Source organism: Nannobrachium achirus (assembly GCF_963921795.1).
Source record: "Nannobrachium achirus genome assembly, chromosome: 10".
Taxonomy (NCBI): domain Eukaryota; kingdom Metazoa; phylum Chordata; class Actinopteri; order Myctophiformes; family Myctophidae; genus Nannobrachium; species Nannobrachium achirus.
Genome location: NC_137819.1, coordinates 59,980,357 through 60,957,856, shown reverse-complemented (window position 1 = coordinate 60,957,856; position 977,500 = coordinate 59,980,357). Strand labels below are relative to the sequence as shown.

General features: G+C 42.8%; 10 protein-coding genes and 1 pseudogene across 12 annotated transcripts in view; 3 read left to right on the top strand and 8 right to left on the bottom strand.

The window, feature by feature from the left end:
- Window positions 1–1,790: 1,790 nt before the first annotated feature.
- On the bottom strand, window positions 1,791–6,776 carry nrm (nurim; the record flags this gene model as incomplete). Its single annotated transcript, XM_080735636.1, has 4 exons — window positions 1,791–2,105; window positions 3,826–4,002; window positions 4,919–5,112; window positions 6,626–6,776. The coding sequence occupies 4 exons, from the start codon at window positions 6,774–6,776 to the stop codon at window positions 1,791–1,793; spliced, it is 837 nt and encodes a 278-aa protein (XP_080591762.1).
- A 19,982-nt stretch (window positions 6,777–26,758) lies between these two features.
- cdcp1b (CUB domain containing protein 1b) lies at window positions 26,759–45,220 on the top strand (the record flags this gene model as incomplete). Its single annotated transcript, XM_080735635.1, has 12 exons — window positions 26,759–26,780; window positions 31,711–31,935; window positions 32,491–32,841; window positions 33,228–33,440; window positions 36,063–36,278; window positions 36,789–37,145; window positions 37,955–38,314; window positions 38,812–39,009; window positions 39,659–40,027; window positions 40,959–41,318; window positions 43,036–43,120; window positions 44,704–45,220. 12 exons carry the CDS (start codon window positions 26,759–26,761, stop codon window positions 45,218–45,220), a joined length of 3,273 nt encoding a protein of 1,090 aa, XP_080591761.1.
- Window positions 45,221–47,368: 2,148 nt separating this feature from the next.
- On the bottom strand, window positions 47,369–50,630 carry LOC308292764 (tetranectin-like; the record flags this gene model as incomplete). Its single annotated transcript, XM_080735180.1, has 3 exons — window positions 50,528–50,630; window positions 49,851–49,949; window positions 47,369–47,775 (listed from the first exon to the last, which is right to left on the bottom strand). Exons 1-3 carry the CDS (start codon window positions 50,613–50,615, stop codon window positions 47,369–47,371), a joined length of 594 nt encoding a protein of 197 aa, XP_080591306.1. The 5' UTR covers window positions 50,616–50,630.
- A 2,672-nt stretch (window positions 50,631–53,302) lies between these two features.
- exosc7 (exosome component 7) lies at window positions 53,303–62,469 on the bottom strand. 2 transcript variants are annotated; one of them, XM_080735056.1, is made up of 8 exons: window positions 62,355–62,469; window positions 62,043–62,144; window positions 58,800–58,894; window positions 56,700–56,865; window positions 55,938–56,008; window positions 55,675–55,798; window positions 54,233–54,388; window positions 53,303–53,426 (listed from the first exon to the last, which is right to left on the bottom strand). In XM_080735056.1, the coding sequence occupies exons 1-8, from the start codon at window positions 62,409–62,411 to the stop codon at window positions 53,322–53,324; spliced, it is 876 nt and encodes a 291-aa protein (XP_080591182.1). In that variant the 5' UTR covers window positions 62,412–62,469; the 3' UTR covers window positions 53,303–53,321. The 2 variants fall into 2 exon arrangements, with proteins under 2 accessions (XP_080591182.1, XP_080591183.1); XM_080735057.1 differs by having other exon boundaries at window positions 55,680–55,798.
- Window positions 62,470–64,010: 1,541 nt separating this feature from the next.
- zdhhc3b (zDHHC palmitoyltransferase 3b) lies at window positions 64,011–83,621 on the top strand. Its single transcript, XM_080734817.1, has 7 exons — window positions 64,011–64,376; window positions 69,050–69,381; window positions 71,295–71,419; window positions 73,058–73,154; window positions 74,026–74,107; window positions 75,904–76,034; window positions 80,267–83,621. The coding sequence occupies exons 2-7, from the start codon at window positions 69,079–69,081 to the stop codon at window positions 80,423–80,425; spliced, it is 897 nt and encodes a 298-aa protein (XP_080590943.1). The 5' UTR covers window positions 64,011–64,376; window positions 69,050–69,078; the 3' UTR covers window positions 80,426–83,621.
- Window positions 83,622–87,231: 3,610 nt separating this feature from the next.
- Window positions 87,232–92,760, bottom strand: tmem42b (transmembrane protein 42b). The gene is made up of 3 exons (XM_080735733.1): window positions 92,487–92,760; window positions 90,681–90,827; window positions 87,232–89,167 (listed from the first exon to the last, which is right to left on the bottom strand). Exons 1-3 carry the CDS (start codon window positions 92,691–92,693, stop codon window positions 89,021–89,023), a joined length of 501 nt encoding a protein of 166 aa, XP_080591859.1. The 5' UTR covers window positions 92,694–92,760; the 3' UTR covers window positions 87,232–89,020.
- Window positions 92,761–164,349: 71,589 nt separating this feature from the next.
- On the top strand, window positions 164,350–442,683 carry osbpl10a (oxysterol binding protein-like 10a; the record flags this gene model as incomplete). Its single annotated transcript, XM_080735634.1, has 13 exons — window positions 164,350–164,678; window positions 230,010–230,185; window positions 248,765–248,844; window positions 258,986–259,048; window positions 284,972–285,199; window positions 318,736–318,979; window positions 328,905–329,041; window positions 377,812–377,961; window positions 378,999–379,527; window positions 432,344–432,530; window positions 433,681–433,863; window positions 434,020–434,173; window positions 442,392–442,683. The coding sequence occupies 13 exons, from the start codon at window positions 164,350–164,352 to the stop codon at window positions 442,434–442,436; spliced, it is 2,505 nt and encodes an 834-aa protein (XP_080591760.1). The 3' UTR covers window positions 442,437–442,683.
- Window positions 305,474–306,521, bottom strand: LOC308292329 (beta-1,3-galactosyltransferase 2-like; annotated as a pseudogene). The gene has a single exon. The product of its transcript is annotated as a beta-1,3-galactosyltransferase 2-like (transcript).
- A 14,616-nt stretch (window positions 442,684–457,299) lies between the features above and the next one.
- LOC308292482 (dolichyl-diphosphooligosaccharide--protein glycosyltransferase subunit STT3B-like) lies at window positions 457,300–714,497 on the bottom strand. The gene is given in 17 exon segments (XM_080734821.1): window positions 457,300–458,092; window positions 459,735–459,941; window positions 469,813–469,926; window positions 472,451–472,624; window positions 478,765–478,936; window positions 483,677–483,864; window positions 491,467–491,678; window positions 498,817–498,971; window positions 501,907–501,955; window positions 511,693–511,839; window positions 518,619–518,639; window positions 518,642–518,716; window positions 523,016–523,115; window positions 551,374–551,439; window positions 583,582–583,869; window positions 608,809–608,917; window positions 713,935–714,497. Coding segments are annotated over 17 exon segments (2,439 nt in total). The 5' UTR covers window positions 714,219–714,497; the 3' UTR covers window positions 457,300–458,014.
- Window positions 714,498–803,654: 89,157 nt separating this feature from the next.
- LOC308292678 (TGF-beta receptor type-2-like) lies at window positions 803,655–863,339 on the bottom strand. Its single transcript, XM_080735080.1, has 9 exons — window positions 863,214–863,339; window positions 851,116–851,266; window positions 846,513–846,703; window positions 839,001–839,293; window positions 836,457–836,723; window positions 835,625–835,876; window positions 829,103–829,244; window positions 807,139–807,263; window positions 803,655–804,367 (listed from the first exon to the last, which is right to left on the bottom strand). Exons 1-9 carry the CDS (start codon window positions 863,284–863,286, stop codon window positions 804,170–804,172), a joined length of 1,692 nt encoding a protein of 563 aa, XP_080591206.1. The 5' UTR covers window positions 863,287–863,339; the 3' UTR covers window positions 803,655–804,169.
- A 75,196-nt stretch (window positions 863,340–938,535) lies between these two features.
- Window positions 938,536–977,500, bottom strand: part of LOC308293196 (RNA-binding motif, single-stranded-interacting protein 3-like) — a 527,253-nt gene continuing 488,288 nt past the window's right edge. Inside the window, exons 12-14 of the mRNA XM_080735633.1 lie at window positions 946,119–946,205; window positions 939,494–939,609; window positions 938,536–938,640 (exon numbers count right to left, since the gene is read on the bottom strand). Coding sequence (XP_080591759.1) covers window positions 938,637–938,640; window positions 939,494–939,609; window positions 946,119–946,205 — 207 coding nt within the window. The 3' untranslated portion in view covers window positions 938,536–938,636. The remainder of the gene's footprint in view (window positions 938,641–939,493; window positions 939,610–946,118; window positions 946,206–977,500) is intronic.

Genomic DNA, 977,500 nt, shown 5'->3' with positions numbered 1-977,500 from the left:
AATTTACTAAACTGCTTACTAAAATGAGCAGCCAAGTCTGTCTTGAACTATTGAGTGTTATTATTCAAATACTAGTTGACTAACCGTATCAATCCTACAGTATATACGTTCTCTCTCTTCAGAACCAATCTGTGATTAGTGTAGCTGTGTCTAAAATACTTTAAAAAGTAACACAAGAGTGAAAGCAAAACACCAATATCAATACTATACTCTTCTGACAAGCTTAGATTATGTGTAGACAGTTGGCACAAAACGTTAAATATAAAAGCAATACGCTATAAAAAATATACTCTGTGCTTGAAAAAAAAATACCTTCTTTATTAAATAATACCTCAAATAGCCTATGGGTACAGTGAAAGTACAATGACGCAAATTCTATTAAAAAAATCTAAAGGCAAAAATCCTTAGAAGTTAAAAAAGAAAAGTCAAGTCAAAATCAAGTTGCACATATTTCAGTTCCAGTGTGGTCATTCTCCATTCAGGGCCTCCTGCTCAGTTGGTTTAAAGCTGCAATCTGTAACTATTTTAATTAATACAAATGTATTGAGCACTTTGTTTGTGAAATCTTAATGGGGGCTAAATAAAGCCTCGATCAGAGTCGGCTCCGCCCCGCGGTGTAGTCTTTTTGAGTCATGAAACTACAACTTTACGTCATTCCTCGCGGTGAAGAGCTTTCCACTGCGAGTCCCGACCACATCTCTCTGTTTTTACTTTCAGACAGATAGGCTCTTCACCCCGTTCACTGATTGGTCAATCTAGACCAGTCAGTCACGCTGAATAGGACTCCACCGTGACTGACTATGATGGCCTTCACTTATTTTCTGACTTTTCTGAATTTGCGGTGGATAGCTCTTCACCGCAGACTCTGATCGAGGCTTCAGTCGCTCTGCCCGAACCCATGTAAACCCAGAAACATGACAGTCAGGGATTGGTCTCTACGATCGTGCGTGAGCTACGAAGGGCTAAAATCGCTTTGGGAAACCCGGCCACTATAACTAGTACATCTGCAGTGGTTGGGGGTGGCCTGCAGTCCCTACTCTTCCACTGAGAAATGTAGAGTAGACCTTGGTCCTGGGTAAGAGTGAGGTCACTTACTGGTTGACAAGTAGCCCTGCCTGAAGGCCATTAGTCATTAGTCTGCCCTGGTCAGTCTGTCATGGGTGAACAGTAAATGTCTCCCACATGGGAAGACATAAAGTTATGGATTGCAGCTTTAATGTGAATTCAACTAAGCAGAATGGGTGTGACTAGTTGGTTCATACAGTAGTAGACTCTCAGGCACTGATCAGCGATTTTGCTCCACTGACATACAGTTTCTCTATGAGTTAATGGGGAATTCCAGGCTAAAACAAAAAAAAGGCTAAACCCCCCTTTATTTGCCTTTTATCAGGATTCTTCCTTCCTGGTTTGGTGGATTCTGGTTTGCAGTAATCCATGAGCAGACGGCTGTGTTTACTTTCCAGACTTACGCTTCTAGAATACCTTTAGTTACGTACCTACCTTACGTTACGTACTGTAGATACGTAAGTTACGCTAAAAGCATAGTAACCGGAATTCGCCTAAGCTCTCTGGAAAGTTAACAGAGCCGTCTTCTTTTCGCTGTGAGGAGGGGTCGGGACGACTCGGGAGATCTCTGAAGAGGGGCGACAATAACAGAAATCCACCAAGCCAGGTAGGAAGAATCATGATAAAAGACAAATAAAGGGATGTTTTAGCCTGGAATTGCCCTTTAAGCCTTAAAGGGTGAAAGGAAGCCAACTCCACTCCTGGACAGGCAGATTCAATTCATTTCACTTGTGTTTGTGATTGTGATTAACATGGTCAGCGGTGACGCTGCTCGCATGTGGCTGCGTGCAGAGCTGCAGCTTCCTGATAATCCTGGAGCTCATGTAGGCCAGGTCTTGCTTGTCTAGAGAGTGGGCCAAGGCCAGGTAGGTGGACAGACTCCCTGCCAGCAGAAGCCTGTCCAAAGACAGGGCAGGCAGCAGCCATAGGATCACACCCAGCTCCAGACAGACAGGGTGACGGAGGTGAGAGAAGAGACGCTGGACCTGGGCTGATTTGAGCAACAAGGGGTCCCCCAGACCCAGGCAATCATAATACACCTGAGAGAGGGAGGTAGAGGTTGAGAACAAGAGAAGAGAGCGAGTTTGAAAACTTGACCAATGACAAAAAAAACTCTCAAACCTACTGGGAGAAAATAGAACAATGTGCGAACACAGCAGCAAGATTTGTGAACTGTTGTGATAAAAGAAGGCTAGAGACTGGAACACAACCACCCTAAAGGCCCATTCCCACTGGGCCAGATAACAGATTAAAAAATCTCTTTCTCCAGATATTTTTCCATTCAAAGTGGATGGTAGATACAGATAAAAAAAGTATTTGCCACAGATAAAAGTATCTGTGGCAAATATCTGTGGTAGCTATTTTTTGTATCTGTATCTACCATCCACTTTGAATGGAAAAATATCTGAGGAAAGAGATTTTTTTATCTGTTATCTGGCCCAGTGGGAATGGGCATTTAGGACTACAAACCATTGACTGACTAGACCTACAGTATGAAACAGCTGCTACCCTTAAACACATTTTAAATATGAGTATTTCTTTTTCTTATACAATTTAAATTGTATTGAGAAAAAACAATGCTGCTATTTGTTCGAAAAGCTTTATACCCTGTATATATTTAATGACACAATGTGACATACCGGTAGCTCTGTTTACACAATGCAGTACCCCCTTCAACTGTATATATGTTCCCCATTTTCAACTGTTTTTATTTGGCTTCTCATGACAATAAAGCTTCTTTGAATTGAATTGAATTGAATTGAATTGAATTGAATTGAATTGAGAGGCAAGAAATGGAGAGAGGGAGAGAGAGTCGGTTACGTAATCAGTGTTTACTTAAAAAATGTACTGTAGCTATAAGCTATTCGTTACTCTTCGTAAAACAATAACTAGCTTCAATAAAAGTTCTCTTTCTAAATAAGTTAGACATGTTATAACATAGAGTGACATTTGACAGTGTAAACGCTATACATGGATGGAGATTTCACTCTTGGATGTGATGGACAAACTGCACTGTGCTATTTTTGCCAAAATGTAGTGTTTGATTTTTTCCTGGATAAAGTTTACTTAAGTAAGGAATGTATTCCTTCAACAGTACACTTGAAATACGTTTAGTCTTTTATTCACATCCACACCTCAGTTCAATTTGAATCCTCTGTTAAAACAGTGCTAGTATGTTATTTTAACTGAACATGTGAAGGTGGATAGAAATGACATATTTCACCCGTAACTGCATAGAAAGCATTTGTCACTTGAAGATAAAACCTGACCTCTAGTGGACAAAATGTAAAAGCCACTTTGTCCTTTTAATGAATCATCCTTTTGTGAACTGTTGTGATAAAAGAAGGCTAGACAATGGAATACAACCACCTTAAGGACTACAAACCATTGAGAGGCATCTAGACCTACTGATACAGTATAAACAGAGCTGCTACCTTTAAACACGTTTTAAATTTGAGCCTTTTTTTTTCTTTTCCTTCAATTTTATTGTATAGAGAAAAAAGAAATGCAGATATCTGTTCCAAAAAGCTTCATACCCTGCCTGTATATACATAACGACAACATGTGACATAGCTCTGTTTACACAATGCTGTACCCCTTCCAACTGTATATATATATGTTCCCCATTTTCAACTGTTTTTATTATGTTTTGAAACTTGCTTTGGCAATGTAAACGTATGTTTTCTCATGCCAATAAAGCTCCTTTGAATTGTGAATCATTACTAAATTGCAGAGGTTTACAGACAGAGGACAGCCTACCTGCTTGATGCCCAGTAGTTCAGCATAGTCAAAGATCATAAGGATGCTACAGATGATGGCCCAGCAGACGAAATGCAGTGTGAAGCAGAGCAGAGGAAACCAGATGCTCCAGGGAGTGTGGCGCACCGACCACAGACATGGGGCGCCAGTCACAGGCTGCCAGTACCGCATTAGAACCTTATGAAAAGACGACAACCCAGATTCTACATATAAAGTTTGCACGATATAAACAACAGTTCATTCAGTGTGATTGGACTGCATGGTCTTTTTTTGATCTGTGAATTTCATTTACAATAAATAACACTCAAAAATCAATGGCTCCACAGATCACGTTCAACCCAGATTCGACTCAAACAAAGGGTCAAATTCATTCTCCTGCTATACCATTAAAATAAGGAACACCCTACCGAAGGCATTAAAGGAGTGTAAATCCCTTACTTCCTTTAAAACCGCTCTGAAAAGCTACTTACAGGTGGCTACTACTCGTAACTGGTAACAGTAAAATTATAGCCTAACCTTACCTCCCCCTGACCTATCTATTTGTAGGCTATATTATGTGTTTTTATGACTGTTTTTTTCTTCTTCTAATTTTCCCTGAATATTTCTGTTTTATCTGTCTGTCATTATATTTTAAATGAATTAAAAAGGATCTCAATTTAAACTAGAAATACTGTTCCTACGAAACATGTATGGGCACAAAGATCTACCCTTTGGCTGCACCTCATTGGCTAAGGGCCCGCCTTTTTTTGTTTTGAGGAGAACTTGACTGATATATAAAGAAATAATGAAGATAACATACGTGTGTTCGCTTTCAGCGAGCCCACAATAAGTCTAGTGCTTACTTGAGCTTATACTTTTAGTTGACCTTTTACCAGTGAACTGTACTGTCACGAAACTGTACCCTTTTCTATGCAAACTTTTTATAAATTCTTCAATCAATATTCAATCAAATGGCCAAGCTGTATTCAGTGTAACTCTGCATTCCTGTCATTGTGTGTGTGTGTGTGTGTGTGTGTGTGTGTGTGTGTGTGTGTGTGTGTGTGTGTCTGTGTGTGTGCGTGCGTGCGTGCGTGCGGGCATGCGTGTGTTATACCTGTAGTGCCAGTGCAGTAGTGCAGCAGTATGCAGACCTGTTCAGAGGCCCCAGGACAGACTGACACGCCTGCTTGACCGGCGGCCAGGCCAGCACACTGTGCTGTGCAGTGAAGACCACCAGTAGAACCAAGTCCACACACACACAGCTGAGAACAGAGCTGTCCCGCAGGGCTACGGACCATGGTATGGAGTCTTACCATAGAAAAGATCAAATAAATTGGGATCAGTTAGAATCGTTTTATTTCGTTGTTATTTATTATTTTATTATTATATCAGGTTTAGCTACTTTTATTTTACTCACATGAGAACCTGTCTTGCAGGCATGCAATGACATATTCCACAATCACATGACAGTATAAAGACATACTCATCATACAAAAGCCTAAGTTATAGTAAGACGCCTAAGGGGGGGCGAGGTCGCGCAGTGTGGTTGCCCTAACAGGACATCATCTGGGGATCAGATGTAGAGGTTAGCTCCATATATGGAGATCTAGGTGATGATCCAGTCATCTCCATCAGAGAATCAGATGTAGAGAACAGGGATCTCCATATAAGGGCATAAAGGGGAGAAGGATGTAATTAATCTATGTCTAGGCAACGATACTGGTTAAACTGACATAATATGTCCATATATGGGCATTCACAGATATGGGCTTAATATTGAATGGCATAAAATTCCTAAGACAAAAATGTGATAACAATAAATTTACCCCCATTCGTTCCGGATGGGGACCTGTTTCGAAACGGGTCCCCATCCGGAATCAATGGGGTTAAATTTACTCAAATCAAATTTTTGTCTTAGGAATGTGACAAAAACCAAAAAATATTATTGAACTCTACTCTCCATGGCATGAGTAATCAATAGAAAAAAAGTCATTTTGGGGGTGAACTATTCCTTTAACAGGACATCATCTGGGAATCAGATGTAAAGGTCAGCTCCATATATGGAGATCTAGGTGATTATTCAATCGTCTCCACGTATGGATATCCAGGGTTTGATCTTTGATGAGGTGATGTCACAACAATGTGATATCATCTCACAATGTCAACAATGTGACAACAGCTATAGACTAGACTATAGACACTAAATGCAGTGATTTACATCAGCTTCTTTGTGATAACTGTATGCTTTTCTGTTGAAGTCAGTCCAATGGTTTGTCATGAAAACAAACTGGAATCAGTTGAAAGCCAAATAGCAGAAAATTGCTTATTTACCAGCTTATTTACCAGTTTACAGCTTATTTACAATGTTCACATATTAGCCCAGAAGATGGATATGAGGGTCCAAGTTGTTCAAACGAAAAATAAAGGAAAATTAGCGCCCAACGTGGGGCTCGAACCCACGACCCTGAGATTAAGAGTCTCATGCTCTACCGACTGAGCTAGCCGGGCGGTGGACTCAACGAACACGTTGGAGTATTTTATTCTCGCGAGACGACGTTAAACTTTCCCTTTTTCGCTCAGAGTAACTTTTACTTGTTCGTTTAAGATTACATTTTTCGACCGCAAATTAGTTTTTAGTTAGGACTATTCGTACAGCAGGAACACATTTCATGCAGTTAGCGTCAAGGTGTAAAAGAGGAGTTATGTTCTGCGCATCACTTCACAGGATTTATTTACTAGTGATTATGAAACCCTATTAGTGATCTTTTTTTCATTGATACTTTTAACACGGTCGCCTGCAAATAACGTGACGATGGCTTACCTTGACAGAGTGTAGTCTCTCCTGTGATGTTGTGGTAAATGGCTCGAAACGAAACGAAACGTATGAAATCAGCGCCGGTGATGAACACGAATGCGAAGTTTAGCAAAGCCAAGATGCAGAGAGCCGAGCCACGTACCGTGACTGACGCCATTTCACAGCTAATTAATCTCTTCATTTGACAAGTTGCTAAGGGGTTTCTTCCGGGACAGGAATTGAGTCACAGTACAGAATATTAACACACGGTAGCGCTGTTAGCCGATACTGGATATTCAAAGCCTAGTAGATCTTGGGTTCGAATCGCACAAAAGACGTTACTATTCACCTTTTAAAATCGTGTTCCTTTTAACTGTAATGCCTTTCTCTTATCATTTTAGATTGTTGTAATTTATTTCCTTTAATTAACTGTTATATGAAAGGGACCAACTATGAGCCTCCCCCTCCCCCACACTGTTTACATAATCTATATTTCCTTTTTTTAATGTCTTGCATATTATTGTATATAATAAATACATTTTAATGAATAATAATTTATCTTGAAGCTGGATTACAAGGTGCTAAATATGACTTGTCATTTTTCTTGTGATTATTATTCGGTTATACATGTATGAGTCCTGCAATATGCAAATGTGTTAGCAGTGAACTTTTCTTTTATTGTAGATGGGAATTGCATAACATTTTATAAAAGTAATCTCTTCAATTATTATTTGTTTCCTTTTCTTTTTACATTTCAGTTACAATACAAGCAAATAAGAAAGGGATCCCTCTCTTGTCCTTAAGTGAGGTTCACCATAGTATCATAACATTGCACATGGTAACATCTATTGAAGGACACCACTCGAATGGACTCAGTTGAACCCTAAACAAACAAACAAACAAACAAACAAACAAACACACAAACAAAACCATATTAGTGGTGTCATAATAGGCTACTGAGGAAAGCCATTTTGTCAAAATAAATGTTTATAGCCTACTTTATGACAAACACTCAAGTTTCCCACAGATATTCTAGAATTCTATTATTGTTTACCAGTTAAAAGAAGTGTATATATAGGCCTACTAAACGTATTGGCTGTGTGTAGTGTTGGTAAACTAAGAATGTAAGCTTATTGATAGTTGCACTGCAATTACATATAGGCTAGTTGAATTTCAGAAAATGTACAATAATGAATACTATCAAAAATGATGCAATGATTATAAATACTTCAGGTTTCTATTTACAGCATTCACTACGGCTCACCTCACAGGGCACAATGGGCATGCCGCATGCTGTACACCTGGGAGCCTGCAGCCTGAAACCAACAAGGAGTGTGATGTCAAGGATGACTTGGTAACAATGAGCTCATTCTGGGTGTGACTGTTTCAGGGGTGTGAGACAGCACTGCCCCCAGGACTATGGTTTCGTGATGAGTCATCACTTTTCTGGGGTCAGCTCAGTTTTATGGGGTCCGTTTTTAGCCAGAGGAATGTTTTTCGTTCAAAACAAATGCTTGCAATGGATCCAGAAAACCCCCTAGTTAAACCCCTCAAATGCTACTTAAAGAAAGTTTTTTGGATGACCATAAGGATCATAAAAAACCTTGAACCATTTACTATTGCAATTTATTTTGGGTCAATTGACTGGCCTAGTGGTGTCATATAAAGTCAGTCAACGGAGGCTACCTGTTGTAGTCCTTCAGACAGTAGACCTTGCCATCGCTGCCTACAGTGAATGGTAACCCCTCCAGGTTCTCTCTACAGATGACACAGCAGAAGCAGGCTGGGTGGTAGGACTTTCCACGAGCCTGTAGGACCTGTCGAGGGGGGAGAAATCGCATAAATCTGTTGCTGGTTTGCCAAGTTACTATTTTGAGGTAAAAGCTAGAACACGAAAGACCATGTTTTCATGTTGAACGCCTTAGCTTTTGTATGATGAGTGTATCTTTATACTGTCATGTGATTGCGGAATATGTTATTGCATGCCTGCAAGACAGGTCCCAACCCCAAAGCTGTGATGTGACAATAAAGATGATTCTGATTCTGTATTAGACTTAGTGAAAGTCTCAAGTCAAGTCAATAACCTTGACTGTTATCCTGTGCCATCTGGTACCAACATACTGTTAATATTTTGTCTACAGAATAATAGTTAAATCCCCCCTTTATAATGCAGAAAATGGTGATCCCCATGTTCACAACTCTTTCAAAAAACGCTGATGACTCTGCTTTAAGGCTCAAGCCCGGTATTGCTCTATTTTGACTGTAACCAAAATGGATTTGTAAATCTGTGAATTAAAGAGATTGATTCGCTTCCCTCACACTCAAGAGGTGCCATTTATAGGCCGGGAGCTACCCCCAGCCAGGTGAATGTTCTCTGCTTACTTTTTTTCTCTATTATTTCCTGTTAGCATATACCTTGGGCCATCACAAGTTCATACTGAACACCCCCAACTCGGGGCCGTTTGGTCTCAGGGGCCCCAAATCCCATTTTTCGGTACATCAATTATGCAAATGTATATAATAATTCACTACAATTACATAAATTGTCACACATGTATGAAATTTGGCATGGAGTACGCTGACACATAGGGGTAAGTAGAAAAATAGGATTTTGGTGCTTGCTACCATTGTATTTTAAAATATCACCCACAACATCCCCAGAAACACCAAAAAAGTGCTGTCCGCTTGACAACTCCTCATCAAATAGGATTATTTTCAAGCACTTTATGGTGAATATAACTACCTCTCCTCTATATAGAAAACTTCCCACATTCATAAGCTACAATTTGAGCCCAAGATGATCTTTGTATCTTGAACATTACTGTTTCTGTAGCCAAAATAAGACACCATACCTCAAATCGGAGAAAATTGGATTTTCAGTCAATATAGCTTTACAGAAGTCTAGAATCTAACAATGGGTTCACAAATACTGCTATTTGAAGTTATAAACATGAGAAATGAATACTGGCAGGAAGACCACTACCTCCAGGGACCCCCGGAGCTCCAGGGACCCCCAAGGACCCCCTGGCGCCGCCGCCAAAAAGTGCAAAAATGACCACCCCAACAGGGCTGCTCACGGGGAATTCCCGAGGACCACTGACTCCTTGTGCTCCAGAACGGATGCAAAAGTGGTCGCAACCCCTAGTGGAGGACCACCGCCACTGCAGCGCACATACATTTCTGTAACTCGGGCTAGGAGCGACCGGGAGAGGCTGGGCCCGTACCACCTAGCGGCGGACCCCCGACACTGTAGCCCGCTAAAAAGGCCGTAACATACTGTATGCCCTGACTGTCACTAGGGAGTCTTACTGGTATTCAAAAATAAGTTTTATGTTTGCACAAAATAGCTTGTTGCAATACAATAATAATACAGGAATACCAAATATATGTGAAACAAAATGTAACAACAGACCAAGTATTACACGGTAAATATAGAAAATGGGAGAAACGACATATAAAGTCAATGACAAGGGGCAGCAGAGTCCTTGTTTTCCTCTTTTTTCATCATTTGACATATAAAGAAAAAACTAATAGCAAAAAGAGTGGTTATGTCATGCCTAATTTTACATCTTTAATTCACCCATCCAGTACTGCACCAGAGCAGGGAGAGGAGAGGCTAGAAAGGGAGGGGAGGGAGGGGTCGGTTTGACAAGTAAGGGTGCCTGTGAGGTCAAAACAGCGGTGTGGTTGGTCTCAGGACGTTGTGTAAACACAATCCAATAAAAAAATACTAACTTTGAAGCTGAAGAAATAACCGCACTAGTATAAAGTCTATCTACTCTGTTAGTTATGAGAGGGCCTGCGAAATCTAGCAACAGGGGCAGCCGAAATCTAGCAACAGGGGCACCTATGAAAAAAATGGACTCATCATTCATCATAGGCATCCGTCCGTCCGTGATGACGATGGATTGCGCCTGAGGGGTCAGTTCTTCTGGCAGCGGCGACTGTGACTATACAGCCCCACCCTGGAGTGACAGTCTCGCATGCAGTTTGCGCAGACAAATGGAGAGGGGTCTGGTACAGGATTGGGGGCTGCTTCACGCAGTTTCCTCTTCTGTCTCTTCACCTGCAGCAAGGAGATGTGTTTCTCCTCAGCACGGCGAGTTCCTGTTGCGATGGTCTGCCTCCAAACGCCACGGTCTTTAGCAGCTTCCTCCCAGTTGTTGTGATCAATGCTTGCCTGCTTCATGTCACGTTTACAGACGTCCTTGAAGCGCAAGCGTGGGCGACCAAGTGGTCTGGAACCTGTTGACAGCTCGCCGTACAGAACAGCTCTGGGGAGCCGGCTGAAGTCCATCCTGTGGACGTGACCAAGCCACCTTAGGCGACGCTGACTCAGCATAGTGAACATGCTGGTGGATTGAGCGCGTTCCAGAACTTCCGTGTTTGGAATTTTATCCTGCCAAGAGATCCCCAGGATGCGGCGTAGGCAACGCAGGTGGAAGCTGTTTAGCTGTTTCTCATGCCTGGTGTAGGTGGTCCAGGCCTCGCTGCCATACAGCAAGGTGCTGACGACACAAGCTTGATAGACCTGGAGCTTTGTGCGCATAGAGAGGTGGTTGTTTGTCCATACTCTTTGTGACAGCTTGGCCATCACTACGGCGGCTCTTGCAAGACGGGTGTTCAGTTCCTTGTCGAGTGACAGGTCGCTAGAGATTGTGGATCCGAGGTATGTGAAGGTGTTGACACAATCCAGAGTCTGATTGTCGATGGAGATGGAAAATGGAGTTTCAACATCTTGGACCATGACATTGGTCTTCTTTATGCTGATGCTGAGACCAAACTCCTTACAGGCACTGGAGCCCAGATTCCGTGTGCGATGCTAGTGCTGCATCATCAGCAAAAAGCATTTCTCTCACGAGGACACTGGTCACCTTCGTCTTAGCACGCAAACGTGCTAAGACGAAGGGGTAAGATAAAAGGCAGATTTAACCCTATATGTGTTTTGGTCTGGATGACTCCTTTAATAATCATCATATTCATCTCCCTCATCATCATCATCATCATCGTCATTCCTATTTGTATGAATTTCTTCAAGGTCATCCTCGTATGTCCCCTCTTCAGACAATACATCAATGAGGGATTTAGGGATGACGTCACCTTCAGTTCAAAGTCAAACCACAGAGGCTCTAGTTTACCATTTTCTGGTCAGGAGGTGATGGAATTTCTGGGTTGTTCTCATGAGCCCTCTTCCAGATGCATGTCTGGAGGTTTACTCTTTTGGTGTGCTGAAAGAGCACCCTCTTGCATGGCGGAAATGAAATGAGATGAGGTCAATGGAGAGACCTGTTCAAAGCTCGAGGCTTGAGCCACACATTTTATTCACCATAATCTTGCTTGCTTCATCCACATGCTTTACCCGAGGACCAAAGCCATAGAGGCGACAGGTGAACTCTTCAACACCAGTTATCACAAGCTCATCAAGCTCCTAAGAATTCCCCACTGCAGCAAGGATCGCCATGAACTTTGAATGCTGATTCAGAAGCTTGATGGGACGCACCTCTCATTTGCCTTTGAATCCAGAGGTGCAGTCAGCACCAGTGAAGCCATGCAAGTTCAGCAGGGCTGAAATATGTTCTTGTGAAAATTCTTCAGCCAGCTGGTTGTTAATCAGCTTATCTCCCATGTCAAATATGATGTATACAGTGAAATATTTGGCATAATAGAGGAGAATGAGGAAAATGTCCTCCTCATTGAAAGTGTCCTTATCAGAATGTGATAAGGACACTGGCATATGAGGCATTGTGTTTTGGATATGATTGAAGTAGATGATCACCCTCACATCAGTTTCTTCCATCCATCCATCCATCCATCCATCCATCCATCTTCAACCGCTTATCCGGAATCGGGTCGCGGGGGTAACAGTTCCAACTGAGACCTCCAGATTTCCTTATCCTGAGCAACTTCCTCCACTCCCTCAGGGAGTATACCGAGGCGTTCCCAAGCCAGTTTGGAGATATAATCCCTCCATCTGGTCTTTGGTCTGCTACGGGGTCTCCTCCCAGTGGGACGTGCATCGAGGACCTTCCTAGGAAGGCGCTCGGGAGGCATCCGTACTAGATGCCCGAACCACCTAAGCTGACTCCTTTCCAAGTGTAGGAGCAGCGGTTCTACTCCAAGTCTCTCTCGGGTGACTGAACTTCTCACCCTATCTCTAAGGGAGATACCAGCCACCCGTCTGAGGAAACCCATTTCGGCCGCTTGCACCCGCGACCTTATACTTCCGGTCATGACCCACACTTCATGACCATAGGTGAGAGTAGGAACGAAGATTGCTCGGTAGACAGAGAGCTTTGCCTTCCGGCTCAACTCTTTTTTCTTCACCGCAGTGCGATTTAGCGACTGCAAAACCGCTCCTGCTGCTTCGATTCTCCGGCTGATCTCCTTCTCCGTCTTCCCCTTTCTCTCATTCGTGAACACAGTAGAAGTGTTTTTGAAATGTCTCCTGATAGACCTTCTATCCCGTAGGCTTGACCATACTCAATGAAGATGATGGACCTTCTAAATATCTCTAGAACACATAGAATGTATATAGATCTAGAACACATACAGTATAATCAAAAATATAGTTCTAGAACACAGAATTCATAGATCTAGAACACATAATCAAAAACATAAGATCTAGAAAACAGAACTAGACAGAAATTCCACAACACACACATACACAGTGTGGTTCAGCGCTTCTTAAATAATTTACAGTACAGTACAGTAAGGTACAGTACGGTACAGTATTGTAAGGTACGGTACAGTACACAGTACAGGGTATAGCTGCTCAGATTCACCTCTCCACTTCGAAATGAGTTTTCTTTATATGTCAGATGATGAAAAAAGAGGAAAACAAGGACTCTGCTGCCCTTTCTCATTGACTTTATTTGTCGTTTCTCCCATTTTCTATATTTACTGTGTAATACTTGGTCTGGTGTTACATTTTGTTTCACATGTATTTGCTATACTGTATTACTATATTATTATTGTATTGCAACAAGCTATTCTGTGCATATCAAACTTAAAACATATTTTTGAATACCATTTCAAAACATTTACTTCCCTGCTAGTATTCATTTCTCATGTTTATAACTTCAAATAGCAGTATTTGTGAACCCATTATTAGATTCTAGGCTTCTGTAAAGCTACTGACTGAAAATCCAATTTTCTCCAATTTGAGGTACGGTGTCTTATTTTGGCTACAGAAACAGTAATGTTCAAGATACAAAGATCATCTTGGGCTCAAATTGTAGCTTATGAATGTGTGAAGTTTTCTATATAGAGGAAAGATAGTTATATTCACCATAAAGTGCTTGAAAATAATCCTATTTGATGAGGAGTTGTCAAGCGGACAGCACTTTTTTGGTGTTTCTGGGGATGTTGTGGGTGATGTTTAAAAATACAATGGTAGCAAGCACCAAAATCCTATTTTTCTACTTACCCCTATGTGTCAGCGTACTCCATGCCAAATTTCATACATGTGTGACAATTTATGTAATTCTAGTGAATTATTATATACATTTACATAATTGATGTACCAAAAAATGGGTTTTGGGGCCCCTGAGACCAAACGGCCCCGAGTTGGGGGTGTTCAGTATGAACTTGTGATGGCCCAAGGTATATGCTAACAGGAAATAATAGTGAAAAAAAGTAAGCAGAGAACATTCACCTGGCTGGGGGTAGCTCCCGGCCTATTAGGTGCTGTTGTTGAACCAAATATTTACACGCTCAGTTGGTACCACAGAACATGAGTAAAATGTCGGTGAGAGAATTTATACCTGAACATGAGCATGCATGCTTATCTAAAATGAATTCTCATTCTCTGTGGGACGTGAACGCAATATAATAGTCACACACATAAACGATGCGCTCATCTGTACTTACCATGTCGTTAACTAAATGTCCACAGGCGTTGCACATTTCTGGTGGATGAACACCTGAGTACTAAATGACAGGAGATGGAGAAGAACACATTCCCCAAATGATAACTGAGGAAATAGTCTTCGTTTACATATTTGTTGTTGAACAGAATAAGAAACAATGCTACAGTTTCACATCAGTTTATAGGCTATAGGAGCAATACTTACTAAAAAGTCATCCTCACAAAAGATCTTTCCTGACATGAAGTAAAAAGGCTTTCCACTCAGCTTTTTACCTACAAATGAAACAATTGTAATTTGATAAAATCACCATTAGGCTACTGCTTCACATTCAGAATGAAATGCTAGGTTAGTCATAGTGTCAGCATGTGCTTACAGTGAGCCATTGTAAGCATTAGTGAGGTTCCTGTTCAGATATTGTCCTTGGCGTGTGAAGCATAGTGTGAAGTGATCGGTAGCTGGCGACACAAAATAAGTAGTAAGGCAACAATAATTTTTAAAATAAGATAAAAAATACTCACGACAAATGCTGCAGGTGAAACAGGTGTCATGGAAAAGCTTCCCCATGGCTTGACATGCTCTCCCAACACCGTGCACTGCTTTGCAGCAATTTACACAGTTTCCTGAAAATCAAAAGCAAAAAAACAATGCAGAACACCAAGCTATTGACCTGAACTCACACTCTGTGAATCATGCTTCCGGAGTCTCTTGTCCTCAGTGCCAGAGTTATTCATAACATAAATTAGTATAGTCAGTGAAACCTAACACTCCATCCATTCACAAATGCACACTGTACACACTGCCAATAAAATTTGTGGCACACATCTTTGATGGAACATTGGCCTTAAAGAACAACGGGACAGGACATAAGTTAAATAAATATCCACACTTTGCAAGCCATTCCATTTAAATTCACAAAACTGAACTGGGAATTAGTTAGTTTGAATATACACATATATACCCTTACCAAAGTAGAGATCAGAGCTAGCATATGTGTCCATCTCGTAACACTGCTTCAACCAGTTGCCTGTGTCTGGCTGCTGAAGCCTCTGTGACGTCTGGGACTGGGGCGTCTAATTTTACGTGTGGTGCAGACAACTGTAAGAGGAGCTGGGATCTCAGTTTATGGGTGTTGCATTCGGTGCTTGTGGTCTCTGCAGACGGCAGCCAGCCTTTAGCCCCTGGCCCGTCCGAGGTGACAGCCTGAGTGAGTGATGACAGATGAGGACAACTGTTATCTGCAAATCGCTAGGTCAGGGGTCTTCAGCGGTTTCAGGCCAAGGACCCCTTAGTCGAAAGAGAGATGAAGCAGGGACCCCCAGGCCAGAATCCATATAGTGTCATCGTTTGACAGCACAATCATCAGTGTATTTTGGATTCATGTCAATTTGTGTTATCATAATGTAACCACTTGTAACCTCAATACTTAATAAACTTGACCTTTCACTCTATACTTAGTGTGCTCTTTTCCCCCTCTACACCAAACCACTTTGCCAAAAATAGCCGATCTGCAATCTCACAACGCCTCGCAGCGTGAGGCGTTGTGAGCTTGTAGATCTGCTATTTTTGGCTAAAGTTCTCTGAATATGGACGTTAGGGTTCAAGGGGTTAATATAAAAAAGGAGAAAAAAGGTTTATCACACAAAGATTTTAAGGTCCCCTGTAGTAACTCTGAGGACCCCCTAAGGGTCCCGGACCCCCTGTTGAAGACCCCTGCGCTGGTTGGGGCATTAGACAAGTTCTGTCTGTGTTCTGTTGTTGCTATTATTGAACTTAAGTTTTTGTGTGAATGAACATGAGCGCCAATTTTACACTCGCAGTTAACACTTTGTTGTGTGTGCTGTGAGTCAAAACAAGTTCATGTTATGTCCACTCTTAAACATAATAAAGATGAGCCCAGGGCCAGACTTAGGGGCTGCAGTGGCTCGGGGGTAGAGTTGCCGGGGAAATCTTGCTCTTTTAGTTCAATCCCGGGCTCCCCCAGAGTTAGTGTCGAAGAGTCCTTGAGTAAAGTCTCTGAACCCCTAGTTGCTCCCGGTGAGCAGGTTGGTTGCCTTGCCTGGTTTCCTCTACCATCGGTGTATGCGTGTCTGTGTGTGAATGGGTGAATGTAATGCACAATCTAAAGCGCCTTGGATAAAGGCATTATAAATGCACCATTTACCAATGTGCACAGTACCCTTGTGTAACCAGTTTAGTGGCCTTAGATTGGGAGCTAGAGGGTTCAATCCCCGGCCGATTCACAGATGATACAAATGGTACCCAATGCTACACTGCTTGGCTTCAGCAGTAAGGATTGGACTGGGGCCCCTGTGACATACTGTGTCATGTCCATGGGGTGTACTTGTACATCAAGTGTAAGGGTGGCCCAACTCACATTAACCGCCAGTGTTTAAACTGGCACCTTTGTCATTACCTTGTTACTGAATTTGCCAATAAATAATTGTAAATACACCTTTTTGGTTTGTTGTATATTATTAAGTATTATCATTAGCAGATTGTATAATTATAAGTTTCCGACAACGCCACCTCGTTTAAAGAGGAAAATAAGTGCACAAAAGGCACAACCTTTAGGGACACACAAGTTCGTTTACGGAACACCAGAGCAATATAAATCATGAGGAGAGAATGACCAGGACGACAGTTTAGAAAAGTATAACAATCTTTATTACTAGGTTACAGCGGCCTCTATCACGCCAAAAACACAATAATAAAATAAAAGGGAACCCTAAAATCCTACGGCGCCAACTAACTAAAAACTAAAAATAAGAGCACTGTCAACAATAAAACGTTAATTCAAACCCCCCTTCTTTCTCTTATCGTAACGTTCTTGGTGACAATTAAAGTGCACTTAGTTTATGGTACCGGCTCGTTAAGGCCTCAAATCGTAATAGTATAATAATTACGATAATTAATTATAATGCAAGGAGCGCAGATTTAAGGACGAATAAATGTTATATAACTAAGCAGATATGAAATAATAGGCAGAGTATCGTTTCAGCAGGTGGGAATAGTGACTTCTACAGCAGGTGGGATGGCACACACAGCGGCACACAGCTCATCTTTGGTCATCTACGTCTTTAGTCCACCGTTCTGTGAATACAAAGAATACGCCAGTATCCTTGTCGTGACGACTATACAGCTCAACTCTAGGCCAGTGACTTTAGTGACAGTGGTGTACAGGATTGGATACTCACACGCAGGCAGGCTTGTGACCTGCCGCTGCGAATAGTTCACACGACACCACAGTAGTCACAACGACCCCTCTCGTTAGCCGGGTAGCCGGTTCGGCTCGTCAGGACCCTCTCGCTCGTCTCTGGATGGCCGGACCCTGCCTGGTACCGCTGACACCCGGATCACCGTCTGGAATCCGCTGGGTTTGTAAGGTAAAGCGCTACTCGGTCCTAGCACTTTAGTTCAATAAGGTTCAGTTCAGTTACTGCCTGGCTCGGCCTGTGCCTGTCTCTCTGCTCATCACAGCCGGCCACCTGAGTCACTTCCCTCAGCCTGCTCCACACACACGTCTGCGCCCCTTGCTTGTCAACCTAGACTGAGCCTGGCGTTCCTCTTAAAGGGCCGCCTCCCACTCTGCCAGCCGCCCATTGGCTGGTCATGACGTCAGTCCCCCATACATTGGCCAGCACCGGCGTCTAGTTATCCTATCAGTTCGCAGTCAGACTCACACATGGAAAGAGAGGAGGTTGTTAGAGGGAGACAGCAATATAGCATTATCACAACGAAACATATTAGAGAAATTATACAAAACATGCTCAAACAAAAGGAAATAATTGTAAAAACAAACAATTATTAAAGAAAATAAAAAATAAAAAGGATAACGCTACTTCCACCCCCTCACACTCCCCCCTACTAAATCATTAGCAGTCCCTGCGACCAACTCAACCAGGGCTGTAGCGTACGGGCGGCTGCCCAAAATTAGCCCGCCCTGAACGTCGTTGAGCTACGGGGAAAAAACCATAACACTGCTGCCACACCGGCCCCACGACTGGCTGCTGGGGTGTCGGTTCGGGACACTGGGGCACCTCTGGAGGCGCTACGCAGACTTTCAAGGCATTACGGTGCACCGTTCGATCTCGCCCACCCTTTTCTGGTCGAATCCTATAAACTAGCCCAGCTTCGCCCACTGTTTCTAGTACAACAAAGGGTTCTGGGTCCCACCAAGAAGCCAACTTCCCGTGCCCCTGTCTGTTCCGATTTCTCACCCACACTCGCTCTCCGGATACCAACGGTGGGATACCCGCCCTCTTGTCATACATGCGCTTGCGCTGTTCTGCCATCCTTTCCATCCTTTGCCCTGCGGTGCGATACGCATCATTCAACCGCCGTTGGTGATGCTGAACCCAGTCCCCCACCCCAAATCTGTCCTGCCTAGGCTGTACTCCCAGTTCCACGTCTACAGGGCGCCGCAGATGGCGGCCAAACATTAGAAACGCCGGGGCATAGCCAGTGGCGCTGTGAGGAGTGTTATTATACGCATGAATCAACTCAGGCAGATGCTCAGGCCATCGGCCATGCTTATCAGTGTCCAACGAGCGTAGTAAATTAAGTACCGTTTGATTACAGCGTTCCACGCCACCATTTCCGGCTGGATAATACGGCGTAGTACGGCTCTTAGTAATACCATAATTATTACATAACTGTTGCATGAGCGCAGACTCGAAGTTAGCGCCTCTGTCCGAATGAAAACGGGCGGGGCAACCGTACGGCTGTATAATATGGGTCCATAACACCCGAACAGTGGTCTGAGCAGTTTGATCACGTGTGGGTATGGCCCAGCTATATTTAGTAAATAGATCTGTGGCTACAAGGATATTTTGACAGGTGTCGGCAGGTCGACCCAGGGTAAGGAAATCAATAGCCACCACTTCTAAGGGGTACGAGACTTCGAAAGGTTGTAAAGGGGCTCTAGGCTCGACCCTAGTTTTTTGTAAGCTACAGTTTACACAGCCCTCATGGAAACGACGTACCTCCCCCTCCATGCCTTGCCAGTAGAAACGCCGCCGGAGCTGCACCAGCGTCCGGTCCACCCCCGCATGTGCCGCAGCCACATGCATCTCTCTCCACACCTCCTTCCTCCTGGAACCTGGACAGACAACTTGTAAATATTCTTCCTGGGTGTAAGGGTCAGTCACATTACGGTACAATATCCCCCCCTCCACCCGCAGTTTCGTCCATTGGCGCAACAGCTGGGCCGCCTCTTTCGTCCAGCTCCTCTTCTCTGTCAACGTAGGGTGGATGCCCCTCTCCACACACCGCGTCACCACCTGGATAGCCTCATCATCCTTCTGTGCTCGCAGCCACTCAGCACCAGCCCAGCCAGCATTTCCTGCTGCGGGCGTTAGTTCCACCGTCGCGACCGCCCCGGTGTCTACAGGAAATCTAGATAGGGCGTCAGCATTAGCATTGTTCTTGCCTGGCCGGTACTTAATCTCAAACGTAAAAGAAGCCAATTGGGCCGCCCAGCGTTGTTCGATAGCGCCCAAGCGAGCTGTCTGGAGGTGCGCCACCGGGTTATTATCGGTAAATACAGTGAACCGCGCCCCAGCCAAATAATCTTTAAATTTCTCGGTTACAGCCCATTTAAGGGCCAATAACTCTAATTTAAAGGAACTATAATTAGCATCATTTTGTTCTGTTGGGTGCAAACTACGACTCGCATACGCGATAACTCGTTCCTTCCCATCTTGGATTTGGGCTAGCACTGCACCCAACCCCCGGTTGCTCGCATCCGTATATACCACAAAAGGTTCCTCATAGTCAGCATAGGCCAACACCGGAGCTTGGGTGAGGGCACCTTTTAGCGCATCGAAAGCAGCTTGACATTCTGCCGTCCATATAATCGGTTTCTGTGAGGACTTGTTATCAACGGGGACCCCAATTAAGAGATTATTCAGTGGACGGGCTATAGCAGCGAATGATTCTACAAAACGGCGGTAATAGCCTGCAAGACCCAGAAATGCACGAACCTCCCGCACCGTGGTTGGAATTGGCCACCCTCGCACCGCCACTAACTTGTCTGGGTCGGGGCGCACTCCCTCCCGGTCCACCACATGCCCCAAGAACTGCACTTCACGTTGTAACAGTTTACATTTATCAAGGCGCAGTTTCAGTCCGTGCTTCCATAGTCGCTGGAACACCCGATCCAGCTGCTGTAGATGAGAACAGAAGTCAGGGGAGTAGATAATAATATCGTCCAAATAAACTAATAAAGACTCAGCTACTTGTCCACTTAAACAGTGCTGCATGAGTCTCTGGAACGTAGCAGGCGCATTACACAGCCCGAAGGGCATTCGTTTGAATTCAAACAGACCCAGTGGGGTCGTAAAGGCAGTCTTTTCTTGATCACGTGGATCCATGCCTACTTGCCAATACCCACTGGCCAAATCAAGAGTCGAGAACCACTGTGCTTTAGTCAAACTGGTCAATGTTTCTTCAATACGAGGTAAAGGGAACGCGTCTTTATGGGTAACTGCATTCAACTTACGGTAGTCCACGCAGAACCTCCAGCTGCCGTCCTTCTTCTTAACCAGCACAATCGGTGCGGCCCACGGACTACAGCTCTCCGCGATGACTCCTTTCGCCAACATGTCACCTAACAAGGCCTTCATTTCTTTGTACATGGAGGGCGGCAGTGGCCTGTGTCGCTCACGAATGGGTGCGGCGCCCGCTGTGTGGATTTGGTGTTGCACGGCGTCCGTCCGCCCGAAATCTTCATCGTGTACAGCAAACACCTTTTCCCATCTCAGCAACATGGACTGCAGTCCCTCTTTCTCTCCCTCGGGCAGGTCAGTGCGATCAGCCAGCCCACCGAGTTCTTGGGATAGGGTGCGCACGGGTCCGTCTTCCGCAGCGCTCACCAGGGCAACATCCACCAGGCCATCAGCGGACATGGACAGGCTCAGATCTTGACTTCCCCGAACATCAGCATCATGCACAGGGTACAGTTTCCCCAACTTCTGATAGCGCCTCACCGTCAGGCTATAAGGAAAGGGGTTACAGAGACGAATAGGGACCCGCCCGCCCCGTACCGTAACCAAGGCGCGCGCCAACCCCAATTCCTTCATGTCTGGTAGCGCCTCGACCAGAGCCTCAAAGTCAGTTCCTCCCGGTCCCCGACGTGTGCGTCCCCATACAACCATTTCACTGCGGGCGGGGACCCGAATCCTTTGGCGACTGACGGGCCACACATAACCCAAAGACCCGTCATCATTAGTCACAGCCTCAACTCTTTTACAGGCAGCGAATGCGTCTCGCCACAACGCGTTCGCTTGACGCGGGGGAAACGCAACCCTCCCAGGCCATTTAAACAGTGTACGCCAGCATGCACTCACTACGTTCATGCCAATAATCAAGGGCTGCGTACAGTGTTCATCTTTAACAATTACGACCCCTCGCCCCGGGACTTGCACTCCCTCTAGCTCCAAATCAAATACCGCATAACTAGTGTACGGTATGTCAAGGCCATTTGCTGTTCTTAATTTAAACACAAGTGGCCCTGCACCTAAATCAGTTTGAGAGAAGTGTTCTTCAAATAAGCTCTGTTGCATTAAAGTGACTTGGGACCCCGTATCAAGCAACCCTTTTAAGTGAACGCCTCCCATCTTTACTTTAATCATGGGGCATTGCCCGATAAATGCATCATTGGCCCGAGTATGTGTCACAGATAAGGGGACTCCTGTTGCCTGGACCTCGGCAACAGGACGATTTAGTTTTAACGACGGCTGATTAGTAGTGCACCATCTAGCTATATGTCCTGACCGTTTGCATTGACGGCATATGGGCCTCCCCTCCCCATCCCATTCATATCTCTGAGGTGGCGCGTACCGGCGCGCAGGTGGCACATAGGACGCCTCAGACGGCGGTGGTTGGGGACGCACAGCAGGAGCGGCAGCCTGGATGAGCGGTCGGAGTTCACTCATCAACTCTTTCGTCATACCGTGCAACTGCGTCTTGACATCCTCCATTATTTCTCGCTTCAGCTCATCTCTCCACGCAGAGGTCTGTGGTGGCACAGGGACAGTTACGGGGTTAATAGCATGACAAGCGATTTCAGTAGCTGGCGTACCTCCATGTTCCGTGTCCAACGTCAAGGCCTCCTGTCGCAGCGCGGCGAAGTCTTCGTCAGGGTGGCGTCGAGCATATATTCTCAGTGCTTGACCAAGTGGGCCCTCAGTTAACCCCATAAGAAACTGGTCTTTCAAGACGGCCTCGGAGGGGGCTGTAGTCGCATCATAACGCCGCAACCCACAAAATAATTCTCTAAGTCTCAGAATAAAGGCACTGACACTCTCTCCAGGGCGCTGTGCGCAACTATAAAATTGTGAGCGTACCTTTGCAACAGGGATTGTTTCCTTGTACACGTTATCTAGATGAGCAAAGATTTTGGCCACAGTATCTCGATCCCCCTCATCCAACACATTAACTTGCCGTCTAGCTTCATCAGTCAAGGTTTGTAATAGAATGGCAACCTTTTTAGCCTCATTAACATCTTGCGTCCCCAATAGCCCTTTAATCTGTACTTTCCATTCCCTGTACTTAAGTTCACCCTCTGTACCTCCAAACGTGGGCAGCCACGGGGCGCCCGGATACACCGGCATCATCATCATATTAACAAGTTCACAATTACACACTTATTCACTCTCTCCTCTATATTGCTCTGTGTCCGATCCTGCCGCTACAAACGCCAATTTATGTAAGGGTGGCCCAACTCACATTAACCTTTGTCATTACCTTGTTACTGAATTTGCCAATAAATAATTGTAAATACACCTTTTTGGTTTGTTGTATATTATTAAGTATTATCATTAGCAGATTGTATAATTATAAGTTTCCGACAACGCCACCTCGTTTAAAGAGGAAAATAAGTGCACAAAAGGCACAACCTTTAGGGACACACAAGTTCGTTTACGGAACACCAGAGCAATATAAATCATGAGGAGAGAATGACCAGGACGACAGTTTAGAAAAGTATAACAATCTTTATTACTAGGTTACAGCGGCCTCTATCACGCCAAAAACACAATAATAAAATAAAAGGGAACCCTAAAATCCTACGGCGCCAACTAACTAAAAACTAAAAATAAGAGCACTGTCAACAATAAAACGTTAATTCAAACCCCCCTTCTTTCTCTTATCGTAACGTTCTTGGTGACAATTAAAGTGCACTTAGTTTATGGTACCGGCTCGTTAAGGCCTCAAATCGTAATAGTATAATAATTACGATAATTAATTATAATGCAAGGAGCGCAGATTTAAGGACGAATAAATGTTATATAACTAAGCAGATATGAAATAATAGGCAGAGTATCGTTTCAGCAGGTGGGAATAGTGACTTCTACAGCAGGTGGGATGGCACACACAGCGGCACACAGCTCATCTTTGGTCATCTACGTCTTTAGTCCACCGTTCTGTGAATACAAAGAATACGCCAGTATCCTTGTCGTGACGACTATACAGCTCAACTCTAGGCCAGTGACTTTAGTGACAGTGGTGTACAGGATTGGATACTCACACGCAGGCAGGCTTGTGACCTGCCGCTGCGAATAGTTCACACGACACCACAGTAGTCACAACGACCCCTCTCGTTAGCCGGGTAGCCGGTTCGGCTCGTCAGGACCCTCTCGCTCGTCTCTGGATGGCCGGACCCTGCCTGGTACCGCTGACACCCGGATCACCGTCTGGAATCCGCTGGGTTTGTAAGGTAAAGCGCTACTCGGTCCTAGCACTTTAGTTCAATAAGGTTCAGTTCAGTTACTGCCTGGCTCGGCCTGTGCCTGTCTCTCTGCTCATCACAGCCGGCCACCTGAGTCACTTCCCTCAGCCTGCTCCACACACACGTCTGCGCCCCTTGCTTGTCAACCTAGACTGAGCCTGGCGTTCCTCTTAAAGGGCCGCCTCCCACTCTGCCAGCCGCCCATTGGCTGGTCATGACGTCAGTCCCCCATACATTGGCCAGCACCGGCGTCTAGTTATCCTATCAGTTCGCAGTCAGACTCACACATGGAAAGAGAGGAGGTTGTTAGAGGGAGACAGCAATATAGCATTATCACAACGAAACATATTAGAGAAATTATACAAAACATGCTCAAACAAAAGGAAATAATTGTAAAAACAAACAATTATTAAAGAAAATAAAAAATAAAAAGGATAACGCTACTTCCACCCCCTCACACTAGCACCCTCATGCTACAGAAACAAGAATCCTGGAACCATTGGTTCCCAAGGCTACTTAATCCCTTACTTAAGTGTGGGCCCGTGTGTAAAACACCGGAGGCAACTCTGAGAAATAGTAAAAGATAGGTATCTATTTGAAATACTAGTGGTGGCAATTGAGAAAAGCATTACAAGACAATTGTTGAAAATGGCTGCGCACAGAAAGTACAAGGGAAATTGTAAGAAATGGCGATATTGTATGTGCAAGGAAATGTATGGACCAGAGGGAACAATAAGGACTTCCAAACAGATTTGGAACTGTGCACTGTATGGATAATCAAAGCAATTACATGTAAACACATTTTTTGTAATGCCAATTCCCAAATAATTGTTTTGAAAAAAGAAATACATAAACAACCATCTTTGCCCCTGTGTTGAAAAAGAATGGAAATCAAACCATTAGAGCAGGGGTCCCTACCTCAAGTTTGAGAACCACTGCATTAGGCCTTGGTAGAGCCTTCTGTAGACTGAAATGTAATAAAGACCGAGACAGTATAAATATAATAGTAAGTATGTGATTGAACAATGACAGTATTCTGAGAAAACAATCCAAAATGAAGAAAGCTGTTCTGACTTCTGAGTCAATGGATATCATCATGGAAGATTGGACTATATTTATGCTCATAAATAGTGTGTTGCTGCCCCCATGTGGTCTGAGTTATGTCCTACTGAGTATATCCAGATGAACAAAGCAATAATATAGGGAATTTATTGCAAGTAGCTTTATGGGCAATCCTGACAGTTGCTCTGGTACAATCATTGGATAGGTTACTTAAAATGTTCACAAACATATCTCAAAGAAAATGGGCAAAAATCTATTTTTATTGTATAGGTTATAACTTATTATAGTTTTGATACAGCTATATGTTTTGAAACATCATATTATTCTTGTGTGGGGGAAACACGATTAAAGGCCCATTCCCCCTGGGCCAGATAACAGATAAAAAAATATCTTTCTCCAGATAAAAAAAAATATCTTTCTCCATTCAAGTGGATGGTAAGATACAGATAAAAAAATATCTGTCACAGATATTTTTATCTGTTATCTGGCCCAGTGGGAACGGGCCTTGTCTGATATTATCCTCTGTTAAACTGGTTTCACCAAAAACGTTGTCAATATGTGAGCGGGTGTGTGCGCGCGAGCGCGCAATGTGTGCGTGGGCGAGCAGCATGTGCATGCGTACATGACCACACAAGTATGAGGAGTGCATGAGGACTCCGTGCGGCCCCCGGCTGTTTCATTCTGGAATGCTGGCGTCATGAGGCGTGTGTAGGCAGGAGCATGCCGCTGTAATACTGACAATATTAACCCCAACACTCCAACTGAAGTGACAACAAACTTCATGCAAAAAAAGGAAAAAAAAAGAAAGATAAGAAAAAGAAGGAAAAAAAAGAACCACTTAACTGACAGGTTTTACAGAACTGAAAACACACAGCCCCAAATCAACAATTGTCAAGTTTGCACTCATCTTTGAAGTCAAAGCTATCTTGCCTATATCACATTGGAGCATTGTGTAGCTCATTCCTTTAACATATTTACTAATTAACAGCTGCCCTATATTAGTTATGCAGGCTCCAATCCACTCCCTTCCTCTTTTTGCGGACACAGCATGATGCAGTGCCAACTATCCTTGGCATGTGACAATGTTTATAAATAGGGCAGCCATCCAGAGAGTGCCAACAAAAGGATTTCTGCTCATGTTAGCTGTGTAATCCCCCCTGGTATCTTGGGTCGGCGGCGACCACAGAAGACAGCAGCATAACAAGCCTAACCGTCCATTGACTGTCAGGTTTCAACAGGTAAACTTACCTGACAGAGCCACGCCCTCTGGGAGCCACGCCCTCCGCTCTGCCGTGCAGCCCTGAGCTCACCGCTCACATCAGGAAGTTGCAGGACTGCTGTCAACGTCGTGAGCTTTCAAACGCGTGGATATTATTATGTTTTAATGGAAATGTGCATTTGATAGCAGACATAGGCCTTATATCATATCAAAAAGAGCCTTTCTTTTAATCTAGCAAAATGAGGTTCTCTGTGATTTGCGTTTCTACACTCCTGGGAACCATGATGTTACTCTTCAACTTCTCAGGTGAGAATAATAATATTCTCTAAATAATATGAGAGGAGGGTTGGTTTTATAGTCCTTGTAAACGCATCCTTTGCTTTAGTCCTATAAGTCTATAGGCTATAGGTTTACATGGCTGGTCTATTTATTACATTCAAGTCTGTTTATGAACAGTAATGATTAGTAACAATGTGTAACAATCAGTTTAGGCTTAGGCTAAAAAACAGCATGGCTGTCAAAAGTCCTTTTTTTTCCCTTCTTTTTTTCTTTTCCCTCATCACAACCAAAACCAGAGTCTAAAAGACTTGTTTGGCAATGTAGGCCTACAGTAGCCTAGTAGGCTACTCAGCTGTTATAATTTGAGTTGACAGTGATGAAATGAATGGCTTTTGAACTCTTTTTACTCAAGGATAATTTCATGGCGCTTTTGCCTTTGAGGCATTATTGTCAGTTTGTCACCCCCCACTATACCCCATCAATGATTGACCACCAATCTGCTGAGCTATGGCTTCTTACCAACTAAACTGAAAGCAGATTTATGATAGAATATGGCGCATAAAGGCCCCATACACATAAACTCAATAGACGTTTTTCTGGATAACTCATATTGGGTCTATTTTATTTATTCTGTATTCCTTGGAACGTTAATTACTTGAAGGAATACTTTTATTTAGTCAACTCTACTTCACCACAGCTACTTTTCACAGTCTGGCACTCTGTGACACACCCATTGTTTACAGTACTTCCCTTGAGAACTGCATTTATGGTATAGGGAGGGAGGCTTTTCTCCATTTCATGCAAATCTGCTACTGCTGTGTGACATTTCCAACTTTCAAGTCATCGCATTTCTGGTGATTTCAACTGCTGCTGGTCCAAATATGCTGCATACTGCAGTGTTTCCTGTTAAAAGATAAACAAATAATAATACTTTGACTATTACGGGACATTTTTTCCATTTAAATGGAAATTGTTGTCATAATTCTGTTCTATAAAGGGGATGTTTAGTTCTATCTGGAATCTTATGTTGCATGACTTCCTCCTTGGGTTGAATGATAGTGGAATTTTTTGACATTGCAAATATACATTTCTTTGCTATATTGACAAAAAGTACACAAAAGGAGTGGGGACCATGTTATTGGGGAAAAAAGTAGCAGAAGCATAATTTCACCAGATGTTTATAGCTCCATATGGAAAGAATGTATCACAAGCAATGATTAGGGTGATTTTAGAGGGGAGCATAAGGCAGTTATTTAGGCCTAGTAATCTGGAAGTAATATGGTTCTCTCAACCTCTGTGAAGACCACCACTTAGCAAGAAGTCATTATGTTTTTGATCAGATTAAACATTGCTTTGTCAGTTTTTGTTTTCTATCAAGAAGCAAAAGTGTTTCAGTACAATGCGACTGACTGCTATTGCACAATGCACATGTACATTTTGATTATGTCATTGGCCTGAATCTGAAACAATATGCTTATATTGTGCAGCCCTATACTTATCTAGTGCAGTGGTTGTCAAACCTTTCAGGCCACGACTCCCAAATAATCATATTTTAACTGGGGACCCCCTCACCCTGACGAGCACTATAGAGTTGAGGCACTACATTTTGTATAACCCGGTTCTATTGTGAAAATGGCAGATCTACATGCTCACAACGCCTGTGAGCATGTCTGCTATTTTCACAAATTCTGCCTCTGACAATTTGGCCAATGTTTAATTTGTCAATTTAGAGGTAATAAAAAGTCCTTAAATTGTCTTTAGAAATGTGCAGATACCCTCTATACACTCAACGGCTGAGAACCACTGATCCAGTGGATACTATAGCTACTGAACCGGACATAATGCAGAGGAACTCAGCATTTCGACATTAAAACGTTTCTTTCTAACCCCAAACGTACACAAAACAAACATAATATGGGAGTATAAACAACCCTCAACAGCAGTGGTTCCCTATGGAGACACAGCAAGCTTGTTTTGTTCCCTATGTATGGACAGTATGGAGAAACAAAGACTCTCCTCAAATGATTGGCGTAGGAATGTGACAAAAACTAAATCATATCCATCATGAATTCAAGTCTCCGTGGGGTGAGTAATCGATAGAAAGAAAGTCATTTTGGGGGTGAACTATCCCTTTAAAGTGGTTATGTTTGATGCTAATGCTATATTAAATAATTTAGCTGGGGACCCCTGATGGTCCCCGGCCCCCACATTGAGAACCACTGCTATAAACAAAACAACAAAACTGCCCAAAAAGGTCATATAAATCAAGCCTTTAAACCCCTGGTCCTTAGGGACCTTTGTGGTGTCTGCAGGTTTTGAATATAATTAATTCATTACAGGTGTCCTATGTCCAATTAGTCTTAATATACAGCTAGAAGTACACACCAGGAAAATGGAATCAACTTACTGTAAGGATAGAAAACCAGAGGTCACTGACAATCAGGGGTGGAAGGAAGTAAGGAACCTCTTCTGTAAAACCTGCAGTAGTAAGTAGTCGTAACGTTTGCTAATAGCCCACTGCTTTATCATCACAACATAAAGAGTCAGCTGAAGATGTTTTCTTTTTTTTTTTTTTTAAGATTTTTGTTTTTTGGGCTTTTTCTGCTTTTATTTGGATAGGATAGTAGACTGACAGGAAATTGGGAGAGAGATGGGGAATGACATGCGGCAAAGGTCGTCCGGATCGGGAATCGAACCGGCGACGCCAGCAGGCATCATAGCCTAGTATGTGGTATGCGCCTTGACCACCAGGCCAGCGGGCGCCCTGGAAGATGTTTTTTTTAGGGCAGAAACACCTGTGCTATTAATTTCTCCTTGTGCTGCTGAAGGAATAAAGGAGTTGGAGCCTCTGTGCTAGTTTTGTGAGGGCGTTATTCTAATGTTTGTGAAACATGTGTTTGGTTGAACACACCAAAAGCGGTGTAGTCCTCATGATGATAATAGAAATACTGAGTGTGTGCATCAATTAACCTCTGTGAGGACCTAAACAGAACCAAAAGTAAACTTTGTCCCCAGCACCACTATTACCATAGATATATACAGTATCTAATACACATACAATTACAGGAAAGTACCAATAATTGTTTCAACCAAGGTTGTAAAAGGGTTCAGCTACACATGTACCTAATGTACAGGGAACACTCGGAAGTTGGAACATGTCTCAAGAGTCACTGAGGACTGTGAGGAGAGTCAAATTTCACAGAGACGGCAGATATTCATGTTTGAAAAACAGGACAGAGCGCTTGTTCACCTCAACCCCCCCCCCCCCCCCAATCCGATGACTCAGGACACATTCAGCGAGTCCTCTCTGGTCCACTGGCACTGGCACAGTGCTGCAGTATAAAGTGGTCACAGAGACAGGTGTGCCTGGAACCATTCTGTTTGCTTAAGCGTTGACATCGAACCAGGTTCATAGGTGCATGCCTTTTGTGATTAGGTGTGTATCCATGGTGCTCTGTTGATAGCTTAACACTGTAAGTGACACTTGGACACTGCTCTGCTTTGTGTGTGTGTGTGTGTGTGTGTGTGTGTGTGTGTGTGTGTGTGTGTGTGTGTGTGTGTGTGTGTGTGTGTGTGTGTGTGTGTGTGTGTGTGTGTGTGTGTGTGTGTGTGTGTGTGTGTGTGTGTGTGTACTGATGTCCGTGTGTGTGTGTGTGTGTGTGTGTACTGATGTCAGGCCACCTGACACCGTTTCCCCCTCTGTTGATTTGAATGTCAAGCGAACCTGAACTATCTCTGGAGCCACACCACCATTCACTGATCCACACAATGTGATTGATACAGCGTGGCCCTGCAGGAAGTCTAGCTGTCTTCAGTCTTCCTTGAACTGTCTTGTCTGTCTGTGTGTCCGCGGTGCTAATCTCCCAAACCGCTGGACCCATCAGCGTCACATTTCTTGTGCAGACTGCCAGTAGACCACACGTTTTTAGGCAAATGAAATATTTAAAAAAAAGAAAAAAGGGAGGCACGGTGGCGCAGTGGTTAGCACTTCGCCTCACAGCTAGAAGGTCCTGGGTTCGATTCCCGCCGGGGGACGCTGTGGGCACAGGGCGGCGTGTTCCTCCCTTCGCGTCATCAGCGCCCACACCCTAGGTGGGGTTGGCAATAGGGCCTTTCTGTGTGGAGTTTGCATGTTCTCCCCGTGTCTCCTAGGGTTGATACCCTCACAAAAACATGCACGTAATCCTGGTCTCAATAATGCCTCCCCCTGGCCAGCCGGGGCGCCTGATGGAGGGGAAAGGAACTGGTTGGAATAACGTGTTCGTTCCACGCGCTACGTCCAAACCAGGGAAATATCCACTGTCAGGTGAAAAGAAGCAACTTGGACTCCTCATGCATAGAAGGAAACATGAGGTCAGTCCGTTGTCTCCCCAGGCGTGGCAGAGGGAGAGCAGAGCCCAGGATTACATAGGCAATCGTCACTGGGTGAAAAAATAGGTTACAAAATTGTGGGATAGATATGTCATTGATGGCTTGCATCATAGATGACTGACATCACACAGGCTGATGGAGTCTGAGATGGAGTAGCTCTCTTTGTCTTTTTCAATGCATACATATTTCTAATAGCAGTACATGTTCACAATATGTAACTGTTGGTTTTGTCTATTATAAATGTGTGTAATGGTAACAATAACATAATGGAATAGAATACTACTTCATTGTCCAATCCGTTTGGAGATTTGTTGAATTACCGACTGACAAGTATACAATATTTTAAAGCTGCGTAAAGCTTTGTCTGCTGACAGAGAAAATAACTTTAATAGCCAGTGTACTTCATATACTGTAAGTTTATTGTCAACAAGTAGTGTCCTACCCAAGTCTAAATGTCTCGGTGGAAGAGTAGGGAGATTGTATTAGGATAATCATACTACAGAATTGTTCAAATAATATTTTATTCCTAAGAATGAAGTCCTGGATTGTCGCTTTAACCTTCATCTTTTTTCTGCTGTTTCTTCAGAATGTCTACAGGAGACGGTGAAACTTAAGAAAGGCTTTGTGATGACTGTATCCACCACCCTGCCTGCTGACCCGTGCACTGTGTGCGCTCTCAGCGGGGTCAATAACACCCAGTCGTCTTGTGATTCCACTCTGACCGTGGAAGCTGAAGAAGAGGTCACCTTGGTCTTCAACTGCTCCCAGCCTCTTGAGGAGGCTTATGCTATCAAGGTTATTAGCAGTATAGGTGAGTTTCTCCATCCTAGAGCCATTGCACCGTTGTTTGTAATCTTCCATTAATTCAGTCCGCTTTACACACTCAATTACTAGGGCCCATGGTGGAGGGGCCTTAATTATTTTATTCTTTAGCTATTGAAAAATAGCAGATATACGTGAAAATGTGTGCAAATCTTTGAATATATGTATTTTTTAAGCGAACATTTGTAATTCAAATTTTGTCCCTGGAACAAAATATTTTTAGATGGGGGATTTTGAGATGGGACTTGCACAAATCTTCACGATTTTTCGAAAACGTACAAAATAATACGTAATAATGCGTTCCCAGTCTAAATGGGTTAAACCCCCTTCCCCTATGCAGAACATTCATGGGGGGCCCGCAGTGAATCCTTGTACCCAGTGCCCAGAATTTGTCATTGTATTGCATCATGAATGTAATCAAAGGCTAAAGTTTCCCCAGACTAGAACATCCAGGTTGTTCTACTGATTAAATCTTTAGCACTCAAACTGTAAAACCAGCTTGGACACTTTCTTCTCTTAACCTCTCGTTTGTTTACATATTCAGAATGCACCACAGACTCCTGCAGCCCTACCACAGCAGAAGTTGACCCTGCCATCCTCACGGAATTCTCGCGAACCTTCACCTGGAACCTAAAAGCACCTGAAAAAACTGTCTTGGGCGTGGACATCCTCGGGGTTGGGATCAAAGAAACCAAAGACCCAAATTCGTGTCCAGATGGTTTTCGGTACTCGGTGACCCAAGGCAAACGGAGCGGCGGCGACTGGACTCAGGCCTACTGTAGAGACGGTTCTGTGACCCATTTAGACCTGCCCAGTCAAGTTGCTGTGTCTCTACGAGTTAAACCGAAGATAGAACCACCTCCTGTTGTATTCACCGTGTCTGCCAAGCCTTTGAGTAAGGACCGGATTATCGTCGTTGTCGGGTGGAAACCTTGTACTGTATGTCCAAAACCGTTTGTTTTGTATTTGTCATTTAAAAAATGTACTAAACTAGTGAAAACAGCCGATCTGCAAGCACACAACGCCTCGCACCGCGAGGCGTTATGTGCTTGTAGATATGCTGTTTTCACTACTTTTGTGTGACGGCCTTGTATGATGAAGCAGGGCTTTACTTTGCGAGAAAAAAAAAACGTACAAATTTGAAACTTGGAGATAAGAGGTTTCTGCCTGACAGTGACATTATGTTTTTTTTTCTTTCTAACAAAATGTTGTTTTTATTGTTAAATGGAGAAAGAGTGCATACTGTATACTCACCCTCTCCCCCCTCCTGTCGTTCAAAAGGTCAACCAGTGGTTATGACCCCCGACACGGGGACCACTGTGATCATCACCGGTGAGGCCGATGGACCAAACTGTGACGTGTGCTTGAATGAGGGTTCCAACCCCAAGTGCAGCTCCACAGAACTGAAGATCTCCAATCCCCAAGAGTCCTCACTGGAGTTCAGCTGCCCTCAACCTCAAGAATCATTCAGTGTTCAAATCCAGAAAAAGATAGGTGAGCAGGAGAGCAAAATGTATGTGTTTTAATATGTATTCAAATAAAGCGGAAAGAGGCTGGATATGGGAAACTAAATTAGAAGTTTATAATCAATATTGCACATATTGTAGACAGTGCATGTATTGACTGACTGTGACTGTATATCTCTGCTGTCGGGCCGAAACCTCATAAATCCAAAATGTTAATTTTCGGGAAAATGAGCTCAAGTGGAGTTAGGAGGTTTTGACCGAAGGGCTTTTTACTACTTTCCATTGGTTCAATATTATTTTAACCAACACACAGACCTAAAGGGTGTTCAATAGCACATATTTATGAAAAAAAGAGAGGGCCAATCGGCTGGAGTTAGCTGGTTTGGCAGAAAGTGTGGAGTTAGGAGGTTTTGTCCCAAGCACTTTTTACTACTTTCCATTGGTTAACCAGATGTTCAATAGCCCTGATTTATGCCCAAAAAAATCTAAAACCTCAAAAATGTAGTTAAGAGTTTTCGGCCAGACAGTGACACATTATTTCTAAAAGAATACAGAATTACCTTTTTGTACACTTTTCAATTGTTGTTTGATCAGCTGCTAAACGCCCTGAAATGTGGAATGCATGAATGATTATTTCTCATTTTAAACACACAGAATGCACCAAGACCTCCTGCAGTCCAGCATCAGGAGACGTTCAGTCAGGTCTCCTGGTAGATTTCCCCAGAAGCTTCACATGGGAAGTCAGTTTACCAGAGAAGACCGTGCTGTCTTTGGACTTCCCTGGCGATGGATTAAAGGAAACTACTGGGCCAGAGACATGTGAAGATGGTTACAAGTACACTGTGAGGAGCACTAATAGTGAAGGAGAGGTCCAAACTAATTACTATTGCAGGAAGGGAACCTTTTCTCATCTGGATCTGCTTGGCAAGACAACGGTGACCATGCAAGTCCCCCAGGGTGAAGAACCAGTCTCTTCTGCATTCACTGTAAAAGCAATGCCCAAACGTAAGTCCTGCTAAGCTTATTTATACATCATCACTCAAAGTGAATAAAATGACACAATTGACAATAACTGAAAATATATTTAGCAAATAACCCTAAACCTTTTATAAAACCTATTAATTATTAACAATAGTTATATATAATTATATGTCTTATATAATAATAACAAGACAGGGTTTAATAACGGTGTGATTTCATGTAGATCCCAGACTTGTTGTTGCCAAGCCTGTAATGTCGGTCATCTCTATATTGTATGGCTCCATATTTTGGCAAGGTTACAGCCCTATCTGAGCCCAATTGACTTAAAGTTACACATTTCAAACAATATGAAACATAACATGTGGAAAAGAAATTCCATGGTGGTACTTCCTTGGCCTACATTTGGCGGTGATGAGTCCAGTGGTTTGTGAGATTAGCTCTGGGTAACCAGAGTAGACCGATGATCCAATGTTTGGTGGTAATGATTTGACTTCTTGTATGTCAAAGATGTGTAAGCCTCACTGGTGACTGAAGGAGATTAAACACCTACTGACCTGAAGTGTATTCCTGGAGGCCAGATACAGTACAATGCCTACAGTACAATGCCTACATGACTAATAACTATATGAACGTTGAAAACGAGGTTATGAGACATTGCTCAGTCACACAGGTAGAAGATTGTTGTTAATAAAAACAAAGACGGAGTCTAATAAGGCATGGCTCTCTATGTGGCCTGTCAAAGACGTCAGGCATCTACATCTATGACATATCTATGATGTATGACACCTTTTGGGCAAGGTTTGAGCCCTGTCCACCCCCCATCAACTTCCATTATAAAATTCAAGTTAAATATTTAAAAAGGCTTGATGCCAGGAAATGTGGTGCTTATGGGTCAGTCCAGTGGTGGTTTGCGATATTAGCCCTGGACAGAAATACTCACAGACCATTTCTAGACTCTGGGATAGCCTGCCCATCCCCATCAGATCTGGGGTTTTAACTCTCTAATTCATTGTTCAAGTAAGTGGATATGGTTTCTTATGTATGTCATATTTAATCTGGGGCCCATTGTAGACGATTACCTTTATACTATTATGTAATATCGGTCCCATCCTAATTTACAGTACACTTTAAGACAGAATAAGACATAATAAAGACATAATAAGAAATAATGTGTTGGTAATTAGAACTAATATGTTTTATTATACAGAAACAAAGACAGAATAGCAGAAAGAGCGGATACATTCTCTGGCATCGTCACCTGCCGCGGAACTGCCAATATAGGACCGGCAGTAGGACCGGCAGTAGGACCGACAGCCGCCGCACTGACCGGCATGTCCCGTCGCGGTAAACTGCCGGTCCGTGCGATGGTGGCTGCTGCGGCAGTTACCAGCGATGCCGGTCCTACCTACAGTTCCGTGGCTGCCGGTCCTATCGCCGGCGATGCAGCACGACTGACGGTCGACCTGACGGTGCCAGAGAATGTATTCGCTCTTTCTGCTATTCTGTCTTTGTTTCTGTCTAATAAAACATATTAGTTCTAATTACCAACACATTGTTTCTTATTATGGCTTTATTATGTCTTATTCTGTCTTAAAGTGTACTGTAAATTAGGATGGGACCGTAATATCCTGGATTCCTGATCTAATCTCGTCCCTCTGTCTCCCTTCAGAGGGCAGAAGGATGGCTGTGATGCCTGACCCTGACACCAGAGTCACCATCGTTAGGCAGGGCAAGGAGCCACCTTGTGAAGTTTGTGTTGGTGAAGAACCCCAGCAGACGTGCAGCCAGACGTATGCACAACTGCAGGACGCTCGAAACACCTCGGTAGAGTTTGACTGTCCTCGACCACAGGACTTCTTCAGCGTATCGATCATCCGAGACATTGGTAAGAGGCTTTTAAAAACAACTGGAACATTTATTTCTGTTCAGTTTCCCCCGTAGGCCGTAGCTAGTTATATTCTTACTCTTCTACAATGTTCTTGACTTAATTAAAAGTTGGAATCTTTTATAGTACTGTACATAAAATGCAATATATCGTTGTTGTCGGGTGGAAACCTTGTACGTCCAAAACCGCTTGTTTTGTATTTATCATTTAAAAAAATATTTAAAATAGCAAAAACAGCCGATCTACAAGCACAGTGTGCTTGTAGATCTCCTGTTTTCACTACTTTTGTGCGACGGCCTTGTATGATGAACGAGCTTTACTTTACGAAAAAATGTACAAATTTAAAACTTGGAGATACAAGGTTTCTGCCCGACAGTGACGATATATATTCCCTATTAGAAAAAAAAATCATAGTTAATTATTGTGCTGTAGTGTTTTTGTTGGTGTATTCTTTTTTTCTTCTTTTCAAACAGTGAAATGACTCGGTTGCTTTGTCTCCCGTACATCTAGACTGCGCAGAGATCGCCTGCAGTGGCAACATTGTTCAGGCTGAGTCCTCCCTGTTCCCCGACTTCAACAGAACCTTCACCTGGGATCTGAAAGTGGTCTCTAATCGGGCCTTCCAAATGGAGTTCCCAGAGCCGGGAATGAAACAGATCCCCAATGGGGAGACGTGCACAGATGAGCACACCTACACCATCATCACCTACCTACGCAGTGGACCAGCTACCATCGGAACCTTTTGTCGAGGCGGCACCATCAGTACCATCCAGGTTCGCTACAAGGGCCGCATGTCTTTGCAGGTGCCGTGGGACCGTAAACTAGACCCCCTGGACTTCAAGCTGACAGTCGGGCCTGAGACCAACAGTAAGTGTTGTTGTATACCAGGTATCACCAGCTCCAGGTCCTCTACAGCAGGGGTTTTCAAAGTTTTTTAACTCAAGGCACCCCTCTAAATAACTTTCATCCACAGCACCCATGAATTACACTGTTAATTTTTAGAATCTTACATTATATAATCGACGTGAATATGCATATCTTTCCACCTGAGATACAGTAGGCTATGTCACAGACAAATATCCATTTCCATCAGAACTGACTGAAAATAACTTTATACTTGATATTTAACCACTTGAACCCATGCAGCATCCCTATTCTGGGGGGAAAGTTCACCAAAAATAGCTGATTGTGATGTGTTGGGAGCTTGTAGATCAGCTATTTTTGGTGAAGAGAGTTGGCTGTAGATGGAAAAAGAGCTCATCAAGTAGAGTGCAAATGGTCTGTTTTACAAAGTATAGTGAAGTGATATTGATGTATAGTGATATTGATTAATTCCAAATATTATTAGATTATTCTGCGGCACCCCTGGACTGGCATCACAGCACCCCAGGGTGCCCCGGCACCCACTTTGAAAACCCCTGCTCTACAGTCTATACAATGAGAGAATGGCATTTGATCGACATGTTAATAGATTATAGTTACTGTTCACGAAGAACTCCCTGGGGGAATGAAATCGTAGTCCCACTGGGATTCCCCCACAGTGTGGGGAGAGAGTTGGTTCAGAACACAAAGGATGTGTTGCTGGTATGACTCACATGGTTAGTATGCAGCCATTCTGTGGACTATCAAATTATTCAGATGTCTGTATGTTTCTGTCTCTGTCCCTCTCTTACCAGTGTTGGCCATAGTTAAAGTGGATCTCCCACGGGGCGCATCAGATACGGACTTCATCACAACCAACTACCCCAAAGACTTCCCTGACAATCAACAAATGAGGTGGGACTTCATAGTGCCCGGCATGCACAACTACACCGTGCGCTTCCTGGAGCACACAGAACCAGAATGCCTCAGTAAGGAAGTGAAGGTGGAGTACGAGAAGCAGGACAAGAAGGTGACGGAGCTGACCCTGACGAGCCCTCAGCCAGAGCACAAGCAGGGCAACTTTGACATGTCTCTGTGGAACTGTGAGACCAACCGCACACTGCAGGGTCTTACCCTGAAGTTCAGAGTGTCTGGCATGAGGAGTGGACATCCAGGTGATTTCATGTTCTTTGGTGTTTCAGTGTTGTTCAGTAGGACTGGATTGTTGATGGAGACTTCTTTTTTCCATATAGGTTTTGGTTGTGACATTCTGATACTGCTTCTAAAAGTATGCTTTTTTCATGGCTTACCATGCTGTGCAAACAAAAGTCATTTTAACATTCCATTTGCCTTTTCTAAAGCAAATCAGGTTGCGCTGAACTGATTGGCTTAATAAAATTATCAGATTTGTAAAACATTAAGAGAATCAAAATGCCAGGTTAGTTATTTTATTTTAGTATGACCTGCATGTGTATGTATGTAAGGATATACTGTAGTTCGCATTACATCATAAGCAGTACTGCTTATAGCCAGATGCTGGATTTCTTTTTCTTTCTGGTTGTATAACACAGAAGACATTCAGTCAGGGTGCCTTACACAGCAGTCAATCTGCATGCATTTCTGATATTCTGATGTTTAGTTTATTAAAGTTGTGTTGGTGTTTTCTGTCCAGTTCTATGTACAGTAGATCTGACCAACAGGGACGGCCTGTCCCTCCAGCTGGAGAAGGTGGGTTCAGATCCCTACTGTGAGATGAGCATCGATTCTGTCGTTAAAAAGAACATTGTTGTGGCGCCGGGCACTAAAGCCAAACTCTCCTTCCTCGACTGTCCAAATGAAGATCTACGTCTCACTGCCAGTAAAACTATTGGTAAGATTGATTTTTACTATTCTACTAAATCAAAGAGAACAATTAAATATAAAAGGAATTACAGCTAGAACAAGAGTGCCCTATCAGTGAAAGGAGCTTTGAGATCTGTGTCGAACACATCAATTGTGTAAACCGATGTACTGTATATCTCAGAGTAACATCAATATTACTTTCCCAATGTCCCCATGGAATTGTATCTGTGTGTTGCAATATATCCAATTCTATCTTCTTAGCGAGAGCGACAATAGAAGTTCCAAATTGCCATCATTAACCTTATTGACCCTTGATATCCCTCGTTGTCGTTTTATTTACTACCAATATATCGCCGTTGTCGGGTGGAAACCTCATATCTCCAAGTTTCAAATGTGTACCTTCTTTCGCAAAGTAAAGCCCTGCTTCATCATACAAGGCTGTCGCACAAAAGTAGTGAAAACTGCAGATCTACAAGCACACAACGCCTCGCACCGCGAGGCGTTGTGTGCGTGTAGATCTGCTGTTTTCACTAGTTTAAATCATTTTTAAAACGATAAATGCAAAACGAACGGTTTTGGACATACAAGGTTTTCACCCGACAACGACAATATAGTACCGTTGACATTTTGCTCAGTAGTATTGAGTAAGGAAACTGCCACTGTCATGTCATCCACAGGCTGTCAGAGTCTGGAGTCCTGCTCTGTGAGTGGCACGCTCCTCACCGTGCCCGCGCTGGTCTCCTGTCTGCCCATGCCCCTCCACAGCTTCACGTGGCACCTGAACATCCCGGAGCACGGCACGGTGGACCTGCTGCCCCCCACAGGCGACCTCAGACAGTCCCTGCCCGGACAGGAGTGCAACGGCAGCGTGTCCCTGCGCGTGGCCGAGGCCGACGGATCGTCCATCGGCCATTTCTGCCCCAACAAGGGAATCATCAAGAAGATCCAGGTGCACGCCAACATCTCCGTCACCGCCACGGCCCAGGACTTCAGCCAGACCAGAGACCAGGCCTTTCTTAACGTCTCCTTCAGCAAGGAAATCAGAGGTTTGAACAGTTAGTTATTGTGACCCTCACAGCTTGTCCGTAGACGTCCGTCCGGCCGTCCGTGTACACTTTTTTACGGTCTATGGGTTTGCCGCTCTGACATCACTATGATGTCAGGGGAACCACTCAAACAGAATGGGTTTGCCGCTCTGACATCACGCTCTGGCTTCACTGTGATGTCACACCAACATAATCCCTTTATGCCCATATAAATATGGAGTTCCCTGATGTCATCAATATTAAGCCCATATCTAACAGGACTTCATATGGGAATGCCCATATATGGAGGCCACGTCGGCCACATACCACACTACCAACGGAATCCATATATGGCCAAGACAGATGACAGCCCCTATCTGTGGTTCTACAGACAGGGATCTCCATGTATGGGCATAAAAAGATGTCAGATTCAATAGACATCATAGGACTTTCACTTAACGAATAACTGAGTAAGCATGTTTGGGCTCTCACAGCATATCTCCATACAGTATACAGTTTATGGATCTCCATATATGGGTACCAGGGGTCTCCATATATGGGTAAATGGTCTTATATATATCACTGGCCAGATGGCCAAGACATGACCTCGCCCTTTAGGGCAGGGTCGCTTGTCACCCTGAGGCATTTTAATACTCTGTTTTATCTTAAAGAAGATGAGATGACAAAAAAAAATCCCCAAAAGGAAATGTGGGCATATTCAATAATTTAAAATTGTGGAACAAAGTGGAATACAATAAACATGATCATCTTAGTCCTCTTTTACAGTTATTAGTCTAGTCATTAGTCATTATTGTAAATATTGTAATATCCATACTGTAGTCAGGGCTTATAAATTGTCACATGGGGGCGCTGACGGACAGAAGGACGCGGAGGAGGCTTCTGGCAGCGACAAGTTTGCTACAACATAACCTCGTTGCTCTGCTTTTTTCAGAGAGCATCATTTACACCGTGAACCCCAGGATGTCTTCTCCAAGCCTGCTGGCCACCCCCAACTGGCCCGGTGGCATGAAGCCGTTCTCCACCGTGTCCTGGATCGTCCACCTGCAGAGCCAGTACTCTGCGGAGCTGCAGTTTGTCAACGTCAGCCAGCCAAAGTGTGGTCAGAGGCACACGGGCATCAAGGTCCAAACCATGGGCTCCAAGGAGGAGATGCTGAGCCGCAGGGAGGACGAGAAGCTGACAGACGACAAGCTGCCGGTTCCGGAAAGCTTCTATCTCAACATGTCCAACTGTATGCCAGATGAGGGCCACTTTGGAGTCGTCACCAAAGTCACCCTGCAGAAGAGGAACAGTAAGAACATGTTGTATTTTTTTTTTTACCATGCGTTGTTGTAAGACAGAGTTCCCCAATTCGTTTTCCCCAAGGGCAGAATTATGTCTAGGGTACCAAGCCGAGGGCCACAACATTGCAGGGGGCGACGGTGGCGTTCCCACTATTCCAGCGACAGTTTTCGTCGTTGTCGGGTGAAAGTCTTGTATGTTCAAAACTGTTCGTTTTGAATTTATCATTTTAAAAAATGATTTAAACTAGTGAAAACAGCCGATCTACAAGCACACAACGCCTCGCACCGCGAGGCGTTGTGTGCTTGTAGATCGGCTGTTTTCACTACTTTTGTGCGACGGCCTTGTATGATTTGCAAAAGAACATACAAATTTGGAGATACGAGATTTCCACCCGACAATGACGATATACTAGTGTTGTTGCTGCTCTTACTGGGGTTGGTGTGGGCCAGACAGTAGCGGCCCGTGGGCCGCCTATTGGGGAACCCTGTTGTAAGATGTATATACCGTAATATACTTGCGGCGGACCCCTTGCCACTGCAGCCCACTAAAAAGGCCGTAACTCAGCCCCTGAGTGACCGGGAGAGACGGGGCCGGCACCCAGGGGGTCCCCGGGTGACCTGACGGTCGCTTATTATCTCTCGATTAGGGAGTCTTACTGGTATTCTTTTCACCATGCATTGTTGTAAGATGTATATACCGTAATATACTTATTTGTACAACAGACAGTGAAGATGGCAGATCTACAAGCTCACAGCGTCACATGTGAGCTTGTTTTTTGCTGTGTTAGAATAATATAATAATGATTTAAACTAGTGAAAACAGCCGATCTACAAGCACACAACGCCTCGCACCGCGAGGCGTTGTGTGCTTGTAGATCTGCTGTTTTCACTACTTTTGTGCGACGGCCTTGTATGATTTGCAAAAGAACATACAAATTTGGAGATACGAGATTTCCACCCGACAATGACGATATACTAGTGTTGTTGCTGCTCTTACTGGGGTTGGTGTGGGCCAGACAGTAGCGGCCCGTGGGCCGCCTATTGGGGAACCCTGTTGTAAGATGTATATACCGTAATATACTTGCGGCGGACCCCTTGCCACTGCAGCCCACTAAAAAGGCCGTAACTCAGCCCCTGAGTGACCGGGAGAGACGGGGCCGGCACCCAGGGGGTCCCCGGGTGACCTGACGGTCGCTTATTATCTCTCGATTAGGGAGTCTTACTGGTATTCTTTTCACCATGCATTGTTGTAAGATGTATATACCGTAATATACTTATTTGTACAACAGACAGTGAAGATGGCAGATCTACAAGCTCACAGCGTCACATGTGAGCTTGTTTTTTGCTGTGTTAGAATAATATAAAAAAAATGCCAGGGGTAATGAGGTTAACATACGTTTAAAATAAATTGTTAAATTGTGATATCAGACAAGTCTACATTTCCCAAATGGAAATGCATGTATTCAATTCGGTCTGACTATGACCTTTTCCTTGCAGTGAAATGCTCTTTGAAATGTTCAGGGGACTCATACCTCTGCTCAATATAATAACGTTTGTTTTTCTAATTGAAATGTGTGAAAGGGGATACCAGAAGAGAAAGGAAGAAACAACATTTGAACTTTAACCCTACCATTAGATGTCTTTAACTACTGCATTTCCTGTACAGCTACTCACAAGATTGCTAATGTTTGTGATTTTTCCTTTTTTCTTCTTACAATTCTACAGCCATCCTAGCGGCGTCCTTGGGCATCGTAGGAGGGATCCTCCTCCTTCTGTTAATCATACTGATTGCCGTGTGCATTGTGACAAAGTGAGTACGACCCTCTTTTAACAGACCTCTTTCATTGTACATCTGGCACAAGTATTGAGGCAGTGTTATCATTGTGGTGGGTGGCATGCTGGCTCAGTGGGTAACAATGTTGTCTCACATCAAGATGGTCTTCCTGGCTTTGAACATGACTGGGACCTTTCTACAGTATATGAAGTGGAGATGGGACAAAGAAATCGCAATTAACGATATTATCGCGATAATCAAAATCCATTATCCTGGGGCGGAACATTTGCCAAAAAATAGCAGATCTACAAGCTCACAACGCGTCGCAACGGCTATTTTTTGGCAAAGACATTTGATAGAGAGTGAGAAAAAGACTGTATCAAATACCTATATTATAAGTACCTTTTACCAATTCTATGGATCATGTTGCATCATAAATTATGATGCAAAATGCTGAAATACTAAAATATCTCAAAACACAGATTGAACACAAGAAATAACTCAAGAAAGATTGTGTTGATCGTGTCCCAAACAACAATAAAATAAGATCTGGTTGTCCCAGAGGTGGTACCGGATATGCAGCTCGGCAAATAAAAAGTGAATTGATCCCAGTGCATGACGGAGGACGATATCACGATAAATTAAATCTCCACGATACGATTATCTTGAGTGTTTTTTATCACGATAAACGATAATATTGTGTATGGTCCCATCCCTAATATGGAGATTGCATTTTCTCCCTGTGTACACATGGGACACCTGTCAGTGCTTTTGAGCAAGGCACTGACTGGTCTTAGAGCTGGAGCTGGTCCCCGGGCACTGGTTGAACACTGCTCCTTATAGTTAGGATGAATTCCATGTATGTGTTAGTAAATTCATTAACTCATATAGTGCCAATCCCGAGAAGACTCGTGAAAAATACTCGAGTATCACATGGTGCCAATCCCGAGTATTCTCGTGAAAAGTAATATATTACTGTAACGGCGGATACATTACCGAGAACAATGGCCGGAGGTCCGGAGACGAAATCCGTCGCTGATTTCGCATCATCACGGCTCCACGAGCACAAAATAGTCCCATCCATAACATTGAGGTGGACGGGGGATCTCATCTTTAATGTCCATTATCTCAAAACTACACTTTAGAAGCTAGGATGGAGGCAGATGCTCGCTTATGTTACACATGTATAAAAGCTCCCGGTCCGCCATTACACAACTCCACGTGGACAACGATCGGTTCCGGCGCAGGACCCGATGACGTCAGACCGGAAGTGTTTGCGCTGTGGACTTCTGGCCTTCAAAATAAGATAACGGGGGTGATGCCAACCTGAGACTGGCATCGTGGACTTTATAATCCGTTAATTTCATGGGCACTAAATGAGTTAAGGTAAAGTAAGCTATATTGGCAGCTGTTTGTTGTGGTGCAAAGACTGTATCTGCGGTCTTTGCACCACCAAAACCAAGCAAATCCTACTATCTAAAAATGTTTTACTTTATAAAAACAAATTGATTCCAATCTGGATAGGCCAACAATGTGATTTGGGCTGCCAGTCTGAACTCTGGTGTTGTATGATGATTGCTCACTCAATTAACTGCTCTGTTATTTAATCTTCTGAACAGGAAAAAGAAGAGCGGGAAAATGAAATCAGAGGCTTCTATCTACATGGGCAAGGGCAACATCTTCCGCCCAGGCGACAGGCACTTCTCCAAAACCCGCTCAGACAACGAGTCCCACACCTATGCCTCCATCGACGAGACCATGGTGTATGGACATCTGCTGCGGGACTCCAGCAGCAGCATGTCGGACCACTTCAAAGGGATCCAGACTGATTCGTACCAGACCTTCACTGGACCCGTCGACGCAGAACTCCCCACCATAAGAGAACCAGAACCGAGGGACAAACTGGAGACCGACTATTTCCTGGACCCCGCGGACTCTTTCATCCCGTCCCGACCGCGCACCCCCATCCCCCTTGACCGCCAGGACAGCATGGGCTTCCACGACCGCAGGATGGTGGACAACGAGCTGTACACGTTCAAGAACACAGGGGACATCAACACCATTCGCCTCTCTGCAGCAGACCTAGAGCCAGAGCTAGAACCAATGGCTGACACAATAATAGAGGATTCCGTATAGCAGTGTTTCTCAAACTTTCAAATTTCAAGGTCTCTCCTTAACTCTGACTGTGTACAAATGGAACCAAATGAACCCGTTAGGGTTCATTTGGTTCCATTTGTACACTGTCAGAGTTACAGACTTGTATGGGTCAATTTAGAGCTCCCTAAAGGAACCAACAGAGTCCCTGGAATCCACTTTTAGAACCAATGCCGTATAGCACGGTTATGCCGTGACCGTGTGACCAACAGACTGCTGTTACAGACTACTTGTGACAACTCTTGGGCTTCCCAAGCTCTCACTGTGATGGAGGAATGTGACAGAACACTGCATTAACCACGTGAACCCTATCGTCTCTATTCTGGAGTGAACACTCAAAGAAAATAGCCGATCTACAAGCTCAAAATATGACGCAAAGCATTTTGAGCTTTGGTGTAGAGAGGGGTGGAAAAGGAAGGGACCAAGAATAGAACCCTGGGGGATCCTGGTCAACTAAGTTATCAGGGTTTAAGTGGTTTATTACACTCAGGGAAACTGGGAAATGGTCACTTACTGAACCTGGAGTGACTCAATCACTTCAAAATAAATCTGTGTTTCCTCATCTAATGTTTTATTATGGCTCTACAGAAGTGCATTACCTAAAATTCATGCTTCCAATGAAACTGAAAAAGGAGCACATTCCCCCCCAAGACAGTTTCACTCTCATTTTCCTGCATGTACTTGATGTGCTTCTATGGTTTCCAAATTAGGGGCACACGTGTTATTATGTTATTGTAATTGTTACTTGAAACCTGTTGAAAGTGACTCTTATCATTCTCTCAACATTGCCATAGAGACGTTGAATGTTTTTATTTGAATCTTGCTCGTAAGTACAAGCAAGCCACTGATTCTAGGGGCTGCTGGGGCATTTAAAGAAATGCATTTTAGGACCTTTCCTCAATGTATGTGTTAACTTTTAGTGTTTTTAAATAGTTTTGTTTTTGTGTAAATAACCTTTCTTCTTTTTTCTATTATTCCTTTTCTACAATAAATTCTGTCAAATTTGGTTGACACTTATAGCTTAGTATTTGACAAAACTGTCATCTCACACTGGCCTATGACCTGTTGTGTTTACTCTAAACTACAGTGACCTTTATGAATTATGGACGGTGAGCGTGACATCAACCACAGGAACTTAAGCCACGGAAAACAGTGAGGGTGTGGAGAGGCCTCCAGTGTTTACCGTGGAACAGTTTTATTGGAAACGGCCAAGGCAGAAGCCAAGTTGACAGAATAACATCATACTTCCAGTAAAAGACTTAATTATTTTGGATGTGTTTTTCTAGTGTAAACTATTCTTCTTTGAGTTTTAAGTGTCCCAGAATAGTTACACAAGTAACGTTTTTGCAGTACAGTGGTTTACAAAACGACAAAACCTAAAAATACTGTTTCCATGGTTTATTGACTGTATTTTTCAGGCTAGACTACATGTCAAAATAAAAGCTGTCAAGGATTGCAGTCTGAAATCTTTGGTTTAACTTTGCACCAATTTGGCAAGGCATTGCAGAAGAGAGGATTGTCATGGCAAAGACATGATTTAAACCAGTATTTCTTAAAATGTGGTTCATGACCCAAAAAAAACTATTTTATGAAGGGTCCTCCCCATGGAGAAAAATACATCGCCCATCTCTTTAATATTAGTGTAAGGTGCCAGCACCAAAAGTGAGTTTAATGTGATTTCAAAAATAAGAAACGACCAATATCATTATCATCACTCTTTCTATTTACAATTCACAGAGGTCAGTGATGCTACTGCAAGTGGCCTCTGTCCCCGCCCGTTTGTTTGAATTGTTTTTCAAAACGTATGTTCTAGTCAGGCTTTTCTGCAACCACAAAGAATGTACCAGACACGTTACAACTACTGAACTACTTGATGTTCACATCAGGCCGGTGTTTTGTGGCCTCGCATTCTATACAATTTCATTTTGATGCATCACTAGATGTGGGACGACATGTACTTGCTTTCCTTGTTGTTGATTTTGGTTTTTAAAAGATATACGACATTAATGCGACTGATAATGTGCAATGGATTTGGATTAGGTCCCAATGCAAAACCAGCTTCACTGGTTTAAACCCCCTTATTTCAGGTTAGCAGTGAAAGCATTCGACTATGGTTAAGATGTTTGCTGTTCAGACGATGTTGAACTGGCAGACGGAAACCTTCTCCTCATGACAGTTCTCATCAAGCCACTTCCCGCCTGCGGCCGCCGAGAGCGAGACACAGTTCTGGGACGTGCCCCCGTCGGGCTGAGGGGCCCGGCGGTTGGACGTGTCCCAGTTCCTGTACACGACGTCCAGCCCAGACTGGTCCACCCAGGTGCCCTCAGTCGCCATGTCGTTGACGCCCAGCCACACCTGCTCGTCTGGACCGATGCTCTGGCGGAGGTAGTCGCGGAGCTGGTCGTTCTCGTCGGTGGATGTCGGCGTGCCGAGGACCCCGCCCAGGGCGTTGCAGTCGTCGCTAGCTGTGTGATAGCGCTTCTTCACGGGTGTAGACAGGTAACATTTGTTCAGGATCTTTATGCCCTTCAGACACACTGCGGAATGGATACAAGATTAGATTTGGTTTTTCCTACACTACATCTTTTTGGAGATACTAGAATCTTTCTCTGTTACGTTATCTCTGAGGACTCTGACCTAGGAGGTCCTCAGAGTTACTACAGGGGGGCCTCCAAATCTTTGTGTGATAGAAACCTTTTTTTTCTCCTTTTTTATATTAACCACTTGAACCCATAATCTGAGAACTTTAGCCAAAAATAGCAGATCTACAAGCTCACAACGCCTCGCAGTGCGAGGCGTTGTGAGCTTGTAGATCATCTATTTTCGGCAAAGAGGTTTGATGTAGAGGGGAAAAAGAGCAGACTAAGTCCAGAGTGAAAGGTCAAGTTAATAATGTATTGACGGTTCACGTGGTGAAATATCTGAAAACACAAACTGACAAGAATCCAAAAAAACACTGATGATTGTGCTGTCAAACAATGAAACTGTATGGAATCTATGAAAAAAGGTTGTGGGGGTCCCTGCTTCATCTCTCTCAACTAAGGGGTCCTTGGCCTGAAAACGTTGAAGACCCCTGTTATAAATAATAATTGATATGAGTTTTTCTGGATTCAACATATGACCATGATGTCCCAAATGACTTTGATCAACGTAACCTGCTAACCACATATGGTTTACGTTCACACAGATATTATTTGTGGATTTGGAGAGCAACTGTGTGTCATTTTGTGTTCTGGACAAAGGGTCAGACAAGAGCTTTCCATGTGTTCTCCAGACCAATACAGAAGCATCAAAGACTTCATATCTAAAACATCTGGCTTCATTTATCTATAACACAAAGAGGCCAATTTCAATCTCAGACTGACATTTGACTTGTTTATAAATATTGCCATCAATGTTGTAGCAGGATAAAGAAATACATTTAATATATCTTAGCCTAGTGGGCTACAATATAAGAGGTAATCAAATAATATGGATACAGTATAGTATGTAACATTTAATACACTACACAAATCTACTGTTTTTGGCAATCAGATTTGTTATAGCTTTTAACTGAGTAGTTCACCCGCAAAATTACTTTTTTCCCCTATTGATTACTCACACCACGGAGACTTGAGTTGTTGAAAAAATGTACCCCCATTGATTCCGGATGGGGCCCCATCCGGAATCAATGGGGGTACATTTACTATAATCACGCTCAAGTGACTGGCCTCAACTTCAGGTTCCATCGATTCACTCTGAACTACAGTAGGTAAATCAGCTTTCTGTTTTGATGCCCCCGTCTCATGGAACACTCTACAACTCACGCTAAAAATGAATGCTCCAATATCCTATGGACAATTTAATAACATGCTCTTAGACCTCCCTACCTCAGTGTGCAATTGTTTTTAACTTACTAAATGTCTATGATGTCTATGATGTTTTTGTTTTTTATATATTTGTATGCTAATTGTTGATCTTTTTGTATGTAATCTCGTCAGCATTGCAAATGAGGGTGAACCTCAATGCTCTTTTCGAGAATAAATAAAGGTTTCAATCAATCAATCAATCAATCAATCAATCAATTGTTTGTCTTAGGAATGCAACAAATAGAAAAATATATTATTGAACTCAAATCTCCATGGTGTGAGTAATCAATAGAAGAAAGGTCATTTTGGGGGTGAACTACTCCTTTAACAACTTAAACCCTGGCTGGCTCTGTATCTTTTATTTTGTACTTATTTCTTCTCCAAAATAGCTGATCTACAAGCTCAGAACACGTAACAACTGCAACGCATTGTGAGCTTGCAGAACAGCAAGTTTTTGCCAAAGTTCTCCCGAGAATATAGACGCTGGGATTCAAGCGGTTTAAAGGATCACTTTACACCATTTTGAACATTATCTTATGGTTAGTAATCACTCATTGTGCTCATTAGATGGCACAATTTCTGTCTCTGCATCTAAATTATTTAACAGTTGAGTTCAGACACCTCTCTACCAATGATATCATTGATGGGGATTTCAAGCTCATCTACATACAGCCTTTCTCTTCTTGGAAAGTTAGCATGCTGAAATGGAAGCCATTTCTTAAAAACATTTTCTGAGGTTTGAAACTACCAAACATGCCTAGTACCTGTCTGTAAGGCCTGTTGTTCTTTCAGCACATTAAGCTCCTGGACGATGTCATTTATTTGTTGCTGTAGACCCTCGATGGCAACATCCTTGGTTGGATCTACCTCAAACACACAGGACAGGGGGATAAAATAAACACGTGGGTTAAAACATGATAAAACAGCATTAAAACGTAAGAGACAGACGGGTGGATTGAAACACAGAAGAGAGACAGGAGAGAGTGGGGTGGAAATACTATATCTCTGCTGTCGGGCCGAAACCTCCTAACTCCAAAATGTTCATTTTCGGGGAAATGAGCTCAAGTGGAGTTAGGAGGTTTTGACCGAAGGGCTTTTTACTACTTTTCATTGGTTCAATATTATTTTATTTTAACCAACACACAGACATAAAGGGTGTTCAATAGCACATATTTATGAAAAAACACTCGGATTTATGCCAAACAAATCTAAAACCTCAAAAATGGAGTTAAGAGGTTTTGGCCAGACGGTGACGAATTGGTGCATGCTCTTTTGTGTCAGAGAAAAAATAAAATGTACTGTCCAAATAAATGTGTCTCGTTGACTACTGAGAGGGGTAGTGGCAATGTAATACAATATCAGCTGTATGTGGTTATTTTACTGCAGAAAAAGCTACATTTAATTAAAGCAATACCAATGTGTTTGTTATCATGTCACCCACCTTTCTTCTTCTTTGGCGGTGCCTGTTGAAATGCACTGTTCACCAGAAGGAGTACTCCCAGCAAAACACAAGTTCCTTTGAACTCCATGGTCTCAACTGTTGAGTGAGGCTCGAGCATGGAACCTGGCAATTTATCTGCTTCTGTCTGTCTCTCCTCCTTCACACCCTCCCTTCCCACAACAGGGGGAAAATGCTGCAATCCAGAAGGACCGCTTGCAGGTTAAACAGTCAAGCCTCAGGAGTACTTAAATTTGGTGTGTGTGTGTGTGTGTGTGTCAGTCAGTGTCATCTGGCTCAAGGCTCTAATATATGGTGTGTACAGAAAGTGTTAACAAGAGGCAGGGAAAGCAGGTGGAGACTGGTTGTAGTGAGACAGCATGAATTTCCCTTTGACATTTACATCATCTCCCCCTTAATAAAGTGTGTTAGGCCTATGTCTTAGTGTTGACAGAATATGAAAATACACATGTATGTCGTTTTAATGTCTTTAAAAAAAAATATATATACCGGTATATATATATATTTTGTTGGTACAACTTTTAAAACATTTGATGGGAGTTTGGAAGCCCAGAGACTTTCTGTGACTTAAGCCAATCTGTTTACCTCAGTAGATTTTACAATATTTTGAGTATATAATGTTATCGTTAGTCAAATTGTGTATGAATCTTTGATTACACATCTTAAAACGTTCCAGACAGGAACTTCCAGTTTCCTTACAGTTTGGTTGATGTCAATTATTGTCCTTAGAAACTGATAGAAAACTAACTTAAACCCAGTTTGACAGTACCAATTATAATGATCCATCTAAATTCTCTACTTCGTTATACAATGTACAACAGTATATTCAGTAAGGCTTACAGTAGGTGGTTAACCCATTCAGGCCAGGTACACATTTTAGTGTATGGGAGGGGCTTACAGTACATGTACAGTATGTTGCAACATATTTGTTTTTGTAGGCTAAATTCTGATCTAGGCCTAACTATACTGTAGGTTAGGCCTAAATGGGTTTGTGATTGTAGACCAGTGGTTCTCATCTTTTCAGGCTGTAACCCCCCAAAATAATCAGATTCAATCTGGGGACCTCCCATCCTGATAAGCACTTGGGATTGCAGGAGTTGAGGCATGACATTTAGTTTGAATTCCACAGAAAGATGTTGTGAAAATAGGAGATCACAACCTCCCTTGTGTTTGACCAGTTAATTTGTTGACATTTTTCATTTCGTATACTTATTTCCCCCAGGTATCAAAACTTAAATTGTCACTTTACTTTCATCTGTGGACCCACAAAAATCATGTGGGGACCCCCCTGGGGGTCCCAGCCCACAGGTAGAGAACAACTGATGGTAGAGTGTCACAAGCTTTGAGAAGAAAAGCAGTTTGTTCTGGACGCGGCTCCACCCAGACAGTGCACAGGCCTCAGGGTTCTGAAGGAGTGGACACGCCTCGGGGTTCTGAAGGAGTGGACATGGTCCAGAGTCACATCTGCTCCCTCCGTCAGCCTTCAACCGTACAACACTGTTCTGCCGACACGTGGCACACACACACAGTGGCCAGATGAATGCTTCTGCAATACTAAAGAAATGTTTCTTTTTTTTACACTGTATATGAAGACCTGGTCGGATGACTTATATAGAGTATTACGATTTTTCAGAGCTTTAACTTGTGATGCTGTGACCCTGAAAAAGCTGTATTTTGTGAATGCGATTGCAAACACTCCGCCTTCTTCTAAAACTAAAGAAATGTTTGAATTTCATCAAGAGTATGTTTTAGTAGAAATTCAGTCCAGTTCAAGTAACACAACATGAACATGTGGCCTAGGATGTCCTTCTTGTTCATTAGTGTGGTTGGCAAACAGCCTATAGTACTTAGATAATATTTATTTTGCCACGCTATTCCTCCCAGTTTTGGTGGCACGCACTTGGGCCATATGTAAAATCGACCGGCGTCATCAGGAATCGATTCCTTGCATTTTGCTAAGAGATACGTTACATCATTTAATTTATATATTATTACGTTATTTGTGAATTAATTTCTCCATTGACTTTAACCACACTAACATAATCGCTTTTATGTCCATATATGGAGTTCCCTGATGTCATCAATATTAAGCCCATATCTAACAGGACTTCATTTGGGAATGCCCATATATGGAGGCCACATACCACCCACACTAACAGAATCCATATATGGCCAAGACAGATGACTGCCCATATCTCCATTTATGGGCATAAAAGGAATTATATGTATGATGTCACACATAGACATCATAGGACTTTCACATAACGAATAACTGAGTAAGCATGTTTGGGCTCTCACAACATACAGTAGCTCCATATACAGTACATGGATCTCCATATATGGGTACCAGGGGTCTCCATATATGGATAACTGGTCTGATATACATCACTGGCCAGTTGGCAAAGACATGGTTTGTCGCCCTGAGGCGTCTTACTAGTTTATTAGTGAATTACATTTCCCCATTGACTTGAATGGGGAAAATTGAAATGGTAAGACGAAATTCATTTGAAAGTCATGGCAACCACACTTGCAATTTCCAATTGCATCTTTCTCGTTACATTGTACACATTGAGTAAATTAACAGAGGATTCTACTGTATGAAGCAATAACAGATCGGCATTGAACTCGTCTGTTATTTGTGGCATACAACTGCATATGAACAGATCAAAGAATACATTCAGTCTACTGTAGTATCTGCAAAGACAAACAGACTGTATTATACAAATAAAAAAAGGTTTTATTAGAAAAGTAGTCATGTACAAACTGATGGTTGACATCAAGCCAGAAAGCCCACTTTCTGCCTCTTCTTCCCCAGACTCTCTTCCTTCTCCAGCAGAGACATGAGAGGGGCATGGAGGGCCTTGCCCACCCGTTTACCTGCCTGGACAAGACAGATAAGACAGACCTTTATTAATCCAGGTGGAAATGCACTTATCAAAGCAGCACCGCTGTAAGGAAGAAACTTAACTAGTGGTAATGGCAGAGAACAAGTACAGAATATGTAATAACACTGGTGAAAAACTAAAATAGGATAACAAAATAAAAGCTTTGATAAAGATGACTCTGGCCCTCTGTGCATGGGCAGGTCAGATGTTCATAGAGTATAGGCCACCAATAAGTAGAAATAGAGCCATAGCTTTTGTGTGCATTCTATCACCTAAATACTGTATGTACATTCTATCATCAGTAAAATGGAATAGTAGTTACCATAACCTGGGATTAAACCACGCCAATAATCTCCTTTACAATATAATTGTAGAGTCAAACCATTATCTAAACCAGTAGTTGTCCAAGTGGGGTCTAGCTACCTGAGGGTTACTTGGGGACTGCACATAAGTCCGACATCTCATTAATCTGACGGTAGTTAGGGTTAGGTTTAGGCATAGTTTTACTGAGGTTGGGGTTAAGGTTAGGCTTAGTTAACGTCTGACTGATGGGGGTTCCAATTAGACCCTTACACGTCTGTAACTCTGCGTGTTCAAAAGGAACCACATACCGTACATGCTTGGTTCCATTTGTACACTCAAGAGTTATGTGTGTCCGTGAAATTAGAACGTTTGAGAACCACTGACCAGAATATACACAGTTGATAGCAGAACCAGCAGGCAATGTCTGAAGGTGAACGTCCACAGCTTCATGCTATGCTAATAAGTGAGCAGAGTGGCTGACAGATGGTAGGAGACTCACCTCTGTCATCTCAAAGATGCTCTCTGGGTCCAGGCTGCCTCCTCCCACCTTCCTCACACAGGTCACCAAACCCTTGTGTGTGACTGAGATGAGCAGGCTGGCCACCGAGCAGGCCTTCTCCTGCAGCGTAGCGTCCACCACATGGCGATGACCCACCTGACCGCACGCACGCACACACACACACACACACACACACACACACACACACACACACACACACACACACACACACACACACACACACACACACACACACACACACACACACACACACAACACACACAACACACACAACACACACACACACACACACACACACACCTATAATGACTCAAAATTGGGACAGCAGGCTGAAACTGGTTGAAGGACCATAGTGGTGTTTTTTTTTTCTTTATAATTTTTATCCCACGATTTTGCAACCCATTTTCACCCAGTGCCAATTGCCTATGTAATCCTGGGCTCTGTTCTCCCTCTGCCGCGCCTGGGGAGACAACGGACTGACCTCATGCCTCCTTCAATGCATGAGTAGTCCAAGTTGTTTCTTTTCACCTGACAGGGGGGATTTCCCCGGGATGGACGTAGCGTGTGGAAGGAACACGTTATTCCAACCAGTTCCTTTCCCCTCCATCAAGCGGCCCGGCTGGCCAGGGGGAGGCATTATTGAGACCAGGATTATTGCATGTTTTTGTGAGGGTATCAACCCTAGGAGACACAGGGAGAACATGCAAACTCCACACAGAAAGGCCCTATCGCCGACCCCACCTAGGGTGTGGGCGCTGATGACGCGGAGGGAGAAACACGCCCCCAGCACCACAGCGTCCCCCGGCGGGAATCGAACACAGGACCTTTTAGCTGTGATGCGAAGCACTAACCACTGTGCCACCGTGCCCCGTGACCATAGTGGTGTTAATGCATGTTTGGCCCATCAACCTCAATTCATGTCTACTTTTACTGTACTGCTGACTATTTGCCAAAGAAAGCACACCAAAGTTTTGTTGAGTTTTTCCTACCGTCCAAGAAAATATTGATCTCCGTTCATTACAGTACAATATGCACAGGAACTTGCTGAGACTTAATTCGGCACAGTGAACATTTTCTTGGCGTCAAAGTTACGTCATCGTTGCATTTTAATACAGTTGAAAGCACAGATTGATTTGATTGTATAAGTCTAGCCAAGATAGTTTAAGAACACAATTCAAATGCCTACAACTTAGAAGGGCTATCAACTCAAAGTTATATTTTAAAGAAAATTGGAAAATGGAAGATTATTTATATTCAAAATTGTAAAAACTACAATGGTATGCTTTGAAAAATCATTGGCAGTAATGTAAACATAACTTACTTAATGATCTCACGGCAGAACAATGATTCATGGACAAAGATAATGATACGTTTCCCTTTCATGCCATAACTGTAACTGAGCGAGTGTGGACACTGCTTACCTTACACAAGGTCACTATGCAGGGAACATTCTGTACATTCAGCCTCATGCAGTCATAAGGGTCGTCTGATAACTCGATGTCCTTTCCTCCTTCTTCATCTTCTGATATGTGCACTTTGGGAATTCTGTTGTTTGGCAACAGGGGAAAAAATTACAGTGTTTCAGGTTGTAGTTTTCCCCTACTGAATCAAAGATGTACAAACATGTACTGTGTGTTGGACGAGAGCTTGATCATAGAATAATGCTGCATACTAGACTACTTACTTGGTGTTAAAGAGAGCTGCTTTAATAGCTATTGAGATGGCATCATACAGGTTTCCATCACATTGCAGCAGCTGCGGAAACAAACAAAATAAGAGATGTCACAAGCACGACTCCTCCACTTGTTCATATTCATTTTAATATTCACTTGTTCTCAACAGAACCAAAAACATACAGTATGCAGCTTCATGCATGTAACAAACTGACCAAACCACTTCTACTATGTTCTAATCTACTTTTTTTCTATAGAGCTGTAATAGGATGGAACACATTGCCTAATTCCATAACTAATACAAACACAAAGTTCACCTTTAAGAGAAAGTTAAAAGAACATCTAATTCAAAGAAGCCTTATACTCCGAGGCAAAACGTTTAATGTGAGCTTGTAGATCGGCTTTTTTCGGCAAAGAGGTTTCGTGTTGAGGGGAAAAAGAGCAGACTAAGAGAGGTTTTGTGTTGAGGGGAAAAAGAGCAGACTAAGTACAGAGTGATAGGTCAAGTTTATTAAGTATTGACGGTTCAAGTGGTTAAATATCTGAAAACACAAATTTACATGAACCCAAAATACACTGATGATTGTGCTGTCAAACGATGAAACTACGGTATATGGAATGTATGAACAGATTGTGGGGGTCCCTGCTTCATCTCTCACTCAACTAAGGGGTCCTTGGCCTGAAAATGTTGAAAACCCCTGTTATAGAAGAACCCTGTTATAAGCAACTTGTACAGATGGACAGGAATGGCAGTTGAAAACAGTGGTGCTCACCAACACATCGACATAGAGCACCCAGCAGTGTTCCCCAGCACTGATGCAGAGGCTCTGCAGGTCCAAACCGCGTTTGTTGTTGAAGACTTTGTAGAGAGTGTTGCTCAGTTCTGTCCCGAGCTCATCGCCCCCCCGACCCTCAAACTCTGGAGTGGCATTGGCTGAACTGCCAAGGGCCAGAATGGGGAAGTAACAGATATATATACAGACAGTCAATTATTAGTTATATTTAATGACAGATTAACCACTCAGTCCCCATTTCATACTTTGTTATGAAGGTTAAAGAAATAGCCAATGTAGAGCTCACAACACAACATGCACAGACAATAGACTTGACACATTGTGAGCTATTTTATTATTATCATTATAAATTTTTCTATAATGACATGCCCAAAAGACGGATGTTAGGTTGAACATTGTTACAGATAAAGTATACAATGAATTGTAATGCATTTGTATAAGCATCATTTTCTTTGGGGATAAACACTGCCTCCTGGTGGTCATGTTATGCTATTTCTTCAAAATAGATAAGATAGATAGATAGATAGATACCTTTATTATCCCAAGGGGGAAAATGTGTTGCCCAGAGGCAGCACAGCAGTATAAGGTTATTTACACAGTTACAGAGAAGTATGAAAAAGATAAAACAAATTTACTTTCTATACTACTTTTCATGAACAGGCCAAATAAAACAGTCATACATGTTTCTGCAAAGACAGTCTGTGCAAATAAAGTTTTATTAGAAAAGGAGACAAACTGATGGTTGTCCCTGTATCTTATTACCAAATTATTCAATGACTGGGCTGGAGCCAATCTCTATTCATTTTATCATTTAATGACTTGCAGTACTTGTTTCAACTTCTGCTGTTCTCAACGGCATTCTGTGAGAACCTTATGACATACAGTATAGCACTGCTTGTGGCTCCAGGCACTATTGTTGCCTTCAGCTTCTGTTGTTACTTTCAAGAACACCAATATAAAAAGTCATTTATGGCTGAACCAACAGGTAATAATAGGATAGGTGGGTACCAAGGAAGAATGAGCAACTCTGTGTTAAATTGGCATTTGGGGAATGTTTTTAAAGGATAACTTTGTTTTTGTTTTTTTTACAACAAGGGCTCATGTATTGAGATTGTATTAGAGAAAAGACAAGGTGAGTAAAAAAAAAGATATATACAGTATATATATCCTGGTTTCTATCATTTTAGCCATTTTAATCAGTGGGCAGGGGCATGCTCGACTCACTAATACTGTTGTTTACCCCCCGCTTCCCATTCCCAAGATGATCTTTCATTAGTCTTGCGTAGCCAGACAACTATTCCACAACCCCCGAATGCTATATAGAGTCTGGAACGGCAGCTCCCGAACGGTGAGTATGGGAAGTAGCCAGTGCTGCACTGAACTGTGGTCCCATTGGAAACATAACAGAAACACAATAGCTCAGACAAAGTCATTCGAGGTGCCTATTATTGTTATGGGTGTATAGTTTAAGAAAACGTTTGAAAACAACATGGAAGTAACACCAATAACACCAGAGAAAGACGAAATAATGCCCCAAAAAATAAAGAAAGGAGACATAGCGCTTCCAGTAGGACATGTTATTGCTACTGCACCAAGGGAGCGGTTGCATCACATCCGCTTTATCTCGCACTCATCATGTCTATTCCGGTTTGCCAGACTGTATACCGGGAGCATTTGGCCAAATCGCGGAGGCAACAGTCTGGCCACGCGAGACTAATCTTTCATGGGTAGATGTGACTTATAGTGTTACTGTAATAAATAATAATAAAGACATGGCCGGCTTATTTTGTCTAAAAAGACATTAAGCTACATGTCCCCGCCCACTGAAATCAAAATCAGTAATTGAAAACATTTTAATACTCATCTTTTCTTTTCTCTAATTACAATCTAAAACATGAACCTAAGATGTCCTTTAAGTAAAGTAAAGTATACATGATTAGAACATGCTTAATAAACATTTGACAATTAAGGTCTAATATTTCTACAATTGCTACAAATTATAGCCAGTTGTACACATTGAGGTGCCCAGATGTCCCTAAAGTGCCCACCTGCTATCCTGTATCCAACCACAATACTTACCAGTCAACAAAAAACTCCAGATATCCTTCATCTGGAACTAGAGGTCTTGGTTTCCCAATCTCAGCCTTGACTCCAACTAGAACTGCAGAATCACCCTGAAAAACACATGAACCATAGAACTTGGTAATTGTTATTGGAGGTTTGAGATGGGTACGTCTGGTCTTACATGAGCTTTAACTTAGCCACAAGCAGCTCTTTGATTCTATTTTTAATATCTGGAATCTAGAGTTGCAATACCAACCCTTGACAGCCCATACTGTACATCCAAACGTAAACTGGCCATGATTGCCATGATGTGGCCCCACTTCCCAATTTGCCTTGCTCTGCTCCAAGCTTCTATCAGCCAGATCTGTGTTCAAATACACCTTAAATCCAATTAAGCACTCTGTTAAGATCTGGACACCGCTCAGCTCCTTCTCACTTACTGACTGTCTTCTCCATTTCTATCCCCATAGCAAGACACTCTAGTTTCAGATCTTCAATTATAGATGAGACATTTAACATTTGAACCAGAAAGGGGCGGCTGTGGCTCAGGACTAGAGGTAGCAGGCACGTGCACACAGACATCAAAAGGGGCTTGAGCCCCTGCCCTTTTATCCATCTGTAAAAAGTGCCCTCTCCAGACCATGAATGCTGTTTTTACTATGGTGAAAGAAACACAAATGCCCCTCTTTCCATGCCATACCTGAAGGCAGCATTCAAGAGAATTGCCTTGTCCAAACGCTCCCGAACTTGAATGCAGCGTCTTATGTTGAAAGAATTGTCCTCTCTGTGTAGAAATCAAGCATCGGAAATAGCCGACATCCAAGCTCACAACGCGTCGTGAGCTTGGAGGTCAGCTATTTTCGATATTTCCACCAAAAGTGCCCCTTTAGAAATTTCAGCCCCAGCCTCTCTAACATTCTCTGCATGTCCCTGAGAGGTAGAGCAGGTTGACCAATGATCCCTGGGTTCAAATTCCGGCTCCTCCCGTCAACATGTGGAAGTGTCCTTGGGCAAGACACTGACCCTGGAAGTGTCCTTGGGCAAGAAGACACTGACCCTGAAGTGTCCTTGGGCAAGACACTGACCCTGAAGTGTCCTTGGGCAAGACACTGACCCTGGAAGTGTCCTTGGGCAAGAAGACACTGACCCTGAAGTGTCCTTGGGCAAGACACTGACCCTGGAAGTGTCCTTGGGCAAGAAGACACTGACCCTGAAGTGTCCTTGGGCAAGACACTGACCCTGGAAGTGTCCTTGGGCAAGAAGACACTGACCCTGAAGTGTCCTTGGGCAAGACACTGACCCTGAAGTGTCCTTGGGCAAGACACTGACCCTGGAAGTGTCCTTGGGCAAGAAGACACTGACCCTGAAGTGTCCTTGGGCAAGACACTGACCCTGAAGTGTCCTTGGGCAAGACACTGACCCTGGAAGTGTCCTTGGGCAAGAAGACACTGACCCTGAAGTGTCCTTGGGCAAGACACTGACCCTGAAGTGTCCTTGGGCAAGAAGACACTGACCCTGAAGTGTCCTTGGGCAAGACACTGACCCTGAAGTGTCCTTGGGCAAGACACTGACCCTGAAGTGTCCTTGGGCAAGACACTGACCCTGAAGTGTCCTTGGGCAAGACACTGACCCTGAAGTGTCCTTGGGCAAGACACTGACCCTGAAGTGTCCTTGGGCAAGAAGACACTGACCCTGAAGTGTCCTTGGGCAAGACACTGACCCTGAAGTGTCCTTGGGCAAGACACTGACCCTGAAGTGTCCTTGGGCAAGACACTGACCCTGAAGTGTCCTTGGGCAAGACACTGACCCTGAAGTGTCCTTGGGCAAGACCCTGACCCTGGAAGTGTCCTTGGGCAAGACACTGACCCTGAAGTGTCCTTGGGCAAGACACTGACCCTGAAGTGTCCTTGGGCAAGACACTGACCCTGAAGTGTCCTTGGGCAAGACCCTGACCCTGCATTGCCTCCAATGGTGTCAGCTCGCCAGTTGCCACCACTGGTGTGGTGTGTGTGAAGTGAGGACGCTGGCGTTGGCTGTCCGCCGCTTCACTTCCCAATGTATGAATGAATGGACCTTTGTAAAGAGCTTTGAGTTGGCAACTTGCTTAGAACAGCGGCAGCGCTATAAAAATGCAATACATTATAATTATTAATCATTATTATTAGAAAGGGGATCACCTCAATCTACGGTCTGAAATACCATAGATGTTTGCAGCTTCGTAATTTTGTAACATCATTCATTATGAATTCTCCATCACAACCACCTGATTCTCTTCTAGATTCCATTTTAGAATTCAATTCAACCCATACTTTAAAGGGGTGATTGGGTCGGTTTATTCTTTATTAAACTCATTTAACACAGATCTCTCATGAACATCTGGAGGAAGCCTTGGATCTTCAATTTGTCAAGTTCCAAGTTTTACGTACTACTGCAATGTTGTGAGTTTAATGTTGTTTAATACAATCAGATAGGACTTATCTGTTTGGATGAATGGGCTGTCAAGTTACGGTTGGGACTTGAGGAACTACTGTATAGATTCCAGATATTAAACAGGATCTATGGTCAGGGACGTGCTGGGCCCCTGATTCAGCCCGGGAAAAAGAGTTGGAGAGGCCCTCATTGCGTGCTATAGAGAGAGATCTCTCTCTATAGGGCTGCTGCTACTCAAAGATTTGCCATATCAGATCATGACAAGTGACAAGCCAGTGGGCCAATTACTGTACATGAGTTATATTTCGTCGTTGTCGGGTGGAAACCTGTCCAAAACCGTTTGTTTTGTATTTATCATTTTAAAAATGATTTAAACTAGTGAAAACAGCCGATCTACTGTGCTTGTAGATCTGCTGTTTTCACAACTTTTGTGTGACGGCCTTGTATGATGAAGCTGGGCTTTGCTTTGCGAAAAAATGTACAAATTTGAAACTTGGAGATACAAGGTTTCTGCCCGACAGTGACGATTTACTTTGTTGGTCGCCCAGCCCCCAAAATGGAATGAAGGCCGACATTTTATTTTTATTTTTTTCCTAATGGCCGGCCTAGACCGGCCGGGAATGAACCGGCCATTCGGGAGTTGTCCCGCTTTTCCCAATGGCCAGCACGTCCCTGTCTATGGTGCTTGGGGCTAAGCTTAACTGTCAAATACATGTTTTGTTAATTGACATACATGTCATCTCTCAAGACAGATTCATGTTCAAGAGAGCATACACAGAAACATGTCTTGTCATGCTGGCGTTAAGACAGATCACACATCAACATTACCAGGGTAATTTTGGCAGATCCGTCTGTGTTGGTTACCACGTCCGTTTCAATCTCCATGTGTCTGTAGTCTTCACAGCTCCGTCCGTCCACTCGCAGGCCATCCTGGTGTTAATTAATAACATGAATATTACAATGATGGGAGACAAAATGCACCAAAGAATGGATGGGAAATGCTGGTGTGAAGACAGTTGAGGTACAGATAGCTAGCATTAGTGCCACTGCCTGCCATAACACATCCATATACTGTACAAGAGTGACACACTGTCAAATGGACAACAGAATATCTGTGTAGTGACTGTTTGAGATACTTACTCGTATACCATGCAGAATATACACTTTCTCGGCTTCGCTAACTTGTACAGTTGCCATTATATGAAAACACTAAAAACACTAGCAGCATGTGTGGAACACAGCGTCATCAACCGGCGACAAAGGCAGCCTATCCATAATCACGCCTGGTTTGCGCACGCGTTGGTTGAAAACAGTCAGCCAAAGTAATTTGTATTTTTCTGCTAATTATAAGTAATTATAGACGTTTTGAGTGAGAAAAACAAATAACTATTGTCGTGCATTATTATAACAAACTATATTTTGTAATTGTACTGGAAAGCTTTATAAAATTAGCAATTACAAATACAACTTTTCGTTTACACAAGGTTTCTGACAACTAAACACTTAAAACAATATAGAATCAATATTCTCCGGCATTCTACATTACAGAAATAAATGAATACACGCACTCCATCCCATCACCAGGGAGCCTGAGGGACGGATATCATATTCGCGCCGTTGATAGGCGGGTTGGTTGTTTAGCAACGGTTGTCATCGTAACGGCTCATAGCAGCACAACGTGAACGTCCCTCCTGGCTATGGGATGCTATCGGGCGGGTGGGGGGGGGGGCATGGGGGGGGGGGGCATGGGAGGGCAGAAAAAAAAGAGCACTAGAGATGGGATTTATGGCTCTTTCAAGTGAGCCGGATCTCTGGGATCCGTTCCTTTCAAAGAGCCGTTCAAAAAGACTCATTTTAGTTATTTTTTAGTTATTTAGTTACTTTGTAGATTTTGATTATAATTACAAATCAATTCAACCCTGTGTTGGCCGTATAGGCCATATAGTCCGCTTGCCAGCCCATTGAGCCCCATTGTGAACCCGGACATATTGAGTACAGTAAGGTTTTATGTTAGAAATGTTGAGTATGGGTCCCCAGCATATAAAAACCACCGGATGCTAACTTGTATATGTTGAGCAATTTTCATAATCAGCCACTAAAGTTGGTGTCCCATTAACTTTACATTACAGGAAAAATAAGCAAAAAAATAATCTGCTTTAAGTAGCATATGAGGGGTCTAACTAGGGGTATTTCATGATTCTGAATCCATTGCAAGCGTTTTGCACGAAAATCATTCCTTGGCGAAATATCGGCCTTGGTTTAGTGATTAAAAGTGCCGAATCATCACTTTTCACATGTTTCTGGGGTCCGTTTTAGCCCAAGGAATGTTTTTCATGCAAAACGGATGCTTGCAATGGATTCAGAATCATGAAATACCCCTAGTTAGACCCCTCATATGCTACTTAAAGCAGATTATTTTTTTGCTTATTTTTCCTAACCCTAACCCTAAACCTAACCCTGCTTCGGAATAGCGGTGTTTCGGAATGGCGGACTGTTGCCGAGCAGGTTGGTACTTTATCAGACTAAGAACATTTTGATTCCAATACTTTTGTACTTTTTACTCAAGTACATTTTAATTCCATACTTCTACTTGTAGCAGAGTATTTCTACATCTTAAGATTTTTTGTACTTTTCCTTCCCACCACTGTTCATTAGAAAGGAACGGCTCCCTCCCTACTGCGAACCGTCCGAATCCCATCGTTCATTTCAAAGAGCCGTTCAAAAGACTCGATTCGTTCGCGAACGTCCCGCCTCTAGACTGTAGGAACTTCCTGGTCGGCGGCGGCGCTCCTTCTGTTGTGCAGCAGACAGACAGTTTAGACACAAAATACGCACGCAGAGAGAGAGAGAGAACTGCTTTCTAGTGAACTAATAAACAGTGAGATAGCTAGTTCGTTTTTGAAGCTGTCTTCGTTGACATTCCCCTACGAATGGGTGAAGAACCCTGCCCTAGTCGAGGAGGGGAGAAAAAAACCCAGGAAGAAATGAACTCGTCGTGTGTGTCCCGTGTGTGTGTGAGTGACTGAGGTGAGGGGTGTACTGCAGAAATTGGTGACCTCCTCCTCCTGGTTGTGATTTTTCATATGTATGTATGCTGCTCGAGACATTTTTATTGAGGACTCCTCTCCACAAACTTCTGTCGACAGGCCTGGAGAGTACGAGGTAGGATGTTTTGGAAATTAGTAATTTATTACTACTCGTGGAGTTGCTGTAAAAAGGCTGTATTTATGAATGGATAACAACAACAACAACACCCAACCCCTAGGAACTGGAGAGATTCACTTCCCGGGTGTCCTAATGTTAAAGGTGCTAGAAGAGCTTTATGCCTTGATAGTGACTGACATGATGAGTCAGTGATATGACATACAAGCTGATGGCCAGTTACCGTAATTTACTGTATGCCTTAATTCGTATTGAAGGAAGTGGGGAACTATCGCAACACGTTCTCAGATATGGCAAATCAACCACTATGGTGCCCTACATTGATGACATACATTGGTGTCGTTTTGGTTGCCTTGTAGCTTATATTCGTTGCTAATGCATAAAATGCAAGTATGGTTAAGCTGACTGTGCACTGAAAGTCAAAGAACATGATCAGTGTGTGAGTAAGCGAGCCCACCTGTTGTTCCTCTCACTAGAGGTCAAATCCATACTTTCTTTCTATATATCCCCATGCCCCACAGGTGCTTGTCCTCTCAATCTATAGATATTTCTATAGATATTGAATATTCAACTGTTTGGACTGGAGTTACTGGTCAGTGCCAGTGGCCACTGTGACCTGTGTAATGCTTGTAACTGTAACTGTTCATTGACATTATTTTCTGTTACAAAACTACTTCAGTCGATTCATATATCATTGGCAGTTATTCATCTACATTATATATGTTTAATGTTTTACATTACCAAGGAGTGAAGGGCTGTGTTGTAAAGTGTTTGCTGTTAAGAGAATTTGAAGTCAATAGGTCCCATTCAGATTAAAAATAAAAAGCTTCTATTCGCCAAGGGAGTGTTCTATACAAGACAAGTCATTCTTTAGTCTGCCAGACTGCCACAAAAGACCATTGATTTAATTGACCCACTGCCATGTATGAACTCTAGTCTGTAGGCAATGTAATTTCTAGTCACAGGTTTTTATGTTGTCAAGTCATAATAAAGATAATAATTTGTTTAGTTAGGGTTGGGGGGAGGGGGTGTTCAGAACAGCCTCATGGATGTGCTATGACAGGCCACTTCAAATATTAGTTTATTAACAAAATGCAAGGTACAGTGATTGCAGCCATTTTATTCTTAATAATAATAATAATTCATCCCATAACTAGTATCTGGTGAATTTACACACATTTGTACACTCTATGATCGTGTCATATGGCGAAAATAGCAGATTTAGAAGGCAAACCCACAATGCATCACATTGGGAAGTGTTGTCGTGAGCTTGTCGAAGATCTACCGCGATATCCTTTAAGAAATGTGGAAAAGGTTTGCCCTATAATGACAAGCCCAAAATAGGGATGCATGTTGAAAGCGGTTCTCTTCTCTGTTCTCTTGTCACATGTTATTGAGCGGTGGTCACAACGCTCCTATACGTGGCCGTGTGTGTGGGTCTGTCTGTCTGTCTGTTTGTCTGTTTGTCTGTCTGTCTGTCTGTCTGTCTGTCTGTCTGTCTGTCTGTCTCCGGGTATGTAGCCTGCAGTAACCTTTTCTGACCACACAGGGGCGCTGTTGTTCAGGATAGGCCAGGCATAGGCCAGGCACACTCACACACAAACACACACAGGGGGCACACACACACACACACACACACACACACACACACACACACACACACACACACACACACACACACACACACACACACACACAGGGGGCACACACACACACACACACACACACACACACACACACACACACACACACACACACACACACACCACCGCTCAGTTCACACGAGTGTGATTTATTTTACAGTTGTTTGCCAAGTAACCACAGAACCACAACAGCATTCATCATGACACACTGACACACTAGGTTCTGTCCAACATTCAATGGCATTTTTATTTTTATTTTTTTCTGCCTTTTATTGATAGGTAGGTATACAGTAGGTTGACAGGAAATGGGGAGAGAGATTGGGGGGATGACATGCAAAAGTCGTCGGGATCGGGACTCGAACCCGCGTCACGCTGTCTGGCCGGATTACCAGCCTAGGTGCCTGGACCACTACCCTGTGGACCAGGCCAGGGACATGATATTTTGCAGAACATTCCAATTAATATAGCCTCAATTTGTAAAATGTGACTGTCACCTGCTTCTTCAAATTCCTTTTGCATTAATAGGAGTTCACTGTCCATAATAGTCCTAGACATGTGGCAATGTTGTGAATGTGATCTCTCATCACAGGAGTGGCAACTAAGAATCCCATAATCACTCAAAACCTGTGCTGATGAGTTAACTAAATAAACATCCCCTCTGAAGCAGGTTTGGCCTGAAGTGGCCTGCTTCAATCTGAATCAGACATAATCTAATTTGGATGTTGTCACATCCATGGGAAGTGCATCTGTTGTAGTTCTATGACCTGTGTTGGGCTCAGCTAAATGGCACTAAATCAAATGTAGAGCTCAATGGGAGCGTGTTGATATTGTGACATAGCATCTTTTCGACAGTCCGTTCTTTCGACGTGAGTGAATGTTAACCTGGTGAAAAGCTAACCTGCTGACGTGGGTGAATGTTAACCTAGATAGATACCTTTATTATCCCAAGGGGGAAAATCAGTTACCCAGAGCACAGCAGTATAATGTTATTTACAAAGTTACAGAGAAGTATGAAAAAGATAAAAGAAAAAACAAGAACAGAGTACAGTAAATACAGTAAGAGCAAGGTACATCAAAAAAGGGAACGAAAAATATATATAAATATATAACCTCTATGCCAAAACCTAACCCTAACCTCAGTAACCGTGACGCGGGTGAGTAGCTAACCTGCCGATGCTGGTTCTCGAAAGAATGACCCATCGAAAGCGCGAGATTTCCCCGAGCTCAATTAGTAGACAACTTATTGACCCCACGTCAGTAGCATCTGGTTTAGGACAGTTGCTGGGCACATTCCCATTCCAGTGTTTTGCACCTTGGTGAAATTATGCAGTGAGCATTGTTTAACCCACTGAGAGCATGCTGTATTAGCCAGAGAGCAGATGGCAGTGCTGAAAGTGATATCCACAAACAGTTAATATGTCCTATAACCACGGCTGCAGTCTGAATCGTGACAGCATGCTGGGCAGAGGTGACCTCAGGGCTGCCACAGCAAAACTGTAGGTCACACATTTTCAGTTTAGTTGAGGTTAAAGTTACATTGATGAGCCTGTCACAATTATTACATAATTGTCTAATTGCAAATTATCGTTTCCATGTTGACATTTTCATATATTCAAACATTTTCAAAAATAGTGGAAATAGCAGATCTACGAGCTTGTAGATCGACTATTTCCACGGTGAGCTTGTAGATCTGCTATTTCCACTATGTTCCTTTTTAAGTATAAAGTTGTCAAATATGTCAGTAATTTCTTTGTATATTTAGGTTATGTGTCATATCTACCATGTGCGACTTCAAAGCCACGAGCCAAACAGAAATGTAATTATCAATGACAAAAACGCAATTAAATCGTTAATCACAATTATTTGAGTGGCAATTAATCGTCATGTCAAATGTCATAATCGTGACAGCCCTAATGATGATGATAATCATCATCTTTGTACCCTGTTAAGCAAAGATCCACCCACTGGATGGAGAAGAAGAGAATGAGTCAATAAGGGAGGGTGGTGCTCTGGTTTAGTGTTTTTTGCGTGGGCTGTGCAGGAGGATAAAATGATCCGGGTTGGTTTTAAGAGGCCAGACAGACTCTGTGCTTGGTTTCACAATGTGTCCTGGTGGCATACAGTAGCTTACTGTAGAATCGGAAAAAACGTAGGAAGAGATGAAGGTAAAATGTGTTCTAATTTCAGTGCCAACCTCCCACTTCATCTGTGGAATGAAAGGGAGCCTCGTGGTCTGTTTGGCTATGAAGGACTGGTCTAGTACTACGGCCAAAGTTGTATTCTCTCACTGCCTGCTTCCATGAATACTAGCAGGGAATGTATGTATATGTTTGGGCAACTAAACCCCAATTCTGTGTTGCTTTTACCACTGCACAAATTAATTTTCAAAAGGAAAAGTTGAACCTTTTGGATAAGAGATGTTTTGAGGTAACCTTTGGAGTTTTGGGGTTATGGTGTCTTTGTGTGCAACTGCAAATTCTCAAAGAGAGGCCAGATAGATACTGTTCTCAAATACAGCTAAAAAAGTTGCCAGCAGTAATGATGAAGAAAAAGGTTTCAGGGCCGCGTGATTGGAAAGGACACCCGGGCTCCAGGGAAACCCCGCCCACCGAAGCTTTTGATTGGCTGAAGCGGAGCTAGGGAGCGCTCAATTGTAGTCGCTTGGACAGGGCGTTTATCGTGGGCTTGCATAAATATAACGATTGCATTCACCACGGCTTCGTAACTCGCGCGGCGCTCCGCCGGCCGCGCGGCCCTGGCCCGCTCTTCGCGGCCACTCGCGCCTGTGGCGCTCGGGGGCGAAGAGCAGGACCAAGGTCCGCTGGCCTTCGCGCCGCTTGCAGTGTCGTGGACAATCGAGCGGCTCCGTCTGGAGCCCGGGTGTCATTTCCAATCACGCTTCAGGGCCACAGAGATCCTTCCACCAGATTGACAATGCTTGACATTAGCTCAAAAACTAAGTTTAGCAAGGGAAAGTTAATTTATTACTTCTCATTTACAAGCCATACTCTACTCTCTCCCCTCCCTCAGCATGTGGATGGAGACACCAAGGCTCTAGGATGAATAGCCCCGCACAGCGCACCAGGGACATCGAGCGGCAGGCTGGCTACCTGAAGCCAGAGCACTGTGCCCCTCCCCCGCTCCGCACAGGACCAGAGACCATGTGGTTCATCCGTGACGGCTGTGGCATCGTGTGTGGCGTCATCACCTGGATGCTGGTCTTCTACGCCGAGTTTGTGGTGGTCTTCGTCATGCTGTTCCCCGCCAAGAATGTGCTGTACAGCCTGTTCAACGGGACGCTCTTCAGCGGCCTGGCCTACCTCGCCCTGGCCTCGCACGCCAAAGCCATGTGCACAGACCCGGTCAGTCCAGTGTTTGCTCGACGGTTACAGCAGCACTGACAATTCTCTTTGTTTATAGGGCCGCCACGATTATGACATTTTACATGACGATTAATTGTCACTCAAGTAATTGCGATTATCGATTTAATTGTGTTTTTGTCGTTGACAATTACATTTCTGTTTGGCTTGTAGGCTTTGATGTTGCACATGGCAAATATGATGCATAACCTAACTATACAAAGAACAACTTTGACAACTTTATACTTCAAAAAGAACATTGATAGTGGAAATAGCCGATCTACAATGCGACACGTTGTGAACTTGTAGATCTACTATTTCCACTCTTTTTTTTTTAAATGTTAGAAAATGTATGTGACCTGTTAAACATGGAAACGATTATGTCAAAATAGTTGTGATTATTTCAAATAACTGCGATTAGACGATTATGTAATAATTGTGACAGGCCTAGTTGTTTAATTGGCTTCCTCAGTGTTCACCTCAAAACATCTTTATGTAAGGGTTTGAACTTACTTTTACATGTATTTGCTTGCTCTTCCTCTATAATGAAGCTTCCTAAAAGTTCTTGCCTATCATCATGGAGACTGGGGTTGGAATGCTCCATAGTGCACATGCATCTGGCTTGGCTGGATGGATAGGGCTCTGTCGCTACACCAGGGTCCCTGTTCAGCCAGGTGTTTCATGCTCCCTGTGAAACTCCTCACTGTCAGCTGGAAAAAAGCAGCTGGCGTATCTTAGGGAACGTGGATGTCTACATCCTCCCTGAGACCAAACAGTAGGGGTCAGCAGTGACAGGAACCACATGGGAGATTGGGAGTTAGGAAATGACTGACTTGAGAGAAGATGTAAGCAATTTACCCCGAGTGAGAGGACATTATCAGAGCATAATGTCCGACCCCGAGTGGTAAATAGCTTTTCTACCACTTTTTCCCTTATACATGAAAGAAAACACATAGTTGTAACTTGCAAGGATCTTAAGTTACAATCATTATTGCCTATAAAACTTCCGCGAGACAGCAGATAGTTCCACCAACAACATCTTCTACTCACCAACAGATGGCGCCAACTCCATACTAATCCATGCGTCTAGCTTACAGCTAAGCTAACGTCAGTTAGAAGTACCGTTCCGGCCGTAAATAGAGGCTGTTCGCTTCCAGAAAGGCATAGGTTCAGAGAAAAGGGGCTTTAAAGTTGGCGGAAAATCGGCGACTATAGCATGCACGTTAGTGAACATAGGACCGTTGCCACGGTCATTTGTTGGTTGGGGGAAAGGTGTTCCGACTACCTCCTGAAGTCCCCGGATGTACACTGAGGCTCATTGATCTCGGACAAGTCCTCACACAACTTTGCGGCAGTAGTTCTCTCATAACCTCTGGAATTTAGCCAATCAGAATCCAGTATTTGAACACGTGACTCGAAAAAGTGGTAGAAAATATTAATGAAGCTTAGTTCCTAGCCAGGAGATTGTTTGCCCAGATGAATATGGGGTTGCAGTCCAAACATGTTGGTATAGCCATGTTAGAATAAAGGTTTTTTTTCTCTCTCATGAATGATGATGCATTTTGCATCATATGATGCAGCATGATGCATCATATGATGCAAAATGCATCATCTTTCATGCTGAAATACTAAAATATCTCAAAACACAGATTGAACACAAAAAATAACTCAGGATATGTGTTGACAACAATAAAATAAGATCTGGTTGTCCCAGAAGTGAACTGGGCCTTTAAGTGCACAGATCCTTCATTTATTTTTTCAGTTTTTCCAGTGTTGATGATGATGATCCAGAAGCACTAACAATTTAGCAACATGTAACTACTTTTAACTCTCACTTTTCTGTTCCGAGAGATTGCTTATTTGTCGTGTGTGTCACAGGCATCAGCAGTGATTAAAAGTGTCTTTCTCTGTCGCAGGGAGCGGTACCCAAAGGCAACGCTACCAAAGAGTTCATCGAAAGCCTCCAGCTCAAGCCTGGCCAGGTTGTCTACAAATGTCCCAAGTGCTGCAGCATCAAGCCTGACAGAGCCCACCACTGCAGGTGTGTGTGTGTGTGTGTGTGTGTGTGTGTGTGTGTGTGTGTGTGTGTGTGTGTGTGTGTGTGTGTGTGTGTGTGTGTGTGTGTGTGTGTGTGTGTGTGTGTGTGTGTGTGTGTGTGTGTGTGTGTGTGTCTATCCGTCCCGTACGTACTTCCATCTTTGTGAGTCCCAGATCATCACAAAGAAGTCGAAAAGAGACGAAAGGGGGAGGAGGAGAGCTGTGTAATTTGTCCTGGTCTTCAATATTACAGTTTTGGGTTTATGGAATATATGTAGTCAATGGAAATCTCTCTCTCTCTCTCTCTCTCTCTGTGTGTGTGTGTGTGTGTGTGTGCGCGCGCGCGCGTTTGGAGAGCAAGTGACAGAATAAGGATTGCCAGAATTCACAATTGCACACGCTGCAAAATGACTTGACTGTGTGGGTTTATTTATAGGGGTAGAACACTCGACTGCAGTCTCTCCTCTCCTCTCCTGCTTGTTTTTTCAGTTACAGTTGCATTATCAGTTCCCTGTGGACTTTGTAGCGTCATAAGGAACTCCCCCTGAGGCAGATCAGCGGGGTTTCTGGGAGATACAGACTGCAGAGATGAAAAGAGCAAAACCATTTCAGGAGTTATTGTTTAGAAAAGCCAGTGACTTTTAGCGAAGGCAGTTTAAATGAAATACGGTCAAATGTAGTGAATAGCATTAGCCTTGTCCTTGTGCTTGTGGGAAAAGTTAGATTATGCAATCTGTTCCACACAGTAACATTCTTAGTGTTAATTTAACTCTTAAGACAAATGTAACCTGGTTCTATTTGTACGCAATTAAAATTAATACATAAACACTGCGGATTGTTACACAGTATGTCATGTCATCAACATGGATCTGTCCCATTTAGCGCCACCATCAGGCCGATTTTTACATGCGACCTGACGGTCCCTTATCTCCCGATTAGGGAGTCTTACTGGTTTAGATTTGTAAACACACACCAGTATGTGACAAAACACTGGCTACTGGCCATGCTGGGAGATTTGGCCTTTGAAACGGTTATAAGATGTCATACTGATATGAATTCCCATTTCTAAAACAGCATGTTTGTCTACGTTTTATTTTTAGTGGTGATACAGCGTTTGACCCATCAGACATGGTAGCCAGAGATAGACGATAGGTGATTGGAAGGGTCTAGTAATATATATGTCACAGTACAGGTACTGGTAGATGGTTGTAATATATATGTCACAGTACAGGTACTGGTAGATGGTGCATGATAAATTATGAATCCTCAAGGTTTACCTTTGGTGTCAGCTGTCTCATCTCATCCAACACACACACAAACGCCTGTCCTTCCTGCCACAGTGTATGGGAGGACTGTTCCAATCTCCAGTGTCCATCACTGTCAACAGACTGGCTGAATTGCAGCACCAAAGGTGGATTGAGTGACGTGTGTGCGTGCGTGCTTGTTTGTGTGTGTCTGTACACGTGTATATAAGTATATGAATGCACACGGACACATACACGTGTGTGTACCGCAAATTACGCGTTATTGATTGAACGTCACACAGTTATAGCTCTACTTTGATGTCATCTTGTGTGTGTGTGTGTGTGTGTGTGTGTGTGTGTGTGTGTGCGTGTGCACGTGCGTGCGTGAACCCCCACAGTGTGTGTAAGCGATGCATCAAAAAGATGGACCATCACTGTCCTTGGGTCAACAACTGTGTGGGAGAAAACAACCAGAAGTTCTTTGTTCTTTTCACAGTGAGTGTTTGAGCTTCACAGAACATACCGCTGACTGCTCATTAGAATGATCATAGAATGTCTCACATATGTAATGCTTGTATAGGCATCTCTTGCGGTCAAGATTTCAACGCATCAAATTTAAATTATATATTTATATATTGATATACTTTATTTTTTGTCATTTTTGTTAGTATGAAGTGAACACACTGTACAGAGCAGCTTGGGTAGTACAGCACAATATTGTAATGTAAAACAGCTTAGATCAGTGGTTCTCAAGCATTTTCATTTCAAGGACCCCCGAATTGACACTTATTATCCAGCAGACCCCCATTTAAAAAGATATGCCAGGGACCCTCATAAGAGAAGATCTTTACGGCTCTAGCAGTGATTCCCAACCATTCTAATTCAAGGACCTCCAGTTTGACATGCATTAGGATTAGGCTATAGGACCCCAGCATTTCTAACTCGAAGACCCAACTTTATATTGTAAAATCAATGTAACTCCGAGAGTGTACAAATGGAACCAAATGGACCTGTTAGGGTGTATTAAAGGAATACTGCACCCCCCCCAAAAATATAATTTGTGTCGCATTTCTGAGCCAATAATCCAATATGTGATATAAAAATAAAAATAAAATCTCATTGAATCCAAGGCTTCATGTGGTGACTAATTGGGTGAAGTATTCCTTTAATATGTCACGGGCCACTCTGTCTAAAAGTCCTCAGAGAAGAAAAAAAAGGGTAGGTTCCCCAGAATAAGAAGACATTAGACAAATTTAAAATGATTTATAGCATCGTAATGAATATGAATGTATTTCAGAGTAAGCTAATCTGTTAATTTCAGGAGCACTAAATGAGTTAATACCAAATGTTCTGTGTTTCCTTTCAGATGTACATTGCACTAATATCTCTCCATGCTCTAATCATGGTGGCATTCCATTTTGTTTTCTGCTTAGAGGAAGACTGGTCCAGTAAGTCCTATTGCACCCCATGTCCTTTACACTTTAGATCAGTGGTTCTCAACCTTTTCAGGCCGTGACCCCCAAAATAATCATATTTTAACTGGGGACCCGCACACACACACACACACACACACACACACACACACACACACACACACACACCACCACCCTGACGAGCACTAAGAGTTGAGGCATTACATTTTGAATAACACGGTTCTATTGTGAAAATAGCAGATCTACATGCTCACAACAGTTGTGAGCATGTAGATCTGCTATTTTAATTTCTCCCTCAAATTTTTGTCAATTTGGCCAATGTTTAATGTGTCATTTTAGAGGTATTAAAAAGTCTTTAAATTGTCACTTTAGAAATGTGTAGGTACCTTTCTATACACTTGACTTTATGTTGGTTTGTTTACTGTTGAGTGAGAAAACAGTGTTGCACATTAAGTTAATCATCTGGGGACCCCCCCACAATAATTTGGGGACCCCCCCCCCAGGGGTCCCAACCCACAGGTTGAGGACCACTGCTTTAGATGCTACTTCACAAAGTGATTCTAGAACACTGATTAAATGATCAACTCCAGCATTCTCCACCAATGAATTGGTCACAAATGTCCTGTGATGTTTTGTGCTGTTGCCTCTTTGTATATATTAGACTATAGCATAGATGACAATCTGTATATCTATATATGGGAAACCAGTGCAGTCTCCAGCATGGACCTCATTTTGCCGGTTAAATACTTACTTTAGTACACAAGTCCTGTTTTATCAGCGATGTTATCTAGTTATTAAAAAAAATCAATTCTTATCTCCATCTTACAATGCGATAAAGCCTGGAAAGAACTGCCTCCAAAATTGTCTAGCCGGAAGGACTGGAAGTACAAGGCTACATGTCCAGCCTACCAGAACTCCCTCCATGTACAGTACTTGCTATAAACTTCCGGTTAGACATTTTTGGCAGTAGTTCTTGTCCAGTCTATTCTACTTCTACATCTGCTTTCATTTAGTTCTTCACCTTAAAGGAGGACTTTGCCACTTTTCAACCCATCTTCATATAATATGTCCTCACTAATGTTCATAATAAAATAGCACAATTTTTTTTCTACTCGGTCCAAGTCTCTTAGGAGAGCTGTGGGAAGTTAAGAAATCCATATAGTCTTATAAGATTTGTTTTTGGGCTTTTTATGCCTTTATTGATAGGACAGTAGACTGACAGGAAATGGGGAGAGAGATGGGGATTGACATGCGGCAAAGGTCGTCCGGATCGGGAATCGAACCGGCGACGCCAGCAGGCATCATAGCCTAGTATGTGGTATGCGCCTTGACCACCAGGCCAGCGGGCACCCCGGAAATCCATATAGTCTTGTGACATCATTTCCCCCCCCCCCCAAAAAAAATCTATATTTTTGAAGAAAAAAAATATTTAGATTTTTATTATCACGAGAACAATGGCTTCCACTTTAACATTGCAACTTTTCAGGAATAGAAAGCCTGCATTTTCTATTAGTTTGGATTCCCAATCGATGATGTCACAAGACAATGGGTTTCTGACCTGCCCACAACCCTCCTCTGAGGGAAAAGAAAAGCAATTTTTTAGTGAGGACCAATTATATGAAGATAGGTTGAAAAGTGGTGAAGTCCTCCTTTAATAGCTAAGAAGGCAGGGAGAGGGAGAACATGGAAGGGAAACGATTTTGGAATAGTGAAATCTTGAATTGCAAAATAAAACTCACTATTTTCACCACCTCCTTTTGCTCACCACATGTGACCTGATCAAACCTCTTCTCCCCCTCCTCCAACCTCAGAGTGCAGTAACTTCTCCCCTCCTGCCACAGTCATCCTCCTCATCCTCTTGTGCTTTGAGGCCCTCCTCTTCCTCATCTTCACGGCTGTCATGTTTGGTACCCAGGTCCATTCCATCTGCACCGATGAGACGGTAAGTAGATAAATAGATAGATAGATAGATAGATAGATAGATACCTTTATTATCCCACAGGGGGAATTCAGTTGCCCAGAGGCAGCACAGCAGTTAAGGTTACAAATTACAGAGAAGTAAGAAAAAGAAAAAGAGTACTGTAGTATACAGTCCAAAGAGCAAGCCCAAAAAAAGATAAATAAAACATGAAGTGTCGAAAGCTATTGCAAAAAGAGAAGAATACATAAAGCTATACTCAAGCATAACTTAGCAAACAGTGCCAAACAAAAGAGTGCACATAACAGTCACTGCTAGTCAATGCAGTCATGCATTGACTAGACACTAGACACAGTGATGGACCGCACCCCACCGTTCCCATTAGTTGCTGTAGTTTGTTTGGTTTCAGATGTTGTTCTGACCTGAGGACAACAGGATGTTGTAAATAAAGGGCTATACTATGGTTAGACTGAATTACAAAAGGGTAAATGATGATTATTTTTAAACGAATGCTTAATTCTCCCAATAGTTTGAATAATATCCTGACATTGCAGAATGACTGGATTTGAATCTCACAAAATAGCATTTTTTTCCTCTTTAGTCTCACGTCATCTTAACTCATTCCCTGCCAGGCCCGATAGTCCCGAGATTATTCCAATGTCTTTCCCCGCCAGGCCCGATCGATGACCCCCAAAAATGGAGTAGGCATGATAGCAATCGCAAAATTGCATGTTTAACCCCCATAGCAACCCCATCTTTCAAGCATGGCAGCCATTTTGGCAGCCATCTTTGTTAAACATAGTGGCTGTTATCTCATGAATGCCTGAACGGATTTCCATTCGGATTTTTTTGTTTGAAAGCTGTGAGCAATGTGGACACACGTGGTGCATTATCTAGGCATGGGTGTGCATGATCCGTGCACACCCAATTACATGGAAGTCTATGGAGACGAATGGCAGGTGGGAGTACGGAGGTATGTTAAAATGGCGGTCAATGTGTTAATAGGGTTTCAAATGCTTTCTCCTCCTATTGAAGGCATGTTTTGCAATGCTGAATGCAGCTCATTTATACTGTACGTGTTTTAGAGAGCCTGTCCCTTTATCCACTTTGCATTTCACCTCACACTCATTTGACTCATTGTTGATTGGGTAAATTATTAAAAGTCAGGCTGAGATAACATGTGATGATTGTACGTTGCCAACTTGCCAGCGAATAGGCACAGCGTTTACACAATTTGACATTGATAGAATACCTTTGCCTTTCCATGGTAAGGTTATGTACACACTGGTGAGAGATGATGCAGGCCAAAGTACAAACATACAGTAACAACCAGATTCGCCTGATGCTTGACTCTCGCATCTCGTCTAAAACGTGTGACCACTTCTGTAAGCAAGGGTCAGAACATTCAGTTTCACTCAGCTTGGAATTTTTACCTCTCTTATATTATTTGACAATTTGGCCAATGTTTGACCAGTTTTTATAGTATAGTGTTTGATGCAGTGCAGTTTTTTTCTTTTCTTTTTTTTCTTTTCTTCTTAAATCAGTGTTTCCCAACCACTGTGCCGCGGACCTTTGGTGTGCCCTTTGAGATGCTTTGGTGTTCCCTTTTTGACAGTTCATAGACAAGATTGTGTGCACATCTCAAGCCTATATTCAGGCCAGGTGCTGGACATCAAGGTATCAGATAATGGAAGGAGAAGAACGCCCGCACACTGTTTATATTCTCCAAAAAACGTACTTTTATTATAGGCAACTGCAACGTTTCGACTTCACGTCTTCATCAGGCAAAAGTTGTAGTAACAGACAAAGAACCCCTTATATACATGACCACTTTTTGACAGTGAAATCACAATTTAAGGACTTTTAAAACCTTTTTAACTTTTTCTCTGCCATTTTAAACATAGCTGTAGTAAGCAGCTGCCAAATTGTCCTTACCTTTTAACGTGGGCATCTGTGCGCGACTCATCTAGTAGACGTGTAGACTCGGTGACAAGCTTTCGAATACAAAAAACCCCATTGAAAAAGACATATCCGTTGCCAGCCAGTCAGCCAGTGTTTACATGAAAAAGCATTGAAAAAAGCCAACTGTGCGCTATGGTAACACGTGGACACGTTCGCGCACAAAACGCACGATATGTGCGGGGATCATAATCCAGGCGTGTAGAGACTGGATCAAAGTTTCCAAACGCAAAAATCCGATTGAAAAACGAGCGTTCCATCGCCCAGTAGCTTCCACTTCTGTTACACAGTAAACCAATGGAGGCGGGACTATGGCCCAGGCTCAGACTGGATACGGAAAGCTGGATCCGGTCCAGACCGGAAATGACCGGATACAGTTAGGGGGGCGGGCCTAAAGAGCCAGAATCAGCGAAAATCTGCGCTAATACTTTTAATCCTTTCATAATGATTAAAGCTAATTAAACTTTGCGGGCTCTACGGGCATGGCAGCGCGGTACAGCGGGAAATCTACGGTCTCTACGGGGATCGCGAGGTATGAGTTAATACCTCAAGACCATTACTGCGTCAAAAGTGATCAACAAACTATATAAAAACTGGTAAAACATTGGCCAAATTGTAAAATAATATAAGAAAGGGGCAAACATTTAGATAATAGCCACACACACCATACATCTAGGTGTGCTCTGGGATCTTTTGGCTATGACAAGTGTGCCCTGGCAGAAAAAAAGGTTAGGAAACACTGCCTTAAATTAGGGCATTAACGACTTGTGATTTATTTCAAGTCGACTCGACTCAGTAAAAAGTTGAGTTGAAGTCGACTTTATCGTTTGATGACGTCATCACATCACACACGACCCCCCAACTATTTTGGGGGGTTCATGATGATTAACTTAATGTGAAACATTGTTTTCTCACTCAACAGTAAACAAACCAACATAAAGTTTAAGTTTATTGGCTTTTTATTGTTTTAATATGTAATAGCCCTAGTTGTCAAATAAAGGCTTTTTAATGCGTTCCTTGGCTCCGAGTGTGCGAGAAGAACTTCCCGATGGGACCCCATGCTGATTTGATCCTATATTAACTTCTAGCACCTCAAACACGACAAGACTGGAGATACTACACATGCTAAACTCTGAAGCACTCGGCTCATCTTGTTTCATTAAAGTTTAAGTGTATAGAGGATATCTGCACATTTCTAAAGTGCCAATTTAAGGACTTTTTAATACCTCTAAAATGACAAATTAAACATTGGCCAAATTGTCAAATATATAGAGGCAGGAATTGTGAAAATAGTCGATCTACTGTACATGCTCACAACGCCTCGTGTTGTGAGCATGTAGATCGGCTATTTTCACAATAGAACCATGTTATACCAAATTTAATGTGGCACTGTACTATTGGATCATTCCGTTCTTGACAATAAGCAATCCTACTGTTTGAATGCTGTACAGACGCACACATGGAGCAAAAATAATAGAAAGAAATACGAAGATTTTTTTTTTAAACTCGACTTTCTCTGGTGGGAGTCGACTTGTGTAATGAAGTCGACTCAGTCGACTTGTGTAACTAGCCCTTACCCGTTCAAGGATATGAGCTCCGAAATGATGTGCAGTGTGTGGGTTATGGGATGTGTGCACTGCACACAGTCTATGAGGGATGGAAAGTAACTTTAACTGGTGCTTGCATGATAATATGTAGGAGCATCAATGTAAGAAATACCCGTTTCGTTTAATGGCTACAGAGATACTGTGTTCCCCCCCCCCCCCCCCCCGCCCACCCGCCTGCACACACACACACCTGTCTGCCTGCCTAGCCTACACACACACACACACACACACACACACACACACACACACACACACACACACACACACACACACACAGCTGGTTAAACATGTTGCCTCATGCTAGATGCAGAATAGATATGCCTCATGCTAGATGCAGAATAGATAGTAGATACACCATAAAAATGCTAATATACAGCATATGATTTGTGAAAGTGACAAACGGGCTTCACAGTTATGTCAGGTGTGTTCATATGCTAATGGTGATGCGATTTCAGATCAATTGCTCCAGCCACTGAGGAGAAACGCTGTTTCAGACAGACAGACACTCAGACATTCGGAAAATTATATGTTAGATGAAGTCGACTTTTTCGTTAATGCACTAGGAAACACTGCCTTAAATTGTCACTTCACTGTCATCTGGGGACCCCCCCCCCCCAAAAAAAAAAATCATTTGAGAACCACTGTGCTACAGAACAGAGACCTCATCACACACGTGTGTTTGATCCACAGGGCATTGAGCAGCTGAAAAAGGAAGAGAGACGATGGGCCAAGAGGTCCAAATGGATGAACATGAAGGTGGTGTTTGGACATCCTTTCACTATACACTGGCTCAGTCCTTTCAGTAACGCAGACCACGGCAAGAGAGACGTCTATCAGTACATCGTCTGAGAACACACAGCCGGTGCTCAGACTCTAGCCAGCCTGCACTGATGGGGACGGGACATGAATGGGTCATCAGAACAATGGATCCACGGACCTCCACCCCTGCACCCCAACCTCTTAACCACTTAAAAGTTCAAAAATATCAAACTATAGCAGACACAAGCCACATGACATGTTACAGCTTGTAAATTAGCAATCTTTGCTATTTTTGAATTTATTTTTGAAAATCGGATTTTTCCCCCTCTTTTTCCTTTCATCTTTAATGACATGGACAACATAGTCGACCACTTCTATTGTTTTTCTTTCTCATTTATGGATCATATAAAGGTTTCAGGATATTTGATCACGTTGTCACACCCTGGATTTTTAAACATGTATTTATTTGTATTTGTTTCTGTTTGCTTGGTGAGTCACCTGTGGAAAGTACAGCTGCTTTCCTCCCAAGTACGTTGAAGGAATGTACTTCCTCCTGACAAAACATAATGTCCGACAAAACAGTCATCACCAAAGACACACCTGGTGTTCAATAGTGGATGTTTACATGAAATACTTCATGATTATGTGTTAAAAAGACCACAAACTGGATTTTTCTTCAGATGGAGAAGAACTTCTAAGTTGGATAAATGTCCTGCCTCCGAGCCTAAATAAGGCATGCACGAGGTGAATACTTCTTAAAGCAATTCTCTTCAGACATGGAAAATATACGATAGTGTTTTTCTTTCTTTTTTATTTTTTTGATTCTCTTCCAGCAAACATTGCTGTGATCCCGTTACTTCTTCATTTGCTGTATTTGTATCATTGTAACTGTCTTTTGCTGAATGCTGCTGATGAATTGCCTTAGCACATTGCATTGTAGCGTTCCATAGTTACTATACAGTATGTCTTAATGTAAGTATAGACTTGATAGAATACAGACCTGGGTCAAACAGTACTTGCTAATACCTTGCTGATACCTTTTTTATATTTTGTAATCTTGTCATTTCGTGGCCCGGGTTTGTGAGTTTTACTGCACAGGACAACACATGTCACAACACAGTGTCAGGAAGACAATCAAAGGAAAGTATCTGGAAATCCGTTTTTTATTGTTTTCTGTGTTTGACAGTGTCCCTGATGTACTAAAGCCCACTGATACTGAAGGTGTTAAAAAGGGTTATTTTCAGGAGCTCTTTGACTTTGACCCAGTTCCTCTACAGAGCCAATAGTCAGAGCAGAGCTGTAGCTGCACTGTTGGAACGACTTCAAAGTCAAAATGTTGGACTCGATGGCATAGAGGACTGTTTCTGTCTGCCTTTGTCCAGCCTTGTCAAGATGTCAAACTGGAAAACGGGTAGTAGATCTGAAAACGGGGTATTTGGAAGTGCCTGGGGAAACCAGCTCATTGTTCCCAGTACCGTACAGTTCACAGTGGTTGAGATGTGTGTAAGCCATTTCCACTGAGTTGAGCGCGGGAACGCTTGTTTTGGTTCACTCAACGTTCGGAGTATGTGCAGCCCGTGGAGGCCATGGGCTGCTTAGTAAGCTGTAGAAGTGGACGGAATAGGTTACCACGTGAACCAAAAAGGAGTGCACCACCTCTGTTGCGTCACAGCGGGAGGGGTGGGGCTTTGAACTCGACTCCCAGTGGAAGTTGTGTACACGCTGTTCAGGTTGAAAGCTAGAATAACAGCAATACACACATGCTTCCCAAATGCACCAAGCCATGGATAATTCTCCCACACTGAATTGGATTTATTCACAGATGATCCGTTTACTCGAGGTGTTTGAGTCTCACACAGAACCTCATGGGACAAACGTGTCCTAATTTAGACCAGTATAAAATGTTTAGTGAAGCCTGAAGAGCCACAGCAGAAGTGTTCAATGTTATGTAAATGCTACTGCTGTGGACGATGCTTGACTATCCAGCGTTGAGAAAAAGCACAGTGTCTCCTTCAGCTATATTGATGCCTTGAGTGTATTTTTCTTGTATTTTAAGGAATGATTTGGCACAGGTGGAATATCAACCCATAAAGATGCCTTTATCCTAATGTGTTCACTAGCCTTACCGTAGACACAAGATCATAGTTTGGATTGTAAATGCAAAGACTACTAATGTTGCCAAATGAACCACTTAACCCCTATATACTTACATTAGTTGACCAGAGTTCCCCAGGGGTCCATACTAGGTCCCCTCCTTTTTTCCCTGTACACTGACTAAATATCTTTGCCGAAAACAGCCGATTTACAAGCTCTCAGAGTGTTGTGACACGATTGTGTTGTGACTTGTAGATCGGCTATTTTTGCTAAACATTCATCCCAGAATAGGACCGGTAGGGTTCATGTGGTTATGGACCTAGTAAAAGGAGAGATGTATGAACTCGGTCACCACTGTGCATGTGTGGAGTCACGCAAACCAGAGCGGTATTTTATTATATTTCAAGTCAATGGGAAATCGAAGATAACTTATGCTTAATCAATGAGAAAGTAAAAACTATTTTATGTTTTTTATACAAATGATGGTTGTGATTCTAGTTCCACATACACCAGCTTGTCTTCTTGTTTCTTGTACATTTTTTAGGTCAAGCATGAAGACTATCTGTAATTTTTGGAACACATGGTATTGATTTTGTGATGTTGAATATTGTTATGGTTTGTTTATGAAGGGAATGAAATAAATCAGAAATATAGCCGCAAACAGCACCGAGCAGGGTCCAAGAAGCTCTTAATTATCTTTACAATAAATAATACATCACCAGTCATTCTTCCACCAAGCGTCATATTTGAATACTTTAAATCTTAAAGCACTTAAGAAACAAAATTAAACTTTGTGATGTTATTAGTTATTACTTTTTACTTCACGTTTCAGCTAATGTATTTATAGTCTGATTTATACTTCATAAGATGGTGTCCCACACTGAAAATGGCAGATCTATAAGCAAACTTGTAGATCTACTATTTTCAGCGTGGGACAGCATACAACAAAGTGAATCAGGCATGGACAAGGGAAGGATTGGTCTAATGCAGGGGTCTTCAACGTTTTCAGGCCAAGGACCCCTTAGTTGAGAGAGAGATGAAGCAGGGACCCCCACAACCTGTCCATAGATTCCATATAGTTTCATTGTTTGACAGCACAATCATCAGTGTATTTTTGGATTCATGTCAATGTGTTTTCAGATATTTAACCACTTGAACCGTCAATACTTAATAAACTTGACCTTTTACTCTGTACTTAGTCTGCTCTTTTTCACCTCTACACCAAGGCTCTTTGCCGAAAATAGCCGATCTACAAGCTCACAACGCCTCGCTGTGAGCTTGTAGATCTGCTATTTTTGGCTAAAGTTCTCAGAATATGGACACTAGGGTTCAAGTGGTTAATATAAAAAAAGGAGAAAAAAAATGTTTCTATCACTCAAAGATTTGGAGGACCCCCTGTAGTAACTCTGGGGACCCCCTAGGGGTCCCGGACCCCCTGTTGAAGACCCCTGGTCTAATGGCTTACAGTGAGTGGGTAGAGGATGGAAGCCAGCTCAAGGCGAACATCACGCCAGCGCCATTAATTATATGAAGTACTACTCTCATTATCACAGCGTAGGCTACCAGGCCAGAGTGGGGTTCCCAGCATGTGCTTCACACCCTGGAACGCAGCCAATTGTCTTTGTTGAGCCACCCAACCAAGTCAGATGCTGTGTGGAGGTGGGAAGGAACTTTACCCCTGTGCCACCCAAGTGCCCCAAGGCTCTTGTCTTATCGGTGAAAGCCGCTTCCAATGAGTGGCTTTGTGTGTCCCATGTCCATATATGGTCATTTCAGTCCAGAATAAACAGGTTTTTTCAAATACAAAATGTGTGTCCCATGTCCATATATGGTCATTTCAGTCCAGAATAAACAGGTTTTTTCAAATACAAAATGTGTGTGTCCCATGTCCATATATGGTCATTTCAGTCCAGAATAAACAGGTTTTTTCAAAAACAAAATGTGTGTCCCATGTCCATATATGGTCATTTCAGTACAGAATGAACAGATTTTTTCAAAAACAAAATGTCTGTCACCTCATGTCCATATATGGTCATTTCAGTCCAGAATGAACAGGTTTTATCTGTCCCGTACGTCCAGAATATGTGTGTAGTGTCCGTCCCGGTCTGATGATTGGATACTTTGAGGATTGGTCAAGCTTCACATGACAATTCGGCCCTCCAGATAAAATCATTCATTCAGAATATAAAGAATGTACAGATCATAGAGTTCTAGAACACATAGAATAACAGTTCACCGCTTCACTTCGAACCGAGGTTTGATTTTTAAGAGTGCAAATACACACGCTCTATGGAATGTATTATTTTAAACACATATCTAAATAATATTACAAAAATGGAACATGTTTGTAAAATCTACATTCCTTACTGTAACTTTTAATAATTGTGTCTGTTCCCCTGTGCCTGTAAGGAAATGATGATCACAGCTGAGACATTTTGACAAGAAAATAATAATCACAATCGTCAGATGAGAGGTTTTATTTAATCATTATTTAACATTGCGTTTTATCTTGCATTACATTTTACAGTATGTGTCCTTAAAACCTTTTCTATGAATATAAACTATTTACACTTTTACAAATCCTCTTTCTCACATCAAAGTGGTCTTTTATCAAACATAGTATCTGACCTATATCTAACTCCCTTGGGGGACGTTGTACTTAGTCTGGCATTGGTTTTACTGCCACTAGTCAAGAATTTGAAGTTCACATTGATGAATTATATAACAGAACATCAGTAAAATGTCCTGGGAGAGAAGACAACTAATTTGTACTCAGTTATGGGTGTGAGGACCTATACAACCCAAGCAAAAATACCTAATTATTCTTATGATTCTTAATTCTTATTAATCTGCAAATAAAACAACTCTAGGATACTTAAGAGTGAACTAAGATATATAGTTACGTTTTAAGGACGCTTAGTGCAGTTTTGTGAATTAAACTGTAATTCTCTGAAGTTACATTAGGTCATAGTGTATTAATGAAACTAGCTCTCCTTTATATTGCAGTAATTGCACTGCTGCACATTAACTTAGTTAAAGTTTGAGCACCCTGTAAAGCTACCAACAAGCAGTATTAAGTCACTTATGCCTTATCATTTGCCATCTGTACTTTATATCTAGCATTGTAATATTGTTAAAGTTACTTGTGGACCCAAGAAGGAATATGTCAGAAACTGGAAATAACTAACAGGGATCAGAAAAACACAACAAATAGTAGTTACCAATACCCTATTACTTTATAACACATTTATAAGTGTCTAATGTTATTGTGTGCGAGTTCACAGGAAGATGGTTTGTCCTCATGTCAAACTGACACATTAGCATGAGAAATGTAGGCAGAGATGGGCAGTATATGAAATACATGTATTTGAAATATGTATTTGAAATCCTTTTTTTGTATTATGAAATAGGTATTTCAAACACTTTTTTGGCTTTCAAAATACAAAAAAAGTATTTCAAATAGTATTTCAAAATACAGAAAAGTATTTAAAATACGTATTTCAAATACATATATTTCAAATACTGACCATCTCTGAATGTAGGCACCAAAAGTTAAGAGACACCACTACTGACTGACTGACGGATGGATAGTGATGTACAAGAACATAATCAAACACATCTGACCATTTCGACTTCTGCAAGTACACCGTCAAAGAGTTTCAGAAAGCGACTGCGTGTCAAAGATCAGAGCGTTAGACCTGCAGTTGTAGCCCCACACATTAAACCTGGGGTCCCTATTTTGGGGATGTCATAATAGGCACAAATTCTCAAAAATAGGCAAGTCCTCTATGCTTCATTTACAGTGTTGCTTGAGAAAGAAATGCCGATATACAAGCTAACATGTGAGCATGTTGTGAGCTTGTAGGTCACCCTTTTTCACCAAGTGACACCACTGCACGACGGGAGTATAACATAGGGCTTAAGAGGACATGCCATTTTCAACATGTTTTGTCCAGTTGGTGACAAAACAAATTTGTGTGACACAACATTATGCATGAATGGTTAATTCATAAACATATATTGTGTTGAAAAAGCTATAGAGTCAAACACCACTCAGTCATCCTGTAATATGGTGGATAACTGTATAATCACATTTGTCACTGTAATCACATTTAACAGGGATGTATATAATATAAATCACATCATAGAAACCCTACGGTCTACAGGAGTTTGATTCCATAGTGTGCGCGTTGTCGCTGTTGGACTAACAGGTCGTTGCTGCACACAAGCTACAGATATAATAGCTACCATTGCTGGCTTGCATGCATATTGTGATGTTGATATGTATCATTACAACAGCAAAATGTCACATTCCATAACATGTATTGCCATTATCAATAACGCCCCAGTTAAGCACAATATCACAGTGTTATGGGATATGGGATATGATGGAAGTACAATGTTGTGCCATTAATGGGATCTGAGGACGAGGAGGGAAGTATTTAGTGCAGCCGGATGTCTCGGCAACCCCACGAGATGAGGGCAAGATGCACAGAGGATGTTCATTTACACCACGATCTTCCTCACAAACTGGGGGTGGGTGTGACTGTGAATGCAAATGTTGTGGGCATGCCTATCACGGGGCCAGGTGGTTTTGCCCTGACGCTTGAGTCCAAGTTTAGCCACACAAATTATGTCAAAGTCGTCACCCTTTGGATCAAATGAAGCAGCTGATGGGATGGTGTAATAGAGTGTTTCTCAAACTTTCACATTTCAAGGTCTCCCCTTAACTCTGGCAGTGTACAAATGGAACCAAATGGACCCGTTAGGGTCCATTTGGTTCCATTTGTACACTGTCCGAGTTACAGACTTGTATGGGTCAATATAGACCCCCCCTAAAGGAATCCACAGAGTCCCTGGAATCCACTTTGAGAACCACTGGTGTAGTAGATGCTTTGGTGTGATTTATTTGGGATCAGGCCTTGGTAGGGAACATGCATCCACCTGTCATGAGACAGAAGCTCTTCTAAGTCATGTCAGCCTCAGCCAGTATTTTTTCATCAAGGATGAGGATTCAGCCCTACACTGCTATGATCCATTACTCGGTACAATGTGAGTGCACCGCATTATGTTATTTGTAATAGTTAAAGGAGTAGTTCACCCCCAAAATGACTTTTTTTCTATTGATTACTCATGCCATGGAGAGTAGAGTTCAATAATATTTTTAGTTTTTTGTCACATTCCTAAGACATAAATGTGATAACAATACATTTACCCCCATTCATTTCGGATGGTGACCTGTTTCGAAACGGGTCACCATCTGGAATCAATGGGGGTAAATTTACTCAAATTAAATTTTTGTCTAAGGAATGTGACAAAAACCAAAAAATATTATTGAACTCTACTCTCCATGGCATGAGTAATCAATAGAAAAAAAGTCATTTTGGGGGTGAACTACTCCTTTAACTGTTAAGTCACCTGTGGGCATGCACATAATGCAGTGTTTGTGCACAATGTTTACAGTGAATGTGAGGGACTTTTCCGTTGGAAATGCAAGAGTCAAAATAAAGCTTTGGTGAACTGACAGCTGCAATGCATATTTTGTAGGCTTATTTAGGGTTAAATCATGCACATTGCAGAGATGCCATATTCTTAACCTGCTTGTTTAGAAATCACAACTGGCTACAATTTGACTCTAGTTCAACTTAGACTGTCTTTACACCAAGACACTCATTTGCTCATAAAATTCTGCTGGTTCTTTGTCCCCCAACTTTTTGCTTAATGTATTGCGTCTGTTTCTCTCTGTAGTTATTTCTTTCTTTCTCCCTCCTTATCATTCTTTGACTTGACCATTTCATCATATTTCTTACATCATTCTTTCTGTTTGCATTGTTGAGGAACAGTTGACTGCTACTGGTTGACTGTATTGCTGTGTGCATTTCATAAAAAAAAAAGTCTTGAACCTGAACTCTTTTCACTTCCTGTTTCGTCATCATTGCTTTTTCCTACTTCCGGCTTCCCTTCCTTTGTATCGTTCTCCCTCTCACTTTCTCGGTCTCTCTCTCATTTCTCTCTCTAGACAGATGAGTTGTGCTGAAGCAGACTGACTAAGTTCAAAAATACAATTCCCCAAAAAGATTTTGATTCTGAGATCATCTTTGCATTTCCATTTTGTCCTTTTTAAACATTCTTTTTATTTTCTCCCTGATTTAGCCACTGCCGTTTCCCTCCCTCACACTGAAGTCCAGCCAACTCCTACTGTTGGTCCGGGGCGCCTGTAGACATCCTCCTCCTGTAACACACATGGAGTCACCAGACAATTCTTTTTCATGGGGAAAGCATAAGGTGTATGAAGGGTCCCATTACCTTCCACCTCCCTCCCAGTCCCTGCCAACAGGCGCCCGGACCAACCAGTAGGAGTCACTGGTGCAGCAACAAGCACACAAACCCCACCCGTGAAAATTGCGTTTGCAAGCCAAGCCAGAAATCAAACCTGTTTGTCTGCAGTGGTGAGTGTTTTACCCCTACACCACCCAGATGTCCCATCTGAACCCATCAGCCCCATTGATCCCAGAGGCCCCGTTTGAACCCAGATAATCTGTTTCCCCCCCAAAAAACACAAAGATGATTTCAGATGCTTTCGGAAATCCATCACTCCTCCTTCTTCATCACGGCAGTTTGTTGTCCGTCCTGCGGCGAGGACCTCTGCAGGACCAGCAGCCCGGAGAAGGTCAGGGAGATCCCCACCCACCACAGTGTGATCTGGGGCTCCCCGAAGATCAACTGGCCCAGGAACGCCTGAGGGAACACATTTTATACAATTATACAAACATCATCACACAGATGGGAACATAGTTACTGTATAACACATCACCCGAAGACATCCTCCAACACTGTATCTCTAGGGCTGTCACGATTATGACATTTTACATGACGATTAATTGTCACTCAAATAATTGCGATTAACGATTTAATTGTTTTTTTGACGTTGACAATAACATTTCTGTTTGGCTTTTAGGCTTAGAAGTTGCACATGGTAGATATGACACATAACCTAAATATACAAAGAAATTACTGACAACTTTATACTTAAAAAAGAACATTCATAGTGGAAATAGCCGATCTACAAGCTCACAACGTGTCGCGATGCGACGCGTTGTGAGCTTGTAGATCTGCTATTTCCACTATTTTTGACTTCTAAAACAATATATGAACATTTTTCAGCATGGAAATGATTATGACGATTATGAGAAATAATCACGATTAGGTCAAATAATTGCGATTAGACGATTATGTAATAATTGTGACAGCCCTAACTGTCTCCCTCTCAGCTTCCCTGCTGTCTGTATCTTCTCTTCTACCCTGTATCTATTGTCTGTCTCTCCTACACTGTCTTGCAGTGTTCTACTGTCTGTCTCCATCACACTGTCTCCCTCTCAGCTTTCCTACAGCGTGTCTTTGCTACAATGTTTCTCTCTCAGCTTCCCCACTGTCTGTCTCTCCAGCGCTGTCTTCCATTCAGCTTTCCTGCTGTCTGTCTCTCCTACGCAGTGTTGCTCTTCCTACAATGGTCACCCATTGAAAGGTTGAACTGATTTAAAAATCCTCTGAATAGAGCACTACACGGGCTGGCCTCAATTTACCTTTGCGAATGACTGCATCACCTTGACAATGTGAGATCTCTCAGGTCTTCTGAACGAGGCCTACTGGCTGTCCTGAAAACTAGGCTAAATGCTAAGGGTGACCGTGTCTTTGCAGTGGTACAGTGTAGCTCCCACTCTCTCACAGTCATATAAAACGCAGAGTCAGTGTCAGTGTATTGTTTTGACAAGTTGTTAAAAACCCAGTTGTTTTGCCATCTGTGCAGTATTTAATGTTTTTATATTGTATTATGTTGTTTTGTTTGAAGGAGTAGTTCACCCCCAAAATGACTTTTTTTCTATTGATTACTCATGCCATGGAGACTTGAGCTCAATCATATATTTAGTTTTTTGTTGCATTCCATCCGGAATGTACTATAATCCGGTAAATGTACTATAATCACATTTTTGTCTAAGGAATGCGACAAATTCAAAACATAATTTATCGAACTCAAGTCTCCATGGCGTGAGTAATCAATAGAAAAAAGGTCATTTTGGGGGTGAACTACTCCTTTAAACTCTTTATTCTTTAGCATAACTATTTATGCACTGTTTAACTTGTGTCTTCCTGTCTACCACTGTTTAACACATTCTTATAAATAAAGTTGACTAAACCTACTACTTACTCTCCTCTGACTAAATAACAAACAGACAGGGAGGTGTTTACTTACGGAGGAGACGAAGTTGGAGGCGGTGGTGGTCACAGTGGCTCGGGTGGAGGAAGAGGAGTACCTGAGAGCTTTGGCGAGGAAGGTCCACATCACAGCGTTGCAGGTGAAGAGCAGGCCGCCACACAGCAGCCTCAGCGGGATGTGGAGCTGGAAAAGAACAGGGACGCAGTCAGGCCTGCAGCCGTGTCGCACCAAATTCTGTAGCAGATATACAAGCTCACACGTGGCACCAAGTGCCGCGCTGCGAGCTTGTAGATCTGCTATTTTTGAATTTAAAAAAAAAATGGGTGCAAGTCTTTGAATATTTCAAATCCTTCTAAGGTTTCTTTATTTTGACACATTTTCACGACTTTTCAAAAATAGCAGATCTACAAGCTCGCAATGCTGCTATTTTTCAATAGCCAAAATATAAAATAATTAAGGCCCCTCCACCTTGGGTCCTAGTAACTCACTCCCACTCCCCCCCCCCCCCCCCCCCCCCCTTGTGACGCCCCTGGTCGTGACATTTTACTTGATGTCGCACGAATAATTGCGATTAATTAATTTCATTGTGTTTTTCAAATTTAACATTGCGACATAAAATATATAATTTCTGTTTGGCTTTTAGGCTTTGTAAACAAACGTTGCACAGGGCAGATATAACAAATAACTTAAATAGCCTTTACAAAGAAACGACTGATCTGCTATTCCCCCTATTTGTGTTTGAACATTTTTTTCAACAATGATTATGAAGATTGTACAAAATAATTGTGATTATTCCAAATAATTGTGATTAGATGATTATATAACAATATAATTATATAGGGATGCAAGCACTCATGATAATTGATTAGTCACTGCCTGGTCCCCCAAGGCACGATCACAACCAGCTATCGATATATCTTCAACTGTCTTGTCATAAGAATCAACACAGTAAGAGTGTGTGTCATTAATAAAATCTTCAAGATGGCTTTCTAGAAATAATGAATTTGTTGCAGAATGAAAGTGTTTCGTGGGTGTCTAGGGGTGCGTTGCTTTGATTTACTTTGCCATCCTTAAATCAATATAGTTTTGAAATAATCACAAACATAATGAACAGGCTATAGCTGTATTCCTGTCATAGGCTACATTTCATTAATATCATGAAGTGATCATTTGAGATTCTTGTTTTGTTCATGCAGATAAAGGATGAGTTACTGTACAATTAAGCACATGCAAGGCATTCTTACTTTAAAGATGACAATAGCAATAGGCTATGTGCCTACTGCCTATACTGTAGATAGGCTAGCCTAAGAGGTGCATGGTCAATGTGTTCAAATAGACGTGGAGGTACATGCATTGTATTCTAAAATCCGACCACAACACAAACGGCGTCCACAGCACGTGTCGTGCTTGAAGGTCATTCAAGAAATCAGACCTAGCCTATTAAACACAAAACTGGCCTTGAGCCATATTTCTATTTTTGTCTAATAATAATAATGCACATGATTTTAGGCTATTATTCACACCAACACATCCTCACTAATACAAGTCGTGATGCAATCATTATAGGCTACTATACAGTAGCAGGCTATGTGACTTCGTTGCGTCCGTGATGCTACTGTTGGGGTGCTGATGCTGAGAGCTGGAATCAGGAGGGAGGAGAGATGCGCCTTTGCTGAAAGAAGCCCCACAGTAACTTGTGAGGAGGAATGGCTCCACTGCCGCGGAGGGTGCACTTTACACTGACAGTCTGACACACGCAGTACATTATTCAAAAGCCACTCGAATCCCTGGGCGTTTTCTTAAATAATTCAGAGCCCCCGTTTAACTGCGGCGATGCCTCACCCAGTCACACGCCGTGGTCTCGCCCGCCTGTCTGAATTTCCGCTGCTCTCCCCACGTCCGGAGCCCGGTCTCGCAAACCCCCTTCAGGTAGTCCGCTCCGAGGGACAGCTTGGCCGAAGACGACGCCACGGCGCCCAGGAAGCCCGCCAGCAGGGCATAGAAGACGCCGGGGAGCATGTTGACAGTGAACCGAGGCACTTTGTTCATCCTAATCCATCATCATCACATCTCTGCTAACAGCCCTGTCTGTGTGTCACCCAACACGTTCTGTTCTGCTGCGATGCGATTCCTACCAACAACCGTCCGGTGGCAGTCACACCAGTGACACCACCACCACCAATCAAAACCACGCTCTGCTGGACAGCCTCAAAGTGTGCAGTGGTTGGACAGGGTATTTCCCCACTGAGCATTATGGGACATGTAGTTCTATTAATATTGAGGCGCTTATCCACAAGTCTGTCTGCAGTTTGGAAACAGTTTCTTTCCAGATTGGATATAGAAATAACAATGGAAAAACTAAAAGTACGAACAGATGGTTACTCACGTATACTTTACTTTGAGTCTCAAGTCAGTCACAATAGGCCACTTTGGTAGATAACCTTTACTTGACTTGTATTTGAGGTGAGGCCTTAAATAATCTAGGGCAGTCTTGGGTCCCGGAGACTCCTAGGGGGTCCTCAGAGTTACTACAGGGGGTCCTCCAAATCTTTGAGTGATAGAAACTTTTCATCTTTAACCACTTGAACCCTCGTGTTCATATTCTGAGAACGTTTGCTCATTTTGCTGCGAGGCATTGTGAGCTTGTAGATCTGCTATTTTCGACAGAGGTTTGGTGTAAAAAGAGCAGGGGAAAAAGAGCAGACTAAGTACAGAGTGAGAGGTCAAGTTTATTAAGTAGTGACGATTCAAGTGGTTAAATATCTGAGAACACAAATGACATGAATCCAAAATACACTGATGATTGTGCTGTCAAATAATGAAACTATATGGAATCTATGAACAGGTTGTGGGGGTCCCTGCTTCATCTCTCTCTCAACTAAGGGGTCCTTGGCCTGAAAACGTTGAAGACCCCTGATTCAGGGGAATGGAGAAAAGCAGACTTTTGTGATGAAAACATAACAGAAGATTAGCCTACTGCTTTTTCGGTCCCTTGAACTCCATCCTTAGCTTTGTTAATGCCAGATGGAGTGGACGATCAATGCTAATGTAATGTCCTTGATGGAACCAAGTGGCGGAGCAGTCGACTGTACTGCATCAAGTGCATTGTGTGACTGCCTGGACTGAATCAGACCTCTGGAAACCCAATGACTGGATCTGTCTGGCTTCAGATTGAATATTGATGCACTATAAGGCTCATTTCACCAACACATACACACACACACACACACACACACACACACACGCACGCACGCACGCACGCACGCACGCACGCACGCACACACACACACACACACACACACACACACACACACACACACACTCCTGCACACACACACACTCTCTCTCTCTCTCTCTCTCTCTCTCTCTCTCTCTCTCTCGCATCACTGCTTTATCTCTGTGAAGGGTGCACTGAAACTGAAAACCAGACTATTATTATTCTCATTTAGAGGAGTGGCTAGATGGTGACATAAAACTATGAGCATTGGATGCACTAAAACCGATGAGTCATGGAAGAGATTTTCTGTGGATGGAAGCAGATCTCAATCTTTTCGTCAGACTTATTAATTAACCACATGAAGACATATTCTTGGAATGTCATAACTCATAATAGAGCTTGTAGATTGATTATTTCACAGAAGAGATTTAGAGAGGGAAAAATGAGAGGTGGTTAAATAAGCACCTGGTGACTGGTGAGAGATGAGGAGGAGAGGAATATCTAAATCCAGTTTTAGTCCAATCATTATAATATTCTTATTTAAAGGTTTCTGTCCTAAATAAGACGAATGCCACATCAAACATCGACTGACAGAATTCAGTAAGTACGTAACCTTTTGTAAGATGTTTGTGGAACAACGAAAAGTATACTTTTTTTACATTGAGTGATGGTGGATTAATAGCATTTAGGGAATGAACCTTCTATTTCTCCACAAGGCTGTATACTGCAGCTGGCAAACCCACACACGTCCCCAAGAGAGTGTGACCCCATGTATGTGTTGTGAAAGAAATCTGGGAATTTTCAATTCCAATAATATTTACATGTCATGCTATAAAATAAGTTCAAACTCAACCAGTGATACTGTGAATTAATATTGCACCAACAAAAACAAAGTAAGGAATAGGCATATGATTTTTGTGGAGCAGTGAGGACGGAACCTTTGTTTTAGCCCAGTTTCTCTAGGGTCCCCATATAATCAAGTACCACTTCTGCTCTCCTCAGATTCTGGAAAAAGTCATGTCGAGTAAAGTCTTTTCATTATTCTCAGTACAATGTAAACAAACTATGGACCTACCTCATTACAACAGTCTTTATAAATGGTACATTCATTTTCGCTAATGTTATTGTGTAGCTGAGTGTTTAAAGTGACGTTTTACAGTGAAGAAATGTTTGAATGAAGTGAAACTGTCAATGGCTGTAGCTGTCCCAGCAGTGGGCCACACTGTGGGTGTCTAGGTAAATATGTTATTTTATTATTGTTTCTGCTGGAAATATGTGAAGGATGAATTTATGTTAATTCGGGTGACATTTTGTGTATTTTTGTGGGGCATATATTGTGTTGAGGCCATCTGGTGTTTGGTTCAGGTTGGTGCCATGGTATAGGCATGGATGGTCACATGATGCCAATCAGGGCTAGTATATGAGGTGCACCTGGACAAGAACAGATGCACACAGTTGTGTTGTGAGAGCAGCTCTGTCTCAGTGAGAAGAGTCTCTTAATAATACAAAGAAAGACAGAGCCAAGGGTCTCTAAAAGGATAAGGTGAGAAAGAAGAAAGTAACTTAACTAAATATTCAGTGCAGAAGGCCACACAGTATGTCACTTTGATTGTTTGTTCTGTATCTTGTTGTTGGTTCACTGTTTTGTAAAGTTAATGTTTTTCATACATCTAATTGTATGCCTTTTATTGATAACTGGGGGTTTGCATTGTTTTGTCTGATAAGTAGCCTAATATGTTTGTAAATTCATTATGGTATTTTTATATATTTGTTCCTTGACAGTTTTTCACGTTGTCTACACATGGTGCAAAAATAAAAGCCATTGTGGGATATCAGTTTGGAGCACAAGTTATTCTGCCTGGAGAAAATGGTTTAGGAGCAGTCAGTTCCTAAGCCATATTTTGGGTGACAAACACAGGTTTTTTGATTGGAGTAGATCATTAGTTTCCTAGTGCCCACATGGTTTTGGTGCCCATTTTTCCCTAGTGCCCAGATGGTATTGGTGCCCAGTTTTCATTAGTGCCCAGATGGTATTGGCGCCCAGTTTTCCTTAGTGCCCAGATGGTTTTGGTGCCCAGTTTTCATTAGTGCCCATATGGTATTGGTGCCCAGTTTTCATTTAGTGCCCAGGTGGTTTTGGTGCCCACCTTACCTGTTACCATTTACAGTCCATTGCATTGCCACAGCTGTTTGTCAATATTGCTGAAGCGCAATAATGTGCACCAACGTAAGGCTTTCCAAATGAGGAAGAGTCTCATGATGTTTGATTTGATGAAATAGAAATTCCATGGGAAGTCTTATTCATAAGAAAGCATTTTGAAGCAACCAGTGAAGGCTTAGTTCCCACACAACAGTCTGCTCATGATTATTGATTTGATTATAAATATATTAAATATATTTTTCATAAAGAATGTTGGAATGTTGCTTACCTCATGTTAAACTTAATCCTGCGTGTCTGTGTTTTCTACAGTACCTGTACTACCTGCTGCTGCTGAAGCTTTGCCTTGTGAAGATGCATGCAGATGAAGAAAGTAGGAAGGTAACCTTTCATCTTTTAGCAGTCATTTCATTAAAGTGAACATTCAAATAAACTATTTAAGTCCTTGTGGCTGTAGCTCTTATTAATCTCACATCCTAACTCCTAACAGACCAGCAGGGAGAGCCAGCAATGCAATGCTGCTAAGCTGTACTGCGCCATCCATGGGCCTAAAATGGACCTACACCATGAACTGAAGGTAAATGCAATGGGATGTCGATAAAACTATCAAATAATTCAACACTTTATTTGTTAGTATGACAAGTATGTCTGTATTCAACTGAGTAAACAACCATGTACATTTTGTTATCTTTATGTTGAAGGACTCTCAGTTGTGTGTGTGTGTGTGTGTGTGTGTGTGTGTGTGTGTGTGTGTGTGTGTGTGTGTGTGTGTGTGTGTGTGTGTGTGTGTGTGTGTGTGTGTGTGTGTGTGTGTGTGTGTGTGTGTGTGTGTGTGTGTGTGTGTGTGTGTGTGTACAAGGCTGTGAGCCAACCAAGCAGTTGGGGACCACCTCAGTTTCGAGGCCACATTACAGATGACCCTTAAGACGAAGGAGGACTTACAGGTGTGGCTGAAGTCGTTGCCGGACACATGGAGAGTGGCTGTAGTCAGACCTACACAAGACCATCTTGAAAGAGAGTCTTGTGATTTTGAATGCGTCGACATTCTTGATAGTGATTTAATTTCCCACTTGGTTCAATACGTTAAGTTAATATTTATGACTGATAACTCCTCATGACCCAGGGATCCTTTTGATTACTTCACATTTCAACCACATTTGCATGGATGTTATCACCTAGGCTCATGATAAAGCAACAATTTGGAGAATAATTTCATATTCAAAATGCACTTGTATTATTTATTCTTCTGTAGAATACTGATGCCAGCACAAGACCAGGAAAGTCACCATTATGCGGCGCACTGTGGATGGGTGACTGAGCAGGTCTAACACACAAACCCCACTTAAATTCCAATATACTTTAATGTCTGTAAATCACTGGGGTCAGAGTTCATCCACTGCTGTACATAACAAACTGTATGCCTTATTTTCACTGCAGGAGTGCTGATCCCCCCCCCCCCATTGGCAGAAGCTGACCAAGCTGTTTGAGGCTGGTCACTCACCATCCTCGGCGCTAGACTTGCTGAAGTATGACCTGCAGTATGGAGACAACTATTTCTACAAGTCAGCAGACCGCTCCATCTGCCCTAAGCTGAAGTTCAGCTACAGGTACTTATAATGACAATGAGTGGAATAAAGTAGGTCTACAACGTGTTGCTTGTAAATTGTCTATTTCCTCTATTTTTGAGTGGTGCTAACCGCTCCTACATCTGTCTTTGTCTGTTTGTATGTACAGCTTTGTCTCAAAGTTAGAATATTGTGGAAAAGTTCATTTTCTAGAATCTACATACACTGCGCATGCAGTGAAATAAACCCCTTTTTGTTTTGTCATTATTCTGATGTTTATGGCACATAATGAAAAAAATATTACAGTATTACAAAGACCATTCAAAACACTTTGAGAAATGTCAATCAGAGTTGATTGAAGTCCAGTGTGAAAGTTCCTCAATCAGTGATGATTTGGGATGCTATGACATCTACTTGCCTGCTTCCAGACCATAGACCCCGCCCACTCTCAGAGTGGACTCTTTCTTTGGTCTGGAGCTTAGTACTGGAATCGGTTTTTATTTTCGGCTGTCCAATGAGCGCGGGGGGTGGGGGCGGGTTTAACGAATAACCAATCCGCGCCGCAGCTTGTTTTTCAAGCAACGTCGATCATCAGAGCGTCATCATTACAAGACGAGGTGCTCACGTGGGTGCTCACAAGGAGACCAGAGATTACTACAACAACAACAACAATGGCGACCTCCGCACTGACCGCAGATATAGATGCTGCTATCGACACTGTACTAAGTAGTTTAAAAGTAAAAATAACTTTGAAACCGGAACAAAGATCTGCTTTGAAGGCATTTATTCAAAAGAGAGACGTATTTTGCGTTCTTCCCACTGGATTTAGGCGGATCCGCTGATATGCAGTGATTGGTTGGAGGGAATTCAAAGTACCTCCCCCCCTCCCTTCCAGAAATCGGCCACAATAGACCACAGCTTCAGACTAAAGCGCAAGCTGAGTCTGAAATCAGGCTAGACATCTACTGCTTCCAATGCCTTTTTTACACAATTCATATTTTGAGACAAAGCTGTATGAACGTACTGTTATGTCCCACACTTGGCTCATTGGCCAAGCTTCGCAGTGTGCTTAATGAATTTAACTTTTTTTTGGTACCCAAAGTGAGAATATAGTTCATCTGATGACTAGAACACTATAGAAAATGTAGAATTAACTTTTTCTTTTTAAAGTGAAGTCACAATTTAAGGACTTAAGATAGGCCTACCTCAAGAAGGAAAAGACCATTACAGTAAACTATACTATAAGAACCTGTTAAAACAGCCAAAATATAAAATAATATAAGAGGAACATTTTGAAAATAGACGATCTACAAGCTCACAAGTTGTCACAGCGCTCAAACATTTTATTGGGGACCCATACAGCTGAGGCAACGGTAGCAAGGGCTGTTTGGTCACACAGCACTGCTTTACAGACAGTTTCTCAAATTAATTGAATAATTGTTTATAAATTCCTCCTCATCACTTTATTAAAGAAACACATTATTTGATAACTTAAAGGAGCTATAGTCAACTTTTTCTTGAAAAACGGATGCTAAAATAAAAATAATGTTTCGAAAATATTTTATAAAAAAATAAGCTTCATATATGTGTTTCAATTAAAAAATGACCACAAAAAGCGGAAAAATAATGATAAAATAATCATTTTGGTCCTTTGTTTACATTTACAGGGCCCGTAAATGTAAACAAAGGGCCAAAATGATTATTTTATCATTATTTTTCCGCTTTTTGTGGTCATTTTTTAATTGAAACACATATATGAAGCTTATTTTTTTATAAAATATTTTCGAAACATTATTTTTATTTTAGCATCCGTTTTTCAAGAAAAAGTTGACTATAGCTCCTTTAACATCGTGCCCCTACAGTCGCCACTATGGCGTTTTACTGGTTAATTAATATATTAACCGAAATGGTACCCAATGAACATAGAAAATGTAGGTAAAATGACATTAAATTAGCATGTTCAGAAGCATAGATGCTCCAACAATGTGTGACACTGAAGGCATGAAGGCCCCAAATGAACCCCTGAATTTGCCTTGATTACCAAGTATACAGTATAACACAACTTGTTATTTGGATGAACCTAAGGATCATCAAAGACCCTGAATGATTACTATTGCCTTTTATGGGGTCAAACAACAGATTGACTGAACTATAAGCTATGACAGATGACAAATATGGATAAATGAAAGAAAAAAAAGAAAAATTTTCACCCTTGGCAACAGGTCTTCATAACCGATGAGGAGCAGAGAGACTGAGGCCTTCCCAGAAGCCACGCTTCTTCTCTGCAGGTTCCATGTGATTCAAGCTGTGTGGAGGTGTCTGTGGAACAAGGAGCATGGCATCCACTTGGCTGACATGAAGACACTCCATGGTTAAGAATAAAGTTTGCCAGAGAGGCAAGTGGAGCACAGCACTTCTATGGACAGGTCTCGGAGAATCTTTTATTACTTTGAGGCTCCCGTAAGGCTTCTTCTTGCTTGTTTGCTGTGGGGCAAAAAGAGGTTAACAAGTTGAATGTTGAACATGACTGCAAAGGTGAAAGAAAAAAAAGGTTGTGTAACAAGAAGATTCCTACTCACCATCATTTCATATGGATAATGCAGTACGGGGGCTGCATTATCCCCCCCCAAAAAAAAAAAAAAAAAATCCAGAACTTCCCATCTGAATTATTGTTATGCCAGGGACCACAGGAAGAGATATTTAATTTTTTATTTTATTTTTTACTTTAAGATTTAGTTTTGGAAATGGACAAATCTACACTTATGGGCGTCACTGCCACTGGCATCTTTTCTAATTAGTCCACATGCAGCAAACTGCCTATACATTTGGGGGTCTTTTACATGAAACTATTAGAACCACTGAAATAGAACTGGGTACGACAAATGTTTGCAAACAGAAAGAAGAATTCTGGTACCTTTCAAAGCTTTATTTAATTAATCCAAATGAAATGAAATTGAACTGACAACTCAGAAAGGGTATGCATTAAAGTATGCATTAAAGTTAACTACTTAATGATAAACCAAACATCCTGAAAATGCACACACTGGTCCTTGAGCAGTGACACCAGGGAACTGGAGAATTCTGAGAAATAGGACAAAAGTACTGCATCAAAATAGACTTGAATACCAAAAGTAAAAGTACCCCACTATGCAGAATGACCCATTTCACACATTTCAAATGTAAAAAATGTGTACAAATCCTTTGAAAATGGCAGATCAACGTTGCCATGTTCTTTTTATTTATTTGATTATTTTGTATTTCTATTTCTAATGGTGAGATTAACTTTAAACTCCACTGTTTTTCTAAGTCTCACCTGCACAACCCAATATTATAGAAATATTGTTATATTATTGAAGTATGTACATTTCTGTTAGAAATAAGAAAATCATTTACAGCTTGGGCCTCAAAACCCTCTATTCATCAGAATAGAGGGTTAAAAAGTTGCAACCAGGTGAAACTGGGGGAAGGGTTATTGGTTCATTTGTTTAAAAAGACTAGATTGTTCCAGGCAAACATTTTTTATTTTATTGAAATAAATCATCAAATATGAAGATTTCATCTCCAGCGCCAGATCTGAAAAACAGAGATGAGATGGTGTTGGAGTATAATTTACAGACTGTAGAACAAAACAACAACACATTGAGAGCAAGTAGATAAGCTATTTTATTTTCACTGCACAATCTGCTTCAATAGAAGACATGCAGGGCAGGCTTCTATGGAATCCAAATGACTGAAATCAGTGGTGGTGACTGAACTTTAATCCATGCATCAGAATGATGGGGGCCAGGGTTGATTGTCTCCTGAACGAGGACATTGTCTTCATCTGTAGGGCAGAATAGAGGGTTAAAAAGTTGCAAACCAGGTGAAACTGGGGGAAAAACTGGAAAATGTACTTTTCTGTTATAAGAAAATTACTTTACTTAGCCAAAGTGGGGGGGCAGCCCCAGGCACCGCTGCAGGCGGAGGGGCAGGCAGTGGTTCAATCGCACCTGGTGGTGGTGGCAGCATTGTTGTTCAAGAAAATTACTTGCAGAGGGATTTAGGGGGACGGGACGTAACGACCGTCCTTCTTGGCCCTCACTGGCAGCTGTCCCACCTGAAGACGTGGTGGTGGTGGCAGCATTGTTGTTCAAGAAAATTACTTACAGAGGGATTTAGGGGGACGGGACGTAACTACCATCCTTCTTGACCCTAACTGGCAGGCGTCCCACCTGCAGACGTGGTCCGCGTGGGGGTGGAACTGCTGGTGCCGCCTGAAACAAACACCTAGGAGAGGGTTAAAGTGTTGAAAAAAATAACTTCTGATTGCTTAGTAAAGGCCTGTCTCCACCTTCGGAGAGTTGCGACTTTCCACCGTGCAGATTTTTGGTGTAGTTTATTTTATTTATTTATTATTTTTAATCAATAATCGAAAAAGGAAGAAAATAGCCGATCTACAAGCTCACACCGCAGCGTAAATTGACACGTGAGCTTGTAGATCGGTTATTGTTCAAGAAAATTACTTACAGGGGGGGGGGGGGGGGGGGGAGCTTATTTTTTTTATAAAATATTTTCGAAACATTTTTATTTTAGCATCCGTTTTTCAAGAAAAAGTTGACTATAGCTCCTTTTAAGTGCTGGAGAGATTGAGAGACCCAGTTCATAAACAAACACTACACTAGTCTATAGGAATTATTTCTAACAAAAAACTTTGTTTTAATCCAAGTAAAAGATCACTTACAGCATCTTTAACTAAACAAATGGAAAAAAACTTAAATTATGCACAAATTATGTGAGCTTGTAGATTGGCTATTGTTGTTCAAGAACATTACTTACTTCAAGCCTGCACGTATCTGCCATCAGGCATGGCTCGCACCGGCAAAAAGTCACGATTCTTCAAAATAGCTCACCTAAAACTGTGCGGAGGAAGTGAATCTCCTTGCCCTTATAGGAGATAACCATGGTGACTTTGGCACAGTAGGACACAGCTCCATGGATCAGGTACCTGGGGCTCTGGATGGGAGAGTTGATGTTGTCACCCATGACAGACCAGGGCGTCCTTCACGTCGGTCTCTAGAAGATATTTTCATCAAATGGTTAAAACAGTAGTGTTAAGACTGCACCCACACCAAAGTACCTAATCTGTTGGCAAATGTTGAAAACTTTAGTTATTAGTTCGCAGTTATACAGTTATACATATACATACAAGCAATACTAACCCTAACCCTCACTGTTGTGCAAATAATTCAGTTATCCCACACCCTCGAGTGTAATATTGCAATTATACAACTGTTGTCCTTAAAAAACATGTCAACTTAATTTCATTGTAATTAAGATATTCGATAGGAATTTGTAATGTTTTAATGCCACATTTAGCTACTCTGTCGATATGGCATGTTGTGTTCAGCAGCAGAGAGCTGCTCCACAGTTAAGGGATGTCTCTGCATCAGGTCCCTTAACTGACGCTCCTGGAGCCACAAACCCACAGAAATGTAATGCCTCAACTCTGTCAGGGAATTCATTTATTTATTATTAAAGTGTTAAGACAGGTGTGTGTATGTATTGGCCTTCGGGGTGTGTTACCACTGCAGCGTGGGCGTGGTCCAAGCTCTCCTCCCTCCTCCCTTCGGCGGTGGGCGACGACAGCGGAGAGGAAGTCGTCATTGTCCCCTCTGCTTGTCCCCTCAGCTTGTAGATCTACATTTAAGAAAGTCTTTGAATATTTTTGACCCGATTCTATAAATGTCTTCCAAATCCTTCTAAAATCGGTGATTCTCAATATATCAAGTCATAGATTAGTTAGTGTGGTTGCTATAGGCAACACACTATTGTATTCGGTCCGCAATGTTTTTGCCAGTAAAGTGAACCAGTGTTTTGTAACCTTTTTTGAGTAATATTTTTGTTGGTCATAGTTTTAGTGGATGAAATGAACATGGTCGTGCTGTTCGTACCTCCAGGCTGATATAGTGGTCCAGGGACCTGCAGTGGCTCAGCTCGGCCTCCTGGCCCCCTTTATCGTCGCAGAGTGTGCAGAAGCAACACCCTGCAACCTGGTACTCCAAGCCTGCAAAAGGGGGTTGCAAGCGACCACAGACACATTAAAAAGAGGCATCAGGGTTGTTTCTTTAATGTCCTGAACATGGACTTGGAACTCGTGGAATCATCTGTAGGGCAGAATAGAGGATTAAAAAGGTGAAGTGGGATACATTTCTGTTCTATTAAGAAAATTACTTTTCTTACGGCGGCTCAAAAAGAGTTCACCCTTATGGGTGTGCCTGGCGGGGCTGGGATATCTCCAACAGGGGGAGGCACTCCCCCGCTTGGGAGGGGTTAGTTTATTTACTGGATGTCCAGTTGCATGTTCCTCAGTGGGGATCCGTGGGGGCCTGTTCTCCACACTGCTGTCAGCATCAGATGTTAATGACCTGCTGCTATCGTTGTGGGCTTCCTCAGTGCCCAGGGCACTGAAGATCCCCAGCGCAGAGAGCTGCTCCACAGTTGGGATGTCCCTGCATCAGGTCCCTTAACTTACGCTCCTGGAGCCACAAACAAACAAACCCTCAGAAACATTATTAGTGATTAATGTTATTTTAGTCAACTGCCAGTTCCAACTCAAATTTTCTTTCCCTCCTCCAGAATTGGCAATAGTACTGGGACAGTCTTAACCCGGGTACACATTTTAGTGAATGGGAGGGGCTTACAGTACATGTACAGTATGTAGCAACATATTTGTTTTTGTAGGCTAATTTCTGATTTAGGCCTTACTATAGGTTAGGCCTAAATTGTTTTTAAGGGCATTGTGAAAATCGCCATCGATGCTTGATGATGCATGTTTCATGCATCATCATTGAGTCATTCTCATTGGTATAATATCAGCTGGGAGCCAGCTTATTGACTTTTATTTTATGCCTATTTGTGTTTTTTATGTTTTATTTTAATGTTTTTTATTTCTGATTTCCTCTCTGGTTTGTTGTGATTCTTGTACCTTATTGTTGTCTCTAGGACACTTTCTGTAAAGCACTTTGGTCTGAAGACTTTATTAGAAGTTTCAGGGTTTCAAGGTCAACTCTGTTGTTTTTAAACGTGCTCAATAAATAAAGTTGTATTGGATTGACTCCGCATTGGCTCCCTTGCGGTCGCAATCAAAGGGAGTCTGAAACTAGCCTTTCGTGAATCTCATTCCTGGATACGCTATGGTATGAAATGTATGTAAGATCTAGGGCTACTGTGAATGATTGGTTGCATTTAGATTAAAATATTGTACAAACTCAGAAAATGGTAGCAAATGTGATGACAAAAGCTTCTAAATGTGTTAAGTTTGCTGAATTTGTTTGGAAAATGATATATTGTAAAGGGGGAAACTTAAGTAAAATGTTTTTAGTTTGTTTGTTGTTTGACTGATGACTGATTGATCCACCTGTGGATGTGCATGTATTCATTGACAATTTGGGTGTGTTCAATAAAAAGCCTCTCTGCTGACTGAGTGAGGGCAGCTTGGATGAGCTGTGTGAAAAGAGGTCACGTTTCAGACTGTATCGTTTTATTCCCCCGCTGTTCGGTGCTCAGCCTCAGCACCAAAACAACTGATCTACCAAAGCTGCTGGAAAATCACAGAAAGCTCCTACATGCATAAATTATGAATGGGGGAGCCGCTTCAACTCTGAGCACGTTGAGGACGCATGCTAGCCGTCAAATATTACTGGTCGTGAGAGACTACTGTAAATTAAAACGTGTTTATTTGGAGTGGCGATATTTAAATTTAAATAGGCCTACTGTTTCATTTGTGCATTTCATCAGTTCTTTAAAGCACGGCACGCACACGCGCACCAATTGCTTTCAGGCTTGTGGTTACTGTATGTTTTGTAATAATAAATGCACGCACAAACGCACCTTTGCATGCCTTCGCTCAGTTAGGTAAGGTAAGGCAGCAGATTAAAAGCAGCAACTGGAAATGCTGTCTGACGTCTGGTCTGATTATAGCCTACATAACATTTTCAAACGTTTACCGTTATGTGGTCAGTGCGCACATTACTCTTAGGTCACGGAGGCTCGCAGGGTCCGAGTTGCCGTGCGTGTGTGTGTGTGTGTGTGGGGGGGGGGGGTGGGGGGGGGGCTAGTAGGTCTACTTACATCAAAAGACGCTGTTCAGCACAGAAAAAAACAAGAGCGGGATTTGACCTGGCTTTTATATCTGACTGATTAATGACAACATGGGATACAGCTGACTACTAGTTAGGAGATCCGGCTAGGATAGGCTGAGTATTGATTAACCCTTTGACAATCAGCTGATCTTGACTCTGTTCAGCTGTTTTTTCCCCCCCAGACTGGAGGTGGTGAGTAACATTGGCGCCCCCCAGTGGACAGTTTTGTCTCTAACCTTTTAGCCTCTGTCTACAACACCTCAGATTTCAGGCACAATACAGCTACTTGGTGTTTGCAGAAGTATGCAGATGATTCTGCTATTATGGCATGTGTCAGTGGAGGTTAAACTATGCAGTACAGAGGACTGGTTAATTGCTTTGTTCAGTGGTGCAACCAGAATCCTTTGAGGGAGTGGATGATGAAGGGCTTTAGCCTACTTCCCGAGGAGGCTCAGCTCCACAGGGAAGCTGACAGACAGAACCCTCGCTAAAAACCCCAGGACAACGATCCACTCGTCCTAGACTCTCTTGGCTTGAATAGGCTTATCAAGAATGCTGATTCTGTCCTCCTCAGTACCAGAGTTGGGTAACACTGATTTTAATCAACTATTTAAAATAACTCCAAACACTTCATCAGAAAGTGGTAACATTACACTTTGGGAGTGAAAATCAACTCTGGGAAAACACTGACGTGATCAACTCTTTCAAATAACTCCAATTTAATTAAATATGAAAGGTGTTAAAATTACACTTCATTTATAATCACATGCCAAAACACAGTTTTCAAAATCCGAATGAAGCATTCTACTTCAAACCAATGATTCTTCCTTAGTATTATTGACCCTCTGTCTTTGGAAAATGGCAAGGATAAAGCTCAGACTAATTTTTTTTCATAAAGGTTGTTAAAAGTAGCATCTCTAGAAATGGTATCTATTACAGGCATTGTGACAACATACTATACTGTAGTGTAGTAGTGACTACATTACATAAGATGTACCTTTGTTTTCATTAAAGATGTAACACAAAGGGTTCCTTTATAAATACTCCACCCACCCACATACATCATGACAGCATCTTGCCTGCTCTTTATGGCAGTCTGCTCCCCAGACTGGTGAGCAGAGACAGTGATCCAGAATCCATCATGGTGCTGACAGTTGACAAGTTCTAGCTTAGCCTCTGGCATGGAGCACATGCATCTTAGCAGGCACTGGGTGAGATATCAAGCATACTGCACATGGCCAGCACGGAAGAAGTACTTAACCATGTGCGTCATCATGAGAGAAAAGGTGGCAACCTATTGACAAGGTGTCTCCCTGCACATTCAAACCGGTGGATGGGAAGTATACAGTAGGAAGAATTAAGTTGTCTACACAAAGTCAGCCAGTCGGATGCACAGTGTCTAGCCAGGTAGGCTGCTGCTGTATCTGCTCAAAAGGTCTTCATGGTCTAGTAGTTGATAGAAACCACTTCAGAGTGCTGCTGATACACTCAAGACTATTACCACTGAGCTTGTCTGTCAGCCCTCAGCCCTCCATATGCAAACACATGCATTTCCAGTGCTGAGCTTAGCAACAGTATTGTAATGCAGCTGTCAATCGTGAGGTGAATACTCTATGTGTCAAACAGTGACCATAGCTGCTGCCTGCTTGGACACCTGGATAAGGAGTGATAAGGTGTGAGAGAGACAGACATGACCTTGGCAATTGAATATATAACATTAGAAATAGATTCTACACGTGACCCCCCAATCAATCACTTGATCATTGCAATACAATGGATTTGGCAATAAATAATTAACTGATGGTAATTTCACTGATTTAGCCACATTCCTTGAACCCTAAAACCTTGGGTTAGATAACCAATACTACCTTTCTATTATAGTCTCCGGCCTTTGGCCGTTCGGCGTGGTGGAGACAATAACACACAGTCAGTAGGCCTACTTCTGTATAGAAATGGTGTTCATCAGCCTATACTTCAACCTCAGTGCAAACATGAACATGTGTGCCCTGCCCTGCATGGCATTTCATGGCCAGTAGATGTCACTGATGTTCTGCAGATAAACAGAGTCTCATATCAGTGCTGATCTAGCCTCGGAAACCCAGACTTTTATTTTGGCGATAGAGTGCTGATCTGATTGATTTGTTTTCAGCACGTGACTTCAGTCTCCATGCTCAAAACCTACGTGATTTCTTAGCGGAAACACCGATTTTACTTAACAGCCAGTGGTCTGGTCTGGTCTGGTCTGTTCTGTGTACATGAAAGCCAAGCTAGATATAAAGCTTTTTACTGATTAGCTGCTTGGTCTACCTATGTTATCTTGTCTAGATTGATACTTCTATGCATTTGATGTGTTGATGTATTACCTTGCTTATTGTAAGTCTCTTTGGAAAGAACAAATCAATAATATATAACATGTATAGCCTAATATCTATAGTATTCAGGCCTGTCAGAAAGCTATTTCCTCATTACTGTGTGGATCCTACATCCATAATTATGTTCCACTGTAGTCACTCTGAAACAGTCCTTAAAAAAGAGTGGTCATTGTCATATTGATCTGTCCTATTGACCTGTTGCTTTTCAAAAGTGTCTCCTGGAAGACAAATGTCGCATTCCAAAGGATTAATTAGTCATTATATTCTCATTTAGATGGAGCAGCCTGAGGGGCCTGTAATGAGCCTGAGCAGCTTTGACTAACAAAGGTGTCAAGTCAGAGTAGGCTACTAGTCCTCCATCTCATGTTCATTGAAAGATAATGGAGACTACTGGAGTCTACTGTAGCTATTTGTTGTCTGCGTCAACCAGTTCTGTCATTCCTCCTTGTTATTAGTTCCCTACACGGACTCTGGGATCATTTGTGAAGACACTTCTCAAAGTTAGCTCATCAAACATATAATTTTCGGAATGTCTGAGTGAGTGTCTGAGTGTCTTGTCACAGCGTTTCTCCTCAGTGGCTGGAGCAATTGATCTGCAATCGCATCACCATAAGCATATGAACACACCTGACATAACTGTGAAGCCCGTTTGTCACTTTCACAAATCATATGCTGTATATTAGCATTTTTTATGGTGTACCTATATCTATTCTGCATCTAGCTTGAGGCATATCTATTCTGCATCTAGCATGAGGCAACATGTTTAACCAGCTCTGTGTGTGTGTGTGTGTGTGTGTGTGTGTGTGTGTGTGTGTGTCCTGTAGGTTCACACTCTATAACATCCGTAAAATCAGACCGTTCCTCACCCAGGAGGCAGCGCAGCTCCTCATTCAGACATCTGTCATATCAAAACTCGACTATTGTAACTCTCTCCTCACTGGTCTCCCGGCATGTGCACTCAAACCTCTCCAACTGATCCAAAATGCCGCGGCACGACTGGTCTTCAACCAGCCTAAGTTCTCACATGTCTCTCCCCTTCTCCGCAGCCTCCACTGGCTCCCGGTTGCGGCCCGCATGGAATACAAAACACTGATGCTGACCTTCAAAGCAGCCAAAGGTATGGCTCCTCCATACCTCCAAAAGCTGATCAACCCCTACACCCCCACTCGTTCACTTAGATCAGCCAACACAGGGATGCTGACCGAACCCTCGCTAAAAACTCCAGGGCAAAAATCCACTCGTCCGAGACAGTTTGCCCTCTTGGCTCCCAAGTTGTGGAATAAACTCCCTGTCGCACTTAGAACAACGGACTCACTCGCTACCTTTCGCCGTGGACTGAAGACTCACCTTTTCAGACTCCACCTAAACCCTTAGCACTACAGTAAAATCAATGACCATACATGAAGCTAGTTAACATTGTTTGTTAGGTTTCTTTAGAACTTGATTATATTGTGTTTTTCTCTAGATAGATATCCATTTACATTGTTATATTGCTGTTAATGTACTGACCTATTATCTTGTTTATTATTGCGATGTTGTATCTGCTTATTGTAAGTCGCTTTGGATTAAAAGCGTCTGCTAAATGCCTAAACTGTAAACTGTAAACTGTAAACTGTGTGTGTGTGTGTGTGTGCAGGCGGGCGGGGGGGGGGGGGGGGGTCGGTTGTCTGGCCCTGTTACAGATTTTGTCCAAAAATCATGCAGATCGGTACACAGTATCTCTGTAGCCATTAAACGAAACGGGTATTTCTTACATTGATGCTCCTACATATTATCATGCAAGCACCAGTTAAAGTTACTTTCCATCCCTCATATACTGTGTGCACAGTGCACATCCCATAACCCACCCACTGCACATCATTTCGGAGCTCATATCTTTGAACGGGTAAGGGCTAGTTAGTATAAATACAGCAGCGGCTCAAGAGGTGTAGCTTGGAAATCTGAAGGTTCCAACTTCGATATCATGGCTCTTCCTGGCTTGGCATTGAAGTGTCCTTGAGCAAAACGCTTGACTCCTAAATGCTTCTTGTTTTTCTATATCACTACGATATATATATTGTTACAGAACTATGGTTTGTGTGCTAGCCTACAAAGGATGATAGCCATTTAGTTACTGTGTCTCTCTTGGAACACCATTCACAGCTTTTTAATTACAGACCGAGGCTCAAAACACAGCGCAATATCAGGATTATATTTTTGTCATTAGGGTCACATAGATGGTATTCCCAGATGAAGACAGCCCCCATCTGCTCTCATTAGTACTTGTACTCACTGGTCTTCAGAAGGGGTGTTGCACCAAATTCTGGGCCCTGGGTACAAGTATTCACTGAAGTAATACTGAGTATTCATGTGAAGGACCCCCAAAATGATATGTATTTGGCCACGGACCCCCATCTCAAAATATTTAGTTCCAGGGACCCCCGAGAAGAAAAATTGTTGTTAGAAATGTTCGCTTAAAAATACATATATTCAAAGATTTGCACACATTTTCATGACTTCAAAAATAGCAGATCTACAAGCTCGCAGCGCACCACTCGGTGCCACGTTGTGAGCTTGTAGATCTGCTATTTTTCAATAGCTAAAGTATACAATAATTACGGCCACTCCACCTTGGGCCCTAGTAACTCAGGGTTGGATCAATGGAACCTACGTAAGTAGCCTATACTTTAAGTTCCTATACTGTATATCGGTATCACAATGAAAAGCAAAAATCCATGTGATCCATGTGTTGTACCAACTTTCTGTTTTGGCCATATATGGAGTGTGACTGACTGACCGACGCACAGGAGCTGCAGGTTTTCATAGTAAATCTAAATGATGATCCAGTCGTCTCCATGTATGGCTATCCAGGGTTTGATGAGGTCAGTGTCGTGATCTTCATATATGGAGATCCAGGTGATGATAGTCAGCGCCATATACTCTATACACACACACACACACACACACACACACACACACACACACACACACACACACACACACACACACAACATATAATTATATGGTAAGGTATGGTCTGGCAGCATAATGGTATGGTACGGTATAGCATGGCATATGGTATAGTATGGTATGTGGCGTATGGTATTAGCATGGCGTATGGCATGGTATATGTAACATGGCAACTGGCAAGTATGTAACATGGCATTTTTTTTACGTATGATATGGTTTGGTATGGTATTGGCATGTGGTATAGCATGGTATATGTAGCATGGCATATGGTATAGTATATAGCATGGCATGTGGCATGGTATGGTATGTAACATGGCATATTGTATAGTGTGGTATGGAGCATGGCATGTGGTATGGTATGTAACATGGCACTTGGTATAGTATGGTATGTCGACTCGTATAGCATGGTATATGGTATATACATATGTCAAATCAAATGTAGCATGGCATGTGGTATAGTATGGTATGTCGACTCGTATAGCATGGCATTTGGTATAGTATGGTATGTCATATGTAGCATGGCATTTGGTATAGTATGGTATGTCATATGTAGCATGTGGTATGGTATGGTATGGTATAGTATGTAGCATGGCATGTGGGGTAGAAAATGATAAATAGTTTTATCAATTAATTGGGTGCACACCATAGAGTTATAATAAGAATAGAGAGGGCAACTGATATCCCCGCCCGTCCACTTGCATTGAGTTGCTCACCCAGCGCATGAAGCGTACTTCCGCGTTTGAAACGCCTCTGAAACGTGACGTAGTGGGGCGACTATTTGGCTTCTGAGCCAATCGCGACGGTCGGGGAGCGAGAAACGGGGAGGCGGGTGTAGCGGGGGGCTATCTGCCTCAACTGAACTAACTGTTTGAATAGTAGCCCCAACTGCAGTACCTCAAACGGCCACCATGTACTTTTTGCTTCAAAGCGCCCCCAGGGTTCTGGGGGCTTGGTGCACACTCAGGCCCACGGCCTGCCAGTGGGCTTGGGTCCACAGGTTGGGAATCTCAGGTGCTGTAGTGCGTGCAGGAGTAGGGCACGAGTGAACATGATAATATTCAATATTCAGTCATTTACACACATTCTGACATGTTTAAAGAATCCCTCTTTGTCTTGCTCACCGTTGCACTTCATCCCTCTTTTCTTCATCTTTCTCTTTGTTTGTCTTACACTTTTTCTATCATTTTGTTTTGATTGATTGAAGAATTTATTAGAAGTTTGCAATAGAAAAAAGTACAGTTTCATGACAGTACAAATCACTGGTACAAGGTCAACTAAAAGGAGATCCTAGAAAGCCGAGGCTTATTTCCACAGGAACCACACTTTAAGTATCTCATATAACATTGAAAGACAGACGGATAGAACATAGTACTTTATCTAGGATAATATCAGTTTCAAAAGCACAACATCAAATACAAAGGCAGAAAAAGGGGGGGGGGGCATGGGGGCTTAGTCTATTTACAAGTCACGGGTAGCAGCTGTCTGAAGGTGACTTTTCATACCAATTTTGAAGGAGGCTAGGGATTTGCTCTCCTTTAAGGCTTGTGGAAGGGCGTTCCACATGTTGATGGTATAGCTGGAGAACGAGTTAGAGCCTTGTTTAGTGTTAAATCTACGTTGATGATGATTAGTGGAGCTGCCTCTGGTGTTGTGATCGTGAACATCCTTGACCTTAAGAAGTAGTTTGTCAGGTACATGTCATGGGTATCTTGGAGGTGTAGTGAATCTTGTACACCAGGCCCATTGCAAGATGCTGTCTTCTAGACACACACACACACACACACACACACACACACACACACACACACACACACACACACACACACACACACACACACACACACACACACACACACAGGCTGACCTTGTCAGGATGATGGGTCAATAACCCTGTTCAGTCCATTAGGTACTTATTGGTTTGTGTGTTGTGCATAATGCAGTTTGTGCGAACATCCTGCAGCTTTGGCAGAGAAAGCCTCACCAGATGCCATATCTTCTCTGGGCAAAACATTCTGCAACAATTTTCCCTAATTTGACCTTTAAGTTGAGTTGTACTGACTGACAGAGCAAAACTTATATGGAGCCATTTTGTTTGCAGACGAGTGCATACTAAGCAGATCAAAATGTTCTAAAAACAAAACACCCCAGGTAATCTCTGTTCATGTTGCTAAGAACTATTAGATCAAGTCTATCTGATCCAGCTGTTCTCTTTAAATGCAGCATCAGGTCAACCGGTCTGTCTGTCCTCTGAAACCGGCATTTACTAATATGAAAGAAGAGAGTCAGGGTGAAATATTATAATTTAATGTAATTGATATTTAAGTCTCCCTAATCAGGACATAAGTGACCGTCAGGTGGCTTATCTCTGTCTGCAAAAAGCAACCTCATGGTGGCGCTAGAAGAGGGGCATGTGAGAAATCAGGGGCGGAGGTTATTATAATCATAGGTCTATATTATTTATCTATGAACACGTCCAGCATAAACCCTGATAGTAAATGAAGTACAAAAGCTATTCTCTTGTTTTTTAGTATGGTAATGTATTTTATCCTTGGGTAACACTTTCAATGTACTGTACTGTAGCCCATGTCCACAATGCATTATACACATACCTGTAATCATGCGCGCAGGGGGTAGGGGGGGACGGGGGGGGATTAACACCTCCACTTTTTTTGGGTGGGGGGGATATCCCCTCCAGTGTTCAGGTCCAAGAAAAAGCCGCAAATATGATCGATTATACTGTACACATTGGCGGCCTTAACTATGTTTCATTGGTTTCAATTGAAACGGGCCTCGGCCGTCAGGGGGGCCTCCGACTGCCCGTCAGTCTAAGTCCAAATGATGGTCAATGCAAATGATCGTCCATCGAAAACCCCCTCTCACATTTGGGCCCCCTTTAACGTGCTAGTTCTGCCTATGTCCTGTTGCCAGGGGGGACTCCGACTGCCGGTAAATCTCAGTCCAAATAAATGACGCTCAATGCGAATGACCCTCCATCGGAAGCCCCCCTCAATGGGCCCCCCTCTATCACGCTGTCGCTGTGCCTGTGACGCTGCAGTGCACACCGATCGGCTTGACTTTGTAATACGAGCTAGGCGCGCGGTTTAGTTGTTGGATGGACTATCAAAACAAGTTGTTATTAGTTAGACTTAGAATACATCACAGAGCCTTTCAAACGAGAGGGCACTTGTGAGTAAAGTTGGCAAGATTGTTCAACCACTAATTAACAACAATGCACGCTCATTTTAAGATGGCAACAACAAACATGGGCGTAACACTGGTCTGTCTGTCGCATCCTATGGTCGTATCCAGTCAGATGAAACACGGTGTTAATCATGTCATGTGGACAGCTGGACACGTTAAAACGTTACCTTGAATGGAATATATATCTGAGGAGCAATTATGTTGTCAACGTCCCCAAAAGGCTGTCCTGTCCTATTAAACCAGACGCTGGGACAGCATCCACTGCTTGTATCCACAATATAACTTGTGAGTATCCTAATTTATTACTTAACATGTCACGCCAATGCGCAAATGGTAATGTGGGTACAGTAATTAATGTACAGTATTTGTGCAAGTTGGCCCTACAATTGTGGATAGCCTATGCATTATGTTCAAACAGTTCAATCCAAAACATAATGCTTATGGTTGTGTTAGGCTGCTTTTATATGGACCTGGTTGTCATTAATGCATACAGATATCTATGAAAGGTCTTTTTATTAGATGTCTGGTAGATTTTAATCGTGCCATGTCACGCTGACCGGCAGTTTAAAATACTAGTGTGATCTCTGGTAATAGGCCTACAGTATATTTTTAGGGGAAAAAAAATATATACTGTGTATAAAAATAAAGTGCTGCAGCTGTTGGCCTGTTACTCCTTCAATAAAAAGATCTAATATAGACTTAATGAATTCATGTGTATTTCATTTTAAAAATGCCTTGAAATCTGCGTAAAACAACTGTGTAATTCAGCTCAAGTGGAGGGGATATGTCCCCCCCTCCTCGGGGCAAAAGTGGGGGGGATATCACCAAAAGTGGGGGGGATACCCCAAAATTTTTCGCGCGCGCGCGCACATACCTCCCAGATATGTCCCCTTCACTTTTAAAATGCCTCCTGCGCCCCTGCCTGTAATGCATTATAGTCTGGTTATAACACTGCAATTACGGTCATCTGTGACCCACAACCCTGTGCATCTAATGACTGACACCAAGACAAGTGTTAAAGGCCTGCCCTAGACTTACCTGAACATCGCTGTTCACAGTACATGTTCAGAGATGGAGATAGGAACAAAACTATTTTTTTTTTAAATCAATAGGAAATCAGTGTAAGGAGGCAATAATGTGATATAAAGCTGTCTTCTTTGAGTTCCAGTTCCAGATCAGTTTCACACTAAAGAGATTTTTTACTAATAGTCTAAATGGAAAGTATGAATGAATGAAGTAAGAGGAAAGTAATAACTATTGACCGTAACTATTAGACCTACCTATAGAACTTCCTCCTGCTTGAATATAACAGATTTTTGGCCGAGGGCTCTACCATGTAACCACGAGGCCTATTTTATCATGTCATCAACATGCATCTGTCCCATCTAGCGCCACCATCAGGCCGATTTTTGCAAAGCAAATTTTTGGACACAGATTTTGCCCTAAAATCACGCAAAGCAGTACACAGTATCTCTAAAGTCATGTCATCAACATGGATCTGTCCCATTTCCCATATTCCCTCCTGATTGCCTACGATTGCCTTCTAAAGTTTGTGTATGCCTGACGACCTGACGGTCGCTTATCTCCCAATTAGGGAGTCTTACTGGTTATACTGTGTGTGATGTCATCTAGCTGGAACTGCTTCCTCATTCACAACTGCAGCTGAATCGCCAAGCTGTTCCCTCAACTCTGTCTGTCTCAAGCAGCTTTTTGAAGCATGACGTTTCTTCTTCTCTTTCTGTTGTGCTCCTGATTGGGTCTGCTCGTAGAATCTATATTACACCAGGCGAGCAGCGGGTGGGAGGATCTTGTCATAACCCACTCCTTGGATGGCTCATCATCCCCAGGGGCGTCACAAGGGGGGGAAAAGTGGGACTGAGTTACTAGGGCCCAAGGTGGAGGGGCCTTAATTATTTTATACTTTAGCTATTGAGAAATAGCAGATATACAAGCTCACAGCGCTATATAATATAATTGTAGTGGACTAAAAGTATCTACAATATTTTCCTCTGAGATGTAGTGGGGTAGAAGAAAAAGTATTGACAATTGTAAATAATGAAGAAAGGAAAAATACATCAACATTTTACTTAAAGGAGTATTTCACCCCCAAAATGACTTTTTTTCTTCTATTGATTAGCCACGCGATGGAGACTTGAGTTCTATGTATATATATATATATATATATATATATATATAGGCCTATATCTTTGTATTTGTCGCATTCCTTAGACAAAATATTGATTATGGTAAATTTACCCCCATTGATTCCGGATGGAATGGGGGTACATTTATTGTAATCAAATTATTGTCTTAGGAATGCGACAAAACAACTAAAAATGTTATTGAACTCAAGTCTCCATGGGGTGAGTAATCAATAGAAAAGAAGTCATTTTGAGGGTGAACTACTCCTTTAACTCATTCTGTGCCTATCCCGAACATGTTCGGGATATGTTCAATCCAAAACAATTTTTTTTTTATTAATTGACTTACCCTGAGCTGCTTGTAGAGTCGTGGGTGGTCCTGGCTCGTCCTACGCTAGCCAGCTAGCCATTTTACATGGTCCGACGATATATTCCATTAAAAATGGTTTAAAATACATTTTTGAGACCCCCAATGTTCACCGAATGTTCAGCGCCGCTTCCGGAACGTAGTCCAGTGTGCCTATCCCGAACATGTTCGGGATTTTTAATGAAATGAATAAAATGATCCGAGGCCTTCTGAAGCCTGAGCCTAAATTTAAAATCCAGTGGTCCAAATCCTGGGGAAGCCATGCCGGCCGTGATCCGCGAACGTAGCCGCGAATCGCCGCCGAATCCAATGAAAAACCACATCTTTGGAGGCCCATATCTCTGGATTGTGTTTTTAGGGATGTGGCGTGAGGTTTATTTACGGCGAAATCGCCGAAAAATGATCTTTAAAATGACAAAATGGGAATAGCTATTCTGTTAGCATTATCATCCGGGACCTTTCCATGACGTGCACAAACGTGAGCACGCGTGTCACTGCAACGTGAGTCCCCGGATGCTAATGCGCTCGCCTATGGGAGAAAGCCTGGCATTCTTTGGCGCCATCTAGGGGCTGGCACTGGTAGGGTTAAGTACAGTACTTAGTTATTTTCTACCACTCCTTTCAAGACACCCTGTGATTAAGTGAGAGACAGATTTGTTTTGACAGGTTATTCTGAGGAACAACTCCGCAGACCACGCCTTCCTGACAGTTATTGATACATGCTACATTATGGAAATTGTGGATGTCAGACTCAGTAATAAGATAGATCAAGAAAGACTTGCAGACCAAGAGGCTGTTTCTTTTGAAGCTATATCTTTGTTTGTTTACTTCGAGCCTTAGCCTCACAGCCAATTACCTTTGAATGACAGCCAATCGGAACCCAAAATGCAAACTCTTCTGAGACAGAAACTTGTTTTTCTCACATTCCCACGCATTTTTGTTGCACTTGTTTTCCCAGACTTGTGGCATGAATGTGACACTAAAACAAAAGGATGCAGTGCCGCAATTGCACAAGCTACCCTTGTCAGCTGTAAAAGATAAAATATTATTTTGAATGGACTAAGATCATGGAATTCAAAGATCTTTTAACGTGTGTTTAATTTGATTGCACGAGGACCTCATACACATGTAAATTACTCGGGTGTAATTATTTCCCAGACATATCTTGTTTTTGAGCGGTGGTCACAACGCTCCTATACGTGGCCGTGTGTGTGGGTCTCCGTCCGTCCGTCCGTGTCTGTCTGTATGTAGCCTAAACTTCGGCGCGTAACTAGTGCCGCACCATTTACGCCACTCACGCAATATATACATCAAAATGTGCGGCTCGGCCGGGAATGGTGTGCTATTACCTTTCGTTCCGATCCGCCTTACCATGCCGACGTAATCGGCAAAAAACGACGCTTAATTGTCCCCATTGACTTATAATGGGACAATGCAAGAAATCACTTTCAAGTATTTTTCTCTTGTAAACCATAGGAGCTACAGTTTCAAACCTCGGAGAGGAGATTCATAATGATTTTAAGAATGAATCGAAAAATAATTACATCACTTGGCCTCATGGTGGCGCTATAACGGCCCACTTTGCGTTTTGCCCCGTAACTCTTGAACCGTAGATCGGAAAATTTAAATTATTTTTTCCCTGGATTCCTTGGGTCAAGACGCATCTCCCCATATAGGCCACGCCCATTTGCGCCAGGATAGATTTTCCGCCATCTTGAATTTTCTCCAAAACACACTTTTTGCTCCTTTTCCTACATATTTTCTTCAAATGTCACAAAAATCGGTACACATGATCTATGAGGTGGGTAAACCACTGCTCAGTTCACACGGGTGTGATTTTTCTTTACCTTTTGCATTAACAAAATCAGCAGATTTGTTTATTTCCAACCACCTATTAATTCATTTCCGCTACTGAGATTTCAGGTCATAGAATAGCGGATTTGTACCTCTCTACAGGCTCCGTTCTTCATCACCAACCTTGACAGACAGATAAAAATGTTCTTTCTTTTTCTTTTTTTCAAGGCCCTGCAGACTGAGGTGTGATCCCAGCAATATTTCCACGAGAATCTCAGGGTAGCTGAACGATTACATAATCTCCTTCTTGTCTGTCATTGGTCAATGTTTACAGTAGAAAACTAAAACTGGTCAATGTTTAAACAGGCTGTAAGAAATGGTTTGTGATGGCAGAAGAGGGATGCTGCTTCAGGCAATGGTACAACGATCCGTTTGAATAGTCTAACAGACTCAAAGCAGCAATGGTATGGATTGGTGCAAACGTTTGTGGCTGGCATGTTTTACAAGGTTAACTCATACCCTGCCAAAAAATATGTTTCTATGATAAAAACGTCTTTAAAACGTCTTTTTCACTATGGACCTCCCTGCCAGACGTCTTCTGAACGTCTTTTTTAAAAAAATAATTAAAAAAAAAAAAAAAAAAATTGAAAAAAGATTTTTTGAAATTTTTTTTTTTGGACCTCCAACAGTGTACTAGGCATGATCGCGAAATTGCATGTTTAACCCCCATACCAACCCCATCTTTCAAACATGGCAGCCATGTTTGTTTACATTTGAAGAAAACATAAGGGCCCCTTTCTCCTGAATGCCTGAACGGATTTCCAAGCGGATTTTTTTGTTTGAAAGCTGTGAAAAGCATGCACATGCATAGTGCATGATCTGTGCACGAATGTGTGCACCAGCGTGCACACTATTTTTTTAACCCTTTGTTGGCGTACCGGCAATATAAGAGGTCATCCCACTTTAAATATGGCACCGACTGAGTTAATGGCAAAACACAGCTTTTTCTGTGCTTGCTGTTAGAACTATGTACTGTATGTGCCTACACCTGCTTCTGTTGTTTTGGTAGTGCAATCACAAGACGGAGCTACTGGAAGCAGACTGGGTGATAAAAAGAGGAATAAAGTGTGGCCCCGTGTGCCCTAGCTTCCCAAGGAATAGAATTTTCTCTTGATCATTTATTTTATTCACTTATGTATTCTGTAAATACAGTATATATCATTGCATATTGTTTTGTTTGTGTTGGCCTAATCTCAGCACCGCTGAAAAAGATTAAGGTTTTTAAATTAAGGTTGAAATGAAATGAAATTGTGGTTGTGTCATAATACAGTAGGTGAATATTTGGCAAAACATATTGGGAACATTCTGTGAAAATAGCCGATCTACAAGCTCACAACATTTCACAACGCGGTCACAATCATGGTTAAGGTCTGATTGTCAGACAAGGTCTGACATGCATGGTCTAACAAAAATTAGCTCAAGAACCAATATTTCATAAAACCTGTTGGGAAACGAGAATACAAAACACTGATGCTGACCTTCAAAGCAGCCAAAGGTATGGCTCCTCCATACCTCCAAAACCTGATCAACCCCTACACCCCCACCCGTTCACTTAGATCAGCCAACACAGGGATGCTGACAGAACCCTCGCTAAAAGCCCCGGGACAAAAATCCACTCGTCCAAGACAGTTTGCCCTCCTGGCCCCCAAGCTGTGGAATAAACTCCCTGTCGCACTTAGAACAACGGACTCACTTGCTAGCTTTCTCCGTGGACTGAAGACTCACCTTTTCAGACTCCACCTAAACCCATAGCACCACTGAAACACTCAATGACCATACATGAAGCTAGTTAGCATTTGTTTTTAGGTTTTTTAGAATCATTTTCTTTACTGATTATATTGTTTTTTTATATTGATATTTATATGCATTTGCTATTTTGTTGATGATGTTCTGACATGTTATCTTGTTTATTATAGTGATGTATTATCTGCTTATTGTAAGTCGCTTTGGATTAAAAGTGTCTGCTAAATGCCTAAACTGTAAACTGAAACGCTCAAGATCAGTAGGCTACCTTTTGGGTGGAAAAGGTTCAAAGGTCAAGGTCACAATTGAGACATGTGATACAAAATACATTTGTGATTGGGCCTTCAAAATGGACGTTCATTCTAAAGGCCACAGAGTAAAATCCTCTAAGGTTTTTGCTGTCCCACAGGGAGAAATTTGAATGTTCTCTCAAATGCAGCTGACCGTAGCAAGAATTTAAGCCAACCATTGAGTCTCTCACACCTGCTCATATTTTCCTGCTCTCTCGTAATAATGTGCCTCAAAAGATAAGAAGCAGGAATATTTGCTGCTGAGATTCATCCCTATGGATTCATCAAGGTATTGTGGCTCTGCACACACAATATCGGCATCCTGATTCCTGATAATGTTAAAGTTTGAAGATGGAAAAGTGGACCTACTGTCGAATAGAGCCCAGGGGGACCCCAGACAACTAAGTAAATAGGATTTAAGTGTTTTATTTTCTCGTTTTTTTTATATACCATATCTTTGTTCTGAATGACCTGATTAACATTGTCTGTGTGTGTGTGTGTGTGTGTGTGTGTGTGTGTGTGTGTGTGTGTGTGTGTGTGTGTGTGTGTGTGTGTGTGTGTGTGTTTGTGTGTGTGTGTGTGTGTGTGTACATTGCTGATAATTCTGTCCTGTCCTCTCTCTAGGCCGCCCTCGCATTTCCAGTCATCACCAGTTCTTTCCGCGCCCCTACATCTTTCTTTAGTCCGTCCACGTGCGTCGTAGGCAGGTGTGGGAAGCCTTTGTGATCGATATCCATGTGTTGGCTCCCACAGTACAGCGTGTTGGCTGGGAGCCAACCCGGTGTCTGTGGCAGTGATTGACCAGCCTCATTCTCCTGTCAGCTATCTTCTCACTCGCCCTTGGTAACCCCCCATATGTGGTGGACAGTAAAGAAGAACATTTACTTGAGTACTGTAGTTTTTAAGTATCTGTATACTTTACTTGAGTATGCTATGCTTAAAAATTCCACTCCACAAATTGACTCAAGTGTCTGGGGTTGACTACAGTGGCGTCAGTTCAGAAAAAGGTAAGGTATGGCTTCACGCGTGTGCAAGACACCAGTCATGTTGCCATACTTTAGCAACAGGCATGTCTATGGTTTCTTGGGCTGGATATGGCAGTCTGGAACAGTTGTTCAAGTGCGGCTAAACTTGGCATAATATAGTAAACGCGCCACAATTAACCATTGCACCTGTGCAGCTGACCTGCGGAACCTGGGAATATACTATTCTGCCAAGATGGGGAGAATAGAAGTGTGGAGAATATAATTATAATACCTTGTTAAATTTTGCATTTGTAGTTATTTTAATGTAATTTAACAACATAACCACCACAGATAGACAACGAGACATTCATGGATTTATATTTTAACTTGTATTCTCCCCCCTGGACCTAGGGTATGGCAGCTGCATACCCCTGCCATACCCAATTGACGCCCCTGGTTGACTACTTTATCCACAACTGCCCTCATACAGATGCTTGTTGGTAACATGTTCATACTGGTTGATTTTTTAGTACTGCATGTAACATCCTGGTCTAGCACTTCTGCTGGGCAGGTTTCAGGGTGCAGCATTCACAACCATTTAGCAGGACTTCAGAAGGACTCTAAAATCGCGGAGAAGCTAAGCTTCATATGTCGTGGTGGGAGGTTGGAATTTCCACACACTGGCCGGCCTATTTAGGAAGGCCTTTGTACTCGACAGAAGAGTTGATGGTGAATGTTCATCAGAATAATGGATGTCGGGGTTCAAGGGGTTAAACCTAGAGCAGTCATCCAATCAGGATCATCACTAACCCTATCCCTATCCCTAGCCCTCAGGTCAAGTTCCATGGTATTAGTAGTTATTAACCCTATCCCTATCCCTATCCCTAGCCCTCAGGTCAAGTTCCATGGTATTAGTAGTTATTAACCCTATCCCTAGCCCTAGCCCTAGCCCTCAGGTCCAGTTCCATGGTATTAGTAGTTATTAACCCTATCCCTAGCCCTCAGGTCCAGTTCCATGGTATTAGTAGTTATTAACCCTATCCCTAGCCCTATCCCTAGCCCTCAGGTCCAATTCCATGGTATTAGTAGTTATTAACCCTACCCCTAGCCCTATCCCTAGCCCTCAGGTCCAGTTCCATGGTATTAGTCGTTATTATCCCTATCCCTAGCCCTCAGGTCCAGTTCCATGGTAGTAATAGTTATTAGCCCTAGCCCTATCCCTAGCCCTAACCCTAGCCCTCAGGTCCAGTTCCATGGTATTAGTAGTTATTATCCCTAGCCCTAGCCCTATCCCTAGCCCTCAGGTCCAGTTCCATGGTATTAATAGTTATTAGCCCTAGCCCTATCCCTAGCCCTAGCCCTATCCCTAGCCCTCAGGTCCAGTTCCATGGTATTAGTAGTTATTATCCCTATCCCTAGCCCTATCCCTAGCCCTCAGGTCCAGTTCCATGGTATTAGTAGTTATTAACCCTAGCCCTATCCCTAGCCCTCAGGTCCAGTTCCATGGTATTAGTAGTTATTAACCCTAACCCTAACCCTAACCCTAACCCTAGCCCTATCCCTAACCCTAGCCCTCAGGTCCAGTTCCATGGTATTAGTAGTTATTAACCCTATCCCTAGCCCTCAGGTCCAGTTCCATGGTATTAGTAGTTATTAACCCTATCCCTAGCCCTATCCCTAGCCCTCAGGTCCAATTCCATGGTATTAGTAGTTATTAACCCTACCCCTAGCCCTATCCCTAGCCCTCAGGTCCAGTTCCATGGTATTAGTCGTTATTATCCCTATCCCTAGCCCTCAGGTCCAGTTCCATGGTAGTAATAGTTATTAGCCCTAGCCCTATCCCTAGCCCTAACCCTAGCCCTCAGGTCCAGTTCCATGGTATTAGTAGTTATTATCCCTAGCCCTAGCCCTATCCCTAGCCCTCAGGTCCAGTTCCATGGTATTAATAGTTATTAGCCCTAGCCCTATCCCTAGCCCTAGCCCTATCCCTAGCCCTCAGGTCCAGTTCCATGGTATTAGTAGTTATTATCCCTATCCCTAGCCCTATCCCTAGCCCTCAGGTCCAGTTCCATGGTATTAGTAGTTATTAACCCTAGCCCTATCCCTAGCCCTCAGGTCCAGTTCCATGGTATTAGTAGTTATTAACCCTAACCCTAACCCTAACCCTAACCCTAGCCCTATCCCTAACCCTAGCCCTCAGGTCCAGTTCCGTGGTATTAGTAGTTATTAACCCTAGCCCTATCCCTAGCCCTATCCCTAGCCCTAGCCCTATCCCTATCCCTAGCCCTCAGGTCCAGTTCCATGGTATTAGTAGTTATTAACCCTATCCCTAGCCCTATCCCTAGCCCTCAGGTCCAGTTCCATGGTATTAGTACTTATTATCCCTAGCCCTATCCCTAGCCCTCAGGTCCAGTTCCATGGTATTAGTAGTTATTAGCCCTAGCCCTATCCCTAGCCCTAGCCCTCAGGTCCAGTTCCATGGTATTCGTAGTTATTATCCATATCCCTAGCCCTAGCCCTCAGGTCCAGTTCCATGGTATTAGTAGTTATTAACCCTATCCCTAGCCCTAGCCCTCAGGTCCAGTTCCATGGTATTAGTAGTTATTAACCCTAGCCCTATCCCTAGCCCTCAGGTCCAGTTCCATGGTATTAGTAGTTATTAACCCTATCCCTAGCCCTAGCCCTCAGGTCCAGTTCCATGGTATTAGTAGTTACTAACCAGGGGCGTTGGAAGTGGGGTGGTGAGGGAGCTGCAAAAAAAAAGAAAGAAAAAGAAAACGTTTATCATGTATTCATTGATTTTTTCTGTAGTGCTAAGGGTTTAGGTGGAGTCTGAAAAGGTGAGTCTTCAGTCCACGGCGAAAGCTAGCGAGTGAGTCCATTGTTCTAAGTGCGACAGGGAGTTTATTCCCTGTTATAATACAATATAAATGTATTATAAGTTTATTCCCTGTTATAATACAATATAAATTTGTATTACAACTATTAATTATAATACACTATAATGGATTATAACTGTGATTATAATACCCTATAAAGTATTAATGTATTACTATGATAACTATAATACACTTTAATAGATTATAATAGTGGTTATAACACAATATAATCTATTATCATGCATTACAACTATATTAGTCAGTGAGTGATCAGTCATTATGAAGTGTTTGGCCATGTTTGGCCTAGCTCAGACCTACTCTAGAGTGGATACTTTTTAGTACCCTGTTTAGTACCACTTTCACTCCACTCTACCCAGGTCCTTAGTGGAAAACCTGACACAAGTGGGCGGTGTGGTGTGGAGTGGTGTGGAGTTGGGCCAGTGGAAAATGGGCTTAGTGAGCAGAATGGCCGTGGATAGGCCTATTTAGGAAGGCCTTTGTACTCAACAGAAGAGTTGATGGTGAATGTTCATCAGAATAATGGATGTCGGGGTTCAAGGGGTTAAACCTAGAGCGGTCATCCAATCAGGAACATCACTAACCCTATCCCTATCCCTAGCCCTCAGGTCAAGTTCCATGGTATTAGTAGTTATTAACCCTATCCCTAGCCCTAGCCCTAGCCCTCAGGTCAAGTTCCATATTAGTAGTTATTAACCCTATCCCTAGCCCTATCCCTAGCCCTCAGGTCCAGTTCCATGGTATTAGTAGTTATTAACCCTATCCCTAGCCCTCAGGTCCAGTTCCATGGTATTAGTAGTTATTATCCCTATCCCTAGCCCTAGCCCTCAGGTCCAGTTCCATGGTATTAGTAGTTATTAACCCTATCCCTAGCCCTCAGGTCCAGTTCCATGGTATTAGTAGTTATTAACCCTATCCCTAGCCCTAGCCCTAGCCCTCAGGTCCAGTTCCATGGTATTAGTAGTTATTAACCCTATCCCTAGCCCTCAGGTCCAGTTCCATGGTATTAGTAGTTATTAACCCTATCCCTAGCCCTAGCCCTAGCCCTCAGGTCCAGTTCCATGGTATTAGTCGTTATTATCCCTATCCCTAGCCCTATCCCTAGCCCTCAGGTCCAGTTCCATGGTATTAGTCGTTATTATCCCTATCCCTAGCCCTCAGGTCCAGTTGCATGGTATTAGTAGTTATTAACCATATCCCTAGCCCTAGCCCTCAGGTCCAGTTCCATGGTATTAGTAGTTATTAACCCTATCCTTAGCCCTAGCCCTCAGGTCCAGTTCCATGGTATTAGTAGTTATTAACCCTATCCCTAGCCCTAGCCCTCAGGTCCAGTTCCATGGTATTAGTAGTTATTAACCCTATCCCTAGCCCTAGCCCTCAGGTCCAGTTCCATGGTATTAGTAGTTATTAACCCTATCCCTAGCCCTAGCCCTCAGGTCCAGTTCCATGGTATTAGTAGTTATTAACCCTATCCCTAGCCCTAGCCCTCAGGTCCAGTTCCATGGTATTAGTAGTTATTAACCCTATCCCTAGCCCTAGCCCTCAGGTCCAGTTCCATGGTATTAGTAGTTATTAACCCTATCCCTAGCCCTAGCCCTCAGGTCCAGTTCCATGGTATTAGTAGTTATTAACCCTAGCCCTATCCCTATCCTTATCCCTATCCCTAGCCCTATCCCTAGCCCTATCCCTAGCCCTCAGGTCCAGTTCCATGGTATTAGTAGTTATTAACCCTAGCCCTAACCCTAGCCCTCAGGTCCAGTTCCATGGTATTAGTAGTTATTAACCCTAGCCCTATCCCTATCCCTAGCCCTATCCCTAGCCCTCAGGTCCAGTTCCATGGTATTAGTAGTTATTAACCCTAGCCCTATCCCTAGCCCTAGCCCTATCCCTATCCCTAGCCCTATCCCTAGCCCTCAGGTCCAGTTCCATGGTATTAGTAGTTATTAACCCTATCCCTAGCCCTAGCCCTAGCCCTATCTCTAGCCCTATCCCTAGCCCTCAGGTCCAGTTCCATGGTATTAGTAGTTATTAACCCTATCCCTAGCCCTAGCCCTCAGGTCCAGTTCCATGGTATTAGTAGTTATTAACCCTATCCTTAGCCCTAGCCCTCAGGTCCAGTTCCATGGTATTAGTAGTTATTAACCCTATCCCTAGCCCTAGCCCTCAGGTCCAGTTCCATGGTATTAGTAGTTATTAACCCTAGCCCTATCCCTAGCCCTCAGGTCCAGTTCCATGGTATTAGTAGTTATTAACCCTATCCCTATCCCTAGCCCTCAGGTCCAGTTCCATGGTATTAGTAGTTACTAACCAGGGGCGTTGGAAGTGGGGTGGTGAGGGAGCTGCAAAAAAAAAGAAAGAAAAAGAAAACGTTTATCATGTATTCATTGATTTTTTCTGTAGTGCTAAGGGTTTAGGTGGAGTCTGAAAAGGTGAGTCTTCAGTCCACGGCGAAAGCTAGCGAGTGAGTCCATTGTTCTAAGTGCGACAGGGAGTTTATTCCCTTTTATAATACAATATAAATGTATTATAAGTTTATTCCCTGTTATAATACAATATAAATTTGTATTACAACTATTAATTATAATACACTATAATGGATTATAACTGTGATTATAATACCCTATAAAGTATTAATGTATTACTATGATAACTATAATACACTTTAATAGATTATAATAGTGGTTATAACACAATATAATCTATTATCATGCATTACAACTATATTAGTCAGTGAGTGATCAGTCATTATGAAGTGTTTGGCCATGTTTGGCCTAGCTCAGACCTACTCTAGAGTGGATACTTTTTAGTACCCTGTTTAGTACCACTTTCACTCCACTCTACCCAGGTCCTTAGTGGAAAACCTGACACAAGTGGGCGGTGTGGTGTGGAGTGGTGTGGAGTTGGGCCAGTGGAAAATGGGCTTAGTGAGCAGAATGGCCGTGGATAGGCCTATTTAGGAAGGCCTTTGTACTCAACAGAAGAGTTGATGGTGAATGTTCATCAGAATAATGGATGTCGGGGTTCAAGGGGTTAAACCTAGAGCGGTCATCCAATCAGGAACATCACTAACCCTATCCCTATCCCTAGCCCTCAGGTCAAGTTCCATGGTATTAGTAGTTATTAACCCTATCCCTAGCCCTAGCCCTAGCCCTCAGGTCAAGTTCCATATTAGTAGTTATTAACCCTATCCCTAGCCCTATCCCTAGCCCTCAGGTCCAGTTCCATGGTATTAGTAGTTATTAACCCTATCCCTAGCCCTATCCCTAGCCCTCAGGTCCAGTTCCATGGTATTAGTAGTTATTATCCCTATCCCTAGCCCTAGCCCTCAGGTCCAGTTCCATGGTATTAGTAGTTATTAACCCTATCCCTAGCCCTCAGGTCCAGTTCCATGGTATTAGTAGTTATTAACCCTATCCCTAGCCCTAGCCCTCAGGTCCAGTTCCATGGTATTAGTAGTTATTAACCCTAGCCCTATCCCTATCCCTAACCCTATCCCTAGCCCTATCCCTAGCCCTATCCCTAGCCCTCAGGTCCAGTTCCATGGTATTAGTAGTTATTAACCCTAGCCCTATCCCTAGCCCTCAGGTCCAGTTCCATGGTATTAGTAGTTATTAACCCTAGCCCTATCCCTAGCCCTAGCCCTATCCCTAGCCCTATCCCTAGCCCTCAGGTCCAGTTCCATGGTATTAGTAGTTATTAACCCTAGCCCTATCCCTATCCCTATCCCTAGCCCTAGCCCTATCCCTAGCCCTATCCCTAGCCCTCAGGTCCAGTTCCATGGTATTAGTAGTTATTAACCCTATCCCTAGCCCTAGCCCTAGCCCTAACTCTAGCCCTATCCCTAGCCCTCAGGTCCATTTCCATGGTATTAGTAGTTATTAACCCTATCCCTAGCCCTAGCCCTCAGGTCCAGTTCCATGGTATTAGTAGTTATTAACCCTATCCTTAGCCCTAGCCCTCAGGTCCAGTTCCATGGTATTAGTAGTTATTAACCCTATCCCTAGCCCTAGCCCTCAGGTCCAGTTCCATGGTATTAGTAGTTATTAACCCTAGCCCTATCCCTAGCCCTCAGGTCCAGTTCCATGGTATTAGTAGTTATTAACCCTATCCCTAGCCCTAGCCCTCAGGTCCAGTTCCATGGTATTAGTAGTTACTAACCAGGGGCGTTGGAAGTGGGGTGGTGAGGGAGCTGCAAAAAAAAAGAAAGAAAAAGAAAACGTTTATCATGTATTCATTGATTTTTTCTGTAGTGCTAAGGGTTTAGGTGGAGTCTGAAAAGGTGAGTCTTCAGTCCACGGCGAAAGCTAGCGAGTGAGTCCATTGTTCTAAGTGCGACAGGGAGTTTATTCCCTGTTATAATACAATATAAATGTATTATAAGTTTATTCCCTGTTATAATACAATATAAATTTGTATTACAACTATTAATTATAATACACTATAATGGATTATAACTGTGATTATAATACCCTATAAAGTATTAATGTATTACTATGATAACTATAATACACTTTAATAGATTATAATAGTGGTTATAACACAATATAATCTATTATCATGCATTACAACTATATTAGTCAGTGAGTGATCAGTCATTATGAAGTGTTTGGCCATGTTTGGCCTAGCTCAGACCTACTCTAGAGTGGATACTTTTTAGTACCCTGTTTAGTACCACTTTCACTCCACTCTACCCAGGTCCTTAGTGGAAAACCTGACACAAGTGGGCGGTGTGGTGTTAGGAAGGCCTTTGTACTCAACAGAAGAGTTGATGGTGAATGTTCATCAGAATAATGGATGTCGGGGTTCAAGGGGTTAAACCTAGAGCGGTCATCCAATCAGGAACATCACTATCCCTATCCCTAGCCCTCAGGTCAAGTTCCATGGTATTAGTAGTTATTAACCCTATCCCTAGCCCTAGCCCTAGCCCTCAGGTCAAGTTCCATATTAGTAGTTATTAACCCTATCCCTAGCCCTATCCCTAGCCCTCAGGTCCAGTTCCATGGTATTAGTAGTTATTAACCCTATCCCTAGCCCTATCCCTAGCCCTCAGGTCCAGTTCCATGGTATTAGTAGTTATTATCCCTATCCCTAGCCCTAGCCCTCAGGTCCAGTTCCATGGTATTAGTAGTTATTAACCCTATCCCTAGCCCTCAGGTCCAGTTCCATGGTATTAGTAGTTATTAACCCTATCCCTAGCCCTAGCCCTAGCCCTCAGGTCCAGTTCCATGGTATTAGTAGTTATTAACCCTATCCCTAGCCCTAGCCCTCAGGTCCAGTTCCATGGTATTAGTAGTTATTAACCCTATCCCTAGCCCTAGCCCTCAGGTCCAGTTCCATGGTATTAGTAGTTATTAACCCTATCCCTAGCCCTAGCCCTCAGGTCCAGTTCCATGGTATTAGTAGTTATTAACCCTATCCCTAGCCCTAGCCCTCAGGTCCAGTTCCATGGTATTAGTAGTTATTAACCCTAGCCCTATCCCTATCCCTATCCCTATCCCTAGCCCTATCCCTAGCCCTCAGGTCCAGTTCCATGGTATTAGTAGTTATTAACCCTAGCCCTATCCCTAGCCCTCAGGTCCAGTTCCATGGTATTAGTAGTTATTAACCCTAGCCCTATCCCTAGCCCTAGCCCTATCCCTAGCCCTAACCCTAGCCCTCAGGTCCAGTTCCATGGTATTAGTAGTTATTAACCCTAGCCCTATCCCTAGCCCTATCCCTAGCCCTATCCCTAGCCCTCAGGTCCAGTTCCATGGTATTAGTAGTTATTAGCCCTAGCCTTATCCCTAGCCCTATCCCTAGCCCTAGCCCTATCCCTAGCCCTCAGGTCCAGTTCCATGGTATTAGTAGTTATTAACCCTATCCCTAGCCCTAGCCCTATCCCTAACCCTATCTCTATCCCTAGCCCTCAGGTCCAGTTCCATGGTATTAGTCGTTATTATCCCTATCCCTAGCCCTATCCCTAGCCCTCAGGTCCAGTTCCATGGTATTAGTAGTTATTATCCCTAGCCCTATCCCTAGCCCTCAGGTCCAGTTCCATGGTATTAGTAGTTATTATCCCTAGCCCTATCCCTAGCCCTCAGGTCCAGTTCCATGGTATTAGTAGTTATTAGCCCTAGCCCTAACCCTAGCCCTAGCCCTAGCCCTATCCCTAGCCCTCAGGTCCAGTTCCATGGTATTAGTAGTTATTAGCCCTAGCCCTATCCCTAGCCCTCAGGTCCAGTTCCATGGTATTAGTAGTTATTATCCCTATCCCTAGCCCTATCCCTAGCCCTATCCCTAGCCCTAGCCCTAGCCCTAGCCCTATCCCTAGCCCTCAGGTCCAGTTCCATGGTATTAGTAGTTATTAACCCTATCCCTAGCCCTATCCCTAGCCCTAACCCTAACCCTATCCCTATCCCTAGCCCTCAGGTCCAGTTCCATGGTATTAGTCGTTATTATCCCTATCCCTAGCCCTATCCCTAGCCCTCAGGTCCAGTTCCATGGTATTAGTAGTTATTATCGCTACCCCTAGCCCTAGCCCTCAGGTCCAGTTCCATGGTATTAGTAGTTATTAACCCTATCCCTAGCCCTAGCCCTCAGGTCCAGTTCCATGGTATTAGTAGTTATTAACCCTATCCCTAGCCCTAGCCCTCAGGTCCAGTTCCATGGTATTAGTAGTTATTAATCCTAGCCCTATCCCTATCCCTATCCCTAGCCCTATCCCTAGCCCTATCCCTAGCCCTATCCCTAGCCCTCAGGTCCAGTTCCATGGTATTAGTAGTTATTAACCCTAGCCCTAACCCTAGCCCTCAGGTCCAGTTCCATGGTATTAGTAGTTATTAACCCTAGCTCTAACCCTAGCCCTAGCCCTATCCCTAGCCCTATCCCTAGCCCTCAGGTCCAGTTCCATGGTATTAGTAGTTATTAACCCTAGCCCTATCCCTAGCCCTATCCCTAGCCCTAGCCCTAGCCCTATCCCTAGCCCTATCCCTAGCCCTCAGGTCCAGTTCCATGGTATTAGTAGTTATTAACCCTATCCCTAGCCCTAGCCCTAGCCCTATCTCTAGCCCTATCCCTAGCCCTCAGGTCCAGTTCCATGGTATTAGTAGTTATTAACCCTATCCCTAGCCCTAGCCCTCAGGTCCAGTTCCATGGTATTAGTAGTTATTAACCCTATCCTTAGCCCTAGCCCTCAGGTCCAGTTCCATGGTATTAGTAGTTATTAACCCTATCCCTAGCCCTAGCCCTCAGGTCCAGTTCCATGGTATTAGTAGTTATTAACCCTAGCCCTATCCCTAGCCCTCAGGTCCAGTTCCATGGTATTAGTAGTTATTAACCCTATCCCTAGCCCTAGCCCTCAGGTCCAGTTCCATGGTATTAGTAGTTACTAACCAGGGGCGTTGGAAGTGGGGTGGTGAGGGAGCTGCAAAAAAAAAGAAAGAAAAAGAAAACGTTTATCATGTATTCATTGATTTTTTCTGTAGTGCTAAGGGTTTAGGTGGAGTCTGAAAAGGTGAGTCTTCAGTCCACGGCGAAAGCTAGCGAGTGAGTCCATTGTTCTAAGTGCGACAGGGAGTTTATTCCCTTTTATAATACAATATAAATGTATTATAAGTTTATTCCCTGTTATAATACAATATAAATTTGTATTACAACTATTAATTATAATACACTATAATGGATTATAACTGTGATTATAATACCCTATAAAGTATTAATGTATTACTATGATAACTATAATACACTTTAATAGATTATAATAGTGGTTATAACACAATATAATCTATTATCATGCATTACAACTATATTAGTCAGTGAGTGATCAGTCATTATGAAGTGTTTGGCCATGTTTGGCCTAGCTCAGACCTACTCTAGAGTGGATACTTTTTAGTACCCTGTTTAGTACCACTTTCACTCCACTCTACCCAGGTCCTTAGTGGAAAACCTGACACAAGTGGGCGGTGTGGTGTGGAGTGGTGTGGAGTTGGGCCAGTGGAAAATGGGCTTAGTGAGCAGAATGGCCGTGGATAGGCCTATTTAGGAAGGCCTTTGTACTCAACAGAAGAGTTGATGGTGAATGTTCATCAGAATAATGGATGTCGGGGTTCAAGGGGTTAAACCTAGAGCGGTCATCCAATCAGGAACATCACTAACCCTATCCCTATCCCTAGCCCTCAGGTCAAGTTCCATGGTATTAGTAGTTATTAACCCTATCCCTAGCCCTAGCCCTAGCCCTCAGGTCAAGTTCCATATTAGTAGTTATTAACCCTATCCCTATCCCTATCCCTAGCCCTAGCCCTCAGGTCCAGTTCCATGGTATTAGTAGTTATTAACCCTATCCCTAGCCCTATCCCTAGCCCTCAGGTCCAGTTCCATGGTATTAGTAGTTATTATCCCTATCCCTAGCCCTAGCCCTCAGGTCCAGTTCCATGGTATTAGTAGTTATTAACCCTATCCCTAGCCCTCAGGTCCAGTTCCATGGTATTAGTAGTTATTAACCCTATCCCTAGCCCTAGCCCTCAGGTCCAGTTCCATGGTATTAGTAGTTATTAACCCTAGCCCTATCCCTATCCCTAGCCCTATCCCTAGCCCTATCCCTAGCCCTCAGGTCCAGTTCCATGGTATTAGTAGTTATTAACCCTAGCCCTATCCCTAGCCCTCAGGTCCAGTTCCATGGTATTAGTAGTTATTAACCCTAGCCCTATCCCTAGCCCTAGCCCTATCCCTAGCCCTATCCCTAGCCCTCAGGTCCAGTTCCATGGTATTAGTAGTTATTAACCCTAGCCCTATCCCTATCCCTATCCCTAGCCCTAGCCCTATCCCTAGCCCTATCCCTAGCCCTCAGGTCCAGTTCCATGGTATTAGTAGTTATTAACCCTATCCCTAGCCCTAGCCCTAGCCCTATCTCTAGCCCTATCCCTAGCCCTCAGGTCCAGTTCCATGGTATTAGTAGTTATTAACCCTATCCCTAGCCCTAGCCCTCAGGTCCAGTTCCATGGTATTAGTAGTTATTAACCCTATCCTTAGCCCTAGCCCTCAGGTCCAGTTCCATGGTATTAGTAGTTATTAACCCTATCCCTAGCCCTAGCCCTCAGGTCCAGTTCCATGGTATTAGTAGTTATTAACCCTAGCCCTATCCCTAGCCCTCAGGTCCAGTTCCATGGTATTAGTAGTTATTAACCCTATCCCTAGCCCTAGCCCTCAGGTCCAGTTCCATGGTATTAGTAGTTACTAACCAGGGGCGTTGGAAGTGGGGTGGTGAGGGAGCTGCAAAAAAAAAGAAAGAAAAAGAAAACGTTTATCATGTATTCATTGATTTTTTCTGTAGTGCTAAGGGTTTAGGTGGAGTCTGAAAAGGTGAGTCTTCAGTCCACGGCGAAAGCTAGCGAGTGAGTCCATTGTTCTAAGTGCGACAGGGAGTTTATTCCCTGTTATAATACAATATAAATGTATTATAAGTTTATTCCCTGTTATAATACAATATAAATTTGTATTACAACTATTAATTATAATACACTATAATGGATTATAACTGTGATTATAATACCCTATAAAGTATTAATGTATTACTATGATAACTATAATACACTTTAATAGATTATAATAGTGGTTATAACACAATATAATCTATTATCATGCATTACAACTATATTAGTCAGTGAGTGATCAGTCATTATGAAGTGTTTGGCCATGTTTGGCCTAGCTCAGACCTACTCTAGAGTGGATACTTTTTAGTACCCTGTTTAGTACCACTTTCACTCCACTCTACCCAGGTCCTTAGTGGAAAACCTGACACAAATGGGCGGTGTGGTGTGGAGTGGTGTGGAGTTGGGCCAGTGGAAAATGGGCTTAGTGAGCAGAATGGCCGTGGATAGGCCTATTTAGGAAGGCCTTTGTACTCAACAGAAGAGTTGATGGTGAATGTTCATCAGAATAATGGATGTCGGGGTTCAAGGGGTTAAACCTAGAGCGGTCATCCAATCAGGAACATCACTAACCCTATCCCTATCCCTAGCCCTCAGGTCAAGTTCCATGGTATTAGTAGTTATTAACCCTATCCCTAGCCCTAGCCCTAGCCCTCAGGTCAAGTTCCATATTAGTAGTTATTAACCCTATCCCTAGCCCTATCCCTAGCCCTCAGGTCCAGTTCCATGGTATTAGTAGTTATTAACCCTATCCCTAGCCCTCAGGTCCAGTTCCATGGTATTAGTAGTTATTATCCCTATCCCTAGCCCTAGCCCTCAGGTCCAGTTCCATGGTATTAGTAGTTATTAACCCTATCCCTAGCCCTCAGGTCCAGTTCCATGGTATTAGTAGTTATTAACCCTATCCCTAGCCCTAGCCCTAGCCCTCAGGTCCAGTTCCATGGTATTAGTCGTTATTATCCCTATCCCTAGCCCTATCCCTAGCCCTCAGGTCCAGTTCCATGGTATTAGTCGTTATTATCCCTATCCCTAGCCCTCAGGTCCAGTTCCATGGTATTAGTAGTTATTAACCATATCCCTAGCCCTAGCCCTCAGGTCCAGTTCCATGGTATTAGTAGTTATTAACCCTATCCTTAGCCCTAGCCCTCAGGTCCAGTTCCATGGTATTAGTAGTTATTAACCCTATCCCTAGCCCTAGCCCTCAGGTCCAGTTCCATGGTATTAGTAGTTATTAACCCTATCCCTAGCCCTAGCCCTCAGGTCCAGTTCCATGGTATTAGTAGTTATTAACCCTATCCCTAGCCCTAGCCCTCAGGTCCAGTTCCATGGTATTAGTAGTTATTAACCCTATCCCTAGCCCTAGCCCTCAGGTCCAGTTCCATGGTATTAGTAGTTATTAACCCTATCCCTAGCCCTAGCCCTCAGGTCCAGTTCCATGGTATTAGTAGTTATTAACCCTATCCCTAGCCCTAGCCCTCAGGTCCAGTTCCATGGTATTAGTAGTTATTAACCCTATCCCTAGCCCTAGCCCTCAGGTCCAGTTCCATGGTATTAGTAGTTATTAACCCTAGCCCTATCCCTATCCCTATCCCTATCCCTAGCCCTATCCCTAGCCCTATCCCTAGCCCTCAGGTCCAGTTCCATGGTATTAGTAGTTATTAACCCTAGCCCTAACCCTAGCCCTCAGGTCCAGTTCCATGGTATTAGTAGTTATTAACCCTAGCCCTATCCCTAGCCCTAGCCCTATCCCTAGCCCTATCCCTAGCCCTCAGGTCCAGTTCCATGGTATTAGTAGTTATTAACCCTAGCCCTATCCCTAGACCTATCCCTAGCCCTATCCCTAGCCCTCAGGTCCAGTTCCATGGTATTAGTAGTTATTAGCCCTAGCCTTATCCCTAGCCCTATCCCTAGCCCTAGCCCTATCCCTAGCCCTCAGGTCCAGTTCCATGGTATTAGTAGTTATTAACCCTATCCCTAGCCCTAGCCCTATCCCTAACCCTATCTCTATCCCTAGCCCTCAGGTCCAGTTCCATGGTATTAGTCGTTATTATCCCTATCCCTAGCCCTATCCCTAGCCCTCAGGTCCAGTTCCATGGTATTAGTAGTTATTATCCCTAGCCCTATCCCTAGCCCTCAGGTCCAGTTCCATGGTATTAGTAGTTATTATCCCTAGCCCTATCCCTAGCCCTCTGGTCCAGTTCCGTGGTATTAGTAGTTATTAGCCCTAGCCCTAACCCTAGCCCTAGCCCTATCCCTAGCCCTCAGGTCCAGTTCCATGGTATTAGTAGTTATTAGCCCTAGCCCTATCCCTAGCCCTCAGGTCCAGTTCCATGGTATTAGTAGTTATTATCCCTATCCCTAGCCCTATCCCTAGCCCTATCCCTAGCCCTAGCCCTAGCCCTATCCCTAGCCCTCAGGTCCAGTTCCATGGTATTAGTAGTTATTAACCCTATCCCTAGCCCTATCCCTAGCCCTAACCCTAACCCTATCCCTATCCCTAGCCCTCAGGTCCAGTTCCATGGTATTAGTCGTTATTATCCCTATCCCTAGCCCTATCCCTAGCCCTCAGGTCCAGTTCTATGGTATTAGTAGTTATTATCCCTATCCCTAGCCCTAGCCCTCAGGTCCAGTTCCATGGTATTAGTAGTTATTAACCCTATCCCTAGCCCTAGCCCTCAGGTCCAGTTCCATGGTATTAGTAGTTATTAACCCTATCCCTAGCCCTAGCCCTCAGGTCCAGTTCCATGGTATTAGTAGTTATTAACCCTAGCCCTATCCCTATCCCTATCCCTATCCCTAGCCCTATCCCTAGCCCTATCCCTAGCCCTCAGGTCCAGTTCCATGGTATTAGTAGTTATTATCCCTATCCCTAGCCCTAGCCCTCAGGTCCAGTTCCATGGTATTAGTAGTTATTAACCCTATCCCTAGCCCTAGCCCTCAGGTCCAGTTCCATGGTATTAGTAGTTATTAACCCTATCCCTAGCCCTAGCCCTCAGGTCCAGTTCCATGGTATTAGTAGTTATTAACCCTAGCCCTATCCCTATCCCTATCCCTATCCCTAGCCCTATCCCTAGCCCTATCCCTAGCCCTCAGGTCCAGTTCCATGGTATTAGTAGTTATTAACCCTAGCCCTAACCCTAGCCCTCAGGTCCAGTTCCATGGTATTAGTAGTTATTAACCCTAGCCCTATCCCTAGCCCTAGCCCTATCCCTAGCCCTATCCCTAGCCCTCAGGTCCAGTTCCATGGTATTAGTAGTTATTAACCCTAGCCCTATCCCTATCCCTATCCCTATCCCTAGCCCTAGCCCTATCCCTAGCCCTATCCCTAGCCCTCAGGTCCAGTTCCATGGTATTAGTAGTTATTAACCCTATCCCTAGCCCTAGCCCTAGCCCTATCTCTAGCCCTATCCCTAGCCCTCAGGTCCAGTTCCATGGTATTAGTAGTTATTAACCCTATCCCTAGCCCTAGCCCTCAGGTCCAGTTCCATGGTATTAGTAGTTATTAACCCTATCCTTAGCCCTAGCCCTCAGGTCCAGTTCCATGGTATTAGTAGTTATTAACCCTATCCCTAGCCCTAGCCCTCAGGTCCAGTTCCATGGTATTAGTAGTTATTAACCCTAGCCCTATCCCTAGCCCTCAGGTCCAGTTCCATGGTATTAGTAGTTATTAACCCTATCCCTAGCCCTAGCCCTCAGGTCCAGTTCCATGGTATTAGTAGTTACTAACCAGGGGCGTTGGAAGTGGGGTGGTGAGGGAGCTGCAAAAAAAAGAAAGAAAAAGAAAACGTTTATCATGTATTCATTGATTTTTTCTGTAGTGCTAAGGGTTTAGGTGGAGTCTGAAAAGGTGAGTCTTCAGTCCACGGCGAAAGCTAGCGAGTGAGTCCATTGTTCTAAGTGCGACAGGGAGTTTATTCCCTGTTATAATACAATATAAATGTATTATAAGTTTATTCCCTGTTATAATACAATATAAATTTGTATTACAACTATTAATTATAATACACTATAATGGATTATAACTGTGATTATAATACCCTATAAAGTATTAATGTATTACTATGATAACTATAATACACTTTAATAGATTATAATAGTGGTTATAACACAATATAATCTATTATCATGCATTACAACTATATTAGTCAGTGAGTGATCAGTCATTATGAAGTGTTTGGCCATGTTTGGCCTAGCTCAGACCTACTCTAGAGTGGATACTTTTTAGTACCCTGTTTAGTACCACTTTCACTCCACTCTACCCAGGTCCTTAGTGGAAAACCTGACACAAGTGGGCGGTGTGGTGTGGAGTGGTGTGGAGTTGGGCCAGTGGAAAATGGGCTTAGTGAGCAGAATGGCCGTGGATAGGCCTATTTAGGAAGGCCTTTGTACTCAACAGAAGAGTTGATGGTGAATGTTCATCAGAATAATGGATGTCGGGGTTCAAGGGGTTAAACCTAGAGCGGTCATCCAATCAGGAACATCACTAACCCTATCCCTATCCCTAGCCCTCAGGTCAAGTTCCATGGTATTAGTAGTTATTAACCCTATCCCTAGCCCTAGCCCTAGCCCTCAGGTCCAGTTCCATGGTATTAGTCGTTATTAACCCTATCCCTAGCCCTCAGGTCCAGTTCCATGGTATTAGTAGTTATTAACCCTATCCCTAGCCCTAGCCCTAGCCCTCAGGTCCAGTTCCATGGTATTAGTCGTTATTATCCCTATCCCTAGCCCTATCCCTAGCCCTCAGGTCCAGTTCCATGGTATTAGTCGTTATTATCCCTATCCCTAGCCCTCAGGTCCAGTTCCATGGTATTAGTAGTTATTAACCATATCCCTAGCCCTAGCCCTCAGGTCCAGTTCCATGGTATTAGTAGTTATTAACCCTATCCTTAGCCCTAGCCCTCAGGTCCAGTTCCATGGTATTAGTAGTTATTAACCCTATCCCTAGCCCTAGCCCTCAGGTCCAGTTCCATGGTATTAGTAGTTATTAACCCTATCCCTAGCCCTAGCCCTCAGGTCCAGTTCCATGGTATTAGTAGTTATTAACCCTATCCCTAGCCCTAGCCCTCAGGTCCAGTTCCATGGTATTAGTAGTTATTAACCCTATCCCTAGCCCTAGCCCTCAGGTCCAGTTCCATGGTATTAGTAGTTATTAACCCTATCCTTAGCCCTAGCCCTCAGGTCCAGTTCCATGGTATTAGTAGTTATTAACCCTATCCCTAGCCCTAGCCCTCAGGTCCAGTTCCATGGTATTAGTAGTTATTAACCCTATCCCTAGCCCTAGCCCTCAGGTCCAGTTCCATGGTATTAGTAGTTATTAACCCTAGCCCTATCCCTAGCCCTCAGGTCCAGTTCCATGGTATTAGTAGTTATTAACCCTATCCCTAGCCCTAGCCCTCAGGTCCAGTTCCATGGTATTAGTAGTTACTAACCAGGGGCGTTGGAAGTGGGGTGGTGAGGGAGCTGCAAAAAAAAAGAAAGAAAAAGAAAACGTTTATCATGTATTCATTGATTTTTTCTGTAGTGCTAAGGGTTTAGGTGGAGTCTGAAAAGGTGAGTCTTCAGTCCACGGCGAAAGCTAGCGAGTGAGTCCATTGTTCTAAGTGCGACAGGGAGTTTATTCCCTGTTATAATACAATATAAATGTATTATAAGTTTATTCCCTGTTATAATACAATATAAATTTGTATTACAACTATTAATTATAATACACTATAATGGATTATAACTGTGATTATAATACCCTATAAAGTATTAATGTATTACTATGATAACTATAATACACTTTAATAGATTATAATAGTGGTTATAACACAATATAATCTATTATCATGCATTACAACTATATTAGTCAGTGAGTGATCAGTCATTATGAAGTGTTTGGCCATGTTTGGCCTAGCTCAGACCTACTCTAGAGTGGATACTTTTTAGTACCCTGTTTAGTACCACTTTCACTCCACTCTACCCAGGTCCTTAGTGGAAAACCTGACACAAGTGGGCGGTGTGGTGTGGAGTGGTGTGGAGTTGGGCCAGTGGAAAATGGGCTTAGTGAGCAGAATGGCCGTGGATAGGCCTATTTAGGAAGGCCTTTGTACTCAACAGAAGAGTTGATGGTGAATGTTCATCAGAATAATGGATGTCGGGGTTCAAGGGGTTAAACCTAGAGCGGTCATCCAATCAGGAACATCACTAACCCTATCCCTATCCCTAGCCCTCAGGTCAAGTTCCATGGTATTAGTAGTTATTAACCCTATCCCTAGCCCTAGCCCTAGCCCTCAGGTCAAGTTCCATATTAGTAGTTATTAACCCTATCCCTAGCCCTATCCCTAGCCCTCAGGTCCAGTTCCATGGTATTAGTAGTTATTAACCCTATCCCTAGCCCTCAGGTCCAGTTCCATGGTATTAGTAGTTATTATCCCTATCCCTAGCCCTAGCCCTCAGGTCCAGTTCCATGGTATTAGTAGTTATTAACCCTATCCCTAGCCCTCAGGTCCAGTTCCATGGTATTAGTAGTTATTAACCCTATCCCTAGCCCTAGCCCTAGCCCTCAGGTCCAGTTCCATGGTATTAGTCGTTATTATCCCTATCCCTAGCCCTATCCCTAGCCCTCAGGTCCAGTTCCATGGTATTAGTCGTTATTATCCCTATCCCTAGCCCTCAGGTCCAGTTCCATGGTATTAGTAGTTATTAACCATATCCCTAGCCCTAGCCCTCAGGTCCAGTTCCATGGTATTAGTAGTTATTAACCCTATCCTTAGCCCTAGCCCTCAGGTCCAGTTCCATGGTATTAGTAGTTATTAACCCTATCCCTAGCCCTAGCCCTCAGGTCCAGTTCCATGGTATTAGTAGTTATTAACCCTATCCCTAGCCCTAGCCCTCAGGTCCAGTTCCATGGTATTAGTAGTTATTAACCCTATCCCTAGCCCTAGCCCTCAGGTCCAGTTCCATGGTATTAGTAGTTATTAACCCTATCCCTAGCCCTAGCCCTCAGGTCCAGTTCCATGGTATTAGTAGTTATTAACCCTATCCCTAGCCCTAGCCCTCAGGTCCAGTTCCATGGTATTAGTAGTTATTAACCCTATCCCTAGCCCTAGCCCTCAGGTCCAGTTCCATGGTATTAGTAGTTATTAACCCTATCCCTAGCCCTAGCCCTCAGGTCCAGTTCCATGGTATTAGTAGTTATTAACCCTAGCCCTATCCCTATCCCTATCCCTAGCCCTATCCCTAGCCCTATCCCTAGCCCTCAGGTCCAGTTCCATGGTATTAGTAGTTATTAACCCTAGCCCTAACCCTAGCCCTCAGGTCCAGTTCCATGGTATTAGTAGTTATTAACCCTAGCCCTATCCCTAGCCCTAGCCCTATCCCTAGCCCTATCCCTAGCCCTCAGGTCCAGTTCCATGGTATTAGTAGTTATTAACCCTAGCCCTATCCCTAGACCTATCCCTAGCCCTATCCCTAGCCCTCAGGTCCAGTTCCATGGTATTAGTAGTTATTAGCCCTAGCCTTATCCCTAGCCCTATCCCTAGCCCTAGCCCTATCCCTAGCCCTCAGGTCCAGTTCCATGGTATTAGTAGTTATTAACCCTATCCCTAGCCCTAGCCCTATCCCTAACCCTATCTCTATCCCTAGCCCTCAGGTCCAGTTCCATGGTATTAGTCGTTATTATCCCTATCCCTAGCCCTATCCCTAGCCCTCAGGTCCAGTTCCATGGTATTAGTAGTTATTATCCCTAGCCCTATCCCTAGCCCTCAGGTCCAGTTCCATGGTATTAGTAGTTATTATCCCTAGCCCTATCCCTAGCCCTCTGGTCCAGTTCCGTGGTATTAGTAGTTATTAGCCCTAGCCCTAACCCTAGCCCTAGCCCTATCCCTAGCCCTCAGGTCCAGTTCCATGGTATTAGTAGTTATTAGCCCTAGCCCTATCCCTAGCCCTCAGGTCCAGTTCCATGGTATTAGTAGTTATTATCCCTATCCCTAGCCCTATCCCTAGCCCTATCCCTAGCCCTAGCCCTAGCCCTATCCCTAGCCCTCAGGTCCAGTTCCATGGTATTAGTAGTTATTAACCCTATCCCTAGCCCTATCCCTAGCCCTAACCCTAACCCTATCCCTATCCCTAGCCCTCAGGTCCAGTTCCATGGTATTAGTCGTTATTATCCCTATCCCTAGCCCTATCCCTAGCCCTCAGGTCCAGTTCTATGGTATTAGTAGTTATTATCCCTATCCCTAGCCCTAGCCCTCAGGTCCAGTTCCATGGTATTAGTAGTTATTAACCCTATCCCTAGCCCTAGCCCTCAGGTCCAGTTCCATGGTATTAGTAGTTATTAACCCTATCCCTAGCCCTAGCCCTCAGGTCCAGTTCCATGGTATTAGTAGTTATTAACCCTAGCCCTATCCCTATCCCTATCCCTATCCCTAGCCCTATCCCTAGCCCTATCCCTAGCCCTCAGGTCCAGTTCCATGGTATTAGTAGTTATTATCCCTATCCCTAGCCCTAGCCCTCAGGTCCAGTTCCATGGTATTAGTAGTTATTAACCCTATCCCTAGCCCTAGCCCTCAGGTCTAGTTCCATGGTATTAGTAGTTATTAACCCTATCCCTAGCCCTAGCCCTCAGGTCCAGTTCCATGGTATTAGTAGTTATTAACCCTATCCCTATCCCTATCCCTATCCCTATCCCTAGCCCTATCCCTAGCCCTATCCCTAGCCCTCAGGTCCAGTTCCATGGTATTAGTAGTTATTAACCCTAGCCCTAACCCTAGCCCTCAGGTCCAGTTCCATGGTATTAGTAGTTATTAACCCTAGCCCTATCCCTAGCCCTAGCCCTATCCCTAGCCCTATCCCTAGCCCTCAGGTCCAGTTCCATGGTATTAGTAGTTATTAACCCTAGCCCTATCCCTATCCCTATCCCTAGCCCTAGCCCTATCCCTAGCCCTATCCCTAGCCCTCAGGTCCAGTTCCATGGTATTAGTAGTTATTAACCCTATCCCTAGCCCTAGCCCTAGCCCTATCTCTAGCCCTATCCCTAGCCCTCAGGTCCAGTTCCATGGTATTAGTAGTTATTAACCCTATCCCTAGCCCTAGCCCTCAGGTCCAGTTCCATGGTATTAGTAGTTATTAACCCTATCCTTAGCCCTAGCCCTCAGGTCCAGTTCCATGGTATTAGTAGTTATTAACCCTATCCCTAGCCCTAGCCCTCAGGTCCAGTTCCATGGTATTAGTAGTTATTAACCCTAGCCCTATCCCTAGCCCTCAGGTCCAGTTCCATGGTATTAGTAGTTATTAACCCTATCCCTAGCCCTAGCCCTCAGGTCCAGTTCCATGGTATTAGTAGTTACTAACCAGGGGCGTTGGAAGTGGGGTGGTGAGGGAGCTGCAAAAAAAAGAAAGAAAAAGAAAACGTTTATCATGTATTCATTGATTTTTTCTGTAGTGCTAAGGGTTTAGGTGGAGTCTGAAAAGGTGAGTCTTCAGTCCACGGCGAAAGCTAGCGAGTGAGTCCATTGTTCTAAGTGCGACAGGGAGTTTATTCCCTGTTATAATACAATATAAATGTATTATAAGTTTATTCCCTGTTATAATACAATATAAATTTGTATTACAACTATTAATTATAATACACTATAATGGATTATAACTGTGATTATAATACCCTATAAAGTATTAATGTATTACTATGATAACTATAATACACTTTAATAGATTATAATAGTGGTTATAACACAATATAATCTATTATCATGCATTACAACTATATTAGTCAGTGAGTGATCAGTCATTATGAAGTGTTTGGCCATGTTTGGCCTAGCTCAGACCTACTCTAGAGTGGATACTTTTTAGTACCCTGTTTAGTACCACTTTCACTCCACTCTACCCAGGTCCTTAGTGGAAAACCTGACACAAGTGGGCGGTGTGGTGTGGAGTGGTGTGGAGTTGGGCCAGTGGAAAATGGGCTTAGTGAGCAGAATGGCCGTGGATAGGCCTATTTAGGAAGGCCTTTGTACTCAACAGAAGAGTTGATGGTGAATGTTCATCAGAATAATGGATGTCGGGGTTCAAGGGGTTAAACCTAGAGCGGTCATCCAATCAGGAACATCACTAACCCTATCCCTATCCCTAGCCCTCAGGTCAAGTTCCATGGTATTAGTAGTTATTAACCCTATCCCTAGCCCTAGCCCTAGCCCTCAGGTCCAGTTCCATGGTATTAGTCGTTATTAACCCTATCCCTAGCCCTCAGGTCCAGTTCCATGGTATTAGTAGTTATTAACCCTATCCCTAGCCCTAGCCCTAGCCCTCAGGTCCAGTTCCATGGTATTAGTCGTTATTATCCCTATCCCTAGCCCTATCCCTAGCCCTCAGGTCCAGTTCCATGGTATTAGTCGTTATTATCCCTATCCCTAGCCCTCAGGTCCAGTTCCATGGTATTAGTAGTTATTAACCATATCCCTAGCCCTAGCCCTCAGGTCCAGTTCCATGGTATTAGTAGTTATTAACCCTATCCTTAGCCCTAGCCCTCAGGTCCAGTTCCATGGTATTAGTAGTTATTAACCCTATCCCTAGCCCTAGCCCTCAGGTCCAGTTCCATGGTATTAGTAGTTATTAACCCTATCCCTAGCCCTAGCCCTCAGGTCCAGTTCCATGGTATTAGTAGTTATTAACCCTATCCCTAGCCCTAGCCCTCAGGTCCAGTTCCATGGTATTAGTAGTTATTAACCCTATCCCTAGCCCTAGCCCTCAGGTCCAGTTCCATGGTATTAGTAGTTATTAACCCTATCCCTAGCCCTAGCCCTCAGGTCCAGTTCCATGGTATTAGTAGTTATTAACCCTATCCCTAGCCCTAGCCCTCAGGTCCAGTTCCATGGTATTAGTAGTTATTAACCCTATCCCTAGCCCTAGCCCTCAGGTCCAGTTCCATGGTATTAGTAGTTATTAACCCTAGCCCTATCCCTATCCCTATCCCTATCCCTAGCCCTATCCCTAGCCCTATCCCTAGCCCTCAGGTCCAGTTCCATGGTATTAGTAGTTATTAACCCTAGCCCTAACCCTAGCCCTCAGGTCCAGTTCCATGGTATTAGTAGTTATTAACCCTAGCCCTATCCCTAGCCCTAGCCCTATCCCTAGCCCTATCCCTAGCCCTCAGGTCCAGTTCCATGGTATTAGTAGTTATTAACCCTAGCCCTATCCCTAGACCTATCCCTAGCCCTATCCCTAGCCCTCAGGTCCAGTTCCATGGTATTAGTAGTTATTAGCCCTAGCCTTATCCCTAGCCCTATCCCTAGCCCTAGCCCTATCCCTAGCCCTCAGGTCCAGTTCCATGGTATTAGTAGTTATTAACCCTATCCCTAGCCCTAGCCCTATCCCTAACCCTATCTCTATCCCTAGCCCTCAGGTCCAGTTCCATGGTATTAGTCGTTATTATCCCTATCCCTAGCCCTATCCCTAGCCCTCAGGTCCAGTTCCATGGTATTAGTAGTTATTATCCCTAGCCCTATCCCTAGCCCTCAGGTCCAGTTCCATGGTATTAGTAGTTATTATCCCTAGCCCTATCCCTAGCCCTCAGGTCCAGTTCCGTGGTATTAGTAGTTATTAGCCCTAGCCCTAACCCTAGCCCTAGCCCTATCCCTAGCCCTCAGGTCCAGTTCCATGGTATTAGTAGTTATTAGCCCTAGCCCTATCCCTAGCCCTCAGGTCCAGTTCCATGGTATTAGTAGTTATTATCCCTATCCCTAGCCCTATCCCTAGCCCTATCCCTAGCCCTATCCCTAGCCCTATCCCTAGCCCTCAGGTCCAGTTCCATGGTATTAGTAGTTATTAACCCTAGCCCTAACCCTAGCCCTCAGGTCCAGTTCCATGGTATTAGTAGTTATTAACCCTAGCCCTATCCCTAGCCCTAGCCCTATCCCTAGCCCTATCCCTAGCCCTCAGGTCCAGTTCCATGGTATTAGTAGTTATTAACCCTAGCCCTATCCCTAGACCTATCCCTAGCCCTATCCCTAGCCCTCAGGTCCAGTTCCATGGTATTAGTAGTTATTAGCCCTAGCCTTATCCCTAGCCCTATCCCTAGCCCTAGCCCTATCCCTAGCCCTCAGGTCCAGTTCCATGGTATTAGTAGTTATTAACCCTATCCCTAGCCCTAGCCCTATCCCTAACCCTATCTCTATCCCTAGCCCTCAGGTCCAGTTCCATGGTATTAGTCGTTATTATCCCTATCCCTAGCCCTATCCCTAGCCCTCAGGTCCAGTTCCATGGTATTAGTAGTTATTATCCCTAGCCCTATCCCTAGCCCTCAGGTCCAGTTCCATGGTATTAGTAGTTATTATCCCTAGCCCTATCCCTAGCCCTCAGGTCCAGTTCCGTGGTATTAGTAGTTATTAGCCCTAGCCCTAACCCTAGCCCTAGCCCTATCCCTAGCCCTCAGGTCCAGTTCCATGGTATTAGTAGTTATTAGCCCTAGCCCTATCCCTAGCCCTCAGGTCCAGTTCCATGGTATTAGTAGTTATTATCCCTATCCCTAGCCCTATCCCTAGCCCTATCCCTAGCCCTAGCCCTAGCCCTATCCCTAGCCCTCAGGTCCAGTTCCATGGTATTAGTAGTTATTAACCCTATCCCTAGCCCTATCCCTAGCCCTAACCCTAACCCTATCCCTATCCCTAGCCCTCAGGTCCAGTTCCATGGTATTAGTCGTTATTATCCCTATCCCTAGCCCTATCCCTAGCCCTCAGGTCCAGTTCTATGGTATTAGTAGTTATTATCCCTATCCCTAGCCCTAGCCCTCAGGTCCAGTTCCATGGTATTAGTAGTTATTAACCCTATCCCTAGCCCTAGCCCTCAGGTCCAGTTCCATGGTATTAGTAGTTATTAACCCTATCCCTAGCCCTAGCCCTCAGGTCCAGTTCCATGGTATTAGTAGTTATTAACCCTAGCCCTATCCCTATCCCTATCCCTATCCCTATCCCTAGCCCTATCCCTAGCCCTATCCCTAGCCCTATCCCTAGCCCTCAGGTCCAGTTCCATGGTATTAGTAGTTATTATCCCTATCCCTAGCCCTAGCCCTCAGGTCCAGTTCCATGGTATTAGTAGTTATTAACCCTATCCCTAGCCCTAGCCCTCAGGTCCAGTTCCATGGTATTAGTAGTTATTAACCCTATCCCTAGCCCTAGCCCTCAGGTCCAGTTCCATGGTATTAGTAGTTATTAACCCTAGCCCTATCCCTATCCCTATCCCTATCCCTAGCCCTATCCCTAGCCCTATCCCTAGCCCTCAGGTCCAGTTCCATGGTATTAGTAGTTATTAACCCTAGCCCTAACCCTAGCCCTCAGGTCCAGTTCCATGGTATTAGTAGTTATTAACCCTAGCCCTATCCCTAGCCCTAGCCCTATCCCTAGCCCTATCCCTAGCCCTCAGGTCCAGTTCCATGGTATTAGTAGTTATTAACCCTAGCCCTATCCCTATCCCTATCCCTAGCCCTAGCCCTATCCCTAGCCCTATCCCTAGCCCTCAGGTCCAGTTCCATGGTATTAGTAGTTATTAACCCTATCCCTAGCCCTAGCCCTAGCCCTATCTCTAGCCCTATCCCTAGCCCTCAGGTCCAGTTCCATGGTATTAGTAGTTATTAACCCTATCCCTAGCCCTAGCCCTCAGGTCCAGTTCCATGGTATTAGTAGTTATTAACCCTATCCTTAGCCCTAGCCCTCAGGTCCAGTTCCATGGTATTAGTAGTTATTAACCCTATCCCTAGCCCTAGCCCTCAGGTCCAGTTCCATGGTATTAGTAGTTATTAACCCTAGCCCTATCCCTAGCCCTCAGGTCCAGTTCCATGGTATTAGTAGTTATTAACCCTATCCCTAGCCCTAGCCCTCAGGTCCAGTTCCATGGTATTAGTAGTTACTAACCAGGGGCGTTGGAAGTGGGGTGGTGAGGGAGCTGCAAAAAAAAGAAAGAAAAAGAAAACGTTTATCATGTATTCATTGATTTTTTCTGTAGTGCTAAGGGTTTAGGTGGAGTCTGAAAAGGTGAGTCTTCAGTCCACGGCGAAAGCTAGCGAGTGAGTCCATTGTTCTAAGTGCGACAGGGAGTTTATTCCCTGTTATAATACAATATAAATGTATTATAAGTTTATTCCCTGTTATAATACAATATAAATTTGTATTACAACTATTAATTATAATACACTATAATGGATTATAACTGTGATTATAATACCCTATAAAGTATTAATGTATTACTATGATAACTATAATACACTTTAATAGATTATAATAGTGGTTATAACACAATATAATCTATTATCATGCATTACAACTATATTAGTCAGTGAGTGATCAGTCATTATGAAGTGTTTGGCCATGTTTGGCCTAGCTCAGACCTACTCTAGAGTGGATACTTTTTAGTACCCTGTTTAGTACCACTTTCACTCCACTCTACCCAGGTCCTTAGTGGAAAACCTGACACAAGTGGGCGGTGTGGTGTGGAGTGGTGTGGAGTTGGGCCAGTGGAAAATGGGCTTAGTGAGCAGAATGGCCGTGGATAGGCCTATTTAGGAAGGCCTTTGTACTCAACAGAAGAGTTGATGGTGAATGTTCATCAGAATAATGGATGTCGGGGTTCAAGGGGTTAAACCTAGAGCGGTCATCCAATCAGGAACATCACTAACCCTATCCCTATCCCTAGCCCTCAGGTCAAGTTCCATGGTATTAGTAGTTATTAACCCTATCCCTAGCCCTAGCCCTAGCCCTCAGGTCAAGTTCCATATTAGTAGTTATTAACCCTATCCCTAGCCCTATCCCTAGCCCTCAGGTCCAGTTCCATGGTATTAGTAGTTATTAACCCTATCCCTAGCCCTATCCCTAGCCCTCAGGTCCAGTTCCATGGTATTAGTAGTTATTATCCCTATCCCTAGCCCTAGCCCTCAGGTCCAGTTCCATGGTATTAGTAGTTATTAACCCTATCCCTAGCCCTCAGGTCCAGTTCCATGGTATTAGTAGTTATTAACCCTATCCCTAGCCCTAGCCCTAGCCCTCAGGTCCAGTTCCATGGTATTAGTCGTTATTATCCCTATCCCTAGCCCTATCCCTAGCCCTCAGGTCCAGTTCCATGGTATTAGTCGTTATTATCCCTATCCCTAGCCCTCAGGTCCAGTTCCATGGTATTAGTAGTTATTAACCCTATCCCTAGCCCTAGCCCTCAGGTCCAGTTCCATGGTATTAGTAGTTATTAACCCTATCCCTAGCCCTAGCCCTCAGGTCCAGTTCCATGGTATTAGTAGTTATTAACCCTAGCCCTATCCCTATCCCTATCCCTAGCCCTATCCCTAGCCCTATCCCTAGCCCTCAGGTCCAGTTCCATGGTATTAGTAGTTATTAACCCTAGCCCTATCCCTAGCCCTCAGGTCCAGTTCCATGGTATTAGTAGTTATTAACCCTAGCCCTATCCCTAGCCCTAGCCCTATCCCTAGCCCTATCCCTAGCCCTCAGGTCCAGTTCCATGGTATTAGTAGTTATTAACCCTAGCCCTATCCCTAGCCCTATCCCTAGCCCTATCCCTAGCCCTCAGGTCCAGTTCCATGGTATTAGTAGTTATTAGCCCTAGCCTTATCCCTAGCCCTATCCCTAGCCCTAGCCCTATCCCTATCTCTATCCCTAGCCCTCAGGTCCAGTTCCATGGTATTAGTAGTTATTAACCCTATCCCTAGCCCTAGCCCTATCCCTAACCCTATCTCTATCCCTAGCCCTCAGGTCCAGTTCCATGGTATTAGTCGTTATTATCCCTATCCCTAGCCCTATCCCTAGCCCTCAGGTCCAGTTCCATGGTATTAGTAGTTATTATCCCTAGCCCTATCCCTAGCCCTCAGGTCCAGTTCCATGGTATTAGTAGTTATTATCCCTAGCCCTATCCCTAGCCCTCAGGTCCAGTTCCATGGTCTTAGTAGTTATTAGCCCTAGCCCTAACCCTAGCCCTAGCCCTAGCCCTATCCCTAGCCCTCAGGTCCAGTTCCATGGTATTAGTAGTTATTAGCCCTAGCCCTATCCCTAGCCCTCAGGTCCAGTTCCATGGTATTAGTAGTTATTATCCCTATCCCTAGCCCTATCCCTAGCCCTATCCCTAGCCCTAGCCCTAGCCCTATCCCTAGCCCTCAGGTCCAGTTCCATGGTATTAGTAGTTATTAACCCTATCCCTAGCCCTATCCCTAGCCCTAACCCTAACCCTATCCCTATCCCTAGCCCTCAGGTCCAGTTCCATGGTATTAGTCGTTATTATCCCTATCCCTAGCCCTATCCCTAGCCCTCAGGTCCAGTTCCATGGTATTAGTAGTTATTATCCCTATCCCTAGCCCTAGCCCTCAGGTCCAGTTCCATGGTATTAGTAGTTATTAACCCTATCCCTAGCCCTAGCCCTCAGGTCCAGTTCCATGGTATTAGTAGTTATTAACCCTATCCCTAGCCCTAGCCCTCAGGTCCAGTTCCATGGTATTAGTAGTTATTAACCCTAGCCCTATCCCTATCCCTATCCATATCCCTAGCCCTATCCCTATCCCTAGCCCTCAGGTCCAGTTCCATGGTATTAGTAGTTATTAACCCTATCCCTAGCCCTAGCCCTATCCCTAACCCTATCTCTATCCCTAGCCCTCAGGTCCAGTTCCATGGTATTAGTCGTTATTATCCCTATCCCTAGCCCTATCCCTAGCCCTCAGGTCCAGTTCCATGGTATTAGTAGTTATTATCCCTAGCCCTATCCCTAGCCCTCAGGTCCAGTTCCATGGTATTAGTAGTTATTATCCCTAGCCCTATCCCTAGCCCTCAGGTCCAGTTCCATGGTATTAGTAGTTATTAGCCCTAGCCCTAACCCTAGCCCTAGCCCTATCCCTAGCCCTCAGGTCCAGTTCCATGGTATTAGTAGTTATTAGCCCTAGCCCTATCCCTAGCCCTATCCCTAACCCTAACCCTAGCCCTATCCCTAGCCCTAACCCTAACCCTAACCCTATCCCTATCCCTAGCCCTCAGGACCAGTTCCATGGTATTAGTCGTTATTATCCCTATCCCTAGCCCTATCCCTAGCCCTCAGGTCCAGATCCATGGTATTAGTAGTTATTAACCCTATCCCTAGCCCTATCCCTAGCCCTATCCCTCAGGTCCAATTCCATGGTATTAATAGTTATTAGCCCTAGCCCTATCCCTAGCCCTAGCCCTATCCCTAGCCCTCAGGTCCAGTTCCATGGTATTAGTAGTTATTATCCCTAGCCCTAGCCCTATCCCTAGCCCTCAGGTCCAGTTCCATGGTATTAGTAGTTATTAACCCTAGCCCTATCCCTAGCCCTCAGGTCCAGTTCCATGGTATTAGTAGTTATTAACCCTATCCCTAGCCCTATCCCTAGCCCTATCCCTAACCCTAACCCTATCCCTAGCCCTCAGGTCCAGTTCCATGGTATTAGTCGTTATTATCCCTATCCCTAGCCTATCCCTAGCACTCAGGTCCAGTTCCATGGTATTAGTAGTTATTATCCCTATCCCTAGCCCTATCCCTAGCCCTCAGGTCCAGATCCATGGTATTAGTGGTTATTAACCCTATCCCTAGCCCTAGCCCTATCCATAGCCCTATCCCTCAGGTCCAGTTCCATGGTATTAATAGTTATTAGCCCTAGCCTATCCCTATCCCTATCCCTAGCCCTCAGGTCCAGTTCCATGGTATTAGTTGTTATTATCCCTAGCCCTAGCCCTATATCCCTAGCCCTCAGGTCCAGTTCCATGGTAGTAGTTATTAACCCTATCCCTATCCCTAGCCCTCAGGTCCAGTTCCATGGTATTAGTAGTTATTAACCCTATCCCTAGCCCTAGCCCTCAGGTCCAGTTCCATGGTATTAGTAGTTATTATCCCTATCCCTAGCCCTAGCCCTCAGGTCCAGTTCCATGGTATTAGTAGTTATTAACCCTATATCCCTATCCCTAGCCCTCAGGTCCAGTTCCATGGTATTAGTAGTTATTAACCCTATCCCTAGCCCTAGCCCTCAGGTCCAGTTCCATGGTATTAGTAGTTATTAACCCTAGCCCTAGCCCTCGGGTCCAGTTCCATGGTATTAGTAGTTATTAACCCTATCCCTAGCCCTAGCGCTCAGGTCCAGTTCCATGGTATTAGTAGTTATTAACCCTATATCCCTATCCCTAGCCCTCAGGTCCAGTTCCATGGTATTAGTAGTTATTAACCCTATCCCTAGCCCTAGCCCTCAGGTCCAGTTCCATGGTATTAGTAGTTATTAACCCTATCCCTAGCCCTAGCCCTCAGGTCCAGTTCCATGGTATTAGTAGTTATTAACCCTAGCCCTATCCCTAGCCCTCAGGTCCAGTTCCATGGTATTAGTAGTTATTAACCCTATCCCTAGCCCTAGCCCTCAGGACCAGTTCCATGGTATTAGTAGTTACTAACCAGGGGCGTTGGAAGTGGGGTGGTGAGGGAGCTGCAAAAAAAAAGAAAGAAAAAGAAAACGTTTATCATGTATTCATTGATTTTTTCTGTAGTGCTAAGGGTTTAGGTGGAGTCTGAAAAGGTGAGTCTTCAGTCCACGGCGAAAGCTAGCGAGTGAGTCCATTGTTCTAAGTGCGACAGGGAGTTTATTCCCTGTTATAATACAATATAAATGTATTATAAGTTTATTCCCTGTTATAATACAATATAAATTTGTATTACAACTCCAGTTCCATGGCATTAGTAGTTATTATCCCTATCCCTAGCCCTATCCCTAGCCCTCAGGTCCAGATCCATGGTATTAGTAGTTATTAACCCTATCCCTAGCCCTAGCCCTATCCCTAGCCCTCAGGTCCAGTTCCATGGTATTAGTAGTTATTATCCCTAGCCCTAGCCCTATCCCTAGCCCTCAGGTCCAGTTCCATGGTATTAGTAGTTATTAACCCTAGCCCTATCCCTAGCCCTCAGGTCCAGTTCCATGGTATTAGTAGTTATTAACCCTATCCCTAGCCCTATCCCTAGCCCTATCCCTAACCCTATCCCTATCCCTAGCCCTCAGGTCCAGTTCCATGGTATTAGTCGTTATTATCCCTATCCCTAGCCTATCCCTAGCACTCAGGTCCAGTTCCATGGTATTAGTAGTTATTATCCCTATCCCTAGCCCTATCCCTAGCCCTCAGGTCCAGATCCATGGTATTAGTGGTTATTAACCCTATCCCTAGCCCTAGCCCTATCCATAGCCCTATCCCTCAGGTCCAGTTCCATGGTATTAATAGTTATTAGCCCTAGCCTATCCCCCCTACCCCTAACCCTAGCCCTATCCCTAGCCCTCAGGTCCAGTTCCATGGTATTAGTTGTTATTATCCCTAGCCCTAGCCCTATATCCCTAGCCCTCAGGTCCAGTTCCATGGTAGTAGTTATTAACCCTATCCCTATCCCTAGCCCTCAGGTCCAGTTCCATGGTATTAGTAGTTATTAACCCTATCCCTAGCCCTAGCCCTCAGGTCCAGTTCCATGGTATTAGTAGTTATTATCCCTATCCCTATCCCTAGCCCTCAGGTCCAGTTCCATGGTATTAGTAGTTATTAACCCTATCCCTAGCCCTAGCCCTCAGGTCCAGTTCCATGGTATTAGTAGTTATTATCCCTATCCCTAGCCCTAGCCCTCAGGTCCAGTTCCATGGTATTAGTAGTTATTAACCCTATCCCTAGCCCTAGCCCTCAGGTCCAGTTCCATGGTATTAGTAGTTATTAACCCTAGCCCTAGCCCTCGGGTCCAGTTCCATGGTATTAGTAGTTATTAACCCTATCCCTAGCCCTAGCCCTCAGGTCCAGTTCCATGGTATTAGTAGTTATTAACCCTATATCCCTATCCCTAGCCCTCAGGTCCAGTTCCATGGTATTAGTAGTTATTAACCCTATCCCTAGCCCTAGCCCTCAGGTCCAGTTCCATGGTATTAGTAGTTATTAACCCTATCCCTAGCCCTAGCCCTCAGGTCCAGTTCCATGGTATTAGTAGTTATTAACCCTAGCCCTATCCCTAGCCCTCAGGTCCAGTTCCATGGTATTAGTAGTTATTAACCCTATCCCTAGCCCTAGCCCTCAGGACCAGTTCCATGGTATTAGTAGTTACTAACCAGGGGCGTTGGAAGTGGGGTGGTGAGGGAGCTGCAAAAAAAAAGAAAGAAAAAGAAAACGTTTATCATGTATTCATTGATTTTTTCTGTAGTGCTAAGGGTTTAGGTGGAGTCTGAAAAGGTGAGTCTTCAGTCCACGGCGAAAGCTAGCGAGTGAGTCCATTGTTCTAAGTGCGACAGGGAGTTTATTCCCTGTTATAATACAATATAAATGTATTATAAGTTTATTCCCTGTTATAATACAATATAAATTTGTATTACAACTCCAGTTCCATGGCATTAGTAGTTATTATCCCTATCCCTAGCCCTATCCCTAGCCCTCAGGTCCAGATCCATGGTATTAGTAGTTATTAACCCTATCCCTAGCCCTAGCCCTATCCCTAGCCCTCAGGCCCAGTTCCATGGTATTAGTAGTTATTATCCCTAGCCCTAGCCCTATCCCTAGCCCTCAGGTCCAGTTCCATGGTATTAGTAGTTATTAACCCTAGCCCTATCCCTAGCCCTCAGGTCCAGTTCCATGGTATTAGTAGTTATTAACCCTATCCCTAGCCCTATCCCTAGCCCTATCCCTAACCCTATCCCTATCCCTAGCCCTCAGGTCCAGTTCCATGGTATTAGTCGTTATTATCCCTATCCCTAGCCTATCCCTAGCACTCAGGTCCAGTTCCATGGTATTAGTAGTTATTATCCCTATCCCTAGCCCTATCCCTAGCCCTCAGGTCCAGATCCATGGTATTAGTGGTTATTAACCCTATCCCTAGCCCTAGCCCTATCCATAGCCCTATCCCTCAGGTCCAGTTCCATGGTATTAATAGTTATTAGCCCTAGCCTATCCCCCCTACCCCTAACCCTAGCCCTATCCCTAGCCCTCAGGTCCAGTTCCATGGTATTAGTTGTTATTATCCCTAGCCCTAGCCCTATATCCCTAGCCCTCAGGTCCAGTTCCATGGTAGTAGTTATTAACCCTATCCCTATCCCTAGCCCTCAGGTCCAGTTCCATGGTATTAGTAGTTATTAACCCTATCCCTAGCCCTAGCCCTCAGGTCCAGTTCCATGGTATTAGTAGTTATTATCCCTATCCCTAGCCCTAGCCCTCAGGTCCAGTTCCATGGTATTAGTAGTTATTAACCCTATCCCTAGCCCTAGCCCTCAGGTCCAGTTCCATGGTATTAGTAGTTATTAACCCTAGCCCTAGCCCTCGGGTCCAGTTCCATGGTATTAGTAGTTATTAACCCTATCCCTAGCCCTAGCCCTCAGGTCCAGTTCCATGGTATTAGTAGTTATTAACCCTATATCCCTATCCCTAGCCCTCAGGTCCAGTTCCATGGTATTAGTAGTTATTAACCCTATCCCTAGCCCTAGCCCTCAGGTCCAGTTCCATGGTATTAGTAGTTATTAACCCTAGCCCTATCCCTAGCCCTCAGGTCCAGTTCCATGGTATTAGTAGTTATTAACCCTATCCCTAGCCCTAGCCCTCAGGTCCAGTTCCATGGTATTAGTAGTTACTAACCAGGGGCGTTGGAAGTGGGGTGGTGAGGGAGCTGCAAAAAAATAAAGAAAAAGAAAACGTTTATCATGTATTCATTGATTTTTTCTGTAGTGCTAAGGGTTTAGGTGGAGTCTGAAAAGGTGAGTCCTCAGTCCACGGCGAAAGCTAACGAGTGAGTCCGTTGTTCTAAGTGCGACAGGGAGTTTATTCCCTGTTATAATACAATATAAATGTATTATAAGTTTATTCCCTGTTATAATACAATATAAATTTGTATTACAACTCCAGTTCCATGGTATTAGTAGTTATTAGCCTATCCCTAGCCCTATCCCTAGCCCTCAGGTCCAGATCCATGGTATTAGTAGTTATTAACCCTATCCCTAGCCCTAGCCCTATCCCTAGCCCTATCCCTCAGGTCCAGTTCCATGGTATTAATAGTTATTAGCCCTAGCCTATCCCTATCCCTAACCCTATCCCTAGCCCTCAGGTCCAGTTCCATGGTATTAGTTGTTATTATCCCTAGCCCTAGCCCTATATCCCTAGCCCTCAGGTCCAGTTCCATGGTAGTAGTTATTAACCCTATCCCTATCCCTAGCCCTCAGGTCCAGTTCCATGGTATTAGTAGTTATTAACCCTAGCCCTATATCCCTAGCCCTATCCCTAGCCCTATCCCTAGCCCTATCCCTAGCCCTCAGGTCCACTTCCATGGTATTAGTAGTTATTATCCCTATCCCTAGCCCTAGCCCTCAGGTCCAGTTCCATGGTATTAGTAGTTATTAACCCTATCCCTAGCCCTAGCCCTCAGGTCCAGTTCCATGGTATTAGTAGTTATTAACCCTAGCCCTAGCCCTCGGGTCCAGTTCCATGGTATTAGTAGTTATTAACCCTATCCCTAGCCCTAGCCCTCAGGTCCAGTTCCATGGTATTAGTAGTTATTAACCCTATATCCCTATCCCTAGCCCTCAGGTCCAGTTCCATGGTATTAGTAGTTATTAACCCTATCCCTAGCCCTAGCCCTCAGGTCCAGTTCCATGGTATTAGTAGTTATTAACCCTATCCCTAGCCCTCAGGTCCAGTTCCATGGTATTAGTAGTTATTAACCCTAGCCCTATCCCTAGCCCTCAGGTCCAGTTCCATGGTATTAGTAGTTATTAACCCTATCCCTAGCCCTAGCCCTCAGGTCCAGTTCCATGGTATTAGTAGTTACTAACCAGGGGCGTTGGAAGTGGGGTGGTGAGGGAGCTGCAAAAAAATAAAGAAAAAGAAAACGTTTATCATGTATTCATTGATTTTTTCTGTAGTGCTAAGGGTTTAGGTGGAGTCTGAAAAGGTGAGTCCTCAGTCCACGGCGAAAGCTAACGAGTGAGTCCGTTGTTCTAAGTGCGACAGGGAGTTTATTCCCTGTTATAATACAATATAAATGTATTATAAGTGTATTCCCTGTTATAATACAATATAAATTTGTATTACAACTATTAATTATAATACACTATAATGGATTATAACTGTGATTATAATACCCTATAAAGTATTAGTGTATTACTATGATAACTATAATACACTTTAATAGATTATAATAGTGGTTATAACACAATATAATCTATTATCATGTATTACAACTATATTAGTCAGTGAGTGATCAGTCATTATGAAGTGTTTGGCCATGTTTGGCCTAGCTCAGACCTACTCTAGAGTGGATAGTGACTTTTTAGTACCCTGTTTAGTACCACTTTCACTCCACTCTACCCAGGTCCTTAGTGGAAAACCTGACACAAGTGGGCGGTGTGGTGTGGAGTGGTGTGGAGTTGGGCCAGTGGAAAATGGGCTTAGTGAGCAGAATGGCCGTGGTGGCCATGCCATTCAGAGCCCTTTTTTGATTGATTGAAGAATTGATTGAAGAATTTATTAGAAGTTTGCAATAGAAAAAAGTACAGTTTCATGACGGTACAAATCACTGGTACAAGGTCAACTAAAAGGAGATCCTAGAAAGCCGAGGCTTATTTCCACAGGAACCACACTTTAAGTATCTCATATAACATTGAAAGACAGACGGATAGAACATAGTACTTTATCTAGGATAATATCAGTTTCAAAAGCATAACATCAAATACAAAAGGCAGAATACAAAGAAAAAGGGGGGGGGAGCATGGGGGCTTAGTCTATTTACAAGTCACGGGTAGCTGCTGTCTGGAGGTGACTTTTCATACCAATTTTGAAGGAGGCTAGGGATTTGCTCTCCTTTAGGGCTTGTGGAAGGGCGTTCCACATGTTGATGGTATAGCAGGAGAACGAGTTAGCGCCTTGTTTAGTGTTAAATCTACGCTGATGATGATTAGTGGAGCTGCCTCTGGTGTTATGATCGTGAACATCCTTGACCTTTAAGAAGTAGTTTGTCAGGTACATGGGAATCTTGGAGGTGTAGTGTATCTTGTACACCAGGCCCATTGCAAGATGCTGTACTCTGTCAGCTACTTTGAGCCACCCCACGCTTTCGTGGTGGTGCTCGGTAAGGTGGGTCAGAGGAGGGAGACCAAGCACGACCCCTCAGACCTCCATGCCTCCATTGTCGTTTGCGGTCCCCATCTTGGCTCTTATACCCTTAAAAAAGCAACCGCAGGAAACATCAGCATATCCAAACCTTTCTGTTGAAGAGTGTTTCAGTGAGTTATTTATTCGTGTGGAGAAAGACGTTACATCTGTAACCAGTGTGGCAAGAGTTTCACTGTGTTAGGTGATCTGAAGAGACACCAGCATATCCATACCAGAGAATGAGTTGCTTGAGGTTTTTTCTTTTTTTTTAATAAAGTATGGCCATATTTTAACATGTGCATACATCATCAACATAAACCAATTATTATACTTAATCGTGGAAACGTTATCCATGATTAAGTATAAGCAAGATTTATTTGAGAAGTGCCAGAAAGATTCTCTGGTATCCTTGGAGTCGTTAGAGAAGAAATACAACTTGGAGCTCAGCAGAGACTGAAAGGTTCTGAGGCTAGTCTGAGCTGAGTACACAAATCAAAATTGAAGAAGACAACCCACTCTAGAGCAATGGGCTCATTTCCCCCAAAGACTCATTATAATGAATGTAATCATGTATATTGTATATTGTGTAGTCTAAAGATGTCTTAAGTATATAAGAATTTCTAGCACAAAGATTGTGAAGTAATATATTTATGTACACAAGGAAATGTACACATCCCTTCTCAGATGGACTTTCGATTCAGCTCAAGCCCAAGCAGTAATATAAATGGTAAGACAGAATTAATGACTCACATCATGGCAACCACACTTGTAAATTAATTCTGTCCTTGTTCCTTTTATGCCCATATAAAGAGATCTCTGATGTCATTAATATCTGGGAATACCCATATGGACATATTATGTCAGTCTCATGATAACAGTGTCGCGATGAGTCACACCTGCAAATTAAATCTGTCCTTGTCCCTTTCATGCCCATATTTGGAGATCCCTGATGTCATCAATATTAAGCCCATATCTGGGAATGCCCACATATGGACATATTGTGACAGTCTCTGTTGTTTCAGAGTGCCAATGGGAAATGTCAGTTTTATGTCAAATATAATGGATAACAAAGTTTTCTTCGTCTTTATTCACATCATGTGCCTACCTTTAATTGTATTCTTTTTGGGGAAGTCTGGTGAAAATGAAGACTCAGAGAGTCTGATCATTTATTTATTACTTGCGCTTGCAGAGCGCACAAGTACTGCGTTCGGTGTCTCTGTGTGTTTACACCATCCAATAAGAAAACACTTGAAAAAACACAGGGTGATGTCAACAAGTGCAACCTGATATAAAAAGACATAAGTTGGCACCTCGACAGAGTGCCAACGTGCCCACACACGTACGTACATACAGACACTCAAACAGAGCACTGAACAGCACCGATCGCAGTGCTTGTGCGCTCTGCTGGCGCACAAGTAGGCCATATATGGCCACGTGACGTCACGAGTGCAAGTTGGCACCTCATCAGACCAGAGTGCAGTCTAGTTTGTTGATTGTTGGAAATAGCCTTATTTGAACACGTGCGACTCAGCTGATTAGCCTGGTGCAGCTTGATGGTGCAGTTTTAGTAGAGGAGCCTATCAATTTTTTTAATTTTGGAATGATAATTGTTGGAGACATGTATATCTTCATTCTTGGGGTTCTCACAATGCAAAAAAAACATGTCTTCAATTTTTCTTTTTGGGTTTAGCATGTGTAATTAGCATAATTAGCCAATTAATTGCCAAAAACAGTAAATAGCAATAACTTTGCTTCTGGGTAACTTATAAAGGTGACCTAAGAGTCTAAGTCCATGTGTGTGAGGTCCAGAAACTCATCTGTTACCATTGTGAAGTCATACAACCTTTCCTAATTAGCATAATTAGCATACATTATGCAAAAACAAGGTGAAAATAAGCAAATTGCTGCATTTCTTTGTTTTAGTCAACTTTAAAAGCTTCTCACAGACTCTAAGATGTATGTTTACAAGTCCAGGAATTATTATTATCCTATACATGAATCATGCAACCTTTTGTCTGAGTAATAATTATGTAATAATCACACCGAAACCAGAAATAACTATATTTCTTTATATATCCCTCATATAAAATAAAGAACAATATGGGAAATGGTCACAGAATTATCAGATTGTTTATACTAATATGTACAGAAAGTTCTGTAAACACATTTAAATAGAAGGGTCTCCATCTTCGTCGTCGTCATCGTCAATCCCCAACAGTTGTGCCTTGCTTACATTACAACACACCTCTTCATCTTCCCCACACATGCACATCTCGGAGCAGTTCAAATTTTGAGATCGACAAGAACAATGTGACATGCACTGGGATTTCTTGCAGCCACATTTGATCAGTTGAGTAATGGTGGCTGGAGCTGGGGGATCCCGTGTTGTGACTGGCACCAGATGATCTCCCTCAGCCTCCCATCCATATTCAGTTGCTGGTGGCATCTGTGGGTTAGGTACGTGGTCCTGATACCATACCATTGCCTGGTAATGGGCACGGGCAATGGCTTGATGTAATGCTCTTTGTGTAGGTGGCAGCTTCTCTGCGTATAATTGTTTCTTTGTGAATAACCTCCACCTGAGTTCACCAACATCCACAAGATTTGTACCGGGCTCGTACAGCTGGCAAACAAATGCTTCAATCTTTTTTTCTGTGTCAGAACTGATCTTTTTTGAAGTACTTAGAGTAGCAAATGCAGATACCACCTCCACAGGACACCGGTTTAGGGCTTGCCAACAGGTTAACTTTCCCTTTCCAGCAAAATGGCCTGTCTGGTCAGCTCCAGTGAAGGCATGGAACCCTGGTAAGACTGAAGTCCTTGTTTCACCCAGTGCCTGCACTACTGGCTCCAGTGAGATGATACGTTTTTTGTTTCCCACACCGGTGATGAAATAGGTGTCCTTGCACAGCTGATTGTACCGTCGGATTGCAAGAACAAAGACATCAGTGTCCGGGGACTCAATGTAGAGCTGTGTTTCCCCTCTTCGGACAGCATCCAGGCTGTGCAGGATTATCCTTGTGTCAGCCTCTTCCTGTGAGCTGTGGAGATGTTTTACATCGATATAGTTTGAGTGGACATCTTGCCTTGACGTGATTATGAAAACGTTGGGTTTCACCTGGAAGTGTTGGAGGGCTTTCTTAGCAGACAGTCAGCTCATCTTTGGTGTGGATACCTGACAAGAACTGTTTTTCAGACACCTTCCCTATCGGTGTGTTGTCTTCCACATGATAAGTGGTAGGGGGCTTGCCACCCTGGCGTCGCATACGCGTGGCCTCCTTCAGTGAAGATGCAATATAGCGGTCAAATACTACATGGGTCTCACTATGTTCTTTGGTCTTCCTGTCCAGTATGGCTATGAAGTGGTCAGCCCACTGGGAACATATCTTGATCCATGATGGCTTGCCCATTGCCTCTACCAATGCCATTCCATCTATGACACTTACACTCTTAGATGGCAGGGGACAACGGTCAGTGGCAGCACTCTGTGGTTGCTGATCAACACCAATGTCACCAGTCCTCTTCTCATTCTGCAGCTCCTTGAGAATGGTCATGAGCTTGCTCTTGTCTGTGTAGGGCCGAAGCTCACCAGTCACTGTGGAGAGAGCATGTGGTTTGGCAGTGAACTCGTGCTGGCCAATGGCTTCTTTGAGGTTGATCTCTGACCGTGATTGAGCAACAATCAGCATTCGAGCAAACAATGACCTGTCATCCTTCAATTCCACCACCTGGTCAGCGAGCTTGTGTTTCACAACTTTTCCTGCACTCTTCCACATCTTCAGTTGAACCTTTTTCATTCTGGCCCAGACACTGACTTCATTTTTGGCCCAGACACTTACTTCACTATGTTGCTTTCACAAAAGCAACATAGTTCTGCTGGCCAATTTCGTCTTGGCTGCATACATCTTTCTCCACGTGGGGTGGCATCACAACTTTTGTGATGATATTGGGTAGGTCTTTGCCATCATATGTTAGAGGATTCAAAGATGACTTGATCACATGCTTCAATCGAAGTACATTCTTTTCCTGCCTTGTCCAGACAGCAATGGACAAGTCATGGTTTTCCTTTTGTTTCCTTTTGTTTGTGTGCCAGCCATCTGGCATGCTTCTTCAGCAAGTCTACTCAGCTCTGGTGCGACCAGAGAACAACCTTTCCCTAGCACTAGCATTCTGAGTAATGCCCACAAAGCCTCCAGTGACCTTCATGATGCGATTGTGATGTGTCCAAGCAGCATCATTCAGGTGTTTTCAATAACTATGATTAGCTTTATCAGCTGTGATCCCTCACAGCTGAAGCACAGTTGCTTGACTAATTATGACAAGAATTAATCTATGGATATCCTAACAGAAAAAGAAACAGGTAATTTCCTACTTTCAGACTAATTAATAAATCATGTATGCAGATTATACTAATGACAAAAGGTTGCATTTACTTACATCAGGATAGGAATTTCTGGACTTGTAAACATACTCAATTAGTCAATAAGAGTCTCAGATTATCTCTCCAAAGTCAGCTAAACTAGACCTTACCCGTTCGAAGATATGTGCTCCAAAATATGTCAAACGCACCCGGTGAAAGTGTGTGTGAGAGAGAGAGAGAGAGAGAGAGAGAGAGAAACATTCCTAACTGTGAGAGAAAGGGGTGTGTGTGTGTGGGGCTACAGATCCCATGGCCTGGAGGAACGGACCGTAACCCTGGCAACAGACAGCAGAGTTCAACAGAAGTGGTTAAGAAAACGCTCAAAAACTGCTTTAATTTGGGAGAAATGAAATTCGGGCTCCGTCAGTGTTGGTATAATGCTAATGGCCAATACCATGTGAACTTTGGGATCAGTTGCTGAAGCGAGTGAATAGATAAACGTAGATAAGCGTGAGCGTTAGAGCGTTAGAGCGTTAGAGCGTTAGAGCGTGAGTTTGCTCCTTTATTAGTAGGATGTGAAAAATGAAACGATTTCCTGATTTTCAACTCGTTTTTGCATAATTTAAGCTGATTATGCTAATTATGAAAGGTTGTATGACTTCACAATGGTAACATATGGATTTCTGGACCTCACAAACATGGACGTAGACTCTTAGATCACCTTTATAAGCAAACAGCACCTTTATTTTTGCCTAGAAGCAAAGTTATTGCCATTTCCCGTTTTTGGCAATTAATTGGCTAATTATGCTAATTACACATGCTAAACCCAAAAAGAAAAATTGAAGACATGTTTTTTTGGCATTGTGAGAACCCCAAGAATGAAGATATACATGTCTCCAACAATTATCATTCCAAAATTACAACCAGCAGAATCACTTGATTGGCTCCCCCACTATTTGGGGGATTTTTTATTTTTATTTTTTGGTGGTGACGTGTAGGCCTAATAATAATAAATAATGATACATATTTTGTATTCTAATATCAGGGGGACGGGCATAAGAGCCGAGTGGGAGTGCCTGAGCTGTGTGTGTGTGTGTGTGTGTGTGTGTGTGTGTGTGTGTGTGTGTGTGTGTGTGTGTGTGTACAGGGGCGTCACACCAAATTCTGGGCCCTGGGTACAAGGATTCACTGCGGGCCCCCCATGAATGTTAACTATTGAGAAATAGCAGATATACAAGCTCACAGCGCGGCACCGAGTGCCGCGCTGCGAGCTTGTAGATCTGCTATTTTTGAAAAATCGTGAAAATGTGTGCCAAGAAACTTATGTTTTCATGTCAGTGATGCTCAAACCTTTTCATGTGAAGGACCCCCCATCTCAAAATATTTAGTTCCAGGGACCCCCCCAGAAGCAAAATTTGAGTTACAAATGTTCACTTAAAAAATACATATATATTCAAAGATTTTTCAAAAATAGCAGACTTTACAAAAATAGCAGATCTACAAGCTCGCAGCGCGGCACTCGGTGCCGCGCTGTGAGCTTGTCGATCTGCTATTTTTCAATAGCTAAAGTTACTAGGGCCGCTCCACCTTGGGCCCTGGTAAACTCAGTCCCACTTTCCTACCAGTTGTGACGCCCCTGTGTGTGCAGAGCAGCACAGTACAGTGCTGTGCTGCTCTGCTCTCCTCTCAGGGAAAAACGCTGAAATGACACGACCGCAGTAACGGTGGGGAAGGAAGAAGTCCTTGACAGACACACGGGGGGAATACAGTATGCCAGCGCCGTCACGCATTGAGAGACGCTCCTCAGACCACTGTAGGAACATGGATTCTACATATTTTATGCTCCTGATTTAGGTCAGCCAGCGGACGCACAAACTCGCACGCCACGCACACACACAGAGCACAGACACACGCACACACCGCCCTGTTTACCACTTATGCGCTTGTGAAAAATCTTCGTGCCTGGCTGCTCCATCCACGCCTGCCTGTCCCGTCTCCAGAATGGACAACAAGGCGCTCTGCAGTCCGCATATTCCCGACAGGGGGACCGCCAACAACAACATCAACCCCGTCTCCGGGTCCTTGTCATCGGGGGAGAGGGACCGAGACCGGGACCGGGGGAACAATCCCGCCTGGAAGGTCGGCAGCAGCAGCGGCCGGACCCCCGGCTCTCACAGTCCCGGTTCGGCTTCCCTCGGCGGAGGAGTAGTGGCAGGGAGCCGGGGGACGGCGTTGGGGAACAGCATGAATCTGCAGCAAGCGCACAACAAGCGTCAGCTGGAAGGAGTGCTGAGCAAATACACCAATCTGATCCAAGGCTGGCAGAACAGGTAAGCACTGTACACTGAACGAGCCGAGAAAACGACCACCACGTACACACAGAGAGTACATCATATAGGTCTGACTATACCGGTCACATGAAAGATCAGAGATGAGATGCATGCGTCGAGGTTTGTTATTTGCCTCGTCCCCGTTGCACTTCTGACCACGTCACTGACTTGTGTGTGAGAGGAGAGGGCAATCCATAGGCTGCTTAGGCTGCTTGCTGCACGACTTAATATTGTGGGCCCTTTCTAGTACACATCATCCTCCAGTGTTTAAATGGCATTGGGATAGATATGTGTTATGTTATTCTGACTGGTACGCCTGAAGCTTTTGCAGTGCACAGTGCACTAATAGGCTACTGCATTATCCTATTTTTTCTTTTCTTTTCTTTTTTAAACTTAATTTTTATTCACAGTTTGTCACATGTACAAAAGATTCACAGGGTCAACAGACACTGTTACAACAGTTTAAGTATCACACTTCAGTCAATGTCAAATGTTCGTGGACTCGTGGTGTCATTTCGTTGGGTTCCATATTCAGTCCATTTCTCAAAGGAACAGTTCTTCGTGTAGGGCAGGCTATCCTGAGTTTGTGTGTAAATCTCTCCATCACATATATTTTGCATTTTCTTCTTGTTGAAATTATCTTATTTTGCTCCAAGTTGTGGAAACGTGTCTATTGTATAGAAGTAGTTGACTACAGGACAGTTCCATCTTCTGCATACATTATAGCTGTGCTTTGTTGTGCAGCTGTGGACCATGCATCATTTATACATTTCCTGTTATATATAATTAAGTTAAGTTATGTTGCACAACCTTTGGATGCATTCCAATACAGAGCAGTGGGGGGTCTTGAAGAATGCAGATGACAGCACTGTCTCAGTCTGCCTGTTGGTTTTGGGCCATCTGTGAAACATCTGGGCAATCTAGTCTAGTTTACAAAACTGTTTATTGAGTTTTGGAGTCCTCATTGTTGCCATTTCCTGCCAGCCACCAAATGTAGACACAAATGATACAAACTTGTGTGTATCTTTGGAGGACCAATGTACAGTATAAGCAAACAGCACGTTGACAACACATACACAACATAGCTCGTTGACCACAAATATTCACATGCACACACACATGCATGCAGTGTTGTAATCATGGCACTACTGCTGCAGTGAAGCAGGCAGTTTGCTGGAGTAGACTGTACTGTCAGGTGGCCACGTGTGTGTGTGTGTGTGTGTGTGTGTGTGTGTGTGTGTGTGTGTGTGTGTGTGTGTGTGTGTGTGTGTGTGTGTGTGTGTGTGTGTGTGTGTGTGTGTGTGTGTGTGTGTGTGTGTGTGTGTGTGTGTGTGTGTGTGTGTGTGTGTGTGTGGGTGGGTGGGTGGGTGGGTGGGTGTGTGTGAGTGATTGACAACAAGACCTGCTGGCCTCCTGTAGTCTTCTGTGTGCTGTCTCACCTCCATATAACACTGCATACTTAATTATGTGAATTATGTTCAATATGTAGGCTATACATACAGTAATTGGATCATAATTAATAGGTTTGGATTGTTGCCATAGAAGCAGCAGCCATGATTTATTTATTTACTTAATTTGAAACCCACTGCTGGTAGAATGGGCATGTAAGAAAGAAAAGCTTGAATTATCTTTTTTTTGTACTTGCCCAAAATAGAAGATCTACAAGCTCACAATGCATTGTGTTGCAATGGATTCTGAGCTTTTACTTAGATGTGCTGTTTTCGCTAAATGGTAGGCTAGGTTTCATGTGGTTAAAGAGGCCCGTGCAACAAAGCCAATCTGGACTTAATAAATGCTATATTTATTTGCAATTGTCTTGGGATGTAGACTATTAGGACTCATAAGGAGCAAAACAATCATGGAGATGACTCCGCATCCAGTCTAGTATGACAGCAAGGTCGTTCTTAAAACAAGTGAATATACAAAATGATTCCACAGTGTCACATGTTGTGTTAACTACTGTTATCTGTCAGCCTGAGCAGTTATCAACAGGTATAAATAAAATATCAATTTGTTATTATTGTTTTGATGGAAGCAGTCCTGTTTTCAATCCCAAAGTGCTTATTTGTGACAGTCTGGCTTTTCTGTTCATTGACTGAGGCGAGTGCGATTGGCTCATATCCAGAATAAACAGATAGTCTAGTTCAGTCGTTCTCAAAGAGGGTTCCGGGGACCACCTGATGTCCTCGGGCTTGGGGTCCACGGTGTTCCCAGCTAAATGATTGATAGTTTGGAGTGGACCAAATGGACCTTACTTGTCTGTAGTTCTGAGAGTGTAGAGAGTCATGAGGGTTAACCCTAATGCAGTGGTTCTCAACCTGTGGGTCGGGACCCCCGGGGGGGTCCCCAAATTATTTTGGGGGGTCCCCAGGGGATTAACTTGCAACATTGTTTTCTCTCAACTAGAGATGGACCGATTGCAAATTCTTGGTCGATACCGATCCACCGGTTTTATGAAGGTCTGACCTGCCAAAACCGATTTTTCCGATAGCGATTTCTTTAGCTAAGAACTAGAAAATAGGGTTGCTCCAATACCCTTTTATTCAGGCCAAGTAGGCCTACAAGACATACTTCAATTTGAGTACCAATAAGCTAGAAGAACACTAATGCCAAATCAATCACAATAGTACAATATCCAAAATCACAGACAATATCCAGTCTAATATGACCGTCTCGACTAGGCAGGAGGAAAGCAGGTGACGCATGCTTTTTTTCCCCTTCTTTTTTGAGACGACATTGACACAGGATTATGGAATATATCCTTACATTGCAAAGGTAATCAGCACCATCTGTATTCTGTAGGCTGCCACTAAGTAGACTGGCTGCTACTTGCTAATGTTTACTTTAGTCACAGGACCAGAGCATCATGCTGTGCAGTGCCATAGACACAATTGGCATAAAACCAGTATTTATGTCAGTGACCTGTCGATTCGGCCGGTTTGATATCATACCTGCCGATTTTTGATATTGGCCGATTCCGATTTCCATCCCTACTCTCAACAGTAAACAAACCAACAAAGTTTAAGTGTGTTCTAAAGTGACAATTTAAGTACTATTTTAATACCTCTAAAATGACAAATTAAACATTGGCCAAATTGTCACGATCTACCACGAGGCGTTGTGAGCCATGTAGATACGCTATTTTCACAAGCATGTAGATCTGCTATTTTCATAATAGAACCATGTTATACAAAATGTTATGCCTCAACTCTTAATGCTCGTCAGGGTGGGGGGGTCCCCAGTTCAAATATGATTATTTTGGTGGTTGCGGCCTGAAAAGGTTGAGAACCACAGGCCTAATGCATACAGTAGTAAACCTGGGACCTGGGAATTAAAAAGGTTTGAGAACCACTGGTCTAGTTAAAGACAACACTCCACTCACTGTAACATTTCTTGTCTGTATAGGAGTCAGGACAAGGCAAATACTGTACAGTATATTATAAGCTTCTTTCTTTGAAATGAAAAGCCTTTTGTAATCAACTTTATATCATGGGCTTCTGGGTTGAATGAAATCTGATAAAATCTGAACAGTTTACACCAGGGGTCTTCAACATTTTCAGGCCAAGGACCCCTTAGTTGAGAGAGTGATGAAGCAGGGACCCCCACAACCTCTTCATAGATTCCATATAGTTTCATCGTTTGACAGCATCAGTGTATTTTTGGAATCATGTCAATTTGTGTTTTCAAATGGGTATTTAACCACTTGAACTGTCAATACTTAAAAACTTGACCACTAAAGGTCTTTGCACACTGCTGCGTTTTTCGGGACGAATATCAGAGTGAATTTCGGAGCGCGTGAATAAAAAATCACACTCGTGTGAACTGAGCGGTGGTGTGTGTGTGTGTGTGTGTGTGTGTGTGTGTGTGTGTGTGTGTGTGTGTGTGTGTGTGTGTGTGTGTGTGTGTGTGTGTGTGTGTGTGTGTGTGTGTGTGTGTGTGTGTGTGCAACAGCGCCCCTCCCTTAACATGTGTGGTCAGAAAAGGTTACTGCAGGCTACAGACAGACAGACACGGAGACACGGAGACAGACAGACAGACAGACCCACACACACACACACGGCCACGTATAGGAGCGTTGTGACCACCGCTCAAAAATCAACCTCACCTTATGTCAATCACGTTTGCACACTGCCGCCCGCTTCGTATTTATTTTCGGACCAGGGTAGATTTTTCCCGATTTTTGCAGCTGTCGCACAGAGTCCCTTGCTCTCTCTCTCTTTCCTCTCTCTCTCCCTGGCCTACGGCTTTCGGATTTCCAAAACACAACGAAAACACGCAGTGCAGTGTGCAACCACCTATAGTCTGCTCTTTTTCCCCTCTACACCAAACCTCTTTGCCGATCTAGATCTAGAAGAATTTGAGTACAGTTACAGTATGCATCGTATTGATGTAATCCTATCCAATCATAAGGAACGTATTAATAATTAATGATGAGATTCTATTATGTTTATGTTTACTAACCTTTAACATGGTCCTGGCTGGGATGTACATGACCTGTATAGCCTACCCCAGAAATATTATATTAAATGTAATTGAATTGAAGCCATTTATTGCTGTTGATTCATGTACACAATATTACACAACATGTGATCTTAGTTGTGCATAGTTGCACATTGTGTCTCGCACCAAAAATAGTGGATCTGCAATATCACAACGTATAGTGCTGTGACACGTTCTGAGCTTGTCGATCTACTATTATTGTACAGTTGTCACTCAGGTGTTTTATAATTAATAGACTAAATCTTCCATTCTGTCCTCAACTTTATTGTCACATCTAGGCCTGCCACAATTAGATTCTATTACATAATCCCCTAATCGCAATTATTTGAGATAATCGCAATTGTTTTGCATAATTGTCATAATTGTGTCAAAAATAGTGGAAATAGCAGATCTACAAGCTCACTAGGCGTCACAATGCATGGTGAGCTTGTAGACTGGCTATTTCCACCATTCGTTTTTTGTATTTTATAAAGTTGTTAAATATGTATAAACAGGTTTTTTTTATCAAGACAAAGGTTAAGGTAATTCAAACTCTATGACCATCTGACTTGAATTTAGTTTATAATTATTATTATTGCTGCTACAATGTCTGAGGAGTTAGAACAAATCATTTAAATCATACATAGTATTTATCAGTAAAGGAACCTTAAAGCTATACTGTGTAAGTTGCTCAACTTGTGGTCAGTAGCTCTATAGCAAACCTCGGTCGCGTCCGCGTCTTTCGGCCGTTTTTCGGTTTTCACACCCCCGCGTCTGCCTCCACCTCGCCGAGATCTATCTTTTGAGGGGTCCCTGGTTGCTGTGCGTTCAGCCATTCCGGAGATACACTCCTTCACCCATGCTTACCGTGCACCCGAGTATAGAAACACACGGGAGACTACAAATATGGCAGCCCTAGCGACCCCACTCCAAGATGCGCTGTGATTGGCCGGCAGTGTATAACCCTCGCTGTGATTGGCCGGTAGTATGATGACGTCATTTTGCCGCGAAAACCCGCCCCTGTCACTGCTAAGAAGAAAACATATAAAGAGAAGGCTTCAGAAGCTGAAAATAATGGAGTGGGGGTTCTAAAACTTTAGCGATTTAACAGTTAGGACCATTTTAAGATTTGTTTTACAAAAAAAGTTACATGGTATAACTTTAATCTTAGTTGGACCTAGTTGTGTTAAAGATGGGGTGCCATGATTCCCCTCCCTTTACAACATAATCATCAGGTATTATGATTTTTGAGGAAGATTCTTTCAAAAAAGTGTACAGAAAGTGTTAAAATTATGTTTTTTACAGTATGTGGCCTCACCCATCTACTCATTAAGTATGCCTGGTTGTCAGGTGGGTGGTGACCCAGATGAAGTTAGCCACACCCACAGTGTTGTTGAATGGTAAAAAGGGGAGGGGATGATATTGTGATGTCATTATATCATATATTTCGAATGGGCCTTTTGAGACACACACACACACACACACACACACACACACACACACACACACACACACACACACACACACACACACACACACACATACATACAGTAATCAGAAATAGATAACTATTGGAAAGAGTTTGAATCAGCAGTTGATGAGATGATGTTGGTGTGATTATATGACCTATCAATCTCATTCTACTCCTGTGTGTGTGTGTGTGTGTGTGTGTGTGTGTGTGTGTGTGTGTGTGTGTGTGTGTGTGTGTGTGTGTGTGTGTGTGTGTGTGTGTGTGTGTGTGTGTGTGTGTGTGTGTTCACCTTTTTTAGGGTGAAGTTTGTTTTAGTGGATGGGGAAAAACAATAAGTAGCAGAAAAGGAAAAAGAAAGTGTGTGAAATATTACTTTTGGAAGAATACAATACAGTATATTCGTTTGTCATTTACATTTTTCATCATAATATTATCTGGTCCCCTAAAGTTCCTATCGCGTTCCCACAAGATCAGAAGTCGTGGGAACAAGATATTATTGGGGGCGAAAGTCAACATTTTCTTATTTTTTTCAAATTTTAAAATAGTTTACTCGAGTCCCGAGAACGTGATAATATTATAAAAGAATATATTAAAGAAATAATATTAGTTAACTACCTATAACTTATTTTTTCACCCACTTTTTAGCCCTGCACCCTTAAGAAAAAACAAACAAACAATACGTGTCCTTTTAGGGGCTCCATATGCGTGTGTGTGTGTGTGTGTGTGTGTGTGTGTGTGTGTGTGTGTGTGTGTGTGTGTGTGTGTGTGTGTGTGTGTGTGTGTGTGTGTGTGTGTGTGTGTGTGTGTGTGTGTGTGTGTGGGGGGGGGTTCTATGATCATGATGTGCAGCCGACCTGTGCTAATTTTGTGGGTGGTGTGTGGGTGGTCATGTGCCAAATTGGAGGGATGTTCTCTTAATGTAGATATCATGCGTGGTTGCACGTTTATCTTCTGAACACACACAGTCACATACAGTGTGCATACACACATGTTGCTCACAGCACCTGCACATATGAATGCCCACCTGCTTAGTGTTTAGGAACCCAGAAAACGTGAACTTTATAGCCAGTTTAGGGATGAATAGGTTGCCTCTACATTAGGCCTATACTAGTCTCGCGTGGCCAGACTGTTGCCTCCGCGATTTGGTCAAATGCTCCCAGCATACAGTCTGGCAGACGGAAATAGAAACGGTGAGTGTGAGATAAAGCGGATGTGACGCAACCGCTCCCTTGGTGCAGTAGCAATAACATGTCCTACTGGAAGCGTTATGTCTCCTTTCAACATTTCTGGGGGCTTTATTTTGTCTTTCTCTGGTGTTATTGGTGTCACCTTCATGATGTTTTCAAACGTTTTCTAAAACTATACACTCATAACAATAATAGGCAGCTCGAATGACTTTGTCTGAGCTATTGTGTTTCTGTTATGTTTCCAATGGGACTACAGTTCAGTGCAGCAGTGGCTACTTCCGATACTCGCCGTTCGGGAGCTGCTCTTCCAGACTCTATATAGCATTCGGAGATTGTGGAATAGTTGTCTGGCTACGCGAGACTAGGCCTATACTGTACCACCTTGGCTCTCATACCTCACAATCAATGGACTATTATGCACACGCGCGCACAAACGCAGTGCAGTGCAGTACAGTTCAGTACAGTACTTCAGTAAATGTTAGTAGTTTCCACTACTGCACACACCTTGACAACTCTGAAATATCCCCATGGCATCACATTCACGATATTTGATAAATGCTTGTGCCCTATTGAAAAAGTGCTTTTACGTCCTTGTGCCAAACAAGAGATCAATTCCGGGCTACTCCAGAGTTGGTGTCGAAGAGTCTTTGAGCAAGACTCTGAACCCCTAGTAGCTCCTGGTGCCTTGCATGGTTTCCTCCGCCATCGGTGTATGAATGTGTGTGTGAATGGGTGAATGTAATGCACAATCTCTGTAAAGTGCCTTGGATAAAGGCGCTATATAAATATATAAATGTGCCATTTACTGCAATGAATGTCTGTATTAACAATTCAACAGGATTGTTTTACAAGGCTCCCTCACTGTATCACGATACATATGATTTTTGAAAAGGCATATATGGTGGAGACATTGTATCGTCACAACGATATTTATCACCATATCGCCCACCCCTAGGTTTGGTCATGGTCAGCTCGGCTCAAAGTTTTTACATTTTGCTGTAGTCAATCTAGAGCAGCAGGTTTCTGCGCTGTGGCTCACATATTGTTTCCAAGGTGATGGCACACGCCGATTTAGCCCAGTTGTTAAGGCAGTGATGGATAAATAACTTTCCCCCATTGCATTCAGTCAACAAGATTATTCTCAAATTGTGAGAAGATGGATGCATTGTGTCTTCAGCTTTCCCTTTAAATGCTGTGATCTGGTACTCAAACACAAGCTAAAAGTACTATACTCTAGTTTCATCTCATTAATATGACTGTGATTTGTTCATTTTTAGGGGCATGACAGCCGCCTGTACTAACTCTTAACCCTCACACTCAACACACGCCTCAGGAATAGAGGGTATGCGGATGCACTCGGCAAATCGAGTTGCAAAGTGAGTTTAACCCTGCAAGACACAAATGAATTTCTACTGGCCAAAAAAAAAATAAAAAAAATAATCAGATGGTGTTGTAGGAGTCCTAATCACAGGAAAATGTAATGTTAAAAAATTAATAATGTTTTTGTAAGATGTTATAGCCATAAATCATAAATCATAAATCATGCTCTATTTGCATTTTGGGGATATTTTTCACAATAATAAAACATGTACATGTTCTAGACATTCTAATGATCACGAAAAAAATATTACAGGCATTTTACTTATGTTTCAGTGAGGAATAGCTTCAGTTAAAAAGTGAGATGTTGTTCGTCCAGACGCTGGAATTTCAACTTCTCTGGGAGGTGTGAATGTCAGCCTATGTGGGGGGTATTTATATGCAAATATCGTGGCCAATGGCATTGTAATACTAAACAATAGGATTTAATGGTGATGTTAATGTGAAAAAATAACAGGAAAACTAATTATAACATTTTTTAAAAAATGATTTAAAAAATGTTAAAAGTAACGCTGGGCCTTGCAGGGTTAACGTCATTTAATTCAATCAGAAATAGTTTAGACTTTTCTGTTTGGATGTATGGGTGGCCAAGCCCAGAAAGTAGGGGTTTTTTTGCCACTCAGTAGGCTTTCCCGCATAACCTCCGGGTATGATGATGATGCCACACGCTCTATACACCTGCCAATTGTGAAGTCAATCAGATGAGCTGGTCTCGAGTCATGCTCACCCGTTTGAAGCGGGACAGTTCTGCAGAACCGCAGAACTCATTCTATCAATGTCCTATGTGACACTGCACTTCATTGGCTGCTCAGCAATATACCCTCCAACTGTGAAGTCGATCGGATAAACATTTTCTTTAAATATATTTGCTCTGGAGAGACAAAACACATATACAGATATAGATTTGTGGAATTTATCCACCTGTTTCCGTAAGACTTTAGTGTAGCTAGGGCTGTCACAATTATTACATAATCGTCTAATCGCGATTATTTTTCATAATCGTCATAGTCGTGAATGTTGAAAATGTTTCATATATTTTTTTTAAAAGTAAAAAAATAGTGGAAATAGCAGATCTACAAGCTCACAACGTGTCGCATCGCGGCGCGTTGTGAGCTTGTAGATCGGCTATTTCCACTATCAAAGTTACTTTTTAAGTAGTAAGTTGTCAAATATGTCAGCTTTGTATATTTAGGTTATGTGTCATATCTACCATGTACAACTTCAAAGCCTAAAAGCCAAACAGAAATGTAATTATCAACGACAAAAACACAATTAAATCGTTAATCGCCAATTATTTGAGTGACAATTAATCGTGACAGCCCTAACTGTAGCATTATCTGCGGGACACTTCCGGTTTAACATCAGACATACAAGCTCACTTCGCATCGCAGATGCAACCGTTGTGAGCTTGTAGATCACACTCGGCTGCGACGCCGGAAATGCCGCTCGCCTTCTGCGCAACGCACGATGGGATGTTGGAAAGTTGTGGATAGTTTTTAAGGTTCATTCCCACCGGACGCGATAATGGTATGTCGGCGTTCACATCAATTAGCCTTTTTATAATGAACCCATTTAGGCCTAGAATTATTGAATGCTTTAACCAGTGAAAAATAGCAGATATACAAGCTCACTCACAAAAGCCCAGAGCTATGAAATATGAAACATGCACTTTAGAGCCTATTTGAGGATTAATGGGTTGCCTCTACATTATACCCCACACTTAATGACTAGTACCTTCATTAGTACACACACACACACACACACACACACACACACACACACACACACACACACACACACACACACACACACACACACACACACACACACACACACACACACACACACACAAAGTCTCCCCTTGGCATCACATGCACCTTATTATCGGAGTGATGAATGCTTGTGCACTATTGAAAAAAGTGCTGTGCTACCCTGTGCCAAACAACAGGTCGCTGAATCTACATAGACATTAAGAGGTTGAAACAGGATTGGAAACAGCATTCGGTACCAGTGTACACTACAGTACCTGCAGATTACTTCGGTGTTAATCGTTATCAGAGAGAGGAAGAGAGAGGACAAAAGAGTAGAGATGTTACCGATCAATCGGCAATGGATCGGATCGGGCCGATCAAAGCGTGATCGGCGATAATCGGTGGTTTAGATCAAAAGGTAAAATCACCGATCCGATCCGTTCGGTGCATCCGATCAACCAGCCGTTCAGTATGCCCACTTGAGGCCATTTTGGGGTATTGATTTCCACAGTGCTGAAGGAATAATTAGTTACTGCTATGATAATAAATACATAGTAATGCTGGTAAATAACTATAAGGCAAATATATAAATGAATTCACGAGTGAATTAATTAATTAAAGTTAAAACATTAACATTTAGAAAATATAAATAATATATAAATAATAACTTGATCGGATCGGTGATTGATCGGTATCGGGTGATCAAACTTTTGTGATCGGTGCTCGGTGATCGGTTCCAAAAAACCTGATCGGACCATCCCTACAAAAGAGCATTGGTGTCTTTGGGTATGGCTGATAGAAATTAAGGGAATGGGGAGAGATACCATTGTCTATGGCAGGGGTGGGCAACCTTGATGATGGAGAGGGCCATTATATTTTCACACTCACTCCAGAGGGCCACAATGCATATACAGGCAAAGATAGCCGATCTACAAGCTCAAAACGCGTCGCAGTGCGACGCGTTTTGAGCTTGTAGATCGGCTATCTTTTTTTTTTATCCCACAATTTTGCAACCCATTTTCACCCAGTGCCAATTGCCTATGTGATCCTTGGCTCTGCTCTCCCTCTGCCGCGCCTGGGGAGACAACGGACTGACCTCATGCTTCCTTCAATGCATGAGTAGTCCAAGTTGTTTCTTTTCACCTGACGGGGTCGGGATTTCCCCGGGATGGACGTGGAAGGAACACGTTATTCCAACCAGTTCCTTTCCTCTCCATCAAGCGCCCCGGCTGGCCAGGGGGAGGCATTATTGCTATTTTTGGAGCTGTGTGAAACACAGGCTCCCTATACGTGGCTGTGTGGGTCTGTGTGTGTGTGTGTGTGTGTGTCTGTCTGTCTGTCTGTGTGTGTGTCTGTGTGTATGTAGCCTGACTTCGGCGCGTAACTAGTGCCGCACCATTTACGCCACTCACGCAATATATACATCAAAATGTGCGGCTCGGCCGGGAATGGTATTCTATTACCTTTCGTTCCAATCCGCCTTACCATGCCGACGTAATCGGCAAAAAACGACGCTTAATTGTCCCCATTGACTTATAATGGGACAATGCAAGAAATCACTTTCAAGTATTTTTCTCTCGTAAACCATAGGAGCTACAGTTTCAAACCTCGGAGAGGAGATTCATAATGATTTTAAGAATGAATCGAAATATAATTACATCACTCGGCCTCATGGTGGCGCTATAACGGCCCACTTTACGTTTTGCCCCGTAACTCTTGAACCGTGGATCGGAAAATTAAAATTCTTTTTTCCCTGGATTCCTTGGGTCAAGACGCATCTCCCCATATAGGCCACGCCCATTTGCGCCAGGATAGATTTTCCGCCATCTTGAATTTACTCCAAAACACACTTTTTGCTCCTTTTCCTACATATTTTCTTCAAATGTCACAAAAATCGGTACACATGATCTACACACACACACACACACACACACACACACACACACACACACACACACACACAGCTCCACTTCACACGGGTGTGATTTTTTAATTGGAATCCTGAATTATGTTTAGCTTTTTTTTCCATTGAAATCCTGAAAAGTTATTTTTTTTTTTTTAAATTTCAAATGCATTTGTTCTTCTTCTGTTAACTTTATAAGCTTAAGTACAAATACAAGTACTAGTCATTAAGCTACTAATATAGACTGAAGTAATTAAAGCGGGGCATGTTTGCATGGTTGGAATTATAACAGCTGAAATCAATAACATATCAGTACTCCGAAATTAACCTGCGGCCCGCATTAAGTGAAGGCGGCCCCCGGGCCGCCAGTTGCCCATGTATGGTCTATGGCAAACATGTTACCCATCAGTCCAAAGGGATATCCCTATGGACTGGGGGAGATATTAGACTTTTGATGCCATCAGGCTGAGGCAATGACACACGCACCACCATAATACTCCAAGTCCCACAATGCACTGCTAGTGCATTGGAGCGTATCGAGGGCCTGTGACCGCAAGCCTGCATTTAAATAAACATTGAACCAGTCCGGCCCTCGACTTGTACCATTTAAAAAAAAAAAAATGGCCCCCTGTGCATTTGAGTTTGACATCCCTGGTCTATGGGTATAGCAGAGATAGAGAGCGACAGAAAGACAATTTTGTCATATGAGAGAGAGAGAGAGAGAGAGAGAGAGAGAGAGAGAGAGAGAGAGAGAGAGAGAGAGAGAGAGAGAGAGGCCATTGGTGTCTGGAATTGACAGGGAGAGTATTTACATATACCGTATTATTTGAAGCATTTGCTGAGAGAGATTCCATTGGGTATGCCTGAGAAAGAGACCGTTGTCTTTTAGTATGGTAGAGAGAGAGAGAGAGAGAGACTGAGGTTTTGTCATGGTCAGCTCAGCTTGGCTCAAAGTTGACATTTTTGCTGTAGTCAAACTAGAGCAGCAGGTTTCTGTACTGTGGCTCACAGGTTGTTTTCAAGGTGACGACAGAGACATATTTAGCCTAGTTTTTTAAGGCAGCGATGGGGAAAGTATGTTTTTCCATTGCATTTCAGTCAACAACATTCTTTTCAAATTGCGAGACAAAATGTGTTGTGTGTGTATTTTATAGATGGCTACGTATCACATCGATAGGGCTGTCACGATTTTGACATTTTACATGACGATACATTTTCACTCAAATAATTGTGATTAACGATTTAATTGTGTTTTTGTCATTGACAATTACCTTTCTGTTTGGCTTGTAGGCTTTGAAGTTGATAGTGGAAATAGCAAATCTACAAGCTCACAACGCATCGCATACTTTAAATAATATATATGAAAAATGTTCAACATGGAAACGATTATGACGATTATGAAAAAGAATCGCGATTACGGCAAATAATTGCGATTAGACGATTATGTCATAATTGTGACAGCCCTACACATCAACCTATCTCAGTACTAATCATACTTGCCTTTGAGGTACATTTGTAAAATCGGCATAAACCTATGTACTATGTTCATATTAGACAGACTTGGGAGAGTGCTGAAATTCCCGAACACTCCGATTACCTGTTGGTTTTATCTCCTAATTCTTTCTGGCCTCTGCTGTATTTATGGTGGGAGTCTGGAAGAGGATGGTCTTTTCCACTCACGATGATTCTATATTTAAGTCTCTCTCTATATTTAAGTCTCTCGAAGCAGCCTGCCAGCCAGGGAGTGAGTATTTTATGAAGGATGAATAATTTCTTTGCAGATGTGCTTGGGTGGAAAGGAGGAGCTGGTGCTGTCTGCTCTATTGATCAAAGCCTGTGTCTGGGTCATGCACAGCTGTGTGGGTGTCTGATTTGGCAGAGTATGGATCTATGGGATCCCTGGAGCTCTGCTTTTCTTCAAAAACAACATACTCCACTCATGAATCATGATGATTGCTTTTTCCTAACCATTACACATGGCTTTATTTCGTCCTAAGTTAACATACCTGATCGCAATTATTGGAGATAATAGTAATTATTTTGCATAATCGTTTCGATGTTCAAACATAGTGGAATAGCTGATTTACAATCTCACAACAATCGTGAAGCGACACAACCTAGGCCTGGAATTTCTTCATTTTAGGGGCAAGGCCACTTGGCCTTTGGTGTTGTCCATTTTTTGAGGGCACAAAGGCCAAATGCCAGGGCAAGAAGGCCAGCAAATAAAACAAGATTTTAGTCGTTTGAAAGAATTTGTTGAATTTAAGAGTTAGGGATGATAACCTACTGTAATCTGCAGTGAAATAGATAAATGATGGTATTTACAATCTGATCCATGTTCCGCCCTGCACCAATCAAAGTCACTGGATTGGTTTAAAGATGGGGACTCGGGGGTGTTAAGATTTCAGAATCTCAACAAAAGACACTGGTATGACATACACAAACTTTAGAAGGCAATGGTAGCCAATCAGGAGGGAATATGGGAAATGGGACAGATCCATGTTGATGACATCACTTTAGAGATACTGTGTTCCGCTTTGCGTGATTTTAGGGCAAAATCTCTAGGAGCAGTGTCCAAAAATGTGTTTTGCAAGAATCTGCCTTGTGGTGGCGCTAGAAGAGGGCCATGTGAGAAATGAGGTGGAGGTTTGGCATGGATAGGGGCAACGGTGGCAGAGATATGAGCAGGGCAAAAGTGTGAAGAAAGACACTGGTGTCTACTGTCTACATATTGACAAGAAAGAGAAAGGAGAAAGTGCTTCAGTCAGCTCGGGCATTCAGGCCACTGTGGTCTCAGGTCATGCCATTGGTTTGAGAGCACAAGGCCAAACTGAGGGGCAACGGCGGCCATGGCCTTTATGTAACTGTGTATATATATTTATTTTTAAATTTTGATAGTATACATATACATTATGTATATATATTATTGCAGTGTTGATTTCGTCAACAAAATAAAAACTAGACTAAAACGTTAGGGAGGGACTAGTGGAGAAGAGAGTCATTTTATGTTTGGTTGCTCTCAGGTGTTGCGTGCTGAAAATAGACGATACAAGCTCACAACGCGTTAAATTATGATTAAAACTAAATTAAATTTTTTTCAAAAGACTGACTAAAACTAAATCAAAATTTGCTGTCAAAAACAACACTGTATTATTGTCATTATATTATTTATTATTTTTTTGTTATTTGTTATTGTTTCAGTTATTTGTCATATCTGTCCTGTGTAACGGCAAAAAAATGTCAGCACTGGTGATCGGGGCAGCCCTATTGTCAAGAAGACTTGTTGTTCGATTTGAAAGATCAGTAACATGCATTCGCGGCTCGCGCTGAGCAATACATGCAAGTTGAACGTCATTGTGGGCTCGCCTATAAGGCGAGCACACTTTAGATATTGTCATTATTGTGGGCTCGCCAGTACCTGGCGAGCACACTTTAGATATTGTCATTATTTATTTATTGTGGGCTCGCCAGTACCTGGCGAGCACACTTTAGATATTGTCATTATTTATTTATTTATTTATCTAGTAAGTAGACGGGATCTTCGGTTCCTTTCTACTCCTACATACTTAGTGAGAAAATGAAAATAAAAACATCAATGTGTTCAGCTTACAGTGGCGACGTGTGCTATTACTTTATACAGCAATCGGCCAAATGGTGGCGCTGTAGGAAGCCTTCGAAAGTGCGAACTTTGAACAGGTATAGCTCATGCTGTGTTATACATACAGCCATGAAACCTGTATACACTTATGCGTCTCCTCATGCCGAACAACTTTTACCCTCTAACTTTTGACCTCTGACCTTTAGGTCTCCCACAATTCGGAATTATATGAAAAACAGTAAAAATCTATCTCCTCCTGGGATTTTCGCGTCAAGTGCACAAAACTTTTTTCACATGAACTTTGGACCAATACGGTCAGATTGATCAACCAGATTTTTTTTAAAGTGAAATATAATTTTTTAATAATTTAATCAATATTGCGGTTTTATGCAAATTATTCTTTGGCCTCTAAATCATACATGCAAAGTTACACGTTCATGGCATTTGGCAAAGATGTGGAGGGTTAGTCAAAGTATCACTGAAACCAATTTTATTCCAATCGGCCAAAGGGGGGCGCTATACGAAGCGTTTGAAAATTCAAACTTCAAACGGGCATAAGTCATGACTCGTTTCGTTTGAAGACATGCAACTTGTTACACGCGTGCTTTGACTCAAGCGGAAGACATCTGTGTCGTTGTTAAGTAAGCTCCGCCCTTCAATTTTCCGCCATTTTGAGCAGTTTGTAAAACGCGTAAACCCGCTTTTATTCTGGAATTTTCGCGTCACGTGCACAAAACTTTTTTTACGTGAACTTTGGACCGATATCTAAAGATCTGTCAGATCGGATTTCTTTAACATTGAAACATGCTTTTTTAAATAATTCAAACAATATTGCATTTTTATGCAAATTATTCTTCTGCCTCTAAAACATACATGCAAAGTCACATTTTCATGACAAAATAGTGTAGAGGGTTAGTTCAAATATCACTGAAACCAATCTTACCCCAAATGGCCAAAGGGGGGCGCTATATAATTTTGAGCAGTTTGTAAAACGCTTAAACCCGTTTTTATTCTAGGATTTTTTTTGCAATTTGCATGAAACATTCTACACGCAATCTAAGGACCTTTATCTAACATGCCTATGAAGTGCACACAAAAAAATTATAAAATAATAATAATAAATATAGCTGCAAGCAGCGATAAAGTGGCCAAAGCCAAAAACACCTCAAATCATGAACACAGCCTGGGATGTGCGTGAAATCTTGCAAGCACATTCCCAATAGGTCAAGGAACAGATACCAACCTTCTCACATTGGCCTGTTATAGCGCCACCAGCGGGTCAACTTTTGCACAACACATTTTTGGAACAAAATGGACCAATCTTTGACGTCAGTAACGTCAAAGAGAGCACTGCCTGCGATCTTGTCATTTTGTGCTTTTATAGCCATTGTTTTCTGGCTTGAAGCGAGCCCACAATTGTTTCGAAGGAACAATATTTTTCTAGTTTATTTATCTAGTAAGTAGACGGGATTTTCGGTTCCTTTCTACTCCTACATACTTAGTGAGAAAATGAAAATAAAAACATCAATGTGTTCAGCTTACTGTGGCGACGCGTGCTGTTACTTTTTACAGCAATCGGCCAAATGGTGGCGCTGTAGGAAGCCTTCGAAAGTGCGAACTTTGAACAGGTAGAGCTCATGCTGTGTTATACATACAGCCATGAAACCTGTATACACTTATGCGTCTCCTCATGCCGAACAACTTTTACCCTCTAACTTTTGACCTCTGACCTTTAGGTCTCCCACAATTCGGAATTATATGAAAAACAGTAAAAATCTATCTCCTCCTGGGATTTTCGCGTCAAGTGCACAAAACTTTTTTCACATGAACTTTGGACCAATACGGTCAGATTGATCAACCAGATTTTTTTTAAAGTGAAATATAATTTTTTAATAATTCCATCAATATTGCGGTTTTATGCAAATTATTCTTCGGCCTCTAAATCATACATGCAAAGTTACACGTTCATGGCATTTGGCAAAGATGTGGAGGGTTAGTCAAAGTATCACTGAAACCAATTTTATTCCAATCGGCCAAAGGGGGGCGCTATACGAAGCGTTTGAAAATTCAAACTTCAAACGGGCATAAGTCATGACTCGTTTTGTTTGAAGACATGCAACTTGTTACACGCGTGCTTTTACTCGAGCGGAAGACATCTGTGTCGTTGTTAAGTAAGCTCCGCCCTTCGATTTTCCGCCATATTGAGCAGTTTGTAAAACGCGTAAATCTGCTTTTATTCTGGAATTTTCGCTCCACGTGCACAAAACTTTTTTTACGTGAACTTTGGACCGATATCTAAAGATCTGTCAGATCGGATTTCTTTAAAATTGAAACATGCTTTTTTAAATAAATTCAATGAATATTGCAGTTTTATGCAAATTATTCTTCTGCCTCTAAATCATACATGCAAAGTAACATGTTCATGGCATTTGGCAAAGATGTAGAGTGTTAGTCCAAATATCACTAAAACCAATCTTACCCCAATTGGCCAAAGGGGGGCGCTATATCATTTTGAGCAGTTTGTGAAACGCTTAAACCCGTTAGGATTTTTTTTTTGCAATTTGCATGAAACATTCTACACACAATCTAAGGACCTTTATCTAATATGCCTATGAAGTGCACACACACAAAAAAATTATAATAATGAATATAGCTGCAAGCAGCGATAAAGTGTCCAAAGCCAAAAACACCTCAAATCATGAACACAGCCTGCAATGTGCGTGAAATCTTGCAAGCACATTCCCAATAGGTCAAGGAACAGATACCACCCTTCTTACATTGGCCTGTTATAGCGCCACCAGCGGGTCAACTTTTGCACAACACATTTTTGGAACAAAATGGACCAATCGTTGACGTCAGTAACGTCAAAGAGAGCACTGCCTGCGATCTTGACATTTTGTGCTTTTATAGCCATTGTTTTCCGGCTTGAAGCGAGCCCACAATTGTTTCGAAGGAACAATATTTTTCTAGTTTATCTATCAGTCAGTCAGTCAGTCAGTCAGACAGTAGACGGGAACTTCGGTTCCTTTCTACTCCTACATACTTAGTGAGAAAATGAAAATAAAAACATCAATGTGTTCAGTTTACAGTGGCGAAGTGCGCTATTATTTTTTATAGCAATCGGCCAAATGGTGGCGCTGTAGGAAGCCTTCGAAAGTGCGATCTTTGAACAGGTATAGCTCATGCTGTGTTATACGTACAGCCATGAAACCTGTATACACTTATGCGTCTCCTCATGCCGAACAACTTTTACCCTCTAACTTTTGACCTCTGACCTTTAGGTCTCCCACAATTCGGAATTATATGAAAAACAGTAAAAATCTATCTCCTCCTGGGATTTTCGCGATACGCGCATGAAACTTTTTTCACATGAACTTTGGACCAATACGGTCAGATTGATCAACCAGATTTTTTTTAAAGTGAAACATAATTTTTTAATAATTCAATTAATATTGCGGTTTTAAGCAAATTATTCTTCTGCCTCTAAATCATACATGCAAAGTTACACGTTCATGGCATTTGGCAAAGATGTAGAGGGTTAGTCAAAGTATCACTGAAACCAATTTTATTCCAATCGGCCAAAGGGGGGCGCTATACGAAGCGTCTGAAAATTCAAACTTCAAACGGGCATAAGTCATGACTCGTTTCGTTTGAAGACATGCAACTTGTTACACGCGTGCTTTGACTCAAGCGGAAGACATCTGTGTCGTTGTTAAGTAAGCTCCGCCCTTCAATTATCCGCCATTTTGAGCAGTTTGTAAAACGCGTAAACCCGCTTTTATTCTGGAATTTTCGCATCACGTGCACAAAACTTTTTTTACGTGAACTTTGGACCGATATCTAAAGATCTGTCAGATCGGATTTATTTAACATTGAAACATGCTTTTTTAAATAATTCAAACAATATTGCATTTTTATGCAAATTATTCTTCTGCCTCTAAAACATACATGCAAAGTCACATTTTCATGACAAAATAGTGTAGAGGGTTAGTTCAAATATCACTGAAACCAATCTTACCCCAAATGGCCAAAGGGGGGCACTATATAATTTTGAGCAGTTTGTAAAACGCTTAAACCCGTTTTTATTCTAGGATTTTTTTTGCAATTTGCATGAAACATTCTACACGCAATCTAAGGACCTTTATCTAACATGCCTATGAAGTGCACACAAAAAGATTATAAAATAATAATAATAAATATAGCTGCAAGCAGCGATAAAGTGGCCAAAGCCAAAAACACCTCAAATCATGAACACAGCCTGGGATGTGCGTGAAATCTTGCAAGCACATTCCCAATAGGTCAAGGAACAGATACCAACCTTCTCACATTGGCCTGTTATAGCGCCACCAGCGGGTCAACTTTTGCACAACACATTTTTGGAACAAAATGGACCAATCTTTGACGTCAGTAACGTCAAAGAGAGCACTGCCTGCGATCTTGACATTTTGTGCTTTTATAGCCATTGTTTTCCGGCTTGAAGCGAGCCCACAATTGTTTCGAAGGAACAATATTTTTCTAGTTGTGGGCTCGCCTATAAGGCGAGCACACTTTAGATATTGTCATTATTTATCTATCAGTCAGTCAGTCAGTCAGTCAGACAGTAGACGGGAACTTCGGTTCCTTTCTACTCCTACATACTTAGTGAGAAAATGAAAATAAAAAAATCAATGTGTTCAGTTTACAGTGGCGAAGTGCGCTATTATTTTTTATAGCAATCGGCCAAATGGTGGCGCTGCAGGAAGCCTTCGAAAGTGCGATCTTTGAACAGGTATAGCTCATGCTCTGTTATACGTACAGCCATGAAACCTGTATACACTTATGCGTCTCCTCATGCCGAACAACTTTTACCCTCTAACTTTTGACCTCTGACCTTTAGGTCTCCCACAATTCAGAATTATATGAAAAACAGTAAAAATCTATCTCCTCCTGGGATTTTCGCGATACGCGCATGAAACTTTTTTCACATGAACTTTGGACCAATACGGTCAGATTGATCAACCAGATTTTTTTTAAAGTGAAATATAATTTTTTAATAATTCCATCAATATTGCGGTTTTATGCAAATTATTCTTCGGCCTCTAAATCATACATGCAAAGTTACACGTTCATGGCATTTGGCAAAGATGTGGAGGGTTAGTCAAAGTATCACTGAAACCAATTTTATTCCAATCGGCCAAAGGGGGGCGCTATACGAAGCGTCTGAAAATTCAAACTTCAAACGGGCATAAGTCATGACTCGTTTCGTTTGAAGACATGCAACTTGTTACACGCGTGCTTTGACTCAAGCGGAAGACATCTGTGTCGTTGTTAAGTAAGCTCCGCCCTTCAATTTTCCGCCATTTTGAGCAGTTTGTAAAACGCGTAAACCCGCTTTTATTCTGGAATTTTCGCGTCACGTGCACAAAACTTTTTTTACGTGAACTTTGGACCGATATCTAAAGATCTGTCAGATCGGATTTCTTTAACATTGAAACATGCTTTTTTAAATAATTCAAACAATATTGCATTTTTATGCAAATTATTCTTCTGCCTCTAAAACATACATGCAAAGTCACATTTTCATGACAAAATAGTGTAGAGGGTTAGTTCAAATATCACTGAAACCAATCTTACCCCAAATGGCCAAAGGGGGGCGCTATATAATTTTGAGCAGTTTGTAAAACGCTTAAACCCTTTTTTATTCTAGGATTTTTTTTGCAATTTGCATGAAACATTCTACACGCAATCTAAGGACCTTTATCTAACATGCCTATGAAGTGCACACAAAAGAATTATAAAATAATAATAATAAATATAGCTGCAAGCAGCGATAAAGTGTCCAAAGCCAAAAACACCTCAAATCATGAACACAGCCTGGGATGTGCGTGAAATCTTGCAAGCACATTCCCAATAGGTCAAGGAACAGATACCAACCTTCTCACATTGGCCTGTTATAGCGCCACCAGCGGGTCAACTTTTGCACAACACATTTTTGGAACAAAATGGACCAATCTTTGACGTCAGTAACGTCAAAGAGAGCACTGCCTGCGATCTTGACATTTTGTGCTTTTATAGCCATTGTTTTCTGGCTTGAAGCGAGCCCACAATTGTTTCGAAGGAACAATATTTTTCTAGTTGTGGGCTCGCCAGTACCTGGCGAGCACACTTTAGATATTGTCATTATTTATCTATCAACCAGAGCATATCAAGTTCTCCTCAATACTTTGTCCGCTTTCAACTCCTACATACTTAGTGAGAAAATGAAAATAAAAACATCAATGTGTTCAGTTTACAGTGGCGAAGTGTGCTATCATTTTCTATAGCAATCGGCCAAATGGTGGCGCTGTAGGAAGCCTTCGAAAGTGCGATCTTTGAACAGGTATAGCTCATGCTGTGTTTTAGGTACAGCCATGAAACCTGTATACACGTATGCGTCTCCTCATGCCGAACAACTTTTACCCTCTAACTTTTGACCTCTGACCTTTAGGTCTCCCACAATTCGGAATAATATGAAAAACAGTAAAAATCTATCTCCTCCTGGGTTTTTTTTGTTACGCGCACGAAACTTTTTTCACATGAACTTTGGACCAATACGGTGAGATTGATCAACCAGATTTTTTTTAAAGTGAAATATAATTTTTTAATAATTCAATCAATATTGCGGTTTTATGCAAATTATTCTTCGGCCTCTAAATCATACATGCAAAGCTACACTTTCATGGCATTTGGCAAAGATGTGGAGGGTTAGTCAAAGTATCACTGAAACCAATTTTATTCCAATCGGCCAAAGGGGGGCGCTATACGAAGCGTCTGAAAATTCAAACTTCAAACGGCCATAAGTCATGACTCGTTTCGTTTGAAGACATGCAACTTGTTACACGCGTGCTTTGACTCAAGCGGAAGACATCTGTGTCGTTGTTAAGTAAGCTCCGCCCTTCAATTTTCCGCCATTTTGAGCAGTTTGTAAAACGTGTAAACCCGCTTTTATTCTGGAATTTTCGCGTCACGTGCACAAAACTTTTTTTACGTGAACTTTGGACCGATATCTAAAGATCTGTCAGATCGGATTTCTTTAACATTGAAACATGCTTTTTTAAATAATTCAAACAATATTGCATTTTTATGCAAATTATTCTTCTGCCTCTAAAACATACATGCAAAGTCACATTTTCATGACAAAATAGTGTAGAGGGTTAGTTCAAATATCACTGAAACCAATCTTACCCCAAATGGCCAAAGGGGGGCGCTATATCATTTTGAGCAGTTTGTAAAACGCTTAAACCCGTTTTTATTCTAGGATTTTTTTTGCAATTTGCATGAAACATTCTACACGCAATCTAAGGACCTTTATCTAACATGCCTATGAAGTGCACACAAAAAAATTATAAAATAATAATAATAAATATAGCTGCAAGCAGCGATAAAGTGTCCAAAGCCAAAAACACCTCAAATCATGAACACAGCCTGGGATGTGCGTGAAATCTTGCAAGCACATTCCCAATAGGTCAAGGAACAGATACCAACCTTCTCACATTGGCCTGTTATAGCGCCACCAGCGGGTCAACTTTTGCACAACACATTTTTGGAACAAAATGGACAAACTTTGATGTCAGTAACGTCAAAGAGAGCACTGCCTGCGATCTTGACATTTTGTGCTTTTATAGCCATTGTTTTCTGGCTTGAAGCGAGCCCACAATTGTTTCGAAGGAACAATATTTTTCTAGTGACAATATCTAACCGTCATATCAAGTTCTCCTCAAAACTTCGGTTCCTTTCTACTCCTACATACTTAGACAGAAAATGAAAATAAAAACATCAATGTGTTCAGCTTACAGTGGCGAAGTGTGCTATTATTTTTTACAGCAATCGGCCAAATGGTGGCGCTGTAGGAAGCCTTCGAAAGTGCGAACTTTGAACAGATAGAGCTCATGCTGTGTTATACATACAGCCATGAAACCTGTATACACTTATGCGTCTCCTCATGCCGAACAACTTTTACCCTCTAACTTTTGACCTCTGACCTTTAGGTCTCCCACAATTCGGAATTATATGAAAAACAGTAAAAATCTATCTCCTCCTGGGATTTTCGCGTCAAGTGCACAAAACTTTTTTCACATGAACTTTGGACCAATACGGTCAGATTGATCAACCAGATTTTTTTTAAAGTGAAACATGATTTTTTAATAATTCAATTAATATTGCGGTTTTATGCAAATTATTCTTCTGCCTCTAAATCATACATGCAAAGTTACACGTTCATGGCATTTGGCAAAGATGTAGAGGGTTAGTCAAAGTATCACTGAAACCAATTTTATTCCAATCGGCCAAAGGGGGGCGCTATACGAAGCGTCTGAAAATTCAAACTTCAAACGGGCATAAGTCATGACTCGTTTCGTTTGAAGACATGCAACTTGTTACACGCGTGCTTTGACTCAAGCGGAAGACATCTGTGTCGTTGTTAAGTAAGCTCCGCCCTTCAATTCTCCGCCATTTTGAGCAGTTTGTAAAACGCGTAAACCCGCTTTTATTCTGGAATTTTCGCATCACGTGCACAAATTGTTTTTTACGTGAACTTTGGACCGATATCTAAAGATCTGTCAGATCGGATTTCTTTAACATTGAAACATGCTTTTTTAAATAATTCAAACAATATTGCATTTTTATGCAAATTATTCTTCTGCCTCTAAAACATACATGCAAAGTCACATTTTCATGACAAAATAGTGTAGAGGGTTAGTTCAAATATCACTGAAACCAATCTTACCCCAAATGGCCAAAGGGGGGCACTATATAATTTTGAGCAGTTTGTAAAACGCTTAAACCCGTTTTTATTCTAGGATTTTTTTGCAATTTGCATGCAATCTAAGGACCTTTATCTAACATGCCTATGAAGTGCACACAAAAAAATTATAAAATAATAATAATAAATATAGCTGCAAGCAGCGATAAAGTGTCCAAAGCCAAAAACACCTCAAATCATGAACACAGCCTGGGATGTGCGTGAAATCTTGCAAGCACATTCCCAATAGGTCAAGGAACAGATACCAACCTTCTCACATTGGCCTGTTATAGCGCCACCAGCGGGTCAACTTTTGCACAACACATTTTTGGAACAAAATGGACCAATCTTTGACGTCAGTAACGTCAAAGAGAGCACTGCCTGCGATCTTGACATTTTGTGCTTTTATAGCCATTGTTTTCCGGCTTGAAGCGAGCCCACAATTGTTTCGAAGGAACAATATTTTTCTAGTGACAATATCTAACCGTCATATCAAGTTCTCCTCAAAACTTCGGTTCCTTTCTACTCCTACATACTTAGACAGAAAATGAAAATAAAAACATCAATGTGTTCAGCTTACAGTGGCGAAGTGTGCTATTATTTTTTACAGCAATCGGCCAAATGGTGGCGCTGTAGGAAGCCTTCGAAAGTGCGAACTTTGAACAGATAGAGCTCATGCTCTGTTATACGTACAGTCATGAAACCTGTATACACCTATGCGTCTCCTCATGCCGAACAACTTTTACGCTCTGACTTTTGACCTCTGACCTTTAGATCCCCCAGAATTTTGAATTATATAAAAAACAGTAAAAATCTATCTCCTCCTGGGATTTTTGCGTTACGCGCACAAAACTTTTTTCACATGAACTTTGGACCAATACGGTCAGATTGATCAACCAGATTTTTTTTAAAGTGAAATATAATTTTTTAATAATTTAATCAATATTGCGGTTTTATGCAAATTATTCTTTGGCCTCTAAATCATACATGCAAAGTTACACGTTCATGGCATTTGGCAAAGATGTGGAGGGTTAGTCAAAGTATCACTGAAACCAATTTTATTCCAATCGGCCAAAGGGGGGCGCTATACGAAGCGTTTGAAAATTCAAACTTCAAACGGGCATAAGTCATGACTCGTTTCGTTTGAAGACATGCAACTTGTTACACGCGTGCTTTGACTCGAGCGGAAGACATCTGTGTCGTTGTTAAGTAAGCTCCGCCCTTTGATTTTCCGCCATTTTGAGCAGTTTGTAAAACGCGTAAACCCGCTTTTATTCTGGAATTTTCGCTCCACGTGCACAAAACTTTTTTTACGTGAACTTTGGACCGATATCTAAAGATCTGTCAGATCGGATTTCTTTAAAATCGAAACATGCTTTTTTAAATAAATTCAATGAATATTGCAGTTTTATGCAAATTATTCTTCTGCCTCTAAATCATACATGCAAAGTAACATGTTCATGGCATTTGGCAAAGATGTAGAGTGTTAGTCCAAATATCACTAAAACCAATCTTACCCCAATTGGCCAAAGGGGGGCGCTATATCATTTTGAGCAGTTTGTGAAACGCTTAAACCCGTTAGGATTTTTTTTTGCAATTTGCATGAAACATTCTACACACAATCTAAGGACCTTTATCTAATATGCCTATGAAGTGCACACACACAAAAATAATAATAATAATGAATATAGCTGCAAGCAGCGATAAAGTGGCCAAAGCCAAAAACACCTCAAATCATGAACACAGCCTGCAATGTGCGTGAAATCTTGCAAGCACATTCCCAATAGGTCAAGGAACAGATACCACCCTTCTTACATTGGCCTGTTATAGCGTCAACTTTTGCACAACACATTTTTGGAACAAAATGGACCAATCTTTGAAGTCAGCAACGTCAAAGAAAGCACTGCCTGCGATCTTGACATTTTGTACTTTTATAGCCATTGTTTTCTGGCTTGAAGCGAGCCCACTATTGTTTCGAAGGAACAATATTTTTCTAGTGTCATTATTTATCTATCAGTCAGACAGTAGACGGGAATTTCGGTTCCTTTCTACTCCTACATACTTAGTGAGAAAATGAAAATAAAAACATCAATGTGTTCAGCCTACAGTGGCGACGTGTGCTATTATTTTATACAGCAATCGGCCAAATGGTGGCGCTGTAGGAAGCCTTCGAAAGTGCGATCTTTGAACAGGTATAGCTCATGCTGTGTTATACATACAGCCATGAAACCTGTATACACTTATGCGTCTCCTCATGCCGAACAACTTTTACCCTCTAACTTTTGACCTCTGACCTTTAGGTCTCCCACAATTCGGAATTATATGAAAAACAGTAAAAATCTATCTCCTCCTGGGATTTTCGCGTCAAGTGCACAAAACTTTTTTCACATGAACTTTGGACCAATACGGTCAGATTGATCAACCAGATTTTTTTTAAAGTGAAATATAATTTTTTAATAATTCAATCAATATTGCGGTTTTATGCAAATTATTCTTCGGCCTCTAAATCATACATGCAAAGTCACACATTCATGGCATTTGGCAAAGATGTGGAGGGTTAGTCAAAGTATCACTGAAACCAATTTTATTCCAATCGGCCAAAGGGGGGCGCTATACAAAGCGTTTGAAAATTCAAACTTCAAACGGGCATAAGTCATGACTCGTTTCGTTTGAAGACATGCAACTTGTTACACGCGTGCTTTGACTCAAGCGGAAGACATCTGTGTCATTTTTAAGTAAGCTCCGCCCTTCGATTTTCCGCCATTTTGAGCAGTTTGTAAAACGCGTAAACCCGCTTTTATTCTGGAATTTTCGCGTCACGTGCACAAAACTTTTTTTACGTGAACTTTGGACCAATATCTAAAGATCTGTAAGATCGGATTTCTTTAACATTGAAACATGCTTTTTTAAATAATTCAAACAATATTGCATTTTTATGCAAATTATTCTTCTGCCTCTAAAACATACATGCAAAGTCACATTTTCATGACAAAATAGTGTAGAGGCTTAGTTCAAATATCACTGAAACCAATCTTACCCCAAATGGCCAAAGGGGGGCGCTATATAATTTTGAGCAGTTTGTAAAACGCTTAAACCCGTTTTTATTCTAGGTTTTTTTTTGCAATTTGCATGAAACATTCTACACGCAATCTAAGGACCTTTATCTAACATGCCTATGAAGTACACACAAAAAAATTATAAAATAATAATAATAAATATAGCTGCAAGCAGCGATAAAGTGTCCAAAGCCAAAAACACCTCAAATCATGAACACAGCCTGGGATGTGCGTGAAATCTTGCAAGCACATTCCCAATAGGTCAAGGAACAGATACCAACCTTCTCACATTGGCCTGTTATAGCGCCACCAGCGGGTCAACTTTTGCACAACACATTTTTGGAACAAAATGGACCAATCTTTGACGTCAGTAACGTCAAAGAGAGCACTGCCTGCGATCTTGACATTTTGTGCTTTTATAGCCATTGTTTTCTGGCTTGAAGCGAGCCCACAATTGTTTCGAAGGAACAATATTTTTCTAGTTGTGGGCTCGCCTATAAGGCGAGCACACTTTAGATATTGTCATTATTTCTATACTATACTATACTAGAAAATGTGCAATTTGGGAAATTGCGAGTGTGGTTGCCGCCCCGCCCCGGCGCGAGCGGCGGGTGACGCGCCTCCCCGAGAACGTTTGTGTTTCGTTTTGAGAGGGTCGTCCACCCTGAAAAACGCGTTTTGGACCGAAACGGTTACGTTTTGCATGGTTGTGGCACCCCCTATGGGTCGAAGTGGAAATGTTTTTGGGGATTCGTTCAGTATACCACCCGGCACTTGTGGTTAAAATTTGGTGTTGACTGGATGTTTTGTTTGTGATTTATGGCTATTTTGTGAAAAACGGGCCCCACCCGCTAACTTTGGAACCCTGTTACGGACAAACGGTACGGACTATCAACATATCGCTTGACTTTGTTTATCGCATGGGTCCAGAGATCATGTGTACCGATTTTTGTGACATTTGGAGAAAATATGTAGGAAAAGGAGCAAAAAGTGTGTTTTGAAGAAAATTCAAAATGGCGGAAAATCTATCCTGACGCAAATGGGCGTGGCCTATATGGGGAGATGCGTCATGACCCAAGGAATCCAGGGAAAAAATAATTTTAATTTTCCGACCTACGGTTCAAGAGTTATAGGGCAAAACGTAAAGTGGGGTGTTATAGCGCCACCATGTGGCCGAATGATGTAATTATTTTTTAATTAATTCTTAAAATTATTATGAACCTCCTCTCCAAGTTTTGAAACTGTAGCCCCAATGGTTTGTGAGAGAAAAATAATTGAATGTGAGTTTTTGTGATTCCCATTATAAGTCAATGGGGAAAATTAATTCACTAATAAATTAATATCAATTAAACGATACAACTTTTCTCTTATCGCAATAATAGCACACGATTCCCGATGAAGCCGGTCGATTTGACATATGGCGCGAGTGTGTGGCGCAAAAACTGTGGGCCGTGAAACGCGCCGAAATAAAAGTTTATCTAGAAGAATAAAGTTTCCCTAGAACTATAGTGTGTTGCCCTGTAAGGGCAACCACACTAACTAGTCATATCAAGTTCTCCTCAAAACTTCGGTTCCTTTCTACTCCTACATACTTAGTGAGAAAATGAAAATAAAAACATCAATGTGTTCAGCTTACAGTGGCGAAGTGTGCTATTATTTTTTACAGCAATCGGCCAAATGGTGGCGCTGTAGGAAGCCTTCGAAAGTGCGATCTTTGAACAGGTATAGCTCATGCTGTGTTATACGTACAGCCATGAAACCTGTATACACTTATGCGTCTCCTCATGCCGAACAACTTTTACCCTCTAACTTTTGACCTCTGACCTTTAGGTCTCCCACAATTTGGAATTATACGAAAAACAGTAAAAATCTATCTCCTCCTGGGATTTTTGCATAACGCGCACGAAACTTTTTTCACATGAACTTTGGACCAATACGGTCAAACTAGTCTCGGCGGATTTCTTTTAAAGTGAAATATAATTTTTTAATAATTCAATCAATATTGCTGTTTTATGCAAATTATTCTTCAACCTCTAAATCATACATGCAAAGTTACACGTTCATGGCATTTGGCAAAGATGTGGAGGGTTAGTCAAAGTATCACTGAAACCAATTTTATTCCAATCGGCCAAAGGGGGGCGCTATACGAAGCGTTTGAAAATCCAAACTTCAAACGGGCATAAGTCATGACTCGTTTTGTTTGAAGACATGCAACTTGTTACACGCGTGCTTTGACTCAAGCGGAAGACATCTGTGTCGTTGTTAAGTAAGCTCCGCCCTTCAATTTTCCGCCATTTTGAGCAGTTTGTAAAACGCGTAAACCCGCTATTATTCTGGAATTTTCGCGTCACGTGCACAAAACCTTTTTTACGTGAACTTTGGACCGATATCTAAAGATCTGTCAGATCGGATTTCTTTAACATTGAAACATGCTTTTTTAAATAATTCAAACAATATTGCATTTTTATGCAAATTATTCTTCTGCCTCTAAATCATACATGCAAAGTCACATTTTCATGACAAAATAGTGTAGAGGGTTAGTTCAAATATCACTTACCCCAAATGGCCAAAGGGGGGCGGCGCGCTATATAATTTTGAGCAGTTTGTAAAACGCTTAAACCCGTTTTTATTCTAGGATTTTTTTTGCAATTTGCATGAAACATTCTACACGCAATCTAAGGACCTTTATCTAACATGCCTATGAAGTGCACACAAAAAAATTATAAAATAATAATAATAAATATAGCTGCAAGCAGCGATAAAGTGTCCATAGCCAAAAACACCTCAAATCATGAAAACAGCCTGGGATGTGCGTGAAATCTTGCAAGCACATTCCCAATAGGTCAAGGAACAGATACCAACCTTCTCACATTGGCCTGTTAACACCTTCTAAGCCTGGCCGCACTCCCTCGGACTTCCTACTGGGTCCCCTCAGCCAATCGTCTATTCCCGTCTATTGCCGTAATTTATGAAATTAATCATAATTTTTTGAAAAATACAGTCGCAGGTCGTGCTCTGTCTCTTTAAGAGACGTTGTGCAATCGGATCACGTGATCCGATTGATGACGTCATCGGCTGGCTCTGCCACTGGCTCCACGAGCGGCCATTACGTTCCCCTTCACTGTGTGTGCTGCAGCCTGGTTTAGCCCATCCCCTCGTGTTTTTCGACCAGACGACAGGCGAAATGGAGGCTTCGGAATGAGTGGAATACATGGAATTAGATCGATGTGCGTGCGACGAGGACGTAATGTACTTTCGAACGCTGTTTTTTCTCGTGGATTACCCCATCTCGCTCCATGCAAATGAACGGCAGAAATACAGCCAGCAGCAGCTTCTAAGTAAGTGGCCGCCCAAACACGTAGTGTGTGCACGTCCTGATGGCTTGCACTGAACGACCCGCGCGCGTTGTTTATCATTTGGTGTGTTTGTTTTTTAAAATATGTTTATAAATAAAACGCTGATTGCACGGCAGTACCGGGGTTCAGGGGGTTCTGCCGCGGCTTAGAAGGTGTTAAAGCGCCACCAGCGGGTCAACTTTTGCACAACACATTTTTGGAACAAAATGGACCAATCTTTGACGCCAGTAACGTCAAAGAGAGCACTGCCTGCGATCTTGACATTTTGTGCTTTTATAGCCATTGTTTTCTGGCTTGAAGCGAGCCCACAATTGTTTCGAAGGAACAATATTTTTCTAGTTGTGGGCTCGCCTATAAGGCGAGCACACTTTAGATGTTGTCATTATTTATCTATCAGTCATATCATACTGTAGACGGGAACTTCGGTTCCTTTCTACTCCTACATACTTAGTGAGAAAATGAAAATAAAAACATCAATGTGTTCAGTTTACAGTGGCGAAGTGTGCTATTATTTTTTATAGCAATCGGCCAAATGGTGGCGCTGTAGGAGGCCTTCGAAAGTGCGATCTTTGAACAGGTATAGCTCATGCTGTGTTATACATACAGCCATGAAACCTGTATACACTTATGCGTCTCCTCATGCCGAACAACTTTTACCCTCTAACTTTTGACCTCTGACCTTTAGGTCTCCCACAATTCGGAATTATATGAAAAACAGTAAAAATCTATCTCCTCCTGGGATTTTCGCGTTACGCGCACGAAACTTTTTTCACATGAACTTTGGACCAATACGGTCAGATTGATCAACCAGATTTTTTTTAAAGTGAAATATAATTTTTTAATAATTCAATAAATATTGCAGTTTTATGCAAATTATTCTTCGGCCTCTAAATCATACATGCAAAGTTACACGTTCATGGCATTTGGCAAAGATGTGGAGGGTTAGTCAAAGTATCACTGAAACCAATTTTATTCCAATCGGCCAAAGGGGGGCGCTATACGAAGCGTCTGAAAATTCAAACTTCAAACGGGCATAAGTCATGACTCGTTTCGTTTGAAGACATGCAACTTGTTACACGCGTGCTTTGACTCAAGCGGAAGACATCTGTGTCGTTGTTAAGTAAGCTCCGCCCTTCAATTTTCCGCCATATTGAGCAGTTTGTAAAACACGTAAACCCGCTTTTATTCTGGAATTTTCGCTCCACGTGCACAAAACTTTTTTTACATGAACTTTGGACCGATATCTAAAGATCTGTCAGATCGGATTTCTTTAAAATTGAAACATGCTTTTTTAAATAAATTCAATGAATATTGCAGTTTTATGCAAATTATTCTTCTGCCTCTAAATCATACATGCAAAGTAACATGTTCATGGCATTTGGCAAAGATGTAGAGTGTTAGTCCAAATATCACTAAAACCAATCTTACCCCAATTGGCCAAAGGGGGGCGCTATATCATTTTGAGCAGTTTGTGAAACGCTTAAACCCGTTAGGATTTTTTTTTTGCAATTTGCATGAAACATTCTACACACAATCTAAGGACCTTTATCTAATATGCCTATGAAGTGCACACACACACAAAAAAAAAAAATAATGAATATAGCTGCAAGCAGCGATAAAGTGGCCAAAGCCAAAAACACCCCAAATCATGAACACAGCCTGCAATGTGCGTGAAATCTTGCAAGCACATTCCCAATAGGTCAAGGAACAGATACCACCCTTCTTACATTGGCCTGTTATAGCGCCACCAGCGGGTCAACTTTTGCACAACACATTTTTGGAACAAAATGGACCAATCTTTGACGTCAGTAACGTCAAAGAGAGCACTGCCTGCGATCTTGACATTTTGTACTTTTATAGCCATTGTTTTCTGGCTTGAAGCGAGCCCACAATTGTTTCGAAGGAACAATATTTTTCTAGTGACAATATCTAACCGTCATATCAAGTTCTCCTCAAAACTTCGGTTCCTTTCTACTCCTACATACTTAGACAGAAAAAGAAAATAAAAACATAAATGTGTTCAGCTTACGTTGGCGAAGTGTGCTATTATTTTTTACAGCAATCGGCCAAATGGTGGCGCTGTAGGAAGCCTTCGAAAGTGCGAACTTTGAACAGATAGAGCTCATGCTCTGTTATACGTACAGTCATGAAACCTGTATACACGTATGCGTCTCCTCATGCCGAACAACTTTTACGCTCTGACTTTTGACCTCTGACCTTTAGGTCTCCCACAATTTGGAATTATATGAAAAACAGTAAAAATCTATCTCCTCCTGGGATTTTCGCGTCAAGTGCACAAAACTTTTTTCACATGAACTTTGGACCAATACGGTCAAACTAGTCTCGGCGGATTTCTTTTAAAGTGAAATATATTTTTTTAATAATTCAATCAATATTGCGGTTTTATGCAAATTATTCTTCGGCCTCTAAATCATACATGCAAAGTTACACGTTCATGGCATTTGGCAAAGATGTGGAGGGTTAGTCAAAGTATCACTGAAACCAATTTTATTCCAATCGGCCAAAGGGGGGCGCTATACGAAGCGTTTGAAAATCCAAACTTCAAACGGGCATAAGTCATGACTCGTTTCGTTTGAAGACATGCAACTTGTTACATGCGTGCTTTGACTCAAGCGGAAGACATCTGTGTCGTTGTTAAGTAAGCTCCGCCCTTCGATTTTCCGCCATATTGAGCAGTTTGTAAAACGCGTAAACCCGCTTTTATTCTGGAATTTTCGCTCCACGTGCACAAAACCTTTTTTACGTGAACTTTGGACCGATATCTAAAGATCTGTCAGATCGGATTTCTTTAAAATTGAAACATGCTTTTTTAAATAAATTCAATGAATATTGCAGTTTTATGCAAATTATTCTTCTGCCTCTAAATCATACATGCAAAGTAACATGTTCATGGCATTTGGCAAAGATGTAGAGTGTTAGTCCAAATATCACTAAAACCAATCTTACCCCAATTGGCCAAAGGGGGGCGCTATATCATTTTGAGCAGTTTGTGAAACGCTTAAACCCGTTAGGATTTTTTTTTTGCAATTTGCATGAAACATTCTACACACAATCTAAGGACCTTTATCTAATATGCCTATGAAGTGCACACACACAAAAAAATTATAATAATGAATATAGCTGCAAGCAGCGATAAAGTGGCCAAAGCCAAAAACACCTCAAATCATGAACACAGCCTGCAATGTGCGTGAAATCTTGCAAGCACATTCCCAATAGGTCAAGGAACAGATACCACCCTTCTTACATTGGCCTGTTATAGCGCCACCAGCAGGTCAACTTTTGCACAACACATTTTTGGAACAAAATGGACCAATCGTTGACGTCAGTAACGTCAAAGAGAGCACTGCCTGCGATCTTGACATTTTGTACTTTTATAGCCATTGTTTTCTGGCTTGAAGCGAGCCCACAATTGTTTCGAAGGAACAATATTTTTCTAGTTGTGGGCTCGCCTATAAGGCGAGCACACTTTAGATATTGTCAATATTTATTTATCTATCAGGCAGGCAGGCAGGCAATCAGTAGACGGGATCTTCGGTTCCTTTCTACTCCTACATACTTAGTGAGAAAATGAAAATAAAAACATCAATGTGTTCAGCTTACTGTGGCGCAGTGTGCTATTACTTTTTACAGCAATCGGCCAAATGGTGGCGCTGTAGGAAGCCTTCGAAAGTGCGAACTTTGAACAGGTATAGCTCATGCTGTGTTTTAGGTACAGCCATGAAACCTGTATACACGTATGCGTCTCCTCATGCCGAACAACTTTTACCCTCTAACTTTTGACCTCTGACCTTTAGGTCTCCCACAATTTGGAATAATATGAAAAACAGTAAAAATCTATCTCCTCCTGGGTTTTTTTCGTTACGCGCACGAAACCTTTTTCACATGAACTTTGGACCAATACGGTCAGATTTATCTCGGCGGATTTCTTTTAAAGTGAAATATCATTTTTTAATAATTCAATAGATATTGCGGTTTTATGCAAATTATTCTTCTGCCTCTAAATCATACATGCAAAGTTACACGTTCATGGCATTTGGCAAAGATGTGGAGGGTTAGTCAAAGTATCACTGAAACCAATTTTATTCCAATCGGCCAAAGGGGGGTGCTATACGAAGCGTTTGAAAATTCAAACTTCAAACGGGCATAAGTCATGACTCGTTTCGTTTGAAGACATGCAACTTGTTACACGTGTGCTTTGACTCGAGCGGAAGACATCTGTGTCGTTGTTAAGTAAGCTCCGGCCTTCGGTTTTCCGTCATTTTGAGCAGTTTGTAAAACGTGTAAACCCGCTTTTATTCTGGAATTTTCGCTCCACGTGCACAAAACTTTTTTTACGTGAACTTTGGACCGATATCTAAAGATCTGTCAGATCGGATTTCTTTAAAATTGAAACATGCCTTTTTAAATATATTCAATGAATGTTGCAGTTTTATGCAAATTATTCTTCTGCCTCTAAATCATACATGCAAAGTAACATGTTCATGGCATTTGGCAAAGATGTAGAGTGTTAGTCCAAATATCACTAAAACCAATCTTACCCCAATTGGCCAAAGGGGGGCGCTATATCATTTTGAGCAGTTTGTGAAACGCTCAAAATAGGATTTTTTCTTTTTTTGCAATTTGCATGAAACATTCTACACACAATCTAAGGACCTTTATCTAATATGCCTATGAAGTGCACACACACAAAAAAATAAAAATAAATAATGAATATAGCTGCAAGCAGCGATAAAGTGGCCAAAGCCAAAAACACCTCAAATCATGAACACAGCCTGCAATGTGCGTGAAATCTTGCAAGCACATTCCCAATAGGTCAAGGAACAGATACCACCCTTCTCACATTGGCCTGTTATAGCGCCACCAGCGGGTCAACTTTTGCACAACACATTTTTGGTCCAAAATGGACCGATCTTTGACGTCAGTAACGTCAAAGAGAGCACTGCCTGCGATCTTGACATTTTGTACATTTATAGCCATTGTTTTCCGGCTTGAAGCGAGCCCACAATTGTTTCGAAGGAACAATATTTTCTAGTGACAATATCTAACCGTCATATCAAGTTCTCCTCAAAACTTCGGTTCCTTTCTACTCCTACATACTTAGTGAGAAAATGAAAATAAAAACATCAATGTGTTCAGCTTACTGTGGCGACGTGTGCTATTACTTTTTACAGCAATCGGCCAAATGGTGGCGCTGTAGGAAGCCTTCGAAAGTGCGAACTTTGAACAGGTATAGCTCATGCTCTGTTATACGTACAGCCATGAAACCTGTATACACGTATGCGTCTCCTCATGCCGAACAATTTTTACGCTCTGACTTTTGACCTCTGATCTTTAGATCCCTCAGAATTTGGAATTATATGAAAAACAGTAAAAATCTATCTCCTCCTGGGATCTTTGCGATACGCGCATGAAACTTTTTTCACATGAACTTTGGACCAATACGGTCAAACTAGTCTCGGCGGATTTCTTTTAAAGTGAAATATATTTTATTAATAATTCAATCAATGTTGCGGTTTTATGCAAATTATTCTTCGGCCTCTAAAACATACATGCAAAGTTACACGTTCATGGCATTTGGCAAAGATGTGGAGGGTTAGTCAAAGTATCACTGAAACCAATTTTATTCCAATCGGCCAAAGGGGGGCGCTATACGAAGCGTTTGAAAATTCAAACTTCAAACGGGCATAAGTCATGACTCGTTTCGTTTGAAGACATGCAACTTGTTACACGCGTGCTTTGACTCGAGCGGAAGACATCTGTGTTGTTGTTAAGTAAGCTCCGCCCCCCGATTTTCCGCCATATTGAGCAGTTTGTAAAACGCGTAAACCCGCTTTTATTCTGGAATTTTCACTCCACGTGCACAAAACTTTTTTTACGTGAACTTTGGACCGATATCTAAAGATCTGTCAGATCGGATTTCTTTAAAATTGAAACATGCTTTTTAAAATAAATTCAATGAATATTGCAGTTTTATGCAAATTATTCTTCTGCCTCTAAATCATACATGCAAAGTAACATGTTCATGGCATTTGGCAAAGATGTAGAGTGTTAGTCCAAATATCACTAAAACCAATCTTACCCCAATTGGCCAAAGGGGGGCGCTATATCATTTTGAGCAGTTTGTGAAACGCTTAAACCCGTTAGGATTTATTTTTGCAATTTGCATGAAACATTCTACACACAATCTAAGGACCTTTATCTAATATGCCTATGAAGTGCACACACACAAAAAAAATAATAATAATGAATATAGCTGCAAGCAGCGATAAAGTGGCCAAAGCCAAAAACACCTCAAATCATGAACACAGCCTGCAATGTGCGTGAAATCTTGCAAGCACATTCCCAATAGGTCAAGGAGCAGATACCACCCTTCTTACATTGGCCTGTTATAGCGCCACCAGCGGGTCAACTTTTGCACAACACATTTTTGGAACAAAATGGACCAATCTTTGACGTCAGTAACGTCAAAGAGAGCACTGCCTGCGATCTTGACATTTTGTACTTTTATAGCCATTGTTTTCTGGCTTGAAGCGAGCCCACAATTGTTTCGAAGGAACAATATTTTTCTAGTGACAATATCTAACCGTCATATCAAGTTCTCCTCAAAACTTCGGTTCCTTTCTACTCCTACATACTTAGACAGAAAATGAAAATAAAAACATCAATGTGTTCAGCTTACAGTGGCGAAGTGTGCTATTATTTTTTACAGCAATCGGCCAAATGGTGGCGCTGTAGGAAGCCTTCGAAAGTGCGAACTTTGAACAGGTATAGCTCATGCTCTGATATACGTGCAGCCATGAAACCTGTATACACGTATGCGTCTCCTCATGCCGAACAACTTTTACGCTCTGACTTTTGACATTTGACCTTTAGATCTCCCACAATTTGGAATTATATGAAAAACAGTAAAAATCTATCTCCTCCTGGGATTTTCGCGTTACGCTCACAAAACTTTTTTCACATGAACTTTGGACCAATACGGTCAAACTAGTCTCGGCGGATTTCTTTTAAAGTGAAATATTTTTTTTTTAATAATTCAATCCATATTGCGGTTTTATGCAAATTATTCTTCGGCCTCTAAATCATACATGCAAAGTTACACATTCATGGCATTTGGCAAAGATGTAGAGGGTTAGTCAAAGTATCACTGAAACCAATTTTATTCCAATCGGCCAAAGGGGGGCGCTATACAAAGCGTTTGAAAATTCAAACTTTAAACGGGCATAAGTCATGCCTCGTTTCGTTTGAAGACATGCAACTTGCTTACACGCGTGCTTTGACTCAAGCAGAAGAGATCTGTGTCTTTTTTAAGTAAGCTCCGCCCTTCGATTTTCCGCCATATTGAGCAGTTTGTAAAACGCTTAAACCCGCTTTTAATCTGGAATTTTCGCGTCACGTCCACAAAACCTTTTTTTACATGAACTTTGGACCAATATCTAAAGATCTGTCAGATCGGATTTAAAAGAAAAATTGAAACATGCTTTTTTAATAATTCAATGAATATTGCAGTTTTATGCAAATTATTCTTCTGCCTCTAAATCATACATGCAAAGTAACATGTTCATGGCATTTGGCAAAGATGTAGAGTGTTAGTCAAAGTATCACTGAAACCAATTTTATTCTAATCTGCCAAAGGGGGGCGCTATACAAAGCGTTTGAAAATTCAAACTTCAAACGGGCATAAGTCATGACTCGTTTCGTTTGAAGACATGCAACTTGTTACACGCGTGCTTTGACTCGAGCGGAAGACATCTGTGTCGTTGTTAAGTAAGCTCCGCCCTTTGATTTTCCGCCATTTTGAGCAGTTTGTAAAACGCGTAAACCCGCTTTTATTCTGGAATTTTCGCTCCACGTGCACAAAACTTTTTTTACGTGAACTTTGGACCGATATCTAAAGATCTGTCAGATCGGATTTCTTTAAAATTGAAACATGCTTTTTTAAATAAATTCAATGAATATTGCAGTTTTATGCAAATTATTCTTCTGCCTCTAAATCATACATGCAAAGTAACATGTTCATGGCATTTGGCAAAGATGTAGAGTGTTAGTCCAAATATCACTAAAACCAATCTTACCCCAATTGGCCAAAGGGGGGCGCTATATCATTTTGAGCAGTTTGTGAAACGCTTAAACCCGTTAGGATTTTTTTTTTTGCAATTTGCATGAAACATTCTACACACAATCTAAGGACCTTTATCTAATATGCCTATGAAGTGCACACACACAAAAAAAATAATAATAATGAATATAGCTGCAAGCAGCGATAAAGTGGCCAAAGCCAAAAACACCTCAAAATATTGAACAAAGCCTGCAATGTGCGTGAAATCTTGCAAGCACATTCCCAATAGGTCAAGGAACAGATACCACCCTTCTCACATTGGCCTGTTATAGCGCCACCAGCGGGTCAACTTTTGCACAACACATTTTTGGAACAAAATGGACCAATCTTTGAAGTCAGTAACGTCAAAGAGAGCACTGCCTGCGATCTTGACATTTTGTACTTTTATAGCCATTGTTTTCTGGCTTGAAGCGAGCCCACAATTGTTTCGAAGGAACAATATTTTTCTAGTGTCATTATTTATTTATTTATTTATCTAGTAAGTAGACGGGATTTTCGGTTCCTTTCTACTCCTACATACTTAGTGAGAAAATGAAAATAAAAATATCAATGTGTTCAGCTTACAGTGGGGAAGTGTGCTATTACTTTTTACAGCAATCGGCCAAATGGTGGCGCTGTAGGAAGCCTTCGAAAGTACGATCTTTGAACAGGTATAGCTCATGCTGTGTTATACATACAGCCATGAAACCTGTATACACGTATGCGTCTCCTCATGCCGAACAACTTTTACCCTCTAACTTTTGACCTCTGACCTTTAGGTCTCCCACAATTCGGAATAATATGAAAAACAGTAAAAATCTATCTCCTCCTGGGTTTTTTTTGTTACGCGCACGAAACTTTTTTCACATGAACTTTGGACCAATACGGTGAGATTGATCAACCAGATTTTTTTTAAAGTGAAATATAATTTTTTAATAATTCAATCAATATTGCAGTTTTATGCAAATTATTCTTCGGCCTCTAAATCATACATGCAAAGTTACACGTTCATGGCATTTGGCAAAGATGTAGAGGGTTAGTCAAGGTATCACTGAAACCAATTTTATTCCAATCGGCCAAAGGGGGGCGCTATACGAAGCGTCTGAAAATTCAAACTTCAAACGGGCATAAGTCATGACTCGTTTCGTTTGAAGACATGCAACTTGTTACACGCGTGCTTTGACTCAAGCGGAAGACATCTGTGTCGTTGTTAAGTAAGCTCCGCCCTTCGATTTTCCGCCACTTTGAGCAGTTTGTAAAACGCGTAAACCCGCTTTTATTCTGGAATTTTCGCGTCACGTGCACAAAACTTTTTTTACGTGAACTTTGGACCGATATCTAAAGATCTGTCAGATCGGATTTCTTTAACATTGAAACATGCTTTTTTAAATAATTCAAACAATATTGCATTTTTATGCAAATTATTCTTCTGCCTCTAAAACATACAAGCAAAGTCACATTTTCATGACAAAATAGTGTAGAGGGTTAGTTCAAATATCACTGAAACCAATCTTACCCCAAATGGCCAAAGGGGGGCGCTATATAATTTTGAGCAGTTTGTAAAACGCTTAAACCCGTTTTTATTGTAGGATTTTTTTTGCAATTTGCATGAAACATTCTACACGCAATCTAAGGACCTTTATCTAACATGCCTATGAAGTGCACACAAAAAAATTATAAAATAATAATAATAAATATAGCTGCAAGCAGCGATAAAGTGTCCAAAGCCAAAAACACCTCAAATCATGAACACAGCCTGGGATGTGCGTGAAATCTTGCAAGCACATTCCCAATAGGTCAAGGAACAGATACCAACCTTCTCACATTGGCCTGTTATAGCGCCACCAGCGGGTCAACTTTTGCACAACACATTTTTGGAACAAAATGGACCAATCTTTGACGTCAGTAACGTCAAAGAGAGCACTGCCTGCGATCTTGACATTTTGTACTTTTATAGCCATTGTTTTCTGGCTTGAAGCGAGCCCACAATTGTTTCGAAGGAACAATATTTTTCTAGTTGTGGGCTCGCCAGTACCTGGCGAGCACACTTTAGATATTGTCATTATTTATTTATTTATTTATCTAGTAAGTAGACGGGATTTTCGGTTCCTTTCTACTCCTACATACTTAGTGAGAAAATGAAAATAAAAACATCAATGTGTTCAGCTTACAGTGGCGACGTGTGCTATTACTTTTTACAGCAATCGGCCAAATGGTGGCGCTGTAGGAAGCCTTCGAAAGTGCGAACTTTGAACAGGTATAGCTCATGCTGTGTTATACATACAGCCATGAAACCTGTATACACTTATGCGTCTCCTCATGCCGAACAACTTTTACCCTCTAACTTTTGACCTCTGACCTTTAGGTCTCCCACAATTCGGAATTATATGAAAAACAGTAAAAATCTATCTCCTCCTGGGATTTTCGCGTCAAGTGCACAAAACTTTTTTCACATGAACTTTGGACCAATACGGTCAGATTGATCAACCAGATTTTTTTTAAAGTGAAATATAATTTTTTAATAATTCAATCAATATTGCGGTTTTATGCAAATTATTCTTCGGCCTCTAAATCATACATGCAAAGTTACACGTTCATGGCATTTGGCAAAGATGTGGAGGGTTAGTCAAAGTATCACTGAAACCAATTTTATTCCAATCGGCCAAAGGGGGGCGCTATACGAAGCGTCTGAAAATTCAAACTTCAAACGGGCATAAGTCATGACTCGTTTCGTTTGAAGACATGCAACTTGTTACACGCGTGCTTTGACTCAAGCGGAAGACATCTGTGTCGTTGTTAAGTAAGCTCCGCCCTTTGATTTTCCGCCATTTTGAGCAGTTTGTAAAACGCGTAAACTCGCTTTTATTCTGGAATTTTCGCGTCACGTGCACAAAACTTTTTTTATGTGAACTTTGGACCGATATCTAAAGATCTGTCAGATCGGATTTCTTTAACATTGAAACATGCTTTTTTAAATAATTCAAACAATATTGCATTTTTATGCAAATGATTCTTCTGCCTCTAAAACATACATGCAAAGTCACATTTTCATGACAAAATAGTGTAGAGGGTTAGTTCAAATATCACTGAAACCAATCTTACCCCAAATGGCCAAAGGGGGGCGCTATATAATTTTGAGCAGTTTGTAAAACGCTTAAACCCGTTTTTATTCTAGGATTTTTTTTGCAATTTGCATGAAACATTCTACACGCAATCTAAGGACCTTTATCTAACATGCCTATGAAGTGCACACAAATAAATTATAAAATAATAATAATAAATATAGCTGCAAGCAGCGATAAAGTGTCCAAAGCCAAAAACACCTCAAATCATGAACACAGCCTGGGATGTGCGTGAAATCTTGCAAGCACATTCCCAATAGGTCAAGGAACAGATACCAACCTTCTCACATTGGCCTGTTATAGCGCCACCAGCGGGTCAACTTTTGCACAACACATTTTTGGAACAAAATGGACCAATCTTTGACGTCAGTAACGTCAAAGAGAGCACTGCCTGCGATCTTGACATTTTGTGCTTTTATAGCCATTGTTTTCTGGCTTGAAGCGAGCCCACAATTGTTTCGAAGGAACAATATTTTTCTAGTGACAATATCTAACCGTCATATCAAGTTCTCCTCAAAACTTCGGTTCCTTTCTACTCCTACATACTTAGTGAGAAAATGAAAATAAAAACATCAATGTGTTCAGCTTACAGTGGCGAAGTGTGCTATTATTTTTTACAACAATCGGCCAAATGGTGGCGCTATAGGAAGCCTTCGAAAGTGCGATCTTTGAACAGGTATAGCTCATGCTGTGTTATACGTACAGCCATGAAACCTGTATACACGTATGCGTCTCCTCATGCCGAACAACCTTTACACTCTAACTTTTGACCTCTGACCTTTAGGTCTCCCACAATTTGGAATTATATGAAAAACAGTAAAAATCTATCTCCTCCTGGGATTTTTGCATAACGCGCACGAAACTTTTTTCACATGAACTTTGGACCAATACGGTCAAACTAGTCTCGGCGGATTTCTTTTAAAGTGAAATATAATTTTTTAATAATTCAATCAATATTGCGGTTTTATGCAAATTATTCTTCGGCCTCTAAATCATACATGCAAAGTTACACGTTCATGGCATTTGGCAAAGATGTGGAGGGTTAGTCAAAGTATCACTGAAACCAATTTTATTCCAATCGGCCAAAGGGGGGCGCTATACGAAGCGTTTGAAAATCCAAACTTCAAACGGTCATAAGTCATGACTCGTTTCGTTTGAAGACATGCAACTTGTTACACGCGTGCTTTGACTCAAGCGGAAGACATCTGTGTCGTTGTTAAGTAAGCTCCGCCCTTCAATTTTCCGCCATTTTGAGCAGTTTGTAAAACGCGTAAACCCGCTATTATTCTGGAATTTTCGCGTCACGTGCACAAAACCTTTTTTACGTGAACTTTGGACCGATATCTAAAGATCTGTCAGATCGGATTTCTTTAACATTGAAACATGCTTTTTTAAATAATTCAAACAATATTGCATTTTTATGCAAATTATTCTTCTGCCTCTAAATCATACATGCAAAGTCACATTTTCATGACAAAATAGTGTAGAGGGTTAGTTCAAATATCACTTACCCCAAATGGCCAAAGGGGGGCGCTATATAATTTTGAGCAGTTTGTAAAACGCTTAAACCCGTTTTTATTCTAGGATTTTTTTTGCAATTTGCATGAAACATTCTACACGCAATCTAAGGACCTTTATCTAACATGCCTATGAAGTGCACACAAAAAAAATATAAAATAATAATAATAAATATAGCTGCAAGCAGCGATAAAGTGTCCAAAGCCAAAAACACCTCAAATCATGAACACAGCCTGGGATGTGCGTGAAATCTTGCAAGCACATTCCCAATAGGTCAAGGAACAGATACCAACCTTCTCACATTGGCCTGTTATAGCGCCACCAGCGGGTCAACTTTTGCACAACACATTTTTGGAACAAAATGGACCAATCTTTGACGTCAGTAACGTCAAAGAGAGCACTGCCTGCGATCTTGACATTTTGTGCTTTTATAGCCATTGTTTTCTGGCTTGAAGCGAGCCCACAATTGTTTCGAAGGAACAATATTTTTCTAGTTTGGTTTGTGCTTGTACGTTTTCAAGCAGTAAATGGCAGTCTCGTCACAAACCTTACCTCATACTGCATAACAGTACGCTAAAATATGTTTCTGAAAACATTTGAGGGTGACATAATCTTCATTCATATGTGAGCAGCACTGACCAGTCTGACAGTTGGATCTGAGTTTTGAGCCTGGTGTGTTGCGCACAGACCTGCAACCAGGGGCGTCAATTGGGTATGGCAGGGGTATGCAGCTGCCATACCCTGCGTCCAGGGGGGGAAATAAAAGTTACTTTTAAATATAAATCCATGAATGTCTCTTTGTCTATCTGCGCTGGTTATTATGTTGTTAAATTACAGTAAAATAACAACAAATGCAAAATTTTACATAATGGTCACTTTAACAAGGTATTATAATTATATTCTCCACATTTGTATTCTCCCCAGCTTGACAAAATGTTATATTACCAGGTTCCGCAGGTCAGCTGCACAGGTGCAATGCATTATTGTTAATTGTGGCACGTTTACTAACATGCTAAGTTTAGCTGCACTTGAACAACCATTCCAGGCTGCCATATCCAAAAAAAACGTCGTTTTTTTTTCAGACATTGTGAAAATAGCCGATCTACATGCTCACAACGCCTCGCAGCCAATTGAACCATGTTATCCAAAATGTAATGCCTATTTTCCATGAGGACTCCCATCTTTGCCATACCCTAGCTTTTGCTGAACTGACGCCACTGCCTGCAACCTGTCAGTCATGGTCATCATATCAAACCTGCCCACTAGGGATGGGACGATATGAACATTTCATATCACGATTATTCTGACCAAAACATTTGCGATTTACGATATTATCGCCATAATCAAAATATCCCCAACATTCATTATCCTGGGGTGGAACATTTGCCAAAAAATATCATATTTACAAGCTTGCAACGTGTTGTGAGCATGTAGATAGATATTTTGGCAAAGAGATTTGAGAGTGAGGAAAAGACTATCAAGTACGTTATTTCAAGGTCTAATTATAGAGGGTTTAAATGGTACCAGTCAGATATGCAGCTCGGCAAATAAAAGGTGAATTTATCCCAGTGCATGACGGAGGATAATTTCATGATAAATTTAAATCCCCACAATACGATTATTGTGAGTTTCTTTTTTTTTATTACGATAAACGATAATAACTATTATCGTCTCATCCCTAACCTGCCCCATATTATTTTTTATTTATTTTTTAATTTCTTTTGTCATGCTGGCTTCCCTATTTTTGGGCATATCATTACAGGCAACAATTTTAAATAAATAGAAAAATAGCCCAAATAGTTTGTAGATCGCTACAAACCATGTAGGGCTTTATAATTATAAACAAGTAAAATAATTTTTAAATTTATCCTAAAACTAACTGGGAGCCACTGAGGTGATATTAAAACAGGAGTAATATGTTCCCATAGCTGTATTCCAATCCGAAGGGTTCGCACTTTGAAGTGCGCATTTGAAGGGCTATGACGTCACTGGGCCGCGCCTAGTGCTGTCCCGTTTAGTAGACCGCGTTAACCTAGGGTAACCTACCCTTGGAATGTGCACTACATTCTCCACGTTTTGAAGCGTACAGCCGATGGTCACTTCAAGCACTTCGTTGGATAGCAGCGTCCCACAATGCAACGCGACTCCACGATTCAACCCGGATCAAAACAAAAACAACAGTGTCTGCTGTCCATCGCATTAAACTTTTATCCACAAAAGAGCTGTCTAACTTCTGTTTGGTGCCACAGAGTTTAATTGTAAGGTGTTTTCGGTATAGTATTTAGGTGTATAAACTTCATAATTAATCATGACTATTTAAAATATAGGCAACGGCGTTGTCAGAGGGTTCTGAGAACCGCCGTGTCTCGTCTCGGGGCGGGCAGCTCTACGCATCGAATCCCTCTGAAGGCAACCTGTTCTCGGCTCCACGGCTCTGCTCCCCTCCCTTGGAATTGGTGGTGGAACATGACTGACATATGATTTGTTGTTGTGTCTTAATTAACAGGCAATCCATCAAATTGTTTTCTTAATATGATTAGACATGAAAGAAACTGCCTCTGGCTCTGTATAATGCTTGATTGAATGTTTTCAAGTAACACTAACATGACGAACTAGTCATTGTATAGCCTACTAAGTTTTATAGTTTATACCATTCATTGCATATTCTATTGAGCATACCGTTATTAATTCAGATTGTCCAGTGTATTGTATATGTGCGTTATGTTATTTCCAATTAAATAAACAATCTAACTACCACTGAGTTCCCGTGGCAAAGAACTTCGAGCACCAGGTTTGGTATTTGAGTGTTGTTTAACATTATTATAACTATTATACTAACTAACTATTATAACAGCGTGTGAACGTGTCCACTAATAAACGAGGAACCAATTCAGAATATAATCAAACATCAGAATGAACTGAAAATAGAAATGGATAGAGAGTAGGCCTACTAGGCTATGGCAACATCAAATCGGGAATATAGAGTATTTCCCTTAATTACAGATGTTATGAATAGGCTACGTGAAACAGTAGGCTAATAGCATATTGACAATTTGTGATTTTGTCCTAAATTCGCATTATAGGCTATAAATAAATAAACGTTAACGATGGGGGAACAATTATTTTTGCTTTATTCTCCACTGCTCTGTAATATACAAAACAGAGGCTCAGAACTGTAATAGCTAAATGACATTTAGTGGAAATGTTTTATTCTCTCACCAATGCACCACAAACGTAGGCTTACTGTATATGCTGTGGCAGCTGAAAGCAATGGATTTAGATTGGTCATCCGCGATGTTGCGGGTGATCATCAACCTGCTATAATGCAACGGTATGAAACATAAAAGAACAGCATAGTTATGTCATGTGCTAAAGGGCTTGGCTAGAATGTCAATAGAATCTATAAACCTTCCATGTCGGGAAACAGAACGCAGTTTCTGCTTGGTTATAGGCCTATACACTTCAGAATGAGAAAATACTGTATTGGGGTCCATTTGATAGGTCTATTCGCCTATCCTAGTGTAATATCTGTGGGTTAGAACTCGGCATTCAGTCTTCACTCTAATAACTAAATAAAGCTTCAGATCTTTGTCATATTTCCTTAAAAAGAATTACATTATGCGTTGAAGCAATTTGAATGTTTGCTTTATGATTTACTATGAATTATGCCTGACCATGACATGAAATGTTGCGTTTTTATTTTGGGGCTTGTATTGCTTAATTGCTGCTATTAATGATGATGATCAGATTACGGTGATGTGATTCCCTGAGTCTGTTCACAGAGAGGCAGGGAAAACACACTTTCAACCACAAACATATCACACAATAGCTAAGCCTTATACGAATCATTTAAACGAATGTCGGGCTTTTCATATTTCTCTCTGTCAAATAAATGACCTGAAATGATGTTAATTCCGAAGCCGCTTTTACATTAAGCATATGAATATCATGATACATGTTACAGTTACAATGTGAATTGTAATAGAGCGTGTTAATAAACTGTTATTTTATTTAATGATCTTGTGCTTCAGAACAATCTCATCATACAGTTATGTGACTGTCAGACCTTTAATTATGACAAAACCAAAAACAGAAGTTTCTTTAATATCTAATCAACAGAAAACTATTTGAAACGGGTTGTCTGAAAGTTGTAGCCACAATAAATCATATCACTATCATGTATAGGTCTATAGCCAGTGTTTCCCAAACTTTTTAGCCTGTACGTGACCCAAAAAAGAAATTAGTTTGCCCTGGATCCAAACTAGTGAAAACAGCAGATCCACAAGCTCACAACGCGTCGCTTTGCACCGCGTTGTGAGCTTGTAGAGCAGGTAAGCAACAGGACATGCAACGCTCATCCCAAGCCGAAAATCGAATGCCTTGGACGGATGACATGACTCTCACTGCCCGCCTCGGTTCGAGTGATGCTGGTTCTCAATTATCCTCGAACGTCAAAATAGCTGTGAATTATTAGGTGAATTATGACCCCCCCAAAAAATTAAAAATATCCTAAATTGTCTTAAAAGTTAATTCCGCCTCACAAAAAAATCAGTTTGGGCGTTTAAGAAGGTAAAATACGTAGTTTAAAAGCACCGCGGAGGAAAAAATGGCTGAGGAATGATTTTTGCAACCGGAAGTTCTCGGATATGCACTTGGTAGCGCTGTCCCATTCCACAGGCACTGTGGAGTGCACTTCACAGGACAAGCCCTACACATGGCACGGCCCAGTGACGTCATAGCCCTTCAAATGCGCACTTCAAAGTGCGAACCCTTCGGATTGGAATACAGCTCATGTCTTGGTTTTAGTTAAAACCCTAGCTGCCGTCATTTTGGACTAGTTGTAATGTGATTGGCCCAGTGTGGGCCAGGTCAGCTGGGTGGCCAGACATACAGTATCTGCCTAGAGCAAATACAAAAAAAAGATGACCTAGCAGATTTGTCTAGTTTCCAGGCTACGCTTGGCCCTGTGCATTTCAAATGCACCAATCCAGGGACGTGCTGGGCCCCTGATTCAGCCTGGGAAAAAGAGTTGGAGAGGCTCTCATTGCGCGCTATAGAGAGAGATCTCTCTCTATCTCGCCGTTGTTTGGTGGAAACCTTGTATGTCCAAAACCGTTTGTTTTGTATTTATCATTTTAAAAATGATTTAAACTAGTGAAAACAGCCGATCTACAAGCACAAGCACACAACGCCTCGCACCGCGAGGCGTTGTGTGCTTGTAGATCTGCTGTTTTCACTACTTTTGTGCGACGGCCTTGTATGATGAAGCAGGGCTTTGCTTTGCAAAAAATCGTACACATTTGAAACTTGGAGATACGAGGTTTCTGCCCGACAGTGACGATTTACTTTGTTGGCCGCCCAGCCCCCAAAATGGAACAATTTGGCCGGCCGTTCGCGAGTTGTCCCGCTTTTCCCAATGGCCAGCACGTCCCTGCACCAATCCCATTTAGCTAAACCGTCCAAGGTTACAAAGCACGTTCAATCTAATCCATATTACCTGCCAGTCACTGTTGTGATTCAGTTAGGTGGTGATCTTATTGCCTTCATCTTTGCTCCTGGCAGATCAGCGTCACATGACACAATCCCAGAGAGAGGAATTGTGCTGACAAAGGTTTTCCTGCAGCAGGGTCAATGTTAAAACCATTAGGAAATGGCAGTGTATCTGTTGCTGTGGATAATAACACCGCGCTAAGCACATTCAACAGAACTGTTATTACCGAGGTGATTTATGTTGTTGATGGTGGAAAGAAATGGGTCTTCATAGTAAAAATGTTTGTTAAAGTGGATAATACCCGAGTGGTTAAATGAGGGAGGACTGTGTTGAACAGTGGTGGAAAAAGTACTCAAATTCTTTACTTAAAGGAGATAATAGTCAACTTTTTCTTGAAAAACGGATGCTAAAATAAAAATGTTTCGAAAATATTTTATAAAAAAACAAGCTTCATATACATGTGTTTCTATTCAAAAAAATACCACAAAAAGCGTAAAATAATGATAAAATAATCATTTTGGCCATTGTCAGACCGACACTTTGTTTACATTCTAGTCTATAGACTAGGATGTAAACAAAGTGTCGGCCCTACAATGAAAAAGTTGACTATAGCTCCTTTAAGTAAAGTATCAATATTGCTACATAGATGTACTCTGTTACAAGTAAAAGTCAAAATGTACTTGAATTCAAAATGTACTTGAATAAAAGTATGAAAGTATTGGCATCAAAAAGTACTTAAAGTACCAAAAGTAAAAGTACTAAATGTTTGAAAATAGCAGATCTACAAGCTCACAACGCGTCGCATCGCGTTGTGGGCTTGTAGATCGGCTATTTTCAAATAGCCTAGGTATAAAATAGGGAAATAATGATTTAATGTATGTTTTACAATATAATCATTTATATCTGCAAAGTAGCTAGTAACTAACGTTTTCGAATAATTGTAGTGGAGTAAAAGTATAATATTTGCCCCTGAGATGTAGTGGAGTAGAGGTAAAAGTAACGAAAACTGGGGAAATACTCAAGTAAAGTACAAATACCTCAAAACTGTACTTAAAGGAGTAGCTCACCACTTTTCAACCTGTCTTCATATAATAGGTCCTCACTAATGTTCATGATAAAATATCAATTTTTTTTCTACTCAGTCCAAGTCTCCTAGGAGAGCTGTGGGAAGTTCAGAATCCATCGTCTTGTGACATCTACATTTTCCAAAAAAAAATAATTTATCAATATTTTTGAAAAAAATATTTAGATTTTTATTATCGTGAGAACAATGGCTTCCACTTTAAAATTGCAACTTTTCAGGAATAGAAAGCCTGCAATTTCTATAAGCTGGATTGGCAATCGATGATGTCACAAGACGATGGGTTTCTGACCTGCCCACAGCCCTCCTCTGAAAAAAAAAAAAAAAAAAAAAAAAAAAAGCTATTTTTGAGTGAGGACTAATTATATGAACATAGGTTGAAAAGTGGTGGAGTGCCCCTTTAAGTACTGTACTTAAGTAAATGTACTTAGTTAATTTACACCACTGGTGTTGAACAGTCAGAAACTGTGACCTAATGTTGCTACACAGTTTAAGGAAGCATTATGGTGTCATGGAAATTCCAACTATTAACCCACTTTCAACTTGGCATCCTTATTTTGCACAAACACAAACATTACACAGCAAAATATGATTAGGAAATATTAGTATACCACACTAGGCTATTCGTCTCAAAGCAATAATTTCCCTCACAATGGTACTGTAAGTTATACCTCAGTTTTCTGGAGAATGTTGAGGTTAATGCATCTTAATTTCATTTGAATGTCCACTGAAAGACTACAGACGCACACCACTGGGGAGACAATAAAGCAATGTGTGCTGTTTAAGCTAATTGACATCGTAATGGCAATGTCACGCAATTAGATTTGACATGATAATGATATAGTACTTTATTGTCAGTTCATACTGAAATGTGTCTTGCGACACAGCAGCCATGTACGCGAAACATATATACAAACATTTGACACAAGGGAACAGAAACAAGACAGGTTTACATACATAAGGATAATACAGACAAGAGCAATGTCCACTGCTAAGCCTACCTATGGCCAAACTCCTGATTAAGCCTTAAAGTCGACTGATGGACAAAGGACCTTTTTAGTCTGACCTTATTGTATTCTGGAACCCCGTATCTCCTTCTTGAAGGCAGCTACCTATATTCTCTATGCAACACATGGCTTCTATTAGAGGTAATATTTCTTGCCAACCTTAGAATGCTGTTATCATACGTAGTCGTATATAGCCTCTGAAGTGGTTGTCCAACTATCTTTGAACAAATGTTCAGTTGTTGCAGCAGTTGTGACTTTAGGCTGCAGACAGGCATCCATACCAAGTGGCACTACAGTACTGAAGAACACTCACAATGACAGAAGTGAAAAACATAATCTGTCTATGTTTAGCACCTGTATAGCACCACCATCTGTCTACTAGCACCAAATGATCTTAAACGGCGAAGGAAGTAGATTCTTTGCTTTGTTTTTTAGACATGTTGGCCTAGAAAATTATTATTTGCATTGTGTGGATGTAAATGTTACTGTTTGCAAATTAATTGAATGGTTATTCTATCCGTGTTTGTAACGGTCCATTAGATGACGAGCAGAGTGCCTAATTCATCTGTTGAGGACTTGCAGATGTTTTATGTTTGGTGCACGGCAGCGTCGTATTATCATTGTGGTTTGATTTGATATTGGTTACTTACTCGTGCGTTGAAAGTTATACGTTGTTAAGCTGCTTGGTAGCTTGACTTGACAGAAACAAGAATCTGTGTGTGTGTGTGTGTGTGTGTGTGTGTGTGTGTGTGTGTGTGTGTGTGTGTGTGTGTGTGTGTGTGTGTGTGTGTGTGTGTGTGTGTGTGTGTGTGTGTGTGTGTGTGTGTGTGTGTGTGTGTGTGTGTGTGTGTGTCAGCGGGGAGAGGGAGAGAGAGAGGTAAGGGGGGAAAGAGTTATTGTAGTGAGAGAGAGAGAGAGAGAAGCGATAAGGACTGACTCAGGCACAAAGTTCCCTGACACTAGCCAACATGAATCACCCACCGTTGTAATGGAGGATAGGATCAATTACCCTCTCTCTCTCTCTCTCTCTCTCTCTCTCTCTCTCTCTCTCTCTCTCCCTCTCTTTCTCTCAACCCCCCCTCTCTCAAGGGAAATCCTGAGGGTTCATGGGAAAATGTCAGATGTGAATGACCGACTTCCTTGTTTGTCCTCTCACCTCTTACTTGGGTGTAGTGGAATCCTAGCTACAATTGCACAGATGGACATGCACGCACATACTGTACACGCACACACACACCAGACACAAATCGGCATAGTTGTTGACTCGCCCTAGCCTAGTGTGTTTCCTCTGTTGAACCTACCTAGACCTATTAGTGCAGTGTTTCTCAAACTTTCAAATTTCAATGTTTCCCCTTGGTTCCATTTGTACACTGTCAGAGTTACAAACTTGTATGGGTCAATTTAGCCCCCCCCAAAAGGAACCCACAGAGTCCCTGGAATCCACTTTGAGAACCACTGCTATAGTGGATATCGGCCTGTTAGAATGGACATTGGAATGTTTTATATGTTGGATATGTTTACTACCTGCACAAGAAGCATTTCTTTCTGCCTTCCGTAGTGCCATCTATCCGTTGCTAATTTTTAATCATGCACCTTCTGAATCCTGGACTTTGTAAACTTGATTTGACACTTTTTTCCTATTATTGTCTCCACCAGGCCGAAAGGCATGACTGTGAACAGCTAATCTCCGTCACCGTTGCCACGATGGCAGTGAAACTGTGCACGCACACACCCTGGTTGCCAGAGCAGAACCTCTGCCCCGAATTTTTCACATGGACTTGTTATATAGTGCCACCAGATTTGTGCAAAACCCATTTTTGGACGGTACTCCTACAGATTTTGTTCAAAAATCACACAAATCGGTACACAGTATCTCTGATAGTCATTAAACGAAACAGGTCTTCCAGATTTTTCATATTCCATCCTGATTGGCTAAGATTGGCTTCAAAGGTTTGCAGGACTGCTCCGTTTTGAACAAAATGCCTCAAATCATGAACACAGAATATGATTTCCATGAAATGTTGCACACACATTCCCACTAGGCAGAGGAAGAAATGACACTTGAACATTTTCAAATCAGCCTCATGTTGGCGCCATAACAGGCTGATTAGTGTTTTTATCTATAACTCCACAGATCAGAGTAAAACTTTGTATGTGCACTCCCTAGCGGCAAGGGAAAAACCTTTACCCTTTATTTTTCAAATCTGCCTTTTATAGCACCAACAGGAGGCTGGCTTATGTAAAACACATTTCTTTCTATTACTCCTTCAGATTTTATCCAAATGTCATGCAACTCGGTACACAATATGATCTATATTGTCATCATGTGATCAAGACGGATATCATTGCTTTTTCGTATTCCATCCTGATTGGCTAAGATTGGTTTCCAAAGTTTGCAGGATTGGTGCGTTTTGAACAAAATGTCTCAAATCATGTACGTAGCGTGCTATTTCTGTATAGGTTTTGCACACACATTCCCACTAGGTCGAGGAAAAAATTTCACCCCTTTCACATTGGCCTGTTATAGCACCACCAGTAGGTCGACATTTGTAAAACATCTTTTTTTGGAAAGAATGCCTCAAATCATGAATGCGGAGTCCTTGCTGTGAAAAGCCAAAGAAGACATGGCACCCTTTTCACTTTGGCCTCTTATAGCACCACCAGGAGACCACAATAACCTACCTGACCTGGTGGAGACCTGTACTCGAAAGAGCACTTTTTCTATTTTTTGTTCCTTTCTTCTCTGTTCTCTCTTTCCCTATTCTTCTAAGTCGTTCTATAACTCCAATGTGCGTCCAGTGTGCACACACACAATAAATACAAACTAAAATAAATTGAAATATAAAATCCAACCACACCTGTGACAATAAAATTGATTCTGATTCTGGACTATTTTTACAAAATATATACAAAAATTATGTAAAAGGTAGCACATCTCTTCAGGTTAAGGAGGACAAAATGCTCACATTTCCCTTATTATTTGTTTCAGAACATGCATGCATTTCAGCACAGAGCTGGAAATGTGAGAATTTGTCCTCCTTTACCTGAATTTTGAGATGTGAGCCTCCTTTTTCATATTTTGTTTAATATGACGACTGGATTTGGGGTTTAGAAAAAGGTACGCTCCTCTGAGCACAGGTCTCTCTGCCTGGCTGGGCTGCCAATCCAGGCTTAGCCTCTGTCAGTCATCGGATGCAGCCATCAGGACACAAGGAAACAATGGACAATAAGGGGTTAACGCCACAAAATAGAAACTCTTTCAACTTTTTTTTTCATAAATATTTTAGTAATAACATATCAAAAGTCCTAAAAAATCCCAGTGGTGCGATATACTAGTAAGACGCCTCAGGGCGACATGCGACCTCGCCCCTAAAGGCCAGTAGGCCCAATAGCCAGAATACTGAGCAATATGTTTGCCAAGTGTGACATTATTTGGAGCGTGCGGTGTGAGACCCGGGCAACGCTGACTCCACACTCCATGGGTGTCTGCCCCGATTAGGGTAGCTGGATGTTGTTTTTATACAAGAAATAGGGCCTGCAATTAAAGTCAAACAGTATGGTTTGACTCTTAATAACATTTGTGCCGAAAAGTCCTTGCAAAGTTCTTGCAATATTTGTGGTGCCCCCTATCGGTGGAAGTGAAATAATTTTGTCTCTGTGTTGTTTTCGTAGCTGGACTATAGACGAGTTTCTGGTCCACGTTACACTGATAAAACTAGATGCGTGCGCACTGCGCAGGGTCCGTACCAAAATTAGCCAATGAAACCAGCGCTCCCCAAAACAACAGGTTTGGGGATTGGACGGAATTGATTACATGATACAGTCAGCTGTGCATTTAGTCTCAATGTTTGTAAACAAGAAACACGTCTATACTGCAACGCCCCTATGCTGCTGGACTCACTGATGGGACTCTCAAACATCTGCAGCTAATCCAAAACGCTGCTGCCAGGCTTGTGACAGGCACAGAGTTAAGAGAGCACATCTCACTGGTCCTTGTCTCTCTCCATTGGCACCCAGTGAAGCGTAGAGTGACATTTTAAGAAGATTCTTCTGTTTTTGTTCAAAGCAAACGGTCTAGCACCTGCCTAGTGCCTACATTGTGCAACTAGACCCATCTCCCAGCTCAAGGTAACTAAGATCTGACAGTCAGTTCTCTCAGTTGTATTGAAGGACTCCACGCCAGTCTAACACAAGGACGCGAAGGTCTAGAAAATTTCCCTTTAAGCATCAAATCTGCCTCCACCTTAGGGACTTTTAAAGGCATGCTAACGACCCCCCCTTTTCACTGTAGTGTGTAGACTACAGTACACTTTGGAGCAGGGGTCTTCAATGTTTTCAGGCCAGGGACCCCCAAACCGATGGGGAGATTGACCCCCTACCTCGTAGGGTGGTTTTATGTATAACATTGTGTTTCATGTGGATAAACATACCATGTTATTGTGCATTCAATACTATGCTATTAAAATAATAGATTAATATATTCATGCTTTTATTTTAAACATGCATGTACAAGTGACCGTACCACTGCCATTTATAAACGTACTTTATTAACTGAGAACCAATATCAATCTATCACTTACCTAGTGTCAATTGCACAATAATCATGTATACAAGCTTTTCAAAAAAGAAATTTACCAACAATTTCGGGGACCCCATGAAGTATCTCCGCGGACCCCCTAGGGGTCGCGGACCCCCTGTTGAAGACCCCTGCTGTAGAGGACTCCCAGGTCCATTGCTGTTTGTGTTATGTGGGTTGGGTGTGTTTGGTTTGTTATACAGTTTCTACTCCCTCCTGTTGTGACTGACTGACAGTGTGACAGATTTTCTTGTCCTAGTTTAGTCTTCTTGTTTTCTCCTATGTTTTCTCTTTCCTCAGACCTGTTGTCAGGGTAAACGGGATGGGGGTGCACTATAATAAATTGGGTCAGATCAGATCACTTCATGATTTTCGGCATTAAATGCAAAACGGACCCTGCCCACAAATGTCGAAAAATGGTGAAGCGACCTGTTATAGCACCACCATAAGGCTGATTGGAAGAATTGGGGGTGGCGGTTCTTCCTTGGCCTACTGGGAGTATGCATGCAAAGCTTCACTGCAATCGGAACACTGCGTCTATGATTTGTGGCACTCCCCCACACACACACACACACACACACACACACACACACACACACACACACACACACACACACACACACACACACACACACACACACACACACACACACACACACACAGTAGCTAATCGGAATGGAATCTGAACAATTTGACACACTTCTTGATCACATGACTCCAGATATTATTGTGTATTGTGTGGGGGGTGGAGGTTCTTCCTTGGCCGACTGAGAGTGTGTAGAGAGTTTCACGCTGATCGGGCCAGTGTTGCCTGGAGATAAGCTGTTCACAGACAGAAAAACAGACAAACCAAACAGACGTATAGAGCGAAAAACTATTCTCCGGTTCTGGCGGTGACAAAAAATTGATTAAACACATAACGCACAGGGTTTAAGAACCAGTAAGACTAATCGGGAGATAAGCGATCGTCAGGTCACATGTATACTCAAAAGCCCCTTTTCCACTGGCCCAACACCACACCACTCCACACCACACCGCCCACTTGTGCCAGGTTTTCCGACTACAAGGACCTGGGTAGAGTGGTGTGAAAGTGGTACTAATCGTGGTACTAAAAAGTATCCAATCTAGAGTAGGTCTGAGCTAGGCCAAACAGGGCCAAACACTTCATAATGACTGATCACTCACTGACTTCTCATTTTAGACCACCAGGATATAGTTGTAATACATGATAATAGATTATAGTGTGTTATATAACCACTATTATAATTAGGGATGGTCCGATCAGGTTTTTTGGAACCGATCACCGAGCACCGATCACAAAAGTTTGATCACCCGATCCCGATCAATCACCGATCCGATCAAGTTATTATTTATATTTTCTAAATGTTAATGTTTTAACTTTATTTCATTCATTCACTCATGAATTCATTTATATATTTGCCTTATAGTTATTTACCAGCATTACTATGTATTTATTATCATAGCAGTAACTAATTATTCCTTCAGCACTGTGGAAATCAATACCCCAAAATGGCCTCAAGTGGGCATACTGAACGGCTGGTTGATCAGATGCACCGATCCGATCCGATCGGTGAATTTACCTTTTGATCTAAACCACCGATTATCGCCGATCATGCTTTGATCGGCCCGATCCGATCCATTGCCGATTGATCGGTAACATCTCTAATTATAATCTATTATCGTGTATTATAATTATCATAGTAATACACTAATACTTTATAGTGTATTATAATCACAGTTATAATCCATTATAGTGTATTATAATTTAGGATAGTTGTATATTTGTTTCTTACCGATAGGGGTGCTTTTGTGTAATGGAAAATGTAGATATTTTTATGTGGTGCGGTGTAGTGTGGTGTGGTGTGGTGCTAAAGCTGCAGTCGAAAAGGGGCCTAAGTGGCAGTGGTTCCTGGGGGGATGTGAGTTGCAAATGTATTGCTTAGGCAGGGCCAGAGAATGTGGGGTTTAGCTGTAAGGGCGTTGTGTTCAAAAATTGGCCTGATGGTGGCGCTAAATGGGACAGATCCATGTTGGAATAAAGTACCTAAACCCAAAGGAAATTAAGGCATAGAGTTATAATAAGAACTAGCCTACAGCCCCTTGGTGTGAAGCAGACAGACGCTTGTTGACACCCATTTGTGATGTAAATCGCATCACAGGACAAAGCCGCCTACAGGCCAAAATTTGGGGAAATATTTTAAACATTTGGGGATTATGAGAAGTAGAGACACATTTGAAGGTGATAAAGTTGATGTTGGGCAAGGTACATGCGTTATTGATTTTTGTATTATGTTTTTTAGACAATTGAACAACTGTTGAACGTGGAGTTACAGATGGAAACACACACAAACACACAAACACACAAACACACGGGGCGATTCTAATTAAGGTTGTGGGATAGAGAGGATACCAGAATCCCCGCCCGTCCACTTGCATTGAGTTGCTCACCCAGCGCATGAAGCGTACTTCCGCGTTTGAAACGCCTCTGAAACGTGACGTAGTGGGGCTTCTATTTGGCTTCTGAGCCAATCGCGACGGTCGGGGCGTGGTCTGGGAGCGAGAAACGGGGAGGCGGGGATAGCGGGGGGCTATCTGCCTCAAGTGTTCCTGTAGACACATACAAGCCATCTTGCGTCATAGTTTGTGTTCATGGACGCGCTGGGGCTCTAATTCATGAACGAGCATTTCCGGTATGAACGCGCGTCAATACAAAGAAGCCTAGATGCGCGTTCATGAGGTTCATGAATAGAAGCCCCAACTGCAGTACCTCAAACGGCCACCATGTCCATTTTGCTGCAAAGCTCCCCCTCGGTCCTGGGGGCTTGACTTAAGGTCTTGTTTGGCCCTCTGCTCTTGAACCGCCTGGGATTTGCATGTTGTATGATCTATTAGATGTTAAAGTGCACTAACACACTATCAGTAGCACCAGTATTAAAAATAATAGTAATAGTATTATTGAATTGCAACCTCCTTTTCCAACATATGATACCTGGTAGATTTCTGTGTCGAACTGCAAAGTCTGGGGCTGGTTGAAGTTAACTATTGTTACTAGGCATCGCTCTTAGTCTTTTGATTTTAATTATTTTAAAATGTTGAACATTTTGCAAAAATGTTCAATATTTTTTCAAAAATAGCAAAAAATGTGTAGATCTACAAGCTTACCACAAATTACAATACAATGTGTTCTGAGCTTGTATATCAGCTATTTTCGCTAACTTGGAAGGCTTAAAGATATAATTCATAACTCATGTCCTACCTTGGATTCGAACCCCGGTCTCCCTGCGCGAGCCCAAACACTGCTGACATAAAACAGAAAGCCTGTTTGAGGTTGGTCAAAATAACATCTTATTCACTAAAAAATTATGGATAGGCGCTTTACTTTATGCCAAGGGTCTTCAACGGGGGGTCCGGGACCCCTAGGGGGTCCTCAGAGTTACTACAGGGGGTCCTCCAAATCTTCGTGTGATGTTTTATATGCATGCACTTGAACCCTAGTGTCCATGTCCTGAGAACTTTAGCCAAAAATAGCACATCTACAAGCTCACAACGCCTCGCGCTGCGAGGCGTTGTGAGCTTGTAGATCGTCTATTTTCGGTTCAAGTGGTTAAAGGAGCTATAGTCAACTTTTTCATTGTAGGGCCGACACTTTGTTTACATCCTAGTCTATAGACTAGAATGTAAACAAAGTGTCGGTCTGACAATGGCCAAAATGATTATTTTATCATTATTTTACGCTTTTTGTGGTCATTTTTGAATAGAAACACATATATGAAGCTTATTTTTTCATAACATATTTTCGAAACATTTTTATTTTAGCATCCGTTTTTCAAGAAAAAGTTGACTATAGTTCCTTTAAATATCTAAAAACACAAATTGACATGAATCCAAAACACACTGATGATTGTGCTGTCAAACGGTGCAACTATATGGAATCTATGAAGAGGTTGTGGGGGTCCCTGCTTCATCTCTTTCTCAACTAAGGGGTCCTTGGCCTGAGAACGTTGAAGACCCCTGCTTTATGCATTAATACCATGTATTTTTATGGGAGGATTGAGGCTGTTGTAATCACTGAAACACTGGCCTCCAGTAGAGAGTTCTAAGGATGGACCTTTGCTGGTGGCTGAGGTGGAATTATTGAGCCATGTGTAACCACAGACTGGGTCAATACTGAAGCCTCTCTCATCACACATGGAAAGAGAGCATTGATCTTTAAATCCCAAGAAAAAAATAAAATGTAGGAGGAGAGAAAAACATAGGCAAGTCCAGAATCATATGCTGTCAGTGTAGGTACCAACACCATCCATAACAAAGGTACAGTAACGGAACCATATTGGATACTTTAGAGCAGGGCTCTTCAATGTTTTTTCAGGCCACGCCCAAGGCCTAACACCACCTCATATAGGGTATGTTCGGAAATGCGCACTCAACGCACTGGTGTGCCATGTTATCGTACGTTTATTCGGTGCCCTTGGTGCGCTGTCCTTCGGAAATCCAGTGCTCAGTGCACCGGGTGTGCTGAGTGCGCGCACTGAACGACTACTCAGAAGATGGGGTTTTACGGTGTGGTGCGTCAGTGCGGTGTTTTGATTGGTTGGTTTTTCATGGCCGTGTCTCGAGCGCATCTGAGCTGTGAACAATGGAGGAAATTACCGCAAAATGCAGCATTTGCTGCTTTTATTGGTCGTTTTGACTTGTTTGGGCTTGATAGTTTGACACGCATCAATGTGTAAACTAACAGCAGGTAGGCCATGTTATGAATCTCTTTTCAATAGCAACGTTACGTTAGCAACTGCTGCTTTTCCGAAAGTTTACCTTCAGAGTGAAAAAGCGCACAGCTGCCTCTTAGCTGGCCGTTCATAAATAAGCCACACTGAACACACTCTACAACGTCACGCCCACTTCACTCACTACACTGGGCACACACACGGTGTGCATTTCCGAACGCACCCATAGTATACAGTATTGTATAACATTGTGTTGCATATGTGTTTCATAGAAAATGCAATAGAAGTGTTGCATAGAAAAGACCGGAGGGCAATTATATCGTGTGCGGAAAAGACGGAAGAGCGTTATTACTGAATGTGTGCGCTGTGCGAACATTGCCTTTTTTATTCGCGTATAGTTGCACCACCTAATGAAGACCTGTGCTTTACATTAGACTCTGCAATGTGCACGCAGGGGTGTCGCACCACATTCTGGGCCCTGGGTACAAGTATTCACTGCGGGCCCCCCCATGAATGTTGACTGGAAAGCATTATTATAGTAAGGGGATTTTATAAGATAAGATATTTGACCAATCTGCAAAGTAAATCGTTACCAAGAAATTTCTTCACCAATGTGTTTCTAAAGGTGTGTAATAATATGTACTAAAAGGTTGAAATTCAACTCCCGGGGGAAACCTCTTAAAAAAACTGATTTGTATTTGTGTCCCATTAATTTACTATACAGGAAAAAAATACAAAAAATAAATCTGCTTTAAGTAACATGTGAGAGGTCTAACTAGGGGTTTTTCATGATGCTGAATCCATTGCAAGCATTTTTTTTGCACGAAAAACATTCCTTGGGCTAAAATCGGACCCAAATCGGATGGTTTAGTGATGAATCATCACTTTTCACCTTTTGTGGGGGCCATTTGTAGCCCACGGAATGTTTTTCGTGCAAAACAAATGCTTGCAATGGATTCAGCATCATGAAAAACCACTAGTTAGACCCCTCACATGTTACTTAACACTTTGTAAGCCACGGGGAGCCCCTTAATGTTAAAACCGTAGTATATCGCACATCCCAGCAAGGAGTCTCAGCCACGCCGTACTTTCCCGGACTTTGTCATTAAAACCGGAATAAATGATTTTGATCCGAAAATCGGCGATCGTCTAACCTTCCCTAGTCACCGCTCGTCCATCGGTGGCTCGTGGCTGCTCTGACATGAAACAGAAGTGACTCTCATGGCCTCTCCTTCCTTCCTCCCACCCACTTGTTGTTTGGACGTTAGCACTAGCAGAGCTGGAGTGCTAGGTGCTAGGCTATCCAAAGTGGACACATCGACTGTTCAGTCGCGTCTGGCGTATGCCCAAGGCTGTCCCTGTTCCGGTCTGGTTCCGGTCTCCCCCAAGCCCCCTGTGATTGGCTGAACCGGACGTAGGGAGCGCTCGGTTGTAGACACTTGGACCGCGCGAGGTGCACAAAAACCCAATTATCATTGCGTTTATCGTGCGCTTGCCCAGGCCTTACGGCCTGGGCATAAATATAACGATTGCATTCACCACGGCTTCGTAACTCGCGCGGCGCTCCGCCGGCCGCGCGGCCCTGGCCCGCTCTTCGCGGCCACTCGCGACTGCGGCGCTCGGGGGCGAAGAGCAGGACCAAGGTCCGCTGGCCTTCGCGCCGCTTGCAATGTCGTGGACAATAACTTAATGTCGTGGACAATAACTGTGACATCTAACCATAAAACGAGCGCTCCCTTCATAGACACGCTTGGTAATCTGCTGGACGCTGTTCAGTCACTCCTGGACTATATGCATGGATCGTTATGCGCGCGGATCGCGCACGCGAAACGCACGGGGAGATCGATGCTCGGCCAAAACCACCACTTTATCCCAACGGAGATCGAGAAAATCACGGTGAGCTAATGACCTGGGGGGAAAAAAAAAGAAAAAACAACGGCGCTGTCCAAGAAGGAGGGGCGGCGGGCTCATGTTTATAAACATAATATTATGTCTCAGATCACAATACAATAATAGAAATTTCACAGCTAATCTACCAACCACCATTCTATTTCGGACGGCAAAGGGTTAAAGCAGATTTATTTTTTGTATTTTTTTCCTGTATAGTAAAGTTAATGGGACACAAACACAAAACATTTTTTTAAGAGGTTTCCCCGGGAGTTGAATTTCAACCTTTTAGTACATATTATTACACACCTTTAGAAACACATTGGTGAAGAAATTTCTTGGTAACGATTCACTTCGCAGATTTTCTTATGTTCCCCTTACTATTAGGCATTATTTTGTGCTTTAACTATTGAATAAATAGCAGATATACAAGCTCACAGCGCGGCACCGAGTGCCGCGCTGTGAGCTTGTATATCTGCTATTTTTCAATAGCTAAAGTTTAAATTAAGGCTCCTCCAATCTTGGGCCCTAGTAACTCAGTCCCACTCCCCCCCCAGTGACGCCCCTGCGTGCTTACGTGGGTGCAACGCATGCAGTTATATTTACGTGCGTATCTTTGTATTGCACAGCAGGAAGTGGAGCAGAGGCAGGGATTCAATTGGGTCATAATTGAATGTGCTTCCATAATGACACAGCAGAACAGAGCGGGGGTTAATTTTCACGCCCGCCCGAGGCTGTGAGTTCTGCGACAGGTTGGCCACTCTGATCGCCACCTTGACTGATCAGGAAATGAGCCTCGGAGAGGCTGATGGATTTATAAAGGGCAAGGAGAGGGTGGTGTAGAACAGTGGTTCTCAACCTGTGGGTCGGGACCCCCAGGGGGTCCCCAAATTATTTTTGGGGGGGTCCCCAGATGATTAGCTTACCAACATAAAGTGTATCGGCAAATTTCTATACCTCTAAAATGACAAGTTAAACATTGGCCAAATTGTCAAATATTAGAGGCAGACATTGTGAAAATAGCCGATCTACATGCTCACAAAGGCTTGCGTTGCGAGATTTGTTATTTTCACAATAGAACCGTGATATACAAAATGTAATGTCTCAACCCTTAGTGCTCGTCAGGGTTGGGGGGTCCCCAGTTAAATTATGATTATGTTGGGGGTCGCGGCAGTGGCGAAATTAGACCTTATTCCACATGGGTTTTCAGATCAAGGGGGCCCTGATGAAAGGGGCCCGGGTCTGTTGTCTTTGCGCGATTTAAGCGCAAACTACAATAATTAATCCACAGATTAGGAAAGTAGGGCCCTGGGACCCCTAATATATTGGAAATTACAAAATATATAAAATATACTAGTATGAATTGATGTAGATATGGCGCATTTCTTTATTTAGGCCTATTAAAAACAAAATAAAAATTCGCCACTAGGGGGGGCCCTTGGGTTTTTAAAACCCAAAAACCCTGCCAAATTACGCTTGTGGGTCGCGGCCAGAAGATGTTGAGAACCACTGGTTTAGAAGTGTATTTTCAGCGTTGAGGGCGTTAAACAAGGTTAGCCCACAGGTTGCCTCTTTTCACAGGATGGAAGACATTTAAGTGTTCCATATATTCCTGATGAAGCTCTTTTCATTACCTTTCTCACAGTCAAATTATTCATTCACCCGCCTTCCTCTCTCCCTCCCTCTTTCTTTATCTCTCTCTCTTGCTCTTTCACACCAGAAATACACATTATGGAAAGGTTATGCAATTACAGCAACAGTAATATAAGAAAGTGTTATCTGTGAACATGATAATGAGAACATAAAACATAATGATGACATTATATACAGGCTTGCCAACACTCTGAATTTGGCAGTAGTCTCCTGAATTTTGACCCCATCTCCTGCGGTGCTCCTGAATTGTCATTTCTCCTGGATTTGGTATTGTATCATCAAACTCCCAAAATTCACCAGAACACATGAAATTACATTGTGTCATTTCGTCCCTGCGTCATACTAGCGTCATGTCCAGGGGGTGTGCTTGTACATCAAAGCTGCCTCACGCTACAGAAACAGGAGATAGCCTCATGGCTCGGCCGAGTCATATGGAACTCATGGCTCGGCAAGGCTTACTTACTACTACTTATGTTAAAAAAAATCTGGGGGAGGACCCCCCCCAGACCCCCCAGACCCCCCAGACCCCCCCCCGCTTGGGGGGTGTGGGCAATGCATGCAAGATCATACAGATATTGACTTAAGTAATGACTTGAAGATGAGAAATCATTATTAAAGATGTCTTACTTTGCTTCAGTCATGAAATCTGCACACCTACATTTGGCATTTTAAAGCTGAAATTGGGGGAAATCGCTCTCTTTCGAACGACCATCATTTCGACCGGAGGGTTAGCGACTCACTCCACGGAGGTTAGGGTTAGGCTGAGGTTTAGAGTCGGGTGTCGAACAGATGACATATATTAACGGCGACACGCTCCCCTGAAATTGCACCCATGCTAGTAAAGCAAGCCTGATAAAAGTAGCAAACATGCAAAAAAAATCAACAGAACACAGGAAAATGTATATCTGTTAATTAAGAAGTTTTGAGGGGGAGGACCCAGACTCCGTTTGGGGAGTTCCACGCGCCCCCCCCCCCCCCCCCCAAAAAGAAATCTCCTGAATTCTGACAGTCCAATGTTGGCTGATGTGACATTAATGCTGTTTTCCCTCTCTTCTGCCATACCTTCCTTTTCTGTTTCCCTCTCTCTCTCTCTCTCTCTCTCTCTCTCTCTCTCTCTCTCTCTCTCTCTCTCTCTCTCTCTCTCTCTCATTTCTTGCTTTGTCTCCCCCCCCCCCCCCACCCCTCTTTTCCTGCAGATACTTTGTTTTAGATCCAGAAGTGGGCCAGTTGCAGTATTTTGTCAATGAGCAGGGAAAGAGCCAGAAGCCCCGAGGTTCCCTGCCCCTGATTGGTGCCTCGGTAACCCCGAGCGACGAGGCCCCGCACATGTTCGTCGTAAACTCCGTCAACGGGGAGCTGTACAAACTCAGAGGTATGATGATGACCTCACGCTGGCCTCGACTGCCCTAATTTGGCAAAACAGTAACACACAGGGGCGTCACAAGGGGGGAGTGGGACTGAGTTACTAGGGCCCAAGGTGGAGGGGCCTGTCTTTAGCTATTGAAAAATAGCAGATCTACAAGCTCACAGCGCGGCACCGAGTGCCGCGCTGCGAGCTTGTAGATCTGCTATTTTTGAAAAGTCGTGAAAATGTGTTGCAAATATTTGAATATAGGTACTTTTTAAGCGAACATTTGTAACTCAAAGTTTGCTTCTGGAGGGGTCCCTGGAACTAAATATTTTGAGATGGCGGTCCGTGGCTCAATACATATACTTTTGGGGGTCCTTCACATGAAAATATTTGAGCACCACTGACATTGAAACTTAGGTTTCAGACTTAAAAAATTTCCCTATTTTTCAAAAATAGCAGAGCTGTGAGCTTGTATATCTGCTATTTTTCAATAGTTAAAGCACAACATGTGAGTGAATCCTTGTACCCAGGGCCCAGAATTTGGAGCGACACCCCTGCTAACACATGCTGAACACAACGCGTCACAGTTGGACCAAGGACAAAGATAACCGAGTGTGTGCTGTAAACACTGCAGTTATTATTACACACTGTTTCTTGATTATTATTGGGCGTTTTGGTTGCAGCAGAATGGTAATCCCAAAAGAAGCTTAAACAGCACCCTCCACCTCTTTACGGAAAATGGATTACTAGAATGAATCACAAGTGTGTGTGTGTGTGTGTGTGTGTGTGTGTGTGTGTGTGTGTGTGTGTGTGTGTGTGTGTGTGTGTGTGTGTGTGTGTGTGTGTGTGTGTGTGTGTGTGTGTGTGTCAGTGGCGTCAGTTCAGAAAAAGCTAAGGTATGGCAACATGGCTGATGTCTTGCACGTGTGCCTTCGCACGCATGCAAGACACCAGTCATGAATGATGCCATACCTTAAGAAATACATTCTATTTCCCCCCTGTTTCTATGGTTTCTTGGGCTGGATATGGCAGCCTGGAATGGTTGTTCAAGTGCAGCTAAACTCGTCATGTTAGTAAACGTGCCACAATACCTTCTTAAAGTGACAATTTTGATACATTTTGTAGTTATTTTACTGTAATTTAACAACATAATACAGATAGACAAAGAGACATTCATGGATTTATATTTAAAGGTAACTTTTATTTCCCCCCCTGGACCCAGAGTATGGTAGCTGCATACCCCTGCCATACCCAATTGACGCCTCTGGTGTGTGTGTGTGTGTGTGCGCACAGGAAAATCCAGTGTTACTGAAAGTGTAAAAATGTGCCCTTTCAAAGGTGCATTAACAGACTGGGATTGCGTCATTGATTCTTGCTGCGTGGTGGAGGATTACGTGAGCCACAATGGGTTGAGTCGCGGATTCTAACTTTCATTACAAGGGTAGATTAATGTTCCCCCTGTGCTGCGAATCTATTTGTGGGGATGCAGATACCACTCGGTGTGAATGAACCGCTGAATGGTGGATATCGCTGGTTGCTGCTTGGTCTTTCATTAGTAGAGAGGAATCCAATGACCGCTGCTAAAAAACACTGCTAAAGAACATCAGTTGTGTACATACAGTGTAGAACTGAGGCTCTTTAGCCACTAGCCTTTAAAAGGGATTTTGTATTTTCATTCAATGTGTCCTTACAAATACTGTAGTAAAAGGTTAAATATTCATCTACATCAGGGGTCTTCAACAGGGGGTCCGGGACCCCTAGGCCTAGGGGGTCCTCAGTGTTACTACAGGGGGTCCTCCAAATCTTTGTGTGATAGAAACTTTTTTTTTCTAATTTTTTATACTAGAAGCTGGGCCGCCCTTCGGGCGGCCCAGCGTCTAGTCGGCGACCTGGCCAACTCGGAACAATGTAAATAGGGAATGAATGCCCCGCCCTTTAATGCAAACCCCATTATACCTGTTTTCATAGGACCCGTTTTGACCATTTGTCTGCCTGTGTCCATTTTTGCCCATATATGGAGATATCTGTATCTGTCTGTCGGTGTCCATTTTATGTCCATATATGGAGATCACTGCAGTTATAGTTCTGGGTCCATTTTATGCCCATATATGCCCATATATGGAGATATCTGTCTATCTGCATCCATTTTATGCCCATATATGGAGATCTCTGTATCTGTCTGTCTGTGTCCCTTTTATGCCCGTATATGGAGATCTTTGTGATTCTGCATCCATTGTATGCCCATATATGCCATATATGGAGATATCTGTTTATCTGCGTCCATTTTATGCCCATATATGAGATTTCTGTCGCTTTTTCAAACAATCGTGGGTCGGGTCGGGTTGAGGCCGAGCACTGCACTACCTGCTGCGGTGGGGAACGCACGTGCCGAATTTGAAATAGGGAATGAATGCCCCACCCTTTAATGCAAACCCCATGAATGCCCCACCCTTTAATGCAAACCCCAATATACCTGTTGTCATAGGACCCGTTTTGACCATCTGTTTGTCTTTGTCCACTTATGCCCATATATGAAGATCTCTGCACACACAGTACCGGTTGCGGAAAACTCTGATGTCAGACTTTATGCCCATATCTGGAGAACGCGCGTGCCGGTGGGAAGAAGGGTTCTCGAGATACGCGGATTACATACATACATACACATTCACAGAGATTTTGTGTTGACTCATGTGGCGTACGTGATGTCAGAGCCTTTTATGAAGTGATGTCACAATGACTCAGCGCTTGCGCCGATTTCCTCCGGAACAGCCTGATGTCAACAATCAGCTCCGCATAAGGAGATTCCGAACGTTTCGCGCCGGTTTCGGAAAACCGCGAGTCGGGTCGGGTCGAGGCCTGGCACTGCACTCCGCGCGGCGGCGGGGAACGCGCGTGCCGAATCTGAAGCCGGTGGGACGAACGGTTCTCGAGATACGCGGATTACAAACAAACAAACAGACAGACAGACAGACAGAGATTTGTCGCATTTATAGATAGATTAACCACTTGAAACCTAGCGTCCGTATTCGGAGAACTTTAGCCAAAAATAGCAGATCTACAAGGTGTGAGCTTGTAGATCGGCTATTTTCGGCAAAGAGCTTTGGTGTAGAGGGGAAAAAGAGCAGACTAAGTACAGAGTGAAAGTTTATTATTGACGGTTCAATAATCCAAAATACACAGATGATTGTGCTGTCATTGTGCTGTCAAAAGATGAAACTACATGGAATCTATGAAAAGGTTTTGGGGGGTCCCTGCTTCATCTCTCTCTCAACTAAGGGGTCCTTGGACTGAAAACATTGATGACTCTTGATCCACATTTAACAAGATGGGGTCTAATAATGGTGTAGCTTCCATGTGGATCTCGGACTTCATGTGGACAGGCTATGATGTCATCCATCTATGATGTCATGTCAGTACTATGACCTACTATTACCGTAGGTCAGTTTTTTCTCTGTAATTGGGCACGGTTTCAGCTTGATTAACCGTTGACTTCCAGTATGAAATGTAGGTTTTAGTATGTTAAATTTGTCAAAAGATTTTAAACGTTTCAGGGAGCTACTTTCTTTTAGACATTTAGATCAACTGAGCGGCCGGGTCGAATGGTTTGCAAGATTATCCCCGGATAGACTAGTCTATGGACCCTCATTTAGACGGCTCGGCACCTAGAATAAAAATAAAAACATGACATTTCAAAATTAGAAATAGAGATCGAAAGAGGTATGATTCATGATTAAATACTTTGGGTCCAAAAATGTGCAAGGCCTACTGCCTTCAAAGCTATCAGCGTTACTAAAATGGGATGTCATTCCCAGACCCTTAGACTGGAGACTGGTCACTGTGCTACAGGCCTACTGCACCTTGGCACCGACCTGTATTCAGGGGCGTCAAACCAAATTCTGGGCCCCGGCCGGGTACAAGGATTCACTGCGGGCCCCCCATGAATGTTAACTATTGAAAAATAGCAGATATACGAGCTCACAGCGCGGCACCGAGTGCCGCGCTGCGAGCTTGTAGATCTGCTATTTTTGAAAAATTGTGAAAATGTGTGCAAGAAACCTATGTTTCCATGTCAGTGATGCTCAAACTTTTTCATGTGAAGGACCCCCAAAATGATATGAATTTGGCCACGGACCCCCGCCATCTCAAAATATTTAGTTCCAGGGACCCCCCCGGGAAGCAAAATTTGAGTTACAAATGTTCGCTTAAAAAATACATATTCAAAGATTTGCACACATTTTCACGTCTTTTAAAAAAATAGCAGATCTACAAGCTCGCAGCGCGGCACTCGGTGCCGCGCTGTGAGCTTGTATATCTGCTATTTTTCAATAGCTAAAGTTACTAGGGCCCCTCCACCTTGGGCCCTAGTAACTCAGTCCCACTTTCCTACCCCTTGTGACGCCCCTGCCTGTATTATTCACTGAGGCAAGACAGACTCCATGAACCTGCTCGAGTCTCTGGAATGTCCCTTACACTCCCAAAGCGGCATATCAGAATAAGGCGGCCTATATTCTATTCTATGAATAACTCAGCCATCCGTGTACATGAGCTAAGAGGAAGGAAAATAATGGCACAGAGATGTAAGGTGGGAGGATTTACACACAGTTCACTGGAGAGGTATGACTTCTGACTGGAGCTGAAGAAAAACACACTCGCAAGTCAAAAGAACTTCTAAGAGTCCTGGAAGACCCGTTGAGATAATTGGTGCGTGATTTAGTGAATCCACTCAGCAAAAACCCAGCTCTTTCCCAAACGTTTTATCTGTACTGCGTATAAGAAAGACAAAAAAACTAAACGTTTCTCACTTGTGGAGTTGCTGGAAGTGGAATGGGCGTCATTTGAATTTTCACAAACGCAGGCATTAAAGTTCTCAGCCCTGGGGACTGATTTCAGTCTTGAAGATTCCATAGGAGCTATTTCTGAGATCAGTGCAGATCCGCAAAACAATAAACTATAACTAAAAAGCTGTTATAATTGCAAGATATGAGTATTTGCACTGGCCAGACTAGCATAGAATGCAACAGAATTTCAGATGAAGCACGGATTGGCACACACACACACACACACACACACACACACACACACACACACACACACACACACACACACACACACACACACACACACACACACACACACACACACACATTCAGTGAGGGCAGTTCAGAACTTCAGGGAAACAGCCACGTTTCAAAAATCACATATTGGGACATGGTCTGAAAATACATTTCAGTCCAGGGACGTGCTGGCCATTGGGAAAAGCGGGACAACTCCCGAACGGCCGGTTCATTCCCGGCCGGTCCAGGCCGGCCATTAGGAAAAAAATTAACTGTCTGCACAAAAGTAAAAATTTAACCGTTTGCACAAAAGTAGTGAAAACAGCCGATCTACAAGCACACAACGCCTCGCGGTGCGAGGCGTTGTGTGCTTGTAGATCTGCTGTTTTCACTAGTTTAAATAATTTTTTAAATGAGTGCCAATGAGGGCCTCTCCAATTCTTTTTCCCGGGCTGAATCAGGGGCCCAGCACGTCCCTGTTTCAGTCGTGGGATTTCTTTTGGCTTTAACCCCTGCAAACGGCACAGGGGAGGAACAAAGCCCCCTCACAGTCAGTTATTTAGATAAGTAGGTAGGCTCAGATTTGACATTGGTTACCATGGTGACCCTCAGAAAGGCCTTCCTGGTGGGGAAAGATAAAAGTTCAATGTCCAAGTGGCAGTCGCTGCTATCCTGTTGGCCTCTCAGTGTTCATACTAGTAGGGATGGGACCAGGCCTGGAATTTCATCATTTTAGGGGCAAGGCTACTTGCCCTTTGGGGTTTTCCATTTTTTGAGGGCACAAAGGCCAAATGCCAGGGCAGGAAGGCCATCAAATAAAACAAGATTTTAGTCCATTGAAATAATTAATTGAATTTAAGGGTTACATTTAATATGTTGAATATCTGCTGTGAAATAAATAAATGGTATACAATCTGATGCTCAGCCCTGCACCAATCAAAGATACTGGATTGGTTTAAAAATGAGGACTCAAGACACCGGTGTCTACATGTCTAAATTGACAAGCCAGAGACAGAGGAGAAAATAGTGGCATTAAGGCCACTGTGGCCTCAGGGCCTGCCATTTTTTGGAGGGACACAAGGCCAAACTGAGGGGCAACGACGGCCATGGCCTTCATGGCCTCCCTGAAATTCCTGCCCTGGATGGGACGATATGAAAATTTCATATCACGATTATTGTGACGAAAGAAATCGCGATTTACGATATCATCACGATAATCAAAATCCATTATCCTGGGGCGGAACATTTGCCAAAAAATAGCAGATCTACAAGCTGTGAGCTTGTAGATCGGCTATTTTTTGGCAAAGACATTTGATAGGGTGAAAAAAAGGCTGTATCAAGTACCTATATTATAAGTACCTTTAGATAGATAGATAGATACCTTATCCCAAGGGGGAAATTCAGTCACCCAGAGTCACACAGCAGTTAAGGTTACAGGATACAGGACAGTAAGAAAAAGAAACAAACAAGAAAGAAGAATCAACAATACAGGAGAATCAACCATACAGAGCAATTAAGTTAAATATTATATATATATATATATATATATATATATATATATATATATATATATATATATATATATATATATATATATATAGTCAAGAACAGTTAAAAACACAACACAACAATAAAATAGTAGTACTTAACGTTTCTATAATGGATTGCAATTTTAAGGGACTTTTCTAAGCATATTGCAAACTCAAAAAACTTACAATGGTCCATTCATTCAAACATTAGGAACTACTCAACACAGTGCCAAAGAATGTACACATATATACAGTAGGCCTGGCCTATACATCCCTTGACCAATTGAGGATTTAAGTGGTACCGGATATGTAGCATGGCAAATAAAGGGTGAATTGATCCCAGTGCTGACAGAGGACGATATCACGATAAATTAATCTCCATGATACGATTATTGTGTGATGAGTGTTTTTTTATTGTGATAAACGATAATATCGCGTATCGTCCCTGCAAAGCACCTTTTTCAAAGCTGGAAACTTCTAATGAAGTACTGTCAACCTAGCCTGCTTCCAGACCATAGACCCCGCCCACTCTCAGAGTGGACTCTTTCTCTGGTCTGGAGCTGAGTACATGAATCAGGATTTATTTTCGGCCCGTCCAATGAGCGCGGGGGGTGGGGGTGGGTCTAACGAATATCCAATCCGCGCAGAAGTTGAAACGATTCAAACGAAGTTCACACACACAGGCAGGCTGAGGAAGGCACACACACACACACACGCACGCGCGCGCTGATTTCACCAAGCTGTTAATGTTGATTACATGTTTCTGGTCGCAGTTCTGTGTAGAAGCAGTCACTGGCACAGACAGAGACAAACACACACAATCACACACACACTCCGCGACCGTGCGTCGCGTCCACCGTGCGTCTCGATCACCGTGCGTCGCGATGCGTGCACGCTCGCAAAAAAGTCCCTCGACTCCCTCCCCTGTAAATCGCTCAGAATAGGCACAGTTTCAGACTACTGCGTGAGCTGAGTCTGAGATCAGGCTACTGTCAACCTCCTAGAGACCTAGACACATGAAAACTCATAAATACTCACTTCACACCATGTGTGTTTATTTTACTCAAGTAAAAGTACCAAGAGCAAGACTGCAATGTACTGTAGAAACACTGTTATAACTAGAAGCAGTGCTCTTCCGAGCACAGGTCTCCACCAGGTCAGGTAGGTCCTGGTGGCGCTAAATGTGAAAAGGGTGCCATGTCTTCTTTGGCCTTTAACGGCAATGTGACCTGACCCTGCATGCATGACTTGAGGTGTTTTGTTCAAAAAATGTGTTTGGAAAAAGTCGACCTGCTGGTGGCGCTATAAAAGGCATATATGAAAAAAGCAGGGCAAAGGTTTTTCCTTGGCCTCTAGGGAGTGCACATACAAAGTTGTACACTGATCAGTGGAGTTATAGGTAAAAAAACAAATAACAAAAAAAACAAATAGGCCTGTTATAGCGCCACCATGAGGCTGAATTTCACCAAAATCGCACACTGCGTTCATGATTTCAGGCATTTTATTCAAAACTGACCAATCCTGCTAACTTTGGAAGCCAGTTTTAGCCAATCAGGATGGAATATGGAAAATCGGACAGATCCATGTCGGTCACATGACTGTAGAGACACTGTCTACCGATTTGCGTGATTTTTGGACAAAATCTGTAGGAGTACTGGCAATAGTTAGTTTTGCAAAAAACGGCCCCCTGGTGGCGCTAGATCAGGCCCATGTGGGGCAGAGGTTCTGAATTGGTATCCAGGGAGTGTGTGTGCACAGTTTGGCAGCGACCGGGCCAACGGCGCCAGAGATTAGCTGGTAACGGACGGACACACGCACGGACGGACGGACGGACAGGGGCGAAAACATACTCTCCCCCATGCCTTCGGCTGGTGGAGACAATTAAAAGTACACATTATGTAGGATGTCCCATTTCACAAGTTATCATACTGTATGTGTAAAATGTATTCTAAAAAATCTTTTGAAAATAGCCAAAGTTTAAATAGGGCTGAAGTGGTTAATCATGTTTTGTAGTAATAATCAAAATCTACAAAGTAACTAGTAACTAAAGTTTTCAAATAATTGTAGTGGAGTAAAAGTACAGACAATTGGAAATACTCCAGTAAAGTAAATTAACTCAAAAATGGTACTTGAGTAGTTCACCCCCAAAATGATAGATCTATAGCAGATCTAGCATGTAGGTCGACATGTAGATCGGCTATTTTCACAATTTCTGCCTCTAAAATTTGGTCAATGTTTAATTGTAGTGAAATACAACCCCAGAATTGTATTACCACGGTGCAGGACAAATGGTTGGCCTTGTGTTTTACTGTTGGCCAAGAGAAGAGAGAGAGAGAGAGAGAGAGAGAGAGAGAGAGAGAGAGAGAGAGAGAGAAATTTGGAGGGAGAGGATTTAAATCATGCTTGAACGATTAGACGTGGGTTGGAGCTGTTCATCAATTCTCCACCTCGCTGAAAGCAGTTGTGTGTTGATGGGAGGTCAAGTCATTTTTGAACACGCTGATTAGGATGCCAACCTCCATCTTCCCAACCGCACTACGGGTCTGAATAATTAAATCCTGCCTGTCCAAAAGATAATGATGATTATTAAACCACAGGTATTCAAAGTGGGGGCCGCGAGGGTAGCCAATTGGACAGGAGTAGAAAAAGGAAAGGAAAGGAGAGCAGGTCTCCTAGCCTGGCTCCAGCCCCTGAATCGCTCGAATGTTCAGGCGATTCAGGGGTCTGGTGACAATCTTTACGGCAAATCAGCGTCGTTTCAACGTCGACGACGGCAAAAAAACAACATAAACAAACAAGGCGTCGCCCGCTGGTAACTTGTGATCGTATCGATCTTGCTATGAAACAACAGTAGCAGACATATTTTACCGTGTTTGATTACTAGTTAGTAGCGCTCCTATTCTGACAGTTTCTTTGGTTAGCAAGTAGCCAAATAGCCAGCCACATAACAATATGAATCAGGGTCGCTTAACAACAACGTCATCTGATTTGCTGCTATTGTGATTGATTGGGGGGTGAAGCAATCGCTGAAGACTGCCTCTTTGGCAACGCCCAGCCCAGAAAAGGCTGCACTAGGAAGGGTTTTCAGACTGAATAATTGAGTGTGTCAGGCTACAGGTCTACGCCAGGTCAAGTAGGTTATTGTGGCCTCCTGGTGGCGTTATAACAGGCCAATGGCCTATTGGGAATGCAAATGTAAAATTGCTCGAAAAAATTGCACCGTGCGTTCATGATTTGATGCATTTTGTCCAAAACTGACCAATCCTGCACATTTTGGAAGCCAGTGTTAGCCAGCAGGTTGGAATATGACATACGGACATACCCACTCGGAGAAGCAGCTCCACCGCTCAAAAATCGGACCGACCCGTCTTGATCACACGACTAGATACTGTGTACCGATTTGCGTAATGTTTGGACAAAATCTGAGTAATATAAAAAAAAGGTTTAATGGAAGTCGGCCTCCCCTCCTGGTACCGTTATAAAAGGCAGATGTGAAAAATGTAGGGCAGAGGTTATGCTCTGGCGTCCAGGGAGAGTGCAAGCACAGTTTCGCTGCGATCAGGGCAACGGTGCCGGAGATTAGCTGGTAGCAGACGGACACACACACACACACCGACAGACAGATGGACACGGTGCAAAACATAGTTTTGGAGACGAATCTATAAATAATATGTATGTGCGTGTATTTATATAAGGCAAACAATGGAACAGGACTGCACACTAGTAGTAAGTAGGTGCTGACCATGGGAGATATATAACTGTTTCAAAGAAAAGAGGTCGCACAGCTTGTAGTTTCGTTTCGACACAATAGGTCTTCTTCAGGGTGAGCGAATTTACGTACCGGTATATATAGAAAGAATTTCAAACATAAATCCAATTCCCTTTTCCGGGGTCATTATTGTCAAGCATTTTCAAAAATAATGAAAATGTTCAAGCTGCTCTTTTGCTATGAGATGCATTGTGAGCTTGTTTTTAAGCCATTTTGCAATAGGGGGGCCGCAGCCAGAGGCTATACATTTGGGGGTCCTTGGCTAGGTGCAACAGTGCACCTAGTTCTGTTCTGTAGAATGGCCTCCATTCATTCTGATATCACATTTGTATCTCCTTAAATGAATTACATGTCCCTGGCTGGTACTGTACATGCATTGATTCTGATGCGTATCAAAACCAGGACCAATTAACTGCTTCTGTCTGCTTCAGGCAGACTCACTGCCCATTTTCCGCTGCAGTCTGAAAACTCACCTCTTCAGACTCCATCTCACCCCCTAGCTGCTAGCACTGTTTTGCTTTTCCAGAAATGCTAAGAATTAGATACTGTATCGTTTAGGCTATTAAAACACTACATGTAACTTAAGTATGTGACCATTTACTCCTGCATTTGTAAGTCGCTCTGGATAAGAATCTAAATGCCTAAACTGTAAATTGTAAATGGTCACATCACTGTAATCAATAACAGTGTGATTATGTGCTGATGGTGGTACTACAATTGACTAGCAATTACGTGGTAGTAGTTCTGTCTATTTCACTGTCTCGCTCGCTCTCTCTTGTCTCATTCTTTCTCTCTCCCTTTGTCTGTCTGTATATACAGACAGACTGACAAAGGGATAAAACAATAATGCTATAGCATTCAGCCAGCATCCAAGCCACATCCTAGAATTAGTTTTTGGCATAAATGCAATTCACCGACCAGGAAAGAGAGTCTGTTGTAGCTCCTGGTGAATGAACATATGCAGAACAGGCTGTCGTTAGTAGTTTCTCATTAGTTCCTTTTCAATTGAGGCATTCATCAAATGAATCACTTGAAGCTCACTTTCGAGTCTGTGTCTTATACAATACCATCGTTGAATCTGTCGGTAGAATCATTGAAGCTATAAACTCTATTGACTGGAGTCCTCCAGGGATTTATCCTTGGCCCACTCGTTCTTTCCCTCTACACCTAATCTCTTCATAGAAAACACGCTTAATGTTAGCCTATTTTCGCTGAATGTTCGACTACTCACAGGCCCAGAATATGGACGCCAGGGCTTAGTGGGTAGAGATGTAACCTGAAGAAATTAATAAAGGTCTACATAACGTAGTAAATGCGTCGGCTTTACAAGTTGTTATTGGTGACTCCTGTAGGACTACACCAAACAATGGAATCAATGGCTTAGGGCAGGGGTCTTCAACAGGGGGTCCGGGACCACTAGGGGGTCCTCAGAGTTACTACAGGGTGTCCTCCAAATCTTTGTGTGATAGGAACTTGTTTTTTTCCCCCTTTCTTATATTAACCACTTGAACCCTATCGTCCATATTCTGAGTACTTTAGCCAAAAGAATATAATAATATTTAATATCATATATTATATAAAAATATAAATATATTTTCGTCAAAGAGCTTTGGAGGGGGAAAAGAGCAGACTAAGTACAGTGAAAGGTCAAGTTTATTAAGTATTGACCGTCACCGTTCAAGTGGTTACATATCCGAAAACACACATTAACATGAATCCAAAATACACTGTTGATCATGCTGTCAAACAATGAAACTATATCTATGAACAGGTTGTGGGGGTCCCTGCTTCATCTCTCTCTCAACTAAGGGGTCCTTGGCCTGAAGATGTTGAAGACCCCTACCCCTGGCTTAGGGATCAATAACCTTATATGAAAAGGTATTAAATTCACCTGTCCAAAATGTAATGTTAATGGCCCTTTTGTCCATAACAATATTACCATACCTTCCCCATCTTTTATTGCCGATATAAAACCTGCCCACTGTGTTAGTTGATGGCACAGTTTATTGGCGTGCTCCCCATGTTCATAAATAAATATTATGATGTGTTTTTAAATGAAGATAATATAGCATTATCATTAGAGAGGGATTCAAATGATTTCTGGAGTGAAATTCCCCCTGCATTAGAGGTCTTCACAGGTCCAATAGACCAGTGGTTTTGAAAGTGGGTGACGGGGCACCCTGGGGTGCCTCGACGGCTGTCCAGGGGTGCCGCGAGATCATTTGATAATATTTGGAATTTATTTGGACACTTGAAAAAATTTAGTATCATTTTAAACTTGAAGTACAAAGTTATTTTCAGTCAGTTCTAACCAAAATGGCTATTATCTCAACGTTTTCCTCGCAAAAATATCGTCACTGTTGGGCAGAAACCTTGTATCTCCAAGTTTCAAATGTGTATGTCTTTTGGTAAAGCAAAGCCCTGCTTCATCATACAAGACTGTCGCACAAAACTAGTGAAAATAGCCGATCTACAAGCAGACCAAGGCGTTTTGTGCTTGTAGATCTGCTGTTTTCACTAGTTTAGTACATTTTATAGATGATAAATACAAAACAGTTTTGGACATACAAGGTTTCCACCCGACAACGACGATATACTATAAATATAAGGTGCTGGGAGACTGAAAATTATAATGTAGGGGTGCCTCGGATTAAAAAAATATTCATGGGGTGCCCTGAGACATAAAAGTTTGGGAACCCCTGCAATAGGCGGACCCAAATCCTACAGTATAATGAACCGCTTACATTTGTTCAGAGATTCAATTTGTTCAGCGATATTACAGAACCAACTATTACTGTTGCAGATTACATGGAGCTGACAAACCTAATAATTACAATTGCCATTCAAAATGCTGTTCTACCAGTAGACAGTCAGTGATATGCTAATGAAGCTACGTAGCATCTGTTCTACCAGTAGACAGTCAGTGATATGCTAATGAAGCTACGTAGCATCTGTTCTACCAGTAGACAGTCAGTGATATGCTAATGAAGCTACGTAGCATCTGCTCTCTCAGCTCAGCTGGAAGCCTGCCATGCATTTGTCAGCTTTTCCCTCCTTATTTTGTGCTGCAGTAATCTGATCCTATATATCAAGCATAATCATCACATAAATTAAACGGAACTACACACTATTCTCTCCTGATCATCAGCTGATCATCAACATTGCACAGCAGGCATGTGCACACAGACATCAAAGGGGGCTTGAGCCCCTGCCTTTTTATCCGTTCGTAAAAAAGAGCCCTCTCCAGACCATGAATGCCGTTTTTACTATGGTGGAAGAAATGCAAATGCCCTCATTTCATGCCATACCATTCAAGGTAGCTTTTCTAAGAGTTTGCGCCGGTGCTGCAGCTGTGGGGAGCGTTACAAGTGTGAATAATATTATGTTCACCCTATTGGTGACGCAAGTCCCATCTCTAGTCCAAATAACATCATGTTATGTCATAGGATGGATAAAAAAAGCCTCCTCCAGTAAAGGATTAACCCATTTAGGCCTAGAATTATTGAATGCTTTAACTATTGAAAACTATTGAAAGAAATGCAAATGCCCTCAATTCCACCATGCCCTACCATTCAAGAGAATTGCCTTGTCCAAACTCTCCTGAACGTGAATGCAACATCTTATGTTGAAATAATTCCCCTCTCTGTGTAGAAATCAAGCATCGAAAATAGCCGACCTCCAAGCTCACAACGCGTAGCGCTAGGACACGTTGTGAGCTTGGAGGACTGCTATTTTCGATATTTTCACCAAAAGGCCCCTTTAGAAATTTCAGACCCTGCCTCTCTAACATTCTCTGCACGTCCCTGTTGCGCAGATCGATTCAGGTGTTATGCATAATGGTCAACCCTGTCTCGGGTCTTGGGTATTGTTGGATATTTTCGGTTTGGGTGGATCCGTGTCAACCACTTTATTTCTGTCCATCAACTTTGTAGCTCATTTCGTTACCTTTTTAAATGAGCATTAACACCCATGGGGCCAAACTCGTTCAGTAACGAGATAAGGCCACTAGGGGTCACTCTGCCAAAAGGAGTTGTCTCGTTCCTCAACGAGACAACAAAGGGTTAACTGTACAGCTCTGCGTGCATGCTGTGTGCCCTGTGAATGACCCTAGTCCATACGTCACACCGTGGCTCAGAAGAGAGAGAGAAAATGGCGCGACTCGGCTGCATTGATTTCCATTCTAGGCTGAAACATAAAAAGGGCTTTATCTATGAATGAGGTGCAAAGAACGCCAGGGAAGCAGAGATCTGATTGTTTTCACGGTGACACTTTACCGCGATGGTCGGCCCCGGTCTGGATTTTAGTTTCGCGAGCGTTTGTAAACAAATGGATTATCTTCCTCAATCGTCAGTGGACACTCACGTGCACACGCACAAAGCTTCCGAGGCTCTTCAAAATAAAGCGTGAGTGAACGGCAGCAACAGCTAGAAATGTTAGAAACCTTGGCTTCCCATGTGTTAAATGGAAGGATATTGGGGGTGGGGGGGGGGGGATGAGCACCTGAAAAAAAAAATTCTAAACGTAAAACACTATGCTGCGTCTTCATTCTGGAACATGGCAATACTTATCGTCACTGTCGGGCAGAAACCTTGTATCTCTAAGTTTCAAAATGTGTAATTTCTTTCGCAAAGTAAAGCACTGCTTCATCACACAAGGCCGCCGCACAAAAGTAGTGAAAACAGCCGATCTACAAGCACACAACGCCTCGCACCGTGAGGCGTTGTGTGCTTGTAGATCGGCTGTTTTCACTAGTTTAAATCATTTTAAAAATGATAAATACAAAACAATGATAAATGATAAATACACGGTTCGCACCCGACAACGACGTTATGCTTGTTTGTCTCTTGCATGGAGACTGCCTGCTATTCCAGTCAACCTCCATCCATCCATCCATCCATCTTCAACCGCTTATCCGGAATCGGATCGCGGGGGTAACCCTAACCCTAACCCGAGACCTCCAGATTTCCTTATCCCGAGCAACTTCCTCCACTCCCTCAGGGAGTATACCGAGGCGTTCCCAAGCCAGTTTGGAGATATAATCCCTCCATCTGGTCTTTGGTCTGCCACGGGGTCTCCTCCCAGTGGGACGTGCATCGAGGACCTTCCTAGGAAGGCGCTCGGGAGGCATCCGTACTAGATGCCCGAACCACCTAAGCTGACTCCTTTCCAAGTGTAGGAGCAGCGGTTCTACTCCAAGTCTCTCTCGGGTGACTGAACTTCGCACCCTATCTCTAAGGGAGATACCAGCCACCCGTCTGAGGAAACCCATTTCGGCCGCTTGCACCCTCAACCTTATACTTTCGGTCATGACCCACACTTCATGACCATATGTGAGAGTAGGAACGAAGATTGCCCGGTAGACGGAGAGCTTTGCCTTCCGGCTCAACTCTTTTTTCTTCACCACTCCTCTCCTATAAACGGCATAAACCATGTGAGTACCGTACAAAGGAACAGAAAGACTGCATACAGCGAATAATAGGGAGGTTGAAGGCGTGTGAATCCAGTCGGGGGGTCTTTGCCAATGACAGCTGGGTACAGGTGTTCCTCCTGCATGACTACCTCCCCGCCACCTGCTCCCCTCTGAGACAAAAGCAGCCGCTCCTCAGTGTGTTGAGCGCAGCGTGTGTGCACCGCGCTCATCAAAGACCTCCACTGAACGAACGTCTCATTTTCTGTGAATTTCCTTCCCTCCTAAGATAGCTTTTTCTAAGAGTTCGCGCCGGTGCCGCAGCTGTGGGCAGCGTGACAAGTGTGAATGTGTTCACCCTATTGGTGACGCAAGTCCCATCTCTCTCTAGTCCAAATAACATGTCATAGGATAGATAAGAAATGTAGCCTCCTCCAGTAAAGGATTAATAAGCGTTCAATCCTTGCAACTTTTTTTTCTTCTTTTTGTAGCAATATTGCCTTCAGGCACTTGAGGACAATGTTATATTCAGTTCCTAATTAATAAGAATTATGTCACTTCACTTCGCTCTTGTGAGTTACCATGGAGACGGGTCTCTTGTGTCGCTGGATCTGTGTAACTCCGTGAAGCCTCAGGCCGTCGTCGTTAAGTGCCCCATCTTGCAAATAAGTTTAGAAAATGTACTTGGATGCTGTCTGGCATAATCGCTCTCATAATGGACCGGGGTCTAAAGCGGCCTCGTGCCATTGACTGAAACGTTAAAGGCCAACTAAACGCGTGATTTAGGACGCAGTAAAGCAGCTTTTATAGATCAGGGCATTCATTGCCTCCGGCAGCAGCTCGACTTGACTTACTGTACATATTTATGTCGGGCTGACGTTTTCGGCCTGACTTGACCTTCTTGATATCAGAGCTGTTTTGGCGAAAACATGGTGAGCTCATCGATCACGATGGAATGGAAGGAAAGGATAGTGTTGCCTGGAGCTAGCAGCCAGCCGGTCCATGTCTGGTTAAACCACAGTTCTCTCTGCCAGTTGGCCTGCTGTATGTGGATAAGAGGACAGATTGTTAAAAACTGGTAAAAAATAAAAAAAACTAGCCCAGCCCTCCCCTCCCCTGCCCCTTCTTTGTATATACTTACTGTTTGTTTAGACTTACTGTTTTTTTTTTTTGTTTTCTTTGTTGTTTTTTTTGTTCTTTCATTTTATTTTATTTACATATCTACTGCATAGTACTGTGTTCTATTCGTCTGTCATTCAATGTTATTTGAGATACTTAAATGGTTTCCTGTGGAAATAAGCTTAGTCTTTTCTAGGATCTCCTTTTAGTAGACCTTGTACCAGTGAACTGTACCGTCATGAAACTGTACCTTTTCCTATGCATACTTCTAATAAAGTCTTCAATCAATCAATCGATCAAGTGTATGAAGCAAACAGTATTTTATTTTAAAGATGGGGTGCCGTGATTTCTCCCCCCTACAATATAATCATCAGGTATTATGATTATACTTAGAGGAAGATTTTCTTCAAAAAAAGTGTACAGAAATCGTTAAAATTATGTTTTTATGTGGCCACAACCCCCTGTTCATTAAGTATGCCTGGTTGTCATGTGGGTGGTGACCCAGCTGAAGTTAGCCACACCCACAGTGTTGTTGAATGGTAAAAAGGGAATTGAATGATTTTATGATGTATTTCAATTGGGCCTTTTGACTCGGAGGCTTTCAGCTTTCAGGAAGAAACCAATAATACACAGGGAAGACATATTTGCATATTATAACCGCACCAGGGGGTCTACTAGAGTAATGGTAACTCCATAGACACATACAAAACAGAAAAAGTACAAAACTATGGCACCATCTCTTTAACCCAAACGATTTGGTCACAAAGTTCCTCCACAGACCAATGAAAGTAGATCAAAAACTGTACGAATAAACAAGGGAATAAACATAACAAGTGTATGCGTGCACGCACACTGCATGTGGGTGTGGATGTTGTCTCTGGATATCAAAGCAGACATGCCATGGGCATGTCTGTCAGGTTGTCGAGTCAATGTATTTGTATGGCACATTTAGTAAGTAGACTCAATGTGGTTGACATTGCGATCACAAACGCACGCACGCACGCACGCACGCACGCACGCACGCACACACAGACAATATTATGCTATGCTGTAGGAAAATAATAGTGTTATATTGTTATGGTAAAATAGTGATATTTTATAATGTAATAATAGTGTTGTTGTTGTGATTTAAATATTGTTATATTGTAGTGATATAATAGTAGTGTTGTGCTGTAATGATAAAATAGTGTTATACCACTCAGTGTAGCCGGACGGCGTGTCGCTGGTTCGATTCCCGATCCCGACCAACTTTGCTGCTCGTCACTCCCATCTCTCTCCCCATTTCCTGTCAGTCTACTGTCCTATCAATAAAGGCATAAAAGCCCAAAACATATCTTAAAAAATCACACCCAATGTGAAGTGAGCGGTGGTCGTGCTTGCATAACGTCTTCAATTGGTAATTGGTGATGTAATACAGGCTACACACACACGCACATTGCTATGGCAAAACGCTGAGGAAAAGTGGCTACAGATAGTGGCTACAGATAATTGGTGATGTAATATGATGTAATATGGCTACACACACACACACATATTGCTATGGCAAAACGCTGAGGAAAACAAAATGCTATGGCAAAACGCTGAGTAAAATCGGCTACAGACACACGCACAGCCACTCTTAGGAGTGGTTTACCACCGCTCAAAAAAAGTGTGTTATTTCTCATTTTCTGGATCATGAAATGTTCCTTATATGGTGTTGTGTTGCATTCTGTGTCCCTGCAGCCTCTGATGCCAAGGAGCAGCAGTTCTGGATCAATCAACTCCAAGCCTGCGCCAGACGCCACTCTGACTGCAGTGCCAAGGTGTGCGTGCACACACACACACACACACACACACGCACGCACGCACGCACGCGTGCACGCACGCACATGCGCACGCACGCAATTATATCGTGATTTGTGTACATAATCGTAATTCTTTTTCATAAGCGTCATAATCCTTTCCATGTTGAAAAATGTTCATATATTTAAAACAAAAGTAAAAAATAGTGGAAATAGCAGATCTACAAGCTCACAACGCGTCGCATCGCGACGCGTGTAGATCGGCTATTTCCACTATCAATGTTCTTTTTTAAGTATAAAGTTGCCAAATATGTCAGTAATTTCTTTGTATAAGGTTATGTGTCATATCTACCATGTGCAACTTCAAAGCCTAAAAGCCAAACAGAAATGTAATTGTCAACGACAAAAAACACAATAAAATCGTTAATCGCAATTATTTGAGTGACAAATAATCGTCATGTAAAATGTCATAATCGTGACAGCCCTACGCACACACACACACGCACACGCACGCACACACACACACACACACACACACACACACACGCACACACACACAGAGAGAGTTGACAGTTCAAGACGCTGGAATGGCTCACTCAGGAAGGAAGGTGACATTTCACTGAAGACACATGTTCCTCTCTGTCTGTTTATAGATGTCATTGTGACGCTTGTGGTAAAGCCAGGCGAGGTTCAGTGAGTTGCATACCGGAGCCTGACCGCATCTCATTTTGTTTTGGTTGTCAGTCCTGCTAGTAGTTACACTGTCTTCCTCATTCTGGCCATCTTAAAAGTATACGATAAACTTTCAGCTCAGATGTTTAAACCATGGGGGTCTTCAACAGGGTTTCCGGGACCCCTATGGGAAGTGGTTCTCAACCTGTGGGGGGTCCCCAAATTATTTTGAGGGGTCCCCAGATGATTAACCTAATGTGCAACATTGTTTTCTCACTCAACAGTAAACAAACCAGCATAAACTTTAAGTCTATAGCGGGTTTATGCACATTTCCAAAGTGACAATTTAAGGACTTTTTAATACCTCTTAAATGACAAATTAAACATTGGCCAAATTGTCAAATATTAGAGGCAGAAACTGTGAAAACAGCCGATCTACAAGCTTACAACGCCTCGCCTCTGCTGTTTTCATAATATAACCGTGTTATACAAAGTGCTCGTCAGGGTGGGGGGTCTTTTTTCTCCTTTTTTATATTAACGATTTGAACCCTAGCGTCCATATTCTGACACAACGCTGCGAGGCGTTGTGAGCTTATAGATCGGCTATTTTCGGCAAAGACGTTTGGTGTAGAGGGGAAAAAGAGCAAACTAAGTACAGTGTGAAAGGTCAAGTTTATTAAGTATTGACAGTTCAAGTGGTTAAATATCTGAAAACACAAATTGACATGATAATCCAAAATACACTGATGATTGTGCCGTCAAACAATGAAACTATCTATGTGCTGTGGGGGTCCCTGGCTCAACTCTCTCTCGACTAAGGGATCCTTGGCCTGAAAACGTTGAAGACCCCTGCAACGTTTAAACCATTGCAACGTTTCATAGACTCCACACAGCTTGTTTTTCTTTGCCTTGCTAATATTTTGAAGTCAACGGTCACGCTAAAGTAACCTCTTCCACTCAACTCGGTGCAACAGCATGGCAGCTGAATCCATTTCAGTGGCGGTTGCAAACCACACCACAAGTTGGTGACAGTCCTATATAAATTCATTTTTCTCCCTTATGGTAATACTGCAATGACAAGTGGGATATTGAGACAGTCGTTTAGCATAATCCTATACAATAATAGTTTAGGCAGGAACATTCACGTCAAGAATATAACAATTAATAACATAATGAACAGATAGACTCGGCAAGATATTGGCAAGGATATTTAACCATTTATTGCATAAATGGAATACAGTTAAACTTGGCGTTTGAAGGGCTCCGCGATCGGAGATGCTCCCTGAATTTTGTGCAGGCATTTCTGAGCATGCTAAGCAAAATCAGGGAACGCAGCAATACCCCCCATAGGGATAGAATAGCAAATAGCAATAACCGTGACATGTAACATAGTCAAATCACAGTATGAGCTTAACAACATTGACATGAACTTAGACAAAATCACAGTATGAGCTTAACAACATGACATGAAATTTAGACAAGATCACAGTACTTGCTTAACCACATTGACATGTAACTTAATCAGACAATCACAAGTATTTGAGCTTAGCCAGAGTGATCATGCAAAGGTGGAGGCTGGGGTGGAGGAGGAAGCAAGCAGCAAATGATTCCGAAGCTTCGGAACCAAGCATTGGTAGGGAAAGCAAGCTCTATTTAAAGGAGCCTTCCCTACTGATTGAGAGCTCTGATTGGAGTATGGCAGTCATGTGACATAATGACCAGCAGATATGTTAATGAGGTATGAGAACAGAGCTGACTGACAACTGACACTCAGACTGGCGGCGACTTGACTCCCATGCCCTGCATAAACTTACGCTATGCTTTATTTTAGGCAGGAACATTCACGTCAAGAATATAACAATTAATAACATAATGAACAGATAGACTCGGCAAGATATTGGCAAGGATATTTAACCATTTATTGCATAAATGGAATACAGTTAAACTTGGCGTTTGAAGGGCTCCGCGATCGGAGATGCTCCCTGAATTTTGTGCAGGCATTTCTGAGCATGCTAAGCAAAATCAGGGAACGCAGCAATACCCCCCAAAACTAATGAGCTTGCTCTCTGTCTTGGCAGGGCTCGGCCAACCAGAGAGCGCTTTAAAACCCCCAAAACACGGAACCCAACGCCACATAAAACCTGTGTCAGTCAGACTCTGGTTATGTGTAGCAGCAGAGCGCCACTGCAGACTTCTACATGATTAAAAGTAAAAGACTGCAGAGTCTTGAACCATGAGAAGCCATCCTAAGCTTAGCAGTAACTATGTGTAGCAGCAGCTAGCTGCGATCTCTGCGTTGACAAATTTATTTTATGCTAAAAGATACATGCTGCATCTTAAAAGAGAGACCATTCTATGATTAGTGAAATGAAATAGCTAAGAGAGGCAGCGAAGCGACGCTGCCGACCTTTGAAATAATTATTCCGTTAAGAAGCAGTTCTTAAATTAAGAAAAGGCCATCCTACCATTAGTGTATAAAGTGGGTCAGCTACGCTTGCTGTGCGTGCGAGCGGTTCTAACGCAGAACCAAATTGTATTAAGCAGTTGGTCTTAAGCCATCCTACACTGCGAAGAAGAGTGAATCAGCTACGCTTGCCGAGTTGTGCCCCATCCCTTAAAGGGGGAGCGAGCTGTTTGAGGTTACCCACCATGCTAGGTAGACGTGACCCTGCAATTGGAAGTTGATATTAACAGCTGTGATAACCGTGCCAACCACCTTTGAGCAATTAATTAGCCGACCGTCTCCTCACTTAATGCCGCTCATGCTTTTGAGCAACAAGAATGACCTCCTTCCTGGCGAGTAACATTCATAGCTGCTGAGGATCAGCGTCCATAACCTCCGAGTTGGAGCCAGCCCGGTTGTATGCATAGACAGATGTACAGGTGTGGAGCCATCCCCGATGCTGCAGGAAGCATCTCTGGTAGCCATCCTTCCAAGGTCCGATACAGCTTGCCTCGCCAGAGGACGCCAGGCAGATACCATGACATAGAGGATAGAAAGAAGTATTAGTTTGAGAACGTAGTCTGGATTGCCTTGATGCACCACCCGGCTGAATATTAATGAACTCCTACAAGCATAAGGTGCTGCTGAAATATACTTAGAATCATCTTGAGACTTGTTGCAACGATCATCATTATTATAATTATTATTATCATCCACAACCACGCAATCTATATAATACATCTGACTTATCAGCCATATAATTATGCCTTTAGATGAAGATGCAGTTTGATTAACGAATGACCTGCCTTTCATGGCTTCGGGAGGAGGTCCAGGTGAGTATCCTCGATCCAGAATCCTCGATCATCGCGACACATCGATGTCGCTCATGAAACAGGCAGGCAGCCACTCCCCTGTCTGCTGAATCTGTAGCGTGCAAGCAGGCGGGCCAGCAGGCGGGCAGGCGTGCAGCAGGTGGGCAGGCAGGCGTGCAGGCAGGCAGGAGTACCGGCAGGCAGGCTCATGGTTGCAGCAGAAGTAGCGTTAGCTGAAGCTGTAGTAGCAATGCCCTCTGCAGTGCCAACCGACTCCTGACTGGCCTCATGGCATTATACGGTAGTGGACGAAACTATAAAGATAAACATGTTAGCAGAAAACACACAGAAGCTGCAGCACAACGCTGCAATGACATGCTGTAGCAGCAGCCATGCAGCAGCTCCAGCACGAAGCTGAAAAGATAAACATGATGTTCGCAGCAGACATGTAGCAGCCTCAGCAAGAAGCTATATAGAAAAACACGATTTAGCGGAACATGAAGCAGCTTTAGCATGAAGCTGCAATGATAAAACCTGATGCCGTAGCAGTGGGCATGCCACAGCTCCGGCATGGAGCTGTAATGATAAACATGATGTTAGCATTAACTAGCAGTAGCATTAGCTGTAATTATTAGCAGTTATGCTAGCAGGCAGCAGCAGGTTGAGTGGAGCTAGCAATAGCTGAAATTCTAGGACACATGATAGTATCTGACTGAAGCAGCAGCAACAAGAGCCATTAGCACAATTATGTGATCATTGTAGCATAGCAGCACAACTGATAAAGAAAGAAGCCTGGAAATGAAACATGATGTTAGCAACAGACATGTAGCAGCTTTAGCATGAGCATAAGTTGAGCATACAGCAAAATGGCAGAAGCCTGGAAATGAAACATGATGTTAGCAACAGACATGTAGCAGCTTTAGCATGAGCATAAGTTGAGCATACAGCAAAATGGCAGAAGCCTGGAAATGAAACATGATGTTAGCAACAGACATGTAGCAGCTTTAGCATGAGCATAAGTTGAGCATACAGCAAAATGGCAGAAGCCTGGAAATGAAACATGATGTTAGCAACAAACATGTAGCAGCTTTAGCATGAGCATAAGTTGAGCATACAGCAAAATGGCAGAAGCCTGGAAATGAAACATGATGTTAGCAACAGACATGTAGCAGCTTTAGCATGAGCATAAGGTGAGCATACAGCAAAATGGCAGAATCGAAGCAGCAGCCAGCCTATGCAGTATTTTTTTTTTTTTTTTTTTTCCCACCGTGTGCAAAATTACAGAACAAGTGTTTAACGCTGTTCCGAACAACGTTCAGCATGTACTGGCTGTGCATAGATACATCAACTCAGTTTATCCATTTCACATGGCCACTTCAGTGTTACCATGCTAGCGTTTGTAGCATAAGACAATGGCACCCCTGAGTGTTACTAGCATTAGCCGCTAACATAAGCATTTAGCAGTGAACAAGCTTTTCACATGGCCATTCCAGTGTTCCCATGATAGCGTTGTAGCATGAGCCCATGACAACCCCCGAGTTACTAACATTAGCCTCTAACATTAGCATTTAGCAGTGAACAAGCCTCTCCCCATGCTGGAATGTATCCTCTTACTCCATACAACTCAAAGGTTCCAAATGCGCTAACATTAGCATTTAGCAGTGAACAAGCCTCTCCCCATGCTGGAATGTATCCTCTTACGCTATACAACTCAAAGGTTCCAAATGCGCTAACATTAGCATTTAGCAGTGAACAAGCCTCTCACCATGCTGGAATATCCCTCTCACTCAAACCTCTCTCTCAAAGGTTCCTGAGTAAATAGGGAGAGCTTCCTAGGATCTCCTTTTAGTAGAACTGTACCATCATGCAACTGTACTTTTCCCATGCAACCTTCTAACAAGTCTTCAACTCTCCCCACACTACACACACAGTAGCTGCTTGACTTCATGTGGCTCAAAAAGGGAATTAACCCACTCTGCACACAGACTAGGCTGATTCTAACAGGAAGCATGTTGGAAGGATGTTGAAAGCAAGCCAAATAAGCAACTTTACTTCAGAACAAGCCCGAACAAACAACCCACAACTAGAAGTTATGGGGAAACAAGACCGAGTTGCTTATAATGGGCAGACCTGGCAACACTGCTAGACTGAGAACAGTGTGTATGGTAGCAGTACATAGACTACACTACCCATGATGCATTGCCCATTTAACAACCTCCCTTATCAACTTTCCACCATTCCACCACATAGGACATTAACTATGGTGTTTATAAAGCCAAATAATCACCTGTGCAAGAACCTTCATTTCCATACTTAAGCAAGTGTGAGAGTGAGCGTGTTTGATCCTCGCTTGAATGCCGCAATCTCACCTACTTTACTCCAAGTAGTGGCAGTTAGTTGAATATGGACTAATTCAACTGTAGCACATGACAATCTCTCTCATGGTAACAAGTTCTTACACCCATGAAAGGCATATGTTAACCATTAAACATTTAAACCCCCTCCATAAAACTTCTAACATCTTGAAATGCTGTACCACTGAATTATCTAAGCATCAATATTTGATTCAGGACTCTTACCGAATACTAGCTGAACCACTCCTCAAGGACAGGTCCCCAACAAACACTCGGACTCAGGCTTATGCATGGCCAAACCTTTATGCTCTGCCCTTAAAGGGGCAGTGCTACTCCTGTAAACACTTGACATGATTCCTGAATGAGCAAAGCATTAATCTTAATACACAAATATACTCAGTAGTTCCAACCTGCCTGCAGAGTAAAAGTAGCATTAGTATATGATTAGCAGCAATGTTGGGAAAAGAGGCATATATTAGAAGTGAGCAGTAGCATCAGAATATCATCCATGCATGATATCAATAATAGCATAGGCTACACCTGTTTAAAGCAGGATGGGAATCCCTGCATGGAGCCATGCATCTGAAGGGAGTATGGCCACACCGGCCAACATGTTGGATTAGCTGCCGAACTAGCTGGTGTTTGCAGAGTGTAGCCCTGCGATTAAGGATTTAAGAAACCCAGTGTGGCATCTGCTGGAGACAAACAGCACTGGAAGCTGGGCAGGAACAACAGTTCACATACTGTTCTAGGCAGCACAAATCACAGCCAATGCCATCATGGTTCGGGGTGCACTGTAGAGCAAAGCATGCTGTTAGCTTATGTTGCTACAAACAATTTGAAGCTTCCACTACTACCACTGTTAGCATATGCTATACTGTTGAAATGTTTTCTCTTCTGAGAAGCAAGCATGCTAGTAATACATTTTAGATGAGACCTTGTTCAAGTTATGAGTAGTAGTAAACACGTAAATGAGAACAAATGAAGTAGTGCATCATGATAGCTGTAGTTAACATTAGGCATAATACTGTTAGCAGTAGCATAGTGATAGCAACAGATATAAAAGCAGGCTAGCATTGCTATTGAAGCAGCACGGCAGTAAGCAGTATCTAAAGCAGAACCATATGGTATCACCAAGCTTTCGAGCAGAACCAGAGAGTAGAGCAGCCGCAGAAGCAAGCAGCAAATGATTCCGAAGCTTCGGAACCAAGCATTGGTAGGGAAAGCAAGCTCTATTTAAAGGAGCCTTCCCTACTGATTGAGAGCTCTGATTGGAGTATGGCAGTCATGTGACATAATGACCAGCAGATATGTTAATGAGGTATGAGAACAGAGCTGACTGACAACTGACACTCAGACTGGCGGCGACTTGACTCCCATGCCCTGCATAAACTTACGCTATGCTTTATGTCTTCTGACCTAAATATTTTTCTCAATTGTTTTATATTTTGTCTTTTAAATAACTATACTTTTTAAAAAGGAGGAGCTGCTGTCTTGGTAGTAGTGTTATGAATATATGTTTTTAAATATAAGGAAGTAAAGGTGAATTATGTTTAAAGGAGTAGTTCACCCCCCAATTATTATTATTATTTTTTTCTATTGATTACTCACTTGAGTTCAATAATAGTTTTTGTTTTTTGTCACATTCCTAAGCCAACTATTTGATTATAATAAATTGCCCCCCATTGATTCCAGATGGAGACCCATCCGGAATCAATGGGCCTACAAAGAGTCTCCTCAAATCTTTGGCTTAGGAATGCGATAAAAAACAAAAAGATATTATTGAACTCAAAGTCTCCATGGGTTGAGTAATTGTTAGAAAAAACTTCATTTTGGGCTTGAACTACTCCTTTAATTGCTTATTCTGTGCTTGTTATAAATCGTTGTGAATAAAGATATTAACTGAATGGTAGGAGTGTCTAATTAGACTATTGAAGCTGGTATCCTTCTCGTGTCCACTGACTCCGTCAATGAACAGCTGCAAACAACAGTAATTGGCATCCAATTGCCTAATTAATGTCTGGTTATGCAGACTTCTAGCCTGCAACGACCAGACTAATATTACTGTGTAGATATTAGTCTGGAATCTCTGTGTTGAGCCTGCATTTCCAAGGGCCGGATTTTTGCCGTGCATGCTCCTAGGAGTGAGTGTGTAGTACACTCACTGTCTGTCTGTTTGTAGCGCCACACACACACACACACACACACACACACACACACACACACACACACACACACACACACACACACACACACACACACACACACACACACACAGGTCAGGGAGGACGACTCTCTGTGCTACACTATGTCTGTATGTTTGTAGGATACTCACATGCTGCAATAGTGCTGTTTCAACTTAGGAGCACAAGTTGGATGGGGTAAAGCCTTGTGTAAACACAGCTATGTTTACATTTCCTACAACAAAAAGATTTACAATGCGTTTAAGATCACAATCCCTTGCTGCAACCACCCTGAGTGCTGTTGCGCAGACTGCACCACTCAGTTCACATTGGTGTGATTATTTTTCTTCTTTTTTTTGAGCGGTGGTCACACCGTCTCCTATACAGGCTGAGTCTGTATGTAACCTGCAATACCTTTGCTGACCACACATTTTAAGGGAGGGGCACTGTTATTCAGGCCAGTCACACTCACACACACACACACACACACACACACACACACACACACACACACACACACACACACACACACACACACACACACACACACACACACAGCCTCCACCACTCAGTTCACATTTGGTGTGATTTTTTTCCTTTCTTTTTGCCCTGCACTTTTTGCAATCCGTCCGGATTCCAGGCTAGCAGACTTTATGTGTGCTACTCTACCAATTGCACCTTATCTGCCAGAAATACTGTCAACCTCAGATCCTACATACTGCATCTCTGGGTTTAGAGAAGCCTCCCTGTGCAACATGTCATATGGATGCTTCAGCACCTCACCCACATTAGAGTTAGAGAGGATTGTGGAAAACACACTAATAGGCTGCTTCCTTCTATTGAGGAGAGAGCAGGACTGTACATTCTCCATTGGTACATGAGCTCATTTTTAGAAAATGACTTTTTTGGCTGCAATGGATGCAATGGATGCATGGATACAAGCCATTTGACTGCTATAGCCCATAGCTAATAGCCAAGTGAACACTATGTTAGTCTGTAAGTGTTGACAGTGGTTCTCAACTTGGGGGTCACAATTTCAAGCTGATCCTGGGTTAAAAGATTCAGTACTCAGTTTAAAAACATGAACCCATAGTTTATTAAATTGTCAGGCCGCTACGCAGCCTTACACTGCTCTGATCAGAGCAATGGTCACAGAGTTATGGCCATTTGAAGGAAAACAGTAACACTGCCATAACGTTTGGTGTAGATTGTACAGTAGCATTGGTGTGCCAGTACCACTAGGGGCACTGGTGTACTGTAGGGATGGGATGATAATGATGAAAATGTCAGATCACGATTATTGTGACCAAAAAATAGTGATTTACGATATTATCGCGATAATCAAAATATTGCAAAAAAATCGCAGATGAATTGATCCCAGTGCATGACGGAGGACAATTTCATGACGAATTCAATCTCCACGATACGATTATCGTGAGTGCTTTTTATCACGATAAACGATAATAGCGATGTGACTATTCTAATGGCAGACCCCTGAACACTGTTAGTGCCAAGTTTGGTGCGGATCGGAGCAACTGCGCACCTGTGGCCCCTGAGGGTCACGTGTGGCTCTTGGTGTGACCTCTACTGTATTCTAATGGCAGTGTATGGTGTGACTGTGTGTGTGTGTGTGTGTGTGTGTGTGTGTGTGTGTGTGTGTGTGTGTGTGTGTGTGTGTGTGTGTGTGTGTGCTTTCAGGTGAGGAAACTAAAGGGATCAGATGAACATCTGAGTGTGGAGAGAACAGGCCAGGAGGGGCTGGTGAGTCACCACACACACACACACACACACACACACACACACACACACACACACACACACACACACACACACACACACACACACACACACACACACACACACACACACACTTCGTTTACAATACGGTACAGACATACATCATGGTGCGTGGTCTTCTAAGCAAAGCAAATAATATTGTTTCCTCTCCACACTTCTGCTGTGTTGGTATTAGTGTGTGTATTCTCTCACTGTTACTCAGTGGAGCAGTACGCTTTCATTTGTCTCAATAGAGTGTGTACGCCAACCTGCTCCTCACTGCATCACACAAAAAATAAATGAACAGAGGAACGATTTTGCCCAAATAGAGCCTATACATCATCCAAAGATTGCCCTATAATCTAGGCTGTTTTAGTAATTGCGACTTGGCCTTTGGAGTTGTCTATTTTTTGAGGGCGCAAAGGGCCAAATGCCAGGGCTTGAATGCCATCAAATAAAACAAGATTTTAGTCCATTGAAAGAATTTGTTGAATTTAAGGGTTAGGGATGATTTTTAAATGTAATATGTGGTACAGTCAGCTGGGGCATTATAAGGCCACTGTGGCCTCAGGTCATGCCATTTCTTTGAGGGGCACAAGGCCAAACGGAGGGGCAGCGGCGGCCATGGCCTTCATGGCCTCCATGAAATTCCTGCCCTAGTCGCAGTATACCATGAGAAATGTCACTGCTTTGTCTCCGTGAAGCTGTGTGTGTACACATTTTTACGGTCTATGGGTTGGTTCCCTTGACACATCACTGTGACATCACAGGTGATATCACAGGTGACATCACCTATGTAAAAGTCCATATATAGGTATTCCCCAGAATCCCTTTTATGCCCATATATGAAGATCCCTGATGTCATCGATATACCGGTATATCACTGGCCAGATGGCCAAGACATGGCCCATATCTGTGTGGCTGGTTCAGATAGGGATATCCATGTATGGGCATAACATATATTGTATGTTGTGATGTCATCTGAACCACTCTAACAGAATCCCTTTTATGCCCATATATGGGGATCCCTGATGTCATCAATATTAAGCCCATATCTAACAGGACTTCATATGGGAATGCCCATATATGGAGGAAGACAGCCCATATCCGTGCGGCTGGTTCAGACAGGGATCTCCATGTATGAGCATAAAAGGGATGTACTATATACAGTACATGGATCTCCATATATGGGTAACTGGTGTATAATAATTGGTAAAGTATTTTAGAGATGTACAGCTACTGTTCTTATATAACTTCTTTCTGTTTTAACACAGTAACTGTTGGGAGATTTGCCATGACAGCGTATTACTATATCACAGTGAAGTCTCAGATCTTTATGGTGACAGTCAGAGCTGCTTGGGTTCAGGGGTTAGCCTTATCTGAGCAGGAACACTCACAGCTCATTACGCAAAGAACGTATGATATGGAATGAAAAAAATCAAACCTCGGTTTGAAGTGAAGCGGTGAATCTTAGTATAGAATTGTCTGGAGAGCCGGTATAATAGGTTTTAAAAAAATATATAAAAAGTCCTGCTTGCTGGTCTCTTAGTTGTTTGTCAACTGCATCCCTCTATAATTATTTCAGTTTCTGTTATCTTTGTGGCCTACTAAATTTTTCAACTTCTGCTAGATTTTCAATGTATTTACTCTTGTCTGCCTTAATGCTCCTTTTTACCATTCTGTTAGCATCTGTATATTCTTATTGTGCCTTTGCTTTTGCTCTTATGCAGCTATTTGTCATTGCTGCAATAGGTGAGACCTATTGCATGTACAAGACAGATAAAACCTGAAGGCCAAATTATCATGTGAAGCTTGACCAATCCTCAAAGTATCCATTCATCTGACCGGGAGGGACACCGCACACATATTCTTGACGTACAGGACAGATAAAGCCTATTCATTCTGAACTGAAATGACCATATATGGACATGGGACACACATTTTGCTTTTTGAAAAAGCCTATTCATTCTGGACTGATATTTTGCACATACGGGACAGGAAAAACCTGTTCATTCTGGCCTGGAGTGACCATATATGGACATGAGGTGACATACATTGTGTTTTTGAAAAACCCTGTTCATTCTGGACTGAGATCACCATATGGTAATTAAATGGACATTCTGTTTTTGAAAAAGCCTGTTCATTCTGGACTAAAATGACCATATATGGGCGTGATACACACAAAGCCACTCATAGGAAGTGGTTTTCACCGCTTCAAAAATGGAAAAAACGCCTGACACTGTGGTTCCCCTGTGACATCACAGGTGACATCACAATGATGTCAGATACTCAGAGCAGGGATCTCCATATATGGGCATAAAAGGGATTCTGTTAGGGATCTCCATATATGGGCTTTAAAGGGATTGTATCCCAGGTGATGCCCTAGGGAGAACCACACTAACAGAATCCATATATGGCCAACACAGATGTCCAAGACAGATGGCACGACCTCGCCCTTTAGGGCGTCTTACTGGTAATATATACTTACATTTTATCCCTGTGTATCTAAAGCTTCAAGAAAGTCACTGAATTTAAGCTAAAATAAATCTTTCCAAAGCTGTATACAGCTTACAGATGTAGTTAAATGAGTTGTAAACGCAATCTCATCCGAGGTTGTTGCTCTTCAATGAGTTGCTATTTTACCAAAGAAAGCACTATTTTATGTCAAGCCGTGTTTTTAATTAATTAGCCCATTCATACTGTGGGCGTCCCACGAAAACCAGAAATTGCACGTCAAGTGCATATCAGGTAAATCCCCCATCCGTTTCAGAACATTTTCAACAATTCCAAACATTTGTATGTCAGTGGGTTGAACACAAGATACAATCTCAGTCATGCACTCAAGAATGTCCCCTGCCCTCCTGCTCTATCTCTGTCAGACGTCTTCTCTTCGTTCCACTTTGTTGAAGAGCCTGGAGCGTCTTTGTCTGCCAAGTTTAGAGGACAAAGCCAGTATGTACAGTTTGTGTGTGTGCACTCCTAAATGTTGTTTTCTATTCTGCTTACTCACGACTTGTACAGTAGTTTGAAGTTGATTGAAATACTTAGTTGATCCCCGACGAGGCACACCAAACATAGCCGACTAGTGTGTCACAGTGCAACCAGTTGTGAACTTACTTACTTACTTTATTTGTTTATTTAGACGTGACAATGCATATTAATGAACACTACAACACTGCAATGTAAATACACCGGAATGAGCAAGAATGCTAAATTTCATCCGTAGTCCCCACATGAAGACAAAACAACACATACCAACAAACAGTAACCCTACATTAAGAGAGGGCGTTTAAATACATACATACAAATACTATTCCTCCTGTAAACAAAAAACAAAAAACAACACATATTACCAACAATAGCCTACATTAGAAAAAGGATAGTTAAAAATATACATACATGAGCTATACTATTACGACTATACATGGTCACAGGTTTGATTGTCAACTAACCATTTTTTTAGATTGTACTTGAAGGATGGACATGACAAACAATCTCTTATTGTTAGAGGTAGGTCATTCCAGATTGAACAGCCCTGAACTGAAAGGGTGTTTTTTCCAAAAAGCGGTTACCCGGTAAGGTACTTTGCAGTCCCCTCTAGTGATTGCCTAGTATTGAGTCCTCTATCAGGCTTCCTTTGTATGAATTCCTTTAGGGGAGGTGGGCATAGACCATTTAGGGTCTTATATATGATACTGACCTGTTTAAATACCTTAAAATTAGCAAAACTCAAGAAACGGTCTGAAACCTCTGAAGAATATTACAATGGTGATATGAGTGGGGTTTCCTTAACTTGTGAGCTTGTAGATTGATTTTGACTGATTTTGGTGACCTCATGATCTTTCGTGTAGCACACACATTATCTCAAAATCGAATGGGCAGATTCCAGGATGAACTCTTTTGACCCTTTGATCAATTTAGCCTGGAATCCACTTCTCAGCCTGGGAGGCTTCCATTTGAGCCTGATTTCCGAATGTCAACTTTGCACTTCATTGCCAATTGGATAGTGCTCAACAAATCACAGTAGGAAGGGAAGTGACTTTAATTTTGCGTTTGGAAGCTTCTGGTCCCGCCTCCTATCACATAGAAAGCATCCCAGAAATGGAGTCTAAAAGAAAATAAGCTGAATGTAGCGGCCCGATCTGGGATTCCAGGCTATTAAGAAGCAGCACAGACTAATACTAGCCCACTCAATCATCTGAACCCTAGCGTAGCTATTCTGGGCCATAATGGGTGATTATTATTATTATTCGATTGAACACATTTGTTTCTTTTCATCATTGGGTGTTTTTGTCAGTATAGTCTCGTGTAGCCAGACAACTATTCCACAATCTCTGAATGCTATATAGAGTTTGGAACCACAGCTCCTGAAAGGCGAGTAACGGAAGTAGTCACTGCTGCACTGAACTGTAGTCCCATTGGAAACATAACAGAAACACACTAGCACGGATAGAGTCATTCGAGTGGCATATTCTTGTTATGTGTGTGTATAGTTTAAGACTAGTAAGACGCGACATGCAACCTCTCCCTAAAGGGCGAGGTCGCACCAATTCTTGGCCATCTGGCCAGTGATGTATATCGGACCAGTTACCCGTAATCCCGTATATGTAGACCCCTGCATGATAGACAACAATGTTAGTCAAAACATGCCCATATATGGGCATTACCAAATTTGGGCATTCCCAGATATGTCCTTAATATTGATGAAATTGGGACAGGGATCTCCATATATGGGCATAAAACGTATGTTAATTAGTAAAGCCAAGCAGGGTCTTGGCTAGTTAGGGCCTGGGTTTGATGCCTGGGGAGCCACACAGATACGGGCCATGTCTTGGCCATCTGGCCAGTGATATACATCGATGACATCAGGGATCTTCATATATGGGCATAAAAGGGATTCTGGGGAATACCCATATATGGACCTTTACATAGGTGATGTCACCTGTGATATCACCTGTGATGTCACAGTGAAGGGAACCAACCCATAGACTGTAAAAATGTGCACCGACTTCATGGTAAACTGCGACCTTCAGTCACAAATCACAATAACATTTGTAAACATCAAGTAACACCAACAACACCAGAGAAAGACGAAATAACGCCCCAAGAAATATTTAAAGAAGACTTAACGCTTCCAGTAGGACTTGTTACCGCTGCTGCACCAAGGGAGCGTGTGCGTCACATCCTATTCATGATCAGACCTCCGTTGCTTCAGACAGGAGCATTTCGTCGTTGTCGGGTGGAAACCTTGTATGTCCAAAACGTATAGGTTCCGAACGGAACCCTGTTTATTTAATACCGGAGGACAAGGTCCCCCTATGGGATATCGGCGCCATCTGGCGGCGCAACAGAGTAAAACTCATATCCTTCCGTACGAGAAATGTCATTTGTCGGAAGGGCTGTCAATCACAAAACGAGGGCACCGCCCCCGAGTGTATATAAGCCCTGTGGGCTATCATAACTTCCTCAAAAGCCGCACCTCTGCCCGCAACTAGCGAACCGAGGGGCTTAATTCGGGGGACCTTGTCCTCCGGTATTAAATAAACAGGGTTCCGTTCGGAACCTATACGTTTATTATCATACCTCCAGACAAGGTCCCCCTATGGGACTCATACACTCCCCGAGAAGTCATGAACCGACAAGACTGTCGTGTACACCGACCACCCCCGGAAGGAGGTCTCGTCAACCGACGTGACCCCTCCCAGGACTGGCCCGACCCAGACCCACAGGGCCTGGGCGTGTTCAGACAGAAAAAGAGACCCTGACAGACCGAGATCTGCCTTATGCACTAAGGGCAGACACGGGTCCGCCTTATAATACTACAGTAGTATAAGGGAAACACTCAGGGTCCCCCCCCAGGTATCCTAGAGACAGTAGCATGCTGTCCCAGGAAGGGGAGAGAGCCGCCCCACTACATCGTAGGCGGGGCAGCAGCACCCAGAACCGTATGCGCCATGGCAGAAGGCGCAACGTCCAGGTGATAGTAGGTCGCAAAGGTGGACGGCGAAGACCAATTCGCCGCCGCACAAATCTCCTCAATGGAGACACCTTTGGACAAAGCCCAAGAGGTCGACACACCCCTAGTACTGTGGGCCTTAAGTGCCTCTGGCACTTCAGACCCAGCACGGGTATAAGCCAACCTAATGGCATCCACAATCCATCTCGACAGAGTGGGTTTGGACACCGCCTTTCGCTGACGGGCATTCATGACCACGAAAAGCTGAGAAGTAGACCTGCTGTCCACCGTCCTGTCACAGTAGGCCTTCAGGGCCCTAACCGGACAAAGACAATGAAGACGCCTATCCTCCTCCGATGCAAACGGAGGAGGATGGAAAGCCGTCAAAACCACAGGTTCCTTCGGGATCACTCGGTTCTTAGGAATAAAACTCAAATGAGGTTTAAGAAGAACCTTGGAGTCATTATTGAGAAACCTCATACAATCAGGGCTCACAGAGAGCGCATGAAGGTCGCTCACACGCTTAGCCGTAGACAAGGCAAGCAAAAGAGCTGTCTTGAAACTTAAATGTTTCAAAGAGGTCCTCCCAAGCGGTTCAAAGGGTGCCTTGCAAAGGCCCTCAAGAACCACTTGTAGATCCCAAGCAGGAAACAAGGCTCTGGTCACAGGTCTCAAATGGTCAACACCATGCATGAACTGGACCACCTCAGGGATTTTAGAAAGGCCTTTACCTGCCACCCCCAGGTGGCAGGCATCAATAGCCGCCAAATAACCCCTCAGTGTAGAGAACGCCAGACCAAGGTCCAGGCGATCCTGCAGGAAATCTAACACCCTCTGGGCCGGAGCTAAGTGAGCCACCACAGGTGGCTCCTGCAGCTCACACCAGTCCAAAAAGGCATTCCATCTTCCATCGTACACAGCCCTAGTGGAGGGGGCTCTAGCACTCTGAATAGTGGCTACAACCATTGGTGAGAAACCTGCTGCTAACAGGTTCTCCCTCTCACGGGCCAAACCCACAGGTCTAGGCCCCGTGGGTCTGGATGGAAGATCTCGTCCCCTGCCTGGCGCAGCAGATCCCTGTGCAAGGGGAGCCGCCAAGGGGGTTGTAGCAACTCATAATGTAATAACGGCTCATAATGTAATAACGGCTCATGTAATAAAACTAGACCAGGTCAACCTGGTTGTGCCAGACCCCCTGTCTGTCATCATCATTTATGACATCATGCCTTTTGTAGGCATGTCATCATCATGTCATCATCATATATACCCTTTATATAGAAAACCCGGACCGACAGACATTTGCTTATGTAGGCCTACCCATTTCATGGGTCTGGCAAAAAATGTAATAAAAACTCATAATGTAATAATCAGCTCATAATGTAATAAAAAAACGAGCGCATAACGTAATAACAGATTTTTCAATAATGTAATAATGTAATAATGTGTTACATTAAGAACCTCCACATAGGAGGCTCATAATGTAATAAAACTTCATAATGTAATAATGTATTTTTTATTACATTATGAACTGATTATTACATTATGAGCTTTTATTACATTTTAATTATTACATTATGCGCTTGTTCTTTATTACATTATGAGCTGATTATTACATTATGAGTTTTTATTAAAAAAATATTACATTATGAGCTGTTATTACATTATTGGTTGTGGGTAACAAACCTTGCCAACTTTGTTGATGAAGAATGGAGCAACTATCTGCTAAACATGCAGCAAATGAATACATATAGGGATCATTTAAAGGGAATACACCATGAATATAAATTTTTCCAATTTTTATGTATTTCTTTGGTGTCTCACCAGCAGGTTCTATCCTCACAAAGTCCTATTTCTGGCCATTGTGTCTTTCTCAGTTTATGGGTAGATCTATGCACCGTTAAGCAGGTTTCAGAACGGGCTGTCTGATTTTAGGTCAGATTGTGTGCTGAGTGGGGGTTGGGGAGGGGTGGGCAGGCCTGAGAAGGAGGCAGGAGGAGCTGGGAGAGGGTTTGGGGAGGGGTGGGCAGGCCTGCTGAGCAGGAGGTGGGGAGGAGTGTGGGGCCAAAACTGGTTCAATAGCGCAGTCCTCCCACTCAGGACAAGGTGGTACTGCAGCTGAAAATGCTCTGAAAGCCAGGCAGAAATGACAGGGGCTCTGTATTCAGAGTGGTAATTTAGCCTCAAACCTTTTGAAAAACGTTTTTTTGGGACACAAACAATGTTATATTATTTAAAAATGATTACGTTATTTTTAAAAGCATGGTGTAGAACCATTAACTGTACAAAGAGCATCCACAATGTTCAACGTACAGTTCGTGATTGTATCGACACTGGGTGTTGATGCAACATCGATAATATCCCCATGTGGTCAGTATGACGACAGTCTGCCATTGCTAGTTCTGGGCCACTTTGCCAAAGGTCATGGGGACCATTATGTAAGCCTTGATGGACCAGTCACACACTTGATTCAGGTTCAGGTTCAGGTTCGGTTTATTAGTCAAATGCGTATCCATACAAGTACAGACAAACAATGAAATGCTTGTGCCAAGAGCACTCTCAGCCTTATTGCACACAAAACAATACGACAACAACAGGTCACCCAGGACAACCCAAAAAACAACAAAACAACCATACAGTGTGACAGTGTACAGTTTAAAAACTGCGTATATTGCACATGACTACCTACGTCTCGCTTCCATCTCTTCGTTAAGCAACCTGATTGCTTGAGCATAAAAACTATTACTGAAACGGGTGGTGTGAGATTTGATGCTCTGGTAACGTTTTTTTGAAGGGAGGAGATAGAACAGGGAATGGGCGGGATGACAGCTGTCCTTTAAGATGTTCTCTGTCTTTTTCTTACAGCGTGTGTTATAGATTGTGTGTAGCTGTGGTAATTCTGTGCCAATGATTTTGGCAGCTCTCTTCACAATTCTCTGTAACTGTTTACTGTCTTGAGCAGTCACGTTACCAAACCACACTGTTATGCATCCTGTCAATACACTTTCTATGGTACAGCGATAGAAATTAACAAGAGCCTTGGTGCTTAGGCCAAATCTCCTGAGGCGCCGCAGAAAGTACAATCGCTGCTGCGCTTTCTTAAGGATACCTTCGCTGTTTTGAGACCATGTGAGTGAGTTTGTTATGTGAACACCCAGGAATTTGAAACTGTCCACTATGTCTACAGGTGAACCATTTATGGTTACGGGACTGTGATTGACTTCAGATTTCCTAAAGTCAACGATGATCTCTTTTGTTTTACTAACATTTAGAGAGAGATTGTTATTCTGGCACCATAGGGTTAGCTCTTCAATTTCCCTCCTATAGGCCCTCTCATCATCGTTGGATATTAGTCCTATAACCGTGGTGTCATCTGCAAATTTGAGAATAGAATTATTTCCACACCTGGCAACACAGTCATAGGTGAACAGACTATACAACAAGGGACTGAGGCAACAGCCCTGGGGCGCTCCAGTCCTGGTCAATATCTTAGATGAATGCTTGTTCCCTATTCGTACAGATTGTGGCCTGCCTGTCAAAAAGTCAAACAGCCAGTTGCAGATACTACTGCCCAGACCAAGACCCCTGAGTTTCAACACAAGCTTAGATGGTACAATCGTGTTAAAGGCAGAGCTATAATCTATGAAGAGTAGTCTGACATAAGAGTTCTTATTCTCCAGATGTTTCAAGGCAATGTGTAGTGCGAGAGAAATAGCATCATCGACTGATCTATTAGCACAGTATGCAAACTGTAATGGATCAGTATTGGCAGGGATAATGTGCGTTATATGTGATATAACCATTTTTTCCAGACACTTCATAAGAACAGAGGTCAAAGCCACAGGGCGATAATCATTAAGACAGGTGACAGGTTTTTTCTTTGCTATGGGTACAATTATGGTTTCCTTGAAACACAACGGTACCACACACAATGACAGGGACATATTGAAAATGTCAGTAAAGACTCCCGAAAGCTGGTCAAAACACAACTTAAGGACACGTGAGGCAATCCCATCAGGACCGGCCGCCTTATGAGTCCCAACGCTTTTAAAAGTTTTACTCACATCTCGTTGTGTCACCTGCAGCTCCACCGCACCGGGTGTACCCCGCACCGGTGTAACTGGGTCCGTGTTGTGAGATTCAAAGCGGGCGAAAAAGTTATTCAATTCGTCCGGTAGAGAGTCCGAGGTGTTAATAACAGCCGGCTTCGGTTTGTAATCCGTAATCGCCTGCAGCCCTCTCCACATTCAAAGAGTCCAGGAAGCAGAGGAGAGCGCACCACTTCCATCTGGCCCTCACTCTGGCCCTAAGTCTGGCCCTCACTCTGGCCCTAAGTCTGGCCCTCACTCTGACCCTGACCCGGTACCTCACTCTGGCCCTGACCGGTACCTCACTGTGGCCCTGAGCCCCTGACCCGGTACCTCACTCTATGGCCCTGACCCGTACCTCACTGTGGCCCTGACCCGGTACCTCACTCTGGCTCTGACCCAGTACCTCACTGTGGCCCTGACCCGGTACCTCACCTTGGCCCTGACCTGTACCTCACTCTGGTCCTAAGTCTGGACAAATCGAAGTGGTGCGCTCTCCTCTGCTTCCTGGACTCTTTGAATTAAGTGTGTGTTATCGATGTTGCATCAACACCCAGTGTTGATACAATCACGAACTGTACGTTGAACATTGTGGATATTCGTTGTACAGTTAAATGATCCCAATAGGTATTCATTTGCTGCATGTTTAGCAGATAGTTGCTCCATTCTTCATCAACAAAGTTGGCAGGGTGTGTAGCAACCAATAATGTAATAACGGCTCATATGTAATAAGAGCTCATAATGTAATAAGAAATCTAATAAAAACTCATAATGTAATAATCAGCTCATAATGTAATAAAAAACTAGCTCATAATGTAATAATTAAAATGTAATAAAAGCTCATAATGTAATAATCAGTTCATAATGTAATAAAAAATACATTATTACATTATGAAGTTTTATTACATTATGAGGCTCCTATGTGGAGGTTCTTAATGTAACACATTATTACATTATTACATTATTGAAAAATCTGTTATTACGTTATGCGCTCGTTTTTTTATTACATTATGAGCTGATTATTACATTATGAGTTTTTATTACATTTTTTTTATTACATTATGAGCCCTTATTACATTATGAGCCGTTATTACATTATGAGTTGCTACAGGGGTCGAGAGAGCAGTGGGGTGATCAGAGACCTCCACACTCCCCTGGACGGTGTTACTAGAAGAACCTCCCGGTTGGAACATCTGATCCTCTCCAGAGTGGGAAGGATCAGTTCCAGGGGCGGGAACGCGTAGAGAAGGCCTTCTGGCCACTCGTAAGCAAACGCGTCCGTCCCCAGAGGAGAAGGTCCCCTCACTGAGAAGTAAAGGGGACACTTCGCGTTCTCCTGAGAGGCAAAGAGATCTACTCGAGGTTGACCGAATCTGGAGAAAATCTGCCTCACCACCGCAGGGTGGAGAGACCAATCCTCGTAACGAGGCTCCCCCCTGGACAACAGATCGGCGCCGCCGTTCTGAAGGCCCGGAACATGGGAGGCTCTGATGGACCTCAGACGAGGCAAGCACCAGAGGGTCATCTCGCGCGCCAGCTGATCCAGCGGGTGCGAGCAGAGGCCACCCTGTTTGTTGAGATAATACAGGGCCGCCGTGTTGTCCGTCCTGACCAGAACATGACAACCCAGAAGAAATGGTTCGAAATGCTTGAGCGCCAAGTAGATCGCCATTAACTCCAGATAATTGATGTGGTACTCCAACATGGCCGGGGTCCAGAGACCCCTGGCTGAACGCCCCTCGTGGGTGGCGCCCCACCCCGAGCGGCTGGCGTCCGTGGTGATCACCTTGCGTGATATCACCTCGCCCATGGAGACCCCACTCGTCAACAACGCCTGGTCCCTCCATGGGACCAGAGCGTCCATGCAGACCTGGCTGACCGTCACTTTCCTGTACCCTTGCAGGGAAGGAATCCTGAGCGCCAGTGTCCACCGCTGGAAAGGTCTCATGTGAAACCTGCCCAGACGCAGAAGTTGCACCGCTGATGCCATCAGCCCAGCTAACTTCATGCACTCCTTGTACCTGACCACCTGGTTCAGTCGGAAGGAGCTGAGACAAGTCAGAAACCTGTCCACCCTCTCCGGTGAGAGGCGGGCGGACATTGTGGCCGAGTCCAGAGATATCCCTATAAAGGAAATCTGCTGGGAGGGTGACAACATGCTTTTGCCAAAATTGACGTTGAAACCCAAGGCCTTCAGGTGTGACAACACCAGATCGGTATGGCGCGCCGCTCCTGAGCAGGAGGCGGCGGAAATCATCCAATCGTCTATGTAGTTCGCGAGCCTGACTCCCTGATGCCTCAGTGGAGCAATGGCTGCCTCGGTCACTTTCACGAAAACCCGAGGGCTCAGGGAAAGACCGAAGGGGAGGACCGTGTACTCGTACAGGCGCCCCTCGAAGGCGAACCGCAGGAACTTCCTGTGTGGGGGATAAATGAGGATGTGTTGATAAGCATCCTTCAGATTCACTGAACAGTGGAAATCCCCCTGTCTCACTGATCTCATCAGGGACTCTGACGTCAGCATCCTGAATTTGAAGGGCTCAGGGAAAGACCGAAGGGGAGGACCGTGTACTCGTACAGGCGCCCCTCGAAGGCGAACCGCAGGAACTTCCTGTGTGGGGGATAAATGAGGATGTGTTGATAAGCATCCTTCAGATTCACTGAACAGTGGAAATCCCCCTGTCTCACTGATCTCATCAGGGACTCTGACGTCAGCATCCTGAATTTGAACTTTTTCAAGTGCTTGTTCAGAGCACGTAAGTCCATTATAGGACGCAGCCCCCCCCCCTTTTTCTGTACCAGAAAATAACGGCTCCAGAAGCCTAAACGGCTCTGGTCGCGGGATAACTCCACTATAGCGCCCTTGCGCAATAGTGAGCTTATCTCCTCCCTCAAGGCATCCGCTTTAAAGCCACGGGCTCGAGTGTAAATAACCTTGCTGGATAGGGAGGGTATTTCCGCGAACTGTAGTCTGTAGCCCCGTGTCACTGTCCGAAACACCCAGTGATTCGGATTGCAACGCTTCCATTGCTCTGCATACTGTGCTAACGTGTTGCTGAGCAACGGAGAAGCCTTGGGGTTGTACCGCCTGAGCGGGACTACTGGGCCGTGAGGGAGAGGATGGACGGGACCGAGAGGTTCCGTATCCGGGCACGTTTCCGTATCCGCTAGACGCCGGGCCGGAAGGCGCGGAGACACCGGAGGAAAGAGTGTTTCCGTTTCCGGTACGCTTATTTCCGTATCCGGTGGGAGACGGACACGTGACCTCCGAGAAGCCTCGCTTGTTAATAATACAGGCGGCACATAACGTGGAGCCCGGGCGACAGGGTTTATCGCATAAGTAACAAAATCCCCGGCTCGGGGAATTGTATTTACGTTTATAACCTGTTCTAAGGCCTTTATATGCTTCCTTACGGGAAGACGAGGCCGACCCTGGGTGTTGAAAAGTGCTGGCTTCTTCCCTGACGCTAAGACCAAACTCCTGTCCTGAGCTAGAGTCGGCATAGCAGTGCCGCTCAGTGGAGACAGAGGGGTATTGCACACTAGTGAAACCATACCATTGTGAATAGGAATTAGCTTGTCTGGGAACATTTTGCAATGAGAAATATTCTGCTTGTACCCTGTCTGCGTGACTGGAGAAAGCGATATTTTCTGAGTGGAAAGAAATTCCAGCCTGGACTTCTCTACACTGGCTAAATTCATGCAAAATGGGGTCGTCTGTACTAGAGCAGGTGGGTTTGAAAGAAACAGGCATTGTTTTGTCAACACACACTTTAATACAGGCACTGGAGGAGAGCACAGAGGAGGAGACAACAACATTATTTTCTTGGCATGAGAAAAATTGTTCATATTGTTCACTCGTTTGCGCTTGAGAGGGGGGGTCCCCTGAATGATCAGCGGGACCCCGCCAGAGTCCAGTGTCACTTTCGCGGCGGCTTCCCACGGGCCTTGTGGGAGCTGGCCGGTATCCCGTGCCTGGGAGGGTGGCGGGATTGAGAGCGGGTAGGAGCCCCCGCTGTAGTGCGAGGGGGTCCCGCGGAGGAGGAGGAGGGGGTCCTAGGGGGATTGTTGGATTTCCCCTGCTTGGATGCAGAGCGCCCCCTGTCAGCCTGACCAGGGGCCTTGCTTCGTCCCTGCCTCTTCTCCTTTCTGGGTGCCTGGGGGTCCGTCGTGGCCTCCAGGAGTTCCAGAGTGATCTTCTTATCCGCCACCTCCTGGCGGAGAAGCTCCAGTCCACCGCCCATGAGGGAGTTAGGGTGGCCGGGGAGGTCTTGCAGGACCTTCTCGGTCTCCTCTCCGGAACTGCCAGGACACTTTACCTTTTCAAGCCACCTGGCACGTTCCGCCTGGATGCAGTAATCCATACCGTGTCCAAGCCACTCGATGGCGTGGACATTCAGGTCCATCAGCATGCGCAGCGACTTGTCCACCTCCTCCACCGTATCGTTAGGCACCTCCCGCATCTCGCTAAGGAGGCGCCTGGTGGAGGAGAGCAGCAGCTGGGTGGCGTTCATCGTCCTGGCCGCCAGCGCGGAGGCTCTGTAAGAGTTCCTGACCCTGGACGACTGCTTGTCGTCGTAGGCGATGGCAAAACCAGGAGGCTTCTTCCCCACGGACAAGTTGAAGGGATTGCGGCCTCCAGGACCGGTCCGCTCATGAGCTGGCTTGAGGCTCCCGATGAGGGACTGAGCCATCAGTTTGTCCATGGGAGGGCACAAGGGGATTCCCGCCTTCTCTGCGTCGCGGCAGTCGACCAAGAAGGGGAGCTTGGGGGGGTCCTTGTGCGTAGTCCAGGTCGAATGCAGGGCTTCTGCAAAACCTGGGACTAGTGGGAGCTTAACCATGCGTTGCGGGGGGGAAGGTTCCAAATCCTGGCCTAGGATAGGAACCCTAGCCCGTGGTCCGAGTGGCGCGCCTCCGAGCGGCAGCTCCAGGCCGCAGCGGATGGTAGCACGTTCCAGCACCGAGAGCTCGTCCATGGGGATAGAGTCTGGGTCTTGTGCCTCTGCCCCTCTCGCCCCAGCCGGCATGGAAGGGGGGAGAGAGGCAGAAGGGGCTGGGGAGGACGCGGCGGAGGTAGGAACCTCGGCGTGAGGAACCGACCCGGCCGCGCCTCCGCCCTGACCGGAGGGAAGCGTGGACTCGTCTTCTTCCGAGTACTCACCCTCCGAGTCCACCTCGGACATGTCGTAGTCCTCTGGCTCCGGTTCGTCACCGTCGCTAGCATGCCAGGAGACGGGGCTAGGTGGCCGCATGGCCCGGAGCTGGGGGACGGAGAAGGAGAGGGGAATGTCACCGACGATTAGCGGGTGGAATTCCTTGAAAGGGACGGCCAAGGTTGCAGCTGGCGGTGGAGCAACGTGGGCGGTCTTGCATGTTCTCTTCTTGGGCACGGCACCAGTCGAGCCAGTCGGAGAAACAGTAGGGGGAGCAGCAGTAGCAGGCCCGCTAGCATCGGGGCTACCGAAGCTAGCTGAGGGCAAGGCCGCTGGAGGCCTAACCACGTGGCGAGAAGCAGCGCTGTGGCGTACAGCGCTGTCCGGCACACGAGGAGAGGTGTCTGGGAGGGTTCCGGCAGAGACCGTGGTGTGAAGGCCGTAGCCTGCGGCAGCGATCTCACATCGGGCCTCGAGGGCTGGAACGTCGTACTGGAGGCATTCAGCACAGTTCACCCCCGTGGCCGGGGCCGGAGGGGACAGAGAGGCCAAGGCGTGTCCTACCCCCATGCAGACAATGCAGAACGGGTGGGTGTCTTCATTGGCGATGAGTCCTTTGCAGCTGGGAAGGCCGCACTTCTTAGGGACCCTGGCTAGCAGGCTGCTAACCGTGGGCCGACGAGCCGCCATCGTGAAGCTAACCGAAGCTAGGCGAAGCTAAGCTAGGGCAGGGAAACACGTGGCAGAGCGTACAGAGAAGAAGGTAAAGACTCAAAGACAAACGAAGAGAAAACCACGAACTGTAGAGAGAAGATAGAAGAGAAACGTACAGGAGGGATTCTATAAAGGCCAGTGGCCGACTTCCTAGCCGTCGCTATAGGCTAAACTTTACAGAATTTAATTACTATATGGCTGAGTTCGCGACACTCTAGTTGCAAGGCAGAGGTGCGGAAAGAGGAAGTTATGATAGCCCACAGGGCTTATATACACTCGGGGGCGGTGCCCTCGTTTTGTGATTGACAGCCCTTCCGACAAATGACATTTTTCGTATGGGAGGATATGAGTTTTACTCTGTTGCGCCGCCAGATGGCGCCGATATCCCATAGGGGGACCTTGTCTGGAGGTATGATAATAAACTGTTTGTTTTGTATTTATCATTTAAAAAATAATTTAAACTAGTGAAAACAGCCGATCTACAAGCACACAACGCCTCGCACCGCGAGGCGTTGTGTGCTTGTAGAACAGTTGTTTTCACTACTTTTGTGCGACGGCCTTGTATGATGAAGCTTTAGGCCATGGCTACACAGAGCTGGATTTTTCATATATCCCGGTTTTTCAGATATCCACATAGAAAAATATCTAGGTCCACACGGAGCTGGATATTTCATATATCCCGGTTTTTCAGATATCCACATAGAAAAATATCTAGGTCCACACGGAGCTGGATATTTCATATATCCCTGTTTTTCAGATATCCACATAGAAAAATATCTAGGTCCACACGGAGCTGGATATTTCATATATCCCGGTTTTTCAGATATCCACATAGAAAAATATCTAGGTCCACACGACAGAGATATCTAGGTCTAACAAGCACACACACAGTAAAGTCTTCAGAGATATCCGGTTACCATGTCTACACGGATCCAGTGAATCGGATATTTTTCAATCTCTCCACTTATTTATCCGGTTTAAAAAATATCCAGCTTTGCGGCCGAAATATCCAGCTTCATGTGGCTGCAAGCCCCAACAGCACAAAAAAATGTCTAGATTCAGAAATATCCAGCTCCGTGTAGCCATGGCCTTACTTTGCGAAATAAATTTCAAATTTGAAACTTGGAGATACGAGGTTTCTGCCCGACAGTGACAAATCGATTTGCAAATTGTGGGAGTCAACAGTCTGGCCACGCGAGACTATTGTCAGTATGACCCAGCAAAAGCACCAGTTATGAGCAATCTTCTTCCATTAAAGCATGAGAAATGTTAATCGAGTGTCAGTGGGTGTTTTCCCACTGCTAACAGGGCATCTCAGGCCCTGTCTATACATAAAAAAATCCCCGGGGGTTTCTGACTCGTTTTGAAACCTCTACGCCTCCACACGGGCCCGTGTAGAAAAATATGTGTGTCCACATGGTATTATAAAAACGCTATAAATCCCTGTCTGTGCGTCACCGAAGCGGGTGGCGCGTCCCCCTGCTCTCATGCAATCATTGCAGCAGCTATCTATCTATAGGCTATCTATCCAAGTTTCACAATCTTCACACTTTAACATGCACAATTGCTATTTAAACATTCATTTAACTATTTCTAGAGCAGGAGAGGGGAGAGGAATCGTCGAGTGTGGTGCGCTCGCTCTCTCTCTCTCTCTCTCTCTCTCTCTCTCTCTCTCTGTGTTAAACGAATGTAACTCTATCAATCACTTCGTGGTCAAGCAAGCATCACTTGGTATTGAGAGAGAGAGTGGTGCGCTCTCTCAGACGGACTTTTGTTTTAGCTTGCGCTGATCGTGGAAATAATTTAAAAGGAGGCACATGCCGTGAATAATCAACATATTCTCACCTTCAAAGCGTCAGACAACTGATGAGAATGGACTGGAGTAATGCCTGCATTCATGCGTATGTCTCCATTATGCTTGAAATCATTTGATATTGGCATTTGATATCCAAACTTTGACAAAGAGAAGAGGCAGCGCGTCGCGTCAGATATGCTCCTTTAACAAGATGATCGAGGGCTGCATCTCGTTATTGATAATGAGCACCTGATCGATCCAGCTTATTGAGCCGGTGGAAAGCTATATGAACAAATTCAGAACATAACTGGTATCTTTTGCAACTGTGAGTTCGTGGCTGACCAGTGACCACCATCTATGAAGATGACATTTGACAAGAGTAACAAATAGCCTATCATTAAACAATCATTCATAAATCATTAGGGCTCCATCCCTAACAAGACAGCCGAGCTTAACATGTCGTGAATGCGCTGATAAATAGGGATATTCTACAGAGAGCACCATGCTGCCACGGGATTCTCTCATAGCAAGGACAGGAGGAGGAGGCGAGGAGCACAAGGTGACGTAAGCATGCAAGCACTTCTCCGTTTACGGTGTCCACATTGTAAAAGAAATACGCCCGGGTAACAAAAATGCTCTGCAGCCGGAGTTTTGGAAACTATTCGGCTAGTCCTCCGTTTGCATGCGTCTGCATGTGGACACCCATGGGCGTTCGTGGCTTTACCCCCCCGGGGATTAAAAATACGTTGTCGTCTGGATAGGGCCACAGTTAGATGCAGCACTATCCTGTTTTTTTTGTTTTGTTATCCTGCTCTAGCATTTTTCATTTGAAGCCACAGGGAAAGGAAGAGTGTTCTAAAACAGTAACCTGGGTGTTTCTCTGTCAGCGAGCAGAGCGGTGGGAGGGAGACAATTGTTTCATCGATTTGATTTTTGTTTTCTGTCTGTGTGTACTCTACTCGTGACCAGACTAAAGGCCCTTTTCCACTGGCAGCGATAACGATGATGATAACGATTTAAAAAAGTGGGTTTTCAATTGAAGTGGATCGGCAGCATCCACTCAACACCGATACAGACAACGATAGCCGACAACTACATCGTTAGGATCAACAACGATGTGGTTAAGATCACAGTGATATAAGGGGGCACGGTGGCGCAGTCAGTAGTGCTGTCGCCTCACAGCTAGAAGGTCCTGGGTTCGATTCCCGCCGGGGGACACTGTGGGTGCTGGGGGCGTGTTCCCTCCTCCGCGTCATCAGTGCCCACACCCTAGGTGGGGTTGGCAAAAGGGCCTTTCTGTGTGGAGTTTGCATGTTCTCCCCGTGTCTCCTAGGGTAGATACCCTCACAAAAACATGCAGTAATCCTGGTCTCTATAGACAAGATTCCTGGCCGATTGCAGGAGGGACGCCCCGCCCCCAAGTCGAAAGTGAACTTCCGGGTTCTCTCTGTCAGGCATGCATATAAACGTGTTGCCAAGTCAATTTATTTACCTAAACTATCTTGTTTTTTTTGCTTATTTATATTGCAAGAGTTGGCTTGTTTGGCTTATTTCTCTCACAAATTTTGGCAACACTGCCCAGCGCTGCAGTAAAAGATTATGACAATGAACTGAAAGGGTTAAACCAACGGAGGTTTTTTTTTCCAGCTGTCAGCTACAACAACAAGGTAAAACTCTCATGCTAGCTAATTAGCATTGTTAGCTACGATCTTTTACTGTATGGTGACTACTACTCTTGTTACAACTAAGTAAAAGTTATTTTCACTTGTGACAACACAACATTGATTATAATTGAAATAAAAGCTCTTCGCTGTTGTGTTGTATCTGTGAATGCAATTGTTTTCTGTCTTTCAGACCTGTACTGTACGTCCATGCAGGACCAATGAAGCCAGATGTGAGGGTCGAGATCTCCTCATCATATTTATTGCAATAAAATATTTATACACACTTTTCTTTGACTTGTCCATGCCTTTTTTTTAAACTGTTGAGGGTTTCAAATGTTGTACTGTATATTGTGTTATTGAGATAAGGAATGTTCCCAATGATGCTTTGAAGGAATGCTTTTAAACACTTGTCATTTTCAATTAATCCAGTTTGTTTTTGTATCTATTAAAGCCAAATGTATTCATTGTTTTGACGTGACAGTTTAGGATTTAATGATTAAATGAGCATTAAATATGAATGGATATTTATATTGCCTTGATTAGGATTAAATCGATGATTTACAGTGATATAGTGAAATGAACACGGCATAGGATGCACATAATAGGTGGGCTAATGTGTATTATGTCTATTCTGGAGTGCGTTGAGTTGTTGACAGGCCTATTTGTAAAAACATTAATGCATATCACACAACACAAGCCAACTGTGACTTCATGGTGACATCCCAGAAGAGTGGAGAATGGAGAAGATGACGTTTGACATGATCAACCAGCGTTCTGAAGGGAAAAGTTTTTGTTTACATTTCCCAGTGCAGCACAACAGCAGAGTGTGAAAGGAACACAGTGCTCCTATGTCGTCTGTGAGTGATTAAAAAATACATTTTGGCCATTTTCCATCTGCAGAGGGCTACACTGCAACTCGCCAGTCATCAGGGGAGCATCAGGTGTAAGTTTTATTAACAAAAATCAGCGTGGTGTGTCTGCCACTGTGTTAGCTGTGTGTAGCCAGTAGCTAGCAGCAGGAGGGAGGAGGAAACTTGGCATTCAAAAAATCATATAAAATCGCAGAGTGGATTAAACATGCCAACCTTTACATTCCCCATTAGGCAAGGCTTATGTGACAACACGAGGCTGTGATGAGATCATTTGAGATAAGGTTGATGTGTTTATTAGGGTGCTAATGTCTGCTGCTTAGCCCTGTGACCAGACAGAGGAGCAGGCTTGATATCAAAAATATATACATAAAATCGGCCAATGTATTAAAACCACCAAAGATGTCATGGTCCTGTAGCTAGGGGTTAGACTGAAAAACGACAATGGAATTAGATCATTTGCTCCAGTTTTAATGAATCCGTGATGTAATCTGTTAGCCTAGATTAGCTTGGTTGCAAAAAAAAAAACGTCTGTTTAAAGGATGGCATAGTGGGCTTATTGTGGCTGATTTAGGAACATTCAGAAGATGACAATGCCTGTGTTTGGGTCGAGTGTCTTGTGGCATGTGTAAAGCATAGTTTTCAAACGTGTTTTGTCCATTTTAAGGGTGGAAAAGGTCATTCTTTATCATGTGTAGTAATAGGCTAATATTCCCATTGCAGTTGGCTACGTTAGTTAAGAGGAGAATCAGATTCAGATGAACGTAAACAGGAAATCGCGCTACGATCAAGCCCAAAAAAGGGCTTCCGGTCGGAAGTAGGGGGCGTGGCCAGGCATGTTGTCTATAAAGCCTCCCCCTGGCCCGCCGGGGCGCCTGATGGAGGGGAATGGAACTGGTTGGAATAACGTGTTCCTTCCACGCGCTACGTCCAACCGGGGAAGCTCCCCCTGTCAGGTGATAAGAAGCGGCCTGCTCACTTCTCATGCATTGAAGGAAGCATGAGCTCAGTTCGGGGCCCTCCCCAGGTTGGCAGAGGGAGAGTAGAGCCCAGGATCACAGCTTAGGCAATTGGCACCGGGTGAAAAAATGGGTTACAAAAATCGTGGGATAAAAAAAAAAAAAAAAAAAAAAAAAGATCACAGTGATATGGAACTGGGTCTCTGACAAACAGCTTGAGGTGCGCTCTGCGCGAGCGGCTGTTAATTGGCGCCTCTTCACATTGATGTCCGATAACTTTATCGGACATCAATGTGAAGGCATAATTATCGCTGTGATATTTTATGGCTATCGTCACCGTTGTCGCTGCCGGTGGAAAAGGGCCTTTATTGGTGTCAGAAAGGCTTATCTCTGTGACACTGCCTTGGATAATAACTGGGCTAGATAATAAAACAAAAACATAATTTTCCTCTCCGGTGTGAGATATAACGTATCGTATATATATATATATATATATATATATATATATATATGTATACTTTTGTACATACAGTAGACGTACATCGAGTTATGAATTAATTGGTCAACACATTTAATATGGTATTGACATGGTCGGCCATGCGTGTGCGGTGCGTGCACGGACGTGCGTGCATAACACGTGCTTGACATAGTCTGCCACTGGCCACATTCCACAAGGCGGCAGTAGACGCGTGCAAAGGCACAGGCAACGTGAAAGTGAAGACAAAAATGTGCTATATGTTGTGGGTTATGGATGTACATATTTAGAAGGTTATTTCATTTAAATTGTGGAGTGTGTGTCCGTGTGCATGATGTGTGGTGTGGGTCTGCAGAGTGAAAAAGTCAGCAATACAAAAGCACGCTACGTACGCGTTTGTAGGCAATTTACAAATTACAATTTAAGCATTTAGCAGACGCTCTTAATCCAGAGCGACTTACAATAAGCAATACAATAAGCAAGTTAATAAAGACATCAATACATCAACATCAATACATCAAACGCATAGAAATATTATCTAGGGAAAAAAAAGAACGTGTAGACCAAGCACCCATTCAGTAAAAACTTTATATAAAACCTAAAAATGCTATCTAGCATTCATGTATGGTCATTGAGGGTAGGTGAGGTAAGTGCTATGGGCTAAGGTGGAGTCTGAAGAGGTGAGTCTTCAGGCCACGGCGAAAGCTAGGGAGTGAGTCTGTTGTTCTAAGTGCGACAGGGAGTTTATTCCACAGTTTGAGGGCCAGCCCAGGAGGGTGAATTCTCTAGGACGAGTGGATTTTTGTCCTGGGGGCTTTTAGCGAGGGTTCTGTCAGCAACATAGCAGTGAAAGGGTTGTGTGCCGTGGGAGTCCTGCCATGGGCTTTGGGGTGTTCTGCTGAATCACATCTGGAATGCTGTGGAAGTGTAGGGCCGCCTTATACTGGACAAGATCACTGCGACTGTCTAACTGGGCGTGGTGTGACGTATTTGGCATCCTTTGTGCCGGTCGCTCTCAAGCAATACAACGAGACTCATGATGGTCGCTTGCCTCGGCCTAATAGGATTACCTAGGACAACTGTTACCTTGCACTACTGGAACAAAAGTTGTACTGACTCTGACCTCTAACGTACTTTTCCCTGAGAGGGTTGCTGTGGCGTCTTGCTGTGGCTCCCATTAATGCTTAAAAAAGGAAAAAAAGAAAACATATATATATATATATATATATATATATATATATATATATATATATATATATATATATATTCTTGACTTACTTGCACTGACTTTGGTCACTTATTTTCTGGCCCTGCACTATTGGGTTGTGTTGGTTGTACTTTGTACTATTGCAGTGTTGATATGGCGGTGTAATACTTGTGTTGCATGACTGCATTGACTAGCAGTGACTGTTATGTGCACTTTTTTTTCTCTTTTTTTTTGGCACTGTTTGTTAAGTTATGCTTTGAGTATAGCTTTTTTGTGTGTGTGACGTGTCACTTATGAGCGTTGAATGTTTCGTGGTCATTTTATGTATATATTCTTCTTCTTTTTTTTGCAATAGCTTTCGACACTTTATGTTTTATTTATCTTTTTTTGTGCTTGCTCTTTGGACTGTACACTACAGTACTCTTTTTTCTTTTTCTTACTTCTCTGTAACTTGTAACCTTAACTGCTGTGCTGCCTCTGGGCAACTGAATCTCCCCCGTGGGATAATAAAGCTATCTATCTATCTATCTATCTATCTATCTATCTATCTATCTATCTATCTATCTATCTATCTATCTATCTATCTATCTATCTATCAGTGCACAGGGGTCTTCAACGTTTTCAGGCCAAGGACCCCTTAACTGAGAGAGCGATGAATCAGGGACCCCCACTACATATTGTATAAAATTGTGTTGCAGATAAAAAAATGTCATAGATTTCTTAGACAGCTTTTGTTTGACAGCACTGTCATCATGTTCAAGGAGTAGGCTAATGTGTATTTTCAAACATTTAACCACTGGAACCGTCAAATACTTTAGTCTGCTCTTCTTTTCCCTCTACAAACCTCTTTGCGAAACATAGCCGATCTATAAGCTTACAACGCCTTGCAGCGCGAGGCGTTGTAAGCTTGTAGATCTGCAATTTTTTGTTCCACTGAGAATAGGGATGCTAGGGTTCACAGTTAATGTAAAAAACATGATCCTATCACACAAAGATTTGGTGGCCCCCCTGTAGTAGCTCTGAGGACCCCCTAGGGGTCCCAGACCCCCTGTTGAAGACCCCTGCTGTAGCACTTCCTTCGCCCTTCCGGTCGAAAATGTTGCGTAATCAAAGTGTACGTAGCGAGTTGGATTCCCCTTGGCATGTGTTGTTATTTGTGCATACTTTGGATGTAAATGCACTAGGCGATTTTAATATACAGTAGGATGATAACAAAAACATATCTACATATTTAAGATTCCTATTTTCTTATCTACCGTAATTATTCTTATCTATTATTCTAATCATCCAATTCACCCTAGTCATCCTCTCTGTCTTTCACTTACCCTTTTAAAGCGTTATGATTCACAGGCCAGTAAATAAAGACAGAACAAAATGAATGCAGACATTGAATATCAATATTTGAACTATAAATAGCATGATAACATTTTCATGCCATTCCCCCCAGCTTTGGAGTGTACAGAGAGAGTGGGAGGATAGAAAAGGAAATTGAGATTCTGTCTGATGCTGCAGCCAGCCAGCGTACTGTGTGTAAATACACTGGCTTTATGTATTAAAAGCACTGGAAACACTTCAGTGATTGTGGACTACCAAAGCTCTGAGACGAAGAGGCTAAAACCATTACAGGCATAAGCAGAAATAAAAGACCTGGTTTAAAAAAGTTTTAAATGGCAACTTTGTAGACTTAGCTCTTGAGTAGCCTATAGTAGAATGCATTGGGAAGTGTTATACTGTATATAAAGTACAGGTTTGGGCCACTACGCAGCCTTCACACCTACGTTGCTCTACCGATCCGACCGATATTGTCTGAATCATAGTGTTTGGGGCTTTGTCAGAGTACCCGTTGTACCCGTCTGTCTGTCTCATTTGTGTCCATATATGGAGCTATCTGCATCTGTCTGTCTACCTTTGTGCTTTTATGCCCATATATGGAGATCTCTGTATTTGCCAGTCCTCCTTGTCCCTTTTTTGCCCATATATGGAGATCCCCCATTATTATACCCTTACCTTGCATATTGCATAAATGGGTGTATCGGGTAGGCCTATATGTCTGAGTCAGAGTGGCGTGGTCGATATGCCCATATATGGCAACCCGTTCTCACCCCGACGGCGTCGCACCCTTGACGCGCAGGGAGAGTGTTAGTGCGCATGCGCCGAGACATGTTGACTCTAGTAGTCATCTCCCCTGAGTGGGAGGTGAACCCGGACCAGGCGAACCTTGGTGATAGTGGCCACCGTGCTCTACTTAAGCCCCTATCAGAGTCCAAGGTGAAGAGCTATCCACCGCAAATTTTAGGTGGAAAGCTTTCCACCTCAAGTCAGAAATAAGTGAAGGCCATCATAGTCAGTCACGGTGAATAGGCCGGTGAAGTCCTATTCACCGTGACTGACTGGTCTAGATCGACCAATCAGTGAACGGGGTGAAGAGCCTATCTGTCTGATAGTAAAAACAGAGAGATGTGTCGGGACTCGCGGTGGAAAGCTCTTCACCGCGAGGAATGACGTAACGTTGTAGTTTTATGACTCAAAAAGACTACACCGCGGTGGATAGCTCTGTACCGCGGTACCGACTCTGATAGGGGCTTTACTGAGCTACCGAGCGGCTGGCCAAACCCCCATCTGTAACAGATATTTTTTTTATCTGTATCTTACCATCCACTTGAATCTTTTTATCTGTTTATCTGTCCCTGTGGGAATGGGCCTTAAGACAGATTTTTCACGTCCTATTGATAGGAATTGCCTTTATGGTGAGTTTCTAAAGCATTCATTCAGTCACTGGTTCAGACACATGGCTCCATTTTGTTTGTATGCCTGCATTGTTGACAGTCTGGTCAGCTGTCTGGAAACTTTCCAATGTGCTATTTATTCAACCTGGTTCATAAATGACCCATTTTATTTGTTTGGAGTTTTCTGTCTCCGTGATGGATGACTCACTGTGGCGTTGACTCAGTTATCTCCCCCTCTCTACTCACCTGTTCTGTGCTCCGTGCCCGTTGCACTCTAATTCTCCATCTCTCTTCCTCCCTAGGGTTCTTCATCCTCTAGTCGTACCCGAAGTTTCTCCCTCCTCCCTCACCTTCCCCCTTCGTCGTCGTCCTCCCCCGGGTCCCAGAGACACCTGGGCCACCCGGCCGCGCCCTGCAACATCGTCACCATCACGCACCACAAGTCTCCCGCCGCGGGCCGGCGGGCCAAGACCCAGAACCAGTACCAGAGCCAGAACCAGTACCCAGGAAGACTCACGGAGGTCAAAGAGGTGGCTGTTGTTGGCTAATGATGTCACTTACTTTAGTGCAGTGGTTCTCAAACTTTGAACTTTGAAGGTCTCCCCTTAACTTTGACATTGTACAAATGGAACCAAATGGACCCGTTAGGGTCCATTTGGTTCCATTTGTACGCTGTAAAAGTTACAGACTTGTAAGGGTCGATTTAGACCCCCCTAAAGGAACCTAGTCCCTGAATTCCACTTTGAGAACCACTGCTGTACTGTGTTCAGTTCCTGTCAAAAAAAATATGTAATTTATTCTATACTTTTTCAAACTAACGATTGCTCGTTATAGGTTGCTAATCTCGCAACCTTTTCTTATAGTGGAGGTGTTTTTTAATGCTTTGAATGAATGGATTCCATTCATTTAAAATGAACTTGAGGTTCAGGCCCACACATCTAGAGTTCGGGCCACTTTGCGGCCCTCACACCTACGTTGCGCCGCCGATTTGACTGATATGCCCATATTTGGATATCTGTATCTGTCAGTCCTTGTCCCTTTTATGCTCATATATGGAGATCCCTGATGTCCTCAGTATGTGCCCATATATGAGCATGCCCCCTTTTGTGCCCATATATGGGGATCCCTGATGTCATCAGTATATGCCCATATATGGGCCTTTTGTGCCCATATATAGGAGCTGACTGATTTGTTAGCTCCTGATGCCATGAGGACACGTTGAGGTTGGACAACACACTTCATATTTGGGCGTAGCTGCATTGATAACTCCCTATATGGTTATGGCTGTGTCATGGTGACGTGAACGTGACGACGTATTGAGATGAGCGTAACGACTTAGTGACTTGAGTGTGACGTCAGAGGTCTGCTCGCTCGCCCGCCGGAATCAAAACAAATAAGAAAATATTAAATATTTATATAACTGTTTTGGGGAGAGATCTATGCTCCAAGTGTCTTTAAAAGGATACAGAGAAGGGCACAAACAAGGGGTAATGTCAATAAAAATGTCATTTGATGAGTAATCGTCAATACAATATTTTAACTACTGCCCAAAATAGCGATGGTCAGGCTTAAAGGGATATTCCACTTTCAACAGGGAGCAGTGGAAGGGCCTCGCTCCACATACACACCCATTGTAACTTCAAACTTCATTTTAACCATGATAGATTCATTAAAAACACACATTATTTTTCCTGGTGACTCATACTACCCTCCTAATACGTGAGCAGGCCGTGTTTTTTCGATAACCTTTTTCATTTATTTTTAATAATTATTTGGGAAAATGAAAAAAAAAGAAAAAAAAAATAAATATCGAAAAAACACGGCCTGCTCACATTAGGAGGGTAGTATGACTCACCAGAAAAAATAATGGGTGTTTTTAATGAATCTATCATGGTTAAAATGAAGTTTGAAGTTCCATGGGTGTGTGTGGGGAGAGGCCCTGGGCCTGGAGGGCCTGGTAACATTTACATCAAATATCTAAATATTCAATCAAGCGAATTAAAAACTGTTCAGGGTGTTCATAAAAGCCTGATTAGATGATAAAATTACCAAAAGTTTTTTTGAAAGTGAAATATCCCTTTAACTGGAACCAGGTAGAACCTGTGAGAATCTCCACATTCCCCAGGTGAATGAATGCCTGAACGCTGGAAACTGTCGATTTTTGTGGAATTCCCTCTCAGGCTCTTGCCATGGCGTCGCACTGCATTTTCCATGGCCTTTGTTCTCAGTGTTTGCCCTAGTGTCAGGTGGGTCGCTGCCTGGTGCAGTGAGTTCAGCAAATATTTCTGGCCTGCTGTACACTGCGGTACGTTCAATGTCTGTCAGTAACTTTAGCTTGGTTAGCATTTTCCTGTACATACTGTATCTATAGTGTAACATGGCAGATGACAGCGATCAGATCTGGCAAAGGATATATTATTGAACCTACGGGTGTATCCTCTGATATACCCGACTCTGTGAGAGATAAACTGAGATAAATGCAACACTACTGGTTGCCAAGAACATAAACTTCACCCTGGAGGCTCCAAGAACTGTACAGTAATTGATGAAGGAGAGACGACAGCTACCGTCTCATTTTCCTACTGCTCTCACACCATTTGAATCACTTTGTACTGTAGCTACTCTGTCAGGGGCGTCACAAGGGGGGGGGAAAGTGGGACTGAGTTACTAGGGCCCAAGGTGGAGGGGCCTTAATCATTTTATACTTTAGCTATGGCGTGCTGTGCTGCAAGCTTGTAGATCTGCTATTTTTGAAAAGTCGTGAAAATGTGTGCAAATCTTTGAATATATGTATTTTCTAAGCGAACATTTGTAACTAAAACTTTGCTTCTGGGGGGGTCCCTGGAACTAAATATATTGAGATGGGGGTCCGTGGCCAAATACATATCATTTTGGGGGGTCCTTCACATGAAAAAGTTTGAGCACCACTGACATAGAAACATAGGTATTTCGTAGTCCCGGTTTCCTGAAGGTGGCATACGCGTTTCTGGTTCCGGTTCAGTGTCCCATAGCTTTGCTTCATTGGTGAGGCAGCAGATTTTAAAATGGAAACGCATAGGACTGTTTAGGGTTGATAACTGCTGCCGCACGAATCAAGTGACTCTACGGGAAAATGAACTGGAAACCGGTATAAATGCAGGTACGCACAGAAACTATTGCTATTTCTATGACTTGAGGAATGCATCGAGTGGGGCCTATTTATGTGTATGGCTTCTCTGCCTTAACACTTCTGTTGCCAACCCTGAGTTTCCCGAGTTTGTATAGGTACCCTACCTGTGCTAACCCCGAGTTTCCCGAGTTTGGGCCGTTTTTGAAGAAAAAATAATATTTCAAAAATGTTGTTTTGGACCCCCAGAAATGTAATAGGCATGCTCGTGATCGCGAAATTGCATGTTTAACCCCCATATCAACCCATTCTATCAAACATGGCAGCCATGTTTGTTTACAACTGAAGAAAACATAATGGCTGCTATATCATGAATGCCTGAACGGATTTCCAAGTGGATTTTTTTTGTTTGAAAGCTGTGAACAGCGTGCTGCACACACGTGGTGCATGCTCTAGGCATGGTCGTGCACGATCCGTGCACTATGAATTACATGGAAGTCTATGGAGACCATGGCATCTTGGACCTTGAAAGAGATTTAATTGATTGCAACTTAAAGGATGACGTCACAATCCATCGTCTTGTGACGTCATCATTTTCCCAAAAAAAAAATTAATCAATTTTTTTGAAAAAAAATATTTAGATTTTTATTATCGCGAGAACAATGGCTTCCACTTTAAAATTGCAACTTTTCAGGAATAGAAAGCCTGCAGTTTCTATAAGATCGATGATGTCACAAGACTATGGGTTTCTGACCTGCCCACAGCCCTCCTTTGAGAAAAAAATCACACCCGTGTGAACTGAGCGGTGGAGTCTGTGCGCGCGCGCGTGTGTGTGTGTGTGTGTGTGTGTGTGTGCGTGCGTGTGTGTGAGTGTGAGTGTGCCTTGCCTGTTCTGGCCTGGCCTGAACAACAGCGCCCCTCCCTTAACATGTGTGGTCAGAAAAGGTACTACACCACAGGCTTGAGGCTACATACAGACCCACCCACCCACATACATACATACATACATACATACATACAAACAAACATACATACCTACACACACGGCCACGCTATGGAGACGGTGTGACCACCGCTCAAAAAAAGAAAAAAAAAATAGAAAAGCTATTTTTGAGTGAGGACCAATTATATGAACATAGGTTGAAAAGTGGTGGAGTGCCCCTTTAAGTGTTAATCGTAAGACATTTAAAACCCCTCCTTTCTGAATGTCCCACCGCTCCCTCAAGTCAGACTGACAGACAGACAGTCACTTACTGGACCCGTCAGTTCAGATTAGCACAAAGTCCTCATCTACTACATGTTCATACACCAATGGAGCCATTCACTGATGGCTTCTTATCTTCCATTAACATGGAGCTATCCCCCAGCCCCCCCCCCTTAACTAATTGCCTGTCAGAAGTTTACTTCTAATGATTAACTGAAACAGATTAGATGCGATGCAGGGTTTATGGGTAAATGACTGATTATAAAGGCTTGATTGGACTGCTTCCATATGATTAAAACCCATTCAGAACGGGCACACATTATTTGTGTATCATTATTTTATGCTTTAACTATTGAAAAATAGCAGATATACAAGCTCACAGCGCGGCACCGAGTGCCACGCTGTGAGCTTGTAGATCTCCTATTTTAGAAAAATCTTGAAAATTAGAATTTTGACCCGATTCTATAATCTTTTGAATCCTTCTAAGTTTTTTTTTAAAAACCTACAGTATGTTTCTATGTCAGCAATCTGGCTTAGCCATCGTCAAAGAAAAGGTCCTTTTCACTGGAGCTCAGTTAGTCTGTTCTTGAGAGACTACTGTGTCAGTGGTGCTCAAATCTTTTCATGTGAAGGACCCCCAAAATTATATGTATTTGGCCACGGACCCCCATCTCAAAATATCTAGTTCCAGGGACCACCCAGAAGCAAAATTTGAGTTACAAACGTTCGCTTTAAAAATACATAATTATATTCAAAGATTTGCACACATTTTCACGACTTAAAAAATAGCAGATCTACAAGCTCGCAGCGCGGCACTCGGTGCCGCGCTGTGAGCTTGTATATCTGCTATTTTTCAATAGTTAAAGCATAAAATAATAATACACCATACTGTGTACCCGTTCTAAATGGGTTAAAAACATTCTGTTTAGTCATGGACTTGTTTGGAATATTGACAATGAGGTAATGTACTACTGAACTATGTAGATAAGAAGACTTGAATTCTTTCTTAGCTGATGGAAAGACGTTCAAAGGTGATGACCAAGCTTATTGTGGAGGGAAAGAGAATGAAAGAGAGAGAACTTGCTTTGCAACTATTGTAATATGTTATGTACTCACTGCAGAGAGAGGGACAACACTGAAATGTTGTTTTATGCAGAACATTATTATTTTTGCAAGGCCAGATTTTCTGCAAACAAATAGTCATTTTTGGAGGAGAAGTAAAAAGTTTGAGGAGTAAAGTGCTTGAGGTTAGTAGATAAATAGTGATAACTTCAACGTTTTCTGGCCAAGGACCCCTTAGCTGAGAGAGAGATGAAGCAGGGACCCCCTCTGGAGTTAAGTGCTTGAAGTTAGCAGATAAATAGTGATAACTTCAAAGTTTTCTGGCCAAGGACCCCTTAGCTGAGAGAGAGATGAAGCAGGGACCCCCTCTACATATTGTATGAATGCGTCATGCCAATTTTCATCGATTTCACAGATAGATTCATAGACTTGTTTGACAGCACTGTCATCAGTCTATGTTCGATCGTGTTTTTAGTTAACTTGACCTTTCACTCTGTACTTTGTCTGCTCTTTTTTTTTTTACCTCTACACCAAACCTATGTGCCAAAAATAGCCGATCTACAAGCTCTCAACGCCTTGCAGCGCGAGGCGTTAACTTGAGAGCTTGTTGAAGACCCCTGCTCTAATACATAAGCTCTACAGCTCAAATTGAATGAAACTGTTTTCTCCATGGTAGAGAAACACTGTTTGGCTCAGTGCTGACCTTGCTCTGTCGCTAAAGGGCACAGCAGTCAGAAGGAATCCTTTCTCCAGTTTCTACCTGACACCGGCTGTCCTCACGCAGGCGGCACTGCAACAACGGCAGCTCTCATTTAGAGGGCTGTGTTTGGGACAAAGCAGCTTTGTACTGTACTCCACCAAACAGTAGTTCAATAGGTTGCAGCGAAGCTAATAACCTAATCGTGTAATCAGAGCTTCACAATGGGATGTTAGCACCATGAATCGACCTAAGAACTGACACTACAGAGCGCTATTATGACCGTTTGTTTGCCTGAGCGCTCCCCTGTAGAGGGGCTTTAGTTTAGTTTGGTTTATTAGTACATTATTATAAAAAACAGAACAATACGTATTGAGGATACAAAATACTGTGCTCACAACGCCTCGCAACGCAAGGCGTTGTGAGCATGTAGATCGGCTATTTTCACAATCGCCTCTTGCTTACTTAATATTTGACAGTTTCGCCAGTCCTGTCGAATATTCGACTATTCGAATACTTTGAGGTCGAATAATTAGAATACTAGAAATCACTATTCGTGAATGCCCTATTAACGACCTTTACTTTTTGGATTTCTCCATTAACCGAGAATCGTATCAATAATCTGAAGACTCACCTCTTCAGACTCCACCTTAGTCCTTAGCACTTGCCGTGGAACTTGCCCTAGCGTGGACGACCTTTCAAGCTTATGCAAAGGTTAAAATGTAATTTAGCTAGGATGTTATAAGATGGATTCCAGGTTCATGTGTTGACCTTGCTGGCATCCTATAGTTTGTAAAGTTTCAATGTTCAACATTTTCAGGCCAAGGACCCCTTAGTTGAGAAAGAGATGAAGCAGGGACCCCCACAACCTCCTTATAGATTCCATATCGTTTCATTGTTTGACAGCACAATCATCATTGCATTTTGGATTCATGTCAATTTGTGTTTTCAGATGGGCATTTAACCTCTTGAACCGTCAATACTTAACTTGACCTTTCACTTTTTTACTTAGTCTGCTCTTTTTCCCCTCTACGCCAAACGTCTTTGCCGAAAATAGCCAATCTACAAGCTCATGGTGTTGTGAGCTTGTAGATCTGCTGTTTTTGGCTTAAGTTCTCAGGATATGGACGCTAGGATTCAAGTGGTTAATATAAAGAAGGAGAAAAAAGTTTCTATCACACAAAGATTTGGAGGACCCCCTGTAGTAACTCTGAGGACCCCTTGTTGACTGATGATAGGTTATTGGTTTACCCAGGGGTTGACACTAAGGTCTCAGAGGCACTTGCCCGTCGGGCAAGTATAGGTCATGTTCTACTTGCCCAAAGGTCATGCCAACTTGCCCGAAAAGTAAATCGTCCATTATAAGATGATAGGTACGATTTTAATTACCGCTCAATTTAACACTTATTTCTTTACTTTCTGGGGCTGTGCGATAAAATGTCATACTCATACCTCAATACCTCCAAATACAAATACCAAATACCTGCATAGCTATGATTGAATATGTCTATGGTTTCTTCTATTTTTGAAGCGGTGAAAGCCGCTTCCAAGGAGTGGCTTTGTGTGTCACGTTCATGTCCATATATGGTCATTCCAGTCCAGAATGAACAGGTTTCATCTGTCCCGTACATCCGGAATATGTGTGTAACGTCCGTCCCGGTCTGATGATTGGATGATTAAAAATGTCCAATGAGACCATACTTTGAGGATTGGTCAAGCTTCACATGACAATTCGGCCCTCCAGATAAAATCCTTCGTTCATTCAGAATTGGAAGAATGTATAGATCACAGAGTTCATAGCTCTAGAACACATAGAATAAAAGTTCACCGCTTCACTTCGAACCGAGGTTTGATTTTTAATATTTAAATGTAGCAACAGTAGAAACAGCACATTATAGCAGGTACTGTAAACAGTGCTCTTATTTTATATTCCCCAGACCAGACAGAGCGGGCTGGCCACATTCAAGTGTTTAGACATATCTCGTGTTGTGTTTATAGACTGTTGCGTTCCCTCTCAAATGAGTCGGGCAACCTGAAAGCCAACATCACCTGCCTGAAAGTTTTATTTACCTGCCAGGGGCAGGTGGGCAAGCCTTAGTGTCTGTTTACCTATGATCCTAGATTACTATCTCTGTGCATTTGATTTACTACCTTGTGTTACAACTTACTGTAAATCACTCTGGATTAAGAGCGTCTGCTAAATGCCTAAATTGTAAATTTAAAACAACATACTGTAGTTATACTAGTAAGACGCCTCAGGGCGACATGCGACCTCACCCTTTATTCTTGGCTATCGGGCCAGTGATGTATATCGGACCAATTACCAAATCTCAACAGTGCCTGTTGAGATTGGCAGAATATGCCCATATATGGGCATTACCAAATATGGGCATTCCCAGATATGCCATTAATATTGATAACATTGAGACAGGATCTCCCTATATGGGCATAGAACGGACAAGGACGTAATTAATTCGCATGTCAGAACATGCCCGTATATGAGCATTTCCATATATGCCGATTATAATTACATCTAAAGATCCTTCTCCTTCATTGATGATGATGTGATGTCACTACTATTTTACTATTATCGGCTTCAACCGTTAGAGGTGGCTTAAAGCAAGTCAAACCTACTTTCATGGGTAACTATCTGCTCCATCTGTCACTGAAGTCACTCAACTTGCTATAAGGAAGTTGTCCCCTTAATGTTTTATTGTACTGTTTTGTACTGTACTGTATTGTATGTATTGATTGTTTTGTATGGATAGCCATACCTTCACTGTTGTACAGCCTGCCCAGGGACTACAGATGAAAATTAGCTCATGGCTAAATCTGGCTCATTTACATTGATGTGAAAACTGATTGCGACCGTAAGGTCGCAGTTTAGTATGAAAACCTCCACCGGCCGTCCGTCGGTCACACGTGCGGTCGACCGCACGTCACACGTGCGGTCGACGTGTGATGAGGTCACGATGAGTCATCTATGCCCAAATATAGATTTCTAGGTCAGATGGCCCATAGAGTTTGTGATGTCAAACCTAGCAACCCAATATAAACAAACCTGATGTCAGACCTGAAGTATCCTTTTATACCCATATATGGAGATACAGAGATCTCCATATATGGGCATATTAGAAAGCCCATATATGGGCATATACGGATGACATCAGGGATATCCATATATGGGCATAAAAGGGACAAGGGCTTACAGTTAAGAGATCTCCATATATGGGCATATCAGAAAGCCCATATATGTTCATATACTGATGACATCAGGAATATCCATATATGGGCATAAAAGGGACAAGGATTTACAGTTAAGAGATCTCCATATATGGGCATAAAGGGACAAGGACTGTTACAGTAGATATAGAGATGTCCATATATGGGCATAAATGAACAAGGACTGACAAACACTGAGATCTCCATATAACCTATGGGAATATAAGGGACGAGGACTGTCAGCTTGTAGACCTATTTTCTAAATATTGTTGTACATTAAAAACTTGAAATGGGTCGTTCTGCATAGTACTTGGGATTTGTTGATGTAAATGTTCACATAGAGTGTAATAATTGGTAAAACAAACTTTTGGCCTATTTGTGGAGATAAGCGACCAACGGTCGCTTATCTCCCGATTAGGGAGTCTTACTGGTATGTTGATTAATGTGCTCTGTGCTCTGTCAGAGTGATGTCACAGTGACAAGGGAACCAATAGACTGTAAAAATGTGTACTGACTGAAGGACTGACAAAGAGACAAGCTATATACTGTACAGTAATCGATTACATTGATTGATTTGTCTGATTAACTGTTCAGCCCTAATTTCATGCCAGGCCCTTTAAAAAAATACCTTTCTTGCTCACTGAAGAAGTCCGTCTCCAAATGTTGCTGCTTTCCTCTGGGGCCAGAGCCCCCCTGCCGTGCCTGTGCCTTGTCATGCTAAGAATAACTTGATGAGTGAGGCTCAGACAGAGAGAGGACACGCCAGAGAGCAGTGGGCGAGGAGGAGAAACATTTCTCACCTCTTCAGAGCAGAAAGCCTGCTTTTCCTGAAACGAACCCAGGACAATTAGTGTAAATATTGCGCAGATGGTGTGGTCATTGAGCAAAACAAACACTCATTTGCTTCCCTCTTTTTGAAGCCATTTCTCTACAGATGGACTCCCAGAGTGGAGCAGCAAACAAGGGTCTCCTTTGAAGTGTGATTCATTTTTTTCCATTCCTTTCATGTTGGTTCTAATTCTGCCTCGGTCGGATCCAATGACGGTGTGTTCTGTTTGTGCAACCCGATTCATGCGCAACATCATCTGTGCTCTGCAGGGACGTACAGAAAATTTTAGAGAGGCAGGAGCTGAAATAAACTCATTCCCAGCCAATTCTAATTTCCTGGTACTCCCAGCCAGCCAGATCATCTTTCATCATCTTTTCGATCATATTCCATCACATTCTGTTAACACCTGTGCAGTCAAATATCTGTATCTGTTGAATTATTCCCTCTGCACAGGTGTTAACAGAATGTGATAAAAGATGATGAAAGATGATCTGGCTGACTGGGACTTCCTAAAAAAGATGATAAAATCAAATTTGGCTGGGAATTAGTTAGGGGCCTTTTTGTGAAAATATAGAAAATTGCAGACCTCCAAGCTCACAACGCGTCGCAGCGCGACGCGTTGTGAGCTTGGAGGTCGGCTATTTTCAATGCTAGATACCACCCCGAAGTAAGCATAATCATGTCAATACTGGGATTTCTACACAGACATTTAAATTATTTCAATATAAAATGCTGCATTCAAGTTCAGGAGAGTTTGGACAAGGCAATTCTCTCGAATGCTGCCTTCAGGTATGGCATGGAAAGTTGCATTTCTTTCACCATTGTAAAAACTGCATCCATGGTCTGGAGAGGGCACTTTTTTACAGATGGATAAACGGGCAGGGGCTCAAGCCCCCTTTGAAGTCTATGTGTGCATGTGCCTGGTGCTCTGTTTTCCTCTTTGTACCTCTCTCTCTCTCTCTCTCTCTACCTTTCTCCCTCTTCCACCTGATGTGGGTTGATTTAGTGCCTGCCTGGCTACCACCTGATCTGGGTTGGTTTAGTGCCTGCCTGGCTGCTACCACACAGCGTTCATGAGTCATAAAGTCCATAAAACATGGCTGGCTGCTGCTGGAATGGGGCCAGCTGACGGTGGAATGGAGTGTATTTGATTCTGCCTGGAGGCTGAGTTAAGTGCTGCCGTACAATTACTGGAACAGCATGCTGTGCAGCTCATACTGTACTGTAGGTGGATTTATGACAGAGCAGTGACTGGATGGATGCAATAGCCATGTTCCTATTCCACATCTCTTGATTAACCCATTTAGAACGGGTACAGATTATAGTGTATCATTATTTTATGCTTTAACTATTGAAAAATAGTAGATATATAAGCTCACAGCACGGCACCGAGTGCCGCGCTGCGAGCTTGTAGTTCTGCTATTTTAGAAAAATCGTGAAAAAGTGTCTTTTGAATACTTCTAAGGTTTTTTGAAAAACCTATGTTTCTATGCCAGCAATCTGGCCAGCCATCGTCAAAGAAAAGGTCCTTTTCACTTAAATGGAGCTCAGTTAGTCTGTTCTTGAGAGACTACTATGTCAGTGGTTCTCAAACCTTTTCATGTGAAGGACCCCCAAAATGATATATATTTGGCCACGGACCCCCATCTCAAAATATTTAGTTCCAGAGACCACCCAGAAGCAAAATTTGAGTTACAATCGTTCGCTTTGAAAATACATCTATTCAAAGATTTGCACTCATTTTCACAACTTTTTCAAAAATAGCAGATCTACAAGCTGCCGCGCTGTGAGCTTGTATATCTGCTATTTTTCACTGGTTAAAGCATTCAATAATTCTAGGCCTAAATGGGTTAAATTACGTTGTGTTATTACCATGATGTTGGCCATGATGATATTGATGATTATGATACGTTCCTGTGATGGCTCGTGCTGAATTACCCTTAGACTTCGTACTTTGGGCCGTTCGTTGCCTTTGAATAGTAATACGTAATTAGATGAAAACCTCACTAGGCAGCCACCTGTGGAACAGTCCTTCAATGAGATCGACATTCGTCTTCAGCTACCCATTGCTACTCTCTCTCTCTCTCTCTCCCAGTTTAGTCCTTATGCCAATTCCCAATTTCCCCCTGCTGCTTCTTTTCACTGTGAGCAACTTCACCAGGAGGGGTGAACATGCTATCTATCCAGTAGGGTTGGGATTCGGAACCGAAGGAACTGGGGGAACTGAATCCAACATTGATGAATCGGAATCGGTTCCTTGAACTGTTTCCAGAAACCGGTTTTATCACTGCCAAAGCTGGTTATGTGGACTTCAAGTCTGCTATATAATCACAATAGGGTCCATTTGGTTCCATTTGTACACTCAGAGTTACAGATCTGTAAGGGTCCATATTGAAGAGTCATTAAAATGCAAAACACTTTTGCATATATTACATAATATACTTATTGTCACATTTTAATATCACAATATATCGTAGGACAATATATTGGGAGGGTTAATCTTTTTTATTTCATCTCTTGGGGAGGGTCATTGAATTCTCATTGAATTCTTTTTTCACAGTCAGATGGAGGGTCATGGCATTTTATATCAGGGCACATACACTTTCTCCAGGGGTACCCTTTAAACATCCACCTGTCCCAGTACTTGGTTACTTGGTTACTTTACACCAGTGTGGTCGGGAATGTCTGATGGTTTTTTGTCCTGAATCTGTTTGACATCATGGGTAGAGTAATCAGAATCAGAATCAGAAACACTTTATTGCCAAATGCGTCACAAGGACACACAGAAATTTGTTGTGGTGTTACAGCACAGATAAAAACACACAGACAGAACACATTTAAGACAAGACACTCAGGACATGATATAACCCATAATAAAAACTATAATATATACGTAAAACATCATTAGTCTTTAAAAATTAATTAATATCTATTAATATCTATCCAGTCACTATCCAGTCACGTCCCAGAAGGCTGCACTGTTCTTTTTACTCCATGGTTTTACCTTGGATCTTTGTCTGTCTTCCACCAAAGGTACATTTAGCTGAGCTAACATGAAAGCTTTATTGTGTGTGGCTTTTATCTTGTCAAATATCGTTTTTGTGCGAGACAGATGTTTAGAATTTTGAAGGAACGGTCGTTACATTGTTTCTATATCCTGACGGTCATTTCGTAGTTATGAATATGAACCATAGCATCCTTGAGCTTGTGGATTGGCTATTTTCGGGAAAGGAATTTAGTGAGAAAAAAGGAAAGGACCAAGTACTGTTCTTGTCAATTATGCTAAATCCATATTGTATTGCTTTAATAATAAGCAATAGGTCAACATGATTAAAATGATTATATTTGTTTATAAACCATGCATTGGACTTAGTTGGGCATCGACTTAGGGCGATAGGTGTGTTTGTTGTACAACATGCATGCTAGCAGGCTCTGGCAGCTACTTGTGGCTGCTATTGTACACATCAAATGCAAGAAGAATGACCAGAGAAGGGCATTACTCTGAGCCCACTGACCGGGTAACAAGGAGATCAGATTTCACTGACAGACACAATAAAACAGGCTGTTTACAAATCATGACATCCAAACGTCTGATCACAGCAGCTGCTGTTTTAATCGTCAGGGTTTTATGTGATCCAGAGTCTGTAGCCTGTTAAATCCAAGCCCCTAGAACGGCTTGTAAACATTGAAGCGGCCGCCCTACTGGCCAAAGCTGGAATTTCTGGCGGGATGAAACATACATGCACGAGCATAAGAGCACGGCGCTGGGGTCTACAATAGGGTTCAATGGACGTCGACGTTGTTCGTGACGTCATTACGTCTCGACGTCAAACATTTTGGCCACTAGGTAGTGGCCAATTTCCCCCAGAATGCACCTGGATTAGCTACATGCTAGCATGTAGCCATTGCTTCAAAACGCCACTGAGCACTTGCATTGAAATGATAGTGGGGGCGGGGCCGGTCCGCTCTCTATTTTATATATACTCTATGGTTAAATCCGACTCAATGAAGTAGCAACAACAATGGTGACCAATAGAAACTAGTCACTATAGAAATGAGTCACAAATTGCCATGACTCGCTTGTCAAAGAAAATGAAAGGCAATATGGCAACATTATGGATTTGAATACAACAAAAAAGGTGAGCCAGCAGGGGCTGAAATATCTTAAAAGGGTCTTTTCATGAAAATATTGAAAATAGCAGACCTCCAAGCTCACAACGCGTCGCAGCGTGACGCGTTGTGAGCTTGGAGGTCAGCTATTTTCGGTGCTAGATATCATCCTGAAGTAAGCATAATTAAGTCAATACTGGGATTTCAACACAGATATTGCAATTCTTTCAACATAAGATGCTGCATTCAAGTTCAGGAGAGTTTGGACAGGGCGATTCTCTTGAATGCTGCCTTCAGGTATGGCATGGAAAGAGGGGCATTTGCATTTCTTTCACCATAGTAAAAACTGCATTCGTGGTCTGGAGAGCTGGGCACTTTTTACAGACGGGTAAAAGGGCAGGGGCTCAAGCCCCCTTTGATGTCTATGTGTGCACGTGCCTGCGTCCGCAATCCAACCATCCAGAAGTGTGATGGAGTCATTCTACAGACACGTCTCTTCCATCCAGCTGCCTTATATCTGATGTAAGCCCGTCAAATGACTCGTCTCTCAGTGACTCATACCCGGCCGTGGCTGCATGAGACCTCTGAGGTCTCAGCCAGGCTATTTCTGGACATCTCACTGGGCCTGTTTACCCCTGACTGATGAGAGAAGAGTAGACGTTTCATGCTTGCCTCACGGATCCCTGTGAAAATGGGATGGCTATCTTGCTGAGGCGTTGTGTCCCAGACTCCCAGTCAGGGACGTGCTGGCCATTGGGAAAAGCGGGACAACTCCCGAATGGCCGGTTCATTCCCGGCTGGTCCAGGCCGGCCATTAGGAAAAAAATTAAATAAAATGTCGGCCTTCCATGTTGGGTGCTGGGCGGCCAACAAAGTAAATCGTCACTGTCGGGCAGAAATCTCCCAAGTTTCAAATTTGTAATTTTTTTTCGCAAAGCAAAGCCCTGCTTCATCATACAAGGCCGTCGCACAAAAGTAGTGAAAACAGCAGATCTACAAGGTACATTTAGCTGAGCTAACATGAAAGCTTTATTGTGTGTGGCTTTTATCTTGTCAAATATCGTTTTTGTGCGAGACAGATGTTTAGAATTTTGAAGGAACGGTCGTTACATTGTTTCTATATCCTGACGGTCATTTCGTAGTTATGAATATGAACCATAGCATCCTTGAGCTTGTGGATTGGCTATTTTCGGGAAAGGAATTTAGTGAGAAAAAAGGAAAGGACCAAGTACTGTTCTTGTCAATTATGCTAAATCCATATTGTATTGCTTTAATAATAAGCAATAGGTCAACATGATTAAAATGATTATATTTGTTTATAAACCATGCATTGGACTTAGTTGGGCATCGACTTAGGGCGATAGGTGTGTTTGTTGTACAACATGCATGCTAGCAGGCTCTGGCAGCTACTTGTGGCTGCTATTGTACACATCAAATGCAAGAAGAATGACCAGAGAAGGGCATTACTCTGAGCCCACTGACCGGGTAACAAGGAGATCAGATTTCACTGACAGACACAATAAAACAGGCTGTTTACAAATCATGACATCCAAACGTCTGATCACAGCAGCTGCTGTTTTAATCGTCAGGGTTTTATGTGATCCAGAGTCTGTAGCCTGTTAAATCCAAGCCCCTAGAACGGCTTGTAAACATTGAAGCGGCCGCCCTACTGGCCAAAGCTGGAATTTCTGGCGGGATGAAACATACATGCACGAGCATAAGAGCACGGCGCTGGGGTCTACAATAGGGTTCAATGGACGTCGACGTTGTTCGTGACGTCATTACGTCTCGACGTCAAACATTTTGGCCACTAGGTAGTGGCCAATTTCCCCCAGAATGCACCTGGATTAGCTACATGCTAGCATGTAGCCATTGCTTCAAAACGCCACTGAGCACTTGCATTGAAATGATAGTGGGGGCGGGGCCGGTCCGCTCTCTATTTTATATATACTCTATGGTTAAATCCGACTCAATGAAGTAGCAACAACAATGGTGACCAATAGAAACTAGTCACTATAGAAATGAGTCACAAATTGCCATGACTCGCTTGTCAAAGAAAATGAAAGGCAATATGGCAACATTATGGATTTGAATACAACAAAAAAGGTGAGCCAGCAGGGGCTGAAATATCTTAAAAGGGTCTTTTCATGAAAATATTGAAAATAGCAGACCTCCAAGCTCACAACGCGTCGCAGCGTGACGCGTTGTGAGCTTGGAGGTCAGCTATTTTCGGTGCTAGATATCATCCTGAAGTAAGCATAATTAAGTCAATACTGGGATTTCAACACAGATATTGCAATTCTTTCAACATAAGATGCTGCATTCAAGTTCAGGAGAGTTTGGACAGGGCGATTCTCTTGAATGCTGCCTTCAGGTATGGCATGGAAAGAGGGGCATTTGCATTTCTTTCACCATAGTAAAAACTGCATTCGTGGTCTGGAGAGCTGGGCACTTTTTACAGACGGGTAAAAGGGCAGGGGCTCAAGCCCCCTTTGATGTCTATGTGTGCACGTGCCTGCGTCCGCAATCCAACCATCCAGAAGTGTGATGGAGTCATTCTACAGACACGTCTCTTCCATCCAGCTGCCTTATATCTGATGTAAGCCCGTCAAATGACTCGTCTCTCAGTGACTCATACCCGGCCGTGGCTGCATGAGACCTCTGAGGTCTCAGCCAGGCTATTTCTGGACATCTCACTGGGCCTGTTTACCCCTGACTGATGAGAGAAGAGTAGACGTTTCATGCTTGCCTCACGGATCCCTGTGAAAATGGGATGGCTATCTTGCTGAGGCGTTGTGTCCCAGACTCCCAGTCAGGGACGTGCTGGCCATTGGGAAAAGCGGGACAACTCCCGAATGGCCGGTTCATTCCCGGCTGGTCCAGGCCGGCCATTAGGAAAAAAATTAAATAAAATGTCGGCCTTCCATGTTGGGTGCTGGGCGGCCAACAAAGTAAATCGTCACTGTCGGGCAGAAATCTCCCAAGTTTCAAATTTGTAATTTTTTTTCGCAAAGCAAAGCCCTGCTTCATCATACAAGGCCGTCGCACAAAAGTAGTGAAAACAGCAGATCTACAAGCACACAACGCGTTGTGTGCTTGTAGATCGGCTGTTTTCACTAGTTGAAATCATTTTTTAAATAATGATAAATAATGATAAATAAATGATAAATACAAAACAAACATTTTGGACATACAAGGTTTCCACCCGACAACAACAAAATATAACTCATGTAATTGGCCCACTGGCTTGTCACTTGTCATGATCTGAAATGGCAAATATTTGAGTAGCAGCAGCGCTATAGAGAGATAACTCTCTCTAGCGCGCAATGAGGGCCTCTCCAACTCTTTTTCCCGGGCTGAATCAGGGGCCCAGCACGTCCCTGCTCCCAGTATGAAGATAAGAAGACATTGCTGTCAGTCGTCTGCCTGTATTGTTGCCATTGTGTTTGGTTATTGTTGCCATTGACCGTAAGGTCGCAAGTGACTATGAAAACCACACTTTTGGCCCTACTCTTATCTCCGGCACCGTTGCACCCATCCATGCCAAACTTTGCAGAAACACTCCTCGTCTGGCAAACCACAACTTACGCCCCTGATTTCTCACATGCCCCTGTTCTAGCGCCACCATGAGGCTGCGTGTGTACATGCGACCTGCCTCTTGTATTGTTGCTATATGGACCTATAGAGTCTGAAATAAAATTGATTGACGGTCGCTTATCTCCCGATTAGGGAGTCTTACTGGTGTATTATTACCATTTTGTTTGTATTTGTTGTTTGTCATTGTATGTGTTTGTCAATTGTGTTAGTATGTGTGCTATTGTCATTGTGTTTGTGTATTGTCGTCATTGTGCTTGTTTGTACAGAATGTGTAATTGTTTGTGTGTATTGCTGTCATTGTGCTTGTGTGTCTGTACAATTTAGTAAAAATGTCAAGTTTAAAAGGACATAATGAGCCATATCTGAGGAATGAGGAACTTTAGGTTTGATTAAATTGAAAAATATTTTACAGTTTGGGGTCCCAAATATTTATATTTTTGAGCTGTGCTAACTATATATATATACTATTTTCGCATGACATAAGTGCGTGTGTGTGTGTGTGTGTGCGCGTTAGGCTTGTCACGATACTGGATTTCTAACTTTGATACGATATTTTGAAAAATGTCGATACTCAATACCATTTTCGATACCACGCCACCACTGTGATTTTAGTGCAAAAAAATGTTTAAAGCTATACTGTGTAAGTTGCTCAACTGGTGGTCTGTAGCAGTATAGCAAACCGCGGTCGCGTTTGCTTTTTTCGTCCGTTTTTCGCTCGCGGACCGGGCCGTCAGACCACCGCGTCCGCCTCGCCTCGCCGAGACGCTTTCAATGAGGTCTCCCGTGTCCTTCTACGAGCAGCGGTTGGGGAGTTACATGCTAGACTCCTCCAGTGTAAACACTGCAGTGTACTTCCTGAAGGCGTGTTTCCTAAACCCACCAGAGAGCCCGGCAGTGTATGTTCTGCGCTGTGATTGGCCGGCAGTGTATAACCCTCGCTGTGATTGGCCGGTAGTGTGATGACGCAATTTTTCCGCGAAAACCGGTCCCGGGCAGGGATCATAGAAAACATATAAAGAGAAGGCTTTAGAAGCTGAAAATAACGGAGTGGGGGTTCTAAAACTTTAGCGATTTAACAGCTAGGACCATTTTAAGATTTGTTTTATAAAAAAAGTTACATGGTATAACTTTAAAAGATCTAGGAATAAGCCAAAGTTGGAAAGATACATAAATGTAACGTTGTGTAAACCAACGAGAGAGGTAAAAAGTGTGTGTGTGTGTGTGTGCGCGTGTGTGTGTGTGTGTGTGCCTGGCCTGGCCTGGCCTGAAAACAGCGCCCCTCCCTTAACATGTGTGGTCATAAAAGGTACTGTAGGGCAGGCTACATACAGACAGACAGACAGACAGACAGACAGACACGGACGGAGACAGACATACCCACACACACGGCCACGTATAGGAGCGTTGTGACCACCGCTCAAAAATTTTGTATCGATACTATGGAAAAGTCATATTGAAAATCAATACTATATTCAAAATCGATACTTTTCGGAGTGCTCCGTTTTGAACAAAATGCCTCAAATCATGAAAACAGCATGCGATTTCCGTTTAATTTGCATGCATATATTCGGGGACTTCCCATAAGTCCGAAGGTTCATTAGTCCGAAGGTTCATTAGTCCGAATTTAGTTAGGGTTACTGAGGTTAGGGTTAGGGTTAGGCATAGTATTCTTAACAGATTGGGACTAATGAACCTTTGGACCAATGCCATTGCCAAGGATGAAATGGCACATTTTTCAAATCAGCCACATGGTGGTAACAGGCCAATTCGCGTTTTGACCCATAACCGTTCTGTGTATAACTTTCTATGTGCACTCCGTAGAGGCCAAGTAAACACATTTGCCAAAATATTTTTTCTTACTTTTCAGTGATCGTAGCTTATTTTTTATTTAATTCTTATTTCGTTTTCATCGGTGGAAAAGGGTAGTCGAAGAACATTTTTCGTATAGTATATTTATACATTATAGTTTTAACTGACGAAATCAACACCGGTTCTTACAGTCAAAAAGAGATTAATGAATGCATGCAGATACAGTGCTGAAGCTGAAGGCATGCACGGAATTGCAGAGGCGTCAATTGGATATGGCAAGGTGTGGCGGCTGCCATACCTTGGCTACAGGGAAAAAATAAAATTAAAATAAATTCATCATGCCTTTTGCTGAACTGACGCCACTGCGGAATTTGAAAAGAAAAAGACACAAAGCTAGCACGGGATGGAAGGCTGAAAAAAAAACGTTGTTGATTGGTGCTGCCAGGGTTTTGGTGCACGGGCCCCCCTGGAGCTCCAGGGTTTTGGTGCACGGGCCCCCCTGGAGCTCCAGGGTTTTGGTGCACGGGCCCCCCTGGAGCTCCAGGGTTTTGGTGCACGGGCCCCCCTGGAGCTCCAGGGTTTTGGTGCACGGGCCCCCCTGGAGATTCAGGGTTTTGGTGCACGGGGGCCCCCCTGGAGCTTCAGGCCCCCAGGCTGCTGCTCTGTGAGCTTGCGCGTTCGTTAGTCCAGGCCTGACCGTCTGTCACTGTCCAGTTTAGGGCCGCAACTTCAACCATCACTTCTTAGCGATTTTATTCTAACATGACCTTGTCCATGAATCGAATAACGGAGTAGCGTTTTAATCGTTTTTTTATTTATTTTTTATAATTACAAATCGATTAATCACTTATGTCATGCAAAAATTGTGGAAAAATAGCAGATCTACAATGTCACAACGCATTGTAAACTCGAAGATTGGCTATTTTCACCACGCTATTCGCTATTTATTTCGTTTTACTTTTCACCCATGATGCTCCAAAATAGGGATCAATTAATCGATTATAATTTTCCATATAAAATGACTGTTTTTGTTTTATGAAATTTACAGTTGCAACCCTACTCCAGTTTTATGTCCTGGATGGACTATCTGTGGAGACGGCCTCATGCTTGGCACCTGGGTGGGTGTGGACTCGTCTCGGCCACTTCTTTATCGCCTTGCGACCGGAACTCACACGTATCTTGAACACTCCGTACAAACATACAACATATTTCTCCTTGCGAGCGGCAGGTCGGTGAAGGGGATGCCCAGGTGCTTCATGCACAGCCCCAGATACACGTCCTCCAGGAACAGGGCGTCAACGTGCAGGGATGCCTCCAGGAGCTTCCCGGGCATGTCAGAGGAGAACACATAGACCGGTCCTCTCGCGTACGCAGGGTAATGTGAATCAGGGTAAACGTCCTGAGGCAAGTACCATTTTGAGTCTTTGTCCCTTATAACCACCCCTGCGCGGGGCACCAGTCCGGTCACGTAGTTCTCTCTCGGCACGTCCAACAGCATATCGACGAGGCTGTGAACGTTGACCATCATGTCCGTGTCCACCTTCATGTAGTACGACGCCATCGGGCAGCGGGACTGGAGCCACTCCATCATCACCATCGATTTGATGGTCAGATTTCTGTAGGTGTCCTGGAAGCTGCCCTGAAGGAGGTCGTGGTGGTGTCGGCTCTCCTGGACGTCTCCGTCCTGCGCCTTCCCCCGTGGGAAGTCCCAGGAGAAAGAAGAGACTCACCCTTTTTCCCAACACAGGGAACTGGGTGTCGGCTCCCCACAGGCTCCTAATGGTATCCCGACTGGCCCTGTCGCCGGGGGCCACGGGGACGATGATGACAGCGAAGGGCTTGTGTCGTCGGCATTGTCTGGGTTCGTCCACAACAAAGTGATATTCGCCAGGCCACTCGACAAAGTACGGCCGCCCCGACACGTCCGCCGTCGGCGCGTTGCGATCGACCTCCAGCAGCGGTGGACCGCGTCCGCCGGCTCCAGCTGTGCGGAATTCATCGACGGGCTCCTGATGTTGCCGTTGCTCTGTGGCTGTGTCGTTCGCGGCAAAGTGGTGTTCATGCATGGAGAATCCGACATCGTGCATTGATGGCGTGTTGGCCACGCGTCTGCTGGCTCCAGACATGCATCCGATGACATTCAAGTGACATCCCACCACCAGCAGCATGAAGGCGGCAGCTAAGCCCAGGCGGTGGCTGACGGAGACTCGCCTCATACTTCTCTCTCTTCTCTCTCTTCTCCAACTATCAAGTTTCCGTTCTCCGTTCCAGGTCTCTCTTCCAGCGATGTTCACAAAAACTGCGAACTAATTCTGGTGAACAGTGACTTTATAGCATGAGCAGAGCTCTGGTCTGACACAGCAAACACAAACTGTTACCAAAGGTGCTTAACTCATTGCATGCCAGGCCCGATAGTCCCGAGATTATTTCAATGTCTTTCCCTGCCAGGCCCGATAGTCCCGAGAATTTCCGCCATTTTGAAAAAAAAAAGATTTTTTTTTTCAAAAAATATTTTTTTCCAATTTTTTTTTCTGACCCCAAAAAATGTAGTAGGCATGATAGAAATCGCGAAATTGCATGTTTAACCCCCATAGCAACCCCATCTATCAAACATGGCAGTCATCTTTGTTTACATTTTAGGAAAACATAATGGCTTCTATCTCATGAATGCCTGAACGGATTTCCATTCGGATTTTTTTGTTTGAAAGCTGTGAGCAATGTGGACACACGTGGTGCATTATCTAGGCATGGGTGTGCATGATCCGTGCACTATGAATTACATGGAAGTCTATGGAGACCAGAGGCACCGTAGAGTACGAAGGTATGTTAAAATGACGGGGAATGTGTTAACGATGTCAATTTGCACAGTAGATTATTTTACAATAGGAATCTTCCCTTAATAATCTAAAACTAGACATACTGTTCCTACGAAGCAGCGTGGGCTTGCATGTAACACCATGTATGGGCACAAATATCTACCCTTTGGCTGCACCTCATTGGCACCTCAATTGCAAGTGTGGTTGCCGACGTGACTATATTCTGCAGCGTGCTAACTGTCATGTGAAGCTCAACCAATACTCCAGCTAGCACCACTCCCAGATGTTTTTCCACAAATTTCCAATTGCACCTCATTGGCTAAGGGCTAAGGGATAGATACATAATGAAGATAACATACTGGTCTCGCCTTTCAGGCGAGCCCACGATTAACTCATACAAGGCACTCATAGAGGCACGGCTCACTTTGTACAGGCCCACAAGGGTCCATTTGGCCAGACGTTGAAAAACAGTGATCTAATCATTGACCAATTGTGATGTCACACTGTATTGTTGTCATCCTTCCTTGTGATGTGACCTCTAATTGAAGCCGAAGCCGAATTGGCCCCGAATCGCATGAAAGAGTCCTGACAGCACATGGTTGGTTCTACAGACTCCAAATTTCGCACGCAGATAGATCAGATATTTGCCTACGTTCTTAGCTAGGCCTCGACCCGACCCAATATGCGGTTTTACGGAACCGGTGCGAAAGGTTCGGAATCTCCATTTGCGGAGTGCTGACTACTAATTGAAGCGTGGTTGCCCATTGTTCATATACACAATCTGATGTCATCAGTGATGTCATTGATTTTGAGTGTAGTTGAGTTCAATGGGGGAGTGGTGCTAGTGAGGAGTCCAGTGATGTCATCAGTGATGTAATCGGTGATGTCACTGATTCTGACTGGTGTAGTTAGTGTAGGTGAGTTCTATGGGGGAGAGAGTGGTGCGGTGCAAGCTTGAGGATCGGTCGAGCTTCACATGACGTTGAGGCAACCACACTTGCGATTTCCAATTGCATCTTTTCCAGTTTGTCTTAGAACTGATCAGGGAGGTGTCATGTATGTTCTGAAGGTGACATTGATCAGGGAGGTGTCATGTATGTTCTGAAGGTGACATTGATCAGGGAGGTGTCATGTATGTTCTGAAGGTGACATTGATCAGGGAGGTGTCATGTATGTTCTGAAGGTGACATTGATCAGGGAGGTGTCATGTATGTTCTGAAGGTGACATTGATCAGGGAGGTGTCATGTATGTTCTGAAGGTGACATTGATCAGGGAGGTGTCATGTATGTTCTGAAGGTGACATTGTAAACACAGCAGATCTAGTATGACGTCAGCGGACATCCACAAGAGCCCCATTACAACACAAGTGATGTAATTCAGTCAGAAATGCTCTACAGACTGAACAGAGGTGGTTGTGCTGCCAGGAAGAGCTGTCACATTTTTGAGCGGTGGTAAACCGCTCCTAAGAGTGGCTGTGCGTGTGTCTGTAGCCACCTTTCCTCAGCGTTTTGCCATAGCAATGTGTTTTCCTCAGCCTTTTGCCATAGCAATTTGTGTGTGTACCATATTACATCATATTACATCACCAATTACATCCTAACCAGGTTAGCATTCACCAGGTTAAGCATTCACCATCGTCTGACTAATGGGACCAACAATGAGACCAATGACATGGCACCGCTGAAGTGGATAATCATGTATGTTCAGTAATACAAATCTAAATCTACAAAGTAACTAGTAGTTACTACAAATAAATGTAGTAGAGTAAAAATACAATATTTGGATCTTACTGTAGATGGAGTAGAAGTAAAAGTATGGGAAATACTCAAGTACAGTACTTAAGTAAATGTACTTAGCTCTACAGAGGGAATCTTTACATCTTGGCATGGCACTGATGGGTCTGCTGTCTAGAACAGTGTTTGTCTATTACTGATCGTCCCAGTTTGCAAGTATAAAACTAAAGGCGAACGTGCCTTTGCTTTTAGAGCCCCAAAGCTCTGGAACGATCTGCCCAAAGAGATAAGGCTTGCGGACTCTTTGCCCCGTTTTAAATCTCTCCTGAAAACTCACCTCTATAGAACTGCCTTCAACCCTTAGCTCCCTTGATTGTCCTGATTTTAATTGCGACCGTAGGTCGCAGTTACTTGCACTCCTATACTATCCAAACCTCCACCGGCTGTCAGTCCGTCCGTCCTTCCCTTAGTCTGTCACACGTCACACGTCACACTTTTGCCCTGCTCATATCTCCGCAACCGTTGCCCCGATCCATGCCAAATTTTGCACACACACCCCTTACCTGCCAAACTACAACCTCCCGGAGCTCCAGGGACCCCCAGGTGTAAAAAATGACCAAATGTGCAAAAATGACCAAATGACCACCCCAACGGGGCTGCTCACGGGGAATTCCCGGGGACCACCGACTCCTGGTGCTCCAGAACGGATGCAAAAGTGGTGACGCCCCCAGTGGAGGACCCCCTCCACTGCAGCTCACATAAAATGCCGTAACTCGGGCTAGGAGCGTCCGGGAGAGCCGGGGCCGGTACCTATTCGTCCGCCAAGGCGGCGCGGAGACCCCACCCCTCATTTCTCACATGGCCCTCTTATAGCGCCACCATGAGGCCGATTCTTGCAAAACACATTTTTGGACACTGCTCCTACAATCTTTGCCCTAAAATCACGCTAATCGGTACACAGTATGTCTACACTCATCTCATCAATATGAATCTGTCCCATATAGCGCCACCTTCAGGCTGATTTTTAAAAACACATTTTTGGACACTGCTCCTACAGATTTTGCCCTAAAATCACGAAAATCACTACACAGTATTAGGGAGTCTTACTGGTGTATGCTATTTCTCCTCTCCCCTCTGCTCAGAGGAGTTTTTGGCCAAATATGGAGATGACTGATGTAGATAGATAGATAGATAGATAGATAGATACCTTTATTATCCCAAGGGGGAAATTTAGTTGTCCAGTAGTAGCACAGCAGTATACAGTTATTTACAAAGTTACAGAGACGTAAGAAAGATAGATAAGAGGGAAAAAAAACAAAACAAAGACAAGAGCAGTACAGTACCAATAAGGAGAAGGTGCATCAATAGAGGGGGGCGAATAATATATAAGTATATATACATAAAGTGTCTTGCAAAAGAGACCATAGCAGTCAATGCTAGTTAGTGCAAACAAGTATCTCACTGTCATTGTTAAACAAAGCAAAGATACTCAGAAACTACCAACACTAACCTATTGTCATCAATATGCCAGTCTTGCCCAAATAAGGAGTTCCACAGGCACCAGAACTGGCCTCCAAGAATAGCACCTCTGTCTTGTTTCTTTTTGTGGTGTGCATTCTCTCTGTCTCTGCCTCTCTCTCCTTCTGCCTCTTTGACCTTCTTTCATTACTACTCTCTCCTGACTGAGAGCACGGAACCCGTTTGCGTCTTGTTCACCTTGTTTACAAGGGAAGGGAGGCGTTTTACTGTCGTCACCAAACAGATGAGATACGAGGGATTCTCACACGCAGGTCAGAAATAGACGGGCGCTTCAGGTTGCATAACACCACTTTAACTGTGACACTTGGCAGAAAGCATCTCAGGTAGACCACTTAGCGACAGTTCAGCTGTGATTGGAACGGTTATGCTGATGCTTTCCTATAGTCCAAATAGGCTACAAGTTCAACGTTACATAACAAACATAAAGCTTTTATGGCAATTGATTATTCAATAAGCCTAGAACCCTATAGAACAACAGGGGGTCCGGGAAACCTAGGGGGTCCCCAGAGTTACTACAGGGGGTCCTCCAAATCTTTGAGTGATAGAAACTTTTTTCTCCTTTTTTATATTGACCACTTGAACCCTAGCGTCCATATTCGGAGAACTTTAGCCAACAATAGACGATCTACAAGCTCACAACGCCTCACAACGTTGTAGCTTGCTATTTTCGGCAAAGAACTTTGGTGTAGAGGGGAAAACGAGCAGACTAAGTACATAGTGAAAGGTAAAGTTTATAAAGTATTGATGGTTCAAGTGGTTAAATATTTTAAAACACAATGAATCACATGAATCTAAAATACACTGATGATTGTGCTGTCAAACAATGAAACTATATGGAATCTATGAAAAGGTTGTGGGGGTCCCTGCTTCATCTCTCTCTCAACTAAGGGGTCCTTGGCCTGAAAACTTTGAAGACCCCTGCCCTAGAATAATGTAAGCTGGACCCCCAGTTTTAGATTATACATGTCCGTCTGTATGAAGCGCAGTGAGATGCGTGTCCTTCATGAGTGGGTCATAACCAGGGACGTGCTGGCCATTGGGAAAAGCGGGACAACTCCCGAACGGCCGGTTCATTACCAGGCCGGCCATTAGGAAAAAATTTAAAATAAAATGTCGGCTTTCGTTCCATTTTGGGGGCTGGGCGGCCAACAAAGTAAATCGTCACTGTCGGGCAGAAACCTCCTATCTCCAAGTTTCAAATTTGCAGATTTTTTCGCAAAGCCCTGCTTCATCATACAAGGCCGTCGCACAAAAGTAGTGAAAACAGCAGATCTACAAGCGAGGCGTTGTGTGCTTGTAGATTGGCTGTTTTCACTAGTTTAAATCATTTTTTAAAATGATAAATACAAAACAAACGGTTTTTGGACATATAAGGTTTCCACCCGGCAACGACGAAATATAACTCATGTAATTGGCCCACTGGCTTGTCACTTGTCATGATCTGAAATGGCAGATCTTTGAGTAGCAGCAGCGCTATAGAGAGAGATCTCTCTATAGCGCGTAATGAGGGCCTCTACAACTCTTTTTCCCGGGCTGAATCAGGGGCCCAGCACGTCCCTGGTCATAGCAGTGTCCTTCACCAGCGTCTGGTTGGTGAGATGGATTATTGTAGCAGAGTTGTGTGTGTGTGAAACCATCCATCCTCCCCTTCACCCAACATTTCCACCGTTTACCATCGATTGAGTCTTTTGGAGGACGGCACGGTGTGTCTGCGGTGACAAATTATGTTGTAGTTTACAGTCACAGGGCCTTTCGTCTGCCAAGTGGGACGTCTAACGCAACGCATTAAACCCATTTTAGAACGGGTACACATTATTGTGTATCGTTATTGAATGCTTTAACTATTGAAAAATAGCAGATATACAAGCTCACAGCGCGGCACCGAGTGCCGCGCTGCGAGCTTGTAGATCTGCTATTTTAGAAAAATCGTGAAAACTATAATGTTGACCCGATTCTATAAGTGTCTTTTGAATCCTTCTAATATTTTTTGAAAAACCTATGTTTCTATGTCAGCAATCTGGCTATAGCCATCGTCAAAGAAAAGGTCCTTTTCACTTAACTGGAGCTCAGTTAGTCTGTTCCTGAGAGACTACTATGTCAGTGGTTCTCAAACCTTTTCATGTGAAGGACCCCAAAATGATATGTATTTGGCCACGGATCCCCATCTCAAAATATTTCGTTCCAGGGACTCCCCAGAAGCAAAATTTTAGTTACAAACGTTCGCTTAAAAAAGACATATGTTCAAAGATTTTCATACATTTTCACAACATTTCAAAAATAGCAGATCTACAAGCTCGCAGCGCGGCACTCGGTGCCGCGCTGTGAGCTTGTATATCTGCTATTTTTCACTGGTTAAAGCATTCAATAATTCTAGGCCTAAATGGGTTAAAAGTACAGCGTTAAAAAGCTATGTTGAACAAGTGAGAAGAGGGTACAGTCTGGAGAGGTGGTGCATCGAGTCCCGGAGGCTACGGATTGGGTTATTTGTTGTTTAATGTATTTCATTGCACATACCCGGCATGTGCATTTGAAGCAGTGTGCAGCCACTGAGTACTTTAACATTGCTGGGGAAAAGGCTGCTTACCACGGGACCCTCCAACATCCCACTCACATCAACAGGGGCGTCACACCAAATTCTGGGCCCTGGGTACAAGGATTCACTGCGGGCCCCCCATGATTATTAACTATTGAAAAATTGCAGATATACAAGCTCACAGCGCGGCACAGAGTGCTGCGCTGCAAGCTTGTAGATCTGCTATTTTTGTGAAATTGTGAAAATGTGTGCAAGAAACCCATGTTTCTATGTCAGTGATGCTCAAACTTTTTCATGTGAAGGACCCCCAAAATGATATGAATTTGGCCACGGACCCCCATCTCAAAATATTTATTTCCAGGGACCCCCCAAGAAGCAAAATTTGAGTTACAAAATGTTCGCTTAAAAAATACATATTCAAAGATTTGCACATATTTTCACGACTTTTCGAAAATAGCAGATCTACAAGCTCAGTGCCGCGCTGCGAGCTTGTATATCTGCTATTTTTCAATAGCTAAAGTTACTAGGGCCCCTCCACCTTGGGCCCTAGTAACTCAGTCCCACCTTCCTACCCCTTGTGACGCCCCTGCACATCAATACTGAATGATGACAAACTCGGCTTCTCTTATGTGGGTGTGTGTCTGTGTGTATGTGCGCGTGCGTGCGTGCGTGCGTGTGCAATGCATTGTGTTGTATTGTAATGCATTATGATGTGTGATCATAATATTGCGTAATGGACAAAACATATCCAGGCAGCATAATAGTGTAGGCTAAACCTATAAAGGCAACAGGAAGGAATCATAAAACAACATAAAGTGGAAACATCAACGGACCGTTTAGGGAAACTATTGAATTTACAAGCCGAAGCTTAAAGCCTGATTTAACAGGAATAACTGGCTGGTCGTTTCAGAATCTGGGATCCTTCAGGGCCTTGGAGAGCAGCCAGAACCTGAGAACAACCAGCTGGGCCAGGGACGTGCAGAGAATTTTTAGAGAGGCAGGGGCTGACATTTCTAAAAGGGCCTTTTGGTGAAAATATTGAAAATGGCAGACCTCCAAGCTCACAACGCGTCGCAGCGCGACGCGTTGTGAGCTTGGAGGTCGGCTATTTTCTGTATTTAATACAACACTGAACTAAGCATAATCAAGTGAATACTGGAGATGTGGCGTACAGCATGAATTTCGCACCCGTGCACCTCTACACAGAGAGGGCAATTCTTTCAACATGAGATGCTGCTTTCAAGTTCAGGATAGTTTGGACAAGGCAATTCTCTTGAATGCTGCCTTCAGGTATGTCATGGAAAGAGGGGCATTTGCATTTCTTTCACCTTAGTGAAAACTGCATTCATGGTCTGGAGGGGGCACTTTTTACAGACGGGTAAAAGGGCAGGGGCGTGGGGCACGGTGGTGCAGTGGTTAGCACTTCGCCTCACAGTTGGAAGGTCCTGGGTTCGATTCCCACCGGGGGAAGCTGGGGGCGTGTTCCTCCACCCGCGTCATCAGCACCCACACCCTAGGTGGGGTTGGCGATGGGGCCTCTCTGTGGTGAGTTTGCATGTTCTCCCCGTGTCTCCTTGGGCATAGGCCCTCACACAAAAACATGCAGTAGTCCTGGTTTCTACAGTATACTACCTCCCCCTAGCCAGCCGGGTGCTCCCCAATGTCCCCTGGCGCGGCAGGGGGAGAGCGGAAACCAGGACTACAGGTTAGGTAGTCACCGGGTGAGAAAAATGGGTTGCAAAAATCGTGGGATAAAAAACACACAAAAAAAAAGGGCAGGGGCTCAAGCCCCCTTTGATGTCTATGTGTGCACGTGCCTGAGCTGGGCCCCTCAGATCTTGCCATTGGTTCACAGGGGGTCAAATATCCATTGAATCTGATAGAAGCTCCATATTACAACAATGTCCAATACCCTTGTTTGTTTTGTGTTTCCAGAGAGTGAGGAGGAAATGCAAATCCCTCAACACCAGAACTATTCTCAAACTAGGCTACATTTATGTAAGAAAATTGGGGACCTTCAAGGTCCAACCCAGAGGTCCTTTCACCCGTGGAGTGATTGAGGCGCCCGGTAATTACATTTCCAATGAGAGGCGGGCGGGCGAGTAGGCTACTGTAGGGAGGTGCAGCAGGCAATCTGACAGACATTGTTGTGTGTCGCACTCCGGTGAAGCTGTGTTTGTTTAGGGCTGGTTGCTCTGAAGGTTTTGGCTCTGTCTGTGATTGCAGAGGATGTGGGAGAAGGGGCACAAGATTGGAAGCACAGCTACTCTCTCTCTCTCTCTCTCCCCCTCTCTCTCTCTCCCTGTCTCTCCACCTCCCCTCAAGAGGATGTGGAGACTCGGGTCTTTACTATTATTTTGTCAGTTTTAGCTTTGGATCAACTCTGGACTTTCGAACCTAAAAGACAACCACAATCGGCTTATGTAACCCCAAACGTTTACATACACTAAATCCCCTTTTCCACTGGCCCAACACCATACCACTCCACACCACACCGCCCACTTGTGCCAGGTTTTCCACTACAAGGACCTGGGTAGAGTGGTGTGAAAGTGGTACTAAACAGGGTACTAAAAAGTATCCACTCTAGAGTAGGTCTGAGCTAGGCCACACAGGGCCAAAAACATCATAATGACTGATCACTCACTGGCTTTTCATTTAGACTACCATGATATAGTTGTAATACATGATAATAGATTCTATTGCGTTATAACCACTATTATAATCTATTATAGTGTATTATAATTATCATAGTAATACATTAATACTTTATAATGTATTATAATCACAGTTATAATCCATTATAGTGCATTATAATTAGGATAGTTGTATTACAAATTTATATTGTATTATAATCACAGTTAAAAGGGTCAATTTGTTTCTTACCGATAGGGGCACTTTTGTGTAATGAAAATGTAGATATTTTTATGTGGTGCGGTGTGGTGTGGTGTAGTGTGGTGTGGTGTGGTGCTAAAACTGCAGTCGAAAAGGGGCTTAAGGGCACTTTGAAATGCCCCTCAGAACCCATGTTTTCTATACAGTAGCAGCCTGTACCAGAAGGAACAAAGAACCTTTGTCCGTCCGGTGTCCCTCACTGTTCGCTATGTAAAAGATAGCCTGGTGGAATCAGAGTATTGGTCTTGCATACTGTACACAGATGATCAGAGATCTCTGCCTGCTGATATGTCTGTGGAAATCTAAATCCAATGGGCTATACTATAACCAAGGAGAAAAACGCCATTGAAAATCCAACCATATCACCTTCCTCATATCGCCACTGTCGGGCAGAAACCTCGGTATCTCCAAGTTTCAAATTTGTACGTTTTTTCACCAAGCAAAGCCCTGCTTCATCATACAAGACTGTCGCACAAAAGTAGTGAAAACAGCTGATCTACAAGCACACAACGCCTTGCGGTGCGAGGCATTGTGTGCTTGTAGATCTGCTGTTTTCACTAGTTTCGTTCATTTTTAAAATGATAAATACAAAACGAACGGTCTTGGACATACAAGGTTTCCACCCGACAACGATGATATGCAGGTCCTCCCGCCCCATCGTGCATTGCACAGAAGGTGGGCGGCAGTTCCGGCGGCGCCGAGTGTGATCTACAAGCTCACAACGGACGCATCTGCGACGCGACGTGAGCTTGTATGTCAGCTGTTCTCAGCTGTTCTCTACACCGCTTACCGGATGTGTCCCACACATATAATTCTACAGTAAATTCCCACGGAAACAGGTGGATACTATATTAAAATTACTTAATGGGGGTGCCCGCTGGCCTACTGGTTCAAGGCGCATACCACTTAGGCATTGCCACATAGGCATGGATGCCTGGCGGCATCGCATGTCTGCATGTCTCTCCCCATCTCTCCCTTCATTTTCCTGTCATTCTACTGTCCTATTAGCCTGACACTCAGCCTGAATTGACATTTCGTTTCACTTCATTATTCAGTCTGAACTCGCTTCCCCCCAGGGCGATTGCAGGGATGGGCGTTGCCAAAAAGAGGCAGTCTTCAGCGATTGGTTCACCGACCAACACATGACTGGCTGGCTAGTGGCTAGCCTGTTGCTTTCTAGTGCTACTTGCTAGCTAACCAAAGAAACAGTCAGAATAGGAGCACTACGAACTAGTAATCAAACACAACATAACATGCCTGCTACTGGTGTTTCATAGCGAGATCGATACACATCGCATTTTACCGCAATTTACCGCATTTTACCGCGACGCGATGCGCGGTACGGTACGGCGGCGGCGCTGGTGTACTTGGAAACACACATTAGTTCTGAGAAACCCCCACCCACGCTGATCACAAGACGCTGATTCACGACGCTGATTCGCCGATCGGATCTTCAACCGAGGAAGGACTCTTCAATGAGAGCACTTCTAGACCCCTGAATCGCCAAAACAAAAATATTAAAGGGGTGTGGCTAGCGATTCAGGGTCTGGAACTAGGCTACTGTCCTATGCAATAAAGACATAAAAAACAAATCTTTAAAATTGCTTAATGGGCGGACGGTGGATGTTAGAAATAGAAACATAACATGTTTCTATCTGCTCCAAACCGCACCAACCTTGGCACAAACACTGTTCAGGGGTTTGCCATGACAATTGTCACACCAGGGGCCATGTGAGTGGCCCCCGGGGGGGTCACACCAGGGGCCATGTGAGTGGCCCCCGGGGGGGTCACAGGTACTGTTCAGGAGTCTGACGAGACAATCGATAGGAGGCGGGGATCTCTGATTGTCTGGCCACACAGGACCATCAGAGTATTGACAGGTCTATGATTATGATCAATAACAGACTCTGTCGGCTGTCCCAAGGTATCCTTGTCCCCTGAATCCTTGTCATCTCTGTCCCAGTGTTGATTTCGTCGACTAAAACTATGACGAAAACTATTTGTCGACTGCGTTTTTTCACTGACAAAAACTAAATAAAAACTAAGCTATGTGATGACTAAAACTAAGACTAAATATATTGACAATTTCGTCAACAAAATAAAAACTAGACTAAAACATTAGAGAGGGACAAGAGGAGAAGAGAGTCATTTTATGTTTGGTTGCTCTCAGCTGTTGCGTGCTGAAAATAGCCGATCTACAAGCTCACAACGCGTCGCGAGCTTGTAGATCTGCTATTTTCAGCACACAACCAAGTGTAAAATCAGTCATTATGTTGCCATCAAGGCCTGCCAAAATGCATTTCAGTTGACTAAATCAACTGTAGATTTAGTCTCCTAAAATCTTTAGTAAAATTAGACTAAAACGAATACTTTTCAGGTGACTTATTATGACTAAAACTAAATGACATTTCATTCAAAAACTAAATCAAAATTTGCTGTCAAAAACAACTTTGCTGGGGGCACGTTGGCGCAGTGGTTAGCGCTTCGCCTCACAGCTAGAAGGTCCTGGGTTTGCATGTTCTCCCCGTGTCTCCTAGGGTTGATACCCTCACAAAAACATGCAGTAATCCTGGTCTCAATAATGCCTCCCCCTGGCCAGCCAGGGCGCTTGATGGAGGGGAAAGGAACTGGTTGGAATAACGTGTTCCTTCCACGCGCTTCGTCCATCCCGGGGAAATCCCCACTGTCAGGTGAAAAGAAACAACTTGGACTACTCATGCATAGAAGGAAGCATGAGGTCAGTCCGTTGTCTCCCCAGGCGCGGCAGAGGGAGAGAGCAGATCCCAGGATTACATAGGCAATTGGCACTGGGTGAAAAAATGGGTTGCAAAATCGTGGGATAAAAATTATAAATAGAGATAAATAAAAAAAAGTAAAAAATAAAACAACATTGCTGTCTGTCCTCCCATTTTCCAGGTGATGTGCCAGGCCGAGGGTCAGCAGAGATCCCTGGTCCAGTCCATCGACTCGCTGCCCACCCGAGGCCCCGTCTCCTGCCTGGACCACGACCTGCTGCTGCTCAAAGCCACGTCGGCGGCCACCCTCAGCTGCCTGGGCGAGTGTCTTAACATCCTCCAGCAGTCCCAGAGCCACCACGCCCAGAGCAGCAGGCCTCCTCAGTCGCAGGCCAACCACACCGACCACACCACGGTCCCCTCCGGTGAGTCCCAGGTCCCGGGCCTCCTTCCTCCGAAACTGCTGCTGGAGCCCCCCACCCCTTCGTCTCTCTCCTCCTCTTCTTCTTCTCCTCCTCCTCTGTATTCCCCCGCCCCGTCTCCGTCTCCCTCGCCAGAGTCGTCGGGCGCTCACGGCGACAAGGGCCACCTGGCGGAGCTAGACTGTGGCCCTTGTCCCTACCTGATGGGGGCGCTGAACTTGAATGTTTGTAGTAAATGTTGTTGAGTGTACGTGTTGCATCCGGATGTTTGTCTGTTGTTGTTTTTATTTTCCCCATGAGTTTTTCTCTTCCATGGTTTGTACTGTAGTTCAGGGGTCTTCAACAGGGGAGTCCGGGACCCCTAGGGGGTCCTCAGAATTACTACAAGGGGGGTCCTTCAAATCTTTGTGTGATAGAAACCTTTTTTTCTCTTTTATATTAACCGCTTGAACGCTAACGTCCATATTCTGAGAACTTTAGCCAAAAATTGCAGATCTACAAGCTCACGCTGCGAGGCGTTGTGAACTTGTAGATCAGCTATTTTTGGCAAAGAGGTTTGGTGTAGAGGGGAAAAAAGAGCACACTAAGTACAGAGAAAGGTCAAGTTTATTAAGTATTGACGGTTCAAGTGGTTACATATCTGATAACACAAATTGACATGAATCCAAAATACACTGATGATTGTGTTGTCAAACGATGAAACTATATGGAATCTGGGGGTCCCTGCCTTATCTCTCTCTCAGCTAAGGGGTCCTTGGCCTGAAAACGTTGAAGACCACTGCTGTAGTTGTTAGTGTGGTCTCTCTGTCGTGTTGTCGATGCTGTTTATTTTTTTTCCTCTCCATTCATTGTTGTTACTTGATGTCTTGTCATCAGTTTTTTGCATTGAAATCCTGATAGTTCTTTCTCAAAGTGGTAACTTAACCTGGGCCAACTGTATGCAAGTGTGTGAAAGCGTATTTATGGTCAATATTGTTTACAAGGTTTATGAAGAAAGCATTTTGGACAATGTGCTAAGTGCATGTAAGGAAAAAAAACAATTGGGTTTTAATGTGCACACTGTATGTGTGAATGAGAGAACCTTAACCATTAACATCCCAATTTTGGGTAGCATTATACGTGAAAATGTAAAACGAATAACAAGGTATACAAGCTCACAACTTGCATTGTGATGTGTTGTGAGATTGTAGGGCTTTTTATAAATATATAAGTTAAGATTTTTGTTTGTGGTTAAATCATAATGTCACTTTGATAGAGGTTTTGGTTGTGTCTTTACCTTACCATGATGTAATTCCAAATATTGGCGAGATGAAGATATCTTATCATTACTATTTGTAGTTACATCATGGCACACTGTCTGTCTACACAACCCAAATCTACCGAAGCGCGTCATTGTGCATTTTGTGGTTAAGTGGTTAACAACTAATACTATGCACTTCTAACTTCTCTCTGCGGATTAGGCCTGATAAGTCTTTGCCAAAGAAATCCACATTGGTGCCTAAATAAATACCCTCAGATCTCTCTGCCATGTTTAACCCTCTCTGTGCCAGATCCAAATGGAGCCAATAAAGATCTTTCAACGCAAACCCTTTCCAGCCTGCGGGCTCTTCTATGTGTTTCTATGCCCCTTCTATTGATAACATGTTGGAGTCTGACCAGTGGACAGTAGAGCTTAAGTCTGGATGGGGTCCTGCACTTACTTAGGGGTGGGCAATATAATCGATATGGCAATACATCGCGATAGTTTATTTTCCAATACTGTATCGATACTTCAGGCAGTAGTATCGCAATACTTTGAGTAAAATAAAATATGTCCCCATGCATAGGAACCAATGGTAGAAGTGCGGTCCTGACACTCCGCTACCTCTAGATGTGGCTTTACTATAGCAGCTACTTCCCCTTTCCGGTTCAGTGAGTGAGGTCCCAAGAAAATGGCTGCGAACGACGAAAACAACAACATTAGAGCAGCGTCTTCAGCTTTTAAAGCTGATATATCGCAATAGTATCGTATCGCAAAGATTTGCAATATATCGTGATACTATTGCATCGTGACCCAAGTATCGTGATACGTATTGCATCGCGAGATTCTTGCCAATATCCACCCCTACACTTACTCATAGTTTTATGGTTTGGAAGGGTTACTTCAGTCCTCCACACACACAGAATCTGCACCGTTTTGAATGCTTAATTTGTGCTCCCATCGCGCGACTGTATCTCACGCCGAAAATAGCACATCTGCAATCTTGTAGATCAGCAATTTTCTGAGCGTGACAACATTGTAAGATGAAGTAGCCTATACAGTATAGAACATTGTAAGATGAAGTAGCCTATACAGTAAGATGAAGTAGCCTATACAGTATGTCGGACTTATCTTGTCGCTACTAGGCTTTTGTTGTGATTATAATTAACCTCTGTACATGGTTCTGTTTTCCAGCAGAGTGGGGTACAGGTTGACTCAACGCTGTCTCTAATTCTTAACGGAGTGATTTCTGGGCTGGGGCTCTGAGTGGGTTCTGACTCTGGGCCTGCAGGTGCTGTGGTTGTCAGCTGTCCTGTCCGTCCTCACGCCTTTGTGGGTCTTCTGTTCCCTTTGTGTCAACAGTCAGCCTGCCCCGTACATGTTCGTCAGACAGGGGCTGGTGCGGTGTGGGACCACCGACGGGCTGCAAGTACATACCTCCGTCCGTCCGCTGCCTGGCCGACAAGTCTTGCGGGGGTCCAGCTACGCCTCGCCTACGGCATGTACCCCCCGACTCCCCCGTACCGGGGCTGTAGGGCGCTCGGTCTGACCGAGCGGAGGGTTGCGTGGCACACTGGCAGGATGAGTTGTGACTGATGATGGGGGTTGGGGCTAGAGGGTGGGGGTTGTTTTGGCGTGGTCGGTCGGTCCCCAACAAGAGGACAGACCCACGGTGCCACTGTGCTGCCACTTGCATGGGGCGCAACTCGGTCACTCTCCAGTTGTTGAGCCAAGCATGAGGTGGGACCAGGTCTTGGCTGGCACAGTGGTCCCTCCGGGCTCAGGACTGAACGCAAAACGACCCGACGACCTAGAGGTGACGTGGTTTGAGTCTGCGACGAGGGCGAGCGCGTTTGGAGACGCTGTGAGTGACGTCGTAGATCGTGCCGGGCTGGTCACCGAGCGCGTCCTGGTGAACTCGCCACGAAAAGAAACCCACCACACCCAACCGGTCACGAGTCGGATTGCTCACTTTTGAGCTGCTGTCACGGAGGAGATTGGCTGCTCGCTCTTGGATCTCCTCCCCTCCACCTCCTCACCACACCCTTTCCTCCCACTCCTCCTACTCCTCTTCCTCCACCCTCCTTCGCCTTCCAAAAACTCCGCTTGCTGAAGGCCCCCCCCCCCTCCCACACGCGGAGCAATTTTCCTTTAATGAGATGAAAATCCATAAAGGAATGGATGGTTTGCATTGCCAACTTCTTTGGCACCTTGTTCCCCGGCGGTCTGACGTGAGAAAAAAAAAAAAAAACATGCAGTGCCTTGAGTCGTGCATTGTGGAGCTGAGAAGTCAATGGCATGTCAAATGTAAAGAGCGGATGATGTGGGGTGTGTGCGCCGTATGTGGGCACGTGTGTTTGTGTGCGCGGGTGTGTGTGTGTGTGTGTGTGTGTGTGTGTGTGTGTGTGTGTGTGTGTGTGTGAGAGAGAGAGAGATAGAGTTGGGCAGGACGTGGATGTTCGGTCGGAATTGGGCAGCACAAAATGCGGAGCGTTGATGTCCACACAGCCCAGAACTGGAAGGTAACGCCATTGGAAACACACTCACTGCATGATGTCATGTTGTCTGTTCACTGCCTTTCTGTTGGCCCCGCATGCATCCTGTGGTACCCGGTACACATCCTGTGGTACCCGGTACACATCCTGTGGTACCCGGTACACATCCTGTGGTACCCGGTACACATCCTGTGGTACCCGGTACACATCCAATGGCACAGAAACTCTTTTCCTACAAAGAGTCTTCCTGTTTCTGGTGCATTGTTGTGACATCTCAGAATTATGTGCCAGTTACCGTTGTTGCCTATTGAGCTTGGCACATTTCCTGGGGCAAGCTGCCCAGATCACACGTCACATGTGTCTTCTTAATTTTTTCACTCTCAAAAACCGCCTGCAATGTAGTGCATTTGAAACTACATTGCAGTGACGTGAGTGAGATGAAAAAACCTGGGTGAAATGTGCCAATCTCAACAGGAAACAATTGTACCTTAACCACTTGAACCCTAGCATCCCTGTTCTGGGGCAAAGAGATTTGGTTAAGAGGGAAATAACATTTTAAATGGGGTTTAAGTGGTTTAAGCGTACCTTGGCCGATCTTTTACCTGAATCCCCCATAGTTCTGTTTTGAGGATGTGCAGATTTTGCATAACACGTCCCAATGCTTGTTGAGAGCTTGCTCTCTCGATGCCACTGAAAAATTGCAGACAGCTTACATAAAATGTGTCAAAACACTGCATTTTACGTAAGCTAGCAATTCTTTTCTATGGCCTGGAGAGCAAACCCTTGACCCACAGAACACAGTGGTAAGACTTAAGTCATGTTATAGATTTTAGATTTATACGTTAGATCTAGGTTAGATTTATACGTTAGGTCTAGGTTAGATTTATACGTTAGATCTAGGTTAGATTTAGGTCAGATTCAGGTTCAAACCCGGCAAAGTGTCCCTTTAAAATCCCTCACGATGCAGAGTATATTTTATTAATATGCATTTTTGAGAAGCTGTGCTAAATAATAGAACCTACTTGCGATGTTGTAGTATTCTTTGACTTTAATAAGTTATCCTCATTATTCAGATATCGTCTTTGTCGGGTGGAAACCTTGTATGTCCAAAACGGTTTGTTTTGTATTTATAATTTTTTAAATGATTTAAACTTGTGAAAACAGCCGATCTACAAGCACACAACGCCTCGCTCCGTTTCACTACTTTTGTGCGATGGCCTTGTATGATGAAGCAGTGCTTTACTTTGCGAAAAAAAAATTAAACTTGGAGATACGAGGTTTCTGTCTGACAGTGACATGCTTTCTGAAATCTATCCACTTTTTTTTTGGAATGCACCAAGGCTCCCTTTATTGCTGGAGGAGAACCTCTCAAATAAACAATCATCAAATCCGATAGTCATCAACCATTGTCTGTACATTTACAGAAGCACAGTATTTCTGGAGATGGTTAACTAACAGACACTGCTTAAAGTCCCTGTCACTTGACCGTCCCGAGGTCTGAGGTCTGTTTTTAGAGACTATAATAGCATCAGACACTTCTTCAAGCCAGCTCAGGACAGCCATTGCTTTTCACTATGGTCGCTGTCGGGTGAAAACCTTGTATGTCCAAAACCGTTCGTTTTGCATTTTTCATTTTAAAAATGATTTAAACTAGTGAAAACAGCCGATCTACAAGCACACAACGCCTCACACCGCGAGGCGTTGTGTGCTTGTAGATCGGCTGTTTTCACTACTTTTGTGCGACGGCCTTGTATGATGAAGCAGGGCTTTACTTTGCGAAAGAACATACAAGTTTGAAACTTGGAGATATGAGGTTTCCACCCCAGAACGACGACTATGGAATATCACAGGCTGTGGCTGCTGGCCATTCCTACTTTCATTAAAGATCTCTTTTTTTAGGCCGTTCTTTGATTTATTTACACACGGCAGTGTAGTCAAGGAAAGAGCGATGTGTGTAAACCTGGATTTTTATACATTTGACCTTTAAAGGATGCTGTGATGATAGTCTTGGGTATCTCTTTATTAGTAATAGACTATACTGCCCTACAATTGATGCCTCAACACTAGTAATAACCATATAAATGTGAAAGATATGAGCTGCTTTAATTTTTAGCATGACTATGGCATGGTTCTCTATGTTTGCACTATCACTATAAAGCCTTAAGTGTTTGAAGTACTCTGAAAAAAGATATGCTAAAACAATTGCCTACTGTACATGTATGAAGTATGCACCTTGTCTCGTAGTCAGACGACGAGTCATGAGTCAAGATCTCCGCCATTCTATAGGGGCGAGAATGGCCACTAAAAAAACCTACACCCACTGATTTTGAAAAATAAATCAGATCACGTCCCAATATGAAGGACAACCCTAAAGTCTCTGCATTGGTTCTACAATGCAGTTACTTTTTAACATTTCTGGATTGTTTCCACACAGATTTAGCCCATTAATTGAATTTGGACGTCACCAGACAATCAGTAGGCGATGCTCTCCAATCTGCCTAGAGTACAGCAGGTCTAGGGGGTTGTAGTTTGTAGTTTCAGCAGGTCTAGGGGGTTGTAGTTTGTAGTTTCAGCAGGTCTAGGGGATTGTAGTTTGTAGTTTCTAGGCAATAACTTTCAACGTGGCATCCCTATTTTGTCATTATAGGTGGACAATTTCAAACAAAACTTTAAAATCTCAAAAATAGCAGAAACAGATCTACAAGCTCACAACGCCAAGCACGAGGTCGGTTGATTAAAACCCTGCAAGGCCCAGCGTTGCTTTTTGGCAACATTTTTAAATCATTTTTTAAAAAATGTTATAATTTGTTTTTCTGTTCTTTTTTCACATTAACACCTTCTAAGCCAAGGGGAGCCCCTTAATGTTAAAACCGTACTATATCGCACATCCCCCCAGGGACTCTCAGCCACGTCGTACATTCCCGGACTTTGTCTTTAAAACCGGAATAAAAGCTTTTGATCCGAAAATCGGCGATCGTCTAACCTTCCCTAGTCACCACTCGTGCACTGATAGCTCATGCAGACCGTGCATGAAGCAGAGGTGACGTCAGCGCCTCTCCTTCTCCAAGGCACCTTCCACCCATCCGTTTACTGTCTACACACTCGAGCTCCTCCTGCAGCCATGCTTGGGGCTATGCTAGCGAAACTTTTCAGTTCTGTTCTTCAGTCACACATGGACTATTTGCGGGGACATTTACGTGAAAGGATCGCGCACGCGAAACGCACGGGACATCGACGATCGGCCAAAACCCCCATTCTATCCCAGAAAATCATGGTGAGTTACTGGCCTGGGGGGGAAAAAAAAGAAAAAACAGCGGCGCTGTTCAAGATGGAGGGGCTGCGGGGTCATGTTTATAAACATAATATTATGTCTCAGATCACAATACAATAATAGAAATGTCACGGCTAATCTACCAACCACCATTCTATTTCGGACGTCAAGGTGTTAACATCACCATTAAATCCTATTGTTTAGTATTACAATACCATTGGCCACGATATTTGCATATAAATACCCCCCACAGAGGCTGACATTCAAGTTGAAATTCCAGCGTCTGGACGAACAACATCTCACTTTTTAACAGAAGCTATTCCTCACTAAAACATAAGTAAAATGCCTGTAATATTTTTTTGTCTAGAACACGTGCATATGTTATATTGTGAAAAATATCCCCAAAATGCAAATTAGATCATGATTTATGATTTATGATTTATGGCTATAAAACCTTACAAAAACATTATTCATTTTTTAACATTACATTTTCCTGTGATTAGGACTGCTACAACACCATCTGATTTTTTTTTATTTATTTTTTTGTCCAGTAGAAATTAATTCGGGTCTTGCAGGGTTAAGTATGATAGAGCTAAAGTGGTTAATGGTTCTGTGTTGAATTGTCTTTCCTGACCTTTTTTGACAAAGTGTGTGTGTGTGACAGTCTGTCTGGTAATAATGGACAAGTCTCTCACTCTCTCTCACACGCACACGCACGCACACGCGCGCGCGCACGCACGCACGCACGCACGCACGCACGCACGCACGCACGCACGCACGCACACACACGCGCGCGCACACACACAATTTCCGGTTGTCTTGTCTATTCACATCACAGCAGGCTGTCTCAGCCTGGCCTCATATCTGTGAAATGTAATATCTTCTATCTTTGCCGCATCATATGAATCCCCACTAGAACGCACCGTTGCTCCCCAGGCCCTTTCTGTCTCCGTTCCTCTTCCCAAACATTTCTCAACCATCGCCTCGTCCTCCTTGACCAAAGAACAAGAGCAATTACTGTAATTGTACATTAGTCAATACAGGCTTTATTGCTGTTCAGTATAGTATTGTATGTCTCAGTGGTTCTCAAAATAGGGGGTCTGGGGACCCCCAGGAGTCCTTGAAGGGTTTCCAGAGGGTCCCCAGCAAAACGAGGAACAGTTTAACCACTTAAACCCTATTTCATACTTCAGCTATTTTTTTGTTTTAAACCTTTTAAAGGGAACACAACATGCTTTTCAAAATATATATTTTATATAAATATTGGTCCATAATAGGGTTTTATACAGGTTTTAGCCTAAACAACCACTCGGATATTGAAATTTCATGTTCTGTCTGTCTGTTTCAGATGCCCTTTGTTGGCAACGGGGCGCTGTCTTTGGGCTAAAATTGGAACGATACAGGGAATAGTAGAGAACCACGATGAGAACCATGTAGAGTCAATTGTAATCTTCTCCGTATCGTACCAATTTTAGTACCACTTTACCTCATGGTTCCACCTCCAATAGAATATAGCCTCCCTAAAAGTACCACCCCCTTCTCGAGGGGGCCCAATAGGAAATGAGCCCACTGTCTACCTAGGCCAGGGGTCGGCAACCCAAAATGTTGAAAGAGCCATATTGGACCAAAGAAACTAAAAACAAATCTGTCTGGAGCCGCAAACAATTATAAAAGCCTTATATATCGTGGAAACCTTGTATGTACAAAACTTTTGTATTTATCATTTACAAAATGAACAAAACTAGTGAAAACAGCCGATACAAGCACACAACGCCTCGTGGTGCGAGGCGTTGTGTGCTTGTAGATCGGCTGTTTTCACTAGTTTTGTGCGTCATTATATTGGCCTACTGTCAAAATGACTAAGTAGGCTACAAATACACAATGAGCATTACATTTAATATTTATTCTACACATTTTTACAGCATTGAAAAGCGTTAAGAATGTTTGTGTCATGTTTGTCCCAAAAATATATATATTTTCTCCCTATCTCTTTCCCTTTATACATTTTTGAAAAAGCTCCAGGGAGCCACTAGGGTGGCGCTAAAGAGCCGCATGCGGCTCTAGAGCCGCTCTAGAGCCGCGGGTTGCTGACCCCCGACCTAGGCTGTGGGAAGATTCAAAAGAGTACCGTTCAGACACGCCCATTCAGAAAATCACTGAAATGAAAGGCAAGGGGCTGGAAGAGACACTGGGAAGACCAAAAAACAAGAAAGAAAAAATGAACATTTTGAAATTCATGTTGTAGTCCCTTTAAACCTTTTTTTAAAGCTTCACGTATGGGTATCCCTGGCACAAAACATTTTCAAAGGGGGAGGGGGTTTCAATAGGGGGGTCCTTGACTGCAGTGTTGTTTTTGACAGCAAATTTTGATTTAGTTTTAGTCATAGTCTTTTGAATAAAATATAATTTAGTTTTAGTCACCTGAAAAGTATTCGTTTTAGTCTAATTTTAGTCGACTAAATATCATAAGATTTTAGGCGACTAAATCTACAGTTGATTTAGTCAACTTAAATGTATTTTGGCGGGCCTTGATGACATCATAATGGCTGATTTTACACTTGGTTGCATGCTGAAAATAGCAGATCTACAAGCTCACACGACAGATCGGCTATTTTCAGCACGCAACACTTGAGAGCAACCAAACATAAAATGACCGTCTTCTCCTCTAGTCCCTCCCTAACGTTTTAGTCTAGTTTTTATTTTGTTGACGAAATTGTCAATATATTTAGTCTTAGTTTTAGTCACCACAGCTTAGTTTTTGTTTAGTTTTTATTTAGTTTTCGTCAGTGAAAAAAACACAGTCGACAAACATTTTTCGTCATAGTTTTAGTCGACAAAATCAACACTGCTTGACTGAGAACCACTGGCATATGGGAGGACCCCATGTGCTGTTTGTGATGGTGCAGTCTTGTCCCGTTGCAGATGGTGCCCCTGCGTGGACCGTACCAAAGTCTCCGTCGGTAGGGGAGCGCCTGAAGAACGGGGGTCCCACCCCGCTGCGATCGGCCGAGCCGTCTCCGTCCCTCAGGAAAAAGAGTCTGTCCCATCATGGTGCTGAGGTGAGACCATTCAATTTACATTATTTATTTAAAAAGAGTCTGTCCCACCATGGTGCTGAGGTGAGAACATTCAACATTTACATTAAAAAGAGTCTGTCCCATCATGGTGCTGAGGTGAGAACATTCAATTTACATTATTTATTTAAAAAGAGTCTGTCCCACCATGGTGCTGAGGTGAGAACATTCAACGTTCACATTATTTATTTCATGGAGGCCATGAAGGCCATGGCCTCCGTTGCCCCACTGTTTGGCCTTGTGCCCCTCAAACAGTGATTATGCAGTGATAGCTGAGTGGTTAGTGTCCATACCTAGGACTCCGGAGGTCCCAGAGGTCGCAGGTACGATTCCCCGTTCCAGCTATCACTGCTCCCCTTCCCTCGTGCTCCTTGTGGGCAGCACTGGGTTCAGCTGGGTTAAGCTGAAAACTGAATTTCCCTTGTGGGGTGATGTAGGTAAAATCTTCTTCTTCTTCTTCTTCAAACCAATGGCATGACCTGAGGCCACAGTGGCCTTAATGCCCCAGCTGACTGTACCACTTTCTCCTCTGTCTCCTTCTTGTCAATATGTAGACAGTAGACACCGGTGTCTCTTTCTTGTCAGAACACCAGTGTCTTTTTTGAGCGGTGGTAGACCGCTCCATAGCATGGCCGTGTGTGTATCCGTGTATGTATCTGTCCGTCCGTCCGTGTGTGTATGTAGCCTGAACTACCACTCAGTGACCAGAGAGGGTGATGTTGAGTCTAGTCTGAGCATCAACTGCAATACTCTCTCTCTCTCTCTCTCACACACACACACACACACACACACACACACACACACACACACACACACACACACACACACACACACACACACACACACCAACACAGGCACCCCCCCCCCTCCCCACAACCCCGGTCAGTTCACACAGGTGTGATTTTTTGTTGAGGTTCAGAAATCTTAACTCCCCCGAGTGGCCGAGTCTTTAAACCAATCCAGTGACTTTGATTGGTGCAGGGCTGAGCATGGATCAGATTGTAAATACCATCATCTAGGACCCCTGGGGGTCCCCAGACCCCATGTTGAGAACCAGTTTTATTGACTAATAACATATAACATGGATTCACTCACGCGTTCCTCAATATCAGTCTATTCGGCCTATAGGGAGCAAGTATGAGGAATCAGAAAATGAACGGGCCAATCAGTGACTGCGTTACACTGTTCAGTTGAAACTATTGTCTGTCTATTAGCCTGGCTTATAGACAACCACACACACACTCACAACCAAGGTGTATGTGTGATATTCTGTCTATTAACCAGTAAGACTCCCTAATCGGGAGATAAGCGACCGTAGGTGGCTTATCTCCACAAATAGCGCAAAAATTTGTTTTTCCAAAATCTTCCTGATCCATGTTGATGACATGAGTGTAGCCATGCTGTGTAGTGATATTCGTGATTTTAGGGCAAAAACTGTAGGAGCAGTGTCCAAAAATGTGTTTTAAAAATCGGCCTGAAGGTGGCGCTAGAATAGGGTCATGTGAGAAATGAGGGGGGGGGGGGTCTCCGCGTTGCCTTGGCGGACGAATAGGTACCGGCCCCGGCTCTCCCGGACGCTCCTAGCCCGAGTTACGGCATTTTATGTGCGCTGCAGTGGCAGGGGGTCCTCCACTGGGGGCGCCACCACTTTTGCATCCGTTCTGGAGCACCAGGAGTCGGTGGTCCCCGGGAATTCCGCGTGAGCAGCCCCGTTGGGGTTGTCATTTGGTCATTTTTGCACATTTGGTCATTTTTTACATCTGGGGGTCCCCCAGGGACCTGGGGGTCCCTGGGGCTCCGGGGGTCCTTGGAGGTTGTAGTTTGGCAGTCAAGGAGTGTGTGTGCAAAATTTGGCATGGATGGGGGCAACGGTTGTGGAGATATGAGCAGGGCAAAAGTGTGACTGACTCACTGACTGACTGACTGACTGACTGACTGACGCACAGACAGCCCGTGGAGGTTTTGGTAGTAAATGCGACCTACGGTCGCAATAATGGACAACTACTAGATTAAACACACACACACATGCGCGCGCACACACGCACGCTCTGCTGTGGTTTTAGCACCTACATCCCCTGTTTGTTCCTAGTGTTCTGTAATTTCTGTTGTTAGTGCTTTAAACTCATTGTCTTAAGTTTGATGTCTAATTGCAGATCACAGATCACAGAACACAGATCTAAGAGCAGTTCTTTTGTTCTTCAGCAGAAGAACTGTCGGGCCAGGGTTTTCCACCGGCGCATGACAGTATTCAGAATCACAGAGGTTATGATAGATGTATATTTTATGTTATTTCATCCCACATTTAGTTTTTAGTGATGACGACGATGGTGAAATGATTTATGTCGCTCCGTCTTACATTCTCGTCCGTTCTTCTGGAGCGCCTCTGAGGTGCTGGAGCCTGTTAAAAGTTTGAACGGCGGTGCTGTCAGATAAGTGGGTCACACACAGCGAGGGGCAGAAACGGCTCGGCCCCAGGAGGAAGGCTTTATAATGTCTTTCTGCTTCCCTCCTAGCCTGGATGACTGACAGACATGACGTCTGAACAATGTCAGCCTGATGGCCCTGGCTGTTCCTCTGTATCAGTGACAGGAGAGGCAGGCCGCTGTAAACGCCCGGCTTCAGAGCCCCATGGCGGGCTGTGCTTTGAGTTTCTAAAAGGAACATTGGCGTCGTTGTCAGGCAGAAACCTCGTATCTCCAAGTCTCCAAAATGTATATAGTATATATTGCCTGAATTATTGCCTGAAGATAATGATATATTTTTGGTCTCTCACGTAGGAGGCCAGGCTTCAAATCCGGGTAGGACATAAAAGTTGCAGCTTTAACCTTAACTCTAAGCTTGAATTAACCTGTGATTATAAGCCAGCTGCTATCTGGAACTCTTATCATCAATCATCATATTGATCTTGGCAGCTCGGACCAAAAGTAGAAACGGGAGCATCGAGCAGAGTATGGCTGGAGAGAGAGAGAGAGAGAGAGAGAGAGAGAGAGAGAGAGAGAGAGAGAGAGAGAGAGAGGGAGAGAGGGAGAGAGAGGATGTTTGTGTGTGTCATTTCTAGGGATGGGATGATATGAAAATATTATATCACGATTATACGATATTATCACGATAATCAAAATCCATTATCTTTGGTGGAACATTTGCCAAAAAACAGCAGATCTACAAGCTCACAACGCAAAGATATTTGATAGAGAGTGAAAAAAGACTGTATCAAGTACGTATATTATAAGTACCTTTTACCAATATTATAGAGGGTTTAAGTGGTAGGGTTAGGGTTAAAAGTTGAATTGATCCCAGTGCATGATAGAGGACGATATCACGATGAATGAAATCTCCTTATCGTGAGTGTTTTTTATCCAGTGATGTAAAGTAACTAAGTACATTTACTTAGGTACTGTACTTAAGTACACTTTTGAAGTATTTGTACTTTACTTTAGTATTTCCAATTTCCAATACTTTTACTTTTACTCCACTACATCTCGCATCCAAATATTGTACTTTTACTCCACTACATTTATTTGAAAACTTTAGTTACAAGTTACTTTGCAGATATAAATTATAATATTATAAAACATACATCCACTTTAGCCCTATTTTATACCTTGGCTATTTGAAAATAGCTGATCTACAAGCTCACAACGCGTCGCGATGCGACGTGTTGTGAGCTTGTAGATCTGCTATTTTCAAACATTTTGTACTTTTACTTTTGGTACTTTAAGTACATTTTGATGCCAATACTTTCCTACTTTTACTCAAGTACATTTTGAATTCCAGACTTTTACTTGTAACAGAGTACATCTACATTGCAGTATTGCTACTTTTACTTAAGTAAAATAAGTGAGTACTTTTTCCACCACTGTTTTTTATCACGCTAAATGATAACATCGCTTATCGTTCCATCCCTAGTCATTTCACAGTTCCATTGGTGACACAGCTCTGTCATGTGAGTCACTTTGATCGTTGACTGTGTTTGTGTCTCAATATTCACACATCAGAGTGTACAGGGATCCCTCACGCTGAATAACCATGTCAAGATTTAATGACGCCACTTTGTCAGCGGTATTTTCACGTTTTGTAATAATACCCTTGTTGTGCAAATGTTTGACTTCCGTCGTTCCTTCTCGTGACCCCGGGAATGTTAAACATCACGTTACAACGTCTTCTGTCAGGTCATATGAAATGCGGAGGCGGAAGGTGACATTTTGTCCCTGGTACGTGTGCTGAATGATCAAGCCGGTATAAGTTCCTCCATGCGCCAGCGTCAGGGGCGTCACAAGAGGGGGGAAAGTTACTAGAGCCCAAGGATGGAGGGGCCTTAATTATTTTATACTTTAGCTATTGAAACATAGCAGATATGTAGATCTGCTATTTTTGAAAAGTCGTGAAAATGTGTGCAAATCTTAGCTTAGTTCCAGACCCTGAATCGCTAGCCACACCCCTTTAAATTTTTGTTTTGGTGATTCAGGGGTCTAGAATCGCTCTCATTGAAGAGTCCTTCCTCGGTTGAAAATCCGATCGGCGAATCAGCGTCGTGAATCAGCGTCTTGTGATCAGTGTGGGTGGGGGTTTCCCAGAACTCGTGCGTTTTCAAGTAAACCAGCGCCACCGCCGTACCGTACCGTGCATCGCGTCGCGGTAAAATGTGGTAAAATGCGATCTTATCGATCTCGCTATGAAACACCAGTACGCAGGCATGTTATGTTGTGTTTGATTACTAGTTCGTAGTGCTCCTATTCTGCCTGTTTATTTGGTTAGCAAGTAGCACTAGCAAGCAACAGGCTAGCCACTAGCCAGCCACACATAACAACACTACGTCATGTGTTGGTCAGACGGTGAACCAATCGCAGAAGACTGCCTCTTTGGCAACGCCCATCCCAGCAATCGCACTGGGTGGGAGCGACCTCAGACTGAATAATGAAGTGAAACGAAATGTCAATTCAGGCTGAGTGTCAGGCTATGCAAATCTTTGAATATGTGTATTTTTTAAGCGGACATTTGTAACTCAAATTTTGCTTCTGGGGGGGTCCCTGGAACTAAATATTTTGAGATGGGGGTCCGTGGCCAAATACATATCATTTTGGGGGTCCTTCACATGAAAATGTTTGAGCACCACTGACATAGAAACATAGGTTTAAAATTTGAAATATTCAAAGACTTGCACAAATGTTCATGATTTTTCCAAAATAGCAGATCTACAAGCTCGCAGCGCGGCACTCGGAGCCGCGCTGTGAACTTGTATATCTTCTATTTTTCATTAGTTAAAGCATAAAATAATTCATGGGGGGCCCGCCATGAATCCTTGTACCCAGGGCCCCAGAATTCGCTGTGACACCCCTGGCCAGCGTTAACCAGCGTTAACCGCCTTGCCGTGCCCAGCGGACGCGTAATTCAGAGCCCGGGAGATTCAGAGTCATCCTTCATGTTAATGATAATTTCCTATCGTCATATATGACTTACAGAATGGCTCCTATGGATTTGCAGTCGACGGCAAAGAGTTATTCACAGCTAATTGTCAAGCTGTTCGCTGTGTACTTTATGCGCGGAATAATGAAGAGAGCGAAAGCGTGACTTTCCGCTATTAATTTGTCTCCTGTAATGATGATAGCGGAAATAAAGTATGGCAAGTTAATTCAGCAGACAGCCGCTACCATCATGACACAGGCAGATAGCTTCCTATACCAATTAGCACTGAATGCTTCGGAGAGTTGTTCGTTGTCATGGTAATCGAAAGCCAATTATTTGGATGCTTTAAAAAATGTTTATACTCTCGGTAGTGGAGTTTTGCACATTTTGTATCCAATTTCATTTCCATAGGAAGAAAAACAATCTTGGAAGTCTGGTTCTCTCAATGGAAGCGTGCGCGCAGACACACACAAACACACACACGCACGCAGGCGCACGCACGCACACACACACACACGCACACGCACAGGGACATGCTGGGCCCCTGATTCAGCCCGGGAAAAAGAGTTGGAGAGGCCCTCATTGCGCGCTATAGAGAGAGATCTCTATATAGCGCTGCTGCTACTCAAAGATTTGCCATTTCAGAACATGACAAGTGACAAGCCAGTGGGCCAATTATATGAGTTATATTTCGCCATTGTCGGGTGGAAACCTTGTATGTCCAAAACCATTTTAAAAATGATTTAACCCATTTAGACCGGGAACGCAAAATGCGTTTTTACCTTTCAGGCCGGGAACGCAAAATGCTGTTTATCCTTTTAGACCGGGAACGCAAAATGCGTTTCCTGCGTTTCCTGTAGTTTTTACCCTCTTCTGGTCTCGTGGCCAATGAAATGCATCAGGAGGCGATGACGTATGCTTCCCTGACTACCGCAAAGCATTCTGGGTTTTTTTTTTTTTCTGTTTGGGAGGGGGCTGCACTGGGAGAATCCCAGTGCAGCTTCTCATAGCAGCGAAATGAAAGACGCATTGAGCGAAGGCAAACCGGACCCGCTGGAATTGGCATTGTTATTGTTACGTGATATGTTTGAAAACGACGACGATGATGAAGAAGTGTTTCATGGATTTCATGAGGACTGGATTACTTTTCACGGATGCACTTTGAGACGGCTAGTTTCAGAGACCAACACGTTAGCCGAACAGCTAGTCAACCCCAAACTCCAGAACAACAGATTCGCAGCTATCTGGAGGTAATAACACTTATAAAATGATTATGATGATATGGTTCATTCATTCACATACACAGGCGCACACACACACACACACACACGTCGCACGCACATATAATAATAATGACAAATGTCGCTCGCCAGATTTACCGTTATATGGAGCTAACAACTAGAATTTAATATTTCAATAAGAACGTTTTGGTGCTTGTTGTTTCTTGTCAAAGTGGTGGCCTATGGTGTAAGGCCTATGGTGTAAGGTCTCAAATATTTGCTAATTATGTTTCTATGAGCTACATACAGTAGGCTGAGAAATATATTATTTATTAGACGTTTTATAAGATTTATTACAATGTTTGAGTTTGCAGATTTATTTTTAAAAAATGATAAAGGTCTGGACCATGACAAATAATTTCCCATGAAAGCCAAAGGTGTAAGCTATCAAACAGTTTTGAAATTTTGTTTCTAGCTGCTACAGAGGCTGAGAAATAAATGTTTTAGTAGACGTTGACACCTCTGTGAAGTTTTCCATAAAATCTCAGGTTTTAGGGGTATTTTTCCAATCGGCCATAGGTTTTTAAGGTTTTTTTCCAGGCGGACTTAGGTCTAAATGGGTTAAACTAGTGAAAACAGCCGATCTACAAGCACACAATGCCTCGCACTGCGAGGCGTTGTGTGCTTTTTTCACTACTTTTCACTACTTTTGTGCGACAGCCTTGTATGATGAAGCAAGGCTTTGCTTTGTGAAAGAAATGACAAATTTGAAACTTGGAGATACAAGGTTTCTGCCCGACAGTGACGATTTACTTTATTTACTGGCCGCCCAGTCCCCAAAATGGAACGAAGGCCGACATTTTATTTTTATTCTTTTCCTAATGGCCGGCCTGGACCGGCCGGGAATGAACCAGCCGTTCGGGAGTTGTCCCGCTTTTCCCAATGGCCAGCACGTCCCTGCACACACACACACACACACACACACACACACACACACACACACACACGCACACGCACACGCACGCACGCACACACACACACACACACACACACACACACACACGCACGCACACACGCGCACGCGCACACAACAGCTGTTAAACCCTGTGTAACCCTACTAATAGGCTGGCTTGTCTGCTATTACCAATAAATAACCTACAGAGATGGCAGATACCACAGCATTCCAGAGTTAATGTGTCTGTTGTTAAACTGAATATTGCACAATGTGTGGCAAAGCAACAAACTGACCAGACATGTTCTGATTCAGGCCTGTGGCCTGTTATTCCCATCCAGATGGCTGTTGGCTGCATGAAATCCTTATTAATTAACAAGGTGACAGAGTCTCAGCAGGTTCCACCTTATAAATAAAAAAGTTAATTTCTAAAGCTCTCCTCCCATTTCTATTTCGGTACTTGTCCTTGTAGTTCATCTGTCATTCTGTAAAATATAAGACCATCTGTTCTGACATTTCTGAACGGTTATAATGATACTGTATTTTATTCTGTTTTTTTTGCTAACGATCATTTTGCGAAGAGTAGGCGTCACTCTTTCAAATTTGTGACCCAACTTGTTTTGGCACCAAGTCCCCCTACTGTTATTGTCAGGGGCGTCACAAGGGGGGGGGGGGGACACTGAGTTACTAGGGCCCAAGGTGGAGGGGCCTTAATTATTTTATGCTTTAGCTATTGAAAAATAGCAGATCTACAAGCTCACCGCACAACACTGAGTTTTTGCTTCTTGTGGGTCCCTGGAAATAAATATTTTGAGATGGGGGTCCGTGGCCAAATACATATCATTTTGGGGGTCCTTCACATGAAAAGTTTGAGCACCACTGAAAAACATGGGTTTTTCAAAAAACCTTAGAAGGAATTGAAATAATTCAAAGACCAATTGTCACGATTTTTCAAAAATAGCAAATCTACAAGCTTGCAGCGCGGCACTCAGTGTATATCTGCTATTTTTGAGCGGTGGTCACACCGTCTCCTATACGTGGCCGTGTGTGTGGGTATGTATGCGTCCGTCCGTCCGTCCGTCCGTCCGTCCGTCCGTCCGTCCGTGTCTGTATGTAGCCTGCAGTTCCTTTTCTGACCACACATGTTAAGGGAGGGGCGCTGTTGTTCAGACTCACATTCACACACACACATACACACACACACACACACACACACACACACACGCACGCACGCACGCACGCACGCACACACACACACACACACGCAGCCTCCACCGCTCAGTTCACACGAGTGTGATTTTTTTTAATAGTTAAAGCACAAAATGTCGCGCATCCTTGTACCCAGGTTCCAGAATTTGGTGCGACACCCCTGGTTACTGTAGTTAAGGCTCTGGTCTTTGATGGCACTGCCTGGGACTCCAAACACGCACGCACGCACGCACGCACGCACGCACGCATGCATAGTCCTGCTGAATCATGTTTGAGATCCGTTCAGACTGGCTCGAGCCCCTGCTGCTTGTGTTCTGGTGTGTTAGCTGTGGTGCTGCTGAGACAGAAGTCATTAGTGTCTTTAGGCCATTCAGGCCTAGAATTATTGAATGCTTTAACCAGTGAAAAATAGCAGATATACAAGCTCACAGCGCGGCACGAGTGCCGCGCTGCGAGCTTGTAGATCTGCTATTTTTGAAAAAGTCGTGAAGATGTGTGCAAATCTTTGAATAAATGTATTTTTAAACGTTTGCTCTTGGGTGGTCCCTGGAACTAGATATTTTGAGATGGGGGTCCGTGGCCAAATAAATATCAGTTTGGGGGTCCTTCACATGAAAACGCTTGAGAACCACTTACACAGTAGTTTCTCAAGAACAGACTAACTGAGCTCCAGTTAAGTGAAAAGGACCTTTTCTTTGACGATGGCTAGCCAGATTGCTGACATAGAAACATAGGTTTTTCAAAAAAACCTTAGAGGGATTCAAAAGACACTTTGGGTCCAAATTCTAATTTTCACGATTTTTCAAAAATAGCAGATCTACAAGCTCATATTGTATATCAGCTTGTATATCTGCTATTTTTCAATAGTTAAAGCATAAAATAATGATCCGTTCTGAATGGGTTAGAAGCGGCCTGGCCTTCGTCTGAAGATGAAGGATAAACATTCGGTTACAGTCTGACGAGGCTCATTAGTCTGCATTTAGCTGGGCGTTGGACCGCTGTTTATCGACTAATGATATTCAGCAGCAACCCTTCATGTTTTTCTCTTTTGATTATTCTCTGCCCAGTCGCAGTAGATGGATGATGGTTGTCATCGTCAGATCCTCGGGGTGTGATGATGAGATGAGGAGGTTTGGGGACGGCCTGTTAAAAGTTAGTCCAGACTTCAGAGTTAGGGTTACCCTAACTTTTTTTGTCTCAGGGCACCTCATGAATATCTTTTTAATCCGAGGCACCCAATTTTCACTCCCAGCACCTTATATTTATAGCATATCATCGTTGTCGGGTGAAAACCGTTTTGTATTTATCATCTATAAAATGTACTAAACTAAAAGTTTTGTGCGACAGTCTTATGATGAAGCAGGGCTTTGCTTTACCAAAAGATGTACACATTTGAAACTTGGAGATACGAGGTTTCTGCCCGACAGTGACGATATTTTAGTGATGCGAGGTAAACGTTGAAATAATAGCCATTTTGGTTAGAACTGACTCAAAATAACTTTGTCCTTCAAGTTTAAAATGATACTAAATATTTTTTCAAGTGTCCAAATAAATTCCAAATATTATCAAATGATCTCGCGGCACCCCTGGACTGCCGTCACGGCACCCCAGGGTGCCCCGTCACCCACTTTGAAAACCCCTGCCTTGGAGCTCGAAACCCGAGCCAGTTACAAATGCGATAACGAATGTATTCAGGGGTTAAAGTTCTCAGTCCTGGGGACTGATTTCAGTCTTGAGGATTCCACAGGGGCTATTTCTGAGATCAGTGCAGATCTGCAAATAAATAACAGGGAGGTGTATCGATGAATGACAAAGTCGTCAAAATGCTAGTCAAGTGATCTCCAAACTAAAAAGCAGTTATAATTTCAAGATATGAGTATTTGAAATGGCCAGACTAGCAATAGAATACAACAGAACTTCAGAAGATACTTCTATAAAACAAGCATGGATTGGCGCACACACATTCAGTAAAGGCAGTTCAGAACTTCAGGGGAACACCCCAAATATTGGTGTGCGCTGCGCACGCCATGTTTCATAGATCACATATTGGGACATGGTCTGAAATTAATTTTCAGTCTTGGGATAATTATATTAGTATTGAGTACCCGTTATCAATAAGCTTTGGGCTGATCAAGCCTGTTATCGACAAGAGGCGATCTAGAAATTCTTACAGTACTATCCATACTATAAAGCCATTTCACTTATTGCACATTAATGAATGTGTTGTTTTATATTTAATGATAATATTTTTTACTTTTGTTAATTGTCATCTTCATAGATGGTGGTCAGCCACAAACACAACAGTTGGCCATTAAAAGAAAGTTCTGAATTTGTCATTTCACGTCTTTCCACGAAATACTAGAAAACGTTCAATAGTGGGCTTTATAAAAGCCCGGCTCAATAAGCAGGATCGATAAGATGCTCATTATTGAAAATTAACAATCTCCATTCCCAGTCAATATAGGCGGGAGAAAGTGCAACACCATCATAGGATCGTGATTGGGCGACGCCGACGCACCGCTTCCGCTGTGTACGTTCTGATGAGTGCGAAGAATTTCACCCACTCACTTAGTGTGATGTGGCGATAAAGATTGATTCTGATTCTGCTGATAAAGCTTTTTTTTTTAATGAATAAAACATTATTTTGATCCATCTCAACTACAACGACACAAATGTTGTGGCTTTAGTTGGTCTGCATGTGTGGTGGAGAGAGTCGCAGCCCCAGCCTGAAGCCTCAAAAGTCTAGTATCTGCTCTCGTTACATAGGGATATCCCTTTGGAATGATGGTTAAGATATTGGACTTTCACGCAGGAGACCCGGGTTCGAAACCGGGTGGGGAGGTTCGGATCACCTCCGTTACACATGGTCTTCTATTGAGACATACAGTAGAGTATACTGTATATCCTGTGGTCTGGCAGGACCACTACTGCCTGATAGGGCATTCACGAATAGAGATTTTTAGTATTCGAATTATTCGACCTCAAAGTATTTGAATAGTCGAATATTCGACAGGACTGGCGAAAATGTCAAATATTAAGTAAGCAAGAGGCGAACATTGTTGATATAGCTGATCTACATGCTCACAACGCCTCGCAACGCAAGGCGTTGTGAGCATGTAGATCAGCTATTTTCACAATATTTATCTGCGGAACCGAGTCACATTAAATGTAATACCTACAATTCCAAGTGCTTGTCAGGGTGGGGGTCCCCAGTTCAAATATGTTTATTTTGGGGGTCACGGCCTAAAAAGGTTTGAGAACCCCTGGTATAGAGCATTAACAAATTCATCCACCAGGGGCATTGACAAGAACTCATTCTTATGACTTCCTATCTAGCCAAGCTTTATAAACTATATATATTTTTAATGAGAAAAAAAAAAGCGAATATTTGACTTCGGTGAACAACGTCGAATAGTTACTTTGATATTCTAATATTTGAATCTTTGGTGAATGCCCTACTGTCTGAAGGTCAAAATGACGTTTCCTTCCTGAGCAAGCAGGCTAAAAGAGCACCTTTTAGTGGTAGGTGACCTCATCGGTTAAAGGGTTTTTAAATTGTTTTCCCTACACCACACTTGGCATCATACAACCCAGCCCTTCACCAGACCATCTCTTTCCGGCTCTCCAAGTCCTAAAAAATAATTAATTTACCTCGATCAATCCAATTGAGTACATACCTGCATTCCATATTCCATCTGTATTTAGTCAAATGTTAAATGTTTATCATGTAAAAGTGAAACAGTCACGGATCCATGATTATAACACACACACACACACACACACACACACACACACACACACACACACACACACACACACACACACACACACACACACACACACACACACACACACACACACATATAGATATAGGAGACTGTGGACCTTTACTCACTTTATCAGAGTCAGTATGGCTCCCGGGAAACCCCTGGCATGGCCCCCCTGCTTTAGACATAGAGTAGAAGAGGGCAGGCCTGTGTCCTGGCTCTGTTGCTGGGATGATGAGGCATTGATTGTCAGGAGGACCTTCTGAGAGGTGAACTTGCTACTGTAGAATGACAAAGATGGATAGGATGCCACCTTGTGGCTTTGAAATGTAAAGCATGCATAACCTTTGTCATGACTTGACTTGCACTGTTAATCAATGCATGTACTCTACTGTATACATACATACCTGGAGGCAAGTTTAAAATAGGCATTTTGAGCACGTTGCTTACACACAGTGGTAGCCTATTAAAAACTGCCATGATTGAATGTTCGTCTACCACCTTGTTTGCAGTCTCTTGAGCACATGGAGGAAAATATCAAATCTTAACACCAGAATAATCCATTTTCTGTTTGAATCGCTGCACCGCTGCAGAGGTCATGAACCGCACAGCAGAACGAGCTGTTTGATATTCAGTTATTGCGACACGCAAGACAAAATGTATTCACCGTTGTTTTTATCATCACAGACTCGTTGCTATGAGAAGCTAAGTGAATACGGAAAAAGTGCTTGTGTTTGCAGAAACCATGAAGGTTTTATGCATTTAATATCACCAGCGCATTCCCTGCCCTGCCCAGGGAAGCAGTGGGTTAATGACCGGGCATTCATCAATGCTCTCTTTGTAGACACAGTACAGTAGGCAAATGGGAATGACATTATGTTCACAAATAATTTTAGTTTTCTTAGCTTCTTTTCTTGTAGTGTCTGGTGTGTAAAACTCAGGGCCGGTTTCTTCTGTAAGCAATATAAGCAATCGCTTAGGGCCACAACCACTAGGGGGCTACATCAGAGGATGGTCGTGGTGGGAGTGTTAGGTATACGTAGCTGTGCCAAAATGCAGTTTTTTTATTTTACATATATATAATTTTTTTATCCCACGATTTTGCAACCCATTTTTCACCCAGTGCCAATTGCCTATGTAATCCTGGGCTCTGCTCTCCCTCTTCCGCACCTGGGGAGACAACGGACTGACCTCATGCTTCCTTCAATGCATGATTAGTCCAAGTTGTTTCTTCTCACCTGACAGGGGGGATTTCCCCGGGATGGACGTAGCGCGTGGAAGGAACACGTTATTCCAACCAGTTCCTTTCCCCTCCATCAGGCGCCCCGGCTGGCCAGGGGGAGGCATTATTGAGACCAGGATGACTGCATGTTTTGTGAGGGTATCAACCCTAGGGGACACGGGGAGAACATGCAAACTCCACACAGAAAGGCCCTATCGCCAACCCCACCTAGGGTGTGGGCGCTGATGATGTGGAGGGAGAAACACATCCCCAGCACCCACAGCGTGTCATTAAAATGCATGTTGACATGGAAAATAAAAACATGACACTTCATTTCATAAAGGTTGCTGACCCCTGTTCTAAACCATTTTCACCTTTGTGAGCCACCTGACGTTATTCCTGCAGGGATGTTGTTTGTGAAACTGCATTAAGATAGGACAGTGGTTCTCAAAGTGGATTCAATTTCCAGGGACTCTGTGGGTTCCATTACAAGTCTGTAACTCTAATAGTGTACAAATGGAACCAAATGGACCCTAAAGGGTCCATTTGGTTCCATTTGTACACTGTCAGAGTTAGGGGAGACCTTGAAATGTGAAAGTATTTGCACATGTACATCTGAGGATGCTCTTTTCTTTTCCTGTTGCTCTTTTTGCCTTTTGCACTCCTTTATTTTTTCATTTTTACATCTTACTATTATTTACACCTTTTTAGATTATTATTATTTTTAGATGTGGTTTGCTGTTATTATATAGTGGTTTGCTGTTATTGCATTGTCTGAAGGATGCCAAACAAAAACAAATTTTACTCTTATGTACCTGTACAAAAGACGTAACAATAAAGTACAACCTTGAACCAACCTTGAACCTTGAGTATGAGAAACACTCAGATAGGATACAAGACAGTTCCATTTTACAACCTGCAGGGGGCAGTGATGACCCTCCACACAGGCAACTGCAGAGATACAGTGATTATTATTTGTATTTTTCAAACTAAATTCATTGACCAAAACCATGCTATTTTTGGAAGTGAAGGAGCACCGCTCCCTTGTGCCACCTCAGTACACAACTGATAGCATATAAACAAGTAAATTAACTGCACAGAACTAATTTAGATGCCGTTTCAGCAGAGACGGAACAAAGTTTAATTTGCATAACAAAGCTGGCAATGGCATCCCATTCCCAACCAGAATGGAATCAATTTAGCCAACCAAGGTATTATTTTCTCCCTTTGTATTTGTGACTAATGCTATAAGGGTATATCGATAAGATAAAATACATTATGAAAACGAACAATATAAATGAAAATACATCCACAGAGCTTTTAAAAAGGCATCACATATTATGAATATGAAATGACCATATTCATAAAAAGTCCAGAATTATTGTGTTGTTTACTTCTATAAGCTGACTGCCACCATTTTCCAGGTGTGCTTGTAGTATTTTCTTTGGGTAACTGACCATGATACTGACCATGATACTGACCATGATACAGACATGATACTGACCATGATACTGACATGATACTGACCATGATACTGACAGGGTACTGTCCATGATACTGACCATGATACTGACATGATAATGACTATGATACTGACAGGGTACTGTCCATGATACTGACATGATACTGACCATGATACTGACCATGATACTGACCATGATACTGACATGATACCGACCATGATACTGACATGATACCGACCATGATACTGACATGATACTGACCATGGTACTGACATGATACTGACCATGATACTGACCATGATACAGACATGATACTGACCATGATACTGACATGATACTGACCATTATACTGACATGATACCGACCATGATACTGACATGATACCGACCATTATACTGTCATCATATTGACCCGATACTGACGTGATACTGACCATGATACTGACCATTATACTGTCATCATATTGACCCGATACTGACGTGATACTGACCATGATACCGACCTGATACTGACCATGATACTGACCTGATACTGTGTTCTACTGACATCATGTCAGTATCATGGTTACAGGGGTGTCGCTGTCGCACCAAATTCTGGGCCCTGGGTACTTTAACTATTGAAAAATAGCAGATACACAAGCTCACAGCACGGCACCGAGTCCCGCGCTGTGAGCTTGTAGTCGTGAAAATCTGTGCAAGTCTTTGAATTTCAAATCCTACGTTTAAAAAAAAGAAAAAAAAAACTTTTTATGTGAAGGACCCCCAAAATGATATGTATTTGGCCACGGACCCCATTTCTAAATATTTAGTTCCAGGGACCCCCCAGAAGCAACATTTGAGTGATGCCCCTGCATGGTAATAACCATGATACTAACATAATACTGACCATTGTACTGACTACTACTGACATCATGTCAGTATCATGGTTATAACTTATAACCATGATACTACTGATATGATACTTACTGTACCATGATACTGACCATGATTTTATTAAGGAATTATAATATAAGGAATTATTGGAGGCAGCCAGTGTGTTGCAATGTTGCATAATACTACACGATCGCTGCTTTATTTGATGTAAGGCGTTGTGAGCGACGCCGTCAGATACGGCAAAGTATAAATCAGGCTTAAAGCAGTTCCTTGAGGAGAAATCTGACTGACGTGAACACCATATCCACATCAAAGGAATGCTGATAAGAGATGCGTCATATCAGGGAAGGAAGGGGAGAGAGAAGGGATGTCAGGATGGGTGGGCATAGGTAACAGGCTGACATTTTGAAGCGGTGAAGTGAGGGTTTGAAGGGAGAGAGAGCCGGTGTTCCTGTTTGACGGTTGAGATGAGGTCCTAAAAGGTTAGCCTGGTACAGGGACGTGCTGGGCCCCTGATTCAGCCCGGGAAAAAGAGTTGGAGAGGCCCTCATTGCGTGCTATAGAGAGAGATCTCTCTCTATAGCGCTGCTGCTGCTCAAAGATTTGCCATTTTCAGAACAGGCCAATTACTGTACATGAGTTATATTTCGTCGTTGTCGGGTGGAAACCTTGTATGTCCAAAACCGTTTGTTTTGTATTTATCATTTTAAAAATGATTTAAACTAGTGAAAACAACCGATCTACAAGCACACAACGCCTCGCACCGCGAGGCGTTGTGTGCTTGTAGATCTGCTGTTTTCACTACTTTTGTGCAATGGCCTTGTATGATGAAGCAGGGCTTTGCTTTGAGAACAAATTATAAATTTGAAACTTGGAGATACAAGGTTTCTGCCCGACAGTGACGATTTCCTTTTTTCCCCCCTAATGGCCGGCCTGGACCGGCCGGGAATGAACCGGCCGTTCGGGAGTTGACCCGCTTTTCCCAATGGCCAGCACGTCCCTGGCCTGGTAACGTCAAGAGGAAGGAAGAAACAAAGAGTTAGCCCTTTTTTGGATTGTCTGCCCTCCTGTCTGCTCTCTTCTGACACTGCCTGGGAAAGAAAAGAGTAAGAGAGAGTAAGAGAGAGCAAGGGAAAGGATGTATGTATGTGGGGTGAATGAAAAGAAAGGGAAAAGGGGTTTAATGGAAGAGGACAACCAGGGAGGGAAGACAGAGAAAGAATGAATCAAAGATGACTAAAGACAGAAAGTATCTCTCTCGCTGTTCTCTTTCTCAAACACACTCTCTCTCATTATCTCTAAAGTTTAGATCAGGGGTCTTCAACGTTTTCAGCCCAAGGACCCCTTAGTTGAGAGAGAGATGAAGCAGGGACCCCCACAACCTTTTCGTAGATTCCATATAGTTTCATTGTTTGACAGCACAATCATCAGTGTATTTTGGAGTCAATTTGTGTTTTCCGATATTTAACCACTTGAACAGTCAAAACTTGACCTTTCACTCTGTACTTAATCTACTTGTAGATCGGCTGTACTTGTAGATCGGCTATTTCTTTTTTGTTCTCAGAATATGGACACTAGGGTTCAAGTTGTTAATATAAAAAAGGAGAAAAAAGTTTCTATCACTCAATGATTTGGAAGACCCCCTGTAGTAACTCTGAGGACCCCCTGTTGAAGACCCTTGGTTTAGATACTATGAACAAACTAGAAATACCATTCCTACGAAACAGTGTGGGCTCGCATGGCAACACCAATGTATGGGCATAAAGATCTACCCAACGGGCACTCCAACATGGAACACCATATATGGGCATAAAGATCTGCCCAACGGGCACTCCAACATTCATGTAGGACTGAGACTCCTACATTCAATCCCTCAGATAGGGTCTCTCTTCCTCTCTCTCTCCAGACTCATGACCCATTGGAAACGCATCGCGTGCTTAAAGTTAAATATGTATTTCATGTGGGTGTTTCGCACTTGTTGGTGGTGATGTCACCAAGAACGCTATACCTTCTATGTGCTTCGATTCTATATTGTTATGAATTCCGAAGGAATTAATGATTTTATCTGGAGGGACAAATTTTCATGTGAAGCTTGACCAATCCTCAATCCTGGACGCACGGGACACACAAAGCCACTCCTTGGAAGCGGCTTTCACCGCTTCAAAAAAAAGGAAAGGTCTACTCGGGTGCACAAGAAGACATTTAATGCTGATCAGTGCATCAGTCTGTGACACGCGCACAGCTTCCTATCTCCCTGTGGTTCCTCCAAACCCTGATGCAGTGTATGTGTCCTCATCATCATCACCTCCACCTGAGTCCTCTTCCATCACTTCCCTGGTACAGGCTAAGGCTAAGAGGAGCAGCAGCACAGCCACTCCTAGCAGAGTGAGCAGTGACTGAAAGGCCGTGGTGGGCTCTTGCGCCGCCCTGCGGACTCGAAGACCCTCCTCTGTCAGCTCCAGCTTGTACTCCAGCCCACAGGAACCCGTCAGGACGTAGGCGTCCTTGGGATGGCTGTAGCCCTCACATCTCACCGCTATTTGATCCAAGCGGTAGCGATTGTCCATGTTTGCCTTGCACCACCACTGGACGTGGACTCCGTCCCACGCTTTCTTAGTGCACTGGACCACTTGGGGGACAAAGGCCTCGCAGCCCGCAGAGCCGCCCACACATCTGAGCTGGGGAACGGGGCTGGACCGGCGGCCTGTGGTCCAGCGATCCTTGTAAAGTGTCAAGGCGCTGACATCGCGCAGCAACACACTGGTTCCTGGAGATTCATTTTTCCCACCCTCTGAGGCGACAGTTGAAACCACAAAGAGAAGCTGAACAAGCAATATGATGAATCTCTTCATTTCTTGTGAATTTTTATCCCCTTTACGAACAACATTCACCACTGACAAGATGAAAGCAAGTTATATGGTTGCGGTGATGCTGTGTGATGTCACCTGTGTGTGTGTGTGTGTGTGTGTGTGTGTGTGCGTGTGTGCGTGTGTGCGCGTGTGTGCGTGTGTGCGTGTGTGCCTGTATATGGAGATCTCTGACGTCATAGTAGACTGGCCTCAAAGTATTCAAATATGATTTGCTCAACCCCCCCCCCCCCCCCCAACACATGGGATGCTCAGGTTTATAACATCTCTAGCTGTTGCTGCTGCCGCCGTTCACTCACACTTTATTTTGAAGAGCCTCGGAAGCTTCGTTTCACCTCATTCATAGATAAAGCCCTTTTTATGTTTCAGAGTAGAATGGAAATCAATGCAACCAGCTCGTGCCATTTTCTCTCTCTCTCTCTCTCTCTCTATCTCTCTCTCTCTGCTACGGGGTGACGTATGGACTCGGGTCATTCAGAGGGCAGGCAGCTGCACGTACAGTTAACCCTTCGTTGTCTCGTTCAGGAACGAGACAACTCCTTTTGGCAGGGTGACCCCTAGTGGCCTTAACTTGCTACTGAACGAGTTTGGCACCCAAGTTGTTAAAAAACTAGACCAGGTCAACCTGGTTGTGCCAGACCCCCTGTCTGTCATCATCATTTATGACATCATGCCTTTTGTAGGCATGTCATCATCATGTCATCATCATATATACCCTTTATATAGAAAACCCGGACAGACATTTGCTTATGTAGGCCTACCCATTTCATGGGTCTGGCAAAGATACATCATAGATGACTGATGTCACATGAGGTTTATTCACATGGGAACCAGACTATAGTAGTTGTCCCACTTTATTCTTCCAAGTAAACCTTTTTTTTGTCGCAGAATTCCTCCCACAATTTTGGTGCCACGCACTTGGGCCATATGTCAAATCGACCAGTTTCATCGGGAAACGCATGCGTGCTATTTTGCTAAGTGATACGTTATATAGTATATAACGTATATTATTATATATATACCTATAATTTATATACATTTATTCGTGAATTAATTTTCACCATTGACTTTAATTAAAAATAAACTTTTCCCAGATATGGATTTGATGTCTGACATCATCATGTCTGACATCATAGACCACACGAGACTGAAAGAGTATGTCCATATATAGACCACATGAGAACGACACAGTATATGTCCATATATGTGCATTTCAAGATATGGGCTTAATATACAGTAGATGACATCAGGGGCCTCCAATATGGGCATTCAAATATTAGTGAATTAATTTCCCCCATTGACTTGAGAGGGGACCCCGGCAACCACACTTCTAGTTAGTGTGGTTGCCATAGCCAACCAGACTATTGTTCTAGGTCTGAGAACTTTTATGTCACCTAAAGTAAACCTGTTTTCATTCAACTTTTTTGTAATCCCAAAAGTCCAATGTGTTCAATGGACGTGTTCTGTCCCTTTTCTGATTGGACAGGATTGGTCACATGCTTCACTTGACATCACGATATCTAACGGTTGGACAGAATTCATTTCCCAGGGGATTCCTCGGGACTTGCGTCAACTCAGCAACTCAGCAACTACACTTGCAATTTCCTAGAATTGCACCTTTCTAGTTAACATTATTCAACTAGAAATACTGTTCCTACGAAACAGTGTGGGCTCACATGGAACATGTATGGGCCCACACCTCTGCCTTTGTACTGTCGGACAGCTTTGAGGAGAATAATCTTACTATATAAAGATTTGGGAGAACGTACTTCTTCTAAACATTACTTCTGAGACTAAGTCTTGAAGGCACGGCTTCAAGACTAAGTCTCTGTGGATTATATTGAAAATGGTTCTTTCATAAGGGGAGCTGTCCAGTACATGTTGTCTATCTTTTAAAAATCAAACCTCGGTTCGAAGTGAAGCGGTGAATCTGAATATAAAATTGTCTAGAGCTACAGAATTCTGAATGAATGAATGATTTTATCTGGAGGGCCGGATTGTCATGTGAAGCTTGACCAATCCTCAAACTATGGTCTCATTGGACATATTTAAGCTTTCACCGCTTCAAATATTAACGTTTTCTGTGCCACGGCCACTTGAGGGCGCCAAAGTCTGTAAGCCTTGCCAGAGTCACTCCCATAGTCCATCGTTGTAACATACGGGGGACCCACGTAGCAGTGACGTGCGTGTTCACGTTTGTGCGTGTCATGAAAAAGACCCGGATGAAGTAAGCTACAAGATAGCCATAGGCTATCACTCATGTTAGAAGCCCGATTTTCGGCGATTTAGCCGTAAATAAACCTTTTACGCTTCCATAAGAACACAGTTCAGAGAAAATGAGCTTCAAAGATGTGAGAATGCATTGGATTCGAGATGCTCTCGCGGGCCGATGTAAACAGATCGCCAAACTAGTTCGGGATCGGCAGCCCGTGAAACATCGCGCCGCCGACAGCATAGATTCAGTAAAAATTGGGGGGCTGTAAACTTGGCATCTGGCCATTTTCAATGGAATAAATCGTCGGAGCACGTAGCTCGGCTCCTTGGAAAGTGTAGGACGAGCCAGGACCACCAACGTCTTTACAAGCAGCTCAGGGTAAGTAAAATAGCAAAAAAAAATATATTGTCTCTTGCGGAAAAAAAGCTTAACTTGTTCGGGATCGACACTCAAATTAATAACATTTCTGGCATTATAAGCGCACAAGCATATTTTAAGTTGGCTGAGAATGAGTTTTTAAGCATGGCCTGAGTGGTGGACAAATCATTTGGTGAAGTGTGGAGATGATGGTTTGTCATCAGAATGTGTAACTGACTGAAGCTCTTATGTGGTGTGGAGAAGCCGGTGCGCCTTCAGAGGCCCTAAATCACTAAAACTCTTGTCACACTTTTTACACACAAAGGTTTTTTTCCAGTGTGGATATGCTGGTGCCTCCTAAGGTGACCTAAGTTACTGAAACCCTTGTCACACTGTTTACAGATGAAGGGTTTCTCTCCAGTATGGATACGCTGATGTGTCTTCAGGTCACCTAACTGACTGAAACTCTTGTCACACTGTTTACACACAAAGGGTTTTTCTCCAGTGTGAACACGCTGATGTGTCTTCAGGTCACCTAACTGACTGAAACTCTTGTCACACTGTTTACACACAAAGGGTTTTTCTCCACTGTGGACATGCTGGTGTGTCTTCAGACTCCCTAACACATTGAAACTCTTGTCACACTGTTTACACACAAAGGGTTTTTCTCCACTGTGGACACGCTGGTGCGTCTTCAGACTCCCTAACACATTAAAACCCTTGTCACACTGTTTACATACAAAGGGTTTTTCTCCACTGTGGATACGCTGGTGCCTCTTCAGACTCCCTAACACATTGAAGCCCTTGTCACACTGTTTACACACGAAGGGTTTTTCTCCAGTGTGGACACGCTGGTGCGTCTTCAGATACCATAACACACTGAAACTCTTGTCACACTGTTTACACACAAAGGGTTTTTCTCCACTGTGGACACGCTGGTGTGCCTTCAGGTTACCTAACCGACTGAAACCCTTGTCACACTGTTTACATACAAAGGGTTTTTCTCCACTGTGGACACGTTGATGTGTCTTCAGGTTACCTAACCGACTGAAACCCTTGTCACACTGATCACACTGGAAAGGTATTTCTTTGGTTTGGACATGCTGTGTCGATACCTCAATGCAACTCTTATCGCATAAGACGTTTTCTTTCCTGTGTAAGTCATCAAATGTTTCTTTACTTCTCCTGGCTGCGTTGAAGTCCTCGCAAGATCTCGGTTGGTCTGTGTCTCCTTGCTGCAGGCCGGTTACACAGCTGGTGATTGTCCGACAGGAAGATGAGGGCAGCTGTCCATTGATCATCGTTTGACAGTAGAGGTTGTTGTGGCTCCTCTTCTTCTTTCGTGTATCATCGTCCTTCATGATTGGGTTGTGGCTCCTCGCCATGTCTTCATGGAGGGTGACCCGAGACGTGAAGGTACAGTATAATGGACACTCCGCTTCTGCTACTTGGACTGTAAATTGGGAGGCTTTCTTTGTCCCTTGCAGGCTGGAAAGACTATTATTCTCTGTCAATCTCTTTCTCGCCCACTATGTCTCTGCCTCTGTAACTCTCAGAGTAGACACTGTCTGAAAATACTATCTCTTGTCGTTCCCAGACTAAATGTGACGTTTAAAAACTGCACCACTTTTTTATTCAGGTCGACCAGAGCTCTGGTCTGACGTCACACAACACAAACCGTTGACATCATTCCTAATAAGACCGATTTGCACATCTGACATTTACAATTCATACATCTGTGATTTTAGTTGAATCGTTGAATCAAGTTGATGACCAAACCCGGAAGTAAAGGCAGCTGTCAGTCTAAAAAAATAATAACTAGAACTGCACTCAGACCACGCACATTAGCCACGCACATGCCCTCAACACATAGGCATACATGCCACTTAAAATCTTCACATCTACCTGCACATGGGCCTCTTCTAGCGCCACCATGTGGCAGATTCTTGGCACATCCCCCTACACTCAGGAAACAATGCCACTTACAGGCCAATTTGTGTATACATGTGACCTGGCAGTCGCTTATCTCCCGATTAGGGAGTCTTACTAGTAGTTATATATACTACTACTACTACTACTACTTATTATTATTGACTCTGTCTTCCCCCTGTTCGTTCAATGGGGCTTGCAAGGCTGATGTCACACTGGGCTGCCCCTCCCCCAGGCAGCCATCTTGACAGGGTAGGGACTATTCAATATATATGATTGTGTGAGTGTGTGTGTGTGTGTGTGTGTGTGTGTGTGTGTGTGTGTGTGTGTGTGTGTGTGTAAACTTGTTTAACTGACATGTTGTAGGAGTTTAGGCTTAGGCCTACCTGTTAAAACTTCAGCATACATTGGTGAAACCAACGTCGGCCAACAACATGGTTCATGTGGAGAACAGACACACTGTTAATGAGAAGAAGAATGTTAGTTGGCTATGCATATTTGGACCAGAAGACACCCAACCCCCACCTCTTTAGCATTACAGTGACAAAGGGGTCAGTGGCTCTTAACTGTCTAAAATAACTTAAAGTGAGTTCTGTCTCTCATGCCAGAGTCTCACAACTGTAAAATAACTGCAATTAAACAATTTGTTAAATTAGAGTTAGTACAGGAACACAAAATTCTTACAAACAGTTCCTTGTAACTTACACTCATTCTTTTTGGCTTGTCTTGGCTTCTTGGCGTTCATCTTACGGCATCCTGCAAACAGCATAAAACATATACAGTATGTCATAAAGGTACACATTTGGTGAAACTATGGGCTGACATTTGGCCAAAAATAGCAGAGGCTTACAACAAGTGTTATGTGTTGTGAGCTTGTAGATTGGCTATTTTGTTGAAGAGATTTGGTGCAGGGGGACAATAAAAAATTGACCCTGGTCAAACAATGCATGTAATGCAATGTTTAACTGGTTAAATAAAAGTGGTTAAAAAGGCCTCCAGTCCACAGTTTGAAAGAATTTGCCACTGATAAATACAGACAATATGATGTGAGAACAACAAGCAATACAACCTAATATAATATAATCTAATCAACATTTGTTGTCCCTCTAATTTGGCAGAAAACAAAGAAGAGATTAAGCTATTGCATAGAATTACATTTGTTGCAACTTACAAAACAGTTTTAAAATGATCCATTCATTTAAGTAGGGCCTACGACTTCTCCTCTCTGTCTATCTTCTTCACCAAGCAGCACCAGACTGCCAGACTGCCAGGCAGTTAAAATTCAAAGGTGGTAGCAAGACACCTGATTGGTCACATTTTCACACTTACAAGGAAAGTGATTGGTTAAGACAGAAAAGGAAGTGCCTACAGGGGGTCCTCCAAATCTTTGTGGGATAGAACGTTTTCTCCTTCTTTACATTAACCATTTGAACCCTAGTGTCCATATTCTGATAACTTTAGCCAAACCTAGCAGATCTACAAGCTCACAACGCCTCGCAGCGCAATGCGTTGTGAGCTTGTTGATCGGCTATTTTCAGCAAAGAGGTTTGTTGTAGAGGGGAAAAAGAACGGACTAAGTACAGAGTATAAGGTAAAATGTATTAAGTATTGACGGCTCAAGTGGTTAAATAACGCAACAGGGACGCTTCGAAGGCATTTATAGGCGCGAAGAACGTTGAAGACCCCTGACTTCGACTAAATGAGGTTCCAGTCAATTTGCATGCCATTCCTGTACTATACAATACTATACAATACTATACTGTATCTCTTATGATGTTCAAAAATAAAGACGTATTGTATCATGCAACTGTTTCTAATTAGTCATCATTGAATGTCATTATAGTACATGAGATTGCAAGTTTCTACTTCTTACAACAGTGTAATTAATTGAAAATGTGAGATAAGGCAAATACTTGGGATATACAAGGCAAACTAAAATGTGTCTTTTTGGGAGGGGGGCTGTTTGCCCTCCTCCCCTTTCTTTAAACAAATAGTCAATTTGTAGGTCAAAGGAATGAACCAGACCCCCTGGTGTGCCTTTGTCTAGCTGGGGGCAGTATATCACCTATTATCACTGAATACAGAGGAATATGCCAGAATATCTCTCAAAAAGTATATATCCAATAATGTGGGTGTATCCCAGTATACCTGTAAAATAAAACGGTCATATACTCTACCAGTATATGTCAGATAATCTCTCTTTTCACCCAGTGCTAGTAGCAGGACTTGACATCAACTTTTTGAGGCACAGTGTCCCCTGGACAAGTACATTTCCCATTCACTTGTCCAGTCCAGTCCAGTCACAAAAGTCACTTGTTAATTTGCCACTTCACAGTCTTTTTTTATTGTATTTTATTTGTATTTATTTATTGACAAATAACACCCCTCCATAGTCCATAGTCTACATACAGCAAAAAGCTGCTAGGAGCGTCACATTCCAAGAGTAGGTTAAATGTGGTCTACGAAATGGGACATCATCGCACTTGAAATCCGCACTTTGTAGTGTCTATCCCTCGGATTGGGAAGGGGCTAACGTCTTTGCTTGTCTTTGAAAAACTTTAGGAGAGTCTATGTCGAGTTTATGACTGACCAACTCTGTTGAGACCTTTGATTCCCCAGTTGGGATTATGTAGCTTTTGGATTTGTGTTGATTGTTTGTTTTGTTTTATTAGATAAAGTTTTCCTTTTTGTACAGATTGCGTAACAGTTTTGTAATTCTATTTTTATTTGTAATAAATGTATGTTTCAGCTCTGTTACTACAAGCTTGGGCCCAGGCCAGAAAGAAAGGTCATGACTCAACGGCCTTGTTCGTGGAGGTAGTTAGTCACATTCTGTCAATTAACAACCTATCTAGCTTGCTGCATAGCCTAAATGTAAATTCTAAATTCAAAAGATCATCTTCTGTTCTAAACTTTCAAGGTGAAGTATCAGAATGTGTTGCATTCAAAGTGTGTGGAAGAACTGTCTGGCTCAAGAGACCAACCTAGAAAACTAGAGTTGTGCATAAGGCGAGCCACCTGGATCATGGCGTTTCGTTCCGCTTAAGCATGGCCTGAGTGGTAGCACCATCTGGTGGACAAATCATTTTGGTGAAGTGTGGAGATGATGGTTTGTCATCAGAATGTGGAACTGATTGAAGCTCTTATGTGGTGTGGACACGCTGGTGCTTCTTTAGGTTACCTAACACACTGAAACTCTTGTCAAACTGTTTACACACAAAGGGCTTTTCTCCAGTGTGAATACGCTGGTGCCTCTTCAGGTGACTTAAGTCACTGAAACCCTTGTCACACTGTTTACAGATGAAGGGTTTCTCTCCAGTATGAAAACGCTGATGTGTCTTCAGGTTACCTAACCAACTAAAACTCTTGTCACACTGTTTACACACAAAGGGTTTTTCTCCAGTGTGGACACGCTGGTGCGTCTTCAGGTCACCTAACCAACTAAAACTCTTGCCACACTGTTTACACACAAAGGGTTTTTCACCACTGTGGATACGCTGGTGATTTTTCAGACTCCCTAACACACTGAAACCCTTGTCACACTGTTTACACACAAAGGGTTTTTCTCCAGTGTGGATACGCTGATGCCTCTTGAGGTCACCTAACTCATCGAAACCCTTGTCACACTGTTTACACACAAAGGGTTTTTCTCCACTGTAGATACGCTGGTGCCTCTTCAGACTCCCTAACACACTGAAACCCTTGTCACACTGTTTACACCCAAAGGGTTTTTCTCCAGTGTGGATACGCTGATGCCTCTTGAGGTCACCTAACACACTGAAACCCTTGTCACATTGTTTACAAACAAAGGGTTTTTCACCAGTGTGGACACGTTGATGTGTCTTCAGGTTACCTAACCGACTGAAACCCTTGTCACACTGATCACACTGGAAAGCTATTTCTTTGGTGTGGACATGCTGTGTCGATACCTCAATGAAACTCTTATCACATAAGACGTTTTCTTTCCTGTGTAAGTCATCAAATGTCTCTTTACTTCTCCTGGCTGCGTTGAAGTCTTCGCAAGATCTCGGTTTGTCTGTGTCTCCTTGCTGCTTGCCGGTTACACAGCTTGTGATTGTCCGACAGGAAGATGAGGGCAGCTGTCCATTGATCATCGTTTGACAGTAGAGGTTGTTGTGGCTCCTCTTCTTCTTTCGTGTATCATCGTCCTTCATGATTGGGTTGTGGCTCCTCGCCATGTTTTCATGGAGGGTGACCCGAGGCGTGAAGGTACAGTATAATGGACACTCCGCCTCTGCTACTTGGACTGTAAATTGGGAGGCTTTCTTTGTCCCTTGCAGGCTGGAAAGACTAATATATTCTCTGTCAATCTCTTTCTCGCCCACTATGTCTCTGCCTCTCTGACTCTCGAGTAGACTCCGTCTGAAAATACTTTCTTTTGGTCGTTCCCAGACTAAATGTGACATTTAAAAACTGCACCGCTTTTTATTCAGGTCGACCAGAGCTCTGGTCTGACGTCACACAACACAAACCGTTGACATCATTCCTATTAACACCGATTTGCACATCTGACATTTACAATTCATACATCTGTGATTTTAGTTGAATCGTTGAATCAAGTTGATGACCAAACCCGGAAGTAAAGGCAGCTGTCAGTCTAAAAAAATAATAACTAGAACTGCACTCAGACCACACACATTAGCCACGCACATGCCCTCAACACATAGTCATACATGCCACTTAAAATCTTCACATCTACCTGCACATGGGCCTCTTCTAGCATGTGGCAGATTCTTGGCACATCCCCCTACACCTAGGAAACAATGCCACTTACAGGCCAATTTGTGTATACATGTGACCTGGCAGTCGCTTATCTCCCGATTAGGGAGTCTTACTAGTAGTTATATACTACTACTACTACTACTTATTATTATTGACTCTGTCTTCCCCCTGTTCGTTCAATGGGGCTTGCAAGGCTGATGTCACACTGGGCTGCCCCTCCCCCAGGCAGCCATCTTGACAGGGTAGGGACTAGCTAGTAGCAGGACTTGACATCAACTTTTTGAGGCACAGTGTCCCCTGGACAAGTACATTTCCCATTCACTTTTCCTGTCCAGTCCAGTCACAAAAGTCACTTGTTAATTTGCCACTTCACAGTCTTTTTTTATTGTATTTTATTTGTATTTATTTATTGACAAATAACACCCCTCCATAGTCCATAGTCTACATACAGCAAAAAGCTGCTAGGAGCGTCACATTCCAAGAGTAGGTTAAATGTGGTCTACGAAATGGGACATCATCGCACTTGAAATCCGCACTTTGTAGTGTCTATCCCTCGGATTGGGAAGGGGCTAACGTCTTTGCTTGTCTTTGAAAAACTTTAGGAGAGTCTATGTCGAGCTTATGACTGACCAACTCTGTTGAGACCTTTGATTCCCCAGTTGGGATTATGTAGCTTTTGGATTTGTGTTGATTGTTTGTTTTGTTTGTTTTGTTTTGTTAGATAAAGTTTTCCTTTTTGTACAGATTGCGTAACAGTTTTGTAATTCTATTTTTATTTGTAATAAATGTATGTTTCAGCTCTGTTACTACAAGCTTGGGCCCAGGCCAGAAAGAAAGGTCATGACTTGCCTTGTTCGTGGAGGTAGTTAGTCACATTCTGTCAATTAACGACCTATCTAGTTTGCTGCATTTCAGGAGACGATCACTTGGGTTAAGATATACTTTATTGACCAGAATGAAGGCAGAAAGCAAGCATCACACAGCATGGCATATTGAGCACCCTACTATAGAGACAGCATAGAATCTAAGCCTATATCTAAGCGCATAGTATTGGCAGCCTACCTTAGCTCTACTATAAGACAGCATAGAATCTATAGCCTAAGTTAGCATGGTTTGGCATGGGGTTCTGCCTCGGGCCATGGCTCGCTGAACCCACGATCCTCAAGTTACCATGAGCATCGAGGGCATACTTTATTACAGCGAGCCCTGGCCCGATACCCCCCGAGGGGGATCTAAGGCAGAACCTGAAGGTGGCGCTGGGGTGGTGGCGGGGCAGTGCTATGCAACAAGACTGAGTCCCACCATCTGACTTCCCTATGAACTATGGGTAAGGGGGGGGGCAGGACCTAGTGACCCACCCCCCTCCGCGCGCGCGCTCCCTTGGGACCGCCCCCTGAACTAGCTTTGATCCTTACGAATCGTCGCACTATTTCAGGAGACGATCACTTGGGTTAAGATATACTTTATTGACCAGAATGAAGGCAGAAAGCAAGCATCACACAGCATGGCATATTGAGCACCCTACTATAGAGACAGCATAGAATCTAAGCCTATATCTAAGCGCATAGTATTGGCAGCCTACCTTAGCTCTACTATAAGACAGCATAGAATCTATAGCCTAAGTTAGCATGGTTTGGCATGGGGTTCTGCCTCGGGCCATGGCTCGCTGAACCCACGATCCTCATGTTACCATGAGCATCGAGGGCATACTTTATTACAGCGAGCCCTGGCCCGATACCCCCCAAAACTACAAACCCCCAAAGCACGCCAAAATCTCAGAATCCCATGCCAGTGCTAGCCAACTGCGAGGAAGGCAGCTCTGCTGTGACTCTAGCGATTAAATTATCATTACTGCGGGGCAAACTATGAACTGCCTTTCCTGCTAACGCAAAAAAAAAATAATTAAGCATATTAGCATCTGGCAGAGCGAATATTACTAAGGCAAAATACTAAGCAATGATATTGGCAGCTTGCCAAAAACGCTATAAGTACTGCTAAAGCAATTTAATAATTAAGAATGTTAGCAGCTGGCAGACCGAACCAACGGTGAGGAAGGTGGTACTGCTGACTATAACGATATACTGCAATCTGACTGAAGCCATACTAAAACACCCTAGAGAAAAGCGGGAGCAGCAACATGGACGTATATATATATATAGACAGCAGAACCAGAAGCAGCGATGAAACCTTTAATTCATATAACTACAGCGCCATACAGCTTCACATCCTACCTAACTAACACCCCAGCAACCACCTAGCTTTTGCAAGATTGAAATATTAAAGCGTAATATTTATCGTGGCCCGCAACCTATCAGGGGCGCGTGCCCCGAGTAACGCAACAGAAGCAGCAAATAAAACACGCAACCTATCAGGGGCGCGTGCCCCGAGTAACGCAGCAGAAGCAGCAAAATGAACCCTATCGAACAACCCTGCTAATAGTGCCTGCAGCACTATTAGCATCAGCAGCAGAAGCGTTAACTGAAACGCGTCCAACTCCAGCTTGGAACCATTACGCTTCGGTCAGTCCTGTGTTGTGTGTGCTTGATAGCTTGGCGTGCAGGATCTTGAGTTAGCTGAGGGCACCAGAAGTGCTGGTGGTGTGGCTGCTCCGATCCGGAGAGAATGCAGAGTGAAGAGGGGCGGGCCGCAAATCTGGCAGCTCTCTCCGGGGGTCGTGAGACGAGGACGTCGGGCAGACAGCCCGGTGTTCAGCATGGACATGAAAGGACAGAAGGGAGAGTTAGTTCTGCGACTGACACTGGTGTACCTTCCCTGCTTAAACTGCGAGCTGCAATCTTCAGAGGCCATGTGCTAGTCGCATCTTAAGCCTGGCCTTGGTGACCGCATGTGCTTGCCGCAGAAATTACCATCTTAGCTTTAGCTGACCATAACAATGAAACCACGCCTAAGGTCGCTGACTTTTAGGATCACAGAGAAGATTTTCGCAGCCCACGGAGCGCTCTGCTGCAGAGTCTGCTGCTGCACATATGAGAATCTCCACGAGATACCCGTCTTGACCTTTAAAGGCAAGCTATGCAAGCCTAGAGAGCGGCTAAAGCCCAACATTCAGTACAAGTAAGTCGCTGCTATCCAACTATGGATGCCTATTATTAGCAAGCTTAGAGAGTGGCTGAACGCTCACAGAATCGAACAAGCAAATGCGTTGCTATTTACCTGCTAGAGTGTGGCTCCTCAGGGCATCTGGGAAAGCTGCAGCTGGCGAGAGGAATGGAGTTCCCACCGCTGGTGCTGGAACTGCAGCTTCCCATGTTCCCTTGCGACCTGGCGGTGGCGACGACGGTCGCAGCCTGACAGCGCCTCCGGAAGATGGGCCGGCACCACAGGCTTCCAGCACGACGCAGCGCTGGATCATGCTCATGGTAGCAGCAGTAATAGCATTAACTGATGCTGTAGCGGGCGGGCGGGCAGCCGGACGGGAGGGCCGACAGGCAGGTGGGAAGGCAGGCGGGCGGGAAGGCAGGCGGCGGCGGGCTGGCGGTAGGCCACTTCCGTCTGCTGAATATGGCGCGTGCAGGCGGGCAGCCGGGCAGGCATGCGGGCGGGAGGGCGGGCAGGCGGGCAGGCATGCGGGCGGGCAGGCTGGCAGCTCATGGTAGCGGCAGAAATAGCGGAAGCTGTAGTAGCAATGCCCTCTCCAGTGCTAACCGACTCCTGACTGGTCTCATGGAATTATGCAGTAGTGGACGAAACTATAAAGATAAACATGTTAGCAGAAAACACTCAGCCGCTGCAGCGCGACGCTGCAATGATGGCATGCTGTAGCAGCCGCTATGCAGCGGCTCCGGCAAGAAGCTGAAAGGACAAACATGATGTTAGCAGCAACATGTAGCAGCCGTGGCCCGAAGCTATAAAGAAAAACGCGATTTAGTGGAACATGTAGCAGCTTTAGCATAAAGCTGCCATGCTATTCTGATGCCGTGGCGGGGGCATGCCGCAGCTCCGGCCTGGAGCTGTAATGATAAATCTGTTAGCAGAAAACCTCAGCAGCTGCAGCGCCATGCTGCTATGGCGACCTGCTGTAGTAGCAGCTATGCAGCAGCTCCAGCATGAGCTGAAAGGATAGAAATTATGTTAGCATTTAGACATGTAGCAGCCGCAGCAAGAAGCTAAAAAGTAAAACACGATTAGTGGAACATGTAGCCGCTTTAGCATAAAGCTGCCATGATAACCTGATGACGTAGCAGTGGGCCTGCAGCCACTCCGGCTTGGCGCTGAAATAACAAACAGAATGTTAGCAACCAACAAGTATTCGCTTTGGCGTGAGCTGCAGCAACAGACATGTAGCACTTTAGCCTGAGCTGAAAAGAAAGCATGGCGTTAGCAGCCTTTATCCTGGAGCTGCAATGGTGAACATGATGCAACAGTCCTGTGGCCGCTTTAATGTGATTGTAAAGATAAACAACTCGTCATTTTTCACTAGCAGTAGCCTTAGCTGTAATTATTAGCTCGAGTGCCGCAGCTACGGAAACACCGCAAGGACATACAGTGCGATACGCAGAGACCCAGAACTATAACCTTAGATTGAAACAATACGGCAGCTCGATAGAGGATAGTATCCAATGACTTCAACGCTGCCACACTCGACGCCGCCCTGATGCCAACAGACACGCGGCAGTTTCTGGCCCGAGCTGCAAACATAAACAGATGTTAGCGTTTTCACCAGAGTAGCATCGGCAACCATCATCAGCTGCTATGCCAGCAGGCAGCCGCAGCTTGGGCAAAGCTAGCATTAACCGAACCAGGCAAAATCCTCATGAACAGCAAACGAAGCCTGTATGCTAAGCTTGTACAGTGCGCACAAGCGAAGCATAGACATTGATAATACATGCGCATCCCTGCCCTATGAACTGCGCGTGCACACAAAATAATATAATAACGAAAAAGAATCGTAACGGACCAGATGACCTGGAGGTTAAATGCTAGAGAGAGCCACATTACCCATGTGCTCAGAATGCGCAGACCGTGCGCCACCCTTCGCTTCGTGACGTTACCCTCTGCTAGCCTGTATGCTAGGTAGCTGCTGACCACGGACACACGCAACCCCCATGGAATAGGCAGCTTGAAGAGTCATTACGGAACGTTAGCAAACCTCTTTAGCTACATGAGTTCTGAGTTGCAAGCTAGCCGACCATCAACAGACAGCTCGTGGCTGGAATGAACGATGGCTCCTACCGTAGCAGAAGAGAATATTTAGCTGGAGCTACCGAGCATATAGAGAAGACTACGATTCCCTGCATGCACTAGCGAGTTCAACTGGTGACGTCAGGACAGACAGGCACGACTTGCGTTAGCGGAAGCAAAACATTGTTGCACGTAAACTGTGGCACCTATGAGCTTGCGGGTTTCCTCCTCTCAGGAGCCCACGCAGACAGACATCCTTTATAGGCTTCTCAAAGAGGCGATTACTGTATTTAATAATTCATCCCGCGAGGGCTTCTACGCCACGGTAACTGGCAGCAGCCCTACTGTGGTCCAAGAAGCGACAGAAACCATTTAGCTGCTATGGTATAGCAACTAGCACCTCATAAGCAGCAGCTGTTAAGACGGCCAGACAGTGCAAAAGAGGAAAACATACACATAACCCGAGGCGAGGCAGAAGCAATATAGGCCCCATACTAACTAGATTAAGCATGCTGCGAGCGAAGCTTGAATCGAAAGCTTCCTCCTGGCCTGACGTGACTAGTAATTCATACGAATCTCATGGTAGCCCAGTATAGGCCCACCAGGGCACGAAATAAGTTAGCATTTAGCCCGTAGCCACAGCCAACTTCTATGATACTGAGTTTACCTTTAGCAACTTTAGCAAGCCTGTAGCACCTTTGAAATAGCTTTAGCAACAAACAACTGAAAGTACAGAAATCAGCTAGGCACCAGCAACGATAGCAAGCAATCTGAACCTTGAAACAGTAGTTTAGAATTCAGCGATTACCAGAATAACAATCTCAAACTTCCCATACAACCTGGCCAATAACACAGCTTCTTAGTTTGGCAGCTAAGAATATGAATTGAGCGATAGTAAAATAGCAGAAACAGCCAGAAATACTCAGCCAAGTTAGGCACCCTCTCCAAGCGGTGGGCAACAGCACAGCTACCTGCAAGCAACAAGTGTGGCACTTGTGTGTGTACTGCAGCGTGGTAGCAGCAGCAGTGCTATGCAACAAGACTGAGTCCCACCATCTGACTTCCCTATGAACTATGGGTAAGGGGGGGGGCAGGACCTAGTGACCCACCCCCCTCCGCGCGCGCGCTCCCTTGGGACCGCCTCCTGAACTAGCTTTGATCCTTACGAATCGTCGCACTATAGCCTAAATGTAAATTCTAAATTCAAAAGATCATCTTCTGTTCTAAATTGTCATGAGGTGAAGTATCAGAATGTGTCGCATTCAAAGTTTGTGGAAGAATTGTCTGGCTCAAGAGACCAACCTAGAAAACTAGAGTTGTGCATAAGGCGAGCCACCTGGAGCATGGCGTTTCGTTCCGCTTAAGCATGGCCTGAGTGGTAGCACCATCTGGTGGACAAATCATTTGGTGAAGTGTGGAGATGATGGTTTGTCATCAGAATGTGGAACTGATTGAAGCTCTTATGTGGTGTGGACACGCTGGTGCTTCTTTAGGTTACCTAACACACTGAAACTCTTGTCACACTGTTTACACACAAAGGGTTTTTCTCCAGTGTGAATACGCTGGTGCCTCTTCAGGTGACTTAAGTCACTGAAACCCTTGTCACACTGTTTACAGATGAAGGGTTTCTCTCCAGTATGAAAACGCTGATGTGTCTTCAGGTGATCTAACATCCTGAAACTCTTGTCACACTGTTTACACACAAAGGGTTTTTCTCCAGTGTGGACACGCTGATGTGTCTTCAGGTTACCTAACCAACTAAAACTCTTGTCACACTGTTTACACACAGGGTTTTTCTCCAGTGTGGACACGCTGATGTGTCTTCAGGTCACCTAACCAACTAAAACCCTTGTCACACTGTTTACACACAAAGGGTTTTTCACCACTGTGGATACGCTGGTGATTTTTCAGACTCCCTAACACATTGAAACCCTTGTCACACTGTTTACATACAAAGGGTTTTTCTCCAGTGTGGATACGCTGATGCCTCTTGAGGTCACCTAACACACTGAAACCCTTGTCACACTGTTTACAAACAAAGGGTTTTTGTCCAGTGTGGACACTCTGGTGCGTCTTCAGGGTTCCTAACTGATTGAAACTCTTGTCACACTGTTTACAAACAAAGGGTTTTTCACCAGTGTGGACACGTTGATGTGTCTTCAGGTTACCTAACCGACTGAAACCCTTGTCACACTGATCACACTGGAATGGTATTTCTTTGGTGTGGACATGCTGTGTCGATACCTCAATGCAACTCTTATCGCATAAGACGTTTTCTTTCCTGTGTAAGTCGTCAAATGTTTCTTTACTTCTCCTGGCTGCGTTGAAGTCCTCGCAAGATCTCGGTTGGTCTGTGTCTCCTTGCTGCTGGCCGGTTACACAGCTGGTGATTGTCCGACAGGAAGATGAGGGCAGCTGTCCATTGATCATCGTTTGACAGTAGAGGTTGTTGTGGCTCCTCTTCTTCTTCTTTCGTGTATCATCGTCCTTGATGATTGGGTTAGGGCTCCTCGTTATGTCTTCATGGAGGGTGACCCGAGACGTGAAGGTACAGTATATGGATGGACACTCCACCTCTGCTACTTGGACTGTAAATTGGGAGGCTTTCTTTGTCCCTTGCAGGCTGGAAAGACTAATATATTCTCTGTCAATCTCTTTCTCGCCCACTATGTCTCTGCCTCTGTAACTCTCAGAGTAGACACTGCCTGAAAATACTATCTCTTGGTCATTCCCAGACTAAATGTGACGTTTAAAAACTGCACCACTTTTTATTCAGGTCGACCAGAGCTCTGGTCTGACGTCACACAACACAAACCGTTGACATCATTCCTAATAACACCGATTTGCACATCTGACATTTACAATTCATACATCTGTGATTTTAGTTGAATCGTTGAATCAAGTTGATGACCAAACCCGGAAGTAAAGGCAGCTGTCAGTCTAAAAAAATAATAACTAGAACTGCACTCAGACCACGCACATTAGCCACGCACATGCCCTCAACACATAGGCATACATGCCACTTAAAATCTTCACATCTACCTGCACATGGGCCTCTTCTAGCGCCACCATGTGGCAGATTATTGGCACATCCCCCTACACCCAGGAAACAATGCCACATACAGGCCAATTTGTGTATACATGTGACCTGGCAGTCACTTATCTCCCGATTAGGGAGTCTTACTGGTAGTTATATACTACTACTACTACTACTACTAATTATTGACTCTGTCTTTCCCCTGTTCGTTCAATTGCGAGTTCGCTCGTGGCGCTTGTGATCGGTCACCTGCCATAAACCAGAGGTTTGGAAGTTTTATCACCCCATTCACCCTCCCTGTACAAACAAATACTGGGTATAGAGACACACGGGCGCCTACAAATTCACACCCCCTATTGTGACAGCGGCCCCACTTCGGGTAAGGAAGAACGGTGCACTGCAGCTGCCAATGCAATCCCAATGAGAGGCATCATGAAATATCATAATTTCAGTGGTTGACTACTGAGGCCATAGCGATTCTTTTTGTGTTCTAACAAAGTATCCCATGAGTCTAATTTTGCCTTTTTAAAGTGGCATATCTGTCATCTTGATACACTACCTACAATATACTTTAATATACTTCATCTGTGAGTCAAAAGTGCTAGCATTGGAAATCTTAAGTTTAGGTGGTCGCATGGTACACACGTCATGGACGCATCCCTTGAGGTTTTCAATACCCAGATACGCTTGTCTCTCATGTATAATTAGGCTGTTTATTTTTGGAAAATGATCGCATCTCGCTTCTTCCAAACGGAGTCTTGCAGGTCATTTTTGGATTAATACTAACCTGGAGAATCCACTCTGTAGTTGAAAAAGTCGGGATCTTCAAAGTCGGCGCACAGCATAGTAAAGACAGTGATGTCACTGAAAAGCGACAGGCTCTGTGTCTGCCGTTTCCCCTCTTCTCTGTTAACATTATGGGTAACTCATTCAAGTTAAACGTGACACACATCATGTATTTAGCAAACAAGAAGATATGTTGTCAGGGTCAGGCCAGGCTTCAGTTCGTGTAGGATTATTTTAATATTAGGCTAACCACAGTTGAATTGCAATGACTTTCTATGGGTTGGCTTGCAGTTCACCGTTCTCCCTTACCCGAAGCGGGGCCGCTGTTTCAATTGTGGGCGTGAATTTGTAGGCGCCCGTGTGTCTCTATGTATGTTGGTATACGGGTCACAGACAAAGTCAGAGAGAGAAGGACCAGGCTAGCAGGGCACTGCGTCAGGCACCCGGAACTAGTGGCAAGCAAACCAGTGGTGTGTTCTATGATCCGCGGCTATTCGTGTGGCCAGGGCATACGCCAGTGCATAATGTCTATCAGATACACGCTACTTTGAAAGGTTCACAAGGGCATACTCCGTATAACCGCGTGACAGGTATGGAGCCAACCCAGGGCAAACCAGGAAAGGCAAGAAGCACACCACCTACAGTACGTAGTTGCACTACGGAGATGGGTTACTGGATTTTCCATTTCTCCTCCTCTCTAATTTCTTCCCTGTTTGTTCAGGGTGGGTGGAGGAAGAAGAGAGATGCTGTCTCTCTTTTCTTGCTCTCCGTCTCTCTCTAACATAGTATCTCTCTCTCTCTCTCTCTCTCTCTCTCTCTCTCTCTCTCTCTCTCTCTCTCTCTCTCTCTCTCGCTCACATACATGCTCTCATGCAGGCACGTGCACACATACTGTAGACATCAAAGGGGGCTTGAGCCCCTGCCCTTTTATTATTCTGTAAAAAGTGCCCTCTCCAGACCATAAATGCAGTTTTCACTATGGTGAAAGAAATGCAAATGCCCCTCTTTCCATGCCATACCTGAAGGCAGCATTCAAGAGAATTGCCTTCTCCAAACCTTCCTGAACTAGAATGCAGCATCTTATGTTGAAAGAATTGACCTCTCTGTGTAGAAATCCATGCTGTGCGCCACACTTTTTTTATGTTTAGTTTAGTGTGGTATCAAGTACTGAAAATAGCCGACCTCCAAGCTTGGAGGTCTGCTATTTTTGATATTTTCACGAAAAGGCCCTTTTAGAAATGTCAGACCCTGCCTCTCTAAAATTCTCTGCACGTCCCTGCTCTCATGTTCTTTCTCTCTCTTTGTCTCCCATCTGTCTCTCTATCTTTCTCACATCCATGCTCTCGTGTTCTCTCTCTCTCAGTCTCTCTCTCTCTCTCTCTCTCTCTCTCTCTCTCTCAGTCACGCACTCAGTCACATCACATGTCTCTCTCTCAGAGGAATCAGAAACACAGGAAGCTGCTCGCTCACTCAGAAAACTCCCAGATGAAGAATTGTTCTCTTCTCCTCCTCTCGCCTCATTTTCTTTTATAGCTCTCTGCTTAATCTGTGGAGTTTTTTTTTAGGAGCATGAACTGTGTGACCTCCTTAAGATTGTGTGAAGTAATTTGATATTGGTCTACCCTGAAGAGTTCACTAGTGTGTTTTTGTTCTGTTGTGGAAGTTTCTCTCTAAAACAAGCGCAAGTGATAAACTTGAGATGAGGTCTAGTTCCATGGAGGGCGAACCTGTCGCTTCTCAACAATGCAACGTGAGTGTGAATATAACTCTCTCTCTCTCTCTCTCTCTCTCTCTGTGTGTGTGTGTGTGTGTGTGTGTGTGTGTGTGTGTGTGTGTGTGTGTGTGTGTGTGTGTGTGTGTGTGTGTGTGTAGTACATGTACATGTACATGTACAGTGGAAGCACATAGCTACTTCCATTCACGCATTTGTCTTTAGGTATGTACCGTATGTGTTTTGGGTGTTCACGATCATTTACTACCCTCTGTGATTTTGAGCTTTATTGTGCCTTTGGTTGTAATGCTATTTGGAGTAGCATGTTACTGTAACTGTGATTACTGATTATATTCCATATCAAAACACCAACAACAACAACAACAACAACAACAACAACAATACAGTATACAAAGAAAAAAAAACATAAAATGATTGTTTTCCTTTAGTGTTTTTTTTTTAACACAAAGTCATTTGTATATTTTGAAAAACAGCAATACAAATGACAAACTACTCAAAAGTAGTGCAAAATAAAATACCTACTGTATTTGAAATGCATACACACAGAAATACTGCCCTTGTCTCATTTGTAACTTTGTTTTGGTTTACAACAAGGGTTCATATTGTAGATTGTAATTATAGAAAATAAAAGATGAGTGTTAAAATGTTTTCATTTACTGTTTTCTGTCGTTTTAGCCATTTTAATGACTTTGATTTCAGTGGTTGGGGGCAGGTGTGCAAGTGGTCTTTTTAGGCACAAAGCCCATTCCCAAGATGCACCACAATCTTCCATGGGCAGATGTGACTTATGGGGGCTAGTAGTGTTACTGTCAAGTGATCGCTGGCTTATTGTGTGTAAAAAGACATATTTAGCCACTTGCACGCATGCCCCCACCCACTGAAATCAAGGTCATTAAAATCGCTAAAACTATAGAAAGTAAATAGTAGTAAATGAAAACCTTTTAACACTCATCTCTCTAATTACAATCTAAAATATGAAGTTGTCCTTTAACAGTTTTACTGCCAGATGTTATTATTTATTTATTGGGTCTTGTGCCAGCAAAAGCAGCTTACCTTTGCGAGGTTATAGACAAAGATCTATTCGTTTATTATTATTATTTTTTTTCCTCATTACATAGTGCACTTTGGTCATACTAGCAGTAGAGGGCAGCCTCATGCAAGAATCAATGTGAAATGGCCGCGGCCGGCTGCCGTCCTTCAAGACCACAAAATCGCTACAGAGCAATAGACCCAGAGAAAATAACAAGGAAGTGTTTTGTTACTCCATTGATGCTAACGTCCAGTGGGTTTTTGAGAGCACTTTTACGGGAGATGTGTTAACGGTACACACCCGCACGACCCCTCATCAGTTTACAGACATCAAAACAAAGTATAAAAGAACGAGCCAAAGAACGTACTATAGGCATCACGCCGCCGTGAAAAATGGGGCGAACGGGAACGTCCAAAGCGGTAAAAGAGTGAACAGGCCTATAGAAATGCCCTTGTTTGTATATTGTTGTTTTTCAAAAGATACAAATTGCTTTGTGTTTATAAGAAACAATAAAGGAAAACAATCAGTAAATCACAGTTAAAGTAACACAGCATTACAAAAATAGTATTTAGTTAATCACTTAATCTTTATATATCAGTTGACTGGGAACCCCGGAGATATTTGGCAGCCTCCTTTTTCCCCTCTACATGAAATCTCTTTGCCGAAGATAGCTTATATAGCGTGACATGCTGTGAGTTTGTAGATCGACTCATTTCACCACATGTTTGCCTATTTTCGCCTAATGTTCGGCTATCATGACATGCCCAGGAAAGGAATGGTAGGGTGTTCCCTGTGGAAGTTCCGGGCTACTTATGAAATATACCCAGCTCACATCACCTGACAAGAGATTAACATCCAGTTGAGCACATTTAGAGCACTTGCATCAGTGGTGTAAATCTAGGGGTTGCAGAGGATACAACCCCCCCCCCCCCCCCCCCCCTACCCGACCACCAATCAGGCACGTGCACACATAGACATGAAAGGGGGCTTGAGCCCCTGCCCTTTTAACTGTAAAAAGTGCCCTCTCCAAACCATGAATGCAGTTTTTACAATGGTGACAGAAATGCAAATGCCCTCTTTCCATGCCATACCTGAAGGCAGCATTCAAGAGAATTGCCTTGTCCAAACTCTCCTGAACTTGAGTGTATCATTTTATGTTGAAAGAATTGCCCTCTCTGTGTAGAAATCCATGCCGTTACGCCACATCTCCAGTATTGCCTTTTGTATGCTTAGTTTAGTTTGGTATCAAGTACTGATAATAGCCGACCTCCAAGCTCACAAGAGCTTTTCACCAAAAGGCCCTTTTAGAAATTTCAGCCCCTGCCTCTCTAACATTCTCTGCACGTCCCTGCCACCAATTACTGTGTTCTCTTTCGTAAACCAGACAGTACATTATATTGTCATATTGTTATTTTCATCACTGTATAAGTGGACAGGTCCAAATTAAATTTCAGTGGCCCCATCTAATGTAATCAAAACATGTTGGAATGTGTAGCGCTACACAGGGTTCCCACGGTCATGAAATTCCTGGAAATATTTTGAAATTAGAAAAATATTTTTCCAGTACTGGAAAAGTTTTGGAATTGATCAAGGGTCCTGGAAGGTCCTGGAAAAAAATAGCTATGCATTGTCTTTGGTTATTGATTTTGTTAATACCTCTGAAACGACAAATTAAACATTGGCCAAATTGTCAAATATTAGAGGCAGAAATTGTGAAAATAGCAGATCTACATGCTCACAACACCTCGCATCGCGAGGCGTTGTGAGCATGTAGATCGGCTATTTTCGCAAATAAAACCGTGTTATACAAAATTCCTCAACTCTCTTCAAACATGATTATTTCGGGGGTCACGGCCTGAAAAGGTTGAGAGCCACTGCTGGCATACACTGCCTGTCTTTGGGCATTGAGCATAGGAGTAAGTGACTCGTTATTGAGCTGAATTATTGTTATATAGTCCTGGAAATTGGGTTAAATATTCTGGAAAACGTATGGAAAAGTTTTGGAAATGAATTGGTAAAAATGTGTGGGAACCTTGGCTACAGGTCATCCTGCCATTCATTGCAGCTGCAGATAGAGACGTCTGGGAGACAGTTTCAAGGTTCCCATGGTCGTGAAATTCCTGGAAATATTTGGAAATTAGAAAGAAAAGAATATCCAGACTTGGAAAAGGTTTTGAATTCATCAAGGCCCCTGGGATTTATCTAGCCTATAGGGTCCTTGAAACATATGTGGCTATGCATTGTTTGGCTATTGGTTTTGTTAATAAAAAAATAAATAAAAATAAAAACATGTAACATAAGTAGTTTATCGAAAAACGGATTGCAGCCTAACGTATAACGTACGTGAACAGATCTACACTAAGTGCTGCAGCATGATGCGTAGTTAGCTTGTAGATCTGTTCCTTTGTCACGTGACACCAACATGTGCAGTGCAACTCATAGTTATTGTGTGTGTGTGTGTGTGTGTGTGTGTGTGTGTGTGTGTGTGTGTGTGTGTGTGTGTGTGTGTGTGTGTGTGTGTGTGTGGTGTTCCTCCTAACTATCATATATTTATCTGGGGACCCCCTGGGACCCACTCAAGGTCAAGGACTGCTGGGGGTCCCTGGGCCTCACTTTGAAGACCAGTGGTATATTATAGAGTCGTGTTTTGTTGTCACCTGTCTTGTTGCTGTACAACACTGTTTCCCAAACAGTGGGTTGAGAACCATTTGTGGGTCGCAGACACATTTTTATGGGTCCCTTTATTCTTTGTTTTCTATTAACCCTAACCCTTATTTATTTAGATTTTTTTTCTTTTTTTTAGTTTTATTGCAAAAGGGAAAGAAAAAAAGACTTTGGGAAAGAACTTGATGCCTACTATGATAAAACATTTATATTTGTATACAATATTTTTACTAGAATTCATAACACTCATGTTAAGAGTTCTTTTTTGGCAAGGTCTTGTTTTAAGTGAAAACATTACACAGTATACACTAGTACTTTATATGACTTGAAGGATATGTTTTTTAACTATAAAAGAAGAAAAAAAAAACTCTCCCTGCTCAACAAGGATTTTCTTGATGCTTTACCATCCACTGTTTGTATGCCTTAAACCGTATAAACCCTGAACAATAACACCATCCACTAAAGTGAACACAGACAGACAGTGAGTGTCTGCTTTAGGCTCAGGTGGAGCTCCTCTGACCTCTCCAGTAGAGATGGGATTTATGGCTCTTTGAAGTGAGCTGGATCTCTGGGATCCATTCCTTTCAAAGAGCCGTTCAAAAGACTGGCTCATTCTAGTTACTATAGTTACTTTGTAGATTTTTATTATAATTACAAATCACTTCAACCCTATATACATTCTGCCATAGCCTGTATACATTTCCGCCATTTGAAAATAGCCGATCTACAAGCTCACAATGCGTCGCAACGCGGCGCATTGTGAGCTTGTAGATCTGCTATTTTCAAATGAGTTTTCTAATTCATTGGAAAACCTGTGAAATGGGACATTCTGCATAATGAGTACTTTCTAATATTAGTACTTTAGGTACATTTTGATACCTATACACTTGTACTTTTACTCAAGTACATTCGAATTCCAAACTTCTACTTGTTGCAGAGTATTTCCACATTGCAGTATCGCTACTTTTACTTTTACTTAAGTAAAGAATGTGAGTAGCTACTTTTTACACCACTGTTAATTTAGAAAGGAACGGCTCCCTACTGAGAACCGGATCCCATCGTTCATTTCAAAGAGCCGTTCAGAAGACTCGATTCGTTCACGAACGTCCCATCTCTGCTCTCCAGCAGTAATTTCCTGTTCTTATCAGAATCCATTTTAATGAGCTTTTACAACACTCCCCTCCTCTCCGCCTCCCTCTCTTTGTTTTCACTGCTATTTTTAAACGGCATCTCTCGCTCCTGCTGTGAGCCTCCCTGCTTGTGGGAGTACACCGAGTTCATGTGTGGATGCTGGGGTCGTCTCACACGCGTTTGTTTGTGTGTGTGTGTGTGTGTGTGTGTAAGCAGGGGTGTTGCACCAAATTCTGGGCCCTGGGTACAAGGATTCACTCATATTTTGTGCTTTAACTATTGAAATATAGCAAATATACAAGCTCACAGCGCAGCACCGAGTGCCGCGCCGCGAGCTTATAGATCTGAATTTTCTGAAAAATCTCCTATATTTCTATGTCAGTGGTGCTCAAACCTTTTCATGTGAAGGACCCCCAAAATGATAAATATTTGGCCACGGACCGGCGGACCCCCATCTCAAAATATTTCGTTCCAGGGACCCCCAGAAGCAACATTTTAGTTACAAATGTTCACTTAAAAAATACATTCAAGATTGTCACACATTTTCACGGTGCCACGCTGTGAGCTTGTAGATCTGCTATTTTTCAATAGCTAAAAAGTATAAAATAAGTAAGGCCCCTCCACCTTGGGCCCTAGTAACTCAGTCCCACTTTCCCCCCCTTGTGACGCCCCTGTGTGGATGGGGTTGTCTCACACGCATTTGTGTGTGTTTTTGTGTGAGAGTGTGTGTGTGTGTGAGAGAGAGGTATAAGAATAGTAGAATTTGAGAAATAGACATCGCAATGAAAATGTTCCTCACGAGAGAAATGGTCGTTTTATGGATAAAAAGCCAAAAATAGCCGATCTACAAGCTCACAATGTGTTGCACTGTGACACGTTGTGAAAAGGTACATCATCGGTTATTTCCAGTGCACAACACCGGTGCCAAACTATAAAGTATAAATCAGCCTCTAACACTACTAAACCAAACTTCCAAATGCCTAATCCTAACCTGAATCTTTTAGGGCTTAAAAATTAGATAAAATCCCCGTCCTAAAAGGATGATGTCCTCATAAGTAGGTGTGTGTGTGTGTGTGTGTGTGTGTGTGTGTGTGTGTGTGTGTGTGTGTGTGTGTGTGTGTGTGTGTGTGTGTGTGTGCACAGTCGTGACGTTTCGCATGTGCGTTCAGACTATACAGCGTACAGTTAGTGTAATGCACAATGTGAGTGAGTGAGTGGGAATACCCCTGCGAATGTGAAGCCTGATTTATAATTTATCGTACGACGGTGTAGCATGCTGAAAATAGCCACTATATGCATATATTGTTGTAAGCGCGAATATCCGTCACGCGACACCGTCGTGCGATGGACTATAAATGAAACATGAGCGTCCCGTGCCTGTGGAGCACGGCTTAAGTGCAGTGGAATTGCATAAAATCCACATAAATATTCCATTCAGTATTTATGCGACAGACTCTTTCCTACTGGAAATCTCACTGTGTTTATATCCTCCTTTTGTTTCTCTATTCTCTGAATGACATTGACAATGCATTTACCGAAGACATTATGACTTTTGCTGCCCCCCCACCCCACCCCACACACACACACACTCACACAACGCTGTCTATTTTCTACCTTTCTCGACAGAAGTGGGTCACCCGGCTTCGTCACATGCAGAGCAGATAGCATTTTTACTGCTTATTATTGACTGGCTTGTTAAATAGTTTTGGTGACATTCTCTTTCGTGCATAATCCTCCAGCCTCAACGTTTTCAGGCCAGGGACCCCTTAGCTGAGAGACCGATGAAGCAGGGACCCCCACTACATATTATATAAAACTGTGTTGAAGATTAAAAATGTTCATAGATTTCTTAGACAGCTTAGACTTGTTTGACAGCACTGTCATCATGTTGGAGTAAAGTGTGTTTTCAGACATTTAACCACTTGAACCGTCAAATACTTTAGTCTGCTCTTCTTTTCCCTCAACAAACCTCTTTGCCAAAAATAGCAGATCTACAAGCTCACAACGCCTTGCAGCACGAGGCGTTGTGAGCAGGGAATTGGGTATGGCAGGGGTATGCAGCTGCCATACCCTGGTTCCAGAGGGGAAAATAAAAGTTACTTTTAAATATACATCCATTAATGTCTCTTTGTCTATCTGTTCTAGTTATTATGTTGTTAAATTACAGTAAAATAACTACAGATGCAAAATTTAACAAAATGGTCACTTTAACAAGGTAGTGGCACGTTTACTAACATGCCAAGTTTAGCTGTACTTGAACAACCGTTCCAGGCTGCCATATCCAGCCCAAGAAATTGTAGAAACGGGGGGGGGGGGCAAAAAGTAAAATGTACTTCTTAAAATAAATGTATCATGCCTGTTGCTAAGGTATGGCAACATGATGTTGTCATGTTGCCATACCTTAGCTTTTTCTGAACTGACGCCACTGGTTGTGAGCTTGTAGATCTGTCTATTTTTGGTTAATGTTCCACCCAGAATAGGGATGCTAGTGTTCAAATGGTCAATGTAAAAAACATGATCCTATTACACAAAGATTTGGCGGCCCCCCCTGTACTAACTCTGAGGGTCCCGGGCCCCCTGTTGAAGACCCCTGCTCTAGAATATCACTGTATCGTACCGTATTGTACTTTACTGTATGCATATAGAAAGGGGCCAGGGGGTGTAGAGAAGGAATAGAGTGGTAAGGTACTGTAGATAGTAGAAAGACAGGTACTGTGTGAGGGAGCTAGAGGGACGGAGAGAGAGTGAGATAGAGCGAGAGAGAGAGGGGGGGGGGTATACAGTAGATCGTTTTATTGCCTACAGGAGTGGGACCAGGGACGTGCAGAGAATGTTAGAGAGGCAGGGGCTGACATTTCTAAAAGGGCACTTTTGGTGAAAACATCGAAAGTAGCAGACCTCCAAGCTCACAACGCGTCGCTCACAACGCGTCGCTTGGAGGGCAGCTATTTTCGGTGCTTTAGACCACACTGAACTAAGCATAACCAAGTCAATACTGGTTATCAAGTGAATACTGGAGATGTTACGTACAGCATGGGTTTCTACACAGAGAGGGCAATTGTTTCAACATGAGATGCTGCATTCAAGTTCAGGAGAGTTTGGACAAGGCAATTCTCTTGAATGCTGCCTTCAGGTATGGCATGGAAAGAGGGGCATTTGCATTTCTTTGACCTTAGTGAAAACTGCATTCATGGTCTGGAGAGGGCACTTTTTAAAGACGGGTAAAAGGGCAGGGGCTCAAGCCCCTTTTGATGTCTATGTGTGCACGTGCCTGAGTGGGACAGTGGGGGAGCTGCATTATGTATCATTTGCTCTCTCAATCTCTCTCTCTCTCTCTCTCTCTCTCTCTCTCTCTCTCTCTCCTTGCCCAGCCAAGCTACTTAAGCAGATATCTGAGGCATTAGCCCTACCGTAACACAGATTCGTTATGATATGCTTTCCAGCTGAGTGCCGGAACACAAATGGAGGTCATGGCCTTGGTTCCCTTTGAAACACTGCTGTGTTATGGAGGCCCGTGCTCAGCTGTTGTAGAGGTCTGGTGGTCTCTGGGCTCAGCTGTTGTAGAGGTCTGGTGGTCTATGGGCTCAGCTGTTGTAGAGGTCTGGTGGCCTATGGGCTGACTGAGAGCTGAGAGCCACTCAAGCTACACAGAATAAAGACTGCCCAAAGAATAAAGACTCCTCTCCTGTTTCGGTCTTGTGTCCTTCAACCTTTCAGTGTTCATCCCTGACACAGATCGATATGTACAGTGCGCAGTCATGTTCAATGTGAAAGGTTAACAATTCTTAACGCCCACTATTTTGGGGCCTGTCATTAGTTTTTAAAAAGTATTTTCAAAAACACCAGATTTACATGTTCACCGTGCATCTCGATGCAACACCAACAATGTGAAGAGTGGGAGACAGAAAGATGGAAAGCTGAGAGGGAGATTTCCATGAGTGCCGCGCTGCGAGCTTGTAGATCTGCTATTTTCGAAAAATCATGAAAATTTGTAACTCAAATATTTGCTTCTGGGGGGTCCCTGATACATTAATATTTTGAGACGGGGGTCGGCGGCCAAATACATATCATTCTAGGGGTCCTTGACATGAAAGAGTTTGAGAACCACTGACGTAGAAACATGCGTTTTAGAAGGATTTTGAAGACACTTCGGGTCGGGTCAAAATTCAAATGTTCACGATTTTTCTAAAATAGCAGATCTACAAGCTTGCAGCGCTGTACTCGGTGCCGCGCTCTGAGCTGTAGATCTGCTATTTTTTAATAGTTAAAGCATAGAATAACCAGTAAGACTCCCTAATCGGGAGCTAAGCGACCGTCAGGTCGCAGCGTGATTTTAGGCCAAAATGTGTAGGAGCAGTGTCCAAAAATGTGTTTGGAAAAATCGGCCTGACGGTGGCGCTATATGGGACAGATCCATGTTGATGAGATGAGTGTAGACATACTGTGTACCGATTTGCGTGATTTTAGGGCAAAATGTGTATGAGCAGTGTCCAAAAATGTGTTTTGCAAGAATCGGCCTCATGGTGGCGCTAGAAGAGGGCCATGTGAGAATTGATGGGGTGTGTGTGCAAAATTTGGCATGGATCGGGTCAACGGTTGCGGAGATATGAGCAGGGCAAAAGTGTGACGTGTGACGTGTGACTGACGGACTGACGGACTGACGGACAGCTGGTGGAGGTTTTGACAGTAACTGCGACCTGACGGTCGCAAAAATACACAATAATGCGTACATGGGTTAAGTCAGCGTTTCTCAAAGTGGATTCCAGGGACTCTGTGGTTTCCTTTAGGGGGGGTCTAAATTGACCCATGCAAGGTTGTAACTCTGACAGTGTACAAACGGAACCAAATGGACCCTTCAGGGTTCATTTGGTTCCATTTGTACACCGTCAGAGTTAAGGGGAGACCTTGAAATGTGAAAGTTTGAGAAACACTGCATTACACAACCACGGTATGGCGGTTACTGCACCCATAGCCCTACCCATATTTTAATCATGTGTTTTTGCCCCATCACCAGCAGCATCCAGGGTTGGAGGACATCAGCCCCGGTGAGGAGGCCACAGACACTGAGGACAACGAGGAGGAAGATCTGGGCGTGCAGGACGACCAGCGGAGCATCATTCTGCATCTGCTCTCCCAGCTCAAACTGGGCATGGACCTCACACGGGTGAGGCTGGCAGCTATAAGGGTGGGGGTGGCTCAGTTGGCACCGTTGCCACCCAGCAAGAAGGCCCTGGGTTTGAATCCCATTGGGTTCTGACTGTGGCCTTACTGTGTGGAGGCTGCATGTTCTCCCTGTGTTCACATGGGGTTTTCTCCTACTTAGATACATGCTCCTTCCACCGTCCTAGCTGTCTATTTAGCACAGTTCTTCTGTGTGCACTGCTAAGTATCAACTATCGATTCTTAGTTATTATGCTATCGCTTTACTTTTGAATAACCAAATAATTGAGAAGCACTTTTTAAAGATTTTTTTAATACATCAACATTCTAATCGATCTTTTATAATCGATTATTTTGATGAACCTCTTAAGGCCTTTTTTTAATACTTTGTGCCATCGTGTCATGAAATGGTGTGGTGCAAAAATAGCTAAACTATCCGAACGATACAAGCTCACAACTCATTGGATTGCGCTACGTTGTGAGCTTGAAGATCTGTTGTCTGTATTTTTGCTACTGTATTTAAAAAAAAAACACACACACACAGCTTTGTTAATTTGTCTCACAAATGTACTATAGTCTGGGATCACTTCACTTTCCGGGTTTGTAACCGGTCTGGAGCGGAAACCACAAAACGTCATGTTGTAGTACTAAAAGGACTACAATTTGCCGGAAAGATCAAACCGGATTCAGTTTTAACCCAAAATATTCCCCTGCGCTCAAGGACACACTTTTAGGACCTACCTAATGAACTCCTTGATGCGGAGTAGTTTTGCTTTTGAAAAATTTGTTTGGTATATGCATCTTTTAGTCCAACTTTTAGCGACTGGCAAGACTACACGAGGCTACTCGAGCATTTTAATAGGGATTGTGGAAACAAACGGAGGGAACCAAATCAAAGCGACGCCGCTTCTTCTAGTGGTTTCCGTGCTCTAGGCGGAAACTAAACGGCCTGTTGTGAACGAACACCAGGCTTTCTTTCTGAAAGCCTGGTAGGCGAGGTTAAATGTACTAATTTCTGTGCTTTGCGTCAAAATCTAAAAGGTGGTGCTGCCAACCTTCATCCTGGAGAAGCGCTCCCTGCTGGAGATGTACGCCAACTTCATGGCCCACCCGGACATGTTCCTGTCCATCACCGCCGGCGCCACGGCCGAGGAGCGCATCGTGCGCTTCGTGGAGTACTACCTGACGGCGTTCCACGAGGGCCGCAAGGGCGCCGTGGCCAAGAAACCCTACAACCCGGCGCTCGGGGAGACGTTCCACTGTTCCTGGCAGGTGTCCCGGGACAAGGTGAAGCCCTCCTCGGCCAGCAGGTCCAACCAGGGGTCTGCCAGGGACCCAGCGGACAACAGGGGCCCCGCCAACAACTCCCCGCAGGGCGAGAGAGACGATTCCTCCTCAGGGGGAGGAGGATGCTACAGGGTGTGCTTTGTGGGCGAGCAGGTGTCTCACCACCCGCCCGTCTCCGGGTTCTACTGCGAGTGCAAGGAGAGGAGGATGTGCGTCAACGCTCACGTCTGGACCAAGAGCAAGTTCATGGGGATGTCTATAGGAGTGTCCATGGTGGGGGAAGGTAAGCCCAGACGCAGCGCCGTATGGCAAACTAATCATGTTAATGTACTGTATGACACAGGGGTCTTCAATGTTTTCAGGCCAAGGACCCCTGAGATGAGAGAGAGATGAAGCAGGGAGGGACCCCCCACAATCTGTTCATAGATATATTTTCATTGTTTGACAGCACGATCAACAGTTTATTTTGGATTTAAAATGTAACCACTTGAACAGTCAATACTTAATGAACTTGACATTTCATGGTACTTAGTCTGCTCTTTTCCCCCTCCAAAACCCTTTGCCGAAAATAGCTGATCTACAAGCTTGTAGATCAGCTATTTTTGGATAAAGTTCTCAGAATATGGACGCTAGGGTTCAAGTAGTTAATAAAGGGGTAAAAAAACTAGTTCCTATCACACAAAGATTTCGAGGACCCCCTGTAGTAACTCTGAGGACCCCCTAGGGGTCCCGGACCTCCTGTTGAAGACCTTTGGTATAACAGCATCCAGTAAGGTGTCCAAAGATAACCAAGCCCTAGTTATGGGGCAGAGGTTTATCTGAGTTCCAGCTGCAATCCATAACTTTCTTTGTTTTTCTTTGTTTTAACATCATTAATGGAACTTGTAGGCTGGATTATGTTCAAGTAAAACTTTGTGACCCTCTGCACAATTCACACACTGTCGGTTATTTTGTAGCCTTATATATTAGACATTGTGATATTGGTTGAATTTGGTTGTTACACTAGGGAGCATAGATTTATTTTTTGGAAATGACTAGCAATGTCCTTCACCCCTCAAACATTCGTTTGATGTGGCTGTAGTTGAGCGAGTCTCTGTGTCCCATGTCATGGGGTGTGTGTGTGTGTGTGTGTGTGTGCGTGTGTGTGTGCGTGTGCGTGTGCGTGTGCGTGTGTGCGTGCGTGCGTGCGTGCGTGCGTGCGTGCGTGCGTGCGCGTGTGTGTGTGCGGCTGGGCGCAAGTCCATGTTTACGATCCTGTTTAATTTGAATGGACCGGGTTACTCTCAGTATGACAGGCAACGCTACATACTGTATCATCAGTACAGTTTAACGGGATTAAGACATAAAACAAGTCCCAGCACGTTGCTTTTCCGCTTATTGTGCATAGTACAGTATGCATGTGGAACAGTTTTCAATGGTGCTGTATAAATAAAGTTGTATATATAATATAATAGTAATAATATCTCTGCTGTCTGGCCGAAATCTCCTAACACCAAAATGTTCATTTTCGGGAAAATGAGCAAAAGTGGAGTTAGAAGGTTTTGACCGAAGGGCTTTTTATTTTTTACTACTTTTGATTGGTTCAATATTATTTTAACCAACACACAGATGTAAAGGGTGGCTCAGTGGTTAGTGCTTCGCCTCACAGCTAGAAGGTCCTGGGTTCGATTCCCGCCGGGGGACGCTGTGGGTGCTGGGGGCGTATTTCTCCCTCCACGTCATCAGCGCCCACGCCCTAGGTGGGGTTGGCGATAGGGCCTTTCTGTGTCGAGTTTGCATGTTCTCCCCGTGTCTCCTAGGGTTGATACCCTCACAAAAAACATTCAGTAATCCTGGTCTCAATAATGCCTCCCCCTGGCCAGCTGGGGCGCCTGATGGAGGGGAAAGGAACGTGTTCCTTCCACGTGCTACGTCCATCCCAGGGAAATCCCCCCTGTCAGGTGAAAAGAAACAACTTGGGCTACCCATGCATTAAAGGAAGCATGAGGTTTTTCCGTTGTCTCCCCAGGTGCGGCAGAGGGAGAGCAGAGCCCAGGATTACATAGGCAATTGGCACTGGGTGAAAATGGGTTACAAAATTGTGGGATAAAAAAAAAAGGAAAAAAAAGGGGTTAAGAGGTTTTGGCCAGACAGTGACGATTATGCTATTATTATAGTGACTGGCACATGTATTCCACCAGTATACCCTTTTCGGGCAATGAACACAATCTTCGGGCGAGTAGAAAATTACCTGCACTTGCCTGAGGGTAAGTGCTTTTTAGACAACCTCGTCATCCCACTTGATCTATAAATGTAGCCTTCATTTTGAGGCCTGAAGGCAGTCACTATCAGCATTTTGTACTGTACTGTACATGCTGCAAGCTGTCAGCTGCATTTTGTAAAAGGAGCTCAAAGAATCCTCTGAACAAACGGTTTCTGTTTTTTGGAGCGGTGAAAGCGCTCCCAATGAACAGGTATGTCTGTGGGTATGTGGCTGGGTGGCTGGCTGGGTGGCTGGCTGGGTGGCCGTGTCCGTAGTCTGGCAATACCTTGAGTGGCCACACACAAAACACTAGTTAAAGGAGGGGCGCTGTTTTGTGCAGGCCAGGCACACTCACCACTCACTCACAGGCACAGTTTACACTCACTCACCCACTCACATAGGGTACAGCTGCTCAAATTCACCGCTCCACTTCGAACCGAGGTTTGATTTTTACTCCTCTGGCTAAAGTTGGAGTTGCAGTCCAGTGGCGTCAGTTCAGAAAAAGCTAAGGTATGGCAACATGACTGGTGTCTTGCGTGCAAGACACCAGTCATGTTGCCATACCTTAGCAACAGGCATAATACATTCATTTATACAGTAAATTATTCCCCCCGTTTCTGGGCTAGATATGGCAGCCTGGAACGGTTGTTCAAGCTGCAGCTAAACTTCTCATGTTAGTAAATGTGCCACGATTAACAATAATTAATTGCACCTGTGCAGTTGACCTGCGGAACCTGGGAATATACCATGTTGTCAAAGTGTGGAGAATATAATTATAATACCTTGTTAAAGTGACCATTTTGTTAAATTTTGCATTTGTAGTTATTTTACTGTAATTTTAACAGCATAATAACCAGAACAGATAGACAAAGAGACATTCATGGATTTATATTTAAAAGTAACTTTTATTTTCCCCCCCTGGACCCAGGGTATGGCAGCTGCATACCCCTGCCATACCCAATTGACGCCCCTGTTGCAATGACTCTGAGTAGAGCTGACTGGCACAGTGTGCAATGGCTGGGAGGAGACGTCTCTCTGGTGGCAATCGATAAGCCAGCCTTCACAACCATCAGCACCTGGGGCCAGGGACATGCTGGGCCCCTGATTCAACCCGGGAAAAAGAGTTGTAGAGGCCTCATTGCGCGCTATAGACTAAATGCACAGGTGACTGTATCATGTAATCAATTCCTACCAATCCCCAAACCTGTTGTTTTGGGGAGCGCTGGTTTCATTGGCTAATTTTGGTACCGACCTTGCGCACGCATCTATTTCTTATCAGTGTAACGTGGACCAGAAACACGTCTATAGAGAGAGATCTCTCTCTATAGCGCTGCTGCTACTCAAAGATTTGCCATTTCAGATCATGACAAGTGACAAGCCAGTGGGCCAATTACTGTACATGAGTTATATTTTGTCGTTGTCGGGTGGAAACCTTGTATGTCCAAAACCGTTTATTTTGTATTTATTTGTATGTATAAAAATTATTTAAACTAGTGAAAACAGCCGATCTGCTGTTTTCACTACTTTTGTGCAACAGTCGATGAAGCAGGGCTTTGTTTTGCGAAAAAAAATATCAATTTGAAACTTGGAGATACAAGGTTTCTGCCCGACAGTTACGATTTACTTTGTTGGCCGCCCAGCCCCCAAAATGGAACGAAGGCCGACATTTTTAATTTTTTCCTAATGGGAGTTGGGGAGTTGTCCCGCTTTTCCCAATGGCCATCACGTCCCTGCTTGGGGCGGCCGTAGCTGAGCTGGTTAGAGAGGCCGTATGGGAATAGGAAGGTCACTGGTTCAACGCTCTTTGTGGTGGCGTGTCCCTGAGCAAGACACTTGACCCTTAACTTCTCCCTGCGTGCTGTATTACCCATTCAGAACGGGTACACATTATTGTGTATCATTATTTTATGCTTTAACTATTGAAAAATAGCAGATATACAAGCTCACAGCGCGGCACCGAGTGCCGCGCTGCGAGCTTGTAGATCTGCTATTTTTGAAAAAATCGTGAAAATTTGAGTTTTGACCCGATTCTATAAGTGTCTTTTGAATCCTTCTAAGGTGTTTTGAAAAACCTACGTTTCTATGTCAGCAATCTGGCTTAGCCATCGTCAAAGAAAAGGTCCTTTTCACTTAACTGGAGCTCAGTTAGTCTGTTCTTGAGAGACTACTATGTCAGTGGTTCTCAAACCTTTTCATGTGAAGGACCCCCAAAATGATATTTATTTGACCAGGGACCCCATCTCAAAATATTTAGTTCCAGGGACCACCCAGAAGCAAAATTTGTGTTGAAATACATATATTCAAAGATTTGCACACATTTTCACGACTTTTTCAAAAATAGCAGATTTACAAGCTCGCAGCGCGGCACTCGGTGCCGCGCTGTGAGCTTGTATATCTGCTATTTTTCACTGGTTAAACTAAGCATTCAATAATTCTAGGCCTAAATGGGTTAATGGTGTCCTCCGCTCCCATAGTTAGGACAGGTTAAAGGACAACTTTAGTTTTTTACAACAAGGGTTCATATTTTAGATTGTAATTAAAGAATATAAAAGATGAGTGTTAAAATTATTTCATTTAATTATTTCTATTGTTTTATATATTCTTATTTCAGTGGTTGGGGGCATGCATACAAATGGCTAAATATGTCATTTTACACAGAATAAGCCCATTCCCAAGATACAACGCAACGTTTCATGGTTGGATGTGACTTATGGGGGCTAGAAGTGTTACTGTAAATAGCAATAAAGAAACTGCTGGCTTATTGTGTCTAAAAAGACATATTTAGCCACTTGTACGCATGCCCCCATGCGTACGCATGCCCTACATTTTAGCACGATAAACGTGATAAAACAATAGAACAAAGCAAATGAAAACATTTTAACACTCGCTTTTTCTTTTCTCTAATTACAATCTAAAATATTAACCCTTGTTGTAAAAAAACAAAGTTGTCCTCCAGGCATGTGCATAGAGGGATGGGACGATAAGCGATAATATCGTTGATCGTGATAAAAAAACGCTTGTATCGTGGAGATTTCATTTATCGTGATATTGTCCCCCATCATGCACTGGGATCAATTCACCTTTTATTTGCCACGCTGCATATCCGGTACCACTTAAACACTCAATAATTGGTAAAAGGTACATATAATATACATACTTTATAGTCTTTTTTTCCACTCTCTATCAAATGTCTTTGCCAAAAAATAGCCGATCTACAAGCGTTGTGAGCTTGTAGATCTGCAATTTTTTGGCAAATGTTCCATCCCAGGATAATGGATTAAATTATTGCGATAATATTGTAAATCATGATTTCTTTCATCACAATAATCATGATATGACATTTTCATATCGTCCCATCCCTAACTGTTGAGACAAGCTCGCTGTATGTGCAGTATAGCAGACATGTGATGTCCAACCTCATGACTTTTACCTAGATTCAGCTTTACCCACTTAGGAATGATTAGTAATCTCCAGCACACACAGAGGCTCATTCAACGAGATATGCCTGATTCACATGAAAGCTGAGGTCCGTACGGGACCACTTAGCATTATATGAAAACGAATGACTGCTGCTCTTATTATCCATCTACAGGGGTGTCGCACTAAAATTCTGGGCCCTGGGTACAAGGATTCACTGCGGGCCCCCCGTGAATGTTCTTAGGGGAGGGGGTTTAACCCATTTAGACTGGGAACGCATTATTACGCGTTATTTTGTGCTTTATCTATTGAAAAATAGCAGATATACAAGCTCACAGCGCGGCACCGAGTGCTGCGCAGTGAGCTTGTATATCTGCTATTTTTTATTGTTTCTATGTCAGTGGTGCTCAAAGTCTCAAACCTTTTCATGTGAAGGACCCCCAAAATGATACGTATTTGGCCATGGACACCCATCTCAAAATATTTAGTTCCAGGGACCCCCCTGAAGCAAAATTTGAGTAACAAATGTTTGCTTAAAAAATACATATATTCTTTTGCACAAACTTTCACGGCTTTTAAAAAATAGCAGATCTACAAGCTCGCAGCCCGGCACTTGGTGCCGCGCTGTGAGCTTGTATATCTGCTATTTTTCAATAGCTAAAGTACAAAATAATTAAGGCCCCTCCACCTTGGGCCCTAGTAACTCTGTCCCACTTTCCCCCCCTTGTGACGCCCCTGTCCATCTACAGTATTCCGTCTATTGCTTCAGTCTATTATGTAGTCTACTCTACAGTAGTGCTCGATCAGTCCCCTGTGGGTGTTTTGCTGTGAAACATTGTTGTGCACGTGGTTCGATGTACAATATTATGAATGAACATACAGTTATGTAAACTATTCAAGGATAATAATGAACACTCTTGTGCTCATGTGCAAGTGGTGGACAGTAACACGGTACATTTACTTGTGCTATAAGTAAATGTTTTGAGTGTACTTGAGTATTTGTATTTTTGGATACTTTCCCCCCAATACATTGATTTCAAAGGCAAATATTAGACTCCACTACATCTAACATCTCTACAGTAGGAAAAAAACATTAGCCGCATTTAAAAATAAATGAACAGTGAAAATAGACAATCTACAAGCTCACAGCGTGTCGAATCCCAATGCATTGTGAGCTTGTATAATTTCATTATTATTGATGAAAGTTTTGTAAAATGTCTAAATGACAATACAGCAATGCATTGATATTAAAACAGAAAATGTACGTTTTGTGATTTGTACTTTGGAATACTGGAGTATTTTTTTTTAAAGCAAGTACTCTAGTAGGCTATTTTAAAGTATACATTTGACAGAGCAACTTTCACTTGTACTGTAGTCGAGTAATATTTGACCAGGATATTTAAACTTTGACTCAAGTACTGTACTGGTCATATGTCTGCCAACTCTGAAAGAATGGCAAGTAATGAAGCATTATGAATTCACCCTAATGGCCTGCCTCAGAGCAATGCTATATGAAATAAAGGAGACTCCAGTGGCCTCCTATACTTTCTATTCTGATTCTATTTATGCTTTGTGTGCTTTTACTGTACATCACAAGAAAGCACTCTGGTTCCAAATGGGTGATGCATACCTTCATATTTCATTGCTATAAATGTATATGTTACAGTGTTTTTGAGGAACCAGTGAGATTGGGACCGAATCGCTCGTTTTGTAGTTCACCTCCCCAGAAGAAGGCACTGCTTGCTCCACCTCGCGCCCAAAAACAAGCTCCCCTGGTCTCGATCTCACTGAATCTCAAAAACACTGTGACATACTGTATACATAGGGTGACAACCACATTATGCTGAGTCGCAGGTTAATCGCAGCATTCATCAAGAGAGAACTGTTGCATGCAACAGTTCTCTCTTGCATGCAACATAGACCCACCGGTTACCGATGTTTCTACCAATATTTTATCAAAAGGGCAACATTTTCTGATCAATTTAAAATCTTTTTCTTAGCTATAATCCACCAGTAAGACTCCCTAATCGGGAGATAAGCGACCGTGAGGTCACATGCACAAACTTTAGAAGGCAATCGTAGCCAATCAGGAAGGAATATGGGAAATGGGACAGATCCATGTTGATGACATTACTTTAAAGATACTGTGGGATATCTGTAGGAGCAGTGTCCAAAAAATGTGGCTATAATCCATAACCTTTGGGTTATTTTAATCAATCTATTCTGGTTGACATTGGCATTAGCAGTGATTAGCTCGCTCCTTTTGGAACCTCTCACTCCGCTGCTTTGCAGCTCCGAGATGAGGTTCCTCCTCGTCGTACGCCAGAATCGACCTGCTGGGTGGACGATCCGCTGTTAGCGATCACTTCTTACCTTTTTTGGTGAACATTCTATCCAAAAAGTGAAGGTTTTCTGCTGATCTATAATCGTTTTACTTATTTAACTCATTGCATGCCAGGCCCGATAGTCCCGAGATTTTCAAAAAAAAAATAGTAGGCATGATAGCAATCGCGAAATTGCATGTTTAACCCCCATAGCAACCCCATCTTTCAAACATGGCAGCCATCTTTGTTTACATTTTAGGAAAACATAATGTCTGCTATCTCATGAATGCCTGAACGGATTTCCATTCGGATTTTTTTGTTTGAAAGCTGTGAGCAATGTGGACACACGTGGTGCATTATCTAGGCATGGGTGTGCATGATCCGTGCACTATGAATTACATGGAAGTCTATGGAGACGGGCAGGGGAGAGTACGAAGGTATTGTTAAATGGCGGGGAATGTGTTAACGTGGAAGAAAATCGAAGCAACGGGTTGAAATAAAGAGATTATATCACTCATTTTGTCAGCCGGTTCTGTGTTTTTCCCATTGACTAACTTCCGGGCTCCAGTGCTACAGTCTATGGGAAAAACGCAGAACCGGCTGAGAAAATGAGCGATATAAACTCTTTATTTCAACCCGTTGATTTGATTTTCTTCCACGTTAAAGAAGTAAAACGATTATATATCATCAGAAAACCTTCACCTTTTGGATAGAAGAAGTGATCGCTAACAGCGGATCGTCCACCCAGCAGGTCGATTCTGTCATACGATGGGGAGGAACCTCATCTCGGAGCTGCAGAGCAGCGGAGTGAGAGGTTCCGAAAGGAGCTAGTGATTATATATCTATCAGTCTTAGCTTAGCATTCGGGCATTTGCGCAGGACACTGGGTCTCATTTCATATCCCAGATAGGACATGCATCTTATGGATTGCTGTTCTATCAATTTAAATCCTGTTCGTTGTTGACCAGAGTCCCAGAGGGGTCTGTACTAGGCTCCCTCCACACCAAATCTCGCCTGCGACAATAGCCAATCTACAAGCTCACAACGGGTCACATTGTGATGCGCTGTGAGCTCGTAAATTGCCTGCATTTGATAATAATAATAATAATAGGTCTACTCCTCCCGCGAGGGAAATTCAGATATCGCAACCCAACCCAGCTGCTTTTTTTTATCAGCTTTAACCCAGCTGAACTCAACCCAGTGATGCCCACAAGGAGCGCAAGGGGGAAGGGGAGCAGTGGTAGCTGGAGCGGGGAATCGTACCTGCGACCTCTGGGGCCTCCGGAGTCCTAGGTGTGGACACTAACCACTCAGCCACCACTGCATTTGCCAAATGTCCGCCCGCAGGATAGGGGATGCTAGGGCTCATATGGTTAAATTAGAAACTTAAAGTATTACATTATGTAAATTGTCAATAAGAGTGGCTTTCTTTTGCTTTTTTCAATACGCTTCTTGAACTCGTCTCTGTTTGCACGCCTGCTGTGTTTTACAAGCCAATACTGATCCTTTGTAAGCGCCGTTAGTCCCATAACCAGCTTAGAAGCAGGCTGCCAGACCCAATCAACTGATTGAATTACTGTGTGACTGCAACAGGCGTTGCATTCATAGACACTCAGACAAACGGCAGCAGTGTGCAGTGTGCAGACTCACATATACAAACCGTGGTGGAAGTGGGTCAGTGGTAGAGATGGGACGTTCGCGAACGAATCAAGTCTTTTGAGCAGCTCTTTGAAATGAACGATGGGAACGGTTTCGCGGTAGGGAGCCGTTCCTTTTGTAAATGAACAGTTGTGGAAAAAAGTACAAACTGTGGCTAAATATGTATTTTTAGGTACAATAAGTCCATTCCCAAAATGCACCGCAATCTTTCATGGGCAGATGTGACTTATGTGGCTGGCGTGAATAGTAACAAAGAAATTGTCAGCTTATTGTGTCTAAAAAGACATATTTTGTCACTTGTTATTTAGTACACATGCCCCCAACCACTGAAATCAAAATACTAAAATGGCTAAAACGATAGAAAGAAGTAATAGAAACATTTTAACACTCATCTTTTCTTTTCTCTAATTACAATCTAAAATATGAACCCTTGTTGTAAAAAACTAAAGTTTTCCTTTAAATTGTCAGTTCACTGTCATCTGGGGACCCCCCTGGGACCCCACATCTCTTTTAATCTGACCATAGCATGCTTCCACCTGTACAAACCCCATTAAACACTTACAAATCCCAATAAGAAACATTCAACTACACATTTTCTTTTCTTAACTCATACAGTGCCGCCGGCCACAAGGGGCGCTAGAGTGCCAGAAATTTCTCCATAGACCTTCGCTCTAGCTTTCATCGACACTGTCCCAAGTGCCTTGGGATTTCACTCCAGCCAATGCTATGTGTGACGATAGTAGGAAGCTAGCTGACACGTAGCCAAAATGCTAACCCATTTAGAAGCCCGATCTAAAGCTATTTCAGTCGCAAAAAACGTTTTCTTTGGGTCTGGGAACACAATCCGGAGAAAATCCTGTCTAAAGATGTGATTTATCATTGGAGTGGGCGGCGCGATGCGGCCGTTAGCGCGACTACGGCCCGTGGATGGCCGAGTCTAAGTCCCGGCCATGGATGGAAATTTAGACCGGGGCTTCGTTGAGTCCTCCGATTAAATAATTCATTTTATTAAATATCCCGAACTAGTTCTGGATAGGCACCCTGGCATACGTCGCGCCGCCGACAGTATTGAGGTTTTTTTGGGGGGCTCTAAACTTTATTTTAAACCATTTTCAATGGAATAAATCGTCGGACCATCTAGCGTCTCTCGTTGGCTAGCACTGGATGAGCAAGGACCACCCACGTTGCTCCAAGCAGCTCGGGGTAAGTAAAATAGCAAATAAAATATTGTATTGGATTGAAATAAAGCCGAACTTGTTCGGGATAGGCACTGTAAGGGTTAAAACATAAGAGCTGATGCCCAATAGATCATGTAACCAAAAGGCCAAAAGGCTAGACCAGTGGTTCTCAAAGTGGATTCCAGGGACTCTGTGGGTTCCCCATACAAGTCTCTAACTCTGTCTCTAACTCTGACAGTCAAAACATACATTTTAAGTCTTACATTTCCCATAGTGCCTATCTTTTGGTATGTTGTATAGCTCGTCGAGACGAACGTGTGGATGTGTGACACATTGCTGTGCGACCCCTGGAACCCGACAAATGCTAATGCTAACAAATGCTAATGCTAACACCAACCGCTACAAAAGGTTGCACACACTTACCGAGCTGCAGGCACACTTAAAATGTCTTAGAAATGTTCTCCTTAATTCTAAATCTAATCCTAGATTTTTCAAAGTGCGATAACTCGGAAACCAATAGGTTTTAAGCGCCCGTCTTGTAGTATGTTGTATAGCTTTTCGAGACGAACGCGTGGATATGAAATGCTTTTTTTTCAGATTGTCTTCAAAACCCCCAAAATTACATAAGACTATTATATAGTAAGGCGTCAAAACATACATTTTAAGTCTTACATTTACGATAGTGCCTATCTTTTGGTATGTTGTATAGCTCATCGAGACAAACGTGTGGATGTGTGACACATTGCTGTGCGACCCCTGGAACCCTACTTTTTTTTGACAAATGCTAATGCTAACAAATGCTAATGCTAACACAACCGCTACACAAGGTTACACACACTTAACGAGCTGCAGGCACACTTAAAATGTCGTAGAAATGTTCTCCTTAATTCAAAATCTAATCCTAGATTTTTCAAAGTGCGATAACTCGGAAACCAATAGGTTTTAAGCACCCGTCTTTTAGTATGTTGTATAGCTCTTCGAGACGAACGCGTGGATATGAAATTAATTCATTTTTTCCCGATTGTCTTCAAAAAACCCAAAATTACATAAGACTATAGTAAGGCGTCAAAAGATAGATTTTAAGTCTTAAATTTCCGATAGTGCCTATCTTTTGATATGTTGTATAGCTCGTCGAGACGAACGTGTGGATGTGTGACACATTGCTGTGCAACCCCTGGAACCCTACTTTTTTCAACAAATGCAATCCTAGATTTTTCAAATTGCGATAACTCCGAACCCAATAGGTTTTAAGCGCTTGTCTCTATAGTATGTTGTATAGCTCTTTGAGACGAACGCGTGGATATGAAATTAATTCATTTTTTTCAGATTGTTTTCAAAACCCCCAAAATTACATAAGACTATTAGTAAGGCGTCAAAACATAGATTTTAAGTCTTAAATTTCCGATAGTGCCTATCTTTTGGTATGTTGTATTGCTCGTCTAGACGAACGTGTGGATGTGTGACACATTGCTGTGTGACCCCTGGAACCCTACTGTTTTTCGACAAATGCAATCCTAGATTTTTCAAAGTGCGATAACTTGGAAACCAATAGGTTTTAAGCGCCTGTCTCTTAGTATGTTGTATAGCTCTTTGATACGAAAGCGTGGATATGAAATTAATTAATTTTTTTCAGATTGTTTTCAAAACCCCCAAAATTACATAAGACTATTAGTAAGGCATCAAAACATAGATTTTCTTATGTAATTTTGGGGGTTTAGAAGACGATCTGTAAAAAGTGAATCAATTTCATATCCACGTTTTCGTATCGAAGAGCTATAAAACATACTTAGAGATAGGTGCTTAAAACCTATTGGTTTCCGAGTTATTGCACTTTAGATTTAGAATTAAGGAGAACATTTCTAAGACATTTTAAGTGTGCCTGCAGCTCGCTAAGTGTGTGCAACCTTGTGTAGCGGTTGGTGTTAGCATTAGCATTTGTTAGCATTAGCATTTTTAGTATTAGCATTTGTTAGTATTAGCATTTGTTAGTATTAGCATTTGTTAGCAATAGCATTTGTCGAAAAAAAAGTAGGGTTCCAGGGGTCGCACAGCAATATGTCACACATCCACACATTTGTCTCGACGAGCTATACAACATACCACAAGATAAGCACTATCGAAAATTTAAGACTTAAAATCTATGTTTTGACGCCTTACTATAGTCTTATGTAATTTTGGGGGTTTTGAAGACAATCTGAAAAAAATATATATATATTTCATATCCACGCGTCTGTCTCGAAGAGCTATACAACATACTAAAAGACAGGCGCTTAAAACCTATTTGTTTCCGAGTTATCGCACTTTGAAAAATATAGGATTGCATTTGTCGAAAAAAAGTAGGGTTCCAGGGGTCGCATAGCAATATGTCACACATCCACATGTTCGTCTCAACAAGCTATACAACATACTAAAAGATAGGCACTATCGGAAATTTAAGACTTAAAATCTATGTTTTGACGCCCTACTAGTCTTATGTAATTTTGGGGGTTTTGAAGACAATCTGAAAAAAATTAATTAATTTCATATCCACGCGTTCGTCTCGAAGAGCTATACAACATACTAAGAGACAGGCGCTTAAAACCTATTGGTTTCCGAGTTATCGCACTTTGAAAAATCTAGGATTGCATTTGTCGAAAAGTAGGGTTCCAGGGGTTGCACAGCAATGTGTCACACATCCACACGTTCGTCTCGACGAGCTATACAACATACCACAAGATAAGCACTATCGAAAATGTAAGACTTAAAATCTATGTTTTTACGCTTTACTATAGTCTTATGTAATTTTGGGGGATTTGAAGACAATCTGAAAAAAATGAATTAATTTCATATCCACGCATTCGTCTCGAAGAGCTATACAACATACTAAGAGACAGGCGCTTAAAACCTATTGGTTTCCGAGTTATCGCATTTTGAAAAATCTAGGATTGCATTTTTCGGAAAAAAGTAGGGTTCCAGGGGTCGCACAGCAATGTGTCACACATCCACACGTTTGTCTCAACGAGTTATACAACATACCACAAGATAAGCACTATCGAAAATGTAAGACTTAAAATCTATGTTTTGACGCCTTACTATAGTCTTATGTCATTTTGGGGGTTTTGAAGACACTCTGAATTTTTTTTAATTAATTTCATATCCACGCGTTCGTCTCGAAGAGCTATACAACATACTAAGAGACAGGCGCTTAAAACCTATTGGTTTCCGAGTTATCGCACTTTGAAAAATCTAGGATTGCATTTTTCAGAAAAAAGTAGGGTTCCAGGGGTCGCACAGCAATGTGTCACACATCCACACGTTTGTCTCGACGAGCTATACAACATACCACAAGATAAGCACTATCGAAAATGTAAGACTTAAAATCTATGTTTTGACGCCTTACTATAGTCTTATGTAATTTTGGGGGATTTGAAGACAATCTGAAAAAAATGAATTGATTTCATATCCACATGTTCGTCTCTAAGAGCTATACAACATACTAAGAGACAGGCGCTTAAAACCTATTGGTTTCCGAGTTATCGCACTTTGAAAAATCTAGGATTGCATTTTTCAGAAAAAAGTAGGGTACCAGGGGTCGCACAGCAATGTGTCACACATCCACACGTTTGTCTTGACGAGCTATACAACATACCACAAGATATGCTCTATCGAAAATGTAAAACTTAAAATCTATGTTTTGATGCAATTTTTTTATCTTATGTAATTTTGGGGGTTTTGAAGACAATCTGAAAATAATGAATTAATTTCATATCCACACGTTCGTCTCGAAGAGCTATACAACATACTAAAAGACAGGCGCTTAAAACCTATTGGTTTCCGAGTTATTGCACTTTGAAAAATCTAGGATTGCATTTGTCGAAAAAAAAGTAGGGTTCCAGGGGTCGCACAGCAATGTGTCACACATCCACACGTTTGTCTCGACGAGCTATACAACATACCACAAGATAAGCACTATCGAAAATGTAAGACTTAAAATCTGTGTTTTGACGCCTTACTATATAGTCTTATGTAATTTTGGGGGTTTTGAAGACAATCTGAAAAAAAAATTAATTTCATATCCAAGCGTTTGTCTCGAAGAGCTATACAACATACTAAGAGACAGGCGCTTAAAACCTATTGGTTTCCGAGTTATCGCATTTTGAAAAATCTAGGATTGCATTTTTCAGAAAAAAGTAGGGTTCCAGGGGTCGCACAGCAATGTGTCACACATCCACACGTTTGTCTCGACGAGCTATACAACATACCACAAGATAAGCACTATCGAAAATTTAAGACTTAAAATCTATGTTTTGATGCCTTACTATAGTCTTATGTAATTTTGGGGGTTTTGAAGACAATCTAAAAACAAAATTAATTAATTTCATATCCACGCGTTCGTCTCGAAGAGCTATACAACATACTAAGAGACAGGCGCTTAAAACCTATTGGTTTCCGAGTTATCGCACTTTGAAAAATCTAGGATTGCATTTTTCAGAAAAAAGTAGGGTTCCAGGAGTCGCACAGCAATGTGTCACACATCCACACGTTTGTCTCGACGAGCTATACAACATACCACAAGATAAGCATTATCGAAAATGTAAGACTTAAAATCTATGTTTTGACGCCTTACTATAGTCTTATGTAATTTTGGGGGTTTTGAAGACAATCTGAAAAAAAATTAATTAATTTCATATCCACGCGTTCGTCTCGAAGAGCTATACAACATACTAAGAGACAGGCGCTTAAAACCTATTGGTTTCCGAGTTATCGCACTTTGAAAAATCTAGGATTGCATTTGTCGAAAAGTAGGGTTCCAGGGGTTGCACAGCAATGTGTCACACATCCACACGTTCGTCTCGACGAGCTATACAACATACCACAAGATAAGCACTATCGAAAATTTAAGACTTAAAATCTATGTTTTGACGCCTTACTATAGTCTTATGTAATTTTGGGGGATTTGAAGACAATCTGAAAAAAAAAAAGAATTAATTTCATATCCACGCGTTCGTCTCTAAGAGCTATACAACATACTAAGAGACAGGCGCTTAAAACCTATTGGTTTCCGAGTTATCGCACTTTGAAAAATCTAGGATTGCATTTTTCGGACAAAAGTAGGGTTCCAGGGGTCGCACAGCAATGTGTCACACATCCACACGTTTGTCTCGACGAGCTATACAACATACCACAAGATAAGCACTATCGAAAATGTAAGACTTAAAATCTATGTTTTTACGCTTTACTATAGTCTTATGTAATTTTGGGGGATTTGAAGACAATCTGAAAAAAATTAATTAATTTCATATCCACGCATTCGTCTCGAAGAGCTATACAACATACTAAGAGACAGGCGCTTAAAACCTATTGGTTTCCGAGTTATCGCATTTTGAAAAATCTAGGATTGCATTTTTCGGAAAAAAGAAGGGTTCCAGGGGTCGCACAGCAATGTGTCACACATCCACACGTTTGTCTCAACGAGTTATACAACATACCACAAGATAAGCACTATCGAAAATGTAAGACTTAAAATCTATGTTTTGACGCCTTACTATAGTCTTATGTAATTTTGGGGGTTTTGAAGACACTCTGAAATTTTTTTAATTAATTTCATATCCACGCGTTCGTCTCGAAGAGCTATACAACATACTAAGAGACAGGCGCTTAAAACCTATTGGTTTCCGAGTTATCGCACTTTGAAAAATCTAGGATTGCATTTTTCAGAAAAAAGTAGGGTTCCAGGGGTCGCACAGCAATGTGTCACACATCCACACGTTTGTCTCGACGAGCTATACAACATACCACAAGATAAGCACTATCGAAAATGTAAGACTTAAAATCTATGTTTTGACGCCTTACTATAGTCTTATGTAATTTTGGGGGATTTGAAGACAATCTGAAAAAAATGAATTGATTTCATATCCACATGTTCGTCTCGAAGAGCTATACAACATACTAAAAGACAGGCGCTTAAAACCTATTGGTTTCCGAGTTATCGCACTTTGAAAAATCTAGGATTGCATTTGTCAAAAAAAAGTAGGGTTCCAGGGGTCGCACAGCAATGTGTCACACATCCACACGTTTGTCTCGACGAGCTATACAACATACCACAAGATAAGCACTATCGAAAATGTAAAACTTAAAATCTATGTTTTGATGCAATTTTTTTATCTTATGTAATTTTGGGGGTTTTGAAGACAATCTGAAAATAATGAATTAATTTCATATCCACACGTTCGTCTCGAAGAGCTATACAACATACTAAAAGACAGGCGCTTAAAACCTATTGGTTTCCGAGTTATCGCACTTTGAAAAATCTAGGATTGCATTTGTGGAAAAAAAGTAGGGTTCCAGGGGTCGCACAGCAATGTGTCACACATCCACACGTTTGTCTCGACGAGCTATACAACATACCACAAGATAAGCACTATCGAAAATGTAAGACTTAAAATCTGTGTTTTGACGCCTTACTATAGTCTTATGTAATTTTGGGGGTTTTGAAGACAATCTGAAAAAAAAAAATTATTTCATATCCAAGCGTTTGTCTCGAAGAGCTATACAACATACTAAGAGACAGGCGCTTAAAACCTATTGGTTTCCGAGTTATCGCATTTTGAAAAATCTAGGATTGCATTTTTCAGAAAAAAGTAGGGTTCCAGGGGTCGCACAGCAATGTGTCACACATCCACACGTTTGTCTCGACGAGCTATACAACATACCACAAGATAAGCACTATCGAAAATTTAAGACTTAAAATCTATGTTTTGATGCCTTACTATAGTCTTATGTAATTTTGGGGGTTTTGAAGACAATCTAAAAACAAAATTAATTAATTTCATATCCACGCGTTCGTCTCGAAGAGCTATACAACATACTAAGAGACAGGCGCTTAAAACCTATTGGTTTCCGAGTTATCGCACTTTGAAAAATCTAGGATTGCATTTTTCAGAAAAAAGTAGGGTTCCAGGAGTCGCACAGCAATGTGTCACACAACATACCACAAGATAAGCATTATCGAAAATGTAAGACTTAAAATCTATGTTTTGACGCCTTACTATACTCTTATGTAATTTTGGGGGTTTTGAAGACAATCTGAAAAAAAATTAATTAATTTCATATCCACGCGTTCGTCTCGAAGAGCTATACAACATACTAAGAGACAGGCGCTTAAAACCTATTGGTTTCCGAGTTATCGCACTTTGAAAAATCTAGGATTGCATTTTTCAGAAAAAAGTAGGGTTCCAGGAGTCGCACAGCAATGTGTCACACATCCACACGTTTGTCTTGACGAGCTATACAACATACCACAAGATAAGCACTATCGAAAATTTAAGACTTAAAATCTATGTTTTGATGCCTTACTATAGTCTTATGTAATTTTGGGGGTTTTGAAGACAATCTAAAAACAAAATTAATTAATTTCATATCCACGCGTTCGTCTCGAAGAGCTATACAACATACTAAGAGACAGGCGCTTAAAACCTATTGGTTTCCGAGTTATCGCACTTTGAAAAATCTAGGATTGCATTTTTCAGAAAAAAGTAGGGTTCCAGGAGTCGCACAGCAATGTGTCACACATCCACACGTTTGTCTCGACGAGCTATACAACATACCACAAGATAAGCATTATCGAAAATGTAAGACTTAAAATCTATGTTTTGACGCCTTACTATAGTCTTATGTAATTTTGGGGGTTTTGAAGACAATCTGAAAAAAAAATTAATTTCATATCCAAGCGTTTGTCTCGAAGAGCTATACAACATACTAAGAGACAGGCGCTTAAAACCTATTGGTTTCCGAGTTATCGCATTTTGAAAAATCTAGGATTGCATTTTTCAGAAAAAAGTAGGGTTCCAGGGGTCGCACAGCAATGTGTCACACATCCACACGTTTGTCTCGACGAGCTATACAACATACCACAAGATAAGCACTATCGAAAATTTAAGACTTAAAATCTATGTTTTGATGCCTTACTATAGTCTTATGTAATTTTGGGGGTTTTGAAGACAATCTAAAAACAAAATTAATTAATTTCATATCCACGCGTTCGTCTCGAAGAGCTATACAACATACTAAGAGACAGGCGCTTAAAACCTATTGGTTTCCGAGTTATCGCACTTTGAAAAATCTAGGATTGCATTTTTCAGAAAAAAGTAGGGTTCCAGGAGTCGCACAGCAATGTGTCACACATCCACACGTTTGTCTCGACGAGCTATACAACATACCACAAGATAAGCATTATCGAAAATGTAAGACTTAAAATCTATGTTTTGACGCCTTACTATACTCTTATGTAATTTTGGGGGTTTTGAAGACAATCTGAAAAAAAATTAATTAATTTCATATCCACGCGTTCGTCTCGAAGAGCTATACAACATACTAAGAGACAGGCGCTTAAAACCTATTGGTTTCCGAGTTATCGCACTTTGAAAAATCTAGGATTGCATTTGTCGAAAAGTAGGGTTCCAGGGGTTGCACAGCAATGTGTCACACATCCACACGTTCGTCTCGACGAGCTATACAACATACCACAAGATAAGCACTATCGAAAATTTAAGACTTAAAATCTATGTTTTGACGCCTTACTATAGTCTTATGTAATTTTGGGGGATTTGAAGACAATCTGAAAAAAAAAAAGAATTAATTTCATATCCACGCGTTCGTCTCTAAGAGCTATACAACATACTAAGAGACAGGCGCTTAAAACCTATTGGTTTCCGAGTTATCGCACTTTGAAAAATCTAGGATTGCATTTTTCGGACAAAAGTAGGGTTCCAGGGGTCGCACAGCAATGTGTCACACATCCACACGTTTGTCTCGACGAGCTATACAACATACCACAAGATAAGCACTATCGAAAATGTAAGACTTAAAATCTATGTTTTTACGCTTTACTATAGTCTTATGTAATTTTGGGGGATTTGAAGACAATCTGAAAAAAATTAATTAATTTCATATCCACGCATTCGTCTCGAAGAGCTATACAACATACTAAGAGACAGGCGCTTAAAACCTATTGGTTTCCGAGTTATCGCATTTTGAAAAATCTAGGATTGCATTTTTCGGAAAAAAGAAGGGTTCCAGGGGTCGCACAGCAATGTGTCACACATCCACACGTTTGTCTCAACGAGTTATACAACATACCACAAGATAAGCACTATCGAAAATGTAAGACTTAAAATCTATGTTTTGACGCCTTACTATAGTCTTATGTAATTTTGGGGGTTTTGAAGACACTCTGAATTTTTTTTAATTAATTTCATATCCACGCGTTCGTCTCGAAGAGCTATACAACATACTAAGAGACAGGCGCTTAAAACCTATTGGTTTCCGAGTTATCGCACTTTGAAAAATCTAGGATTGCATTTTTCAGAAAAAAGTAGGGTTCCAGGGGTCGCACAGCAATGTGTCACACATCCACACGTTTGTCTCGACGAGCTATACAACATACCACAAGATAAGCACTATCGAAAATGTAAGACTTAAAATCTATGTTTTGACGCCTTACTATAGTCTTATGTAATTTTGGGGGATTTGAAGACAATCTGAAAAAAATGAATTGATTTCATATCCACATGTTCGTCTCGAAGAGCTATACAACATACTAAAAGACAGGCGCTTAAAACCTATTGGTTTCCGAGTTATCGCACTTTGAAAAATCTAGGATTGCATTTGTCAAAAAAAAGTAGGGTTCCAGGGGTCGCACAGCAATGTGTCACACATCCACACGTTTGTCTCGACGAGCTATACAACATACCACAAGATAAGCACTATCGAAAATGTAAAACTTAAAATCTATGTTTTGATGCAATTTTTTTATCTTATGTAATTTTGGGGGTTTTGAAGACAATCTGAAAATAATGAATTAATTTCATATCCACACGTTCGTCTCGAAGAGCTATACAACATACTAAAAGACAGGCGCTTAAAACCTATTGGTTTCCGAGTTATCGCACTTTGAAAAATCTAGGATTGCATTTGTGGAAAAAAAGTAGGGTTCCAGGGGTCGCACAGCAATGTGTCACACATCCACACGTTTGTCTCGACGAGCTATACAACATACCACAAGATAAGCACTATCGAAAATGTAAGACTTAAAATCTGTGTTTTGACGCCTTACTATAGTCTTATGTAATTTTGGGGGTTTTGAAGACAATCTGAAAAAAAAATGTATTTCATATCCAAGCGTTTGTCTCGAAGAGCTATACAACATACTAAGAGACAGGCGCTTAAAACCTATTGGTTTCCGAGTTATCGCATTTTGAAAAATCTAGGATTGCATTTTTCAGAAAAAAGTAGGGTTCCAGGGGTCGCACAGCAATGTGTCACACATCCACACGTTTGTCTCGACGAGCTATACAACATACCACAAGATAAGCACTATCGAAAATTTAAGACTTAAAATCTATGTTTTGATGCCTTACTATAGTCTTATGTAATTTTGGGGGTTTTGAAGACAATCTAAAAACAAAATTAATTAATTTCATATCCACGCGTTCGTCTCGAAGAGCTATACAACATACTAAGAGACAGGCGCTTAAAACCTATTGGTTTCCGAGTTATCGCACTTTGAAAAATCTAGGATTGCATTTTTCAGAAAAAAGTAGGGTTCCAGGAGTCGCACAGCAATGTGTCACACAACATACCACAAGATAAGCATTATCGAAAATGTAAGACTTAAAATCTATGTTTTGACGCCTTACTATACTCTTATGTAATTTTGGGGGTTTTGAAGACAATCTGAAAAAAAATTAATTAATTTCATATCCACGCGTTCGTCTCGAAGAGCTATACAACATACTAAGAGACAGGCGCTTAAAACCTATTGGTTTCCGAGTTATCGCACTTTGAAAAATCTAGGATTGCATTTTTCAGAAAAAAGTAGGGTTCCAGGAGTCGCACAGCAATGTGTCACACATCCACACGTTTGTCTTGACGAGCTATACAACATACCACAAGATAAGCACTATCGAAAATTTAAGACTTAAAATCTATGTTTTGATGCCTTACTATAGTCTTATGTAATTTTGGGGGTTTTGAAGACAATCTAAAAACAAAATTAATTAATTTCATATCCACGCGTTCGTCTCGAAGAGCTATACAACATACTAAGAGACAGGCGCTTAAAACCTATTGGTTTCCGAGTTATCGCACTTTGAAAAATCTAGGATTGCATTTTTCAGAAAAAAGTAGGGTTCCAGGAGTCGCACAGCAATGTGTCACACATCCACACGTTTGTCTCGACGAGCTATACAACATACCACAAGATAAGCATTATCGAAAATGTAAGACTTAAAATCTATGTTTTGACGCCTTACTATAGTCTTATGTAATTTTGGGGGTTTTGAAGACAATCTGAAAAAATTTTTAATTTCATATCCAAGCGTTTGTCTCGAAGAGCTATACAACATACTAAGAGACAGGCGCTTAAAACCTATTGGTTTCCGAGTTATCGCATTTTGAAAAATCTAGGATTGCATTTTTCAGAAAAAAGTAGGGTTCCAGGGGTCGCACAGCAATGTGTCACACATCCACACGTTTGTCTCGACGAGCTATACAACATACCACAAGATAAGCACTATCGAAAATTTAAGACTTAAAATCTATGTTTTGATGCCTTACTATAGTCTTATGTAATTTTGGGGGTTTTGAAGACAATCTAAAAACAAAATTAATTAATTTCATATCCACGCGTTCGTCTCGAAGAGCTATACAACATACTAAGAGACAGGCGCTTAAAACCTATTGGTTTCCGAGTTATCGCACTTTGAAAAATCTAGGATTGCATTTTTCAGAAAAAAGTAGGGTTCCAGGAGTCGCACAGCAATGTGTCACACATCCACACGTTTGTCTCGACGAGCTATACAACATACCACAAGATAAGCATTATCGAAAATGTAAGACTTAAAATCTATGTTTTGACGCCTTACTACTTTTGGGGGTTTTGAAGACAATCTGAAAAAAAATTAATTAATTTCATATCCACGCGTTCGTCTCGAAGAGCTATACAACATACTAAGAGACAGGCGCTTAAAACCTATTGGTTTCCGAGTTATCGCACTTTGAAAAATCTAGGATTGCATTTTTCAGAAAAAAGTAGGGTTCCAGGAGTCGCACAGCAATGTGTCACACATCCACACGTTTGTCTCGACGAGCTATACAACATACCACAAGATAAGCATTATCGAAAATGTAAGACTTAAAATCTATGTTTTGACGCCTTACTATAGTCTTATGTAATTTTGGGGGTTTTGAAGACAATCTGAAAAAAAATTTAATTTCATATCCAAGCGTTTGTCTCGAAGAGCTATACAACATACTAAGAGACAGGCGCTTAAAACCTATTGGTTTCCGAGTTATCGCATTTTGAAAAATCTAGGATTGCATTTTTCAGAAAAAAGTAGGGTTCCAGGGGTCGCACAGCAATGTGTCACACATCCACACGTTTGTCTCGACGAGCTATACAACATACCACAAGATAAGCACTATCGAAAATTTAAGACTTAAAATCTATGTTTTGATGCCTTACTATAGTCTTATGTAATTTTGGGGGTTTTGAAGACAATCTAAAAACAAAATTAATTAATTTCATATCCACGCGTTCGTCTCGAAGAGCTATACAACATACTAAGAGACAGGCGCTTAAAACCTATTGGTTTCCGAGTTATCGCACTTTGAAAAATCTAGGATTGCATTTTTCAGAAAAAAGTAGGGTTCCAGGAGTCGCACAGCAATGTGTCACACATCCACACGTTTGTCTCGACGAGCTATACAACATACCACAAGATAAGCATTATCGAAAATGTAAGACTTAAAATCTATGTTTTGACGCCTTACTATACTCTTATGTAATTTTGGGGGTTTTGAAGACAATCTGAAAAAAAATTAATTAATTTCATATCCACGCGTTCGTCTCGAAGAGCTATACAACATACTAAGAGACAGGCGCTTAAAACCTATTGGTTTCCGAGTTATCGCACTTTGAAAAATCTAGGATTGCATTTTTCAGAAAAAAGTAGGGTTCCAGGAGTCGCACAGCAATGTGTCACACATCCACACGTTTGTCTTGACGAGCTATACAACATACCACAAGATAAGCACTATCGAAAATTTAAGACTTAAAATCTATGTTTTGATGCCTTACTATAGTCTTATGTAATTTTGGGGGTTTTGAAGACAATCTGAAAAAAAATTTAATTTCATATCCAAGCGTTTGTCTCGAAGAGCTATACAACATACTAAGAGACAGGCGCTTAAAACCTATTGGTTTCCGAGTTATCGCATTTTGAAAAATCTAGGATTGCATTTTTCAGAAAAAAGTAGGGTTCCAGGGGTCGCACAGCAATGTGTCACACATCCACACGTTTGTCTCGACGAGCTATACAACATACCACAAGATAAGCACTATCGAAAATTTAAGACTTAAAATCTATGTTTTGATGCCTTACTATAGTCTTATGTAATTTTGGGGGTTTTGAAGACAATCTAAAAACAAAATTAATTAATTTCATATCCACGCGTTCGTCTCGAAGAGCTATACAACATACTAAGAGACAGGCGCTTAAAACCTATTGGTTTCCGAGTTATCGCACTTTGAAAAATCTAGGATTGCATTTTTCAGAAAAAAGTAGGGTTCCAGGAGTCGCACAGCAATGTGTCACACATCCACACGTTTGTCTCGACGAGCTATACAACATACCACAAGATAAGCATTATCGAAAATGTAAGACTTAAAATCTATGTTTTGACGCCTTACTATACTCTTATGTAATTTTGGGGGTTTTGAAGACAATCTGAAAAAAAATTAATTAATTTCATATCCACGCGTTCGTCTCGAAGAGCTATACAACATACTAAGAGACAGGCGCTTAAAACCTATTGGTTTCCGAGTTATCGCACTTTGAAAAATCTAGGATTGCATTTTTCAGAAAAAAGTAGGGTTCCAGGAGTCGCACAGCAATGTGTCACACATCCACACGTTTGTCTTGACGAGCTATACAACATACCACAAGATAAGCACTATCGAAAATTTAAGACTTAAAATCTATGTTTTGATGCCTTACTATAGTCTTATGTAATTTTGGGGGTTTTGAAGACAATCTGAAAAAAAAATTAATTTCATATCCAAGCGTTTGTCTCGAAGAGCTATACAACATACTAAGAGACAGGCGCTTAAAACCTATTGGTTTCCGAGTTATCGCATTTTGAAAAATCTAGGATTGCATTTTTCAGAAAAAAGTAGGGTTCCAGGGGTCGCACAGCAATGTGTCACACATCCACACGTTTGTCTCGACGAGCTATACAACATACCACAAGATAAGCACTATCGAAAATGTAAGACTTAAAATCTATGTTTTTACGCTTTACTATAGTCTTATGTAATTTTGGGGGATTTGAAGACAATCTGAAAAAAATTAATTAATTTCATATCCACGCATTCGTCTCGAAGAGCTATACAACATACTAAGAGACAGGCGCTTAAAACCTATTGGTTTCCGAGTTATCGCATTTTGAAAAATCTAGGATTGCATTTTTCGGAAAAAAGAAGGGTTCCAGGGGTCGCACAGCAATGTGTCACACATCCACACGTTTGTCTCAACGAGTTATACAACATACCACAAGATAAGCACTATCGAAAATGTAAGACTTAAAATCTATGTTTTGACGCCTTACTATAGTCTTATGTAATTTTGGGGGTTTTGAAGACACTCTGAAATTTTTTTAATTAATTTCATATCCACGCGTTCGTCTCGAAGAGCTATACAACATACTAAGAGACAGGCGCTTAAAACCTATTGGTTTCCGAGTTATCGCACTTTGAAAAATCTAGGATTGCATTTTTCAGAAAAAAGTAGGGTTCCAGGGGTCGCACAGCAATGTGTCACACATCCACACGTTTGTCTCGACGAGCTATACAACATACCACAAGATAAGCACTATCGAAAATGTAAGACTTAAAATCTATGTTTTGACGCCTTACTATAGTCTTATGTAATTTTGGGGGATTTGAAGACAATCTGAAAAAAATGAATTGATTTCATATCCACATGTTCGTCTCGAAGAGCTATACAACATACTAAAAGACAGGCGCTTAAAACCTATTGGTTTCCGAGTTATCGCACTTTGAAAAATCTAGGATTGCATTTGTCAAAAAAAAGTAGGGTTCCAGGGGTCGCACAGCAATGTGTCACACATCCACACGTTTGTCTCGACGAGCTATACAACATACCACAAGATAAGCACTATCGAAAATGTAAAACTTAAAATCTATGTTTTGATGCAATTTTTTTATCTTATGTAATTTTGGGGGTTTTGAAGACAATCTGAAAATAATGAATTAATTTCATATCCACACGTTCGTCTCGAAGAGCTATACAACATACTAAAAGACAGGCGCTTAAAACCTATTGGTTTCCGAGTTATCGCACTTTGAAAAATCTAGGATTGCATTTGTGGAAAAAAAGTAGGGTTCCAGGGGTCGCACAGCAATGTGTCACACATCCACACGTTTGTCTCGACGAGCTATACAACATACCACAAGATAAGCACTATCGAAAATGTAAGACTTAAAATCTGTGTTTTGACGCCTTACTATAGTCTTATGTAATTTTGGGGGTTTTGAAGACAATCTGAAAAAAAAATGTATTTCATATCCAAGCGTTTGTCTCGAAGAGCTATACAACATACTAAGAGACAGGCGCTTAAAACCTATTGGTTTCCGAGTTATCGCATTTTGAAAAATCTAGGATTGCATTTTTCAGAAAAAAGTAGGGTTCCAGGGGTCGCACAGCAATGTGTCACACATCCACACGTTTGTCTCGACGAGCTATACAACATACCACAAGATAAGCACTATCGAAAATTTAAGACTTAAAATCTATGTTTTGATGCCTTACTATAGTCTTATGTAATTTTGGGGGTTTTGAAGACAATCTAAAAACAAAATTAATTAATTTCATATCCACGCGTTCGTCTCGAAGAGCTATACAACATACTAAGAGACAGGCGCTTAAAACCTATTGGTTTCCGAGTTATCGCACTTTGAAAAATCTAGGATTGCATTTTTCAGAAAAAAGTAGGGTTCCAGGAGTCGCACAGCAATGTGTCACACAACATACCACAAGATAAGCATTATCGAAAATGTAAGACTTAAAATCTATGTTTTGACGCCTTACTATACTCTTATGTAATTTTGGGGGTTTTGAAGACAATCTGAAAAAAAATTAATTAATTTCATATCCACGCGTTCGTCTCGAAGAGCTATACAACATACTAAGAGACAGGCGCTTAAAACCTATTGGTTTCCGAGTTATCGCACTTTGAAAAATCTAGGATTGCATTTTTCAGAAAAAAGTAGGGTTCCAGGAGTCGCACAGCAATGTGTCACACATCCACACGTTTGTCTTGACGAGCTATACAACATACCACAAGATAAGCACTATCGAAAATTTAAGACTTAAAATCTATGTTTTGATGCCTTACTATAGTCTTATGTAATTTTGGGGGTTTTGAAGACAATCTAAAAACAAAATTAATTAATTTCATATCCACGCGTTCGTCTCGAAGAGCTATACAACATACTAAGAGACAGGCGCTTAAAACCTATTGGTTTCCGAGTTATCGCATTTTGAAAAATCTAGGATTGCATTTTTCAGAAAAAAGTAGGGTTCCAGGGGTCGCACAGCAATGTGTCACACATCCACACGTTTGTCTCGACGAGCTATACAACATACCACAAGATAAGCACTATCGAAAATTTAAGACTTAAAATCTATGTTTTGATGCCTTACTATAGTCTTATGTAATTTTGGGGGTTTTGAAGACAATCTAAAAACAAAATTAATTAATTTCATATCCACGCGTTCGTCTCGAAGAGCTATACAACATACTAAGAGACAGGCGCTTAAAACCTATTGGTTTCCGAGTTATCGCACTTTGAAAAATCTAGGATTGCATTTTTCAGAAAAAAGTAGGGTTCCAGGAGTCGCACAGCAATGTGTCACACATCCACACGTTTGTCTCGACGAGCTATACAACATACCACAAGATAAGCATTATCGAAAATGTAAGACTTAAAATCTATGTTTTGACGCCTTACTACTTTTGGGGGTTTTGAAGACAATCTGAAAAAAAATTAATTAATTTCATATCCACGCGTTCGTCTCGAAGAGCTATACAACATACTAAGAGACAGGCGCTTAAAACCTATTGGTTTCCGAGTTATCGCACTTTGAAAAATCTAGGATTGCATTTTTCAGAAAAAAGTAGGGTTCCAGGAGTCGCACAGCAATGTGTCACACATCCACACGTTTGTCTCGACGAGCTATACAACATACCACAAGATAAGCATTATCGAAAATGTAAGACTTAAAATCTATGTTTTGACGCCTTACTATAGTCTTATGTAATTTTGGGGGTTTTGAAGACAATCTGAAAAAAAATTTAATTTCATATCCAAGCGTTTGTCTCGAAGAGCTATACAACATACTAAGAGACAGGCGCTTAAAACCTATTGGTTTCCGAGTTATCGCATTTTGAAAAATCTAGGATTGCATTTTTCAGAAAAAAGTAGGGTTCCAGGGGTCGCACAGCAATGTGTCACACATCCACACGTTTGTCTCGACGAGCTATACAACATACCACAAGATAAGCACTATCGAAAATTTAAGACTTAAAATCTATGTTTTGATGCCTTACTATAGTCTTATGTAATTTTGGGGGTTTTGAAGACAATCTAAAAACAAAATTAATTAATTTCATATCCACGCGTTCGTCTCGAAGAGCTATACAACATACTAAGAGACAGGCGCTTAAAACCTATTGGTTTCCGAGTTATCGCACTTTGAAAAATCTAGGATTGCATTTTTCAGAAAAAAGTAGGGTTCCAGGAGTCGCACAGCAATGTGTCACACATCCACACGTTTGTCTCGACGAGCTATACAACATACCACAAGATAAGCATTATCGAAAATGTAAGACTTAAAATCTATGTTTTGACGCCTTACTATAGTCTTATGTAATTTTGGGGGTTTTGAAGACAATCTGAAAAAAAATTTAATTTCATATCCAAGCGTTTGTCTCGAAGAGCTATACAACATACTAAGAGACAGGCGCTTAAAACCTATTGGTTTCCGAGTTATCGCATTTTGAAAAATCTAGGATTGCATTTTTCAGAAAAAAGTAGGGTTCCAGGGGTCGCACAGCAATGTGTCACACATCCACACGTTTGTCTCGACGAGCTATACAACATACCACAAGATAAGCACTATCGAAAATTTAAGACTTAAAATCTATGTTTTGATGCCTTACTATAGTCTTATGTAATTTTGGGGGTTTTGAAGACAATCTAAAAACAAAATTAATTAATTTCATATCCACGCGTTCGTCTCGAAGAGCTATACAACATACTAAGAGACAGGCGCTTAAAACCTATTGGTTTCCGAGTTATCGCACTTTGAAAAATCTAGGATTGCATTTTTCAGAAAAAAGTAGGGTTCCAGGAGTCGCACAGCAATGTGTCACACATCCACACGTTTGTCTCGACGAGCTATACAACATACCACAAGATAAGCATTATCGAAAATGTAAGACTTAAAATCTATGTTTTGACGCCTTACTATACTCTTATGTAATTTTGGGGGTTTTGAAGACAATCTGAAAAAAAATTAATTAATTTCATATCCACGCGTTCGTCTCGAAGAGCTATACAACATACTAAGAGACAGGCGCTTAAAACCTATTGGTTTCCGAGTTATCGCACTTTGAAAAATCTAGGATTGCATTTTTCAGAAAAAAGTAGGGTTCCAGGAGTCGCACAGCAATGTGTCACACATCCACACGTTTGTCTTGACGAGCTATACAACATACCACAAGATAAGCACTATCGAAAATTTAAGACTTAAAATCTATGTTTTGATGCCTTACTATAGTCTTATGTAATTTTGGGGGTTTTGAAGACAATCTGAAAAAAAAATTAATTTCATATCCAAGCGTTTGTCTCGAAGAGCTATACAACATACTAAGAGACAGGCGCTTAAAACCTATTGGTTTCCGAGTTATCGCATTTTGAAAAATCTAGGATTGCATTTTTCAGAAAAAAGTAGGGTTCCAGGGGTCGCACAGCAATGTGTCACACATCCACACGTTTGTCTCGACGAGCTATACAACATACCACAAGATAAGCACTATCGAAAATTTAAGACTTAAAATCTATGTTTTGATGCCTTACTATAGTCTTATGTAATTTTGGGGGTTTTGAAGACAATCTAAAAACAAAATTAATTAATTTCATATCCACGCGTTCGTCTCGAAGAGCTATACAACATACTAAGAGACAGGCGCTTAAAACCTATTGGTTTCCGAGTTATCGCACTTTGAAAAATCTAGGATTGCATTTTTCAGAAAAAAGTAGGGTTCCAGGAGTCGCACAGCAATGTGTCACACATCCACACGTTTGTCTCGACGAGCTATACAACATACCACAAGATAAGCATTATCGAAAATGTAAGACTTAAAATCTATGTTTTGACGCCTTACTATACTCTTATGTAATTTTGGGGGTTTTGAAGACAATCTGAAAAAAAATTAATTAATTTCATATCCACGCGTTCGTCTCGAAGAGCTATACAACATACTAAGAGACAGGCGCTTAAAACCTATTGGTTTCCGAGTTATCGCACTTTGAAAAATCTAGGATTGCATTTTTCAGAAAAAAGTAGGGTTCCAGGAGTCGCACAGCAATGTGTCACACATCCACACGTTTGTCTTGACGAGCTATACAACATACCACAAGATAAGCACTATCGAAAATTTAAGACTTAAAATCTATGTTTTGATGCCTTACTATAGTCTTATGTAATTTTGGGGGTTTTGAAGACAATCTGAAAAAAAATTTAATTTCATATCCACGCGTTCGTCTCGAAGAGCTATACAACATACTAAGAGACAGGCGCTTAAAACCTATTGGTTTCCGAGTTATCGCACTTTGAAAAATCTAGGATTGCATTTTTCAGAAAAAAGTAGGGTTCCAGGAGTCGCACAGCAATGTGTCACACATCCACACGTTTGTCTCGACGAGCTATACAACATACCACAAGATAAGCATTATCGAAAATGTAAGACTTAAAATCTATGTTTTGACGCCTTACTATACTCTTATGTAATTTTGGGGGTTTTGAAGACAATCTGAAAAAAAATTAATTAATTTCATATCCACGCGTTCGTCTCGAAGAGCTATACAACATACTAAGAGACAGGCGCTTAAAACCTATTGGTTTCCGAGTTATCGCACTTTGAAAAATCTAGGATTGCATTTTTCAGAAAAAAGTAGGGTTCCAGGAGTCGCACAGCAATGTGTCACACATCCACACGTTTGTCTTGACGAGCTATACAACATACCACAAGATAAGCACTATCGAAAATTTAAGACTTAAAATCTATGTTTTGATGCCTTACTATAGTCTTATGTAATTTTGGGGGTTTTGAAGACAATCTAAAAACAAAATTAATTAATTTCATATCCACGCGTTCGTCTCGAAGAGCTATACAACATACTAAGAGACAGGCGCTTAAAACCTATTGGTTTCCGAGTTATCGCACTTTGAAAAATCTAGGATTGCATTTTTCAGAAAAAAGTAGGGTTCCAGGAGTCGCACAGCAATGTGTCACACATCCACACGTTTGTCTCGACGAGCTATACAACATACCACAAGATAAGCATTATCGAAAATGTAAGACTTAAAATCTATGTTTTGACGCCTTACTATAGTCTTATGTAATTTTGGGGGTTTTGAAGACAATCTGAAAAAAAGAAAATAATAATTTCATATCCACGCGTTTGTCTCGAAGAGCTATACAACATACTAAGAGACAGGCGCTTAAAACCTATTGGTTTCCGAGTTATCGCATTTTGAAAAATCTAGGATTGCATTTTTCAGAAAAAAGTAGGGTTCCAGGGGTCGCACAGCAATGTGTCACACATCCACCCGTTTGTCTCGACGAGCTATACAACATACAACAAGATAAGCACTATCGAAAATTTAAGACTCAAAATCTATGTTTTGACGCCTTACTATAGTCTTATGTAATTTTGGGGGTTTTGAAGACAATCTGAAAAAAAATTAATTAATTTCATATCCACGCGTTCGTCTCGAAGAGCTATACAACATACTAAGAGACAGGCGCTTAAAACCTATTGGTTTCCGAGTTATCGCACTTTGAAAAATCTAGGATTGCATTTTTCGGAAAAAAGTAGGGTACCAGGGGTCGCACAGCAATGTGTCACACATCCACACGTTTGTCTTGACGAGCTATACAACATACCACAAGATATGCTCTTATCGAAAATTTAAAACTTAAAATCTATGTTTTGATGCCTTACTATAGTCTTATGTAATTTTGGGGGTTTTGAAGACAATCTTTATCGAAAATGTAAGACTTAAAATCTGTGTTTTGACGCCTTACTATAGTCTTATGTAATTTTGGGGGTTTTGAAGACAATCTGAAAAAAAAAAAAAAATTCATATCCAAGCGTTTGTCTCGAAGAGCTATACAACATACTAAGAGACAGGCGCTTAAAACCTATTGGTTTCCGAGTTATCGCATTTTGAAAAATCTAGGATTGCATTTTTCAGAAAAAAGTAGGGTTCCAGGGGTCGCACAGCAATGTGTCACACATCCACACGTTTGTCTCGACGAGCTATACAACATACCACAAGATAAGCACTATCGAAAATTTAAGACTTAAAATCTATGTTTTGATGCCTTACTATAGTCTTATGTAATTTTGGGGGTTTTGAAGACAATCTAAAAACAAAATTAATTAATTTCATATCCACGCGTTCGTCTCGAAGAGCTATACAACATACTAAGAGACAGGCGCTTAAAACCTATTGGTTTCCGAGTTATCGCACTTTGAAAAATCTAGGATTGCATTTTTCAGAAAAAAGTAGGGTTCCAGGAGTCGCACAGCAATGTGTCACACATCCACACGTTTGTCTCGACGAGCTATACAACATACCACAAGATAAGCATTATCGAAAATGTAAGACTTAAAATCTATGTTTTGACGCCTTACTATACTCTTATGTAATTTTGGGGGTTTTGAAGACAATCTGAAAAAAAATTAATTAATTTCATATCCACGCGTTCGTCTCGAAGAGCTATACAACATACTAAGAGACAGGCGCTTAAAACCTATTGGTTTCCGAGTTATCGCACTTTGAAAAATCTAGGATTGCATTTTTCAGAAAAAAGTAGGGTTCCAGGAGTCGCACAGCAATGTGTCACACATCCACACGTTTGTCTTGACGAGCTATACAACATACCACAAGATAAGCACTATCGAAAATTTAAGACTTAAAATCTATGTTTTGATGCCTTACTATAGTCTTATGTAATTTTGGGGGTTTTGAAGACAATCTAAAAACAAAATTAATTAATTTCATATCCACGCGTTCGTCTCGAAGAGCTATACAACATACTAAGAGACAGGCGCTTAAAACCTATTGGTTTCCGAGTTATCGCACTTTGAAAAATCTAGGATTGCATTTTTCAGAAAAAAGTAGGGTTCCAGGAGTCGCACAGCAATGTGTCACACATCCACACGTTTGTCTCGACGAGCTATACAACATACCACAAGATAAGCATTATCGAAAATGTAAGACTTAAAATCTATGTTTTGACGCCTTACTATAGTCTTATGTAATTTTGGGGGTTTTGAAGACAATCTGAAAAAAAGAAAATAATAATTTCATATCCACGCGTTTGTCTCGAAGAGCTATACAACATATGTTTTGACGCCTTACTATATAGTCTTATGTAATTTTGGGGGATTTAAAGACAATCTGAAAAAAATGAATTCATTTCATATCCACGCATTCGTCTCGAAGAGCTATACAACATACTAAGAGACAGGCACTTAAAACCTATTGGTTTCCGAGTTATCGCACTTTGAAAAATCTAGGATTGCATTTTTCAGAAAAAAGTAGGGTTCCAGGGGTCACACAGCAATGTGTCACACATCCACACGTTTGTCTCGACGAGCTATACAACATACCACAAGATAAGCACTATCGAAAATTTAAGACTTCAAATCTATGTTTTGATGCCTTACTATAGTCTTATGTAATTTTGGGGGTTTTGAAGACAATCTGAAAAAAAAATTAATTAATTTCATATCCACGCGTTCGTCTCGAAGAGCTATACAACATACTAAGAGACAGGCGCTTAAAACCTATTGGTTTCCGAGTTATCGCACTTTGAAAAATCTAGGATTGCATTTTTCAGAAAAAAGTAGGGTTCCAGGAGTCGCACAGCAATGTGTCACACATCCACACGTTTGTCTCGACGAGCTATACAACATACCACAAGATAAGCACTATCGAAAATGTAAGACTTAAAATCTATGTTTTGACGCCTTAATAGTCTTATGTAATTTTGGGGGATTTGAAGACAATCTGAAAAAAATGAATTAATTTCATATCCACGTGTTCGTCTCTAAGAGCTATACAACATACTAAGAGACAGGCGCTTAAAACCTATTGGTTTCCGAGTTATCGCACTTTGAAAAATCTAGGATTGCATTTTTCGGAAAAAAGTAGGGTACCAGGGGTCGCACAGCAATGTGTCACACATCCACACGTTTGTCTTGACGAGCTATACAACATACCACAAGATAAGCACTATCGAAAATTTAAGACTTAAAATCTATGTTTTGATGCCTTACTATAGTCTTATGTAATTTTGGGGGTTTTGAAGACAATCTAAAAACAAAATTAATTAATTTCATATCCACGCGTTCGTCTCGAAGAGCTATACAACATACTAAGAGACAGGCGCTTAAAACCTATTGGTTTCCGAGTTATCGCACTTTGAAAAATCTAGGATTGCATTTTTCAGAAAAAAGTAGGGTTCCAGGAGTCGCACAGCAATGTGTCACACATCCACACGTTTGTCTCGACGAGCTATACAACATACCACAAGATAAGCATTATCGAAAATGTAAGACTTAAAATCTATGTTTTGACGCCTTACTATAGTCTTATGTAATTTTGGGGGTTTTGAAGACAATCTGAAAAAAAGAAAATAATAATTTCATATCCACGCGTTTGTCTCGAAGAGCTATACAACATACTAAGAGACAGGCGCTTAAAACCTATTGGTTTCCGAGTTATCGCATTTTGAAAAATCTAGGATTGCATTTTTCAGAAAAAAGTAGGGTTCCAGGGGTCGCACAGCAATGTGTCACACATCCACCCGTTTGTCTCGACGAGCTATACAACATACAACAAGATAAGCACTATCGAAAATTTAAGACTCAAAATCTATGTTTTGACGCCTTACTATAGTCTTATGTAATTTTGGGGGTTTTGAAGACAATCTGAAAAAAAATTAATTAATTTCATATCCACGCGTTCGTCTCGAAGAGCTATACAACATACTAAGAGACAGGCGCTTAAAACCTATTGGTTTCCGAGTTATCGCACTTTGAAAAATCTAGGATTGCATTTTTCGGAAAAAAGTAGGGTACCAGGGGTCGCACAGCAATGTGTCACACATCCACACGTTTGTCTTGACGAGCTATACAACATACCACAAGATATGCTCTTATCGAAAATTTAAAACTTAAAATCTATGTTTTGATGCCTTACTATAGTCTTATGTAATTTTGGGGGTTTTGAAGACAATCTTTATCGAAAATGTAAGACTTAAAATCTGTGTTTTGACGCCTTACTATAGTCTTATGTAATTTTGGGGGTTTTGAAGACAATCTGAAAAAAAAAATAATTTCATATCCAAGCGTTTGTCTCGAAGAGCTATACAACATACTAAGAGACAGGCGCTTAAAACCTATTGGTTTCCGAGTTATCGCATTTTGAAAAATCTAGGATTGCATTTTTCAGAAAAAAGTAGGGTTCCAGGGGTCGCACAGCAATGTGTCACACATCCACACGTTTGTCTCGACGAGCTATACAACATACCACAAGATAAGCACTATCGAAAATTTAAGACTTAAAATCTATGTTTTGATGCCTTACTATAGTCTTATGTAATTTTGGGGGTTTTGAAGACAATCTAAAAACAAAATTAATTAATTTCATATCCACGCGTTCGTCTCGAAGAGCTATACAACATACTAAGAGACAGGCGCTTAAAACCTATTGGTTTCCGAGTTATCGCACTTTGAAAAATCTAGGATTGCATTTTTCAGAAAAAAGTAGGGTTCCAGGAGTCGCACAGCAATGTGTCACACATCCACACGTTTGTCTCGACGAGCTATACAACATACCACAAGATAAGCATTATCGAAAATGTAAGACTTAAAATCTATGTTTTGACGCCTTACTATACTCTTATGTAATTTTGGGGGTTTTGAAGACAATCTGAAAAAAATTTAATTAATTTCATATCCACGCGTTCGTCTCGAAGAGCTATACAACATACTAAGAGACAGGCGCTTAAAACCTATTGGTTTCCGAGTTATCGCACTTTGAAAAATCTAGGATTGCATTTTTCAGAAAAAAGTAGGGTTCCAGGAGTCGCACAGCAATGTGTCACACATCCACACGTTTGTCTTGACGAGCTATACAACATACCACAAGATAAGCACTATCGAAAATTTAAGACTTAAAATCTATGTTTTGATGCCTTACTATAGTCTTATGTAATTTTGGGGGTTTTGAAGACAATCTAAAAACAAAATTAATTAATTTCATATCCACGCGTTCGTCTCGAAGAGCTATACAACATACTAAGAGACAGGCGCTTAAAACCTATTGGTTTCCGAGTTATCGCACTTTGAAAAATCTAGGATTGCATTTTTCAGAAAAAAGTAGGGTTCCAGGAGTCGCACAGCAATGTGTCACACATCCACACGTTTGTCTCGACGAGCTATACAACATACCACAAGATAAGCATTATCGAAAATGTAAGACTTAAAATCTATGTTTTGACGCCTTACTATAGTCTTATGTAATTTTGGGGGTTTTGAAGACAATCTGAAAAAAAGAAAATAATAATTTCATATCCACGCGTTTGTCTCGAAGAGCTATACAACATATGTTTTGACGCCTTACTATATAGTCTTATGTAATTTTGGGGGATTTAAAGACAATCTGAAAAAAATGAATTCATTTCATATCCACGCATTCGTCTCGAAGAGCTATACAACATACTAAGAGACAGGCACTTAAAACCTATTGGTTTCCGAGTTATCGCACTTTGAAAAATCTAGGATTGCATTTTTCAGAAAAAAGTAGGGTTCCAGGGGTCACACAGCAATGTGTCACACATCCACACGTTTGTCTCGACGAGCTATACAACATACCACAAGATAAGCACTATCGAAAATTTAAGACTTCAAATCTATGTTTTGATGCCTTACTATAGTCTTATGTAATTTTGGGGGTTTTGAAGACAATCTGAAAAAAAAATTAATTAATTTCATATCCACGCGTTCGTCTCGAAGAGCTATACAACATACTAAGAGACAGGCGCTTAAAACCTATTGGTTTCCGAGTTATCGCACTTTGAAAAATCTAGGATTGCATTTTTCAGAAAAAAGTAGGGTTCCAGGAGTCGCACAGCAATGTGTCACACATCCACACGTTTGTCTCGACGAGCTATACAACATACCACAAGATAAGCACTATCGAAAATGTAAGACTTAAAATCTATGTTTTGACGCCTTAATAGTCTTATGTAATTTTGGGGGATTTGAAGACAATCTGAAAAAAATGAATTAATTTCATATCCACGTGTTCGTCTCTAAGAGCTATACAACATACTAAGAGACAGGCGCTTAAAACCTATTGGTTTCCGAGTTATCGCACTTTGAAAAATCTAGGATTGCATTTTTCGGAAAAAAGTAGGGTACCAGGGGTCGCACAGCAATGTGTCACACATCCACACGTTTGTCTTGACGAGCTATACAACATACCACAAGATAAGCACTATCGAAAATTTAAGACTTAAAATCTATGTTTTGATGCCTTACTATAGTCTTATGTAATTTTGGGGGTTTTGAAGACAATCTAAAAACAAAATTAATTAATTTCATATCCACGCGTTCGTCTCGAAGAGCTATACAACATACTAAGAGACAGGCGCTTAAAACCTATTGGTTTCCGAGTTATCGCACTTTGAAAAATCTAGGATTGCATTTTTCAGAAAAAAGTAGGGTTCCAGGAGTCGCACAGCAATGTGTCACACATCCACACGTTTGTCTCGACGAGCTATACAACATACCACAAGATAAGCATTATCGAAAATGTAAGACTTAAAATCTATGTTTTGACGCCTTACTATAGTCTTATGTAATTTTGGGGGTTTTGAAGACAATCTGAAAAAAAGAAAATAATAATTTCATATCCACGCGTTTGTCTCGAAGAGCTATACAACATACTAAGAGACAGGCGCTTAAAACCTATTGGTTTCCGAGTTATCGCATTTTGAAAAATCTAGGATTGCATTTTTCAGAAAAAAGTAGGGTTCCAGGGGTCGCACAGCAATGTGTCACACATCCACCCGTTTGTCTCGACGAGCTATACAACATACAACAAGATAAGCACTATCGAAAATTTAAGACTCAAAATCTATGTTTTGACGCCTTACTATAGTCTTATGTAATTTTGGGGGTTTTGAAGACAATCTGAAAAAAAATTAATTAATTTCATATCCACGCGTTCGTCTCGAAGAGCTATACAACATACTAAGAGACAGGCGCTTAAAACCTATTGGTTTCCGAGTTATCGCACTTTGAAAAATCTAGGATTGCATTTTTCGGAAAAAAGTAGGGTACCAGGGGTCGCACAGCAATGTGTCACACATCCACACGTTTGTCTTGACGAGCTATACAACATACCACAAGATATGCTCTTATCGAAAATTTAAAACTTAAAATCTATGTTTTGATGCCTTACTATAGTCTTATGTAATTTTGGGGGTTTTGAAGACAATCTTTATCGAAAATGTAAGACTTAAAATCTGTGTTTTGACGCCTTACTATAGTCTTATGTAATTTTGGGGGTTTTGAAGACAATCTGAAAAAAAAAATAATTTCATATCCAAGCGTTTGTCTCGAAGAGCTATACAACATACTAAGAGACAGGCGCTTAAAACCTATTGGTTTCCGAGTTATCGCATTTTGAAAAATCTAGGATTGCATTTTTCAGAAAAAAGTAGGGTTCCAGGGGTCGCACAGCAATGTGTCACACATCCACACGTTTGTCTCGACGAGCTATACAACATACCACAAGATAAGCACTATCGAAAATTTAAGACTTAAAATCTATGTTTTGATGCCTTACTATAGTCTTATGTAATTTTGGGGGTTTTGAAGACAATCTAAAAACAAAATTAATTAATTTCATATCCACGCGTTCGTCTCGAAGAGCTATACAACATACTAAGAGACAGGCGCTTAAAACCTATTGGTTTCCGAGTTATCGCACTTTGAAAAATCTAGGATTGCATTTTTCAGAAAAAAGTAGGGTTCCAGGAGTCGCACAGCAATGTGTCACACATCCACACGTTTGTCTCGACGAGCTATACAACATACCACAAGATAAGCATTATCGAAAATGTAAGACTTAAAATCTATGTTTTGACGCCTTACTATACTCTTATGTAATTTTGGGGGTTTTGAAGACAATCTGAAAAAAATTTAATTAATTTCATATCCACGCGTTCGTCTCGAAGAGCTATACAACATACTAAGAGACAGGCGCTTAAAACCTATTGGTTTCCGAGTTATCGCACTTTGAAAAATCTAGGATTGCATTTTTCAGAAAAAAGTAGGGTTCCAGGAGTCGCACAGCAATGTGTCACACATCCACACGTTTGTCTTGACGAGCTATACAACATACCACAAGATAAGCACTATCGAAAATTTAAGACTTAAAATCTATGTTTTGATGCCTTACTATAGTCTTATGTAATTTTGGGGGTTTTGAAGACAATCTAAAAACAAAATTAATTAATTTCATATCCACGCGTTGGTCTCGAAGAGCTATACAACATACTAAGAGACAGGCGCTTAAAACCTATTGGTTTCCGAGTTATCGCACTTTGAAAAATCTAGGATTGCATTTTTCAGAAAAAAGTAGGGTTCCAGGAGTCGCACAGCAATGTGTCACACATCCACACGTTTGTCTCGACGAGCTATACAACATACCACAAGATAAGCATTATCGAAAATGTAAGACTTAAAATCTATGTTTTGACGCCTTACTATAGTCTTATGTAATTTTGGGGGTTTTGAAGACAATCTGAAAAAAAGAAAATAATAATTTCATATCCACGCGTTTGTCTCGAAGAGCTATACAACATATGTTTTGACGCCTTACTATATAGTCTTATGTAATTTTGGGGGATTTAAAGACAATCTGAAAAAAATGAATTCATTTCATATCCACGCATTCGTCTCGAAGAGCTATACAACATACTAAGAGACAGGCACTTAAAACCTATTGGTTTCCGAGTTATCGCACTTTGAAAAATCTAGGATTGCATTTTTCAGAAAAAAGTAGGGTTCCAGGGGTCACACAGCAATGTGTCACACATCCACACGTTTGTCTCGACGAGCTATACAACATACCACAAGATAAGCACTATCGAAAATTTAAGACTTCAAATCTATGTTTTGACGCCTTACTATAGTCTTATGTAATTTTGGGGGTTTTGAAGACAATCTGAAAAAAAAATTAATTAATTTCATATCCACGCGTTCGTCTCGAAGAGCTATACAACATACTAAGAGACAGGCGCTTAAAACCTATTGGTTTCCGAGTTATCGCACTTTGAAAAATCTAGGATTGCATTTTTCAGAAAAAAGTAGGGTTCCAGGAGTCGCACAGCAATGTGTCACACATCCACACGTTTGTCTCGACGAGCTATACAACATACCACAAGATAAGCACTATCGAAAATGTAAGACTTAAAATCTATGTTTTGACGCCTTACTATAGTCTTATGTAATTTTGGGGGATTTGAAGACAATCTGAAAAAAATGAATTAATTTCATATCCACGTGTTCGTCTCTAAGAGCTATACAACATACTAAGAGACAGGCGCTTAAAACCTATTGGTTTCCGAGTTATCGCACTTTGAAAAATCTAGGATTGCATTTTTCGGAAAAAAGTAGGGTACCAGGGGTCGCACAGCAATGTGTCACACATCCACACGTTTGTCTTGACGAGCTATACAACATACCACAAGATAAGCACTATCGAAAATTTAAGACTTAAAATCTATGTTTTGATGCCTTACTATAGTCTTATGTAATTTTGGGGGTTTTGAAGACAATCTAAAAACAAAATTAATTAATTTCATATCCACACGTTCGTCTCGAAGAGCTATACAACATACTAAGAGACAGGCGCTTAAAACCTATTGGTTTCCGAGTTATCGCACTTTGAAAAATCTAGGATTGCATTTTTCAGAAAAAAGTAGGGTTCCAGGAGTCGCACAGCAATGTGTCACACATCCACACGTTTGTCTCGACGAGCTATACAACATACCACAAGATAAGCATTATCGAAAATGTAAGACTTAAAATCTATGTTTTGACGCCTTACTATAGTCTTATGTAATTTTGGGGGTTTTGAAGACAATCTGAAAAAAAGAAAATAATAATTTCATATCCACGCGTTTGTCTCGAAGAGCTATACAACATACTAAGAGACAGGCGCTTAAAACCTATTGGTTTCCGAGTTATCGCATTTTGTAAAATCTAGGATTGCATTTTTCAGAAAAAAGTAGGGTTCCAGGGGTCGCACAGCAATGTGTCACACATCCACACGTTTGTCTCGACGAGCTATACAACATACCACAAGATATGCTCTATCGAAAATTTAAAACTTAAAATCTATGTTTTGATGCCTTTTGATGTCTTATGTAATTTTGGGGGTTTTGAAGACAATCTGAAAAGAATGAATTAATTTCATATCCACGCGTTCGTCTCGAAGAGCTATACAACATACTAAAAGACAGGCGCTTAAAACCTATTGGTTTCCGAGTTATCGCATTTTGAAAAATCTAGGATTGCATTTGTCGGAAAAAAGTAGGGTTCCAGGGGTCGCACAGCAATGTGTCACACATCCACACGTTTGTCTTGACGAGCTATACAACATACCACAAGATATGCACTATCGAAAATTTAAAACTTTTGACGCCTTACTATAGTCTTATGTAATTTTGGGGGATTTGAAGACAATCTGAAAAAAATGAATTAATTTCATATCCACGCATTCGTCTCGAAGAGCTATACAACATACTAAGAGACAGGCGCTTAAAACCTATTGGTTTCCGAGTTATCGCACTTTGAAAAATCTAGGATCGCATTTTTCGGAAAAAAGTAGGGTTCCAGGGGTCGCACAGCAATGTGTCACACATCCACACGTTTGTCTCGACGAGCTATACAACATACCACAAGATAAGCACTATCGAAAATGTAAGACTTAAAATCTATGTTTTGACGCCTTACTAGTCTTATGTAATTTTGGGGGATTTGAAGACAATCTGAAAAAAATGAATTAATTTCATATCCGCACATTCGTCTCGAAGAGCTATACAATATATACAATATACTAAGAGACAGGCGCTTAAAACCTATTGGTTTCCGAGTTATCGCACTTTGAAAAATCTAGGATTGCATTTTTCAGAAAAAAGTAGGGTTCCAGGGGTCGCACAGCAATGTGTCACACATCCACCCGTTTGTCTCGACGAGCTATACAACATACCACAAGATAAGCACTATCGAAAATGTAAGACTTAAAATCTATGTTTTGACGCCTTACTATAGTCTTATGTAATTTTGGGGGATTTGAAGACAATCTGAAAAAAATGAATTAATTTCATATCCACGCATTCGTCTCGAAGAGCTATACAACATACTAAGAGACAGGCGCTTAAAACCTATTGGTTTCCGAGTTATCGCACTTTGAAAAATCTAGGATTGCATTTTTCAGAAAAAAGTAGGGTTCCAGGGGTCGCACAGCAATGTGTCACACATCCACACGTTTGTCTCGACGAGCTATACAACATACCACAAGATATGCTCTATCGAAAATTTAAAACTTAAAATCTATGTTTTGATGCCTTTTGATGTCTTATGTAATTTTGGGGGTTTTGAAGACAATCTGAAAAGAATGAATTAATTTCATATCCACGCGTTTGTCTCGAAGAGCTATACAACATACTAAGAGACAGGCGCTTAAAACCTATTGGTTTCCGAGTTATCACATTTTGAAAAATCTAGGATTGCATTTTTCAGAAAAAAGTAGGGTTCCAGGGGTCGCACAGCAATGTGTCACACATCCACACGTTTGTCTCGACGAGCTATACAACATACCACAAGATATGCTCTATCGAAAATTTAAAACTTAAAATCTATGTTTTGATGCCTTTTGATGTCTTATGTAATTTTGGGGGTTTTGAAGACAATCTGAAAAGAATGAATTAATTTCATATCCACGCGTTCGTCTCGAAGAGCTATACAACATACTAAAAGACAGGCGCTTAAAACCTATTGGTTTCCGAGTTATCGCATTTTGAAAAATCTAGGATTGCATTTGTCGGAAAAAAGTAGGGTTCCAGGGGTCGCACAGCAATGTGTCACACATCCACACGTTTGTCTTGACGAGCTATACAACATACCACAAGATATGCACTATCGAAAATTTAAAACTTTTGACGCCTTACTATAGTCTTATGTAATTTTGGGGGATTTGAAGACAATCTGAAAAAAATGAATTAATTTCATATCCACGCATTCGTCTCGAAGAGCTATACAACATACTAAGAGACAGGCGCTTAAAACCTATTGGTTTCCGAGTTATCGCATTTTGAAAAATATAGGATTGCATTTGTCGAAAAAAAGTAGGGTTCCAGGGGTCGCACAGCAATGTGTCACACATCCACCTGTTTGTCTCAACGAGCTATACAACATACCACAAGATAAGCACTATCGAAAATGTAAGACTTAAAATCTATGTTTTGACGCTTTACTATAGTCTTGTGTAATTTTGGGGGATTTGAAGACAATCTGAAAAAAATGAATTAATTTCATATCCACGCATTCGTCTCGAAGAGCTATACAACATACTAAGAGACAGGCGCTTAAAACCTATTGGTTTCCGAGTTATCGCACTTTGAAAAATCTAGGATCGCATTTTTCGGAAAAAAGTAGGGTTCCAGGGGTCGCACAGCAATGTGTCACACATCCACACGTTTGTCTCGACGAGCTATACAACATACCACAAGATAAGCACTATCGAAAATGTAAGACTTAAAATCTATGTTTTGACGCCTTACTAGTCTTATGTAATTTTGGGGGATTTGAAGACAATCTGAAAAAAAATGAATTAATTTCATATCCACACATTCGTCTCGAAGAGCTATACAATATATACAATATACTAAGAGACAGGCGCTTAAAACCTATTGGTTTCCGAGTTATCGCACTTTGAAAAATCTAGGATTGCATTTTTCAGAAAAAAGTAGGGTTCCAGGGGTCGCACAGCAATGTGTCACACATCCACCCGTTTGTCTCGACGAGCTATACAACATACCACAAGATAAGCACTATCGAAAATGTAAGACTTAAAATCTATGTTTTGACGCCTTACTATAGTCTTATGTAATTTTGGGGGATTTGAAGACAATCTGAAAAAAATGAATTCATTTCATATCCACGCATTCGTCTCGAAGAGCTATACAACATACTAAGAGACAGGCGCTTAAAACCTATTGGTTTCCGAGTTATCGCACTTTGAAAAATCTAGGATTGCATTTTTCAGAAAAAAGTAGGGTTCCAGGGGTCGCACAGCAATGTGTCACACATCCACACGTTTGTCTCGACGAGCTATACAACATACCACAAGATAAGCACTATCGAAAATGTAAGACTTAAAATCTGTGTTTTGACGCCTTACTATAGTCTTATGTAATTTTGGGGGTTTTGAAGACAATCTGAAAAAAAATGTAATTTCATATCCAAGCGTTTGTCTCGAAGAGCTATACAACATACTAAGAGACAGGCGCTTAAAACCTATTGGTTTCCGAGTTATCGCATTTTGAAAAATCTAGGATTGCATTTTTCAGAAAAAAGTAGGGTTCCAGGGGTCGCACAGCAATGTGTCACACATCCACACGTTTATCTCGACGAGCTATACAACATACCACAAGATAAGCACTATCGAAAATTTAAGACTTAAAATCTATGTTTTGATGCCTTACTATAGTCTTATGTAATTTTGGGGGTTTTGAAGACAATCTAAAAACAAAATTAATTAATTTCATATCCACGCGTTCGTCTCGAAGAGCTATACAACATACTAAGAGACAGGCGCTTAAAACCTATTGGTTTCCGAGTTATCGCACTTTGAAAAATCTAGGATTGCATTTTTCAGAAAAAAGTAGGGTTCCAGGAGTCGCACAGCAATGTGTCACACATCCACACGTTTGTCTCGACGAGCTATACAACATACCACAAGATAAGCATTATCGAAAATGTAAGACTTAAAATCTATGTTTTGACGCCTTACTATACTCTTATGTAATTTTGGGGGTTTTGAAGACAATCTGAAAAAAAAAAATTAATTTCATATCCACGCGTTCGTCTCGAAGAGCTATACAACATACTAAGAGACAGGCGCTTAAAACCTATTGGTTTCCGAGTTATCGCACTTTGAAAAATCTAGGATTGCATTTTTCAGAAAAAAGTAGGGTTCCAGGAGTCGCACAGCAATCTGTCACACATCCACACGTTTGTCTCGACGAGCTATACAACATACCACAAGATAAGCATTATCGAAAATGTAAGACTTAAAATCTATGTTTTGACGCCTTACTATAGTCTTATGTAATTTTGGGGGTTTTGAAGACAATCTGAAAAAAAGAAAATAATAATTTCATATCCACGCGTTTGTCTCGAAGAGCTATACAACATACTAAGAGACAGGCGCTTAAAACCTATTGGTTTCCGAGTTATCGCATTTTGAAAAATCTAGGATTGCATTTTTCAGAAAAAAGTAGGGTTCCAGGGGTCGCACAGCAATGTGTCACACATCCACCCGTTTGTCTCGACGAGCTATACAACATACAACAAGATAAGCACTATCGAAAATTTAAGACTCAAAATCTATGTTTTGACGCCTTACTATAGTCTTATGTAATTTTGGGGGTTTTGAAGACAATCTGAAAAAAAATTAATTAATTTCATATCCACGCGTTCGTCTCGAAGAGCTATACAACATACTAAGAGACAGGCGCTTAAAACCTATTGGTTTCCGAGTTATCGCACTTTGAAAAATCTAGGATTGCATTTTTCGGAAAAAAGTAGGGTACCAGGGGTCGCAAAGCAATGTGTCACACATCCACACGTTTGTCTTGACGAGCTATACAACATACCACAAGATATGCTCTTATCGAAAATTTAAAACTTAAAATCTATGTTTTGATGCCTTACTATAGTCTTATGTAATTTTGGGGGTTTTGAAGACAATCTGAAAAGAATGAATTAATTTCATATCCACGCGTTCGTCTCGAAGAGCTATACAACATACTAAGAGACAGGCGCTTAAAACCTATTGGTTTCCGAGTTATCGCACTTTGAAAAATCTAGGATCGCATTTTTCGGAAAAAAGTAGGGTTCCAGGGGTCGCACAGCAATGTGTCACACATCCACACGTTTGTCTCGACGAGCTATACAACATACCACAAGATAAGCAGTGTCACACATCCACACGTTTGTCTCGACGAGCTATACAACATACCACAAGATAAGCACTATCGAAAATGTAAGACTTAAAATCTATGTTTTGACGCCTTACTAGTCTTATGTAATTTTGGGGGATTTGAAGACAATCTGAAAAAAATGAATTAATTTCATATCCACACATTCGTCTCGAAGAGCTATACAATATATACAATATACTAAGAGACAGGCGCTTAAAACCTATTGGTTTCCGAGTTATCGCACTTTGAAAAATCTAGGATTGCATTTTTCAGAAAAAAGTAGGGTTCCAGGGGTCGCACAGCAATGTGTCACACATCCACCCATGTGTCTCGACGAGCTATACAACATACCACAAGATAAGCACTATCGAAAATGTAAGACTTAAAATCTATGTTTTGACGCCTTACTATATAGTCTTATGTAATTTTGGGGGATTTGAAGACAATCTGAAAAAAATGAATTAATTTCATATCCACGCATTCGTCTCGAAGAGCTATACAACATACTAAGAGACAGGCGCTTAAAACCTATTGGTTTCCGAGTTATCGCACTTTGAAAAATCTAGGATCGCATTTTTCGGAAAAAAGTAGGGTTCCAGGGGTCGCACAGCAATGTGTCACACATCCACACGTTTGTCTCGACGAGCTATACAACATACCACAAGATAAGCACTATCGAAAATGTAAGACTTAAAATCTATGTTTTGACGCCTTACTAGTCTTATGTAATTTTGGGGGATTTGAAGACAATCTGAAAAAAATGAATTAATTTCATATCCACACATTCGTCTCGAAGAGCTATACAATATATACAATATACTAAGAGACAGGCGCTTAAAACCTATTGGTTTCCGAGTTATCGCACTTTGAAAAATCTAGGATTGCATTTTTCAGAAAAAAGTAGGGTTCCAGGGGTCGCACAGCAATGTGTCACACATCCACCCGTTTGTCTCGACGAGCTATACAACATACCACAAGATAAGCACTATCGAAAATGTAAGACTTAAAATCTATGTTTTGACGCCTTACTATAGTCTTATGTAATTTTGGGGGATTTGAAGACAATCTGAAAAAAATGAATTAATTTCATATCCACGCATTCGTCTCGAAGAGCTATACAACATACTAAGAGACAGGCGCTTAAAACCTATTGGTTTCCGAGTTATCGCACTTTGAAAAATCTAGGATTGCATTTTTCAGAAAAAAGTAGGGTTCCAGGGGTCGCACAGCAATGTGTCACACATCCACACGTTTGTCTCGACGAGCTATACAACATACCACAAGATAAGCACTATCGAAAATGTAAGACTTAAAATCTATGTTTTGACGCCTTACTATAGTCTTATGTAATTTTGGGGGATTTGAAGACAATCTGAAAAAAATGAATTAATTTCATATCCACGCATTCGTCTCGAAGAGCTATACAACATACTAAGAGACAGGCGCTTAAAACCTATTGGTTTCCGAGTTATCGCACTTTGAAAAATCTAGGATTGCATTTTTCAGAAAAAAGTAGGGTTCCAGGGGTCGCACAGCAATGTGTCACACATCCACACGTTTGTCTCGACGAGCTATACAACATACCACAAGATATGCTCTATCGAAAATTTAAAACTTAAAATCTATGTTTTGATGCCTTTTGATGTCTTATGTAATTTTGGGGGTTTTGAAGACAATCTGAAAAGAATGAATTAATTTCATATCCACGCGTTTGTCTCGAAGAGCTATACAACATACTAAGAGACAGGCGCTTAAAACCTATTGGTTTCCGAGTTATCACATTTTGAAAAATCTAGGATTGCATTTTTCAGAAAAAAGTAGGGTTCCAGGGGTCGCACAGCAATGTGTCACACATCCACACGTTTGTCTCGACGAGCTATACAACATACCACAAGATATGCTCTATCGAAAATTTAAAACTTAAAATCTATGTTTTGATGCCTTTTGATGTCTTATGTAATTTTGGGGGTTTTGAAGACAATCTGAAAAGAATGAATTAATTTCATATCCACGCGTTCGTCTCGAAGAGCTATACAACATACTAAAAGACAGGCGCTTAAAACCTATTGGTTTCCGAGTTATCGCATTTTGAAAAATCTAGGATTGCATTTGTCGGAAAAAAGTAGGGTTCCAGGGGTCGCACAGCAATGTGTCACACATCCACACGTTTGTCTTGACGAGCTATACAACATACCACAAGATATGCACTATCGAAAATTTAAAACTTTTGACGCCTTACTATAGTCTTATGTAATTTTGGGGGATTTGAAGACAATCTGAAAAAAATGAATTAATTTCATATCCACGCATTCGTCTCGAAGAGCTATACAACATACTAAGAGACAGGCGCTTAAAACCTATTGGTTTCCGAGTTATCGCATTTTGAAAAATATAGGATTGCATTTGTCGAAAAAAAGTAGGGTTCCAGGGGTCGCACAGCAATGTGTCACACATCCACACGTTTGTCTCAACGAGCTATACAACATACCACAAGATAAGCACTATCGAAAATGTAAGACTTAAAATCTATGTTTTGACGCTTTACTATAGTCTTGTGTAATTTTGGGGGATTTGAAGACAATCTGAAAAAAATGAATTAATTTCATATCCACGCATTCGTCTCGAAGAGCTATACAACATACTAAGAGACAGGCGCTTAAAACCTATTGGTTTCCGAGTTATCGCACTTTGAAAAATCTAGGATCGCATTTTTCGGAAAAAAGTAGGGTTCCAGGGGTCGCACAGCAATGTGTCACACATCCACACGTTTGTCTCGACGAGCTATACAACATACCACAAGATAAGCACTATCGAAAATGTAAGATTTAAAATCTATGTTTTGACGCCTTACTAGTCTTATGTAATTTTGGGGGATTTGAAGACAATCTGAAAAAAATGAATTAATTTCATATCCACACATTCGTCTCGAAGAGCTATACAATATATACAATATACTAAGAGACAGGCGCTTAAAACCTATTGGTTTCCGAGTTATCGCACTTTGAAAAATCTAGGATTGCATTTTTCAGAAAAAAGTAGGGTTCCAGGGGTCGCACAGCAATGTGTCACACATCCACCCGTTTGTCTCGACGAGCTATACAACATACCACAAGATAAGCACTATCGAAAATGTAAGACTTAAAATCTATGTTTTGATGCCTTACTATAGTCTTATGTAATTTTGGGGGATTTGAAGACAATCTGAAAAAAATGAATTAATTTCATATCCACGCATTCGTCTCGAAGAGCTATACAACATACTAAGAGACAGGCGCTTAAAACCTATTGGTTTCCGAGTTATCGCACTTTGAAAAATCTAGGATTGCATTTTTCAGAAAAAAGTAGGGTTCCAGGGGTCGCACAGCAATGTGTCACACATCCACACGTTTGTCTCGACGAGCTATACAACATACCACAAGATAAGCACTATCGAAAATTTAAGACTTAAAATCTATGTTTTGACGCCTTACTATATAGTCTTATGTAATTTTGGGGGATTTAAAGACAATCTGAAAAAAATGAATTCATTTCCTATCCACGCATTCGTCTCGAAGAGCTATACAACATACTAAGAGACAGGCACTTAAAACCTATTGGTTTCCGAGTTATCGCACTTTGAAAAATCTAGGATTGCATTTTTCAGAAAAAAGTAGGGTTCCAGGGGTCACACAGCAATGTGTCACACATCCACACGTTTGTCTCGACGAGCTATACAACATACCACAAGATAAGCACTATCGAAAATTTAAGACTTAAAATCTATGTTTTGACGCCTTACTATAATGTAATTTTGGGGGTTTTGAAGACAATCTGAAAAAAAAAAAATTTAATTTCATATCCACGCGTTCGTCTCGAAGAGCTATACAACATACTAAGAGACAGGCGCTTAAAACCTATTGGTTTCCGAGTTATCGCACTTTGAAAAATCTAGGATTGCATTTTTCAGAAAAAAGTAGGGTTCCAGGGGTCGCACAGCAATGTGTCACACATCCACACGTTTGTCTCAACGAGCTATACAACATACCACAAGATAAGCACTATCGAAAATTTAAGACTTAAAATCTATGTTTTGACGCCTTACTATAGTCTTATGTAATTTTGGGGGTTTTGAAGACAATCTGAAAAAAAATTAATTAATTTCATATCCACGCGTTCGTCTCGAAGAGCTATACAACATACTAAGAGACAGGCACTTAAAACCAATTGGTTTCCGAGTTATCGCACTTTGAAAAATCTAGGATTGCATTTTTCAGAAAAAAGTAGGGTTCCAGGGATCGCACAGCAATGTGTCACACATCCACACGTTCGTCTCGACGAGCTATACAACATACTCAAAGATGGGCACTATCGGAAAATTAAGACTTAAAATCTTTTGACAACATACTATAGTCTTTTGTCTTTTGGGGGGTTTTGAAGACAATCGGAAAGAAAATGAGTTAAACTCATATCCACGCGTTCGTCTTGGCGAGCTATACATACTAAAAGATGGGCGCGTAAAACCTATTGTTTTTTGTGTTATCGCACAGAAATTAGCTCAAAAGTAGCTGGAATTTTGAATCAGGGTCAGGGTTCACACAGGGAGACACTGATCTGAGGTACAGTACATTCACACAGTGAGGAGGAGACACTGATCTGAGGTACAGTACATTCACACAGTGAGGAGACACTGATCTGAGGTACAGTACATTCACACAGTGAGGAGACAGAGCGTTTAGAAGGACGTTGGAGCCCTGGTGATGGCCTGCTCACGAGGTCAAACATTGGCCAAATTGTCAAATAATTTAAGAAAGAGTCAAACATTAGCTGATCTACAAGCTGGACTAATTTCACACCATCTGTAGAACCGAGTCAAACAGGGATGATATATGATAGTTAGCAATAACTAGATCACACAATTTGATAGACAACATGACAGACAACTATCTGACAGCAGGACACCGCAGGGAATTGAACCCCGTCCCAGTAAACCAGGAGTTCCATACCAGTGTCTTGTTCTGCTTGATCTTATCGTTTGTGTCAGTGTCAGCTTGATCTTATCGTTTGTGTCAGTGTCAGCTTGATCTTATCGTTTGTGTCAGTGTCAGCTTGATCTTATCGTTTGTGTCAGTGTCAGCTTGATCTTATCGTTTGTGTCAGTGTCAGCTTGATCTTATCGTTTGTGTCAGTGTCAGCTTGCCACCACTGGGCTTGGGCTTCAACTCAACTGGGTCATTTTGGGTTGAGATGCAATTTTTAGAGCTGTTGAAAACTAGTCTAAAGGGTACTTAGAAGAGCCGTATAAAGATGAGCTATTGTGGAAATGATCTACCATCCTTTTTTTAAATGCGGGTTGCGGGGCGGGCAGATTCGTTGATTTATTTTGTTCTGCGGCGCGGGCGGGGCGGGCGGGTTACGTTCCGTGCGGGTTGTGGTGCAGGTTATGAAAAAAAAAAACCTGACCCGCGCATCACTACCGACCTCCAAGCTCACAACGCGACGCGTTGTGAGCTTGGATGTCATCTATTTTCGCTGCTTGATACTAGAGTTCTCAACGGGCCTGAAAATTAAGGCCCTGCCCTAACTGGGCCGGCCCGAGGCCCTACTCGGCCCGACAAGTTAGCATACATTTTAGGCCCTACCCGGCCCGTAAAACGTTGGGTCGGGTCAGGTATGGTCGGGTTCGGGCAGAATTTGAGAACTCTACTTGATACCACACTGAACTAATATTATTACCCGGCTTGGTTGAATGCTTGATTCTGATTGGTGGAGCGCTGAAATCAGCGGTGAATTATGAGCGTATAATGACCACTCCGCTCTATAATTCACCGCTGCCTAATCAAAGGCTCAGAGCAGCTGCTGCATTCAGGCTGCGCTGTGTTTTTAGTGCCGTATCCAACATGGCAGCCATGTAAACAAACACACAGCGTCATTTACAACCAAACGTTGCTCTGAAGAATGTTTTAAAAACCATTTGAGGCGAGAAATAGACGACGCAGTAACAGAAAATGGATTCTATTTGACCAGCACTTCCTTGTTTTCCAAGGCGACCGTGTTGCTCGGAGGGGACGCACTTTCAGCTGTCTGTAAACAAGGAAATACTTTGTTTTGTTTTAAATTTTGAGTCGAATTATTAATTGTATGTATTAGCCGGGTAATAAGTGCTATAAGGTCTTGCTGCTTGGTCATTATGGCTTATATGGACACGACGGGGTGATAATTCCCCGAGGCGGAGCCGAGGGGAATTATCAGCCCGAAGTGTCCATATAAGCCATAATGACCGCGCAGCAAGACCTTATCGCATACATAATCAAGTCAATATGGAATGGATTTCTACACAGAGAGGGGATTTCTTTCAACATAAGATGCTGCATTCAAGTTCAGGAGAGACAATTCTCTTGAATGCCACCTTCAGATATGGCATCCAAATTTGCATTTGCATTTCTTTCACCATAGTAAAAACTGGCATTCATGGTCCGGAGAGGGCACTTTTTGCAGACGGGTAAAAGGGCAGGGGCTCAAGCCCCCTTTAATGTCTATGTGTGCACGTTGCCTGATCTGCAGCGTGTCCTTGTGCCTCTTGTCTCCTCCCAGGTGTCCTGTGTCTTCTGGAACACGACGAGGAGTACGTCTTCACGTTACCCTGTGCCTACGCGCGCTCCATCCTCACCGTGCCCTGGGTGGAGCTGGGGGGCAAAGTCTCCATTAACTGTGTGAAGAGCGGATACTCTGCGGCGGTCACCTTCCACACCAAGCCTTTCTACGGGGGGAAGGTACACAGGTCAGTCTGTCTGTCTCGGCAATGTGTAAACATTTCTTTAGGGAATAACGAAAATAGCCCGTCTACAAGCTCACAACATGTCACATTGTGATGTGTTCTGACCATGTAGATCTGCTATTTTCACTATTTATTTTTTTAACAGGACAGTATCTGAGTTATTAGGGCCCAAGGTGGAGGGGCCTTAATTATTTTATACTTTAGCAATTGAAAATCTCACAGCGCGGCACCGAGTGCTGCGCTGTGAGATTGTAGTTCTGCTATTTAATTTAGCCGTGAAAATGTGTGCAAATCTTTGAATATATGTATTTTTTTAAGCGAACATCACATTTTGCTTCTGGGGGGTCCCTGGAACTAAATATTTTGAGATGGGGGTCCGTGGCCGAATACATATAATTTTGGGGGTCCTTCACATGAAAAAGTTTGAGCACCACTGACATAGAAACATAGGTTTTTCAATAGCAGACATACAAGCTCGCAGTGAGCTTGTATATCTGCTATTTTTCATAGCAGCACCAAATAATGCCTAATAATGCGTTCCCAGTCTAAATGGGTTAAACCCCTTCCCCCTATGAAGAACATTCATGGGGGGCCCGCAGTGAATCCTTGTACCCAGGGCCCAGAATTTGGTGCGACACCCCTGCTGAGTAAGACACTTAACCAGGGACGTGCTGGGCCCCTGATTCAGCCCGGGAAAAAGAGTTGGAGTGGCCCTCCTTGCGCTATATAGAGAGAGATCTCTCTCTATAGCGCTGCTGCTACTCAAAGATTTGCCATTTCAGATCATGACAAGTGACAAGTCAGTGGGCCAATTACATGAATTAGGCCTATATTTCGTTTTTGTTGGGTGGAAAACTTGTATGTCCAAAACCGTTTGTTTTGTATTTATCATTTAAAAAATGATTTAAACTAGTGAAAACAGCAGATCTACAAGCACACAACGCCTCGCGGTGCGAGGCCTTGTGTGCTTGTAGATCGGCTGTTTGCACTTTTGTGCAAACAGTTAAATTTTTTCCGACTGGCCGAGAATGAACCGGCCGTTCGGGAGTTGTCCCGCTTTTCCCAATGGCCAGCACGTCCCGGCACTTAACCCCTAACAGCTGAAAGTGACATGTCCAGACCTGCTTGACAGTCTTAACCTCTTTTCCTTCAGAGTGACAGCGGAGGTGAAGCACACCCCGACCAGCACCATCGTGTGCAAGGCCCAGGGGGAGTGGAACGGGACCCTGGAGTTCACCTACAGCAGCGGAGAGACCAAAGTCATCGACACCACCAAACTGCCAGTCATCAGGAAGAACCTGAGACCTGTGGAGAAGCAGGGGCGGACCGAGTCCAGGTAAATAGGCAAATATACAAGCTCGCAGCGCGGCACTCGGTGCCGCGCTGTGAGCTTGTATATCTGCTATTTTTCAATAGCTAAAGTATAAAATAATTCCAGGCCCCTCCACCTTGGGCCCTAGTAACTCAGTCCCCCCTTGTGACGCCCCTGCAGGCGGCTATGGCAACACGTCACCAAGTCCCTGAAGGAGGGGAACATCGACGAGGCCACCGAGCACAAACACCGCCTGGAGGAACGCCAGAGAGCAGAGGAGAGGCAGAGAGCCCAGGACAACACGCCCTGGACGCCCAAACACTTCACCAAAGAGGTACACCACAAACACACCCTGGACGCCCAAACACTTCACCAAAGAGGTACACCACAAACACACCCTGGACGCCCAAACACTTCACCAAAGAGGTACGCCACAAACACACCCTGGACGCCCCAACACTTCACCAAAGAGGTACACCACAAACACACCCTGGACGCCCAAACACTTCACCAAAGAGGTACACCACAAACACGCCCTGGACGCCCAAACACTTCACCAAAGAGGTACACCACAAACACACCCTGGACGCCCAAACACTTCACCAAAGAGGTACACCACAAACACACCCTGGACGCCCAAACACTTCACCAAAGAGGTACGCCACAAACACACCCTGGACGCCCAAATACTTCACCAAAGAGGTACGCCACAAACACACCCTGGACGCCCAAACACTTCACCAAAGAGGTACGCCACAAACACGCCCTGGACGCCCAAACACTTCACCAAAGAGGTACGCCACAAACACACCCTGGACGCCCAAACACTTCACCAAAGAGGTACGCCACAAACACACCCTGGACGCCCAAATACTTCACCAAAGAGGTACGCCACAAACACGCCCTGGACGCCCAAACACTTCACCAAAGAGGTACGCCACAAACACGCCCTGGACGCCCAAACACTTCACCAAAGAGGTACGCCACAAACACACCCTGGACGCCCAAATACTTCACCAAAGAGGTACACCACAAACACACCCTGGACGCCCAAACACTTCACCAAAGAGGTACGCCACAAACACACCCTGGACGCCCAAACACTTCACCAAAGAGGTACACCACAAACACACCCTGGACCCCCAAATACTTCACCAAAGAGGTACAGTACACCACAAACACACCCTGGACGCCCAAACACTTCACCAAAGAGGTACAGTACACCACAAACACACCCTGGACGCCCAAACACTTCACCAAAGAGGTACACCACAAACACGCCCTGGACGCCCAAATACTTCACCAAAGAGGTACACCACAAACACACCCTGGACGCCCAAACACTTCACCAAAGAGGTACACCACAAACACACCCTGGACGCCCAAACACTTCACCAAAGAGGTACACCACCACAAACTGTGTTGGGGAAGTTAAAGTTACATGATGTAACTGAGTTACGTAACTAAGTTACATTTTGCTGTTACTTGCTGGTAACTGAGTTACATTCATATTTCTGTAACTCGTCAAGTAACTGAGATTACTTTTTGGGTAATTTTTTGGCTCAAGTTACAAGTTACGAGAAGTTACAAGCAAAGTTATAATTTGACATTTAAGTTTTGTGAAGATTGACGATCAAATGTCCAGATCATAATTTTCTTTTCTTTTCTTTTTTACTTTATTTTAGGAACACAGATGTTTACTAAAGAAAATGTCAACCTTTTTGAAATAAAACATAACACTCGGTTGAGAGGCATATTTCTGCTGGCATGTGACTTTTTTTTTTTTAGAATATTATATTTTGTTTCATGTACACCAAATGTACATTCTCAATTTAACGCAATTTAACTTGATCAAGTTACTGCCATGGTGAGTTACTTGTAACTGTACAAGTTACGCTTTCAAAGTAACTTCCCCAACACTGACCACAAACTACAGCTATTCACTGTCAACGTGTATTAACCCATTCTGTGCCCCAGAAATTAACGGATTAAAATGTCCAGAGTGCCTCTCGCTGGCTCCATTAACGGCCTGTCTCTTATTTTGAAGGCCAGAAGTCCATAGCGTTAACACTTCCGGTCTGACGTCATCGCGTCATGACGTCATGACGCTCGTCGTCCACGTGGTGTTGTGTAATGGCGGAACGGAGCTTTTCAACATGTGTTTTATTAGCGAGCATCTATTGCCATCCTCCCACTTGAAAGTGTTGTTTGGAGATAATGGACATTAAAGATGAGATTCCCCATCTGCCTCAATGTTATGGGATTACTATTTTGTGCTCGTGGATCCGTGATGATGAGAAATCAGCGACGGAGATCGGCTCGGAACCTTCCGCCATTGTACCCGGTAGGATAACCGCCGTTACAGTAATATATTACTATTCGCGAGTATAGTCGGGATCGTTTAATTTAACGACAACATTTGTGTTATTCACGGCAACATTGGGACACTAACATCTGGTGATAGAACTTACAGTACGTGTTCCATTTGTGGTCATTCCCAAATCGGCGTTGCAAAACAACAAGAATTTTAATGTTTAGTTCAGACTATGACTCATGATGTATTACTGGATATTTCTACAGTATACTGTACCAGTTTGTTTAATTTAAGTTATTACAAGATTTTCCATTTATTCTATTCATGCTTTCAGGTGATAAACTCACCTTAAAATTCACATACGTCGATCTTTTTCCCTAGTTATTTTGGCTAGATCTTTTGAATAAATCTGTGCTTTGAAATGCATGAACCCTGTAGCAACTCATAATGTAATAACGGCTCATAATGTAACAATTTAAATGTAATATGAACTCAATCAGCTCATGATGTAATAAGAAAATAAGCGCATAAGGTACAGTAAACCACACGTAGCCGCAAATGTAAGAAAAGTTCATAATGTCACAATGGCCCATATTGTGGAGAAAAGTCTTACTGTTGACAAAGGTAGCAACTTATAATGTCTCAAATTGTTTATCATGGTCAGTATCATGTCAATATCATGACAGCATCATGGTCAGTATCATGGTCAGTATCATGGCAATATCATGGCCAGTATCGTGATCAGTTTCATGTCAGTTTACTAGTATGCAGTCGGAGCGTTTCGTGCACAAATCTTGCACTTTATGATAGAAGCATGAAATTTGGCACACAGTTAGAACATGCCTATAGGGACATTGCAGAATTGTCTTGGGAAACTTATGGGAGCCAATCAAAGTTGGCGTCTCATGGACTTTGCTATACAGCAAAATAATACAAAAAATAAATATGCTTTAAGTAGCATGTGAGGGGTCAAACTAGGGGTTCTTCGGGATTCTGAATCCAACGCAAGCATTTGTTTTGCACAGAAAACATTCCTTTCCGAAACACGGCCCCCACAAAACTGTGAAAAGTGATGACTCATCACTAAACCATAGTTTTATGGGGGCTGTTTTTTGCCCAAGGAATGTTTTTCGTGACTGTGCACGAATCATGTACCAGGCGTGTGTAGACCCGATCAGCTTTTTAAAAAAAAATCCCATCGAAAATAGTCCTTTCTGTCGCCAAGCAGTATTGCTCCATGTTTACATGGAAGCGAATGGAAGCAGGGATATGGTCCCACGTGGGATCCGTGCACACATCGTGTGCGCGAAATGCGCACACGATGTGTGCACGGATCATGTACCAGGCGTGTTAAGAGCCGATCACAGCTTCCAGATACAAAAATCAGATTGAAAAAATACCTTTCTGTCGCTGCGCAGCATCTGCTAGTGTTATAATGGAAGCTGCTATATGGTCCCGCCTCCTGACCGGATACGGAAACCTGATCCGGTCGAAAACCGGAAATACGGCAGGAAACAGTTCTCCGAGGGGCCGATCCAGTCTGGATCGGCGATAAACAGCGATCATCATACTTTTAATTGTTACATAACGATTAAAGCATATTAAATCTTCGGTTTCCTCGGGCACAGCAGAGGTACAGCTGCGTTTCTTCGGTTTCATCGGGGATAGCAGTAAATGAGTTAAGATAAATTACAGACTAAAGGGTAGTATTGCATCATGCATTTATGCTAGTGAAAAAAATCAAGAAGCATGGCCTACATCTGGCCTAGATATGGCCTACATCTGGCCTAGATATGGCCTACATCTGGCCTACATCTTGGCACAAACAGCTCAAAGTTCGTTGTACGTCCAGGGTTCCATTGCCCAAGCTTCACAGGACGCGCTCTGTGATTGGATAGCGGGACGATTGACAAAATTAACTCATAAATAGCACAGCTCATTTATTTTATTTATATGTGTAGTGATGCGCGGAAGCGGGGATTGAACCCGGGACTCCCACTCGCCAGTCTAACGCCCAACCATTCGTGCTAATAGGGCTGAGCCCAATTAGCAGGGCTGTTGTCGTTGATTCATGGCTGGTACTAACTGTGGGGGCTACATTATGCTTAGACCATTTTGTTTGTTTGTTTATTTCATGTAGCGGGCTCACTGTGTGTCTGTGTGTGTGTGTGTGTGTGTGTGTGCACTGTCATTTTGTTTTGTTGCGCTTGGTAGTCATGGTTCTTAGTTCCCACCTGATGTCATGTGGGAGATCAGACTCATCCAGACCATAATGAATAACCGATAGCTTGCATAACGTCTTCAGGCTAGGACTTAAATCTAAGACGTACAGGCCACCAGTGAGTGGAGGGTATGCTTTGTAATTGTATCCTCCAGAGAAGATGATAAGACCTCCCACCATGCAACAGCTCATCCTAGCCATCCTACAGGGACCTTCTTTCCCCTTGGGCTCAACCTGCTTCCAGGAAAAGGTCTCTGGACTGAACTTCCACAGATCATTGTAGTACTGTTTCCCGTCCCAGCCACCAAATACGTACAGCTCTCCATTGTAGGAAAAGGCTGAATGACACCAACGTTCTTCTGGGAGAAGGTGTCCAGAAGGCATGCTCAGCCAGCAGTTGGTCTCTGTGTCAAACACTCTGACGCTGTTGTAGTATGCTGTTCCCCCCAAGCCCCCAAATACAAACATCTTTGTCCCGATGATGGTGGCAGAGTGACCGTATGGAGCAGGTGGTGTACTAGGTGTAGTGCCTCTGGTGCTAATTAAAGTCCAGACCATTATGGCGGTGTCCAACTTGTAGATGTCATCACTAGTATATCCAGGCAGCTGGGCATATCCTCCATACACATACATGACCTTCTCCAGGACACAGGCCGAGTGGTACATCCTTGCTTCTGGAATAGACCCAGAAATATTGGGTTTGAACCAGTGGTGGGTGTCAACTTCAAAGGCATAAAGCACATTACAGCAAGGATACCCTCCTCCCCAGATGTAGACAATTTCTTCTACCAGCACAGCAGTGTGGCCATTGCACATGGAGGGAACCTCAATGGGACTTTGTCCTCTTCCATTTGTTACCTGGGGCAACTTCCTCCAACGCAAAGACTCTGTGTTGAAGATGTGGACTTCAATCTGATCCCAGTTCAGGTTGTATGCTCCAAATGAGTACAGCTTGTGTCCGACTACCACAGCAGCATGGTGGGAATTCTTAGCTCCTTCTTTCAGAGCTATAGTCCAATGAAACATTTCTACAGGATATGTCTTACAGTATTATGTTGTTAAACAATAGTCTAATTTGTTGGAATAGTTGTTGAATGATTTTAGTTTTTTTTTGGAGGTTTACCTTTAAAGATCATTGGTTTTGATTACAATGTTGTGATGTCATTGCGTGATGACATAGTATTTGGAATTTAGATCCATCCAGCCCTGGTGGATCCCAGTCAACTAAGGAAGAGGGTTTAAGTGGCTAGATTGTCATGATTACACCCACACACAATGTCTTCAGTTTTCTGGAAAAAATGTATATTGCTATATGAGTGGTGCTCTAACCTAAATTATAATTAGTGTGGTTGCCTGACAGGGCAACACATTATAGTTCTAGGGAAACGTTATAGACTTCTAGGGTAACCATTTATAGAACTTTATAGACTTCTAGGGTAACCATTTATAGAACTTTATAGACTTCTAGGGTAACCATTTATAGAACTGTATAGACTTCTAGGGTAACCATTTATAGACTGTAACCATTTATAGACTTTTTATCCACTGCCATTGGATATTGCAGGGTAACTCCTCAAAAATTACATAACTTTATTGATTGCGACCGTAGGTCGCACTTACTATCAAATAAGCGACCTACGGTTGCTTATTTGATAGATAGCGGTCGCTTATCTCCCGATTAGGGAGTCTTACTGGTTACTAGGGTAACTTTTCCGCCACCATTGGAAATTGATGGAATCAATGGGAATGGGAATCAATAGGATAGGGAATCAATAGGGAATCAATGGGAGTGGCAATCAATAATCAATAGGGAATCAATTGGTCGAGCTTCACTTGACAGTTAGCTTACTGCAGAATATAGTCATGTCAGCAACCACACTTGTAATTTCCACTTGCATTCTTTCTAGTTATATATTATGTATATATCTGGCAGTGGACCCCCATATGAAAATGATATTGCATCTAAGTTGGGCCAATGCGATGCCCCTCCAAGTTTGTTTGTAATTTGGTCTGTCAGTTTTTGCGTAATCCTGCAGACAGAGAGACGGTGACCATCCTGGACATTCTGTCTTGGCCCTTTGTCAACAGAGGTAACCAGTAAGACGCCCTAAGGGCGAGAAGCTATAGGACGAGGTTGCGCTGAGACAACAGAGACTGACACAATATGTCCATATATGGGCATTCCCAGATATGGGCTTAATATTGATCAGGGATCTCCGTATATGAGCTTAAGAGGGACATGGACAGAATTAATCTGCAAGTGTGGTTGCCCTGACGTGAGTCACACTTGCAAATTAATTATGTCATGGCCATATATGGAGTGTGACATGAGGCGTGACTGACGGACGAACATGAGCTTTGGGTTTTCAAGGTAAATGCGAAAATGTACTGCCGCAATAAATATGACAATATGAGCCATAATTACATTATGATGATCTTTTATTGTATCCGCCAGGCCAAAAGGCATGGCCGAGATGTTTTGCACCCTGCAACGTCCGTCCGTCCGTCCGTCCGTCCGTCCGTCCGTCCGTCCGTCCGTCCGTCCGTGTGTGTCCGTCCATCTGTCAGTTACCAGCTAACAGTTGCTACATTTGTCAACGGAGGTAAAAATTGGACAATGTAAGACTTTTCTCCACAATATGGGCCATTGTTACATTATGAACCTTTCTTACATTATGAGCGGCTACGTGTGGTTCTTAATGTAACACATTATTACATTATAGAAAAATCCCTTATTACCTGTCGGCAAAGAAAATCTATAAGCTCACGACATATTGCATCGAGATGCATTGTGAGCTTGTGGATCTGCTATTTTTGCTGCAAGATGTCATTCTATGACGTGTATAAATGAATCATGCATAATAGGCCAAGGCTACTTTTGCCTATAATGAATTACATATACATAACTTTAACTGAACTGTCACTGTGTTGGATCACCTGTTTCAAGCAAGCAAGTGATCCAAGTTTTCATACCATACTCATTTTGTCTCATATGTAAAAGTACAAATAATAGTTCTTTGTTATCAATTATTTTATTATTCTTTATTTTATTCAGAGCATGAATGTAGAAAGTTACACAAACATATTATGAATAAAATAAGAAAACAATAAAATCACAAGATAAATGTACAAAGATACAACAACTCAAACAACAACGACAAGAAAAGAAAAGAAGAAAAACAAACCCATCCACCCCCTTTCCCCGGGCCAACATGGAATTTAGAATAGCGTGTGCTCGTGCCAGGCTTCTTGAATCATATCCTTGAGCTTATCAGCGATGTCCAACCATATAATAATGTTTTCCTCTTTCACTCCGTGTAATCTTGCTGTGGACTGCTCTAGATACACTATATCTAAGAGGGTTAGATCCCACAGGCGAAATGTTAAGGCCGCTGTTAATCCAGCAGATGAAGATGCGCTTGCGTAATTATTTAGACGCAACTGTGAGACGTCATTTAATAAAAAAATGGTTTTGAGGCAACCATATTCCAAAATGAGGATACATTTGGGCATTTCCCAAACCATGTGAAAAGTAGAAATACATAGTTATGTGTTCTAGAGCAGGGTTCTTCAATGTTTTCAGGCCAGGGACCCCTTATTTGAGAGAGAGATGAAGCAGGGACCCCCCACAAGCTTTTCATGAATTCCATATTGTTTCATTGTTTGACAGCACGATTATCAGTGTATTTTGGGTTCATGTCAATTTGTGTTTTCAGATATTTAACCACTTGAGCCGTCATTACCTAATAAACTTGAGCTTTACTTAGTCTGCTCTTTTCCCCCTCTAAACCAAACCTCTTTGCCGAAAATAGACGATCTACAAGCTCACAACGCCTCGCACTGCGAGGCGTTGTGAGCTTGTAGATCTGAGCTTTTTGGCTACACTTCTCAGAATTTGGACACTAGGGTTCAAGTCGTCAACTCAGCGGACCCCTTAGGGGTCCCCCCGGACCCCCTGTTGAAGACCCCTATTCTAGAGAGAAGCCATTCATCATGTTCTCTTCTGTTTGTTAAAAGGGAGAGGTCTGGATCTACAACAATCCTCTGTGGAAGTCTACCTGACCCAAGGACAGCACACTGGATCTGACGGGAGAGGACCACAGAACCCAGGACTGAGGAGATCCTGATCCACAGACCTCAGATCAACGCTATAGACTCTGACACCAGAGATCCACCGTGAGGAACAATGTGCCAAAGAGCGCCTCCACTGTAAAAGAAAAACAACAACAAAGATTTAGGGGGGGTAATTGGGGAAAATATACATTTTCTATAATAGTATTACTATACAAAGTAGAGTGTTTCTATTTTTCACCTTGCCAAGGCCTTTTTTGCACACGCACAGTTATGACACCCGTGTTTCCCCATTTACGTACGACTTCTTTTCGATTAACGGCAAATGTGGTCGCAAACGACGCGGTCTCTCTTTCAGCAGTGATCAGGGTTACAAAGCACTATGGATCACATATCGTCGTTGTCGGGTGGAAACTTTGTATGGCCAAAACAGTTTGTTTTGTATTTTTTATTTTTTAAATGATTTAAACTAGTGAGAACAGCCGATCTACAAGTACACAACGCCTCGCACCGCGAGCCGTTGTGTGCTTGTAGATCAGGTGTTTTCACTACTTTTTTGCAAAAGGCTTGTATGATGAAGCAGGGCTTTATTTTGCGAAAAATATTACAAATTTCAAACTTGGAGATACAAGGTTTCTTCCCGACAGTGACGACATACAGCATACTTTGTCTTACAAATCTTTCGCTCAACAAAAATGACGTATGTTCAGTTGAGAATCAATATTGTCGAACGACCCCTGTCTCATTTGATTGTACGCCTAAGTATAATTAAGCGGCTCATTTATGCTCAAATTATGCAGAGCCTTGTGTCAGTACTCTTGAGTTAATCGTGTCTGTGCACTTTTAACTTAAAGCTTGCCGATATGGACGACACAAATTTCTACCACCGGAAATTCTGGGGGTATTTTAGCCCCCGCAATCTACTACAGTGGTTTTCAACCTTTTCAGGTCGCGACCCCCCAAATAATCATATTTTAACTGGGGACCCTCCCACCCTAAAAGCACTAAGAGTTGAGGCATTACATTTTGCATAACACAGTTCTATTGTGAAAATAGATGATCTACATGCTCACAACGCCTCACGTTGCGAGGCGTTGTGAGCATGTAGATCAGCTATTCTCACAATTTCTGCCTCTAATATTTGACAATTTGACCAATATTTAATTTGTCATTTTAGAGGTATTAAAAATTCCTTAAATTGTCACTTTAGAAATGTGCAGATACCCTCTATACACTTAAACTTGTTGGTTTGTTTACTGTTGAGTGAGAAAACAATGTTGCACATTAAAGGGCCAGTTCACCTCTGGGACAACCAGATCTTATTTTATTGTTGTTTGGGACACGATCAACACAATCAGAGTTATTTTTTGTGTTCAATCTGTGTTTTGAGATATTTTAGTATTTCAGCATGAATGATGATGCATTTTGCATAATATGATGCAGCATGATGACTCATATGATGCTAAATGCATCATCATTCATGCTGAAATACTAAAATATCACTCTGATTGTGTTGATCGTGTCCCAAACAACAATAAAATAAGATCTGGTTGTCCCAGAGGTGAACTGGCCCTTTAAGTTAACTAACTTAACAAATTAATTTGTAGACCCCCCTTGGTTGAGAACCACTGATCTGCTAGATGTAGTTCAAGCAAGACATGACAAAGATGTATCTTTACATGGTGATAATAGTGAAAATAACTCCCTATCCTCCTCATGTCACAATGTTTTAATGGCCTCACAGATGGCCGTTGACCACAACACTCCCTCTGCGTTGGCCTCTTTCATAACGGTGCATTATTACAACCTCTTTGACCTCCTCAGCCGTCCCATGTTTGTTTTTGACTCTGAACTGCCCTCTAGAGGATGTGTTTAGGGCTGCAACGGTTAAACGAACTAAGCAATTTAGTCGATTATTATACCAAATAATTGCTAATAGATTATTCAATAAAATAATTGATTAATTGCCCTATTTTGGGCAAGTGTTTATAGGCAAAAAATCTAAAAGCTCACAACATATCGTCGTCGTTGGGTGGACACCTCGTATCTCCAAGTTTCAAATTTGTATGTTCTTTCGCAAAGTAAAGCCCTGCTTCATCATACAAGGGCGTCGCACAAAAGTAGTGAAAACAGCAGATCTACAAGCACACAACGCCTCGCGGTGCGAGGCGCTGTGTGCTTGTAGATCGGCTGTTTTCACCAGTTTAAATCATTTTTAAAGTCATAAATGCAAAACCAACGGTTTTGGACATACAAGGTTTTCACCCGACAACGGCGATATCCCACCGTGATGCTTAGTGAGTTTGTAGATCAGATAGTTCCTCCATTTGTGTGCAACACTGCGACGAAGTAGAACACTGTTACGTTTTAGTGGCCATTGGATTCGTTGATATGTTAAAAGGATATTGCTTCTCTGTTATTGTGTGCAAATCGAAAAAGTAATCGATAGAAAAATCGCTAAGAAAAGAATGGATAGTTGCAGCCCTAGATGTATTGCTTAACATCCATGCCAACCTAAAGGACGCATGGAAGATTGGAAGTACGTGAACAACAGTGACGTTTTAGGCTACATTGTTCGTAACGGACGAGGGTTTTTGTTTGTAAAGGGGGCATAAATGAGCTGCGTGTATCAAAACAACATCCCGGTTCCAACAATGGAACAAGGGTGGAGCGCTTGTTTTCGGTGGAGATGACGGAGGCGCGTCGGCGTTATATTATAAACACAATCTAATCTAGCATAACAACAATCATGACATGATAGGCTATTTATTATAATCACTAATTCACTATGAAGTAGTGTCTTTAATTATAATTACCTGTAAAGTAAAAATAGTCAAATAACAAGGACAAATTGTTCTGTCCACAACCTTATCAAACCAAAATGCCTAAACTACTGTAAATGTAGGTCTATTATAATTATGATAATGGTTCTTGTAAGTCCCAATTATTAAGTAGAATACTTGACCTTATAAATATAGAATGTTTATAATGTGTTCTTGTGTTGTATGTTATGAAACATCTTATGTAGGTCTATTATATTACCTATAACCTATACGCGAGTGAGCTCTCGGTACCTCCGCGCGGTCCATGCGAACACAACGGAGCGCTCCCTACCTCCGGTTCAGCCAATCACAAGCTTCCACTGCTGGAAGCGGGATGTTGTTTTGATACACGCAAATGAGCTGCACCAACCAAACGGTCAGACGTAGACTACATGATGCTGCTGTCTTGTATTGTTGTTACGCAGTATAACAAGTTAGCAGATGTGACGTTTTTCAATATCACTGCATTTCATTCCAAAAGTAAATCATCTTGATTATTGAAAAAGTAGATTATTATGGGATGCCACTTAATTAGACAATCTATTTTTTTCCTGTCTTCTCACATAAGCGTAGCAAGTTGAAATGTATTTTTTCAACATATAGGTGGTATTTTCCCTTAAGAAAATCAAGTCATATTTAAAGTTCTGGTTGTATTACGAATGTACCTGGTTGCATCTAGCATACATATCGTCGTTGTCGGGTGGAAGGAAACCTTGTATCTCCAAGTTTCGAATTTGCACGTTATTTCGCAAAGCAATGCCCTGTTTCATCATACGAGGCCGTCACACAAAAGTAGTGAAAACAGCAGATCTACAAGCACACAACACCTTGCACCGCGAGGCGTTGTGTGCTTGTAGATCGGCTGTTTTCACAAGTTTAAATCATTTTTAAAATGATACGAACGATAATGAAATGAACGGTTTGGGACATACAGTACAAGGTTTTCATTGGACAACGACGATATTTTCTATCCTAAACTCCAGAGCAGAAGCTGTTGTGCTGTTATCACTTCACTGTGCCATATTGTGTATCTACGTGATGGTGATGGCATACTGTACCTCTGCTTTATACTAGCCTACTGCACACGTATTACTGCTCCTCAGACCAGGCATTACAGTACAGATCATTCTCGAAAAATTCGAATATTTTGTTAAAGTACATTTTCTTGAAACTTTCATATATTTCTTGAAACATTCATATATTATTCCAAACCTTTTTTGGTTACATTTTACATTTTTATATGGCATACAGCTCATGAATATCAAAAGTCCATATTTCAAAATATTACAATATTACTCGAGACCACTCGAAACAAGGATTTATAATAGAGAAATGTCAACCTTCTGAAGTCAGAGTTGCTTGAAGTCCAGAGGGAAGTTTCCAAAGTCAGTTATGAATTGTGGTGCTATGGCATCTGCAATGCTTTTTCACACAATATTCAAATCTTTCGAGAAGGATCTGTATATGCCACTGGTTTGCATAGCTATTGCCTAATTTATACTCTGTCGCGTGATGGACTCTGGGCTAATCTTAAAGCCAACAACACGCTGTTTGTTGTGCAACGGAGTATAAATTGAGCTTAACAGTGTAACAGTGGGTTCCTTGTTAGTATGTGAGTGTCTCTTTAAGGGTGGCGTTTGATGTGATTGGGCAGCCACAAATCCCTGTAGGACAGTGGTTCTCCAAAAAAGGGTGGGGGGACCCCTGCAAAATTAGTTTGTAATCTTTGCAATCATTTTAACCACTGTAACCGTATTTATATATTTTTAATCTTGAATAATTTAGAATGATTTAACACAATCAACAAAAATTGAGGTTGATTTTCTGTTAAAAAAACAAACAAACTAATTGACAGAGATGGGTTGAATTATTGGAAACAATCAAATCCATTTAAGCCCCCCCAACACACTACATATTTGGGAGTAGCTGCATAGGGAACTCCAGTGCATATAAGTTCAACTAATATGGTTATGAGTCATAGTGACATGAGTGTGATGAGTGGTCCGCTGGCCAGCCTCCCATAAGCCAATTGTATTAGATTGTATTAGTATTACAATCTTACAGTATGTACAAAATAATATGCAGTTCATGCTGTGGACTGTAGAGGGCAGCAATACACCATCTAGCCGGCTGGAATCTTTTAGTTCCATAACAATCACCATAATCCATTGCAGAACTGCTCTGAAATCTAAATCAAACCCAACCCAACTCAGCACTATGTCATGGATTAATTGCAGAAATCATTTGTTGGTGCAATGTTTATGCTACCAGTTGTGAGTTCACTGTATGGTACAGAACATGTACAAGGAATGGGGTTATGCTGCAACTGACCAGTTCCATTCCATTAGAAGTACAACTGTTTTCCTCATTGCAAGACTTTTGCACCACATGGTAAGGCCGCACTCACACAGTTGCGTGAAACATCTTCTCCGTATCGTCTGAGAATGAGGGGGGGAGGGGAGAGTCCAATGCATTGTCAATGGAAGGTTGTTTGGTGTTTTGTCGTTGCCGTCTCTCTTGCTCAACCGAAGGCTGTCTTTTGGCCAAGAGACACGGCAACGACAAAACACCAAACAACCTTCTATTGACAATGCATTGGTCTCTCTCCCTCTCTCTCCCTCTCCCTCCCTCTCCCTCCCCCCCCCCCCCCTAAATCTCAGACTACACGGACACGATAGCTGTCGCAACTGTGTGTAGCGCGCCTAATAATTGCACCACACACATCAGCTGTAACCATGAGACACACACTGCTACCCACCACATACCATAACACTGGCTTTAGATAACACCAACGAGCACTTTTGTGTTTCCAGATGACTTCAGCTCTCAAACAGGAGACCGATTGTCGATTAAAAACAATGTATACCGGTATTCATCATAATAGACTCCAGCAGTCTGTAGGGCTGTCATGATTGTGACATTTTACTTGCGATTAACAATTTAATTGTGTTTTTTTTTTTGCCGTTGTAATTACATTTCCGTTTGGCTTGTAGGCTTTGAATTTGCACATGGCAGATATGACGCATAACCTGAATATACAAAGAAATGACTGACATATTTCATAACTTTATAGGGCCTACTTATTAAAGGACAACTTTGTTTTTTTACAACAAGGGCTCATATTTTAGATTGTAATTAGAGAAAAGAAAAAGCGAGTGTTAAAATGTTTTCATTTGCTTTGTTCTATTTTTTTTTATCGCGTTTACCGTGCTAAAATGTAGGCCATGCATACGCATGGGGGCATGCGTACAAGTGGCTAAATATGTCTTTTTAGACTTAATAAGCCAGCAGTTTCTTTATTGCTATTTACAGTAACACTTCTAGCTCCCATTGTTAAATCCAACCATGAAAGGTTGCGTTGTATCTTGGGAATGGGCTTATTCTGTGTAAAATGACATATTTAGCCACTTGTACACATGCCCCCAACCACTGAAATAAGAATCTATAAAACAATAGAAAGAAGTAAATGAAATAATTTTAACACTCATCTTTTATATTCTTTAATTACAAATTAAATATGAACCCTTGTTGTAAAAAAACGAAAGTAAAAAATAACGTTGATAGTGGAAATAGCCAATCTACAAGCTAACAACGCATCACATCGCAACGCATTGTGAGCTTGTAGATCGGCTATTTTTGCTATTTTTCAATATGGAAATGATTATGACGACTACGACCAAATAATTGCGATTATGTCAAATAATTGCGATTAGACGATTATGTAATAATTGTGACAGGCCTACCAGTCCTTTATTTAAAGGGCCACTTCACCTCTGGGACAACCTTATCTTATTTTATTGTTGTTTGGGACACGATCAACACAATCCTGTTTTGAGATATTTTAGAAATACTAGTGATGCATTTTGCATCATCAGTGATGCGTTTTGCATCACTAGTACATGCTGAAATACTAAAATATCTCAAAACACAGATTGAACACAAAAAATAATAATTGTGTTGATCGAGTCCCAAACAACAATAAAATATGATCGGGTTGTCCCAGAGGTGAAGTGGCCCTTTAATTGTAATAACTAACTTGAGCCCACTAAGCTATCCTGAATGTATGCTCACTATGTTGACAGTCCAATGTACGCCAGTGCTCCTCTGAATCCATTAGTTACTGTACATCATCTATGCAACACCTCATTTTGTCATAGGTTGGAGGAAGTAGGAATGAAAAATGTTTTAGTCGTTTGTTTATTATTACTATTATTATTTTTGTTCTAATAAAATGTGCCATGGCAATTATTGAATGACTTGTCCTTTTTACATCTTTTTTCTTTAGGAATAAAACAATTATATCATGCTATATAATAGTGTATAAATATACTGTAACCAGGGACGAGCTGGGCCCCTGATTCAGCCCGGGAACAGGAGTTGGAGAGCGAGCAAGCGAGCGAGCAGGCAGACAGGCAGGCAGGCAGGCACGCACACACGCGCACACACACACACACAGATAAAACTGTCAATTTTGAACCGTAACCTGAATAAACGCATCAACTGTATGACTTGTTTCTGGGGTGAGACAAATAAACAATACTGTCAAATATTCAGTGATGGAAAAAAATACCAATACTGTACCAATACTGTAATGTAGAAATACTCTCAGGGGTTGACACTAAGGTCTCAGAGGCACTTGCCCGTCGGGCAAGTACAGTTCATCTTCTACTTGCCCAAAGGTCATGCCCACTTGCCCGAAAAGTAAATCGTCCATTATAAAACAACAGGTAAGATTTTAATTACCGCTCAATTTAACACTTATGTATTTACTTTCTGGGGCTGTGTGATAAAAATTGTCAGACCTCAATACATCCAAATCCAAATACCTACATAGCTATGATTGAATATGTCAAAGGTTTCACACTTGTTATTTTACATTTTTAAGTGTAGCAAGCCACAGTATAAACAGCACATAATAGGTAAACAGTGCTCTTATTTCACATTCCACAGACCAGAAGACAGAGCGCGCTGGCCTCGTTCAGGTGTTTAGACAGATATCCCGTGCTGTATTTACAGACTGTTGCGTCCCCCTCTCAAATGAGCACTTGCCCGGTCGGGCAACCTGAAAGCATACTTTACCTGCCGGGGGCAGGTTAGTTGGTTAGTTAGTTTCATTTATTTGTCCACAAAGTGGAGATTTGTCTTTTGTCTCATATCTCATATACATTTACAACATTAAAACAGATAACAGCAACAAACAATTACACACAATGACACAAAGCATCTTTAAGGCAACCAGGAAGGACAACAATGGTATATTTCTGGAAAAAAACAGGCAGATCAGCGAGACATGACTTCATTCATTGCCTTAATGGCATTAGGAATGAATGAATTTTTAAAAATATTACGGCTACGGTGTGCCCAAGCTGTTCTATAGCGTCTACCAGAGGGAAGTAAATCGAACTCCCTATGGAGTGGGTGAGAGGGATCATTTATTATCTTGACAGCTTTTTTACTAACCACTTCATTGTAGATACAACTTAATAGTTTTTGTTTTTTCCCTATGATTTTTGATGCCAGATTTACTATTCTCTGCAGCTTGCCTCTACCTTGTAGGTGGGCAAGCCTTAGTGTCAATGCCTGACTCTGTTACAAGTAAAAGTCAGGAATTCAAAATGTACTTGAGTAAAATTACAAAAGTATTGGCATCAAATATGTAGCCTACTTAAAAGTACCAAAAGTAGGAAGTACTCATTATGCCGAATGAGTTTGCATTTCACAAGTTGTCTGAAATGTATACAAATCTTTTGAAAATAGCAAATCATTGTGAGCTTGTAGATCGGCTATTTTCAAATGGTCAAAAATGATATAGTGGTTAATGTAATGTATGTTTTGTGATAATCAAAAACTACAAAGTAACAATTTTTTTAATAGTGGAGTAGAAGTAAAGGTACTGACAATTCGAAATATTCAAGTAATGTACAAATACCTCAAAACTGTACTTAATTAAATGTAATTAGTTACTTTACACCACCGCAAATATTTCACATCATAATTATTCAGATAGTTGATGCCTTCATTCCTCTCACAGCTCTTTTGAGGCTGGTGCTGCCATCTGGTGGAGACTTTCTTCACACAGCCCTCAAATAGATCATGAAAATAATTCATACAAATCACACATTAAAAGTTATGACGTGGACCACGAGTGACATAAAAGCGAAAAATATATGTATATATCTTTCACTGTTGGTGATTTCAAATCTTTTCCAAAACCTGATTAGTTATCAAACCGTATAGCAATACTTGTACTTCCCAGACCAACATAAGATACCTGTGAATTTGTTTTCATTTTCCAAAGTTGATGTTAGAACATCATCTGTAAAAATAGACTGCGCTCGTGGGTGCAGTGGTGTAACGTACCTGTGCCGACCACCGCAGAGTCCGGGGGTTCGAACCCACTGCGGTGAATCCGGTTTCCTCGAGTGTCAACAGGGGCGTCACAAGGGGGGAGAAGGTGGGACTGAGTTACCAGGGCCCAAGGTGGAGGGGCCTGTCTTTAGCTATTGAAAAATAGCAGCTATACAAGCTCACAACGCGGCACAGAGTGCCAAGCTGCGAGCTCGTAGATCTGCTATTTTTGAAAAGTCGTGAAAATGTGTGCAAATCTTTGAATATGTATTTTTTAAGCGAACATTTGTAACACAAAGTTTGCTTCTGGGAGGGTCCCTGGAACGAAATATTTTGAAATGGGGGTCCGTGGCCAAATACATATCATTTTGGGGGTCCCTCACATGAAAAAGTTTAAGAACCACTAACATAGAAACATAGGTTTTTAAAAAACTTTAGAAGGATTTGAAATTTTCAATTTCAATTAATGTTCACGATTTTTCAAAAATAGCAGATCTACAAGCTCGCAGCTTGTATATCTGCTGTTTTTCAATAGTTGAAGCACAAAATGTGAGTGAATCCTTGCACCCAGGGCCCAGAATTTGGTGCGACACCCCTGGGAGTCAATACGAACACAATTGGCCCATTTTCGCAGGGAGGGCCGGAGGCTGAGCGAGGATGGTGACATTTGTCTTGGTCGGCTCACGTCGGCAGGCTGGGAGAGCAGGGCGGGAGGAGTTGGACTGAGCCTCTACGTTTTCTCGGTGGGGGCTCCTTAGCTCTGGTCCATCGCGTCACCTCCTGGTGACGCTCTGAGAGACCCGTCGGCAAATGAATAGACCGCGTTTTCTCAGCCCCTACGAGCGCTCAACTTGAGTCAAAATAAACAAAACTACTTCACTACTCACCAAACCAAAGGTACTTTTGCGTTGTTGAAAGTCTATTCGACGCGGTGGTGAGCCCCTCAGCACCCCACCCACTCTGCAAAATACACTATTTTTGGTATGAAATAAAGTGCATCCAACTCGACCGCCGCTTATTTCCGGGTTGTGAACCATTGTATCTGCGGTGGCCGCTAGGTGGCTCGAGGTGGGTGCGTTTTATTTCATGACAAAAATAATGTATTTTACAGAGTAGGTGGGGTGCTGAGGGGCTCACCACCGCAGAGAATAGACTTTCAACAACGCAAAACTACCTTTGGTTTGGTGATTAGTGAAGTAGTTTTGTTTATTTTGACTCAAGTTGAGCGTTGGTAGGGGCTGAGAAAACGCAGTCTATTCATTTGCCGACGGGTCTGTCAGAGCGTCACCGGGAGGTGACACGATGGACCAGAGCTAGGGTCTCCTCACAGAAATGTTTGTGGGGAGGAATTCATTGGCATAACGACTACATTGGGGGGGAAAGCGAAGAACTAAATTAAAGAAATAAACATCTGTAAAATAAACTCCAAACCAGATTCTGGGGATTATAGCATTTAAAACATTCAATAATCAGCCATGAGAATAACAACTTACACAAACGTGAATTGTTTTAATCTTGTCTTGTTTAACCATGACTCTGAACAATGTAAAAATGTAAACTTGAATGGGAGACAAGCGGCTGGGGAAAGAAAATCAGATGGGGGGACTTGAAACAGAATGTACTGCAAAGCTGCAATACACAGTATGAACTAAAACCAAATCATCCCTGATAAAAAAAAAAATATTTAAGAAAACATTAAACACAAAACACAAAATGAAAGCATTAAAAAGGTAAGAGAAATATGTACACTTTCTGTCTCGTATTAAGGCTTAGTCCAAACTCTAACGTCTTACGTCGACAGAAAACAAACAGCTGCTAACACAACTATGTGGGAAACGATTTTTGCAGGGGTTTTGGGGAAAGTGGCACACAGTGTTGTTTCAGCAAACAACTTCAAAAGCAAAACAAATTCCTACATGAAGGGAACCGAAAAGAAAAGAACCCCCGTCCCCCCCCCAGACAAAATGAGAAATCAAACGGTTGATACAGAAAACAGACACTTATTTTGAAGAGGAGTACATTGCAGTACATGACTTGAAACAGAAACCTTGTTCACGTGCCTTTATTCCAAAAAAAAACACGCTCTATCAAAGCGTCCAAAAACAGAGAAGAGCCTTCTTTGACTCAACAAAGACATCTGCAGCACCAGAAGTGATGAGAACAGTACTGTGCCCAGAGGGAGACGACTGATGTATGCTTAAATCGTACAACACGTTGTGAGCTCGTAGATCGGCAATTTTTGGCGCGGTGGCACTGTCATACGACTAAGTATAGAGCAGAGTTCATAGGAAGGGTCGGACAAAAAGGACAGCCATGATGGCGTGCAGTGAACCTAACAGCTTCGTGCAGGGGTCTTCAACGTTTTCAGGACAAGGACCCCTTAGTTGAGAGAGAGATGAAGCGGGGACCCCCACAACCTGTTCATAGATTCCATTTAGTTTCATTGTTTGACAGCACAATCGTCAGTTTATTTTGGATTCATGTCAATTTGCGTTTTCAGATATTTAACCACTTGAACCGTCAATACTTATAAAACTTGACCTTTCACTCTGTACTTAGTCTGCTCCTTTTCCCCTCTACACCAAAGGTATTTGCTGAAAATAGCCGATCTACAAGCTTTCCACAACCGATCTACAACGCCTCGCAGCGTGAGGCGTTGTGAGCTTGTAGATCTGCTATTTTTGGCTAAAGTTCTCCGAATATGGACAATAGTGTTCAAGTGGTTAATATAAAAAAGGAGGAAAAAAAGTTTCCATCATGCAAAGATTTGGAGGACCCCCTGGGGGTCCCGGACCCCCTGTTGAAGACCCCTGGCTTAGTGAGTTCAATAATATACTCCATGTTTCAAATTAAAGCTACAATCCATAACCTTTTAGTGAATGAAACCTTATTTTAACCAATCTGTATGGTAAGATCCACCTTTAATGGCGTTTTTTGCACCCTTTATTGTGAAATTTCCTAATAAAACGGAGGGCGGTTGTGTCTGAGCCAATCGAGTTTTTCCACGCGTTACAGGTTTACTGTGTTACTAGTCTTTGTGACCCATCTTTTCCATCATTCCCTGAATAGGAAGGAATAACTCTCCAAATGTAATGACTAACTGGTAACTTGGCACTTTCTCCGTTGAGAGATCGAGTCAACCAGATTCACCCTAATCACTCTAATCACCGCTAGAGTGATAAATAGATATAATAGTAATTGGCATTTTATCTGGTGAAATTAAGTAATTCCTACTTTATCATACACATTGCAAAACAATCTAAAAGATCACAATGTCACTTTTTGCCAACATCGTTCAGCCCTACTCCTTAAAACGAGGCCTCTAAAGATCCTCCTGTTTTTGTCCTCCTAGTGGCACCATTATAAAAGGAAAGCTTCAGGACAAGACACAAAATAGTCACGCCATTGAGTTTAATCATCTGAACAAGAAGGCACACATGACTGCTGTGTGTAACTTGGCCGTCTCCTTTTGTATGCCGATTCCGGTCCCATCCTAATTTACACTACACTTTAAGACAGAACAAGACATGATAAAGCCATAATAAGAAATAATGTGTTGGTATAGAACTAATATGTTTTATTAGACAGAAACAAAGACAGAATAGCAGAAAGAGCGGATACATTCTCTAGCACCGGTACCTGCCGAGGAACTACCGCGGCAGGTGCCGCCGCACTACCGGCTGTTCGAACAGCAGTCGCACTGCATCGCCGGCGATAGGCCTGGCAGTTCGATAGCCCTGGCGGTCCGTGCGGTGGTGGCTGCTGCGGCAGTTACCAGCGATGCCGGTCCTACCTACAGTTCCGTGTGTCGGTCCGATCGGCGATGCAGCACGACTGACGGTCGAACTGCTGGTCGGCAGGAGCCGGTGCCAGAGAATGTATCCGCTCTTTCTGCTATTCTGTCTTTGTTTCTGTCTAATAAAACATATTAGTTCTAATTACCAACACATTATTTCTTATTCTGGCTTTATTCTGTCTTAAAGTGTACTGTAAATTAGGATGGGACCCCGATTCCTCCTCAGAACGCCCTCAGGTTGATTCCTCAGAAGGACTTCTATAAAGGTAGCTGAGATGCAGATATTGGGGCATTCACCAAAGATTAGAATATTCGAATATCAAAGTCACTATTCGAGATAAATATTGGAAAATAGCTGATCTACATGCTCACAACGCCTCGTGTTGCGAGGCGTTGTGAGCATGTAGATCGACTATTTTCACAATGTTCGCCTCTTGCCTACTTAATATTTGACAGTTTGGCCAGTCCTGTCGAATATTCGACTATTCGAATACTTTGAGGTCGAATAATTCGAATACTAAAAATCACTATTCGTGAATGCCCTAGCAGATATGAGCTGCACAACTCTCGTCTTGAGGACAGTCAGGGACGACATAACACATCTTTGTGTGCCTTGCTCTTACACAACCTTGACCTGGCGGGCAACGCATAGCTCTCTCCTGCACTTTGACTCCTATTATGGCTCAACAGTAAAACGCCCGGCACTCAAGGACCCGGGTTCAAGTCCCGGGCAGGACATTAAAGTTATGGATTGCAGCTTTAGTTCCTATATCGAGTTACCTGCCCCCCGCGCACGCGGACGGTCGCCCTTCACTTCTTCCCCAGCACACGTCTTGATTTCTACTAGTGTGGATTCTGTGGAATACTTGACATCAGCATGTAACACCCGGAGAAGACAGAAAGTCACATATCACGGTGATGGAAAGCGCTAATGAGGCAACGGGGCTGCCCAGTGAACCACAGCAGCTCCCCTCCAAACGGGAGCCCGAGGAAGGGCTGATTTACAGCCCACTACTGTTGTTCATTTCCATATTTATCTGAAAACCCTAGCAGCAGAAAATACAATCTAGACTTCTGAAGGGAGAAAAAGGGGGCAGAGAACGTCATCGTAAAAATAAAATAAAAATCACATTCATTCTTTTCCACAAAGTCTCACGTCCCTCCAAACGAGAATTATTGCATTCGCTGTTCTAGTCTGTTGAAACAAAAATGAAAATAAAAAGAAATCTCACATCAAATTAAACAAAAGAGAGAAAACAATTATCTGCATATTAAAAAAAGAAAAAGAAAAAATCACCACAATACTCCAATATATTATTAACCCTTTTTAAACATTTTCTATACATAAGATATTTACATATTAGGCCATGTTTTTGTTATTTTTTTCCTCTGAAGACTAACTTAGCACAAAAGAGCCAAGCAGACGCGTCAAATAATATACCGTAGATTTGGAAAGATGATGAAATAAAAGGTTTACTACTACAGGTGAGCCGTGGCGTTCCTCCATACCGCATACGCTCCTCTGTACACGCGTCAGGAACCAAGTCCTCCACCGTGTTCCTGGTTCTCCCCTGTACACGCGTACACGCGTCAGGAACCAAGTCCTCCACCGGGTTCCTGCGGTTCTCACAGGAACAAAGTCCTCCACCGGGTTCCTTCCTGGTTCTCACCAAAAAACATAAATTATTCATGTGCCCAGGAGTCCAAGTCAAGGCTCTTTGGTGCAAAATGCTCCCAGACTCCTCTGTCCAACCCCCCCCCTTCCCCCCAAAATTCTAATAAGCATTTAATTAAACCCATTTAGGCCTAGAATTATTGAATGCTTTAACCAGTGAAAAATAGCAGATATACAAGCTCACAGCGCAGCACCGAGTGCCGCGCTGCGAGCTTGTAGATCTGCTATTTTTTTTTTGGAAAAGTCGTGAATATGTGTGCAAATCTTTGAATGTATGCATTTTCAAAGCGTACGTTTGTAACTCAAATTTTGCTTCTGGGTGGTCCCTGGAACTAGATATTTTGAGATGGGGGGTCCGTGGCCAAATACATTTAATTTTGGGGAAAAGGTTGAAAAGGTTTGAGAACCACTGACATAGTAGTCCCTCAAGAACAGACTGAGCTCCAGTTAAGTGAAAAGGACCTTTTCTTTGACGAAGCGTGGCACTCGGTGCCGCGCTGTGAGCTTGTATATCTGCTGTTTTTCAGTAGTTAAAGCACAAAATAATGATACACAATAGTGTACCCGTTCTAAATGGGCTAATTCATTTACCATAAAACACAAATCAACTGAAGCTGCTCTGTGCCTTACCATTCAAGTACAAAATAATTAAGCAAAAAAAAAAAAAAAAACTAAAAAAAACTAAAACTAAACAAAAACACCAACCCAAGTAAACAAAACAGGAAAATCATGACTGAGACGAAGGTCCTTAGAGATTAAAAAGGGACAACATTTTCTGGAGCTGGCCAGATAATGACACTTCAACCTCCCCACCACACGGGGGCAGTCTGAGGGGGAGCCACCGTGTTCTTCTTCATTGGTTGTTAGAGGCTTCTTTGCCAGTTGCATTTTTATTTTCCTGTGTTTTTTTCTTACAGAGTCACCTTCATTATTTCTTGCCGTTGAGCTTCTTGCCTTTCTTCAGGACCAGCTTGTTCTTGATGTGTCCTCGCTTCCTCTTGGCAGTCTGCAACAACAACAAAAAAAAGTCTATAGGCTATACCAGGGGTTTTCAAAGTGGGTGACGGGGCACCCTGGGGTGCCGCGAGATCATTTTTGATAATATTTGGAAATTATTTGGACACTTAAATATTTAGTAGCCTATCATTTTAAACTCGAAGTACAAAGTTATTTTCAGTCAGTTCTAACCAAAATGGCTATTATCTCAACGTTTTCCTCGCAACATAATCACTAAAATATCGTCACTTGTCGGGCAGAAACCTCGTATCTCCAAGTTTCAAATGTGTACGTCTTTTGGTAAAGCAAAGCCCTGCTTCATCATACAAGACTGTCGCACACAACTAGTGAAAACAGCAGATCTACAAGCACACTAGTACATTTTATAGATGATAAATACAAAACAAACAGTTTTGGACATACAAGGTGTCCACCCGACAACGACGATATGCTATAAATATAAGGTGCTGGGAGTGAAAATTATAATGTAGGGGTGCCTCGGATTAAAAAAATATTTATGGGGTGCCCTGAGACAAAAAGGTTTGGGAAACCCTGCTGTACACACACACCACATAATATTCATATCCTGACCTGAAAATGTATATTTTGTTTAAAGAGCTGGAGAGATGGGGAGAATTTATTGTGACCGTCATGTTACAGTTACTGTACTATCAAAACCTCCACCGGCTGTCTGTCAGTCAGTCAGTCATCCAGTCAGTCAGTCAGTCACGTCACACTTTTGCCCTACTCTTATCTCCGCCACCGTTGCCCCTATCCATGCCAAACTTTGTACACACACTCCTTGGCTGCCAAACCACAACCTCCACCTTCATTTCTCACATGGCTCTCTTCTAGCGCCACCATCAGGCCGATTTTTGCTAAACTCATTTTTGGACACTGCTCCAACAGATTTTGCCCTAAAATCACGCAAAGCGGTACACAGCATCTCTACACTCATGTCATCAACATGCATCTGTCCCATTTCTAATATTCCCTCCTGATAAGCTTCGATTGCCTTCTAAAGTTTGTGTATGCGAACTGACGGGTGCTTATCTCCCGAATAGGAGAGTCTTACTGGTGTATATCCAAGTCAAGTTCTTAAAGTCAGTTTCCACTTATCTGTTCATAGTCAGACTGTAGATTAGAACTTTATTCAGTTTTTTGAAGTTCAGGAAGAAAGCAACTGTAAATAAATAATAATAATATAGATCTTTTTTTGAGCATTTGATGGAAATAGCCGCTCTACAAGCTAACACCTTGTAGATCGTCTAATTTTGGAGTAGAGGGAAACAAAAGAGGGGAGACCGAGTATAGACCCCTGGGGGACCCCGGTTAATGAAGTACAGTATATCGTCATTGTCGGGTGGAAAACATCCTATCTCCAAGTTTCAAATGTGTACGTTCTTTCGCAAAGTAAAGCCCTGTTTCGTCGTACAAGGCCGTCGCACAAAAGTAGTGAAAACAGATGATCTACAAGCACACAACGCCTCGCGGTGCGAGGCGCTGTGTGCTTGTAGATCGGCTGTTTTCACTAGTTTAAATCATTTTTAAAATGAAAAAATGCCAAACAAACGGTTTTGGACATACAAGGTTTCTTCCACCCGACAACGGCGATATTCAAGTGGACCAGAGTTATAAACAGGTAAAACTACCTTTTTGGATGTGTACTTCTGCCTGGGAAGGACACTCCGCAGCTTGTGGTCCAAGGGTTCCCTGTTGTCCAGGTCCTTGACCTTGTAGATTCTGACCAGCCAGTGTTCCGAGGTGAACGCCTCCTCCAGATGCTGGAACTTGATGTCCTTGTTGCCGATCTCAGCGTTGCGCGTCCGGTCGAAGCCAGGCGGCGTCCGGAAGTCCAGCTGAGCAGAATCATAAGCATAATGTTTACGTTTGAAAGTCGAACATAACTTTGAAATGATTTAACTGCTTTGCATTATGTCATGTCGTTGTATCTAACATTTTACATTTCAAAATATAGCTACAAGCTCACAAATGAGTTAAACAGAACAGGGTTCGACAGTGCGAGCAGGTACTTTGTCTTGCATTTGCTACTAAAAATAGTAGAGTGCGAATTGTGAAATGCAATTTGGAGCACACGTACAGTTCAAAACATTTTTTATCTTGTGCTTATTTTAATGCTGCGGACAGCTTTAAATAACTCCCAAAATAACTCGTATTCCAGATAGCGGTGTGGCGTCGTCAAACATTAGCCTTACAATCTCTCTCTTCCCGCACATCAACGTGAATCCGTTTGCGGGATTAATCTCCCTCATTCTCCAGAGAGTGTCTGCCCGCGCATTTAAGACATCCAAAACCCCCGCTGGTATTTGCATCGCATTGTAAACAGCTGAATGGTTAGGGAGCCCGCCTGGGGAACCAGAGCCCCTGGTTGGTTGTCCCTGGTTCGATTCCAGGCCAGGGTAGCAATGTTGATGTGTGTCCCTGAGCAAGACTCTTAACCCCTAATTGCTCACACGCTTTTTGTGGGCAGCGAATCAGCTGGGTTGGGCTGAAAATACTGAATTTCCCTCGCGGGAGGAAATAGGTATCTATTATTATTATTAGCTGTGCCTCAACGTGTCGTTATGGGGCTCTTAAGTCTGACATCATTTTGTAGGCAGAGGAATTTGTCTTCTCTTTCTTGTTGACAGGAAAGTGGTAGAATTATACTTTAGTCGTTATTTTTGTCTCGGATCTGTTGAAATAGCGAGGGACACATATTGACAATAAATCTGCTTGGAGGTCTGACTACAAAATGATGTCACGGCTTAAAAGCCCCATAACCACATGAGTTTCTAACTTGCGGTCACGTCGTGATACTTTTCAGTCGTCTTGTACAATCCATCAAAAGATGGATTTTACTGTAACAGAAAGTTCTATCCATCGTCCCAGTGAGGGAGCATGGATAATCATCACAACACAACAGAGACGGAGCCAGCTATCGTTTATAGCCACCACTAGCCTCTAGCCAGAAGCGTTGCTGCCAGATTCTGTTTTGCAAGAGAAACAAGTGACCAGGTCTATTAAAAGAAGCCAAAAGAAAAGCAACCTGGGCATGTCAGTCAAACTTAATTGTCTAATATTGTTTTATACCAGTGGTTCTCAAATGTTTTCATGCCAAGATCAAGGATCCCCCCCCCCCCCCCCCCCCCCCATTTTTATAATCTACTTTACAGAAAGAAGTCGCTTATAATAAACAGAACTAGTGGCAACAGAGATCAGTGCGGCAGCTAGTTGCCACAAATCCTCACTCTCTTCTCCTCCTAATATTACATTAAATAGGCCTATTCTTGATTCTGCTTCTACAGCAATTAGCTATTAACTAATACACAGAAAGTTATTATTGCAATTGTAATTAATAATCTTTTTTTTTTTACACATGAGGGGTGGGGGTGTCAACGAATATCGCGATATATATCGTATCGTGGCCTCTTTATCGTGATACATATCTATCGTGAGGTTGCAGGCAATACCCAGCCCTATCGTGCCCTATTTGTGTGCTTTTTCAACTTGGAAAATAAATGCTAAGCGTCAAGTCGTGAAAGAGAATATAACAGAATATAACTAATGAAAGGGTACAAATTAACAGTAACCATATCAGAGTATATTAGATAAAATAAAATAAGATGACGTTACATGGTAGTGTACGGCTAGCGTTGAGTAGCATTCAAGTAGTAGCAACAATGGTCATTGTATCCATTATTACATTATCATTTCCCTCACAACATGTATGAATTATAAATAAGGCATAAATGTGCTTTGAGCAGTTATATGAGAAACTGTCCTTAGGAGCGGGGTGCTGCGTTATTACCTCATAACTGACTCAAAGTCTATTATACTGTTGCCAATTTGCCAAGTCTCCGTAATTGGCCCAAATATTCATGCTCCCAATGCTTCTCATTCGTTGACTGATTCATTAATCCGTTGGAGCTACTACTGCACAGTAACTACTTTAATATATATATTTTTTCTCTATGTGTCCGAGTGCAAGGTACGTGAACATACTTATCCAAAGCCCCTCACCCTCCAACATCACCTACTTTAAATACTCTGATGACACTGCCATTCTCGGACTGCTTCACGACAATAACTCTATTACGGACTTCCATAACACCATCTCTCATTTTACACAGTGGTGCACTGACAACTACCTAGAGTTGAACGTGGACAAAACAAAAGAGCTGGTTTTTCAAACAACCCACACTGGACTTCACCCAATCCTCATTCATGGTAAAACAGTAGAACAGGTTGACAGCTTCACATATCTTGGACTCACTGTGGACAATAAACGTAGGTTTGATCAACACATCACATCTATCCATAAACGTTTTCAGCAAAGACTTCATGTAATCCGTAAATTAAGATCACCATCTACCCAGGGGGCAAACCAGCCTTTTTTTAGGAAACCTGCATTTGCCCCGACATACAAAGTTGTCCACCAGAAATATTATCTATGACCCAGTAGGATCACAACCTATATGGACAACCCGGTCAATTTGTACAACAAAGTCCCAATATGGCCGCCTCAATATTAGCCCCTAGTTTTAATGGGGGGTGAATAGGGCAACATTTTAAACTGAGGGATATTTCCACGAAACTTCACAGGTTGATCAATGGTATACATATGAACATTTTTTGTATTGAAAGTTTCCATGAAATCCAATATGGCCGCCACAATATGGCCGCCATAATGTAAGGACCCAGAAAATAGGTTTTGCCTCTAACTTCTGAACCAGATGAGCTAGAAACGCAAACTTGGTGTCTATTTCATGGTGTCTGACCATGGGAGACTCAATGGAATAGCTAATTTTATTATTGGGTGTGTCTGGACCTTTATTGTGCATATTTGCAAGATGGTGGACTCCCAAAATAGAGCTTTAACATAATTTTGACCATGATTGTTGACTGCTTTTGCAAATACAAGCAATATGAATCCATTTGCTAAGATTTATGGCACAGAAGGGACTTATACCTGTATTATTCTTGAGTTTGCATGTTGTCAAAATGGCTGTAAACGAGATATTATATTTCCTGTCCGATTCTACTGTATGTAGTTGTAGCAATGACTTCAGATAAAATCAGAGACCAAAACAATGTAAAAAAAGAGAAAAAAAGAGAGAGATTATCTCAATTAAATGAATGCAACTGCCTTTTTGGGTCTTTCACACAGACATGCACATGCTTTCCAACAACTTCAGCTTCAGGGAAATTATAATGAACACATGATTAAAACAGGCTGCATTATAATGCAAATAATTGCTAGTCACTATCACTGTCATGTGTACCTATCCTGCTGCATCTTGTCTCCAGTCCTTGGCAACAACACCCCAAGTAGCATGCAATTCCCTTCTTCGCACATGAACAGTTTTTCTGGCAGCACATGATATTGCCTTGTCCATTGATATAGGCCAGGCTGGCTCTGTAGATGGACAGGGGACTGCCTTCCCATCACTGAGAGACCATCCATATTCAGTGAAGCAAGGGATATCTGGCTTCGCGATGTGTGCAGTTTTATCTATTATGGCTGCTAGAGCAGCTCTTTTCAGGTGTAGGCCAAAGGCATTTTCTGTAGGTGGCAGCAGCTTCAACAGGGTTGATCGATTATTTAGGAACTTGTACACTCTCAGCTTTGCCAGGTCAAAGTCCTCCGAATGGTCAGCTTTTGATGCATATACAGCTATTGTGAGGTCTCTAGTCTGATTCTTGACATCCTCTGAGAGGGAATAAGAGGAATTTTCACCAAACTCCTGAAGTGCAGGGAGATCTAGACCCATGCTGGTCTTGAACAATGCCTTCTTTCCAGTGAAAAGGGGATAGCTGGTGGTATCTCTGCCCATCAGGCTGTGAATAAAGGGCAGGGCACGACACTGTGCGAGTCCAAGGGCTGAGACCATGTGATGGATAGGAAGATATGCATCCTGCTCTGTTCTCACCCACAGCTCTGGAAGGTCTAGGAGGTGGGTGGCAGCATGATATAGGCACATGATGATGATGTCTGTGTCATTAGCATGGATGACAACTCTGTCAACTTTGTGAGCCTGGACACTGTAGATGGTGTGTAGAATTACCCTTGTGTCGGCCTCCTGTTGTGTTGACTCTAGTGCAGGGACATCAACAACACACCCCTCCTTGATCACCACACTCCTTGTCTCTTCTTTAAATCCTCCACTCAGGTAAAGATGGGTTGTACCAAGAGCAGACTTAAGTGTCTCATTTTGACACCATTCTTCACAGAGGAATCTTAGAAGGTTTGCTTTGTTTTCAGAGACAGCAAAAAACTCTGCCCTGCCCTTTATTCACAGCCTGAGTGGCATAGATACCACCAGCTATCCCTTTTTCACTGGAAAGAAGGCATGGTTCAAGACCAGCATGGGTCTAGATCTCCCTGCACTTCAGAAGTTTGGTGATAATTCCTCTTATTCCCTCTCAGAGGATGTCAAGAATCAGGCTAGAGACCTCACAATAGCTGTATATGCATCAAAAGATGACCATTCGGAGGACTTTGACCGGGCAAAGCTGAGTGTACAAGTTCCTAAATAACCGATCAACCCTGTTGAAGCTGCTGCCACCTAGCCATAATAGATAAAACTGCACACATCGCGAAGCCAGACATCCCTTGCTTCACTGAATATGGATGGTCTCTCAGTGATGGGAAGACAGTCCCCTGTCCATCTACAGAGCCAGCCTGGCCTATATCAATGGACAAGGCAATATCATGTAGCTGTATCAAAGGCTGCCAGAAAAACTGTTCATGTGCGAAGAAGGGAATTGCATGCTACTTGGGGTGTCGTTGCCAAGGACTGGAGACAAGATGCAGCAGGATAGGTACACATGACAGTGATAGTGACTAGCAATTATTTGCATTATAATGCAGCCTGTTTTAATCATGTGTTCATTATAATGTCCCTGAAGCTGAAGTTGTTGGAAAGCATGTGCATGTCTATGTGTGACAGACCCAAAAAGGCCAGTTGCATTCATTTCATTGAGATAATCTCTCTCTTTTTTTCTTTTTTTTTAACTAAAAAATAATTTCTAAGATACATTGTTTTGGTCTCTGATTTTATCTGAAGTCATTGCTACAACTACATACAGTAGAATCGGACAGGAAATATAATATCTCGTTTACAGCCATTTTGACAACATGCAAACTCAAGAATAATACAGGTATAAGTCCCTTCTGTGCCATAAATCTAAGCAAATGGATTCATATTGCTTGTATTTGCAAAAGCAGTCAACAATCATGGTAGAAATTATGTTAAAGCTCTATTTTGGGAGTCCACCATCTTGCAAATATGCACAATAAAGGTCCAGACACACCCAATAATAAAATTAGCTATTCCATTGAGTCTCCCATGGTCAGACACCATGAAATAGACACCAAGTTTGCGTTTCTAGCTCATCTGGTTCAGAAGTTAGAGGCAAAACCTATTTTCTGGGTCCTTACATTATGGCGGCCATATTGTGGTGGCCATATTGGATTTCATGGAAACTTGCAATACAAAAAATGTTCATATGTATACCATTGATCAACCTGTGAAGTTTCGTGGAAATATCCCTCAGTTTATAATTTTGCCCTATTCACCCCCCATTAAAACTAATAGGGGGTAATATTGAGGCGGCCATATTGGACTTTGTTGTACAAATTGACCGGGTTGTCCATATAGGTTGTGATCCTACTGGGTCATAGATAATATTTCTGGTGGACAACTTTGTATGTCGGGGCAAATGCAGCACACCTTCCTTTGCCCCCTGGGTAATCTGTTGCCCCCCATCTTCTGTTATTACTATACAAAAGCATTATACAACCTGTTCTGTTGTACTGCTCTGCATGTTTCTTCACCATACTGTCCATGCCTAACAGAAACAAACTTTACAGTATTACCCGTATTGCGTCCAAGATCATCGGACTTCGCACACCCACACTTGCTGAGAGGAATGATAAAGCCATCACACGCTTAGCACTCTCAATAACAAATTACACTGATCATCCTCTGTATCGCTACTTCCACCTCTAGCCACCGGGGCATAGATACAGACAGAACCTTGACATGGCACAAGGTACGGTTTAGCATAAGTTTTGTCCCCTCAGCCATCGCTGCACTAAACAATCTGCTAAGCTGTCGCCCCCGTCGCTAGGATGGTTTTTCTGTGAATAGTGGGGACCTAATGATCTGTCTTGTGATGTTTTGTGTTATATGGTTTTGTGTTGTTTTTTGTGTTGAACAGACTGTGAAGACAAATTTCCCCTCGGGGACAATAAAGATTATTATTATTATTAATGCACAGATTGTTATTATGGCTAAACTTTCTTACAAGCTGAAGAGAGAGAAGAATGGAGTGAAACATCAAGTCTCTCTGCCTTCACCTTGTCCTGGGTCCTTCTGTCGTATGTTTCGTACTCACAACCTCAACCTCTCTCTCTCCCATACTGTATCATCTGTCCTCTCCTCCACTCTGTTTCAATTCCTCAATCTCCTGCACGGAGCTCTACAGTCCTGACACAGCAGGTTGCTATAGGAGCCGTCTCGTCTGTGGATCGCGTCACCAAGGGGTGTCGCACCAAATTCTGGGCCCTGGGTACAATGATTCACTGCGGGCCCCGCCCGCACAATTAATTGGTGCTTTAGCTATTGACAAATAGCAGATCTACAAGCTCACAGCGCGGCACTCGCTGTGAGCTTGTAGATCTGCTATTTTTGAAAAATTGTGAGCAAGTCTTTGAATATTTCAAATCCTTCATGTTTCTATGTCAGTGGTGCTCAAACCTTTTCATGTGAAGGACCCCCAAAATGATATGTATTTGGCCACGGACCCCCATCTCAAAATATTTAGGTCTTGGGACCCCCCAGAATCAAAATTTCAGTTACAAATGTTCGCTTAAAAACACATTATATTCAAAGATTTGCACACATTTTCACAACAACTTTTCAAAAATAGCAGAGTGCCACGCTGCGAGCTTGTATATCTGCTATTTTTCAACAGTTAAAGTATAAAATAATGAAGGCCCCTCCACCTTGGGCCCTAGTAACTCAGTCCCACTCCCCCCCCCCCCCCCTCGCTTGTGACGCCCCTGCGCGTCACACAAACTGGAACAGAGCGAGCGCTCCGGCTGCGCGGCGTCTCTGGAGACGCCGCGGCGGCGGCTGAGGAGGCTGTCTGGATGAGGAGGAAGGAAGGAAGTGCCTGGCAGCGCAGCGTCTCTCCCACGCACTCCTCTCCTCTGATAAGTGGCAACCAAGATCCTCACATTCCTTCCTGCTCTTGGCTTTAAGTGCTTGAGCTGACTGCCGGTGGGACAACCCCTGCCGCATATCGTCATTGTCGGGTGGAAACCTCGTATCTCCAAGTTTCAAATGTGTACGTTCTTTCGCAAAGTAAAGCTCTGCTTCATCGTACAAGGCCGTCGCACAAAAGTAGTGAAAACAGCCGATCTACAAGCACACAACACCTCGCGGTGCGAGGCGTTGTGTGCTTTGTAGATCGGCTGTTTTCACTAGTTTAAATCATATTTAAAATGATAAATGCAAAACTAACGGTTTTGGACATACAAGGTTTTCACCCGACAACGACGATATAATACAACTGACAAGACTCTACGCGTCAGAGAAGCTGGCTAATCGGAAAACGATTAGCCTGCTAGCGCGAGCTCGCGGCTCTAATTATGGCGTACTTGGTTAGTTCAGACCACTTACTGTAGGTCACGCGGGGTGCGAGGAGCAGCTATGGACTCTAACGGGCCACTAATGGGCTTTTAGTCATGCTCCTATACTGACACACAGAGCTGCACTTAGATATAATAATTGTAGAAATATTTAACTTCCCCCTAAGCTAGCAGGGCAGGGATTTCACGAAGGCCATGGCCGTCGTTGTCCTTCAAAGCCACAGTGGCCTTAATGCCCCAGCTGACTGTACCACTTTCTCCTCTGTCTCATTCTTGTCAATATGTAAACAGTAGACACTAGTCATCAACACAGAACACAGAGCTGGGATGGGCCTGATTTTTTTCAGACAGAAATCCGAGACGTGAGCACTGCTGTGACTCGCTACACACTCATCTTGCAGTGTCGCGGATGCGAGCTGCTGTGAGCTTGTAGATCGGCCACTTTTCTTTTGGCACGCAACACGGTGTGATGATGAAGGGTGTAACAACCGGTTTGTTTTGTGGGCCAATGCTATACAATGGACGTTAATTAAGCGTCGGGGGAAAGTGTTATAGGACGATATGGACCAGAATGTCATCATCATTTTATTCGCATTTATTGTCTGACCCGTTTCCATTCACAAATGCGCATTTTGTTTATTCGATAAAGCCTCAAAATCCACCTCTTCCAAGCGGATAAAAGTTTTTGCGGATAATGAAAGTTTATTTGAATTTTGAAGTGTTTCCATAAAAAGATTTATTCGCAAAACTCTTAATGCTCATTAAGAGGCATTATGGAAATGCATCTACTGGTGTCTCTTTCTTGTCATGTAAACACCAGTGTAATTTTCTTAACTCCCCTGAGTCCCCATCTTTTAACCAATCCAGTGACTTTGAGTGGTGCAGGGCTGAACATGGATCAGATTGTAAAAAACACAATTTATCTATTTGACAACAGATTAGGTTATCATCCCTAACCCTCAAATTCAACACATTCTTAAAATCTTGTTTTGTTTGATGGCCTTCCTGCCCTGGCATTTGGCCTTTGTGCCCTCAAAAAATGGACACCACCAAAGGCCAAGTGGCCTTGCCCCTAAAATGACGAAATTCCAGGCCTGCCCTTAGCACAAGATCTGTATCGTCCGATCGGGCGGAACAAAATTGGTGATCGGAGCCTGCAAACCTGACTGGAGCACCTTCCCCTAGGGGCCTTTTCCACCAAAAGAACCTTGGTTCCAGAACCAGTGCCGTTCAACTTTCTTGGAACCTTGGTTTGTTCTTGCGAACAGGCTTGCGTTTCCACCAGATTTTTTTTTTTTTACTTATAATTTTTATCCCACAATTTTGTAACCCATTTTTTCACCCAGTGCTAATTGCCTATGTAATCCTGGGCTCTGCTCTCCCTCTGCCACGCCTGGGGAGACAACGGACTGACCTCATGCTTCCTTCTATGCATGAGGAGTCCAAGTTGCTTCTTTTCACCTGACAGTGGAGATTTCCCTGGTTTGGACGTAGCGCGTGGAAGGAACACGTTATTCCAACCAGTTCCTTTCCCCTCCATCAGGCGCCCCGGCTGGCCAGGGGGAGGCATTATTGAGACCAGGATTACGTGCATGTTTTTGTGAGGGTATCAACCCTAGGAGACACGGGGAGAACATGCAAACTCCACCAGATTGAACCAGAGCCATTGTCCCCCAGTTCAGATGGTTGTTCACTGGAAAAACCAAGGATTTTGTGGTTCCAGTTCCGAACCAACTTTTACGGTTCAGAACCAACTCCGGTTCTCGGTGGAAAAGCACACCTCTGGTTCATCCCATAGTTGGGAGAAAGAACCCGAACCGGTTCTTTGCCGGTGGAAAAGGCCCCTTAGTGTCAAGTGTTGTCTCTCTTCTCTAGCCCAAGTAAAACTTGTAGAAACTCAGAAGAGATTTCACGGCACAACGAACTCAGTAACATTGCATCAAATCTTCACAGGTTTATTTGTTTCGGTTCTCTCTGTAGCCAAAGAAAATCTGTCGTATGACCCTCATGCTTAAAGTGCATAGACCGTGACAGGCTCTCTGCTTCTTCGGGCAGAGCGCTCCACTCACCTGCATCTCCCCGAAGCGATAGTAGGACATCTTGTACATGAGACAGTTGAGCAGCGTGGGAGAACCGGCCTTGTCCACCCTGAACTCTCCCTGAGGAGTGAAGTAGTCGCTCTCCTAAAGGACACACCAAGGACACCAGGAAAGGAAGATGAGGAGGCAGAGTGAATAACTGGCAGTGTTGGGGAAGTTACTTTGAAAGCGTAACTTGTACAGTTACAAGTAACTCACCATGGCAGTAACTTCAATCAAGTTAAAGTTATACCCCTGGAGAAATATAACTTATACATTTTCAAGTTACTTAGAAAAAGTAACTTGAGTACCGGTAACTTGAGTTACTTTTTTTTTTCCAGCGTTAAATTGAGAATGTACATGTGGTGTACATGAAACTAAATCTAATATCCTACAAAAAAAGTCACATGCCAGCAGAAATATGCCTCTCAACTGAGTTTTATGTTTTATTTCAAAAAGTTTGCCTTTTTCTTTAGTAAACATCTGTGTTCCTAATATAAAGTTAAAAAAATAAGAAAATGATGATCTGTTGAGGACATTTGATCATCAATCTTAACTGAAATGTAAAATTATAACTTTGCTTGTAACTTTTTGTAAATTGAGCAAAAAATTAGCCAAAAAGTATCTCAGTTACTTGAAGAGTTACAGAAATATGAACTCAGTTACCAGCAAGTTAGTAAAATGTAACTTAGTTACGTAACTCAGTTACATGTAACTTTAACTTCCCCAACACTGATAACTGGTATTTGAAATGGTGATTTGGATCACACACACACACACACACACACACACACACACACACACACACACACACACACACACACACACACACACACACACACACACACACACACACACACACACACACACACACACACACACACACACACACACACACACAGGACTCACATTCTCATAGAGTAGGAAATATATTGTCGTTGTCGGGTGAAAACCTTGTATGTCCAAAACAGTTCGTTATCATTTTAAAAATGATTTAAACTAGTGAAAACAGCCGATCTACAAGCACAACGCCTCGCGGTGCGAGGCGTTGTGTGCTTGTAGATCTGCTGTTTTCACTACTTTTGTGCAACGGCCTTGTATGATGAAGCAGGGCTTTGCTTTGAGAAAGAACGTACAACTGAAACTTGGAGATACGAGGTTTCCACCAGACAACAACGATATCTGTTGAATTTGATCCAGTTTGTTTTTGTTGCACTGCTATGCTGTTTTATGCAATTTGAGTATTTAATTGGCACAAAAGCTACTCCAGTACAACTTTTTTTAATCCATGGTGTTGGTGAAACAAACAGCTGGCAGAACAGCTTCAATGCATCTTGAAGTAGATGATCGTGCAAGTCTCTCTCTGGAACTTTTTCTTTCTTTTTTAAAGAAGACAATTATTTTTACGCCTTTTTTTTAAATGTACAGTAGTCTTAATGCCAATTAACTCTCAAATACCTGGAACGCGCCCGAGTCGCGTTACATTTTAACCACTTTAACCATTATTTTATGCTTTAACTATTGAAAAACAGCAGATATACAAGCTCACAGCGCGGCACCGAGTGCCGCGCTGCGAGCTTGTAGATCTGCTATTTTTGAAAAAGTCGTGAAAATGTGTGCAAATCTTTGAATATAATGTATTTTCAAAGCGAACGCTTGTAACTAAAATTTTGCTTCTGGGGGGTCCCTGGAACTAAATATTTTGAGATGGGGGTCCGTGGGCAAATACATATCATTTTGGGGGTCCTTCACATGAAAAAGTTTGAGAACCACTGACATAGTGGTCTCTCAAGGACAGACTACCTGAGCTCCAGTTAAGAGAAAAGGACCTTTTCTTTGACGATGGCTCGCCAGATTGCTGACATAGAAACATAGGTTTTTCAAAAAATCTTAGGATTCAAAAGAAACTTATAGAATCGGGTAAATTTTTTTCCCTCAAAAATAGCAGATCTACAAGCTCGCAGCACGGCACTCTGTGCCGCGCAGTGAGCTTGTATATCTGCTATTTTTCAATAGTTAAAGCATAAAATAATGATACATAGTGTGTACCCGTTCTGAATGGGTTAAGGTGGAAACGACTGCTTTGTAGACTATATAAACTCCAGATAGGTTTAATGTGTATTGATAAAAAAAATGCTTTGATTATGAAACCAGGCAAACAGGGTGCATTAACTCATATGCTGCCATTTAACAATACCTTCGTACTCTTTAACTGCCATTCGTCTCCATAGACTTCCATGTAATTCATAGTGCACGGATCATGCACACCCATGCCTAGATAATGCACCACGTGTGTCCACATTGCTCACAGCTTTCAAACAAAAAAATCCGAATGGAAATCCGTTCAGGCATTCATGAGATAGCAGCCATTATGTTTTACACTGTTGTGAGCTTGGAGGTCTGCTACCTGAGTTGTATGGGGGTTGTATGGGGGTTAAACAAGCAATTTCGCGATCGCTATCATGCCTACTAACGTTTTTGGGGTCCAAAAAAAAATTTTGGAAAAAAAAAAAAAAGAATAAAAATATTTTTTTATTTATTTACGGGATTCACGGGCGTGGCAGGGTGGTACAACGGGATTTTTAAGGGATTCACGTTTTTGGCAGTTAATGAGTTAATATGTACTCACTCTGATGTCCTTGGGGTGTTCCCCCTCTGCTATCCGCACCATCCACAGGAACTTGTTGATGTCGTCACCCGAGTAGCCAATCACACCTCCGAAGATGATCAGAACATAGTCTACGTCCAGGGACCGCATGATTTTATAAGCTGCGCTCTCATTGGACGACATGGCCTTGCCCACCTGGAGAAGACAACACATCAAACCGTAAAGTCTTTGATATCCGTTCCATTGTTGCTTTTCCCATTAACCACACAATCATAGCCATTTAGTAGGGAATATGGGAAATGGGACAGATCCATGTTGATGACATGACTTTAGAGATACTGTGTACCGCTTTGCGTGATTTTAGGCCAAAATCTGTAGGAGCAGTGTCCAAAATGTGTTTTGCAAAGATCGGCCTGATGGTGGCGCTAGAAGAGGGCCATGTGGGAAATGATGTTGTGATTTACCATCCAAGATGTGTGTGTGCAAAGTTTGGCATGGATAGGGGCAACAGTGGCGGAGATAAAAGTGTGATGTGACGTGACGGACATACTTAGAGACTGAGAGACTGACAGACAGACAGACAGACAGACAGACAGCCGGAGCAATTAATTGCAGAAGCAACTTCGGGCTTATAGTTTGCCTACTAAAATACAAACAAAACAATCCCCTCAAATGTTCAACTTCCAACTACAGTATACAGTACATGAATGGGACCAGGGTTAAAGCACCAGGGTTAAAGCAGTTAACAGATGGAGGACAGACAGAGTAGAGAGAAGAGACACATTCAGACAGTATGGACCAGGGCTAAATTGCACAATAACTGGAAAGATGTCTATCGTGTTCCTAAAAAAAATAATCAAAAAACATGGAGCTGGCCAATAGTATGGATCCAAACCAGTAGAAACAGCTGTGCTCAAAGGAGCATGTCTCTGTCCCATTTAAGAGATAGAACAGTTTTTGTTTCAGCATTGAGGCGTTTACCAGCTGTCCAGTGGCTTTTTAAAACACATGGTGAGTTCTTACATTTGGCAAAAAAAAAAGAAAAAAAAAGAAAAAAAGAAAAACTAAAACTAAAAAACCAACAGAGGAATCAAACAAAGAGAGAACACATTGAACAAGACAGTAAACCCAGACTACTGGCATGGTTTGATGTACTGTAGGTCCTGCTTGGGACTGAATATACAGCAACTGACAAAGTGACAAAGTGCAATATCTCCTCCCCTTATCTAGCAGCTGTTCTAGCCTTAGCTCAGCAGTAGAACTCTGGGGGCTTATGTGGGAGCAGGGGCATAGTTCCGCCGATTTAAAATGATTCCAATACAGAACTAAAACTTCCTATGATTGGCCGCTAGTTGCGTTGTTTTCCCCCAACGGCCGAACGCAAAAAGAATTGTTCTCCATTGGACCCCATTCATTTTCCCCTTTCATGTTCTAACCTTAATTAACATTTTCATAAATACTTTATGGTTCCTATCGCTAGTTAACCCATTTAGACCGGGAACGCAAAATGCGTTTTTACCTTTCAGGTCGGGAACACAGAATGCTGTTTTACCTTTCAGACCGGGAACGCAAAATGCGTTTCCTGCGTTTCCTGTAGTTTTTACCCTTTTCTGGTCTCGTGGCCAATGAAATGCATCAGGAGGCGATGACGTATGCTTCCCTATGACTACCGCAAAGCATTCTGTTTTTTTTTTTTCTGTTTGGGAGGGGGCTGCACTGGGAGAATCCCAGTGAAGCTTCTCATAGCGGCGAAATGGAAGACGCGTTGAGCGAAGGCAAACCGGACCCGCTGGAATTGGCATTGTTATTGTTACGTGATATGTTTGAAAACGACGACGATGATGAAGAAGTGTTTCATGGATTTCATGAGGACAGGATTACTTTTCACGGACTCGATTTGAGACGGCTAGTTTCAGAGACCAACACGTTAGCCGAACAGCTAGTCAACCCCAAACTCCAGAACAACAGATTTGCAGCTATAGAGGTAATAACACTACCACTACCCCAAATGATTATGATGATATGGTTCATTCATTCACATACACAGGCGCACACACACACACGCACGCACATATAATAATAATGACAAATGTCGCTCGCCAGATTTACCGTTATATGGAGCTAACAACTAGAATTGAAATATTGAAAATGAAAGTTTTGGTGCTTGTTGTTTCTTGTCAAAGTGGTGGTCTATGGTGTAAGGCCTATGGTGTAAGGTCTCAAATATTTGCTAATTATGTTTCTATGAGCTACATAGGCTGAGAAATATATTATTTATTAGACGTTTTATAAGATTTATTACAATTTTTGAGTTTGCAGATTTCTTTTAAAAAAATTATAAAGGTCTGGACCATGTCAAATAATTTCCCATGAAAGCCAAAGGTGTAAGCTATCAAACAGTTTTGAAATTTTGTTTCTAGCTACTACAGAGGCTGAGAAATAAATGTTTTAGTAGACGTTGACACCTCTGTGAAGTTTTCCATAAAATCTCAGGTTTTAGGGGTATTTTTCCAATCGGGCATAGGTTTTTAAGGCTTTTTTCCAGGCGGACTTAGGTCTAAATGGGTTAAAAATTGCCTTTCAATCACAATGATATGCGTTTTGTGACAATAAGGTCCCATTTATGATAAAATTGTTGATAAAGTTGCGGGGGGCGTGGCCAACTAAACTGATACCAGCCGGCTGTGTTCTTCTTCGTGTGCTGTATTTCGGGAGGCTCCGACCACATTCTCCCATGTATCCCTGCGGTTGCACGTGACCGTTGGCAGCCAATAGCATCCTCTGGTGCTTTTACAATCTATGATGGCAACACCCATTCCAAGGGGTAGAAATGCATCATTTGCGCTGCATAGAAACCAATGGCTTCGCTTTGTCCATATATTTTACAGTCTATGTGGGAGACCCGGGATTGAATCCTGGGTAGGACATAAACCTTACAGATTGCAGCTTTAATGTAAAGAACAATAATGTTTAAGTGACATTGACTATGGTCAGCCAGACATAAAAACCCTTTATACTGGATATGCGTAATAAACATCACCTTGTAATGAGCCGACTATAAATTGTAATAACCCGATTTACAAGATTTGATCTTCAGTAATCATGTCACCATGTACTCTTCTTGTTTTTATTCCTGACTTCAGTGATGACCTATACCAGGGGTCTTCAACATTTTAAAGGGCCTACACCATGCTTTTAAAACTATATTTTTTGTATAAATATATGCTCAAAATTGAGTCTTAGACAGGTCTTAACCCCCAACACACACCCTGACCATTCCTCTTGTTTCTTATAGCTGTGCTATTATTAGGCCCTGCAGCTGCAATACCAAAACGGCCTTTGTTTGCTCAGTGGCGCATCTAGTGGGGTTTTTCCACCCTCCCCCTCCCCCCTCTCCAACGTTGTCGACAACAAATAATGTAATATTGGGCCAATACAAAAATAGGATAATGTTCCAGCTCTGATTATAGCCTACTGTAGGCCTATGTTGTATGATGTAAGCCTACTGTCAAATCCTCTTCCTCCTGGTTGGAGGCTTGGAGCGTTTTCATCTGCAGCGCAGCGGGCAGCAGCGGCCCCGTGTAGCCGTGGATAGAGAGAGGAGAGGCGGGGTGTGGAGCTCTTTCTAGCCGGAGATAGTGAAGAGTGAGGCGGGGTGGCCAGCTCTCTATAGCCGGGGACATCGATAGAAGAGGCGGCGTGTAGCCGTGGATAGAGAGAGGAGAGGCGGGGTGTGGAGCTCTTTCTAGCCGGAGATAGTGAAGAGTGAGGCGGGGTGGCCAGCTCTCTATAGCCGGGGACAGCGATAGAAGAGGCGGCGTGTAGCCGTGGATAGAGAGAGGAGAGGCGGGGTGTGGAGCTCTTTCTAGCCGGGGACAGTGATTAAGCTCTCTATAGCCGGGGAGAGTGAAGGGAGGACCGGGACAGTCTGCTTGAGCTGCTTGTCGCGGCCAGGACCGCCGCTCTGTCCACCGGGTCGGAGCTGCTTGTCGCGGCCGGGACCGCCGCTGTCCACCGGGTCGGAGCTGCTTGTCGCGACCGGGGCCGCCGCTCTGTCCACCGGGTCGGAGCTGCGGCGGTCCCGGCCGCGACAAGCAGCTACTTGGTTAAGAAATCGCGGTGGATTCGGCCACCGCGGCTCGCTCCCACCCGGCACCGCGGCGAGCTCCGCGGCTCGCTCCCACCCGGCCACCGCGAGCTCCCACCCGGCCACCGCGGAAAATTTAGGCCCAGGCTTCAGAAGGCCTCGGATCATTAAAACTAGGTCTTTTGTTTCCTTGTTAGAAGGGACGAAGCTTGGGTCCTCGCAGTCTATAACGTCACATTTATAGTGCAATCCAGGAACGTTAAGACTTCTCCTTGGACATGTTGATAGCAAAAATGTTCATAGAATAAAAGTGAGTGAGAGCACTGAGTGAGCAGCCCCAGAACAGTAAGCCAGCTGCAGATGGAAGTGGAGGCTAAGCAAATTAGAAACAAATGAGGGGCTGGGTTTAGAAGAGTAGCTCTGGTTTTTACCTGAAGGGCGGGGGGGGGGAACGAGAGTGACGTCACTCTCGTCAACTCTCAGAACAGCACTGTTCTGAGAACCCGTGGAAAGCTTTTCATCTCTGTCTGCCCAAAACCAGAGAAAGACACAACGGTCAGAAATAGGACTTTGTGAGGATAGAAGGTGCCAGTGGGACCCCAAAAAAAGGTTTTAAAATAGAAAAAGTGAAAATTCATGGTGTAGGTCCTTTAAGGCCAATGACCCCTTAGTTGAGAGAGAGATGAAGCAGGGACCCCCAGATTCCATATAGTTTCATCATTTGACAGCACAATCGTCAGTGTATTTTGGATTCATGTCAATGTGTGTTTTCAGATATTTAACCACTTGAACTGTCAATACTTAATACATTTGACCTTTCACTCTGTACTTAGTCTACTCTTTTCCCTCCTACACCAAACCTCTTTGCCAAAAACAGCCGATCTACAAGCTCACTCTGCTTTTTTTGGCCAAAGTTCTCAGAATATGGACACTAGGGTTCAAGTGGTTATTAATAAACTTGACTTTTCACTCTGTACTTAGTCTGCTCTTTTCCCCCTCTACACCAAACCTCTTTGCCAAAAATAGCAGATCTACAAGCTCACAGTGAGCTTGTAGATCTGCTATTGTTGGCCAAAGTTCTCAGAATATGGACACTAGGGTTCAAGTGGTTAATATAAAATAGAAGAAAAAAAGTTTCAATCACTCAAAGATTTGGAGGACCCGGGCGCCTGGTGGCCTAGTGGACCAGGCGCATACCATATAGGCATTGCCATTTCGGCATCAATGCCTGTCAGTGTCGCCGGTTCGATTCCCGATCCGGGCGACCTTTGCCGCGTGTCACTCCCTGTCTCTCCCCCGTTTCCTGTCAGTCTAACTGTCCTATCCAATAAAGGCAAAAAGCCCAAAAACAAATATTTAAAAAAAATATATATATTTGGAGGACCCCCTGTAGTAACTCTGAGGACCCTCTAGGAGTCCCGGACCCCCTGTTGAAGACCCCTGACTTATACAAATAGTGTTGGCCCACATTTAAAAAGAGAAAGACAGATCTACCTGAATATCGAGAGAGAGAGAGAGGGGTTTAGTACTCACCAGTGCTATGTGACTGTTGTTCCAGAGGGGTTTAGTACTCACCAGTGCTATGTGACTGTTGTTCCAGGTGTTGTTCCAGAGGGGTTTAGTACTCACCAGCGCTATGTGACTGTTGTTCCATGTGTTGTTGTCCACCAGCGTGGTTCTGTTAGTTTAGTACTCACCAGCGCTATGTGACTGTTGTTCCAGGTGTTGTTGTCCACCAGCGTGGTTCTGTTAGTTTAGTACTCACCAGCGCTATGTGACTGTTGTTCCAGGTGTTGTTGTCCACCAGCGTGGTTCTGTTAGTTTAGTACTCACCAGCGCTATGTGACTGTTGTTCCATGTGTTGTTGTCCACCAGCGTGGTTCTGTTAGTTTAGTACTCACCAGTGCTATGTGACTGTTGTTCCAGGTGTTGTTGTCCACCAGCGTGGTTCTGTTAGCCATGGTTTAGTACTCACCAGTGCTATGTGACTGTTGTTCCAGGTGTTGTTGTCCACCAGCGTGGTTCTGTTAGCCATGGTTTAGTACTCACCAGCGCTATGTGACTGTTGTTCCAGGTGTTGTTGTCCACCAGCGTGGTTCTGTTAGCCATGGTTTAGTACTCACCAGCGCTATGTGACTGTTGTTCCACGTGTTGTTGTCCACCAGCGTGGTTCTGTTAGAGGGGTTTAGTACTCACCAGCGCTATGTGACTGTTGTTCCACAGACAGACAGAGGGGTTTAGTACTCACCAGTGCTATGTGACTGTTGTTCCACGTGTTGTTGTCCACCAGCGTGGTTCTGTTAGCCATGCCAGCTATCTGGTAGCCGTAGTCCCACCACGACATGACCCGCGCGTGTTCGTCCGTGTTCTGCCTCAGCCAGTAGTAAGCCTCCCTGAAGTCATCCAGGATGTTGCGTGATCTGTAGTGGGTTGAGAGTAGGGCATTCATGAATAGTGATTTTTAGTGTTCGAATTATTCTACCTCAAAGTATTCGAATTATCGAATATTCTTAAGTACCGGTAAGCAAGAGGCGAACATTGTGAAAATAGCAGATCTACATGCTCACAACGCCTCGCAAAACGCGAGGCGTTGTGAGCATGTAGATCTGCTATTTTCAAAATATTTATCTGTGGAACCGAGTCACATTAAATGTAATACCTACAATTCCAAGTGCTTGTCAGGGTGGGGGTCCCCAGTTCAAATATGTTTATTTTGGGGGTCATGGCCTAAAAAGGTTTGAGAAGCCCTGGTATAGAGCATTAACAAATTCATTCACCAGGGGCATTGATAACTAATTTTTATGACTTCCTATCTAGCCAAACTTTATAAACGATATATTTTTGAGCAGCTCCATAGTGTGTCTGTAGCCTTTTTCCTCAGTGTTTTGCCATAGCAAAATGTGTGTACGTAGCATCATGTTTGTCTAGTGATGTCATATGTCGTATGTCTGTAGCCTTTTTCCTCAGCGTTTTGCCATAGCAAAACGTGTGTGTAGCATACCCTGTACATCCTAGACTCAAATCCTAGTCTGAAGACGTTATGCAAGCACGGCCACTGCTCACTTCTCATTGGGTGTGATTTTTTAAAGAGAAAACAATCAAATAAAATAAAAATAAGTGAATATTCGACTTCAGGGAACAAAGTCGAATAGGGACTTTGATATTCGAATATACGAACATTTGAATATTTGGTGAATGCGGCCCAGGGGTCTTCAACAGGGGGTCCGCGACCCCTAGGGGGTCCGCGGAGGTACTGCAGGGGGTCCGCGAAATTATTGGTAAAAAAAAAAAAAAAAAAAAAAGGTTTTCAAAAAATGATTTTTTTTTGTTTGCCTTTTTACACATTTATGTTAAAAAATAAATCATGATTCTATCCATTTTGAATAGCTTGAATACATGATTACTATGCAATTGACAGATTGTTGATATTATTGACATTTGTTCTCAGTTAATAAGTGGTAGTGGTACGGCCCACCCTGCTCGCTGTAACTTGTTTAAAATAAAAAATATGTCGTAGCCCCGACCCCCCCACCCTACGAGGTGGTAGGGGGTCCCTGCTCCGTCTCCCCATCAGTTTGGGGGTCCCCGGCCTGAAAACGTTGAAGACCCCTGCGAATCTGTAGTGGGTTGACAGGCACGTGGCCAAGGCTATTAAAAACCACTTAAACCCTGTACGTTGCTGAGCAGAGTCCCTCAGGGCTCCATACTTGAAACATTTCTGTTGTCGCTCTACATTAAATATCTTTGCAGTAAAATCGGCTATTTTGGGATTGTTTTCCCAGATATAATTAGGGATGGGACGATATGAAAATGTCATAGCACGATTATTATGACCAAAGAAATCTGCAAGCTCACAACGCGTTGTAAGCTTGCAGATCGGCTATTATTTTGGCAAAGAGATTTGGTAGAAAGTCTGTATCAAGTACGTATATTATAAGTACATTTTACCAATAGAGGGTTTAAGTGGTACCGGATATGCAGCTCAGCAAATAAAACGATATATTAAATCTCCATGATACGATTATCGTGAGTGTTTTTTATCACGCTAAACGATAATATCACATATCATCCCATCCTAGTTTCTTTTCCTTTCGAGTTGTTTTTTTTTTCTTTTTCGCACTGACTTTTTTGACACTGCACTATTAGGTTGTGTTAGTAGTAGGGTATTTTTGCTTGTGTTTGACATGACAGTGAGATACTTGTTGCACTAACTAGCATTGACTGCTATGGTCACTTTTGATTTGGACACTGTAATATTTTGATAGTTGTGCTTAAGGACACTTTATGTATATATTTATATAGGCCTATATATTTATATATTATTTGTTCCCTCTCTTGATGTACCTTGCTCTTTACTGTACGCTGTTCTTGTTTTTTCTTTTATCTTTTTTCTTACTTCTCTGTGACTTTGTAAATAACCTTATACTGCTGTGCTGCCTCTGGGCAACTGATTTCCCCCCTTGGGATAATAAAGGTATCTATCTATCTATATAATATTTCAATTCAGATTATGAAGCGTAATGAAAACAGACCCACAGCATACACCAAGGCTGGAAGTTAACTGGTAACTCTGTGTGTGTGTGTGTGTGTGTGTGTGTGTGTGTGTGTGTGTGTGTGTGTGTGTGTGTATGTGTGTGTGTGTGTGTGTGTGTGTGTGTGTGTGTGTGTGTGTGTGTGTGTGTCTACTGTCTATGAGAGAGAGGTTGGCTAAAACAAAAGCCAAGGCCAACGCATAAGAGGGACATTGATTCATACATAAATATATAAATACTTGAGTACTTGAGTTTGCCATTTGACTGTGAGTTCTCTATTGTGTCTCTGACGCCTGAAAAGAAACAGCTCGGTACGAGTAAAGGCCACGCACAGCCTCAGAGAGAATAGAACATTAACACGGTTAGGCTGGCTACACATTATTACGCATTATTTTATGCTTTAAATATTTTTGAAAAATCGTGAAAATATGAATTCTGACCGGATTTTGACCCGATTCTCTAAGTGTCTTTTGAATCGTTCTAAGGTTTAAACGCAGTGCACACTGCACTGCGTTTTTTCATTGCGTTTTGGAAATCCGAAATCCTTGAAAGCATTTTTCAGGCCAAGGAGAGAGAGAGAAGAGAGAGAGAGCAAAGGACCCAGTGGTGACTGTTGCGAAAATCAGAAAAAATCAACCCTGGTCCGAAAATAAATACGAAACGGGCGGCAGTGTGCAAACGTGATTGACATAACGTGAGGTTGATTTTTTTATTCACGCGCTCCGAAATTCATATAATACCATGTCAGTTGTGCTCAAACCTTTTCATGTGAAGGACCGCCAAAATGATATGTATTTGGCCACGGACCCCCATCTCAAAATATCTAGTTCCAGGCACCACCCAGAAGCAAAATTTCAGTTACAGACGAGATTTGCACACATTTTCACCACTTTTTCAAAAACAGCAGATCTACGAGCTCGCAGCGCGGCACTCGGTGCCGCGCTGTGAGCTTGTATATCTGCTATTTTTCAATAGTTATTCAATAATCCCAGGCCTAAATGGGTTAAGTCCTTGGAAAGCAGCAGATACAGACAGCGTGCGACACCGATACGTTACGCTATCATAAACTAAGGAGTAGTACACACATGCTCACTCCATCAATATTTCTAGGAACGCTCGCATTATAATATGTTTGTTCCCTGACCTCCCTTGTCCTCCGTGTGGTTCTGTGTCTGTGCGCTCCTACACACAACTAATAGTTAATTTACATGTAAGATGGAGTGATGGCGGAGGAGGATTATTAATTAACACAGAAGAGAGATGGCGCTGGCTCCTCCGCTAGTGGCTAGAGGGCAACACATTATTCAGCACTGTGTGCTGCGAGTGCGGGTTTATGGCCGGTATATTGCAATGTCTACATCAGGGGCTCCCAAACTTTTTTGTCTCCGTCTAAAGTTTTAATCCGAGGCACCCCTACATCATAATTTTCACTCCCAGCACCTTATATTCATAGCATAATTGTCGTTGTCGGGTGGAAACCTTGTCGAATAGCGTTCGTTTTGAATTTATCATCTATAAAATGTACTAAACTAGTGAAAACAGCAGATCTACAAGCACGAGGCGTTGTGTGCTTGTAGATCGGCTGTTTTCACTAGTTTTGTGCGACAGTCTTGTATGATGAATTATGATGATTATGTTGCGAGGAAAACATTGAGACATCAATAGCCAAAAACTATGCATAGCTAAATATTTTTCCATGACTTTCCAGGACCCTTGATCAATTCCAAAACTTTTCCAGTACTGGAAAAATATTTTTTTAATTTCAAAATATTTCCAGGAATTTCATGACCGTGGGAACCCTGTCAACCTATGGGTCGGGACCCCCAGGAGGGTCCCCATATTATTTTGGTGGGGTCCCCAGATGATCAACTTAATGTGCAACACTGTTTTCTCTCTCTCAACGGTGATCAAACCAACATAAAGTTTAAGTGTATAGAGGGTATCTGCACATTTCTAAAGTGACAATTTAAGGACTTTTTAATACATCTAAAATGACATATTATACATTGGACAAATATTAGAGGCACTGCCTCTCAACTTTGAAACACATAGTCTTAAAGTGAAAATGGATACTTTATCTCATATTTAAAACACAACATAGAAGTTCTGTTTTAGACAAAATTATTAGGCGTGCGGCAGGTTCAGTGACATGCCACTCGTAGTCATTCAAATGAATAAATCCAACATAAGTCGTCAAGTCCGGTCTCCTTTTACTGTATTTCTGTTGTAATGTGATCATAAGTGTTGGGAGTTAATTTGGGATATTATTTTAGGATTAAGAAGCCAAAGAAAGCTTTTATCAACAACTGTATTGTTTAAATGTGTGTGTGTGTGTGTGTGTGTGTGTGTGTGTGTGTGTGTGTGTGTGTGTGTGTGTGTGTGTGTGTGTGTGTGTGTGTGTGTCTGTGTGTGTGTGTGGTCTAATTCGGTGGTTCTCAAAGTGGTTTCCAGGGACTTTGTGGGTTCCTTTGGCGGGGTCTATATTGACCCATGCAAGTCTGTAACAAGACAGTGTCCAAATGAACCCTGACGGGTTCATTTGGATCCGTGTTGTACACCGTCAGAGTTAAAGGGGGAGACCTTGAAATGTGAAGGTTTGAGTAAACCCTGGGTAGACTGTCTACTTACCCATCGTGGTTGTATGAAGCCAGCACCACACTGGGACTGGAGTAAGCGTTGCTGGTGACCCAGGTGCAGTGGACGGCGAACATCATGAGCAGCATCAGCATCAGCATGGTCACTATGGACTTGATGTTGGGCCCCAGACCCTCCTCCGCCTTCTCCTGCTCCGAGACGTGTTTACGCACCTTCCCCGCCTGCAGGGGGCGACACAAAGGGGGGAGTGGGGTTACTAGGGCCCAAGGTGGAGGGGCCTTAGTTATTTTATACTTTAGCCAGAGTCGTCTAATCAGAGAGTCCTGCCACTGCGGGGTCAGAAACAGCGCTGGTCATGTGGTTCATTGTCACTTTACGCCTCATAGACTTCAATGCATTCTGTAAACTTCCGGTTCACGGTTTGTCACTATACGCCAATAGATGTGTGCGTAGAAGACCTGGCCCCATGAAGTGAACGGGAGTGACGCAACTCTCCGTAGGTAGAAGGCTCTGACTTTAGCTATTGAAAAATAGCAGATATACAAGCTCACAGCGCGGCACCAAGTGCCGCGCTGCGAGCTTGTAGATCTGCCATTTTTGAAAATGTGTGCAATTCTTTAAATATATGTAATTTTTAAGCGATCATTTGTAATTTGTAAATTTTGCTTCTGAGGGGGTCCCTGGAACTAAATATTTTGAGATGGGGGTCCGTGGCCAAATACATATAATTTTGGGGGTCCTTCACATGAAAAGGTTTGAGCACCACTGATATAGAAAACATAGGGTTCTCAAAAAACCTTAGAAGGATTTAGAAGACATTTATAGAATCGGGTAAAAAATATTGGAAGACTTGCACAAATGTTCAAGATTTTCAAAAATAGCAGATCTACAAGCTCACAGCGCGGCACTCGGTGCCGCGCTGTGAGCTTGTATATCTGCTATTTTTCAATAGTGGAAGACTTGCACATAATGATCAAGTTTTTTCAAAAATAGCAGATCTACTAACAAGCTCGCAGCGCGGCACTCGGTGCCGCGCTGTGAGCTTGTATATCTGCTATTTTTCAATAGTGGAAGACTTGCACAAATGATCAAGTTTTTTCAAAAATAGCAGATCTACTAACAAGCTCGCAGCGCGGCACTCAGTGCCGCGCTGTATATCTAAAATAACGCGTAATAATGCGTTCCCAGACTAAATGGATTAAACCCCCTCCCCCTATGAAGAACATTCATGGGGGGCCGCAGTGAATCCAACAAGGGCCCGGAATTTGGTGCCACACCCCTGCCCGCCTGCAGGGGGCGACAAACTATTACTATGGATGGTCAAGGCGTATGTGCAGTTGCAACATGCTGCTGAATTATTAAAGGCCGAATGAATTATTGAGCAAATTAAAACACAGTGTTGTATGGTCTGAGTACATTAAACAGCACTCTGTATTGACTGAAGAGAAATCAGTGAGGACTGGAAATTAATATTTTATACTGGTGCGTGTGTGAGCCATTACAGTTAGGGGGTGAGCATATACAATGTATACTGTACATACACACGTGCACAAATACAATATATAGATATATTGCATTGTATGGATCGAGAGAGAGAGAGAGAGAGAGAGAGAGAACACACACGCACACACACACACACACACACACACACACACACACACACACACACACAGTACTCGAAAAAGTACTCGCATTGCTTACTTAAGTAAAAGTATCGATACTGCAGTGTTGAAATACTCCATTACAAGTAAAAGTCTGGAATACAAAATGTACTTTATTTATTTGAGTAAAAGTAAAAAGTATAGGTATAAAAATGTACTGAAAATAGCAAAAGTAAAAGTACAATCGCGACACGTTGTGAGCTTGTAGATCGGCTATTTTCAAACAGCCTAGGTATAAAATAGGGCTAAAGGGGTTTATGTATGTTTTATAATGTTATAATTTACATCTACAAAGTAACTAGTACACACACACACACACACACACACACACACACACACACACACACACACACACACACACACACACACACACACACACACACACACACACACACACACACACACACACACACACACACACACACACACACACACACACAGAGAGTCAGAGAGCGATGCATCTTAATTACTTCAAAAACACTGATCCCAAATACAGAGTTTGAGAGGCGTAAGCTTGTGAATGAAAGGTCACTGGTCTCAATGCTTTCTGGGAAATAAAGTACGGACGGGGGAAGTAAACAATCTCTCTCCTCTCGCCGCCGAGCTGCCCTTCTACTGAAGGGCTTAATCCTAGAGCACTCAAGTACAGCTGCTTGGTAACCATCAATAAAGGTCCTTATACACTGCGGGCGTTTTATTTCCCCTTCTTTCTTTTGCGATTAATTTGTTTGTGTCAAATTATGGGTGCGTTCGAGAAATGCGCACTCAACGCACTGGTGTGCCATGTCGTCGTTCGTTTATTCGGTGCACTTGGTGCGTTGTCGTTCGGAAATCCAGTGCGCGGCGCAACGGTGTGCTGAGTACAGGCCCGGATTTATATGACATGAGGCCCCTGGGCAAGGGGATATAAAGAGGCCCTTGTGCGCGCGCAAAAATTCCACCTCCGGTCCACCTGACCACACCGTGACCTCACCTCCGGACCGGCTCGTGCATAATGTGACTGTGTGCAGAGGCGTAATTTGACCAATATCTAGGGTGTTGCAAGGAATTAAGTGTGTCCACCCGCCCATAGGGCGGGTGCGATTTTTTGGGGGTTTTACCCGTTTTTGGGTGCTTTTTATTCCCCACACAACAGTCTAACAAGGAGCTGCAGATAGCTGTTACTATTTATTTAGCATGCAGCGAAACACACACACACACACACACACACGGATACAGAATTGGAGTTTGCGTGCATGTGTGCAGCCTATGTGTGTGGAAAGTACCGGATACATAGAGTGGGCGGGCTTTAGACTGCACTAACCTTTCAGAGCAGCTACATGCAGTGCGGCCAGCAGAGCAGAAGCTCTCAATAATAAAACAAAATGTACTGTAACTAAACACAAATATCTCTTTATTTGGATTGCAATACTTTAATACATTAAATTAACTAATTCAGGGTCTTTTCAAAATGGCTTCCAAATTCCACACCGCCTCCCTCTCCATAGACTTCCATGTAATTCATAGTGCACGGATCATGCACGCCCATGCCTAGATCATGCACCACGTGTGTGCACACTGTTCACAGCTTTCAAACAAAAAAATCCGAATGGAAATCCGTTCAGGCATTCATGAGCTAGCAGCCATTATGTGTTCTTGAAATGTAAACAAACATGGCTGCCATGTTTGAAAGATGGGGTTGGAATGGGGTTTTTTTTTTTTTTTTTAGGCCCCCCTCCCCTGAGGCCCCCGGGCGCGTGCCCACCCTGGCCCAATGGTAAGTCCGGCCCTGGCTGAGTACGCGCACTGACCGACCCTACTCTAAAGTTGGGGTTTGACGGTGTGGTGTTTTGATTGGTTGGTTTTCATGGCCGTGTCTCGCACTTCTCAGTTGTGAACAGTGGCGTAGGAAATGATAACAAAATGCACCGTTTACTGCTTTATTGGTCCTTTGGGCTTTATTGTTACACACGCATCAACGTGTAAACTAACAGCAGGTAGGCCAATGTTATGAATTAAATTAAGTTTTCCGACTGAAAAAGCACACAGTTGCCTCTTAACTGGTCGTTCGTAAATAAGCCACACTGAATGCACTCTCAACGTCACCGCCCACTGCACTCACTACACTGAGCACACACCCGGTGCGCATTTCCTAACGCACCCTATATATTATCGTTGTCGGGTGGAAACCGTTTGTTTTTATCATTTAAAAAAATTAACTAAACTAGTGAAAACTTGTAGATCGGCTGTTTTCACTACTTTTGTGCGACAGCCTTGTCTGATCTTGTCTGATGAAGCAGGGCTTTACTTCGCGAAAAAACGTACAAATTTGAAACTTGGGAGATACAAGTTTTCTGCCCGACAGTGACGATATACTTTTTTTGTTTATTAATCAAAACTATCTATATTTAGCACCAATAATCGGCTTATAACTGAAGTAGAAATGTGTAGAATTAATCTTAATCAAGGCAAAAATTATTGTGAAATTGATTTTAACCCACTGCCAGGGGCCAAAAGGTGCCGCTAGAGTGCCAGACATTTCTCCATAGGCCTTCGCTCTAACTTCCGTCTACACAGGCAGAAGTGGCTTGGGCTTTCACTGCAAACACTGTTATGAACGAAGACCGGAGGAAGTGAGCTAACAGTTAGCTATTGGCTTCTTTATTTTTTAGAAGCCCGATCTGAAGCTATTTAGCCGCAAGAAAACGTTGTCGCTGCCCTGGGAACACAGTTCAGAGAAAAAGGTCTCTAAAGATGTGAGTTTGTATTGGAGTCGGCGGCGCGGTGCGGCGGCGTTACCCGATTACGGGCCGATGTAAACAGAATCGCGGCCCGGGGCATGGATGGAAATTTAGACCGGGGCTTCGTTGAGGCCTCCGATTAATTAATTCATTTTTATTAAAAACCCCGGACTAGATCGGGATCGGCACCCCGGAATACGTCGCGCCGCCGACAGTATAGATTGAGTTTTTTTGGGGGGGCTCTAAACTTTATTCTAAACCATTTTCAATGGAATAAATCGTCGGACCATCTAGACTCGGTCGTTGGGAAGCGTAGGACGAGCCAGGACCACCCACATCTCTACAAGCAGCTCAGGGTAAGTAAAATAGCAAAAAAAAACATTGTATTGTATTGAAAAAATCCCAAACTTGTCCGGGATAGGCACAAGAAGGGCCTAAGTCATATCACCCAGCCCTATCCATACATAATGTTAAACGGGGATAAAGAGAAGCATTTTTTTTGGCTGCGTTTAGCAAGAAAATCTTTGCAAGAACAGTAGCTTTTTTACATTTTGTTAGTCATGCACATTGCCTACTGGAGGTGACCTTTGTTTCTGGCCACTGTGTGTTGATAAAATAATTACGCCAGTAGGAAGGCTGGATGTGTTTCTCTGGGACGTGTGTGTGTGGGGGGGGGGGGGGGGGAGAATCACAATATAAATGAGCAACAAACTGCAGCACCACTTAGCTTATGTGAAACCATCTGGATCGCCGCCATTTGGCAGATTTGGAGCGTTTGTAACACTCGGAATCAATTAGGACTTCCTGCCCAAAATCTGACATCTCGATATTAAGCGCTGCACGGAATCCGCATTACGAAGCGACGAAGGTCAAATTAAGGGTTTCATTAACCCATTTAGGCCTATAATTATTGAATGTTTTAACTATTGAAAAATAGCAGATCTACATGCAAGCTTGTAGATCTGCTATTTTTGAAAAGTCGTGAAAATGTATTTTTAAAGCGAACATTTGTAACTTAAACTTTGCTTCTGGGGGTCCCTGGAACTAAATATTTTGAGATGGGGGTCCATGGCCAAATACATATCATTTTGGGGGTCCTTGACATGAAAGAGTTTGAGCACCAAGGACATAGAAATGTAGGTTTTTCAAAAAAGCTTAGAAGGATTTACAAGACACTTATTTAATAGACGTGCACAAATTTTCACGATCTTTCAAAAATAACAGATCTACAAGCTCGCAGTGCGGCACTCGGTGCCGCGCTGTGAGCTTGTAGATCTGCTATTTTTCAGTAGTTAAAGCAAAGAAAAATGGTTAAAGAGTTCAGGCCTAAACGGCTTAAAACTCCCTTTGGCTGCTTGTTTTTACAGGGAAAACCTTCAGGCTCAAATCAATGGAACAGACCTTCATGCATATTTCTAGTCATTATGCTGCGTCACGAGCAAAACAATCACTAATGAAGTTTGAACGACGTGAGCCGGGGGCTGTCAGTCAAGTCAGTCATTCTGGTCACTCGGTCATGGACAGCGAAGAGACAGCAGTGTTTTTAACCCAGGGGTCTCCAACGTTTTCAGGCCAAGGACCCCTTAGTCAAGAGAGATGAAGCAGGGACCCCCGCAACCTTATCATAGATTCCATAGTTTCATTGCTTGACAGCACAATCATGTCATTCATGTCAATTTGTTTTTCAGATATTTAACCACTTGAACTGTCAATACTTCAAAAAACGTGACCTTTCACTCTGTACTTAGTCTGCTCTTTTTTCCCCTCTACACCAAAGCTCTTTGCCGAAAATAGCCGATCTACAAGCTACAAGCTTGTAGCCTGTTCTGAACATTTTTGAAAAACCATCAAAGAGTTTGTTATATTTTTTATTTTGTTTAAACACAAATCTTCTCTGCTGCTGGCCCTTGGCACAAAACATTTTCACATGGGGGTCCGCAGGCCAAATACATATTATTTTGGGAGTCCCTAATTGGCATGAAAAGGTCTGAGAACTAGTACAGATTTATAAGGAAGGCATTCGTAGAATTGTACAGACTAGAGCCCTTTTTTCTCAGTCCCGCGCCCACCCGCCCCGGTTTCATTTCTGACTGCAGTTCATTTCTGGTAACCTCCCATATGCAAACATGTAAGTGCCGTTTAGCCTGTGCCGCTTGGTCTCGGATAATTCTGCAATGTTACCGTCTAGTCCTGCATAATCCCGTTACATTTCCTTTGGGACTCAAAAACACTACCAACAGAAACGCAGAAGGAGAGAGATGCGGCCATTACAGCACCACGGAGAGCGACACAGCGGCGGGCTGGGCTTGACTTACTGCTTGTCAGTATGGTTATTAAGTTAATGCATTATGCACGCTCCTGTCGGGAACGTTTTGAAACTATGTTATCCTCTGCATTAGCCATAAGATAAATGTGTTCAAAACAAGCTAAAGTAAAGCACAACTACACGCGCTTCAGCAGGTGTGCTACATCCGGCTCATTGTGGGAACAACAGTTTTTTCTGACGTGATGATGTCATTGCATGATTACGTCAGATAGTGTAGGATAGCTAATGATTTGATGCAATCTGATTGGCCATTTGCCAGAAAATCTGCGAATTTTCCAGATAATCACTACCAGTGTGAAGTGAGTGGTGCCTTTTATGGCTTTATTTTCATGAAACATCCTGCAAATCTTGGCCAATGCCCGGACTACGGTGAAAGAAATGCAAATGCCCCTTTTCCATGCCATACATGAAGGCAGCATTCAAAAGATGTGCCTTGTCCAAGCTCTCCTGAACTTGAATGCAGCATCTTATGTTGAAAGAATAAGAATTGCCCTCTGTGTAGAAATCCATGCCGTTACGCCACATCTCCAGTATTGACTTGATAAGTCAGTGTGGTATCACGCACCGAAAATAGCCGACCTCCAAGCTCACTACGCGTCGCAGCGCGACGCGTAGTGAGCTTGGAGGTCTGCTATTTTCGCTATTTTTCTTTTTTTTTTTTTATAATTTTTATCCCACAATTTTGTAACCCATTTTTTCACCCAGTGCCAATTGCCTATGTAATCCTGGGCTCTGCTCTCCCTCTGCTGCGCCTGGGGAGACAACGGACTGACCTCATGCTTCCTTCTATGCATGAGGAGTCCAAGTTGCTTCTTTTCACCTGACAGTGGAGATTTCCCTGGTTTGGACGTAGCGCGTGGAAGGAACACGTTATTCCAACCAGTTCCTCTCCCCTCCATCAGGCGCCCCGGCTGGCCAGGGGGAGGCATTATTGAGACCAGGATTACGTGCATGTTTTTGTGAGGGTATCAACCCAAGGAGACACGGGGAGAACATGCACACTCCACACAGAAAGGCCCTATCGCCAACCCCACCTCGGGTGTGGGTGCTGATGACGTGGAGGGAGAGACCCTGCCTCTCTAACATTCTCTGCACGTCCCCGCCAGCAGCACACACCTTATCGTAGAGGTTCCCAGAGTTCCTCTTGTCGTCCTCGTCGCTGCTGTCCTCGGCGGGGGGGTTCTCTCTCTTGGTGTCGTCCCCCAGGTAGCGCTCAAACACGCTGGAGAAGGCCACCGCCGACAGCATGCACACCACCGGAGTCAGCGTCAACATCAAGCGCACCATCACACCGGCGAAGTACACCGCACTGATGGCATACAGCGCAACTGCAGGAGGGGGGGGGGGGGGGGGGGAGAGAGAGAGAGAGAGAGAGAGAGAGAGAGAGAGAGAGAGAGAGAGAGAGAGAGAGAGAGGAAGAGAATTGAAGCACAAAAAGAGGAAGGGTATGAAGCACACAACATGAACCTGAAGGACTATGATGGTGAGGAAACCTCTCTTCTTAACTCATCTAGTGCCATTCGCGAGATGTCTCGCGAAATGTACTCGAGTATCTGTAGTGCCATTCACGGGATATCTCGGGAAAAGTAATAGATTACTGTAACGGCGAGAAGAATGGCCGACGGTCCGGAGACGAAATCCGTCGCTGATTTCGCATCATCACGGCTCCACGAGCACAAAATAGTCCCATCCATAACATTGAGGTGGACGGGGGATCTCATCTTTAATGTCCATTATCTCAAAACTACACTTTAGAAGCTAGCGATGGAGGCAGATGCTCGCTTATGTTACACAGTTATAAAAGCTCCCGGTCGGCCATTACACAACTCCACGTGGACACGGATCGGTTCCGGCGCACGATCCGATGACGTCAGACCGGAAGTGATTGCGCGGCGGACTTCTGGCCTTCAAAATAAGACAACGCAAGTGAATGGGACCTGAAGGAGGCACTTTGGACATTATAATCCGTTAATGTCTGGGGCTCTGAATGAGTTAAGTGTAGCTACTCTGTCAGTAGGTTTCTGAGGTGTAGTTGGAGAGATTAACCACGTGTTTCTAAGCTTACTGTTAATAATACCTATGGTATATCTGTGGTCTAACAGCGACACAAGGAGGGGAGTGCAGACGTGGTTCTCAACCTTTTCAGGCCGTGACATCCAAAATAATCATATTTTAACTGGGGACCCCTCCACCCTGACGAGCACTAAGAGTTGAGGCGTTACATTTTGCATAACACGGTTCTATTGTGAAAATAGCCGATCTACATACTCACAACGCCTCGCGTTTTACAATTTTAGCCTTTAATATTGTGGAATTTGGCCAATGTTTAATTAGTCCTTTTAGAGGTATTAAAACATCCTTCAATTGTCACTTTAGAAATGTGCAGATACCCTCTATACACTTAAACTTTATGTTGGTTTGTTTACTGTTGAGTGAGAAAACAATGTTGCACATTGAGTTAGTTAATCATCTTGGGACCCCCAAAATAGTTTGGCGACCCCTCTGGGGGTCCCGACCCACAGGTTGAGAACCAATGTTCTACTGTACATGTCCTACTGCATTAATGAGTCTCAGTATGTAAGAAAGTATTATTAATTTGCCTTGTCTGTATTCGTGCATTTTGTTTCAAGCTGCAAATCATAGTTGGGTAATTGAGTGTTTTCCAATTCTGCTGTGTCAATTGTCAATTTAACGAAAACAAATGACATTCAAATTAGTATTCACTCATGTTGACAAATCAATTATGAATAAAAAGATTGTTTGCAACACACACACATGGCAATATTGTTAACGGATGAAAGCTCCTCGTTACATTATTATCCTCATTACTACAGATGTACGCTAAAGCAATAAGCCACAAGAGGCGAGTGGTTACCGGGGGAGTATACACCGGCTGAGAGGCGTTGGGAAACACGAGGCGCAGCCGAGTGTTTCTGACCCTCTCAGCCGGTGTATACTCCCCCGGTAACCACAAGCCTCGCGTGGCTTATTGCTTTTCTAAAACGGTCACAAATATTGCAACATGAAAATCATAGCATTGCATTATTTAAAGAAAATCACACCCGTGTGAACTGAGCGGTGGTCGTGGAGGCTGTGCAACAGCACTACTGGGTGGGTGCAGCGGGGTTAGTGTGCTTTACAATGCTGTAGTTTCTTCACACACTCTAATTTATTTGACCCTAAAACATTCAGTTTGTTAATAATAATAATAATACTTGACCACACATGCTGACCCACCCTTCCCCCCTGTGTGTGTGTGTGTGTGTGTGTGTGTGTGTGTGTGTGTGTGTGTGTGTGTGTGTGTGTGAGAACAACAGCGCCCCTCCCTTAACATGTGTGGTCAGAAAAGGTACTGCATGCTTGAGGCTACATACACGGACGGCCGGACGGCTACCCACACACACGGCCACGTATAGGAGACGGTGTGACCACCGCTCAAAAAAGTACACTTCTCCGCCACCAGGAAGAGACATTTCCTTGCGTTTACCAGTCACATTCAGGAATGGAACTTACGGAAGCCAGTGTGTGTTTACAAAGTCACGTCATTCTTTTTGCCAAACAAATAGGGAAACAACACTTGTGTTAGACCAGTCTCATGTTAAGAACCATATTCGATCCATACACGTTTATTTTCATCCAGATTTAGCTGCTATGTGGGTGAACAAAACGCTAGCATAGCAACCCAAGCTAAACAGCCGAGTGGTGCCTGGAGAATAGAGGGCGCTTGTTGCCTTTACAAGCCCCGCCCGGAGCCATTCAGTCACTGTCCTATGCATGTGGGCGGTGCTTAGAAGCACCCGCACGGCAGGATTTGAGAGGAAATCAAATGCTCGCTTCTTCGCGGCACAGTGGAAAGAAATAACGCACCTGGCTTTGATATAAACTGATTCAAGGTGTGGGTTACAGTCTCAGGTATACCATGGCAACCAGCCAATCAAAATCAAGGAATGGAACTAGCCGTTTTAGAATTGTCCTTTTATTCCCATCAACACACGCAAAGCTGCAGGTCCTGACGAGATCCCGGGGCAGGTCTTCAAAGCATGTGCAATGTAACTGGTGGGTGTTTTCACGGATATCTTCCCTTCGTGAGAGCAAAGTCCCATAATGCAGCGGTAACCTGTGGGGGTCCCCAAATTATTTTGGGGGGTCCCCAGATGATTAGCTTAATGTGCAACATTGTTTTCTTAAACAAACCAACATAAAGTTTAAGTGTATAGAGGGTATCTGCACATTTCTAAAGTGACAATGTAAGGACTTTTTTAATAATGTCAAATTAAACATTGGCCAAATTTGTCAAATGTTAGAGGCAGAAATTGTGAAAATAGCCGATCTACATGCTCACAACGCCTCGGTCGGCTATTTTCACAATAGAACCGTATTATACAAAATGTAATGCCTCAACTCATAGTGCTCAATCGTCAGAGTGGGGGGGTCCCCGGTTAAAACATGATTATTTTAGGGGTCGCAGCCTGAAAGGATTGAGAACCACTGCTGTAATGCTTTAAATCAGCAATCATTGTACCATTCCCCAAAAAGGGCAAAATAACCGGTTTAAATGACTGGAGGCCTGTTGCACTCACACCCATAGTGAGAAATGCTTTGAGAAACATGTCAGGGAGATGATCGATAACAAATTGCCTCTCACACTCGACCCCCTGCAATTTGCCTATGGTCAGAACAGAGCCACATCACTCCACTCCACCCAGGGGCGTCACAAGGGGGGGAAAGTGGGACTGAGTTACTAGGGCCCAAGGTGGAGGGGCCTGGAATTATTTTATACTTTAGCTATTGAAAAATAGCAGCTATACAAGCTCACAGCGCGGCACTCGAAGCAAGCTTGTAGATCTGCTATTTTTGAAAAGTCGTGAAAATGTGTGCAAATCTTTGAATGTATGTATTCTTTAGGCGAACATTTGTAATGCAAATTTTGCTTCTGGGGGGTCCCTCGAAATAAATATCTTGACATGGGGGTCCGTCATATAATTTTGGGGGTCCTTCACATGAACAGGTTTGAGCACCTCTGACATAGAAACACAGGTTTTTTCAAAAAACCTTAGAAGGATTTGAAATATTTTTTTCAAAAATAGCAGATCTACAAGCTCCCAGCGCGGCACCTGTATATCTGCTATTTTTCAATATAAAGTACCCAGGGCCCAGGGTTTGGTGCGACACCCCTGACTGAGAGAAACAAGTCATAAGTGAGAATACTATGCATTGACAACAGCTCAGCGTTCAATACCATATTATTCCCCTAAAACTAGACACCAAACTAAAGAGTCTGGGTCTAAACTCAAGCCTGTGCAGCTGGATCCTCGACTTCCTGACAGAAAGACGTTATGTGTTGCGAATGCGACCACCACGGTGAACCTAAGTGCAACGGTGGGGGCCGATGGGCAAGGAGGGTCGCGAGCTTATGAGAAACAGTTGTGTGCATTAGCGCAAGATGACGATAAAGGAAATCATTAAATGGAAAACATTCAATTAACTTCTGAAAAGCCTACTTGGCCTTAAAACCTAGCAAAAACAGTTGCGTGCATTAGCACAAGATTGGATGAGGATAAAGGAAATCATTAAATGGAAAACATTAAATTAACTTCTGAAAAGGCTTCTAAAACTAGTAGAACCGCGATCTTGCCACACATGAATAATTGTGGTTGTAAACAATAACACAGACAATATAAATCCTTAGTCTAGTAGTGGGAAGAAGAGGTTATCATCATGGCCCCAACTTTTAAATATCTTGCAAATGGCGACAAGTCTCTTACGAAATCGACAATAGTGCCTCTCATTAAATAAATGACCGTTGCGCTTAGGTTCACCGGGAAAACTGCAGTCGTGGTGCGGATGGGAACAATGACTACTGCCCCTCAGACCCTCAGTACGGGAGCCCCTCGGGGATTCATCTTGAGCCCCCTTCTCTACTCCCTAAACACCCACGACTGCGTGGCTTTGTTCAGCTCCAACCAAGTGATCCAGTTTGCAGACGATGATGAAACAGCCAACAGGAGAGAAGTGGAGAGCCTGGAATTATGGTGCCAGGAGAACAACCTGGCTCTCAACGTTGACAAGACATAAGAGCTAATCTGCGACTACAGGAGGAGGCCTCCCAGAGACCACTCACCCATCCAGATTAGGACTGTCAAAATTGGCCAAAAATTACAATCGAATATTCCCTTTAAAATCCCCTGGGGATTAGACGCAATCGATGCATTCAGAACATTCCAATCATTTCTTTTTTTTTTTAAATATGAAATATTGTGTGCAGTAAGTCAAACACAGAAGTCTATTTCTTTCTCTCTAACCCTTGAAATGCAATCTTTTGCTAGATCAAATTAATGATTCATACTTATTTCATTCTATAGCCTAATTTTAATTCCGTATGTATGGTTTTGATTGATACAAGTTCGGGCTTGTCTGGAGAACAGGGACGCATGGCACCAACGATGCGCTCATTATGCTGTGATGGAAGTTGGAACAACCATGACATGAAACGGAGCAATTATAATCAAACCAGTGGATTCGTTTTTTGGTTTGAATCAAATTAAGGTAGTCTACAAGAGTAGTGTGACATGGAGGGAGTTTTACCGTGGCCATGGGTGAGACCGTGAGACACGGTAACAACAATCCATGCTTTTTACATTGTGTTTTTGGTGACTGGGTCCCCAGCTACTACCAAATGAATCGCCCGTTTCAGCTTGAATCGTTATCATTCGGAATCAACTTTTGCAGCGGCGAGTGGAGACTTCTGCCTCACGAGACCAGTCGCCCAGAGTCTCGCGAGAACTGCAGCAGATTTTTTTGTATAGATTTTTTAATTTTTATCGAAGCTTAATTTTTTACAGTCAAATATTCTTTTATTTTTAACATTCGAAGGAATATTCGGTCATAGAATATTCCTTGAAAGTCCTAATCCAGATCGGGGGTGCTGCAGTGGAGAGGGTCAAAGAGTTCAAATTCCTGGGGGATCACTGAAGATCTCACCTGGGCAGTGCAAACTGAGTGAGTGGTCAAGGAAGCACAACAACGCCTCTACTTTCTCAGGAAACCGAAGAAAGCTGGCATGGGTCCAAAAGTCCTAAGAGCTTTCTACAGAGGCACCACAGAGAGCATCCTGACTGGCTGCTTCACTGCCTGGTATGGCAGCTGCACCGACCTCAACCGCAATGCATTGCAGAGGGTTGTGCGGACAGCCGAACGCATCAGCGGATGTGATCTCTCCCCCATCCAAGCCCTGTACGACAATAGCTGTGTCAGCAAAGCCCGTGGAATCAACAAAGATGGAAACCATCCCGACCACAGTCTGTTTAATATGTTGCCGCATGGAAAATGACTACGCTGTCTAAAGCTACTAGCAACAACGGATACTCTACCATTGTAGAGTCGCTTTCTTGCACTATTATGCTTGAACTGCTCCTACTGTACATAGAATATACTGTGAAGTTGAATATACTAATCTGTTGCACATAGAATATACTGTGAAGTTGAATATACTAACCTGTTGCACATATAATATACTGTGAAGTTGAATATACTAACCTGTTGCACATAGAATATACTGTGAAGTTGTTTACGCAAAGTTAGGTAGTAGCGACTGGAAAAAGAATGTTGGTGTATACAACATACTGTACAAATCCTTTATGCAGATGTACATTTGATGCTGCTCTTTTTCTTTGCACTCTTTCTTTACCTTAAATCTTTCTACGTTATTGTTATTCTGCTGTTATTATCTATGCTGCTGCATTGTCTGAAGGAAGCCTAACCAAAATAAGTGTTAAGGCCCATTCCCACTGGGCCAGATAACAGATATCTGGAGATATTTCTCCAGATATTTTTCCATTCAAAGTGGATGGTAGATACAGATAAAAAAAATATCTACCACAGATATTTGCCACAGATACTTTTATCTGTGGCAAAACATTTTTTTATCTGTATCTACCATCCACTTTGCATGGAGAAATATCTGGAGAAATATCTCCAGATATCTCTTATCTGGCCCAGTGGGAATGGGCCTTTACTCTTATGTACCTGTACACAAGATGTAACAATAAAGTACAACCTTGAACATTATATTGGTTACATACTGGCACTTCAAAACAAGAATGACATAATAATAATGAGAACACAATGATATAAAAAAATAACTTTCACACTGCATGAGTCCAAGATTCCCCAGCATATCGTCACGGTCGGGCAGAAACCTTGTATCTCCAAGTTTCAAATTTGTACATTCTTTCGCAAAGTAAAGCCCTACAAGGCTGTTGCACAAAAGTAGTGAGCACACACCGCCTCGCAGTGCGAGGCGTTGTGTGCTTGTAGATCGGCTGTTTTCACTAGTTTAAATCATTTTTAAAGTGATAAAATACAAAACAAACGGTTTTGGACGTACAAGGTTTCCATCCGACAAGGACGATATAAGAGTACAAATAAAAGGGCAACATCAATGAAAAACAACAGTGATTTGAATACCAAAGACTCGCTCGTCGTTGATGTTCTTGATGCAGAACCAGAGGCCTGCTGGGAAGGTGCACACCAGGATGTGGAGATCAAAGAAGAAGGAGACCCACGTGGTCGGTTGGTGCTCCGACACCGACGCTATGATGGGGATGTGGATCTTAGCATAGCTGGAGGAGGAGAGAGGAGAGGGAGAGATGGAGAGACAGAGGAGAGAGAGGGAGAGAGGGATGGAGAGGAGAGGAAAGAGTAGAGAATGGGAGGGGGGACAGTTTGTTGGAAGAGAGAAAATAAATCAATGGAGGGAGAGACAATAGTAAAATAGAGCACAGGTACTTTACTATAGAGCACAGGGTTCACAGGGTTGATTGCGACCGAAGGTCGCAGTATACCATGAGAAATGTCGTAGCTTGTCTCCGTCTGTCTGTCTGTTCAGTCAGTCAGTCCGTACATATTTTTACAGTCTATTGGTTCCCTTGTCACTGCGACATCACTCTGACATCATGCTCTGATGTCACTGTGACCTCACGCTCTGGCTTGATGTCCCTTCTATGCCCATATATTTTATGCCCATATATAGTCGACAATGTGATGTCAGAAGAACATGCCCATATATGGGCATTCCCAGATCACACTTGCAAATTGATTACATCCTTGTCCGTTTCATGCCCAGTATGGAGAACCCTGTCCCTGTGTCATCAATATTAAGGGCGTAACTGGGAATGCCCATATATGGGCATGTTCTGACATGCCCATATATGGGCATTCCCAGATTACACTTGCAAATGAAACATGTCCTTGTCGTTCTATGCCCATATATGGAGATCCCTGTCCCGATGTCATCAATATTAAGGGCATATCAGGGAATGCCCATATTTGGTAATGCCCAAATATGGGCATGTTCTGCCAATCTCAAGTTGAGATTGGGTAACTGGTCCGATATACATCACTGGCCAGATAGCCAAGAATTGGCGCGACCTCGCATGTCGCCCTGAGGCGTCTTATTAGTTTAAATTAGAATGAGAGTATGCTTTGTTAGGACAAACTATTAATTGCACATTCCTACTTGAGTAGAATTTAAATCTAAATATGGAGACAAATTACTTTACACCCCCCCCCCCTCCCCTGAAATATTAATAAACCTAGAACCAGAGTTGAGTCGTGTACTATGTTTTCTTATTTTTGCATGCTTGTGTTTATTTCCTGTGGTGAGTCATGTTTTAAATATTTATTTTTAAAGTGTGCAGTGATTACTGCTGTGAAAGGGAAAACACAGCAAGAGATACAGCCTATCAGAAGAAAAAAATAAAGAAAAAAGAAAAAACATGCCCAAGCTGCTTCAGTCAGCAAACAGGAGATTGGATTGATAATATCTTCACACTATTAAAAAACAGGGGTTCAATGGGTGGATCTTCATGTGAAACCACAGAAAGACCCCAAAAGGTTTCTAATGAGAAAATAAGAATCTCTTGAGGAGCTCCTGTAGAGGCCCTTGTACTGTAAAGATGTGCCATTTCCAGTGTTGATTTTGTCGACTAAAACAATGACGAATTTTTTTTGTCGACTGCGTTTTTTTCACTGACGAAAACTAAATAAAAACTAAATAAAAACTAGCTGTGATGACTAAAACTAAGACTTAATATATTGACAATTTCGTCAACAAAATAAAAACTAGACTAAAATGTTGGGGAGGGACTAGTGCTGAATAGAGTCATTTTACAGTATGTTTGGTTGCTCTCAGGTGTTGCATGCTGAAAATAGCAGATCTACAAGCTCACAACGCGTCGCGCTGCGACGCGTTGTGAACTTGTAGATCGGCTATTTTCAGCACACAACCAAGTGTAAAACCAGTCACCATGCCATCAAGGCCTGCAAAAATACATTTTAGTTGACTAAATCAACTGTAGATTTAGTCGCCATAAAACCTTATGATATTTAGTCGACTAAAATTAGACTAAAACTAAAACTTTTCAGGTGACTAAATTATGACTAAAACTAAATGAGATTTTATTCAAAAGACTATGACTAAAACTAAATCAAAATTTGCTGTCAAAAACAACACTGTTGGCAAGACAGTAGATTTCCAGTGGATTGGCAGAACACTGAGCTTGTACAGTAGATCAGATATTTTTGCTATTTGTATGACCTTCTCTGACTTTGAGGTTTACATCTACCAATGAAGGTGGATTCTGCTTTTCAATGGGAATGGAGTGGTTTCTTGACATTTGTGGGTTTCTGCAAAAATATGCTCCATTCTCCATAAAAAAATGTAAAAGGCAAAACAGGGAAAGAAACCTGTGGAAAAAATGCATTTGGAGGACATTTTCAGGAAAAGAGCAGTAAAGACTGAAGACTAGAAAGTGCACATCTGTATGTTAGTGGTATGTGAAAGCCCTGCTTGGGTTTGTGAATACTTAACGCGATTCTTCTTTTTCCTCACATTTTTAGGTTTTAGCGTGTTCTATTGACTGCACTCTATTGCAGTGGTTCTCAACCTGTGGGTCTGGTTAAAATTATTTTGGGAGGTCCACAGATAATTAACTTAATGTGCAACATTGTTTTCTCACTCAACAGTAAACGAATCAGCATATACAGTAGTTGTATAGAGGGTATCTGCACATTTCTAAAGTGACATTTTAAGGACTTTTAAATACCTCTAAAATGGCAAATTAAACATTGGCCAAATTGTCAAATATTAGAGGCAGAAATTGTGAAAATAGCCGATCTACATGCTCCACAGTTGCGAGGCGTTGTGAGCATGTAGATTTGCTATTTTCACAAATAGAACCATCCATCCATCCATCTTCAACCGCTTATCCGGAATCGGGTCGCGGGGGTAACAGTTCCAACTTATACAAAATGTAATGCCTCAACTCTTAGTGCTCGTCAGGGTGGGGGGTCCCCATTTAAAATATGATATTAGGGGTTGCGGTTGAGAACCACTGCTCTATAGCTATTTCTCTTGGCGTGTTTGTTCTCCACTGGGGCCGCGCAGAGAGGCTCTCCAAAGGCCTCTTGGAAAAAAACACACACATGCATTGCACACACTCAATTGAACAAATGTTCTATCGACGGCGAGGGGTCGTGAAGGTCAGGGAGGCTTACCCAGTGTCCCAGAGCGAGTAGAAACGCCCACTCCACGGAGCGATGTAACCTAAAAGAAGAAAATACAATCAATAGAGACACAGGGCGAGACGGAGAGATAGAGCCTCAGTTTAAATGCATAAATTATTGTTGCAAAATGAAAAACCAAAGGGAAAAGCGCCCGAACAAATAATGTAGAATTGTCTCCCCCGTCTTGACCCAGGACTAGAAATGATGCACAAAGAAATGACTTGCCTGAGGAAAGGAGAAAAGGGATCATTTGGATAATTCCCATGGCTCCCTTAAGACTATTCATCATCTTTGAAAATACAAATATATATTCTAGGGTAATTTTCACCTCAAACTACCTTCTTGTGTGGCCCGAAAACTAATGTCTAGTTCCTGTTAACCACTTAAACGCCACACGTAGTTGAGTGGAATCCCTCAGGGTGCTATACTAGTTCTCTCTTCACTCTACATTAAATCTCAGAAAATAGACTATAGACAAGTTCACAGCCCGTCACAACGTGATGCGTTGTGAGCTTGTCGGATGCTGGGGTTTAAAGGAGAGTTTCGAGCCTACAAGGCCTTCCTATCTTTATTTCCTGCCCAAACATTGGTCGAGGTGTTCGTTTTTCAAAAGATGCAATATAATCCATTTTTTGGCTCGACTTGTCATACCCGTCCAGGGCTTCAGACAGGAGCAATTGGATAATCCGCTTATTTTTGAGCGGTGGTAAACCGCTCCTATACGTGGCTGTGCTTGTGTCTGTAGCCTTTTTCCTCAGCGTTTTGCCATAGCAAAATGTGTGTGTGTAGCATACCCTGTACATCCTAGACTCAAATCCTAGTCTGATGATGTTATGCAAGCACGGCCACCGCTCACTTCACATTGGGTGTGATTTTTCTCGCTTTAAAGTCCTTTTTTTGCAACACGTCTTCCTCAAATACTGTTAGTATGCATAACTTTGAACTCCCGCACAAATCGTGTCTCCCGCTGAGTCTCGCAGTACTTCCGGGTGCCCGTTCACTTGCATTCAACAACGGAAGTTCAAAGTTCAGCATTTTAGAAACAAATATGGCGGTGCTCTGGTCATGCTATTGCTCGGATGGGATACTAACAGTATTTGAGGCAGACTTTCGATCGAGAAAAATAAACAGATTAACAATGTATCCAATTGCTCCTGTCTGAAGCCCTGGTGGGGTAGGACAAGTGGAGCCAAACATGGATTATATTGCATCTTTTTAAAAACTAACACCTCGACCAATGTGTGGGGGAGGAATTAAGTACTTTTAAAGGTAAGAAAGCCTTTTGCGCCGAAACTCTCCTTTAAGTGGTCAAACATGAGAATGTGGGTGTAGGTCTGTTAAGGTGCTCACAGGTGATCTTTGCCGCGCTCAGTAGGATCTTTATCTTGCACTGTTGAGAAAAGCTCAAAGTCCAATCATGTCGTTGTCAGCAAATTGTGAATTCGAGAAAAAAAAAGAAAATCTGTTTCCCCTCCATCGCTCTCTTACACTGCTGACTATTATCATATTAAGCTATAGATTCACCAGAGACGTGTTGAAGATGCTGCAACAAATTGGGTCCAAGTAATGACTTGTGTGACTCAGCGGAGCGTTTTGAAGAACATCTGAGCCGTGTCCCGCTCCAGGCAGAGAGCCGCCTCCTCCCCTCTCTCCATTTAGGAAGGTGCTGGCTCAGCCAATGCAAAGACGTTTCACTGCGTAAGCAGCTTCACAGAGAACCAAGCGGTCTACAGTCCCAGCCCAGAGATGTAAGCCTCTCTCCCAGACAGGGGCGACGCACACAAATTCTGGGCCCTGGGTACAAGGATTCACTGCGGGCCCCCCCGCACAATTATTTTGTGCTTTAACTATTGAATACTAGCTTGTAGATCTGCTTTTTTTGAAAAATCTTGAAAACTTGTGCAAGTCTTCGAATATTTCAAATCCTTCTAAGGTTTTTTTGAAAAACCTATGTTTCTATGTCAGTGGTGCTCATACTTTTTCATGTGAAGGACCCCCAAAATGATATGCATTTGGCCACGGACCCCCATCTCAAAATATTTAGTTCCAGGGACCCCCAGAACCAAAATTTTGGTTACAAATGTTCACTTAAAAAAATACATATATTCAAAGATTTGCACACATTTTCACGACTTTTCCCAAATAGCAGATCTACAAGCTCGCAGTGCGGCAATCGGTGCCGCGCTGTGAGCTTGTATATCTGCTATTTTTCAATAGCTAAAGTATAAAATAATCAAGGCCCCTCCACCTTGGGCCCTAGTAACTCAGTCCCACCGTCCCACCCCCCCTTGTGACGCCCCTGCTCCCAGATATGAACCCCATTCCAAGGCAAAGAAAGCCTGGAACATGTCTTTGATTCCTGAGTCAAACAGGAGGGAGTTGATAACGACCCTAGTCTGTCGAGGCAATGATCGAAAACCAAATGTCACGGGAAGTGCAAATACGATATTTGATGAGTTCTAAGTTTGGGCAAAGTGCTACACGGAATATTTCCTCTGATAGCTCCATATTACAATATCAACTTTCTCTCTAATGTAAACACTGACTGGAGTGTGAGAGGAAATGGAAATCCCTTATCACCACCAGAATTCGTATTAAACTAGTTTGGGCTTATCCCAACCTAAATCAATATGCACCGTGACATGAGGCTGTGGCTTTGTTAGTCTAAAACCCCCTCAGATGTTCAGAAATCACTGTGAACTAGAAGCAGTGCTCTTCCGAGCACAGGTCTCCACCAGGCTGTGCGTCCTGGTGGTGCAACTGTATAATAGGCCAATGTAAAAAGGGTGGCATATGTTCTTCACCTTAGATCTTTCATGGCAATCGGACGCTGCATGCATGATTTGAAGCATTGTGTTCCAAAAATGTGTTTTGCTAGTCTACCTGCTGGTGGCGCTATAACAGGCCAATGTGAAAAAGGTAGCATTTGTTCCTTGACCTAGTGGGAATATGTGTGGCAAATTTCACAGTAATCGCTAGCTGCGTTGATGATTTGAGGCATTTTGTTAAAAAACGGCGCAATCCTGCAAACTTTGGAAGCTAATATTAGCCAATCAGGATGGAATATGAAATATCAGACGGATCGGACTTGAGCACATGACTATAGAGATACTGTGTACTGATTTGCGTGATTTTTGGATAAAATCTCAAGGAGTAATATCCAAAAATGTGTTTTACATAAGTCGGCCCAAAGGTGGCGCTATAAAAGGCTGATGTGAAAAATGCAGGACAAAAGTTTATCCTTAGCCTCTAGGGAGTGCGCTTACAAAGTTTGAAACTGATCGGTGGAGTTATAGGTAAAACCACAAATCGGCCTGTTATAGCGCCACCATGAGGCTGATTTAAAAAAAAAATTAAGTGGCATTTCTTCCTCGGCCTAGTGGGAACATGTGTGCGCGATTTCATGATAATTGCACTTTGCGTTTGGGATTTGAGGCATTTTGTTCAAAACGGCTCAATCCTACAAACTTTGGAAGCCAATCTTAGCCAATCAGGATGGAATATGCAAAATCGGACAGATCTGTGTCGATCACATGACTGTCGAGATACTGCCTACCGATTTGTAGGATTTTTGGACAAAATCTGTAAGAGTAGTGCACAGAAATGTGTTTTGCGAACATCGGCCACTAGGTGGCGCTAGAAAAGGCCCATTTGAAAAATTTAGGGCAGAGGTTCTAGATTGGCATCCAGGGAATGTGTGTGCTCACTTTGGCAGCGACCGAGCCAACAGCGACTGAGATTAGCTGCACACAAACTGCGAGGACACACGGACGCACGGACGGGCGGACGCACGGACGGACGGACGGACGAAGGGGAAAACATACTCTCCCCCATGCCTTCGGCTGGTGGAGACAACAACAGCCTTAGCATATGGCTTATTGATTTACATATACATTGTACAATGTAGGACTTCAGCAACATGTATCAGAGGGGCTGCCAAGCAACACACAGACACATACGGTAGACCAGGGGTCTTCAACAGGGGGTCCGGGACTGATTGTTTATGATGACTTACTTGTGTTGCACACAGTACTTGTTGAGTGTTCACACCAGTGATGTTTATGATTACTTACTTGTGTTGCACACAGTACTTGTTGAGTGTTCACACCAGTGATGTTTATGATTACTTACTTGTGTTGCACACAGTACTTGTTGAGTGTTCACACCAGTGATGTTTATGATTACTTACTTGTGTTGCACACAGTACTTGTTGAGTGTTCACACCAGTGATGTTTATGATTACTTACTTGTGTTGCACACAGTACTTGTTGAGTGTTCACACCAGTGATGTTTATGATTACTTACTTGTGTTGCACACAGTACTTGTTGAGTGTTCACACCAGTGATGTTTATGATTACTTACTTGTGTTGCACACAGTACTTGTTGAGTGTTCACACCAGTGATGTTTATGATTACTTACTTGTGTTGCACACAGTACTTGTTGAGTGTTCACACCAGTGATGTTTATGATTACTTACTTGTGTTGCACACAGTACTTGTTGAGTGTTCACACCAGTGATGTTTATGATTACTTACTTGTGTTGCACACAGTACTTGTTGAGTGTTCACACCAGTGATGTTTATGATTACTTACTTGTGTTGCACACAGTACTTGTTGAGTGTTCACACCAGTGATGTTTATGATTACTTACTTGTGTTGCACACAGTACTTGTTGAGTGTTCACACCAGTGATGTTTATGATTACTTACTTGTGTTGCACACAGTACTTGTTGAGTGTTCACACCAGTGATGTTTATGATTACTTACTTGTGTTGCACACAGTACTTGTTGAGTGTTCACACCAGTGATGTTTATGATTACTTACTTGTGTTGCACACAGTACTTGTTGAGTGTTCACACCAGTGATGTTTATGATTACTTACTTGTGTTGCACACAGTACTTGTTGAGTGTTCACACCAGTGATGTTTATGATTACTTACTTGTGTTGCACACAGTACTTGTTGAGTGTTCACACCAGTGATGTTTATGATTACTTACTTGTGTTGCACACAGTACTTGTTGAGTGTTCACACCTGTGATGTTTTTTTTTTTCATATTCTTGTTTCATTGTGAAGGGTGCTTTGAAGCTTTGATGTAGTCTGTTTGAAAGCTTGGTTTCTTATAACAGAAACTTTGATTCAAGTGTGCAGAACCGTCCGCTCTATTTTATCGTCGTTGTTGGCTGGAAACCTTGTATCTCCAAGTTTCAAATGTGTATGTTCTTTCGCAAAGTAAAGCCCTGCTTCATCATACAAGGCCATCGCACAAAAGTAGTGAAAACAGCAGATCTACAAGCACACAACGCCTCGCACCGCGAGGCGTTGTGTGCTTGTAGATCGGCTGTTTTCACTAGTTGAAATCATTTTTAAAATGATAAATGCAAAACGAACGGTTTTGGACATACAAGGTTTTCACCCGTCAACGACGATATACTTTTTCCATTTCCTAGCACAGTGGCCCATTCTATTGTCAGTATTAAAGTGTTTTTTTCCCCCCTCCAAGGACGCCCCTTTGTGATATTTTCAAACCATTTCTTTAGTGCTTAGTAACACTGATGTATTGCAGTCACAGGTGTGTCATTACATAGTGTTGTACAACGGCTTCAACGCGGCTCAGCCAGAAGAAAAGTCGGGGAGTTTCTCTACAGAGAGAAGAAAAGCGTAGGTGGTTTCGAAATGAGGTGTTAAGCCTCCATGGGACTCCTAAGGGACACGTGTAGCACCACCTCTGGAGTCACTACCTGGTTGATTAACTTGGATTGAAAAACTGTCTAATAAAGGAGCATGGCTGAGCAGGGAATTCATGTCAATGGGAGTAAATGTATTCTATTGATGCTGCTTAATGGACAACATTTCCTTATGGATCAAAAAGCATTTTAAAGTGGCCCCACCATGCTTTTCAAAATATATACAGTATTTTATATAAATATTGGTCCCTAATACGGGTGTCAATACGTTTCATGCACTTCTGAGAAACCTGATGTACAAATGTATGGTCCATTTGGATGAGTCTCAAAACTCTATTATCATGCTGCTGACTAACCCCTGCCTCAGTGCTACCAGGTATCAGTCTCCGTTTTGGAAACACTGGTATGAGTGCCTTTTGTTATAGCTGTGTTTTTGGAGCGGTGAAAGCGCTCCCAATCGACAGGTATGTCTGTGGCTGGCTGGCTATGTGGCTGGCTGGCTGGCTGGCTGGCTGGGTATGTCCGTAGCATGGCAATACCTTGAGTGGCCACACAAGTTAAAGGAGGGGCGCTGTTGTGCAGGCACAGACAGACACACACACACACACACACACACACACACACACACACACACACACACACACACAGATTCACCGCTCCACTTCGAACCGAGGTTTGATTTTTTATGTACTAGGGGTGTTCTTTTTGCACTTTGTGTATGTATTTTGTGTTTTTATGTGGTTGTTTGTTTTTAATGGACCTTGAAGTCTGTAAATAAAAGTTGATTGATTAATACGGTTTTATACAGGTTTTAGCCTAAACAACCACTCAGATATTGCAATGTCATGTTCTGTCTGTCTCTAATTCCAAGCCATTTCAGATGCAATACCAAAATGCACTTTGTTGGCAATGGGGTGCTGTCTATGGGCTAAAATTGGAACGATACAGAGAAGATTAGCATGGTACCACGATAAGAACCATGTAGAGTCACTCCAATTCAAGACAATTTTAATACCACTTTACCTCATGGTTCCACCTCACATATATAGTCTCAATAGAATATAGCCTCCCAATAAGTACCACCCCGGCCCCTTCTCGAGGGGGCCCAATAGGAAATGAGCCCCTTTGTGACATAAGCAAGGGGCCGATTTCAAAAAGAGTACCGTTCAGACACGCCCATTCAGAAAATCACTGAAATGAAAGGCAAGGCTTAGAGTTAACGAATGTTTTTTTGGGGGGCTGGAAAAGACATGGTGTAGTCCAGGGTTCCCCAATAGGCGGCCCGCGGGCCATTTGCGGCCCGCGGGGTGCTACTGTCTGGCCCCACCAACCCCAGTAATAATGGTGGTATAAGAGCAGCAACAACACTAGTATATCGTCGTTGTCGGGTGGAAACCTCATATCTCGAAATGTGTACATTATTTCGCAAAGTAAAGCCCTGCTTCATCATTCAAGGCCGTCTCACAAAAGTAGTGAAAACAGCAGATCTACAAGCACACAACGCCTCGCGGTGCGAGGCGTTGTGTGCTTGTAGATGGGCTGTTTTCACTAGTTTAAATCATTTTTAAAATGATAAATGCAAAACGAACGGTTTTGGACATACAAGATTTTCACCCGACAACGACGATATCTGAACTGTCGCTGGAGTAGTGGGAACGCCACCGTCGCCCCCTGCTATAATGTGGCCCTCGGCTTGGTACCCTATAGACATGATTCGGCCCTTGGGGAAAACTAATTGGGGAACCCTGGTGTACTAGTGGTGTAGTCCCTTTAAAGAGCAAATGATGTGACGGGGCACCTGTGCATGCAAATAAGGTTCTTTGAGTAAGAACTCGGTTCTCAACACAAAAACAAAGTCCGGCCTCATATTTTAAAAGTTGCATCGGGATTTTTTGATTCTTGGCTGTTCTCTGTATCCCTGTCCTCCGACGCCCCGTAAAGCACTCTGATATTAACTTGTTTGAACTTGAAAGCACGACATAAATTTAACTGGACTTCCAGCACATTTCATACGACTGGAAAGACCTTCAGCGCTGCACGGTTTGGAATAAACCATTTAGAGCGGGTACGCATGATTACGTATCATTATATTATGCTTTAACTATTGAAAAATAGCAGATCTGCAAGCTCTCAGCGCGGCGCTGCGAGCTTGTAGATCTGCTATTTTAGAAAAATCATGAACATTTTTGACCCGATTCTATAAGTGTCTTTTGAATCCTTCTGTTTTTGTAAGAACTCGGTTCTCAACACAAAAACAAAGTCCGGCCTCATATTTTAAAAGTTGCATCGGGATTTTTTGATTCTTGGCTGTTCTCTGTATCCCTGTCCTCCGACGCCCCGTAAAGCACTCTGATATTAACTTGTTTGAACTTGAAAGCACGACATAAATTTAACTGGACTTCCAGCACATTTCATACGACTGGAAAGACCTTCAGCGCTGCACGGTTTGGAATAAACAATGACTTACAGTACAGCATAAGCCAGGCAGGTACTCTGCATGATTCAGAGCGGGCTGTCGTCATATACGAGCACACTCCCACGCATACCAATATCCTATTTTTATTTGCTGGTATTCAAATATTGTTTTACTACCCGGCTCAGTCAGCTGAGCTCCATTTCCTGTTTACAAGAGCCCTGGATAAGCCGTTAAGCCATTTAGAACGGGTACACAGTATTGTGTATCATTATTTTATGCTTTAACTATTGAAAAAATAGCAGATATACAAGCTCACAGCGCGGCACCGAGTGCCGCGCTGCGAGCTTGTAGATCTGCTATTTTTGAAAAATCGTGAAAATTAGAATTTGGACCCGATTCTTTAAGTGTCTTTTGAATCCTTCTAAGATTTTTTGAAAAAATGTTTCTATGTCAGCAATCTGGCTTAGCCATCGTCAAAGAAAAGGTCCTTTTCACTTAACTGGAGCTCAGTTAGTCTGTTGTTGAGAGACTACTATGTCAGTGGTTCTCAAACCTTTTCATGTGAAGGACCCCCAAAATGATATGTATTTGGCCACGGACCATCTCAAAATATCTAGTTCCAGGGACCACCCAGAAGCAAAATTTGAGTTACAAACGTTCGCTTTGAAAATACATATATTGAAAGATTTGCACACATTTTCACGACTTTTTTCAAAAATAGCAGATCTACAAGCTCGCAGCGCGGCATTGTATATCTGCTATTTTTCACTGGTTAAAGCTTTCAATAATTCTAGGCCTAAATGGGTTAAGGGGATTGTCAGAGAGTCAAATAAGATATGCAGGATTTATTGACATCAGTTGGGCTAGTGGGGCATGTACTGTACAAACTTTATACTGTTTGCTGGAAGTTTTACCAGTGGGATCAGCTGCCGTGGAAATATCCGGCACATTCTGTCAACTCGTGTGCAGGGATATTCATGAGTGAAATAAGAGCAGATGCGACAGCAAGGCCTATTCCTTAGTGATACTTTAACTGGCATATACAGCATAAGCAAATATTGTGATATGCTTTCGTGTCATTAAATGTCAAAGCTTATGACAGGGTTTATGCAGTATTTCATCTCGAAAACAATAACAAACGAACAGAAATGTCAAACAAATGCTGTCAACTCGGGATCCAAGTAACAGTGCTGTTTTTTTGTGGGGATAAGAAACATATCTAAAGGTTTTTCACAGGTCCACTTCTTATCAGTATCATCCTATATAAGCTGCATAAACATTATTGACATTTATGATGACGACAGGATCCATTTCTGAGTGCTGCAGATTTGACGTAAAGCGTGACCCAGACTACTGCTGTCACTTCAAACCACTGGTTTCCAACCCTGCTCCGCAGAGACCCCTCAGGGGTCCACCTTATAAATGGCCCGGTGGCCCGGATGTACTTTTAAAACCGCCAGGTTGCACCCCAGTTGCACCCCAGCACTTGCCCGGTGGGGCCAGTGAAAATAATGCTTTGAAAATAGAATAGAAACACAGATATACAAGCTCACAGATTTTGGTGTGACACCCCTGCCTAGGACAGAAATCCAGCAGTACTAGAGGTACCGGTAGGACAGAAAACCAGGTAAACTGTGCTTGTGGACCAGGTTTAAAGGGTTTGAAGACTCACCTGTGTACGTCAGGTAGATGACAGTGAGGAAGACGACGCCGGCCGCCATCGCGACACCGAGAAAGAACAGCGTCTGGAACTCCTGTCTGGTCAGACGATCCTTTAAGTACTGGAGCAAGGCATAGGCCTGCAGCAAGGCAAACACACCTACGCGCACGCACACACACACACACGCACACACACAGACAGACGCACGCACGCACACACACACACACACACACAGACACACACAGACAGACGCACGCACACACACACACACAGACGAGGGGGAAACAAAGGAAGATTTAAACAAACAGAATGTTTGAGCGTGCAGTGATCTACTGCGACTCCCTCAGGGTTATAAAAGCCGGTTTACGGAGTGAAGAAGTTGAGTTGTCAGTCTGGGAAACTTGTTTTTTGACAGTACGGTAATGCCACTGGCTGTGAAGAAAACATTTCAAATGCATGACAGAATTTGCTTCAATGAGCTTATCCGCCCCACCCCGTTGCTCTCTCCACATCCTTCTTTCATTCTGTCCCCCCTCTGCATCTGTCTGTCAGTCCGTCTGTACGTCCATCCCTATGTCTCTGGTGAATCTTTACAACAACAGATCATTAGGGTTTGATTTTCCAGTTTTTCCTCAGCTGTCTCATTAACAACTTAAACCCCATTTTACACGTCATACGATGGCATCACGCCTCAAAAAATAAGTTGTGAGCTTGTAGAATCAATATTTTATCGTCAAAGGTTGTAAAAATATGTAAAGAATGAGATGTGTGTTTCTTTTGCACCTTTTCTCATCCTGCCTATAATTACAATTTAGGCATTTAGCAGACACTTTTAATCCAAAGCGACTTACAATAAGCAGGTAATACATCAATATAATAAGCAAGATAATATGTCAGTACATCAATAACAATATAACAATGCGTAGGAATATCAATCTAGAAAAACAATAACATAGGTAGACCACGCACCTAATCAGTAAAAAACTTTTCTAAAACCTAAAAATGCTATCTAGCTTCTTGTATGGTCATTGAGGGAAGGGGAGTGTTACAGTAGTGCTATGGGTTTAGGTGGAGTCTGAAGAGGTGAGTCTTCAGTCCACGGCGGAAGCTAGGGAGTGAGTCTGTAGTGTTAAGTGTGACAGGGAGTTTATTCCACAGTTTGGGGGCCAGGAGGGCAAATTAATGACATAATGACATGTTAAAAGTGGTGCCAGTTTCAAAGTGGTTAATGTTCCTGATTTGTCAGTCGGTTATAACCACAACCTAAAGCTGATCTGTCTAGTACTCCAAGGTCAAACGCACCGGCGCATCCCCATAGCGAGCCGCAGCAGCAGCTCAAGCACGTATCGCATCAAGTCAGCCTGCCTCGGATATAGGCGTGCAAGTGGGTGTTTTGTGATGTGAAGGTGTGTTTGTGGATGCGACAGTGTGTGTGTTTGGGGATTGACGTGTGTCTCTGCCTCCCCGCTGGGCAGATAGAACGACGCTACCAGATGTTTGCACAGCTGCCGAACGCACTCATCCTCAAGACAACCGAGAATTGAGAGAGCCAGAGAGAATTATAAAGAAAGCGGGAGCCAGAGAGATGGAGAGGAAAGGAGTGAGAGAAAGGGAGTATTTTCTGGTCTCCTGGGCCCAAGAGTTCAAACCTTGTGATTCCTCTCCCAGTGGATGAGATATAGGCTTTGAGTACTTCAAAAACAAAACACAAGGGGCACGGTGGGCGCAGTGGGTAGCACTGTCGCCTCACAGCTGGAAGGTCCTGGGTTCGATTCCCGCTGGGGACGCTGGTGACGTGTTCTCTCCTCCGCGTCATCAGTAGGGATGGGACGATATGAAAATTTCATATCACGATTATTGTGACAAAATAAATCGTGATTAACGCGTCGCAATGCGACACGTTGTGAGCTTGTAGATCGGCTATTTCTTTGGCAAAGACATTTGATAGAGAGTGAAAAAAGTACATTTTACCAATTATAGAGGGTTTAAATGGTACCGGATATGCAGCTCGGCAAATAAAAGGTGAATTGATCCCAGTGCATGACGGAGGACGATATCACGATAAATTAAATCTCCACGATACGATTATCGTAAGTGTTTTTATCACGATAAACGATAATATCGCATATCGTCCCATCCCTAGTCATCAGTATGCCCATGCCCTACGCAGGGTTGGTGATAGTGCCTTTCTGTGTGGAGTTTGCATGTTCTCCCTGTATCCCCTAGGTATCCTCACAAAAAACAGCCTAACTGCCTCTCTATAGAGCATCGCAGTGAGGTGTCGGAAGTCCATTTTCCATTCATTTTCACCATAGAGATGACAATCACTACATTTCAGGCCATATGCTGGCCTGGATAACTAAACTGAGCGTGATTTAAGGGCTATATTTCAGGAAACAAGAGTGTCATTCGCAATGCATTCTGGGAGTGTAGTTTCCGCAATTTTAAAAATAATGATGCACACAGTCTTGTACCCTGCCCTTTTTTTCAGCTTTCCAATTAATCTTTGCATTCAAAAAAAATTGAATATTGTCATGATTCCTCTCCAGCCGAGGTGGCTTTGTCCAAGGCTTAAAAACGTTTAAATAAATACTTTATGAAATGTCTATGGAAGAAATGAATGCGGAAAACGCTTCCGACACCAGAGTGAGGACGGGGTGGGGCTTCAACTGCGATGCTCTATAGCCCTCCCATCAGATCAGCCTGATGGAGGGGAAAGGAACTGGTGGGAATAAGGTGTTCCTTCCACTCGTTACGTCCCACCGGGGAAACTCCCCGTCAGGTGAAAAGATGTGGCTTGGACTCGTCGTGCATTGAAGGACTCTTTTATTTTTATTTATGTGAAATGTTTTAGTTTTAGTCTAGTTTTAGTCGACTAAATATCATACGATTTTCGTTGACTAAATATACAGTTGATTTTCTCGACAAAATGTATTTTCGCTGGCCTTTTTGCCGTCGTAATGGCTGAATTTACACTTGGTTGCATGCTGAAAATAGCCGATCTAGAAGCCCGCGACGCGCTGTGAGCTTGTAGATCTGCTATCTTCAGAGTGCAACACCCGAACCGAACATGAAATTGTCTTTTAGTTCTAGTGGATCTCTTCTCCGCTAGTTCCTCCCTGACATGTTAAGTCTAGTTTTTATTTGTTGACAAAATTGTCAATTGCCTGCAGTAGCCTGGTTCCAGACCCTGAATCGCTAGCCACGCCCCTTTAACACTTTGTTAGCCAAAATAGAATGGCTTGTTGATAGATTAGCCATGAAATTTCTATTATTGTATTATGATCTGAGACATAATAATTCTTGGACGGCGCCGTTGTTTTTTCTTTTTTTTCAATCCCCAGGTCGTTAGCTCACCATGATTATCTGGTTCTCCATTGGGATAGAGTGGCGGTTTTGGCCGAGGCATTTTCTCCCTGTGCGTTTCGCGTGCGCGATCCGTGCACATATAATCCAAGCATATGGTCCAGGTATGACTGAACAGTCGATGTGACCATTTTGGCTAGCTTAGCCCTTAGCACTCCAGCTATGCTAATGTTATCGTCTAAACAGTAAATGGGCGGCTGCTGGGAAGCTTCTGCAGGGAAAGGACCTGACGTCACTTCCGGTTCATGTCAGAGCAGCCATGAGCTATCGATGGACGAGCGGTGACTAGGGAAGGTTAGACGATCGCTGATTTTCGTTTTTAATGACCCAGTATGGTAAAAGACGGCGCGGCTGAGACATCCTTGCTCAGATGTCCGGTATATTCCGGATTTAATATTAAGTGGCTCCCCGTGGCTTGGAAAGGGTTAAGAATATGTTTTTGCGATTCAGATCTGGTGACGCTCTCATTGAAGAGGTTTTCCTCGGTTGAACTTCCGACCGAGCAAATCAGCGTCGATTCAACTCGATGACGTCGGGGCTTGTGAGCAGCGTGGGTGGGGTTTTCCCAGAACTCATGTGCGATTCCAAGTAACCCAGAGACGCCGCCGGAACCGTACCGCACATCCCCAAACATAAACATTGCGTCGCCCGCCGCGGTAACATGCGATCGTATCGATCTCGCTATGAAACATCAGTAGCAGACATGTTTTGTTGTGTTTGATTACTAGTTCGTAGCGCTCCTATTCTGCCTGTTTCTTTGGTTAGCAGGTAGCAAGCAACAGGCTAGCCAGCCACACATAACAACACCAATAACAACTACTGTATGTCATCTGCTTGGCTACTGTTATGATTGGTCAGGCGGTGAACCAATGGCAGAAGACTGCCTCTTTGGCAACGCCCATCCCAGAAAGTGCTGCAGATGGAAGCGATTTTCAGACTGAATAATGGAGTGAAACGAAATGTAAATTCAGGCTGCGTGTCAGGCTGGGCCTGCAGTCCAGAAGCACCAAGCAGACTCCCAGCAGGGAGCACATCCAACTTCAGACTCCACCAACCGTTCTTTGTAAATGTGGATTTTAAACCATTTAGGCCTAGAATTATTGAATGCTTTAACTATAGAAAAATAGCAGATCTACAAGCTCGCAGCGCGGCTATTTTTGAAAAAGTCGTGAAAATGTGTGCAAATCTTTGAATATAATGCATTTTCAAAGCAAACATTTGTGACTTAAATTTTGCTTCTGGGGGGTCCCTGGAACTAAATATTTTGAGATGCGGGTCCGTGGCCAAATAAATATCATTTTAGGGGTCCTTCACATGAAAAGGTTTGAGAACCACTGACTACTGACTACTGATAGTAGTCTCTCAAGAACAGACTAACTGAGCTCCAGTTGAGTGAAAAGGACCTTTTCTTTGTCGATGGCTGACTAGATTGCTGACATAGAAACACATTTTTTTTTTTAAATCTTAGAAGGATTCAAAAGACACTTATAGAATCGGGTGCCAAAATTCTAATTTTCACGACTTTCCAAAAATAGCAGATCTACAAGCTCGCAGCGCGGCACTCGGTGCCGCGCTGTGAGCTTGTATATCTGCTATTTTTCAATAGTTAAAGCATAAAATAATGATACACAATAATGTGTACCCGTTCCGAATGGGTTTTTAATGAATGCAGCAAACTCCACAACCACATACCAGGGAACAGATGGGTCCATTTTGAAAGGGTGTGAAACCCAAAGTTCAGAAGCTTTTGGCGAACAGTCCTCAAAGCATAACGACTGTCTCTCCCTGCATCCTGTCAGTGTGCTGCGATGACACCGCCTCACACAGACAGCATGTCTGGAAACGTACGACGCTAGCACTTCTATTTTTGAACGATGTCAACCCATACTAAAACTGTCAAGAGGTGTGAACGTGTTGCTTACAGATGAGCAAGCTAGCATGAGATGTAATGGGAGGATTATTTATGGAAATAATTACAGTTGTGCTCGAAATCATTCAACCCCCTCTGACAAATTTGTTGATTAGTGTAGCCACTGTTCCTTTAACTTAGAACTTGTCAACTATGCTCAAAACGTTTTGGAACATTCAGTGTCTTTGCTATTGCTTTACTTTTCCTTTTTTTTTTACAGAGCAATAATCTCTTCTCTGAACTGTTCTGACCATTCCTTAAACTTAGCCATGTTTCTAACTGCTCTAATCACAGTCAACAAGCCAAAAACTTCTAGTCAGGCCAGATTGCACATCTGATGCAACTATTTAAGCCCTTGATTAGTCGATTGCAGTTGATTACAGATGTTTTCAGGTATAATTAAGAGTTGAATAATTGAAAGAGAAAGTGGCTTTGAAAGTGGCATTTAGCATTGAATTTGGAGAAGAAGCTATTTACATTGTTCTTGTATGATTTATTTATTTCATTCTGTTGTCAGTTTGTGAATTTAGCCAATAAACCAGATTTACAGAGAGGGTGGGGGGGGGGGGGGGGGTTGAATAATGTTGAGCACAACCGTACATTTAACTGTCTTGTATTATATATTCTCAATATTGTAAAACCCTTCAAACTTGACCCCTTTCAACCTGGTGTCCCCATTTTGGGCATGAAATTAAAGGCAATCCCAACTATTTTCAAAATGACCGAAATGTGTATAGGGCTGAAGAGGTTAATGTCTGTTTTGTAATAAGAATCAAAATCTACAAAGTAACTAGTAACTAAAGCTGTCAAATAATTGTAGTGGAGTAAAAGTACAATATTTACCTCTGAGATCTAGTGGAGTAGAAGTAAAAGTACTGAAAATTGGAAATACTCAAGCAAAGTACAAATACCTCAAAATGTCCTTAGTTACTTTACACCACTGATTCGTATATAGGTCTTAAGTGATAGGGCTGAAGCATTGTGTTCTATAGTAAACTAGGGCTGTTTAACAGACCATTTAGACCAGTGGTCCTCAAAGTGGGGTCCTGGGACTCTCTGGGTTCTTTTTGGGAGGTCTAAATGGACCCTTACAAGTATGTAACTCTGACAGCATACAAATGAAACCAAATGGACCCTTTACGTGTCATTTGGATTCATTTGTATACTATCAGAGTTAAGGGGAGACCGTGACATTTTAAAGTTTGAGAACTACTGATTTAGACCAACATGCAGGTTTAAATGAATTCTGCAATGAATCTCTGTACTAACAATTCAACAGGCTCCCTCATTGTATCACAATATTACGATATTGTGACATTGTACCGACTCTCAACGATATTTATCACCATGTCGCCCACCCCTACAGTGAACGTTTGGCGTCAGCTGTCTGCCACAGCATAAAAGCACTCAGGTGGGGCTTACCTAGAGGGGCGTCACCTGTGACCTTCTAGGGCCCAAGGTGGAGGGCCCATAATTAATTTATACTTTAACCACTGAAAAATAGCAGATCTACAAGCTTGCAGCGCGGCACCGAGCTTGTATATCTGCTATTTTTCAATAGTTGAAGCACAAATAATGCGTAATAATGCATTCCCAATGGGGGGCCCGCAGTGAATCCTTGTACCCAGGGCCCAGAATTTGCTGCGTCACCTATCATGTTTACCTGCTGCAGCCATGTGCTCGCTGTCCTGATTGGTTGGAAGCCTACGAAAGGAATCTGCATGGACAGCACCAGGCCCACGATGAAGAACGTGCTGTAGGCTGAGAGAGAGAGAGAGAGAGAGAGAGAGAGAGAGAGAGAGGGAGGGAGGGAGGGGGAGAGAGAGAGAGAGAGAGAGAGAGAGAGAGAGAGAGAGAGAGAGGGAGGGAGGGGGAGAGAGAGAGAGAGAGAGAGAGAGAGAGAGAGAGGGAGGGAGGGAGGGGGAGAGAGAGAGAGAGAGAGAGAGAGGAGAGAGATGAGAGAGAGAGAGAGAGAGAGGGAGGGAGAGAGGGGGAGAGAGAGAGAAAGAAAGAAACAAAGAACACAAGAGAGAAAGTAGCAAGCGATTAAACCTCAACAGAAAAAGAAACCCCCCAAAATAATCTCAACAGCTCCTACTGTAGCTAGTCCAGGGTTCTTCAACGATTTCAGGCCAGGGACCCCCAAACTGATGGGAGTTTGAGCAGGGATCCCTGCAGCCGATCTACAAGCACACAACGCCTCGCACCGCGAGGCGTTGTGTGCTTGTAGATCTGCTGTTTTCACTACTTTTGTGCGACGGCATGTACGATGAAGCAAGGCTTTACTTTGTGAAAAAAAACATACAAATTTGAAACTTGGAGATACAAGGTTTCTGCCCGACAGTGAAGATTTCTAAACATATTACTTATTAACTGAGAACCAATGTCAACACTATCAACAATTTGTCAGTTGCACAGTAATCATCTATACAAGCTATATTCAAAATGGACAGAATCATGATTTATTTTTAACGTAACTGTGGAAAATGTTTTAAAAATATTTAAAGACAGATGGCCATTTTGTCTTTAAATACTCTCTCACAAGAATCCCCTGCTCTCCGTGTATCAGTGGGGGAGAACCATCTCCGCAAAGGTATTTAATGCCATTGATTTTGGCAGGCGCGCTTCAACAGAAGAGTACATTCAAAAACGCCTTATCTGAAGTCATTTACTGATAGAGGGGGGGGGTGGGGGGGGGGGGGGGGGGGGGGCTGAGAGACGCACCGCAGACGTAATTAAGATTTCATGTTCTGGCGTCTCGTTCATCCGGAGTGGTCCCCTCCGAGCGCTCTCTGTCTCGCCTGTCTCCTACCGACTGAAGACGGAGGAGTACAGGACGTACTTTATTAAATGCGCGTTCCATCTTTTAGTCCTTTCAGGTTTTCCTTCCCTCATTAGAGAGACGGAGAGGCCACGCCGGCCTCTGAGGAGGCAGAGACGGAGGACAGAAAACTAAACACTCTATAGAACTGTCTTCAGCTGAAACCACTTCGCCGCTCTGGTGCCATACATAAACATGCTGGGTGTCCCAGACCACCGATTACCAATGGTTTTAACCGATGATTTGTCTAAATCGATATGAAAGTTTCTATTTCAGAACATCTAACTTAATATTAAGTGAACTTTATTTGATTTAACTGCTGTTTCAAAAATTGCTTCGGCAATCTCCAAGCTTACAGTTGTGATCTAGTACAGTGTGTCTCAAATGGGGGTACGCAGAGCTACTGCGGGGGGTACTGGAGAAAATGCCCCCAAAAAAGATAAATAGAAGTATAAAAAAATTATTATTATTCATAGTTAAATAATTAACTACAATTGAATTAGAAGGAGAAAACACATTTACTGTTATGTTTAATGATGACATGTGGAGAAACCTGTTGTGAGCCTGACAGTTGCTAACCCAAATTACATGGTACCAGGCAACTGGGATGTGTTTGAATGTTGTTTGTAAGTTATTGACATGAAAACTGGACTGAAATGTCATGACCACAGTGTTGAAAATAAATCTGTTCAGGAGGCACCGTTTGAAACTCACTCCCTTTATAATTGTTTGTTATATTCTTGAAAAGGGGGGTTATCATAGCATAAAAAAACACTACTTATGGAAAATGTTGTTGTCGAGTAAAGGGGGTACTTGGATTCGTATAATCAGGGAAAGGGAGCTCAAGCCAAAAAAGATTGAGAAACACTGATCTAGTGGATAAATGTGTTGCCTATAATGACATGACCAAAATAGGGACGCCAGGCTGAAAGTGGTTAAAAATCGAGACACCGGCAGCATAATGAAAGCTAGGGGTGTAACGATATAGTAACTGAATCGAAAAATCGATTTTAATTTACAATGATCTACTGTATCGATTTGCAAACAGCTAAACTGGCTTTGTATCGTATCGTTTTACAATGCAAAAAGTACTTGTGCCTTACAATATATATATAGCAATTTTAAGAAGAACATTTTAAAAGAGGGGTCACAAAGAATAGACGCTTAGCTGCTATGTAGCCACAATGTTCAGATAGATTACAGGGGTCCAGGGACCCCGCGGACCCCCTGTGGTATCGTTATTAAATCTATCGTTACACCCCTAATTATTGCTGATACGGAGAAAAAGTCAAATATTGGCCTGGCTCTAACAAACAACCTGTTAGAATGATGGAGGAGCACGGGAGGGTAGATCTCTTCCACATCAACTAATGCCAGCCATCTCCTTCAGGAGGACGGTGGCTGTGGGGAATTACTAATCTGATGAAGGTCCAGGTCAAAGCCACCTCATTTAAACCCATTTAGGCCTAGAATTATTGAAAGCTTTAACCAGTGAAAAATAGCAGATCTACAAGCTCACAGCGCGGCACCGAGTGCCGCGCTGCGAGCTTGTAGATCTGCTATTTTTGAAAAAGTCGTGAAAAATGTGTGCAAATCTTTGAATATATGTATTTTCAAAGCGAACGTTTGTAACTCAAATTTTGCTTCTGGGGGGGGTCCCTGGAACTAGATATTTTCAGATGGGGGTCCGTGGCCAAATAAATATCATTTTGGGGGTCCTTCACATGAAAAGGTGTGAGAACCACTGACATAGTAGTCTCTCAAGAACAGACCGAATGAGCTCCAGTTGAAGTGAAAAGGACCTTTTCTTTGACGATTGCTGACATAGAAACATAGGGTTTTTCAAAAAACCTTAGAAGGATTCAAAAGACTCCTCATAGAATCGGGTCAAAATTCTAATTTTCACGATTTTTTCAAAAATAGCAGATCTACAAGCTCGCAGCGCGGCACTTGGTGCCGCGCTGTGAGCTTGTATATCTGCTATTTTTCAATAGTTAAAGCATAAAATAATGATACACAAAATGTGTACCCGTTCTGAATGGGTTAAAAAATGGGGTGGCCATTGATTTTCACTGCACTCTGAGATAAGAGGCAGGGGGTTGACAGTGAATAACAACACATAATCAGATGTAAATGATGCTTGATGCCATATCATTTATCTTCACTCTTCTCCAGCCTGGGCTGACTATCGATTCAGTGTTTTTTACATTAACATACCGTACTACAAACTGTAGCCTAAAGTATTATTGTGTGCTTGTAGATCTGCTGTTTTCACTAGTTTAGTACATTTTTTACAGTAGATGATAAATACAAAACGGTTTTGGACATACAAGTTTTCAATATAAGGAGCTGGGAATGAAAATTATAATGAAGGGGTGCCTCGGATTAAAAAAAATATATTCATGGGATGCCCTGAGACAAAAAAGTTTGGGAACCCCTGGTCTACACTACAGAACATTTGGGCCAGTCTCCTACCTTCGATCTCTTTTTACTACAGCTCTGCACTCGTTCACGTGGCTGCAGTGCGTAGGTGTTTGTTTCGTCGGCCGCAACGTGACTCACTGCCGAAGCGTAGCATTCCGTGAGACGGACACAAGACGTGGGAACGGGCGCTCGAGGTCGCCGCTGGGAGTCCAACGCGGGGAAGTCAATGTGTGGGATAAAGCGGAAGAGTTCCCACGGACTCTCGCAGACACTTGGCAGAGTATTCCTGACTCTCGGGATGCGCCGCGGCAGGTAGAACGAAACACGTTGGTTTGTTCAGCTCGATTTGAGCCGCGGGTGGGCGTGCGAATTTGACGGCATGTCTCAGGTTGGTGTCTGCTTCAAGACGGGAGTATGCAGTAGAGAATGGTGTGTCTCTGTGTGTGTGTGTGTGCGCGTGTGTGTGTGTGTGTGTGCGTGTGTGTGTGTGTGTGTGTGTGTGTGTGTGTGTGTGTGTGTGTGTGTGTGTGTGTGTGTGGGCTTGCAATACTATCTTTGTGGGGACCTCATGTCCCCACAAAGATAGTACAATCGGAGGAAAAAACCTTGTGGGGACAAATTAATATGTCCCCACAAGGTGTTTAGGGGTTAGGTTAAGGGTTAGGGTTAAAAATGAATGGAATGTCCCCAAAAAGATAGTAGACTATGTGTAATGTCCCCACAAAGTAGCAATTGCAAACCTGTGTGTGTGTGTGTGTGTGTGTGTGTGTGTGTGTGTGTGTGTGTGTGTGTGTGTTTGTGTGTGTGTGTCTTACCAATGTACACTCTCGTGCTATAGCGCTGCATCAGCAGCAGTACAAACACGTGCAGCGGTATCAGATTGATTATGAAGACGTAACCTCCCCATGCAGATACCTGGAATAAAACACACACGCACACGCACACGCACACACACACACACACACACACACACACACACACAGTTGGTTAGTCTAGCGATGCATCTCAAGTTAACTTTGTTCCACATTTTTGATAAGGCCCTGGACGCCTGGAAGCCTTTCTGCACAAACGATGTTGCTCAATTGAAGCCCTTATCGCTATTATGTGAGCTGCATTTTCAATTTGCATTTTTGAGATGAAAAGGTAATTGAATCGAAAGTTAATTCGCCACAACCCTGGAAAAGGAACGGGAGAATATTAACACACTTTACTACTGCATCTATCCTCGGCAGCTCAGCCGACACGCACAGCTCCATTAGGAGGAGCCGCTGCAATCCTGTTGGACACGGCAGACCTCCGATGTGAAAAGCAACCATAACTTTTAAAAAGGCTCCGTAAAGGGGGGCGCGGTGGCGCAGTGGTTAGTGCTTCGCCTCAGAGCTAGAAGGTCCTGGGTTCAATTCCTGCCGGGGGGGACACTGTGGGTGCTGGGGGTGTGTTTCTCCCTCCGCATCATCAGCGCCCACACCCTAGGTGGGGTCGGTGATAGGGCCTTTCTGTGTGGAGTTTGCATGTTCTCCCCGTGTCTCCTAGGGTTGATACCCTCACAAAAACATGCAGTAATCCTGGTCTCAATAATGCCTCCCCCTGGCCAGCCGGGGCGCCTGATGGAGGGGAAAGGAACTGGTTGGAATAACGTGTTCCTTCCACGCGCTACGTCCAAACCAGGGAAATCCCCCCTGTCAGGTGAGAAGAAACAACTTGGACTAATCATGCATTGAAGGAAGCATGAGGTCAGTCCGTTGTCTCCCCAGGCGCGGCAGAGGGAGAGCAGAGCCCAGGATTACATAGGCAATTGGCACTGGGTGAAAATGGGTTGCAAAACCGTGGATAAAAATTATATAAATAAAAATAAAAAAAAGGATTATGTCCATGTGAGTACATGAGGGACCATAACACCACTCCACTAAGACCTAGGGGTGGGCCATATGGCGATACATATTGTTGAGACGATACCATGTCTCCATGATATGCCTTTTCAGAGATATCCTATATATCGTGATACAATGAGGGGGGGGGGGGGGGGGGAATCCTGTTGAATTGTTAATACAGAGATGCATTGCAGAATTCGTTTAAACCTTCATTTTGGTCTAAATCAGTGGTTCTCAAACTTTACCAGAGCTCCATGGCTGAAAACCACCACAGCAACAAAGGATGAGGAGGGGAGAGAGAGAGGGGGGGGGGGGGGGGATACGTAAAAGAAGAGAAAGAGAGAGAGACTAGAAAGTCTCAGCAGGTCTCCCCCAGGCCGGGTTGCCGACCCGACCTGGGGGAAGGCATCGGAATCTGACATCTTGATCACATGGAGTTTTGGACACAATCTGTAGGAGTAGTAGCAAAAAGTGTGTTTTGAAGAAAACACAGTATGGCAGAAAATGTAATCTTGCACAAATAAGTAGTAAATAAGTTGCACTCTAAGTTGCATCATGATCCAAGGGATCCAGGGGGGTGGGGGGAATATGCTGATTGTACAACCTACACTTTAAGAGTTACAGGCCAAAATGTTAAGTGGGCTGTTGAGGAGATTAGAGGAAATTGGGATGAGGCCGAGGGTTCTTCCTTGGCTTAGTGGTTTCCCAGCATTCGAGCACTGCATTCATGATGTGTGGCGTTTTGTTCAAAACGGGCCACTCCTGCAAACCTTGGAATCCAATCAGGATGGAATAAGAAAATATTATATTATTTTTTTGTAGGTGCAAAGATCGGCCTCCCGGTGGCGCTATAAAAGACTGGCGTTAAAGATTTGGGGCAGAGGTTTTTGCATGCATGCACAGTTTCACGCCGACCGCTCCAACAGTGCCAGAGATATATATACAGATTAGGCCTGTCCTCTAAAAAAAAGAAAACGAATCGACGCGTCGTTTTAAGCCCCCGGAATTGACGCCAATTGTTTGAGTCGAGCCGTCAAAAATATATATATTTTTTTATCACACCAGTTACTGTGGTGCGGTATGAGAGCGCTCGACTGTGACTGTCATGTAAATCTTATTGAGTCCATACTTCCTACTACTTGTAAACTAGATTTAAAAATAAAATCAGTTCACGTGACTTGAAAGTTGCCTTGATCATATGACAGGGAGCTCTTATTTTGAAGTTAACCGCTTGGAGAGGAAATGCGTCAACGTTTTGTTATTCTACTTGAGAGCTGGCCAAAGAAGCAGCAGAGCCAGCGCAAAGCGCTTTCACTTTCACTGCCGTGGGTGTGTGCCTGTGTGGTGGTCACAGGCTGAGGAATAGCGACGGGCGAACTGTTTTTATTATCTCGCACCAGATCGGCAACATAGCTCTTTTGATACAGCAGCGCTGTGCTCTGAGAAAATACAACTTGTGGAAATAATACACGACATGCTGTCAAAGAGATGCATTATTCTCTCCTCCGTTGTTCTACTCTGCTCCACAATTCACAATTACGCACGGCTGGACGCAATCTTATCGTCATTAACACATTGACCGCCATTTTAACATACCTCCGTACTCCCACCTGCCATTCGTCTCCATAGACTTCCATGTAATTGGGTGTGCACGGATCATGCACACCCATGCCTAGATAATGCACCACGTGTGTCCACATTGCTCACAGCTTTCAAACAAAAAAATCCGAATGGAAATCCGTTCAGGCATTCATGAGATAACAGCCACTATGTTTAACTCTTTGAGTGCCACCCCTTTCACCACTAGAGGGCGCCCAGTGACCAGAGAAAATCCCATAGAGATATGCTGGTATATGCAGGTATATGCAGAAGCCCTGCAGCCATGACTTGCCTGAACACTTTCCTTTGTGCATGTACAGGAAGAGGATGAAGTTAGCTTGAAGTTAGCTATTGGCTACCAAGCATTTTAGAAGCCTTATTTTCGTCAACTTAGCCATGATTAAACCTTGCACACCTCATGCATGGGAAAAAAACAGAGAAGAATGAGCTCTAAAAAATCCAATGCAATCCTGGATTGCATTGGAGTGGATTTGTGCAGTTTGTTCACAGCTTTCAAACAAAAAAATCCGATTGGAAATCCGTTCAGGCATTCTTGAGATAATCGCCATTATGTTTTACATGTTATGTAAACAAACATGGCTGCCCTGTATGTTAGATGGGGTTGTATGGGGTGGAACATGCAAAATCGCGATTGAAATCATGTTCACCAGATTTGATGGGGTCCAAAAAAAAAAAAGCCGAACTTGTTCGGGATCGGCACACTGCGATACGCTAATAAAGCCGAACTAGTTCGGGATTGGCACTCAATGAGTTAACAAAGATGGCTGCCAAAATGGCTGCCATGCTTGAAAGATGGGGTTGCTATGGGGGTTAAACATGCAATTTCGCGATTGCTATCATGCCTACTCCATTTTTGGGGGTCAAAATTTTTTTTTGAAAAAATTTTTTTTTGATTTTTTTTTTTTTTTTTTTTTTTTTAATTCTCGGGACTATGGGGCCTGGCGGGGAAAGACATTGGAATAATCTCGGGACTATCGGGCCTGGCAGGGAATGAGTTAATGTCCAGTGTCCACCGCTATCATGTCTCAATATGCACGGTAGTTCATGGATCTAATTCACTTTAAAGGCTTAAAACATATTGCTGTTTTATTGTATTACGTTGACGTGGTTTAAAAGCTTAAAGGAGGGGGAGCAGGAATCTTTCTTTATCTAAATAATGACGCATATCTCTCAAAGATCCCCTAAGGATGCCCAAATAAATTTAAAATAAATAAAAACACAAAAGACATAGGCACATTTGAAGTTATAATCAGTGTCTCCCTCTACACCCTCTACTTCCTTCTGCTTCCCTCGACTTCGGGACCACGCCTCTTCCGTGACTCACAGCGGAGGCTCGTTTCAGTCAGTGAGAGACAGGCAGACAGACAGACCGTCACCCCCCTCCCCTCTGCCTGTTTCTGCAGGACTCTCCAGTCTGCACTGAGAGAGTGAACGATTAGTGAAATAATTGTTTAATGTTCTGATTGTGTGTACTTTAGCCTACTTCAGTAGTAGAGACACATTGCAGACTGTTTGATTGCGTGACTGTTTGTGTTCGCGGCTCGCTGCACGCCCGGACATCACCGCGATGTGTAAAGTAACTATAAGTATATTTACTCAAGTACTGTACTCAAGTACAATGTTGAGGTATTTGTACTTGGATATTTCCAATTTCCAATACTTTCACTTCTACTACACTACATCTATCTCTGAGGCAAATACTGGTTACACCATTAAAATTATTTGAAAGCTTTAGTTACTACAGTACCTTTTCCTATGCAAACTTCTAATAAAGTCTTCAATCAATCAAAACAGAAATACATTATAATATAAAACATATATTAACTACCTATTTTATACCTTGGCTGTTTTAAACTAGCCGATCTGCAAGCTGCACGTCGTCACGTCCTAGGCGACTGTCATGCGAGAATGATATGAGAGTACTTTTACTTGAGTAAAATATATTTTCCACCATTGCGAGTTCGAACGGCCGACGGCCCAGTCACTCGCGTTTGTGAAGGACCAGATAATAACTACTTTAGCCCTATTATACCTTGGCTGTTTGAAACTAGCCGATCTGCAAGCTCACAATTGTGAGCTTGTACTGTAGATTGGCCACTGCGTGACTGTCCATGCGTGCGAGAATGATATGAGAGTACTTTTACTTAAGTATGAGTATCTTTACCAGTCGAGCTCGTCACGTGGCTCGCACAGCCCACGGCCCGTCACTCGCGTTTGTGAAGCACCTTTTAATAACTAATTCCAGTGGAATACATTTGTCTACCTTCTTTTGGGTGAGTTAATCCAATCTCGTGTCAGAGGTAGAGAACACATCAATGGAGAGGCAGGGGGAAAAAACGGGAGGAGAGAGAGGAAAAAAAAACAAAAAACATCCACAGTCACACACCGAGGCAACTCCAGCATTTGGCCGAAACGAGCACCCATCTCGGCTTGGTGTTTCTCAGTGCCTCGCTAGAGAACCGGGCCGCGAAGAGACACGCCCCCCAGGCTAGTAAAATACGTGCATACACTATATAATGGATACGGAAAAAACGGCTTATTGATTCTTTATAAAAAATTGCAAGTGTATAGCATTCATGTTGTTGTTCATGTCAATTAAGAAAGTTAAGAGTTCACTTTATTAGAAATAGTGTAAAATATTGTAATTTCCAAGACATTCTTCACATTCCTTTCAATGGGATCACGTGATGTTGCTCTGCTTTCATACGTCATGCTTTTGCTCGGCCATTCCCGAGCTCGTGGAGGAGGAGTTTTGAAAAAGTAGGACATTAAAATCTCCGTCTGAATACAACTCTGAAAACAGGCAAGACAACTATATGGTTGCATTGGCAAATATTTTCACAACTACCTAACAATTAAATTGGGACAAAGTAGATGTTATTCTGCTACCCTGTCTTTAAAGCACCACTTTTTTTTTTTACATAAACGATTCGTCGATGCGTCGGATTAACCCCCACGACTCGAGTCGACTTGATAAATCCTGCGTCGAGGACAGCCCTAATACAGATTACAGAAAAAACACTCAATGTTAAGTTTTTTTTTTTTAATTTGACATCATAAGACCTTTAACCACTTTCAACCTGTCAACCCTATTTTGGGCATCGAAGGGGATCTTTTTTTTTGTGTGATATGATGAAGCATAAAATTGTGCTTATGTGGTAAAAGCCAAATTGATCGCTTTTTGTTTGTGGGGGGGAAAAGCTACACTTGCAACTTTTAAGTGGGATGAAACGACCATCCATTATTTTTATAGTCAGCCACCTCCCGCCCAATTACTAAGAAAACTGTAAAACATGCCAAACTGAATGCCCTGAAGCCATGCGGGTCAGTGAGATGAGATGCAGTCCTTGTTATGTCTGTACTACAGATGGTGTCGTTCCAATTAGCAGAATTTGCACCTTAACCAGAACGGACACAAACGACTGCTTCCATTTACGATTAATTTTCCCTGTTGACACAAAGGCAAAGTCGAAAGTCTCTCGCTGGGTGAAAATATGGGGTGATAATTGAAAAGAAAAACGCACAAACACACACACACACACTGTATATCGTAACTGTCGGGCATAAACCTTGTATCTCCAAGTTACACATTTGTACGTTTTTCGCAAAGCAAAGCCCTGCTTCATCATTCAAGGCAGTCGCACAAAAGTAGTGAACACAGCAGATCTACAAGCACACAACGCCTCGCGGTGCGAGGCGTTGTGTGCTTGTAGATCGGCTGTTTTCACTAATTTAAATTTGGAGATACAAGGTTTCCACCCGACAGCAACGATAGACTAGGGATGTGCATGAGCGACCGTGCAACGTGCATGACAGTCGATTATTCAACTGCTACGGGTACGATAATTATTTATCCTCAAAAACAATAATTGAGGAAGCGTGCGAGAGATCTCGCTCACAAACATCCTCAATTATTGAGAGCGAGACAGACAAAGAGAGCGAGGAGGGAAGATGGCAATAAAGAAATGTTGAGAGTATGCTGGTTTGTTTACTGTTGAGTGAGAAAACAATGTTTCACATTAAGTTAATCATCTGGGGACCCCCCAAAATAATGTGAGATCTCTCTCACGCACTTCCTCAATTATTGAGAGCGAGATAGACAAAGAGAGCAAGAAGGGAAGATGGCAATAAAGAAATGTTGAGAGCAGGGATGGGACGATTATCGTTTATGGGGATACAAAACACTCAGGATAATCGTATCGTGGTGATTTAATTTATCGTGATATCGTCCTCCGTCATGCACTGGGATCAATTCACCTTTATTTGCCGAGCTGCATATCCGGTATCACTTAAACCCTCTATAATTGGTAAAAGGTACTTATAATATACGTACTTGATAGCCTTTTTTTCACTCTCTATCAAATGTCTTTGCCAAAAAAAAAGCCGATCTACAAGTTCACAACGCGTCACAACGCGATGCGTTGTGAACTTGTAGATCTGCTATTTTTTGGCAAATGTTCCACCCCAGGATAACGGATTTTGATTATCGCGATAATATCGTAAATCACGATTTATTTTGTCACAATAATCGTGATATGAAATGTTCATAATCGTCCCATCCCTGGTTGAGAGATGTACGAAAGGAAATGGCGAACAGAACGTTAACGTGTGTGCATGCATAAGCCCTGCGTGTGTGTGTGTGTGTGTGTGTGTGTGTGTACGTGTGAGAGAGAGAGTGTGAGAGAGTGCACCAGCGAGGGAGAAAGGGCATGAGAGCAAGAGCGAGCGAGAGAGAGAGAAAGAGCGATGGTGAGAGAGAGAGAGAGAGAGAGAGAGAGAGAGAGAGAGAGAGAGAGAGAAAGAGAGATGGAGAGAGAGGTGTTCAGGTGTTCCTCTTGAAACTTTAATCTCAGCTCTGCCTTTCCTCTTTCCAGGCCAAGTCCCACAATAATAATATATATGGAGGCAGTGGAGGGCAGCCGAGCGGATCGTCAACAATCAGCAAGTCCAAGCAGCTTCTTAGGCTGCCACAGCTGAGGGAAGCAGGGGGTGTCAGCACCAAATCCTGGGCCCTGGGTACTTTAGCTATTGGAAAATAGCAGATATACAAGCTCGCGTTGTAGATCTGCTATCTTTGAAAAATCGGTGTGATCACGAACCCACGCATTGTGAGCTTGCAGATCAGATATTTTCAAATGGCCGAAATGTATATAGGGCTGGTTACAGTTTGTTTTGTAATAATCCAAATGTAGTTTTAGTGGAGTAAAAGTACATTTGCCAAATGTAAAGTAAAAGTACCTCAAAAGTGTACTTATGTACAGTACTAAAGTTAAAGTACTTAGTTACTTTACACCAATGGTTCTCAACCTTTTCAGGCCACGACCCCCCAAATAACCATATTTTAAATGGGGACCCCCCCACCTTGACGAGCATTTTTGAGGCATTACATTTTTTATAACAGTTCTATTGTGAAAATAGCAGATATCGGCTATTTTCACAAAGTCTGCCACTAATGTTTGTCAATTTGGCCAATGTTTAATTTGTCATTTTAGAGGTATTAAAAAGTCCTTCCATTGTCACTTTAGAAATATGCAGATACCCTCTATACACTTAAACCTTATGCTTTTTTGTTTTACTGTTGAGTGAGAAAACAATGTTTCAAATTAAGTTAATCATCTGGGGACCCCCCAAAATAGTGTGGGGACCCCCCTGGGGGTCCCACACCTCAGGTTGAGAACCACTGCTTTACAGCACTGGCCAGACCTCTCTCTCCACATATAGTACAGCCAAACTCTCTGAGCGTGCATAGCTGTGGAGGCCGCAGATCAATACACCGGCGGAAACAAAGGATGCATTGATGACAGAAAATGAACCCAAACAAAGCGCTGTTTTATTTGAGAGACTTTCTCAAAAGTAACCCCGTTAGAAAAGGAAAGAGTCAGGCCGAGGCATCGATCGCTCTAGTTAGGTTTCCTCCCATTAAAGGAATGCGTCAACGGCCCGGGCGTTTCTCACTTTCTCTCTCTCAGCTTTGTTTTTCATCCCAAGTGTGAGAGGGCTCCTCCTCTGACAGCGATTAGACATGAGCCTCATTAGTGCTCGCCTCAGCCTTCGCATCGTCTGACGTTAACGTCATCAACCTCCACTGGAATGAATCTGCTTCGTGAATGTTTGGAACAGGCAGCATTGACTAACTAATGTATCAGCGGGGCTCCATTTCCTAGAGAAGGGTGGGGGGATACATTAGAGATGGGCCGATTGATTGATGAGTGATCGCGATCAGCCGATAATGCCTCTATCGGCTTTGATCGGTATCGGCTTTGCCTCTATCGGCTTTGCCGATCTACAAGCTAGATCAGCTGTTTTCACAATATTTATCTGTGGGACTGAATGTAACCTCAGCTTCAACTCCTACAAGTTGAATTGGATACTAAAGGACCTCAGCCTGCTACCCTCCTAATATTTATACTTAATATACAATGTCAATGTTCTGTAAGAACCATTAAATATATAAATGCTGCTGCAGTAAGAATTTATGGATTTGACGCTGTGATCGGGAATATCGGTATCGGCAGATACTGATTCCAGTTGATCGGTACATATTCTTTATGTAAACTATGATTACAATTTCTCTTTCTTTTTGGAGGTGGGGGTTAACAACAACAAAAAGGATCCCCCAAATGAATAATTTCTTATGCTACTATACTATTTCTAAAATATTTAAGCTCACAATGCATCACAATATGAGCTTGTAGATCTACGTCATACAGCACAATGAAATATATCGTTGTTGTCGGGTGGAAACCTCATATCTCCAAGTTTCAAATGTGTAGGTTCTTTCGCAAAGTAAAGCCCTGCTTCATCTTACAAGGTCGTCGCACAAAAGTAGTGAAAACAGCAGGTCTACAAGCACACAACGCCTCACACCGCGAGGCGCTTGTAGATCGGCTTTTATTTTTAAAATGATAAATACAAAATGAACGGTATTTGGACATACGAGGTTTCCACCCGACAATGACATTATACAGGGCTTAAATGGCTAAGAGAATGTCCCACCACCCTCTGTTTTTGGTACACATCGAACCCGGCGTACAGTACTATAGTGTTTATTCTACCGCTTGTTATGTTTGCACTAGACCTCCCGTCTACAGCTGGGGGTGACTGTCTGTCTGCCACACACCATAATCCATTATCCTGCGACAGATTCCCTGTGGTTCCATGGACCCTGGCAATAATTAGATGTTCCCAAACACACAGCTAACAGAGACCTCATACCTTACTGTAAGCTCTGTGTAATTGTCTATTCCAGTCTATCGGCATAATGTGTGCATTGAAATGCTGTATGCAAGTCCTGTACGTCAGAGTTGAGTTAGTACTTCTGTCAATGGTGAACATCCGATGTTCCAACTCCAGTGTTGAATTGGTCCGGTGTTCTAGGGGTGCAACAATACTGAACCGAACCGGTATACCGAACTGAATGGCCCTGTCCCGAACCGAACAGCCCATACCGAATGAACAGAATTTCCTTTTTTGGGTGTGGCCACATAAAACATAATTGTAACTCTTTCTGTACTCTTTTTGGAGAAAATCTTCCTCCTAGTATAATCATAATACCTGATTATCATGTTTTAGGGGGGAAATAAATGATGGCACTCCATCTTAAAAAAAAGAACAATTTGGAAATATTTTCAACATGTTTTTTTTTTGCGTTGTGAGCTTGTAGATCTGCTATTTTTTTGGCAAATGGTCCGCCTCAGGATAATGGATTTTGATTATCGCGATAATATCGTAAATCACTTTTTCTTTTGACACAATACTTGTGATATTTCACATCGTCCCATCTCTATCACCAATGCAACACTGTCCAACTCTCTACCTAAATGAAGTTGTTGTGCGACCCCCATACTTGGCAACAACAACAACAACAAAAGACTTTGGAGTTCTTAAGATGCCTAAGAAAAGAAGATAAGAAGATAGCTTCGTAGTACCGACAAGTAAAACTTAGAAACCTCGACCCTCTCACAGACCCAAGCAGAAGGCCTGCAGCCACCAGCTGGAATCAGACATCACTTTGAAGTCTAAAAAGCTGCACTCCATAAGAGTGTTTATCTGATGACAGTGGACCAGCAGATAATGGTCAAAGGAGCAAGGATTCTGCTGCTGCTGTGTGTGTGTGTGTGTGTGTGTGTGTGTGTGTGTGTGTGTGTGTGTGTGTGTGTGTGTGTTGTGTTGTGTAGGGATGGGACGATATGCGATATTATCGTTTATCGTGATAAAAACCACTCACGATAATCGTATCGTGGAGATTTAATATATCGTGATATCGTCCTCCGTCATGCACTGGGATCAATTCACCTTTTATTTGCCGAGCTGCATATCCGGTACCACTTAACCCTCTAAGGCCCACGGTTGTAATATTACAACGTTTGTATTTTATCCAAAAAAAGGTTTAAATCATTTTATTTTAGCTCCCCCTACCACCTAAACACCACCATTGGATTCTATTGTTTAGTATTACAATGCCATTGGCCACAATATTTGCATATAAATACCCCCCACAGGGGCTGACATTCACACCCGCCACACCCGCTGAAATTCCAGAGTTTTGACGAACAACATCTCACTTTTTCATGGAAGCTATACCTCACAAAAACCTAAGTAAAATGCCTGTACTATTTTTTTTGGTGATCATTAGAATGTCTAGAACATGTACATATGTTATTATTGTGAAAAATATCCCCCATATGTAAATTAGAGCATGATTTATGATTTATGGCTATAAAATCTTACAAAAACATTTTTTTGAAAAAAACATTACATTTTCCTCTTAATAGGACTCCTACAACACCATCTGATTTTTTTCAATTTTTTATTTCAAGTATTTCTTAATGCGGGCCTTAGAGGGTTAAACCCTCTATAATTGGTAAAAGGTACTTATAATATACGTACTTGATACAGTCTTTTTTTCACTCTCTATCAGATGTCTTTGCGACGTGTTGTGAGCTTGTAGATCTGCTATTTTTTGGCAAATGTTCCGCCCCAGGATAATCAACTTTGATTATCGCGATAATATCGTAAATCGCGATTTCTTTTGTCACAATAACGTGATATGAAATGTTCACATCGTCCCATCCCTAGTGTGTGTGTGTGTGTGTGTGTGTGTGTGTGTGTGTGTGTGTGTGTGTGTGTGTGTGTATTAATTGCAACAGTCGACTGAAAAGAAGTTACCGGTATGTCTTTTTCAGTTGTGCACGCATTTGTGTGCATGCCAGTAAGCAGCAGCTTTGGTGTTCATCAAAGACCGATCGTTGGGAGATAAATGACTGACAGACTGAAACCCAACAACATCAAGGAGAGATCACTCAAGATAAACGACCCGACGCACTGAAGTGGAGTTGGTGCGACTGGCAGGCGTGTCGCACCACATTCTGGGCCCTGGGTACAAGGATTCACTGCGGGGCCCCTCATGAATGTTCATCATAGGAGGAGTGGGTTTAACCCTTTTAGACTGGGAACGCATAATTAAACGTAAATTTGTGCTTTAACTTTTGTAAAATAGCAGATATACTGTACGAGCTCGCAGGGCGGCACACTTGTAGATCTGCTGTTTTTGAAAGACAAAAAAACATGGAAATTTGTGCAGGGTTCTTTGAAAAACCTATTTTACTATGTCAGTGGTGCTCAAACCTTTTCATGTAAAGGACCCCTAAAATTATATGTATTTGGCCACGGACCCCCATCTCAAAATATTTCGTTCCAGGGACCCCCCAGAAGCAGAATTTGAGTTACAAATGTTCGCTTTAAAAATACCCATATTCAAAGATTTGCACACATTTTCATGAATTTTCAAAAATAGCAGATCTACAAGCTCACAGCGTGGCACTCGGTGCCACGCTGTAAGCTTGTATATCTGCTATTTTTCAATAAATTAAGCCTAAAATTATATGTATTTGGCCACGGACCCCCATCTCAAAATATTTAGTTCCAGGGACCCCCCAGAAGCAAATTTGAGTTACAAATGTTCGCTTAAAAAATACCCATATTCAAAAATTAGCACGCATTTTCATAACTTTTCAAAAATAGCAGATCTACAAGCTCACAGCGCGGCACTCGGGTAACTTAAGTATAAAATATTGTGACACCCCTGACAACTGGTGCTCTGGAGGCAGGGGACCGAGACTTTTCTCCCCATTCACCAGTTATACATCACCCAAGACAAACCAACCCAAATAAACCCGCTTCAAACCAGGTCTGCAACTATCGTCTCATTCATCAATCAACCGAGAAATTATCGTTTTGTCTCGCCACTTAATCCATTGATTCATATTTTTACTCCTAGTTCAATCATCTGACATCACATGCACCACCCTTAGAAGTCCTATTTTTCTGCCATTCATCAGACTCAGGGGTCTTTGACAACAAAGTAGGCGTTCCCATTAGCAACAAGCAAGGCTGTTCGTTCTCACTCCCAATCATCATGACCCTCTTTCAGCGACTTGACTCATCTGTATTAACGTCGTCATCACCAACACCGTCGCTTCTCATGCTTTATGCACTGACCAATGGACACTTTTGGTTTGTCAGTGCACTGAAAAGTAGTATTTGCAACCGAAGGTCACAGTTTACCATGAGAAATGTCACAGATTGTCCGTGTAGACCTGTACACATTTTTCTATGGGCAAACCCAGAGCAGTATAATCAGAGTGGTGTCACCGCGGGGTCAGAAACAGCGCTGGTCACGTGGTTCATTGTCACTTTACACCTCATAGACTTCAATGCATTTTGTAAACTTCCGGTTCGCCGTTTGTCACTATACGCCAATAGATGTGTGCGTAGAAGACCTGGCCCCATGAAGTGAACGGGAGTGACGCAACTCTCCATTCTAGGGCTCTGGGCAAACCCATAGACCGTAAAAATGTGTCATCATGATGACATCATGCTCTGATCTTCACTGTGATGTCATACTCACAAAATCCCTTTTATGCCCATATATGGAGTTCCCTGATGTCATCAATATTAATGATGCCCTGTTAGAGAGATCCCTGTGATGCCAGGGGAACAAATCCCTTTTATGCCCATATATGGAGAAATGGAGATCCCTGTGATGCCAGGGGAACAAATCCCTTTTATGCCCATATATGGAGATATGGATATCCCTGTGATGCCAGGGGAACAAATCCCTTTTATGCCCATATATGGAGATCCCTGGTGTCCACTTCCCTGATGTCCACATCACTGTGGCGCGGGACAAGCGGCGAGGTCGCTTGTCCGCCATGAGGCGTCTTACTTGTATTATAAAGTATTATTATTTGTGTTATGACGAGAAAACGGTGAGACACTTACTGTACAGTAAGTGACTGACTGTTATGGACATTTTATTTGGTTTTTACCTCAGTTTACGATTGCTCTGTGTTGTTGATGCTTCTTATTTTTTTGCTTCTTTTTTTCCCCACTGTACACAACAGTACTTTTTTTTCCTTTTTCATACTTTCAAACTTTGTAACCTTAACTGCAGTCTGGGCGACTCATTTTCTCTCGTGAGATAATAAAAGGTATCTATCTATCTATCTATCTATCTACCAATTCATCATCAGTGTACAGTAGCTCATATTCCCAGCCACTACGATAAAAGAATCACAGACTTCCTTTCAGAAACTCAAGAAAGTTCAGACCCACATCCAACCCTGGTAGCAGCCGTCTCAGCAATCATATTGCCATAAGTCAGCCTCTCCATCACCACCTCCTCCAAGCAGGGGCGTCACAAGGGGGGGGAGTGGGACTGAGTTACTAGGGCCCAAGGTGGAGGGGCCTTAATAATTATTTTATACTTTAGCTATTGAAAAATAGAAGATCTACAAGCTCACAGCGCACGCTGCAAGCTTGTAAATCTGCTATTTTTGAAAAGCCGTGAAAATGTGTGCAAATCTTATGTAAATATATGTATTCTTTTAAGCAAACATTTGTAACTCAAATATTGCTTCTGGGGGGTCCCTGTAGTCCGGGAGGCAGGCCCAGCCCTCATAATGTCCTCTGCTTACTTTTTTTCACTAGTATTTCCTGTTAGCATATACCTTGGGCCATCACAAGTTCATACTGAACACCCCCAACTCGGGGCCGTTTGGTCGCAGGGGCCCAAAAACCCATTTTTTGGTACCTGTCTCTGGCGAAATTATGTAAATGTATAAAATAATTCACTAAAATTACATACATTGTCACACACGTATGACATTTGGTATGGAGTATCCTGACACATAGGGGTAAGTGGCAAAATAGGATTATAGTGCTTACTACCAATGTATTTTAAGATATCACCCTCAACATCCCCAGAAACACAATAAAATTGCCGTCCGCTTGACACATTATCATCAAATATGATCATTTTCAAGCAGGTTATGGTGAATATAATGACCTCTCCTGTATATAGAAAACTTCCCACATTCATAAGCTTCAATTTGAGCCCAAGATGATCTTCTCATCTTCAGAATTACTGTTTCTGTAGCCAAAATACTGCACTATAGCTCAAATCGGAGAAAATATAATATTCAGTCAGTAGCTTTACAGAAGCCTAGAATCCAACAATGGGTTCATAAGTACTGCTGTTTGAAGTTATAAACATGAAAAATGAATACTAGCAGGGAAGCAAATGTTTTTAAATGGTGTTAAAAATATGTTTGATATGCACAAAATAGCTTGTTGCAATACAAAAATCAAACATCGGTTCGACGTGGAGCGGTGAATCTGAGCAGCTATATCCTGTGTGTGTGTGTGTGTGTGTGTGTGTGTGTGTGTGTGTGTGTGTGAGTAGGGACAGGTTATTTAAACGACAAACTGTACTGTACTGTACCTTACTGTATTGTACCTTACTGTACTGTACCATACTGTACCTAACTGTACCTAAATGTACTGTACCTTACTGTACTCTATCTTACTGTACTGTACCTTACTGTACTGTACCTTACTGTACTGTACTGTACCTTACTGTACTCTACCTTACTGTATCGCACTCTAGTATAGTATTGTTTATTGTTTATTGTTTATTGAATGGATCCCCATTAGCTGAAGGCAAAGCGACAGCTAGTCTTCCTGGGGTCCATATAGGATTCATACAAATATAAAAACATGAATACATAATTAATGATACAAAAAATAACAAATTACAAAAGAAAAAATATATATATAATTTCAATTAATGATACAAAAAATAACAAATTAACAAAAACGTAAATTCAATACATAATATAAATGTATTGAATTTACGTTTTTGTTAATTTGTTATTTTGGAATTGAAATTATGTTTTTTTTTACGATACAGTAAGGTAGAGTAACTGTACCTTACTGTACTGTACTGTATCTTACTGTACTGTACTCTACCTTACTGTACTGTACTGTACTGTACCGTACTGTACCTTACTTTACTGTAAGCTCTCATAGCATAGAGTGGAGCATATAAGCACTATAAGCCTATACTACTATAAACACTTTTGACCACAACAAATAGTGTAAAAGCGATAGCTTGTTTTGGTCAAAAGTGTTTTTATTTTTCATGAGTCCGGTACTAGTTGTCGTTACAAACACATACAAGCCATCACACTCTGCTTACCAGATGTTATGCTTTTATGTATTTTGCCAAGTCCCGGAAAAGATGCCCTGTGATTGGCCATTACAGTCACTTTGACTGGCACTTGTGCCGAATGCTCACCCCAAAACATTATTTATGAGATTGTGGTGGCTTGTGTGGGACAACCAAGGCATGGATGTGTTTGTAATGACAACTAGTAACACACTCATGAAAAAGAAAATCACTTTTGAACACAACAAATAGTGTAAAAGTGCCGGGTTCTGCTGTGGAAACTGGACAATAGCATTTCTACCTAATAGACCCCATGGTCTTTTGGGATCAATATAAGTAGGAAAATTAGCCTAGAAGTGATTTATATAGGGCGGAGTTGTCCTTTAAGTTATACAAGTAGATGAGTGGAACTATGAACTCATCACCATACCCCTTTCCCCCCATCAACCATAGTAGATGAGGGATGCAGTATGTTGGTTGGTAGGTAGTTAGATGAGGGATGCAGTATATGGTGGTAGATATGGTGGTTAGATGAGAGATACAATATGGTAGATGAGAGATTCAGTATGGTGGTAGGTAGGATGTTAGATGATGGATGCAGTTTTTTGGTAGGTACTACCTACCTACCAAAAAACTGCATCCATCATCTAACATCCTACCTACCACCATACTGAATCTCTCATCTACCAACCTATAGATGAGAGATGCAGTATGGGGGTATACAGTAGTTAGATGAGGTATGAAGTATGGTGGTAAGTAGGTTGGTAGGTAGTTAGATGAGGGATGCCACATGGTGGTTGGTAGGTAGTTAGATGAGGGATGCAGTATGGAGGTAGGTTGGTAGGTAGTAGATGAAGGGATGCTGTATGGTGTCAGGTATAGGTAGTTAGATGAGGGATGCAGTTTGGCGGTAGATACTGTAGGTAGTTAAATAAAGTATGCAGTATGGTGGTAGGTACAGTAGGTAGTGCATCTGTAGACCACTTTAGTGCAACTGTAGAATGCTTTAGTGAATCTGTAGATCAAATGCATCTGTAGTCCACTGTAGTGAATCTGTATACCACTGTATGCATCTATAGACCACTTTGTCATATGTAGACCACTGTACTATGGATGCGGTATCAGTACTCGAGGTATCGGTACTCGCCCCGATTCCAGCCTATTTTGCTGTACTCGTACTTGTCCGATTTTGCTCACAGCAGTGCCAGTCCATATACCATTTTGTCCTAAAACACAGTTTTGTGTGTGTTAGTTCAACTAATGAACAGTGTTTTCACCTTCTCTCACTCTAGGCATGACAACATAATTATTTAAAGCATTTTATTTTGGAGCGCCACACACTATTTAAGCACTTGTACAGAAACGAAAATTACAGTATCGGTATTCGGTATCGGCAAGTACTAAATTAAGTACTCATACTTGTACTTGGTCAGCAAAAAAGTGGTATCGGGACATTCCTACACTGTATAATGTCTATGAGACATTATTCCTGGCCCATTGCAGGAGGGACGCCCCGCCCCCAACAACCCAGTCAGTCTACAGGGTACTTCCGGGTTCTGTCAGGCAGTCAGGCATTCATGCATATGTTGCAAGTCAAATTATTTCCCTCAACTTTTATCTTGTTTTTTTAGCTGTACTGTACTGTACTTTCACAACTGCCCCCCACTGGGGGCCCCAAGGCTGAGGAATATCTTGCCCCTACACGTCAGAGCTGTACAGTCAATTGGTATTTTTCATCTTTATCAATCAAATATAGTATGCCTTTCCTTTACTGGTGCTGATGGTTTCTTTTTGTTCCTTGTATTCTTCTTTGTATTTTATGCTGTTATCTTTTTATTATATTCTATTGTTTTGTTTTAATCTGTGCAGCACTTTGCGCGACCTGATCATGTTAAATGTGCTTTATAAATACATTTTGAGCTGTGCTGAGTTGAGATGCAGTATACTGTAGTGATCTATACAGTAGATACGGTACAGTGGTCAATGTATGTGGTCTATAGATACAGTACAATGGTCCATATATGAGGTACAGTGGTCTATAGATGCACTACTGTGGTCTAGAATAGATGCAGATCTCATGCTGCTATTTCTTTTTTCATACCTCTCTCCCACAGGGGAACTTTTGCTATACTGTATTATTATTGTATTGCAAAGAGCTATTTTGTGCATATCAAACATATTTTTAATACCATTTAACAACATTTGCTTCCCTGCTAGTATTCATTTTTCATGTTTATAACTTCAAACAGCAGTACTTGTGAACCCATTGTTAGATTCTAGGCTTCTGTAAAGCTACTGACTGAATATTATATTTTCTCCGATTTGAGCTATAGTGCAGTATTTTGGCTACAGAAACAGTAATTCTGAAGATGAGAAGATCATCTTGGGCTCAAATTGAAGCTTATGAATGTGGGAGGTTTTCTATATACAGGAGAGGTCATTATATTCACCATAACCTGCTTGAAAATGATCATATTTGATGATAATGTGTCAAGCGGACAGCAATTTTATTGTGTTTCTGGGGATGTTGAGGGTGATATCTTAAAATACATTGGTAGTAAGCACTATAATCCTATTTTGCCACTTACCCCTATGTGTCAGGATACTCCATACCAAATTTCATACGTGTGTGAAAATGTATGTAATTTTAGTGAATTATTTTATACATTTACATAATTTCGCCAGAGACAGGTACCAAAAAATGGGTTTTTGGGCCCCTGCGACCAAACGGCCCCGAGTTGGGGGTGTTCAGTATGAACTTGTGATGGCCCAAGGTATATGCTAACAGGAAATAATAGTGAAAAAAAGTAAGCAGAGGACATTATGAGGGCTGGGCCTGCCTCCCGGACTACTGGAACTACATATTTTGAGATGGGCGTCCGTGGCCAAATAGGCCTACATATCATTTTGGGGGGTCCTTCACATGAAAAAGTTTGAGCACCACTGACATAGAAACATAGGTTTTTCAAAAAACGGGACAAAAAAAGGATTTGAAATATTCAAAGACTTTTTTCAAGATCTTTCAAAAAATGGCATATCTACAAGCTCGAGCTTGTATATCTGCTATTTTTCAAAAGTTAAAGCACAAAATGTGAGTGAATCCTTGTACCCAGGCCAGGGCCCAGAATGTGGTGCGACACCCCTGCCTCCGAGCCCAGCATACCATTCATTCCCCAGGGCCTCGCCAACCCCATCCTGTCGTCCTACTGGAGCACATGGAAAAGTTTACAGTCTTTTCTTCACACCAACCACAACCTAGCATTTCCTTTGCCTGACCCCATCGCCCTTTCCGCCTACAGTACATCAGCCACTGCCACTGTGTCCAATCCGTTGGCTAACCTCATTCCAAACATCCTTCACAAGGTCCAGAGTTTAAAAAGGGAGGGTTTTTAAAATACATTTTTAATTAAAATAAACAAACCACTACATTGTTCAAACAAAAGTGTCACGCTATTTCTTTGGGGCCGTGAAAAAGACTTCCAGAAAGTTAAGGCCCAATGGTAGATACAGATAAAAAAATATATATCTGTCACAGATATATACTGTATATATTTTTTAATCTGGGACATGTCTTTTTTATCTGTACCTACAATCCACTTCAATGGAAAAATATCTGGCGAAAGAGATTTTTTTTATCTGTTATCTGGCCCAGTGGGAATGGGCCTTTACACAGTAGATTTTGGGATTTCTAAATATTTATGTGCACAAAGAAAATATAGCTCTTGCCTGCACGGATTATGGAACACAAGACATTAATGGTATGTCTAGCATGCCACCAAGTGCATTTCCTTGTGAGACACTAAGGCTCATATTTTATTAAACGTCTCCCTGCGGGCTAAGGTATAGACAATGACCTCCAGTCCTCACCGAAAGACTTCAGAGACAACGACCCCCGGAACATCACAACTGCTTCATCCTTTTCCACAAACAACTGAATAAAAAATGTATTCACTCAGCGTGACTGAGGGGCAGTCATTTCGTAAGGCAGGTTTTTTCACTACTGCTAATATGTTTTTTTTGTTTGTTTTTTCTAAAATGAAAAAGCCACAAATGCATCTCAAAATATCTAGGCTAAATTTCACTTATACGCCAGAGCTTAACTCTTTTAAGACTTTTTTTTAATTAATGTGAGAGATCGTCAGGTCATTTGCAGGTTAGACATTTATTTAGAACTTGAATATCTCAAAAGTAGCATGGCATCATTCTATAAGCCATATCTTCAAAACTGTTGGGTCAATCTCCACAACCAATATATCATTTTGTAGCTATGATCCCCAGCTTTCAAGTGAAATGAAAAAATGAAAATGAGAAAAAATGCAATGACTAGCCGTCAGCCGCGCTGGGACACAAATGACTATGCAAGGACAAAACGCGGCCGAACAGCGCTGACAACTCGTCAGTGAGCATGTTCAGATTTTGGTACCCAGCAGTGGCTGGGTTATTAGGCTATTTAAGCTTTGGACGGCTACGGCAGATGACAAACGGCAACCGGAAATGATCAGCGCTCGATGGATGAACCTGCTGCCGTAGCAGCCGTCTGTACTACCCTGGAAGCTCCCTTTCCACGTTGCTGCCTAAAACGTCTGCTGTACAGACGCGTCGCCATGGGAACCAAAGCGTTCGGTAAAAGGGGTGGGACCCCGTCGCCGACGGATGTTTGCGTCATAGCAGCCGTAGTCCTGCCTCGCGTCGCAGTAGTAGAAAGGGCTCCTTAAATCAGTGTTGTTTTTTACATCAAATTTTGATTAAGTTTTAGTCATAGTCTTTGGAATAAAATGTATTTTAGTTTTAGTCATAATTTAGTCACCTGAAAAGTTTTAGTTTTAGTCTAATTTTAGTCGACTAAATATCATACGATTTTAGGCAACTAAATCTACAGTTGATTTAGTCAACTAAAATGTATTTTGGCAGGCCTTGCCAAAATACGCGGCATTTTAATGGCTGATTTTACACTTGGTTGAGTGCTGAAAATAGCTGATCTACAAGCTCACAACGCGTCGCAGCGCGACACGTTGTGAGCATGTAGATCTGCTATTTTCAGCAGGCAACAGCAACACCTGAGAGCAACCAAACACAAAATGACTCTCTTTTCCACTAGTCCCTCCATAACGTTTTAGTCAAGTTTTTATTTTGTTGACGAAATTGTCAATATATATTTAATGTCTCATGTCTTAATTAGTTTTAGTCAGCACAGCTTACTTTTTATTTAGTTTTCGTCAGTGAAGAAAACGCAGTCGACAAACATTTTTCGTCATAGTTTTAGTCGACAAAATGAACACTGCCATAAATTCCCTATTATTAAATGGGTGAAAGAGGCACTGCCTCACATGGAGCTCTGGTCTGACATCACACTCATCCTTCCACTCTCCTTCACCCTCTCTGCCTCCCTCTCTCTTCCCTCTCTCCCCCTCTCCTTCACCCTCTCTGCCTCCCTCTCTCCTGTCTCTCCATCTCACTGATCTAGCTCTGGTCTGACATCACATATGACAGAAACCTTTGCCAAACAACTGCGCAGATGTCAGCCGTTTCTAATGGCACTGATTTGCAAGACGCCTGCTGTGCTGTGGCGTCAGGCGTTTCCATATTTAAGCATGATGATCGGGCTGCCCGCCCAAAACAGACACAACTTGAACTCTAAAGGGACTACACCATGAATTTCACATTGTCTGAGCGGTGGTAAACCGCTCCTAAGAGTGGCTGTGCGTGTGTCTGTAGCCACTTTTCCTCAGCGTTTTGCCATAGCAATGTGTTTTCCTCAGCCTTTTGCCATAGCAATATGTGTGCGTGTGTGTAGCCATATTACATCATATTACATCACCAATTATCTGTAGCCACTATCTGTAGCCACTTTTCCTCAGCGTTTTGCCATAACAGTGTGTTTTCCTCAGCGTTTTGCCATAGCAATGTGCGTGTGTGTGTAGCCTGTATTACATCACCAATTACCAATTGAAGACGTTGTGCAAGCACGCCCACCGCTCACTTCACATTGGGTTTGATTTTTTAATTTCTTTCTTGTTTTTTGGTCTTCCCAGTTTCTCCCAGAAAAAAAAAAAAAAAGCATTCATTAACTCTAAGCCTTGCCTTTCATTTCAGTGATTTTCTGAATGGGCGTGTCTGAACGGTACTCTTTTGAAATCGGCCCCTTGCTCATGTCACAAAGGGGCTCATTTCCTATTGTGCCCCCTCGAGAAGGGGACGGTACTTTTTGGGAGGATATATTCTATTGTTCCAATTTTAGCCCAAAGACAGCGCCCCGTTGCCAACAAAGGGCATTTTGGTATTGCATCTGAAATGGCTTGGAATTAGAAACAGACAGAACACGAAATGTCAATATCTGAGTGGTTGTTTAGGCTAAAACCTGTATAAAACCGTATTATGGAGCAATATTTATATAAAATATATATTTTTAAAAGCATGGTGTGGCCCCTTTAAAGTAGAGGTGTGGATTTCTGCCTTCTAGTGAACATAAGAGTTATACTGCTAGCTACCAGCTATCTATGGATGCTTGCACTGGAGTTTGGAGGTGACTGACCCACTATATCATCAAGAGCAAAGACATTGGTTCAAGATTGCAGATTAGACAAACACACTGTTGAAAGGGGCCTCAAGTTGCTGAGCCTCGATTTTATCGCTCTCCCAATAATCCGGCCTACGACCACCAGAGGTCAGCCGTAGCAGTGCAGAGACTGTGTCATGAATAGTTGATGAGAGGGCTGAAAGTGCTTCCATGATCAGGGGCGTCACAAGGGGGGAGGGGGGGGGGGGGGGGGGGGGGAGTGGGACTGAGTTACCAGGGCCCAAGGTGGAGGGGCCTGGAATTATTTTATACTTTAGCTATTGAAAAATAGCAGATCTACAAGCTCACAGTGCCGCGCTGCAAGCTTTTAGATCTGCTATTTTTGAAAAGTCGTGAAAATGTGCGCAAAACTTTGAATATAAATTATGTATTTTTTGTAACTCAAATGTTGCTTCTGGGGGGTCCCTGGAACTACATATTTTGAGATGGGGGTCCGTGGCCAAATAGATATAATTTTGGGGGTCCTTCACATCAAAGTTTGAGCACCACTGACATAGAAACATCGATTTTTCAGAAAACCTTAGAAGGATTTGAAATATTCAAAGACTTTTCAAAAATAGCAGATCTACAAGCTCGAGCTTGCATGTCTGCTATTTTTCAATAGTTAAAGCACAAAATAAGATCATTCATGGGGGGCCCACAGTGAATCCTTGTACCCAGGGACCAGAATTTGGTGCGACGCCCCTGCCCATGATGCAATTATCTGTGGTGACAGCCTGACAGGGGCCAGGGTGGAGAATGGAGCTGTCGATCAAAGGACACCCAAACAGACACTTTAGCTTCATCTCTGCATGTCAATCAGTTGGCCTCCCTCCTCCCTGCGTTTCTCCCTTTCAGGGACATGCTGGGCCCCTGGTTCAGCCCGGGAAAAAGAGTTGTAGAGGCCCTCATTGCGCGCTATAGAGAGATCTCTCTCTATAGCGCTGCTGCTACTCAAAGATTTGTGACAGAGTGACAAGCCAGTGGGACAATTACATGAGTTATATTTCGTCATTGTCGGGTGGAAACCTTGTGCGTCCAAAACCGTTTGTTTTGTATTTATTTATCATTTTAAAAATGATTTAAACTAGTGAAAACAGCCGATCGACAAGCATACAACGCCTCGCGGTGCGAGGCGTTGTGTGCTTGTAGATCTGCTGTTTTCACTACTTTTGTGCAACAGCCTTGTATGATGAAGCAGGGCTTTGCTTTGCGAAAAAGATTACAAATTTGAAACTTGGAGATACGAGGTTTCTGCCCGACAGTGACGATTTACTTTGTTGGCCGCCCAGCCCCCAAAATGGAACAAAGGCCGACATTTTATTTTTGTTTTTTTCCTAATGGCCGGCCTGGACTGGCTGGGAATGAACCGGCCGTTCGGGAGTTGTCCTGCTTTTCCCAATGGCCAGCACGTCCCTGCTCCCTTTGATTCTGAAAGGGAGCATGGCTCACCTACTGGGCCTGTATTCCCACCCCGTCTGCAAAGAGAACCCCCACCTCCCCTCTCCCACCCGCTCCCCTTGGAGAGATTATTCTGAAAGCCAGAAGGGGGGGAACAGAACGCTCACTCTTTCTCCCCGTAGCCAGCATCTGCATTATGGATGTCACATTCCATGAAAGCCCCATAGGCACAGTCACACAGACCTTAACACCTCGGCTACATCCACACCAAACGGACCACGACGGGTCTCTCTCTGTGTGTGTGTGTGTGTGTGTGTGTGTGTGTGTGTGTGTGTGTGTGTGTGTGTGTGTGTGTGTGTGTGTGTGTGTGTGTGTGCGTGTGTGTGTGTGTGTGTTAGGGATGGGACGATACGCAATATTATCGTTTATCGTGATAAAAAACACTTGCGATAATCGTATTGTGGATATTTAATTTTCATCGTGATATCGTCCTCCGTCATGCACTGGGATCAATTCTTCACCTTTTATTTGACGAGCTGCATATCCGGTACCACTTAAACTCTCTAGAATAGGTAAAAGGTACTCATAAATCACATACTTGATAGTCTTTTTTTTCCACTCTCTATCAAATGACTTAGCCAAAAAATTGCCGATTTACAAGCTCACAACGCGTCACAACCGTGACGCGTTGTGAAATTGTAGATCTGCTATTTTTTGGCAAATGTTCCACCCCAGGATAATGGATTTTCATTATCGTGATAATATCATAAATCGTGATTTCTTTGGTCACAATAATCGTGATATGAAATTTTCATATCGTCCCATCCCTGTGTGTGTGTGTGTGTGTGTGTGTGTGTGTGTGTGTGTGTGTGTGTGTGTGATAATGTGCGGACGGCGGACACAAAGGTGAAGGGGGGGGGGGGGGGGGGATGAGGGTGGGCTTGACATACAAGCCCCCATGGTTCACACATTTTTCTGCCAGAGAAGCACCTCATAGTGAATGGGCTTCTGATTAAGCAGCACATCAAAAGGGGACAAAGGGGACAGGAGAAAAAAAATGAATACAGAGAATAAAAGGGAGTGAGGCAAGAGAGAGACCGAACATGTTGGGATCAGAGGGTAGCAGACTGTCAAAGAGAAATGATTAGAAAGAATATTATTACAGTAATAATATAGTATCAGCTTGTAAGAGAAAAATCACACCTAGTGCGAAGTGAGCGGTGCTAGTTATTAGTTCATTGTGGGCTCGCTTTGCCCACAACAGAGTTTGAGACGTTTTTGACCAGATGTAGGCTAGGCCTGTCAGAATGAAATTTTCGACTATAATTCGAATATTAAAGAAATGGATGAAAGTCGAATACTTCAATTACTATTCGAAATGTAAAAACAAAAAAAATAAAAAATAAAAAATAAACGTTTTTCCTGACCTTCCATTGCGAAAATAAATGCTTTCATCAAGTCACAAATGATCAACAATTACGTTTCAGTACATGGCATGCACTACAGTGGACACAGAAAGTTATGCCACAGCACATGTGTGTGAGTCTGTGAGACACCCGACACCACCGTTTGCATGGCTGCAGTCCAGAGCTCTCTCCTCTGCCCTCTCCTCTCCTTAATCATAGTATTAGCTGGTTAGCTACTTGGCTATTTCTCCTGCTGTTTCCCAGCTTCACTTGAAAGTAACATTTAAGAAACGTATGACAACAGCAGACAGCCAAAGACTAAAGTAATATTTGTCCGTCAGTAACTAGAGGAGCTGGCTTTTACGCTCTGCTCTGTTCCTCTCTCTCTCCACACTGCTCGTCTGGTACGGAGAGTCGGAGACACGCAGCATGCTGTCTAAACAAGCAATTTAGCTGCTAGCCACGCCTCCAGCCGATCTACAAGCCCACAGCCCGTCGATGATACAATGTAGTTAGGGCTTGTAGCTTAGCTTTTTTTCCCAGCCTGTTATAGCATCTGAATTTGCACAAATAACGTGCTTATTATTTTACAACTATACATTTTATTTAAAAAAAAACTATATGTAAAAAATGTAAAATATATATATATATATATATATATATATATATATACATTTTATATATTATATAAACTATTCGACTATTTTCGAAAATGAACAATAATGAATGAATGAAATTCGAATGGGATTTTAGAGGCAAACTGACAGGCCTAATGTAGGCCATAGCTGGGCCAGATGTAGGCCACGCTTCAGAGCCCATCTTGTAGATCTGCTATTTTTTGGCAAATGTTCCACCCCAGGATAATGGATTTTGATTATCGCGATGATATCGTAAATCGCGATTTCTTTTGTCACAATAATCGTGATGTGACATTTTCATACCGTCCCATCCCATAGTAGTAAATAATCGTAAAGTAAACGGTCGCAGCCCTACTGGAAAGTTAACAATTCTGCTGGAATCCACCGTTTCTTTCCACCTTGCTCTATTGCTCACCTCCTCTCTCTCTCTCATTCTCTGCCCATCAGTATGTCCCCTCCCTATCCTTTGTTCTTTCTTCTCATCTCATCTCTCTACAAGTGTCCCCCCCCCCCCTCTCTCTCTCTCTCTTGCACCTGCTCCTCTCTCTCTCTCTGGTTTCTCTTCCCTGACAGACAGACAGACAGGGCTGGGCAGCAGTGGTCCAATTCGATCGATGGCCGCTGGATTCCAGTAAGCCGTTTCATTTTGACATCTGTCGCGCTGCCCAGCTGAGGAGATTTACCTGGGGATCAGCTGGAAGCTGTATGGATATGTGCACATGCATGTGAGCATGGGGTGTCGCACCAAATTCTGGGCCCTGGGTACAAGGATTCACTCACATGTTGTGCTTTAACTATTGAAAAATAGCAGATATACAAGCTCGTAGATCTGCTATTTTTGAAAAATCGTGAAAATGTCTTTTTTTGGAAAAACGTATGTTTCCATGTCCCCAAAATGATACGTATTTGGCCACGGACCCCCATCTCAAAATTTTAGATACAAATGTTTGTTCTCTGTGCCACGCTGTGAGCTTGTATATCTGCTATTTTTCAATAGCTAAAGTATAAAATAATTAAGGCCCCTCCACCTTGGGCCCTAGTAACTCCCCGAGCTAGAAAGAACTGCAGAGTTCTTCCAGACTACGCGTGTTTTTCACCCAATATTTCCCCCTAAAATGACCCAAATAGTCAACAGTATTAAAGTGATTTAAACATTTTAATTTAGCAGATAATGACGGCTGGCTACAATTTCCTGGGCGTACTGGGCCATATGGACGCTAGTAAATCACCCCTGCAAACCTCATCAATAACATTTTAATTATGAATTTAGGTCACGTACAGTAACTCAGCATTCATCCGTCTCTATTTGGCGTGGTTTATTCACACCTCTCTTGCTGTGTGATTCATTATTTGATCTCATCTCTCTCTGGATCGTGTCTGCATTCATTCAGACGGTTTTTAAGCCATTTAGAACGGGTATTTTATGCTTTAACTATTGAAAAATAGCAGATATACAAGCTCACAGCGCGGCACCGAGTGCCGCGCTGCAAGCTTGTAGATCTGCTATTTTTGAAAAGTCGTGAAAATTTGAATTTTGACAGAAATGGCCGATTCTATAAGTGTCTTTTGAAACCTTCTAAGGTTTTTTTTAAAAACCTATGTTTCTATGTCAGCAATCTGGCCAGCCATCGTCAAAGAAAAGCTCCTTTTCACTTAACTGGAGCTCAGTTAAGTGGTTCTCAAACCTTTTCATGTGAAGGACCCCCAAAATGATATTTGTTTGGCCACGGACCCCCATCTCAAAATATTTAGTTCCAGGGACCCCCCAGAAGCAAAATCTTTAGTTACAAATGTTCGCTTTGAATATACATATATTCAAAAATTTGCAAACATTTTCACGACTTTTTCAAAAATAGCAGATCTACAAGCTCGCAGCGCGGCACTCGGTGCCACTCAGTGAGCTTGTATATCTTCTAATTTTCACTGGTTAAAGCATTCAATAATTCTGGGCCTAAATGGTTTAACATGCTCCGGTCCCTCTGCTTCACTCTTACAAAGCTGTCTGGCTCTTAATCTAATCAGTACAAGATGCACATTCACACCGCTCAACCAGGGATGTGTGTGTGTGTGTGTGTGTGTGTGTGTGTGTGTGTGTGTGTGTGTGTGTGTGTGTGTGTGTGTGTGTGTGTGTGTGTGTGTGTGTGTGTGTGTGTGTGGCCCATTCTTCTCACCATGTAGAAGTATGACAGACAGCACCCGATGGTCCAGAATACAGAACCAGTCTTCACTGCTTTCACCTGAGAGAGAGAGAGAGAGAGAGAGAGAGAGAGAGAGAGAGAGAGCATTTTAATTTTAAAGTGGCATTTATTAAAACCTCCAACTCACAACAGAACAAATATTCATCAATCCGAAAACACATTACCAGTAAGACTCCCTAAATCGGGAGATAGGCGACCGTCAGGTTGCATGTAAAAATCGGCCTGATGGTGGCGCTAAATGTGACAGGTCCATGTTGATGACATGACTGTAGACATACTGTGTAACGATTTGCGTGATTTTAAGGAAACATTTGTAGGAGCAGTGTCCAAAAATGTGTTTTGCAAGAATCGGCCTCATGGTGGTGCTAGAAGAGGGCCATGTGAGAAATGGGTGGAGATAGTTGTTTGGCAGGCAAGGAGTGTGTGTGCGCAAATTTTGGCATGGATCGGGGCAACGGTGGCAGAGATATGATTAGGGCAAAAGTGTGACGTGTGACTGACTGACAGACAGACAGACAGCCGGTGGAGGTTTTGATAGTAACTGCGACCTGACGGTGGCAATCAACAAAGACATAATACAAAGAAAAAAGGATAAGTGAATCACCAAGAGAGAGGATAAGGTTACAGCACATCAGCCTCATATGGAAACCCATAAATGCATTCTTGTCCAGGGAGAGCATCGTACAATGAATCCATTCTGCACAACGATCATTTCTTCCACAATGACATGGGAATGTACACACAACGTATCTGTAGTTCAGTACCACTATGTTTTATCATTTGTTTAGTGATTTAACCAAGAGAGGTTTGACATTATGGACTGTGAACAGACTGCTTGGTGCTGCTTACTGGATCCTTCCGCTCACACAATAACATTTCCACAAAGCAGCTTTCTAACAAAGACGGACGCACTGGTGTCACACACGCACACGCACACACACACACACACACTTTCACCCCCTCGTTATCCAAAAAGGACGTGCAGCCAAAGACACACACACACCGACACACAATTATTTTTCTCATTTCTCTCTCGTACCTTTATTCAACTCTCTACCTCCCAGTGCCATGGTCCCATTCTCCAAAGTCACACACTTTCAGAACACACACACACGCACACACACAATACTTAAACACTCTCTCTAAAACCCACTCACTCACAAAAGACACATACACACTATGTCTCTCTCGCTCTCAAACACACACACACACACACACACACACACACACACACACACACACACACACACACACACACACACACACACACACACACACACACACACACACACACACACACACACACACACACACACACACACACACACACACACACACACACACACGACTGATAGAGTGGTGCAGTGATGGGGGCTGGTATCATATCGAACCATGCTTGAACAGCCCATCACAGTTCACTTCATCTGCTCTGTGCGTGTGCATGTGTGTGAGTGTGTATGTGAGTGTGCATGTGCACGTGCACATGCGTGTGCGTGTGATTGATGGATCGGTGGTGTAGGGTGGCAGCATGTGTCCCAGTACCCTGTAGAACTCCTGCTGTTCCAACCAGCCAGCCATCAATCTATCAGACAACTTATAGGACATCATCAACGCTGTGCTCTGTGCAAAGCAATAACTTATACATCATATTATAGAAGTATATTTGAGCATATACTCAAAATGTCAAAATATATGTAGATATATTATAAGAAATACATACAGATCCTTCTTGAAAAATTAGAATATTGTGTGAAAAAGCATTGCAGATGCACCCCAAATCATAACCGACTTCGGAAACTTCCCACTGGACTTCAAGCAACTCTGACTTCAGAACGTTGATATTTCTCTATTATAAATCCTTGTTTTGTGTGGTCTCGTGTAATATTGTAATATTTGAAATATGGACTTTTGATATTCATAAGCTGTATGCCATAAAAATTCAAAATTGTAACAAAAAAAGGTTTGGAATAATTCACTGAATGTCCAATGAATCTTTCTAGAATATATGAAAGTTTCAAGAAATATATGAAAGTTTCAAGACAATTTACTTTTACACAATATTCAAATTTTTCGAGAAGGATCTGTATATACAAATATATTTGCAAACATCCATATCTCTATCTAGGTCGTCCTCAGAATATTGCACAGAAATAAAGGAGTCTGTATGAATGATCTATATTGTTAGTAGTCGGGCAGAAACCTTGTATCTCCATATTTCAACCTTTTATGTTATTTGGTAAAGAGTGTTGCAATAGAGTACAGGGGTTGACGCCAACGCCTGCCCACTTAAAACAAAAGGTCTGTTTGAGAAACATGACGAGATATCTGTCTTTTTTCAGATTCTTGAACAGGACTAGAGTCCGTCTCCCTCTCTCTCTCCCCAAGTCCCTCCCTCCCCACCCACACACACACACACACACACACACACACACACACACACACACACACACACACACACACACACACACACACACACACACACACACACACACACACACACACACACACACACACACACACACACACACACACACACACACACACACACACACACACGAGCTCTGTTGAAAATAGCTGATCTACCAGCTCACTTTATGCAGCTGAAGACATGATGAGCAGCACCCAGGCCAGCTGCAACTAGTTATAAATCAGCGGGTTTCATTTTCGCAAAACATCAATGTGAATCCGTTTGCAGGATCAATCTCCTTCTCTCCAGAGAAGATCAGCTGCTGCAATCGCGGCTGACTCTTTCTGCTTGCAGCGAGCCAGCGACCCACACAACGGAACCCATTTACATTGAAAAACTAGCAACATCACAGCAAGTAGAAGGTAACAAATAAGTTCAAATGAACGGTAATTAAAAATTCGCAATTTTACGATTATGAGGGCAAGTGGCCATGACCTGAGGGCAAGTAGAACATGACCTGTACTTGTCCGACGGGCAAGTGCCTCTGAGACCTTAGTGTCAACCCCTGGAGTAGTGTCAGCTTGCAGATCGGCTATTTTCACTATTGTTTTCTTTTTTTATAAAATAACAAAAAGGGAACAGTTTTGGACATAAAAGGTTTCCAACAGCAATGATATATTAATAGTTTTGATGCAAAATACTACAAACTTCTTTCGACATTACCCACTTTCATGATAGACAAAATCTTTTTTTTTTTAAAGAAAAGAAAAGTATACATTTTCAAGAATGGCGAATCTACAAGCTCTGAACACGCCCTTGAGCCATAGACTGTATAAAATATATGGACAAAGCGAAGCCATTGGTTTCTATGCAGCGCAAAGGACACAACATGGGTCCTTGGCATGGGTGTTGCCATCATAGATTGTAAAGGCACCAAAGGATGCTATTGGCTGCCAATGGTCACGTGCAACCGCAGGGATACATGGGAAAATGTGGTCGGAGCCTCCCGAAATACAGCACACGAAGAAGAACACAGCCGGCTGGTATCAGTTTAGTTGGCCACGCCCCCCACAACTTTATCATTTATTTTAAAATAATTTGGACCAAATTTCGACAAAACGCATATGATGGTGATTGAAAGGCAATTTTTAACTAGCGATAGGAACCATAAAGTATTCATGAAAATGTTAATTAAGGTTAGAACACTAAAGGGGAAAATGAATGGGGTCCAATGGAGAACAATTCTTTTTGCGATCGGCCGGGGGGGAAAACAGCGCAACTAGCGGCTCCGTATTGGAGTCATTTTAAATCGGCAGAACTATGCCCCTGCCTTGAGCCAGTGCTGCCATCTGACACCCAATAGCATAATGGCCTTAGGGTGGCGCTAGAGGATAGTTCATGGGGTCACTCAAACTAGTTCACACGCAAATAGTTCAAAGAGTTCACCAATGAGGGAACATGAATGTGTTCAGCAAGGCAAACTGCCCATTAGAGGCTGAAACGACTTGCTAGATGAAAGGATACTAATTATCCTTTCATAATTGATTAAATCGATTAACTATTGCAACCCTACTTTCCAACAGAACTGAGTGCTACAGTAATGCTGCAGCATAAACTAAGGATTTTGGTGTTAATTTAACCCAGAAAGTTTACAACTGTAAAGAAATTGAGCCTAACAGTTTGAGAGATCATTCTCAGAGTGAAATAACCATTAACATGGTAAAGTAGTTACTGTGTAGGGGTGGCGAGCTCATGAATGTGTCATACGGCCTTTCCATGGCAATTCCATGGCCAGTAGTTTTCAAGACATGGGACAAATCCCAATACTCCTAACGGTCACACACTCCACTGACGCCTTAGTGCCGCCTCCGAGCGAGGAGGCGAGTATCAGATGTGAGTTTGCAGGTTGGACTCATTGATAGCCACAATCTATTGCTCACATTCCTGCCTACTCGCTCAATCCTCCAGCATGTTGTATATCGTCGTTGTCGGGTGAAAACCTTGTATGTCCAAAACCGTTTGTTTTGTATTTATCATTTTAAAAATCATTTAAACTAGTGAAAACAGCCGATCTACAAGCAGACAACGCCTCGCACCACTGTCGATCTGCTATTTTTGGCTAAAGTTCTCAGAATATGGACGCTATGGTTCATATAAAAAAGGAGAAAAAAAAGTTTCTATCACACAAAGATTTGGAAGACCCCCTGTAGTAACTCTGAGGACCCCTTAGGGGTCCTGGACCCCCTGTTGAAGACCCCTGAAGTAAGGTATTATAATTTGGCTGGGGGGGGGGGGGGGGCACTGGCAGGGGAGAGCAGACGAGCACAGACACAGAGAACACAGTCAGTCACACCTCATAGACAATTAGCAAGCTCTGTCTGAGCAGCGAGCGAGCCGCCTGCCGCTCTCAACGTGTGCGCGCGTGTGAGTCATGTCCACGGCCATGAGCCTGACAACACGCCACCATCCTCCGTCCCTACGCTCCACTTGTGACAACACCCACCACCACCCACCCCCCCCACCCTGCACGGGCAGCTCCAACCCTCTGCTACACTTGTGACAACACGAGTGGTGCTAATTAAAAGCGTTGTTAAGAGAGAAAACAATGTAAGGCACTGTGTGGAACGCAGCGCGCCACGCTGTGCAGTGTTTTATTGCTAATCAGGGTTCCCACACATTTTTACCAATTAATTTCCCAAACATTTCCAGAATATTTAACCCAATGTCCAGGACTATTATGACAATAATTCAGCTCAATAACAGGTTGCTTACTCCCATGCGCAATGCCCAAAGACAGGCAGTGTATGCCAGTGGTTCTCAACCTTTTCAGGCCGTGACCCCTGAAATAATCATATTTTAACTGGGGATCCCGGCACCCTGAAGAGCACTAAGAGTTGAGGAAATTTGTATAACACGGTTTTATTGTGAAAATAGCAGATCTACATGCTCACAACGCCTCGCGTTGCGAGGCGTTGTGAGCATGTAGATCGGCTATTTTCACAATTTCTGCCTCTAATATTTGACAATTTGGCCAATGTATAATGTGTCATTTCAGACGTATTAACAAAATCAATAACCAAAGACAATGCATAGCTATTTTTTTTCCCAGGACCTTCCAGGACCCTTGATCAAATTCCAAAACTTTTCCAGTACTGGAAAAAGTATTTTTTCTAATTTCAAATTATTTCCAGGAATTTCATGACCGTGGGAACCCTGGGTAATTCAATGTTTGGTTAGACGCTCAACTTATGACGCCACGCACATCGCGCACATGGCTTATCACCTCCTCTACAGGAGTTCAACGGGTTCAGACAACGCTATTCATAATGTATGCACGCAGACTCCTTCCTTTGTTAAAACACCCGGTTGTGACACTGAAGCGTTCGTTGTCGACGTGTGCATCTTGGGGGTTGTTTGCATGTCCGTGCGCGTTGAGAGGCGTGACCCTGCTCAGAAAAGATACGGGACGGCGGCTACCCTCGTGACCGGAGCAATACAACACTGTGTGTGTGTGTGTGTGTGTGTGTGTGTGTGTGTGTGTGTGTGCGCGTGTGTGTATACACGCACACTAAGTGTCTGCGACACTGAAAATGCATGTGTTAAAAAGACCAGCTCTCCTGGGCTATGAGAGGATTCAATTATAGATTAGGCGAGGGAGGGAGGGATGCGAGCGCGCGCACACACACACACACACACACACACACACACACACACACACACACACACACACACACACACAAAGTGGACAAATTGAAGCAGCAGAATAATGAAGGCTGAGGCTGGCGACCACAAGGCGAGCCGACAGCGTCTCACCATGTGGATGAGGCAGGGCTGTGGCACCAAATTCTGGGCCCTGCTGGGTACAAGGATTCACTTTGATTATTTTCTGCTTTAACTATTGAAAAATAGCAGATATACAAGCTCGCAGCGCGGCACCGAGTGCCGCACTGTGAGCTTGTAGATCTACTATTTTTGAAAAATCGTGAAAACCTGTGCACGTATGTCTTTGAATATTTCAAATCCTAAGGTTTTTTGGAAAGAAATATATGTATGACTGTATGTCAGAGTGCTGCTCAGACCTTTTCACGTGAAGGACCCCCAAAATGATATATATATATTTGGCCACGGACCACCATCTCAAAATATTTAGTTCCAGGGATGCCCCCAGAAGCAAGATTTGAGTTACAAATGTTCGCTTAAAAAATACATATATTCAAAGATTTGCACACATTTTCATGACTTTTCAAAAATAGCAGATCTACAAGCTCGCTGCGCGGCACTCGGTGCCGCACTGTGAGCTTGTATATCTGCTATTTTTCAATAGCTAAAGAAAAAGATTATTTTGGGCCCTAGTAACTCAGTCCCACTTTCCCCCCCCGGGCCCTTGTGACGCCCCTGGATGGAGGTGAAGAAGAGACTGATGGAGGGACCAGCGTCGGCGGCGGGTGGAGGAGTGGAACGAGGGAGCGATAATGAGATAACGAACGACAGGGGGATCGAGAGAGAGAGAGAGAGAGAGAGAGAGAGAGAGAGAGAGAGAGAGAAGAAAAGTAGGAGAGGGAAAGCAAAAGAGAAAGAGGGGAAAGAAAGGGAGAGAAAAGGTGCAGAGACAAAACGTTGGTAAATGAGACTGATAGTAGGAATCGCTGAAGCGTTACGGGGATGATTGTTTTTCAGGGCTGCTGCCAGATAGGTACCACCCCCCCCCCCACCACACACACACACACACACACTCCACAACCTCTCAGCCAATGACATATCACCTTGAGAGGTATGATGTCTGTGTCAGGGAACATCTGCCCCCTAGCTGCAGATGTGTTGTCCACAGGGACGTGCTGGGCCCCTGATTCAGCCCGGGAAAAAGAGTTGTAGAGGCCCTCATTGCGAGCTATAGAGAGAGATCTCTCTATAGCTCTGCTGCTACTCAAAGATTTGCCATTTCAGATCATGACAAGTGACAAGCCAGTGGGCCAATTACATGAGTTATATTTCGTCGTTGTCGGGTGGAAACCTTGTATCCAAAACCGTTTGTTTTGTATTTATCATTTAAAAAATGATTTAAACTAGTGAAAACAGCCAATCTACAAATAACGCCTCGCGGTGCGAGGCGTTGTGTGCTTGTAGATCTGCTGTTTTCACTACTTTTGTGCAATGGCCTTGTATGATGAAGCAGGGCTTTGCTTTGCGAAAAAAAAAATGCACAAATTTGAAACTTGGAGATACAAGGTTTCTGCCCGACAGTGACGATTTACTTTGTTGGCCTCCCAGCCCCCAAAATGCAACGAAGGCCGACATTTTATTTGTATTTTTTTTCCTAATGGCCGGCCTGGACCGGCCGGGAATGAACCAGTCGTTCGGGAGTTGTCCCGCTTTTCCCAATGGCCAGCACATCCCTGGTTGTCCAAGCACATCACTCACACACTGCTGGATTACTGTACTTTAGTCAAGTCGCTTGTGTAATTTCGTTAAAGTTTTCGGGGGATTATGAAAACTACCGTATATATTTTTGGAAACTTCAGAGTATAACAAATCAGAAAATCCATGATTCCATTTGCAAAATCCCTAGGGGAATTTTTGACAGCTGCTGAAAGTTTGTGTCTCATTCACTTACTATACACTATACTATAAAGGAAAATAAAAAACACCAAAAATGTAGCATGTGAGGGGTCAAACTAGAGGTTTTAATGATTCTGAATCCAATGCAAGCATTTGTTTTGCATGATAAAACATTCCTTGGGCTAAAAACAGCCCCCACGAAACTCTGAAAAGTGATGACTCATCACTAAACCATAGTTTTGTCTGCTTGTTTTTAGCCCAAGGAATGTTTTTTTGTGCAAAACAAATGCTTGCATTGGATTCAGAATCATTAAAAAACCCTAATTTGACCCCTCACATGCTACTTAACCCTGCAAGGCCCAGCGTTGCTTTTTGGCAAAAAATGTTAAATCATTTTTTTTAAAATGTTATAATTAGTTTTCCTGTTCTTTTTTCACATTAACATCACCATTAAATCCTATTGTTTAGTATTACAATGCCATTGGCCACGATATTTGCATATAAATACCCCCCACAGAGACTGACATTCACACCAGAAGTTGAAATTCCAGCGTCTGGACGAACAACATCTCATGTTTTAACTGAAGCTATTCCTCACTAAAACATAAGTAAAATGCCTGTAATATATTTTTTTTCGTGATCATTAGAATGTCTAGAACATGTGCATATGTTAATATTGTGAAAAATATCCCCAAAATGCAAATTAGAGCATGATTTATGATTTATGGCTATAAAACCTTACAAAAACATTATTAATTTTTTTAAATTACATTTTCCTGTGATTAGGACTCCTACAACACCATCTGATTTTAAAAAAAAATTTGGCCAGTAGAAATTAATTTGGGTCTTGCAGGGTTAAAGCAGATTTTTTGGGGTATTTTTTTCCTTTATAGTATAGTGAACGAACCATTCATGTTTGGACATATTGAACTGGACTACTTGTGAGAACCAGTGGTGGAAAGTATGTGTACTTAAAAGAGTAGTTCACCCCCAAAATGACTTTTGAGCGGTGGTCACAACGCTCCTATACGTGGCCGTGTGTGTGGGTCTGTCTGTCTGTCTGTCTGTCTCCGTGTCTGTATGTAGCCTACAGTACCTTTTGTGACCACACATGTTAAGGGAGGGGCGCTGTTGTTCAGGCCAGGCCAGGACGGACGGACGGACGGACGCACGCACGCACGCACGCACGCATCCTGGAATAAATTCCTTACCAAAAAAAATCTTCGCCAATGTGTTTGCAAAGGTGTCTAGTAACACATCTCACAAAGACTGAAATTCAGTTTCCCTAGGAAAATCTTTGACAGCTAGGGTAATTCTGGGTCTCATTCACTCACTATACACTATACTATAGGGGGGAAAAAATCACTCCCAAAAAATACGCTTTAAGTGGGATGTGCAAAACCGGTGCGCAGCTAAGAATAACTCTGGCATTACTCCAACCTGAATGTGGGGACATTAAAGGGCCAGTTCACCTCTGGGACAACCAGATCTTATTTTATTGTTGTTTGGGACACAATCAACACAATCCTGAGTTATTGTTTTATCTGTGTTATGAGATATTTTAGTATTTCAGAATGAATGATGATGCATTTTGCATCATATGACTCATCATGCTGCATCATATGATGCAAAATGCATCCTCATTCATTCTGAAATACTAAGATATCTCAAAACACAGATTGAACACAAAAAATAACTCAGGACTGTGTTGATCTTGTCCTCAACAACAATAAAATAAGATCTGGTTGTCCCAGAGGTGAACTGGCCCTTTAAGGCCCTCACAAGTATAGTCATACAGGTGCACACACACGTGCGCACACACACACACACACACACACACACACACACACACACACACACACACACACACACACACACACACACACACACACACACACACACACACACACACACACACACACACACACACACACACACACACACACACACACACACACACACACACACACACACACACCCCAATGGTGGAGGTCCTCAATTGACTTCCTCAGGAAATAAATGAAGTCTTTTTGGTATTTTCTTAAAGAGCTCCGGGGGAGATGAAGACGATTAGAGACGGTTCTTTAGGAGATAAAGATGATTTGAGAAGACGATACCTCTGGAAGGAGGATACATTACAGCTCGCTCTCTGTGACATTTCATTTCACATGCATTTCTTTAGTCGCTTAAAGAGGCAGAGGCACAATTTGGTCAAATGTGCATGGTTTTGTGTTTGTTTAGGCCGGGGGTCAGCAACCCGCGGCTCTAGAGCGGCTCTTTAGCGCCACACTAGTGGCTCCCTGGAGCTTTTTAAAAAATGTATGAAAATGGAAAAAGATGGGGGGGGGGGGGAAATGTATTTTTTGTTTCAACGATTTTTTTATCGTCACTGTCGGGCAGAAACCTTGTATCTCCACTCCAAGTTTCAAATTTGTATATTTTTTTTTTTTGCAAAGTAGGCCTAAAGCCCCGCTTCATCATAAAAGACTGACGCACAAAGGTAGTGAAAACAGCAGATCTACAAGCAGGCGTTGTGTGCTTGTAGATCGGCTGTTTTCACTAGTTTAGTTCATTTTTGTAAATGATAAATACAAAACGTTTTGGACATACAAGGTTTCTACCCAACAACAACGATATATAAGGCTTTTATAATTTTTTGCGGCTCCAGACAGATTTGTTTTGGTTTTTTTTGGTCCAATATGGCTCTTTCAACATTTTGGGTTGCCGACCCCTGGTTTAGGCTCATATATATACATTGGTACAAGGCTATATCCACAACTACTTAGCACCTCAATTAATATAGCCAAGATCCCTTCCAGCAACCCCATTAAAGATTGCCTGGAGCCGCCACTGTTTAAGTATTCAATTAGAATTTAAATTTCCGACTTCCCACAAAAACATATAAGGGAGCGCATCAAGGACAGCTAACCGTACACGGAGAAACCTTCTTGCCTTAAGGCCTGTCACGTTGGCAGCCTAGAACCAAGACCTTATTAAGGTCTCCGGTTTCCCAACACTTTCTTAGTTTCTCTGAAATACAACAACAGAGAAAGACGTGTGGATAACTTGTCGGACGCAGTAGTGACGCCCGCTGTTCCGCAGCGATCGGGTATGCTGCTTGGCAACACATCAAACACGATAGACCTTAGGAAACGGCACCATGTGAATGCGAATATCACTGCTGCAGCGCATATGAAACGGCACCATGTGAAAGTGAATATCACTGCTGCTAAGAAAAAATCAAATCAAGGCTGCTAGCCTGCTATACAGAGAAAACTTGGCAGACAGATCCTCTGCTTGTGATGATGGTTTCCTCAACAAAAAGAACATCTCTTGACCCGCAGGTCAATATTCTTATGTGGCTGATGCCTCGTCGTGACAGAATCTTCAAAAGCCTCATTAAAGAGATTGTAACCATGGTAAAACTGGTACAGTATTGTATATGTTCTTGTGCATACATTTATTCATGGCTTAATTTGACCTGCTTGCTGCAAGTGTCAGTATTAAAATAGAGTTGGAACAGTACAGTAAGTTATCATTAAGGCTTTGTGATTCCATTAACCAGGGTGAGGAGGCAGCAAGCAGCTCTCCGGGGAGAGAACATTCTTCTTGTTCTGGTGAACTCTTCAAGCCACAGGTAGGAATAGAAATAGGGATGGGACGATAATATTATCGTTTATCGTGATAAAAAAACTCTCACGATAATCGTATCGTGGAGATTTAATTCATCGTGATATCGTCCTCCGTCATGCACTGGGATCAATTCACCTTTTATTTGCCGAGCTGCGTATCCGGTACCATTTAAACCCTTTATAATTGGTAAAAGGTACTTTTACCAATTAGGTATAATATACGTACTTGATACAGTCTTTTTTCCCCGCTCTCTAACAAATCTCTTTGCCAAAAAATAGCAATGTTCCGCCCCAGGATAATGTATTTTGATTATCGTGATAATACCGTAAATCGCGATTTCTTTTCTCACAATAATTCATATCGTCCCATTCCTAAATAGAAAACAAGCCTATTTTGCAGCTGGTAAAAATAGAGGTTATTTTATACAAAAAAAGATAAACGACAAGACAAGATTTGGACCCTAATCAGAATGACAGCCTAATCAGAATACAAATACCTAATGTAAACACCTTCAAAATGGAAAGGGACTGTTGTGATCCAGTCTGATCTGAAGGAATTTTCAATCTTTCAACCTTCTGATAATAATCAGAGATCATATCGGATAATATGAGAAGATATAAACATTATTATTCAGATTGTTTCTCGCCGGTTGTTATTACTTCTGTGCATCTTTGCACGTTTGTTTCAAATTAGAATAATACATCTTAGTGTTGATAGAACAGGATTTGTCGCCTCAGCGTGCAGCACACAGCCATCCATCCGTAAACATTTATTTTCTCGGGGACTATATAGTATAGTAGTATGCCTTTCCATTAAGGTGCATAATTTCATGAATGTCCGTGACTTGATTAGAAAGAACATCAGAAACGCGAGAGGACATAATGTCTTTGTCAAGAAAAACGACACACACAAAAAAATACTACTTTGTGCGTGTCAAAGTTATAGTCTGATGAAATAATGTAAATGAGGATCATATTTATTCAGTGTCCAAGTAAACATATTTATGATCAGAATTTCAATTGGATTGAAGAAATATATTGTCCATGTATAAAAAACACGGTTACTGGATTGACAATTAATACCCAACGATCATTAAAGGAGTAGTTCACTCCCAAAATTACTTTTTCTTCTATTGATTACTCATGCCATGGAGACTTGAGTTCAATGATGTTTTTTTGTTTTTTGGTGCAATTCTATTGCAAGAAATTTACCCCCATTGATTCTGGATGGGGACCCAAATCCATTCGGGTCCCCTTTCGGAATCAATGGGGGCAAATTTACTATAATCACATTTTTGTCTTAGGAGTGCAACAAATACAAAAACACATTATTGAACTCAAGTCTCCATGGCGTGAGTAATCAATAGAAGAAAAGTCATTTTGGGGGTGAACTACTCCTTTAAGTAGGGGCTATAGGCCTGTGACACTACTTCTTTAATGAGGACACTGTCCTGTGTGTGGAGTGACTGATGCAGATTTACAGGAAGGCACTACTGAATTCCAAATGAAAACACACAGGCTGTCAGGAGGACAGCCAGCTCTCGTTGTCTGGAAAGACATTATGTACATAGAATATTCAAATTCTGTCTAGTTTGTGTCCGTGCAGTACACAGTGTGCCTGCCTTGGGCTCTTATAGTGAGTGCAGCTATATAGTGACGACTAGATAAGATGTCACTATGGGTTGTCACAATTATTACATAATCGTCTAACGTAGCGATTATTTTTCATAACCGTCATAATCGTTTCCATGTTGAAACATTTTCATATATTTTTTTAAAGTAAAAAATCGCGTTGTGAGGTTGTAGATCGGCTATTTCCTAAAAAGCTTTTCCAAAAAGCCAAACAGAAATGTAATTGTCAAGGACAAAAACATAATTAAATGGTTAATCGCAATTATTTGAGTGACAATTAATCGTCATGTAAAATGTCAGAATCGTGACGGCCCTACACTATAGATTAAGGCAGTGGTTCTCAACCTTTTTACACCAAGTACCGCCTCAGAAAATATCTCCAAGTACCACCATAATAACTGATGTTAAAATACAGGTGCGTAGACCCATTTTTGTTGCATTTCTAAGCCAATAATTTGATGACCGTGTCATCGGACAGATTCAGCTACTACATTTGTGAACTTCCCATGCAAACTGATGACATTTCTAATGTGATTCATCCGTTCTCAAATCCTCCATTAACGGCTAGGTGTGCCCTCATGCTCAGTTCAGCACGGCTGGACAGTCCATTTCAAACAATTGTTTGGTCAGAAGAACTACCCCGATCCATGCCAAACTTTGCACACACACTCCTTGGCTGCCAAACCACAACCCCCACCCCTCATTTCTCATATGCCCCTCTTCTAGCGCCACCATGAGGCCGATTCTTGCAAGACATTTTTTGACACTGCTCCTACAGATTTCACCCTAAAATCACGCAAAACTGGTACACAGTATCTCTACAGTCATGCCATCAACATGCATCTGTCCCATCTAGCTCCACCATCTGGACAATTTTTGAAAAACTAATTTTTGTACACAGCTCCTACAGATTTTGCCCTAGAATCATGCAAAGCGGTACACAGTATCTCTACAGTCATGTCATCAACATGGATTTGTCCCATTTCCCATATTCCCTCCTGTTTGGCCACAATTGCCTTCCAAAGTTTGTGTATGCGACCTGACGGTCGCTTATCTCCCGATTTAGGGAGTCTTACTGGTATTCATCATGGGTTTCATTTGTAGTCCTAAATGGACAGTGTTTCAAGTTGTCTGATTGCCATAGAACTAATGTTCTACGCCAATCAGAACACCTGTGTTGGTCCTCAACATGGCTGGTGTAGGACTACAAATGCAACCCATGAATAATATAAATATTTCACTCCACAAGTAGTTTTTTTCCCCCATATTTTTGGGAGACTCCTGTGTGTACCACCAGAGGGGGCCCATGTACCACCAGTGGTACACGTCCCACAGGTTGAGAACCACTGGATTAAGGTAAAGGATGTGATGGTCAAATCAAATTCCCATTGGCTGAAGTAGATTAGCTTGTCTTCGTGACATCATGACAAGGATTAAATGACAATTCCCTCCAGACGGGAAGGACTGCTTGGGGTGTGAACGTGGCAACGCGAGGATTTATGAAGTCTTTCCCCCTGTTCCATGGAGGTTATGTTTGTTAGTATCGACTGACCGCATCTTTAACCACTTCAACTCTATAGACTTCGTTCTCTGAGGTCCCCCAGGCTTCTACTCAGTTGGCCCTATCCTTTATCCTCTCTACGTTAAAGCTCGTCACCGGAACTAGCCAACAAGCTCACACGCTTGAAGATCAGCGATTTTTGCCAAATGTTTGCTTATTTTCACTGAATGTTCGCTTACATCAGTGTTGATTCTGTCGACTAAAACTATGACGAAAAATGTTTGTCGACTGCGTTTTTTTTTTTCACTGACAAAAACGAAATAAAAACGAAATAAAAACTATGCTGTGATGACTAAAACTAGGACAAAATATATTGACAATTTCGTCAACAAAATAAAAACTAGACTAAAACATTAGGGAGGGACTAGTGGAGAAAAGAGTCATTTTTGTTTGGTTGCTCTCAGGACGCAGCGCGACGCGTTGTGAGCTTGTAGATCGGCTATTTTCAGCACGCAACCAAGCAGCAACCAAACCAGTCATTACGATGCCATCAAGGCCTGCCAAAATACATTTCAGTTGACTAAATCAACTGTAGATTTAGTCGCCTAAAAACGTATGATATTTAGTCGACTAAAATTAAGACTAAAACTAAAACTTTTCAGGTGACTAAATTGACTAAATGACATTTTATTCAAAAGACTATGACTAAAACTGAATCAAAATGTGCTGTCAAAAACAACATTGGCTTCCATGCACCAGGAATGTGATGGCCAAGAGAACAACAGACGTCTGCTACGAGTGATGAACCGTCGAGTAGGAGTCATCAGGGATGCTGAAACTCAGGTGAGGCACATCTGTGTGCCTCACACACCAAGCTAATTGAGCCATGAATATGTACGGCCAAATGCACTAGCTGGAGGCACAGGAGAGTACAGATGGATCCAGACAGGGACGTGCTGGGCCCCTGATTCAGCCCAGGAAAGAGTTGTAGAGGCCCTCATTGCGTGCTATAGAGAGAGATCTCTCTCTATAGCGCTGCTGCTACTCAAAGATTTGCCATTTCAGATCATGACAAGTGACAAGCCAGTGGGCCAATTACATGAGTTATATTTCGTCGTTGTCGGGTGGAAACCTTGTGTGTCCAAAACCGTTTGTTTTGTATTTATCATTTTATAAATGATTTAAACTAGTGAAAACAGCCGATCTACAAGCACTGTAGATCTGCTGTTTTCACTACTTTTGTGCGACAGCCATGTATGATGAAGCAAGGCTTTGCTTTGTGAAAAAAATGTAGTTTGAAACTTGGAGGTACAAGGTTTCTGCCCGACAGTGACGATTTACTTTGTTGGCCGCCCAACCCCCAAAATGGAACGACATTTTATTTTTAATTATTTCCTATTGGCCGGCCGGGACCGGCCGGGAATGAACCGGCCGTTCGGGAGTTGTCCCGCTTTTCCCAATGGCCAGCACGTCCCTGGATCCAGATAAGAACATTATATATGCACACGATTGATTTGGTTGTGACAACACCGGGACAAGCATCCTTGTCATCACATTGTTTGAATATCAAACATACACGTCTGTAATGCATGTCTTATTTTGTACATATTCAAATTCTGTCTGGTTTGTGTGTGTGCATTATGCACAAGTGAGCAGCATCTGTGCATAACATATTATGTATGTGGGATTGTGGGCACATCTGTTTGTGTGTGTGTGTGTGTGTGTGTTTGTGTGTGTGTGTGTGTATTTGTGTGTGTGTGTGTGTGTGTGTGTGTGTGTGTGTGTGTGTGTGTGTGTGTGTGTATGTGACTGCCATAGGCTCTAATACTGATTGTTCCTTGCTTGCTACTCTGATCAGAAAGAGAGAATACATTATCCGGCACCTGCCGCGGAACTGCCGAGGCAGGCACCGCCGCACGACCGGCAGTTCGACCGACAGTCGTGCTGCATCGTCGGCGATAGGACCAGCGGCCGCCTCACGGACCGGCAGGTAGGACCGACATCGCTGGTAACTGCCGCGGCAGCCACCACCACACGGACCGGCAGTTTACCGCGATGGGTTAAGGTTAACTCTTATATGCCAACAGTGTGGAGACACTCCAAGCCTAAAACCTTATACTCTCAGACACAGCACAGGCCATCGGCCGGCCAACTTGGTCACGGACAGTGGAGCAACTTAATCAGATCAGTAAGCGTTCAACAGGGGCCATGAAACTGACAAGGAGCCCACTTCAGTGCTACTGTATGGCTCATACACACGCCAATGGTTTTCAAACCTTTTGTGCCCTATGGGACACCAATGGGAAAGTTAAGATCTCGAGGCACACCTAGTCACAGCAAAAACAGGATCAGGGTTGTTTTCCCCCGCAGTATGACGACCCATCATCGCTGTAACCCATTTTTCACCCGATGTAATCCTGTGCGCTACACTCCCTCTGCCAACCTGGGGAGAGCAATGGACTGACCTCATGCTTCCCTCTATGCATGAGGAGTCCAAGTTGCTTCTTTTCACCTGACAGGGGGGAGTTTCCCCGGTTGGACGTACAGCAGCGCGTGGAAGGAACACGTTATTCCAACCAGTTCCTTTCCCCCCCCATCAGGCGCCCCGGCTGGCCAGGGGGAGGCAGTATAGAGACTACTCCATGTTTTTTTGTGAGGGTACCTACCCTAGGAGACACGGGTAGAACATGCAAACTCCACACAGAAAGGCCCACATCGAACCCAGGACCTTCTATCTGTGAGGCAATGGCGCTACCGACTGCTGCAAAAAGTATTCATAACTTTTTGTATACAGGGTTCCCACACATTTTTACCAATTAATTTCCCAAACTTTTCCAAAACTGTTCCAGAATATTTAACCCAATTTCCAGGACTATATAAGAATAATTCAGCTCAATAACAGGTCGCTTACTCCTATGCACAATGCCCAAAAGGTCAGGTAGTGTATGCCAGTGGTTCTCAACCTTTTCAGGCCGTGACCCCCGAAATAATCATGTTTTAACTGAGGACCCCCCACCCTGACGAGCACTAAGAGTTCTGTTGTGAGCATGTTGTGAGCATGTAGATCGTCTATTTTCACAATTTCTGCCTCTAATATTTGACAATTTGGCCCATGTTTAACACTTATGTTGCAATGATTTTTTCTCTTCAATGTCTCGCGTTGCTATGGTTACCATAGACTTCCATGTAATTGTGCAATTGTGTAAAAAGTGCACGCCCATGCCTAGATGATGCACCACGTGTGTAGATGCTGTTCACAGCTTTCAAACAAAAAAATCCACTTGGAAATCCGTTCAGGCATTCATGATTTATGGGCCATTATGTTTTCTTCAGATGTAAACAAACATGGCTGCCATGTTTGAAAGAATGGGTTGGTATGGGGGTTAAACATGCAATTTCGCGATCGCGATCATGCCTAATACATTTCTGGAGGTCCCAAAAAATTTTTGAAAAAAAATTTTTTTGAATTTTTTTTTTTTCTTTTTTTCAAAAACGTCCCAAACTCGGGAAACTCGGGGTTGGCACAGCGTTGGTAGGTATCAATACAAACTCGGGAAACTCGGGGTTGGCACCAGATGTGTTAATTTGTCATTTCAGAGGTATTAACAAAATCGACAATAACCAAAGACAATGCATGGCTATTTTTTTCCAGGACCTTCCAGGACCCTTGATAAATTCCAAAACTTTTCCAGTACTGGGGGGAAAAAAAATCTAATTTCAAAATATTTCCAGAAATGTCATGACCGTGGGAACACTGTGTATAGTTTTGTCACACCTGGACTTGTGTCACGGACACCGCATGGAGACCACTGCAGTATGTGTGCGCGCACGCGGAGAGGCTCACGCGCGCGGTGTGACGAATCACCATAAAAGCAGGCTGCGCTATGCAGACTTTAGGTTGGACACGAGGTCCGTTCGTCCCTGCCTGCAGGCCAGCGCTGCACTGCCAGGCTGCTAGCAGGTGACAGGCTGCAGCGAGGCACAGCGGCACGACACGACCACTGACTAGCTTTGTGTGAGAGCTTCTCTAGCGGGCCACGTCCTTGGCCCCAGGATGAGAAAGGAAGACAAGGGCTTCGAGCGGGGAGAAAAAAGAAGAAATAGGAACGGAAATCGGGGACATTTAAACCCATTTAGGCCTAGAATTATTTAATGCTTTAGCTATCGAAAAATAGCAGATATACAAGCTCACAGTGCGGCACCGAGTGCCGCGCTGCGAGCTTGTAGATCTGCTATTTTTGAAAAAAGTCGTGAAAATGTGTTCAAATCTTTGAATATATGTATTTTTAAAGCGAACGTTTGTAACTCAAATTTTGCTTCTTGGGGTGGTCCCTGGAACTAGATATTTTGAGATGGGGGTCCGTGGCCAAATACATATCATTTTGGGGGTCCTTCACATGAAAAGGTTTGAGAACCACTGACAAAGTAGTGTTTCAAGAACAGACTAACTGAGCTCCAGTTAAGCGAAAAGGACCTTTTCTTTGACGATGGCTGGCCAGATTGCTGACATAGAAACATAGGTTTTTCAAAAAAACCTTAGAAGGATTCAAAAGACACTTATAGAATCGGGTCAAAATTCTAATTTTCATGATTTTTCAAAAATAGCAGATCTACAAGCTCGCAGCGCGGCACTCGGTGCCGCGCTGTGAGCTTGTATATCTGCTATTTTTCAATAGTTAAAGCATAAAATAATAATACACTATAATGTGTACCCGTTCTAAATGGGTTAAAGCAGCACACAAATACTGAAACAAATAGCCAGCTGCTATTACTACTGGCTGGCTGCCTGTCCGCATATACAATACTGTATGTCAGGGGTCTTCAACAGGGGGTCCGGGACCCCTAAGGGGGTTCTCAGAGTTACTACAGGGGGTCCTCCAAATTTTCCAATCCTTTTTACATTAACAACTTGAACCCTAGTGTCCATATTCTGAGAACTGTGGCCAAAAATAGCAGATCTACAAGCTCACAAGGCCTCGCTTGCTGTAGAGGGGAAAAAGAGCAGACCAAGTACAGAGTAAACGGTCAAGTTTATTAGGTAATGAAGGCTCAAGTGGTTAAATATCTGGAAAAAAAATTGACATGAATCCAAAATACACCGTCAAGCGATGAAACAATATGGAATCTATGAAAAGGTTGTCGGGGGTCCCTGCTTCATCTCTCTCTCAACTAAGGGGTCCTTGGCCTGAAAACGTTGAAGACCCCTGCTGTATGTAATGGCAGCCGTGTGATAAAGCAACCCTATGGAGCCTGCTGTCAGCCTCTCTGACTGTATATTGATGACAGTGGATGAGATGAAGCCGGGAGAGGCCATCGCATTGCAAGGACATCTGTGACATCAAGGAGTAAAATGGAATGCAGGCGAATGCTACATTTGTCCACGCGCAAACGTGTCTGTCTTCAATCTCATCTCGTGTTGACATGCGTGTAGTGAATGAGCCGTCATTACCTGTGGACTAGGGCATACAGGCGTGCACACAAACACAGTACACACTATGACAGACAAGGACATACAAACCAGTAAGACTCCCTAATCGGGAGATAAGCGACCGTAGGTCACTTATCTCCACAAATAGAGCAAAAATGTGTTTTTCCAAAATCTTCCTGATCCATGTTGATGACATGAGTGTAGACATACTGTGTAGTGATTTTCGTGATTTTAGGGCAAAATCTGAATCGGCCTCATGGTGGCGCTAGAGGGCCATGTGAGAAATGAGGGGTGGGGTCTCCGCGCCGCCAAGGCGGACGAATAGGTACCGGCCCCGGCTCTCCCGGTCGCTCCTAGCCCGAGTTACGGCATTTTATGTGAGCTGCAGTGGCAGGGGGTCCTCCACTGGGGGCGCCACCACTTTTGCATCCGTTCTGGAGCACCAGGAGTGGGTGGTCCCCGGGAATGCCCCGTGAGCAGCCCCGTTGGGGTGGTCATTTGGTAATTTTTGCACATGTGCTCATTTTTTACACTTGGGGGTCCCCGAGGGAGCTGGGGGTCCCTGGAGCTCCGGGGGTCCTTGGAGGTTGTAGTTTGGCAGGTAAGGAGTGTGTGTGCAAAATCTGGCATGGATCGGGGGAACGGTTGCGGAGATATGAGCAGGGCAAAAGTGTGACGTGTGACGTGTGTGACGGACGGACGGACAGACGGACACCTCGAGCAGCTTTCTGTAGTAAGTGCGACCTACGGTCGCAACTACACATGCATACACTCTCACACTTCTAGACTAGGAGTGGGACGATACGCGATATTATCGTTTATCGGGATAAAAATGGTAAATGGTAAATGGTGCATTTATATAGCGCTTTTATCCAAATCGCTTTACAGAGATTGTGCATTACATTCACCCATTCACGCACACATTCATACACCGGTGGCGGAGGAAACCATGCAAGGCACCAACCTACTCACCGGGAGCAATGTGGGGTTCAGAGTCTTGCTCAAGGACCCTTCGACATTAACTCAGGGGGAGCCAGGATTCGAACTGGGAACCCTTCGGGAACCCTTCGTGCTCTAATAACGGTTTCTCTACCCCTGAGCTATGCCGATAAAAAAACACTCACGATAATCGTATCGTGGAGATTTCATTCATCGTGATATCGTCCTCCGTCATGGACTGGGATCAATTCACCTTTTATTTGCCGAGCTGCATAATTATCCGGTACCACTTAAACCCTCTATAATGGTAAAAGGTACTTGAAATATACGTACTTGATAGTCTTTTTTTCACTCTCTTTCAAATGTCTTTGCGACGCGTTGTGAGCTTGTAGATCGTCTATTTTTTGGCAAATGTTCAACCCCAAGAAAATGGATTTTGATTATCGCGATAATATCATAAATCGCGATTTATTTTGTCACAATAATCGTGATATGAAATTTTCATATGATCCCATTCCTATTCTAAACACAACCACACACTGCACATGCTGTAGCTGCAGTCACTGATGTGCTAAAGGTATCCACAGAGGCAGCCAAGCAGACAAATACATATTTTATATTTTGGGAGTTTTCCCTTGCAAACTTTTCTTCTATTTGTGAAAACTGACTATTATGCTTTCTGCACTGCATGAAGGCCACAGACTGAATTCACAAAGCTTTCCTTCTTCATCTGTTTTGGGTCAAGGTCAAGCTCTGCACGTTCATATTACACATGCACGATGAATATGCAAGCACAACCTCAGGTGTCATAAATGCAGATGCTCTTTGGATCCAAGGACACATAAAAAATGGACCCGCAAAAAAATGCTTGTAAATTTGCTTTGTGATGCCTTAAGGCACTTAGCGAATTTATTAAAGCTCTTTAGGCACGTGCTCTTATCGTAGGCACACAGTCTCAGTATCTGTCTCTCTCTCCCTCTCTCTAACACATCGTAAAACAGTGATGTCTCATTATGCACACTCTAGCTCACTAGTAGCAGATCCCATAGGCTGTACGGCCAGCATGCAGACAAGTATCCCATAGCATGGAGAGAATAGCCTGGAAACCAGAACGAACCTGAAGCTCCAAAAAAAAAAAAGAAAGAAACGTCAAACGGCATTTCTTTTTAATCCGCCCCTTGGAAATGCAGGTTCCATACCGAGATTCCAGACTAATATCTACACAGTGATATGGCCATGCCAGGCTATGGAGAGAACGGTGGTCAGATACAAGAAAAAATGAAATAGAACCTCGTCTGTATAACCGGTAAATCCTATTTTCAAAAGATTTTTATACATTTGAAAACTTGAAAATGAAATGGGACCTTCTGCCTAATGGGTAGATTTACTTTTTTTAAGTACATGTCGGTTGCAATACTCTTGTACTTCTACTCAAGTAAACATTGAATGCAAGATACTATTTCTAGAATGTTTTACAATAGGTTTTGATGCCTTTGCCTTTTCTTCCATCACTGTTCAGAATGTCAGTAGAATGTGAAAGCTCTGACATGCTTTGTTCCTGGTTCTTACTGACCAGAGCCGAAGCCATGCCTGTCACTGAAGGCCTCCCTCTGATCAATTATTAATCAATTAAGGTCTGAGGTCCATTCTACAAATGCCTTCCAAATCAATAGTTCTCACACTTTCAAGATTTTTCTAAAACGTAAAAAAAAATAGCAGCTTTTGAATAACCGACACAAACAATAAAATGTCACGGTTTTAATGGGTTAAAGTCAAGCCTGGGCTGGAATTAAAAATAAACTGAATGTTTCTGAGAAAAAAGTACATTCCCTGAAGTCCACAGACAGAGAATCATTTTTTGACTAATGATTTAAAAAAAAAGGTATAGCACCTTTTCAGCCTACAGCGTAAGAAGAGTATTCTGTGCTGTAATCAAAACCAATCTATCTATACTATGATTCACGTGTGTGTGAGTGTGAGAGTGTGTGAGTGAGAGTGAGAGAGAGAGAGAGATTGGTGGTGTGTGTCCCATTCCCATATGACTCCGGCCAATGGTTTTTTTCACAAATATCTATATCTGTCAGCCGGCAGGTCTGAGAAAGAGGCAGAAATTCTCAGTGTGTTCAGGAGATTGTATGCATCGATGGAAGTGTCAAACTGAAAGATCGAACAGATCTGTCTTGATCACATGACTAGAGATAGTGTGTACGGATTTGCGAGATGTTTGTAAAGATACTGTAGGGCAGTGGTGTCCAAAGTGCGGACCGGGGGCCAAATGCGGCCCGATGACTAATTTTATGTGGCCCCCAACTTCATTCCTAAATTGTAAGGGCCCGCCATCACCGCCAAACAAGAATAATTTATAGTATAATTTGTCAGGATTCCTTGTTCCCTGTCATCTCATTCTGAAGGGGTCAAAGAAAGGCTTTTTTGTTATATTCTTCAACTTGCACGTCTGGTTACATTTAGTTATTTGTGTTTTGTTCAGAGCAAACACTTGACAAAAGACCATTGATAATAATAATTAAATAATATATTGTAATTGCGATGCATATGTATGTGACTTTGTTATGGTCCGACCGAAAGCACAGCCAAAAATGTGTTTAGCAAAAATGTGCCTGCTGGTGGCGCTATAACAGACAATGTGAAAAAAATTGGGCAAGTGGTTCTGCTCTGGCCTCCACCGATCGGTCCAACTGCTCACAGATGGACGGGCGAACAGTCTGGACCTTGGGCCTGGCGGAGAGTGAAGACTATGATGTAAGTTTGCAGGAAGAATAACAGTGGCTTCAGCCTTTACCTGGAGTTGTGAGCAGCGAAGACACACTGCAAAACAATGACCCGTTTCTAAAAGGGTTTTCCTAGTTAACTGGAACTAGGAGATGGCAAAGACCCGTAGGTTACAAGTATTTCATTATGAAAGACAAGATTGCATCTTTTTGATGTTCTATACATCAAACAAGTCTTCTTGTCTTCAGAATCAGGCTAACGGGGATGTTTCTTCAGCTCGGTATGCTGTATTACTGCTGTCCTTTCTACATTACTGTGACATTGCTCCACTTAACTCATTTAGTGCCCATGAAATTAACGTATTATAAAGTCCACGATGCCAGTCTCAGGTTGGCATCACCCCCGTTATCTTATTTTGAAGGCCAGAAGTCCACAGCGCAATCACTTCCGGTCTGACGTCATCGCGTCCTGCGCCGGAACCGGTCGTTGTCCACGTGGAGTTGTGTAATGGCGGACCGGAGCTTTTATAACTGTGTAACATAAGCGAGCATCTGCCTCCATCCTAGCTTCTAAAGTGTAGTTTTGAGATAATGGACATTAAAGATGAGATCCCCCGTCCACCTCAATGTTATGGATGGGACTGATGATGCGAAATCAGCGACGGATTTCGTCTCCGGACCTCCGGCCATTCTTCTCGGTAATGTATCCGCCGTTACAGTAATATATTACTTTTCACGAGAATACTCGGGATTGGCACCATGTGATACTCGAGTATTTTTCACGAGTCTTCTCGGGATTGGCACTATATGAGTTAATTAAGTAGTTTACCACCAAAATGACTTTTTTTCTATTGATTACTAGGCATGGAGCTCATTCATTTTTATTGATAATGAGCAGCTTATCGATCCTGCTTATTGAGCCGGGCTTTTATCGAGCCCACTATTGAGCGTTTTCTAATATTTTGTGGATAGATGTGAGACGACACATTCTGACTGTGACCGAGTTTGTGGCTGACCACCATCTATGAAGATGACAATTGACAAAAGTAACACATATTATCATTAAATATCATTAAAACAATCATGTATTAGTTTCCAATAAGTGTTAAATGGCTTTATATTATTAATAGTACAGTAATAAGTTCTTGATCAACTTCTGTCTTGATTGTTTAACCCATTTAGGCCTAGAATTATTGAATGCTTTAACCAGTGAAAAATAGCAGATATACAAGCTCACAGCGCGGCACCGAGTGCCGCGCTGCAAGCTTGTAGATCTGCTATTTTTGAAAAAGTAATGAAAATGTGTGCAAATCTTTGAATAAATGTATTTTCAAAGCGAACATTTGTAACTCATATTTTGCTTCTGGGTGGTCCCTGGAACTAGATATTTTGAGATGGGGGTCCGTGAGAATCACTGATATAGTAGTCTCTCGAGAACAGACTAACTGAGCTCCAGTGAAGTGAAAAGGATGGCTGACCAGATTGCTGACATAGAAGCATTGGGTTTTTCAAAAAATCTTCGAAGGATTCAAAAGACACTTATAGAATCGGGTCAGAATTCAATTTTTCACGATTTTTCAAAAATAGCAGATCTACAAGCTCGCAGCGCGGCACTCGCGCTGTGAGCTTGTAATATCTGCTATTTTTTTTATATTTAAAGCATAAAATATTGTGTCATATTGTGTTCAGGCCTAAATGGGTTAAACATAACGTCATGGGCCGCTATGCTCGATAACAAGCTTGATAAGCCCAAAGCGTACTGATACCGGGTACTCAATACATTTGTTACCGAGTTTGTAGCAGACCCTTGTTTCGAGCTCCATCCCTATTGATTACTCAAGCTCATAAGACAAAAACAAATATTATAGTAAATTTACCCCCATTAATTCTGAATGGGGACCCAAATGCATGGCCCTGGAGATGGGGACCCAAATGCCTTTGGGTGAGAATCAATGGGGGGTAAATTTACTTGACCCTTGACTATAAATTTACCCCCATTGTTTCTGACCCAGGTCCCCATCCAGAATCAATTGGGGTACTTTTTTGTTTTTGTCTTACGAATGCGACAAATACAAAAAAAAATCAAACCTCGGTTCGAAGTGGAGCGGTGAATCTGAGCAGCTATACCGTGTGTGTGTGTGTGTGTGTGTGTGTGTGTGTGTGTGTGTGTGTGTGCGTGTGCTGCAGAACAGCGCCCCTCCTTTAACTTGTGTGTTGTGTGTGGCCACTCAAGGTATTGCCAGGCTACAGACACGGCCAGCCAGCCAGCCACATACATACATACATACATACCCACGGACATACCTGTCTATTGGGAGCGCTTTCACCGCTCCAAAAACATTATTGAACTCAAGTCTCCATGGGGTGACTAATCAACAGGAAAAAAAGTCATTTGGGGGGTGAACTACTCCATTATGATTTCTTAAAGGAGGACTTTGCCACTTTTCAACCCATCTTCATATAATAGGTCCTCACTAATGTTCATAATAAAATAGCACAATTTTTTCTACTCGGTCCAAGTCTCTTAGGAGAGCTGTGGGAAGTTCAGAAATCCATCGTCTTGTGACATCATTTTCCAAAAAAATAAATTAATAAATATTTTTGAAAAGATTTAGAGTTGAAAGCCTGCATTTTCTATTAGCTTGGATTCCCAATCGATGATGTCACAAGACGATGGGTTTCTGACCTGCCCACAACCCTCTGAGAAAAAAAAGAAAAAAAGCAATTTTTTAGTGAGGACCAATGAAGATAGGTTGAAAAGTGGTGAAAAGTGGTGAAGTACTCCTTTAGGTTGTTTTGTTCTTCTTTATTATGAGTCGATTCATGTTACAATTTTTTTCTGTTACTGTTGCTAGGTTACTTTATGACAACCCCGTGACAGAATATACCCCTTGGTGACATGACAGAAGTAGAATAATGATTATGGAACATAATCATACTACATACTAAATATAATGACTTGAACATCCATGCGTGGATCCAGATCAAACAATACATCAATGGAGAACAGAAAAACGGGAGTGCTGCACTGGATGAAAGACAGTGGTTTTGGTAAAAGATCAGACTTTCGACAATGCTGTACCCAGAGAAAACACATTGTTATCCATGATTTAATATCGAATTTTAAAAAGAGGATTTTTACTCAAGATCAGAGTGCCTTGGATCTCTTCCAGTCAGACAGCCGGGGGGGGGGGGGGGGGGGGGGAATCAAAGCTGTAAACTCTAATTGGTTGTAGTATGTAAGTAATCCAAGTACAGTATGGGGTTTTACATAACATCCATCCATCCATCCATCTTCAACCGTTTATCCGGAATCGGGTCGCGGGGGTAACAGTTCCAACTGAGACCTCCAGATTTCCTTATCCCGAGCAACTTCCTCCACTCCCTCAGGGAGTATACCGAGGCACTCCCAAGCCAGTTTGGATAGTATAATCCCTCCATCTGGTCTTTGGTCTGCCACGGGGTCTCCTCCCAGTGGGACGCGCATCGAGGACCTTCCTAGGAAGGCACTCGGGGGGCATCCGTACTAGATGCCCGAACCACCTAAGCTGACTCCTTTCCAAGTGAAGGAGCAGCGGTTCTACTCCAAGTCTCTCTCGGGTGACTGAACTTCTCACCCTATCTCTAAGGGAGATACCAGCCACCCGTCTGAGGAAACCCATTTCGGCCGCTTGCACCCGCGACCTTATACTTTCGGTCATGACCCACACTTCATGACCATAGGTGAGAGTAGGAAGGAAGATTGCTCGGTAGACAGAGAGCTTTGCCTTCCGGCTCAACTCTTTTTTCTTCACCACAGTGCGATTTAGCGACTGCAAAACCGCTCCAGCTGCTCCGATTCGCATGTACAGTACAACTACATAATGAATATTTCTTCTTCTAGACGTGAAAGAAATAATCAGTTAGCTCGAAGCGCTAAAAACTATTGTTGCTTCCGCAAGGCCGAAAGGCATGGCCGAGACTACGTTTTGCACCCTGTCCGTCCGTCCGTCCGTCCGTCCGTCCATGGGACGATAAGCGATATTATCTTTTATCGTGATAAAAAACACTCCCGATAATCGTATTGTTGGAGATTTAATTTATCGTGAAATCGCATTTTTCTTCTGCTGCAGTTTTTTCCAATTCCAGGGAGATGGTAAATGGTAGAGACATGGAATCTTCACCGATAATTGGAAGTTGTGTGCACATGCACAACAAATCATGTTGTGCATGTGCAATCGGCCAGATGGTGGCGTTTACATTTTGGGCTTATAACACAAATCAGGCTGTAAATAAAAACATGTTTTGTCCGATCATTACGACACTCACAGGATACAATCATTTCAGAACATTATTGAGCCATGTTTTTAAATTGCCCAACAGAGGGCGTGTGAAAAAGGTTGAAAACTCTGAAAGGTATTACAGAGGTCATGAGACTAGTACCGCCAAACCTTCTCAGAAAACTTTTTGCTGCTTTTGCTGCTTGCAGAATGAAGCCTTGGGCAGAACGCGCAACAAAATACACAACACCCATCTTAACACATCTGAGTAATCAAACACAATGTTCTCTCTGAACTTCTTTTGGACACTGCCCAAGTTCTGACTCATACCTCGCTTTGACACTGTGACATCATTTACGTAGTTACTGGATACACAGTCCGAGCAAGGTTTGGATGTCGGTCGAAGAACGTGGGCGGCTGCGGAGCCTGTAGTTGGCTTGAAACCCCAAATCACCACTTTGCAGCTATACTGTCAGGGTGTAAAGTTTAGTCTAAGGCAGGGGTCCTTCAACGTTTTCAGGCCAAGGACCCCTTAGCTGAGAGAGAGATGAAGCAGGGACCCCCTCTACATATTGTATAAATGTGTGATGCAGATTTACATCGATTTCATAGACTTGTTTGATAGCACTGTCATCAGTCTATGTTGGATTCATGTTTTTAGTAGTGCTGTTCGAGTTAACTAAATTAATCGCGATTAACTCACTGTTATGTTAATGGCGATTAATTATTTTAATCGCAATTAATCGCATATTTATATATTATAGCCATTTGGCCTTTGGTCACTGTTTCTAAACATTATTATCTCAACTATTATTTGGGGAGGTCTCCAGATGATCAGCTTCATGTGCAATATTGTTTTCTCACTCAACAGTAAACAATCCACCATACATATACAGGGTATCTGCACATTTATAAAGTGACAATTTAATTATTTTATTAATATCTATAATTGTCTCACAAGTAATCTATCTATAAATGCGACAAATCTCTGTCTGTTTGTTTGTAATCCGCGTATCTCGAGAACCGTTCGTCCCACCGGCTTCAGATTCGGCACGCGCGTTCCCCGCCGCCGCGCGGAGTGCAGTGCCGGGCCTCGACCCGACCCGACTCGCGGTTTTCCGAAACCGGCGCGAAACGTTCGGAATCTCCTTATGCGGAGCTGATTGTTGACATCAGGCTGTTCCGGAGGAAGCGCTGACTCATTGTGACATCACTTCATAAAAGGCTCTGACATCACGTACGCCACATGAGTCAACAAAAAATCTCTGTGAATGTGTATGTATGTATGTAATCCGAGTATCTCTAAACCATTCTTCCCACGTTCTCCATATATGGGCATAAAATGAATGCCCGTATGCGGAACTGATGTCTGACATCAGAGTTTTCCGCAACCAGTACTGTGTGTGCAGAGATCTCCATATATGGGCATAAGGGGTATGGGCATAAAATGAATCCCCGAATGCGGAGCTGATGTCTGACATCAGAGTTTTCCGCAACCGGTACTGTGTGTGCAGAGATCTCCATATATGGGCATAAGGGGACAATGGCAAACAGATGGTCAAAACGGGTCCTATGACAACAGGTATATTGGGGTTTGCATTAAAGGGTGGGGACAAAGGCTAACAGAAGGCAAACAGATGGTCCAAACGGGTCCTATGACAACAGGTATATTGGGGTTTGCATTAAAGGGTGGGGACAAAGGCTAACAGATGGTCAAAACGGGTCCTATGACAACAGGTATATTGGGGTTTGCATTAAAGGGTGGGGCAGGCATAAAATGGACGCAAATAGACAGATATCTCCATATATGGGCATATGGGCATAAAATGGACCCAGAACTATATCTGCAGTGATCTTCATATATGGACATAAAATGGACGCCGACAGACAGACAGACAGATACAGATATCTCCATATATGGGGAACTGATGTCTGACATCAGAGTTTTCCGCAACCAGTACTGTGTGTGCAGAGATCTCCATATATGGGCATAAGGGGTATGGGCATAAAATGAATCCCCGAATGCGGAGCTGATGTCTGACATCAGAGTTTTCCGGAACCGGTACTGTGTGTGCAGAGATCTCCATATATGGGCATAAGGGGACAATGGCAAACAGATGGTCAAAACGGGTCCTATGACAACAGGTATATTGGGGTTTGCATTAAAGGGTGGGGACAAAGGCTAACAGAAGGCAAACAGATGGTCCAAACGGGTCCTATGACAACAGGTATATTGGGGTTTGCATTAAAGGGTGGGGACAAAGGCTAACAGATGGTCAAAACGGGTCCTATGACAACAGGTATATTGGGGTTTGCATTAAAGGGTGGGGCAGGCATAAAATGGACGCAAATAGACAGATATCTCCATATATGGGTATATGGGCATAAAATGGACCCAGAACTATATCTGCAGTGATCTCCATATATGGACATAAAATGGACGCCGGCAGACAGACAGATACAGATATCTCCATATATGGGCATAAATGGACACAGGAAAACAGATGGTCAAAACGGGTCCTATGACAACAGGTATAATGGGGTTTGCATTAAAGGGCGGGGCATTCATTCTCTATTTACATCGTTCCCGAGTTGGCCAGGTCGCCGACTAGACGCTGGGCCGCCCGAAGGGCGGCCCAGCTTCTAGTTAACTAAAATGGTCAAACATTGGCTACAATATTGGCTATTTTGGATACAAGGTCCATCCCTCTTGATATAAAATATAATTAAAGCATAAAGGTGGACACAACAGTAATCAGATTAGGTAAATTAAGCAGATCCTTATACCCATCAGCTGCAGTCTGTTTAATACAATACCATTATGATTTATTTGGGTTTTTAATTGATTTTGAATAAAAGATTAACATACTAAGCCAGCATATTTTTTCCACTCCCAAGTTAATAGGGCCACGAAAGACTTGAAAGATATCCCTCTAAGTTACATTGTGAACTGATAAAAGCTGATAACTTATTAACTTATTTGCGATTAATCGCGATTAAAATATTTAACAGCACTAGTTTTTAGTTGACCTTTCACTATGTACTTGGTCTGCTCTTTTTTACAAACCGATTTGCCGAAAATAGCCGATCTACAAGCTCTCAACACCTCGCTGCGCAAGGCGTTCTCCTCAGAATAGGGATGCGAGGGTTCAAGTTGTTTATTTAAAAGAATGATCCTATCACACAGATTTGGCGGCCCCCCTGTAGTAACTCTGAGGACCCCCTAGGGGTCCCGGACCCCCTGTTGTTGAAGACCCCTGGTCTAAGGAAAGACTTCCGTGAAATCATCTTCCCTCTGCTGGTCTACTGCAATTTACCTTTTCATACCGCACGGCCATGGAGCATGATTGGTCGGAGAGTGTTAAATTATTTTCCGATAACCACACACCACTGAAACAGTGGCTCATCACCATTCACAATGACCATTGTGTTAACAGCTATTAAAGCCAACATTAAGCTACAGACAGCGGACTGACTAAGTTGGTGCTCGTTTTCTAGGTCGTTACTATGGCTTCTCCCACTTCATGGAGAGGTAAAGTTGTGTTTATTCCTAGGATGATAAAGAGAGTACCAATATAAAGTTTGTACTGAGTCTGAGAGTGCATTGAGAGGCTAATAACCTCCATGGAGACAAATCCCTATTACACATTTTGCAGCATCAACTCTAAAGTGCAGCAAGTAAAAAGTGGCCAAGACCTGAGGGCAAGTAGAACATGACCTGTACTTGCCCTGTACTTGCCTCTGAGACCTTAGTGTCAACCCCTGATCTGTGTCACTTTACATTTTAACCACTTTAACCATTATTTTATATAGCAGATATACAAGCTCATAGCATAGCGTAGGAACATAGCTTGTAGATCAGCTATGTTTGAATAATCACGAACATCTTTGCAAATCTTTGAATACATATTTTAAAGCGAACATTTGTTACTCAAAGCTTTGAATCTGGGGGTCCCCGGAACAAGATATTCAGAGATGGGGGTCGGCGGCCAATTACATCTTCAAAAACCCTAGAAGGATTGAGAAGACATTCGTAGAATCGGCCTTGTGGCCATCATAACAGGTTAAGATAGCGTGCCGCTGTGGCACCATGCGTACCCATAGGTAGTAGGTGAACTGGAGGGCGAAGATGGCGATGCCCTCGTTGTCGAAGGAGCCCGCCACCGAGCGGGAGATGTAGCCGGGCACGATGGCGATGAAGCAGGCGGCCAGCAGGCCGGCGCCCTGGTTCCACAGCTCCTTGGTCAGCAGGAAGGTGGAGATGGAGGTGAGGCCGCTGAACACCGGAGCCAGGAAGACGCATACGTCACGGATGTGAACGGTGATGTGCAGCAGGTTGAGGATGTAGTGGATGAGTCCCGCCGTGACCATCAGCCCTGGGTAGACCTGGAGATGGGGAGAGAGGAGGGATGGGGCGATAAGCGATAGAAAACACTCAGGATAATCGTATGGTGGAGATTTCATTCATCGTGATATCGTCCTCCATCATGCATTGGGATCAATTCACCTTTAAGTTGCAGAGCTGCATATCCGGTACCACTTAAACCCTCTATAGTTGGTAAAAGGTACTTATAATATACTGTGCGTACTTGATACAGTCATTTTTTTTTTCACTCTATCAAATGTCTTTACCAAAAAATAGCCAATCTACAAGCTCACAACGTGTTGCGACGCGTTGTGAGCTTGTAGATCTGCCCCAGGATAATGAATTTCTTTTGTCACAATAATCGTGATATGATATTTTCATATCGTGCCATCCCTAATACTGAGAGAGAGAGAGACAGAGAGAGAGAGAGAGAAGGTAACGGGAGGGAGAGTTCCTCTCCCTCCCGTGTCAGAAACGTTATCGCCGTTAGTCCTGTCACAATTATTACACGATCATCAAATATTTGAGATAATAGAATAAACATTTAGAAAACCCATTGACAGACAAACACTTTCAACTTGACGTGGGCATATCAGTATCGATGAAAAGTTGTTCAAATCTTTCAGCATTTAAAATATATATATATAGCAGAAACAGCTGATCTGCAAGGTCACGTGTCGAATTGTGACGCGTTGTGAGCTTATAGATATGCTATTTCTGGAACTTTTGCCAGACATTGCCATAAGCAGGGGTTAAAGCCCCCAAAAATCCCCAAGTCCTAATATGTGATCTTTGAAACATGCCGTGCGCAGCTCACACCAATATTTGGGGTGTTTCCCTGAAGTTCTGAACCGCCTTCACTGAATGTGTGTGCTCCAATCCATGCTTCATTTTATAGACGTATCTTCTGAAGTTCAGTTGTATTCTATGCTAGTCTGGCCAATTCAAAGACTCTTATCTTGAAATTATAACTGCTTTTTAGTTTGGAGATCACTTGACTAGAATTTTGACGACATTGTCATCGCTACACGTCCCCTTATTTATTAATTTTCTTTGCGGCTCTGCACTGATCTCAGAAATAGGTTGGAAATGGAATCCTCAAGACTGAAATCAGTCCCCAGGACTGAGAACTTTAACCCCTGCACACGTATAAAACAGGGCATTCATTTATGAAGATGAATTAAAATTAAAAGATAAGGTTCTTCTGCTCTTCAGTGACAATATAAAGAACTGGTTTGGTTTGGCATGGTGGTGACCCTGCCTCATGCATAATAGATGCAAGGGAACCAGGACTTGCATCAGTGCAACATTTCAAAGAGCAGTAGAGCACCTAAGCCCCCTCCCCCACAAAAGGAGAGAAAGAGAGAGAGAGAGAGAGAGTGAGACAAGAGACAGAGAGAGGGAAATACTGAATATCATAACGGAGCAACAGAGGGAGAGAAAGAACAAGGATGCACTGAGGGGATGTAGTCATAAGCCATAAGAATAGTGTAGGACAGGGGCGTCAATTGGGTATGGCAGGGGTATGCAGCTGCCATACCCTGGGTCCAGGGGGGGAAATAAAAGTTACTTTTAAATATGAATCCATGAATGTCTGTTTGTCTATCTGTGCCGGTTATTATGTTGTTAAATTACAGTAAAAATAACCACAAATGCAAAATTTTACAAACTTGTCACTTTAACAAGGTATTATAATTATGTTCTCCACACTTTTATTCTCCCCATCTTGACAAAAATGGTATATTCCCAAGTTCCGCAGGTCAGCTGCACAGGTGCAATGCATTATTGTTAATTGTGGCACGTTTACTAACATGCCAAGTTTAGCTGCACTTGGCTGCCATATCCAGCCCAAGAAACCGTACCGGGGGAAAAAATTAAATGTACTTCTTAAAATGAATGTATCATGCCTGTTGCTAAGGTATGGCAACATGACATGGTCATGGTTGCCATACCTTAGCTTTTTCTGAACTGACGCCACTGGTGTAGAACTGAAATCATGGGGAGGCTGGAGGGCTAAAAACAAAGGGCGCAAAGGAGACAAAGACAGCAGTGAGAGCGAGAGAGAGAGAGAGAGAGAGAGAGATAACAGTTAGGTCAGAGAGATGTAAGGGCAGCACGGCACAAGAGAGACGAGACAGCAGCAGCAGGTTCAACACTATGTAACAGTACTACACCCAACAGAACTAGTGCTATTTAAAACATATGCTGTCTGCTCAGGACGGTCGGTGAGGAGCTGCTGTTGGATCACACAGGGGTGTCGCACCAAATTCTGGGCCCGGGTTACAAGGATTTGTTCATATTTTTTTGTGCTTTAACTATTGGAAAAATAGCAGATATACAAGCTCACAGCTCCACAAAATTGTGGAAAAAGTCTTTGAATATTTCAAGGTTTTTTGAAAAATGTTTCTATGTTAGTGGTGCTCAAACTTTTTCATGTTGTGAAGGACCCCCAAATGATACGTATTTGGCCACGGATCCCCCATCTCAAAATATTTAGTTCCAGGGTCTCCCCAGAAGCAAAATTTGAGTTTAAAATTACATAGCCTATATTCAAAGATTTGCACCAATTTTCACGACTTTTAAAAACTAGCAGATCTGCAAGCTCGCAGCGCGGCACGTGAGCTTGTATATCTGCTATTTTTCAATTGCTAAAAGTATAAAATACTTCCAGGCCACTCCACCTTGGGCCCCTAGTAACTTAGTTCCACTTTCCCCCCCTTGTGACGCCCTTGGGCGGAGGGTGGGGGGCCAGTTCAAGCTAGTGCCGCGTGGCTCGCCTCTCTCCAACGCATCACAAGAAACAGGAGCTAATTGAATCCGTCTTGGATCAGAGGCGAGTCTGGCTACCGCCTCCTGAGGAGAACTTGTACAGAGGGTATTCTGAGCAGTGATGGGAAAAGTGCTCAAATATTTTACTTAAAGGGAGCGTGACACCGGCCGAAATTTAACATTATGATACAGTAAGTCACGTGGTGTTTCTTCAAACGGTCTGAAAAGGAGGCGGGCCGTATCAGTTAGTAGTGAATGTATACTTCGTCCGTTGTGCGGTGCCTCGCAATGTATACTTCGTCCGTCCTGCCGTGCCGCGCACAACGTGATGTTGTTAGCGTGTAGCAGCGCCGCACCGCACCGCAAGGCTATTTTGGAGAGCTATTGTGTGTGTACACACACACACACAGGCTACACACACAGAGTGTATGAGCCACGGACCTCAGTCCTCCGAGACAGCAGGACATATGTCTGCTAAAAGGGCTCAAAGCTGCCGAGGAGAAAGGAGATCGCTGGACGCTCGTTCTCCATCTTTCCCAGTGGGATCCATAATCACGCGTCCCGGCCAGGTCCTCCAGTCAGGTTTAGCGGAAGACACAGCAGGGTATGGCCGACAAAACCGTCCCTTAGATGGGGAGAAGCGTGTTGACCCTCGTAACGAATCTCTGACAGCTTTTTTTGAAGAAGACATGTACTTTTTTACCATTTTATAGCGAATGGTGTATAATTTTTACCCCTAGAACTGATAGTTTTAAAGTTGGTTTAGAAAGTCGGAAACACGCCTCGGACAGCTTTTTTTGGGGCAGTTTCAAAAGATAATGATATGGATACTCGACTCCACGAGTCTCCGCCCCTCCCCCCATATTAGCCCAATCAAATTAATGTATTGCCGTTACTGTACAGAAAGTACTACTTTCAGTACAGTAACTACAATAAATTAATTTGATTGGGTAATTTAACATGGGGGTACATGACATCATTAAAAAAATTGGCTAATTTGATAGCCATAATTAGCTGTTTTGGCCGTGTCACGCCCACTTTAAGTAAAAGTATGAATGCAGCAGTGTAGAGAATACTCTGTTACAAAAAAAAAATAACCGGAATTCAGAAATGTACTTGAGTCAAAGAACAAAAGTATTGGCACCAAAATGTACTTCCATCCATCCATCTTCAACCGCTTATCCGGAATCGGGTCGCGGGGGTAACAGTTCCAACTGAGACTTCCAGATTTCCTTATCCTGAGCAACTTCCTCCACTCCCTCTGGGAGTATACCGAGGCGTTCCCAGGCCAGTCTGGAGATATAATCCTTCCATCTGGTCTTAGGTCTGCCACGGGGTCTCCTCCCAGTGGGACGTGCATCGAGGACCTTCCTAGGAAGGCGCTCGGGGGGCATCCGTACTAGATGCCCGAACCACCTAAGCTGACTCCTTTCTAAGTGTAGGAGCAGCGGTTCTACTCCGAGTCTCTCTCGGGTGATTGAACTTCTCACCCTATCTCTAAGGGAGATACCAGCCACCCTTCTGAGAAAACTCATTTCGGCCACTTGTACCCGAGACCTTATACTTTCGGTCATGACCCACACTTCATGACCATAGGTGAGAGTGGGAACGAAGATTGTTCGGAAGACAGAGAGCTTTGCCTAATGTACTTAAAGTGCCAAAAGTATAAAGTACTCAAATGTGTAAAATGTTTGGAAAATAGCAGATCTACAAGCTCACGTGAGGGTGCAAGTCGCCCTGAGGTGTCTTACTAGTATCAATTAAACTATACAACCTTTCTCTACAGAAAATGATTCCCGATGAAGCCGGTAGATTTTACATATGGCGGCGGCACGAGTGTGTGGCGCAAAAAATGTGGGAGGAATAGCACGACAAACCTTTGGTCACTCTTCGGAAAAGTACTATATTGTGTTTGCTCTGTTAGGGCAACCACACTAATTAAAGTTTTCAAATAATTGTAGCAGAGTAAAAGTAGTACAATATTTTCCCCAAAGATGTAGTGGAGTAGAATTACTGGAAATTGGAAATACTCCAGTAAAGTAAAAGTACCTCAAAATTGCACTTAAGTATATACAGTAGTAGGGATGGGACGATATGAACATTTAATATCACGATTATTGTGACAAAACAAATATCACGATAAATTAAATCTCCACAATATGATTATCCTGAGTGTTTTTTCTATCACGATAAACGCATAGGCGTAGTTTGACATTTATAGGGGGGGGGGGGGGGGGGGGGGGGAGACTGGCCACCTCCAGTCATAAGGAGAGGTTTAAAGGCCCAGTAATGCCCTCTAATGCGTGCGCGTGCTGTAGTCACAGTGCACAAACTCAGCTTGTCGCACACATTTCTAATTAGCCGGTAGCCTGGGAGACCTTTAACGCATTCAGAACGGGTACACATTATTGTGTATCATTATTTTATGCTTTAACTATTGAAAAATAGCAGATATACAAGCTCACAGCGCGGCACCGAGTGCCGCGCTGCGAGCTTGTAGATCTGCTATCTTTGAAAAAATCCTGAAAATTTGAATTTTGACCCGATTCTATTCTATCTAAGTGTCTTTTGAATCCTTCTAAGGTTTTTTGAACAACCTATGTTTCTATATGTCAGCAATCTGGCCAGCCATCGTCAAAGAAAAGCTCCTTTTCCCTTAACTGGAGCTCAGTTAGTCTGTTCTTGAGAGACTACTATGTCAGTGTGGTTCTCAAACGTTTTCATGTGAAGGACCCTCAAAATTATATTTATTTGGCCACGGACATCCATCTCAAAATATCTAGTTCCAGGGACCCCCCAGAAGCACACATTTTCACGACTTTAATAAAAAAAATAGCAGATCTACAAGCTCGCAAGCTTGTAGATCTGCTATTTTTCAATGGTTAAAGCATTCAATAATTCTAGGGCCTAAATGGGTTAAAGTCCATCAACTGTGGGGTCTTAATGCACCTTCCCAGCCTCCTAAATCAGCCAGCGTGAGCCCTGCTCACTGTGCTCAGGCCCTGCGGAATGGACCGCAGCCAAATGGAACCCCGGGCTGCTGCCATTTACAAAACCACCGCTGAAATTATTAGCGGTTTGGGAGCGTTGTCCAACCTGTCTCGCCCCCCCTAAACAGATGCTTTGGGGCTTTTCCATCTCGCTTTTCTTCCTAACCGCACATTTTGTTCCAAGTCGAGGCCTGATGGATTCTTTTTTTTCTAATCCATTTAGGCCTTGTATTATTTGATGCCTTAACTATTGAAAAATAGCAGATATACAAGCTCACAGCGAGCTTGTAGATCTGCTATTTTTTGGAAAAGTCGTAAAATGTTGAGCAAATAGTTGAATATATGTATTTTTTAAGCGAACATTTGTAACTCATATTTTTGCTTCTGGGTGGTCCATGGAACTAAATATTTTGAGATGGGGGGGTCCGTGGCCAAATACATATAATGTTGGGGTTCCTTCACGTGAAAAAGTTTGAGAACCACTGACGTAGAAACATATAGGTTTTTCAAAAAACCTTAGAAGGATTCAAAAGACACTTATAGAATTGGGTCAAGAAACGTTCACGATTTTTCAAAAATAGCAGATCTACAAGCTCGCAGCGCGGCACTCTGTGCCGCGCTGTGAGCTTGTATATCTGCTATTTTTCAATAGTTAAAGCATAAAATAATATCACGCAATGATGCGTACCCGTTCTACATGGCTTAAGAAGCACTGTGGGGAGATTCTCCTCCTGGAAATAAAAGGGAGGCTTTATTGGCTTGACAGTGTTCCATTGTTACGGCTTGTCACATCAGAGTGTGCCCTGGCTCCTTATCTACGACTTCAGAGAAAGCACAATTGTCAGTTGTCCTCTGGGGACTGGAGGGAGGGAGGGAGGGAGGGAGGGAGAGAGAGAGGAAGAGAGGGAGGGGGTTGGAAATAGAAAGTGAAGAACAGAGGGGTTGGGCTATGCAGAAAAGGTGGCCATCACATTAACGGAGATCTGTTCATTGGGCTTCAAAACGACGCAACCAGTCTGAACACTAATGCGCAATTAATGAACACAGCTTTCATCTGCTGAATGTCCAGAGAGAGACAGAGAGATTTTCTCGATAGATCTACAAACACTTGCACTTGTTCAGACCTGTAATAGTTGCTCTGTAAACTCTTCCTTTTTGGTGTACATGTTGCACAATGTGCATGTATTGCTACCTGAGAAATGTAAACTTATTTTTTTATTTTTTTATTTGTATTATTTTGGAGTTGTTCTTAGGTATTTGTTGTGTATCATGAATGTTCTATTTTTGTGGTTGATGTCTTGTATGTAAAGCAAGGATTGTGTAATTTTTATTTCTGCCTCTTGGTCAGGTCACACTCGTAAAAGAGATTATGTCTAAAAGTGTTTTTATCTGGTTAAATAAAAAATAAAAAAGGCAGCAAGATATTCATATCTATTTGTGCATCTATGTGCAAATTAAATGTTGGTGCAGCCAGCCAGCCAGCCCCATGGCCAGCCAGCCCCATGGCCAGCCAGCCCCATGGCCTCCACTAAGTAATACGAAATCTTGTGAAACGTCGTCAACCAATCATCAAGGACGATGACACACGAAAGAAGAGGAAGAAGGTGTGGCAGACTGTGCTACAAGGAATGTCCAGCATATACACTAGTACAAGATATAATGCAAGTTATTTTATTTTCATTTTTGTGTAAAATGTAGGTAAACCTAATAATAGTGCAAAAGTAGCATCAGTACACGAGGGTGTAGTAAATGACCATAGACTAGGATCTAATATATTATATAATTAGAATTGCACCTTCCCTGGGTTACTGTGGTATGATATATATATATATATATATTTGTGCAGCCCAAAACGGTATAGGATAAATTACTGTATATGTAGGCTTTTGGATAATGCACTCTGTATGCATAGTTACTGTACAGTTTTGAAGAGGAACACTTGCTCATGTGATCCTGTTGGTGTGGAGTGGGTGACAACTGGGTCATTTAAAACCCGGCTTACAAGCGTGTCAAAGTGCGTGCGAGTGCTATGCACATGATATCCAAAGCGACCCCGTCCCTGAGCCTACACAAGGATGTCTGTGGACACGGCCGCTGAATTAAACTCCTTTATGATGTAGCGATGTGTGTTCTGCCGCTGTCAGTGTGTTGTTGTTGTTGTTGCCGCTGTGTGTATAAACTGTAGCACCGAAGCAGAGTTCACTCAGCAGCTACTGCTCCCATAGCCTGCGGGGACTGTAACCATGACAACAGAGGCCAGGCATAGGCCATGGCCGCACGTGCGAAGCGTAACCGTGACAACAGAGCCCATAGCCCGTGGCCACGCGTTCGCAGAAAACCCCGGAACTAACGAACGGCTTACATTTGGGGAAAGTGAAATTATCGGCTTCGTCACAGTCCTCGTAATTATGTTAATGGTCAATGCCCGCGGGGAAGTTTAGATCAATTGCTCAGCCGTACTGAGGAGAAAAGAGCGACCAGACAGAATGACAGATTCCTTAAATTAGTTGTAAGAAGATATAAGTAAATGGATGACTATATTGTGGACAGGGGTGGCACACCAAATTTTGGGCCCTGGGTACAAGGATTCACTGCTAGTCCCCCATGAATGTTCTTCATAGGGGGAGGGCGTTTAACCCTTTTAGACTGGGAACGCTTTATTACGCATTATTTTGTGCTTTAACTATTGACAAATAGCAGATATACAAGCTCACAGCGCTGCACCGAGTGCCACACTTGGAGCTTGTAGATCTGCTATTTTAGAAAAATCGTGAAGTCTTTGAATATTTCAAGTCCTAAGGATTTTTGAAAAACCTATGTTTCTATGTCAGTGGTGCTCAAACCTTTTCATGCGAAGGACCAAAATGATATGTATTTGGCCGCGGATCCCCATCTCAAAACATTTAGTTCCAGGGACCCCTCAGAAGCAACATTTGATTTACAGATGTTAGCTTAAATCTACAAGCTCGCAGCGTAGATCTGCTATTTTTCAATAGCTGAAGTATAGCATAATTAAGGCCCTAGTAACTCAGTCCCACTTTCCCCCTGCTTGTGACGCCCCTGATTGTGGACCAAACACACAAGAATCCAAAAATGAACTATTGGACAGCAGAAGGTGATAGAAACGTGATGGACACGTAGAAAGAGAAAGACGACATTGAGAGAAAGATGGGTGGATGGAAGAAAGAAAGAAGAGGTGAGGGGAAGAGAAGTAATGAGAGAGAGAATAAGTGGGAGGGGAAAGAGAAGAGCATAACAGAAATGGAGACAGGGGCGTCATTTGGGCCTCCAGGGTGTTGCACCTAGAATTTCTGAGCATTTAGGGTATAAGTCTCTAGCCCATTCCTGTCAAGAGTTGTGATTTTTTAAAGAATTAAAGTGATCCCTGACTAATACGACAAATATGTCTTAATACATTATAATTGTCCTCTATAACTACAATGTAAAATTAAAAACACCTTAAATATTTTATTTCTTCTAGAAATAGCTAATCTTTCACTCAGTAGGGGAAATGCCTGTCGCAAGTTGATGATGTCATAAATGTCATGTGTCATTTTTATGGCATGCATGTGCAAAAAAACAAAACTCAAACACATTTGAAATATTGATTTGATGCTCATATTAACCATAAGAAGTATTAAGTTTGTTTTTATTTTCACATGCATGCCATAAATTCCATAGGGATAGATCACACTTGACATTTATGACATCATCAACTTGCGACAGGCATTTCCCCTATTGAGTGAAAGATAAGCTATTTCTAGAAGAAATAAAATAATTGAGGTGTTTTTAATTTTACATTGTAGTTATAGAGGACAATTATAATGTATTAAGGCATATTTGTCGTATTAGTCAGGGATCACTTTAACCAACTGCTCACTGGAGACCAGGTGGCGACAATTGAGTTGATTGATTGGAATGTTAAGTGATCAGCTCTCTCTCTCTCTTGTCTCTCTCTCTGGTTGTCTGGCTATGAATATACCTGAACATACCTGCTTTATCCGAACTGTACTCAAAGATTACTTATATTAGGCTTGAAAATTAATGATGTTAAGAAAATAACTTATTTTTTCAACATTTTGAAAAATAATAATTAAAAAGGGGTTTAAAATGTAAAAATATCATTTTTTTTATTAAGTATTATTAGGCATTGCATGATATTCCCTTATTGTTATTAAAATAATTATTGTCCTGCATCAAACAAAATGTTTTGTAGCCATTTAGAAATTATAGCAGAGATTGTCAAATGGTTTATTCTTATTGGCACTTGTTAAACAAATATCTCTGGTACCAAATGTCTTGCTGCAACTGTGATACCAATTATGAAAGGGCAAATGTCAAACTAAGCCTATGGGAGTATTGTTTCTAATAATACAAAATAATATAAAAACTGTATGTGTGTTTCACTGCATGCCAAATAATAACTATAAAGCTATCTGCATCTCCTTGTTAGACTGCTGTGTGGGGAATAAACACCCGAAACTGAAATAAAAAACACCCAAAACCGGATAAAACCCGACATTTTTCACACGCGTGGACAAACTCCATTCCTTGCAACACCCTAGACATTGGTCAAATTACGCCTCTGCTGACACTAAGGCTTGCCCACCTGCCCCCGGCAGGTAAATACAACTTTGGGGCAGGTGGAGTTTTCTTTCAGGTTGCCCGACCGGGCAAGTGCTTGTTTGAGAGGGAACACAACAAGTCTTGCGCAAGATGCAGATGTAACCATAGCAACGGCCTGCCTGCCACGAACAACTTTGGCTTCCCACTACTGTAAATTCTTTAGTCTTTTCAGTTTTCTGTCACTTTGACATCCTTCACACCTGGGGGCGTAATTTTCCCTTTCGAAAATGTTTTAATTGACTGTCAACGACAGAAGCTCCAACGTTCATTTCATTTGCCCTGAATGCTGCTCCAAGTGCTAATTAATTTATTCTATAACTGCAGATTCCTTTACTGACATGTACAATTATGTATTATTTTTGTGGGCAATCTTTATTTTATTGCTTTGCTTTATGATTGACACAAAAGTATAAAGGAAAACGGTAGATTTGCTTAGAGGGGAAATAATACAAATAGTACATTATTGTCTCGGCCAGGCCAAAGGCGTGGCCAAAACTATGTTTTCCCCACTTCCTGGAAGCCAGTGTAGAAGCTGTGCCCCAAATGTTTCACATCAGCCTGTTATAGCGCCACCAGGAGGGCGATTTTAACAAAAAAAAAATGTTTTGTTAAAATCGGCCTCCTACAAAACAATTGTAGGAGTAATATCAAAACATTTAATGTTTTGATATTACTCCTACAATTTTTTTCTGTAAGATTTTTCAAATTCCATCCAGATTAGCTAAGATTTCCCTCCAAAGTTTGCAGGAGTGGCCCGTTTTTAACAAAATGCCTCAAATCATGAACAGAACACCAGATTGCTATGAAACTTTGCCTGCTTTACAATGTGTTTTTTATAAAAGCAAGACAGTGCAGTAACTAGTAAAGTAACTAATTACTTTTTAAAAGCAACCAGCCCAACACTGAACATAAAAGGTAAAAATTGACAAAGTAAAAATAAAAACATAAAATAAACATCAAATAAAGACAAACACAAAACTGAGGAGACACTAAACACTATAAAAAAGCCTTGACATAAAAGTAAATTTTCAGAAGTGAGTTGAAGGAACTTTGGACACTTTTCTCCCGGATCCCCAGGCAGGGGTTCCAAAGCTTATGATTCTGGGACACAAAAGTCCAATGGCCCCAGGTTGGTAATGAGGTGAGTTTTAGGACCAATCTGAGGATCTCAGGCTGTGCTCTGACTCATATGGGAGTGGACCAGCATATCTGAAATCTAACTGGAGCCATAGGGATGGGACGATAATCACTATTGTTGTTTATGGTGATAATAAACACTCACGATAATTGTATTGTGGAGATTACATTTTTTCATGAAATCGTCCTCCGTCATGCACTGGGATCAATTCACCTTTTATTTGCAGAGCTAAATAACATACCTTCTCTCTCGACCAAATCTCTTGTCCAAAAAAAAGCAGATATACAAGCTCACAACGCGTCACGCTGCGACGCATTGTAGATCGGCAATTCCTTGGCAAATGTTCCGCCCCAGGATAATGGCTTTGGGGATATTTTGATGATTGCAATAATGTTGTAAATAGCAATTTCTTTGGTCACAATAATCGTGACATGAAATGCTCATATGGTCCCATCCCTAACTGGAGCCTGGCCTTACAAGGCTTTAAAAGTCATCAAGTAAAAGTTTTAAATAAATGTTTATTCTAGTGGCTGAATGTTATACCAACTGGAGATGGGAAATGCATTTTCTACTGAGCCCAGGGAGTACAGGGAGTTACAGTAGTCTAAGTGTGACACAATAAAAACAATGGATTACATTTTCAAGGTCTGCAAAGGACAGGAATGACTTAATTCGAGCTGTGTTTCTCAATTGGAGGAAGCGGGATTGTACAACCCTTTCAGCAGTGGCAAACCACAGAAATGTGTGGGGAGGACTAAATAAAAAGGGTGTACACATAATTGGCTAATATGAATTCAAAGCAAAACAAACTAAACACTGTGGAGTTATTGTTCAAGGGGAACTGCATTGGAAAGGAAAATGTTTTTTTTTTTTTTTTTTTGAAATATCAAAGAAATCATGGATTAACTGCCAGTGGTGTTAAGTACATTTACTTAAGTACTGTACTTAAGTACACGTTTGAGGTATTTGTACAGTACTTGAGTATTGAGACCATTCCAAACATCTAAATGGTCTGTTACTCCTAGTTTTTGTTACCTTAAGGTGGTTGTCCTGTTAAGTAACTTGAAAAATAACCATAAAAACCAACATGAAAAAGAATCGTGAATTCGTGATAAGATTGTGTATCGTGATACAGCTTGGACAAATATTGTGATATTGTATTTTTTCCATATCGCCCACCCCTACTGTTTACATGGACAACCAGGGGCGTCAATTGGGTATGGCAGGGGTATGCAGCTGCCATACCCTGGGTCCAGGGGGGAAATAAAAGTTACTTTTAAATATAAATCCATGAATGTCTCTTTGTCTATCTGTTCTAGTTATTATGTTGTTAAATTACAGTAAAATAACTACAAATGCAAAATTTAACAAAATGGTCACTTCAACAAGCTATTGTGGCACGTTTACTAACATGCCAAGTTTAGCTACACTTGAACAACCATTCCATATCCAGCCCAAGAAACCGTAGAAACGGGAGGAAAATAGAATGTACTTGTTAAAATGAATGTATCATGCCTGTTGCTAAGGTATATGGCAACATGACTGGTGTCTTGCATGCGCGCGAAGGCGCGCGTGCAAGACACCAGTCATGTTGCCATACCTTAGCTATTGCTGAACTGACGCCACTGTGGACAACACAAGGTTCCGACAGGTGTTTAAAACAACTTGTACACTGTAGTCTCTATGCTTGAACTGAATCCTGATCTTGAGAACACAAGTGGACAGAGATAACCCACTAATCCATGAACTCTACACTGAGTGTGCTCAAGTGAGGTCTGCGAGTATGATTGCATTCTAGAGCATGGCCATTGAACGAGGATGCATGCGCCGATTTCAAATGAACTCAGCACTCCTCTAGTCTACGTGGGGTGATTTAAATGGCCAGGCTTGATGCAAACGAGAGGCTCTCTCTCACACATGATTTCCAACGTCGGTGTGCCAATAAACCCACAGCTCTACTCTCTTTGGGGACCAGGGCACTCGTCTGTTCAGACAATAACTGTCTCTCTTAATATAGCTCATGCAAACATAAACAGGTGGGATTCCAGCTAATGTCTATCCCAGAGGGCCACGTTTGCTCAGAACAAGTTCTGTACAGCCTCTCGATTTACCGTCCACGTGTTACACTGGAGATCAGCACAGAGTCCTTCACACGTGCGCTTGTCCCCAATGTGTGAGATGACAATACCCACAAGCCAGCGAAATAACGCTGCAGTTTTGGCAGTCGCTCATGAGTTCCCTAATCCTACCAGCAACCTTGGCAGGTAACCAACCAACTGTTGTTCAAAGCATATTCATATTCGTTTTATCATCACTATTTGTTACAGAAATTTGGCCAGTGGCCGGTGAATTAATGACAAGTAAACTTTGTGATTCAGCTGCCAAGATGGCTAGAGGACAAGTAAGTTCACTTCCCGCCTGCCTGTGTCCTTCAAGGCAACCAGAGGCCTTGAATAAAGATAATGACAACACATTACATACAGTACAAAGACTCATCAACCTCTCACTGGAGCCAGGTGGCTGGAGCTCCCTTAAGCATCATACTCTGGAGTTCCCTTTTATGCTGCATTCATTTGCATGTAATGCAGGCGACATATTGCAATCTGCATGGCCATGGAATGACCCCTCCACCTGCTGATGGAAATGCCCTCCACCCTTTGGAGGGTGGGGGTGACCTACCATCTGGCACACAGTAGGCATCCGCAGGAGTACAGTAAATATATGTTACATTTATCGTCAGCTAGTGTAAGTCGTGGCCTCTCCTTTACCTTGGTATAAGGACATGGAGACAAGAGCAAGGCGGTGGACATTGCTCTTTTCTGTATGTCCTTATGTACGGTATGTAATCCTGTTTTGTGTCAAATGTCTGTATGTTTCGCATACTTGGCTGCTGTACTACAAAGTACTATATTTAGTCCATTTTCAAAAAATACATTCTGGGGTAATTTTGTAGCCCTCCTGGAAAGCATGGAGGGTGGCAAAATTATATATGAAGGATCCCATAAATATATCTAATTGTGTATTAAAGTTCGATGCGTCCATTTGGTTTTATTTGTACATTTTCATTTTTACTGCAGTTCACCGATATGAACTACAACAGTGGTCACATTTTGTAGCTTACTAGCTTAGACTTTCTTTGTGGGTCGCCTTTGTGTGAAATATGCTGAGTACTGTATGTGGCCAATGCGGGGAAATTATCATGTATCTCATGCTGTCGAATTTAAACTTTGATTGATTGGTTGCTGTCGCAGCGGGTCAAGAAACAACCATGTTAAGGATGGAAATTTTATTTTATTTAATTTGACTGAGCAGGAAATTCAGCAAATATCATCATAGTCCATTATCGATTGTGTGGAGGGCAGTGCAATGTGAGTGTTTATGTTATAGGGTTAGGGTTATCAGGTGCAATGATTCAACTAGTAAAGCAGAGCAACATACACTAGTAAGACGCCTCAGGGTGACATGCGACCTCGCCCTGCCATCTGGCCAGTGATGTATATCAGACCAGTTACCCACATGATCCATGTACTGTATATAGTACATCCCTTTTATGCCCATACATGGAGATCCCTGTCTGAACCAGCCCCACAGATATGGGCCGTCTTCCTCCATATATGGACATTCCCATATGAAGTCCTGTTAGATATGGGCTTAATATTGATGACATCAGGGATCTCCATTATATGGGCATGAAAGGGATTCTGTTAGAGTGGTTCCCATGACATCACAACATACAATATATTTTATACCCATACATGGAGATGTAGATCCATACCCTCTATTGTACATGTTGTACAACAAACTAATATTGTTTATATTTTTTCTAACATTTGGAGTAGATCATTACAGTGGGGCTGTCACGATTATGACATTTCATTTGACGATTAATTGTCACTCAAATAATTGCGATTAACGATTTCATTGTGTTTCTGTTGTTGTTGTTGACAATTACAGCCATTTCTATTTGGCTTTTAGGCTTTGAAGTTGCACATGGCAGATATGACACATAGCTTAAATATACTGTACAAAGAAATGACTGACATATTTGACATCATTTATACTTTAAAAAGAACATCGATAGTGGAAATAGCCGATCTACAAGCTCACAACGTGTCGCATCACGACGCGTTGTGAGCTTGTAGATCGGCCATTTCCACTATTTTTTCAACATGGAAACGATTATGACAAAATGACTGCAATTATGTCAAATAATTGCGATTAGATGATTATGTAATACTTGTGACAGGTCTATAGACAATTATTTTTCACCCCTTTGTTCTCTCGCAATTTAGACGTCATGCCAATCAATTCCTCCCCCACACAGATTGCTATGTTTTGCCACTGCTGTTTGCCTACTGACTAACTTGCCAGGGGGGGGGGGGGGGAGACCCCAGACCCCACTTTGAGAACCAATACTGCACAGCATACATGGGCAACTGGCGGCCCGGGGGCCACATGCGGCCCTCACCTTCACTTAATGCGGCCCGCTGGTTAATACCGGAATACTGATATATTATTGATTTCAGCAGGTTACAATTCCAAACATGACCTGCTTTAATTCCGTCAGTCTATATTAGTAGCTTAATGACTAGTATAGTAGTATTCAAATGTATTTATTTGTTTTATGTCCAATGTAGGTATTTGTATTTAGGTTCATAGAGTCAACCTGAATATATAACTATGTGTTTGAAATTAAATCAAAATGTTACATTTCAGGATTCCAATTAAAAAATAACAAAAAATAATTCAGGATTCCAATTCAAAAGAAGCAAAAATAGCCGATCTACACGCTCAAAACGCATCGCAGCAAAAAATAATTCAGGATTCCAATTCAAAAGAAGCAAAAATAGCCGATCTACAAGCTCAAGACGCATCGCGCATGAGATACTAGAATGACAAAGTAGGAAGTAGCAATATGCAATGTGGCCCTCTGGAGTGAAGGTGAAAATATAGTGGCCCTCGCCATCATCAGAGTTGCCCACCCCTGCTGCACAAGATTCCTGGGATAGCATCCTGAATGCCAATCTCTTCAAGGGTTGTTCAAGAGAGATAGCATTAGTATTATATATTCTACGCACAGGTTTTGTAAGCAGAGTAGCAGACATTCCATCAAGGAAAGAACCGTTATGTCTTGTAATCTGTACACACATCTCATAAGCTCTTAAGCAACTCTTCTCTTCTGCCATCCTACGACTCTCTAAGAAATGTTTAATCTACATTAGGGGGGGTTTAACATAGGGATGGGATGATACGTGATATTATCGTTTATCACGATAAAAAACAATCACGATAATCGTATCGTGGAGATTAAATTCATCGTGATATCATCCTCCGTCATGCACTGGGATCAATTCACCTTTTATTTGCCGAGCTGCATATCCGGTACCACTTAAACCCTCTATAATTGGTAAAAGGTACTTATAATATATAATGTATAATGTATAATATTGAAAAATAGCAGATATACAAGCTCACAGCGCGGCACCGAGTGCCGCGCTGCGAGCTTGTAGATCTGCTATTTTTGAAAAAACGTGAAAATTAGAATTTTGACCCGATTCTATAAGTGTCTTTTGAATCCTTCTAAGATTTTTTGAAAAACCTATGTTTCTATGTCAGCAATCTGGCCAGCCAATCTGGCCAGCCATCGCTCACAGCGCGTCGCGACTCGCTGTGAGCTTGTAGATCTGCTATATTTTGGCAAATGTTCCACCCCAGGAGAATGAATTTTGATTATCGCGATAATATTGTAAATCACGATTTCTTTCGTCACAATAACCGTGACAGGAAATGTTCATAATCGTCCCATCCCTTGCTTCGCACTGACGAGCAAATTAAAATGTTGCAGGAGAACTTTATCTTCATTAGTATCACTCGTCTTTCCCAACAGGCAAATATCACTAGTCTGGGGGAAAATAAGAGCCATTCCAACCAGGGCAGGGAAAGGCCGGACTGGACTGGCTATCACCCCACTTGAACATACACTACGCATGAACTCCTCAGGGCTTTCATTTGCTCCTTCATGCATGCATGAAACGCCAACCGAGGCCGTCAGGAATGGACAAATATAAAGTCGCACGGGGCTTATTTGAATGTGTGAAGCACACGCCGCCGCCGCCGCGTGCCTCGGCAGACACCCAAATCAAACAAAATTAATTAAACCCATGTGCTCTCCAGGGTCCAATTACAAGTTTCAAGGCCCCACCACTCGACTATGAGTACCAGGCCTTTATATCCAAGCAGGGGCGTCACAAGGGGGGAAAAGTGGGACTGAGTTACCAGGGCCCAAGGTGAAGGGGCCTTAATCTCAACACCTACATTGGAGCATTTGGAGGCAATCCTAAACCAGAATGTTTAGCTACATATTCTCACAAACACCTCTCACAAACATAGCCACCACGTCGAACAAACGTGAAAATTTCCCACTGTCCACATTTTAAACATGCCACTCTTTGAACCGCATTCATTTCAATTTAACAAACTTTGCTCATGCAGAGCAGCCCACTCCTGACGGAGTGATCCAAAGTTGACCGGCGACGCGATTTACGTCACAAATGGGCGTAAACACAACGCACTCCAAGCCTACAAGCTGCAAGCAATGCCATCAAAGTATCAACTTACAACATTTGGTTACCAATCGAATTAGGTTCCACCTCTGCCTGGATCCTGCTATGGAGTAACACATTTGTCCACTGTTCCACAGAGCGACAGAGGGTCTAACATTAGCGCTACTGTGCTAGCTAGCCGAGAGCCTGTATCTTGCACCGAGTGCCGCGCTGCGAGCTTGTAGATCTGCTATTTTTGAAAAGTCGTGAAAATGTGTGCAAATCTTTGAATAATATGTATTTTTTAAGCGAACATTTGTAACTGAAATGCTGCTTCTGGGTGGTCCCTGGAACTAGATATGTTGAGATGTACCACAGAGCACCACTCATATAGAAAAACATAGAAGGATTTGAAACATTCAAAGAAATGTTCACGGTTTTTCAAAAACAGCAGATCTACAAGCTCGCAGCGCAGCACTCGGTGCCACGCTGCGAGCTTGTATCTGCTATTTTTCAACAGTTAAAGTTACCCAGGACCCAGAGTTTGGTGCGACACCCCTGAATCCAAAGTGTGTGAGGAGGACCGTAACAAGCGGATCTGCCGTATCCCATATTAGAGGCTCACAGCTTGTCATAGTCGATTATCAGCTGATGGTAATTGCCTATGACGGATGAATGCTGACGGGGGTTTTTACGGGCTCCGGATTCTCCGGGTCCCTTGTGTGGCAGCCACAGTGCTAATAAAACACCAGGTCTGTGTAGCTACAGGCCTCGCCCCGGTGCCATCTGCTCACTGCTGTAACCATAACGCTGTGTGATAGTAGTGATCCTGAGAGCCAACGTATGGCTGTCTCCACTGTTCAGAGCTGACCTCCCATGAGGACAACCGTTACACATCGACTTTACTTTACTTTATTTGTTCATTTCGACGGAACAATGCATATCAACCAGTAAGACTCCCTAATCGGGAGATAAGCGACCGTCAGGTCGCAGCGTGATTTTAGGACGAGTAGTTTGTAGCTTGTAGATCTGCTATTTAAATCGTGAAAATTAGAATTTTGACCCGATTCTATAAGTGTCTTTTGAATCCTTCTAAGACTTTTTGAAAAACCTATGTTTCTATGTCAGCAATCTGGCCAGCCATCGTCAAAGAAAAGGTCCTTTTCACTTAAATGGAGCAGTTAGTCTGTTCTTGAGAGACTACTATGTCAGTGGTTCTCAAACTATTTCATAAGAAGGACCCCCAAAAATATTTGGCCACGGACCCGCATCTCAAAATATTTCGTTCCAGGACCACCCAGAAACAAAATTTGAGTTACAAACGTTCGCTTTGAAAATACATATATTCAAAGATTTGCACACATTTTCACGACTTTTTCAAAAATAGCAGATCTACAAGCTCGCAGCGCTGCACTCGGTGCCGCGCTGCAAGCTTGTATATCTGCAATTGTTTCGCTGGTTAAAGCATTCAATAATTCTAGGCCTAAATGGATTAAAAAGAGAATCGGACAGTGTCAGAGAAAATGGTAGTCACATGGAGAAACAGGACACAACAGAGAGAGAAACCAGAGTGAGTGGCCTTCTCCAGCTAGGGTCCAGCAGGGAGCCATTTCCAGATTCACGGAAGCAGCAAATTGTTAGCATTTTGTTGTCCAGAATCGATACATCATCATTAGCCACAATAATTACTCATCCGACGCATCCGGGCGGTGATCGCGAGGGTGCGTAAAAGCACATGAAAGTCATAATTCATAGAGGAACTGTAGAATATACAGTACATGTAGCAGGAATAAGGCAATGTCAACGCCTCGCGATGCGAGGCGTTGTGTGCTTGTAGATCGGCTGTTTTCACTAGTTTAGTAATTTTTTTTGATGATAAATAGAAATCGAAAGGTTTTGGACATACAAGTTTCCACCCAACAACGACAATATGCTATAAATATACAGTATAAAGGTGCTGGGAGTGAACCCCTGACTTAGAGCATGTCCGTTCTGAGTAAATAACTGCTAAGTGTTGTACTGATTTTCTCATGACCAATGTGCTCAGATTGCATTACCAGTAAGACTCCCTAATCTGGAGATAAGCGACCGCCACGTTGCACACACAAACTTTAGAAGGCGATGGTAGCCAATCAGTAGAGAATATGGGAAAAGGGACAGATCCATGTTGATGACATGACTTTAGAGATACTGTGTACCACTTTGCGTGATTTTAGGGCAAAATCTGTAGGAGCAGTGTCCAAAAATGTGTATTGCAAGAATCGGCCTGACGGTGGCGCTAGAAGAGGGCCATGTGAGAAATCAGGGGCGGAGGTTGTGATTTGCCATCCAAGGAGTGTGTGTGCAAAGTTTGGCATCGATAGGGCCAACGGTGCCAGAGATAAGTGCAGGGGCAAAAATAGTAACTGCGACCTGACGGTCGCGAACACACTTATACGTCCATCGTCATCCAAATATTGAACTTGACATTATAAAAGTATTCTATGGTTCATCGTGGCTGCAGTAACATATTGTCATGAATTATAAACCACACTACTTCCATGAACTGGGTGTGCATTATACACGAACACGAGTGCACCTTGCAATTATATAGCCTGTGGACAAATTCTACATGTCGGTTCTCACGATCTCTTACGTTTATTGTCATTATTATAGTCATATGTGTTATTATTAAGAGACAAGACCAGGGGTCTGCAACGTTTTCAGGCCAGGGACCCCTGCCTTAGCTGAGAGAGAGATGAAGCAGGGACCCCCTCTACATATTGTTTAGATGTGTGATGCAGATTTTCATCGATTTCATAGATTTATTCATATACTTGTTTGACAGCACTGTCATCAGTCTATGTTGGATTCGTGTTTTTGGTTAACTTGACCTTTCACTATGTACTTGGTCTGCTCTTTTTTACCTCTACACCAAACCTATTTGCTGAAAATAGCCGATCTACAAGCTCTCAACGCCTCGCGCTGAGAGTTGAGAGCTTGTAGATCTGCTATTTTTGGCTAAAGTTCTCCTCAAAATAGGGATGCGAGGGTTCAAGTTGTTCATTTAAAAGAATGATCCTACCACAAAGATTTGGTGGGTCCCCTGTAGTAACTCTGAGGACCCCCCTAGGGGTCCGGGACCCCCTGTCGAACAACCCTGGATTAGACAATTACATGGCGCTGACAATATGTTCTGTACCATACACCTACGTGCAGTACACTCTTGCCAGCAGCTTGTTTCCTCTTCAGAGTTTAGATGCAGCCTTTCTCTGTATTTAGGTGAACCTATTCCCTTTCCTTACATTTTTTTTTTTGTTTTAAATTCCATTTTTAGCCACACTAGCGGCAGGGCTCAACGGATGGCAATGTCGGACCATCCTTTCATCCGTCCACTTTTTGTCCCAAAGTTATCTGGATGGATACAGGTAGATGGGAGGATAAGCGATAGTATGGTTTATCATGATAAAAAAACACTCACGATGATCGTTTTGTGGAGATTTAATTTATCGTGATATCATCCTCCGTCATGCACTGGGATCAATTCAGTTCATATCCGGTATCATTTAAACCCTTCATTGGTAAAGGGTACTTATAATATATGTACTTGATAGTCTTTTTTTCACTCTATCAAAAGTCTTTGCAAACGCGTTGTGATCTAGGTTGTGAGCTTGTAGATCTGCGATTTTTTGGCGAATTTTCCTGCCCCAGGATAATGGATTTTTATTATCGTGATAATATCGTAAATCGCGATTTATTGTGTCACAATAATCGTGATATGACATTTTCATATCGTCCCATCCCTAGATACAGACTTGTTATGGAATTTGCCGTGCACCTTCATGATGAACCCAAGAGCGCCACCCTTAGGCCAAGACGTCTACATTTACATGAGACAGTGTTATTACTTCTCAGACGTCTCTTCACTTAACTCTTTTACCGCTTTGGACGTTCCCGTTCGCCCAATTTTTCACGGCGGCACGCCACCAATAGTACGTTCTTTGGCTCGTTCTTTTGTACCTTGTTTTGATGTCTGTAAACTGATGAGGGGTCGCGCGGGTGTGTACCGTTAACACATCTCCCGTAATAGTGCTCTCAAAAACCCACTGGACGTTAGCATCAATGGAGTAACAAAACACTTCCTTGTTATTTTCTCTGGGTCTATTGCTCTGTAGCGATTTAGTGGCCTGGACGGATGGGAGCCGACCGCGGCCATTTCACATTAATTCTTGCATGAGGCTGCCCTCTACTGCCAGTATAGCCAAAGTACATCTATTTAATGAGAAAAGAAAATAATAATACAAAAAAAAAAATGAATACATCTTTGTCTATAACGTCGCAAAGGTAAGGTGCTTTTGCTGGCACCAAACCCAATAAATAAATAATAACATCTGGCAGTAAAACTGTTAAAAAAAAGATTTGTTTGGATCATCGAGGAATCCACAGAGGTAAATTCCCCGGTCATAAAACTACTTGGCCAACAAAAAGCGTTTGCGTTTGTGCCTCACACAGTCCAGCTCCCTGGTGGCAGCCGGCTGCAGACAGAAGGCAGGGGGAAACAATCAGGAGATAAACGACCCGCCATCGGCAGGCAGTAATTCTTCACACCGAAAAATGTTGCACTTTCACACACTGGGGTGTCGCACCAAATTCTGGGCCCTGGTGGGTACAAGGATTCACTTCACATTTTGTGCTTTAATTATTGAAAAATAGCAGATATACAAGCTCACAGCGCGGCACCGAGTGCCGCGCTGCGAGCTTGTAGATCTGCTATTTTTGAAAAATCTTGAAATATTTCAAATGTTTTTTCTTTTTTAAACCTATGTTTCTATGTCAGTGGTGCTCAAAACCTTTCATGTGAAGGACCCCCAAAATTATATGTATTTGACCACGGACCCCCCATCTCAAAATATTTAGTTCCAGGGACCCTCCCAGAAGCAAAATTTGAGTACAAATGTTCGCTTAAAAATACATATATTCAAAGTTTTGCACACATTTTCACGACTTTTCGTAAATAGCAGATCTACAAGCTCGCAGCGTGCGCTGTGAGCTTGTATATCTGCTATTTTTCAATAGCTAAAGTATAAAATAATTAAGGCCCCTCCTCCACCTTGGGCCCTGGTAACTCAGTCCCACTCCCCCCTTGTGACACCCCTGCTTCCACAACCTGTGCAGCAGTTGGTAAACAGGCAGGTCTTGCCTCCTGTGACAGCGGAGGAGCGAGTACCCATCCAGATCACCGTGCTTGTACCCCATCACTGTCCCAGGACGGATGGGACTCACGCTGTCCAGCAAGTGCATTGGGATGGGAGGGGAGGGTATAAAGCACTAAAGCACCTCACCTGAACCCCCCCAGACCAGGGGTTTTCAAACTTTTTTGTCTCAGGGCACCCCTATAAATATTATTTTCATCCGAGGCACCCCTACATTATAATTTTCACTCCCAGCACCTTATATTTATAGCATATCGTCGTTGTCGGGTGGAAACCTTGCATGTCCAAAACCGTTCGTTTTGTATTTATCATCTATAAAATTTACTAAACTAGTGAAAACAGCAGATCTACAAGCACACAAAGGCGTTGTGTGCTTGTAGATCGGCTGTTTTCACTAGTTTTGTGCGACAGGTTTCTGCCTGACAGTTACGATATTTTAGTGATTGTGTTGCGAGGAAAACGTTGAGATAATAGCCATTTTGGTTAGAACTGACTGAAAATATGTTTGTACTTCAAGTTTAAAATGATACTAAATATTTCTTCAAGTGTCCAAATAAATTCCAAATATTATCAATTGATCTCGCGACACCCCTTGACTGCCGTTGCGGCACCCCAGGGTGCCCCGTCACCCCAGGGTGCCCCGTCACCCACTTTGAAAACCCCTGCCCCAGACTACATCCCACATCTCCACACAGGAAAATAAGTTCCGAAAAACTAAGGAAGGTATTTGAACTGAAAGTGTAAAAAAAATGTTGTGTGATCGACAACATGCATGACACTTTGAATAGTCTAAATCAGGGGTCTTCAAAGTTTTTTTTGGCCAAGGACCCCTTAGTTGAGAGAGAGATGAAGCAGGGACCCCCCACTACCTTATCATAGATTCCATATAGTTTCATTGTTTGACAGCACAATCATCAGTGTATTTTAGATTCATGTCAATTTGTGTTATCAGATATGTAACCAATTGAGCCTTCAATACTTTATAAACTTGATCTTTCACTCTGTACTTACTCTGCTCTTTTTTCCCCCTCTACACCAAACCTCTGTGCCGAAAATAGACGATCTACAAGCTCGCAATGCCTCGCAGCGCGAGGCGTTGTGAGCTTGTTTTTGGCTAAAGTTCTCAGAAAATATGAACGTTACTTAGGGTTCAAGTGGTTAATATAAAAAAGGAGAAAAAAAGTTTCTATCAAACAAAGATTTGAAGGACCCTGTGTAGTAACTCTGAGGACCCCCTGTTGAAGACCCCTGGTCTAAACAGACTCAGTAAAAGCCCTAGCCATCAGGGCAATACCGTATGTGACGGCTATAAAATGCTTAGAAATATGTCCAAATACTCTCTGACCCAGTTGTGACTCCCAACGTATGTATAATGACTGGTATATAAAGGAGGTTTCTTCCCCATGTTTTATGGAGTGGTTCGAGCTGCACACGGCTGCTGCTGCAGCCGCCCTCGGCAGCAGCAGTAGCGATTGTTACGATCCTTCCAACTCGCCAGTCGCCACTTATCCTGCACTTGCTGTCACACTTTTCTAAACAATTCCTGAGAGCCCAGGCAGAGCTCTCACCAGCACTCATGTAAAATGCAGGACCTCAACGCATATATATAGGAAAACAGCTTCTCCAATCGTCAGATCATTTCTCTAGCCCAGTCTAAAGACTGCACACACAGCAGTGGAGCCGAGCGCCAAAAAAACCTTACCGTGCCCCCGACGATCCTGCCCAGCGGGTACCACGCTCTCTCGTCGAACCAATTAAGGAACTCGTAGAAGCCATTGGTGGTGAGATGATGCGTCGATCTGTAGTTGAACCTGGAAAGGCAAGAACAAAACAAAACGGTTAAGTACAAAGGAAAGAACAAAAATACACCATAGAAAGCTACAGTTCTCCCTAACCCCTTTCGCAGGCCTTTGATAAAATGCCCATGCATGAAAGAGAAAGCAGTTGTTTTTTTCAGACAGTTTTTCCATCCACATGCTAAAAGATCACCTCGACTTAGTTGTTGATGAGCCAAATAAACTAACTTTGACGGTAGTTGGCCGTTTTTCTTTTTTTTTTTTTTTATCCCACGGTTTTTGCAACCCATTTTTTTCTCACCCGTTGACTACCTAACCTGTAGTCCTGGTTTCCGCTCTCCCCCTGCCGCGCCAGGGGACATTGGGGAGCACCCGGCTGGATAGGGGGAGGTAGTATAGAAACCAGGACTACTGCATGTTTTTGTGTGAGGGCCCAAGGAGACACGGGGAGAACATGCAAACTCACCACAGAAAGGCCCTATCGCCAACCCCACCTAGGGTGTGGGCGCTGATGACGCGGGTGGAGGAACACGCCCCCAGCGCCCACAGCTTCCCCCGGCGGGAATCGAACCCAGGACCTTCTAGCTGTGAGGCGAAGTGCTAACCACTGCACCACCGTGCCCCTCACAGTTGGCCCTTTTACTGTGGTTCCAGCCTTTACTAAATGCAGGTAATAGTGGGTCAGCTGCAGACACTGTGCCTTGTTCACGTTGGAAAAGCTAAAACCCTCATTGCACAACATACACGCCTTTGTGCAGATGCCAGCCCAGCTCAACGTGCATTTCAGAAATATAGAATGCAAGGCCTTCCCCCACACTGACTGTAGCCCTCTGCTGCTTAACAAAGCGTCGCCGTTTCACAAAGAATCCTAACCTGCTGTCCGACTGCCAAACGTCATCAAGTGTTAGTGACAAACACTGAAAATGTGTCGGGGTATATTGGTAGAGGGAGAGGGGGTGGCGAATAACACTTAAAAAAACAACAACACATAATAAACAGGACTCTCTCTGCGAACTCGCCCTGACTCACACGGCGTGCTACCATAAGCCGACGGAGTTTGGAGCGCTGTCAAGCAGTCGGCTGCTGACACAGTCGACACCGCGGGGACGAGTGCTGCCAAGGAGAGCCGAGCGAAAGCGAAGCGAGCGTTCAGTACATTTGCACGGGGGCTTCTTCCACGCTTGGCTCATTAAGGCAGGGCTGCTTTCACGGCTGTGTTTGAGTGGATGCCCCGTGTGCCCGATGCGAGACACTGAAAACCTACATCGAGGTGGAGGAGGAGGTGAGGTGCCGCAGAAGGACAATTACCTGTTCCAGCTGACACTAACACATTAGGACCCGAGTAGGGCTGTCACGATTATGACATTTCACATGACGATTGTCCCTCGAATAGTTTATGATTAACGATTTAATTGTGTTTTTGTCGTTGACAATTACATTTGTTTGGCTTTTAGGCTTTTAAGTCGCACATGGCCTAAATATACAAAGAAATGAAGGACATATTTGACAACTTTATACTTAAAAAAGATGCGACACGTTGTGAGCTTGTAGATCTGCTATTTCCACTATTTTTGAAAATGTTAGAAAATATATGAAATTTATTCATGGTAAGGATTAGACAAAATAATTGTGATTATGTCAAATAATTGCGATTATGTCAAATAATCTTATGTCAAATAATTGCGATTATGTCAAATAATTGCGATTAGACGATTATGTAATAATTGTGACAGGCCTAGCCGATTCTACAAAATGAAATCAGTAATTCAAAATTATTCAAGCTTTTTCAAAAATGTAAAAAAACAGCAGATGTACAGTACAAAGCGTGTCACTTCGAGCTTGCATGTATGTCAGCCAACGCAAAAATCTACAATGGCACAGATCAGATGCTTTCCCGGATTTAATGGGCTAATGGAGAGGTATGGCACAGAGGGCTGGGAGATAACCTTATCTCTCCGCAGCTAATCAGCTCTCACACACAGCAAGGGGCCTTCTGGATCATATCCCATCAAACATAAAAAAATAAGAAATAAACTACTTGAAGCCGACCTCCATCCAAGGTCAGAATACAGTCAGTTGGATTATAGAAACAAGGTCTAGATTTAACTATTACTACAGATACCAGTAATAATAGCTGCAATGTGTAACTTATTTAAATCAATAAGATGTGTTGTAGAGTATTGTTAATACAATGTTATAAAGGCTATAGCACATCTGCAGTGGTTGGATGTGGTCAGGGGCGTCACAAGTGGGAGGAAAGTGGGACCGAGTTACTAGGGCCCAAGGTGGAGGGGCTTTAATTATTTTATACTTTAGCTATTGAAAAATAGCAGATATACAAGCTCACAGCGCAGCTCAGATATACAAGCTCACACTGAGAGCCGCGCTGTGAGCTTTTTTTTTTTTTCTTTCAAAAAACCTTTGAAATATTCAAAGCCCTGCACAGATTTTCACAATTTTTCAAAAATAGCAGATCTACAAGCTCGCAGCAGATGACAAGTGGCACTGTCTAAAGTTCATAACACCTCCCCTGGTGAAGTGGGTATACTATACTGCCTCTTGGCTGAGCGACAGACATAAAAGTTACGGATTGCAACTTAAGACATTGCTCCTTTGTGAAATATCTCCTCGTGGCAAAGCAGAAATGTGACTGTGGTTAATAGGTGACTGCGTCTTTTGACTCTTTTCACAAAACACAAGAGTGAGATTAAGCCCAAAACAGGGGACGCCCGCTGGGTTAAAATGTGACCTAAAATAAAGCTTAGCTCAAAGTAGGATGTCAACAGCCCCCCCGAGTGTATCCCCATTCCCCAGCAGTTCCTTATATTCTACGACAGTGTTTCTTCTCAAACTTTGAAATTTGAAGGTCTCCCCTTAACTCTGACAGTGTACAACTGGAACGAAATGGACCCGTTAGGGTCCATTTGGTTCCATTTGTACTAGGCCTGTGCAAAAAAATCGATTCACTATATTATCGTGATGTTAATGCTGGCGATTCAATTAATCGATTTTCAAAGTTCAGAATCGATTTTCCAGATTTTATTTATAAAAAAAAAATATATATATATATATATATATATATATATATATATATTTTTTTTTTTTTTTTTTTAAGGCGAAATTAACCTGATGGTGAAATAACCACTTTCAGTCAGAGTAAGTACAGGTCCTAAAGGAACAGTTTTAGGTCATGAGGATGTCATGTTATGGCTAAAGCTAGCACAGTGCTGTAGGACTGCAGCAAAGCGATTTCTTTTTTTTCCTTCTTTTTGAGCGGTGGTTACACCGTCTCCTATACGTGGCCGTGTGTGTATGCGTGTGTGTGTGTGCGTGTGTGTCTGTATGTAGCCTGCAGGCCTGCAGTACCTTTTATGACCACACATGTTAAGGGAGGGGCGCTGTTGTTCAGGCCAGGCCAGACCAGGCACACACACACACACACGCACACACACACACACACACACACACACACACACAGGGGGGAAGGGGGGGGGGGGGGGGGGGGTAAACCACCGCTCAGTTCACACGGGTGTGATTTTTTTATGACTGTTTTGTTCTGTGTTTTCTGGCATCTTGACCAGGAACATGTTGTAATGTTGTACCACTGGCACTTTGGCTGAAATAAATGTCAGAAAGATTGACTGACTTTATTTGGCTGCATTGATTTGAAGTATATGATTCAACTTTTAATGTTTTATATTGTTTAGAATTGTTTTAAAAAATTTCAATATAAAAAAGCTGTAATTTTTGGGGAAAAATCGCAATAATCGTGATTCGAATCGCAAATCGCAGGAAAACGCAATAATCGTGATATAATCGAATCGTCAGCCTATGAATCGAAATCGAATCGAATCGGGAAAAAGTAAATCGTCACAGGCCTAATTTGTACACTGTCAAAGTTAGACAATGTTAGACCCCCATAAAGGAACCCAGAGAGTCCCAGCGATCCACTTTGAGAACCACTGTTCCACGACTCCTGACACATCTTAAACGTGACTCAGTGGGGAGTTGAATCAGTTGAATCCACAGACGACTCGCTGGTATGTGTGTGTGTGTGTGTGTGTGTGTGTGTGTGTGTGTGTGTGTGTGTGTGTGTGTGTGTGTGTGTGTGTGTGTGTGTGTGTGTGTGTGTGTGCCTGAATGTGCGCATGAGAAACCAAGAGAGGAGATCAAGAGACAGCGGCGCGCTTGTCAGCGAGCTGCAGGAGGAGGAGTGTTTGTGCGCGGGAGAAGCGAGCAGGACAGCTTTTCATTCCCGGCTGGCATGAGGGGCAGCTCATTAATCATCACCAGGTGCCTTGCTACCTCCCCTTCACATCCAGAGCTAAATTGCTCTCATCTCCATGCAGAGGGGGCCTCCCTCCATCTCCATGCAGAGGGGGCCTCCCTCCCCATCCCGTGCTTGGCAGGGCCACCCTCATCTGCACTGAGGCACCCGCGGGAGGCATGCATCAGCCGTCTCAAAGCCAAGAGACTGGTTTGGACTGGTTCTCCATATTCCTATTTGGTACCGAAGAAGAGCCGTCTTAGCTTTTTCCATTTCAACCACTTTCTTTCCATTTTCTTTCCGTTTTATTGTAATAATTTGAAATTCGTTTTCTGAAATTAATTGTGTGACATTTGACTACCACTCTATGCAGGGCTGAGCGTTATGACTTCAAATAAATATCACGATGATTTCAAACTTTGTAGCGTAAATACACCGGGTTTAGTAGCGATGCTCGTTTTCATCTGCAGTCCCAAAAAAAGAACAGTGACCAATAAAATACATGACAAAACATAGCATAAATCAGTACAATCAGCATAAATAATACAGATAAATTAGAACAGTTTCAAGCTAAAAATGTGTCCATGTGTTACACCAAAACTGGTGGTCTACTGAATGATGTGATTCCACATATTGCAGTGGCTCCCTAGGGCCTACTGTAGCGGAGTTTGTCCGGATTCTAGCTCTGGTCCATCGCGTCACCTCCCGGTGACTCTCTGACAGACCCGTCGGCAAATGGCTAGACCCCAGTATCTCAGCCCCTCTGAGCGCTCAACTTCAGTCAAAATAAACAAAACTACTTCACTACTCACCAAACCAAAGGTAGTTTTGCGTTGTTGAAAGTCTATTTGCCGCGGTGGTGAGCCCCTCAGCACCCCACCCACTCTGCAAAATACACAATTTTTGGCATGAAATAAAGTGCATCCAACTCGACCGCCGCTTATTTCCGGGTTGTGAACCATTGTATCTGCGGTGGTCGCTAGGTGGCTCGAGGTGGGTGCATTTTATTTCATGACAAAAATAATGTATTTTACAGAGTAGGTGGGGTGCTGAGAGGTTTACCACCGCGGAGAATAGACTTTCAACAACGCAAAACTACCTTTGGTTTGGTGAGTAGTGAAGTAGTTTTGTTTATTTTGACTGAAGTTGAGCGCTCGGAGGGGCTGAGATACTGGGGTCTAGCCATTTGCCGACGGTTCTGTCAGAGCGTCACCAGGAAGTGACACGATGGACCAGAGCTGTTTGGATTCATGCAGTCTCCTACTCTTCTTTGATTTGTTTAACAAACAAGGCTGTCAAACAAATGGTGTTTGCATAGGAGGTAACACAAAACCTTGCCTATGTATTAGATTTACTTTTACTATCAAATCGTGCTTTTGCTTCAGACAGGACAGTGCAAAGAAAGAGAGGGCAAAGAGTAAGACATACAACACCCTGTGACGCTGTATTACTCACTCCGCTCAGCTTTTTGCCAACAGATGAAAGGATTGGAATATCACAGGTCTTACGTTAACAAGACACAATTATAATTCTTCCAACTACGTGATATTGGTATTGCTCTTTTTGTGTTGTTGTGTTACTGCGCGTGTGCGTTTTTGTGTAAATAAGGAAACCATTCAAAAGAACACAAACCAGGGGTAACAAACCAACCGCGTGCTACTTGTTTGATTCTCACATGTCCTCTCATCTCTCAACTGCTTTTGGTATAGAGGGGAAAAGGACCAAACCAAGTACAGAGCCAAAAGTCAATGAAATCTATGAAAACGTCCTGGACACAATTGTCTGACCGATCTGTCGGCCATTTGACTTTTGTGACATCGGAAGTTATCTAGCGTGCCCCCATTTTTAAATAAGTACAATTAAGCCCCATTCAAAAACGTTCAAAATAGCCTACTCTATCTACAAGTTCAGCTAAGTTTGTGAGGAGGACAATCCCAGTGATGCTACTAGCCCTGCAAACTGCATCCCTGACGCATCCTTTTTGAACGGTGGTCACACCGTCTCCTATACGTGGCCGTGTGTGTGGGTATGTATGCGTCCGTCCGTCCGGCCGTGTATGTAGCCTGGCAGTACCTTTTCTGACCACACATGTTAAGGGAGGGACACACACACACACACACACACACACACACACACACACACACAAACACACACACACACACACACACACACACACACACACACACACACACACACACACACACACACACGGGGGGGGGAGGGGGGGGGGGGGTTGGTGGGTAAACCACCGCTCAGTTCACACGGGTGTGATTTTTTAAATAAAGGACTAAGCATCACTGCATCCCCAGGATGCATACAACTCTATCCTTCCTGCTATCAGTCATTTCACTGCACAAGGTGTACACAGGGTCCATTTGGTTCCATTTGTATACTGCCAGAGTTAAGGGGACACCTTGACATTTGAAAGTTTGAGAAACACTGCTGTACACTGTACTAAGTATCTACATGGTTTGAGAAACACTGCTGTACACTGTACTAAGTCTCTACATGGCCGCGGTGGGGCAGCCATAGATGAATGGGTAGAGAGGATGTCTAGGAATCAGAAGGTCCATGGTTCCACCTCCACCAACACGTCTTGTGTGTCCCTGAGCAAGACACTTCTAACTGCTCCCTGGAGGCAGTATTAATAGCACCCACTGCTCCTAATAGTTAGGACAGATAAATGAAGTGTGGTTTAACTGGGGGGGACTTCATTATTATTACACTGTACTTTCTCTCCACACTGCACCATCTATTAAGATCCTGGAAAGTTCTAAAAGGGATCTTTAACAAACTAAAAAAGGACATGGACTGGAGCCTATGGAAGGATTTGTATGCCTGCCTGCCTCTAAAATATGCATTTAGCATTTTTCTCAAGGCAAGCTGGCTTGTATTGGTGTCGCAAAAGCAAGCGAGGAGGAGCAGAGTTATGCGGGTGGATGTGCTTGTGTGCATGTGTGCGTGTGTTTGTGCGCGCGCGCGCGCGTGCGTGTGCGTGTGTGTGTGTGTGTGTGTGTGTGCCTCTAAGCGTGGGCTAGGTTTTAGCTACTGTTATTTCCAAAAAATAAAGTTTGAGCTGCTGTGTCTGTCTTCGTTATGACTTATTCATAATTCATTGACTGGAAAAAAAAATCCATTTTGAGCCAGCCAGCAGTTACACAGTGTGCCCACATGCTTGTACACCATGTCTCTCTCCACGCACGCACGCACGCACGCATGCACGCACGCACACCCTCACGTTGTTGTTTAAGCTGATGAAGACCACTGATGAGTCAGATTCCCCACAGTGAACAGAGAAGTAGGCCTGTTTGTCTTCATGGCCACTGCCTTGCCAGCCAATCACACTCCACTACTGAACAACCTGCCTTCTGGGTAGTTCAGGGTTCCCACTAAGGCATTCACCAAATATTCAAATATTCGAATATCAAAGTCACTATTCGACGTTGTTCACCGAAGTCCAATATTCGCTTATTTTAATTTTTTTATTGTTTTCTCTTTAAAAAATATATAGTTTATAAAGCTTGGCTAGATAGGAAGTCATAAGAATGAGTTGTCAATGCCCCTGGTGGATGAATTTGTTAATGCTCTATACCAGGGGTTCTCAAACCTTTTTAGGCTGTGAGCCCCAAAATAAACATATTTGAACTGGGACTCGGTTCCGCAGATACATTTTGTGAAAATAGCAGATCTACATGCTCACAACAACGCCTTGCAACGTTGTGAGCATGTAGATCGGCTATTTTCACAATGTCTGCCTCTTGCTTACTTAATATTTGACAGTTTGGCCAGTCCTGTCGAATATTCGACTATTCGAATACTAATGAGGTTGAATAATTCGAATACTAAAAATCACTATTTGTGAATGCCTTAGTTCCCACGCATTTTTACCAATGAATTTCCAAAACTTTTCCTAAACTTTAGACTAAAACTAAAACTGTTTGGCTGACTAAAAATTATGACTAAACCTAAAAGACATTTTATTCAAAAGACTATGACTAAAACTAAATCAAAATGTGCTGTCAGAAACAACACTGAACTGTTCCTCTTGGAGTCGAGTCTCTCGCAGACTTTGCCAATCACCTTCCCCCCGACCCCTCTAGAACAGTGGTTCTCAACCTTTTCAGGCCGTGACCCCTAAAATAATCATATTTTTACTGGGGACCCCCACCCTGACGAGCACTAAGAGTTGAGGCATTACATTTTGTATAACACGGTTGCATTGTGAAAATAGACGATCTACATGCTCGCAACGCGAGGCGTTGTGAGCATGTAGATCGGCTATTTCTGCCTCTAATATTTGACAATTTGGCCAATGTTTAAAAAGTCCTTAAATTGTCACTTTAGACATGTGCAGATACCCTCTATATACACTTAAACTTTATGTTGGTTTGTTTACTGTTGAGTGAGAAAACAATGTTGCACATTAAGTTAATCATCTGGGGACCCCCCAAAACAATTTGGGGACCCGACCCACAGGTTGAGAACCACTGCTCTAGAACAACGCAGCAAACTTCTGTCATCTTCCAAGTTCCCCCCCAAGTGTAGCCTAATCCCTCCAGCAAAAACTTATTTCATTGTGAGTCGTTCCTGCCAGCCAGAGAAAACCCTTATTCCCATGGACAATTTTGACTGTCGGCCAGCCAAAGAAAGACAAAAAATAAAGAAGAAAGAAGAAAGAAACTTTTTTCATTATTATTTTCCTCTCCAAGTGCAGGCTCCAGAGTAGGTCTGATGCAGCCAGGGATGGGACGATATGAACATGTCATATCTTGATTATTGTGACAAAAGAAATCACGATTTTCGATATTACACGATAATCAACATCCATTATCCTGGGGCGGTAGCCTAGTTCCAGACCCTGAATCGCTAGCCACACCCCTTTAAATTTTTTGTTTTGGCGATTCAGGAGTCTAGAATTGCTCTCATCGAAGAGGCTTTCCTCATTTGAAAATCCGTAAGGCGAATCAGCGTTGTGAATCAGCGTCTTGTGATCAGCGTGGGTGGGGATTTCCCAGAAACATGTGCAATTCGCCGCCGCCGGACGGGACCGCACACATCGCGTCACGGTAAAATGCGGTAAATTGCGGTAAAATGCGATCGTCGCTATGAAACATCAGTAGCAGACATGTAATGTTGTGTTTGATTACTAATTCGTTGTGCTCCTATTCCTGCTGTTTCTTTGGTTAGCAAGTAGCACTAGCAAGCAAAAGGCTAGCCACTAGCCAGCCACACATAACAACACTACGTCATCTGCTTTGCTACTGTTGTGTTGGTCAGACGGTGAACCAATCGCAGAAGACTGCCTCTTTGGCAACGCCCATCCTTGAAATTGCCTTAGATTAGACCAAGTTCAGACTGAATATAGTATAGTCAAGAAAGTACCTTTTACCAATTATAGAGGGTTTAAGTGGTACCGGCCGGATATACCGCTCGGCAAATAAAAGGTGAATTGATCCCAGTGCATGGCGGAGGACGATATCACGATAAATTAAATCTCCACAATACGATTATCATGATTGTTTTTTTTACACGATAAATGATAATATGGAGTATCGTCCCATCCCTAGACGCAGCCAGGTATGAGAGTTCTCATTCACAGTCTTGTACTGCAAATGGACCTTGGCTTGGTCTAGTTAGCTGTCAGGACAGCAGGGCACAAATGAAGCTACTACAAAAAGCACTTAAAAAAAAAAAAATAGGCCAGCTCTCTGACTTGCTTATTTTCCAATGATCTCATGGACATCAGAGTGGAGTGCTCAAGTGTCCTGCACTTGCCACAGGGATGGGCCAGATAATGGACATTTAATACATAACTGGTCGTTTGGTCCCACTAGGCTGGGCAGACTACTGCTGATTCTGCTGCACCATCATCCTCACCACCCCCTCTTACAGTGGGCATGATGTAGGTAAGCTGTATGCAAAGCAGGCTACCCCATAACCACATGAAACCAGCATCCTATTCTGGAAACAAGCATCCCTGTTAATAGGCAAAAATAGACCCAACATTCAGCGATAAATAGCAGATTTACATCTAGAACTGCGCTCTGTTGAGGTGCCAACTTGCGCCTTGTGCACATTGCACATTAGGCCATACATGATGGCCTACTTGTGCGCCAGCAGAGCGCTCACCACTGGCATCACCAGGAATGCTGGTCCCTCATTGGCTGTTAACAGGTTTAAACACGGGCAGACACCGACCTACGTACGTACATACATACTGTACATACGCAGCCGAACGCAAGTAACTACAAGCTCAAAATGCATTGTGAGGCATTGTGATCTTGTATATCTGCTATCTTATAAATGTGCTATGTTGGTTTGTAGGAGTTCAAGTGCTTATGGCTAATAAACTTCATAAATCTTTCATACATTTTTGCCTAGAACAACATACCCAAAATTGGTTAGAAGCAGTTAACACATCTTAATAAAAATCCCTTGTGGCTTTTTTTTGGAGCAGCTAGGAAGGTGAAAAGAACAAGAATAAGATAGCTCCTTCAGGGTAATATCTCAAGGCAAGACATGGGAATGAAGAGAAGCATCCAGTGCACTTTGGGTCCCGGGGGAATGGACGCAGGTGTCAAACCTCATTTTAATCACGGGCTTTTTTCCTGATTACTAGCGTGGTGTTGAGGCAGAGGCTGCATCCCCGCGGCAGACAGGATAAATGGATGCCATTGTGTTTTATGAGCCAGTGATACCTCACTCTGCATTAAGCCGTTTAGAACGGGTACGCATTATTCCGTGCTTTAACTATTGAAAAATAGCAGATATACAAGCTCACAGCGCGGCACCGAGTGCCGCGCAGCGAGCTTGTAGATCTGCCATTTTTGAAAAATTGTGAAAATGTGTGCAAGTCTTTGAATATTCTGACCCCGATTCTAAAAGTGTCTTCTAAATCCTTCTAATTTTTTTTTTTTTTAAACCTATGTTTCTATGTCAGTGGTGCTCAAACTCTTTCATGTCAAGGACCCCCAAAATGAGGGGACTGCCCATAAGTCCGAAGGTTCATTAGTCCGAAGGTTCATTAGTCCGAATTTAGTTAGGGTTACTGAGGTTAGGGTTACGGTTAGAGTTAGGCATAGTATTCTTAACAAATTCGGACAAATGAACCTTCGGACTAATGAACCTTCGGACCAATGCCATGGCACCCAAAATGATATGTATTTGGCCATGGACGCCCATCTCAAAATGTTGTATCAGGGACCCCCCAGAAGCAAATATTTGAGGTACAAATGTTCGCTTTAAAAAATATATATTATATTCAAAGATTTGCACAAATCTTCATGATTTTTCAAAAAATAGCAGATATGCAAGCTCGCAGCGCGGCACTCGGTGCCGCGCTGCGTGCTTGTATATCTGCTATTTTTCAATAGTTAAAACGTTCAATAATTCTAGGCCTGAATGGCTTAACCACGTAATCAAATGCATCGTTGCGCTTTTCCTCCCTGCTGCCTCTGCTGGACAAGCTATTCTGGTGCACATCCAAGTGCTCTGCTTTTGTTTCTCAAGTACACGCCGCCACCGTGACTAATTGTGCGGCTGAGCCTGCGCTCTGAGGATATAGATTACCTGGATGCGAGGAAGCCAAGCAGAGCAGAGCAGGCATTAAGGCTTCAAAAAAACAGCACAGCTCCAAGCCGATAAAAAACAACCTGCTTTACTGTTCTGCAGTCCTGCAGACAGACACTCTATGACCTCGACAGTGAATCAGTGATGCTGTTGAATGGTTTCCAATGTAGTGGGTCCCAGGCCGGGGCGTGAATCAAAACTGCATCCCGCTTCCAACAATAGAGGGTATGCACGTCCACTGGGACCCGCCCCCCTAATCTAGACTGAGTGGCAAAACAGTGAGCAGCATGGAGCATTGGAGTTTGGAAGTGCTAGTTGCAAATCACTCAACGGCCCTGCATACCACCTGTTTCTAATTTGCACACAATGCAGGAGGCAGCAGGATGTTGTGTTGTTGAAAACGAGTGCTTCCAAACTCTGACACTTGGAAAAATAAAAACCTGCACAGAATGTATTGACAGAAAGTAGCTCATAACATGCCTATGGTGGATTTTTATGAAACAAAAACTGCAGATAGAAAGAGGATAATTCAAGCTTTCAGTACAGCCGCAATGTTGGTGAGTTTAACTTTGTTTAATACAATCAGATAGGACTTTTCTGTTTGGATGTATGGGCTGTCAATGGTAGATATTAGTTTTTTGCCACTCAGTAGGCGTGTTCCTACATAACTTCCAGCAACAGTGATGTCATGCGCATACCCTCTATTGAACAAGGGGGGAGCGCTTGTTTTCGCTGGAGATGACGGAGGCGCGCCAGCGTTATATTATAAACACAATCTGATCTAGCAATCATGACATAGGCTATTTATTATAATCACTAATTCACTATGAAGTGTCTTTAATTCTAATTAAAGTAAAAATAGTCAAATAACAAACAAGGACAAATTGTTCTGCCCAAAACCTTTTCAAACCAAAATGCCTAAACTACTGTAAAAATGTAGGCCTATTATAACTATGATAATGGTTCTTAACTTCTTGTAAGTCCCAATTATTAAGTATAATACTTGACCTTATAAATATAGAATGTTTATGATTATTTCTTGTGTTATATATGTTATGAAACATCGCATGTAGGCCAATTATATTACCTAATACCTATAACCTATACACAAGTAATTTTTTTATACAAATATTTTCAAAACATTATTTTTTATTTTAGCATCCGTTTTTCAAGAAAAAGTTGACTATAGCTCCTTTAAATATTTTAAAAAGCATTAACCATGTAAAAAAGAATTAGTGGAGGTACTTCTGTGGGCTACCGATGCACAAGAATTTGGCAGATTGGTGAAGCAGTTTTGAGAGGTTATGGTCAAACCACCCAAACACAAAAGACTGCAGAGCCACAATGTAAAAAATACCACAAGGAAAAATCCAAGGATGAAGATTAACAGTGGAGTTGAATGCTGTAAACAAACAACAGTCTTGCACAATGGGCACAGACGTGACACACGCATAGTGAGCACTGACCTTTAGTGCACAGCCAGTCACAACAAATCAATGTAGTTGGGCCGCTGAGCGCTGCTGTTAAAGTAACTTTAAAAAAATTGTAACAGCTTCTACACCCCAATGCCTCCTTTAGTCAAAGTTCAAGTTTTTCAAGGTCTGATGAACTCACAGATAAAAACTCCCAAATCCACAGAAATTGCTATCGTTATGAAGACAAACAAACCCAGAGGTTCAAGTTTAATGGCCTCAGGTTTATCCTGTGTGGCTGTTTGCTTTAAAACGGAGTTGTCTTGACCTTCTTAAATATGTGTATATAGTATCGTCACTGTCGGGCAGAGACCTCGTATCTCCAAGTTTCAAATTTGTATGTTTTTTCGCAAAGCAAAGCCCTGCTTCATCACACAAGGCCGTCGCACAAAAGTAGTGAAAACACAACGCCTCGCACCAAGATCGGCTGTTTTCACTAGTTTAAATTTCATCATCATTTTAAAAATGATAAATACAAAACAAACGGTTTTGGACATACAAGGTTTCCACCCGACAACGACGATAATGGTACAATAAAAAAAGGTTTAGGATTCTCCCAATGGTAGATACAAATGAGGTAACATTACAGTCTAATCCTTTTCTGGAACTGAAAACGAATGATAAATTCATGTGAAATTTCTCACTAGTATGTGGAATTGTGAATCTCAATAGTCTCAAAACCCAATTAGACCCGAGACGATTCTTAAAAAAAAACTTCTAAATACTAAATAAATGATGTTGCTATATCAATACCTAAAATGACACAGATGCTGTCCCGTATTGAAAGGTTAATATAGGTATAACAGGTCTTCCCCACAATCACATGAATGACAGGGGTTGACCGGACTATTATGCCCACACTACAAATGTAGCCTCTCGTTACTTGGCTGCCCGTTCCGTTTACATCACTGGTTCCCAAACACTGGGTCGGGAACCATTTGTGGGTCGTAGACACATTTTCTATGGGTCCCTTAATTTTTGGTTTCATACATTTCGTTTTTTATTATTATTATTAAAACAATGCAATGATAGAAGTAATTTTATGAAGAAATAAAATATTAATCTAAGAAAGTCCATGAATTAGAAAACAAAAGTTTAAGAGGTAGTGAAAATAGCCAATCTACAAGCTCAAAACGCGGCGCGAAGCAACGCGTTATGAGCTTGTAGATCTGCCATTTTCACTAGTTTGGGTTCCGGGGCGAACGTCTAATTTCTCTTTTGGGTCACAGGCTAAAACGTTTGGAAACCACTGGTTTAGATTACCTGACACTGACAGTAGAACTCCTCCATCAGGGGGTATTGAAGGCAGGGGGAGGTTAAAGACGACAATAAGCAAAGCCTCTATCAGAGTTAAGGGGGTTCCACACTACGCGCAGTCACCGTCTCCTAGCAATTCATTTTCAATGAGAGGCGGGCGGCTTTTTCGGCCGCGCAGCGAAGTTTTGGGGCGGTGAGGCGAGCGGGCGCGGTCCCGTGAAATCCCCCGCAAGCGTGCTCGTTTGTGCATGCGTACGCGGGCGGTGAGAGATGGATTGTGTTCATCTTTGTGAAATACCGCGTGGCGTTTACTCACTGAGCGAGTGTGTTTGCGTCTCACCGCGGCGCGGCCACCGCTGATCCAAGCGGCAGCCCTGACGGAAACCGCCTGTAGTGTGGAGGGCACACTACGCTCAACACAAGATAACATGGAGCCGCCTTGTACGTGAGGACGGTCGTATCGTGACTTAGCTTGTGTCCTCTCTGTCCACACTCAGCCAAGTCCCCTCCAGACTCAACACCACGACTGCGACGGTGGGAAGGAAAGGAAAGGGTGACGCCGACTGGACGACTGCCAAAATCTATCCTTACAACAGCTGAGTGTCCGGCACCGCCAGGCCCTGCCCAGACAAGATAAGGCGTCCTTGTTGTTGTTGTCGTGCCATCGCTTTAACGCCGCGGGGGGGCGGCGTTATGTTCAATTACTGGCCTGCTGCTCGCTGCATGACCTGGTGAGCTAATTGCACTGCCTGGATGCAACATGGCGATACTCTGCAGATGCTGCAGGAAATTAGTTAACCCGTTCAGAACAGGTACGCATTATTACGTCTTATTATTGTATCCTTTAACTGTTAAAAAAATTGCAGATCTACAACCTCACAGCGCTGTGAGCTTATAGATCTGCTACGATTTTTGACCCGAATCTATAAGTGTGGTCTAAATCCTTACAAGGTTTTTTTGAAAAACACATGTTTCTACGTCAGTGGTTCTCAAACTCTTTCATGTCAAGGACCCCTAGAATGATATGTATTTGGCCGCCAGAAGCAAATATTTTTGGAGCTGTGGAACACAAGCTCCCAATAGACAGGTATGTCCGTGGGTATGTGGGTGGGTGGGTGGCTGGCCGTGTCCGTAGTCTGGCAATACCTTGAGTGGCCACACACAACACACTAGTTAAAGGAGGGGCGCTGTTTTGTGCAGGCCAGGCACACTCACCACTCACTCATAGGAACAGTTTACAGTTCACACACACACACACACACACACACACACACACACACACACACACACACACACACACACACACACACACACACACACACACACACACACACACACACACACACACACACACACACACACACACACACACACACACACACACACACACACACACACACACACACAATTTATAGATCTAGAACACATAGAATTTATATATAGAACACTTAGAATTCATAGATCTAAAACACATAGAATCAAAAGCATAGATCTGGAACTGCTCAAATTCACAGCTCCACTTCGAACGAGGTTTGATTTTGTTACAAATGTTCGCTTTAAAAATTAGATATTCAAAGATTTGCACACATTTTCACGACTTTTCAAAAATAGCAGATCTACAAGCTTGCAGTGAGCTTGTATATCTGCTGTTTTTCAATAGTTAAAGCATTCAATAATTCTAGGCCTAAATTAGTTAATAAGTCTGGATTCAAATATTGCGTGTAATTACTGGTATCTGTGTGGATGCTGGATGGGGCTCTGTCTGTCTAGTGGGGACTACAAGGAAAGCTGAATGCACCCAATGAGACCCGTAGGTGATTAAATATCAAACGCACACCACTAATGACTCGGCCAAGTCGACCATCTCTGGTGCTACTCAAACGAGCAATAAAAAAATAATCACGCTAATTCCGATGTGTAAACACTCACTGAGGCAGCAAAGAGGCTAGGATCTGATCAAGCACGCAACGAGACGACGCAGCACTCAGGAAGCCGTTTAATCGTAATGCCGCCAGAAATGGGCTGCCAGATTACAAGTTTAGTCATTAGGGTCCAACACTCACAAAGTCAGAGAGTTTTTGTAGAAAGTTGGTGGTGGCACTTGCTGAGGAAACATATCGTTGTTGTCGGGTGAAAACTTCGTATCGCCAAGCCTCCAAATATGTACGTTCTTTCGCAAAGTAAAGCCCTGCTTCATCATACAAGGCGATCGCAAAAAACTAGTGAAAACAGCAGATCTACAAGCACACAACGCCTCGCGGTGCGAGGTGTTGTGTGCCGATCTGTGATCGGAAATATCGCTATCGGAAGACACTGATTCCAGTTGATCGGTATTGGCCCCAAAAATCGCAATCGGAGCATCTCTATTTTCTACCTTTAGGATTAAACAGCTGTTCAGCGATGCATAACCGTACCTGTGCACTGCCTGACTGGGACTAGCGCAGGGAGCAGGTGCTATAAAGCAGACCCATTTATTTAGTCCACGCAGCCGTACATTTCATTCTTTGGACAGAGGAAAGATAAAGAACCACACTTAAAAGACAAGAGCTTGACCCTTGAAAAGAAATGCAGCTAGAAACGGAGTCTTACGGTATGATTTAGAACCTGATAAATGCCTCAATGACACCTGAGGCACGTATATAGTGTGCGTTTATTCTGGGCATCAAATACTCCCCATGACATAATGATTTGATGGCACCTGTCCGATGAGCTTGCCATTTTCTGTGACATCGTAATTTATCGGGAGCGCTGCCTCTGTGGTATTGACATTTTAATTAGCTTTTTTTATAGCAGCAGAGACCCCTGGCCCTCACCTGGGGGAACTGCTTGCCAATTCCAGCATAATGACCCTCAAGTATTAGGCCATGACACAAGCCTATAGAGCTTGAAGGATACTCCAGTACTCGTGATAGAGGAAACCATGGGAGCACATCTGCAGTGCACTCTGGGGTTAAGCCTTGTAGAACGGGTACCAGTGTTGTTTTTGACAGCAAATTTTGATTTAGTTTTAGTCATAGTCGTTTGAATAAAATGTCATTTAGTTTTAGGCATAATTTTGGCACCTAAAAAGTTTTGGTTTTAGGCGAGTTTTAGTTGACTGAATATCATAAGGTTTTAGGCGACTAAATCTACAGTTGATTTAGTCAACTGAAATGCATTTTGGCAGGGCTTGATGGCATCATAATGACTGATTTTACACTTGTTTGCGTGCTGAAAATAGCTGATCTACAAGCTCACAACGCGCCGCAGCGTGACGCGTTGATCGGCTATTTTCCACACGCAACACCTGAGAGCAACCAAACATAATCTCTTCTCCACTTGTCCCTCCCCAACATTTTAGTCTAGTTTTTATTTTGTGGATGAAATTGTCAATATATTTAGTCTTAGTTTTAGTCATCACAGCTTAGCCTTTATTTAGTTTTTATTTAGTTTTCGTCAGTGAAAAAAGCGCAGTCGACAAACATTTTTTGTCATAGTTTTAGTTGACAAAATCAACACTGCCGGGTACGCATTATTGCGTATAATTATCCTATGCTTTAACTTAAAAAAATTGCAGATCTACAAGCTCACAGCGAGGCACTTAATTGCTATTTTTAAAAATCATGAACATTTGAATTTTGACCAGATTTTGACCCGATTCTATAAGTGTCTTCTGAATCCTTCGAAGGTTTTTTTGAAAAACACATGTTTCTACGTCAATGGAAGAAGCAAAAGCAAATATTTATATATATATAAATACAAAAAAATATGATATACAACGATTTGCACACATTGCCATGATGACTTTTCAAAAATAGCAGATCTACAAGCTCGCAGCGCGGCACTCGGTGCCGCTCTGTGAGCTTGTATATCTGCTATTTTTCAATAGCTAAAGCATTCAATAATCTCTGCCTAAATGGGTTAAAAGTAAAGCTGCCTTTATTTGCAACGTTTTGACCAAAGGCCTTCCCGGTATTCGCCTGAGGAGGACCCTTTTGGGTAGAAAGAAACTGCGCCAAAAAAAAAGGGACACTAAAAAAGGGAGCTTTAAATTCAGAGGTGTTGTTTTCTCATCCTTTTCAGTAGTTTGACATTGGTTTTAGAAGGAGAGGCTGCTTTTACTTCTACAAGGCTGCGAGCAACACAACAAGGTACAGTGAAGGATGACACAGAAAGGTTTATGTGAAGGATTAAAAAGCTGTCTGGTGATTGAGGAGCGCCAGCCCAGGGATGGGACGATATGAACATTTCATATCACGATTATTGTGAAGAAATAAATCGCGATTTTACGATATTATCGTGATAATCAACGTCCATTGTCCTGGGGCGGAACATCTGCCAAAAAATAGCAGATCTACAAGCGTTGCGACGCGTTGTGAGCTTGTAGATCGGCTATTTTTTTGGCAAAGACATTTGATAGAGTGAAAAAAGACTGCATCAAGTACATATATTATAAGTACCTTTTACCAATTATAGAGGGTTTAAGTGGTACCGGATATGCAGCTCGGCCAATAAAAGGTGAATTGATCCCAGCTAGTGCATGACAGAGGACGATATCATGATAAATTAAATCTCCACGATACGATTATCGTGAATGTTTTTTTATCACGATAAACGATAATGTCGCATATCGTCCAATCCCTAGCACCAACCGGATTTATATTGCTCACTACCTCCTCACACAGTCTGGTGCAAAAAAACACCTGACACATTCTCCATCTGTCTAGCCTGGGGTTTGCGTTTGCAGTGCACGCACCCACTGTGCATCACTCGGCGCATGTGGTTGAGTTAGGTTCACTTCAAAGTGCAATCTGTTGGAGATTACGGATAACACATTTAAAACAGTAATAATCACTAGTCTAATCCATTGAAAGACTCAAAATCGACTATGATAATCTCTCATTTTCATGCCGTGGCTCTGTCGGAGGAGAGCAGTCTAGGAATGGGTCTGTCTGTCTGTCTGTCTGCGAGTTTGCATGTTGTCGAGGGTTAATCTTGCGAACCGCCCGGAGCGATCAGTGTCAGATTTATTGTGCATGCTGCCAGTATGGCAAGGAAAGTACAGTAGCTACATGCATTTTACATGTTGTGAAATATTAGATTTTATAGTATAAATCAATGGGGGTTAGATCAGGCTGAAATCTTGCCCAAACTGATAAACTGATTGATTGATTGAAGAATGTATTAGAGGTTTGCATAGGACAAGGTACAGTTGCATGGCAGTACAGTTCACTCACTGGTACAAGGTCAACTAAAAGGATACGTTCAGGAAAGCACATGGGTTATTTTACATTGAGATCCTTTTTTTTAATCTCGTATAACATTGAATGACAGACAAATAAATGGTATTTACAATAGATAGGTCAGGGGGAGGTAAAGTTAGGCTAAGTTTACTGTTACCAGTTTCGAGTAGCTGCCGCCTGTAAGTGGCTTTTCAGAGCGGTTTTAAAGGAAGTTAGGGATTTACACTCCTTTAAGGCCCTCGGTAGGGCGTTCCACATGTTAGCGGTATAGCAGCAGAACGAATTTGACCCTTTGTGCGAGCCGAATCTGGTTTGAACATGATCTGTGGAGCTGGCTCTGGTGTTGTAATTGTGGACATCCTTGACGTTTTGGAAGTATTTTGGCAGGTACTGTAACTGGCCACATGAAATCGTTGTTTTATTTATTGTAAAAAACATACTGAAACTTACTGTATTACGATGTCTGAAATACAGATACACACTACACACCGCCTCAGTGGGAGAGAGCTGCGAGGAAGGAACACGGAGCTGCGATGACTGCTAAATAACTAAGCTCCCCCTGAGGGGTCATGGATGCTTCTTTTCTATTTTTCATTTTGAAACTCTTTCCATACCTTAATCCATGCAGAACGGGTACACATATTTTATGCTTTAACTATTGAAAAATAGCAGATATACAAGCTCACAGCGCGGCACCGAGTGCCGCGCTGCGAGCTTGTAGATCTGCTATTTTTGAAAAATCGTGAAAATTAAGAATTTTGTCCCGATTTTGACCCGATTCATTAAGTGTCTTTTGAATCCTTCTAAGGGTTTTTTTTTGGGAAAAACCGATGTTTCTATGTCAGCAATCTGGCTAGCCATCGTCAAAGAAAAGGTCCTTTAGTTTTCACTTAAGTGGAGCTCAGTTAGTCTGTTCTTGAGAGACTACTGTGTCAGTGGTTCTCAACCCCTCAAAATTATATGTATTTGGCCACAGACCCCCCATCTCAAAATATTGTATCAGGGACCTCCCAGAAGCAAATATTTGAGTTGCAAACGTTCGCTTTAAAAATACTGTACATATATTCAAAGATTTGCACACATTTTCACGACTTAAAAAAAAAAAAAATAGCAGATCTACAAGCTCGCAGCGCGGCACTCGGTGCCGCGCTGTGAGCTTGTATATCTGCTATTTTTCAATAGTTAAAGCATTCAATAATCCCGGGCCTAAATGGGTTAATTGTGGGGACATAAAACCCTTGGTTGCAGCTCAATATATGCAGATGTTTCCTGGGGAAACTGGAAGATAAACTAGCCACAATATTATATGGCCAAAGATTATCTCTCCCAACAACAAAAACAAATGAAACATACCATTAAATAGAACTGCTTTACAACATAATGCAACCGCTTTACAACAAACAGTAACACAGCGCATCCCCCAGGCCTGTTGTTCAAATCACCCAAGAAAGACCTTTTGGAGACCTTGCTCCCAAAACTTTTCCTGACTCTGGAGAACTGCACAGGAAACCCACAAAAGGCTTCTCCATCTGTGCTCGGCTGTGCGACGGTGCATGACAAAACAAATATGTGTGCACAACTTTCGACAGGGAAAAGCTAGTGTTTAACCTGCTTGTGCGAGGTGTCAGGTCTGTTACTACTGCTGCCAGTCGAGGGCACACAACTGTGAGTTCTCCATTAACACATTAAAGAGAGCGCTTTGTAAGAGGAGGCTATTTCACACTTCAGAGGTTATGCGATTTGGTACCAAACAGCTCTATAAAAGGGGATTAGTGTGTTCCAAAAAAGGCAGTTTCAGCAAGTGCTTCAAGCTTCTCGTCTAGTCTATTATGTCATAAGTGAAGCTGAAGAACGCGTCCGGTCAATCGGGTCCAATGAGGCCATCTTGTCTGGATGTCTTCTTACATGTCTTATTGTGTATCTCAGTGGTTCTCAACCTGTGGGTCGGGAGACTCGGGACCCCCATGGGGGTCCCCAAATTATTTTTGGGGGTCCCCAGATGATTAACTTAATGTGCAACATTGTTTTCTCACTCAACAGTAAACAAACCAACATAAAGTTTAAGTGTGTATAGAGGGTATCTGCACATTTCTAAAGTGACAGTTTAAAGACTTTTAATACCTCTAAAATGACAAATGAAACATTGGCCAAATTGTCAAATATTAGAGGCAGAAATTGTGAAAAGAGACGATCTGCTATTCTCACAATAGAACCGTGTTATACAAAATGTAATGCCTCAACTCTAAGTGCTCGTCAGGGTGGGGGGGGGGGGGGTTTCAAGTATTTTGTACAAAATACTTCCAAAACGTCAAGGATGTCCACAATTACAACAGTTGGAAGCATTTCCTTAATGCTCTAAAGGGGCTAGTCCCAGTTGTCCGGTGTCCCAGTTGGGCGACCAGACTGTAAAGCAAGCGATCTTCATCCGTTTCATCCTGCGCTTGCCCAGGTCTTACGGCCTGGGCATAAATATAACGATTGCATTCACCACAGCTTCGTAACTCTGGCTCGCTCTTCGCTCGGGCGCGAAGAGCAGGACCAGGTCCGCTGGCCTTCGCGCCGCTTGCAATGTCGTGGACAATAATTACAGTCGGACGTTGGACAACTGGGACGTTGGACAACTGGGACGTTGGACAACTGGGATTTTCCCCTCTAGAGCAGGGGTTCCCAAACTGTTTTGTCTCAGGGCACCCCATGAATATATTTTTTAATCCGAGGCACCCCTCCATTATAATTTTCACTCCCAGCACCTTATATTAATAGCATATCGTCGTTGTCGGGTGGAACTTTGTACGTCCAAAACCGTGTACAAAACTAGTGAAAACAGCCGATCTAAAAGATCGGCTGTTTTCATGATGATAAAGCAGGGCTTTGCTTTACCAAAAAACGTACACATTTGAAACTTGGAGATACGAGGTTTCTGCCCGACAGTGACGATATTTTAGTGATTATGTTGCGAGGAAAACGTTGAGATAATAGCCATTTTGGTTAGAACTGACTGGAAATAACTTTCTACTTCAAGTTTAAAATGATACTAAATATTTTTTCAAGTGTCCAAATAAATTTCAAATACTATCAAATGATCTCGCGGCACCCCTGGACTGCCGTCACCCACTTTGAAAACCCCTGCTCTAGAGAGCAGAGGCTGGTGTGTTGTTCAGACATGTGCATTCCAGCCAAGGGTCAGAATAAATAGCCTAAATAATGAAGGGCATTTCATATTTAGTCAAAGTGGTTCTTTCTTTTTCTCCAATATCAGAGCCGGGGCAGTCAACTGCCTGGTTATGCAATAAAAAAAGAAAAACACATTTTCTCCTCTGATTTTTGCTTATTAAAATGCATGTACTATGAGGGAAGCTTCATCCAAAAGCTTAAACTTAAATATTTTATGTTCAACAAACAATCCGTTGTCAGAATGAATAATTACATTAACACAATGGGAGCCAAGGTTTCTAACATTTCTAGCTGTTGCTGGTGCCGCCGTTCACTTACGCTTTATTTTGAAGAGCCTCGAGTGTCCACTGACGATTGAGGAAGATAATCCATTTGTTTACAAACGCTCGCGAAACTAAAATCCAAACCGGGGCCGACCATCACGGTATCTCTGCTTCCCTGGCGTTCTTTGCATCTTATTCATAGATAAAGCTGTTTTTATGTTTCAGCATAGAATGGGAGTCTATGCAGCATAGACGCTCCATTTTGCTTCTGTGCGAGTCACGTTATGACGTATGGACCAGGGTCTTTCACAGGGCACACAACATGTGCGCAGCTCGTCTCTCAACGAGACAACTGAGTTTTGGCACAGCGACCTCCAGTGGCCTTGTCTCGTTACTGAACGAGTTTGGCCCCATGGGTGTTAAAAAACAAACTTTTCAATGCAACCGTGTTAAAAAACAAACTTTTCAATGCAACTCTGTAAGATTGGAAAGAAATAACCTTATCCAGAGGTTAATTAAATAATGACATTTTTGGTCATTTCACTTTCTTTGGATTATGAAATCATGCTTGCACACCTAATGTGGGGGCTATTCAACTCTTGGCTTTAGAAATAATCAATAGGGACTATGTGACACGTCAATAACCCCATTAGCAAAATGTCATCCTTTTTCAGTTCCGAAATGAGTGAATGAGTGATAAGATGGTGTAAACTGTCTAGTGTGTTGAGGAGGAAGAGGAAGATGAAGGATAAGAAGAATGGTTAATTAAGTCAGTTTCTCAACCTTTATATTTTAGTGTGTTTAACCTATTTAGAACGGGTACACATTATTGTGTATCATTATTTTATGCTTTAACTATTGAAAAATAACACATATACAAGCTCACAGCGCGGCACTCGTGAGCTTGTAGATCTGCTATTTTTGAAAAATCGTTAAAATTCGAATTTTGACCCGATTCTATAAGTGTCTTTTGAATCCTTCTAAGATCTTTTTTGAAAAACCTGTGTTTTTATGTCAGCAATCTGGCCAGCCATCGTCAAAGAAAAGGTCCTTTTCACTTAACTGGAGCTCAGTTAGTCTGTTCTTGAGAGACTACTATGTCAGTGGTTCTCAAACCTTTTCATGTGAAGGACCCCCAAACTGATATTTATTTGGCCACGGACCCCCATCTCAAAATATCTAGTTCCAGGCAGGGACCACCCAGAAGCAAAATTTGAGTTACAAACGTTCGCTTTGAAAATACATTATATTCAAAGATTTGCACACATTTTCACGACTATTTCCAAAAATTGCAGATCTACAAGCTCGCAGCGCGGCACTGCTATTTTTCACCGGTTAAAGCATTCAATAATTCTGGGCCCAAATGGGTTAAGGGGCAGCGGGTTCACGCAGCAGTAAAATAGATTCTAATAACAATGAGAAAGCGAGTGTGGGCCAGACCAGACCTCTCTGAATGAGCTATGAGGACTTTATCAGCACTTGCAGACCAGTGCTGCTAAAGTGAATCCATCAATGGGCGAAACCATTAGGGGACCATGCTCACTAAGTTCAATACAATAACTCAGTGGTAGCACATCATTAGCCAGCTAGAGGCTAGGCTGTGAGCTAGGTTAGTATTGATTAGTAATTAAATACTCAAGTGAGATGAGATATCGCTGAATTGCAACAGGAACCCGTATCACAAGTGGGGCAATTACCCTGTAACTTACAACATGGGGCCTGTGGGTTTAATCCAACAATAGCATAATGGCAGTATTAAACTATAGTGTGTGGAGTATAGGCATAGCAGTATAAGCTCAGTAAAACACAAGACGGGTCTGATAAGGGCTCCCTCCCATAGGCGCAAATGGCGGGGGGGACAAGGTGTTTTTGTCACCTTCCAGGTTCAATTTCGTCCCCTCCATTCACTTCCAGAAGACCCCCCTGTCCCCCCCAGTCAGGGACATAGTGGTCTAAATTCTGAAATCATGCACTAAACATGATCGAAGATGCTTTTTGAATGATTTATAGATGCTATTATATGAGAACACCCCTCTGTTTTCCTGCAAAATGGTTTGGTCTGTGTTGCCAAGTTCTTAGAAACAAGCAGCCAGCTATATAAAAACCACAATATTCCAGGGTGGTTTTCATATAGCTGGCTGCTTGTTTCTCTCGCAAAATCTGGCAACAAGAAATGAAAGTTAAAGAAACGACAGAAGACTGCTGCTGCAGCTCAAACTCAATAGAACACAATATTTATAACTTTGGTTCTGCCATTTCAAATAGTTAATAAGGAATGCCGCCACCCTGGACAAGGAAAGGATTACTTTGTTTTTGTTGCCACCCTGGCCGGACAAGGAAGCTAAAGGATTACTTTGTTGTTACTTGGGCTGTGTGACGAGAGGACTGGAGGACAGGAGGAGGGGGAGGAGGAAGGATTTTCAATTCTCAAGCCGGGTAATGAATGACATTTATACCGTATTGTGTTCTGGACTGGCGGCCTGTTCTAACCTGTGCCAACTGCTTGTGGACTGTATTATTGTATTGTGTGTTCAGTGTTCTGACGGCTGAGCGGCTGTCATGCTTCTGAGTTCTGAGTAGGGATACTGTATTTTATTGTGGCCAGTGTTTTGAGTGATTAACGGTCGCTGTGCCAAATTGCTGCTATAGTCGGTGTTCTTGAGGTAAAAAGTTAACCATAGAAACATGAAAGAAACGTTGGTTATGACGAGAGGACTGTTTAATGTCAGATTTTGTGTTGAAGTGTGTTTTAAGCTTTGGTTGTGTTGGTTATTGCAGTACTAGTGATAACTTGATAAGTAAATAAATAATACATCATAAAACCGTTAATGCCTGTATGCTGTCATGCTTCTGAGTTCTGAGTAGGGATACTGTATTTTATTGTGGCCAGTGTTTTGAGTGATGAACGGTCGCTGTGCCAAATTGCTGCTATAGTCGGTGTTCTTGAGGTAAAAAGTTAACCATAGAAACATGAAAGAAACGTTGGTTATGACGAGAGGACTGTTTAATGTCAGTGTTTGTGTTGAAGTGTGTTTTAAGCTTTTGGTTGTGTTGGTTATTGCAGTACTAGTGATAACTTGATAAGTAAATAAATAATACATCATAAAACCGTTAATGCCTGTATGCTGTCATGCTTCTGAGTTCTGAGTAGGGATACTGTATTTTATTGTGGCCAGTGTTTTGAGTGATGAACGGTCGCTGTGCTAAATTGCTGCTATAGTCGGTGTTCTTGAGGTAAAAAGTTAACCATAGAAACATGAAAGAAACGTTGGTTATGACGAGAGGACTGTTTAATGTCAGTGTTTGTGTTGAAGTGTGTTTTAAGCTTTTGGTTGTGTTGGTTATTGCAGTACTAGTGATAACTTGATAAGTAAATAAATAATACATCATAAAACCGTTAATGCCTGTATGCTGTCATGCTTCTGAGTTCTGAGTAGGGATACTGTATTTTATTGTGGCCAGTGTTTTGAGTGATGAACGGTCGCTGTGCTAAATTGCTGCTATAGTCGGTGTTCTTGAGGTAAAAAGTTAACCATAGAAACATGAAAGAAACGTTGGTTATGACGAGAGGACTGTTTAATGTCAGTGTTTGTGTTGAAGTGTGTTTTAAGCTTTTGGTTGTGTTGGTTATTGCAGTACTAGTGATAACTTGATAAATAAATAAATAATACATCATAAAACCGTTAATGCCTGTATCTGAAGGAAAATGAGGGGGTAAAACTGCCCGAAAACCGATCTCTGCACGCAAAAAAACGAAATCGGGCGCGCGCTTCGCACGCACGCGCACGGACGCGCGCGTGCAGGTCCCCCCCTATGCATTTATTGGATCTGTGCCACTGCTCCCTCCCTGTTGATCTCTGAGCTCATGTTGATGATGTTAGTCTTTCCCAAGAAAGGAGGTGCGGACAACGACAGACACAAAGACGGATGGATAGACCGCCAAAAGGACCCATGAACACTCTTCTAGACCAGTGGTTCTCAACCTGTGGGAAGGGACCCCCAGGGGGGTCCCCAAATAATTTTGGCGGGTCCCCAGATGATTGACTTAATGTAAACAAACCATCATAAAGTTTAAGTGTATAGAGGGTATCTGCACATTTCTAAAGTGACAATTTAAGGACTTTTTAGTACCTCTGAAATGACAAATTAAACATTGGACAAATTGTCAAATATTAGAGGCAGAAATTGTGAAAATAGACAATCTACATGCTCAGATCTGCTATTTTCCCACCGTGTTATACAAAATGTTATGCCTCAACTGTTAGTACTCGTAGGGTGGGGGTTCCCCAGTTAAAATATGATTATGTTGAGGGTCGCGGACTGAAAAGGTTGAGAACCACTGGATTAGAGGGAAGCCAGAGGCCCCGGTTGTTCCAGGTTGAATTCCAGGCCAGACCCGAATGCAACAATGTGTCTCAGTGTCAACATTAACCCATTTAGGTCTAGAATTATTGAATGCTTTAACCAGTGAAAAATAGCAGATATACAAGCTCACAGCGCGGCACCGAGTGCCGCGCTGCGAGCTTGTAGATCTGCTATTTTTGAAAAAGTTGTGAAAATGTGTGCAAATATTTGAATATATATGTATTTTCAAAGCGAACGTTTGTAACTAAAATTTTGCTTCTGGGTGGTCCCTGGAACTAAATATTTTGAGATGGGGGTCCGTGGCCAAATAAATATCATTTTGCGAGTCCTTCACATGAAAAGGTTTGAGAACCACTGACATAGCAGTCTCTCAAGAACAGACTAACTGAGCTCCAGTTAAGTGAAAAGGACCTTTTCTTTGATGATGGCTAAGCCAGATTGCTGACATAGAAACATAGGTTTTTTCCAAAAACCTTAGAAGGATTCAAAAGACACTTATAGAATGGGGTAAAAATTCTAATTTTCACGATTTTTCAAAAATAGCAGATCTACAAGCTCGCAGCGCGGCACTCGGTGCCGCGCTGTGAGCTTGTATATCTGCTATTTTTTAAATATTTAAAGCATAAAATATTGCGTCATAATGTGTTCAGGCCTAAATGGGTTTAAAGTGTTGTGAATTCTCTTACCTGTAGAGATGGAGAATGGCAACCACAGCAGCACCACATGAAAGAGAAAACAGAGGAATGCATTAAAATATATAGTAAAATATAGCTGGCATTTCAGAAACAAACCTCATTCCCAATTGTGTATTGCATAATGACTGTTCGGTGTAAAACAAAAAGTGCAATTTAGGCGTAACCACTTTAGAACCCAAAGAAAGTTACAACTGTATTCGGACCGCTTTCGGAACAGACCGCTTTCGGACAGCTTTTCGGATGCGCCTCGCAACACTAGGCATTGTGAGCATGTAGATCTGCTATTTTCACAATAGAACCGTGTTATACAAAATGTAATGCCTCAACTCTTAGTGCTCGTCAGAGTGTGGGGGGTCCCCAGTTAAAATATGATTATTTTGGGGGTCGCGACCTGAAAAGGTTGAGAACCACTGTTCTAGACGGCTTGACCCTTAGGCTAGGGGGTCCCAAACTTTTTTGTCTCAGGGCACCCCATAAATATTTGTTTTACTCCGAGGCACCCCTACATTATAATTTTCACTCCCAGCACCTTATATTTATAGCATATCGTCGTTGTCGGATGGAAACCTTGTATGTCGAAAACCATTTGTTTTGTATTTATCATCTATAAAAAGTACTAAACTAGTGAAAACAGCAGATCTACAAGCACACAACGCCTCACAGGCGTTGTGTGCTTGTACTTGTAGATCGGCTGTTTTCACTAGTTTTGTGCGACAGTCTTGTACGATGAAACAGGGCTTTGCTTTACCAAAAGACGTACACATTTGAAACTTGGAGATACGAGGTTTCTGCCCGGCAGTGACGATATTTTAGTGATTATGTTGCGAGGAAAATGTTGAGATAATAGCCATTTTCGTTAGAACTGAATGAAAATAACTTATACTAAATATTTTTTCAAGTGTCCAAATAAATTCCAAATATTATCAAATTATCTCGTGGCACCCCTGGACTGCCGTCACGGCACCCCAGGGTGCCCCGTCACCCACTTTGAAAACCCCTGCCCTAGGCGACGTTACACCAATACAAATAATGCCAAATCCACACCATGTGGATGACGCTACTGGACCTTCACAACAATCACAATCTTGTTTTCCAGTGATGCCATCAAAAGGACATATTCCACCGTGCGTACAATACTACAATGAAGTGAAATGATGGAAAATATCTAATCTAAAGTCTTACTGTGGGGTAGTGCACGCTGAAGAGATACAGTGTCCAAAACACAAGCACATTTTTGTACCCAACATAGTATACGGTATCTAAGGGTGTGTTCACACACTGCCTGCATGTTATGAAGAAAAAGCCCTGCCTAGAGCACTTTTTCTGCTGAAAATGAAAGATGCAACATCTTACACCAGCAACAGTGGTTGGTATGAGGCTTAAAGTTGATTACTTCAGGCAAGGCAAGACCTACTGCTGGGGAGACTCGAGACAGAAATCTGGAGTCAACAGACACGATTCATCAAGACTAGTAATTGAAAAGCAGCCCATGTCAAAGTTAAACTATTGTCAACTTTTAAAAGCTCTCCGCTAGCTCAGGCAAAAAAGCACAATGACTAGCGGCTTTTAATGTTGAAAAGTCATTGCAATTAAAAGAATATTTCACTTTGAAAAAAACTTTTGATGAAAAAAAGTCATTTTATCTTCTAATCAGGGTTTTGTGAACACCCTGGACAGTTTTTGACAGTTGCTTGATTCAGTATTTAGAATTTTGATATTAATTTAATCAGACCACGCCCTCTTCCCATACAAACCCATTGTAACTTCAAAATCCATTTGAACTATGATAGATTCATCGAAAATACCTGTTCTTGACGCTCTCCTAATATGTGAACCTTTAAAAAAATATATATATTCTTTTTATTGTATTACATTTTTATTTTAATTTTCCCAAATAATTGATGAAAGAAAAAAGTTAACGAAACATATTAGGAGGGTGTCAGGAGTCACCAGAAAAAAGAACAGTGTTTTTGATGAATCTATAATAGTCTGATAAAATTAACCCTGATTAGACAATAAAATGACCAAAAGTTTTTTTTTTTAAGTGAAATATCCCTTTAACAATCACACCGAAGGCTGGCAAGAACAAAAATTGTATGCGTTATGGGAGAAATGCATTTAGTCTACAAGGAGCAAGCTCTACTCTGAGTGGCTCTAGACTGGTGGAGTCCCACTGCCTTACCTACAACAAAAAGAAGCTTTTAGCCAGGCATGTCCCCAGACTCAAACGTGCCATTTTAAGAAAGCATTCTGTGAGTAAACCCAGCTTTCATGTAGACGTCTCCTCCCCATGGACAGAGAACAAACACATGGGGAAGCCACATGTAACAAGAGACAGCTTGGAAGGAGCTTTGTGCTAAAAACCTACACTAAAGACACCAAAGATTCATCACAGTGATGTCACAACAACAAAGCTTCATCTTGTGGAAGTGCTTCAGTCTCATGGGGCCCTTGGAACATGAAAACGCACCGTTAGCGACATTAAGGTACATTTAGGATGCCGCTTTGTTGCACATCCCAAAGGTGTGTAGATTTACAGTTAGGGCTGTCAAAATTATTACATAATCGTCTAATCCCAATTATTTGACATAATCGCAATTATTTTGTGATAATCGTCATAATCATTTACATGTTGAAAAATGTTTCTATATGTTCAAACATTTAGAAAATAGTGGAAATAGCAGATCTACAAGCTCACAACGTGTCGCATCGCAAAGCGTTGTGAGCTTGAAGATCGGCTATTTCCATTATCGATGTTCTTTTTTGTAAAGTTGTCAAATATGTCCTTCATTTATTTGTATATTTAGGTTATGTGTCACTGTCTGCCATGTCAACTTCAAAGCCTACAAGCCAAACAGAAATGTAATGGTCAACGACAAAAAACACAATTAAATCGTTAATCGCAATTAATCGTCATGATCGTGACAGCCCTACCGACACTCGAAAGGCCCATCAGATGAAACTACAGGCTGCTTGCTACACAGTAGTTTGCTTGCGATGTCACCATCCCATCCGATCTTCATTCTAGGTTAAATAGGAACAGACCCACAGGGACGATGTGCAGAGGAGAGTCAAGGACAGCGGCTACTGGATGGCTGACTGCCAGTGAGATTCTTCTCAAATGCAAGCCACCAGAGCTCTGCTCTGAGGATGCAAACCGTCTCCCAAAAGAGGAGAGATGGAAACCAATAGTGGTGGTCTTTGTAACCTCAAGACCAATAATATAAGTTTGGATTTCTTTTTTTTTATTTGGACATTTCCCAAAGAATAAATCAAAGAATAGGCAAGCTTGTGTGAGGCTAGAATCTGTCTACAAAATGTGTTTTTTTCTTTAGTGGGAAAAAAAGGATATATAAATCATACCTCCAGCTTTGGGTCACATTTTATCAGCCCACAGCCCACTTTTAACCGGCCTAGAAACTGCCATTTACATATTTAGGCAAATCAAACTTTAAAATGGATTTGATATTAACCTGTTTGGTGCCAATCCCAAGTTTCCCGAGTTTGTTTGTATTGGTACCCTACCTGTGCCAACCCCGAGTTTGGGCCGTTTTTGAAGATCTTTTTTTTTTTTTTTTTTTTATCTTTTTTTCAAAAAAAAAAAATCTTTTTTTCAAAAAAAAAAAATCTTTTTTTCAAAAAAAAAATCTTTTTTTCAAAAAAAAAAAATCTTTTTTTCAAAAAAAAATCTTTTTTTCAAAAAAAAAATCTTTTTTTAAAAAAAAATATTTTTTTCAAAAAAAAAATCTTTTTCAAAAAATGTATTAGGCATGATCGCGAAATTGCATGTTTAACCCCCTAACAAACCCCATCTTTCAAACATGGCAGCTATGTTTGTTTACATAATGTAAAAACATAATGGCTGACATCTCATGAATGCCTGAACGGATTTTCCAAGCGGATTTTTTTCGTTTGAAAGCTGTGAACAGCGTGCACACACGTGGTGCATGATCTAGGCATGGGAGTGCATGATCCGTGCACTATGAATTACATGGAAGTCTATGGAGACCATGGCATCGCGGACCTTCAAAGAGATTTAATTGATAGCAACAAAAGTGTTGTGTACACCTATCTTCTCAAAACCGGAATTCATCAAAAGCTGAATACGTGGGTAAACACATATGGAATTGGCAGTACACAGAACCACAGTGCTCGGTGTCTATGAATCAAAGGAACAGGATAAAAGACTTTTCAATTCCATATTTAGCCAGAGCCCACAGGGACACACATAAAGGTCCCTCTCTTTTATCACAATCCACTGGAACCATCAACCAATAAGAGGCCACCAAAGCAGAGCTGAGGCACTGTCAGAGGTGGAGTAGGGACAGTGGCAGGCGGGCAGGGGCGTCACAAGGGGGGGAAAGTGGGACTGAGTTACTAGGGCCCAAGGTGGAGGGTGCCTTAATTATCTAATACTTTAGCTATTGAAAAATGGCATATCTAAAAGCTCACAGCGCTGCTATTTTTGAAAAGTTGTTAAAACGTCTGCAAATCTTTGAATATATGTACTTTTTAAGCGAACATTTGTAACTAAAATTTTGCTTCTGGGCGGTCCCTGGAACTAAATATTTTGAGATGGGGTCAATGTAATTTTGGGGGTCCATCACACGAAAATGTTTGAGCACCAGAGCCACCACTGACAAAGAAACATAGGTTTTTCAAAAAGACTTTAAAAAGCTCACAGCGCGGGACTCGGTGCTGCGCTGCGAGCTTGTATATCTGCTATTTTTCAAATAGTTAAAGCACAAAATAATGCGTAAATAATGCGTTCCCAGTCTAAATGGGCTAAACCCCCTCCCCCTATGAAGAACATTCATGGGGGGCCCCGCCCGCAGTGAATCCTTGTACCCAGGGGCCCAGGATTTGGTGCGACACCCCTGCAGCCAGCCACGGTGGCTGCACAAAAGAGAGGAAGAGTAATTACTGTACCTCCAGACAAACAGCTCTGCTGTCATCGCAGGCGACAGATCGATGCCACATCGCAAACACAAACACCCCGAGACAAACCGCAGCAATAATTACACACCTTAATCATCACAAAGTCGAGGGCTTTCTCTGAGGGCTGCCGCAGCCGCTCATTTCAAACACACGTCATCACAATGCTGGAAAGGGAGATCAAACGGGTCTGCTCGCAGGTCTCTGATACTCTAAAGGTTCATTTATACTTTAGACCAAGGGATCTTCAACAGGGAGTCCGCAGAGTTACTAAAGGCGGGTCCTCCAAATCTTCCAATCCTTTTCATATTAACAACTTGAACCCTAGTGTCCATATTCTGAGAATAGCGCGAGGCGTTGCGAGCTTGTAGATCGGCTAGAGGTTTGGTGTAGAGGAGAAAAAGAGCAGTCTAAGTACAGAGTAAAATGTCAAGTTTATTAGGTAATGACGTCTCAAGTGGTTAAATGTCTGAAAACACAAATTGACATGAATCCAAAAAACAATGATGATTGTGCTGTCAAACGATTAAACTCTATATGGAATCGTATAAGGTTGTGGGGGTCCCTGCTTCATCTCTCTCTCGACTAAGGGGTCCTTGGCCTGAAAACGTTGAAGACCCCTGCTTTAGACCAACGTTTGACGGGGGGGGACAAAAAAAGGTGTCCGTCGACACTTCTTGCGCTCTGAAGTATAACTCAGCAGTAAGAACTGGCTGGACTGCTGGAGGCTGAGAGAGGGCGATTGAGATGCATGTACCGATATGTACGCCTCCTCATTGGCCGGCTTTGCCCTCAGTGGGAGCCTGCTTACTGTATGGACGAGGAGGTCAGCACTACTGTAGCGCAGGTCCTAGGAAAAGAGCCTGGAGGTTTTCAAAACACAGCATGTCTGAGAGCCCCGCACACGCCGCACGCACGCACGCACACACACACACACACACACACACACAGCACTCAGACTGCAGCACATTAACACATGGGCGGCCAAGGTTTATAACATTTATAGCTGTTGCTGGTGCCACCATTGACTTACGTTATGTTTTGATGAGCCCCGCAAGCTTCGTGCGTGTGCACGTGCGTGTCCAGAGAAGATTGAGGAGGTACTCCATTTGTTTACAAACGCTCGCGAAACTCGCGGTAAAAAAATCGCGGTAAATTCGCGGTAAAGTGTCGCCGTGAAAACAATCAGCTCTCTGCCTCCATGGGGCTGTTTTTACCTCATTCTCAGATAAAGCCGTTCTTATGTTTCAAAGTAGAATCTAAAGCCATGTAAAATCCTTCCGTGTGGGGAGAGACAGGGGGCTTCCTGCCCTGGCTGGGTGACGTAATGGATTCAGGGCATGCAAAGGGAAGCTGCGGTCTCGAAAAGTTAACTATTTGTTGACTCGTCCCTCGACGATATAACTTCCTGTGGCAGGGTGACATCTAGTGGCCATAACTCGTCACTGAACGAGTTTGGCTCCCCAAGTGTTAACGCATTCAGAACGGGTACACATTGTATCATTATTTATTTTATGCTTTAACTATTGAAAAATAGCAGATATACAAGCTCACAGGTGCGAGCTTGTAGATCTGATCTCGTGAAAATTCGAGTTTTGACCCAATTCAATAAGTGTCTTTTGAATCCTTCTAAGATTTTTTGAAAAACCTATGTTTCTGTGTCAGCAATCTGGCTATAGCCATCGTCAAAGAAAAGGTCCTTTTCACTTAACTGGAGCTCAGTTAGTCTGTTCTTGAGAGACTACTTGCACACATTTTCACGACTTTTTCAAAAATAGCAGATCTACAAGGTCGCAGCGCGGCACTCGGTGCCGCGCTGTGAGCTTGTATATCTGCTATTTTTCACTGGTTAAAGCATTCAATAATTCTAGGCCTAAATGGGTTAACCATCCATCTCTTACATGTACTTATACCAGTAAAAAAAAAAACATGTGCGCTCACTCACATATACACACACACACTGCAGCAAATATAAAATCCCATCCATCTTTCTCTTTCTTTCTTTCTTACACCAGTGAAATTCACACGTTCACAAAAACTCTGGCTGTGAGCCGCAGGCTCCTTGTCTTGCAGTGAATGCAGATTGAGGGCAGCTCGACACTGAGCTCTGCAGTTTAAGCCATTTAGGCCGAGAATTATTTAAAAATAGCAGATATACAAGTTCACAGCGCGGCACCGAGTACCACGCTGCGAGCTTGTATATCTGCAAGTCTTGCAAGTCTTTGAATATATCTATTTAAAAGCAAACATTTGTAACTCAAATATTTGCTTCTGGGGGGTCCCTGGAACAACATATTTTGAGATGGGGGGGGTCCGCGGCCAAATACCTGTAATTCTGGGGGTCCTTGACATGAAAAAGTTTGAGAACAGCATGATTTGGAATTTTGGAGGAAGGATTTAGAAGTCGGGTCAAAGATCGGGTCAAAGATATTCAAAGACATTTTCACGATTTTTTCAAAAATGGCAGATCTACGAGCTCGCAGCGCGGCACTCGGTGCCACGCTGTGATCTTGTATATCTGCTGTTTTTCAAAAGTTAAAGCATGAAATAATGGTTAAAATCTAATTCCAGGTGTTCCAGGTCTTTGAAGGTTAAAATAATTAAAATCTATTCCCCGCGTCCACCTGCTGGGAGAAAAGTACGCTGTGGGAGACGATAGAGCGATAGAGAGAGAGAGAGAGAGAGAGAGCGCTCCATTAGTGGATTTAGCACCCAGTGATGACCAGGAATTACACCATAAACCTGGGCGTTAAGAACACAGCTGTAAACAATTACGCTGTCGGCTTAACAATCATTTCCTACTGGACAGAGAGTGGTGATAATCACGCGGCCCTATGAGCTGTGGCGCCGCGCAGATTGCATCAGTACAGTACTCCTGCAAGACGTTGTACAAGCCTCATTGGCGCGGACCATCAACCCAAGAGAGAGAGAGGTGTTCAATAAAGACACCACATCACAGGGATCACACAGGCACACTTAAACGACGGCACGCCATGTAAGGCAGGGGTGGGCGACTTTGATTACGGAAGGGGCCACTGTATTTTCACATTCACTCCAGAGGGCCACGAAGCATATACAGTCAAAAATAGCAGATCTACAAGCTCAAAACGCGTCGCACTGAGCTTGTAGATCTGTAATTTTTGCTATTTTTTTAAATTGGAATCCAGAATAGTTTTTAAATATTTTTGAATTGGAATCCTGAAAATGTACAATTTTATTTAATTTCAAATACATTTCTATGTTCTTGTGTTTAACTTCCAGGGGTGCCGCGACATCATTTGATAATAGCAGGAATTTATTTGGACATTTGAAATACGTTATATTCTGTCAGTTCTAAACAAAATGTCTATTATCTCAACGTTTTCCTTGCAATATAATCACCAAAATATGCTATAAATATAAAGTGCAGGGAGTGAAAATTATGAATACAGTATAATGTAGGGGTGCCTCGGATGAGAGATACATTTCTAGGGGTGCCTTGACTAGGCGTGGGGCGGTATCGACATTTTGTTACCGCGATTACCGTCTTCCCATTTACCGCCGGTATTGCGGTAATTACCGCACCCCCGTATCTATTAATTAAGGTTCGGCGATAAGCCAACATATTGCAATCGTCTTCCCAAAAGTCGCCTCTCCACAGCCTGTCTGACTGCCCGAGTTATACTTCCCCGTACAGCACAGCAGGTTTGGCTTTGAAAGGAGCAGATCTACAAGCTCACAACACGTCGCATCCGCGACGCGTTCTGAGCTTTTAGATCTGCACTGTCGGGTTACCATAGTAACGGTAGCTATTTGGGCTTTTAAGACACAGACTGCTGCTGTGTGTGAACAAACCAGAAGAGAGACGGAGACGGGTTATCAGATCGTGTACAGTGATTAACTCACGTCTGAAATCGCAGCGATTGAGTGCTGATATATACAGGTTTTAGTGACAAGACTTGACAGAAAAGGTTATAAAATCGGCGACGGGGCACAACGGGCGAGTCGGCGCGACGCGATGGGAAAAGTAAAAGATAGTTTCATTTTCGGTTTTAGTCCACGCGGTCCGCGCTCCGCCTGTAATCCGTATGAATAAAAAACAAAATGCCACAAGGTACTACTGCCACAACATACTTGTGTTGTGTGGATTACAGTCGGAGAAAGTTTACGCTTCTCCGTGCTCCCTACTACGCTGCTGCTGTGTGTAGACTGTCTCCGAGTCGAGTGACGTATGTGGCTTCCAAACCATAGACGTTCCAAACCTGTGGTACGCGGCCCAGAGCAGAGCGGCATGGAGCGCATGCGGTCCTCGCCTCTCCCCTGTTTTAAAACCCGCTTGTTTTCAATAAAAAATAGACTATTTTGACCGCGGTAAGGACCCTGACACCGCGGTAGGCCTCGGTATACCGCGGTACGGCGGTACGGCGGTTACCGCCCCCAACCCTAGCCTTGACCCCAAAAAGTCTGGGAACCCCTGGACTAGACTGTATGTCATTAACTCATTCCCTGCCAGGCCCGATAGTCCCGAGATTATTCCAATGTCTTTCCCCGCCAGGCCCGATAGTCCCGAGAATTAAAAGAATTAAAAAAAAAAAAAAAAAAAAAAAAAAAATTCAAAAAATTTTTTTGACCCCCAAAAATGGAGTTGGCATGATAGCAATCGCGAAATTGCATGTTTAACCCCCATAGCAACCCCATCTTTCAAGCATGGCAGCCATTTTGGCAGCCATCTTTGTTAAACATAGTGGCTGTTATCTCATGAATGCCTGAACGGATTTCCATTCGGATTTTTTTGTTTGAAAGCTGTGAGCAATGTGGACACACGTGGTGCATTATCTAGGCATGGGTGTGCATGATCCGTGCACACCCAATTACATGGAAGTCTATGGAGACGATTGGCAGGTGGGAGTACGGAGGTATGTTAAAATGGCGGTCAATGTGTTAAGCTACTAATATTGACTGAAGCAATTAAAGCGAGCCATGTTTGCCAGGTTGGAAATGGAATTGTAAGAGCTGAAATCAATACTATCAGTATTCCAATATTAACCTGCGGGCAGCATTAAGTGAAGGAGGGGGCCGCATGTGCCCCCGGCCGTCAGTTGCCCATGTATAATGTAAGGCAACTACAGCCCCTTTTCCACCGACATGGCCCGACACCACAACACACCACACCGTCCACTTGTGTCAGGTTTTCCACTACAAGGACCTGGGTAGAGTGGTGGGAAAGTGGTTCTAAACGTGGTACTAAAAAGTATCCAATCTAGAGTAGGTCTGAGCTAGGCCAAACAGGGCCAAACACTTCATAATGAATGATCACTCACTGAATTTTCATTTAGACCACCAGGATATAGTTGTAATTAATGATAATAGATTCTATTTTGTTTATAACCACTATTATAATCTATTATAGCAGGGGTTGACACTAAGGTCTCAGAGGTACTTGCCCATCGGGCAAGTACAGGTCATGTTCTACTTGCCCTAAGGTAATGCCCACTTGCCCGAAAAGTAAATCGTCCATTATAAAATGATAGGTACGATTTTAATTACCGCTCAATTTAACACTTATTTCTTTACTTTCTGGGGCTGTACGATAAAATGTCATACCTCAATACCTCCAAATCCAAATACCAAATACTTTAGCTATGATTGAATATGTCTATGGTTTAACACTTGTTATTTTATATTTTTAAATGTAGCAACAGTAAAAACAGCACATTATAGGTAAATAGTGCTCTGATTTTACATTCCACAGACCAGAAGACACAGCGCACTGGCCACGTTCAGGTGTTTAGACGGATATCTCGTGTTGTGTTTATACCCCTCTCAAATGAGCACTTGCCCTGTCGGGCAACCTGAAAGCCAACTTCACCTGCCCTGACGTTTTATTTACCTGCCGGGGGCAGGTGGGCAAGCCTTAGTGTCAATGCCTGTATAGTATATTTATATTATAGTTATTATAGTAATACATAAATGTAGATATTTATCCACCTCTTTCCACAGGAGTTTACTGAAGATTATTTGGACCACATTTCCGGTTTAACAGCAGACATACAAGCTCACTTCGCGTCGCGGATGCAGCCCGTTGTGAGCTTGTAAATCACACTCGGCTGCGGCGCCGGAAGCTCGGTACGTCTGCTTAATGCACTATAGGGCGTTGGAAACCTATGGATATGTGGTGCGGTGTGGTGTGGTGTGGTGCTAAAGCTGCTGTCGAAAAGGGGCTTATGTCATTGCTGGCCCCGCGGGCGTTGGGTGTGTGCTGTATGTATGAATGGGCTTGCCGGTCCTGGGGGGGGGGTCAAGATAACTTACTGCCTGAGGGGGAGCCAAGTAATTATGCATTGTCTTGTGTACTGCTATGACAGAATCATCATTATTCCCAAACAAATGGCTGCCCCTGCTGTTTCATATCATGTCGCATGGATAATGGAGGGCAGTCGCTGTGTGACTGTGTAGTCGGGGGATATCTTAAAAAGTCCTGGAATAAATTCCTTACCGAAAACTTTCTTCATCAATGTGTTTGTAAAGGTGTCTAGTAACACATCTCACAAAGACTGAAATTCAGTTTCCCTAGGAGAATCTGTGACAGCTGCTGAAAGTTGGCGTCCCATTAAAATAACTATACAGGATAAAACACACCAAAATAAATATGCTTTAACTAGCATGTGAGGGGTGAAACTAGGCGGCTCCCACAAAACTGTGAAAAATGATGACTCATCACTAAACCATAGTGTTGTGAGGCCTTTTTTTTAGCCCAAGGAATGTTTTTTGTGCAAAATAAATGCTTGCAATGGATTCAGAATCATGAAAAAACCCTTCCCCGCCATTTAACAATACCTTCGTACTCTATGGTGCCTCTGGTCTCCATAGACTTCCATGTAATTCATAGTGCACGGATCATGCACACCCATGCCTAGATAATGCACCATGTGTGTCCACATTGCTCACAGCTTTCAAACAAAAAAATCCGAATGGAAATCCGTTCAGGCATTCATGAGATACAAGCCATTATGTTTTCCTAAAATGTAAACAAAGATGGCTGCCATGTTTGATAGATGGGGTTGCTATGGGGGTTAAACATGCAATTTCACGATTTCTATCATGCCTACTACATTTTTTGGGGTCCAAAAAAAATTTTGAAAAAAATTTTTTTTGACATTTTTTTTCCCCTTTTTTTCAAAATGGCGGAAATTCTCGGGACTATCGGGCCTGGCAGGGAAAGACATTGAAAAAATCTCGGGACTATCGGGCCTGGCATGCAATGAGTTAATGGGACCCCAACTTTCAGCAGCTGTCAAGGATTCTCCAAGGGAAACTGAATTTCAGTCTTTGTGGGATGTGTTACTAGACACCTTTACAAACACATTGGTGAAGATTTTTTTTGGTAAGGAATTTATTCCAGGATGTGACACTATTTCTGAAGATATCCCCTGACTATAGGGCTATAGGAGGACAATTATCCTGGTTATGTGATACATATCGCTGGCCTGGGGTTTCTTTATCTATGTGTTCCCTGGTGAAAGTTACAGGAGTGTGGTGTGTGTGATCTGAAATGTAAGCTTACCATGAACACAATAGAGTAGTGAAGTGTGACGTAATTTACACTACCTGGTTCGCGTTTTTCTTCCCCCATTCTGAATTCCCATAGAACTTTTTCATATTGTGTCATATAAGAACTGTGTTCCAATTATAAACAAATGATCTCAGCGGTTTGACTCATATGGATTTGAAGAATCAACTGATGGTGAAAAAACGGTAATGCAGAATTAGTTACATTTTCGCTAGAAACAGGCTTTATCACTTATGAGTGACTGACTATCATAAACCATACAGAGCCACCTCGCCGACAATATCGCAAAGACAGTTTGTTTATTTTTGGGCCACAATGCTTATATGAGACGGTGACTCAATGTTATTCTAAATAGAGAATTACTTCCGTGGAATCATGACTTCACTGCTCTATAATGATTGTTTAGTCGTCGTCATCATGGGCTTTCTTCCATAATGAACATGTTCAAGGGAGAAATAAAATCTATGTCAAGTTCACATTCGCACAACGGGGAGGGCATGATGCAATCGTGTCACAAAAGCTGACAATGGCTTGGATTCTGAGCAGCTCGGCTACAGGTTAGTGGGACTTGAATTGAGACGCAGCAATTCACTTCATCATTTATAGCAGGGGTCTTCAACGTTTTCAGGCCAAGGACCCCTTAGTTGAGAGAGAGATGAAGCAGGGACCCCCACAACCTGTTCATAGATTCCGTATAGTTTCATTGTTTGACAGCGCAATCGTGAATCGTCAGTGTATTTTGGATTCATTTGTGTTTTCAGATATTTAACCACTTGAACCGTCAATACTTAATACACCTTTCACTCTGTACTTAGTCTGCTCTTTTTCCGCTCTAAACCAAAGCTCTTTGCCGAAAATAGCAGATCTACAAGCTCACACCGCCTCGCGCTGAGCTTGTAGATCTGCTATTTTTGGCTACAGTTCTCAGAATATGGACACTAGGGTTCAAGTGGTCATTGGTCAATATAAAAAAAATCACTCAAAGATTTGGAGGACCCCCTGTAGTAACTCTGAGGAGCCCCTAGGGGTCCCAGACCCCCTGCTGAAGACCCATGATTTATAGTAGTATTCCAGTGGTCTATCCAACAATGCTGGTCTGAAAAGATGTGGGTTACAACTGAGTAGTAGGCATGTCTTAATATGGGATTTGAAAAGTGTCAATGGAAGGGTTAAGACCCAACAGATGGGGTTTACTACTCCGAAGTAAAGCATGACTTGGTCTTTTCACTTAACTTCTGTCCATATCTCTCTCCTCTCTCTCTCTCCCCTTCCTCCTCCTCTGTGGCGAGGTCACAGTGAGGATGTTTTATTCTGTTTCACCAGGCATAAATCCACAGTTCCTATTGGTCTTCCTTGAACACGCCAATTATGACCCTGCTTGTATTTCACAGTCCAATCTCTCTGTGATGATTCTGCCTGACTGCAACACACAAACTATCATATAGTTGATCTACAAGCTCACAACACATCGCATTGTGGCATGTCGAGGATGTAGATCTTCTATTTTTACATTTGTTTACATTTTTTTAGAAGTAACACAATTACACAAATAAAAACAACTAGTAAGACGCCTCAGGGCGACATGCATAAAGGGCGAGGTTGCGCCAATTCTTTTCCATCTGGCCAGTGATGTATATTGGACCAGTTGCACCAGACCCCTGCATGATAGTCAACAATGTGATGTCAGAACATGCCCATATATGGGCATTACCAAATATGGGCATTCCCAGATAATGATGTGCTTAATATTGATGACATCGGGACAGGGATCTAATATATGGGCATAACACGTAATTAATTTGCAAGTGTGACTCGTGATGACATCAGCGATCTCCATATATGGGCATGAAAGGGACATCAAGCCAGAGCGTGATGTCAGAGCGGCAAACCCATTCTGTTAACAGTCGCCCTGACATCAGAGCATGATGTCAGGGCGACAAACCCATAGAACCACAGACAAACCCATAGAACCACAGACAAACCCATAGAACCAGTGTCAGGCGTGACAGACAGAGATACACACAGAAAGCTGTGACCGCTTTCATAGTAAACTTGCGACCTACAGTCGCAATTAAATAATCCATTAAATCGATTAGTTAGTTGATCTGCAAAAACGACTCACATAATTAAGATAAACCACTACGGCAACAGTCGTTACATGGCAAGTATGCATTGCTGATTTGTCTCAAGATAAAAATCCAGAGATCTCAGTGGTTTAAAAAAAAAAGAAATTTGAAATGCTGATCATTAAAAAAAAAAGGGGGAGAGAGGATACACTTTGAGGTCAACTTCTTTGATGAGACCAAAGATGATGAATACTAGTTTGGAGCATGGCACTTAACTCCGTTATGGGGTCAAATTATTTTCTGAACTCCAGTGTCGGCACAAATTGTGATCAAGTACAACAGTGAGAAGAGTCTTGCAGCCGGATACCTCAAGAGGCCAGACATCAGAGTCTTTTAAGATTTAATCAGAACATGAATAAGAGGCTACATTACAGTTGGAAATGAAGGAACACAGAGGATGAATTAATCAAGTGGATGGTAAATTACTTATTACACGGGACATCATCCATGTTGAGCACTCAGCGCAGGCACAGTAGATGGATGTTCATCCACACTGTGCAGCCAAGGCAGCATGGGATACAAACACCTCTTGGCTGAAGTTGAAGTTCACCAGGATGGGACGATACGCGATATTATCGTTCATCGTGATAAAAAACACTCAGGATAATCGTATCGTGGAGATTTAATTTATAGTGATATCGTCCTCTGTCATGCACTGGGATCAATTCACCTTTTATTTGCCGAGCTGCATATCCGGTACCACTTAAACCCTCTATAATTGTTAAAAGGTACTTATAATATACATACTTGATACAGTCTTTTTTTCACTCTCAATCAAATGTCTTTGCCAAAAAATAGCCGATCTGCAAGCTCATAACGTGTCACAACGTGACGCGTTGTGAGCTTGTAGATCTGCTATTTTTTGGCAAATGTTCCGCCCCAGGATAATGGATTTTGATTATTGGGATATTATCGTAAATTGCGATTTCTTTTGTGACAATTATCGTGATATGAAATTTTCATATCGTCCCATCCCTGGCTGGTGCTCTTCAATCACCAACTAACCCTAACCCTAGTCCAGAATTCCTAGATGACCTTCATTGTTTTGGGTGCCAGAGTCTTGGCTACAGAGTGTAGCAGTGACGCCCATTTTTTTATTCCACAGATATTGCCATTTAATAACTCCATAGACATTTCCAAAGATCCTTATATTAAGACAGGGTTCGCCAATTCGGGGGGGGGGGGGGGGGGGGGGCTAGTTCAAGTTGCAGGTATGGTCAGTGCGATATGAAACGTAAGCTTACCATAATCACAGTTATCCTTAATCATTTTCAATCATATTCAAGGGCTTTTGGAGAGAAATGAGACTGACTCCAGTCTCTCTTAGAGCACTGCAGAGGGAAGGTTTGTGAGTGTCTGTGTTGAAAGCCTCTCGTTAATGCATCAAAGGAAGGCAATTATGTCTCTGCACTGTCAACTGGCTGCTGTTATAATGCATACGTTTCAAGCAGACTGCTTAATTGCTTCTTAACTTATTTTGTTTCAACTTTAAGGAGCGAGTTTCTTCTTGTGTGTGACACTCAACACAGGATTTAAGAATCCCAGATCTAAATTATTAGTACCAAAATCAATAATTATTATAATATTGGTGGACGGTGGTATAAGAGCAGCAACAACACGAGTATATCTGAACCGTCACTTGAAAAGATATTTAGTATAATTTTAAACTTGAAGTACATCGTTATTTTCAGTCAGTTCTAACCAAAATGGTTATTATCTCAAAGTTTTCCTCGCAACATAATTAGTAGAATATCGTCACTGTCGGGCAGAAACCTCGCATCTCCAAGTTTCAAATGTGTACGTCTTTTGCCCTGCTTCATCATACAAGACCGTAATGAAAACAGCCGATCTACAAGCACACAACTGTGCTTGTAGATCAGCTGTTTTCACTAGTTTAGTACATTTTATAGATGATAAATACAAAACGAACGGTTTTGGACATACACGGTTTCCACCCGACAACGACGACATGCTATAAATATAAGGTGCTGGGAGTGAAAATTATAATGTAGGGGTCCCTCGGATTAAAACAATATTTATGGGGTGCCCTGAGACAAAAAGGTTTGGGAACCCCTGCTCTAGAGTAGACATAATTCGGCCCATGGGGAAAACTAATTGGGGAACCCTGTATTAAGGGTTTTAAGCATGGCTGGAACCAAGCCAACCAGGCTCCTTGTGGATCATGAACATAAAACATTTTATTCTGTTCATAAGAATATTTGGAATGGAAACCGCAAAAAAGGCAATGTTACAAGACTGTATTCATTTTATGAATGAAGGAACTATGCGTCCCTTGACTTGCACATACCTTTCCAATGACTCCAGCCAAAATTATCATTCAGCATGGGTTGCCAAATGTTTACATACCAAGGACCCTCAAATAGGCATAGGCCTATAGTCGCTCTCTGAGCTTGTAGATTGGCTATTATTTTTGCTATTTCTGAACTTTCTTGAAAATGTTTGACAATGACAACAGGACCAAAATAGGAACGCCAGAATATTCTTGAAATAAAAAAATCTTACATATAATATATTTTTTTTAATTATTTATTTCCTTCTTTTCCTTTCCACCCTCGCTGGCACCCCCTCTGGCTTGGCAGCCAACTCTAGTACTACAGAAAGAAAAAGTTTGTATCTGATGACTAATGTTAGAAATATTATTTTCAGCTTTTTTTGTTGCTGCTTGCAGCACTATATTAAAAAAAAAACATTACAAGACAGACGGGTGAATGAGGCACATGACTGACAGACATCTCTAATGATCAGTGAAATACGGAGGCATTTTGCTCTCAGAGGAACACATTAACTTCCATTAAGATTATATCTGACTGGGGAGAGACTGAATGACATGACTCACTCTCACAAGAGGTTGCTGCCAAGGAATTGTAGCATTTCTTTAAATGACAGAAAAAGAGTTTAAACCAACATTTCTGACAATTAACTCAGCGGGTGCCCACGCGTCAAACTCTTTGATGTCGCTGGAGGCCCACGACGCGTTCGCCGCGTTTACTGTATTTACAGTAACAACATTAAATCTCACCATAAGGTCGGGGCTACACCTGGAAGTTGCCCAATAACCGCAGGTTTTTTCCATTGGACTCTGAGAGCATCGTGCGGGCCGTTTTCTCCATATACTCCAATGCATTTCCCCATCTTTAAAGCCATCTCTGATGTTTGTTTTTATGGCTAAAACTCCGGCCGTGGCTGGAAACATGACCAAATTAGATCGGCAAACGATAGCTAAATCCTACACTGGCCCATACTAGGTGGAAGAACAAAACTTCCTGACTACGGTCATGTGACCAAGTGACGTCATTACGCATGCAATGACGCAGCAGGGGCGTGTGCAATACAATGGTGGTGGACCTGGGCAGCCAGAGGGGATAACTCTGGCTCTATCTAGGGGCAGCCAATGTGTTAAAAAGCCATTTAGTGGGATTAAATTGGGGAGAAAATTCAAAACAAAAAACGAAACAGAGAAACAGTTGATAAAATCAAACTAAAGGCAACTAAAACTTTCAATAAACCATACGAGGTGTTCATTTGATTTCACAGCCGCACTAAAGCCAATCGCCTACATTTCCAGGCGTCGTGGTAAAAAGGATGTGAAGGAAAATTATAAAAAGTGTCTAATCTTCAAACGGCTTCAAAGACCTGGCAACAACAGCTGCCATGTCAGTGCACTTTAGGAGCAGCTGGAGAGGGAGATAGTGGCGTGTCTGTCCGTCTGTCTGTCTGAAACAACATGGCCGACAGCAACCCGCAGGACGCAACACGTCAAACCAGACACAAATGCGCCATGGAAGAGAGGTGGGCAGGCTGGGCACGTGGTAAAAACCTCAGAGGAAGACACTCCATCTTAATAGTGAGCGTGACTGGGTGTATATAATGAGGCTCTAATCAGTGGCTCTGTGTGTGCGTGCGTGCGTGCGTGCGTGCTGCGTGCGTGTGTGCGCGCGCGTGTGTGCCTGACAGGGGAGAGGAGACAATGGAGCTCTATTTGTTGCTCCTTTGTAAATTAAATATCACACCAACCAGACGTGACAAGGTCTCCATGCTTCAGGCGTCTCCCCAACACATTACACAACATGGAGTACTACTCGCTTCTTGTGTGACATTGTCTGTCTAGTCACTGGTGGATTGGTGCCTCCGCGAGACAGACAAGACGCTGTCTGGGAAGAAAGTGTGGAACGGATCTGTAGACGACAGAGACATGGGACCGACCGTCTCGTGCCTGGAACAGAATACTGAGACAGTCAGTGAAGGGAAAACCATGGTCTGTATGTTTAATTAAACTAGGACCGGGCATTTCTGAAATGCTGAAACAATTACCACCAACTTAAATGTATTTTATTTTATTTCTTATATAGGGCTGTCACAATTATGACATAATCGTCTAATCGTGATTTTTTGAAATAATCGTGATTATTTTTCATAATCGTCATAATCGTTTCCATGTTGAAAAATGTTCATATATTAAAAAGAAAAGTCAAAAATAGTGGAATCGCGACGCGTTGTGAGCTTGTAGATCGGCTATTTCCACTATCAATGTTCTTTTTTAAGTATAATGTTGTTAAATATGTGAGGAATATCTTTGTATATTTAGGTTATGTGTCATATCTACCATGTGCAACTTAAAAGCCTAAAAGCCAAAGAGAAATGTAATTGTCAACGACAAAAACACAATTAAATTGTTAATCGCAATTATTTGAGTGACAAATAATCGTCATGTAAAATGTCATAATCGTGACAGCCCTATTCTTATATAAACACTTTGCTGTGTGCAACTATTTTAACATCCTGTTCATCCTGTTTGTCATCTGTAACATTATCTGTGGTTTGTGCTGATGACTGATGACTTAACTATAGGCTTACCTTGCTACTTTCATTCTTGTTCTGCACCAGGCAGGATGATAGTAAAGAGCAGTGGTTCTCAACCTGTGGGTCGGGACCCCCAGGGGGGTCCCCAAATTATTTCGGGGGATCCCCAGATGATTAACTTAATGTGCAACACTGTTTTCTCACTCATCAGTAAACAAACCAGCATAAGGTTTAAGTGTATAGAGGGTCTCTGCAACCGCAACGCGAGGCGTTGTGAGCATGTAGATCGGCTATTTTCACAATAGAACCGTGTTATACAAAATGTAATGCCTCAACTCTTAGTGCTCGTCAGGGTGGGGGGGGTCTCTAGTAAAAATATAATTTGGGGGGTCGTGGCCTGAAAAGGTTGCAAACCACTGCTTTAACGGACTGATTAGGACCTGAGGCCGATTCTACAAATGTCTTCTAAATCCTAACAGTTTTTTGTTCACTTTAAAGGAGCTATAGTCAACTTTTTCTTGAAAAACGGACACTAAAATAAAAAGAATGTTTAGAAAATATTTTATTAAAAAGATTAGATTAATGTGTTTCTATTCAAAAATGACCACAAAAACCATAAATAATAATGCTAAAATAATCCTTTTGGCTGACTTTGTTTACATCCCTTATCAATCCATATAAAAGAATAGAAGAGGGATATAAACAAAGTCGGCCTGACGATGGGCAAAATGATTATTTTATCATTATTTTACGCTTTTTGTGGTCATTTTTTTGAATAGAAACACATATATGAAGCTTAATTTTTTTTATAAAATATTTTCGAAACATAATTTTTATTTTAGCATCCGTTTTTCGAGAAAAAAGTTGACTATGGCTCCTTTAAAAAAACTAGACCAGGTCAACCTGGTTGTGCCAGACCCCCTGTCTGTCATCATCCTTTTGTAGGCATGTCATCATCATGTCATCATCATATATACCCTTTATATAGAAAACCCGGACAGACATTTGCTTATGTAGGCCTACCCATTTCATGGGTCTGGCAATAATATATATATATATATATATATATATATATATATATATATATATATATATATATATATATATATATATTCATATTCACGATTTTTCATAGCAGATCTACAAGCTCATCATAGCACGGCACGAAGTGACACGCTACGAGCCTTGTACTGTACATGTATATCTGCTATTTTTGAATGGCCCGAGCATAAAATGACAGATGCTTTCCCGGGTTTTAATGGGTTAATAAAAACAGCCTGTTATGACAAAACCCAGTCCAGACCTCCAACTACATTATAGTCATGAAAATTAAAGACCTTGCTGAGACACCATAGCCCTGACCCAGCAGGCTGTCACTGCACTAGTCGTACAGGGCTGGGAGGAGGGCTAGAGACAAGTTAACACCAGGGTTTTTTTCCTGGCTCAGTATGTGTAAAAGTAAAGGCAATTAGTCTATCTTTCTTTAATTGACAGAATTCCTATGCATTTGATTGTCCTGTTATTTCCAACCATTAGAGAGGGATAGAGATATATATATCGGTGTTGTCAGGTGGAAACCTCCTATCTCCAAGTTTCAAATGTGTACGTTCTTTCGCAAACCCAAAGCCCTGCTTCATCATACAAGGCCGTCGCACACAAGTAGTGAAAACAGCAGATCTACAAGCACACGGCATCTCGCGGACCGTGGTGCGAGGCGTTGTGTGCTTGTAGATCGGCTGTTTTCACACGTTTAAATCATTTTTAAAATGGTAAATGCCAAACGAACGGTTTTGGACATACAAGGTTTTCACCCGACAACGACGATATAGAGAGAGCAAGAGAGAGAGAGAGAGAGAGAGAGAGATGGGAGGGAGTGAATGGTATGTCATAAATCATTCGAAGGAGCAGGTGATTGGCTACAACTTTAGCCAATATTTTATATTTTATATATTTTTTTATAGGCAAATAACAGCTCTTGCTTGGGCTCTCAAGGACACATTCTATTCTCAATTTGTATGATTGCGGTGCTGGTGACTTGGCGAGATCCCCTTTGATGAGTGCCAGAAACTCCTCTGTGCAGGAACAACCATGAGCACCTTGTCCACACAGAGCTCCATCATCCCCCGCATGTCTCTGGAAGCAGGGCAGCCCTGCAGCCATGGACTGCTGATATCAGCTGAACTAACACCAAACACACAACACCAGATAAAAACAAGCTGGTTCACTCATGAGACTTATGAAGAACTCTAAGTCAGGGGTCTTCAATGTTTTCAGGCAAAGGACCCCTTAGATGAGAGAGAGAGATGAAGCAGGGACCCCCACGACCTGTTCATAGATTCCATTCCATAGTTTCATTGTTTGACAGCACAATCAGTGTATTTTGGATTCATGTCAATTGAGTTTTCAGATTTAACCACTTGGGCCGTCATTACCTAATAAACGTGACTTTTCACTCTGTACTTAGTCTGCTCTTTTTCCCCTCTACACCAAACCTCTTTGCCAAAAAATAGCCGATCTACAAGCTCACAACTCCTTGCAGCGCGAGGCATTGTGAGCTTGTAGATCTGCTATTTTTGGCTACAGTTCTCAGAATATGGACACTAGGGTTCAGTTGTAAATATAAAAAGGATTGAAGATTTGGAGGACCCCCTGTAGAAACTCTGAGGAGCCCCTAGGGGTCCCGGACCCTCTGTTGAAGACCCCTGCTCTAAGTTATGCCCAGGCAAACTGTCAACATGGCATCACGGCAGGGAAGCAATCTCCCAACGAAATGAAGAGAAACCCAATCATCTGCACCACACACACACATCCCTAAATCTACAATCCTTATCTGGTTTAGAAACTTCAAGCACTCACTGATAAGACTTCTTCACTGTGATAACATCTTAGAAAAACGCAGGGCAAAGAAAATATAGGCTATAATAACCGGTTACCATGGGGCCCACATCATCCATCCTGGACAACAGAGTTCTCCGTGTCCTCTCCGTTCAAACGCCTGGAACAAGAACGTGGGCTCGCTTTCTCTTTGTCTGTTTTTTGTACCAAATCCCCAAATCTCAGTCAAGAGGAGGGAGCCCGTCAATGACCCCATTACAAGGAGAGATGGGGGGGAGGGGGGGGGGGGGGGGGGGGGGGGGGGGGGTAATTTTGTGTCCCCAATTCAGTTCCTTGGCGGTGTCAAACAGAACCGAGCCTTGGCTAGAAGTCTCGTAATGACATTATACAATTTCTATGCCATGGCAAATGAAAAGCGGAGGGGAGGTGAAGTGGGGGGTGACGAGGGATGGAAAGAGAGAAAGAGAAGGAGAGACAGATTGCTCTCTCAGGCCAAGTCCCCTGATTGAACTGAAGCCCAGACAACCAGAGGCAGAATTCATCGCTCTGATTTCTGCCCTGCAAACGAGGGATTTCTTGAATCGATAGCAATGAGAAATGTCACAGGTCACAGTGTCGTTATCTTTTAAAAGTTACCTGCCCTGTACTAGAACCGTTTTTGGGACTGTTTTCTTAATCCTGCTCCCGCTGGATTACATGCCCGTTCCCATAATTGTTGCAACTTATCCTGCCCACTCTCCTGCTCAATGCAAAATACCGTCTGCTCCCCGCAAGATTTACATTGGGATCCAAATCCAAAAACACTGAAGGAGTAAGAAGTCTCGTAAGTAAGAGAGACAGAGAGGCAGGATTTGACCATTTCAGCACCCCGGACAGAGACACAATGGTCTGGGCTAACTGCTGGTCAAGTCTAAAGCCCCTTTTCCACTGCAGCTTTAGCACCACACCACACTACTACACCACACCGCACCACATAAAAATATCTACATTTTCCATTACACAAAAGTAGCCCTATCAGTAAGAAACAAACTGACCCTTTTAACTGTGAGTATAATACAATATACATTTGAATTACAACTATCCTAAATTATAATACACTATAATGGATTATGACTGTGATTATAACACATTATTAAGTATTAATGTATTACTATGATAATTATAATACACTATAAAGATATAAAGCCTTGATATCTAACCACAGTGTCCACCCTGAGACTGGGAGATGGGAGTTTGATCTATGAAAAATGGGACCCAGTGCCTCCCTGCTTAGCACCAAGGGGACCAGTTCTCCAGATTTAACATGAAACAAACCCGGAACTAAGTGTTCCTACGATTGGCCGCTAGTTTTGCTGTTTCTCTCCCCCCCCCATCCCCCCCATGTTGTATGTTCTCCATTGGACCCCATTCATTTTCCCTGAACTTTACATTTCTTACCTTGATAAACATTGCACAAATACTTCATGGTTCCTGTCACTAGTTTCAAGTTTCGTTTCAATCACCATGATATGCGTTCTGTGAAACTATGGTCCCATTTATTTTATAAGAGAGAGAGAGGAGCACTCGTCAAACACAGTTCCATCAAATATCTTGGGTGCACGGCTCAGGGAACGAATGGGCTTAGAAAGGAGATGCCAGCACTCACTTTAGAATGAAATCTTTGTCTCCCGTGTGGGTCTTCCTCAGCGTGTATTAGTCTTCATCTTTTAGGCTAAGTGATACACGCTGAGGAAGACCCACACGGGTCGAAGCGTCCGTTGTTCGCTGCTGTGCTGCTGGGGCATCTTGAAATAAAGAGACAAAGATTTCATTCTAAAGTGAGTGCTGGCATCTCCTTTCTAAGCCCATTTATTTTATAACTGATGATAAAGCTTATCATTCTCATCTACACCCATAGACCGTAGGTCCCGCCCTCCTTCTTCTTCGCCTGCTTTATTCTCTGCAAGCTCCCAAGTATCCCTGCGGTTGCACGTGACCCTTGGCAGCCAATAGCCTTCCTTGGGTACCATTAATACAATGAAGCAGACACCCACATGAGGCAAAAAAAGCTTCATTTTCGCTGATAGAAACCAATGGTGACTTCATCGCTTCCCACCATCCATATTTTCTAAGGTCTATGCTTGACACTCAGCATCAAGGGTTTGATATACTAGCGTCATGTCCAGGGGTGTACTTGTACATCAAGCTGCCTCACACTGCAGAAACAGGAGATAGGCTCCTGCGATACGGGCCTCATGGCTCGGCAAGGCTTACTTGAATTAAGCAACTAGATCTTAATATCAATTAATTAAAAATCATTGATTTTGCTAAAAGGAAACTAAACAGCATTTTGAACAGTTGAATACCAAGTGTTCATACACATTCCTTCACATACATTCCACATACAATGAAGGGATTGGGAAGCTACCTGAGTCCACTCAAAGAAAAAGAAAAAAGCTGCCTTTTCTTTGATCCATTCCAAGGTCACTCCGAGGTCAAGAGGGAGCAATAGGTGGCAGGGAAACACTATAATCTTCCTGAGTAGCTGGAGTCATATGGCCGAGAGCCATCGTGCTAAACAAAAGCCCACTATGCACAAACCGGCTCCAACAAATCAAAGCCCTTGGCAGTATCAACCAGCCAAGACTTCTGCAATATAACTGAACACTATCCAGTTTCAGGGTGTATTATCATAAATGTGAGGCCACAACAACCTACACGGTGGTCTGAGATCTTTCCACAGGAGAATCATTTCTTCCAAGCCGGGCTCGAGCAGCGTATCTTCTGCATAAATAAAAACAGCCCAGCCGTAAGGCCAAACGTTCTTCCTGGGTTCCAACAGAACTGGCTCTATGCGGCCTCGTAAGGCCTGAGATTAACCCATTTAGGCCAAGAATTATTGACTGCTTTAACCAGTGAAAAATAGCAGATATACAAGCTCACAGCACGGCACCGAGTGCCGCGCTGCGAGCTTGTAGATCTGCTATTTTTGAAAAAGTCGTGAAAAATGTGTGCAAATCTTTGAATATATGTATTTTCAAAGCGAACGTTTGTAACTCAAATTTTGCTTCTGGGTGGTCCCTGGAACTAAATATTTTGAGATGGGGGGTCCGTGGCCAAATTCATATAATTTTGGGGGTCCTTCACATGAAAAAGTTTGAGCATCACTGACATGGAAACATGGGTTTCTTGCACACTTTTTCCACAATTTTTCGAAAATAGCAGATCTACAAGCCTGTATATCTGCTATTTTTCAATAGTTAACATTCATGGGGGGCCCGCAGTGAATCCTTGTACCCAGGGCCCAGAATTTGGTGTGACGCCCCTGGTTCCAACAGAACTGGCTCTATGCGGCCTCGTAGGGCCCGAGATTAAAGACGGTGCTGGCACGTCCACTGGCAACGTTATAAAGAAGAAAAAGGATTGAGTCAAATAACACCCAGCCGTTTAATCTGTTTAGACCAGGTACGCATTATTGTGTATTATTATTTTATGCTTTAACTATTGCAAAATAGCAGATATACAAGGTCGCAGCGCGGCACCGAGTGCCACGCTGCGAGCTGGTAGATGTATTATTTATTTATTTATTTTAAACGTGAAAATTGGAATTTTGACTCTATTCTATTAGTGTTTTTTGAATCCTTCTAAGGTTTTTTGAAAAACCTATGTTTCTACAGTATGTCAGCAATCTGGCCAGCCATCGTCAATGAAAAGGTCCTTTTCACTTGAACTGGAGCTCAGTTGGTCCGTTCTTGAGAGACTACTGTGTCAGTGGTGCTCAAACTTTGTCATGTGAAGGACCCCCAAAATGACATGTATTTGGCCATGGACCCCCATCTCAAAATATTTAGTTCCAGGGACCCCCCAGAAGCAAAATTTGAGTTACAAACGTTTGCTTTAAAAATACATATATTCAAAGACTTTTTTCAAAAATAGCAGATCTACAAGCTCGCAGCGCGGCACTCGGTGCCGCACTGTGAGCTTGTATATCTGCTATTTTTCAATAGTTAAAGCATTCAATCTATCATTCGAGGCCTAAATGCCTTAATATCCACTCGAGAAAACATCATTACTTCAGAGCTTGGAAATATCCTACTTTCTATTCATTGCATTCATACAACAGGATTAAAATAGGCAAACACAATGAAGTGTGTGAGTGTATATTTTACTCTGAAAGCATAAAACAAATGGAACCAGCCGCTAAAGTCCAGTTCTGCTTTATTATACTAGAGTTAGCCTTTAACTGCTGGTATTGATTGTGTGAGGTGATGGATAAACTTAGACCCACTAATGATCCATTTGAAAAGCCATCACAAACAAACAGAAATGCCAAGGCAGTCGTTGAGAAAAGCTGCCTGACATTTACGCTGCTTTGCCATTCTTTCCACATAACACAAATACCGAAAAATATCAAGATCCCTTCAGAACAACCTCCATCTGCCATTTCCAGACTGCTGCACCCCCGCCCCCCCAAACAAAACATAAAGAAAGAAAAATAACCTGTAATTAAGAAGTACGATGTTTATGAAACATAACCTGCTAACCCACAAACTCAATGACAGTCTGAGCTCAGGATGTGGTATGACAACCAGTCAGGCTGTTACAGCTCTGTGTGTACGAGACGAGTCACTAACAAATAACTCACCGTGGAAAACCCCAATCAACCTCCAACACATGCACAAAAACAGACACACACACACACACACGCACGCACACACGCACGCACGCACACGCACGCGCGCGCTGTGTGCGCAAGAAGGCAGTGGTGTCTAATAAGGTGTCAAGATTCAGTTTTCATCTTTGGCAGAGATGTCCTGTCAAGTTGTCAGACAAGCTTTAGAAGGCATTGGGATGACTGACAGGTGATGGAAGAATAAAGTGCACAAGGCTTCAAATGCATTCTGGGACTCCAGGCAGAACCACATGGGAGTTGCATCATACTTTTTTGGGGGTAAAAAGCCTTGCGTTAAGTTACAAAGAAGTGCTCTTGGGAAGAGAACTGATGCACATCATGCAATTGGCTAAATTGTAGTGCTCTTGGGAAGAGAACTGATGCACGTCATGCAATTGGCTAAATTGTAGGGGTGGGCAATATAATCGATATGGCAATACATCACAATAGTTTATTTGCCAATACTGTATCGATACTCCAGGCAGTAGTATCGCGATACTTTGAGAAAAATAAAATATGGTCCCATGCATAGGAAGCTATGGTAGAAGTCTGGTCCTGACACTCCGCTGCCTAGATGTCGCTGTACTATAGTAGCTACTTCCCCTTCCCACGGTTCAGTGAGAAAGAAGTGAGAAAATGGCTGCGAACGACGAAAACAACAACATTAGAGCAGCGCCTTCAGCTTTTAAAGCTGATATATTGCAATAGTATCGCAATAGTATCGTATCGTATCACAAAGATTCATGATATATTGTGATACGTATTGCTTCGCGAGATTCTTGCTAATATCCACCTCTACTAAATTGAATAGAGAATGAAGCCCAACGTACTTGTGCGCCGTTGTCGACCAACGAAAATAGCTAATGTACGAGCTCACAGCGCAGATCGGCTATCTTTGGTGTGCAACACTGTGCACGACCGAGGAATAAATCAGGCATAAGTGAGGGAAGGGAAATCAGTCTGTTTGCCAGAAAGGACCAAGGGGAGTCTGCTTCAAGGTCATGGTCAAGAAGCTACTGCAAATGAAAATGCAACGAGCGTGGTAATTGCTAAATTGCTAGCGCTCTCTTGGACGACGAGAGACTTAGATGTCTGAGGTCACTTTATCACTCCTTAAAGGAGAGCATATAAAGTGACTAATGATCTTCTTCCTATATTCACCTTGAAGCGTTGGGTGCGTCTTTGATGGCGAGGGGAGCCGTCGTCATCATCACAGGCGGTTTCATTCCTTAACCCATTTAGGCCTAGGATTATTGACTGCTTTAACTGTTGAAAAATAGCAGATATACAAGCTCACAAGAGCTTGTAGATCTGCTATTTACAAGTCTTTGAATATATCTATTTAAAAGCAAACATTTGAAACTCAAATATTTGCTTCTGGGGGGTCCCTGGAACAACATATTTTGAGATGGGGGTCTGCTGACGAATAAATGTAATTTTGGGGGTCCTTGACATGAAAAAGTTTGAGAACAGCTGATTTAGAGGAAGGATTTAGAAGTCGGGTCAAAGATCGGGTCAAAGATATTCAAAGACTTGCACACATTTTCACGATTTTTCAAAAATAGCAGATCTACAAGCTCGCAGCGCGGCACTCGGTGCCGCGCTGTGAGCTTGTAGATCTGCTATTTTTCAATAGTTAAAGCATAAAATAATGGTTAAAGTGGTTCAAATCTAACGCGACTCGGGCGCGTTCCAGGTATTTGAGAGTTAAGTGGCTGAAACCTCTCCCTTGATCTATCCAGCAAGAGTGACGTACGTTTCAAGACGTGCTTTGAAGGTGGCAGCATGAAACGAAAGCCTTCGGTTGAGAAGATACCACCGCCACAAGGTCTGTGCGTCCTCCTCACGGTCTTTAGATTGCCAAGCACAAAGAAGATCCATGGAAAGAAAGTGGGTAAGGGAGGGAGGGAGGCCCGTTACAAAACAGAACAGCAGAGGATAAAAGTGCTGCCAGAAATAATAAACTGTTTTTGACAGAAAAGATCATCTGTGTGATCAAAGCACTTTAAGTGGATGCATGTCACCAACCAGTGGCATTGTATAGCAGAGGTCTTCAACAGGGGGTCCGGGACCCCTAGGGGGTCCTCAGAGTTACTACAGGGCGTCCTCCAAATCGTTGTGTGATAAGAAACTTTTTTTCTCCTTTTTTTGTATAAACCACTTGAACCCTAGCGTCCATATTCTGAGAACTTTAGCCAAAAATAGCAGATCTAAAAGCTCAGCTCGACGCCACGAGGCGGTGTGAGCTTGTAGATCGGCTATTTCTGGCAAAGAGGTTTGGTGTAGAGGGGAAAAAGAGCAGACTAAGTACAGAGTGAAAGGTCAAGTTTATTAATTATTGACGTTTCAAGTGGTTAAATATATGAAAACACAAACTGACATGAATCCAAAATACACTGATGATCGTGCTGTCAAACAATGAAACTATATGGAATCTATGAAAAGGCTGTGGGGGACTGCTTCATCTCTCTCAGCTAAGGGGTCCTTGGCCTGAAAACATTGAAGACCGCTGTTGTATAGGGTGAAGGTGAATGTCTGCAGTATGTGGGCCGATAGAGGGCACAGGATTATGGAAACTATGAATACAAATTAAAAGAATTCATCAATAAATAATTAACAACATTTGAATGGCCATCAAGGATACGTCAATGGTCTAGGGGTGGGCAATATAATCGATATGGCAAATATTATTTGCCAATACTGTATCGATACTTCAGGCCGTAGTATCGCGATACTTTGAGGAAAATAAAATATGTTCCCATGCATAGGAACCAATGGTAGAAGTCCGGTCCTGACACTCCGCTGCCTATAGATGTCGCTTTAATATAGTAGCTACTTCCCCTTCCCACGGTTCAGTGAGTGAGGTCTCTCAAGGAAATTGCTGCAAACGACGAAAACAACAACATTAGAGCAGCGTCTTCAGCTTTTAGGGCTGATATATCGCAATAGTATCGCAATAGTACCGTATTGCAAAGATTCGTAATGTATCGTGATACTATTGCATCGTGACCCAAGTATTGTGATACGTATTGCATCGCGAGATTCTTGCCAATATCCAACCTACAATGTAAGACGAGTAGATATCCTGGAAAGGGGCAAAATAAAGTGGAAATTCCCATATCTCACGCTCCACGCTAAGGCAGGCTTTCATTGTAGCCTAAAGCACCAATTAACGCTTTTCATGAAAGAGTGGTTGAGTCACTGTGATGCGGCAGTGGAGGAGGAAGCTCCAAAGGCTGGCTGAAACCCGCGCTGCCTAGAAGTGACCAAAAACTCAGTCTTAAAGATTGGCCCTCCAGAGAGCAGGAGCAGATTTATGAACCGACTCAACAAAAAGAGCAGAGTCTCCGTAAAGGACGGCCCGGGGGCCTGAAAACATTCCTTCATTCTCTCTTTCCATTCATTTCTAGAGCAGAGTCTCCGTAAAGGACGGCCCGGGGGCCTGAACATTCCTTCATTCTCTCTCTCTCCATTCATTTCTTTTCTCCCCACAAGGAACAGGTGGTTTGGCCTACATAGTCAGCCAAGCACAACCTCCACTTTCTCCATCCTGTACCAGCAGGGGCGTCACACCAAATTCTGGGCCCTGGGTACAAGGATTCACTGTGGGCCCTAGTGCAGCGCTGCGAGCTTGTATATCTGCTATTTTTTGAAAAATGGTGAAAATGTGTGCAAGAAACCTATGTTTCCATGTCAGTGATGCTCAAACTTTTTCATGTGAAGGATCCCCAAAATAATATGTATTTGGCCACGGACCCCCATCTCAAAATATGTAGTTCCAGGGAGCCAGAAGCAAAATGACATTGCTTAAAAAATACATATATTCAAAGATTTGTACACATTTTCACGACTTTTCAAAAATAGCAGATCTACAAGCTCGCAGCGCGGCACTCAGTGCCGCGCTGTGAGCTTGTATATCTGCTATTTTTCAATAGCAATAAGTTACTAGGGCCCCTCCACCTTGGGCCCTAGTACCTCAGTCCCACAACAATAAATTTACCCCCATTCGTTCCGGATGGGGACCCGTTTCGAAACGGGTCCCCATCCGGAATCAATGGGGGTAAATTTACTCAAATCAAAATGTTGTCTTAGGAAAACGAAAAAAAAAAAATATATTATTGAACTCTATTCTCCATGGCAGGGGTCTTCAACAGGGGGTCCGCGACCCCTAGGGGGTCCGCGGAGGTACTGCAGGGGGTCCGCGAAATTATTGCTTAAAAAAAAAAAAGATTTCAAAAAATGTTTTTTTTTTTTTTTTCCACATTTATGTTAAAAAAATAAATCATGATTCTATCCATTTTAAATAGCTTGAATACATGATTACTATGCAATTGACAGATTGTTGATATTGACATTGGTTCTCAGTTAATAAGTAGTATGTTTAGAAATGGTAGTGGTAGGGCCCACCCTGCTCGCTGCAACTTGTACATGTTTAAAATAAATAAATATGTCGTAGCCCCGACCCCCCCACCCTACGAGGTGGTAGGGGGTCCCTGCTCCATCTCCCCATCAGTTTGGGGGTCCCCGGCCTGAAAACGTTGAAGACCCCTGCTCCATGGCATGAGTAATCAATAGAAAAAAAGTCACTTACCCTACCTTTAAGGTTGTTACTTGTTACACATCAAGCATGGTCCTTTCTGATAGTGAACTCATGCATTTCTATGACCTTTTCTACTCAGACACAGAAACTGCCGTGCCGTGCCCGTGAGCTATATTTTCTTATCTGAGCCAGACTGATTTCTCCGACACACTCAGTGACCAATCGTATGTAAATGTAATTCACAAATCAAAATGGATTCACGTGACGATCATCATAGCTGTTGATATGATGCAGATTGTTACCGCAAAAGTCAAAAGGAACACGATGTCCAAGAAGAAACCCAGCATTGTGTCGGAGGAATGAGGATGGATGAAATGTGAAAAAGCAGGGGAATAAGCATGCTGAGTGTATCACGGCACTGGCTCGCAAACAGTGGATCCCCAACCAATTTTCATGGGTCACCACTCGAGTAAAATCCAATTTCTTTTCCTACATATACATATTTCAAAAGATTTTCCCCTCTCCATTATTCACATCTAAGAAAATTCATACTTTTAAAATATATCGTCACTGTCTGGCCAAAACCTCTCCATTTTTGAGGTTTTTGATTATTATTTTTTGTATAAATCAGGGCTATTGAACACCCTTTACGTGTTGGTTAAAATAATATTGAACCAATGGAAAGTAGTAAAAAGTGCTTGGGACAAAACCTCCTAACTCCACACTTTCTGCCAAACCAGCTAACTCCACCCAATTGGCCCTCTCTTTTTGTTCATAAATATGTGCTATTGAACATCCTTTACGTCTGTGTATCGGTTAAAATAATATTGAACCAATGAAAAGTACTAAAAAGCCCTTCGGTCAAAACCTCCTAACTACACTTGAGCTCATTTTCCCGAAAATTAACATTTTGGAGTTAGGAGGTTTCGGCCTAACAGCAGAGAATGTAGGTGTAGCCTAAGTGTTTTCTCTTTTTTTGTAGGTTTGGAGCAAACTCCCCAAGGAAAGAGAATGTCTTTATCGAGGATTATTGATAAAACTATTAACAAACAAGAATGGACTCAATAACATGAATGGATTTTCTGGTGCATGGTTCTACTTGTCACTGAATAGACAAAGAGTTGCCCAATCATAAGTTTATCTTGGGTAAACCACTAATCCACACACAGCATGTTATCAAAAGCCTTGATGTGCAGGGCTCCAGAGTCCAGACAGGCCAATTCAGAGTGAAAGGTGAGTTCTCTGGCATTTCTTACATGACATTGTCTGTATTAGGACTTTATGAAACACCTTATAAACTAACATTAAATCTTTTTTGGAAATAGCAGATTTACAAGCTCACAACGCGTCCCATCACATATTCATATTCGGAGTTGAGCTCAAAGTTCTTTTTTAAGTATAAAGTTGTCAAATATGTCCTTCATTTCTTTGTATATTTAGGTTATGTGTCATATCTGCCATGTGCAACTTCAATGCCTAAAAGCCAAACAGAAATCTAATCGTCAACGACAAAAACGCAATTAAATCGCTAATCCCAATTATTTGAGTGACAATAATCGTCATGTAAAATGTCCTAATCGTCACAGCCCTAATGACAAGTACTGTACGATTCATTCATTTCCGGAATGCAGTACTGCTTCACCAAACTAATGTGTGAATAATACAATACAAATAACAAACAGACCCAAATTAAATTAAATTCCTTCATCACAACATGATCAGCTTTCATCTGAGGGGAATGATTAAAGGACCCAGACAGTGATAACCGACACCAGCTCGGGGGCTGATGCAGTAGAGCAACCGTACGCACGTTGAACCGTCACCATGACTAACCCCACTGTGGAAGAAAGGAGCACAAACACAGCATGTCAAACATGACCGCCACAGCTCCCACTTTGATCAAAATGCTATTTTCTCATTATCTTTGTGAATAAATAAGGCTATGCTTATGCAGTAAACAACAGTATTCAGTATCACCCACCATATTCATCGCAGCCCTCTGGAACCAATGTCTGGCCCAGCAGTGGTGGGAAAAGTACTCAATTTATTTTTACTAAAGTAAAAGCTTTAATACTGCAATATAGAAATACTCTGTTACAAGTGAAAGTCCAGAATTCAAAATGTACTTGTGTGAGTGAAAGTACAAAAGTATTGGCATCAAAGTGTACTTAAACAACCTCCAGCCCTGATTTCTCACATGGCCCTCTTCTAGCGTCACCATCAGGCCGATTTTTGCAAAACACATTTTTGGACACTGCTCCTACAGATTTTGCCCTAAAATCTCGCAAAGCGGTACACAGTATCTCTCAAGGATCTGTCCCATTTCCCATATTCCCTCCTGATTGGCTATGATAGCAATGTGACGGTCACTTAACTCCCGATTTCTTACTGGTCATCTACTATACAGCATGTACAAGTCCTCTCAATTAACCACTTAAGCCCTTTTTAAACAACAGTTTTGCAAGGCTAAAACATGACCTGTACTTGCCCGACGGGCAAGTGCCTCTGAGACCTTAGTGTGAACCCCTGCACAATAAAATAAAAATGAATGCAGCAATTTTGCATCAAAAGGAGGTATAAAACAAATCCTATACCACATCCTTCCTTGGCAGCATGGAGCCATCAACAATTTATTAATTTCTTGGTCCATGGGCCCAAACAAAACCATGTCAAACTCATTTTCAGTTCTTGCTGGGGACTCGACTGGGTAAACAAGTTTTTATTAAAGCCTGCCATTTCGAGCTGCTTGTGTAAGCTGAATAGGTCTTCTATCAAAAGGCAAAAGATAATTGCCAAATCATGTTTCTGGAGCCGTGAGTGTACGCTCCCTGTGGTCTGGAGATGTGAGGCAGTGGCTTAACGCATTTAGAACGCGTACACTAATAGTGTGTATCATTATTTTATGCTTTAACTATTGAAAAATAGCAGATCTACAAGCTCACAGCGCGGCACCGAGTGCCGCGCTGCGAGCTTGTAGATCTGCTATTTTTGAAAAATCCTGAAAATTTGAATTTGGACCCGATTCTATAAGTGTCTTTTGAATCCTTCTAAGATTCTTTGAAAAACCCATGTTTCTATGTCAGCAATCTGGCCAGCCATCGTCAAAGAAAAGGTCCTTTTCACTCAGCTCAGTTAGTCTGTTCTTGAGAGACTACTATGTCAGTGGTTCTCAAACCTTTCCATGTGAAGGACCCCCAAAATGATATGTATTTGGCCACGGACCCCCCATCTCAAAATATTTAGTTCCGGGGATCCCCCCAGAAGCAAATTTGTTGTTACAAACGTTCGCTTTGAAAATACACATATTCAAAGATTTGCCCACATTTTCACGACTTTTTCAAAAATAGCAGATCTACAAGCTCGCAGCGCGGCACTCGGTGCCGCGCTGTGAGCTTGTATATCTGCTATTTTTCACTGGTTAAAGCATTCAATAATTCTAGGCCTAAATGGGTTAAGGGCATAGTAATGTCTCTGGCACACGTCCATAACTTCATGTACTGCGACGGTCTTGAGGCAATGAATCGCCCGGATCTTTTGCCCTAATGAAACCTCACTTTGCCTCATTCACGCTGTAGCTGAAAAGGAAACCGTACTAATGAAGGAAATGGGTACAGTGTAGCGAGCGCATTCGCCAAATATTCGAATATTCGAATATCAAAGTCACTATTCGACGTTGTTCACCAAAGTCGAATATTCGCTTATTTTGATTTTTTCTCTTTAAAAAATATATAGTTTATAAAACTTGGCTAGATAGGAAGTCATAAGAATGAGTTGGCAATGCCCCTGGTGGATGAATTTGTTAATGCTCTACCCACCTCTTTCCGCAGGAATTTACTGGAGAATGTTTTGCACCACACTGCACCACACTTCCGGTTAACAGCAGACATACAAGCTCACGTCGCGTCGCAGATGCAGCCATTGTGAGCTTGTAGATCACACTCGGCTGCGGCGCCGGAAGCTCCGTCCAATTTCTGCGCAATGCACGATGGGATGGGATGTTGGAAACTTGTGGATACCAGGGGTTCTCAAACCTTTTTAGGCAGTGACCTCCAAAATAAACATATTTGAACTGGGGACCCCCACCCTGACAAGCACTTGGAATTGTAGGTATTGCATTTAATGTGACTCGGTTCCGCAAATAGATATTGTGAAAATAGCAGATCTACATGCTCACAACGCCTCGCAACGCGAGGCGTTGTGAGCATGTAGATCGGCATGTAGATCGGCTATTTTATATACATATACAACATATACAATGTCTCCACGATATGCCTTTTCAGAGGTATTGTATATATCGTGATACAATTGAGAGAGCCTTGTAAAAAATCCTATTTAATCGTTAATACAGAGATTCATTGCAGAATTCAATTTAAACCTGCATTTTGGTCTAAATCAGTAGTTCTCAAACTTTAAAAATGTCAAGGTCTCCACTTATCTCTGACAAGGGTCCATTTGGTTTCATTTGTATACTGTCAGAGTTAGATACTTGTAAAGTTCAAATTAGACCTCCCAAAAGGAACCCAGAGAGTCTAGTTTTTGTCAAGTAACTTGAAAAATAACCATAAAAAACAACATGATAAAATTGTGTATCGTGATACAGCTTGGGAAAATATCGTGATATTGTATTATTACATATCGCCCACCCCTAGTCCCAGTATAGGGTGCCCTTGAGAGACAGCCAAGCAGGGGGTTGTAACAAGGGATGCGTTGGCCTTGCCGTGACCTCCATATGAATCGAGGGAAAAGAGTATCGACTCAAGTCTGCCAAGCTGTTGTGACTCAACGAGAACTGCAATGACAAGTGTCCGAAGACACTCAAGGAACGAGGGCTCCCTTTCTCAAGTGAAGGACAAAACAGCTTGGCAAGACATAAAGACAAAAAAAAGGAAAGTGAAATTTGCCTGGGAGACATCTCTCTCCATCTCTCATGGAAACTAAAGCTGCCAATCGTCAGGGTCAGTGTGTCCTATGGAGGGATCAGTGACGAGGAGAGGGATCAGGAAGCTCGGGACATAATTGATTATCATTAGGAAGCAGAGCTACGTGTTTCAAGGACACATTAAATTGAGGATCTTGGCTGGGGAACAAAAAAATAATGTTTATTAATTAAAACAAATCTCTTCTCAAGTCTTGTCTAGGCTGGAGGGAGGGGGCAGTGTGTGTAGGTGTCTCAACACATTGAACACTCTGCAAGATTAGAGTTTCAGGCAGCAAAATCATTTTATTTTGTGTGAATGCGTACAAGACAAGTGTCCTCAAAAGTAGACCAGTCACAGCTAATGCCACGTGAACATGAAAGCCTGAAGTGCCTGGTGAAGTAAAAGTGAAAGTGAAACATAAAGAGTGAAAGTTGGGGCATAGGCGATGCTTTTAATATAAGATTTTGGCCAAATCTCTTAGTTACACAACATAGTTATTGTGAAGCATTTATTATAACTTGTGGTATTCATAAAGGAGGAGGTCTGGGCGATGTAGGCGTTACGTTTGTGCACACGACCACAAACTAGGGGTTCAAAACCTCTGTTGTGCATGAAAAATAATACAAGTATTCAATATTCATAACGATTGCTTTTTTTCCCATTTGGACAAATGAGGCGTATACAGGTATAACACCAGAATTAGAAGGAAGAGGCTCGCACACCGGGCTTTTATAGCCCACTATTGAGCATTTTCTAATGTTTTGTGGAAAGATATGAGATGACAAATTCAGAACAGAACTGGTATCTTTTTTTATTGGCCAGTTGTTGTGACTGTGAGTTTGTATCTGACCACCATCTATGAAGATGACAATTGACAAAAGTAGCAAATATCATTAAAACAATCATTCATTAGTGTGCAATAAGTGTTAAATGGCTTTATATTATGGATACATAGTACTGTAATAATTTCTTGATCGCCTCTTGTCTTGATTGTTTAAACATGACATCATAGGCCGTTATGCTCGAGAACAAGCTTGATAAGCCCAAAGCTTATTGATACCGGGTACTCAATAAATCTGTCATCGGGTTATCGAGCTACCCTTATTGTTTAGGGCCCTATATATAACACCAAACTGTGATTTGTACGCCTTTGTTCTCAAACTGCACACACTATCAATAGTTCAAGATTTGACAGTGAGGCCATTAGACTCCATGTCTTGTTTTATAACAAGCGCAAATGTGATGTGGCTAACCTACTATACCCCTCTGACGCGGCTACGTGACAAGTAAGGATGTCAATACAAATGCCGCTTTAAAATGTGAAATTATGAGAAGAGTTAATTATCTTTTAATGCAATTAAAAATGTTCCTCTGTCTTGGATCACCAAGTCCCCGCTTATCCTTGTGTCTTTCTGGCTACCCATTTAAACCTAAACAGAGTAAGTTACGGTGGGAGAAATGCTACCCCGATGGAAAGTAAAGGTGATTTACTTAATGGAGGGTTTGTCGATGTCTCTTCAAACATTTATATGCAATCTCTGTGAAAGCGAGATCACAAGAGGTCATCGAGTGCGACTTGTAACGTAAGAGAGCCAAGTAGGCCAGCGTTCACTTCAAAGCACCAACAGCCAATTTTAACAGTCAATTAAATAAGAGTTGAGTCCAGGGCAGGAGTGAAGCATGAGCACGCAGCAGTCAGTAAGAGTTGAGTCTGGGGCAGGAGTGAAGCATGAGGTCGCAGCAGTCAAATTAGGCAGAACTCTGGAAATAAAATGTCGATACTGTGCAGTCAGCATGGAGAACACTAGTGAGATAGAGGTTGTGAGAGAATTGGAAATATAACCACTTTTGCTGCATTCTTAAAGGGATATTTCACTTAAAAAAAAACTTTTGGTAATTTTATCATCTAATCAGGCTTTTATGAATACCCTGAACAGTTTTTAATTAGCTTGATTGAATATTTAGATATTTGATGTAAATGTTACCAGGCCCTCCAGGCCCAGGGCCTCTCCCCACACACACCCATTGTAACTTCAAACTTCATTTTAATCATGATAGATTCATTAAAAACACCCATTATTTTTTCTGGTGACTCATACTACCCTCTTAATATGTGAGCAGGCCGTGTTTTTTCCATAACTTGTTTCATTTATTTTTAATAATTATTCTTTTGCATTTCATTTTTTCCATTTTTCCAAATAATTATTAAAAATAAATTAAAAAAGTTATGGATAAAACACGGCCTGCTCACGTATTAGGAGGGTAGTATGAGTCACCAGAAAAAATAATGGGTGTTTTTAATGAATCTATGATTGTTAAAATGGAGTTTGAAGTTACAATGGGTGTGTGTGGGGAGATAGGCCCTTCCACTGCTCCCTGTTGAAAGTGGAATATCCCTTCAATTAATTAAGATGCATTCCTTATTCATTAACTCACTTACTGCCAATTAAAAATGCCCTCGAGTGGCATTAGTGCCAGCCCTCTCCATAGACTTCCATGTAATTTGTAGTGCACAGATCATGCACACCCATAAACAGATCATGCACCATGTTTGTGCAGGCTGTTCACAGCTTTCAAACAAAAAAAAAAGATTGGAAATCCGTTCAGGCATTCTTGAGATAATAGCCATTATGTTTTCCTATAATGTAAACAAAGATGGCTGCCATGTTTGATAGATGGGGTTGCTATGGGGGTTAAACATGCAATTTCGCGATTTCTATCATGCCTACTACATTTTTTGGGGTCCAAAAAATCTTTTTGAAAAAAAAAATATTTTTGAAAAAAAATTTTTTTTTGTTTTTTTTCTAAGTAAAAGTCGCCCAAAGTCGCTTGGCAGGGAAGCCCATAGTGAGAAAGTTGCTCTAAAAGTCGCCTGGCACTGTATGAGTTAAGATCGAATTAATAGAAGAAATCTCTCCAAGGTCACGGTGGTAAAGCATCCATTTATATGCACAACAACAACACATTCTGTTCCCAAGTTGGATCCTGTGCATTGCATTCCCCTCAGGGAGGTTTCAGCAGTTTATGGCTTCATCTGCATTGAACCTTGCAATAAACACATCAAAAAGAAAGGGTCACGTAGTGTCAGGAGGAGGCTATTGTCAGCCATTTTCTCCATTACAATCACAGCTTCAGCTGGACAGAATGATCACATAAGTAAAGCAAAGCAATCTAAAGAGTCTCAGCCCGAGCAAACCGAAAGGCAGCAGGTTGTTGTATCAGGTTTGATTTGGGTCAGAGTTCTGTTTGGTTGTTTGCTGGTTGAAATGAAGCTACAGTAACCGAGACAAAGAAAAGAAACTGGCGCTCTAAAACCAAATATTCGGCCTCTCAAACAGGGACCCTTACATTTAATCAATGTGCACGGCACGCACAACAGCCTCTCAAAGAGTTGAATTCAGACAGGCAATGCTTTTGTTAATGTTTTCTGATATAGGACAGGTGAGTATGTTCGCATGAAAAGAACATGATGAACGTCTATGCAAGCACTGAAAACAACTAGTATTATTTAAATTCGGGCGAAAACCATGACATTTTCGTAGCGATTGTTGAAAACCGGGACATATCAGTGTTTTAGATATACTAGCCCTTACCCGTTCAAAGTATATGAGGGATGGAAAGTAACTTTAACTGGTGCTTGCATGCTAATATGTAGGTGCATCAATGTAAGAAATACCCGTTCCATTTAACGGCTACAGAGATACTGTGTACCGATCTGCATGATTTTTGGACAACATCTGTAACAGGGCCAGAACTCCCCCCCCCCCCCCCCCGCCCGCCTGCACACACACACACACACTCCCCCCTCCCCCCCCCCCCCCCCCCCCCCGTGTGTGTGTGTGTGTGGGGGTTTGTGTGTGATTGTGCTAATGGCCTGAACAACAGTGCCCCTCCCTTAACATGTGTGGTCACAAAAGGTACTGTAGGCTAAATAGATATAGATACAGCATAAAAATGCTAATATACAGCATACGATTTGTGAAAGTGACAAACGGGCTTCACAGTTATGTCAGGTGTGTTCATATGCTAATGGTGATGCGATTTCAGATCAATTGCTCCAGCCACTGAGGAGAAACGCTGAGACAGACAGACAGACAGACAGACAGACACTCACTCAGACATTCGCAAAATTATAGTATAGATTTGTCGGGACACAGGACACCCAGCTTGAAACCGTGACAATCCCGGCCAAAGCTGGGACGTCTGGCCACCCTAAGGGTCGATTCAATAAGGAGCCGAGTTTATTTCGGTTCGGCTCTGTCCAGACTACAACATGACGTCATTCAGCGGTTCGGGAGTAAAGCCAAGGAAACAGCGGCCGTTTGGAAGGGACACAAGCCAACTTCCAAATGCTTGTGGCCGTGTATTGAGCATCGCAAAGCGGATACATTATCAGCTGACTCTCGCTCTGGCTGGAGAGTGAGTGATGACAGACACAAGGGGCAGAAATGAGAAATTGTGCGCGCGCACACACAGCTTTGCATGCAGAAAAGAGAGAGGCGGCACGTCAATAATGTGAGCTTGTAGATTAGATGTTTTCGACAGAGCTTGTGTGTGTGTGTGTGTGTGTGTGTGTGTGTGTGTGTGTGTGTGTGTGTGTGTGTGTAGAGAGACACCCCCGTTCTCTCTCCATTTTCTACCCATCTGGTGCACACTGGACCTCCAGTCAGTCAGCGTGCAGCCGCGAGAGCCAGTCAGATATGTGATGTATTCACCCTGCAAAGCTCATTTATCGGCCACAAAGTTTTCATGGCAAGGACTTCCAGCCGTTAAGAGAGTATGAATTGACTCCCCCCAAACCTAAATAATTTCAGTTCGGAGAGCCCTCCTGAACTGAAATAAACTCGGCTCATTATTTGAGTGTGAATCGGCCCCATCTCTAGGCTACCTGCTAGTTGACATCAAGTCATCAATGTCATATTATGGTAAAACTATACAGGAAAAAAAAGTACAGAAATATACTATCTATGTGCAACTGCTTCTATGAGTGTGTATTTATAATATCCAGCAGGACTTTCATACAGAAAATAAACTTTCCAACTATACCATTATTTGTCAGCTAAAGGCTCTTTGAGGGCTGTTTTAAATTAAACCAAAGTCTTGTGGGGCCAGATCTCAAGAGGAAGACAACAACTTCAAGGTCTGGGGTCTTTTCAGCTGAGCTCCATCTTTTGTAATTTCCGCTCCAGCGGAAACATTTTCAATGGCTTCACTGGCTGTCAATCACTGGCACTTTGGCAATTTTCTCCGGCAGCAGCAGTGCCTCTGCCTTAGCCGGGCGCTCCAACAAACACAATTGGCAGTGTTGACAGGTGAGAGGCTCGACAGGGGGATTGTGTGGAATCGTACAGGTTGGTCGGAGCGCCTTTTCAGCGCGGGGGTGAAATGGAGAAGAGAGCGTGAAGGCGTGAACCTCCACCTGCGCTGCTCTCTCCCAGTGAATCCCCCTGCTGTCAGGTGAAAAGTATACCGGTGACCCAACAGTTCCCTCAGGTAGGGTTAGGCTAGTGGAGATTTTACAGAGCAAAATGAGTGCAACACTAGAAGAACATCAATACTAGTTGAATTCAGGGCTGTCACGATTATGACATTTTACATGACGATTAATTGTCACTTGCGATATAATAATTGCGATTAACAATTTTATATTGTTTTGGTCGTTGACAATTACATTTCTGTTTTGGGTTTTAGGCTTTGAAGTTGGTAGATATGATACATAACCTAAATATACAAAGAAATTACTGACGTATTTGAGAACTTTATACTTAAAAGAGAACAATGGGCCTCATTCACCAATAAGTTCTTAACTTTCTTCTTAACTTGTTCTTAAATTTCTTCCTAAGTGAATTCCTAAGTGAAGTCCAGTCACATTCATGAAACGTTCTTAGGAAGGCAAAATTGTTCTTAACTATGTTCTTATCATGATGAATGCCAATCCTCGTAACTTGAAGGGGTGTGCCAGGTAATCCTAATCATCATAGGTAGACGCCCCACATATCCTAATTTGCATCCCTATTACCATAGGGAGCCACCCACAAATCCCCATATAAGGCACAACTTCATGACACTCTCTGTAGTCACACCTGTGTTTGATTGCTGTACACAGAACTAACAAGAAATCACTCAGAAATAAAGTTGAGAGAATGAACACAAGAATAGCCTAACTAAAGTGTAAAGATGGTGGAACACTAGGCTCCAAACATAAAAAAATATACTTCTGTGGAGGTACTTCTGATGTGAACAGCTAATTATTTGTATTTAATGAATGAATGTATTTTATTATTTCACTATAGACATCAATGTAAATTTGCTGAAATTAGAATGTTATCCATATTTCATGTTTGGAAATAGCATTAGTTGTGGATATAAAACATTTTATTACTGAAAGCTGGTAGGTGGGTATAGAGGGGCTTTAAGTTAGCAGCTGCTTGGTATGTAATGGGGTGGAAGTAGGGGTGTGGTGGTTGGGATATGGTGCATGGTGCAAGGGGGGCTTTCAGGTAGGAAGGGGACAGGAAAATGGGCGTGTGGTGGCTGTTGAGGGGGGGGGGGGGGGGGGAATGAAGGGTTGTGCAGAGGGGAGGGGGGGGCACATTTTTAGACCTGTTGAAAACTAGTCAGTAAACCAGTGGTTCTAAACATTTTGAAGTCAAGGACCCCCAATTTATCATGCATTCTGTAGACCCCCAGGGTTTCCTGCAGCACTTTACAGGCCAGGCGCCCCGCCTGGCCAGAAAACCCCCCCGCCCCCCCAAGGGTATTAAAAAAAAAAAAAAAAAAACATTTTTTTTTTTTTTTTGGACCTCCAACAATGTACTAGGCATGATCGCGATCGCGAAATTGCATGTTTAACCCCCATACCAACCCTATCTTTCAAACATGGCAGCCATGTTTGTTTACATTTGAAGAAAACATAAGGGCTGGTATCTCCTGAATGCCTGAACGGATTTCCAAGCGAATTTTTTTGTTTGAAAGCTGTGAAAAGCGTGTACATGCATAGTGCATCATCTGTGCACGAATTCGTACACCAGCGTGCACACTATTTTTTTAACCCTTTGGTGGCGAACCGGCAATATAAGTTATTCAATGTTGAATAAATGTGGATGATAGCATGTAGTTGTGTTTTCCGTCATCATGGGCACATTCATGTGTTTTTTATAGGGCAAAAATAAGAATTAATATTAAAAATTAAGTGAATTAATTACTCGAATTAATTAATTAATTATCAAAAATTTTCGATCCCCCCCTGGTCAAGACTTTTTCCTGCAGGAAACCCTGAGACCCCCACCTGAATATTTTCTGCCTAGGAAGATTTTTCAAAGTGTTTAAAAAATATCCGATCTACAAGCTCAAATTGGGCTGTAATGGTTATGCGTTCGGTTGTGAACTGGGTTAAAATGGTAAAACTCTTCCTTGTTTTACTGTGGACCCCCTGGAACTTCCTAAAGGACCCCTGGGGGTCCTCAAACCACACTTTGAGAACCACTGCTCTAAAGATATGATACAAATATTTGGTGATTTAAATCATATTATTATACAACTGTAGAATTGATGAAACTTAAAGAATACATTATTTTAGCACAGCATGTCACACTTAAGACCTAAAAGGCCATCCTAAGAGTGCTCTAGAGTATGCGTAGATTTTTTCTTAACGTAAGAACAAATCACAGCTAAGAAAACATTGGTGTATGCCAAATCTTCTTAAAAAACGTCTTAAAAGGGTCTAAGAACAAATTTCTTCGTAAGAACGTTCGTAAGTAGGTTGGTGAATCGGGCCCATTGATAGTGGAAATAGCCGATCTACAAGCTCACGTAGATCTGCTATTTCCACTATTCTTTACTTTAAAAAATATATATGAACATTTTTCAACATGGAAACGATTATGGAAAAATATTATGTATATTACAAAAGAAATTATGTAATAATTGTGACAGCCCTAGTTGAAAATTAAATTCAACACGTCTTACATTTGAATTAAAATCAAGTGAATTTTGAATTTGAATCACTTCTATTCAGGGTTTTTTTTTTAGATCTTTTTGGGGGCTTTTTTCTGAATGTATTGCTAGCACAGAGTAGGAAATGGGGAGAGAGAGACGGAGTGACACACAGCAAAGGTCGCTGGGACCGGAACCGGGACCCAAACCCGCTGCCAAGCCCCACTGCAGCAGAGTTGTCCGGACCCCATCCCATCTTTTTCTCATATAAAATATCGTATGCCATAAAGATCGCAGACATCTTTCTCTCTCTCACTGCACACTGTGGTGGGAGCTGCAAAAAGACATGCTTTCGTTGCAGGATCAAATGAAAGATTGATACTTTATGTCAGGGGTCCTCAAATACAAATCTTGAAGGTCCACAAATATTCTTTTGAAACAGGTCCGGGTCCGGGGAAAAAATAAAACAATTATATATATATATATATATATATATATATATATATATATATATATATATATATATATATATATTTGCCATTTTTATTATGTCGGTCAATCTTAAATAGTTGGCTAAGATACAAAAAAGTACCAACCAAGGGTTGACACTATGGTCTCAGAGGCACTTGTCCATCTGGAAAGTACAGGTCATGTTCTACTTGCCCTCAGGTCATGGCCCCTTGCCCTCATTATTGTTCATCTTACATAATTAGGGATCCCTTTCTTAATTTTTTTTACAATGAGTATTGTTTTTTTTTTAGTAGTTTGTTGATGCAGTAACGGTCTTTTTCCGTTTCTTTCTTTATTAAAAGGGTCCTTAAATTATGACGTCACTGTCATCTGGGCTGGGGACTCCTCCAAAATCATTTGGGGGCCTTACTTGATTGAAGAGAAACAACCCATTAAAGCAGGGAGAACAGAATGTTCAACGTGGAGCAGAGATATTTTACGCTGGTGCTCTGGTTTCTTTTAACAAACTGGGATAATCTTCGAATAATGTATGCTTGTGTCGCAACGTGAATATCGTTATGAAAACAAGGTGTCGCGCGTCAACTCTGTCAGAGACGAAGCGTGCGGATCGCTGCATATCCATTCCATGCAGAAAGAGAGGCAGCCGTCACGGGCCGTCGTGGCACGTCGCGACAAACTCTGGAGATAAGATTACAATCCTGCAAAATTATTCACGTTGATGATGTTTTGCGTGAATGAAACCCCACTGATTTATAACTAGTTGAATTGTTGGTGACTGAAGCTACTGCTACTGCTGCTGCTGCTGCGTATTGTGTGTAAACTTCCGCCGTTTGTGGTAACAGACATCGTTGTCATAGAGATGACAGCCCATAATAGTCTGTTGCCCGGCATCAGCCAATCAGCGCGTCGTTGTCTCTCTCTCTCTCTCTCTCTCTCTCTCTCTCTCTCACACACACACACTCTCAGCGCATGCAATGAAAGTGAATGAATACAACGAGAAGTGGAAACAAAAACGTGGAGAGTTTTTTTTTTTTTTTTTTACTATAATTCGTCCTGGGTCCGGACGGCGGTGCCTCGCGGTCCGGACCTGGACCGCGGTCCGCCTATTGAGGACCCCTGCTTTATGTTATTCTGTAGCCTCAATAGGGTTAGGTAAAATAATGGTTTAAATAAAAGCCCAGGCTATAAACTGACAAACGGACAATGCAACGCTCCGAGCGACGTCGCGCTGTGATGGAACCATCTAATTCTTTATTTGACGTGGAACAGTAAATTATAATCAAACCAATCTATTCAGTCAGACTCAGTACAGCCTATACCTTTGTAATGTATTTGTTTAAATAAAATTGAGGCACACAAGAAATGTGACAACAACAATGTTTTACCCTGAGGGACAATTCTCAAGTGGAGTTTTAAGATTGCTTTCTTCGGTAGAGTCTGGTTGTAAACTGTCTGCTGTCGTTACGAAATGGATCGCCCCGGACCCACATTATTATCATTTTGCATCGATTAAAACCCATTTAGGCCTATTATTGAATGCTTTAACCAGTGAAAACAGCAGATATACAAGCTCACAGCGCGGCACCGAGTGCCGCACTGCGAGCTTGTAGATCTGCTATTTTTGAAAAAGTCGTGAAAATGTGTGCAAATCTTTGAATACATGTATTTTCAAAGCGAACGTTTGTAACTCAAATTTTGCTTCTGGGTGGTCCCTGGAACTAAATATTTTGAGATGAGGGTCCGTGGCCAAATAAATATCATTTTGGGGGTCCTTCACATGAAAAAGTTTGAGAACCACTGACATAGCAGTCTCTCAAGAACAGACTAACTGAGCTCCAGTTAAGTGAAAAGGACCTTTTCTTTGACGATGGCTGGCCAGATTGCTGACAAAAAACCTTTGAAGGATTCAAAAGACACTTATAGAATCGGGTCAAAATTCTAATTTTCATGATTTTTAAAAAATAGCAGATCTACAAGCTCGCAGCGCGGCACTCGGTGCCGCGCTGTGAGCTTGTATATCTGCTGTTTTTCAACAGTTAAAGCATAAAATAATAAGACAGTATAACGTGTACCCGTTCTAAATGTGTTTAAGTGCTGTTGTGTGATCGCTGTGTGAATTCAGTGCAGCGGTTCTTCTACCCAGTCAGGGTTGTCTTGTCGCTCTGCGGAGCAAGGAAGGGGACATAACTTGAAGTGTAGCTTGCGGTTTGCAAACGGATATCATCTAAATAGGCCAGCTGCTGTGCATGGTTGTAGGGGGAGACCCCGAGGCATTTCATTTTTATTATATTGTTTTATTCAAAAGTTAATTTAAACATTGGAACGTTCATTTGAGTCGTTTAGAGCGAGCTCTCAAGACAGAACACACTGGGAATGGTATATGTCAGATTCTGAACACAATGAAAGGATTCCTGTAAAAAATGGGCGAAGTTTATCTTTAATAACCGCTATGAAGATCACTCATCAAATGACTTGGGGAGTAGAACTAAGACCTAAACTGAATTTCTTTCACTTATCTACTCCCAGTCTCATTAGTCTGGGGATATCTTCAGAAATAGTGTCATATCCTGGAATAAATTCCTTACCAAAAAAATCCTTCACCAATGTGTTTGTAAAGGTGTCTAGTAACACATCTCACAAAGACTGAAATTCAGTTTCCCTAGGAGAATCCGTGACAGCTGCTGAAAGTTAGGATCCCATTAAATTAACTATACAGGATAAAACACACCAAAATAAATATGCTTTAAGTAGCATGTGAGGGGACAAACTAGGGGTTTTTCAGGATTCTGAATCCATTGCAAGCATTTGTTTTGCACAAAAAACATTCCTTGGAGTAAAGGCGGCTCCCCCAAAACTTTGAAAAGTGATGACTCATCACTAAACCATATTTTTGTGGGGGTGTTTTTAGCCCAAGGAATGTTTTTTCGTGAAAAACAAATGCTTGCAATGGATTCAGAATCATGAAAAAACCCTAGTTTGTCCCCTCACATGCTACTTAAAGCATATTTATTGGTGTGTTTTATCCTGTATAGTTAATTTAATGGGACACCAACTTTAATCAGCTGTAATGGATTCTCCTAGGGAAACTGAATTTCAGTCTTTGAGAGATGTTTTACTAGGCACCTTTACAAACACATTGGTGAAGAAATGTTTTGGTAAGGAATTTATTCCAGGACTTTTTAAGATATCCCCTGACTACATTGCTTCATGCAGACATACTGTAACACTGACGGAGCTTCTGTTAAAAACATGTCCAACATGTTGGGTGTATCAACCGGCCATCCCTTATTGTGAGCATGTTATTATCTTCGAAAATAGTCCAGTGACAAAGATTTTCAAAGAGCAAAAATAGCCTTCACCAAGCGATGCGACACAATGTGTGACTATTTGTCGTATGACAAAGTATGTTAGGCACAAGTGCTTATGCTTGACCGAAGATTTCTGAAAAATAGAGATGTGCCGATTGATCGGTGAGTGATCGCGATAGGCCGATAATGCCTCTATCGGCTTTGATCGGTATCGGCTTTGCCGATCTACAAGCTAGATCAGCTGTTTTCACAATATTTATCTGTGGGACTCAATGCAACCTCAGCTTCAACTCCTACAAGTTGAATTGGATAACTCAGCCTGCAATCTCTTAATATAAAATGTCAATGTTTTGTAAGAAGAATCATTAAATATATAAATGCTGCAACAGTATCACAAACAATTTGACGCTGTGATTGGTAATATCTGTATCAGCAGATACTGATTCCAGTTGATCGGTATCTGCCGCAATCAGAGCATCTCTATTGAAAAACGTCAATTATTTAAAAATTACAAAAACAAATATGCTGCTAGCTAGCTACATACGGAACATGTACTGTACATGCCTGAATAGGTTAAGAGGGACAAAAGCCAAAGTTTCTAACACCCACTACAAGAAATGTTAAAGCGTAAATTACACGCTTATCTAATGAGCTGCTGTGGGCAACCTGGGGACAAGTTCAGCTATGCCATCCTCCAGGCTCTTATTATACATATCTTATAGAAGCAACCTGGGGACAAGTTCAGCTGTGCCATCCTCCAGGCTCTTATTATACATATCTTATAGAAGCAACCTGGGGACAAGTTCAGCTGTGCCATCCTCCAGGCTCTTATTATACATATCTTATAGAAGCAACCTGGGGACAAGTTCAGCTGTGCCATCCTCCAGGCTCTTATTATACATATCTTATAGAAGCAACCTGGGGACAAGTTCAGCTATGCCATCCTCCAGGCTCTTATTATACATATCTTATAGAAGCAACCTGGGGACAAGTTCAGCTGTGCCATCCTCCAGGCTCTTATCATACATATCTTATAGAAGCAACCTGGGGACAAGTTCAGCTATGCCATCCTCCAGGCTCTTATCATACATATCTTATAGAAGCAACCTGGGGACAAGTTCAGCTGTGCCATCCTCCAGGCTCTTATCATACATATCTTATAGAAGCAACCTGGGGACAAGTTCAGCTGTGCCATCCTCCAGGCTCTTATCATACATATCTTATAGAAGCAACCTGGGGACAAGTTCAGCTGTGCCATCCTCCAGGCTCTTATCATACATATCTTATAGAAGCAACCTGGGGACAAGTTCAGCTGTGCCATCCTCCAGGCTCTTATCATACATATCTTATAGAAGCAACCTGGGGACAAGTTCAGCTGTGCCATCCTCCAGGCTCTTATCATACATATCTTATAGAAGCAACCTGGGGACAAGTTCAGCTGTGCCATCCTCCAGGCTCTTATCATACATATCTTATAGAAGCAACCTGGGGACAAGTTCAGCTATGCCATCCTCCAGGCTCTTATTATACATATCTTATAGAAGCAACCTGGGGACAAGTTCAGCTGTGCCATCCTCCAGGCTCTTATCATACATATCTTATAGAAGCAACCTGGGGACAAGTTCAGCTGTGCCATCCTCCAGGCTCTTATTATACATATCTTATAGAAGCAACCTGGGGACAAGTTCAGCTGTGCCATCCTCCAGGCTCTTATTATACATATCTTATAGAAGCAACCTGGGGACAAGTTCAGCTGTGCCATCCTCCAGGCTCTTATCATACATATCTTATAGAAGCAACCTGGGGACAAGTTCAGCTATGCCATCCTCCAGGCTCTTATCATACATATCTTATAGAAGCAACCTGGGGACAAGTTCAGCTGTGCCATCCTCCAGGCTCTTATCATACATATCTTATAGAAGCAACCTGGGGACAAGTTCAGCTGTGCCATCCTCCAGGCTCTTATCATACATATCTTATAGAAGCAACCTGGGGACAAGTTCAGCTATGCCATCCTCCAGGCTCTTATCATACATATCTTATAGAAGCAACCTGGGGACAAGTTCAGCTGTGCCATCCTCCAGGCTCTTATCATACATATCTTATAGAAGCAACCTGGGGACAAGTTCAGCTGTGCCATCCTCCAGGCTCTTATCATACATATCTTATAGAAGCAACCTGGGGACAAGTTCAGCTATGCCATCCTCCAGGCTCTTATTATACATATCTTATAGAAGCAACCTGGGGACAAGTTCAGCTGTGCCATCCTCCAGGCTCTTATCATACATATCTTATAGAAGCAACCTGGGGACAAGTTCAGCTGTGCCATCCTCCAGGCTCTTATTATACATATCTTATAGAAGCAACCTGGGGACAAGTTCAGCTGTGCCATCCTCCAGGCTCTTATTATACATATCTTATAGAAGCAACCTGGGGACAAGTTCAGCTGTGCCATCCTCCAGGCTCTTATCATACATATCTTATAGAAGCAACCTGGGGACAAGTTCAGCTATGCCATCCTCCAGGCTCTTATCATACATATCTTATAGAAGCAACCTGGGGACAAGTTCAGCTGTGCCATCCTCCAGGCTCTTATCATACATATCTTATAGAAGCAACCTGGGGACAAGTTCAGCTGTGCCATCCTCCAGGCTCTTATCATACATATCTTATAGAAGCAACCTGGGGACAAGTTCAGCTGTGCCATCCTCCAGGCTCTTATCATACATATCTTATAGAAGCAACCTGGGGACAAGTTCAGCTGTGCCATCCTCCAGGCTCTTATCATACATATCTTATAGAAGCAACCTGGGGACAAGTTCAGCTGTGCCATCCTCCAGGCTCTTATCATACATATCTTATAGAAGCAACCTGGGGACAAGTTCAGCTGTGCCATCCTCCAGGCTCTTATCATACATATCTTATAGAAGCAACCTGGGGACAAGTTCAGCTATGCCATCCTCCAGGCTCTTATTATACATATCTTATAGAAGCAACCTGGGGACAAGTTCAGCTGTGCCATCCTCCAGGCTCTTATCATACATATCTTATAGAAGCAACCTGGGGACAAGTTCAGCTGTGCCATCCTCCAGGCTCTTATTATACATATCTTATAGAAGCAACCTGGGGACAAGTTCAGCTGTGCCATCCTCCAGGCTCTTATTATACATATCTTATAGAAGCAACCTGGGGACAAGTTCAGCTGTGCCATCCTCCAGGCTCTTATCATACATATCTTATAGAAGCAACCTGGGGACAAGTTCAGCTATGCCATCCTCCAGGCTCTTATCATACATATCTTATAGAAGCAACCTGGGGACAAGTTCAGCTGTGCCATCCTCCAGGCTCTTATCATACATATCTTATAGAAGCAACCTGGGGACAAGTTCAGCTGTGCCATCCTCCAGGCTCTTATCATACATATCTTATAGAAGCAACCTGGGGACAAGTTCAGCTGTGCCATCCTCCAGGCTCTTATCATACATATCTTATAGAAGCAACCTGGGGACAAGTTCAGCTGTGCCATCCTCCAGGCTCTTATCATACATATCTTATAGAAGCAACCTGGGGACAAGTTCAGCTGTGCCATCCTCCAGGCTCTTATCATACATATCTTATAGAAGCAACCTGGGGACAAGTTGAGCTATGCCATCCTCCAGGCTCTTATCATACATATCTTATAGAAGCAACCTGGGGACAAGTTCAGCTATGCCATCCTCCAGGCTCTTATCATACATATCTTATAGAAGCAACCTGGGGACAAGTTCAGCTATGCCATCCTCCAGGCTCTTATCATACATATCTTATAGAAGCAACCTGGGGACAAGTTCAGCTATGCCATCCTCCAGGCTCTTATTATACACATCTTATAGAAGCAACCTGGGGACAAGTTCAGCTATGCCATCCTCCAGGCTCTTATTATACATATCTTATAGAAGCAACCTGGGGACAAGTTCAGCTATGCCATCCTCCAGGCTCTTATCATACATATCTTATAGAAGCAACCTGGGGACAAGTTCAGCTATGCCATCCTCCAGGCTCTTATCATACATATCTTATAGAAGCAACCTGGGGACAAGTTCAGCTGTGCCATCCTCCAGGCTCTTATTATACATATCTTATAGAAGCAACCTGGGGACAAGTTCAGCTATGCCATCCTCCAGGCTCTTATCATACATATCTTATAGAAGCAACCTGGGGACAAGTTCAGCTATGCCATCCTCCAGGCTCTTATTATACATATCTTATAGAAGCAACCTGGGGACAAGTTCAGCTATGCCATCCTCCAGGCTCTTATCATACATATCTTATAGAAGCAACCTGGGGACAAGTTGAGCTATGCCATCCTCCAGGCTCTTATCATACATATCTTATAGAAGCAACCTGGGGACAAGTTCAGCTATGCCATCCTCCAGGCTCTTATCATACATATCTTATAGAAGTTCAGCTATGCCATCCTCCAGGCTCTTATCATACATATCTTATAGAAGCAGGGTTAGACTGCTGCCCACTGGGGAAACCTCTGCTCCGCTACCATTTACCACGCATTGTGCCTTCTGTTCCACTGAGGACGATGTGGGTCATAGTGGAGGGCAGACGCTTAACACGGGTACAGAACGGGTACACAATACTGTGTATTATTATTTTCTGCTTTAACTATTGAAAAAAAGCAGATATACAAGCTCACAGCGCGGCACCGAGTGCCGCGCTGCGAGCTTGCACATCTGCTATTTTTGATATTTTTTGACCCGATTCTATCAGTGTCTTTTGAATCCAAAAAACTATGTTTCTGTGTCAGCAATCTGGCTAGACATCGTAATTTTCACTTAACTGGGGCTCAGTTAGTCTGTTCTTGAGCGACTACATAGTAGTAGTGGTTCTCAAACCTTTTCATGTGAAGGACCCCCAAAATTATATGCATTTGGCCACGGACCCCCATCTCAAAATATTTAGTTCCAGGGACCCCCAGAAGCTAAATTTGAGTTACAAACATTCGCTTTGAAAATACATATATTCAAAGATTTGCACACATTTTCACGACTTTTTCCAAAAATAGCAGATCTACAAGCTTGCAGCGTGGCACTGGGTGCCACGCTGTAAGCTTGTATATCTGCTATTTTTCACTGGTTAAAGCATTCAATAATTCTAGGCCTAAAACGCTTAAATAATGAAACACTAAACCCTGGGTTTGAATCAAAGCAATTAAGATTATCTGTGAAATAAGTGGTGTGATCTGGCATGATTTATAATTTGAGTAAATCCAATGTTGCACTGTTCAAAACAATGACTGGCATATTGTTTTTCCACAATCTACTGAGAAACTTTCATTCCCCAAACCATAATTACCAGTAAGACTCCCTAATCAGGAGTTAAGCGACCGTCAGGTCGCATACACAAACTTTAGAAGGCAATGGTAGGAAATCAGGAGGGAATATGGGAAACGGGACAGAGCCATGTTGATGACATGACTTTAGAGATACTGTGTACCGCTTTGCGGGATTTTGGGGCAAAATCTGTAGGAGCAGTGTTCAAAAATGTGTTTTGCAAATATCGGCCTGATGGTGGCGCTAGGAGAGGGGCATGTGAGAAATCAGGGGCGGAGGTTGTGATTTGCCATCCAATGTGCGTGATTTTAGGCGCAAATCTGTAGGAGCAGTGTGTTCAAAAATGTTTTAAAAAATCGGCCTGATGGTGGCGCTAAATGGGACAGATCCAAGTTGATGACATGACTCTAGACATACAAACAAAATGTCCAAGTTTAGATTCCCCAATGTTAATAGCATCAAGAACTGAATACAAAAACAAAAACAGGCTATAATGTGCCTACATTTGTCATTGCTTATAACTTGACCATTTCAGTATAGGCAGAGAAGAGAGGATCAATTCGAAGATTCCGTACAGTAGTCAGAAGAACGAACCCATCACAGCCTAAATTAAACTGCCTGAACGTTTTCAATATCAGGCCTATCCTTGAGGGTATTAAAATCAAACAATAAATTCAAATTGGAAATTAAATTGCCTGTAATGGATTTTGGAAGGGCACATCTCAACTCTCTCCATTAATTTATTGGCTGTGATTAATTTCAATCTCCTTTTGTCTCTCCCCTCTTTCACAGACATTTCAACCTTTGTGGCTGTGGTGCAGGGGGAAAAAAAGAAAAGAAATCTGCAATTGAACCCAAAAAGTGCTAACGGATTTAAAGTTATGACATGGAAAACATCTTAAAAATCACACCCAATGTGAAGTGAGCGGTGGTCGTGCTTGCATAACGTCTTCAAAAGGCTAGGATGTACAGGCTATGGCAAAACGCTGAGGAAAAAGGCTACAGACATACGACATATGACATCACTAGACAAACATGATGCTAGGTACACACATTTTGCTATGGCAAAACGCTGAGGAAAAAGGCTACAGACACACGCACAGCCACTCTATGGAGCGGTTTACCACCGCTCAAAACATTATAATAATAAAAACTAATAAAAACATGATATTGTTTTTCATGGACCTATGGTCCAAAAAACAATAGTTTAAATTAAGATACGTATATGGATGCAGTATACAAAAACTAGCTCCTATAATAAACAAATAATCGACACTTGATGTCTCCCATTATGCAGCACTGATTGGCAATTCATTCTTGGTTATGGGCATGTTGTCTTATGGACAGAGACAGATGGAGAGCTTGTCTTAAGCTGGCCATACACTAACAGATAATCGGGCCCGACTGAATCGGGTAGAATTAAACACTACAGGATCATTTTTTCAGATTATTTTACCAGATAATCTAAACGGGCTCAGACTAGCCGTTTTGAACAGTCGGGCGCTCCGCAGGCTACAGGATTCTATTCAGATTGAGTCGGGCTCGCACACAGCAATAATACATAATATAATGAATACACGATGCCACGGGGGCTGTTCTGAGAGCTGTGCTTTGTAACACGCACGCACACGCACATACAAACACATGACGTTATCCACTGACTCAACACACAACACCGCCTCACGCAACGAAAAAAAAAAGCTTCAATATGGAAGTTGTGTCCTATTTTGACGATATGAGTTCACTTTGACACGTTTCATGTACATCCAGCTCTGACATCCCCTCTCTCCTGCGCTAAAGTGCAGCTCCGTCCTTCTAATGGTGCCTGATTTATGATTAGTCGTAGCGCACCCAGAACAAGATCTCCAAGACCAAACTGTGTCTGTCCCGTGCCACGTTGTAAGCTTGTAGATCAGGATGGGCGTGTACTTCTTTGACTCCTAGAGATGGGATTTATGGTCCTTTGAAGTGAACCGGATCTCTGGGATCCGTTCCTTTCAAAGAGCCGTTCAAAAGACTGGCTCATTAGTTACTTTGTAGATTTTGATTATAATTACAAATAACTTCAACCCTATACATTTATTTCTGCCATATATAGGTAGGCCTACATACCTGCCATTTGTTGCATTGTGAGCATGTAGATCGGCTATTTTCAAAAGATTTTTCTACATTTTATTCATTGGAAAATCTGTGAAACAGGACATTCTGCCTACTTTCTACTATTGGTGGTACTCTGTAGGCTACATTACTTAAATGTTGAATGATACCAATACGTTTGTACTTTTACTCAAGTATATTAACATTCCAAAAACCTCTACTTGTGGCAGAGTATTTCCACATTGATTGCAGTAGGCTATTTTCCCACCACTGTTCATTAGAAAGGAACGGCTCCCTACTGCAAACCGGATCCCATCGTTCTTTTCATAGAGCCGTTCAAAATACTCGATTCGTTCGCGAACGTCCCACCTACTTGCAAGGGATGTGTGCTGGTCGCGGTCTTTATTCTGTTTGTTTGATATGCGCTGCCGTTGAGTTTTAATTTAAATCCCAATCATTCATGATACAACCTGATGGACGGACGGACGCTATGAAAAGTGTGTCTGTGTGCGGGCGCGTGTGTGTGTGTGTGTGTGTGAGTGAGTGAGAGGCAGAGGGAGAGGTGGAGAGAAAAAAAAAGAGATGGATCTGTCACTCAGTCATACGTATGCTCAGAGACTTGCGTCTATCAGCGGCTGCTGTAACTATTATATCTCAGTCCCCTGCTGCCCTTCCAGTCTTCCAGACCAGTATTGATCCAGGAAAATATCAAACATGTTTGAAAAGAGTCGGGCTACCCCCGATCGTCCTCCGAGCCACTCGGCTGGGCTCCGAGTGGATCTGTGAGACCTCACGCTAGACGACGTTCATGCCCGATTGTCGGGCCCGTTTCAGTCGGTGGCAGCCCGATTGTCGGGGGGGTAATTAAATAGCCCGATTATCGGCTAGTGTGCGGCCAGCTTTAGGGACACAGACAGACTGTGAGAGGAGCACCTATAGGAGCTCTGACCCTGAGGCAGCAGCACTAGTTTTTAATTCAGGACCGAGTGATTTATATGTATTACGCTCTGCTGCAGCATTCTCTAGATCGTCACCTTGGGCATCTCTCCACGGGGCCCAACTCTCCTCTCTTAACTTGAGGCTCATTGCAGTCTGATGCAGACCAATCTGGAACCTTTGGTTTTTGCCCCGTTCCCTCTAGCTGTCCTGGTCTTCCCGGACTATACCTGCCATCAGCAGTAGTTGATGAGGGAGATGATATGACAGGGATTCTGACAGCCCCATCCTCTCTCCCTGCTGTCGCGGGGATGACAGTCCATTCCACCTGTCATTCTTATGCGGACTGGACACCACCGCTCCATTCCACCATCCATCATTTCTATTCCCTTTCCCACTGCCCCGTTCCCCCTCCAGACCATTCCTTTACTTCCATCCATCAGACTCCGTCTAAGACGCCCAGAGAGAGACGACACGGCGGGCCAGGGTGGCCGCTGTGCAATTTGCCTTCCCGTCTCTGGCTCCAGCGGTCCCTGAAAACAAACGGTGACCTCAAAAGAACGTTGTTCTGACTGCGACGCCATGCCAGACCCCAGAGCCCGGCCAGCAGGCACGGTAGCATACGATGAAGTCATCCCAGTTTAACACATTTAGACGGGGTACAAATTATTTGCAAATTATTATTTTATGCTTTAACTATTGAAAAATAGCAGATATACATGCTCACAGCGCGGCACCGAGTGCCGCGCTGCGAGCTTGTAGATCTGCTATTTTTGAAAAAGTGTCTTTTGAATCCTTTTTTGAAAAAAACCTATGTTTCTATGTCAGCAATCTGGCTAACCATCTTGAGAGACTGTTTCTTGAGAGACTACTATGTCAGTGGTTCTCAAACTTTTGAATTTGGCCACGGACCCCCCCCCATCTCAAAATATTTTGTTCCAGGGACCCCCCAGAAGCAAAATTTGAGTTCCAAACGTTCGCTTTAAAAATACATATATTCAAAGATTTGCCCACATTTTCAAGATCTACAAGCTGCCGCGCTGCGAGCTTGTATATCTGCTATTTTTCACTGGTTAAAGCATTCAATAATTCTCGGCCTAAACGGCTTAACCAAATGATATAAGTGACAACGAGCACAATGGCTGGAACAATAGAAGCATCTGCAGCAGGGAAACACACAGGAAGGAATGGGGAGGGGAGGAGGGGGGGTAGAGGGAACGGATGCCGATTGGCAAAGCTGCAATGTGGGCAAGGCTGTGTGAAAGTCCTGCCAAAAGAAGATACTGTGGTTTCGTGCACAGCAGGCCTGCGACAGAGGCACAAGATGCCGAGGCCGTCCATCTTCAGGGGCCCCTGACGTATCCAGTACCACCTCCTCCTTCCTCTGTGAAACATCCTCTCCTGCTCTCCACAGGGAGATGCCACAGATGCCAGACCGACAGCTGCCCAATCATTTTTGCCACGGAGCAAAGCCAAAAAGGCCAATGAAAAAGTCTTGAATTGAGCCAGTGACAGCGCAAGTAGGGATGGGACGATACGAAAATGTCATATCACGATTATTGTGGTGAAATAAATCGTGATTTACGATATTATCGCCATAATCAAAATCCATTCTCCTGAGGAGGAACATTTGCCAAAAAATTGCAGATCTACAAGCTCACAACGTGTCGCGTTGCGATGCGTTGCGAGCTTGTAGATCGGCCATTTTTTGGCAAAGAGTAAGACATTTGATAGAGTGAAAAAAAAGACTGTATCGAGTACGTATATCACAAGTACCTTTTACCAATAATAGTGTTTAAATGGTACCGGATATGCAGCTCGGCAAATGAAAGGTGAATCGATCCCAGTGCATGATGGAGGACGATATCACGATAAATAACATCTCGACGATACGATTATCCTGAGTGTTTTTTATTTTATTTATCACGATAAACTCAACTCAACTCAACTTTATTTATAATAAAGAAAAAACGATAATATCGCTTATCGTCCCATCCCTACGAAGTGCAACAGAGACCAAAACAGGACGTGACAGATAATCAACTCAACCGAGGAGAAATCTCAATCATTATGAAGTCATTCCACTGGCAGGCCTCGCCTCGGCTGGCTGCCGACTGGCCAGCCTCCCCAATAACAATCTCTGTTTATTACAGCTTCAACTAAATCAGCTTTTTATATCTCTTGAGTGTTGGTGTTTGCTGCTCGTGCTTTAGAGTGAATGTGTAGAGAGTGGTCCTGGGGAGCTTTGGTGGGATTAGAGTACGAGGAAGGAGAAGTGAATGACTCAAGGAGAAGTGGAGTGTGAGGTATTTGAACTATTCTGTAGAGATTATTTAAGCACTTGATCTTATTAAATGGGCTCTGCTTAAAGGCCGTCTATCCACCGTACGAGAAATGTAATTTAACGGGAGGCCGGGAACTGAAGAAATAATAACCACCCCATCGCTTTTAGAAGTAGTAGTAGTTTTATTCTCTACTTTCCCCGCATAATAACATAAATGCGCACAAGCAACACACCCAACAAATCACTGGTACTGTATATATTCAGAATAACACGTCTTCTCTTCTTTTCTCCTCCATGTTGTTCACATCTTCCTGAGACTTTACCCTCCCACAATTCTCTCTCTACACAGCGTTCTTCCACCCAGGGGCGTCACAATGGGGGGGGGGGGGGGGGGGGGGGACTGAGTTACTAGGGCCCAAGGTGGAGGGGCCCTAGTAACTGTAGCTATTGAAAAATAGCAGATATACAAGCTCACAGCTTGTAGATCTGCTATTTTTGAAAAGTTGTGAAAATGTATGCAAATCTTTGAATATATGTATTTTTTAAGCGAACATTTGTAACTGACATTTTGCTTCTGGGGGGGTTCCTGGAACTAAATATTTTGAGATGGGGGGTCCGTGGCCAAATACATATCATCTTGGGGGGTCCTTGACATGAAAAGCCGGTTTGAGCACCACTCACTGACATGGAAACATAGGTTTCTTTGCACACATTTTCGAAATTTTTCAAAAATAGCAGATCTACAAGCTCGCAGCGCGGCACGAGCTTGTATATCTGCTATTTTTCAATAGTTAACATTCATTGGGGGGGCCCACAGTGAATGATCCTTGTACCCAGGGCCCAGAATTTGGTGTGACACCCCTGCTTCCACCTCTCCTGTCTGCTACCTTTTCAGTCCACATGCAGGTGGGCTCTCCTCCCCTGCAGAGCTGCATGCTGAGTGCTGTCAGTAAGAGCACTGGCTCTGTGCGAACGGTGCGATAAGCAGACTCTCCCTCTGCTCTGCTCCTTTGACCCCCCCCTGTCCGCTGGCTGTCAGGCCTCCTAACGCTGCCGCTGTGTCTCCCTCACCCCACCCTGCCTGGGGCCTGGGGGCAGGCCACTGCATCCAGGGGGGGATCAAAGGCAAAGCTGACAGGAGTATGAAAAGAAGGGAATATAGCAGGACAATATAATAGGACCACTGGTTAAAATCTATAGGGCTGAAATGAATGAATAGGCTCTCTAAAAGCTTCGTTGGTTGGACTGGGATTCCAGATAAAAGCCATGCACTGGGATCCCATGGGTTCTGCAGGTGTTTTTGAGCGCTATACGTGGCTGTGCGTGTGTCTGTAGCCTTTTTCCTCAGCGTTTTGCCATAGTAAAATGTGTGTACGTAGCATCATGTTTATCTAGTGATGTCATATGTCGTATGTATGTAGCCGTTTTCCTCAGCGTTTTGCCATAGCAAAACGTGTGTGTGTGTGTAGCATAGCCTGTACATCCTAGACTCAAATCTGAAGATGTTATGCAAGCATGACCACCGCTCACTTCACATTGGGTGTGATTCTTTATTTTTAGGAGAATAAACTTGGCCTTGATAGATATTTGGCCCACAATTAACTCATGAATAGCACCGCTAACTTCACACTAGGTGTGATTTTTCTAATTTCACACAATATTTTAGACCGCTCCTCCTACATGTGGCTTTGTGTATGTCCGTCGGTCTGCATGTCCGTCTCGCAGAACTTGGCATTGGCCAAGCTTCGTGGGATGCTTAATGATAATCGAGGCAAAAGTTTGAAACAATCATGATATTAATTTGAGGCGGTAACCTGAAGCATGCAACAGTGTGGTTCACTTTGAGACAGACTCACTCATACACCAGACATTCAAAAGAGGATCTCGCCGACATCATTCAGCCCAGACGCAATCCCTCCACTGCGAGGACATTAAGACCCCCCAGGGAGCCACACGTGTCCTCCCACGCACTACTCTGGAAAACCTGTTGAAACACATCGTTGTATGTAGGGTAGTACCCCCCCCCCCACACACACACACACACACACACTACATCGACAGGATTTGGCAAATCCGGAATAAATCAATGTAGGGGCAGCAGGAGCTTCTTGTACAAGCTGCTGCAATTAAATCCTGACATTGCAGCCAAGTAATACAAACTAGTAGCCTTCAAAATATAATATATGTATAATATAATAAAAATCTACACGTGAATTTTTAATGTAGATAGATAGATATACCTTTATTATCCAAAGGGGGGAAAAAACAGTCGCTCCAATTCAGATCCAAAATTGAATCTTAACAAATCAATGTTTGTTTACATGGACAACAATCAACTTTAAGGCTCTATATAATCATTAACACATATTTTGTACAGAGGCATAAAAAAATAATGAATAACAGCAAAAGAATTGCTGTCTATTTTCAGCAGAGAAATTCCTTCTAAGATGAGGACACCCTATTCCTTCTGAGCTCTGTGCTGTATTGGCTGTCATGGACCAACAATCACATCAATTGCCAGTGGGCTGGGGTGCATGGTGGCTCAGCCAGTTAGTGCACAGACTCCTTGTTGAGTGTCTCTGCACCATCCTATTTGAAATAAAGCATCAAATGCACCCAAAAATAATTCTTAAATCTCAATCTCTAGCGGGCTGAAACGGAGCAAACATCTCCGCCACAGCAGCCATCAGACACACACATCCATTCTGTCTTAACCCATTTAGGCCTAGAATTATTGAATGCTTTAACCAGTGAAAAATAGCAGCTATACAAGCTCACAGCTTACAAGCTCACAAGCTTGTGATCTTTGAATATATGTATTTTTAAAGCGAACGTTTGTAACTCAAATTTTGTTTCTGGGTGGTCCCTGGAACTAGATACTTTGAGATGGGGGTCCGTGGCCAAATACATATCATGTTGGGGTCCTTCACATGAAAAATTTTGAGAACCACTGACATAGTAGTCTCCCAAGAACAGACTGACTGAGCTCCAGTTAAGTGAAAAGGACCTTTTCTTTGACGATGGCTAGCCAGATTGCCGACATAGAAACATAGGTTTCTTAGAAGGATTCAAAAGACACTCATAGAATCGGGTCAAAATTCTAATTTTCACGATTTTTAAAAAATAGCAGATCTACAAGCTCGCAGGCCGCGCTGTCAGCTTGTATATCTGCTATTTTTCGATAGTTAAAGCATAAAATAATGATACACAATATAGTGTACCCGTTCTGAATGCGTTAAGTCTGCACAAAGCCAATCTCCTCCTCAATATGAAGGTAAGAGCGCAGAACGCGAACAAGATCAACAGCTTCAAACGCACCGAGGCTTAGGCATTAGACGAATAAAGTACAAGAATCCATGGTACAGGTTCCAATAAAGAGCAAAGAATTGGAGCACTGGGGTTTTAAACCTGTCAGAGAGTGCAGCTCTTAAAAATCTTATTAGACGACAGTTTCCAGCTGTATAGAGACATGCCTTCCCCTGACTGAAAGACAAAGTTGCGGGTACTTGGGGGTACTAATTCTAAGCTACTTCACACAGGTTATACCAGCCAGGCACGGGAGACTCATCACGAGCCATGTTCAACCGTCGCCATACAAACAGAAATATATAGCTGTGATAACAAAAATGATCAATACTGACAACAAAATGATGATTTTTCTGGTCTATGGGGCTGTTAAGTATGACATCATTTTGTAGGCAGATGAGAATTTCTGCCTCCAGTTTCCGTGAATCTTTTTACTATTTTTACTATTTACACATTTTTCTTCTCTTTGTTGTTGAAAGGAAAGTGTTAGAATTATACTTTAGTCGTTATTTTTGTCTCGGATCTGTTGAAATAGCGAGGGACAGAAAATGCTCTGGGGGCAGAGTTCCCCTCTGCCTACAAAATGATGTCACGACTCACGGCTTAAAAGCCCCGCATTGGTGATTCAATGTTTGGAGGGAAACGGTTTTATTTGACATCACGCGCACGTCTCTTAACACCTACATTACAGGAGTTAACAGGTTCAGACAATGGACTATTGCATATCCACAACTTTCCAAAATCCCATCATGCATTGCGCAGAAGGCGAGCGGCATTTCCGGCACCGCAGCTGAGTGTGATCCACAAACTCACAACGGTTGCATCTGCGACGCGACGTGAGCTTGTATATCTGCTGTTAACCGGAAGTATCCCGCAGATAATGCTACAGTAAAGTCTTGCGGAAACAGGTGGATAAGCTCATCTCTTTGCATGTCTGTGTGCGTGAGAGACGTGACACTGGTCAGAAAAGATACGAGACAGCGTGCACTAGTGTTGTCAAAAATATCGATTTATCGAAAAGTATCGATTTTGAATATAGTATTGATTTTCAATATGACTTTTCCATAGTATCGATACTCAATTTTTACCTCTCTCGTTGGTTTACACAACGTTACTTTTATGTGTATCTGTCCTACTTTGGCTTATTCCTAGATCTTTTAAAGGCCTATTTCTATGTGAAAACATCAAAGGCAGGCCTTTAAAAACATTTTTCGCACTAAAATCGCAGTGGTGGCGTGGTATCGAAAATGGTATTGAGTATCGACATTTTTCAAAATATCGTATCGAAGTTAGAAATCCAGTATTGTGACAAGCCTAGCGTGCACTGCACACGCGTGACCGGAACAACGCAGCACTGATCGGGGGTCACAGCAGGCACCTGGGACAAGGTTCCCAACCAACTACCTCATCCCGATGAGCAGGTTGGTGCCTTGCATGGCTGCCTCTGCCATCAGTATGTGAATGTTTACCTAGGGCTGTCACAATTATTACATAATCGTCTAATCATGATTATTTGACATAATCGCGATCATTTTTCATAATCGTCATAATCGTTTCCATGTTGAAAAATGTTCATATATTAAAAAAAGAAAAAATCAAAAATAGTGGAAATAGCAGATCTACAAGCTCACAACGCGTCGCATTAGATCTGCTATTTCCACTATCAATGTTCTTTTTTAAGTATAAAGTTGTCAAATATGTCAGTCATTTCTTTGTATATTTAGGTTATGTGTAATATCTACCATGTGCAACTTCAAAGCCTAAAAGCCAAACAGAAATGTAATTGTCAACGACAAAAACACAATCAAATCGTTAATCGCAATTATTTGAGCGACAATTAATCGTCATGTAAAATGTCATAATCGTGACAGCCCTATGTTTACCACATTAGCAGGTATAACGGCGTATCTGTGCCGTGATGTGTGAATGGGAATGTGAAGAATCTTTTCACATTGCTAAAAGTGTTGTGTGTGCGCGAATATTTGGCGATTTTTCAAAAGTAGGGGCAAAGACAACCATTTTTAAGAGGACCCAAACATCTTATACAATGCCTACCTTGATCCACTAAACTCACAAATACTCAATGCCTTCGGAAGGTGTAACAGCGGCCATTAATCACACAAACAAAATTGGTCTCCTTCTCTGCGCTATCATCCTCCATCAGGCTATCATCCTCCATCAGGCTATCTGTGACGCACGTGGCCTCTGGGATGCTGACAGGATACACCTCTCATTAAGGGCCAAACGCACTAGTGCTTTCACAATCAAATCGTCTGGCAGGCAATTAATCTAGGGATTTGGAGAGAAAAAGCACCAGGTTATTAGTAATTTCTCAATTTGACTTGAATGAATCAACCGTCTCGGCCCCCCTCCCACCTACTGTAGTGGGAATCAATCACCCATTGTTGTATTCCTTCTAAAAGCATTCATCAAACCAGCCTACAACCGGCACGACCTCATGACTCACACACACTCACACACGATTCAAGCTGAAATGAGGATGGTAATGAAAATGTGAAGGTGGTCAAAATACAGCTGCATAAGAAGTGGTGGCAATTATTTTAATTTGCCAGTAGAGATTGCTTGATTTGGTCAATTAGAATAAAAGACACTTCTTTCATTATGGGGGGAGGTGAGGCACATGGATGTGTACTTGTGTGGGTGTGTTCCTATTATTATGCTATCAGGCCAAGATGTCTCTTCCCAGAAAAACGCCCCCAGAAATGCAATAAACAAAACAAACCAGGTATAAAATGAATCGTGTGCAGGGACGTGCTGGTCATTGGGAAAAGCGGAACAACTCCCGAACGGCCAGTTCATTCCCGGCCGGTACAGGCCGGCCATTAGGAAAAAAAATAAATAAAATGTCGGCCTTCATTCCATTTTGGGGGCTGGGTGGCCAACAAAGTAAATCGTCACTGTTGGGCAGAAAACCTTGTATCTCCAAGTTTCAAATTTGTACATTTTTTCGCAAAGCCCTGCTTCATCATACAAGGCTGTCACACAAAAGTAGTGAAAACAGCAGATCTACAAGCACACAACGCCTCGCGGTGCGAGGCGTTGTGTGCTTGTAGATTGGCTGTTTTTACTAGTTTAAATCATTTTTAAAATGGTTTTGGACGTACAAGGTTTCCACCCGACGACGACGAAATATAACTCATGTAATTGGCCCACTGGCTTGTCACTTGTCATGATCTGAAATGACAAATCTTTGAGTAGCAGCAGCGGCGCGCAATGAGGGCCTCTACAACTCTTTTTTCCCGGGCTGAATCAGGGGCCCAGCACGTCCCTGATGGTGTGTTTTACGGCGCTCCACTGTGACTTCCCCTGGGCTACACGCTACCTTCGTGCCAGGAGCACATCAGCTCCTATAAGTTACGTGGGCTGCAGCAGGTGCCCCCCTGGGGACAGATCCGTCATGCACGCACACTGCACGCTTCGGACTCCACTGCCTCCTCCCCCAGCAGGCCTGGAGCTGGTCTGTCGTGAGACCCGTGAGGGGAAAAGGAAGTTAACCCTGCAAGGCCCAGCGTTGCTTTTTGGCAACATTTTTTTAATAATTTTTAAAAAAATGTTATAATTAGTTTTCCTGTTCTTTTTTCACATTAACCCATCTGCCGCCGTTGACGGTGAGGATTGTCATTGAAAGGGTTAATACCATGGCGCCGTTGACGGTGAGGACTGTGAATCTTACTGTATATACAGTAAAGATATTATTACTTACTTAATGTCGCTCCGGTCCCGCTCGCATCGGTAATGTCGGCGATTTGTTTACAACGCACGTTGGGCGTGCACGCGAAGTGAAGCTCCTCAATGTTAAGTCAATGGCGAGGCCCATAAAGAAACTTCATTTAAACAAAATAGCCATTTTGAGACATTTTGCAGCAGATCTAAATGTAAACAAGGCACAAGGCAGGGCGCAGCCATCTTGCCTCTTCTTGTCCCACACTGTCATGTGACTAGATGACGTAATCGTTGCCGTCAAGTGATAATCCAAAAAAACAAAAACAACCCCCTTCCAGCCCTTCAAAATAATAGCGGCGGCCTATGGAGGAAACCGCGTGGCACCGAGGCACCAAGCAACCTTCAGATTAAGAGGCACTAATTGTGTTAACCCTGCAAGGCCCAGCGTTGCTTTTTGGCAAAATTTTTTAAATCATTTTAAAAAAAATGTTATAATTAGTTTTCCTGTTCTTTTTTTCACATTAACATCACCATTAAATCTTATTGTTTAGTATTACAATGCCATTGGCCACGATATTTGCATATAAATACCCCTCACAGAGGCTGACATTCACACCTCCCAGAGAAGTTGAAATTCCAGCGTCTGGACGAACAACATCTCACTTTTTAACTGAAGCTATTCCTCACTAAAACATAAGTAAAATACCTGTAATATTTGTTTTCCGTGATCATTAGAATGTCTAGAACACGTGCATATGTTAATATTGTGAAAAATATCCCCAGAATGCAAATTAGAGCATGATTTATGATTTATGGCTATAAAACCTTACAAAAACATTATTAATTTTTTAACATTACATTTTCCTGTGATTAGGACTGCTACAACACTATCTCATTTTTTTTTTTTTTTTTTTTTTTTGGCCAGTAGAAATGAATTCGGGTCTTGCAGGGTTAATCGTGCAAAGCTTAGCATAGTGTCAACAGATTCAGGAGAAGTGGAGGATAAAAGCTTGTCATCGGGGAGAGTGAGGACTGAGGAGCGTCGTCATCATCACGCACTGCATTTCTCCTCCTACTCTATGTTCCACAGGGAGGGACATTAACCCATTTAGGGTTAACCCCCTAGGATTATTGAATGCTTTCACTATTGAACAATAGCAGATATACAAGCTTGCAGCGCGGCACCGAGTGCCGCGCTGCAAGCTTGTAGATCTGCTATTTTTGAAAAGTCGTGAAAATGTGTGAAAATCTTTGAATGTGTGTGTCTTTTTTAAGTGAACGTTTGTAACTCAAATTTTGCTTCTGGGTGGTCCCTGGAACTAAATATTTTGAGATGCGGGTCCGCAGCCAAATACATATCATTTTGGGGGTCCTTCACATGAAAAGGTTTGAGAACCACTGACATAGTAGTCTCTCAAGAACAGACTAACTGAGCTCCATTTAAGTGAAAAGGACCTTTTCTTTGACGATGGCTGGCCAGATTGCTGACATAGAAACATGGGTTTAAAAAAAAAAAAAAAAAGAAATCAAGATTTTTCAAAAATAGCAGATCTACATGCTCGCAGCGCGGCACTCGGTGCCGCGCTGTGAGCTTGTATATCTGCTATTTTTCAATAGTTAAAGCATAAAATAATGATACACAAAATGTGTGCCCGTTCTAAAGGGGTTAATGCCCTGAGCTCTCTGAGAACCTTCTGATTCCGAAGCCCTTCGGCTGGCTGCGAGGTTGAAGTGGGGACGATTGGAACGGCAGACGAAATGCAATCATTACTTTTGGCACGGACGCACACACTTGAAAATTCCCAGCGAGCTGCGGCGGGCTTTGTTTCTTACTGAAAGATGCAGCCAAGTTCGCAAACCAAGGGATTAGCTATTGGCTACCATCATAAAAGCTCACCCTCTCTGCAATGCCAGCATCAATGTGCGGTAAACATCCTTCCTGGATGACATATCATCCATTTTGTGTAAAAAATACTTCCATCCATTTATTGGGCCGGAGGTTAAACTCAGAAGCAGCACTTTTATTGCCAGGGATGAGGTTCATAATATACAAGTAATTAGTTTGGGTGCAAGGGACACAGAACATAATGAGCTGACATTGAGATAGACCGATAGGAATTTAAGAGAGTGAGTATCCGGTCTCCAGAAATTGTGCGTGGGCATTCATTTCTGGTGGAATGGTTGGGGAGGGGTTGGGGGGGTGTTCTTGATGAGGTATATTGGGATCATGAAAACAGGCAGGGTGGCATGAGGTTAGTTTATAATTAAACACTTGCATAGATTTTCGAGCGATACAGTTACTTTGTCTGAGCTCATGCTTGTGCGTGTGTGTGCGTGTGTGTGAGCGGTGTGTGCCGTGTGTGCGTGCGAGAGAGAGAGAGTAGGGATGGGACGATATGAAAATTTCATGTCACGATTATCGTGACAAAAGAAATTGCGATTTACGATATTATCACGATAATCAAAATCCACTATGCTGGGGCGGAACATTTGCAAAAAAATAGCTGATCTACAAGCTTGGCGCTTGTAGATCGGCTATTTTTTGGCAAAGACATTTGATAGAGAGTGAAAAAAAGACTATCAAGTTTGTATATTATAAGTACCTTTTACCAATGATAGAGGGTTTAAGTGGTACCGGATATGCAGCTTGGCAAATAAACGGTGAATTGATCCCAGTGCATGACGGAGGACGATATCACGATAAATGAAATCTCCACGATACGATTATCCTGAGTGTTTTTTATCACGATAAACGATAATATCGCGTATCGTCCCATGCCTAAGAGAGAGAGAGAGAGAGAGAGAGAGAGAGAGAGAGAAATCAGTGCATCAAGCCCTGGGATAAGACCTTCTGCAGAAGGTAATTGGACACCATCTCTACTCTAAATATTTCATAAGCTGTTAGAGGGTCAGACAGACAGACAGACAGAGAGTTGCAGAGTGTGGGGGGGGGGTCACCTCTCCAGCTAAGTGTCTGCTTGCTACACAGATCAATCACCAACGTCTGTTCCTCTACAATGCTGCTGCAGTAGCGGATTGTTGTGCTGTGCTTAGCAAGGCAGACCCTGGGTTTGGGCACGACGATCCACTTTGATTCAGATGTGATGTTTTAGGAGGGGAGGGCGATATCACGCAGGGAGGGAGGTTTCATTCATCCGTACAGTAGATGATAAAGAACACATGTGGGGCCCCGAAGTCATTGAGAAATCCCGGCAAGGGGATAAACTCCACACTACAGCTACCCCGTTCCACATTTTCCATTAAGTGATAAGAGGCAGCCGCGGCTGTTGAAGAATGTTTTTTAACCCGTTTAGGCCTAGGATTATTGAATGCTTTAGCTATTGAAAAATAGCAGATATACAAGCTCACAGCGCGGCACCGAGTGCCGCGCTGCGAGCTTGTAGATCTGCTATTTTTAAAAAAGTCGTGAAAATGCGTGCAAGTCTTTGAATATTATGTATTTTCAAAGCGAACATTTGTAACTAAGATTTTGCTTCTGGGGGGGGTCCCTGGAACTAAATATTTTGAGATGGGGGTCCGTGGCCAAATAGATATCATTTTGGGGGTCCTTCACATGAAAAGGTTTGAGAACCACCGACATAGTAGTCTCTCAAGGACAGACCAACTGACCTCCAGTTGAGTGAAAAGGACCTTTTCTTTGACGATGGCTGGCCAGATTGCTGACATATTAGAAACATAGATTTTTCAAAACACCTTAGAAGGATTCAAAAGACACTTATAGAATCGGGTCAAAATTATAATTTTCACAATAAAAAAAGAATAGCAGATCTACAAGCTTGCAGCGCGGCACTCGGTGCCGCGCTGTGAGCTTGTATATCTGCTATTTTTCAATAGTTAAAGCATAAAATAATGATACACAATCATCTCATGTGTACCCGTTCTAAATGCGTTAAACTGTCAAAATGTGGGGCACCCCAGCGGCTCGCCTGCTATAAGAGCATATTCAATACTACAGTCATTCCCGCAGCCGGTCCAGGCTGAGGCATGTCGATTCCCCACACTCTCTCTCTCTCTGCCACATAATATTAGGATAAGATAATAATAAAGAATATCTTACTCTTTTAAGAATATAAATACATGTCAAACCATTTTACAGCACTTATTATATCGTCGTGGTCGGGTGGAAACCTTGTATGTCGAAGACCGTTCGTTTTGTATTTATCATTTTAAAAATGAACTAAACCAGTGAAAATAGCAGATCTACAAGCACACAACGCCTCGCGGGAGCGATATGCAAGTAATACAATGCCATTTAAAGTCTATATTAGCCTGAAATATTTTCATGACAATAAATGAGATGTGCTGCTGCTGCTGATGATGATGATGTGAGTTGATCACGATTTGTCAGCTCATGTTTTCCAGCCCAGCTGGTTAACAGGTTGACTTCTGGATCTTCTGGCAAACCAAAACAAGTGTTCATTACCTCCGTTGTGGTTGCCTGGCAAAGAATCCATCTAGCTTTGCTGTTCCATCTTGAACCTCACAATTTGGCCACTAAAAACCAACCTACACACTACAGGGGTTGATTGAGGACTACTGTTGGCCTAGTCTGGGATCACTTCACTTTTCGGGTTTGTAACCGGTCTGGAGCGGAAACCACAAAACGTCATGTTGTAGTACTCAAAGGACTACAATTTACCGGAAAGATCAAACCGGATTCAGTTTTAACCCAAAATATTCCCCTGCGCTCAAGGACACACTTTTAGGGCCTACCTAATAAACTCTTTGATGCGGAGTAGTTTTGCTTTTGAAAAATTCGTTTGGTATATGGATCTTTTAGTCCAACTTTTAGCGACTGGCAAGACTACACTAGGCTACTCGAGCATTTTAATAGGGATTGGGGAAACAAACGGAGGGAACCAAATCAAAGCGACGCCGCTTCTTCTAGTGGTTTCCGCGCTTTAGACGGAAACCAAACGGCCTGTTGTGAACGAACACCAGGCTTTCTCTCAGAAAGCCTGGTGGGCGAGGTTACTGTTGGCCAATATGACTGAAACGCAACCGAATTAGCACAATATCTGTGGACCAATCGTCTCTCTTTGTGTCCCCTCTGTTCATTGACACGCATGGCATCTTATATATTTTAACTTACCATGCCAAACAAAATTGGAAAATAGAGAATTATTTTTGGAAATGATTTTCTCAACAAAAGTGAAAATAAGGATCTAGTTCATCGAGTTGCATCTAGCATATGCCGGGAAAATGGAATATACTGCAAAGAACTAATGGCTGGAACACAACTCTACTGTTTCCTGCAGAGAGAGCGAGAGAGAACAAGAGAGGGACACAGATCTAAAAATCTGTCTCATTATTTGGTTGACAGAGGCTTCTGCTCCAGTACTCGTCATCATCTCTCTTCAGGCAAAACCAACTCAATTTTCTGAATCGAGGTGGTGATAACTTGACTGATTCCAAGTAGCACTCCCCAAACACACCCTCTCTCTCTCTCTCTCTCTCTCACACACACACACACACACACACACACTAGGGGTCGACCGATATGGGATTTCCATGTTCAATTTCTATATCGATTTGTTGTGATCAAAGAGGCCGATAACCGATATTAAGAACCGATATGCATTTTAAGTAAAAAAGAAGAAAATAAATCCCCCAATTTGAAATGGTGGTTAAGTGGTTAATTAATGTATATATTTTTCCCATCCTAACTGTTCTAGAGGCTCACATCTAGTCGCCACATCACACTAGAACAGGGGTTGGCAACTTTGATAATGGAGAGGCCACTATATTTTCACACTCACTCCAGAGGGCCACATTGCATATACAGTTAAACATAGCAAAAATAGCCGATCTACAAGCTCAAAAAGTGTCACAGTGCGACACATTTTGAGCTTGTAGATCTGCTATTTTTTAATTGGAATCTTGAATATATATTTTTTTTTTGCATTTTTCATGGATTGTGCTGTTTGTATAAGATGCACAAATAGTAAAAAAAGAAAAAAAAAAGATTTTTTTTCCCACCTATTTTTTCCCCGATATCGATATTTTTCGATATTAATAAATTGTATGAATATCGAATTTGATAATCGCCCGTTTCGATAATCGGTCTATCCCTAACACACACACACGCACACACACACACACACATGCGCAGATTGTGCACGCCTTTATGCATCTCTACAGGGCTCCTGGTCTGGGGTTCAAATCCATTTTCCTTTCTCAAAGTCAATGAAGTTGGACTGATGTTACAAGAGAATTGGGATAAAATTCACCCTTGGAGCAATATTGGACGTCTCCTCCATGCAAGCAGCAAAAGCAACCTAGCAAATATTGAACAAAAGGGATATATTTGTGCCAGAGTTGCTGAGAGGCGGCCAACACCTCCTCCACAAGGTAAAGAGTCAAGACTCTGTAGAGTTGCACAAGTCTGGTGTGCTTAGCTGAGATTATTGACTGAGTCATGGCATTGAGAACGAAGTTCTGCCTGAGTGAATGATAAGCAGAAGGCGATAACAGAATAATTTCTAAGTCAGGAAATAGTTTTACACAATACTCAGACAACCAATTTGCTATTATTTAAAAAGCAAATATATGCATTTTGTATCTGCTGTCGCCTGGGCTTAAAATAATGACAAAATATTAGGAGTGCAAATTAGCAGTGCCTGATAACCAGAAAACTGTGTCAGGCACTTGACTGCAATTCAGGACAGCCACTGAAAACATGTTTGTGTTTCAAAACGAGCCAGACAGACATTTTGCTGTCTATGAATCCAATTTTGCCTTTTCCAAATTGCCTGGTGTTTGACTTTTTCTGGTAAGTGCAGATCATTTGAAGCTCAACGCAGCAGAGTAGAAGCCACAGAACAGCAGTGTCTGAACAGCCAGACAATGGGGGTGGGGCTGGTGTCCACTATCATTCGGCATTAGGCATCATAAACAAATGTTTTCTTTCCTAGCTGTCAAAAGCCGACTCGCCTTGGATGGCAAACAAATATTCAGCTGTAATAACAGATGACAAAAATGGCAGATCTGATCCAAATTACCACTTAAGCCCAATTCAAAAGTTCAAAAATACCTACAAGCTTGAATGTTGCAATAAAATTTAAATTTTTGATGACGACCTATAAATGATGACTTCCAAAATAAGGAACGCAAGGTTTAAAGTGGTTAAGCATGTGGAGCAAAACCGTGTAAGTGGCTCCTTTAGAGGAACATTCTGTGTATAAAAACGTGTCAAACTCTGAGGAGTCTGCAGGTTGGCAGAGGACAACACGACGTCTTTTCTTTCTAAATCTACAGTTGATTTAGTCAACTGAAATGTATTTTGGCAAGCCTTGATGGAATCGTAATGACTGATTTTACACTTGGTTGCGTGCTGAGAATAGCCTAAAGGTCTTTGCACACTTCCTAGTTTTTTCGGACGAATATATGTATCAAAAACATTGAACGTTCTTAAAATAATTAAACTTGGCATAAAGATTTGTTTGAGTGAGTCCACATTCACTTCCTTTTTTTATGCCGAGGCTTTCGGCAAGTCGAAGACAGTACTATGAATGCTAAAAGCTCAGAGAGTAGTGGGACACGTAGTGCGACGTTGGACACCTTCAGTCTGACTCTAAATCATACCGGAGACTATACTTCCTCTGGGGTCCATGCAGCAAAAATAAAATTTGAGGAATGCAATATTCCAGCATGTCCAATGCTAGTAAATAAAACTGATTTACAGGAGAGTATTTTGAGCCCATGTGGCAGGTGCCCTAACCATTTTTTTAATTTAACTTCAGGCCATATTTGAAAATATGAAAATACCGTAGGGCCAAGTGCATATCCCGTCATACTGTAGCTTTTTGGACCATAACAAAGTCACATACATACAGTATATGCAAACTATGCATTCCTTAGTTTACAACATTTGCATTTAACTACAGTGTAACAGCAACAGTCTTTTGTTGGCAGAGGCGACTCATCTGTGCTCTGAACAAAACAAAAACAATTCAGAGAACAAGCAGTTAGGAGGGATCCTTATCCTGCAGAGAAATGGCCTGCTGCCCAGGTTATGTTCAAAATATTCAGAAACCTAAGACTTCACTGGCAACACATTTTAGGAAGGAAGCCACATGCAGGACATATAAAATGTGCCCTTGTGCTACGATACTTTTGACATGTCTGACTTCGATCCTAAATACTTAGTTGACTGGGATTCCCCAGGGCTCAAGTTCTGCTCCTTGTGTCCTTCTACACCAAATCTCTTTGCCGAAAATAGACCATCTATATCTACAAGCTCAAAAGAATTTGCTATTTTTTTCTGATGTTCTCCCCCAGAATAGGAGCATGTTGAAAACAACTGGAGCTGCTCAAGGTACAGTCAGTGTACCTTAAATTATTTATCGAAATGGGACAAAGATAATTACGTTAGCCATGTGTTTCTGAGTAAAAGTAAAGAAAAGAGAGAGACATACACTTGTAATTTATCGCAAATGCTGTCATAGCAACATGTAACTGCTAGAATGACCACACTGCCATGGTAAGACTGGCCCCAGCGGTCTAATAATCCAGGCCAGAAGTGAATGAACATAAATCTTTTAGATTAAGAGCTGGCCCACAAGAACCCCAGCATAATCAGATTTGATAGCAAGGGGGAAATAACTAGCGGTTAGAAGGAATGTGCAGGCCCGGACCGCTGGCGTAGCAGTCTGGGCACCTAGGCTCCAGTAGTTTAACACAGGGGTTTTCAAAGTGGGTCACGGCCTCACAGGGCACCCCGGGGTGCCGCGACGGCAGTCCAGGGGTGCCGCGAGATAGTTTTTTGGAATTTATTTGGACACTTGAAAAAATATTTTTTTACAAATGTATTTTCAGTCAGTTCTAACCAAAATGGCTATTATCTCAACGTTTTCCTCGCAACATAATCACTAAAATATCGTCACTGTCGTGTCGGGCAGAAACCTTGTATCTCCAAGTTTCAAATGTGTAAGTCTTTTAGTAAAGCAAAGCCCTGCTTCATCATACAAGATTGTCACATAAAACTAGTGAAAACAGCCGATCTACAAGCACACAACGATGCGAGGCGTTGTGTGCTTGCAGATCTGCTGTTTTCACTAGTTTAGTACATTGTATAGATGATAAATACAAAACGAACGGTTTTGGACATACAAGGTTTCCACCCGACAACGACGATATGCTATAAAGATAAGGTGCTGGGAGTGAAAATTATAATGTAGGGGTGCATCGGATTAAAACAAATATTTATGGGGTGCCCTGAGACCAAAAGGTTTGGGAACCCCTGGCCTAACAAGCGCGTTGTGGGTTTGAGTCCCGATCCCAGCAGTCTTTGCTGCATGTCGCTCTTCACCTCTATCCCCATTTCCTGTCAACCTACAATATCCATCTTGATCTTAGTCTATAATAATAATAATAGTCTATGTACAGTAGTAGGACAGAGCCCATACTTACAGAACCTTCCCTTTTCCACTGTAAATATCTTCCATTTCTTTATATTTTATTTTCCTTCTTTGATAATGCTTTTTTCCCCTTTGTTATTGATGATATCCTATGCAAACTAAGTACTGTGTTCTATCCGTCTGTCTTTCAATGTTATATGAGATATCATACATGAAGTGTAAATAAGCCGAAAAGCTATAATGGGATCTCCTTTTAGTTGACCTTGTACCAGTGATTTGTACTGTCATGAAACTGTATTGTTTCCTATGCAACCTTCTAATAAATTCTTCATTCAATCAATATCAATAAAGGCTTAAAAAAGCCCCCAAATAACAAAATATTCTGAAGGAATTTGCAACACTTGGAAGTCTACATCACATGTTAACATTGCTCAAATTGTGTATAAACCAGTCACAAATCAGGATTACATTTTCAACCCGTTTCAACTCCAATCCCAGCTCTTTGGCTCTCAACTATAAAATGCATTGCAGTTCAAAAAACTACGTGTATAAGATGCTGCCTGTGACACACTTGTCAGATGAGGAAACCAAATACCACGGAGAGGAAACGCCTGTTTTTGGACAGTTAAGTGAAATCATTCAAACTGTTTGAATGAAAACGGTCCATCGTGGCAATCACGCGACCGAGTATTTCCCGGTGAATCTGTGCGCAAAGGTGGGGACCGATGCAGGCTGAACGATGCACTGCAACTCTGAGGACAAACTATGACACCGTTATGAAAGAAGAATAGTTCCAGTGTGCTTTAGTGCTTATGAAAGGGGAAGACAAGATCAACTGCCTTGCCTTCCGGGTTTTAATCCCTGCGTGGTGTCATATGAACTGCCACAGTTATTAGATGCCATGTCAGAGAGAATGGCACGCTCGTATATCTCTGTGATTTAATAGCCAAGCAGAAGGATAAGCCACGTCTCATAAATGTAATACGTTACAGGAAAAACCTCGACCGAATGGTACATTTCTGCCAAAACCCAATTTTCGAAATAATCGATCATACTATAATAATAATCCCCCACTTCACTGCACAGATAATCCAACTCGGATTATCAATTCAACTCGGAAAATGCAGTGGAGGAAGCATGCTGGTCCAACTGCACTCATCATACACACTACACAGTATTTACAACTAAAGTTGAAGCCTATATTGTGCTGCACTTATGAGGATGCTTTGTGTTGCTGTAAAACTCATTTTAGGACAAAGTAGTCATACAAATACAATGCTTATGTTGCACTGCCTTGGGGCTGCATGGGGGCAGGTAGCATGAAGCTATTTGCTTTGTTATTAAGACTCTATACACCAGTGTCTCCAGCCAGGGACTTTGTGGGTTATCTTTTGTGGGGGTCTAAATTGAACCATACAAGTCTGTAACTCTAACAGCATACAAATGGAACCAAATGGACCCGTTAGGGTCCATTTGGTTCCATTTGTATGCTGTCAGAGTTAAGGGGAAACCTTGAAATGTAAAGGTTTGAGAAACTGCAACACCACCAACGAGGTGGCTGCTGCTGCTTCTGTGACTCACACACAATGACAACAACACGCACGCACACATAAGAAGAAGCTGTGTGTAGTGTTAAGTGTACCTTACCATGGGTCAAACTCGTGGATGATGCTCTCGAACCGGATCACCGCGAACAGTCTGGAGCTGAACCCCGCCAGCCAGGCCAGGAAGAGGATGGTGAACGAGAGTAGAGACTGCCACCCGGCCGGCTGCGTTAGTCCGCCTGACAGGCCTCCTTTCCCGCTGCCTCCTCCTCCTTCACCGCCGCCCTGGACCACACCGGCTCCGGCTCGGCTGCTGCTCCCCTGCTGCACCACCGCCGGGGACGCTTTGTTGTGCTTGCCGTCGCCGGGTGCGTGGTGCTCCGCCATGTCTGCTCGCTGTGCGCGGTAGCTGTCAGTAGTGGTGGTGGGGGGGGGGGTTTCTGCCAAAGAAGAGCAAACCCTCCTCCTCCTCCTCCAGCCACGCTCCCCTTCCTTGTCTTGTTGTCTCCCTCCGGTTTGTTTCAGTGACCTTCACTCTATAATATTACCTTGTGTTTGGTTTGTTTTTTCTCCCCCGTTCCCTGTTTTTTTACTGGAAAACTAGCATTACAATTACAGCGTCCCCCGAATGCGCACTCATCTCATGCTCCGGTTTGGGTTTGCAAGCCCTGCGATAAAAAGCCCGCTGCTACCGACTGAACGCCGGTGGAGAGAGAGAGAGGGCTGGGGGGAGGCGGGGCGACAGAGAGATGCAGTGCCCCATAGGCCGGACGGACGGTCCGCGCTGTGATTTGATAGATGGTTGTCAGGGCAACTGGAGAAGGCGTGGTTTACTGGTCAAAAAATAATAATAATAAATAAAAAATAAGATTCATTTAATTCCCCCATAATAACAATTATTTTAAGCCTAGAATCAAGCCAGGATCCTGGTTACTCATGGCCATAACAACTTTGATTCTGTGTCTGTGAAGAATTTTTCTTTTTTTTATATATATTTAATTATATGGGGGACATGAATGGGAGAGCATGTTATCATACCGCTATGGTAGATTTAGAATATTGAAATTATTCTTTTTTTTGGGGGGGGGGGGGGGGGGTGATCAATCATATGATACGATATATGTACACCATCGGCTACCATACATTTTAACATAATGACTGTAAAATAATAGCTATAGTAAAATCTAGATTCAACTATTTAGCTGACTATTAATAAGATAACTCTTCTTCACACACACACATTCCATGAAAAGACAACCACCGTAATCATCACTGGAGCTGTTGTCCACAAATAAATGTGTCTCTCTGTGACTGTCCCCTGCCCTGCATACTCTATGGTCCCCTGACGAGAAAGTTGTCTCCCCTGGCAACGAGCTAGCCTATCGCAGCATAAACCACCCCTCTGGGATATGGGATGTGTAAGCTCATCGATTAGGAAGCGTTTTCAGCCTGTCACAGAACGACAGGTACGACGAGGGCGGGGCCAAAAACTGCCTTGTGCATTCAAATATATCATTGTAACCTATCAGGAAACGCTATCGACTTGATGAGAGGGGTTTAACTAATGCCCTTCCACCACAAAGTGACAGTTGATTTTTCTATGAAAATTAGTCATTCTGATCTGATGTATACACAGTCTTTTATACTTTATTCCTTTATAGCATACATGGATGGGCAACTGGCAGCCCGGGGGCCACATGCGGCCCCCACCTCCACTTAATGCGGCCCGCAGGTTAATACCGGAATACTGATATATCGAATATCGTTGGTTTCAGCTGTTACAATTCCAAACATGACCTGCTTTAATTCCTTCAGTCTATATAATATTAGTAGCTTAATGACTAGTATAGTAGTATTCAAATAAATGCATTTGAAATTAAATCATGTTACATTTCATGATTCCAATTAAGAAATAAAAAAAATATATAATTCAGGATTCCAATTCAAAAGAAGCAAAAATAGCTGCGATGCGTTTTGAGCTTGTAGATCGGCTATTTTGCTTCTATTGTATGGGATACTAGAATGACAAAGTACAACTTAGCAATATGCAATGTGGCCCTCTGGAGTGAAGGTGGAAATATAGTGGCCCTCACCATCATCAAAGTTGCCCACCCCTGCTTTATAGCTTGCAGAATGGACCAACAATTAATTAACTTCTAAACAGTAACACCAGAGTCCTTACTGTATAGGGTCAGGGAGAAATGTATTTCCACACAGACAAGGGAAAAAAATCTATAGACAGGTGAAAGAAGATTTATGCTCTTCCTGCTGTACAATATTTCTGTTGCCCTTGGACGTTCTAGACTGGGAGATAGCTGCTAATAAAGATTGATGTGCCTCATCATGATTTCCTCCACCAGCAAAGAAAATAGCATAGCATTTATCATTCTGTAAAAGTTGGGCTGTTTTTTTTTTCTTTTAAGCCTTAAAAACCAATTGGAATGTGACACCTATAATAGGCCTAGATGTATTATTTATATTATTATATGATCGGTAGGCTACTAAGCTTAGGTTGAGATTGATTGCAAGCCTTGTACACCTGAAATAACCCACTTATATTGTCACGAGGCCGAAATGGGGAATTTGTGAGTAACCTGAGATCAATAAACACAATTTGATCCTATAGGGAGAAACTAGAGTTACAATGATCATTATGCTTGTGTTACTCAAACAACTGTGTATTTAACTCATAGTGAGGGGGAAAGATCGTTGAAACACAATCTCTAAAGAAGGGCATAATGTAGTTTATGAAGCAGGGGAGCCTCTTGTGTAAGTAATTATCTTAATTTCCTATTATTGGATTTCCACTGTTAATGTTTCCTCTATGTAGTGGGGAACAGAGCTGTTTCCAAGCCTTTTTTTCCCCAGATTCCGATTACTATTTATCCCAAGGGGCATTTCATTCTGCAGCATACCCAGTCCACAGACATGACACAAAAGACAGAACACTCACAGCCAGGTTAGGCTGTTACACAGCCAAAAGCACCAAAAGCAACAAATCAACACACAACACAAGTTAACAATGAACACAGCAAAACACATGGGGGGGAGGGGGCATACACAACATAACATAATAGAATGAAACATGATGATACGCAATATTATCGTTTATCGTGATAAAAAACACTCACGATAATCGTATCGTGGAGATTACATTTATCGTGATATCGTCTTCCGTCATGCACTGGGATCAACTCACCTTTTATTTGCTGAGCTGCATTTCCGTTACCACTTAAAACCTCTATAATTGGTAAAAGGTACTTATAATATACGACTGATACAGTCCTTTTTTCACTCTCTATCAAATGTCTTTGCCAAAAAATAGCCGATCGCTGACACGTTGTGAGCTTGTAGATTGGCTATTTTTTGGCAAGTGTTCCGCCCCAGATAAATGGATTTTGATTATCGTGATAATATTGTGATAATATCGTAAATCACGATTTCTTTTGTCACAATAATCATGATTTGACATTTTCATATCGTCCCATCCCTAGTCAGCATTTAATAGCCTGCTAGCGGAAGGAATGAGGGACTATTATTGTTACAGTTTGTTCTCCTTAGAGGCACATAAACTCGGACAGAAGGCATGAAAGTGAATTCATTGGACAGAACATGTTCACTTTGGCTTATAATGCCTTTCTCTTTCTGGGCCACCTGCACAATTATCTTAGAGCAGACTTTCACAACCAGCGATTAAATGAGAAATCAAAACACTTTCCATGAATGTTTGATTTTTAGATTTAATGTTTTTACATAATAGTCTCAAGGACACGAAAATCATTAAGCTTCCGCATTAAGTGAATTATTGTTGTCCACACTTGAGAGCTTACAGTGTTTACTGCATCACATTTGCATTGAGGGTCGAAAACTGTTCCTCGCCATGCATGCTGACTTAGTTTATTACTCGTCTATAATCAGTTAATAATAATTAATTACCTAGCTTTTTAACACACCATTTCAGGTACAAAGTCAGGTATAGGGCATACTGTAACCATGATCACAGTCCTAGCCCTATAGAAGAGACAATAGAGCCTTGTCGGAGAATTTCAAAATATAGGCCTACGTGCTGTCTTGAAAATCCTGCATCTAGGCCTATATACCTAATAAAGAGCAGAGGGGGCACGATCCAGGTTAAGCCTATTTGAGGACTTGATGTTGGGCATAATGTCCATTCAATATTTTATAACTTGTTGCCAATCCCTTTGTAGCGTGCCACGCGGCACGCCCAACGCAGAAGTGCCGATAAAGTATAGTTATTGACCGCGACGGAGGCGCGCTGTCTCAAGGACCTTGATCCACGAGAGGCACCACGAGCGAGCTAAAGCGAGCAGGTTGCCGTGACGAACGCTGTGAAGGTCACTTGAGCCGAATCAGCACCTCTGGAGTTGTGTCGCGTCCTGATATGGACAGAATAGTAAATAGTGTTTTGGCGAGAGCATTTGGCTATTGGCCAATCACAGTATGTCCTTGCACAAGCTCCTCCCCCTCCTCTCCTCAGATCAATTTGTTTGGCGCGACTGGTCAATTTATTGGCGCGACTGGTCAAACACCGCTGGCGGAAGTGCGTAACTGTGGAACTGCGGAAGGCACTCTGCCCCCTCCAATGGGAAAGAGGGAGTCCTGATTGGCCTACCGAGCTTCCCATTCTGTGACGCACAAGGAAGCGTCCTTCAGAATTCCCAAGAGCCCCGCCTCAGAATTCTGGAGGCTTGCATAGAGTTATTGGGAGGCTTGCCAGCTCTCTTTGACCAACCCCCCCCCCCCCCCCCCACCGGAGGGAGGTATCTAGCTTTTTATATCGTGCCCTGCACGACATGTGCGTGGTCATACGCTTGCGTGTGGTCAATGGATCAAATGGTTAGTAGAGGGCATACGCTTTTTTTCCCAGAAGATTCTGCACGTCATACTACATAGGCCTATATAGCGTTTAGCGTAACATGGTAACTCATAAGTGCAATATCTCCATTGACCAAGCAGGGATTGCCTCTTGATTGAGCGGTAGTACAGTAGGTGTTTGGTCTCTTGAGTTCACATCCTGGGTAGGTCATGAAACTTACGGAATGCACCTTTAAATAGGGCTGTGACACATTCCCAAAATATCTCAATATCATTCTGAGGAACAAGAGACCCTCCTAGCCTGGAAACCTTTTCAGACAACTCAGACATTTTGAAGTGAGGGAAAAAAATTCTTGAAAGAGTTCAGAATCATTAACCCCATTTCTGATGGATTGTTTTGTCAAATTTGCATATTGATTAATGAAGGCCATTGTTTTAATCCCTTGTCTCCAAGATTCTGTTATCAACACTTTTATATTGCATTTCTATCTTTTCCTGATACCTTAGTCTTCCTTATTTCATCACATAGGCCTACATGTCTCCAGAGACAGCCTTTTTTCTTGAAATTGATAATGGATGGAAGATATTTATGTTACTCAAGGCTTGTTATTTGGTTTAAGTTTTATTTGGTTTAAGTTTTATTTGGGATGACTGAGTTGACAAAGAATCAAGTCATATAAAAATAAAAAAATAAATAAAAACATTACACAACAGTACGGCAAGGTCTTGGGGATCAACTAATCAATGTGGTCAGGGATGTGGTCATGTAGAAGATCTACAAGAAATTGGGGAACTTGAACTTTAAAAACATAATTTAGAGCTTAAAATCAATTCTAAAACGGATAGGGAGCCAATGGAGCAAGGCCAGGACAGCAGTAGACTAGTAATGTGGTCTCGCTTTGACAGTAAAGGCCTGTCCATATACTTTGACCGAAACCGAACTTTTCGGTTAAAAGGTCCGGTTCGACTACAAAATGATGCCACTCGCGACTTATGAAAAGCATTACACCGAATGAGATTTCGGAAATTTGCACGTCGGAAATCACAACTCACCGAACATTTTGTGGATACCATGGACAGGCCTTAAGGTGTGCAGCAGTGTTCTGAATGGGCTGCAGACGCCTAAGCAGACTGATCATTTGACCCAAATTCATGTCAAGTGAAGTCACAAGTCATTTGACACAAATCCAAGTCAAGTCACAAGTCATTTGAGACAAGCAGAAGTCAAGCCACAGTCCAATCATTTGAGAGTGATCCAAGTCAAGTCAGTTGAATATTACAATTCTACAGTCCCATCCCATATTCAAATATCCATGGCAGTTGGCAGTGTCCTGCTCATTACCAAGGTTACTGCAAACAAATGCTTCAAAAAGGTAGAACCACATGCAAAGCAGAGGGCTAACAATGTGTTCTGTGATTGTGATACATTTGGGATGGGGAGGCTTTCCTGCCATTATTCGATAGTACAGTATAGTGATCTAACTCAGGATACGATACGCTGTCAAAAATTATATGTGTTAAACGCCTTTATCACTCGGCTATCTGCACACCCTGTGATAGTGATATACATTTAAAGTGGCATTAAAGCTTTTGCTCCAGGAATTTACCCTAAAGTCTCAAGTCAAGTCTCACAGCAGTCAAGCTGCAAGTAAGTTATTTAACCTATTTGCAGTTGTCTTTGAATTGAGTCTTCTTGGATCAAATTGTCTAAAACAAACCAAAGAGCCTATAATCCCAAACAAACAGCTTTTCAACTAAATTGCTGATCTCTCGGAAATGTGACCGTACATTCAGAATATGATTCAATAACGTTCCAAAGCAAATCAACGCAACACTTGCATTGAATACCGTAAGGTTTACTGTAAGGGTATGAACAGGGGCGTCACACCAAATTCTGGGCCCTGGGTACAAGGATTCACTGCGGGCCCCCCATGAATGTTAACTATTGAAAAATAGCAGATATACAAGCTAACAGCGCGGCACCGAGTGCCGCGCTGCAAGCTTGTAGATCTGCTATTTTTGAAAAATTGTGAGAAAGTGTGCAAGAAACCCATGTTTCCATGTCAGTGATGCTCAAACCTTTTCATGTGAAGGACGCCCCAAAAAATGAATTTGGCCACGGACCCCCATCTCAAAATATTTAGTTCCAGGGACCCCCCGGAAGCAAAATTTTAGTTACAAATGTCCGCTTAAAAAATACATACCGGTATTCAAAGTTTTTGCACACATTTTCACGACTTTTCAAAAATAGCAGATCTACAAGCTCGCAGCGCGGCACCGAGTGCCGCGCTGTGAGCTTGTATATCTGCTATTTTTCAATAGCTAAAGTTACTAGGGCCCCTCCACCTTGGGCCCTAGTAACTCAGTCCCACTTTCCTCCCCCTTGTGGCGCCCCTGGGTATGAATCATTCAGCTCCACGATGGAAATTGGCTGGGGGAAAAAGGCACAAAATCCCCAAATGCCCTTAAACACAATCCTTTTTTTGAAGTGCATTTCCTTTCGCACAACATAACAGATGTGAAAGTAATACGTGTTATATACTCAGGAGTTGAACTGAAATTGAAACTGACATGCAATCTCCCACTGATGCACTCAACAAACCCCTATAAACAATGATCACTCAAACCATGTGTCTTATTTCACGGGCTCAAATGTTTATGATAAGAGTGCAGAGTGGAGTAGGCCTACATTTTATTCATGGAAAGAAAGAAACAAAGGGTGTTGAAATACAACAAACTTGCAGTATATCTGAAACTTCTGTTCCCCTCAATAATTAAAGACAGGACTCCCAAGTAAAATAGAAAAAAAATACTGTCTCAACTTTTATTGATACAACATAAGCAATTAAAATAAGACTGTTCACTTTGTTCTGATCATTCTGGGGGTCCTTCACGTGACAAAGTTTGAGAAACACTGATGGCAACATAAGTTTTTTTCAGAAAATTGTTATGATTTAGAAGACATTTGTAGAATGTGCCTATCAGTGGTTAAGGACCCCCAAAATGTGTTTTTGGCCATGGACCCCCATCTCAAAATATTTTGTTCCACGGATGGACCCCTATCATAAACCTTTTTGTTCCAGGGACCCCAAGAAGCACAGATTTGATTTTAGTCTAATCTGCATCTAGCTTAAGGCCACAGACCCGTTGGGAAACGAGTTTGTTTTAGGGCGAGTTTTCTGGTATTCCTGGCAACCGACTCCCCAGCTGGCTTGCTGTACTCCTGTTGGCTGCGGGCTTAGAGAATGGAATAGACAGGTGAATCACACACTTCACACACGGCATAATTTCACTTGGCATTACAGCAAACACGTATCTTCACACAGAACATCACAGCAGCACTACAAACCCAAACACAGTGCCTTGGTTAAACACACAGCAGTCCAAACAGTGTACAAGCCCCTCACATTGATGGCAGCCCCACAACAAAAGGGAAAACTCCAGCACAGCTGGGTTGCCTGTGATCACGTTAGAGCTGGAGGATGGTTTGACGAATAAACAAACAAAAAATTCAAACCAGCTCTACTTGTCACAACAAGTCGCTGAACTCACAAAGTGCCACATCGTGACGTGTTGCGAACTTTGTGATGTGCCGTCCCAAATCTAGAACAAATGCTAGAATCAAATTAATCTCTGGGATACAACATGTTTCAGTCAAAAAGGAATATTACACTCTTTTTGGCTCTTTTACTAATGTGTAATTATTTGAAACACCTGAGGCTGTGGCATGATGCAAGGCTTCAAACACTGGTATCTTTTTATTTTTAAAGCTCTCTCAGGATTGCTCCCCCCTTATATTTGTTCAATGCTGAATCCTGAATGCTGGACCCTAGTCCCTATATCAGAGGCGCTCAAGCGACATTTTGACGCTCGAGGTTCCATTTGCTCATACAGAGCTTGGCAAGGCAGCATTTTCTATCAGTGCTCCACTTGCATGGAACAAGCTCCAAAAATCATTAAAAATAAAATATCTGCCGGCCTTAGGCCAATTTAGGATGATGGTTTCTAACACCTTTGTTCTAAACTGTATATGTTTTAATTCATTTAGCTTTTAGTTTCTTGAACTTTCTACAGTTTTCAAGTATTCTCTTTTTGACTATTTTAAATGATGTCTGTAAATGTATATAAATGTATATATGTTGTTGTTCATTGTTGTATCTCGGTTGCGTTGTAAATGAGTGCTTGCTCTCAATTGTATTTCCGAGTTTAAATAAAGGTAACAAACAAACAAACAAAAGTTTTCAGTTTTGCATTCAGTGAATATTGGCAATAGTATGCTTTTTATTTTGAAATACTCATCATGTCACAAGGTTATTGATACAATTTCACATTAAAATCTGAAACTTTATACATGACTTTGCTTTTCATAAGTGCCCCCAAATGTTTAGACGTGGAGGCAAAGGTTCTCCCCACATCATATCAGTCAACAATAGAACTACTAGAAATCCAAGCATACATACATCCAATTTAGTGGGATTAGGATTATACTGTATGTTGAGTTGGTGTAAGGCCTGCCCTTGGTTTACAACACAATGGACAACTTACAAAGGGCATTTAGGGTCAACAGGCTTTTTTTTTGTCCCATTCCATTGCTGCCACATTTTAAACAGAAAGAAAGTAAATGGTGTAGAAGTGAACGGGTGAATATCGGGTCGGGTTTAATGGTGTGCTTCAGATGGAGAGAGAGAGAGAGAGAGAGAGAGAGAGAGAGAGGAGCGGATAAAATGATAAGAATACAGTGGAACAGAGTTGAGAGATAAAGTGAAGATATTAAAGGAGAATGAAGGCATCAGTGTGGAAAAATGATGGGGTTCACGGGGAGGAGATGGAGAGAGAGAAGTGGATGAGATCACACGGTCAAGAAGCAGCATGCAGAGAAAGATCGCTGCTCGAACACGCGCGCACGCACGCACGCACGCACGCGCACGCACGCGCACACACACACACACACACACACACACACACACACACACACACACACACACACACACACATATATAGCTGACCTGTTTGACATCACAATGATGTCAGAACATCATTAATGAATCAGATCCCTGATGTCATCAATACGCATCCATGTCCCTTTTATGCTCACAACACCTCGCGCTGCGAGGCGTTGTGAGCTTGTAGATCTGCTATTTTTGGCAAAGAGGTTTGGTGTAGAGGGGAAAAAGAGCAGACTAAGTACAGAGTGAAAGGTCAAGTTTATCAAGTATTGACAGTTCAAGTACATAAACACAAATTGACATGAACCCAAAATACACTGATGATTGTGCTGTCAAACGATGAAACTATATGGTATCTATGGGCTGTGGGGGGTCCCTGCTTCATCTCTCTCTCAACTAAGGGGTCCCTGGCCTGAAAACGTTGAAGATGTAACAAAATGGTCACTTTAACAAGGTATTATAATTATATTCTCCACACTTGTATTCTCCCCATCTTTACAAAATGGTATATTCACGGGTCAGCTGCACAGGTGCAATTCATTATTCTTAATTAATTGTGTCACGTTTACTAACATGACAAGTTTAGCTGCACTTGAACAACCGTAGAAACGGGGGGAAAATAAAATGTACTTCTTAAAATAAATGTATCATGCCTCTTCGCGCGCGTGCAAGACACCAGTCATGTTGCCATACCGTAGCTTTTTCTGAACTGACGCCACTGCGCACCCGCCTTTCATTCATCAAGGCCTATTTATCTCCACAAGTGCTTCAACCTCCCACCCGGTTCCATCTACCTACACCCCCTGAACAGGTGACCTTTGAGACAAAATGGAAATGTGGGCTGTGAAGATTGCTTCAATCACTTCCGTTGTCAAAAGGCCAAGCTCAGATGAAAGCCAACCAAAATGAATGCAGCTGTCAGGCAGGGCTGCTTTGCCTTTTTCTGTCTCACGAGGCTGACTTCAGTTTGTTTTTCCTTCCCCATTTGTTGCTGTTTTTTGTGCAGAGGCAGCGCGCTTCCCTGTGAATATTAATACCCCAGAGAGTCATTCGATATTGGCTTGCTATTTTTTTATTTTTTACTGGACCAGTCCAGTTTGTTTGATTTGAAGAGTTTATTAGCAGTTTGCAATCGAAAAATGTGCAGTTTCATGACAGCACAAATCACTGGTACAAGGTCAACTAAAAGGAGATCCTAGAAAGCTATACGGCTTATTTGCACTGGAACCACTTTATGCATCTCATATAACATTGAAAGACAGACGGATAGAACATAGTACTTTACATAGGATAACATCAATTACAAAAGCAGAAGAAGGGGACAAAAAAAGGAGGGGGGGGGGGTGGATAACACCATAACACCTCTGTTATGGCGTCTTGTTCTGTGTGTACATCTGGTTTGAATGTGTCAGTGTCACAACAGTTCAAGAAAGGTCTGATCATCTCATCTTCCTGGAAGTTGGTTGTTTAGAATCTAAACAACAAGCTCAAGTCATTAATTAACTCATTTACTACCAAGATTGTTTTTTGACTTTGGTAGTTCCCTACCACGCATTTTATTTTTTCTTACCTTACAAAAGTAGTCACAGCATGGGCATATCCATCTCAGGTAAGATCCAGTAGATCGTGCACAATCCACACGCACGCCGCAGCACCGATGACAAAGATTGGACTTGAATCCATCAAACCGTTCCAGAGATACAAGCTAACTAGTTAGCGTTGTTTATAGTGCGGACGCTAGGCAGGATCAGGAAACAGTGAAATGGACGTTTTCCTGGGAGGTAGTCTCGCGTGGCCAGACTGTTGACTCCTCGATTTGCAAATGCTCCCCTCATACAGTCTGGAATAACTTAAGAAGAATGATGAGTAACCGGTTAAAGCCGAAGTGAAGCCTCCTCCTTACTTCCGTTTCCGTCTCACATCGCGCACAATTATCATTAAATAAATAAAAATCATCTAAGCATATTTAGCTTGCTGCTTATCAAAAATGACATTTTAAAATATATTTTCTTGAACGGAAATGCCAGCTTCCATTACTTACGTTTTTTCAAGTCAGTAACTAAAGTAACCTAACGAGTTACAGTTACTTCAAAATGTAACGATACCCAACACACTGGTAGTGAGTGAGTTAAGAGGAAGGCAGGCCAGAGAAAGCCTGACTGCAGAGACTTTTCTGTGTCTCTGTGGCACAATATCGACTGGCTCAAGCAATTTCACTGGGAATGAACATTACAATCATCTCACATCATTCACCCAATTGTGAAGCTTGTTATGTAGGCTATTGGCACGTGGAACAAAGGAGCCAACCTTGAATGCTCCACCTATCTCTCTCTGACAATGGCAAAGGTTCAGTGTACTTTTCAGCAACATCCCCAGGTTTTGTGTTGATGTGTCAATTGTATCGCAGGAGGGAAGTGGAGGCCCAAACTGTTTTTCTCAATAGAATGTTTAAGAGTCTTAAAGAAAGTAGGCACACAGTATTCTGACATTGTACCGTAGTTATCTTTGGATTATGCTTCTGCATAAGAATAGGAGCAAACAACAAAGGGTGGGGGAAAAGATAATTAAATCATGATGCAGAACCACACTGCGGTCTACAGTATACGCCACACACACCGCACAGCATCACACATCACACACAATAGATAGGATGCACGTTAAGTTAGGCGCCCTAACCTTCCCAGGTTTTGATCTTCACATAAACACAACTGCTGGTTCTCTGCTACATCTCTTCCCTGTGAGAAGCGCCTCCGTATCCATTCATGTCTTAAAGCTAACGGGGAGGGGGATCTGTGTCTTCCATAAAATAAAATAAACTAAAACAAAACAGCTGAGCCGAGTAGAACAGGATGCTTCCTTAATGTGAGCGAAGAACACTTTTAAAAGACTCCATGGAGTGAGTCAGTGATCTGTTGTATGAGGGTGATTAACCACTGCCTGGGGGAGGCTCTGCGGTATACGGAGCGCTGTGCAACCAGATGCATTAAAACAAATTTAAGCACTTAAACGTAACAGCTCTGGTGTCCCAACGAGGTGCAATATCAAACTGTTTTGGACAATGTGTTTGTGTGTTGTCGCCTGTGGAGGGCACGCATTGTCGAGTTGTTTTTCAGCGGCTCACAACAGTAACGAGGAAGGAGCACACAGCCTGGATGATGCTGAACGTTGCCACAAAAATAATACCTAGCCCAATTACGCAACTGAGCACAACATATTGGAAATTAAACAGGTTTCTATGACAACAGACTTTATGCCCTCTTAGGTAACGGTGTTCAAGCACCAAACCCTTCGAAGATGAGGGCGAGAGCACAGCCGGAAACACACAAATGAATAATTAAACCAATGCACCTGTCGGAGCAAAACCGGGCCCACACTTAAAATATTGTCGTTGTCGGGTGGAAACCTTGTATGTTCAAAACCGTTCGTTTTGTAGTAATCATTTAAAAAATGAACTAAACTAGTGAAAATAGCCGATCTACAAGCACACAACGCCTCGCACCGCGAGGCGTTGTGTGCTTGTAGATCTGCTGTTTTCACTACTTTTGTGCGACGGCCTCGTATGATGAAGCAGGGCTTTACTTGCCGACGAAACTTTTACGTTTGAAACTTGGAGATACGAGGTTTCTGCCCGACAGTGACGATATCTTGGTCTCTGTTTTTCTCGACTATGACATATTGTCAAGCCAAAAGTTAATCACCTCTTCAGGACAGCATACAGATCATTCCCACCCACTTTCATGAAACTCTGCTCATCAATACACCGCTAGGTATTGCTGCAGGCAGGGTGAGAACACGTGTTGAGGCAGCTGCGGTGCCAAGCTGTCAGTTTAAGGACCTCACCAGTCTACATGCCATTGTCTGCCCACTCACTGTCTGTACTCAGCCAGCCATATCAGCCAGCCATATCGTATCGTTTTTTAGAGGTAGCAGTTGTCGTCGTACAGTATGTTTGTTTACGTTTTATCCAAAGTGATAATGCCAAACTTAACTGAATAATCAATTTGAGCTGTTAACAAAATTGTGCAGGTAATAAGTAAGGGATAATGAATGGCTCCGTGGTGAATGACGATATATAACAGACCGACGGACTGATAACTCCCCGAGGCGCTAGTTATCAGGCCGAAGGGATGTATCGTCATTCACCAAGGAGCCATTCATTATCCCGCTTATTACCCGGCTACTAAATCAAATTAATAATTTGACTCAAAACTAAAAACAAAACAAAGTATTTCCTTGTTTACAGACGGCTGGAAGTGTTCCACAAGTGTCACGAAAATGGAAAATCTGCAAATAAAAATTAAGTTAAAAAAAATCATAATAATAATAAGTCTAGTTAATAAGTTATTAATAAATCCACACTTTAAAATACCGGTACATTAAAAACATAACTAAAACTTACATGGACAAGAAACAACTATACAGTTATATTAAGGCCGAGGTTGCTTCTCGCCCTTAGGGTGTCTTACTAGTATTTAGTGTACTACAGTACTGAAGTTATCACACCACAGTATGCTTTGGAAAATGTCCTATTGAGTTAAACATGCCTGACCACTGGGATGGTCCTTTAAACATAACCCTAGCATCCCTATTCTGGGCACATTAGGGCAAATTGGCAAACATTTGGTAAAAAATAACTTATCTACAAGTTCACAACGCATCTCAAGCTTATAGATAATCTATTGTCAGCGAAGAGATTTGTTGTAGAGGGAAGAGGGTATAGGGGACCCCTGGAGGGCACCTGTCAAGGAAGTACGTAGGGTTTAAGTGGTTAAACTAGTATGTCCTTGATGGTGTCACGCCATTCGCTGGGCCAAGACTCACCTGTGTAACCTCATCAGTGACACACCATTTCACTCAGAGCACGCCTCATTACCCCCAAACAGCCACAGGGGCCACTGTAAAGTAGCGTACTATTAAAACCCATTTAGAGCGGGTATACACATTTTGTGTATCATTATTTTATCCTTTAACTATTGAAAAATAGTGAAAATTAGAATTTTGACCCGGATTCTATAAGTGTCTTTTGAATCCTTCTAAGATTTTTTGACAAACCCTATGTTTCTATGTCAGCAATCTGGCCAGCCATCGTCAAAGAAAAGATACTTTTCGCTTAAATGGAGCTCAGTTAGTCTGTTCTTGAGAGACTACTATGTCAGTGGCTCTCAAACTTTTTCATGTGAAGGACCGCCAAAATGATATGTATTTGGCCACGGACCCCCATCTCAAAATATCTAGTTCCAGGGACCACCCAGAAGCAAAATTTGAGTTACAAACGTTCGCTTTGAAAATACATAATATTCAAAGATTTGCAAACATTTTCACAACTTTTTCAAAAATAGCAGATCTACAAGCTCGCAGCGCGGCACTCGGTGCCGCGCTGTGAGCTTGTATATCTGCTATTTTTTAATAGTTAAAGCATCCACTAATTTTAGGCCGAAATGGGTTAAAATCTTCCAGGTGTGGATGAGAGCTATACCAAGCGCCAGTCTGTGCACTCTCGGGTCAGACACTCAAACACGGATGTGAGTGAGGTCAGGTGACTGAATGATTGTCAGACGGCCTTGTGGGAGGGGCCCTGCGGCCACGCTTCCTTGGCTTTCACCTCGTTTTGATGGGATTAGCAACCCGTTAATGCCAAGGGTCGCCCGCCATCATGACCCCGCCCGCGCAGCATCTCTGAGTCACACACAGACACCATCCATAATCAAGGCTGGGTCTGATCTCGTCAGCCCTTTGGAGGATCACGTGACGTGGTGTCATCCCATGTGAAATGCTGAGGTAGCGTGTGATAGAATGTGGCACAATCCATCATCTGGATGGTGGTGTTATTTGGGGAGATTAATCTGCTCAGGCTGCAGGACTGCCTTGGGCCCTTAACGCCGCATGTCATCTTTGTAGAGAAACTTTCATTTTCTGAATTTCATGTCCCCGGCCCAACGACTGAGGTCAAGGAAAAGCTTCCTCAGCCATGTCCAGCCCCTAACAACATCTCGGGAAGACTCCAGACTCCAACTATGGACAAAAAAACTTGAGGAAGACCCCCCTCCTGTTGGCATGGAAATCCCCCCTTCTGAAGCCCTCCCATCTGGCTCAGAAGCACCATGGGCCCAGTGGAAGACACTAAACCGCCTGAGAACTGGAACAGGGCGATCAAAAACTGCTATGGCCAGATGGGGCTACAAAACTGCCATCTGCGAATGCGGGGAAGAGGACCATACAATGCAGCACTGCCTTGTCTGCCCTCTACTACCCAACCAGTGCAGCATAAAAGATCTCGCAGAGTTCAATAAAAAAGCAAAGGACTGTGTCAAGAAATGGGAAACTGTCATATAATGCTTCAAAGACACGAAAAGAAGAAGTGGATATGTGTGATTGGAAATCTTCTTCCACAACACCAGAAGACTAACAAGTCCCTGTGACCACATCCTGTTGTGACAGCTGATGCTTGGATATTTCTGGGAAATGTCACTGTAGTTGTTGTCAGGACAGACATTCATAACATTCTTCTTTTCAAAGAATTTGCCATTTACTTAACCAAACCTCGGTTTACTTAGGTTAGCAAAAACTAGTAAAATAGGAAAAACAACACAACAAATTATTACACACTTTAAAGATGGGGTGCCATGATTCCCCCCCCCCCCAAAACATGATTATCAGGTATTATGAATATACTAGGAGGAAGATTTTTTCAAAAAACTTGTACAGAAAGTGTTTTTTATGTGGCCACATCCACCAGTTCATTAGGTATGCCTGGTTGTCAGGTGGGTGGTGACCCAGCTGAAGTTAGCCACACCCACAGTGTTGGGTGTATGGTAAAAGTGTTTCCAGTGAGCCAACATGCACAATATCAGCACCCTGACTCTGTTTGACCAGAATGGAACAGACCCTTCATTAGTATCATCGGTAACACCTGTGAAGGAAGTCGAAAGAGGCCCGGAAGTAGAACAAAATGACGTATATGTGTGGCGGAGAGAGTCGCAGCCCCAGCCTGAAGCCTCAAAAGTCTAGTATCTGCTCTCATTCCATAGGGATATCCCTTTGGAGTGATGGTTAAGATATTGGGCTTTCACGCGGGAGACCCGGGTTCAAAGCCGGGTGGGGGACGTTCGGATCACCTCCGTTACATATGCATAGAGCCTATTGCCTTAAAAATGTGTGTACAGGACTTATATCTTACAAACATCCAATCACACCCAAATTGGAATCGCATGTTGAGGGGCCTCTATAGAGTGCACCTCCAAAACCACGTTCTCTTCTACACACAGAGGCAGGGGCGTCAATTGGGTATGGCAGGGGTATGCAGCTGCCATACCTTGGGTCCAGGGCGGAAAATAAAAAGTTACTTTTAACTATAAATCCATGAATGTCTCTTTGTCTATCTGTGCTGGTTATTATGTTGTTAAATTACAGTAAATTAACTACAAATGCAAAATTTAACAAAATGGTCACTTTAACAAGGTATATTAGAATTATATTCTCCACACTTGTATTCTCCCCATCTTGACAAAAATGGTATATTCCCAGGTTCCGCAGGTCAGCTGCACAGGTGCAATTCATTATTGTTAATTGTGGCACGTTTACTAACATTCCAAGTTTAGCTGCACTTGAACAACCGTTCCAGGCTGCCATATCCAGCCCAAGAAACCATAGAAACAGGGGAAACTTTGAATGTACTTCTTTAAATAAATGTATCGTGCCTGTTGCTAAGGTATGGCAACATGACTGGTGTCGGCGCGCGTGCGAAGACACCAGTCATGTTGCCATACCGTAGCTTTTTCTGAACTGACGCCACTGCACAGAGGTCACCACAAATAAGAACAGATGCACTGTTGTGGCTGATATTAACCCCCAATAAGTTAAACAGCCGGCAGGCTAAGCCTGGGAGATAAAAACTGTAATGACTCGCAAAACTAAAATCACTGACATGGAAACAATTGCTCATGAGTTTAAAAATGATTTACTTAATTTCAGTGACCAAATATTACAGGATACAATTTCCAATAAATTGAAATGCAATAAATATGTCAATTTAGTTAAGTTTAACAGTGAGCAAATAAGACAATGTGAAAGTGCTATATAGTGCGAAAATGCGGTCAACAAAATATGTCCCTCCCAGCTCACCCTGCCTTCCAAATATCAAACCAGCCATGGGAGTAGGTGAGAGACATCAATTTATAGCCGCAGGAGGCCACCCACAGCGACACACCCATAATGAGGTGCCAATGCGGTGCCTCTCTCAATCACCAATTAATCAACCCATTATCATCAGTGCACATACCAATAGAACTGTTTGGCTCCTACATTCCGGCCCCTAATTATGCCTGGGCACTAATTACACTTAATAATAATATGTAGGAGTCAGACTTTAGCCTTAGCGAAATTCAATAATTCAAAAATAGAAAATCAATTCAATTCTATGCAAGGCAATTCATTCAATGCATAACTGTCTTCATCAATAGATTCATCTTCATCCATATTCTCCTCTCCTTCTGCAAAAAAGAGAAATAAAGAGAACGATAGAGAGTTCAAAGAGCTCAAGAGCTCCAAGTGAAAAAGGATTCACAGAGCATGAGTGCTCCAAGTGAGACTTCAAGGTCCCTCTGTCTCCTGAAGCCATGGCAATCTGCATCTCTTCTCCACTTTCTGAAGCTACAGAGGTCTCCATGTCCTTGTGCAGCCTCTCATCATCCAGACCAGACTGAACAGGAAGCCTCCTATTCCAAGCCAAAGTCTTCTTGAACCCGAGAAGCCAACCAACCAGCCAACTCAACCAGGACCAAGACTTGCGGTGACCAACTTCTGGAGAGACTGCTCCAGCGCAATCAGGCTGTACTGACCGTTTCAATTCAAGCACAAACGTAGGACTTGACACCCCTCTACAGGACATCTCCACCACTGCAGCTGTCATCTCCATACAAGGAATTGTGATTTGTTTCGGTTCCTTACCCATCCCAAAAGCACAGTGGGCCTGATGAAGTTCCCGCAGCCAGACTCCTGTCCACTCCTGGGCAGCGCTGGCTGGTAAGGCATCATCCCAGCCCATCTGACCTCTGTACAGGTAACGTAAAACCGGCTCTGCATTAGGCACCACAGGTGCAAGGAATCCCATGGCAGAGTTTATGGAGCTCACAGTGGAAAAGTTCCCTCTCCTTGTCAGAGTCGGCGCACACTGTTCAGGCTGAATGCATCCAGGGACGTCTGCCTTCTGCTGCTTCCACAGGCCAGGTCGTGTGACAGATATCCTGTTAACGGTGACATCATGACTCACACAGGCAGTGCCAGTTGTACAGTCTCCTCTCAGGGGGCCATTTACGGTCCAACCCAACATTGTTCTGACCGCATAAGGACCACCACCCACACTTCTCACCACCTCCCACGGCTCCAAAGCCTGGGGAACATTGGTTCCGATAAGAAGATCCACCCCCGAGTCGATCCCTGTGATCTTGAGGTGTTCAAGGTGCGGCCATCTCCGCAGATCTTCTTGCCTAGGGATGTTACCTTGGTGGACAGGCATGCACTTCTGGGTGAACATGACAGGTAGCTCACAGAAACCATCTGTGTCCAGACCAGCTACCTCCAAATCCATCACAACGTGACTGCTGACCACCTTCTCCTGACCCATTGTCCTTAGGAGAATGTTAGACCTACTTCCTGAGATATTCAGACGGTTCATGAGCCCTTCTGTGCAGAATGAAGCCGAGCTCCCAGGATCAAGAAAAGCATAAGTGACCACTGTCGTCTGACTTTCCTTCAACTTCACCCGAACAGGGAGTATGGCAAGGGAACAGTCACTCTCTCCGGCCCCAGTAAGACCACTGGACTGTACCGAGATCAAAGCATTTCCATCTGCTGCACCTGCTTCTCCTTCAGCTTGCATTGAACCTTCGTCTCCAGAGTATACATGCAACATGGTGGGATGTCTCATACTGCACACTTTGCACACAAGGCGTTCGTGGCAGTCCCTGCTTCTGTGCCCAATGCACATACAGCCGAAGCACACCCCTTTCTCTCTCAAGAAGGACATCTTATCAGTGTGCGTCTTCCTTTCCAATAGACGGCACGTGTCCAAGGAATGCCCAGCTCCACAAAGCAGGCAAGAATGAACAGATGAACCATATTCTCTCTTCACTCCAGCATCAACGTCCGTGTCTGCTGTAGCGACAGTAGTAGCAAAGCTACTTTTGGCTTCTGAAAAGTGAGGTTTAGCAGGCCTGACCTCCTTCCTCTGTACTGCAGGGGAAGACTCCTGGAGATCCCCAAACAGTGGGTCGCTTGCCATTTTAACCTGCCCTTCAATGAATGCCACAATATCACAAAAGGTGGCTCTACGATGGAACCTTTCCTGCAAGCTGTAGGCAACCTCTCTCCACTTCTCCCTGAGCTTATAAGGCAACTTCCTAACAACTGCTTGCATGTTACCAGGGACATCCAGCTCATGCGTGGCATCAAACTCTCCCAAGGCATTGCAACAAGCCCGCAGCAAGAAGCTGTATGACTGAAGACCCACGACATCTTCAGGCCTCAACGGTGGCCACAAGAAAACCTTGTCCATGTAAGCAGCGGTGATCTTCAGTGGGTCCCCAAAGTACTCCTGCAGCAAGGATTTGGCTCTGGCATAACCACTTTCAGGTGACATGAACTGACAGCTTCGAACCATGTCTCTAGGCTGCCCTTTAGTATACTGCTCGAGAAAGTACAAGCAATCCTTAGCACTGCGGGTTTTCTCCTCGATGCAATGCTCAAAGGCTCTCATGAAGGTTTGGTACTCTAAAGGATCACCATCAAAGATCTGGATGTCACGACGTGGAAGAAAGAACAACGACTGCTGCTCAGCAAGCAAAGATGTAATCTGGTTTTGTTTCTCCAAGATAGCTATCAGCTGACCATGATCGGAGCTGCTTTGCACTAAAGGTGCAGATTGGTTAGACTGCGACTGAGATTGTGCTTGAAGGTTGTGCGTTTCACTTTGTCTAACCCCAACTGTCTCAGGCCTAGGCTGCGAAGGCAGCCCCACACTCTTCACCCCAGGTCGAGAGCCCAAGAATTGTGGACGTGGCTGTTCAGGCCGAGCATCCAAGAACTGTGAATGTGACTGCTGTTCACTTGTCAAAGTATACTGAGATGACTGACCTACAAACTGCCCCACTGGTGCAGGCACAAACGTCTCAGCATCGACACCCAAAGTATGAACAACATTTCGTTTTTTCGTTTTCTCAAAGTAGGAATTCATGCCATCTGCCCCACTAGCTGTAGCACCAGACACTCGAGACGTGCCGGAAATCCTTAAGACACTTATTTTAGCTGCTGCTGCCGCTATCTCCATTTCCAAGTTCAACCTCTTTCTTTTTTCGGAACTGCACCTCTCGCTCTTCCATGGCCTTTCTATGGTTCTCCTCTTCCTCTTCCAAAGCGTGCTTCTCGTCAAGTACTTTCTGACGAGCAAGGAGTGCCGCCATGTCAGCCTCTGCTATTAAGCGGGCAGACAACGTAGATGAGGCAGTAGACCTACACTTACTACCTGCAGAGCTCCTTTTCCTAGGTGCTTCTAGAACATTAGAAATACTGTCATCTGGGTTAACATCATCTACAACAGAGGTTACCTCCTCATCCCCAGGATGTTCTGAAACACAAACAACATCATCATTATTCACTGCATCAGGTGTTTCAAAATGAGGTGGGTGTGGCTTAGGTAAAGTAGAATTATCTTGGCTTTGAATTTGGCCATTAATGTCTGAAAGCCATTTATTTGCTTTTTCAATTAATTCAACCATGCGTTTGTGCAAGTTTGAAAAACAAATATTTTGCCTTTCTTGTTCAATTGGAGGGAGCAATGGAATGACTGAGTGATGAAGCTGGCGTGCTTCTTCATACAATACAGATACATTGTTAAGATGAGATTGAACAGTTTGAGCATTGTCAGGACTTTGCATAAGATCATTAATTACTTTTGCAAAACCATCAATTTTGTTAACCTTAGCTTTTCGTTCCTTTTGAAAATGTTCAATTTTATTTGCTAATGCTTTGGCAGTAGGTTTTGATTGTCTTGCCTGTTCATTTGCACCAACATTAGAACCGGGCCTTGGCAAACTTGAATCCATTGTGCATTAAATGAACAAACAAAGGCAATACAAAACCCATTCACACCCAATTCAAAATGGTAAGACACAGCAAGCACAGCCCTAGTAGTGTGAAAAATGTAAATGTAAGAATACGAATGAAATCAGTGTTATTCAAAGGACAGAACACTTGTGTATGTAGCCTAAGCCTACTGTTCCCCATTAAACTGCCTAAAAAATCTAAGCTACCAAACAACCCTATGGCTTCAGCAGAGGGACGATGGGTATTTATGTACCTGTATATCTCTTTTCAGATACGGCACTCCCGGGCCAACCCAACCGGGCCTTAGAATGCGGGCCGAACCCGTCCATGCACAGAAAATAATAAACCAATAGCACGTACGGCCGAAGCTGTAGGCTAGAGCAGCTTTACCTAGGGGAACAATAGGAACCTACAGTGCGCTTGTTTGCAAGCGTGTGTGTGTGTGTGTGTGTGTGTGTGTGTGTGTGTGTGTGTGTGTGTGTGTGTGTGTGTGTAAATGTAACAGTGCTGTGTTTCGGCTATGCCTATACGTGTAACATAGACAGTGGGCATGAATGAAATGCATGCGTGAAAGCAACCTTACGCTGCCGGTGGTGCGCATCCATGCGCGTTCCAGTTTCCTTTGTTTGAAGCGACAGAAGCCAGAAGTTCAACATCAAGTTCAGGTTCGGCGCTTCAGAAACATTTTGTTGACTATGTTGTGGCTGATATTAACCCCCAATAAGTTAAACAGCCGGCAGGCTAAGCCTGGGAGATAAAAACTGTAATGACTCGCAAAACTAAAATCACTGACATGGAAACAATTGCTCATGAGTTTAAAAATGATTTACTTAATTTCAGTGACCAAATATTACAGGATACAATTTCCAATAAATTGAAATGCAATAAATATGTCAATTTAGTTAAGTTTAACAGTGAGCAAATAAGACAATGTGAAAGTGCTATATAGTGCGAAAATGCGGTCAACAAAATATGTCCCTCCCAGCTCACCCTGCCTTCCAAATATCAAACCAGCCATGGGAGTAGGTGAGAGACATCAATTTATAGCCGCAGGAGGCCACCCACAGCGACACACCCATAATGAGGTGCCAATGCGGTGCCTCTCTCAATCACCAATTAATCAACCCATTATCATCAGTGCACATACCAATAGAACTGTTTGGCTGTTTGGCTCCTACATGCACCATCCATCTGTCATTAAAAAAGAAAACTCAATTTCCTCCCACAGCTTCCACCGTGTCTTGACGTCTGCCGACGCTGCAGCCCACAACTGACAAAAGCCATAGGGGAGCAGGCCTGGTGGAGATCTACACACTTTTATAGTCTGAGAAAGTTTCTGAAAGAGATGAGAGGCAGAGCGATAAGTGAGATAAAGCTATATGTGTGTGTGTGTGTGTGTGTGTGTGTGTGTGTGTGTGTGTGTGTGTGTGTGTGTGTGTGTGTGTGTGTGTGCACGTGTGAGTGTGTGTTTGTGTGTGCAGGGGCGTCACAAGGGAGGGGGGGGGGGGAGTGGGACTGAGTTACTTGGGCCCAAGGTGGAGGGGCCCAAGTAACTACAAGCTCACAGCGCGGCACCGAGTGCCGCGCTGCGAGCTTGTAGATCTGCTATTTTTTTAAAGTTATATTTACAAGTCGTGGAAATGTGTGCAAATCTTTGAATGTATATTCTTTAAGCAAACATTTGTAACTAAAATTTTGCTTCTGGGGGGTCCCTGGAACTAAATATTTTGAGATGGGGGGTCTGTGGCCAAATACATAGGCTATCATCTTGGGGTCCTTGACATGAAAAAGTTTGAGCACCACTGACATGGAAACATAGGTTTCTTGCACACATTTTCACAATTCTTCAAAAAAAGCAGATCTACAAGCTCGCTGCGCGGCACTCTGTGCCGCGCTGTGAGCTTGTATATCTGCTATTTTTCAATAGTTAACATTCATGGGAGGCCCGCAGTGAATCCTTGTACCCAGGGCCCAGAATTTGGTGTGACGCCCCTGTGTGTGTGTGTGTGTGTGCGTGCGTGCGTGCGTGCGTGCGTGCGTGCGTGTGTGCGTGTGCGAGTGAGAGTGAGAGAGAGAGAAGACAAAGGTAGAAGTAGAAAGAGGCAGACAATAGCGTTGAGATATCAAATCCCTGTAAGCAGAATGTCAGACTTCAGGTCACGCAGCATGTCTACCCCCTTAGAATAACAAGAGGCTCATAAACAGTGCCCTGACGTTGTTTAGCAGTGCCGTTTGAAGCGGCTTGCCAATCAAACTTGAGTAATGTAGCTCTCTTGGGGGAAAAAAAAAAGTTATACTTGGACTGACATCATCTTCGAGGGAGTGAAGAAATATGATTTGAATGTTAAAATTTTAAAGTGGGCTTCCCAATTTCCCTGCCACCTTGGCTTGACAAATTGGCCTTGCTCTCACATTCTTGAGATGCTGTGTTCCTCAGACTGACTGCAATGAAAAGCAGACTGCAAGACGGCCACTCGTTCAAATGATACTCTGTCTCTGCACAGTGAAATCCTGAATGTTAGTTGGGCTCTCAGAATGAACACATGTAACCAAGTGGACTCTACATTTGTACACTCTCAGAGTTACAAATGGATACATGAACACTGAGGTGTTTAGTGCAGGGGTCTTCAACAGGGGGTCCGCGACCCATAGGGGGTCCGTGCCGTGGGGATACTGCAGGGGTCCCTGAAATTGTTTGAATTGTTGAAATTATATTTATTTTTAAAAAGAAAGAAAAAATTGTAATTTTTCTTTACTGTAAATATGAAAAAACATGATTCTGTCTCTTCTGATATACATGATTATTGTGCAGTTGACAGATTGTTAGTGATAGATTGTTAGTATTGACATTGTTAACCGGAAGTGTCCCGCAATTTATGCTACAGTAAATTCTCGCGGAAACAGCTGGATACAATATTGTACCCCCACTCCCACCCTACAAGGTAAAAAAAAAACATTGAAGACCCCTGGTATGGTCCTTCAAGCTGTATCACTCCTTTCCAAAGCTCATAACAAACTCATGAATATGATGACAACTCAAAGACAATTGTCTAGCATTTTCATAAACAAACAATACATGGCCATGGGGCACAGTCGGTTCCAGCTGCTGTCTGTCCCTGCCAGACAGTTGTCCTTAAATGATACATTCCCACGCTTTATTTGGTAAGAAATGTTTTAAAAGTGTGTCTGTCTCTCATTTGAGCATAGTGACTGTTCTTGCCATTTTGTCCTGCCACACCAGAGGCGTCAATTGGGTATGGCAAGCTATGGCAGCTGCCATACCTTGGCTACAGGGGGAAATAATAAAATGTACTTTTCATTGTGCCTGTTGCTAAGGTATGGCAACATGACTGGTGTCTTACACGCGCAAAGGCGCGCGTGTAAGACACCAGTCATGTTGCCATACCTTAGCTTTTGTTGAACTGACGCCGCTGTGCCACACAGCACTTTCTGTCTGCCATTTGATATTCTGCACACGTCTTCCAAGAGATTAGGTCCATGCCTGTTCTTTTTTTCTTTTCCATTTAAAAAAGGCATTTGAGTAAATGGGACTCGATGTGCAGGGGGGCCTTGGTCTCTGCTATTCATCTGTGTCCGATCGATTCTCCTCCTGGTCACCCTGGACTCATCATCTGATACGACACCATTCACGCTCGCAGAAATGAAAGGAAACGTAGCTGGCTTCTGCGATGCACAACGCAAGGACAGCCTGGGAAGGTGGAACGAGGAGAGAGAACAGAGAGGGGGAAACAGAGAGAAAGATAAGAGAGAAAGAGGGGAGAGAGGGTGTGGGTTCAGAGTGAGATGAGGGGACCGTGGGGTGAGAGAGTTGAGGGTGGTGGGGGAGTTGATAGGCTGCTTGGCTGCCAAACATGTGATGGCTACTGATGTCATCACTGACCATGCTATCAAAGCCCAGGCAGCGACAGAGTGACAGAGTGACAGAGTGACAGGCATGTGCACACATAGACATCAAAGGGGGCTTGAGCCCCTGCCCTTTTACCCGTCTGTAAAAAAGTGCCCTCTCCAGACCACGAATGCCGTTTTCACTGAGGTGAAAGAAATGCAAATGCCCCTCTTTCCATGCCATACCTGAAGGCAGCGTTCAAGAGAATTGCCTTGTCCAAACTCTCCTGAACTTGAATGCAAAAAAAGGTTTAAAGACAAACAAACAGGGTGTCTTGCAGTGATCTGAAAAGCTTAAAATTACCTGGCTCTGTGATTGACTCTCTAAGTGGCCAATCACTGAGCTTCTGAGCCTCTTAAGTCCAGCCCTTTAGTGTTGGACTTCCTGTCATATGTAAGCAGAGAACTTCCTGTTTCCTGCATAAACACAGGCTGCATCTCACGTGTTGTTGTACACAGAGTAGTCTTGCGTAGCCAGACAACTATTTCACAATCTCCGAATGCTAAATAGAGTCTGGGACTACACCTCCTGAACTGCGAGTAATGGAAGCTGGTATTTCCGTTCATGAAAATATATTTTAAAATGTCATTTCTGCTAAGCAGCAAGCTAAATATGCTTAATGATTTTTATTTATATTAGGATAAATGTGCGAGATGTTAAAAACGAAACAGAAGTGGGGAGGAGGCTTCATTTCCGCTTTAACCGGATACTCACCGTTCTTTTTTTTTTAATGCCAGACTGTATGCCGGGAGCATTTCCAAATCGCGGAGTCAACAGTCTGGCCACGCAAGACTATACACAGAGCAACATAGAGAACAAATCTTTTGCCATCCGCTTGAGCAGTTTGTGACCGGGTTGTTGCAAATCACCGTCCAGCCAGGTGATTCTGCAGTTCTGTGCCACTGATTGCTTTGATCGTCGGTCAGTTTTTTTTCTTTTTTTTTTGGGTGATTCAGATTCAGACCATCATCATCCCCTGGAGCGTGTGGAGAAGAGGACAGCACATCCCTTCCATTGCACTGAGCCCAGGTGTATCCCCCACGACCCATCAACACCATTGATACCCAGACCCATTTATTCCCCGCTGGGGTGGCGAGCTACCCAGAGTCTGAACAGCCAGTGTGGTAGGACAAAGAGAAATCGAACACTATCACGGAGGGCCCCAACGAGATTCGAATCCTAAAACTTCAAATACTGCAGTTGTTGTATGTTTTCCTGTGCACAATTGGTTATAATAATAATTGGCCATTCAACTATTTCAACTCATCGTTGTGTCATTATTGATGTGCAATACTGGCTCTTAACAACTTAGAATGCTTCTGATACTAGTACAGTCAAAGATATACTGTACACCATTGAACACAACGTAACTGTACTCTATTACTATTACGTACTGTACTAACTAGGGTTACAATTGCCCTCTGTGTAGAAATCCATGCCGTTACGCCACATCTCCAGTATTGACTTGATTAGGTTTAGTTCAGTGTGGTACCAATAAGTACTGAAAATAGCCGACATCCAAGCTCACAACGCGTCACGCTGCGACGCGTTGTGAGCTTGGAGGTCTGCTATTTTCGATATTTTCACCAAAATTTCAGCCCCCGCCTCTCAAACATTCTCTGCACGTTCCTGCTGACCATACTATGAAAGCTCAGCCAGCGACAGAGTGACATCTATCTGCTGCATTCGGGGACACTCGGACGGCTTTCAGTGGCTTCTTGTAGAATAAGCTCACCTACCGTGCAGGCAAACAAAATTGTTCTAGTAGGCAGAAAGAAATAAGTGTTTTCTTTTGGCCCTAGAATATTGCATCTCCAGGGAGCTTAAGCTGGATCGGCAGAGGTTTCAGAAGTTCCTGACCCATCAATACAGCAACTCTGGCACACCGAAGCCTCTGAGGGGATGCATCAAGCCGGTAGGTGCTGCAAAGCAAACTCCTGTTTTCTTTTAGAGATTGAAGTGCGAGACAGCATGTGTCAGTCATTGTGCTACAGTAGTTGTGCTAGTGCAGGATGGTTACTATGGAACATACAGTAGCTGCAGAGGCAGCTATATGAAAATAACCTTTTCCATCCTGTCTGTTATATCTGACGGAATATTGACTATATTATACTTGTCGTTGACGGGTGGATCTCCAAGTTTCAAATGTATACGTTCTTTCCCAAGGTAAAGCCCTGCTTCATCATACAAGGTTGCCGCACAAAAGTAGTGAAAACAGCCGATCTACAAGCACACAACGCCTCGCACCAGCGTTGTGTGCTTGTAGATCGGCTGTTTTCACTAGTCTAAATCATTTTCAAAATGGTAAATACAAAACGAAAGGTAATTTTGGACATACAAGGTTTTCATCCGACACGAAGATATACTGAAAGACTCTCAGTTGATTTTAATTATTTAATACAGAGGTTATTAGACATGCAGCTGTAGCACTACATTTGTAATTGAGCAGCACTTACTCTTATATAACTCACCGCTCCCTTTTTCCCAATGTTTTAGATAAGACACACTTGTGCTTTCGAATTTTCTATAAGAGACGAGCTAGAGTGGTACAGTACCCGCGTGTATAATACCACCTTAGTTTGTCCTCGGAGGGGAGTCCTTTGAAGAGAACTGAGACCCGTCAACAGAAGAGACAGCCGACAACACAGACAGGCCTGGGCTCTTCAAAGTCAACAATAACCTCCTGCTCAACATCAGAAAGGGCCTGGTGGAGGACTACGGGCAGAGAGAGGCAGAGCAGAGGAGATGCACCCAACTCCAATAGACCCTATTCACAGCCCGCCCACGCACGCGCACTCAGCGAATTTATCAGCAACTTCCTGGTGTTGACGTCAGCTTTGGAGGGTAAAATAATATAGAAATTGCTGGACTTAAAGCCAACAAATCATTATTTTGAACGGTAAAGTAAATTATAACGCTTTGTGCCTTTTACTATCTTGTTTTCTTGATCATGCTAGCCGTATTTTATACATGGAAATTGCATTCAATTTGCGATTTCTGTGTTAACTCTATGGGATATTAGTAGTTTTTTTTTCCCTTCAACCGTGACGTCAGCACCAGGAAGTTGCGTAACGTGAATTCGGTCAATTACCATCCAAGGGGGAGGGGGTGAATGGACAAGTTCCTGGTAAACTACCGTAACATTGGACAACACTGAGGCCAAATCCTAACCCTAAACCTAACCCTAGGGTCTTCAACGTTTTCAGGCCAAGGACCCCTTAGTTGAGAGAGGTGAAGCAGGGACCCCCACAATCTTTTCATAGATTCCATATAGTTTAATCGTTTGACAGCACAATCATCAGTGTATTTTGGATTAATGTCCATTTGTTTTCAGATATTTAACCACTTGAACCGTCAGTACATAATACACTTGACCTTTCACTCTTTTTTCTCCTCTATACCAATCTCTTTGCTGAAATTAGCCGATCTACAAGCTCACAACGCCTCACAGAGGCGTTGTGAGCTTGTAGATCTGCTATTTTTGGCTAAAGTTCTCAGAATATGGACACTAGGGTGTCCATATTCTGTCCATTGGTTAATATAAAAAAGGAGAAAAAGGTTTCTATCACACAAAGATTTGGAGAACCCCCTGTAGTAACTCTGAGGACCCCCTGGGGGCCCGGGACCCCCTGTTGAAGACCCCTGCCCTAAGGTTAGTTGGGAACGTAGAAACTGGGGAACATAGGACCACAAATAGGGCAAGCTATTCCTCCTGAGGAGGCTCAGGTCTGTTAATGTGTGTAACAGGCTGCTTTGAGGATAGATAAGTTGGGGGTAATATCAGCACAAGGGATAATGGTACAAAAGCAGAATGAAAGAAACAGCTTTGTGATTGCTTGCGGCCAACTAAGCTCACAGTTCAAGAAGGTTACTCAGAGAACTTGCTGAGAATCTATACGTCTCATAAACAATCTCACTCTGGGAACCGAGAGAAGTAGACAGTGCTTTTATATGTGATCTGTTATCTCAAACATAACCTACTCTGGAGCAGGTTAGGTGCTCATCATGTCGGTATCAGTGGAGAACGCAGGAGTCTATCCTTGTTTCAGTGAGCGAGACCCCTCAGAGATGGATTTGCTGAGGTGAAGTGCAACACCATCAGCTGGCTATTAGCCTACCAGGGGTTTTTAAAGTGGGTGACGGGGCACCCCGGGGTGCCGCGACGGCAGTCCAGGGGTGCCACGAGATAATTTTTGGAATTTATTTGGACACTTGAAAAAATATTATATATTTTTTTACAAACGTATTTTCAGTCAGTTCTAACCAAAATGGCTATTATCTCAACGTTTTCCTCGCAACATAATCACAAAAATATCGTCACTGTCGGGCAGAAACCTCGTATCTCCAAGTTTCAAATGTGTACGTCTTTTAGTAAAGCAAAGCCCTGCTTCATCATACAAGATTGTCGCACAAAACGAGTGAAAACAGCCGATCTGCAAGCACACGTTGTGTGCTTGTAGATCTGCTGTTTTCACTTGTTTAGTACATTTTATAGATGATAAATAGTAAATACAAAACGAACGGTTTTGGACATACAAGGTTTCCACCCGACAACGACAATATGCTATAAATATAAGGTGCTGGGAGTGAAAATTATAATGTAGGGGTGCCTCGGATTAAAACAAATATTTATGGGGTGCCCTGAGACAAAAACGTTTGGGAACCCCTGGGCTATACTCACTGGCTATATACTCACCACAAAACATGCCACTCATGCGCTGTGTTGGCAGTGCCCTGGATGTAATCTATAACCCTTGGCCTTATGGTCCAAACTGGCTAGTGCTCTACCGACAGAGATACCCTGACACAATAGCCATGCATAATTATGGTAAGAAGTGAACTACTGTCGCAACCCTGAAAACCCAGTGTTAAAGGAGAATTGATTGATTGATTGAAGAATTTATTAGAAGTTTGCAATAGAAAAAAGTACAGTTTCATGACAGTACAAATCACTGGTACAAGGTCAACTAAAAGGAGATCCTAGAAAGCCGAGGCTTATTTCCACAGGAACCACACTTTAAGTATCTCATATAACATTGAAAGACAGACGGATAGAACATAGTACTTTATCTAGGATAATATCAGTTTCAAAAGCATAACATCAAATACAAAAGGCAGAATACAAAGAAAAAGGGGGGGGGGGGAGCATGGGGGCTTAGTCTATTTACAAGTCACGGGTAGCTGCTGTCTGAAGGTGACTTTTCATACCAATTTTGAAGGAGGCTAGGGATTTGCTCTCCTTTAGGGCTTGTAGTGTGGTGCGATGCGTCCAAAAAACAGCTCCCGTAGGATTTTTGTGCTAAAATTGATTTTTTTGCAGATCCTGGTTCTATAGAGTCCAAACTATGAGAAAATGATGGGTGTCAACTTTTCCGGACCCCCACCCCCTTTCTGGGGGTCAACTAGTTTGGGACCTCCCAGAACAGTACGCCAGCCAGTTAATGTCCAATTTTCTTAATATTGGGGTTGTTTTGTAGGTTTTAAAACATTATGAGTTCATTTATTACACTTTTGAAGCAGCCAGAATAAGCTTTCTGACTTTTGGTTGGGGTCTTTCCTCATCTGGGACCCCCAGATGGACCCCTGAGCCTATCTCAGTACTCGCTCTGCTCCTGCTCCAGAACAATGTCATATTAGATCATAATTGATGCATAAAAGTTTTTTTCTGAAAACAAAAAAAAGTAGTAACAAATACCAGGGGTCTTCCACAGGGGCTTCGGGACCCCTGGGGGTCCTCTGAGTTACTACATGGTGTGATAAAAAGTGTACTTCTAAGGATTTCTTTGCTAAAATGTATTTTTTTTTTTTACTGCTTTGGCTTTTATAGGGACCAAACTGTCAGAAAATGATGGGTGTCAGATCTTCCTGACCCCTGCCCCCTTTCTGGGGGGGTCATCTATTTTATGACCTTGCAGAACAGTCTGTCAGCCAGTTAATTTCCAATTTTCATAATATTAGAGTTGTTTTGAAGGTTTTAAAACATTCTAAGTTCATATATTGCACTTTTGAAGCAGCCAGAATAACCTTTATGACTTTTGGTGGGGGTCTCTCCTCACTTGGGACCCCCGGAATGACCCCTGAGCCTATCTCAGTACAGTCCTTGCTCTGCTCCTGCTCCAGAACAGTGTCAAATAGATCATAATTGAAGCATAAAAGCTTTTGTACCTGTACCTGGGCTCTGTACCTGACAACAAAAATGAGTAGCTAATACCAGGGGTCTTCCACAGGGTCCGGGACCCCCAGGTGTCCTCAGAGTTACTACAGGGGGCCATCCGAACGGCTGTTTCAGTTTTGGCCCTATTCTTGCAAGAATAATATTAGAAACTGTTAGTTTTATGTATCCTGGGTTTATGTAGTGTACTTGATGGTTTATTAGTATTCTCAGTATTATTTATTAGTAAGATGCCTCAGGGCGCCAATTCTTTGCCATCTGGCCAGTGATGTATATCGGACCTGTTACCCATGTAGACCCCTGGTACCCATATATGGAGATCCATGTACTGTATATGGAGATACATGCTTACTCAGTTATTTGTTATGATGTCCATGACAACTGACAACATACCCTTTTATGCCCATACATGGAGATCCCTGTCTGTAGAACCAGTCACACAGATATGGGCTGTCTTGGCCATCTGTCTTGGCCATATATGGATTCTGTTAGTGTGGTATGTGGCCGATTTGTGGCCTCCATATATAGGCATTCCCATATGAAGTCCTGTTAGATATGGGCTTAATATTGAAGACATCAGGGAACTCCATTTATGGACCTTGTCATACATCTTGAATGTATGACCTCAGCATCAAAGGCTGGATTGGGGTATGTCCCTGTGACAAACTATTATCATGTCCACTGTCATCAAGCAGCCTCACAGAAACAGGACAGACTCCTGCCCTATGAGCCTCAGGGCTGGGCAAGGCTTACTTATTTCCATCAACATTGGAGTCATTGGAACACTTTGGTCCAACAACCCTGCATCTGTGATAATGCAGGGTAATGGGATGGGATTTCAGTCAAAGAACTTGGAGCTGCACTGCTACCACATATCCTCCATGCCAACTACGTCACAATACAGTATAAATGATACCTGACAAATTGCCAAGAGCTTCCACCAATTGAAGAAAATGGATGGAATTCAGAGAGTGGAGGGTATTTTACAGTCAGATGTCTTGGCTGACTGGGAGGTTGGGGTGACCAGAGATTCGGCTGGTCCCTTTAGTAACTCTGAGGACACCTAGGGGTCCCAGACCCCCTGTGGAAGACCCCTGGTATTAGCTACTCATTTTTGTTGTCAGAGCCCAGCTACAAAAAAATATTTTATGCTTCAATTATGATCTAATTTGACACTGTTCTGGAGCAGGAGCAGAGCAAGGACTGTAATGAGTACTGAGATAGGCTCAGGGGTCATTCTGGGGGTCCCAGGAGAGGAAAGACACCCACCAAAAGTCAGAAAGGTTATTCTGGCTGCTTCAAAAGTTCAATATATGGACTTTTAAAACCTTCAAAACAACTCTAATATTAAGAAAGTTGGACATTATCTGGCTGGCATACTGTTCTGCGAGGTCCTAAAATAGATGACCCCCCAGAAAAGGGGGAAGGGGTCAGGAAAATCTGACACCCATCATTTTCTGACAGTTTGGTCCCTATAAAAGCCAAAGCAGTAAAAAGAAATTAGTTCAGCAAAAAAAAAACATTAGAAGTACACTATGTAGTAACTCTGAGGACCCCCTAGGGGTCCCGAAGCCCCCGTGGAAGACCCCTGGTGTTTGCTACTACTCATTTTTGTTTTCAGAGCCCAGCTACAAAAGCATTTATTCAATTATGATCTAATATGACATTGTTCTGGAGCAGGAGCAGAGCGAGTACTGATATAGGCTCAGGGGTCCATCTGGGGGGTCCCAGGTGAGGAAAGACCCTAACCAAAAGTCAGAAAGCTTATTCTGGCTGCTTCAAAAGTGTAATAAATGAACTCAGAATGTTTTAAAACCTACAAAACAGCCCTAATATTAAGAAAATTGGACATTAACTGGCTGGCGTACTGTTCTGGGAGGTCCCAAACTAGATAACCCCCAGAAAAGGGGTGGGGGTCCGGGAAAGTTGACACCCATCATTTTCTCATAGTTTGGACTCTATAGAACCGGGATCTGCAAAAAAAATAATTTTAGCACAAAAATCCTACGGAAGTACACATCGTACCACACTATTGTGGAAGGGCGTTCCACATGTTGATGGTATAGCAGGAGAACGAGTTAGCGCCTTGTTTAGTGTTAAATCTACGCTGATGATGATTAGTGGAGCTGCCTCTGGTGTTATGATCGTGAACATCCTTGACCTTTAAGAAGTAGTTTGTCAGGTACATGGGAATCTTGGAGGTGTAGTGTATCTTGTACACCAGGCCCATTGCAAGATGCTGTACTCTGTCAGCTACTTTGAGCCACCCCACGCTTTCGTGGTGGTGCTCGGTAAGGTGGGTCAGAGGAGGGAGACCAAGCACAACCCTAATTAGTTTGTTTTTTCCCGGCCTAGAAGGCTATCTTACCTTTAGATGTACTTATTTTACCCCCAAAGCACTGGGGTGAGCCATAGACTGTATAAAAGATATGGACAAAGCGAAGCCATTGGTTTCTATGCAGCGCAAATGACACAATAATTATGGGTCCTTGGCATGGGGGTTGCCATCATAGATTGTAAAGGCACCAGAGGATGCTATTGGCTGCCAACGGTCACGTGCAACCGCAGGGATACATGGGAGAATGTGGTCGGAGCCTCCCGAAATACAGCACACAAAGAAGAACACAGCCGGCTGGTATTCGTTTAATTGGCCACGCCCCCCGCAACTTTATCATAAATTTTAACATAAATGGGACCTTATTTTCACAAAACGCATATAATCGTGATTGAAAGGCAATTTTTAACTAGCGATAGGAACCATAAAGTATTTATGAAAATGTTAATTAAGGTTAGAAAACGAAAGGGGAAAATGAATGGGGTCTAATGGAGAACAATTATTTTTGTGATCGGCCGGGGGGGAAAACAGCGCAACTAGCGGCCAATCATAGGAAGTTTTAGTTCCGTATTGGAGTCATTTTAAATCGGCGGAACTATGCCCCTGGGCTGAACGCACATCCGGAAGTCCCGTGAGAGACGAGATTTCAATGTGAGTTCAAAGTTCAGCTTTCAGCGTACAATGGCTGCGCACTGATAATATTACAGCTTGGATGAGATGCCATCATTATGAACGGCAGACGTATATATATAACTACTAATTTACGGAATGTCTGTCTGTCCCCCGCCTGACTGTACCCTGACGTCATAGTACTGACGCCACATACTGGGCTGGACACGGAACACCATATATGGGCATATAGGACACACAGAACACCATATGGGGTCCGCTCAATATGACGACGGGCCGCTGTTCCGACTAGCGTCGGCAGGTTAGTTACTCGTCGCGGGCCGGTTACTGAGGTTAGGTTTAGGGTTAGGGTTAGAGTGAGGGTATGGGCATAGGACACGGAACACCATATATGGGCATAAACGGGTGAAACAGTGACCAAATTTCTGACATCACTGATACTGCCACCTGTAGTGCGCATGCGTCACCGCAATAGTAACATCTGCATGCTGAAACAATGCCCAAATTTGATATATTTGAAATATGACACTGATATGTTTGGGTTTTCCAACATTACTTCTGAGACTCCTACATTCAATCCCTCATATTCTGTGCACACCCACGGGGCAAGGTCCTAGTAGAAATTGATATTCGAGCGTAAGAAATAAGCCGATTTCCAATAAAACCAATCGCTTCTGTCTGAAGCCCTGGTCGAGTAGGGAAAATGGACAAAAACTGTCAAAATTGCATCTTTTGGAGAAAAAAAAACAAAAACAAACAAAAAACAACATACAAACACCTGGACCAGTCTTTGGGGGACCTTCTACGCCGGAATTCATGTTAGCCCAACTAGCCGCAAATCCTACTTCTTATCCACCTGTTTCCGAGAGAATTTGCTGTAGCATTATCTGCGGGACACTTCCGGTTAACAGCAGACATACAAGCTTGCGTCGCGTCGCAGATGCAACCGTTGTGAGCTTGTAGATCACACTCGGCTGCGGCGCCGGAAGCTTCCGCACGTCTTCTGCGTAATGCACAATGGGATGTTGGAAAGTTGTGGATAGTACAGGCCTCTGGTTAGGAAGGCTATCTTCAGAGTTGAACTGGAGATGAGGACTCTGGCACACTTCCACATGGACTACTAGGATGTAGGCCTATTGTACATTGCCAAACTTTAACAGATGCTTGTTAAGGATAACGGTTGAGAAACTGATATTCACTCATAGACTGTTGGTAGACTGTGCATACATTCTCCCATGAACTCACTGGCAGTGGTCTGTTGACAGAAAGTGAATATATTCTCATATTCACTATGTGCACATATCCATTCTTCTATTGATTGTTTATAGTCTGCACAGACATTCATTCATATGGCAAATTGTTTATAGACTGTATTAATTAATATGCTCAATTAATATGCTCAGACTGTTAATAGACTGTACATATACACCAATTATATATACTCATTGTTGATAGATTGTACATTACATTGATTCATACATTCACTGGCTATAGATGTGATGATAGACATTACATAATTACTAAGGGTGCAACGGTTTACAAAATGTACGGTTCAGTTCGATATTTTGGTGTCACGGTTCGATACTTTTTCGATACAAAAAATAAACAGAAATGTCCTTGATTTATAATGTATTTTTATAACTACGTATTTTTTTGTTTTAACTTTGAACAATATGGTACCCAACCTCTAAGTGGGCTCTGCGGAGGGGGTGCAAGGGAAATGTGGATGTGGAGTGGTATTGTTGGGTACAGGGTAATTCGGTTCGGTACAGGGTCTTTCGGTTAGGTATTCGATTTTCAGTTCGATATCCCTAATAATTACATATGCTCACGCATACACGTACTCCGATATCCAGGGCCGGTATCTAGGCCCAGCAGCTCAGCATTTTATTCTGTCTATTTTCATTCTTATCGGTCTTGGTTTGGTTCTTGACTCCTGAATTTCATTCACACTGCTGTTACGGCTATGACACCTGCGTTTTCCTCCGGGGATCAATAAGGGTTTATCTGATCTTCAGATAGAGAGAGGCATCCTGCTGTGGGAAGTGGCTCTTAATACTCACTCCAGCAGTTCCATCTCTACCTCGGGCCCCTTGACTGCCTACTAGCTGTTATCTTAACTAATGGCAGACCAACTCCTGGTCTGCAGCCCAGCGCAGGTAACTCTATCTGGCCGAAAGCACTAAAGTTAAGTTCAGGTGTACTTAGACAGATAGATTTAGACCTTTATCGATCCCGAGATAAATTCATTTGTCATAGTAGCACCACAGTAAGGATGAAGGAGGATGAGATACAGGTCACAAAGAGGTGGTATAAAGGCAGGGGTGGTCACAGGCTGCACGAAATATTCTGAGATTATGGAAGAGCACATCCTCCCCATATCCTCACAAGTGGATTGAAGAGATCGTAGAAATAGTGTCATATGAAACGGATGTCAGCTAGAGTAAATGATAAATGAAGATGACAAATTTAAATGGGCATGGGACTGACTATGATGGGGCGTGGCTGTGACTATAGGTGTTCTGTTGTGTAACATTACCCGTGGCCATAGGCGACTCTAGCCTCTTCCAGCAAGGGGTGCACGACCTCTATTGCGCGCGCGTGTACGACGTTCGCGCGCGCGCTTCGAAAATAATTCGAAAAAAATTGCGGATATTAGCGGTTTTGTAATGTTGTTTTAGCGGATTTCTGCAGTTAATTTTGTACCCAAATGTAAAAATAAGTTACTTGCGGTTATCGGTTTCAAGTTAAAATCGGTTCGGTTCTACACGGCGGCAGAACCATTTTGGGCTTAATATAATAGGGTTTATAAAAGCATGATCTGACTGTCTTAGTCTTACCTTGGGCTGGTCAGGAGGAAATGGTTCAGTCACGCACAGTGAGACAAGAGTCCTGGCTGATAGAGCCTGAGGTCTGTGTTTTGTAGAGGAAAGTCAGGTACAAAATGATCCTCTCCATGTGATGTTTCAGGGCAAGCAGCTATATTATAATATCTACCGGTAGTCACGTCCATAGTAGTGAAGAGCTCGAACTCCATGCTTTATCTTTAACAGATGTTGTTTTCAATTTCAATACTGGCGCGTGGATATGACATCACATCAGGAGGGGAGGGGGGGGCTGCCTGGAGCTGCCAGCCTCTATCACTACCACTAGGGGGTGTTGTTGTATTCGGTCTGAGTGGATGTAAAGTTACATTACAAAAAAAAAAAGAAATCAAAATGGCCGCCTGGCGGCCAGGGGTTGCACGTGCACCCTAGGACACCCCTTAAAATCGCCTATGCCCGTGGCTGTTTATTGTTTATCGTCGTTGTCGGGTGGAAACCTTGTATGTCCAAAACCGTTTGTTTTGTATTCATCATTTTTAAAATGATTTAAACTAGTGAAAACAGCCGATCTACAAGCACACAACACCTCGCGAGGCGTTGTGTCCTTGTAGATCAGCTGTTTTCAATACTTTTGTGTGATGGCCTTGAATGATGAAGTTACTTTGCGAAAAAATTTACACATTTGAAACTTGGAGATACAAGGTTTTTGCCTGACAGTGACGTTAGGTAATGTAAGTAGAAGATGTCTTTGTGCACAACTTCAGACTGAATGAAATAAAAACTTGAATTACCAAAAAAAGGTATATAAAGTATAAATAGATTTAAAGGCCTATAGGGATTTTGAACTGGCCGTCAGCACTACGCCGTATCACAAATAAACATTATGTGTAATCGTTATATTTACAACTATTACTACTATTGCTACCGTGACTACTGTACTTCTGAGGTTATTCCTAAAGCGACGTTGGGTATCTAGAAAAGCACTACATATTGTACATACATTGGATGTATTATTACAATTACTGCTGCTGTTACAACTGCTGTTACTACTACGTTACGTTATTAATACTAGTAATACTACTACAGTACTAATAGTAACTAGTAACTATTACTACTACTACAAGATATCAAAATCTCATCTCACGATTATTGTGATAAAAGAAATCGCGATATGCGATATTATCGAGATGATCAAAATCCATTATCTTGGGGTGGAACATTTGCCAAAAAATAGCAGATCTACAAGCTCGTTGCGACGCGTTGTGAGCTTGTAGATCGGCATTTTTTGGCAAATCCTTTTGAAAGAGAGTGAAAAAAAGACTATCAAGTACGTATATTATAAGTACCTTTTACCAATTCTAGAGGGTTTAAGTGGTACCGGATATGAAGCTCGGCAAATAAAATGTGAATCGATCCCAGTGCATGACGGAGGACGATATCACGATAAATTAAATCTCCACAATACGATTATCGTGAGTGTTTTTTATCACGATAAACGATAATATCGCTTATCGTCCCGTCCCTAACTAATACTACTGTACCGCTACCATTTATGCCATGATGCTATCAAAGCCCAAGGACAGAGTGACAGAGTGACATGTATTTTCTATGTTCAGGGACACTGACAGCTTCCAGTGTCCTCTCCTCTCCTGGCATAATGAGCTCACGTTGCCATGCAGGCAAACAAAAGCTTTCGAGGCAGAAAAGCAGCAGTTTTGGCACAAAAGTGTTGTAGCTCCAGGAACCATAAGCCGGATAAACTGAGATTTAAAAAGTTCCTGACCCTTCAATATTGCAACTCTGGCAGACAGATGCCTTTGAAGTGATGCATCAAGCTTATGCAGTGTATGTGCTGTAAACTCCTGTGTGCATAGAGACTGAATTGTAAGACAGTGTTTGGCAATCATTGCTGTGCTATAGCTCTATAGCTGCTAGTGCAGACTGGTTACTATGGAACTACAGATGCATGCAGCCATATATAAAAATGACCTTTACATGCTGTTTGTTTAGTATTTGATGTAATATTGACTGGAATGAGACTCTTAGTCAAAGAGAGGTTGAATTGATAACGTACTGTATATTGTACATTGAAGCATATCGTCGTTGTCGGGTGGAAACCTTGTATGTCCAAAACTGTTCGTTTTGCATTAGGCTATCATTTTAAAAAATGATTTAAAGTAGTGAAAACAGACGATCTACAAGCACACAATGCCTCGCACTAGATCTGCTGTTTTCACTACTTTTGCGGGTATGATGAAGCAGGGCTTTACTTTGCGCAAGAGCGTACACATTTGAAACTTGTAGATACGAGGTTTCCACCCGACAATGACGATATAGTGCTACTAGGGGTGTAACAATATAGTAACTGAATTGAAAAATCGTTTTTAATTTGCAATGATCTACTACTATATCGATATGCAAAAGCAAATATCAAACCGTTTGGCTCTGTATATTGTATGATATCGTTTTACAATGCAAATAATTGATTGTATGGAAATTAAGTATGTGTGCCTTGTATAGCACTATAACTATAACTATAAGGGTATAGAAAATCTGGTCAAGTGAATGGCACACGGACTATAAAAATAATACAATGGTGAACACTGAGCAGTATAGTTATCTTTATAGTTATCATGCCCAGTGGGAATGACTTTACTGATACTGTTATTATTACTCTCTGCTACTACTAATGTTATTGGAAGTTCAATGATAAGACATTGTACATATTCCACTCTAATGCAGCATCTCTCATCCTTCTCTCTCTCTGTCTGACTGGCAGACTGTCAGGGTCAGGGCCTGCAATGAATGTACAAACAGTAAGCAAATGTGTGGAGGCCATGCAATGCAGCCCTGTGTTGAGCCTCTGGCACTGCTCTCCAAGACCCGACACAGAAGCACTGACCAAATAGGTATGGCCAGGTCGGTCAAAGGCTTCCACAACGCCTCAAGTGAGCGCACAATGATGGGTGACCTTAAAGCAACAGCGCAGTAGAGTAATCTCCTGATGTTGTCCAAGACAAGTCTGGATCAATGTCAATGTCAAAGTTGAAGATCAAAGCTTGCATAATGTCGAGCCTTAAGCCTTAGCCTCTGATGTGGCTTGCTTAGCCCACTCATCTACACTACTATAGCATATTCTTAAAGACCCAGTGAAATGAAAAATACGTTTTTCACACTTTTAGAGCTTATCCGTGGTAATCATATGGGCATTCCTAACACTAGATGCCAAAAAAATGGAAATAAACACTTTTTGTGTATTTTTACACATTCTTCTATTTCCTGTGAACAGAAACGTGCTGCATGATGACATAGACAGGCCCGCTTGCATATAAATTAACCTTTGATTACATTCACCTGTTTGTTTCCCATTGCTGGCATTCCTCCAAACACAGCTGTTTTTAATTATAGAGCTACTCCGTTTTGAATCTCATTCAAGATGACTTCCAAACTATGCATTACTCATTGTAAACTTAATGAGCACAATAAAATATGTATCTGTAAACATTATAGGTTAGAATAATAAGCAACTTGGTAACACACATTCTGTACAAGAGGCAGCCTGGTCGTGTCTCTTTGCCTTGCTACTGAGGGCCACAAACAAAACATTAAGCATCACATGACTCAGATTTTACATCCCATCGTCTCTTCTGATTGGTTCAGAAACACACAGGCTTCCTTTTCAGACTGAAACTTCAAAATAAAATACCCCAAAAAGCCATTTCACTGGGTCTTTAACATTTCTCACACACACTTGGTTCAGAGTGTTGTAACATGAAGGGGAAGCCACTAGAAGATTGTGAAAAATGTGCATGTTAAGAATGAAATAAAGAACGAATGAAGTAAACTAAAACAAAACACAACAACAGCAAACAGCCATCAGAGGGAAAGCAGAGAGCCCCTGGCTGAGAGAGATCAGAATTATCCATACACCACTTCACCTCCTACAGAGCGAGAGATAGAGCACAGGCAGTCAGTCAGGCACACACACGTATAAAACAGCTGAAAAAGGTCAGTGTGTTGACCATAATATCGAAGAAATAAAGCATTTTAGATGAATTATACCTCAAAGGCATGAGAAGTTGAACTTGAAAGTAAGAATAAAAGAATGATACAGTGAAAGACAGCTATTATAGCTGTTGTGTGTCGTAACTGTTAAAACAAAAGGAAGTTTAGCACACAACCATATCGTCGTTGTCGGGTGGAAACCTTGTATGTCCAAAACCGTTTGTTTTGTATTTATCATTTTAAAAATGATTTAAACTAGTGCGAGGCGTTGTGTGCTTGTAGATCGGCTGTTTTCACTACTTTTGTGCAACGGCCTTGTATGGTGAAGCAGGGCTTTACTTTGCAAAAATAAAATTACAAATTTGAATATTGAAAATTTGAGATACGAGGTTTCTGCCCGACAGTGACGATATATGCATTCCACCCCCCTCTTACACATCAAAATGCTGTGGTGGAATAATGAACTGATACTTGCATGAAAAGTAACACACAAGCCTATCATCATCTTTCAGCAAAAGCACAGCCCCCTGCCCAGTCTGGCTTGCATTCATCCACCTGGATCTGAAAAGGCTGGTCTAATGTGGGCACAAGCACAGCCAGGACAGGCAGGGGCGTCACACCAAATTCTGGGCCCTGGGTACAAGGATTCACGGCGGGCCCCCCATGAATGTTAAAGTTGTACCATGTAACTTTTTTTATAAAACAAATCTTAAAATTGTCCTAACTGTTAAATCGCTAAAGTTTTAGAACACCCACTCCGTTATTTTCAGCTTCTGAAGCCTTCTCTTTATATGTTTTCTATGATCCTGGCCGTGGACCGGATTTCGCGCCAAAATGACGTAATCTGCATCATCTGTATACGTTGTGTATACGTTGCCCAATCACATCGCCGATCATGCACACATGGTACACTACCGGCCAATCACAGCGCATCTTGAAGTGGGGTCGCCATATTTGTAGTCGCCCGTGTGTCTCTTTACTCAAAAGGTAATCTCGCCTACCAGGCAGGGTGAAGTAGTCCGTTTCTCCGGAATGCCTGAACGCACAGGAACCAGGGACCCCTCTAAAGATAGCTCTCGGCGTTGTGGAGGCAGACGCGGGGGTGTGAAGGTACGAAAAACGGGCGAAAGACGCGAACGCGACCGCGGTTTGCTATAGGGCTACTGACCACTAGTTGAGCATCTTACACAGTATAGCTTTAACTATTGAAAAATAGCAGATATACAAGCTCACAGCGCGGCACCGAGTGCCGCGCTGCGAGCTTGTAGATCTGCTATTTTTGAAAAATCTTGAAAATGTGTGCCAAGAAACCTATGTTTCCATGTCAGTGATGCTCAAACTGTTTCATGTGAAGGACCCCCCCCATCTCAAAATATTTAGTTCCAGGGACCACCCAGAAGCAAACTTTGAGTTACAAATGTTCACTTAAAAAATACATATATTCAAAGATTTGCGCACATTTTCACGACTTTTCAAAAATAAAAATGTATAAATGTAATAAATGTAAAATGTATATCTGCTATTTTTCAATAGCTAAAGTTACTAGGGCCCCTCCACCTTGGGCCCTGGTAACTCAGTCCCACTTTCCTACCCCTTGTGACGCCCCTGAGGACAGGAGCCGTGCTCACTGCTCAACAACAATTTAGCATTTTCAAATGCCTTGCTTTTGGCAGTCCGGGGGATCAAATAAACATAGCCTTTCCCTTAACCACTTAAACCCCATATGGGAAGCCGGCTTCCCATGACCAGTCACGAAACTGCTCAGAGGTCAATAAATCAATAGAGACAAAATCAAATTACAATTTCAATGTTGATTCTGCTACAGGGCTCCTACAGCATATACAATCAGCTGCCATTGTATTTTTCATCCATGCATTACTCATATTACATTATTATTACACCTTATTTTTACTTGTTTTTATCATTACTCGAGAACTCACCCTATACTTTAACATTACTAATATTACAGCACTACTCTCACTAAAGCATATGTAGAGTTTAATACATAGTTTGAAATATATTCATAAGATTTTGCCTATCAATTGATGACATCTTGATGGACAATTTCTCTATTCACTATATACCGGTATGTCTCCAATGAGGTCTTGATTCTTTTTCAGTATTCAGAATGCAAATTTTCCACAGGCGGAGGTCTTTTTCAATCATCTTTTCCTATAGGTAAGTGATCACAGCAGGACAATTTGGTAAGGGAAATGTGATGTTTTACACTGCATTTGTGAATTTTCAGGGGTTAGCTTACATTTGGTGGATCAAGAGTAGCCACAATCATTGTAGTTTTGTGTCCACAACTGTTCCAATTTGGGCATGCATTTTAGGCGGATTTTTAAGGGTTCAAGTGGTAAGCAAACTGTTAATTGTAAAAACTAAATAATGTAAATAAAAAAAGCAACAACATCAACTCATTTTAGTCCTAGGGCTAAAAACAATCAACGGGAATTGTTTTTGTTAGGCAGGCCATACCTGTGCTTCACCCAATACCTTTCCTAAATGAACCACAGTAGCCTGCAAATTCACATTTTGGCTACATTCACTGTGAGCTTCACTTCAACTAGCAGTGCATCGATCCCAGACAGATATGTTGGTCCCACATGTCACTGTACGACCAGGGGCGTCACAAGGGGGGGGAAAGTGAGACTGAGTTACTATAGGGCCCACGGTGGAGGGGCCTGGACTTTAGCGCGATGTGTACAAATCTTTGAATATATGTATTTTTTTAAGCAAACATTTGTAACTCAAATTTTGCTTCTGGGTGGTCCCTGGAACTAAATATTTTCAGATGGGGGTCCGTGGCTAAATACATAATCAGTTTGGCGGTCCTTCATATGAAAAGGTTTGAGCACCACTGACATAGAAACATATAGGTTTTTCAAAAACCTTAGAAGGATTTGAAATATTCAACGACTTGCCCAAATGTTCTACAAGCTCGCAGCGCGGCACTCGGTGCCGTACTGTGAGCTTGTATATCTGCTATTTTTCAACAGTTAAAGCACAAAATGTGAGTGAATCCTTGTACCCAGGGCCCAGAATTTGGTGCGACACCCCTGTGTACGACACAACATCATCCAGGTTTGCATGATGGCACAACCACCCAGCCCTGAGATGACAACAATCATAAGGCTGTGGATTTCATCCTGACTGCTGTCATGAGCGGTTGACACGTTCTGATGTGGGGATGGAAGAATGTGGGGAGTCCCTCTTTCCGTTTGTAGAGATTGGCAGGGTGTCTGCTTATGAGAAGATAACCTATAGGAGGTCTGACAGAATGGATAAATACATCCGGCTATAGGAGGTCTGACAGAATGGATAAATACATCCGGCTATATAATGTATATTGCTAACAGAACTTGAGATGTGGTAGTGTCAGTGCAACATACTGATATCCCCCCCCCCCTCTCTTTTTTACATTGTTGGATATATCATATAATGCAGTGTTTCTCAACCACTGTGCCTGGGGACCTTTGGTGTGCCCCTGAGAAGGGTCAAGTGTGCCTTGAAACTGCTTGAAAGCCAGTATTGTATTTATAATTTTAAAAATGATTTAAACTAGTGAAAACAGCTGATCTACAAGCACACAACGCCTCGCGGTGCGAGGCTCACTCACTCACTCACTCACTCACTCACTCACTCACTCACTCACTTAACCTTAACGCCAGCCTCCCAACAGGAAATAGCTGCATCAGTCAGCGTGCCACTTCCTTCACAGTACCACCACCCTCCTCACCACAAGAACAGCAGCAGCAGGTGGTCTCTCTCTGTGGCACTGTTAAAACTACAACATTATACTGCGTTGGTCGGTCCTTCGGTCGGTCAGTCAGAGAGTCAGTTTGTCGTTCAGTCTTTGAGCAGGATGGAGTTGACATGGATCTGCCTTCTAGTCTGTGAGTACAATATAATATAAACACTATACAATATAAACACTATTAGTGTGTTAGTGCGAGTCCATTTCATTCTACTTTATGACTCTGTATTTAATGTTGGGCTTACAGTCAGAATGAAGCCTAATTAAGGTTCAAGGTCTGTCCATACTGTCTCTGACCACCAGAAAGGTCCGCTTCAACTACAAAATTACGTCGCTCGCAATTTCTGAAAAGCATTACCCAGAATTTGAGTTCAACAAGCTGCACGTTGGGTGGTCAGAGACAGTATGAACAGGTATGAGAAGCCGTTTAGGCCGATATAGCATAGTCAACTCGCACATACATGTATACTTCACTTGCACATACATACATAATGGTCCTTCACTTGCACATACATACATACTTCACTTGCATGTACATACATACTTCACTTGCACATACATACATATCGGTACTTCATTCGCACATACATACATACTTCACTTGCACATACATACATACTTCACTTGCACATACATACATACTTCACTTGCACATACATACATACTTAGTTCGCACATACATACATACTTCACTTGCACATACATAAATACTTCATTCGCACATACATACATACTTCACTTGCACATATATACATACTTCATTCGCACATACATACATACTTCACTTGCACATACATACATACTTCATTCGCACATACATACATACTTCACTTGCACATACATACATACATACTTCACTTGCACATACATACATACTTCACTTGCACATACATACATACTTCACTTGCGTATACATACAGTGTTGAAAATGTATATATGTGCATGTTGAGTTTGTTTAAATGTGCGCAAAAGTATGTAGGCCTATGTATGTGTGTGTGCAAAAGTATGTATATGTGTGTGCAAAAGTATGTATGTGTGTGTGCTAAAGTATGTATATAACAGGAAGGCACAATGATATATCCGGAAGGGACCCTACAGTTAGATTTCAAATTAAAAGCTTTTGGAAAAGCAACAGGCCTACTGCTGAGCGGAGTGCACAACTGATGAAAGCAGCAGCAGAATGCAAAAATGAAGACAGTCCATTTGATTTGTTTTGTTTTGATTTGTTCGCAAATAGCGCAGCTATTTTTAGACCCCAGTAGTGCCGTAGCGTCCAACAAATGCTACACGTTACTATCCCGGCGAAATTTGACTGCTAAATAAAGTTTGAAAATAATTCCCAACAGATCCCCAAACGTGTTGTTCTGCGCAGCGCAGCTTTGCTTTCACTTAATTCAACGAACCTCCTGTCCTCCTCTGTGTAGCGAGAAGAGACTAAAGCAAGGGATTTATGGCTCTTTGAAGTGAGACCGAGCCAAGGATCTGTCTCACTATGCGCTCTCTACTTCGCGCTCTCTACTGCGCGAACCGGATCCCATCGTTCACTTCAAAGAGCTGTTCAAAAGATTCGATTCGTTCGCGGACGTCCCACCTCTCCCTGCAACGACATGGTGAAGTGTTCAGAGAGCGTCTGAGTGAGAACTGACATATACAAGCTCACATCGCGTTGCTAATGCCAACATTGTGAGCTTGTAGATCAACGGGGGGAGCATAAATCAGGCGTGAGGCGCTGCGCTGCAGCCAGAGATGGACAGTACTTGACCCGAGTAGCCTACTTGAGTAAGAGTACAGAGTACTCCTGGTCACATTTACTCCAATCCATAGTACACTCAGTCAAAATGTTACAAGTAAGAGTAAAAAAGTACTTGCTTTTAAATAAACGTATGTATTCAAGAGTACATACCGGTACATGCTTTTTTAAGCTACTTGAAGTACAAATAAAAGTAAAAGTACTCAAGTACATTTACTCAGTTACTGTCCACCGCTGGCTGCAGCTTATCAGCTGTTTCGACAGCCAACATATTCTCACCTTTAAAGCTAACTAATGACAGTGAAGTGGCAATTTAAGGACCTTTTTAGACATTTTTAATACCTAAACAAATATAAATAAAAGAACAAAACTGCATAAAAAGTTATCAACTATAAAAAAACGGTCAAACATTGGCCAAATTGACAATATAGTAAAAGAGGCACAAATTGTGAAAATGGCAGATCTACAAGCTTGTGTTCCGAGGCCTTGTGAGCTTGTAGATCTGCTATTTTCACAAAATGTATTGGTTGAACAGAAATGTGAAACTAAATGTAATGCCTCAACTCCTAATTCCAATAGCTTGTCAGGGTGGGGTCCCCAGTTCAAATATGATTTTTTGGGGGGGTCACAGCCTGAAAAGGTACACATTTAATTTAAAAAGTAAATGAAAGGATGACACAAAAAGCCAGACATGAGGGCTTGTTTCCAGTTTTATAATAATCAATGGAACTGAGCATTTTTTGCCTGCCTATTTGTTTGGTGGAAAGTTGTACTTGATCATGAAGTTGATAAAAATAAAAAAATAAAAAATAGCTTTGTTGTAGTAAGCTACTTTTGCCGTGTAGCTTGTAGCTTGCTTTGCTACATTTTCTGTGGGTAGCTTCGTTGTAGCTTAAGCTATATTTCATCAAGAGTAGCTTGTAGCTTAGCTTACTACATTTTCCAAGTAGCTTGTCCATCACTGTCCGTTTCTGGCCGGAATAACTGTTCATTACCCCATATAGGAGAAAATTGAGATAGTATAGGCATATCTCTCATATGTTTATGAGCTGCAAACCAAACTGAGATTGTATTTTTTAGGAAAGGATTTTTTGTACGTTTTTTATTGTTTTAACTGCCTAATCTTAGAAGGTATTATATGTCAGCCCAACTAACCTCTGCATCGTATTATTTTAATACTATTCCACCCCCAGGGTGGGTAAGCATCGAACAAGCATCTATTTCAAATGTACTATTACATTTATATATATTTTCCAAAAGCTTTTAATTTGAAATCTAACTGTAGGGTCCCTTCCGGATATATCATTGTGCCTTCCTGTTATATACATACTCAGGCACACACACATACATACTTTTGCACACACATATATACATACTTTTGCGCACATTTAAACAAACTCAACATGCACACATTTTCAACACTGTATGTATGCGCAAGTAAAGTATGTATGTATGTGTGAATGAAGTATGTATGTATGTGCAAGTGAAGTATGTATGTATGTGTGAATGAAGTATGTATGTATGTGCAAGTGAAGTATGTATGTATGTGCGAATGAAGTATGTATGTATGTGCAAGTGAAGTATGTATGTATGTATGTATGTGCGAATGAAGTATGTATGTATGTGCAAGTGAAGTATGTATGTACTGTATGTGCGAATGAAGTATGTATGTATGTGCAAGTGAAGTATGTATGTATGTGCGAATGAAGTATGTATGTATGTGCAAGTGAAGTATGTATGTATGTGCGAATGAAGTATGTATGTATGTGCAAGTGAAGTATGTATGTATGTGCGAATGAAGTATGTATGTATGTGCAAGTGAAGTATGTATGTATGTGCGAATGAAGTACAGATATGTATGTATGTGCAAGTGAAGTATGTATGTACATGCAAGTGAAGTATGTATGTATGTGCAAGTGAAGGACCATTATGTATGTATGTGCAAGTGAAGTATACATGTATGTGCGAGTTGACTATGCTATATCGGCCTAAACGGCTTCTCATAAACAGGCCTTAACACGCTCATGTAGTATTGAGACGCTGAGCGGGGGATTAATTAATCAATTTAATCAATCAAAGACAGTGTCAAGAATATAGTTTGATAAAAGGCAGGTTTTATGTCAAATGTACTTTCATTTGAGAGCTGGAATATGGAGTAGTTTTACCTGAAACATATCTGATCAACATTATGTCAACATTGTTAATACAACATGGCCACCGCCTCTCTGTTCCTCTGTCTTAATGCCCCCCCCCCTCTCTCTCTGTCTGTCTTTCTCTTTCTCTTTCTTTATCTCTCTCTCTCTCTCTCTGTGTCTCTCTGTCTCTCTCTCTCTATCTATCTCTCTATCTCTCTCTCTCTTTCTCTCTCTCTCTCTCTCTCTCATAGTGGTGTGTTTCTCAGAAGGTCAGAACAGTGAAGTGATGAGAGGTCAGTCTGTTTGTCTTCTAATGACCACAATCTATCAATGGAATCAGGAAACTATAATAAGGTTATTATGTATTTAATATCACCAACAACATAATATCATTCTTCTCTCTCTCTGCTCCACAGTGTCTCTCAGACTCAGTCCTGACAGATCACAGTTCTTTGTGGGGGAGTCTGTCTTTCTGAGTTGTGAGGACAGACAGTCTGACTCTACAGTGTGGACAGTGAAGAGGACCAACATCAGAAACATCACCTCACAGTGTGGTGAGGATGATGGTGCTGGTTATGGTCCTTGGGGGAGGATGAACTCCACAGGATGTCTCATCAGCTACATGCTGCCCCCTGACTCTGGTGTTTACTGGTGTGAGTCTTCAGAGGGAAAGAGTAACTCTGTTGACATCACTGTGACTCGTACGTTCAGCACATCACATACTTTTATTTTGTGTGTGTGTGTGTGTGTGTGTGTGTGTGTGTGTGTGTGTGTGTGTGTGTGTGTGTGTGTGTGTGTGTGTGTGTGTGTGTGTGTCCATTCAGATGTCTGTTAAAGCGTATTTCATGATAAAACCTCATGATGTTGGAAGTTATTTTATTTTATTGTTATTTCTCATTGTTTACAGTGACGTAATCTCATTCTATTGTTTATTATTTATCATTGTTCAGGTGGAGGTGTGATCCTGGGGATGCCTGTACTTCCTGTGATGGAAGGAAGTGATGTCACTCTGCGCTGTCTGTACAGAGACAAGCCATTTGGTCAACTATTCTCCAACCGTCCAGCTGCTTTCTCTAACGATGGCTCCCTCTTCAGGGCTGAGTCTACAGGACAGATGACCATCCCCCATGTCTCCAAGTCTGATGAAGGATTCTACCAGTGTTCCATCTCTGGTCTTGGGAGGTCTCCAGGGAGCAGGATGCATGTGAGAGGTGAGATGGTTGTTATATCAGGCCCTAGAGCAGGGGCGTCAAACTGGCGGCCCATGGAGAGCCCGCGGGACGCAAATTTTAATACACTTTTTAAAGTTTATTAAAGTTAAATTTATATTACCTCTAACAGTCTAACGCAGGGTTGTCAAAATGGCCCATCGGTATTCAACACGATTTAACAGTTTATAACAACCTCTGTTTGCAGTGCTTGCTACTCCAGCTCCAGTAAAACCAACTTCTCCAGCTCCAGTGGAACCAACTTCTGCTGCTGTAGCCCAGATCAGTTCTCTACATGTTGGAGTGATTGTCGGAGTTCTGGTTGTGATTCTACTGAGCATCCTTCTGGTCCTGCTGTGTCGATACACAACATCTAAAGGTGACCACTACTACATTACATGGATTACATCTAGATTACATTACATGGATTACATCTAGATTACATTACATGGATTACATATAGATTACATTACATGGATTACATCTAGATTACATTACATGGATTACATCTAGATTGCATTACATGGATTACATCTAGATTGCATTGGATTACATCTAGATTGCATTACATGGATTACATCTAGATTACATTACATGGATTACATCTAGATTACATTACATGGATTACATCTAGATTGCATTACATGGATTACATCTAGATTACATTACATGGATTACATCTAGATTGCATTACATGGATTACATCTAGATTACATTACATGGATTACATCTAGATTACATTACATGGATTACATCTAGATTACATTACATGGATTACATCTAGATCGCATTACATGGATTACATCTAGATTACATTACATCAGGGGTCTTCAACGTTTTCAGGCCGGGGACCCCCAAACTGATGGGGAGATGGAGCAGGGACCCCCTACCACCTCGTAGGGTGGGGGGGTCGGGGCTACGAGGTGGGGGGGTCGGGGCTACGACATATTTTTTATTTTAAACATGTACAAGTTACAGCGAGCAGGGTGGGCCGTACCACTACCATTTCTAAACATACTACTTATTAACTGAGAACCAATGTCAATACCATCAACAATCTGTCAATTGCATAGTAATCATGTATTCAAGCTATTCAAAATGGATAGAATCATGATTTATTTTTTAACATAAATGTAAAAAAAAAGAAAAAACATTTTTTGAAATCTTTTTTTTTTTTAGCAATAATTTCGCGGACCCCCTGCAGTACCTACGCGGACCCCCTGTTGAAGACCCCTGCATTACATGGATTACATCTAGATTACATTACATGGATTACATCTAGATTGCATTACATGGATTACATCTAGATTACATTACATGGATTACATCTAGATTATGAGCACTGAGAAGTGAGAAGTAAACATATGAGTACAGCATAGCAATTATAAAAGGGGTAAAGATTTATATTCAACTTACTGCATGTGTGGTATTTTTTCTCTTTGTATTTACAGATCTATGTTGTGTCAGGTAAGTACGGAATCGATCTATATCCCCCCCCCCCCCCCCCCCCCCAAGTGGTTAATGTAAACAAAAAAAAGTTACCCTCATGACAGCATCTACATGACAGCAATTGTTTTATACTTTATTACAGACCTGTCCAGGCTCAGGCAACGTCAACCAATCAGGGCTCAGCTCCACACCAGAGCACCAATCAGAGTGGGGCAGCTGATGATGTGTACCTCCCACTGCAGCACGGTCAGTATTTCAGCCAATCGCGTTGATCGATGATACAAATTATTCTGTCTGACATAAAATATGTTTCCAATTTGAATATATTCATTTTGATCTTATGAAAAGAAAAAGGAAATAAGTAATATTTTGTTAAATCGAATTAATGTCTTAACTGTAAATACATTAACACATTAAAATGCTTGTCTTAACCTTAGTCGACGCAAGCGTCTATGGAGTTATCAACAACTCTGGTGACAATGGAAACGGTACAGTATATTCTTTATCACCGTTACTTTTAACAGCAACATTTCGTTTTTATTCAATCACATTTTAGTCACCTGAAATGTTCTCGCCCACCTTTGGAGTTCCATCATGACATGGTAACTACTAACTATCATGACATGGTAACTACTACTAACTATCATGACATGGTAACTACTAACTATCATGACATGGTAACTACTAACTATCATGACATGGTAACTACTAACTATCATGACATGGTAACTATTAACTATCATGACATGGTAACTACTAACTACCCAACCCAAACCTCTACCAAAGAGCTCTTTAATGTGTGACATTGACGCTACGTTCTTAAAGGAGAACTCCAGACCAGACGTTTTATTGCGTTAATCTTGGGAGAATTCCTTTTCCTTGTTTAAATCTGTCCTTCATAATGGAGGAGACAGCTCCACAGAGTGTTGTCCATAATGTGAGGAGTGGATTCAGAGCAGGTTATTGTAAAAGGTTGCATGACGCCCCTCGCAGCCTGGGAGGTTTTGTCAGGTGGAGACGATAGAGTTATAAAAGGCTGTGCACCTGGTGGAACCCAGCCAGCTACACACGGTCCACAACAATTCACCCTTTGTTAGCCTCCTGGTTGGTCCCTGACTGACCAACCAGCAGGCTCTATCTGCCTTGTCCCGCCCTGGTTCCGCCTTTTTTATGTTGAATTAGCTAAAACATAATTTTTGGAGAAATAAAAACATTTAAAAACATGCTGATTCACTATGCTGCCACTGAGCAGCTCCAATTGACTGAAACAAAGTTTGAAATTAGAATTGAGCACACAGAATAACAATATGAAGCAACAGAATTAACATGGCAGTGGATGGAATGTCCCACTGAATGTCCCTCCAAGTCAAAGCAACCAATGGGTGTGGAGAGGGGCAGGACAATGGGCGGGACTTGACAAAGGGTGCGGGAAAGAATCATGCTTGGCCACCATGTTCAGTTTACGAGAATCTGTACAAAACCTAAAGGCCCGACACTGGAGAGAGATGGGCAAGGGCAGTGGTGTGTTCAACCAGTATACGCTATATACTGTAGTACAGGGGTCAGCAACCTTTTTGAAATGAGTGTCAGTGTCAAACATACATTTTAATGACAAATATGTTGACATATTTTGATTGGCAGGACATAACGATCATTAGACACAGAACAATAATCCACCTATATCTCCCCGACTCCCTCCTCAGTCAGAGTTCAGAGTTTTAATGAATGTAGAATTTTGTGCGAGATGTAATTTGCTATAAATTTGCTAACTTCATTTAAATGACCACGTTTAAAAAATAATTTTATTACAAATATTTTGACATTTTGATTGGCAGGACATTGTTATAACGATCATTAGACCCAGAGCAATAACCCATCTATCTCCCCGACTCCCTCTCCAGTCAGAGTTCAGAGTTTTAATGAATGTAGCATTTTGTGCAAGATGTAATTTGCGATAGCCTAAATGAGCTAACTTTACAATTTAATTGACCACGTTTTAAAAAAAGATTTGTTTTTAAAATAAAAATCACACCCAATGTGAAGTGAGCGGTGGTCGTGCTTGCATAGCAACTTCAGACTAGGATTTGAGTCTAGGATGTACAGGCTATGCTACACACACACGTTTTGCTATGGCAAAAAGCTGAGGAAAAAAGCTACAGACACACGCACAACCACTCTATGGAGCGGCTGTGTTACACACACACGTTTTGCTATGGCAAAACGCTGAGGAAAAAGGCTACAGACACACGCACAGCCACTCTATGGAGCGGTTTACCACCATTTTTCAAAAGAGAAATCGTGCTTGCATAACGTCTTCAATTGGTAATTGGTGATGTAATACAGGCTACACACACACATTGCTATGGCAAAACGCTGAGGAAAAAGACTAGGATATAGGTCTAGGATGTAATTGGTGATGTAATATGGCTACACACACACACACACACACACACACACACACACACACACACACACACACACACACACACACACACACACACACACACACACACACACACACACACACACACACACACACACACACACACACACACACACACACACACACAGCGCTATGGCAAAACGCTGAGGAAAACACATTGCTATGGCAAAACGCTGAGGAAAAGTGGCTACAGATAGGTCTAGGATGTAATTGGTGATGTAATATGGCTACACACACACACACACACACACACACACACACACACATATTGCTATGGCAAAACGCTGATGAAAACACATTGCTATGGCAAAAAAAAAAGTGGCTATAGACACACGCACAGCCACTCTATGGAGCGGTTTACCACCGCTCAAAAATCCTCTCTCTCACACTTCTGCCAGTGTGCCGGTGAACACCTTCCCCACTGCCAATGTTGGCACCCATGCCTAAGGTTGCCTGCCCCTGCTGTAGAAGAATAGTACACCATCTGTAACTATTATTTTTCTTAGCTTAATTTATTTTTAATAATTGACATGTTTTTATTTTGAAATATATATAGGCTATATTTTTCAAGCGTACTCGAGTCGCGACCCATTGCTGTTTTTTTCCCCCCTCTTATCTATCTTTTTTCTTACTTCTCTGTAACTTTGTAAATAACTGTATACTGCTTTGCTACAACTGGACAACTGAATTTCCCCCTTGGGATAATAAAGGTATCTATCTATCTGACCCATAAAAACTCTGTCCGTGACCCACAAATGGGTCTCGACCCACTGTTTGGGGAAGGGTTCTTTAAAGTGATACGATGCATGTAACGTGCATCACTCAGAGCGAAGCCGCATCAAATATAAAACACTTCAGCCTGAGGCAGGCATGAGAAGAACTGCTGAAGATATGTAGCCTAGACTTCTTTTGAAGTATGCAGCCAGCTTTAGTCTAGATCTCTTTCCAGAACATCCGTATTCTTGGACGTAGCCCCAAACAATGGAACAGTGTACCTTTATCTTCAGCACATGTGGTGGTGCATATGTCTGGAAGATCAATATTGCACGTATGTTTTTCTCCCCCTGGTGTAATATAAACTCTCATGAACCAATTATATTGCACCAGTCTGGGCTACCTTACATGCACTACTCCAATAATCCAGTGTTAGTTCCTCCTGTAAATCAGCCTTCCAAGCATTGAGTTTAGAGGCAGAGGATTGTGAAGAGAAACGCTATCAATAAATCATAGCATTCAGATACGATTCCCTTTCCAAAGGGGTTTTTGATTAAAACTTTATGAATTCGTCCTCTGAGTGTGGCTTCAACACAGCAGCTATTCTGACTTTTGGCAATAATATTGCCTGCTTTGACAGCTCCATCATGAGTCGCTTGACTTTTGGTGAGCAGGGGATTGCTATTTTCAAGTTCGTTTAACTTTTTGCGTTCTGAGTCATCCTGCATTATATAGCCTGCTTCAGCTTTTTACACATTTTACTCTGTATGATTAGATAGATAGATAGATAGATAGATAGATAGATAGATAGATAGATAGATAGATAGATAGATAGATAGATAGATAGATAGATAGGTAGATAGGGGGAATCAGTCTTCCAGGGGCAGCACAGCAGTTAATAATCGGGTGACCGAGAAAAAAAATCACTTCCACTCTGACTGCATTTATCAGTCAAATTGACAGGTAAATTCTCTCCCTTTTGGCCCAGGACAGCAACACCTCCTCCCCTGCTGCCAGGGGGGTTTTATTGTCTTCCAAATGTGAATTAGCATTTCAATTGACCTCTCAAATGGGGAGCGCAAAAGGTGTGAAATTCTCTCCTTGCTTCTGGTAGGGGGAAGAATGGGTGAGACCTGTCTTTATGACCGATAACTAACAGTCAGAGTGGTATAATAGTATATTATTTGATACTTAGGAAACGTTTCAAAAGGGGAAAAAAAACGAGAACATGTCTTGAGTATTTAGGAAAAGTCATGGAAGGGAAAATTTCTGAGACCTTCACGGGGAGAGTTATTGCACTTTGTGATCTCAAAATCGGTCAAAATGACCTGTTAGTCACCCGTGTGTTAAAGGACAACTTCACCACTTTCTTCACCTATCTTCATATAATTGGTCAAGATAAAATAGCAAAAAGAAATCTACTCTGTCTGTGTCTCTTAGAAGAGCTGTGGGCAGTTCAACAACGTGTCTGACAGTGACATCATGGTTTTTTTTTAAACAAGATTTTTGTTTAAATATTTAGATTTGTATTATCACGAGAACAATAATTATGGCTTCCATTATAACATTGTCACTTTTCAGGAAAAGAAAACCTGCAGTTTCTATTAGCTTGGATTCCCCGTCGATTTCTGAACTGCCCACAGCCCTCCTATGAGACAGAGTAGAAAATAATTGTGCTATTTTATCATGAAGATAGTGAGGAGTGAGGTCCAATTATATGAAGAAAAAAAAGTACTGTTGTGTATAGCGAAAAATTGTCTATATATATATCGTCACTGTCGGGCAGAAACCTTGTATCTCCAAGTTTCACATTTGTACATTTTTTCGCAAAGTAAAGCCCTGCTTCATCAGGCCGTCGCACAAAAGTAGTGAAAACAGCAGATCTACAAGCACACAAGGCCTCGCGGTGCAAGGCGTTGTGTGCTTGTAGATCGGCTGTTTTCACTAGTTTAGATAATTTTTTTAAATGATAAATACAAAACAAACGAACTTTCAAGATTTTACAAAAATATTCAAAAATAGCATGCAGATGTACAAGCTTGTAGCCTATATCTGCTATGTTCTGTACTTGATACCACACTAAACTAAGCATAATCAAGTGAATACTGGAGATGTGGCCTAACGGCTTGGATTTCTACATTGAGGGCAAATTGCAATTCTTTCAACATAAGAGGCTGCGATCAAGTTCAGGAGAGTTTGGACTCTATTGTCTCTCTTGAATGCCGCCTTAAGGTATTGGCATGGAAAGGAGGCATTTGCATTTCTTTCATCATAGTAAAAACTGCATTCATGGTCTGGAGAGGGCACTTTTTACAGACAGGTAAAATGGCTGGAGCTCAAGCTTTGATGTCTATGTGTGCAAGTGTCTAGCCAACAAATAAAAGGATTAAGTGGTTAAAATAATTATGATGCTGTATCAAATACTCGATAAACCACGGTATATGGTATAGTGTTGTTTGACTTTTTGCCAGAGCCACACATAACAGACACAAAGGTTTGCCATCGACCTCAAAGAAGAAAAAAAGAATGTCCAGTTATCAATTGAAAATTGGACCTTCCAATGTCAACCTTTATGTTCTCGGCCAGTCTTATGAACCACAGCAGCAAACAGTCTCAGCTTTTCAACAGGACTTACTTACCAACTGTTACTGTTATATGGGCCGGGGCCAGTGGCGTCAGTTCAGAAAAAAAGCTAAGGTATGGCAACATGACTGGTGTCTTGCGCGCGTGCAAGACACCAGTCATATTGCCATACCTTAGCAACAGGCATGATACATTTATTTACACAAGTACATTCTATTTTTCCCCCGTTTCTACAGTTTGTTCAAGTGCAGCTAAACTTGGCATGGTAAACGTTCCACAATTAACAATAACTAGCCCTTACCCGTTCAAAGATATGAGCTCCAAAATGATGTGCAGTGTGTGGGTTATGGGATGTGCACTGTGCATACAGTATATGAGGGATGGAAAGTAACTTTAACTGGTGCTTGCATGATAATATGTAGGAGCATCAATGTAAGAAATACCCGTTTCGTTTAATGGCTAACCCCCCCCCCGCCCGCCCGCCCGCCTGCCCGCCTGCACACACACACACACTCCCCCCCCCCCCCCCCCCGTGTGTGTGTGTGTGTGTGTGTGTGTGTGTGTGTGTGTGGGTTTGTGTGTGATTGTGCATGGCCTGAACAACAGCGCCCCTCCCTTAACATGTGTGGTCACAAAAGGTACTGTAGGCTAAATAGATATAGATACACCATAAAAATGCTATTATACAGCATACGATTTGTGAAAGTGACAAACGGGCTTCACAGTTATGTCAGGTGTGTTCATATGCTGATGGTGATGCGATTTCAGATCAATTGCTCCAGCCACCGAGGAGAAACGCTGTTTCATACAGACAGACACTCACTCAGACAGACATTCGCAAAATTATAGTATAGATGAATTGCACCTGAGCAGCTGACCTGCAGAACCTGGGAATATACCATGTTGTCAAGATGGGGAGAATAAAAGTGTGGAGAATATAATTATAATACCTTGTTAAAGTGACCATTTTGTTAAATTTTGCATTTGTAGTTATTTTAATGTAATTTAACAACATAACCAGCACAGATAGACAAAGAGACATTCATGGATTTATATGTAAAAGTAACTTTTATACTCCCACCCCTAGACCCAGGAGTATGGCAGCTGCATACCCCTGCCATACCCAATTGACGCCCCTGGCCGGGGCGATGTGATTGGGGGCCTAGTGGTCTTCAGTGCAGTGTTATTTTCGTCGACTAAAACTATGACGAAAAATGTTTGTCGACTGCGTTTTTTTCACTGACGAAAACTAAAAAAAAACGAAATAAAAACTAAGCTGTGATGACTAAAACTAAGACTAAATATATTGACAATTTCGTCCACAAAATAAAAACTAGACTAAAACGTTAGGGAGGGACTAGTGGAGAAGAGAGTCATTTTATGTTTGGTTGCTGTCAGGTGTTGCGTGCTGAAAATAGCAGATCTACAAGCTCACAACGCGTCGCAGCGCGACGCGTTGTGAGCTTGTAGATCGGCTATTTTCAGCATGCAACCAAGTGTAAAATCAGTCATTACGATGTCACCAAGGCCTGCCAAAATACATTTTAGTTGACTAAATCAACTGTAGATTTAGTCAACTAAAATCTCACGATATTTAGACGACTAAAATTTGACTAAAACTAAAACTTTTTAGGTGACTAAATTATGACTAAAACTAAATGACATTTTATTAAAAAGACTATGACTAAAACTTGCTGTCAAAAACAACACTGCTTCAGTGCAGGGTGGTTGGTGCTTATGCACAGTGGGTGGTTAACTGACATCTACTGTAAACACAACAAGGTGCCGGCGGCAGCACAGCAGGTGTACAATCAGACCAGTGGTAGGGAGAGATACCCATACTGAGCTGTACTAAATTAGTACAGCTCGGTATCGTCGGTATCGCTTCCTACCACTGTCGTCACTGTCTGGCCAAAACCTCTTAACTCCATTTTTGAGGCTTTAGATTTTTTGGCATAAATCAGGGCTATTGAACACCCTTTACATCTGAGTGTTGGTTAAAATAATATTGAACCAATGGAAAGTAGTAAAAAGTGCTTGGGACAAAACCTCCTAACTCCACACTTTCTGCCAAACCAGCTAACTCCACCCGATTGGCCCTCTCTTTCTTTCATAAATATGTATAAATATATATAATCATAGAACTCTGGGCAACCAGTGACTTCCAGGAAAGTCTGGATGGAAACCGAGGAAGATTGGTGACGCTGGAGAGACAGATGACCACCAGGAAGAGCCTGGCGTGGGTGTATGAGGTTAGCAACCTCATGCACAGCACTCGCGAGAGGGCACCAACTCAAGCTAAAGACATTTATACAGATACCCTTAGAGTCTCCCGAGAGGGGGGGAGTATGTGAGACTCAACAATACAAACATAACGGTAACAGCCCTTAACTAATCACGGCTAACAAGATGGCTCACCTAAACAACATCAGCTGGGGAGAAATTGGAAGTAAAGTGTCACTGCGAGAACATCTGCAGGAACACCAAAGGTAAAAATACATCAAGCCAGGACCAAGTGTGGAGAAGGTGCAGCACACAACTTGGTTGGTGAGTTGGTGAGACGAAGGAGAACTCCAGGCAGGAATAACCCCACAGTACTGGAGAACTCTACGCACCTGTGTCACCTCAAGACCTCAGGAGGGACCCACCCAATACCTCCCCAGAGGAGCCTCTTGTTGGGAAAAAAACAAATAGAGCAGGAGAGGGGAGTTTAGCCTTGGCCAGGAGGAGGAGATGGGCAGTGATTTGGCCACCACTGCCGACCCGGCCATCAGGAGGGTGTAGCGGATGCGGGTCGAAACACCTGAAGATTGATGGTTACTGCCTGAAGACATCAAATTTTCCTGGCCAAGGCTACATTCACCAAACGTGAATGGAGGAGAAGCATCGTTAGATGTAATTATAATCGTGATAGCACCCTTTACGTCTGGTCTGTGTGTTGGTTAAAATAATATTGAACCAATGAAAAGTAGTAAAAAGCCCTTCGGTCAAAACCTCCTAACTTCACTTGAGCTCATTTTCTCGAAAATGAACATTTTGGAGTTAGGAGGTTTCGGAGATATAATACGCTCCTGAGTTTCTTCTACACGTGTTTTTACAGTTAAACAAAAGATGATATTGTCATAAATGTCAAAATCCTCCATTTCTAGAACAGACATGTGTGCGGGTGTGTCATTATCGTGATTTTCAGGAATTGAGGTAAAAAGAATTGACCGCAATAAAATGTCATTGAATAATGACTAAACCCAAATGTCATCAGTCCTTGTAAAGGTGAGGTGAAATGGGGACGGCTAGATTGCAAGAGCAAAATGTCCACACATTGCAATGGATGAACCTTAGCTACCATCTTTCCCATGGAGACAACTACTACGTATTCTGCTGCTACTAATGCCAATGCTACTGCTACAGTATACCCAATAAAAATACCCTTTTTTGTATAGCAATTTCAATATTTTTTAATGGTACCATAGTGTTACCGCAATTTTTAAAACAGTGTTAGAAATAGCTTCACACAGCATTCAATCTAAAAACAACACAACAATTGTCTGAGAAACAAAATAAAAGACCGGATATGAGCTCACAACACATTCCGTAGCGCCACATTGTGAGTTTGGCTATCTTTGGTGATGAGATTTGGTGTAGATGGAAAAAAGGAGAGGACCAAGTTCTACTAAGAATATATGGTTTAGAATAAGTGGTCTAGAAGTGGTTTGAACTTGCTAGTACCTGTACCTGTCAAAATACTTTATACATGTTAAGGATGTCCACAATCACAACATCAGAGGCAGCGCCACAGATCACGTTCAACCCAGAGTCAACTCAAACAAAGGGTCAAACTCGTTCTTCTGCTATACCACCAAAATGTGGAACGCCTTACCGAGGGCCTTAAAGGAGAGTGGTTCCCCAGCATCCTTTAAAATCGCCCTGAAAAACCACTTACAGGCAGCAGCCATTCGCAACTGGCAATAACAAACCTAGCCCCGCCTCCCCTGACCCTCCTTTGTATTTACCTACTGTATATATTTTTTTGCACTGTTTTTTTTTTCTTTTTTAGTCTCTGTTTATTTATTTTTTATTTTCTCCTGACCATATCTACTGCATAGTACTGTGTTCTATCCGTCTGTCATTCAATGTTATATGAGATACTTAAATGGTTTCCTGTGGAAATAAGTCAAGTGCTTTCCTAGGATCTCCTTTTAGTTGACCGTGTACCAGTGAACTGTACCGTCATGAAACTGTACCCTTTTCTATGCAAACTTCTGATAAAGTCTTCAATCAATCAATAGCAGGTCACTCCAAAGTCTAGACTTTGGAACAAACAGAGGGGCTCTGCCCGAGGATCTCAGGCTACAGGGACGTGCAGAGAATGTTAGAGAGGCAGGGGCTGACATTTCTAAAAGGGCCTTTTTGTGAAAATATGGAAAATAGCAGTTGTGAGCTTGGAGGTTTGGCTATTTTCAGTACTTGATATCACACTAAAATGAGCATAATCAAGTGAATACTGGAGATGTGACATGCAGCATGGATTTCTACACAGAGAGGGCAATTCTTTCAACAGAAGATGCTGCATTCAAGTTCAGGAGAGTTTGGACAAGGCAATTCTCTCGAATGCTGCCTTCAAGTATGGCATGGAAAGTGGGCACACACATAGACATCAAAGCGGGCTCAAGCCCCCTTTGATGTCTATGTGTGCACGTGCCTGGGCTTCGCTCCTAGCCTCCTACTCCTATGTCGTTAAAAGGTCTGTGATGAAGGAAGGGGGTTAGACCGTCACCTAACCATGCCTTAAAAGTAATCAATAAAATCCTGAATTTGGGATAATTTGCTATGCACTTTTTTTAGTTTGCAGCACTGCTCCTAAATTTCAGGCTGTAGGCTTCATTAGCAAGTAAACAAGGTTATGTTGAATTATTGCAGTGGAAGATGGAGGGCCAAATAGACTTCTGATTTGTTATTATTTAGCTGTAAAATGTTTTGAGCCATCAAACATTACAGTAAATCACCTAAGCATGCTTTGAGAGCCTCCAGGCAACTAGAATCCCAAGACTTTATTGGCAGGTAGAGTAGTACATCATTGGCATAATAAGTTCGCAACTGGTAAAAAAAAAAAACCTAGCCCAGCCCTACCCTCCCCTGCCCCTTCTTTGTATATACTTACTGTTTGTTTAGACTTACTGTTTTCTTTTTTTTGTTCTTTCTTTTTATTTTATTTACATATCTACTGCATAGTACTGTGTTCTATTCGTCTGTCATTCAATGTTAAATGAGATACTTAAATGGTTTCCTGTGGAAATAAGCTTAGTCTTTTCTAGGATCTCCTTTTAGTAGACCTTGTACCAGTGAACTGTACCGTCATGAAACTGTACCTTTTCCTATGCAAACTTCTAATAAAGTCTTCAATCAATCAAAGTGGAAATAGTGTAAGGATATTAACACAATTCAGCATATGACCTCACCCCACCCTACAACGGCACACTCTCACACAGGATACAGCAATGCAACACACACGCACACACATACGCACGTGCGCACACACACACACACACACACGCACGCACGCACGCACACGCACACGCACGCACGCACACGCACGCGCACACGCACGCACACACACACACACACACACACACACACAAACTTACTTTTTCCAGGGTGTATAGGACCACTGTGACTAAATACAATAGATAGGTACATTTCGGAGGCCAGTGTCTGTTTCATAGTGTGCAGATCAGAAATGTATTAAATCCATAATAACACACAGTATTCTGACCTGCTCACTTGGCTTTAGAGACAGTGTGACTCAAAACCTCTCCAGTCTCGTACCTTTAAAGCAGGGGTCTTCAACGTTTTCAGGCCAAGGACCCTTAGTCGAGAGAGAGATGGCCACAACCCATACTGTAAATCGTTTCATCGTTTGACAGCACTATCAGGTTAATCTTTCCAGATATTTAACCACTTGAACCGTCAATAATTAATAAACTTGACCTATATCACTCTGTACTTGGTCTGCTCTTTCCCCCTCTACACGAAACCTATCTTTGCCAAAAATAGCCGATCTGCAAGCGCCTCGCCGAGACGCATCCGTAGAGGGGTCTTGCATTCCTCTCCGACTAGGCATTGGGGAGTAACATTCTAGACTCCTACACCAGAGTAAACACTGCTGGTTGAGGCAAGCTACTTCCTGAAAAGACGGCAAGACGCGCTGTGATTGGCCGGTAGTGTATGATCCGCGCTGTGATTGGCCGGTAGTGTATGATCTGTAGACAATGTACGGAAGGATGCAGATGACGTAATTTTGCCGCGAAATCCGGTCCCCAGCCAGGATCATAGAAAACGTATTTACAGAAGGCTTTAGGGGCTGAAATCCATGGACTGGGTATTCTAAAAATGTAAGATTTGTTTTATTGGAAAAGTTGCATAGTATAGCTTTAAAGGACAACTTTGTTTTTTAACAATAAGGGTTCATATTTTAGATAGTAATTAGAGAAAAGAAAAGATGAGTGTTAAAATGTTTTCATTTACTTCTTTCTATTGTTTTAGCGATTTTACAATTTTGATTTCAGTGGGTGGGGGCATGCGTACAAGTGGCTAAATATGTCTATTTAGACAGAATGAGCCGGCAATTTCTTTATTACTATTTACACCAGCCCCCATAAGTCACATCTTCCTATGAAAGATTGCAGTGCATCTTGGGAATGGGCTTATTGTGTCTAAAAATACACGTTTAGCCACTTGCACGCATGCCCCCAACCTGGGGGCATGCATGCAAATCAAAATCGCTAAAATCACAAAAACTAAAGAAAGAAGTAAAGGAAAACATTTTAACACTCACATCTTTTCTTTTCTCTAATGACTATCTAAAATATGAACCCTTGTTGTAAAAAACTAAAGTTGTCCTTTAACACCCAATACAGGGTTCTGAATGTTGCACACAGAGAGATGACCACCAAACTCCAAGAGCATGGAGGGAAGGCTGGTCTACAGATCAGCCACCAGAAGACCATGGCCGTGATCATCTTTCAGGACCAACTTCACTCACCACCACTCTCTAGGCAAGCATAATATCGAGTACATCTCGAGCACAGGAGACGCGGAGAAGGACGTAGGCATTAGGGCATTCACCAAATATTCGAATAACAAAGCCACTATTCAATGTTTTTGTTTTTTTTAAATATATAATTTATAAAACTTGGCTAGATAGGAAGTCATAAGAATGAGTGGTCAATGCCCCTGGTGGATGAATTTGTTAATGCTATACCAGGGGTTCTCAAAACATTTTAGGCTGTGATCCCCAAAATAAACATATTTGAACTGGGGACCCCCACCCTGACAAGCACTTGGAATTGTAGGTATTACATTTAATGTGACTCGGTTCTGCAGATAAATATTGTGGAAAATAGCAGATCTACATGCTCACAACGCCTCGCGTTTTCACAATGTTCGCCTCTTGTTCACCTCTGAGCATGTAGATCGTCTATTTTCACAATGTTCGCCTCTTGCTTACTTAATATTTGACAGTTTGGCCAGTCCTGTCGAATATTCGACTATTCGAATACTTTGAGGTAGAATAATTCGAATACTAAAAATCACTATTCGTGAATGCCCTAGTAGGAATGAGAACTGTCAAAGCTGCAGGAGTGTCCCAATGGCCCGCAACATGCAGTATGGTCGTCCAATGCTACAACTACGGCCATCAAGCTACGCCTCCACATGTCAGTGGTCATTCCAACAGCGACCTACGCCTGTGAGCCTGGGATGAGGACAGTCAGTATCACCAACATGTTGGATGTTCCACCGAATATATATTTTTTAAAAGTCATACAACATTGAGGGCTCTATTTTGATTGTCTTAAGTACCAGCTCTTATGCCTTAACCTATAGAGGCCTGTCCATACTGTCTCCGAACACCAAACCTTTTCGTCAGTTTGACGTCACTCACATCTTCTGAAAAGCATTTCCCCCGAATTAGAGTTCGGAAAGCTGCACATCGGAAAGTCGGAACTCTCAGATGAAAAGTTTGTGGTTGGAGACAGTATGGACAGGCCTAGTTAAGGTTAAGGCAAGTTAAGGCATAAGAGCTGGTACTTAAAGTGGTGGTGCCATGATTCCCCCCCCCCCCCCCTCTAAAACATGATTATCAGGTATTATGATTATACTAGGAGGAAGATTTTTTCCAAAAAAGGTATACAGAAATAGTTAAAATTGGGTTTTTATGTGGCCACACCCCCGGTTCATTAAGTATGCATGGATGTCATGGTGGGTGGTGAACCAGCTTAAGTTAGCCACACCCCACAGTGTTGGGTGAATGGTAATTAGGGGAGGAGTTGATTCTGTGATGTAATAAGTATGTGTGTTTTTTAACTGACACTCTACCACAAGGTGGCAGCCTCCAAGAGAAAACAAACAAATACCAAGAGAATACATAATTGCTCATAAAAACCACACCAGGGGGTCTAATGAAATACTTTCAACCTCCTAGACACATGAAAACCAGAAAAAGTACAAAACTATGGCACCACCTCTTTAAGGCAAAATACAGCCACAGACAGATGGAACACAGTACCATGCAGAAGATATAATCAGAAAGTTGTAAAAAAGAAATAAAAGCTAAATAAAAGGTATTTACCAAAGGGTTAGGGGGAGGTTAAGGTTAGGCTAGGTTACCAGTTTTGAGTGGTAGCCGCGACCGCAGTTTTCCCGGTGAACCTGAGCGCAACGGTGGGGGCGCAGGAGTGTGGGGAACACACACCACTGTCTATTGCCGATGATGGAGACTGAGAGGTTATATAGCTTTATGTAGCCTATTGAGAGGCACTCTTGTCGATTTCATAAGAGAATCGTCGCCAATTGCAAGATATTTAAAAGTTATTTGTGGCCATGATGATAACCCCTTCTTCCCACTACTAGAGTTTATGGATTTATATTGTCTGTGTTGTTGTTGACAACCACAATTATTCATGTGTGGCAAGATCGCTTCCACTAGTTTTACTAGTAGGCTAGTGTAGGCTTAGAAGCCTTTTCAATAGTTAATTTAATGTTTTCCATTTAAGATTTCCTTTATCCTCATCTAATCTTGCGCTAATGCACGCAGCTGTTTTCGCCAGGTTTTAAGGCCTAGTAGGCTTTTCAGAAATTAATTTAATGTTTTCCATTTAATGATTTCCTTTATCGTCATCTTGTGCTAATGCACGCAACTGTTTTTGCCAGGTTTTAAGGTCTTGTTTTAGATGATTCTCATAAGCTCGCAACCCTCCTTGCCCATCGGCCCCCACCGTTAATTGCGCAGGAAAACCGTGGTCGCGTGGTAGCCGCCTGTAAGTGGTTTTTCATAGCAGTTTTAAAGGACGTCTACATGGATCACAGTCTAGTATTTATTCAGCTGTAGAATGTTTTGGGTACATTCAATTGGTGGTGTTGTCAATACAATTTAAAGGTGGATAATATAGTGTGTAAGGCCTGCAAAAACTTCGTTTTGACCTAGAGTTCATTTGTAGATTTTGTTGAAGGATTTTGCGCATGACTCACAATTGCATGTAGCCTACAGGTACGAGAGATTTGCTACATAAAGTAAAACAAAGATGAAATATGGGGGCACGGTGGCGCAGTGGTTGGCGCTTCGCCTCACAGCTAGTAGGTCCTGTGTTCGATTCCCGCCGGGGGACGCTGTGGGTGCTGGGGGCGTGTTTCTCCCTCTGCGTCATCAGCGCCCACACCCTAGGTGGGGTCGGCGATAGGGCCTTTCTGTGTGGAGTTTGCATGTTCTCCCTGTGTCTCCTAGGGTTGATACCCTCACAAAAACATGCAGTAATCCTGATCTCAATAATGCCTCCCCCTGGCCAGCCGGGACGCTTGATGGAGGGGAAAGGAACTGGTTGGAATAACGTGTTCCTTCCACGCGCTACGTCCATCCCGGGGAAATCCCCCCTGTCAGGTGAAAAGAAACAACTTGGACTACTCATGCATTGAAGGAAGCATGAGGTCAATCCGTTGTCTCCCCAGGTGCGGCAGAGGGAGAGCAGAGCCCAGGATTACATAGGCAATTGGCACTTGGGTGAAAAATGGGTTGCAAAATCATGGGATAAAAAAAAAAGAAGAAATAAATTATTTCCAGGGCTATAGTTATAACTGTAAAGTGAAATGTATACTGTATAACAATGTGTATCATCGGCACAGGAAATTCAGGAATGGTAGGATATGTTTGGTTTGTGTACGATGGTGCCAAGTGGGAGCATAACCCTTGGAAAGCAGTGGTTGGCTGGGGTGCCTGGTGCAGCCGTTGTGAACTGCTGGACCAAGTTCAAACCTGCCTCCCTGCATGTTTTGCATGTCTCAAACCCTCTTGCTCTCTCTGCCATTGCTTTCACTCTTCCCTAAAAAGAAAAGTAAAAAATGTGAGAAAACATATTTAAAAAAGAAGCAGAAAAAAGAAAGCAGCGGACTAAGAACTGATCCTAGCACATAAAATGTACTACCAATTATCGTGTATCACGATACACGATCTTTATCACAATTCTTTTTCATGTTGGTTTCTATGGTTATTTTTCAAGTTACTTAACCACCTACAACAGGGTTCCCCAATTAGTTTTCCCCAAGGGCCGAATTATGTCTAGGGTACCAAGCCGAGGGCCACAACATTGCAGGGAGCAACGGCGGCGTTCCCGCTACTCCAGCGACTGCGACAGTTCAGATATCGTCGTTGTTGGGTGGAAATCGTGTATGTCCAAAACCATTCATTTTGCATTTATCATTTTAAAAATTATTTAAACTAGTGAAAACAGCCGATCTACAAGCACACAACGCCTCGCACCGCGAGGCGTTGTGTGCTTGTAGATCTGCTGTTTTCACTACTTTTGTGCGACAGCCTTGTATGATTTGCGAAAGAACATACAAATTTGGAGATACGAGATTTCCACCCGACAACGATGATATACTAGTGTTGTTGCTGCTCTTATACCACAATTATTACTGGGGTTGGTGTGGGCCAGACAGTAGTGGCCCGCGGGCCGCCTATTGGGGAACCCTGACCTACAAGGTAACAAAACCCTTTTTGGTAGGTCTAAATTGACCCTACAAGTATGTAACTCTGACCTTGACATTTGAATGTTTGAAAACTACCGATTCAGACCAAAATGCAGGTTTAATCGAAATCTGCAATGGATCTCTGTATAAACAATTCAACAGGATTTTTTATAAGGCTCCCTCCCACATTGTATCACGATAGATACAATATCTCTGAAAAGGCATATCATGGAGATATTGTATTGTCTCAATGATATTTATCACCATATCTACCACTGTTACAATTGCTACTGCTGCTGTTCTGTCCGTTCGCGAGCTGTGAACCTATGATAATCTGTGTGTGGAATAAATAACATCACGCTAGGGTGATTTGTAAAAAAAGAAAAAAGAAGCATTTCACTGATGCGATTCTGTATTCGTTATGAGAATATTAGGCTACGTAGAAATGAACAAGGGGGTTGGTTGGTGTAGGTGTGGGGGAAATAGCCTCTGGCGCTGACGGCACTCTGAGGATGCCCAGATGCTATTTGATCAGGCGGTAATTCAATTCCCCGGGCCTTGTCTTCCCCCTACTTGAGCTTAAAATATTGTTTGTGCATCTCAGTCACCAGCGCATCCCACGGCCTCTTTGATTGATGTGAGAGCCCAGGAGTCTCCATGGAAACCCACCAGGGGCGTCAATTGGGTATGGCAGGGGTATGCAGCTGCCATACCCTGGGTCTAGGGGGGAACATAAAAGTTACTTTTAAATATAAGTCCATGAATGTCTATCTGTTCTGGTTATTATGTTGTTAAATTACAGTAAAATAACTACAAATGCAATGTTACTAAATGGTCACTTTAACAAGGTATTATAATTATATTCTCCACACTTGTATTCTCCCCATCTTGACAAGATGGTATATTCCCAGGTTCCGCAGGTCAGCTGCACAGGTGCAATGCATTATTGTAAATTGTGGCACGTTTACTAACATGCTAAGTTTAGCTGCACTTGAAAAACCATTCCAGGCTGCCATATCCAGCCCAAGAAACCGTAGAAACCTGTGTAAAAAACTGACAAAAGTAGTTTTTTTTTCAGACATTGTGAAAATAGCCGCTCTACATGCTCACAACGCCTCGCAGCGCGAGGCGTTGTGAGCATGTAGATCTGCTATTTTCACAATAGAAACCGTGTTTTCCAAAATGTAATGCCTATTTTCCATGAGGACTCCCATCTTTGCCATACCCTAACATTTGCTGAACTGACGCCCCTGAAACCCACGTGAGACAATGATAAGCGACATTGGCAGGAGAGAAACTCCTGTGTCTGTGTTAGGATTACCGTGTGTGTGTGTGTGTGTGTGTGTGTGTGTGTGTGTGTGTGTGTGTGTGTGTGTGTGTGTGTGTGCGCACACGTGTGCGCTATACGTAGGTCATGTGTTTGCGCTTGCTTGTACTTTATTCACACAGTAGGCCTATACAGTGTGAATATTAGTGAATAGTGTGGGCAGGTACGTACAGAGAATGTTAGAGAGGCAGGGGCTGACATTTCTAAAAGGGCCTTTTGGTGAAAATATTGAAAATAGCAGAGGTCGTTTATTTTAGGTACTTGATACCACACTAAACTAAGCATAATCAAGTCAATACTGGAGATGCGGCGTACAGCATGGATTTCTACACAGAGAGGGCAATTCTTTCAACATAAGACGTTGCATTCAAGTTCAGGAGAGTTTGGACAAGGACAATTCTCTTGGATGCTGCCTTCAGGTATGATGGCAGAAAAGAGGGACATTTGCATTTCTTTCACCATAGTAAAAACTGCATTCATATGGTTCTGGAGATGGCATTTTTTTACAGACGGATAAAAGGGTGTGTGAGTGTGTGTGTGTGCGTGCGTGCGTGCGTGCGTGTGTGTGTAGGATGTCATAGGCATACCTGGCTCCGTAGAGAAAACAGACTTTGCACCCACTGCACACAAAATGAAGCGGAAACCGAGCTACACTTCCTAACCGCCTGTCCACTGTACCAAGACATCAGAGACACATACTTCCCACAGATCATAACCACCCAAGGAGAGTTTGAAAACATGACCAATGATGAAAAAAAAACAAAAAAAACAAAACAAAACAATGTTCAAACACAGCAGCAAGATTCGTGAGCTTCTGTGATAGGAGAAGGATAGGCTGTCGTATGGAACCCACCCAACCACCTTAAAAAACATTGTATATATCCCTGCTCTGCCTGCATGTAACCTTGATGCATGAAAACTGTTTTTATTTTCTTCTTTTTTCCCCCACTTGTACATATTTTGTTCCGATTGTATTGTATTGTATTGTGTACACTTATGCTTTGGCAATGTAAACGTATGTTTTCTCATGCCAATAAAGCCTTTTGAATTGAAATTGAAATTGCTATTCTTGCATACAGCGTGCATGTAATGAGGCTGAAGGTCCCAGCCTTTTGAATTGAAATTGAAATTGCTATTCTTGCATACAGCGTGCATGTAATGAGGCTGAAGGTCCCTGCCCACCTGCAGGGTTAATCAGGTTAGCAGATATGATGACTGAGCGTCTGACAGCAGCTGCTCTAAAGCCACAGGTGTAGGGTTTCACTAATGCTGATGGACGGCCGCACAGCAACGCTTATACGAGACATTGTAATCGAATCTGAAGCTGTAGGATGAGAATGAAAGGGTGAGTGAGTGAAGGAGTGTGGGATGTGTGTGTGTGTGTGTGTGTGTGTGTGTGTGTGTGTGTGTGTGTGTGTGTGTGTGCGCGTGTGCGCGTGCGCGCGCGCCAACCACCGTAAGGACTACAAACCATTGATAGACCTACTGCACATACAGTATGAAACAGAGCTGTTACCTTTAATCACATTATAAATCTGGGTTTTCCTTTTTCTTATAGGCCTACTATTTAAATTGCATTGAGAAAAAACAATGCTGCTATTAATCCCAAAAGCTTTATACCCTGTATATATAAAAGGAGAGGGACACATGCAAACCAAACATGAAGAAAGAAAGATGCAAATAAGGTCCATTTCAGTAGTGTGTTTAGTGCTTTGTTGCATGCCTCATAATAATAGTGCAGTTTGCCATTTTTGCTCTGAGCATAAAATAATCTACTACTGTGACATGCCAATGTCATTTGAATCCCTCAACCTTAAACAATACAAGAACAATACTGTGGTTGCCTATAATAATAAATGACTGGCTTACATGGCAGTAGAGAAATAACTTGTTTGTATATGTCTTGAATACATGACTGTGTCATAAGACAAATTTCAGTGTGAACTGACAATAAAGTAGCCTACTATATCATATCATATCATATCAACTTAAAGTGTAAAGAACTAATATCCTGACAAAACAAACACACAAGTGCCCCTTTGCACGTGACCCATGTCATTCTGACAAGCGTTAACAGTGTATTTCCTTGTGAGAGTAATGGTGGTCTAAATGAGCAGGATAGTACTCTTTTCCACAACAACGACTATAATAGAACCACTATGCCCTCTACTGGCTGAAAGATAAAATGCAGACATTTATTTGGAGGTGGTTTTTGGTGGATTGTACAGGATATTTTTAAGAGAAATTGTGTAATTCTATGTAAAATCTATGAATACATTACTTAAACAGTAAAATGGACAGAAATAACATATCGGCCTATACTTTCAAAAAATAGTATTCCACATACTCGACTACTATATTTTATTATTTTGTATTTGGCCCATAACATTGTTATTTTTGTCATGCGTTGCCCTTTTGATATAATGGCATTATGGCAAGAAGCCAAATCCCAATATACTTGTATGGATGTAACAAATATTGAATAAATACCTAACACACACATGTACTACGGATTGACTTGGCGTGTGTATCACTGATGACCAGAGGGAGTGAATTATTCTCAAATCCCAGTGTCTGTCTGCATGTCTGTGTAAATCGCTTTGGATTAAAAACGTCTGCTAAATGCCTAAACTGTAAACTGTAAACTGTCCCTTTACACTGTATGCCATATGCAGTACGGAGCCTTCTGTATCTATCTACAGTATGTCTATCTCTTTTTATGCCCATAGGCCTAAACGGATGAACATCCATCATGATACTGACTAAACTCCAAAGACCATGATAATGGGCACTGCACTAAGTAGCCTATACTCTGACAACGGGTACAATAGTATGTGAAACGCCACATCCTGTCAGTAGGTCCGCGATTCCGTAACACCTCAATGTCTATAGCTGACCTCAATGCCTATGGCTGACCTGCCCATATATGGAGGCTGACCTGCCCATATATGGAGATCCCTGATGTCATGGACCTTCATATATGGAGCTGACCAACACTGACATCATCAACTCTACATCACCCGGGTCTCCATGGCTATGGCTGACTCATTCTGACATCACCAGTACGACTCCCATATCTGTGAATGTCAATATACGGTTACGGTATACACATGTCAGTCTAACCAATATGCCCATATCTCCATATACATGGATCTCCATATATGGGTAACTGGTCCAATATTAATAAAGGATAAAATAAAAATGATGCCCAGATGATGCCCTGTTAATAGAACCACACTAACAGAATCCATATATGGCCAAGACAGATGGTGCGACCTCGCCCCAAGGTTTTCGCCCTTAGTCTTACTGGTAGTAGCCTACTCTCTCTGACAGCTGTTAATAGTAGCCTACTCTGACAACGGGTACAATAGTTAATCTGACATCATCTAATCAGCATAACCAAAGGTTAACTATGTGGTCCCTACCGGCCTACGCACAGTCGCACACACACACACACACACACACACACACACACACACACACACACACACACACACACACACACACACACACACACACACACACACACACACACACACACACACACACACACACACACACACACACACACACACACACACACACACACACACACACACACAGCACTTTATTTTGAGTGTAGCTTACTTTAGTACAGGGGTCTTCAACAGGGGGTCCGGGACCCCTAGGGGGTCCCCAGAGTTACTACAGGGGGTCCTCGAAATCTTTGAGTGATAGAAACTTTTTTTCTCCTTTTTTATATTAACCACTTAAACCCTAGCGTCCATATTCTGAGAACTTTAGCCAAAAATAGCAGATCTACAAGCTAACAACGCCTCGCGCTGCGAGGCGTTGTGAACTTGTAGATCTGCTATTTTTGGCAGATAGGGGAAAAAGAGCAGACTAAGTACAGAGTGAAATGTCAAGTTTATTAAGTATTGACGGTTCAAGTTGTTAAATATCTGAAATCACAAATTGACATCAATCCAAAATACACTGATGATTGTGCTGTCAAACGATGAAACTATATGGAATCCATGAACAGGTTGTGGGGGTCCCTGCTTCATCTCTCTCTCAACTAAGGGGTCCTTGGGCTGAAAACGTTGAAGACCCCTGCTTTAGTACATCATTTTACACCCTGTACCGTGATGTAGTAGTGCCTGTGTGAGCAAAAGGTGGTGCTGCTGCACTATAGAAAGGTAACGGCCGTCCTGGTGACATTTCTTTGTGCTCTAGTCTAGTGTGTGTGTGGTGTTTCTGAGCCTGCTTTTCAGCGGGCTATTATGGCGGGTCATCTCAGGTTTGTCCTAAAAATAAAAGTCAGCTAAAAATAAATGATTTAGTCAGGAATCCTCCTGGAGGCATTAGGCTACTGGAAAAGTTTACTATAAGGATCAACTGTTGAAGCTAGGGCTGTCACGATATGACATTTTACATGACGATTAATTGTCACTCAAATAATTGCAATTAACGATTTAATTGTGTTTTTGTCGTTGATAATCTCTAATAATAATCTCTGTTTGGCTTTTAGGCTTTGAAGTTGCACATGGCAGATATGACACATAACCTAAATAAATATACAAAGAAATTGGCAAATTACTGACATATTTGACAACTTTATACTTAAAAAAGAACATTGATAGTGGAAATAGCCGATCTACAAGCTCACAACGCGTCGCCATGCGACACGTTGTGAGCTTGTAGATCTGCTATTTCCACTATTTTTCACTTAAAAAATATATATAATGAACATTTCCAACATGGAAACGATTATGATGATTATGAAAAATAATCGCAATTATGTCAAATAATTGCGATTAGACGATGATGTAATAATTGTGACAGCCCTAGTTGAAGCTTGCTTTGCCTGCCCTGCCAACCACCATGGAGGTTATAGGGCTGTCCATAGTATCTCTTTTGTTCGGTGAGTTACGACTTTCCGACGTGCAGATTTCCGGACTCTAATTCTTTGTAATGCTTTTCAGAAGTCGCGAGTGACGTCATTTTGTAGTCGAACCGGACCTTTCCGGTGAAAAGTTCGGTTTCGGACAAAGCAGGCCTATGACAGGACTTATGGGTTCAACTCCACGGTGTTTCATTCATCGGCTTTGTAGCACTAGCATCTACTAGCCCGGGGGAAGGTAAGCCGGACGGGCTGTGTGATAATTGAACATAATCCTACAGGCTGGGGTCCGGGTGGCACCTGTCAGCAGGGAGTGTTGGGCGGGAGGAGTAGGACAAAGGCTCTACGTCCTCCCGGTGGGGGCTCCTCACTGGCAGGTGAGTCAGTAGGATACAACAGTACATCCTCCCGGTGGGGGCTCCTCACTGACAGGTGAGTCAGTAGGATACAACAGCAACTAGAAAGGTGCAATTTTGGGAAATTGCAAGCGTGGTTGCCGTGACGCGAGTCGCAAGGAATCCACGGGGAAATGAACAATGACCATTTATATTATACATTGTGGTCAGGTGAAGCATGACCAAAAGCTTCACTTTTCTGTTAACAGGTTAACAAAAAGCAGGTTCACTTTGCTGGCAAAAAGAATCTTGGGCCTAGAACAAATCTTGGGCCTAGAACAATATGGCCTGGCTATAGCCTAGCAACCACACTAATTACAACACAGAAATGTGTGTGAGGAGGAATCAAATGGTATAACAACTAAATTGGTGAGCAAAAAATAAATAAAAAATCACACCCAATGTGAAGTGAGCGGTGGTCGTGCTTGCATAACGTCTTCGATTGGTAATTGGTGATGTAATACAGGCTACACACACACACACGCACATTGCTATGGCAAAACGCTGAGGAAAACACATTGCTATGGCAAAACGCTGAGGAAAAGTGGCTACAGATAGGTCTAGGATGTAATTGGTGATGTAATATGGCTACACACACATATTGCTATGGCAAAACGCTGAGGAACACACATTACTATGGCAAAACGCTGAGGAAAAGTGGCTACAGATAGTGGCTACAGATAATTGGTGATGTAATAGGATGTAATATGGCTACGCACACACACATATTGCTATGGCAAAACGCTGAGGAAAACACATTGCTATGGCAAAACGCTGAGGAAAAGTGGCTACAGACACACGCACAGCCACTCTATGGAGCGGTTTACCACCGCTCAAAAGAAAAAGAAACTGGCTTCACACTATGACATTGATATCACCACTAGAGACTTTTCGAAGGGCCCTAAACCACCGATTATGATTACAGATCAAGTCCAAAAGTGCTAAATGTTCTAAGATTTGAATAAAGGTTCTATTTGAGAACATTCAACTTATGAGCAAATTATATTTTAGATTAATAAGGAACATACACTGAACTAAACACTTGAACCCAACTAAAATAGTCAATCTACAAGCACATATCACTTCTCAAAGCAACATGCTGTGAGCTTGTGCTGTTTTTGAACATCTTTGAAACCATGGGCTGGAAGTGGCAGCAGTGGCTGAATAATTGTCATATCATAATTATGTCAATAGAGATGTCAGATGCCGTAAAAAATAATTAATGTTAAAATAGTGATTTATCGACCTGACTGACTGCGATGTTTCATTGCCCTATTACTAGCGGTAAGTGAAGGCCTAAAGACAGTAGAAGAAGTCAAAGAAGTCCTTGAGCTCAAAATTGAAAGTTGCGTGAGGAAAAAACACAAAGACTCTCACATTTGTCCAACCACGCCACTTCCTGATGCTACAATGGAGATAAAATGTAGGGAGTTGGCATTTAAGGAAAAATCGAACCTCGGTTCGAAGTGAAGCGGTGAATTCTTATATGTGTTCTAGAGTTCAGGAGACGATCACTTGGGTTAAGATATACTTTATTGACCAGAATGAAGCAGAAAGCAAGCATCACACAACATGGCATATTGAGCACCCTACTATAGAGACAGCATAGAATCTAAGCCTATATCTAAGCGCATAGTATTGGCAGCCTACCTTAGCTCTACTATAAGACAGCATAGAATCTATAGCCTAAGTTAGCATGGTTTGGCATGGGGTTCTGCCTCGGGCCATGGCTCGCTGAACCCACGATCCTCATGTTACCATGAGCATCGAGGGCATAATCTAATTACAGCGAGCCCTGGCCCGATACCCCCCGAGGGGGATCTAAGGCAGAACCTGAAGGTGGCGCTGGGGTGGTGGCGGGGCAGTGCTATGCAACAAGACTGAGTCCCACCATCTGACTTCCCTAAGAACTATGGGTAAGGGGGGGGGCAGGACCTAGTGACCCACCCCCCTCCGCGCGTGCGCTCCCTTGGGACCGCCCCCTGAACTCGCTTTGATCCTTACGAATCGTCGCACTATTTCAGGAGACGATCACTTGGGTTAAGATATACTTTATTGACCAGAATGAAGCAGAAAGCAAGCATCACACAACATGGCATATTGAGCACCCTACTATAGAGACAGCATAGAATCTAAGCCTATATCTAAGCGCATAGTATTGGCAGCCTACCTTAGCTCTACTATAAGACAGCATAGAATCTATAGCCTAAGTTAGCATGGTTTGGCCATGGCTCGCTGAACCCACGATCCTCATGTTACCATGAGCATCGAGGGCATAATCTAATTACAGCGAGCCCTGGCCCGATACCCCCCAAAACTACAAACCCCCAAAGCACGCCAAAATCTCAGAATCCCATGCCAGTGCTAGCCAACTGCGAGGAAGGCAGCTCTGCTGTGACTCTAGCGATTAAGTTATCATTACTGCGGGGCAAACTATGAACTGCCTTTCCTGCTAACGCAAAAATAATAATTAAGCATATTAGCATCCGGCAGAGCGAATATTACTAAGGCAAAATACTAAGCAATGATATTGGCAGCTTGCCAAAAACGCTATAAGTACTGCTAAAGCAATTTAATAATTAAGAATGTTAGCAGCTGGCAGACCGAACCAACGGTGAGGAAGGTGGTACTGCTGACTATAACGATATACTGCAATCTGACTGAAGCCATACTAAACACCCTAGAGAAAAGCGGGAGCAGCAACATGGACGTATATATATATAGACAGCAGAACCAGAAGCAGCGATGAAACCTTTAATTCATATAACTACAGCGCCATACAGCTTCACATCCTACCTAACTAACACCCCAGCAACCACCTAGCTTTTGCATGATAGAATTTATAACTCGCAGCGATGCAAAATAAAACCCTATGGAACAACCCTGCTAATAGTGCCTGCAGCACTATTAACATCAGCAGCAGAAGCGTTAACTGAAACGCGTCCAACTCCAGCTTGGAACCATTACGCTTCGGTCAGTCCTGTGTTGTGTGTGCTTGATAGCTTGGCGTGCAGGATCTTGAGTTAGCTGAGGGCACCAGAAGTGCTGGTGGTGTGGCTGCTCCGATCCGGAGAGAATGCAGAGTGAAGAGGGGCGGGCCGCAAATCTGGCAGCTCTCTCCGGGGGTCGTGTGACGAGGACGTCGGGCAGACGGCCCGGTGTTCAGCATGGACATGAAAGGACAGAAGGGAGAGTTAGTTCTGCGACTGACACTGGTGTACCTTCCCTGCTTAAACTGCGAGCTGCAATCTTCAGAGGCCATGTGCTAGTCGCATCTTAAGCCTGGCCTTGGTGACCGCATGTGCTTGCCGCAGAAATTACAATCTTAGCTTTAGCTGACCATAACAATGAAACCACGCCTAAGGACGCTGACTTTTAGGATCACAGAGAAATTTTCGCAGCCCACGGAGCGCTCTGCTGCAGAGTCTGCTGCTGCACATATGAGAATCTCCACGAGATACCCGTCTTGACCTTTAAAGGCAAGCTATGCAAGCCTAGAGAGCGGCTAAAACCCAACATCCAGTACAAGTAAGACGCTGCCATGTAACTATGGTTGCCTATTATTAGCAAGCTTAGAGAGCGGCTGAACGCTCACAGAATCGAACAAGCGAATGCGTTGCTATTTACCTGCTAGAGTGTGGCTCCTCAGGGCATCTGGCTGAGCCCGAGGGCGCCCGGAGCGCCGCCGCTGAAGCTGCTCCGCGCCCGGGGCACCGCTGCCGAAACTGCTCCGCTCCGCAGGGAATGCGGTGTGTAGAGAGATGGCGCGACGCCTTCACTCTGGCCCTCCTCCCTCAGTCTCTCGGCGAACCAGCATGCGTCATGGAACAGAGGGTCGTTGGGGCAGACATCGGGCGGACAGCCAGGTGTTTCAGCATGGAAATACAGGACGAAAAAGTGAGTTAGTTCTGCTGCAGAGTTTGCTGATGCACACATAAGAAACTCTACAACCCATCTCTTGACTTTTAAAGTCAAACCATACCAAAACGTGGCCCAACCGATATGCGTAAATTCCCCAGCTTAGAGCGACTGCACCCTGACAGAACTTAACAAGCAAATGCGCTGCTATTTACCTGCTAGAGTCTGGCTCCGCCGTGCTTCCAGGGCAGCCGTCGCTGGCGAGAAAACTGGCTCCCGCCGTTGGCGCTAGAACTGGCGTTCCTTTGCGGCGTGACGGCGGTGTCGGTGTGCCGCTCCCCCCGGAAGATGAGCCTGTGCCCTACGTGCCTCCGTCGTGGGCTCGCGGGCCGCCGGGAAGTCAGGAGGCTGGCGGGCCGGCTGTCCCAAGGCAGCAGCGGAAGCAGCTGTGGCCGTCGCAGCGATACCCTCCGTGGTGCCGACCGACTCCCGACTGGACTCCCAGCCGCACACAGCATTAGACGAAGCTAGAAACATAACCTTCATGACATGATTAGTGGAACCTGCAGCTAAAGCTGCCATGATAACCTGCTGTCCTAGCCGTGGGCCTGCAGCCGCGCCGGCCTGAAGCTGGAATAATAGACGGGATGAATAGCAACCAGCAAGTATTAGCTTTAGCATGAGCTGAAGGAAAACAGTACTGAAGCCAAGTGCAGCGGCTACGGAAACACCACTAGAACATACGGTGTGCTATGTGACCCAGTACTATAACCTTAGTTTGCAACAAATATTTGAGTTAAACCCCTTTAACTTCTGAAACACTGGTAGCAGCTTAACATGCAGTAGAAACACCCCGCAGCTGCCGTGCGACGCTGCAAAGACGACCTGCTGTAGCTGTCGCTATGCGTCGGCTTTAGCCCGAAGCTGAAAGATAGACCTGATGTTAGGGTTAGGAAACCTGAAAAATAAACATGATTTTAGGCTAGGAACCTGAAGTTAAAACGTAGACCTGGTGTTAGCCGCGCCCTTATAGCCGCCGCAGCGAGACGCTGTTAAGAAAGTGATTTAGCTGGACCTGTGCCGCTTTAGCCTGGAGCTGCCATACTGGAGCAGTAATGACAACATGTTAGCAGAAAACACTCAACACCCTGGTAACAGCTTGACATGCAGTAGAAACAATAACTTGCTGGTTTTTATAGCATTTAGTATAGCAGTACCGCTGACAACTTAGAACTTATCAACTAAAAGCCTACGATGCGAGGAAAAGCTACAGCTGATGGATGCTGAAACTGAAAGAGAATGTTTAGCTGGATGGGAGGGAGGGAGGGTGGTCTATCGAGCATTTAGAGTAGACTACGATTCCCTGCATGCACTAGCGAGTTCAACTGGTGACGTCAGGACAGACAGACACGACTGTGTTAGCGGAAGCAAAACAAGTTCGCACGTAAACTGTATAGCCTGCGGGTTTTCCTCCTCCCAGGAGCTCACACGGAAAACATCCTTAATAGGCTTCTCAAAGAGAGGCGAATACTGTTTTTAATAGTTCCTCCCGCGAGGGCTTCTATGCCACGATAAATGGCAGCAGCCCTACTATGGTCCAAGAAGCGACAGGAACCATTTAGTAGCTGCTAAGGTATAGCAACTAGCACCTCATAAGCAGCAGCTGTTAAGACGGCCAGACAGTGCAAAAAGAGGAAAACATACACATAACCCGAGGCGAGGCAGAAGCAATATAGGCCCCATACTAACTAGATTAAGCACGCTGCGGGCGAAGCTTGCTACTAGCACGACGCCGAGGCTTGGCATGATAGAGAACTACATTTCCCACACGCAGCGCTTAGTATTTGCTGCCGAACGTCATGCCGTAAATCACCGCTTGACGTGACTCGGCTAGCTCAGGAGCTAGGTGAACTCTGCCGTTTACAGACACCTGCAACCTACAAACTGAATCCTCCTAGCGTGATTCATTACCTGCTACGGGGCTGTGTTTTCACGCGGCTCTCGCCGCTCTATGCCTTGACATGGCTAGCACATTGATTTACCAGCTAACAGCATCCTTACCGAAATAGCCGGCTAGCAATAGCCACCAGCTAGCTCCTAGCTGACTATACATTAAACCTGTTGTTCCGCGCTAGCCGATACGGCCCGCGCCGTTGCAAAGTACTGACATGGTTATCGACAAACCCAACGACTGAGATTACTTTAACGCATGGTAGCCCAGTAAAGGCCCACCAGGGCACGAAATAAGTTAGCATTTAGCCCGTAGCCACAGCCAACTTCTATGATACTGAGTTTACCTTTAGCAACTTTAGCAAGCCTGTAACACCTTTGAAATAGCTTTAGCAACAAACTGAAAGTACAGAAATCAGCTAGGCACCAGCAACGATAGCAAGAAATCTGAACCTTGAAACAGCAGTTTAGAATTCAGCGATTACCAGAATAACAATCTCAAACTTCCCATACAACCTGGCCAAGAACACAGCTTCTTAGTTTGGCAGCTAAGTTTACAGTTTACAGTTTACAGTTTAGGCATTTAGCAGACGCTTTTAATCCAAAGCGACTTACAATAAGCAGATACAACATCGCAATAATAAACAAGATAATAGGTCAGTACATTAACAGCAATATAACAATGTAAATGGATATCTATCTAGAGAAAAACACAATATAATCAAGTTCTAAAGAAACCTAACAAACAAATGTTAACTAGCTTCATGTATGGTCATTGAACATACATGAATTGAGCGATAGAAAAATAGCAGAAACAGACAGAAATACTCAGCCAAGTTAGGCACCCTCTCCAAGCGGTGGGCAGCAGCACAGCTACCTGCAAGCAACAAGTGTGGCACTTGTGTGTGTACTGCCGCATGGTAGCAAGCAGCAGTGCTATGCAACAAGACTGAGTCCCACCATCTGACTTCCCTAAGAACTATGGGTAAGGGGGGGGGCAGGACCTAGTGACCCACCCCCCTCCGCGCGTGCGCTCCCTTGGGACCGCCCCCTGAACTCGCTTTGATCCTTACGAATCGTCGCACTATCTATGAAATCTGTGTTCTAGAATATATCTAAACATTCTATCTTCTAGATCTATACTTTCTATGTGCTTTAGTTCTATATTTTCATGAATTCTGAATGAATGAATGATTTTGTCCTGAGGGCCAAATTGTCATGTGAAGCTTGACCAATCCTCAATTCTGCAAAATTGACCAATCCATACTCAATATTTTTAGTCAGACATGTACGGGACAGACAAAGCCACACCTTGGAAGGGGCTTTCACCGCTTCAAAAACAATTGTTACTTGAAGATAAGAGGTTGTTGGTCTCAGTTCAGCCAGGTCTTGGTGATCCCAACGTGGGTCTCCCCTCCCCCACAGAGCCATTAACACCTTGGAACACACACTGGACCGAAGGCAGCGAGCCACCAGGAGCTGTCCAATCTCACCCCCCTGTTCAGATGTCACCTCCGATACGCGCGCCGTCGATAACTGTGAGGAGGCTGGCTGGTCCACTAATAGAGTCCTTTTAGGCCACTGACACACAAGAAAGTCAGTGAGTTTGGGTGCAGAATACTATTGATTTTAGGGAAAGTTAACAAAGGCAGCACGGGGGAGGTTATAAAACACGATAAACTAAGCTTCTGTGAGCACCTTGTGAGATAGACAGGACGCTATAAACACATTTAGGCCTAGGATTATTGACTGCTTTAACTATTGAAAAATAGCAGATATACAAGCTCACAGTGCGGCACCGAGTGCCGCGCTGCGAGCTTGTAGATCTGCTATTTTGGGAAAAAGTCGTGAAAATGTGTGCAAATCTTTGAATAATATTCAAAGATTTGCACACATTTTCAAATACATATATTATATGTATTTTCAAAGCAAACGTTTCTAACTCAAATTTTGCTTCTGGGTGGTCCCTGAACTAGATATTTTGAGATGCGGGTCCGTGGCCAAATAAGTATCATTTTGGGGGTCCTTCAAATGAAAGGGTTTGAGAACCACTGACATAGTAGTCTCTCAAGAACAGACTAACTGAGCTCCAGTTAAGTGAAAAGGACCTTTTCTTTGACGATGGCTGGCCAGATTGCTGACATAGAAACATAGGTTTTTCAAAAGGATTCAAAAGACACTTATAGAATCGGGTCAAAATTCTAATTTTCACGATTTTTCAAAAATAGCAGATCTACAAGCTCGGAGTGCGGCACTTGGTGCCGCGCTGTGTGCTTGTATATCTGCTATTTTTCAACAGTTAAAGCATAAAATAATGATACACAATAATGTGTACCCGTTCTGAATGGGTTTTAATAGTCCCAAGGCTGATCAGACCCGGTGTCATCACTTCAGTCAGACTACAGATGTCATCACTTTGAACTGACAATAAGGATAAAAGACACATACCTCCCCTCAATCAATGGTAGGTACTGAAGTCTCTCCTCAGGCTTGTCGGGCCCAATGCGAAACGCCATTGTGTGGGGATATTGCCATCCCTGTCCTTTGTTACTCCGTCCTCACTCCAAAGAACTGCTATCATCAATCAGTGCCAGGTCATCTGTGAAGTCCAACCCAGGCTGGCCTGTAAAGCCTAACCACTGATGCAGCGAGTTGCAAGTATTGCAACCACTTGCTGCTACCCCAACCATGCATTGTGCGTGTTTACGTTACAGAGCTTCAAAACGTTACAGAGCTTCAAAATAAATAAAAAGAACTGTGAAAAACTGACAATCTGTTCAGGAACTGGCTCCTGTGTTAACAGTGTGTATAAACAGTGTGTAAAAACCATCCCATGGCTCGGGGGGACGAAATCTGCTTCTGGTTCCCGGTTGCCATGGTAATAGTGCAGCGATCAAATGGGTCCGTGAAGAAAACGTTCCGAGAGGTTTAGTTCCGCTTTTTTAGTTCCGGGGACGATAATAAAACAAATAAAAAATAAATCTTATTAAATTCTCTGTTTTATCGGGCCTGGCAGGCGGCTACATAGACAGTGTAATTTTTTGCAGTAAGTGGCATGCTGGGAGAACTCTCTCAGCCTCTAATAGCCCAGGACACCACAATATTTATTATGTGTGCACTGTGCAGCCATACACTTTCCTGCCCCCAGTTGTAAATAAGTTTGTTTTTGTGTGCTGAAGGACACTGAAACAATATCAGGAGGAGGATGGAAGGTGCGGCTCACTGGCATGGCCTGACAGTGGGTGGTGTTGGAACGGGAGTAGCAGGACGGATGCGCTATGCGTCCTCCCAGTTCCTGGCAGGTGAGCCAGTAGTTTATCAACCAACCTTCTCTGGATCAGGGCCCACTCAGTGGCGTCAGTTCAGAAAAAGCTAAGGTATGGCAACATGACTGGTGTCTTGCACGCGCGACACCAGTCATGTTGCCATACCTTAGCAACAGGCATGATACATTTATTTTAAGAAGAACATTTGATTTTTCCCCCCGTTTCTACGGTTTCTTGGGCTGGATATGGCAGCCTGGAACAGTTGTTCAAGTGTGGCACTTTTTTTTTTCTGGGTATTTAAGTAGGATGTGAGGGGTCTAATTAGGGGTTTGTCATGATGCTGAATCCATTGCAAACATTTGTTTTGCACAAAAACATTCCTTGGGCTACAAATGGCCCCAGAAAACACCCACAAAACTGTGAAAAGTGATGAGAAGTGATGACTCATCACTTTTCATCACTAAACCATGTTTTTTGTGCAAAACAAACTTAAATACCCAGAAAAAAAAATTCTAGTTATTTTCCTCCTGTATAGAAAGTCGATGGGAGCCCAACTTGATTTGGCCGCTGTGGCGACCCCGAAGGTCGCCGACTCGAGGCGCCCTAGCTAAATCATTAGAGCATGCCCTGGGCTACATCTGTGCAAAATTTGGCGCTTTTAGACTGATTAGCACGAAATTACCATTCTCCCTAAGGCCCCCGACTAACTGGAGAACTTATAGCTGCACTAACTTGATTGGCTGAGTTAAGTTTAAGTAGCACAGCAATATTTCATCAACTTGAATAGAAGGCAATATTCACAAACAGCTAATTAAGCATGCTACATGATGAATACACTGTAAAGGCATTGTTTACACCTAGTTAACCAAAATGTGTGTGTGTTTCTTCTCCTCCTGTATGGATCGAACACCTTGTAAACACGCTGTGACTCATGCCGCTAAAGCCACTTTGAATTTGGCAGCGAAACCAAGACATTATCTTCTTCGTTCTGACAGTAACAAATGTTATTGTCGATACAAGGAACTGCTTCCTCGGTCATTTGGATGCCTACATTGTTGTTATTTATCTTTCTTTGGAGAATTTGACTTACTTGCTTGTGGAAAATTGGTATCACAGTTATTGGAGTGAGAAAAATGAAGAGTAATGCTGCCTTTGACACTCCAGTGGTAATTCATTTGTAATGAAACATAGTTAACCCACGTAGGCCTAGAATTATTGAATGCTTTAGCTATTGAAAAATAGCAGATATACAAGCTCACGGTGCCGCGCTGCGAGCTTGTAGATCTACTATTATTTTTTTAATCATAAAAATTTGTGCAAATCTTTGTATATAAGCAAGGTGACCGCAAAGCAGCCAAAAGGCACGCACATCTAAAGCCACAGTTGGCTGGGTGCTAGACTAAAGCAGTGCATACAATTAGAACAATAAAAGTCTGCACACCGATTTATGCTCCCAAACATTAAGTTTACTTGTGGTAACGTTTCGAGCCTAACGGCTCTTCATCAATCTTTGTATATCTCATTTTTAAAGTGAATATTTGTGACTCAAATATTTGCTTCTGGGGGGTCCCTGATACAAAATATTTTGAGACAGGGGCCAAATACATATAATTCTAGGGGTCCTTGACATGAAAGAGTTTGAGAACCATTGACGTAGAAACATGTGTTTTTAAAAAAAACCTTAGAAGGATATAGAAGACACTTATAGAATCGGGTCAAAATCGAAACGTTCGCTATAAAAAAAAATAGCAGATCTACAAGCTCGCAGCACGGCACTCTGTGCTGCGCTGTGAGCTTGTAGATCTGCTATTTTTTTTAAGTTAAAGCATAAAATAATAATACACAACTAGAAATACTGTTCCTACGAAACAGTGTGGGCTCACTCGTGACTATTATTCTACAGCGTGCTAACTGTCATGTGAAGCTCAACCAATACTCCAGCTAACACCACTCCCAGCCCACAATAATGCGTACCCGCCGGTCTAAATGGATTAATCATTTTGTCATCGGTGTATAGCCTATGGCCTTGGCCAATTCACCTGCAATGCAGCCCACACACTGCCGGCACTGCCGGCTCCATTATGGAAATCAGGAGCTGCGCAGAGCGTGGAGATCTTCCTGAGAGACAACAGCTCAACTCACTACTGCTGATTAGTCACTTTCACGGCATCCCCGAGCGCATTTTGTTCAACTAAATGTATTTATGCATTTTCAGCTTGGCTGCTGTGCAAATGGGAGCCGTGGTTTAAATGCGTTTTGACTGAAGGAGTCTGACCTCGACAGTTTTGACTGAATCACTGAAGTGAGCTTGAAAACACGCAGATGCTTTTCATTTGCCAACTCAAATATCGTTGTTGTCGGGTGAAGACCTTGTATGTCCAAAACCGTTCATTCGCACACAACGCCTCGCACAACGCACAACACACAACGCACAACGCCTCGCACAACGCACAACGCCTGCGAGGCGTTGTGTGCGAATGAAATGCTTGTAGATCTGCTGGGCTCTGCTCTCCCTCTGCCGTGCCTGGGGAGACAACGGTCAAACCTCATGCTTCCTTCAATGCATGGGTAGTCCAAGTTGTTTCTTTTCACCTGACATTGGGGATTTCCCCAGTTTGGACGTAGCGCGTGGAAGGAACACGTTATTCCAACCAGTTCCTTTCCCCTCCATCAGGCGTCCCGGCTGGCCAGGGGGAGGCATTATTGAGACCAGGATTACTGCATGTTTTTGTGAGGGTATCAACCCTAAGAGACACGGGGAGAACATGCAAACTCCACACAGAAAGGCCCCATCGCCAACCCCACCTAGGGTGTGGGCGCTGATGACGCGGAGGAGGGAACACGCCCCCAGCGCCTACTGCGTCCCCCGGCGGGAATCGAACGCAGGACCTTCTAGCTGCGAGGCGAATCGCTAACGACTGCGCACACCGTGCCCGGTGGAATAAGGATTCTTAATGACATGTCACCTCTATGGCTTTATCTTTCTGACTCGAGGTCAGTCGAGTTTAAGATGAGCAATAAAACAAACAATGACCACAAAGGAACGCTCTTGATGAATTGAATACTGGATCTCTTTTAATTATGGCTTTGAACATTTATACACAAAGGATTTTGATATAAAATAAAATAAAATCTTTAATGAGAAAGGGAGGAAAAAACTCCCTTTGCTGTCATAAAAATGTCTTATGAAGACGTCGTCCAGCGTTCGCGGCAGTCAAGCTGGACCTTGATGGACTTCCAGTTCCCAGTCGTTTAGTAATGATATTGATATCTCATTTTGTCCTCCGGCTCCGATTAACCCATTTAGGCCTAGAATTATTGGATGTTTTAACTATTGAAAAAATAGCAGATATACAAGCTCACAGCGCGGCACCGAGTGCCGCGCTGCGAGCTTGTAGATCTGCTATTTTTGAAAAAACGTGAAAATGTGTGCACATTTTTCAATATATATTTTTCAAGACAGACTTTTGTAACTCAAATCTCTGCTTCTGGGGGGTCCCTGGAACAACATATTTTGAGATGGGAGTCTGCGCCCCAAATAAATGTACTTTTGGGGGTCCTTGACATGAAAAAGTTTTAGTACCACTGATTTAGAGGAGGGATTTAGAAGTCGGGTCAAAGATCGGGTCAAAGATTATTCAAAGACTTGGACACGTTTTCACGATTTTTCAAAAATAGCAGATCTACAAGCTCGCAGCGCGGCACTCGGTGCCGCGCTGTGATCTTGTGTATCTGCTATTTTTCAACAGTTAAAGCATAAAATAATGGGTTAAAGTGGTTCAAATCTAACGCGACTCGGGCGCGTTCCCGGTATTTGAGAGTTAAATAGACTTTTTTTATATCTTTTACAGCTCCAAGTCCTCATAGTAATACATATACATTATAGTATTCCCTTTTTTCCTTTTCAAGGCTGATTTCACCGTCTTCATTATGCTTCTTCCCCTCTGCTTATTGCTTCCAATTGCTTTCTCTCCAGGGACGTGCTGGCCATTGGGAAAAGCGGGACAACAACTCCCGAACGGCCGGTTCATTCCCGGCCGGTCCAGGCCGGCCATTAGGACAAAATTTAAAATAAAATGTCAGCCTTCGTTCCATTTTGGGGGCTGGGCGGCCAACAAAGTAAATCGTCACTGTCGGGCAGAAACCTCGTATCTCCAAGTTTCAAATTTTTAAATTTTTTCACAAAGTAAAGCCCTGCTTGCCCTGCTTTATCATACAAGGCTGTCGCACAAAAGTAGTGAAAACAGCAGATCTACAAGCACACTTGTAGATCGGCTGTTCTCACTAGTTTAAATCATTTTTTAAATGATAGATACAAAACAAATGGTTTTGGACATACAAGGTTTCCACCCGACAACGACGAAATATAACTCATGTAATTGGCCCACACTGGCTTGTCACTTGTCATGATCTGAAATGGCAAATCTTAGAGTAGCAGCAGCGCTATAGGGTGAGCCAAATGTAGTTCTAAGAGCGGACATTTCTTGGGTAAACACAGCCTTACACAGGTGTTCTGATTAGACTATAGCATTAGTTCTATGCAATCAAACAATTGAAACACCTGTGTTTTTACCCAAGAAATGGCCGCTAAGGACTACAATGACGTAGGCGCTGGCACACACTATAGAGAGAGATCTCCCTCTATAGCGCGCAATGAGGGCCTCTGCAACTCTTTTTCCCGGGCTGAATCAGGGGCCCAGCACGTCCCTGCTTTCTCCCCTCCGTCTCCAAGCTCAGGGTCATTTTCATTTCACAGCCGGCAGAAACCAATCCTAAACCTTGATTCTTGCGCGGCGTCGTCACCAGGTTCCCTTTGGTCATCCATTCAAAGACGCTGCGAAGATGTCCGAGCGGCCGGTCAATTACCTGGCCAAATGGACATTAGTGTCTGACGCAAAACTCTCCCATTTCTCCCTTCTTTGGTAATAACTTGGTCCCTTTATTTCCTATTTTCCTATAGATTACTTTGTCTTATTCAATAAACAGAACAGCTGAATATACATTATTTATAATTTGGTATGTATATATATTATATATATACACGGATAAAGTGCAAAACAGTATTTAGTTACAAAGGCTTCATAGCAGGGGTCTTCAACAGGGGGTATCCAGAGTTTCTACAGGGGGTCCTCTAAATCTTTGAGTGATAGAAACTTTTTTCTCCTTTTTTTATATTAACCACTTGAACCCTAGCGTCCATATTCTGAGAACTTTAGCCGAAAATAGCAGATCTACAAGCTCACAACGCCTCGCGCTGCGAGGCGTTGTGAGCTTGTAGATCAGCTATTTTCGGCGGGGGGAAAAAGAGCAGACTAAGTACAGAGTGAAATGTCAAGTTGTATAAGTATTGATGGTTCAAGTGGTTAAATATCTGAAAACACAAATTGGCATTAATTCAAAATACACTGATGATTGTGCTGTCAAACAATGAAACTATATGTAATCTATGAAAAGGTTGAGGGGGGTCCCTGCTTCATCTCTCTCTCAACTAAGGGGTCCTTGGCCTGAAAACGAAGACCCCTGCTTTATAGTGTAATTCTTCCTCCCTGGTCGTGTATGGCTTTCAGCCCCGGTCTTTGGGGGCAAAAAGGGTCAAAGTTAAGTCCATCCCCTGGTAATCCAGACTTTGGGTTTCCCTTTCTGCATCCGTGACGTTCGGATTCTCACCTCCCCGTCGCACATTCCTGAGCAAAGAAAACATCCCACGCCTTCTTCTTCTCCTCCTCCTCCTGCCATATCATTACACATGCCAGGATGTTGGTTTTTTGGTAGGGCTGCAGTTCAGGAGATAGCCCAGAGGGGGGCAGCGTTGCAGCTGTTTGTTGCACTACCACCACATGGCTCTTACTTCTCATCCTCCACAGTGGATGATGAGATGTCTTCTGGTTCTGGGATCTTCTCCTCGGAGCTGTCCGAGTGCGCCGACAGCTTGTCCAGGTGCTCCATGTCGTTGAAGCGCTCGGCGACACACTGGGCCGTCAGGCGGGCCTCGGGGTCGTGGTCCCAGCACTCGTCGATGGTGGCGCACAGCATCTGGACGCCCTGCAAGGTGGAGCAAGACAGTTTACAGTTTACAGTTTAGGCATTTAGCAGACACTTTTAATCCAAAGCGACTTACAATAAGCAGATAAAACATCACAATAATAAACAAGATAATATGTCAGTACATCAACAGCAATATAACAAATGCACATGGATATCTATCTAGAAAACTAAATAATCAGTCAAAAAAAGGTTCTAAAAAACCTAAAAACAAATGCATGTATGGTCATTGAGTGTTTCAGTAGTGCTAATGGTTTAGGTGGAGTCTGAAAAGGTGAGTCTTCAGTCCACAGCGAAAGCTAACGAGTGAGTCCGTTGTTCTAAGTGCGACAGGGAGTTTGTTCCACAACTTTGGGGCCAGGAGGGCAAACTGTCTCGGACGAGTGGATTTTTGCCCTGGGGTTTTTAGCGAGGGTTCTGTCAGCATCCCTGAGTTGGCTGATCTCAGAAAACAGACAGCACACACACGCAATCACTCACTGACAGTGTTGTTTTTGACAGCAAATTTTGATTACGTTTTAGTCATAGTCTTTTGAATAAAATGTATTTTAGTTTTAGTAATAATTTAGTCACCTAAAAAGTTTTAGTTTTAGTCTAATTTTAGTCGACTAAGTATTATACGATTTTAGTCGACTAAATCTACAGTTGATTTAGTAAACTTAAATGTATTTTGGCTGTGCCTTGATGACATCGTAATGGCTGATTTTACACTTGGTTGCATGCTGAAAATAGCCGATCTACAAGCTCACAACGCGTCGCAGCGCAGCGCGTTGTGAGCTTGTAGATCGTCTATTTTCATTTTCAGTCTAACAAGCACACACACACAGTAAAGTCTTTTATATAGATATCCGGGTTCCCTGTCTACACGGATCCAGTGAATCGGATATTTTTCAATCTCTCCACTTATTTATCCGGTTTCAAAAATATCCAGCTTCGCAGCCGAAATATCCAGCTTTGTGTGGCTGCAAGCCCCAAACGCATAAAAAATGTCTAGCTTCAGAAATATCCAGCTCTGTGTAGCCGGCGCCTAAGTATAGAGTGAAAGGTCAAGTTTATTAAGTATTGATAGTACAAGAATCAAAAATACACTGATGATTGTGCTGTCAAAAGATGAAACTATATGGAATCCATGAAAAGGTTGTGGGGGTCCCTGCTTCATCTCTCTCTCAACTAAAGGGTCCTTGGCCTGAAAATGTTGAAGACCCCTGCTTTAAAGCATCAGTTACTGTAGAATAAATTACAGGTCAACCAACAGCGGACTCGGGTATCTGGCAGACTATATACTTCTCACTAGGATTTCGGTGCACATTTTCTGAGACCCCTGAGGCTCAATTTAATACTTAAACAGCACATATACAGCAACTGTAATTACAAAATAAATACGTTTGACATCTTTGTCCTCCCGTTATGATACTGTAGGAGACAGGAAGTGTCTGTATACACTTGAGTTTCAAGCCAGCTGTACAGGAAGGCTTTATGTAATTGTATATTTGTTTTACCCTTTCATTTATTCTGAGTACATTCCTTTTTACGTTTATCTTCTACTGGTGTTCCTCGACACGATGTCATTGGATTTTATGTGGCTTCGTTGTGCCTTTTCCATTTGTTTGTTTGCAATGCATCAAACTTTGCAGCATTTATTTAGAAAACCGCCCGACGAATCAAAATAGTGGGTCCTGATTTCACCAAGCAATGCTGACATAGACGATCTATAAGCACCGGCGACCCATTGGGAGCTTATTAGATTTTTATTTTCAATATTTTCTTACAACAAAGAACAAGTCTGGCTTTAAGAGCCATTGGTGTGGAACAGTGGTTCCCAACCTTTCTCAGGGCCCACTTGAACATCTCAAAAGAGTGTGCATGTTCAGCGCATGTTTAACTTAATCAATCAAATAATCAATCAATCAATAAACAATCATAAGCAACCACAATTGACTTTGTTCTGGCTTAGATCAGTCAAAGTATAGTACGTGGTATTCTTAAAATAAAATTATATTAATGTTTAAAGTATCAATATAAGTGATTGGCCGCCAATTATTTGGGGGCACACTTGCAATATCCTCACGGCCCACCAGAGGCCTACAGGTTGGTGCTGGTGTAGAGCAGTGGTTCCCAAACGTTTGAGCTCGAGACCCAAAAGAGAAATTAAGACGTTTGCCCCGGGACCAAAACCAGTGAAAATAGCAGATCTACAAGCTCACAACACATCGCGCCTTCTTAGGCTAGAGCTCCACTAAAAAGACGGCGTCGTGCCGTTGACGCTGACGTCGGCAGTGGAGCACCCTTCATTAATTAAAGAGGGAGCGTTCCCAGCGTTGACGTTGACGCAACGCTCGACGTGCCCGGTGGAGCCGGGGGGGTAAAACGTTTGTTTTCTAATTTAGGAGATTCATTTGGTTATTTTTTTTATTCATGAAATGACTTGTGTAAAATGGAAAATGTTAGAGTTTTGTCTTACTGGGTAGCCTCGGAAACCCAGTCGAATTCTTTTAGCGATCGGAAGAAAAAGAAACCTGGGCGATCGCGTTATGATCACTGTTGTAGGAAGTGTAGAATTTCCCTAACCAATCAGAGTGCAGAGAGCGTGACTGAGCGTCGCACCGAATTCGTTGACGTCATGACGCAGCAGCGTTCTCTGCGCTGAGCAGAGGAGCAGAGGGGGGTGGGGGGAGGAGAACACATGCTATTGGTAGGAGACTTGCGGAGAGACTCGCCGCGCCCGCCCATCTGCCTACACTAAACTGTCTGTGTTAGGTTAGAGTGCTTACTGGGTGGTTGATCCAGCTGTCGGGGATGTCAGGTCTGCCATGGTCTCTGAGAACGCTGTCCTTCATGCTCTCCACACAGGGATGCTCTCGGATCCTCCCGAAGGGAGGCTCGTACTCCTTTACCTCTGAAAGCAAACACACACAACAAACACATTGAGGCTCGTACTCCTTTACCTCTGAAAGCAAACACACACAACAAACACATTGAGGCTCGTACTCCTTTACCTCTGAAAGCAAACACACACAACAAACACATTGAGGCTCGTACTCCTTTACCTCTGAAAGCAAACACACACAACAAACACATTGAGGCTCGTACTCCTTTACCTCTGAAAGCAAACACACACAACAAACACATTGAGGCTCGTACTCCTTTACCTCTGAAAGCAAACACACACAACATCGTACTCCTTTACCTCTGGAAGCAAACACACACAACAAACACGTTGATAAGCCTTTGTTTTGGAATGCACCAATGTATATTGTTGCTGTCTGTTACTTTTCATGACATGTAAAATTTAACCTGTGTTCTAATGCAGGGGTCTTCAACAGGGGGTCTGGGAACCCTAGGGGGTCCTCCAAATCTTTGTGTGATAGAAACTTTTTTAACCACTTGAAACCTAGCGTCCATATTCGGAGAACTTTAGGCAAAAATAGCAGATCTGCAAGCTCACAACGCCTCGCAACGGCTATTTTTGGCAAAGAGCTTTGGTGTAGAGGGGAAAAAGAGCAGACTAAGTACAGAGTGAAAGGTCAAGTTTATTATTGACGGTTCAATAATACACAGATACACAGATGATTGTGCTGTCATTGTGCTGTCAAAAGATGAAACTATATGGAATCTCTGAACAGGTTGTGGGGGTCCTTGCTTCATCTTTCTCTCAACTAAGGGGTCCTTGGACTGAAAACGTTGAAGACCCCTGCTCTAATGTATACAATGTAGTTCTTTTTCAGTCACAAGCTCTTGTTAAATCACATCACATTCCACTTCAGCAGTGGAATTACAAGTACGTAAAGTATATTCTAATATAAGTATACATTACACACTACAGCTACCCCTAAGGCTAGGCCGCAGGTGGCAACCTTAAACATGCATAAGCGGCAGAACATACAGCATGGCTGAAGAAATGATGCGTCACTTGCCAGCGAGGCCTGAGGGGAGATCTGCTAAAGGAGAAACATTTGATATAATCTCATTTTTGCCTCCATTGTCAGTGTGTTTAACCCATTCAGAACACAGGTACACATTTTGTGTATCATTATTTTATGCTTTAACTATTGAAAAACAGCAGATATACAAGCTCACAGCGCGGCACCGAGTGCCGCGCTGCGAGCTTGTAGATCTGCTATTTTTGAAAAATCGTGAAAATTTGAATTTTGACCCGATTCTATAAGTGTCTTTTGAATCCTTCTAAGGTTTTTTTGAGAAACCTATGTTTCTATGTCAGCAATCTGGCTAGCCATCGTCAAAGAAAAGGTCCTTTTCACTTAACAGTCTGTTCTTGAGAGACTACTATGTAAGTGGTTCTCAAACCTTTTCATGTGAAGGACCCCCAAAATGATATTTATTTGGCCACGGACCCCCATCTCTAAATATTTAGTTCCAGGGACCCCCCCAGAAGCAAAATTTGAGTTACAAACGTTCGCTTTGAAAATAGATATATTCAAAGATTTGCACACATTTTCACGACTTTTTCAAAAATAGCAGATCTACAAGCTCGCAGCGCGGCACTTGGTGCCGCGCTGTGAGCTTGTATATCTGCTATTTTTCACTGGTTAAAGCGTTCAATAATTCTAGGCCTAAATGGGTTAAAGCATCTCACCAACGGAGCACTGGCCTGGCCGAGCGTCAAACTCTCCTCCACAACCAGTAATCCAAGCAGAGCTCGTCAAAGACAACATACAAGAACACGTCGGAGCCGTTTACTCAAGGCAACGTTTCAAAGCACTGGCACGGAGCGCGGCGTCTGGGAAACTCGGGTCAAGAGTTTCCAAAGAATATTTATCTTTACATTGATTTAATCTTTCCTCTGGCTAAAAACAACACATCGGGCTCATATTTCCTTTGAAGCAATAGAGCGCTTGTATAAAGAACAGCAGTTTCAGCAGGGATCCAGGCTAGATAACGGGCGGAGAGGTCCGACTGTTTGGGTTGTGAGAGTGTGAGAAGGGTTTTTAACGCTCAAATACCGGGAACGCGCCCGAGTCGCAATCGCAATTTTAACCACTTTAACCATTATTTTATGCTTTAACTATTGAAAAATAGCAGATATACAAGCTCGCCGCGCTGTGAGCTGGTAGATCTGCTATTTTTTTGAAAAATCCTTCCTCTAAAATCAGTGGTTCTCAAACTTTTTCATGTAAAGGACCCCCAAAATTAAAGGGATTTGGCCACGGACTCCCATCTCAAAATATGTTGTTCCAGGGACCCCCCAGAAGCAAATATTTGAGTTACAAATGTGCGCTTTTAAATATATATATTCAAAGACTTGCAACAAAAAACAAATCTTGATTTTCCAAAAATAGCAGATCTACAAGCTCGCAGCGCGGCACTCGGTGCCGCGCTGTGAGCTTGTATATCTGCCATTTTTCAAATGTTAAAGCATTCAATAATTCTAGGCCTAAATGGGTTAAGTCAAACTAAAACTTTCCAGCAGATTTACTGTGATTAAAGCCTGATAGGGGCTGTGAATTAGAAGCAGCACAATCACTCAATATTCAAACTTACTCAACTTGAAACAGTGAGAGGAGAATAATGTAGCCTCAGCCCAGAGACATAGTCGAGGGAAGGAGGGTTGTTCCAGGGCAACGGGCACACTGATCACTTTAGAAATAAAGATTCTCCGTGAATGTCAAGTATCCAGCTACCAAATACATCTGTTGCATCCATCATTAGGCCTAGAATTATTGAATGCTTTAACCAGTGAAATGTAGATCTGCTATTTTTGAAAAAGTCATGAAAATGTGTGCAAATCTTTGAATATATGCATTTTCAAAGCAAACGTTTGTAAATGAAATTTTGCTTCTGGGTGGTCCTTGGAACAATAATATTTTAAGATATGAATATTCTTTTTACAGGGGTCCTTCTCATGAAAAGGTTTGAGAACCACTGACAAAGTAGTCTCTCAAGAACAGACTAACTGAGCTGTTAACTGTCAAGTGAAAGGGATCTTTTCTTTGACGATGGCTCGCCAGATTGCTGACACAGAAACACAGGTTTTTCAAAAAACCTTAGAAGGATTGAAAAGACACTTATAGAATCGGGTCAAAATTCAAATTTTCAGAGGAGCACGGTGGCTCAGTGGTTAGCGCTTTGCCTCACAGCTAGAAGGTCCTGGGTTCGATTCCCGCCAGGGGACGCTGTGGGTGCTGGGGGCGTGTTTCTCCCTCCACGTCATCAGCGCCCACACCCTAGGTGCGGTCGGCGATAGGGCCTTTCTGTGTGGAGTTTGCATGTTCTCCCCGTGTCTCCTAGGGTTGATACCCTCACAAAAAAATGCAGTACTCCTGGTCTCAATAATGCCTCCCCCTGGCCAGCCGGGGCGCTTGATGGAGGGGAAAGGAACTGGTTGGAATAATGTGTTCCTTCCACGCGCTACGTCCATCCCGGGGAAATCCCCCCTGTCAGTTGAAAAGAAACAACTTGGACTACTCATGCATTGAAGGAAGCATGAGGTCAGTCCGTTGTCTCCCCAGGTGCGGCAGAGGGAGAGCAGAGCCCAGGATTACATAGGCAATTGGCACAGGGTGGAAATGGATTGCAAAATCGTGGGATAAAAAAAAACAAAAAAAGAAAACACGATTTTTCAAAAATAGCAGATCTACAAGCTCGCAGCGCGGCACTCGGTGCCGCGCTATTTTTCAATAGTTAAAGCAGTCAATAATCCTAGGCCTAAATGGGTTTAAAGAGAAGGAGTGCTGAAATCTATATACCGACGACCAGTAATACTGCAACGTGCAGATGTCAAGCGTATAATAAACTATCAGTGATGGCATGGGAGGAAGTGGAAGGAGATCAGATGCGTGCCCCGTGGGAGACTGGCTTCTCAGCGATGAGAAAAATGCAGAAGCACTGCTGCACTGCAGAGAGGCTCACAGGAAGCCACCAAGCAAGACATAGTGTTGTAGGCAGGGGCGTCACAAGGGGGGCGGGGGGGGAGTGGGACTGAGTTACCAGGGCCCAAGGTGGAGGAGGGGGCCTTAATTATTTCATACGTTAGCTATTGAAAAATAGCAGGTCTACAAGCTCACAGCGTGGCTCACGAGCTTGTAGATCTGCTATTTTTGAAAAGTCATGAAAATGTGTGCAAATCTTTGAATATATGTATTTTTTGTAACTTCTGGGGGGGGGGGGGGGGGGGGGGGGAATAAATATTTTGAGATGGGGGTCCGTGGCCAAATATATATCATTTTGGAGGTCCTTCACATAAAACACATGAAAAGGTTTGAGCAACACTGACATAGAAACATAGGTTTTTCAAAAGACCTTAGAAACATTTGAAATATTCAAAGACTTGCACAAATGTTCACGATTTTTCAAAAATAGCAGATCTACAAGCTCGCAGCGCAGCACTCGATGCCGCTTGTACATCTGCTATTTTTCAATAGCTAAAGCACAAAATGATGCGTAATAATGCGTTCATGGGGGGCCCGCAGTGAATCCTTGTACCCAGGGCCCAGAATTTGGCGCGACGCCCCTGCTTGTAGGACTAATGCAGCAGGACTGAAACTAAAGCCTGCTGAAACTTCCTGTTTTTTCTTTTTTTTCTTCTTCTTTTTCCATTTTGTTATGCATGTTTGTAGCGAGGAGGATCAGGTTTCTGCGTTTGAAGTTGAAAATACACGGTACCCGCCCCCTCGGTCAATATTTAGAACATGGAGACAGATGTTTCATTTCTGTTTGACAGTCCTGGGGGAACGTAACGACCACATGCGCGACTACAAACCCATTCTGACAACAAGTTGTGAAATCTTGTTTAGAGGCTCGCTCCAAAACAATGGCTCACAAAGTCTGCTCACGTGGGCACTTTTTGAGGCATAAACAACGAGTGGTATTTTCCAAAATGGAATTATGTCAACACCGGTCTAACAGGAAGGATAGGTTGTTGTTTTTTTTTGCAGTCGAACCTCGTATTAAATTCTGAAATAGGACGTCAGGGTTATTAAAATGCAACAGAGAAACAGGAAGGAATGCGGTGTGGTTTAGCAAAGGTTAAACACTGCAGAACAACACGGTGTTCATGAAGCAATACTGCAAGTCAAGCACAGCGAGGCTTAGCGCGGCGTGAGAATAAACTAGCTTCCATGTCTGTAGTAAGTGGAGGTGAATAAACTAGCTTCCATGTCTGTAGTAAGTGGAGGTGAATAAACTAGCTTCCATGTCTGTAGTAAGTGGAGGTGAATAAACTAGCTTCCATGTCTGTAGTAAGTGGAGGTGAATAAACTAGCTTCCATGTCTGTAGTAAGTGGAGGTAAATAAACTAGCTTCCATGTCTGTAGTAAGTGGAGGTGAATAAACTAGCTTCCATGTCTGTAGTAAGTGGAGGTGAAATCTACAGCGATTTAAATACATTTTACTCTGTGACACGAATTCAGTACCATGAGACAACAGTGGCGTCAGTTCATCAAAAGCTAGGGTATGGCAAAGATGGGAGTCCTCATGGAAAATTGGCATTACATTTTGGATAACACGGTTCTATTGTGAAAATAGTAGATCTACATGCTCAGATGTAGATCGGCTATTTTCACAATGTCTTAAAAAAAAACACAGGTTTCTACGGTTTCTTGGGCTGGATATGGCAGCCTGGAATGGTTTTTCAAGTGCAGCTAAACTTAGCATGTTAGTAAACGTGTCACAATGAACAATAATGCATTGCACCAGTGCAGCTGACCTGCGGAACCTGGGAATATACCATTTTGTCAAGATGGGGAGAAAACAAGTGTGGAGAATATAATTATAATACCTTGTTAAAGTGACCATTATGTTAAATTTTGCATTTGTAGTTATTTTACTGTAATTTAACAACGTAATAACCAGCGCAGATAGACAAAGAGACATTCATGGATTTATATTTAAATTAAAAGTAGCTTTTATCTCCCCCCCTGGACCCAGGGTATGGCAGCTGCATACCCCTGCCATACCCAATTGACGCCCCTGGCTCAGCCAGAAGTGCAGACCATTATTCTCCTTTTGAGCACGAGGATCTGGGTACGATTCTGACCCCTGTTGTGTCTTGCATGTCTGCCTGCCCTGTTGTTTGTCTCTCAACAAGGCCCTATCTTTTTTTTTTTCTTCTTAATTTTTTTATCCCACGGTTTTGTAACCCATTTTTTCACCCAGTGCCAGTGGCCTATGTAATCCTGGGCTCTGCTCTCCCTCTGTCACGCCGGGGGAGACAACAAACTGACCTCATGCTTCCTTCTATGCATGAGGAGTCCAAGTTGCTTCTTTTCACCTGACAGGGGGATTTCCCCGGTTTGGACGTAGCGCGTGGAAGGAACACGTTATTCCAACCAGTTCCTTTCCTCTCCATCAAGCGCCCTGGCTGGCCAGGGGGAGGCATTATTGAGACCAGGATTACTGCATGTTTTTGGGAGGGTAGGAGAACATGCTAGGAGACATGGGGAGAACATGCAAACTCTACACTAACAAGGCCCTATCTGAAATAAAGTATACAAATCACACCCAATGTGAAGTGAGCGGTGGTCATGCTTGCATAACGTCTTCAGACTAGGATTTGAGTCTAGGATGTACAGGCTATGCTACACACACACGTTTTGCTATGGCAAAACGCTGAGGAAAAAGGCTGCAGACATACGACATATGACATCACAAGACAAACATGATGCTACGTACACACATTTTACTATGGCAAAACGCTGAGGAAAAAGGCTACAGACACACGCACAGCCACGTATAGGAGCGGTTAGCACCGCTCAAAAAATGCCACGAACATACTGTATCTTGGGTGGGGGGGGGGGGGAAGAATCCTTAATGGATTCCTGTCTGCTCAGGCTGCAGGAGCTTTGTGATGATCCAAGTATGTTTCTGGCAGAGCTGTCATGTTTCCGTAGCTCCAGACTGTTATGTCTTTTATGGATCTGCCAACTGCTCCACCTCACCTTATTATGAAGCATTATTATTATGCCCCTAGTTGGTCTCCTGCTTCATACGGACAGGAAGTGGTCCTGTCTGCCGTCTCCCACCCTGTCTAAAGCTGGAGGCATACTTCAAACAAAGTCTTTTTTGACTGGTGGATCAAATGGTTTTATAGTTGATGCAGCCCCGCTCAGACAGCTGAATGTTGGACACCGCCCATTGCTGGAAGAGCTGAGCTTTCCACCTGGATCCACTCTTTGTTTACATCAATCTCTGTGCTCACGCCTTAACACCACAGTGGTCTTCAACAGGGGAATCGGGACCCCTAGGGGGGTCCTCAGAGTTACTATAGGGGGTCCTCCAAATCCTTGTGTGATAGAAACTTTTTTCTCCTTTTTTATATTAAATCATATTATGCCATAAACGTACTATACGTCTTTGATCTCCAGTGCCATAAACGCACTTTACGTCTTTTTGGAGCTGTGTGAAGCACAGGCTCCCTATACGTGGCTGTGTGGGTCTGTGTGTGTGTGTGTGTGTGTGTCTGTCTGTGTGTGTGTCTGTGTGTATGTAGCCTGAACTTCCTAAACTTCGGCACGCCACTAGTCCCACAGTTTTGCCACCACACACTCGCGCCATATGTCAAATCGACCGCCTTACTCGGGAATCGTGGGCTATTACTTTTCTAAGAGAAAGGTTCTATAGTTTAATTGATATTAATTTATTAGTGAATTAATTTTCCCCATTGACTTATAATGGGAATCGCAAAAACTCACATTCAATTATTTGTCTCTCGCAAACCATAGGGGCTAGAGTTTCAAGACTTGGAGAGGAGGTTCATAATGATTTCAAGGATTAAATAAAAAATAATTGTGTCATTTGGCCGCATGGTGGCGCCATAACACCCCACTTTACGTTTTGGCCTGTAACTCTTGAACCGTAGGTCGGAAAATTAAAAATATTTTTTCCCTGGATTCCTTGGGTCATGACGCATCTCCCCATATAGGCCACGCCCATTTGCGCCATGATCGATTTTCCGCCATCTTGAATTTTCTCCAAAACACACTTTTTGCTCCTTTTCCTACATATTTTCTTCAAATGTCACAAAAATCGGTACACATGATCCACACACACACACACACACACACACACACACACACAGCTCCACTTCACACGGGTGTGATTTTAATTAATCAAAAGTTTTATCTTTCATACCATAATTGTAATTTCAAAAAAATCGCTCTAGAAGTTAGCCGTTAGCCTCCGTGACCGGAGCGCCACGACCGATTTGACTGTAGCACCGGTGAACACAGTCCGACGGGAAAACCGGTATAACCGAACATTGGTTCCGGCCGTTTTAATGTTAATCTTAAAACGTTTGTTTATACACTTTCCGTGCTTTCCAGACGAACTATAAGTACTCAAAAAACTCGAAAGAATCCATTCGGCGATCAGAGCCCTTGATAGCGATCGCCAGGGCTCTGAAGTGTTATAGCATGTTAGCAAAAAGGCCTGGCCAAAATGTAAACAACTAGGCCCGGACCAAAAAAAAAATGGACGTGTCTCTTCCTTCTTCTATTTGTCCATCAGATAGTAGGAGACCACCACCTGGTGGTTTTCAAAGGCCATTGCACTCTAGAGAACACACAGGCCCAATGACAGCATACACATATGATGATGATCAAGACATCTTACACATGTTCTATTGAAGCCCAAATCTAATGATAGGATATATATATATAAATATACATGTTTTCCTTTGTAAGAGGGGTAGTGTGGCTTTCGATAGAAGCATAGATTTATATATGTAATTTAAGTACAAAATATGATTTTGGCCCCCATAAAAAGGTAAAATTAAACAAAATGGATGGCACCAGTTTTGTAGATTTTTAATAAAGGGTGGCATTCAGTGAGTTAACCACTTGAACCCTAACGTTCATATTCTGAGAACTTTAGTCAAAAATAGCAGATCTACGAGCACACAACGCCTCGCGCTCTGATGATTGGGCTGTCAAACGATGAAACTATATGGAATCTGGGGGGTCCCTGCTTCATCTCTCTCTCAGCTAAGGAGTCCTTGGCCTGAAACCCACTGTAACTTCAAACTCCATTTTAACCATGATAGATTAATTAAAAACACCCATTATCTTTTCTGGTGACTCATACTACCCTCCTAATACGTGAGCAGGTTGTGTTTTTTCAATAACCTTATTTTTAATAATTCTTTGGGAAAATGGATAAAATGTAATACAAAAATTAATTATAAAAAATAAACAAAGAAAGTTATCTAAGTAACACGGCCTGCTAACATATAAGTTCTTATATTTTTTAAACATTTTAAAAACTTGTATGAGGGTCCCTGACACAAAATATTTTCAGATGTGGGTCTGTGATTAAATACATATTAAAATTTGGTGGGTCGTTTGAGAAGCCCTTTTCCACCCCCGCCCCAGTTACAGTAGGCAGCTAATGGACCACCTGTTGTTCTGGGTCTGCTCTTATGTGCTATGGGAAGTCAGAAGGCCCCCTATTCGGTAGGGGAAATGTAGTGTGCTCCATCGAATGAACCTACTGTAGAGGCCGAGCCATTCATCGCCAAACCAAATAAATGTATTGCATGGGTCAACTCAACCGAGAAAGATCTTCAAGTGAGGAAGGCACTTGCATGGAGGGCCTTGAATGGCATGAACAGTGTATGGAACTCCAACCTCCCCCGCCAAATCAAACTCAGCTTCTTCTTTGCAACGGTGGAGTCTGTTCTCCTCTATGGCAGTGAATGCTGGACCCTGAAGCCAACCCTGCAGAAGTCTCTTGACGGGTGCTACACTAGAATGCTGCGTGCAGTACTTACAAGAGCCTGTATGAGGGAATACCAAGGGTGAGCGAGAAAATTGCTGCCAGAAGAATGAGACTAGCAGGACACTGCCAAAGACACCAGGAGCTTCCTGCCATCAAACTGGTGCTGTGGGAACCAACACATGGGCACCGGTCACAAGGACGTCCCATAATAACATACGTGGATGTACTCAAGAAAGACGTAGGAGCGCAAAGCACCAACGAGCTGGCCAGATGTATGGAGAACCGGGATGACTGGAAGCGACGATGGAAGGCTCGTCTGAGGACGACCTAGAGAGATTGCTCATTTTATATGAATTAAAATATATTTTAATTCAATTTGTGAGTTGACACTGTGAGCCATGCCCTCCCTCAACGACTGTTGAAAAAAAAAAAAAAAAAAGATTATGCAAAAGCGTGACATTGAGACGTTGCAGTCGTGCGTATCCCAACGTGGCCATGAGTGATTATCTTTTGTTCAAAGCAAAGATAATTAGAGAATTGTCTAATTATAATAATTACACCAAGCATTGTTGCTGCACAGCATCTCTGTTCCCTGAATAGTGCAAGGAGACGCAACCTTGCGCAGTTTTTTAACAAGCACTCACTAATTAATTATCAGTAATTAGTAATGTGTGTGTTTTTCGGAGACTCCGAGTTGTTCTCGTGGTTGTAATTAGACCTGGGTTCGCCTGACACTTGTTATGCGTTGTTCACACATTGTGAAGTCATTTGTCACAGACCAGCCTTCAAACGCACGTGCACGCACGCACGCACGTGCGCACACGCGCACACACACACACACAACCAGACATGCAGTATACGCAGGCATACAGACTCAAGTGCGTGCGCAATAGAGATGGGATTTATGGCTCTATGAAGTGAGCCGGATCTCTGGGATCCGTTCCTTTCAAAGATCCGTTCAAAAGACTGTCTCATTTTAGTTACTTTAGTTATTTAGTTACTTTGTAGATTTTTATTATTACAAATCACTTCAACTTCAATCAAATCACTATATACATTTTGGCCATATGCATACCTTTCCGCCATTTGAAAATAGCCGATCTACAAGCTCACAATGCGTCGCAACGCATGTTTTTTTCCTCCTACATTTTATTCATTGGAAAACTTGTGAAATGGGACATTTTGCATAATGAGTACTTTGGTATTTTGATACCAATACCTTTGTACTTTTACTCAAGTACATTTTAATTCCGAACTTCTACTTGCGGCAGAGTATTTCCACATTGCAGTACTACTTAAGTAAAGAATCGTTGTACTTTTCCCCACCACTGTTCATTAGAAAAGGAACGGCTCCCAATACTGCGAACCGGATCCCACCGTTCACTTCAAAGAGCCGTTCAAAAGACTCGATTCGTTCGCGAACGTCCCACCTCTAGTGCGCACGCACACACACACACACACACACACACACACACACACACACACACACACACACACACACACACACACACACACACACACACACACACACACACACACACACACACACACACACACACACACACACACACACACACACACACACACACACACACACACACACACACACACACACACACACAGCGAACTGGAAGGCTGACATCTGGCCTGCAGCTGCCCTAACCTCTCCTCTCCTATCCTCTCCTCTGGAGACTGAAGGCATGTCTCCTCCCACCAGGCACGTGCACACATAGACATCAAAGGGGGCTTGAGCCCCTGCCCTTTTATCCGTCTGTAAAAAACTGCCCTTTCCAGACCATGAATGCAGTTTTCACCATGGCAGAAAGAAATGCAAATGCCCCCTCTTTCCATGCCATACCTGAAGGCAGCGTTCAAGAGAATCTTATGTTGAAAGAATTGCCCTCTCTGTGTAGAAACCCATGCCATTAAAGGAGTATGTCACCCCCAAAATGACTTTTTTTTCCTATTGATTACTCATGCCATGGAGACTTGAGTTCAATAATATCTTTTTGTATTTGTCACATTGCTAAGACAAAAAAAAATGATTTTAGTAAATTTACCCCCATTGATTCCAGATGGGGGTAAATGTATTGTTGTCAAATTATTGTCTTAGGAATGCAACAAAAACTCAAAAATATTACTGAACTCAAGTCTCCATAGCATGAGTAATCAATAGAAAAAAAGTCATTTTGGGGGTGAACTACTCCTTTAAGCCACATCTCCAGTATCGACTTGATTATGCTTAGTTCAGTGTGTTTTCACGCACCGAAAATACTCCAAGCTCACAGTGAGCTTGGAGGTCTGCTATATTCGGTGCTTCCACCAAAAGGCCCTTTTTTGGAAATGTCAGCCCCTGCCTCTCTAACATTCTCTGCACGTCCCTGCCAACCACCCCTCCCCCCCCCCCTCCCCCCTCAACCCCACCCGCCTGGGAAACGCCCTCCACATCTTCCCAACTCCTAAATCTGGCGCGGCTAAATTATACAGGAGACATTTAAAGAAACATTGGCATCTCCTCGTCTCCACCTCTCTCTCTCTCTTATTACTCTCTCTCTCTGTCTCTCTCTCTCTGTCTCTCTCTCTCTCTCTCTCAATCACTCTCTTTCTCTCTCTCTGTCTGTTTTTAGTCTCTATCTTTCTTTGGTGTCTCCTCTTTCTGTTTCTTTTTCTCTCCGGGATTCCTTTTTCGGTTATCTCTCTCTCTCTCTCTCTGTCTGTTTTGGCTCTCACGCTTTCTGTGTTTTTTTGTCTTTCTCTCTGTGCCTGTCTGCTTCTCTCTCTCTCTTTCCTTGCGTATTTTCTGGTTCCGCGTACTGCTGTAAGAGACGCACGTCGTTCTCCATGCCTGGCACGCAGGTCTGAGATCAGAGAGGGCAGTGGTTCTCAAACCTTTTTGGCCTTCAGTACCCCCTTTTCCTGATTAATGAATCCAAGTACCCCCTTTAATCCACAACATTTTGATGAGAAAATACTGATATCAAAAGTCAAATTTTCATGTCAATATGTTGAACTTAAAAATTAAAGGAGCTATAGTCAACTTTTTCTTAAAAAACAGATGCTAAAATAAAAATGTTTCGAAAATATTTTATAAAAAAATAAGCTTAATAAAATAATAATTCGTAAAATAATGATAAAATAATCATTTTGGCCATTGTCAGACCAACAGTTTACATTCTAGTCTATAGACTAGGATATAAACAAAGTGTCGGCCCTACAATGAAAAAGTTGACTATAGCTCCTTTAAGTAGCCTATTGTTTTCTATTCAGTAACAGCTGTGCTGTAGTCAAAAATCGTACTTGATTTGGTTTAAAGCTTTACAGGGCAGTAGGGTTCACATACATATGTCAATGTTTTATCATTAAACATAACAGTAAAATAAATGTTTCCACTTTCCATTTTCTCTCAAGTACCCCCTGTAGTACCTCTGAGTACCCCAAGGGGTACACGTACACCCATTTGAGAAACACTGAGATAGGGCAGTGTTTCTCAAACTTTCACATGTCAAGGTCTCCCATTAACTCTGACAGTGTACAAAATGGAACCAAATGAACCCGCGAGGGTTCGTTTGGTTCCATTTGTACACAGTCAAGAGTTACAGACTTGTATGGGTCAATTTAGAACCCCATAACGGAACCCACAGAGTCCCTGGAATCCACTGAAATCCAAGAACCACTGAGACAGGGGACCTACAGTAAGCTGCTGTGGGGTTGAGTAGAGACAGAGAACTGATCAGAGATCAGCGTATGGAGACAGATGGCAAAGCAGACGAGAGAGACAAGGAAACCAAGCACGCATCCAGTAATTTAAATTATGCACTGACGTGTGTGTGCGCGCGCATGTGTGTGTGTTGTAACTATGATGTAACTGACTCAGGGGGGGCAGACCTCCATTCAGAAACACCTCCACTTAGAAACATCCCATTCCCCATTCAGATATATCCCCCACTGAGGTTAGGGTTAGGTTTAAGTGGCACCTCCATTTAGAATAATGGAAGTCAACCTTCTACAGTTTACACACACTTAAAACTGCTGGGTTGAAAAATAACCCAACCGTAACCCAGCGCTGGGTCACTATGGGACGCACCCAGCGCTGGGTTGTCTTAGCCCATGTGCTGGGTTGGATCATTTTAGCCCATGTGCTGGGTTGATCATTTCACCCAACATAGTGATTGAAATTAACTATATCGCTGGGTTAAATGTGAACCATACACTGGGTTGTTCATTTGCCTGAAGCTATTGGTTCAAATTCTCAGGTTTTGCTTTTCACACCATGCTATGGTTTGTTCCAATTTTTAGCAATTCAACATTGTGGTGCATATATTTATTATGTATGCACTAACGGTGAAATGCTACAATCAGAATAGTTTAGAGAAAACTAACATAGCAATCTTAGAATTACTATGGATTATTTTCTTTCAAACATGTTGGTGAAGGGAGCTCAACCTAGCAGCCTAGCAGTTAGGTTTAGGGTTTTGGCTCAAATACTGAAAAATCAAATTCTGACATATGACAGTCAGCTTGCCGAGGCAGACACATGGAAATGAAACATTTAGCATTTTTAGCCCCCGAAAGCTTAGAAAATATCCCTGGAAACCTAGAAAACTGCTTCCCAGCATGCTTTGCATAACAGGACCAGAAGCGGGAAAATTAATTAACCAACCGCTGGGTTAAAAATAACCCAGCCAGGCGTTCAACTGCATTTGAAGCCCCAATAACCCCTTTGACCCAGCTTGAACAACCCACCAGTGTGTTTACAGTATACCAAATAACCCAGAAGTATGACCCAGCAAAATCAACCCAGCAAGGTGTTTACATAAATAACCCAGCACTTTTAAGTGTGTACAGTTTAGGCATTTAGCAGACGCTTTTAATCCAAAGCGACTTACAATAAGCAGATAAAACATCACAATAATAAACAAGATAATATTTCAGTACATCAACAGCAATATAACAAATGCAAATGGATATCTATCTAGAAAAAACACAATATAATCAGTAAAGAAAAAAAAGTTCTAAAAACCTAAAAAACAAATGCTAACTAGCTTCATGTATGGTCATTGATTTTTCAGTAGTGCTAAGGGTTTAGGTGGAGTCTGAAAAGGTGAGTCTTCAGTCCACGGCGAAAGCTAGCGAGTGAGTCCGTTGTTCTAAGTGCGACAGGGAGTTTATTCCACAACTTGGGGAGCCTCGGAAACCCAGACTTTTATTTTGGCGGGGCCAGGAGGGCAAACTGTCTCTGACAGTTCTGTCCGAGACATGGCTGAATGGCTTCTGAATGGCAATGTTTCTGAATGGAGATGTGCAACCCTGACTCAGAGATCCAGAGAGTGAACCAGCATGGTGACTTCATTACAGGTGGTAAAAAATAAGACAGTAAACGCATTCCATCTGTCAACATATCGGTTTCGCACGCACACACACCAACACCAACACCATTCCCCACACACTCTCCATTCCACAGTCCGTGACATGTCTCGGCATGTGCCAGAGCAGAGCTCAGAGACTGCCATGTCATTTCAGGGGTTTATATTCCTATAGATGAGTCATGGTAGACTAGAAGACTGGACGTGCTTGTACAAACATTTCACTTTTCAGCAGGACAGAACTAGGGATGGAGCTCGTTGATTTTTATTGATAATGAGCATCTTATCGATCCTACTTACTGAGCCGGGCTTTTATAGCCCACTATTGAGCATTTTCTAATATTTTGTGGAAAGATATGAGATGACAAATTCAGAACATGACTGGCATCTTTTTTTATTGGCCAGTTGTTTTGCGACTGTGAGTTTGTTGCTGACCGCCATCTATGAAGATGACAATTGACAACAGTAACAAATATCATTAAATATCATTAAAACAATCGTTCATTAGTGTGCGATAAGTGTTAAAAGGCTTAATATTATGGATAGTACTGTAATAATTTCTTGATTGTTTAAAAATGACATCATGGGCCGCTATGCTCGATGACAAGCTGTAGTCGACTGAGACAGTCTCGAGGCTATCATCGCCAAAATAAAAGCCTGGGTTTCCGAGGCTGGGGAGAGGGTGTAGAAAAGGGGCATGTAGTGATGTTTCCATGTGCCGTTGTTTCGCGCGGCCAGTAGTCCGAATCGCGGGTGAACGCTAACCTGCCGTCTCAGGTGAAGGCTATAGCATTCAGACGCTGGTGAACGCTAACCTGCCGACACTGGTGAATGCTAAACTGGTAAATGCTAGGGCATTCACGAATAGTGATTTTTAGTATTCAAATTATTCGACCTCAAAGTATTCGAATAGTCGAATATTCGACAGGACTGGCCAAACTGTCAAATATTAAGTCAACAAGAGGCGAACATTGTGAAAATAGCCGATCTACATGCTCACAACGCCTCGCTTTGCGAGGCGTTGTGAGCATGTAGATCGGCTATTTTCACAATATTTATCTGCGGAACCGAGTCACATTAAATGTAATACCTACAATTCCAAGTGCTTGTCAGGGTGGGGGTCCCCAGTTCAGATATGTTTATTTTGGGGGTCACGGCCTAAAAAGGTTTGAGAACCCCTGATCATTAAAGAGAACACAATAAAAAAATAAAACTAAGCGAATATTCGACTTCGGTGAACAACGTCGAATAGTGACTTCTTTGATATTCGAATATTCGAATATTTGGTGGATGCCCTAGTAAATGCTAACCCTAACCCTAATCGGACCTCGAAACAACGGGACCTCGGAATATGGAGATTTTGCGGTAGAAAAGAGAGGGAGACGGATAAAGAGAGAGAGAGGAAGTGGAGAGTAAAGTGTGGTAGAAGACACAGAGAGAGAGAGAAGGAGAGAAGGAGAGGGAAGGAAAGAAGGGTGTGGAAGATAACAGTGTGCAGACTAAACCACAACACATGGATTAGCCCAGCTGCTTCTTTCCATCCGTTCCTCTTCCTATCCAGGGGTGAGAAGACTCCTTTCCTCCCCTCCCCTCCCCTCCCCTCCCCTCCCCTCCCCTCCTCTCCAGCACGGACGGCTGTCCCTCTACAGCAGGGGTCTTCAACAAGGGGTCCGGGACCCCTAGGGGGTCCTCAGAGTTAATACAGGGGGTCGATCCTCCAAAACTGAGTGATAGAACCTTTTTCCCCCTTTTTTATATTAACCACTTGAACTCTAGGTGTCATATTCTGAGAACCTTTGCCAAAAATAGCCGATCTACAAGCTCACAACGCCTCGCGCTGCGAGGCGTTGTGAGCTTGTAGATCGGCTATTTTTGGTGTAGAGGGGGAAAAGGAGCAGACTAAGTACAGAATGAAAGGTCAAGTTTATCAAGTATGACGGTTCAAGTGCAGTGGTTAAATATCTGAAAACACAAATTGACGTGAATCCAGAATACATTCATGATTGTGCTGTCAAACGATTAAACTATATGGAATCTATGAAAAAGGTTGTGGGGGTCCCTGCTTCATCTCTCTCTCAACTAAGGGGTCCTTGGCCTGAAAACGTTGAAGACCCCTGCACTACAGTAGAGTCTACACTACAGTGTCTCTTCAGTTCAAGCAAGGAACTCATTCACTGCTCGCACTGGCATTAGGCCAGGACAGAGAGAAGAGAGAGAGAGAGAGAGAGAGAGAGAGAGAGAGAGAGAGAGAGAGAGAGAGAGAGAGAGAGAGAGAGAGAGAGAGAGAGAGAGATAAAGAAAGGATAAAATTATAGAAATATTCTGGAAAAGGAGATGAGAGGATAAGGAGACAAAGAGGAATAGCGGGAGGATGACATGGGGAAAGAGATGCAAGGCCCGAGGGCCTGATGTCTAACGTGTCTCTATTTCACAGTGACTCATGCAGCGTCTGCTTGTCAAGACTGAATGTATGGAGAGTGAATGAATAAACGGCGTGAGTTATCATGTAATTGACTGGAAACAAGCCAAAGAAAGTTGAATGGGATTAGGGATGGGACGATTATGAACATTTCATATCACGATTATTGTGACAAAAGAAATGGCGATTTACGATGTTATCACGATCCAAAATCCATTATCCTGGGGTGGAACATTTGCCCAAAAAATAGCAGATCTACAAGCTCACTATGCGACGCGTTGTGAGCTTGTAGATCGGCTATTTTTTGGCTAAAGACATTTGATAGAGTGAAAAAAAGACTGTATCAAGTACGTATATTATACCGGTACCTTTTACCAATTATAGAGGGTTTAAATGGTACCGGACATGCAGCTCTGCAAATAAAAGGTGAATTGATCCCAGTGCATGACGGAGGACGATATCACGATAAATTTAAATCTCCACGATAACGATTATCGTGAGTGTTTTTTATCACGATAAACGATAATATCGCGTATCGTCCCATCCCAAGATGTAAAGAAAGGTGAAAAAAAAAAGAAAGGTTGACATCAGGGGCGTCAATTGGGTATGGCAGGGGTAGGCAGCTGCCATACCCTGGGTCCAGGGGGGAAAATAAAAGTTACTTTTAAATATAAATCCATGAATGTCTCTTTGTCTATCTGCGCTGGTTATTATGTTGTTAAATTACAGTAAAATAACTAAAAATGCAAAAATGTAACAAAATGGTCACTTTAACTCATTCTGTGCCAGATGCCAAAATGGCTCCAAGGTAGCTGTGCCGAGATTTTGTATGTTTTTCTTTACTATGCAATGAAAAAAAAAAGATTTTTTTTTTATAATTTTATAGATAGAGCTGTTTGAATGAAAAAAAGTGTCCATCCACTAGAATGGACACACATGAACACACATTTTCTCAATCAGCTAAACGAGGGAGCGAACACACAAACAGAGAAAAGCATCTCTCTGATCTCAGGTCATTTTGACATCTTTAGGAAAAAAAAAAAAATTAAACTTTTTTTTTTTTTTTTTTCTATGTAAAAAACACAAAAACCGTCATAAGCCGTCATTGGCACACAGGGCTATTGGAAAAAAACCGTCATAAGCAGTCATTGGCACAGAATGAGTTAACTATTCTCCACACTTCCCATCCTGACAGAATGGTATATTCCCAGGTTCCGCAGATCAGCTGCACAGGTGCAATGCATTATTGTTAATTGTGGCACATTTACTAACATGCCAAGTTTAGCTTTTCAGACATTGTGAAAATAGCCGATCTACATGCTCACAACGCCTCGCAGCGCGAGGCGTTGTGAGCATGTAGATCTGCTATTTTCACAATATAACAACCATGTTGTACAAAATGTAATGCCTCTTATCCATGAGGACTCCCATCTTTGCCATACCCTAGCTTTTGCTGAACTGACGCCACTGGTTGACATCCACGGATAGTCCCCCAAATGGCTCCGAGGTAGGAAAAAAAGCAACTCCAGGATCCTCCTCAGTTTTAGATGAACCCAAACCGTAAACACGCTTCCTGTCTAGTCTACAACTCCATCCAGTCTGTCTGACTCCCACAGTGGCCTCATGTGAAGGCAGGGACGTGCTGGCCATTGGGAAAAGCGAGACAACTCCCGAACGGCCGGTTCATTCCCGGCCGGTCCAGGCCGGCCATTAGGAAAAGAATAAAAATAAAATGTCTGTCTTCGTTCCATTTTGGGGGCTGGGCAGCCAACAAAGTAAATCCTCACTGTCGGGCAGAAACCTTGTATCTCCAAGTTTCAAATGTGTACATGTTTTCGCAAAGCAAAGCCCTGCTTCATCATACAAGGCCGTCGCACAAAAGTAGTGAAAACAGCCGATCTACAAGCACACAACGCCTCGCAGTGCGAGGCGTTGTGTGTGCTTGTAGATCGGCTGTTTTCACTAGTTTAAATCATTTTTAAAATGATAAATACAAAACAAACGGTTTTGTACATACATGTACAAGGTTTGCACCCGACAACGACGAAATATAACTCATGTAATTGGCCCACTGGCTTGTCACTTGTCATGATCTGAAATAGCAAATCTTTGAGTAGCAGCAGCGCTTTAGAGAGAGATCTCTCTCTATAGCACGCAATGAGGGCCTCTCCAACTCTTTTTCCCGGGCTGAATCAGGGGCCCAGCACGTCCCTGTGTGAAGGGGCGCTGAGGGCAGTAAATTTAAGTCTGCCAATAACAGGGTGTCCTGGGACAGCCAGTCAGTGAGTGGCCCCTTCAGGAAAACAGGAAAGGGACTATTTTCATTTGGAGCGGTGGTGGTGGTGGTGATGCCCGTGGGCCATGCATGTTCTTCACCCCCTGCTGGTGGGAGAGGAAAGCGCGAGGAGGAGGAACGGCAGGTCACTCGACTTGTGTTTTTTTTCTCTACTCGGAAAGGAGCCCTGGGTCACGTTAAGAGGGTGACACGGTTCAAGGTGCCACAGGGGGGAGCACGGGGGAGTGGGGGGGGGGGGGGGCGATGATGGCAAAACAGGAAAACAGCCGTAGTAGAGGCGGTCAGCACTCAATCACGGCCCTGACACAATGGAGACAGGGCCGGTCACACAGCGACAAACTGGACCACAGAGACACGCGAGGAAGTCCAAACAAATGACTCTGTGGACGTGAAATACTGACCCTGTGTGCTTTACCTTCGGATAATCACCCATTTCTATTATTTGCACATATCCTGGCCTTGTTTTTGCAAACTCAATGACAAACAAGAACAACAGCCCATTAGTTAAGGTTTAAAGGCTGAGCCCGAGACCTCCACAAGATGGATGGTGTGGCCTGACACGTTACGTTATGCTGGTTCCCACACTGAGTAATGAGGGTGAGTTCAGAGCACTCTGTGTGCTTCAAACTGAGCGTGTGGAGAGTGTGAGCTTCCTAAAGGTAGGGCTGCAGTCACAATTATTGCATAATTGTCTAAATAAACTAGTAAGACTCCATAATGATCGTCACGTCGCATACACAAACTTTAGAAGGCAATGGTAGCCAATCAGGAGGGAATATGGGAAATGGGACAGATCCATGTTGATGACATGACTGTAGAGTTAAAATCTGTGGGAGCAGTGTCCAAAAATGTGTTTTGCAAGAATCGGCCTCATGGTGGCGCTAGAAGAGGGCCATGTGAGAAATGAGGGGTGGAGGTTGTGATTTGGCAGCCAAGGAGTGTGTGCGCAAACCTGAATAGATAATTTACATTTGCTACCAATGTCTTTTTAAGTAAACATCCCTGGTTACTTTACTACATTTCTAATAATCCAATATCGTACCCACAAGGCTAAACACCCATGTTGACTATTGCAGGGCCCGGGGACAAAAAAAGAAGAAGAAAAACACTGCAGAAGGTTGCAGAAGGCCTGAAGTCCTTAACACTGATGTGACTCAACATGTAGTCATGACTAAAAAAAGGAATTAGGGCAGCATTTCAGCCGTCCTGGGCTCTGTGGTTGTGTAGTGTGCAGTGGTTCTCAACCTGTGGGCCGGGACCCCCAGAGGGGTCCCCAAATTATTTTGGGGGGGGTCCACAGATGATTAACTTCCAACATTGTTTTCTCACTCAACAGTAAACACACCAACATAAAGTTTAAGTGTATCGAGGGTATCTGCACATTTCTAAAGTGAAATTTATGGACTTTTTAATACCTCTAAAAATGACAAATTAAACATTGTCCAAATTGTTAAATATTAGAGGCAGAAAGTGTGAAAATAGCAGATCTACATGTGACACAACGCGTTGCGAGGCGTTGTGAGCATGTAGATCTGCTATTTTCACAATTAGCCCTATTCACTCCCCGCCCACTCAGCAACTTCCTGGTGCTAAAGTGACGCTTTGAAGGGTAAACCCTGCTAAAAGCCCATATTTAATGCAATTTCCGAATAGGAATGATCAAGAACACAAGATAGTAAAAGGCACAAAGCATTATAATTTACTTTACTGTTCGAAATAATGATTTGTTGGCTTTAAGTCCAGCGATTTCTGTGTTTTCTGTTTCCCCTTCAAAGCTGACGTCAGCACCAGGAAGTTGCTGAGAAATTTGCTGAGTGGGCGGGGCGTGAATAGGGTCCATAGAACAGTGTTATACAAAATGTAATGCCTCAACTCTTAGTACTCGTACAGGGTGAGGCGGTCCCAAGTTAAAATATGAACATTTTGGGGGGCCGCGGCCTGAAAAGGTTGAGAACCAACTGGTGTAGTGTGCTGTGAACACGCCTTACCTCCGATAGCGCTGCACCGGGACGTGATCTCCCACAGCACCAGCGCCATGGAGTACACGTCTGTCTGTTTGAAGGACTCGATGTTCTCCAGGTTGATCCTGGACTCCAGCACCTCTGGGGCCATGTACCTGGCCGTGCCCACCTGAAAACCACACCACAATATGACTCCAGCACCTCTGGGGCCATGTACCTGGCCGTGCCCACCTGAAAACCACACCACAATATGAGTTACTCCAGCACCTCTGGGGCCATGTACCTGGCCGTGCCCACCTGAAAACCACACCACAATATGACTCCAGCACCTCTGGGGCCATGTACCTGGCCGTGCCCACCTGAAAACCACACCACAATATGAGTTACTCCATCCAGCACCTCTGGGGCCATGTATCTGGCCGTGCCCACCTGAAAACCACACCACAATATGAGTTACTCCAGCACCTCTGGGGCCATGTACCTGGCCGTGCCCACCTGAAACCCACACCACAATATGAGTTACTCCAGCACCTCTGGGGCCATGTACCTGGCCGTGCCCACCTGAAACCCACACCACAATATGAGTTACTCCAGCACCTCTGGGGCCATGTACCTGGCCGTGCCCACCTGAAACCCACACCACAATATGAGTTACTGCGGATGAGTTACTGCGGTTTAACTTCACTGACGGGGCGGGGCTGCTACTTCCGCTTTCGGTAACATCCAGCTTTCACAGCACGAGAGTGGTGAAATCAATACAGTAGGGCTGTCACAATTATTACATCATCGTCTAATCGCAATTATTTTACATAATCGCGATTGTTTTTCGTAATCGTCATAATCGTTTCCATGTTGAAAAATGGTCATATATTTTTTTAAGTAAAAAATAGTGGAAATAGCAGATCTACAAGCTCACAACGCGTCGCGATCGCAACACGTTGTGAGCTTGTAGATCGGCTATTTCCACTATCAATGTTATTTTTTTAAGTAGAAAGTTGTCAAATATGTCAGTAATTTCAATATGCGTCATATCTGCCATGTGCAACTTCAAAGCCGAACAGAAATGTAATTGTCAACAAAAACACAATTAAATCGTCAATCGCAAATTATTTGAGAGACAATTAATCGTCGTGTGAAATGTCATAATCGTGACAGCCCTACTACACACAACAATATGGGTTACTGCGGTTTAACTTCACTAACAGGGCTACTTCCGCTTTCGATAACATCCAGCTTCACAGCACGAGTGGTGAAATCAGTTGACAGGAGGTGTTGTTGCGTGAAACTCAAAAGCTGCTGTGCATTGTTCCTCAACGATAAAACCTTTGCAGTGGTGTAAAGTAACTAAGTACATTTACTTAAGTAATGTACTTAAGTACAATTTTGAGGTATATGTGCTTTACTTGAGTATTTCCGAATTTCCAATTATTCTAATTCTACTTAACTACATCTCGGATCAAAATGTTGCACTTTTACTCCGCTACATTTATTTAGATATAAATTTATAATATTATAAAACATATAAACCACTTTAGCCGTATTTTATACGTTGGCTATTTGAAAATAGCCGATCTACAAGCTCACAACGTGTTGCATCGCGACGCGTTGTGAGCTTATAGATCTGCTATTTTCAAACATTTTGTACATTTTGAATTCCAGACTTTTACTTGTAACAGAGTATTTCTATATTGCAGTATTGATATTTTTACTTAATAAAACATTTGAGTACTTTTCCCACCACTGAACTTTTGGCACATGCATGCACGGGAGACCTGGGTTTGAATACAGGGTAGTACATTAAAGTTATGGATTTCAGTTTTAAGTGGTCAAATACCTTTGGCTATGGTTAATTGTCTCCACCAGCCGAAGGCTGAGGGAGAGTATGTTTTCCCCTCCGTCCGTCCGTCCGTGCGTCCGTGCGTCCGTCCGTGCGTCCGTGCGTCCTCGCAGTTTGTGAACAGCTAATCTCAGTCACCGTTGGCCCGATCGCTGCCAAACTGAGCACACACACTCCCTGGATGCCAATCTAGAACCTCTGCCCCACATTTTTCAAATCAGCCTCATGGTGGCGCTATAACAGGCCGATTTGTGTGGCCTGGTTGTTACCAGCTAATCTCCGGCGCCGTTGCCCCGATCGCTGCCAAACTGAGCACACACACTCCCTGGATGCTAATTCAGAACCTCTGCCCCACATTTTTTAAATCAGCCTCATGGTGGCGCTATAACAGGCCGATTTGTGTGGCCTGGTGGAGACCTGTGCTCGGAAGAGCACTGCTTCTAGTTTAGGCTGTTTTTACTATGTAGAAACAGCAACCAGATCTCCAAAACAAAGCGTGACTTTTAAACGATCGGTTGGCCTCCTGCCAGAGGGGCATGACAAAGTAGACAAACTTAACAGCTACAGAAGATATTATTCACCAGCATTTACTTTGCATTAACTCTCAAATACCTGGAACGCGCCTGAATCGCGCTAGATTTTAACCACTTTAACCATTATTTTATGCTTTAACTATTGAAAAACAGCAGATATACAAGCTCACAGCGCGGCTGCAAGCTTGTAGATCTGCTATTTTTGAAAAATCTTGAAAACGTGTCCAAGTCTTTGAATATCTTTGACCCGATCTTTGACCCGACTTCTAAATCCTTCCTCTAAATCGGTGGTTCTCAAACTTTTTCATGTCAAGGACCCCCAAAATTACAGGTATTTGGCCACAGACTCTCATCTCAAAATATGTTGTTCCAGGGACCCCCCAGAAGCAAATATTTGAGCTACAAATGTTCGCTTTTAAATAGATATATTCAAAGACTTGCAAAAGAAAATCTTGATTTTTCAAAAATAGCAGATCTACAAGCTCGCAGCGCGGCACTCGGTGCCGTGCTGTGAGCTTGTATATCTGCTATTTTTCAATAGTTAAAGCATTCAATAATTCTAGTCCTAAATGGGTTAATATCTCACTGTGCACGTATGCGTTATATCACGGTACGCTGAATCAACACATGCACATTATGTACATGATGTACATTATGACTGCATAAAGAAAGGCAGCTGAAAGGCAAGCAGAACATTAGGACTCTTTATCATTAGCACCTCTGGAAATGTTTTCACTGGCACGCTTAATGCATTAGAGGCATTCCTTAATGCATTAGAGGCATTCCTTAATGCATTAGAGGCATTCCTTAATGCATTAGAGGCATTCCTTAATGCATTAGAGGCATTCCTTAATGCATTAGAGGCATTCCGATGCAGTCGATGTGCTGTTCAGCAAAGAGTGAAGCTTTTTTTATAATGACTCATATTCATAACAGAGTCTAGAACGACTCCGCTGTAATAGCTCCATTAACCCATTCAGAACGGGTACGGATTGTTGCGTATTATTATTTTATGCTTTAAATATTGAAAAATAGCAGATGTACAAGCTCACAGCGCGGCACCGAGTGCCGCGCTGCGAGCTTGCAGATCTGCTATTTTTGAAAAATCGTGAATATTTGAAAAACCTGTTAATTTCTGTGTCAGCAATCTGGCTAGCCATCGTCAAAGAAAAGGTCCTTTTAGCTGGGGACCCAATCACCAAAATGGGAGAGGACCTGTGATTTTCTGCCGTACTTTTTATCTACAAATGGCCATAACTTTTTTTTTCGCGATGTTTCCGGCAGAGCAGGCCTCTCATTGTGTGGACCTTAATGACCAAACTAGTAGATAAAACAGAATAAAAAGTACGGCAGAAAATCACAGGTTCAACCCTATTCCCCGACTATTTTCACTTAACTGGAGCTCAGTGAGTCTGTTCTTGAGAGACTACTATGTTCTCAAACTTTTTCATGTGAAGGACCCCCAAAATTATATGTATTTGGCCACAGACCCCCATCTCAAAATATTTAGTTCCAGGGACCACCCAGAAGCAAAATTTTAGTTACAAAACGTTCTCTTAAAAAAATACATTTATTCAAAGATTTGCACACATTTTCACGACTTTAAAAAAAAAATAGCAGATCTACAAGCTCGCAGCGCGGCACTCGGTGCCGCGCTGTGAGCTTGTATATCTGCTATTTTTCAATAGTCAAAGCATTATATAATTCTAGGCCTAAACGGATTAAGAATCAATCAAGCCTGTTTGTCTGACGAGCTACAGTAAAACAAGTGGCTAACACCGCGTACAACTATTTTATCAGCATGATCCCTCTGGGTCCAACAGCTAATTAGAGTCCAACACACCGAGGGCCGTTCATTCACTGTACCCCGAATGACACCGAGTCTAACACACCGAGGGCCATATTCTATTCACTGTACCCCGAATGACACCGAGTCTAACACACCGAGGGCCATTCATTCACTGTACCCCGAATGACACCGAGTGAACAATGAAAGCAAGGTTTGAACCATTAACAATCCTCTCTCCTCTCCTTTCCAGAGACATCAGAAGATTCTGCAGGAGGATATCGTCCTTGTCGGGTGGAAACCTTGTATGTCCAAGACCGTTAGGTTTGTATTTATTAGAGTTGGGTATTGTCGGCGATACTTTTAATGGTATCGATTCACTGACGTTGATACTATCCAGTATTGGTTCACGTAAAAACGAACGATACCTTGTTTCGATACTTTTGAATGCACCAATTGCCGGTCGCATCTGTAACAGTTGGGCTACTGAAAGTTTAATGACTGCTTTAGTAGGCTACACTCATTACTGTGAAAATAGCCGCGAATAGCCTATAATATTTATTATTATGATAATGATCCAACGTCTATAAAATAGCCCATAGAAAAAGGCAAATAATAATTATAATAATAATAATAATAATAAATAAAAAGTATCGAAAATGGTATCGAAAAAGGTATCGTATCGATTAAAAGGTGAGTGATACCCATCCCTAGTATTTATAATTTAAAAAATGAACTAAATTAGTGAAAACAGCCGATCTACAAGGACACAACGCCTCGCGGTGCGAGGCGCTGTGTGCTTGTAGATCGGCTGTTTTCACTACTTTTGTGCGACGGCCTTGTGTGATGAGGCAGGGCTTTACGTGGTGAAAGAAAGTACACATTTGAAACTTGGAGATACAAGGTTTCTGCCCGACAGTGAGGATATGGACACGGTCTTTTAAAATGTCCTTGATGACCTGCGTTGATCCACGTCTCAAGCAGCGGGACTCAACAGAACGACGATGAAAGAATGATAATCTGTGGGAACAGATGTTCAGCTCTTCAAAGGGAGGGCAGGATGGACAATTGGTCAGAGACCAATTTCCAAAACGGAAACGCCCCGATATTTAAAACACACAAGAACACATGTGCACGACGTGCTCAAGCGCACACACGAGCGCAGACACACGCACACGCACACACACACACACACACACACACACACACACACACACTCTATTACAACATGTACTGCATACATATACTGTACTGTTTCAAAATATGCATTAATTTGGACCCTGGACATAATAGTTCATAAAGTGCTGTTGATGTAATTTGAATACCGGTACTCAAAATACTCTCCTGCATATTTGCTCAAATGTATAATTTGTGGCCATTTTGGTGGGTTTCGAACATAAATTGACTTAATTTAAGTTGTCTACGGCAGGGGTCTTCAACAGGGGGTCCGGGACCCCTAGGGGGTCCCCAGAGTTACTACAGGGGGTCCTCCAAATATTTGTGTGATAGAATCTTTTTTTCTCCTTTTTTATATTATCGGTAACCACTTGAACCCTAGTGTCCATATTCGGAGAACTTTAGCCAGATCTACAAGCTCACAACGCCTCGCGCTGCAAGGCGTTATGAGCTTGTAGATCGGCTATTTTTGGCAAAGAGCTTTGGTGTAGAGGGGAAAAAGAGCAGACTAAGTGCAGAGTGAAAGGTCAACTTTATTAAGTATAATTGACGGTTCAAGTGGTTAAATATCTGAAAACACAAATCGACATGAATCCAAAATACACTGACGATTGTGCCTTCAAACAATGAAACTATATGGAATCTATGAAAAGGTTGTGGGGGGTCCCTGCTTCATCTCTCTGTCAACTAAGGGGTCCTTGGCCTGAAAACGTTGAAGACCCCTTGTCTACGGTTCAATTCAAAATAGCTTAACTCATACCCCGCCATTTGTAAATACCTCATATGCCTGTCTCCATAGACTTCCATGTAATTCATAGTGCACTGATAATGTCATGTCCATGCCTAGATAATGCACCACGTGTGTGCACAATGCTCACAGCTTTCAAACAAAAAAATCTGAATGGAAATCCGTTCAGGCATTCATGAGATAGCAGCCATTATGTTTTCCTAAAATGTAAACAAAGATGGCTGCCATGTTTGAAAGATGGGGTTGCTATGGGGTTAAACATGCAATTTCGCGATTGCTATCATGCCTACTACATTTTTTGGGGTCCACATTTTTCTTTTTTTTTCAAAATGTTCAAAATTCTCGGGACTATCGGGCCTGGCGGGGAGAGACATTAAAATATTCTCGGGACTATCGGGCCTAGCAGGGAATGAGTTAACCTGTGTTTGAGCTGCACTTTGAAGGAGTGGTAAAGCAAAGGCGTATATACCTGTCCACTGTTGGCCAGCTCGTCCACGGACAGAGAGTTGTCCAGGCGGAGACCCAGGCCGAAGTCACACAGGCAGCAGCTCAGGTCGTTCTTCACCAGGATGTTGGAGCTCTTGATGTCCCGGTGGACGATGGGCACCTTGTAGCGGCCGCAGGGCGTGTGGTCGCTGTGCAGGTGGGCCACGCCGCGCGCCAGCGAGCCCCCCAGCACCCACAGGTCGTGCCAGCTGAGGACGTGGCGCGTCAGGTACTCCTGGAGGGAGGGGTGGGCGATATGGAAAATAAATACAATGTCGCGATATTTTTCCAGGCTGTATCACACAATACACGATCTTATCGTGAGTCTTTTTCATGTTGGTTTTTATGGTTATTTTTCAAGTTACTTAACAGTAAAATCACTACAAGGTAACAAAAACTCAAAGAAAAAGGAGTAACAGACCATTTAGACCAGTGGTCCTTAAAGTGGGGTCCAGGGACTCTCTGGGGTCCTTTTGGGAGGTCTAAAAGACTCTAAATTGACCCTTTCAAGTATGTAACTCTGACAGCATACAAATGAAACCAAATGGACCCTTACGGGTCCATTTGGTTTCATTTGTATACTGTCAGAGTTAAGGCGAGACCTTGACATTTTAAGGTTTGAGAACAACTGATTTAAACCATAAAAAGGTTTGAATGAATTCTGCAATGAATCTCTGTACTAACAATTCAACAGGATTTCTTTTTACAAGGCTCCCTCACTGTATCACAACATATACGATATCTCTGAAAAGGCGTATCGCGGAGACATTGTATCGTCTCAACGATATATTTATCCCCGTATCGCCCACCCCTACCTGGAGGTTCCCGCGGGGCTGGTACGCCGTGATGAGCCAGTACTGCTTCTGCGCCTTGCGCTCCTCGGCCGTCAGGAAGTGCAGCACGTTCTCGTGGCGCAGGTCGGCGTCCGAGAAGATGTCCTTCTCGTTCTTCCAGGAGGCGTACTCCTCGTCCATGAAGATCTTGACGGCCACCGTCTCGAAGCCCTGCTCCCCCCCCGCGCCGCCGGCGGGGCTTTGCTTCAGCTTGGCGCGGTACACCTCGGCGAAGCGGCCCTTCCCCACCTGCGAGTAGGGGGTGGGCGATATGGGAGAATACAATAGCAGTAGATTAGATTAGATTAGATATCTTTATTATCCACAAGGGAAATTAGTTTTGCTTGGGTCAATGCATATCAAGACAATACATACAAATACAATACAATAAAACACCCAGCAAAGTACTTCAGTTCTATAAAAAGTATAAAAAGATTCTAAATATTAACCGTTTTAGTGCCAGCCCCTAGAGGGCGCCAAAGAATGCCAGGGTTTGTCCCATAGGCGAGCGTATTAGCATCCGGGGACTCACGTTGCAGTGACGCGCGTGCTCACGTTCGTGCACGTCATGGAAAGGTCCCGGATGAAAATGGCTACAGAATAGCTATTAGCATTTTGTCATTTAAAAGATCATTTTCAGGCAATTTCGCCGTAAATAAACCTCGCGCCACATCCCTAAAAACACAATCCAGAGATATGGGCCTCCAAAGATGTGGTTTTTCATTGGATTCGGCGGCGATTCGCGGCAACGTTCGCGGCCAACGGCCGGCCGGGGGGCTCCCGGATTTCGATCACTGGCTTGAAAATTTAGGCCCAGGCTTCAGAAGGCCTCGGATCATTTTATTCATTTCATTAAAAAAGCAGAACATGTTCGGGATAGGCACACTGGACTACGTTCCGGAAGCGGCGCTGAACATTCAGTGAACATTGGGGGGCTCAAAAATGTATTTTAAACCATTTTTAATGGAATATATCGTCGGACCATGTAAAATGGCTAGCTGGCTAGCGTAGGACGAGCCAGGACCACCCACGACTCTACAAGCAGCTCAGGGTAAGTCAATTAATAAAAATAAATTGTATTGGATTGAAATAAAGCCGAACATGTTCGGGATAGGCACAGAATGAGTTAAAAGGTATTTAAAAGAAAGCAAAGTCCTCCATCCACAATGTGGAACACTTATGTTTACAATAGCAGTAGCACAATATTTTCCCCAAACTGCATCACGACACGCGATCTTATCGCGTTTCTTTTTCACGTTGGTTTTTATGGTCAAGTTACTTAACGGTACGACCACCAACAAGAAAAACTAAAACGAAAAGAAGTAACAGACCATTTAGACCAGTGGTCCTCAATGTGGACTCTCTGGATTCCTTTTGGGAGGTCTAAATTGACCCTTAAGGGGAGACCTTGACATTGTAAAGTTTGTGAAAAACCAATTTAGACCAAAATGCAGGTTTAAATGAATTCTGCAATGAATCTCTGTATTAACAATTCAACAGGATTTTTCATAAGGCTCTCCCTCATTGTATCACGATTAGGGGTGCAACGATACATTTTAACTCATACAGTGCCCCGGGCCACAAGTGGCCGCTAGAGTGCCAGAAATCTCTCTATAGACCTTCGCTCTAGCTTCCGTCGACACTGTCCCAAGTGCCTTGGGATTTCACTCCAGCCAATGCTATGTGGGACGAGAGGAGGAAGCTAGCTGACACGTAGCCAAAATACTAACCCCTTTAGAAGCCCGATCTAAAGCTATTTCAGTCGCAAAAAACTTTCTCTTTACGATACGATACAAAGAAAACCGGTACGATATTTTGCTTTTGCAAACGATATAGTAGATCATTGCAAATTAAAATAGATTTTTCGATTCAGTTACTATATCGTTACACCCCCATCACGATACATACGCCATCTCTGAAAAGGCATTGTGGAGACATTGGGTGCGTTCGGAAATGCGCACCGGGTGTGTGCTCAGTGTAGTGAGTGCAGTGGGCGGTGACGTTGTAGAGTGCATTCAGTGTGGCTTATTTACGAACAACCAGATAAGAGGCAACTGTGTGCTTTCTCAGTCGGAAAACTTTCTTAAAAGCAGCAGTTGCTAACGTAACGTTGCTATTGATAGGTCATTTAATTCATAATATTAGCCCACCTGCTGATAGTTTACATGTTGATGCGTGTGTAACAATAATGCCCAGAGGAGCAATAAAGCAGCAAATAGTGCATTTTGTTATCATTTCCTACGCCATTGTTCACAGCTGAGAAGTGCGAGACACCGCCATGAAAAGCAACCTATCAAAACACCGCACCACACCGTCAAACCCCATCTTCTGAGTAGGGTCGGTCAGTGCATGCACTCAGCACACCGGTGCGCCGCGCACTGGATTTCCGAATGACAACGCATCAAGTGCACCGAATAAACGAACGACAACATGACACACCAGTGCGTTGAGTGCGCATTTCCGAACGCACCCATTGTATCGCCTCAACGATATTTATCACCACAGCGCGCGGCCCTTCCCCTTCACCTGCGAGTCCAGCTCGATGGGCAGCAGCTCCGTGTTGTGGTTGAGGTTGTTGGCGTGCGTGGAGCTGCTGTCCGAGCCCTCGTCCTCCATCATGATGGCGTGGGCGTCGCTGAAGTCCAGCGGAGCGCCCTTCTTGCGCTTGGCGCCCGTGTAGCGCTGCCGGTACACCCGGTAGAAGTAGAAGGACGTGACCACCAGGACCGCCAGGACCAGCAGGGGGACCAGGCTCACCAGGATCACGTAGACCACCTGGACGTCCAGAGAGTCCGAGTCTGAGGAACCAAGAGGAAAGGCTGATGAGGATGAGGGTGATGATGAGGATGAGGAAGAAAGAGAGAGGAGGAAGAATGGGATGAAGGGGAGAGGGAGGCATGATGTGAAGGAGGAAAGAAGAGGAATCGGTGTTACAGATTAGATATTTTTTTCTTTTCTTTTAAAACTCTTTTAAAAGCCATTTAGGCCTAGAATTATTGAATGCTTTAACTATTGAAAAAATAGCAGATATACAAGCTCGCGCTGCGAGCTTGTAGATCTGCTATGGGTCGGGCTTGTAGATCTGCTATCTGCGCGGGCTTCTATATCTGCCATTTTAGATTTTTTTTTTTTACCGGTATATCTTTTTAAAAGCGAACATTTGTAACTCAAATATTTGCTTCTGGGGGGTCCCTGATACAAAATATTTTGAGACGAGGGTCGGCGGCCGAAATACATATAATTCTAGGAGTCCTTGATGTGAAAGTGTTTTTCAAAAACAAAAAAAAAAAACCCTTAGAAGGATTATTATAGATTATTAGAGTGGGGTCAAAATTCAAATGTTCATGATTTTTCAAAAATAGCAGATCTACAAGCTCGAGTGCTGCCCTGAGAGCTTATAGATCTGCTATTTTTTAATAGTTAAAGCTTAAAATAATAATACACAATAATGCGTACCCGGTCATCGCATTGGTGGATTTTTGTAAACAACGTCTTGTATGGATAGTTCCATGTCACACTAGTCTATGCTTGCATTTGTTACGTTAGGATTCTTAAGACCGTTCATTAAAACTGTCGAGTGCGAGTGGCTGTAACCAGAAATGTGTTTGTTCAGAAGTGGCATTTTAATTAACTAGATATAATTAGCTTTAAACGCTGTGATGAAAAAATGCTTCAGTGGAACACAACCTAGCGAGCAGCTGTTTGCAATAGGTTCCTGTGATTTGACCATCCGTCCTTGTCGAGCTATAATTTACATAACAAACACACAGACATAAGCTTTTTGCCACGGCAGAAATCAACACAAGTGATGGATGAAGTTGCGGAGCCGCCCCTCAACGCTGTCAGAAAGGTCTTCCAAACAGTTCCTCTTGATGCGGAACAACAGGACCGCACGCAGGAACAGCACGGCCAGGGGCGTCACAAGAGGGGGGGGGGGGGGAGGGGGGGGAAGTGGGACTGAGTTACCAGGGCCCAAGGTGGAGTTTCCCTAGTAACTTTAGCTATTGAAAAATAGCAGATATACAAGCTCACAGCGCGGCACCGAGTGCAGCGCTACGAGCTTGTAGATCTGCTTTTTTTAGATTTTTGAAAAGTCGTGAAAATGTGTGAAAATCTTTGAATATATGTATTTTTTAAGCGAACATTTGTAACTCAAATTTTGCTTCTGGGGGGGGGGGGGGGGGGTTCCTGGAACTAAATATTTTGAGATGGGGGTCCGTGGCCAAAAACATATCATCTTGGGGGTCCTTCACATGAAAAAGTTTGAGCACCACTGACATGGAAACATTTCTTGCACACATTTTCATGATTTTTTCAAAAATAGCAGATCTACAAGCTTGCCGCTATTTTTCAATTGTTAACATTCATGGGGGGCCCCGCACTCCCGCAGTGAATCCTTGTACCCAGGGCCCCAGTATTTGGTGTGACGCTCCTGACGCGCAGCGGGGCGTGTATAGCATGTTTCTCCATCTGTAGAACATAACACGGTACACGTCAGCATCACGCTGTTATGCAATTCTCCATCAGGCTTGTCATGTAAAGTGTCACGCATGAACGCTAACACGTGTGCAGCGTAACGCGCTCTTCCAAGATACATGATTACAAACAGGCTCTCTGCGCTTTCTACGAGGCATCTTGGCTCGTAACGCCGGGGCCCTGGAATCAGATGTATTTTGACTACAGCATCCAGGCCATAACAACACCAGAGGTACATTTCTTGAGACCTGGCTCGTTCACGCAGAGAGCCTTAATTGAAAGCATCTGTGCGTCGCAGCAGAAGACGTCATGGAAACACATTCCCGTGGCCCTTTGAGGATCGCTCCGCTTCCCCGGGTTGCCTGGTACATGACAGCGTTCATAATAATAAAGGGCCTGTTGTAGAAATTAAATGGAGAAAACCAGAAGACATTAATACCAAGCAAATGCTCTTAAATAACTACCGTAAACTGCAGCTGAGCCTCCGCACGGCGGTGCCAATCAAAACCTCAATGCTCCGAATGCTGAAAAAGACACCAGTACCCCCCCCCCCCCTTAGGGATGGGACGATACGCGATATTATCGATTATCGTGATAAAAAAACACCCGGTACCACTTAAACCCTCTATAATTGGTAAAAAGGTACTTGTAATATAGGTACTTGATACAGTCCTTTTTTCATTCTCTTTCAAATGTCTTTGCCAAAAAATTGCCGATTAGATCTACAAGCTCACAACGTGTCGCGTTGCGAGCTTGTAGATCTGCTATCTTTTGGCAAATGTTACAACCCAGAATAATGGATTTTGATTATCGCGATATCGTAAATCGCGATTTCCTTTGTCACAATAATCATGATATGAAATTTTCATATCGTCCCATCGCTACCCCTCCTCCCACCTCATGTCTGAACTGAACTCAGATTTGTTACTTTGTTGAAATTAACCAATTACCCCCCAAATTATCCTTCGTATCTGTTGCTTCTTTTAGTTCTCCTATCACTGTTTTTGTTTTGTTTTTAGTTTTTTTTAGATCCCCATTAACTGCCACTGTACTCTTCCTGGGGATGCAAAACATTAAAAATCTATTTTTAAATGAAGTGAAGCTTGTAGATCTGCTATTTTTGAAAAGTCGTGAAAATGTGTGAAAATCTTTGAATATATGTATTTTTTAAGCGAACATTTGTAACTCAAATTTTGCTTCTGGGGGGGGGTCCCCAAAAAATATTTTGAGATGGGGGTCCGTGGCCAAAAACATATCATCTTGGGGGTCCTTCACATGAAAAAGTTTGAGCACCACTGACATGGAAACATTTCTTGCACACATTTTCACGATTTTTTCAAAAATAGCAGATCTACAAGCTTGCAGTGCGGCACTTGGTGCCGCACTGTGAGCTTGTATATCTGCTATTTTATTTAGCAAGGTTATTATTATACAAACCTGCCTAAAGCGTCATCCCAAGTCCCCACCACCATATCCAACCCATTCCCTTCTCCCACCTCCCACCTACCTTAATGACATGCCCCCAAAATAGCGGTGGCAGGTTGAGAGCGATTAAGCCCCCTTGTGTTTGTTGCCCAGTCGAGTCCCCTGCCCCCCCCCCCCCTTTTCACCGGCGCGGCCAGACGTTTCGGAGCTGCAAACCTCTCATGATGCGAGGCTCCGTCCGTCCAGAGGTTTGCGAGTGGGAGACGAGGAGGACGTGCAACGCAGGGGTGTCGCACCGAATTCTGGGCCCTGGGTACAAGGATTCACTGCGGGGCCCCCCATGAATGCTTTAGCTATTGAAAAATAGCAGATATACAAGCTCACAGCGCGGCACCGAGTGCCGCGCTGCGAGCTTGTAGATCTGCTATTTTTTAAGTTTTTGAAGTCTTTGAATATTTCAAATCCTTTTTTTTTTTTTAAACCTATGTTTCTATGTCAGTGGTGCTCAAACGTTTTCATGTGAAGGACCCCCAAAATTATATGCATTTGGCCACGGACACCCATCTCGAAATATTTAGTTCCAGGGACCCCACCCAGAAGCAAAATTTGAGTTACAAATGTTCGCTTAAAAAGTACACATACACATATTCAAAAAAGATTTGCACACATTTTCACAACTTTTCAAAAATAGTATAAAATTAGTATAAAATAATGAAGGCCCCTCCACCTTGGGCCCAAGTAACTCAGTCCCACTTTCCCCCCCCCCACTTGTGACGCCCCTGCGTGCACTGCACGCACACTGACAGGTTTGTTGTGTTGAGACATCGCCGCCTCTCACTCTGAGAACAAACCAAAACAAACTGTCTGGGGCCACGCGGAGGATTTCAGACATGTGGTTTCCTGTCTAGAAAAAAGAAAGAAATAGCTCCGAGCAGAGAGCTCAGGCTGGATGTCCTCCTCCCTCCTCCCTCCTCCCTCCTCCTCCTCCTCCTCCTCCTCCTCCACTAGTACATACTATAGATGTCTCCCAAACACACTAGTACATACTATAGATGTCTCCCAAACACACTAGTACATACTATAGATGTCTCCCAAACACACTAGTACATACTATAGATGTCTCCCAAACACACTAGTACATACTATAGATGTCTCCCAAACACACTAGTACACTCCCAAACACACTAGTACATACTATAGATGTCTCCCAAACACACTAGTACATACTATAGATGTCTCCCAAACACACTAGTACACTAGTACACTCCCAAACACATTAGTACATACTATAGATGTCTCCCAAACACACTAGTACACTCCCAAACACACTAGTACATACTATAGATGTCTCCCAAACACACTAGTACATACTATAGATGTCTCCCAAACACACTAGTACATAGATGTCTCCCAAACACACTAGTACATACTATAGATGTCTCCCAAACACACTAGTACATACTATAGATGTCTCCCAAACACACTAGTACATACTATAGATGTCTCCCAAACACACTAGTACATACTATAGATGTCTCCCAAACACACTAGTACATACTATTGATGTCTCCCAAACACACTAGTACATACTATAGATGTCTCCCAAACACACTAGTACAATAGTACATACTATAGATGTCTCCCAAACACACTAGTACACTAGTACACACACTAGTACATACTATAGATGTCTCCCAAACACACTAGTACACTAGTACACCAGTACACACACTAGTACATACCATAGATGTCTCCCAAACACACTAGTACAATAGTACATACTATAGATGTCTCCCAAACACACTAGTACACTAGTACACACACTAGTACATACTATAGATGTCTCCCAAACACACTAGTACACTAGTACACCAGTACACACACTAGTACATACCATAGATGTCTCCCAAACACACTAGTACAATAGTACATACTATAGATGTCTCCCAAACACACTAGTACACCAGTACACACACTAGTACATACCATAGATGTCTCCCAAACACACTAGTACATACTATAGATGTCTCCCAAACACAAACACATTTATACTACTGTACACATATAAAGACATCTTTTATATTGTTTGAAAAATATGTATAAATTAGACAAAAGATATTTATAAAATATGGTTTGCATGTGCAAAATATGTCTCTCTCAACTAAGGGGTCCTTGGCCTGAAAACGTTGAAGACCCCTGGTATATAATATTATATTTTAGATCGACAGTATTTTGGCCACTGAAAGTATATTCCCCCCCCCCCCCCATATATTTTCTTTCTGTATATTTCAAAATGGGGCCCAGTCCACCTTGATGCATTGTCATTATCTGGCACACACACACAGTAGCCAGCAAAGAGAAACGTGATAATGACTCACAACTCACAACTCGTCAAACTGAGCAGCATTCTGGGGAGTTGTGTTGTGACACGTGTTGTCTACGACGTCTGGAGATATTTTTTATATTGTTTTTTTTTCCTTTTTCTTCTGTTTACTAAACCGCCGCCAAAGAAAGAGGACCATAAAAACATGAGCATAAACTTTCACTGGTTTCTAAAAAACCTTGTGGCTGGCTGCCTGGCAGACGTGCCACACCTCCTTCAAAATATCAGAATCAGACATGAGCTATAAACCCATTTAGGCCGAGCTTGTAGATCTGCTATTTTTCTAAAAAAAAGTTGTGAAAATGTGTGCAAATCTTTTAATATAATCGCAAACGTTTGTAACTAAAATTTTGCTTCTGGGTGGTCCCTGGAACTAGATATTTTGAGATGGGGGGTCCGTGGCCAAATAAATATCATTTTGGGGGTCCCTTCACATGAAAAGGTTTGAGAACCACTGACATAGTAGTCTCTCAAGAACAGACTAACTGAGCTCCAGTTAAGTGAAAAGGACATTTTCTTTGACGATGGCTGGCCAGATTGCTGACATAGAAACACAGTTTTTTTTTTTTTTTTTAAACCTTAGAAGGATTCAAAAGACACTTACAGAATCGGGGTAAAAATTCTAATTTTCAGAATTTTTCAAAAATAGCAGATCTACAAGCTCGCAGCGCGGCACTCGGTGCCGCGCTGCGAGCTTGTATATCTGCTATTTTTCAATAGTTAAAGCATAAAATAGTGATACACAATAATTGTGTAACCGTTCTAAAGGGGATAAAGAGACACAATATGCGGTTGGCTAGGTCATGGAGTTTTTTTTTTTTGCGAGCAGTCTGTGTTCGCAGACCAGACGCTAACTTTAGCTTTCCGATGCTTATAGACATTCCTCGGGGAAGTGTCAGGTTCCTCTGGCAGTGCCGAGAATATTACTTTACACTCGCCCAGATGCAGATGGTCTGCAACAAAGATAGAATGGGGAGTTTTATTACCTTTCACAAGGGACAGTGAATTATCACATGCGCGGATCCAGACAAGTGCAAAAGGACAAAGGAATATTGTAAACATGTCTGACATAGTACTCAGCCCCCGTTGTCAAAGAACAGAGAATGTTTCAAACTCTGTAACTTTAAAAGAGTATTAATTCATTCAGAACGGGTACACATTTTGTGTATCATTATTTTATGTTTTAACTATTGAAAAAATAGCAGATCTACGCGAGCTTGTAGATCTGCTATTTTTGAAAAATCGTGAAAATCAGAATGTTGACCCGATTCTATAAGTGTCTTTTGAATCCTTTTAAGATTTTTTGAAAAAAAACTATGTTTCTACATCAGCAATCTGGCAAGCCATCGTCAAAGAAAAGGTCCTTTTCACTTAAATGGAGCTCAGTTAGTCTGTTCTTGAGAGACTACTATGTCAGTGGTGCTCAAACCTTTTCATGTGAAGGACCCCCAAAATGATATTTATTTGGCCACGGACCCCCATTTCAAAATATCTAGTTCCAGGGACCACCCAGAAGCAAAATTTGAGTTACAGACGTTCACTTTAAAAATACATATATTCAAAGATTTGCAGACATTTTCACGACTTTAAAAAAAATAGCAGATCTACATGCTCGCAGCGCGGCACTCGGTGCCGCGCTGTGAGCTTGTATATCTGCTATTTTTCACTGGTTAAAGCAGTCAATAATTCTAGGCCCTAAATGGCTTATAAAAGGACTGTAGTGGCATGGATTGGTGCATAAAGGTTTAACTCACAGGGGCTGAAGAAGAGATGCTCGTTGCACTCCTCTTCGGAACAGGAGCAGAAGAAGAACTGCAGGCCCATTCCCTTCCTCTCCTTCATCTCACACTTGCTGTTGTTGTAGTCGTCCAGCACCAGGCCCAGCAGCTTGTGAGCAGGGTTGTGGCAAATGGTTTCTACCGTGATGTTGTCCTCTTGCTTCCTCCTGGAAAACAACAAATAGTCAGTGAAAATTTACAGAATACCTGTCAAATCTGGGAATAAATTCCTTACCAAACAATTTCTTCACCAATGTGTTCGTAAAGGCGTCTAGTAACATATCTAACAAACATTGAAATTCAACATCCCTAGCAAAATGTTTGACAGCTAGGGTAATTCTGTGTCTCATTCACTATACTATAACGGAAAAAATGACACCCAAAAAAAATGCTTTAAGTGGGATGTGAGGGGTCTAACTAGGTGTTTTTAATTATTCTGAATCCATCGCAAGCATTTGTTTTGCACAAAAAACATTCCTTGGGCTAAAAATGGACCCCCATACCACTGTGAAAAGTGATGACTCATCACTAAACCATAGTTTTTATGGGCTGTTTTTAGCCCAATGAATGTTTTTCATGCAAAACAAATGCTTGTAATGGATTCAGATTAAAAACACCTAGTTAGACCCCTCACATCCCACTTAAAGCATATTTTTGGGAGTCATTTTTTCCCTTATAGTACAGCGTATAGTGAGTGAATGAGACCCAGAATTACCCTAGCAGTCAAAGATTTTCCTAGGGATGTTGAATTTCAATCTTTGTTATATACGTTACTAGACGCCTTTACGAACACATTGGTGAAGAAATCGTATGGTAAGGAATTTATTCCCAGGTTTTTATTAATATTCCCTGACTAAAAGTACAAGTTACACTTCTGCTGGCTTTCATTGGAAACAGAGTTCTAGATCAGGGGTCTTCAACGTTTTCAGGACAAGGACGCCTTAACCCTCTAAGGCCCGCATTAAGAAATACTTGAAATAAAAAATTGAAAAAAATCAGATGGTGTTGTAGGAGTCCTATTAAGAGGAAAATGTAATGTTTTTTTCAAAAAAATGTTTTTGTAAGATTTTATAGCCATAAATCAAAAATCATAAATCATGCTCTAATTTACATATGGGGGATATTTTTCACAATAATAACATATGTACATGTTCTAGACATTCTAATGATCACCAAAAAAAATTGTACGGGCATTTTACTTATGTTTTTGTGAGGTATAGCTTCCATGAAAAAGTGAGATGTTGTTCGTCAAAACTCTGGAATTTCAGCGGGTGTGGCGGGTGTGAATGTCAGCCCCTGTGGGGGGTATTTATATGCAAATAGTGTGGCCAATGGCATTGTAATACTAAACAATAGAATCCAATGGTGGTGTTTAGGTGGTAGGGGGAGCTAAAATAAAATGATTTAAACCTTTTTTTGGATAAAATACAAACGTTGTAATATTACAACCGTGGGCCTTAGAGGGTTAATTGAGAGAGAGATGAAGCGGGGACCCCCACACACAACCTTTTTCATAGATTCCATATAGTTTCATTATTTGACAGCACAATCATCAGTGAATTTTGGATTCATGTCAATTTGTGTTTTCAGATATTTAACCACTTGAACAGTCAATACTTACTAAACTTTACCTTTCACTCTGTACTTGGTCTGCCCTTTTCCCCCCTCTACACCAAACTTCTTTGCCGAAAATAGACGATCTACAAGCTCACAACGCCTTGCAGCGCGAGGCGTTGTGAGCTTGTAGATCTGCTATTTTTGGCTAAAGTTCTCAGGATATGGACACCACGGTTTGAAGTGCATGCATATAAAAAAGGAGAAAAAAGTTTCTATCACACAAAGATTTGGAGGACCCCCTGTAGTAACTCTGAGGACCCCCTCACGGTCCCGGACCCCCGGTTGAAGACCCCTTGTTCTAGATGAAATCTTAGTGCTGTTGTGCAAATATAATATGAATAGACTTTTTGGTTACCACCGCGCTCTGACTCAACTGGTGCGGTGTCCCTTTAGATCAACATGTATTCATTGGAGGATGGATCGCACACAGTGGCAAGAGTTGTATTTTCTTTCTTTATTATTGCATGGATGAGAAACAAACGTTTCGGCTATCAACCTTACACTGAAGAAGGCTGATAGCCTCCAATGAATACGTGCAAATATAATATTTCAGACACATATAGACAAAGAGTATGTTGCATAGGGACGCTGGGGTTCATGTCATTGTGATTAAGCAGCCTGCACTACAGTCTCTGCACTAAGAAGATGATTACAATTCAGAGGTTACATTTATGAGGAGGATACGTGCAGTACTGTATATACCGCCATATGGTATACGGAGCACGCAGCGAGGCAAACCCCGCAGGTGCAGAAATATACATATTCAATTAGAGGTCACAATGGCTCCCTGCTGAGCAGCACTGGCCGTGCCGTTGTGAAATGTGTCTGAAGGCGTGTGTGTACGTGCTGCTCACACCATGGCCTCAGCTTTCTGCTGACATCAGCTCATACTACTTACTGTGTGCTGTCGTCAACATCACATAGCATAATAAAGAAACCGTAGCACTGCTTAGGGCTGTCACGATTAGGACTTTCTGGAGACGATTAATCGTCATACAAAATAATTGCGATTGACGAATATATCGTCAATCGAAGAAGAGCAATGCTTTTTGAACATCAGTTCAGTGGTGTAAAGTAACTATTAAGTACATTTACGTGCAAACTTTAGCCCTATTATACAGTGGCTATTTGAAAATAGCCGATCTACAAGCTCACAACGCGTCGCGATGCGTTGTGAAAATAGCCGATCTACAAGCCCACAATAACGCGTCGCAATGCGTTGTGAAAATAGCCGACAACTGCAAAAATAGCCGACAACTGAAAATAGCGACAATAGCCGATGTTTATCACAATCCAACATCTATAGCCTACTCTAGTCTAGTCGTAGTCTGTGTGTGATCATTCATCATCATCCCCCTCCAGAGAGCAGCAGCGCTAAAGCTGCAGTAAAGGCATTGACTCCAGTCCTCTGTGTTGAAACGAAAGTGAAAGCCTTTTTCTGTATCATATCAAAAGGAATATAGTCCCGGGATATGTATGGTACATGTGTCTGTACTTCCGAGCTTGGATCGGTTGAAACAAACTTTCTAAGCATGTTTAGTTAGCCAGCCAGCCTGCCTGTGTGACTGAATTGCGTGCCGTGCTGCTGTTGACTCTTGACTGACTGAGGAGTCGAGGACGAGCATTGAGCGTTCTGCGGAGGCGCATTCAAGAATGCAAGTGTTGACGTGAGGACGAGGTTTAAGAATGGTTTTATTGTCAAAACCCACTACTTTTTAATTAAATTGGATAACTTTGGATATCCTTCTGCTGAGCTGTCAAGTCATCATTGTGATGTTAGAACAGGTCAGTGCAAATGAATTCTGTCTTGGCCATTCATTTGTAACTTCACTGTGATGTCAGAAAGAGAGCATGAGGTGTGACAGACGGACGGACGGACGGACGGACGGACATAAGCTGGAGGTTTTCATACTTAAAACATACGCAATAAAAACATGTCTCCACTGCCATTTCCGGTAGTCACAATATCTATCTGCGGAACCGAGTCACATTAAATGTAATACCTACAATTCCAAGTGCTTGTCAGGGTGGGTGTCCCCAGTTCAAATATGTTTATTTTGGGGGTCACAGCCTAAAAAGGTTTGAGAACCCCTGGTATTAACAAATTCATCCACCAGGGGCATTGACAACTCATTCTTATGACTTCCTATCTAGCCAAGCATTATATACTATGTATTTTCTAAAGAGAAAACAATAACAAATAAAATAAGCGAATATTCGACTTCGGTGAACAACCTCGAATAGTGACTTTGATATTCGAATATTCGAATATTTGGTGAATGCCCTAATGTGTATACAGATAGAGCAGCAGTTATAGGCGGCTGTGGCTTAGGAGGTGGAGGTTTTGGAACCGGAAGGTTGTTGGTTTGATCTCTGACTCATGCTGACTTCATGTCAAAATGTCATTGAGCAAGAACCCCTAACTTGCTCCTGATGAGAGTGGTAAAGCATGGCGTGTCAATGGAAATGCTTTGAAAAAAAGGTGCTATACTGCAAGGGTTCCCAAACATTTTTTTCTCAGGGCACCCCATAAATATTATAATTTTCACTCCCAGCACCTTATATTATAGCATATCGTCGTTGTCGGGTGGAAACCTTGCATGTCCAAAACCGTTCGTTTTGTATTTATCATCTATAAAATGTACTAAACTAGTGAAAACAGCAGATCGGCTGTTTTCACTAGTTCTGTGCGACGGTCTTGTATGATGTGTACAATGAAGCAGGGCTTTGCTTTACCAAAAGACGTACACATTTGAAACTTGGAAATAGGAGGTTTCTGCCCGACAGTGATGATATTTTAGTCATTATGATAAAGTTACGAGGAGAAAGTTTATAAATTCAAAATATTATCAAATTATCTCGCGGCACCCCTAGACTGCCATCACGGCACCCCAGGGTGCCCCGTCACCCACTTTGAAAACCCCTGCTATACAGGAATGCAAACCCGTTATCATTTACTCACCAGATACTGACGCAGACGTCGTCCACGTGGGGGCAGATGGATGTGATCTTACAGCCCACCATGCAGCTACCTGTAGGACTACAGCTGGAGGACTCAACGTCGCAGAACTTGCACAGTTTCCTTAACTTGATCAGGCCCCTGACGTTGGCCTCTGTGATGGAGAAGGGAAGAGAGACGATACAAGAAGTTGGCGGTTTGAATTCATAGAACAGCTTCAGTTGAGCTCAGCTGAGTGGAGCTTCATTCAGCCATTTCACTTTGGTTTTGTTCATCATTCCTGAAACACTTGTTAGGGTGACGGTTAAAAAAGGGTAACGGCCGGGCTACGCGTGCGCTGTCTGTGCATGTGCGATAGGCGCCTGGCTACACCAAGGAGGGAGTGTATGTGCGGGAGACCAAATAGTCTGTGTACAAAACGCATACGCGTGTGCAAAAAACAGAACCGATCCTATTTTTAGGGAATGCGTATCCGTGGTCCGCGCTATCCGTGCACCAGCATCTTTTGCTCTGTCCCACCATTTCAGATATGACTCTCGTAATCGTGACCTTTTTGTACCAAGAGTTAATTAATCTTTTCGTGGGCAACCTAATGATGATTTCCTTCCAAGTTTCAAGAAAATCTGCCCGTCTGTTCTCAAAGTTGACCTTAACATTCAGTATCACCTTGAGCTTTTCAACACAAAAGACCCTATAAAGTTCCCATCAAGGTTCACAAAAATCCATCCATCTGTTCCTGAGTTATTTTATTCATCGACCGCTGCGGGCAGGACATTAAGAAACTGACAAGAGTTGCTGAGATGCATTAATGTGTTCCTAGGTAGCCTAGCCAACGGAACAGACTGAGTCCCTGCCTCCCTTGTTTTGAAGTAAATCTTGTTTGAAAAAGATAAAATGGTCCATAGACCATTAAAGTAGTCAATAATCAGCTTCTCAGCATTATGAATTATGGCTCATGCAGGCAACCCAGACAAAGGTACACCTGAGCCTGACCATCTCAGAACATACAAGAGACAAGGGACACAATGATGAGTAGCAGAATAGTACATTAACACTCAGGATTCACTGATGGCAGTAGAGTGGGAACAGATACTCACAGAAACCGTAACAACAATCAGGCATTGACACTAAGGCTTGCCCACCTGCCCCCGGCAGGTACATAAAACCTTTGGGCAGGTGGAGTTTACTTTCAGGTTGCCCGACCGGGCAAGTGCTTCTTTGAGCAGGGACGCAACCGTCTATAAACACAACACCAGATATCTGAACTGAACGTGGCTAGAGTGCCCTGTCTTCTGGTCTGTGGAATATCAAATAAGAGCACTGTTTACCTATACTATAATGTGCCGTTTAATAATAAAATATGTGTGAACCCATAGTCATATTCAATCATAGCTTTGTAGGTATTTGGATTCCTTTTTTTTTAGGTATGACATTTTCATTGCACATCCCCAGAAAGTAAAATAAGTGTTAAATTGAAAGGTAATTCAAACTTTACCTATCATTATATAATGGATGATTCGATGTACTTTTCGGCCAAGTGGGCATGACCTTTGGGCAAGTAGAACATGACATATACTGGCCTGACGGGCAAGTGCCTCTGAGACCTTAGTGTCAACCCCTGAACAATAATAATAATAATAATAATAAAACATCCAATCTATTTCTTCCTAGAAGATGGAAGTGGGAAGGAGGAGGAGCAGGCTTTCATGTGTAGTCTTAACAATAAGAGCAGTGTGCCGTGCCAGCAGGATGAGAGGGTCTTGTTCAGACTTGACTATGCTGGCAGACAGACTCGTATATGAGAGGGAGAGAGAGAGAGAGAGAGAGAGAGAGAGAGAGAGAGAGAGAGAGAGAGAGAGAGCGAGCGAGCCAGACAGGCTTGTGTGATGAGTGCCTGTGGGCTAGGATGGATAATCATCTGCGGAGACAAGCGGCAGACAGGCAACGACAACAAACAAAGAGTACAGCGACACATAAAGACACATCTCCCCTCCTCTGCACAGAACTCTCTAATTTGTCGAGCCGCTGAGTCGCTCTTCATCATCACAGGAAGCGGCGGTGGCACCGATTGGTTTTGTGAATATCAAAAAGGAACTCGACGGTTTTTTGTTTTGTTTGAGGTGTGATGTTATGCACTACACCAGTGGTTCTCTACCTGTGGGTCGGGAAATTATTTTGGGGGGTCCATAGATGGTTAACTTAATGTGCAACATTGTTTTCTAACTCAACAGTAAACAGACCAACTACAGTATGAATGTATACATGGTATCTGCACATTTCTAAAGTGACAAATTAAGGACTTTTAAGACCTTTTTAGCGAGGCATTGAGAGCATGTAGATCTGCTATTTTCACAACAGAACCGTGATATACAAAATGTAATGTAAGTTCTTGCGTAGTCTCGCGTAGCCAGACAACTATTCCACAATCTCCGAATGCTATATAGAGTCTGGAACGGCAGCTCCCGAACGGCGAGTATCGGAAGTAGCCACAGCTGCACGGAAGTTGACGGAACTGTAGTCCCACTGGAAACATAACAGAAGCATACTCGCACAGACAGAGTCATTTGAGCAGCATATTCTTGTTATGTGTGTATAGTTTAAGAAAACGTTTGAACACATCATGGAAGTAACACCAACAACACCAGATAAAAACAAAATAAAGCCCCAAAAAATATTGAAAGGAGACATAACGCTTCCAGTAGGACTTGTTATCGCTACTGCACCAAGGGAGCGGTTGCGTCACATCCGCTCTATCTCGCACTCATCGTATCTATTTCCGTGCCCCAGACTGTATGCCGGGAGCATTTGCAAATCGCAGAGGCAACAGTCTGGCCACTCTTAGTGCTCTTCAGGGTGGTTTATTGATTATTTTGAGGGTCGCAGCCTGAAAAGGTTGAGAACCATTGCACTACTGCTTCCACAACAAACTCGCCTATTGCAACTACCATGTTTTCCTTGCACTGTGGGTGCACTACTGTCAGACAGACAGACTGACTGCTGGGGGAGAGACATCTCTGATAACAGGAGATCCCTTCACACCCGTCCTCACTACTCTCTTCGTCCTTTCACAGCTCCAACAACAGGGAACGCTGCTCTCTCCAACAGCAACACATTAAAGCATGTGGACAAAGTGGATCTTCCAAGGGTTGAAAGCGAGATATCAATCTGTCCACTAAGTGAATGTGAGGGACAGTCCATCTAGGGCAATATATTTACTAGTAAGACGCCTCAGGGTGACAATTCTTGGCCATCTGGCCAGTGATGTATTGAACCACTTACAGGCAGCAGCCATTCGCAACTGGCAATAACAAACCTAGCCCAGCCTCCCCTAACCCCTCTTTGTATTTACCTACTGTATATATTTTGTTCATGTCTTATTTTTATTTAGGCCTACTTTTTTATATCTACTGCATAGTACTGTGTTCTATCCGTCTGTCATTCAATGTTATATGAGATACTTCAATGGTTTCCTGTGTAAATAAGCCAAGTGCTTTCCTAGGATCTCCTTTTAGTTGACCTTGTACCAGTGAACTGTACCGTCATGAAACTGTACCTTTTTCTATGCAAACTTCTAATAAAGTCTTCAATCAATCAATCAAACAAACAAACCAGTTACCCATACATGGAGATTGGAGATCCCCGTCTGAACCAGCCACACAACTATGTTGTGGCTGTCTTCCTCCATATATGGGCATTCCCATATGAAGTCCTGTTAGATATGGGCTTAATATTGATGACATCAGGGATCTCCATATACCGTATGGGCATAAAAAGGATTCTGTTAGAGTGGTTCCCATGACATCTCAACATACAATATCTTTTATGCCCATACATGGAGATCCCTATCTGAACCAGCCACACAGATATGGGCCATGTCTTGGCCATCTGGCCAGTGATATACATCGACATCAGGGATCTTCATATATGGGCATAAAAGGGATTCTTGGGAATACCCATATATGGTCTTCTTTTAGGTGATGTGTTCCCTTGTGATGTGTCAAGGGAACCACAGGGTGCGTTCGGAAACCTGCACCGGGTGTGTGCTCGGTGTAGTGAGTGCAGTGGGCGTGTCGTTGTATAGTGCGTTCAGTGTGGCTTATTTACGAACGACCAGTTTTAAGAGGCAGCTGTGTGCTTTTTCAGTAGCCTAAACTTTCTGAAAAGCAGCAGTTGCTAAGTATGCTAACGTAACGTTGCTATTGAAAGGAGATGTAATTCATAACATTGGCACACCTGCTGTTAGTTTACATCTTTATGCGTGTGAAACTATCAAGCCCAAACGACCAATTAAGCTGCAAGTGCTGTATTTTGCGGTCATTTCCTCCATTGTTCACAGCTGAGAAGCATTCGAGACACGGCCATGAAAACCAACCAATCAGAACACCGAACCACCGCACCACACCGCCTAACCCCATCTTCTGAGTAGGGTTGGTGAGTGCGTGCACTCAACACACCAGTGCGCCGCGCACTGGATTTCCGAACGACAACGCACCAAGTGCACCGAATAAACGAACGACAACATGGCACACCAGTGCGTTGAGTGCGCATTTCCGAACGCGCCCACAGTGTCAGGCATGACCTTCAGAGATACACGGATACGTGGACAAGACGTGCCGGACATCACAGTGACATCAGATGTCAGAGCGGCAAACCCATAGACTGTAAAAATGTGTACACGTCTACACGTGGACAAGCTGTGACGTTTCTCATAGTAAACTTGTAACCTACAGTCGCAATACAGTATATATATCAATACTGTAATACGAGTCTAGATATCATCTGGGATTTCTGATATTGTACTATACAGTAATATTGTGATATGGCATAAGTGTTGTCTTTTCCAGATTTTAAAAGGCATTAATGATGACTATTTATCGAACATCTAAGTGTGTTAATTGTTTTGTGAAAGCAAATTATCCCCACAATACTGAAGTATTTGGTTAAAGATATTGTCATATTTAATTTTGTCCATATGTGCCCTACTCCCATCCTGGGACAGAGTTAACCCATTTAGAACTGTTGTGCTTTAACTGTTGAAAAATAGCAGATCTACAAGCTCGAGTGCCGCGCTGCGAGCTTGTAGATCTGCTATTTTTGAAAAATGTGAAAACTAGAATTTTGGCCCGATTGTATAAGTGTCTTTTGAATCCTTCTAAGGTTTTTTGAAAAACCTATGTTTCTATGTCAACAATCTGGCGAGCCATCGTCAAAGAAAAGGTCCTTTTCACTTAACTGGAGCTCAGTTAGTCTGTTCTTGAGAGACTACTATGTCAGTGGTGCTCAAACCTTTTCATGTGAAGGACCCCCAAACTGATATTTATTTGGCCACGGACCCGCACCTCAAAATATCTAGTTCCAGGGACCACCCAGAAGCAAAATTTGAGTTACAAACGTTCGCTTTGAAAATACATTATATTCAAAGATTTGCACACATTTTCACAACTTTTTCCAAAAAATAGCAGATCTACAAGCTCGCAGCGCGGCACTCGGTGCCGCGCTGTGAGCTTGTATATCTGCTATTTTTCTATAGCTAAAGCATTCAATAATTCTAGGCCTAAATGGGTATTAAGGGCAGCTCCACACACCAAGAACAATAACAATATGATCTTGGAGTTGTGTAACTCACAGTGGATATTATGGCAGGGTCCCCACCACAACTACTGTATAAGAATGTGAGTGGTGAAACAAATGAAATATAGCTGGGTTCACTTTCTGAGCGATTTGATGAATGATAAACACTAACAGCTAATCAAGATCCATCCAATTTACAGGGTGTCGTGCAGTGTTGATTTCGTCGACTAAAACTATGACGAAAAATGTTTGTCGACTGCGTTTTTTTCACCGACGAAAACTAAATAAAAACTAAATAAAAACTAAGCTGTGATGACTAAAACTAAGACTAAATATATTGACAATTTCGTCAACAAAATAAAAACTAGACTAAAATGTTGGGGAGGGACTAGTGGAGAAGAGACATTTTGGTTGCAGGTGTTGCGTGCTGAAAATAGCAGATCTACAAGCTCACAACGCGTCGCTGCGCGATGCGTTGTGAGCTTGTAGATCTGCCATTTTCAGAATGCAACCAAGTATAAAATCAGTCATTACGATGCCATCAAGGCCCGCCAAAATACATGTTAGTTGACTAAATCAGCTGTAGATTTAGTCGCCTAAAAAGTATGATATTTAGTCGACTAAAATTTGACTAAAACTAAAACTTTTCAGGTGACTAAATTATGACTTAAACTAAATTGCATTTTATTCAAAAGACTGACTAAAACTAAATCAAAATTTGCTGTCAAAAACAACACTGGTGTCGTGCTCGACATGCCACGTTCAACTCATCATCACTCACGGTTAACACGTTTACACAATGTTATCGTTGATCGGTGCGGAGGTTAACATCATTATCACTAGAGTTACAGTGTATCTTTATGGTTAGACTTCCTGGCAAGGCCATATCATGTGGTATAGCACTGGGGTATAGCAGTACAGGCTGCAGACCACAATAGTGAAAACAGAGCACATGGGCCACCTGCTGTAAGTCTGTTGGTCTGGTCTGGCAGGGAGTGAGTAGGAATATGTACAGAGAGACAGAGAGAAGAGGAGAGACAGACAGACAGACAGACAGACAGACAGACAGACAGACAGACAGACAGACAGACAGACAGTAGGAATATGTACAGAGAGACAGAGAGAAGAGGAGAGACAGACAGACAGACAGACAGACAGACAGACAGACAGACAGACAGACAGACAGACAGACAGACAGTAGGAATATGTACAGAGAGACAGAGAGAAGAGGAGAGACAGACAGACAGACAGACAGACAGACAGACAGACAGACAGACAGACAGACAGACAGTAGGAATATGTACAGAGAGACAGAGAGAAGAGGAGAGACAGACAGACAGACAGACAGACAGACAGACAGACAGACAGACAGACAGACAGACAGACAGACAGACAGTAGGAATATGTACAGAGAGACAGAGAGAAGAGGAGAGACAGACAGACAGACAGACAGACAGACAGACAGACAGTAGGAATATGTACAGAGAGACAGAGAGAAGAGGAGAGACAGACAGACAGACAGACAGACAGACAGACAGACAGACAGACAGACAGACAGACAGACAGACAGACAGACAGACAGACAGACAGTAGGAATATGTACAGAGAGACAGAGAGAAGAGGAGAGACAGACAGACAGACAGACAGACAGACAGACAGACAGACAGACAGTAGGAATATGTACAGAGAGACAGAGAGAAGAGGAGAGACAGACAGACAGACAGACAGACAGACAGACAGACAGACAGACAGACAGACAGACAGACAGACAGACAGTAGGAATATGTACAGAGAGACAGAGAGAAGAGGAGAGACAGACAGACAGACAGACAGACAGACAGACAGACAGACAGACAGACAGACAGACAGAAGGAATATGTACAGAGAGACAGAGAGAAGAGGAGAGACAGACAGACAGACAGACAGACAGACAGACAGACAGACAGACAGACAGACAGACAGACAGACAGACAGACAGACAGACAGTAGGAATATGTACAGAGAGACAGAGAGAAGAGGAGAGACAGACAGACAGACAGACAGACAGACAGACAGACAGACAGACAGACAGACAGTAGGAATATGTACAGAGAGACAGAGAGAAGAGGAGAGACAGACAGACAGACAGACAGACAGACCGAACAAGAGAGTAAAAACGAGATCTCCATGTGGTACACGTTGCACTTTAGGGATGGGACGATATGAAAATGTCATATCACGTTATTGTGACAAAAGAAATCGAGATTTACGATATTATCGCGATAAAAAGAAAAAAACATTATCATGGGGTGGAACATTTGCCAAAAAATAGCAGATCTACAAGCTCACAACGCGTCGTAATGCGACACGTTGTGAGCTTGTAGATCAGCTAATTTTTGGCAAAGACAGTACGTATATTCTAAGTACCTTTTACCAAGTATAGAGGGTTTAGTTGTACTGGATATGCAGCTCGGCAAATAAAACTTGAATTGATCCCAGTGCATGATGGAGGACGGTTTCACGATAAATGTAATCTCCACGATACGATTATCGTGGGTGTTTTTTATCACGATAAACGATAATATCGCTTATCGTCCCATCCCTATTGCGGATCTTTTCATTTAATCTTTGACAAAAAAAAGAAAGAAAACTAAGACGAGGAAATCAGAAACTCTTAATTACTAAAACAGAGAGGGGGCAGACAGAAGGTGGGGTGGGTGAGAGAGAAATACACATAAGGTCACTTGATGATTGCTGTATACTGCCTGCAACTTCAACCAGCCTAAGTTCTCACATATCTCTCCCCTTCTCCGCAGCCTCCACTGGCTCCCGGTTGCGGCCCGCACTGAATACAAAACACTGATGCTGACCTTCAAAGCAGCCAAAGGTATGGCTCCTCCATACCTCCAAAACCTGATCAACCCCTACACCCCCAGAACCCTCGCTAAAAACCCCAGGGCAAAAATCCACTCGTCCGAGACAGTTTGCCCTCCTGGCCCCCAAGTTGTGGAATAAACTCCCTGTCACACTTAGAACAACGGACTCACTCGCTAGCTTTCGCCGTGGACTGAAGACTCACCTTTTCAGACTCCACCTAAACCCTTAGCACTACTGAAAAATCAATGACCATACATGAAGCTAGTTAGCATTTGTTTTTTAGGTTTTTAGAACTTTTTTCTTTACTGATTATATTGTGTTTTTTCTAGATATATATCCATTTGCATTTGTTATATTGCTGTTGATGTACTGACATATTATCTTGTTTATTATTGTGATGTTTTATCTGCTTATTGTAAGTCGCTTTGGATTAAAAGCGTCTGCTAAATGCCTAAAACTGTAAAAAACTGTACACTGCAACTGCACATTTGAGGCATGTGTGATTCACTATGTGCACACAGGAAGCTGAAACCTGTTGGTTACATCAACAAGCATACTTGTAACCAAACCAATACTTGAAAGTAGGTTACCACCATCTCTCCCCCAAACAGCTTCAAGGTTTCCTCCCCAAGATGTTCTGTCACACAGAGAATTAAATGATCTCTGCAAAACGGAATAACATTTTGCGGGACAGTTTTGATCCGAGTGTGTAATTATGAGGTGGGGGGGGGGGAGTAAAATGCCTTCTTGGTGGTCGTATATGACCATTATTTCAAAGCACTTGCATGCAGTCTGTCTCTGCACTGGCCGGCTATATATCGTCGTTGTCGGGTGGAAACCTCATATCTCCAAGTTTCAAATTTGAATGTTCTTTCGCAAAGTAAAGCCCTGCTTCATCATACAGGGCTGTTTTTCTCATGTGCTCAGTGCGCTGTAATCAAATAGTAAATACTCGCCCTCTGTAATGATGTTATTTACAGCCGCGCTCGGGTCGCGCAGCAAGTGACGCTTGGCCAGTTTGATGTGACTTGCATGTGAATTGCGTATAACTCTATAGGGTGGATGTGGTTGCTACAAGGCGCAAAAGTAGTGAAAACAGCAGATCTACAAGCACACTGCTTGTAGATCGGCTGTTTTCACTAGTTTAAATCATTTTTAAAATGATAAATGCAAAACGAACAGTTTTGGACATACAAGGTTTTCACCCGACAACGACGATATGCTCTGGGCCTCAGCTCGGTGTCTTCAGGTTGCACAAACTGTGGAGGTCACGCTTCTTCACAGCGCCAATACACAACCTCCCTTCACCCTCGGAAATGTTGAGTCTTCTCACTGACTCGAGGAAAAGGTGCGGCGCGCACTCACTGTGACCCGCGAGTACAAAAGGCCCACTGTAACTCCCTCTGCCCTTTCTGCAGGGTGGAGTTAGGAGTGCGGCTTGAGGCTTGAAGATAAATACAACCTGCGGTGCGAAGACAGAGAGAAGCAGCAGCAGCAGAAGTAAGCCACCCTGGTGCTACTGGCACTAGTCGGAACCATGCAAGAGATTTCCTCTCAACCGGCAGCAGGATATTGCAGACGGATATTGCTCTAGTTCTTTGCCTATAGCCGGAGAATGCCAAATCTCACAAATAATCCATGTATAGTATCTTACAGTACACACACACATATATATATAGCCTATACCAGGGGTCTTCGACGTTTCCAAGCCAAGGACCCCTTAGTTGAGAAAGAGATGAAGCAGGGACCCCCACAACCTTTTCATAGATTCCATATACTTTCATTGTTTGACAGCACGCTCATCAGTGAATTTTGGATTCTTGTCAATCTGTGTTTTCAGATATTTAACCACTTGAACTGTCAACACTTAATAAACTTGACCTTTCACTCTGTACTTAGTCTGCTCTTTTACCCCTCTACACCAAAGCTCTTTGCCGAAAATAGCAGATCTACAAGCTCACGTGAGCTCGTAGATCTGCTATTTTTGGCTACAGTTCTCAGAATATAGACACATAGGGTTCAAGCTGTTAATATAAAAAAGGATTGGAAGATTTGGAGGACCCCCTGTAGTAACTCTGAGGACCCCCTAGGGGTCCCGGATCCCCTGTTGAAGACCCCTGGCCTATACTATATATATATATATATATATATATATATATATATATATATATATATATCACGACGTGAGAACTCCAGACAAGACGGTTTCCTAAAAGTGCCATTTAAAATCAAAATCTGGGACCCCTGAAGGTGAATTATTTCGACGTAATTCGGCATTGAGGGTTAGCGTATATAGCTTGAGCCAGGGTAATTATATCATTAGAGCCAGAGTCGTCTCCCAGAGCATGTTATTTAAACCCCGTGGAGGCGGGGACATGCGAGGGGTGAATGGTAGTAATTGTCACCCAGGGCTGCACATAATTGCAGAGAGAAGGAGAGAGGATTAGTCGCAGTCAAAGCCACTTGGTGCCGTTGGGACTGAAGTCTGAAGGAGGCAGATGGAGGAGGTTGTTGTACTGCTGTCCTCCTCTGGGAATATGACAGACCCAAGTTAGATAGATAGATAGATAGATAGATACCTTTATTATCCCAAGGGGGAAAATGTGTTGCCCAGAGGCAGCACAGCAGTATAAGGTTATTTACAGTTACAGAGAAGTATGAAAAAGATAAAAAGAAAAAACAAGAACAGAGTACAGAGTACAGTAAGTAGGCCTACAGTAAGAGCAAGGTACAATAGGAAAGGGAACGAATAATATATATATACATAAAGTGTCGACTATCAAAATAATACAGTGCCCAAATCAAAGTGACCATAACAGTCAATGCTAGTTGTGTGTGTGTGTGTGTGTGTGTGTGTGTGTGTGTGTGTGTGTGTGTGTGTGTGTGCGTGCGCGTGCGTGCGTGCGTGTGTGTGCTGCATCAAACGTGGTGAATTCCTCTCATACTATATGCAGGTTGTGAATGACAACAGGTGGTGCCTTTTCAGCTTGGAAAAGGCACCAAAAGCGTACAACTTTTGTATGTACAGTACACACACCATGCAGATTCTTTACACTACGAGTTGAGCGCAATTACATTTCATTGACATTTACCCACTGCACTGCATAATGTTGAATAAGCGCCCTGTCGCAATGAGCAATTACACAACTTTTGCCTCCGTGACTGAGTGAGTGAGTCGCAAGTCGAAGTGGTTCATTTTGCATTATATTGAACAAGGTGCTTATTTATTCATATTTAAATAACCGCGTCTGCAGCGGCGTCAGTTCAGAAAAAAGCTAAGGTATGGCCAGGTATGGCAACATGACTGGTGTCTCGCGTGCAAGACACCAGTCATGTTGCCATACCTTAGCAACAGGCACGATGAACAGTACATTTTATTATTTCCCCCCTGTAACCAAGGTATGGCAGCTGCCATAGCTTGCCATACCCAACTGACGCCTCTGACCCGTGCGTGTGCACTTCTTCTCCACCTGCTTTAAAGTGACTCTTCACTTTAAGGAAGCGTAAAAGACACACCGCCAAACCTTCGGCAATTCGCAACGTTTATTATTTCCATCCTTTTATAGGACTATACAATAGGCTATTTGCAAATAGAATTTTAGAAGACAACATTACAGAATAATAACAGCAAGCAAACCACCAACTTTTTAAACGAATAAAGTTCGGCAACTCACCCGCTGGCTCTAACGCGATACTACCAAAGAGTATCGTTCCACACCAAAAAGCGGAAAACCGAAGTAGCTCCATTTAGAAACGGACTGAGCGCCGCTCTCTTCTTTGTCATTAACGTGACACTCTCTGACAATACGAGGACAAACGTAAACTTTCTCAACACGCCGACGTTCTTGAGAGTTTTTCCTGTGATGCGCCTGTTGCGTTCGTGCGCTTTATCCTTCCCACCACATAATCCAAGAGCTATCCCACCCAGCACAGCACAGCACGCACAGCTTGAACTATATGACTCACACACACACATACACACACTACCAACCAGGGGCGTAACAAGGGGTAGGAAAGTGGGACTGAGTTGCAGGGCCCAAGAAGGTGGAGGGGCCCTAGTAACTTTAGCTATTGAAAAACAGCAGATATACAAGCTCACAGCGCGGCACCGAGTGCCGCGCTGCGAGCTTGTAGATCTGCTATTTTTGAAAAGTCGTAAAAATGTGTGCAAATCTTTGATTATGTATTTTTTAAGCGGACATTTGTAACTCAAATTTTGCTTCCGGCCGGGGGGTCCCTAGAACTAAATATTTTGAGATGGGGGTCCGTGACCAAATTCATATCATTTTTTTTTTGGGGGGGGGGGGGGGGGGGGTCCTTCACATGAAAAAGTTTGAGCATCACTGATATGGAAACATGGGTTTCTTGCACAATTTTTCAAAAATAGCAGATCTACAAGCGAGTGCCGCGCTGTGAGCTTGCAGATCTGCTATTTTTCAATAGTTAACATTCATGGGGGGCCCGCAGTGAATCCTTGTACCCAGGGCCCAGAATTTGGTGTGACGCCCCTGCACACTACACTATGTGCACTTTTCATGGAACAGGAAATCTTCACAGAGGGGTTGGACACTGCTTTTTTTTTCTTCTCCCCGTGGCTGGCTGGCTGCTGACTCTTGAACCATGTTATTATGAGAACAGAACTCAATGCAGCCAGAAGACTTGAAATGGCATGCTCCAAAATAGGTGCAAAGTTAACATACAGACAGTAGCCTATATGCAAATAAGAACTTCTCACCTCTACAGTAGGATACATAGGCTATAGCAGGGGTCTTCAAGATGGGGTCCGGGACCCCTAGGGGGTCCTCAGAGTTACTACTCCTTTTTAGCCAGATTCTTAACCAGATTCTGATAACTTAATAGCCAAAAATAGCAGATCTACAAGCTCACAACGCCTCGCGCTGCGAGGCGTTGTGAGCTTGTAGATCAGCTATTTTCGGGAAGGAGGTTTGGTGTAGAGGGGAGAAGTATTCACGTTTCAAGTGGTTAAATATCTGAAAACACAAATTGACATGAATCCAAAATACACTGATGATTGTGCTGTCAAACAATGAAACTATATGGAATCTATGAACAGGTTGTGGGGGTCCCTGCTTCATCTCTCTCTCAACTAAGGGGTCCTTGGACTGAAAACTTGGAAGACCCCTGGGCTATAGGCTATAGGGGTCTTCAACGAGAGATGAAGCGGGGACCCCCACAACCTATTCATATAGATTCCATAGTTTCATTGTTTGACAGCAGTCAATTTGTGTTTTCAGATATTTAACTACTTGAACCGTCAATACACTTTACCTTTCACACTGTACTTAGTTTGCTCTTTTCCCCTCTACACCAAACCTCTTTGCCCAAAATAGCAGATCTACAGCTCACAACGACTCGCGCTGCGAGACGTTCTGAGCTTGTAGATCAGCTATTTTTGGCTAAAGTTAGCAGAATATGGACGTTAAAGTGGTTATTAGCTATAATAAAAAGGAGAAAAAAGTTTCTATCACACAAAGATTTGGAGGACCCCCTGTAATAACTCTGAGGACCCCCTAGGGGTACCGGACCCCCTGTTGAAGAGCCCTGCTATAACCTGTATTTTATACTCCCCTTATGTCTATTTTATATATATTTCGTAGGCCTATACTGCTATTTTACCTTTCTATTTTATTTTATTGTTATCCACACTGTTGAGGAAGCATGATTTACAGGCATGCGACCCCCCATACCAACTTCAGCTACATGACTGTGAGTGACAATAAAAACATTGAACCTATCAACATTATGTCAGACTACAGATAGATTTTTCCACAGGAACCACACTTTGAGTATCTCGTGTGTGTGTGTGTGTGTGTGTGTGTGTGTGTGTGTGTGTGTGTGTGTGTGTGTGTGTGTGTGTGTGTGTGTGTGTGTGTGTGTGTGTGTGTGTCTGCTGCACATCAAACGTGGTGAATTCCTCTCATACTATGCAGGTTGTTGTGAATGACAACAGGTGGTGCCTTTTCATCTTGGAAAAGGCACCAAAAAGCGTACAACTTTTGTATGTACACACACCATGCAGCGCAATTACATTTCATTTACATTTTACCCACTGCATAGGCTACTGTTGAATAAGCGCCCTGTCGCAATGAGCAATTACACAACTTCTTTTGCCTCCGTGACTGAGTGAGTCACAAGTCCAAGTGGTTAATTTTGCATATTTATTGAACAAGGTGCTTATTCATATTTAAATAACCTTGTCTGCAGCGGCGTCAGTTCAGAAAAAAGCTAAGGTATGGCAACATGACTGGTGTCTTAAGACACCAGTCATGTTGCCATACCTTAGCAACAGGCACGATGAAAAGTACATTTTATTAGATTTCATTGAACCTATCAACATTATGTCAGACTACAGATAGATTCTATAGTTGAAGAACGTTCAGACCATTTGAAAGGTAGGGAGGCTACTTTAGAGATATATGCCGTTAAATGTTAGCACTCGATACTGGTGGAACTGTGCATTATTCTTTAGGCAACAGCCAGGGACGTGCTGGGCCCCTGAGTCAGCCCGGGTAAAAGAGTTGTAGAGGTCCTCATTGTGCGCTATAGAGAGAGACCTCTTTCTATAGCGCTGCTGCTACTCAAAGATTTGCCATTTCAGATCATGACAAGTGACAAGCCAGTGGGCCAATTACATGAGTTATATTTCGTCATTGTCGGGTAGAAACCTTGTATGTCCAAAACCATTTTAAAAACGATTTAAACTAGTGAAAACAGCCGATCTACAAGCACAGTGTGCTTGTAGATCTGCTGTTTTCACTACTTTTGTGCAACGGCCTTGTATGATGAAGCAGTGCCTTGCTTTGCGAAAAAGTTTATACATTTGAAACTTACGAGGTTTCTGCCCGACAGTGACGATTTACTTGGTTGGCTGCCCAGCCCCCAAAATGGAACAAAGGCCGACATTTTATTTTTATTTTTTTTCCTAATGGTCTGCCTGGACCGGCCGGGAATGAACCGGCCGTTCGGGAGTTATCCCGCTTTTCCCAATGGCCAGCACGTCCCTGGCAACAGCCATTACTTTTTCGAGGTCTCAGAGACACTTTCTAAATGACATTCTGCTTGTACATTAGCTGCTGGAGAGGTTCCAGAGACCTGCCATTTATCAACAGAACATGAGAGGTGGTGAGAGAATCTCCTGTCTCATAGTGTTGGGTTTTATTGGTGACGTTCAGGGGTTAAGTCCACTGTAAAGGCCATAAATTACCTCTTCTATTGCTGGGGGATTTTTTTCCCCTTCTTCTTCAAACATATGTTTTCACTCTGCATACTCGGGCCATGATGTCATGGCTCTCAGACTTGACCCTGTGACCTTACAACTTATAGCTCTCTCCACACAGGATGAATTGTCTTCCTACGTACACTAATGTACACCAGTGTTGATTTCGTCGACTAAAACTATGAAGAAAAATGTTTGTCGGCTGCATTTATTTAACTGAAGAAAACAAAATAAAAACAAAATAAAAGTTAAGCTGTGATGACTAAAACTAAGACTCAATATATTGACAACTTCGTCAACAAAATACAAACTAGACTAAAACGTTAGGGAGGGACTGGTGGAGAAGAGAGTCATTTTATGTTTGGTTGCTCTCAGGTGTTGCATGCTGAAAATAGCAGATCTACAAGCTCACAAAGCGTCGCGCTGCGACGCTTTGTGAGCTTGTAGATCGGCTATTTTAAGCATGCAACCAAGTGTAAAATCAGTCATTGCGATGCCATCAAGGCCTGCCAAAATACATTTCAGCTCAGACTAAAATTAGACTAAAACTAAAACTTTTCAGGTGACTACATTATGACTAAAACTAAATTACATTTTATTCAAAAGACTATGACTAAAACTAAATCAAAATTTGCTGTCAAAAACAACACTGATGCACACCACAAAACAGTTTATAAAAAGTATTTTTAATTTCTCATTTTGTTCACATATTTGTGTGAATGTCAGCGTGTGTGCGCATGCATGTGTAAAACCTTTAAGTTCAAGTTCAGTGTCACATCATCACAATACATGTGGTTTTTTTTTTGGGCAGGTGTGAGAGAGTGGGTGAAATTATTTTCCAATACAAGCTCTCACAAACAGCAGCTTCAAAATAGATAATCATAAGGAAAAATGGCAAAACAACAATATCAAGTATACACAACAAATCTATATGCACATTGACATTCTGATATAGTTCTCAACTTTATGCTTTCCTATTTCTTGTCTGCTTGTCTTGATTATTCACTGCAAAATCACCAGTGTTAAATACTTAAGCTGTGAGCTTGTAGATCGGCTGATGGCTATATGACGAAGTTTAAACCCTATAAACTGTGTTGACCGGGGAAAAGGGAAGGGACTATTCGACTTGGTCCCCTCCTTTGTTCCCTCTACCACAAATCTCTTCGCCAAAAATATTATAGATCTACAAGCTCACAACACAACACATTGTGAGCTTGTAGATCTGCTGAATGTCCTCCCCAGAATAGGGATGCTAGGGGTCATGGCATGTCATTGGTCCGTTGTCGCATCACTTTATGTGTTTCGGTCTGACTTTCATCTCTCGTTCTGTCCGCTCCGCAGTATACCATATATAAAAAAGTGCCTTAAAGGACAGCTAGTATTCACTTTTAGAGACTTATTATAAAGTGACTTTCGTTCTCTCCTCAGACTCTAGTTTGTCAATGTTTCTGTTAACTTTGAATGTCCTCTCTGTTTGCATCGGTGTTGTACTGTATGTGGTGTATTGTTACCGCCATTCCATCTGTACAGAGATTAATTCCGCCAGCCTAGCCGTGTGGTAATGAAAGAAACCCTCCTTTCATCCTTCGAAAGCACACACCCACCCACCCCCGGCGCGCCCCTTCAACATTGCTCAAGCGCAGATAAACAAGCACAGAGCAAACTTCCTGAGTGGTATTATGCTCAACGGCAGGTGCGTGGTGGCGTTTCTGTAAACTGCCTCTGACCGAGTGGAAATGCAAACACAGCGAGACCTGATGACAAACCTCTGGACGCATGCCTTGAGAAAACACAGATGACAAACAAACCGCTGCACACGTTTCATTAACACAGATGTCATTCTCTTAACACCTCTCTCTCTCTCTCCATCTCTCTCTCTCTCTCTGCTTTTTTGTGAGCTACATTCCTCAGCATCTCTCTCCCACACACACACAGACATGTAAGCAGGGACGTGCTGGGCCCCTGATTCAGCCCGGGAAAAAGAGTTGGAGAGGCCCTCATTGCGCGCTATAGAGAGAGATAGCGCTGCTGCTACTCAAAGATTTGTGACAAAGTGACAAGCCAGTGGGCCAATTGAATGAGTTATATTTCGTCGCTGTCGGGTGGAAACCTTGTGTCCAAAACGTTTGTTTTGTATTTATCATTTTTAAAATTATTTAAACTAGTGAAAACAGCCGATCTACAAGCACACAACGCGAGGCGTTGTGTGCTTGTAGATCTGCTGTTTTCACTACTTTTGTGCGACGGCCTTGTATGATGAAGCAGGGCTTTGCTTTATGAAAAAAATTACAAATTTGAAACTTGGAGATACGAGGTTTCTGCCCGACAGTGACGATTTACTTTGTTTGCCGCCCAGCCCCCAAAATGGAACAAAGGCCGACATTTTATTTTAATCTTTTTCCAAATGGCCGGCCTGGACCGTCCGGGAATGAACCTGCCATTCGGGAGTTGTCACGCTTTTCCCAATGGCCAGCACGTCCCTGCATGTAGGTAGGTATATACGGTAATATGAACGTACTGTACTGTGTACAAGTTATCTCTCTCCCCCTCACTGAACGTGAAATGGAGAATGCCAAAACAACAAAAAATAAACAGTAATTGGAAATCTTTGCTGCACTGCAACGATTTCCAATTCCTATTAGGCCAATCTCAACATTGTGATTTGGGAATGGGACTGCTGCACCATTGACTATTAACTAAACCAACTAAATGAATGATCCATTGGACTGCTGCACCATTGACTATGCTTTTGTTTTGTTTAGTAGCAGCTACAGAATGTACAAGGCGTAGTCAGTGGCGCAGCATTGCAATGGATCCCTGCATACATATTTACGGGCCAAATCACATTGTTGAGATATTGTCAAAACAGATTAGGTAGTACACACTGGTATGCTCCAGCAAACTGAACGAAAGTGTGTGAGGTATTTCTTTCTCCATGTTATCCATAAGCTCAGAGCACTGTCTGCTGCCCCCTACCTCTTGTTGCTATTCCACAAAAACATAATTGAATCCACCATGTTGCACTTAGGAGCATCACACATACCGCCTCCAAAATCAGGAGCATTCCCACACCCACATTTCCTATACAACAGAGCCATCACACACCTTGTAGGCCTACTCACAATAAAGAGTACCCCCTAATCGTCACTTCACAATAATGCCACCCAGCTGGACAGAGATAGGCTATAGAGCTTTGAGATTGGAAAAACATCCCTCTGACTAGATCATGTCCAAGTAATAATGATCATAAAATGGAAATAGCTGCCTTCCATGTCAGCTATTTCCACAGCAAAAAGTCATCTGAACATGGCATCTCAGACGGGTCTAAAACTACCAAAATAAATACTTTTTGATGGGGCAAAGGTGGCATTGGTGTGGCATTGGTGTGACCATTGTCACCTTTGTTCCACTCGGCCATTGCTGCATTAAGCAAACTCCCTCTGATATTGTCACTGTCTGACCATAACCTCTTAACTCCATTTTTGAGGTTTTAGATTGTTTGGCATAAATCAGGGCTATTGAACACCCTTTACAGCTGAGTGTTGGTTACAATAATATTGAACCAATGGAAAGTAGTAAAAAGTGCTTGGGACAAAACCTCCTAACTCCACACTTTCTGCCAAACCAGCTCCAACTCCACCCGATTGGCCCTCTCTTTTTTTTCATAAATATGTGCTATTGAACACCCTTTACGTCTGTGTGTTGGTTCAAATAAATTGAACCAAAGAAAAGTTGTGAAAAGCCCTTCGGTCAAAACCTCCTAGCTCCGCTTGAGCTCATTTCCCCCGAAAATTAACATTTTGGAGTTAGGAGGTTTCGGCCCAACAGCAGAGATATGTTGTCGTGTGTCGAGACCTATGGATGCTCCTGTTCCTCCATGTGTTTCTATGTTGAACAGGCTGTGAAAACAAATACACCTCTGGAACAATAAAGTCTCAACTAATCGTTCATACAGTAACAGACAACAAGTAACTTGGCTGCTTTGACAGATTCACACAGCTGATGGACTGCTGAGGTCGCTATGATGAGTTGCTGGGGGTGAAGCTTTTAGGGGGTTAAGTGTTTTGCTCAGGGACACTTCAAACAGGGTTCCCACACATTTTTACCAATTAATTTCCAAAACTTTTCCAAAACATTTCCAGAATATTTAACCCAATTTCCAAGACTATATAACAATAATTCAGCTCAATAACGAGTCCTATACGCAATGCCCAAAGACAGGTAGTGTATGACAGTGGTTCTCAACCTTTTCAGGCCGTGACCCCCGAAATAATCATATTTGCCCCGGCACCCTGACGAGCACTAAGAGTTGAGGAATTTTGTATAACACGGTTTTATTGTGAAAATAGCAGATCTACATGCTCACAACGCCTCGCGTTGCGAGGCGCTGTGAGCATGTAGATCGGCTATTTTCACACTTTCTCCCTCTAATATTTGACAATTTGGCCAATGTTTAATTTGTCATTTCAGAGGTATTATTTTTTTCCCAGGACCTTTCAGGACCCTTGATCAATTTCAAAACTTTTCCAGTACTGGAAAAATATTTTTCTAATTTCAAAATATTTCCAGGAATTTCATGACCGTGGGAACCCTGTTCAAAACATAGTGGGTGGGCTGGGGGTTCTTCCAATTCCCAGAAGGCCTCTATATACCAGTGTTGTTTTCGTCGACTAAAACTATGACGAAAAATGTTTGTCGACTGCGTTTTTTTCACTGACGAAAACTAAATAAAAACGAAATAAAAACTAAGCTGTGATGACTAAAACTAAGACTAAATATATTGACAATTTCGTCAACAAAATACAAACTAGACTAAAATGTTGGGGAGGGACTAGTGGAGAAGAGAGTCATTTTATTGTTGGTTGCTCTCAGGTGTTGCATGCTGAAAATAGCAGATCTACAAGCTCACAACGTGTTGTGCTGTGTCATTACGATGCCATCAAGGCCTGCAAAAACACATTTTAGTTGACTAAATCAACTGTAGATTTAGTCGCCTAAAACCTTATATATATTAAGTCAACAGAAATTTGACTAAAACTAAAACTTTTCAGGTGACAAAAATATGACATGACATTTTATTCAAAAGACTATGACTAAAACTAATTCAAAATTTGCTGTCAAAAACAACACTGCTATACCCACTATGGCCGCCAAGTCAAAACTATGACCAACTTGCCTGTAACAAACATTTGCATAATCTATTTAAGCACACACAATTTAGCATGTCATTCTGTTACCCATGACCACATCACACCCTGTCAGTCTCTTGGTAACACAGAAAACAATTAGAAAAGGAATGCGAGTTAACGCAGAATGCATGCCCCCCACAATCACATGCACGATATGCACGCGCACGCACGCACGCACGCACGCACGCACGCACGCACGCACGCACGCACGCACGCACGCACACGCCAGTTTATTTTCAGCCGTACTGAATGTAACCTATGCCACACACTGTTTTTTCTCTCTGCCGGGGGGTAAAACGTGCACACGAGTCCCAGTGGGGCGCTGCGACAACCGCCTCTCTCCCTATCTTCCCCCGACCGCTCTGAGAAAGGCATTGTCTCCCGGCATTAGTCAGACGTCCCCGAAGGAAGGGAAAGTTTATCTGACCAGCTCCAAAAGCCACAGCCAGCGTATCACAAACATTTATCGGGCTATTGTTCTGTGGCAGCGGAGTATTGAGAACTGTCCAAAACGGAGCTGAAAGCTTTTTTGACAAGGGAGCATATTGCTGCGGCCAGGGGCGTCACAAGGGGTAAGGAAAGTGGGACTGAGTTACTAGGGCCCATGGTGGTGGAGGGGCCTTAATTATTTTATGCTTTAACTATTGAAAAATAGCAGATATACAAGCTCACAGCGCGGCACCGAGTGCCGCGCTGCGAGCTTGTAGATCTGCTATTTTTGAAAAGTCGTGAAAATGTGTGCAAATCCTTGAATATATGTATTTTTTAAGCGAACATTTGTAACTCAAATTTTGCTTCTGGGGGGTCCCTGGAACTCAATATTTTGACATGGGGGTCCGTGGCCAAATACATACCATTTTGGGGGTCCTTCACATGAAAAGGTTTGAGCTCCACTGACATAGAAACATACCGGTAGGTTTTTCAAAAAACCTCAGAAGGATTTGAAATATTCAAAGATTTTCATGATTTTTCAAAAATAGCAGATCTAAAAGCTCACAGCGCGGCACTCGGTGCCGCGCTGTGAGCTTGTATATCTGCTATTTTTCAATAGTTAAAGCACAGGGGCCCCACAGTGAATCCTTGTACCCAGGGCCCAGAATTTGGTGCGACACCCCTGGCTGCGGCGGCGGTGTGGTAAATAAACATGCCTGGTTGCTTCCAGGGACACATCCTGTTTCTGGGAAATGTCCTCCAGCGACAGGAACATCTCGCTGTGAACCAAGTCAGTGGGCCATGTGTGGAGATGACTTGATGATACTAGTGATACAGTTACATCCAAGAGTCTCAGCTGAGGAGGACTCGCTGTCCAAAAGCCTGATCTGTACTTAATCAAATATCCAGGCCCAGAAATAGCAGATCTGCAAGCTCACTAACGCATCGCAATGTGATGCATTGTGACGCCGATCTGGGGGCAAAGCTCTATTCAGAAACACCCCTACTTAGAAACATCCCTATTCAGAAATATCCCCTTGATCTGCTATTCCTGGCATGGGACATCATCGTATCGTCTGGGACATCATCGTATCGTGAAAACTATTGTATGTCCAAAACCGTTTGTTTTGCATTCATCATTTTAAAAATGATTTAAACTAGTGAAAACAGCCGATCTACATGCACACAACGCCTCGCACCGCGAGGCGTTGTGTGCTTTTAGATCTGCTGTTTTCACTACTTTTGTGCAACGGCCTTGTATGATGAAGCAGGGCTTTACTTTGCGAAAGAACAGTACACATTTGAAACTTGGAGATACGAGGTTTCCACCCGACAACGACGACATGATGAATATTATAGGCATAACCACCAGCATAAACACAGCACATTCAATCTGGATGGAACTTTTACTTACATAATGTCACAGTCACATGAATCATATGAGTGCATTTTGCAGAAAGTTGACAAGCTAATCTGTTTTGTACAGAGACACATGTGACTGCACTGTGGACGTGAACGTGACTTCTCTTGCAAAATCGAGGACCAAAAACTGAAACAAACAAAACACTAAATGACAAAAAGAAAGACAGAACGCAGGAAACATTCCCACATCATCGTTCTTTCCCTAATATCCCCCCGGAAACCATCCCAGCAGCGCTCTTTTAAAGCGTACTGGTAAACATCTCATTTTGGTGGAGCGTACCAGAGATCGATGCAGATTAGATGCCTACGCAGCATTTAATTGTTTCAGTGTTGCATTCTGTTTGGAGTTTGTTCTGCTTTTTGTCCTCAGCCTGTCATTACATCTGTGGGGGAGAGCAGAGAGCAAGAGGGTGGTCATGCTTGCTTCTCTTACCAAGCCCTAGATTACAGAGAACTCCTTCTTACTTACAGCTGGGGGGAGTGCAGTATGAGAAATATACTGTATGTCATATGTTCTATAACATTTTTACAACAATTTGCATGGAAGATATATAGAAAAAATATATCGTCGTTGCCGAGTGGAAACCTTGTATGTCCAAAACTCTTCGTCTTGCATACATCATTTTAAAAATGATTTAAACTAGTGAAAACAGCCGATCTACAAGCACACAACGCCTTGCAGGTGCGAGGCGTTGTGTGCTTGTAGATCTGCTGTTTTTGGCGAGGCTCCCATGTGTACCTCGGACTTCCTGTGGCCAGTCTATATCAGTCATTATTTACCCCTACTGGCCTATTTTCGTCCATGCCCATCCCTAAACTCTTTGCCATTTTTTACTATTTTGAAACCATTTTTAAAACCATTTTTAAATATTAAAAATAGCTGATCCACAAGCTCATGTGTCGATGTAGATCGGCTATTTGAAGTATTTTAAAAAAGTTTTTCAAAATAGTAAAAAAAAAAAAGGCAAAGAATTATAGGGAAAATAAGCCATGGGTGAAAATATAAGACTTCAAATTTGGGCAAGGTTTCAGCCCGATCTGACATAACGTATACAAATATTTCAAAACTGTAAAACATGGGAAAAGAACAAACGCTCAGACACACCCACTTGTCGACGGCTCGCCTCCTACTGGGCGATGCCATTTTGCGGAATTAAATCCTATCAAAGTTAAGAATGACAAAGGACCAACTTGTCAAAAAAGGCCTAGTATGCTCCTTGAATGTTCAGCCCATTAGTACAACACACTGCTGGCTGTATCAAAGTGGGGCACAGCACAGCATCGGCCCTGTGATGCTCACAGTTTAATCCATTCAGAACGGGTTACACTGTATTGTGTATCATTATTTTATGCTTTAACTATTGAAAAATAGCAGATTAATACAAGCTCACAGCGCGGCACCGAGTGCCGCGCTGCGAGCTTGTAGATCTGCTATTTTTGAAAAATTGTGAAAATTGGAATTTTGACCCGATTCTATAAGTGTCTTTTGAATCCTTCTAAGGTTTTTTGAAAACCCTATGTATCTATATGTCAGCAATCGCCAGCCATCGTCAAAGAAAAGGTCCTTTTCACTGGAGCTCAGTTAATCTTTTCTTGAGAGACTACTAAGTCAGTGGTTCTGACTTAGTAGAAGTGAAATTGATTTGGCCACGGACCCCCATCTAAAAATATCTAGTTCCAGGGACCACCCAGAAGCAAATATTTGAGTTACAAACTAGACATAGGCTATATTCAAAGATTTTCACACATTTTCACGACTTTTCAAAAATAGCAGATCTACAAGCTCGCAGCGCGGCACTCGGTGCCGCGCTGCGAGCTTGTAGATCTGCTATTTTTCAATAGCTAAAGCAGTCAATAATTCTAGGCCTAAATGGGTTTTAATTACCCCGCAGGGATCATACAGTATATTTGAAGAACTGAGAACGCTGGCTTTTCCTTTTGACAGCCTCCACTGGTCTGACAGTGGGCTCATTGTAAGATCTAACACGGGGATCGAGGGGTCGGGGCGTAGGCTCGCGAAAAGCAAATTTGCAGTGACATGATCCAACAGGCCACACTCCAAATATATTCATGTGAGCCCAGTGATCATCATAGGCGTACGACGCAAAAAACCCACTTCTAATAAGCGTGTTCAGCGGCTGTGCGTTTGAAAGGCCCCGGGACCCCTCCTCCTCCTCCCCACAGCCCCAATGGCACGTTCACAAACATCTGCAGATTCCCCCTCCCGATGATCAGACCCAAAGATTCCTCAGTGCATTTCCCAAGGGAAAAGTCCTCATGGCTATCGGAACCACAAGGCACTTGAGGTCACAAGTAGAGAGCCCCAACCGCTGCCAGAATTTCAGGGTTTCGATGCCAATCCTGATTTTGGATTTCGATTTCAAAATACAGTTCAGAAACAATAAACACAAATAATGTTTTGATAGATAAAAAATCACACCCAATGTGAAGTGAGCGGTGGTCGTGCTTGCATAACGTCTTCAATTGGTAATTGGTGATGTAATACTGGCTACACACTCACACACATATTGCTATGCCAAAACGCTGAGGAAAACACATTGCTATGGCAAAACGCTGAGGAAAAGTGGCTACAGACACACGCACAGCCACTCTATGGAGCGGTTTACCACCACTCAAAAAGATACATTGAATTTCAACCACCTACGCCTATACGGTAAGCCCCATAAAATGGGCTGGGCTAACCGCTGGTCAAGAGATGCATAATAATTGGTACTTTTTTCCCCTTTTTCTTTTTTAGATTGTAATAACATAACATTCTCAAAATGGGGACACCAGGTTAAAAGTGTTTAAAATCGGGACATATCAGCTGCATAACTGCAGATACTGATGTCATCAAAACGTTTGAATAATGGCTGTAAATAACTTGTTTTGTTGCAGTGCAGATCGCATACAGGAGTACACCAAGGACAGCATTGCACAATTTGCACAACATCTGTTCCTAACCACTTAAACCCTGTATACTTCGCTAACCCGGGGGGGTCTGTATTTGGTCCTACCTTTTTTGCCATTACCTAAACCCCTTGTCTTTTCTGAAGATATAGTGATCTATAAAAGCTCACAATGATGCTCACAACTTACAGTATGAGCTTGTAGATCAGCCATAAAAAAACGTTCACCTATTTTTGCTGAATGTTTGCCTATTATATGCCAAAAATGGGAAAGGGTTCATTTGAGTCCAACTGGCATTGTGACAAAGAGTGAAACTGTACTACTTCTCATTTTAGCAAAAGAGAAACTAAAAAAAAGCATGACTCAGTGACACTTTTACTGTCATAAAACAGTACTGTCAACCTCAGTCGTGGCCTAGATTATGAGAAATGCCAAAACGTGGTCCTTCTCAGGATATGCTGGAGTGCAAAAATATCAGCCTGTTCCCTTTTTGTGGCTTTAGTTGTTAGGTGTGAGAATGTTCCCACTGTCACAGTCGCTCACGGAAGCAACACTGGTTAGTTGCGTATGTGCGCTATATTGTTAATACACACATGAGGGTATACAAAGTTATATCAATAATAGAAATTAAGCACAATAAAATTATGAGTTTTTATTGTGTGAAAAGAGGCAAGGCAAGATATCGTCGTTGTCGGATGGAAAACCTTATATGTCCAAAACCGTTCGTTTTGCATTTACGATTTTAAAAATGATTTAAACTAGTGAAAACAGCCGATCTACAAGCACACAACGCCTCGCGGTGCGAGGCGTTGTGTGCTTGTAGATCGGCTGTTTTCACTACTTTTGTGCGACGGCCTTGTATGATGAAGCAGGGCATTGCTTTGCGAAAGAACGTACAAATTTGAAACTTGGAGATACAAGGTTTCCACCCGACAACGACGATATCCTCCTTCCCATCCATGGTATGTGTTCTCACAACAGTGCATTTCTATACTCTCTTCACCAAACATTATCTAAAATAATCACTGAATATAATCCCTTAATATTATTATAATTAAAGAGCCATACATTATGAGCTATATTTGATCTGAGAAGTTGAATTTTTCCAGTTTTTCTTTAACCTTTATCTTTTACTAGGAAGGAATTCTCATTGAGATCAGAAATCTCTTTTACAAGATATACCTGCGGCCAAGATAGCAGCTGTATAAAAACAACAATAATCACAACACAATAAGATACACAAATATGAATGCACAATAAAAAAAGATTTGGCCTCTCAAGAAAACATTCTTTATGATAACATTAAATGCATCAATGGAGATAAATGTGTCCAATTTGAGATACTGTATCTTTATGGATTCTGATAGACAATGAGGGAGGTGATGCTGCTGTTAGATGGGTGCATGCAGCCTACATGGGTGTTAGATGGGTGCATGCAGCCTACATGGGTGTTAGAAGGGTGCATGCAGCCTACATGGGTGTTAGATGCATGGGTGCATGCAGCCTACATGGGTGTTAGATGGGTACATGCAGCCTACATGGGTGTAGATGGGTGCATGCAGCCTACATGGGTGTTAGATGGGTGCATGCAGCCTACATGGGTGTTAGATGGGTGCATGCAGCCTACATGGGTGTTAGAAGGGTGCATGCAGCCTACATGGGTGTTAGATGGGTGCATGCAGCCTACATGGGTGTTAGATGGGTACATGCAGCCTACATGGGTGTAGATGGGTGCATGCAGCCTACATGGGTGTTAGATGGGTACATGCAGCCTACATGGGTGTTAGATGGGTGCATGCAGCCTACATGGGTGTTAGATGGGTGGCATGCAGCCTACATGGGTGTTAGATGCATGGGTGCATGCAGCCTACATGGGTGTTAGATGGGTGGCATGCAGCCTACATGGGTGTTAGATGCATGGGTGCATGCAGCCTACATGGGTATTAGATGCATGGGTGCATGCAGCCTACATGGGTGTTAGATGGGTGCATGCAGCCTACATGGGTGTTAGATGGGTGCATGCAGCCTACATGGGTGTTAGATGGGTGGCATGCAGCCTACATGGTGTTAGATGGGTGCATGCAGCCTACATGGGTGTTAGATGGGTGCATGCAGCCTACATGGGTGTAGATGGGTGGCATGCAGCCTACATGGGTGTTAGATGGGTGGCATGCAGCCTACATGGGTGTTAGATGGGTGCATGCAGCCTACATGGGTGTTAGATGGGTGGCATGCAGCCTACATGGGTGTTAGATGGGTGCATGCAGCCTACATGGGTGTTAGATGGGTGCATGCAGCCTACATGGGTGTTAGATGGGTGCATGCAGCCTACATGGGTGTTAGATGCATGGGTGCATGCAGCCTACATGGGTGTTAGATGGGTGCATGCAGCCTACATGGGTGTTAGAAGGGTGCATGCAGCCTACATGGGTGTTAGATGGGTGCATGCAGCCTACATGGGTGTTAGATGGGTGCATGCAGCCTACATGGGTGTTAGATGCATGGGTGCATGCAGCCTACATGGGTGTTAGATGGGTGGCATGCAGCCTACATGGGTGTTAGATGCATGGGTGCATGCAGCCTACATGGGTGTTAGATGGGTGGCATGCAGCCTACATGGGTGTTAGATGGGTGCATGCAGCCTACATGGGTGTTAGATGGGTGGCATGCAGCCTACATGGGTGTTAGATGGGTGCATGCAGCCTACATGGGTGTTAGATGGGTGGCATGCAGCCTACATGGGTGTTAGATGGGTGCATGCAGCCTACATGGGTAGATGGGTGCATGCAGCCTACATGGGTGTTAGATGGGTGCATGCAGCCTACATGGGTGTTAGATGGGTGGCATGCAGCCTACATGGGTGTTAGATGGGTGCATGCAGCCTACATGGGTGTTAGATGCATGGGTGCATGCAGCCTACATGGGTGTTAGATGGGTGGCATGCAGCCTACATGGGTGTTAGATGGGTGCATGCAGCCTACATGGGTGTTAGATGGGTGGCATGCAGCCTACATGGGTGTTAGATGGGTGCATGCAGCCTACATGGGTGTTAGATGCATGGTGGCATGCAGCCTACATGGGTGTTAGATGCATGGTGGCATGCAGCCTACATGGGTGTTAGATGGGTGGCATGCAGCCTACATGGGTGTTAGATGCATGGTGGCATGCAGCCTACATGGGTGTTAGATGCATGGGTGGCATGCAGCCTACATGGGTGTTAGGTGCATGGGTGGCATGCATGCAGCCTACATGGGTGTTAGGTGCATGGGTGGCATGCATGCAGCCTACATGCTGGGTGTGCCAGCGCAGGAAGCAGCAATCATTCTGTGCCACCTTCTGCTGCTGGTGTGGGCAGGAAATACCATGACCTGCTGCTGATAAGGACAAGCCGCTGAACCACTGCCACGTGGTAAACAATGACGAACAATGAACTGCACACACATAGCCTGCTCTCTGTGTGTGTGCGCGTGTGTGTGTGTGTGTGTGTGTGTGTGTGTGTGTGTGTGTGTGTGTGTGTGTGTGTGTGTGTGTGTGTGTGTGTGTGTGTGTGTGTGTGTGAGAGAGAGAGAGAGAGAGAGAGAGAGAGAGAGAGAGGGGACAGAGACACAGAGTAAAAGATTAAGAGCCTGAGATTGCCTAAAACAGGGGTCTTAAACAGGGGGTCCGGAACCCCTAGGGGGTCCTCAGAGTTATTATAGGGGGTCCTCCAAATCTTTGTGTGATAGAAACCTTATTCTCCTTTTTTATATTAACCACTAGCATCCATATTCTGAGAACTTTAGCCAAAAATAGCAGATCTACAAGCTGTGAGGCGTTGTGAGCTTGTAGATCGGCTATTTTTGGCAAAGAGGTTTGGTGTAGAGGGGAAAAAGAGCACACTAAGTACAGAGTGAAAATTAAGTATTGACGGTTCAAATATCTGAAAACACAAATTGACATGAATCCAAAATACACTGATGATTGTGCCGTCAAATGATGAAGCTATATGGTATTTATGGGTTTTGGGGGTCCCTGCTTCATCTCTCTCTCTCAACTAAGGGGTCCTTGGCCTGAAAACGTCGAAGACCCCTGGCCTAAAAGAATGTCTAGCCAGGTTGGATCCTCTAAAGACTTTGCAGAATGCAATGACGTGTTAAGTTATGGTTTGAAGGTCTGTGTGAGTATGAAAGGTCACATGCAGTATAATGTGGCTTGTATGTGTGAGATTGTGTGTATGTGTGTGCGCAGGGAAATGCAGAGAATGTTAGAGAGGCAGGGGCTGACATGTCTAAAAGGGCCTTTTGGTGAAAATATTGAAAATTGCAGACCTCCAAGCTCACTTTTTACAGACGGATAAAAGGGCAGGGGCTTAAGCCCCCTTTGATGTCTATGTGTGCACATGCCTGCAACTGAAATAACTTGTTTTCTTTGCTTAGTGAGAAGATGTCACAACGTTTTAGAAGCTCCTTATATTAGTAAGGGGAACATAAGAAAATCTGCTAAGTAAATCGTTACCAAGAAATTTCTTCACCAATGTGTTTCTAAAGGTGTATAATAATATGTACTAAAAGGTTGACATTCAACTCCCGGGGGAAGCCTCATACAAAAATGATTTGTGTTTGTGTCCCATTAATGATTACACAGGAAAAAAACACAAAAAATAGATCTGCTTTAAGTAGCATGTGAGGGGTCAAACTAGGGTTTTTCATGATGCTAAATCCATTGCATTTGTTTTGCACAAAAAACATTCCGTGGGCTACAAATGGCCCCTACAAAACGGTGAAAAGTGATGATTCATCACTAAACTATCATTTTGTGGGTCCATTTTTAGCCCAAGGAATGTTTTTCATGCAAAACAAATGCTTGAAATGGATTCACCCAAACTAGGGGGTCAAACCCTAGTTTGACCCCTCACATGCTACTTAAAGCAGATTTTTTTTTTGTATTTTTTTTCCTGTATAGTAAATTAATGGGACACAAACACAAATCAGTTTTTTATGAGGTTTCCCCTGGGAGTTGAATTTCAACCTTTTAGTACATATTATTATACACCTTTAGAAACACATTGGTGAAGAAATTTCTTGGTAACGATTTACTTCGCAGATTGGTCAAATAGCTTATAAAATCCCCTACTATATTGCCTCACTGTGACGTCCGTTGTCCAAATGGAATTAATTTTACGGACCATTCCTCTGGATTTTCCCCCGATTGAAGCAGCCGTTTTCTCTTGCTGGGTTGTAAATTCAGCGTGACAAGTGAACATGCATTTCGTTCAGAGGCACGCACACGTGCACTCAGCCCCCATGCATGTATGGCTTTTGTGAATGCCTTTGATCATGAAAAGATGTGCATATATTTTGATACATTTATCTCTCTCATATTCCAGCTGATCAAACTCCCCATAAACAAAATATTACGCACCTCTCTGCATTTAAAAGAATACCTGTCGTAGGATTCGCTAGACCGGTGGTGTTCAGACCTTTTGTGTACAGGGTACACCAATGGGCAAATCAAAATCTCATGGCATACCTGTATTCATTGCGACGAAGTTTACCATGAGAAATGTCACAGCTTGTCCGTGTGTAGATGTGAAGCTGTGTGTACACATTTTTACAGTCTATTGGTTGGTTCCCTTGACAGATCACTGTGACATCACAGGTGACATCACCTATAGTCCATATATGGGTATTCCCCAGAATATCTTTTATGCCCATATATGAAGATCCCTGATGTCATATGTGTATATATCACTGGCCATAAGGATCTCCATGTATGGGCATAAAATGTATGTACTATACAATACATGGATCTCCATATATGGGTAACTGGTCCGATATACATCACTGGCCAGATGGCCAAGAATTGTCGCGACCTAGGTCGCATCACTCGCATGTCGCCCTGAGGCGTCTTAGTAGTAGTAGTAATAGATGATCTAGCCACTCAAAACGCATTGCATCGCGAACCATTATGAGCTTGTCGGTCTGTTATTTTTGCTATTTAAATGCAAACTTGCAACCTTAAAAAAATTAAATAAATGAACAATCTTCATCTATAACATAGGGATTCCGTCTTGAACGTTTTTTAGGGTTTCAAATTTGCCTCTGTATTTAAAAAAAAACGAAATTATAAAAACTCTAAACAACAATAACGTGTGATTGTCACAAACTGAAAAGCACGCTTGGAGTCCAATTGGGAACCACCGCACTAGACTGTATGAGTCACTGCCAATAACGTAAAAAACGAAAATAAAACAGAAATGTACAGATGTCATCACAATGTTTATGCCCTTGACCTCTGAGGATGCTCGCTTCCTGAAATAACAATTGCTTTCCCATCTGTCCATAAAGAGCCTAGACTTCGCATCACACATCAGACCTAATGCAGTTGGAGCTCAATCTGCTTTTAGGAGCACAGCCAGGGACGTGCTGGACATTGGGAAAAGCGGGACAACTCCCGAACGGCTGGTTCATTCCCGGACGGTACAGGCCGGCCATTAGGAAAACAATACAAATAAAATGTCGGCCTTCGTTCTATTTTGGGGGCTGGGCGGCCAACAAAGTAAATCGTCACTGTCGGGCAGAAACCTCGTATCTCCAAGTTTCAAATTTGTACTTTTTTTTTCGCAAAGCAAAGCCCTTCTTCATCATACAAGGCCGTCTCACAAAAGTAGTGAAAACAGCCGATCTACAAGCACACAACGCCTCGCACCGCGAGGCGTTGTGTGCTTGCAGATCGGCTGTTTTCACTAGTTTAAATCATTTTTAAAATGATAAATACAAAACAAACGGTTTTGGACATACAAGGTTTCCACCCGACAACGACGAAATATAACTCATGTACAGTAATTGGCCCACTGGCTTGTCACTTGTCATGATCTGAATGATCTTTGAGTAGCAGCAGCGCTATAGAGAGAGATCTCTCTCTATAGCGCGCAATGAGGGCCTCTCCAACTCTTTTTCCCGGGCTGAATCAGGGACCCAGCACGTCCCTGAACACAGCACACACACTGCTGCTCTTTTCAGAACCCCGCCACTCTCTTATCCAAACAGAGCAGCTGCCAACTTCCTCACTGTGAGGTATTTCCTTACAGAACGCTCCCACCACCTCTCTTGACACCGTGCATGATTTAGTCCTTTTAGGAAATCTAGGCTTTGAGGCAGCGTTCCGCTCCAGTGGAATAGCGAGCCACAGCATTTCATCTGGAGAGCGAGGATCTGAAATGTGATGCGTCTCAGATGGAATGGTGTTCTTTCTGGCTGGAAATGTGCATGGGGCCTGTGATCAGGTTGCCACCAGAGTTGGAGTTTAACCACTTCTTAAGCCCTATTTTATACTCCGTTGCATGGGTGAAATCGTGATATTTCTACGTGTCATTACCTCGACTAAGGGTTAGGTTTTAGGGTTAGGTTTTATAGGGTTAGGTTTAGGCATAGTTGTACTGAGGCTAGGGTTAGGGTTTGGGTTAGGTTTAGGCATTAACATTCACCAGGTTAGCATTTCACCAGGTTAACATTCACCCGCGTCGAACAAACGGAACGTCAAACAAATGTTATGTTGCAACCCGCAATATCGACACGCTCCCCATTGCATGACTATGTCGCAGGCCAAGAATAGCTGTCGATATCTACAAGCTCACAATGGATTTAGAAAAGCTCTCTTTTGACATTTTTCGGAAAATCTTCGCCTACATTGACATGCCCAAAATACAGTGGAAACGCCAGGTTGAAAAGTGGTTAATGTTCGTTCCTTTGGGGCCGAGTGTGTTTGTATGCCACAGCATAATACGTCCCATACCTGAAAATGCACATAATGTCATTGTCGGGTGGAAACCTTGTACTGTATGTCCAAAACCGTTTGTTTTGTATTCATCATTTTTAAAATTATTGAAACTAGTGAAAACAGCCGATCTACAAGCACAGTGCGAGGCGTTGTGTGCTTGTAGATCAGCTGTTTTCACTACTTTTGTGAAATGGCCATTATGATGAAGCAGTGCTTTACTTTGCAAGAAAGAAAATTACAAATTTGAAACTTGGAGATACGAGGTTTCTGCCCGACAGTGACGATAACCTTCTCTTAGGGTCCAGTTCCCATTCCCATCCCTCCGGTTTGTTGTCATCATGCACGTGGATGTTTCTGTGAAATGACAGAGAAGCACTGACCATCACATTGTTACAGCATCATCATCAGCCGCCGCCATGTGTGCACATACAATACTCATACTGTCGGTTGTTGACAAGCAGAACACTGCAGCTGCTCTGTTCGTTCTGTCTCAAGCTGTTTCCTAGTCCCCCCAGCATCAACGCTGCGACTGGAAGCTCCTTAGTATTAATGACTGCGTTTTTTTTCACTGACAAAAACTAAATAAAAACTAAGCTGTGATGACTAAAACTAAGACTAAATATATTGACAATTTCGTCAACAAAATAAAAACGAGACTAAAACGTTAGGGAGGGACAGTCATTTTATGTTTGGTTGCTCAGGTTCAGGTGTTGCATGCTGAAAATAGCCGATCTACAAGCTCACAACGAGTCGTGCTGCGACGCGTTGTGAGCTTGTAGATCGGCTATTTTCAGCATGCGACCAAGTGTAAAATCAGCCATTACGATGTCATCAAGGCCTGCCAAAATACATTTCAGTTGATTAAATAAACTGTAGATTTAGTCGATTAAAATCGTATAATACTTAGTCGACTAAAATTAGACTAAAACTAAAACATTTAGGTGACTAAAACTAAAATACATTTTATTCAAAAGACTATGACTAAAACTAAATAAAAATTTGGTGTCAAAAACAACACTGTGGGTGTTAAAGTTTGACTGAGTCACACTGACCCTCATCGTGAACTTTTAGAGAGGAGAGATTTAATGAAACAAGGACTTTAAAGCTGCAATCCGGAAATGTATTTTAACGAACAAAATGTTTTTTGGCATTAACCTGACCTATCACATTTGCAGTGGGTGGAGCCGTGGAGGTGGTCTCCCTTTTTCAAATATTAGAGGCAGAAATTGTGAAAATAGCCGATCTGATCTACATTGTCACACTCTGCTCTCCAGGGAAAGTTAGCCTATTGCTACATCAATCTGGGAACTAAATCTAAATATAGCTTTCTTCACAAATGTGTTCATAAAGGTGTCTACTATCACCCAACTCCCTTGACATACTTTGTGGGAGCCAATCAAAGTTATTGGGTATCCCGAGGGCCTGGGATTAAAGGGGGAAAAAATAAAAAAAAATGGCCAATATGAGCGTATGAGGTGTGTAATTTGGGTATTCTTGGGCTGCTGAATCCATTCCAACCATTAGTTTTCAGTTAAAATGACTCATTGGCCATAAAATAGGACACACCTACTTTTGTGTGTCCATGAGACATATAATATTGGCAATAAAAAAAAAAGGTTGGAGTAGGGTTTGAATTCATGAAAACTATTCAAGATCAGGTGGGTAATCACACATGACACACGGGATAACATGATACAATCTGACAAGGAACACTCAAACACAGGGTTTAAAACATAGGGACTAACAGGACACAGGTGAACTTGAATGACATGATTGGCTAAGCCTTAGCCAATTAGGCCTTTATGGCCAAGGAGTCATGTTTACTGATAACTAATGGTTGGAATGGATTCAGCAGCCCAACAATACCCTAATTACACACTTCATACGTTCATATTGGCCATTTTTAATTTTCCCCCCTTTAATCCCAGGCCCTGGGTATCCCGATAGCCCCAACTTTGATTGGCTCCCACAAAGTATGTGAAGGGAGTTGGGTTTGACAAAGTTCAGAGGTGATAGTAGACACCTTTATGAACATATTTGTGAAGAAAGCTAGTGATTTAGATTTAGTTCCCAGATTGATGTAGCAATAGGCTAACTTTCCCTTACTACTCGAGTGAGGGTAGTGTTAGGCCAAAGACTTGATACCCAAAAATAGCAAATATACTAAAATAGCAAGTCAGAGAGTTTGTAGCAAAAACATATTTTATTTTATTCACCTTCACCGTGTCCAGGCAAAATGTTCAAATGGCACGGCACAAACTTAAGTATTTACACTTCACTGGCCAGTAATTGGTACGAGCTCCTTCCTCTCCCACAGTTCTACATTAACTGACTTCAGAGCAATGGCAGGTCTCCATCTTAAAGGCTAAGCCCCTCCCATTGGACTGTACCAATTCTGAATCGATTCCACGATACATAAACCAGTCTCTTTCCATGTCCAAAGACAATAAACATTTAAAGACTCATCACATCAATAATTACATATTAAAGGACACAATTTCCCCTTTTACTCAAACCCACAGGTATGGTTAGCTTTCGGGTAATCAGGACCAGTCCAAGTGAGCACAGGTGTGCAGAACACTCCCTACAATGGAGTCAACAAATCAATCAATCAATCAATAAATCAGTGCAAACAATCACAATCGAACATATCTCCCAGTAACATAAACACAGTACAACTCAAATGGTAACCCAGTGTTGTGTGAAATGTCAATTAAAACTGAGGGGGAAAACACATAAGAAACCAACTAAAGTCTCTTAAAGCAAGCAGTGGCAATGTGAATTGCCACATACATGCTCATCCCAAGGGATGATATTGCATGTATCAGGTGTTGTGGGCATGTAGATCGGCTATTTTCACAATGTCTGCCTCTAACATTTGAACATTTTTGCCAATGTTTAATTTGACATTTTAGAGGTATTAAAAAGTCCTTAAATTGTCACTTTAGAAATGTGCAGATACCCTCTATCTATACACTCAAACATTATGTTGGTTTGTTTACTGTTGAGTGAGAAAACAATGTTGCACATTAAGTTAATCATCTGGGGCCCCCCCAAAATAATTTAGGGACCCCCCCTGGGGGTCCCGACCCACAGGTTGAGAACAACTGAGGTAGGACACCTACTGGTTGACAAGTAGTACTGCCTGATGTCCATAAGAACAATATTTCCACAGGCCAAGCTTGATCTCTGTCAGAGTGGTACAGTAGAAGTTCATGCGAGATACCTCGGTTCAAATCCGGGGCAGGACACGAAGTTACAGATTACAGCTTTAACCCTGCAAGGCCCAGCGTTGCTTTTTGGCAAAAAAAAATTAATCATTTTTTAAAAAATGTTATAATTCGTTTTCCTGTTCTTTTTCACCATTAAATCCTATTGTTTAGTATTACAATGCCATTGGCCACGATATTTGCATATAAATACCCCCCACAGAGGCTGACATTCACACCTCCCAGAGAAGTTGAAATTCCAGCGTCTGGACGAACAACATCTCACTTTTTAACAGTAGCTATTCCTCACTAAAACATAAGTAAAATGCCTGTATTTTTTTTTTTTCGTGATCATTAGAATGTCTAGAACACGTGCATAATAATATTAATATTGTGGAAAAATATCCCCAAAATGCAAATTAGAGCATGATTTATGATTTATGATTTATGGCTATAAAACCTTACAAAACATTATTAATTTTTTAAAAAAGAATTTGGCCAGTAGAAATGAATTAGAGTCTTGCAGGGTTAAAGCCATCTCATGTCGAGTTCACAACACTTCATATCCACCTATACATCGAGCAATAGGAGCGGCCCTCGGCTATAATAGATTAGAGCTTTCCCCTAAATGTACTTTGGGTGAACCAAGATGAAACTTGCAGTGGGAGTGTGCGGAACAGGGCACGGTTAGTGTGATCCATTCAGCCTCTGTTTATCCTGGCTGCATGGCATTGTTGGGTTTCAGCATAAAAGCCCGTTTTCAACACAGCAGCCCATTTTCTTGTGGACTAGTAGCTGCCCTACGGAGACTGCTGCGTCCTGAACATCTGTGGAGGAAACGCTCCACGCTGTGTTTATTTCCAGTGCAGGTTGGCATGGCCCCTCCACGGGCCAACCTCATTAAAATATATATACGGCTCTAACTTCAGGGACCCATGGTTGCAGGCATGAGCTCTTTGTTTTAATGGCAACTGCCGGGCTCGGTGAGTTTCCTTTTCCCCCGCTGTGCGACGATGACCTCAGTATGTGTTGCGGTGAGTCACAGTAACTTGTCACAGTCTGTGACAAGTGCACAGTAAGAACAAGGTGAATGCATCCCTTCTGATAAGCGAGGGGGACAGAGGAGGGTAGAGTGTGCACTACACTTGCAGGTGCACGTACGTACGCCTGCATAATACTGTATGTGCCTGTGTGCTGTGCAGGGGTGTCGCCCCAAATTCTGGGCCCTGGGCACAAAGATTCAATTCAATTATCTTGTGCTTTAAAGTTATACCATGTAACTTTTTTTATAAAACAAATCTTAAAATTGTCCTAACTGTTAAATCGCTAAAGTTTTAGAACCCCCACTCTGTTATTTTCAGCTTCTGAAGCCTTCTCTTTATATGTTTTCTATGAGTTGTGAGGGGGGGAGAATTTCCCGGCAAAATGATGTCATCTCCCACATGATACACTACCGGCCAATCACAGCGCCGATCATACACCACCGGCCAATCACAGCGAGTCTTGCTGTCTCTAAAAGAAGTAGCTTCCCTCAGCAACTGTGTTTACATTGGTGAAGGAATCTTGCTTGCGACTCCCTCAATCCTGATCTATCCCTCAATCCCTCAATCCTGATCTCCGCGGACCCCCGGAGAGGCGACTCCGGCCAAAAAAAGCAATACCGCTACTGACCACTAGTTGAGCAGCTTCCACAGTACAGCTTTAACTATTGAAAAATAGCAGATGCGCTGCGAGCTTGTAGATCTGCTATTTAAAAAAAATATATATATGTTTCAATGTCAGTGGTGCTCAAACTTTTTCATGTGAAGGACCCCCAAAATGATATGTATTTGGCCATGCGGAGCTGCGGACCTCCTTCAGAAAATATTGAGTTCCAGGGACCCCCCCAGAAGCATCATTTTACAAATGTTCGCTTAAAAAATACATATATTCAAAGATTTGCACACATTCTCACGACTTTTTTCACGATCTACAAGCTCGCAGCACAGCACCGAGTGCCGCGCTGTGAGCTTGTAGATCTGCTATTTTTCAATAGCTAAAGTATGAAATAATTAGGGCCCCTCCACCTTGGGCCCTAGTATAACTCAGTCCCACTCCACCCCCCCCTTGTGACACCCCTGCCTGTGTGTGAGTCACAGTGAGTGTGTGTTCACATATAGCCTATACCTACAACGTATGCAAGGGAGTGTATATGCACGACTGCGTTGCCCAGCTGGCGATTTTCCGGGATGACCATGGCATGGCCTCAGCTGTATAATCTGATCGGAGGTCAGCTATAGTGGAAACAATGATAGTAGTGGCTGTGTGTGTGTGTGCGTGTGTGTGTGTGTGTGTGTGTGTGTGTGTGTGTGTGTGTGTGTGTGTGTGTGTGTGTGTGCGCGCGCGCGCGTGCATGTGCGTGTGTGCGGATTGTTTCATTGTGTTCGTAGGAAAACGGCCAGTGCTGTTCAGTGGAAAGAGAGCGGTCACCCAAAATCGGCCACAAAATTGCAGCTCACTTGCAGAGCCACTCGTTCCCCAAATAGAAGCATTGTGTTTTGGGACCATTCGGGCAGCACAAAGAAAAGGATAATGAACAGAAAAGTATGCAAACTATTTAGAGATAATAGCTATACGTGACCGTGAGTTCTAAGCGCCAACGTGCCACTGATTGCGGCTGTATATATAGGCACAGTCATCTCGTCTCTCTTGGCAGGGACGTGCAGAGAATGTTAGGAGAGGCAGGGGCTAACATTTCTAAAAGGGCCTTTTGGTGGAGATATTGAAAATAGCAGACCTCCAAGCTCCAAGAAGTCGGCTATTTTCAATGCTTGACTTCTACACTGAGAGGGCAATTCTTTCAACATAAGATGCTGCATTATAAAGTCCAGGAGAGTTTGGACAAGGCAATTCTCTTGAACGCTGCCTTCAGGTATGGCATGGAAAGAGGGCACTTGTGTTTCTTTCGCCTTTGTAAAAACTGCGTTCATTGTCTTGAGAGGGCACTTTTTACACATGGATAAAAGGGCAGGGGCTCAAGCCCCCTTTGATGTCTATGTGTGCAGTGCATGTGCCTGTCTCTTAGACTTGAGAGACTTCCATTAGGACTGGTGAGAAAATCGCAAAGGCTTGATTTTGTCTCAACGGTTTCGGCATCTGTTAGTTAGTGGAGCGAGACGCACTAAGCAACGCTTTGATCTGCCGATAATGCACTGTGATTTTCATAGTACCATATACGTTAATGCAGGGGTCTTCAACGTTTTCAGGCCGGGGACCCCCAAACTGATGGGGAGATGGAGCAGGGACCCCCTACCACCTCGTAGGGTGGGGGGTCGGGGCTACGACATATTTTTTATTTTAAACATGTACAAGTTACAGCGAGCAGGGTGGGCCGTACCACTACCATTTCTAAACATACTACTTATTAACTGAGAACCAATGTCAATAATATCAACAATCTGTCAATTGCATAGTAATCATGTATTCAAGCTATTCAAAATGGATAGAATCATGATTTATTTTTTAACATAAATGTGAAAAATGAAAAAAAAGAAGAAAAAAAAACATTTTTTGAAATCTTTTTTTTTTTTTTTTTTTGCAATAATTTCGCGGACCCCCTGCAGTACCTCCGCGGACCCCCTAGGGGTCGCGGACCCCCTGTTGAAGACCCCTGCGTTAATGCAATGCTTCTCAAAGTGGATTCCAGGGACTCTGTGGGTTCCTTTATGGGGGTCTAAATTGACCCCTACAAGTCTGTAACTCTGACAGTGTACAAATGGAATCGGGTTCATTTGGTTCCATGTGTACACTGTCAGAGTTAAAGGAGTAGTTCACCCCCAAAATGACTTTTTTTCCTATTGATTACTCATGCCATGGAGACTTGGGTTCGATACGTTTTTTGTATTTGTCGCATTCCTAAGACAATAATTTGATTACGACAAATTTACCCCCATTGATTCCGGATGGGGACCCAAATGCATTAGGGTCCCCATCCAGAATCAATGGGGGTACATTTTCTATAATACTTTTTTTGTCTTAGGAATGTGACAAATACAAAAACATATTATCGAACCCAAGTCACTTAATCAATAGGGGAAAAAAAAGTCATTTTGGGGGTGAACTGCTCCTTTAAGGTAAGACCTTGAAATTTGAAAGTTTGAGAAACACTGCATTAATGAATGCTACAAGACTGAAAGTCCTTGGGAAAGTTGTGTAGTCTGTACATGCTGAAAAAAATACGGTTCCAGCCTTAACCGTATCTCTCATTTCAGCCCTATTCCTCCATGGCTGGATGGAGCCTCTAACTCTGACCAGGAGACAGATGCCGTCTTCAGATATTTCCATTTGACGTTTTCAAGAGAGCCTCCTAACCCTCAGCTCAGGCCCTCTCTTATCTGAGGTCTGTGTGTGCGTCCAGATGTTCTGACCACGCTATAGCTGCCAGCTGTAAGCCTCGGCCCCATATTTCTCCCTCTCTCTCCATTCCTCTTCGCTTGCGTTCCTCTCCACTCCCTCCACTCCCCTGCAGTAATATCCATCTCCAGGGGTGTCACACCAAATTCTGGGCCCTGGGTACAAGGATTCACTCACATTTTGTGCTTTAACTATTGAAAAATAGCAGATATACAAGCTCACAGCGCGGCACCGAGTGCCGCGCTGCGAGCTTGTAGATCTGCTATTTTTGAAAAATCGTGAAAATTTGTGCATGTCTTTGAATATTTCAAATCCTTCTAAGGTTTTTTTTGGAAAAAACGTATGTTTCTATGTCAGTGGTGCTCAAACATTTTCATGTGAAGGACCCCCAAAATCATATGTAAAATGCAAAAAAACAGGCTATTGGAGAACCTGATTTGGATAGGGACACATATGATCTGATGCAGGCAATGTCACTATGACAGAAAGAGACAAGATGGGTCTGTTCCAAACCAAATACGGACCCCCATCTCAAAATATTTCGTTCCAGGGACCCCCCCCCCCCCCCCCCCCCGAAGCAAAATTTGAGTTACAAAAGTTCGCTTAAAAAAAAAAAAGAAAAAGATTTGCACACATTTTCACGACTTTTCAAAAATAGCAGATCTACAAACTCGCAGCGCAGCACTCGGTGCTGCGCTGTGAGCTTGTAGGTCTGCTATTTTTCGATAGCTAAAGTATAGAATAATTAAGGCTCCTTCACCTTGGGCCCTAGTAACTCAGTCCCACTCCCCCCCCCCCCCCCCCCCCCCCCCCATTGTGACGCCCCTGCCTCACCCTCTCTCCACTCCCCTGCAGTAATATCCTTCTCCTCGGTCGCAGTCCCCTTCTCTCGTTTCATTCCTCCTCTCCCCCGTTTTTTTCGTGGAAAGGCCCGCGCGCGAGGAATGTCCTGCTGGCGTCTGCAGAACGTCCCTCTCGCCACAGCAACAAGCAGAGCCATTCTTGCTGGCGGGGGCCTGCTCTGCTCTGCTCTGGCGCTCGCCCGCACATCTCAATCTTCGTCCACTGTGTACACTTGTTGTCCAGTCTGCTGCCATGGCAATGGGCTCTCTGTTCACGGGCTTCTCGCTATGGCATCTGGAGAGAGAGAGAGCAGGGGCGTCACAAGGGGTAGGAAAGTGGGACTGAGTTACCAGGGCCCAAGGTGGAGGGGCCCTAGTAACTTTAGCTATTGGAAAATAGCAGATATACAAGCTCACAGCGCGGCACCGAGTGCCGCGCTGCAAGCTTGTAGATCTGCTATTTTTGAAAAGTCATGAAAATGTGCGCAAATCTTTGAATATATGTATTTTTTAAGTGAACATTTGTAACTCAAATTTTGCTTCTAAATTAGCTTCTAAATATTTTGAGATGGGGGGTCCTTCACATGAAAAAGTTTGAGCATCACTGACATGGAAACATAGGTTTCTTGGCACACATTTTCACGATTTTTCAAAAATAGCAGATCTACAAGCTCGCAGCGCGGCACTCGGTGCCGCGCTGTGAGCTTGTATATCTGCAATTTTTCAATAGTTAACATTCATGGGGGGCCCGCAGTGAATCCTTGTACCCAGGGCCCAGAATTTGGTGTGATGCCCCTGAGAGAGAGAGAGAGAGAGACGCAAGGCAGGCAGGCAGGCAGGCAGGCAGGCAGATGGACAGGGGGGTGGGGAGGGGGGTGGGGGGCAATAAGAAGTAGCGCTAAGATGCCAGGACAGCTCCTAAAGCAGTCAGAGGAGCGGAATACCCTGAGCCAACAATGACAGAGAGAGGGCCGGGGGGCCGGGCTGTTGGTCTTGGCCCACGTCCGTGTGCGTCTATGGCGGACTTCAGCTATGATCATTAGCCATTTGCTATGAGCTTGAACAGAGGGGGACGTACGGCGAGTTTCTGCGCAGTAGAAAACGGGCTGAGATGGATGTACGCTGCATGGTTAACGGGAGTCTGATCTCACTTAATGAGATATTTCACGTTTGTAATTGAGCTGCGACCTTGTTCAAATCAAGTTGAGACACACGCGCGCACGCACGCAACGCACGGACAGGGGTGCCCTTGCTCCATTCATATATTTATCCTTATATATCCATATCAAGGCAGGAATTTCAGGGAGGCCATGAAGGCCATGACCATCGTTGACTTGCCCCTCAGTTTGGCCTTGTGCCCCTAAAAGAAATGGCATGCCCTGAGGCCACAGTGGCCTTAATGCCCCAGCTGACTGTACCACTTTCTCTTCTGTCTCTTTCTTGTCAATATGTAGACGGTAGACACTGGTGTCTCTTTCTGGTCATGTAGACACCAGTGTCTTTTGTTGAGATTCTGAAATCTCCTTAAAGTCAACAACTTGTTTCAATGGACTAAAATCATGTTTTATTTGCTGACCTTCCTGCCCTGGCATTTGGCCTTTGTGCCCTCACAAAATAGACAACACCAAAGGCCAAGTGTTCTTGCCCCTAAAATGACGAAATTCCAGGCCTGAATCCATATCCTTAAATATTTCCTCATTTTATCCTTTAACTCAGAGAGTTATCCGTACCGTCTCAGTTAAATTAACATTGAGGAATTGGAACCGTGCATGTTCCAGTGGAAACACACTAGAGGTGCTTTCTAGTGGTCAGCTGATGGATGGGGGCAGCTTCCTGTGATGACTGGCTGGAGTGGGGAGAGTTTACTGTACAGTACGAGGAATAACTCTGGCCAGTCCCAGCCTCAGGTCTGTTGGTGGTATAGTCTGACCTGCAGGCATAGACTGTAAAAAATATGGACAGTGGGAAGCCATTGGTTTCTATGCAGCGAAAATGAAGCTTTTTTTGGCCCTTGGTATGGGTGTCGCCATCATTGTTTTAATGGTACCAGAGGCAGACTATTGGCTGCCAACAGTCAGGGATACATGGGACATTGTCTTGAGCTTGCCGCAAATAAAGCACACGAAGAAGAATCGTCACAAGCCTATGATCACAAGCCCCTCCTACAGCAAACCCTGCTGTAACATCAAATATAACATAAGAATTGGACCATATTTTCACAAAAGAAAACGCATAACATGGTGATTGAAACGAGGCTTTAAATTTGCAACAGGAACCATAAAGTACTTATGACAATGTTTATTAAGGTAAGAAAATCAAATGTAACAGTTCGGGGGAAATGAATGGAACAGCGCAACTAGCGGCCAATCATAAGAACTTTCAGTTCCGTGTTTGCTTCATTTCAAATCGGGACGACTACACCCTTGCCTGCAGGCTACCTGTTGTTCTAAGCCCTGGTCAAACATGAACACGCTTACACATGCAGTCACATACATACATGCACACACTTGCATACTTGCATGCGTCTACACAGTACTTGCATTGCACAATTACAAAAAGATCACAAGAAATCCAGTAGACACAACCATACACACACGTATGCACGCACACACACACACAGGCACAGCACACACAGCGAGTGCATAATATAGCATGTGGGAGTATTTAGCTGTGGCTCCATGTGTAGCCTGGTTCCAGGCTCACCTTCGGAGTTCACCAGAGGGTTGTCTGCCTCAGCCATGCTGTGTGTAATGTACCAGAACGCCACACTGGTCTGCTCAATTCAGGAAGCAGTCTGGAGCATGTTGCTGGAGCTTGTATGAGAGGGGAGGGAGGGAGGGGGGGAGAGATTTATTAACGGGTGTGCATGTCGTCGTTGTCGGGTGGAAACCTTGTATGTCCAAAACCGTTCGTTTTGTGTTTGTCGTTTAAAAAATGATTTAAACTAGCGAAAACAGACGATCTGCAAGCGCACAACGCCTCGCGCCGCGAGGCGTTGTGCGCTTGTAGATCTGCCGTTTTCGCTACTTTTGTGCGACGGCCTTGTGTGATGAAGCAGGGCTTTACTTTGCGAAAGAACGTACACATTTGAAACTTGGAGATACGAGGTTTCTGCCCGACAACGACGATATGTTCTAATGGTGGGGAGGGGGACCTCTATAGCCATGTACACTACAGTGATGTGTCAGGGACTGGGAGTCAGATGCTAATACCTAGGAAAAGTACTTATGCCTCTCGCTGCTCCCCTCCAGAACTCTGCCCTGGGGCGTTTTCACCCAGAAAAGACAGTCACCTCAGTCCCGATTCACAGACACGGTAATGAAAAAGAAAAAGGTTATTTTAAGATGAACACGTCTTCACTTTAATTTTAGCAGTACGTATGTTCATTGCGACCGTAGGTCACAGTTTACTGTCAGAACCGGCACAGCTTGTCCGTATGTATGTAGGTGTCACAGGTGATGTCAGATACTCAGAGCAGAGATCTCCAAATATGGGCCTTTAAGGGATTGTATCCCAGATGATGCCCTGTTAGGAGAACCACACTATGATCTCCATATATGGGCATAAAAGGGATTGTATCCCAGATGATGCCCTGTTAGGAGAACCACACTATGATCTCCATATATGGGCATAAAAGGGATTGTATCCCAGATGATGCCCTGTTAGAGAGATCCCTGTGATGCCAGGGGGAAAACAAATTCCTTTTATGCCCTTATATGGAGATACCTAATGATGTCATCGATATACATCATTGGCCAGATGGCCAAGGCATGGCGCAACCTCGCCCTTTAGGGCGAGGTCGCTTGTCACCCTGAGGCGTCTTACTGGTATTCTTGTGTACAGTATTTGTGTCCCTCGACTATTGCTGCGGTGTTTTGTTGAAATGATGTTATGTTTGCAGAGGGGTGAAACTGTTGAAGCAGAGATACGGTCAGGTGTAGCAAATCAGGCTGTGGGCGGTACGGTATGGCCTATGTACAGTCACCCTGGGCAAGATATGACTTCCGCTTGGTTCCAAGATTTCTAGCGGAAATACTGCGTTTAACGGACGTTAAGTCATGCGGTGCGGGTCTGTTTATACTCGCTCTTAATAGGTGTAACATCGCCTGAATCAATGTTTTTGTTTGTATATCGTCGTTGTCGGGTGAAAACCTTGTATGTCCAAAACCGTTCGTTTTGCGTTTGTCATTTTAAAAATGATTTAAACTAGTGAAAACAGCCGATCTACAAGCACACAACGCCTCGCACCGCGAGGCGTGTGATCGTAGATCTGCTGTTTTCACTACTTTTGTGCGACAGCCTTGTATGATGAAAAAGGGCTTCGCGAAAAAATGTACACATTTGAAACTTGGAGATACGAGGTTTCTGCGCGACAGTGACGATATTGTTTATTGCGAGCGCAACCGACGGAGCAGGAGACGTATAGACCAGATTTTTTCTCCTGCGGGGAATACGTTTGCAGGGGCACTGCACTGTAAAAAAAAAAAAACACACACACAACTTCCGGGAAAATTCAGCCCCACCTCCTAGAGCGGTGTCTGCCTCATATCTTGACCAGGCTTTTCTCTTCACAAATGAGTAAGCCTGGCTACGCGAGGCTAATGTACAGTAGGTAGGGTGCCATGCGTTTTAGGACCACATGAACCCTGTTGACTGGTCCACCAGGGGACTCTGTATATCCCACCACCTCCCTCAACACCAAATCTTTCCACTGAATGTTTGCCTATTTTGGTGTATTATGACATGCCCAGAATAGGGAAGCTAAGATGCATGTGGTTGGTAAAGATAAGGTCTTTGAATGCACTTAAGAGTGCATACAAATAGGCAGAAATGTGAGTGCTGAGAAAGGACTTGGATGGACGGTGTCCAGCGCTTTGTCAAATTTGTTTTTGTCTGCTTCCATTAAACCTTTGACTCAGGGGCGTCACAAGGGGTAGGAAAGTGGGACTGAGTTACCAGGGCCCAAGGTGGAGGGGCCCTAATAACTTTATGTATTGAAAAATAGCAGATATACAAGCTCACAGCGCGGCACCGAGTGCCGCGCTGCGAGCTTGTAGATCTGCTATTTTTGAAAAGTTGTGAAAATGTGTGAAAATCTTTGAATATATGTATTTTTTAACTGTTCTGCTGCCGTTGACAGTCCTCACCGTCATTGAAAGGGTTAATACCATGGCGCCGTTGACGGTGAGGACTGTCAATCTTACTGTATATGGGTCAGTGACGTGACGCCCCAAAAAATGTGTTTTTAAAAAAACTTTAAATTGCAGGCATAAAAGTTATTTACTTTTGTTCTACTCACTCTCAACCTTATGGAAATACATTTTGTTTTTAGATATTTTATTGGAATCAGACTTTATTCAGCAGTTTGTTGTACTTGTGCCTAAAATCGTCATATGGTGTGACATGAAAATAATTGTTCATAAAATGAAAATGGAGTACATCTTTCTTAAGTTACTCACTTTATCAAAGTCCTTTATCATAACTAACCAGTGATCCACTATAGTTTTTTGAAAATTAATTATATCTGTATATTTTTTTCATAATCGACACTCTGTGTGAGGCCCATGTTCATGATCTTACAACATATTTTAAATGTATTCTGTCAAAACTTTCTCTAAAATTACACAAATATTTGTGACTCTTCCTGATAATATTCTCTATGTAATCCATAAACATTTTTTTGGTTTAATCATTAATAAAGGTATGATTTCTCACTATTTGGAATGTCACACCAAATGATTTAGTGTCACACCGTATGATCATATCTTCATGTGTCAAAGCAAACTGTGTTTTAACCTACCTATTAGTGAGTACTGAACTTTACTGATTGATTAAACAATTACCCAGGATAACATGGCCTTAATATTTCTGAACAGGATATTATTGTAGGGCTTTAACATGGGATAAGAAAGAATTGTAGTAGTAGATGGATGATGAGGATGTGCACAGGAATGCTACGCACACCTAAGTCTTCTGCCGGCCCACGGCAGAAGGATCCTAAAGGGACAATAAGGCGCATAGCCACACTTGGAGCCAAGGCATTGAAGGCAACATTTTATTAACACCAATTAGTGGAAACAGAACTCAGCATTCAGGTAAATTGCTTTTTTCCGAAGTCTCCTGAACTTGAACACAGCATTTTTTTGTGTTGAACAAATGTAATTAGGAATCATGACATTACACCACATCTCCACTAGCTTAAGAGTGCTGGGTTGCGCAACTCCGAAAATAGCTGATCTACAAGCTCTCGCAGCACAACGTGTTGAGAGCTTGTAGATCAGCTATTTTCGCTAGTTTTGTCTCGGGTCCTACCTTAACACTGTCCACTGTCCAGTCCAGTGAGTGAAAGTACAAAAGTATTAGATCAGATTAGATTATACATTTAGACTGTATTGTACATCAGCCAGTCGTATTTGGTGAGGGTAGCAAACCGGCTGCCTTGTTGCGGTTCTGCTATGCCACAGACAACCTCCTGCTCTTCGTAGAAAATGCAGTCTCGCCCCTTTGGCTCCTCTCTCCTTGCTGGGTCATTGTTTAGTTTCTCCCTGTACTTTCTCGTTCTCTCAGCACTTGTCATTTTCCAGCTGACAAAAGAAAATGGAATGTATAGTTTAAGACAAAGAGAAAATATTGTTTAGATTGAAACAATATGTTAAGGTTTCTGTGAAGGGGTTTCTGCTCTGTCTGATGAATTTGAAGTATCACTGAATGAAGCTAAATTACATTTTATGTAAAAATGTTTAAAACAAATGTTTAAATGTACAAAAGAAACATGGAACTTTGTTATTTGTTGTTATATCTGTAGTTAAATACAGTATAAATCATATGGTGTGACAGTCAAGTCATATGGTGTGACAAGCAGACATGTCACACCATATGATTAAGTGTCACACCATATTACTGTTTTCTCCATTTAGGTTTACCTTGAGGCTACTATGTACACATTAGCATGCTAACAGCATGCTAGCTATAACAAAGCAGCCTAGATCTACATGGAAATATGACCAAAACTTCAAATAACTTAAGCTTTTTTTAAAGAAAAGGTGTCACACCAAAAGACATCCAGAATGGTGAGTTTGTCAACGTTTCAACAAGATGGCATTTCATGAAAATGTTAAAATCATAACTCACCTCAGACACCTGTCTTGCAGTTGTGCTGGGAGTGCTGAATAGCCTTACAGAAGAAGGACCTCTCTAGCCAATAGGTGTCCAAATAATTGCCTGTTTAATTTTTCCAAACTAGTGTCACACCAAATGATTTTGGGTTGGGGGACAAAATGTTTTTGATCAGAAATGACTGAAAACATTATGCTTTGACTTTGAAAAGATATAGGCTCAAAATAGACATTTTTTTTAGCCTAAATTCATTTTCAAATGATTTTTAGCAATTCTTTTTCTTAGTTTTATTCAAGTTCCCACTTTGAGAAACAAGGTCAGGACAGTCACACCATATGAGTTTTGCCATGTTTGGTTGAAGATTCTGAAGAAATGAGGAATGAAATGTTTTAATCTTGAGTAAGTTCACATAAAGCTTAAGGTCCTGCACAATATTCAGAAGGTTTTTGACAAATATATTTTTTATTTATACATGTTTGACACCGAGGACAGCAAAAACGTTACGTCACGTCACCCACCCACATACAGTAAAGATATTATTACTTACTGTACGTCGCTCCGGTCCCGCCCGCATCGGTAATGTCCGCGATTTGTTTACAACGCACGTCGGGCGTGCACGCGAAGTGAAGCTCCTCCATAGTAAATCCATTGAGAGGCCCATAAAGAAACTTCAATAACTCATAAAAGACATTTGTATACAAAGAGGGGTCTCCACTCTGCACACTCTAGACTCGGGATGGGCGCGCAGCCATGTTTCCCTTCTGGACCCACACTGTCATGTGACTAGATGACGTAATCGTTGCCGTCAAGTGATAATCCAAAAAAACAAAAACAACCCCCTTCCAGCCCTTCAAAATAATAGCGGCGGCCTATGGAGGAAACGGCGTGGCACCGAGGCACCAAGCAAACCTTCAGATTAAGAGGCAGTAGTTGTGTTAAGCGAACATTTCTAACTCAAATTTTGCTTCTGGGGGTCCCTGGAACTAAATATTTTGAGATCGGGGTCCGTGGCCAAATACATATCATCTTGGGGGTCCTTGACATAGGTTTCTTGCACACATTTTCATGATTTTTCAAAAATAGCAGATATACAAGCTCGCAGCGCGGCACTCGGTGCCGCGCTGTGAGCTTGTATATCTGCTATTTATCAATAGTTAACATTCATGGGGGGCCCGCAGTGAATCCTTGTACCCAGCGCCCAGAATTTGGTGTGACGCCCCTGCTTTGACTCATCGCGCTTTCAGCCGCATGGGCTTTTTGTGTGCATGGGCAAAGTTTCCACGATACGTCCACGCCTCCCAAACCCTTACCCCGAGACGAGTCCACCTCCCATTGTTATTGCTACTGCAGGGCCTGGCAGAGCATTATTCTCAGCAGTCTTTCAGTGCGTTCTCATAACACACTGCTTGATGAGGGCACCGGGTCACCAGGCTGAGGAATGAACTAACGACAGGCTGTGGTTTTACAGCTGTTGAAAGCCCAGGGAAAGCCATTATACAGTGTGGTTACTGTTGGTATCGTAATGCACACTGGCAAATTAGATGCAGCTTCAGTCAAGGGGGCGATACCTCGAGAACAGAATTAACGAGGTTGATAGCCGATGGAGAGAGTAAAGCTGGTTGCACACTGCACTGCGTTTTTCGTTGCGTTTTGGAAATCCAAAATCCAAAAGCCAGGGAGAGAGAGAGGAAAGAGAGAGAGAGCAAGGAACGAAAATCGGAAATAATCAACCCTCGTCTGAAAATAAATACGAAACGGGAGGCAATGTGCAAACGGGATTGACATAACGTGAGGTTGATTTTTTTTTCACACGCTCCGAAATTCACTCCGATATACGGCCCGAAAAACGTAGCAGTGTGCAAAGACCTTTACTCCCCTAATGCTATCGTCAGAATGTTGACCAGAATAAGGCCATATTGTGTGTGTGTGTGTGTATGTGTGCCCCATTATTACTAGTAAGACGCTTCAGGGTGACAAGCGACCTCGCCCTAAAGGGCGAGGTTGCGCCACTGTGATGTGGACATCAGGGATGTGAACATCAGTGATCTCCATATATGGGCATAAAAGGGATTTGTTCCCCTGGCATCACAGGGATCTCCATATCTCCATATATGGGCATAAAAGGGATTTGCTCCCCTTGGCATCACAGGGATCTCTCTAACAGGGCATCATTAATATTGATGACATCGGGGAACTCAATATATGGGCATAAAAGGGATTCTGTTAGTGTGACATCACAGTGAAGCCAGAGCGTGATGTCAGAGCGGCAAACCCATTCTGGTAGAGTGGTTCCCCATGATATCACAGTGACATCAGAGCATAATGACATCATGATGACACATTTTTACGGTCTATGGGTTTTCCCGTAGAAAAATGTGTACACGTCTACACGGACGCGGACAAGCTGTGACATTTCTCAGGGTAAACTGAGAATTATACTTCATAATAATCTCCATCAAGATATTGTGGGTTCATACCGGTAATTGGTTTCCGAGTGATTTCAATAGACCCTTTCCACAACCGCATGTTTGGGTTTATTTAGGTGTTGTTATCAGCATTATTCTTGTCATAAAACAACAACAGCAACACTAAGCCTAGTATATCCCAGTCATTCTTTTACTCTTTTAAGGCGCCCAGCAGGCCGGTGGAGTCACATGTGGCGGAGATGAGGTTTTCTTAGGGGCCCCGGAGAGAGTTTTTAGTGTTTTATGACCACACACACACACACAGTCGCTTACACAACCTTCCATTATAGTCCCACAAATCTGCAGCATGCATGGGGTGACAGGTTATGTGTCAGACGATCTGTGTCTCGCCACCTGCATGCTGTTAGCGTAGATCACGTCATGTCACAAAGATAATTAGCCATATAGGCCTCACTCTTTGCCTCCAGGGCCTGATGGGGTCTATGGGGCCTGGTGGTAAATGGTAAACAGACTTACATATATTGCGACCGAAGGTCGCAGTTTACCATGAGAAATATCACAGCTTGTCCACGTGTAGACGTGAAGCCGTGTGTGTACACATTTTTACAGTCTATGGGTTGGTTCCCTTGACACATCACTATGAAATCACATGTGATATCACAGGGGACATCACCTATGTAAAAGTCCATATATGGGTATTCTCCAGAATCCATTTTATGCCCATATATGAAGATCCCTGATGTCATCGATATACATCACTGGCCAGATGGCCAAGACATGGCCCATGTCATGCACATGGGAACCACTCTAACAGAATCCCTTTTATGCCCATATATGGAGATCCCTGATGTCATCAATATTAAGCCCATATCTACCAGGACTTCATATGGGAATGCCCATATGGAGGAAGACAGCCCATATCTGTGCGGCTGGTTCAGACAGGGATCTCCATGTAGGTGCATAAAAGGGATGTACTATATACACTACATGGATCTCCATATATGGGTAACTGGTCCGATATACATCAGTGGCCAGATGGCCAAGAATTGGCGCGACCTCTGCGAGGTCCCATGTCGCCCTGAGGCGTCTTACTAGTATAGCGCCTTTCTTGTCTTTCCGACCCTTCAAAGCGCTTTACAATGTACCAGTAGCGTAGCGACCCCCTGCCGGGCCCCGATGCGAGGTTTTCACCACAGCCCCCCCCCCCCCCCCACACACACACACACACAACCACTGCCACCACCGACTGATCCTTCAAAATGGGTCAGAAACAGCGCAGCACAGCGGCTGCCAACATAATAAAATACAGTAGGCAACAGCAGCGGCCATCAGAACACAATATAACAGTATGAATCAGGGGTCTTCAACGTTTTCAGGTGAAAAGGACCCCTTGGTTAAGAGAGAGATGAAGCAGGGACCCCCACAACCTTTTCATAGATTCCACATAGTTTCATCGTTTGACAGCACAACCGTCAGTATATTTTGGATTCATGTCAATTTGTGTTTCGGGTATTTAACCACTTGAGCTGTCATTACCTAATATAACTGGACCTTTTACTCTGTAAAACAAACCTCTTTGCCGAAAATAGCCGATCTACAAGCTCACAAGCTTGTAGACCTCTTTGCCGAAAATAGCCGATCTACAAGCTCACAAGCTTGTAGATTGGAAGATTTGGAGGACCCCCTGTAGTAACTCTGTCTGAGGACCCCCTGTTGGTATAAATGCTATTAATTACCTTTGAGTGGAAATTCTGTTCCCAATCCTCCTCTGATCGAGTCACGGACTGATCAACAATATCCTACTTGCTTCTGTAGCCTACAACTCTTTTTCTTTTTTAATTGGGTGGCGGGCCCACCAAAGAAATCAGATATTAGTTTCAGAGCCATGCTGTAAAAAACAACCGATAACAGCCCTAAAAAGAAGGCAGGTCTCACTCACAGCTGAAGAGAGAAAATTCTTCATGCCTGCCGCTAAAAGTGAACAGGACACAGCTGTCCTCAAGCAACTGATCACATTGGGCAATCAGTAGCACTCTTCAAGAGGGGCAATAGGCTCTATGTATACACCATTTTGTTCTACTTCCGGGTGTCTTTTGACTTCCTTCACAGGTGTTACTGATGATACTAATGAAGGCTCTGTTTGATTTATTGTACAGTGGTTCTTTAATTTCAAGGACCCCCCTATCTCTGTACAAATGGAATCAATAAATGGAAGCAAATGGATCTTTGCGGGTCCATTTGCTTCCATTTGTACACTGTCAGAGTTACACACCTGTATGGGGACATTTGGAACCCATTCAAGGACACTTTGAGACCCACTGGTGTAGCAGAGTGTTTCCAGTGAGCCAACATGCACAAACTCTGTTTGACCAGAATGGAACAGACCCTTCATTAGTATCATCGGTAACACCTGTGAAGGAAGTCGAAAGACACCCGGAAGTAGAACAAAATGGCGTATATGCATATAGCCTATAGAGAGTGTCTTCTCAATCCGGTAAGCATTTCTTTTTTTTTTTTCGGAGCGGTGGCGGGCCCCCTCCCCCCCGGGCCCTAATGCGACTGCATCGGCTGCTTCCCCTATAGCTCCGCCCCTGCGATGTACAGTACTTCACACCAGGGATGGATATGTCCGTACACGGTGAAATGTGTCCGTGGCAAGACACGATTATAATTTTCTTATTTCTCAATTACTGAAGGTTTTCTTCAGAATATGTATGATGCTTATTTATTTATGACATATCAGGGGTCCACTATAGTAGTGGTTCACAAATGTTTTATTTGCAAGGACCCCCATAACACTGAGTGTAAGGGTCCTTTTGGTTCCATTTGTAAACTCTCAGTGTTACAGACTTGTTATGGTCATGGGCAATATCTTATATGTTTCTGATAATATTATTGACATTTTATGTGTCCGTGGCAAAAAGTTTTTTTTTTTACAAGAATGTCCACCACAGGCCAGCATGGCGACGACCCCTGCTTCACACATTCACACACTGATGACGGAGGAAACCATGCAAGGCACCAACCTGTTCCTCGGGAGCAGTCAGGGCTCCGGTGTCATGCTCGAGGACACTTAAACAACTAGCCTGAAGGAGCCGGGATTGAACCCGGAACCTTCAGATCAGGGACCAGCATTTCTGGCAACGTCATTCCTGGTGATGCCAGTGGTGATGCATCTTTTTTATTATTAATATTCTTTCACAGATGGTTTTATGGTCATGATCCTGGATGATAAATATGAATGATAACAATGAAAGGCAGATCTTTTTTTTATTAAGATTTGTTTATGGGCTTTTAATGGATAGGACAGTAGACTGAAGGCAGATCTGTTAGTGGCACCAGTAATCCACGCACGCTGCTATCTATCCACAAGTTTCCAACGCCCCATAGTGCATTGCGCAGACGTCTGCACCGAGCTTCCGCCGCCGATTTACAAGCTCACAACGGGTTGCATCTGCGACACGACGTGAGCTTGTATGTCTGCTGTTAAACCCGGAAGTTTGGTCCCGATAGTCTCCAGTAAACTCCCGCGGAAACTTGTGGATACAGGACACTATGAGGCTTCATGAGACCTGCTGAGGCCTGACAGGGTCCAGTAGAAGTGTTCGTGAATCCCTAATCTCCCTCTGTTATTCCAGTCCTGTCTATCGTCGTCGTCGGCTGGAAACCTTGTATGTCCAAAACCGTTTGTTTTGTATTTATCATTTCAAAAATGATTCAAACTAGTGAAAACAGCCGATCTACAAGCACACAACGCCTCGCACCGCGAGGCGTTGTGTGCTTGTAGATCGGCTGTTTCCACTACCTTTGAGCGACGGCCTTGTGTGATGAAGCAGGGCTTTGCTTTGCGAGAAAAAAAAACGTACAAATTTGAAACTTGGAGATACGAGGTTTCTGCCCGACAGTGACGATATATTCGCTCTCTCTTCTTCCTGCTCCCTGTCTCTCATTCCGTTCCTCATCACCTCCCCTTCTCCCATATCTATTTCAGGAACTGTTTGACCGTTCATCTCTCACATTTCTCCATGTCGCCTGTTCTCTCCCTCACTACCTGCATGCACTATACCCCCCACCCTCCTCTCTCTCCCTTTTTCTTTGAGCCAAACTGCCCATGTGGGTTCTCTAATGAAAGGGTTCCCGAACCTTTCTGGCCGCGACACCCCGCAAAATAAGCATTCTTTTAAACTGGGGACCCCCCACCCTGACAAGCACTTGGAATTGTTGTAGTCATTACGTTTAGTTTGACTCGGTCCCGCAGATAAACATTGTGAAAATACTATACATTGTGAAAAAACTACAAGCTCCAAACGCCTCGCTCTGCGAGTCGTTGTGAGCTTGTAGATCGGCTCTTTTCACAATGTTTGCATCTTTCTTCCGTAATATTTGACAATTTGGCCAACTTTTGGTATTAAAAAGGTCGTAAAAATCCCTGAAAAAATGTGCGGATACCCTGTATACACTTATACTGTATGATGGGTTGTTTGATGAGTGAGAAAACAACGTTGCACATTAAGCTAATCATCTGGGGACCCCCCCAAATTCCCAGTTTGGGAACCACAGCTCTAAAACCACAGGACAAAAATCCACTCGTCCTCCTGGCCCCCAAACTGTGGAATAAACTCCCTGTCGCACTTAGAACTACAGACTCGCTCCCTATAGCTTCCGCTGTGGACTGAAGACTCACCTCTTCAGACTCCACCTAAACCCATAGCACTACTGTAAGGGTCGATTCATACCGTTATAAGGAGCCTAACTAATTTCGGTTCGGCACTAGGCAAACCCAAATATGGTTCGCATCCCCCGGTTCGGCCGTTTTTTTCGACCGTTTTAAAGACAAAAGAAGAGCTTAAACACAACTTTGCTTATTGCTATTTGCTAGTGTTCCGTGTTGATAGGTTTTCCACGACGAGTTGTGACTGTGTGATGGTGATGACATGCATGCAGCAAGGGAGGCGGCACGTCTATAATGTGAGCTTGTAGATTAAATGTTTTTGACAGAGCTCGATCGAGCGTTTGTGAGTGTGTGTGAGAGAGAGAGAGGAGACCCCGCTGGTGCTGCTACTCACTCACTGGACCTCCAGTCATTCAGCGTGCAGCGCGAGGGCAAGTCAAATATTATATATCCGTCCTGCAATGCTCATTCATCGGCCACAAACGTTGTCAGCCACGGACCTCCAATATTTACAAGCAACTTCGGCACTAGCCGTTAAGAAAGTATGGATGAACTCCCCCCGAACCTAAATAATTTCGGGTCAGGGAGCACTCCCGAACCGAAATTAGTTAGGCTCCTTATAACGGTATGAAACGACCCTAACACTCCCCCTTCCCTCAATGACCATACATGAAGCTAGATAGCATTTTTAGGTTTTAGAAATGTTTTGTACTGATTAGGTGCGTGATCTACCTACGTTAATGTTTTCCTAGATTGATATTCCTATGCATTGTTATATTGTTGTTGATGTACTGACACATTATCTTGCGTATTATATTGATGTATTACCTGCTTATTGTAAGATCAGGGACGTGCAGAGAATGTTAGAGAGGCAGGGGCTGAAATTTCTAAAGGGGCACTTTTGGTGAAAATATCGAAAATAGCAGACCTCTAAGCTGCACAACGCGTCGCTCTGCGACGCATTGTGAGCTTAGAGGTCGGCTATTTCCGATGCTTGATTTCTACACAGAGAGGGCAATTCTTTCAACATAAGATGCTGCATTCAAGTTCAGGAGAGTTTGGACAAGGCAATTCTCTTGAATGCTGCCTTCAGGCATGGCGTTGAAAGAGGGCATTTGCCCTAACCCTAACCCTTCTTTCACCATAGTAAAAACAGCATTCATGGTCTGGAGAGGGCACTTTTTTACAGACGGATAAAAGGGCAGGGTCTCAAGCCCCCTTTGATGTCTATGTGTGCGTGCCTGTGTAAGATGCTTTGGATGAAAAGCGTCTGCTAAATGCCTAAATTGTAAATTGTAATGTCACCATCTCTCTCTCCTCCTATCTCCTGCCCTCTGTCAGTGTCTGCAGGGAGAGGAGGAGGTTTACAGAGTCTTCAGTGGAACCCGGGACACTTTAAAGCTGTTTATCTCAACATGCCATCTAATGGATGTGTGTGATATATCAGCGCAGAGGTCTAGCGGTCGCCCCCTGTGAATTACAGACGCTTCGCACTGGAGAGAGAGAGAGATAGAGAGAGAGAGAGAGAGAGAGAGAGAGAGAGAGAGAGAGAGAGAGAGAGAGAGAGAGAGAGAGAGATAGAGAGAGAGAGAGAGGTAGTTATTCACTTCAGCCGGTGGGGCAGCCTGCCCTGCACAGATAGAGAACACATGTACTGTATTACACATTTTTATTTTAGCCACGCGAAATAGATTTTAAAACACACAGCATGAAATGTATTTCTTTGTAGTGTATTACATTTCAAGGTCTCCCCTTATCTCTGACAGTGTACAAACGGGTCCATTTGGTTCCATTTGTACACTGTCAGAGTTACACACTTGTGGGTCCCTAAAATCTGTTTTTAATTATTAATATTTCAAAACATAATTTTCAATAAACATTCCCATAAAAAAGCGAAATCTTTCAACAAAATTCAATTATTTTTTTGAGTTCGATCCTTTCATGACTATAAGTAAAAGAAAAATCGAAGAAATTCCATAAATTAAAAAAAACAAATGTTTCATAACATCACTGTCGGGCAGAAACCTTGTATCTCCAAGTTTAAAATGTGTACCTTCTTTCCCAAAGCAAAGCCCTGCTTCATCATACAAGGCCGTCGCACAAAACAGCAGATCTACAAGCAGATCTACAAGCAGATCTACAAGCACACAACGCCTCGCGGTGCGAGGCGTTGTGTGCTTGTAGATCGGCTGTTTTCACTAGTCTAAATCATTTTCAAAATGGTAAATACAAAACGAACGGTATTTGGACATACAAGGTTTTCACCCGACAACGACGATAAGTAGTGAAAATAGCTCACAACGTGGCGCATGAAGCGACGCTTTGTGTTGTGAGCTTGTAGATTTGCAATTTTTTTCACTATTTTGAGTCCCATGCCAACGTCTAATTTCTCTTTTGGGTGTTGAGCTAAACAGTTTGGGAACCACGGAGCTAGCAAATACTGTTCTGTTCTCACGCCATAGAAGCATGGGATTCAAACACAAAGGCCCTCGGACTCGTATTTATAAACAACGTGTGAACACGCCGTTGTGGCCAAAGGTGACCCGAGAACAAATGAAGAAATGGCTGCGTGACTTTTGCCCCCCGCGTCCACAATAGTAACAACGGGGATCCGCCTTGGCAGAGTAGAGCAAAGTCACATGACCTCTCCTCCAGTGGCGGCAGTTCAGAAAAAAGCTAAGGTATGGCAACATGACTGGTGTCTTGCACGCGCGTGCAAGACACCGGTCATGTTGCCATACCTTAGCAACAGGCATGATACATTTATTTTAAGAAGTACATTTAATTCTTTTTCCCGTTTCTACGGTTTCTTGGGCTGGATATGGCAGCCTGGAACGGTTGTTCAAGTGCAGCTAAACTTGGCATGTTAAGCCCGTATCATAGTCGGGTCCGCGGTGGAAGGCTTTACACCGCGGTGTAGTCTTTTCGAGTCTTTTTGAATCATGAAACTACAACGTTACATCATTCCTCGCGGTGGAGAGCTTTCCACCTCGAGTCCCAACACATCTCTCTGTTTTTACTATCAGACAGACAGGCTCTACACCCCGTTCACTGATTGGTCAATCTAGACTAGTCAGTCACGGTGAATAGGTCTCCACCGTGGCGTACTATGATGGCCTGCACTTATTTTCTGACTTGAGGTGGAAAGCTTTCCACCTCAAATTTGCGGTGGATAGCTCTCCACCGTACACTCTGATACGGGCTTTAGTAAACGTGTCACAATTAACAATAATGCATTGCACCTGTGCAGCTGACCTGCGGCACTTGGGAATATACCATTCTGTCAAGATGGGGAGAGGGTTAGGGTTAGGGTTAGGGTGGAGAATATAATTATAACACCTTGTTAAAGTGACCATTTTGTAAAATTTTGCATTTGTAGTTATTTTACTGTAATTTAACAACATAATAACAAGCACAGATAGACAAAGAGACAGTCATGGATTTACATTTAAAAGTTTATTTTCCCCCCTGGACCCAGGCTATGGCAGCTACATACCCCTGCCATACCCAATTGACGCCCCTGCTCTCCTCTGTGCTCCAGTCGGCCAGTAGCAGCGCAGCTTCAATATTCCCGTGATGAATCACCGGCATTGTATGGCAGGAATTGGGAGCCGCGCCAGGCCCATTGAAGTTCACAATGACATTAGAGGAACAATGGAGTCCGCAGAGCTCCCCAGGGAGGGTGCGCTCATAAGACGCTACTCCCCAGGTGTCTGTGTGCAGCAGGCATGTGCCAAGGACCCCCGCTGTGTCAATGGACCAGTGACAATAGGTGATAATAGAGGATGTGGAGGAATACCCCACACCTACCGTATATACACTTCATCGACCGGGTCCCACAGGGGTCTTTACTTGGTCCCCTCCTTTTTTCCCCCTCTACACCAATCTCTTTGCCGAAAATAGCTGATCTAAGGGGGCACGGCGGAGCAGTGGTTAACGCTTCGCCTCACAGCTAGAAGTTCCTGGGTTCGATTCCCGCCGGGGGACGCTGTGGGCGCTGGGGGCGTGTTCCCTCCTCCGCGTCATCAGCGCCCACACTCTAGGAGGGGTTGGCGAAAGGGCCTTTCTGTGTGGAGTTTGCATGGTCTCCTAGGGTGGATACCCTAAAAAAAACATGCAGTAATCCTGGTCTCTATAATGCCAGCCGGGGCGCCTGATGGAGGGGAAAGGAACTGGTTGGAATAATGTGTTCCTTCCACGCGCTACGTCCAAACGTCCCCACTGTCAGGTGAAAAGAAACAACTTGGACTCTTCATGCATTGAAGGAAGCATGAGGTCAGTCTGTTGTCTCCCCAGGCGCGGCAGAGGGAGAGCAGAGCCCAGAGCAGGCACTGGGTAAAAAATGGGTTACAAAAATCGTGGGATAAAAATTATTATAAAAAAAAGAAAATAGCTGATCTACAAGCTCACAACGTGTCGTGTTGTGAGCTTGTAGCAAATTCTGGCGAATGTTCGCCGGCTTTGTTGCGTTCATATGGTTATAATTAAAGAAAAACATTCACTCATTCGCTGTCTTGTAAATGATCCCATAAGCCCTATTCACGGCCCGCCCACTCAGCATCCCTCCGGTGCTGAAGTCACATTTTGAAGGGGTAAAACCCTGCCAAACCCATAGAGTTAACACAGAAATCGCAAATTTAATGCAATTTCCGAATAGTACAGTATAAAATACGGCTATAGCATGAACAAGAACACAAGATAGTAAAAGGCACAAAGCGTTATAATTTACTTTACTGTTCGAAATAATGATTTGTTGGCTTTAAGTCCAGCTATTTCTGTGATATTTTACCCTTCTAAACTGACGTCAGCACCAGGAAGTTGCTGAGAAATTTGCTGAGTGGGCAGGCCGTGAATAGGGCTTATTGGAGGTGTTGCAGGTTGCAGGGCGAAGGAATGTCCACACATTTACAACTTGGTCCCAACTAGCACTACTTAGTTATTCTTCACCAGTGAGTCAGCGACTGAACGAGCAAGGCCCTAACCCAGGGGCGTCACAAGGGGGGGAAGTAGGACTGAGTTACTAGGGCCCAAGGTGGACGGGCCTTCATTATTTTATACTCTAGATATTGAAAAATAGCAGATATACAAGCTCGATTGTGTAGATCTGCTATTGTTGGAACGTCGTGAAAATGTGTGCAAATCTTTGAATATAATATGTCTTTTTTTAAGCGAACATTTGTAACTCAAATTTTGCTTCTGGGGGGTCCCTGGAACTAAATATTTTGAGATGGGGTCTGTGGCCAAACACATATCATTTTGGGGGTCCTTCACATGAAAAAGTTGACATACACTGACATAGAAACATAGGTTTTTCAAAAAACTAAAAAACAGAAATAGCAGATCTACAAGCTCGCTGTGAGCTTGTATATCTGCTATTTTTCAATAGTTAAAGCACAAAATAATGTGTAATAATGCGCTCCATAGTCTACACGGGTCAAACCCCCTCCCCCTATGAAGAACATTCATGGGGGGCCCGCAGTGAATCCTTGTACCCAGGGCCCCAGAATTCGATGCGACACCCCTGCCCTCACCACCTGCTCCAGTAGAGGTTCATAATATCTCATGTCATTTTTTTAACCAGTCACTTAAAAAAACGTTGCTTAACTGCAGGTTATTATTAAGCCGAGTGAGTGAGCTCATTGCAGCGGAGGATTCCCCAACCTAGAATTATCGTGTCATTATCAACCTCAACCGTAATATTTCAGGCTGTGCCCTTATTAACCGAGTTAAGAGCACACACTCATATCAAGCCGCTGGAGCGCCTCTCACTCAGCCATTCTGCCCAGCTGTGATTGTGTGTGATTTGGACCCGGCAGCACCAGGGAGTTGATGCCAATATCATCTGGCACTTGATGCCAGGCGGGGCTTTGACTGGGGAAAAGCGACAGACACAGGCAGCCAGCACTTTAGGACACACAACAAACCTAGCAATCTCTAGCGTAATTCCAATTGAATACCAGAAAACTCGCCCTCTTTCAAAGTCGCCCCAAACTCGTTTCCCAACGGGTCTGTGGCCTTAAGATAGAAGCAAATTAGACTAAAATCAAATCTGTGCTTCTGGGGGTCCCTGGAACAAAAAAAGTTTGCAATAGGGGTCCATCCGTGGAACAAAATATTTTCAGATGGGGGTCCAAGGCCTGAAAATAAAAAAACATTTTGGAGGTCCTTAACCACTGATAGGCACATTCTACAAATGCCTTTTAAATCATAAAACATTTCTGAAAAATACTTATGTTGCCATCAGTGTTTCTCAAACTTTGTCATGTGAAGGACCCCCAGAATGATATGTATTTGGCTACGGACCCCCATCACAAAATATTTTGTTCTAGGGACCCCTAGAAGCAAATATTTGATTTTAGTCTATTCTGCATCTAGCTTAAGGCCACAGACCCGTTGGGAAACGAGTTTTGGGCGACTTTGAAAGAGGGCGACTTATCTGGCTACCTTACAATTATGGAGACTAGCCTACAGCCCCTTGGTGTGAAGCAGACAGACTGTGATGTTGCTCTCTCTGGAACTTCCCCCCTCCCCCTCACTCCATCTCTGCTTGCAGGCAGTTGGGACTGGGAGTGCGCTGCTTGTTGACGCCCATTTGTGATGTAAATCGCATCACAGGACAGCCGCCTACAGGCCAAAATTTGGGAAAATATTTTAAACATTTGGGGATTATGAGAAGTAGAGACACATCTGAAGGTGATAAAGTTGATGTTGGGCAAGGTACATACGTTAATGATTTTTGTATTATGTTTTTTAGACAATTGAACAACTGCTGAACGTGGAGTTACAGATGGAAACACACACACACAAACACACTATTTTTTGGGGCGATTACGTTAATGATTTTTGTATTATGTTTTTTAGACAATTGAACAACTGCTGAACGTGGAGTTACAGATGGAAACACACACACACAAACACACTATTTTTTGGGGCGATTCTAATTAAGGTTGTGGGATGTTGAGAGTTCAAAAGGTGTGTGCTTGTGTGTCTGTGCGTCTGCGTGACTGACACACTGTCCTCTGGTCAGTCTTGGGGATCGTTTAAAAAATATTTTTCTGGGTATTATTCATAGTATTGTACAGTATATATCATCGTTGTCGGGTGAAAACCTTGTATGTCCAAATACTGTTCGTTTTTTATTTACCATTTTGAAAAATGATTTAGACTAGTGAAAACAGCCGATCTACAAGCACACGTGCGAGGCGTTGTGTGCTTGTATATCTGCTGTTTTCACTACTTTTGTGCGACGGCCTTGTATGAAGCAGGGCCTTACTTTGGGAAAGAACGTACACATTTTAAATTTGGAGATTCGAGTATTCTGCCCGACAGTGACGATATGCTTATACTCATACTCAAAATTTAAAAAAAAATCAACATACATGTAAACATAGTGAGTACAATAACAGCAACATTAAACTAGTTATTCCGGACTGTAACTTCCTTCATTGTTAAAGAAACCATCACCAAAACCTGAATTATTTTAAAGAAATGCTTTTTTTTAAAGTTAATGACACACCAACTCTTGCGGCTGATAACACCAATGTAGCTGTGTCTCAGCAAGGGTTATCATACCAAAATATAATCTACAGATATAGAGCTTTTCAAAAATGCATGGTAACCTTTGCCACCTCTCCGATACCGTCATCTCGTATGGCCCATGGACTAAAATGGTGGAACGGACTGGACACTTGATGTGGCAATATGTGTTCAGACAGAAAGACAACAGCTTACGGAATGTGGCTTTCAGGTTAATTCCATGATAAAGTTTCACAAACACAACAGACAAAGATAAAAAATGAAAAGTACAAAGCATGCATTATTTTCCCACCTCACTAATGAGATATCCACATTTAGCTACAACATCTAATGAACTTGGCCTAATGTGGTGTTCAAATATTCCTGGATTAAGCGAATATTAAACTGCCCTCGAAACCCTTGCAGCCAACCTCAACCCCTCTTGGGTGTTAATTACACTTTAGCACCGCGTTGGCCAAGATCCCCCCGCAAACTAATTATTCCTCTCTCGGAGACAGGGACGTGCTGGCCATTGGGAAAAGCGGGACAACTCCCGAACGGCCATTTCATTCCCGGCCAGTCCAGGCCGGCCATTAGGAAAAAGAATTAAATAAAATGTCGGCCTTTGTTCCATTTTGGGGGCTGGGCAGCCAACAAATTAAATCGTCACTGTTGGGCAGAAACCTCGTATCTCCAAGTTTCAAATTTGTAATTTTTTTCGCAAAGCAAAGCCCTGCTTCATCATACAAGGCTGTCGCACAAAAGTAGTGAAAACAGCAGATCTACAAGCACACAACGCCTCGCGGTGCGAGGCGTTGTGTGCTTGTAGATCGGCTGTTTTCACTAGTTTAAATCATTTTAAAAATGATAAATACAAAACAAACGGTTTTGGACATACAAGGTTTCCCCCCGACTGCGACGAAATACAACTCATGTAATTGGTCCACTGGCTTGTCACTTTGTCACAAATCTTTGAGTAGCAGCAGCGCCATAGAGAGAGATCTCACTCTATAGCGCGCAATGAGGGCCTCTCCAACTCTTTTTCCCGGGCTGAATCAGGGGCCCAGCATGTCCCTGCTCTCAGAGACTTGTCCGCTTATTAGTAGGCACCAGGTGTGCGTTTGGTTTGCTGAGTATTACAGATTACTGATTGGGTTTGGGCCCCTCGTTGGGACGCACCTGCAAGGTAGAGGTCGTTAGGGGTCCCTGTTCCAATCAACACAATTTCAGCCGCGTCGCTTCTATCTAATTACGGGCATGTGTAAATGGTCCGTGTTTCCGTGTGTAAATCAATTGTGCTCAACTAGCTGGAACCTGCAACAAACAAAACAAGTGGCGTCCTACCTTACCCCCGGAGGCGGCGCACAATGATTACTGCAGGCTCTGCTGGAGGGCAGCTGCAATGCTTCATTTCGTCATAGTCGGGTGGAAACCTTGTATATGTCCAAAAGCGTTTGTTTTGTATTTATCGTTTTTAAAATGATTTAAACTAGTGAAAACAGCCGATCTGGTGCGAGGCGTTGTGTGCTTGTAGATCGGCTGTGCTTGTAGATCGGCTGTGCTTGTAGATCGGCTGTTTTTACTACTTTTGTGTGATGGCCTTGAATGGTGAAGCAGGGCTTTACTTTGCGAAAAAAATGTACAAATTTGAAACTTGGGAGATACGAGGTTTCTGCCCGACAGTGACGATTTATTTAGGTGATAACAGTGGTGGAAAAAGTACCCAAATGTTTTTCTTATTAGTAAAAGTATCAATACACTGCAAAATATAGAAATACTCTGTTAGGGTGCCCACACACCAAAATACCTAGAGTGGAATCTGCCAATGCGTTTCAATGAGAATGGAGCGTTTTTTGCCAGTAGAGGATTTCTGCAAAAAACGCTCCATTCTCATTGAAATGCATTGGCGGATTCCACTCTAGGTATTTTGGTGTGAGGGCACCCTTACAAGTAAAAGTCCAGAAGAGTAAAAGTATAAAAGTATTGGCATCAAAGTGTACTTAAACTATACCAAAAGTAAAAGTACTCATTATGCAGAATGTCCCATTTAAAAATTTCAAATGTTTAAAAATATTTTTAAATTGCAGATCTATAAGCTCATGATGAGTAGCATTGCAACGCATTTTGTGCTTGTAGATCAGCCATTTTCAAATGGCCAAATGCACTGTATATAGGATTGAAGTGTTTAATGTATCCTTTGTAATAATAATCAATCTACAAAGTAACCAGTAACTATAGTTTTCAAAAAAATGAACAATATTTGGATCTGAGATGTAGCGGAGTAGAAGTAAAAGTATTGGAAATCAGTCAGGCTTTAATTGGCCCCGATCTGGCATGTGTCCTGGGCTGTTTATAGAACCACTTAATTAAAGGGTTGTTTTTGGGTTATTTGCAAATAATTTCCAAGTGCTTGTTTTAACTTGTTTGGACAACACCAGATGTGTGGAGGTTTCATGGCGTCAGGAGAATTCAGAATGAATTACATGAATTATCACAGAACACTGCTTATGGGTCCATTCTTTACACCTTCCATCATGGACGTGCAGAGAATAGCGAGTTTAAGCTCGATGATTTTCAGGACGGCAACGCCAGGCGGACTACGGCTGCTATGACGTAATCGCTGTAGCGATCAAAATGGTTAAGCAAAGCCTCTGCGGCGACAGGTTCCCACCCCTTTCACTGAACGCTTTGGTTCCCATGGCGACACGTACACGCAGCAGACGGAGTAGGTGCTACGTGGGAAGGGACCTTCTAGCGGTGTAGAGACGGCTGCGGCGACGGCAGGTTTATCTATCGAGCGCGGATCATTTCCGGTTACCGTTGTCATCTGCCGCTGCCGTTGCGATGTTTAAACTAGCTAATGTTAGAGAGGCAGGGGCTGACATTTCTAAAAGGGCCTTTTGGTGAAAATACTGAAAATAGCAGACCTCCGAGCTCACAACGCATCGCACTGCGACGCGTTGTGAGCTTGGAGGTCGGCTATTTTCAGTGCTTGATACCACACTGAACTAAGTATAATCAAGTGAATACTGGAGATGTGGCGTAACGGCATGGGTTTCTACACAGAGAGGGCAATTATGTCAACATAAGAGGCTGTATTCAAGTTCAGTAGAGTTTGGACTTTGGTCAAGGCAATTCTCTTGAATGCTACCTTCAGGTATGACATGGAAAGAGGGGGCATTTGCATTTCTTTCACCATAGTAAAAACTGCATTCATGGTCTGGAGAGGGCACTTTTTACACACGCATAAAAGGGCATGTGTCTATGTATGCACGTGCCTGACACCTTCGGATTTTGACTGTGTTTTTTCGAACATTGTTTTGACCTACAATAGATGTTGCAGATGCTGCTAGCCACACACTCGGATAATAACACATTGTATTTACCTGTTTGTGTGTGTGTCAACTGTGTCTGTGCATTGGATACTCTAAGACGCTGTGCACACAGGCATCGGGTTTCTCATAGGAATGCAGAATCCAGTAAACCTGAAAAGAATGTGTTTATCACATTAGAATCTGATGACAGTTACACATTACATGGGTATGAAGCTTGTATGAATCTCATGTGTATACTATAATATAATTATGTATTTATATATAATATACAACATACATGTAATATAAGCTACATGCTATAGGCAGGGGTGTCGCACCAAATTATGGGCCCCGGTTACAAGGATTCACTGCAGGCCCCCCATGAATGTTCTTCACAGGGGGAGGGCGTTTAACCCATTTAGACTGGGAACGCATTATTACACGTTATTTTGTGCTTTAACTATTGAAAAATAGCAGATGCAGATACAAGCTCGCAGTGCTGCACTCGGTGCCACGCTGCCGAGCTTGTAGATCTGCTGTTTTTGAAAAATCGTGAACATTAGTGCAAGTTTTTTGGAAAAAAACTATGTTTCTATGTCAGTGGTGCTCAATTATTTTCAGGTCAAGGACCCCCAAAATGATATGTATTTGGCCACGGACCCCCATCTCAAAATATTTAGTTCCAGGGACCCAGAAGCAAAATTTGAGTTTTTCACAACTTTTCAAAAATAGCAGAACTACAAGCTTGTATATCTGCTATTTCTCAATAGCTAAATTAAAGTATAAAATAATGAAGGTCCCTCCACCTTGGGCCCTAGTAACTTGCGATTATGTCAAATAATTGCGATTAGACGATTATGTAATAATTGTGACAGCCCTATGTATTGCATTGTCTACTCTACGCCTAGGGTCTTGTTGTTCCTCTACCAGTACACTGTGAAGTCCTCAGTGTTGATTTATCAATTTGAAACTGAGTGTGTACAAATGGTTCAGTTTGTTTCTACACTCACACAATTAAATGAACACAGGTGTGTGGGGTGTGTTGTTCATACTCAGTAGATAGTGGTTGTTGTATTTCTTCTCTAGGAGCGATGATCTCTCTCTCTCACACACACACACACACACACACACACACACACACACACACACACACACACACACACACACACACACACACACACGATAACATCTGTGTTGGTATACTGCACCCTTGTGGTGGTGTGTTGTTACATGTCTCTCCATATGGTTGATGTCTGATAAGAATGCTACCAAGTTGTGAAAGAAGTGACATTATGCCTATCTGATTCCTGGCACGCACGCACGCACGCACGCACGCACGCACGCACAGAATGCACAAAATGCACAGAATGCATGCAGAGTACAGACAGACAGACAGACAGACAGACAGACAGACAGACAGACAGACACGCACACACACTTATTTGTATTTGTACGGGATACAGTTAGATTTGTTTTCCTGCATAGGGACAGTTGTATATTATATGTTATTTTACACTATTGTTCTGCTTTGACGGCGTCTCTTGTTTTCTCTTTCTTGCCTTGTATTCCTGTATACGACAATACTTTCTTTCCTTCCTCTTTATTTCTTTTGTTTTCTCTTAAATTTTTATCCCACGATTTTGTAACCCATTTTTTTTCACCCAGTGCCAAACTACCTAAGCTGTAATCCTGGGCGCTGCTGCTCTCCTTCTGTCAAACTGGGGAGGGCTCCGAACTGAGTTCATGCTTCCTTCCGTGCCTGAGGAGTGAGCAAGCCGCTTCTTATCGCCTGACATGGGGGAGTTTCCCCGGTATAGGACGTACAGTAGCACATGGAAGGAACACGTTATTCCAACCAGTTCCTTTCCCCTCCATCAGGCGCCCCAGCTGACCAGGGGGAGGCAGTATAGAGACCAGGATTACTGCATGTTTTTTGTGAGGGTATACCTACCCTATTCATGGGTTGCATTTGTAGTCCTAAACCGGCCATATTGAGGACCAACACAGGTGTTCAATTTGTCTGATTGGGATAGAACCAATGTTCTATGTTAATCAAAACACCTGTGTTGGTCCTCAAAATGGCTGGTGTATAGTCTACAAATGCAACCCATGAATAGGGGATACTGGGAGAACATGCAAACTCCCCAAAGAAAAGCCCTTTCTCCAACCCAACCAAGGGTAGGGGCACAGATAATCTGAGTTCCCAGAAGTTATTTTTTCGCCACTAGGGCACAGATGACTCTTTACCTGTAACTCTTCACCTGTAAACTAACTCTTAACTGCTGTGCTGCCTTTGGGTGCATTTGATTTCCCCCATGGGATCAATAAAGGTATCTATCTACACCCACACACACACAAAGAGGGGATCCCTCGTTTGATGGCCATAATTTGAGTCCAATGTTGTATAGAGTGTACGTGAAGTGCATCTCCACGCAGCAGACTAAAGCAGATGGACAGACACGGCCTCTGATGTGTGGATGGAGGTGAACCATCTGATGATGCAAGCATGGAGTCACGCACACAGCTGTTGTAGAACTCCTGACAGCACATCGACCGCTTGCACAAACACACACACACACACACACACACACACACACACACACACACACACACACACACACACACACACACACACACACACACACACACACACACACACACACACACACACACACACACACACACTTCATTAAGACCTCCTTGGTCTTGGCGGGTGTCTAACAGCCAGTCTTGGCAGACCAGGGAACTTGGCTGCGGAGCGTGCGAGGAGCGTGCGAGGTATAGCGAGGTATATCGACAACGCCGGAGGCGTCTCTAGGAGGCGACAAGGACAGCCATTGATCGGCTTAAATGAGAGCGACCAGGACTGATTGATCGCCATCGATCCACTTCTCCCCCTCTGGCAGCTTTCCTGTTTCTTTGATCATGACCACTTTGCGTCCAATCAGGCGTGTCGCGCACGCACGTGTGTGTGTGTGTGTGTGTGTCAGGCACGTGCACACATAGACATCAAAGGGGGCTTGAGCCCCTGCCCTTTTATCCGTCTGTAAAAAGTGCCCTCTCCAGACCATGAATGCAGTTTTTACTATGGTGAAAGAAATGCAAATGCCCCTCTTTCCATGCCATACCTGAAGGCAGCATTCAAGAGAATGACCGTGTCCAAACTCTCTTGAACTTGAATGCAACATCTTTCAGATCAGAGTTCCTGGTCCAGCACTGCACAGTAGCCATTTTGGAGAAAAGTTGGGTCTTTTCTCACTTTAGTCAAGGACCCACAAGCCCAAAAGCTCAAGGAATAGGGGTGATACCTGTGATGTCTTGCCGTACTTTTTATTTCTGTTTTATCTATTAGTTTGGTCATTAAGGTCCACAGAATGACAGGCCTGCTCTGCTGGAAACATCGTGAAAAAAAGTTATGGCCATTTGTATATTCACTGTCCCATCGACTTCACTATACAGGAAAAGAAAAATATTAAAAAAATATTAGAAAAGTGAAGATTTTTTGATGACTCATAATTTTTTACAATTTTGGGGGGCAAACATTTAGCCCAAGGAATGTTTTTCTTGCAAAACAAATGCTTGCAATGGATTCAGAATCATGAAGAACCCCTAGTTTGACCCCTCACATGCTACTTAAAGCACATTTATTTTTTGTATTATTTTCCTGTATAGTGAAGTCGATGGGACAGTGAATATACAAATGGCCATAACTTTTTTTTCGCAACGTTTCCGGCAGAGCAGACCTCTCATTCTGTGGACCTTAATGACCAAACTAATAGATAAAACAGAAATAAAAAGTACGGCAGAACGGCAACAGTCCGCCATTCCGAAACACCGCTATTCCGAAGCAGGGTTAGGGTTAGGTTTAGGGTTAGGGTTAGGGGTAGGGTTAGGGGTAGGGTTAGGGTTAGTTAGGGTTAGGGTTAGGGTAAGGGTTAGGGTTAGGGTTAGGGTTAGGGGTAGGGTTAGGGTTAGAAGTCAACGTTCGGAATAGCGGTGTTTCGGAATGGCGGGGTGTAACCGGCAGAACATCACAGGTCCTCTCCCATTATCAGGGACTGGGTCCCTGACTACTTCCTTCACAGGTGTTAACAATAATACTAATGAAGGCTCAGTTTCTGGTCAAACAGAGTCAGGGTGCTGATATTGTTCATGTTGGCTCACTGTGGAAACACTGTTACACCCGGCGTGGGTCTCAAAGTGTGGTCCAGTTGGGGGTTCCAAATTACCCCTTAAAAGGTGTGTAACTCTGAGAGTGTACAAATGGAACCAAATGGACCCGTAAGGGTCCATTTGGTTCCATTTGTACACTCTCAGAGTTATGGGGGTCCTTGAAATAAAAGGTTTGAGAACCACTGTGCTACATGAAATGGAACAGAACTTTAATTATTATTGGTTACACCTGTGAAGGAAGTGAGAAAAGACCCAACTTCTCTCATGGCTGCTGTGCATATATCCACCTGTTTGTTTCCATGAGAATTTACTGTAGCGTTATCTGTGGGACACTTCCGGAGAACAGCAGACATACAAGCTCACGTCGCGTCGCTGAAGCAACCGTTGTGAGATTGTAGATCACACTCGGCTGCGGTGCCGGTAGCTGCCGTACACCTTCTGCGTAGTCTCGCGAAGCCAGACTGTTGCCTCCGCGATTTGGGCAAATGCTCCCGGCATACAGTCTGGCAAATGGAAATAGAAACGATGAGTGCGAGATAAAGTGGATGTGACGCAACCGCTCCCTTGGTGCAGTAGCAATAACTACTGGAAGCGTTAGTCTCCTTTCAATATTTCTGGGGGCATTATTTCGTCTTTCTCTGGTGTTATTGGTGTTACCTCCATGATGTTTTATTAAACTATACACCCATAACAAGAATAGGCTGCTCGAATGACTTTGTCTGAGCTATTGTGTTTCTGTTATGTTTCCAATGGGACTACAGTTAAGTGCAGCAGTGGCTACTTCCGATACTCGCTGTTCGGGAGCTGCCGTTCCAGACTCTATATAGCATTCGGAGATTGTGGAATAGTTGTCTGGCTACGCGAGACTACCTTCTGCGCAATGCACGATGGGACGTTGGAAAGTTGTGGATAGGAGTCGTGGCTGAAGGTGGAGCAGGAGAACAGGGAGGGCAGGGAGAGCCAGGCTCCTTCCTGTCAAGGAGGAGATATGAGCTCCATTTGCCAGAGCTGCAATTATGAAGAGGAAGCAGGCGGGAGGTTCAAGGTGAAAACAACGCAGGTGTCTGCAGGCTGTCTGCTTTCCTGCTGCCGTTTTAATGATTCATTTATGCTTCCGTCGTCACACATAAACCTCCGGCGTACAAGCTCACGGCGCATTGCGACCGCAACGCGCCGCAAGCTTGTAGATCGGATATTCGCGGGCGCACGACGCAGCAGCACGACATTTAGTTTGAAATCAGGCGTAAATTAAGCATTACCCCTGATCAGAGTTGGGTGTAACGCGTTACAAAGTAACGCGTTACTGTAATAATACTACTTTTTTCGGTAACGAGTAGTGTAACGGTACTACTCCTCCGAAATAATAATAACACTACAAATACTGCCTGGTCGCGTTACTCGCTACTCGCTACTTTCGTGCCTGCAGTTTCTGCTTCTGCCTTCAGCAGGAACCGATTGTAAACATCATCACTTGTCTTTTAAAACATTGGAACTGACATTTATCTAAAATAACTAACCAAAGAAGAGGTAATCAAACACATTTGATAACACATTTGATTGTCAGCGCAGCAGCAGGTCACGGTGACACTGTGGCAATCAAGCCGCAGCCAGCAGCCACCCGACATTTGATAACCATCGCATATAGATTAATACAAGGGACTAAAAACAGCAAACCCCCCAAATACGGATATTTATAATATCAAGCAAAGAAATGAGTTACCTTTTGCCCATGAGAGAAAGGGAGAGAGAGAGAGAAAAGAGAAAAAAAGAGTGGCACGGCAGCGCATCACGAGGTGCGCAAAGCCGACGTTTGAATCACAGCCTAGATTAATATCCTACACGTGACAAGATACATTAAAACCCCCAAATAGTGAGTATTAAATATCCAGCGAGCCACAAGAATGAATTAGCCTACTGGAAATGTACGGTAGGCTGAGAGAGAGAGGGAAAAAGAGCACCTCACCTTTGCTCTGAGACTCTGACATGAGCTGATGATGACGGACAATTAATAATTCCTTATGCAAAACCATCGCTGCATGTTGCTTTTTTAAGCAAATGGGAAGTTTTCCGCTGCTAGAATTAGTTTGACATTGTTTTAGTGCTTCTGCTGCACACGGAGTCATCTCATTGTAGTTCCATCACTTTCGCCTGCTACAGTAGGGTAGAGTGGGGGAATAGGCCCCCCCTGGGGTAATAAGCCCCCCAGCTGTATTTGACTACAGAACTACCTACTTACTAATACAAATTATAATAATTACTATATGACCTGCTGCGCTCTGTGGGGGGAGAATCTCCGCCAGGTCATGTCCACCCCTGGACTGGAAAATTCATAGGAGCCAAATGGAATGAAATCTGCTTAAACTGACTGACATATGGATACAGAACTATAGGCTATAATGTCAGGTGGAAACCATGTATGTCCATAAATAAATGAATAAACTCATATGTGAGCTAAATAAGGCCACAGGGGCTCAGAAATAATTTAATTATTATAATTTTGATTAATTATTATAACTTCGTATTATTAATATTATTATTATTATTAGACTCATTCAAATGACCACCAGTGAGCCCTGCTCACTTCATTGAACAACATAACTGTATTGTATTAGATATTATAATAATATATAATAAATATTTAATACATCTAATATATGTTGGCAATGCATCTCAGGCTTTTTTATGGAGTAACGCAAAAGTAGTGTAACGAGTAGTGTAACGAGTTACTTTCTCCAGGAAGTAATGAAGTAGTGTAAGGCACTACTTTTTTCAGAGGTAATATGTAATATGTAGTGCACTACTTTTTGGAGTAACGGATCCCAACTCTGCCCCTGATAATAAACCATGGAGAGACTTCTGTGTCTGTGTGTTTAAAGAGAGAGAGAGAGAGAGTGTGTGTGTGTGTGTGTGTGTGTGTGTGTGTGTGTGTGTGTGTGTGTGTGTGTGTGTGTGTGTGTGTGTGTGTTCAGGGGTGTCACAAGGGGGGAGTGGGACTGAGTTACTAGGGCCCAAGGTGGAGGGGCCTTATTTTATACTTTAGCTATTGAAAAATAGTAGATATACTTGAGCTTGTGGATCTTCTATTTTTGAAAAGTCGCGAAAATGTGTGCTAATCTTTGAATGTATGTATTTTTTAAGCGAACATTTGTAACTAAAATTTTGCTTCTGGGGGGGTCCCTGGAACTAAATATTTTTAGATGGGGGTCCGTGCCCAAATACACATCATTTTGGGGGTCCTTCACATGAAAAAGTTTGAGCACCACTGACATAGAAACATAGGTTTTTCAAAAAACCTTAGAAGGATTTGAAATGTTCAAAGACTTGCGCACGTTTTCACGATTTTTCAAAAATAGCAGATCTACAAGCTCTCAGCGCGGCACTCGGTGCCGCGCTGTGAGCTTGTATATCTGCTATTTTTCAATAGTTGAAGCACAAACCGTGAGTGAATCCTTGTACCCAAGGCCCAGAATTCGGTGCGACACCCCTGTGTGTGTGTGTGTGTGTGTGTGTGTGTGTGCGTGCGTGCGTTACATCACGTGAATGACAGAATCTGCTCGGGTACTGATGAGTCACGGCCATCTGCCCCTGCCGTACCAACAAACTCACATCAAGCGACGCCCCGTTGTGCTTTTTTTCCACATTTTTTTATTGAAAGCTTCATCAGAGAAAAACAAAAAAACAAACTTGAACAAAAAAACAAAAAACCTCGTAGAACCAAAGGTCATCATCATATCATAGCATCATCCACAGACGTACAGATAGTTTGTTGTTTTCATTCAAAGATGGCCCATCACCGAGCAGCAACAAAACCAGACGTGACCAGCAGTTCGTTCTCTGCTGAAAACCGTAGCCGAAATAAAAATGAAAAAAGAAAACAAAACAAACAAAAACGATTAAAACATTAAACCAAGAGAAATGAGGAGAAAAAACAAATCAAAATCCGCTCTGCTGTCCTAATAAATATTCCTCTTCTTTTTTTTTCTTTTTTTTTTCTTAATTATCTGGTATGAGAATCTGGTTATAGTCTAACAACGCACGCTCGGTGCAGGCTATCAAAATCTCTAGACGATTTTTTATTTATTTATTTATTTTTTGATCGACCATTTTCCTAGTGATTGTTAACCCGACAGGGTTTTTACCGGGGTGGGGGGTGGGGGTGGGGTTTAGCTCTGTGTGGAGGGGGGGCGCATGTTGGTTGTCTGTCTGTCTGTCTGTCTGTCTGTCTGTCTGTCTGTCTGTCTGTCTGTCTGTCTGTCTGTCTGTCTGTCTGTCTGTCTGTCTGTCTAGCTGCGTGGCTGCTCTTCCCCGCGATGCGTGTCCAATCGATGGCTCTCGTTCAAAGGTGAACCGAAGCATCAATTAAAAGGCACGAGGCCTCGATCGGTGGGGGTGGCTCCAGCAATTTTCCCCACTACGTTACATGCTGAGAGAGAGAACGTGTGTGTGTGTGTGTGTGCGTGCGTGTGTGTGCGTGTGCGTGCGTGTGCATGTGAGTATGTGTATGCGTGTGCATGCTGAGTTATTGAGCCACATCTCTTATACAGTATATCAGGGGTCTTCAACGTTTTCAGGCCAAGGACCCCCTTAGCTGAGAGAGAGAGATGAAGCAGGGACCCCCACAACCTGTTCATATAGATTCCATATGGTTTCATTGTTTGACAGCACAATCATCAGTGTATTTTGGATTCATGTCAATGTGGGTTTTCAGATATTTAACAGCTTGAATCGTCAATTCTTAATAAACTTGACCTTTCAACTGTACTTAGTTTGCTCTTAATGGCCGATCTACAAGCTCACAACGCCTCACAGCGTGAGGCGTTGTGAGCTTGTAGATCTGCTATTTTTGGCTAAAGTTCTCAGAATATGGACGCTAGGGTTCGGGTGGTTAATATATAAAAAAAGGGGAAAAAACAAGTTTCTATCACACAATGATTTGGAGGACCCTCTGTAGTAACTCTGAGGACCCCCCAAGGGGTCCCGGACCCCCTGTTGAAGACCCCTGCAGTAAATAGAATTCAACCTGGCCACAGGCCCAGTTTAAACTCACACGTGGAATCCACGAGTGACGATGGAGTTAAAAACACACACATTCACTACCGAGGGAATATCCCTCACACCACCAATACTGACGACGTTGGTTGCTTGGTCTGATCTGATAAAAGGCAGTGATCATGGGAGACATTGAGCTGGGTGAGGCGGTCAGTTTCTTTCTTTCTTTTTCTTTCTTTTCTTTTAAAGGCAGTGAAGAAAGCACCTCTTCAACTCGACTGACACCGGGGCAGAGACAGTGACGCAGGTATGGAGGTCAGGGTTGTTTGTGTTCAGTGCAGGGGTCTTCAACGTTTTCAGGCCAAGGACCCCCTTAGCTGAGAGAGAGATGAAGCAGGGACCCCCGCTGCATATATATGTATAAAATTGTGTTGCAGATTAAAAATGTTCATAGATTTCTTAGACAGCTTAGACTTGTTTGACAACACCTGTCATCATGTTGGAGTAGTGTGTATTTTCAGACATTATAACCACTCGAACCGTCAAATACTGCTCTTCTTTTCCCTCAACAAACCTCTTTGCCAAAAATAGCCGATCTACGAGGCGTTGTAAGCTTGTAGATCTGCTAATTTTGGATAATGTTCCATCGAATAGGGATGCTAGGGTTCAAATGGTTAAAGTAAAAGAACACGATCCTAAGATTTGGCGGCCCCCCCTGTAGTAACTCTGAGGACCCCCTAGGGGTCCCCGGACCCCCTGTTGAAGACCCCTGGTTTAGCAGGTGTCTCAGGACAGCTCAGACGTTTCCATCTGTGTTTACCTGGTATGCAGCGTGTGACCCATTCGACGGGGAGACCGCGAGAACCCTTACTGTATGTACATCTATCTCTATAGCAACAACAGACCCCTGACCGGGTAACGTTTACACGTAAACGCATGAGGACCATGCACACAGGAACACTGATAGTCTTGTGCAAAGAAACGTCAACCACATTACATTTAGTCCGTCTACTAAACTATTTTTTTTTCCCCCGTAGGAATTTCCTGCGATTCTGCTTTGGTTGTTGCGATTTTACATGCACTTTCGTCACACAATTCAAGTGTCCTGTACTGTGGTTCAACGTCCCCTATCAATCGAACACCTAAACAGGCTAAACCAAACCAAACTGAACACGGTGGCCCAGTTCAACAAGGATGTCATCCCATAAAATGTGCTACTGTATATCCCCTGTTTGGAGACTCCATCCTAATACATATCTATTCCCCCTCCTCTGAAGGGGAGCACACACTGGATGCGGGCGGCTGCGCAGCGTCGCGTCGCGGCATCGACGCACGTGAAGTGCCGCGCGGTAACCCCCCTCTGAAACCAGGGGGAACACTGATTGGTCTAGATCGACCAATCAGTGAACAGGGTGATGGGGAGATGTCTGAAGGTAAAAACAGCGGAGAGATGTCTAGGTTCACGATGATATCCCTTCACCGTGGCGAATGATGTAATGTTGTAGTTTTCTGACTTTAAAAGACTACACCGCGGTGATAGCTTATCACCCCAGACTGTACTATGATGATAGGGCCATAAGACCCAATGTCAAGGTCAGGGGGAGGGGGGGCAGGGGGGGGGGGGGGGGTGCATGTCACTACTAGAGCCCTAGTCCAGCTGGTCATCTCTCTGGAGACCTGTAGAGGAAGAAGGACTTTGTAACTGCACTGCGTCTCTCTCTCTCTCTCTCTCTCTCTCTCTCTCTCTCTCTCTCTCTCTCTCTCTCCTACTCTCTCCCTCTCTCTTACTCTAAACACTGCTGCATGAGCACATTCTCCCCGGCAACCGGAGCTAACTCTCTCTCTCTCTTTCTCTCTTCCTCTCTCTATTTCTCTCTCTCTTCCTCTCTCTCTCTCTCTCTCTCTCTCTCTTTCTCTCTCTCTTCCTCTCTCTCTCTCTCTCTCTCTCTCTTTCTCTCTCTCTTCCTCTCTCTCTCTCTCTGCAGTTTTGTGCTGACACATGTGCTGGCTAGGGAGCAGAGAGTTCCCTCTATACTTGCAAACTGCAGTCGTGCTTCCTTTTCTCAACATTTCCATAGAGTAGTTGTTTCACTTCTGTGTCGTTGGTTGTGCTATTAAAGAAAGACCTGCTCGTTTTGGTCGGCCCTCGCCCCAAGACAGATTAATCAAACGGAGGTCGAACGGTTGTTTCAATCTTTCGTCTTCATTGAATCTCAAACAGCAAATTGGAGCTTATATTGTTGGTTGTGCATTTCTTTTTCGTCTGTAATCTATCGGCTATTTGTAATGCTGTTTTCCCCGTGATGTGTTTATCGTCGAATCTCAGTCCATTTTCTTAGAACGCTCTGGTCTCTCTTCTGCAAACCACTCGTCGTTGTCGGGCGGAAACCTTGTATGTCCAAAAGCGTTCGTTTTGTTTTTATCGTTTAAGAAATGAACTAAACTAGTGAAAACAGCCGATCTACAAGGACACAACGCCTCGCACCGCGAGGTGTTGTGTGCTTGTAGATCGGCTGTTTTCACTACTTTTGTGACACATTTGAAACTTGGAGATACAAGGTTTCCACCCGACAACGACGCACTGCATCATCTGGTCCTGCGATGCATCAAGCACGGTCTCTCCACGCTTTGAAATAGCAGCCGGGAAAACTGGATTATGTCGTGGAGAACTTGGTTATAGCTCTACTGTGTCTGAAAAGTTCATTTCCAAAATCCTATATTATCCACCTACACTAGCTGAAATTCAATATTCAATATTCAATATCTCTAAAATATAGAGACTATGATTCTGTTATGGTTTTGTCAACCCAGGGCTTAAGTTAGCTTTAAAAAAACTACTGTAATTTGTTATTTTGCCCTGTCAGTAAATCTGTCAGATGCACCGTTAGTAAAGGATATCACATTCTGGAATAAAACTCTTCAGTTGTAATCCACTATAAAATTGGATTTGTTGTTACAGTCATGCAAACACACACATGCACGCGCACACACACACACACACACACACACACACACACACACACACACGCACGCACGCACGCACGCACACACACGTGCGCGTGCTAGCTTAAAACTGTAAAGACATAATGCACTGTAGCAGGTCTGTAGTTTATCGTCACGGTCAGGCAGAGACCTCGTATCTCCAAGTTTCAAATTTGAGCGTTTATTTTTTTCGCGAAGTAAAGCCTCGCTTCGTCAGACAAGGCCGTCGCACTAGTGGAAACAGCGGATCTACGAGCACACAACGCCTCGCAGCGCGAGGCGTTGTGTGCTCGTAGAACGGCTGTTTCCACTAGTTTAGTACTTTTTTGGACATACAAGGTTTCCACCCGACAACAACGTTTGTGTAGCTGAATGAATGACGAATGGATCAGACTATAGTCATGTGTAAAGCAAAGGAGAGTTGTGTGGGAGGTTTGGGAAAGCGGGGAAATCTCGCTTGTGCGAACGCCCATCATTTCGACCGGAGGGTTAGCGACTCACTCCACGGAGGTTAAGGTTAGGGGTGAGGGTTAGAGTCGGGTGTCGAAAACATGAGATGTAGTAACAGCGACACGCGTCCTGGGAAAGCGCGGTGGCATCCGAAGACAGCAGGTCACCGTCACACGAGAGCTACCGCATACGCGCATGCATGGATGGACAGCAGAATGAATGGAACAAATGGAACTATTCCCATAACACATCTCTGAAGATTGACCCAGGTGGAGCACAACCTGGGTGGCATCACAGCTTATGGAGGGCATCATAGTCATGGTGAAGTCCTATCACCGCGCCTCTGTGCCTCTGAAACCAGGGGGCACACTGATTGGTCCAGATTGACCAATCAGAACGATGAAATCTCATTAAAATACATTTGTTTCAAGGAGGACGCCCTGATCTGCTGCGAGCGACAACGCGTCGTGCCGCGACGTCGTCCACCCCTCCTGTTTTCGCTCGCGGAGCCTATATTTGAGCGAGGTTTCACGGCGACGTCCATAGAGGTAAACGGCCATGTCCCGCCCCCCAAACGCTTTATATTATTATTTATTTATCTGATTGGTACAGGCTACACTGCAACGCAATAGCCGATGCTCCATACGCGGACGGTATTTCGTGGGACATCGCGCCGTGTCGCTCGCTCGCTCGTGTTGCCTATCTCCATTCCTCATCAACATCATCGACCATATATTCACCTGGCGGCCATGTTTGAAGTTTGCACATTAGATGCCAGGGTTTTGCACCGTGCACGCGCACGATTGTCCTCCAAAAACAGGTAAAGCACCTGGCCCCGAACTAGCAAATAGAGATAAGAAGGAGATCTCCTTCTTTGGCGTCAAAACCGGGTGGCAACTGGGGTGGTAACTGGGGTGGTAACTGGGGTGGCATTTCGTTAACTTAATGGCAAGATGGCCTCCGTGTGAATATGGTCAATTCTTTGGATGGCAAAAAAACACAACTATGGCTTCAGCAGTGCAGGTCACCCGTCGCCGAACGTCCGCGCATTCCATCCTACTACCACCATGCTGATGAAAAGCCATCGGCAGCGATGTGTCACAGAGATCAACGTTAAGACACCGGCTCACTAAAGCAGCTTCCCGTTTTGTTAGCACCATACAGTATAGCGTGGCCGCGGTGGACCGGCTTACTCAAGATAGACACTCTTCCTGTGTGCTTTGTTGTGTTTTCTACTGTCAGACGGATTGTACTTGATAGTATCTGGAAATGTTCGGAAGCTTCGTTAAAGGCACTCGATGGACGTACAAGGTGATTGTTGCTCTACAAGCATCTCCAATGACACGGCCTGACCAGCGACGTGCACTGCATGAGAAACCTCTTCCCGGGGATGCAACACTAACACGCACACGCACACACATACACACACACCCCCCCATCACACTGACTTTTGGATGAAACACATAAAACCGCGAGGGCCCCGATTCTGTTGTCGCCCAAATACAACAGACTTTGTGTGTGGAAGAGAGGCTTCTGTGGAAGGACAGTGAAGTGGATCTTATTGGCCTGAAGGGAGACAAATTGGACCTGTCAAGCCTCATTGAGAGCGACTCGAATTGGTTTGTTATTCTGCCTCTGCACTGTCCAATAAAAAGAAACAGAGAGAGAGAGAGAGAGAGAGAGTGAGTGAGAGACAGACAGAAGGGGAGAGAGAAAGAGAGAGAGACACACACAGAGACAGAGACGGAGACAGACAGACAGAACAGGGCCAGTAGAAGATGAGGTCGAACATCCCGCGCTCAGAACGTTAATGCAGTGCTTCTCAAACTTTCATATTTCAAGGTCTGCCCTTAGCTCTGACTGTGTACACTGTCACAAGTCACAGACTTGTGACTGTGTACACTGTCACAAGTCACAGACTTGTAGGGGTCACTTTAGACCCCCCTAAAGGAACCACTGCGTTAATTGCGACCGTCAGGGAGCAACTTACGTAGTATAGAAACGTGCGTCACACGCTGTGACACTTTGCTCTCACGCGTAACTCGTGCCATACTTTTGCCTAGCAGCGTGATTTCAACATTAAAACACTCACACGACTTGGGCCTTTTTTCCGCCAACAGGGACAAGCTGTAATTGTTGAAGGCCCGCCCCCTTTGTCTACTAAACGCGTGCAGCAGCTGTCACACTTTGCTGTCACACTTGCTCTCACACGTAACTCTGTCTGGCATACTTTTGCGTGGCAACGTGATTTCAACTTTAAAGCGCTCACACTGACTTGGCACTTTTTATCCAGCCAATAGGGACGAGCTGTAATTGTTGAAGCCCCGCCCCCTCTTACAAGTCTGTTGTTTCTGTTGTGCGGCCTGACGGTCGCTTCTCGCCCTTGGGGCGTCTTTCTGGTGTATCACAGTCAGAACACAGTACTGTCGGTATAGAACTGTACGACCAGCACATGCACACACACGCGCGCACACACACACACAGGATTCACACTGCCGCTACTTCACAGGTCATTTTTTTTGGGGCCAATCTTCAGAGATGAAGTGTGTACAACGGGGTGGGATGGAGACGGGCCGACCGCGTGATCATGTGACTATAGAGCGGCGGAGCTACGGTGCTAATTGCTAGCATGGTTTGCGAGGTTCCGGTCTCACTGGGAACAGAAGAAACATACCGTACATACTGCATATCGTCGTTGTCGGGTGGAAACCGTTCGTTTTGCATTTGGCCGATCTACAAGCACACAACGCCTCGCACCGCGAGGCGTTGTGTGCTTGTAGATCAGCTGTTTTCACTACTTTTGTGCGACGGCCTTGTTTGATGAAGCAGTGCTTCATCATACAAATCTAAAACTTTGAGATACACGGTTTCTGCCCGACAGTGACGATATGGAAGTGTGCCGAATAGGTCAGCGCCTCTGAAAGACTTTCAAGATCGTGACATGTTCACGTTCATAAATCCTGGTTTGCATGCTCTACCAAAGAAAGCATCTCCATTCAGAAACATTGCCATTCAGAAGATTGACTTCCATTATTCTAAATGGAGGTGTCACCCTAACCTCAGTGGGGGTGTTTCTGAATGGGGATGTTTCTAAGTGGGGTGTTTCTGAATGGAGGTCTGCCCCCAGAAAGGTTAGGTGAGCTTGACTTTCTTCCTGACAGCATGGCAAAGGGTTCTGAAGTGTGCTCAGACTGGGTCAAACAGTAATTGTAAGTTAGAGCTGCCTGGTTCATTAAATCAATGAACGCAATCACAGAGAAGTGTTTAAGTGTCAATTCTCTACCCCCCATGATTGACTGCTGTACTGTTAATTGTTCTTAAGGCCTGTAATAGGAAGCAGGATTAGGGCGTTAGCAAAAGTACTTTATGTGTTTAAGCCTAGGGTTTCCACAGTGTTTGCCATGGTACTAGGGATGTCCCGTTTTTTTTTGGCTCCCGATCCGGATCCCGATCACATATTTTTGCTCCTGATTCGGTCCTGATCCTTCCCGATCCGATCTTTCGGCAATGCATTAAGGAAAAAGAAAAGAAAAAATGCTTTTATGTTGTCCCTTAAAGGAGTAGTTCACCCCCAAAATGACTTTTTTTCTATTGATTCGTCATGCCATGGAGACTAGAGTTCAATAATAGTTTTAGTTTTTTTGTCACATTCCTAAGACAAAAATGTGATATCAATAAATTTACCCCCATTGATTCTGGATGGTGACCGGTTTCGAAACGGGTCCCCATCCGGAATCAATGGGGGTAAATTTACTCTAATCAAATTATTGTCTTAGGAATGTGACAAAAAACAAAAAATATTATTGAACTCTAGTCTCCATAGCGTGACTAATCAATATAAAAAAAAAAGTCATTTTGGGGATGAAATACTCCTTTAAGGTTGTTTTTTTTAATTTAAATAACAGCTTTTAAAAATCATCAGCATATATTTTTTAATATATAAAGACAACGTGGTTCCCGATCTTTTTCTCCCGATTCCGATCTTTTGAAATCGGCCCCGATCTCCCTGATTTCCGATCTCCCGATCCGATCGGGACATCCCTACATGGTACAGTAACTTATACTGTACAACTCACCATGTTCCGGGCCTGGTCATGTTCAAGATAACCGCTCAACACATATAAAAGCACTCCCTGCTGATCAATCAATTCCATTGGAAGATGGCGTCACCATTCACAGAAGATCCCGTGGAGCTTAGTGGTTGCGTGAATCGTGGCAGGATCTCTCTTAGGCAAGAGACATGCAAACCCATTTAGCTTTCCCTAATGATTCTTTTATGAGAGGTATAGATTCTTGTCTTGGAGTGAGTGAGTAATCAGCTTCTTGAGCCATGAGCTGCTCTGGCTACAAGCAAAATCAAAGCCATTTAATTGTGCTTTTTTCCAGACCCTACAGTCATACAACAGAGACTGATTGAGGGACTAGCCATTTCTTCTCGCTTCCAAATTGGAATTTTGTTTAATTTTTTAACGGACACGGAGAGACAAGACAGCTCCTGGGACGTCTAAAAGCCGCGGAACAACACATCAGCTACATCACAGCACCCCTCCTGCTATGTTCCCGATAAAGTTTACCCTCTACAAGAGACGGAGACAGAGAGGAATGAACCCACGGAGGATGGGATGATGAACCCACGGAGGATGGGATGATGAGTCCAAGAGAATGGAAAGCGTAATGGTGAACAGGTTGCATTTTAGTAGGTCTGGTTGCATCACACACTGTGTTTGATATTTGTGTGTTTAGAGGATAACATTAAGCATGACGGTGTCATAATCCGCAGTGTTTATCAAACTTTTACATTTCAAGGCCTCCCCTTAACCTCTGACAGTGTACAAATGGAACCAAATGGACCCTGACGGGCTGTGTTGGGGAAGTTAAAGTTACATGTAACTGAGTTACGTAACTACGTTACATTTTGCTGTAACTTGCTAGTAACTGAGTTACATTCATATTTCTGTAACTCGTCAAGTAACTGAGATACTTTTTGGGTCATTTTTGGCTCAAGTTACAAGAAGTTACAAGCGAAGTTATAATTTTACGATCAAATGTCCTCAACAGAACATCATTTTCTTATTTGTTTAACTTTATTTTAGGAACACAGATGTTTACTAAAGAAAATGTCAACCTTTTTGAAATAAAACATAAAACTCAGTTGAGAGGCATATTTCTGCTGGCATTTGACTTTTTTTTGTAGGATATTATATTTTGTTTCATGTACACCAAATGTACATTCTCAATTTAACGCTGAAAAAAAAGTAACTTAAGTTACTTTTTCTAAGTAACTTAAAACTTTATAAGTTATATTTCTCCAGGGGTATAACTTTAACGTGATCAAGTTACTGCCATGGTGAGTTACATGTAACTGTACAAGTTACGCTTTCAAAGTAACTTCCCCAACACTGCTAACGGGTCCATTTGGTTCCATTTGTACCCTGTCAGAGTTGTATGGGTCCATTCAGACTAGGGATGGGTATCGTCTGCGATACTTTTAATGGTATCGATCGCATGACGTCGATACTATCGGGTATCGGTTCACGTAAAAATGAACGATACCTCGTTTCGACACTCTGGAACGCACCCCTGGCCGGTCGCATCTGTAACAGTTGGGCTACTGAGAGTTTAATGACTGCTTTAGTAGGCTACACTCGTTACTGTGGAAAATAGCCGACAATAGCCTATAATATGTTTATTATTATGATGATTATCCAACGTCTATACTCTCCGCTCCGCCACACTGTGTGATCATCATCATCAACTCTGCTCTACCGCAGCAGCGAGTCACCACTCTTTCCGTGTTGAAGTTAAACTTAAATAAAAAGTATCGAAAATGGTATCGAAAAGGGTATCATATCGATTCCCAGGTATCAAAAAAGGTATCGTATCGATTCAAAGGTGAACGATACCCATCCCTAATTCAGACCCGCCTAAAGGAACCCACTTTGAGAAACACTCTGCTAATGTGTGTGTGTGTGTGCGCGCACGTGTGTGTGTGCACGTGTGCGTGTGCGTGCGTGCGTGCGTGCGTGCGTGCGTGCGTGTGTGTGTGTGCGTGCGTGCGCGTGTGCGCGCGTGCGCGACAGTTTGAACAACCGTGGGAGGTTATAGCTTAAAAAACTGTGTGTAAATGAGGAAGTTTTATAAGAGCTAGATTAAAGGACAGATTAAAGGACTGGTCCGGCCAACAAGGTCAAATAAAAAAAACAACAATGACAATAGCAACAACGTCAATAGCAACAACAGTATCAACATTAACGACATCAACAGCATCAATCAACAACATCAACGACGACAAACTCAAAAACTCTGAGAAACCGAAAAATACAAAGGAAAAAATAGAACGGAAATGAAAACTCTGGTTGAGTGTGGCTTCATCTTTGGTATAAAAATGGCCGTCCTCGGGCTGCATTGATCCACAACTAGGAAAGACTACAGAAATTGTCAACAATTTCTTTCTATTGCTTTTGCGCTGATTGGTTTTAAACCGTAAGCTTCTACTGTATCTACTGTTGTCGTTTTTTTTTCTTCCACTGCCAGAAACGTTTTTTTTTTCTATTACTTTTTTGTTCATTTTAAAACTTTTTTTTCACCTTTCTTTTTTTTCTCCTTTTTTTTTTTTTTGCGATGTGACAAGCAAAGCGGGCAAAAAACGTCGCAAAGCTTATATAAAAACAAACGTAAAACTTTGCAGATAAAAAGCACTAATGTCGTCGACGGCGATCTCGCCGTTGGAAAAAAAAAAAACGAACCAAAAAAATCATAAACTGTAATGATAATAGAAAACAAGTTCAGCATCTGCAAAAACGGGCGGCATCTTCGTCCACGTGCGACGCCGAGCCCCGTTCGTTCTCCCGTTGGTTGTTGTTTTTTTCTTTGAACGCTTGATTTTCTTCCTGGTGAAAAAATCTCTTCAAAGCTTTGCCCCGCCCCCTCAAGTCCCTCCCCCTTCCCCTTCCCCTCCCCCGACACACATTTAGTTATCCTTCAGACACTCATTTATCTCCGACATAATTATTTATCAAAGTTTTCTTCTAATGAAGAAATGGAAAAAGAAAGCACTCTTCTCTATTAAATCTGTACAGCTTATGTCATAGACTCTTTCTTTCTTTTTTACGTTGTTGTTTTTTTTCTTTTCTTCTTCTTTCTCCTCTATAGATCAACGTCTGCCTCATCCCTCGCTCCGGCTGAGCGGTCCGAGGGACTTCTGTTTAAAACTCTTTTTATATTTTTTAAAATTTTTGTATTTTGTATATTTTTTTTGTGTGTATTTTTTCTTTGATACATTTTTTTTGTCGTTATTTCTTTTTCCAACGAGGCGTGAAGACTCTGAACTCTGTAAAAAGTTTCTTCAAATTAAGGCCATGAAGATTGGAGAAACTAAAAACAAAGGAAAAAAAGAAAGAAAAAACACAACAACCCCATTTTGTTTTGTTTTTTTAGAGATATATCTAGAAAACTAAAATTTAACACTAGAACATAAAAAAGAGGTGAAAAGGAAATAGCTTTAATATCTGAGGAAGACAATCTCTGTGTATCGCAAACGCGTGACTCCTCCCTCTCTGTTTGTTTTTATCTAATTACAAAATAAACCGCCGCTCCAGATGTCGTTTTTTTTTTGTCTTTTCGTGTTGACATTATATTTAATCTCTATTTTGTTTCTTCTTTTTTTAATCAGTTGAGAAACAGTCTAGGCTTCAGTCCAGCCCTCACTTTCTCAGACGACACAACAACTATTTCACTTTTTTTTTTTTTTAGTTTTTTGTCTTGTTTTTAAGTTTTCTTTTTTTCTTTTTTTGTTCTCTCATTCTCCTCTTTCACCTCATCTCCTCCGTCTGCACCCTCTCCCTCTCTTCTCTCTTTCTCTCAGGCCAGGTAGGAAATGAAAACAAAAGTGTCTCTCTTTTTTTTTGGTGCCTGGGCAATCTGGAAGCAATCCGTCCACAGTCTTATGTCTCCTACAGCGTCTCCTCCTCTCCTCGTCTCCTTTCCTCCCTCCTCACGTCCTCAGTGCAGCCACCTTCTCTCCCGTCTCAAGGCAACGCTGTCACAAGCGACACCAGGCCAGGCCCACCCTATCTGATGAAGATACATAGGACAGACAGACAGACAGACAGACAGACAGACAGACAGACAGACAGACAGACAGATAAATAAAGTGAGAAGGAGACAGTCATTTCTTTATTTATTTAGGTTATGTGTCATATCTACCATGTGCAACTTCAAAGCCTAAGCCAAACAGAAATGTAATTGTCAACGACAAAAACACCATTAAAACGTTAATCGCAATGATTTGAGTGACAATTAATCGTCATGTAAAATGTCATAATCGTGACATAATCGTGACAGCCCTAGTTGTGAGTAGCCTCGCAAGCCATCCCGAGCTACGTCATCACCAATGTGCTTCCTTTCTCGGTGTGGTGTCCCTCCCATCGAGCCTCTTTATTAGAACTTGGGTTTCAAATTTCCAATCAAAAGGCTGCATTTCGAGCGAACCCGCCTCACACCGCTCCTGATTGGTTGGGCGGCTGCTACAGCTCTCGCATTTTGTAAACAAACATGGCGGACCCCATGTCCGACGCGAGTTCACAAATCGCAAATAAAAGCTGCATTAAGCGAAGTTTTATCTGAAATCAACTGCATCTCATAACTTAAAAACGGACAACAGTTTGCACCTTTAGAATTTCTGTCTGGAAAAGACGTATTTGATGTTCTCCCGACGATGTTTTGATGCGCTGTTGACTACTGACTGGACCTGTCAGTCAAAGTGAGTAACTACGTCATTGCGTAATGCGTTGTCTATGGAGAACTCCCAGACTCTCCCCTGGGAGAGTCTGGCTGTTGCGAGGCTAGGTTGTGAGTGCTTTTTTATCACAATAAGGATTGTGGTCCCATCCCTAGGCGAAGTGCCATGGTGTGGGTGGTGTCTCACTTGGACTGGTAGGAGTAGGCTGGAACGTGCTCGGCGTTGCTCTCCACCTGCATCTGTTGCTGCTGAGCCTCCTGGGACGAGGGCGCCGTCTGCGGGGAGGAGTCAGACACCACGCCCTGAAAAGCACAACCACGTTTACACTAGAGCAGAGTGTATTGAGAGAGAGAGTGGTGCCACCGAGGGGTCAGAAAATGAACTGCGTCACATGACTCATGTTTCGGCTCTAAAGTGACAAGCGGGAGATTTAAAGAACATTGGTTTCAATAGAAGTGTTGCGAGTATCTGCATTTTTAGGTAAATATACAACATGAGAGCTGTTTTAAAGTATTTTACAGTGACAACTAAAGTCTCTGTAATATTTACTTTATACTATTGCCAAATAATTTGGTAAATTAATGTGGTTTAAGATCATTAAAGTCGGGCTGTTGCCCGGTCACTGGCTAATCACTGTGTCGCCATAACGTTGTTAACATGCTCAATAGCACCACCGAGTGGCAGCTGAAAGTAAGGCATGTACTCTGTTATCGTGGGACTGTCAGTTGCTATTGCTTGCTAACCAATTCTCGCGATTTGTCACTTTAGAAGCTCCCCACGAGCACTAGGGCATTCATCAAATATTCAAATATTCAAATATCAAAGTCACAATTCGACGTTGTTCACCGAAGTCGAATATTCGCCTTTTTTTTCTTCTTTTTTTTTATTGTTTTCTCTTTGAAAAATATATAGTTTATAAAGCTTGGCTAGATAGGAAGTCATAAGAATGAGTTGTTAGTGCCCCTGGTGGATGAATTTGTTAATGCTCTATACCAGGGGTTTCTCAAACCTTTTTAGGCCGTGACCCCCCAAATAAACATATTTGAACTGGGGACCCCCACCCTGACAAGCACTTGGAATTGTAGGTATTACATTTAATGTGACTCGGTTCCGCGATTTCAGTACAGAATGTTTCAATCAACATGAGATAAGATAAGACCTTTATTGATTGCCGCGAGGGAAATACAGTCAAATGACATTCTCTTCTTGAAAAGAGAGTCAACTTTTTCGGCACTAAACTTTTACACGACTCTGGACGAAGCTATTCTTCACATCAAAAAAAGGGTGGGCCGCTCCTCTGAAGCCCCCCCCCCCCCCCCATCGCGGACTCATTTCAATCACTTTTTTAACAAGCTCTCAAGGACACTGCGTGGGTCCATACATCAGCCCCCAGACACAAGCTGTCCACTGTGCTGAGTCTCTGTACTGATATACACCCTGCTGCAGAGGAGGACCATGAAATAGGTAGGAGGTAGGAAGGAACAGCCCTGGGCCAGAATACCACTACGTCTCTCTCTCTCTCTGCGCTTCATCCTGCTCCGTGGACAGGAAGCGAACTAGCTCCCTCCCAGGGTGTGAGAGAGAGACAGACAGAGAGAGAGAGAGAGAGAGAGAGAGAGAGAGAGAGAGAGAGAGAGAGAGAGAGAGAGAGAGAGAGAAAGAGAGAACAGGGGCGTCAACTGGGTATGGCAGGGGTATGCAGTAGGGCATTCACCAAATATTTTAATATTTGAATATCAAAGTCACTATTCGACGTTCTTCACCGAAATTGAATATTCGCTTATTTATTTATTTATTTATTTTTTGTTTCGTCTTTAAAAATATTGTATAGGCCTATATATTTCTTCATGGTTTATAAAGCTTGGCTAGATAGGAAGTCATAAGAACCCTGACAAGCACTTGGAATTGTAGGTATTAATGTGACTTGGTTCCGCAGATAAATATTGTGAAAATAGCCGATCGACATGTTCACGACGCCTCGCAACATGTAGATCGGCTATTTTCACGATGTTCGCCTCTTGCTTACTTAATATTTGACAGTTTGGCCAGTCCTGTCGAATATTCGACTATTCAAATAATTTGAGGTCGAATGATTTGCATAATAAAAATCACTATTCGTGAATGCCCTAGTATGCAGCTGCCATAGGGTCCAGGGGGGGAAATAAAAGTTACTTTTAAATATAAATCTTTGTCTATCTGTGCTGGTTATTTATGTTGTTAAATTACAGTAAAAAAAACTACAAATGCAAAATTTAACAAAACGGTCACCTTAACAAGGTATTATTAATTATAGTCTCCACACTTGTATTCTCCCCATCTTGACAGAATGGTATATTCCCAGGTTCCGCAGGTCAGCTGCACAGGTGCAATGCATTATTTGCGACCGTCAGGGAGCAGTTTACTATGAAAACCTCCACCGTCCGTCCGTCCGTCCGTCCGTCCGTCCGTCCGTCCGTCCGTCCGTCCGTCACACCTTTGTGACCATCAACAAACGTCACACCTTTGTTGATGTTTAAATCGAAGAGTCTTGGTCAAATACTTCTGTTGGTTTCTGCACTGATCATTTATACAATTCAGCTGTGTTTGCTCGTGTCATCATGATGAGGTCATAAATCAGCCATGCCCAAATATAGATTTTACGGGTTTACATGCTTACTCAGTTATTCGTTATGTGAAAGTCCTATGACGTCTATGATATCTGACATCATCATACATACATTCCCTTTTATGCCCATAAATGGAGATCCCCTCTGTAGAACCAGCCACTGACATCACTGTAATGTCAGGGGAACCAAATCCCTTTTATGCCCATATGGAGATCCCTGTGATGCCAGGGGAACCAAATCCCTTTTATGCCCATATATGGAGATATGGAGATCCCCGTGTTGCCAGGGTAACCAAATCCATTTTATGCCCATATATGGAGATCCCTGTGATGCCAGGGGAACCAAGAACCAAATCCCTTTTACGCCCATATATGGAGATCCCTTATGTCATCAATATTAAGCCCATATCTGTGAATATCTTTGGGTACCAGATGTCTCCATATATGGTTAAATGGTCCGATATACATCACTGGCCAGAAGACCAAGAAATGGTGCAACCTCGCCCTTTGCTTTTCTCCCTATAGGCATCTTACTGGTAGGTAGTTTAATGAGGAATGCAGTATGGTGGTAGGTAGGTAGTTATGGCCTTTGATGTAAGATTTTCACTTTCTAGGATAACTATATTTGCTATTCCCAGATGATGCCCTTTTAGGGTACCCCTCATGCCCATATATGGAGATCCCCAGGCTTTACTAATTAACATAAGTTTTATGCCCATATATGGAGATCAGTGTCCCAATGTCATCAGATATATGGGCATAAATGGACACAGGCAAACTAGATGGGCTGTATGGATATCCAGATGTGTGATGTAAGTGTTTTATTCCAAATGTGGCACCCCACAGACATATTTCCAGAAACAAAATCCCTTTCATGCCCATATATGGAGATTTCTGATGTCATCAATCCCAGGCCCTGTAAAAAACATGGTTGCTATGGTATGAGCAACTTATGTCTCCATATATGGAGATTCAACTTCAATGAGTAACCATGGCAAACTGTCAACTGCCCGTATGTCTTGATAATTGGTAAAACAAACTTTTGGCCTATTTGTTAGGGAGTCTTACTGGTTGTTAATTGTGGCACGTTTACTAATAATATTATGCCAAGTTTAGCTGCACTTGAACAACCGTTCCAGGCTGCCATATTCAGCCCAAGAAACCGTAGAAACGGAGGAAAAAATAGAATGTACTTCTAAAAATAAATGTATCATGCCTGTTGCTAAGGTATGGCAACATGACTGGTGTCTTGCACGCGCGCAAAGCCGCGCGTGCGAGACACCAGTCATGTTGCCATACCTTAGCTTTTTTCTGAACTGACGCCACTGGGAGAGAAGGAGAGAGAGAGAGAGAGAGAGAGAGAGAGAGTGAGGGAGGGAGAGAGAGAGATGGATGATTCTGTCAAGATGCTGTCATGGCTGGAGGCAGGCGGGCTAAGCAGAGTCCTGCGGGCTGAAGGATGAGCGTGTTTCCTGCGGTACACGTGGCCGCGGCTTCACATGCTCTGCTGTAGCGGCCGGCTGGACAGAGAGAGAGAGAGGAGAGAGAGAGAGAGAGAGAGAGAGAGAGAGAGAGAGAGAGAGAGAGAGAGAGAGAGAGAGAGAGAGAGAGAGAGAGGATGGCTCCTCCGACAGTGTCTCACTTCAGCTCCTGTCATCTGATACACGCCTGATAGCAGCACTGTCAGCCACCAGACAGCAGCCTGTGCTCACTTTTAATTCTTGCCCACCCGCCTGGCCGACTTAACTGACGGACTGGCTGGCTGGCTGGTTGGCTGACTGGTTGGCTGACTGGCTGGCTGACTAGCTAGTTGCGACCGCCACGTCGCAAGTTACTATGAAAAGCTCCACCGGGTGTCTGTCCGTCCGTCTGTCCGTCCGCTTGTCTGTCACGTCACGTCACGTCACACTTTTGCCCCTACTCTATCTCTGGCAACCGTTGGACCCTATCGATGACAAACTTTGCACACACACACTCCTTGGATGGCCTGATTTCTCCCTCTTCTAGCGCCACCATCAGGCCGATGTTTGCAAAACACATTTTTGGACACTGCTCCTATACAGATTTTGCCCTAAAATCACTCAAAAGTCATGTCATCAATCAACTTGGATCTGTCCCATTTCCCATATTCCCTCCTGATTGTCTACGATTGCCTTCTGAAATTTGTGTATGCGACGTGGCAATCGCTTATATCCCGATTAGGGAGTCCTACTGGTTAGTTGGGTTACTAGCTGGATGACTACAGTAGCTAGCTGGCTGGGTTACTGGCTGGCTGACTAGTTGGCCGGCTGGGTTACTGGCTGGCTGGCTCGCCAGCTGATTGGCTGGCTGGCTGGTTGACTGACTGGCTGACTGTCTGTCTATCTCACTTACTGAGTGGCTGGATAACTGGTTGAGAAGCTGGCTTGTTAACTCACTAGCTAGACTGGCTGGCTGACTGGCTGACTAGCTCAGTGGTTCTCAACCTTTTCAGGCCGCGACCCCCAAAATAATCATATTCTAACTGGGGACCCCCCCACCCTGACGAGCACTAAGAGCCGACAAATTACATTTTGTATAACACGGTTCTATTGTGAAAATAGCAGATCTACATGCTCACAACGCCTCGCAACTCTGCCTCTAATATTAAGTTGGCCAATGGACTAGGAGTCCACGGCCTCCTGGTCCAACGCGTGGACCAGGAGTCCACACTGGTCATTTGTCAGGATGGCCTGCCACGGCGCTCCGACACCAACGTAGCGAGTGACAAAGTCTTCCAGAGACACTCTAAAAGTTGTGAGTCATGTGCTGGTCTTGCACTTTCCAGGCTCATTATTCTGTTGGAACGAGCGGGGCATTTGTTTTGGAGAACCAGAGCAATTTGCAGCTTACATCCAGTGTGATCGCTCTGCTTAATGACCACACTGGTGGGCGGATGTGTTCCTTTATGAATGTGTCTCTAACTCTGAATGTGTATTGTACTGTATTAGTTAGGGAAAGTTAGCCTATTGCTAGGCCAATCTGGGAACTAAATCTAAATCACTAGCTTTCTTCACAAATGTGTTCATAAAGGTGTCTACTATCACCTCTGAACTTTGTCAAACCCAACACCCTTGACATACGTTGTGGGAACCAATCAAAGTTGGGGGTATCGGGAAACCCAGGGCCTGGGATTAAAGGGGGGGGGGGGGGGGGGGGGGGGGGGGGGGGAGAATAAAAAATGGCCAATAAATATGAACGTATGAGATGTGTAATTAGGGTATTGTTGGGCTGCTGAATCCATTCCAACCATTAGTTATCAGTAAAAATGACTCATTTTAATAATATATAAAAATTATATCGATAAGTAGTGAAAATAGATATACAAGCTTGCAACGTGGCACGACGCGATGTGGGTTGTGTGGCTATTTTCACTAGTTTGGGTCCTAGGCCAAAGGTCTAATCTCGTCTCGTCCTGAAAAGTTTGGTGTGTATGTACTGGTATGTATGTGGTCTTGGAGGATTCGCCTCGATACGTGGGTTGCAGAGGCGTTGCCACAGTGATTTTGATAAGGGTAACCTCCAACGCCATCTTTGTCTCCAGTTACCCATACTCAAATTCTGTGCTGGGCTGACTTTTGGCCCAGAGATATAATGGTTTCTTCCCAGAAGTTCTTCTCGCCTCCCTAGTGGCGGAAAAAAGAACTTCTGGGAATCAGATTAGTATTTATGTATGTACTTAACTAGGGCATTAACGACTTGTGATTTTTGCAAGTCGACTCGACTCAGTAAAGTTGTTGAGTTGTAGTCGACTTTATCGTTTGATGACCCCCCAATTATTTTGGGGGGTCCCCAGATGATTAACTTAATGTGAAACATTGTTGTCTCACTCAACTGTAAACAAACCAACATAAAGTTTAAGTACAGAGGGTATCTTCACATTTCTAAAGTGACAATTTAAGGACTTTTTAATACCTCTAAAATGGCAAATTAAACATTGTCCTTAATTGTCAAATATATAGAGGCAGAAATTGTGAAAATAGCCGATCTACATGCTCACAACGCCTCGCGTTGTGAGCATGTAGATCTGCTATTTTCACAATAGAAAGTATATATTTTTTTTTTTCAACCTCGACTTTCGACTTTCTCTGGTGGGAGTCGACTTGTGTAATGAAGTCGACTGAGTCGACTTGTCGACTTTTTCGTTGATGCCCTAGTTAGTATGTACTAGGTGTAGGTGTGTCTTACTTCCACAGGGACTGAAGGAGGCACCGCAGTGTACTGGGGGATGTAGGTCCCTTGCATAGGTGCTCCGGCTGCTGCAGCAGTCATGTACTGAAAAACACAACAAAACACACATCAGAACCCAGCCGTCATGCTCAGCCGCAGCCTCATGCACCTGCACAGAGAGACATCAAAGGGGGCCCTTTTATCCATCTGTAAAAAGTGCCCTCTCCACTCCAGACCATGAATGCCGTTTTTCACTATGGTGAAAGAAATGCAAATGCCTTCTTCCCATGCCATACTTGAAGGCAGCATTCAACAGAATTGCCTTGTCCAAACTATCCTGAACTTGAATGCAGCATCTTATGTTGAAATAATTGTCCTCTCTGTGTAGAAATCCATGCCGTACTTCAGATCTCCAGCATGGACTTGATTATGCTTGGTTCTGTGTGGTATCAAGCATTGAAAATAGCCAACCTCCAAGCTCACAACGCATCGCAGCACGACACATTGTGAGCTTGGAGGTCTGCTATTTTTTATATTTTCAACAAAAGGCCTTGCCTCTCTAACATTCTCTGCAAGTCCCTGCTCAGACTATTATTGGGTTTATCAAGTCTGAACAGTAAAAATAAATGGTTACATCTTCTATTTGCTAATCTAATTTGAACCGTCATTCCTTGAAACGCAATTGAAATCAGATTTCTAAAGATGTCTCTCAGTTTGAACACCAAAGTATGATTTATACTTGATGTGATGTGTGTGTCACTCGCCAAAAATAGCCAATCTTCAGTACAAGTTCATGAAGCGCTCTCTGTTTACTTTGTTTGTTGACTAGAGCAGTGGTTCTCAACCTGTGGGTCGGGACCCCCAGGGGGGTCCCCAAAAGATTTTGGGAGGTCCCCAGATGATTAGCTTAAAGTGCAACATTGTTTTCTCACAGTAAACAAAGTCAAACCAAGTTTTAGAGTATAGAGGGTATCTGCACATTTCTAAATTGAAAATTGAAGGACTTTTTAAGACCTCTAAAATGACAAATTAAATTAATTGGCCAAATTTTCAAAAGGTTGAAAAGGTTGAGAACCACTGGACAAGAGTTCATGACATATAGCCTGCTCCTTAAACATAATTGCTGTCCCTGTTTTGGCCATGACATTCTGGGTGATCAATAATAATACCGTTATTAATTGTTATTTCGTTTGCAGGTCTCTGGCATTCCCTGCATGACTAAAGGTGTTATTTCAGTGATTGATAATTAAACTGACTGACTGACTGACTGACTGACTGACTGACTGACTGACTGACTGACTGACTGACTGACCGATTTTAAAATAGACTACAAAGTATGTTATCAGCGTCAACAGCATTTGTCATCTCTAAATCTATTATAATATGACATAGTATGACATGACAATGCTATTAAACATTCCTCAGACATTTGCTGTTGCAAAACAAGCCCTTCGATTTGCGGTGTTCACACACGGGGCTCACTGTTCCTCAAAATACACACAAACTGACAACAAGGATGTCAAAACCGTCAACAATCAAAGTCGCCATGTGCTGCATGAAAGTCTCATTTTGCATTATCCCCAACAGGGACAAGACGAGTGCCTGTTATGCCCCCAACATCCTTAAGGGGGCGATGAAAGAATAGGAGTGTGTGGTCTATCAGAGCAAAGAGCTGCTGAAGGGCTGACACATGAAACAGGAGAAGAAGAGGACTTCACATGCAGCAGAATGCAACTAAAGAACATTAAACAGCTGTAGAGCAGGGGTCTTCAACAGGGGGTCCAGGACCCCTAGGGGGTCCTCAGAGTTACTACAGGGAGTCCTCCAAATCGTTGTGTAATAGAAGCTTTTAACCAATTGAACCCTAGCGTCCATATTCTGTGAACTTTAGCCAAAAATAGCAGATCTACAAGTAGATTTGTAGATCAGCTATTTTTGGTACAGAGTGAAAGGTGAAGTTTATTACTTCAAGTGGTTAATCTGAAAACACAAATTGACATGAATCCAAAATACACTGATTATTGTGCTGTCAAACAATGTGTGGGGGTCCCTGCTTCATCTCTCTCTCATGAGTGCCGCCCTGCAAGCTTGTATATCTGCTATTTTTGAAAAATCGTGACATTTGTCTTTGAATGTTTTAAATCCTTCTAAGGTTTCTGTGTGAGTGCAGTGGTGCTCAAACTTTTTCATGTCCAGGACCCTCAAAATGATATGTATTCGGCCACGGACCCCCATCTCAAAACATTTAGTTCCAGGGACCCCCCAGAAGCAACATTTTAGTTACAAACGTTTGCTTAAAAAAATACATATATTCAAAGATTTGCACATTTTGGTTTTCATGACTTTTCAAAAATAGCAGATCTACAAGCTTGCAGCTTGTATATCTGCTATTTTTCAATAGTTAAAGTTAAAATAATGAAGGCCCCTCCACCTTGTGCCTGCCGCCGACTGAGGTACCCGGACACAGATGTCAGATAAATCTGCAGGAAGCCTCGCCTCGCCCTTCCTGACACTTTGTCGGACCAACAAGAAAGGAAGCACAAAAACTCCTGTTTCTCCTTCACTTTCTTTCCCTAAACAAAGCAATCTTCATCCATAGATCTTCTTCTCAGGACCCGCACTCTCTTGAATGGTTAACCACACATCACATGGACTGTAAAGGCTCTAACAGAGTCCAGGGTGAAGAGCTATTCACTTCACCTCGTTGTAGTTTCCTAGCTGTCACCTGGGCTTTGTTATGTATTTTTAGGTGATAGCTAGAAAACTACACCGCGGTGAAGTGAATAGCTTTTCACCCTGGACTCTGATAGAGGCTTAATGCCTGACAGCAAGTCCGCGGTGTGTGTGTGTGTGTGTGTGTGTGTGTGTGTGTGTGTGTGTGTGTGTGTGTGTGTGTGTGTGTGTGTGTGTGTGTGTGTGTGTGTGTGTGTGTGTGCGCGTGTGCGTGTGCGCACGCACTGGTAGGTCATTTTGGGAGTGCCAAATGTGCCTACAAGCAGACGTGGTGAGGATCATTTTACTGGCCCTCACAAAAAAATAGTTCTATGTTTTTTTGTTTTTTTAAGGGGGGTGTTAGGATTAGGATTAGGTATTTGGAGTTTACGTTTATAGGGGTTAGAGTTTGAGTTATCGTGGATTTTCTTAAAAACAGCCGATCTACAAGCTTGAATATTGTAAAAATCACACCAGTGTGAACCGAGCGGTGGTGTCCATTTATTTTAAGGCTGTGTGTGTGTGTGTGTGTGTGTGTGTGTGTGTGTGTGTGTGGTTGTGTGCGTGTGCGTGCATGCGTGCATGTACATTTCAAGGCTGCTCAACAGCACCTCTCTGGTCACTCAACGGTATTGCAGGCCTGGCTCAGGCTACTTACAGACAGACAGACACACATGGACGGACACTCGCATACAGTACACACACACAGCCACGCTATGGAGACGGTGTGACCACCGCTCAAAAACAAAAAGGCATTCATGTAGCCGTCATCCTAAAATGCTGATGTCCTCACAGTTATGTAATACGATCGCACGTGTGTGTGTGTGTGTGTGTGTGTGTGTGTGTGTGCGCGCGCGCGCTGCGTGCGCGCGTGCGCGCGTGCGTGCGTGCGTGCGCGTGTGTGTGTGTGTGTGTGTGTGATATGTGTCAGGCCTGCAGACAGACAGCCTCCTTGGCTAACGGCCCAGTGGTGCTTCTAGCGGAGTGTCATTACTGACGGCCCCGTCAGTGCCGCTCGCTGCTAATGAGTGGAGCTAAAGGCCACAGACACGGGTGATTAACTCCGCGACTGCCATCACTGCTAGCGCTAACACATACTGTACACACACATACTGTACACACACACATACTGTACACAGCCTGTGGAGCTTTTCATAGTAACTTGCGACCTGACGGTCTAATACTGCAACTAAATACTGCAAACACACAGTGTGTGTGTGTGTGTGTGTGTGTGTGTGTGTGTGTGTGTGTGTGTGTGTGTGTGTGTGTGTGTGTGCGAGTGTGTGTGCATGTCCATATTTGAGGGTATAGCATCACACCATGAAGTCTGTCACACTTAAAGACAAGGTGAGATGGCACATCCTGATTAATGTCACATTCTCTCTCGCTCTCTCGCTCACGCGTGCACGCGTCGCACGCACGCACACACACACACACACACACACACACACACCCACACACACACACACACACACACACACACACACACACACACACACACACACACACACACACACACACACACTTTGTGTTGTCAGTTGTCACCATACTGGACCATTTCATTTCAATACGATACCGCGAGAAAATATTCACATTCAACATAATCTTTACCACAAGGGAAACAGACGCTCTATGTTCTCAACCTGGGTCTGGATCCTTGTCCCTGCACCTCCTCCAGACTAAACCTGGGTCTGGATCCTTGTCCCTGCACCTCCTCCAGACTAAACATTACTGTTGGTTTACCGTGGGTTCACAGAGGAAGAACAGCTTTGTGGTTACCGTGACGAGTTTTTTTAAAGTATAAAGTTGTCAAATATGTCATTTCTTATATGTCAAATATGTCATAGCTTGTAGATCGGCTATTTCCACTATTTCCACTTTTTTAAGTAATTTCTTTGTATATTTAGGTTATGTGTCATATCTACCATGTACAACTTAAAAGCCTAAAAGCCAAACAGAAATGTAATTGTCAACGACAAAAACACAATTAATTTGCAAATAATTTGACAATTAATCGTCATGTAAAATGTCATAATCGTGACAGCCCTAGCTACTGTAGGTCATGATTTGCGGCGTCAAACCGTAGGTTTGACTATTTGGGGAACGCATGGGGATAAACAGAGAACATACGTAGATGTGACATCCACTTCAGTTCCTCTGACACGCACATTAACAGCTGCCTTGATGTAGAGCAAAGTAGCGCAACAAATCTGCTGAATTGCAAAATGTGTCATTTTAGCAGCGTTGGTTGGCACTAATCTGTATAGCATCTTCTGCATGATGTAACTCTTGATTACACTAAACGGTAGGGGTGTAACAATACATTTTAATAGCGATTCGATACATATCACGATACATGGTTGACGATACGATACAAGGACGATATTGGTTCATTCATGGCGATACGATACGATTCGATTTAATTATTTAAAATCGATATAGTAACTATTTAGCGAAGAAATTAAATCTGTGTGAAAGGTGTGGATAGTGCAGGTCTTTAAGGGAAACATGTATTATTATGGATATAAATAAGTTAACACAGTGATTATCTGCCAAATACATGGGCATTGTATATTGACAAACCTGCACCTTGACATGAACCCAGAGATTACACACATTTATCAATAGACCAGTGTAGCTATATGGAAAGGAAAATAAATTAAACCCCTCCTTTTCATTTTTTCTTCTTAAAAATGCTAAATACAATGCACAAGTAGGTAGTATCGATACAATAGATTCTTTGCACTGCCGATTCGATACGATACAAAATAAAACGATACGATTCGATTTTAGCTGTTTTCATTTCGATCTACTTCGATTTTTTAAGTTAAAAACGATATTTCGATACAGTTACTATATCGTTACACCCCTACTAAACGGCCTTCACACCTACGTTATGCCCGTCCCGGCTGATATGTCTGAGTCATAGGGGCCTTTTTCCACCGCCAAAGAACCTTGGTTCCAGAACCAGTGCCGGTTCAACTTTCTTGGGAACCTTGGTTCGTTCTTGGGAACAGGCTTGCGTTTCCACCAGATTGAACCAGAGCCAAGGATCTGGCTCTGGAACCACAAAAACCAAGGATTTTGTAGTTCCGGTTCCGGGCCAACTTTTACGGTTCAGAACCAACTCCGGTTCTCGGTGGAAAAGCACACCTCTGGTTCATCCCATAAGCGGGAGAAAGAACCAGAACCGGTTCTTTGCAAGTGGAAAAGGCCCCACTACACATGCAGTCAGGGTTGTTAGGGTTACTTTTAAAAAGGAATCCCCTACAGTTACAAGTTACTTGCAAAGATAATGTAGTCAGTAACGTAATCTGATTATCACAATTTAAAAAGTAACTACTAGTTACTTTCAGTTACTTTTGGATTACTGTTTAGCAAAACTCTTTAATTAAATAAAACAAGTTCTACCATTGATAACTAGACAAGAATATTGAGCCAATGAAATTAGGAAAAAGGACAACAGAATTTTACTTAAGCGAAGTGGCAGTACTTTACGCTGACTCGACTTGATTATTTTATTGCTTGGCGTTATAACTTATTTGTAAAATTGATGAGGGCAAGGGGAGAATGTAATCCAGCATGTAACCCCCATCATTTAGATCCGTTACAGTAATCCAGATTACACATTTTAAAATGTAACCTGAGACTTTACAAGTTACCTGTTTTTTGTAATCTGATTACGTAATCCCGTTACATGTAATCCGTTACTTAACAACCCTGCATGCAGTGTGGCTTTGTCAGAGTGCTTGAACATCTCTGTATCCGTTGGTAAACTCTCAGAGTTAAAGGGGCCCCACCATGAATTTCACATTTCACTTTTTTTTTTTTTTTTTGGGTCTTCCCAGTGTCTCTTCCAGCCCCCCCCCCCCCCCCCCCCCCCCCAAAAAAAAAAAAACATTCATTAACTCTAAGCCTTGCCTTTCATTTCAGTGATCTTCTGAGTGAGTGTGTACGAACGGTTCTCTCCTGAAATGAGGACTGGTGTGAGGTCACTCCAGGGCCCATTTCCGATTGGGCCCCCTCGAGAAGGGGGCGGTACTTTTTGGGAGGCCATATTCTATTGAGACTATATATGAGGTGGAACCATGAGGTAAAGTGGTACTAAAATTGGAACGATACAGAGAAGATTACGATTGACGATTGATGGTTCTCATCGTGGTTTATTCTCTGTATCGTTCCAATTTTAGCCCAAAAACAGCGCCCCGTTGCCAACAAAGGGCATTTTGGGTATTGCATCTGAAACGGCTTGGAATTAGAGACAGACAGAACATGAAATTTCAATATCCAAGTGATTGTTTAGGCTAAAACCTGTAAATAACCGTATTATGGACCAATATTTATATAAAGTATATATTTTTATTGGTATTTTAAATTAGCTAAATCTCTCGTGTTATACTCTGTAGCATCTCTCACAATGTGGGTTTACTGGGATCCTTCGCCTTTTGTGTTGGTCATTTCAAACGTGAAATATTTCCAAACAGCCCTCAGCACAGCAGCACGGTTTTCTCTGATGAGACGCCAGTCTTCTCTTTTACATCTCTCTCTCTCTCTGGCAATTTGACTTGACTGGTGTCCAGAACCTTTCCTGCAGGCTCTGCACTTGCCATATCGTTTGCAAGCCAACACCGTGAACTGGCTTATTACGGTTGCTATTTTTCATAACATAAGGTATCAATAGAGCTGGGAGATGAAAATAAAAAAGAGGTAATATAATCCAAATCAGCTGAATAAACTATATTTATGACAATACAGTAACAAACACCGCAACCACTCACATACTGTACACCACTAACACTACCACATACAGTAACATGAACACAGTACTATAGCGCTAACAAATCAAACCAACACATACCACTAATACGTAATACCAGTAAGACTCCCTAATAGGGAGATAAGCGACCGTCACGTTGCATACACAAACTTTAGAAGGCAATCATAGCCAATAAGGAGGGAATATGGGAAATGGGACAGATCCATGTTGATGACATGACTTTAGAGATACTGTGTACCGCTTTGCGTGATTTTAGGGCAAAATCTGTAGGAGCAGTGTCCAAAAATGTGTTTTGCAAAAATCAGCCTGATGGTGAGAAATCAGGGCTGGAGGTTGTGATTTGCCATCCAAGGAGTGTGTGTGTGTGTGTGCAAAGTTTGGCATCGATAGGGCCAACGGTGCCAGAGATAAGAGTAGGGGCAAAAGTGTGACGTGACGGACGGACAGACTGATGGACGGACGGACAGACAGACAGACGGATAGCCTGTGGAGCTTTTCATAGTAACTTGCGACCTGACGGTCTAATACTGCAACTAAATACTGCAAACACACAGTGTGTGTGTGTGTGTGTGTGTGTGTGTGTGTGTGTGTGTGTGTGTGTGTGTGTGTGTGTGTGTGTGTGTGTGTGTGTGCGCGTGTGTGTGCATGTCCATATTTGAGGGTATAGCATCACACCATGAAGTCTGTCACACTTAAAGACAAGGTGAGATGGCACATCCTGATTAATGTCACATTCTCTCTCGCTCTCTCGCTCACGCGTGCACGCGTCGCACGCACACACACACACACACACACACACACACTCACACACACACACACACCCCACACTAAAAGGCGTTGGTTAGCTTCTCAGATTGGTGCGAGTGACCTTATCCTGTCAGGAGGACTGAACCGTTGCATACCAATTTCCCCGAGACCTTTAATATCGCTCCTCTCTCGTCTCTCCTCCCCGTAACTTATTCACTCATCTCACCTGAGGATCACAAACCCACGACGAAGCAAAGCTGTAATTAGCAGCATCAGGACCGACGAGTCAGCGGGGTGAGTCACAGTTCATCTAACACGATGTGTCTCTCTCTCTCTCTCAAAGCCGCCAAAAAAATAAGAAGAAGATTGGAAGACTTAATGAGAAAATCTGATACGATAATATGTTTTATCTGCCGCTGTAAGTGTTAGGTAACCTATTGAACGTGTCAGGTTGAAGAGGGGCAGGCACGTTCACGCATAGACATCAAAGGGGGCTTGAGCCCCTGCCCTTTTATCCGTCTGTAAAAAGTGCCCTCTACAGACCATCAATGCAGTTTTTACTATGGTGAAATAAATGCAAATGCCCCCTCTTTCCATGCCATACCTGAAGGCAGAATCTAAGAGAATTGCCTTGTCCAAACTCTCATGAACTTGAACGCAGCGTCTTATGTTGAAAGAATTGCCCTCACTGTGTAGAAATCCATGCCGTTATGCCACATCTCCAGTATTGACTTGATTATGCTTAGTTCAGTGTGGTATAAAGCACCGAAAATACGCTGCGACGCGTTGTGAGCTATGTTTTTATGTGGCCACACTCAAAAAAGAAATCCGGTTCATTCGGTATGGGCTGTTCGGTTCGGGACAGGGCCATTCGGTTCGTTATAGCGGTTCGGTTCCGTATTGTTGCACGCCTAATCCCTACACAGTATGCAGTCAGGCAGATACGGTTTACATGCACACATGTACTGTACATTATATACAGTACATGCACAATCATGATATAAACACTATACACAAAAAATATGTTATGACCCACGGCTCGTAGTGAATCAGAACATATTCACTCGACACCAGTTTGCAACAATACAAAAGATGTATTACAAAAGAGTGGGTCGAGATGGGGTTACAGAGTCTTTCTTTTCATAAAACAGTCAAGTAGAAAAAAAAAATATATATAGTTGTAAAAGTTTCGTATCGAAAATATATTATTTACTACTATGAAGAACTGTTACTGGTGGAAGTAACGGCGCGAGGCCGTGGTCTATGAAGAACTGTTACTGGTGGAAGTAACGGCGCGAGGCCGTGGTCTAGGCTAAATGCTACAAACAAATACAAATAAAGTAATAATACAACGATGGTCCAAACACGGGATATCAACACATGCATACTGTAAATATTCATGAGCACATAGAGCACATACTCTAGCTACAAAACATGCGAGCGCACACACACACACACACACACACACACACACACACACACACACACACACACACACACACACACACACACACACACACACACACACACACACACACACACACACACACACACACACACACACACACACACACACACACACACACACACACACACACACACCCCATCTGGTGCAGCCTCAGCAGGTTTGTGGTGTGTATGTGCGTGCGTGCGTGCGTGCGTGCGGTGTAGAGTGAGGTCTTTCTTAATGAGGCCGGCGTGAGTGGGTTTCTTAAACGCCTCGCAGCGCCACTAGGCTTCCTGCTACAGACTGCAGTACAGCCAGACCAAAACTAAAATCCATAAAACGAACGTAACCTCTTTGTACCGCGGAGCGCTGGGGCCTTGCACTCCTGTACGGAATACAAACAACACAGAAAGGGGTTCACAGGGTGCAGACACTATAGCTGCTATAGCATGGGACCGTTCTAAAGCTTCTAAAACAGGGGTTTTCAAAGTGGGTGACGGGGCACCCTGGGGTGCCGCGACGGCAGTCCAGTCAGTTCTAACCAAAATGGCTTTTATCTCAACGTTTTCCTCACAACATGATCAATATCGTCGCTGTCTGGCAGAAACCTTGTATCTCCAAGTTTCAAATGTGTATGTCTTTTGGTAAAGCAAAGCCCTGCTTCATCATACAAGACTGTCGCACAAAACTAGTGAAAACAACCGATGCTGGTAGATCTGCTGTTTTCACTAGTTTAGTACATTTTATAGATGATAAATACAAAACGAATGGTTTTGGACATACAAGGTTTCCACCCGACAACGACGATATGCTATAAATATAAGGTGCTGGGAGTGAAAATTATAATGTAGGGGTGCCTCGGATTAAAAACAATATTGATGGGGTGCCCTCACTGCCCTGAGACAAAAAGGTTTGGGAACCCCTGTTCTAAAAGGATGAAGCACAGCGCTATATGGAACAAAAACCTGGTTCTGTGCACGGCAGCCATATTGGCAAGACATTTACTTCCTTCACAGGTGTTACCAATGATACTAATTAAGGCCCTGTTCCATTTGGTGTAGCCAAAACATGCACAATATCAGAACGGAGCACAGCCTTAATTAGTGTTACTGGTAACACCTGTGAAGGAAGAAAGAAGTGGCCCAATTTCTTGCCAATATGGCTGACGTGCAATAGAGCCTTCGTCAGAGCAGTGCTCTGACGAAGGCTCTTAGCCGAAACGCGTAAGCGTTATGTGCCAATAAATAAGTGGAAATGTGAGTACTTTGTCCTCCTGATTTAAAAATTGGGGATGTGCTACCTTTTTGGAATTCAATTCCTATTTTTATGTAAATTTGACTTTAGGTCTAGCACTCCACGGAGAAAACCATTGCTGCGCACCTTCTTTTTCTTATACAGTGCAATAGAGCCTATTCAAAGAGGGGAGAGTATTTTTAGCAGGTCGTTCAGTCCGAGCGTATCAAAGGGTGCGTTCGTAAATGCGCACCGGGTGTGGTTAGGGTTAGGGTTAGGTTTAGGCATAGTTTTACTGCGGTTAGGGTTAGCGTTAAGGTTAGGTTTAGGCATAGTTTTACTGAGGTTAGGGTTAGGATTAGGGTTAGGTTTAGGCACTCACACTGAGCACACACCCGGAGCGCATTTCCGAACGCACCCTTTGATAAACTCGGACTGAACGACCTGCAGAAAACACTCTCCCATCCAAGGAGCAAGCTCCGTTCGCTGGAAATGAAGCCGCTTCCGGGTTCTCCTTGAAGCTGCTGTTTCAGTTAATGGCCCAGCAGATGTCGCTGTTCGGTACCAAAACATATTCAGCTAAATGAGGGTCTATTGGCGAACTTTACACTTTATTTTCTTATCTTAATAAACGTTTTCATTAACATTTTGGGCTGTATTTTGATCGTCTTCTCATCTAGTGCCACCACTAGATGGAGCCCAACTCCTGCTCAATGGCCGGAATACCCTCCGTATGTGGGATGTATTTTTTAGTACATTGAGTGTTGTACTAGCACTATTTTACGATGAATTGGTATGAAGGGCTTCCAATGTAAACAAGGGTGTAAGAGGTCTATTGGGATGTTCCTTTTTGGACTGGATGTTTTAACCTGCCTGTGCTACACTACTGTGTTGTATGTACGTGTCTATGTTATTCATGTTTCTGTCAAAATAAATAATTAAAAAAAGGGATATCCATATGGAACGAGGGCAGATACTAGACTTTTGAGGCTTTAGGCTGGGGCTGCGACTCTCTCCGCCACACATATAGCAAGATTTTTCAGGAAACTGATAGGATTTAGAAGACCTAATTTGCCTCAGGTGTTAAGTCACTTCAACGCTGCATAATATCTGCATTGTGTGTGGGTGTAATCATGACAGTCTAGCCACTTAAACCCTCTTCCTTAGTTGCCTGGGATCCACCAGGGCTCTGTAATAGTATGGATGGATCTAAATGTCGTCACGCAATGACATCACAACATTGTCATCACAACCAATGTACTTGTCTTAAAAGTAAACGTCCAATAAACCAAATGTCATTCAACAACTATTCCAGCTGAGTAAACTGTCCTTTAACAACCTGTAAATTATTAGTTGAACTGATTCACGGTGGTGCTGGTTTGTGAAATGTTTCACTGGACAATAGCTCTGAAAGGAGGACCTAAGACTTCCCGCCATGCTGCTGTGGTGGTCAGACACAAACTGTACTTATTTGGAGGATACAACAACTACGATCAGATTGAAGTCCACATCTTCAACACAGTGTCTTTGCGTTGGAGGAAGTTGCCCCCAGTGACAAATGGAGGACAACGTCCCATTGAGGTTCCCTCCGGGCGATATGGCCACACAGCTGTGCTAGTAGAAGAGATTGCCTACATCTGGGGAGGAGGGTATCCTTACTGCAATGTGCTTTATGCCTTTGATGTCGACACCCACAGCTGGTTCAAACCCAATACTTCTGGGACTATTCCAGGAGCAAGGAATTTCCACTCAGCCTGTGTCCTGGAGAAGGTCATGTATGTGTATGGAGGATACACCCAACTGACTAGATGGACTAATGACATGTACAAGTTGGACACCAGCACAGTGGTCTGGTCTTTAATTAACACCAGGGGAACTCCACCGCCTGCTTCATCACTTCACTCTGCCATCATCATCGGAACAAAGATATTTGTATTTGGGGGCTGGGGAAGCCATGGGACCTTAAACAACAATACTGTGTTTGACACAGACACCAACTGTTGGCTGAAGACACCTTCTGCACAGCTTCTGTCAGAAGAACGTTCAAGTCATTCAGCCTTTGCCTACAATGGAGAGCTGTATATATTTGGTGGCTGGAATGAGAAACAGTACCTCAATGATATGTGGAAATTCAGTCCAGAAACCTTTTCCTTGAAGCAGATTGAGCCCAAGGGGAAAGGACCCTGTAGGATGTATGGGATGTGCTGTTGCATGGTGGGAGATCGTATTATCATCCATGGAGGAAACAAAGACAACAACTTCAATCCTGCTGACCTGTACATCCTAGACTTAAATCCCAGCCTGAAGACGTTATGCAAGCTAGCAGTCACTCAGCATGGTCTGGATGAGTCTGAACTCCCACATGACATCAGGTGGGAACTGGCAACCATGACTACCAACAGCAACACAACAAAATGACAGCCCCACACCCCACACACAGACTTGGAAGCCGATATATTGGCACTTTTTTGTTTCATCATAATGGAGGCCGCCATCATTAAATAGTCCATTTTGAGGGCTTCTAGCTTGCCTGGCTCCAGCCACCAGACCCGCCCACTCTCTGAGTGAACTGCTTCTCTTGGTCTGGAATTGGCATATGACGCGCCTCTTTCTATGGTATCTTGGCAAACCAACCAATGAAATCAATGCAAGACGGAGGAGGGGTGAGTGTAACTTTTGAAAATCAACAGAAACAGTGGAGGTAGGGGTGCCTCACCAGAGTTCTTAATTGCTCCCTTTGAACTTCAAAGGGGTTCTGAACTGCATGAATTGATTGAGCCATACAAGTGTCAATAGCTCGTTAGTGCTTCTCTCTAATCAATGAAACATCAAAGATAACGGCCTGTTTGATGCCTGTCATAGAGGGGAAGGGGATGGGGGAATGCTTTGTGTACACAAGTCAAACACAACCCCTCCCACCAGATCTCTTGTGATTGGGAATTTCACATTTTAAATCCCCTCCCCTTTGAAATCTCTTGTCAATGGGACAATGTCAGACTCAAGCTCCAGTGCAGAGTCTGAAATCAGGCTAGCTTCTAGCAGCCATTTTTGAGCTGGTCATAGGCTACAGTAGATTTGGACTTAATACCCCTAGGAAACATGTATGCCATAAATTAACACGATTTGCCTTCGGGGTCAAGATCTTTGGAAAACTGACATAGACTATGTGGTAGAAATATTTACAGAGTAACAAATATGTGTACTGTATGTAGTCTAAATCTCTCACAGGGCTTCTCATTTAGATGTACCTGCAGCTGTCAATCTAACAGCTGAGTTCTCTCCCCCATCTATGCTTAGGCTACTTCACTCTGTCAGCAAATCTGTACCCTGTGTAACTATTTGTATGTTGTCTTTATCTTTAGTACACATCCTTATAAGAACATGTTTAGAATAGCAACTCTGTCAGAATGGACTATAAGAACTGTATGATAATGGTACAGGGGAGGCTTGTGCCCAGAGGGGCTGACAGGAGAGGCCAGGAGGCCTGCTCCTCAAAGGATCTGTAATGCTGTCACTCTGTTCAACTTTTTGCCTCTTTGAAATAAATCTTTGTCAACTCTTCAAATCCTTCATCCTTGTGGAACATTAATTAATTTCTATCATATTTGGCGCCTGAACAGGGACCAATATTTCATCTTTACCATAGATGGATACTTGGTCAAAAGAACTCTGGGGTGAAGGAATTTTTTGAAAAGGAGATTTTTGAAAGCAGACCTAAAGCAGGTCAACCCTATTGACCAACGCTGTAGCTGCGCAAGCCCTGCGCAGCCGTGGCGTGCGCGATGACTTTCGTGCGTGCATCACTATGCCCGGAAGGCCTTGGCTTCCATTACCTCTAGGCTAACGTTATTGTTAGAAGCACATTTTTTGGCTATTTTGCCGCGAATAAAGGCTGTCCTTTTCCAGAAAAGCATATATTCAGAGAAAATGGGTTGGCAATCTGCATTGGATTACATTGAATAAATCGGCGGAATATGACGATACAAACGTTAGTAAACGTAGGACGACTCGGACGGCTCGGACCACCTACGTTTTCCAGAAACAGCTCACGGTAAGGACAGCGTCGTTTGCCGAAACAAAAAAGCCGAACTAGTTCGGGATCGGCACTCCAAATTGCGTCGCTAGCCGACAAATAAAAGCCGAACTAGTTCGGGATAGGTCCGGTTCAACTACAAAATGACGTCACTCGCATCTAAGGGCCCGCTACCTTGGGGGCCCTATAACCCAGTCCCACCCCCCCACCCCCTTGTGACGCCCCTGCTCCTCCTAACAGGGACGTGCTGGCCATTAGGAAAAAAAACTAAATAAAATGTCTGCCTTCGTTCCATTTTGGGGGCTGGGCGGCCAACAAAGTAAATCGTCACTGTCGGGCAGAAACCTTGTATCTCCAAGTTTAAAATTTGTTAATTTTTTCCAAAGCAAAGCCCTGCTTCATCATACAAGGCTGTTGCACAAAAGTAGTGAAAACAGCTGATCTACAAGCACACAACGCCTCGCAGTGCGAGGCGTTGTGTGCTTGTAGATCTGCTGTTTTCACTAGTTTAAATCATTTTTGCCAGACCCATGAAATGGGTAGGCCTACATAAGCAAATGTCGGTCTGTCCGGGTTTTCTATATAAAGGGTATATATGATGATGACATGATGATGACAATGCCTACAAAAGGCATGATGTCATAAATGATGATGACAGACAGGGGGTCTGGCACAACCAGGTTGACCTGGTCTTGTTAAAATGATAAATACAAAACAAGCGGTTTTGGACACAAGTTTTCCACCCGACAACGACGAAATATAACTCATGTAATTGGCCCACTCGCTTGTCACTTGTCATGATCTGAAATGGCAAATCTTATAGCAGCAGCGCTATAGAGAGATCTCTCTCTATAGTGCGCAATGAGGGCCTCTCCAACTCTTTTTCCCGGGCTGAATCAGGGGCCCAGCCCCACGTCCCTGCCTCCTAATGCCTATCAAGCGGAGGGTCCTTGGAGTGAAAGAGGCTGAGAATCAGTGGTCTATAGGAGGAGCAGCTGCTACCTGCCCAGGATGGGTTATTAACTCACTGAACGCCATAAACGTCTTATACGTCTTTGGACCTCGGTGCCATAAACGTCTTTTACGTCTTTTTAATTAATCAAAAGTTTTATCATTTTTTCATAATTGTAATTTCAAAAAAATCGCTCTAGAAGTTGGCCATATGCCTCCGTGACCTGAGCGATACGGCCGATTTGACTGTAGCACCAGTGTAACACAGTCCGGCGGAAAATCGGTATAGCCGAAGATTGGTTCCGGCCGTTTAAATGTTATCTAAAACGTTCGTTTATACACTTTCCCGTGCATCCCTGACGAACTATAAGTACTCAAAAAACGCAGAAAATTCTCAGGATTCCAGCGGTGCCATCCATTCTTCTCTACCTATCCTTGATCGCGATCGCCAGGGTTCCGAAGTTGTGTAGCATGCTAGCTAAAAGGCCTGGCCAAAATGTAAACAACAGGCCCAAACCAAAAAAAAGATGGACGTCTTCTTCCTTCTTCTGTTAGTTGATCAGATAGTAGGAGACCACCCTCTGGTGGTTTTCAAATGGTATTGCACTCCAGATTGCACACAGGGCCCATTACAGCACACACATATGATGATGATCAAGACATCTTACACATGTTCTATTGAAGCCCAAATCTAATGATAGGATATATATATATAAATATACATGTTTTCCTTTGTAAGAGGGGTAGTGTGGCTTTCGATAGAAGCATAGATTTATATATGTAATTTAAGTACAAAATATGATTTTGGCCCCCATAAAAAGGCAAAATTAAGCAAAATGGCTGGCACCAGTTTTGTAGATTTTGAATAAAGGGTGGCATTCACTGAGTTAATGGTGGAGCAGTCAGGGGAAGCTCTGTGATAGCTATTGATCTTAGCGGTAGACCTTCAGCGCGCGCTGGGGAAAACACTGGGGCTTTTATACTCCTACCGCTACTGGTTGAATAATAATGCAGCGCTGTAGCACTTAAGCTATTTAGACTCTAGGTTTTAAACACTTTTAGCCATTGTTTTGTGCTTTAACTATATTGAAAAATAGCAGATATACAAGCTCACAGCCCGGCACCGAGTGCCGGGCTGCGAGCTTGTAGATCTGCTATTTTTTTTATCGTGAACATTTTAGAAAATCTTTGAATATATATTTTTTTAAGCGAACATTTGTAACTCAAATATTTGCTTCAATATTCCCAGATAGGCTACATAATATTTTGAGATGGGGGTTGGCATGAAAATGTTTGAGAACCGCTGACGTAGAAACACAAGTTTTTTTCCAAAACCTCAGAAGGTATTTAGAAGACATTTAATGGAATCGGGTCAAAGATATTCAAAGACTCGGACAAAATGTCGTGATTTAAAAAAAATAGCAGATCTACAGTGCCGCGCTGCGAGCTTGTATATCTGCTATTTTTCAATAGTTAAAGCATAAAGTAAAATGGTTAAAGTAATAACGCGTTAATAGCGTAATGGGTTAACAGAACAGGTCCACCGTGTACAAACACCCTCTTTAGCATTTGGAATTAAACGCGGTAAAAAAATCCTCTGCGCTAGTTTAACTCTGAGTGTCAAAATGCACCCACTTTGACCTCCATTTTGGGTCCGCTTTCACACTAAATGCCTGATTATACTTGCAACGTTCCACGTAGGCGGGATCAAGAGAGAGAGATCAAGAGGGATTCATCTGACTCTCACTCATACAGGTATAAGCAGCCAAATGTTGGTGGGACATGTTCAACAGAGGCCATGCTAACACCGCAATGCAATATAACAAGATAAGCATTAAAAAGTAACCAGTAAGACTCCCTAATCGGGAGATAAGCGACCGTCAGGTCGCATACACAAACTTTAGAAGGCAATGGTAGCCAATCAGGAGGGAATATGGGAAATGGCACAGATTCATGTTGATGACTGTAGAGATACTGTGTACCGCTTTGCGTGATTTTAGGGCTAAATCTGTAGGAGCAGTGTCCAAAAATGTGCTTTTGCAAGAATGGGCCTCGTGGTAGCGCTAGAAGAGGGCCATGTGAGAAATGAGGGTTGTGGTTGTGGTTTGGCAGCCAAGGAGTGTGTCTGCAAAGATTGGCATGGATAGGGGCAACGGTGGCGGAGATATGAGTTGGGCAAAAGTGTGACGTGACGTGTGACGTGGGACTGACAGACAGCCGGTGGAGGTTTTGATCGTTTGACAGCACAATCATCAGTGTATTTTGGATTCATGTCAATGTGTCCTTTCAGATATTTAATCACTTGAGCCATCAATACTTAATAAACTTGACCTTTCACTCTGTACTTAGTCTGCTCTTTTTCCCCTCTACACCAAACCTCTTTGCCAAAAATAGCCGATCTATCTTTTTGGTTAAAGTTCTCAGAATATGGATGCTAGGGTTCAAATTGTTGATATAAAAAAATAGTAACTCTGAGGACCCCCTAGGGGTCCCGGACCCCCTGTTTAAGACCCCTGGTCTAGTGTATGCTTCCACTTCTCACTGCAAACACTTGTATCTCTACCGACAGTAACAGCAATTTCTTTCAGAGACTTTAAGCATGTGGTTCTGTCTTTACAGGCATTTAACAACAAGTTATAAAGATGAGGAAAGCGATGGGTCTGCTCACACAACCTCTCCTCAAACAGAGATGGGTCTACTCACACAACCTCTCCTCAAACAGAGCGACGGGTCTACTCACACAACCTCTCCTCAAACAGAGATGGGTCTACTCACACAACCTCTCCTCAAACAGAGAGCTGGGTCTACTCTCACAACCTCTCCTCAAACAGAGAGATGGGTCTACTCACACAACCTCTCCTCAAACAGAGATGGGTCTACTCACACAACCTCTCCTCAAACAGAGATGGGTCTACTCACACAACCTCTCCTCAAACAGAGCGACGGGTCTACTCACACAACCTCTCCTCAAACAGAGATGTGTCTACTCACACAACCTCTCCTCAAACAGAGATGGGTCTACTCACACAACCTCTCCTCAAACAGAGCGATGGGTCTATACTCACACAACCTCTCCTCAAACAGAGATGGGTCTACTCACACAACCTCTCCTCAAACAGAGCGATGGGTCTACTCACACAACCTCTCCTCAAACAGAGATGGGTCTACTCACACAACCTCTCCTCAAACAGAGATGGGTCTACTCACACAACCTCTCCTCAAACAGAGATGGGTCTACTCACACAACCTCTCCTCAAACAGAGATGGGTCTACTCACACAACCTCTCCTCAAACAGAGCGATGGGTCTACTCACACAACCTCTCCTCAAACAGAGATGGGTCTACTCACACAACCTCTCCTCAAACAGAGATGGGTCTACTCACACAACCTCTCCTCAAACAGAGATGGGTCTACTCACACAACCTCTCCTCAAACAGAGCGATGGGTCTACTCACACAACCTCTCCTCAAACAGAGATGGGTCTACTCACACAACCTCTCCTCAAACAGAGATGGGTCTACTCACACAACCTCTCCTCAAACAGAGATGGGTCTACTCACACAACCTCTCCTCAAACAGAGATGGGTCTACTCACACAACCTCTCCTCAAACAGAGCGATGGGTCTACTCACACAACCTCTCCTCAAACAGAGCGATGGGTCTACAGCTACTCACACAACCTCTCCTCAAACAGAGCGATGGGTCTACAGCTACTCACACAACCTCTCCTCAAACAGAGCGATGGGTCTACAGCTACTCACACAACCTCTCCTCAAACAGAGCGATGGGTCTACAGCTACTCACACAACCTCTCCTCAAACAGAGATGGGTCTACTCACACAACCTCTCCTCAAACAGAGATGGGTCTACTCACACAACCTCTCCTCAAACAGAGCCACTGTGTTGCTGTTCTAGTGCAGTGATTCCCAACCTTAGCTTGTTGATCTGCCAGTTCCTGCAGGGGTTTAAGTTAATTAACACACAGGTGACTAACAGGTCATTTTGACCGATTTTGAGATCGCAAAGTGCAATAACTCTCCCTGTGAAGGTCTCAGAAATGTCCACTTTTCATGACTTACTCAATACTCGAGACATATGTTCTAGTTTTTTTCCCCCTTCTGAAACGTTTCCTAAGTATGAAATAATATAGCATTATACCACTCTGACTGTTAGTTATCGGACATAAAGACAGGTCTCACCCATTCCTCCCCCTCCCAGAAGCAAGGAGAGAATTTCACACCTTTTGCGCTCCCCATTTAAGAGGTCAATTGAAATGCTAATTCACATTTGGAAGACAATAGAACCCCTGCTGGCAGCAGGGGAGGAGATGTTGCTCTCATGGGCCAAAAGGGAGAGAATTTACCTGTCAATTTGACTGATAAATGCAGTCAGAGTGGAAGTGATTTTTTTCAGTCACCCGAGTGTTAATGGCATGTAAATACTCTCTGAGTTACAAATGGATGAAGTAATTCTTATAAGTTTACTGTGCAGTTTCTGCACACTGCTGGCTCAGATGTTTTCACTGCTGTGGTGGTGTCTGTTTTTACTTCAACTAAAAATAAAACCGTTTCTTTTCACTTGCTGATTGACAAATAAAAGGCCAACACAGCCAAGTATGGTGCAAAATAGACAATTAAATGGACAAAAAAGTATATAAAATATATTGTGAAACGACATATTATATATAAACGCATTATATCGTCACTGTCTGGCCAAAACCTCTTAACTCCATTTTTGAGGTGTTAGATTTTTTGGCATAAATTAGGGCTATTGAACATCTGAGTGTTGGTTAAAATAATATTGAACCAATGGAAAGTATAGTAAAAGGTGCTTGGGACAAAACCTCCTAACTCCACACTTTCTGCCAAACCAGCTAACTCCACCCCATTGGCCCTCTCTTTTTTTCATAAATATGTGCTATTGAACACACGTCTGTGTGTTGGTTCAAATATTAGCGACTTTAAGCTAGATGGTTTTCAATACGGCAACGCCAGGCGGACTACGGCTGCTATGACGTAATCGCCGTAGCGATCAAAATGGTTAAGCAAAGCCTCGGCGGCGACGGGTTCCCACCCCTTTCACTGAACGCTTTGGTTCCCATGGCGACGCGTACACGCAGCAGACGGAGTAAGCGCTACGTGGGAAGGGACCTTCTGCCGTAGTAGAGACGGCTGCAGCGACGGCAGGTTTATCTATCGAGCGTGGATCATTTCCGATTACTGTTGTCATCTGCCGTTGCCGTAGCGAGCTTAAACTCGCTAATATTGAACCAATGAAAAGTAGTAAAAAGCCCTTCGGTCAAAACATCCTAAACTCCACTTAAGCTCATTTTCCCGAAAATGAACCTTTTGGAGTTAGGAGGTTTCGGCCTGACATCAACGATATATTGATCAATATTTGGTCAGATACGTGCAGCCTCAGATACAGAGTAGCCTATCGTCGCCGTCGGGTGGAAACCTTGTATCTCCAAGTTTCAAATTTGTACGTTCTTTCGCAAAGTAAAGCCCTGCTTCATCATACAAGGCCGTCGCACAAAAGTAGTGAAAACAGCAGATCTACAAGCACGGTGCGAGGCGTTGTGTGCTTGTAGATCGGCTGTTTTCACTAGTTTAAATCATTCTTAAAATGATAAATGCAAAACCAACGGTTTTGGACATACAGGGTTTTCACCCGACAACGACGCTATGTTCAAATAAAATGGATATGGCTTCAATGTAGACGCACATAGTGTGCACAGACACACGCACATGCACGTGCACACACACAGTGTGAGAGGAGTGTGTTAGCGTGTGTGTTTCTAGCCGATGGAAGGTCCTGGGGGGGGGGGGGGGGGGATAAATGGGGGAGCGCACACGACTGTCTTCCTGGGATAGAAGAGCTGTCAATCAAGCTGTCACCATGACAACAGCAAGGCTGGTTCTACATTCTGGGACAAGCATGGGGTGGAGAGAGAGAGAGAGAGAGAGAGAGAGAGAGAGAGAGAGATAGGACGGAAGGTCACCTCCTGTCATGTCACACGCGCGCACACACACACACGCACACGCACACGCACACACACACACACACACACACACACACACACACACACACACACACACACACACACACACACACACACACACACACACACACAGGGACGTGCTGGCCATTGGGAAAAGCGGGACAACTCCCGAACGGCCGGTTCATTCCCCGCCGGTCCAGGCCGGCCATTAGGAAAAAGTTCAACACAAAATGTTGGCCTTCGTTCCATTTTGAGGGCTAGGCGTTTAAAATGTATAATTTTTTTCGCAAAGCAAAGCCCTGCTTCATCATACAAGGCCGTTGCACATAAGTAGTGAAAACAGCCGATCTACAAGCATACAACGCCTCGCGGAGCGAGGCGTTGTGTGCTTGTAGATCGGCTGTTTTCACTAGTTTAAATCATTTTTAAAATGATAAATACAAAACAAACGGTTTTGGACATACAAGGTTTCCACCCGACAACGATGAAATATAAAAAAATAATATAAAAAATGAGGGCCTCTTCAACTCTTTTTCCCGGGCTGAATCAGGGGCCCAGCACGTCCCTGCACTACACTACACAACGGCAGAGGTTCAGGAGCTAGAGCAGCCTCTTGGGAGGGGGGAGGTTCCCAGTTCGATCCCTGCATCCCCCGGGGCTTAGTGTCCAAGTGTCCTTGGGCAAGACACTTGACCCCTAACTGCTCCTGATGAGCAGATTGATGATGGTGCATTGGTGCGTGCGTACTACGCGTGAGTGTTAGGGGTGCAGGAAAAAAAAAAAAGATTCGAACTCGAATCACGTTTCTAACGTGGTAAGATTCAGAATCGATTCTCATTTTCCAAAATTAGATTTTTCATTAGATATTATTTATTAGATGTTATGATTTTTATTTTTTATGTTATGATTTTTATTTTATGATTTTTTTTATTACGATTTTTCATTAGATATTACGTTGTGTTTGTATAAGTTCAAAGAGTGTGCAAGCATGAATAAATCAGACATGTTGTCTTGGATTTACCTTTGTGTGTGTACATTATTGCAATAAGTAATCGAATCGTAGTCTCTCAAGAACAGCCGAACTGAGCTTGAGTTAAAACTGAGCTCCAGTTAAGGGGAAAGACCGACCGAGCGACCTTCCCCTGACGATGGCTAGCCAGATTGATCGAATCGTGACCCAAAGAATCGATTCTGAATCGAATCGTGGGATACCCAAAGATTCGCAGCCCTAACTGCGTGCGTGCGTGTGCGCGCGTGTGTGAACGGTTGAACGTAATACCCATTGTAAAGAGTGCTTTGGATTAAAGGAGCAAGTAAGTCCCTCATTTCCCACTGATTTACCACACACACCATCAAACATATAATTTTCCGAATGTCTGTCTGAGTGCTTGTCTGTAACAGCGTTTCTCCTCAGTGGCTGGAGCAATTGATCTGAAATCGGGGGGGGGGGGGTGTTGTCTGGCCCTGTTACAGATGTTGTCCAAAAATCATGCAGATCGGTACAAAGTATGTCTGTAGCCATTAAACGAAACGGGTATTTCTTACATTGATGCTCCTACATATAATCATGCAACACCAGTTAAAGTTACTTTCCATCCCTCATATACTGTGTGCACAGTGCACATCCCATAACCCACACACTGCACATCATTTCGGAGCTCATATCTTTGAACGGGTAAGGGCTAGTATAGATTATAGACAGAATTACAGAGTGCACCTGGGTAGATAATATGGAATGTGCCCAGTTGACACTACTTAGCGCTAATGTAACTTTGAACAAGTGCACAAGCGTTTCTCGTTCAGAGTTAAATTTAGCGGGTAATGGGAACAAACTTGACATTCCTGACTGAGCCGTGTTGACTTGGCTGCGTAGCCATGGAGGATTTCCTGATTAAACACTGAGTCATGTCCCTGTTCATCACTAGGACGGAGTCCTCTCTCTAACAGCCAGGGACGTGCAGAGAATGTTAGAGAGGCAAGGGGCTGAAATTTCCAAAAGGGTCGTTTTGTGGAAGCACCGAAAATAGCAGCTTGGAGGTCGGCTATTTTTGGTGTGTGAAACCACATTGAACTAAGCATAATCAAGTCAATACTGGAGATGTGGTGTACAGCATGGGTTTCTACAAGGGGTATAACGATATAGTAACTGTATCGAAATATCGTTTTTTAAGATTTTTATCCCACGATTTTTGTAACCCATTTTTTCACCCGGTGCCAATTGCCTAAGCTGTGATCCTGGGCTCTACTCTCCCTCTGCCAACCTGGGGAGGGCCCCGAACTGAGCTCATGCTTCCTTCAATGCATGAGGAGTGAGCAGGCCGCTTCTTATCACCTGACAGGGGGAGCTTCCCCGGTTGGACGTAGCGCGTGGAAGGAACACGTTATTCCAACCAGTTCCATTCCCCTCCATCAGGCGCCCCGGCTGGCCAGGGGGAGGTTTTATAGAGACCAGGATTACTGCATGTTTTTGTGAGGGTATCTACCCTAGGAGACACGGGGAGAACATGCAAACTCCACACAGAAAGGCCCTTTTGCCAACCCCACCTAGGGTGTGGGCACTGATGACGCGGAGGAGGGAACACGCCCCCAGCACCCACAGTGTCCCCCGGCGGGAATCGAACCCAGGACCTTCTAGCTGTGAGGCGACGAGAGAGTGTTTTTTACTGGTGATTCAGTCAGAGTGTATGAAAGGGTGCGCTCGTTTTATTGTCCACGACATTGCAAGCGGCGCGAAGGCCAGCGGACCTTGGTCCTGCTCTTCGCCCCCGAGCGCCGCAGGCGCGAGTGGCCGCGAAGAGCGGGCCAGGGCCGCGCGGCCGGCGGAGCGCCGCGCGAGTTACGAAGCCGTGGTGAATGCAATCGTTATATTTATGCCCAGGCCGTAAGGCCTGGGCAAGCCCACGATAAACGCCCGCGCAGTCCGGTGCGCATTTCCGAACGCACCCTTTCCCCACACTCGGACTGAAACACCAGTAAAAAACACCATCCCGTGAGGCGACAGCACTACTGACTGCGCCACCGTGCCCCAGAAATATCGTTTTTAACTTAAAAAATCTAAGTATATCGAAATGAAAACAGCTAAAATCGTATCGTTTTATTTTGTATCGTATCGAATCGGCAGTGCAAAGAATAGATTGTATCGATATTACCTACGTGTGCATTGTATTTAGCATTTTTAAGAAGAAAAAATAAAAAGGAGGGGTTTAATTACTTTTCCTTTCCATATAGCTACACTGGTCTATCGATCTGGGTTCATGTCAAGGTGCAGGTTTGTCAATATACAATATCCATGAATTTGGCAGCTAATCACTGTGTTTACTTATTTATATCCATAATAATACATGTTTCCATTAAAAAAACTGCACTATCCACACCTTTCACACAGATTTCATTTCTTTGCTAAATAGTTACTATATCGATTTAAAATAATTGAATCGAATCGTATCGTATCGCCATGAATGAACCAATATCGTCCATGTATCGTATCGTCAACCATGTATCGTGATATGTATCGAATCGCTATTAAAATGTATCGTTACACCCCTAGTTTCTACACAGAGAGGGCCATTCTTTCGACATAAGATGCTGCATTCAAGTTGGACAAGGACATTCTCTTGAATGCTGCCTTCAGGTATGGCATGGAAAGAGGGGGCATTTGAGGGGCATTTGCATTTCTTTCACCATGACTGCATTTATGGTATGGAGAGGGCACTTTTTACGGACAGCCAATAGGGCAGGGGCTCAAGCCCCCCTTTGATGTCTATGTGTGCACGTGCCACATCGTTTTTCACCGCACCGAAAATGAGCCGACGTTCATTGGGAGAGAATGTGGTCGCTGCAGCTGCTGTGTTGGGGATGATCTGGAACATTTGGTTCTCCTTGGGGAGGAGAACAGAGAAGCCATAGCCGCACACACACACGCACGAACACGCACGCGCGCACACACACACACACACACACACACACACACACACACACACACACACACACACACACACACACACACACACACACACACACACACACACACACACACACACACACACACACACACACACACACACACACACACACACGCACGAACACGCACGCGCACACACACACACACACACACACACACACACACACACACGAACACGCACGCACACACACACACATGGGGTGTCGCACCAAATTCTGGGCCCCGGGTACAAGGATTCCCTCCGGGGCCCCTGTGCTTTAACTATTGAAAAATAGCAGATATACAAGCTCTGCTATTTTTGAAAAATCATGAAAATCTTTGAATATTTCAAATCCTTCTAAGGTTTTTTTTTTGAAAAATCTATGTTTCGATGTCAGTGGAGCTCAAACCTTTTCATGTGAAGGACCCCCAAGATGATATGTACTGTATTTGGCTACAGCTAGACCCTCCCCATCTCAGAATATTTAGTTCAAGCAAAATTTGAGTTACAAATGTTCGCTTAAAAAATACAGTATATTCAAAGATTTGCACACATTTTCACGACTTTTCAAAAATAGCAGATCTACAAGCTCGCAGCGCGGCACTCGGTGCCGCGCTGTGAGCTTGTATATCTGCTATTTTTCAATAGCTAAAGTTACTATAGGGCCCCTCCACCTTGGGCCCTAGTAACTCAGTCCCACTTCCCTACCCCTCGTGACGCCCCTGCACGCACACACACACAAACACACACAAACACACACACACACACACACACACACACACACACACACACACACACACACACACACACACACAGCCACAGAACGTCCTGTAACAGCCCCGGGAACATTCTGAGAAGAGGTCTGTGTGTCAGCAGCCAATAGCGGTCACAGTTGAGCTGTTGACCTGTGGCAGGTTCTCCTCATTGGTGGATGGAGGGTCAGATGGTGCGCGCACGCAGCACGCACGCACACTTGGACACACTCATAACAACACACAGCAGAATGTCCTCGAAAAGAATGCGGTGTCCAGTCCACTTTTACTATCTGGGTGTTTGTGCGTTCTCTGTCCAGGCCAGATGTGAATGGACCTCTGACATCAGCACTAGAGTCGTTTTTATAGGAAAACAGCGACGCACTGTAGGAAACATGTCTCCATTATAGCACATGTGCCGTGCAGTGTTCTTTTTGACAGCACATTTTGATTTTAGTTTTAGTCATAGTCTTTTGAATAAAATGTATTTTAGTTTTAGTCATAATTTAGTCAAATAAACAGTTTTAGTTTTAGTCTAATTTCAGTCGACTAAATATCATAAGATGTATTTTGGCAGGCCTTGATGGCATCGTAATGACTGATTTTACACTTGGTTGCGCGCTGAGAATAGCAGATCTACAAGCTCACAACGCGTCGCAGACACCTGAGAGCAACCAAACATAAAATGACTCTCTTCAGCACTAGTCCCTCCCGGACGGACAGACATGTTCTGCAGGTTTTCGTACTACGGTCGCAACTATACTATACCAGTGGTCCCCAAATTATTTTGGGGGGTCCCCAGATGCTTAACTTAACACATTCACCGTCTTTTAACTCATTTAGTGCTCCTGAAATTAACGGATTAAAATGTCCAGCGTGCCTCCCGCAGGCTGCATCCACCACCGTTGTCTTATTTTGAAGGCCAGAAGTCCATAGCGTAAACACTTCCGGTTTGACGTCATCGCGTCATTCACAGGAAGCGATCATCGTCAACATGTGGTTGTGTAATGGCGGATCGGTGCTTTTCAACATGTGTTATATAAGCGAGAATCTACTGCCATCCTCCCTTTAAAAGTGTTGTTTTGAGATAATGGACATTAAAGATGAGATTCCCCGTCTGCCTCAATGTTATGGGATTACTATTTTGTGCTCGTGGATCCGTGATGATGATGAATCGGCGAGGGCGATCGTGTCAGGACCTTCCGCGCACCAACAGGTAATAGAGTACCGCCGTTACAGTAATAGAGTACTTTTCACGAGTATACTCGGGATCGGCAGCATGTGCTACTCGAGTATTTTTCACGAGTATTCTCGGGATCGGCGCTAATTGAGTTAAGAATACCTTCGTACTCCCATACGCCATTCGTCTCCATAGACTTCCATATAATTCATAGTGCACGGATCATGCACACCCATGCCTAGATAATGCACCACGTGTGTCCACATTGCTCACAGCTTTCAAACAAAAAAATCCGAATGGAAATCCGTTCAGGCATTCATGAGATAGCAGCCATTATGTTTTCCTAAAATGTAAACAAAGATGGCTGCCATGTTTGAAAGATGGGGTTGCTATGGGGGTTAAACATGCAATTTCGCAATTGCTATCATGCCTACTAAAGTTTTTTGGGGTCAATTTTCTTTTTTTTTTTTTTCAAAAACGGGAAATTATCAGGACTATCGGGCCTGGCAGGGAAAGACATTGAAATAATCTCGGGACTATCAGGCCTGGCTTGCAATGAGTTAATGTGAAACATTGTTTTCTCACTCAACAGTAAACAAAAACAAACCAACATAAAGTGTAAGCTTATAGAGGGTATATGCACATGTCTCAATCTAAGGACTTTTTAAGACCTCTAAACTCACAAATTAAACATTGACCAAATTGTCAAATATTAGAGGCAGAAATCGTGTTATACTACATGTAATGCCTCAACTCTTAGTGCTCGTCAGGGTGGGGGGGGGTCCCCAGCTAAAATATGATTCTTTTGGGGGTCGCGGCCTGAAAAGGTTGAGAACCACAGCTGTAGAGAGATGGACAGACGCAGAGAGAGAGAGAGAGCGATTGAGAGAGGGGGGTGGAGAGAATAAACCAGAGGAGAAATGAAAGAGCTGGACTGAGAAGGACCCATGCCTCTCTCTCTCCAGGGGCGTCAATTGGGTATGGCAGGGGTGTGCAGCTGCCATACCCTGGGTCCAGGGGGGAAAATAAAAGTTACTTTTAAATATAAATGATGTTGTTAAATTACAGTAAAATAACTATACAAAATGTAACAAAATGGTCACTTTAACTATTCTCCACACTTCTCTCCATCTTGACAAAATGGTATATTCCCAGGTTCCACAGGTCAGCTGCACAGGTGCAATGCATTATTGTTAATTGTGGCACGTTTACTAACATGCCAAGTTTAGCTGGTACTTGAACAACCATTCCAGGCTGCCATATCCAGCCCAAGAAACCGTAGAAACCTGTGTAAAAAACTGACAAAACTCGTTTTTTTTTTTCAGACAATGTGAAAATAGCAGATCTACATGGTAGCATGTAGATCTGCTATTTTCACAATAGAACCGTGTTATACAAAATGTAATGCCTCTTATCCATGAGGACTCCCATCTTTGCATACCCTAGCTTTTGCTGAACTGACGCCACTGTCTCGCACGCACGCGCGCGCACACACACACACACACACACACACACACACACACACACACACACACACACACACACACACACACACACACACACACACACACACACACACACACACACACACACACACACACACACACACACACACACACACACACACACACACAAATGAAGTCCGTCAAACATCAGAGGCCATCACCGTAGATTAGTCTGTCTCTAATCCTGGCTGTTAGCACAGCTGGGGAACATTACTATGGGGAGGGGGGGGGGGGGGGTCTTGACGGAGCCAAAATGGCGTCACAGTCGCTGACAGCTCACCTGGAAACACATGGGACGCACTGACACTGTACAATGCAGCACTGTTTCAGTGATACGCACACACAGGCGTCAGGGGCGAAATTAGACCTTATTCTGCATGGGTTTTCAGATCAAAAGGGCCCTGTACTGCTGTGAGGGGGGCCCATAGATTAGGAGATTAGAGACCACTAATGTATTGGAAATGAAAAAAATACATGTAATAGCCTATTCATTTATATGTAGAGCAGCTATTTTTATTTATTGAAAACAAAATTCATTTAAGAAAAGACCTTGACACTGTCGCCAGTAGGGGGGGGCCCTTGGGTTTATAAAACCCATCAACCCTATACAAATTACGCTACTGACAGGCGTGTACATCGCACACATGCACCTTAAGCATACACACACACACACACACAGAGATCAAAGTGTAACTGCGTGCTCTGCCCCGGGCCGGTGGGGTTAGAACAGGAAGTGAGTGTTCCAGTCTTGTGTGACTTCAAAACCCAGTTGATCCCTGCACTGGTGCTGTGCTGCTGGGTGTGTGTGTGTGTGTGTGTGTGTGTGTGTGTGCACACTGGTGCTGTGCTGCTGGGTGTGTGTGTGTGTGTGTGTGTGTGTGTGTGTGTGTGTGTGTGTGTGTGTGTGTGTGTGTGTGTGTGTGTGTGTGTGTGCACTGGTGCTGTGCTGCTGTGTAGAGCAGGGGTGGCGCACCACATTCTGGGCCCTGGGTACAAGGATTCACTGTGGGCCCCCCATGAATGTTCTTCATAGGGAAAAATAGCAGATATAAAAGCTCGCAGCGCGGCACAGAGTGGCCCGCTGCGAGCTTGTAGATCTGCTATTTTAGAAAAAAAAATTGAAAATGTGTGCAAGTCTTTGAATATTTCAAATCCTTCTAAGAACTATGTCAGTGGTGCTCAAACTTTTTCATGTGAAGGACCCCCAAAATCATGATATGTATTTACTATTTGGCCACTGACCGCCATCTCAAAATATTTAGTTCCAGGGACCCCCCAGAAGCAAAATGTGAGTTACAAACGCTCAAAGATTTTCACACATCTTCACCACTTTTCAAAAATAGCTGATCTACAAGCTCGCAGCGCGGCACTCGGTGCCATGCTGTGAGCTAGATTTGCTATTTTTCAATAGTTAAAGTATAAAATAATTAAGGCCCCTCCACCTTGGGCCCTGGTAACTTGTGACACCCCTGTTGGAGTGTGTGTGTGTGTGTGTGTGTGTGCGCGTGTCTTGCTTTACGTTGCCAGATATTAGAGCAGCGTATATTTCCTTCTCCATCTTTACACATTAACCAGATTTCCTGCGAGGCGTAGCGTTCTCACTCACACACCATCTAAATCACGCGACTCCAGGCAGCACCCTATCGGTCTTCATGCGCACGCACGCAAGCACGCACACACGCACGTACTTACATACAGTACGCACGTATAGGCAAGGCCGGGAAGCCTGAGTTTCATGAGAGGAAAGTTAAAACCATGAAGACTGGGTTTCTCGCTACAGATGGAAGTGTTTTCTCTAGGGGTGTAACGATTTATTTTAATAGCGATTCGATACATATCACGATACATGGTTGACGATACGATACATGGATGATATTGGTTCATTCATGGAGATTCGATACGATTTGATTCAATGATTTAAAATCAATATAGTAACTATTTAGCATGGACATGGTTTTTGGTATTTCAACACATATGGACAAACCTGCACCTTGACATGAACCCAGAGATTACACACATTTATCAATAGATCAGTGAATGGCAAGGACAAGTAATTAAACCCCTCCTTTAAAGTTTTTCTTCTTACAAATGCCAAATACAATGCACAAGTAGGTAGTATC

What these genes read in the sequence shown, in the direction of transcription:
- exosc7 (XM_080735056.1), bottom strand. Translation starts at nt 62,411, where the DNA reads ATGGCAACTGTACAAGTTAGCGAAGCCGAGAAAGTGTATATTCTGCAT. An exon ending in TGCTCTATGTCGATGTGTTG is followed by an intron (nt 56,009 to 56,699) that starts GTGAGCACCACT and finishes TTGTTTCCGCAG; the next exon opens with CTGCTGCAATGTGATGGAAA. An exon ending in GCATAGTGACCTTGTGTAAG is followed by an intron (nt 54,389 to 55,674) that starts GTAAGCAGTGTC and finishes GCGTGCGGTCAG; the next exon opens with GTGGGTCATCGCCATGTGGT.
- zdhhc3b (XM_080734817.1), top strand. Translation starts at nt 69,079, where the DNA reads ATGAATAGCCCCGCACAGCGCACCAGGGACATCGAGCGGCAGGCTGGC. An exon ending in AGTTCTTTGTTCTTTTCACA is followed by an intron (nt 73,155 to 74,025) that starts GTGAGTGTTTGA and finishes GTTTCCTTTCAG; the next exon opens with ATGTACATTGCACTAATATC. An exon ending in CCATCTGCACCGATGAGACG is followed by an intron (nt 76,035 to 80,266) that starts GTAAGTAGATAA and finishes TTTGATCCACAG; the next exon opens with GGCATTGAGCAGCTGAAAAA.
- tmem42b (XM_080735733.1), bottom strand. Translation starts at nt 92,693, where the DNA reads ATGAACAAAGTGCCTCGGTTCACTGTCAACATGCTCCCCGGCGTCTTC. An exon ending in AGACCACGGCGTGTGACTGG is followed by an intron (nt 90,828 to 92,486) that starts GTGAGGCATCGC and finishes GTTCTTTTCCAG; the next exon opens with CTCCACATCCCGCTGAGGCT. An exon ending in CCTCCAACTTCGTCTCCTCC is followed by an intron (nt 89,168 to 90,680) that starts GTAAGTAAACAC and finishes GTGTTCCCTCAG; the next exon opens with GCGTTCCTGGGCCAGTTGAT.
- LOC308292678 (XM_080735080.1), bottom strand. Translation starts at nt 863,286, where the DNA reads ATGGAGCTACTTCGGTTTTCCGCTTTTTGGTGTGGAACGATACTCTTT. An exon ending in GACGTCTGCGTCAGTATCTG is followed by an intron (nt 846,704 to 851,115) that starts GTGAGTAAATGA and finishes GTTGTTTTCCAG; the next exon opens with GAGGAAGCAAGAGGACAACA. An exon ending in AGCTGGCCAACAGTGGACAG is followed by an intron (nt 829,245 to 835,624) that starts GTATATACGCCT and finishes TGTGGTTTTCAG; the next exon opens with GTGGGCACGGCCAGGTACAT.